The 1,153,433-nt window shown below is 42.3% G+C and overlaps 4 protein-coding genes and 1 long non-coding RNA gene across 7 annotated transcripts; 2 read left to right on the plus strand and 3 right to left on the minus strand.

The window, feature by feature from the left end:
* Positions 1-4,603: 4,603 nt before the first annotated feature.
* On the minus strand, positions 4,604-49,523 carry LOC127571378 (uncharacterized). The gene is made up of 3 exons (XM_052017692.1): positions 49,439-49,523; positions 25,493-26,111; positions 4,604-4,785 (listed from the first exon to the last, which is right to left on the minus strand). Exons 2-3 carry the CDS (start codon positions 26,064-26,066, stop codon positions 4,604-4,606), a joined length of 756 nt encoding a protein of 251 aa, XP_051873652.1. The 5' UTR covers positions 26,067-26,111; positions 49,439-49,523.
* A 284-nt stretch (positions 49,524-49,807) lies between these two features.
* On the plus strand, positions 49,808-55,262 carry rbm15b (RNA binding motif protein 15B). Its single transcript, XM_052018897.1, has one exon. It carries the CDS (start codon positions 50,069-50,071, stop codon positions 52,643-52,645), a length of 2,577 nt encoding a protein of 858 aa, XP_051874857.1. The 5' UTR covers positions 49,808-50,068; the 3' UTR covers positions 52,646-55,262.
* A 20,805-nt stretch (positions 55,263-76,067) lies between these two features.
* On the minus strand, positions 76,068-89,929 carry manf (mesencephalic astrocyte-derived neurotrophic factor). The gene is made up of 4 exons (XM_052018197.1): positions 89,662-89,929; positions 80,247-80,374; positions 79,714-79,855; positions 76,068-77,328 (listed from the first exon to the last, which is right to left on the minus strand). The coding sequence occupies exons 1-4, from the start codon at positions 89,891-89,893 to the stop codon at positions 77,144-77,146; spliced, it is 687 nt and encodes a 228-aa protein (XP_051874157.1). The 5' UTR covers positions 89,894-89,929; the 3' UTR covers positions 76,068-77,143.
* A 187-nt stretch (positions 89,930-90,116) lies between these two features.
* LOC127571140 (uncharacterized) lies at positions 90,117-133,729 on the plus strand. The gene is made up of 7 exons (XR_007956449.1): positions 90,117-90,341; positions 126,320-126,378; positions 127,843-127,905; positions 129,219-129,390; positions 130,595-130,654; positions 131,455-131,587; positions 133,622-133,729. It is a non-coding gene; the product is annotated as an uncharacterized LOC127571140 (long non-coding RNA).
* On the minus strand, positions 113,776-936,277 carry dock3 (dedicator of cytokinesis 3). Of its 3 annotated transcripts, none has more exons than XM_052017225.1 (54): positions 935,999-936,277; positions 805,244-805,327; positions 773,838-773,878; positions 738,244-738,299; positions 721,920-722,016; positions 635,919-636,067; positions 566,357-566,441; positions 531,106-531,147; positions 524,499-524,653; positions 457,918-457,999; positions 428,446-428,506; positions 426,140-426,287; positions 376,903-376,991; positions 372,830-372,955; positions 341,840-341,964; positions 337,533-337,695; positions 323,312-323,418; positions 320,319-320,490; positions 313,403-313,500; positions 312,452-312,535; positions 288,213-288,313; positions 285,740-285,821; positions 277,893-278,063; positions 276,932-277,124; positions 276,241-276,368; positions 268,573-268,677; positions 267,196-267,294; positions 255,000-255,094; positions 250,605-250,680; positions 249,685-249,785; positions 249,259-249,317; positions 231,260-231,408; positions 222,868-222,953; positions 212,192-212,218; positions 211,979-212,074; positions 199,010-199,070; positions 198,355-198,448; positions 194,167-194,315; positions 190,354-190,440; positions 187,398-187,502; positions 176,734-176,875; positions 176,120-176,286; positions 162,819-162,905; positions 160,094-160,273; positions 153,060-153,143; positions 151,751-151,867; positions 145,606-145,727; positions 136,213-136,348; positions 133,777-133,924; positions 130,575-130,690; positions 128,995-129,082; positions 123,239-123,361; positions 121,306-121,388; positions 113,776-120,406 (listed from the first exon to the last, which is right to left on the minus strand). In XM_052017225.1, exons 1-54 carry the CDS (start codon positions 936,033-936,035, stop codon positions 119,909-119,911), a joined length of 6,156 nt encoding a protein of 2,051 aa, XP_051873185.1. In that variant the 5' UTR covers positions 936,036-936,277; the 3' UTR covers positions 113,776-119,908. The 3 variants fall into 3 exon arrangements, with proteins under 3 accessions (XP_051873185.1, XP_051873184.1, XP_051873186.1); XM_052017224.1 differs by having other exon boundaries at positions 268,531-268,677; XM_052017226.1 differs by lacking the exon at positions 123,239-123,361 and having other exon boundaries at positions 268,531-268,677.
* Between the last annotated feature and the right edge of the window lie 217,156 nt (positions 936,278-1,153,433).

Below are 1,153,433 nucleotides of genomic sequence, written 5' to 3' on the forward strand. Positions count from 1 at the left end.
TTGTTTTCCTCACATGTTGGTGTCAGTCTTCAAACCAAGGTCCTCGTTGCAAACACATTCGCTTTGTTTCAGCTTCGCATCATGCCAACATAATCTGAAGACTTCTTCCAAAATCAGGACATTTCCCCTTGTGCTGGTGGCAATCAACAAATCATATTGGTTACACAAGCAAAGTTTTACCCTTTGTTGCCTGGGAAATATTGGGCAAAGACTTGACTATACTGGGAATGCTGTTTATGAGTAACACCCTGTGTATGTGTTGATGGTTCTGTTGTCTACCTTGTCACAGTCAGTGTGCATGGGCGGGGGGGGAGGACCAACTTTGTAATTATGTTTGACTCCACATTCAAGTCTCATGAAGAGGCTTGAGGATATTACTCATCATCTACAGTAGGACTTTGTGTGAACACATCTATACAGCGCACAATATTGCTGCCTTTGGCGCTGTCACTATTGGAGTGACCCACTTACTTTGATTTTTTCTTGACTCGATTCTTTGGATTGTGTGGAATTGGCCTGGACTTCATTGGGCGGGTTTGCCATCTTGTTATAAGACCATAAGACGTAGGAGCAGAATTAGGCTGTTCGGCCCATCAAGTCTGCTCCACCATTCAATCATGGCCGATTTTTTTTCTCAACCCCATTCTCCCACCTACTCTCCATAGCCCTTAACCCATTACCAATCAAGAACCTCTCAATTTCTGTCTTAAATACACCCAGTGACTTGGCCTGCATAGCCCTCTGTGGTAATGAATTCCACAGATTCACCACCCTCTGGCTGAAGAAATTCCTCCTCATCTCAGTTGTAAAGGGACGCCTCTTTATTCTGAGGCTGTGCCCTCGGATCCTAGACACTCCTTCTAATGGAAACATCCTCTCCATGACCAGTCTATCCAGGCCTTTCAGTATTCAGTACTGTAAGGCCTGAATATAGTTGATGTGGAGAGGATGTTTTCATTAGTAGGACAGTCTAGTTATAGCAGTGCGGCCGTCTTTGAACATATCGTCACACCTTCCCAACAGTGGGTCAAGGTGTGACACCATTGCTGAAGGCATTCTTCCACTCCAGCTGCGTTCTCAGCCCATCCTTCCCCCATTAGATTTGTTCTCATACTTTGTTCCAATGATGGGTAAACGTACTTACTGTTCAATGTAATACCGTGTGCATTAAAATCAACTTCAAGAATCAACAACAAAAAAGCAATGAAACTTCATATGGGTAACAGGCACAGTAAGGGGTAAAGTGACCATCAGTCTGCTGAGTGTGGCACACTGCTGTCTCCTTGTTCTAGCCCTCTGCACATCCTCAATCTTGCCCCTGGCTCTGCTCCAGTTCTCTGTTTGCTGCTTCACTATCTGGTGAAGCCAGCATTAGTGCAGACGACAAAAGGGTCACACACCTGCCTCTAGCTGGCTTGGTCCCACCTCATGAGCTTGGGTGAATTGGAGGGAGGACAAGATGACACCTTATTCACTTGAGGCAGCTCGCAAGCAAGCGGAGCCTCTTCACTGGTGGATGGCACAGACATTGTGAACGGCGTCTCAGCCTGGTCCACACACAACTCACCATCAATCTGCCCACTCTCCTCTGTCGCACATGTCGATGGATGGCAGAGGCTCAGTAACTCCCTCCACCATTGTCACCATGGTGATGAATGATGGATGGGTAGCTGCAATAATTGGAAGGTTGAAGATATCAACAATTAGTAATCCACAGTTCAAAACTAGTGCTGTAGGTTCATCGTATTTCAGTCCACAAATGCAGAATCTCACCCACCTTGAGGCAGATCAGCTATCATGTCTTCATCAAGGTCCATCACTTTCCTGGTTGCTCCTGGGACGTGTTTAGCTCCTTCAAGAAGGCTCTGGTCATTGGAGGTTCCCTTGCATTTTGCACCAGCTTATCTCGAACAGAATTGGACAACAGACAGTCTATTTCAAAATGGGTGCTGCACTTGGAGTATTGTGTGCAGTTCTGGTCACCCCATTATAGGAAGGATGTGGAGACTGTTGAAAGGTGTAGAAGAGGTTTACTGGGATTAGAGGGCATGAGCTATAAGGAAAGGTTGTACAGACTTGGGTTGTTCTCCCTAGAGCATCAGAGGCTGAGGTTTTTAAGATTATGAGATGCATAGATAGGGTGGACAGTCAGAATCTTTTCCCCAGGGTAGAAATATCAAATACCAGAGGACATGCTTTTAAGGTTAGAGGGGGGATGTTTAAAGGTGATGTAAGGGGGAAGGTTTTTGAGCAGAGAGTGGCAGGTGCCTGGAATGGGTTACCAGGGGCAGTAGTGGAAGTAGGCAGTTTGTGGAGTTTAAGAGGATTTTAGACAGACTCATAAATATGGAGGGAATGGAGGGATATGGATGATACGCAGGAGGACATTTAGTATAAATTGGCATCAAGATAGGCACAACATCATGGGCCAAATAGCCTGTCCAGTGCTGTACTGTTCTATGTTTGTTTCATCTGCATTGTGAGTTGAGCAATGACTGACCTGAACCAGCAGCTAATTTAGCTTCCTCTAACGACTTGCCTGTTTGCATTGAGAATATCGAGTAATTTACCCAACATTTTGCTGAGCACTAACCCAAACAGAACAAACCATGTCATTCATTTTCTCCCGGTATCCAGCACATGCTGCTATTGGCCGTGTAAATACCAGCTACCTCCTTCTAAACTGCAATGCTATTATTTCTTGAGGCTTGTTCTTGGCTGCCCATTGAGGCAGACGTACATCTACCTGTGGGAGCTTCAGGGTATTTGATGTTAGATATCTGCAGGAAGTGAGCAAGCTGTAATGCATTGCTGAGGTGACACTTTGATCCAATTGCTGTAGCAAATAAAAGAACCTTGACTGTAAATATTAAACCTGGAACATTCATTGAACTCATTGAGCAATTCTACAATGTAGGTGTCATGAAAAATAAATTCTGTATTTACGTTAACATCAATAAATGAGGTACTTATAACAAATAATTACTTCAATTACATGGAAAGGATTCAATTAAACAATAAAAGATCAAGGAGAAGGGAGCTATCAGTGAACTATTTATGAATTCTTCAGAAGATCAATGTGGTTGTAGCGAAATTAAATGAATTCTGTAAATCATGTAAATAAGTCATATAGTCAGAAGATGTTGTAAGCACTTTGTGCAGTGAGTTCCTTGCTGTTTGAGTTAGGATAAGAACCCTTGCTTGAAGCTCTGTCTCTTTTATTAATTCTTTTAAGTCAAACTATTCTTCAAAAGTCACAAAGGAGCAGGGAGTTAACTCAGGAGGTAGCTTTATAGTTCAAAACAGATACAAATTTTGTTTGTTTCAAGATACAAGTAAACAGCTGAGGAGGTTGTACTGTCCAACGAATCAAGTTATCAGATTGAATCTGTAGTGAGTGGGTATAACTGAAATCTTGACCTTGGGTGCTGTCCGTGTGGAGTTTGCATATTCTCACTGTGACTGTGCGGGTTTCCTCCAGGTACTCCAGTTTCCTCCCACATCCCAAAAACATGCAGGTTAGTACATTGGCTGCTGTAAATTGCCCCTAGTGTGTGAGTGGTAGAATTTGGGGAGAGCTGATAGAATGTGGGGAGAATAAAATGGAGTCAGTGTATGATTAGTGCAAGTGGGTGCTTGATGGTAGGCACAGACTCAAAGGGCCGAAGGGCCTGTTTCTGTGCTGTATCACTCTATTCATTCTTCCATCCTCACAAGTGAGCACACATTGTACTCCCCAGGAAATTTACAAAAATGTATTGAAAACTGGCTGAGTGTTACAATAGACTCATTAAAGTTGTCAGCTTGGGGCAGATTCCTGGTCTCAAAACAATAACTTTCAGCAGTCCCCAGTGGCCCAGCATTCTAATGCTGCTCCAACTTTGTCAGAACGTCATTCAGTCACAGTTTATTTGGCTTCACTGGAATGAGCAAATTGTTGAGGGTTTCATGAACTTCAGGACCTGCTTCAGTTGAAAAGACTGATCTTTTTTCTTTACGACATAGGCCAGTTTTGACTTGGATCATCAAGAAAAATTATATTTGCAGTAAAGGACCACTAATCTATGAGTGCATAAAATGTCTCTTCATTGCAGTTGTACTCTCCCAATTGGCTTATTATTTCTCTGGGCACTGCTCCCCTGGAATGGCTGACCAATACTGTGTGCCTCTCCACCTAACCAGTCCCAGACTCTGCTCTAGAGGCCTGAAATAAACTTAAACTTCAGCAAAAAAACAGCATTGTATTATGTTTTTCCATTGAAGATTATCCTTTAAAAGATTTCAGCTAGGGGATCTATTATTCTATCCTGCTCTTGCCAAATTGTGATATTTCCTGAGGCCTATAAATCGCATTTGCAGACAACTCACCTTAGTGTGTGGCTGCATCAAGCTGAGTGTAGAACTGAAATACACAAACACCAAGTGTGGTTACGTGCTGAGGTTCTACCTGTCCCCAGTGTTGTGAAGGATGGGCCTGGCCTCATTGCCACACAATGTTCCATTCAGTCGGGCTTTGCCTTACTAGCTGTCCTTCATGAACAAGTTCTTTCAGGAAAACACCTTTAACCAGCAGACTGTCAAAACCATTCAGCAGAACGGCTCATCACCAGAGCTCACCAAGAAGTAACAAGACCGTGCTTGGCTGGCATTGAGAGGGATCCTCCTCGTCAGATCCTTTCTGTTTGGTTGGAATCTCACTCCCAACGCACACTGCCATCAGGATAGTTGTGATGAAAATGAGACGATCGTCCACCTCTTCGTGGACTGTGCGTTTGTACAGAAGGTCTGGAAATAGATGCAAGGGTCCTTGTCAAGATTTGTCCCGAGCATCTGTGTAACAGAGGACTCTCTGATCTATGGGCTGTTCCCAGGGACACACACATCAAGTGCTGCTGGGAGATCATCAACTAAGTGAAAGATGTACATTGGTCTGCCCGAAACTTGTTGGTCTTCCAGTACATCGAGATATCTATAAGTGAATGCTGCCGACTGGCACATTCCAGGCTGAGGAGAAGCCAACACAGTGGCTTTGTGGGGAAGGACTGCAATCTAAGGCCTTGCCACTGAGGATACTGAGGGGCTGGGTCCTGTGTAACAGCCTCACAAACACTTGAAGGGTGTATTGTTTCAAAGAAACCACATGAGTGACATCAGTGCTTTGAACATAGAATGTATTAACCACGACACTTAATGTAGAGACTTGACAATAATATGAATATATATATACTGAATGATACTCCAAATGTAATGAAAGCCATGCATTGTTCTTGTATTTCTTGTATATATTTTTCATGAATAAAGTTTATTTTTGAAATAAAACAAAGAGTAGCGTATGTGGAAGGTTCATGCTTATATTGTAGGCCCAAAGCCAATCCAAACCTCCCAGAGACCTCAGGATGACTTTACTATCCCATCAACAGATCCACCAGGGTTTTCCACACACGTAGCATCCTGTTTACTGAAGCTCCCCAAGGAGTTAAGAACTAATCTGCAATAGGAAACATTTTCTGATTCCCATTGTTTGAAGCATCCGCTTGGAAAACAAATGGAAGAGGTTTCTCGCTGGGTGAAAAGCGATGGAAAATATGGTTTACAGCATTTAGATCTTTCACAAAAGCCTCAACCTTTGTCCTACCGCTAGAGAGCTACTATCCAATGCTTGAGTCATTACTGTGTTAATTTGACGTCACAGTTTTATGCAGCCAACAGCTCGTGTTGTGTTCAATGATGAGGTGTCTAAAGGGGTACTGCACTAACTCTCTAGGAAAAGAGAAAATAGATTTCAATTCAATGCTCAGATTCTGGTTCTCAGATTCAGAAGTGGTTTTTGTCATTATGTTTGCTGGGTATTTACTGAGTATCAGCCACCTAGATAGTATTTTTTAAATCAGTTTTCCTACATAGATAGATAATTAAGATCTAGTGCATCTGAAATTTGAACTTGGTTACCAAACAAACATGTTTAGTTTACTTTTGTACCGTAGAATACAACTTATTACATTTGTAAAGCCTCATACCCATTTTTAACTTCTCCAAGTGATAATTCTACGTGATAAATCACACCCTTCAGGTTATGAAGTACTAAATGTAAGATTTTGGATTACTCAGTCTTTCTATTTTTCTTTTTAGTTTAAATATCATAAGTAAGGGCTCAAGGGGCATTTAACTGGCTGATCTAGATCATTGAGGATTATTACTGTGCTGTTTTTAAGAAATTTAGCAAATTTATTCTGTTAATACCCTTTTGTGGTAAAACTATTTTAGGTGTGAAATATGAGGCACTTAAGCTACTCTAGGGCAAATGACCTTGCAAGCAATATTCTGATCCCACCTTAATTTCATGGCCTTGCTTTTCTGCTCCCTAGAATTGAAGGAGTCTGCATAATTTGTTTCTTCAGTATAAGCAAGTATCTGAGAAATTCTGTAGTCCAAAAACATAACCATACCAATCATGTCAAGTTAAACCCATCCCATGTCACTCTACCACTGTCACCTCATCCAGCCACTGTAAGAGTATGTGCTCTTTTGTAAAGTGTAAATTTCTTGAAGTGATTGTCTCATTACCAAACAAAATTCATCATTAATCTAGCAAGTCTGGCTGGTCATTCCCACTCAAATTGGTGGAAGAATGTCAAATTCTCCTGATGAAATACTTCAGGCCTACTTAGTCATTCAGAAATGTTGATTAACCAGTGACACTAGATCAGCAGAACCAGAGGTGGCACTGGATCACCAGGCCAAATGTACAGGCGATCACCAGTAAATGAATGTCAAAAAGGTGCAGGTGCTGGAAGTCTGAAGTAGGAACAAAAATGGTGAAAACACTCAACAGGTCTTTCGCCTTTATTGCATGTAGGTTTGAGTTTAGAAACAGGGAAGTATTGTTGCAGTCCTACAGAGTACTGGTGAGGCCACCTGGAATACCAAGCACAGTTTTGGTTCCCTTATTTAAGAAAGGATACATTGGCATTGGAGGTAGTCTAGAAGAGATTCACAAGGCTGATTCCTGGAATGAGAAAGTTGTCCTATCCTAACTAATCTTTGAAGATCTAAGCACACATTCTAATTGCAATATTTTATTTAATAGATATAAGCAATATTAAAATAACTTTTTCTGAGTTCTGTTGCAAGGTCTTCAACCCAAAATGTTGACTTTGTTTCCTATGGTCTTATGTTCTAGGTCAGGCAGCATCTGGGGAAAGAGAAACAGTCAACAATTCAAGTTGAAGACCCTTTGTCAGCACTGGGGATCACCAATGTCTGAATCAAGTGCATTTGACTTTGGCTCTTAAAGATTGTATGTGGCTTTAAGATTGCCACCTTGTGAAGTGTGGAATTATGTGATCAACCAGTTCTGGCTTGTAATTATCTGTAGAGATTGAACCAGTCCAGAGAGACCCTTGATACGCAGTCAGATGCCTGGCAAAACAGAGTCATAGAATTATACAGCACAGAAGCAGGCCCTTTGGCCCACTTTTTCCATGCTGAAGCAGTGCCAATCTATATAATTCCCATTTAACAGCACTTGGTCTATAGCCTTTTATGTTTTGGCGATTCAAGTGCTCATCTAGATAATTCTTAAATGTTGTGGGGGCCTCTGCCTCCACCACCCTCTCAGACAGTGCGTTCCAGATTCCAACCACCCTCTGGATGAAAAAAATTCTTCCATATATCCCCTCTAAACCTTTTACTCCTTCCTCTCCTTTCCTGGTAATAGATAGTTCTGCTATGGGAAAAAGTTTACTACTCTTTACCTTATAATTTTGTTCACCTCTGTCAGGTCCCTCTTCAGCCTTCTCCACTCCAAGTAAAACAAACCCAGCCTCTCCAGTCTCTCCTCTTAAATGAGACATTCCATCCCAGGCAACATCCTGGTTAACCTCTTCTTCACCCTTTCCAGTGCAATCACTTATTTCTACACTGATGCAAACCAAACCTTACACAATATTCCAAATGTGGTCTCACCAATGTTTTATAAAGCTATCCCATAACTTCCCTGCTCTTATATTCTGTGCCGTAGTTAACGATGGCTAGTGTCCCATATGCCTTCTTCACATTCTGTGTTGGCGCCTCCAGGGATCTTTAGACTTGCCAATGTTCCTCAGTACTCCCTAGGGCCCTGCCATTCATTGTATATGTCCTAGTCCTGTTAGTCCTTCCAAAGTGCATCACTTAGCACTTACTAAGATTAAATTCCATCTGCCATTGTTCTGCCCAATGTACCAGTTATCAATATATTTCTACAACAATTTTTGTTTTATCTGAAAGCTTACTAATCATACCTCTCTCATCAAAATCTAAGTCACTAATGTATATAAAAACCAATAAGGGTCCCACTACCCATCCATGTCAATTACAGGCTTCCAATCACAAAAACAACCCTTGCTATCATCCTCTATTACCAAGCCAATTTTGGATCCAATTTGCCTTGGATCTCATAGGCTCTGACCATTTGGACCAGTATCCCAGGTGGAAACTTGTCAAATGCCTTCCTAAAATCTATGTAGAATACATCAACTGCACTGTCCTCATCTATGTACTTAGTTAAATAACTCTTCAAAAAATGGAATCAAATAGTCAAATTGAACTACTGATCAAGAATGTCAAAATATTTGTAGTAGCTGCTTCCCGATATGGAAACACATTCTATAAACACATTTTTTTTCTCCGCTGCATTAGGATCAAACCTTTTTGTGGATGATTGTACAGAAAAGTCAACACATAAGAAATATAATATTGAAATGATCGGTAATTATATTGTTAAGCTAAATCATGTCACAGCAATTTTAGGATATTTTTAAATTGCACATTACGGGATAGTTTTGTGTGCAGGTTTACAGATGAATGCATTCAAGCAAATCTTTTCAATTTACTGGACAGACATGTAAGATTGGTACAGCCATGGAAACAGTGGCAGAGAAAGTGAAGGAATTCTGCTTGTTGGTGAAGGAATTCTGCTTGTTGAAGAAGGAATGCAGACTAAGTAAAATGACAACTGTGCAAATGGTGGTGCCTTCATCAGGTTAGAGGCACATGACCACAATGGGCCATATCCCTCTCCACCCCACCATTAGAGGGTTTATACCCCTCTGCCCCACCACCAGAGAGAGTTTATACCCCTCTACCCCCACTCAAGGGTCTATACCCCTCTGCCTCCCACCAGAATGTTGATACCTCTCTACATTCCACTCGAGGGTTTATAACTCTCTACCATTAGAGGGGTTATACTGCCCTATCCTACCACCAGAGGGTTTATACCCCCTCTACTCCCCACTAAGGGTTTATATCTCTCCAACCCCTACTAGGTTTATACCCCTCCATCTCCCACTAGAGATTTGTCTCTCAACCACACCACTAGAGAGGGGGGTATTACCCCTCTACTCCCCACTAGATGATTTATACCACTCTACCCCCCTCTGCTGGAGGATTTATCCCCTAGTACCCCATTACTAGAGGGTTTATCCCCTCTAGCCCAGAACTGGAAGTTTAATAGCTCTCTACCCAGATGAGGGGTTTATATAACTTTACCCCCTAGAGGGTTTATACCCCACTACCCCGCTGTCATTAAAAGGTTAATTCCCCACTACCCCACCGCTAGGGAGGACTATATCCCCCTAAAGCACTGGTCATTGATTTCAAGAAGGGGGGAGGTTCACATGCTCAACGGTGCTGAGGTTGAGAGCTTCTATATTCCAAGGAGTGAACATCACTAATAGCCTGTCCTGGTCCAACCATGTAGATGCCATGGTCAATAAAACGCACCAGTGCCTCCACTTTCTCAGGAGACTAAAGAAGTTCGGCATGTCCCTGTTGGCCCTCACCAATTTTTACAGATGGGCCACAGAAAGCAGCCTATCTGGATGCATCACGCCTTGGTATGGCAACTGCTCTATCTGAGAACGCAAGAAACTGCAGAGAGTTGTGGACACAGCTCAGCACATCATGAAAACCAGCCTCCCCTCCTTGGACCCTGACTACACTTTCACTGCCTTAGTAAAGCAGCCAACATTATCAAAGACCCCACAAACCCCAGACATTCTCTCAAGGACAGCTTCCAACCCACTTTTATAAGACTATTGAGTGGTCCCTTTGTACGATAAAATGGACTCTTGACCTCACAATCTACCTCCTCATGGCCTTGCACCTTATTGTCTACCTGCATTGCACTTTCTCTGTAACTGTAACAGTTTATTCTGAATCCTGTTATTGTTTTTCCCCTGTACTATCTTGATGTACTAATGTGATGAAATGATCTGTATGGATGGCATGCAAAACAAAGTTTTTCACTGCACCTCGGTGCATGTGAGAATAATGGACCAATTTATCAATTTACGGTGTTTATCCCCTCTACCCCCTAGAGCTTAGCCCTTTACACCACTACTAGAGGGTTTCTACCTTAGCCTCACCCCCATTAGAGGGTTTATACTCCTCCATCCCTCACTAATGGGTTTATATGCCTGTACCCCCATGATGGTTAATTCCCCTTTAACCCCAACTGGAGGGTTTATACCGGTCTTCTCCACCCCCACTAGAGGGCTCATCCCCCCAACCCCTCTATTACAGAGGGCCCACCCACATCCTCCCACCATTCTCATCCTCAGCCACTGAAGCCGACCTCTGTCCCTCCCCAGATCCTCTTTAACTGTAGCTGGTTTGAAGCCCCACTAACCCCACCTGATGATGCTGGGCTGTGACACCAGTCTGCTGCTTCCCTTCACAAGCCCCACATGGAGGAGTGTCTGTGATGGTGGGGCAGGGTAACTTCCCCCACCCCTAGCACCGCCTTAGCTGAGACCTTCCCTAGGAGCTGTGACACTACCGAGGTCAGGCTCCCTCAGCTGGTCGAAAAGCTTGATATTAGTAGAAATACAAGTCAGAAGATCTATATGCTAGAGCAACACTGTGGCTCCTATGTTCCTGGCTAGTGTGGCCACTGGCTGCTCACAGCAGCATCAGGGAGATTCTCTGGCTTCAGAAGACTCCGGAGGGCTGTACAGAGCTTCAGGCCTGTATCACACTCAGCATGGAGCAGGGGACTCACAAGAATTATCCCAGGAATGAAAGGCTTAATGTATGAGGAGCATTTGATGGCTCTGGGCCTGTACTCGATGGAGTTCAGAAGGATGAGGGGGGAATCTCATTGAAACCTACTGAATCCTGAAAGACCTGGATAGAGTGGATGTGGAGAGGATGTTTCCATTAGTAGGAGAGTCTAGGATATGAGGGCACAGTCTCAGAATAAAGGGATATCCCTTTAAAACTGAGATGAGGAAGAATTTCTTTAGCCAGAGGGTGGTGAATCTGTGGAATTCAATGCCACAGAGGGCCGTGGAGGCCAAGTCACTGGGTGTATTTAAGAGAGAAATTAAGAGATTCTTGATTGGTAAAGGGATTAAGGGTTACAGGAAGAAGGTGGGAGAATGGGTTTAAAAAAAAGTCAACCACGATTGAATGGTGGAGCAGACTCAATGGGCTGAATGGCCTAACTCTGCTCCTGTATCTTATGATCTTATGTTTCTGGTGCCTGGGTGGAGTTGGATCATCTCCAGGAAAGTAAGGGCAGGAAGCACAAGCACAACCTTTTAGCTTCAGCTGAAGACGTGCTATTCATCCCAGAGCGATTATCACAGAGCTCTGCTGCAGATAAAGTCACACCATGCACACGAGGCTTCATATCCACCCTCACTCTCCCCACCCTCTCGTTTCCTCCGCCCAGCGCTCACCATTGTACACAGCTCTTGGGCTATTCTGATCTCTTCCTGTTGGGTCTCCTTTCTATTTTCAGCATAGTGACAAATAAAGAAGGAAACACAGTCTGAGGCTAGAGTATGTCACCAGGCATGCGGTTGGTCTAGTCTTGTGAAAATGGCGCCATCAAGCAAACAAAGTGGCATGGTTTGCACGCATGGTTCCACAAATAACGCCTGACTCTTTCTGGGCTTTGACCTGGCTTTAACATGAGAAGCACATTCCACCAGTTGCAATGTCCGGATGTGATACAGAGTGAATTCTAAATCTCCTGGAACAGCTGAGGAAACGGAATCACCTCAGACCAATGAGGGTTGAGACTGTCATCCAAAACAGGCGCACACCAGGCAGTAGATCCAACTGTCAAACATTCAAATAGTTAGGAGGTATGATATGCCAATCCAGATGAAGTTCCTCCCTAATCATGTTTCTCCCCAAATGTTGGTGTCCAGCAGAGAAGAAGGGACAATAAAAGTAGCTCAACAAAGTAAGATGAATATTCCCTCCCCTTCTTCAACATTCTGGAGTTGGTGGTAGACTTCAAGCCCCAGGTAGTGACATTCCTGTGCCCAGACCGTGGGACGTGCTACAGATCCTAGACTCTCCTACTAATGGAAACATCCTCTCCATGCCAGCCTATCCAGGTCTTTCAGTATTCGGTAGATTTCAATGAGATCCCCCCTTCATCCTTCTGAATTCCATCAAGTCCAGGCCCAGGGCTATCAAACGCTTCTCATACGTTAAGCCTTTCATTCCTGGGATCATTCTTGAGAACCTCCTCTGGACCCTCTCCAGGGCCAGCACATCTTTCTAACTATTCTACCCCTAACTGCCTGCTCCACATTGAGTGTGATCCAGACATGAAGCTCCAGACAATCCATAGACCCAAAAAATTTCCGTCACTGCCTGCCCCATCTACAAGTGTTAGACGGCCTGACATACAGCACCCTCACTGAGGACCAACAGCAGCCAGGATTTATTGAAAGCTTAGGCCTCAGGTGGAGACAGTCAGGCCTCTGGGGACAAAGCAAAAAATGGCAGATGCAGGAAATCTGAAATAAAAACAGAGAATGTTTTTGAATGGAGGCAGGGGAGAGAGGAAAACCAATGCTGGAAGAGTGCATTCCAAAAACTGCAGACACTGGGTCTGAAATAAAAGAGCATGCAGAAAATACTCTGGAGATCGGGTAGCATCTATGAAGAGAGAAAATCTGAGTGAGCATTACTGGTTGATGACCTTATATCAGAACCACCCAATTTTGTCACAAACTGGAAAGGCTGGTTACCTGAAATTATTGAATTCAACATTAAACTCCATGGGCTGTAATGTGTCTGGACGGAAGATGGGGCATGATTCCTTGAGATTACAATAAGCTTTGCTGAAACAGACCATAGACAGAGAAGTTAGATGGCAATGGAAAATTAATGTAGCAAAGTGCCTTTGAGTAGCCAAGGTCACTGGTGCCTGACTGATGGACAACATGCAGAGAGTGACAGAGCCAGAGCTGGGTTCATTAATGTTGTCGCCCAGTGGGACCTATTAACAATGGCTTTCTTTCACAACTCAATGTTGAACGTTTGCTTTGGGAGTGTCACGAAGACTGTGAGGTCCACAGAAACCTCAGGGTGATCCCACAGCTCCCTTCAGCAATGCTGCAGTCGCAGACATCCCTCCAACCACATTACAAGCTATTGTGAAAGAACTGCTACAAGAGCCCCTTACAGAGGTGTATAAAATCATGAGGGGCATAGATAGGGTGAATGCACACAATCTTTTTCTCGATGAGAAAGAGTTATGGGATGGTAGTGTAGTTCCCCCATTGCCAGCCCTTTGTTCCACACTGTGCCACAGAGCCACTTCTCTCCTGGCATCTCCCTCAGTGAGGGGTCCTGGCCTAACATATGTGCCAAAAGTCCCTGGGGAGACTGTACCTCTGGAGATGAGCCCACCTACCAACACCAGGGTCAGGAGATTCAGCTCCTAATGATGCAGCAAGAGGCAAATTCCATCAGCAAGGCAGCAGCCAGAATGATCAGATTCCCCTCTCAATTCCACCCTCCGTTCACCCAGGTACACTTCCTCAGCTGTTCAGCATGCTGAATATTGATTAAAATGTTCTCTTAAAGGCACACTAAGAATTTTGCCCCTTCTATACCCTTTACACTGCTACTGTCCCTGTTATTGTTGAGAAGTCAAGCCAAGTTGTCACGTGTACAAGTATGGTGACGTACAGGTACAATGAAAAACTTGCTGAAATCTCTTGCTATGACTACCTTGTTAATTTCATTTTTCTCAGAAACCTTACTATGTATTTGCTCTTCTATCTCCCTCTGATTGCTTGGGGGTCTGTAGCACTCTCCCAGCAAAGTAATTGCCCCTTTTTTGTTCTTTAGTTCAACCCGTATAGCCTCATTTATTGATCTTCGTACCAGCTCATCTCTCGTTGCAGCTGTAATTGTCTGCTGTGCCAGTGTTGCCACGCCTGTGCTTTTTTACTTCCCTCCCTAAACTATGAAAATCCAGTAACCAGGAGTGTTTGTCTGCCACTCCTGACCTTGTTTCAGTAACAGTCACTATAACCTACTCCCACATGTATGTCTCTGTTCTCAGTTAAAAGCTTCATTGCCTAGACCCCTTGTATTAAATTGCATACAATTCAGCCTTGGCAAACTCTTTTACATCCTTTCTCCAGCCCCTATTTCTGATGCCTTCCAAGCTCATCCCTCAGCCTTGTAGTCTCCCTTACTAAAACCTCGCTGTTCACACTCGACTTGTATTTCACCTTCTGAAAACGCTTCTGTTCCCATCCTCCTCTCAAGCTGCTTTGAAGGCTCCCCAACAGCACGAGCAAACTGCCTGCGAGAATATTGTCCCAGCCCCTGTAATGGTGCGACCTGTCCATTTTGTATACCTCTCATCTCCCCCAGGTTCAAACACAATGTCTCAGGAACATGAAGTTCTCTCTCCTGCACTATCCCTTTAGCCACACATTCACCTGCCCCTGTTCTATTTCTCTGCTCACTGGCCAGTGACACCAGGAGTGATCTGGAGATTAAAGAGATTCTGCAGATGCTGGAATCTGGAGCAACACACACAAAATGCTGGAGGAACTCAGCAGGTCAGGCAGCATCTATGGAGGGAAATAAACAGTCAACATTTTGGGCCTAGGCACCTCCAGCGTTTTGTGTGATCTGGAGGTTACTACTTTGAGGTCTCACTCTTGTTCCTAGCTCCCTGTGATCTGTTTGCATGACCTCATTCTCCTTTCGTCTTATTTTATTGGTATTAGTACAGACCACCATGTCTGGCTGTTCACTCTCCCCTTCAGAGGTTCTGCAGATGTTCAATGTTGTCCTTGACCCTGGGACTGGGACACAATATACCAACCTGAAATTATGTCTGTGGTTGCAGAGCTGCCTACCTGCCCCCTGAAGTATTGAATTTCTAATCTTTGTAGCTTCCCATACAGATGAGCAGGCATGGTGCATCGACCTGGCTTTGTCTCCGTTCCCCTGAGGAATCCTCACATTTTAGGTTGTTCAGAGGTGAATACCATGGTAGTGAGCAGGTTGCACTTGATCTACCCACGGTCACCCATTCCATCCCTGCCTGCAGACGCTTTAGCTGTGGGCCACTGACCTCCCGAGCTAGACAAATGCACTTTGGTGCTGGTCCAAAATCTGGATCTTCAGCTCATCCAGTTGACTATTTCTAATTGCTGTTCCTCCCTTCCCTGTTTATATTTGCTCACAATGGAGGTCACTGGATTAAAAACAGAAAATACTCAGGCCACACCCATGGGAAGAGAAACAGTGTTAAAGTTTCAGGTCAAAGACCCTTCGTCAGAACTGGGAAGGAGGAACTTGGATGTTCAGTTGGAGGTCACTGGATTGTCTGCTTGTATTTGTTCATACACTGTAACTTCATTTTCTAGTTGTACACAATCACATGGTTTTACTTCATTCTTTGCTTGGACCTGTTCACATTGCGTGACCCTATTCTCTGATTGTACTGACTAATCAAGTGTTTACTCTGCTTATTTGTTGACATGGCTTCAATTTATTTTCCGTCTCTGATGATCTGTATAATGTTATTTCAGTCTCATTATTTGTTGCTGCAGTTTACACCATTCACTGCCTCTATACTCACATTGTGACTGTGATCCTCTGCTCACACTTGTTATCCAGATATTACTTCTTTTCTTTTCTACAGATGTACAGTGGAGAGCATTCTGACTGGTTGCATCACCGCCTGGTATGGAGGCTCCAATGTACAGGATTGAAAGAGGCTGCAGAGGGTTGTAGACTCAGCCAGCTCCATCACGGGCACAACCCTCCCTCCCATCGAGGACATCTTCAAGAGGTGGTGCCTCAAGAAGACAGCATCCATCATTAAGGACCCTCACCACCCAGGACATGCCCTCTTCATGTTACTACCATCGGGGAGGAGGTACAGAAGCCTGAAGACCCACACTCAATGCTTTAGGAACAACTTCTTCCCCTCTGCCATCAGATTTCTGAACGGTCCATGAACCCATGAACACTACCTCATTATTCCTCTTTTGCACTATTTATTTATTTTGTAACTTATAGTAATTTTTGTCTTGCACTGTACTGCTGCTGCAAAACAACAAATTTCACGACATATGTCAGTGATAATAAACCTGATTCTGATTCCTCTACCTCTTCAATGTGGCAGTACTTTGCTCTCTGCATCATGGTGTTACTGGATTTCCTGCCTGAACTTGTTAACATGGTGCATCTGGTATTACTTCAGTCTCTGCTTGTACTTGTTACTTCATTTTCTGTGTGTACCTGTTTGCAACATGTTATTTTGTGCCTGTATTTGTTCACCTGGTGCATATCATTGTCCATCTATCCTTGTTTACACAGTATTAACGTTTTTCGAGCAACAGACAATCTGCTGGAGGAACTCAATGGGTCAAGCATCATGTGTGGGGGGAGAGGAATTGTCAACATTTCAGGTCGAAACCCTGCATCAATTTCTTTCCTCCCACAGATGCTGCTTGACCCGTTGAGTTCCTCCAGCAGGTAGTTTGCTGTCCAGATTCCAGCATCTGCAGTCTCTTGTGTCTCTATATTGATATTTTTCATGAGTGCACTTTTTCACATCGTACAACTTCATTAGTCTGCCCGTTCAAGTAATCTTGTTTGGCTACCATACTTTTTGTCATTAACACCTAGGCAGAGGGTAAATCCAGTTATTACCTTCTCAAGTTCTTCATCTACTCGCTGCCCAAGCTGTAACAACAAACGTAGCCTGGTTTGTGGAGCTTCCTACTGCTGGGTTATGGCGCCACCTGGAGCTTTACTATAGAAATGTCCCATGTAATGACCAAGCTGAATCTTCTTGTTAAGGCATACAGAACTGCTGACACTTAGCCAGTTAAACCTATAAGTCTAGGATTCCCTACCTGCACTGTCAGGCATGGAGTTCAGTGGTAGGGCCCAGACATGCTGAAAATAGACCTGGCACAGGATTTCAGACCCCAATGATTTCAACCGGGACTATGGCCTTTTGATTAGGAGGCACAGGGGAACATGTTTTTTTTAAAAAAATGACTATAGTTTAATGTTTGTAATTTTTGATTTTAGATGATTTTAGTTCATTTTTATATTCTTTAAAAAAAGTCCTAGAATGCCAGAGATATTGATAAGACTATTAAAAACCCCTCACAGTGACAGGATATTATCAGCTGTCAAATTGTGTTATGGTCAGGGTCTCCCCACAGCACTGATGGTGGCTGTGCCCTAGTTAATACTTGAGAATATATTTCTCAAACTATATCATGTTTAAACTTGGAGAAAATTAGGAGTGGTACTGTTGATTCTTTGCTTAAATTTGAAGATATTTGGAGTCCATTTATTCAATATTTTCACATGATATAGATCCCCTTTCAATAACTTTCCAACTTAGAGGAACGGAGTTTCTACTGAGAAATTTTAGTCCAGTCTTTTTTTTTGTTTGTTTGTTTTTGAAATTTTTCTGTTTAGCTTAGTTTGGTTTGATATATTGTTTATAATTGTTCTTATTGATTTGGGGATTTTTTTCCTTTTTTTATTATGTAATAAATCTTTTTCTTTCCTTTCTTTTATATTATATTCATTTACTAAGAGATCATTGGATCTACAGATTTTTTTATATTTTATTGTTCTTTATGATTATCTATGCCATGATTGTTCTCCTGATCTCTTTGTATTACATGTACAAACATTGATGTTATATATTGATCTGTATTAATTTGAAAACTAATAAAAAGATTGAAAAAGAAAGAAAAGAGAATATAAATAAATAGGAGCAGAACCAGGGTACTTGGCTCCCCAAGCCTGCCCCGCCATTCAATCTGCCCCAGGCCTCATCTCCTCTTCTGTGCCAGCTCCCCCCAGACTTCAATTTAAAAATTTATCTAAATACCTCCAGTGACCTAACCTCACAACCTTCCATGGTAGAGAATTATAGAGATTCACCATCCCCTGCAAGAAGAAATTCCTACGCACTTCAGTTTTAAATGACTGTCCTCTTGTAACTATGCCTCCTTGTTCAAGACTCTATAATTGACACTAGTGAGGTGACCCTCCATAGAGAGGCCAAGTAAGATTGGACATGGGATGCCACAGTTGCATTTACTTACCACGACATGGAAGGAGGCCATTCAGATCATCATGTCCATGCAGCTCCTGGCACAGCAATGCCATTCTTATTTCCCTCATTCACATGCCCATCAACTCCCCTTTGGCTATATTCACACCTATATTACACCAAGGCGTAATTTACAGTGGCCAGTTAAATAACAGATCCGCATGGCTTTGGAATATGGATGGAAACCGGAGCACCTGGGCAAACCCCATGTGGTCACTGGAAGAATGTGCAAACTCCCCACAGAAAGCAATTGGGACTAACTGCTCACTGCTGCGTCACCACACCACTCATGCCAGGACACTTAATCGGCAAGAACTGGCCCAATGTGTTTCCAAATATAACTCAGGAAGCATACTCAGCTAGCATTATCTGATGCACAGCAACACCCTTAGTCCCATTTACCCCTCCTTATTTCCTTGTACCCCTATAACCAACACTCTCTTACACGCCTATCAACTTTCCCTTGGATATTTTGCCACATATTTTACACCAAGGGGTCAGCTACAGTGGCCAATTAACCTACCAAAATGTCTTTGGGATATGGAAGGAAACTGGAGCACCTAAGGAATCACATGTAGTCCTAACAACAGAGGATCCAAGAGTTCCCTCGGACTGAACTAATAGCCTAGAGACATTATTGAACACAGTCAGTGATCTTCAGACAGAACTATTCCTGTACTCATTGGGGCAATTCTTGGCTAACCATGGCCATCACAATCCACCCTGGGGCAGACCAGAATGTGTAATTTTTGGACCTTCTCAGACAACCTAGTCGACCACAAACTACTTAAGAAAAAAGGCCAGGACAACCCAGCCATTTGTTGCATGAGTGTAAAATGAGAAAAAGCCCCAGATACAACTGCAGCCATGCTCATCAAACCACAGAGACACAAGTGACTGCAGATGCTTGAATCTGGAACAAAAAATGAGCTGCTGGAGGAATTGAGTGGGTCAGGCAGCAGCTGTGGAGGGAAATGGACAGTCAGTGCTTTGGATCGAGACCCTTTGTCTGGATCCAGGTGAAAGGTCTCAACCCACAACTTCAACTGTCTATTTCTCTTCACAAATGCTGCCTGACCCGCTGAGTTCCTCCAGCAGCTTGTTTTTTTTGCTCACCAAACCATGATTCATTTCACTGCATAGCATTTGAACACGTCTGGGGAATTGCCTTTGTAAAATGATAAAGCAGATAGATGCAGAGTGGCCAGTGACTACCTGGCTTTGCCTGAGGCTTCGAGGTGTAGGAAGCATTGTGAAGTTGCCCACTGTGGGAATGCCAGCTACTGCCATGCTTCTGTGATGCCTGAGATCAAAGCAGCTCCATTGCATTGACATTGCTTTCCATCAAAATAACCTCTTACTTTCACCGATAAGAGGGTTTGATGTAAAACCAAAGAGTGGCCATGAACCTGTATGGTGCTCAGCTGCAGCCTTGTAGAGAGTCATCCTTCTCACAAATGAGGGTACTTTCTCTACACTGTGAACTGTCAGAGCCTCAGTGCCTGGTTACAGCCAAACGGCACAGAAATGGGCTCTTCTGCCCACCTTTTTCCACTAATCCTATATTAATCTCATTTTATTGTCCCCACATCCCCTGCAATTCTACCATTGATCTGCACAAGAGGGGCCGATTAACCTACTTAGAGAAGAAATTGAGGAGGTCCTTGCAAAGATTTCTGCTTCATCTCTGGTCACAGATGAGGATCCGGAGGACTGGAGAGTGGCTAATGTGGTACAATTGTTTAAAAAGTGTTGCAAAAACAAGCCAGGAAACTGCAGGCTGGTGAGTCTGACATCAGTGGTGGGTAAATTGCTGGAGGGCATTCTGAGGGATAGGATCTATCAACATTTGGAGAGACAGGGCCTGATTTGGAACAGGGCCCGATTTGGGACAGGCAGCATGGCTTTGTGTGTGGGAAGTCATGTCTGACAAATTTCTTGGAGTTCTTTGAGGGGGTAACCAAGAGGTAGATGATGGTAGGGCAGTGGATATTGTCTATATGGACTTTAGCAAGGCATTTGACAAGGTCCCTCACGGCAGGCTAGTCTGGAAGGTTAGATTGCATGGGATGCAGGGGGACATCATGGATTGGATTCATAATTGGCTCAGTGGCAGGAAGCAGAGGGTGATGGTTGAGGGTTGTTTTTCTGACAGGAGGCCTGAGTCTAGTGGTGTGCCACAGGGGTCAGTGCTGAGACCTTTGTTATTTGTAATTTACATAAATGATTTGGATGCAAATATACAAGGCATGGTTAGTAAATTGAAGATGATACTAAAATAGGTGGTGTTGTAGACAGTGTAGAAGGTTATGCAAAATTAAAGGGGGATCTTGATCAGCTAGGTAAGTGGGCTGAGGATTGGCAAATGGCTTTCAATCCAGATAAATGTGAGGTATTGCATTCTGGGAGATCAAACCAGGGTAGGACTAGTACAGTGAATGGTAGGGCCCTGGGGAGTGTTATGGAGCAGAAGGACCTAGGAGTGTAAGTGCATAGTTCGCTGAAAGCAGTGTCACAGGTAGATAGGGTTTTGAAGAAGGTGTTTGGCATGCTGGCTTTTCATCAGTCAGGGCATTGAGTATTAGGAATTGGGAAGTTATGTTGCAGTTATATAAGAGATTGCACATGGAGTACTGTGTACTGTTTTGGTCACCCTATTATAGGAAAGATGTTATTAAACTAGAAAGAGTGCAGAAAAGATTTATCAGGATGTTGCCTGGACTTAGGGGCCTGAGTTACAAGAAGAGGTTGCATAGACTAGGACTTTATTTCCTGGAACATAGGTGATTGAGGGGTGACCTGAAGGAGGTATATAAGATTATGAGGGACATAGACATGGTGAAAGCACGTAGTCTTTTTCTCAGGGAGGGGGTGCTAAAAACAAGAGGCATAGGTTTAAGATCAGAGGCAAGAAATTTAAAAGAGACATCAAGGACAGCTTCTGCATGCAAAGGATGGTGCGTATTTGGAATGAGCTGCCAGAAATAGTGGTTGAGGCGGGCATGTTAGCAACATTTAAAAGCCATCTAGGTAAGTACATGGATAGGAGAGGTTTAAAGGGTTATGGGCGAAATACGGTTAGATTGGAATAGCTCGCTGTTGGCAACACAGTCAGCATGGACGAGTTGAGCCAAAGGGCCTGTTTCCATGCTCTTTGATCTACAAACTCATCACACAACTTTAACCTGCTGCTCAAATGGCCACACGCAAGAAAAATATTTTATAGCTAGAAATTCATCATTGCAATGCGCAAACAGCAAGCACCACATAGAAAATAAACATTAATGCAGCATTCACCAATTCTGTGCATGTTTGGAGAAGTCACACAAGGAATGGTACCCTGTGATATGGAGCAATGTTGGAAAAAGATACCATCCTTTACATAGTAAGGAGGTAGCTGCAACACTTACAGTTTTCAGGCCTCTGTAGAGCCCTAGGGTGATCCAGTCAAATCTCTGCCACCACCCAACATGAGAGAAGAGACAAACACTAGTCAGGAATGGATTGGTCTCAAGCAAGAGTGGACTGATGTTCTGGGAGGAGGAGTTGAAGACTGTAGCCTTCAGAGAAGAGATAGCTGTTTTGCTATTTATCATGGGTCTGGAGACTCCACAACTCATTGTCTGCCTGGTAATGTTAGAGTTCCATTGGCACTGCTGAGCATAACAGTGCTGCCCCCTCAGGACACCAACATTTCTCCTCCTATTACTGTTTACAATGCCCTTGCCTTTGCTGTACAAGCAGCTATTCCATGATGCAGCCTTAAATGTTGGAACTGTAGCGATGGGCTACGCACTGAGCTAGAAATAATGACACGCAGTCTGTAGGTTGCACTCGAGACTGGTTTATTCCAAACTTTGTCGCGCTGGCTTTAAGCAATTAAGCTCCCCCCACCCAGAACTGGCGATACACCCCCCAAAGTCCACAGTCTGGATCGGTCGCTGTTTGGGCGGTCTGCCTCTGCACCGCAGAGCCTGAACCTTGACCGGCTGTGCCAAGTCCACATGGGCCGGTTTAAGCCAGTCCACCGTGAAAACCTCCTCTTTCCCCCCGATGTCTAGAACGTACATGGACCTGTTGTTCCTGAGCACCTTGAACGGCCCCTCGTACAGCCGCTGTAGCAGTGTCCAGTATGCTCCCCTTCGTACAAATACAAACTTACAGTTCTGCAGGTCTTTGGGTCTGCAGGTCGGGATCTGTCCGTGCTGTGAAGTTGGTACGGGGTCCAGGTTGCCGAGCCTCTTGCGTAGTCTGTCCAGGACTGCTGTGGGTTCTTCCTCTTGCCCCCTTGGGGCTGGTATGAACTCTCCTGGGACGACCAGGGGTGCGCCGTACACCAGCTCAGCCAATGAAGTGTGCAGATCCTCTTTGGGTGCTGTGTGGATTCCGAGTAGGACCCAGGGAAGCTCGTCCACCCAGTTAGGCCCGTTCAGGTGGGCCATGAGAGCCGACTTCAAGTGACGGCGGAAGCGTTCCACTAGTCCATTCGACTGTGGGTGGTAGGCAGTTGTGTGGTGTAACCATGCTCCCAACAGGCTGGCCACAGCCAACCACAGGCTGGAGGTGAACTGGGCGCCTCTGTTGGAGGTAATGTGGGCCGGTACCCTGAAGCGTGCTACCCAGGTTGCAATCAGCGCTCGGGTGCAGGAATCGGCGGTGGTGTCAGTGAGCGGGGCCGCCTCTGGCCATCTCGTGAACCGGTCTACCATAATTAGGAGGAACCGCACTCCTCGCGACACTGGCAGGGGCCCCATGACATCCACGTGAATGTGGTCGAACCTCTGGCAGATGGGTTCAAACTGCTGCGGTGGGGCTTTGGTGTGCCGCCTCACCTTGGCTGCTTGACACTGCGTGCACACTTTGGCCCATTCGCTGACCTGTTTGTGAAGTCCGTGCCACATGAACCTGCTGGAGACCATCCGGACGGTTGTCCTGATAGATGGATGTGCCAAGCCATGCATGGAGTTGAAAACTTGCTGCCGCCAGGCTGCCGGGACGATGGGACGAGGTTGGCCAGTAGCCACGTCACACAGGAGGGTCCTCCCACCTGGGCCTACTAGGAAGTCTTGCAGCTGCAAACCTGAGACTGCGGTCCTGTAGCTGGGCAACCCGTCGTCCATCTCCTGCGCCTCCGCCGGTGCTGCATAGTCCATCCCCTGTGACAGGGCCTAGATAGCTGGTCTGGAGAGTGCATCCGCCACGACATTGTCCTTTCCCGAGACATGCTGGATGTCCGTCGTGTACTCGGAGATGTAGGACAGATGTCGCTGCTGGCGGGCCAACCAGGGATCGGATACCTTCATGAACGGGAAGGTCAATGGTTTGTGGTCCATGAATGCGATGAACGGCCTGCCCTCTAAGAAGTACCTGAAATGTTGGATTGCCAGATATAGTGCCAACAGTTCCTGGTCGAAAATACTGTACTTGAGTTCGGGTTGCCGCAGGTGCCTGGTGAAGAACGCCAGGGGTTGCCAGCGCCCCTCGATGAGTTGCTCCAGCACCCCACCGACTGCAGTGTTGGACATGTCCACTGTGAGGGTGGTTGGAACGTCTGTTCTGGGGTGCACCAGCATCGCGGCGTCTGCCAAGGCTTCCTTGGCTTTGACGAAAGCGGCCGCAGCCTCTTCGTCCCAAGTAATGTCCTTGCCTTTACCCGACATCAGGGTGAACAAAGGGCCCATGACACGGGTTGCTGAGGGGAGGAAACGGCGGTAGAAGTTGACCATACCAACGAACTTCTGCAAGCCTTTGACTGTGTTGGGCCGGGCAAAGTGGCGGATCGCGTCTACCTTGGCAGGCAGGGGTGTTGCTCTGTCTTTGGTAATCCTGTGGCCCAGGAAGTCGATGTGTCGAGTCCGAACTGGCATTTGGCTGGGTTGATCGTGAGGCCAAAATCACACAGGTGGGAGTAGAGCTGGCAGAGGTGGGACAGATGCTCCTGACGATTACTGCTGGCTATGAGGATGTCGTCCAAATAGATGAACGCGAAGTCCAGGTTGCGTCCCACTGCATCCATTAGCGGCTGGAACATCTGTGCAGCATTCTTCAGGCCGAATGGCATTCAGAGGAACTCGAACAGGCCGAATGAGTGCTGTCTTGGGGATGCCTTCAGGGTGTACCGGGATTTGATGGTATCCCCGGACGAGGTCCACTTTGGAAAAGACGCTTGCCTCGTGCAGGTTTGCTGCAAAGTCCTGTATGTGCGGCATGGGATAGCGGTCTGGGGTTGTAGCCTCGTTCAGTCTATGGTAATCGCCGCATGGTCTCCAGCCCCTGGCTGCTTTGGGCACCATGTGCAGGGGGGAGGCCCATGGGCTGTCAGACCTCTGTACGATCCCCAATTCCTCCATCCTCTTGAACTCCTCCTTCGCCAGGCGGAGCTTGTCCAGGGGAAGCTGTCATGCGCGGGCGTGGAGGGGTGGTCCCTTGGTCGGAATGTGGTGCTGTAATCCATGTCTGGGTATGGCTGCCGTGAACTGCGGTGCCAGAACCGATGGGAAGTCCACCAGGATTCTGGTGAATTCGTTGTCCGACAGCGTGATGGAGTCCAGGTGTGGGGCCGGCAACTTGGCTTCGCCCAGGGAGAACGTCTGGAAAGTCTTGGCATGGACCAGTCTTTTCCCGTGCAAGTTGACCAGTAGGCTGTGAGCTCGCAAGAAGTCCGCCCCCAGGAGTGGTTGGGCCACGGCGGCCAGTGTGAACTCCCATGTGAAACGGCTGGCGCCAAACTGCAGCTGCACAGTGCGGGTGCCGTAGGTCTGTATCGTGCTGCCGTTTGCAGCCCTCAGGGTGGGTCCCAGCTCCCTGTTGCTGGTGTTGTACCCCGTCAGGGATAAGACGCTGATTTCCGCTCCGGTGTTGACCAAGAAGCGGCATCCTGACTGTTTGTCCTAGACGTACAGGAGGCTGTCCTGGTGGCCAGCCACTGTAGCCATTAGCGGCGGCTGGCCTTGGCGTTTCCCAGGAACTCGTAGGGCGGGCAACACCGGCGGACTTCTGTGCCCCACTGCTGGTGGTAGAAACACCACTGTACATTGGCCTCCTCACTCCTGCCTCTGGGTTGTGTGTGCTCCGTTGCCGGGCCTGGTCTGGCCTGCCATTGCGCACGTGGCTTGGTAATCTGTCTGACGGACGCCCCGCTTTCCCTCTTGGCTTTCCACAGCATGTCTGCTTGGGCCGCCACCTTCCTGGGGTCACTGAAATCTGCATCGGCCAGTAGCAGATGTATGTCCTTGGGCAGTTGCTCTAGGAACGCCTGCTCGAACATGAGGCAGGGCTTGTGTCCTTCAGCCAGGGCCAGCATCTCATTCATTAATGCTGACGGCGGCCTGTCTCCCAAACTGTCCAGGTGCAGCAAGCGGACACCTCGCTCCTGCCGTGAGAGGCTGAAGGTCCTTATGAGCCACGCTTTGAATGCTGCATATTTGCCTTCATCCGGGGGCAACTGTATGAAATCCTCAACCTGGGCGGCTGTCTCCTGGTCAAGGGAGCTCACCACATAATAGTAACGCGTGGAATCGGAAGATAGCTGCCGAATCTGGAACTGGGCCTCTGCTTGGTCAAACCACAGGCGTGGTCGCAGCGTCCAGAAGGTTGGCAGTTTTAGCGAAACTGCGTGAACAGATAAAGAGTTGATCATCTTCGGTCCAAATCCCATTTGGACCGTCGGGGTCACCAATGTAGCGATGGGCTATGCACTGAGCTAGAAATAATGACATGCAGTCTGTAGGTTGCACTCGAGACTGGTTTATTCCAAACTATGCCGCGCTGGCCTTAAGCAGTTAAGTTCCTGCCCTCTCCGGGCGGCAATGACGTCAGAGGTGCGTCACCAAAACCTCTTCCCGCTTGCGGGCTTTCTCCCCTCGCTGGTGAAGAAGGTGGCCCAGTGCCATTTTGTGGCTGGCCTCTCTGCCGACACGCGCACCATTTTCCAAGCCGGTTCGCCTACGTCGAAAGTGGGTCGCCACAGAACAACAGATGTCTGTGAAGGATACCTACAATGAGCTCTTGTCTAGGATATTGGCTCTTCTGGGACAAGAGCTCACCACAGGCATCCATCACAGGCATTTGTCTCCACAAGTGTAAGGAAGAAGTCTGCCATCAACTACTACAGTAAACATAATAATGTAGTCATTGGCCTGTAAAGCCAAACTGCAAAACAAGCACAAGAAGAAAGCACTAGGGTAATTAACAGCAATTGATAAAGTATTACTAATCGCATTTTGTCTTATTTCATCATGTTATATGTGAATCCTTTTATTCAAGTATTAAGAATCCAGTAGTGATTGCTGATAGAGTTGGTAAGAAGCCTGTGAGAGATAAGTCACACATTGTATAATATAGTTCCTCACTGTAACTTTGATCCTTCAATTGTTTGTCAATGAAAGTACAGACACCATGGAGCAGCCTTAAAAGTCACTAAGAGTGAGTAATATGCAAGATGTATCCAGAGTCTCCACTGATATGGAGATGTCTTACTGCTTCTCAGCTTTGGGATTAAATAAATTTATGATGCTCTCCGATGACGAGTGGTGAGTAGCCATGTGGCCCTAAATTTTTGATTAAGAGTATAAGTACAGTTAGAAGCAGCCATTCATTGCAAGGACACTGGAAGGTCAAGGTAAATTTAATACAAACTCGGCATTCATTGCTGGAGGAGCTAATGCAACCTACAAGCAACTAATTCTCTGATAAGGTGAGGAACCATCATGCAGTATCCTTGACCATCTGCAGATCATGGATGTTTGCTACAAAATTTATTATAAAGCTCTTGATACCACAAGTCCTATGTCATAGGATCCTCTTCAATGGCTTCCTGGTCTTCTCCTTCCACCTGAATCACCTGATTATGCTGAGAGACACCAGTGCTGGTGATACATCTGTATTAACATGGTCTGTAGAGAAGAGCCTGGATCAGACTCCAGCCTGACAGGACAGTATATGCCACTATTTCCTTAGTTCAGGTGTATGTGGACATAAACCATTGAGGTTTGGGTCGGGCCCTAATTTTATAGCTGAGGGATGCCATAAAAATAGGTACAGTTGGATCAGTTCTGCTGTGCCAGATCATTATGATAACATCATTCACAAACAAGTCCCTTGAAGTATTCAGCATTCTTGAGTGCAACGTGCTCTGCATGCATCCACATTTTTTGGGAATTCTCTTTGCATAAATGGCACAGTAATGCTGCACCCACCAATGAAGATGGGTTTCTCATGATTTTAAATAATTTTTGGGCTTCAGTGAGGAGGGTGAGTAGTGACAAGGTAAGCTTCTTTTGTTCTCTTCTATTTCTTAGTAGAAAGGGCTGGAATAAAGGATATGGAAGCTCAGGCAGTGGTATGTTCCTCCAGCAGGATGTGGGAGATCAGGAACATTTCCAGTGTCCCTGGTGACTATGCCCGTGGGAAGTATGATCAGCTGTAGCTCCTGTCAGACCGCATCGAGCAGTTGGAGCTGCAGCTGGACTTGCTGCAGAGTATCCACGATGCAGAAAACATAGTGGATAGTACGTTTAGTGAGCTGATCACTCCATAGGTACTAACAGAGATGAAATGGGTGACCACTGCAAAATACTGTAAGAGCAGGCAGGTGGCGCAGGAGTCCCCTGTGGTCATTTGCTTCTCAAACAGTTATACCGTGTTGATTACTGTTGGGGGGGATGGCCTCCCGGAGAAAATGGCAGCACAGCCCAGCTCAATTCACCATTTCCTGTAGAGAATGGGAAGAATAAGACTGACAGAGCGGGAGGAGTCTGTTGGTGGTGCTTGATGGACTAAGTCATAACTTGGCTTTGGTCCAAGCACTTTTCAATCTATTATTTACCACTCTTTAATAAGTCTTTTACAATACTGGCACAAGTTTAATTTTGATTTCTAACTGCTAAAATGATTACCAGATCTAAAGCGTCAGCTAATGGTAAAGGTAATGGTGACCAACCTACTTTGGAAGCTATTTCTAATCTGGATAGAAAGTTTGACCGGAGCTTTGCTGAATTGAAGTCCATTTTACAGGACTTTGAAGAAAAACAAAATACTCTTATCCAGGAGAATGCCAAACAAATGCAACTAATTGCTGAACTCGACCAAGCTGGTAAAGGGAGAGATGCCAAACTTCATTCACTTGAAAAAGCTTTAATTACGACCAAGCAAAACCTGGAAAAGCAACAACAGAGGATCATCGACCTGGAAGGATGCAGCAGGAGGAAAAATTTAAGAATTATCAATTTTCCAGAAGACCCCGAGACTGGTAACACTACGGAATTCTTTTCTAAACTTTTGGTCAATGTGTTCGGTTCTGATATGTTCCCTGCTGACCCCATTCTGGCCAGAGCTCATAGAGCATTAAGATTCAAACCTACTCTGGATCAAAAACTTCGGCCAGTAATTTTGAGATCTCATTTTGTCAGCATCAAGGAACTCTTGATTTGTACCGCTCGTCAACGTGGAATGATTCAATTTAAACAATGGAAGTTTTGAATAGTTGAAGATTATGCCCCAGAAGTTATGAAAGAAAGGCTGACCTACAAACCAATTATGGCTTGTCTCTATCAAAGCAATTATCATCCTGCATTATTATTCCCAGCAAGGCTGCGAATTACACTGCCTGATAAATCTCGTAAACGATTTAAATCTATCCAAGAAGCCGAGAAATTTCTTTTGAACTAGCTTTTAATTTTAAAAGCTAAGAAATGCGGAAGAGGTACAGTGTTTTTCCTTTGATTTACGACTTACTCACTTTATTATCTAATTAATTTTTAGATTTAAACCTCTTTTTTTCTTCTTTTAATATTTTTAATGTTTTGTTTTTATTATAATTAAGAATTTAACCAATGACTTTGCTTTCTCTCTGAGATAATTATTAAACTGTATTCTTTAAATGTTGACTGTTAATGCCCTTTGGCTCTGTTTTAATTCCACAGCTTTGTTGTTATTTCGATATTTCTGTTTGGGTTATCTTGTTCATTCTTAGTCTAAACATGAGTGGTTTATATATTTGTTAATTTGGACTACTGCCAGCAATAGAATTGGGGTTAATTCAATTAGAGGGTAGCTTTCTGGCTGTCTATTGGCCAGTTTTCGGGCTGTTGGGGGAGGGGGGTGGGGCTGTTTTTTAGTTTTTTTTTCTGGGCTAAACTACAAATTTTTCTAAATTGTCGTCATATTCGCTTCCTCTTTGAACTTTTTTACTTCTTCCTGTTGGTAAGATCCGTATATACCAAGATTAACCCTTTACATACCATATGTTTTTTAATCTGTTAAAATGGATAAGACTATTAATTTTATTTCATGGAATGTTAACGGCTTAAACAATTTGCTTAAACGCAAGAAGATCTTTAAAGTTTTTCATAGGTTAAATGCTCAGATCATTTTTGTTCAGGAGACTCACACCAGGAAGAAAGATAATCAACGTTTTTTTTAGATTTTGGAGGGGTCAACAGTTCCATTCAAATTCACAAGCAAAGGTGAAAGGAGGTTCTATTTTTATAGACTCCTCAATTTCATTTGTCCATCATGAGACAATATCAGACCCAAATGGTAGATTTTTATTAATTACTGGTCTACTTCATAATAAAAAAATTGTTATGGTTAATGGTTATGCACCCAATGTAGATAACCCTGAATTTTTTAAACAATTGTTTGCATTATTTCCTAATTTAAATGAATACACTGTGATTATGGGTGGAGATTTTAACTGCTGTCTAAACCCTTCGATGGATAGATCTGTGTCAAATCCTACACTTCCAAACAAATCCGCTGTCTTTATTAATTCCTTTTTAGTTGAATCCGGAATCTTAGATGTTTGGAGATTTCTACACCCATTTGATAAAGAATTTTCATTCTTTTCTCATGTCTACCATAATTACTTGAGGATTGATTATTTTTTTATTGATGCTAGACTAGCTCCACTTATAATGGACTGCAAATATGATGCAATTGCCATTTCTGATCATGCACCATTGAGATTATCAATTAAATTACCAGATCTATCCTTTGACATCAGACAATGGCGATTGAACCCTTCGCTATTACAAGACTTAGATTTCATCCAATTTATTGAAGAACAGATTTCATTTTTCTTTTTAACTAATTTTACTGAAGAAATCTCCAGTGGGATAATATGGGATATGTTTAAAGCATACATCCGTGGTCAAATTATTTCATATTCCGCTGGATTGAAAAAACGAACTAATAACGAAATACGTATATTGGCTGACAAGATAAAAGAAATCGATAAAACATATTCTGTTACTCCTAATCTGGAGCTTTTTAAAAAGAGAACAGAACTCCAACTACAACATAGTTTATTATTAACATCTTCAATTGAAAATCTACTACTTAAAAACAAAAGTTAATTTTATATACATGGTGGCAAATCTGGTAAATTATTGGCCAACCAATTGAAAGCTACTATATCCAAACATCAGATTAATAAAATTCATAAACCAGATGGTACCTACACGATAGATCAAGTTCAAATGAACAAATCCTTTCAAGAATTTTATTCTTCTTTATACCAATCAGAATCCCCTGAGGATCCTACTTTAATACGTGAATTTTTAAGAGATTTGAAGACTCCCCAATTATCTTTAAATGAACGCTCTACATTAGATGCTTCCACTTCGGAGGAAGAAATAAAGAAAGTAATATTTTCAATGAATTTGGGTAAAGCACCCGGCCCTGACGGATATACAGCCGAATTTTTTAAATCCTTTTCTGATATTCTTGTTCCCTGGTTAGCCAAAATTTTTAAAGATGCCCTATCCGTGGGTAAACTACCACAATCTTTTTATGAAGCAACTATTTCTTTAATTCTTAAAAAGGATAAAGATCCCACTGATTGTGCATCTTATTAAATTTATTAAATGTAGATTCCAAAATATTTTCCAAAATATTGGCCTTTAGATTGGAAAAGGTTCTTCCACAAATTATCTCTGAAGACCAGACAGGATTTATTCAGAATCGTTATCTACATTTTAATATTAGAAGATTAATGAATATTATATATACCCCTTCATCCCAAATTCCAGAATGTGTTGTTTCACTAGATGCCGAAAAGGCGCTTGACAGAGTCGAATGGGACTATCCATTCAGTACACTTAAAAAATTTAACTTTAGTCCTAAATTTATATCTGCAATTAAAATGATTTATTATGCACCTATGGCTTCAATGCTTGCTAATAATCAAAGATCTCCTTTGTTTCGGCTTTTTCGAGGTACTAGACAAGGCTGCCCGTTAAGTCCTTTATTATTTGATATTGCTTTAGAACCTTTGGTATTTCACTTCGGGATTCTTCAAATATATGTGGTATTACTCGTGGACAGAAGATTCATAAGATATCTCTTTACGCAGATGACCTGTTACTTTATATTTCTAATCCGGAGGAATCTATCCCTGCAGTACTATCACTATTAGATCAGTTTAGTGTTTTTTCTGGCTATAGATTATATTTTAATAAGAGTGAACTTTTACCATTAAATACATAAATCCCAATTTATAGCCAATTACCTTTTAGATTGGTAACTGACTATTTTATGTACTTAGGTGTTAAAATTACCAAGAGACATAAGGACTTATTTAAAGCTAATCTACTACCTTTAATTGACCATGTTAAACAATTATTTACTAAATGGTCCCCACTGTCTCTATCATTGGTAGGCCGAATTAATGTGGTTAAGATGAATATTTTACCAAAATTTTTATATTTATTTCAAGCAATTCCGGCTTTTGTTCCGAAATCTTTTTTTGACACTATTGATTCTAAAATTCTTTCATATATTTCGCAGAATAAAAACCCAAGGTTAAGTAAGAAATATTTACAAAAACTAAAAAAGGATGGTGGTATGGCCTTGCCTAACTTTAGATTATATTATTGGGCAATCAATATTAGATATTTAATTTTTTGGATACAAGATTCAGATGTAATTCAACGCCCCAATTGGGTACACCTTGAGTCCCAATCAGTACCTGAATTTTCATTAGTTTCTATTTTAGGAGCTCCACTCCCTTTTGCACTTACCAAATTAAGTAAACATATGATTAACCCAAATGTTAAACATACAATACGAATATGGCTTCAATTTTGTAAATTTTTTGGATTGAATAAATTTAATCTATCAAGTCCCATTCAATCTAATTATTTCTTTCATCCATCCAGAGTTGATCCAGCGTTTTCCATATGGAAAAGGAAGGGAATAGTATGTTTTTGTGATTTATTCATTGATAACTGTTTTTCATCCTTTGAACAATTGTCTAACAAATACAATTTGCCTAGATCACACTTTTGTCGATATTTGCAAATAAGAAAAATTTTAAAAGCTACTATACCCTCTTTTCTGACACCTTACAAAACTGAAATTACGGAAAAAATTTTCGGTTTTAATCCTTGTCAGAAAGGCTTGATAGCAATAATCTATGAAAATTCGTTCAGAACCACTGGACAAAATTAAGAATGAATGGGAAAGTGAACTCCAGACATCTATACCTACAGAGACTTGGAAGAAAATTCTTAATTTAGTTAATACATCTTCAATGTGTGCCAGACATTCTTTGATACAGTTTAAGGTAGTTCACAGGACCCATATGTAAAAAGATAAGCTAGCTCGTTTTTATCAACATATAAATCCTATATGTGACAGATGTAAATCGAATGTGGCTTCTTTGACACATATGTTTTGGTCCTGTCCTCTTTTGGAAAAATATTGGAAAGATATTTTTAATATTATTTCAAATGTATTGAAGATTGATTTACAACCTCATCCTATCACTGCAATTTTTGGATTACCAAGGATAGAATCTGGCCATCTATCTGCCTCCGCTAACCGTATGATTGCCTTTGTTACCTTAATGGCCAAACGATCCATTTTGCTTAAATGGAAGGATCCAATACCCCCGACTACTTTTCAATGGTTCTCTCAAACTATATCATGTTTAAACTTGGAAAAAATTAGGAGTGGTACTGTTGATCCTTTGCTTAAATTTGAGGAAGTTTGGAGTCCATTTATTCAATATTTTCACACGATATAGATCCCCTTGTAATAACCGTTCAACTTAGAGGAATGGAGTTGACGACATAATACTGCTCTGTTTCTACTGAGAAATTTTAGTCCAGTTTTTTTTCTGTTTGTTTTTTTTTTGAATTTTTTTTTCTTTAGCTTAGTTTGGTTTGATATATTGTTTATAAATTTTCTTATTGTTTTGGGGATTTTTTTTCTTTTATATTTTATAATAAATCTTTTTCTTTCCTTTCTTTTATATTATATTCATTCACTAAGAGATCGTTGGATCTACAAATTTTTTATAAACTTAATTGTTTTTTATGATTATCCATGCCATGATTGTTCTTCCGATCTCTTTGTATTACATGTACAAACACTGATGTTATATATTAATTTGTATTAATTTGAAAACTAATAAAAAGATTGAAAAAGAAAAAGACTGACAGAGCGATATTGTTCAGGTATTCTATCATAAGGGAAGCAGGTAGGCGTTCCTGTGGCCTGGTTTGTTGCCTACCTAGTGCTGGGGTTAAGAATGTCTGGGAGCAACTGCAGGACATTCTGAAGGGGGATGGTGAACAGCAAGTGGTTGTGGTACATGTTGATACCAGGGACATAGGTAGGTGAAGGGATGAGGTCCTGCAATAGGAGCTTAGGGAGCTAAGTAACCATTTAACAAGCAGGACATCAAAGGTTGTAATCTTTGGACTACTTTCGGTACCACATGTTAGTGAGTATAGGAACAAAAGGATAGGTCAGATGGATATGTTGCTGAAGGGATGCTGCAGGGGGATGGGCTTTAGTTTCCTGCATCATTGGGACTGATTCTGGGGAAGGTGGGATCTGTGGAAGAGGGATGGGTTGCACCTAAACTGAAAAGGGACCAACAACCTTGCAGAGATGTTTGGTAGTGCCGTTGGGGAAGTTTTAAACTGAGTTGGCAAGGGAATGGGGCTCAGAGTAAACGTTCAGATGGGGAGGTACAGTCACCTAGAAGAGAAAAAGTCCAGCAGGGAGAGCAGGGATGTACATACACATCAGGGAAAACAAAGCTAAATTGCATCTATTTTAATCCAAGGAGTATAACTAGCAATGTAGGTGAACTCAACGCTTTAATTACCACGTGGGACAATATTGTTGCAACCACTAAGACATGGCTGAAAGATGGGCAGGAATAACAACCCAGTGTCCTGGGGCAGGGAATTTTCAGGCGAGACAGAGGGATGTAAAAGAGAAAGTGGTATTGCACTGTTAGCAAAGGAATGTATTGCTTCAGTATTGAGAAAGGATATCTTCAAAGGTTCTTCAAACGAGACTATATCTGTAGAGATTAGGAACAAAAAGGGTGTCATCACTTTGCTGGGTGCGTATTACAGACCTCCCAACTGTCAACAGGAGATAGAGAAACAGATATGTAGGCAAATGGCAGAGAGCTGTAACAGAAATAGAGTTATAGTACCAGAGGATTTCAGTTTCTTGAATACTAACTAGGATCACCTTAGCGTTAAAGGCTCAGAGGGGGCAGAATTTTGATGTATGTCCAGGAGAGCTTTTTGATGAAGTATGTAGATAGACCAAAGATGGAAGGAGCATATGGCAAGTATAAAGGACTAAATACAGGGAAGTTTCATTAACTGTACAAAATGTGTAGGAATGCACTTAAAAAGGAAATTAGGAAGGCAAAAAGGGGTCATGAAATATTACTAGCGGGCAGCTTAAGGTGAATCTGAAAGCATTTTATAAGTATACTAAGGGCAAAAGAATTATTAGGGAAAAAGCAAGGCTCATTAAGGGCAACAGGGGTAATCTCTGTGTGGAGCCAGAAGGTATAGGTGAGGTCCCAAATGAATACTCTTCGCCAGTATTTACAAAGGAAACTGACTTTGTAGTTGAAAGATTCAGCGAAGGGGTAGGTGAAATTCTAGTGCAAATCTTCATAAATATAGAAGAGGTACTCAATGCCATAGCAGGCTTAAATGTGGATAAATCTCCAGGGCCAAATGAGACTTATCCAAGACTGCTGTGAGACTGCTGCTCTTTCCACAGCAGTCTTGTGGGAGACGAGACTGCTGTGGAAAGAGATTGATGGGGCTCTGATTGGGTTTTTAAACTATTGCTGGCCACATGTGAGGTATCAGATGACTGGAGAACAGCAAATGTGGTCTCTCTTTTCAAGAAGGGCAGCATGGAAAAGCCTGGCAATTACAGACCTGTGAGCCCAACAGTTGTAGCAGTGAAGTTATTGGAAAAACTTCTTAGGGACAGGATTAATGGTCACTTGAAAGGCAGGGACTAATTAGAGATACCCAGCATGGTTTTGTCAAGGGCAGATCCTGTCTGACCAATCTGATTGAATTTTTAAAAAAAGTAACAGTGTAATGATGAGCGCAGTGCAACTGATGTGATTTACATGGACCTTAGTAAGGCCTTGGACAAGATCGCATGTGAGAGACTGGTCCAAAATGTTAGGGCCTATGCGATCCACGGCAAATTGATAAATTGGATGCAAAATTGGGTTGGGAATAGAAGACAGAGGGTTGTTTTTGTGATTGGATGCCTGATGTTCCACCGGGATCAATGCAGGAACCCTTGCTGTTTGTAATATACGTGAATAATTTGGATGTGGATATAGGATGCATGATCTGTAAGTTCACAGAAAACACTAAGACTGGTGGAGTTGTTGAAATGTGGAGGGTAGTCTTAGGCTACAGGGTGATATTGAAGTGTTGATGAAATAGACTGAGAAATGGCAGGTGGAGTTTAATCCAGATAAATGAGAAATGATGTGAGAAGCAATGAGGCTAGGACATACACACAAATGGTAAGGTCCTAGGGAGTATTGAGGAACAGAGGGACCATGGTGTACAAGTCCAAAGATCCTTGAAGGTGACAGTACAGGTACATAATGTGGTTAAGAAGGCATATGGGATGCTGGCCTTCATTAGTCAGGACATTGAATACAAGAGTAGGGCGGTTATGCTCCAACTTTATAAAACCTTGGTCAGACCTCAGGTGGAGTACTGTGTGCAGTTCTGGTCACCGTTCTATAGGAAAGATGTGATAGCGCTAGATAGAGTGCAGAGGAGATTCTTCTGGATGTTGCAAGGGATGGAGCCTTTCAGTTATGATGACAGACTGGAAAAGCTTGGTCTGTTTTCCCTGGAGCAGAGGTGATGATTGAAGGGATATAAAATTATGAGGGGTATAGATAGGGTAGACTGCAGGAAACTATTCCCCATATCAGAGGTAGATAAAACTAGAGAACAAACATTTAGGTTCAGGGGTAAGAAATAAAGAAGGGATATGAGGGGGACCTTTTACACCAAGAGTAGTGAGTACCTGGAATATATTGTGTAGGTGAATGCTGGAAGCAGAGTCACTGACAGCACTTAAGAGAAGTCTAGAGGTGCACGTGAATTGCCTAGGCATAGGTGGCTACAGGCCAAGTGCTGGAAGATGGGATTAATACAGATGGGACCCTACTGGTCAGTAGAGACATATTGAGCCATGCTGTATGACTCTATTTATCAGGTCTCCCCTCAGCTTCCTTCACTCCAAGGAAAGCAAATCCAACCTACCTAGTCTCTCCTTATAGCTGAAATGCTCTAACCCAGGCAACATCTTGATGAATCTCCTCTTTTATATTCTCCAGTGCAATCACGCCCTTCCTATCATGTGACAACCAGAATTGTAGACAGTACTCCAACTGTGGTCTAACCAACGTTTTATAAGGTTGTACCATTACCTCCCTGCACTTATCTTCTATGCTCCAGCTAATGAAGGCAAGTACCCCATATGCCTTTTTCACTACATTATCTACATGTGCTGCAACCTTCAATAATCCTTGGACTTGTATATCGAGACCCCTCTGTTCCCTACCATTCAACGTGTATGTCCTACACTTACAGGTCACATCCACCTTGTCTATTGTTCCAGAGCACCTGTCTGCAGACAGGCATGAAATCTCTCAGTAGTTTCTGATGTGTGACTCATTGGGATTGAAGGGAAGAGTACCACATATTTGCGAAACGTTAATAAATATGACATTGTTACCCTTAGTTCTAAATAAGATATCTTTATTAGTCACATGTACATCGAAACACTCAGTGAAATACAAGTGTCGCCATGCTTCTGGCGCCAACATAGCATGCCCACAACTTCCTAACCTGTACATCTTTGGAATGTGGGAGGAAACCGGAGCACCCGGAGGAAACACACGCAGACATGGGGAGAATGTACAAACTCCTTACAGACAGTGGCCAGATTTGAACCCGGGTCGGTGGCACTATAAAGCATTACGCTAACCGCTACACTACCGTGCCTGTGTACAGTGATAGATGTGGATATGTGGGAGTATGGAATGGGGTATTGGACAGTAATTGTGAACAATTCAATTGCCTTGAGTTTACATCCAGAGAGGAACCACCTTTCAGGCTGTCCACCACAGTCTTCATCCCATGCCACCTGTTATGCCAAATGCTAATCTTCCAGTTGTTCCTCCTCCTTCTTGTCCTCTTCCTCCTCCATTTCCTGGAGGCTTAAAGGCTATAGTAAGTAACCCAGCCTGATGTGTACTGGAGAACAGACCTGGAGTACTGCAGATAGCAGAATCTCATTTTGAGGAGGCTGGTAGGATTCTGGTTGTGCAGTGGCTTTCATTGTGGCAGCACTCAGTTACACTGGCTGCAGCACAAACAGGAGCCAGAGGACAAGGAAGAAGGGGATAGCTCTTATCCCCCAAAATCCACCCTGAAACACCATAGGGAAGATTGGCAGCCAAAGGATGAATGTATCTTGTGAGCTCCCTGGACACCTGCCACTGACTATGGGGAGTGTTAGCCTCTGTCATCCTTGAAAAGCTCTGGGTTCAAGAGGGGACCATGAAGTGGTACGTGAATGCAGTGTATCACTTCCTGAATCTCGGGGAAGCTCATGATGGTGGCAGATCTGTCCACCTGCTCAGCCTCAAGTTCTCTGCTGAAGTGAATGCACAGAGAACATCAGTGGCCTCCACATTGCTACAGTGAACAAGTCACTGTGAGATGTGGCATAGGGTCCATTATCACCACTATCTGGAATATCTCAAGGACAGTGGGAGTGACAGTGACCTTGACCTGCAAGGGTAGAGGAGTCCATCATGACTGATTTGGATTTATTTAGCAGCTGGAGACATTGAGATTAAGGTAGAAGCATAGGGAAGGTTGAAGTCAGTAAAAAACTACGAATTGACCAACTGTAATAATTTCTACCACGCTTGTGCTTCCCTTCATTGACTGCTTTTCAAATTGATTTGTTAGTTCTGCTAATCCTATGCAGTGCTCCCCCTGTGTCTGCAGCTAAGATGGCAGAAAGCTGCCCCATTTCAGTGGATACCAATCCTTAAATTAGCTATAAGCACTTCTACACCTATTGTCCTCCCTCTGCTGATTGGTGGTCAACATAGTGGGCCAAAGGACTTGTTTCCGTGCCATATGACTCTATGACTTTGGCAGAAAACCCAGAAACTTACTTATTATGACACAAAAGGAAGCTATTTGGTCAATTCGTAGTTCCTGTACCTCCTGCCTGATGGCAGCAACGGGAAGAGAGCATGGCCTGGATGGTTGGGATCCTTACAAATACAGATTAATCTAGTCTCTCAGAATTTTTTTCCAATAACTTTCCTATCTTTGTCTCTGTGTGTGTGTTTGTGAGTTTCACCTTGCAGCGTCAGGAGTTGGAGTGAGATTTGGAGCGGGAGCTTTGAAAGGAGGTGAGTCCCTGTGCGTGTGCTTGTGAGTTTCACCTTGCAAGAGTCTACAAGAGGCACATATGCAAATTGTTAATAGTTGATTAGCTAATTAACAGAAGCGAATTAAAGGAAGGTAGGTATAAGTGGAGTGGCCATTGTGTAAGTGGAGCAGGGTTAGAGTGGGGGAATGAGGCTTTGGCGAGAAGAGGCGGAAGCTAAGGTAAGTCTCTGGTAAGTTTATTTCTTTCTTTCCTTCTTTGCTTTTCGCTTTAGTGCCGGGCCAGAGTAGTTAGAATGGCCCCAGGGTCAGTGGTGTGTTCATCTTGTGAGATGTGGGAGACCTCCAGTCTCCCTGATAGCTACATCGGCACGAGGTGCATCCAGCTGCAGCTCCTTTCAGACTCTGTTAGGGAACTGGAGATGCAGCTGGATGAACTTCGGCTCCTACGGGAGAATGAGGAATTCATAGATAAGAGCTACAGGGAGGCAGTCACTCCTGAGCTGCAGGAGGCAGGTAGCTGGGTGTCTGTCAGGAGAAGGAAGGAGAATAGGCAGGTAGTGCAGAGTACCCCTGTGGTCATTCCCCTCAAAAACAGGTATACTGCTTTGGATACTGTTGGGGGGGGATGACCTACCAGGGGAAAGCCACAGTGACCGGGTCTCTGGCACTGAGCGTAGTTGTGTGGTGCAGAAAGGAAGGTGGGAGGAGAGCAGTAGTGATTGGGGATTCAATAGTAAAGGGGGCAGACAGGAGATTCTGTGGATGTGAAAGAGACTCCCAGATGGATCGGGAGCGAGAGGCCAGCTAACGGAAGCAGCCAAGGAGTTCCAAAGAGATAAGTTTTTTTCTTCTAACGGTTTCGGGGATAGCGGGGAGTAAGTGCACAGGCGCGGAACGTCAGTCGTTAGCGTGCACACAGATTAAAAAGAAGACTGCCATATCTAGTGGGCAGTGTTGGAGCGGGCAGCGGAGTGAGAGGGAGCAGAGTGTTTTGGGCTTTGGCTCAAGGGGCTTAGGCTTAAAGGGGCGAGGCAGGTGAGTAGCTGGTAAGTAAAGGTAAGGTTTACCTGTTATTTGTTATAAACTTTTAAGTAGGAAAAAACTAGGTAGGGGGACAAAAAAAGAATTAGTTCAGATGGAGGATATGGTGGTGTGGGAGTTCGTGGACCTTGCTGTGTGCTTGAGGCTGGAGGAACTTCGGCTCAAAATTGATGAGCTGGAGTTGCAGCTTCGAACACTGTGGAGAATCAGGGAGGGAGGGGGTTATGTAGATACTGTACATAGGGAGACAGTCACCCCCCTTAGAGCAGGTACTTCTGGGGTCCAGGAAGTAGATGGAAGGGTGACTGTCAGGGGAGGGAAAAGGAAAAAGAAAACAAACAAGCAGATAAAGCAGAGGACCCCGAAGGCTGTTTCCCTCAATAACAGGTTTTTCGCTTTGGAAGCTGTTAAGGGGGATGACCTGCAGGGACCTAGCAGCAGTAGCCAAGTCTCTGGCACTGAGACCGGTCCTGCTGTTCAGAAAGGAAGGGAAGAGAAGAGGAAAGCAGTAGTGATAAGGGACTCGATAGTCAGGGAAACAGAAGGGAGATTCTGTGGCAGTGAGCGTGAATCCCGGATGGTATGTTGCCTCCCAGGTGCCAGGGTCCGGGACGTCTCTGATCAGGTCCACAGGATTCTTGAGCGGGAAGGAGAACAGCCAGAAGTCGTGGTTCATGTTGGTACCAACGACATAGGTAGGAAGAGGGATGGGGTCCTGAAAAGTGAGTTTAGGGAGCTAGGCAGAAGGCTGAAGAACAGGACCTCAAGGGTAGTAATCTCGGGATTGCTGCCAGTGCCACGTGATAGTGAAGGTAGGAATAGGAGGAGATGGCAAATAAATGCGTGACTGAGAAGTTGGTGCAGGAGGGAAGGTTTTAGATTTTTGGATCACTGGGATCTCTTCTGGGGAAGGTGGGACCTGTACAGAGAGGATGGGTTACAGCCGAACCCGAGGGGGGCCAATATTCCTGCAGCCAGGTTTACTAGGGTGGTTCTGGAGGGTTTAAACTAGTTTGCGAGGGGGATGGGAACCAGAGGGATAGGTCAGAGAAAGAAGGGGATGGGGAAAAGTCAGATCTAACTGGTAGAGAGGCTTTGAGGAAGGAGAAGCAGAGTACAGGCTATAAAAGCAGAAAGGTGGATGGACTAAAGTGCATTTACTTAAATGCAAGAAGCATCAGGAATAAGGGTGATGAACTGAGAGCTTGGGACTACGATATTGTGGCTATTACAGAGACATGGCTGACACCAGGGCAGGAATGGATATTGAATGTTCCTGGTTTTCAGAGTTTTAAAAGGGATAAGGAGGGGGGGAGAAGTGGGGGAGAAGGAGGGGAGGGGTGGCGATACTGGTCAGGGACACTATTACAGCTGCAGAAAGGGTGGATAATGTAGCAGGATCCTCTCTAGAGTCAATATGGGTGGAAGTTAGGAACAAGAAAGGAGCAGTTACTCTACTGGGAGTATTCTGGAGGTCCCCCCGGTAGCAGCAGAGATACTGAGGAGCAGATTGGGAGGCAGATTTTGGAAAGATGCAAAAATAACAGGGTTATTATCGTGGGAGACTTCAACTTCCCAAATATGGATTGGCACCTGCTTAGTGCCAAAGGTTTAGATGGGGTGGAGTTTAAGTGTGTCCAGGATGGATTCCTGTCACAGTATGTTGACAGGCTGACTAAAGGGAATGCCATATTAGATCTAGTTTTAGGTAATGAACTGGGTCAGGTGACAGATTTCTTGGTGGGTGAGCATTTGGGGGACAGCAACCACTGCTCCATAACCTTTGGCATTGTCATGGACAGAGATAGGAGCAAAGAGGATGGGAAGATATTTAATTGGGGAAAGGCAAATTATGGGGCTATAAGGTGAGAACTTGAGAGTGTAAATTGGGATGACATTTTTGAAGGGAAATGTACTATGGAGATGTGGTCGATGTTCAGGGATCTCTTGCAGGATGTTAGGGATAAATTTGTCCCCGTGAGGCAGAGAAGGAATGGCAGGGTGAAGGAACCATGGGTGACAAGGGAGGTGGAACAACTAGTTAGGAAGAAGAAGGCAGCATATGTAAGGTGTAAGCAACAAGGATCAGATAGGGCTCATGAGGAATATAGAGTAGCAAGAAAGGAACTTAAGAAGGGGCTGAGAAGAGCAAGAAGGGGACATGAAAAGGCTTTAGCAAGTAGGGTTAAGGAGAATCCCAAGGCTTTTATCTTGTATGTGAAGAGCAGAAGGATGGCTAGAGTAGGTCCGATTAAAGACAAAGGTGGAAGGATGTGCCTGGAAGCTGTGGAAGTGGATGAGGTTTTCAATGAATACTTCTCTTCAGTATTCACCAAGGAGAGGGGTCTTGATGACGCTGAGGACAGTGTTGGTAAGGGTAATGTTCTAGAATATGTAGATATCAAGAGAGAGGATGTGTTGGAGCTGTTAGAAAATATTAGAACAGATAAGTCCCTGGAATATTCCCCAGGCTGCTACGTGAGGCGAGGGAGGAGATTGCTGAACCGTTGGCTAGGATCTTTCAGTCCTCGTTGGCCATGGGAATGGTACCGGAGGATTGGAGGGTGGCGAATGTTGTCCCCTTATTCAAAAAAGGAAGTAGGGATAGTCCAGGGAATTACAGACCAGTGAGCCTTACGTCGGTGGTGGGTAATCTGTTAGAAAGGATTCGAAGAGATAGGATCTATGAGCATTTAGAGAATCATGGACTGATTAGGGACAGCCAGCATGGCTTTGTGAAGGGAAGATCTTGCCTCACAAGACTGATAGGGTTCTTTGAGGAGGTGACCAGGAAGATTGATGAGGGTAGTGTAGTAGATGTGGTATACATGGATTTTAGTAAGGCGTTTGACAAGGTTCCACATGGTAGGCTTCTTCAGTAGGTCAGAGGCCAAGGGATCCAGGGAGGCTTGGCCGTGTGGATTCAGAATTGGCTTGACTGTAGAAAGCAGAGGGTTGTGGTGGACGGAGTGCATTCGGATTGGGGGGCTGTGACTAGTGGTGTCCCACAGGGATCAGTTCTGGGACCGCTACTTTTTGTGATATTTATTAATGACTTAGATGAGGGGGTAGAAGGGTGGGTTAGCAAGTTTGCAGATGACACAAAGATCGGTGGTGTTGTGGATAGTGTGGAGGACTGTCGAAGCTTGCAGAGGGATATTGATAGGATGCAGAGCTGGGCTGAGAAGTGGCAGATGGAGTTCAAGGTTAATGGCAGGATTCTGGGCAGTGTGGAGGAGCAGAGGGATCTGGGGGTTCATATCCACAGATCACTGAAAGTTGCCTCACAGGTGGATAGGGTAGTTAAGAAAGCTTATGGGATGTTAGCTTTCATAAATTGTGGGATCGAGTTTAAGAGCCGCGAAGTAATGTTGTAGCTACACAAAACTCTGGTTAGACCACATTTGTGTCCAGTTCTGGTCGCCTCATTATAGGAAGGATGTGGAGGCGTTGGAGAAGGTGCAGAGGAGATTTACCAGGATGCTGCCTGGATTAGAGAGTATGGATTATGAGGAGAGACTAAAGGAGCTAGGGCTTTACTCATTGGAGAGAAGGAGGATGAGGGGAGACATGATAGAGGTATACAAAATATTAAGAGGAATAGATAGAGTGGACAGCTAGCGCCTCTTTCCCAGGGCTCCAATGCTCAATACAAGAGGGCATGGCTTTAAGGTAATGGGTGGAAAGTTCAAGAGAGATGTCAGAGGGATGTTTTTCACCCAGAGAGTGGTTGGTGCATGGAATGCGCTGCCTGCGGTGGTGGTGAAGGCTGATATGTTGGTCAAGTTCAAGAGATTGTTAGATAAGCATATGGAGGAATTTAAAATAGAGGGATATGTGGGAGGAAGGGGTTAGATAGTCTTAGGTGTGGTTTGAAGGTCGGCACAACATGGTGGGCCGAAGGGCCTGTATTGTGCTGTATTGTTCTATGGTTCTATGGTATGTTGCCTCCCAGGTGCCAGGGTCTGGGACGTCTCAGATCGGGTCCACAGCATTCGGAAGTGGGAGGCTGAACAGCCAGAGGCCGTGGTACATATTGGTACCAATGACATAGGTAGGAAATGAGGTCCTGAAGAGGGAATATAGGGAGCTAGGTAGGAAGCTGAAAAGCAAGACCTCAAGAATAGTAATCACTGGATTTCTGCCTGTGCCATGCGCCAGTGAGGGTAAGAATAGTTTGATTTGGCAGATGAATGCATGGGGCTGAGGAGTTGGTGCAGGGGCAGGGTTTCAGACTTGTTGATCATTGGAATCTCTTCTGGGGAAGGTATGACCTGTACAAAAGGGACAGGTTACATCTGAACTGGAGGGAACCAATATTCTTCCAGGCAGGTTTGCTGGAGCTGTTGGGGAGGATTTAAACTAGTTCGGCAGGGGAATGGGAACCAGAGTGATAGGTCAGAGGTTGATGCGCCAGAAGCGTGGCGACACTTGCGGGCTGCCCCCAGAACACTCTACGCAAATGATGCATTTCACTGTGTGTTTCGATGCACATGTGACTAATAAAGATATCTTATCTTACAAGTAGATGCAGCGTGTAGAAAGACTGTGAGGAAGGATAGGCAGTTGAAAGGGCAAGATTGCAGTCAGTTGGATGGGCTGAAGTGTGTCTACTTCAATGCAAGAAGTATCAGGAACAAGGGTGATGAACTTAGAGCATGGGTAAGTACCTGGAACTATGACGTGGTGGCCATTACAGAGACTTGGCTATCACAAGGGCAGGAATGGCTGCTGGATATTCTGGGGTTTAGGTGTTTCAAAAGGGACAGGGACAGGGGCAAGAGGTGGGGAAGTGGTTTTGCTGATCAGGGACAGTGTCACAGCTGTAGAAAGGGAGGATGTCCTGGAGGGATCATCTACTGAGTCAGTGTGGGTGGATGTCAGAAACAGGAAGGAAGCAATCACTCTCTTGGGAGTATTCTACAAACCTGCCCCAATAGCAGCAGAGACACTGAGGAGCAGAATGGGAAGCAGATTTTGGAGAAGTGCAAAAATAACAGGGTTGTTGTCATGGGTGATTTCAACTTCCCTAATATTAATTGGCACCTCCTTAGTGTAAAGGGGCTAGTTGGAGCAGAGTTTGTTAGGTGTATTCAGGAAGGACTCCTGACACAGTATGTGGACAGGTCGACTAGAGGAGAGGCCATACTGGGCCTGGCACTAGGCAATGAGCCTGATCAGGTTTCAGATCTCTCGGTGGGATAGCATTTTGGAGACAGTGACCATAACTCCTTGACCTTTACCATAGCCTTGGAGGGGGATAGGAGCAGACAATATGGGAAAGTATTTAATTGGGGGAGGAGGAATTATGATGCTAGTAGGCAGGGACTTGAGAGCGTAAATTGGGAACAAATGTTCTTGGGGAAGTGCACAACGATAATGTGGAGATTGTTTAGGGAGTACTTGCATGGGGTTCTGGATAGGTTTGTCCCATTGAGGCAGGGTAAGGATGGGAGAGTGAAGGAACCATGGTTGACAAGAGACATAGAATATCTTGTCAAGAGGATGAAAGAAGCTTACCTAAAGTTTGGAAAGCAAGGATCAGACAGGGTTCTAGAGAGTTACAAGGTAGCCAGGAGGGAGCTTAAGAATGGACTTAGGAGAGCTAGAAGGGGGCATGAGAAGGCCTTTGCAAGTAGGATTAAGGAAAACCCCAAGGTGTTCTACACGTATGTGAAGAATATGAGGATAACTAGAGTGAGGGTAGGACCGATCAGGGACAAAAGAGAAAACATGTGCCTGGAGTCGGAAAAGGTAGAGGAGGTCCTTAATGAATACTTTCCTTCAGTATTCACCAGTGAGGGAGACCTTGACGTTTGAGAAGATGGCATACAACAGGCTGATACAGTAGGGCATGTCCAGCATGTGCTGGAACTTTTGAAAAACATTAGGATAGATAAGTCACTGGGGCCAGACAGGATATATCCAAGGTTATTACAGGAAGCGAGAGAAGAGATTGCTGTGCTCTTGGTGATGATCTTTGCATCCTCACTGGTCACAGGAGTACTGCCAGATGATTGGAGGATGGCAAATGTTGTTCCTTTGTTCAAGAAAGGGAGTAGGGATAACCCCGGGAATTACAGGCCAGTGAATCTTACTTCAGTTAGAGACAGGATTTGTGGGCATTTGGAGAAGCATTGGCTGATTAGGGGCAGTTTGCATGGCTTTGTGAGGGGCAGGTCGTGCTTCACGAGCCTGATTGAATTCTTTAAGGATGTGACAAAGTACATTGATGAAGGTAGAGCAGTGGCGTACATGGATTTTAGATGGCGTTTGATAAGGTTCCTCATGGAAGGCTCATTCAGAAAGTCAGGAGGCACGTGATCCAGGGTAACTTGGCTGTGTGGATTCAGAATTGGCTCGCTCATAGAAGACAGAGGGTGGTGGTAGATGGAGCATATTCCGCCTGGAGGTTGGTAACCAGTAGTATTCCGCAAGGATCTGTTCTGGGACCCCTGCTCTTTGTGAGTTGGATGAGGATGTGGAAAGGTGGGTGAGTAAGTTTGCAGCCGACATGAAGGTTGGTGGTGTTGTGGATAGTGTAGAAATTAGAACAGTTGTCATAGTACAATGTTCTATGAATGATAGAAAAATGGAAGACTGTGGGAGGGAATGGTTAAATAGATCTTAGAGCAGCATAAAATGTCGGCACAACATTGTGAGCCGAAGGGCCTGTACTGTGCTGTAGTGTTCTATGTTCGAAGTTTGCTGTAGGTTACAACACAACATTGGTACAATGCAGAACTGGGCTGAGAGTGGCAGATGGAGTTCATCCCGGAAAAGTGTGAAGTGATACACTTTGGAAGATCGAACTTGAAGGCAGAATACAAAGTTAATGGCAGGACCCTAAGCAGCGTGGAGGAACAGAGGGATCTTGGGGTCTACGTCCATAGATCCCTCAAGGTTGCCACGCAGGTCGATAGGGTTGTTAAGAAGGCGTATGGTGTGTTGGCCTTCATTAGTCAGGGTATTGAGTTCAAGAGCCATAAAGTAATGTTGCAGCTCTATAAAACTCTGGTTAGACCACACTTGGAGTATTGTGCTCAGTTCTGGTCACCTCATTATAGGAAGGACGTGGAAGCTTTAGAGAGGGTGCAAAGGAGATTTACCAGGATGTTGCCTGGATTGGAGAGCATGTCTTTTGAGGATAGGTTGAGTGAGCTTGGGCTTTTCTCTTTGGAGAGAAGGAGGATGAGAGGTGACCTGATAGATGTGTACAAGATGACAAGAGGCATAAATCGAGTGGACAGTCAGAGACTTTTTCCCAGGGCAAAAATGGATAAAACAAGAGGATATAATTTTAAGGTGATTGGAGGAAGGTAGAGGGGGGATGTCAGAGATAAGTTTTTTTTACACAGAGAGTGGTGGGTGCGTGGAACGCACTGCCAGCAGAGGTGGTGGGGGCAGATACATTAGCAACATTTAAGAGACTCTTAGATAGCCACATGAATGATAGAAAAATGGAGGGTTATGTGGGAGGGAAGGGTTAGATGGATCTTGGAACAGGATAAGATGTCAGTACAATATCATGGGCCAAAGGGACTATATTGTGATGTATTGTTCTATTTTCTATCACTGACATTAGACTCACAGGCCTGTAATTACCTGGTGCATCCTTCCTGCTCTTCTTGTATAAAGGTACCACGTATTCACTTGAAGTCTATAACTTCAGTGTACTACACCTTCAAGTTTAGTGCCATCTGCAAATTATCCTAAGCATCCAAGTCCAGTACATTCATACAAGACAGCAATGGATCTTTACTGCACATTTCCTCCAGACCAAAAAACAACTTTTAATTCATGATATGCAATTAACTGGAGATGTTGGCTCTTGTTTGATGCAGCCTGAGCTTTTCCAGCATTGTGTATTTTTATTCAGATCTCAGGAGGTTTCCGCCTTTTGTTTTGTTTTATTACAATTCTTATATCCCTGTGATTTGATAATTTCCTATCTATGCCCAATGGCACTCGCATCTACCATAATTAAGTGCTTTGAGATGTTGGTTTACGACTAGAATTAACTCCTGCCTGAGCAAGGACCTGGACCCGCTGCAATTCGCCAACCACTGCAACAGGTCTACAGCAGACACAATCTCACTGTCTCTCTACTCTGCTTTGGACCACTTAGACATTAGCAAAACATATGTCAGGCTGCTGTTTATCGATTACAGCTCGGTGTTCAATACCATCATCCCCTCAGTAGTAATCACCAAGCTTCATAACCTGGGCCTCTGTACCTCCCTCTGCAACTGGATCCTCAACTTCTTCATCGGGAGACCACAGTCAGTATGGATTGGTAATAACATCACCTCCTCACTGACAATCAACACAGGCACACCTCAATGATGCATGCTTAGCCCACTGCTCTACTCTCTCTACACTCATAACCGTGTGGCTAAGCTCAAGTGAAACACCATTTATAAATTTGCAGATGACACCACTATTGTTGGTAAAATCTTAGATGGCAATGAGCGGCGGACAGGAGTGAGATAGATCGGCTGGTCGAGTGGCGTCGCAACAACAAACTCACACTCAGTGTCAGCATGACCAAGGAATTGATTGTGGACTTCAGGAAGGGGAAGTGGGGAGAACATACACCGGTCCTCATTGAGAGGCCAGTGGTAGAAAGGGTGAGCAGCTTTAAGTTCTTGGGTGGCAACATCTCAGAGGATCTATCCTGGGCCCAACAGATTGATCCAATCATGAAGAAGGCATGCCAGTGGCTCTACTTTGTGAGGAGTTTGAGGAAATCTGATAAGTCACCAAAGACTCTTGTAACCGTCTACAGATGTACAGTGGAGAGCATTCTGACTGGTTGCATCACAGGCTCATATGGAGGCACAGGATCGTGAGAGGCTGCAGAGGGTTGTAGGCAGCCAGATCCATCACCAGCACAACCCTGCCCACCATCAAGGACCTCTTCAAGAGGCGGCGCCTCAAGAAGGTGGCATCCATCATTAAGGACCCTCACAACCTGGGACATTCCCTCTTCACGTCACTACCACCAGGGAGGAGGTACAAGAGCCTGAAGATCCAAACTCAATGATTCAGGAACAGCTCCGCCATCAGATTTCTGAAAGATCCATAAACCCATTATTTTGTAATTTATAGTTATTTTGTCTTTGCACTGTACTGCTGCCGCAAAACAACTAATTTCACGTCATATAAGACAGTGACAATAAATCCGAGTCTGATGTTACTACAACCCCTTTCAGTCCATCCCTTCGAGCTCGATCACAGACCTATCATACGTTACCTCATCAAACACCTTCTAGAAATCCATATACATCAACCGCATTCCCCTCAAAAGCTCTATGACTTAGGTACGACTTCCATTGAACAAATTCATACTGGCTTTCCACAAACAGTTCATGTCGACGTGACCTACAAATTCCGATCTGGTTCTTATTTCTCCGGCAGAGACGCGTCGGAGCGACCGCACTACTAGCCGAGCTCGCCGCTCAGCCGCCGCTGGAAGACATCCGCCAGCGCAGAGCCGGATGACGTCGACCAAACCTGCGTGCCAGGAGCGTCATCACGTTCCCCGTCGAGTATGAGGTACGCAGGAAGCGGTGACCTGGAGCTCAGAGAGGGGTGGGGGGGGGGAGGGGAAGCGGCGCGCATTCTTTCGGCGGAGAGGGGGCTTCCTCTGACAACATGGCGGCTGGGGATCTCAGGCTGTGAGCGACAGTTACGTGGGCGCCTTTGTGCCGGGCTGGGCCGCGGCGCTTCTCTTTTGATCTGGGGGATCCGGTTAGGTGTTCGGCCGCTTGTTGGCGGCGGCGGCGGGGCCGGCCTGGTTAGCGGGAGGAGGTGGCGGGGAGCCGGGGAGGCTGGCGGCCTAGCGCGGGCGCGGGCTGAGGAGAAGCCTGAGGGCGGGCGGGCGATGAAGAGGCAGAGTGAGCGCGACTCGAGCCCGGGCTCGGCCCCAGGTAGCGGGCCCGGCGGCAGATCGGCCAAGCGGCCCCGGGAGCGGGAACGAGAACGGGAGAGCCGGGGCGGGCGGGAGGAGTGCGACGGAGGCCGAGGTGGTGGAGGAGGGGGCGGCAACTACCACAAGGCCGCACTGAGTGCCAAACACCCGGGTCGGAGTAGAAGTAGGAGCCGGGACAGGCCAGCGGGAGGGGGAGGAGGCGCGGGAGAGAAATCCAATAGCAATAGCCGTAGGGAGGACAGGGGGGACCACCATCATCACCACCATCACCATGAGCCTGCCAGGCTGCCTTCTGCCAGGACCAGTTCGGCACAGAAAAGCAAAAGTGACAGTAGCAGGCCCGCTGGCCTGGAGTACAAAACTTTGGTGGTCAGCAACCTGGGCTCGCAACTGACAGACGAGGCAGTGGAGGATGGCCTCTTCCATGAGTTCAAGAAGTTTGGGGAGGTGAGTGTCAACGCCACCCACACGCCCGAGGGGGCCCGACTGGCATATGTGCACTTTCGGCACCACGAGGACGCCAAGGAGGCAAGGCATGCCAAGGGCCGGCTGGTGCTTTACGACCGTCCCCTTAAAATCGAACCAGTGTACCCCAAGAGGAGGAGCTGCACTCCACCAGAGGTGAACTATGTGCCCATCCATGCTGGGTACCAGTATCGACAGCGCTCTTTGTCGCCTGGGACGTGTGCCCTCAGAGAGCAGAGGACGAGACATGCTAATTATCCCATTGAAGTGGTACCACTGCCAAGGGAACGTGAGCGGTCATTAGATTATTATGGGTTGTACGATGAGCGTGGGCGTGTCTACAGCTACCCGGTGCAGGAAGACGATTTGATGCCCGAGGATGACAAGCGGGCCACCAGGAATTTGTTCATCGGCAACTTGGACCACAACATCTCAGAGAGTGACTTGAGGCGTGCTTTTGAGAAGTATGGCATCATCGAAGAAGTAGTCATTAAGCGCCCGCCCAGGGGGCAAGGAGGCGCATACGGGTTCTTAAAATTTCAGAATTTGGACATGGCGCACCGAGCTAAGGTGGCCATGTCAGGCCGTGTGATTGGCAGGAACCATGTTAAAATTGGATATGGCAAAGCCAACCCAACGACTCGCTTGTGGGTGGGTGGTTTGGGGCCTCTGACCTCACTGGCTGCCCTTGCCAGGGAGTTTGACCGTTTTGGCAGTATTCGCACCATTGACTACGTTAAAGGTGACAGTTTTGCTTACATACAGTATGAGAGTTTGGATGCCGCCCAGGCTGCCTGCGCCCAGATGCGGGGCTTTCCCCTGGGGGGGCCTGATCGTCGATTGCGGGTTGATTTTGCCAAGGTGGAGGACACACGCTACCAGCAGCCTTACCCTCAGGCACCGCTGCCCATGCATTACGAGCTTCTACCGGATGGGTACAGCCGACATCGGAGCCTGGAGCGAGAGGCTCGGACCCGCGACCGAACCCCGCCCCTACCCCTGTACCACGAGCGGGACAGGAACTTTTCCGATGGTGACTGGAGCAGCCCGGCCAAGGCCCTGGACCGTCGCAACAATGCTGATGGGTACAGTGCCTCCATCCGCAGCCGCAGCAGAGACCGCTGGCCGAGTGAGCGGGAGAATGACCGCAGCGCAGCAGCCGCCAAGCCATGGGAGGAGCGGCGGAAGCGCCGGAGTCTTTCCAATGATCGCACCCGGCCTGTCCATTCGCCCTACGAGGAACGGATGAGAGTCAAGCCACGGGGCTCATTGGAACCAAGCCCGGACAAGAGGAACAGAGACACTAGGGGGTCGGATGGGGTGGCTGACAAAGAGCAGACCACTACTGTTGGCCCAGAGGACCGTCGCCCACCCCTTGAGGAAAAAATGCCCCCTGATACCCATGAGCCAGTGCAGCTTAAAAAGAGAGACAGTGAGCGCAATCACAGAACTATTGAGGTTGATCCTGAGACTAAAGCCAGTGTTGAAGCTCCAAAAGTTGAGACCAAGAAGCCAGCTAATTTGTTGGAGTTTGCCCAAGCGCTGTCACTGGCCTGGAATGGTGTCCTTGTTCTCAAAAACAGTTGCTTTCCAACAAATATGTTCACACTAGAGGGTGACGCTGCCATCACCCTTGCCCTACTAAAGGACTCTGCAACAGGTGCCAAGGTGTCTCAGCTGAAGATCGCGCAGCGCCTCCGCCTTGACCAGCCCAAGTTGGACGAGGTGACCCGTCGCATCAAGCAGGGCAGCCCTGATGGCTATGCTGTGCTGCTTGCTGTGCAAGCCCCGCAGGGTGCTGAGGGTGGTGATGGGGCTGTGGCAGTTGAACCTGGCCTCCAGCAGCGGCTCCTGCGAAATTTGGTGTCGTACTTGAAGCAGAAGCAGGCGGCAGGGGTGATCAGTTTGCCCATTGGTGGGGTGAAGGACAAGGACAACACTGGCATGCTGTATGCCTTCCCACCCTGCGTTTTCTCCCAGCAGTTCCTGCAGACGGCTATGAGGACATTGGGGAAAGTGGATGAAGAGCATCTGATTGTGGTAATAGTACGGGACTCAGTCTGAGAGAGCAACGGTTTCACCGACTCTTTCACGTTGAATAAAGTGTAACTCCTCTTGTTAGGACTGCCAATTCAGTTCAAGTGTCTTTGGGACAATAATTGCTCAACCAAACAAATGTGTGTCTGCACCAGAACTTTTAGTTGTCTAATTCTGTAGTCTGTTTTTACCATTTACCATAATAGCCCTTTTATTCCTTCCAAGTGGAATTTTAGGCCAGTGCTGAACTTCGACTTTCATTTGTTTGGTTTTTTAAAAAAAATTGGTTGTATGAAGGAAGTTCTGAATTGTCAGTAAAGCTGCGTCGAACGTTGTATTTTTAATTCTGTTCTGTCCTTGACTTTTCTTTCATATTTTTAACAGTGCAAAGTGAAATAATTATGAATATTGTTCCACAATGATTTGAAGATCACCTTGCTTTGTTATAAAAGTTGATAGGCCCTAGAAAATATTAAAGTATGGATTTGATTTTTTTCGGTGAATCTTCAGTAAGGAATTCACATCCGAGCATGATGAATTCAGGGCTCCCAAACGCTTCAGTTTTTCAAGAATGTGGCTTATATTGGTTTCTCTTAAGAATTGTATCTGAAGACTTCTTTAACCCTTGGAATCTCTCAAGTTTTTCAGTAATCTTTCCACTTTTTTGACTTTGTCTTTAAGTCCACTTTTGTTAATTACAACTCACCTGTTTCTGCTCAACTCTTCCTACTAACAGTTTTCCTTCCCACGTGAGGTTGCTGCACCTGTTGGCCTTTCTTCTCCATCCCATCTACAGGTTCACTTTGCTTCTAGCTTCAAGTCTATGTGCAAGTATTCTTCTGCTCCACACCAATGAGCTTCCTGTCTGCCTCCTTTGTATTTCCTTCTAACCACATTCCTCTCTGTATGAATCATTTCCACCCCCCCCCTTCCATATTTCAAAATACAGCAGCCAGCTTTTCTGCATTTCTTCTTTCTGGTTGCATCTTTCTCCTCTATATATCTGCTTCTGTCCCTCTTCAATGTTGTGTATCTTTATTACCCCAGCCACTCCTCTCCCTTCATTAACCTCTCTCTCCCACTCAACCACCCACCCTCCTCCTTTTCCATGTGAGCCTTTTTGTCATGCAAAGAAAGAAAATGTATAACATTTTCTAGCAGGTTTCACCATGTCTTTTACACCCCACCTCCTCTGCCTGTTGCTGTAAATTTCTTTTTTCTTCTCCTCCCTTATATTTCATCTGCAGGGTACCCCGCCCCTATTTATGCTTGTCTCTTCTGTATTGTCACAATTCTGTTTATCTACCCAGCACATATGAGACTGCTGCACCAGTCCTATGTATCCCCTCCACCAATGCCTGCCTCCTCTATTTTCATTTCCACATTTTTCCCCTGTCCCCACATTTTTGTCACTCCACTAAATTTTTTCCTTCTCTGTATTGACTTTTACAGCTATTTCCATCTCTGCCTTCTGCATTTGTCTCTTGTCCCTGACTTTTATCTCTTCCCATTCCAAACATCTGTTTTCTGTATTGTTCCTCAATTTGTCTCCCCTTTTTGCATCTCTCCCTTCTGTTGGTATTCTTCTGTCTCTGTTCCCTCAAGATTTACTTATCATATGTCACTTCATATTCTTTACTGTCTGTACATCTTATTTTTCCTGTAAGCAAACTACTCTCACACCATGTTCCCCTCTGTCCATCTTTTGCATACTTCTCCCCATACATGGTTAACCTGTGTCTTTGTTTCTCTTTGCTCTTCTATCTGGTTACTGCCCCCTCAGGGAATGTATGTATGTCTCATCTGTGTTTTTCATTCCTAATCTCCAGTTCAACCTGGTGTTCCCCCATGTATGTTTTTGTTATGCCTCTGTGTGTCTTGTCCAGTGGGTCACCCTGTGCTCTGTGCCTGACTTTCTTCACTGCATCTCTTCTCTCTGTCTCTCCCCAATGTCTTCCATCACTAGAAGCCATGTCTTTCTTTTGCTTCCATAGTGCTTTTCTCTCTCTACATGTCTCCATTTTTTTCTATCTGAATTCTTTCCCATCATTTGTTTTTCTTTCATCCTTGTGTTTCCTTTTTACTTGTTATTTGTTCTATCCTCATAACAGACTCCTACCTGTGTTCTCTTCACTCTCTTATCACCATTTGCATTTCTTTAGACAGTAGGGATTCTTCTTTCCCATGTCTTCCAAACACCCCTTTGGTCAATTTTCCCACCTCTCCCTTTGTGTCTGTCCCATCTTTCACATCCATGTATCTACCTCTCCATTTGCTAACCATAATCCTTCCCTTTTCATTTCCCTGTTCAGGACTGTCCCTTCCACTGCATCACAATGAATTCAACTTTCCTCTTTTTGTCTCCCCTTCAGCCTTTGGGTATATCTCCGTTGTCTCTCTCCTGTTTGGTCTATTCCTCCTGTACCCCAATTTCCATACTTTTGTTGTTCTCTTCCCTCCTTTTTTTTAATCTCTGGCCCACTCACCTTGAGTCTAATTCCCCCCCCCACTCCTCCCCGTACCCCTCACCCAATTCTCCTCCCTCCACCTTGGATCTATCCCCACCGCCCATCCCAACCTTGATGACATCCTCTTACTGCACCACTGCTTACTGTCTATCCCAGTTGCTTCCTCATCTCTCATCAGCTGCCACCCCACACACACACACACACACACACACACACACACACACACACACACATCAGTGGGTCCTTCCAAAAGCTCTTAATTGCCATACATACACACCTCAATGTATTTTCTCCTCCTTCACACACCTCCCACCCCAAAAAGAGGGGTATATTTTCTCACTGCTGCGTACTTGCCTTTCTGTAGTCTCTAAACCACAACATCTTCTCACCTTGGTCTGTCACTGCTACCTCGCTGCAACAAGTTGGCAGTTTCTTGCCACTTATCTTTCATCGTTAATCCCTTCGTATCTTCCCTGATCCCTTGCCAATTCTTTCCATCCCATTCCACTCACCCTCGCCCATTGGACACTTGCCTTTTTCCTTATTCCTTATACTTGGGAACAAAGCAGATGTTTTTCTGATGTGTCAGGTCTATTTTCCATGTGAATTAGGTGCAGGAGGAGTCCATGGCCCCCTCACTTGCTTTGCAACTTGATAAGATCACGGCTTATCTGATTGTAAACTCAACTCCACATTCCTTCCTACCCACGGTAAGCTTTCACCCTTCTGCATATCAAGAATCCATCTACCTCTGCCTTAAAAATGTTCAAAGACTACTCCCATTGCTCTTTGAAGAAGAGAATTCCAAAGACAACTCTGAATTTTAAACGGTTCCCCTAGTTTTAACTTTCCTCACAGGCAGGTCCGTCCGTTGTCTCCAGCCCTACACTGTCGTGTCCCCTCTCACTTTTCTAAGCTCCAGCAGATGTAAGCCCAACGTGTCCAACCTTTTCTCATAAACAATCCACCTATTACTGTTAATCTAGTAAACCTCCGAACTGCTTTCAATGCATTAACATCCCTGCTTGGATAAGACCAGTACTGAACATAGTATTCTAGATGTGGTCTCATCAATGGCCCTATATAGCTGAGATGTAGCCTATCTACCATTGTATTCAATTCCTCTGGCAATAAGGAATTGCTTCTGTTAGCTTTCCTAATTACTACCTGTACCTGTGTATTAACCTTTTCTTTTTTTGAATCATGCACAAGAATCTGCATCTCGCTGTGCAGTATGTAAACTTTTGGTGTGTCTCAAATGCCACATTCTTGAATGCTGTTTGTTCCTTTCAACCCATCCCTGACTTAAGAAAAAGACAAAAAGACAGTGTTCATACATTGAATGATGAAACTAGGAATGTTTATTCTGCTAGAAAGGTGTATCATTACTCCATTCTGGCTTCTGCCCTCTTCCCTTCCAGTCCTGATGAAGGGACTTGACTTGAAACATTGACTGTTTATTTGTTGTATCATTACTCAGTGTGGTTTTATTTCTCCTAAGAGAACTGGCTCTTGTTGGGGATCCAGTTGCAGTACCTTGGATAAGGGCTCATGATTTCTGTTCAGAACAATGGAATTCTCATTCCACCCACAAGCACACCTCCAACAAAAGTCACTGGGTCAGGAACCTTGATGGAATCCAACTGCGGGGTTCAAATGACTATCACATTCACTGGCAGCAGTTCACAATGAAAAGATCTGGAGAAGGTAAGTGGATGTGGAGGGTTCCAGGTGGCATGAGAATTCTGAATGCAGGAGGAAGACTCCCGTCCACTTGCTGTTTGTCTTTCAGATTTCCATTAACTGCAATATTGATAGGGTAAAATACACAGTGGAATCTTAAAGTTGAAGAATTCCTATATAGAATACCCAATGGGGGGATTTGCAAGTTAAATTAATAGCATGAGGGCCTCAGGTGACTTGTATGTTCTATGATATGTAACCAGGAAATGTTATGCACTGGAACCTTATTAAGAGAGGATGTGATTCCTTAGTGGAAAAAATGAGGAAATATTTTTAAGTTGCAGAGAGAGTAAAGGAGGAAAGAACATAGGGAATTTCTGTGATAGAATGGAGGCCAGGACTATCCAGGTGACACAAATTCCATTGACAAGATGGTGATGAATGTTTGTTAACCACTGGAGGTGTAAGTTGAGGGAAATGAATGAAGGCGGTAAAGAGAAAATAACACTTGAACTGTGAGATGCAGGACACAACAGTTGCTGAAAATCTAAAGAAGAGGTGAATGCTGGAAGTACAAATCACAATCAAAAAACAAAATTGATGTTATAGGCGGATGACCTTGCGTCAGAATAGGAGCAAAAAACAAACTGCTGGAGGAACTCAGTGGGCTGAGCAGCACATGTGGAAGCAAAGGGATAGTCAATGTTTTTTGGTCCTGATTCAGGGTCATGATGCAAAATTTCAGCCATTCCTTTGCCTCCATGGATGCTGCTCTGTCCACTGGTTTCCTCCAGCAGTTTGTTTTTTGCTTCAGATTCCAGCATCCGCAGTCTCTTGCATTTACGTTAGAACTGGACTGTTCAGGCATAAACAGGAAAGCCTGATTATCTGAAATTGGAGGATTATCTGAAATCCTCCAGGCAGAGCAACCATGATTAGGAAGCACCCATCACCTTCATTTAGATGACAGCAACACTATTTGTGTCATCTGGACAATCTTGGTCTCCACCCCAGCACAGGTGTTCTCTTTGTTCTCCCTACACACCCCCGTTACAAACTAAAACGTGTTGATTTCTCAATTTTCTGACGAAGGATCATTGACTTGAACCGTTAACTGTTTCTCTCCCTAGGTGTTGCCTGAGTTGCTGAGTATTTCCAGTATTCTGTTTTTATTGCAATAATGTTTAAATTCCCTTTTTAATTATCACATCATCTGTTTTCATTGTGAAGAAAAATCATTTAACACTTTAGTCATGTCCACTACCTCCATATGAAGATTCTCTTTGGGCCCTTAATTTTCCTGAAATTACTCACATTTTAAGTATTATAAGATGTGCTGAATTCAATGTAATGTTTCATCTCTTCCTGTAATTGCTTGTTTCCTCATATAATAACTTCAGTTCCCCCTTCTACATTCCACAGACTTTATTCATTGATAAAATTTTCCTCAAAACCTCATTTTTTTGAAACTGGTATTTCCTTTGCCATAGAGGTGTATTAGCTCTACCTTTGGGCCATGCTGAGTTTGTCCCAATCCATCTAAGGCCATCAATTGCTCAGTACTTTGATTTGCACTTGCCCTTTCCATTATAACTGTGCTAGGTCCTTTAAATCACTGAAATTAGATTTTCTCAAGTTGACTATTTTCCTCAGTTTTTTAGTCTCTATAATTAATTTTAAACAGTAAACTTTTACCGGAACACCCTCTACTTATCCCATCTAAACTTCCTTGGACCAGATTTGACACTACTAATTACAAAGATTCTCCCAAATACAGAGACATAGTCATAAGAGTTTTACGGCATGGAAACAGGCCCTTTGGCCCAACTGATCCATGCCAACCAAGATGCCCATCCAAGCTAGCCCCATTTGCCAGTCTTTGACCCATAACCTAAACCTTTCCAATCCACATACAATAATAAAAGTTATTATTGTACCTGCCTCAACCACTTCTTCTGGCAGCTCATTCTACATAGATACCACCATTGGTTTAAGAAAAAGGTTGCCCCCTCAAGTTCCTATTAAATCTTTCCCCTCTCACCTTAAACCTATGCCCTCTAGTTCTTGATTTCCCCAACAGTGCATTCACCCTGTCTATGCCTCTCATGATTTTATACACCTCTCAGTCTCCTATGCTCTATTAAGTAAAGTCCTTTTGTTTGCAGAGCAGTGGTCATAACAACTGCTTATTTGAAATGTACAATATTTGGACACAAGCTCTTCTATCAGGAGTTACCAAACAGCAACAAGATTGCGGTTGGGAAGGTAATTGGTTACTAAAATAGTGAAGTACTAATATTCCTCTCTGACCCTAATTTTCAGTGACATCTGATGAAACTCACTAAACAAAAGTGATTCAATTCAATTGACAATCAGATAGTGACCTTCAGTTCTTGACATTCATACTGTTTCTCTCAATTATAGATACAAACTCTGAACCTAAACTATTAAGATAAGATGTCTTTGTTAGTCGCATGTACATCGAAACAGACGGTGAAATGCATCTTTTGTGTAGAGTGTTCTGGAGGCAGCCCACAAGTGTCGCCACGCTTCTGGTGCCAATGTAGCATGCCCACAACTTCCTAACCCATACGTCTTTGGAATGTGGGAGAAACTGGAGGAAACCCAACCAGACACGGGGAGAACGTACTAACTCCCTACAGACAGTGGCTGGGATTGAACCTGGGTTGCTGGCACTGTAATAGCGTTTCGCTAACTGCTACACTACCGTGCCTGCCACTGACATCATACCTGTTGAAAATTTTTTTTAAAAACTGCAGGTCCTGGAAATCTAAAATAAAAACAACATGTTGGAAATAGTCAACTGGTGTGGCCGCATCAGTGAGGAAAAATGTGTAAACATTTTGAGTCAAAGACCCTTTGTCAGAACTGGGAACCCTACTTATTCTTTAATTTTCAATTATTGAGCCATTCTGTGAAATTCAATCATTGATACACAAGAACAGACAAGAAAACAGGAGCAGAAGTTGGCCACTTAGTCCCTCAAGCCTGCCCTGCCATTGAATATGATCATGGCTGATCTACTCCAAGCCTCAACTTCTCTTTTGTACCTTCAATTCCCCAAACTGTGATGTTCAGTCATGGGCAATTGAACTGTGACTCAATTAATGCTTGTGACCTCAATCATCAATACTTGTAATGTGAGTCTCATCATTGACATATTTATTAACTCAATTATTAACACATAATGTGACCCTCAATTATTGGCATCCATGCTGTGAGCCTCAACTAATCACATACGTACTGTGACATTCAATAATTCACACTTGTACTGTGACTGTTAATTACTAATACATTTTACTTTTACTATCGATGCATTCAATAAATTCCCACCACCACCAATTATTGACACTTGTACTCTGACACTTAATCATTGCTGCTTATTCTTTGTATTTCGATTTTTGATATGTTCTGTGGCCACCTTATTGGCATAAGCCTTCTGAACTTCAAGCACTGATATTCATGCAATGGCTCTCAATAATTGACACTCATTGTCTGGCCTTCAATTATTGACACTCAGACAGTGACCATTTTATTGCTCCAGAAACTGTTGCCAATCATTGTATTGAGGACTTCAATTATTGACAGATATGCACTGACTCTCAATCATAGGCATTATATTGTGATGCCCCCAATTATAGACAGTCTTTGACCCTTATCCTTAATATCCTCTCCATGCTCAGCTTGTCAAGACTCATCAGGACCTTGTTTGTCATCAATTCATCTCACTCTTCTAAACTACAGCAATATAAGCTGAGCCTGTTCAATGTTTCCTCAAAATACAATGCAACTTTTCCAGATATTACTCTACTCTGAACCAATTTTTATGCATTCACATTTTTCCTTCAATAAGACCGGTACTGTACGCAGTATTCTAGATATGGTCTCACCAAGGCATAATCTCCCTACTTTTGTATTCAATTCCTCTCTCAATAAATCATAACATTCTGTTAGCTTTCCTTATTGCTTGTCATACCTGCACAATAGCCTTTCACAAATCATACACTAGGACACCCAGATCCCTCTGTCTCAAGAGTTTTCATCATTTAGAAACATCCTTCTATTTTAGTTTTCTTGACAAAACACAGAATTCCACATTTTCCCACATTATTCTCCATTTGCATGATACTTGCCCACTCACTTAACCAATCTATAACCCTTTTTAACTTGTTTTTTCTTCACAAGTGTCATCAGCAAACTTAGCCATAATCCCTTCAATGCTTTCATCCAAATTATTTACATAAATGATTAAAAAAAATTGAGGCCCTAGCAGCATTCTCTGCGCACCACTCATTACATCTTGCCAACTAGGAAAAAAAATTCATTTGTCTCTCTGATTCTTTTAGTCACTTCTAGCCATACAATTTCCAAATTAACTTTTGATTTGGCATCTTATCAAATGCCTTCTGGAAATCTGTATATAGAACATCTGCTTGATTCAAAGAATATTTTCATTCTCTGGCCTTTAGTTATTGACACTTGCACTGTGGCCCTCAGTCACTGATAATCGTATTTTGGTCTTCAATCATTGACATCCATAGCTTGCCATCAATCATTCACACTTGTACTGTGACGTTCGATGACTGACACTCCTGCAGAGACTCTCAACCATTTATGTTCATACAATTACTTTCAATCGCTGATACTCATATTGTGATCCCCAGATATTGACACTCTGTCAGTGACCCTTGATTATTGCCAAATATACTATGACCTCAAATATCAACATTTGTACTGTCACCCTCAGTATTTGTTGTTTTCTCCTTCATGGGCAGTCTGCAGGATTGAGGATGGCTTTCTTCCACTCTGTTTTGTGGCTTCTGTGGTGAATGATGAGGGCAATGGCAGGAAGTGCAGACTCTGCCACTGATGGGATGGGAGGATGAGCAGTTTGTGAGGTGTTACACTTTTAAGTTTACTCTGGGTTTCTGTGTGTCCCAGATGCATGGTTCTCAATGCCATCCCAATTGCTATGTTTCCCCCTTGAGTGGTTATGAGCCAGGGATTTCCAGGAGTCAGTAGGGATGTTGCATCTCTTCAAGGAGACTTTGAGAACTTTGAATTTTTTTTGCTGTCCTCTTGGTAATCTCATTAACAGAGATTGGAATGGAGTGTTTGTTTCTGGAGTTTGGTCTCAGGCACGTGATTGATGTGGCCCGCTCTACGGTGCTGAGTGTAATTATAGACATAGTGTAACACCCAATCATTGACATTCAGACAGTGATCCTCAATTATTGTCACATATACCATGGATTGCAGTCATTGGTCCTGGTACTGTGATTCTCAATTATTGACAGGCCTGATGGGACCCTCAATTATTTAAATATATTATTGCCACAAACATTGACTCTTATACTGTGGCCTTCAATTATTGACACACTATGTCCTTCAATTTACATACATTTGCACCATGAGGCTCAATTATTGACATTCATAATATAATTCTCAATCAGTTACACATATACTGTCGCCCTAGACTAATGATGTTCTGTGTGATTATCAAATATTGACACTGGGATTGTGACATTGACACTCAACTATGCCCTTAAATCATCCATACTTGTACTGTGGTCCTCAATTGCTGACACCCAAACTGTGATTTTCAATCACTGATACTACTAGTATAATTCTTAATCTCTGACTGTTGTACCATGGCCTCTCATATTGACACAATATTGTGACTCCAAATTATTGGCACTCATACTATGACCTTCCGGAGAGTGAACCCACGGAAAGCATCTGGCCCGGATGGTGTCCCTGGCCATGTCTTTAGATCCTGTGCAGATCAGCTGGCGGGGGCATTTGCAAACATTTTTAACCTCTCCCTGCTTCAACCTGAGGTTCCCACCTGCTTTAAGAAGATCACTATCATCCTGGTACCTAAGAAAAACAAGGTAATGTGCCTTAATGACTACTGCCTGGTGGTTCTGACATCCACCATCATGAAGTGCTTTGAGGGGCTGGTCATGGTGTCATCACCGATATCAACTGGACTCTGATAACTTGCACTCATTTCTTAATCCCACTTTATTCACTTGTGCTCACGGAGACCAGTCCAGCCCATCATCAAGCTATTCTAAAGTTGCAACAAAAGTTGTCTTTTTATACAGATATTGACCAATTAAAATCTTGTGCACCTTAGAATCCTTCATTTGCATACATAAAATACCAATCACAGTCCATTAATATGGGTGTTAATAACCAATAGAAACTACATGTTAATGGCCAATAATACCTTAGAGTTAGTAAAGTAATTGTCCAATAGTTAGTTTATGCCTTGCAATCCTTCGTTTGCATCCTTATCTTTCCTTGGTGTGCCTGATGACCTTGGGTCCCATGCTGTACAAAGAGGAGCTGTGCTTTCTAGGACCTTGCTCAGCACAGTTGACTGCACACTGTCTGCAAACCGCACCTGCCTGCACACTATCTTAACACTCTCCTTGCTGCATCTTCCACACTTACCCCCCTTTTATCCTGTAAAGGACAACACAAATCTTATTGAGTTTCAAAAGCACAGAGTTTCTGGAACTCTGTAATGACTTCATCAGGGACAGTTAACTGTTGAATCAAGAAGGAGGCAGCTGTTCTGTGGGCCATCACACCACACAGTGATCTCAGGCAAAAGATTAAAACAAATATCACAATCAGCAGAAATAAGGCCCCTAGTATCCAATGGGATGGAGCCAGCTAAAGGGCCCCCAAGGTGATGAAGGGGTCTGATGTAACTCCTGCCCAATCTTTCTGACCTTGTCAGCCTCCTACTGGATGTATGCAGCCAAATCATTGATATTTTCAGACGAATCGGGAATGTACATGCAACATTTCTGACCAATAATGGCACAAGTACCACTTTCTTTGGTCATTAGGAAGTCTAACGCTAACTGGTTCTGGAGCCACAGCGCAAATTGCTACCTTCTCAGCTGTAATACCCTCAGTGGGCTGGCTGGTGTCCTGTAACGCTAGGGCTGTCTTATTAGCTTTCTCCATTGCCGAGGCCATATTGATGTTTCCATGAGCCAGTCTTGCAGGTCCCCAGAATGGGGCCACTGTTATCCAGAAGCATCAGCCTCTGTGATAGCCCTTTGATGGAGGCCTTGCACAGCTGGATATAGAGAGAGTGATTGCAGGTAGTACATATATGGTATCACATAGGCCAGGTAACAGCAACCCCTCCAATGCCTTGGTTCAGGCCTGGAATCTCATCTGGAGGGGGGCATCCCCAGTGGCCAGGGTAAACTTGTGGCCACAGACCCAATAAGTACTGTTAACAGGGCTAGGGGGGTCGGCAGTGGTGGAGAGCATGCACGTACTATTGCCTAAGTCTGGCCCCAAACCCTAGGTATTGCAATAGCAAACCTCTCCCTGATTCTCATGGAGTAATCACACCACTGGAGGGTAACACAACCCATCATAGGAAGGCTGATACCACCCCTCAAGACAACTGCAAGGCCAAGGCTCATCCTTGTGGGCAATGTTCCTGTCCCCCCTTCAGCTCTGGTGTCGTTATCAAAGTATAAGATAGAATGGAATTTACTCTGATTAAGAGCTACTGGCCTCATCGGCACTCCCTCCCCTGAATGCCTGGGCCCTCTAGAACAGTGGTTTTCAACCTTTTTCATGCTGTGGCCCCCCAGAACATGTCCTTGTTAGATGGTGGACCACCAAAGCCCACAAAATCAAACAATTGATAATTCATGCATACAACACTTAAATTACTGCACATAGGCCCTATTGAAGTAGTGACTATTTCAATCACTGATTAATTACCAGCGGTGTCTTTCAGTGTTCAGTTCAATGTGAAGGTTGTGCCTATTTTGCACTGCAGAGTTTGTCCAAACGTGGTGGTATGTGCGACAAACATATGCGTATGTCATCCTCAATATTCAGTCTTGATCTGTATTTAGTTTTTGTGGCAGTGACTGCAGAAAATGCTATTTCGCACAAGTAAATGGTTGCAAATGGTAACAGAACATTGACGGCTTTGCTGGACAGCAGTGGATACTCCTGGGAACATGCTATCCAGAACAACAACAGTGACGTTCGGTTAAACTGTAAGTGCAAAGTCCTGTCAGATGACAGTTCAGCCAATTCTTCTTGTTCACGTCCAGTTAAATCAGTAAGCATGCATTTAAACAGATTTCAAATCCAATCAAACATGCTCGTGTCATCGTCGCCGAAATATTCATGGAAATAATGTGACAGCTGTTGAATATGGTTCACAATGGTGCTCGCAATGGCCTCTGTCTTAGTCTTGTTCACTGTCAGAAAGTCAGCCAGCAACGGAAACATATCATAGACACCTTGCTTGCATCTTCCCTTCCAGATACAGAGTTTCTTCTGGAAGACATTGATTTTGTCATGCGTTTTCAGAACATTTGAGCCAGGTCCTTGCAATGATAGATTTAAGCTGTTTAAAATGTTGAAAATATCTGCAATATAAGCTAATCTGGCAACCCACATCTCATCTGTCAAGAACTGTGCCAATGATCCATTATGCTCATTTAGAAAAATGAGCAGTCCATCTCGCAATTCATATACACGCTGCACAACGTGGCCTCATGACAGCCATCTGAACTCTATATGTAGCAACAAATGCTTATGCTCGGCTTCCATTTCACGGCATATGTTTTCAAACAAACGATGTTTGAGCAGCCTGGCTTTGATAAAGTTAACGATTTTAATGCACGTGGAAAACACATCCGCAAGACTTTCATCCATATCCTTTGCAGCCAAAGCCTCATGGTGAATCATGCAGTGGGTTGCTGCTACATGTGGAGCTACTTTCACTCGTGCGACTAGACCCAACTTCTGTCCTGTCATTGCGGCAGCACCATCCGTGCATACTCCAATGCACTGTGTCCACGCCAATACTGATTGTACAAAAAAAGTGTCAAGCACACAGAAAAGTTTTTCACCGGTTGTATGCCCTGGGAGTGCCTTGCAAAACAAAAAGTCTTCAAAAGCCTCTCCTTCCCAGCAATATCGAACATAAACCAACAACTGCGCAGCACTGGCAACATCAGTACTTTCATCGAGCTGAATCGCAAATCTGACTTGCTGAAGACGTGCTATCAGCTGGTTCTGTATACCTTCTGCCATATCACCAATTCTTCTGCTTACTGTGTTATCAGACAGTGGAATGGCTTTCAGTTTTTGACTGGATTCTTTTCCCAGTACAGCTTCGCACATATCTACTGCTGCAGGCAGTATAAGCTTTTCTCCAATTGTGTGAGGTTTTCTGGAACATGCTATTCATAATGATACCAGATATGATGCTCGAAGAGCCTTCTCATTTACAGTGGCGCAGGCTGTCATTTTGCCTTTCTGCTTGAGGTACACCTCCTTTTGCCGCTCAAAATTTTCCTTCAGCTTACTGGCAATATCTGGATGCACTGTTGTTAAATGGCGCTTCAATTTTGCTGGTTTCATTGCATCGTTGGACAGTGTTTGTAAACACACAACACAGAGAGGTTGGTCCACATTTGTCCCCACTGCAATGAAGCCATATGAAATGTATTCTGGATCGTACTTGCATTGTTTTCTCTTTCGGTCACCCTTATCCCCTTCATCATCAGAATCTTCCAGTTTCTGGTCAGCTTTTGTCTTCAGAAATTTCTCCATACTCAGCAATACACGCTGGACAGTTTAATTACTATTAATGATAAACAAAATTATCAAAACTAATCAAAATTTACACACTTGTGCACTTTTCATTTAACAGTGACGTCGCTGTGGCCTAAGTGCATGGTAAGTAAGCAATATTATTAAGGCACACCAACAACGTCACTCAGTCTCACTGACACTACAGTGCACAACAGAATAGTAGTGAGTAGTGAACACTACTGACTACTCTGACTACACAAATCGAATATTAAGCGGCAGCTTACCAGAAGGGAACACCGTCTAAGTCTCGAAGATTGTCGCCTATAACAGATAGAATAAATATGGCCAATTTTCTGAATAGTGAAAAACTGGAGCAAGCAAGTAAGCTACGTCTTTGTAACAGGTCGTTTTCCATTTTTTTCTTGGCTTGCTCGCGGACCCCCTGGCAACCCTCTGCAGACCCCTAGGGGTCCGCGGACCACAGGTTGAAAACATCTGCTCTAGAAGATATCCAGCAACTCGACTGGTTGGAACGCAGAGCATATTCGTAACTAAGATGTAAGAAAGTGTTATAATGTGGTTGTGCGCTTAAGCAAAGGACAGGCACACAGAATATTCATAACCTGAAACACACAATGACTACTTAAAACTGCAAACGATAATGATTTAATAATTCAGTTAGTTAGTTAGTTCTTGTCCTCGGGATCTTCTATGCCACTGATTCTCTGGTCCAGTGATGCAGCAGGTTTGGCATGTGATGCGTGGACCCAAGTTGATTTCCCTTGGACCTTCACGGCAGTATGTGTGATCTGCAACACTTGATACGTACCTTCCCACTGGGCTTCGTGGCAATTTTTCCATCCATAGGATTTCACAAGTACCCAGTCTCCTGGGGTAGGTATGGCACTCCGTAGATGTCATGACCTTCTGGGCTTTGATCATCTGTTGGTGGAAACCTTTAACAGTTTGCGTTAGCGCCACACAATACTGTAACATGCTTTCACTCATGGAGTGGATGTCCATCTGTTTGACAGAAAGGAGAGGCGCGACTGGTAAGCGGATGGGACGTCCCAATACTATCGCATGCAGAGATAGGCCTGTTACGCAGTTCGGAGTTCAGCAGATTGTCATGAAAGCTCGTCGAAGCGCCTCTGGCCATTTTAATCCCATTTCCCCGCTCAATTTAGCCAGTCTGTTTTTCAGGATTCAGTTCTGTTGCTTGACTGCCCCAGTTGATTGGGGGTGGTACAGGCAAGGGAAGTGGCGTTTACACTGCAAAGGTTTCATCAGTTCCAGTACCATCTTGCCTGTAAAGTGTGGTCTGTTGTCACTTGATATCTTCTCAGGGATTCCAAACCTAGGAATGAATTCTCCTAATAGAAGTTTAGCAACAATTATGGCATGATTTCTACGAGTTGGATAGGCTTCTACCCATTGAGAAAACAAACACACAATAACAAGTACATAGTTATAACGCATACATTAAAGTAATTGTATAAAGTCCATTTGGAGATGCACAAAGGGCCCCCCAGAGTGAGGGCGGTGTGGTGGCAGACACCGGAGATGTCTTTCCCGGATTATGTTTTTGGCAAACCAAGCAATTTGCTGCCACTTTTCTTGCAATGGTCAGGAATCCCAGCACATACCACTTATCCTTGATGATACTTATCATTCCCCCCCACCCCCCCCCCCTCCTTTGCCTGCATGTGTCAGATTGTGAACCATGTGGGCAAGCCAGGGAAGAAGAGTGAAGAGCACGACGGATCGACCATCAGAGTAACACCAGAGGCCTTGAGAGTCTCTCACACTGTGTTTTAGTCTATAGAGTCTTTTCAGCCTCTGATGCATCACACTTTAATTGTACACCGACAGAATGTGGGAAAGGGTTAGGAGCCTGAACATATTGGAGTACCACTTGCCCTGAACCTGTGATCACAGTGGAGGATGTAAGATCAGTCTTCTGGAGAGTGAACACGAGGAAAGCACCTGGCCCAGATGGTGTTCCTGGCTGTGTGCTCAGATCTTGTGCTGATCAGCTGGCAGAAGTATTTGCGGACATATTCAACCTCTCCCTGCTTCAATCTCAGGTTGCCTCCTGTTTTAAGAAGACCACTATCATCCCGGTACCAAAGAAAAGTAAGGTAACAATGACTACCGACCAGTGGCTCTGACATCCACTATCATGAAGTGCTTTGAGAGGCTGGTCATGGCACGCATCAACTCCAGCCTCCCAGACAACCTGGACCCATTGCAATTCGCCTATCGGCAAAACAGTTCTACAGCGGATGCCATCTCCCTGGCCCTACACTCAGCTCTGGAGCATCTGGACAGTAAAGACACATACGTTAGACTATTGTTTATTGACTACAATACAATAATTCCAAGCAAGCTTGACACCAAACTCTGAGACCTAGGACTCAACACCTCCCTCTGTAACTGGATCCTTGACTTTCTAACAAACAGACCGCAATCAGTGAGGATAGGCAGCAATACCTCCGGCACGATTATTCTCAACACTGGTGCCCCACAAGGCTGCATCCTCAGCCCTCTACTCCCTATACACTCACGACTGTGTGGCCAGATTCTGTTCTAACTCCATCTACAAGTTTGCAGATGATACCACCGTTGTAGGCCGTATCTCAAACAGCGATGAGTCGGAGTACAGGAAGGAGATAGAGAGCTTAGTGGAATGGTGTCATTACAACAACCTTTCCCTCAATGTCAACAAAAGAGCTGGTCATTGACTTCAGGAAAGGGGGCAGTGTACATGCACCTGTCTACATCAATGGTGCTGAGGTCGAGAGGGTTGAGAGCTTCAAGTGCCTGGGAGTGAACATCACCAACAGCCTGTCCTGGTCAAATCACATAGATGCCACGGCCAAGAAAGCTCACCAGCCCCTCTACTTCCTCAGGAGGCTAAAGAAATTTGGTTTGTCCCCTTTGACTCTCACCAACTTTTACCGATGCACCATAGAAAGCATCCTATCTGGATGTATCACGGCTTGGTATGGCAACTGCTCTGCGCACGACCGCAAGAAGCCGCAGAGAATTGTGGACACAGCCCAGCACATCACGGACACCATCCTCCCCTCCTTGGACTGTCTTTACTTCTCATTGTCTTGGTGTAGCAGCCAGCATAATCAAAGACCCCACTCACCCGGGACATTCTCTCTCCTCTCCTCTTCCATCGGGTAGAAGATACAGGAGCCTGAAGGCACGTACCACCAGACTTAAGGACAGCTTCTACCCCACTGTGATAAGACTATTGAATGGTTCCCATACAATGAGATGGACTATGACCTCATGATCTACCTTGTTGTGACCTTGCACCTTATTACACTGCACTTTCTCTGTATTGGTTTTTGTTTTTACCTGTACTACATCAATGCACTCTGTACTAACTCAATGTAACTGCACTGTGTAATGAATTGACCTGTACGATCGGTTTGTAAGACAAGCTTTTGTACCTCGGTACAAGTGACGATAATAAACCAATACCAATACCATAAGAGTCCACTGCTGTTGCCTTGGCAGTGGAATCAGCCTGTTTATTACCTTGCGAAACTTCGTCATTTCTGTTAGTATGAGCCATATATTTAATAACAGCAATGGCAGAAGGCAATTGAATAGCCAAAAGGAGATTAGCAATTAATTCACTGTGTTGTACCGGGGTCCCCGAAGAAGTGAGGATCCCAAGTAGTTTCCACAACTATCCAAAATCGTGTGCTACTCCGAAGGCATAACAAGAGTCTGTGTGAATGTTCACAGCACCGCCAGCGGCAAGTATGCAGGCCCTTGTCAAGGCGAAGAGTTTGGTGGCTTGAGCAGAACAATTGGATGGGAGACAGGCTGCCTTGACAGTTGAATGAGGTGAACACACATGTCCACTAAGAATGTTCCCAGCATTGGATCAGGAGGAGGAGCCATCAATGAAAAAGATCAAATGCGGGTTTTGCAGTGGAGTACCTCGAAGGTCAGGTCGCAGAAGGGTGGTGTCCTGGATTACTGCTTCGCAATCATGGGGTTCTCATCATCCTCGGTCGGCAGAAGTGTGGCAGGATTCAGTGTTGCACAGCAGACAATGCGAGTCACTCAAGCAGCTGTTAAATGTTGAGTGGCTGAACTATTGAGCAAAGCAGAGACTGAGTGCGGCACATGCAACCTAACCGGGTAGCCTAGAGTTAGGTTTTGAGATGAATTTACTGCATGGTATGTGGACAGCCTGGCCACTGGGCTCGAGAGCGCCCTCGACACCAAGGCTACTTTGATAGTTGTCAATTTCCGCCTCCACCGCCACCGCCACCACAGGCTGCGCAATTCACTTTAAACAACCCATTTGATCTACGTCCTCAGCTGCCAAAATAGGGGTGCCACGCCCAAATTCTGCTCGTTATGAAGATTTCTGAGCCTGTTATTCCCTTGACTGTAAATGGACAACAACTTGAACTCTTAATTGATACTGGAGCCACTTATTCCACAATTCGTACTTCCAGTTGGCTACTAGCACCATTGAGCAATGAATCAGTAAATGCTGTGGAACTTTCAGGACAATCAGTCTCTCTACCTGTCTCTCACAGGGTCACTTACCAGCTTCTCGGACGCAAAGGAGAACATCAGTTTCTCAGAGACCAGAACCCTCCAGCTAACTCCTTTGCAAGCATGTTAATATGTTCCCGATGGAGTATGACTCGAAGTACCAGAAATGGTATACCTAACTGTTGGTGCCTTGTTAGAGGAGTCGGTCGGGCAAAACCCGAAGTCCGGTGGTGGAAATTTAATAACAAATCTTTATCTACTAAGGCGTTAGCCACGGTTAAGCAACTGCTGCAACTCCCTGAAGTCCACATAGTACTGGGAAAATACCCATAATGGCGTGCATTAACTCCAGACTCCCAGACAACCTCGACCCACTGCAATCTGCCTACTACTAAAACAGGTCTATGGCAGATGCCATCTCCCTGACCCTACACTCATCTCTGGAGCATCCGGACAGTAAAGGCACCTAAATTAGACTATTGTTTGTTGGCTACAGCTCCACCTTCAATACTATAATTCCAAGCAAAATCACCACAAAACTCCGAGACCTAGCACTCAACACCTCTCTTTGCAATTGGATCCTTGACTCACTGACCAATTGACTGCAATCAGTAAGGATAGGCAACAACACCTCTGGCACGATTATTCTCAGCACTGGTGCCCCACAGGCTGCGTCGCCAGCCCTCTACTCTACTCCCTATATATTCATGACTGTGTGGCCAGATTCTGCATGAACTCAATCTACAAGTTTGCAGATGATACCACCGTAGTGAGCCGTATCTCAAATAATGATGAGTTGGAGCACAGGAAGGAGATAGAGAGGTTAGAGACATGGTGTCATGACAACAACCTTTCCCTAAATGACAGCAAAAGAGCTGGTCATTGGAGTGGGGTGGTGCACATGCTCCTGTCTACATCAACAGTGCTGAGGTCGAGAGGGTTGAGAGCATCAAGTTCCCAGGAGTGAACATCACCAATAGCCTGTCCTGGTCCAACCACGTAGACACCACAGCCAAGAAGGCTCATCAGCACCTCTACTTCCTCAGGAGGCTAAAGAAATTTGGCATGTCGCCTTTGACACTCACCAATTTTAATCGATGCACCATAGAAAGCATCCTATCTGGATGCATCATGGCTTGGTATGGCAACTGCTCTGTCCAGGACTACAAGAAACTGCAGAGAATTGTGGACACAGCTCAGCACATCATGGAAACCAGATTCCCCTCCATGGACTCTGTCTATACTTCTTGCTGCCTCGGTAAAGCAGCCAGCATAATCAAAGATCCCACACACCCCAGACATTCTCTCTTCTCCCTCCCATTGGGCAGAAGATACAAAAGCTTGAAAGCACATATCACCAGGCTCAAGGTCAGCTTCTTTCCCACTGTTATGACTATTGAATGGTTTTGCAGTACGGTATGGTGGACTCTTGACCTCACAATCTATCTTGTTATGACCTTGCACCTTATTGTCTACCTGCATTACATTTTCTCTTGTAGCTATTACATTTTATTCTGCATTCTGTTATTGTTTTACTTTGTACTACCTCAATTTGCTGTGTAATAAATTGATCTGTATATACTGTATGCAAGACAAGTTTTTCACTGTACCTTGGTACATATGACAATAATAAATCAATTCCAGTTCCAATTGTGACACCTGATTATTGAGACATAAAGGGACCTTGATCATTGTACCTTATGCTGTGAGCTACAGTTACTGAAACCCACAAAGCGACCCTCAGTCAATGATACTGAGATGCTTTATCATTGACTTCACCTACTTTATGGCCTTCAGTCATTGTCATCTTTCCTGTTAGCCACTATCACTGGCACTACAATATATTTCAATTGTTGACACTCACAATATTGCCTTTGATTATTTGTATCCTTTCTGGGATCCTCTTTCATTGAAACCATATAATTGTCCTCAATTCATGACCCCGACCTTCAATCACTAACTATGACCCTCAATTACTAATACTTATAGTGACCCTCAATTAATTAAAATACTAATGAACCTCAATCATCAACATGCACTCCAAGGGTCTCAATCACTGACATGTACAAAGTCATTCTCAATTCTTGATATGTGTTTATGTGTTGTGAATTTTAATCATCAACACCCTGTTTGCAACCATTAGTCAGTGATTCCCACACCGTTACCCACAATGTTGACAGCAGCACTCTGTTACTCAATCATTGATACCCACATTGTGAGCCTGATTCTTGTCACGCATGTGGTAGCCTTAACTCAGAACCCTCAATTCCTGATACACATAGTGAGATTCTTAATCATTGACACCCACATGGTTACCCACAAAAGCTGATACTTTTAATGTGAACCTCAACCACAGATATTCACATTATAATGCTCATATAATGGTGCCAATGCAATTGTTGACACCCGTGTTGTTTTCCTTAGCATCTGATACAATGCTCAACACACATGACACACAATGCGAGTCATACCCATTGCTCAATCACTGACACCCACTGTGTGATCCTCAATTATTGACACCAACACTGTGACCCTCAACCACTGACATCCATGCTGTGACCCTCAAATTATTAGCACAAGTACTGTGACCTTTAGCCCTGGGAATTCACACTGTGGTCCACAACTATTGGCACCCAGACTATGGCCTTCAATCATGTGCTCCCATACTATAGCACAGAATCATTCACTTTCAAACTGTGGCACTTTTATTGAGACTTCTCTCACCGTTGTGCTTACTCTGTCCTTCAACCATGCCATCCTCATTGTTGACCTGCACTATCTGTAGTTGATGGCCATTAATTTAATCCTCTTTGAAAGGACCATAATGATGCTATTGAGTTTGGGATACTGCAAAATGTTTCATTACTGAGATGGAGCTGTTCATAATATAGTTTATTCCTTTAACACCATCTTTTGGAGAAATGTAAATAGACCAATACATGGAATATGAGTAGCTTGTTAATTTCTGAGTTCAGCTGGGAAATAATTGCTGAAGGTAGAAGATGCTGACTCCATATCAGAGTCTAGATTGAGGATTGTTTTCTATCTGTATTTGTAGAACCAGGAGCTTATGGAGGCAAAACTTTAAATAGACAAGTAGATTTCCTGTAGCATTACTTATGAAGTCTGAGATTATGGAATTTTTTTCAACAAATTGTAGTAAGATGTGTGATATTAATAGAAATAGTGATTTACATTAATGATTAAAATAGGTGATTTTACTATAGTGTTCTGGGATTTTTAGATTTTTAAGAGCACAACTGTTCTATGAACACTTAAAATCAGTGGCTAGAATTGTTTCTAAATTAATCATTTCATATTAAGTGTTTTCATATTTGCATTTAATTTTTTAAAATCTCATTCTTGTAGGATCAGGGGCACACAGATGTAGTGTAGATATAATGACCAGTACAAGGACATTGTCTTGGGGTGATTTCTGGATTTAGAGTCACATGCCATAGGAGAGCTGGACTTTGATATGGTTTTGTGGTGGGTGTATTGCTGGGAGATAGTAGTATTGTTGTGGGTGCCCTGAGATGTGGTGGTACTCTGTACATTGTAGTACTGACATTTGGTAGCACTCCAAGTTAGTAGAACAATGGGATGAAACGTTGTATTGGCTCATGCTGGAAATTCGTGGTCTAGAAACACTAGTTTAAGAAAGGCAGTGGTTTGGAAGGAATGTGATGACAAGGATGGGTCTGATAGCACTTTCCAGTTTGCTAAATTCTGCTGGCTTCATTAAGTGGAGGTACTCCAGCACAAATATCAAGAGGAGACCAAGCTCTGTAAGCAAACTTCCTAAAATAACACAGGAATAGCTTTCTGATTATTATCAGTTTCCTGTATTATGTCAACATATTGTTGAATATTAAAGCATACTTGAACAACTAAGATTGTGAAGGGGACTATAGCTGTGTTGCTTGGGTCACACTGCTCCAATATCCTTGATCTTCAGCTGTATTATATTGCCAAGAGGCTGGATTCAAATTTGTTTTATTAGTAACAGAATACCCACTGCATTCACCTCTATCCCTCTCAATCATGAGCAAGGAACCTGACCCATTTCCAGTCAGGGAATCACCTTGGTAGCCTGTTCTCATTCTCTCTTATTTTTATCTTTGGGTGATATGGAAGAATAAAGGGGCTATTTATAATCACCCCCACTAGTCAACAAGTACCTCAATTGTCAAGATTTCATTCCCAATGCCTATCTACTTATTGGATATAGCTAACAATGTCAATTTTTCAGATTAACCAAAAAACCTAATCAAAAGAGTGAATGTTAAGAATGGCAGGTAAATAGGGAGATTATGGAAGTTATGATAATGTTGGGTGGAGACAGCTGAACAGGGATTGGGGGCAGGGGGAAATCAGAGTTTTGTAGAATTAAGGGCCAAACCAAGAGGCAAAGCAAGCTAACAAGGCACACATCAAAGCTGTAAGTGCCAGGCTGGAGGACAGGCCATTCAGAACTAATCAAGTCAGGAACATTAGCACAAAGGGGGGTTGGGATGAAAGGGCCAAGGGAGGTGCATTGACATCTTTTCTAATGTGTTACTTTCTCCAGTGTGTGGCAAATCCAGTAGCACAGATATGTAGAAAAGTTACTTCTGTAGCATTGTCATTTCTGTATTCTGTGACATGCACAAAAGGGTATGAGGGAGTGTACAAATACAAATGTTTGGTACAGATAAATATGGACATTTCTATCTCATCCCATCTAGAGAACTTCCATGAGGCTACAGTTTTTTTGACACAATGTTGTAGCACTTAGTGCCACTGCCTCAGAGGTCGACTCAGGTTCAATCCCATCCTTAGGGGCTGCCTGTGATGTGGGGGCTTCCTCTCACCTACCAAAAGTTTGCTGATTGGTAGGTTAATTAGCAACCTAATTGCCCCCTAGGAAACATGGATGACAACAGAATTGGGAGGGTGGCTGTAGTTGATGAAGGTGCGAGGAGGAAAAATGGGATCAGTGTAGAAAGGGGCTGATGGTTGATAGGTATGGAAAGGTCTGTTTCTGGGCTGCATGACTATACAAAAGTGATTATTTGTCTTGAGATTCAAAGAGTGAAACATTATTGGGAAGGATGGTGGGTAGGGAAGAAAGCATGTGTACACACTGGGGGCAGGGAAAGAGTCATACAAGTCATCATTTAATGCTTCATATCAAAAGAAATGCAGTGCCACATTTTAAAAAAAATTATTTAATGGTCAAGAGAAAACCTTCTAAACAAAATACTAGTATTAATAGATAACTGCACTGTACAGGAAGCTCAGGCTGTGTGAAAAATTGGACAATCAATTTTGATGAGCAGAGGAGAATGAGTCACTCAGTGAGGGGCACTCCTTCAAGGCTAGGAGAAACAATGCTCAATGTCAGCACAAGCCAGGCTTGCACCGAATTCCTTGCTGTTCCCCTGTCTTCTCTACCAGGCTGGGGCAGAGTCTCAGTACCTTAAAGAAAACTAAAAGCCCTTTATTTCTGGCCACAATAGGCAAATATCACCAAGTCCCCATAAACAGCATCTCTACAAATGAGGGAGAAAGGTGAGGTCACCCCAGTCACATTCAACCCTTCATTTCCTCAATACCTCCATTTTCCACTATTCTGCAAACAGTGACTGCAGTTCCTTGCTGATTTTCATGGTTAACCTGGGATCAATTCTCAGTGCCTCCTTCACCCTACAGATTTGTTTTCAGAGAATAGAGATAAAAAAAATACCTGGGCATTGTCACAGAACCTCTCTGAACTAGAACATCAAATCAAGTTTGGGGCTCACAATGTGAGCAATTGAGAAACAGTTCGACTTCCTCAAAACTGTTCACACAAAACCCTTCAAGACTGGTGACTAACCCAGCCAATTGGGACTAGTCTGAAATCAAGAGCCAAAATGACAAGCAGTATAGAACAGTGTTAACATTGGGAAAAAAAAAGTTCTTTTATCTTTGGGCATCTGCTGGCATGGCCTTTCATTAAACTACTCAGAAAAATCAGTGAACATCAAATTTTGGACAACTTTTAAGTCCTCCACATCCTAACTTCCTCGCCTCCCAAACAAAAAAAAATACAAGCTCTACAAACAGCACCTCCCAAGAATCAGTATTTATAACAAATCATGCCATTAAAGACCCTTTTTTTATTAATAAATACAAAAAAGTGAAAAACCAATGGAAAATGTACAGTTATGAGATGGTGGCAAGGGCTTCACTAGAGATCACTTCGTGATTTGGCAGCATGGGGTGCGTACTTCGGCATCAGGTCAGTGATTTTCTGGATGAAGTCTGATTTTTCTGCACAGCCTTTACAAGACTCGCCCCACTCATCCAGGATCTTCTTCAGTTCCTTGACCCGTAGTTTCTTCAGATCCACTGTGCTCAGATCCACCTGCTTGTCTGTCATTTGGCAGAGCAGAGGAGAAAGACAGGTATATGGTCAGTGGTGTTATCCTCAGCCCCTTTCCCAAATTAAATTCCTCCATCCAAGGAGACAGTTGTGTGCACCAAACATTTGTAGGTTTGCTCACTTTCTCTGGACACTGCTAACTTCACTCCATCAAAATTAGGGATTTGCACATACATGTTACTTAAAGCAGTAACTGAACATCAGACTGCACTTAATCCTGCAAACTGAACCAAGCCCTTGTTCCACAAAGTATAGCAGCTCATTGGTCTGCAGCTGAATGACAATGCAAGAAGCAATTAGCATTTATTTAGTGACCCCAAAGCCAACCTGTGGGACAGCCAGGTTGTAAATTTTATTTGTTTGTGGATACTGCTGACAATGCCATATTTACTGTCTATCCTCTACAAAGCTGGGAATTAGAAGTCAACATCACTGGTGGGTCTGGAGTGGCATATAGGCCAAACCAGGCAAGGATGGCAGATTTCCTGAAGGACATTAGCAACCAGGATGTCTTTGTTGTTAAGTGACTATTCAGTATTTCACACTGATCATTTTCTGTAATTTCAAAGTTGCTTAACTTTGAATTTCCCAGCCACCTGGTCAAAGGTCTAGATCTCTGGTTACTAGTCCAGCAACTTAACCACTGCGCTACTGTAGTTCATTATCAAGATACATAGCCAAGCAGCAAATGAATGGATGACCAGATCTGTAAGCTGTTGGGCACAGGATAGAGTGGCCTCAACACCAGGCAATGCACTTTTTTTTAAAGTTATGCCATAGCAATTTTCACATCCGTCCAAGAGTGTAAACAGGATCTGACTATGAAAAACCTCTCAGAATTGTCAGCTCAGATTATGTGATCAGATTTCTAGAACTGAACCATAGCCCACGCCTTGTGATTTAGATGAGCATTACCACTGAGCCAAAAGTGCTTTAGTTCCTCGCTAATTAGTGAGTTCACCCATTTTACTCATCCCCAAAAAGGAGGCACAGATAAAAAGAAATTCCAATGACCCTGCAGGCTTGTAGTTGCTGTTCATCAGCAAATGCTCTACCCATTTGTGATGTTCTTTTTGTTCAAATGTCACTGCTGGTAGATCCCTAGTGTCCTGGCCAACATTCAGTTCTCAACCAATGCAAATAGAACGGTTATCTGCCAATTCAGCTTGTGACTTCTTATATTCAGAATGAATACAATTTCTTTCTCAAACTCCAGGACAAAACAGCAGAACTAAGTGAGCCACACTAATGATGGGATAATTAAAACAAATACTGGAAGTACTCAGTACATCAGGCAACTGTGCAGAATGAACAGCTGACATTTCAATCTGCAACCTTTCATCAGAAACACTTATTAGAAGTTGATCAACCAATATCACTAATTTTTTTACCTTGAGCTAATTATATTTTAATGCACCACTTATTTCACATAGTGCTTATTCTTCCAAACTAAAAAGTATGAACTTCAGACATCAATTAACAATTATTGTTCACAAACTGTGCCTATATAAAGCAAACCTAACTTGTTTCTTTAATACTTAGAACCACTTAGGAATCACCAAACAGATGGAACAAGGAAGTGAAATGTCCCTGTGCAGTGAAAGCATGATGACTGAAGTTTCCAGTTTCACAGATGAAGCTACTAGGCTCAATAGCTCCTTTCACCCATCATACCCAAGAGTTGCTTCTATAGGTGGGAGGTGGAGTGCTGATATTGTGAAAAATATTCTATGGTGGATTTCATGCAGCAGTGAACAGCAAGATAAAAAGTGTATCCATATTCATTTGTATTTCCTTTTGACACAAGAGGCCATTTGGAATAATCTATGACAGCTCTCAGAACAATCCCTTTGTATACACCTATTTCCTTGTAATTCATTTGCTTACACATCTAACTCTTCTGATTCTCTTGCCACCAAGATACACCAGGAGCAATTTATAACAGCCAATTAACCTAATAGCACATCTTTGGGACATGAAAGGAAAACAGAGCACTCAGGGGAAAACCAACACCAGCCACTAGCAAATACAAATATCAAAAGGAAATGGATCTGCACCTTAACACATCTATCCTAGCTCTCCCCCCAGATAGGTTCTCCTTAATTATCAAGGTACAATCTGTTTGGGGAAAGCATATTAGAAACATTTTGAGCCCTGCTTTCTGATATCATTCCTGAACTATTGTAGCTTTTACAATTATGCTCACTTGTTCTAGATTCACATTCAAGTAAATATTTACCTCACCAAATTCCCTAATTAAAAATGTTTCAATGAAGTCATCCCTCAATCTTCTAAACTTAATAGAACATCAATTTACACATTTCCTTCATAACACGAATGCCCGAGTGCCACACCTCTGCCCCTACACCACTTACCATATTTCAGATCACAAATTTGATGGTCTGATTTCTTCAGTTTTTCACATATTTTATTAATTGGCACATGATTGCTCATTGGTTTGGAAACCTCTTTGATTATTCTGGTGGCTGCATCACTCGTTGCTCCAATGTAATAGCACTGAAAATAAAATTATGCATTAATGGCTGTACTACCCACAGTTCTCCTTCCCCAAACTGCTTTGAAGTCTAATAGCTGTACTTCCTTACTTAGCTTTAATTATGGGGTGCCTAGGGTATGGGCCTTCACCAGACATGCCACTGACCATAATTTGTCAATACAGTTACTCCTAATAGACCCATGGCACCATTCAAAAATTTGAAAGAATACTGGATTTAATCAGGCCATTATGAATAGTGAGCCCGAAATGCAACAGTCCAAAAGGTCCTGGTGCCACTGCTAACACAGGAATTTAGAAATATTTAAATTAAATACATCCCATTTTGAACAGGTAAAGCTACATCAAGCTGGCAAGTTTTATCACTGGAAATACCAGTTAACAACCACTTACAAATCTGTTTTCCTTGCCCTTGACATCCTTGCACGCCTGAATTAGTTGTTCCCCTATCACGTCTGGAGTGAATTTTGCATTTTGCTCAACTAGTGATTTGTAAAACCGTTCCAAGAATGTTGTACACACTGCAAAACAAAATTTGAATATTTGGTTTAGCACAAAACAAGAACAAGTTTTCTGCTTTTTGAAGGAAGCGCAAGCTGTTATGCAACATTTAACTATTTGCCTGCCTAACCCTACTTACGCCTACTTCGTTTACCTTTGAATAGGGAGATGCAGTTTTAAATTTATGCCCGCTCATTCCCTACTCTCCAGTGAAAATAATGCTTCTTATAAATTGGACAATTACTGCTGTATTGCAGGGAGACAAAGACCTTTGATGTAACTGATCATAAATCAAAAGCCTGAGTATTCTGCACATGAAAGTACAGAAGCTTCTCAGCAGATTGTAGAAATGTGCCCATTTGCAACCCATAACAATGTAGGAGCAATTTTATCATTGGACTGGAGGGGCCCTGGCTCTTCGGGCCCCTTCTATCAAAATTCTAGTGGGCTACCTACTAACAATCTTGCCAAATGCTTTTCTCAGTGTTGCTTTCAGAGACAGATGTATCCAATGTCACAATACCTAGTTTCACTTTTGTTGCTGGCCTTGCTAGGATATTGTGGCCACATTGCCATTCCCTAACAACTAACAATTCTTTCCGCCTGTGCCAGTTGAATGGGGATAAAAGGTCAGCCAGGTCAGGTGGAATTCTGATCACAGAGAAACAAACAAGGTGGCAGGTGCCCTTACAGCAAAACAGGTGTTTATATCCAGTGATTTTATCCAATGCAGCCAGCATGGGAAACAGCACCCAAGTTTAAACAAGTTAAGGAATTAAAAAATAGTTTAGGATAAGTAAAATAGCAAGTAATTAACTTTAATATATTCTTTAGCTGTTAGGTAATTTAACAAAGGCATGGTTGCATTCCTCAGGTCCACGGAATGCACATCCTGTGCCTATCAGGAACTCTGGGACTATGTTCTTGCTTGACCATTCTCCCTCTCTGTGCAACTGAGCCACTCATGGTACTATGGTTCTGGCTCACAGACAAACCTCAGTGACATCAGTTGGAGAAGCTTGAGCAGCAGCTGACATCACTGATATTGAACTTGAACAGAGCCAAGACTATAGCACAAGTGGATCAACTGTACAGGGAGAGAGGATTAAGTAATAGTTATAGGAAATTCCACAAATAGGAGAGATTTGTTGGAGGGGCAATGGTCTGTTGCCTCCCTGTAGCAAGGTGAAGAATATCAGTTGGTTGCAAAGATTCTGGAGGGGGCAGGGAGCAGTGAGTGAACAGGCTAAAATTGTGGACCATGTCAGTTTCAACAACATAAGTACAGAAAATCAAAGTTTATTGTCATATACACAAGTACACTATGCACAGCTGCAATGAAAAGCTTACTTGCAGCAGCATCCTGTTGGCTGATTTTAAGGAGATACGAAAATGAACAAGGAGCTCAAAAGATGGACCATTTCTCATGCCACATGAGAGTGTAGAAATAGGAAGACAGCACAGACACTCTTTGGCAGCATGACTGAGCCGTTAAAGTATTTTATATCAGCTTTCACCAAGATGCTGCTGAGTCTCAAAAAAAGGATGATCTGGTTGAGATCCTGGGTGGTAAAATAATCGAGTACAAGAAAGGCTACCTACACAAAGTGAATAAATAACTTGGTCTTGATGGGATGCAACCATATTGCTGAGGGAAAGGTGGAAACTGCAGAGGCCCTGGCCATAACCTTCAAAACATCTGTCATGTCAAGGGTGGTGTTCAAAGATGTTACACACTTCAAAATCAGAATGCTCTGAAAGAATGTAGGGATGAAACAGGTAATTACAGATTAGCCAGTTTAACAATAGTGGTGGGGAAAGTTCTATAAACAATTAAGGGCAGCTTCGGCAGTCACCTGGACAAGGGATGGATTAATCAGAGAAAGCCAAGATGGATTTGATAGATATGTCAAACTGACATGAAATTTTTTTTTGCTGTCATGGTGGCAACAGTGCTGCTACTCACAGCTTCAGGGATCCAGGTTTAAGCCTGACCTTGAGAGTTGTTAGCATTGAGTTTTCATGATCTTCATGTCTGCACAGACCAGGAAACTGGAGTAAAAAAAGGCCATTCAGCCCCTCAGGCTTACATTACTATTCAACAAGTTCACACCCTACCCTCTACCTTAAAGATCACTTTCCTGCCCAATCCCCACATCCTCAAATTTCTTTAATATCTAGAAATTCATCTACCTGCTTTGAAGGCAGGTAATGACTGAACCTCCACTGCTCTCCAGGTAGAGAATTCCAAAGTTTCTCTTCCGAGTGAAGAGATTTTCTTTCAGCCCCTATACATCATTGTTAGATATTTAGTAATATTACATTTTTTATTTCCTCATATGCACAAGCCCATAGCGTCCCATTATTTCTGTGAGTTCTCTCTTGTAGAGAAATTTTGTTAAGTTTCTCTGGCATATCCTCAAAATCTCCCATCATTGCCAGGATTTGCTTTTCCACTCTGCCCTTCCCCATCTGCCCATTGCTTCTCAGCTGGATCCACATCACTTGCTAGCTCTTACTCCACCCCTTCCCTTCACCTTTTTAAACTGGCCATCTCCACTCCATCTTTGTCCAGATGGGGGTCTTGATCCAAAACACCGAATATCCATTTCTTATCAGATTCCTTCTACTTCAGCCCTTTGCCTCTTCCACTTATCACCTCCCAGCTTCTCACATCATTCCCTATCACACCCTCCTCCCCCCTCTCATCTGGACTCAATCATCACCTGCCAGCTTGTGCTCCTCCCTCTCTTATTCTGGCTTCTGCCCTCTTCCTTTCCAGTCCTGATGAAGGATCTCAGCCCAAAACATCGACTGGTTCATTTTCCTCCACAGATGCTGCCGGACCTGCTGAGTTCCTCCAGCATCTTGGGTTCATTGCTCCAGATTTCCAGCATCTGCAGTCTCGTGTCTCCTTCCACAGATGCTGCCTGACTCAATGAATTCCCCCAGCATCTTGGTTATCACTCCAGATTCTAGCCTCCGCAGTCTCATGTCCACATATTTACCCTCGCTACTTTCTTTTTTTTTAATAAAAGGAAGACAGACCTATGGAAGCTCCTGGTCACTTGGTTTCTTACCAGTTTACTTTCGTATTCTATTATCCCTTTATCAATTTCTTAGTCATCCTTTGCTGAATTCTAAAACACTCCCAATTTTCAGGCTCACTGCTTTTTCCAGCAACCATGGTTGGACCAATTTTCCAGTTCCATTTAAGTACACTATTGTAAATGTAATTTCTTGCAAGTTGTTGTACGTTCACCTATAACGCAATTTTCCCAATGTACCTCAGCTAACCTGTTACTCGTTCATAGTTTATTTTGATTAGATTGATTTCAGACCAACTTTGAAAGGGAAGTCGTTCAATGTAAAATTCTAGCATATCATGGTCACATCTCTGGAGAATCTGGATAGTAAAGACACCTACATTAGACTATAGTTTATTGACTACAGCTCCATCTTCAATACTATAATTGCAAGCAAACTCACTACCAAATTTCAAGATCTTGGACTCAACACCTCCCTTTGCAACTGGATCTTTGACTTTCTGACCAACAGACTGCAACCAGTAAGGATAGGCAGCAACACCTCTGGCACGATTATTCTCAACACTGATGCCTCACAAGGCTTCATCCTCTGCCCCCTACTCTACCCCCTTATACACATGACTGCGTGGCCAGATTCCACTCTAGCTCCATCTACAAGTTTGAAAACGATACCGCCGTAGTGGGCCATATCTCAAATAATGATGAGTCAGAGTACAGGAAGGAGATAGGGAACTTAACAACATGGTGTCATGACAATAAGTACGTTCTCCCTGTGTCTGCATGAGTTTCCTTTGGGTGCTTTGGTTTCCTCCCACATTCCAAAGACGTACGAGTTAGGAAGTTGTGGGCATGCTTTGTTGGCACCAGAAGCGTGGCGACACTTGCAGGCTGCCCCCAGAACACCCTACGCAAAGATGCATTTCACTGTGTTTTGATGTACATGTGACTTATAAAGATCATATATCAATGTCAGCAAAACAAAAGAGCTTGTCATTGACTTCAGGAAAGGGGGCAGTACACATACACCTGTCTACATCAATGGTGCTGAGATTGAGAGCTTCAAATTCCTAGGAATGAATATGACCAATAGCCTGCCCTAGTCCAACCACACAGACGTCACGGCCAAGAAAACTCACCAGCGCCTCTACTTCCTCAGAAGGCTAAAGAAAATTGGCATGTCCCCTTTGACATTCACCAACTTTTATCTATACACCACAGAAAGCATCCTATCGGAATGCATCACGGCTTGGTACGGCAACTGCTCTGCCCAGGACAGCAAGAAACTGCAGAGAGTTGTGGACATAGCCCAGCACGTCATGGAAACCAACCTCCCCTCCTTGGACTCTGTCTTTACTTCTTGCTGCCTCAGTGAAACAGCCAGCATAATCAAGACCCAACCCACAAGGTCATTCTCTCTCCTCTCCTCTTCCATCAGGTAGAAGATACATGAGCCTGAGAGCACGTACCACCAGGCTTAAGGACAGCTTCTACCCCCACTGTGATAAGACTATTGAATGGTTCTCTTGTACGATGAGATGGACTCTTGACCTCAATCTACCTTGTTGTGACTTTGCACCTTATTGTCTACCTGCAATGCACTTCCTCTGTGGCAGTGACACTTTATTTTATTGTTTTTACCCTGTATTACCTCAATGCACTGTATAATGAATTGATCTGTACAAACAGTATGCATGACAAGGTTTTACTGTACCTTGGTACAAGTGACAATAATAAAATCAATACCACTTCCCTAGGGATTTCTTTACAAGTAATTTACCCTCTCCCATTTCAGAGTGCCAGCCAATTAGCTTACCAACCCATGTGTTTGGAATGCAAGAAACCCACAAGATCATGCAGGGAAAAATGCAAATTTCACAAATAGCACCAAAAATCAAGATTAATAGTAATTAAAATAGCAACAAACTAGAGGGCACAATTCTAAAAAGGGCACAGGAAGAGAGAAATATAGAACCATAGAACAATACGGCACAATACAGGCCCTTCAGCCCATCATGTTGTGCTGCCCTTCAAACCACACCTAAGACTATCTAACCCCTTCCTCCCATATATCCCTCTATCTTAAATTCCTCTATATGCTTATCTAACAATCTCTTGAACTTGACCAACATATCAGCCTCCACCACCACCCCAGGCAGCGCATTCCATGCACCAACCACTCTTTGGGTGAAAAACCTCCCTCTGACATCTCCTTTGAACTTCCCACCCATTACCTTAAAGCCACGTCCTCTTGTTTTGAGCATTGGTGCCCTGGGAAAGAGGTGCTGGCTGTCCACTATCTATTCCTCTTAATATTTTATACACCTCTATCATGTCTCCCCCTCATCCTCCTCCTTTCCAATAAGAAAAGCCCTAGCTCCTTTAGTCTCTCCTCATAATCCATACTCTCCAATCCAGGCAGCATCCTGGTAAATCTCCTCTGCACCCTTTCCAACGCCTCCACATCCTTCCTATAATGAGACGACCAGAACTGGACACAGTACTCCAAGTGTAGCCTAACCAGAGTTTCATAAAGCTGCATCATTACTTCGCGGCTCAAACTCGATCCCACGACTTATGAAAGCTAACATCCCATAAGCTTTCTTAACTACCCTATCCACCTGTGAGGTGACTTTCAGTGATCTGTGGATATGAACCCCCAGATCCCTCTGCTCCTCCACACTACCCAGAATCCTGCCATTTACCTTGTACTCCACCCTTCCAAAGTGTACCACCTCACATTTCTCCGGATTGAACTCCATCTGCCACTTGTCAGCTCAGCTCTGCATCCTATCAATATCCCTCTGTAAGCTTCGACAGCCCTCCACACTATCCTCAACACCACCAACCTTTGTGTCACCTGCAAGCTTGCTAATCCACCCTTCCACCCCCTCATCTAAGTCATTAATAAATATCACAAAATGTAGAGGTCCCAGAACTGATCCCTGTGGGACACAACTAGTCACAGTCCTCCAATCCCAATGCACTCCCTCCACCACAACCCTCTGCTTTCTACAGTCAAGCCAATTCTGAATCCACACTGCCAAGCCTCCTTAGATCCCTTGGCCTCTGATCGTCTGAAGAAGCCTACCATGTGGAACCTTATCAAACGCCTTACTAAAATCCACGTAGACCACATCTATTGCACTACCCTCATCAATCTGTCTGGTCACCCCCTCAAAGAACCCTATCAGGCTAGTGAGGCAAGACCTTCCCTTCACAAAGCCATGCTGGCTGTCCCTAATCAATCCATGATTCTTTAAATGCTCATAGATCCTCTCTCTTAGAATCCTTTCTAACAGCTTACCCACCACAGACGCAAGGCTCACTGGTCTGTAATTCCCTGGACTATCCCTACTACCTTTTTTGAATAAGGGGACAACATTCACCACCCTCCAATCCTCTGGTACCATCCCCATGGCCAACGAGGACTCAAAGATCCTAACCAACGGTTTAGTAATCTCCTCCTTCACCTCACGAAGCAGCCAGGGAAATATTCCATCAGGACCCAGGGAAATATTCCGTCAGGACCCAGGGACTTAGCTGTCCTAATATTTTCTAACAACTCCAACACATCCTCTCTTGATATCTACATACTCTAGAACATTACCCTTACCAACACTGTCCTCAGCCTCATCAAGACCCCTCTCCTTGGTGAATACTGAAGAGAAGTATTCATTGAGATATAGGTGCACAGATTGACAAGGTGGTTAAAAAAAAGCTTATGAGCTTTATAAAATGGCAGAGAGCACAAGATCAAGGAAGTCACAATCAACGTTTACAAAACACTGGTTTAGAATCCTGCATCCAGTTCTGCGTGCACTCTTTAACATACAAACTTTCTGGAAAAGGTGCAGAAGAAATTTACCAAAATGATTGCAGAGATGAGGAAATTTAGTTATGTGGATACACTGGGGAATCTAGGATCATTCTCCTTGAAACACAGGAAGTTGTGAGGGTCCCTAATAGAAGTGCAGACAAAAACCGTTTGCATTGACAGAGTAGTCAAGATCTAGGAGCATAGAATCAAGATGATTGGTAAAAGAACCAAAATTACTAGAGAAATTTTTCCTCGAAAATACAGTGAGTGGTTAGGGTTGGTGACATACTACCATGCGCAGCAGTGGAAGCAGATTCAATCAATTCAAAAAGGGATCTAGATAAGTATCTGGAAGCGATAAACTTGTATTGCTATGAGCAAGAAAAAGGGAGTGGAGCTAATTCAGACTGAATGGCTTCCTTCTGTGCTGTAATCATTGTGAATTCCATATCTAGGTTACTGCTTCAACAGCATAACCATCAAGTTACTTCCTCTGGTAATGCCAGAAAGCAAATTTCTGTCTGTTTCAACGGTGATTGTACCTGCATCCAATGACCTACATAAATTGAGACCTGGTATTGTTACTACCACCGAGGAGCTGGAGTAGAGGCCCAATAAAATAAAGCAAACGCTGTATAATTAATGAGCCTGCCAAAAACCTTTTATCTGCCACTGCCAATGGATAGAAGCTGCCATAGTTCTTAAGTGCAGTGAAAACTGAAACCAAACGAACCTCTTCTAGATTAATCTCATTTTCGCATTCATTAATTAGAAATTGAGTATCCTGCTCATATTGGCACAAATAGGCTCCTCAGATTTACCACTCAGTTTTTAAGAAACAGTAGTGGATTTCTACTGGTGTTACTCAGCAAGTTTGAGGTCATCTTGAACAGCAATCTTATATGATGCAGTGCACAGCTACACTTTGTCAGGAGAGTAAGGTGACATACTCTAATCAGCCAACCTTTTCAAGTCTGCAAGTGCAACTACAGCACATCTGATTAGATATTGAAAGGGTGAGCAGCTTCAAGTTCCTGGGTGTCAACATCTCCGAGGATCTAACCTGGGCCCAACACATTGATGCAATCACGAAGGCAGCTCGCTGGTGGCTCTAGTTCATTAGGAGTTTGAGAGGATCTGGTATATCACCAAATTTCTATAGATGTACAGTGGAGAGCATTCTGACTGATTGCATCAAAGCCTAGTATGGAGGCTCCAATGTGCAGGATCACAAGAGGTTGCAGAGGACTACAGACTCAGCAAGCTTCATCACAGGGACAACCTTCCCCACCATTGAGGGCATCTTCAAGAGGTGGCACCACAAGCAGCAGCATTCATCATTAAGGACCCTCACCATCTGGGACATGCCCTCTTCTTGTTACTACCATCGGGAGCCTGAACACCCACACTCAATGATTCAGGAACAGCTCCTCCCCCTCCACCATCAGATTTCTGAATGGTCCATGAACATTACCTCATTATTTTTTTCTTGCACTAACTTTTTCTTTAAATTAATGGTAACTTTTGTGAAATCAGTGATAATAAATTGATTCTAGGAGAGGAGGCTTGTAGACCTGCAGTCAATCTTAGTTAAAGCTTATCTTAAAGAAAGCTTCATTGAAGAAAGGAAAAACAGATGTGACAGGATCATGTTTCATTGCTGTCTGTGGGATCTTTCTAAAGTGGCATTGTGACAAAAGCAACTGTCCACCAAGAGTGATACCTTAGTTGCAAGGCACTTTTGCATGCTTTTTGTTATAATACATCTGTGCTTTTATTATTTAAAATTCATATTATTTTTATTCAGCAATCACATTTTAAGGTTGCTACTCAAGATTTAATCCCTGCATTACTAAAATGAAATGCAGTTTTTCCATTAGGAGGGAAATCTCATCTCACTTTCTACCCTCTCAATTTTTTTCGAGTCAATTTCCTATCTTGTTCCTCTCATTTAACTAGTTACCCCTCTCCCACATTCTGGCGCATTCCCCTTAATCTCCCTTATCCGCTTCACTTTACCCCAACCTCCAGGACACTAATTCACCCCAAGAAAAGAGCAAGACCGGGGTTATCAGCTTTAGAAGAGACTGAGGGAAGATCTAACGACAGGTAAACAGTTATGAAGGAGTAAGATACTTGTAGGTATCGTGGAACCTAAATCAGCGTCTGAAAATGGGAAATTAGATACACGAAATGATCTGCAGGGATACAGAAAAGGATCAGGATAGGGGCCTTTGGGACGCCGTAAAATACTGCGCAAGGAAGAGGCAGCGAGCAAAGGCAGGTCAAAGGACGGAGGGGCGGCGGTTGGGGTCCGGAGCGCTCAACCCGAAGGGGCGATGGAGGGGGGAAGCGGTCGGCAGCGCAGGCACTGCGGGGGAAGGGCCAGGAGTGGGATTACACCGAGCCCCCCCGCTCCCGCCTCCACGGCGCCGGTTCCTACCTTCACACTCTCCTTCTTTCAGCGCCTCGGACGGCACCACAAAGAAGACAAAAGCCGCAGCCACACCGCCCACCACCAACATCCTACCGAGCCGCTGCATCTCTACACTGCGCCGGGCCGGGCCGCGCCTCGGTATCCACCGGCAACACGCCGCACCACCAACCCAACGCTTCACACGCCTATTGGTCCACGTTTTCTCCCGGCATTGCCCCGCCCCTCGCAGTCTCGCCATTGAGAGGTCAATCGATGTGTCACTCAGAGTACATCATTCTTACGTCACGCTACCGGCTTGGGTTGCACCCGGCGAGGTCCCCCAGCGGCCAGTTGGCGTCTTATGATTGGCCGCGCAGCAATCAACCAATAAAAATCATACACCGGGTCCCTGGAAGTGACGCCTTTTCCTAGAGACGAGCTGAAGGTGGTGCAGTACGTCACTGTGGGGCAAAGAACTTGACTTCCGGTGGCCATTTTAGGAATTGGAAGGCCGTGAGGAAAGTTGCCTGAGCTGACTCCCGCTCTTCGTGGCCGCCGCAGTAACCCTGGTGTCTTACCTAACTTCAGACTGCACCTGTAGTTCAATCCTCGTCCTTTCCCCACGTTCCTTCGACGTGTTTAACTTTTGCTCGCCGGCCTCAGCCTTCACGTGGTCGCACGTCAGCCACTCAGGGCGAAGACAGCGAGTGAGTGCTGGGCGCACGGTGCACTGGGCGCACGGTGCACTGGGCGTTACACTGGTATTAGCTATTTCGTGCTCTTAGACAACAGAAATTGTTGCCAAAAATAGAATCGTAGAGTACAGGAACAGGCCTTTCGGCTCAATGTGTCCATTGCCATCAAGTAAACATCTATATCAGTCATTTTCCAGCAATCGGTCCATGGCCTTCCGTGTCAATTAATTGTCCAGATACTTAAATATTGAGTGAGACTCTGCCTCCACCGCCCTTTCAGGCAGCATGTTCTAGATTACAAACATTTCCCTTTTAAACCGTCATCCCTTTACTCCAGCCCTCTACCCTCTCGTTTAGGACACCTCTGCTGTGAATAAAATTTCTTCACCAACAGTCTTTTCTGTGCTCCTTATCAATTTGTATATCTCTTGCTTCCCTCCCACCTCCAAGCCTCCTCTATTCCAAAGTAAACAAACGTAGCGTATTCAGTCTCTCATAAATGAAATGTTCCATCACAGGAAAAATGGCAGTGAATCTTCTCAGCACCCTCTCCAGTGCAATTGCATTCTTCCTATTGTGTGATGATCAGAACTGGACTTAATTCTCCAGCTGTTTCCAGCCCAAGTTTTATAAAGACGTATCATGACCCCCTTGCTCTCGCATTCTAATGAAGGCATATATCTTTATGCCTTTACCACCTTATCTGCCTGAACTGCCATGTTCAATAATCGTTGGACACTAAGGTGCCTTTGTTCATCAATATTGCATAGGACCATAGCATCATTGTTTCTGTCCTAGAATTATTAATTGTTGCAAAATGAATCACCTCACTTATTAGTGTTAAATTCCAACTGCCATTGCTCTGCCCACCTTAACTAATCAATGTCATGGTCCCAGTATGAATCCCTGTGGTCTACCACTGGTTACGGGCTTCCAATCAAGAAAACAACCTCCACCCTCACCATCCTATTACCAAGCAAATTTTGGATCCTCTGTGGGACCATGTCAAAGGCCTTACTGAAGTTCACATAGACTATATCAACTCCAGTGCCCCTATCAGCACACTCCATTACCTCTGGAAAAATTCAGTCAAAATAGACAGAATCTCCCACTAACAAAGCCTTGCTTACTACCTTTAATATCTGCCATTCCAAGTGTATACTAATTCTGTCCCTCAGAAATCTTTCTAATAACTTTCCCAACTATTGATATTAGACACAGGTTTGTAATTACTTGGCTTATTAGTTCTTCTTAAATAAAAGAACCACATTTGTGCTCCTCTAGTCATCTGTTACCTCACCTGTGGACAGTAAAGATTTAAAAATCTATTTCAGGGTTCCAGCAATTTCTTCCCAAAGCTGCCTGGGATACATTTCATGAGGTCCTGAGGATTTATCCACCTTTAAGCCTGCTAAGAATCTAACATGTATTTTAATGGTAACTTGTTCTAGAATTTCACCACTTCCCTCCACCCTCCGCCTCCAGATTTTCCCAAGTAAGATGTACTTTTCCTTTGTAAGTACAGATGAGAAATATTCATTTAAGACCTCACCTATGTCCTCTGACTCCATGCACAGATTCGCTGGTTCTTAATGGGCTCCACTCTCCCTGATTACCCTCTTGACTGTATTATACATAAAATGCTTTTGTATTTTCCTTAATCTTGTCTGCCAGTGATATTTTATGCCCCATGTTACCCTCCTAATTTTTTTAAAGTACTTCCTTACATGCTCCTGTTGATCCTCCCCTGTTTTCAGTTCTCAATATTTACCATGTTTCCTTTTTCTTTATTCAACCCTCAATATTCCTTCATGTCCAGGGTTTCTTGGACTTGTTGTCCATATCTTTAACCCTTGTGGAAACTTGTTGACCCTGACCTGTCTGTGTTTCACTTTTGAATGACTCCCACATGTCAGATGCAGATTTACCTGCTCCCAGTGTACTTTTGCCATGTACTGTATTGTAATGTTGTAATTGGCCTTCTCCAAATTCAGGCCCTTAATTCCCAGTCCGTCCTTATCCTTTCCTGGAACAACGTTGAAAGAATTCTGGTCACTATTTTCAAAATCCCTTCCCACCACACAGCAGCCACTTGCCTGGCTACATTCTCTAGTAAGGCTGTCAATGTATTGGTTCAAAAAGCTCTCCTCAATGCACTTTAAAAATTCCATCTCCAAGCCATTCATTTTAAGACAATCCCAGTTAATATCAGGGAAGTTGAAGTTCCCCACTACTGTAATTCTATTATTTTTACATCTCTTTGTGATTTACATACCTGCTATAACTCACTGCCTGTTACAAATCCTGTAGTACACTCACAGCAAAATAATAGCCTCCCCTTTTTGTTTCTAAGCTCTATCCCCACATTTGAAGAATCTTTTAGGATATACTCCTGTAGTAATGGAATCCTTAATTAACATTGCAATGCCACCTTCTACATCCTCTCCATTCCCCATGTCATGCCTGAAGATTCTACACCCTGGCTTGCTGAGTTGCTAATCCTGCCCTTCTTGCAGAAAATTGTTAACATACTTGAAATGAGTTCTCAACCCTTTTGAGGTACCAAGTGTTGGAGATCAAGCCTCAGGATGTTGCCACAGGAGCTCAAGAGAAAAACATTAGGGAAATTATAGGCTTTTTAGAATTTTTTTCATTGATCATTTTTGTTTATGAGAGATGAGGGGAAAAAGATGATGGTCAAGATTAATGTAGTTTGACCGCAGAGTCTGTTTGCTTTCCTGCTAAGTAGGAGGGCAGTATACTGGAAGACTTGACTAAAAAGAGCAAAAGAAGTAGAAGCAGAAGAAGGCTAGTCAGCCATTCAAGATCACAGCTGAACTTTTACTTCAGTGCCACTTTCCAGCACTAATCCCATCTTCTTTGATTGTCTAAAAACTGTTGCTCTCCATCATGAGCGTGCTGATGACTGAGCCTTCTCAGCCCTCTTGGCTAATGAACAAAGATTAACTATCTTAGAGTCATAGAGTTATACAGCATGGGAACAATTCGGCTCAATTTGTCCATGCCGACCAAATTGTCTACTTGAGTTAGTCCCATTTCCCTGCATTTGGACCATATCCCTCTAAACCTTTCTTATCCATCTACCTGTTTAAATGTTTTTTTCCCATCTCTACCACTTTCTCTGGCAACTCGTTCCATATACCCGCCACCCTCTGTGTGGAAAAAGTTGACCTTCAGATCCCTTCTAAATCTTTCCCCTCTCACCTTAAAACTATACCCTATAGTTTTAGACTCCCTACTGCCCTGCCCATGTCAATCCTCTTGGTCATTTCTTCAAACAACAATCAGATTCCTGAGATATGACTTCCCATACACAAAGCCATGCTGACTATCCCTAATCAGTCCTTGCCTTTCCAAATGCAGGTAGATCCTGCTCCTCAGAATCCCCTCCAGTAGCTTTCCCATCACTGATGTTAGGCTCACTGTCTTGTCTTTGCAGCCTTTCTTGAACAAAGGCCCAACATTAGCCACCCTTCAGTCTTCTGGTACTTCACCCATGGCTAAGGAAGATAAAAATATATCCTCCAGGGCCCTAGCAATTTCTTTCCTAGTTTCCCACAATGTCCTAGGATAAACTTGGTCAGGCCCCTGAGACTTGTCCATCTCTGTGAAAGTATTTCTTCTTAGCTTTGTTCTGAATGGCTGACCCCTAGTATTGAGATCATGACCCGTGGTTCCAGACACCCCACCCAGAAGAACTCACCCTTTCAAGCCCTGCAAGAATGTAGTACATTTTAATGAGATAACTTCTCATCCTTTTCAATTCAAGACGGTATGGGGTCACTCTGCTTAATCAGTCCTCATACAACAAACCTGCCATACTAGGAATCAATCTGTAACAATGGTTATATTTCTCATTAGGTGGTTTATTATTGTCACTTGTACCGAGGTACAGTGAAAAGCTTGTCTTACAAACCGATCGTACAGGTCCTGTAAGGACAGGAAGGTGGACAGAGGGGGTGGGGTGGCCCAAGTTGGTGAGGAATGAGATTCAGTCCCTTGCAAGGGGGGACATTGAATCAGGAGAAGTAGAGTCTGTGTGGATAGAACTGAGGAACTGTAAGGGCAAAAAGACCCTGATGGGTGTTATCTACAGGCCTCCGAACGGTGGCATGGATATTGGGTGCAAGCTGAATAGTGAGTTAATGTGGGTATGTGGCAAGGGTAATGTCACAGTAGTTATGGGGGATTTCAATATGCAAGTGGACTGGGAAAATCAGGCTGGTACTGGACCCCAGGAAAGGGAGTTTATAGAGTGCCTCCGGGATGCATTCTTGGAGCAGCTGGTACGAGAGCCGACCAGGGAGAGGGCTATTCTGGACTTAGTGCTGTGTAATGAGCAGGATTTGATAAGAGAACTCGAAGTAAAGGAGCCATTGGGAGGTAGTGACCATAACATGATAAGTTTTTATCTGCAGTTGGAGAGGGAAAAGGGAAAATCAGAAGGGTCAATTTTGCAGTTGAACAAAGGAGACTATGGAGTCATGAGGGAGGAGCTGGCTAAAGTTGACTGGGCGGGCATCCTAGCAGAATTGTCAGTGGAACAGCAATGGCAGGTATTCTTGGGAATAATGCACAAGGTGCAGGATCAGTTTATTCCCCAGAGAAGGAAAGACTCAAAGAGGGGAAAGGGGCCACCGTGGCTGACAAAGGAAGTCAGAGATAGCATTGTGTTAAAAAGGAAGAAGTATGGCAGAGCCAAGCTGAGTGGGAAGATAGAAGATTGGGAAATTTTTAAGGTGCAGCAGAATTTAACTAAAAAGGTAATTCAGGAAGAAAAAATGAGGTACGAAGGCAAGCTAGCCAGGAATATTAAGGAGGATAGCAAAAGCTTTTTTAGGTATGTGAAGGGAAAGAAGTTAGTTAGGAACAATGTTGGACCCTTGAAGACCGAATCGGGTGAAATTATTACGGGAAATAGGGAGATGGCAGTCGAATTTAGTAAGTACTTTGGATCTGTCTTCACGGGGGAAGACGTAAGAAATCTCCCAGAGGTAGACTAATGGGGCTGAAGACTGACAAATCCCCAGGTCCAGATGGTCTGAATCCCAGGGTACTAAAGGAGGTGGCTCTAGAAATTGTGGATGCATTGGTGATCATTTTCCGATGTTCCTTAGATTCGGGGTCAGTTCCTGAGGATTGGAGAATGGGTAATGTTATCCCACTTTTTAAGAAAGGAGGGAGGGAGAAAACGGGGAACTATCGTCCAGTTAGCCTAACATCTGTGGTGGAGAAGATGCTAGAGTCCATTATTAAGGATGAAATTACGGCATATTTGGATAGCAATGATAGGATTGGGTCGAGTCAACATGGATTTACTAAGGGCAAATCATGCTTGACTAATCTACTGGAGTTTTTTGAGGATGTAACCAGGAAAATAGATGAGGGAGATTCAGTGGATGTTGTATACCTCGACTTTCAGAAGGCATTTGATAAAGTGCCGCACAGGAGATTGGTGGGTAAAATTAGGGCTCATGGAATTGGGGGGCAGGTATTAACATGGATAGAAAACTGGTTGGCGGATAGGAAACAAAGGGTAGGGGTGAATGGATGTTTCTCAGAATGGCAGGCCGTGACTAGTGGGGTGCCACAGGGCTCGATGCTGGGACCGCAGCTGTTTACGATCTAGGTTGATGATTTAGATGAAGGCATTGTGAATAACATTAGCAAGTTTGCTGATGATACAAAGTTGGGTGGCAGTGCGACGTGTAGAGGAAGTTAGGAGAATTCAAGGTGATTTGGATAGGTTGGGTAAGTGGGCAGATACTTGGCAGATGAAGTTTAATGTGGATAAGTGTGAGGTTATCCACTTTGGGAGCAGGAACAGGAAGGCGGATTATTATCTGAATGGTGTGGGGTTAGGTAAGGGGGAAATACAAAGGGATCTAGGAGTCCTTGTTCATCAGTCACTGAAAGTGAATGAGCAAGTGCAGCAGGCAGTGATGAAGGCTAATGGAATGTTGGCCTGTATTACAAGAGGAATTGAGTACAAAAGCAAAGAGATTCTTATGCATTTGTACAGGGCCCTGGTGAGACCACTCCTGGAGTATTGTGTACAGTTTTGGTCTCCAGGGTTAAGGAAGGATATCCTGGCTATAGAGGGCGTGCAGCGTAGGTTTACGAGGTTAATTCTGGGGATGTCGGGACTGTCTTATGCTGAGAGGTTGGAGAGACTGGGATTGTACACGCTGGAATTGAGAAGATTGAGAGGGGATCTGATTGAAAGATACAGGATTATTAAGGGATTGGACAGGATAGAGACAGGAAATATGTTCCAGATGTTGGGGAAGTCCAGGACCAGGGGGCATGATTTAAGAATAAAGGCTAGGCCATTTAGGACAGAGGGGAGGAAAAACTTCTTTTCCTAGAGGGTTGTGAATTTGTGGAATGCACTGCCTCAGAGGGCAGCGGAGGCCAATTCTCTGGGCACTTTCAAGAAGGAGCTAGATAGGTTTCTTATAGATAGGGGAATCAAGGGATATGGGGACAAGGCAGGAACAGGATATTGATTGTTGAGGATCAGCCATGATCTCAAAATGGCGGTGCAGACTCAAAGGGCCAAATGGTCTACTTCTGCTCCTATTGTCTATTGTCTAATTCATTACACAGTGCAGTTACATTGAGTTAGTACAAAGTGCATTGATGTAGTACAGGTAAAAACAGTAACAGTACAGAGTAAAGTGTCACAGCTACAGAGGAAGTACAATGCAATAAGGTGCAAGGTCACAACAGGGTAGATCGTGAGGTCATAGTCCATCTCATTGTATAAGGGAACCGTTCAATAGTCTTATCACAGTGGGGTAGAAGCTGTCCTTAAGTCTGGTGGTACGTGCCCTCAGGCACCTGTATCTTCTACCCAATGGAAGAGGAGAGAAGCGAGAATATCCCGGGTGGGTGGGGTCTTTGATTATGCTGGCTGCTACACCAAGACAACGAGAGGTAAAGACAGAGTCCAAGGAGGGGAGGTTGGTGTCCGTGATGTGCTGGGCTGTGTCCACAACTCTCTGCAGCTTCTTTCAGTCCTGGGCAGAGCAGTTGCCATACCAAGCCATGATACATCCAGATAGGATGCTCTCTATGGTGCATCGGTAAAGTTGGGAGGCAAGACTTGTGCACAATATTCAATATGTGGTCTCAACAGGGCCCCATATAATTTGATTAAGACATAGAACCATAGAACAATACAGCACAGAAAACAGGCCATTCGACCCTTCTAGTCTGTGCCGAAACATTATTCCGCTAGTCCCACTTCCCTGCACCCAGTCCATAACCCTCCAGACCTCTCCCGTCCATATTTCTATCCAATTTATTCTTAAAGCTTAAGAGTGAGCCCGCATTTACTACATCAGATGGCAGCCCGTTCCACACTCCCACCACTCTCTGAGTGAAGAAGTTCCCCATAATGTTCCCCCTAAACCTTTCCCCTTTCACCCTAAAGCCATGTCCTCTTGTACTTATCTCTCCTAATCTAGGTGGAAAGAGCCTACTCGCATTAACTCTGTCTATGCCCCTCATAATTTTGTAAACATCTATCAAATCTCCCCTCATTCTTCTACGCTCCAAGGAATAAAATCCTAACCTGTTCAATCTTTCCCTGTAACTCAACTCCTGAAGACCCGGCAACATTCTAGTAAATCTCCTCTGCACTCTTACAACCTTACTGATATCCTTCCTATAGTTAGGTGACCAGAACTGCACACAATACTCCAAATTTGGCCTCACCAGTGACTTATACAACCTTACCATAACATTCCAACTCCTATACTCAATACTTTGATTTATGAATGCCAGGATGCCAAAAGCCTTCTTTACAACCCTGTCTACCTGTGACGCCACTTTCAGGGAATTACAGTATGTATCTGAACTCCCAGATCCCTTTGTTCCTCCGCACTCCCCAGTGCCCTACCATTTACTGTGTATGTTCTACCTTGATTTGTCCTTCCAAAATGCAACACCTCACACTTGTCTGCATTAAATTTCATCTGCCATTTTCTGGCCCATTCTTCCAGTAAAATCTCATGTACTCAGATCCTCTTGTTGCAAAGGCCAACATTCCGTGCCCCTTCCTAATTACTTACTGTACCTCTGGACACAAACAGCTTCCAAGCTGTCACTAAAAAAACTTAAATTTTTCTACTCTTATCAATGCGTACAACCTGACTTTTTCCCCATTATATTCCACATTCCATGTCCTTGTCCATTCACTTAACCTGTCTTATATTCCTCCAGAAGTTTCTGCTCATCCTCCTCACAGCCTAGGATGCCACCTTCCTTTGTACTGTCAGCAAACTTGAATATATTATTGGAATTGGTTTATTATTATCACCTGTGTTGAGGTACAGTGAAAAGCTTGTCTTGCTTACTATTCATATAGGTCAATTCATTACACAGTACATTGAAGTAGTACAAGGTAAAACAATACAGAATGCAGAATAAGCATTGTAGTTACAGAGAAAGTGCAGTGCAGGTAGACAATAAGGTGCAAGATCATAATGAGGTCGATTGTGAGGCCAAGAGTCCATCTTATTGTACTAGGGAACTGTTCAATAGGCTTATAACAGTGGGATAGAAGCTGTCCTTGAGCCTGGTCGTACGTGCTTTCAGGCTTTTGTACCTTCTGCCTGATGGGAGAGGGGAGAAGAGAGAATGTCTGGGGTGGGTAGGGTCTTTGATTATGCTGGCTGCTTTACCGAGGCAGTGAGAAGTAGAGACAGAGTCCATGGAGGGAAGGTTGGTTTCCGTGATGTGTAGAGCTGTGTCCACAACTCTCTGTAGTTTCTTGGTCCCGGACAGAGCAGTTGCCGTACCAAGCCATGATGCATCCAGATAGGATGCTTTCTATGGTGCATGGATAAAAATTGGTGAGTGTCAAAGGGGACATGCCAAATTTCTTTAGTCTCCTGAAGATGTAGAGGTGCCGGTGAGCTTTCTAGGCCGTGGTGTCTACGTGGTTGGACCAGGACAGGCTATTGCGACCTTAGCACCGCTGATGTAGACAGATGCGTGTGCACTGTCCCCTTTATTTCCTGAAGTCAATGACCAGCTCTTTTGTCTTGCTGACATTGAGGAAAAGGTTTTGTCATGACACCATGTTACCAAGCTCTCTGTTTCCTTCCTGTATTCTGACTAATCGTTATTTGAGAAACGGCCCACTGGTGGAATCATCTGCAAACTTGTAGAGGGCGTTAGAGCAGAATCTGGCTATGCAGTCGTGAGTGGATAGGGAGTAGAGTAGGGGGCTGAGCACCAGTGTTGAGAATAATTATGGCAGAGGGGTTGCTGCCTATCCTTATCAATTGCTGCCTGTTGGTAGGAAGTCAAGGATCTAGTTGCAAAGGGAGGTGTTGAGACCCAAGTCTTGGAGTTTGGTGATGAGTTTGCTTAGAATTATAGTATTGAAGGCGGAGCTGTAGTCAATAAACAGTAGTCTAATGTAGGTGTCTTTACTGTCCAGATATGAGTGTAGGGCTAGAGAGATGGCATCCACTGTCGTCGTCATGGCTATCCCTCGAGGTTGAGGATGATGGTCTTTGTTCCGTGGATCTATTTATGGGCTCTTAAGTGGCTTATGAGTCCAATCTTGGCTCTGAAAGTTCTTCCGCATTCAGGACAGGTAGTTCCAGATGGCAGATCGGGCTTTGGTTGTTGCTGCCTCTCTTTCCATCTTCTCTTTTTCTCTAATTCTGCACATCTGTTGGCTTCAAAAGTTGCTGTTCCTTCTCGGATGATGGTTTGCCAGAGTTTCCTGTCCTTGGCATTAGTTTCCCAATTGTTGATGTCGATGTTACATTTCTTCATGTTGGCTTTTAAGACGTCTTTGAATCTCTTCTGTTGTCCGCCTCTTTTACGTTTGCCTACTTTAAGCTGGGAATAGAAGATTTGTTTCAGCAGACGTTTGTCTTTCATCCGAACAACATGACCGCTCCACCTTAGTTGGTTCTTGATAACGTGGGCTTCAATGCTTGTTGTTTTTGCTTCATTTAGCATGCTGACGTTGGTTCTTCTATCTTCCCAGCTGATATTTAAGATACTTTGGAGACAGCATTGATGGAACTTTTCAAGTGCCTTCAGATGTCGTCAGTATGTTGTCCAAGTTTCTGATGCATACAGGAGCGTTGGGATCACCACTGCTTTGTACACTAACATTTTAGTGTCTGTTCGGATGTCACGATCATGAAAGACTCTTGTTCGGAGATGTCTAAATGCTGTTCCAGTGCATTTAAGATGATGTTGGATCTTGTCATTAAGGTCAACATTGGAGGAGAGGAGACTTCCAAGATATGGAAAGTGGTCCACATTTTCCAGGGTTGTTTCGCCAAGTTGAATTGATGGTTCTACCCGATTTGTCTCAGTTGGTGATGGTTGGTAGATGATCTGAGTCTTCTTGGAATTGATGGTAAGTCCAAGTTTCGTGTACACACGGTTGAAGGCAGTCAGAATCTGTTGTAGGTGATTTTCTGAGAGAGCTGCAACACAGTTGTCGTCTGCATATTGGCAGTCTAATGTAGGTGCCTTTACTGTCCAGATGGTCCAGAGATGAGTGTAGGGCCAGAGAGATGGCATCCACTGTAGACCTGTTTCAGTGGTAGGAGAATTACAGTGGGTTGAGGTTGTCTGGGAAGCTGGAGTTAATGCATGCCATGACCAGCCTGTTGAAGCCCTTCATGATGGTGGATGTCAGAGCCACTATGGCACGTTACTGTGTTTTTCTTAGGTACCGGGATAGTGGTCTTCTTAAAACAGGTGGGAACTCAGATTGAAGCAGGGAGGAATTAAAAATGTCTGCAATTACCCCCCGCCAGCTGATCTGCCCAGGATCTAAGGACGTGGCCAGGGACACCATCCAGGCCAGATGCTTTCTGTGGCCTCACTCTCTGGAAGACTGATCTTGCATCCGCAACAGTGACTGTGGGTTCAGGTGCATTGGAGTCTGTTGGGGTGGGTGGTGACATACCAATCCCCTTCTGTTCAAAATGTTCATAGAATGCGTTAAGCTCATCGGGAAGGGATGCGCTGTTGTCAGCAATGCTGCTCGACTTTGTAGCCTGTTATTAGCATGTAAGCCCTGCCACAGCTGATGGCTGGTCTGGGACTTGATGTGGGGTAAGTCATTTTGGGATGGGAATTTGTGTCTGGACTTTCAAGAAAACATCCACGAGAGTTGGTGACCCTGTCACCCACCTAGATGGTTTTTAGTGGTGTTTCTTGACAAGTGAGTGTTACCAATGATATTGCGTAATCTGCCTGCTTTTGATGTCATGGGATCTGTTACATCTCTTTGAACAGGCAAAAGGTACTTTAATGTTTGATCTGAAGGAGAGGGAAATCATAAACTGGAATGGCAGTCTTAATACTCAAGAACAGGGGAACTTAATTCGAGAATTTATTCACCTGGAAGTCCAACTGAGCTGTGGTGTGAGGGGTTTGGATCAAGGTCACTTGTCAGCCTGTCCAGTAGGAGTTAATGCTTAAGGTCTGATGGGATAAAATACTTAAATCTGAATCTGGTGCTCTCCTGGAAAGTGGAAGAGATTGTGAAAGAGGGTGGGTGTAAATCTAGGCTTGCAACACAGAAGGAGTCTATTCCCTGACCATACCTATGTTGGCTGTGTGCTATCCAAAACTATTCCTACTACTGTTGTTTCCAAAGCTTTTGCATAGCAGCGATAGGTACTTGGGAACAGGAGTAGACTATTCAGTCTCTTGATCCTGTGATCATGATCTGTTACTCAGCTCCATATACCCTTGCTTTTATTCTCACGTCACTAAATACTTCTGATTAATAATAATCTGTCAGTCTCAGATTTAAACTTAACAATTGCTGTTTGGATAAATATTTATCGTCATTATATATGAATTACTACCACTCTATTTCCTGTCTTCACTGATGAGACGTATGTCTCTACCTTTTAAATCTGTAATCTTAGATAATTCAGCCAGCAGAAGAATTCATCTGTCAGTTTTTAATGTCTTGAAAACTTCAAATAGTCCTTAATTTAAGTTTTGGGGACTGCAGCCCTCATTTGCATACCTTCTCCTTGCAATTCAGGCTATTAGAATCCTAGATTGATACAGCACAGAAACAGGCCCTTCAGCCCAACTGGTCCATACGGCCAAGATTCAAATCTTGTGACACTTTACTCTGTACTGTTATTGTTTTTACCTGTACTACATCAATGCACTCTGTACTAACTCAATGTAACTGCACTGTGTAATGAATTGACTTGTACGATCGATCGGTATGCAAGACAAGTTTTTCATTGTACCTCGGTACAAGTGACAATGATAAACCAATACCAATACAATACCAATCTAAACTAGTCCCATTTGCCTGTTTGTGGCCTATATCCTTCTAAACCTTTCCTATTCATGTACCTGTCCAAGTACCTTTTAAATATTGTTAATGTACCTGCCTCAACCACTTTCTCTGGCAGCTGATTCCATATACTAACCATCATCTAGGTGAAAAAGTTGCCCCTCAGGTTCCTATTAAGTTTCTCCCCCTTGCCTAAATCTTTGCCCTCTAGTTCTTGATTCCCCAACCCTGGGAAGAAGACTGTGAATTACCCCTCAATTTTATACACTTCTGTAAGATCACCCCTCATTCTCATATGATCCAATGAAAAAAGCCCCAACCTGCTCAACCTCTCTCTATAGCTCAGTCCCTCGAGTCCTGGCAACATCCTTGTAAATCTCCTCTGCACTCTTTCCAGCTTAATAGCATCTTTCCTATAGCACAATGACCAAACCTGAACACAATATTCCAAATGCTGCCTCACCTATGTCTTGTACAACGGCAATATGACATCCTAACTTCTATACTCAGTGCCCTATTGTCCTAATGGTTTCTTCAAGGTTGATATTATGGTATAGGGCTCACAACTGCTCCTGATGCTCCAGCCTGTGGTCTAACTAGGCCTTTATTTAATTATATTTCTATTCCCCTGCAGTGCAGTCTCTCATATTATAGAGGACAGCCTTCCTCTATAAATAATGAACCCATTAGATATTTTTCTGCCCCTCAATCAGCCAGGAAAGCTTTTAGCTGGCACCTGTTGGACTGCAATGTCTGCAAACTGTCAGTCGATTGGCATGAGCACCAAGCTGGCAGTTAGACCGCAAGGTCTGTTTGCTGTCAATATGTTAGTAAAGGTGTGATCTGATAGAAAAACAAGGGATGTAAGGTGTAAGCAGTTAATCTGATTTGGTCAGACAAAGAGCTGTTAGCCAGAGGGGCAACACTTGCTGTAGTTTCTCGGTCAGTAAAGGTTGAGTTTTCAGTCAGGTGGTCAGGGCTGTGAGCTGTCAGTCAGAGAAGACAGGTTGGCTGCAGTCAATCAGCAAAGGCACCAATTGTTGATCAGTCAGAAAAGGCATATGCTCTTTTATTTAGGCATCAGGCTGATGGGATTATATTATAGGCCCCCCAACAGTCAGCAGGAATCGGAGGAGCAGATATGTAGAAAGATCGCAGCTAGTTTTAAACATAAGAGTGGGAGATTTTAGCTTCCCTAATATTGACTGGGCCAACCATAGTGTAAAAGGCTTGGTCGGAGTGGAATTTGTGAAATGTGCCCAAGAAAGCTTCCCTTATGAATATATAGAAGGACCTACCAGAGAGGGTGCAACACTAGATCTCATCCTGCGAAATGAGGTCATGCAAGTGGCAGAAGTGTCTGTCGGCGAGCACTTTGGGTCCACAGACGATAATGCTATTAGTTTTAAAATAATTATGGAGAAGGATACGACCAGTTCACAGGTTTAGACCCTGAACTAGGGCAGAGTGACTTTTGGAGCCATTAGGTGGGAGCTTGCAGTGGTTGATTAGGCAAGATTGTTTGCAGGGAAAGGAGCCTCTGCCAAGTGGGAGGCCTTTAAAAGTGTGATGTCAGGAGTTTAGGGCCTGCATATTCCAGTTAGGGTGAAGGGCAGGGTGGTAGGTTTTGGGAACCCTAGATGACGAGAGATATTGAGGCTCTCGTTAAGGAAAAGAGGGAGGCATACACTGTGCAAAAGTAATTGGGAACTAGTGAATCTCTTGATGACTACCAGAAATGTAGGAGTGCACTTAATAGGGAAGATAGGAGGGCAAAAAGAGGATATGAGAAAAATTTGGCAGGCAAGGTGAGGCAAAATCCCAAGAGATCCTATCATTATATAAAGAGTAACGCGGTAGCTAGGGAACAAATAGGTCCTCTTAAAAATCATCAAGGCCGTCTGTGTGTGGAACGAAAGGAAAAGGGTGAAATTTTTAATGAATATTTCTCTACAGTTTTTACTGTGGAGAAAACGATGGAAGCTAAGGAAATGGGGGAAGTAAGTGGTCTTGTCTTGGACCACATATGAATTAGCAGGGAGGAGGTACTAGAGGCCTTAAAGGACATTAAGGTAGATAAATCCTCAGGGCCTGACCTAGTGCATTCTCAGACCTTGTGAGAAGCTGGAGAAGAAATTGCGGAGGCCCTTAAAGAGACCTTTGCTTCATCTCTGGCCACAGGTTAGGTTTCGGAGGACTGAAGAGTGGCTAATGTGGTACCACAGTTTAAAAAGGGTAGGAAAAACAAGCCAGAAAACTACAGATCAGTAAGTCTGACACTGGTGGTGTGTAAGTTGCTGGAGGGGATTCTGAGGGACAGGATCTACCATCATTTGGAGAGACAGAGTCTGATTTGGTACAATCAGGGCTGCTTTGTGTGTGGGAAGTTGTGTCTGACAAATCTCTTGGAGTTCTTCGAGGAGGTAACCAAGAGGGTAGATGAGGGTAGGGTAGTGGATATTGTCTATATGGACTTTACCAAGGTCTTTGACAAGGTCCTTCATGGCAGGCTAGTCTGGAAGGTTAGATTGCATGGGGTCCAGGGGAGACCACAGATTGGATTCATTGTTGGCTCAGTGGTAGGAAGCAGAGGGTGATGATTGAGGGCTCTTTCTTGGACTGGAGGCCTGTGTGTAGTGGTGTGCCACAGAGGTTGGTACTGGGACCTTTTTTGTTTGTAATTTATATAAATGATTTGGATGTGAATGTACAAGGCATGGTTAGTAAGTTTGCAGATGATACTAAAATACTGTAGGTGGTGTTGTCGATAGTGTAGAAGGTTATGAAAAATTATAAGGGGATCTTGATCAGCTGGGTATGGGGGCTGAGGATTGGCAAATGGCTTTCAATCCAGATAAATGTGAGGTATTGAGTTCTGGGAGATCAAACCAGAGTAGGACTTATACAGTGAATGGTAGGGCCCCGGGTAGTGTTATGGAGCAGAGGGACCTAGGAGTGTAAGTGCATAGTTCGCTGAAAGCAGCGTCACAGGTAGATAGGGCAGTGAGGATGGCATTTGGCATGCTGGCCTCAGTCAGGGCAGAGTGTAGGAGTTGGGAAGTTTTGTTGCAGTTATATAAGATGTTGGTGAGGCCACACTTGGAGTACTGTGTACAGTTTTGGTCACCCTATTATAGAAAAGATGTTATTAAAGTAGAATGAGTGCAGAAAGGATTTACCAGGGTGTTGCCTGGACTTGGAGGCCTGAGTTACAAGGAGAGGTTGCATAGACTAGGACTTTATTCGCTGGAACGTACGAGCTTGAGTGGTGACCTGGTAGAGGTATATAAGATCATATAAGGGGCATAAACAGGGTGAAGGCACATAGTCTCCCTTTTTCCCAGGGAGGGGTCGCTAAAAACAAGAGGCATAGGTTTAAGATCAGAGATGAGAGATTTAAAAGGGCCATCAGGTGCAGCTTCTTCATGCAAAGGGTGGTGCGTATTTGGAATGAGCTGCCAGAAATAGTGGTTGAAGCAGGCAGATTAGCAACATTTAAAAGACATCAAGATAAGTACATGAATAGGAGAGGTTTAGAGAGATATGGGCCAAATGCAGGCAGATCGGATTAACTCACTGGGCAATACAGTCGGCATGGACGAGTTGGGCTGAAGTGCCTGTTTTCATACTCTATGACTCTATCAAAGAGCAATGAGCTCAGACAATTAACACAGGAGCAGCATGTCAGTTAGTAAAGATACGTATATGCTTTTCAGAAAATCAACAAGGATTGCAAAGTGTCAGTTAGTCAATCAACAGGTTCTGAGAGGCATTACTCAGATAGCCAGATAGGTCTACAAGCTGTCAGTCGGAAAGATAGCAACATCTGTGAGCTGTCTGCCAGAAAGTAGAAACTCGAAACTGTCTGTCACCCAGCACGTGCTTTTAGCTGTCAGTCAGTAAGTGGAAAATCAGTCAGGCAGCATAGTCCTGAAATCTGGCAGACAGCACAATCTACAGGTTGTCATTTATTCAGTTAGAAGGTCAGTTGGGGAGACAGGCAGCAAAGGCAGATGGTGGCGCAGATAGCAACAGTCAGACAGTAAACTGCCAATGAGTCAGACAGCAAGAGTTCAAGCTGGCAGTCACTCAATACTACAAACAGTCAGTCTGACAGGTAACAAGAACTAAAAGCTGTTGGATTCACAGATCAAGGGTTTGAGTAGGCAATCAGTCAGGCAGCAACAGCTGATAACTATCAGTCGGACAAAAATATCTTAGGCAGCTGACAGGCAAAAAGGGTTCTGAGCTGTCACACAAGTAGCAGAGGCAGACAGCATTCAGTTGGTTAGCAAGATCAGTAATGGTGAGGACGCCGTTCAGTCGGAGATGGCTGCGAGTGCCAGTTATTGAAAACTGTGACCTGCCAGCTAGACAGTAATGCCTGTGATTTGTCGTTTCGTCAGGAGTGCCTGTGAATTATCATTTAAGCAGCAAAGGTTGGAAGTCACTGTTTAAAAAGACTGAGGGCTATCAGATAACAAGGGCCACAAGTTGTCAGTCAGGAGTTGAGACCTGTCAATCAGGTTGACAGGCAGCTTGCAGGCATTCTTGTCAGTTTATCAACAAGGACTGCAGCCTGTCCATCATTGAGGGCTGTGCTCTATCAGTCAGTCATCAGCAGCTGTGAGCTGTTAACCAGCAGCAATGCATGGAATCCACGGTGAATTGGCTGTTTGGAATCAGATTTGGCATGCCCTTAGAAGACAGAGGGTAGTGGTCGATGGGACTTATTCTGGCTGGAGGTCTGTGACTAGTCGTGTTCCGTAGGGATCTGTACTGCGACTTCTGCTGTTTGTGATATGTATAAATGACCTGGATAAAAGTGTAGGTGGGTGGTTTAGTAAGTTTGTGGTTAATACGAAGATTGATGGTGTTGTGGATAGCGTAGAGGGCTGCCAAAGAATACAACAGGATCATTTGTGGATATGTGTGGAGAAATGGCTGATGGAGGTTAACTTGGCCAAATGTAAAATGTTGCACTTTGGGAGATCAAATGTAAAAGGACAGTTCATGGTTAATGACAAGACTCTTAACAGTGTTGATGTGCAGAGGGATCTTGGAGTCCAAGTCCATAGCTCCCTGCACGTGGCTACGCAGGTTGATAGGGTGGTAAAGAAGGCGTATGGCATGCTTGCCTTTATTGGTTGAGGAATTGAGTTCAAGAGTCAGAAAGTTATGTTACAGCTTTATAAAACTCTAGTTAGGCTGCATCTGGAGTATTGCATTCAATTCTGGTCGCCCCATTATCAGAAGGATGTGGGGGCTTTGGGGAGGGTGCAGAAGAGGTTTACCAGGATGCTGCCTGGATTTGAGGGAATGTGCTATGAGGAGAGGTTGGACAAACTTGGGTTGTTTTCTCTGGAGTGGTAGAGGCTGAGGGGAGATCTGATAGAGGTCTATAAGATTATGAGAGCCATAGAAAGAGTAGACAGCTGGTGTCTTTTTCCCAGGACTGAACTGTCTAACACCAGAGAGCGTGCATTTAAGGTAAGAGTGGGTAAGTTCAGAGGAGACGTGAGGGGCAAGTTTTTTCAGCAGAGAAGGGTGGCTGCCTGGAATGTGCTGCCAGGGGTGATGGTGCAGGCAAATATGATAGAGGGGTTCAAGAGGCTCTTAGATAGGCACATGAATGTGGAAGAAATGGAGGCATATGGACATTGCGCAGGCAGAAGGGATTAGTTTAGTTGGGCATTTGATTACTAATTTACTTAGTTTAGCACAACATCATGGGCTGAAGGGCTTGTTCCTGTGCTGTACTGTTCTGTGTTCTATGTTCTAATGCAAGCTGTTAGATGGTCAACAAGGGTTTGAAATGTCCTATCAGTCAATAGGCACTGTAAGCTGTTAATAATTCAGCTGTTGAGTTTGTAGGCAGGGGAAACAAGCTGTCAGTCAGATAACTGGTACTAAAATCTGGATCGAGTGCTCTAGACAGAATAGGCATGGCAGGATGTAACTATGAAATTCAACTTATGAATTTTTGCTACAATGCCATTAACTATTTGGGGAATGTATCCTCACTTTACAATGTTTTTCTCACTGTAATGAAAAGCGTACCATTCTGCACCATTAAAGCATTTTGCGCTTTCTTCCACACCATTTTGACTATGCCCAGGCCACAGTGCTCTGCTTTTTATTGGGCTTCATTAGAATTTATTCAGTTCATCCTTTAAGATAGCTTCAAAATGGCCCAGTAGTTCTAAGGATTTTACCTGCTCTAGGAATCATGTCAAGCTGTTAGCATTAATATTAAACTGGATTTAATTAATACAAGTGAAAATAGTGGAAATCAGTTGCTCATTAAGTTTCGCAGCATCGATGGTGCAAACACTCCTTAATAACACAGACAAAATAAAAGTTAATGTCTAAGAGTGCATCACATGTCAGAAAGGGCAGAGATGTTATAATAGAAAGAATGGAAAAAAGGTTAAGCGTGTGGCTGGAGGGTCAGAATCAATGGCATGTGCCCGTGTTTGATGAAGACCTAGGAAAAAGTGAGGTTATTATGGCAAACCTGGAGAGAATGCAAGGTGGGTAATGGATCTTCTGCAACTACTGATATTTTCAAGGCCAGCAATGGCTGGTTTGAACATTTCAAGAAACATGCAAACCTACATACTACTCGTCTGTCATGGGAGGCAGCACGTGCGGATAATGAATTGGCAGAAATATTTTCCACAGCTGAAACAAATTATCCAGGAAGGTGGTGACCCTTCTAAATAAGTGTTTAATATAAATGACATGGGGCTTTTTAGGAAGCTGATGCTCTCATGTGTGTCCACCTTGAGGTACGATAAAAACTGTTGCAGTCTTCAGAACACCGAAACTGCCGTACTCCTCCTTGGAGGCAATGTTGAAGGTGACTATAAGCTTAAGCCCCTCTTACTCAACTAGTGAATCTCAGGACTCTGAAGAAATACTCAAAGGCCAATCTTCCTGTAATGTGGCTATCTAATAAAAAAGCCTGTTGAATACACTGCTCTTCCAAGATTTTATCGCATTGTTTTCTTTCCCTTCATTGAACATTATTGCGTGAGGAATAGTCTAAATGACACACCCTAGCGATTCATTGACAATGCGCTGGATATCTGATTAACATTGGCAGAGCTGACAACATCCACGTTGCATTTTTGCCCCCTAACACCATTTCACTGTTAGGACCCATGGACCTAAGTGCTATTGTTACATGTGACAAAGCACGTCATCTCAGATCTGAAAATCAATAACAATCTCTCTATTCAGGAAATCTGTAAGAGGTGCAATATAAAGATAGCCATGGACTACATCACTACCTCATGGGATGATGTAATCCATGCAACAATGAATGATGTATGGAAGAAATTATGGCTGGAGTGTCTGCCCAACTCCAACAACTTTGCAGCAAAATCCCTGAGAAGACATTGTCAAGTAGATAAAACGCTGGGTTTGATGAAGCCAATCAGGATGACAGGGAAAAGTGATTGGAATCTAAAGGCAATGAGGTTACAAAGGATCTGTTAAAGCTTGAGAAACAGAGCTTAGAAGAAAAAGAAGAAACTACTAACATTGTACCATCAACACCAAAGTGGTTCACTATGAAAAAGCTTTCAGAAGCATTCTTCTAGATCAAAGAGATGGCTGACTCTAAATACATGGAGTGCAGCAATAAATGAGCTGCATGAAGGAAAGTGCATTCTTGTGCAATAAGGAGCTTTATCAGAAGAAGAGAGCTGTTCAGATTTCTGGCAACATTTTTAAGCCTTGTTCATCAGCCATCTGGGAGCAGTCACAGGAAGAACCCTCGCCTCAGTATTGGAAACTCCCATTGAGTTCAGATTCACCACCCTCAATATCATCACCCTTGACCAATACCTTCGTCCTTGCCCAATATCTTGGTGTCATCTCTAGCCACAGGTGAGGTCCTGAAGGACTGGCAAGTAGCTAATGATGTTCCATTATTCAAGAAGGGAAACAGGGATAATCTTGGTAACTATAGACTGGTGAGTCTCACATCAGTGGTAGGCAAGTTACTGGAGAGGGTTCATAGAACATTACAGCACAGTACAGGCCCTTCGGCCCACAATGTTGTGCCAGCATTTTATCCTGCTCTAAGATCTATCTAACCCTTCCCTCCCAGCATGGACGAGTTGGGCCAAAGGGCCTGTTCCTGTACTGTATAACTCTGTTTCCATGCTGTATAACTCCAAGACTGTGCCCCATCCAATGGATGCACTACTAAGCGGGTGAGAATATTCCACATGAAAACTCCAGTAATCTAGCACTCGGGACTTTGGTGGTGCTGGACCAGCAGATTTTCCGGACTATTGGATGTTATAGACATTAATCCTCCAACACACTTTAAATTCACTTTTTTTTTAGATGTTACACAGTAGGTTAATACATTTTCCAATGAATCCAGAGAGCTTAAGTGGAGTCTGAGAAACAGGACCAGGTGAGTTTTAACAGAGCATGGGAAACAGGGCAAAGTGACTTCTAAGGGAGTGTGGGATCTAGGACACTAAGGAAGGGAGGGCAGGAACTGGGGCTCCAGTGAGTGAAAGGGAGAATGGGAGGCTGGTGAGTGGAAGAGAGCTTGAGAATCCTCACCCAGTAAGCCAAAAGCTGTAACATCAGGATTTCTGAATTGTTGGGTGGTAGATTATCAGAATTTTGCTATACATTTTCCTCAAGGGATGGTGACGCCAGGGCTGCAGGTCATACCTTTATTGGGATCTCCTCACAAGCCAAAAGTGAAAGGGATAGGATTTATGAGTATTTAGAAAACCATAGCCTAATTAGGGACAGTCAGCATGGCTTTCTGCAGGGTAAATCGTACCTTACTAACTCGATTGAGTTTTTTGATGAGGTGACAAGGGTGGTTGATGAAGGGAGAGTTGTGGATGTTGTCTACATGGATTTTAGTAAGGCGTTTGACAAGGACCTTCATGGGAGGCTCATCCAGAAGATTAAGATGCATGGGATCCACAGTGAATTGAGTGTTTGGATTCAGAACTGGCTTTCCTGTAGAAGACAGAGGGTAGTGGTCGATGGGACTTATTGTAGCTGGAGGTCTGTGACTAGTGGCATTCCTCCGGGATCCGTACTGGGACCTCTGCTGTTTGTGATGAATATAAATGACTTGGATGAAAATGTACATGGGTGGGTTAGTAAATTTTGCATGTGATACAAAGATTGGTGGTGCTGTGGATAGCGTAGAAAACTGGCAAAGGATACAGCAAGATATAGATCAGTTGCAGATATGGGCGGAGAAATGGCAGATGGAGTCCAACCTGGCCAAATGTGAAGTGTTGCCTCTTGGGAGATCAAATGTAAAGAGATATGAGCACAGGGAATCTTGGGGTCCAAGTTCATAACTCCCTTATAGTGGTTATACAGGTTGATAGAGTGGTAAAGAAGGCATATGGCATGCTTGCCTTCATTATCTGAGACATTGAGTTCAAGAGTCAGGAAGTTATGCTGCAGCTTTATAAAACTTTAGTTAGGTCACATCTGGAGTATTGCATTCAGTTCTGGTCTCCCTATTATAGGAAGGATATGGAAGCTTTGGAGAAGGTGCTGAAGAGATTTACCAAGCTGTTGTCTGGATTAGAGGGCATGTGCTATGAGGATAGGTTGGACAAATTTAGTTTGTTTTCTCTGGAGCGATAGAGGTTTATAAGATTATGAGAGGCATAGATAGAGTAGACAACTGGTATCATTTTCCCAGGGTTGAAATGACTGATCCCAGAGGGCATGCATTTAAGGTGAGAGGGGGAAAGTTCAAAGGGCAAGTTTTTTTACACGGAGTGTGGTGGGTGCCTGGAATGCGCTGCCTGAGGTGGTGGTGGAGGCAAATACGACAGGAGTGTTCAAGAAGTTCTTAGATAGGCACATGAATGTGAGGGAAATGGTAGGATATGGACATTGTGTAGGCAGAAGGGATTAGGTCAGTTGGGCATTATTAATATAATTGGTTCAGCACAACATTGTGGGCTGAAGGGCCTGTTCCTGTGCTGTACTGTTCTATGTTCTATAACTGAACACCAGTACAACTCTGCCTCTCACCTCCCTGACACTATCTTGATAGGCAAAGCCACTGGTATCATTTACATACAAACACACGAAAATATCAGTTGGGAGCAGGAGTGGATCTCTGAGCAGAAAGTGCTGTCAGAAGGCTGTAAATTTTTTGGAAGTCTCTATTCAAGAACGTTGTGCATGTAGTAGGTTGGGATCAATATATTTTTGAGCACTACATGAAACAATGGAGTTGATGTAGAAGTTCCACCCTGATTTTATTTAGCAAGCGCAATTGGTCTTGTGGTCAAATCCTGCTCTTACCTTCTCTGTCAGATAGATACTTGAAAGCTGTAAGTCGGTCAGCATGGGCTGTGAAATACAGTGACTTGTTAGACTGGTGCCAAGTGTAATAAGTTGTGAGATAGCAGGGATCACGAGCTGTCAGTATAAGAGTCCTAAGTATACCTGGGGAAGATTTATTGAGGTTCAAACTGGCTCCATAGTTGCAAACTAGAATTCACCAAGTAGTTCTGCACTTGCTCAGTAACAACTTAATTACTAACCACAATGATTGACAGTGTTGTGGACAGTGTAGAAGATTGCCAAAGGATACAGTGGGGTATATATCAGTTGCAGATATGGGTGGAGAAATAACAGGTGGAGTTTAATCAAGCCAAGTGTGAGGAGTTGCACTTTGGGAGGTCAAATGTAAAGGGACAGTATACAGTTAATGACAGGACCCTTAATAGCATTGATGTACAGAGGGAGCTTGAGGTCCAAGTCCGTGGCTCCCTGATAGTGGCCACACAAGTTGATAGGGTGGTAAAGAAGGCAGGTGGCATGCTTGCCTTTATTAGTCAAGGCATCGAGGTAAGGAGTCTGAAAGTTATGTTTACAGCTTTATAAAACTCTGGTTAGGCTGCATCTGGAGTATTGCATTCAATTCTGGCTGTACCATTATAGGAAGGATGTGGAGGCTTTGGAGAGGATGCAGAAAAGGTTTACCAGGACGCTGCCTGGATTAGAGGACATGTGCTAAAGGGAAATTGGACAAACTTGGGATGTTTTCTCTGGAGTGGCAGAGGCTGAGGGGAGTTGATAGAAGTTTATAAGATTATGAGAAGCATAGATAGTATCTTTTTCCCAGGGTCAGAATAGAGGGCATGCATTTGAGGTGAGAGGGGCTAAGTTCAAAGGAGGTGCTGTTGAGTTTTTTTTAAACACAGAATGGTGGATGCCTGGAATGTGCTGCCAGGGGTGGTGGTAGAGGCAGATATGATAGAGGTGTTTAAGAGGTTTTTAGATAAGTACATGAATGTGCAGAGAATGGAGGGGTATGACCATTGTGTAGGCAGAAGGGATTAGTTTATTTAGGCATTTAATTACTACTTTAATAAGTTCAGCACAATATCGTGGGCTGAAGGGCCTGTTCCCGTGCCGTAGTAGTCTATTTCCCAGAGGGAAAAAAATAATCTTATATGACCCCCAAAACTAGTCAAATCATCGAACAGCAAGAAATAATTTTATGTTATTTATCATTGAGTAATGGGCCTACTCATTGTATTTGTGTTGTAGCTGGTTTGAATTTGTGATACTCAACTTTTGGCCAATTGTGCTTTTCCTTTCATTACTTCAGCTGTATGGGGAAAAAATTGGCATCCAACTCAAAGACAGACACAGAATTACTGGTTAAATCAAGGCTTTAATTTTAGGCATTAAGGAATTACACATAACAACAATTTGGTGGATAGGAAAACTAACTGGCAGTATTTACATCTAAAATTCACATCACATATTCTGACATGCTAACACAATATATACAGTAAAATCCCACTATGTACTTTCACCAATGTTTCCTTGCTGCTCCCCTTACAAAAATGGTAAAGGGCAGTCCTATTTAGTACACAAAAAAATGGAGCTGAACTGAACCTAACCATGGGCCTGATGAAAGGTCAATTATCATTATTATCATCTGCTTTTTTTTAAACCACCATATTGTTCACCCAACCTATAAAACCAATTTGGCTTTAAAAATCCTCCCTTAACCTCCTCAAGAAGTTTACTGAAAGTAGAATGAATGTGTCATTCTGCTACATCCATTGCAAGGATTATGTTGATTGGCAGAGACTCATCTGTGCCCAAGTAGAACTTTCCAGCTCCAGCCTAGCTTTCCCAAGCCTGTTGCAGAAGTGGTAGCTGTGATTAGTTACTGACTGTTTAGCTCAAATATCCACTGTCATGGGTGCATAGTGAAGATCATGAAAAGCCACAGAATGGGAATTCAGTGTTAAAGGTAAATCCTTCACAACATAGGCCCACACTTCATCAGAGGTCTTTCCCTTCATCCTTTTTTGTAAAATTGATAAATACACAGCATTGAGAAGGGAAGATTTGTACAAGGAGTGGGATTACTCGGCACTGACATGGTTCAATAAAGGCAGACATAATTTGGAAGGGGGCAAAGGGGAAAACAGCTTTACATCACTGCGGTAACGCTAATGGGTTTAAAATCAGAGAAACCCATGGTGACAACAGGCAGTTTAAACTCCATCATTTGAAACATTGCTGTACAGAAAACAGGACTGTAAATTACAAGGCTCACAAAAATACAGTTGGCATGCTTTAGTTACAGGACACACTCCATAGCTTGTGTACTGCGAAGAAAGCACTGCAATAGCTAGGTAAATATTAAATAACTGCCTTTTACGAGGCATGTTACTGTTGTTATACATCAAATTTATTACTTTACAGAGTCTTTTCACATTTCATTTTCTTTTTCACAAAATCTCAATGGAATTCTTGACTTGGATGGGCACACTAGAAACAAGTTTGAGCAAAAATAAGTTTAAAAAATTAAATTTGTGTTTTTCTAAAAGATTAGGTTTTCTGTCCTACCAACATCCCAAATAAAAACATCCAATAAATGGATGGGGCCATTGACTGCTCTGAATGCACATGATTACTGGGCATGTTTGTTCTCTGCAGCACTGGGCACTGAGATGAATGAGGCCAACAATTCTCCTGTATTTCAGTTGCCTTTTCATATTTTACATGGACCACACCGTTTCCAAGTAGCATTCCAATGCTGGATAGATATTGTAATATATTTGAAGATTTAATTAAACAGCCCTCTCTGTCTTTCACTCTGAGGGAAAGGATAGCATTTACCAGTAGCCTGGAGACTGTCTCATTGTAAGAGTGATGAGTTGCAATTCTTCATCCTTGAGACCTATTTAAGGATATTCAAGACTATATGGTCTTATAGTGTCCAGCCCCCATTATTACCATCAATAGAATGTGAATTAGACCATAGGGTACATATTGATACGCATAGAATCACAATAACTTTAAATTCTCTTCACCGTTTATATCAAATTTTAGCTATTCTTTGATAATACTGAAACTTGTCTTTCTGAATTGTAACCTAGCAGAACCTTTTACTTTACTTACAAGTCACTCTCAATTGCACACTTTACAATATCCTACACCCCAATAGAACATGAAATCTTAAGTTCAGATGTTAGTAGGGATAGTGCAAACTACCTACATAACCTCTGCGTTTTGAATGATTTCTCTGAAAGTGCTCCAGTTCTTTCATCAATAAGTTGTCAAAGTCTGTCTTGGAGGATCTCAAACTGCTATAAAGTATTTGTCCTGTATCTTTGTCCTTGCTGCGTTGTGGTTTGTAAGGAAAGGGCTTTATAATGCTTTAAACTGCAATTCATCTTTATGTAGATTATGGTGTAGGGAAACAAATCCTAATTTCCACACAACTAGAAACAGTTGGGATATGATTAGAATGTGAAGTGTCTGTTGTAGGTGTACCAAGAGCAATGAGGACATATCATTGCTTGTGTTTTTCTGCAAATCACTCTGCGTGTATTGTGAAGACATTTCAAAAACATACTAAGTGAAACTAGGAACGATAGTCAAAGTTTTGAAATGACAGTAGACTGGTTGTAGAGTATTCTGAAGCTGTACCAACTGTACAAAATGTTCATAAGCAGGACAAACTTATAATGGTAATAGATTTTATTTTCTACTCCCACTTAATGGAATATGATCAGCATAGGATTGAACGAAAGGAATATTCATCTTTTCAAACTACAAATCTGCACCTGTTTATATTTCCTAATATGTTTTCATTATTAGCCTGGTTTAGGCAAAATAATCAGTTCAAGACTCCTGATGGTGTGATTAGTAAATCCTTTGCTGGGTGAGTTATTGGAGCAACATGGTGGGAAGGGCCGGGTTTAATTCCTGCTCTCTGAATGTGCTAATCTCTGTCAGGGTGATGATAGGCTTCTGACAATGCCATTAAGAGCCCTGCATTGAGAAAGGGGGGGTCTCTACAGGGAAATGTCGACATGCAGGGATGTGGATGGAATGGCTTGTCACTAATGCCTTCAATGGATAGATAGCTTGTGGCATAGAGCAGTCATCAGTGGTAGGGCACAAGAATCAAACTGGAATAGGTAAATAATTTCATAAGTTTATGATAAAGTAAGAGATGTTAATGGTACAGTTCCAATCTCAAGCACCCAGCGTTAGTATCAACCTCTCTCAGTAAGGGACCGCAGAGCCAGTGCTAATTTTATTCTGCCTCAAGAAAGGGCTTTATCCTTAATGTCAAAGGAGCATTCCTCACTGTAAGTATGACATTCTTCCATTTCTCACACCAGACAAACTGGCCTGTCTGACTAATATCACCAGTCATGTGATGAATCGGGACAGTTTGATTGAAAGGCCCAAGACCATTGGAAGAATTCAATCTCAAGTTTTGGCAGGATCAGAACACAACAGAACCCAAACCCGATTGCTCTTTTTACAGATCTCTCAACTGGGTTTGCAGATAGTAAGCAGGTGCTCTAAGCTATTTCAACCACATAGTCCCAGGAATCAAATATAACACTGCCAATGTTGCTCTAGCTGTGATCAATAAAATCAACAGAAGTGAGAATGGGACAGCTCAGTATTAATCAATTCAATGTGCCCAGTGTACTCACCTGCTGAGAAACATCCACAGATTTAGTGGTAGCTTTAATCTATATCAGGAACAACCAAACTGTTATAAATACTATTTCTCTGTCACAAAAATCAGTTCACTTTATTAAAAGAAGATCCTGATGGAACTTGTTAGTAACATTGTTAGTTTATTATTAATAGTAGTTTATTCTGAACAGGTCTCGGCCTGCAGGTAAAAATAGTGATTTGAAGTAAGAGATACAATTGTGTAGTCTTGTCCTGTTGTAAGGAGAGTGCAAACCTATTTTAAATAACACTTTTGCCTGTGTCCACACAATGAACAGCTTTGCCCACTAATGTCAGCAGTAGTAAAATGAAGGCTGATGTTCTCCGTTCTGAAATTACTTGTTTTGTGCCTTTTGTTTATCTGGGAGCTTTTCATATTTTCAAAGCTATGGCCATAAACCCAGTATGTGCGATTATCTGCCAATCCCAATGTCAGCAACTCTCTGTTAAAAACCCACATCACTGGTGCACTATGGGAATAATGGAATCTGGTATACTTTCTCTATTAGCATTTAACTTTAAATCAAATGCCATGGGCTAGTCAAGGGACTGAAATAGTTTGTCTAAGCATCCGATCTAGATGGAGATAAACAGCATTTTTTTAATCTATATTTTAAATGGACATAATATTGAAATATTGGTTTCTGGAACTTGAAGGGAATGTGTAAAGGCAGTCTTGTCACAAAATTAGTACAAAAAGTATTTGTCATTTGTTTTGTGCCAGCTTTCTCCTCACCCCAAAACAAGCTGGCACTTAATGTTACAGGGACCTCTCCTGAGGTAGCTGGCTATCACTGGGGCCCTCCTTTGAAGTGTGGCATACTGGGCTACTGTTCCAGGAGTACTCTCCTGAAGGAGCTCCTGTTACTGTTGTATCAAATCCCTGACAGTGCAGACAGGGTTTGTTGCTAATTCTCTCATGTAGGGGGGTGCAGATTTAATCCTGGACTTACAGCTATAGTGACTGAATATTCTTCAGGACTTTATTTCCTTGTCTTTGTAGTACTGTTTACCAGTAGCATCAGAAATCTAACTTTGCCTGATTTTGGCTACCTCAGCACATGAATCACACCTACTGGTCTATGAAATGTTGACACTATACCAGACAGTACAATCAGAGAATGAGACACCATGCTGTTTCATTTACTGTTTTATAGGATAGGTAATTCAAGGATTGTTTCAAAAGCATTTGGTAAAACAAATGTGGATTTCTAACATGAATTCTTCTAGAAAATGATGTTGGACTATAAAAAGATTGGCTGAATTGGTGCTTGGTTGGGGGTTATAGGAACTCACTGCAAAGTAGTTAAAAAAAACATTAATACACTTCAATTTTTGCATTTTATAGGGTCTGTTTTGTTAGAATGTTGTGATTTGTCATTCAGAAGGAACTCAGTGATTGGGATAGTATATAATACTGCCCACTTTTATATAAATTCAAATAAACTTGATTTATCACCCAGTGCACAGGAGCCAGTAATAAAAAAAACCCAAAAAAGTTAAATTGCCAATTTTTTCATTTGAGCAAATTAACTGATCTGCATTTTTAATGAACTTCAAACTTGAAATTCTTCACCACTAATGCACATTAAGGCGAATTCTATGCTAATTGTATATGTACCACTTCTGAACTCAGCAGAGTCTTATCATGTTGATGCACTCTTATACATCATTTTCAGGTTGTAATGACAATTCTTTCCTCCTCTTTAGGAACAGTCCTTAAAGTAAGTGTGCGACCTTAGTGGCATAATTTTACACACAATTATTAGCAAAAGTGAAGTGTCATGGATGTGAGACTGAGCACAGAAATATAAACATTTCTTGACCAGCAGACTAAAAAATAGAATATACATACAAGGAAATCAAAATGGAGGTAATCAGTGGGCACTTAATGAAATGACAAATACCATTTGAATATAGAATCCTTGTAAATTCATCTTTACTTTCCAATAATCAAAGTGAAATGCATGATTGTGACAGAAAATATTCTCAATTTGGGTTTGAAGGCTTGAATACTTTTCGCCACATTTCAATACTCCTTAGCTGTAAAATGCAATCATAGAACAGCCAGGCCCTAAACAGAAAGACCTCCTTTCTCAGAATCAAAGCAGTTATTTTCTCAAAGAAATGTCTGTTTACAGTAAACAGAGGTGGCTGCCACCTGTAGGATGAACCAGTGAACACCTTAATTTTCAGAACCCATTGTGACTTATTCTTGATTGATGCTATGTTCCCATGGTACTTTGGCCTGGTCATCTTTACCACTTAGGCCAGATTGAGACAGTTTGCATGTGAAACTCTTTGGCCTGCTCTCTTCTTCAAGTATTTCTTCATTGTCTGTGTATGCAGGCCTGGGGTGATATGGTTTTGGGGGCAAGACTGGGGTCTCCAAAGATTCCTTAGGAATGACCCCTGTAGGAGCAGAGTGGCTGCGGCATGGGTGAGCTTTGATCGATTCAATGACGTCTGGCTCGGACAGGCTGTACCTCACTGGTATGTAAGGGGACTCCCCATCTTCATCTGGGTTCCAGGTCTGACTGGGGACAGAATCTATAGTGTCAGCACGTGGTGGCTCCATCGACTGGCCAAAGTTGCTTTCACTCAGAGAGGATACTCCACTGCTTGCACTGCCAGACAAAGTGGAGTTGCTGCCATCAAGACCTGAATGAGGGCTAGTAGGTGATGCAGGTATAGGATGCAGTGAAGACTATGGGAAAAGAGGGTGGGGGAGAAGGAGGAAAGGTTAGTTCTTTCAGATATCTAATCTTGCAATAGCCTTATTCTGGTAGGACATTCTAGTCAAGTGATTACACATGACTGTGGTCATGACAGTGATTAAAAAAACTGATTGTGTGGGATAGCAGATTATTCAACCAAGGGCAACATTACAACCAATGTGATGCTCTCTACACTCCATTGGATAACAAGGATGATACCATTGAGAATAACTTCACAATTGTCTGTTTGATGCATTGATGCCTATTGCAGCAGTCCTAATAGTACCCCAACTTAGATCGTTACATTTACCTCATCCCAAGGATTGAAAGTGAAATCTATTTGTGTAGACAGCTCAGAAACACAAAACATAGTACAACCACTGCTGACCCATCAAGTGCCCTAAATATAAAAGATCCTATGCACTATTATAAAAAAGGGATGTGCACCTGCTGTCCTGGCCAATAGTTATCACTTATCTAACATTGCTCAGACAGATTTTCTGGCTATAATCACATTGCTGTGAGGACTTTGCTATGTGTGAAATGTCTGGCCTTATCTCCTTAAACTTCAACAGTGATACCCTTAAGAAAGATTCACTTAGGGATACCCTGAGTTGTGAAAAGTACTGCACAGATTGAAAGGCTTTCTTGAAATCTAGAAATGAAAGTTGTACCCTATCACTCAGGCAAATTTATGTTCTTCTGATGACATACTTATGCTAGTATATTTACACTACAAGTGAGGTTTCAAAAATATTTTGGTAGAGGGATGAATTCATTCTTGAACACATTTATTTCTTTGGGGAGCTACCATGTAATCATGGACATGGTGGGCTGAAGGGCTTGTTTCTGTGCTGTATAAATCCATGACATATTGTGGGACAATTACCTTACGTAGGGTTCGTGCAGGTAAGGCAGGTGGCATATCACTGGTCTGATGATGGAAGGCATCAAAATTCATAGAGAAATGACCTGGGAAGTAAATGAGGAGAGTTTACCTATATTTCAAAATAACCATTATCATCACTGCCAACATACCGTTCTCTCCATCACAGCAGTCTTCATTCATATCATCATTATTAAGAAACTGTTACACTTCACAGCACTGAAGAACATTTGGTTATGGAATCTGCATTTGCTCCTTCAGGCGGTCAACCCACTAATCCCAATTCCTCTATTATTTTCCCAAACCTTTTTTAAAAATATTTTTTCTAATGGCTAGAATAGAAACTGGTTTCTTCACTGTTTCTGATGGGGTTATTAGGTGGTGAACACCCTCAACACAAATTTCTTCAAATCTGTATTTCATTTTTTTCTGGGTCTATAATGAATGCCCGTCATTCTTATTATGATCCTCGTAAATCTCCTCTGGACATTTCTTCCCTAATTAGGATATCAAAAACAGAATACATTTCCCAATTGCAGACAAAAACCAAAATGTTATAAAGATTTAGCTTTGTGCCTGATCTGTACTTTACTTTTAAAATCTAGGTTATTGATTTTCATAATTTTTGAAGATTTACCTTAATTTTTTATATTTATCAGATGTTCCTTAGTTTCCTCATAATATGTTAAATTTCTGCATATACCCGGTCTATTTAATAATTTCTCTATGTCTTAGAAACCCTTGTTTATTCCTGTTCACAGTTAATCATTTTCCTACTTTTGAGTTGTCTGAAGATGTTAGTCTTGTGCCTCCATACCAAAGTACAGAAATACATTAAAATAAAACCAAAAAGTGAAATACTGCAGATGCTGGAAATCTAAAGAGAAAGATAAAATGCTGGTAAATGCCAAGCAGGACTGATTATTTCAGCCTGATGTCCTTGCAACAGAATTTGAAATGGTAACTTTACATCTCTTCCTCCAGAATGCATTTTCAGCATACTCTCATAATGCACATAAGCAACAATTCCAAAATCATTTATTGCTATCATATCAGTACTCTTATCATTACCATCTTCAACATTAAATAACAATAAACACTTCTCATTCATTCCCGTACTTGAAAGAACAAAAACCTTTGGTTTGATGACATCTTCTCATCTCTAGCCTTTAACTTCTTTTGTCTGACTCTATTTTGTTGGTATCACGATAATCATTGCTCTTATAAGTTCCTAAAAGCTCCAAATATACCACCCTAAATGCCCTACTTTCTCCTAGCATTTACACAGTGCTCAAATACAGATTTCTCTTTTAATCTTGTATTCTAACATTCTTTCCCAGACCTGGTTTCTCTGATATACTGCAATTTTAAACAGAACCTTGATACAACATAATTACTATTTCTTCACAGGTTTCCTCTTCGTTCTAACTTTTTATTCTCATTGCTATTGTATATCATACAGCTTGATCTTCAAGGTTCTTCAAGAATTCCAGCTTTTTGTGTTTTTAGGAAGATACAATATCTTCTGTGTCTTCATGTCACTGATATAGTCTATAAGTGCTTTGACATGAATATAATATTTAAGTTCATTTAATACAATAAAGATCTTACAGTATATATACAAGTTTTCAACAGTGGCAGGCTTGTGGAATGAGTTATTAAGGAAACCGAAGTCCAATAAATGGATTCAGAAAATGCATTTTTGGAGAGAGAAGAGATTGAGGATTGAGATGATTGAAACCACTAGGCTGAGATGTCCTGGCTGGGCATAAAGGCCTTTTCATCTTCTAAGACTTTTGTCAGGTACTGATTCTAAGCATAAACTAAAAAGACTGTTTAAAAAATTGATGTGTCCCTGCTTCTCTCTTGTTAAACTATAGCCTTTTGAATTAACTTTCCTGTGTGATTCAACAAGGGGCTTCATTTTTCTACTTACCAGGTGGTAATGTGCGAGGTGGTACTGGAGGTGCAACAATGGTGCCCACATGTGCTGACAAGAATGGTACTGTATCTCTGGTTCCACTGTCTAGACTCCAGCAACTGGGAGCTGCAGGCACCGCTGAAACATAGTGAAACAGTGAAATGAAAATCAGTAGCAAACAAAGCTCAGGACAGACATCTTTAAGGCATTGCAGTGGAAATAAAATTGGGAAGCACACGTTCAAAATCGACATTAATGATCATGTTGAAGGGATTAAGTGCAACATATCTAAGTTTTTCAACAACATAAAGTGTAGGGTATAAGAAGGTGCAGAATGAGTTCAGGGAGCCAAAGACAAGGTAATGAATGGGAAAGGAAATGGCAGATAGAGCATAATGTATGTAAATGCGAGGTTATCCACTTTGGTGGAAAAATGAGAAACATGGTGTACTTTTTAAATGGTGGGAGACTGAAAGATGTTGATGTTCAGAGGGACTTGGATGTCCTTGAATATGAATCACTGACAGCGGACTTGTAGGCGAAGCAGGTAATTAGGAAGGCAAGTTGAATATTGACTTTTATTGCAAAAGGATTTGAGTACAGGAGCAGAGATGTCTTGTTGCAAATATATAGGGCCCTGGTGAGACTGCAATTTTGTGTATAGGTCTTGTCTCCCCACATAAGGATATACTTGCGACTGAAAGTGCAATGAAAGTTTACTAGCCTTGATTTTGGTGTGGTGTCTTTGTCATGTAAGGAGAGTTTAAAAATACTAGATCTATGTTCTCTGGAAATTAGGAGAATTATCTCGTTATCACTTGATAAGTAGGAAAATGAAGCCCCTTTATTGAATCATACAAGAAAGTTAGCTGTAACTTAGCAAGAGTAGGAACACATTGTTTTTGTCAAGTATTCTCAGTAGTTTATGCTCAGAATCAGTACCTGAATTCCAAGAAGTCTTAGAAGAGGAAAAGGCCTCTGTGCTCAACCAGGTCCTCTCAACCTGGTTTCAATCTCCTCAATCCTCAATCTCCTTCCTCCAGCAATGCACTTTCTGAATCCATTTATTGTACACTTTAGTTTCCTTAGTAAAATGTTCCATAAATTCTTATAGGGTTTGACACAATAGATGCAGAGATGATGTTTCCCTTGCATGGGATGTCTAGAACCAGGGTCACAGTTTCAAAATAAAGGGATGGTCATTCAGGACAGACATGAGAGGAAATTTTTTTCAGCTCAGAGGTAGCAAATCTTTGGATATCTCCACTCAAGAGGACTGGGGAAGTTCCAGTGCTGAGTGAATCCAAGACAGAGATTGACAGATGTTTTATGTTTTATTATCAAGGGATATGGGGTTAGTGCAGGAAACTGATGCTGAGATCATGGTCTTATTGAATAGCAGAGCTTGCACGACAGACTAAATAGCCTTCTCCTTCATTTATTTCTTATGTCCTTTCTATTCTATGGGAGGCAAAGGTGGGTTGTGAGGCAGACTCAAAGAATTTTAAGGGGAGATGTCTGTTGAATGGGCAAAAAGGCAGATGGAATTTGATTGGGAGAATGTGAGATTATCAGAAAAACTGAAGATGCGGGAAATCTAAAATTATAACAGAAAAAAATTTGAGACTTTATGCACAGGTGCCTCCTGAAATGTCTTCCTTCTTCCTGACCTGTGGTTTCCCTTCTACCATTGTTAACAAAGCCCCTGACCACACCTCATTCATTTCCCTCACCTCCTCTCTGGGACAGAACACCATCCACCCCACCAATTCCTGCATTCAACAGATCATTCTTAGCAATTTCTGCCACCTTCAAAGAAATTCCACCACCAGGCACATCTTCCCCTCTCCTCCCCTTTCAGCATATTGTAGGGACAGTTCCCATTGTTACCCCCTTGTTCACTCTTCCATTCCTTCCAATCTCCCCCACCTTACAGCACTTTCCCTTGCAACCATTGGTGATGCAATACTTGTCCATTTACCTCTTCCCTTCCCACCAGCCAGAGACCCAAACAATTTTTACAGATTAAGCAGCGATTTGCTTGCACTTCTTGCAATCTAGTGTACTTCATTCAGTTTTCACAATGTGGCCTTTCTACAGTGGAGAAACCAAATCCAGATTGGGTGGCTACTTTGTAGAAGACTTGTGCTCAGTTGAAGGGATACCTCCAAGCTTCCTGTTGATTGGCAATTCAATTCTCCATCCCTTTCCCATGGTGACCTATCAGTCTGTGGCCTCCCGTTCATTTACAATGAGATGCAATACAATCTTGAAGAACAATATCTAATTTTCCTTCTGGGCACATTGTAAGACTTCTGGACTCTGAATTCTAAAAGTTCAGGTGACTTGATTTCTCTGTCTGTATTAGTCATCCATCTGTGATACTGGCTCAGCTTATTTGTTTGCTTTCCCCCTTTATTTCCTCTGGGAGTGGTGGACATGCCCACCCTGACCTGTCAGGCATGTCCCCCTGCTCTGGGTTTCACCACTCCTACTCTGCATTCTCTCCCTCTAACTGCTCCCATTCACCCATTGACCAGATAACCTTGTGTACAGTTTATCCCCATGGTTACTCTGGTTTTACCCTATCAGAGACATCCCACCCTCCCTGTAGCTTAATGAGGTTCTTTTCTCTCCTTCCCAGTTCTTAGGAAAGGTTTTTGACCTGAACAGTAAGCTCTGCTTCTCATCCCACTGATGTCGCCTGACCTGCTTAGTATTTCCAGCATTCTCTGTTCTTAATTATCCACTTCTATGGGGAAAATAGAAAAGCAGAGTAACATTTATATGGTGTGAGACAATTTAATGTTGGTATTCAGAAAGTTTTGTGTTCTCAAACAAGGAAGCAGAAAGTTAGCATGTTAGCTCTGAGGTGAGGAGGGCTGTGAATCTCTGGAATTCTCTGCCCAAGAGTGCAGTAGATGAAAAGCTTATAAAGGCAGATTTTTAGATTATAAAGAATTAATAATACAATCATATAAGAAAGTACTGTTGAGGCCAAGGATTAGATTAGCCATGATCTCATGGGATGGCAGTGTGCTTAAGAGGTTGTATGACCTGTTACTGCTCTAATTTTTTTTATATAATTGTTTACAGGATTGTGAACATTGCTGGCAAGGGCAACATTTATGTGTCCATCTCTAATTGCTCCAGAGGTAACTGGCTTGTTAGGCTGTGAGTAACCACATTGGTGGGTCTGGAATGAGGTATGGCAGATTTCCTTCCCTGAAGGACAGGAGTGAACCAGATGGCTTTACAACAATTCATTTGTTTCATGGTCACTATTAACAGATGCTAGTTTTTATTAACTGAATTTAAACTGCTCAGTTGCAGCTGTGAGATTTGAACTTGTGATTCTGGATCAGTGCCCCAAGTCTCCAGATGCTAGTCCAGTATGCTATGTATCTTTCCTTTCTTCAATGTTCTTTCAAGTGTGATGCAACTTCCTAATGCAGATTCTTGAGAAAATTTTACAGGTATTAGCTGATGCATCCTTTAATGAATCTAAACAATGTGAAACACAATACTCAAAGCAAACAGGAGGTCTAGTTTCCAGTTACGTTTCATTCCCTGGGCAAATTACACCGTAGTCTGGTTGCATGTTGAAACCTCTTACAAATAAGACCGAATCCACTATTAAAATGAGGAGAAGCAGCTAGATAAATTAGGATTCTTCAATGTTGAAAAGATATTACTGGAGAAGAATCACTCCAAGATACAGAAGAAAAGTGATCAAAAGCAGCAAATAAATATGGAGCACAACTTTTAAACATGTTCAAGCATTAGGAAAAATGTAGTGTGTATAGATGCTTATTTAAAGTCACTTTAACAGGAGTTTGTATGTTCTCCCGTGTCTGCGTGGGTTTCCTCCGGGTGCTCCGGTTTCCTCCCACATTGCAAAGACGTACGGGTAGGTTAATTTGGGTTTAAAATGGGCGGCGTGGACTCGTTGGGCCGGAAGGGCCTGTTAACATGCTGTAAATAAAAAAAAATTCAACCATGCAAAAAAGGCCTGAGAGGAAGAAACTGGTCATAACTGAAGGTCTGTGTGTTGGTTAAAATTTCCCACTCACAGAGAATCCAGGGCATCCACTTGGGACCTTCTTTAATTTTACTTCAATACTGATGTTCCCCACCATTCCACTCACAGCTTTTGTCCTCAGCAACTCGCAGGTCATCTGCCTGTCTACCCACATATATCCTCAACATATCCTACAATCATCAGTGGTCCGCACTCATCAAATCCCCTGACAAATCCTCCTTCAGTGCGCATTCCTCTCTCTGTTTCCCCCCTACTGTTCTTGAACAATCCTCACCCCAGCTATCATCTCCGTAATGGTGGGTGATTGCAGAGGAAGGTTCCGTTCTCCTGCGCACAAGGCTGCCGTGTAGAATATCAATGGGCCATTCCAGGAGATTTGGCCCACGGGCCATAGTTTAGGCATCCCTGATTTATACTTTCCCTTGTAATCTTTTTCAATAATTTGCTCAACAGTGATGTTAGGCTGACTGATAGTGAAATAAAGAGTTTTAGATATTAAGAAACTCAAGGGATATGGGATTAATGCAGGTTAGCCTATATCTGATTATGCAGCTTATCCCTTCATTCCTTTTTAAAGAGAAGTGCCACATTAACAGTCTTCCAGTGCTCTGGTACCAGTCAAAGAGGACTAGAAATGAAGGTAAGACTTTTTGTTACTTCTTCCCATATTTCTCTTAAGAGCTTGGGATACCTTGCATCCAGGGATGGTATTTTATCCACTTCTAGAGATGTTAGGCCTCAAAATGTTTCCTTCTATATTCATAAACATTAAATATTCTACTCTATTCCATGTCAAATTTGTTTCATGTCTGTATTTGAGCAAAACCTATGAGGTAGTTTGATGATCTGTGCAAGGGGATATATAGAAGCACATAGAAACTGCTAGTTGGATAAAAATCCACCCAGTTTAATGCCAGCTAATCCACTACAGAGCACCAGTCGTTTAACTGGGGGTGAGAAGTTCTGTGAGAACAGATATATTATTGTAATGGGAAACTTCAACGATTCTAATATAAATAATTCAGAGGTGGTTAATATTTCATGATCAAGTATGGAGGGAGCCAGGACTATGCTTCCTGTAGTTTAGTCGAGTAGTTATAAATGGTCCAGACAATGTACAAAATTGGAAGCCACAGAATTTCTGAAGGACAGATTGATCAAATTGGGAGAACCTTTGAAATAATGCCAGACATGCAGGAGAAGTACATACCAAAGAATGGCAAATTCAGACTCAGAATAGATTAATAATCAAATTAATTGAAGTAAGAAGGAATAAAACCTCTAGAAATTTACAGGGAGAAAGAGCAAGGGGCTGAATGCAGGCGCTGTTTCCATTGTGCATCTCTCTCTATGATTCTACGAGATGTAGTACAGCTTACCGTACAGCTCTGCTTAAACCGTGATGAGTTTGAAAGACCTTTCTACTACATTTGATACATTTCCATTTCCTAAAACAGCCAGATGAAGATGTTAGTTTATTGCAAAATTTCACTTTGGGATTTCACCAACTAGGAATTGAGTGAGTTAGATTGCAAAGACACTAGCATGGGACAGTTCTACTCAGTTCAACTTGGACCTGTACATGAGTCTAAGCCCCAAAGGGAAAAGATAAGAATCTGTCCCAGTGCAGTTACAAGAAATACTCCCCATTCTTTTTAAATGAAGTATTGAATATTTGTCAGCTGATGAGAAACAATTTTCATTTTGCTGCAGTGAAGTTTAATCTTACCCTTTTCAGCGACTGAGAGGTTGGGGTCACTGCACGGTTTGCAGGGTCCGACCACTTGTTGAATCAAAGCCCGCTGGAAACTAGAAGGCTGTAATGAGAGTGGACTGTCAACATGAAGTCGATTCACCATGAGAGACTACAGTACTCCCCAGCAACAGTTTAGGGAAGAGATACTGGAAGGCCAAACCCACTTGCATTCACTGAGTTTCCTTTTGTTATTTTAGCTGATGGAGGTGTTATCAAGAACATTTCCAAATTCAATGATAATGCTGATGGTAAGCAAGATCAAGGTGATGCAGCTTCAGAACAATCATATGAACAGTTCTGCCACCATCTGCTCTGACTGAATGGGCTGAACACTGAACACACCTGTACAAGCCTTTCTAGAACCACCAGGTAAGGTTTGACAGCAAGGTTTTCATGTAATATGATAGGGTTCTTGTGCATTTGTGCTAGTGGAAGAAAAACACATTGATCCTGTGAACCAGAGGTATCTCAAGACTAGGTTATCTCATGTTATTGTTTGAAAATGTGTGTGTTTCAAGAATTTCTCCAGAACAATAACTTTGGAAATTCCTTCCCTCTGACTGTTCTACACAATCCCCCACCTTATCTTCCCTTAATCATCCTCCACATAAACTCCCTTCCCATTTCTAAGGTTTGTCTTCTTTAGCTGCCAAAGCCCAAACCTCTGGAATTCTCTAGGCTCTTTGATCATTTTTGTTATCTATCTTAATATCTCCTTATTTGGTTTGGCATCATTTATTTTGATAACTACTGGACTTATAAAGTCTTAGAAAATACCCATGTTAGATGCTGCTTTATAAGTGGAAGTACATTGTGTTGTGATCATTGATGGCCTTGTCACATTGTGACTTCTTTCACCAATAAAGCCATTGCCAAGCATTTTCTTGTGAACTTCTACCTCTCTCTCCAATCTTACCACAATAATCATTTGCAAGTGGACAGAACACTCAATTCCCAAATTCCAAGCTCCATTTCCTCAGATAGCTCTGTCACAAGGAACCTGCCAAGCTGCTCCCTCATCTCTGGCTTTGTCATCAAAGCAATACATGTAATAACAATGTTACCATATAGAAGAATACTTACACTAAATTATGGGATGAAACATATGATGAGGGCAATGCAGTGGTGCAGCTGTTGCTTCACTGCTCCGGCAACCTGGGTTCAATCCTGACCTCCAGTGCTATCTGTGTGGAATTTGCACATTTTCCCTGCAACCATGTGGGTTTCCCCCAGGTGCTTGGGTTTCCTTCTCCCTCCCAAAGATGTGCAGATGGTAGGGTAATTGGCTACTTTAAATTAGCAGAGGTGAGTGGTAGGAGAATCTGAGTGAAGTTAATGAAAAAATGAGAGAAGGTAGGTTGCAGGGAAGTAAGTTGGGAAATGGAGTTGATGGGATTGCTTTGAGAGCTGACTTGGACGAAGGGTCTGCATATTGTATGTCATAAGGAAATATGATTCCAATTCAGTCTTCTCAAATATATCTGAGTTTACTGGATGAGCCTTATGTGACTGTGATAAAATGTACCCCTGACGTTCTGTGTCTAGTAACTTACTTGTCCATTCTCCATCATAGCTGGATACATGGCACTGCTGGGCCTGTCCCTGTGAGGAGGCAGCAACATCATAATGTCCCGTGAGTGACGGTACTTATCAGACAATGATGGAGAACCTGAACACAAACAGAAAGCTGAACAGTTAATTAGAAACCACAGTAGACAAAAAAATGACAAATCAGAAAAAGAAATGGGAGAGGAATGGAAAAGGCAGAGATGGATGAACAAAAAGGTCTGGATTAATATGTAGACAGGAATAAAAGATGTTAGGGAGATTATATAAGGAGGAGAAAGAAAAGAAGGGAGAAATCTATTGCAAGAGAATATGGACCAGGAAAGATGGACACAAAGGAGAGAGAAAAAGGTGGGGGGGGGGGGGGGGGGAGGACAGAGAGAAAGAGAAAGCAGAAAAAGCAGAAAGAAAGGTGAGTAAAAAGGAGACAGAAAAGAAGGGAGAGCTGGAAAAGAGGAAAGGGAGGAGAGCAGGAAAAAGAAGGAAAAGGTGGAGAAGGGGAAAGGGACAGAGAGGTAGTGAAACAGAAATAAGGATGGGATAAAGGGAAAAGAAAAGAATGTGCAAATGATAGAGACGGAAAAGACATAATTGAGAAAGTACAAACTGTGAAATGCAGAAAATTAACAGCGTCAAAAGTGATGAAACTCAGAAATATAAAGGGAGAATTAAAGTAGAAGAGGAAAAGTGAATGGAAAGAAAGAGAACAGAAAGAGCAGTACATAGGAACTATTGAGAGATTAAACTAAATAGTGAGGTTGAGAAAAGGGCATAGCTAATACAAAAGTTCTGACGGTACACCTTATATACATGTATAACATTCCTCTACTCCCTGTGCATTGTTTGGTTTCTCTATGTACCATGCAGTGGTGTTACACTTGGACCACACATCAATGATCAACAATATCGTAAAGCAGGGATAGCCATGCTTTGGACACTGGAGGCTGGATATATGTCAGAACCAATGAGTGGGCTACATATAATTACAAAGAAATGTGAGGTAACTGTGATTCTCCTGCTTTGTGATTGTAACTTCAGCAGAAGCTTTGACATAAACATCGTAGAAAGGGCATTGAGGAACTTCATTCATGAAGAAATGTTACAAAGTTAGGACTGTTCTCCCTCAAACAGAAATGACTCTAATAGAGGTTTTCAAGATGATGATGGATGTGGTAAATAGAGAGAAACCATTCTCTCTGGCAAACAGACAAATTTATTGTTCCATTTGTACAGCAAGAAGAATGTTGGAGGCAGTGAATCTAGAGGTTGAAGATCCTATTCAGAAAGGTTGTTGAATATGTCTCTCATTAGCCCTACTGCAGGCACTTGTGATCTCCTGTCTGACTGGAGATGAGCTCATGTGGGGCAGAAATGGGCATTGGTCATCACTGCCATTTTCATGTCTTTCCACATCAGTGAAAGTCCTGACCAGTTTGTACTAGCCACTGACCATTTATTGAGACGTATTTAGAAGCAATGGAGCTGTGTCTTATTGGAGAACTTTAGTTATTTGGTGACTGTGACTTGCACTTACTGATTTTACTAGTATTACCAAGTAGCTGCTATGGTGTGTCCATCCCGAGCATTACAGTGTTACTTAATATTTCTGCTAATGGATTGTGCTGTATCTGTTGGTTTCTTAGGAATCTTCATCAGACCAGGTACTATAGGGTTTCTAAATTTCTTAATTAAAGATCCCATCCAAAACCCAACTAGGAATGTGGGGCCTTTGTACATTTTGCATGTCCTGTGGAAATTATTTTCTTGTGTTTCCTACTCAATAGCCAGACAAACTGACTAGCTGATAGCTGCCAGGGTGGAAAACCAGGGGTAAGAGGAGACAACCAGAGGGTCCCCAGCAACAGGCAGTGAGAGAGCAAGACTTTGGATGGAAACAGTAGAAGAGTAGGATGAGGTTGTAGGCCTCTCTGAGGGCATAAAGGGCCAGGGAGCAATTCTGTTCTTCCCATCCACAAGGAGAGCAGTAAAAAAACACTAACTTGTTGGACCAAAAGGGTACATATTATTTTGCTGACATATTTTCAGAGTCCTGGGTTCAAGTTAAACAAGACTACACAGAAGACTGATTTAAAAAAGATAATGAAGTACCCTTCCTTTCTAAGACATAGGACACACACAGTCAACACAACTCCCTGCTTTAAAGCAAATGGCAAACTTTATGTGATGTGTTGGGAGGACATTCCCTGATCTTTAATTTTATACCCTCCTCTCCCTCACCCCGCCTGGCCCAACCCTGCCAGTTATGTGATTAAAGTGGTTAAATTATTTTTAACCCAAAAATTTGCCTTTTTGTGCATTTGGGTAGTGTGCCTTATCCAAGCATGGAATTAAAGCTTGGTTGTGGAGAACACTTTATATAGAAGATGAACACTGCCTTCCAGTGTAAAGGCAGATGGATGTCGTGCGTTACTGAACACATGAAGTAATGTGTTAGAAGACACACACACACACACACACACACACACACACACACACACACACACACACACACATATAAGCACATAGAGCTTGGACATGATTACTAGTTCCACCACTCTAATGGACTATTTGGTTCAATATCGTCTTGGTGATTATATGTGTTACTATCAATAAAAGAGAAAAGGCACAATCTCACACCCTCAAGGCTTCAATCTAGGACCAAACTTTAAACTCTGGTACATATGCAAAACAATCCTGAGAAAAGAAAACAGATGTCTCTTGCTTATGACCAGAAACTTAAATTTTGAAGAAGTGATAAATGTCCAGTAATTGACTTGGGAGTCTATGGGCAGCTACAAAACTTGGAAATCACTTTCTAAGAGGAAATATTAAGTAGTGTCTTAAAAAGGGCAATTAGGTTAAATACAACTTAATTATAAAGCACTGCAACTATTCTTTGCACTGCCTGTTAGCTATGTCCCAGGATTTGAAAGGGATACACCATATTACATTTCAATGTAAAATTCCAGGAATATACTCAAATGTTTCTGTTTCATTTCTTGTTTTGCCATACTTCTTTAATTCCAAAATATAGGAGAAAAGATGGAACATAACAAAGTCAGCTTGTGCCAGCTGCTGCACATTGCATAGATACAAGTGTGAAAAGACAAGAATCTAATATAGGAGGCAAGAGACAGCTCACTCTCAGGTTGGCTCAAGCCTTGATAAACACTTAAAAAAAATTCTTACCTCGAGCGCTTGATGGGGCTGAGTTGATCATCTGTGAAGGGGCAGAGTGCGTGGAACTCAGGCTAGAGGTGGATGGACTTGCCTGGCACGATGACAAAACAGAGACATTCGTCATGGAGCCCTGGAACTTGGGGTTAGCATAAGCAAGCTGCAGAAAAATAGAGAGAATGGCAGAAAGAAAGAGAGCACACTGGGAAACCCAAAAAGGGAACAAAACAGTGAAAGTTGAAGGGATGGACTAACAGAAGCTTTGGATGCTCAGCTGCTCATCACTCATAGCCAAGAAGTTTGCTAAAACCGGTATTTCCTATTGAACATTTGTCTCCCAGTTTTGTCTTCTTCTGTTCTGAAGATGTTGATGTAGTCTTTGATGTTGTACAATTTGATAAATATGAGTAATTCCTCAGGTACATCAACTAAGTAGCCATGCATTGTTGTAAACCCTGAGTATTAACAGACTATTTTACTTTCAAAGATATCCCTTTACTTCAAACCATGATAACCACATGCTTACAAGAAGTTTCTGCTGGGTGGAATGCTGGTTGAATTTTTTTCTGCTTGGGCATTGAGATTGGATGCAATGTTTCTTGTCACACTTATTGTAGTCACACTTATGGAGAAAGAGAATATTTTAACAATGCTCTTTTCATCTGTTTACCAAAAACATGCTACTGTAATGCTGTAGTATAATGAAAATAGTTGGATTCTTTGCCCTCTGCCTTCAAACGGGGTGTAACACTGTGTGTAACACTATTTGAAGATTATTAAAAATTCATTTACGGTTGTTTTGATGTATGTAGCCTAGTAATTGAATTTCACTCATTTTTGGTGCACTAAATGGATGGTGTGGTTAGCCCTAACGCCCATTTGGCAAACGGGTAAAACAAACAGTAAAACTGGTAAAACAAACAGTAAAACTGGTGAAATGTATCTTTAAAAAATTATTAGGACTTTTTGCACCCTTTTCCCTTTGTTAAAATGTTGCCTCTGCATTTCCTAATGACAGGAATGTGCAGAGGTTGCAGCTGTCAGATTACATTTACTGCTGGGAAGTAAATTAATACCTTAAAAGTACACTCTCCATGGCAGCCACAGTAGTTACATCATTGAGGGAAAACCAGGGAAGCGAGGGTAAGCCAGGAAGGGGAGGGAAAACCAGGAAGGTGAGGGAAAACCAGGGAGGAAGACTAATATCTACAGTGTTTCTGTCCACATCTTCTTCCCTTGTGCCCTCACATGCATCCATTCCCATGTTCTGAGAGGCCCCAGGCCACTGATCTTGGATTATATACAGAGATTAGATGCACTAACCTCTGCAGCTGTAAACACATAGAAACACAGAACTGATATGCTGCTGGAGTTTATTGTGGGATATAACTGTTGTTAACAGTGACTGTACACAATACCAGCCACACTGTTGCCCAGTTCTATTCTGACTTTATATATGGCCTCCTACACTTTTTCAACAAAGCTCAACATAAGCTCGAGGAACAGCAGTTCATCAGGAACAGCATTTGTATCCTTTGGAACTCTACATAAAATTGAACAATTTCAGAGAATCAGTCTTGTTTCTCACAGTTCCAGCATTCAGTATTTTCCTCTCTACTGTTCTGGCATTTCTGATTTCATCCCCCTCTTCCAAACATACCTTTAACTCTCTCAGCTGCACTGCCACCAACTGTGATATTCAACCTCTCCTAATCATCATCCTATTGCAGACACATCTGTGCTCTGTGTCCTGACCCACTTTACAATTTGAGCTTGTTTTATTTCTAACCTTTTTTTCAGTTCTGATAAAAGATTAACCTGAATCAATAACTTTATTTCTCTCCCCATAGCTGTTGCCTAACCCGTTGAGTATTTCAAGTATTTTCTGTTTTTATTTCTGTAGGTTAGAACTCTTGTTACACTGCACACTGGGGAATAATTTTTGTTACAGTCCCTATTGGGATTAACTGCTAAAGCAGTTCCTTTTGGGATTTAACTTTTGTTATTGTCCCAGCTAGGAAATATCTCATGATATTGCTGTAGTTAGTAATTAATTCTTGACCTTTTGATTCAATGCCAGTCGAGACTTAACTTCTGTTACTGACCCTGCTGGGGTATAACTTGTTGCAGTGCATGTTGTGATTTAACTTTACTACCCTGTTGAGATTTAATTCTTGTTGCAGTCCTCAAACAAATTTAACTTTGTTGGTGATGTCAAATTTTTCACTGTTATTGTTATTCACCAAGTGCCCTTTGTCAAGGAAACATTTGATTAATTTTACTCAATGACTCACTGAGCTGAGCTCACCTATCAAGTGGAAGCACCAATCACCATCCTTACTCTAGATATAAAGCTCTGCTACAGGCTTAGTATCTGCAAGGCCACACTAATGGCCCAAACTTGGTATATAACACGGGGAAACAATCTACAGACAGGAACTATCATACCTGCATGCGGTAAAGGTCATCTGGGGTTTCTCCAACTAGTCCATCTGTGAGGATGACGAGGTTCCCAACTTCACTGGATGTTTGTGAGGATAGTGAGGATGAGGAGTGCCTGTTGGAGCCAATCAGATTCAGGGGGCTGAAAAGATCAACAAGACAGAATATTACTTCACACTCAACAGTCCCTTCCCAGAATCCTCATTCCATGTCTTGAACCTAAGCAGCACACTCTGTAGACAGAACTTGCACAGGCACTGCTCCACCTGTTTCATCTTTCCAAGTGTTTTAAGTAGTTATAAAGAGTCATCTGCTCAGTTCGGCTTGGTTGGTGGCATCATTGTCTTCAGTGGATTCTTTGCCCACTGAAGAAGCAGACTGAGGAAGTGCTACATTGCTGGAGGCACTATTTTGACTGATATTCCTCTAAAATCTGAGCCCTGTAAATAATATTAGAGGATGCTGTATGGAGGATGGGTTTTCACTCTCATGATGAACAGATATTGGATTGAATTTGCTGTTTAGGTGCTCCAACTGTGTAATATTGCTCCACATAAATGTGTAGAGTTCTTTCCCAGCAAATGAACTCAGTATCATATTTCACTTCCAACTAGTTGCTCTTCAAGATAGACAAAATTATATCGGATACGCATAAAATCATCAGAGGTATGAGCAGGAGTGGGGTATTAGGAGTGGGCTTGAGCCTATTCCACCATTCAATAAAATCATCCCTGATCAACTGTAGCTTCAACTCTACTTTCCTGCATTTCCCCACAATCCTCAACTCCCCTTTATTCCAAAAATATGTCTACCCGCATTGAATATATTCAATGACTATGCCTCTACAGTTGCTTGGAGCAGATAACTCTAGATTCATGACTCTTCAGAGAAGAAATTCCTCCTTAACTCTTAAATGGGAGACTCCTTATTCTGAAACTATACCCCCAAGTTTAGCATGGTCCCAGGAGGGTAAATATCTCAACATCCACCTTGACAAGCCCCAGAATCTTTTATGCTTCAATAAGATCATCTTTCATTCTTCTAAACCCCAACGAGCATGGCCCCAACCCAGTTTCTCATAAGGCAACCCCTTCATTTCTGAAATCAACTTAGTGAATCTTCTCTGAATAGCCTCCAATGTGAGTAAATCCCTGCATAGATAAGGAAACAAACTGTATGACAGGTGTAGTCTCCAAGTTGTAGTAAAAATTCCACCGTCATGTTACAATAAAGGTTGACATTCCATTTGGCTTACCATCAAGCTAACTTTCTGCACTTCATGTACAAGGTCACAATGTATAATAACATTTTGTAGTCTAAGGAATGCAAATTAGATCAAAAACATTTTCTCTCTTTCCTTTCATTTAGCCACTTTCAAAAAGGAATCACCACACAGTAATCAGTGATAAATAGTGCTCTTAATCCTGGAGCATTGAAGCCAAAAGTGCCATTCCAAAGGAGAACAGTTAATTGCACACAGTCCAACACTCACATGAACATTAAACTAATATCCTTGAGGATACAATCTGGTCTCTGTGATTCACAAGACACACTGACACGGTTGACCCCTATCTTCTTATGCCAAAGAACGGCACTCATTTGTATCAAAACTTGGGATGGGCAAGAAAGGTCTGCTTTCCCACTGAGATAGATGTGTTAAGAATGGAAGGCAAACCTTGTATTTATATTCCATTCTGATGAAGGGTGTCAGACCTGCAATGTTACTTGTGTTTCTCTCTCCACAGATGCTACCTAACCTGCTAAGTGTTTCCAGCCTGTTGTTTTTGTTTTGCATTTATATGTAGCATTACCTTACAGTCGAACATAATGGATGATGCTCTACTCTCCCTATACTCATGACATTGTGGCTAAGCACCATCTATAAATTTGCAGATGACACCACTGTTGTTGATAGAATCTCAGATGGCGACGAGGAGGCGTACAGGAGAGAGATAGTTCGGCTGGTTGAGTGGTGTTGCAACAACCACCTCGCACTCAACGTCAACAACACTGAGGAATTGAAAGGGAGATGTTAGGAGAACACACACTAGTCCTCATTGAGGGCTCAGCGGTGGAAAGGGTGAGCAGCTTCAAGTTCCTGCGTGTCAACATTTCGGAGGATTTATCCTGGGCCCAACACATCGATGCAATCACAAAGAAGACATGCCAGCGGCTCTACTTCATTAGGAATTTGAGGAGATTTAGTATGTCATCAAAGACTCTTGCAAATTTTTATAGATGTATAGTGGAGAGCATTCTGACTGATTGCATCACTACCTGGTATGGAGGCTCCAATGCACAGGGTCACAAGAGGCTGCAGAAGGTTGTAGAATCAGCCAGCTCCATCATTGGCACAACCCTCCCCACCATCGAGGACATCTTCAAGAGGTGGTGCCTCAAGAAGGCAGCATCCATCACTAAGGACCCTCACCATCTGGGACATGCCCTCTTCTCGTCACTACCACCAGGCAGAGGGTACAGGAGCCTGAAGACCCACACTCATTGATTTGGGAACAGCTTCTTACAGTCCGCGATCAGATTTCTGAATAGTTCATGAACTCATGAACACAACTTCATTATTCCTTTTTGTTTGCACTATTTATTTATTTCGTATTTTATTGTAATTTTTATGTCTTTGCACTGTACTGCTGCTGCAAACCAACAAACTTCATGACATATGTCAATGATAATAAATCTGATTGTGATTTTATTTTATTGTAACAGAAATAATAGAACATACAGAACACTACAGCACATTACAGGCCCTTTGGCCCACGATGTTGTGCCGACACTTTACCCTGCTTTAAGATCTATCCAACCCTTCCCTCCCACATAGCCCTCCATTTCTCTATCATTCATGTGGCTATCTAAGAGTCTCTTAAATGTCCCTAATGTATCTACCCCCACAACCTCTGCCGGCAGTGTGTTCTACGCATCCACCACTTTCCGTGTAAAAAAAACTTACTTCTGACATCACCCCTATACACCTTTCACCTTAAAATTATGCCCCCTCGTGTTAGCTATTGTCGCCCTGGGAAAAGTCTCTGACTGTCCACTCGATCTATGCCTCTTATCATCTTGTACACCTCCATCAAGTCACCTCTCATCCTCCTCCTCTCCAAAGAAAAAAGCCCTAGCTCACTCAATCTATCCTCATAAGACATGCTTTCCAATCCAGTCAGCATTCTGGTAAATCTCCTCTGCACCCTCTCTAAAGCTTCCACATCCTTCCTATAATGAGGTGACCAGAACTGAACACAATACTACAAGTGTGGTCTAACCAGAGTTCTATAGAGCTGCAACATTACTGTTGAACTCAATACCCCGACTAATGAAGGCCAACACACCATACGCCTTCTTAACAACCCTATCGACCTGCGTGGCAACCTTGAGGGATCTATGGACGTGGACCCTCTGTTCCTCCACTCTGCTAAGAGTCCTACTGTTAACCTTGTATTCTGCCTTCAAATTAAAACTTCAAAAGTGTATCACTTCACACTTTTCCAGGTTGAACTCCATCTGCCACTTCTCAGCCCAGCTCTGCATCCTATCAATGCCCTGTTGTGACCAACAGCAACCTTCGAGACTATCCACACCACCACCGACCTTCGTGTCATCAGCAAACTTACTAACCCACCCTTCCACATCCTCATCCTCATCCAAGTCATTTATAAAAATCATAAAGAGCAGGGGTCCCAGAAGAGATCCCTGGGGAACACCACTGGTCACCGACCTCCAGGCAGTATACACTCTGTCTACACCACCCTCTGTCTTCTATGGACGAGCCAATTCTGAATCTGCACAGCCAGGTTTCCCTGGATCCCATGCCTCCTGATGTTCTGAATAAGCACGAGGAACCTTATCAAACACCTTACTAAAATCCATGTACACCATATCCAGTGCTCTACCTTCATCAATGTGCTTTGTCCTCAAACAACTCAATCAAGCTTGTGAGGCACGACCTGCCCCTCACAAAGCCGCCATGCTGACTATCCTTAATCAGCCTATGCTTCTCCAAATGTCCGTAAATCCTGTCCCTTAGAATCTTCTCCAGTAATTTGCCCACCAATGAAGTAAGACTCACTGGCCTGTAATTCCTAGGGTTATCCCTACTTCCTTTCTTAAACAAAGGTACAACATTTGCCACTCTCCAATCATCTGGCACTACTCTGTGACCATGGGGACGCAAAGATCATTGCCAAGGGCGCAGCAATCTTTTCTCTCGCTTCCCGTAATAACCTTGGATATATGAAAAACACAATGATGCTGGAGGAACTCAGCAGGCCAGGCAGCATCCGTGGAGAAAAGCAGGCAGTCAACGTTTCGGGTCAGGACCCCTCTTCAGGACTGAAGATAGGAAAAGGGGAAGCCCAATATATAGGAGGGAAAAGCAGAGCAGTGATAGGTGGACAAAAGAGGGGAGGCGGGGTGGGCACAGGGGTAGATGGAGGTAAGAAATAGTGATAGGCAGGTGTGGGTGAGAAGGGGAGAGCAGATCCACAGGGGATGGGTAAAAGGTAAGAAGAGAGAGAAAAAAAAGGCTGGGAAAGGGAAGAAGTGAAGAAGCATGGTGGGGGTGGGGTGGTTTGTGGGGAAGGGGGGTGGGGATCACCTAAAGTGGGAGAATTCAATGTTCATGCCATTAGGCTGCAAGGTTCCAAGACAGAAAATGAGGTGCTGTTCCTCCAGTTTGCGCTTGGAATTCTCCTGGCAGTGGAGGAGGCCAAGGACTGACATATCAGTAATAGTGTGGGGGGGGGGGGTGGGGGGAGTTGAAGTGACTGGCAACGGGAAGGTGCAGATCGTGGTTACGGACCGAGCGCAGGTGTTCTGCGAAACAGTCACCTAGTCTGCATTTGGTCTCACCAGTGTAGAGGAGGCCTCACTTGGAGCACCGAATGCAGTAGATGATATTAAGGGAGGTACAGGTGAACCTCTGTCTTACCTGAAAGGACTGTTTGGGTCCCTGGATGGAGGTAGTGTAGGGGCAGGTGTTGCACCTATGGTGGGGGCAGTGGAAAGTTCTTTGGGGTGGGAGCGGGATGGGTGGGGAGGTGTTGGGGGAGGAGTGAACGAGGGAGTCGCAGAGAGACCGGTCCCTGTGAAGGGCAGAAAGGGGTGGGGAGGGGAAGATATGCTTGGTGGTGGGGTCCCGTTAGAGATGGCAGAAGTGGCGGGGAATGATATGTTGGATGTGTAGGCTGGTGGGATGAAATGTGAGGACAAGAGGGACCCTATCTCTGTTGAGTCTGGGAGGGGTAGGGGTAAGAGCGGAGGTGTGGGAAATGGCAGAGATACGGGTTCAAGCTCTCTCGACCACAGTCAGGGGGAAGCCCCAGTTCGAAAAGAATTTGGACATCTCGGATGTCCTGGAATGGAAAGCAGATGCAGCGGTGTAGTATGAAAGGCCAGGGGTCAGATGACAGTGACAACACTACTGACCCCCATCGTCGGATGATAGCATTGCCTATCAGGTCGGAAGCTATACCACTGTCAATCAGGGGTCCGGCTCCGCCCCATTAGGTAAACACCTTTGTCTTGCTGGACCACTCGGATTGGTCTGTGCGAGCACCTTTGTTCCTGGGCACATCTACCATTGGCCCGTTTAAAACACCTTTGTCCTTGCTGGGCCACCCAGCCCCCCAGCAGCATAAAAGTGCTGCATGTTTGGTTTTTCTTCCTCTTTTTCTGTCTCCGAGGATGTTGAGGTAAACTGTGCACTACTTCAGGGTAGTTAGTTAAGGACTCCCGAGACCAAAGAGCCAATGTTTGTCCAGAATCAGGGTGTCCAAACATTGTACTGTTTACTCCTTGATCATTTGTACCCAGTTATTTTGTGTGTGTGTGTGTGTGTGTGTACCTCACCCTCTGTCGCGATTTCCCTCCACATTCGTGCTCCTGCTTGAGAGTGTGTGTGTGCATCTGTTCCCATTCATTCTGTCCCTGCATTTGTCTTTGTTAATAAACCATTTTTAAATTACAAAGACTGTGTGTCCAGACCTTTATATTTAAGATACCAGAAAAACCTTTCTCACAACAAGTGGAGGCAGAGAAATTGAGAAAAAGGGAAATGATGGAGGTGGTGTAGGGGCAGGTGTTGGTGATAGAGGTGGTGTAGCACCAGTTCCTACACCACCTCCATCCCGGGACCCAAACAGTCCTTTCAGGTAAGACAGAGATTCACCTGCACCTCCCTTAATATCATCTACTGCATTCAGTGCTCCAAGTGAGGCCTCCTCTACATTGGTGAGACCAAACACAGACTAGGTGATCACTTCACCGAACACCTGCACTCTGTCCGTAACCGCAACCTGCATCTTCCCATTGCCAGTCACTTCAACTCCCCTTCCCACACTATCACTGATGTGTCAGTCCTTGGCCTCCTCCACTGCCAGGAGAATTCCAAGTGCAAACTGGAGGAACAGCACCTCATTTTCTGTCTTGGAACCTTGCAGCCTAACGGCATGAACATTGATTTCTCCCACTTTAGGTAATCCCCAACCCCCCTATCCCACAAATCACATCCCCCACCACCACCACCATGCTTCTTCTTCCCTTTTTCCCAGCCTTTTTTTTTCTCTCTCCTTATCTTTGACCCATCCCCCGGTGGATCTGCTCTCCCCTCCTCCCCATCACTATCTCTTACCTGCATCTACTGATCACCACCCTGTGCCCACCCCACCACCCCACCTCCCCTCTTTTGTCCACTTATCACTGCTCTGCTTTTCCCTCCCATATATTGGGCTTCCTCTTTTCCTGTCTTCAGTCCTGAAGAAGGGTCCTGACCCGAAATGTTGACCGTCTGCTTTTCTCCACGGACGCTGCCTGGCCTGCTGAGTTCCTCCAGCATCATAGTGTTTTTCATCTAGATTCCAGCATCTGCAGTCCTTTGTTTCTCTAACTTTGGATATATCCCGTCTGGGCCCGGTGACTTATCTATCCTAATGTTTTTCAGAAGTTCCAGCACTTCCTCTTTCCTCACGTCGACATGCCCTTGCATATCAGCCTGTTGTACACCATCCTCACAAACGTCAAGGTCTCTCTCACTGGTGAATACTGAAGCAAAGTATTCATTAAGGACCTCCCCTTCCTCTTCCGACTCCAGGCACATGTTTCCTCTTTTATCCCTGATCGGTCCTACCTTCACTCTAGTCATCCTCCTATTCTTCACATACATGTAGAACGCTTTTGGGTTTTCTTAATCCTACTTGCCACGGCCTTCTCATGCCCCCTTCTTGCTCTCCTAAATCCATTCTTAAGCTCCCTCCTGGCTACCTTGTAACTCTCCAGAGTCCTGTCTGATCCTTGCTTTCTGAACTTTAGGTAAGCTTCTTTCTTCCTCTTGAGAAGATATTCTACGTCTCGTCAACCACGGTTCCTTCACTCTACCATCTTTACCCTGCCTCAATGGGACAAACCTATCCAGAACCCCATGTTTCCTTAAACAACCTCCACATTTCCACTGTGCACTTCCTCAAGAACATGTCCCCCATTTACACTCCCAAGTTCCTGCCTAACAGCCTCAATATTCCCCTTCCCCCAATTAAATACTTTCCCATATTGTCTGCTCCTATCCCCTTCCAAGGCTATGGTAAGGGTCAAGGAGTTATGGTCACCGTCTCCAAAATGTTCTCCCACCGAGAGATCTGAAACCTGATCAGGCTCATTGCCCAGTACCAGGTCCAGTATAGCCTCTCCTCCAGTCAGCTGTCCACATACTGTGTCAGGAATCCTTCCTGGACACACCTAACAAACTCTGCCCCATCTATCCCCCTTACACTAAGGAGGTGCCAATCAATATTAGGGAAGTTGAAATCACCCATGACAACAACCCTGTTATTTTTGCACCTCTCTAAAATCTGCCTCCTGATCTGTTCCTCAGTGTCTCTGCTGCTATTGGGGCGGGTTTGTAGAATACTCCCAATAGAGTGATTGCTCCCTTCCTGTTTCTGACTTCCACCCACACTGACTCAGTAGACGATCCCTTCAAGACACCCTCCCTTTCTACAGCTGTGACACTGTCCCTGATCAGCAAAGCCACTTCCCCACCTCTTTTAACTCCGTCCCTGTCCCTTTTGAAACACCTAAACCCTGGAATATCCAACAGCCTTTCCTGCCCTTGCTACAGCTAAGTCTCTGTAATGGTCACCACATCATAGTTCCATGTACTTACCCATGCTCTAAGTTCATCACCCTTGTTCCTGATACTTCTCGCACTAAAACAGACACACTTCAGCCCATCCATCTGACTGCAATTTTGCCCTTTCAACTGCCTATCCTTCCTCACAGTCTTTCTACATGCTGCATCTGCTTGTACATTAAATGCACCAACCTCTGACCTATCACTTGGGTTCCCATCCCCCTGTCGAAGTAGTTTAAACCCTCCCCAACAGTTCTAGCAAACCCGCCCGCAAGAATATTGGTCCCCCTCCAGTTCAGGTGTAACCCATCCCCTTTATACAGGTTGTACCTTCCGCAGAAGAGATCCCAATGATCAACAAATCTGAAACCCTGCCCCCTGCACCAGCTCCTCAGCCACGCATTCATCTGCCAAATCAAACTATTCTTACCCTCATTGGCACGTGGCACAGGCAGCAATCCAGAGATTACTACCCTCGAGGTCCTGCTTTTCAGCTTCCGACCTAACTCCCTATATTCCCTCTTCAGGACCTCATCTCTTTTCCTATCTATGTCTTTGGTGCCAATATGTACCACGACCTCTGGCTGTTCGCCCTCACCCTTCAGAATGCTGTGAACCTGATCCAAGACGTCCCTGCCTCTGGCACCCACGAGGCAACATACCATCCGGGAGTCTCTTTCACGTCCACAGAATCTCCTGTCTGCTCCCTTTACTACGGAATCCCTAATCACTACTGCTTCCTCTTCTCCCCCTTTGCTTCTGCACCACACAACCAGGCTCAGTGCCAGAGACTTGGTCACTGTGGCTTTCCCCTGGTAGGTCCCCCCCCCCAACAGTATCCAAAGCAGTATACCTGTTATTGAGAGGAACGGCCACAGGGGTACTCTGCACTGCCTGCCTTTTCTCCTTCCTTCTCCTGACAGTCACTCAGCTACCTGCCTCCTGCAGCTCAGGAGTGACTGCCTCCCTGTAGCTCTTATCTATGAGCTCCTTGTTCTCCCATAGGAGCCGAAGGTCAACCAGCTGCATCTCCAATTCATGTTATAATTGTTATAATTTGATATTTATCCACAGATTAGTAAACAATAAATATAAACAATGACACCAGTCCTCCATATATGTATCTGGGCACATGGCCTCAATGCTGTTGCTTGTGTACATGCTGGGCATCTCTTTCCCTTTCCTTTGTCTGTGTACAGACTGGCTCACCAGCCTCTTTGCCCTTGCCAATATACAGCTTAGCCATCAGTCTCACTCACCTGTGCCTATGCATGAGCTTGATAGTTTCTGGACTCATGGGATTATGGCCAGACATGAGGCTTCCACGTGGCGTGCTGGAACCAGAGCAAACAGGGCTGATCTTGTCCATTCCAGGAAGATCCTATGTAGGAGATGGAAGATTCAATGACTTTAGCATTTCTGAATGGCTGGCACCATAAAGTCACTGAGATGTATTTATATAGATGAATGTCTACATAATTAACTATGTATTTCTTGTAGCTGAAGACACATTGCAACATCTCTTTTCGGAAGTTCCCATAACATCAAAGGCAGCTCCCTACTTTGACAATAGTGCAGAACAGCTCTTCCTTTAGCACATCCTCAGTGTACCTTGGATTTTCCAGGCATTAGACCAACTGTTCATTCTTCTCTGAGGTAGTACAGTAGTATAGTTTTTTTATATAATATTATATTATTTATATTATATTAAAAATATCAGCATATTTTTCTGCAGCAGTGACACCAAACACAGACCTAATCCTGATCCCAGCCAATTCACACAGAGACCAATTTGATCTGACAGATGCAAATCCCTGTAAATTGTTAAAATTCCATCAGAATATCAAAAGCATTTGGCTTCTTATACAAGTACAATTCACACTCTTCACTTATTCAAGAGGTTAATCAGGCAGATTGAGGGTGCATACACATGGTGGAAGAAGAAAACTGAGCAATTGTACATGAAAGAAAGTGTTCAAAAAAGAGGGTGTCACAGTATAGAGAAAATCATAGAGTTGTTGCAGCATAGAAGGAGGCCTTGCAGACCATTGAGTCAGTGAGGCCTCTTGGAAAGCAGTCTGGTTAGTCCCATTCTCTCGTCTTTCCCCATTTCCCGAAATATACTTTCAGAAAGACTTGAAAGGCAAGTCAGCTGACCAATGCCAAGCTACAGGGATCTGCTAACAAATACAATAGGGTAGTGTATCCTTGGTGCAATCTTATATTTGCAAGCTACCAATAAACCTAGTAACTGATTCGCAATGGCTGATGGACTCAAGGCAAAACTGATTATGAGTGAGATTGCTCCCTGTACCTGTACTACTGTTACCATAGATCAGCACCACAGTTTGCCTATCAGGAGCCACAGCAGAACTTGGGCCCGCTGCTAGTCCTTTCTGCTATAGTATGTGCCAGTCCGACCTTTGTACAGTAACCCATCTGGATCATGAGAACAATTCCCCACAATCAGTCAATGCAACAGTGCCAGCAAATACTTGGTGGTATGACTGTGGGGGCAATTGATCAGACTTTTGTTGCCATACTTTCCTTCATCCAGTATCAAAAACAGAAATATTTTTGGGGTGTTTTTAAGGTGCAATCCTTATGGTTCTGGAAAAAAAACACAAAAAAGCACCATGATAGTCTGCTGTAGCAGCTTTCTGTGTTTACCAAGGTGAGGCAATTTTATTGCTCTCTGCTGAAGGGAGTGCATGGGAACTGGGAAAGCCATGGAACACTTTGCATACAGCCTGACTTCAAAGTCAAAGTCGAGTTTATTGTCATATGCACAAGTACATGGATGCACAGGTGCAATGAATCCTGCTGTATTCTGATATCCTGCTGTAGGACCAGACCTTTCAAATCTGAGAGAAAGTGGATTTCTACTGGAAGTCCACTGGTCTGAGTAATAAGAACAATTGGTTAAAAAAAAGAAAGTATTTAGAGCATCTGGCACAAAGGGTTCTGAATACTCCAGTGCTATCTTGGCATGCTTCCCACCTCCTGCCTTCTAAACCCATATTGTTCTGCTTACTCGTAACCCTGTGCTTGCTGACTTATATTAACAACTTCTCAGATAATGCCTTGAATTTAAAGTTCTCGTTCTTCTGTTCCGTTCTGTCTGCAGCCATACACCTCCTGATCCCAGTAAGCTCTGTCAGTCAGCCTTCTGAGAGATTTGTGCTCCTCCACTGCTAGCCTCTGGCACATCCTCCATTCAGCTGTCTGCACTGTACACTTTACATTTCTCTCTGCTGGAAACAGTCTTTGAAAACGTACTTCTTTGACCAATGCTTTGGTCACCTGGCCTAACTTCTCTATGTGGCTCAATGCCAATTTTTTGTATAACATCTTCCAAAGTTGTTTGGATTGTTTTATTATGTTAAAAGCTCTATGTGAATAAAAGCTATTGGAAAACAAAACAGTAAAGCAAGCTAGGTCTGGCTTGAACAACACTAACTTGCATCTATATATACATGGGATAGAGGTGTGATAAGACAAAAACATTAAGAGGGGTGACCAAAAGCTTCGTGACTAAGGTGGATTTTATGGATCATGTTGAGGAAGTTGGAAAGATGCAGGGATTAAGATAGGTATTTCCATATGAAGAATCTATGTAGTTGAAGCTAAAGCCACCAATGATGAGGTGAAAGGAGGGGGAAACTCAGCTCAAGTCAAATAGAACAGCCTGAATGTGAACTTCCTGGTTTCATTTGAACACAAGAAGATATATATGAATATACAAATTAAAAGTAGGCCACAGCCCCTTGAGCCTACTCTATCATTCAATAAGATTATGGCTGATCCGACTGTAACCTCAACCTTACATTTCCCTACTACAGGTAACTTTTCACCCCTTTGCTTATCAAGGATCTACCAACCTCTGTCTTAAAAATATTCAAAGTCTCTGCTTCAATCACCCTCTGAGGACGAGAGTTCCAAAGACCCACAATTCTTGAGAGAAAAAGAACGCCTCATCTTTTTCTTAAATCAGCACCCTCTTATTTTTAAACAGTGATCGCTAGTTCTAGATTATCTCACCTGAGGAAAGGCAATTACGCTTCAAAACTCCAGCAGATACAAGCCTAAAATGTCCAATCTGTCTGCATAAGAGAACTAGCCCACTCCAGTCTAGTAAATGTCCTCTCAACTGCTTCCAAAGCATTAATAACCTTCCTTTAATAAGAAGACCAATACAGCACTGTACACAGTATTCCAGATGTGGTCTCAACCATGCCCTATATAACAGAAGTACAATCTCCCTATATTTGTATTTAATTTCCTTTGCAATAAATGATAAGATATTGTTAGTTTTCCTAACAACTTGTACCTTCTACCTAGATATTTGTGAATCATGCTCTAGGGCACTTAATTCCCTCTGTATTTTAGAGTCCTGTAATCTTTCACTATTAGACAATGTCATTTTCTTATTTTCCCTGTCAAAATGGACAATTTCACACTATACTCTATTTGCCAGATCTTTACCCACTCACCTACCATATCCATATCCCTCTTTAGCCTCCTTACGTCCTCTTCACAACTTACTTTCCTATCTACCTCTGTGTTACCGGCAAATTTAGCCACCAAACCTTCACTTCCTTCATCCAAGTAAAACATTGGTTTGGCCACAAATGTAGTATTTTATCACCTTTTAGGTACCACATTTTAGGTGCATAAGATATTTTTTACATGATTCCAGGGAAAAGGGACATTAGTTCTGTGGATAGACTTGAGAATCTGGAGTTGTTCTCCTTGAAACAGAGAAAGTAGCAAGGAGATCTGATAGATGTGTTTAAAATCATTGGCTGCTCTCTACTCTGCCTAGGTCAAGAACAGAAGTGAAAGGAGAAAGGAAATTGACAAAAGAACCAGAAGTGATACGATGAAAAACTATTTTTGTGCAGTGAGAAGTTTGAATCTGGAATATACTGCTGGAAAGATAGTGGATACAGATCCAAATGCTGCATTTAAAAGAAAACCTGGATGACTACCTGAATAAATAAAAATTGCACAGATATAGGGAGAGGGAAGGAGAGTGAGATAGGCTTAGAGCTTGCCCAGACTCCTTCCAATGTTAACCTATGATTCTGCCCGGTTGAGAATGGCACTGGTTGAGGAATGAGCTGGACATTTGCTAGACTGCCTGGCTTGATGCCACACTCTACAGCACAGTTATGCCCAGTTATGCACTGTGTGAAAAGTGAAATTCATGGGCCCTTGATATACTGATCTGTAAATGGGTGGGTACAATGAGAGAAGATAATTTCAAACAGTTTTATCTTTCACATTTACTGCAACCTCATTTTTCAGTACTGTCACATTCCAACACAAGTACCTATCTGCAAAGTAAATAACAGGGAAATAATCTGTCCCTTCAAAGTTTTCTGTAAAGATCATTCCACATGAGAAGCAACTGCGTGCAGTGAGTTGCCATGGCAACAGTACCTCTGGCTGCACTGCACATGCTCTTATCAGCAAAAATGCTTTCTGACTTCTTAAGGTCATGCTTGATTAGTTAGGATTTCTGGCTTTTAAAATATAGTGTAGTCCTGTCAAGACACGCTGCACTAGTTTGGGACAATATATTGGCTATATTTAAGTGGATTCCTATACTGCATTCTTTACATTAAGAAATCTCAATTAAACAAGCCTGATACTCTCAGCAGAGAGCCTTGTTTAATGGGTCAAAATATTGGTGATGTGATCCTATATACTTCCCATACTCCTACTGAACCCAGGCTGCTACTGGAATCACTGAAAAGTCATGAGTGTGAATGGCAATGAACCTCAATGCAACTACCAAGACACTCTGTTCATTTTTGGGTCTAGACTCAAATCATGCTTAGTCCTAAGATTTAAACATTTCCCTTCTGTGGTGGCTGTGATGGTCCAAAGTGAAATTGGCTTGAGCAGGTATGGATTCACAGCATTCACAAACATTTGGCACAAAATCAAGAAAGCTACTTAGAGGACCATAGCACCTTTGATGAAAGAATCACAGCAGTTTACCAGCATAGTGGTAAAGCGGTTAGTGCTGCTGCTTCACAGATCCATAGACCATAGTTCAATCCTAATCTTGCATGCTGACTGTGTGGAGTTTGCCTATTCTCCCTGTGACACCATGGGTTTCCTCCCACATGCCAAAGATATGCTGGTAGTTAGGTTAATTAGTATAAACTTCCCTGGGCATAGGTGGGTGGCTGGAGGAAAAATTGAGATTAATGTAGATGGATGCCTGAGAAGTCAATGCTTACATAGTGGGCAGAAGGGCCTGATTCTGTGCTGAATGACTCTATGACAGATGTCCATCGTATCCATGTTGGCTAAAAATGCAGTGTATAGGTTACTTCCACTTCCCAGCCTTGTAGGTCATGGCTCTTCAGGTGTTCATTCGAAACTTTTTGAATATGATGAGTGTTTCTGCCACCATCACCTTGTCAGGCAGCATTTCATTTTCCTCAATACCTTCCTGATCCTTTTGCTCTTTCCCTAGGTAATCACTCATCCAATGGAAAATAAATCCTTCCTGCTCCATCTTTCCAGACCTCTCATAATTTTGTATAACTCACTCAGATAGTATCCTTTAGAGGAAATAAAACACAGCTTAGTAAATGTCTCTGATAATTAATATTCTCCAGCCCTAACAATATTCTCAAAAATTTCATCCCTAGTACTGCATATTCTTCTTGTAGTATGGAGATCAGAAATGTCCAAAATATTCCAAATCTGGCTTGTGTTCTGCAAAGTTCCCGCATGCCCTCCCAGCTCCTATATTCCATGCCTCACTGATCAAGGTATAGTATAGAGGAGCTGCTTCTTAACCACCTTATCCACCTGACTTGCAACTTTCAGGGACCTGTGAACATACTGTACATCAAGATTGCTCTGTCTCTCTAAACATTTCGCTATCTTATGATTTATCACTTATCCTCTTGCTTTGTTGGTCTTCCCTGTCTACATCACCTAACACTTCTCCAGATGGAATTCTATTTGCTACTTTTATACCCATCTACTCAGTCCATTACGAGCTTTCTACATTTTTTTTCTCAACAATAAACACAGTTCTTTTTTAGCAGACTGCATAATCATGACCCCTGCCTGTGGACAGTGAAGGAATATCAGTGTCTGTCCCAAGTCAGGATGGTCTGGGATCTGGAGTGATAATGATTTCTATACAACTACTGCCCTTTACTACTTGATGGTAGAGATCAAGGATTTGGGAAGTGCTGCCAAAGAAGCCTCGTGAGTTGCTGCTCTGCCCTGTAGATAATAGGCAGTGGAGTAGAAGGAATTTTACTCTGCCTGTAACAAACTTGATAAACACAAGATGAACAAAGCAAAAAAGAATGCTGTAAGGCACTTTCATTCAATCTCCACCATACTGTCAGTGGCATTAATACTCACATGACAAAGGCTGGACCTCATCATCTGGAACTGATCTATAAGCTTCTTGTGCAGGGGCCGCATTTCTGGATGTACCAGCTTCTCATGAATTGCTAATCCCACTCCGAGAATATGAACCTGTGGGTGACAATCACAGAATAGGACGGCTATTAAAAATCAAACCGGGAAACTATATGAACCAAAGTTCTTGATCACCACATGCATTTCATTTTAGGAGCTTTTCATTCCCCTCTCCAGTCAGTTCATTCCACAAACTGAAATAGATTTTTCAAGTTACTGACAGCCAATTCTGTTCTCAGGGTAGGGAGTTAGGGTTGTTTCTCAGACTGGAGGCCTGTGGCCAATGTTGTGAAGCAGTGATCGGTGCTGGTTTCTCTGCTGTTTGTCATATTGGGCAAGAATATAGGTGGCATGATTAGTCAGCTTGCAGATGACACCAAGATTGGTGGTATAGTTGATAATGAACAGGGTTGTCTAAGGATATTGATCAACTGGGAAAGTGGGCGGGTGGAAGTTAAACCAAGGCAGGACACATACAGTGAATGGCAGAGTCCTGGAGAGTGTTGTTGCATAGAGAGACATAGGGGTACAAGTACATAATTCCTAGAAAGTGGCAAGTGTAGACAGGGTGGTAAAGCTGGCTTATGGCATGCTTGTCTTCATTGGCCGAGGCACTAGTACAAGAGATGGAACGTCATGTTACAGCTGTACAAAATGTTGGTTAGGCCGCCCCTGGAGTAACTGTGTGCAGTTTTGGTTGCCACACTACAGGATAGATGTGATTAATCCAGAGAGGATGCAGAAGAGTTTCACAAGCGTGTTGCCTGGATTGGGGGACTTGAGTTACAAGGAGAGACTGGATAGGCTAGGACTGTATTCCTTGGAGCGAAGAGGCTGAAAGGTGACATTATAGAGGTGCATAAAATTATGAGAGGAATAGATAGGTAAGATAGTGTCTGTTCCCCAAGGTAGGGATGTCTAAAACTAGAGGGCATAGGTTTAAAGTGAGAGGGAGGAGGTTTAAATCAAATCTGAGGGATTAATTTTTCACACAGTGTAGTTGGTATCTGCAATGAGCTGCTACAGAAGGTGGTGGAGGCAGGAACAGGAACAACATTTAAGAGGTATCTGGACAGGTATTTGAATGAGCAAGGCACAGAGGGATTTGGGATTACTGCAGGTAAATGGGATTAGATAGAGATGATGGTCAGCATAGACGTGGTGGGACAAAGGGCCTGTTTCTCTGCAGTACAACTCTATAAATCTATGAGATACAAAGATGAATGGCACACAGAAGGGAACACAGTACCTGTTCCTGCATCAGTTCCTTCAGTTGGTTAATTTTCTCACTGTCTTCTGGATGGTTCACTATATATTCCTTTTGGAAAAATGCCTGTCAAGAGGAAAGAAAGTTATGCATTTTACCAAGATTCTAGTGTTTGGCAAAACTTTTGACAGACTCAGGGAGGGGTGAAATAGGCAATCCAAACACAAAATGTGGTCAAATTGCACTAGGTTTGAAAAACATTTTTCTCCTCCCAAAATTCTGCTCAAGCTCATTCATAATGTAAAAGTTGTCATGAACCAACGCAATCAGGGAGCAATTTTGAAGATAATTTGAAAGAAAATGTTCATTTATATATTCAACAGCAACAGTGCAGTTTGTTTAAAGTGGGTTCTGCAAATAAATAAACACTTTAACTACTGACAATCCATCAACAATGTGTAACTTTGTTTTATCAATGATTAAAATGACGTTGTAGCGGTTGCTACCGCGGAATAAAACAAGACTCTACTCGGAGGATTGCCAAACAGAACTGGTTTATTTTCCTGCCTTGCGCGGGCCCTTTAAGGGAGAATGTTCCCGCCCAAAACAACCAGCAATGATGTAAGTCCTACGTCATCAGGACTTTCCTGCGCGCGGGTTCTCCCCGTCGCCATCTTGGGCCTCGTCGCTCCGACGCCGCGCGACCTGACTGCCGAGCCGGTTCGCCCAACTAGACGGTGAGTCGCCACACAACCCCCCCCAGAACCGGCGAGACAGTCCCCAAGGTCCGTGGGCTGTGCCAGCTGCCACTTAGGGGGGCGGCCTCTGCGTTGCGGCGTGGCAACCTCGACAGGCTGTTGTAGATCCAAATGGGCCGGTTTGAGGCGGTCCGCTGTGAAAACCTGTTCCCTGCCTCCAATGTCCAAAATAAAAGTGGATCCGTTATTCCGTATGACTCGGAACGGTCCCTCATAGGGTCGTTGCAATGGCGCCCGAGGTGTGCCCCTACGAACGAAAACAAACTTACAGTCCCGTAGTTCCTTGGGCTGGCAGGATGGGGCTTGACCGTGCCATGAGGTGGGAATCGGGGCCAAGGCGCCAAGCTTCTCGCGCAGTCTTTGTAGGACTGCTGGGGGTTGTTCCCCTTGGTCCCGAAGGGCAGGTATGAAATCCCCGGGGACAACTAGTGGCGCCCCGTATACAAGCTCAGCTGACGAAGTGCGGAGGTTTTCTTTGGGGGCAGTGCGTATGCCGAGCAGGACCCAAGGCAGCTCGTCAACCCAGTTAGGACCCTTCAGGCGGGCCATCAAGGCCGATTTCAGATGGCGGTGAAAACGTTCCACCAACCCGTTTGATTGAGGATGGTAGAAGCACAGCTGGTCACCCGTGTCGTTGTCTGTGTTCCTGGGGCGTGGCTGCTCGGTTGCTGGGGCCGGGCGAGGCGGGCGTTGGGCTCGCGGCCTGGTGATTTGACTGACGGACGAACCGCTCTCGCGCTTGGCCCTCCACAGGACATCTGCCCGGGCGGCCACTTCACGGGGGTTGCTGAAGTCGGCGTCAGCTAACAACAAGTGGATGTCATCGGGGAGCTGTTCGAGGAAGGCCTGTTCGAACATCAGGCATGGCTTGTGTCCGTCGGCCAATGCCAGCATATCATTCATTAGGGCGGATGGGGATCTGTCCCCCAGGCCATCCAGATGAAGCAGGCGGGCGGCGCGCTCACGATGGGAGAGGCCGAAGGTCCGGATCAAAAGGTCTTTGAAAGCCGGGTACTTATCTTCCTCCGGAGGCTACTGGATGAAATCTCCAACCTGGGCGGCTGTCTCCTGGTCCAGAGAGCTAACCACATGGTAGTACTTCGTGGAGTCGGAGGTGATCTGCCGAAGGTGGAATTGCGCTTCAGCCTGGTCAAATCAGACGCTGGGCCGAAGTGTCCAAAAGGTGGGCAGCTTGAGGGCCACTGCGTTGGCTGCTGTGCTGTCATCCATTTCGCGGGTCCAAAAGCCGTTTGGACCGTCGGGGTCACCAATGTAGCGGTTGCTACCGCAGAATAAAACAAGACTCTACTCGGAGGATTGCCAAACAGAACTGGTTTATTTTCCCGCCTTGCGCGGGCCCTTTAAGGGAGAATGTTCCCGCCCAAAACAACCGGCAATGACGTAAGTCCTACGTCATCAGGACTTTCCCGCGCGTGGGTTCTCCCCCTCGCTCGGAACGACGAGGCCCACCGCCATCTTGGGCCTCGTCGCTCCGACGCCGCGCGACCCGACTGCCGAGCCGGTTCGCCCAACTAGACGGTGAGTTGCCACAACTTCAAAATACTTTACAGAACCACCACCCAGTTATTTTGGTGTAGTGAGTAAACTTAAGAAATAGTATTGAAAAGCTTTTAAAACATACAGTAATGCTCAAAAAGACCAACTTAATTTTAATGCTTCATCAAAGGGCACAGTTAGCAGACCCTTCGCATAATTATGACTCACTTGGATCATTCTTAACCTTGTGGGTGGAACTAGATTCTTTTAAACTGGCACAGAAGATCACATAAGCCCAAGCTGTGCTGCACATCAGTTACACTTAAAATTCTGTGAATATTTGTACTGAATTTACACTAAAGATTATGCGGTTATTTGCCCTGGTTTGATCAATTACTGGTGAAATTTACTAAAAAAAACAAGACACCTTACTGGAAAATCCAGGTCAATATGTCCAACTTGCTTAAGCACAAGCCACTTGGTAATAGGATTTGAGCCAGCCATTTTCATTTTTCTTCATCTCCAAACTCCTACTAGACCTGGGACTCAACACCTCCCTTTGCAACTGGATCCTTGACTTACTGACCAACAGACTGCAATCAGTAAGGATAGGCAGCAACACCTCAGCCACGATTATCCTCAACACTGGTGCCCCACAAGGCTGTGTCCTCTTCTCCCTACACTACTTCCTATATATTCACAATTGCATGGCCAGATTCTGCTCTAACTCCATCTACGAATTTACAGATGGTACCACTGTAGTGGGCCATATCTCAAATAACAATGGATCGGAGTGCAGGAAAGAGATAGACAACCTAGTGACAACAACCTTTCCCTCAATGTTAGCAAGACAAAAGAGCTGGTCATTGATTTCGGGGTGTGGGGGGTGGGGCACGGTGCACATGCTTCTGTTTACATCAATGGTGCTGAGGTCGAGAGGGTTGAGAGCTTCAAGTTCCTAGGAATGAACATCACCAATGCCTGCCCTATCCTGCCATGGCCAAGAAAGCTCAGTAGTGCCTCTAATTCCTCAGGAGGCTGAAGAAATTAGGCATGTCCCCTTTGACACTCACCAATTTTTATTGATGCACCCTAGAAAGCATCCTATCCGGATGCATCATGGCTTGGTATGACAACTGCTCTGCCCAGGACTGCAAGAATCTTTAGAGTTGTGGACACAGCTCAGCACATCACAGAAACCAGCCTCCCCTCCATGGACTCTGTCTACACTTCTCGCTACCTCGGTAAAGCAGCCAGCAGAATCAAAGACCCCACCCACCCTGGACATTCTCTCTTCTCCCCCCTCCCATTGGGCAGAAGATACAAAAGCCTGAAAACACGTACCACCAGGCTCAAGGACAGCTTCTATCCTGCTGTTATAAAACTATTGAACGGTTCCCTAGTGTGATAAGATGGACCTTTGACCTCACAATTATGACCTTGCACCTTATTGTCTGCACTGTAGACTTGCACTGCTCTTTCTCTGTTGCTGTGACACTTCATTCTGCATTCTGTTATTGTTTTCCCTTGTACTACCTCAATGAACTGTTGTAATGAATTGATCTGTATGAACGGTATTCAAGTTTTTCACTGTACCTCGGTACATGTGACAATAATAAACCAATTTACCAATTTTATTGGGATAGAGTTAACTTGCCTTCTTAAAACACTAATTCTATCGCTGGCCTTGCAGGTTTGTTCATGATGGATTTCTACAGCTGGCTCAGTAAGTATGAAAATTGGACAGAGTGTAGGGAATGTGTATTTGGGTATAAGATTTAAGCAGTCAGTCATATCTGTAAAAGGACAACATAGACCTTTCAGGTCCCCATCCAACCCTTCATCTCCCATGAGTAAAACCGACTGCATCAACCATTATCTCTATGGGATCTCACTCATTGTTAATACTGCCTATATATTCACAATTTGTTTAAAATACCATAAAAACTTTGATGATGTATGGGTTTCTGACCATTAAGTGACATCGGTTTCAAATATCCTTCCATCTCCCAACCCTCTGCCTGCTACATCCCTCTTCCCCAGTTTTCACGATCAATAACCAAGCACATAGATTTCATCGAAGGTGGACATTTTAAATGAGACTTTTAAACAACTGCCCCTGGACAGCTATTACTCCATGGAATCATGATGATTTGTAATTAATGGGGACATTATGGGGCACAGCTAGCACGAATGAATTTACAATTACAGAACATAGGGAAAAGCAGCAGATGTGGGCTGTACAGTCCCTCATACCTGCTTTGCCCTTCAAAAAGGTCTGGTCTTTTCTGCTCCATTCCTTTAACTCTTGTTTCATCTGTGGTCCAAAAATCCACCTTTCTCAGCCTCGAATGTGTTTAATGACTCAGCTCCCAGAGCGTTCTAGTACAGAGAATTTCACAGATTCGCAATCCTCTAAGAGGAGAAAGTCCTCCTCATCTCAGTTTTAAGCGGACAGCTCATCACCCTGATATTTTGACCCCAAGTTCTAGACTCATGTGCCAGAAGAATCCTTACGGCATTTACACATAATCTTACAGTATCTGATTAAATAAGGTCACTTCTCAGTGTTCTAAGTTCCAGAGAGTATAGGCCCAATCTACTTAATCTTTACTCATTGGATAAAGCCCTCATTTCAGGAATCAATCTAATAAATCTTTTTTGCACTCCTACAAAACACCAATACTCCATTTTCTTTCTTAATGACTTACTATCAGTAGCTATTGGCTGAACTTGCTCTTACATTGAACAACTTCTCCTTCAACTCCACTCACTTTTTCCAACTCAAAGGTGTGTCTATGAGAACTCACATGGGCACGAGCAATGGATGTTTCTTTGATGGATAAATGGAACGGTCTTTGTTTCAGTCCTACTGTCTTCCTGCATTTTGCTGACAACTAATGTTAAGCTAACTGGCCTGTAGTTCCTGATTTCTGTTCCTACTTTCATGAATAGCTGTGTTACTTCCATTGCTTCCCAGTCCACTCAGAGCTCTCCAGAACCAGGGAATTCTGGAAGAAGACAACTAATGTGTCCACTATCTCTGCACCCAGCTCTCTTAAAACACTAGGGTGCAGGTCAACAGGTCAGTAGGTCCAGGGAACTTACCAGCCCTCTTAGTGCTTTCTTAGAATTATTTATTATTACATTTTTTTATTTTGATATTATTTTAAGTTTGCTCTTTGGTTTCTTAAGATAGTCAATACCAATTCTGCTTCCTGATAAATTTAGGAAAATAGTTACAGAATTGGGCTACTCAACACATCAAGCGTATGCAATGTAATAAAATCACTAGTGACCTGTCTCTCACTTACTCCTCTACCTTTTTCTGTCAATACCATTACTTAATCAATATTTAACAAGCTCAGTCTTGAAAAATTCAACTGAATTCCTGTATCAATGGTGTGGCGGGAAGAGAATTCAGGATTTCCAATCCGCATTGTTGATAGTGTACTGTAGGTGTTAGCTTTAAGAGTTGTTATTGTTTATCTTCATATGTTGAAGACAAAATACTTCTCTGTTTTACTTAAGCTCATGCATAGCACCAAGTTCCCTCAAGCCTGTATGATGTAAATTGGATTCAGGCTCCATCTGCTTGGCCCAACACCAAGCCCAGCAGAAAGTACACTCTATGCCATCCCTTTATCAACCATTCCTATGCCCTACTTGATTGAGGTTGCTGATCTGTGATTCATTTTCACTAGTTTAGTGCCAGAGAATTATGCTTGCTAGGAAATGGGTTCAAGGGTAAGTAACATTTACATTCAATCTGGCTGGGTTGAATTTAAGTCCTGTTTCCGGAGAGGAAGATGTAGTATGCTGGCTCACTGTACTGCTCAGATTGACATTAATTTCCTAATCTTATGAATGTACAAACAGAAATAAGATTTACAAACTCTCATTTCTACAACTTGTGTGATTCACCCATCTGTCTGGTACATTTAGTTGCTTGAAATGTGAGGGACAACAGGCTACAAAATAAACCCTCAGATAGTATTTCCTGAGTGATATTCCCAATTCTACACTTTTAGCTGATTAATTCTTCATTAAAATATAGACCTTTGAATTTCTTGGGTGTTTGCGCAATACTTAAAACTCTGACAATCTGCTATCCAGCCACTTGGAAATCCCAATGGTTCAGCATCTGGCTCATCAGGTGATATTTGCTGTGCTCCGTCTTTACTCACCGAGCCCCTGGTTCCCACACTTCCTCTCCACTCACCAGGGTCCCAGTTCCCACACTCTCTGTTCACTCACTGGGGTCCCAGTTCCCACACCCTCCGTTCACTCACTGGGGTCTCGGTTCCCACACTCTCTGTTCACTCACTGGGGTCCCGGTTCCCACATTCTCCGTTCACGCACTGGGGTCCCAGTTCCCACACTCTCTGTTCACTCACCAGGGCTCTGGTTCCTGAGTTCCCACAAAACTGCTGGTTCTGTTTCATGCATTCCTTTTAAACTTACTGAGTTCACTGAAATGTTACTGTGTAACACCTTAAAAAAAGTGAATTAAAAGTGTGTTGGAGTATTAATTTAAAAAAATCTGATAATCCTGAAAATCTGCTAGCTCCACCAAAGTCCTAAACATGCTGGATTAAAAGAGTTTTACTGTGATTTTTCAGTGTGACTTGCAGGTTAATTACCTTGTGCCCAATTTAGCTTGGATTCATGGTTGTGAAATTATCCAGTTTGGTTTGAAGGTCCCAGTCATTATTTGTGATAGGCAATGTTCGGAAATGGGGCTAGAAATATCGTAGAGATCGCAGTTGCTTTAGTTCACTATCTGAGTGTAAATCCAAGCCTGCTCCAGCTGTCTCTTACCTCCTGGTACCTGGCTATTCCTCCATTCACTGCTGCATCTATCACTCCATTCAGACACATGCTGAGCAGATTAATGTTAGCATGCAGCTGCTTGTGCTGGTACTGGTTGATGAGAGTTCTCAACTCTTGGTTTTTGTTCTCCACAACATAGATAGCATTTTCCAGAGGGCTCACCTCCACCTGTCACATACCAAATATAAGACATTATAAATTACAGTTGATATGGTTCTCTGTGTCGCGTTTTAAGGAGCTTCTTAAAGCAGGATACATGGAGAGTTGTGGAAATTTAGGAAGGAAATTCCAGATCTTAAGTGGTAGGCAGCTGCCACTGGCAGAACAATGAAAATCAGAGGTGCACATGAGGCAAGATTTGTAAGAGTGCTTCTTAGTGCTTCAGGTGGACTCAGAGATGGTGAGGGATGAGGCCTGGTATGGATTTATATTTATTCTGGCCATTTATCTGCCTCAGCTTGTTGTATGATTGAATTTGTTACATTAATAGCCAGGAGATCCATTCTATTTAAATGGAAAGATCTTAAACCTCCTACTACAGTCCAATGGTTTTCCCAAACTATAACATGTTTAAACTTAGAAAAAATTAGGAGTGGTACTATTGAGCCTTCGGTTAAATTTGAAGAAACTTGGAGCCCATTTATCCAGCATTTTCATATGATGTAAGTTGACCTTTTCTGAATCCTTTTCAATAACTTTCTATTCGAATATAGAGGAGCGGAATTAATGACATAATAATGCTTTTAACCGATGAAATACGACAGCCCAGCTTTTGTTTAGTTTTTTGGTTAGTTTTTGTTTATTATTATTATTTGTTTTGTTATTGTTCTTTTTTAGTTTGGGTTTTTTTCATATAATCAAATTTCTTTTTAAATCTTTTTCATGCTCAATTATCAAGAGATTGGGAGGCTCAGATTACATATTTTACTCTTTGTGTCTGTATATGTTATTATTGTAATCCCGATCTCTTTGTATCATGTGTATCATTACCATTGTTATGTTTATTAATTTGAAAATTAATAAAAAGATTGGAAAAGAAAGAAAGGATTTATAGATAGGAATACACTCAAGCCACGATTGATCCTCATTTAAGTCACGTGAATTCTTGTGGGAATTGGTCACTGGTTGGCCATCATATGTTCCCTTCATAAGCTATGTTCCAAGACCAGATGCAGGGCTCAAGTCAAATACGGGACTGCCTCATTTCAATAATTAACAAAATAAGCCAGGGCTTTCCCCCATCAGCTTAATATGCAACAGAGAAACTCAGACTTTTTTGCTTTGAAATAAAGGTTACTGAGAAGTAAATTTTATTCAGGAACAGGGAAAACTGTGTGTGAGATAGAGAGAGAGATAGAGAGGTGGGGATAGGGAGGGAGGGAGAGAGGAAGAAACAGAGGGAGAGAGAGGGAGAGGGAGAGGGAGAGAGTTTACCCATGCATTGTCTTGGTCCCCATTGCTGTTGATCAAGGCTGCATCAATCACATTCACGTGGTAGCTAATATACAATGACTATCCCACGTTAAAACAAACCATCCACAGACTACTTCCAATCCACAGTCTGAATGTTAGGACCCTCATGGACAGTCTCAATAGAAATAGACTTGAACATTGTATCACTATCATAACCCAGGAACTCAGCTGCTTGGACAACATTGCTGCTCTGAGCAAGACACAATGGGCAGAGGCAGGGTGATGCAGCAGTTAGTGTTGCCACCTCACAGCTTCAGGGAACCAAGTTACATCCTGACCTAAGGTGATGTTTGTGTAGTGTTAGAACATTCTCTCTGTGATCATGTCGGTGGCTTTCCTCTGGATGCTCTGGTTTCTTTCCACATCCCAAAGGTGTACTGGTAGATTAATTAGCTACAGTACATTACTATTTAGTGTAGGTAAGTGGCAAAAGAATCAAAGAGTAGTTGATGGGCATGTGAGAGAAAGTTGCAAGGCTACTGAGAAATAAGCAGAAGCCGTATGGGGCTGATTTCACAAGGGTGATCCTCCCTCAGGCCTGATGTTACCCTCGGGGAAACAAGACTAGAAAGCATGCTTGTGAATAGTGGATTTTACACTTGGGTCGCTCTCATGTGTTCACGAGTTGTCAGCCTGGGCTAAAATCCAACTGGCCACTCCTGTCAGTGCATATACACACTGACCCACTGACAACTTGGATTTTGGTTCAAATGAACATTTTTCCGTGTGACAACTCTCAGGCATGGTAACACAGGCATGGTAACTACTTTGTCTCCATTCCACTCATGTTCTTTCGTTTAGTGTTTCTCTTTACAAAGATGCTGCTTGACCTTCTGAGTGTTTTGAGAATTTTCTGCCCTGCAGTTTTTTGCTTTCCAGCCACTTTAACTGAACGTGGTTAAATTCAAATTGATGGGACTTGACTAGCTGATGTCAATGAAAATTAAACCAATTTAAGATTGATTTGATTTTATTAGATTTCTAAAGGACATCTGGAAGATCTTAAAAACAGAACTCGCAGCCTAGGTTTTTTTTCTACAAAAGCTTTACACTGCCTAACCATTCTTCCTCATTTACCTCATCTCTACTCCTACTCTTCTGATTATTGATAGAATCCTGTACAATGGGTCTTTGCCTTTAACATTAATTTAGTGATTGTCAGCCAATTGTGACAAAAGGTTTAAAATAAGGTAATAATATAGACCATGCCTAAAATCAGCATTAAAAGGCTGGACCTTACCACTTCTCTCTTCTCAACTTCAAACCAGCGGGAGATCCCAGGCAAGCTGTGTGTGAGGGTCAAGGTTGTGCGTTCGATCCAGAGGCTCTAGACAGGATACAGGATGATACAAAATTATTACTACCACATATTGGTACTTCAGTACTTCACACTCTGTAACTTTAGAATGTCAGACAATCCCTGTCAGTCCCAGCAAGCCTCAGAACACTGTGGTCTCACACATACAGGTCCCCAAACATCACACACAAAAACACATCAAACACTTTATGCTCCAATCTGCATGTGGAAAGGTGTTTTCTAGTAATTTGCCAGACAATTTAAACTGAATTGCCATGGAATACTGACAAAATTGGATGTAAATCTGCTTTTTTCATTCCCAACCATTAGCCCCAACCAAAAATTGTCATGGAGTTAAATAGCACAGAAACAGGCCCTTTGGCCTAACTTGTCCATACTGACCAAGATGTCTAACTGACCTAGTCCCATTTGCCTGCACTGGCCCATATCCCTCTAAACCTTTCCTATCCATGTACCTTTCCAACTATCTCTTAAACATTGTAATTGTATTCACCTCTACAGGTTCCTTTAGCAGCTTGTTCCATATACCCACCACCCTCTCTGTGGAAAGGTTCCCCTCTCACCTTAACATCCTCTAGTTTTAGACTCCCCTACTCTGGGAAAAAGACACTGACCATCACCTTACAATATATATACCCCTCATGATTTTATAAATGTCTATAAGGTCACCCCTCAGCTTCTAACACTCCAGGGAAAAAACTCCCAGCCTATCCAGTCTTTCCTTATAACTCAAGTTCTCCAGTCCCAGTAACATCTTTGTGAATCTTTTCTACACCTTTTCCAACTTAATGACATCCTTCCTATAGCTGGGCAACCAGAACTGTGCACAATGCTCCATGTGTGGTCTCACCAATGACTTGTACAGTTGTAACATGACATCCCAATTCCTGTACTTGATGCCCTGACTGATGAAGGCAAGCATGGACCTTCTTCACCACCCTGTCTACCTGTGTCGCTACTTTCAGGGAACTATGTACCTGTACCCCTTTGCCTCCCTCTTCTACAACACTTCCCAGGGCCCTACCATTTACTGTGTACATCCTGCCCTGGTTTGTCATATGAAAATGCAAAATCTTGCACTTGTCTAAATTAAATTCCATCTGCCGTTCCTTGGCCCACTTTCCCAGTTCATCTAAATCCTGTTGTAATCTTAGACAATCTTCTTCACTGTCCATTATACCAACCAATTTTGGTGTCATCCGCAAATTTAGTATCAATGTTAACAACATTGTCATCCAAATTGTTAATATGAGGACCCAGCACTAATTGCTGTGGCACACCACTGGTCACAGGCCTTCAGTCTGAATAATAACCCTCCACTACCACCCTGTCTCCTTCCAAGGCGAGAACTTGGGAGGGTAAATTGGAGTGACATTTTTGAAGGGAAATGTACTATGGACATGTGGTCGACGTTCAGGGATCTTTTGCAGGATGTTAGGGATAAATTTGTCCCGGTGAGGCAGAGAAGGGATGGTAGGGTGAAGGAACCATGGGTGACGAGAGAGGTGGAACAACTAGTTAGGAAGAAGAGGGTTGCATACATAAGGTGTAAGCAGCAAGGATCTGACAGGGCTCATGAGGAATATAGAGTAGCAAGGAAGGAGCTTAAGAAAGGGCTGAGGAGAGCGAGAAGGGGACATGAAAAGGCTTTGGCAAGCAGGGTTAAGGAGAATCCCAAGGCTTTTTTCTCGTACGTAAAGAGCAGAAGGATGGCTAGGGTAAAGGTAGGTCCGATTAAAGACAAAGGTGGGAGGATGTGCCTGGAAGCTGTGGAAGTGGGTGAGGTTCTCAATGAATACTCCTCTTCAGTATTCACCAAGGAAAGGGGTCTTGATGATGCTGAGAAGACTGTAGGTGAGGGTAATGTTCTGGAGTATGTAGATATTAAGAGAGAGGATGTGATGGAGTTGTTAGAAAATATTAGGACAGTTAAGTCCCCGGGGCCTGATGGAATATTCCCCAGGCTGCTTCATGAGGTGAGGGAGGAGATTGTTGAACCGTTGGTTAGGATCTTTGAGTCCTCGTTGTCAATGGGGATGGTACCGGAGGATTGGAGGGTGGCGAATGTTGTCCTCTTATTTAAAAAAGGTAGTAGGGATAGTCCAGGGAATTACAGACCGGTGAGCCTTACGTCTCTGGTGGGTAAGCTGTTGGAAAGAATTCTAAGAGATAGGATCTATAAGCACTTGGAGAAACATGGACTGATTAGGGACAGCCAGCATGGTTTTGTGAAGGGAAGATCTTGCCTCACAAGCCTGATAGGGTTCTTTGAGGAGGTGACCAGGAAGAATGATGAGGGTAGTGCAGTGGATGTGGTCTACATCGATTTTAGTAAGGCGTTTGACAAGGTTCCGCATGGTAGGCTTCTTCAGAAGGTCAGAGGCCAAGGGATCCGGGCAAGCTTGGCCGTGTGGATTCAAAATTGGCTAGCCTGTAGAAAGCAGAGGGTTGTGGTGGAGGGGGTGCATTCAGGTTGGAGGGCTGTGACTAATGGTGTCCCGCAGGGATCGGTTCTGGGACCTCTGCTTTTTGTGTATTTATTAATGACTTAGATGAGGGGGTGGAAGGGTGAGTTAGCAAGTTTGCAGATGACACAAAGATCGGTGGTGTTGTGGATAGTGTGGAGGGCTGTAGAAGCTTGCAGAGGGATATTGATAGGATGCAGAGCTGGGCTGACAAGTGGCAGATGAAGTTCAATCCGGAGAAGTGTGAGGTGGTGCACTTTGGAAGGACAAACTCCAAGGTGGAGTACAAGGTAAATGGCAGGATTCTGGACAGTGTAGAGGAGCAGAGGGATCTGGGGGTTCATATCCACAGATCACTGAAAGTTGCTTCGCAGGTGGATAGGGTAGTTAAGAAAGCCTATGGGATGTTAGCTTTCATAAGTCGTGGGATCGAGTTTAAGAGCCGCAAAGTGATGATGCAGCTTTACAAAACCCTGGTTAGGCCATACTTGGAGTACTGTGTCCAGTTCTGGTCACCTCATTATAAGAAGGATGTGCAGGCATTGGAAAGGGTGCAGAGGAGATTTACCAGGATGCTGCCTGGATTGGAGAGTATGGATTATGGGGAGAGATTAAAGGATCTAGGGCTGTTCTCATTGGAGAGAAAGAGGATGAGGGGAGACATGATAGAGGTATACAAGATATTGAGAGGAATAGGTAGAGTGGACAGCCAGCGCCTCTTTCCCAGGGCGCCAGTGCTCAAAACAAGAGGACATGGCTTTAAGGTAATGGGTGGGAAGTTCAAGGGAGATGTCAGAGGGAGGTTTTTCACCCAGAGAGTGGTTGGTGCATGGAATGCGCTGCCCGAGGTGGTGGTGGAGGCTGATACATTGGACAAGTTCAAGAGATTGTTAGATAAGCATATGGAGGAATTTAAGTTAGAGGGATATGTGGGAGGAAGGGGTTAGATAGTCATAGGTGTGGTTTGAAGGTCAGCACAACATGGTGGGCCGAAGGGCCTGTATTGTGCCGTATTGTTCTATGGTTCTAGCTCTGGATCCCATGTGATCTAATCTTCCAGACTATTTTACCATGTGGGACCCTGTCAAAGGCCTTGCTAAAGTCTATGTAGACAACATCTATTGCCCTGACCTCATCACTCTTTTCACCATCTCTTTAAAAAACTTTTCCCATACACAATTTCCCATACACAAAGCCATGATGACTATCCTTTATCAGTCCCAGCCTTTCTAAATGCTGATGGATCCTGTCCCTGAGAATCCCCTCCAGTAACGTTCCCACCACTGACGTTAGACTCACCGGCTTGTAGTTCCCTGGGTTGTCTTTGCAGCCCTTCGTAAATAAAGGCACAACATTAGCCATCCTCTAGTCTTCTGGTTCCTCATCCATGGCTAAAGATAATGCAATTATCTCTATCAGGCCCCTTCAATTTCTTCCCTTGCTTTCCACAATGTCCTAGGATACACTTGATCAAGTTCTAGGGATTTATCCACCTTAATATGCTTTAAGACCACCAGCACCTACTCTGTTGTAATGTGGATATGTTCTAATGTAGCATTATTCATTTCCCTTAATTCCCTGGGTTCCATGACCTTCTCCACAGTAAATACAGCTGAGAAATATTTATTTAACACCCCACCCATCTCCTGTGGCTTCATACATGGCTGCCCTCATTGATCCTTAAGGGAACCTATTCTTTCCTTAGTTACCCTCTTGCTCTTAATATACTTGTAGAATCTCTTAGGATTCTCCTTTACCTTATCTGCCAAAACTATCTCATGTCCTCTTTTTGCCCTCCCAATTTCCCTGGTAAGAGTTTTGCTCTCCATTGAAGCTGAATATTTCACTTAATCAAGTAGATTTCTTGCCTGCTAAAAACTGCTGAGTTGCAATTATTCCCTGTGTCTCATTATGGATCTTCTGGTGTACTTTGCTCTTATTAGTGACTCACTTAACAAAATAATTACAGTAATATATTTAGGTTTACTCTAAACTGAACAGAAAAAAAGACTAGTTTAACTCCATCTATACAGACTATTTGGGGGATGGGCGGGGAAAATGAGCTGTTGTCTGTAAAGCTCACATCCTAATGAAATAGGTTTACTTAGCTTTGTCATTCGAACCAACCTATTTTCCTGATCCACCTGCTGATCTTGGACTTTGAAGAGAATGGTTTGATAGGCATGCTGGACATAAAACATTCAGTGCTTGAGAGAGAGATTCAGTCAGGACTCCCACTCCTTTCCTGCTTGAAATACATGTTTTCATGTTGGGGGAATAAGGGATTCCAGCTCAGTTATGACAATACTGTTTTTAACTAAGTACAGAGGCAGAGAAAAGACAAAGGGGCTACATCTCTGAATGAAAAATTAAGTTAGAGAATACATTGCAATGACAGATATAGATTGGATTTACGGTGTAGTCAGCTTAACCAATTCATTGAGAATAGAATTGAGGAATGCCATACAAAAACACCCAAATTATTCACTTCATCTGCCTCTCATTTTTTTTCTCTTTGTTTGCTTCCATCTATCACCCACATGCCACTGTTTCCCAACTACAACCCCCCTCTCCTCCCCTGCCTGGTGCATCCTGTCTGTCATATTTCACTCTTTATCAGACTCCTGATTCACCACTCCCCTTCTTTTTATACTGGCCATCTCCCCTCTCTATCTCAGTCCCGATGCAGGGTTTCGACCCAAAACAACAACAATTACTTTCCTCCCACAGATGCTGCTCGATCCGCTGAGTTCCTCCAGCAGATTGTTTGTTTAACCAGATTACTATCTTCACCTCCAATGTAGTGTTATATGTCATTTTGTGATGCTGTGTTGTGTTATTGTATAATTCATTCAAACCAACTTGAATCTCAACTGAAGCTGCAAACATAGTATGGCAGTTTTCCATGGTTTAACCACATGACATTGTCCTTAAGGTTGCAGTAAGCCCATCAACCTTAAGGTAGAAGTTCCCTTTTAATTAGTGTCACAGTCCAAATACCTTACTAATTTTCAGAAATGCTTTCAGAAATGTTTTAGGAGAAGGGGCATTCTAAATGACTGTATTTATCACAGTCACACTAACATACATGAAAGGCTATGGTATAAATTTAAGACAGTGAGTATTCTTAGTCATACTTGAAGATGAGTAAGGAACTTGCTGAAAAGGAGGCACTGGGGTGCTAGGTAGGGGACTGAATTAAGGCAGAGTGATAAGTGATTGGATGGCCCAGTTATCAGTCCTTTTGTTTCTAAATGGTCTAAGTGGCCTGAATGTATAAACACTACAAACTGGTGAAATTCATAGATAACACCAAATTAGGAAAAAGAGGAAATCAATTCTGACAGAACAGCCAAGGGACCACAGAAGGACTGTGACAAAATTAGTGTGGTATTTGGACTGTGACACTAATTAAAAGGAAACTTCTACTTTAAGGTTGGTGGGCTTGCTGCAACCTTAAGGAATATGTCATGTGGTTAAACAAGGAAAATCTGTTGTACTGTGTTTGCGGCTTCAGGTGAGATCCAATTAATATAATCACCTCCCGGTCTGAATAAATTATATGACACAACACAGCATCACAGAGAGGCAGATAACAATACACTGGGGATGAAGGTGGAGGTGATGATGCTACTGGGGTACATATCAGATCCTGGTAATTATGACAGAGTGTGAGAGATGTTTGACATGTATCTTGAATAGTTAAAAAAGGTCTCAAAGGCCAAAAATATAATGAAGTTATGAATGTAATCCACGCATGAAACAAAATTATTTTTTAATGCAGATTGAATCTGATATCTGTGTAATGCTGTATGGTTTGGTAATGCAATCTATATGTTCAGCCTATCATTTGATGTGATCACAGAGGCTTGATTAAGCCATTTTAGCCCACAAACCTTTGGCAATCTGTCAAAACTTTTATCTTTACTATTAACACCAGAGGCTTGAAGAGACTATAGATGATTGTAGAATCATTTTAAAAAGCCTAATGCCAATTTGGGCTGTGTCTGAACCATGTGCCATGGGATCATTTCCTCTTCGGCCTCACAGATAGAACTCCTCCTTACACTAGAGCTGACTTAGGAATGAATGGCTTGTAGAACTGCAAACTCAATAGAAATAGTGTTGAGAGGTGCAGGGGAATTTCAGTCTGGACACCATAAACCAGGGCACAAGGTATGGAAATAATTTTTTATTGGGTAATCCCTAGGTCACATAGATGCCAATTGTACAAAGCCTTGGTCTTGTTCAATCACTATTATACTGGCTACCAAGTGGAACACATGGTTTACAAAGAATAGGCAGTTGTCTGCAAAAATAATTAAGATTCTAGGAAAGTTCTAAAGGCAGGGCTAGATGGTCTGCTTACACTGTTTATTGACCCAGTCGAAGATTCATATAGTGGCATTGTTGGCTACAATGAATCATCAAGATGCTCAGAGTTTCAGTTGCCGGACTTGGCTGGTGCCCTATACCCTTTAGACATGGATAGAAGAGGAGTTGCATGAATTAGAATAGCCCAAGTTACTGGTTAATGTTCAGTCTGGTGGATGGGCAACCCCATTTGCTGTATCCCACAGTTGGACAAAGCAGTGTGATTATGTGGCTTATCCAAGGTCATCTTAAACAAAGTGGTTGATGATGAGTAATATCAATGGCCCACATCTCAAGATTTATTTGCAGAGCTGGTGGGAACTAAATTTTTCAGCAAGCAGGATCAAACAAGTCTTTAACCAACAGAAGGTGGACCAGGGCAGTATTTGATGTTCCACAACCACAAGGATCTCTATGTCAAAACATCTATCCTATGTGGTCAGGCCTTCCCCTAAAATCTTTCAGACTTTGATTGATAAAACGCTCTAGAGTGTTGCCCATTGCCCGCATAATGAAAATGTCATCCTGATTGCAATAAAGGCCAATAGTGAGCACATATGGGTCAAAGAGGTTCCACTACTAGAACCTGAGCCTGACGCATAGTAAATATAATGTAAGACAACGTGAAGGATGTAAGGTAAGGTAGATAAAGCTGAGTTAAAGCAAGTAAAGGAAAAGGTGGCAGTGCTGCTGAACGTGGGGGAGCCTGAACAACATGATGAGGCTCCATTCATTCCTTGGCATGCTTCAATACTGTGCTTGTTTCTCTTCCTGCCAACACCTTTTTACAAACTACATTATTGATTAACTTTAGAACCTTAGGAGCAGATGATGCAAGGTCAGCCTAAGCAGTAACTCTTTTATTGTCCATTATCATGCCAAGAGGGCACTATGGCTCTTATGTCATGTCTCCAACTTTCTAAGAGCTGCAGTGATCACACATGTTGTGGACTTCGGCCACCAATTGCCTATAGCATATGCAGCATGCATAATCGTCTCCAGTGAAAGAAATTATGCACCGATTAACAAGGAGGCATTAGTTATTATTTTTGGTGTCACTCATGTTCACCATTTTTTTAGGTCTGCCTCTTCACCTTGTCCACAGATCAGAAGTTTCTGCTGACCACCTTCTGGCCAGCATCAGCTGTTTTGATCCTAGTAGTCTCCTGGCTCCAACACTGGGGAGTGCTATTCTTGTAGTTCATCTACACAATACAATATTGTACCTCTAAAAAGAACACCACGGTGTATACTTGTTGTGAATACTGTTGTCACAGCAACCTCCAACTTTGAATGCAAAATCTGTAAAGACTGTTGACAAGGATTTCCCAGTCACAGGCATTGAGACTGCCATGACGACACAGTGTAACATTGTGTGGAGACAGGTCTACAAGTGTACCCTTTCCCAGGGGTATGTGACAGACAAATACATTAGTGCAAACATTCGTCCTTTCTGCTGAAGATGGTAGGAAGGGGCTGAGAACCACGGTTTTGTGGTGGAGCCACAACGTGGTCTTCCTGAAAGCGCTACAATGGTGGATTCTCAGCATCTGTCAACTGCACATATGAAGCAGTGGCTCATGGTTATGTATATTGGTCAGGAATTGAGCAGGACATTATGGATTTCATTAGAGGTTGTTCTGCATGTCAGGGCTGCACCCATTCAAAGCTGTAACACAGACAAAGAGAGAGCTGGCATGACCATTTCTCTGGGTGCACACTGACTATTTTCCATTCGGGCCTGACTATTTTCTAATCCTGGTGAATAATCATTCCAAGTGGCTTGAGGTGTGGCCAGTAAGGTCCTGGATCATGACAGACAATAGTTGAAGAGTTCGGGACAGTTTTTCCACTCATGGTCCAATGAAGGAGTTACTTTTGGCTAATTGTTCTGAGGTCCTCTTAGACCTTCGTGCATGCTAATTGTTTTTGACACATCCTTATGTCCCATGTCATCCTAACTTCAATGGGGAGGCTGAATGTTCAATTTGGACAGTCAAAGAAGATTTGAAGGAACAATTACTGGACAACAGTCCGACAGAAACCACTTTGTAGGGAAAGGTAGAGGGAATGAAAATGGGTGATGGGGGCTAGGGGAGGAGGGGTAGGGGAAAGGGAACAAAAATGGGAGGACCAGAGGCGGATCAGAAGGATAGAGAGAGGGGAATACAGGAGGTAATAAGAAAATTCATGTGCACCTTCTCCAACCTCACCTACTGCATTCAGTGCTCCTGATGTGGCCTCCTCTACATCGGAGAGACCAAATGCAGACTAGACGACAGGTTTGCAGAACACCTGTTCTCTGTCTTCAGCCATCCAAAGCTCCTGGTTACATGAGGAACTCCAAAGCTCCTGGCTACGTGCCATTTCAACTCCCATTCCCAAACTGATCTGTCTGCCCTCGGCCTTCTTCACTGCCAAAGTGAGGCCCAACGCAAACTAACAAAATAACACTTCATTTTCCGCCTGGGTAGTCTACAACTCAATGGCATGAAAGTTGAATTTTCCAATTTCAGGTAACTCTTACTTCCTGTGTTCCCCCCTCTCTCTCCTTCCAATCCACCAGCAGTCCTCCTACTTTTGTTCCTTTTCCCATGCTGCCCTTCTAACCCTCCCATGACCCATTTTCATTCTTCCCTGGTTTCACTACTACCCACACACTTCACCCACTGGATCCCCTCCACCATCTGGATCCACCTGCCTTTCATATCTCCCCTAATGGCTCCTATTACCACCTTCCTTACTTATCAGATTCCAGCACTGGTAGCTTTGGTGTCCTTGCTTATTACCTTCCAGTCTCTGTCTCCACCTTCACCCTCCCACCTGGCTCCATCTGCCCTTCTTCTCTTGTCTGCTTCCACCTATCACCCACCTGCATCTGTCTCTCAACTCCATCCTTCACCGTTCCCCACTTGGCTCCATCTGCCCATTATCTCACATTCCTCCTCCATCCATCCATCACCTACTGGGCCCTATCTCACCTCTCCCTCTCTACTCTTTATTCAGGCTGTCTTCACTCTCCACTCTAAGTCCTGACCCAAAAGTCTCGACCCAAAATATTGATAAATCTTTTCCCTCCACAGATGCTGCTCAACCTGCTGAGTGCCTCCAAGTCATGGATGAGAAATGTCTAAAACTAATGGACTCCACAAATGGAGGCAGTGTTGGAAACCCAACCATGGCCCCAGGAGCAGAAGGAAGGCTGCACCCTGAAGCCAGGATGCAAAGGAAGATGATGACAAGGTATAGCATAAACAAGACAAAGAATATGAGAAGTGAAAAGGAGTTAAAAAGAACATGGACTGTGACTCCTATCATTCATGTTACCTGTCACCAATGCCTGATCAAGGTTCCTCAGGGAACTTCACATTGAGAATATGTGACATCACATATGGGACATTATGCTGCATCATGTTTATTTATTTAGATAGATATTTATTTATTAGTCACATGTACATCGAAACACACAGTGAAATACGTCTTTTTGCATTACTAAGAATGTGCTGGGGCAGCCTGCAAGTGTCGCCACTCTTCCGGTGCCAATATAGCATGCCCACAGCTCCTAACCTGTATGTCTTTGGAATGTGGGAGGAAACCAGAGCACCCGGAGGAAACCCACACAGACACGGGGGGAATGTACAAACTCCTTACAGGCAGCAGCTGGAATTAAACCCAGGTTGCTGGTGATGTAACAGCATTACGCTAACTGCTATGCTACTGTACCGCCATGGTATGTTACATAATGGGACAATACATTGCAGTTGTATAAGTTGTTGGTGAGGCCACACTTGGAGTACCTTGTGCAGAAAAGATTTACAAGGATGTTGCCAGGACTAGAGGGCCTGAGTTATAGGGAGAGGTTGGCCAGGCTAGGTCTTTATTCCTTGGAGCATAGGAGAATGAGGGGTGATCTTATAGAAGTTTATAAAATAATGAGGATCCTTTCCCCAGGGTAGGGGAGTCCAAAACTAGGGGGCATAGATTTAGGATGAGAGGGGAAAGATTTAAAAGGGACCTGAGGGGCAACTTTTTCACGCAGAGGGTGGTGAGTATATGAAATGAGCTGCCAGAGGAAGTGGTTGAGGCAGGTACAATAATATAATTTAAGGAGCACTTGGATAGGTACATGCAGGGTCAGGGCTTAGAGAGATATGGGTTGAATGCAGGAAATTGGGACTAGATGGGTGGGCACCATGGTCTGCATGGACTTACTGGGCTGAAGGGCCTGTATCCCTGCTGTATTGCTCTATGACTCTATTACCTATTCCACAAAAGAATTAACAAACAAAAATTAGGTCTGTTAGTTTCATTTATAATCTGGAGAATGGAAGATCAAGCCTTCGGTGACCAGTGGATGTCAGTGTGCTGCAACCCTAGCACAGCAGCATTGCAGATGGGAGAGTTCTGGTGGAGGCAGACCCCAAGATAATGCCTCAAAAGGGATTGATTCACAGCAAAGACTAAAAGGGCAAAGAAGAAAATGGGCAAAGCACAGTTTAAGAATTGAAAGAAAGTCAAGATGCAAAACCATGAGGGCAGAGGCAAGAAGAAAGAGAGTGTTAAAAGTAGTGTCTTACTCCTGAGTTTGTGATATTCATTAGTGTGCTAAATACATTGTATGATTGTACTTGTGTAATTAGAATCTTTAGATGTTTGTGTGAAGAGATACGAATATTTGAACAGCATAACATGTATTCCAAATTATTGAGATAATTATGTTAATAAAACAATTATAGAGAAGGATGCCAGACCAAATGTGCTTTAGACCTACATGAAGAGGTGATTTACTGGAATTACTAGTGCCTGAAATAAACACTTCAGCAATGTTAAGCATAGCTTGTAGTGAAAAGTTTTATGAATGAGAAGACTTAAAAAAAGGGTAAATTTATGTATATATCTCTCTGAAAATAATTAGCTAATTGTATAATTTTATATATGTACATAGTTATTTGGTGGTATAATTTAATAGACTAAGTTTGTGATAGTTTTAATGGATTTATTATTTCTTTTTAAAGGAGAAACAGTGTATGAATGTGAGTGTATCATAGGGTATGACCATGATACATTGTTGTACCTGATATTCCAATTTAGTTTGAGAATGATTGCCTTCAATAAATAACAACTAGTACACTAAAAATACCTGCAGACACTACAGCAACAAAATCTGTAACTGTTTTGTAAATCTATAATCATATAATATATAAGTAAATATTTTCACATAGTATACATTATTGTTTTTAAAGGGGAAGTAGTGTGGTTTATTAGATTATGGCAGACCTTTTATTAAACTGTCCAATCTAATCTGCCCAATCCAATAAAACTCTGATAATCCGCTATCCATCCATTTGGAAATCCTGATAGTTTGGTATCTGGGTCACCAGGTGCTGATTCCACATTTTCTTTAACACACCAGGGCTCTGGTTCCTGAGCTTCTTTTAAACTCAACTGGCTCTCTTTACTACATTTCCTTGAAACTTACTGGGGCCCTTTTTCCCATGCTCTCTTTAAATATACTGGGTTCACACTATTCTACTGTGTAGCATTGCAAGAAACTGTGAACTAAAAGTATGTGTTATAGTATTAGTAGGAATAACCACCAATGTCCTGAGTCTGCAGTTTTACAGTAATTGGAAGAGTAACTGCTGCCTTGAGGTTGGTGGGCTTGTTACTACCTTAAACATTATTTCACATGGTAAATCACTGTGTTTACATTGAGATCTGTTTGTCACAATAACAAGATGTTATCTCTGCCTCCCTGATCCTAATTAGCTGTATGGTATCGTAACATAGTACAAGTGAGTGACATAATACACTCGTATAAGTGGATAAATGTTGAATGAAATCTACAGTTACCCTTTGATTAGGGGAAGGGAAAAAAAGCATCAGTTGAGTTCCCCTTTTACTTCTAGATCAATATCTATTTGTGAAAATGGATGAGTTTGGACAGTATCAGACTCAGTCAAATGGCCTCTAATAATTTGCTGCCCACATATACTTATTAAAACTTGGCACTTGACTGAATACCTGGTGCAGTTCCTCAGGGATGACTGATCTCTGATACCTTCTCAATGCTTGTATTCTTTATATATTATGTCAGACAGTGAAGGTAGTTCTGAAAGGTTACTTGTAGCTTTAACTCTGTTTCTCTTTCCACATATACTGCCTAACCTGTTGGGGATATCCTAAATTCCCTTCTGATATTTCATGTCCATCTGTTCCATTAACAGCTGCAAAGTGTTTAGCGTGATTAACAGCTCCACTTTTGCCTACCTACCACTGATGGCTCCATTAGCAGTTTAAGAAAGGTCTGCCCAGTCTGCAGAGAAGGGTAGGCCAACTGCAGGAACAGGAGGGTTTATTGTTAGCGCTACATACTACACCCACCTTGAACTCATTTTCTTTGTCCTTTGAACCTTTGTGAAACGGTCTGTCATATCGAAAGTGGCTGATATTGTTTACGCGATAAAAGCTCTTAATTCGGTCCGGAACTCTCTCCATCTGGAGAACATCCACATTCTCTGGAATTGGGCACACTGCATATATTTGTAGATCTACAAGCAAGGTCAAAGAAAACTGCACAGCAAATAAAAAGGTCATCATCATCTTACATTGAAAACTCCGCTGTCAAATGGTTAATTGCCAGTACTGGATGATTTAGGGAGGCATGACTTGCTCTAATTTTCCTCTTCTGAAGCTGCTGCTATCCACTGTGGTTTCATCGGTATCTGCAGCCCAACTGGCCTTGCTTCATGTGTGTGACTGGTCACTGAATCAGCCATTCAAACCCACCAGGCATTACAATTGAGCTCAATCACTGAAACTGGGCAAGGAATGCTGTCTAATTTTGTCTCACCCAAAACCAGAGCAGATATGGGAACCTGTTCTGTTCCTACTGCTGTTGCCATTTTCAATCAAATAGTTTTGATCAAGGACCTATCAGTCTGTAAAGGATTAACTATTGACTGTTACTGGGACTCCTGAACAAGGTGGGAGGATACACTGTGCATCAGACTGCAGGATGGTTTCATCAGGCTGGTTAAGATGTTGCATGGCAATGGCTTGTGGGAATTCTGTCAGCATCCTTTGCTGAAAAGCCTCAAGCCTCTCATAATCATGACCACGGCACACAAACTCCTTGTTCTACAGTGAGAGAAGAGAAAAAAGGGAAGAGTTAGAATGAACTAACAATTATTTCAATAGAACAGAAGAAAGACTGGAAGTCTGAACAAAATCTGAAGGCAGAAAATATCATGATTATACAGCAGTTCATCACAATCAGAAAACAGCTAATGATTTGGGTTTCTTAATTGAATCAGAATAAACAAGAAAATACTAAAAGTCTGGGATATGTGATGCACTTACGATTGACCCAATTACCTTTTGTAAGTTACTATTGGATGTATTTCTACTTTCATGTAAGAAATGAACTCCAGATCACTTGAACTTGCTGTGTAAAATAGAGCTGCCACATATCATGTGGTCCTTTTGACAATTACATACATATCATCTGATTACTGACCCTTTCACCAAACAATGTCTCTTTACTTTCTTTATTAAAACTATACATTATTTTGAAAGCCTTTGTCAAATTACATCTTAACCTTCTCTGCTCTTATATTAACCCAGCTTCTCCAGATTCTACACCATCAGCATCAGCAGTGGACCTTGGGATTGAGGATGACACCTGTTTAGCTTGGTATGCACATGTTCTTTGGCAGTGGAGGCATGTTGTTGCTTGGAGGAGTGGAATTTATAGCCCAGGTTGGTCTCCTCCTTCTGCTGCCAGCATTCCGCCTCAACAGTAAGTCAATAGACCATAAAATAGTATGTGCCTTGATGGACCTAGGTGGCAGCATGTTGACCAGCTAGCAGCTTGCTCGTTCCAATCATTGGCGTTGATGCCTATTGGTTGATGATATCTTTTGAGTTTTGGCCAGTGGATTGTGGGGAGAAAAGGATGTAGAGAGGGAAATCTGTAATGGTGATCCCACTGGGTGCAGTTTCCCAGCCAGGAGAGATGGGACAGACTTTCCTAACCTCTCTCCCCATTTGAGGTGAGCAGAGGGTATACTGAAGAGGACTGCTCATTCTTGGTAGGGCTACCTATGGTGGTAAGGTTATGGGAGAGATTCTAGACAAAGAACAATCCGAAAAGTCCTCGATACACAGCAGACTGAGAAAGACTGCAGTTCCAATGGCAATAAGAAGGCTTAAACAAGAAAATGGTCCGACTCATTGTGGTCCATCATGTCACTGAACCCAGCCACCAGCCTATCAGAAGTAGTGTTGATCAACGGATCAGATCCCTGCGCTGCACTCCTTGCACGTCTAATCGTTAATAGTGGTGGACAATTAAACTGCTAAAGGGAGGTGGATGCCCTGAAAACATTCATATTCTCAATGATAGCGGGGCCCAGCATGGGAATGCTAAGAAAAAGGTTGAAGGATTTGCAACCACATTTGGCCTGAAGTGCTGAATAGATGATTCATCTGGGCTTCCTCCTGAGATCTCCACCATCACAGAAACTAAAGCAATTCAATTCAGCTCCTGTGATATCAAGCAAAGACTGGACAACAGTGACAGCATGGTAGTGCATCCGATAGAGACGCTGCCCCATTGCTCCAACAATCTGGGTTCAATCCTGACCTTGAGTGCTGTCTGTGTGGAATTTGCATATTTTTCCTGTGACTGTGTGGGTTTCCTCTGGGTGCTCCAGTTTCCCCTTACATCTGAAAGACATGCAGGTTGGTAGGTTACATGGCCATTGTAAATTGTCCCTAGTGTGTAGGTGAGTGGTAGAATCTGGGGAGGAGTTGTTAGGAATGTGGGTAGAATAAAAATGGGATTAGTGTTGGCACAGATGCAATGGGCTGAAGGGCTTGTTCATGCTATATGATACTATGATCCTCTGACTCTATAACTGATGCAGCAAAGATGACAGGACCAAACATCCCAACTATGGTACTGAAGACCTACGCTCCAGAACTAGCTGCATCTTGAGTCAGGCTACGGAACATTGGCATCTAATTGACAATGGATAAAATTACCCAGGTTCACAAAAAGCAGGATAAATCCAGTCTGGCTAATTACTGCTCAATTATTCATTCTAATCATCAGCAAAATGGTGGAAGCTGTTGCCAGAAGTGATACTTACTCACCAATAAACTGCTCACCAATGCCCAGTTTGGGTTCCACCAGAGTCACTCAGCTCCTGACCTCATCACAGCCTGGGTCCAAACAGGGGCCAAAGAACTGGATTACAGAAGTGAGCTGAGAGTGATTGTCCTTGATATCAAAGCAACATTTGACTGAGTATGGCATCATGGTGCTCTGGTAAAAGTTAATGGGTGTGAAAGGGAAAACACCTCAACAGTTGGAGTCATACCACACATAAAGGAAGATGGTTATGGCTGTTGCAGGACAGTCACATCATCCCTCGGAGATTATTGCAAGTGTTCCTCAGAGTAGTGTCTTCAGCTGCTTCATCAGTGACCTTCTTTTCATTCACTGATGATTGCTCAATGTTTTTCTCCATTTGCAACTTCTCAGCGAATGAAGCAGCCCAGGTCTGCATGCAGCAAGACCGAGACAATATTCAGGCATGGGCTGATAAGTGGCAAGTAACATTTGCATCACTAAAAGGTCTAACTGGTCAGTCAATGATTATCTCCAACAGGAGAGAGTCTAACCACCTGTTCATGACATTCAATCACCATCAATATCTTGGGTTCACCACTGACCAGAAATTCAAATGGACCAGCCACATAAATACTGTAGCCACAAGAACAAATCAGAGGCTGGGTATCCTATGATGAGTGAATCACCTCCTGACCACCCAAGGCCTTTCCTAGAGTGCGATGAAGTAATCTCCACTTGTTCAAATGAGCGCAACTTCAATAACTCTCAAGAAATTCAACACCACCTTGGACAAAACAGCCCACTTGATAGGCACCCCATTAATCACCCTAAACATTCATTCCCCCCCACCACCAGTGCACAGTGGCTGCAGTGTGTACCATCTACAAGTTGCACTGCAGTTACTTGCCCAGGCAACACTGACAACATCTCCCTACTTGCGACCTCTACCACCAAGAAGGGGTAGCAGGTGCATGGGACACTACTACCTGCAGTTTATCTCCAAGTTGCATTCCAATCTTACTTGGAAATATATTACCAGTTACTGACTCTAAATCCTGGAATTCCCCTCCAAACAGCACTGTAGGAGTACCTTCACCAGGACTGCAGAGGTGCAGGAAGGTGGCTCAACACCACCTTCTCAAGGGAAGTTAGGTATGGCCAACAAAGGCTGGCCTTGTCAGTGATGCTCAGATCCTAAAGAAGCAGCAGATACCTTTCCACCATCTATGCTCCTGCCAAAGCCAGTGTCATTAGCATAGGCCTTTAACTCCTCCCAACTGAATATGCATGGATGGCCAATTCTCAAATCCTAAAAAAAACAATCTCAGTCATAGTCAGACCCCTTGGTGGTCAGAAATGATGCTGCATAGGTGAACTACAAAGATATTGTGAACTGGGAAGAGCTATCAAGAGCAGTCTCAGTGGCTTCATAACATCCCATGAACTGATGACCAAAGAGAAACACCTTGTCCTCAAAGCTGATGAAAGTACACAGAAAGGATAAGGAAAAAAATCCCAGACAAGCCTGCAGCTCTGGCACTTAGAAGCATCTTGGATTGGATTACAGAGTCACCTCAAGAATCTATCAGTGAAATTTGGTAGAGATCATCCTTGGATCAAGGAATTGTTAACATCAGTGAACTTACTTGTAAATCTCTCATGCTCTTATCAGCCTTCATAACAATAGCACAAAGCATAGTGGAAGTTGCCATTTAATTTACAATCTCATTTTGAGAGGTCATTGGACTGGTTAGTAGGATAATAAAATTGTTATGTTAATACGTTAAGGAATACACCACTGATGAACATTTTAGAACAATATGGCACAGGAACAGGCCCTTCAGCCCAATATTAACTTCAGTTAGAATTTCAAGCAAAACTTTTAAAACTTAAAAACTGAGCTGAAATGAAGATCTCTTATATACAAAGAGTAATTATGCTCTTTAATTCCTAATCAAAATTAGGAAGGGTTTTTCATTTAAATTCCTCATCCTCATTTGTTCATCAATAGAAAGATCTCCTCCTTATGAGGATGCAGGTCCACTGGCACAGTATCCTCTAATACCTGACCCTGTAACTATTTTCAGTGTGTGCACACACATTCATGTGCATGGATGACAGAAATGTGGTGATCAGGGGCTAGGAACTTTATCGATATTTCCCTTCCTTGTCATAAGGGCTGGAAGCAATTACTGTGCTCTCTCACCACCTAATTGAGGTTAGTTAAACCACCACCACAGTGACATTTAATGAGGCCACATGGCTCAATATCACTACACTAATTAGCTCTGAGATATTTATCAATATGCAGGCATGGATCAAAGATCCAAAAAACAGTGCTGTGAATTAGGCATTTCTCCTGTTTCTTTTATGAGTTTAGAACATCCCAAAGTACTTTACAACCAATGAAGAACTTTTGAAGCATAAGCATTGTTGTAATGTATGAAATCTGACAAGCAATTACAAGCAATTACAAGGTCAGAGTGGGGATGTTCAGTGATGACTGCAAAATGTTCAATTCCATTCACAACTTCACAGCAAATGAATTAATCTATGCCTGCCTACAGCAAGATCTAGACAACATTCAGATATGGGCTGATAAGTGTTAAATGACACTTGTTCCACAAAATTTCCAGGAAATGACCATTTCCACTAGTGAGAGTTTAACCACTTACCCTTGATGTTCAATGACATCGTATTCACCATGTTCCCCACCATCAACATCTAGGGCTCACCATTGATTAGAAACTAAACTGGATTAGGTATAGTGATATTAAACCACTTTTTCCCAGGGTAGAAATGATAAATGCCAGAGGGCATAGCTTTAAGATGAGTGGGGCAAAGTTTAAAGGAGTTTTACAAGGAATGTTTTCTTACACAAAGAGTGTAGGTGCCTGCAATGTGCTGCCAGGGGACATGGTGGATGTGGATATGATGGCAATGTTTTAGACAGGCACATAAACAGGCAGAGAATTGAAGGATAAGGACCATGGGCAAGCAGATGGGATTAGTTTAATTTGGCATCATGGTTGGCACAGACAACATGGGCCAAAGGGCCTGTTCCTGTGTTGTAATGTTCTTTGTTCTATGCACCAGTCGCACAATTGCATGGCTTCAAGAGCAGGCCAGAAGCAGGGAGTCCTGCAGCAAGTGATTTGCCACCTGAGACCTCAAAGCCAAGTCAGGAGGGTGATGGAATATTCTCCACTTGCCTGGAAGAGTGCTGCACCAACAACTCTCAAAATGCTTAATACAACTAGGTTAAAGGAGGCCTCATTTGGTATTCCATTCACACCCCATGTAGTTATAGTGTGTGCCATCTAATACTCACATAGGCCACTGATAGCATTTCCCAAACTGCAACTTATATCACCAAGAAGGACAAGGGCAGCAGGCTCATGGGAACACCAGCACCTGCAAGTGCCTTTCCAGGTTGCACAGCTTCCTGACTTGGAATTATATTACTGTCCCTCCATTGTCACTGGGTCCGAGTCCTGAATCTCCCTGCCCAACAACACTGTGGCCTTCACTAGAAAGATTACAATGGTTTAAGATGGTGGTTCCCCACTGTCTTCTCAAGAGCAGCATCCAGATCGCAAAAAATGAAATGTGCTCAGCAAAGTTGCACATACAGCAATGTGATCATGACTAGATAAAACAAAAGAAGCATCCAGTAGGCCAGACAACATCTGTGTAAACAGAATCAGTGTTAAGATTTCAGGATGATACTTTTTATCACAATTGCACACTACAGAATGGATTAGATAAGAATTCCCTCCTTTCTCCAAACAATTTTCAGATCTGATCAATAGTGCTTCAGCCCATCCTAAATAAATCACATCCTACCACACCCATCTGTATGTACTACATCAGCAATTTAGTAGCCTCACTGTGACTGACGAGCACCTTCATTTAAAGTAATTCCATGTTTCGTGTTTTGTGTTCACTGGAGTCTGGAGCGGGACACTCCATTGATACACTGGGCCCATAAACAGGCAGCAGACCATAGAACATACATAAAATCTGTCTGGGTTGGATCTCAACACAAATTCCAGATTGGAAAGAGCTATATCCTGGTGTGCCCAGAATACATAGCACACAAATCTGAATCACATCCACAGAAATAAACTCATTAAAAAAAAGGACTGAAACTAACAATGAAAAGAGTGCCTACACGGATGATGCAACAAGCGGTAAAAGAATAAAATTAGTGCATTCACACACTGTTTGAAACCTCCCATAATATTGCCGAACATCTGTCTAACAAATGTTTTCTTCATCATTTTCAAACGATAACCTTTCAGATGTACATTCAGGCTTTACATATGGAATGCTCTCAAATTATTACAAGATTAATCTGATGCTGTGAGCTTCAAGTGTTACAGTCGTAGACTCATACGGATGTACAGCATGGAAAAAGGCCATTTGGCCCACCACTTCCTGCAGGCTACCCTATCTATACCCCTCATAATTTTACATACCTCAATCATGTCCCCTCTTAACCTTCTCCACTCCAGGGAAAACAGACCTACCCTCTCCAGTCTTTCCTCATAACTGAACTGCTCAGTTCCAGGCAACAGTCTGGTGAATCTGCTCTGTACCCTCTCCAGTAGTATCACATCTTTCCTATAATGTGGTGCACAGGATTGCATGCAGTACTCCAAAGTTTTATAAAATTGGAGCATAATCCCCTTGCTTTTTTATTCAATACCCCAAATAATGAAGGCTAGGATTGCATGTGCTTTCCTAACCACGTTATCCACTTGTGCTACCACCTTCAAAGATCTCTGGACTTGTACTCCAAGGTCCCACTGTTCAGCAATGCTCCCTAAGATCCTACCATTCACAGTGTATGTCCTAGCCTCATTAGTACTCCCAAAATGCATCACCTCATTGTTGTCTGGATTAAACTCCATCAGCCAAATCTCAGCCCATTTCATCAACACATATCACCCTGTAGCCGAAGACTACCTCCACACTTTTTCACCAACAATTCCACCAATCTCTGTGTCATCTGCAAACTTATCAATCATATCTCCCACATCCACATGCAAATCATTCATGTATATTACAAACAGCAAGGGTCCCAACACCGATCCCTCAGGAACACCATTAGCAATGGGCATCCAATCACTAAAACAACCTTTGACCATCACCCTCTGTCTCCTACTTCCAAGCCACTTTTGGATCCAGTTTGCCAAATTTCCCTGGATCCCATGGACCCTAACCATTTGGAATAGTCTCCCATGTGGGACTTTGTCAAAGGCTTGACTGCGGTCCATGTAAACTGCATTTGCTGCACTACCCTCATCAAATTGTGACCCCTGGGTTTTACCCTTTCAGGAACATGTTCACCTTGAATTCTTGCTATTTCTCCTTTGAATGCTCCCCACTGTGTAGACTTGCTTGCAAGTAAATTCTCTCAGTCAGCCTTAGCCAGGTCCTGTCTTATTCTAATGCAGTTGGCCTTCCACCATTTTAAGACATTTATTTCTGGTCCATCCCTATCATTTTCCATAACCACTTTGAAATTATATGGAGTTATGGTCACTATTCCCAAAATGCTCCCCCATTGACACTCCCTCCACTTGACCAGCTTCATTCCCCAAAATAAGGTCCAATAATGCTCCTTCCCTCATTGATCTATCTACATACTGTGTCAAAAATCTCTCTTGAACACATCTCAAAAATTCTACCCACTCTGAGCCTTTAACGCTAAGGCAATCCCAATTTATACTTGGGGAAATTAAAATCCCCTAGTACAATATTTATTTATTGCACCTCTCTGATATCTGCTACTCATCTGTTCCTCCATCTCCTATTGACTATTGGGTGGTCTGTAATGCACCCCCAGCAACGTGACAACACCCTTTTTGTTCCTAATCTGGGATATCCACTCTCAAAACTAAAGTAATGCAGTCATTGACTAACAGTGTAATGCCACCTCCTCTTATATTTCCCCTCTGGCTCACCCGAATATTTAAAACCCTGTGATGTTGGGATAGTGCTGCATTCTTTTCACCTAATGACTTCAATTCAAATTTAAAACTCTTTCATTACACCAAATCCTCCCTCTCATCCCCTGCCTATCTTGATAAATCCTTAAACACATCCCTGATCTCACTGTTACACTGAATCTTGTACACCTATTCATAGTCTCAATAAACTAAAGCCACATTCTAAGCCCTGTCCTTCCTTCAACCAAGCCTTAGTGACGGCAACAATACCACATCAGAATTAAAGGAGATTTCATTTAAAATTCCTATAGGACTGTACAGGCTGGTTGCAGGGAATATATTTCCCCTGACTGAGGAATTGAAAAACAGGGTCACAATGCCACTTTGGGGCTTGGCCATTTAGTATTGAGACGAAGAGAAGTTTCATTCAGCAGAAGGTGGCGAATTCTCTAGTCTGGAGGACTGTGGAGGATCAGTAATTGATTGCACTCAAAAAACTGATATCAATAGGTACCTGAATATTAAAGAAATCAAGGAATATGGGGAGGGAGCAGAAAAACGGTACTTGAGGTAGAAGATTGGTCATGATCTTGATGATTGGTGACACACGTTCAAAGAGCAAAATGGTCGACTCCTGCACCTATTTCTGATGTAATTTCACAGAAGGTAATTGACAAATCTCTCTGTACTAACTACATTTAACCACTAGGGAGAGATATAACAACAAGGACTGCTGAAGAAATTATATCCAGTTTAAACAGATGAATATTCAACACAAGTATCACAGAACATACATATTTTCCAGTACAAAATATACAGTAACTGCAACAAACTCTAAGGAATACAAAGAATATTCCCACTGCTGAAGAAAAATCACAGGTATTCATGCAAAGACAAATTACTATTAGATAGACATGTGGACGGAGTTAAAGAGTCATACAGCATGGAAACAGGCCCTTCGGCCCAACTCATCCACGTCAACTGTGTTGCCCAGCGAGCTAGTCCCATCTGACCGTATTTGGCCCATAGCCCTCTAAATCCCTCCTATCCATGTACTTACCTAGATGACTTTTAGATGTTGCTAATGTGCCCACCTCAACCATTATTTCTGGTAGCTCATTCCAAATATGCACGTGAAGAAGCTGCCCCTGATGTCCCTTACAAATTTCCCACCTCTGATCTTAAACCTATGCCTCCCATTTTTAGCGCCCCTCCCTGGGAAAAAGACTATGTGCTTTCACCCTGTCTTTGCCCCTCATGATCTTATATACCTCTATCAGGTTACCGCTCAATCTCCTACGTTCCAGCGAATAAAGTCCTAGTCTATGCAACCTCTCCTTGTAACTCAGGCCCCCAAGTACAGGCAACATCCTGATAAATCTTTTCTGCACTCTTTCTAGTTTAATAACATCTATTCGATAATAGGGTGACCAAACTTGTACACAATACTCCAAGTGCGGCCTCACCAACGTCTTATACAACTGCTATACTCAGTGCCTTGACCGAAGAAGGCCCGCGTGCCAAACACCTTCTTCAACACTCCGAGATCCTTCTGCTCCTATCTACCTGTGACGCCACTTTTAGTGAACTATGCACTTACACTCCTAGGTCCTTCTGTTCCATAACACTCACCCAGGGCCCTACCATTCACTGTATAAGTCCTAACCTGATTTGATCTCCCAAAATGCAATACCTCATATTTATCTGGATTGAAAACCATTTGCCAATCCTCAGCCCACATACCTAGATCCCCCTGTAATTTTTCGTAACCTTCTTCACAGTCTACGATATCACCTACTTTAGTATCATCTGCAAACTTACGAACCACGCCTTGTACATTACCATCCAAATCGTTTATATAAATTACAAACAACAAAGGTCCCAGCACCGACCACTATGGCACACCACTAGATACAGGCCTCCAGTCTGAGAAACAATCCTCGATCATCACACTCTGCTTCCTACCACTGAGCCAATTATGCAGTCTAACCTTCCAGACTAGTCTAGCATGAGAGACCTTGTCAAAGGCCTTGCTAAAGTCCAGTTACAAAAAGAGACAGATGTACATAAACACTGCGAGACACTGATTTTCCCAGCATCAAGCTTGATAAAGCAGACTGCATTTCTACTTCAGGAGCTGCAGTTTGCCTGAAGTTCTTAAATTATGGGGAAAAAAATGGAAACAGGCTCTTGACCCACTGATCCTGCATCAGCCATCCACTTACATCAATCCTACACTACTCACGTGTTATTTTCCCAATATTCCCATCAACTCCCTCCTGATTCTACCGCTCACCTACATACAAGGGGTAAGTAACTGACCGGAGCACCATAAGAAACACATGCAAGCAGGGAGAACATGTGAACTTCACAAAGACAACACCGGAGGTCAGGATTGAACAATACAGTGAGGCAACAATACAGGACTATACAGTGAGGCAGCATCTCTACAGCTGCACCACTGTATAGTCCTGTGGCTGAAATGGCCTCCTTTACTTCTCAGAGATCTTTCAGAACAATGGAATAAAATACTTACAAGGATAACAAAAATCTGGACTTCACTTACCCGTAGGTAGAATGGAAACTTCCTGCCATAAAATCCAACCCTGAAGAACTCTGGTTCCAGGCGCTGCTGTTCTAATATGTTGTCATAATATGCTGCTTCCATTTTCTGTTAAGAGTAGCAAAAACTATTAGTTCAGGATGAATCATCGAACATGGCAATTTTGTTAAGAGCCTTAAGAGAAAAATTAGAGTGAAGAACATTCCTACAGAATACTTAAACTATGTTTCCCATCCTATTGATAGCCATGCCTCAGCTGGTATCAACTTCAGCTCTGAGAATCTTGAGCTCAAAAATATTGATTGGCTCTTCTGTGCTGTGCTGAGTTGCATTGTTGGAAGCACCATCTATTCTCTGAGGTGAATAAAAGTTGTTGTGATGCAGAGGAATTATCCCTGATGTCATTCAATAAATATAACCAAAAAAATCAAATTATTTGATCATTATCACAAGGTTTTTTGTGGGTAAATTTTTCTGACATTTTCTTACATTACTACAGTGACTACTCTTTAGAAAGTACTTTATTGGCCGTAAACTGATTTGGGATGTACTAAAGTCACGAAAAGCAAACTTGAAATACAACTTTGTATTTCTGTTTGTCTTCCTGAGGCATTGGTTCTGGGGTACAGATACACAGGTATTGCTAGTCCTTCAGTCTCCTCACTCTACCAATTTTCATGTGAAAATCTAGACAGTGGATTTCTTGAGGAAAGTCATCAGTAGTAAGCTTCATCATTAGGCCCAGTTCTGTCCTCCCCCAAATTCACTGGAGCAGCTTTTACCTCTGAGCCCATTCCTCCATTTAGTAAGATCATGGATGATCTCTGACATCAGCAGGCAGAGTAGTGTAGTGGTTAGCATAATGTTATTACAGTGCCAGCAACCTGGGTTCAATTCCGGCCACTGTCTGTAAGGAGTTTGTACGTTCTCCCTGTGTGTCTGCTTGGGTTTCCTTTGGGTGCTCCAGTTTCCTCCCACATTCCAAAGACGTATGGGTTAGGAAGTTGTAGACATGCTATGTTGGCGCTGGAAGCGTGACGACACTTGTGGGCTGCCCCCAGAACACTCTACGCAATGGATGCATTTCACTGTGTGTTTTGATGTACATGTGACTAATAAAGAGATCTTACCTTATATCTTATATCCAACTTTCCCAAAATTGCTTACAATATTTAATTAACAAAAATTGTTCTCAGATTTAAAAATAAATGTGACCTAGCATCTGTTTCCATTTTCAGAAGACCATCCCAAATTTCTACCATCTCTTTCACTGCTAAAAGGTCTCGGCCTATTTGTTGGACTTTGTCCCGAGTCCTAGATTTCCCAGCCAGTGGAAATAATTTCCTCTATCTGCTCTATTTGTTTCTGTTAATATCTTTAGAATTTCTAAAAAATAATCCATTTAAATACTAGGGACTACATCCTTAATTTACTGTTGCAGAGTTCAGGTATCATTCTTATTAATCTACAACGTTACCCCCCCCCCTCCCGGAAAATAATATCCTTCCTAAACTGTAGTGTCCACTGCTCTCAGTTCTCCAGCTGCAATCTAATCAGGGCTTTGCACAACTGCAACATAATTCTACCACTCATTTGCCAGATGTCTTGATATTAAAGACCAGTATTCCATTATCTTTGTGATTATTTTCTGTGCCTGTGGCTGATATTTTAATGGCTATATACATGGACCTCTGAGGCTTTATGTACTTTAATTGCATCTAGCTTTCCACCATTTAAATAGTACTCCACTCTAACCTTTTCAGAAATATTCTGTTTGTCATTGTTGCATCCACTCACCTGATATAGTGATACATCTGACAATCTAACAGTCTGCAATGTAATGCTGCTATCCACGTTGGTACAATGCTGCCTATCAATAAGTTTGGATTCAGGGCTTTTATCCCAACATCTGCTTATAAGTACTGTGAATACTGTGGCCTCAATACAGATGTTTTGCAGGATCCTGCTGGTTAGATCATGCCAATTTGACCATTATCCCTCCTCTCCTGCCACTTGCTCCATTTCCCACATGGGTCAATAAATTGTCTTGAATATCGTGAGTTTCCAAACTTTAGCTAACGGTCTTGGGTATGGGCCATCTTCAAATGCCTTCTGGAAGTTAATATAAAAAACATCCATGGGCAGGCCCTGGTCATATTCATTCAGTTTGAAAAGATACTTTTGTCAACATTTTCCTGGGAAGTTAAGATAATGAGAGAATAGTTTCACTCAAAAATCACAGCACCATGATACAAGAGACTGTTCAGGAGGGAAGCACAGGAACGGTGGCAGTGTTTGGAACACGGTGGAATACTGTCCTTTGCAGCCATGACTGAATATAAATATATATCTGAATATAAATCATTGCACCGTGTGAACCATTATACCACAGTACTTGATATTTAGGAAGGAAATGGTAAAGGACCAGTGTGTGGGTGTTGGGTGCTGATAAAGCAGCAATAAATATCAACATTCACTTTTCGTTTTCCTTTAAAGGAACAAGTGGCTTTTAAATTTCTTACTGAGCTTACTGAACAATCCCATGTTTTGGTGGGATGTGCTGGTCATGTTGTTACAATGGTGAATATAGCTGGAGAGGTAAAAGCACGGGTGGAAATGGGGCACAAAACCATTGGTGTTGTTCATAATTACATGAAAAAAATGAGAATGTGGCTGAAGAATAATTAAGGTAAAGACTTAGTTATTATTGATTTCAATTTAGTTATGTTTTATGAAAAAATTGATGTGAGTGAGGTTTAAGAAAATATAAACATTGATAGAATATCCCTCAGCCGAACCACAATAAACACCAAAAAATTCAAGCTCTATTTATAGCTTTGCAGAAAACATGAGTACAATCAAATGTTCATCCTACTATATATTTGCATCATTGATTTTATCCATCAGAAATGTAGATCAAGCAGCTTGTGGCCCTTGTGAATGACTCTGCATTACATACCCGAATCCAGCTCAGACTGTGATAATCATAGAAGGCTTCATACTGACTGGCCAGTTCCCGACAGAGAGGGATCCCATACTCCCAGCACTAAACAAAAAAATAAACAAAAAGTCAATTCAGTGCAAATATAAAAATGCTTAAGAAGGTCATCACTGAAACAAAGGTTAGTTCTGCCAGTGTTCCTTTACTCAAGTAATTCACAAATTGTGAAAGCACAGTGGGCCTGGAGTGGGCTAACACTATCCGAGCAGCAAGCCTGAGCTCCGAGAATCTAAGTAACTCTGTTCTGCACTGTGCAGGGCCTGGCCAATTGATTGGGAGCTGGCCTCCTCTCAGATGTGTGTACCTGGGATCACACTAGTTGAAACCACATGCTTCCAGAGAGCCAGTTTGGTTACTCACTAGTCACCAGAAGATTTGAAGCAACAATCTTCAGGTGAATCAGCATTTACGGCTGGAGTCAGGGGAGGAATTGTCGTGTTTCAGGTTGAAACCCTTCATCAGGATACCAGAAGATTTGGGCTGATTGCTTAGAATTTCAGAAGTTTTAACTTTAGCTAATAGCCTTTTACAAGTGATTTTAACAAATGCTTTCTGAAAGCCTACATTAACAACATCCATTGATATTCCTCTGTTTGTCATCTGTCATTTATTTGTTGGTTCTTCTGAACTAGTCTGGAGCTGAGTATCATTTTTACTTACTAACTCATTCTGACCAAGGGCATCAAGTAAACAGAACTATTTATTGTGGTAATTGGTCTTCAACAGAACTGCAAACCCAGTGCAAATAATGTCACAAGCTATAACAATGTGACTAATTCTCTTAAGGTAGCAGCAACCTTAAGTTAACACTTCCTTTAGAAGCTACTGTACTGACATACTCTTCAAAAACTTCAGTCAGGTTCATCAGTTATTACTACCATTTTGAAATGCATGTTAGCTCTTCATCAACTGAATATTTTCAAAGCATTTTTTTCTGAACTTCAGTAATTTAATAGCATTGGATGTTAGTTGAATTTCCCTAGTTTCCTCTCTCTGCCTTATGTAATAGGCAAGTAACAAATAATGTGATAGTGTGCAAGTGCCAATAATCTGACTTAGTGAAACTGCTTGAAGAATAAATATTGCCCAGAATTCTAGGTCGAACGTTTGTGCTTTCATCAAAATAACACCAGAGGGTCTTTTGTCTATCTGAGGGGTTTGGGTGGATTTAAGGTCCCAGATGAAGGGTGAAAGATGACAGAACAAATCAATTACAATACTACATAGAGAGATAATCTGGGGAATTGAATAATGAAGTTGGTTAGAGTCAAGAGGTTTCTCTGCAGTATAGTTTGAAAAGCTGGCACATGCACACAGAAAACTAAGACCGACTCTGATGATGAGATTCACCATTGCCTTCAGTGCACCAGCACAACCTTAGGCCATCTTTGGAAATGGATGAATGAAGATCAAGACCTCAAATCCAGCACAAGCTCAAAGGTTACTGGGCATTAGTGATCCCAGTCCTCCTGTACATTCTGGAGTCAAGAACTACCCAAGGCAAGCTGTTGAGCCTAATATCAGAGGTGGGAAGTTATTGGAGGGGATTCTGAGAGACAGGATCTATTTGCATTTGGAAAGGTAAGGACTGATTGGGATTGTCAGCATGGCTTTATGCACGGGAAGTTATGTCTCATGAATTTGATTGAGTTTTTTGAAGAGGTAACTTAGAGAATTGATGAAGCCAGGGTGGTAGATGTTGCCTACATGGACTTCAGCAAGGCCTTTGACAAGATTCCCCATGGTAGGCTGGTCTGGAAGGCTAGATGGGATCCAAGGTGAGTTAGCAAAATTGGATACAAAATTGGCTCGGTGGAAGGAGTCAGAGGGTGGTAGTGGAGGGTTGTTTTTCAGATTGGAGGCCTGTGACCAGTGGTATGCCGCAGCAATCAGTGCTGGGTCGTTTGTATTCATCATCTATATTAACAATTTGGATGAGAATGCAGGAGACATGATTAGTAAGTTTACAGATTACATCATAATTGGTGGTATGGTGGACAGAGAAGAAGTTGTAACAACAGGATTTAGGTCAACTGGGAAAGTGGGCAAAGGAATGGCAGATGGAATTTAACTCAGACAAATGTGAAGTGATGCATTTTGGGAAGTTACAGGACATACACAGTGAATGTCAGGGCTCTGAGGAGTGTTGTAGAACGGAGAAGCATAGGGATCAAGTACATAGTTTCCTGAAAGTAGCGACACAGTTAAACAGGTAAAGAAGGTGTATGGCATGCTTGCCTTCATTGGTCAGAATGGATGTTGTCAGGGCTGGAGAGCTTGAGTTATAAAGAGTGACTGGATAGGCTTGGACTGTTTTCCCTGGAGCGAAGAGGAATCTAAACTTAGAAGGCATAGGCTTAAAGTGAGAGTGGAAAGATTTAAAGGGGCAGGTTTTTCACATAGAGTGTGGCAGGTATATGGAACAAGCTGCCAGAGCTGGGTACAATTACAACATTTAAAAGACATTTGGGCAGCTTCAATGGAAAGGGAAGGTTCAGAGGGATATGGGCAAAATGCAGGCAAATGGGACTAGCTCAGGTAGGCACCTTGATCAACATGGTTGTGCTGAGCCAAAGAGCCTGTTTCCATGCTATAAGATGGACGCTAAGATACTACCATGCTGTCTCTGCAACATCTTCCAAATCCATTGACATCCTGTCCCATCTGTGGAAGAGTCAGCTTTTCCCACAGAGGCTTCATCAACCACCTTAGAACCCATGGAATGTGGGCAGAGAAACAGCAGATGGAGTTTAATGTGGACAATTGTGAGGTGATGCATTTTGGGAGGTCAAATGCAAGTGGAAAGTATACAGTAAATGGCAGGACCCTTAGGTGCATTGATATACAGAGGGATCTTGGGGTGTAAGTCTATAGCTCCCTGAAAGTGGCAACACAAGTGAATAGAATGGTAAAGAAAGTGTATGGCATGATTACTTTCATCAGTCAGAGCACTGAGTATAAAAGCTGGTAAGTCAAACTGCAACTGTATAAAACTTTGGATAGGCTGCATTTGGAGTATTGTGTGCAGTTCTGGTAACCACGCTATAGGAATAATAGTGGAGGCTTTGGAAAGGGTGCAGAAGAGGTTCACCAGGATATTGCCTGGATTGGAGCGTATTAGCTACAAGGATAAACTTGGATTGTTTTTTTCTGCAGCATCGGAAGCTGAGGGAGACCCAACAGAAGTTTATAAAATTATGAGAGTCATAGATGAGGTAGAATCAGAGTCCTTTTCCCAGGGCGGAAATGTCAAATACTATTAGTCATAAATAAACTCTTAATGTAAAAATATTCTTCATTGATATTTTTAAAATTTCTAATGGATTGTAAACTTATTTTCATATAGTTTAAAGTTCCTGGTGTGTTTAGAAGCTTTTTAGAGTACATTAGCTTCATAATTGAGTCTTTTTCAGTCTTTCAACTTTTTTGCTAAATACTTTTGATGTTTCTGATGGTCTCTGAGTCTGTTTTCAGTATTTGACAGCTTTGATAGCACTGGCTTTGTCTGCTGACAAAGTCTCTTCTGTATTTTGACAGCAGGGTGGCTCTGAACACCCTGCATGACCCAATTATGATACAGAGAGCCCTCCCAGTCACGCCATCAAGAATTTCTCACAGAGGTTTCTGGATGTTCCCACTAGGATGTTCATAAATTTGTTTCAGAAGCAACCACAGCTAGCTGACTGCTGACTGTTTTCTCTATCACTACTAATGCCAGCATTCAACTGCTGAAAGGTGCCAGCAGCACTAAGCAGAAGCTCTGGCACTCACCTTCCCCTTGTTGAAGTAGTTGATAACCTGGCGACACAATCCTTCCTTGCGCTGCCACTCATTTTGTGCTGGGTAGTGCAGAAACTCCCGCAAGGGTCTGTCCTCCCACTGAAGCAGTTCCCAGTACAGCATCAGTGTAAATGCTGCCTCTAAAGGAGAGAAAAACAAATCAATTCAAGAAAGCATGGAAACTAAGAAATAGTCTACATTATCATAAAATTAATGAGATTGTACTGTATAGTCTTACACATCTCTGAGAGATTTGAAGAAATAATTAGGTCTCTCCCCTGCTACACTGAAGATGCCAAATGTAAATTCCTGAGGTTCTGCCAATCCTTGAATTTAGTTGAAAGGAAAACTAGCTGCAAGATGCATCACATTAACACAGTGATTTTTGATTCCCACTTTTCCATGTGAGAATTGTTGTATTATTTGTTCATCTTTTGCTCTCAGATGTTCCAAAGTCCCTGTCATGTCAGTAAGATTCTATAAAGTATGCAGAAGCTTTGTTCTAATCTACTTCTTGTTAGTGTGTAGCTGTTCCTCTTGATGGCGTCATGAGGTAAGGCAGGAAGTTCTAATTTGAATGGATGATAGAGCATTACAGCCAGCCCAGTGCATGAATTTCCAGCAATGTCTCAAAGTGAGCTACCTGACCCACCTGATCGTCAATCTTAATTACGCACTACATAGAATTTCTGAGCCATTGGGGAAGGACATTTTATTTTTTTTCTTACTGCTTAGAGCCAAATCAGCAAAGTACAGGACACCAACAAGGGTGAAAAAAACATGAGGGACATGAAGGCAAAGCTATGGTCCAAGCAAATTGTCAAGCACATTTCTGCATAAAGAACAGAATTCTGCAACTTACTGAAAATTACAATAAAGAGGATTTGAAAGTATCCATTTTATTGGGCTACTTTCAGGTTATTCTAACGATGAAAAGGTGACAAGTATACAATGGAAAGATAAAACAATGAGTCATTATATAAATCGACTTGTTAACTGTGCCATTGGAGTCACTATAGGACAGAAATTAGCGCATTCAGTTTACACTTAATTATCCAGGGTAATAGAAAAGAGCATCTCCATGGATAATGCAAAGACACAGATGATGCAAAGGATAATACAAAACACATTACAACACACAAAAGGACATAAAATGTGTTGCATAATAGTTTATTAAAACTCTCAGTTATGTTTGGTTGTTTGAGAGTTATAGAATACAGCATGGAAACAGGCCCTTCGACCCATCTCATCCATGCCCACTAAGATGCCAATCTAAACTAGTTCCATTTGCCTGCATTTATCCCATAGCCCTCTAAACCTTTCCTATCCATGTACCTATCCAAAGTCTTTTAAACGTTGTAATTGTACCTGCCTCTACAACTTACTCTGGCAGCTAATTCCATATACCCACCACCCTCTGCGTGAAAAGCGATCCCCTTTCAATCTTCCCCCTCTCACCTTAAACCAATGCCTTCTAATTTTATACTTCCGTACTCTGGGAAAAAGGCTGTGACTATCTACCTTATCTATGCCTCTCATGATTTTATACACCTCTGTAAGGTCATCCCTCAGTCCTTTGCTCCAGGGAAAACAGTCCCAGCCTATCCAACCTCTCCTTATATGTCAAGCCCTCCAATCCAGGCAACATCCTTGTGAATCTTTCATGCACCCTCTCTAGTGTAATCAAATCCCTTCTAGCGTGGTAACCAGAATTACACACAATATTCCAAGTGTGATCTAACCAAATATCTGTACAACTATAACATGATATCCCAACTTCTGTACACATTGCCATTGTTGTTGGAGGCAGGCATGCCATACACCTTCCTCACCAGCCTGTCTACCTGTGTCGCCACTTTTAGGGCACTATATATTTGTACCCCTAGGTCACTCTGTTCAATAATATCCCTAGGACCCTGCCATTCACTGTGTACGTCTTGACCTGGTTTAACTTCCCAAAATGCATCACTTTGCACTAGCCTGAGTTAGATTCCATCTGCCATTCCTCCAGCCACTTTCCCAGTTGACCAATATCCCATTGTAACCTTCTTCATTGTCCACTTTTCCCATCATCTCATGCATTCCAGGTATCTTCTATAAAAATTGTATGTCTCTAAGAATTGCACTTTATTCTGCATTCCGTCATTGCTTTTCCCTTGTACTACCTCAATGTACTGATGTAATGAAATGATCTGTATGGATGGCATGCAAAACATAGTTTTTTATTGTACCTCAATACATGTGACAATAATAAACCAAATTACCAATTTATCAATATAATACTCCAATGTATTATCAACATAATACTCCATTCGCCAGAGCTTTACCCAGATACTTAACATATCTATATCCCTTTGTAATATCCTTCCATTCCCTTTGAAATTTACATTATTACCTAACTTCGTGTCATCAGCAAATTTAGCAACCATATCAGTCTCTTTAACAAGTGAATCACCCCTTCAGCTGGAAGGATTGGTTGCATCCCCGGATGCTGGGAAGGGAAGAACCAAAAGGGCAAGTGCTGCATCTTCTGCAATTGCATAGGAAGGTACCATGAGAACAGAATGGGTGTATTTGGTAGGTCAAATATGATGGCAGAATATAGTCTTAATGGTAGGACTCTTGGCAGTGTGGAGGATCAGAGGGATCTTGGGGTCTGAGTCCAAAAAGCGGCTGCGCAGGTTGACTCTGTGGTTAAGAATGCAGATGGTGTATTGTCCTTCATCAATCGGGGAATTGAATTTAGGAGCCGAGAGGCATTGTTGCAGCTATATAGGTCCCTGGTCAGACCCCATTTGGAGTACTGTGCTCAGTTCTGGTTGCCTCACTACAGGAAGGATGTGGAAGCCATAGAAAGGGTTCAGAGGAGATTTACAAGGATGCTGCCTGGAATGCGGAGCATGCCTTATGAAAGTAGGTTGAGGGAACTCGGCCTTTTCTCCTTGGAGCGATGGAGGATGAAGGGGGACCTTATAGAGGTATATAAGATGATGAGAGGTATTGATCGGGTAGATAGTCAGAGGCTTTTCCCCAGGGCTGAAATGGTGGCCACAACAGGACACAGGTTTAAGGTGCTGGGGAGTAGGTATAGGGGAGATATCAGGGGTAAGTTTTTTACTCAGAGAGTAGTGAGTGCGTGGAATGGGCTGCCGGCGATGGTGGTGGAGGCGGATACGATAGGGTCTTTTAAGAGACTGTTGGATAGGTACATGGAGCTGAGAATAATAGAGGGCTACGGGTAAGCCTAGTAATTTCTAGGGTAGGGACATGTTTGGCACAGCTTTGTGGGCCGAAGGGCCTGAATTGTGCTGTAGTTTTTTCTATGTATGTGGAGATGGAAGTGTGAACAAGGGAGTCAAGGAGGGAACTGTCCCTTCAGAATGTTGAAAGGGGAGAGACGAGGAAGACGATGAACTGGAGGTAAATTCACTGAGTGAGTAATACTGCACAAAACAGCAGAAGAAGGTGATAATGGCAAAGCTTATTTCTTGGGGAACACCCTGATCCACCTTATAAAACTGGGGATTTTGACCTCTTAAGACATGCAGTGCCTTCTGAACATTAAATGTGGTTATCAAAAAAGCTTGTGGTAAAATAACTTTATCGATTCTAAGGGTAGTCTGTGCTTCACCCATGGATATTCAAAATGCTACCAAGCCACACAACGTTCAAAAACACAATGTATTCATTTTATCCAGTTGTAACAACCTTAAGGCTTGATTAAATATAGCTGCAAAGTTTGGTGTCAGTGATCTTGTTGATGTGATTAAGCCTGTTGTCATATTGTCATGCTGAATAAATGAACCATTTTTTGGCTGGCAGATCTGTTAGCTGTTTCAAGGATTGTACTGGGCCTTCGGCTCTGCACAACTTATATCAAAGATTTAGGTATCTAAGTTTGCTGATTCTACAAAACCAAATGGGAAAAAATGGGCTGTGAGGAGGAGACAAAAGCTATAGATAAAGTGAATGAATCAAACTTGTAGCAGATGGAGCATAATGTCAGAAAATATGAGGTTATTCACATTCATAGGAAAAACTTGTAAATGTTGGTGTCTGGTTCATGAGACAATGAAATATGAAGGGTCAGCATGGAGTCCAGTTTCAAAGAGTATTGCTTTAACATACTATGAAACTTTTCATTTCCATGCAACTTGTAACAAGTTTACTGACCCTTACCTGTGTAATTATCAGCCTGTAGATGCATGTCACACAGTTTATGGATATAACGGATATACATCTCCTCCTTGTTAATCTCCGATTTGTAAAAGTTCTGAAATAAATGTAAATTTCTGTAAACACTTGAGAATCAGAGCTGGAACATGCTAATAAAAAAAGGTAATCTTTCAGTATTAGTCACTGCCTATGATCCTTTAGATCTCTAACAATGTTGCTTGAAAGTCTTACTTCGTTTGATGCTGTTATATCCATCTTGGGAATGTAGGATGGGACTGCGTATGTGGTAGGTTTAGCTGGTATGTAACCTGAGTTGTACTTAACCTGGCAATGCTTGATAGGACTTTGTAGGGATACCTTTATTCTGAACCTAAGCCATGTTTTACCTCATGGAGTGTTTGATGTGACTGTGTTGAGGGAGTTTTACTCTGTATTGTACCTTCTGTATGTGACGGTTCTGAGGATACACTATCTTCCAACAAAGTCATGTTATATAAGTAATGAGAGAGCTTTATTTTACATCTGACTCACAGCATATCTGACCAAGAAATGCATGTTGCTGACACTTGGTAGTGAAATTGGAACTAAATTCTCATTTCTCTATTTGGTGAGTAAAAAAGAAATATCCCCTTAAACAAAGAGAAATTTAAATGCTTACCAATAAATTAACAGTACAGCCAATCTTCTTATTTTCAGCATCATCCCCTTTCATACAATCCCTATGGAGAAATAAGGAACTTGTACTTAGGAATTCTATTTCCATAGATACAAAAATAGTGTCATTTTATAGGATTTATTAAAAAGTATACTGGATTTCTGTAAAGATAATACACATTTCTGCATGGAGTCAGACTGAAACTGTCACTGCAGAAATGAACTGCCTCTATGTATCATTACTTCCCCAAAGTGCCATGAGAAAGGAATTGGACAGCCAAATACCAAGATTCAGATGTTGTAGGGAATTGGTCGATTGGTATGAGATAGTGGGGAACAGTTAAAACTTGCAGTTTTTCACAAAGCTAACTCTTGATCTCATCAGCTTGAACCAAGATAAAGAACACAGGAATGGGAATAAGTCCTTCAGTCTCTTGAGTCTGCTTCACATTCAGTTAGATCATGGCTGATCCGTTACACCACTCTTTACCTTCATGTTCTCACCAAATAAACTTCCAACAATCTCAAAAGTGGCAGTTCGAAGTGACCCAGCATTCAAGGTCTTTTGGGTGAGAGAGTTCCAGATTTCTGCTAAAATCTGTGTGGAAATTGCTTCCTGTTGTCTCCCTTAAATGGATTTACTCAAATGTTGGTAGAGATTTGGCCAATGGAAGGCAGGGAAGATTGGCGCATAAAACCTGGACTGTTGCTTTGCTATAGTGTCCACCGCAGAATAACAGTGAAATGCCAATAAAAGAATTAGTCTAGGCTGCAACTCAATGCACCACTTGAGGACTGCTGCATTGCTCAGAAGCCCCCATTGGTTTGAGAATTGGTTTATTACTGTCACACGTACTGAGATACAGTGAAAAGCTTTTGTTTGTCTGTTATCCTGACAGATCATTCCATACATAACTACATCAAGGTAGTACAAAAAAGGGGAAAAGAAGTATTACAATTAGAGAAACTGGAGTGCAGGTAGACAAAGTGCAAGGGCCATGGCGAGGTAGACTGAGAGATCAAGAGTTCATCTTTATCGTACAGGAGGTCCATTCAAGAGTCTTATAACAGCTGGAAGGAAGCTGTCCTTGAGTCTCATGGTACTTTTTATCAAGCTTTTGTATCTTCTGCCCGATGGGGGGGGTGGGGGGAGGTGGTGGAGGAGATATTGGCCGGGGTGGGAAAGGTCCTTGATTATGTTGCCTGCTTTCCTGACGCAGTGGGAAGTGTAGGCGGAGTCAATGGAGGTTTATGTGGTAGACTGAGCTGGGTTCACAACTCTCTGCAATTTCCTGTGGTCTTGAGCAGAGCAGTTGCCATACCAAGCTGTAATGTATCCAGATAGGATGTTTTCTATGATGCATCTATTAAAATTGGTAAGAGTGTTCGGGGACACGCCAAAATTCCTTAGCCATCTGAGCAAGTAGAGGCACTGGTGTGCTCTCTTGGCCATCCCCTGTGGCTGGACTCAGACAAATTGTTGGTGAACTTGAAGCTCTCAACCATCCCCACCTCAGCACTATTGATACAGATAGGAGCACGTACTCCACCCTGCTTCCTGAAGTCAATGACCAGCTCTTCTGTTTTGCTGACATTGAGGGAGAGGTTGTTGTCTTGACACCATGCCCCTAGGCTCTCTATCTCCTTCCTGAACTCCGTCTCATTATTGTATGAGATCCAGCCCACTATAGTGGTGTCACCTGCAAACTTGTAACTAGAGTTAGAGCAGAATCTGGTCATCCAGTCGTGAGTGTTTAGGGAGTAAAGTAGGGGGCTGAGGGCGCAGCCTTGAGGGGCACCAGTGTTAAGGATAATTGTGGAGGAGGTGTTGCTGCCCAGCTGCAGAGGGGGGTGCTGAGTCCTAGATCGAGGAGCCTGGAGATGAGTTTGTTTGGAATTATGGTATTTAAGGCAAAGACACTTAACTGACTTCCTGTCTGTACCTGGTCTGTGGCTCAGGTGGAAATAATCCCAGTTTACTATTGGAAAAGCTTAATTTCTCTGGTAGTGTATGGCCAATGTTTTACTCTAAACTATATTTCCAAAAATATATTTTATTCACAATATATGGTAAAATACAGTCAGGACATTTCTTTGCCTACAATTATTGTACCACCTTTCTTTTGTATATGTGCACCAACTTTCCATCAAATCTTGGGGTATTTCAGCTGCAAGTCCGCCCAACAACGTACTACAGCACACAGTATACTGCAGTTGACTGTGGAACTCCTACCTAGCGCAGTTTCACACAATAAACTACTTGTTTGGATTGCAGTCAACTTGGCTCACTTTGTAGCACCAACTGATGATGGCAACTGCCCTGGCACTGCTTCAGATGGATATCATGGCATTTGAACTGTGGGTATCACAGAAACTGCAGCAGTTAAAGAAGGCAGATCATTGCACTTTCTCAAGGGCAATTGCAGATAGGCAATAAATCCTGTCTTTTCCTGCAGCAGTCTTATATGATCTATAAATGACAGCAGTCCCGCCCCAGGAACTGGACAATCATAGTCCAGTGTATCACTGATGGAGTTCTGCACTGTTGATCTGAGAGACTAATCTGCTTGGATACTCAAAACAGATCCCAATGCAGTATTTGAAGAGGAGCAAGGAGTTCTACTGAAAACAAATTAACTAATATTTTATCTAATTTTCTTTCTATACAGGAAAGGAGCATGTAACAGTTGAAGAGTGAAATACACTCGGCTGTGCAGCACTGCCTTTAACAATAAAGGATCATGATGAGATCCTGGAAAAATGAAGCACTTCCCACTGTACTTCAGGAGCCACCTATCAGAGAAGGCAGGCACCAATGATAAAATTCACCACCACCTTTGATAAGCCAGCACAACCTTTCAGTGACTGTGAAAAAGAGTGTTTGAAGATACAGATCTCAGACTTGGCACAAAACCCACAGCCTATTGGGCAACAGTGATCACTGCAATCCTATATACTTCTGAGACATGAACTATATACAGCAGGCAGCTCAAAGCTCTGGAAAGATACCACCAATGTTATCTCCACAAAATCATCAAAATTCACACCAAGGATAAGCCAGCTAACATCAGTATCCCTTCTCAGGACAAATACACTAGCACTGAGTCCCTAGTTACAGTCAGTCAGCATTGTTGAGCCAACCACATTGATTGCATGTCCCATACGAGTCCTGAAACAGACACACTATTCCAAGCTGTGTCATGGGAAGGGATTACCAGACAGATGGTGGAAAAGATTCAAGGACATGCTCAAAGCTTCCTTAAAAGAATTCCCACTGATTCTTGGGAACCTCCAGCCCTTGACCAGTGAATTGGAGAAGGAGAATTTGGGATGGTAGTCAGAACCTCAAGGCCACAGAAGCCCAGTGTAAGCTCTGGAAGGACTGAACCACCGCACAAGCTATCCATCAAGCACCTCCTGCCCCATCTGTGGAAGAGTCTGTTATTCCCAAATTGCTTTTCTTCTCAGCCAACTCAGAAGCCATAAATCCGGAGTGGAAGCAAGTCATCTTCAATCCTGAGTGACCACCTAAGAACACACCATAACATATCACACTTACATCCTGTCATTTTTAAGGGACTAAATATGAAGGAGACTCCAAACTACACTATGGAGACATAAGAAAGACTGCAGATGCTGGAAATCTAGAACCATGAACACAAAATTCTATAGGAACTCAGCAGCTCAGGCAGCATCTATGGTGAGAAATGAATGGTCAACGTTTCGGGCCGAGACCCTTCACCAGTCCTGATGAATGGTCTCAGCTTGAAATGTCAGCTGTTCATTTCCCTCCATAGATACTGCCTGACTTGCTGAGTTCCTCCAGCATTTTGTGTTCATTGCTCCAAACTCTACTATACAGGATACTGTAGTGAAACAGAAGTAGGACACTTCAGGGCCACAAAGTAAGCTGTTGTTTCAGGTGTCCTGCTTGCCAGGATGAGCTTACCCCAGAAACCTCATAGAAGCCTTTGAACTGCTTCATCCCCAACTACCAGCCAACTCTCAGCAGTTCTAATTGCCATCTTCCCCTAGGCTTTCCGATCACTGACCATTTGATACTATTTGAGTTATAAAGCCCCATTATAATAGTTATTACATTTGCTTTTCCTTTTATTCTTTGAACTGGGCATCATTGTTAATGACAGGATTTATTTGTCATCTGAATCCCTCTATGGCTCAGTATCAAATTTTGTTTGACACTTTAATGAAGAGCCTGGGAGAATTTTACTTCTAAATGAATGCATGCTACTCAGACCAGGGCAAAATATCCATGTACTGCACTCAGTTATTCCACTGGGCTCCTCATCTGCACATCCTTTTCCTCAACATTACTGTTATATTTAAATCATGACTTTTAAAAAAGCTTAATTTTCTCTGCCCCATAGTTGTTTGTGATATATTTATTATACAATGCTGACTGAAAGTTACTTATGACTAAAAAGTTACAATAACTTGGATAGAATATGCAGAAGTGGTAGATTAATCCAATCCAACCAAATACTGCCCATATTTCTCTCAATTTCACCAAAGTTGTTAGCATTTTTAGAATCATAGAGTCATTCAGTACAGAAAAAGGACCTTCGGCCTACCACCTCCACACCAACCATTGCACCCATCTATACTAATCCTATTTATCTGCATTAGGTCTGTAGACTTCTATGCCTTGGCAATTCAAGTACTTGTCTAAATGGTTTTTGAATGTTGTGAGAGAGTTTGTCTCCAACAGTTCCACAGGCAGCATATTCCAGATTCTAACCACCCTCTGTGTAAAAAATCCTCCTTACATTCCCTCTACACCTTCTGTCTCACCTTAAACCTTCATCCCTTGTCTTAGGCAACCCCACCATGGGAAAATTATTCTTATCACCTACCCTAGCTATCCCCCTCATAATTTTGCATGCCTCTGTCAGGTTATCCCTCAGCCTCCTCTGCTCCAAGAAAAACAAACCCAGACTATCCAATCTCTGCTTTTAAATGAAATGCTCCAGTCCAGGCAATATTCTGGTGAATCCCTCTGTACCTTTTCCAGTGCAATCACATCCTTCCTATATTATAGCAACCAGAACTACACACAATATTCCAAGTGTGGCCAGCCAGTGTTTTATAAAGTTGTAACATGATGTCCCAGATCTTGAACTACCACAACTTTAGACTGTCTCATTAGTTATATCTCTGACTGCATGATGAGTCCAGTATCAAAGCGCAGTCAGAGGAATAACTGGTAGCTGGTGACATCAACTTTGGGATTTTCTTTAACCAAAATCTCAAACTTTCCCTCGATTACCCAGTGGCAATCTGTGTCTTTAGTATTGTCATAGAGTACTACAGCACAGAAACAGGCCCTTTGGCCCATCTAGTCTATGCCAACCTGATCTTCTGCCTAGTCTCATCTACCTGCACCTAGACCATATCCCGACTAATAAATATATATCTTATATCCAAACCCTTCCCATCCATGTACCTATTAAAACTTCTCTTAAATGTTACAATTGAACCCGCATCTACCACTTCCACTGGCAGCTTGTTCCACGATCACACCATCATCTGAATGAAGAAGTTTCCCCTCAGATTCCCCTTATATATTTCACCTTTCACCCTAAACCTCTAGTCTCACCCACCCTGAGGGGAAAAAGCCTGCATGCATTCACCCTATCTATACCCCTCATCATTTTGTATACCTCTATAAGATCTCCCCTCATTCTCCTGCGCTCCAGGGAATAAAGTCCTAAACTATTCACCCTTTCCCTACAACTCAGGTCCTCAAGTCCCAGCAACATCCTTGTAAATTTTCACTGCGCTCTTTCAAGCTTATTGATATCTTTCTTGTAGGTAGGTGACCAGAACTGCACACAATACTCTAAATTCAGCCTCACCAATGTCTTATACCACTTCAACATAACATCCCAACTCCTGTACTCAATGCCCTGATTTATGAAGGCCAAAGTGCCAAGAGCTCTCTTCACAACCCTATCTACCTGTGACACCACTTTCAAGGAACTATGGAACTGTATTCCCTGGTCCCTCTGTTCTGCTGCACACCTCAGAGCCCTACCATTCACTGTGTACGTCATACCCTGGTTTGTCCTCACAAAGTGCAACACCTCACACTTGTCTGCATTAAATTCCATCAGCCACTTTTCAGCCCATTTTCCTAACTGGTCAAGATCACGCTAAAAGCTTTTATAGCCTTCCTCACTGTCCACTACGCCCCCAATCTTCGTGTCATCTACAAATTTGCTGATCCAGTTACCACACTATCTTCTAAGTCATTAATATAGATGATAACAAAAGACCCAACACTGATCCCTGCTGTATACCACTAGTCACAGGCCTCCAGTCAGAGAAACAACCATCTGCTACCACTCTCTGGCTTCTACCACTAAGCCATTGTTGAATCCAATTGGCTACTTCATCCTGAATGCCAAGCGACATAACCTTCTGGACCAGCATCCCATGTGGGACTTTGTCAAAGGCCATGCTAAAGTCCACGTAGCCAACCTTCACCACCTTTCCCTTGTCGACCTTCTTGGTAACCTTCTTGAAAACTCTACAAGATTGGTTAGACATGACTTACCACACACAAAGCCATGCTGACTATCCCTAATCAGGCCCTGTCCAATTAATTATATATCCTGTCCCTTAGTATGCCCTCCAATAATTTACCCACAACTGACGTCGGGCTCACCAACCTATAATTTCCCAGCTTCTTCTTAGAGTCTTTCGTGAACAACGGAACAACATTAGCTACCCTTCAGTCCTCCGGTACCTCACCCGTGGCTAAGGAGATTTTAAATATCTCTGCCAGGGCCCCTCCAATTTCTGCACTAGCCTCCCACAAGGTCTGAGGGGACAACTTGTCAGGCCCTGGGGATTTATCCACTTTAATTCGCCTCAAGACAGCCAGCACCTCCTCTTCCATAATCTGGATGCGGTCCATTACCTCACTACTCTTTTGCCTCAGTTCTATAGTCTCTGTGTCTGTCTCCAGAGTAAATACGGATGAAAAAAAATAATTTAAGATCTTTCCCATTTCTTTCGGCTCCATGCATAGATGACTATGCTGATCTTCAAGAGGACTAATTTTGTCTCTTGCTATCCTTTTACTCTTAACATAGCTATAAAGAAACCCTTGGATTCTCTTTCACCCTGTCTGCCAGAGCAACCTCGTGCCCTCTTTTTGGCCTCTTGATTTCTCTCTTAAGTGTTCTCTTGCATGAGGACATTGCAGAGAAGTTCCTTAGGCAGTGCTCTTAAGTCCAAAAATCATCAATGAGCTTTGCTCAACCACAAAATCAGAAGTGGAGAATTTTGATGATGACTTCATCGAGTTCAATTCTATTTGCAACTCATCATCTAACGAAATTCAAAACAACTGACAGCAAGTTCTGGACAATTTTAAGGCATAGTAAAATTCACAGCACACATATATAAAGCAATGACCATTCAATAAGAAAGAGTCTGATTACCTTCCCTGACATACAATTGCATTAGTTTTTTAGAATCTCCATAGCAAACACCATGGAGATACCAATGGTCAGAAACTTAACTAGGCCAGCCACACACATAGAAGACCAGGTCAAAGGCTGCATCCTCTGCATTGTAACTTACTTCCTCACACTCCACATTCTACCAATCACATATTGTGATGGAGCACTCTCTGTGTCCCTGAATAAGTGCAATTCCAAGAGCACAGAGGAAGCTCAACACCATCCAGACCAAAGCAACTCACTTGATTAATATCCAGTATGGCATTCTGAACCATAATCACAGAACACACAAGGACAAAACACTACTCTCAAAATGGTGAAAAGCAAATAGTGGAAATTCAAGAAGGGCCCAGATACACAAATGCCATGCATAGTTTCAGCTTAATCTCCCTGTATTCTCTGCCGTCAGCTAATAGAGGAAAGCATTCCTGATAGCTTTGCGATCTCTTCATTGGCCTGTCCGATTACCTTTAAGGCATTTGTGAACATACAAAGTTCCTCTGTTTCTCCATACCACTCAATATTCTCTCAATTATTGTACATTCCCTCGCCTTGATGAATGTACCCAAATGCGTTATCTCATTCTTCTGGATTAAATTCCATTTGCTACTCCTCTCCTGCCACTCCAACACTCAGTTTGCAACTGATTAGACCACTTTCTCATAGTCCAAAGCTTTCTTCCTGTCAACCACACATTTTTGTATTATTTGCATACATGTTTAACATGTCCTCTATTTTTAAATCCAAATCAATATCATGTACTACAAAAAATAAGGAATTGATACTGAACTCTGTTGATGACAGTCACAAAAACACCTCCCAGCCATTCCCCTTTTTTTTCTTGCTATTAAGCCAATTCTGGATCCAATTTGCTACTCCCATAGAAACATACAGCCCAGAAACAGGCAGCTCAGCCCACCCTGTCCATGGTGACCATCAAATACCCATCTATTCCAATTCCATTTACCAACACTTGGTCCACAGCCCTCCATGCAATGGTGTTCAAGTATTCATCCAGTTACTGCTTAAATACTGTGAAAGCAACTGCCTCCATCATCTCCTCAGGAAGCATATTCCGGAATCCAACTACCCCCAAGTGAAGAAATTCTTCCTGAGATGCACACTTAAACCTCTTATTTTAAGCTAGCTTAGATACTTGTGCTATGGGAAAAATTCATACTCTATTATTCTACTCTAATACTGCCTAGTCTATTCATGCTCCTCATAATTTTCTATACTATCAGATTCCCCCATCAGCCCCCTTCACTCCCAGAACACAAACTCAGTCTATTCAGTCACTGGGAACCGAAACATTCCATCCCAGCCAACATCCCGGTGAATCTCCTCTGCAGCCCACCACCACCACCCCAGTGAAACCACACTCCCACTATAGTGTGGTGACCAGTACTGCACAAAGCATTCTAGATATGGTGAACCAGTGTTTTATGAAGTTGTACCATGATCTCCCTTCTCCTGATTCAGGACATTAATTTCTGGACCATTTGTATCCCTTTTTATAACTACCTTGAAATTTATTATGGTCACTATCTTCAAAATGCTCTCCCACCAACACTTCAACCATTTGTCCAGCTACAGTCCCTAAGATTATACCCAGTACTAGTCCTTTCTGTAGGCAGACTATCTATGTACTGACTCACTCTCCCTTGGATACCATGGGACTTTACTTTTTGGACAAGCTTACATGTGGAACCTTGCTAAAACCCATGCACGCTACATCAATCTTCATTATCTCCAAAAGAAAATTGGGAATGCAAGGAGCCCAATGGTTGGAAAGACTAAAACTTGGACGTCAAAATTGAATGTAGGAAATTCTACAGGGATGGTGGCAGATACTTGGAAACATATTCCAATGCTACCTAGTGATAGTGTGATGTTGAATTATCAAAAAGAGGTTGTTCAGTTGGTAAAAAGAGCCAAAATGGGAAGGTTACCCACACTGTGGCATTGGAAAGGAGAATGAAGACCGTTAACAGCAATGAAAAGAAATAACTACAACCTTGAGTATGTAGATGAGAAGCATTCAGAGGCACATGTTATGTAGCAAGTGCCAAGGAAGAATAGAATTACTTTTTAGAAGCTGCATATGCCTTTGGACACATGGGTAGGAATTTAATGATTTCCCATCAAATCAAATCAATGTGCCTATCATTATAGAGTTTCAAACTCACACTAAATATAACTGGGGCATTCATTACAAATGACACAAAGAAACTTTAAGGCCCATTGTGGGTTCTGCCAGCTTCATCAGAAGAATCCCATGAACTGAAGATGACAAGACCTAATCTACATTTAAGCCTCTGGGAGATGTTGTAACATTTACGCACCATGCATGCATTAATATGTTTGTGGATTTATAATTCTTCAAGTAATTATGACAAGATGTAACTACCGGTAAAAGTCAGCGTTGGATAGATGCTCATTAGTGAAGAAATCACTAACATTGCCCCATTAGCCATTTCCAACTTTCTGCCTATTCAGAACTGCATTGTCTGAAATCAACGAAGGAATGAACATATGGTCACACTGTTATATTCATGGAATAGATTAGTCAAATACAAGGATATCAGACCAAGAAAAGTTATCATCTTGGAATGTTTCCCCTGTTTCTTTCTCCACAGATACTGCTTGATCTGCTGAGTACATCCAGCATTTTCTGCTTTTATTTCAAGCATCCAGGATCTGCAGTTAGCTGTTTTTGTATCAGATACAAAACCAGCCACCCTGCCACTAGGCTATGATACATGCACATTTACTTCTCAACCACCAGTGTATTAGATATGCCACTTCAAAGGCCTTTATCCACAGCCAGATCATCAGTGGATGACAGAATTTCATCAATCATTGCACCAGTGCATGTATGTCAGATGCAGTGGTGAAATGACAGAGGTTAATGTATCTGACACCCCAGTGTTGGCATTGAGTATTTGCATTTGATATAGAATTGACTTGGCTGTGTGTGTGTGTGTGTGTGTGTGTGTGTGTGTGTGTGTGTGTGTGTGTGTGTGTGTGTGTGTGTGTGTGTGGGGGGGGGGGGCACGGGGCAAGGGGATGGGGATGGTTCAGCACTGCCTTTCACAGAGCAGTGAGTGTTTTATAAAGGAAATTAAGAATATCAAACAGAAGACGTAAGGAGGTAGTTGCAAAAGAGTAACTAGGTTTGAACAGAATTGAAGGAGGAGAAAGAGGTGGTGAGACAGTTGCATAGTGTTGAGGGGCATGATACTGAAAAGTATGTGTGAACAGATGGCAGGGAATGCCAAACAGGTTATCAGAATGTGGAAGGTATAAACTGGCACATCAATCTGGGGCGACCTGCAGAAATAAACTGGGACTGAGACTATTCAGGAAATTGTGTGCTGGATGAAGAATTTAATCAGGACATTTTATAATTTCACTGATTTTGTTTTCAAATCTAAGCCATAGATATCATGGTTGAAAAATAAAAATCAGTAGGGCACAAAACATTTGGTAGCTCAATAGAAAAACAACTTTAAGGACTTGCATTTCTAGTGTAATCCTACTTACGTGGCAGTTTAATTTCTGGCTTGGATGAGACTTGGATGAAACAAGTATATATACCAGTATCTCTTTATCTTGCTGAAGTACTTCACATGCAAAGCCTGTTTGCACTGACATCAGAAAATGAATTCCAGTCTCTCAAAATTCAGGCTGATACTTCAGTTTAGTACTGAAACTTTGGTCCAATAACTAATAGTATTGAGGCAAATAGCTTCTTTACACATAGCAAGGCCCCACGTCAAAATGGGGTGGCCAATCAATTCTTGCAAATGAAAACTGAAGCTACTGGAAATATTTAGCAGATTAGACCACATCTATGGAGAGCACAAGGAGCTAACATATCAGGTCAATGAATTTCCATCAGAACTGGTTCCTGGTATTGGTCGGTGGCCAAACACCAGCAGAACTCTCAGCTCTTCTTTATATATCTGTATCATTCAATAGAAGATCTAGGAACCCATTGCTCTAACATTCATCATTTAAAGGATGGCATCTACAACAATGCCAATCTGCACAGGGAATGGTACATCATTTAGGTGGTCAAATTCTAGAATTGAACTTGAATTCACAACCTACTCAAATAAAATAGTATCAAATAACCCAAGCCAGCACCAAACGCAGGAAAAGTTCAAGTATGAGGAAAGTGACTTTCAAATTATTATTCAATTGTGCGCAACATTAACGACCTACTTTCACTTGCATGCCCGTCTGTTCTGTATGTTTTCTAATATCTACTGGTGCCTGTATCCACTTAGCTATTGGTAAGAGCTAAGCAAGCTTGCTGAGCTGACTCCCTTCATGCAGTTACTCCTGGACCGATTGTGTTAGAATTTTTTTGTCACAAGCTATGCAGAAAATACTGGCTGGTAGAGTGAGAAAAACTCTACTGTCAACTTTAAAATAGTGCCATGAGATCTCTTACATCCATCTGACAGAGTTCCATTTGAAATCACATTGGAAAGTCAGTAGCATAGATAGTACAATACACCTTCAGTAATTCATTGATGGTCAGCCTAGATTTTGTGCTTAAGTCTTTCATATGGGAATTAAATTCTGGATGTAATCCTCTTTTTCATGAAAGACTGCTGAACAGTGAGAATGATTAGGGACACTAAGAGACTTATCTCTTTTCTCAAGCAGAGCCACCAAAGACCAACTGCAGTACCCATACTGCTACTCCGAGTCTAGGTTGGCACAGATCGGAAATAAAATCTGATATTTTGCAACTGTGGTTTAATGTCTGCTGACTCTAATTAACCAGCCTATGGGAAAGCCTTTTCCTATTTTATGTAGAAATGTTTTATTGATAGACTTGCAACATTGGTTTAACAAATCTTTCAGCTTCCAGAAGTGTTGTGCTTGCTGTATAATGATGCTGCCTCATTATTCAACTTGGATAAATATGAAAGCTGTAGAGGGAATGTGGTGATGCAGTGAAGTTGGACGATGTGATTTCAATATACCAAGTATTTTGGAATAGTGAAGTCAGAAATAGAAATAGAAATTTAAAAAAAATACTGGTACCAGTAAAAATGATGAAGAAGGTATAAAATTACAGTAAAGCCATCAGTTCATAATCTTCCTTCAGGGAAGGAAACTTGTGCCTACTCAATCTGGCCTATATCTAACTCCAGTCCCATTCCAATGAAGTTACATCATAACAACCTTCTGAAATAACCAATCAAGTACTCAGTTATATCAAATCACCACTAAACTCCAAGAGCTGATAGGTATGGGCAAAAATTGCCAGCAACACCAAAAACCTACATATCTTTAGAATGAATCAAAAAGAGGCTTCATACTCGCAAATCACAGGAAAGGAATTTGTAGAAACTTTTTATTCTTTCAAGAAACAGAAATGGTCGTACATCACTGCTACCAACAACTGACTGTGGTAATGGTACTAGTTTAGAACTGAATTTTCCCCCTGCAGAGGCAGTTACCTGTAATCCAGCAGGCGCTCCATTAGGCGAGTTACGGACAATACAAAGGAAACACCAGTCTCTCTCCATGTCTCTTGTTCAATCTTCTCCAATAAACTGTGAACACAAAAAAACAGGAAGCAATGAATTTCTCCTATTGGTAGCAAACCTCACTCAGCAGATCCTTTTGAATATAGAAATACATGCTTTAAGTTTTAAGGCATTCAGTCTTACCTAGGATAAGGCCCAAAGAGCTGGGTACTAATTCCAGGCAGCAGAATTAAGCAAAGAAAAGAGGTTATCATGATAGTAGTGCAATGTTACTAATGTGGTTTTATACTCAAACAATGAGTGATCTGCAACACATTAAAGAGCAATCTCCTTTCAATGAGTTATTGAATTGCATAAAACAGAATATCAAGTGATATGAGAAAAGTGACTGTGCTAACATTATGGGCATCAAATCAAATCTTATCACTTGGCTAAATGTACTTCTTTCCCAGAACGTCTCACACTTATGGAAAATAAATTTTACAAGGGTAGGTCACATCACCGATAGTGGAAAGCTCACTTAGTTTTCTTTTACTGCTGGTCTTATTTTTTTTTGGAAAGATTTGAAAGGTTAGAAATTGAAGCTGAGGCTATCAATCCCCCTGATGATGTTTGTAATGGTATCAGGTCTGAACCACCTCCAAATCAGAACTGATACTCAGTCACGAATTAGATTAATTATAGAAAGATCAATACATTTCAACATACGGGTTAATCTGTATTCATAAAGAAGATGGCTTACCATTGCCTCTCCAAGGGAATCAGGAATGGGCAATTAATAGCCTTGCCAAAGATGCCCTGATCCCAAAAAAATGAATACATAAAAATAATTTAGTACACAGTCTTGATGTACAAACTGGAGTTGCAGCACAGGTATCCAACCAGGGCAGAAGGTGAGGGTTCTCAAAGGAGGAGGTGAAGGATGGTTCGTATCCATGGATCCTATCCTCTGAGAGTATTCGGGGGAGGGAGATGGTGGGGGGGGGGTCACATTCCTAGCTCCAGATTTCGGAAGAGAAATGTATCCAAAGGCCAGGATTTTCTAAGTCAGATCTGTGACCTTATGCACACTGAGCTTCAGCCTTGTACTTTTGCCTGGACTTCTCTGTCCATTGAAGTCAACCTGAACTTTCAAGTCCCATATCCTTCAGGCAGTGATGGCTATCTTTGCCATATTTTTCAGTTAGTGAGCACCTTAGCAATAGTGAGGTCACTGATATTTCTCCATTGAATTCTCTATTCACCTTTCTTTCGAGCAGAAGCCTTTAACCAAAACAGGCACAAGGATTGCATACATTGTGGACTTCCTTAAGGCTTAGGTAGTGATAGGCTGCAGTCATGTGGAAATTTGGGGTCCATTTTGGAACCTAGACCTCTATATGAATTGCAAGACTGTCACTCCCTGAACCTACAGCAGGTACTCAACCATAACATCCACATGGTCAATGAATCCAGGTGTTCAACCACATTGCCTGTCACATTTCTGCCTTGATTTCTGACTCCTGTCTGTCTCTGTTGACTGGAGGACCAATAGGTGGCCATTAGAGAATGCCATTCAAGTTGTAAGCCCCATTATCCTGATTGCTCTGTGTATGACTTACATTATTCCCTATACAGTTCTGAGTAGTTCATTGTCTACTGGATTCTGTACCACCTTGAAACCTGGGGAACTCATCTCTGACTAAGGTCCGACAACAGAAAAAGGAAGAGAAGCAGGTAGAGCAGGTTCTTGATAGATGACATTGAAGGAAGCTTCTCTGGATGTGCTATCAGGTGACTGTAGATTCTCTGGAGAATCATAGATAGATTACAGGAGGCCATTCAGCCCATACTGGCTCATTGTAAGAACAATCTAGTTAGCCTACCCTCTGATTTTCTTCCCATAGGCTTGCAAATTCTTTCCTTTCAGATATTTATTCAGAGTTCCTTTGAACACTACAATTGAATTTTCATCCACTACTACTCTTGGCAGTGTATTCCAGATCCTCACCATTTGTTGCACGTATGGTGGAGCAGATGTCAGAGGCCGAATGGCCTACTCTTTCTTCTGTGCCTTAAGTCACATTCAGTTCTTTTGCCTATCATCTTCATTTTATTTGTTTTGGTTCTTGACCTCTCTGCCAATGGGAACCATCTCTCTCTACTTTTCATGACTTTAAGTAGCCCATCACAACCTCCTCTGTTTCAAGAGAAGAACTGTACATTCTCCTGTCTATATCCACATGTCTCTCGTCCCTGGGATCATGTTCATAAATCTCTTCTGCACCTTTTCCAGAGCTTTCACAACTTTCTTAAAGTGTGGTGCTGGATACAATACTGCTGTTGTGGCCAAACCAATATTTTATAAAGGTTCACTATGACTTCCTTGTTTTTATACTGTGAACCTCTCTTTATAAAACCTGGGATTTTGCATGCTTTTTTAACCACTTTCAATAAACTATGCACATTTATCTGCAGATTTCTCAGTTCCCTGCATTCCTTTTTGAATTGCACCCTCTCATTTACATGACCTCTCCTCATTCTTCCTGCTGAAATGTAACACCTGACCTTTCTCGGCATTGAATTTCATCTGTGGCTTATCAGTCCATCACACTATCCTGTCTATATCTCCTTGAAATCTTTTACTGTTCTTCTCACAAGTTACCATGCCTCCAAATTTTGCATCATCTAGAAATTTGAAAATGGTGCCCTGTATATCCAAGCCAAGTCATTAAGGTATATTAATAGAATCATAGACTTGTACAGCACAGAAATGGGCCGTTATGGCCCACCTTGTCCATGCCAACTGTGATGCCTATCTATGCTAATCCCATTTTCCCCACATCAGGCCTGCATCCCTCTACTCCCTTCCTATCCAAGTACCTTTCCAAATGCATTTTAAATGTTGTAATGGTATCTATATCCACTACCTCCTCTGGCAGATTGTTCCAAATATTCACCTTCCCCTGTGTGAAAAGTTTACCCCTCTGATCTGCTTTAAATTTCTCCCCTCTCACTTTAGACGTACCCTCTAGTTTTAGATTCCTCTGCCTTGGGAAAAGGATTCTGACTATTTATTCTATCCATGCCCCTCATAATCTTATAAACCTCTCCAAGGTCACCCCTCAGTCTCTAACGTTCCAGTGAAAATAAACCTTCAGCCTATCCAAACTCTCCTTAGAACTAAAGCCCTCCATTCCAGGCAACATCCCAGGGAATCCCTTCTGCAGTCTCTCTATTGCTACCACATCTTTCCTGTAGTGCGGTGAACAGAACTGTACACAGTCGTCTAAGTGAAGTCTAACTAATGTTTTGTACAAATACAACTTTCATTGCCTCAGCCTGTGAAGGCAAGCATCCCAAATGCCCTTTTCACTATGTTATCCACCTACATCGCCACTTTCAAGGGGCTATGGACACGCTGTACATCAACACTCCTAGGGTTCCTGCCATTTACTTTATATGTCTTACTAGAATTTAGCCTCCCAAAGTGCATTGCTCACACTTGTCTGGATTAAGTTCTACCTGTCATCACACTGTCCAACTTCCCAGCTGATGTATGTCCTGCTGTATCTTGAGGCAACCTACTTCGTGATCTATGACTTCACCAATTTTTGTGTCATCTGAAAATTTATTAATCATACCCCTTACATTCTTACCCAAGTCATTTATATATATTACAAACAACAAAGGTTCCAGCCACAATCCCTGTGGTATACCACTTGTTACAGATTTCCAGTCGGAAAACACCCATCCACCACTACCCTCTGCCTCCTATCACCCAGTTAATTTTAGATCCAGAAAAGGATTAATAAAAGGAATGATTCTAATACCTGCCAGGAAGGCTACATTGTGCATTCCGCACTCGTCCGAAAAAGACCCTTTCACTACTCCTCTGTCTTTCCTGTCACTAAGCCAATTTTTTTATCTGTGCTGCTACTTTTTATTCCATGATGTTCAATCTGGATGACAAGCTATTACACAGCATATTACCAAATGCATTTAGGAGTCCATATATACTGCATATATACCATACTTAGCCCACCCAGAACCTTAACTGCATATTCCCTTGCTGAAACACAAGAAGCATCCTCTTTCTTACTAAAGACTGGTGCAAAGTACAGTAAAAATCAAATAATCTGGTATCTGTTTGCTTGCAAGTCCTGATGGCTCGGTACCTGGCTCATACATTAGTCTGAAATATGGAGTGGGGGTGGGGATATGGACTGTGGGCTGCTGTGTGGTTGGGGGTTGTGGACTGTGGTGGCTGGAGCTGGAGTTGGGGTCAGGGACATTGCGTGTAAAGTTTATGACTGGAGCTGGAGATTGAACTGTTTGTATGCTTCAGCATTTTTTTGCCAAAATGAAACCCACCGAGTTCAATTTCCTGCTCCTTTTAAACTCATCTGGTTCACTGAAAAAATTATCATACTACTGTATAACATGTATAACTGCAGAAAAAGTGAAATAAAATTGTGTTGGGGTATTAGTAGGAGTAACATCCAACAGTCTGGAAAATCTGGTAGTTGGCACCACCTGAGAATGGTGGATTATTAGAGTTTTACTAAAACCTCAGCAACATCCTCTGCATCCATGAACAGATTTCTATTTTAATCTCTGATTGGTCCTACATCTCCTCTTACACTCATTATTCTGTTCACCAGCCTACAGAATATTCTTGGATTCCCTTTTATGTTTGCTGCCTGTCTTTTCTTACACTCTCTCTTTGCTTCTCTTGTTTCCTTTCTCACTTCGTCTCTGATTTTTTTTGTAATCATCCTGGATCTCACATTACAACCTGCTGCCTGTTGTACACTTTTTTCCTCTCCACCTTTCTGGTCAGAGAGGGAGCACTGACTTTAATTTTCCTACCCTCCAGTCCAGAGCTTCAGGTCTCAGCGGTGAGGTGTTAAGTGAGGAAATGCTTGTCTTCTGATGAACACCTGCTTTATGCACTCCGTTGCCAAGGTATCATGCCGAGGGTTGCCTTTGTGACTCACACTCTACACTACAACCACAGTAGACTGTGCTCATATTCACTTCAGCAAGCTCTTTTCTACTGTGATAGCTGCAGCGGACTTGCACAAAGATGACTACGAAAGCTGACCAGCAACAACAGAGGGACAAAGTAATCCTCAGGCAGATTTGCAATAATGACAAAGCTATGGGGGAGGAATGACAACTTATTTACCTTTAAAAGGATTCTCTGCCTGGAGCAAGCGGTCTGTTCCAATTGTTCTGAGTAAATGAAAAACACTACAAAAATAGCTTCATTATCAGCGCTTTGGAAGATTTGGCAGTATATCTAGAGGAATTATTCAATCCACTCGTGCACTTTCATTAAAGATTGTCACAGAGAAGTCCTATGATTAATGCCTGCTCATCTGATACTGGGATAACATAAACATAATTGCTTACCTCTGCACTGGTCAAGCCTAGAAGGCTTGATGCTATGACTCCCTCAGATAAACTGCAGCAGCTTCAAAAGCTGCAATACCTGCTGTTTGACCAGCTATGGAAGTGCAGCATTGAGTACAGACAAATGTCCTAGTCAAAGGAGCAGCAACATAGGGTAATCCTTGACCTTAGTAAATCAATATTGCCCCATCAAGCAACATGACACACTGTGCTATGCAGAACAGGTAGCCAAGATGTTGGCATTCACCAGCACAAACAATAAACATAATGAACACTGCAGTTCCACAGGACACTTACCTATTTTCACTCTATACTTACAAAGCACGTGAGAAAGAGTCCAAACTGTCATTATCCCTATTGTTATAACTCAAAAGACGAAACCAATGAAGAAAGATGCCTATTCTACTGAAACATTTCCTCAGAGTTGAGGAATCATTTGTAGTCATTTAACTTGGGTGCTGGAAATGAACGTTTGAATTATAACTGGGAAGAATGCTTTGACTTAACAAAAGAACACTACAGAGATACCACATATCATGCACTTTCTCACCTTCCCAATTGCATAGAATCACTGTTATAGTTGACAATCTAGAGAAAGAATATCTCCATCTCGACATCTCCATGCCATTACTGTATAGATATGGTTATACAAAATAGCATCAATAATGAGTTAAAACCAAGGAAAGGCTCCCTGGCATGGGTTTCCCCTGAGAACTAAGGACTTATGACCCGAAAAGAATAAAAGGAATAAATTATTGTGAGTGACAGACAAAGATAAAGCTCCATAACACTAATCATTTGTTATATATTTACCAAAGAACTCATTACCCTTGCAACAGTTTCATCTGCTTGTTGAAGGCAAATTCCTACATGCCTCTAGCATTTGTACACATTAAACCACAAGGTGATCTCCAGTTATACAAAGACCACTGTACCCTGCGATACTCCACTTTTCCGAAAGTTCCTTCATCATTCCATCCGCATAATTTACTGAAGTGGTTAGAGTGGAATGGATTGTACAAATGATTTAATGAACAAATGAAACGCGCAAATTATTCATTGACAGTACTAATTATCTTGTATCTTCTCTTAGTGACAACCTTCCAACTGGGTTTGCTGACAGTTACTACTGCATAGTGCCTCCTCCCATCATACCCTGACAGCCCTATCCTTGCCACTTCAGCCAAGTTGGTGGAAAACTGCTTAGGTTGGTGGAAAACTGCTTAGGTTGTTGGACTACAGATGGCTGTGATGGACAACCACAGCAGCCCAGGACCTGGGAGGACCAGCTGCTATCTATATCTCAGGTTGAGGACCTGCTGGCTTGAGCCAGGTGCGAGAATAATGCTTGAGAAAATTGCAGGGCAGAAGAATGCATTTACCCCAGTGATTTTCACCAGTGTGTCACTCTGCAACCTATCTAGTTCCATCCCATTATCTATAAAAATTCTCCTTAGAATACAGTTATTTTATAACATGATTATGTAGGGTAGATCTTGCAACTTTTTGAATGACCTTGACTTTTTTATCTTATCTGAAAGACAGTACATGCAACCATCAAAATACGTTTAAGATAATCAAAGGAGATCCATGAGTGAAAGTTAAGAACAAAGTTGGGGGCGACGGGACGGGACATAATCTTAAAATAAGAACTAGGCCAGTTAGAACTGAAGGCAAGACACAGTTTTTCATGCAAAGCCTAGTGGAAGCATAGAACAGATTCTCTCAAAAAGTTACAGAGGATAGGACAACTGAAACTTTCAAAGCTGGCAATGATACACTTTTCAGGAAATCAAGCAGCATCCAAAAGGTCCTTGACCTGAAACATCAACTCTGTTTCTCTCCCCCCTGATGCTGAGTGCTTTCAGTGTTTTCTGCTTTTGTTTTGGATTTCCAGTGTCTGCAGTTTTTTGCTGCATTGATAAAATTTTGTTGGCTGTGGGAATTTAGGAATATGAAGCCAAGGTAAGTAAATGGAGTCAAGAAATAAATCAGCTCATAAAATTGCAGAGCAAGCTTGTGAGACTGAATGAGACTTCTATCCCTATGTTCCTCATACTGGCTGAATGTCAGGTCCTGGCATGGGGTTGCAGCCTAAACCTTCTGAATCCAGATGGAAGAATATTCACAAGCTAGCCAACATTACACATTATCTCTGTGATCTCACTGTGAAGAATTTGAATTGCAGCCTTCTGTTTAAGACAATTGAATGAAAAAAAAACACTTGTGAAGGCTCTGCCAGCAAAATACACTAAACGATGAGATACTGAGTTGTATAGATCAGACAGATTAAAAAGATCTGCAGTTCATTACTGATTTAGCTAATCTCTGCTGTGACAGCCTGTGGATACTGCAATCAGCATGGTTCTCAGGCATGGCTCCGACTCTTAATCAATGTCCAATAACCCTGCTGGAACTGCACATATTGTTACTGATTGAGGGCAGATCAGGTCTGGCTGTGAGACTTCACCCTCATAATTGTTTTTTCATGCTTAGATTAACACATAAATACTGGCAGCTGGAGAATACCCTGAAGAATGGCAGATGTTCACACAGCCATATTTCATGATAGTCAGAATTGTTATGCCATAAAAAGGAAAAATAAAACATTTTCAACTGTGTTTTCATATAGATGCTATCTTGAATCAAAAACTAAATTATAATGAATATCAACATAATAAAGGTGAAACTGGAACCCACTATTGCAAATAATCTTTATCTACCTTCTTGCTGACACTGACCTTACCAAAAATCATAAAGTCAAACAAATTTCATGAGACAGATGAAGGACATTTGGCCCATAATGTCCAAACCGATGGAAATCAATTTCCTTCATTCCATTTCCCACCACTTGATCCATAGGTTTGTAGGTTATGCTTCTCCAGGAGGCTATCCAATTACTTTTTAATGCTTTGACGGATTCTGCTTCTATCACCTTTTCAGACAGTGAGCTGTTCCCCCCCAGTTCCTCTCTTATCATACCATCAATTGCTTTAAATCTATGCCATTTAGCTTTTGTCCTCTGCTAATGGACACAGATCATTTCTACACAGCTTAATTAAGCCTCTCATAATCATATACATTTCAATCAAGTTTCCTCTTCATCTCTTTTGTTCCACAGAAAACAAACCCAGCCTATCCAGATTCTAAAGCTATTATGCATTCTTTCATCTCGCCGAGATACAATTTTAGACAGAGATGGCAACACTTTGATGCACACACTTTCCATCAGACTTAGCATAATTATGCAGGTGAACTCAGATACAGAAGTCAGAATTAATCTGGATATAAATATATGCAATCTACATGAGAATATGAAAAAAACAGAAGTACATCAGCAGAGGTTTAAAAAGATATCATCTCCAAACAAACCAAGACAACTAGATGCAGCTTCAGAGAAGAAAACTGGATTGTGGGAATCATTTGAATGGTGCTGTCATACAGTCAAGGCAAATGAAAGTCATATAATGTGGATCAACGATGAGCCCAATTCTAGTTACTCTAATTCAAGATGTATATTGACATACATTGGAAAGGCTTGAGGGGACAGCCATTAGAAAATTTTGAAGGACTCAAACTCATAAACATAACTTCCTTATAGAAAAGTTAGCAAAGTAACAAACAGAAATATTTTGAACCCTGATAAATCGCCATAATTAGTTGGAGATTGATGTGAAGGATATAATACTTTCTCACTCAGCTACACTAGGCAGGCCGTGTTGTCCACATGGTTGACACCAGATTCCCAAAACAGACACTCTGTTCCATGTTCTGTCATGGAAAGAGATTTTACCAGGCGTACATAGGAAACAGATTCAAGGATGTACTCAAAGCATCCTTGAAGACATATAATACCCCCACTGACTCCTGGGAATCTCTGGCTCATGTCTGCTCAAAGTGCAAAGTTGAATTTGAATGGTATTGATATGATATTGGTCATCTTCCAATTCTTGGAAGTAAGAGATTAGTGTTCAAAATTAATGCAGATGAAATTGGGGTTAATATACTGGCATGGATTGAGAATTGGTTGACAGACAGGAAACAGAGAGTAGAAATAAGCAGGTCTTTTTCCGGGAGGCAGGCAGTGACTTAATGGCGTGTGCAGGGATCAGTACTTGGGCCTCAACTATTCACAACCTATAATAATGATTTGAATGAGGACACTAAACATAACAAGTTTGCAAAGCTGGAGTGGATTGTGAGCTCTAGTGATGATCAAAAAGGCTCCAGTGTGATATAGACAATTTGTGAGAGTGGGCAAATGCATGGTAGAAGCAGTATAATGTGGATAAATGTGAGGTTATCCACATTGCTTTTGAAACACAAAATCAGATTATTGTCTGAATGATGATAGATTGGGCAAAGGGGAGGTGCAATGAAACCAGTGTTTCCTTGTACATCAGCTACAGGAAGTAATTGGGAAGGCAAGTGCTATGTTGGCCATCAATATAAGAGGAATCATTACAAGGAGTCTTGCTGCAGCTGCACAGGGCCTTGGTGATACCTCGCCTCTTGAGATTTGTGTGTAGTTTGGTCTGCTTATTCTTCCCGTGGAGAGTACAACAAAAGTTTGCTAGACCGGTAAATGGGATGACAGGACTGATGAATGGGGAGAGGTAATGTTGATTAGGTCTATCGTCACTGGAGTTTAGAAGAATGAGAGGGGATCTCAAAGATACCTATAAAGTTCTAACAGGACTATAAAGACATTCTTAGTGGCTGGGGAGTCCAGAACCAGGGTCACAGTCTCAGATATAGGTTTTGCAACTAAGAACCAAGATCAGGAGTAATTTCTTCACCCAGAAGGTGGTGAACCTGTGGAGTTCTCCACCACAGAAGGCAGTGGAAGCAAAGTGATGACAAATATTCAAGAAGGAGATCGATTTTTTTTAATGTTAAAGGGATGAAAGGATAGGGGAGAAAGTGGAAACACTGAATTGGATAATTAGCCACGATCATATCGAATAATGGTATAGACCTGAAGGGCTGAATACCCTATTCTTGTTCCTATCTTCTGTGGTGCAATGATTAATCTTGAGGCTATGTACTGGAAACACACAGAGCCTCTCGCAAAATGACAGATGGAGGACATAACCTCATAAACTATCCACTTGCCCACCCTTCAGCTACCAAGTGTCCCAGTTGCTGAAGAGTCTGTGGTTCCCATATTGCCCTCATCAGCCACCTCAGAATCTAGGAAACTGGAGAGGAAATAAGTCATCTTCATTCCTGAGGAACTGCCTAAGAAGACTTTTTCATAATAATAACTGGAGGTCTATTTTATGAAACTTCCATTGTAAGGAACTGCAGACTCGTTTGTTAATGTATTTACAAACTTTTGCAAGACACCCATTTCTGTTTACGTTCACTCAGCCATTCACTGAATCAAATTTTCAACCATCAAATGTTCCATAACACCTCCTCATCAGTATTGTTACCAAACCTCTGTCAGTGCTGCTTACAGGAGACTGAAAAGCTCACGGTAATTTTCATCTCCTTTTCCATCTGACACCAGACTGTCCAGCTTGTCGATGAGTTCTGCTTCCACCTATAACAGAGAAATGGCAGCAAGTAAACAATAGGCAATATTTTCAGAAATGTGAATCGAAGTACATGTTTGTTTCTTCCCAATATCTTAAAATCCTGTGGCATATACACCAGCTGTGGAGGTCTCCTATCAAACTCCCACTGCACTCAGCAATTGTTTTTGTACTTTAATATTGATGTTTAAAAGTAGCGTGCAGTGAGGTTGGGATGTGGAAAGGAAAAATGGGGAAAAGAGCAAGTGAATGTGATGTATTTTTGAAGTGCAATCATTGTGTTATATAGAAAACACAGTAAACACGGTACACAGCAATGTCCCACAGGGAGCCATGTTATAATGACCATATAGTGGCCTAAGATTCATTGATCGCCACAAAGGAATGTTAATTGATTCTAATGATTGCTAGGTTGATCTACGCCAATCTCCCAGGCACTTCCTCCCACAAGTGACTCCAGGGATCAGCTGTTTTTCTGCAACCGAAGCACATGGAATGACATCTTTTCCTATGCTAAACTTGCTTAGGTTCTGTATAATAAGATGAACTCCTGACTTCACAATCTACTTCGTTGTGGCCTTGCACCTTATTGTCCTGTTACTGTAACATTTTATTCTGCATTATGTATTATTTTCCCTTGTGCTACCTCAATACACTGTTGTAATGAAATGATCTATACGGATGGCATGCAGAATAAAATTTTTCACTGTACCTCAGTACATGTGACAATAATAAACTAATTTACCAATTTTCTGGTAGTGGGTCTACCACTTGCAAATTCAGCAGTGCCATGGCCAAAACCATGTACAGAGTGTGTAAAGGAAAAGAGGTATGCCTGGAACCTGGTCTGATGGGCTCATAGGGGGAATGAAACTGAGGTTGGGGCGAGAGATGGATGCTGGTGAATGGTGGTGACGGTGCCAGTAATTGGTATGTGTAAGGAGAATCCCAAAGCTTTTTTCACGTACGTGAAGAGCAGAAGGATGACGAGAGTAAAGGTAGGACCGATTAGAGACAAAGGTGGGAAGATGTGCCTGGAAGCTGTGGAAGTGGGTGAGGTTCTCAATGAATACTTCTCTTCAGTATTCACCAAAGACAGGGGTCTTGATGATGCTGAGGACAGTGTTGGTAAGGTTAATGTTCTAGAGCATGTTGATATCAAGAGAGAGGATGTGTTGAAGCTGTTAGAAAATATTAGGACAGATAAGTCCCTGGGGCCTGACGGAATATTCCCCAGGCTGCACCGTGAGGCGAGGGAGGAGATTGCTGAACCGTTGGCTAGGATCTTTGAGTCCTCGTTGTCCACCAGGACTGGTACCGGAGGATCAGAGGGTGGCAAGTGTTGTCCCCTTATTCAAAAAAGGTAGTAGGGATAGTCCAGGGAATTACAGACCAGTGAGCCTTATGTCTGTGGTGGGCAAGCTGTTGGAAAGGATTCTTACAGATAGGATCTATGAGCATTTAGAGAATCATGGACTGATTAGGGACAGCCAGCATGGCTTTGTGGAGGGAAGATCATGTCTGACAAGCCTGATACGGTTCTTTGAGGAGGTGACCAGGAAGATTGATGAGGGTAGTACTGTGGATGTGGTCTACATGGATTTTAGTAAGGCATTTGACAAGGTTCCACATGGTAGGCTTCTTCAGAAGGTTAGAGAACATGGGATCGAGGGATGCTAGGCTGTGTGGATTCAGAATTGGCTTGCCTGTAGAAAGCAGAGGGTTGTGGTGGAGGGAGTGCATTCAGATTGGAAGGCTGTGACTAGTGGTGTCCCACAAGGATCGGTTCTGGGACCTCTACTTTTCGCGATATTTATTAATGACTTGGATGGGGGGGTAGAAGGGTGCGTTAGCAAGTTTGCAGACGACACAAAAGTCGGTGGTGTTGTGGATAGTGTGGGGGACTGTCGAAGATTGCAGAGGGGTATTAATAGGATGCAGAGCTGGGCTGAGAAGTGGCAGACGGAGTTCAATCCGGAGGAGTGTGAGGTGGTACACTTTGGAAGGACAAACTCCAAGGCAGAGTACAAGGTTAATGGTAGGATTCTGGGTAGCGTGGAGGAGCAGAGGGATCTGGGGGTTCATATCCACAGATCCCTGAAAGTTGCCTCACAGGTGGATAGGGTAGTTAAGAAAGCTTATGGGATGTTAGCATTCATAAGTCGTGGGATCGAGTTTAAGAGCCGCAAGGTAATGAAGCAGCTTTACAAAACTCTGGTTAGACCACACTTGGAGTACTCTGTCCAGTTCTGGTCACCTCATTATAGGAAGGATCTGCAAGCATTGGAAAGGGTGCAGAGGAGATTTACCAGGATGCTGCCTGGATTGGAGAGTATGACGAGAGACTAAGGGAGGTGGCTTTACTCATTGGAGAGAAGGAGGATGAGGGGAGACATGATAGAGGTATACAAAATATTAAGAGGAATAGATAGAGTAGACAGCCAGCGCCTCTTTCCCAGGGCACCAATGCTCAATACAAGAAGGCACGGCTTAAAGTAATGGGTGGGAAGTTCAAGGGAGACATCAGAGGGAGGTTTTTCACCTAGAAGGTGATTGGTGTATGGAATGCACTGCCTGGGGTAGTGGTGGAGGCAGGTATGTTGGTCGAGTTCAAGAGATTGTTAGATAAGCATATGGAGGAATTTAAAATAGGGGGATGTGTGGGAGTAAGGGGTTAGATAGTATTAGGCGTGGTTTAGAGGTTGGAACAACATGGTGGGCTGAAGGGCCTGTATTGCGCTGTATAGTTCTATGGTTCTATGGATAGTTGAGTTGTGAGTTGGGGCCTACAGTTGTTATTAGGAATGGGAGTGGAGGGTGGGAGTGGCACAATCAGTGGTGGACTGTTTGTCAGGGATTCCTGCAGTTTAAGGCAGCAATTGAGCTGAGAGCATATGAGGGAAGCAGATAATTGTTGGCAGGTGCAGACTGTGGTCAGGGAACCTCAGTGCATTTGGGGAATGAGAAACAGATGGTCCTCAGTGGAAGCAGTGTGTTTACTTGCTAATTTCCTGGGCTGGTTGAAAATACAGATGCTCCACCTGGCCTCCAAACAGGTGCTCGAAAGCCTCTTACCTTGTGGATTCACCCTTTCATCACCACAGTGCAGAGGACCCCGGAGGCTGTTCCCCTCAAAAACAGGTATTCTGCTTTGGATGCTGTTGAGGGGATCAATCAGCTGTAGCCAGGTCTCTGGCACTGACTGGTCCTGCTGCTCAGAAAGGAAGGGAGGAGAAGAGGAAGGCAATAGTGATAGGGGACTCGATAGTCAAGGGAACAGACAGGAGGTTCTGTGGACATGAGCGAGAATCCCAGATGGTATGTTGCCTCCCATGTTCCAGGGTCCAGGATGTCCCTCATCGGGTCCACAACATTCCTGAGCGGGACGAAAAGCAGCCAGAAGTCGTGATACATGTTGGTACCAATGACATAGGTAGAAAGGGGGATGAGGTCCTGAAAAGTGAGTTTAGGGAGCTAGGCAGAAGGCTGAAGAACAGGACCTGAAGGGTAGCAATCTCAGGATTGCTGCCAGTGCCACGTGATCGTGAAGGTAAGAATAGGAGGAGGTGGCAGATGAATGCGTGGCTGAGGAGTTGGTGCAGGGGGCAGGATTTTACATTTTTGGATCATTGGGATCTCTTCTGGGGAAGGTGGGACCTCTACAGATTGGATGGGTTACACCTGAACTTGAGGAGGACCAATATCTTTGCAGGCAGGTTTGCTAGTGTGGTCCGGGAGGTTTTAAACTAGTTTGCAAGGGGGATGGGACCCGGAGGGATAGGTCAGTGGAAGAAGTGCATGGAGTAAAGTCAGATCTAACATATAGAGAGGTTTTGAGGAAGGAGAAGCAGAGTACAGGGTATAAAAGTAGTAAGGTGGATGGGCTAAAGTGCATTTACTTAAATGCAAGAAGTATCAGGAATAAGGGTGATGAACTGAGAACTTGGATAGGTACATGGAACTATGATATTGTGGCTCTTGCAGAGACTTGGCTGTCACCAGGGCAGGAATGGATACTGACTATTCCTGGATTTCAGTGTTTTAAAAGGGACAGTTGGGGAGGGGGGGAGAAGAGGAGGAGGGGTGGCGTTACTGGTCAGGGATACTATTACAGCTGCAGAAAGGGTGGATAATGTAGCAGGATCCTCTCTAGAGTCAGTATGGGTGGAAGTTGGGAACAAGAAAGGAGCAGTTACTCTACTGGGAGTATTCTATAGGCCCACTGGTAGCAGCAGGGATACTGAGGAGAAGATTGGGAGGTAAATTTTGGAAAGGTGCTAAAATAACAGGGTTGTTATCATGGGAGACTTCAACTTCCCAAATATTGATTGGCACCTGCTTAGTACCAAAGGTTTAGATGGGGCAGAGTTTGCTAAGTGTGTCCAGGATGGATTCCTGTCACAGTATGTTGACAGGCCAACTAGTGGGAATGCCATATTAGATCTAGTATTAGGTAATGAACTGGGTCAGGTGACAGATCTCTCAGTGGGTGAGCATTTGGGGGACAGTGACCACCACTCCCTAACCTTTAGCATTGTCATGGACAAGGATAGGAGCAAAGAGGACAGGAAGATATTTAATTGGGGAAGGGCAAATTATGAGGCTATAAGGCTAGAACTTGAGAGTGTAAATTGGGACGACATTTTTGAAGGGAAATGTACTATGGAGATGTGGTCGTTGTTCAGGGATCTCTTGCAGGATGTCCCAGTGAGGCAGAGAAAGAATGGCAGGGTGAAGGAACCATGGGTGACAAGAGAGGTGGAACAACTAGTTAGGAGGAAGAAGGCAGCATACATAAAGCTTAGGCAGCAGGGATCAGATAGGACTCTTGAGGATTATAGGGTAGCAAGGAAGGAACTTAAGAAGGGGCTGAGGAGATCAAGAAGGGAACATGGAAAGGCCTTGGTGAGTAGGGTTAAGGAAAATCCCAAGGCATTTTTCACTTATGTGAAGAGCAGAAGGATGACTGGAGTAAAGGTAGGACTGATTTGAGACAAAGGTGGGCACATGTGCCTGGAAGCTGTGGAAGTGGGTGAGGTTCTCAAGGAATACTTCTCTTCAGTATTCACCAAAGAGAGGGGCCTTGATGATGCTGAGGACAGTATTGGTAAGGTTAATGTTCTAGAGCATGTTGATATCAAGAGAGAGGATGTGTTGGAGCTGTTAGAAAATATTAGGACAGATAAGTCCCCAGGGCCTGATGGAATATTCCCCAGGCTGCTCCGTGAGGTGATGGAGGAGATTGCTGAACCTTTGGCTAGGATCTTTGAGTCCTCGTTGGCCACGGGAATGGCATTGGAGGCAAATGTTGTCCCCTTATTCAAAAAAGGTAGTAGGGATAGTCCAGGGAATTATAGACCAGTGAGCCTTACATCTGTGGTGGGCAAGCTGTTGGAAAGGATTCTTACAGATAGGATCTATGGGCATTTAGAAAGTTATAGTCTGATCAGGGACAGCCAGCATGGCTTTGTGAAGGGCAGATCATGTCTCACAAGCCTGGTAGTGTTCTTTGAGGAGGTGACCAGAAAGATTGATGAGGGTAGTGCAGTAGATGTGGTCTACATTGATTTTAGTAAGGCATTTGACAAGGTTCCACATGGTAGGCTTCTTCAGAAGGTCAGAGGGCATGGAATCCAGGGAAGATTGGCCATGTGGATTCAGAATTGGCTTGCCTGTAGAAAGCAGAGTGTTGTGGTGGAGGGAGTGCATTCAGATTGGAGGGCTGTGACTAGTGGTGTCCCACAGGGATCAGTTCTGGGACCTCTGCTTTTCATGATTTTTATTAATGACTTGGATGAGGGGGTAGAAGTGGGTTGGCAAGTTTGCAGACGACACAAAGATCAGTGGTGTTGTGGATAGTGTGGAGGACTGTCAAAGATTGCAGAGGGTTATTGATAGGATGCAGGGCTGGACTGAGAAGTGGCAGATGGAGTTCAATCTAGAGAAGTGTGAGGTGGTACACTTTGGAAGGATAAACTCCAAAGCGGAGTACAAAGTTAATGGGAGGATCCTGGGCGGTGTGGAGGAGCAGAAGGATCTGGGGGTCCATATCCACAGATCCCTGAAAGTTGCCTCACAGGTGGATAGGGTAGTTAAGAAAGCTTATGGGATGTTAGCATTCATAAGTTGTGGGATCGAGATTAAGAGCAGTGAGGTAATGATGCAGCTCCTCAAAACTCTGGTTAGACCACACTTAGGTTACTGTGTCCAGTTCTGGACGCCTCATTATAGGAGGGATGTGGAAGCGTTGAAAAGGGTGCAGAGAAGATTTACCAGGATGCTGCCTGGTTTAGAGAGTATGCATTATGAGGAGAGACTAAAGGAGCTAGGGCTTTACTCTTTGGAGAGAAGGAGGATAAGGGAAGACATGATAGAGGTATACAAAATATTAAGAGGAATAGATAGAGTGGACAGCCAGTGCCTCTTTCTCAGGGCACCAATGCTCAATACATGAGGGCATGGCTTTAAAGTAATGGGTGGGAAGTTCAAGGGAGATATCAGAGGGAGGTTTTTTACCCAGAGAGTGGTTGGGGCATGGAATGCGCTGCCTGGGGTGGTGGTGGAGGCAGGTACATTGGTCAAATTCAAGAGATTGCTAGATAAGCAAATGGAGGAATTTAGAATAAAGGGATATATGGGAGGAAGGGGTTAGATAGTCTTAGGTGAGGTTTAAAGGTTGGCACAACATTGTGGGCCGAAGGGCCTGTATTGTGCTGTACTGTTCTATGATTCTATGATTCACCTGTGGGGATGTTTTGAGGTCAGGGAAATAGGACTGATTGTGGTTAAAAATATAAATGCATGCTGGAAGTCTCAGTAAAATATTTAAGAGGTTTTCCACCTCATTCAAGTGGATTGTTTGCCAACTCTTGTTCTGCTTCCATTAGTACTAGACTTGGGAAGATTTAATTTCCTTTTATTTTTTATCTCTCATCCTCAACAAACCCAACATTTTTGGGGGTTTCCCTCCATTGTAAGGTGAAAGTGTGACATTATTCACTTTTCTAGGAGGAATAGTAAGTAGAAACTGTGTAAGTAAAGAAAATACTGCTGCACAGAGGATTATGGGTGTCCTCACACATGAAACACAGAAAGTCAACATACAGGTTCAGCAAATAATCAGGAAGGCAAATTGACTGTTGGTCTTTGTTACAAAGGAGATGGAATATAAAAGGGAAATCTAACTGCAACAGTACAGGGTATTGACACATGGAGTACTGCTTACTATTTTCGTCTGTTCATTAAGGATGGAAATATATGCATCAGCAATGGTTCACTATGATAATTCTTGGGATGAAGGGTTTAGCCTTTACTCGCTGGAATTTGATATTGGTATTGGTTTATTATTGTCACTTGTACCGAGGTACAGTGAAAAACTTCTCTTGCATACCGATCGTACAGGTCAATTCATTACACAGTGCAGTTACATTATGTCAGTACAGAGCATTGAGGTAGTACAGGTAGAAACAATAACAGTACAGAGTAAAATGTCACAGCTACAGAGAAGATGCAGTGCAATAAGGTGCAAGGTCACAACAAGGTAGATCATGAGGTCATAGGGTGATCTGCAACAAGCTACCAGAGGAAGTAGTGGAGACATTTGGACAAATTTGTGGATAGGAAAGGTTTAGAGTGATATGGGGCAAATGCAAGCAAATGGGACTAAGTTGGTATGGACAAATTGGACCAGAGGGCCGGTTTCCATGCTGTGTATCTCTACGACTATTGAAGCAAAATTCTGAGGGGTCTTGACAGCATAGGTGCTGAGATGAAGTTTCCTCTCATTAAGGAATCTAGTACTGGGTGCATAGTTTCAGAATAAGCAGTCATCTGTTTAAGTCAAAGGAGAAGGGGGACTTTTTCCTCTCAAAGAGTTCTGAATCTTAGGAATTCTCTATTCCAGAGAGCTGTGGAGGCTTAATCATATTTATAGCTGGGGTATACAGAGTTTTAATCTATAGTAAAGTCAGGCATTATGGAGAACAGGCAAGAAAGTACTGAGGCTAAGATCAGATCAGCCATGACCCTATTGAATTGCAGAACAGGTTTGAGGAGCTTATTGACACACTTCTGCTTCTGTTTCTTACATTCAATGTATTAGCCATATACATTCTGCATTCTAGATTCTGCAATGGAACATTCTTTTGCTAAGATATTTACAAAATGAAATAAAGATGACATTGTCAAACTCAGGGTTCAGATCCCTGTCTCAGATCCAAATGGACCAGTTAAAGTCCAGCTCTCCCCACTTTACTTAAATATAGCTGTGATCATTTAAACAGTCTGTCCTCCCACTTACATTCACTCAGCCTACCTGCTTGAAGCTGCCATTCTTTCGCTGTTCCCAGTCCATCATGTCGTGGAAGATTGGGATCATTACATTCCGTACCTCAATCTGTGGCACCAATGTCACACCCAGAAAGGGGCCAATCATTCCTGGGATGAAATGAATCTTATTTTCACCTTTAAAAAAGTTAATAAACAATTTTTTTAGTTGTTGTGCAAGAGATAAACCTGCCTGGTATACTGGCATTTACACACAGAAAGCATCTTTTATGGCTTCAGGGCATCCCAGGGAAAATAACATGAAATAAGAAATGTTTAAAGTGTAGTCACTGGTGAAATGTAGGTACGTATAAACCATAAACACAACAAATCTATGAGATGCTTTGGTAATAAGCATAATTTCATGCTTAGGAATCCTTGAAGTAAATTCAAGTAATGTAAGTTGGTGGATTTTGAAATCTGGGAGATATTTCTGCTCAGCACAAGTTACTCCTGCATTGTTGTATTTCCCTACTCTCAAGTCTGAACATTTTATATTAGGTTTTGTATCATCCAACCAATGATTTTTTTAAAAATCGGGATGAATCCCAACACCAACTTGAACTAATTGGTTGACTTGTTAATGAAAGATAAAATACATGGGAGAGAGTCCATAAAATTGCACTCTTTCAACAATATGTTTTAATTTGAGGGGTATGGGTGGCCCTTCTGTGGGATCACACACATGACCACTGCAATACTCATATCCTAAATGATGTTCATTTAAGATATTCATGATGATATTTCACACAGCAATTCTAAATTTGGTTTTAGTCACAGAAATTACATGGAATTCACAGCAGAGAAACTGAAACAGATCACTTGGCCTTACAATGTCATGGTGATGTTAATACTCCAAGCATTTCTAATTTCACTGCTAAATTTTATCAGCCCTTCAAGTCTTTCCTTTCTCAAAAGTTCATCTAATTTCCCTTAAATACATCGAAGTAATCTGACTCCATGTTAGTGAGTTCCACATTCTACTCTATTCTTTGAATAAGAGATTCATTTTGAATTTGTTTTTGGATTAAGATTACATTAAAATCAACACTTAAAATGAATAGTCTCAATGGAGTCTCTGTGCCTGAGCTTGTAAGTTTCATCTTGCAGAGTCGGGAGTTGGAGCGAAATTTGGAGCGGGAACTTTGAAAAGAAGTGAGTCTCTGTGCCTGAGCTTGTGAGTTTCATCTTGCAAGAGTCTAAACGAGGCACATTTGCAAGATGTAGAATATCTTGTCAAGAGGAAGAGAGAAGCTCTGATCCATGCTTTAGAAAGCATGGATCAGACAGGGCTCTACAGAGTTACAAGGTAGCCAGGAGGGAGCTTAAGAATGGACTTAGAAGGGGGCAGGAGAAGGCCTTGGCAAGTAGGATCAAGGAAAACACCAAGGTGTTCTACACGTATGTGAAGAATAAGAAGATGACTAGAGTGAGGGTAGGACCGATCAGGGATAAAAGAGGAAATGTGCCTGGAGTTGGAAGAGGTAGGGGAGCTCCTTAAATGAATACTTTGCATCAGTATTCACCAGAGAGAGAGACTTTGATGTTTGTGAGGATGGTGTATGACAGACTGATATGCTGGGGCTTGAAGATGTGCTGGAACTATTGAAAAACATTAGGATAGATAAGTCACCGGGGCCGGATGGGATATATCCAAGGATATTACAGGAAGCTAGGGAAGAGATTGCTGCGCCTTTGGTGATGATCTTTGTGTCCTCACTGGCCACAGGAGCAGTGCCAGATGATTGGAGTGTGGCAAATGCTGTTCCTTTGTTTAAGAAAGTAAGTAGGGATAACCCTAGGAATTAGACCAATTTACTTCAGTGGTGGGCAAATTACTGGAGAAGATTCTCAGACAGAATTTATGGGCATTTAGAGAAGCATAGACTGATTAGGGACAGTCAACATGGCTTTGTGAAAGGCAGGTCATGCCTCATGAGCCTGATTGAGTTCTTCAAGGATGTGATAAAACAATAGCAAAGGTAGAGCTGTGGATGTGGTGTACATGGATTTTAGTAAGGTGTTTGATAAGGTTCCTCATGGCTTATTCAGAAAGTCAGGAGACATGGGATCCAGGGAAACTTGGCTGTGTGGATTCAGAATTGGCTCGCCCATAGCAGACAGGGTGGCGGTAGATGGAGTGTATTCTGCCTGGAGGTTGGTGACCAGTGGTGTTCTGCAGGGATCTGTTCTGGGACCCCTACTCCTTATGATTTTTATAAATAACTTGGATGAGGATGTGGAAGGGTGGGTAAGTAAGTTTGATGATACAAAGGTTGGTGGTGTTGTGGATAGTGTAGAAGGTTGCTGTAGATTACAACAGGATATTGATGGAATGCAAAGCTGGGCTGAGAAGTGGCAGATGAAGTTCAACCTGGAAAAGTGTGAGGTGATACGAAGAGATCGAATTCAAAGGCAGAATACAAGGTTAACGGCAGGACTCTTAGCAATGTGGAGGGACAGGGATCTTGGGGTCCATGTCCATAGATCCCTCAAGGTTGCCACGCAGGTCAGTAGGGTTGTTAAGAAGGCATATAGAGTGTTGGCCTTCATTAGTTGGAGTATTGAGTTCAAGAGCAGTGAGGTAATGTTGTAGCTCTATTAAACTCTCCACACTTGGAGTATTGTGTTCAGTTCTGGTCACCTCATTATAGGAAGTATGTGGAAGCTTTAGAGAAGGTGTAAAGAGATTTACCAGGATGTTGCCTGGATTGGAGAGCATGTCTTATGCGAACAGGTTGAGTGAGCTAGGGCTCTTCTCTTTGGAGAGGAGGATGAGAGGTGACCTGATAGAGGTGTACAAGATAAGAGGCATAGATCAAGTGGACAGTCAGACTTTTTTCCAGGGTGACAACGGCTAACGCAAGGGGACATAATTTTAAGGTGATTGGAGGAAGGTATAAGAGGACGTCAGGGTTAAGTTTTTTTTAGAGAGTGGTGGGTGTGTGGAACGCACTGCCTGCAGAGGTTGTGAGGGGCAGATACATTAGTGACATTAAAGAGACTCTTCTCTATCATTCATGTGTCTATCTAAATGGAGGGATATGTGGGAGGGAAGGGTTAGATCTTAGAGCACGATAAAATGTCAACACAATGTTGTGGGCTGAAGGGCCTGTGCTGTAGTGTTCTGTGTTCTATGAAATAGATCAAACAAGTATCAAACTGATTTTTTTCAGTATTAATATTTATTGAAATGAAAATACAATAAAAGAGTCAAATAAGGGTAATATTGAAGGTCAAGATAAAGTCAATTTAAGAGCCTAGAAAGTTCTTTTTACCTTTTACTGCCACTAAAGTATCATTGTGAATCACGCAGTTTTTAGAAGAGGCATAAGGATAGCCATCCTTGATCATGGGGTTCCCACAATGGTGTTATTGGGTTTCCCTGTGTAATGCTGCCACCTCACCTTGTCCTCTTGCATTGATTTATCACATGACCTTGCAACAGCTTTACTTAGCTTCTCAGCAGCAAATTTGGTGGCCAGCCCTTAAAGTGACAAAAGCATAATACAAACTCTACACTTGCAACTATTGGAGGGTGCTGTTGTTTCATGAATGGATGCTCCAATGATGGGAGAGGGGAGATAAGATCATATACTGGGGGGCAAAGTGACCTGGACATACTGGTGGAGAACATTACCAGCATGAGGTATGTTCTTTGTGAAAGGAGGCAGAGAGGACCCCCTCACCTCCCCCCACCCCACCCACCCCGCCAGGTTATAGCCAAGTGCTCCTGGAAAGAGATTGCTGTGATCTCTGTGAGGAGTAATAAACAGAGTGCCTGCAATTTGGAGAAACCTGCAATTCAGGCAAATTGCCATGATTGCTCTACTTGATCCTGAGGCCTGAATGAATAATAGATTGAGTATTGAATAAAAACAGAAAAGGCTGGGACGTGCGTTAGGTTAGGCAGCATCTGTGGAAATTTTTAGGTCAATAATGTTTTTATTATAACTGCAAAAGTGGGGAAAAAAAAGCCTGTGGGAAGGTTGGGGAAAAAATAAGGGAACATCTGTGGTAAGACAGAACCAAGGTTGACTAGGTGACACAATTACTTTCAATGCCACCTAAGAGAGGGAAATAAATGCTTGTTAATCATGCCTGATCTGTCTGGAGGAGTGTAAACGGGGAAAGATAAATAAGTCAGGGAAAAACCATGCTGGAACCATGAGATGCAGCGGGTGTTAACAATCTAAAATGAGAATGCTGGAAATGTTCAGTGGATCAGGCAGCATCTATGGATGGAGGAAAAACGAGTGGATGACTGGCCAGCTCTGACACAAACAGGAACGGCTAGTTAACAGAATTTTTTAAATTCAGTATTGGGCTGCAAGATGCCTAGAGCAGATCACATTTTGGGTCAAACTAAAATGTCAACAATTTCTTACCCTCACAGATGCTGCTTGACCCACTGAGTTCCCCTATCAGATTGTTTGTTGCTCCAGATTTCAGCATTGAGTCGTCAAGTATTACAACACAGAAACAGGCCCTCCGGCCCAATTGGTTCATTGCCAACCACAGCATCTTCCTGGTTAGTCCCAGTTGTCTGCATTCATACATAACCCTCCAAGCCCCTCCCCTCCATGTACCTATCCAAATGCCTCTTAAATGTTGCAATTGTGCCTGCCTCGACCACTTCCCCTGGCAGCTCATTCCAGGTACTCACTACTCTCTGTACAGAAATTACCTCTCAGGTCTCTGTTAAATTTCTCCCCTCTTAATTTCTATCTGTGTCCTCTCGTTATGGACTCTCCAACCCTGGGGGAAAAGACTATGACCCTCCACCTTATCCATACCCCTCATGATTTTATAATCTTCCTATGAGGTCATCCCACATTCTCCTATGCTCCAAGGAATAAAGAGTGGCCAACCTCTCCCTATAGGTCAGGCCCTTTAGTCCAGGCAGCATCCTCGTAAATCTGTAACTGCATCATAATGTCCCTACTCCTAAACTCGATGCCCTGACTGAAGGCCAGCATGCTAAACACCTTCTTCACCACCCTGTCTACTTGCGCAGCTGCTTTCAGCAAACTGTGCACTAGGTCCCTCAGTTCCACAACACTTGTCAATGCCCTGCTATTCACTGTATAAGTCCTACCCTAGTTTGAATGTCCAAAATGCATCATCTCACATTTATCTAAGCTGAAATCCATTTGTCATTCCTCAGCCCATCTCCCTAACTGATCAAGATCTTTGCAATTCATTGTAACCTGCTTCACTATCAACAAAATCCCCTAATTTAGTAACATCAGCAAACTTGCTAATTGTGCCATGTACATTCAAATCCAAATCATTTGCATAAATAATAAGAGGTCCCAAAACTGACCCCTGGGGCATCCCACTAGTCACAGGCCTACAGTCAGAACAGACCCTCAACCATCACCCTCTACTTCCCATCATTGAGCCAATTCTGAATCCACCTCACTAGCTACCCCTGAATCCCATGTGACCTAACCTTCCAGATCAGTCTGCCATGTGGGACCTTGTCAAAGGCCTTACTAAAGTCCATATAGACAACATCCACTGCCCTACCCTTAATTACCTGTTCAAAGATTTGTCAGCCATGACCTCCCACACAGAAAACCACGCTGACTCTTCCTGATCAGGCCTTGACTATCCAAACAATGGTAGATCTTACCCCTCAGAATTCCTTCCAGTAACTTCCCTACAACCGAAATCAGGCTCACTGGCCTGTAGTTCCCTGACCATCCTTGCTACCCTTCTTGAACAATGGAACATTAGCCACCCTCCAGTCTTCTGGAACTTTGCCAGTGGTTAACAACAAAGCAAATCTGCATCTGCAGTCTCTTGTGTCTCCAAGCTATGGATGCCTGTGGACATAATGAATATTGGTTCTTAACTTATGCCTGAGAAGGGGAGAGCAGCAAGGAATTTTCCAGCAAAGGTAATGACATTTTTGACTTCTGTATGAGTGCAGGAAGTAGCCAGATATAGTTGTCAATGTACTGGAAAGAGGCAAGGGGCTTTGAGTAGGACTGAAACAACGATGTTCCACATATCCCATAGACAGGTGCCACTTGGGACAATGCTAGTTCCCCTAGCTACACCTTTGATTTGGAGATAGTAAGTAGGGTTATAGGAGCAGTGGTACAATGTAAGAATAAGTTTAACCAAGCAAATGAGGGTATTGGTGGAAGGGAACTAGTCAGGCCTATGTTCAAGAAATAAGTGAAGGGCCATCCTGGTGTGGGATAGAAGCATAGAAAAATCAGACATCTGCAGAGAATCAAGCCGCTAGGGACCAGGGAACAGTAAACGAAGTCTTCATTTGTAATTATGGAGCTTGAATGAGCTCCCTGATGCATAAATGAGGAGAAAACTGTGGGAAGTGGCAATCATTGGTAGCAGCCTGGAATGATTGAGGCTGGGAAGCAGAGAGCGATAGTGACCCTAAATTTCTGCAGGTAAAACAGCCCAGGAACAGGCCAAAGCCTGGATTTGAGCTTGCCAGAGCTCATAGCCTTGGTGAAGCATAGCCTACATGGATATTGTTGCCTAGAGAAGTTTAGCTTTGAGCATAGATGTCCATAAACTGTAGGTGGGTGATGAAGCCTTCTATACCTGATCCCACATTCCCATTGAACATCAGGTTTGAGGGCAGAAAAGTAACTGAAAGTGCAAGGAAGGTGCAGAGTTAAGCATAAGTAGTTTGTAGAGTAAGCAGGGAAGCTGCAGAGTGCTGTGGAGCAGACTGGCAGAGGGTGCAGTTTGTGTGTTGGTCCTTTAACTAGCATGGGTTAGGGGAAATGGGATTATCAAAGGCTGGTTATCTAGTGAATAAACAAAAACTCAGTCTTATGGCCAATGATATTGAAGGTCACCTTGGAGGCAAATATCGATTGTTGCACTATTGTTGATGTCACCTGTGGAGGTTTTGCACCAAAACAATGTTTCTGGTGCTAATGAAATCCCTCCCAGCAGGTCAGACACTGTTTTGCTCCATTCTTGGGTAACCCTATTTTCAAGTGAACTTCAAGGAATTTCTAGGCCAAGAAGTTGTGTTCAAATAATTCACCCATCCTATATTTTTTAGAAAAGCTTCATAAATATATTTGTTTAATTTTTATAGCATTGTCACAGGTTATCAGGTGTAGTGGCACCATCAATGGGAACATCCAGGAGCCTCTAGTGACAGGAAGTGCAAGATCTAAATTCCACAGATTCCAAAAATATGTCTGGAGATTGTGACACGTACCTATTGTTCCCAATACAGAGTTCTTATTGTTCCACATGCAGAGTGCATACCAACTTTGTGTAGACTGCTTATTACTGTGATTGCTGTGCATATCAGGTTAACCATGTTGGTCATTAGTCACACATCACAGCAGCTGGTCAATTTCATTAACACTTGAAGCCAATCTTAGAGATGCGGCTGCAGCAGATGTTGGCTGGGGATATGGAACACATTGGAAGATGTTAAAGACATGGGAAATAGGGCACTGCAGGTCTTGGTAGAGGTGGCGAGGCAAGAGCAGGAGAAATGAGATTTAACTACTGGGACTGGGAAGCTCACTAGACAAACTTTGCAACTGTAATGGAAGCTAATAACCCCAGGAACTGAATGGGGTGCCTCAGACAGTTAAAGGGTCTAAATTATGATCGGAAGGTCAGATCCTACTGACTGTGTATAATGCATAAACAAGCACATCATCTCAATAAGGGACTCGTACCCAACCTTCATAGGTTCACTTCACCTTTACATACTTTGCACCACTACAAGCCTTGTACCCACACTTCAGCTTGTGCCCAGGTTTTTAACTTGTCAACCAAACCAGATACATCATCTACACATCATCCACAGCACACTTGCCTCTCTCTTCTAAGACATGCTAGTGCATAACTGGTGCTAGCAGCAATAAAATCGCAGAAGTGGATTGCTTTATCCCCTTAAGGGGAAAAAAAGCACTGGCTATAAATGGTGCAGTGCACGACAGGAGTCCATGGCCAGTGGCAGGGTTAAATCCACTGAAGTTAACAGTAAATTCACACTTAATTCTCCCTCTCACATTCAGTTTGCCTTCACCCCATAATCTCTTTGATTCACAAGATCCAGATAGCAGAAGCCCACCTGCCCCTCCTTCACTTACCCCTGTGACTTGCTGACTTATGCAAGAATTCCAACCTAGCTAGGCAGGAGTTAATCAGCAGGGGAGGAAGATGAAGGCATGGTGTCACTAGCTCAGATATAGACACTCTGCATACAGTGGAACTTAGAAAAGAGATCTGTACATGGTGAAACACTAAGCATGAGTGGCTTGAAGATAGGGCAATGGAAAAGGACAGAATAGGTACAAGCTCCATGGATGTCACTGCACTGCAATGTTGCAGGGAGCTCAGATAGGATCTTTGATGGGGCAGGCTACAGAACCCATGCACATGGAAATCCTTGGTGCATGCTGGAAAGCCTGCATGACAAAAGAATCCAGCATAATCCATGAACATGTCTTTTTGCAGACCTGAACTCATTCTTTCTAGGATGGAAGTGATGGATGATTTAGTACATTATGGATCTAATCATAATGCTGCAGCTGAAGGCTGATGTCCCAGCTTCCAGGAGTCACTCAAATTCTTGATCCTGTGGTACAAGCTAATTCTTCTACCATGCAAGCTCAGAATGGCACCATGGCTTCAGATGTCAGAAATGAAATGAGTTTGCAGGTGTCATAGGAAGCCATCTGTCTGTCCTTCATTGCATTACTGCAACTACTAAGGTGCTACCCAGTAGTATGAAAATGGCTCTAAGGAGCATAAATCTGCTGGCAACTTAAGGTGACAACATTCACGATCAAACTAGGCCTTGATCAAAGAAACCTTGCCACTGTCCTTGTTTGTGGCAGGCAACTAAACAAACAGATGAAAACAGACCTTTTTAGGCTTACAGTTGCTTGAGGTCATCCTTAAGCCATCTACAGTTTCTTCTGCAGCCTATACCAACCATAGTGCATCCATTGGGAAAGCACTTTTATATGCGACTGAGACCGTGACTACCCATGGCAGGCATTTCAAGGCATAGCAAAGGGACAACCTCTGCAAAACTCTTCAAATTCACTGGAATGATAAGAAAACCAAAGTAAGTGTCCTCTCCCAGTCTAACATCCACAGCATTGAGGTTCAATTTGTACTCAGTCACCTACACCAGGCAGGCTATATCACACCAGACTTCTGAAGCAGACACACTCTTTTGTGCTCTGACAGGGAAAGAGATTACTAGGCAGACAGATGAAAAGACTCAAGGATATGCTCAAAGACTCCTTGAAGAAAATGCATTAACTTCTGTGGATCTCTTGCCCATGACCGCTTAAGTTGAAAAGTAGATTCAGAACTTGTATTGAGAACCTTGATTCCACACACTGGATGTACACAGAATTCCTGTATAGTGGCAAAAAGGGCCCGCCACCACGCAAACTATTCATTGTCTGCACCAGATGCTTCCTGCCCAATCTGTGTTTCTACGCTGGCCTCATCATCCACCTTTGAATCCATAAAACTGGACTAGAAGCAAATCATCCTTGATCCTTGGGGACTGCCGAAGATGAAGCAGACTGCAGGAACACTGAGAGAAATAAAGCGCACAGAAGCCAGGCAACAAAGACTAGCCACTGACAAGCAAAAAAAACTGTAGGTGTCTTAAATCTCAAATAAAAACAGATAATGCTAAAAATACTCGAGGCCAGCCAGTATCTGTGGAGAGAGAAACTCCTAACATTTTGTTTCCCTAAAGGTCATCAACATGAAATGTTGGCTATGTTTATCTAAGCACATATGCCACTTGACTTGCTGAATATTTTATCAATTTAAGAATATAACCATAAAATGGTTGCATATAACTTTATATACAAACCATTTATATGGTTATTTTTTTCTTAAATGAAGGGAATTGTTCAAAAGCAGGTATATGAAGTTAGGCCACAGAATGGTTATGATTTCACTGACTGGCCCATCCATCATCTTCCAGTGTTTCTACACTGCACGTTTTTACAGAACATCTAAATGTGATTATGAGGAGTATTGGGAAACAAACACGTATCTAAACTTCAATATCTGCTAAAGGAGTAGATGTTAGTATAGATGACCAAAGGCTTTGTTAAAGACAAGGGTTCTAGGTTTAAATGTTTAAGGAGATGAACAGCAAGTCAATATTTCTATGCAATATGGCCTACTTTATAAACTTGGTTTGGATTTTTTATTTCATGGTGGCTTTTATTTTTATAGTATTGCCAAAAAGACTACGACGCATTCAATAACAGTGGCAAGGTAAGGTTACAGGGCCAACGGAGAAAAGGGAATTAGGGGTGAGTTAACTGGTATTGCATTCGCATCAAATATTGAGTTAGCTGAGTTAAAAAGAGCCATCTGGTTGACTGCTCCCTTATTCCTCCACTACCTCCTATTATGCTCAGCTGTTAGATGTATAGTTGTTTCCTCGTGATAAAGAAGTTGTATAGGGTACATAGTAGACAACAATGAATCATGACACCTTTGTCTTTCAGTACTGAAGGACTCCTCTGGAATAGATGAGGCAGCAGAACCATTATTTCAGAATTACATATGGTAACAACACAGCTTCCATTTTTTTTCATGCTTGCCCATTCATAAATTACTTGTGTAATGGAGTTAGGTACCACATTGACAATTGGTGATACAATATTCAACAAGTCAGGCAGCATCTGTGGTGAGAGAAACATAGCTAAAGTTTCAGGTCAATGACTCTTAGCAAAACAGCTGAAATTTTGTTTGCCCTACACAGGTGCTGGCTGACCTGTCAAGTATTTCTAGCATTATCTGTTTTTATTTGAGATTTATAGCCTCTGTAGTTTTTTTTGCTTGTCAGTGGATAATCTTTGTTGTTCAGTAGTCCCAGGAACAGCTTCTTCCCCTCTGCCATCAGATTTCTGAACAGTCCATGAACCCATGAACACTATCTTGTTATTCCTCTTTTGCACTATTTATTTATTTTTGTAACTTATTTTTATGTAATTTTAGTGATTTTTATGTCTTGCACTATACTGCCACCGCAAAATAACAAATTTCATGACATATGTCAGTGATAATAAACCTGATTCTGATTCTAACAAAAACAGAAAATGCTGGAAAATATTCAGGCCACATCTGTGGGAAGAAAAACAAAGTTAACGTTTCAGGGTACCCTTCATCAGAACTGCAGGTTAGACATTCCTGGAAGAGAAGTGGCACTGAATTCAACGTAAGTGAAAATCAAAAAAACTGCAGATACTGGAAATCTAAAGTAAAAACAGAAAATACTGGAAATACTCCACAGGTCAGGCTCTCTTTGACCTGAAACATTAACGCTATTGCTCTTCCCACTGATGCCAATGATAGGTTGCTGTGCATGGACTGGTTGTCACATTAAAGCAGTGATATAAGTGGAGGAATCCAATGCCAATCTTCAAGCCAGCAAAATAGAGAATCTGGCCTTATGATCACAATCACAACCTTCTGACAAAACAACAAATAAAAATCAATTCGGTAACAATTCAAAAACTGTGGTACCTCTTAGGTTATGACATTTTGAGAAGAGGGGATCTAAGAGACATTCAAATCACTCTTATCAAGAAAGGAGCAGGCAATATTCATAACAATCAAATCCTGTCTGCAGATGTTCAAATTCATATTTCAGTAGCTTCCCTGATGCACAATGGATGGCAAACTGCAAGATAACGAAGATACTTTCTGAGCTGGAAAACTAAGTGATATATATATATATGATACATAAGGTTATGGCTATGGCTGATAAGCTAAGACATGCCCTGATGTATATTTGGAGGGAGCGGGTGGCAGATTTCGCTGCAAATGTGTTACACAATATTCCTTACTAAGGTTCAGAATGAATTGTTCACTGAAGAGTGCAAGCACATATGACCGCCTGCTGAGAGCCCTTCGAGTAATTGAGGGGGAGGGAATGAATACTAATACAAACATGGATTTTGTCAAGTCAATGTCCTTCAGTGTCTACTACATTACTCCCTGCAACTAGAAACTGTAGAAAGCAGCAAAATTTGCAGAATCATATCAACAGATAATTTAAATTTCATTAGCAACAAAAAGAAAGCAATAAAGCTTCCCTCTTCTTAGTGAAGATTGTGACTATAGTGTGAGTGTGGCGGGGGGGGGGGGGGGGGGGGTGGGTGGGGCTCTTTCTGTTTCTGAGTAGGTGAAAACTTAGCAAGTGGAGTCCAGTGTGGGAATGTGTGAGGTCATGCACTGGTATGAGGAATTTAAAGGCAGATTATTACCTAAATAGGAAATAAACTTTGAAGATGAGGAAAGTACAGGGGGATCTAGGTGTACTTGTGCACAATTCACAAGAAGTTAGCAGACAGACGCAGCAAGTGGTTAGAAAGGCAAATGGCATATTGATTGTTAATACAAAAGGGTTGGAGTTTAGAAATAGAGAAGCATTGTTACAACTGTACATGGGAACAGTGACTATTGGACACAGATTTGGTCCCCTTACTTGAGGAAGGTTATGTTGGTATTGGAGGCAGTCCAAGGAGATTCACTAGGCCTATTCCTGGGATGAGAGGGTCGTCCTACTATGAGCAGCTCAAGAAGATAAATCAATATTTTTTTGAATTTAGAAGAATGAGGGGTGATCTTACTGAAACGTGCAAAATTGTGATGGGGCATGACAGGGTAGATGTTGAGGTGTTTCTACTAGTGGGAGAATCTCAAATGAGGAGACAGAGTTAGGGAGCAGCCATTTAAAACTGAACGTTTTAGGAATTTCTTGCACAGGATGGTGAATTTATGGAATTATCTACCCCATGGGGTTATGGGTAGAGATGAGGCCTGGGGCAGATCAGCCACAGTCATACTGAATAGCAGTGGAGGCTTGGGGGACCAAGTAGCCTACTCCTGCTCCTATTTTCTGATATCCTTTCTGAATACGAGTTCATCTGTTTTAGGTTAAGACACATTAGTGACAGAGCCGAACTTTAAAATGAGCTTGCATCCAATCACCAATATGGTATCTGGTGTGACATTCAGCATAAATTTCTAAAAGCACAACAGAATCAATTCAACAGCCACAGTGTGGAAAAAAAACTTTGTACCATGATATAAAATTTTGTAGTTATAAACTGCTCAAATTAAAGATCATGTATTTTGGGCATTATGGACGCATGGATGTATGCAGATTCCTGATATAATTTTACCTAAAGGTGGAACTGTGGAGACATGAGAGGAGTAGCTTTGTTAGTAATGAGGAGAATAGAACTACTGCTCTTCAGGTTAGATTTAACTGAAGAAAGGACTAGGGTAGAAACAATCAGTAAAATTTGGTAATAAGATCAACAAAAATATGACTTGTTTAAACTAATCAAGTGAACAAAGATTTTCAGAGCATTGAATAAGGCACAGAAAATTGTTATGATAATTATGAGATCTTTCTAGCTCAGAAGCAATGTGAACAGCCTCATCACTAGAGGAGGGAATGAGACATGATGCCACTGCTTCTTGAAAGTACTTAAAAGGAGATTTATAATTGATGCGGCGTTAAATAGCCCACCCCAAGTGACCATGTGGACTCCAGCAATCATGGCATGATGGAATCTGGTGGCAATATAACCAGAGCTTTTAGAACATTACAGCACAGTAAGGGCCCTTCGGCCCATGATGTTCTGCTGACCTACTCCACGATCAACCTAACCCTTCCCTCCTCCACAGCCCATAACCCTCCATTTTGTTTTTACATCCATGAGCCTATCTAAGAGCCTTTTAAATGTCCCTATTGTTTCAGCATCTACCCTTGCAGTGTGTTCCAGGCATCCACCACTCTATGTTTTTAAAAAGCCGACCTCCGACATTTCCCCTAAACTTTCCTCCACTCACCTTAAATGGATGTCCTCTGGTATTGGCCATTGTCACCCTTGGAAAAAGGTGCTGGCTGTCCACTCTATCTACATCTCTTATCTTACACACCTCTATCAAGTTTCCTCTCATCCTCCATCACTCCAAAGAGAAAAGCCCTAGCTTGCTCAACCTTTCCTCATAAGACATGTTCTCTAATCTAGGCAGCATCCTGGTAAATCTCTGCACCCTCTCTAAAGCTTGCAAGTCCTTCCTATAATGAGGTGACTAGAACTGAACACAATACTCCAAGCGTGGTCTGACCAGAGTTCTATAGAGCTGCAACATTACCTTGCGGCTCTTGAACTCAATTCCCTGACTAATGAATGCTAGCACACCATATGCCTTCTTAACCACCCTATCAACTTGCAGGGCAACCTTGAGGGATCTATGGACTTGGACCCCAAGATCCCTCTGCTCCTCCACACTTCTAAGAATCCTGCCATTAACCTTATACTCTGCCTTCAAGTTCAATCTTCCAAAGTCTATCACTTCACACTTTTCCAGACTGAATTCCATCTGCCACTTCTCTGCCCATCTCTGCGTCCTGTTTATATCTCATTGTAAACTATGACAACCTTCTACACTATCCACAGCACCTCCAACATTTGTCATCTGCAAACCTACTAACCACCCCTCCACTTCCTCATCCAAGTCACTTATAAAAATTGCGAAGAGCAGGGGTCCCGGAACCGATCCCTGCGGAACACCACTAGTCACCGACCTCCAGGCAGAATACGCTCCATCTATTACCACCTGTGGGCATGCCAATTCTGAACCCATGCAGCCAAGTTTCCATGGATCCCATGCCTCATAACTTTATGGATGAGCCTACCGTGGGGAACCTTGTCAAATGCCTTACTAAAGTCCATATACTCCACACCAACTGCTCTACCTTCATCAATTTGTTTTGTCACTTCCTCAAAAAATTCAGTTAGGCTCGTGAGGCATGACCTACCTCTCACAGAGCCATGCTGACTATCCCTAATAAGACTATGCTTCTCCAAATACACATAAGTCCTGTCCATGGGAATCCTCTCCAAAGGTTAGCCCACCACTGACGTAAGACTCACTGGTCTATAATTCCCAGGATTATCCCTATTACCTTTCTTGAACAATGGAACAACATTTGCCATCCTCCAATCCTCTGGTACCACTCTTGTGACCAGGAGGGTGCAAAGATCATCAATCCCCCGGCAATCTCTTTCCTCGCTTCCCATAGTAACCTGGGGTATATCCCGTCCGGCCCTGGGGACTTATTGATCCTAATGTTTTTCAGGAGCTCCAACACTACCTCTTTCTCAACCTCAACATGCTCCAGCACATTAGCCTGCTCGAGGCTGACCTCACATTCATCAAAGTTCCTCTCCCTGGTGAACACTGAAGGACCTCCCCTACCTCCTCTGCCTCCAGGCACATGTTTCCCCCTTTATCTCTGAGCTAAAGATCAGGGAGTTGTGGTCAATATCTGTGAAATGCTTGCCCACCAAAAGGTCTGTCACCTGACCAGGTTTATTGCCTAATACAAGGTCCAGTATGGCCTCTCCTCTAGTCGGCCTCTACATTACTGTGTCAGGAATCCTTCTTAGATACACTTAACAATTTCTGCCCCATCAATACCTTTTGCACTAAGGAGGTGCTAATCAATATTAGGGAAGTTGAAGTCACCCATGACGATAACCCTGTTATTTTTGCACCTTTCCAAATTCTGCCTACTTATCTGCTCCTCAGTGTCCCGGTGGCTATTGGGGAGCCTATAGAATACTCCCAAAAGAATGGTTGCTCCTTTCCTGCTTCTGATTTCCACCCACACTGACTCCATAGACGATCCCTCCATGACATCCTCCCTTTCTGCAGCTGTGATACAATCCCTGATTAGCAATGTCAGTCCGCCCCCCCTCTTTTATCCCCCTCCCTATCCCTTTTGAAACATCTAAACCCTGAAATATCAAGCAGCCAATCCTGCGCTTGCGACAGCCAAGTCTCTGTACTGGCCACAACATGGTAATTCCATGTACTAATCCATGCTCTATGTTCATCACCCTTATTCTTAATACTTCTTGCATTAAATACATTTCAACCCATCCAACTGACTGCATTTATATCCTAGCCACTGCCTATCCTTTCTCAGTCTCTCTGTACATTGCATCTATCTTTATAGCAACTGCTCCATCATCTGACCTAACACTTCAGTTCCCATCCACCTGCCAACTTAGTTTAAGCCCTCCCCAACAGCTCTAGCAAACCTGCTCGCAATAACATTGGTCCCTCTCGAGTTCAGGTGTAACCCGTCCCTTTTGTACAGGTCATACCTTCCCCAAAAGAGATCCCAATGATCCATAAATCTGAAACCCTGCCCCCTGCACCAACCCTACAGCCACGCATTCGTCTGCCACATGTTCCTATTCTTACCCTCTGGTGCATAGCACAAGCAACAATCCAGAGATTACTATCCTTGAGGTCCTGCTTTTTAGCTTCCTTCCTAACTCCCTATATTCACTCTTCAGGACCTCATCCCTTTTCCTATCTATGCCATTGGTACCAACGTGTACCATGACTTCTGGCTGCTCACCCTCCCCCTTAAGAATGCTGTGGGTCTGATCCGAAGCGTCTCTGACCTTGGCATCTGGGAGGCAACATACCATCCGGGAGTTTTGTTCTCGTTCACAGAATATCCTGTCTGTTCTCCTCACCAATAAATCCCCTATCACTATCGCTCTCCTCCCTCCTTCCCTTCTGAGCCACAGAGCCAGACTCAGTGCCAGAAACCTAGTCGCTATGGCTTTCCCCGGTAGGTTGTATCCAAAGTGGTATGCTTGTTATTGAAGGGAATGGCCACAGGGGTACTCTGCACTGACTGCCTATTCCCATTCCTTCTGACGGTCATCCAGCTACCTGCATCCTGCAATCTTGATGTGACTGCCTCCCTGTAACCTGTCTATTGACCCCTCCGCCTCCCAAATGATCTGGAGTCCATCAAGCCCCAGCTCCAGTTCCCTAACTTTTGGATCAACAAACTGAGGCAAAAGAAACAGTAAAAGAGATGGACAACAAAAGGGACCCTGAAGCCAATTGTAGAGACTGTCCTAGTGTTCTGATTAAGATTAATTAACTCACACACTGACTCACTTACTCAAGATCTACCTAAGTTTAAACTAGTGACTAATACGACAGTGCATTTGCCCCCTCATTCTTTAAAGTGGGTTTAGACAGCTAAGTCCTGCTGAAATATTTTGTTTTTTTTCCTATTCAACTTGGTTGATTAAAAGGATACATTTTGAATGACCGTTGAGACAGAATCCTGGTCAATGCGGACCATACTCAAACCATTAAGCAATATGAAGCCCTATAAACTCTTATCTCATTTTGCACACGTTTGATTATGCTTAGTACACAAACACTGGCTACCTATCCTCATAGGACTGCTGTTTTAGCACATGCAGATAACTTCATATGAAAAATAGCTACTGTCCCCTTGTATTTTGCATGCTCATCTACACATTGTCAATGCAGTAGAACCACACGACTCCCCAGTCATTGACGCCTGCCAGGACTCATCTACCTGGCAATTCTTAAAACCAACCTTGTAGAGTAGTGCATGAATGTGCCAGGAAAAATCCTGTTTGTTTAGTCCATAAGTTGGTGGGAGTTGCTTATTCTGAAGTGCAAGAACAAACAGTTTCATCCCACTTCTTGTGTTAATTGGTGACTCAGGATACTGTTCCTGCTTCCATATTGTAGCAATAGTTTCCACACCTATTATCTGAATGATTTGTGTAATCACTTTTTTATGTCATGGTTTTCCCAAAATGTTATGAAGCAGTTACTCCTGGTTTTGTTGGGCATGCTGGGCAAGGCCAAGAGTTGGCTTCTGCCTTCTTCATTGGCAATGGGGTGTCCTTGATTAAATTGAGGCTCAATTACCATTTCCTCACTAACTTCCCCTTTGTTCTTTTCACTCCTGCTACAGCTGCACAATGATTTTTAGTCTTTCCCATAGGTTATCAATTAACAAATGACAGTTCATGCATTTAAGTCTCACATTGCATTTCCCTCATCAGTTTTCCATCATAAATTTCTAATTGACATTGAACGTACCCAGATTCTGCCACATGCTGAAGAGTTCATAAGCCATCATCACTCTCATGTCACCATATCTATCAAGGAGAGAATATGGAAAAACGCATCAGGCCAAAGCTGACAACACAATGTAAATATGTATACTAAAAGATGGCCAATTCAATCACTCATTGATTAGTCTCATCATTGAATAGAAAAGAAAGTTGGTAAGATAAGATGCCTTTATTAGTCACATGTACATCGAAACACACAGTGAAATGCATCTTCAGCGTAGAGTGTTCTGGAGGCAGCCCTGGTGTTGTACATCTCATGCCCATCTTATATGAAGTACATTTCTTCCAGATGAAGTTGCAAATCTCAATGCAGCAGGCAAGATCTATTGTAGCAGGCAAAACCCACACTGTTCTGTACTGAATGGAAGACTACAAAATTGACACCACTCACCTATCCAGAATCTTCTTCCTTTTGGCGGGAGTGGCATTCTCTAGTTGAAGGCTTGGCTGATTTATAAATAGAACAGCCAAACTGAAGTACGAGTTCCACACCTGCAGAAACAAGTCATAATGAAAACTCTCCAATGAGCTTTGAAGTCTCTGAATTAGGACCAGGTCAGAATGCTCTATTAATTTAATAACAAGGCAGATATAGAATCACAGAGTCAGAGATACAGCATGGAAACAGGCCATTCGACATACTTCAAGTTATATCAAAGGAGCTTAGGTTAAACTGGACAAAGATAATTTAAGACAGGCGCTAGGAAGAACTTGAGACATTCATTCAGTTGGTAGAAGTGAATGTGAGCATTTTAGATGAACTCTGCATGGAAATAGATGAGGGATGCGAATTGTTTATCTGTACTTTGATCTTTAGGCATGTGCCAAAATTCTGTCTGGAGGGCTTTCTAATCTCTCCCACATTTTACCATTGAACACTTCTGGGAACTGTAGCTCTCAATAATACTTAATGCTATATTTTCATTCAGAGGTCTAGATTTTAAACCCAGTGCTGACAGAATATTTCATCATAAGGAGTATCATAACCAGTATAAGTGTCACTTGATGTCTATATGAGCATATTTTAGCACTTATGTTCAAAAGCTGAGGAGGGGAAACATAGTTCAATTTTCCTCTTGCTTAGTCTGGGATGTCCAGAGTGATCTACAGTTCCAGCTCTCAAACTAAAATTGCATTAAAATCAGTTATGCACAGTTTCAATCTCTACATGGAAACAATGATGCATAAATTTACATCTAGAGAAAGCTCCAAAAGAAAATATGCCTTAAAAATGATCATCAAATGAAATAATTTGTAATCTTTTTTCAGATATTGTTCTCATCTTTTGTTTTAAATAAACAACAAACCCACCTTAAAATCGAAGTCTGTTTCTGTGAAGTTCTTGTGTAATGCTGGAGACAGGTATTGGACAGTGGTAACAATGATACTGTAAAATAAATGACCAAATGTAAATCCACAACCATTCAGAATTAGATTAACCCGACCACAATCAAATGACCATTAGCCTGTTGCATCTGTGTTGATGCTAACTCATTGCCTGTAACCATAATTTCAATTTCTCTGTATATTCATATTTATCTTCACATATATATTCTTTTATAACGATGTTATTGTCTCTGCCTTAAAATCTACTTGCAGTGAATCATTTTATATTCTAATAATCCCATGTAAAATGAAGATGCTTTTAACTGCTCTCCTCATTGTTAATAATTATGACATTACATAACAATGCTGGTTACAAAAATGGGATTAGGAAAATGGTACTAGGGAATTAATAATGGAGGACAAGGATAGATCAGATGAATTAAACAAGGATTAAAGAAACAAAGGACTGCAGATGCTGGAATCTAGATGAAAAACACGATGATGCTGGAGGAACTCAGCAGGCCAGGTAGCAGCTGTGGAGAAAAGTAGGTGGTCAATGTTTCGGGTCAGGACCCTTCTTCAGGACTGAAGATAGGAAAGGGGAAGCACAATAATTAGGAGGGGAAAGCAGAGCAGTGATAGGTGGACAAAAGAGGGGAGGTGGGGTGGGCACAAGGTGGTGATAGGTGGTTGCAAGTAAGAGATAGTGATAAGCAGGTGTAGGGGAGAGGAAATCACTGGGAGATGGGTCAAAGGTAAGGAGAGAAAGGGAAAAAAAGGGGAGTAGAAAAAAGAGAGATGGGCTAGAAAAGGGAAGAGAAGAGCATTATGGGAGGGGTGTTGGGAGAAGGGGGGTGGGATTACTTAAAGTGAGAAAATTCAATGTTCATGCTGTTAGGCTGCAAGGTTGCAAGATGGAATATGAGGTGCTGTTCCTCCAGTTTCTGCTTGGAATGCGCAGAACACCTGCACACTATCCGTAACCGCAATTTGCATCTCCCCATTGCCAGTCACTTCAACTCCTCCTCCCATACTATCACTGATATGTCAGTCCTCTGCTTCCTCCACTGCCAGGAGAATTCCAAGCACAAACTGGAGGAAAAGCACCTCAGTTTCCACCTTGGAATCTTGCAGCCTAACGGCATGAACATTGAATTCTCCTACTTTAAGTAATCTCCACTCCCCCTTCCCCACAACACCCCCCCCCCCACCATGCTTCTCTTCTTCTTCCCTTCCCTAGCCCATCTCTCTTTTCTCTCCCCCTCTTTTTTTCCCCTTCTCTCCTTACCTTTTATCTATCCCCCAGTGATCTGCTCTCCCATCCTCCCCTGCACCTGCCTATCACTATCCCTTACCTGTATCTTCCTATCACCACTTTGTGCCCACCCCATCTCCCCCCTTTTGTCCAACTATCACTGCTCTGCTTTTCCCTCCTATATATAGGGCTATATAGGTACCACAGGGATTCGTGCCGGTGTCTCAACAATAACATTTATATAAAAGGCACCAAAGGTAGGGCTGCTAAATTTCCTTTGAAACAAAGAGAGATTTGAAAATTATTTTGTGAAGAGGATATAAGGACGCTACACAGGATGCTATAGATAGATTAAGTGGGTTGGTAACGATCTAGCACATGGAGTATGATTCGGGAAAATGTGAAATTTTACATTTTGGCGGGAAAAATAACAAAAAAAATCATCTATATGCCGAGGGATTGCAAAACTCTGTGATGCAAAGGGAACTAGTGTCCTAGGGCATGATTTGCAAAACACTTGTGTTCAGATATTGCAAGTAATTAAAAAAGCTAACAGAATGTTATCGTTCATTGTGATAGGAGTTGACTACAAGTAGGGGCATTATAGTTCAGTAATGTAGGGCATTTGTAAGACCACATCTGGAGCTCAGTATTGTGTACAGTATTGGTCTCCATATTTAATTATGTTAATAAGATGGAAACAATTCAGTGAAGGATTATTAAACTAATACCTGGAATTAGCAGATTGCTTTATGTAGAAGGGTTGGAGAGGCTGGGCTTGTATCAGCTGGAATCTAGAAGAGTGAAAGGGGGCTTGACTGAAACATAAGATCCTGAGGGACCTCAACTGGGTGGATGTGGAGAGGACATTTCCTCATGGGAGAACCTAGGACCTGGGGTCACTGTTTAATGTTAGGGGATGCCCATCTAAGGTAGATCTGAGGCAATATTTTTCCTCACAAGAAGGTTGTGAGTCTTTGGAACTCTCATCCTCAAAGGCTGGTGGAAGCAGAGCAGGAATATTTTAAAAGCAGAGGAGATAGATACTTAATAAGCAAGAGGATGCAAGGTTACCCTGGTTAGAAGGGAATGAGGAATTGAGGGTATAATTGGATAAACCATCATCTTGTCAAATACAGTAGCAGAGCAGACAAGGTGATCTACTTCTATCCCTATTTTTTATCCCTATATTTCTATATATTATATAAAAATATATTCTATCCCTATATTTTTGTAATCATTTGAATTGCACTGCATTTGGATCAGTATCTGATGGAGAAGAATAGGTGTGATGCAAGATGCCAACTTCCTTTTCTTTTCACATTATTGTTGAACCTGAACTACATTTCAAGGTCCCTCTAACCTTATTACAAAATTCCAGAATTCATGGAATTTACTACACATCAGTCCTAATAAGAAGAAAGTCAGATTTCTACAGTGACCTTCACATGCTCACAATGTCCTGAAGCACTTTATAACAATGTCATTATTGGTTTGAAGTGAAGTCATTGTTGTAATCTGGAAATTCAGCAACCAATCTGAACATGCCAGCTACCATAAACAGCAATATAGTACTCACCAGATTATCTGTTTTAGAAATGCTGGTTGAGCAAAAAAACTGGACAAGATACTTGGAAGCATTTCTGGTTTGACATATTCTTTTATGGACATGGGCATCCCTAAAAAGACCAACATTTATTTCCCTTTAAAAGGTGGTGATGAACTGCCCTTTGGACACTTTTTGTCTACTTGAGAATGTAGCCAGGACCTCACCTTAACAAGTTATGGCAGTCATTATTTTAAACATTGATATGCTTACATGGTTTCACAGTCTATCTGTCTAAATTCTCTTCAGGCAATTCTTGGAAACACTCATCAGTTGCATGTAGAAAAAAAATTATTGCCGAAGCAGCATTTTTAAAATGAACAGTTTTTTGAAGAGCCATTTTGCACACAGGAAGAGTCTTGACAGATGCACAGCCAAGGTCAAGTGGCAATAGAGAAGTTATCAATGTGCTAGCAATTGTTTTCAGTGAATAGACATATGACATCTCACTTCACCCATTTAGTGGAAGGACAACTCCTTGATAAAACAGCAATTCCTTAGAAATGAACTGCTCTATTGGCCTAGATTGTGTGCTCAGCATCAGACTTCACTAACAACCTGCACTGGGGTAAGGGTGGACCTAACTCTTGAAAGCTCTCTCTTGCACACACTGACATCAGTGTAAAGTGGTAACAATCTCTGACCAGGTCTGCATCTGGTCATGGGGTGGGTAGGGTGGCAAGTCACTGACACCTGTTGGATTATGTTATCATCCAACCCAGGATGTCCACATCATTTGTATCATGGAAGGTACAGACGATTGTTGCATTGATTGCTGTCTGTTCTGTTATCTCCATTAGCCTGGCCTTAAAACAATACCTGCAACAGAAAGTTTACTGAAAGCTATCTCTCAGACAGCACCTCACTGACAACCTGAAAACACCCAAGCAACAGGAGCTCCAGAGTGTCCTTGGAATGCTGGACCACCCTCAAATCCACCATAATTAGCACCTGTGAAGAAACTATTAGCTTCCCCACCAGAAAACACCAGGGCTGGTTTGATGAGAATGACTTGTTTCAAGGCCCAAATTACACTCAGTCAATCCTGATGGTCTGACCACCATCTATGTGCCAGGCATCAGATTTCCAAAACACACACTCTACTCTGAACTCCACAACAGCAAGAAATTATCAGGTGGACAGAAGAAATATTTCAAGAGAGTTTTCTTGAATGTTCCCATTGAGCTATGGTAATTTCTGCCCAGTAATTGCTGAAAATGGAGGAGCACTGAGAATTTTGTCCGTTTGCTTAGAGTACATAAAAGCCCAGTATAAATGGTAGAAGCAGTGCACTGCCTCCCAAACTACCCACCTGCCTGCCACGTCAAATATCTCCAGCCCCACCTGTGACAGAGTCTGTCAAGAGAGGATGGGGAAGGGAAGATTAGTGGGGGGAAGAGGAAAATATCCTTCATTCTTTATATTACCATTTATCAGGCACAGTGAGAACTTACTTCTGTCAGATATAGTTTGGATCATTCTAAACCTGTGTGTTCTTGAAAAGATATGGGCAACTTACTTGCTGGTTAGTAGTCTCATCACCATCCAATCACGTGGATATACGCTCAACTTCATTAAATTACGGAACACGCAGAATATTTTTAAGAAGAAATCCTAAGAGATAAAGGAAGACATGAAGTGATTTGGTGAGTTGCCTTTAAGTATCCCTGTCAGTTGGCTGTGTAGGAGCCTTGATATGATAAAATGCTATGAGGAGTCAAACAATAAGAACTTCAGAGAACAACAAATCAAATAGTTAACTCAGAGATGCTGATTGAATATCATCTAATTATTAGGGTGGGTGTGGGGAGGGAATAGGTAACAGTTGCAGAAACAGGCAATAAGGGTGAGGGGGTTTACAGGTGGGGTGAAGGTGGGGGGATGGTTTTGTTGCTTGTTTAGAAGTTGATGAAATTACAAATTATTTTCAGACCAAAGGGACAGAGGGTATACGTGAACTTGCTGAAAGTAGGACCTATATCATAGATATGCAGAGAGCACTCTCATCCTGCAGGAGTGTAGCGGTTAGCATAACATTATCACATCGCCAGTGACCCAGGGTCAATTCCGGCCACTGTCTGTAAGGAGTTTGTATGTTCCCCCTGTGTCTGCATTTGTTTCCTCCAGGTGCTCTGGTTTCCTCCCACATTCCAAAGATGTATGGGTTAGGAAGTTGTGGGCATGCTATGTTGGCGCCGGAAGCGTGGTGACACTTGCGGGCTGCCCCCAGAACACTCTACGCAAAAGATGTATTTCACTGTGTGTTTCGATGTAAATGTGACTAATAAAGAGATCTTATCTTAATTGGTATTGCCAACTAGACTATACAAAACTAGTCTATACAAACATAAGAAAATTGCATAGGGATAACAACAAGCAGCTAGGAAGCTAGTGCTGCTTTGAACTCTCCTACATGCATGCGCTAGATAAGAATGGAGTCATGTACAGGGGGCACGTGTCAAACTAATGGTACAGTATTAGTACCATTATTCTTTGCAGAAGACTGGGAATTTCAGCTGAAAATAATTAATTTCATTCTTTTTCTAAACTCAGAATGTTCTTGTGGTGATTTATATGGTGTAAGTACCATATCAGATACCTTAATAAGCACTTTAGGATGTTTTCTATTTTATGTTTGTTTCAGTCCTGCCTCATAGCCATTAATAAAAGTCATCATCTCAAACATCCTGGAATGTACACTAAGTCATCATTGGGGTGTGCAGGTGCATAAAAAGAGGGTGGGAGTAATGGCCATCTTTAATTGAATTTTTGACTCTTCTGGAACAAGGTGGGGCGTGATGATGTCAGGGGTTCATCACATCCATTATCATCAATTGTAATCCTCATGCAACAACACAGTATTTTTCATAAATATGATGACAGCTAGCACATTCTATTAAATCAAGGTGTATTAATTTTGTGTAACTACCAGCAATGGAATTGTAGACTCTATTACCACTGGATACAAGAATGTTGTAAAGTTACAAGCTTTAGAATTAATTGTACACAAATCAGCTATTCTAGAATTATGGCCTGCTCCTTAGAGAACTATTGCTTCAGGGGTTGACAGGCCATTAACAATAGAAATGGTCTGTCAACACCTGAAAATGTTGAAAATTTACTGGTAAACCTTTCTTTGGAAGCTCATGGAGCTAAATCATCTGTGGCTGCCACACAGGAGTAAACATTCAAATCAAAATGTTGAAGAGGAAGATCAATATTTAGCTTCATCTTAGTACCAAGACTGAAACTTTATTGAGCCACGCAGTCAATGAGGTTAAATATTCTTCAATTTAAGGGATTATTATTTTCCCATTAGCTCTAGGCATGGCATTTAATCAGAGAATTGAGGATGCCATTCCATCAAATCTCATTGACTGTCACAAAACTTTTGGGATTCACTGTGGCCACGCATCTATTGAGCCATTTGCTTCTGATGCTCTAAGTATCCCATTTGATTGACATTAGAAAGACTGATTAGCAAAAGGAGTTGCTTGCCACAAGGAGATTGATGCTGTCTGGAGAATAATTATATAAGTATCAGTTGCATTGTTGTCAGGCTGGAGTGAATGCAGGCTAAAACTTTAGCTTGACATCACAAAAGAGGCCATTGTGGTTCAAGATTACACTGAAACAAATAATAAGTACTGTTCATTCCTGGAAGGATGGAATTCCTGGAGAATGGAAGAATAATACCAAATCATTGATCTTGACCCAGGACATCAGCAACACACAGATGATTGTTACAGTGGCGGGTGTCTATGAGCTGGCTGCATTCAACGGTATTTGGTATGTCACATAATTGCACTGACGAATTTTAAAACTGTGTAATGTTTTCCTTGCTCTCTTCCCACTTGCTGGGGCCTCAGTCCCTGCGCTCCATTCCAACTTGCTGGAGCACTGGTACCAACATTCATCTTAAACTGACTAGGGTCCCACTCGCCAAGGACTTCCCATGCCCCTTTCGAGCTCTCCTAAGTGCATTCTTAAGCTCCCTCCTGGCTACCTTGTAACTCTCCAGAGCCCTGTCGATCCATGCTTTATAAACCTCGGGTAAGCTTTTCTTCCTCTTGACAAGATATTCTACATCTCTTGTCAACCACGGATCCTTCACTCTCCCATCCTTACCCTGCCTCAATGGGACAAACCTATCCAGAACCCCATGCAAGTACTCCCTAAACAACCACCACATTTCCACTGTGCACTTCCCCAAGAACATCTGTTCCCAATTTACGTTCCCAAGTTCATGCCTAATAGCATCATAATTCCACCTCCCCCAGTTAAATACTTTCCCATATCATCTGCTCCTATCCCTCCCCAAGGCTATGATAAAAGTCAAGAAGTTATGGCCACTATCTCCAAAATGCTATCCCACTGAGAGATTTGGAACCTGATCAGGCTCTTGCCTAGAATGGCCTCTCCTGTAGTCGTCTTGTCCACATACTGTGTCAGGGACACACCTAACAAACTCTGCACCACCTATCCCCTTTACACTAAGGAGGTGCCAATCAATATTAGGGAAGTTGAAATCACCCATGACAACAACCCTGTTATTTTTGCACCTTTCCAAATTCTGCCTCCCAATCTGTTCCTCAGTGTCTCTGCTGCTATTGGGGATCGGAGGGGGGGGGGGGGGGTGGCTGGTGTCTGTAGAATACTCCCAATAGAGTGATCGCTCCCTTCCTGTTTCTGACTTCCACCCACACTGACTCAGTAGACGATGCCTCCGGGACATCCTCCCTTTCTACAGCTGTGACACTGTCCCTGATCAGCAAAGCCGCTCCCCCACCTCTTTTACCTCTGTCCCTGTCCCTTTTTAAACATCTAAACCCCGGAATATCCAGCAGCCATTCCTGCCCTTGTGACAGCCAAGTCTCTGTAATGGCCACCACGTCATAGTTCCATGTACTTACCCATGCTCTAGGTCCATCAGCCTTGTTCCTGATACTTCTCGCATTGAAATAGACACACTTCAGCCCATCCAACTAACTGCAATTTTGCCCTTTCAACTGCCTATCCTTCCTCACAGTCTTTCTACACTCTGCATCTACTTGTACACTAAATGAACCAACCTTGACCTATCACTCTGGTTCCCATCCCCCTGCCAAACCAATTTAAATCCTTTCCAACAGTCCTAGCCAACCTAGTAAAAGATAGGAGATCATTGATCCACCCACTCCAGCTTTACTTGCTTCAGGAAGGCTAATAATATCAAGGATGCCTGCCCCCCTGGCCATTCCCTTTTCTCTATTCTACTTTCTGGGAGCTTGAAAGCCCAAATAACCAGCAGTTTCTTCCCCACTGCTATCAGACTTCTGAACCAATCACCTTTCACATCCTCTTCCCGGTGGTGCTGTGTTGTGAGACAAGTTCGAGGGGTCTCGAAGGACAAGGACACTGAACACAGTCTTGGGTTTAAATGACTTATTTACAAAGGTAAAGGCGGGGAAAGGGTAATGGGAACAATACACACATACACATACACGCACAGGTAATCGTGAGCGCGGGGGAATCACAACAAGGTAAGGTGCACACACACACCACGAACTGGGAACAAATGATCAAGGAAGAAACAATACGATGCCTCCCACCCCTCAACTCAGTGCAGGCACGGCTCTATGCTCCCAGGGGCCCTTAACTAATTTCTCTTAAACAGTACACAGCTTACCAACAAGGCATCCCTCAGAGACAAAAGAGAGAGAACCAAGCACATGTGGCACTCTTTATGGTGCTGGAGGGCTGGGGGTGGTTCAGCCCAGGTAGTTCAAAAGGGCCAATGGTCAAGCGTGCCAGGTACAAAGGTGCTTAAAGGGACCAATGGTCAAGTGTGTCCGGATGGGTGGGGGTGGAGCCAAACCTTGGTTGACAGTGGTGTGTCTTCCGACCAAGTAGGGGCAGTGCTGTCATCTGACCAGGTGGGGGCAGTGTTGTCACGAGACAGCCACGACCTCCACAATCACATGACAGCCACGTTCTCACACTCTTAATTCTACCACTGTTGGTTATTCTGTTATTGTCATTTTAGCATTTCTTTTTGCACTACTTAAGACTGCACTACTATCTTTGCACCATTCTGTTTTGCACTCATTGTTTTGTTTATTGTTGTATTTATACTGTATGTATAATGTTTACTCTGTGAACTTCAGGCGAGCAAGGAATTTCATTGCACGCTGGTGTATATCACAATAAACTAAATCTAAATCTAAATGTCTCCTCATATTTGATCTTCTTATTCAAATACCATTGCTTCCTCATCCCATAATATCTTCTCACCAAGGAAATTCCTGGTGTCTTTCTTATTTCATAAACAGTACAGGATAGCATAGAGATGGGATCTGTGAAAGGTGAGACACCGGGCATGAGTCTTAAGTCAAGCAAGGGGATAAGTGTAATGTGCGTGTCAGCTCCCTGGAGACTGATGCTGTGCACCAGTTCAGCAATGAAGAACAATGGGACAGCTTATCGACAAAGGACATACATCTGAAAATACTTGAGACCTTGTCTTGACTGTTGGAGATGTTGAGGAGTATGGGGGAATACAGTTTTGCACTGAGCCTAGGATGAAAGAGATGGTCAGCTCCATTGCAGTGATCACAGATAAAACAATGGCAATAACATGATAGAGGTTACAGTCTCCATTGCAGTACAGGGAGAGTGGGGGTGGAAGATCTGCCTTGCTATCTAAGCCCAGTTTTTGCCATGCCAGCTCAAATTATTGCTGTCACGATTCAGTATTTCATTGTCAGCAGAGGGTTTGAAGAATTGAAGCATTACTAGTGAGGCCAACATTCAATGTCCATCTTTAATTGCATTGAGTGGTGGTGATTGTGGTGAACCACCTATTTGAACCAAGAATGAAAGTGACGGATGGGGTGCTAATTAAAAGGGACGCTTTGTTTTTTGGTGTCAAGCTTCTTGAGTATTGTTGGAACTGTTCTGATCCAGGTAAAAGTGGAGGGTGAAAAGGTTCTGGGACATCAAAACAGGTGAATCTCTCACTGGAGGACAACCAGCCTCTGACTTGTTCTAGCAGCCACAATATTTATGTGACTTCTATGGGTGGGTTTCTAAACAAGGATAACCGTAGGATGTTGATGGTAGGAGATTCCACAATGGTATTGTCACCGAATGTCAGGGGTATGTTTGTCCCTCTAGTTGGAGATGGTTGTTGTCTAACACATTTTGTAATGCAAATGTTACTTGTCACTTGTCAGCCCATGTCTGAATGATGAGAAAAAAATCACTAGTCAGGCAGCATCTGTGGACAGAGAAACCCAGTTAACATTACAAGTCAAAGACCTTTCATCAGAACTTGCCAAATGTTGTTTAGATCTTGCTGCATACAGGAGGGAGTGCATCATTTTCTTGAGGCATTTCATCAGCAGACATCCTCACCTCTGACCTTATGACGGAAGGAAGATCATTGATAAAGCAGCTGAAGATGATTGGGCATAGAGCACTGCCTTGAGGAGCTCTGCAGTAATGTCTTGGGTCTGGGATTATTGACTTCCAACCACAACCATCTTCCTTTGCAGAAGTTATAACTTTAGCCATTGGAATGTCAAAGGCAGAGACTGTCACCTCACCTTTAAAATTCAGCTCCTTGGTCCTTGAAAAGGAAGACCAATGTTTTATTTGCAGATGGGATTAGTTTCAATTTGCATCATGGTTGCCACAGACACTGTGGGTCAAAAGGGCGTTCCTGTACTGTACTGTTCTGTGTTTGGATCATGGTCCAGAATGAAGTCCAGAGGTGAATGGACCCAAACTAAGCTCATTGATCACAATATTGTAAAGCAATTGCTTGATAATACTATTGACAATATCTTTCATTACTTTGATGATGATTGAGAGTTAACTGACTGGACGGTAATACCTGGATTGAATTAGTCCTGCTTTGTATTCAGGGTCTATTAGCCAGTTTCCCACATTGTTAGATAGATGTCATAGAGTTATAGAGCATAGAAACAGGCCCTTCGGCCCAACTGCTCCATACCAACCAAGATGCCCCATCCAAGCTAGTCCCATTTGCCAGCGTTTGGCCCATAACCTTCTAAACCTTTTCAATCCATGTACCTATCCAACTGTCTTTTAACAGTTGTTATTGTACCTGCCTCAACCACTTCCTCTGGCAGCTGATTTCACATACATACCACCCTTTGTGTTTCAAAGTAGCCCCTCAAGTTCCTAATAAATCTTTCCCATCTCACCTTAAACCTATGCCCTCTAGTTTTTGATTCTCCAGCCCTGGGAAAAAGACTGAGTGCATTCACCCTATCAATGCCCCTCGTGATTTTATACACCTCTATAAGATCATCCCTCAGTCTCCTATGCTCCAAGGAACAAAGTTCTAGCTTGTCCAAGCTCTCCCAATAACTCTGTCCCTCAAGGCCTGGCAGCATCCTTGTAAATTTTTTCTGCACTCTCTCCAGTTTAATAACATCTTTCCTGTAGCAGGACGACCAAAGCTGAACACAACGCTCCAAGTGCAGCCTCACCAGTGTCCTGCACCTTGACCTCCCAACTTTTATACTCAATGCCCTGAAGGTTACTGTCCAAAAGCCTTTTTCACCACCCTGTCTACCTGTGACTCCACTTTCAGTGAACCATGTACTTGTACTCCAAGGTCCCTCTGTTCTACAGCACCCCCCAGGGCCCTGCCGTTCACTGTGAAAGTGGTACCTGGAGTTGACTTTCCAAAGTGCCACACCTTGCACTTATCCGAATTAAACTCCATTTGCCATTCCTTGGCCCACTTACTCAGCTGATCAAGATCCCCCTTTTTTTTGATAACCTTCTTCATTGTCCACTATACCATCTACTTTAGTGTTATCTGCAAACTTACTAACCATGCCCTGTACATTCCTATCCAAATTTTTGATACAGATGACAAACAACAATGGGCCCAGCACCTACCCTTTAGGCACACCACTAGTCATGAGCCTCCAGTCTGAGAAACAATCTTCCACCATCACCCTTTCCTTTCTACCATCAAGCCAGTTGTGTATCCAATTAGTCAGATCTCCCTGGATTCCATGCGATCTAACCTTCCAGAGCAGCCTACCATGTGGAACCTTATCAAAGACCTTACTGAAGTCCATATAAACCACATCTACTGCCCCGCCTTCATCAAGTCACAAGTGACTGGAGTATGGCCTGGATGAGAGTCCACTACAAGGGCACGGTTGGAGATACAGGGTCATGAATACTGTCATTCCGAGACCCATGTCAATGGTGTAACTGTACTGGGAACTACTTGGCTAGAGATGCAGCTAGTTCTGGAGTGCAGGTTTTCAGTATAACAGTTGGATGACGCCTGGTCTCAAAGCTTTTCCTGTATGCAGTGTTCTAAGCATTTGTTGATATTATGTAGAGTGAAACAAGTTGGCTTCTTTGATGGTGGGGATATCAGGAGGAAGTCAAGGTGGGTCATCCACTGAATACTTCTGGCTGCACATGGCTACCAAAGCTTCAGTTTTCTCTTTGCACTCACATTATTGAGACAAAAATGTTCTTCTGTTTGCTTTCCACCATTTATTTCTTCACCACCACTCCTGACTAGATACAGCAGGATGCAGAGCTTTGATCTGATGTGCTGGTTTGGGATCATTTGGCTCTGCCTGTTACATGTAGTCCTGTGTTGCAGCTTCATTTTTAGACTGGGGTTGCTACTAACAGCCCATCTGAATTCCTTGCTGAACTAGGGTACGTCCCTGGCTTGATAGCAATAGTACAGTGAGCGCATACTGCGCCCTGAGGTTACAGATTACAGTGGAATCTAATTCTGCTGCTTTCCTCTAGTAGATTGCTGCACTAGCAAAAACAGAAAATGCTGGCACCAGTCAGCAAGTCAGGCCACACCTGTGGAAAGAGAAAGAGAATTAACATCTTTGACCAGACATGTTAACTTTGTTTCTCTTTCCAAAAATACTTTCTGACCTCCTGAGTGTTTCCAGCAGTTTTTATTTCTGAAGAATAAATCTTAGGAATTATAAGAAAATCAGGAAAGTTTGTCAACTTAAATTAGAAAGGGATGATGGGAAAATAGGCCAATAGTGGAGATGGTTTAAAGGTCACTTGGAGGAAACAGGCTACTACTAAGAGCAGAGAAGTGTTTAGATTACAGGACATAGCTGGCTGGAGCAGAGATAAACAAATGGAGGTTAGAATACAGTTTAAGTGCAGGACAACTGATCATCAGATAAGCTGAGTCACTACAGAAGGACAAAACCATAAACAAGAGAACCTAATTGCATGGAGATTGGGGGATTCTGCTGTCTGGCAAAGGAAGTCCCATTTGTCAGACAGTTAGAGGCAACCCTTGAAGAGATAAAACAAAGATCAAATACTACAAAGAGAAGTGGGTTACTGATGAAATTGTGAAATCTGCATCTAACTATGGTAACATGAATACTATAAATTGCTGGAAGTCTTTTGGATCAGTGGAGTATCTTTGAGCTCTCACTTGAAGTGCTCCCCAGTGTACACTGTAACAGGCCTGAATAAACCGACTTGTTCAGAAAAATTCACCACTGCTTTACAAGAGATTTTATTTGTATCCTGTCCTGATCTAAGCTGTAATTAACAGGGCGACTGGGGCCCACGTGAAAGCCAGATTCAGGGTGCAGGTCAAACATACAAATTCCTCCAACAATTTTTGTTTCAGAATTCCAGCATCTGCAGTTATCTTTTGATTTTCATTTGCTAGGCCAGCAGATGCCCTTCCCAGGGGATTTGTAGTGGCTCTCGGGATGACAGCATTCATGACCCTATATGTCTTTGTAGTTGACTCTCATCCAGGCCATACTCCAGTCACCTGTGACAAAATGGTGCAGTTGAAGGCAGAGCTTCTTGAGATTGTGCGACAGAGCCATTTGTACCTTCCTCCTCCCCAAGTGAGTGAACAAAACCATTGCTTAGCAGCAGGGTACATAAAGGCATATGGAAGTCAGGCACCGAAGAATACACAAATATAATTAGTCAGTGATTATACAGTTCGGTCCTGAGCAAATGTATACATTTTTCTGCATATTTATTTGGATGATTCTTCATGATCTGATGAGGCCCTTAGTAAGAGAGACGACAAAATAAGAACTGTTTCACTTTGGGGGTTTGGGTTTCTCTTTATTTATAGCTTCTCTTGGGTGGTGGGAATCCCTGAGAACTCAGCATTTATTTCCCATTTCTAAATGTATTTTCCTGACCCACTCTAGTGCTTCTGATGCAAGAACTCTGACAGTGCTGTTATGGGGGCAGCTGCAAGATGTGTATTGATTGATTGAGTAAAGGGAAAAGACATGTCTAGTGAGGATGCTTTGTGATTTGGAGTCCACCAGTGACAGCTGTGCTTATAGTTTTAGGTGGTCAAGCCTTGTGCCTGGGAGAAAGTTTTGGAAAGTTGTTGCCAACAGGTTGTTACTTGGTTCAAAGTGCAAGTATTTTGTCAAAGTGGGACTGCAGTGAAAGCTAAGACTGGTTCATTGGGGTGGAAATGCAGTAGACTGCTTGGTATTGAATGAGGTGAAGCATTTATCATGTCTGCAACTGTAGAGAATTTCCCTTGCTTCTCTGACATGCCTAGGTTTTGTAGAGTGGTTTTCCTGCAGCATATGCAGCCTTTTACATGCTTTTGCAGCCACAGTAATTAAGTACCTTTGGTAGGGAGAGCTCCCACTACAGACGTCTGTGGGATACAGGTCAAGGTTGCCCTAAACTACTAATCCACCAGTTCATTCCAGGTGGCCTCACCTAATATATGACACACCTCCCAATTTGCCTGGCCCAGGTAATTTCTGGATAATGATATTCTGCAGGTTGTTGCTGGGGGAGAAGGGCAATGGTAATGTCAAGGTGTGTTTGCAAGGGTTAACAATGCAGATGGTACAATTGTAGTGCAAAGGTACATTTTCTTTCCAAGTCCAAATAATGGCATAATCTTTTTGCATTCAGGCATGGACCACCTCTTGATGTGTGCTCTCAGCTAATTCAGTAAAGTGCAGTTTTCATATTTACCTCAGGGCTATAAGGTGCAAGCTGATACCATCCAGAGAGGCTTCCCTTAGATGGCACCTGACACTGTCTTTTCTTCCGCCTTCTCCACTTGCTGCTGTGTAGCTGTCAAGGTTTGTACTTTGTGATTGCCAAAGTGCCATGGCATGTAACAGGTGACAACAAAGCTTTAGATCCTCACTACGGGGTACTAGAGTCCAGGCAGTGAATCACACCTTAAGGACTACCATATGGCAGTCTCCACTCTGCTCCTTGTGACTTTGTTGGTGCAGTTGTAATTGCATTCTCCATCATACCAAAGACAAAAGGGATGATTTTTTGTCCCTCAAGAGCTATCGTTCATTGGTCATTGCCCTTGTTATATGGCAGACACAGTAGGTTGCCTCATGATGAACGAGCTGTGTGTTCTTTCTGGAAGGACAGAACGGACCATAAGATTCTTTTGCTGTTGGTCACACAGAATCTGGATGTTCAGGGAGTGCTAGCCTTTCCACATGATGAAAATCTCTTGGTTGACAAGTAGGAAACCACATGAGAGGAGCATATAACTTGCTGAACCTTTGGAAAGCTTCCAATCTATAAGAGGGAATCAATTCCTCTCTCCTTGTGGTGTGCTGCAAATTGGGAGATGCGTCATATGTCAGGCATGACTGCCTGGAATGATCTGGTAGATAAAAAATTGAGGGCAACCATGACCTGCACCTCAACAGTCTGGGTACATGTGTGTAGCAGGAGCTTTGTTTCTCCATAGAGAAGGTGATAAATCTCTGTAATCACTGACAGAAAATCTTCACTTCCAGATTTACTGCTCCTTTCAGGTTGATGTGGGCAATAGGTTCTACAAGCCAGGGACCTTCTCCCCTACTCTTTTGGCTTCCTCTGCCAGGGACCCTTGCCTTTGGCCTCTCCTGTCTGTGCTAGAGGCCCAGCAGGACCATGACCAAAGCATTGTCTTTAGGTAAGAAATAGGAAGCTCCATCTGAGAAATAGTCAGAACATGCCAAACTGTTGCTGTGCCATTTCCGATGAGTTCTGCTCCAACCAACTCCCCATCTAATCTGCAAGTAACTGAAAATTCCTTTAAATGGCACGGGAGTAGGACTTAGCCCACATGCATGATCTGCACTGTGTGATAACTGCATATAAGAATATCAACCACACAGGAGACATCAACTTTTCATTACATTCTGCATGGTTTAGTGGTGTGCTTGTTACACATGCAAAACACACAACCAAATGTCTCACTGTGTCCTATGAGAGTACTATAAAGCTTTAAATGTATTTTCATAATTCATTCGAAAATATAGGCACAACCTGATTATATTTCTACATCCTGATTCATCCAATACTATTAATAGTTCTTAGTGAAAATGGACTAAGATTTATCAAATGTAGGCTCAAAAAATGTGGATATATGAATCTGACATTTGTTTACTGTTTGCCCCTTACCATAGGATACATGCAAGAATCTGGTCCTCTATGCTTACTCTCAACAACAGCTGGATCCCTATCATATACAATATGGCACACAATATAACACTCTAAAATGAGAGAACAGTACAATTATGTGTTAAGTAATTTCAACACTTTGTGTTGGATCAGAGCCAGCTCTGAGACAAAAGAGAACACAATGGCAAAACCCTGCCATATTTAATATTTATACTTTTACTTCACACAAAGAACTACAAAAGTTAAGTAATTTTTACCTTGAGCTCCTCCTTGCTCTGGAAATTATCTAGCAAGTGTTGGTAGTGGTTATCTCCCATTTGTCGAAGCAGGGACAATAGGCAGGTGACATACTCACCCTAGAGAACCAGAGTAAATTACAACCATCAGTGACTCAGGTAGTGATACAGCATATGGCACACCCATTCAAGTGTATTAACAGAAATGGATATGTTGCACACCCATTTATCATAACTAAGTAATAGAACAATACCATAAGACAACATCTATTAGGTCAGGAAAGCCACAAGCCATGGCCATTTTAAGCTATACAGCATTAATGTTTCCTATTCCTTGGCTCCAGACCTAACCTCTGTAATCTATAAAAATATACAGAAGTTTCTTTTTGTCGGAGGGAAAGAAAAAAAGCAGGTGAATGGAGATTTGATATATTTTATGCAACTGCAAAGGAGTAAAGTGCCGTAGGTGGAACTAATTCAATTTTGCTAATTCTATTTAGTTTTGTTTTACTATTTATTTTTGCATAATATTAAGTTTCCCTAGTGGTTGTTCAGCATAAAGCCATCTAGAATTAAACTCAACATTTGTCCTGAGCCAACCGTCACCAAGGTATTTGTGGGAGAGCTGTAATGGATTTGGAAGCCCTAGGCTAAGAAAGGTAAAAAAAAGAACTGGAGGATTTTTATGGAAGGTTGAATATTGAGTGAATTCGTAAATCCATATTTAGCTCTGTGACCTTCATGAAATCAGCCAACCTGCAATTTTGTTTAATACCTCAAAACATATATTAATTATTCAGCTATCATTTTAACACATTTGGCATCTGGAATAACTGAAAACCAATTACAAAATTAATGGCACAATTCTGTCCTATTATATATACTATGAATTAATCAATCAATTGTTAGTAATGCTGCTGCTTGTTATGGAAATGAGTGTTTCATATTCACAGTTTTTAGAATGAAGAGGCACTGTCATCAAATCATGCAGTGAGGGCTCACTAATATGAGACCCACCACAGCATCACTTATTTGATGTAATGGACAAATGATAATTTGGTGAATAAAAATTCCAGTAAAAAGTTATAGAAGATCAGGTTGAAACAGAAATTTATTTACATTATCAATTAATTCTATCGTAAGCTAAAAACCATGAAAAATATGTAAATTAACTCATTAGATTCTGATCAGATGACAATTTGCCTTTATGAACTGGAAAGTAATAAACATACCTACACATGGATGGGAGTACATCAGAAGAAGAGACATACACTATGAAGAGTTGGAAAGACATGTGGAGGAAAGGAAAATCCATGCATGGGTGAGTATTCATAAAAAGATTTGTTAGTTACTAACAGTTATCTCTGCTGTGCACTGTGGGCAGCGCTGTCCTCTTACCGCCTCCGCCATCTGGGACTTATTCATGATAGCAAGCAGGGTCTGTAGAAGGACATCAAGGAGACTCTCGACCATCATTTCTACCTCTTCTGATATTGAGTATTCCTGGATCATACATAATTACATATTTATTGCTACAAAAATACATGTACAAAGAGTATAAAATAATTGTTCATAGCAAATTTTCTAGTATTCTAACACCTATATTCTGTTAACAATGTTTTATCATAATGAGATCTTACACCTCATCATACTTTGTTCGATTCTCCTGTGAAGTGCCCTGGGATGTTTTACTATGTTAAAGGCAATACAAAAATCAAGTTATTGTTGCTAAACAGGATAAATAACTAAGGTTTAAATGGAGCTTGCTTTTTGCTCAGTATAAAACAGTAGACCCGAAAGAATCCATATTTAAGACCATCCAGGGCTTACGGTCATAAAGTAGGAAATAGAAGGTTACAGTACATTTGATTGAGACTAGTATGTTGCACTTTTAGTATCAGTGGATTGAATCAGTGGCACAGGTTTCAATTAAGTGAGTCCCTTTATCTCAAATTGAGCTAAGTTTCCTGAGTGTTGTTGCAGTGCTGATGATTTACATAAGCACTGAATATTTCATCACTCTCCTGCATTGGTATGCATATGGTGGGAAGGCAATAAGGGATGAGAAGGCAAGCAACATGCTGCAGAGACACCAGTATGTATCTTACTCATGCCCATGGTATTGATGTAAGTGATCCCGTTTTTGATCAGTAGCAATCCCAAGAACGTTAAGGGTGGGAGCCCTAGCAAAATTATGCTTTGCTTCGGGTAGTGAGGTGCCAAGCAGATGGTTGTGATTTTCTTGATGATAATGGTTATTGGCTTTAAGTGGTGCCAATGTCACTTTTTAGTTCAAGCATGGATGTTGCCTAGGTTCTTGTGAAGCCCGGTATTCACTACTTCATTACTGAAGGTACAATGAATGAAGCTCTAAGATGATGAACTACAGTAATCAGCCCTATTACTGACTTTATGATAAAGCAGATGGTTCAAAGGCACTTCTATGAGGAACTCCCCTGGTGATAACCAGTCTATAACAAATGTGGGCAGCATCTTGTTTGTCAACCATTGAATCCAACTACTGGAGAGTTTCCCATGACCTCATTTTTATTGGGGATTCATCATCTCAGACCATCAAATGCTGGGCTAAAAATGAGAACTGCTCTCAGCTCTCCTTTAGTATCAGCTCATGTATTCATTTCTCAGTCTGCACTCTGCATCTTAACCTGCACAGGTCTTCATCGCACATCACCCTTTTGTTCCCTGACCAACAATGGCTACTGGTCTGGCAATGCACGGTTTTAAAAATCTCATCCCCAGCTTTCAAATCTGTCCACAGCCTCATCATTCTGTAACTTCCTTCAACCTTCCTCCAATTCCTCTGAGGTAATTCCTTGGGGTTGAGAATGTCTTGCTTCCACATCAGTTCTGTAGGTTCTGAGGTGGCCGATGAAGTCACTGTCAGATCTGTAGTCTCTGCCACGGGTAGGGTGGGGGCAGCCTAATAAGATGCATGGGTCGGCAGTAAAAAAACTGGTGCATTCCTTCCTGTTTTTGCTGGGCTTTACTCCCAATGAAGACTCAAGGTTCTCAGTGCCTTCATGGAAGCTCCTTCCTCGTTTTTATCGGTTATGGCTGGGGGACTCCAACAAATCGGTGATGACGTTACAATTTTTCAAGGAGTCTTTGAGAATATTCTTGAATCATTTTCCCTTTCCTCCTGGTAATCTCTTGCTGTGATGAAGTTTAGAGTAAAGTGCCTGTCAGTTATGTGAACAATGTGGCCTATCTATCAGAGTTAGATGAGGGTAATTAGAGCCTGAATGCTGGGGATGTTGACCTGACACTGACATTTGGTGCTCCTATCCTGCCTATGTTAAATCTTGTAATATTTCTGACTCCACCAGTTCTGGCAACTTGTGCATTTACAATTGCAATTCTCTCCCTAAACTTCCCTATCTCTGTATGTCTCTCTCTCTTCTTTAAACTATTACATAAAAGCTAATTATTTGTTTTTTTGGTCACCGGTCCCAAATCCCTTCATGTGTTTTGATATCAATCCTTTGAAGCACTCTCCCTACATCAAATGCTGGTATTTAAATGCAGGTTGTTGTTGTTCTTTATTGAGGTCAGTAGCTTATCAATTTAAGCAGAGTTTGAACTGATCACTGGCAAGACAGAACAACATTTATATGAAACTTTTGCTGTTGTGAGAAACATCCAAAGGTAGAATTGTTACTAAACAAAAGCTGATTTTGAAACTCATAGGGGATATATTAGGGCAGATAACCGAGAGGTCAGCTTCAAGGGGCATCTTAAAGGAGGAAAGAAGTGCACAGAAACAGAAAGATTGAGGGAATTTAGGCTACCAAAGGCACAAATGCCAGTGCTGCAGTGATTAATACTGGGTTTCATCAAAAAGCCAGAATTAGCTGAAAAATAATTATCTTAAAAATATTATAGGGCTGAAGAAAAATAGAGAAAGTAAAAGATGAGACCAGTGACTGACTGAAAACAGAGTTGAGAATTCTAAAATTGAGATGCTGCTTATCCTACAGCCAAAGTAGGTTTGCATGCAGAAAGATGATGGTGAAGAGGATCTTTGGGTGATGTCAAGTTTATAGAGAGGAGAAAACAGGAGGCCATTTAGCAGTGCATTGGAAAAGTTGAAAGGTAACAAAGGCATGAACAAAATTAAAACATAAAACAATGTACATACAGGGCAGATCAGGCAGCATCTATGGAGAGAGAGAAACTGAGTTAATATTTTGGATCAATGAAAGGATCTGATGAAAGGTCATTGATCTGTTTCTCTTTCTACAGATGCTGCCTGGCCTGCTGAGTATTTCCAGCTTGTATTGTTTTCATTTCAAATATTCAAATTTGTAGTATTGTGCTTCTGTGTAAAAGCATGGATGAGGTTTTCAGTAGCAGAAGAGGTGAGACAATGTTTTAAACTGGTTGGCATAGATTTATGGCCTAAACTTCAGCTCAGGATCAAATTTTAAACCATTTGTGAACCATCTGATTTAGTTTCAGACAAGTGTCAAAGAGAGGGATGGAGATGGTGACAATGGAATAAAGATTGGGAAAGGACTAAATTGTAAATTGGAGTATTTTTTAAACATTGAGAGATTAAAAGGTGATGGTATCCCAAGGGACCTGGGTGTCGTTGTACATAAATAATTGAAGGCTAACAAACAGGTATAGCAAGCAATCAGAAAGGCAGTGATATGGTGGTCTTTATTACAGGAGAATTTGAGTACAAGAGAATAGATATCTTGCTCAAATTATATAGGCTCTGTTGATCCTGCAGCTGGAATATTGCATGCAGGTCTAATCTCCTTGTCTAAGCAAGGATATAATTGTGATACAGGGAGCGTAACAAAAGTTCACCAGACTGATATCTGGGATGGGAAGATTGTTCTGTGTGAAGAAATTAAATAGGCTGGGTCTATACTCCCTCGAGCTTGGAATGATGAGACAAGATCTCATCGAATTATACACAACTCTTCAGGGCTTGACAGGATAGATGCAGGAATAACATACACTGGCTGGGATATCTAGAACTAAAGATCATGGAATGGTCAGCCATTCAGGAATGAAATGAGAATAAAATGACCAAGGGGTTCTCTGTCCAAGAGGGCAGTGGAGGCTAGTCACTGAGTATATTCAAGAGGGATTGGCATATTTTGGATATTAGAGGATGTGGGGTTAGTACAAGAAAGTGACATTGAGGGAAAAGATTAGCCATGACCTTATTAAATGGCAGAGCAAGTGCAAAGGGCTGAATAGCCTACTCCTACTTCTATTTCTTATGTTCTTGCAATCATAGGTAATGGATTCAATCTTAATATTCAGCTGGAAATACATTTTGTGAATCCAGTATTGGATAATGGACCAACAGTGTTGACAATTTAGAAACAGTTGTGGGGCAGAAGTAATGGTGAGATAAACCTGGGAGTCATCAATATGCAGCTGGAAGCTGATGTCATGTTTATAGATGATGCTGCAGAAAGGAATGGGCCAGTGATAGATCCTTGGGGAAACATTAGAAGTAAAGGTATAGATGTGGCAATGGAAGCTAATGCAGACAATTCTCCAGCTCTGATTAGAAGAATGAGAGTCAGATGAGTGTTGTTTCACCCAGTGATAGTGACAGTTGAGAGGTGTTTGTACAAACTTCAAACAGAAAGCACTGGAATCCAGGATTAAACTTGGGTCACTGGAGTTGTGAGACAGCAGCTCTCCTCATTGCACCACTGTGTTGCAATTTATCTCAAATCCCTTTTTTAAATCTCTCCAACTGAATTTCTGGATATGCTATAATGGCAGGGTGACTTTAAACCTGTCTATTCCTCACTGTCCTTCTCAGGCTGCCATCAACCTTTGACACCATCTTCCTACACCACCTCTCAACTGTCACTATCACTGGGTGGAACAGCACTCATCTGATTCTCATTCTTCTAGTCAGAGCTTCCTTACCACCCTATCAACCTGTGCAGCCACTTTCATGGAGCTATGGACTTGAACCCCAAGGTCCCTCTGTGCATCAACACTGTTAAGGGTCCTGCCATTAAATGTGTACTGTTCTTTTACAATTGCTCTCCCAAAGTGCAGCACCTCACACTTGGCTGGATTAAGCTCCACTTGCCATTTCTCTGCCCATATCTGCAAGTGATCTACGTCCCATTGTATCTTTTGGCAATCTTCTACACTATCCACAATGCCACCAATCTTTGGATCATTTGCAAACTTACTAACCTATCCATCTACGTTTTCATTCATTTACATATATCAGCAACTTTTAAGTTGGTAGTACTTACACCAAATAGTATTCCTAGTAGTACATCCAGGTAGTACTTCTTTGTTACATGTTTATGGGTTGAGGTATCACTCCAGAGATTTGAAAACAGAAATTTAGCCCCACACTTAAATGAAATATTGCGAGGGAGTAATGTGTGGTCTTTTGGGTGAGATGTTAAATTAAGGTCCCCTCAGATTGACAAAAAAGATGCCATGGTACTAGAAGGGGGAAGTTCACCTGGTATCCTGTCTAATAATTGATCCCTCAATCCATTTCACTAAAATCGATTAACTAGTTATTAACACATTACTGTTAGTAGGAACCTGCTGTGTGCATATTAGCTCCTACATTTCCTACAGTGCAACACTGATATCACTTCAAAAGTACTTTAACTGCAAAATAGTGCTTCTAAATGCTTTTGGAAGTCACAAAAGGCACTTTATGTGTGGAAGTCTTTCTTCTCACTTTTTATTATTCAGATTTCTACCATACAGTGAATTAGTTTTATTGCAATAGAAATTTACAGAGAGAATGTATTTTGCCAGTTTGGATTTGGTGCCATCTTCAAGCAGATCAGCCTGTGGACTGATGCCTAAGTTTGGAATGGACAGGTACCATTTGTATATAGGTTTCTGACAAATAACACTGAAATGTTTTGTATTGCTATTCCAAGATGAATGTGTTGAGTGTTTTTGATTTAGACTAATATGCAAGGGAACCAAGTGCCCTTTAAACAGTATGGAACATAAATGAGGAACCAAAGCAACCCCAGGAATACTCCGTCAAGGTAAAGTAGTGATTTGCCTCATATTTCATCCAATCTAGTGTACTGCACTTGGTGTTCAGATTATGGTCTCCTTATGAGGAAACCAAATGCAGACTGGGTGACTGCTTTGAGGAGCACCTATGTTTAATCCACAGGGGCGACCCTGAGCTTCCTGTTGCCTGCAACTTTAATTCTACATCCCACTCCCACTCTGACTTGTCTGTGGCCTCCTGTGCTTTTAACCAATATAAGTTTGAGGAGCAGCACCTTATCTCCCAGCTGGACACTTTGTAGCTTTCTGGACTCAATATTGAATTCAACAACTTCAGGTAATTCACTTTCCATGTTTTGATCAGAGCTGGTCAGTTCTGCTGTAGGTCATCTATCTGTAATATTGGTTTCCTTTTCTCTTCTCCACGATTAGGGCCTGACCTGCTGGACATTTCCTACAGATCTGTATTTCACAGCTTTTACATTATTTTGTTTATCTCCTCTTTTCCTATAACCACCATCATTAGCCTATTGACTAGACAGTTTTATCTACAACTTATCCCTAAGTCAACCCAAGTTTCACCCAATCAGAGATACTTCACTTGTCCTAGCCATCCCTTCCCTTCTCTCTCTGCACTTAAAAAAATCTAGTTTTCTATCTTTCTCAGTTCTTTGACCTGAAACACTATCTTTATTTCTCTTTCCACAGTTGCTGCTTGACCTGCTATATGTCTCCAGCACTTTGTGGTTTTATTAACCACAGAAAAAGCTGTGTACTTATTTCTCAGTCAGGGAATGGCAAACCTGAAATAAATGTAAAGGCAGGAATTGAAGACCACTTACTTTCACCAACTACTCTTATCACAGACATCTACCATATAATGATATTTATTTATGTAATGATATTCTGCATATGCCTTGTACATTGTCACCTTCACTAATTTAAATATTAGCACAACTAATTATAGAACCCTCAAGTTAACCTTTATCTGTACACAGAGGACCACCATATTGGACTGACAATAAATCCCTGGGACCAAATCCTGTGAAACTGGATTATGGATGGTCACACTGAATGACCAATACAGATGGACTACTTCAGTGATATGCTAATATTTTGTTTTTTAATTAGCTATGCTACCAGAGTGGTTACTGCCCACCAAGAACACTGTTAAAACTGTTTTTTGGACTAGCTCGCATTATTCAGTAATATGCTGGCCTTAAACTGACCTTGCCCAACAATTATTTTCAAGGATATAAGAATAGTCCCTAACAATATGCAGTACTGATGCATTTGAAAATAAGCACTGCAATACAAAGGGCACTAAGCAACTGGTTTTTGGGGATTACCAATTGTTGGAACCTTTTACCATGATTACTTATCTCACTGATTATGCTAAATTTCAATTTCTGAGTGCTTAACTTTTTAACTATCTAAGAATTTGGGACAACTTGTTGGTGTTTGAGTTGAAGGATGTAGGTGGGAAAATAATAATTCTGGTTGGAAGTTGGTTCCTCTGAGCCCTTCCTGAACTTTATCTTTTGACGAGTGACTCCAGATACTCCCATGAATTCTGCTGCCAGTTACATACTTAGCTGGGACGGCAAGTGTGGCACCAGGTCATCTGGAGAGGGTGATGGGATATGAGAACATATAAAAATAAGCTGAAAACAGAAGATACCATAAATATGCAGCAAGTCTGAGAGAGGAGTGCTGTTAAAAGGCGAGACCTCTCTTCAGAAAAATAATTTTTACTTTTCAGGTACTTCCTGATTAGTGATTCATTTACAGAATATTCCACCTTTAATATCAGACTCCTAGCACTTGCACTTCACTGTTCAATCTTTAAGATATGAGAGACAAGTTAAATAAAAACTAAAAAGGGTCCATATAAATCCAGGAAAGAAAATTCTTGAAAATTGCTGAAAAGAGTCAAGGGGAGATGTTTCACATGAAAGATAGAGAAAATTTCATTAAGAATTAGCCCAATGTGAGGCAATAAGAGGTTCACTGTGAAAATACCCCACTGCCATCACTGCAGTGTGTAGGACAAAAGCATACCAGGGAGCTTGATTTCATGATGGAAAAGATGCTGCTGAGGATCCCAGAGCAGATGAGTAGCTCCTTCTGCTGCCGCAGGTGCAAATGAATATGATGGAGAACAACAGGCAGCAGGATCCGACGGGAGTCTGTGAAAAGAGGAAAAGTTGCACTGACCCACACTTCTACAGTGTATTTTTTTTAACACTTCTACTGCACACTCCTTCAACATGATCATGTCAGCTGTAAAAACAGCTTAAGTGCCACAGAAGTTTCCAATTTTCTTTTGGTGCACCCAGTTTCAGAAGTACTAGCATAAAGGTTTAAAACTTTATCTCTGTTAATGCCCAAGAATCGCAGAAAACAAATAGATAGTAATAATCATACACAACTTAAACAGTGACACTCAGTGCTACTCACCATTAATATTAAGGATAAAGTTGCTTATTCAAGGATAGTTGCCTAACTTTGGATTGATTGTGAAAGTTTGAGTCATAAGTTATTTTCTATACAATGATGCTGACAATTCCTTGGTTTAATTATGATGAGTGATGAAAATTCACACTCAAATTAAATCTACACAATTAAATTGTAGAATATCAAAACCTGAGTTCATATTTGATCCCAAAAGCCAGTCAACTGATGCTTAAGGTGCTCTTCATAACACTATCTATCATAAGCCACATGTCTACTTTTTACTTCTAACCTTTACCTGGATATGAAAAGAGATGGCTGTCCACTGTCCGTGCGATGGATTGCAGCTTGACTATGTCCATGGACTGACCAATGTGCACTGTGCTGGGCATGCTACCCAATGTTCCTCTCACAAACTCTGCCACCTCCTGCACTGTAAACATCTGCAGCAGCTCATCAAAGATTGCAGGGAAGGAGTTGAGAAGAGCCGCCTACAATGAAACAATGGCTCAGTTCATCAATGTGCAATCTATGGTACTAATGTCAGAGTAAACTGAGTAAAGCCCGGGATAACATAACAAGGTAGAGGAATAATCATTCCAATTCTCTTATTTATTTCCAGAAAGATTAACAACATCAGATATTAATTTATCTGGATGTAACCAGGAAGGAAGTTACTTGATCATTGAAGTATTTTAAAAATGCAGTGCCTAACTGTTGAGTCAATGTGGAAACCAGATTAGCCTGTGGACAGAGGAAATACCATCATTCTTGATTTCTGGAGAGGGAATAATTTTATTTCACTAGTTTTGGTGAAAGGTATTAGTTATGGAATGGAATTTGCAAGTTCTCATGTAACAGATACTCTGATGATTAGACACAATGTAGTTAGAAACACAGTAAAAATAGTCAACTCTGCCCAAATGTGCCTCAACTTTAATTGCTGCCTTAAACCACAGTGCAATGATTTATTTTACTGGCTATCCTGTGGGCTGAATGAGATTGCCAGTTACAGGCAGATTTATCCATGTGCACGAGGAATTAGATAGAGCCTGTTCAAACTCATTTTACTTGAGATCCTTGCAATCAGCAGGAAACTTTTAATAATGCCTGAAAGATGATAGCACACAATCTTCTGTCTGCACTGTTACTTTTAAGGCTGACGTGGGTGTCTATTACTATTGGGCTTGTTCCTGTCATGCTGTGATACTGCTTTGGGTTTAGCTTCTAAAGGATGTGTTGCAAGTTACTGAACTAACCTGTGTGAAGACGAGGGTCTCAGAACTTCTGCTATCCAAACTCAGGACAAAGCGGATGGACTGAAAAAGCTCCTGAATGCTGGTACGAAACTGATCCTCCTCAATCCCACCTGTTGCTCTTGAATACAAGATCCGTGACTGCACAATAAACTTGAACAAATACTCCAAGGCCTAGAGAGAAAGGGGATGTAAGTTCTTAGACCACTTAATTCATAATCCAAATTGATACTCCATTCCTCACATTAGAGATAATGTTTTAAAGCTGGGTTGTATGTCAGAAAGTACATGTTCCAAAAGATATATGTCATGCAGTAGCCTTGTGAATATGGTACTGGTTCAGCATCTCTGATCAAATCCTACCACGACAAGTTGTAAATTTCAGTCATCAAAAAATTAGGAAGGCTGTTCCTTGATTGTTGCTTAAACAAAAAACAATTTACTATTGTTCTTAGGGGATGGGTAGAAAACCTATCACCTTTACCCAGACTGGCTATATGTTATGCCAATTCCATATTTGATAATTGAGAGTAATTGAAACTATAAACAATTTTCCAGTGGAATTCTTTGCTCCCACCAATTTTCCATCCTCCACTTCTGAAGACAATGACTGACATTGACAAACCTCTTGTTTCAAGTAAAAATGGAAAATTTCAGGACTGAGACCCTTTGTCAGAACTGCTGCCTGATCTGCTGAATGTTTTCAGCATTTTGTTTTTATTTCAGATTTCCAATATTGCAGATTTTTAAAAATTTTTCATTTAATCTCCAGTTCCATGTCCCACACAATGTCCTTCATCCGGCACCTAGACAGCAGTATTTAATAGCTAAGGGAATCATGACAAACATGATCACACTAAATGCGATACATAAAAAAAGCAGGTATTGGAAATCTGAAAATGCTGGAAATCCTCAACAGGTCAGACAGACAGCATCTGTGGAAAGAGAAAGTGAAGATGTTGAGCCCAATGTAGCATTCTCATTGCTGTCCTGTCTGAATTACTGCAGACAGAACCAGGGCTAGAAATTCTCCCCTGCATGAAAATACACATTAAAGCTGTGCAATAATAGGGATCCATTCCAGTTTAATGTGAGGCTCCATGGGATTGACACTCTCCATGCACGTCATGCAGTGCCTCATGCTCAGTAAAATCCTGAATCCCATGCATTCAGAGGCTAACCATACATGAAGGATCTGTTAACAACAAAGCTACACACAAAGTGGAAATACTTCCCAATCACCCACAGTGGCAGTTCTTAAAATAACAGTTTCCATGAGGAATTGCTACTTCAACTGATTGTGGTACTTCAGGAAGCATAGCCCATTTCATGGCAGCTCTATACTGAGGCTGGCCATCTCACACCTCCAACATCTGGTAAGACATTGTCCTTGTAATTACCGTTTTAAATAGATAATCCATAGGGAGCAACACATACTTATACATCTGCATGTAGACATTTTTCTTCTTCTTCTCCAATTCCATCTGCTGGTTAATAGCTGGTAACCCATGGTGCATAAATACAACAAATTGCACAACTCAACATACTACAAAGAGACACAAAACTGCAGATGCTGGGATCTGGAGCAAACTGCTGGAGGAACTCAGCAGGTTGAGCAGCATCTGTTGGGGGGAAGGAATTGTCAATGTTTTGGTTTGAAACTTGCATTAGGACCGTTTGTTGCTCAATATACTGCACCCCTCTCTCTTAGCTTAAAATTCCCTTAACAGGAGTGTACAAGTTAAACCTATTCATCAATACAAAACATAACAGTTACTAACCCCTAGGAATGAAATGTTTCAGAAATTATTCTGCACAGGATGCCTCAAATAAGACCATAAGAAGGGTAGAGTCTCAACCTGTTTGACCTTTCCTTGTAGGACAATATTTCCATACTTGGGGGTCATCCTAGAGACCCTTCTCTGAACTGCCTCCAATGAATTTCCTTAAATAAGGGAACCAAAATTATTCACAGTACTCTAGATGTGGTCTCACTAGTGTCTTGCACAGTTGCAGTAAGATTTTCCTACTTCTATACTCCAACCCCCTGAAATAAGGATTAACATTAGATTTCCCTTTTACCGGATGCACTTGTGTATTAGTATTTTACGTTTGATGCACAATAGAGTCATAGAGCTATATAGCATTGAAACAGGCCCTCTGGCCCCACTTGTCTTCGCTGACCAAGGTGCCTACCTGAGCTAGTCCCATTTGCCTATGTTTGACCCATATCTCTCTAAACCTTTCCTATCCATGGAGCTGTCCAAATGTCTTTTAAATGTTGTAATTGTACCCATGTCTACTACTTCCTCTGGCAGCTCATCTACCATATACCCACCACCCTCTGTGTGAAAAACTTGTCCCCCAGGTTCCGTTTAAATCTCTCCCCTCTCACCTTAAACCTATGCCCTCTAGTTTTAGACTACCCCATGCTGGGAAAAGATTATGACCATCTACTTCGCCTTATTCCTCTCATGATTTTATAAATCTCTATAAGGTCATACCTCAGCCTCCTTTGTGCCTATTGAGTGTCTCCTTATAACAATCCCTCCAATCCCGAAAACATCCTCGTGAACCTTTTCTGCACCATCATCAGCTTAATCACATCCTTCCTCTAGTTTGGCGACTGGAACTGCACACAATACTCCAAGTACCCTCAAATCCCTATATGACATAACTTTCTGCAGTTTTTCTCCATTTAAATAATCCTCTGTTTTCTTGTTCTTCCTTCCAAAAGAACAAAGTCACATTTTCCCACATAATAATGCATTTACCAACATTTTGCCTACTCACTTAATCTCTCCACATCTCTCTGTAAAATGTATTCTCCTTGCTACTCGCTTTCCCACCTATTTTTGTGTCATTGGCAAATTTGGCTAGCATTCATTCACTTTCTTCCTCCAGGACATTAATATATATTGTAAGCAGTTGCAGCTTTAACACTGATCGCTGCAATACCCCACTAATTATAGATTGCCAGCCTGAAACAAGTCCCTTATCCCTGCTTGCTATTTCCTGCTTTTAAACAATATCCACGTTAAACAATGCCACATTATCTTCAAAACCATGGGTTCCAATTTTGTGACTCAACCTTTTGTGAGGCACTTTGTCAATTCCATCTGCAAGTCCAAATACATCTACTGGTTCCCCTCCATCCCCTCTCATCAAGACTTTCTCAAAAAACCCTGATAAATTTATCAGACACTATTTCCCCTTCATGAAACCATACTGACTGATTAGATTATGATTTTCCAAATGTGCTGCTATTACTTCCTCAATGATTAGTTCTAACATTTTTCCAACAATAGGTGTTACACTAATCGGCCTGCTTTTTGTCTCTCTTCATTTTTGAATAGGAGTTTCACAGTCCCAGTTTTCCAATCCACTGGTACTTGCCCAGAATCTACAGACTTTTGGAATATCCCAAGCAATACATCCACTATTTCAGCAACTACTTCTTTTGGGATCCAAGGATGCATGCTTGAGGGGCCATGTGGCCTGTCCTGCTCCTGTTTTCTTATGTTCTTCTTTGTATGCTCTTTTTTCTTATGTTCTTATTGGAATGGCATTGCTTCCATGTGGATCTTCTGTTTGAAACCCTTTATCCTTATGCAGAATATTTCCTTTGCCTTGTAGGTTTAAAATATTTTCCCAATTTAATCTGATTTTTCAGCCAATTCTAGCTCAATAATGCAGGGCTGTTCCCCTTCACTACCACCAGTGGTAGGATCCAACTTGATTATTTCCTTACCTCCAATGAGATTGTCTCCATTTCCCATCCCTCCCTCCAATCAAATACTTAACTCACTTCATCTGTAGAGACAAAGTGGGCTAAAACCTTTTGCTGTGCATTTAAGGATACAAAAGGTTTTCTGTTGTGCAGAATGCCTTGGGTTTATCAGAATATTGCCATTGGAGGGCTTTACACAAAACTGCCACTGGCCCTCTGCCCAACTTTGCCTTAACCGAGACACAAGAGATTCTGCAGATGCTGGAATCTGGAGCAACGCACACAAAATGCTGGAGGCACTCAACAGGTCAGGCAGCATCTATGGAGGGAAATAAACAGTCAACGTCTTGGGTCTCTTGTGTAGCAACTTTGCCTGAATGTACCTTTACAGGCACAGTGAAACTTCTATCACTGAGTCTTCCTTCTTCAGCAATTTTCTTCCTACTTTATTCTGGACTGAGACCAGTAATTAACTTCAGTGTCCAACTGCAATAATTTATCTATTAACTTAGATATTGCAGAGTTAAGAGACAAAACATTATTACACCAGCGCAAGCAAACTTTATGGTGAAATCCCTAAGTTGCTGTTAATGATTCAGCAGACTGCTATTAACTGCACTATTTGCAACTTTCTCCAATGGAATTAGGGGAAACACTTGACCTGATGGGAATCTAAGCTTTTCCCTCTACAGAATACCCTGAAAATTATTCAACTATCTGGTCCTAAAAAAGTAATTTTATGTTAGTATTGAAATATATTTCAAAATATATGGGATCTTAACATTTTAGAATATTATTTCAGTTCCTACTTTAATTATATGTGCATGCTCCAATCTTTATTGAGGAGTCTGAATGATGTTTAAATAAATAATTAAAAACAATGATTTCTGCTTCTTGTAATGCATATTATTAAGAGTTCTATAATGGGACTGTGCAGATGCAGAGCTGTTAGCTGAAGAACTATGGGTCAAATGTTGAAAGCTGGGATCAGGCCAAGGAACACTTTTTCCACCAGCACATACACAGTCAGCCAAACAGCCTCCTTCTCTGTGGTAATTTTTCAATGATTTGATGACTGGTTATTGAAATAATTTGATAAGAACCCGGAATTTACTGAACTGCTGAATGACAGCAGCAGGAGTAGGGAGGTAAAGCCATAGGGATTGTGGAGAGCAATGAGTATTGTTGTTTCAGCACTGAATACAAATTCTGGGCCATGCTGTTTGTCAAAAGTGAAACTGCAGTGGTGGTTGTACATAAAATATCCCACAGGGTTTGTTTTCCACAAGCTTGAGTTTGGAAAGCTTGTAATTGGATTTTAATGTATCTCAAGTAATTTCCCCAATGGATTGTTAGCAAACTACATGAGAAAAAAGCAAGCAAAAATACTCTCACACAGCAGGCAGCATTAAATTTACGCCATTTCAATTAGAAATAAAGGAAGTAAACAACAGAATCATGAAATGAGAAACTGTGATGATCTATGAGTCAAAGTGGAAATGCATAACATAATCCAGGAGTGGGACTGGGATTAGAAACCTGCTGATTTAGTAGGAGAGGCTAGGGAATTTGTATACATAGAACAAATAAGGTTCTAGGAATGCATTAATTGCATGATTAAATCATCAACATGAGATAATACTGTAACTATATAGTTATGGCATTCTGTTTTCTTCACAGTCACTTATTTGTGGAAGATGAAATGTAACACACAGAGAACTGTAGAGGAAATATTAAAGTTAAGTAATTCAAGGGAAATCTTCCCATAAGAAAGCAAGTAAGAATTCTGTGAGACAGGCTGTGGCCACAGCAGTTTATATGGTGCAAAAATCAGAAAGGAGTCTTGTGCTACCTGTTTGGCTTTTACATTAACATTTCTTCAAGGGTTTTACTTATTTTCCTGTTCCCAAGGAAACGGTGGTGGAGGCTGACATGATAGGGTCTTTCAAGAGACTGTTAGATCGGTATATGGAGCTGAGTAAAATAGAGGGCTATGGGTAAGCCTAGTAATTTCTAGGGTAGGGACATGTTCGGCACAGCTTTGTGGGCCGAAGGGCCTGAATTGTGCTGTAATTGTTCTATGTTCTATGAATACTGGCTTCGGTTACCTAATTACCTTAATTACCACAATGAATGAGTAAGAAAGTGGAAATCAAAAAACAACAGATGCTGTAAACCTAAAATAAAAACAGAAAATACTGGAAATGCTCAGCAGTTCAGGCTAGATCTGTGGGGTTGCAATGTGCCCAGATGAAAGATGAGGTGCTGTTCCTCAAGCTTATGTTAGGCCTCCTGTTGGCCTGTGGTCTCCTATACCAGCGGTTTTCAACCTTTTTCATGCTGTGGCCCCCCAGAACATGTCCTTGTTAGATGGCGGACCCCCAAAGCCCACAAAATCAAACAATCGATAATTCATGCATACAACACTTAAATTATTGCACATAGGCCCTATTGAAGTAGTGACTATTTCAATCACCGATAATTACTGGCGGTGTCTTTCAGTGTTCAGTTCAATGTGAAGGTTGTGCCTGTTCTGCACTGCAGAGTTTGTCCAAACGTGGTGGTATGTGCGACAAACATACGCATATGTCATCCTCAATATTCAGTCTTGATCTGTATTTGGTTTTCATGGCAGTGACTGCAGAAGATGCTATTTCGCACAAGTAAGTAGTTGCAAATGGTAACAGAACATTGACGGCTTTGCCGGACAGCAGTGGATACTCCTGGGAACATGCTATCCAGAACAACAATAGTGACATTCGGTTGAACTGCAAGCGCAAAGTCCTGTCAAATGACAGTTCAGCCAATTCTTCTTGTTCACGTCCAGTTAAATCAGTAAGCATGCATTCAAACGGATTTCCAATCCAATCAAACATGCTTGTGTCATTGTCGCCGAAATATTCATGGAAATAATGTGATAGCTGCTGAATATGGCTCAAAACGGTGCTCGCAATGGCCTCTGTCTTAGTCTCGTTCACTGTCAGAAAGTCAGCCAGCAACGGAAACATATCATAGACACCTTGCTCGCATCTCCCCTTCCAGATACAGAGTTTTTTCTGCAAGGCATTGATTCTGTCATGCATTTTCAGAACATTTGAGCCAGGTCCTTGCAATGATAGATTTAAGCTGTTCAAAATGTTGAAAATATCTCCAAGCAAGTAAACTACATCTTTGTAACAGGTCGCTTTTCCATTTTTTTCTTGGCTTGCTCGCGGACCCCCTGGCAACCCGCCGCGGACCCCGACCACAGGTTCAAAACCTCTGTCCTATACTGTTATGATTAGGCCCAATGCAAGCTTGAGGAACAGCACCTCATCTTCCATCTGGGCATACTGCAGCTTTCTGGACTCAATATTGAATTTGACAACTTTAGATAACTTGGTTTCTCTCTCTATCAGTCATTCATCTGTGATATTAGCTCAGCCTTTTTGTCCCTTTTTGTTCTCCAGCCAGGCCATGTCTTCCTGCTTTGCATTTCATAGCTTTTATATTCTTTTATCTACGTTCTCACTCTCTAACTTCTCCCATTTAATTATTGACCAATAACCCTGTTTACAGTTTATCCCCATGATCACCCAGTTTTACCCTATCAGAGACACTCTCTTTCCCCACCCTCCCTGCAACTTAACAAGATTCTGTCTCCTTCCCAGTTCTGATGAAGGGCCTTTGATCTGAAATGTTAACTCTGTTTTACTTCCCTCTGATGCGCTCTGACCTGCTGAGTATTTCCAAAACTTCTGTTTTTATTTTAGAAGGGTGGCTTGACTTTGTTAAGTACAGTAACAGCAACCCCCATTTTACAGTGGGGGGCAGGGTTTGCATTCCTAGAAATGGTCCATGTCGCGATTTTCTGTAATGCAAAGCTGTGTCATCTGTGCATGCGCCAAGAAATGCAAGTAAAAAAATTGCTTTTATTTATTTACTCTCTTATCATGTAAATTTCATGAGAGCAAAGTTTATTCCATAGCTTAAATTTTTGGGTAGTGATTTGTAAATTCTGTAAGGACAAATTTCCATTACCCGAGTGGCTGTAACGTGGGGCTGGTCTGTAGTAACTGGATGCTAACTCTTGTTCTATTTCTACATTTTGTCAGATAGCCACCAAATGACACTTCATTACCCTCATTGCCTCTTGAATGTGGTCTTGTCTCACAACTTCTGCAGATCGATCCATGTACCATTTCAGACATCGGATTAGCTCCCTGCAAAAATACAGCATATTTATCAAGAACATGAATGTACCCAAGTTTATCAGACTGTCACACACAGGAATAATAAAATACAAGGAGCATTACAAGAGAGATACATAGACAGTAAGGAATTTATAGTGAATTACCATAGTTTTGATGGACATGCTCATGCATAGGCTGTTACAAATGTATGGATAATTCATTTTCAGAGGTGCATAATGAAAGCATTTTGGAAATCAACATAAAATGACAACAATTGTTTTGGAAAACCTAGGCCATATTTTTGAAGTATTTTATTGCTAAGTGTCATCATTTTACATTAGCATATCAACAGTTTATAAATGTCTAATCCATATTCAAAGAGCATTTTTAATCTGTAACATGACCTTGACAATAATCAGGCATAGTCTTTACAAAGTAAGTGACATTCATGCCACATAAATGCCTAGCAATGACCTCCTCCAACAAGAACGAGTCTAGTCACCTATCCTTTATATTCAACACCAATACACTCACCAGTGCCCCCACCATTAACATACTGGGTGTCTCTAATGACACTACTGGGCTAGATTAATACTACAGTTACAAGAGCTGATCAGGGGTTAGGTGCCCTGTGATTAGTAACCTGTCTTCTGACTTCTTACAGCTTATCAACTATCACCAAGAGAAAAATTGCCTGATTGGCATCCATTCACTGCAATAAATATTTAATCTCTCCAACAGCAGCACACCATATACCATCTACAAAATATCCTGTTATTACTTGCCACCTATATGTAACCTCCCAAATATGTAATCTCTATCACCAAGGAGGACAAGGACTTCAGGAGAATGGAAACAGGACCACCTGCTGTTTTCTCTCCAAACCACACAATGTCTGAAACTGGAAATATACTACCAGTCCTTCATCAACTTTGGGCTTAACTGTTGAAATCCCCTGTCCGACACCACTGCGATAATAGCTCCAAAACAAAGTCTAAGATGGTGCCTCACCACCTATTTTCCAAGGATAATTAGGGGTTGACATACTTGGCAGTGACAACCTTATTTCATATACAGTAATACAAAAATCTATGCTGAAGCTAATGGGTTTTTGGTTGTGTTCTATGGAAATGGTTCAGTAATATAACACAGTTAGCTAATTCCTCTTTCTTCTGTGTACCTGTATGCAACCACACATTGTCTATATACCTGCAGGACTCAGAAATCTACAGTTGTTGAAAAGGTATGAATGCATTTTTGATTCTAAGAGTTGGGCTAGAAATTGAGACAGATTCAAACAGGTCAGTGATATCATGAGGTCAGGCTTTCCATAACCAGACCCAAAATAAAAAAGCTGACACAATGCTGTTAATGATAGTAGGTATTTATAACGGCCACTTCCACCACCCAGTTAGTAACTTAAATAACCAACAAAGGTACCATATTCATGAAACAGCTGTCAGTTAGCATCCTGACAATTGATTTCTTTCATACAGCCTCCTTTAGTAACTTTATATCTTGCAACACCAGCCAGCAACTAGTCACATGAAACAGTCCTTAAAAGAACAGCAGGATTAAAGAAACAATTAATGTTCATGGATCAATGTTACATATGGCACATAGGTTACAATCATTCTTTCAAGTGAATGAGATATTGGGCTGAATCTTGCTGGCTTTGACCAATGGTTCAGCCATTCACCTGGATGTCACCATGTACACAATTGGGACTCCATGTGGAATCCAACGGTGAGACCAGTCTTGCTGAGATCCTCTATTACTACACTGAGGGAACTGCTACTCAGATCCTGATTCAGACCTGGTGAAGATCCAAGGCCCACTGATTTGCTTGCAGGGCAAAGATTGAGGAGGCAAAGAGAAAGATAAGTTCTTTTTTTGATGATTTAGCTTTAGTTTTATGTTGTTAATTCATTTGTTTAACTGTTAGTTATTTCTGTGTTTTTATATGTTTCTATTTAACTTTTTTTTTGTTGTTTAATTTTAATAAATTTTCAATGTCTGTATCAGAGCTTTGACAGAAGACAAAGCTCCACCTCCAGCTTTGCCTTTGTTGGGAACTTTCCAGGGCCAGCATATCTGCACTCTGCTGCCAAAGGCCAAATTGGCAATGAGGTTTCACCACTTATCCGCAGGGAGTGGAGAGTCAGCAAGTTTGGCCATCCACATCCAACTCAAGAAAGTGTGAGTATATGGGACCTGGACAGTGGTTCTTGGCAATAGGCCAATTAAGTGTATTCTGACCCACTGCACTGAAGTCATCGATTTGAATGGTTATTGTACTGGAGAGGAGCTTTACAGAATGTTGTGTTCAGAAATACAATTTTAGAGGTAGGTCCCATTGTTATTTGTGAACTCTACATGGTTCTGGAAGTAAGTCCTGAGCCACCAGGTATTTGGACTCACTTGTACGCCAGCGCACCAGAGAAGTGCTTCTTAATGTAGGTATCCATCACAGGCCGGAAGTGAAAATACTTGCTGTCCCGCAGCAAATTTATTACGAACACCTGGGAAGGAGAGAGAGAGAGAGAGAGAGAGAGAGAGAGAGAGAGAGAGAGAAGGGGAGGGAGGGAGAGAAAGAGAGGGAGAGAAAGAGAGAGAAAGAAAGTGAGTGAGAGAGAGAGACAGACAGACAGAGAGAGAAACAGAAAGAGAATTAGGCCAGCTAGCAGCAGCATAATTAGATGGCATGGTAAGGTTAGCAACAAGTTACAGAAATAGTAGAAATACAGTGACTAATTAATGCCAATCTGGGAAACAAAATCAGAAACTAATGGAAATAAACAGCAGGTCTGTTCTGATGTAAGACACTGACCAGAAACATTAAGTCAACAGACATTCTTCTCTCAGGAACAAATCCGACTGCTTCATATTTCAAGCATATTCTGTTTTTGATTGATAGAAATTCCTTATTACTGTCACACAATCGAAAGGAGGGTGATGAAAGTAAAAGAATGATTGAAATAGAGGGAAACAGACCTATAGTACAGTGGGATCAGTGCTTCTATGATCTAATCTTACAAGGTACATACACTGCAGGACTCAAGAGAGTCTTACTACCCACTCCTCCCACCAGATAAACAAAGATATCAAAATGAAAAGTATTCAGATTTTGTGTCTTGGTCATTGCAAAGTAGCTTGAATATCATCTAGCTGGAGTAACTTTTCACAGTGGCTTGAATGAGAGTAGAAATATTCATACATTTTTCAGTATCTTTACCAGAGCAAAATATTCCAAAGTGTTTCACGGGATTGCTATCAAACAAATTATTTCTTCACTGAGCCATGTAAGGAGAGATAAGCTCAGGTTGCAAGAACTTGATTAAATATATAGATTTTGTCTTAAAGGAGGAGACAAAATAGAGATATTTAATAAGGGAATTCTAGAGTTTAGGGCCTAGACAACTGAAGACATGGATGTCAATTTGGGACTGCTTTTGGACATTCATGGAGCATTAAGAATCTATTATGCAAAATTGTGTGGCTGGAGATGGTTACAGAGATAGGGAGGAGTGAGACCATCGAGGGATTTAAACACAGGAAAGGACCTTAAAATGAGGCCTTGTCTATCATAGAGCTAAAGTAGGCCAGGTCTCAGGGATTTAGGATAAAGGAAACCAAATTTTGGCTGATCTTTATTTTATGATGGGTATAAGGCTGAAACACATTGGGACAGTTGTGGAACGATCAAAAACAAAGTACTATGAGTGCTGAAAATAAGAAATAAAAAGGAAAATGCTGAAAATACTCATAGGTCAGGCAAAATCTGTGTAAAGAAGAGTTAATGTTTCCACTCAATAATTTCTCATCAGAACCAGAAAAACAGAAATATAACAGGTTTTAAGCAAGGGTGGAAGCAGAGAAAGACAATGGGATGGGGAGGGTTCATGGGCACATGGTGGGAGGAAAGGACAAAACAAAAGGTAGGAGCAATAACGTGATCTAGGGAATAACGGTGCAGGGTAAAAGAAGTGGCAAAGGGCAAATAAAGAAACAATAGACATCTCTACATGAGCTGAAAATGACAAAAACTGAATTACTGGCAACCACTGAAAATATTTGGAACAATAGTTTTTTATTTTAAATTGCTGAACTCAGTCTTGAGTACAGAAAGCTGTAAAGCCCCAAACTGAAAGATGAAGCGCCATCCCTCGAGTATCCACTAAGTTTTATTAGCACAGTGCAGACTATGCCTTGGGATAGAATGCAAAAAGGTTGTCAGAGAAATTGATGGAGCAGCAGAAATTAAGTGCAAAGTTGATGAAACTTCAATGGAAGTTCAGGGAAAAGCACCTCATCTTTCTATTGGGACTTTACCATTTTGTGGGCTCAGCCCTGAGTTCAGCAATTTCAGATCATTGCCAATTGTCGATTTTTTCAGATAGCAGTTGGTGGTAATGATGCTAATTTTGTGAATTTCAGATCACTAAACACATCTTTTGTTTCTTTTCTTGATTCATTATTGTTCCTTTGCATTGCTTTATCATCAATTTTATAATTCTCTCTCTTCCTCTCCATTTTACCACAAACATGATTTTTTTCTTTCTTCCCCTCCACACCACTCTTTTCCTGCATCTTTACTTGCCCAAAGCCTGTGCATCACTAGCAATTTCCAGTTTCGATGAAAGATCAGAAAAAAATGGAAGCTTTGACACTGGTACTCTCTCCATAGATAGTGCATGACCTGCTGAGTGTTTCCAATATTTCTGCTTTTATTGAATTACTGAATCTTGAGATAACAAAGGCATAAATGACAGTGCCATTGACAGAAGAACTGAGATAGTGGTGGAGATGGATGATCGACAGTGATGCAAATCTTGATGACTGAGGAGACATGGTGTAGGAAGGTTGAGCTCAAGTAAAGAGGGCTCCAATCAATATTGTTCACAGTTTGGTACAGCCTTAGATGATAGTGTGGAGAAGGGCAGAATTGTTGGCTAGGAACTAAGTAATGCTGGGGAACTAATGGGGAAGGAATGGGGAAGTCTATCCTCATATTTAATTGGAGGTAAATAATGGATGTAAGTAGCATGACACTGAGGCACTGTTCATCATAATAATGTACTTGCGATATACAGGCCTAGAAATTTTATCACATGGTGTTCTCTTTGTATGCTATAGGGAATCTAATTTTAGGGTAGAAACTCAGAAAATCAGCATGAAACATGAAAAACTCTTACTTGCACTTCAGTATATGTGATGCTTGAGTATATCACTCGGTAATGTTCCTCAGCTGGAACTGCACTAAGTATTCCTTAGGAACAGCATAGGCCACTTCAAGAAAATAAGTTTTTAACAGAAATCCCATGCATGCCGTCTGTGCTTTCTAAAGAACTAATCAACCACTTTCAGAATTAGTGGGGTCAGATGCAGGTGGTCTCAGATACTTGCAAAGGCAACAAGATTCTAGCAGCAACTGGTTTCAGAACAGTGAGCACAGAGTAACTGTTTCATTAAATACTTCTATGTCACGGAAACTTTAGCACTTGCCACAACCAAGAGAAAGGTAGACATCAGAGAATCATGGAATCATAGATTAATACAGCATAGAAACAGGCCCCTCGCCTCAACTCATCCATGCTGACCAAGATGCCCATCTAAGCTAGTCCCTTTAGCTCATGTTTGTCCCATATCCCTCAAACCTTTCCTATCCTGTTCAAATGTCTTTTAAACGTTGTTACTGTACCCGCCTCAACCACTTCCTCTGGCAGCTCATTCCATACACGCAGAGCCCTCTGTGTGAAGAAGTTGCTCCTCAGGTCACTTTTAAATCTTTCCCCTTTCACCTTAAACCTAAGCCCCCTAGTTTTTGATTCCCATTCCCTGGGAAAAAGACTGTGTGAATTCACCCTCTCTATGCCCCTCATGATTTGACACACCTCTGTAAGGTCAGCCCTCCATAAGATAAGATAAGATAACATAAGATCAGATCAGATCAGATGAGATCTTTATTAGTTATATGTACATCGAAACACACAGTGAAATACATCTTTTGCGTAGTGATTTTGGGGGGCGGCCCGCAAGTCTCACCACGCTTCCGGCGCCAACATAGCATGCCCATAACTTCCTAACCTGTACGTCTTTGGAATGTGGGAGGAAACCGAAGCACCCGGAGGAAACCCACACAGACAGGGGGAGAACGTACAAACTCCTTACAGACAGTGGCCGGATTTGAACCTGGGTCGCTGGCACTGTAAAGCATTATGCTAATGACTGTGCTACCGTGCCTCCTATACTCCAGGGAATAAAGTCCTAGCCTGCCCAACCTCTGCCTATAACTCAGGCCCTTGAGTCCTGGCATCGTTCTCCTAAGTCTTCTCTTCACTGTTTCCAGCTTAATGATGTCTTTCCTATAACAGAGTAACCAAAACTGTACACAATACACCAGATGCAACCTCACCAACCGCAACATAACTTCGCAACTATACTCAATGCCCTGACTGATGAACCCCAGTGTGCCAAATGCCTTCTTCACCATACTGTCCACGTGATGACATTTTCAGGGAACAATGTACTTGCGCTCCTAGGTCCTTCTGTTCTATAACACTCCCCAAGGCCCTACCGTTCACTGTGAAAGTTCTACTCTGGTTTGACTTCCCAAAATGCAACATCTCGCATTTATCTGAATCGAATGCCATTTGCAATATCAGAGGAGCAGGAAGACTCTTGCCCAGGTCAGTCCATTCCCTCACCGCAGCAGGAACCACAGTCTTACCTCTGAGGAGCAATATATCCAGAGATCAGTTTACCAAAGAAGCAGAGATGGAGATCTGACAGAACTTCAGCCAAATGCCCAGATTGATCACATCTGCCTACTTCTTAGCTTCTTGAACTTGGCTTCTGGAGCAACAGGTCCATGGCAATTTTCGCAGTTTGCAATTCACTTTTGATTTATGCATGTCACTGATTTATCCAGAGGATTTTAAACCCTTGGCTTCAAGCAGGAAGGTATCATGGGCATGCAGATGTGTGAGGACTCCAGGTTCAGGGGGTGATGCACTAAATTATTCTGCTGCTCTGGAGATCCCCATGTGAATCTACAGCCCACCAGAGGTTAGTGCTCCCTGCACATGCAACATATTTCACAACCATGACATGAAACCCATCATGGTAAATGTTACATGTCTGGGGAGCTTGCATGCCTCCTTCATCTTCAGGCATATTTCAGTTGCCAGAATGCATGGAGACTGGACCTTGCAAGATAAGTACTATACATTCATGGCTTGGTTCTTCATCCCCCTCCCTGTGCTTCCACCTGTGCTCAGATGTTGGTGTAACCTGAGCAAAGAGAACAATTCTTTTCAGGCAGTTCCTCAGGATTGAGGATGACATAGTTCCACTTTGCTCCTGAGTGCCTGCTGTCTGCCTGGTGATTTCCTCCTACAACAGAGCTTGGAATAGAGTATATATTTTGGTAGTCTGGTGTCATGCAAATGAGGTGGCATAGCTGATTAGTGTAACCAGGACCTCAATATGGGCCTGGGAGGGGATTTGGTTCACTTATCCTTCCAGTAAATTTGGAAGGTCTTTTTGGTGGAATTTTTCCAGTGTCTTGAGATGTTGTAGTAGGTAGTCCAGGTATCAGAGCATATGGTAGGACAGGGATTGCTACTGCCTGGTTGACTATGAGTTTTGTGCCAGGTCTCAGATCTTGATCTTCAAATACCCTTTTCTTCAATCAATCAAAGGCTGTGCTGTGCACTGCAGATGGTGGTGAATTTCATCATTGATGCCCACCTTTGCTGAAAGGTGCTGCCGGGGATCACTCATGATGAGTGATCCACATTTTGCAGGATCTTACCTGAATCTTTATCATTGGAGGGCAGTGTAGTGTAGCAAGGGGAAGTTGGTAGAGGTTCTTTGGCTAGCAAATGTTGAGAGTAAGGCGCATCATGTTGTATGCTTCAATGAAAGCATCAACAATGTCCTGGAGATCAACCTGTGAGGGTTAGCAAACACAAGTGTCCTTTGTACACTGCTGCTCAACAACTGAGGTTCAGGTGATCTTTGTTCTGGAGAGTAGTTGCCAGAGGTTGAACAATTTCCCATTAGTTCTGAAGATTAGCTCCACTCCTGTGGGAAATTTGTTGGAGGTGAGGTGCAACAGTGCAGCATGAAAGATTGAGAAAGGTGTTGGGGCAGCTACGCAGGCTTATCTGACACCAATCTTCACTGGTGACATCAGTCTTCACTGAGATTGGTTCTGTCATGGGCCCATCGGTCAATATTCTGGCTTGCATGCCATTGAAGATCAAGTATAAAATGAAGATAAATTTCTGTGGGGGATGGAGAATGTTTCACAGTCCCTCCTTACTGATGGAATTAAAGGCTTCCTGAGTTTGAAAAAGACCATATGTAGTGGCTAGTTCTGCTCCCTGCATTTTTCTTGGAGCTGTCTTGCAGTGAAGATCATGTGCACTGTGCTTCTGGATGCATGGAATCCACACTGTGACTCAGGGAACAGGTTGGGGAGACCAGGAACCTAATAGAGAAGATAAGATTTCATTGTGCAGGTTGATCAGGCCATCCCCCTCAATGCTCATCAGAAAAGGTCTCACTCTTTTTCAATATCAGTTGCATGTTCCAGCATCTGGCTATGATGACACTGTTGACCTGCACCAGAAGCAGCAGCAAGAGACAGGAAAATAATTCAGCAGATGGCAACACTTTCCCGTCATCAGTAGTATCTTCATGAGGCACTACGTCAAGAAGGCAACATCTATCATCAAAGATTCCCACCATCCAGGCCATGCCATCTTCTTGCAGCTACCATCGGCTATAATGTACAGAAGTCCCACACCACCTGGTTCAAGAACAGCGACAATCATTCAATTCTTGAACCAACCTGCACAACCCTAGTCACTACCTCAGTAGAGCAACATCATGGCCACTTTGCAATACAATGGACTTTTTTTTGTTCTAACTGTGTTCTTTCTTGTAAAAATTGTGTATAATTTATGTTTAATTTACTTTTTTCTTGTGAACGATGCTTACCTGATGCTATATGCCTGTGATGCTACTGCAAGCAAGTTTTTCATTGCACCTGTGCATACGTATATGTATCTGTGCATGTGACAATAAACTTGACTTTGACCTTGAATACTCTTGAGCACCCCACTCCATTCGCTCTACAGTGAGGTAGAGAGGTATTAGCTCACCCAGTCACGTGCCAACACATGGGTTTCTGGTACCAAAATAAAGCAATGGCCCTTTCTGCCTGCGGGCATCTATATCAAGTGGGCATAACATTACCTCGACTTGATTCTAAGTGGCATGACCAATACCCAATCTCCACTGTGTAGGGAATAACTTTACCAGGCATGAATTCTTGTTTCTGTACCTCCATTTGAGGGCTCATCAATGCAGACCTGAAGGCATCACCTTCTGATCTCACTGGTCAGGCTCTGCATAAAGATGCTCATCTTTGGGATGCTCCATGCCTCTTCATAAACTCCAAGACTATTGACGTGGGCTGCCTTTTTTATAACAACTCTAAATATGCTCATCAGTGTGGAGGCAACAAAAGAAATAATTGTGACTCTCTGCATTTACCTCTTGGTGTGCAGATCACAACATGATGGAACTTGATGAAAAAACAAGATGCTGGAGGAACTCAGCAGGCCAGGTGGCTTCCGTGGAGAAAAACAGATGGTCAACATTTTGGGTCAGGAAAGGCTAGGAAAGGGAAGAAAAGAGGCATGATGGAAGGGGGGGGGGGGGGGTACAGGTTTGGTTTACTTAAATCGGGAGAATTTGATGTTCATGCTGTAGGCTCTAAGGTCCCAAGACAGAAAATGAGGTGCTGTTCCTCTTGTTCATCTTGGGACCTTACAGCCTAATGGCATAAACATCGAATTCTCCCACTTTAAGTAAACCAAACCCTCTACCCCCACCCCCCCCCCCCCCCCCCCCCCCCCCCCCCCACTCTCCACCACGCCTCTTCTTTTCTTCCTTTTCCTGGCCTCTCTCTCTCTTTTTTCTCCTCGCATCACAATCTCTTACCTGCATTTACCTATCAACACCTTGTGACCACCCTGCCTCCCCTTTTTTGTCCACCAATCGCTGCTCTGTTTCTCCCCCCCACCTATATATTGGGCTTCCCCTCTTTCTATCTTCAGTCCTGAAGAAGGGTCCTGACCTGAAACATTGACCATCTATTTTTCTCCACGGATGCTGCCTGGCCTGCTGAGTTCCTCCAGCATCTTGTTTTTTTCATCTAGATTCCAGCATCTGCAGTCCTTTGTTTCTCTAAGATGGAACTTGATTACTTTCTTCAGCTAAATTATAACAGTGTCACCAACTTCTCTCCTATTATTGTAATCAACAGTTACTCAGCTGCTTCTGTAGTTACAGAATGTCAACACCTTGTGGAAGGTCTTAGGAAAAGTCTTAGCCTCTACCATCATCATAACCTTGTTGTCCTTTCTCTGGTTACTTATACTGCAATTCATAAAATTTCATTCAACCCCTCAAGCCTGCCCTGCCATTCAATATGATAACGACTGATCTGCCCCAGGCCTCATCTCCCCCTTTGTGCCAATTCCCCATAACCCTCAATTCCCAGATCTTTCAAAAAATTATCTACTTCCTCTTTTAAATATCTCAAATGGTCCAGCTGCCACAACTCTCTGGGGTAGAGGAGTCCAGAGATTCACAACCTTCTGTGAGAAAAAGTTCCTACACACGTCCGTTTTAAAGGACCACCCCTTAATCTTGTAACTATTTCCCCTCTTTTAAGCTGATTTCACTTGTGGAAGCGTCTCAACATCTACACTGTCATGCCCCCTCAGGATCTTTCAATAGATCATCCTTCATTCTTCTAAATTTCAATGCTTCATTGTTAGATGATGGATGATAAGGAGATGTCAAACTGTGCTGAATGTTGTTGGTGTGCATAAAATCTGCAAACAGTGCTGACTGGAACTGTGGGTCATTATCACACACTAACTTTTCTGGAAGGCCACACACTATAACATATAATCATAACTTTTTGATTGTTTGTGGTGTTGTGGTGAAGGTTCCATCATCAATACATTAAACCATGTCAAATGGTTATCTGACAAAGTGGTGAAATAATCCATTCTTATCTGGGAGTCTTGGTGCCTGATACCTGTTGTCCTAAGACACAAAAAAGGCATTGACTGGACTTGTCTTGGTGAATACCCGGCCAGAACACAAAACCCTGAGTTACAGCCTTCATGTGGATCATCCCATTGGCTGGGCATGAATGTCAGTGAGACTATGCCACTGCAACAACATTGGAGAATCAATTTCTTGGTTTCACTTCAAATGTCCTTGGTTCATGATTAATTCATGCCTCATGTTCCAGATGTGAATATAGGAGGTGTGAATAGTAAGTTCACAGATGAAAGGTAAATTTGTGATGTTGATAGTGAGGAGGGTTATCTTCAGCGACAGAACTAAATTTATGTTGACAAAATGATTGGAGCAAAGTAGATGAAATTTAGTACTGAAAAATATGAACTGATGCATTTTCTAAGGATCGATAATGCTAGGGCATACACGATGAATGATAGAACCCTCAGAAGTGCCAAGGAATCAGAATCAGATTTATTATCACTTACTTAAATGATGTGAAACTTCTTGTTTTGTGGCAGCAGTACAGTGCAAAGACATACAATCATTATAAATTACAAAAATAAATAAAGGGTTGTGCCCATGATGGAGCCGGCTGAGTCTATAACCCCTTGCAGGCTCTTGCGATCTTTTGCTTTGGAGCCTCCATACTAGGCTGTGATGCAACTAGAGGGACCATGGTTTATATGTGCTTGAAGGTAGCAGTTCAGGTAGTTAAGAAGGCATATTGGATATTTGCCTTCATTAGTGGGAATACAGAATATATGAGCAGGGAAGCTTTGGTACAAATATATATACTATTAGTTGGGCTACACAAATATTGTGCACGGTTCTGGTCATCACACTGTAGAAAGGATGCGATTGCACTGGAGTGGACACAGATGAGATTCATCAGGATGCTGCCTAGAATGGAGGCTTTTAGCTATGAAGAGAGACTGGATAGACAAGGTTGGAGACACAAGAGACTGCAGATGCTGGAACCTGGAACAACACAAAAACAGGTTGCCTTTCTTGAGGTAGCCAAGACTAACAGGGAACCTGAAAGAGTTATACAATTCAGAGGGGCATAGATAGGGTAGACTTTTCCCCTTTGTGGAGGTGTCTATAATCAGAGGACACAAGTTTAAGGTAAGGGGTATGAGATTTAGAGGGGATTTTTTTCACCCAGAATGTAGTTGAATCTGGAACTCACTTCATAGAGCAAGATTGCAGTACCAGAGGGACATCAGGGACTGTTCTGTATTCTGTATCACAGAGACATGGCTCACTCCCAGCATTCTGGATATAGCGCTCCAGCCCAAGGGCTTCACCATCCACTGCATGAACTGGAAGGTGGCATTAGGTAAGGGCAGAGGCGGTGGCGTTTGCTTCACGATTAACTCATCGTGGTGTACAGATGTGGTGGTTCTGTCTCAGTCCTGCTCCTCTGACCTGGAACATGTGGCGGTCAAGTGTGGTCTGTTTTATCTGCCAAGGGAGATCTCCCCCATCATCCTGGTAGCAGTGTACATTCCACCACTGGCAAATGTCAAGCTGGCACTGAAGGAACTGAGCACCATGATCAACAGTCATGAGACAGTGCACGCTGATGCCTTCCCTATCATCACAGAGGACTTCAACCAGGCCATCTTGAAAAAATCTCTGACAAACTACCACCAACATGTCACCTGCAGAATCAGAGGAGCCAGCACACTCGATCATCATCATCAAGAACGTTTACTGTGCCATCCTGCGCCCGCACTTTGGCAAGTCTGATCACCTGGTTGTACTTCTACTCCCAGCAGAAAGGCAGAGACTGAAGACCGCAAAGGCTTTTCAAAGGAGGCAGAGGAGTGTTTACAGGACTGCTTTGAATCGATGGACTGGACCATATTCAGGGATTCATCTTTGGGTCTGAATGAATATGCCACAGCCATCACCAACTTCAAGACCTGTGTGTCTGATGAAAACCTGTGCCAACCAACTGGCTGGAGTGTTCAACCTCTCATGGCTGTGGTCTGAGATTTCCTCCTGCTTCAAAAGGGCAGAATCATACTGGTACCCAAGAAGAGCTGAGTGAGCTGCCTCAACGACTATCGACCGGTAGCGCTCACATCTACCGTAATGAAGTGCTTTGAGAGATTGGTTATGGCTAGAATTAACTCCTGCCTGAGCAAGGACCTGGTCACGTTGCAATTCGCTTACCACTGAAACTGGTCTACCGTGGATGCAATCTCACTGGCTCTCCACTTTGCTTTGGAGCATCTAGACAACAGCAAAACATACATAAGGCTGCTGTTTATTGATTACAGCTCAACGTTCATTACCATCATTCCCTCAGTATTAATCATTAAGCTTCAGAACCTGGGCCTCTGTACCTCCCTCTGCAACTGGATCTTCAATTTCCTTATTGGGAGACCACAGTCAGGTACAGATCAGTAATAACATCTCCTCCTCGCTGATAATCAACACAGGCGCACCTAAAGGATGTGTGCGTAGCCCACTGCTCTACTCTAACTACACTCATGACTGTGTTGCTATGCACAGCTCAAACGCCATCTACAAATTTGCAGATGACATCACTGTTATTGGTAAAATCTCAGATGGCGATGAGGAGGCGTTCTGGAGTGAGGTAGATTGGATGGTTGAGTGAAGTCGCAACAACAACCTTGCACTCAATGTCAGCAAGACCAAGGAATTGATTGTTGACTTTAGGAAGGGGAAGTCAGGAGAACACACACCAGTCCTCACTGAGGGGTCAGCGGTGGAAAGGGTGAGCAGCTTCATGTTTCCGGACATCAACATCTTGGAGGATTGATCCTGGGCCCAACACATCGATGCAATCATGAAGAAGATATGCCAGTGGCTCTACTTTGTTAGTAGTTTGAGGAGATTTGGTATGTCACCAAAGACTCTTGCAAATTTCTATAGATGTACGGTGGAGAGCATTCTGACTGGTTGCATCACTGCCTGGTATGGATCCCTCAACACGCAGAATCTCAAGAGGCTGCAAGGGGCTGTAGATTCAGCCAGCTCCATCACCAGCACAACCCTCCCCACCATACAGAACATCTTCAAGAAGATGGCATCCATCACTAAGGACCCTCACCATCCAGGACATGCCCTCTTCTTGTTACACCATGGCATAGAAGTGCTGAGTGCTCAAAAATGGGATTAGTAGAGATGCATATTTGATGGCCAGCATGGACATGATGGACTTAAGGGACTATATCTATGCTCTGTGCCTCTATGATTCTGAAAGACGAATGGGCTTGCTGACGTCCACCTGTAATTCATACCAGCTTGACCCGTCTAAACTGAACATACACAAGGTGGCTCTTGTGATCTCATGTGTCCATAGAACCATAGAGCAATACCGCACAATACAGGACCTTCGGCCCACCATGTTGTGCCGACCTTCAAACCACACCTAAGACTATCTAACCCTTCCTCCCACATATCCCTTTATTTTAAATTCCTCCATATGCTTATGTAACAACCTCTTGAATTTGACCAACGTATCAGCCTCCACCACCACCCCAGGCAGCGCATTCCATGCACCAACCACTCTCTGGGTAAAAAACCTCCCTCTGATATCTCCCTTGAACTTCCCACCCATTACCATAAAGCCATGCCCTCTTGCATTGAGCATTGGTGCCCTGGGGAAGAGGCGCTGGCTGTCCACTCTATCTATTCCTCTTAATATTTTGTATACCTCTAACATATCTCCCCTCATCCTCCTTCTCTCCAATGAGTAAAGCCCTAGCTCCTTTAGTCTCTCCTCATAATCCATACTCTCCAATCCAGGCAGCATCCTGGTAAATCTCCTCTGCACCCTCGCCAATGCCTCCACATCCTTCCTATAATGAGGCGACCAGAAATGGACACAGTACTCTAAGTGTGGTCTAACCAGAGTTTTGTAGAGCTGCAACATTACTTTGCGGCTCTTAAACTCGATCCCACGACTTATGAAAGCTAACATTCCATAAGCTTTCTTAACTACCCGATCCACCTGTGAGGCAACTTTCAGTGATCTGTGGATATGAACCCCCAGATCCCTCTGCTCCTCCACACTACCCAGAATCCTGCCATTAACCTTGTACTCCGCCTTGGAGTTTGTCCTTCCAAAGTGTACCACCTCACACTTCTCCGGATTGAACTCCATCTGCCACTTCTCAGCCCAGCTCTGCATCCTATCAATATCCCTCTGTAAGGTTCGACAGCCCTCCACACTATCCACGACACAACCGATCTTTGTGTCATCTGCAAACTTGCTAACCCAGCCTTCTACCCCCTCATCAAAGTCATTAATAAATATCACAAAAAGTAGAGGTCCCAGAACTGATCCCTGTGGGACACCACTAGTCACAGCCCTCCAATCCGAATGCACTCCGTCCACCACAACCCTCTGCTTTCTACAGGCAAGCCAATTCTGAATCCACATAGCCAAGCCTCCCTGGATCCCTTGGCCTCTGACCTTCTGAAGAAGCCTACCATGTGGAACCTTGTCAAATGCCTTACTAAAATCCATGTAGACCACATCTACTGCACTACCCTCATCAATCTTCCTGGTCACCTCCTCAAAGAACCCTACCAGGCTTGTGAGGCAAGATCTTCCCTTCACAAAGTCATAACTGAGAAATCTTCATTAATAGTGTTCAGCGGCAAGTTACACATTCCAGGTGTGTGGTCACTTACTCATGTGACAGCCATGATAGGGCAACAATGTAACAGTGTTATATGGAGTGCTCATACTGTGAGATTACACAGCCTTACTTTGAATTTGGGAAGCTACCATCATTGGAATGGTGGTTTCAGCCCAATGGTGGCAACAGCACTTATAGTAACCAGGGTAGAAGGTGGACTGAGGTGGAATTTATAAGACCAGGTGACCCCAAAAAAGATAGCTGAGGCTCCCTTTCCAATCTCTTAATATTGTTGCTGAGGGGAAACATCTGTGATTGGCAGCACATGCCCTGAATTCATCTCATGCATGATGATTGTATCAGTTCCATCATTGAGTGCATTGATGAGAACCTCATATCACGTTTCAGATCACAATGACTCTATGGAAAGAGTCACTGCTGATACTGGCCTTGCATCTTTTGTATGCCATCTGATACTCTTCACTCCAGTTCAGACTCATTCTTTCACAATAACCTAGTGGCAGGAAGATGAGTAGTTGTGAATGGAATTGAACATTACACAATTATCAACAGACAACTATACTTCAGATATTATGATGGAAGGAAGGCCATTGATGAAATCATTCAAAGTTGGTTAGGTTTAGGACACAACCTTGAAGAACTCCTGCAGTGACATTTGGGGCGAGGATGATTGACCTCCAACAACTATTTTCCTTTTTGCAAGGTATGACTCCAAGCATTCACTAAAAATTGAGCACAATATTGAAGTGTCCCAAGTAATGATTGGAGCAACGTTACATTAGTTAGTACCATCACATTCGAGAATATTTTCATTTTGTGCTTGCACTAGGCTTTGCTCTGGAACTACTGTGCCTCTGCCCAAGCTCTTACAGTAGTTATGGAAGACTTCCATTTACATGATAATGTGGAAAATTGCCCATGAATGTTCTATTCACAGAAAGCAGATCAAATAAAATACAGCAAACTATCTCCCAATTAGTCTACTCTCACAAACATCATCAGAGTGATGGGAAATATAGTCAACAGTGCAATTAAGCAGCACTTACTCACCAATAATCTGCTTATTGTTGTCCATTTTGGGTTTCTCCAGCACCATATGGCTTTTGAATTTCATCACAGCCTTGGGCCAAAGGTGGTCCAGAACTGCAATTCAGAGCTAAGGTGAGAATGACTGCCCTTGTCAAAGGAGCATTTTTACCGAATGTGGCATTGAGGAGTGTGATAAAGCTGAACTGAAATTAAAGGGAAAATATCCTAACATTTGGAGGTCAATCATCATAAACTCAGAGGGAGATACAGCATGGAAACAGGCCCCTTAGCCCACCAAGTCATCAACCACCCATTTATACTAATCCCATTTTATTCAGAATCAAACCCTCGTGTTGTTAGGTAGTGGCTCTACTAGCCCCAGAATGTCACTGCAGGGGTTCCTCTGGGCAGTGTCATAGAGCTAATCATCGTTAACTGTTTCATCAATAGCTTTCCTTCCTTTGTAAGCTGTTCATTGAAAAGTGCACGATGTTTAGTTCCATTCACAACTACTCACCTGGACAACATTCAGGTATTGAGCTCATAAGCGGCAAGTAACATTCACATCACACATGTATAAGGCAATGACCAAGATGAGAGAGTCCAACCACCTACCCTTGATATCCAATTATAATGCCATTGCCAAGTCTCCCTAAATCAACATCCTAGGGCAATACCATTGACCAGAAACTCAAGTGGAGCTACAAGAGCAGATTTGAGTAAGCAACTCACCTCCCAATACCACAAATTCTTCACCTTCAAATCTGGAGTGTGTTCTCCACTTAACTGATCAGTGCAACTTAACAACACTCATGAAGGCTGACACCATTCACGGCAAAGCAGATTGCTGGACTGGCACTGCATCCACCATCTTAAACATTCATTCCCTCCACACAAGACTGCAGTGTGCACCATCTACAAAATCACAAAGTCACATACCATGCTGACTTGGAAACATATCATCATCCCTTCACTGACACCGAGTCTAAATCCTGGAGTCACAAACCAAATAGCACTGTTTCCCAGAAGGTCTGCAGCAGTTCAAGAAGTTAAAGAAGTCAGTTTGCCACCATCTTCTGAAGTCCAATTTGGGTTGGGCAATAAATGCTGCCCTTGGAATAAAACAGAACTTCTGTGCTGGTTCCTCTTCATCAATCATTAATCCCAAGTACATAACTTTGATTACATGAACTAGCTTTTGCTTTGCTTCAAGTAAGTATAATGACAATGCAGTCTTATCAGAACTTTGAACATTTTGGTTCTCATTGTAATAATTCCTTCCTGATTGCATAGCCCACAAGCAATGCCTTGCAATATCAGGTCTATTACTACTTGAAATATCTTCAGTAGGCCTGGGATGAACAGCTTGGTAAAAATGTTAGTCACTGCCAGGTCTGGATATGAATCCTGTGACATGGGTATTTCTCATTGTTAATAGCTGTATCCAGATTGACCTTAAAATATCATAGAACAAACAGTTTTGTACAAATGGGATAACTGAAACAGAGTTGCCCCTTCTGTGTCAGACCTTAACTTGCATTATGTGCTCTTCAGCTTATGCAGCTCTTTTCTCCACCTGTGACTTAAGAGAATAGAGCATGTGTCTCCCACAGTGCTATTGGGTTTGTGACTCCAGAATTTAGACTCAGTGTCAGTGAAGGAATGGTGATATGATTCCAAGTCAGCAATAGATGGGCTTGGCATCTTTGTACCAAACAAAACCACCACATGAGTCATTAAAAAGATCTGTATACAAATTCTCCAGTTCTATTTGTGCTAAATTTAAACTGCATGTTCATGGTCAGTCAACCAATAGTCAATCGTTACTCTGCAGTGTAAATTATTGTGTACAACATGGTACTATCACCAGTGACGTGATCTGTTTTCCATTATTCAGTACTATGTATATGATTTTCTCCAAGGTTGTCAATAACGCCCTGAGTATTTCACAACACGTGGTTTCTAGCTGAATTTCTGCTGATACACATCACAGTCTACTCCCATGTGTCCCAGAGTTATGTCAATGGTCATATTTAACAAAACCATTGGCTGCAATGGTGATTTTAAACAGTTGCAGTCTGCCACTTGGCTGCCAGTGGTGATGTAAATGTGCTTATTACGTACACCTCATGATTGTTGAAGGCCCCTCTCTGACTATCTGCTCAGATAATGATGGAGGGATTTTCCATCATACAGGACCACAGGACTGCTGGTTTTGTGCCAGAATCATCCTGTGTATTCGCGTGACCAGGTCTCAGTGAAGAAGGTGAGGGTAACACCCTTGTTGTAGCTATAGCTCTCAGGACCCTGTTCTGAGCAAGACTCCCATGCATTCCTCAGAGACATCTTCATTTCAACATCAATCCTACATGTTTTGGCAAAGTGAGCTCTAGTGTAGCTAAAAGTTCCACAAATGAATTGAACCTGCACACCAGTCTGTCCCTCAGCTCCCAGTCCTGAGAGGTTGCAAATGTCATGTTAGTTCCTTCAAGTTTACAATGTAATTGCCAAAAGCTTCTTCTGGCATTTGATTACATCAACTGAATGAGTCTTCAGTATTCGAACAGACTATTTGACTAGACTGGTGCCCATACGTTCGGTAATGTCACGTAAGAGTCCAGGAAACACCTCCATTAAAACAATACTTACTTTTGTTCAGGGATCACAGCATTCTGTTTTTCAAAATTTCACCTGTTAATTCTACCACGGGTTTGCAGAATATTTCCAATTATTCAAGTTGAATACCAACCACCCATTGTACTCTGTCATACTGAGTTACTTGATGTACTCCATTTGTGCAATTTCTGTCATATTGTTTTGAGCCCCTTTTACACATGATACTTCTTTTACTGTTCAGGGATATGCTCTTCTTACTTTATGGTGTATTACATAACTCACTTAACCCCAAGTGAATCAGGGAAACACATTGATGCTGAATGTGTTGCCTTGATTCTGAAGCTCATTGCAATAGTTAACCATGTAGCATAGTGTTTTAAGGGAAGAGCAAACACAACAACAATTATACTTCACATCTGTATACACACGCGGTAGTATGAAGAGTATGCATGAAGGCAGCCCAACAAATGGCTGCCGCTGAGGAATAAATGTGCAAGTTCATATGATATATGTGATGGTCAGATGATACTTGTGGGTTATAGCACTAAACTAGATTAAATAAATAAGGGCCATGAATATTTTTCTGCAATGGGACTATGTCCAGGGCAAATCAGTCCTGGTATTTAGCATTCTGGCCACCTCCTACCACTTCATTCCTGTATGTGGCACTTCCCTTCTGCTCTCCATCCCATAAATGAGGATATATAGGTTATAATTGCTAAAGATGGGTGCCTAATCCCTGGCCAATTGATAATCCATTACAGCTATGAAAGAAAAAAAAGACTTTCTGACTGAGTTACAGCAGTGATGTTCAGCAGAAGTCAGCTCTCCTTTTAAAGCAAGAGCCTTGACATTAATTAGTGCAGTCCTTGCTCTTAATGTGCATTAACAGAAACATCAAGGATCAGTGTATTTTAAATGTGTTTACAATCTTGCATTAGGGACATGGTAGAAACCACAATCCAACAGGACTGAGGTAAACAGGTGCAGACCCTGTGCTGCAGTACATGTGCACGTACATTTGATAAGCTAAAGAATCTGTAGGCCACCTTTTAGTTCGGTAATAAATAGAGGGGACAAGAGGTGAGAGAGGATGTTGTGTTGTGTTGTACATTGACAGGATTAACTGGGACAAGTTTGCTACTCAATGGATTTATGCACAGTCTTCATAAGGTAGACTTTCTGTTCACTTGAGAAACAGAAGATACTGTAGTGGCTAGCTACACACTACAAAATGAAGACACAGAGTCGCTGGTTCGAAATCAGAAGTCGAATGAACGACAGGGGTGCGGTGCGCCTTTAATATCCCAAAACTTCCTGCGCAACAGTTCCTGCGCTGACGTCACGCGCGGGTCACCTGACCTTCTCGCGCGCGGGCTTTCCTAGCCCAATAATGGGGAAGAAGGAAGGCCCAGTGCCATCTTGGATCGGGGCCTCCGACGACATTCGCAATGTTGGGAGCCGGTTCGATGCCGGTGCGGTGAGTTGCTACATAACCACTCCCCCCCCAGATCCGGCAATACCGTTGCGAAAACCAGAATTAAATAAACTATGACTTGGGTGGCCTGCCCCTGCGCTGCGCTTGCTGGACCAGCACGGGTTGGTCCAAGTCTAAATGAGCCAGCTTCAACCGGTCAATTGTAAAGACCTCCTCACGCCCTCCAATGTCCAGCACAAATGTAGACCCATTGTTCCTGACGACCCGGAATGGCCCTTCGTACGGCCGTTGCAGCGGTGATCGATGCACACCCCTCCTGACGAAGACAAACTTACAGTCTTGGAGGGAAGTCAGCATATGGGTCGGGGCCTGTCCGTGTCGCGAGGTGGGAATCGGGGCCAGGTTTCCGAGCCGCTCGTGCAGCTGGTTGTGCGCTGTGGCAGGTTCTTCCTCTGGCCCCCGAGGGGATGGTAGGAACTTGCCCGGGACGACTAAGGGCGTTCCGTAGACCATCTCCGCGGACGAGGCATGCAGGTCCTCTTTTGGCGCGGTGGTATCCCCAGCAGGACCCAGGGGAGTTCATTTACCCAGTTGGGCCCCTTAAGGTGGGCCATGAGTGTTGACTTCAGGTGGCGATGGAACCTCTCCACCAGCCCATTGGATTGCGGGTGATAGGCAGTGGTGAGGTGGATCCGGGAACCCCACAAGTCGGCGTGGCAGACCACAGGCCAGAGGCGAATTGAGCTCCCCTGTCTGAGGTGATATGTGCCGGGACATCGAAACGGGCCACCCAAGTTGACAAAAGGGCCCGTGTGCAGGACTGGGTGGAGGTGTCTGTGAGAGGAACGACTTCAGGCCAGCGGGTAAAATGGTCGACAATTGTGAGGAGGTACTGCGCTCCTCGGGAGACTGGGAGGGGGCTGACCAGGTCGACATGGATATGGTCGAACCTCCGGCGGGTAGGTTGAAAATCCTGCAGGGGGGCCTTGACGTGATGCTGTACTTTTGAGGTCTGGCAGTGAGTGCAGGACCGGGCCCATTCAGAAACCTGTTTACGCAGGCCATGCCAGACGAACTTGTCTGACACCATCCAGACTACTGTCCGGATGGATGGGTGTGCAAGGCCATGGATGTCATTAAGCACCCGTCGGCGCCAGGCAGCTGGGACGATGGGGCGGGGTCTACCTGTGGAGATATCGCAGAGCAGGGTGCGCTCACCGGGTCCTACCAGTAGGTCTTGCAGTTGCAGGCCTGAGACTGCGGTGCGATAGCTGGGCATCTCCATGTCCGTTCGTTGTGCCTCCGCCAAGGTGCCGAAACCCACCCCCGGGACAAAACTTGGATGGTGGGCCGTGACAGTGCATTCGCGACCATGTTCTCTTTCCCAGACAGATGGTGGACGTCAGCGGTGAACTCTGAGATGTACGACAAGTGCTGCTGCTGCCATGCTGACCAGGGATCTGAGACCTTGTTGAAAGCGAAGGTCAACGGCTTGTGGTCGGTGAAAGCTGTAAACGGCCTGCCCTCCAAGAAGTACCGAAAGTGTCTGATGGCCAGGTACAACGCCAACAGCTTGAGCTCTGGTGGTCAAAAGTGCCTGCTGAAGAACGCCAGCGGCTGCCAACGCCCTTCGATAAGCTGTTCTAGAACGCCTCCGACCACTGTGCTGGAGGCGCCGACCGTGAGGGCAGTCGGGACGTCTGTGCGAGGATGCACCAACATGACCGCATCCGCCAAGGCCTGCTTGGTTTCGATGAACGCGGTGTAAGCCTCTTCCGACCAAACAATGTCCTTGCTTCCGCCTGACAGGAGAGCAAACAACGGGCACATGATGCAGGCCGCGGATGGTATGAACTGGTGATAAAAGTTTACCATACCGAGGAATTCCTGCAGGCCCTTGATGGAGGTGGGTCTGGCGAAATGGCGGATGGCGTCGACCTTTGCAGGCAGGGGCGTGGCACCGTGTTTGTCGATCCGATGGCCCAGGAAATAGATTGCCTCCAGCCCGAATTGAAATTTGGCTGGGTTGATGGTCAGGCCGAAATCCCTCAGGCGAGAAAAGAGTTGGCGGAGATGCGTGAAATGTTCCTGGCGGCTGTTGCTGGCGATCAAGATGTCATCGAGGTATATGAAGGTGAAGTCAAGGTCGCGTCTGACCGCGTCCATCAGTCATTGGAAGGACTGAGCAGCGTTCTTGAGACCAGAGGGCATCCGGACGAATTCAAAGAGGCCGAAAGGTGTGATCAGTGCCGTCTTCGGAATGTCGTCCGGATGCACTGGGATCTGGTGATAGCCGCGGACGAGGTCGACCTTGGAAAAAATGGACCACCCGTGCAGGTTGGCAGCAAAGTCCTGAATGTGCAGCACAGGGTACCGGTCCGGGGTAGTAGTGTCATTGAGGCGTCAGTAATTGCCACAGGGTCGCCAGCCTCCGGGCTGCCTTGGGGACCATATGTAGCGGAGAGGCCCATGGGCTGTCCGACCTGCAGATGATCCCCAGCTCCTCCATTTTTTTGTATTCCTCTTTCACGAAGCGGAGCTTGTCTGGGGTTAGCCGCCGGATGTGGGCGTGGAGGGGAGGGGCCTGGGTGGGAATGTGATGCTGGATGCCGTGCTTGGGCAAGGTGGTGGAGAACTGGGGTGTTAGTACGGACGGGAACTCTGCCAGGACCCTGGCAAACTCGTTGGTCGACGTGGTGACGGAGTCGAGGTGTGGGGCCGGTAGCTTGGCCTCACCCAACGAGAAAGTTTGGAAGGTCCTGGCATGTACCAAACGCTTACCCCAAAGGTCAACCAGCAGACTGTTGGCGCGAAGGAAGTCTGCCCCGAGGAGTGGTTGCGCGACGGCGGCCAGGATGAACCTCCAAGTAAAGTTGCAGGTGCCGAACTGGAGGTGTACCAAATGCGTGCCAAAGGTCCGAATGGCGCTGCCGTTGGGGGCTCTGAGGGCAGGTCCTGGTGTGCAGTTGCAAGTCTCGTGGCTGTTGGGAGGCATGACGCTGACTTCGGCTTCGGTGTCCACTAGGAACCGACGTCCAGAATGCCTGTCCCACACATGCAAGAGGCTATCCGGGTGGCCAGCTGCCGTAGCCATCAGTGGTGGCTGGCTCTGGCGTTTCCTGGAAACCTGCATGGTGGCCGGCATCTGTGGGCGTCAGCGCCCCACCGCTGGTGGTAGAAACACCATTGGTCGGTCAGTGTCTCAGAACTTGTGGCAGGTGGGGTGTGTTCGATTGCTGGGTCTGGCCTGCTGGGCCGCTGGGTACGTGGCATGGCAACGCGCTCGACGGACGCCCCACTCTCCTTTATCGCCCGCTAAAGGACAACCGCCTGGGCGGCCACCTTCCGGGGGTCACTGAAATCGGCATCCGCCAGGAGCAGGTGGATGTCGTCGGGTAACTGCTCCAGGAAGATCTGCTCAAACAGCAGGCAGGGTTTATGCCCGTCTGCCAGGGCCAACATCTTGTTCGTTAGCGCGGAGGGGGGTCTATTGCCCAACCCATCGAGGTGGAGGAGGCGGGAGGCCCGTTTGCGTCGGGGAAGGCCGAAAGTCTCGAGAAGGAGGGTCTTGAACATCGTACTTCTCCTCCTCTGGGGGTGCCTGGATGAAGTCCTTGGCCTGGATGAAGTCCTTGACCTGGGCTGCGGTGTCTTGGTCGAGGGCGCTCACTGTGTAACAGTACTTAGTGTCGTCTGTGGTGATCTGGCGAATCTGGAACTGGGCCTCGGCCTGATCGAACCAGACACGGGGCCGGAGGGTCCAGAAGGTGGGCAGTTTAAGGGCTACTGTCTGTACCTCTTGCTGTGCAGACATTGTGGGTCCAAAAACGTTTGGGGCCGTCGGGGTCACCAATGTAGCGGCTAGCTACACACTACAAAATGAAGACACAGAGTCGCTGGTTCGAAATCAGAAGTCGAACGAATGACAGGGGCGCGGTGCGCCTTTAATATCCCAAAACTTCCTGCGCTACAGTTCCCGCGCTGATGTCACATGTGGGTCACCTGACCTTCCCGCGTGCGGGCTTTCCTAGCCCGACGATGGGGAAGAAGGAGGGCCCCGCGCCATCTTGGATCGGGGCCTCCGACAACGTTCACGATGTCGGGAGCCGGTTCAATGCTGGGTGGTGAGTCGCTACAATACATTATTTTTAGCTAGAAGCTGTCTGAAGAACATACAGGACAGAGCCAGAGGCAACCTGGTCCAAATGACACAGTTTCCTGGAGCTCACAAATTCTATTAAAGCAAGGCAAAGTGGACTTGAATAACAGGAGCTTTGGGACATGAGCTGTCTTTCTGATTGAGAAGACATGGAAGTTAATGTTAGTGTAGCTGGAGCAAATATTAATAATACATGAGTATGCTAATGACTAGAATTTTGTAAGTATCAAATACTCCATATCCAGGCTTGATGGGGTTGGGGGTTGTGAATGGTGGGGTTGGCAAGAAGAAGAGGGAGAGTGGAAGCTGCAGACACCTTTATTTCATCTGTATTCAATCAAAACTACACAATGAGAAGGAAAATACCTTCAATGCCATTAAAAAGCTATGCTTTTTGACAAACGGAATTAAGATAAGATCTCTATTAGTCACATGTACATCGAAACACACAGTGAAGTGCATTTTTTGTGTAGTGTTCTGGGGGGCAGCCCGCAAGTGTCGCCATGCTTCTGGCGCCAACATAGCATGCCCACAACTTCCTAACCTGTACGTCTTTGGAATGTGGGAGGAAACCGGAGCACCCAGAGGAAACCCACGCAGACATGGGGAGAACATACAAATTCCTTACAGACAGTGGCGGGAATTGAACCCCGGTCGCTGGTGCTGTAAAGCGTTATGCTAACCGCTACACTACCGTGCCTGCCATTCTTGCCACTATGTGTTGCAATTCTCAACACATCAATGTTGGCAGCCATCCATCTGCTCTCAATAACCATGATGCAGTGTATCAGTACTTTAATTAACATGATCTTGCTCCTCTAGCTTGTTTCTTGGTTAAGTACAGTGATTGCTGAAGAAGTGAGTTTACTGTATCTGTCAGTGAGACTGCAAGATGGTCATGTGTTATGCTGCAGGTTGGAATGAACATACAACAGAGTTATCACATTGGCAAGTAAAACTTTTTAAATAATTAAATTGAAGCCATCCCTTATTCACTGATCATTACAATACTGACCCTAGAAATGAGAGGGTCACAGGTTCTAGGGTAGGGACATGTTCGGCACAGCTTTGTGGGCCAAAGGGCCTGAATTGTGCTGTAGTTTTTCTATGTTCTAAATCCATTCTCACTATGCTGATTCAGCTGATATCAGCCTTTCAAGGATGGAGGATGAAACTGACTTCAGCATTCCTTGTTTAAAAAGAACGTTACTCAAGACTCCTATTCCTAATTTCAATCCAACAAGCCTGCTGGAAGGTGGAGGCCAGGTGAGAACAAGGTTAGGCTCCACCATGTAACCCCCCCCCCCCACCCCAGTCAAATAGCTTGCTTGCATTTATTGGTTCACACAATGGAAGTGAGTTACCTGTGTTGCCTGGAAATCCAGCAAGACTCACAATCTTTGAGAAGCAGGGTTGAAAATTCAGACCAACACAAAATAGTTATCTTAGTTTGTTTGACAATCTGGCAAATGCTGTGCTTGAGCTGCTATTTCCATAAAACAGAGCTGAAACTACCGACAGTTGAGGTTTCTTTTTACTGCTCACTGCAGTGCCAGAGTTTTAATTGCTAACAATTAACAGTTCCAGAGACCATTGCTTCTTACAATATTTACCTCAGACAATAGCTAGGAAATGCCAGTGCATGTTTTGTGTTACTTACCAAGGACTGAAATACCAGCAAGCCATATTTCTCTGTGTTGTCATCTAAAATTGTAAACAGTGTATCTAAAATGTCCTGTAAAAACTGGAAAAGAAAAAAGTGTTAACATGGAAATCATCCTCAGTGTCACAGACACCAACTGACAAAGCTTTTACACTGAAATGAAACCTTTCAGAAATAGATAAATAATTTTTAAATCCTACTTACAATCAGCCTTCAACACTAAGTAACACGTGGTTTGGATTGTCTCTATAACCATTTGCCTGGATCAGGAAATTCTCATCACTGAGGTCATGCAAGAGCGCCAATGAGAAGTGGGAGGTTATGGGGGAGTAAGAATGCTGAAGGGAGATTGGTGAAGAATAAGGAGGAAGAATGTGTGCAGAACAAAAGGGAAAGAGAGATGGCAGTAGGGGGAAGAAAGAATAGGAGGGAGAAGCTAGAGTCATAGGGGGACGATGGGTGTCGGAGAGGAGGAGGAGGAGAAAGAGAAGGAAGGGAGAGTGAATGAAGAGGGGGATAGGGAGAAAGGAGATGGAAAGGGAGGAAGAATGAAAGGAGGAAGCAGGAAGAGGAGAGTAAGAGGGAAGGGATTACAGGAAAGGAGGGAAAGAACAGAAATAGGGCCAGGGTAGAAAAAGCAGGGGAGAGTGTGGAGGGGAGGGGGAGACAGTGCAGACAGAGGGGGAATGGAGAGAGTGGAGGAGTACTGGGACAACATGAGGAGAGAAGTTGAGTTTCAGAGTAATAGTGATGGGAGATTTGTGGAAGTTTTCAAATAGGAGAAATATGAAGAAGAAATGAGAGGAGCAGAAATTAATAGTGGCAAGAAGAGAAGTGGGGGGAAAGGAGGTTGAAGAAATGTTCTTTGAATGGAATCCCAGTTGTCACAATTATCCTCAGAGGATACTTTTGTACACTTTGAGCAACATGATCTTAATATTGACTTACCTTCACTATTTCTTCACCACTGACGTGACGCAGCCTCCCCAGGATGTCCATCACTCTGTCTGGCTGTGCTTTCCACTTCAAAAGGGCAAGGAGGTCAACTACAGCCAATCAGAGGTAAATCATTATAAGATTTACAGAGATAAACCATTACAAGAATGGACTGAACTTGCAACCATCATTGCTCATCACCATAACAAATCCTACGTTCCAACTATAACCTGTCAGATCATAAGGTGATGGCCAAATTACTCAGAGTATGTTCCTCAAGGTATCAAGGTTCCCTGGGTATCTTGGTCAATAAATAGGACCCATAAGTATTGTAGGATTAACAGCCCTGGTTGAATTTCGCACGTGGCATCTCAGAAAATCTTTTGCATGGAGCTCCGAGGGTGCACTGGTCATGCATCCTCACACCCACACCAACAATAATTAAGCATATTATAGATGTGGATATGTGCATAATATACACCTGTTCTAAGTGCCCTTTCAAAAGCATTTCAATTTGAATTCCTGTATGTTGCTCTGCTATTAATAACAGGTTTACTTCTGCTAACTGCAAAATTGGTCGGAAAGTGGGGTGGGAGGAAGCCTTTATTTTCACAAATAGCAGTTCTTATTTGAGAATTAGTGTTTTTTCAAATTAAACAACTGAAAACATGACTTTAATCTTTATTATTCAGTTAATAAAAGAAAAAAATCTCTGACGCAGAACTCTACTTTAAACTAAGATGATGGCAAGTCCTACAACATGTACGTTACTGACAAGCAGATTTAAGTTCATGTAAAGGTCGTCCCTGGGTTATGAACACCTGACTTACAGACAGCCTGTAGAAATGAATGAGTGTTTGGGAGACTGGCGGGATGGATTTGCCAGCTGCTATGGGGCTGCAGGCATCTTCTGCCAAGTGGGAATGGAATGGGGCATTTTCACGTCTTTGCTCCCTAACCCTTCCATCCCTCCTGAGATGCAACAGTTGGGAGCTGGGTCAAGCTGTGCGGAGCTGGGTCAAGCTGTGCAGAGCTGGGAGCGCTGAGCAGACTCACTCACTCACTTATTCAGTGAGGCCAGCTGGCGGCCGCTCTTCCTGTGTCTGCTTGCTCTCCCGTTACAGCTGTTTCTGTGATCCTCTCTCATGGACTGGTTTTCTTTATTTCCAACTTACAAACAATTCAGGTTATGGACAGTTCTTAGGCACTGAACCCTGTCGTAACCTGAGGACCACCTGTATGCATTTCTGAATTTCCATATGACATAGGAGGTGGCCACTCAGTCCATCGGGTCCACGCTGGCTCCAATTCTCCCACTAATATTTCCTGTAACCTATTTTCCCCACATTCCTATTAATTCTATCACCCACCTGCACTTTTTTCCAATTAATCAACCAGCCGTCAAGTCTTTGAAATGTGGGAGGAAACCAAAGCACCTGGAGGAAACCCACACAGTTGTAGGGAAAATGTGTAAACTCCACACAGAAGAACCAGCAGTCAGGATTGAACCTGAGTCACAGGTGCTATGAGGTAGCAGTTTTATTAGCTGGACCAAAAAACAAACTACTGGAGGAACTCAATGGGTCCAAAAAAGCAGTTTGATTTTTCCTCCACTCCAGCTTTTTGAGACTGAGGTGACTGAGGCGGCCAATGTGGGAATTGCAGCCTCTTTCATAGATGGGCCAGGAGGTACCTGATGATGTGGGCCAGTGAGTTTGTGACATGGTGCCCTCCTGTTACCATTTATGTGGAGCTAATGCATGGACTCCAGGTTCTCAATACCATTCCAAATGCTCCTACTGCATTTCGAGTGGTCATGGTCCAGAGATCCTCAGAAGTGAGTGGGAACATTCAAGGAGGATTTGAGAACATCCTTGATTCTTTTCCTCTGTCTCTCTTCTCATGATAGAGCTCAGCTACAGGGAAGTGCATTGCAGATAGACAATAAGGTGCAAGGTCACAACAAGGTAGATTGTGAGGTCAAGAGTCCATCTCATCGTATAAGGGAACCATTCAATAGTCTTATCACAGTGGGGTAGAAGCTGTCTTTGAGCCTGGTGGTATGTGCCCTCAGGCTCCTGTATCTTCTGCCTGGTGGGAGAGGACAGAATGACCCGGGTGGGTGGGGTTTTTGATTATGCTGGCTGCTTCACCTAGGCAACTTTGAGAGGTAGACAGAGTCCAAGGAGGGGAAACTGGTTTCTGTGACACACTGGGCTGCGTCCACAACTCTCTGCAGTTTCTTGCAGTCCTGGGCAGAGCAGTTGCCATACCAAGCTGTGATGCATCCAGATAGGATGCTTTCTGTGGTGCATCGATAAAAATTGGTGAGGGTCAAAGGGGACATGCCAAATTGCTTTAGCCTCCTGAGGAAGTAGAGGCGCTGGTGAGCTTTCTTGGCCATGGTTTCTACGTGGTTGGGCCAGGACAGGCTATTGGTGATGTTCACTCCCGGGAACTTGAAGCTCTCAACCCTCTCGACCTCAGCACTGTTGATGTAGACAGGTGCATGTACACTGCCCCTTTTCCTGAAGTCAATGACCAGCTCTTTTGTTTTGCTGACATTGAGGGAAAGGTTGTTGTCATGACACTACACCACTAAGCTCTCTATCTCCTTCCTGTACTCCAGATCATAGTTATTTCAGATACGGCCTATTATGGTGGTATCATCTGCAAACTTGTGGATGGAGTTAGAGCTGAATCTGGCCATGCAGTCATGAGAACATAGGGAGTAGAGTAGAGGGCTGAGGACGCAGCCTTGTGGGGCACCAGTGTTGAGAATAATCATGCTGGAGTTATTGCTGCCTATCCTCATTGATTGTGGTCTGTTGGTCAGAAAGTCAAGGATCCAGTTACAGAGGGTGGTGTTGAATTCCAGGTTTGGTGTCGAGTTTGCTTGGAATTGTAGTATTGAAGGCGGAGCTGTAGTCAATAAACAATAGTCTAACGTAGGTGTCAATGCTGGGGATGTTGGACTGGGAGAAAACACTAATATTGGTTTGTTTGTTCTTTCAGGGAATTTGAAATCTTATAGAGATATTGTTGGTGGTAATTCTCAAGTGCCTTGAGATGCTTGCTGTAGATAGTCCAAGTCTCAGAAGTACATAGGAGGGCAGGGAATCACTGCTACCCGGTAGATTGTGAGTTCTGTGTGAGTTCTAAGGTCTTGATCTTCAATTTTCCTTATTGACTAAAGATTGTGTTGGCGCAATGAAGACGATGGTTAGTTTTATCATCGTTATTTGCTTCCATTAGCATTAAATACCAAGTGGCATCATCCTGTGCGCCCCTGGTGTGGCTGTCACTTCAGGGTTGCAAGGATAACTGATACCAAGAAGAACCTTATTGAAATTGCCAAGTTATGGGAAATGATCCAGAAACAGCTGTTAATGTATTGAACTCTGTGGGGAAAAAATATCAGTTGTATAATGCTGAATAAAACAATGTTATTCAATCACAGTTCCAGGCACACATCTCAATTCTCTCATCCTATATCTGTAATGTTTTCGCTATAAGCAACCTACAGAATCAAGTTTATTGCTGTATACAATTGATGATTGTGGTATAAAGTTGTGTTTTTAAATGAAATCCAGTTCAATTTATTTCAGCGGATGAGCAATGTAATGGGCTTCAGTATGGTAAATACAGCAATATGGTGAACTTCGTACAGTGGATCAACAGAACATGGGTTAGTTATTGGGCTGCCAATCTTCCAGAATTTTGCTGCAGTTTCCAGAAGGTGAAAGTTAATCTACAATAGCTTTCTGTGAGTAATCCAGGAAGGAAATAAATATAGGGGCCCTAAAATAATTGTGCTTTTCTTTATTACTCTTGATATATTTGTTTATTAGTTGTAAGAATTTCAAAGATAGAAAAAATGCAGTTTAGCATGTCAGTTGGAGTCAGGGCATCATAAGATGAAATTCCCAGGAATACGTCTAACTAGAATTTGTGACTTAGGATGATGCCTATTCAAACTGCATGTGACTCCTAAATATTAGCATGATCACCAAAGAGAAGTTTTGCAGAAGCTTCTTCCTCAGCTTCTTCCTCAGAAGGCTTAGATTATCCATACCCTGCCAACTCTACCCATCCTCTGCAAGTTTGCCAACACATGCTTCAAGAAGCAACCACAGAAAGGCACAGGATGAAGTATGCCAGCTTACCGCTTTCAATTACAAAGTACTGTACAGTATCCTATAGTAAACAAGAAAGGGAAAGATGTAAGAAGTATACCTTAAAAGTTCTTATCCAGTCAGGAAGGCTCAACTGAGTAAATCTTACATTAATATGCAAATAAGGCAAACTGAAGGGAGGCCAAATTTCAGTCCCAGTTTGATCTGAGTTAACAGATTTCAGCCAGTCGGCAGTTAGGGTGCTACAGTTTGCTTCATTACTTTGATTTATGGGATTTAAAAAATCAGGCATTTTTGAATGCACTTCAGTGACTCCACAAGTGAGTAAGGCCATGGACCATGGACATGACAGAGAACCCGATACCCCTATGATTAAACAATTTGCCAACACTTCTTGGCTGACAAAGTATATTGTGAAGACACCAGAAGGATGACTCTTTAAAGTAAAGGTATCTCAGAGCCATTGGAAGAGATTAAAAGAGGAAAAAAATTACAATAATATCCTGGAATCTGGATTGAGGAGGAAAATGTCTTCAAAGTAGGCATACCTTGAAGACACTTTGCAGTGGAGTAGCAAAATGGAGACACAGGAGACTGCAGATGCTGGAGTTCCTGATATAATGATTTTGTTGAAAGATATGTCAGATATAGAGTGACATATGTAGAGATAAAATTTAGTATTCTTTGGGAAAGAATTCAACCTTCAGTTCATAAAGATGGCTTGTCCACTTTGAAACTGAAGAATGGTGTTCAATAGAAATCTTTCCCTTATGCTTTGCTACATCACTACCCTCCTTATTTGTACTTGCTCCTTACAGTGTAAGACTTACAGCCAGCTCATGCCTCTGTAGACAAAGTTCTGTAGATTTTCTATAATCCATTATACAAAATACTTCACAAACTGGAGGAAATCACACACAAAAAATGTTCATTCATTCTCTGAAAATTGCTTTCTAGGCTTAAAATAAATAAAAGGACTTTTGGAAGGAGAGCAGTATCACACAGTAAACATGGAAGTAATTTCAGAATCTGTTTGTGGGATTTAAATTGAGCCATCTCATTATATTCTGGGTTTAACACTAATTGTGCAGTGCAGGCAAAATGAGGCTCCATATGGCATCATTTCAACCCCATATTTAAAGGGCAAATCCAATGATGCAATTTTGAAGAGTTAGGAGCTTGCACAAAAAATGGAGGAATTCCATTGTGGATTTTGGACAAAATCCAGAGATGGAAAACTTTTTTTCAGCAGGAAAGGAAAGGAACTACTGGTACCATGATGAAAGCAAAGCTGAATATGGCCCAAATTTCTAAAGCACTGTGCCTTGCTCCTGGATACAGTGCAGGAAGCATTTTACTAACCTAAGCAGAATAAGAGAGAAGGTTATAGATAAACATTCAAAACATCCAGTTACTCACTATTTCACCCTCTTCATTCTTCCTGGTTGAGTTGACTCCATTATATGACTCCTGAAACACATCCCTAACTATCTAGCCACCTCCCGTACATTTTAATCATCAAATAATATGATGCCACTAGCTTATAGTCGTTCCCACCAAATGCTCTGCTTCCAACATATCTTCTTTGGCAGTCCTTTGGGATTGAGGATGATTTGTTTCTACACTGATTTTGAAGGGTTTGAACTGATTTTCTCCCAGATGGGGCAGGAGGTGCCTGACAAGGCAGGTGGATGGGTAGTTTGTGAGTAGTGTACTCCTTCTGCTGTTTATGCAGAGCTTCTGTGTGATCACCAGCACTGAGCTCATCACCTCAGGAGATCTGCCCCTGGCAGCTACCAAAATGATAGTCCTGCAACCTAGGACTGCCCGCTTCTATCTCCTCCCCAGAATCCACATGCTGAGTTCCTCCAGCATCATAGTGTTTTTCATCTAGATTCCAGCATCTGCTGTCCTTTGTTTCTCTTCTGTGTGATCCGTGTGAACTCAAGATTCTCAATACTGTTATGAAATGCTTCTTCTCCACATAGAGCATGCATGGGTCCCCATTGCACAACACTATCCTTCTACAATAAAGGTTCATGACAAGACCATGGAAATGTGCACCACTTCACATATTTCAGGAGCTACCACTCGGCGAAGGCAGAAATTCATTATCACCTTCAGTGTACCATGACAGCCTTTGGTGATTTAAGTAGACAGGTTCCAATGTATGCCAAAACAGCTACTAAAAGGCCTGTTCTTTTCCTTGTTGTAAGAGATGACAGCACAGGGATAGTGGGACAGAAATAAAGGTTCTTGCGGAGATCTTGCAGGTAACAACTGCTAGTGATTCCTAGAGTTTTAGTCTCCTTGGCTGTTGGAAATTAGGAGTCAAATACCTATAGACTATCTGGTGAAATAATTAAATATCAGTACATACATGTCCTTCAATGCAGAACTCTGTGGACAGTTTTAACAGTGAGTGAACTATAACCTTCTTTGCAATAATAAATTGCAGTGTTCTTACATTAATAGTATTAGCATTCAGCATAACATCAATTTGCAAAGACAGGTTCACTGGCTCTGAAATTAGGTTGTAATACATGTGTAGAGTTAATTATGCCAGTTTGATATTATTCCCTCTGGTACTTCAATAGAGGTAAAACCAACTACTAACACTATCAGTAAGATAGAAGAGAGAAATCTGAGATGAACATGTTAATCCTTCATATGCTAGAGTTCAATGGGCACTAATATTGTGGCTCTGAAACTTGCTTGAGTAAAAGATAGAAGCTACACCAGTACAGGAATCGATGTAAAACTGGAAGCCAGCAAAAATATTTCAACATTACCATTCTGTGTCAGTTTAGTGGATGAGAGTAGGGTTGAGATCCAGAAGAATTCCTTGGTACTTCTTTGGAATATAAGACTGGATGGGATGTTGGGGCAGCCATTAAAGTCTTCTTTACAACAGGGGAGACCCAGGTACAATCCATGGTTACTGAAAGTGCTGTTTTCATCACACTGTAAATTAAAGTTCCAGATTAATTAATCAATCACATTTACTATTTGCCTCCATTACAAGCAGCAAAAGACAAGAATTAAAGTAATTGGTTTTGAAATAAAGTGCAGCATATTGATTGGTTGGATTCTTTCCCTTGCCATTGTGCTTAAATAGACTGAGGTCTAGAACACAATTGCTGCTAGTGGATGCAACCTGATTTGTCCTTTAAAGTCAAAGCTCAACAGAAAGACAGTCAAAAGTGAGGAAATGTTGGCCTTTACTTCAAGCGGGCTCAAGAACAATGATGAGGAAGTTAACATCAGTTGTACAGTACCACTTCATCAGTGGTTCTGATGAACTTCGTCCTAGGGTCTCAAAAGAAGTGGCTAGTGAGATAGTTGACGCGTTGCTCTTAATTTTCCAAAATTTCCTAGATTTATGGAAGGATCTACTACATTGGAAAATAGCAAATTGTAACTCTTTTATTCAAGAAATAGAGGGAGACAGAAAGCATCAAACTACAGGAGAGTTAACATCTGTCATAGGGAAAATGTTAAGTGCTATCATGAAAGAAGTTAAAGCAGGGCACTTAGGGAAAAAAAATCAAGGTAACCAGGCAAAGTTAGCAAGGTTTTGCGAAAAGGAAAGTATGTTGGAGTTTAATTGGAGTTCTTTGAAGTAATAGGTGCTGCAGCATAAAGAGTGGATGTCCTATACTCAGATCAGAAGGCATTTTATAAGGTGCCCTTCGAAGTTTATTGCAGAAAATAAAAGGTTACGGTGTAGAAGGTAACATGTTCACATGGATAGAACGCTGGCTAACTAAAAGGAAATAGGGGCATAATGGGGCAAGAATATCAAGAAGAGACATAATCCAAAAATTAGAGTAAAACCAATTAGGAAAGAAAGTAGGAAGTAGCTTTTCATACAAATGTTAGTGCATACCTATAATTCTGTTCACCAAAAGGCTGTGGATATAAGACTAATTGCGGTTTTCAAGTCTGAGATTGGCAGATTTGTGTTGGTGCAAATATTTAGGACAAGGGGCAAAAGCAGGCAAATGAAATTGTGATTCAGATCATCCTTGAACAGTACAACAGACTGGAATAATTCTTTTGCTATATTTTGGTGCATTTCCTCAATTAGATTCCAACTGCTAGAAGTTTTCCCAAATTGGGAGTTTGTAATTTCCATTCTCTGACTTCTCTCCTTTGAACAACAGTCAGTACTTTTTCCTTGGGAAAAAACTTTGAGTTATTCTTTGTGATTGTTATGGGATATGAGAAATGAGCTAATTGGGTGTAAATGTGACACAGATTTTGCACAAGTGACTCAGTGTGTTACACTGAAGTGAGACAATTGTATCACTTCTTTCATATCATAATACTATCTCCAACTGTAGCATTGTGTTATATCCTGGATTATAGCCCTATATTTAATGGGTTTCTTATACCATGAATTAAAGAGTCAGCAGAGTGGTGTTCAGGCAGACAAATGTAACACTTCCATTTTGTCTTTCAACTGCAAAATTCAACTTCCATATAATGATCTTGCCCTTATGCAGTGAGTTGGTAACATCTGGAGTGCACTACCTAAACAGTGTGGAAACATTCAATCATAACTTTCAAAAGGAAAATGGATACTTTGCAGGAAAATTTAATAGGGCCAAAGGAAAGCATGGACTGGTTGCATAGTTCTTTCAGAGTGTCGTCACAGGCAGGAAGGGTTGACTGTCATCTCTCTGTACAGTGTGATACAATTTTGCTGTCATTGATGGTAGAAATGTAAAATAAACAATCTTGAATTCCACCCCACCCCCACCCATACTGTCTAAATCAGAGATATGCAAGTTTCAGGGTGTGCTAATATGAAATTTCTCCCTTCAATTCTGTATTTAGATTTACGAAGTGAATCATTTTGCATCAATTATAGTAAATACACAAGGGCATTCAACAGTGAAACTAAATTGATTATTTCAAAATTGCTTCTTGCTAACCGTTGAGTATAAAATCTGATCATGTAAATTAATGCTGACAGTGACTGTAATAATCCACAAGCAACAACTGTAACATCTCCAGGGTTTCTAGGGCTGGCAGAGGATGTCAAAGTGTGTTCTATTTAACATGACAAATAATGAATATTGTATTAAAAATGCCCTTTTACTCGGAGGTATGGGAAGAATCCAGTAATCTTACTATGCACACTCCATCAACATTCCCACAGGAAATTAACAACAGAAGTCAGGATACATTTCACAGATGACACTTTCTTAATTGACAGTCAGGTGTATTTGGTTGTGATGTGACCGATGTGTTAGTGTGGGTAGGAAAACTAGAAGAGGAGAGTAACACTGACACAAAAGAGGAAGTACGTTCAAGTTTATTAGGGGATTCTCTGTGCAGGATTGAGCAGTAAAGTCTTTATGATTATTGAGGCTTTTCAAGGTTATTGGCAGGCTTGGCTCTGATTTTAGAATATCCCTAGGGAAGAGTTTTGGGAGTTGAGAAAAAAAAATCACTAAGTGAATCAACTGTGATATATGAAGAGTTATGACGTGTCTGTTACTCAGCATATTGCTGGAAGGTTGCTTTATGGCTGTAGCAATTTTCTAAATGTGGGGATGTGTAACTGCCATTTAATGGCATGTTTCTGGGTGTATGCAACAGCTTCAGGTTCCAGACAGTACCCTTTGGAAGGACCATTGGGCTGAGTTTGAGTGGCTTTTGTCAGGATACAACACTTACACACACACACACACACACACACACACACACACACACACACACACACACACACATGCAAGATTATTTCTTGGAGATGAACAAATGAGTTGGCAATTACCTTGTAGACATAAAGTTCATGGCTGTCATCCGAAAGTGTTGTACCATCGTCTCGCATTAATGGCGTAAATGCAAAGCCAAATAGTTTCTTTTCACCTTTGTCTTTTGCTAAACATTGCACAATAAAATTAGAATTGCAGAGAAGAAGGAAAAGGACAAAGTCTTAAATTATTTGTACCATGAAAATGGTGAGCCACACACGTTTAGCCCACTCAGTAAACATTGCAATAGAACAAACCGAGACACTGAGTGCAACTTTCTCCTGAAGGGCAAAAATTGATCCTCAGATTGCTAGGGAATGTGATTCCACGCTATTAATGTACAGTAAAATTATAACCCTTGATAAAAAAGTATTCTGCCTTTTTACTTTTTAATTTAATTTCACTGGTACCTTTGCAAGATATTTTTACTAATGGCATTTGTTTCTTTTTGTTTACTGATTTACAACTAATATAACTAATATTCAGTTTCCTAGATATTCTCCCAAATTTTTGTGGTAAAATAATTCAAGTGCAAGGCTTTTTTATACTGCAGCACTAAGCTTGAAGGTCTACTGAAATATATAACTCAATATGGACACATAGTGAATGTTATTATATGAAGTGGCAACCAGATAAACTCAGATGAAACAGTGCCTTAAGAAAAACTGCTTAACATACAAGGCTAAGCAAATAAAGTTATGGAAAAACAAGCCCAGGTGAGTTATGTCAGAATGAAAGTCACCAAAGGAAAAATACAAAAGATTGATTTCACATGACCTGTGTGCTTTCTGTTTCTGATGGCAAATGTTACCACAATGGAACACATGGCATTACAATGCACTCTTCATGAACACTTCAATATGACTTGCTGCATCTGTGAGGATCAAAGCCATGAGAGAGACACATATCCGCTTAGAAATGCACACTTGCAATTTGTACAATATGTTAGGAGGCTGTTAATATTAAATACTGTATATAGCTGCTGTGTATGTTGAAACAAGAAAGAATGTTGTAGTAAAAGGAGTTGACAGAGAAGAACATATTCCTATGCTTAATTGTACTTGGTCTGAAACGGTGTGTGGAAGCAAGAATAGAAGTGTTGTAATCAAAACTAATTTACTTTGTTACCACTTGCAAGAAGCCGACTGCAGGGAAGGCAGTTAGAAAATAAAACAATATTGCACAAAGCTTAGCTCATGAAAGCTTTCACTTAATATGGTGCTGAATCCAAACATCCCTGGCAAAGCAAGTTAAACTCCTCCTCACTGACAATCACCACAGGCGCACCTCAAGGTTGCATGCTTAGCCCTCTGCTTTACTCTCTCTACACTCATGACTGTGTGACTAGGTACAGCTCAAACACCATCTATAAATTTGCCAATGACACCAGTGCTGTTGGCAGAATCTCGGATGGCAACGAGGAGGCGTACAGGAGTGAGAGAGATAGGCTGGCTGAGTGGTGTCGCAACAACATGCTCGTACTCAACATTAGCAATACAAGGAAATTGATTGTGGACTTCAGAAGAAGTCAGGAGAACACACACCAGTCCTCACTGAGGGGTTAGCAGTGGAAAGGGTGAACACCTTCAAGTTCCTGGACGTCAACATCTCAGATGATCTATCCTGGGTTCAACGTATTGATGCAATCATGAAGAAGGCATGCCAGCGACTCTACTTCATTATTTGGTATGTCACCAAAGAGTCTTGTAAATTTCTACAGATGTACCCGGGAGGGCATTTTGACTAGTTGCATCACCGCCTGGTATGGAGGCTCCAAAGTGCGGGATCAAAAGAGGCTGCAGAGGGTTATAGACTCAGTCAGCTCATTCACTGTCACAACCCTCCCCACCATCGAGGACACCTTCAAGAGGTGGTGCCTCAAGAAGGAGGCATCCATCATTAAGGACCCTCAGCATCCAGGACATACCCTCTTCTCATTACTGCCATCGGGGAGGAGATACTGGAGCCTGAAGACCCATACTCAAATTCTTCTCCTCCGCCATCAGATTTCTGAATGGTCCATGAATGCATAAACACTTCCTTGTTATTCCTATTTTGCACTATTTATTTATTTTTTTGTAACTTATAGTAATTTTTATGTCTTACACTGTACTGCTGCTGCAAAACAACAAATTTCATGACATACAGTGGCATGCAAAAGTTTGGGCACCCCTGGTCAAAATTTCTATTACTGTGAATAGCTAAGAGAGTAAAAGATAACCTGACTTCCAAAAGGCATAAAGTTAAAGATGACACATTTCTTTAATAGTTTAAGCAAGATTACTTTTTTATTTCCAGCTTTTACAGTTTCAAAATAACAAAAAAGGAAAAGGGCCTGAAGCAGAAGTTTGGGCACCCAGCATGGTCCGTACTTAGTAACACCCCCTTTGGCAAGTATCACAGCTAAGAGTCTTTCAATTCATGTTTGGGGGATTTTCTCCAAACTTTCCTGCATCCTCACCACAAAATTCAGTGTCAGAAGTTTGCAAAGGAACATCTAAACAAGCCTGATGCATTTTGGAAACAAGTCCTGTGGACTGATGAAGTTAAAATAGAACTTCTTGGCTGCAATGAGCAAAGGTATGTTTGGAGAAAAAAGCGTGCAGAATTTCATGAAAAGAACACTTCTCCAACTGTTAAGCACGGGGGTGGATTGATCATGCTTTGGGCTTGTGTTGCAGCCAGTGGCACGGGGAACATTTCACTGGTAGAGGGGAGAATGAATTCAATTAAATACCAGCAAATTCTGGAAGCAAACATCACACCGTCTGTAAAAAAGCAGAAGATGAAAAGAGGATGGCTTCTACAACAGGATAACAATCCTAAACACACCTCAAAATCCACAATGGACTACCTCAAGAGGCGCAAGCTGAAGGTTTTGCTATGGCTGTCACAGTCCCACAACCTAAAAATCATCGAAAATCTGTGGCTAGACCTCAAAAGAGCAGTGCACGCAAGACGGCTGAAGAATCTCATAGAACTAGAAGCCTTTTGCAAGGAAGAATGGGCGAAAATCCCCCAAACAAGAATTGAAAGACTCTTAGCTGGCTACAGTAAGCATTTACATGCTGTTTACATACTTGCCAAAGGGAGTGTTACTAATTACTGACCATGCAGGGTGCCCAAACTTTTGCTTCCGGCCCTTTTCCTTTTTGTTATTTTGAAACTGTAAAAGATGGAAATAAAAAAAGTAATCTTGCTTAAAATATTAAAGAAATGTGTCATCTTTAACTTTATGCCTTTTGGAAATCAGGTCATCTTTTACTCGCTTAGCTATTCACAGTAACAGAAATTTTGACCAGGGTTGCCCAAACTTTTGCATGCCACTGTATGTCAGTGATAATAAACCTGATTTTCAAAAATGCAAATCTGTATCTGTCTGTGTGTGACATAATCAGCGGTTAGTAAGTTTAAACACAAAGGGAAGAAATGTGATCTAAATACTGAGGTAGTGAAGTCAGTTCTTGAAACTACAAAATATAAGAACATCTGTCAGGCAAGAAACACAACAGTCTCAAAAGCAAAATTAAGTTTTAGGAACAAAACTGTCCATATGTGAAGACTTTACAAGGGTTTTAGTAATGGATGGAACCCAGCATGTTTACCTCCATGAATTTATAAGTATGGTTTGTTTCACAGAACTATTGCTGTTTATTTTTGAGGTGTGTCCAGGAGAGCTTTTTGCCGAAGAATGTAAGTAGACAAATGAGGGAAGGAGCATTAGTGGATCCTATCTTGAGAAGGTAGCTGGTCATGTGGGGGACCATTTTGGAGATCGTGACCATATCTCCACTCATTTTGAAGTGGTTATAGAAGAAGATAGGGAGGGACCAGTAATATAGTCCTAAACTGGGGGGACGCCTACTTCATTACCATAAGGGACGACCTGGCCAAGTTAGAATGGGAGTATCTACTTGCAGGTAAGTCTACATCTGCATGGTGGAAAGCATTCAAAGGAGAAATAGTGATAGTTATGTTCAATAAGGGTAAAGGCCAGGGTAAAAAGTATACAGAACCCTGGATATCGAGGATAAAGGAGAAAAATGGAAGCAGATGACAGATATAGGGAACTAATGACAGGAGAGGCCTGACAACAGCATAAAGTATAGGGATGTTTAAAAAGGAGATTAGGAAGGTTAAGAGTGGTCACGAAAAATAAGTGATTACAAGATTAAGGTAAATCTGAAGACATTCTATAAGTATGTTAATGGTAAAAGAATAATCAGGGAAAAAGTATGGCGCATTAGAGACAGCATAGGTAATCTGTGTGTGGAGCCAGAAGGTATAGGTGAGGTCCTAAGTGAATACTTTTGATCAGCATTCACAAAGGGAGCACACTTCGTAGTTGTGTGAAGAAGTAAATCAAAGTCTAATGCAGAAATTTAATGAAGAAGTAAGTGAAAGTCTAGTGCATGTCTCCGTAAATAAAGAAAAGATACCCAATGCCTTAAAGGTGGATAAATCCCAGGACTATATGAGATTTATCACAGGCTGCTACAGTTCAAAGGGAAGAGATTGTTGTGCTCTAGCTGAGATTTTTAAATTTTTGCTGGACACAAGTGAGGTACCAGATGACTGGAGGACAGAAAACGTGATCCCCCTTTTCGAGAAAGCCAGCAGGAAAAATCCTGTTAACTATGGACCCATGAGCCTAACATCAGGGAGGATACTGGAAAACTCTGAGGGAGAGGATTAATGATCACTTGGAAAGCCAGGGACTAATCAGAGATACCCAACATGGCTTTGTCAAGGGCAGATCCTGTCTGACCAATTTGGCTGAATTCTTTGAAGAGGTAACAAAGTACATCAATGAAAACAGGGGTAGTAGCTATGATTTACATGGACTTTAGCAAAGCCTTTGACAAGGTCCCACATGGGAGACTGGCTCAAAAAGTTAGGGCCCATGGAATCCAGGGCAAGTTTGCGAAACTTGATCGAAAATTGGCTTGGAAATAGGAGAGAGAGATAAAGGGCTGCTTTTGTGATTGTATGCCTGTGACTAGTGGTGTCCCACAAGGATCAGTGCTAAGATCCTTGCTGTTTGTAATAAATGTGAATGAATTGGATGTGGATGTGGGAGGCATGATCAGTAAGTTTCCTAATGACATGAAAATTGGCAGAGTTGTTGATAGTGTAGAATTTAGTCAGGCTGCAGAGAGATAATAATGCGTTGGTGAGACGGGCTGAAAAATAGCAGATGGAGTTCAATCCAGACAAATGTGAGGTGATGCATTTTGGGAGTACTAATGAGAATAGGACATACACCTTTTGAAGTATTAAGGAACAGAGGGATCTTGGAGTACGAGTCCATAGATCCTTGAAGGTGGCAACATAGGTAGGTAACATGGTTAGGAAGTAATATGGGATACTGGCCTTCATTAGTTAGGGCATTGAATACAGAAATAGGCAGGTTATGCTCCAACTTAATAAAACATTGGTTAGACCTCAGCTGGAGTACTGTGTACAGTTCTTGTCACCACACTATAGAAAGGATGTGAAAGCGCTGGAGAAGGTACAGAGGAGATTCACCAGGATGTTGCCTGGGGTGGAACAGTTCAGTTATGAGGAGAGACTGGAGAGGATATGTCTGTTCTTCCTGGAACAAAGGAGTTTAAGAAGAGAAATGATTGAAGTATGTAAAATTATGAGAGGTATAGATAGAGTACACTGGAGAAACATTTTCCCCAAATCAGAGGTAGATAAAAGTAGAGGACATAGACTTAGGGTAAGTGGGAAGAGATTTAGAGAGGATATAACGGGAACCTTCTTCACACAGAGAGTGGTAAGTACCTAGAGAGTGGTTGAAGCTGGGTCATTGACAGAACTCAAAATGTTTCTGGATGAACGCTTGGGCATAGAAGACTATGGACTAAGTGCTGGGAGATGGGATTAACACAGAAAGGTGATCGAATTGGGCCAAATGGCCTGTTTCCATGCTGTACAATTCTGTGATTTCTCTGACTCATTTTGGAAAGGCCTTTTGGTTAATATGCAACAATGACTTTTCTTAATACAGACAATATAGAAACCCAAATCTGAATTAAAACAGAAAATACTTAAAATACTCAGCAGGTCAGGCAGCATCTGTGTAAGAGGGAAATGAAGCTGACATTTCAGGCTGATGACTTTTCACTAGAACAATGCAGATAACCTTATAGATATCTGGAAGCAAATGACAATGCTTTGGTATCTAAACCAATGGAAAAAGTTGTGATATTTGGTTTGAGTTTTGATGATTCCCCTTAGGCTTTTTGTTTTCTTTTTAACCTGCATTATTTTGTGCTGAGGTGACATTCATCCTTCTTAGTAATATCTGATTTATTAGAATCAGAATCAGGTTTATTATCGCTGTCTTATATAACGTGAAATTTGTTGTTTGTAGCAGCAGTACGTAAGACTTAAAAAGACATAAGTACAAACACATAAAATTATTATAAATTACAAAATAAATAAATAGTGCAAAATAAAGGAACAATGAGGTAGCGTTCATGGACCATTCAGAAATCCGTTGATGGAGGGGAAGAAGCTGTTCCTGAATAGTTGAGTGTGGGGCTTCAGGCTCCTGTACCTCCTCCCTGACAGCAGTAACGAGAAGAGGGCATGTCCCGGATGGTGAGGCTCCTTAACGATGGATGCTGTCTTCTTGAGGCACCACCTCTTAAAGATAGCTTCAATGGTGAAAAACACGATGATGCTGGAGGAACTCAGCAACGGAGTTTGTCCAGCACCATCGTGCTTTTCATCTAGATTCCAGCATCTGCAGTCCTTTGTTTCTCTATCTTCGATGGTGGGTTGTGCCTGTGATGGAGCTGGCTGAGTTTACAACCCTCTACAGCCTCTTGTGATCCTGTGCATTGGAGGCTCCATACCAGGCTGTGATGCAACCAGTCAGAATGCTCTCCACTGTAAATCTATAGAATTTGCAAGAGTCTTTGGTGACATACTGCATCTCCTCAAACTCCTAATGGAGTAGAGCCGCTTGCGTGCTTTCTTCATGATTGTATCAATGTATTGGTCCCAGGACAGATCCTCAGAGATGTTGACACCCAGGAACTTAAAACTACTCACCCTTTCCACCGCTGACCCCTCAATCAGGACTGGTGTGTGTTCTCCCGACTTATCCTTCTTGAAGTCCACAATTAATTCCTTGGTCTTGCTAAAGCTGAATGTGAGGTTCTCGTTGCAACACCACTCAACCAGCTGATCTATCTCACTCTGAGATTTCACCAACAATAGTGGTGTCATCTGTGAATTTATAAATGGCATTTGAGCTATGCTGTCTGTAGACAGAGTAGAACAGTGGGCTAAGCATGCATGTGTTGATTGTCGGTGAGGAGGAGATGTTATCACCGATCCGTACTGACTGTGGTCTCCTGATGAGGACGTCGAGGATCCAGTTGCAGAGGGAGTTACAGAGGCACAGGTTTAGAAGGTTAGAGATTAATACTGAGGGGATGATGGTATTGAATGAAGAGCTGTAATCGATAAACAACAGCCTAACATATGTTTTGCTGTTGTCTAGGTGCTCTAAAGCAGTGTGGAGAGCCAGTGAGGTTGCATCCACTGTAGACCTGTTGCGGCGGTAGGTCCAGGTCCTTGCTCAAGCAGGAGTTAACTTTAGCCATAACCAAACTTTTGAAGCACTTCATTACGGTAGCTGTGTCACCAGTTGATAGTCATTGAGGCAGCTCACCCTGCTCTTTTTGGGCACTGGGATGATTGCTGACCTTTTGAAGCAGGAGGGAATCTCAGAACGCAGGAGTGAGAGGTTGAAGATGTCCTTGAACACTTCAGCCAGTTGGTTGGCACAGATTTTCAGTACCCGGCCAGGTACACCGTCGGGGCCTGACACCTTGTGAGGGTTCATCCTCTTGAAGGATGTTCTGATGTCAGCCTCCGAGACAGAGGTCACAGGGTCACTGGATGCTGTGGTGATTCGCACGCACAGATGTAGTGTTATTCTCCCTTTCAAAGCATGCAGAAAAGGCATTAAGCTCATTGGGGAATGAAGTATCACTGCAATTTATGCTGTTAGGTTTTGCCTTATAGGAAGCCTTATAGCATGCAAACCCTGCCACAACTGTCGTGCATCCGATTGTGTCTCTAATTTCACACAGAACTGCCTTTTCGCTCTCACAATGGCCCTCCATAGGTTGTATTGGACTTCTTGTAGGATTTGGATCACTGGTCTTGAACACCATAGATCCAGCCCTCAGCAGATTGCGAATCTCCTGGTTCATCCAGGGCTTCTGGTTTGGGAAAACCCAGCCACAAATCCGAAGATGAATCCCTGAATCTGGTCCATCCACCGATTCAAAGCAGTCCTGTAAACACTCCTCCATGTCCCTTGACCATACCTTCGCAGTCCTCACCACTGGTGCTGCAGTCTTTGGTCTCTGCCTATATGTCAGGACAAGAAATACAGCCAGGTGATTGGACTTGCCAAAGTGCAGGCGTGGGATGGCATGGTAAGCATTCTCGATGGTGGTGTGACAGTGATCGAGTGTGTTGGCTCCTCTGGTTCTGCAGGTGACATGTTGGTAGTAATTTGTCAGAGATTTCTTCAAGATGGCCTGGTTGAAGTCCCCTGTGATGATCAGGAAGGCCTCAGGGCGTGCTGTCTCATGACTGCTGATCATGGTGCTCAGCTCATCCAGTGCCAGTCTGACATTTGCCACGGGTGGAATGTACACTGCTACCAGGATATTGGTGGAGAACTCCCTTGGCAGGTAGAATGAACAATATTTGACTGCCAGATATTCCAGGTTGGGGGAATAGGACTGAGACAGAACCACCACGTCTGTGCACCACGATGAGTTAATCATGAAGCAAACATCGCCGCCTCTGCATTTACCTGATGCTGCGGTCCAGTCCATGTGACGGATGAAGCCCTTGGGCTGGAGCACTGTGTCCGGAGTGCTGGGGGTGAGCTGTGTCACTGTGAAGCAGAGTGCACAACAGTCCCTGATGTCCCTCTGGTACTGCAGTATAGTTCTTCAATTTTATTTTCCAGGACTGTACATTAGCCAGGAGGACGTTAGGGAGGGGATCCTTAGGGCTCTGTGTTTCAGTTTTACCTGCAGCCCTCCCCTGCAGTCACCTTTCCTGAAACAATGGAGATGTTCCCTGAGCTTCCCGCTGCTGTACTCGCTCCCTGTGTGATCTGGAGTTCTGAGTCTGCTGGTTCTGAAGATTGCTAGTTTTTTCAAAATGACTTGAAACGATGTTGCTTACTGCAGTGTCTGTGGCTGCAGATTTCAGCTGTAGTACTTGTAAATGGGAATACTTGATGATTCCCTTGGGAGCTGCACACAAAAAGTTGCCCCTCTCTGGCACCATCTTTTTTCACAGCAGAAATAATTGAAATGTTAATCATGTACCAACTAATATGGAAAAATGAGACCACTATCCAACACGGGATTAATCAGAAGCTGAAGTCATTACAGATTACTCATCCTGGACATCTGATTAATGTTGCACTGTCAGCAGACATGAAGAAATGGGACTTGAGGTCTTTCATCATTGTTTTTCAAACTTGCAAACAAACTGATTGTCTGTGCCCATATGACTTGGAGGCCTTGATGGCAGATGTATAATTTGTGCTAAGCATACAATTCATGGCATGTCTCATCCTGGGAAAGTTCCACTGCCATGCAGAGCATTAAAGTAATCTCCTCTCTCAAGATGCCAACACCTCTCCACCCACCAGTTCTCAGCAATGATCTTATCTGTGCTCTAAAGCCAGCAGTCTCATACTGCAATGCCTATACTTATAACAACAGAGAAGGCCATTTGGCCCTTTGGCTCCATGTTGGCTCCCAGGAGAGTCAACCCATAGTCCCATTCCCCTCTCATTTCCCTGTGTCCCTGCAACTTTTCATACATATGTCCATCAACTTCCTTTGATTCTTTAAGGAGTAATTTGTGGTAGCTAATTAACCTACTAATAAATCTTTGGGACCTAGTAGGTAATCAGAGCACCCAGAGAGAACGTGCAAACTCTGAGCAGAATTTTATATAACTCAATCATGTCTCCTCAGCACCCGAAGTCAGGATCAAATTTGGGTCCCTGGAACTCTTAGGCAACAGCACCAACAGTTGCATTGGGGTTAGAGCTGCTGGTCATTATCCATCATGACATTAATTTAACTGAATAGGAGAAGCCTTCCACCAGCTTGGCTATAGCCACAGTAGATGTAATATGTCAAAGCAGCAGTTGCAACAAGCCGTGATGATGATGAACTACTGAATAATTTTGAATATGAATGTATCATTGGTAAGTTTCTTCTGTTCTTATTTCTACATTATTGTTTATCTAGAAGTTGTTGTTTTAATCGTTCCAGCATCAAGACTTCAATGAAAAGAGTAGATGGAGAGACCAGGTAGACTCTGAATTACATTACATGCTGCTATTGTCTTTGTGGTACTGTTAACCTTCATATAATTATTGGATATACTGTACATTAAATCAGATTCATTGTTGACGTAACTATTTAGTACAATGTCTGAAAATTACAGAAGCACTTAGGTATTCCCCATTACAAAGAAATGGAACTGTTGCAGAAGTGAGTGACATATGAAGCACAAAATATTTGTATTTGGGAGCTTTACCTTTACCAATTATTGAATTGATGTGGTTTTCTGAGTCTATTTCATTATTTCCTATTTAAATTAGTGGAAGATTCCCTTGTCCCACTCATATGTGGGCTATAAATACATGCAGATGCAGAAATAAAGATATGAGAGAAATTCAGACAGGTTACTTGGCAATACCAAAGGATGAATGTGTGAGAGTGGCCCATTATTTCCTCCACTTATTATCTTCTTGCCGTGAAATGGAATCTTTGGCATGGGGTCCTTGAGATAATCCCCAGTTAATTAAGACATTGTCCCTTCCAGAGTCCTTTCACACTGTTGTCTGCTAAGATTCTTCTTCTCTGTCACCTGCTGTGCCTGTTTCTCCTCGCCCAAGAAGGCCTTAAGCAAAGACTCAGTCCTCCAGATGGTGGGATGTGCAGGAGACAGCAGGCAATGACAAAGCACCCAGTTCTCTCTGGAGTGTCCATGCTGAGTTGCAAATATTCAAATGTAATTTCAGGACCTAATGGCATCCCCCTCAAGATTCTGGCAATCCAATGGCAATGCTTACAACAGCACTCAATTACTGCAGCTGGAGAATGGACAGGAGTCAGAAGACAGGGAAGGAATTAATAGCTCCTATCCCCCTGAATCCCGCCATCTGTGCAGGCCGGAGCTGAAATATGCAGACAACATGGACTACCCAAGAATAAGAGTCATGAAAGCTCATTCAATACATACTACTGATCATAAGAAATTTCTTCTTGCAATACACCTGGAGCTGCATGCACAAGGTGTGATAGGTCTTGTGATTCATTCATGCATCCTCCATTGCAGTTGATTATTCCCTGAAGCTTCAGGAGACCTGAAATCCTTGCAAATACTCATGCTTCTTCAATACTGTTCACTCTTTTCAAGAAAAAGTTGTTGAAGTACCTTTCCTTCTGTAGAGAGCCTCAATAACATCCTCAATCCAGCTGTATGCAATAATCTGCAAAATAATGTACAGATCAACCAACTGCACATAAAATGATCTAGTGACTATGAAGTTCAAGGTAACAGTGACCCTTCTCCTATTTGGAGAGATATCCAGGCATGGTTGTTCAGCTGTAGATCCATCTGCAGAAGGGTGGAAGTCTTGTTACTGTCTTGATGGTAGAAGACACTAAAAGCAATCAATAATGCTAAAAAAAATTCTGGGGGCAAAAGGGAGAGAAGAACTTAAAACCATTACTATCACTAGATAAGAAATGTCACTAATCAGACTGATGGCTGAGAAGTCCCTTGGACCTGACGGTTCGCATTCTAGGGTGTTAAAAGAAGTGGCTGCAGATAGTAGATGCATTGATGCATTTTCCAAAAGTCCTGTCCAGGAAAGGTATGACTGGAAAACTGAAAATGTACAGCACTATTCAAGGCAGAAGGCAGAACAGAGAACAGTTAGCCAGTTAGCTAGCATTGGAAAATTCCTGGAATCTATTTTTAAGGAAGTAGCAACACTGAATATCAAGAGTTGGTGCGTAGGCTCTCTCTTGTTGGATGTTGTCATTGCTTGTCGCTTTTGTGTGCAAATGCTACTTACCTGAATGTCTTGCTCTTCCGGTATGTACAGATGAACTGCTTCAAAAGAACTTAAGAAATAGAAGCAGCAATAGCCAATTTGGCCCCTTGCTCCAATTCCACCATTGAATAAGATCATGGCTGATCTTTTTTTGCTCAGCACCACTTTCCCCTCTCAACTTGTCCACAGATTCTCTCAATATCCAAAAATGCATCTATCTCTGGCCTGAATGCACTCAGTAACTGAGCCTCCACAATCCTCTTAGGTATAAAGATCCTAAAGATTCACTACCCTCTGGGTGAAGATTTTTTTTCTCATTTCAATCCTGAAGGGCTAACCTTCAAGAGATCCTTGTTCAAAGAACTGTGATAAATTGGTCAAACACAATGTCCTTTTCAATAAATTGACGATGACTTAATTATCCATTTTTGTCCATCTATCCACTTTGAGCCACAGAGTCAGCTGTATTTGCTTTTTCTTCTTGTGTCCTCCATGGTTATCTTTGACGACCTCATTCCTTTCCTTGGCCCAAGGAGGTATCCTTTCTCACTCCTATTTCATATCTACTTGCACTATCCAAAAAGGATGTATTAGCTTCAATAAGGCCCAAATCCCTACCTTGCCACCATCTCTCTTGATCCTTTCATTATCATCAAACTGTCTGACATCCAGTCTGGATGGATTGAACTAAATATTGGGAATACTAAGCCATTATCTTCAATTCACATCATAAACCACAATGCCAAATTCAATCCAGACATGACCTTCAGAATGCATATCCTCACAATCAATAAGGCAGCCTGCTACCACCTCCATAATGTTGCTGACTCTATCTGCCTCAGTTCAGGTACTGCCGAAATATTCATGGTGTTTGACCATTCCAATGCACTTCTGACTAGTTTCCTCTACCTTTTGTGTACATGATGCCATCCACATCTCTGTTGCCTGGGTCTTAATTCACACAAAGCTCTTCTCACTCATCAATCTTGTGCTCATTGACTTATAATGGCTCCAGATAAGTGCAGCCTCATTTAAAAGATTTTCATCCTTGTTTTTCAAAGTTGTTATTGGTCTCAGTCCTCCCTAACACTGCAATTTCTATCAAGTCTATGATACCAGCACTCCTGTAACTCTGGTCATTTGATCATCACATCAATTAGTCCCACCATTGGTAGCAATGTCTTCAGCCAAGGTCGTATGAATTACTGGCTTAACCCTCAATCTTTTTTCCCTGACTTCTGGGCTATGTTCTAGGATTAATATAGAAAGGAGAAGTGCATAACAGTTAAAGATTAGGTTTCCTCATTAACAGCCAATTTGATAAACATCAAACAGTAGGATAATTGTAGTCAGTGATAGATGAATTTAGTCTAATGTAAATTTGGGCTAATGTGTTTAGTGAAAGAAATTCATTAAACATACAACATCACTGTTTATTCAACATAGATGGTTTGGTAACAAGGAAAGATTCCATGCCTCTGATCAGTACAATCATGATCCCACAATCCCACACAGCTCGTGGGCTTCACTGGAATGGTACCACCTCATCTTAGTACACAAATCCACAAGAGAAAACAATAACATTATGTTTATTTAATTGTTTTTTTTGCTACATAAGAAAGTACTCTTAATTAGAAAGTATAGATTGAAATATTGTTTCAATTTATTTTGTCTCTCTAATTACCACATGGTTTCCCACATTGCAAACTGCTAAAGGCCACTTGAACAATCAGGGCTTTATTTAAGGCCGCTTTGAGAGCACCCAATATAAGATGAAGTCTAGACCTGAAATGAATTGCCGCTTAATTTCCCCTTTTTCTTGCCTGTAGAATGGTTCTTATGTCTGGCTGGTCGTTTCCCCAGCAATGAAACTAGGTTGGGAAATTATTATAGATGCATCAGCCTGTGAAGCAGTGAGCTATCATGCATAGCTTTGCACATTACGACTTTTGGAAATTTTGAAGCTGGAGGTTGGTTACTGAAGGAAAAATGCACAATTAATCATTCCATATAAATGTCTGTTGATTCAGCAGTTTTGAATAAAAACATTTATGTGATCCTTTCAGCATTTTGTTGTTTAAAACAATGACTGATGTACTTACTCGAGCAGTGTCTGAACTCAAATCGAAGGTGTGAACCCCTGAACTTGTCAACTGGAATTGGCAGTTTGATGATTTCACCCCATCGTGGACTGTTGTTGTGATACATCACAAAGGAACAATGCTCAGTTATAGGGGGTTCTCCAGATCCAAGACTGATACAGTCCTATCAATAAAAAAAGTGACATTAATAACACTCCACAGTAACTTGTTAAATATTTGACAATTTGCCTTCCAAGAAAGTGCAAATGTAAAGTGAGCCTGCAGGGTCTAGTCCAATCCTTGCAAGTGCAGCAATATCAACAGGTTCTAATTTTCTGTGGCCTAGATTAATATGCAGATCATTTACAGTTGAGAATATTCTACAGTTGCCTGACAATTCAATCATCACTATCTGAGTCCAAACAATGACTAGTAACAATTTGTGTGCAGAAGAACAAAAAGTGCACTGACCTGCCTCAACATATCACAGGGCTCTGTGCAGCCAAAGAGAGGAGACTTCCATCTCAGCACTCTGAACGTATTTATCTCCAAGTGTCAAAACGCAAGGGACAGTGTGCTAAAGCACTCTCAATCTCAGACATTTTTAAACCTCTTTGTGTCAGGGCCCAAAAACAGTGGCTATTGCCTTTTCAAGTTTGAGTGTGACTGGGCTTTTCAATTTTGTTCCTGGATGGACTATGTCTGCTAGTTGTGCTTCAAGTTTCAATGACATTATTATCAAACATTAAACATTTTAGCTATAGTCAGCACTTTAACTATTGGAAATAATTCTGTTAATCCATTTGTGGAGTTTTCCCTGTGACCACATGGGGTTTCCCTGGGTGCTCCAGTTTCCTCCCACATCCCAAAGATGTGCAGGCTGGTACATTAATTGCCTCTTCTGTCTAAGTGAGTGGTGGAATCTGGGGAATGTTGATATGGATGTGGGGAGAATAAAAAAATGGGATTAATGTAGGATTAGTGTAAATGGGTGGTTGATGGTTGACCTGGACTTGATGGGCTGAGGGGCCTGTTTCTGTGCTCTATGACTCTATGATAATTTAGTATATGTGAATTCCATTTGAATGAAAACCTACAGAAGAGGATTGGGAAATCCTGGACTCAGAAAACAAAAATGTGGAAGAAACAAATTTTAGTCTGTGCAAATGCCATTATCAAGGTAGTAGTGTACATGGCCTTGTGTAAGGATGCTATATGACCACATACATGCAAGCTCTTTCCCACACTGCATCCTATCTCTCTTCTTACCCAACTCCAAAGACCTGTTCTCCTCTCTTTTCACTCTGCTGCCCCACTTTCAGTCCTTCACAGTGCCCCTGCTCTACATCTCCAACCTTCTGCCTTCCAGTCTCTTGCCCTTTCCCAAGATGATGCCACTCCTTTGTCAGTGGTTCTCCCATCCCCAGGACCCAGCTACTGCACCAACCAAGGCCAGGGGACCCAAGATATTCCAAACCCACCCCTGCAACATTCCTGCAGCTAAACCTTGTGTGATTTTCATCTACCTATCCAATGCCACCTGTTCTTAGCAGACGTGTCTGCCTGGTGCACCATGTGTAGGTGATAGACATGGACCATCAAATTAGCAGTGGCTGAGTGAGATGAACAGTGCATGGGATGAATCCGTCCCCTCCTAAGGGAAAACCTACAGCTCACATTTTGCGACCAACTTCAAGCATGACCCATAGTTTCAGAACTGCTGCTTTAACCAGTTTTACCCAGGTGAGGCCTGTGCACACAACTATCACTAACTATGGCTCTAAAATGCAATAGAGGCTTCAAATTAAAGCTGATTTCCTAATCAATGAGGAATATGTCAGCCAGTGTGTATGTTCAGTCAGAGTTTATCTGAAAGTGTAGACTGCAGCCAGGTACCAGGTATAAATAAAATGAAAAAGATCTTATAAAACACCAACCTGATGCAAAAATTTCGAGTCCTTATGAAAACCCATGTGATTTTACAATTAAATGTTCATGCTATAATCTTTTGAAAATCTTATATGATTTTTAGAGTCAAGCTCGAATTTGTAAAAAATCAATAATATCTTTTATTATTGTGCTTTTCTGTTGACATATGAATATATCTACAATGCTGATGATATAATCGGACAACTTGCTTGAGGGATTGATATTAGTCAAATGCCTAACTCTGCAGTGCTTCAGTTTTAGTTGTATGTTAATTTTGGCTCTCCCAAACGGTCATTATAAACTGCTGCAATAATCTGTGAGGAACTGAATGAATAAAGAAACAAACATTCAATTCAATTCAGCTGAAGCAAATGGAGGGAAAGACCAAAACAAAAATATTTTAATGTTGAAGTGCATTTTCTAGTGACTAGGTAGAGACAATTCAAAATCTCTGCTCCCGTTACAATGAGTGGCATGCACCTTAACACCAGTCTATCAGTGATATTTCAATGTTCAATCCCACAAAGTGTCCAATGGTGAGAAATGTATGAAATATTCAGCATTTATTTCAACTGGTAATCATATTAATACTTTTCTGTTTCTCTTCTTGCACTAAATTTAATCCAGTCACATTGTTAACATTCTTTTTTTGACAGCTACTCAAGGAACACTGAAATAACTGTAATTATCACTTCAGCAGAGGTTAACAATATCAATGTTGGCATTTTTGTCTCCAGCTTTATGTCCACAGTATTACAAAGTTAAGAATTTAAGGATTTGGTATAAATATTTTTGTATGTCTTTAATGTCAATCTCTCTTGCACTTGAATCCATCTAATCAAGTTTCCAGTCATGCCAAAAGACATTATCTGTAACCGTAATGCATTATACTTCTCTTCGAAGCAGTTGACTTAAATTGCCACACTTTTCTCTTCCAACAGTTTAGCTATCTGTTTGGACTACACTCAGTTGGTTCCATGGTTACCTTCCTGAACATTACCACACTGTCATCTTAAGAGTTTTCACAGAAATAAATCCATAACCATGTTATTATCTGATGCTGTCCCTTGGTATCATAATTACAGGTCACCTTATTAATGTATGTTTTAGTGTAAACCATGGTTCTGTGGTAGCAACTTTGTCTCCAAGTCAGATTTATGGGTTGTAGAGACTTGATTATATAATCAAATTATTGCAGGGCAGAGAGAGTGTTTCAGTTATGGACGTACCACCGATTGGCTGAGATGATAAATTTGGGGCCCCACATGTGGTTTTAGAAGGATATAAAATGATCCTACTGCACAATTCAAAGGATATCAACTGAGTTCTGCAATGATGAGGCTGATGTTTATACCCTAATTAGAAAAATATCTGTCTTTTAATGTGGGAGCCTTTCCTATTGAAAAACAGCTGAAACCTTTTGCAACATTGCAACAGAGATTACATTTCCAAGTACTTTTTTGACTGCACACTTTTGTGCATCCATTAGAAATGAAAATCTCTTTGAATTAATGTACTTTCTTTCCTCAGTTGATATATTTTTCCAAGTCTCCATCTCTCCTAATTTCTTCAACTTCTATCCTGTTAGACTGCTTGTACAACGTTCAATCTTAGATAAAGTGCAACTTCCCCAGTTTAAAATGGTCTTTGAAGCATGTCACAAACTCCCTATTCTGTGGCATCTACACTGCCTCAGCCTGTACCTCACCCTTTGCAACATTTCTGTTTCAATGAAATGAGACTTGAGCTTCCAATCCAGTTCAACACAAACATTATGAATTTCTGGTGATCAGTAACCAGTAACCAATTCATTTAAACTGCTGCTGAGATCTCAACTATGTATTTAACTATTCCAATGATCTCCTAATTAACCTCATCCACTATCAACTTCTGTTCATCCAAAACCTTGGTGGCTATATCCTAACCTGCACCACCCTACTCAGCTGATGTTGTTATCCTTCATTCAGAGTTCATTTTCCTCTCCTTGTGTTTAAGTTCCTTATGGTTTTAATTTTCTGTATGTAACTTCCATCAGCAATATAATCTCTCTACTTTTAACTTCAGTTGCATGTTCATAACCTTTCTCCTCACCTCATCACTGTATGTCTGTAAAGGTTCCATGTTCATTTATTCCTAGATAGCGAAAATTGATTAGCATACATAATTAAACTGAGCACATGAAGAACAATACTATTCTCAACTAATAGCTGAACAATGCAGTTTCTTGCAGGAACTACTAGCAGTGGCCATAACAGAGCCAGAGAGATTATTAGAACCCATCAACTCTGGTTGAAATCATACAATTCATATTGAGGATCAAATCTAAGACCTGTTGATGTCTGCTTTTCCCAACAAAGCAATCAGAAAAATATTGCAGCAGTTTTTTTAAAATGTCTCACCTTCAGTATTTCTCCATCTGCATAAAGAACGTACACTGTTACTTCAATGTTCTTCTGAACACTCTTTCCACCTCTCTCAAAATCCCCTCGTTCCAATGTCAGATACAGATCATTCCTGATGTCACCTGTATGATATCCACATAACATGACCAAACAAATTACGTTAATAATATTGAATAGGAATAACCCAAGGATGAAATTGACACTTGATAAAGGGTCAGTGTTGATGTGCATATGCGCAGATAGCGTACACTCTAACTACAGTGGTGAGTTAATTCAAAAAAATTTGAAGTACAGGTTAACGCCTGGCTGAACACACATAAAAAGTCACTGAGATTTCCATGTCATTCTCAAGACTGTAACAAACATTTCCCGAGGAAGGATTCTGTTGAATTACCTTATCTAAAATATCAATCTTCCTTCATATTGATATATCTATCGACCTATTGTATATTTCCCACATTTTCTGTTTCTAACTTAAAACTTCTAACACTATTCTTCTGAGCTGTTAGCTTGTTCCACTTGTACCACCATGGCAGAATATCTTGTATGATACCGCTGCCAACTGTGTGTACAGGGGCGTGAAATGATATGAATGGTGATGTACTGATGCCGTTACATTGCTGACTACTTCACAATATTATTCATTAGAAGTTTTGATAAAGTATTACACAAAATAGAATCAAACTTGAAATTTTATTGCAAAAGTTGACAAGGCTAGCTCACCCAACACTTTATTCAGTTAAAGAAGTTATAGTTAAGCTTCTTTGCATCAGAGTGAAATGAACTCCATGATACAAACAGCGGCTTTGAAGTGCAGTGAGAGAAAAGTGTAGCATGTCATTTGATGTAAAAAGTGCCTGTGTAAGGAAACAGGTGACATCAATGATGTCAGTCATGAATTATTTAAGTTTAATGTTGGGGGTTAGGCTAATAAATAAAATGTCATAGAATGATAAAATGTTGGCGGTGTTTAGATCAGGAAGTCTGATTTAAGCTTTGGAATGAATAAAAATATAGGTCTTTACATGAATAATCTGTTTTCAAAGAATTGGAAGTAGAAGTGTTCTGAGGTCATATCTGATTTGTACTTTTGACCTAGATAACATGTGGTGCAGCACGTTCTTCAACAACTCCCAAGGTTTTGAAAGATACAGAATCTAACATGCTACTCTCTGATCCCTCATCCTAGCTATCAATAAATCTGTTTGGTGTACTACATTTGCAAGTGTCTTGAGCTTATATTTGAAATTGTTTCTGTGAATCATAGAAGAAAGAAGGTTGACTATCAACATGATAAAATGAATAAGATAGTGTTTCTTTCTCTTGTAACATAGAGACCTAATGAGAGTAGTATATTCTCCTTGTAGAATAAACTGGGAGTTGATGGCAGTTCTAAATGTTTTGGTTAACATTTTGTTTGGAACTGTTAGCCTTTTTGGATTTCTAGCCTTTACTCTAAGGTTTTACTTGTGAAAGTCAGACTGTGGTTGGTAACTTGAACTTCACCCTGTAATGTAGATGGTAGTGTTTGAGAAGCAGTGGCCCAAATGCCCTATCACATTTCCCCATTTAAAGCAGATCTCTATTATATATTAGCACTATATAATATTTCAGAATTGCAAAGAAGACTTTTTGGTTTCACAAAAACAGATTTTGAAAGGATACATGTCATCACCTATCTAGGCTAATAGTTCATGCCAGAAGATTGGCAGATTGTCTATCTCTAGAAATGGTTTATGGTACACATTTAATTCCTCCTGACTAGAGAACATCAAGTCAGTTAGAAACATTATAAATACATACAACACAGAAAGAGACTTTGTTAATATGTGCTAATGTTAACACTCCACACAAATCTATAGATAGAAATATCCCCGGATGTTACACAACTAATAATTAATGGCCCACCACTGTACAATGCAAAGCAACGATCCAAAACAATATCATCTCGACGGAAAATCAAGAAACTATAGATGTTGGATATTTGAAATAAAAACCAAGAATTGTGGAAAAACTTGGCAGGTTAGGCTGCATCTGCGAAACGAGAAATTGAGTTGATTTTTCTCCACACAGATGCTGTCTGACCCACCAGGTATTTCCAACATTTTCTATTTCCAAATGATCAGTCATACCAAGATTAAAGTTCATTTTCATTTCAACAAGTCCAATGACAATAGGCATCCAGTTGTCTTTAGTTCTCTCCTGTGTAATCTGGAGGTCATCCCTACTCAAGGAAATGGAGAATCACCATCTTTTGGTTTCTACTTTGTTAGCCATCCTCTCCCCATACTTTTCACTGGCAAGATGTGTTTCAAAGAGTGATGGAATGAATAGAACGAGGCTTACATGTCTTCACTTCAGCTTTGAAACCATATAATAAAGATTATTTTACTTTATTTCAATTTAGCATCAATAAGGCTAGGATCACAGAGTGCAATTGGGCAAAATTATACGATTACAGACTCCTTATTTTTAATACTGCCCACAAATGGGATATAAAACCTATTGTAAAATACGGAAAATACCTAAGTGTTACTTCAATTCCCTTTCATTTCAGGATGAAAGGAAGCAATAAACTGGAAGCCACAATTAATGTAATTAAATGCCCAACAGATTTTGCATTTCACACTAAGTTCCCTCCTGTCAAGGTTTCCTTATTAATATAGAAATGCTGTTTCCTAAAAGTTCTGGCTATGACTTTGCAAGTCTAGCCCGGGCTTTTATGTGTTGCCATAGATGGCCTGAGGATGTCCGTGGCCAGAAATTGTCTCTTATGGTTCCAAAGGAGATGGTTAAAGCCACTATATCTCCACCCACCATTCTCATGTTTATGATAATGTTAGGGGTCACCTGGAGACAAAAGAGATGCAGAGGCTGGAATAAACAAACTGCTGGAGGAGCAGCATCTGTGGGGGGAAAGGAATTGTTGACATCTTTGGTTGAGATACTGCATCAGGACTGTGTGTTAAGATACCTGGTATAAAGAGAGGGAGTAGGCTGAGACAGGGGCCAGTAGGTGATAAATGGCCCGATGAGGGATGAAGGATGATGGGCAGATGGAACCAGGCAGAGGAGGGGGAGGGATGGAGTTGGAGACAAGGAGGTGGGTGATAGGGGGAAGCATACAAGGATACAAAAAGGGCAGATGGAGCCAGGTGGTGAGTGGGGAGAGAAAAGGTGGAGACAGAGATTGGAGGGTGATGAGCATGGACACAAAGGCTACCAGTGCTGGAATCTGATGTAAGGAAGGTGATAATGGGAAGTATTTAAGGGAGAAATGAAGGCCAGATGGAACCAGATGGGGGACGGGATCGGATGGGTTAAATGCATCGATTGTAGGTGTTTGGAACCAGGAAGGGGAATAGGATGGAAATGTATGGTGGGGGGCTGGAGTAGCCCACTGGATCCTGTCGCTTTTCTGTTTCCATCTGCCCTTCATCTCTCCTTGAAATGGTTCCCATTATCACCTTCCTTACATCAGATTCCAGCACTGGTAGCCTTTGTGGCCCCATTTATTGCCCTCCAGCCTATCTTTACCTTCATCCTCCCCTCTCCCCACCTGGCTCTATCTGCCATTTTTTTTGCCTTGTCTGCTTCCACCCACCTACCTCTGTCTCCCAACTCTACTCCCCCCTCTCTCTCCCCTACATGGTTCCTTCCCATCATCCCTCACTCAGCCTCAGGCCCTCCCTCTCTCCTCTTCATACCAGCTATTTTCCCTTTCCACTCTGTCTTGACCTGAAACATCAACAATTGCTTCCCTCCCAGAGATGTTGCTCAACTTGATGAGTTCCTCCAAGAATTTGTTTTTTTATGAGGGAATCACTTAATTTGTTTCTATGATTCTCATTCTATGTGAGACAATCCTGGAGGGTAATGAAGGAGGCAGGAAGTTAATATAATCCCACTGGAATATGATGGTTTTGTTCCCTACTTCCTGTAATTTTGACCAGTAATCATACTCTACACTCTTTAATGAGCATAGGGAATTAAACCAATTAGATTGAAAATTGAACTGGCAGCAGCATGCAATAGATGCTGCTGGATGTGCAAAAGTATGTGGGAACACTGACCTGCTGGTTTTGTCCAAGCTCTGAGTAACTGGTCAGTATTTGAAATTATTTGAAGAAGAGCATCTCTAGTTATACGATATTTCTAGTTAAACCCATATTTCCTCACCTCATGGAATTCCTTTTTAATAGCTTCAAAAGCAAGTTGGTATAGCTTCAAAAGCAAGCTGGTATCTGCTGTGAAATTGTTCATATGGAGAGAGACACCAGATGGTGTGAGAACTTGGCCAATTTCTTCCATCCTAGCCCAGAGGCTGTTATTGCCAAACACTGGAAATCAGCTGCAATCAGCTAATTCAAAGAGCCATGTGGTCTGATAAATAAGACTGAGCAAGCCGGAAAGCTTCACCAATGACATTTTTTGAGCCCAAGCTGGCTCTGGAAATGTTATCCTGCTGAAATTAGTCAGCAGCGAAAAGCAACAATTGCATTGATTTGTTGATTAGTATAACATGTTGAAATTCAAATACAACAGAGCTGAACTTGTGCTCAGCAGGTGACTGTTTAGCAAACATAGAATGCATAATCATATTAATTCCTTTATTTATTTAGTCATAGAGAGATATAGCATGGAAGCAGGCTCTTCGGCCCACTGAATCCAACACTGACCATCAACCACCCATTTACACTAATCCTACATTAATCCCATTTTTTATTCTCCCCATTTTCTCGTCAACTTCCCCCAGATTCTACCACCCACCTATATACTATGGGCAAATTACAGTGGTTAATTAACCTACCATCCTGCATGTCTTTGGGATGTGGGAGGAAACTAGAGCATGCAGAGGAAACCCATGTGGTCACAGGGAGAATATGCAAACTCCACACGGACAGCAACCAAGGTCAGGAATGAACCTGGATCTCTGGTGATGTGAGGCAGCAGCTCTACTAGCTGCCTAACTGTGCCGTCCTACTGGTTTTATGGATTGTTATTGACTGTAAATTGAAATGCAAATATTGTTGCTGTACATAAACTTAATAGTCAAGGTCAACTTCCTGGATCTACTCAGATGCCAGGGACAATTTTGCAAATGTGCCTTAAAATCGGTATCTTTCTAAATCAAATGGAATATCTTTATATATGGCAGCAATCTGCAATATTTGAGTCATTTTAATGAGCTTCTCGGTGTATTAGAAAGAAAATGATCTCAGAGGCACTGTTAGACAAATGTTAACATTTACTCATCAAGTGCAAAGTAAGAAAAAATCTGAACTAATGTAAAATATCTCAAATTTTCAATTATGCCCAACCACATATATCTTTCCTGGCTGGTGTAATGAAGGTGTGGGAAATGAGACCGTGCTCCCGCAAATTAAAATGAAGTAATGGGGGCATGCTTCAAGGATGTAAGTATAATACTTTTGGGGTAAAATAAGGGCTTTAGAATTTCACCTGAATATATTAAACTATTCATTAAAAGAATGCTACAGAAAAATGTGAATAAATTACATGAAGCTATTAGTGTCAATAGCTCACAGCCCAATATCTGAGTATAGCCGTTGTTCTAAAGCGATGATAGCACAGTAACATGGTAAAAAGTTGTTGCTGTAAGCAGTGAGTAATAATAACAGCATCTTTTTTCAAGTAACTGGCCCTGAATTTGAAATCAGTGCAAATGCCAATGTTCACTGCTGTCTAAGGAACAAAGATTCCAAGTTCAACCCGCTGGATAAAGTCAGCTCCAGGCCCAGTGTCGAGGCCTAGCCCTGCAGCTGGCCTGTCATGTGGGAAGGAGAGAGAGGGAGTGGGGAAGCAGGAAATGGCAGAATAAGCCATCCAAAAATTGGTGAAAAAAGGCAGATGGGTAAGCCATGCCCCCTGGCTTAGCTGGCTGCTAAAGCAATAAAAGCACTCTAGTTTAGAAACTTGGATATGTAGTGCTTATTTAATTGCAGTGTAAAGCATCTAATAATTGATTGTTTTCCAGAGTGCAATACTCATCAAACAATTTCCTTCCTCAGTTTAATGCCCCTTTTGGACTGTTGCAGGGAAATTGATCCAAGTTAGCCCAGAGTTCCAGTCTGTGGGCACTCCCAGGTCATGTTTTCAAAGGGCTATGAGCTGGGACCATGCTTATGTTGGTCACATTATTTAAATCCTCTCCTTTGGATTCCTTCCACGTACCAATCTTACTCTGACCCCCTGATTGGCTCAGCACTGTTGCAACATTCTCCCAGAGGCCCAGACCCTGGTCCTGTTTCACATGGAAAAAAAACCCTGTTGTTTGCAGTGAGGAGCTGCTGTTATTTGGGCTGAAGAACTGAACAGTAACATTGCATGAATTCATTGTTCTACAATGTTTTAAGAAACACCTATAATTAGTATTGCTTCCATTGAGTGATGATAATGTTTTGCAGCGATGGATAGGAAAATTTGACACTATTGTTCTTGAGCACAGTAATGCTCAAGAGGAGGAACGACTAAGAGAAAAGCTTTGAAACACTGAATGGGCAATTGTCAGAAGTGAAGAGTCAGTCACTGAACCCTAACACTGATTGCCTTCTTTGCACAATTCCAAGCACTGCATTTAACTTACGCTGCTACTTTCAACTGCGATCTTTGTTGGCATTAGAAAAAATTCATGAGGTAAACACCAATAAGTTCAGAAGTGACAAGTGCCATCTTGAGGTGTATGTTCCATGTATGTTTCTTAGTCCATCAGCATTAAGGATACATTATTAACATTAACTCTCTAGACACAGACTGTCCACTTAACTTCTAGATAACCCTCTCACATTTGGAGAGGATCTAGCAGCTAGAATATTAACTCTCCTCACTGGATGCCTTTGCTTGTGGCCTGTGGAAAGCAGTTCACAAGATAAACACATCCTAGCAGCCTAAGGCTACATTGTGGGGAGTCTGGAAAAAATTCTATCCTGAGGGCTAGCATTCAATGCAATGGCCAGGACTTTTAAGGTCCCTGTCTAAGTTGCTAAACTGAGTTTAATCTTCTTGCAGCAATGAGTTTTTTTTACACATTTGATATGTTACTGGATTACAAGTGCTGTAAAATTCTGTTTTAATTATTCAATGTTAAATTAACAGCTCTCTTCACACTATATAAAAGACAATATCTTTTTAGAAATACATTTATTTTACAATGGTGCGATGAAGCTGTAGTTGTAGAGCATGTAGGATGACACTCATATTTGAAAAATGTGCAATGCAGCCAATGTAGTCCAGCCATAGGGTAATAAAATGGTTGTTTACTGAGGCAAATGGAGTAGCCTTGATATGAGTATTGCTGCACACATGCCTCTTAAGTGCAATGTATAGTTATGAAGAAAGCAAGCAGTGTGAACACTGCAAACAAACAGGCATTGCAGACTTACACCCTACTATCTTCATCTCTGCAGCAGAGAAAGAGGGGAAAGAGGGATAACACAAAGATTGTGACATTAGTAAGCAGAACAATACACAACTGAACACTGGGACATACATTTCAGTAAGTAATAGACTATACGAAAATTCAAACATTGTTGCATTAAGTAGTGAGTTAGTTCAAACCATTTGAGAGTTAAGGCAGAAAAATACAAAAGGAATCATTATCAAATAAAGAAATTGTTCAAGAGCTTCAACGTCACTGTTCTTTTGTTGCCTTCCAAAATACAGGCTTTATTTGTGTCATTAAAAGTCTTGAATCCAACAGGTACAGTAGTTTATTTCTTACTCAAACTTGTCATGCACTAATCAGTGAGTCCATTAAACAGATTGCTCAAATCGATTCTCCAGATCCTTCCATCTATTACTTAGTCCTTCATTTAGAACAAGGGCACCATCAATTTGGTAACTGATCATTGAATATACTCATAAAATTAGTTAAATGTTAGGAATAGCTACAAGTTTCCTGCAGGTAGATCTGGCAGTTAGAAATTCATCTGTACCTGGGCACTTATAGTTTTGACTTTTATAGTTACCTTTTAAATATGTGAAAATAAATAAAAGAGGGGTGACAATCACACAAGTTATTTTCTTTCTGCTCTGATGGAACTACAATATCTGATATTATAGAACATACTTTGTAGGACAATTCTGCAAATATGAGAGAAAGATATGTAATAGAAATGCATATTCTACACCTGTGGAATACAAAGAATTTATTGTGTTCCTATAAAAAATTACAATGAACTATGTGGAATGAGTAACAGGAAGTATCTAATTTTAATGATACAGATTAAAATAAACATTTAAAATACTGAATTAAGAGTCTGAAGAAGAGGTTCTTTTGTGTTGATAAGCGGACTGCAGCAACTCCAGAGGTTATTTATGATGCTCAGCTTTGATTTTAAACTTGAACACCGCTGAATGATAAGCATCACGGGTCATTAGGAGATATGACAATGGGAAAAAAAAACTGTTTATAATGTGGAGATCTGCTGCAAATTCATAGCAGATAAGAGGACACAAGAAAGGCTTTGAAGAAGGAGAAAGGAAGAACAAAGATAGCAGCAATTGCACCTTAATAAAAACTACTGTAAATCCATCATTGGAAAAGTGCAAAATAAATAGTAACATTGCAAAAAATATTTAATATGTAGTTTATCATGGGAATAATGCTACTTGTATTGTTATCAAGTTTTATAAAGTAAGAGGAATCTAATTATTGTACCAAAGACCAGTATTTATCAGTAACTGTCATTATTGTCATCTGTGGTTACTGGTACAAAAAAGGCATGACTTATAGTGATTGCTGCTGCAAAAATCATGGTAAATCAGAAAGAACCAGGTCTTGAACTATCTCTGTGCCATGAGTGACATAACATCAATTTTCAGTTTCTCACCGAGATGTTTTTGAGCCTGGAGAAGACAGAAGTCTGCCAGCTGTATTGAATTGTAATGTTATACACAGCACATTCCTTACATTTTTGCAATAATTCAACACAAAAAATGAAATATTCCTTAATACCTGATGTATCAGATGATTAGATCAGTGTCAATCAACTATTTTTTTAATTAACAGCGCACCAAAAATATTATAAAGGATAATGAGCATAGATTTCAAAAGGGGAGGTCAAGATACACCAGCCTATTGAACTTACAGGAGCAATAATAAATGTGACATAGAATTTTCAAAAGGTATTATAATAGTAAGAGCATGACTAAAGTTAGAGTGTGTGGATTCAGGGTGCAAGTTGCGGGATTGAAAGATGGCTATAGAATAATATACTGTAAGTAGATTTTAAGGACAAAGAGATCAGTGCTGTGATCAATGTTGTCCATAATTTCCATAAAAGTTTTAGTTTAGGGAATTAGAGGTACAATTTCAATATTTAAGAATACTAATAAATTAACATTTTATTTAACACTATAGAAAACAGCATCAAAATAAAATAAAATAAAAAGCTTTCAAAATAGATATGATGCAACTTAATATATTTGTGAGGTGGTATATTTTGGTAGAAAGCATGAGGAAGGCACATATTACTTGGATAATTAGAGTCTGAAAGAATATGAGGAGCACAAGGTACAAGTTCACAAATCGCAAGAAATAAGTCTTTTTTTTAATCCAAACAGCAGTAACTACAAAGAGTAAGTGAGAAGGATAGAAGAGATATGTGAAAAGATAATCATACGAGGGAGAAAGGAACAGAATGATATGACAAATAATGTCTGATGAAGTGGGCTAGATGGAAACATATGGGACAATGAATACTTAGACAACTTGAATCAAATAGCCTATTATTATCCTGTAGATTCCATGCAATTTATTTACTGGCAGCCATCCACTAATACAGAATAGAGTAACTTCATATAAGAGAGAAAGATACACAAAAGGGATGCATACTATAAGATAACCTACCTTCAGTATGGTCTTTTTCATTTCATGCAGTTTATTTTTTATGTGCTTTTAGATTAGCTCCTTTCCCAAATACACAGATTTCCTGTCACTTATCTTGCAACATGTTTAACTATCAACTTGATATTTGATATTCAGGGAAACCCTTCATGTTTGGTCATCTCCAATCAAATGGCTGAAAGGTATTATCATATGATATGAAAGTACACACACTCAATTTTGCAAGCTCAACCTGACCATGGAGCTTAGGCACAGGCTGGCACAGTCAAAATTTGAGGAAAAGATTTTCACAAAGGAACTGATGGATGAGAACATGCAGTTTACCAATAAAGCCCCTGTGATATTCCCCCAAGTTCTTTGAAAAATAGATAGCTAATTTGTTAGGTATTTTCAGAGAGAAATAAGAATAATTTTTTAACAAGCAAAATTAAGTCCAACATTTTAAAGTCATGGACAAAATAAATGGCTTAAACAATGGGAACCATTTTTGTGGGCAATAAATTCATCAAAAATTATGGATACTAACTGAAGGCTGAGGTACTCTTGACTCAATCTTGACACATGCTTGAAAGTTGAAAGTGTGAAATGAATATACCAGTAAGAAGTTGCAAATTGCAGACTATATTAAAGGCATGAAGTTATTCCAGGGAAGTTATTCCAAGTAGAATTTACCCTTTTGTATTGAGTGAAGAGGTGACCTAGAAAATCCAGTTAATTTCTTTGACAATTTTGGCCGTCCAGTCTGTGATCCATATGTGTGTTGCAATGTTGATTCAGACTGGGTGGTGTGTTAAAGAATAGCAGAACAAGGATTGCACAAAGGTCACTAGAGAAGGAAGAAGTAAAAAATTACTGCCATCAAAAACTAAACAAACAACCCTGAATTTTCTGCCAGCTCACTTGTGACCTACCTGCTGAGTTCACAGTTACATTACAAACCTCTAATCAGCAAATTCCATGAAGCCAGCTCCTACCTCATCAGCAAAGCCGGATACCATAGCAGGACCTGACACATATTGATACAAGCCACAAAAATTCTGAAATAATTTGACTGCAGGTCACTCACTTAGCTGGGTGCCAAACCTGTCAAAACAGTGTGAATGTTCTGGAACGATTCTTACATTCATAAACATTTCAAAACCTATTAAAATTAATCAAACTATTAAGCATTTTAACGATACTAAAAACATCTAACTAAACACAATTAATTTAAATGATTTTAATTACCTATTTCTTACTTTAGTCTGTCATAGCCCCTCCTCCTATTGAAATCTCTCACCGGATTCCATGGGAGCCCAATGGTCGAGTTTAGTCAGAATGGCATTATTGAACTGCTGTTAGGAAGTTATGGACTTTTTTGTTTGTGCACTTATGTATGGAAATCCTTGAATTGCTGGCATGTGCCAGGGTTGAGGATTGGGGGAACTGCCAGGAGGTCAACATGTAAAATATCTGGGCTAGTATTTTGACTGTATAACTGTCCAGAAATTGGGTTGCAAAGTGCTGTGTTTTAACTACAAAGTAATTGATTTTGATGTTTTTGTAAGAAAATTAGGAAAATACAGTCGTTCTGCAACAAGCACACAGTTTGTAAAATACAACCTAGCACTTCTGCTGTCAAATGTGTATGTCAGACATTTGGGACATAGGACAACACTGAGTGGCATTAGCTATTGTACAAAGCTCCTTTGGAATGCTGGCAGCTGAAACTGGATCTCATTTTGTTGATTTAAAAAACATTGGCTGCTCACAGAAGACCAATGTTTTCATGATGCTCCACTCACTGCAGCTGTACTATTGAAAGAACTACTCACTCACTTGTCACATCTTAAGTTTTCCACAAGCAAATGTGGAAGCTGGCTGGGAAATTCAGAGGGTTTTACAAGTTTGTACAGCAACTTTGGATGAGTTGTACTCCATATTGTCAAGGATGTCTTTGGGTGTTCTGTGTGAACTGGAGATGCAGGAAATGCACTTGAGGCAAGATCAAAATGCCCAGAAGTCCTCTTCCCCAAGACTGTTCAGGAAGCCACACTCCTATGCTGAGTTCTCTGAACAATATACATATTTTGGAGATAGAGCTTTTTTAAGTCAATAGTGACAGCCTTCTCTGACCTTCTTTGTGCAGAGCTACAGACACTCAACCATGCCCACAATATTCTGTGTTTACTGTGATCCTGAATTTCCTTACCACTAGATCATAATTTCCAGTCAGCTGCACACTGCTGCATCAAGGAGGTCACCTCATTTTGAGTAAAAACCATTAGCCTGGGCAACATGTGGAATGTACTCCTAAGGCCACATTAGAAGTACTGTGTACATGACTGCTCGCCCTGCTATAGGAAGGATGTCAATAAACTGGAAAGGGTGCAAAAAAGATTGATGAAGATACTACTGGGATTGGAAGGTTTGAGTTATAAGGAGGCTGGATAGGCTAGGAGTAGACTGAGGGGTGACATTAGAGAGGTGTATAAAATCATGAGGGGCATAGATAAGGTGAATAGCCACAGTCTTCCCCAGAACAGGGGAATCCAATGCTAGAGGGCATAGGTTTAAAGTGAGAGGGTAAAGATTTAAAAGGCACCCGAAGGGTAACTTTTTCACACTGAGGGTAGTGGGTATATGGAATGAGCTGCCAGAGGAAGTGATAAGAGGTGGGTACAATTACATTTTAAAAGCATTTGGATAGGTACATGGATAGGAAAGAATTTGAGGAATATTGGCCAAACACAGGCAAATGGAACTAGTTTAGTTAGGCAACTTGGTTGGTTGGGCCGAAGGGCCTGTTTCCGTGCTATAGAGCTCTATGACTCTATTTGATGCCAGGTTCTTTTTCAAATCTTGGAGCTCTTCTTTCATCAAAAGAACTAGCAATCTCTGAAAATCAGCCTGTCGGTGGCCATGCAATAATATTTCTCATGGCCAATGCCATATATCTGGGAATTCATGTGACTCCTGTCATCAGGCATTCTGTGATGTTGTCTTAGTTTGCAAGGGGAGCGGTATGTTGCGCCGAATAAGAGATATCCCATTCCTCTTCTGCTTCTGTCTATGCTCCAGCTAGTGCAGCTAAATATCTTATGATGCATTTCTTGTGGCTACTAGCTCAGTGGAGAATACTATGGCCTCCTGGTTCTGGTGCCTTAGCAAAGACCTCCAGCAGTAGGAGGAAGAAGAAGCAGAGGAAAGGAGGAAAATGTGGCAGAGCAGCAGTAGGAGTAGTGGAAGAGGATGTCAGAAGATGGTGGTGAAGAAAGGCCCTCTCTGGATGGGCTGACAAGGCTAATAGAGCTGAGCAGCTTCCCTGAAGGAGAAAAACACCTATCAAGTTATGAGAGTGTGCTGAAGGAACCATTATCTTATCTTGAAACTAGGTTTAAGCAGTCTGGCAGTCATGAAAGTTCTGAGTTAATGAAAAGCACTATGGAGATAACCTCATCATCAGCAGTTGCATTGAAGAGGATTTTTCAGCATACCAGAGGAGTCATTTTCATTCTAATCAAGTGATTTCATTAAGGGTCCATACAAAGAAGTATACTGATTAAAGTTTCCAAACCTGATACTGTATTATCATTCACACAATTTTCTGTCTCAGTATTGCTCAAGTTTGTAAGTCCTCATGTTTATGATTCTATCAGCTAAGTTACAATCAACTTAGCAGCTGTTATAACCATCCTTTTCAATAAGTATGGTATTGCAACGTTAAGTCCAAATAAAATATGTTATCCAGAATGTCAGCAAGATCAGCAAGGTGTCAGACTTGGTGCTAATCCTTCATCTAAGTAAATCAATGTTGCTGCATTACACACAATGGCACAAACATAATGCTACATAGGGCCCAAACCTTGACCTTCTCTCGTACAAGAGATGGAAGTCATGAAAACTGCATCCTTGTCATCTTTGCAATCTGTGCTTTTCAAAATCAGTGCAGTGTTTGGAACTTGAGACTGCCTGTATCTTGTTATAAGTCCAAATGCAGAACCATAAAAGCTGCCCATTCCACTGATATATTTCACATCCCAGTTAAGCAATCGTGGTTTCTGAAATTATGCTTCATCTGCCATTATTTTCCCATTCACTTCACCCACTCTCTCTGCAGACTCATTGTGTCCTCACAACTTACTTTCCCATCTTATTATATTATTGGCAAACTTGGATGTACTTAGTCCCTTCAACAAAATCATTAACATCAGCTGAAAACAGCCAATGCTCCTATCCTCTATCGTGGCTAATTACTCTCAATATGATCAGCAATTACCATAAGAACACAAGAAAATAGGAGCAAGAATAGGCTCTGGCATTCAATACGATCATGGCTGATCTGTCCCAGGCTTTATCTCTTCTTCTGTACAAGCTAGTTCCCAATAGCCCTCAATTCTCTGTTTTCAAAAATGTATCCTCTTTAAATAACTCCCTAGATTGAGCCTTCACATTCTTCTGGGGCAGAAAATTCCAAAGATTCACTACCCTCTGCATGAATTTCCTACAGACCTATTCCCCCTTGTTCAAGATTCTCCCAAAAGAGGAAACAGCTTGACATCTTCCCTCTCATGTTCCCTTGGGATCTTGTATGGTTCTGTAAGATCACTCACCTCTCATTCCTCTAAACTCATATAATATAGATCTAATTTCTAACCACTCATGATGGGACAACTCTCTCATCCCAGGAATTCGCCAAGTGAATCTTTTCTGGATTGTCTCCAATGCCAGTATATCTTTTCTTAAATAGGGCAACTGAAACTGTGCACAGGTATGGCTTCACCAGTACCCTGTACAATTGTTCCCTATTGCTAAACTCCAACCCTCTCACAATGAAGGACAATATGCCATCTGCCTTCCTAACCATTTGTTTACCCGTCTGCTTACTTTTTGAAATTTGTTGAAACAAGATCTCTCTGAGACTTGGCCTATTTATTTCTTGTTGCAGGTTTCAAATATCCTCATCACAACATGCCCTCCCACTAATTCTATGGATTAAATGGCATGAGGCTAACGAAAGCTGATTTTTTTCCCCACATCCAATCAACATAGAAAGTCAGCATACTGGTACAGTAAGAAAATAGGTCGGCAAAAAGAATGTTGTTTTTTATTTCAAGAGAGAAAGAGTACTTGCTAAGTAAGAAAGACTTGCTACAACTATATCAGCTTCTGCAACATAACACCTTGAGTGCTGTGTACAGATTTAGTCTACTTATTTGAGGAAGGATGTACATGCCTGCAGTTTAGTGCAGAGAAATTTCACTGGATTGTTTTTGTTATGATGAATTTTTTTTAATATAAAATGATTGTGTTTCTACAAATGATGCATAACTTTTTTTTCTGGGGAGGACCAGATCAACAATCTGAATTTCTTCTGTGTACCACTCAGGTGAAATGCACTTGATTTTATATCTATAAACAGAGATCCTGAGACTTTTAGTCACACACAAAATTCCAAGGTTTAGTAACTGACTGGTTTGTTTAAATTGTTATCAAATAATAAGCCAATAATGTTTTTTTAAATTTAAAATGCAGTGGATCATGACAGGTGCTTTTGTATGTCTGATAATTGCTTGAATTCATTTCTAATGCCCTGGAGACTCAATATTAGTCTGTTCGATCCTACCAGTATCTCATCATTGATCTTAAACTATTCATTGTCTTACAAATTAAACACTCCTTTGCAAAATACATTTATTAAGATGCCATTGTTAATCTTCACTTTAAAAATCACTCCATTTTTCTCTCCAAATTTTGTTTAGCTATTTGTGTAGGTTTATTCCTTCTCAATGATCATCCAGCTCTTCACCAGATTAGATCGACTTCTTTTTGTGGAAATCTATTCAAGATATTTGTAATCATAAACTGAGAAAAATGTGATAATCACATTTTTTGTCCACGCATTTTTGAAATTTCTTATGAAAAATGTCCCAGATTTTATAAAATAAAAAAATTGGCAATGATGTTTTAGATTTTGTGATTGTATCTCTGAAGGTGAATGTGTATTAAGATTCTGAAAGAAAGAGTAGCTCCCAACCTCTCCCATATCAGGTATTCAAAACCAATCTATTTTATTTTGTTTTATGCTTTTTCCTTTTTGGCCAGATAACTTTCAGATCACAAGGAAGCCACAATCACCTTTTAAAAGATTCTAAATCAAGCTTTTTATAAAATTGGTGCTTTCAAAATTTCATGCGTTTACCTGATATCCTGTAGACACAATGTCCCCACAAGCCTTGGCTCCTTCCCTTACAGGCAAGTAAACTAAACCATTCTTATAATTGTTGTTTCAAGTTAGCTGGAAGTAATAGTGAATTCCATCATCAAAGTCTGCCTTCATAGAGAGGTGGCTGTCAAGATATGGAAATGGTCAATGAAAACCTTTATTGTTGTAGGGCAATGTTGTGCAACAGGGACAGGTTAATAGAGGGCAGATGTTAGTGTAAGGCTGATTTCTTTCATATGCTTTAGTGAACAAGTCAACAATTACTTGGATGACCTCCAAATGTCCTCAGAAACAAACATCAGCTGTGCACTGCAGCTTGGAAACTGAGGGCGGAGTAACCTTAATTTAGAGTAGAGGAGATGTAGGTTTCCTATTTGTCCTGTAGATTATCTCCACTCTGGGGGAAGCTTACTGGAGGTGAGATGCAATGTTGCTGTGAGAAAAGGGTTGTAGTGATGAGATGACCCTGCTTGATCATATTCTGCAATGGAATTGGTTATGTGGTGGACCCATGGATTAGAATTACTGCTTGAATGCCATCAGGTAGCAGATGTACAGTGGAGATAAACTTTTGAAGGCAATCAAAAGATCTGGCCAAAGTTTCTCTTGGAGGCCACGTATAGTGCTTTATGCTACTGCCTGCATTTATCTTGGAATTGTCAGGTGGTGAAGGTGATATCTGCTGGGAGGAGGCAGTTGTGGATGAGCTTTCTGATAACCTTCCCTGTGATACACAGCAGAGAGACCCCTCTGCAGTTACCATGAATCACATTTGTCTTTTGTAGATGGTCGTGATTATGGCGTATCTGAGGTCTTCCTGTTCTCAGATGTGATGCACGAAGTTGTGAAGGAGAAAAGTCTTGGTTGAGGAGTTCCTCAAAGTGCTCCTTCTAGTGCTGACTGCCTTTCAATCCTTGGTAAGCTGTTCTTAGCTCTCACCAGGGTTTTTGAGCCACATATGGTCTTGAAAGCATTGAAACAATTATGCACATTATGGCCATAGCAAGTCTCCTGCCCTTATTACCCCCTGTTCTTTAGGTCACAGTATTTTTTGTTGGCCCATAGCCAACATCTTCACACCAATCCCTATCCAATAATGTGTCAAACTACTTGGGCTGCAAAGTCTTACTGCTCCTTTTTGGAAATGTTCCAGTTCCTAGGTATACACCACTTAAAAGATTTCCAATGGTTTTATAGCTAAACTAAACAAATAATTGCCTTCTTTATTCAGAATGACTGAAATAACATGGAAGTGCTTTTAATGCATTTATTTGTACAATGTGGCACAGAATATTTTGGGGGAAAAAGTAATGAAATGAAAACAATCACAGATTAATCTTGGATGTTAATTAAAGTTATTCTGATCAGCATGACAAATACCAAATGGACTGGCTGCTATGAACTGAAATTCATCAACTCCATATATTGGAATTAGAACCAAGGAAGCTTTAATAGAAATAAATCTAATATCACAAGATGTCATACCTTCAAAAAAAAAGATTATTCAATGGAGAACATGATGAAACTCAAATTGGTTATGGCAGTGACTTAATTACAATTTTCCAATGTTTTCAGAAAACCCAATCTTACAATGAGATGTTCACAGATTTCTTAATCTTGCTGGATTGCAAGCCAGCAATATGAATTCCAATGTAACTTGGCTTGGAGTTGGATGTATTAAAGGTAGAGATGGATTGTTAAATGCCATAAGCAGTTGTGATTGCATTGTACAAAATAATTCACTATTTGGCATTACGTGCAGTTATGGCAAAATATTTTCTAATCACCAAGTGAGTATTTACTCTGTGGATGGAAAATTTTCTGTTCACTTATTCATCCCATTTGCTTTTGTGGACCTTGTAATGCACAAATTGGTTACTGTAAACAACTGCGACTTTAAAAACATTCATTGACTACAAGGCAATTTGGTACATCCGAAGGATGTAAAAGTGTGTGTTCCTGCTTGTTTCTTGAAATTTGGCGCAAAGTCTGGAGAGAATTCAAGCTTGTGATAAAGAGCTAGGGCCATTCTGATTTGAACAGCAGTCAGATCAGCGTTCTTCCATCTGTCTAAAAAAATGATTCTTGCATTGCAAGGCTTGGGATGTATGCTTAAGTATCAGGTGAGCCTGGTGGTGGGGAGGCTAGAATTAAATTGGAAGATAAAAGTAGTGCCAGTGTTTTCTCACTGTCTCATACACTTACAAAGCAGCATTCTGTAGAAAATGACCCTTTCATCAACAGCAGAGTTATGTCTTGTGCTGAATAAGCATCTTTCTAGCTGGATAATCTGCATTCTGTGGATTAAATCCAAACCAGAAAGAAACCTCAACCTCCTATGAGACTGCAACATAAAACACTGCTAGAAAAGGCTGAAGTGAAAGAATTATGGAATAAACGGCATATTTCTTAGCAAATGTATAATTATGGACTGATTACACTTATCTACCATGAAGCTTTATAGAGAACTGTCTCCATGAAACCCCTTCCTTGAATAATAGCATGAGGAACATGTATGAGGAATAAAAATTCCTACAAGAAAGAATGCAAGTTTATTTCTGCAGTAATGCTTCTTTATGATGTTGTGATGATGTTAGGGGAATATAATAAAAATATACAAATAATAATTAATATATCTAAATTCAAATACAAATGCACAGGATAAATGAGAAATTTCAACCCAGTAGCTCTGAAATGTGAAGGTTGCCTATTAGGCTGGAAATCCTCTGATTTTGAATTTTAGACTTCAGGTTTGCCATTAAAATTGGAGTTACCAGCCAGTAACTTTCTTAAGTGGGTAAGTAGGTAATTTTTTGGCTATAGCATATTTGTAGTGCCACGCAACCTTCATTACTCACAGGAACAAAGACTAGTGACCAAACAGATTCATTTCATTGATATATAAATATAACCAACAAGGGCAGTTCACAAGAAACTTCTAGGCAGACATTTAGTCATCAACTTATATTCACATAATGTATGCACTCTGCACCAACCTTACCTCGGGTATGACTCATATTGTTACAATATCTGAGCATCAATTAAAATATACACTGAGATTTGTGTTTAATGAGATTGCCTCATGGCACCATGGCAGTGATGGAATGATTCCAGTGAACTAAATGGAATTTACAATATTGTGCCCATTGTTGTGCTGTTTCCAAAACAATACCAGACATAGTTTTGCACATCATAATAACCAGAGAAGTACTGTACTGAAACTAGTATAATAATGAATAAAACTGCACTATTTTCAGTTTTAAAACTAGATTACTGTTTAACTATTTTTAATGGAAAACCTGCTGTAGTGATACGTTATTTCCAAAATAATATCTGGATTACTGCTGAATTGTTTCTAATATAATAATTAATGTGGTGCAGTGTTGACTAAAATTTACCCAAGGTGCTTTTAATTCCATGAGAATCAGGCATGTAGAATGTATAATTTTAGCATTGAGAGAAAAGCAGAATTGTTAATTATTCTCATTCTCACTAGTGTGAGAAGCTTCACTGCAGTACTTATGCAGTGCTTATAATCAACAGGAAGTATCGCAATATATACATGGTTGAGGTGGATTTCTCCAAACTATGCTTCAAAATCAGTGTCACGAAAATAATTGTCATGTCACAAAATACTAAAACCCCACCCAAAATCTTTGTGATAATGAAGCTCTGGACAGTGTGGATCACTTCTATCTCAGCTCAACTAATACTAATTCATAGGTAATGATACAATGCCTTTGTCGGCATTGTCAAAATTTACCTTGCATAGTTACCCTGAAAATAAAGTTTCTATCAGGCTTCAGGCCTCACAGGGCCTTCTTTGTGCCTGTGAAAGCTAAATAACATACTCTAAGTAGTAGTGGAGTCACTAACTAGACCCTTGAGAGAAGTGGTCTACAGCATGCACACATTAATTTGGATTGACTGTGACATGTGGAGTACAATCCTCAAGATCATCTGCTGAACGTCGTAGTCTGCAAACAACTCAAAACTTCTTGCAATGTAGAGGCAAGCTAAAGCTCTGATGCAGCAAGAAGGTCAAGCTAAAATTTCAAGCAATTTAGCATTCAAACCAACAACTGGAGCATTCTGTCAGGAACTGCTTGGTCTGACAGACTGATGCAGCCACTAATAAGACTCACCAGAGAGCTCAGACTGAGGCCTACAGGTAGTCCAGGAAGTAATAGATGTTGCAACCTCCACTTATCAAATAGTCTTAAATTCACTGCAGGGAGGCTTCCTACCTGAACATTGTTGTCCTTTTATACCACAGCCAAACATCATTAACTGACTGAATTTTTTGGGCCTCCTTTCATCTGTTAAGATGTTGAATGTTCTTCTTCAAAATAGTGGAATACGTTGCAAATCCATGTTTCCTTTTTCCTCCAATGGTCTCTCTACGAATTTTCCCTCCTCCCCCCAAATATTTTCACTGGGTTTAGCATCACCTTTGCACTCAAACAAACTACAGCAAGCAAGGGAAATATTAAGAGACCTAGGGATTGAACAGAGCACTTCTATACAAATAAACTAATTTGTAACATTGGATGTGCAACCACAAGAAGACTGCTTTGATAAAAGAAAGAAAGCGCACTTCTTAGTACCATAGTGCAGGTTTAAACCAGGCAAATTCATTTAGTAAACAGATAAATAAACAGCATTTAGTAGAAATATTGCATTAAATCACAAAGTTTATTATTCTTTTCAAAATGTCCAAACAAAAAAGATGCTTATTTCACACAAAACTTTGAACATAAAATTTGATCCTGGACAACCTTACATGATGACTACTGAACAGTCTGATTAGTCATATCATAAAGTGAGTTAAGAGCAGGGACACATATGAAAACTGATAATTTAGTAGATCCCAACCAGACACATGAATGAAACAAATTTGATTCAAGTCTTCAAATTAGATTTGAACTATGCTTGCTATTTTAAGAAAATGTACGGAAAGTCCAGGCATTGATCTGAGAGATCTGTTGCTCTGTAAATGCAAAATAGTACTTATCCAGACAGTCATTAGGTATGTTGCAAGACAGACTGACACAATTATTCAGCACAACAAGCCCCCACTTAAAGTGGCAAATACTTATTGAAGCACTTAGTTTGTCATATTCTCAACAGATTTAATAGTTTTAATTTTTATTTTTTTTAATCCTGTTTTATTTCTGTCAAATGTGGGTTATATCAGAAAAACTGATCATTAGCAGAGTAAACTATTTGCAGACTGAAAAGTTACTGGGAAAATAAGACAACATCCAAAGAATCTTCCCACTATTAATAAAAATTAAACATTATTTTAAAACTGGCAAAGGTTTTGAAAGTTGCACTTTGAAAGACAAATTCAAGGACTTGGCAGATTGGTTACCAGAAGGTTACAATTGCAAGAGAAAGCGAGAAGGCCTTTAAAAGGCCACAACAGCAGCAGTTACCTGAGACATAGTGAGAAAAAGCAAGAGGGAGGAAGGTAAGGGCTACAAGCGCTGGTTACCAGAAGGTTACAATTGCAAGAGAAAGCGAGAAGGCCTTTAAAAGGCCACAACAGCAGCAGTTACCTGAGACATAGTGAGAAAAAGCAAGAGGGAGGAAGGTAAGGGCTACAAGCGCTGTGAAAAGAAAGTTAGGCATAGTGGGAGCAGCCATACTGGAGCTGTCATTTTGAGAGTGTCTCCTTCTGAGGTTGAAGTGTTGTAATTGAGTTCAAAGTGCAGAGGCTTTGACGAGGGACGGTTCAAAAAGAAGGCTGAGTGACAAAGACAGTAAAACAAGGTAAGATCTTTCCTTTTCTTTTAATAGTTAATAGAGTAGTAGTAATGGCAGTCAGCAGAGTGGTATGCTCCTTCTGTGAAATGTGGGAGATCAGGGAGATGTCAAGTGTTTGCAGGGAAGTGTTGCTGCTGATCAGGGAGAGCATTACAGCAGTTCTTGGGCAGGATATTCTGGAGGGATCAGCCAATGTGGTTATAGGAGTAGAAATTAGGAATAAGAAAGGGATAGTCACTTTGATGGTGTTATACTATAGGCCTCCCAATAGTCAGTAGGAATTAGAAGAACAGGAATGTAGGCAGATCACAGAAGGGTGAAAAAGCATCAGGGTTGTGGTTGTAGGGGATTTCAACTTTCCCAATATTGACTCAGATTACCTTAGTGCAAGGGGCTTACGTGGGATTTAATAAAATCCATTCAAGAGAGTTTTCTGAAACAGTATATTGATAGTCCAACTGGGGAAAGGGCTGTACTCGACCTTATCTTAGTAAATGAGGACAGGTAATTGACTGAAGTGTTTGACCATAGGTTCAAGGTAGTCATGGAAAAGGCTCAAGTCGGTCCTCGGTTTAGGGCCCTACACAGGGTGGAAGGTGGATTTAAATTGTGTAAGACAGGACGTGGGAGAAGTAGACTGGGAGCAGTTGCCAGAGGGGTAAAAAACATCTGATAAGTGGGAGGTATTTAAAAGTAAGAAAGAGTTCAGAGTTGGCATGGCTCTGTAAGAGCAAGAGGCAAAGATGGTAAACTTAGGGAACCTTGGTTGATGAACGATATTGAAGGCTTGATCAGGAAAAAGAAAGAAGCATTTACTCAGAGAGTGGTGGATGCCTGGAATGCATTGCCTGATAGGGCGGTGGAGGCAAATTCAATGGGGGCTTTTAAGAAGGGCTTGGATGGGCACATGAATGAGAGGAAAATGGCCTGTATTGTGCGGTACTGTTCTATGATTCTATTCTATGATATGGGCATTCTGTAGGTAGGAAGGATTAGCTATGTCGGCACAACATTGTGGGCCATTGTGCTGTACTGTTCTCTGTTCAATGTTCTATGTTCATATGCCAAGTATAGGAAATTGGTATCTAGCCAATCACTTCAGGTTTACAGGGGATAAAGAAGAAAACTTAAGAAATTATGAGGGCAAAAAGAGGCCATGAAATGACCTTGGCAGGTTGGCCTAAGGAGAATTCTAAATCCTTTTATATTAAAAGCAATACTGTAGCAAAGAAAGGAACAGGTCCCCACAGGGACCAGTGAGGTAATCTATGCATGGAGCCAGGGGATATAAGCAACATCGTAAATGAATAGTTCTCTGTGGCATTCACAAGAAGGATGTAGAGGCTGGAGAGTTAAGGGGGTATGCTGACACTCTGGAGCACATCTGTATCAGGAAGGAGGAAGAATGAGAAATATTGAAGCACATTAGGGTGGGTAAATGCTTGGAGCCTGATGGGATCTATCCTAGGATGCTAAGGGAAGCAAGGGAGGAGATTGCTGCAGTTCTGACCGAGATTTTTGCATCTTCGTCAGCCATGGGCAAGGTACAAGAAGACCAGATGATCGCTAATGATCCCTGAAAACTACAGGCTAGTGAGCCTTACTTCAGTGGTAGAGAAGTTGTTTGAGAAAATTCTGAGGGACAGGATTTAAGTTCACTTGGAAAGGCAGGGACTGATTATGAGTCAGCATAGTTTTGTGCAGGGGAGATCATGACTCATAAATCTGATTGAGTTTTTTTGAGGAAGTAACTATGAAAATTCATGAAGGCAGAGTGGTGGATGTGTTTTCCACAGACTTTGATAAGGCTTTTGACAAGGTCCTATATGATAAGCTGATCCAAAAAGTTAAGGCATAAGAGGTCCAAGGTGCATTGCAAACTGGATCCAAAATTGCTTTGGTGATCGGAGGCAGAGGGTAGTAGTGGACAGGTGTTCTCGAATTGGAAGTCTGTAACAAGTGGTGTGCCTCAGGGATCAGTGCTGCGATCTTTGTTGCTTAGAATACATATAAATGACCTGGATGAGAATGTATGTGGTATAATTAGTAAGTTTGCAGACAACACAAAAATTGGTGGAGTTATAGATAGTGAAGAAGGTTGTCTAAGGATGCAGCAGGGCATAGATAAGCTGAAAAATTGGGCAGAACAGGGCAGATGCGACTTGATTAAGACAAGCGTTAGGTAGTGCATTTTAGGAGATCAAATTCTGGTAGGACATATGGGATTAATGGCAGGGACCCTAGTAATGTTCATGTACAGAGAACTTAGGGTGCAAGTCCATAGCTCCCCGAAAGTGGTGACACAGGTGGATAGATTAGTGAACAAGGCATTTGGTAAGCTAGCCTTCATAGGCCGAGGCATTGAGTATAAGATTTGGGACACCATGTTGCAGCTGTAAAAAACATTGGTTAGAGTACTTGGAGTACTGTGTGTAGTTCTTCAGATCCACACTATAGAAAGGATGTGGTAGCAATAGAAGCAGTGCAGAAGAGATTCATCAGGATGTTGCCTGAAATGGAGGGCTGTAATTATAAGGAGAGATTGGACAAGCTAGTTTTATTCTCACTGGAACGTAGGAGGCGGAGAGATCACCTTATAGAATTATGAGGGGCATAGATAGGATGGATAGTCAGAATCTTTTTCCCAGGGCAGGGGGTTCTAGAATCAGAGGGCAAGGGCGAGAAATTTAAAGAGATCTAAGGGGAGATGAGGGAGGCAGATACAATTACAATGTTTAAGAGGTGTTTGTATACGTACTTGAATAGAAAAGGTGAAGAGGGGTACAGGCATCATAAGGGCAAATAGGGTTAGTGTAGATAGACATCACAGTTGCACGGATGATGTGGGCTGAAAGGGCCTATTTCTGTGTTGCACCTTTCTATGATTCTATTCTTAAGACTGTTACCAGAAGAAAGAAGAGGGAAATTAGAAAGGTATTTTCATTGAGGATTATGGAGCTGGAACATATTATCACAAGTTACTATTCGGGCAGAGATTATAATATTGGGTTGGACCAAACAAAGGTACTATTAAATACCATTAAAATATAAAAATGTTCTTTAAAGAAATGAAAACCATCTTCTAAAAGCTAAAATGCACACACAGGCACACACACTTAAAAACAACTAGTCATATTTGACTTAACCAAATTAAATCAAATGAACTCTCTTTACAGTTCTGTCAACTGTGGTTTCTTTCCATTGTTTTCAATAGGACTGCTGTACTTGCTCCAAGTCTAACCTGATGCATGTTTGCAGGAGAAGAGCTGGAAAAAATGAGGAATTCTGCACTTTCCTGTTGTCCTCCATGGCATAGCACAGGTGTCCCAGGGCTGGCACTTAATGCCAGCAGAAGGTTGCACCTCAGCCTGCCTCCAGTTTCAAAGGTAACTGGATTAGTGGGTGCTTTCGTTGCACTTTCTTGTTCATAATTTTCTTGGAATTCCTGTCATTGTACTGATGGGCCATAATGACTGGTATGATACTAACAGAATCAGAATCAGGTTTATTATCACTAAATTATGTCATGAAATTTATTTTGCGGCAGCAGAGCAGTGCAAGTGTTACGAACCAGCGACAAAAGAAATACACTGAGTCATGATTCAGTGTTAACAACTACTTTATTAATAGCTACTTATGATAATAAGAAAAATAAAAGTAAAAATGTTAGAACGTTAGAAGTAAAAATGTTAAACCCTAAACATTAACCCCAAAAACTAAACTCACAGTGTGTGTGTGGCAAATTCCCAAACTCCAAGTCCAGGAATGGTTCTTAAAGTTCAGTTCAGCAAGCCATAAGGTGAACCATAAGCAAAGGCTTCTTCAACAACCACCGTTGACTGAAGACAAAATGTAGATGTGGAGAGAAAATAGAGAGTAATTACGAAATCCAAATGTTCCACTTTGGAACCCAAACGACACCTCAGTGTTTACTCAGCAGTGACCACCCCACCGCATCTTCCTCGCCCCGAAAGGCACTCGACTCGTGGCTGTCCACACAAATACCTATTTCCTTCTACAGGTCAACAACAAAGTGAACTCCACTGCTTTGTTCCAAAGTATCTGCCACCCTGAAAAGTATCAGAGATGTGGCCGTCCACACAAATACCTGTTTCCCTCTACAGGTTAACGACAAAGTGGACTCCACCAGATTACTCCAAAAATCCATATGTGGATTATAGTGACAGAAACAATTATTGTTTCTCATCCATTGATAGAGAAACTAGCAGGCTGGTGTCTCTCTCTCTCTCTTCTCCCTCTCTCTGACTGACTACTCCAAAAACTTCATTACGTCCTTTATCTTCTGTTGACGTAAGCACGCCACACACACACACACACACACACACACACACACACACACACACACACACACACACACACACACACACACACACACACACACCACTATGCTCTATCTTAAAGGGACATTCACCAATAGTAACCTAGTCCATAACAGCATGACATAAAGTCATAAAAATTACTACAAGTTACAACAATAAATAAATAGTGCAAAAGTGCTGACATCCAGCTTTTCATAACTATTTTTTTCAGTATTTAGGAACAACATTGTTTGATGGATAACCAACATTCTGATGGATGAAAGGAGATGTGACAATTGGTTAATAGAGCTTGAAAATGGCTTGGGAAAAATGCATGAGCAGAAAAATCTGAAGATTAAGTGGCAAGCCTTCCCATAAAATCTCCTCACCAGATGGAGATCAGAGCGTATTTTGCTTCTTGGTTTGCTGACAGACCTCAGCTTGGACTCTCTGGTAGTCTTCACTTTGCACCTGATTGCGCCAGCCTTGATGAGGCTCTCAAAACTCAGTGGCTAGAGGCAGGCCTACCCCAATTATCAGTGAAAGTGATGAGTTGCTTGAGACCTCATGTAAGTTTGTCATTGTATCTGTGTTTTGGTCTTCCCGATGTTGTGGCGAGGTGGTGACTCATTGTTCATAGTTGGTTGTTGAATATAACGTCCGACAGAACTTGTTAAACTGCAATTTCTACCATGATGTGGACAAGACCTATAGGTACATGGAAAACATGAGGAGGTTCCCCTCCAAGTCTCACGCCATCCTGACTTGGAAACATATCTCCATTCATACACCATCAATGAGTCTAACTCCTTGAATTTCCTACTCAACAGTAATGTGGGTATGCCTTGACAATAATGATAGGAGATGGGGGCTCATCACCACCTTCTTAATGACAATGAGGGATTGGCAATAAATGCTGTCCTTGTCGGGGACATCCACATCCCAAACAATAAAAAATCTTAAGACGTGCTTCACGTGTTCCAGCCATCAAACTCTATGTAGGTTCATTGCAATCTGCATAGACTTTAGGCTGATTCCAATTGACTGAAGGGATTTTTTCTAAGACATCAATGGTGGAAGCTGTTCATTCTGTGCTCCTGCTTACAATATGTGACCTGTTGTTCACGGTTGTGAGGAAGAGTAATGGATCTATGCCTGGCAAATAAATGTGTTCAGGGTAAGTGGATTGTTGTTCTATACCTTTGAACTATGTTTGTCAAAGATGACAGAGGGTTTAATAATTTCCACAACAACTTGAGAGTTGAGCCAAGAGAACAAGACTGTCTCACCTTGTCCAAGAATTTATTATTGATGTAGATCTTGGATGACATTTTTTTTATCCTGACTGTTCAGCTGACTTTGTTGCATGCATTAGAGAATTTGTTTACCATGAATCATGAGTCATCAGGTGAGGTGGAGATGAATAGAATGGCATCTGTGATGGGCAGATCTGACATAATCAGCTAGAGGCATATGTTTTGTCCTGCAATTCCCTGACATCCTTAATTCAATCAGTAAATTAGAATGAACGCTTTGAAATACATACTGGAGAAGAAGATAGTAGATGTCGAAGCTAGTAAGTGCTGAGACACAACCTTGCTTCATACGACTATTAATGAATTCAGATAATGTTTCAATCATATATTGGATTGTTGCCTTAATTCCTTCATGAAACTCCTTGAATAGGTAGTGCAACTTTTGTGGATAGGCAGCTTTCATCAGGATCCTGTAGATGCTATTTCTTGAACACTTATTCTTCTGAGTAATTACAATGACATTGAACATACTGCCAGCTAAGACTATGCATTTTACTTAGATAGACTTACATTTGATATACATCGAGAGCATTCTTGAAACAATTATCTTATTTTTTGTGGCTGCAAGACCAGTCCACAAAAAAAATCTTTTCCAATACACAAACTGTAATGATCTCTTTTTAAAACTGTAGTTACAGGCACTTAGATTTATTTTTCTATCTGACCTCCATGTCTGGCTTTCCTGTGTTTGTACTACTGTAGCCAACAGTAAGTCAGCAACTAATTTTTCTGCATGAAAGAGTTAGGACATGGAAAAAAATAGACCAGTCAGAATGAAGGAATGGAAGCACTGCACGGGAGAAATTGATCACTTGTGATATGTAAATAACCCATAAAGTTTGACCCTGTGCAAATTAAGAACACAATTTCATATTTGCACTTCATTATGATGATTGTTGGGTGTTGCCAAATATATAATTTATTGTATGAACGTGTGATATTATTTCAATAATTGTTAACACCAGCTGAAACTAACTAATGACTGCATTTCTTAAAGTGTAGCTGCTCATTACCTCCAATTATTGTTGGAAATCACTTGTATGTTTTGAGAAGTTAAGAGTAAATCATGTCAGAGTGCGGAATAGTGCAGGCACCTCAGTTTTCTGATATGGTACTGAAAGTCTTATTCCACACAGTGGGGAGGAACAGACAGGTTTTTTATGCACAGCTGCAGGAAGCCATCTTGGACAGTGCCATAGCAGCTGTGCTGCTGTAGGCAAGGGCTATAGCTGCTTATTCACAAGAGCATTGCAGGCACCTCTTTGGTATGAGCAGGAGAATGCCTTCAGACCGTTCAAGCATCAGAAATGTGTTTCATAATTTTAATTGTGGGGTTTACCATATTGTAGTTGCCTCTGTAGATCTCAATGTAGCTCTGGTTCCTGGAGCCCTGACTTGAATCAGGAACCAGACATCAATGTATGACCCTTGTTTCCCAAGATCTGTTGTTGGAGCATGAAAATGGTGAGCACAGTGGACTAAGACAGATAGGAAAAGTTTCCTGGGCCATAAAATTTTGGGCCTCCTCTTAACTCCTAATCCTGGAGGAAGCCCAACTTAAATGCACAGAAAAGTCTTTGTGACACCTCAGATGTCCCATTTTACAAACATCATGCCCTCCCAATCCTCAACAGACCTAGAAGAAATTGAATGTCTCTTTAAGCAATAAATGACAAGAGGGGCATGGGAGATGCTGCTCTTCCTGATGGTTACCTGAACGTGAGTCCATGCTGAGTTTGCTGAATGGATGCAGTTTCAAGCATCAAGCAACATTACACAAGGATCAATGGCACCAACTGCCTATTCTGTGTACTTTCAGCATATTTGCACAATGCACAAAGTAGTATGTTATTCAATTTGAGAAGTAGTTTAAGTTGCTCTATAAATGCTTGCTTGAGATTTGCAAATGAAACTCAAATCAGCACCTTGCAGCACCAACAAAAGAAAGTGCGACATAGCCCAATTTCACAGCAATAAAACTGTTAAACTTTATTTTATCAAAGGAGGCAACTGAAAGGGAAGTATAAATAATGGCCACAAAGATGCAAAAAGTTCAATATATTCACTGATGCTCATGACATCGATGCTATGCTATAACCTTGTGTACCTCTAATGAAAAGAAATGTTAAATTTGATAGCAGCTAAAAAATCTAGACTCAAAAACATCCAATTTCAAGAAATATTTCTCCTTGATATGCAAAATAACCAAATAAAATTCAGCACGCCATTCATGCATAATATATCAATGTACATTGCTGGCTTGTCCCACTTAACACAGCACCAGTACTATGTAGCAACTGAACAACAGATTCCCTATGTTCAGTTGAGGAGAAAAGGAGGCAATAAATGTAATAGAAACAAAATGGTGGAAATACTTAGCAGGTTAGGGAGCATTTGTGGAGAGAGAAACAGAACTTACGTTTCAGGTCAGCTACAATATTTTGCTTTCGGTTAATCTTATGGCCGATTGCTCACAGAATTCTATGGGCATAAAGATTAAACTGTTGCATGGGTTGGTCACACACATTGGCAAGGACTGTTCACTGCAACTCTTTCTTTATAAATAAGCAGCAAGAAAGTAAATGAAGTGTTTCATAAAGTCAAGCATAAGTCTCCATTCCTGCAGAAAATGTATTCAATGGTTTTCATAGGATAACCAAGGGAATTCAATTTTCATGACATTAGCATCTATTAATTTCTTTCAACAGGAATACCATCTATTTTAAATGAATTACATACTGAAATTACCTTAATTCTATTAATATTCATTATGTTCAGGTATGAAAAAATGAATCCATTTCTCATACTTATTTTTATGGTTGGGTATGACTGGTTACCTACATCCTTGAGAGGATTAACTCAGTAGGTACAAAACTGGAATGAAACAAATGAGTCAGGGTCATCAGCCTGAATTATGAAATTTGCTTCTCTCACCACAATGAAATACCACTGACCTGCTGAATATTTACAGCACTCCTTTTTTTAAATGAACTTGAATCATTGTTCATTTAACCATTCATTGTCGCATTAAATTTAAATAAAAATAATTTCTGGGTTTTGGTCTCTGCTATCTTCTCTGTGAATTTATATCATATCAACCACTCTGATATGAAGAATTTCCTGCCAGCATAGTTTTAAATTTATATTGCCATATCCAACCCTTTTCCTCTAGTCTAGTTTTACTATTTAACATAATATTTTACATATTCATGAGATTCCTTTCAAATCTCTCTGTTCATTCTTTATAACTCCAAACCTTGCCACCAGAGATGCACTTTGTAGCTCTTTCCATAATAATCAAACATATGAAAATATGCCTTTGGATGGAAATTTATCAATGTGATTTGGTGCACACTCTTTTGTAATTCCTACGCACATATGAGACGTCCTTACACCAATGGCTAGTATAAAATTATGTGTACTTTATTTCTCATTGATTTCTTATAAAACGAAGCACTGAGCTCCAATTTTGTGATCACTTTCCCACAGTGCCTACATGTCAAAGCCTACCTGGCATGATGACGTCAGGGAAGCCTAGTTTGCGGGTGATGGCCACTCCCCGGTTAAAGATTATAGGATTCTCTCTGCGAATGTGATCCATATCACCGCGAAGCAGCTGGAGAGAAATGATCATTCCTGTAAAATGAGAGACCACATATTCATCCATCAGCTGAAATGAGGTCAACCTTCACTTACACTTATTTTTCTGGATCTGACAATGTGAATTCGTTTTATCACCTTGCTAGAAGCTGGCTAAATCTCAAAACAGTTTATTCAAAATGTGTAAAAGTTTAACCTTCTGTTTTTGCTTACACAGCATAGTACATTGTAAACAAAATTGCCGGACATGTTACAGGATGGGGCTTCCATCTGCTTGAATTACACAGTGCTCACCTTTTACTTCAGCTTTCTTTAGTCATTTAATGGAAAATAGTTGAAGAAACAGAGTACCTACAGCAATCTGAAGGTGCAGGATGCTTGAAAGAATTAAATACATCTTTGGCTTCAAAGATTATGAGCAACCTACTGAAATGGCTGTCTTCATTGACAACCATTCCAACAATCTAATTCACTATAAGGCAAATTTTTTTTACGTTTCAAGTAAACACCACCAAGCAACAATAGATAACATGTTATCTATTTTAACATGAAGGTGTGGTAGACAGTGGGGAAGACAGTAACAAACTCCAAGAGGACAGAGAGAGGCTGGCAAAATGGGCAGACAAGTGTCAGAGGAAATTCAATTCAGAGCAATATATTGATGCAGTTTGGCAGAAATGAGGAGGAAAGATAATACAGGCAAATGGCTATATTGCTTCTATTTCTTATATTCTAAAGACATAGCTGCAGACTGAGTCTATAGAAGGCATACAATGGCAAAGATTAACAGGAAGCCAGAGGATCGGGAAGCCTTTAAAAGCCAAAAGAAGACAACTAAAAAAGCTGTAAGTGAGGAGACAATGAAGTACAAGGGTAAACTAGCCAATAATATACAAAAAAGTTCCAGAAGTTTTTTTATAGATATATTAAGGGCAAGAGAAAGGCAAGAGTGGACATGGGACCACTTAAAAATGATGCTGGAGAAGTAATAATGGGGAATGGGGAAATGGCAGAGGAGTTCAGTACTTTGTGTCAGTCTTCACCGTGGAAGACACAAGTAACATGCCAGAGATTCAAGAGAGTCTAGGGGCAGAGGTGAGTGTAGTGGCCATTATTAAGGAGAAGGTGCTGGGGAAACTGAAAGGCCTGAAGGCAGATAAGTCACCTGGACCAGATGGACAACACCTCTGAAAGAGGAAGCTTGAAGAGATTGTCGAGGCATTAGCAGTAATCTTTCAAGAATCACTGGAGTCAGGGAGGGTCCCAGAGGACTGGAAAATCACAAATGTGATACTGCTGTTTAAGAAGGGATGGAGGCAGAAGGCAGGAAATTATAGGCTGGTTAGCTTGGCCTCAGTGGTTGGTAAGAGTCCATTATTAAGGATGAAATTTAGGAGTACTTGGAAGTATATGATAAAATAGGACAAAGTCAGTATGCTTTCATTAAGGGGAGATCTTGCCTGACAAATCTGCTGGAATTTTTTGTGGAGGTAACAAGCAGGCTAGACAAAGGAGAGTCAGTGGATGCTATTGCTTGAATTTTCAGAAGGCCTTTGACAAGGTGCCCCACACAAGGCTGCTAAACATGATAAGAGCCCATGGTGCTAGAGGTTGGCTGACTGACAGAAGTCAAGAGAGTGGGGATAAAGGGGTACGTTCTCCCCGTGTCTGTGTGGGTTTCCTCTGGGTGCTCGGGTTTCCTCCCACATTCCAAAGACGTACGGGTTAGGAAGTTATGGGCATGCTATGTTGGCGCCGGAAGCATGGCGAGACTTGTGGGCTGCCCCCCAAAATCACTACGCAAAAGATGTATTTCACTGTGTGTTTCGATGTACATGTGACTAATAAAGATCTTATCTTTATCTTTTAGGATGGCTGCTGTTGACTAGTGGAGTTCCACAGGGGTCAATGGTGGGACCATAACTTTTCACTTTATACATTAATAATCTGGATGAAGGAACTGATGGCATTGTGACCTAGTTTGCAGATAGGTAGAGGGACAGGTAGTATTCCAGACACAGCGAGTCTGCAGAAGGACTGGGACAGATTGGGAGAGTGGGCAAAGAGTGGCAGATGGAATACAGCGTAGGGAAGTGTAGAGCTATGCACCTTGGTAGGAAGAATAAAGATGTAGACTATTTTCTGAATGGGGAGAAAATTCAAAAATCAAAGGTGCAAAGTGACTTGGGAGTCCTAGTTCAGGATTCCCAAAGGTTAACTTGCAGGTTGAGTTGGTAGTAAAGAAGGCAAATGCAAGATTAGCATTCATTTCAAAAGGATATATGAATACGTATCCTAGGATTTTATATCCTAGTGTTATTACAATGACAGACCTGTGCTCACCTGTATAGTACTAGGTCTAGAACTGAATATGGATAAGAATGAGCCCAAAAAGTCAGACTAGGCCTGACGTAATACAAGTGCATCTCATCCCGGAGTCCTGGTCTGGAGCCTGGCATCTAGTAAGCCCCAAATCCAGCATTGATTGGTTCCAGGGACCCAGAGAAGTTGAACCCCACCATGGTCAGATGGCCACATCCCCTGGTCTATGTTGTACATTGTAGGACTACCCAACAACACTGTGGGAGTACCTTCCCAAGGACTCAGCAGCTCAAGGTGGTGGTTCATCGCTGCCTTCTTAAGGGCAATTGGGATGGGCAATAAATGCTGGCTTTGTTATCAGAGTCCACATCCCAAAACAGAAATAGAATTCATACCACACAATGACCATCTCAAACAAGAACTTAGCTATTTTCCATTGACATTCAGGGCCATTATCATTGACATGCTTGGGAGAGGGAGAGAGCTTAGAGAGTGGGTCACCACTGATCACAAACATAAATGCACCAATCAACTATAAGAACACGAAGGCAAGTGACCAATGTTCTGACCTTTGAAAGTCTCAAAGTCTTTCTGCCGCCTGCACGGTACAAGTAAGGAGTATCATGGAATACTTACTTCTTGCCTAAATGAGTGCAGCTCCAAAACTCAACATCATTCCAGACAAAGATATCAGCTTTTTGTCACCAAATCCACCACCTTAAACATTCCATCACTCTCAGAGTTGACAGAATAGCTACAAAGTGTACTTTGCGGTCTCCCAAGGCTTCTTTAATATTATGTCCCAAACCCACGACTTCTATCACTTAAAAGATCAAGGCCAGTAGTTGCTTGAGAATAGCATCACTTCTACAAAATTATACATGATCCTCATTTGAAAATATTTTGCCATTTCTTAATCATTGCTGTATCAATATCCTGACTCCCCCAACCTAACAATACTGTATTGTGGAAGGGACTTCATCACACTGACTGCATTAGTTCATGATTATGACTTACTATAACTTCTCAAGAGCAATTAAGGATGAGCTATTAATAGTGGCCCTGCCAGCGATGTTCATCTCATGAATGAGTAAGTTTGTCTGGCAACTCTCTGAGCCCCTAATTGGTTCAAGATCAACCAATTTCAGATAGCTTGGAGGCAGATTCCCCATAACAAAAACAGTGCAGGATTTATTATGATTGTGCTCCAAGTGCAAATCTAGTCTAGATGTTGTGGTTACTCCTCATACAATGTGCTGTCCTACTTAACAATGGCTACCTATCCTTAAAATTATCTGTTCATCATTTCAATATTATCATTTCATTCCTTGACATGATTTATTAATTGAACTTGCTTGAACTAGTTAGTTCAATTAGTGGAAAGTGAAATGACAAGCAACTATATTAACAGTGGAATGAGCGCAACAATATCTTTCAAAATCAACAACTTGCAATAATTTGATAGGGTCATAGTGTTTGTTTGAACCATGTTTGTTATAGAGATGCTGCAGTCCAATTACAAATTATAATACAGAAATGAAATGAATTCAATGTGAAAGAATAGCACATCTACTATATACATAATTTTGAGGGCTTAGGTTTAGGACAAAAAATGGATGAAGCTATAAATTTGCCAACGGTGTGAACAAGATACAATTTACCATAATTCGTGCTGGCTGCAGTGTACTTGTTGCTGGATTTACGAATTATATTTTCATGGATTTGATACCATTCATTTTCATTATTGCATCTGTTCAAAGAAAACACAGGGAAAGTAAGGCATTAGAAATCTTTTCTCAGCCAGCAGAAGGCAGTCAAAGACTTGTTCAAAAACACAATACACCTTTTCACATAAGTATCAAAATAGCAATGTTCACAATAGAGCAAGATTTGCTTAACAGCAGTGAACTGAAGCTTGGCATCGGCTACTGTGCATATAGCCATAATGCTCCAGATGTGTGAAAGCTCATTGTTTTATAGCAGACTGAAACAAACTATTATTTACACACATAATGGGGTCAATGATAATAGTAAGTAATGACTAGTCAAAAATGTTCATCAGTTCCAAAAATGCATGTTTAATTATACCTCCAGAAAACAGGTTCTTAAAACAGATTTGCTCCCACTGAGAAAGTTAATAGTTACAACCTTCAAATTACTGGCAACAACTTGGAAAATTTCTGACAATGGAATTTAAGGTGGGAAGTGAACCTTAAATTACCCTCTGAAAGAGCTGGGTTACTTTTTGGTTTTCATTATGAATGGTGTATATACATGAATGTTAAAAAAATAAAGATGAGGGTTGGATCCACCCCTCATCTTCGATTAAAATTGTGCCAATACCTCCTTGCCTCTCAAACAATAATGGGCATTAAAAAAAGCAAAGGAACAATGCCTGTAGTTATAATGTTGATCACTGCATGAGAGTTCATGAAGTAATGCTCAAGGTAAAAACATTTTTGCATTCAATTAAATTTACAAATGAAACCTAACTTCTCTTTGGATATTATACTGTAACTAGATCCTTGACTTTCTAACCAAAAGACCACAAACAGTGAGGACAGGCAGCAATACCTCTGGCAGGATTATTCTCAACACTGGTGCCCCACAAGGCTGTGTCCTCAGCCCACTACTCTACTCCTTATACACTCATAGCTGTGTGGCCAGATTCTGTTCTAACTCCATCTACAGGTTTGCATATGATACCACCGTTGTAGGCCGTATCTCAAACAGTGATGAGTCGGAGTACAGGAAGGAGATAGAGAGCTTAGTGGAATGGTGTCATGACAACAACCTTTCCCTCAATGTCAACAAAAGAGCTGGTCATTGACTTCAGGAAAGGGGATGGTGTACATGCATCTGTCTGCATCAACAGTGCTGAGGTTGAAAGGGTTGAGAGCTTCAAGTTCCTGGGAGTGAACATCACCAACAGCCTGTCCTGGTCAAATCATGTAGATGCCACGGCCAAGAAAGCTCACCAGTGCCTCCACTTCCTCAGGAGGCTAAAGAAATTCGGTTTGTCCCCTTTGACACTCATCAACTTTTATCGATGCACCATAGAAAGCATCCTATCTGGATGTATCACGACTTGGTACAGCAACTGCTCTGCCCAGGACCGCAAGAAACTGCAGAGAGTGATGGACACAGCCCAGCGCATCACGGACACCAGCCTCCCCTCACTGGACTCTGTCTTTACCTCTCGCTGTCTTGGTGAAGCAGCCAGCATGATCAAAGACCCCACCCACTCGGGTCATTCTTTCTTCTCTCCTCTTCCATCGGGTAGAAGATACAGGAGCCTGAGGGCACGTACCACCAGACTTAAGGACAGCTTCTACCCACTGTGATAAGATTATTGAACGGCTCCCTTATACGATGAGATGGACTCTGACCTCACGATCTACCTTGTTGTGACCTTGCACCTTATTGCACTGCACTTTCTCTGTAGCTGTGACACTTTACTCTGTACTGTTATTGATTTTACCTGTACTACATCAATGCACTCTGTACTACCTCAATGCACTCTGTACTAACCCAATGTAACTGCACTGTGTAATGAATTGATCTGTATGATCAGTATGCAAGACAAGTTTTTCACTGTACCTTGGTATGAGTGACAATAATAAACCAATACCAATAATTCAAGCTGTCAATTCACCATAGCAACCTATTGCAGAGTTTCAGTTATTGTCAGAAGGCATCAGGACACTGAAAGTTATCTCAGTTGATAGGTTCATCAGAGGGGGAGAAACACATTCATTAAATGATCTATAGAAAAGGATCTACTGGCAGCCAATTATGTATTTGAATTCACAGAATCACAGTATGCTTTCAGTATGGAAGGAGTCCATTTGGCCATCAAATCTGTATTGACTCCATGTAAAAGCAATCCAGCTAATCCCACTGCCCCATCCCGCTCCCAAGGCACTACAAATTCTTACCTGATTTCTTTTGAATACTATAATTGAATTTGCCTCCATTACTAACCTGGCAGTGCATTCCAGACCACTTACTGTGTAAACAAAATTGTTCTTATGTCACCTTTGGTTCTTCTGTCAGTTAGCTTTATTCTACCTCTCCTAAGTTTTGACTTCTTCACCAAAGGGAACAGTTTTCCTTTACCTACCTGTCCTCATCCTCTTCCGTTCTAAGGAAAACTGCTTCAGTTTCTCCAGTCTATCTACATAACTAAAACCATTCTGGCAAATCTCTTCTGCACCTTCTCCAATGCTTCAACTGTGGCAGAACCAGTACTTTGCAAAGGTTCATCATGACTTCCTTGCTCTTGTATTCTAAGTCTTTATTTATAAAGCTGAGGGTTCTGTATTCATTTTAAATCACTTTCTCAACTTGTCCCGCTTCTTTCAACATATATGCCCAGATCTCTCTGCTCTTGTCTTCCCTTGAGAAGTGCACCTTCTACTTTATATTCTCTTCTTCTTATTCTCACTAAAATATAACAATTTACATTTTGCAGCAGTAAATTTCATCTGCCACCTACCTGTCTACCAAACTATCTTTACTATCCTCCTCAGAGTCCACTACACCTCCAAGTATTGCGTCATCAGCAAATTTGGTGAGTCCCCTGCACACCCAAGTCCAAATCATTAATATATTAAGAAAAGCAGTGTCCTAGTACCAATAATGGGAAACTCTATTGTACACTTCCTTCCAGGGTGAAGAACTGCAATTCATTACTACTCTGTTTTCTATTATCTACTTAATGTTCTATCCATGCTGGCTCTTACTGAATGGCCTTCAATCTTGATGACAAGAAACCTCTAATAGAAATTCAATTATACCACAACACCCACAATTTGGATAGTTGAAGTCCTCCATTGAAGGCTGTTCAGTAAAAGGGCCAGCATGATTCAGAATTCACTGAGCAACAAACATGCACAATATAGCTCTTCTGACATGTTTTAACATAATTTATAGTAAAGAATAGTGTTCCGCAAAACAAATTTTGATAAAAATCTATTAAGCAACTAATATATCCCATCCAATTACCTTGTATTTTTAATACTATTTTAACTCATTTTTCATTGAAGGTGCACATTCTTCCACAGTACAGTCTGCCTCCAAAATACATCATTCAAGTCCACGGTTTTAAGCCCAGCCCCAATGAGAGTAAAGAATGGGGGTGGACTCATCAGGGACATAGAGGCAGTCAATGCCTGCTGGAAGGAACACTTCAAAAATCTCTTCAACCGTGACCCTGTCCTTGACTCCATTGCACAGTAACCTACTTGGGCCAGCCTTGCTGCTACTCCAAACTGACAAGAAGTCGAGAAGGCCACATCCTACTCAAAAATAATGAAGCCTTGGGAGTAGTTGGTATACTGGCTGAAATCTTAAAACTTGGCAGAGAAGAACTTTATAGAAAATTACAATCTCATGGTGACATTTAGAAATAGAAGGATATATCAGAGATGTCATATTCAAGTATGGAGACAATTCAGATAGCGGGGTGTCTCTGCTGCTTGCCATTGGGCAAGTCAGCATCAGGAACTTCTAGTGGCCCAAGAGCAGCTCCTGAATTATAGTGTAGATTCCATTAATCTAGCGTGGTAGTGGATATGATTTTCACGGTGTGGCAACTTAAAAGAAATGGAGAAAACAGCACCAGCCACTATACATAGCCTTCAATGGAGCCTTTGACTGTATCAATTGGGAGGAACAGGGACACTCTCCTCAAATTTGGATGCACATAGAATTTTGTCTCCATCCTCCGCTTACTTTATGATGCCATGTGAGTTGTGTTACTAACCAATGGGTCTACAACAGACACAATATCAGTGAAGACTGGTATCAAACAAGGCTTTGTCAAAACCCCAACACTTTTCTCTTCATTTTGTGCAGCAACAATGTACCTCACCTCCAGCAAACTTCCCTTGGGAGTGGAGCTAATATTCAGAACTAATGGGAAATTATAAAACCTACAGCATCTAGATTCCAGAACCAAGGTTACCCAACCTCAGTAGTCAAGATGCTGTATGTAGAAGGTGCTTCTGTTTGCTCTGAAGTTGAGTTCCAAGCTACCATTGACTCATTCACTGAAGTATTAATGGTCCTTACACTCAACATCCGCCAGACCGAGGTCCTTTACCAACCTGCCCCCACTGCACCACACTACCCTCTGACAATAAAGGTTCATGGTGAGATCCTGGAAAATGTGGACCACTTCACATATCTCAGGAACCACCACTTGGTAAAAGCAGACATCAGTGATGAAATTCACCATTGCCTCAATGAACACCTTTAAATGGATGAGCATTCCTCATTAGCAAGTCTTATGATCAAGCACGGTCTTGACTATAACAAGACCATGTTTATAGTCTTGTTAGTTAATATTAATTCCACTATGCAATTATGGATTTGTTTCTACCATAGTGATTCTGATTTTGTTGCCTTCTTCTGCAGTTAGTTTAACGTAAAACATAAATATTTTGATACTTGAATAATATTTATTTGGTTAACTTGCCACTATCCATTAATTTTTCACAGGCTGAATTGGTGTTCTTACAATTAAGCTGTGCATCACCAGATGCCAGAATATTCATGCCAGAGTTAGTAATAAGCCTGTTTTGAAAAAAAACACAAATGTATGGAAATAATGAAGGATTCTTACTATGTTCGGAATTCAAATACAAAGATATTATGACAGACAGATAAGCACTGAAGGTTATGAGATCAATTATTTTGGTTTAGATTTAACAAGTATCTTGTGTTACATGCATTATATGAAAATCCAAGTCTCTCATGTGGTCAATTTTGATAATTTTCCAGACAGTACCCTGTGTTAGTAATTGTACTGTCACAGTGTTAATACAATTCACTCATACAGCTGGGCTCAGTAATGTTTTTCAGCCAGTTGCCTACATTAAGGTCTGACATAAATTACAGCTGTCTAGAATTTGTGAGCTTAGTAATTTTTCTCAGCCTGATCCCTACAGCAATATATACCACTTAAGAGTGAGAATAACCAAAACAGAAAAAATGTAACAACATTAAATATTCATTACATTTTTCACTTTTTTTTCCCTGAAGATGAGAGCTCTATTTTAAAGAACATGTCAATATTGTTCAATTGATAACACACTCAATTTGGAGTTAGAAGCCCAGAAGTTCCAGTTTATTATCTAGATAGATACATGATTATAATACAGAGTTGATGTTGAATTTTCAGAGATTCTGTTTTTCACATGAATCATTAAAACAAGCCACTGCCTTCCTGTTTTAAATGAACATTGAAAGGTTTCATAGCATCTCTTAGAAATCAAAAAGCAATATTTTTTCAAAGAAAGGCTGTGGCTTTCCTCCATAAGCAAAGCCACACCCTTCTCTTGAAAAAATACTGAAATTATAATTCACTTTATTTAAGATATGAAACATAATTCTCACATTTTTTACCCACAAAGGATGAAATTGACCTGGATTTCACCCACCACACAAGCTCAATACTTGCAGTCCCTGCCTGCAGTACCTACAGGATGCAGGACCTTAAGTAAACTAGCCACCTGACCTGTGGTCAACATTTGGCAAAGCATGGCTGGATATCAGCAGTAAGAAGGTCTCAGATAGTATAGTGCTGAGATCCCATTCTCAGAATGCCCTGATCACCTTTGACAGGAATCAAGATGGGGGTAGAGCCTTGCCTTCTATCAAAGTTGTCAAAGCTTTATGAAATTTAAATGTCTGATGCCTTAACTAATTCAAAAATAAATACAATTAGTTCAAAACATTAAACACAAAGAAACAAATAAAAACAGTAAAGTAAAATAATTGATAAAAAATGGATAATGAACATAGCTTATATTTTCCCATCTAACCTACAGGGTCAGAATATCCATTCAAATCAATGGGGTTGCCATTCCAATATGCAGGTCCAGCTGTTGTATGATCAGAGAGGCAGATTCTCTGACAGATCCAGGATTTACTTAGTGGCACGACAGAGTTTTTTGAGGAGGTAATGAAGGTGATTGATGAAGGCAGGGCAGTGGATGTTTTGACAAAAGCATTTGACAAGGTCCCTTATGGTAGGCTGGTCAAGAAGATTAAATCACATGTGATCCATGTTGACTTGGTAAATTGGATACAAAATTGGCTTGGTCATAGAAGACAGAGGGTAGTGGTGGAAGCAGATAGGATTTGTTAGACTGGCATCATGGTCAGTGCAGACATGGTGGATGAAGGGCCAGTTCTTGTGCCGTACTGATCTATGTTCTATGAATGCTGATGGTTTAGCTCCAATCAGCATCATTCATTTCATAATATCAGTAAAGGAATGTTTGGGGCCCTGGATGGTGGAAGCAGCAAAGATAAAAGAACAGGTGTTGTATCTCCAACAGCTGCATGATAACACACTGTGAGGCAGTGGTTATTAACAGAGATGGAAAAATGAACTAGAAGTCACAAACGGTATAGTCCTTTCAGGAATTGGAGGAGGAGGGGATGATTTGTAAGGTGGTGGCATCACATTGGTGGAAATGATGAGGATGATATCTGTTGAATGTGGAGACTCGTGGGTAGAAGTGGGAAACAAAGAGAACTATATCCTTGCTCTGTGGGAGGAGAATGAATGAGAGCAGAATGGAACAGATTTCATTGAGGGCCTTGTCTACTATGGTGAAGGAGAATCCTGGTTAAACAGAAAGCAATATCTCAAAAGACCTGGTATGAAAAATATCACCAGCAGAACAGAAGTGATGGAGATAGAGAGCCACCACAGAAAGCAGAGTGGGAGGAGCTGTAGTCAAAGTGGCTGTGGGAAGTTTTCTGATACATTGATGACTGTATTGGTGCTGCTTTCTGCCCTCATGTAGAACTCAAACACTTTATAACCTCTGCTGCCAATTTCCACCTGGCTCTTACTTTCACATGCTTCATTTCTGATGTTTTCCCTCTTTTTCTCAATTTCTTTATTTGCACTTTCGGCAATAGTTTTGTGACCAATATCCATTACAAGCCCCCAGATTCCCACAGCTACATTAAGTACTATTCCTCCCATTCAGCTCCCTATAAGAATTCTATTCTTCCAGTTTCTCCAGCTCCATTCATGTTCTCACGATGACATTCCACTTTAGTTCTTCCAAAGTGTCTTCCTTTATCCATAATCGTGATTTAATCTTCACCAGAGTCAGCAGAGTTCCTAAACATTTCTGTTCTACTTTCCACACTTCTGCCCTCTCCCAATTCCTCCTCTTATGGCACCTTCCCATCTAACCACAGGAGATACAACCCTGCTCTTTTACCTAATCCCTTTGCATCATATAGGGACACAAACATTTTTTTTCCTGGTGAGGCATCACTTCCCTTGTACTTTTTTCAATTAGCTGCATTGAATTCAGTGCCCACAGTGTGGTTTTCTCAACAGTTGATAAACCTAATGTAGATTTGGTGAATGCTTTGCAGAAAACCTCTGCTCTGTCTGTAAAGGTGACACTGAGCTTCCAGTCACTGTAATTTTCTATTCTACTTCCACTCTGGTCTCTCTGTCATTGGCTTCTGACACTGTTTTAATACAGTAATGTAAACTGAGGAACAGCATCTTATCTTCTGATTAAGCATGTTGTAGCCCCCAAGACTCAACAATCTATCCACCAATTTCAGATAATCAGCTTTTGCAGTTTTGGTGAGAACTGCTCAGTTCTGATGAGAGATCATTAACTTGTGAGCTTGTAAACATTCACTGAAAACACTCACCACCAGGCTCAAGGACAGCTTGCATCTCACTGTTATAACTCTTGAATGGACCTCATGTACGATAAAGATGAACTCTTGACCTCACAATCCACTTTGACTTGGCCCTTGTATCTTATTGTCTACATCCATTGCACTTTTTCTGTAACTGTAATATTACATTCTGCATTCTGTTATTGCTTTTTCCTTTGTACTACCCTGGATGTGCTTATGTTCTCGATGTACTTATGTTTTGAAATGATCTGTATGGATGGTATTCAAAACAAAGCTTATCACTGTATCTCAGTATATGTGACAATAATAAAACAATTACCAAATGTAATGTTTAACAGTTTTTCTCTCTCTACAGATTCTGTCTGACCTGATGGATACTTTCAGCATCCTATTTCAGATTTCCAGCAACTGCAATATTTTGTGTCCACATTTCTAGCATCTTTTTACTTTCTCCTCTTTCTTAACATCTCCTTTTATTTACACTTCTGAAGAGATAAGCTGTGATCTTCAAGCCTTCACCACCATCTCTTTGTAGGCATCACCACTTTTTGTGTCATTCACTCTAGCATTTTCTGTTTTTATTTTATCAATGCAGTGGCTTGGGACTAAAAACCTAAAACCCCTCCGAGTCCAAACTCCACTGTGGCAGATATGGAATTTTAATTAGTTAATAATCTAAAATAAAAAGAAACTAAATCAGTCATGTGTAATGATGACATAAAACTGCTGGATTGCCGTAGAAACCCATATGGTTCACTAATTAAAGTAAATATTAGTAAAGAAATACACTTGAGAAGTTAAAGAGCTTGATAAATCCCAAGGACTTTATGATTTCTGAGTTTTGAAAGAAGTGGCTATGGAATAAAGGATGTTCTTCTGATAATCATCTTCCAAAATCTATAGGTTTTGAAATAGTTGACACAGATTGGAAGCAAAGAATGTGACACCACTAATTTAGAAAGGAGACAGGGAGAAAACAGAGAAATGCTCACTTGTAAGCTTGACATTGTATTTGATAAAAAGAAGAATATTTAATAAAAATCGTGATATTAAGACACAAAATAATAATATGATTGAGCAGAGTCAACATGGGTTTATGAAAAAGAAATCATATTTGTCTAAACTAATAGGGCTTTTTTTGAAGATATATTTTGTGGAGTAGATGGGGGTGCGGGTGGGGGTAGTGGATGTGGTGTCCTTGGATTTTTAGAAGGTTTTCACTAAGGTCCCATGTCGAAGGTTGGTCCACAAGTTATAACACAAGGAATTGGGGGTAATATATTCATGTTGATTGAGAACGAGTTAACAGATAGAAAACAAACTTTATGAATAAACAGGTCCTGCTCAGGTGTTCAGTCTGTATCTAGTGGGATACCATGGAAATTGAATACAAGGAGCAGGACATTCAGCCACTTGATATTCTGACATTTAACAAGATCATGAAGGATCTTCTACATCATCACCATTTGTCTGTCCTATCCGCCTATCCCTTGATTTCTATAATATCCAGAAATCTATCAATCTCAGTTTTGAATTCAATCAATGGCTGAGCCTGCACAGCTCTTTGAGGTAGAGAGGTCTAACGTTTCACTGAATGAAGAAATTTCCCCTCATTTCAGTACTAAATGACCTACCCTTTATTCTAAGACTGTGACCTCTGATTCTAGACTCTTTAGCCAGGGGAAACATCCTGCCATATCTTCCCTGTCGAGCTCCTTAAGAATTCTGGATATTTTAATGAGATCACCTTTCATTCTTCTAAACACAAGAGAATAGCAACCTAGACTACTCATTCTCTCCTCATATGAGTGATCTTTCATCTCTGGAATCAGATGGTCAAATTTTGCTGTTAGGTAAGCAGATCAAAATTGTGCACAGCACTCCAGGTATGATCTCAGCAAGACCTTACATAACTGTAGTAAGTTCTCTTTATTCATGTCTTCAATTCCTGTGGCAACCCACCATTCACAGGCTGCCAATTTGTGAAAGACCCGTTTATTCCTACTCTTTATTTTCTAGCTGTTAACCATCTCTCAACCCATGTGAGTATATTACCCCCAATTCCCAGTGTTCTAACCTTGTTGACCAACCTTCTGTGTGGGATCTTATCAAAAACCTACTGTAATCCAAATACACCACATCTACTGGTTTCCCCTCATCTACCCCACCAAATATATTTTATTTCTTACGTCCTTGTGTCTGTATATCCTTCAGGGGAGGAAATCTGCCAGCCTTACCTGGTCTAGCATATACGTAGCTCCAGACCCAGCAGAGGTTGATTATTATATGTACCAACAACCAATGGTTGTACTATAACTGCTAAGTCAAAACAGACAATAAAATTGGAAAGACCATTTGACATTGACGATGGTACCAAATGTGTGTGGACATGAAAAAGTTGCTCCCAGCCCAGTCAACCTTGTGAAGTCCTGGTGTCCTGGACTGATGTCAAAATTAGGAGAATTGTCCCACAGAGCAGTGAAGCAACAGTCTGATGCAGTCAACACATAAATCATATCATGCAGACAACATACCAAACTCCTCCTTCACAATACCAAGTACAGGAAGCAAGTCAGACCCACTAGAGGGGGTGGACATGCGTTACAAAGGTAGGAGGAAATAGCTCTGGGAATCATCAACATTGACTCCAGACTTTTCATTTCATCAGATCAAGCAGGGACAGGGAAACTTCCTCCTGATTACCCCAAATGTCCTCCCTCAACTGATGAAACAATGTTTCTTCATGTTCAACAACAAATAAATTCTAAAAAATAGCAAGATCACAGAATCTATTCTGGAGATGGATTTTATTATCCAATAGCACCACTGCTGGTCAAAGTCTTGAAGGACATAAGATGCCAGATGACATGTTGGCTCAAGGTCGTCTTCTATGATGTTGGGGATGTCAGGAGGCAACTGATAAGGATCACCCACTTGCTATTTCAAGCTAAAGGTAGTTGAAAATGCTGCAGCTTTGTCTTTGCCACCCCTCTGCTGGGTTCGACCATCAATCAGGATGGAGATGTCCTTGAAGCCTCCTCCTCCTTCTGTTAGCTGTTTAATTATCTACATTCATGATCAGGTATTGCAGGACTGCTAAGCTTTGATTTGATCCATTGGGAACACAGAGCTCTGTCTACTGCATGTGTTTAATACACATACAATCCTGTCTGCAACTTTGCCTGGTTGCCATCTCATTTTTAGATATGTCAGGGGTCATTCCTAACATGCCCAACGGCACTCCTCATTTAACTTGGTCCCTAATTTAACTGCAATGGCAAATATCAGGTCACGAGGTTATAGACTGCTGCTGCTAGTGGCCTATAGCACCTCATGGATGTATGGGTTTGAGCTGTCAAATCTGTTTTGAATCTATTCCATTATAGTATGAAGATAGTGCCTCACAACACATCAGAGGACGTCCTGGAGTGTAAAGGTCAGACTTTGATACCACAAGGACTTTTCAGTGGTCACTCATACTAATTAACAAACGAGTCTGCAACAGTCTATTAGTGAGACCAGTGCTGAGAGGTGCATTGGGTAGGTGAGTCAGGAGGGCAAACCTAGCATTACGCAAATCCTGATGCAGGTGATTCAGTCCTGATGTAAGTTCTATAATGAAAGTTCTTTTCTGAATCTTCAGCCAGAAGTGTCAAATGGATGATCCGTCTCTGTCTCCTCCAGTGGTCCCCAGTATAACAGAAGTCAGTCTCTAGCCAACTCAATTCACTCTATGTGATATCAAGAAATGGCTAACGTCACAGGATATAGCAAAGGCCATGGGTCCTGATAACATTTGGACAATAGTACTGAAGACTTGTGCTCCAGGACTTGCCGTTGAACACTGACCTCCACTGACAATGTGGAAAGCTACGCACGTATGTCCTGTCCTTCAGAAGCAGGGCAAATCCAACCTAGCCAATTACTGCTCTATTAGTCATCTCTCTATCATCAGCAAAGTGATGGGAGGGATAATCGGTAGTGCTATCAAGTGGCACTTACTTAGGGAAAAAACCCTCCACTGGTTGGAATCATATCCAGCACAGAGGAAGATGGTTGGAGGTTAATCATCTCAGCCACAGGACATCTCTGCAGTGTCCTATGCCCAATCATCTTCAGCTGCTTCATCAATGATCTTCCTTCAATCATGAGGTCAGAAGTATGGATGTTTGCTGATGATTTCACAATGTTCAGCACCATTCGCGATTCTTCAGATGATAAAGCAGTCCATAACAAAATGTAACAAGAGCTGGACAATATCCAGGCCTAGGCTGATAGGTGGCAAGTAACATTTGCGCCACACAAGTACGAGGCAATGATGATATCCAACAAGAGAAAATCCAGGTATCACCCCCTGACATTCAATGGCATTACCATCACTGAATCCCTCATTATCACTGACCAGAAACTGGAGTAGCCAGATACACAATGTGGCTACAAGAGCAAGTCAGAAGCTAGGAATCCTATGGTGAGCAATTCACCGCCTAAAGCCTGTCCACCATCTACAAGGCTCAAGTCAGGAGTGCGATGGAATACTTCCCACTTGCCTGAATGAGTGCAGCTTCAATAATACTCAAGGAGCCTAAGACCATACAGAACATGGCAGCCCGCTTGATAGGTACCCAATCTACAACCATTTACTCACTCCACCACCGATGCACAGTAGCAGCAGTTTGTACCATCTTCAGGATTGCAGCAACTCACGGAGACTTCTTAGACAGCACCTTCCAAACCCACTACCTCACCAATTAGAAGAACAAGGGCAGTAAAAGGATAGGAACACCAAAACCTGGAAGTTGCTCTCCAAGCCACACACCATCCTGACTTGGAAATGTATCGTTGTTCCTTCCTCCACTGGGTCAAAATCCTGGAACTCTCCCACTGACAGCATTGTGGGTACACCCACATCTCAAGACTGCAGTGGTTCAAGAAGGTATCTCACCATCACCTTCTCAAGGGCAATTAGGGATGGGCAATTAAATGCTGACTCAGCCTTTGAAGGCCACATCGCTTGAATGAATATAAAAAATAGCTGAAGTGGGAACTCCGTTAGTGTTGAAACTGTACTAGTGTACATGTCCACCAACAACATGGCTGCAGTGGTGGGGTGGCTCTGTATGTGTCCCTGTATGAGGGTGTTTCTGTATCTGTCTGAATGTTGTGAGCTTAGAGGTATGAGCTCCTCCAGTGATGTGCCTGCCACAAGGCTACATTTGTGAGCTCGAAAAGGTTAGAATATTCATCTTGACAAAGCAAGTGAGGTCACAGAATGTCTTCTTGCATTGCTCTCAGATCAAGGGAGAGTCACTCTTGGAACTCATCTCAGTGGCGACATCATTTCAGTGATGCTTTGTTTCATTTCTGGAAGCACTCCTGGCATCTGTAGTATGCAGCACGTGCCTTCTCCTCTCCATCTTATCCACAAAGATATGCAATCCAGGAGGCATCTTTCTTCCAACATGTAACTTCTCTGCCCTTCTTGTCATCATTTTATTAAGCCATAGGCTCTTCCAGCGGTATTGTAGTTCAAGTATTGTCTGGCTGATCATTAGCAATCCAGTAATAAGGGTAAAGAGGCACTTTGTGCTCAAAATGCACACATGCATTTGAAGTAGGGTTGTAACAGAATCTAGAGTACCAGCTGCACCATGGTTAACCACGCAGCAAAGGCATATTCATATCTATTTAGTAGCGAAGTGCAGTTTTTCCCAGGTTACAATAATGATTTCACTTCAAATGTACTTAATTAATTGTAAAGTATTTAATACTGAATTTACAAGGGTGCTACAAAAATATGACTTCTTTCTCTAATAGAGCACCCCCCCCTTCCTGATGTAACCTACTTGTTGCAGAAATCCTCATCCTTGCTACAGTTAACAGCTAGCCTAGTCAGTGCTTTCCTGACCAGACTCCAATCTTCTATCCTTAACCCTTGTGCTCACCGACATAGTTGGGTTTCTTGTCCAGAAAGCCTCACATTTAAAATTCCTGCGTAGCCTCCATGGCCTCACCTTTCTATATCTCTATTTGATATAATCAAAAAGCATTATATAAATAATGCTTTTGTAACACCTTCCAGCCTAACAATCCTCTGTGGACACTGTGTTCCTCCAGTTCTTTGCACATCCTTTGTTTCCATCATTTCAACACCAGCTGCCTACACTCAAAGTACTGGAATTCCCTTTCTGAACTTTTTCAGCTCTCTCTCGTCCTCTCGGGCACTCTTTCAAATCTCTTTTAGTGTCTCATTCTGTGAGATAACATTCCTCTGAGAAATCCTGAAACCATAGAACAGTACAGCACAATACAGGCCCTTCGGCCCTCCATGTTGTGTCAACCTTTAAACCACACCTAAGACTATCTAACTCCTTCCTCCCACATATCCCTCTATTTTAAATTCCTCCATATGCTTATCTAACAGTCTCTTGAATTTGACCAATGTACTTGCCTCCACCACTACCCCAGGCAGCACATTCCATGCACCAATCACTCTCTGGGTAAAAAACCTCCCTCTGATATCTCCCTTGAACTTCCCACCCATTACTTTAAAGCCATGCCCTCTTGTATTGAACATTGGTGCCCTGGGAAAGAGCGCTGGCTGTCTACTCTATCTATTCCTCTTAATATTTTGTATACCTCTATCATGTCTCCCCTCATCCTCCTTCTCTCCAAAGAGTAAAGCCCTAGCTCCCTTAGTCTCTCCTCATAATCCATACTCTCCAATCCAGGCAGCATCCTGGTAAATCTCCTCTGCACCCTTTCCAACACTTCCACATCCTTCCTATAATGAGGTGACCAGAAATGGACACAGTACTCCAAGTGTGGTCTAACCAGAGTTTTGTAGAGCTGCATCATTACCTCGCGGCTCTGAAACTCGATCCCACGACTTATGAAAGCTAACATCCCATAAGCTTTCTTAACTACCCGATCCACCTGTGAGGCAACTTTCAGTGATCTGCGGATATGAACCCCCAGATCCTTCTGCTCCTCCACACTACCCAGAATCCTGTCATTAACCTTGTACTCCACCTTGGAGTTTGTCCTTCCAAAGTGTACCACCTCACATTTCTCCAGATTGAACTCCATCTGCCACTTGTCAGCCCAGCTCTGCATCCTATCAATATCCCTCTGCAATCTTCGATAGTCCTCCACACTATCTACAACATCACCGACCTTTGTGTCGTCTGCAAATTTGCTAACCTACCCTTCTACCCCCTCATCCAAGTCATTAATAAATAACACGAAAAGTAGAGGTCCCAGAACCGATCCTTGTGGGACACCGCTAGTCACAGCCCTTCAATCTGAATGCACTCCTTCCACCACAACCCTCTGCTTTCTACAGGCAAGCCAATTTTGAATCCACATGGCCAAGCCTCCCTGGATCCCATGCCCTCTGACCTTCTGAAGAAGCCTACCACGTGGAACCTTGTCAAACGCCTTACTAAAATGCATGTAGACCACATCTACTGCACTACCCTCGTCAATCTGCCTGGTCACCTCCTCAAAGAATCCTATCAGGCTTGTGGGACATGATCTTCCCTTCACAAAGCCATGCTGGCTATCCTTAATCAGTCCATGATTCTCTAAATGCTCATAGATCCTATCTGTAAGAATCCTTTCCAACAGCTTGCCCACCACAGGTGTAAGGCTCACTGGTCTGTAATTCCCTGGACTATCCCTACTACCTTTTTTGAATAAGGGGACAACATTTGCCACCCTCCAATCCTCTGCTACCATTCCTGTGCAAACATTTTACACATGAATGCCAAATGTCACCATTATTTCTTCTTGTCACTGGAAACCCTTATGAAATTTCTCCTGTGGTTAGAAAGGAAGAACAAGAGCAGGAATAGATTATGTTGCCCATTGAACCTGTTCCACAAGTCAACAGGTTCATGGCTAAATTTCTTTGTCAATTCCACTTACCCTTCTATTCCATTAATGCCTGAAAAACTATTGCTATCAGCATTTGATACAATCATTAATTGAGAATCCAAGGCTTTTTAAGGTCCAGAGGTTCCAAGACTGAAAATGAGCTGCTGTTCCTCCAGTTTGCGCTTGAAGTTCTCCTGGTAGTGGAGGATACCAAGGACAGTCATTTCAGTGATAGTGTAGGAGGGGGAGTTGAAGTGACTGTAATGGGGAGATGCAGATCGCAGTTACGGAAAGAGCGCAGGTGTTCACAGCCCCTTGTTTGAATAAATTTCTCTTCGCCTTAGTCCTGATAAATGTTTATAGCCTGACGCTATAACCATTCATTCTAAACTTACCAGCCAAGGGAAAGAGTTTCTCAGCATTCACTGTGTCAAGCTCTCTCAAAACTGTAAGGCTACATATTTCAGTGAGATCACATTTTATTCTTCTAAACTCAAGAGAATTAGCCCCATCTTAATCATTCCCATCTCATAAAAAGTTCTTTAATTCCAGAAATCAGTTTAGCAAGTTTTCCATGCACCCCACCTTTAGATAAGGAGACTCCAGGTATGGTCACAACCAAGGCCCTATATAACTTTATTGTCTCTGGCCATGTTTTTTTATAAACGAATGTTGCTTTTAATAACACCATTTTCACTGCAGGGGTTTCTGCATAGAAGTCCTTGTCTGCAGTTACCTGCCAGGGAAAAGAGACCTGAATGCTGGAGGTTGTAGCTCTGATCACATATTGTTACAGGACTGAAGTACCAAAGACATCCTAAAGCAGCAAAATATTCAGTCTCCAGTCTGATTCTTGCTTTCCCTTCATAAGTCAAGCCAATAATGTCACTTTTTGTCCAGCATATTATTTGTCACTGATAAATAGGAAAAGTTTCTTTGTTCAAAGTCTCATTCATGAAATCACTGTGGACAGTTCTGTGGAAGTAAGCCCAGCTTTTCACCTTTTAACAATACCACACAGAAATCGAATTGCATAGCATTATTTCAGAGCAATGTGACTGAAAAGAGAAACAACAGACTAGGTGACCGTTTCGCAGAACACCTGCGCTCTTTCTGTAACTGAAATCTGCATCTCCCCATTGCAGTCACTTAACTCCCCCTCCTACACTATCACTGAAATGACAGTCCTTGGCATCCTCCACTGTCAGGAGAATTTCAAGTGCAAAATGGAGGAATAGCACTTCATTTTCAGTCTTGGAACCTTGCAGCCTAACGGCGTAAACATTGAATTCTCCCACTTTAGGTAATTCCACCCCCCACCCCCCCCCACCATGCTTCTTCTCATCTTCCCTTTCCTAGCCTCTTTTTTTCTACCTTTTTTTCTTTTCGATCCTTACCTTTGACTCATCCCCTGGTGGATCTGCTCTCCCCTCCTCCCCGCACCTCCCTATCACTATCTCTTACTTATACCTACTTATCACCACCCTGTGCCCACCCCACTTCCTCTCTTTTGTCCACCTATCACTGCTCTGCTTTCCCTCCTATATACTGGGCTTCCTGTTTTCCTATTTTCAGTCCTGAAGAAGGGTCCTGGCCCAAAACGTTGACCACCTGATTTTCTCCATGGATGCTGCCTGGCCTGCTGAGTTCCTCCAGCATCATCGTGTTTTTCAACGTGACTGAAAATGTAGTTACCATGTCACAAAATGCAAAAAATTGCCAACTCTGCATTATTTTACATCACATTGGAAATTTGACCAATTTCCAGCATCTGCCTTGCACCAAATTAAGCCACTCCTCATGCACTGCTGCCTTTTGAGGTTTATGGGGAAATTAGACCCAGTCATCCAGGGGTGACTATCATTGGGCACTCCCAGGACAAAGAGACCTCCTACCAACCCCACCCCCCCCCCCCCCCCGCCTCAATCAACCTCAACCGGCCAACGTGCGTAACAATGCCCATCCCTGACCCACTTGACTCTGATGCTCAATCAGCACATCCCAACCTTTTATACCCCAACTCCCCTCAATCAGCCTAGGCCCATGACTCCAGTGTCTGAAGGCCCATGACCACTCCCACCCTCAATCTCCAACACATACAAACCCATGTCTGACCACTTACCTGGTCTCACTGCCAGTTCATCAGCTCCCCACACCACTCTCAGCCATTTACCTGATCTCAGTAACTCCACCCACACTCCCCATTCCCCCCTCGGCAACAATTGATCTGTATCCCCTTGCAGTCACCTGACCTCCAGTCCCTCACCTTAAAATCCAGCCCCATATCTGATTGCTTTGCTGTCCATTTCACCCTTCAACCCCACGTAGCCACTTACCTTTTGTTCATCCCCATTAATTACCTATTCTCCACTTCCACCCATCATGATCCATCCCTGGCCACTTGCATCTGCCACTCCTGGCCCTGATTCTGCTTGTCACCCAGCTCCTAGCCTCATCTTTGCTCACAAACACCAGCCTCCCCTCCTCCACATTAGTGAAAATGTTCAATTAACTTTCTGTCACAGCTGAGGACTTTGCCTAGATGTACAAAAAGCTTACAATGGCCACCTTAAGTTTGAAATGGTTGTCAGCATACCACTGCTATAACCGTTTATTGCTCCTATCAAAGCACATTAGATTTTCTGTGCCTGCAAGGTCTTTATACGTTTTAAATTCCTGCTGTTAGTAAATTAAGGGAAGGTAGATTAAGGGGCTGGAACAGATCCCTTTTCAAGAAACTGCTGAGTAAGCCTTTGATAGGCAGTGTAGTCATCATATCAAAATTGTCGAGTTTCTTCAGTGCTTTGGCATATTAAACATGATATAAATAATTCCAATGTTATTAAAGATTGATAATATTATCACCTAAAAACTTTAAATAATTAAAAACATATAGTTAAAACAATATGTAATCTATCTAATTTATAGTTTCCTTTCTTACAGCCATAGCAATCTCCATTCAAATGAATGGACTTATGGATTGTACATCAAGTCCAAACTACAAGTAGCTTCCCCAGCTTAAATGGAGAATTCTAAAAAGTTTGAGATTCAGTACTGGACCCCACATAGTGTCCAGAGTAAACTGATAGGCAGAAATTGGGCAGATTGAATTTGTACTGCTTTTCTGGATAGAATGAACCTGGGCAATTTTTCACCTTGATCAGTCAAAAGCAGAGTTGTTGCTGTAACTGAACAGCCTAGTTAGAGATGTGATTAGTTCTGGAGCTCAAATCTTCAACACCAAAGCAGGATGTTGTTAGAATGCACAGTCTTTGTTATAACAAGTACACTCTGGCCTTGATATCATGTGGTGTGAATTAAATTGACAAGGGCTGGTTTCTGTGATGGTGGGAACCTCAAAGGGACACTTAAGATGGATTCCCCATTTTCCGTTTCTGGTTGAATATGCTGCAAACATTTCAACCTTATTTATCGTGCCTACCATTCCTGCAGATGGTAAAGTTTGGGGAATCTCCTCCTGTTGATTGTTTAATTGCTCTTGGTGGCAGGATTAAGCTTTGATCTGATCCATTGGTTGTGGAATCGCTTACTTTGTTATTACCTGTGGTCCCACCTCTGAAGACCATAGAACACAATTTCTTGTCTTTTACCTATCTGGGTAGCTACCTTTAAACTTATTCTGTTTACTATTTGACAACCGGCTCGTTATCCCTTCTATTTTTCTTCTTGTAAACCCAAACTTTTCAAGGATAAAATCTGCAAATGAATTGCAGGATATTCCTCATTTATAGGGAATACCATCAGATCTTCCTAAAGCTTTATGCAGCTAACTTTTGAGTCTCCGAGTCATAGAAAGTTATGCATGGAAACAGGCCCTTAGGCCCACCAAATCCATGCTGACCATCAACCACCCATTTGCACTAATCAAACATCAATCCCATTTTTTATTCTCCCCACGTCAACTCTTCGTAGATTCTACAACTCACTTACTAGGGGCAATTTACAGTGGCCATTTAACCTACCCACCTGCATAACTTTGGGATGTGAGAGGAAACTGGAGCACCCAAATGGAGACCCATGTGATCACAGGGAGAACATGCAAATTCTGCACAGACAGCGCCAAAGGTCAGAACTGAACCTGGGTCTCCGGTGCTGTGAGACAGTGGCTCTTACTTATTGTGCCACTGTGCCGCCCTAAATCATTTATTTGATAATGTAATTACTAATATTTTTCAGGCAAACATAGTTACCCATTTATGTACAGAAAGATTTCACAAACAACAATCTAAGCTGTTATTGATGCTGCTGGTTGAGAGTTAACTTTTGGGCAGAACACTAGGACCCCATGTCCATATACAATTAATAACAAAATAGGATATTTTACATCATCCTGCAGATTCTGACAGGATTTAGTTTAACACTTCCAAAAGATGGAATTTCAAGCAATGCACCAAGGAGGGCCTAGAGGTTCAATCTAACTCACAGACTCAAATTATGACATGAGACTTGGACCCACAAACTTCAGACTTGCATTTATCAGTCTCTTCTCACACTGTTTTATATATCCATGTGGCTTTTCAGAATTTAAGAGAGCAAAGATATTTGATCTAGGTCTACTTGATTTATGTGCATATTTGGTAGAAATCAGAAAAGTGAGAGAGGTTCTTTTGCCAGGCTTTTATAGCCCCAGAGAGATAAGAATTACAGGTGGAGAGTCCAACTAAAACATTTTCTCATTCAAATATCTAAATAAGTAAATGGATGTAATTTACTTTGTATGTCAGATATTCCATTGAACATCAATTTATAATGGGCATCCAGGATTCCTTGGTAACTGGGTTGGATTTGGAAGTTAATTTGAAGAACTCGATAAGATTATTTTATATCTAATCCCTTTCTTCGATTTTATATCCCTTCAATTAGCTCTTCACCTTTTCCCTTTCCAGATATCAATCATCATACATGGATTCACGATAGGCTCTTTCCTGCTTTCATGATTTTTGAATTAGAAATGGGGACAAAAAGGCAAGCCGAGCATTTCTGCTTGTTTTCAGTATTCATGGTGAGTTATGTTTTCAGGACCAAAGACAAATCAGGGTGTTACATTGCAAGTGTCTCTTCAGAATTAGCAGATCAGCAATGAATGTAGGCAATTACGAACATGGGCTTAGTCAACTGAAAGCCACATCCATAACTATACCTGTTGGAATGACATTTGGTTGTATTACACGGTATTGTGACAGGCAAATTTAGCTGTAAATTGGCTTCACCAGCTTATGGGTACACTGTACGACTGAGTTAGTGTAATTGTGGAATGGTGTGCCAAAACAGGCCATCATCCTCATAATGGTCAGTCAAAGCATCACTTTCACTTCATCAGTTATCAAACAGGGAGATAGATATCAAAACTGCTCTTACACTTCCCTACAGAATTGTATCTCTAAGTTTCCTTCCTTTCATCTCTGTTAGTCACTTCATGATTTCCTTTCCCTTGAACATTGGTAGAGGTTGCTCAGGGATGCAGACACCTTTCAAGTTCTTCGACTGGCTTTCAGAAGTAGCCTTGAGGGATTCTGACGTGTTTCTCTTCCTATGCAAATGATTTCTTGTGGCAACCATGTGTTCACTTGCATATCCCAAACTAGTGATGATAAAGGGATTTCGGAATAAAGGTCACAAAAATCAGAAAATCTGGGCTGATGAACTTTGGATAGAAATATATTTCATCTTTCACAGTTGTAGTGGATATAGTATGAACATTTCACATGCATACCATTGAATCTTTACTGAATCTCTCATGACAACAGTAAGGCAGGATACAAATGGTAAGCTCAATTAAAAACAGACTGCTACACAAGCTTGCTGAGGTATCCTAGTGGCTCACAACTCTGTAAAGCCCAACACTATATTAATGGCTGCTTACCTTGCACAGCAACACTGTATAGTATCCAATGGTGACAGAATTGGACCATAAAAATCTAACTACATATACAAGTGCACATATAAATGTTTATGGAAAATATGCATATAGAATTTTGAGAGACAGAGACGGAATGGAGAGAGAAAATATAGACAGTTAGAAAAAAAATGAATGTTTACAATTACATTCTTTGATAATATGACTAAAATCCAGCATCTCCTTTTGAGATGCCATTTATTGGCACAAATAACTGTCCATGTTTTCAGGTCTTCACCTGGAACAAATTCATGGATAATTTCAAAAGCAAAGGAAATGTGCTAAAATCATTTTCTCATTAGGTGTGGGATATAATGCAAAAAAAATCACTTTCCCACACAATTCACTATAAATAATTTACAAATTGAAAACTAATTTATTGGGATGAGGTGCATGGGAATAGATGAGCACTACATAAATCATAGCAATCCTGACATTTTATTGTGGATTCCTTTAAATATCAATACTTTGTGCATATACTCTTATTAACAAATTTTATATTGTTTTCCCACCCACCTCATCCCCATCATACCAGCACTAGCATCAATGAACAGCTTAAGCAAAGAGATTAGAGTAGTGAATATGGATGCCTGATACATAGATGCATGTAGGATTGCTCCTACAGTTCCACAGGAAAGATAAATTTTCTTCAGCAAATGAATGGAGCAGTCATTTTGAACACAGCAGTCACTGATACCATTGATGACTTTCTGCCAACAGAAAGACATTAATAATTTTGAAGAAATTGTCTCATGCCACTGGCAAAGCAATGAACCATTGGTAAAAGAGTTTCATCAGTCATTACTGGTCCAGATTGTAAGTCATTTGATAATTGACGCCAAAGCTCAAGTACTGAAATAAACCTAAATAGGTAGCGCTTCTGCCTCACAGCTCCAGTGACCCAGGTTCAATCCTGACCTCAGGTGCTGTCTGTTTGGAGTCTGCATGTTCTCCATGATTGTGTGGTTTCCTCAGGTGCTTTGGTTACCTGTGTATTGGGAGGATTTTTAAAAAATGATAAAGGGTGACCAAAACAAATTGTTGAACAAGGAAAAGTTAATCACCCACTTGAAACAATACAAAATAAGGTTGTACAAGCTTCTCTAAATATGTAAAAAGGAAGAGATTAGTGAATGTTAGCTATACGCTCGTACAGCATGGAAACAGCCTTTCAACCCACAAAGTCAGTGCTTACCATGAAGCACCCTTTACACCGATTCTCATTTTTTTCTCCTCACAATTTCCCCCAGATCATACCACTCACTGACACCTTAGGGGCAATCTAAAGTGATCAATCAACTTGTACATCTTTGGAATGTGGGAGGAAACTGGAACACCTGGAGAAAACTGACAAAATCATAGGGAGAACGTGCAGATTCCATACACATAGCACCAGATATCAGGATTGAACATGGGTCATTGGAGCTGTGAGGTAGCAGGTCCATTGGCTATACCACCAGCTTTTCAATGCCAAGATGGGAGAAATTGTATTGGTCAATAAGGAAACAGTGACAACGTGAAATGTACTTTTTTCAGCTGACTTTGTGGTAGAGAGTGCAAAAGCATTCTAAATATGTGTGGGGATCAAAGGTCTAGTAACATTGAGAAAACTAAAAGTAATAAATATCAGTATATACAAAGTATTACAGTGGGAGTAAAAGCTGACAAATTTCCATGGACCTGATGGCCCATATCCTCTGATTCTGAAAATGGTAGCTGGAAAGATATTGGATGCATTGACTGTGATCTAGCAAAACTCCCTTTTTCTGTAATGGTCCCAGTGGATTGTTAAACAATGAATTAAAAGTAAACATTTCTATTCAAGAAAGGAGGTAGAGAGAAAACAGGGAACTACAGGTCATTTCATCTGACATAAGCGGGCAGATTATTATCTAGGAGGAGAGAAAATCCAAAGCACGGAAGTACAAAGGGACTTGGGGGTACTCGTGCAGGATACCTTAAAGGTTAACCACCAGGTTGGATCGGTGGTAAAGAAAGCGAATGCTATGTTGGCATTCATTTCGAGAGGTATAGTGTATAAAAGTAAGGAAGTGTTGATGAGGCTCTACGGGGCACTAGTGAGGCCTCATTTGGAATATTGTGCGCAGTTTTGGGCCCCACATCTTAGGAAGGATGTGCTGACGTTAGAGAGGGTTCAGAGGAGATTTACGAGGATGATTCCAGGACTGAAAGGGCTTACGTATGAGGAGCGTTTGTCGGCTCTTGGACTGTATTCACTGAAGTACAGAAGAATGAGAGGGGACCTCATAGCGACATTTAAAATGTTGATAGGAAAGGACAGAGTAGATGTGGCTAGGCTGTTTCCCTTGGTGGGTGAGTCCAGGACCAGAGGGCACAATCTTAGAATTAGAGGGTCCAGTTTCAAAACAGAGATGAGGAAAAATTTCTTTAGCCAGAGGGTGGTGAATTTGTGGAACTCCTTGCCACGTACAGCAGTGGAGGCCAGATCAGTGGGGGCGTTCAAGGAGGAGATAGATAGATATCTAAATAGTCAGGATATCAAGGGATATGGGGATAAGGCCGGAAATTGGGATTAGAATAGGTTTTTTTCTCTTCCCCCATTCCCCATTTCTATTTCCCTTTCCTTGGAGCAGACTCGATGGGCCGAATGGCCTGCTTCTGCTCCCTTATCTTGTGATCTTGTGACATCTCACAGTTACGGTCCCTTACAGGTACGGTGTAGTATTAAAGCACATGGCTGTCTTGTGACAGTGACAACACTGACCCCTCTGATCGGAGGACAGCATTGCTCATCGGATCAGAAGTGACACAACTGTCAATCAAAGTTTGGCTCCACCCACCCATCAGGTGTAAGCATAGGGATTGGCCTTGAAGAGCACCTTTGTTCCTGGGCCTGCTTGACCACTGGCCTTGGTAAACACCTTTGTCCTTGACCCCCAAACCATTGGCCTGTCTAAAGTACCTGACCTGGTTCCACCCAGCCCTCCAGCACTATAAAGAGTGCTGCACATTCCTGGCTCTCCCTCTTTCGACTGCCCCAGGAATAGTGAAACAATGCTGCAGAGACCATTGGGAAGATGGTGCACCACCACAAGGTTTGGGAGCGTCTTAGTCAGATTCCAGGGAGTGTTAGAGCCAATGCTTGTCTAGGTCAAGGTGTTCAGGCATTGAAGTGTTTATCCCTTGATAAGTTGTAACTTGTTTATTGTGTGTGTGTGCGTATGTGTGTTTGTATCTCACCTCTGTTGCAATTTCCCTTACTTTTGCGATCTCCTGTGTGTGTGTGTGCAAATGTACATTCGTTCCCATTCATTCTGTTCCTGTGTCTGCCTTTACGATTAAACTATTTTTAAGATCCAAAGACTGTGTCCAGAGCCCTCCATCTTTAAATTTTAAATTTTTAATTTAAATTTTTAAATTTTATTTACAGCGTGGTAACAGGTCCTTCCGGCCCAATGAGTCCACGCCGCCCATTTTAAACCCCAAATTAACCTACCCGTACGTCTTTAGATTGTGGGAGGAAACCGGAGCACCCGGCGGAAACCCACGCAGACATGGGAGAACGTACAAACTCCTTACAGACAGCGATGGGAATCAAACCCCAATCGCTGGCGCTGTAATATCGTCGTGCTAACCGCTATGCTACCATGCCGCCCAAAAGATCCCAAAAGAATCTTTTTCACACAACATACGGGCTAACTGTTTAAAAAGCTTGTGTATTTTCGTGGGCTTTTTCTTGCAGAATCGGCCCGAAGAGACGGAGAAGCAGCGAGTCTCTCACAGGTACAGGCTAACTAATTAAAAAGCTCGTGTTTTTGTGGGGTTTTTTTCTTGCAGAATTAAGAAGGGCCAATAAAAAGGAGGTCATGTAAATCAGAGTGGCCATTGTTGGAGTGGCCATTGTTGGAGTGGTCTGAGTCAGAGTGGTAAGGCTTTGGCTCAACAGGCTTCAGCGAGAACAGGCAAGAGGCGAGGTAAGTGGGTAAGTTGACTTCTTTTTCCTTGTTACATTCTTTGTAGAATTAGGTGGCATGTCTTCCGGGTTAGTGCTTTGTTCAGGGTGTCAGATGTGGGAATCCTGGGAGACTTCCAGCCTCCCCAGTGGCCATATCTGTGCCAGGTGTGCCGAGATGCAGCTCCTTAGAGACCATGTTAGGGAACTGGAGCTGCAGCTTGATAACCTAAGGCTTGTTAGGGAAAGTGAGGAGGTAGCCTAGGGACAGAAGCTACAGGGAGGTAGTCATCCCTAGGCTACAGGAGTCAGATAACTGGGTGACTGTCAGGAGAGGGAAGGGATATGCCCAGATAGGGGAGAGCACACCTGTGGCCGTCCCCCTCAGCAAACAGTATATCGTTTTGGATGTTGTGAAGGGGATGACTTGACAGAGGACAGCCACGGTGACAGGGTCTCTGGTGCTGAGCCTGGCTCTGTTGCACAGAAGGGAAGGAGGGAGAAGAGGAATGTGGTAGTCATAGGGGATTCCATAGTGAGGGGAACAGACAGGAGATTCTGTGGGCCTGATAGAGACACCTGCATGGTGTGTTGCTTCCCAGGTGCCAGGGTACGGGATGTCTTGGGTCAGGTCCAGAGTATTCTGAAGGGAGAGGGTGAGCAGCCAGAAGTCTGGGTACATGTTGGTACCAATGACATAGGTAGAAATAGGGAGGAGGTCCTGAAGAGAGAATACAGGGAGTTAGGAAGGAAGCTGAGAAGCAGGACCTCCAGGGTAGTAATCTCAGAATTGCTGCCTGTGTCACGTGCTAGTGAAGGCAAGAATACCAGGATCAGGCAGATGAATGCATGGCTGAGAGACTGGTGCAGGTGGCAGGGCTTCAGATTCTTAGATCATTGGGATCTCTTCTGGGGGAAGTATGACCTGTACAAAAAGGATTGGTTAAACCTGAACCCGAAGGGGACCAATATCCTACCGGGCAGGTTTAATTGAGCTGTTAGGGATGGTTTAAACTAATTTGGCAGGGAGATGGGAACCGGAGTGATAGGGCTGAGGAAGGGGAAAACAGTAATAAATCAAAGATAGCACGCAGTAAGGAGGACAGGAAGGACAGGCAGGTGATGGGGCAAATGTGCAACCAGTGGGATGAGTTGCAGTGCAATAGAGTTGCAGTGCAATCAAAGCAAGAAGTACCAAATACTGGACTTAAAGTATTATACTTCAATGCATGCAGCATAAGAAATAAGGTGGATGATCTTGAAATACAGCTACAGATTGGCAGGTATAATGCTGTGGCCATCACTGAGACATGGCTAAAGGATGGATGTCTTTGGGAGCTGAATGTCCAAGGATACACGTTGTAGTAGAAGGATAGGCAGGTAGACAGAGGGGGTGGCGTGGCTTTGCTGGTAAGAAATAATATTAAATCATTAGAAAGAGGCGACATAGGATCGGAAGGTGTAGAATCTTTATGGGTTGAGTTAAGAAATCACAAGGGTGAAAGGACCCTGATGGCAGTTACAAACAGGCCTCCTAACAGCTGCTGTGATGTGGACTACAAATTGTAACAGGAAATAGAAAAGGCTTGTTAGAAGGGCAATGTTATGATAATCGTGGGGGATTTTAACATGCAAGTGGATTGGGAAAATCAGGTTGGTACTGAATCTCAATGGAGATAATTTGTAGAATGTCTATGAGATGGCTTTTTAGAACAGCTTGTTGTTGAGCCCACTAGGGGATCAGCTGTACTGGACTGGGTATTGTGTAATGAACCAGAGGTGATTAGAGAGCTTAAGGTGAAGGAACCCTTAGGAGGCAGTGATCACAACTTGATTGAGTTCACTTTGAAATTTGAGAAGGAGAAACAGAAATCTGGTGTGTCAGTATTTCAGTGGAGTAAAGGAAATTACAGTGGCATGAAAGAGAAACTGGCCAAAGTTGACTGGAAAGGAACAGAAGCGGGAAGGACGGCACAGCAGAAATGGCTGGAGTTTCTGCGAGAAGTGAGGATCACAAGATCACAAGACAAGGAAGCAGAAGCAGGCCATTTGGCCCATCGAGTCCGCTCCAAGGAAAAGGGGAAAAAGGAAATGAGAAATGGGGAATGGGGGGGGGGCAAAAAAAACCTATTCTAATCCTAATTTCCGGCCTTATCCCCATATCCCTTGATACCCTGACTATTTAGATATCTATCTATCTCCTCCTTGAACGCCCCCACTGATCTGGCCTCCACTGCTGTATGTGGCAAGGAGTTCCACAAATTCACCACCCTCTGGCTAAAGAAATTTCTCCTCATCTCTGTTTTGAAACTGGACCTTCTAATTCTAAGATTGTGCCCTCTGGTCCTGGACTCACCCACCAAGGGAAACAGCCTAGCCACATCTACTCTGTCCTTTCCTATCAACATTTTAAATGTCGCTATGAGGTCCCCTCTCATTCTTCTGTACTTCAGTGAATACAGTCCAAGAGCCGACAAACGCTCATCATACGTAAGCCCTTTCATTCCGGGAATCATCCTCGTAAATCTCCTCTGAACCCTCTCCAACGTCAGCACATCCTTCCTAAGATGTGGGGCCCAAAACTGCGCACAATATTCCAAATGAGGCCTCACTAGTGCCCCGTAGAGCCTCATCAACACTTCCTTACTTTTATACACTGTACCTCTCGAAATGAATGCCAACATAGCATTCGCTTTCTTTACCACCGATCCAACCTGGTGGTTAACCTTTAAGGTATCCTGCACGAGTACCTCCAAGTCCCTTTGTACTTCCGTGCTTTGAATTTTCTCTCCTTCTAGATAATAATCTGCCCGCTTATTTCTGCTTCCAAAGTGTACAACTGCACATTTCTCAACATTGAATCTCATCTGCCATTTCCTTGCCCATTCTCCTAAACTGTCTAGGTCTCTCTGCAACCTTCCTATCTCCTCAATACTCCCTACTCCTCCACCTATCTTGGTGTCATCCGCAAACTTAGCCACGAAACCATTTATTCCATCATCCAAATCGTTAATGTACAAGGTAAAAAGGAGCGGCCCCAACACCAACCCCTGCGGCACACCACTAGTAACCGGTAGCCAACAAGAACTAGATCCTTTTATTTCCACTCTTTGCTTCCTGCCAACCAGCCATTGCTCCACCCATTCTGTTATCCTACCCGTAATTCCATGACCTCTCATCTTATTAATCAGTCTCTTGTGAGGCACCTTATCGAAGGCCTTTTGAAAGTCTAAATACACAACATCTACCGCCTCTCCCTTATCCACCTTACCTGTGATTTCTTCAAAAAACTCCAATAGGTTGGTCAGGCAGGATCTTCCCTTCACAAAACCATGTTGGCTAGGACCTATCTTGCCTTGTGCCTCTAGGTATTCCATAACCCCATCCTTGAGGATAGATTCCAATAACTTCCCCACCACTGACGTCAGACTAATAGGTCTGTAATTTCCTTTATGCTGCCTTCCTCCTTTCTTATACAGCGGAACTACATTTGCGACCCTCCAGTCCTCTGGAACCATGCCGGAATCTATCAATTCCTGGAAAATTATCACCAATGCCTCCGCTATCTCTAAAGCCACCTCCTTCAGAACCCGGGGATGCACCTCATCCGGTCCGGGAGACTTATCAGTCTTTAGCCCATTTAGTTTTCCTAGCACCTTCTCCCTAGTAATCTTAACTGAACTCAGTTCCATTTCGTGGGACTCCTGACTAACCGGCACATTGCTGATGTCCTCCATGGTGAAGACCGATGCAAAATATTCATTCAATTCCTCTGCCATCTCTCTATCGTCCATTACAATATCTCCTGCACCGTTATTAATTGGTCCTATATCAACCCGTGTCTCTCTTTTACTTATGTATTTAAAAAAACTCTTAGTATCCTTTCGAATGTTATCCGCCAACTTCCTTTCATAATTCATCTTTTCTTTCCTAATGACCTTCTTAGTTTCTCTCTGCAGGTTTTTAAAAGCTTCCCAGTCTTCTGTTTTCCCACTAATTTTTGCTTCTTTGTACGCTGCCTCTTTTGCTTTTATTTTAGCCTTCACCTCTCTCGTTATCCACATTTGTGCCTTTTTTCCATTCAAACCCTTTTTTCTTGGAATATATCTATCCTGCATTTTCCTTATTTCCTGTAGAAATTCCTTCCATTTCTCCTCCGCCGTCCCTCCAGCTAGCTTACTCTTCCAATCAATTTGGGCCAACTCTTCTCTCATACCATTGTAATTTCCTTTGTTCCACTGAAATATCGATACACCAGTTATCAGCTTCTCCTTCTCAAACTTGAAACTGAACTTAATCATATTGTGATTACTGGTTCCCAGTGGTTCCTTTACCTTTAGTTCCCTAATCACCTCCGGTTCATTACACAGCACCCAATCCAAAACAGCCGATCCCCTGGTGGGCTCATCAACAAGTTGCTCTTGAAAAACGTCCCTTAGACATTCCACAAACTCACTCTCCAGAGTTCTACCGCCTTGCTGGATTTCCCAGTCCACCTTCATGTTAAAATCCCCCATAATTATCTTCACATTGTCGCTCTGGCATGCTTTTTCTATCTCAAACTGCAACTTATCGTCCACTTCCTGACTGCCATTAGGGGGCCTATATACGACTGCTACTATTGTCCTTTTACCCTTGCTATTTCTTAGCTCCACCCATAAGGATCCCACCTCCTCTGACCCAATGTCCTTCCTTTCTATTGATTTTATATCGCTACTAACCATCATGGCCACACCTCCCCCTCTGCCTACCCGCCTATCCTTCCTATACACTGTGTACCCCTGGACATTCAGTTCCCAATCACATCCGTCATGAAGCCATGACTCGGTGATTTCCACAATGTCGTATTTATTAACCTATAGTTGTGCCACTAGGTCATCTACTTTATTCCTAATGCTACGTGCATTTAAATATAGTACGTTTAGTCCGGTATCTGCTATTGATTTTGTTGTACTTCTATTGTTCAGCAGATTATCCTGACTTTTCACCTGTCTATCCTTCTTACCACCTTCACTACATACTATCTTAGACATATTCCTATATACCTCATCCTCTATCCTAACATTCTGTATCCTAACATCCTGATTTGTTGTACTTCTATTATTCAGCAAATTATCCTGACTTCTCACCTGCCTGTCCTTCTTGCCATCCTCATTGGACTTGTTTCTACAAACTTCCTCCCTTACCTTAGCATCTTGTAACCTAACATCCTGGTTTCCATCCCCCTGCCAGATCAGTTTAAACCCTCCCCTACAGCTAAATTAAACATTCCCGCCAGGATATTGGACCCTTTGGAGTTTAGGTGCAACCCATCCTTAGCGAATAGGTCATGCCTCCCCCAAAAAAGGTCCCAATTATCCAAAAATCTGAAGTCCTGCCCCCTGCACCAGTCACTCAGCCACGCATTCATCTGCCAGAGCTTTCTATTCTTCCTATCATTGACACGTGGCACAGGTAGTAATCCTGAGATTACTACTCTTGAGGTCCTACTTTTCAACCTTCTCCCCAATGCCTTGTATTCCTCCTTCAGGACCTCTTCTCTTTTTCTACCTATGTCATTGGTACCTACATGTACCAAGACTTCTGGCTGCTCACCCTCTCCCCTCAGAATATTCTGGACCCGGTCTGTGATATCCCGTACCCTGGCACCAGGGAGGCAACACACCATCCAAGACTCATTGTCGGTATCGCAGAATCTGCTATCCGTACCCCTTACTATAGAATCCCCAATAACCACTGCATTTCGCTTCCTCCGCTGGACCACAGTACCAGGCATGGTGCCAAGGTCCCGGTTGCTGAGGTCTTCCTCCATCAGGTCATCCTCTCCAACTGAATCTAAAATGAGATATCGGTTTTTGAGGGGGACCACCACAGAGGTGCTGTCTACAAACTGTCTACAAAAAGGAAAGTGCAAGACAGATATATTCCAAAAAGAAGAAATTTTTGAATGGAAAAAAGGACACAAATGTGGCTGACAAGAGAAGTCAAAGCCAAAGCAAAAGCAAAGGACAGGGCATACAAGGAAGCAAAAATTAGTGGGAAGATAAGAGGATTGGGAAGCTTTTAAAAACTTACAAAAGGCAACTAAGAAGGTCATTAGGAAGAAAAAGATGAACTATGAAAGGAAGCTTTTTCAAGTTTATAAAGAGTAAAAGACAGGCGAGTAAGATTAAGATTTCTTTATAAGTCACATGTACATCGAAACACAGTGAAATACATCTTTTTGCATAGTGATTTGGGGGGCAGCCCGCAAGTGTCGCCACGCTTCCAGCGCCAACATAGCATGCCCACAACTCCCTAATCTGTACGTCTTTTGGAACGTGGGAGGAAACTGGAGCACCCAGAGGAAACCCACACGGACACGGGGAGAACGTACAAACTCCTTACAGACAGTGGCCGGATTTGAACCCTGGGTCGCTGGCACTGTAAAGCATTATGCTAACCACTATGCTACCGTGATATAGGACCGATAGAAAACAACGCTGGAGAAATTGTAATGGGAGACAAGGAGATGGCAGAGGAAATGAATGAGTATTTTGCAAGAGTCTTCACTGAGGAAGGCATCAGCAGTATACTGGACACTCAAGGGTGTCAGGGAAGAGAAGTGTGTGCAGTCGCAATTACAACAGAGAAGGTACTCAGGAAGCTGAATGGTCTTAGGGTAGACAAATCTCCCAGACCAGATGGAATGCACCCTCGTGTTCTGAAGGAAGTAGCTGTAGAGATTGCGGAGGCTTTAGTAACGATTTTTCAATAATGAATAGATCCTGGCATGGTTCCGGAGGACTGGAAAATTGCAAATGTCACTCCCCTATTTAAGAAGGGTGCGAGGCAGCAAAAAGGAAATTATAGACCTGTTAGCCTGACATTGGTGGTTGGGAAGTTGTTGGAATTGACTGTCAAGGATGATGTTACAGAGTACCTGGAGACACATGACAAGAATGGCCGAACTCAGCATGGTTTCCTTAAAGGAAAATCCTGCCTGACAAACCTATTGCAATTTTTTGAGGAAATTACAAGCAGGCTAGACAAAGGAGATGCAGTGGATGTTGTGTATTTGGATTTTCAGAAGGCCTTTGACAAGGTCCGCACATGAGGCTGCTAAACAAGGTAAGAGCCCATGGAATTACAGGAAAGTTACGAGCATGGATAGAGCATTGGCTGATAGGCAGGAAACAGAGTGGGAATAAAGGGATCCCATTCTGGTTGGCTACTGGTTACCAGTGGTGTTCTGCAGGGGTCCATGTTGGGGCTGCTTCTTTTTACATTGTATATCAGCGATTTGGATTATGGAATAAATGCCTTTGTGGCTAAGTTTGCGGATGATACAAAGATAGGTGGAGGGGCAGGTAGTGTTGAGGAAATGGAGAGTCTGCAGAGAGACTTGGATAGACTAGGAGAATGGGCAAAGAAGTGGCAAATGAAATACAATGTTGGAAAGTGTATGGTCATGCACTTTGGTAGAAGAAATAAACGGGCAAACTACTATTTGAATGGGGAAAAAATTCAAAATTCAGAGATACGAAGGGACTTGGGAGTCCTCATGCAGGATACCCTAAAAGTTAACCTCAGGTTGAGTCAGTGGTGAAGAAGGTGAATGCAATATTGCCATTCATTTCTAGAGGAATAGAATATATGAGCAGGGATGTGATGTTGAGGCTCTATAAGGCATTGGTGAGACCTCACTTGGAGAACTGTGTGCAGTTTTGGGCTCCTTATTTAAGAAAGGATGTGCTGACATTGGAGAGGGTTCAGAGAAGATTCACTAGAATGATTCCAGGAATGAGAAGGTTAACATATGAGGAACGTTTGACGGCTCTTGGGCTGTACTCCTTGGAGTTCAGAAGAATGAGGGGGGACCTCATAGAAATATTTTGAATGTTAAAAGGCCTGGACAGAGTAGATGTGGCAAAGTTGTTTCCCATGGTAGGGAAGTCTAGTACAAGAGGGCACGACTTCAGGATTGAAGGGTGCCCATTCAGAACAGAGATGCATAGAAATTCCTTTGGCCAGAGAGTGGTGAATCTGTGGAATTTGTTGCCACAGGCGGCTGTGGAGGCAAAGTCATTGGGTGTATTTAAGGCAGAGATTGATAGTTATCTGAGTAGCCAGGGCATCAAAGGTTATGGTGAGAAGGCGGGGGAGTGGGGCTAAATGGGAGAATGGATCAGCTCATGATAGAATGGCAGAGCAGACTTGATGGGCCGAATGGCCAGCTCCTGCTCCTTTGTCTTATGGTCTTATCTCAAGTAAAGTAAAGTCTATCTGAAATCTAAACTTGTTTCCCTCTCCTGGCTTGCTATTTCCAGTATTTTCCAATTTTATTTGAGGCCTTGGTTACTAGTCTCCAGTTACCTATACTTGATTTCTCAACAGCTTCCATCCTCTGACTTAAAACTGTATAGTTACTTTTTACTCTGTACAGAATGATATCAATTTTAATTCAAAAGGTCATAAGTCTGGTCAATTATAACATAGCTAATCTTTTCATATTTTCCAAGTTCAGTTTGTTTGTGTCCAGAGCTGTACCTTTTTTAGTCTTCAAGGGCTTATGTTACTTTCCTATTCTTTAGTTAACTACTCATTTCCTAGTCAGGCACTACCTACTTTTAACATATCCATTCTGAACCTGTGCTGCTTAAAAGAAATAATTTTGTCTGCAAGAATGACCCTGAGTAGTTTTCTGAATAGTGGGACTAACTGGAAACAAAGCAATAGAAGAAATAATTTAGCCTTTCACCATTCAATGAGATTATGGCTGATCTGTGACCTAATTCTACATACCCACTTTTGCCCCACATCCCTAAATTTCTTTGGTTAACAAAATGCATCACTTTGCACTTCTCTGTATTAAATTTCATCTGCCACATATCACTCCATTTCACCAGCTTTTCTATATCCTCTTGAAGTCTATCACTAAGTTCCTCACCTGCTTAACATAGTTCCAAGTTTTGTGCCACCTGAAAATTTTGAAGTTGTGCTCTGTGCTCTCAGGGCCAAACCACTAATATGCATCAAGGAAAGCATTAGTATTTGCACTAATCACCAGGAAGCACGTTTGTGTGCCTTCCTCCATTCTGAAATACAACCATACACTCTGAATCCCTAAGCCAACATCTTATCCATGGCTGCCATTTCCTCTTTTATTTCACACAGTTCAATCCATCTTTCTCTGCTTCCCTGACTAGAGGTGTAATATTTTCAGATCTCAACTCCTGCAGCACAACTGCCATGTTAAGGGAGGAAATGCAATCATAACTTTTGTTCTCTCCATCTTAACTTCCCTGATGCATCCCCCATTGGATCAGGTGATTGATTAACTTTGAATGATGCCAATCTTTTATTGTTAATTTTACTGTTTTTTTTTAACCTTATTTGCTCCCTCACACTTAAATACTATTTTGGTCCTCTTATTTTGCAAAAAAAAAGATGAAAAGCACCTTAGCTGTATCTTGAGCTTCCATATGACGAGTTTCTTTCATGAGAATGGGGAATTAATATGAGGAAACAGTGGCAAATAGATCAGTCCTTTGTGTCAGTTTCATAGTGAAGGACACAGCAAATATCCCAAAGAGTTTGATGGGCTAGTTCCAAACAGTATGGAAGAACTTGTAACAATCACGAGGAACAAGGTATTGCAAAATGGGACTGAAGGCAGATAAGTCACCAAGTCCCAAAGGCCTGCATCCAAGGGTTTTGAAGATTGCAGTGAGGAACCAGTGAATTTGAAAATCATAAATGTGATTCCAATTTTCAAAATGGGAGGAAGTCAAAAAGCAGGTAACTATAGGCCTATCAGCTCAACATTTGTTGTTGGCAAGATGCTAGAGTCTTTAATCAAGGAAGAAAGTTAGTCATTTAAAGAAGCTTAGTGTAATCAAACCAAGTCAACATGGTTCAATGAAAGGTAAATTAAGTCTGACAAATATCTAGAGTTCCTTGAGGATGTAATTGGCAGAGTTGGTAGAAGAGAACCTGTAGATGTAGTGTATTAGGATTTTCAGAAGACATTTGACAAGATGCCACATTAAAGGCGGGTCCACAAGATAATAACTCATGGCATTAGGGGAAGTGTGTGGGAATGGATTGAAGATTGGTTATCATACAGGAAACAGTTGGAATAAATGGATCTTTTTCAAGCTAAAATGATGTAATGTGGAGCAATCAGTTCTTGGCCCTAAGTTTTTTATGATTTATATTAATGACCTGGAAGAGGAGGAGACAAGAGCGTAGAGTCTCACAGTTTGCTGATGACATAAAAATAGGTGGGAGGGCATGTTGCTATGAGGACTCTAACTGGATAAAGATAGATAGAATGATGGACAAAACATCCCAAAATGTTGACAATTCCTCTCCTCCCACAGATACTGCTCAACCCGCTGTGTTCCTTCAGCAGATTGTTTGTTGCTCCACATTCCAGCATCTGTATTCTCGTGTCTCCTCTGGAATTCTCTACCCTGGAGGGTTGTGGAAGCTAGATCACTGGGGGTAATTAAAGAGGAAGATACATTTTTGGAAGATTGACTAATTGATGACTATGGGGAACCAGCACAGAAGAGGAGATGAGGTCAGCCACGATCACATTGAATGGTGCAGTAGGTCTGAGGGGCCAAGTGGCCTAGTGCTGCTCTCATTTTCTGGTGTTCTTAAGTTCTTACAGCAGACTAAATGCAGACATATACAATATAGAACAATTAACCTTTCAATGATAAATTAATTATTAAAACAAACTAAATATCAAGTGAATAGATGCTTTAACTATATACATTGATAAATATTTCATTGGATGTTGAGACATATGATGTGCTATAGCTGCAGCATGTGGAAGTTTGTGGAGATCACTGTGATCCTCAGTAACCACATCTGCACCAGTTTCTGCAGCTTCAGGAATTTCAGCATAGAGTTGAATGGTGGAGCCCGAGGTGCAAACAAAATGATTAGAATGGGGACGTTTTAGATGGATTATTCGGTCCAGGAGGCAGGTACAGCCCTTAGAGTAACTTGGATTTGTGTGGTGGGCAGGGAATTAAGGATATAACTTTAAGACAGATATGGAGAAACAAGGTGTGAAATTAAAATCAGACTCTGCAGAGGATAAATGTTTTCCATGAGAAAATCAAAAGTAGAGAAAACAAAAGGCAAAACAATGACAATGTTGTAACATGCACCTTGATGTGTTATTCTGTATAATTCTGTATATGTAAAATTAGAATTATACAGTAAATTTACATGACCTTTAATATGCACCCATATTAGGTTGCAATCTAGCTTTGTCCTTTGGACTGATGTGCTGCAGGATTTCTAAATGGACTCATCTTCTCAGGTGGTCCCTCAGGGCTGAGGATGACTTGCTTCCTCCATAGTTAGAGTCAAAGCGCAATATGGCACAGTTCTGTGGGTTCTGACGTGGCTGATAAAGCTTATGGATGATCTAGAGATCCTGCCACAAGAAAGGCAGGTAACATGAAGGGGAGAGTGGCTGAGTTCCTTGGGAGCATCTGCATTCCTTCCACCATTTTCACTTGGCCTTTGTGTGTTCCCAAAGAGATCTGAATTGTTTGGTGCATTCCTGGATCATCCTCCTCCATTTTGAGCACTCACAGGCTAGGAGTGTCCATGAACTGAAGAGGATGTTAGATTTTTTTCCAAGGAGACTTTAAGAATATCTTTGAAGCGTCTTCTCTGCCATCATGAAAATCTCTTCTAGGACTGCTCAAATAGAATGCCTTTTTCATGAGTCTGGTGTCAGACATGTGGACAATGTAGCACTTCTGTTTTCCATGGTCTCATTGTTGAGCTTTATGGGTGGAGAACAATGCTGTGCCAAGAAGCAGGCTGGTAGAGAATCTTTGTTTTATACAGATATAAAATATATTCCCTCATTTGTGTCAGTGAATGCATCAACAATAATCCAGAGCTCACCTCTGACTATGTAGTTGTCCAAGCAGCATTGTAGTAGCACAGCTCAATGACTGAGGTTAGAATAACCTGGATTCTGGATCTTGGAGGTGGTGAGAGATAGGAGGATGTGATTGTGAGTCAGATAGATAGGGGAGACAAGATATGAAATTAAAATCAATAGTTTAACAGTTCCTTAATCAGCCAGTGGAGACCCTGTTAGTGGTGAGACACAATATTGCATTGAGAAAATAGTTGACGAGATGACATGGCCTTTCTTGACCTCAGTTGTGCTGGGTTTGGGTACGTGGTAGACTCATTGGTTAAAATTGTGACTTCTAGGTCATCAAGTACTGGATGAACAGTGGAAATGAATTTCTATGACTGCAGCCAAATTTGAGAAGGATTTTCCATTATTCCTATTGTTTGACAAAGTCAAAAGCAATGTGTGGTTGATACTACTCTCCACAGTTTCTTGGATTATTACATGGTGATAATCATGTCCATTTTACCATTATAAATACAGTCCACAATGTGACCCAGGGAGGAGTCTTTGGCCAGGTGAGAAGGGGGTTGAGGAGAACCAGGAGATGACTTTCCCTGTGCTGATAGTAGGGAGAACCCTCTGGGTGCTGCAAGTGGATTTGTCTTCTTTCCTGAAGATGACCATGATAATAACATCTCTCAGGTCCCATGGCATGCTCTCCTCTTCCCAGCTGTGGGAGTTGAGGCTGTGAATTTGTACCAGAAATTTGTCTCTGCCAAGTCTGAGTATGTCAACCAGAATACCATCTGCTCCAAGGGGTTTGTTGTTGCCTAGCTGACATATGGATTTTCCAACCCTCTTTCAGGCTGGAGGAGAGGCGAGATGATTGAATAGTATTGGATGGAGATATAGAAATGCAACAAACACAAGGATTTGATTGCGTCTTTGAAGAACTGTTCACACCAGCAGACACTGACTGCCTCTCTATTCTTTATAAACTTTTCTCCAATCTTGACTCTCAGAAGCGTTCACCCTTGTGTGTTTGGGCCATAGATCATCTTGCTAGTACTGAAGAATCTAGCTATTATGAATCCAGCAGATTCAAGAATCCAGATCTCCTGCACCATCCTGTGCTCTTTCTATCCACTACCTGTTTTTACTAGTATCTTGTTGGACTTCAGCCTTTAGATGCCTATAGATCTTCTTTCCCTCTTGAGGCTTGATGGAGTTTCCAAATCAGGAACTGCTTCTGTTTAACCATAAGCACATAAGAAGTAGGAGCAGGAGTAGGCTATTGTACAAAACAATGGAGGAACTTCTGCCTCAGCACTCTTTTCTTGTCCTATCCCCATATTGTTTGATTCCTATATATCAATCTCAGTTGTGAAAGCAATCAATGCCTGAGTCTCCACTGCCCTCCGAGTTAGAGAATTCCACAGATCCACTGGGCTTTGAAGGGAGAATTCTTTCTTATTTCAGTCCTCAATAGCCTACCCCTTAATTTGAGACTGTGACCTAGACTTCTCAGCCAGGAACGACATCGTCCTGAATCTACCCTGTTGAGCTCACTAATAATTTTTTGTATGTTTCAATGGGGTCACCTCTCATTCTTCAAAACTCTACAGAATAAGAGGAATGGCTTACTCAATGTGACAGACCTATTAGTAGCCAGTGTGGTGAATCTTTGCTGCACCCTACTGCACACATCCTTTTCAGGCAATGATACTCCAAATGTGCTCTCACCAAGCCTCTATGTAATAGTAATGGGACAAATTTACTCTTGTACCCAAAGCCTGTAGCAACAAAGGCCAGCAGGACTTTTAACTTCTGTAACTGCTCATTAGCTTTAAGTTACTTGTGTATAAAGGCAGCAAAGTTCCTTTGAATATCAACATTTCCTAATCTCTCACCACCTAAAAAATACTCAGCATTTGTGTTTTTTTTTAGACTGGTGGATAATCTCATTTTCCTACACTGTACTCTATTTTGAAGCTTCTTTGCTTTGCCAAGCTCACACTCCCACTTAGATTTGTATCATCAGCAAACTCAATGTTATATTTGGTCCCCTCAGCCAAATTGTTGATAAAGATTCTGAATAAATGAGGCCCAAGCACCAGTCCCTGTGTTACCCTACTTGTCACAGTTGCTAACCAAGAAGGATCTGTTTATTCCTACTCTTTGATTTCTATCTATTAGCCAATTCCCAATTTGGTTAATTAGCTTCTGTATCTCCTTGTAGAATACTACAGCATTTGTGTTACTTCCAAGCTTCAGCTAGATTCAAATTATCTCAAAGTTTTCAACCTATGACATGCAGTTGCCCAGATAAAAGAACAAGGAATTAATGGGAGTCTCTCATATCACATAAATTAGCTGAGACCGGGCTATACTCAGTAAATGAATTCATTATATGAGAAAGCATTAAAAAAGATAAGAACCTATAAAGGAAAGAATTAAAATTCTGTCTGAGTAGTTGACTAATTTATTTTAATTGTGGGGAGAGAAGCAAATGTGGCACATTTACCAATATCTCTGATGAAAAACAGCAGCGGCTCTTAGTTAGACACATATTGCTCAATCTTCACCTTTTCTATCTTCCTCTTTCACAATAGATAAATTATCCGATTAACAGACTTTTATTATTTGAGAGACCAGAATCACATCAACAAAGATCATAAGGAAATGTAAAAATGTGCTCAGAGTAGCAAATGATTTGTCTGATTATGTATTACTCATAGAAAGAACAGTATCAATTTTTTTTCAGAAAAACATTTACAAAATCAAACTGAGAACTGTATCTATGATTTTCTCTTAGTTTGAAAAAGTTTGGGGTGGTGTTCTCTCTTTCAATAATATAAAATGAAGCAGCAACCAATCCCCGATCTGATCACATTTGAACATTTTCTTTACTTATTATGTTATTCCAAGTGAACCCAAAAGAAGGGGGAGGAAAACAAAGATGAACCACATTGAACCTTCAATGTATGCAGTGGAATTTAAAGCAGCTTCAGTATTTTTTGCATAGATCTAGTTCTGCTCCACCTTAAAGGTTTTAAATAATGCGCAACAATAATAAAACAAAGTCATAAAAGCTTTCCTAAATTGCTGATGCAGGTTTCTGTTTGAGTAATGTAAGTAATACATTTATACAAACAAATAATTATGCAGAATCATCGTCATTATTTTCAGGCTACGCAGCTTGTTTGTCTTTCCTTGAGATCTTGCACCATATACCACGATCCTTATTCTAATTTGCTGATTGAGATTTCAGTGGTATTATCCCCCACTCCAATTCCTCTCCACATCTGAGGGTTGTTTTCATGCAACTGCAAAACCTGATACAGCTATTCAAGATTCTTGAATGTGTCCTCACCACTTTCCTATAAGTCTTTTTAAGCCTCTTCATTTTGACTTCTACATCATCTTGGTCAAAACATACAATTTGTTTTCAATTCTGTGTCAATATCTCACAAAAATATATCCTTTTCCTCTTGTAGAATTGATGGACAAATGAAAACTGATATAGCTGATCTTTTTTCTGCTCTTTGTTGCACAGAAATGAAGCAAAAAACCTTACAATGAATTTAAATATTTTTAAGAATTAAGTTAAATATTTTTAATTTATTCAGTATTTTCCTCTAAGAAACTGCATATAAAAAGTAAGCTGCCAAATTGTCCAGGGCTGTCTTTGAATACAAAGGTTAATATTCCATTATTTATTTATTTACTTTAAATTACTTTTTCAGGATCTAGGTGTCACTGGCAAAGCCAGTATTTATTTCCAATCCCTGATTGCCTTTTGAGAATACAGTGGTGGCAACTGATTGCCAGATAATCTCAGACAGCATTTTAAGAGTCAACCACATGGGATGGAGACACAAAAGAGACTGCAGGTGCTGGAAATCTGGAGCAACACAAACAAAATGCTGGAGGAACTCAGTAGGCCAGGCAGCAACTATGGAGGGAAGTAAACAGTTGATGTTTCGAGCCAAAACCCTTCATCTGGACTCATTAAAATAACTGAAATGACTTTAAAATAGTTGAAGTGAACTCCTGATGAAGTGTCTTGGCCTGAAATATTGACTGTTAATTTCCCTCCATAGCTGCTGCCTGACCTGCTGAGTTCCTCCAGCATTTCATTTGTGTTGAACACATGGGATGGGTCTGGAGTCACAAGTAGGCCATAGATGGTAAAGGTGGTTTTCCACCTCTAATCACTTTAATGAATCAGATGGATTTTTATGACAATCTGGTGATTTTTGTGGTCATCATTACTAGGACTATTTTTCCAAATTCCAGATTATGAATTGAATTTAAATTTCACAGCTGCCACAGTGGAATCTGATCTTAAAAGATTGGATGGTTAGTCCATGCTTTTGGTTTACTTGTCTGGCAATTTAACTGCTCTGCCCATTGTACCCTAAATGAGGTAAGCAACAAATTATCTGGGGTGAATGCATTAGTTTTAATGAACTTATCTGCACTGAAGGAATTTCCATGGTTTGGAATGAAAAGTACAGTAATAATGTTGAAGGGCTTTATTTAATTACATTTAACTTCCCGTATGTAAAATTATACTACAGTGTATTGCTGGGATTCACAATGCAGATCATTAGCCTGGCTGTTAACTGTCTTCAGTTTATTAATATCTTGAATGATTAAGATCATATTTTTGCCCTGGTGTTTGTGGGAATAGATCCTACACTTCCTTAAATGTCCAAAATCCACAGGACCAGATGAGAAACATGCTAATGAAAGGAATATAGATGCACCTGGCAGCATAAAATTTAGAATATATGGCTGTTTTTAAAAATAATATTTACATTTCCATTAAAAAAAACCAAACATTTTTAAAAGACTCAAAAGAGCATTTATTGTAGGCAATAATAAGCAATGTTTAACTTATTTTATTTTTTTATATCTTGTACTTTAACAAATGGCATCACCCATTTCTTTTATCTTTTCTGCAAGTAAAATAGTACTGACATCCATAGAATTGGGTTGATTTTCATATTTTGATTATCTATATTGCAAACGACATTGTTTTATCTGGGAGATGCCAACAGTACAGCACAGGAACAGGCCCTTTGGCCCACGATGCTGTGCCGAACTAATTAACCTAGTAATTAAATGCTGTAGCAGCTGCTACCGTGATGTGAAAACAAGACACTAGTCGATGGGTTTCCGAGCAAGAAATGGTTTATTTTCCCGCCTTGCGCGGACCTTTTAAGAGAGATTGTTCCCGCCCACCGAAAACGGAAATGACATATACGCTATGTCATCAAACCTTTCCCATGTGCGGGTTCTCCCTGTCGCTCAGGGAAGACGAAGGCCCAACGCCATCTTGGGCCTCGCTGCTCCGACGACGCGTGACCCAACCGCCGAGCCGGTTCGCTTGCTCGGATGGTGAGTCGCTACAATGCCTAACTAAACTAATCGCTTCTGCCTAAACAACATCCACATCCCTCCATTCTCTGCACATTCATGTGCCTATCTAAGAGCCTCTTAAATGCCTCTATCATATTTCTCTGGCAGCACAATTCAGGCACCCACCACTTCTCTGTGTAAAAAAAACTTGCCCCACACATCTCCTTTGAATTTACCCCCTTTCATTTCGACCTTGGGGAAAAATATGCTGGCTGTCTATTCTATCTATTCCTCTCATAATCTTATAGATCTCTAACAGGTCTCCCCTCAGCCTCTGCCACTCCAGAGAAAACAACCGAAGTTTCACCAACATCTCCTTGTAGCACATGCCTTCTAATCCAGGCAACATCCTGGTAAACCTCTTTTGTATTCTCTCCAAATTCTCGACATCCTTCCTGCAATGGGGTGACCAGAATTGAATGCAATACTGCCGATGTGGCCTAACCAGACATTATAAAGCTGCAATGCAACTTCCTGACTCTTGAACTCAGTGCCTCGACTAATAAAGGCAAGCATGCCATACGCCTTTATTTACCACACTATTAACCTGTATAGGCACTTTCAGGGAACTATGGACTTAGAGCCCAAGACCCCTCTGTACATCAGCACCTTTAAGGGTCCTGCCATTACATTTGATCTTCCAAAAGTGCAACACCTCACACATGGATAGATTAAACTCCATCTGCCATTTCTCCATCCACATCTAGGTTTAGGGTGAAGGGCAATCTGAGGGGAAACTCCTTCACTCAGAGGGTGGTGTGAGTGTGGAACAAGCTACCAGTGGAAGTGGTGGATGCAGGTTCAATTATAACACTTAAGAGAAGTTTGGATAGGTATATGTATGGGAAGGGTTTGGAGGGATATGGTCCGGGTGCAGGTAGATGGGACCAGGCAGATGATCAGGTTGGCATGGACTAGATGGGCTGAAGGGCCTGTTTCTGTGCTGTAGTACTCTATGACTCTATCTGCAACTGATCTATATCCTGCCGTATCCTTTGGCAATCTTCTACACCATCCACAACGCCACCAATCTTTGTATTGTCTGCAAACTTACGAACCCATCCATTCACATTTTCATCCAAGTCATTTATATGTATCACAAACAGCACAACTCGCAGTACAGGTTCCTGCAGAACACCACTGGTCACGGATCTTCAGCCAGAATTAGTCCCATCAACCACTACCCTCTGTCTTCTACAGGTAAACAAATTCTGAATGCAAGTGGCCAAGTCACTGTGGATCCCATGCATCTTAAATCTTCTGGATGAGCCCACCCATGAAAGACCTTGTCAAACGCCTTACTAAAATCCATGTACACAACATCCACTGCTCTACCTTCATCGATCACTTTCATCACCTCCTCGAAAAACTCAATCAAGTTAGTAAGCCATGACTTTCCCCTTCACAAAGCCATGCTGACTGTCCCTAATTAGATCATGCTTTTCCAAATGCTCATAAATCCTATCCCTATGAATCCTCTCCAATAGCTTCCCTACCACTAACATAGACTCACCAGTCTAGAGTTTCCAGGATTATCCCTATTTCCCTTGAACAAGGGAACAACATAGTTACTTGCCAGTCCTCTGGGACCGGACTTAAATACGAATAAATCCCAATTTTAAAAAGAAAGCTTCTTGGATGGTGGGAATAGAAAATAAATATAATTTTTATCACTGGAATTTACTTCATTATTTTTATATTTAACCCTATAGAAGTTTTGCCCCAAAATAAAAATGACAGGATGTCAGCAAAACTAGTTACATAATCACCTTGTCTTCAGGACCACGTTTCATCTTCTTTTGTCATAATACATCCTTACATCTTAAAAGTAGTCCTAAACGATTTTCTGCAGCAGTATCAACTTTTTTGAAAAAGATATTTGCTGGCCAGTTCTTGCTATATTTCTGGGGAAGCATACATGCAGAAAAATGTGATGCCCATTTTGACATTTAAAAAAAAACAAAAAAATAGGCAAATGGTGTGAGATTGCAGAATCAGAATCATAGAAAAAGCTGGATGTCCAGTGCATGATTTGAAGAAGGCCAATATGCAGATAAAGCAAGTAATTAGGAATGCTAATAGAATGTATTTGCTTATTGAAGTAAGATATTAATGTGTTGAAAGAAGTTTAGAGCAAGTTTACTAGACACATATTTGGAATGGGTTGGTAGTGAGGAAAGGATGGATAGGCTGGACTTCTATCCCTTGGAATTTAGAAGGGTGCAGCGTGACTTGCTTGAAACATAGAAGATCCTGAGGGTTCTTGTCAGGGTGGATGTGGAGAGGATGTTTCTTCTTATGGGAGAAACTAGAACTAGGGGTACTGTTATAAAATAAGGGGTCACCCATTTAAGATGAGGTAAACATTTTGTTTCTTAGAGGATCTGAAGCTCTCTTCCTCAGATACCTTGAAAGCAGATTCTTTGATTTTTTTTAAGGTCGAGTTAGATAGCTGCTTGATAAACAAGGGAGTGAAAGATTATTGCAAGTAGATGGGAATGAGGAGTTGAGGTTAAAATCAGATAAGCCTTGATCTTATTAAAGACAGAGCATGCCTGAGGGACTGAGTGGCTAAGGGCTCCTAATTCATATGTCTGCATGCTGCCCTTATTTGCAGACTGTTAAAGTTTAGCAGCTGAACTGGAAGCTGAATCTCCAGGTTTAAAATTAAAGCAGCACACATAACAAAAATTTCGCTCTAATCCCTTCATCCATCTATCTCCTTCCTGGCATCCTTCTCCACTTAACTTCTACCTTTCCCCCAATGTTGCATTTCTGGAGGCGATTTGTGTGCAGCTATTAACAATTGGCTTTTCTCTTACACTGCCAGGGCTTTCAACCTTCACGTTTTGTTATTGTTTCTCAATTCAGAGTGTAACATGCATCAGAAAATTTGACAGACGTTTTGGAGGCAAATTCCTTGTTTTATAATTAAACATGTGCAGGGAAGTAAACCTAAATACATCACTCAGCAAATGAACATCTTTTATCAGAGTAGTTAATGTTAGTTATTTGAAATAGAATGACCTGCTGTGGCACATACTCCTTTAAATTTAATACACCATGGTTTTAGTTTTTTCTTATCTATGAATCATTAGTACTATGTTTGACCTCATGCTAGATGATTGCATTATTCACTATGTATACCTCTGACTTGTTTCCCAAGAGATCCTGTATCGCTAGAAGCCTTACCCAGGTTTGACCATCTTTTTGTTTGGATGGATGAGTTTAACATGAATACAGTGACCTGTGGCACTTTTGCTTACTAGTTTCTGACTAATACTACATGTAGCTGCTATTCAATTGCTGTTATTAACCAGCTACAATGCAAATATTAAACAAGCAATGGACAAATTATGTTATTCACAGCAAGTGTAATAGCTGACAAGCAATTGTGCTTCTGTACTGATAATGCAAAGCATGGCTCTTAGACTCTGAGGTATAGCATTTAGTAAAAGGAAACAGAAAACTGTAAGTTAAAGATGATAAAAGGAACTCCAACATTTACAGATTCAAAATGGATGGCTGAAGATGGTTGGGCCCCTCAGTCACAGGGATCAGCGATTTGATCAACAGAAACCCTCAATCACTGTGATTACTGAAGCCATTCAGTCACCCTTATAGAGCCCACATGGGGGATCAGTGACTCACACACTCTGAAGACAGGACTGTAATGTGTCTAACCAAATTAATCAGACTCTCTGTGTCCACACAAAACAATGTAACCTTGCTTACTCAGGCCAGTTAACTACCAGAGTTGTCCTCTTTTTAGGTAGTCTCTTGGGATCAAGCATGGCTTACTTCCACTTCAGCTTTGTGGGTTCTAAGATGGCTAATGAGGCCAGTGTGAGAACCGCAGGTCTTCCACAGATGGGACAGATAATAGTTACTGGGGTGCCCTCATTCTACTGCCTACCCAGGGCCTCTGTGTGTTCCCAATACCATCCTGAATGCTTCTTCTCCACTTTGAGCAGTCATGGGGGGTTTCCAGGAGTCCATGGCAAGGCTGAATTTCTTCAGGAGGCTTTCCTCTATCTGTCTGATAACCTCTTCCTACGACAGAGCTCAACCAATGTGGCCTACCCAACATAGCCAACTGAGTGTCACTAGGGCCTGAATACTGGATATGTCGGCCTGGGAGAGGATATTGATGCTGGTTCCCTCATCATTTAAGCACTTTAGAGGATTTTGTGGAGTTAGCATTGGTGGCATTTTTCCAATGTCTTGAGATGTCTGCTGTTGATAGTCCTCATCTCAAAAGCAACAGGGGGGCAGGGATCACTTTTGTTGGTAAACTATGAGTTTTGTGCCAGGTCAAAGGTGTTGATCTTCAAATATCCTTTTCCCCAATCAACCAAAGGCCATGCTGGTGCATTGAAGATGGCGGCAAGTTTCATTGCTGATATGTGCTTCTGCAGAGACATGGCTCCTGAGATAAGGGAGTCAGTGGTCGAACAGCGAAGCCTGAATCACAGTGTAGATTCTGTTCTGAGGCAAAATGATCATGATCTTCACTGCAGGATAATTCAAAGAAAAAGGCAGGGAGAAATGTTGTCCTTTTCGATATTAGTAAAGCTTTTGACTCCATCAACTGGGTGGTTCAATGGAAAACATCCTTACATTCAGCTGCCCATAGAAATTTGTCTCCACCTTATGTTTGCTCCAAAATGACATGCAAGCCAGGATATCAACCAATGGGGCTACAATGAACCAATCTCAATAACTACACCTGCAATGAATACATTCCAGAACCAAGGTTACCAAAACCTTTGTCGTCAAGCTGCAGCACGAAGATACTCTTGCGTTTCAAATGCTCAGGGGCTGAGCTCAAAGCCATCATTGACCCTTTCACTGTCATGTACGAGGTTGGACCTTACACTCAACTCCAAAAGACAAAGGACCTATGCCAACCTGCCCTCAATGCACCATACTTCCCTCTGACAATGAAGGTTCATGGCGATATAATAGAAAATGTGGACCACTTCCCACATCTTCATAGACACCTCTCAGTGAAGGCAGACATCAAACATGAAATGCACTCAGCTGTACTTCATTGTTGGTTTGATTTCCTACTAGCTATGTTTTCTAATTGGGAAAGCAAAGTTTTGCATGCATATTTAAATACAAACTTAGTTATGTTCACGATTTTCTGAATTTTGGACTAGTTGGCTAATTTCCATTATTCCTGGGATCTGTCACAAATGAAAAGCTCTTTTGAATTTTGCAGATGGCTTCATTTGAAAAGCCAAATACAACCAAAGCACATGCAACATTATAATGTTGTAGGTTAATAAATCTGTAAAAATAATTTGCATTGGATGAAAATATTTGCTCCATAAACTGAATTCTCCCAATTGCCAGTCCTGATGAGCTAAATCCCAGTCATTGATCTCCGAATTCCCAGATCCTGTTGTCCCAAAGTGAAGGCCCTAATCATCTAGCCAACCTTCCATAACTTCTGATGCCTCCATCTCTCAACTAATTGTGCCAATTGCAGGCCCAACACACCTACCCTCCCCCACAAAACGTCAATCACAGAAATCCAAATCATTAAATGTCCCCTGACTCATTACCCACCTCCAACTCCTCTGAAATGCCTATCATGGTCCCTAGACTCACCCACTCCAAACACCAGCACTAATTACATGTTATGACTCATTACTCTTGAGTACTCTAGACCCAAACCTTTTCTAATCTGCAGCCTGATACCCATCCTTGGACTGCTCTCTTCCACAAACCATCAGATCCATCCCTGGCCCTACCTTTTTCCATTCCTGTGTTTTACATTGGTGCAGAACGTGAAGGAAAGGTTTTCAAGTAAGACTGAACTTTCAAGTGGCAAGTCCATAATGAAAACAGTCATTGGCATGGTGTGCTACAGCTGATAACCCATCATAGTGGACACTGATAAATAAATACATAAAACTTTGTGCTAATGTTCTCTAATAATGAGTAAACTTTTAAAGAAAATTTTATAATAACATGTTATGTAGCTCAGATCAAGCAAATCTGTTTGTGACTAAAGATGCAAACAATGAGAAATATGAAACATATCCTTGATCCATTCAGTCTGTTACACACAATTTAGATTCCTTATGCAATATCTAAATTCCTGATTCCATGCAGAACTCTAATTTGTGGAAGACTATAGGATTTGATTCCACTTACGTATAAACCTTTAGAACAAAATCCTTTTCCTCGCGGAGTTCAGAACTAGATGGGAGAACATCCATCATACTCAACACTGCACATCCATATGGGCGCCGGTACTGTACGTGAGGGGGGCCTTTCTTAGAATCATTGGATAACATTCGACCTTGCAGGAAGAAATGTAAAATGGTTAGCTCGCAGCAAAATACCCTTAGCTCAGAACACCTGACAATCACTGATTGCTAGCAACATTGTGCTGAAATTGCTAATGCTGCAAACCCTAACCATGATTATAGCATTTGAAATACTTTAAATGTTTTTTTTAAAAGGAATCAAATGCTTAAATACATTTTCCTTTCACACACTGTAGTTTCTGCAGCCAAGTGACCTTATTTGCAATAATACCATGAAACCACTGCAAAATACGACTGTTGTACAATTTGCCTAGATCACACTTCTTTCAATATTTGCAAATTAGAAATTTTTTAAGAGCTACTATACCCTCTTTTCCCACACCTTACAAAACTGAAATTATGGAAAAAATTTTGGCTTTAATCCTTGTCAGAAGGGCTTGATAGCAATAATTTATGATTTAATTATGAAAATTCATTCAGAACCACTAGATAAAATTAAGAATGAATGGGAAAGTGAACTCCAGACATCTATACCTACAGAGACTTGGAAGAAAATTCTTCATTTAGTTAATACATCTTCAATGTGTGCCAGACATTCTTTGATACAGTTTAAGGTAGTTCACAGGACCCATATGTCAAAAGATAAGCTAGCTCGTTTTTATCTACATATAAATCCTATATGTGACAGATGTAAATCGAATGTGGCTTCTTTGACACATATGTTTTGGTCCTGTCCTCTTTTGGAAAAATATTGGAAAGATATTTTTAACATTATTTCAAATGTATTGAAGATTGATTTACAACCTCATCCTATCACTGCAATTTTTGGATTATCAAGGATAGAATCTGGCCATCTATCTGCTTCCGCTAACCGTATGATTGCCTTTGTTACATTAATGGCCAAACGATCCATTTTGCTTAAATGGAAGGATCCAGTACCCCCGACTACTTTTCAATGGTTCTCTCAAACTATATCATGTTTAAACTTGGAAAAAATTAGGAGTGGTACTGTTGATCCTTCGCTTAAATTTGAGAAAGTTTGGAGTCCATTTACTCAATATTTTCACGTGATATAGATCCCCTTATAATAACCTTTCAATTTAGAGGAACGGAGTTGACAACATAATATTGCTCTGTTTCTATTGAGAAATTTTAATCCAGTTTTTTTTTCTGTTTTTTTAAAAAAAATTTCTTTAGCTTAGTTTGGTTTGATATATTGTTTATAATTTTTCTTATTGTTTTGAGGATTTTTTTCTTTCTTTTATATTTTATAATAAATCTTTTTCTTTTATATTATATTCATTCACTAACAGATCGTTGGATCTACAGATTTTTTTAAATGTTCTTTATGATTATCCATGTCATGATTGTTCTCCTGATCTCTTTGTATTACATGTATAAACATTGATATATTAATCTGTATTAATCTGTATTAATTTGAAAACTAATAAAAAGATTGAAAAAGAAAGACTTGTGATTATCCCTCACTGTAGTGCAACATGAATTCAGGAACATTGGGCACTAGGATGGAGAAGGAAAAGGGAGGGGATGAAATTGAGGCTGAGGGGTGTGGGGCATGGGAAGAAACAGACTAGAGGCTAAAAGAGGCAATCCCTGGCTGCTAGTCACTTGTAGTGAGTTTATCATGCTAAGAGGATGATTCAAGATTCTCTTAAAGGTATAGATACAACAATATTTTGTTGTATCTCCTTAGTGACCAGCAGCAGCTACTCATAGCTATTGAAGTGGAGGTTCAGTTCATTTGCATCTTAAAATTGCAACTATGCCATTTGGATACCAATTTTCATGTGCAAGGGGCTTACTGCTTGATTCAGGTAGACGTTGCATTCAAACAGAGGTAAGCTCCTTCAAAAATGGTGGCAATCAGGTGTTAATGAAGAAGCAAATTTAATGACCCCATTTTAAACCAAATAAACCATTTCTGGTCAGTTAAAATCCAATACCTCTGGTGAACAGTCATGAACCTTTGCTCTTAAACTGGAATTCAATTACTTTTTTAAAATCCTTACCTTAAAGTATTAAAGTGTGAAAGACAAGAGACTGCAATAAAATTCAGAATTTCATACTTCAAAATTACATTGAAGTTTCACACGCATTCTGATGGTTGGTAAAATATTTACTTTATTTCAAGTTTTGTATCACAGTTAATTGTAAATATGACGAGTTTACCTATTCGTATGACATGAGCAACAATGTAGAGATCTCGCTTCAGATCCTTATTACTTAGATCCTGAAAGTTTAAAATAAAAAGCAAAGTTACATCAGGTAAACGATAGTAAAGATTACAGATGCAGTGAACATCATAAAGTGAGCTGCATCCTACTATTCACTATATTCAATTTTATAAATATTGTCTGCCATCATTATTTTAAGCTGAGAGATTGCATACCCCATGAAAAATTAACTGTTTTCTGTGAGATCATGGTTAAGTAATCAATTCAATGTTGATCTTGGGACTTTTAGGACATGGTCTGATCTCATAGAGCTGGGATAAAAAAATTGAAAATAAGTTTAACCTAGAATAGAATGCAATAGTGACAATACTGGAAATTCTTCCTGGCACTACCCATCAAGATTTAGGCAAGCATGAGTGAAGAGTTTTTTCGTGACATACTATAACAGTGCAACACCCTTTTCCGGCATTGCAGCAGTATAACTTTCAGCCATATTGCTCCAAAATCAATAGTGTTTGGTCACTTACAGATCAACCCGTTTTTTTACTGAAAACAAAACAAAATGCATATTCTGAAAAGTTGAAATAAAAACAGAAACCCACAGCAGTTTTTATTGTTTCCTCTTGGCTACTGTTACTTAATGGTTCTTTGTCAGTCTGCTTCACAGCACCTGTTTTACTCCAGTGATTGCTCATTATCATCACTGAGCTGTCTTTGGATTCCTCTGCCAATTATGCACTTCGAAAATATTTGTTATGGATGTTTTGCTGGTGCTACTACTCCTGTTGCTGATAGGCTGGGGAATGGACTAAAAGCAGTTATGGGACCACGTGGGAGGATGTATATTACGACATTACCAAGACCTAATCCACTTAACCTCTACAGTTGGTCATACTCATACCTAGATCTCCATGGAACAACGTTGATGCAGGTTACACTTCAATAAGATAATCTTCAAATAGTCCTCAAATACAGGCTCACATGTGCTTGACTATTCAGTTAGTTGAAAAGAAGGCCACCATCTCTCTCAGCTTCCTAGATTCAGGATCATGCCAGACTGCACACTACCACTAAATTGTCATTTATTACAGTTTGCTACTTATTGCAACTTCAGGGCGGCACGGTAGCGTAGCAGTTAGCGCGACGCTATTACAGCGCCAGTGATCGGGGTTTGATTCCCATCGCTGTCTGTAAGGACTTTGTACGTTCTCCCGTGTCTGCGTGGGTTTCCTCCGGGTGCTCTGGTTTCCTCCCACGTTCTAAAGACATACGGGTAGGTTAATATGGGTTTAGAATGGGCGGCGCAGACTCGTTGGGCTGGAAGGGCCTGTTACCACGCTGTAAATAAAATTAAAAAATTTTTTTAAAAATTTAGATCAAGGATAAAAGCTTCATGGAACTTTCCAGAAGTCCAGAGGAGAGGCAGAGCAGACACAGGGACTTACTGGCATTGCAGACTTCCTGAAGTACAGGCACTCATAGATCGACCTCATCTAATCATTTAAGCTTCCCTTCACAACCCAGTTTTCTTTTAATTATCTATAATATGCAACTTCTTGTCTACCATGAGAGAAATTTCCTCATGGTCAATTCAAGACAACCCAGATGTTTACATGACTCCTTCATTCTAAGGCAATCACAGCTATTCACATTCATTCAGGGGGTAAAACTATCCCTTCCTGAAATGGCTTCTTATTACTCTGAGAGCTCTGGGCACTTCAGCTGGATGCTCCTGTAACAACATTCACAACATCAGGAACGCATTGGAGAGCAAAAATCAGAATGCTGGAAGAACTCAGCGGGTTAGCAGCATCAAGCTAAGTCGATGTTTTGGGTCGAGAACCTGCATCAAGACTTGACGCAGAGTCTCTTGTTTTTCGTTTCAGTTCCCAGTATCTGCAAGTCTCTTTTGTTTTCATAATGAGAGTTTGCTGGCTGCTCCTCTCCAGGGGTCTCCTAGGGCAGGCACGGTAGTGTAGCAGTTAGTGTAATGCTATTACAGTGTCAGTGACTCAAGTTCAATTCTGGCCACTGTCTGTAAGGAGTTTGCACGTTCTCCCCATGTCTGCATGGATTTCCTCCAGGTGCTGCAGCTTCCTCCCACATTCCAAAGACGTACGGGTTAGGAAGCTGTGGGCATGCTATGTTGGCACCGGTAGCGTGACGACACTTGTGGGCTGCCCCCAGAACACTCTAGGCAAAAGATGCATTTCACTGTTTCGATATACATGTCACTAATATTGGTATTGGTTTATTATTGTCACTTGTACCGAGGTACAGTGAAAACTTGTGAAGATATCTTATCTTATATTCATAAGCATTAGTACTTACTCCACTATTTAGTTACCAATTGTGCATAGTCTTTGCCTAAGGACATATACCAGGAAGAAAAACAGGACAGCGAACAGAAGGTTAAGGATCAGGTGGAGGGGGAGATGAAGAGAACAAAAGAAACCTGGCCCCGCATAAGCAGCCTCCAGGAGCAAATGCTGGGCAGCACAGAGGAAAGTATATTCTAGATGCACTATTAAAGAAGCAATTTACAATATAAATATTTTTACCGAAATCAATAGTTTTCAGTCCAGTCATTTTCATTGTACATAGGTAACTGCCTACATGTAAAAAAGTTCTTTTGCCCATTATTCATATGTCCAGTGACATTCATTCACCACCTTCCCACGTGGTGCTTCCAGGTCTTCTCCACAGAATTATGTTTCAGGTAATGCAGGCTGATTGTTTAATTATCCTCAGCTTCACTTTAATCCACTTTGGGCTCCTTTGTAAAGGCTACTTCAAATGTCTGCATTCAATTACATCAGGTTGGACTCATACCACCACTGGTTATATAATCTCATCTCTGAGTAAATACCCTTGGCAAACTGCTTCTTCCATTAAACAGGTTTTCAGATGGTAATGGAAGGTCTCTTGGACTCGACAGCCCTAATTAGTCCCATGGCTCTGTAAGAACCAAAAATCAGGTTCGTCAATTAGCCACGAGTTAAAACTCTCAGGGAGATATAAATGCCACGCTGAGCAATCATGGGCAAAGATTGATCACTTTATTGATTGTCTCCTTTCTTAGACAGTCCCTTGGGATCGAGGTCGAGTTGCTTCCACTCTGGTTTTGAGGTTCAAAGATAATTGGTGAGCCCGATGTGTCTGCTTTCTTCTCTTTGAAATGTCAGATATCCAAAATCTTTGGTGACAGATCGGTAGTAGTCAAAGGGTTAAAACAACCATTGCAGAACAGAAACATATTTTCAGTTTGAATCAATATTTGGAGATTGTCATATATAATGATGGTTAATGGTCCAGGAAGTTCTCTGAGAATGCTAAAATTTCAGCAAGGAGACATAACAACATCATTGAATCTCTGGCACAGGACAAACTAGTCTGGCATGATATAAACGACAATAAAGAACACTGGCTATCTGATTATAATGAGATAAGGAACAATGGGTCCAGTCTAAGACAATCACCAATGGCATTTTAAGAGCTAACTGTTATCATGGTAATAGATAATTAGAGGCCTAGGTTAAGACCACAAAATATCTGTGGTGAGATGTGAGTATCAAACTCATGTGAGGTGTGGTCCTTGTCTGAAATATCCTGAGAAACCAATCTAATGCTACTGTGTACTTGATTGGCTAAGTAATAACAGTTGGTGAAGTCAGAAAAATGGAAGTGGAAGTGTAACAACCAACAGTCCAGTGGCAATAGGATGAAGGTGTATGAAATAGGTTGAACCTGGATTGTCAATGTGGTATCACTTAGTTGGAGAACAGAAGGAATAGGAAGATGGGTCTTGAAAGTGAGATTTAACTTTAACCTAACCTTGGAACAGCTTGAGAACCTGGGAGCACAGTGGAAATCTCTGATCAACATGAAAGGATGAAAGGAGGAACTCTGTGTTTGGGACACGAAGAACCAAGGGAAACTGAGACTGATTACCTCATGATGACAGGATGAATACTGTGAAAGTTGTCAGTGCTTATACTTTGTTGTTGCATATAAGAGTTTGAATGAAGTTAAGTAGATCTTTCCCCAGTTGTCAGTAGTATGTGTAATGCAATTGTGTAATAGGAAGATGTTTGATTGGGAGGACAAATGGGTAGTTTGTGAGGTGGTGTGCTCCTTCTACTATTTACATGGGATTTCTGTGTGCTCCCAATGGGTTGGATTTTGAGAAGGGGAAGGCTTTGTTGAAGGACAGGCATGGTAGTGTAGCAGTTACCGTAACGCTATTACAGCGTTAGCGACCTAGGTTCAATTCCGGCCACTGTCTGTAATGACTTTGTACGTTCTCCCTGTGTCTGCATGGGTTTCCTCCAGGTGCTCTGGTTTCCTCCCACATTCCATAGACGTATGGGTTAGGAAGTTGTGGGCATGCTATGTTGAATCAAGAGGCTAGACAGCTTGGGTTTATATTCTTGGAGTTTAGAAGAATGAGGAGTGACCTTATTCAAACATAGAAGATCTTAACAGGGTAGATTTTGAGATGTTTTCGCTAGTGAGAGTATCATGAACAAGGGAACATATCTACAAAATAAGGGACTGGTCACTTAAAACCTAAGTTCACAGAAATTTCTTCTCTCAGAGGGTGGTAAATCTCTGGAATTCTCTGTCCCTGAGAGTGGTAGAGGCCAGAAGATTGGAAATATTTAAGGTGGAGATACATAAATATTTGAAATGGCAGAGGAGTGGGGGCAAGCATCGATCAGCCATGAACATATTGAATGACAGGGCAGGCTAGAGAGAACAAGTGGCCTACTCCTGCTCCTCTTATGTTCTTGTGTTCCTTTTTTCAAGGAGACTTTGAGCACATTCCTGAACCCATGCCTCTGTTGGTTCTGGTAGATTCTTCACTGAAAACATGAGATCATTTTAAATGTGGAGACAAGCTCCTAACATTGAAGGCAAAGTTGCCCCACTTTTGGCACGTATAGAAGAGACCTCATACCTGAAAATCAGACACTCACACACCTCCACTCAAAGATTTTTGTGTTCAAAGACAACTATGGGGAAAGAGAGAGGAAATTGGTCCTCACTGCTTAAAGGCAATCTATAATTAGCTGTAATGCTGCCAAAGGTGGGCTACCAATAACTTTGGAGTGTCTGTCATTTCACATCAGAAAAGGCATAAAAGATGTGAGGTACAACAGAGGTGTCATCTGACTGACAAACTTTATATCTTGGAAACTATTGTGACACAATGCTGAAATAAGAACAGAAAATATTGGAAACACTCAGCAGGTCAGGCAGCATCTGTGAAAAGAGAATCAGAGTTGAAGTTTCAAGTTGAAGACCCTTTGTTAAAAATGGGAAAGAGAAAAAAAGAATTTTAATTTGCTGAGAAGATGGGAGAAGGAATGTATAGGTCTGAGGGAATATCCTGGGCTGGGACAAGGGTAGGGATCCTGTGGGGATAAAATGTAGAGGTCATCTGGTCTTTGGTTAAAAAGGGTAGTTGGAGAGAGAGGAGATAGAACAAAGTAATGACATGAGGGTAGTTAGACAATGGGAATACAAAGGAACATGAAAAGGTGCACACTGCAGGGTTTTGGGACATGTCCAGCAGGTCAGACTGGCTAATGGAGAGAGAAAAACTGAGTCACTATTGCAGCTGATAGCAAAAATGGCCAGTTTTGGTACAGGCAGAGAAGATGAGTTACCTGAAGTTGTAGAATTCAATATTAAGTCTGGAAGGCTGCAGCGTGCCTAGATGGAAGATAAGGTGCTGCTCCTCAAGCTTATTTGTGCATTATTACAACGGTGCAAGAGGCCATAGATCGATAGTGGGCTGGAGAATTAAAGTGGCAGGCATCAGAACTCTTTGAGTTACCCCTGAGCACTGAAGGCAGATGTCTGCAAAGCAATCAATCAATCTGCATTTGGTTTCTTCAATATAGAGGAGACCACATTGTGAACACAGTACTCTAGATTGGAAGATGTGCACATGAATCACTGCTTCAATTATAAGGACAGCTTGGGTCACTGGATGGAGAGAAGGGAAGAGGTAAAAGAACAGGTTTGGCAGAGGATCTCCTATATCTTCCCTTTCTTCTATCCGTTCCTCCCCCATCTTCTCTGCAACATAAAACGAACTTGTTTTCCCTTTTCCTAGTTTTAATGAAGGCTCTTCGACCTGAAACATTGTCTCTGTTTTGTTTTCCACAGATTCTGCCTGACCTGTTAAGTGTTTCCAGAATTGTTTGTTTTTATTTTACATTTCCAGCATCTGTAGTTTTTGTCATAATGCTGAGTGGCCTGTTAATGGAATGTGAAACATAACTTGATCTATCACTGCAAAATAAGTGGGTTGATTGTGAGGAAACATTAGGAGCTCTTCATACATCACCTCTGGAGATCTCCTCTCTACTGCCTCCAACCTCATAGTTCCCCTACCCTGCACTGCCCATTTCGACCTCCTACCCAAGATCCACAAACCAAGCATGGTAGTGTAGCGGTTAGCGTAATGCTATTACAGCACCAGTGACCTGGATTCAATTCCGGCTGCTCTGTACGTTCTCCCCGTGTCTGCGTGGGTTTCCTCTGGGTGCTCCGGTTTCCTCCCACATCCAAAGACGCACAGGTTAGGAAGTTGTGGGCATGCTATGTCGGTGCCGGAAGCGTGGCGACACTTACGGGCTGCCCCCCAGAACACTCCATACAAAAGGCGCATTTCACTGTGTGTTTTGATGTACATGTGACTAATAAAGATATCTATCTATCTATCAAACCTAACTGGTAGGCCCATTGTTTCTGCCTGCTCCTGCTCCACTGAACTCGTGTCCTCATATCTTGACTCCATTTTGTCCCCCTTAGTCCAGTCCCTTGTATGGATTTGGACATCGAGTCTCTGTACACTTGCATCCACAATCAGGAAGGCTTTAAGTCTCTCCAATTCTTTCTTGACAACAGACCCAATCAGTTCTCCTCCACTGCCACCCTCCTCTGTCTGGCAGAACTGGTACTCACCCTCAACAACTTCTCTTTCGGCTCCTCCCACTTTCTCCAAGCTGAAGGTGTAGCTAAGGGCATTCACATGGGCTCCAGCTATGCCTGCCTTTTCATCGGCTACGTGGAACAGTCCATGTTCCAAGCCTACACTGGTAACGCTCCCCAACTCTTTCTCAGCTACATTGACGACTGCATCGGTGCTGCTCCCTGCACCATGCCAAACTCATCAATTTCAGCAACTTTGCATCCAACTTCCACCCTACCCTCAAATTTACTTGGTCCGTCTCCAACACCTCTCTCCCCTTTCTGGATCTCTCTGTCTCCATCTCCAGACAGAGAATAACCACTGACATCTTTTACAACCCTCTCACTCCCACAGTTACCTCGACTACACTTCTTCCCACCCTGTCACTTGCAAGGATGCTACCCCCTTCTCCCAGTTCCTCTGCCGCATCTGTTCCCATGATAAGGCTTTCCATTCTAGGACATCAGAGATGTCCTCTTTTTTCAGTAAACGGGATTTCCCTTCCACCACTATCAATGCAGCCCTCACCTATATCTCCACCATTTCCCGCACGTCTGCCTTCACCACCCCCCCCCCCCAACATAACAGGGAGACATAACACCTCCTCTTGCCTCATTTACCACCCCATGAGCCTCCACATCCAATACATGATTCTCCGTAACTTCCACCACTTCCAACCACATACCACTACCAAACACATCTTCCCCTCCCACCCTCTCTCTGCTTTCCGCAGGGATTACTGCGACTCCCTTGTCTACTCGTCCCTCCCCACTGAAGACCCACCCCCCACCCCTCGGCACTTATCCTTGCAACCATAGTAAGGGCTAGACCTGTCCCTACAACTCATCCCATACCACCATCCAGGGCCCAAGAGCCTTCCAGGTGAGGCAGCACAGCACTTGTGAATCCAAGGGTGTCATTTATTGCATCCGGTGCTCCCCGTGCGGCCTCCTCTACATCAGTAAGACCTGATGCGTATTGGGTGACCGCTTCGTTGAGCACCTTCGTTCCGTCCGCCACAAAAGCAAGGATCTCCCGGTGGCCACCCATTTCTATTCCACATCCCACTCCCACACTGACATGTCTATCCATGGCCTCCTCTACTGCGATGTTGAGGCCAGACACAGGTTGGAGGAACAACACCTCATATTCTGCCTTGGTAGTTTCCAACCTGACGGCCTCAACATCAATTTCTCTAACTTCCGGTAACCCCTCTGCTCTTCCACCCCCCAACTTTGTTTTCCCTCATTCCTGTGGCCCCTTCCCCCATTCTCAGGACCTGCCCATCCATTCCCCTCCGTCTTCTACCTATCACCTCTCAGCTTCTTACATCACTCCCTTTCATCCCCCCTCCCCCACCCACCTACCTTCCCCTCTCACCTGGACTCACCTATGACATGCCACCCTGTGCTCCTCCTCCTCCTCCTCCTCCTCCCCCCCCCCCCCCCCCCCCCCCCAATTCTGGCTTCTGCCTTCTTCCTTTCCAGTACTGATTAAGGGTCTTGACCCCAAACATCGACTGTTTATTTCTCTCCATTGATACTGCCTGACCTGCTAAGTTCCTGCAACATTTTGTGTGAGGAGCTCTTCATGATACTGCATTATTGAAAAGCTATTTATGGTGGAAAAGTAGGTGATAATAGTAGACAGCCAATAGAGTTATAGATTTCTGTCTTAAAGGATGCCCTTAATACAAGGAAGTCAAACCTTATGAAAGCTGTTGAGATGGCAAGTATGAATACCTTTACACAACAATAGTCAATGGGCCGAGAATGGAAACTCTAATCATCATCATTTACAGATGACCATTATATTCCAAAGGAAATACATGCCTTGGGTCATGCAGTCCCATCATTTTGCTCTTTCTTTCCTTATACTGAGGAGTGAAAACTGCTTTGTATTAGTACTGATCCAAACACCACAACTCACTGTTTTCTGGCACGAGATACACCACATCCTCAAGCAAGTACAAGCCTATCTATAAGACAGACTAGATCAAATAAGTTTTGTTCAACATTATGATATCATACATTTCATCAAAAATCTTCAAACACCCAGTTAAGTAAATAATCAAAGTAATTATAAATGGAAATGAAACTAAATGACACATATAATTTCAATCAACACAAGAGCCTCTTTTGTTTTTGTGATTTCCTAACATGGTTTAGTGATCCAACCCCTACTTTCTGAGGCTTTCCTGTGGCTGCAGCTACTGTTAAAAGGCTGGTTCCCTTCTGGTCTGGGGGATTCGGGCATCATTGAAGACCCACAATGAGCTATTACCCTGGAAGGGCCAGCTGGTGCCTGTGTGGTCACAGATGTGGCAGCAGCCTAGGAATGCAGGCTTTGGAGAACTGGCAAGGGCAGCACCTGAGAACCAATGGCCACAGAGGAGTCTTTGATCTTGAGAGAGCCATGACTGTCAGTCCCGGCTATGCACCTGGGGCTCTGACTGCACTGGGCAATTAAGAATATGCACAACAACTGTGGAACAGATTACATAAATATCATTATAGTGTCCAAATTCCTGCCAACTTGGCAAAAGCTACTGTCTTGGAAAACTGTTGTCTTGCTCCTGATGGCAGCATTGAGGTCCAGTGAGGCATCTCTCTGTTCACACAGAACAGTAACCTGCACTTGTTGGAGATTGCCCTGCCACAGGTTCATTGTCAGCAGAGCTCTAGATAAGCTCTGCTTGTGTCTTCACAAATGCAGAAACTGGCTCCATCAGCTGTTGTGTTTCCTGAGCATTACTGACGGCTGACACAGAGTGATTATTGCTTCCAGAGTAAAAGCGATACTCTCCTGGGTCTACACAATCTCACAAGAGGCTCAGTAGGCTCCTCCAAGCTTATTATTCTTGTGCATTCATTCTACCAGACCTGACACTGTACTGAGCATCTCAGTGTACATTTTTAATAGCTGCCTCCTGAACATTTCCCAGTCATGATGCTCATTAGATCTGTTGCATATTCTACTCTGTGGACTTGCATCTCTTCCAGCTGTCACAGTAGATTTCTTTTCCCTCCTGTCTGACTGGAGACTGGCACCTGGCAACTCCCTGCTCCTCTAATCAATACCTCCATTATTAAGCCAGTCCTTTGTAGGGTTAATCACAATGATACAATATCAACTTTGTGAAAAGCGGTTTATTACTTCTCCCCTTCTCCTAATTAAGATCCTAACCACTACTTTCTCTAGAGTGCCTGCAGAGATGAATATTCCAACAATATAATGGTTATAACACTGTATGGTGGCACTATTTGACATTTCAATTAATAAACTGATCCAACTAATTTCCCTTACCTAACATACAATTCAAAAGAAAGTTGCTTGCCTTTAATATCAGCATACCTCTTTCATCTAATTAGAAACCCAAATCCATCAGTGTATGCAATCAATTGTTTCATAACAGTCTTTGCATTGTGGACTACAATCAATCCATCATGCCATAGACATCTTTATTGAAGTGTCACATGATATATCCATTTTGGTCTGCACACTTGCATCAGGATGTGCAGTCGGATTACTGTTAAAGGTGGTTAGGGGGACAAAGTCAGAGCTCTGTTTAGTTTGAATTCTCACTGGAATTGCCAAAATAATGTCTTGCATTTTTACCGATGTCTATTTTATCTCATGTACCCTAATAGTTTCTCCACTAGCTGTAGGGTTTCTGAAGTGCTGTTCTCACTTGGTTTGTCTTAACTGTCACCCTGTATTTAGTGGAAATCATTGATGTTGAACATTAGATACCAGAGTACAGTTCCCACAGATGAACATAGCTGATGTAAGCCTTACCACAATGAAGCTCCATTTTCTAATACTACTTTGTAATTATTTAGCAAGCAGTAAAGGGAGTTATTAAGCTTAAGAAAACATATATTTCAGGCTGATAAAATGCCTACATGCACTACTGAAATCTTTTAGTGCAGAAACATCCATGTTTGATTCTTTGCATGACTATGCCAAATGTAAGGGCATATGCTTGCAGTGTCAGAGGCATCCTTTCCAAGCATTCTATCATGTTTACTGATTGTAAATCATGTACAAGTCCGTTTTGCGCCTTCACATTCCATTTGACCATGTATCACTAAAATGCAATAAAATACATGGAAAGAGTGCCACTGACACTGCAAGCATAGTGGTCTTATACTATTTGCACTGAAATATACATCCACTATCTACCTCATAAACCCTGTCAGTATGTCATATGGCTGAAACCTGAATGGAATGCATACTGGGAAGATTGCGAGCCTATTCAGCCGTCCTTGATGAGCATGGCTCATCAAGCCCACTCGCACCAGTTTGGTGATCCACTACACAGGCCTGTTAATCTTTGTCCCCAAGTTGGACCCTCCTCCAATCTGCAGTGTCTGTTGCCTTTTATGTGCTACTTTTGTGAATAACACAGAAAGTATGATAAACAAGGTTCATATATTACATCCTCATATATTGACCTGAAACTTCAACATCTCTTTCCCTCCACAAATGCTGCCTGACCCACTGAGTTCCTCCAGCAGCTTGTTTTTTTGCTCAGGATCTCGGCATCTGCAGTGTTTTATGTCTGCATGTATTACTTGGTATGTGTGTTGTTTCAGTGAGTCTCTGAGAATGCATGCAAATGCAGGGGAGGGAGAAATGAGGGAGTAAGTATCAGTGGAGCAGTAGTTGCCAGCATAGAATGTACTGGGCTGAAGCAAAAGGCTGCACATACTAGAATCAGTGTGTACTGAGGCCACAACTTCCCTTGTGAGGTTGTGGTCTTTTTGCGGCATTGGCCTGCTGTTCTTGCTGACATATTCCTGGTGATGAGCTCCCTTGTGACCTCCTCACAGACACAGCAGACCGTTGCCTGTGAACAGCCTCCATGCAGGCTGTGTCACAGGACCCCATTCTGGAAATCTCATTCTCCAGCCTGTGCAGGTCCCTTTCATTGAACCTGGGAGGATGCTCCATCCTCTTTCCAAGTTCTAGAGCAGGCATAAAAACAAGAATGCTGGAAGAACTCAGCAGGTCAAGCAGCATCTGTGGAGGCAAAAGGTGTAAGTTGACTTTTTAGATTGAGAGCCTGCATCATGACTAAGAGGGAAGAGGGAAGATTGACTGTATACAGCAGTGTGAGGGGATGGGATCGAGGCTGGTAGGTGATAGGTGGAACCAGATAGGTAAGGGATGATGGGCAGATGGAACCATGCAGAGGAGGATGAAGGGAGAGGTAAACAAAGGGAGAATAAAACTAGGTGGTTGGGTAAGTGTGTGTCAGAGAACACTGGGGGGTGTGGGTTACCTGAAATTGTAAAATCCTATGTTCACAACATTGGGTTGTAAGCTACCCAAGTGAAATATGAGATGTTGTTCTTCCAATTTGTGTTTAGCCTTTGTAGTAAAGGCAAAGGCTGAGGACAGATGGGTGGGTGTGGTAGTGGGAAGGAGAGTTGAAATGATATTCAACTGGAAGCTTGAGATGGCTGTTGCAGGTGCTCCACCAAATGCTCACCTAGTCTACTCTTGGCTTGAGGCAATATTGCGAGCACTGAATGCAGTAGATCCAGCTGAAGAGTTGCAGGTGAACCTTTGCCTCACCTGGAAGTGCTGATTAGGTCCATGGATGGTGGTGAGGGAGGAGGTGAAGGAACAGGTTGCAGGTGTAAGTGCCAGGAGACTGGGAGGTGTAGGTGGGGAAGGATGAGCAGATCAGGCAGTCATAGAGAGAACAGAAAGGTGAGGTGATGGGAAGCTGGTGGTGGGATCATATTGGAACTGGTGGAAATGGCGGAGGATGTGAAGGCTGGTGGGGTAAAAGGCAAGGGTCCACAAACTCTGTTGCTTTTCCATGTTGGGGGGAGGGTGCAATGGGGGAGGTGAGAGCAGACATTCAGGAAATGGAGGAAATGCTCCCTCTACAGTAGGCATTCTGCACACAGCACCATATTGTACAGCTCGTAGGAGTGATGCTTGTGTGGTGTGTGTGCCTTTTATGTATTGAATCTCAAGGAATAAGTGCAGGCAGCTGCATGACATTAAAAAAAATTAATTCATTCGAGCACTGAAGCTCAGAAACTATGCCATTTACAATCAAAGTCCAACAATGTCTTAAGAAGATTGCAAAGAAAGATCTCAACCTCTGGTAAGTTTTTGAAATAGCCAGCACACCATACAGCACTGTTATAATGCTTCTGAACTAGTGCAGAGAAACCTATAGTCTACTTTCTCTATTAGTTGCAATGTACTTGAGAAAAGAGGAGCTCATGGCTGCCTTTGTGTGTTCCATTGTATGCTTGTATGTATTATTTTTAATAAACCCTCTACCTGAACACTTGGGTTCTGTGTATAAATATATTTTATGCGGCAAAATTGTATGTAAACATTTCACCAGCACTGATTGTTAACAAATGTATTAACAAACCTAAAAGGCTTATGGGAAAATGAATTTATCTTCCATTCTTATAGTAACTGAAAGTTCTAATGTTCAGTGGAGTTTTAAATCAAAATACATATTTCACCCTAACATTACTGTACCCCTATTACAAAATTTTAGTTCAAGGTCTTGGGTTCTCCTACATACCTTCTTTTACCCAAATTGACATAATGATGAATTGAATTGTAAACTAAAGTATTTCCTCATGGGTGGATAACAATAATGGATCCTTTCTGGTGCTAGTTTATAGGCTTCCATTCTGTGATGCCTCACTTGTCTTAGAGCATTTACTGACAATATTGCATCAGCAATGTTGGATGTGGGGGATGGGGAATCTGGTGGTGGTGGGAAGTATCACTCAAAGGAGATAGCCTATTGTATAGCAAGCAACACAGGTTACTCAGAAAACTTTTAAACTAAGGAGAAAACAGAAACAATAGCAATTGCTCCCTGTAGAAACAGGTTAACCTTCCCCAGAAATTGTAGTGAGTGATGGAGAACTGCCTGCAAATCACTTACATAAATTCATCTCAGTTACTTATGTCTGGTCACCAAGCTTCAGTGACAGGAATTACCCAATCATTTCCACTCTGGCTGGCTATTGTATTACTGCTTTTTGCAGTTCTCGAAAAACATTTCTTCTGATAGCATCACACTCTCAAATTAGTAATCGCAATTCTACACTTGGAAATTGCTTTGATTCTTTGGACTCCATAGAAAGGAATATCTAAAAGCAGTAGGTTAAAGCAATACTACTGAACGATAGCAGAGATCTTTGTCTGACAAACACACACTATAGTCAAAAACTATTAATATGTCTTACCATGAGAAGTATAAAAAATCTAAGCCTTTAACAGGGTTTTAAGATTTAAAACATACCTCCACGTTCTTCTTTTGAACTAAAGGGGATACGTCGCAGATTTGTCCTTTATTATTTAAACCGTTCCTTATAAGTATTTTATGCATCATTCCAATTGAATCAATTCAGCCTATGAACTAATTTCATATAAGTCCACCTCAAAAAGGACAGAGAATTCTCCTTGTAAAGTGCAGTCATGTGTTGAATGATAATCATATATAATTTAGAAAATGCACGGTAGCTACATCTTTTTCAAATTATGGTAAATAAATGACTCGATTAAAAACAGCAAAGGTAATTAAAAACAGAACTGACAGGATGACTTTCCAAAATGATGATGATTTTGTGGAGAAGTTGGTTGACGTATTCTTTAAGATTTTGAACTGAAACAATTGAGAGAGAGAGAGTGAGAGCGAGAGCACTTTCTGTACATAATCCACTAAATTCACAATTTTACCATATGGGCTGTGTTGGCTCAGCGGGAAAACCTACAGACAATACAGAAATATTTAAATTATAAACACTTTTAATAAGAAGTATTTCTGAGATTCACACGTGCAGGAAGTATACAGTGCAATGAGATCAAAAGATGTGAAATAAAGGCTTGGAAACACATGAAAGGTAAGTTTCAGTGTGTCAGAGACATAATCCAAATAAAACCTTCACTTACTACTGACTGAAAAGGAATTTCCAATTAGGTATCTTTAATGTAGGTAAATGACCTAAAATGCTTCACAGAAGCATTATTAATTTGACCCTGAACCAAAGAGAAATATTAAACTAGGTAACCAAAAATTGGACCCATCAAGATCAGGGCGAATTGATAAATAATACGTAGTTAGTTAAGACACCCAGCATACTATGAACTAATGTGCAGGCCATTGAGAACAAAGTTGATGAACTAAGGGCAAGACTGACCTACCAAAGAGAACTGAGGGACTGCTGTGTGCTATGTCTCACCAAAACATGGCTTACATCTGCTTCACCTGACTGTGCCATACAACCTGAGGGCTTCTCAATTCACTGGATGGATTGTATGGTGTCCTTGGACAAAGTTAGAGGCGGAGGGGTCTGCTTCTTAATGGTGCTTGGAGACTGCACTCAATGAACTATACTCTGTGGTCAACAGACTTGAAACGGGATACCCTGAGGCCCTTTTCATCATTGCCAGTGACTTCAACCAGGCCAACTTCAAGAGTGTTACCATAATACTACCAGCACGTCTCTTGTCCCACCAGGGGCCCAAACACCCTTGAACATTGCTATACAATCATCAAAGATGCCTACCGAACCACCACCACATCCCCCCACCCCCCCACCATCCAAACTTTGTTAAATCAGACCACACCAGGCTACAGCCCTTCCCAATGCATACAAACAGAAGCTGAACAGGAGGATCCAGTACAGTAAGTCATACAGTGCTGGCCTGAGGAAATAGATGAGCTTCTACGTGACTGTTTTGAGTCAGTAGACTGGTCCATGTTCAAAGACTCAGCTGCCAGCCTAGATGAGTATGTCACCACCGTCACAGACTTTATCAGCAGGTGTGTTGAGGACCATGTATCAAAGAGGACAATACGGGTGTTCCCAAACCAGAGATCATGGATGAATTCGGAGATCCACTCCCTACTAAAGTCTAGGACTGCAGCATTCAAATCAGGTAACCCTGACCTATACAATAAATCGAGATATGACCTCCCGTAAAGCTGTCAGAGATGCCAAGGGACAATACCAGTCCGAGATTGAGTCCCAGACCAGCCATCAGTTGTGACAGGGCTTACATGCTATAACGGACTACAAAACGAAGTCGGGCAGCATCGCTGACAACAGTGCATCCCTTCCCGATGAGCTTAACACATTTTATGCACATTTGAACAGAAGGGGTTTGGTATGTCACCATTCACCCTGACAACCTTCAATGCACCTGAACCCATAGTCACCATTGTGGATGCAAAATCAGCCTTCCAGAGAGTGAACCGGTGGAAAGTATCTGGCCCAGATAGTGTCCCTGGCCATGTCCTTAGATCCTGTGCAGATCAGATGGCAGGGGTATTTAGAGACATTTTTAACCTCTCCCTGCTTCAATCTGAGGTTGCTAACTGCTTAAGAAGACCATTATCATCCCAGTACATAAGAAAAACAATGTAATGTGCCTTAATGACTACCACCCGATGGCTCTGACATCCACCACCATGAAGTGCTTCGAGAGGCTCGTCATGGCATGCATTAGCTCCAGTCTCCCAGATAACCTCAACCCACTGCAAACCACCTAACGCCGAAACAGGTCTATGGCGGATGCCACCTCCCTGGCCCAACACTCATTTCTGGAGCATCTGGACAATAAAGACACCTACATTAGACTGTTGTTTATTGACTACAGCTCTGCCTTCAATACTATAATTCCAAGCAAACTCATCACCAAACTCCGAGACCTGTGAGTCAACATCTCCCACTGCAAATAGATCCTTGAGTTCCTACCAACAGACTGCAATCGCCTCCGACATGATTATTCTCAACACTGGTGCTCCATTAGGCTGCGCCCTCAGCTCCCTATTCTACTCCCAACACACTGGTGACTGCGTGCCCATGTGGGCACCACAGTGGGTCTTATCTCAAATAATGATGAGTCAGAGTACAGGAAGGAGATAGATGGTGTCATGACAACAACCTTTCCCTCAATGTCAGCAAAACAAAAGAACTGGTCATTGACTTCAGGAAGTGGGGCAGTGCACATGCTCCTAACAACATCAACGGTGCTGAGGTTGAGAGGGTTGAGGGCTTCAAGTTCCTAGGAGTGAACATCACCAATGGCCTGTCCTGGTCCAACCACATAAACGCCATGGCCAAAGAAGCTCACCAGTGCCTCAACTGCCTCAGGAGGCTAAAGAAATTTGGCCCGTCGACCCTTATCAATTTTTATTGATGCACTATAGAAAGCATCCTATCTGGATGCATCATGGCTTGTTATGGCAACTGCTTGCCCATGACCGCAAGAAACTGCAAAGAGCTGTAGACACAGCTCAGCACATCACGGAAACCAGCCTCCCCTCCATGGAATGTCTATACCTCTTGCTGCCTCGATAAAGCAGCTAGCATAATCAAAGATCTCCACCTAGCCTGGACATTCTCTTTTCTCCTCTCTCCCATCAGGTCGAAGATACAAAAGCCTGAAAGCACTTACCACCAGGCTCAAGGACAGCTTCTACCCTGCTGTTATAAGACTATTGAATGGTTCGCTAGTACAATAAGACGGACTCTTGACCTCACAATCTATGTCATTATGACCTTGCACCTTATTGTCTACCTGCACCACCCTTTCTCTGTAGCTGTTACACTTTTTTCTGCATTCTGTCATTCCTTTTCCCTTGTACTACCTCAGTTCACTGTGTAATGAATTGATCTTTATGAACGATATATGCAAGACAAGCCTTTCACTGTGCCTTTGTACATGTGACAATGATAAACTAATTCCAATTCCAAGATATAGTTGTAGATCAGCTCAAGCATTTTAAAGCACATGTTAAATTTCTTGTGTTGATGGGCATACTCTTATGTCAGTACATCCCCCAGAATTGATTGGAGTGACGTTATGAATTTGAGTCATTTTGTAGATATTGCTGGGCTGCTTCATCCTCCATATGAAAAGAACACATGGAGGATGATTTATCCATCAGCCCTGTGCTCGAAGAAGGCATACAGCATGCTTGAATTCACAGATCAGGGCACAGAATATAAAAGTTGGGATCTTATGATGCAGCTTCACAAAAGACTGGTTAAAACACATTTGGAATATTATGCTCAGTTCAGGTTGCCACACTATAGGAAGGATTTGGTTACACTGGAGAGAGCAAAAAAGAGATTCAATAGGATGTTGCCTGGATCAGAGGACCTTATGGGGAGAGATCGGGTAGGCTGGGCTTGTTTTTCCATGCAGTGAAGGAGGCTGGGGGTGACCTGACAGAGGTATATAAAATTATAAGAGGCACACATAGGGTAGATAGTCAGAGTCTTTTTCCCATGGTATGGGTATCAAAAACAAGAGGGCATAGGTTTCAAGTGAGAGGAAGGAACCTTGGTGGGGATTTGAGGGGAATTTTTTTTACACACAGAATGGATAATAGTTTCCAGAGGAGATGGTGGAATCATATATAATCACAATCTTTAAGAGGTGTTTAGACTGGCAAAGCATAGAAGGATACAGATCTAAAATGGGCAAATGGGATTGGTGTAGATGGGCAAAAAAGGTCGGTATGAACTGGTGGGCCTAACGGCTTGATTCTATGCTGTATGCATCTATAAGACCCAAAGATTTGCTGATGGCCTGTGACCACTGAGAAAATGTAATCTTTTGTAAGAAGAATTTAACTGAAGAAAATCCAAGGATTCCCTAGACTGTGCTACATTGACTGGTTGCAGTTGGGGAGCACCACAAATAAATACATTGTCAGCTTGTGGAGAGAAAAAACTGGCATGACGTGCCCTTCTGATCAGTGCCCAGTGTTATCATTGTCTCAGTAATAGCACTCTCATTTCTGAGTCAGAAAGCTGAGTTCAAGTCCCACTCCAGAGATCTGAGCACGTAAACTAGGCTGATATTTCACTCTATTACTGAAGGCACCATCACTATTAAAAGTGTTTTCTTTGAAATACAAATGACACTGATAATCCTGGAGTAAGCCTGGTCAGGAGAGGAGAGAAAGGAAAATGGAGTTGATGGGTGTCAAGTAATGTCAAGGAGAATTGGGGGCTGGACTGCGCAGGCGCGTGACGTCAGCAGGTAAGGTGCGGGCAGTTTAAAAAGTAAACCGCCATATCCAGCGGGCAGCGTCGGAGCGGGCAACTGAGTGAGAGGGAGCAGAGTGGTTGGACTTTGGCTTAAGGGGCTTAGGCGTAAAGGGGCAAGGCGGGTGAATAGCTGGTAAGTAGGTAAAGGTAAGGTTTTACCTGTTATCTGTTTATAAATTTGTAAACAGGAAAACCTAGGGGGAAAAAAAGAATTAGTTCAGATGGAGGACATGGTGGTGTGCTGCAGCTGCTTGATGTGGGAGCCCGTGGACCTTGCTGTGATCCACGATGGCAACATCTGCAGTAAGTGCTTGAGGCTGGAGGAATTTCGGCTCAAACTTGATGAGCTGGAGTTGCAGTTTCAAACACTGCACAGCATCAGGGAGGGGGAGAGTTATGTAGATACTGTACATCAGGAGAGTCACCCCCCTTAGAGCAGGTACTTCTGGAGTCCAGGAAGTAGATAGAAGGGTGACTGTCAGGGGAGAGAAAAGGAAAAAGAAAACAAACAGGCAGATAGAGCAGAGGACCCTGGAGGCTGTTCCCCTCAACAACAGGTTTTCTGCTTTGGAAGCTGTTGAGGGAGATGAGCTGCCGGGGCCGAGCAGCAGTAGCCAGGTCTATGGCACTGGGACTGGTCCTGCTGCTCAGAAGGGAAGGGAGGAGAAGAGGAAGGCAGTAGTGATAGGGGACTCGATAGTCAGGGAAACAGATAGGAGGTTCTGTGGCAGTGAGCGTGAATCCCGGATGGTAGGTTGCCTCCCAGGTGCCAGGGTCTGGGATGTCACTGATCGGGTCCACAGGATTCGAGATTGGGAGGGAGAAGAGCCAGAAGTTGTGGTTCATGTTGGTACCAATGACATAGGTGGGAAAAGGGATGAGGTCCTGAAAAGTGAGTTTAGCGAGCTAGGCAGAAGGCTTAAGAACAGGACCTCCACGGTAGCAATCTCGGGATTGCTGCCAGTGCCACGCGATAGTGAAGGTAGGAATAGGAGGAGATGGCAAATAAATGCGTGGCTGAGAAGTTGGTGCAGGAGGGAGGGTTTTAGATTTTTGGATCATTGGGATCTCTTCTGGGGAAGGTGGGACCTGTACAGAGAGGACAGGTCAGAGACAGGTACAGAGAGAACCTGAGGGGGGCCAATATCCTTGCAGCCAGGTTTGCTAGGGTGGTTCAGGAGGGTTTAAACTAGATTGCAAGGGGGAAGGGAACCGAAGGAGTAGGTCAGAGGAAGAAGGGGATGGGGAAAAGTTAGATCTGACAGGTAGAGAGGCTTTGAGGAAGGAGAGGCAGAGTACAGGCTGTAAAAGTAGTAAGGTGCATGGGCTGAAGTGCATTTACTTAAATGCAAGAAGAATCAGGGATAAGGGAGATGAACTAAGAGCTTGGATAAGTACATGGGACTACGATATTGTGGCTATTACAGAGACATGGCTGACATCAGGGCAGGAATGGATATTGAATATTCCTGGTTTTCAGTGTTTTAAAAGGGATAGGGAGGGGGGGAGAAGAGAAGGAGGGGTGGCGATACCTGTCAGGGATATTGTTACAGCTGCAGAAAGGGTAGATAATGTAGAAGGATCCTCTCTAGAGTCAATGTGGGTGGAAGTTAGGAACAAGAAAGGAGCAGTTACCCTCCTGGGAGTATTCTATAGGCCCCCCGGTAGCAGTAGGGATACTGAGGAGCAGATTGGGAGGCAGTTTTTAGAAAGGTGCGAGAATAACAGGGTTATTATAATCGGAGACTTCAACTTTCCAAATATTGATTGGCACCTACTTAGTGCCAAGGGTTTAGATGGGGCACAATTTGTTAAGTGTGTCCAGGACGGATTCCTGACACAGTATGTTGACAGGCTGATTAGAGGGAATGCCATATTAGATCTAGTTTTAGGTAATAAACCGGGACAGGTGACAGATCTATCGGTGGGTGAGCATTTGGGGGACAGTGACCATTGCTCCATAACCTTTAGAATTGTCATGGACAGGGATAGGAGCAAAGAGGATGGGAAGGTATTTAATTGGGGAAAGGTGAATTATGAGGCTATAAGGTGAGAACTTGGGAGTGTAAATTGGGATGACATTTTTGAAGGGAAATATACTATGGAGATGTGGTCGATGTTCAGAGATCTTCTGCAGGATGTTAGGGATAAATTTGTCCTGGTGAGGCAGAGAAGGAATGGCAGGGTGAAGGAACTGCGGGTGATGAGAGAGGTGGAACAACTAGTTAGGAAGAAGAAGGCAGCATACATAAGGTGTAAGCAGCAAGGATCAGATAAGGCTCGTGAGGAATATAGGGTAGCAAGGAAGGAGCTGAAGAAAGGGCTGAGGAGAGCGAGAAGGGGACATGAAAAGGCTTTGACAAGTAGGGTTAAGGAGAATCCCAAGGCTTTTTTCTCATACGTGAAGAGCAGAAGGATGGCTAGAGTAAAAGTAAGTCCGATTAAAGACAAAGGTGGGAGGATGTGCCCGGAAGCTGTGGAAGTGGGTGAGGTTCTCAATGAATACTTCTCTTCAGTATTCACCAGGGAGAGGGGTCTTGATGATGCTGAGGACAGTGTTGGTAAGAGTAATGTTCTAGAGTATGTAGATATCAAGAGAGAGGATGTGTTAGAGCTGTTAGAAAATATTAGGACAGATAAGTCCTCGGGGCCTGACAGAATATTCCCCAGGCTGCTTTGTGAGGTGAGGGAGGAGATTGCTGAACTGTTGGTTAGGATCTTTGAGTCCTCGTTGTCCACGGGGATGGTACCGGTGGATTGGAGGGTGGCGAATGTTGTCCCCTTATTCAAAAGAGGTAGTCGGGATAGTCCAGGGAATTACAGACCAGTGAGCCTTGCGTCTGTGGTGGGTAAGCTGTTAGAAAGGATTCTAAGAGATAGGATCTATGAGCATTTAGAGAATCATGGATTGATTAGGGACAGCCTGCATGGCTTTGTGAAGGGAAGATCTTGCCTCACAGGCCTGATAGGCTTCTTTGAGGAGGTGACCAGTAAGATTGATGAGGGTAGTGCAGTGGATATGGTTTACATGGATTTTAGTAAGGCATTTGATAAGGTTCCACATGGTAGGCTTCTTCAGTAGGTCAGAGGCCAAGGGATCCAGGGAGGCTTGGCCGTGTGGATTCAGAATTGGCTTGCCTGTAGAAAGCAGAGGGTTGTGGTGGAGGGAGTGCATTCGGATTGGAGGGCTGTGACTAGTGGTGTCCCACAGGGATCAGTTCTGGGACCTCTACTTTTTGTGATATTTGTTAATGACTTAGATGAGGGTGTGGAAGGGTGGGTTAGCAAGTTTGCAGATGACACAAAGATCGGTAGTGTTGTGGATAGTGTGGAGGGCTGTCGAAGCTTACAGAGGGATATTTATAGGATGCAGAGCTGGGCTGAGAAGTGGCAGACGGAGTTCAATCCAGAGAAGTGTGAGGTAGTACATTTTGGACGGACAAACTCCAAGGTGGAGCACAAGGCAAATGGCAGGATTCTGGGTAGTGTGGAGGAGCAGAAGGATCTGGGGGTTCATATCCACAGATCACTGAAAGTCGCCTCACAGGTAGATAGGGTAGTTAAGAAAGCTTACGGGATGTTAGCTTTTACAAAACTCTGGTTAGGCCACACTTAGAGTACTGTGTCCAGTTCTGGTTGCCTCATTATAGGAAGGATGTGGAGGAGGAGATTTACCAGGATGCTGCCTGGATTAGAGGGTATGGATTATGAGGAGAGACTAAAGGAGCTAGTGCTTTACTCATTGGAGAGGAGGAGGATGAGGGGAGACATGATAGAGGTATACAAGATATTAAGAGGAATAGATAGAGTGGACAGCCAGCGCCTCTTTCCCAGGGCACCAATGCTCAATACAAGAGGGCATGGCTTTAAGGCAATGGGTGGGAAGTTCAAGGGAGATGTCAGAGGGAGGTTTTTCACCCAGAGAGTGGTTGGTGCATGGAATGCGCTGCCTGGGGTGGTGGTGGAGGCTGATACGTTGGTCAAGTTCAAGAGATTGTTAGATAAGCATATGGAGGAATTTAAGATAGATGGATATGTGGGAGGAAGGGGTTAGATAGTCTTAGGTGTGGTTTGAAGGGCGGCTTGCTCCTTTTTCTCTTGCTCCCTTGCTACATTTGCTTGCTCCCTAAAATTACTTTTCATTGCTCTGCAAGCTTACATTGTCACATTCAAACAGACAGACAGACAGACAGACACAGACACACACAATGTACACCAGGCAGGAAGGAGATAATGAAAAAGGGAAGCAAGAGAATGAGGGATAAACTGCAAAGAAACTGTATAAAATTAATCAAATAGGAATACTGAACAAGAAAGGAGAAAGTAAAAGGGAAGAAATAAAAGACAGTTAGTCGGGGGGGAGGAAGGGGAGAGGGAGAGAGAGGGGATAGGAAGGAAATAGGACATAGAGAGAGGGTAAAAAAAGTGGTTTCAGGTTGCAGCCAGAAGAATACATATGTAGAAAAAGAATAGCTCAATTAAGAAAGGTGTGAGAGAGAAACAGGAACAAGGAAAAGGTGATCAGAACCTCAGAACATGAGAAGTTTCTTATGTGGAGCTGGTTGATTAAAAATGTTGAAAATTGTTGACTCCAATTGCCCTATTCAGTGTTGACAATTTTAATCTAATCTGTCCAGATCAGGTGAAATGTAGTTTTAAATATGTTAAAAGCATCAACAGCTATAACTTGCATTTATATGGCTCTTTAATGTAGTGAAATGTTCCAAGATGTCTCACTGGGTTACTACCAATGTTTGAACCAAGCCACATAAAGATATATTGGGAGAGCATGGTTTGCGAAAAAGAAGGATAGAGTTTAGGATCTTGGATTAACTGAAGGAATAATGACCAAAGTGGACTAATTAAAGTCTGGGTTGAACAAGAGGTCAGATTTGGAGAGGCCCTGATATATTGGAGGATTCAAAAGCAATGCACAGTAATGGGGGGAGGGAGAAGAATTTGGCATCAGAACTGGCTCATCTGATTCACTTTCCATTGAATTCAATTCAGATTTAAAAGCAACATTCCACCCAATCCAATAGTTTTCTTACCTGTCCAGTTAATATTGACACAATTGTGTCAGTGAACCAAGAGCTTTATACAAGTGTGATTTTGTTTCAGTATCTCAGGTGTTCACTGCTGTTGAATACTGAGGACATTGTGCACCTTTGATCATTTGCTCAAAAGGTTGAATTTGAATTGCATCATTAATATTTTGTGAGAAAGGCCACGGTCTAAAGGTAATGTACCTTCTTCACTCTATGACACATCCACCACGCACAAAAGAACATAAGAAACAGAAGCAGGAGCAAGCTATTTAGGCCTTCACACCTTCTCAGCCATTCAAAAAGATCATGGCTAATCTTTTGCATCAGCATCACTTTCCTGCACCAACCATCCCTCAATCTCTAAAAACATATCAATCTTCGTCCTGAATATACTTAGTGACAGCTTTCACAGTCCACTTGGGAAGAGGATTCTGAAGATTCATAATGCTCTTGGTGAAGAATATTCTTCTCATATCAGTAATGAATGGCAGATTCCTTATTTTGAAGCCATGATCCCCCTGTTCTGGACACTTTCTTTCTCTTTTTAAGCAGTCCCTCAGCATCAAGAAACACTTGCTTCCATTCCAGTTTTGTGGGAGGCCTGTGGTGTCGGGAGGTGTCTGATAGGCCATGGTGGGGGGTGGGGTGGGGGGGTGGGTGGAATATAGTAGTTCATGAAGTGGTGCGCCCCTTTTGCAGAGCTTTTGTGTGTTCTTGATGCACAGCCCTGATGTCTTCAATGCTATCCCACATGTTCCTTCACTTTGAGCGGTGAAAGGCCAGATGTTCCCAGGAGTTAATGGAGATGTTCCATCTCTTCAAGGAGGCTTTGAATGTCCTTAAATCTTTTCCCGTCTCTGCCTGGTAATTGCTTCCCAAGACAGAGCTGATGTTAGGGATGCAAAAAACATGACCTGCCCAGCATTTTCCACTGATTGTAACTAGAGCCTTAGTGCTGAGGATGTTGGCCCAGGAGAAGACACTAATTGCTGTCATGGGAAACATCATCCTTGCACCAATCCCTGTCATTTCAGCTCTTCCCAAAGGACATCCCACATCCTAGGAATCAATCTGGTGAACCTTTGTTGCATTCTGGTGAATCTTCATTGCATTTCCTCCTATCAGGCAAGCAATCCAAACCTGAGCACAATATTCCAAACACTGTCTCACCAGGGCACTATATAACTTCTGTAGGATGTCTTTACTTTTGGTCTCAAATTCTCTTGCAATAACATTAGCAGAACTAAATGCTTTCTGTACCTGTATATTAACTTCCAGTGATTTGTAAACTTGGTCACTGAAGTGTGGCTGAACACCATCCCCTTTAAACTCCCATTGTTTAAAAAATACTCTGCTTCTCTATTTTTTATCCACCAAATTGATGACCTCATTTTTTTCCAAATTATATTTGATCAGACTAAACGACTGTGTGAGGACATATCAATCTCTATTTCCTCTGAAGCCTCTCTGCTTTCTCCTAACAACTCATACCACCACCCTGCTTTATATTACTGACTAACTTGAGTAATATTACAGTTGGTTCTCTTATCCAAATCATTGAGAGAGATAGTGAATAGCAGGGGTACAAGAATAAATTCCATGTCATAATTTTGTTTGATAATATGGTTTGTGGCACCTTTATCGAAGGCTTTCTGAATGTACAAGGACACCACATCAACTTGTTCCCCATGACCCACTCTGCTGGTTACAACTTTAAAAAACTCCAACATATTCATCAAACAAAATTTCTCTTTTCATAAATCCATGCTTTTTCTACCCAATCCTACTATCATTTTCTAAATGGCCTGCGACCATTCCCTTCCCAAGAATTTTGGCGTTAGACCAACTTGTCTGTAGTTCCCTTTTTTCTCTCTCCTTGATTTCTTAAATAGTGTGTTACATTGGCAGGCTTTCACTCTGAAGGGTCTAGAATCTATTGAATTTTGGAAGTTGGCAACCAGTGTATTGACTATATCCATCACAACTTCTTTAAAAACCTTGAGATGCAGGTCATGGTGTCCTGGTAAGTTTTTGGCTTTCAGTTCCATTAATTTCTTCAATACTACTCTTTTTCACTATCTAATTTTTTGAGCTTTTCACTTTCTCTTGGCAAGTATCCTCTTCCATAAAGACAGACATGATTTTTTTTCCATTTCCTTGTCCCCTGATACAAAGGCTACTATCTCATCTGTGGGGAACCCATATTAACTTTAAGCCTTTCTTTTTCTTAATACATCTACACAGAAGCCTGTACAGTCTGCTTTTGTTTCTCGCCAGGTTACTTTTGTATTCTACTTTTCCTTTCCTTATCAATGTCTTGAATGTTTCTTTGCTGAATTTTGAAATTTTTGCCGTCCCGAGGCTTATTGCTCTTATCAGAAACAATATACTGTAAGCCTTTACCTATTGTCTAGCACTACCTTTAACTTCTATTGTTAGCCACAAGATTAGTTTTCCTCAGGTTTTTTTTGTGCCTTAAGGAAATAGACATTACTCATAATCTCTGCATGAATTCTTCAAATGTTAGCCATTGCTTGTTTACTTCTTGCTTCTTAATGCATTGTCCCAATCTACCATAGCCAACTCTTACTTTAGTGGTTTTCTTTGGTGCTGATACAGTGGAAGTACAGTGTCCCTTTAACCTAATAACCAAACACATTTTTCCCCAAAGTAAAAAAAACAACTTGATTGCATGTACATGGAAAAGATCACAATAAGATAATAAAATAGCATCTTTTGTGACTTCAGGATGACCCAAGAAACAATGCAGCTAATTAAATACCTTTTTGACACCTGCACAAAGATCGGCAACAACACCGGGCAAAACCTCCTTGCTCCTCTCTGAAACTGTGCCATGTTATTTTCTCCATTTGCCTGAGAGGCGAATGGGACTGGGTTTCCCATCTCAACTAAAAGTAAATAATAAATCAGTATTAAATCTGCTTATTAGAATAATGATATTTTCACTGGTTCCCTGATGGACTCTTCCAATGCGGAGTTTCTGAAAATCCTTTTAAGGCCAACCACTAATTGATGAGCCCCATTATACAACGAGCAGTTAATAAATACAGAATTTACAATAGACTGGCAAACAATACATCAGTTAGCAACAACTGCTGCCATTAAAACACATTGTGTCACTTATGCAAGAACAAACCTAATCATAAAGATAATTATTTCAGGCAAGATCAGTGAGAGAATGGCATTTTCTTCATTAAAGAAAGTATTGTGCAGTATTGTGCACACTACCTCATCCTTATTTTTGATGATCTGTTCTTAAATATTTAATCTTTTCTTAACATTCTACTCAACTTAAAGAGAGGAGATGGAGCACTGGAAAGGGAGAAAAGTTGCCCAAAATTTCAATCACATAAACGCTATTTTTTCCAGCATTATGCAATTAAAATTCAATTGTGGAAGAAAATGTGATAACAACCACTTCATGGTCATTTTGTGACACAGGAGAAATTCAGCAGGCACTTGAGTGACCCCTGTGTGATTGAAGCTATTTCCCCATATATTGTACATGGCTATTCCTGTTCAGTTCTCCTTTTGAAGCATTGCCAGGGAATTGAGACAAATCTGTGCCAACATTAATCATCATTAGTCACTCCTGTAACAAACATGTTTTAACAACGCAGCAAGAAACTGGGATCCCTTAAAAGGCAAGCCTGTTACTTGCTTTTGATTCATTGGGCACTCTCACTAAAATTCTAACTATTGACTCCCCCCCAACTACTCCTTCCAATCCATCCACTTGACTCCTGACCCCACCCACCAACCCTCTGATGGATCCTGCCTTTGGCCACTACCCCTAGGCTTTTCCTATACGACCTCCCATTATGAAAGTGTACAACCTAAATTTGCAGGTGGGCAGGGAAAGAGCATGATTACAAAGACCCTCGGGCTTCCATGGCAGTCTAGCACACTTATTTGGGTATGCTGGAGTTCCTAGGTAGGATTTTCTAGTAGTGCTTCGAGAGGCTGGTCATGGCGTGCATTAACTCCAGCCTCCCAGACAACCTCGACCCACTGCAATTCGCCCACCATTGAAACAGATCTATGTTGGATGCCATCTCCCTGACCCTACAGTCATCTCTGGAGCATCTGTACAGTAGAGACACCTACGTTAGACTATTGTTTATTGACTACAGCTCTGCCTTCAATACTATAATTCCAAGCAAACTCATCTCCAAACTCCTCGACCTGGGACTCAACACCTCCCTTTGCAACTGGATCCTTGACTTCCTAACCAACAGACCAATCAGTAAGGATAGGCATGATTATTCTCAACACTGATGCCCCACAAAGCTGTATCCTTAGCCCCCTAATCTACTTCCTCTACTCTCACAACTGCATGACCAGATTCTGCTGTAACTCCATCTACAAGTTTGCAGATGATACCACCGTAGTGGCCATATCTCAAATAGCAATGAGGAAGTAGAGGAAAGAGATAGAGCGCCTAGTGACATGGTGTCATGACTACAACCTTTCCCTTAATGTCAGCAAAACAGCATCTTCAAGTTTCTAGGAGTGAACATCATCAATAGTCTGTCCTGGTCCAACCACATAGATGTCATGGACAAGAAAGCTCACCAGTGCTTCTACTTCCTCAGGAGTCTAAAGAAATATGGCATGTCTCCTTTGACCTTCACCAATTTTTATCGATGCACGATAGAAAGCATCCTATCCAGATGCATCATGGCTTGGCATGGCAACTGCTCTGCATGAGACCACCAGAAACTGCAGAGAGTCGTGGACACAGCTCAGCACATCACGAAAACCAGCCTCCCCTCCATGGACTCTGTCTACACTTCTTGCTGCCTTGGTAAAGCAGCCAGCATAATCAAACACCCCCACCCACCCCGGATCTTCTGCCTCCTCCCATTGGGCAGAAGATACAAAAGCATGAAATCACGTACCACCAGGCTCAAGGACAGCTTCTATACCATTGTTATAAAACTATTGAACGGTTCCCTAGTGCAATAAAATGTACTCTTGACCTCACAATCTACCTCGCTATGACCTTGCAGTTTATTGTTTACCTGCACTGCACTTTCTCTGTACCTGTAACACTTTCCCTTGTACAACCTCAATGCACTGTTGTAATGAATTGATCTGTATTAACGGTATGCAAGACAAGTTTTTCACTGTACATGTGACAATAATGAAACAATTTACCGATTTTCTTATGTTAGCACTAAACTCTGAACATGAACCATAGCATGATCCTGCAAACCATCTGATGAGTTCGATATATGGTGAAACAAAATCCTTAAAAGGCAATTACCTTGGACAACAGAACCAATATTGAGTTTAATTTCAAATCCAAGGCATTAAATTTTTTGAAAATAAAAGTGACACCACATTACCGTAAACACTGCACATAGCCGGTCTATCTTCTCTGGGTTTCTCGGCATTCCATTCTTGTTCAGCCTCACCATAAACCTCTCACTGTAGAAAGAAAGAAAATATATTAAAGAATTTTTGGGAATGCCAGAATATGGTTGCCAATGGGAAATTTGCTGACAGGAAATATTCACTCAAGTGTCAGTTTTAGCAGGGCTTATTACCAGGTGTGTGTGGCTTTCAGATTATCTCCATGTAAACTGAGAAATGTCGAGTAGTACAATAATGGTGATTTTCAGCAGTAGGGCATTAAAGGAACATCGGAAGTAGAAGCTGGATCAGCTCACATCCTCTCACGCCTCCTCCACCATTCAAAAAGATCAATGCTGATCTTATAACAGCATCACTTTCCTGCACTAATCCTATAACTCTTGATTTCCTTAATATCTATAAATCTATTGATCTCTGTTCTGAACGTACTCAGTGACAGTATCCACGACCCTCTTGAGAAGAGAATTTCAATGATTCACACTTCTGGTGAAGAAATTTCTTTTCACCTCTATCCTATATGGTCAACCCCTTATTTTGAGATTGTGATGCTTGGTTCTAGGCAACCCAGCCAGGGAAAACATTAACTTCACATTTTAACCAGTTAAGCTTTGTAAGAATATTTTATGTTTCAATGAGATCACCTCTAAATTCCAGCGTAGGCCCAGCTAGCTTAATCTCTTAATGTCGCCAGAGAGTGGCGACATTTTGCAGCCAGCTCCCAAGGGAACACTAAAGTATTCCCATTCTTACCTTTAAAAGCTGAAATCTGCAGCCACAATGACTGCAGTAACAAATAATATTTCAAGCAGTTTAAACACATTAGCGATCTTATGATTACTAGACAGACCTGACAGACTTGATAGAACAGACCACCCAGAAGGCGAATACAGTACCTGGAAGCATCAGAGAGGCCTCCATTGTGACAAAAAACGTGGTCCCCGAAGAAGACTTCAGGTAAGACTGAAGAGTCAGGGCTTGAGAGCCCTCCACCCCCTTCAATAGCATCCTCATGGCTAATGTGCAGTCATTGGAAAACAAGATAGAAGACCTCAAAGCAAGACTGCTGTATCAGAGGGACTGCTATGTATTCTGTTTCACAGACACATGGCTCACTCCCAGCTCTCTGGATCGGTGCTCCAGCCAGAGCATTTCACCATCCACCGCGTGGATTGGACAGCAGCATCAGGTAAAGGAGGCGGCGGTAGCGTTCGCTTCTTGATCAACTCATTGTGGTGCTTGGCGTAGCGGTTCTATCTCAGTTCTACTCCCCAATCTGGAACATCTGATGGTCAAGTGTCATCCATGCTACTGCTGAGGGAGTTCTCCACCCTTATCCTGGTTGCAGTATACATCCCACCCCAAGCAGATGTCAAGTTGGCACTGAAGGATTAACAGGCATGAAACAGCGCACCCCGATGCCTCCCTTACCATCGTGGGAGACCCCAATCAGGCTACCTTGAAGAAGCTTCTGCTGAGCTACTACCAGCATGTCACCTGTAACACCAGAGGACCCAATACACTTAGCCACTATTACACCACCATCAAATGTACCTACCGTGCCATCCTGCACCCACACTTTGGGAAATCTGACCATCTGGCTGTACTTCTTCCTGTTTACAGGCAGAGAATGAAGAGTGCGGCACCAGTGGATAGGACCACGAAGGTATGGTCAAGGGAGGCGGAGAAGCGTTTACAGGACTGCTTTGAATCGGTGGACTGGATCATATTCAGGGATTCATTGATGGATCTGAACGAAGATGCCACAGTCATCACTTACTTCATCAAGACATGCGTGGATGAGTGTGTGCCCATAAAAACACAGCAGGTCTTCCCAAACCAAAAGCCCTGGATGAACCAGAAGATTCGTATTCTGCTGAGGGCTAGATCAGTGGCATTCAGGACTGACCATCCAGAGAACTTCAAGAAATCCAGGTACAACCTTCGGAAGATTATCGCAAGAGTGAAGAGGCAATTCCAGACAAAACTGGAGACATAAACTGATGCTCAACAGCTGTGGCAGACCTTGCCGCCATCACCTCCTACAAGGCAAGAACGAGTAGCATAAACAGCAATGACATATCACTCCCTGATGAGCGTAATGCCTTTTATGCACACTTTGAGAGGGAGATTAATGATACACCTGCGCAAGTCTCCACAGCACCCAATGACCCTGTGATCTCAGTCTCAGAGGCTGACGTCAGAACATCCTTCAGAAGGGTGAACCCTCGCAAAGTGTCAGGCCCTGATGGCGTATTTGGTCGAGTGCTAAAAACCTGTGCTGACCAACTGGCTGAAGTGCTCAGGGACATCTTCAACCTCTCCCTTCTGCAGTCTAAGGTTCCCACTTGTTTCAAGATGGCATCGATTGTACCCATGCCCAAGAAGAGCAGGGTGAACTACATCAACAACTACTATCTGGTAGAACTTACATCCACTGTAATGAAGTGCTTTGAGAGGTTGGTCATGGCTCAAATCAACTCCTGCCTCAGTACAGACCTGGACTCGCTTCAATTCGCCTATTGCCACGAAAGGTCTACAGCTGATGCTATCTCACTTACTCTCCACTCTGCTCTGGACCACTGGATAACCAGAACATGAACATCAGGCTGTTGTTCACTGACTACAGCTCAGCGTTCAGCATCATCATCCCTCAAAATTTAGCGTTAAGCTTCAAGAGCTGGGCCTCTGTACCCTACTCTACAATTGGATCCTCAACTTCCTCACTGAGAGACCATGATCAGTGCAGATCTGAAACTTCATCTCCTCCTCACTGACCAATAATACAGGCGCACCTCAGGGCTGCATTCTTAGTCCCCTAATCTACTCTCGCTATATCTATGACTGTATTGCTAAGCATAGCTCAAACACCATCTACAAATTTGCTGATGACACCACTGTTATTGGCAGAATCACAGATGGTGACAAGGCGGTGTACAGGAATGAGGTAGGTCAGCTATTTGAGTGGTGTTGTAACCACAACCTTGTGCTCAACATTAGGAAGACCAAGGAACTGACTGTGGACTTTAGAAAGGGGAAGTCAGCCAAACATGCACCAGTCCTTATCGAAGGGTCTGCGGTGGAAAGGGTGAGCAGCTTCAAGTTCTTGAGTGTCAATATCTCGAAGGGCCTATCTTGGGCCCGGCACATAGATGCAACAATGAAGAAGGTGTGCCAGCATCTCTACTTCCTTAGAAGTTTAAGGAGATTTGGCATGTCATTGAAGACTCTGACAAATCTCTACAGATGTACAGTGGAAAGCATTCTGACTAGTTGCATCATGGCCTGGTATGGAAACCCCAGTGTATAGGAACACAAGATGCTACAGAGAATGGTGAACTCAGCCACTTACATTATGGGTACAGCTCCCCCACCATCGTGGACATCTACAAGAGGCAATGTCTCAGGAAGGCTGCATACATCATCAGGAATGCTCACCATCCGGGCTATGCCTTCTTCTCAATGCTGCCATCAGGCAGGAGGTACAGGAACCTGAAGACCCACACCATCAGATTCTTGAATCAACCTGAAAAATCCTAACACTACCTCTGACTGTATTTCTTTTCCTCCCTCTCAATCCTGCACTGGTGTCATTATGTTTATGTTTGCACACATATAAGTTATGTATAATTTATGTTAATTTAAGTTCATGCTAACTTATGTTTGTCATGTTTGTAATGTACCTTCTCAATGAGATGACAGTTCTACCAACTAAGCCACAGCTGATACTTAGAAGTCATTTGCAGTAATTTGAAGTCAGGTTGCTCAGATGGGAACTTACTTATTTTTCTAATAAACCTAATTTCAGCTGCATTAATCAATCTGCATCATTGCTACTGAAAGAAGAATACTTACATTTCAAAAAAAATTCATTGCAGCTCTTACATCTTTATGAGAAAGTGTTTCAGTAAAAAAAAACAAACTGAATTTTTCTTCCAATACTAAATTAGTGCAAATAGCATAAGATCAATTACAGTAACAAATTCATTCCTTATATATGCTTCAAAACAGATTAATGGGTGCATTTAGAAATTATTATTTACTATTAAGCCATGAGCCTTCTACGAAATAATAACTTTCACAATGCGCAAGCTGCCTTTTTCAATTGGAACCTTTTCACTAAAATTCACTTTTCACTAACATGCCCTCTTCACATTAATACTATCAGGGAAGAGGTACAGGAACCTGAAGGCTCACACTTAATGTCTCATGAACAGCTTCTTCCTCTCTGCCATCATATTTCTGAACGGTCCATGAACACTACCTCGTTATTCCTCTTTTGCACTATTTATTTATTTTTGTAACTTACAGCAATTTTTATGTCTTATGTCTTGCACTGAACTGCTGCTGCAAAACAACAAATTTCATGACATATGTCAGTGATAATAAATCTGATTTTACAAGTGGAACATTTTCTTTAGATGAAATAATCACCCAAGATCTAAAATACATTATTACTATGGCTGTACTTTGCCACTTTAAAATCAAAATATAAGGAACATGATGAGGAAAGATGGCACTATCAGGCACAAGAAGTTAGCACTGAACAAAGGCAGACATATGGTCAGAAAATATTTTGGCTAAGGTGCATCACTAATTATTGGATATAATTCCAAAGCATCAAATGGACCAACCATTAAAAAGTTGTGGATCTAAATCAGGTCAGAGCTGGGTGTTCTACAGCACATGATCACTTGGCCCTTCCAAAGCTCCTCCATCACACAAATGACATCTGGGGTGCAATAGCAATGTTTAAAAGCCATCTAGATAGGTATATGGATAGGAGAGGTTTAGAGGGGTATGGGCCAAACGCAGGCAGATGGGCCTAGCTCGCTAGGCAACACAGTCAGCATGGACGAGTCAGGCCGAAGGGCCTGATTCCATGCTGTAAGACTCTATGACTAATAGGATACTCTCCTAATGCATAACTGGGTGCAGCTACAACAAAAATCAAGATGTTTAACACCATTTAGGACAGTCCACTTGATTGTTAGTCTGTGCACCATCTCTGCCATATACTCATTCTGTTACTATAAATTGTCAGCTACAGTAATTCATTTCTCAGTAATTCTAGAGATCATACAATCATGGAAGGAAAGTCACAGAGAGATATAGAATGGAAACAAGCCCTTCAGACCATCAAGTCCATGCCCACTATTAAGCAGCTACTTGCATTAATCCAGCCCTAACCCATTTAGTTCTCTCCATGATTCCATCAACTTCCCCCCCCCCCCCCAAAAAAAAATTCTACCACTAATCTACACACTCGGGACAACTTACAGCAGCCAATTAACCTATCAACCAACATAATTAACCAAGCAAACATAATCCATGTTTATACATATTTACATCTATAGTACAAAGCCTTTACCTCTAAGGTCATCTTAATTAAGAGCATAAGCCTGGCTAGTCCATGCCTCATTCATGTAGTAGTATTTCAATGCACTAGCAATAATAACTTAAGAAATTAAGCCAGAGTTTGCCATTCAAGCCCGCTCTGCCATTCAATAAGATCGCTGCTGATCCTTTAACTGGGTGATACTTTCACACCTTAATGCTATATCACTTGATTCCTTTAATATCTAAAAAAAATCTATCAATCTCTGTCTTAAATATTCTGAGCAACTGAGCCACCCCTACTCTCCTGGGGAAAAGAAATCCAAAGGTTCACCAAACTCAAGGTGAATAAATTTCCTCTCAACTCTATCCTCAATGGCCTACCCTTTATTCAGAAGTTGTAATAGCTGGTTCTAGACAACCAGCAGGTGAAACATCAATGCTGCATCTTCCCTCTCAAACCCTGTAAGAATTTTGTATGTTTCAATGACTTTCTCATTTTTCTCAAAGCCAAAGATTGCAGATGCTACATATCTAAAATACAAATGGGAAATGCTAGCAACAGACTCAGCATGTGTGAAGAAAGTAACAAATACACCACAGCAGCACGGTGACACAACTAGTAGAGCTGCTGCCTCACAACTCCAGGGACCCAGGTTCAGTCTTGATCTCTAGTGCTGTCTGTGTGGAGCTTGCAAGCTCTCCAGTAACCATGTGGGTTTCCTCCAACTTTAGTGTAAATGGGTGTTTGATGAGCAGTGCAGATTTGGTAAGTGAATCTGCATCTTTCTGGTGATGTAACAAGCTCTAGTCCATGCTACAGTTCACAGGCTTTTTATTCCAGTTTTTTGAATACTTTGCTTTGAAAGGGCCAATGCAACTGCGTACAGCAGGAGTCAACAAATTGGGAATTGGAATGCATAATTGAATTTTAATAAAAAAACTAGTAACTGCAAAGGAAAACAGTGGACATTATTGCAATTTCCATGACTGATTTTTCTTCTGGACTGTATGTGTGTCTCTCATTGCATTGAGATGGTTTATCTTTTATGCTAATTCTCTTGCAAAGACAATCCCGATTGTCTTCCTAATTGCTTGCTGTATCAGCACATTAACGTATCTGCACATTAACTTTCATTGATTCGTGTATAGGGACACTCAGGTCCCTCTGAACATCAATGTCTTTCAACCTCTGACCATTCAAAAAACACTCTGCTTTTCTCTTTTTTTAATCAAAATATATTCCATCTGCCATGTTCTTGCCATTCACTTCACCTGTATATATTCCCCTACCTGCACTTTGTCTACTTGCACTGCATTTTCTTTGTAACTGCAACACTACATTCTGCATTCTGTTTTCTTTTCACTACCTCAATGTAATTATGTATAGCATGGTCTGTCTGGATGGCACTTTTCACTGTATCTCTGTGCATGTGACAATAATAAATCAATATCAATACCCGAAAATGTCTCCTTACATAAACCCACACTGCCACCCAGCTTTGTATCTTCAGCAAACTTGGAGACATTATAGATGGGCCTGCATCCAAGTCATTGATATAGACTGTGAACAGTTTGGGGCACCAGTACTGTTCCCTTCAGCACTTGTTAAGTTCCACTCTCCATATTCTGTCATTTAGCTAATTCCCAATCCATGGCGGTATATTACCTCCAATGTTATGTGCTCTAATTTTGTTTAATAACCTATTGAGGTTCTAACCTTAACAAAGGACGTCTGAAAATCACTTTTGAAGAAGGAGATTGGGAGGTACCGAGTGCTGTAACAAGCACCAAGAAATATCTCGGGCCAATGTAGGCAGGTACTGCTAATTTTTAACATTGACAAGAACAACAAAATTGATTTTGAATGAGAAGTACAACATGATGTCAAAAAATCTATCTTGCTTATTAAATGCAATGTTGGGACCTTAAACTTCCCTCCTTATTGATCATAAGAGGACTGAGACATTAGAGTTAACACCCTTGGAATGCTTTGACAATTCCAGGCCAGTTAACTCTAATGTGCCAGTCAGCATCTTCAAAATCAGAATATTTGGCAATTATAACACCCCTCCTCATCCCCTCCTCATGGGAACTGACACTGCCATAATTGGATTCCACAGTGCCAGACAGCTGACTTGTTGCAAGCTGCTCTCTGCAGATCTACTCATTACTTCTATTATTATCATTCTACTCTTTTAAATCTATGTCTCTAAGAATTACTAATAATGTTCTTTTAAATCTTCTAACAGGTCTGGCGATCTTCTGACCTCCAAGAGCAACTGATCTACTGACCCAACTTCTGGTCCCACATAGGAACGACCAGCGAGGCCCAGGATGGGCCTGTCCACGTGGAAGCCTGTGCAGGGTGAAGAGCTGACTCCACAGAGCCCTCGCCATCAAGACCAGACTCCTGGACCCCACTGGAGCATCCAACGCAGAGACCTGGCGCCAGGGACCTACTGGAGTGAAGACCTGACCAGCAGGAGTTCCCAAGGCCGAACCCCGACCTACCCAGAAGCCCAACCATCGGAGGCAGCAGGCGCCGGGGCCTGAGACCTGTCCCAAAGCGAGGCCCGACCTGCGGGGATGCCCGATGCCAGGGCCCCTCCAGATTGAAAGCCCAACCTTACGGAGCACCCAGGGCCAGGTTCCAATGCCAAGGCTCCCCTAGATGCCCTATTTACCTGCTGGGGGGGGGGGGGGCCATTCCTCTTCAGACCTGTATGGGAACAATAACTTCCCTCACACGCCAGCTCAATCCACTCCAGGTCTTCCAGGTCTGTCCTTAAGCAGTCTCTTACGTTCCAGTCCAAATGACTCCACTCCAGGACTTCCAGGACCGACCAGGGACAGCCACTTACCTCAGAAGCACGGTAAGAGGGCTGGGCTGCAGGTGACACTGAAACAGCATGGGTTCAAGACCCCCCCCCCCCCCCAGTATACTACTAGCTAACGCCCAGGCCATTGAGAACAAAGTTGATGAACTAAGGGCAAGACTGGTCTACCGAAGAGAACTGAGAGACTGCTGTGTGCTATGTATCACTGAAACATGGCTTACATCTGCTTCACCTAACTGCACCATACAACCTGAGGGCTTCTCATTTCACTGGATAGACTGTACAGTGTCCTCAGGCAAAGTCAGAGGCAGAGTGATCTGCTTCTTAATCAACACCCTGTGGTGCTTGGACGTGATGGTCCTGGTGAGTTCCTGCTCACCCAGCTTGGAATATCTAACAGTGAACTGTCACCCATACTTCCTGCTACAGAATTTCACTTTAGCTATCCTGACGGCAGCCTACATCCTGTTGCAGATGGACATGGAGCCTGCACTCAGTGAACTATACTCTGTGGTTAACAGCCTTGAAACGGGATACCCTGAGGCTGTCTTCATTATTGCCAATGACTTCAACCAGGCCAATTTCAAGATTATGTTACCAGAATACTACCAGCACATCTCTTGTCCCACTAGAGACTCAAACACCCTTGACTATTGTAATGCAAACATCAAAGATGCCTACCGAGCCACCCCCTGCCACCAGGCTACACTCCTCCTCCCTGCATAAAAACAGAAGCTGAAACAGGAGGATCCAATACAGAAAGTCATACAGTGCTGGTCTGAGGAACTAGATAAGCTTCTACACGACAGTTTTGAGTCAGTAGACTGGTCCATGTTCAAAGACTCAGCTGTCAGCCTAGATGAGTATATCACCACCACTACAGACTTTATCAGCTGGTGTGTTGAGGACAGTGCACCAAAGAGAATAATCCAGGTGTTCCCTATCTGGAAACCATGGATGAACTAGCAGATCCACTCCCTACTAAAGTCTAGGACGGCAGCATTCAAATTAGGTGACCCTGACCTTTATAAGAAATCTAGATACGACCTCCATAAAGCTATCAGAGATGCCAAGAGACAATACCAGTCTAAAATCGAGTCCCAGACCAGCAGTCAGTTGTGGCAGGGCTTATGTGCTATAACAGGCTACAAAATGAAGTTGTGCAGCTTCGCTCACAACAGCGCATCCCTTCCTGATGAGCTTTAACGCATTCTATGCATGTTTTGAACAGAAAGAGATTGGTATATCACCACCACCCTGACAGCCTCCAATACAGCTAAACACGTAGTCACCATTGCAGACTTAAGATAAGTCTTCTGGAGAGTGAACCTGCAGAAAACATCTGACCCAGATGGTGTACCTCACAGATCCTGTGCAGATCGCTGGCGAGGGTATTTGCAGACATTTTTAACCTCTCCCTGCTTTAATCTGAGGTTCCCACCTGCTTTAAGAAGATCACTATCATCCCAGTACCTAAGAAAAACAAGGTAATGTGCCTTAATGACTACCGCCTGGTGGTTCTGACATCCACCATCATGAAGTGCTTTGCGAGGCTGGTCATGGCATGTATTAACTCCCTGCCCTACACTCATCTCTGGAGCATCTCAGCAGTAAAGACACTTACATTAGACTATTGTTTATTGACTACAGCTCCGCATTCAATACTATAATTCCAAGCAAACTCAACACTAAACTCCAAGACCTGGGATCCAACACCTCCCTTTGCAGTTGGATCCTTGACTTCCTGACCAACAGACTGCTATCAGTAAGGATAGGCAGCAACACCTCCAACACTGGTGCTCCACTAGGCTGCGCACTCAGTCACCTACTCTACTCCCCTATACACTCATGACTACGTGGACAGATTCTGCTCTAACTTCATCTACAAGTTTGCAAATGATACCATTGTAGTGGGCCGTATCTGAAATAACGATGAGTAGGAGTACAGGAAGGAGATAGAGAGGTTAGTAACATAGTATCATGACAACAACCTTTCCCTCAATGTCAGCAAAACAGAAGAGCTAGTCATTGATTTCAGGAAGTGGGACACATGCTCCTGTCTACATCAACGGTGCTGAGGTCGAGAGGGTTGAGAGCTTCAGGTTCCCAGGTTCCCACCAATAGCCTGTCCTGGACCAACAGCATAGCTGCAACCGCGGAGGCTAAAGAAATTCTGCATGTCCCTGTCGACTCTTGTTATGGCAACTCTTGCTATGACGCTTGTCATGGCAACTGCTCTGCCCGTGACTGCAAGAAACTGCAAAGAATTGTAGACACAGCTCAGCACATCACGGAAACCAGCCTCCCTTCCATGGACTCTGTCTATACTTCTCACTGCCTCAGTAAAGCAGCCAGCGTAATCAAAGACCCCCCCATGCACCCGGGATATTCTCTCTTCTCCCCTCTCCCATTGAGCAGAAGATCCATAAGTCTGAAAGCACGTACCACCAGGCTCAAGGACAGTTTATACCCCACTGTTATAAGACTATTGAATGGTTCCCCAGTACGATAAGGTGGAATCTTGACCTTCCAATCTACCTCGTTATGACCTTGCACACTTTTGTCTTCCTGCACTGTACTTTCTCTGTAACTGTAACACTTTATTCCGCACTCTGTTATTCTTTTAACTTGTACTACCTCAATGCACTGTGTAATGAATTAATCTGTATGAACGGTATGCAAACCAAGTTTTTCATGGTACCTTGGCACCTGTGACAATAATAAACCAATTCCAATTCCTACATTTCAACAAGTCAGTTACATGAACTGTACGAATTTACTTTTATCACAATGCTGCCCTAGCTCTTTGTCATTCCATAGGGCTTTAAAAAACCTCTGAAACTATGCTTTGATGAACAAATTCCAAATGATACTCATGTGACTACAAGATCTGAAAGAGATTTAAGCCACTACTAAATCATAGTAAAACGTAAACATACATGCTGTTTTCTCTATAAAGCCTTTCCAAGGAACGCTGCATCCTCCCTGAATTGGTACCAAATTCCACATGCCTAATACTTCTATATACACACTGTAATCATATCAGTGCAGAGTAAAACGTTATAATCTTCTTGACCTTTTTATTGATCACAGTAATGGGAAGACACAGGATTATAAAAAAGGTTGGCTTTACAAGTCTTGATGTACAGAACTGGTTTACTACTATGAGGTGATATTGCAGACACTGAGTTAATCTTTTAAACTAACACTAATCCATAATTTGATCAAACTCACCTTTTTCCTTTTTAATAATCCTATTGGTATTTGTCCTAAAATTCTGTCTCAGGCAACATATTTGAGCTACTGCAAGATACTGGGTCATCCGTTCATCACACAGGAGCATAGTGTATTTGTGCAGAGAGAGAGCTTTACTGTGGCAGTTTGCACATTAAATGCATTAGAATCATAGAAGTGTTACTGCACAGCAGGTGACCATCCAGTGACATTTCAGACCATCAAGTCCATGCCAGCTTTCTTCAGAACAATCCAAATCTTCTGTTCTTTTGATGTAGTCTTGCAAATTATTTTAGCTGAAATGTTTATCTCTTCTCCTTTGTTAATGCTCTGGTTGACTCTACATCAGGACCCTAAAAAACCCTCCTAATTCCTGATCTTGTCAATGCATTTACCTGGTAAACCAGCACCACTGTGTCTGCCAATGGACAGATCCACCACTTTGGTGGCTGGACACACAAAAAAAGAGAATTTTGCTCACATTCTACCTGCACCTTTTGCTATTCACTTTTAAATCGGTGTTTCCTGGTCCTATAACCATACAGTAATAGAGACTTCTTCTTTCTATTCTCTCTTAACCTGTCATGATCTTGTACACTTTTATCAAATATCTTGTCAATCTTCCTTCTTACTCCAAGAACAACTACCTAACTTTCCAAGTCTAATCTTGAAGCTGAAATTTGTTATTCCTGGAACCATTCTATTAAGTATTTTTTGTATTCTCATGAGAACTTTCACATCATTTCTAAAGTGTGGTGACCAGAATTAGTTCAGATACCTCATTTGTGGACTAATCAGTGTTTTCTAAAGGTTCAATTTAATCTCCCTGATTTTGGACTCTATTGGTGAAGCTTTATTTAACAGTTTCTCAACATGCTCTGTCACTTTTGAAGATTGTATACATCCAAATCCAATTCCCTTTGTTCCTTCACACACACCATCTGGAATTGTGTTATTTGATACATATCATCTCTTCTTATTCTTTTTGTGAACATGTATTGCTTCACACTTCTCTGTGTTAACTTTCATCTGCCATTTATCTACCCATACTAACAGTCCACTAATATCTTGTAAAACTTGAGACACAAAAGATTATAACCACAACATTTAATTGTGAAATAATTTGGAACAATACTTACACAATTACTCAACTAATTAGATTCATTTTGTGCACTCCGACCTTCTTTGTCAACGTTCATTATTTATAGTGGGCTCTCTCTGGGGAATAAGCAAATCAAACCTCAAATCTTAAGACAAAAAACCTTACTTCTTAAATTTGTAAAGTGAAGTCTTATAAATCTATTCACAGTTCTTCTTCACATCTCCCGGACTGTTGAAAAATTTCAGGCAGTTTCATTATTATGATTTGAAGTGTGAAATGCTAGGAGGTGTCACAGAAAATAAAACTGACCTCAATATTATTCGACATTTAGAAATTTAAGATTGCTGTTAATTTAATTCAAATTCAATAACTTTACCCTATAAGCAGGCTTTGTGAATTCCAAGCTATAATAGCTCCAATAAAAAGTAGCTTAAATCATGTGACCAATCAAGAGAAACTAGGTTTCTGACCACTAGCTGGGGTTCTCACTGCTCACAAAATCTAGATTTCTTGTCTGAATGCATCATACATGCACCAAAAGTAGATATATGATACAGCTATCACGATGGTTGGTGCAAATAGGATGCAGCTATATAGGACCCTGGTCAGACCCCACTTGGAGTACTGTGCTCAGTTCTGGTTGCCTCACTACAGGAAGGATGTGGAAGCCATAGAAAGGGTGCAGAGGAGATTTACAAGGACGCTGCCTGGATTGGGGAGCATGCCTTATGAAAACAAAGTTAATGGCAGGATTCTGGGTAGTGTGGAGGAGCAGAGGGATCTGGGGGTTCATATCCACAGATCACTGAAAGTTGCCTCACAGGTGGATAGGGTAGTTAAGAAAGCTTATGGGATGTTAGCTTTCATAAGTCATGGGATCGAGTTTAAGAGCCACGAGGTAATGATGCAGCTCTACTAAACTCTGGTTAGACCACACTTAGAGTACTATGTCCAGTCCGGTCGCCTCATTATAGGAAGGATGTGGAAGCGTTGGAAAGGGTGCAGAGGAGATTTACCAGGATGCTGCCTGGTTTAGAGAGTAGGGATTATGAGAAGACACTAAGGGAGCTAGGGCTTTACTGTTTGGAGAGAAGGAGGATGAAGGGAGATATGATAGAGATATACAAAATATTAAGAGAAATAGATAGCCAGCGCCTCTTTCCCAGGGCACCAATGCTCAATACAAGAGGGAATGGCTTTAAAATAATGGGTGGGAAGTTCAAGGGAGATATCAGAGGGAGGTTTTTTACCCAGAGAGTGGTTGGGGCATGGAATACGCTGCCTGGGGCAGTGGTGGAGGCAGGTACATTGGTCAAATTCAAGAGATTGCTAGATAAGCACATGGAGGAATTTAAAATAGAGGGATATGTGGGGGGAAGGGGTTACATAGTTTTTAGGCGAGGTTTAAAGTTCGGCACAACATTGTGGGCCAAAGGGCCTGTATTGTGCTGTACTGTTCTATGATTCTATGAAAACAGGTTGAGGGAACTTGGCCTTTTCTCCTTGGAGCGACGGAGGATGAGGGGGGACCTGATAGAGGCGTATAAGATGATGAGAGGCATTGATCGTGTGGATAGTCAGAGGCTTTTTCCCAGGGCTTTTTCCCAGGGCTGAAATGGTTGCCACAAGAGGACAGAGGTTAAAGGTGCTGGGGAGTAGGTATAGAGGAGATGTCAGGGGTAAGTTTTTTACTCAGAGAGTGGCGAGTGCGTGGAATGGGCTGCTGGCAACAGTGGTGGAGGTGGATATGATAGGGTCTTTTAAGAGACTTTTGGATAGGTACATGGAGCTGAGAAAAATAGAGGGCTATGGGTAAGGCTAGTAATTTCTAGGGTAGGGATATGTTCGGCACAGCTTTGTGGGCCGAAGGTTCTGAATTATGCTGTAGGTTTTCTATGTTTCTAAATGGACTTAAGAAGTGCAACTATACAAGGAGCACCACATTTTAAAGCAGTTCAAATAACCCTAGTTCTTCGTGTCACGGCTAGATATATTTTATAAAGGTTATGTTGTTCCCAGGAACATAGCATATTCTGAAATCATGGATTCCTGATCACATTTTTATATTCATTTAAAGGATATGGGATTGCTGGACTGTCCATCCCAACTCCTTTGAGAAGATGGAAGTGAACCATCCTTTAAATCATTGCAATCCTGCAATCCTGGCAAGTTGCTGTTACCTAGAAAGACAAGATTTCTATCCATCAGTGGTAGAGGAACATGTTAGGGTTATGTATTACTTGCAGGAGAACTTTGTAGATGGTGTTCCCACATATTTGCTATGCAATTCCCCTAGCTGAGGAAGTCACAGATTTGGGTGGCGTGTCTGAAGAAGTTTTGGTGAGTTATTGCAAAGAAAACTGTGTATGATGCATACTGCAGCCACAGAGTTCCAGAGGTAGAAGGAATGTATGTTTCAGAAACAGAAATATATTAATTAGGAGCAGAAGTCAGCCATTTGGGCATTCAAGCCTGCTCTGTCATTCAATAGGATCGTTGTTGATCATTCAAATTCAGTACCCTGTTACTGCTTTCTCCCCCTATCACTTGATCTTTCCAGCTAACTCCTCAATGAATATATTTAATGATTTGGTCACAAAGTTTTGTGGCAGAAAATTCCACAGATTACTACTCTTTGGTTAAAGAAATTTCTCCTTGTCTATTTCCTCCAGATCATCTACCTCCTATCCTAAGGCTGTACCCCCTAGTACTGGACTACCCCATATTCCTGCATTTAATCATTGTAATCCATCTAATGAAGATACTGGCAAGGTGCTGTTACCTAGAACATCAGGATTTTGCAAGTCACATCAGGATTTTATAAGTTTCAATGAGGTCCCCTCTCATTTTTCTAAACTCTAGCAAATTTAAGCCTAATTGTCCCAGTCTTTTCATACATCAGTCCTATTTATCAATCAGTCTGGCGAACCTTCACCGCACTGCGCCCATAGCAAGAATATCCTTCTTCAGGTAAGAGCAATACTCATGTGGTCTAATCAAGGCCACATTAAAATGCAGCAAGACCTGCCCTTGTGCTCAATTTCTCTCTATGAAGGCCAACATACCATTTGCATTCTTAACAACCTGCATGCTTACTTTCATCAACTGGTGGACAAGGACACCCTGGTCTCATTGCAAACTCCCCCTTTTCCTAATCTCTCACCAATCACAGATAAAAATCAGCTTTTCTGTTCTTGCCATCAAATTGAATAATCTTACATATTGCATCTGCCAAACATTTGCCCAGTCACTCAATCTGTCCATTTCACTTTAGAGTCTCTCTGCATCCTTCTCAGAGCCCACACTCCAATTCTACTTTGTGTCATCTGCAAAACTGGAGATATTAAATTAAATGTCCTCATCTAAATAATTAATATATATATTGTGAATAGCTGGAGTCTCACCACTTAACTCTGCAGTTCTCCACTATTCACTGCCTGCCACTCAAAAAAGGCCCTGTTTATTCCTACTCTTTGTTCCATCTGCCAATCTGCTCTCTACTCATGACCATACATTACTGCCAATCAAATGTGCTTTAACTTCTTATGTGGAATCCCGTCAAAAGCCTTCCAAAAGTCCAAATACACCACATCCATGTCCTCCCTTTTTCAAGCTACTAGTTACATCCTCAAGAAAAATCCAATAATTTTGTCAAACATGGTCCTCATTTCATAAATCCATGCTGATTCTGACCAATCCTGCCACTGTTTTCCAAATGTTTTGCTATTACATCTTTGACAAGGTACTCTAGTGTTTTGCCTACTATCAACGCCAGGCTAATTGGTCTGTAATTCAACGTTTTCTCTCTCCCTCCTTCTTATGTGGCAGAGTTACATTTGCTACCCTCTGATCTGCATGAACTGATCCAGAGTAAAGAATGTTGGGAAAATAGCATCCACTATTTCTAAGTCTACTTCATTGAGTTCTCTGGGATGCAGACTTTTGGGCACAGGAGATTTATAAGTCCTCAATTTCATTAATTTCTTTAACTTAATTTCCCCTACTAATAATCATTTCCTTCAAATTTTCCCAGTCACTATACCCTAGGTTCTATAACATTCCTGAAAGGTTACTTGTGTCTTTGTGAACTCAGACCCAAAGTATTTGTTTAATTAGTCTGCCATTTCTTTGATCCCTATTATAAATTCCTCTGTTTCTGACTGTAAGGGGTCTATACTTGTCTTCACCGATCTTTTTCCCTTCACATAACAACAAGATTTTTGGATAAGGTCTCAATCAAATAGGCTTCTTTGTCTGAAATGTTGTCAAGCTTCTTGATTATTGTTGAATCTACATAGTTATGCAGTTTGAAAGTATACCCTCAGACATTCCAATGTGCCTTGCAGACATCGAAAAGGCTTTGTAAATTGATTCACTATAGAATACTTAGTCTCTAAATCGGTCATGATGCCACTATATTTATAGACCTGATCTGATTAGGTTTCAGGCCAATGGTGATTTGGAGGATCGGTAGGGGAGTTAAAAATAGCAATGCCATTGAATATCAAGGGGAGGACACTGGGAAATCATCTGCCTCAGATCGTCATTGCCTTTTGTGTATAAATATTTTCTGCCAATTATCAGCTGAGGCCAGAATGTTGTCCAGGTCTTACTGCACACTTCATTATCTGGGGTAGAAGTGAACAATGTGCAATCATCAGCAAACATCCAGTTCTGAGTGATGGCTTAGTGACCTATTAAAAAATAACCCAGTCTATAGACAAATTTCAACTTACAGTTGGATAATTCATTTCACTTATGTAAGCCATTGCAAAGGAATAATTACTGTTGAAGATAGGTACATTTTTATTAGGTAAAGCTATTAAAATTTGACTTGCTTTGACTAGCTTTACTATCATAACAGAAGATCATGCGTTGTTTTGCTTCTAAATCACAATCGCCCTTCCTGTACACCATGTTAATGTACTATAAGAGCTTGTGACCCTGCCACTGATTATTATTTTGAAACTGTAAATTCACAAACCAGAACTTACATTTATAGACTTATCTGTATCTAGAAACTAACATTTACAAATATTTCTGCAAAAGCTTTTACTATCTTTTATATTTTGTTTTTTAATATGCTTGTGCGAAGATGGAATGCTGACTGACCCTAACATGGATCCATGTTGAAAATAAACAAATTTTCCTCACAGGTTAGCACAAAGAAAAGATAAATGGTACACGGAAGTCTTATTATTTCTTTAAAATAATGCATAGAATCTTTTAAGATCTTTTACACCCAACTGATGGATCAGACAGGACCTTTGGTTTAATAACAATTCAGCACTCCTTCAGCCCTGTATTGGAGTGCCATCCTAGATTTTGAACTCATCTCCAGAATGGAACATAAACCATTCCTTCTGATTCTGGGGCAAAAGTGATCAAGGCTTCCACACTATCAGGTGAGACAACACAGTATCTGGTGTAAAGACAAAACTGATACTCTCTGCCAATATTTAATAAGGTGCTAAAAAGAAAGAAAAACTGCTGGAGACTCTGCCCTAACTGAATTGTGATACGAGAGCAAGGAGATTCCAGAATATCAGGTCCCTATAATAGTAGGCTGCATCTTCTGACCTGTTCCAGCTTCCGGGTTTCTGTCCTCCATCTTCGTCACTCCTGGAGTGCTTGATCTCCCTCTTGGCCATTCCTAGGACTCACTTGTCTGCCCTTCTGATCCTTGTCTCACCTGTTGCTGCACCAGACCTCACAAATCAATCAAATTATGCCCCTAGATTGAGTGAATGAATTGTCATGCTCTAAGGGATGGGGCTTGAAGAAAAACTGATGGTTACCTGGGTAACTACTCCATTAGGCATGATTTAAATACGTATTAAAAATTGTTAATGTGTTTAAGGTGCTCCCCCCACCCCACAAAATGACCATATGAAAGTAAATATTATTCCTGGAATTTTGGTTCTTGTCTGCAACTCAACCGCATTTTGTTTTTGAAGTTCAATTTGCAAATTATGCAGTGTCTTATCAATGAGATTTTATCAGAGCTGGTAAATGTAAGAAGTAATCACTTCCAACATACATTGGTCAGAAGATGCAATGCTGTTTCTCAAGCTTGCACTGAATTGCACTTTGTCTGTATGGGAGGCCAAGGACAGGGAGATCATAGGAGGAGTAGGGAACAGAGTTGAAGTAATTGCAGCCAAAAAGTTGGGGTCACAATTGAAGATTAAGCGGAAATGTTCCATGGAGTGTTACATGGACAGGTTGTATTAAGAAAAAAAAATTGGAGAGGCTAGGCTTGTATCTGTTGGAGTTTAGATGAGTGTGAGGGGACTTGATTGAAACATCTAAGATCATGAGGTGACTTCTGGGAGAATCTAGAACTCAGGGTCATGGTTTAAAAACATGTTGCCAATTTGGGAGAAGAGATGAAATTGTTTCTTTCAGAAGGTTATGAGTCTCCCTCAAAGGACGTTGGATGCAGAGCATTTGAACATTTTTAAGTCAGAGGTAGATGACTTCTTGGTAAGCAAGGGGATGAAATATTACTGATGGTGGCGGTGGAGGGTGGGCAGAACGCGGAGTTGAGATTACAATCAGATCAACTACAAAATAATTAAATGGCAGAGCAGGTTTGAGGGGATGAATAGTTTAACCCTACTAATTTGTAAATTTGAATGATTACCTAATCTGTGTTAGGTTTCCTGAAAGCAGATGAACTTTTCCCCCCACTTATCCCATTATCACCCTTTCAAACTGCAACCTTTCTTTCATGTAATCTTCCCTTTCACTGTTACATGTTTTCCTTTAGTCGTCTACTTTTCTTCACCCTTTTTCTGCATCTGGAACTGTTTTGTTTTAATCTGTCATAGATCTAATGAAAATCTATATGAAGATGTATTTAATACAACATAGTTAAATTCAAGTAATTTATTTGGGGAAAAGAGGATACTTTTCCACTTGTTATCTGAGAACAGATCCCCAAGACTTTCTTTTACAAGGAAGAATCCCCTGTTGAAAGGTAATACTTCAAATTGTTCAGCTCTGCACATTCATATCAATTTTGTTTTACTGGTTATGTTCTTCCAATTCATTAGTACTCACATCTTCCTCCTTGAACTTGTGATCCATTAACCTTTTATTTCCTGTCGATAATGTACAGGGAAATGCCTTATCTTTCTCCCACTGCTGCCAGCTCACTTGCTGAAGTACAATCTAGCTACAAATTTATAGGCACAAATGGATATTGTGCTCATGTTTTATTCATTGTTCAAGTAATAAATCAGGTAGTCCATGGGTGCTGGTACAGGGTCTTTAATAGCATTACAACACATGGCTCTTAAATTGCTGAACTGAACCAAATCATCAAGGTTCGTTGATACTTGCTCCTCAAAATGTAAACACTATCCACACATTGAGCCTAATGACTTCTTGCTAGATAAGTATGTTCAATCCTCAAGGCTTCTTAGTATTACATCTTCAGTACACACACCATCTAAACAAGGTGCTCTGATGCAGCTCTTTAATGCTGACACTGAGAATCCAAATCTAATGGACACTTAACAAATAACTGCACCAAAAGATTTACAGACATTGGATCTTCAGGAAATATAATGCACCCTAACCACTGAGGTTTGAATGTTCCAGTTCTTAGATATATACACTATAAGCATCAAGATCTTCATTGCTCTGCAGGTTGACATTTCCAATCAGATTGCAGTCAAGGCTGAATTTTCACTTGGTATCCTTGACAAATGGTAGCCTGCCCCTTACATCTGCTTGAATAGATGTATTATAGTATTCTGCACTAATGTGGAAAATAACCTTCTATGGTTATTGCATGTTTATAGAATGGAGTCCTTTCCATCTACACTGATGAAATTTCTAGGCTGATCTAAGGATTGCCAAAATGCAGACTATTACCCTTTATTCCTGCAGGGATCTGTAAGAACAGCGGGTCTAATCACTTTCTCATTTTGGCTGGTGTTATCCACAGTGAAGTTAGAACAGAAGACTCAAGAGCAGGAGTAGATCATCTAAGCCTTTGAGACTGCTTTGCCATTCATCAAGATCATGGCTGACTGCTACCTCGGCACTGTTGGATCAGGGTCTAAATTTCTTTTTAAATTGTTATTTTTCTTGTAGACTAACTTTCTTCATGCTTGCTTATGTCTGCATAATCACCTGTTTGTCTGTAAATTTTTAGTAGATTTTTAAGTTTCTTTGCCTGTAAGCCTGAGATGTCATGACAGCGCAAATCAAGACTGTCCTTGTTGTTCATAGACTGTTCCTATAAGGTAGTATAAAGGGAAAACATGAGGTCTACAATCCTTTGTTACTTGCCTTGCCTGTTTTCACTTGTGTTACTTGCTGTTTCAAGCTGACACTGCTTGATCTGTACTTTGATGAACATTTAATAAAATGGCTGTAACCATTAAATTTGTGCCTCATTCTTGACTTCTGAAGAATCTTCTGGACAATATCATCTCCAGATTCAACAACTTGGCAAAGTCAGCAGGATAGTTGAGAAGATTAAGGACGTGGGAAAATCCCAGACGAAACAAAGTTTCAGTGTGCACATTTAACAGGAGGTAAGAGCTTCCTCCTTACTTTCCTAATCGTCAGAGAAGCATCTAGTTCTTACTTCAATACACTATTTAAAGGAAGTCTAAGAGAGAAGTTAAAACCTGGGGATACTCTATTCTATCCTATAAGCAAAGTTAAATTGTATTAGTCGGCTGTGCATGATCCGTTTGAATTTTGGTTGTACAATCTAGTGATACAGGTTAAGGGAGCTCCAGTAAGCAGGCAATTAATTGCTCTACATGGTGCTCATGTATAGTAGGAGGAGAATTAACAGCATGGCCAAATTAGAGAAGAAACCTACTACAGAAAAAGGGGGGACTGAACCTCTGGTTAATACATGTGAACAGATGACAGCGAGTCTGAGTTATTATCTAAACAAAGTGTTCCAACTGGATAAGATTAGTGAAGAAATCAGAATGAAATATCACTGTTGAGTCTAATGGAATCTGGCTGCTAGGTGATATTAAAAGGGCATGGGGTAAGATCCAGAGAATGCCTGAGGGAAAGGAGAAAACTGGATGGATGCTAGCAGTCGTATCACAATTAAGAGTGAATGTGTTCAGTTACAAAAACCAGCATGATAGGATCGTGAAAAATATAAAGATCAGATGTGTGTTAACTGAACAAGTGAAAAAGGAAAAGAACTGTGACAAATTACAAAGTCAATATGACAGAGTTAAAAAAAATCAAAAGAATAAATCTGTGTGTTAACTGAACAAGTGAGAAAACAAAAGCAGATGTGATTGAATCGAAGCAAACTATACAAAGCTCAGAGACAAACAGTAACAGTACAAAGGACCACAGACAGGGTCCTCAGAGGGGCAGTCCTATCACTGATCCTCCCCCTTGGGATATACCCCCTCCATCAGACAATAATCCAATGCAGTGCCTCTATCCAAACTTAAAGGAATTGCAGGATGGACATGACATGGTTGCTACAATGACCTCTAGGGATTCAAGTGATGACAACAATGATGAGAGAATAGCACTGGCAGACATGCCTTGACTTGCTCCAATAAAGACCAAGCAATTGAAGCTGCGCAGGAATGGTGATGGATCCAATGCAAGGAGTGTTTTCTCACCAATCTGCTGAACCTGAGAAAATTGATAGTATAGAAAATTGTGGTAAAATGGGACATCGGGCTATAAGTTGTTGGGCCAAAAAACAAGGTGGTCAACAGAGACAGGCTCAACCACAAGCTCAACCATCCACTCCACCAGTTTCGAAGACTGACCTGATGGCACGGTTTCAGCAAATGATTACTGATCAACAAAAGCAACTTTTTGACATAATCGATGCAGTCTCGAAGTCAAAAAAACAACTCCTTCCCTGCAGCTGTTGCTTGCCCTTAGAGAGCAAAAAACAGACGGTCCATATGTTACACTACTGATTGAAAACGAATGTGCTGAATTCTTATTAAAGACCGGAGCTGAGCTAATGTGCATAACCAAAACTATGCCCAAAATTGCAAAGTACCACTGACCAATATTCGCAGCAATGCATATGGTCCTGGAGGACAAAAAATTACTCTAACCAAAACCAGACCAGTTGAAATGCACCTTGGTCCTCATCTACAAAAAATACAATTCTGGGTGGGAGATATCTCATAAGAACATAAGAAATAGGAGCAGGAATAGGCCACCTGGCCTGTCGAGCCTGCTTCCCCATTCAATAAGATCATGTTTGATCTAGCTGTGGACTCAGCTCCACCTACCTGGCTTTTCCCCATAACCCTTAACTCCCCTACTATGCAAAAATCTATCTTACTGTGTCTTAAGTATATTTAATGAGGTAGCCTCTACTGCTTCCCTGAGCAGAGAATTCCATAGATTCACTACTCTCTGGGAAAAGCAGTTACTCATCTACTGCCCCGAATCTTGAGGCCATATCCCCTAGTTCTAGTCTCACCTACCAGTGGAATTAACTTTCCTGCCTCTACTTATCTATTTCTTTCATAATTTTATGTTTCTATAAGATCCCCTCTCATTCTTCTGAATTCCAGTGAGTATAGTCTTGGACGACTCAATCTCTCCTCATAGGCTAACCCCCTCATCTCCAGAATTAACCTGGTGAACCTCCTCTGCACTGCCTCCAAAGCCAGTATATTTTTCCTCAAGTAAGGAGACCAGAACTGCACTCAGTACTCCAGGTGCGGCCTCACTAGTACCCTGTACGGTTGCAGCATAACCTCCCTGCTCTTAAATTCAATCCCTCTAGCAATGAAGGCTAACATTCCATTTGCCTTCTTGATAACCTGTTGCACCTGCAAACCAACCTTTTGCGATTCATGCACAAGCATTCCCAAGTCCCTCTGCACAACAGCATGCTGCAATCTTTCACCATTTAAATAACCTGATCTTCTATTTTTCCTTCTAAAATGGATAACCTCACATTTACCAACATTGTACTCCATCTGCCAGGCCCTTGCCCACTCACTTAACCTATCTACCTCTCTCTACAGACTCTCCGCATCCTCTGCACAATTTGCTTTTCCACTCAGTTTAGTGTTATCGGCAAACTTAGATATGCTACACTCAATGCCCTCTTCCAAATCGTTAATATTGTGAAAAGTTGCGGGCCAACACCAACCTCTGCGGCACCCTGCTCACCACTGATTGCCAACTAGAGAAACACCCACTTATCAAAACTCTCTATTGCTTAACCAATCCTCTATCCATGCTAATACATTACCCCCAACTCCATGCATCCTTATCTTATGGATGTCTTTTAAGCAGCACCTTATTGAAAGCCTTCTCACAACCTCTCCTTGGAATGGATGTCTTGTTGAATCTAAACTCCACCCTTGAGTTTGTGAAAGGTAAGGTCGCCTGGAACTTTATGTGGTTGTTCAAATCTGAACTAACAAATCACCCAATATGGTTGAAAGACAAAAATGACTGTGGCCTGCTAGAAATGGATTCTGTCAAGTTTACTGGAAAGGTGCCCCCATGCAGTATCCTCTTAGCAGAACATCTATGGAAGGTATTTTACCCATTGCCAATCAGCTGGAGAAATGAGGGATTCTTGTCAAAACTCAGTCCATCAAACAGTTCGGTTTGGCCTGTTAAGAAAGTGAATGGCACCTGGAGACTGACAGTGGATTACAGGGTTGCCAATCAATGTACTGACAAGTTAACCCCTCTAATGGCCGACCCATCAACCATTTTCAATGCACTGAAGCAATCACAGAAGTGGTTTACAGTTATTGCCAACAGGTGCTGGTCTATACCTCTGGTGCCCGAACGTCAACTGTGGTTGGCTTTCAGTTAATGGACAGGAATACCAGTGGACGAGGCTGTCACAAGGGTTCCACATCAGCCTAACTACCACAGTCTACCACATGGCTCTTAGACAAGATCTGAGAGACTTATCAGCCATTGATTTGACCATCATACAATATGTGGATGATGTCCTGATTGCAGACCAGCATGAACGCGATATACTCTCCTTACTTGATTTATCCTCCAAGGGCCACAAAGCAAGTTTGGACAAGGCACAAGAGGAAGTAATTTACTTGGGGCAAAGAATTTCCTAAGGTAAGCAGGAAATCACCAAGGATCATACAAACGCTATCAAATCAGCAAAACCACCTGCAACAGTCAAGCAACTCTGAGCATTTCTGGATTTGTGTAACTATAATAGAGCATGGGTCAATTCAAATACTGAAACTGCACAATCACTCAATCTGTTGAAGGGCAGCAAGTGCTCAGATGACCCCGTCTCTCACTGAAGAACAATTGGAAGCATATCAAACTCTAAAGGCAACATTATGCGCAGCACCAGCATTAGGAATCCCTGACACAGGTAAACTGTTCAGTCCACAGGTCAATGAAAAACACGGCTACATGACGGCAGTGTTGACTCAAGAACATGGAGACCGACAGCATCCCGTTGGCTATTATTCTGCCAAATTGGATAATGTAGCACTAGGATGGGGTTTGTGTTTGTGAGCAGTGCAAGCAACCTATCTGGCAGTCATTGCTGTTTCCAGTATTGTGCTCAAGTCTTGAATGCCCTATGTCCTCACTCTGTACACATCAAGTAACGGCTGTTTGGTAGTCCAAATGGTCCACTGTTCTTGAGGCACCCAACATCGTCATCCAGTGAGCGAGTCCAGTAAATCCAGCTACACTGTTGCCATTGGACACAGAGGAATATGATGACCATGACTGTGCAAAGATAATAACATGTCATGAAGATGCAAACCACCACAAAGAAATGCCCCTACCAAACCTGGACCTAATTCTGTTCACAGATGGCTCCTTGATGGTTGAAGGAAGAGTTAGAATGGCTGGATAGACTATTGTCTCTGAAACTGAAGTGCTGGCATCAGGAAGTATGGCTCCTGGTAGATCTGCACAACAGGCAGAACTGAAAGCCCTGATTGAGGCCTGTAAGATGGCAGAAGAAAAATCAGCTAACATCTACAGACTCCTGATATGCTTCTGGTATTCACAATTTCAGAAATTTATGAAGGCAATGGGGGATTTCTTACAGCTGTAGGAACCCCAATCAAGAATGGCCAGTTGGTACAAGAATTAATGGATGTTATACAACTGTTGTCAGAAGTGGCTGTATTGAAATGTAAAAGCCATTCCAAACTGGACACAGTTGAAAGCTGCAGAAATGCATTAGTGGACGAGGCAGCAGAAAGAGCAGCACGGGAAGGAATAAAAGTAGTAAATAAAGTGAATCTGATAACTAAAGTTGTGAGAACAAACTTGAACTCTCTATCACAGATGAACATAGAGGATATTTGAGAAATGCAAGCTCAATACTCTAACGAAAAGAAGTGGTCCTGGATGGAGAATAGTGGGAAATTAAACAATGACGGAGCATGGAGGTATGGTACTAATCACAGACTGGTAGCCCCAACCATATTACTTCCTTATCTGGCTCAACAGGCACTCTCTAGGATGTAATGGAGTGGAAAAAATTGACAAGCAGATCCTCCCAATGGTGGCGGAATCCAAAGTTCAGGTTACAAGCCCGACAATTGGAAAGATGCATGACATGCCAGAAAACGAACTCCGAAGCAGCGGATAAGTCACCACAATTAAGTGTATTTAATTTAATTCTATTTGTACTTAATGTCTTATTACATCTCATGGCTTCATGTAATTAGGTCTGGCCCCACCTGGACCAATTTTGCACCTACAAGTGGATTATATTACATTACCGAAGCGCCAAGGGTACTCAGACGTACCAGTAATAGTGGACAAGTTCTCAAGGTGGGTGGAGGCTGTTCCAGCAAGGGAAGCCACTGCCAAACATACACCAAACATTCTGATCAAGGACTACATCCCTAGATGGAGACTACAGTGTCACATTGACTGAGCAAGGAACACACTTCACTGGAAGTGAATGTCAAGAGTTATATCAACTGATGAACATTGAATGGTCCTTCCACTGTCTACATCATCCAGAATCATCAGGACAGGCAGAATGAATGAATATTATCAAAGACTAAGTATCACAAGGAGGGTGTACCATGGCCTATAGCCCTCCCCGTAGTTTTATGCAGCATCAGAGCAACGCTAAACAAAAAGACTAGATGAAGCCCATTTGAGATGGTGATAGGATGACCCCATGTCACTACCTGGAGCTATTGATCTCAGGAAGGCTGTAAGACACATTATGACAGACAGCTTAGTTGACTGTTGTGTGTGAAACTTACCCAAGCTGTTCAGTCTGCTTCTCAACAGGTTTCTGTCATTAGGAGCAATCCAGCAGGAGGACACACCTTGATTCCTGGTGAGTGGGTCCTGATCAAGAAACCACAAAGAGCCATTGGGCACTCAGTGGGAAGGACCCTATCAGATGCTGTTGATTACTAATTCAGCAGTAAAGGTCATAGGGAAAAGTGGATAGACACTAGCCACTGCAAGCAAGCTAAGGTGGCACCAGGAGGTGAAGACAGAGACAGCAAGCACTGAGATTAATGTGCTAGTAACCCCTTACTTAGTGCCTATGTTGCTGGGCTACAGTGACTAAATCACTAACCAGCCAGAAGACATCAAAGTCATTAATACTGGACATGAAGTTCATTCTGATGTTGTTGTTGTTGCATTTTTACCAGTCTTGCCCATTCACAATGTGCCAATTGAAATGACCCATAATGTATTAAGAGTATCACATGAGTTTGCAGATGCTGTTAATGCCTCTGGCTGTTGGGTATGCCAATACATACCATACACCTCACAATACTCACCAATGTTAGGCAATCCTGTAGACCCTGTACAAACATGTACTCTTTTCCTTGAACGAAGTTACAATCCAACAATGACAACTTTATATCCCTGGGTCACCATTTTCAAGGAAAACAAGGATATACAATGATCATGACCCTGACACATCTTGGTCTAGATCATTTGTGCTGACAGATCCCTGAAAGTCCCCTCACAGGTAGATAGGGTAGTTAAGAAAGCTTATGGGATGTTAGCTTTTACAAAACTCTGGTTAGGCCACACTTAGAGTACTGTGTCCAGTTCTGGTCACCTCATTATAGGAAGGATGTGGAAGCATTGGAAAGGGTGCAGAGGAGATTTACCAGGATGCTGCCTGGTTTAGAGAGTATGCGTTATGAGGAGAGACTGAGGGAGCTAGGGCTTTACTCTTTGCAGAGGAGGAGGACGAGAGGAGACGTGATAGGGGTATACAAAATATTAAGAGGAATAGAGTAGACAGCTAGCACCTTTTTCCCAGGGCACCAATGCTCAATACATGAGGGCATGACTTTAAAGTAATGGGTGGGAAGTTCAAGGGAGATATCAGAGGGAGGTTTTTTAACCCAGTGAGTGGTTGGGGCATGGAATGCGCTGCCTGGGGCAGTGGTGGAGGCAGGTACAATGGTCAAATTCAAGAGATTGCTAGATAAGCATATGGAGGAATTTAAAATAGAGGGATATGTGGCAGGAAGGGGTTAGATAGTCTTAGGCGAAGTTTAAAGGTTGGCACAACATTTGGGGCCGAAGGCCCTGTATTGTGCTCTACTGATGAAGATCGATCTAATCCATTGAGTTGATAGCCGAGTCCAGTCCTACTCATGTTTTTACCTGGGATATCTCTATACCCAAACTTGATGTCTGTGACAAAGCTATCAAGTCCTTTTAGGTGTTCACTATAAAGGCTGCCTCTTGCATGAGTTCAGAAGGTACCCTCCTAGTAGGGTATAGTTTGTGTAACTATGTTACACTGTCCTAAATGAAATAATGATTCTGGAATTTTTATTGACCAATGTCCACTGTAAGAATGTCACAATCCAACATGGTTCCTGTATTTTGTGTGTAAAAATGGAGATTATAGTTCCCTTCCAAGTAATTGGTTAGGATCCTGTTATTTGGGTTACATCTTCCCTGCTATGAGATACACACAAACCTTATCTTACTATCCTGAACTCAGATATAAACAGAACATCTTAGAAGGAAGTCATTTTGCAACAATCCTATTCCCAATGAATTGTGTTGTAGGATCTAAGGGAAATTAAAAATCATGTTGCAGCTCTGGAAAGGTTAAGCAATGACACTGTTGGTGCCTTACAGAAAGGCATAGCAGAAATGGTTGCAATATGTAAAATGGTTCTTTAAAATCATATGGCATTATATCTTCTCTTAGCCATGGGGGGGGGGGGGGGGGGGGGGGGGGGGGGGAAGAATATGTGCCATTGCAGGCAAAGGGTGTTGTACCTACCTACCTGGTGAGTCTGAAGACATCTGATTTGGCCGATCACATTCGTAAAGCAGCAGCCAAGATACATCAATCCAATAGGTGGCATTTCTTTGACTATCAAATCAGCCCTAGGGAGCTGGGGTTACTCAATGTTTGAGTTATAATGTTTGCTCTGGTATGCTTTTATCATAGTCTCCATCTTAATTACTTGTACAAGGGCCACCATCAACAGAGCTGTTCAAACTTACGCAAGTTTCCCTACCCATAAGGACAATCCACCTGATTATGATGTAGCTGTGTATGTGCCCTTTATGCTTTTATAACTCAGGGCTGATTAAGTCTTAAACTTGTGGTACCTGTGACAAATGTTTCTACCTTTGAATTTTCAGATGTAATGATTCAAAATGTTGTATTTAGAATCAAAGGGGGACTGTTGGATTAGGGTCTAAACTGCTATTTAAATTATTTTTCTTGTAGTTTAACATTCTTTGTTTGCTTATGTTTGTATAATCACCTGTCTGTAAATTTTTAGTAGATATTTAAGTTTCTTGTCTGTAAGCCTGTGATGTCATGGCAGCATAAATCAAGACCGTCCTTGTTGTTCACAGACTGTTCCTATCAGAAAAGACTCCCTTATCTAACCAACTTAACCTAGTCTGCAGTATAAAGGGAGAACACAAGATCTATAGTCCTTTGTTACTTACCTTGCCTGTTTTCACTTTGCGTTACTTGCTATTTCAAGCTGACACTACTTGACCTGTACTTTGATGAACATTTAATACAACAGCTGTAACCACAAGATTTGCTTCTCATTGTTGACTTCTGAGAACCTTCTGGACAATATCATCTCCAGATCCAACAGCACCATTTTCTTGCATCATCCCCATATCCCTAGAGTCCCTTGATATCCAGAAATTTACCACTGAATCTTTTAAATGAATGCAAGAACTGAGTCTTCACAGCCTTCTGGGGTAAAGAATTCCAAAGAATCCTCTGAAAGAAGAAATTTCTTTCAGTCCTAAATGGCCTACCCATTATTGCAAGTCTTTGTCCTCAGTCAGAAAAAACATCCACTCAGCATCTAAGCGGTCAAGCCCTTTAACAATTTTGTCAATTTTGGTGAGATCTCCTCATTCTTCTAGACTCCAGAGAACATAGCCCCAGCCTGCTCAATCTCTCATGTGGCAACCCCATCAATCCTGGAATCAATCTAGTGAATCTTCACTGCACTTCCTCTTTGGGAAGTATATCTACAATAAGTAAGGAGATCAAAACTGTACACAATATCTGATATATGGAGTGTATTTAAAGACCAGCTGCACAGACTACAGGACAGGTATGTTCCAATACAAAGGAAGGACAAAGATAAGGTAAGGAAATCCTGGATGATGAGAGGTTGTGAACTTAGACAAGAAAAACAAGCATATGTAAGGTTTAGGAAGCTAAGATCACACAGGGCCCTTAATGAATATAAAGAAACCAGAAAAAGAACTCAAGGAGGAAATTAGGAGAGCCAGGAGGGGCCATAAGAAGCCTCATGAAAAGTTGGATTAAGGAGGATCAAGGCATTCTATACATACATCAAGAGCAAGAGGATAACTAGGGAGAGGGTAGGACCACTCAAAGATAAAGGAGGGAATGTGCTTGGAGGTGGAGGATGTGGCTGAGGTCCTATGTGAGTACTTTTGTCAGTATTCACCAAGGAGAAGAACATGGAGGATATTGAGAGCAGTGTGGGGCATGTTAATATGCCAATGCATTTTGAGATAAAGAAAGGTGGCAGTTGGTCTCTTGAAGAATGTTAGTGTGGATAAGTTCCCATGGCCTGGTGGGAGATACCCCAAGTTATTGAGAGAGGCAAGTGATGAGATTGCAGGGGCCTTGACCAAGATCTTTGTGTCCTCTAGCCATAGGCAAGGTCCTAGAAGATTGGCAAGTAGCTAATGTTGTTCCTTTGTTCAAGGAACTAGGGATAATCCTGTAAATTCTAAACTAGTGAATCTCACTTCAATGGTAGGGACACTATGGGAGAGGGTTCTTAGGGATAGGATTTGAGCATTTGGAGAAGCTTGGCCTAATGAAGGACAGTCAGCATGGCTTTGTGCAGGGCAGGTCATGTCTTACTAATGTCACAACACTGAGCAAAGAGCAAGCTCGCAGAGAACCCAAATGCAGCACACTGGTACAAGACGAGTCAGGATGCCTTCTCAGAACCAAACACAGGTAGCAACTGGAAGGAATCTTGCCTCAGGGATCTGAGGTGGAGTCCCAACATGAAAACTGGATATCCTAAGAAGAACAGTGAAACCAGGACTGCTCTAGAGCTGACAACTCTAAGCAGCCAGGAGACAAAGTATACCTAAAGGTTGACCAATATTCTGGCAACTAGTGCTAGAGAAACCCAGGTACTTATGCTAGGCTCCTGATGGGGCTCAGGTGTGTCATTATGCAATTAGTTGTGCAGGGAATCCATGTGCTGCCCAACAAGGCATCATCAATGGAGCTGAATCAAGGCCAGTACTCGGAACCATGACAGTAACCACCTCCCCAAAACAGGAGCCTCCAGGCAACCCACCAGGCTTATCTGGAGGGTTTGATGGAATTCCTGAATGAGGAAGGAGTCCAAGATGAAGGACAAGGAACCCAGGAACATTCCTCTGGCCCATATCCCTCCCAATCCACCTGGTACTGCAGGCCCATACCCTGGTGGCATACATCCAGTAAACGCCAGACGGTGTACACTGGATGGTCGTCAACAATCGGGTGGGGGGGGGGGGGGGGGGGGGGGTGGAGGGCACAATGGACTGCTAGCCACTGGCTTCACCTGAGACATGGAAAGTGGGACGTATCCTCAGCCTGACTGAGGAGGGATTGACGATCCGCTCAATTTCAAAAGGTCCCAAGAAGCGAGGAGCCAGTTTCTTGGGCTTGTCCTTGAGAAGGATGTCCTTAGTCGAGAGCCAAACCTTCTGCTCAAGCTGGTACACTGGCGTGGAAATCCACTAACGATCAGTGAATCTCTGGTTGCGGTCAGCAGTCTGGAGCAGGGCCACTCATGTGTCCTCCCAGACCTTGCAGCAATGGCTGAGATGGTCCTGAACTGAGGGCACGGAAATGTCTCCTTCATGGATGGAGAACAGAGGGGGTTGGTAACTGAGTGAGCATTCAAAGGGGGATCTTCCAGTGGCAGTGCAGACCAGAGAGTTGTGGGCATACTCAACCCAAGCGAGGTGGGTGCTCCATGTCGAAGGGTTGTTTGCTGTTATGCAACGTAGCACTGTTTCCAGATCTCGATTTGCCTGTTCTATTCGGCTATTCATCTGTGGATGGAAACTGGACGATAGGCTTACAGATGTTCCAAGGGCCTGACAAAGACCTCCATACTGCAGAGACAAACTGGGGACCCCGGTCAGAGACAATGGCTGCAGGGATTCTGTGGAGGCAGAAGACATGTTGGACGACCAGGTCAGCTGTTTCCCCAAGCAGTAGGGAGTTTGGGAAGGGCCACAAAATACACTGCTTTGGAAAAGCAGTCCACTATGGTAAGAACAGCAGTGTTCCCATGAGAAGGGGGCAGTACTGTGACAAAATCCAGGGCGATATGGGACTACAGAAGGCTAGGTACAGGTAAGGGATGAAGCAGTCCAGCTGGTGGTTGGTGGGAGGCTTTTCCACAGGCACAGACAGAGACAAAGGAACTGGTATCAGTGTCCATGGAGGGCCACCAGAAGTACTTCAAGATAAAAAAGGTCCTGTCAATCCCCAGATGGCAGGTGAAATGAGAAAAATGTCCCCACTGCAGAACCTGAGACTGCACAGGCTCTGGTACAGAGGTGGTTGGGTGGTCCATTACCTGGGTCAGGTTGGGTCTGTTGGGCTTCCTTCATTGCAGCCTCGATCTCCCAGGTGAGGGCCGCCACCACAGGACTAGGGAAGGATGGTCCTCCTCAGTAGTGTATTGTCGGGAGAGAGCATCGGGCTTCCCGTTCTTGAACCCCAGACAATATGTTAGCGTAAACTGGAACCTGCCAAAGAATAATGCCCACTGTGCTTGACGGGAATTCAGGCGTTTCGTGGTTCGTATATATTCCAGGTTCCTGTGGTCTGTCCAAAGATAAACAGATGTTCTGCTCCCTCGAGCCAGTGCCTCCACTCCTCTAACGCAAGCTTGACTGCTAGTAACTCCTGGTTCCCCACGTTGTAGTTATGTTTGGCGGGGGACAACTGGTGAGAAAAAAGGCACAGGGGTGCAGTCTCTGATCCAAACCAGAGTGTTGAGAGGACCGCTCCCACCCCGGAGTTGGAGGAGTCGACCTCCACAACGAATTGGCGGGATGGGTCTGGTTGGACCAGGATAGGAGAGGACATGAAGCATTTCTTCAGGTCCGAGAACACAGTCAGTTTCGGGATTCCACAGAAAAGGGGTCTTAGGTGAAGTAAGTTGAGTAAGGGGTGACGTCATCCAACTATAATCCCTAATGAAGTGGCGATAGAAATTTGCAAACCCCAGAAACCGTTGGAGTTGCTTGCGTGTCGTGGGTCAAGACCACTTCTCGGGATCCGCCCTTACTTGTCTGCTCTCAATGATGTATCCTAAGAAGCTGACGGAGGGGACATGGAATTCACATTTCTCAGACTTGACAAAGAGCTTGTTCTCCCAAAGCCTCTGGAGAACCTGACAGACATGCTGGGTGTGTTCCTGGAGAAGATCATCTAGATAGACAAACACAAATCGATTTATGAAGTCTCGTAGTACATCATTGATCAGGGCTTGGAAGATGGCAGGAGCATTGGTAAGGCCAAATGGAATTACTAGGTATTTAAAGTGGCCAAGAGGGGTATTAAATGCTGTTTTCCACTCACCTCCCTTCCTTATCTGACTAGGTGGTAAGCACTTTGTAGGTCAAGTTTAGAGAATATGGTGGCCCTGTGAAGAAGTTCAAACGTGGAATTGATGAGCGGCAGTGGATACTTGTTTCTGACGGTTATGTTATTGAGGCCCTGGTAGGCAACGCATGGATGCAGTGAGCCATCCTTCTTCCCCATAAAGAAGGGGCCTGCGCCTACCGGGGAGGATAAGGGGCAAATAATTCCTACCGAGAGAGATTCATTGATGTACTCCTCCATGGCCTCCCTCGCTGGTCAGGACAAGTTATATAGCCAACTGGTAGGTAGCAGAGCCACAGGGAGAATGTCAATTGCACAATCATATGGCCGGTGAGGAGGCAGGGAAAGAGCCCCTTGTTTGCTAAATACTTGCCCCAGGTGATGATACTCTGCTGGGACCCGGGACAAGTCTGGGGCTTTGGCAGCTGACGAACTAGCAGTAGCCTGTACTAGAGCAAGGGCCAACTGGAGACAAGTGGAATGGCAGAATGGACTCCAACTGACTATCCTGCCCGTCACCCAATCAAGATGGGGATTGTGGCAGCTCAACCAAGGGTACCCCAAGACCATCAGCATCTGTGGGGAGGTTATCAGGTAGAATTGGACTTGTTCCTGATGGTTTCCAGAGATCAGCAATGGCAGCAGAGGTGTATGGTGTGACTCAGGTCAACAGTCTGCCATCTAGTACCCAGACCACTAGAGGGGCACTCAATGGCTCCTGAGGAATCCCAGCCCAGGAGGCTACACCTTCATCCAACAGATTTCCCTCAGCACTGGAGTCCACCAAGGCAGAGAAGGACAGGGACCATTGGGGGTGTCTTATGGTAGCTGGGATCAGCATCCAGTTCTGGGAGGCCATAGGGAAAGTTGTCTGGCTCACCAGGATCCTCCTCTCTACTGGTGAGTCCTCCCCTATCAGCCAAAGGGGACAAATGGCGAGAGAATGGCCAGGCTGGCCACAATAGAGGCAATCCCCAGCTCTTAATCGCCGACATTGTTTGGAGGGAGAAAGGCAGTTCTGTCCTAGTTACATTGGTTGCTCCCCCAGGGTGGTGCAATTGGCTGGGTCAGGAGAGACTGGGAAGGTAACCCATGGGGGGGGGGGGGGGGGGGACATTGAGGTGTCAGATGAACCATCCTCTCTGCCATTCCAAGTCAGTTGTCCAGCCTGGTGGCTAGAGAGATGAATACCTCCAGGCTGGTTGTCTCATCCTATGCTGCCAACTCATCCTTAATCCCGTCACTGAGGCCTTGCCAAGAACCCCCTGGAGAGCCTCCCCATTCCACCCCTAGTCAGCCACCAACATCCAGAACACCAGAGTATTTCACAACACTGCAGGAGCCCTGACAGAGGGTGAGGAGTCACTTGGCTGCCTCTTTTCCATGAATGGGATGGAAAAAGACATCTCTCATCTCCTTGATGAAGGAGGGAGATGAAGAGCAGGTCTCTGGCTGATTGCCTCAGATGGCAGTAGTCCATTCCAGCATACTTCCTTGCAACAACCCCACAATAAATGCAACCTTGGACCTCTCAGTGGTGTGCATGAAGGGCCACTGCTCAAAAACTAACCAGCATTTTCCCAGATCCCCATTGTAGGGTTCTGGGTCAGGTACATGCAGTTCCTCAGGTCATCCAACTGAGGAGTGATGCTCTTACTGATTGTCTAAGCTGGTCAGACAGAATTTCCAGAGTGGCAGAGGTAAGAAGAACAGAGACTCAGCTGACCTGTTCACTGAGCTGCCCAATCATCATAGTAAGGGTACAGAAGTCTGCCACAACCTCCTTGAGCTGCAGGTTATGCCAGCCCAGAAACAAGTCCTGACAGGCAAAGGCTCCATACCAGGGATTCCTGTCCACTGGGTTCATGGGTTCACAGTATTGAGCAAAGAGCAAGCTCACAGAGAACCCAAATGCAAGACTGGAGTCAGGATGCCTTCCCAGAACTAAACACAAGTAGCAACTGGAAGGAATCTGGCCTCAGGGATCTGAGGTGGAGTCCCAACACAAAAACTGGATATCCTAAGAGAAACACAGTGAAACCAGGACTGCTCTAGAGCTGAAAGCTCTAAGCAACCAGGAGACAACACATACCCAAAGATTGACCAATACTTTGGCAACTAGGGCTAGAGAAACCCGGGTACTTATGCTAGGCCCCTGATGGGGCTCAGGTGTGTGTTATTATGCAATTAGTCATGCAGGGAATCCATGTGCTGCCCAACAAGGCATCATCAATGGAGCTAAATTGAGGCCAGGACTCGGAACCATGACAACGAACTTGATTGAATTTTATAAGGAGGTGACAAAGGTGAAGGTAGAGCAGTGGATGTTGTCTAAGTAAATTTTAGTAAGGCACTTAACAAGGTCCCTCATGTTAGGCTCATCCAGAAGACTAAGATGCATGGCATGCATGGTGACTTGGCCATTTGAATTCAGAATTGGCTTGCCCACAGAAGACCGAAGATAGTGTGGTCAATGGGTCTTTTTCTGGCTGGAGGTCCATGACTAGTGTTGTTCCGCAGGGATCCATACTGGGACCTCTGCTGTTTGTGAAACACACATACACACACACACACACACACATATGAAAATGTGGATGGGTGAGTTAGTAAGTTTCTAGATGACACAAAGGTTGGTGGCATTGTGGATAGTGTAGAAGATTGCCAGAGGATACAGAGGGATATAGATCAGTCGCAGATATCAGTAGAGAGATGGCAAATGGAGTTTAATCCAGACAAGTGTGAGGTGTTGCACTTTGGGAGATTAAATGTAAAGATAAGGTACACAGTTAATGGCAGGATCCTCAAGAGCGTTAGAGTACAGAGGGATCTTGGGGTACAAGTCTATGGCCCCCTGAAAGTGGCCACACAGGTTGATCAGGTGATAAAGGCAGCAGAGAGCATGCTTGCCTCTATTAGTCAATGCATTTAGTTCAAAAGTCAGGAAGTTATGTTGCAGCTTTATAAAAGTCTTGTTAGGCTGCATCTGGAGTATTGCATTCAGTTCTGGTCACCCCATTATAAGATGTGGAGGTTTTAAGAGAAGGTGTAGAAGAGGTTTACCAGGATACTGCCTGGATTTGAGGGTGTCTGCTACAACTAGAGCTTGGACAAACTAGGGTTGTCTTCTCCCGAGTGGTGGAGGCTGAAGGGAGACCTGATAGAAGTTTATAAAATTATGAGAGGAATAGATAGAGTAGGCAGTCAGTATATTTTTCCCAAGGTCAAAATGTCTAATAGAGGGCATGCATTTGAGATTAGAGGGGGATAGTTCAAAGGAGATGTGCGGGGCAAGGTTTTTTTAAAACACAGAGAGTGGTAGGTGCCTGGAATGTGCTACCAGGGGTGGGGGTGGAGGCAGATATGATAAAGGTATTTAAGAGGCTCTTAGATAGGCACACGAACATACTGAGAATGGAGGGATATGGACCATGTGCAGGTAGAAGGGATTAGTTTAGTTTGATGTCATTAGCTTTTAATTAGTTCGGCACAACATCGTGGACCGAAGGGCCTGTTGCTGTGCTGTACTGTTCTGTTCTATGCTCTATGATAATACTCCAGATGCGGTCTCAAGGCCCTGTACAATTACAAGAAGACTTTTTTTACTCATGTATTCAATTCCTCTCCTAATAAATGCTAAATACTGTTTTGCTTTCGTATTGCTTGCTGCACCTGCATGTTGGCCTTTAGCAACTTGTGTACAAGTATGCATAGGTCCTTTTGAATGTCAATATTACCCAATCTCTCACCATTTAACAAATAGTCTGCTCTTCTGTTCTGTGTACCAAAGTGGTTGACCTCAAATATTTCCACAGATCAAGTGAGAATAATTGCCCTTGACATCTAGGCAGCATTTGATTGAGTATGGCATTAAGGATTCCTGGCTAAACTGCAATCAATGGGAATCAGGGGGACAACCCTTCCCTGGTTGAAATCATACCTAGCACAAAGGAAGATGGTTGTGGTGGTTGCAGGTCATCATCTCAGCCACAGGACATCTCTGCAGGAGTTTCTCAGGGTAGAGTCCTAGACCTAGCCATCTTCAGGTGCTTCACCAATAATCTACCTTCAATGATTACATAATACTCAGTATCATTCCTGACTCCTCAGATAATAAAGCAGCCCACAACCAAATGCAACAACACCTAGAAAATATCCAGGCCTGGGCAGAAATGCGGCAAATAATATTCGTGCCACTCAAGTGCCGGGCAATAGCGGTACCCAACCAGAAAAAGTCCGGCTATCATCCCTGACATTCATTGGCATTAACATCACTGAATTCCCCCACAATCAATATCCTGGGAGGTTATGATTGACCAGAAACTGAAGTGGAGTAGCCACATATACAATATGGCTAGAAGAGCAGGTCAGACGCTAGGAATCATGTGGTGAGTAACTTACTCCCTCTCTCCCCAAAGCCTATCCACCATCTACAAGACTCAAGTCAGAAGTGTACTGGAATACTCTCTACTTGCCTGGCTGAGTGCAGTTCAACAAAAGTCAAGAAGCTTGGCACCATACAGGGCACAGCAGCCCACTTGATAGGCACCCCATCCACAACCATTCATTCACTCCATTACCAACGCACTGTAGCAGCAGTTTGCACCATATACAGGATGCACCGCAGCAACTCACCAAGACTCCTAACACAGCACCTTCTAAACCCATGATCTCTATCAGCTAGAAGGACAAGGGTAGCAAAAGCAAGGGAACAACACCCTCAAGGACTACAGTGGTTCAAGAAGGCAGCTCATCACCACCTTCTCAAGGGTAGTTAACGATGGGCAATTAAATGCTGGCTCAGCCCGCGAAGCTCACATCACTTGAATGAATATAAATAAATTATATTCCATCTGCGATATTCCCACCCATTCATTCAGCTTGTTCATACTTTCTTGAAACCTCTTTATATTATTCTCTGTATTCACAATCCATCTAGTTAGATATTGTCAGCAAACTTGGAAATATGAAATTTAGCCACCTCAGCCAAATTTTTGATATAGATTATGATAGCTAGGGCCAGACACAGATCTCTGCAATACCCTAATAGTCACAATCTGCCAACCTGAGAAGGATCTGTGTGTTCCCACTCTTTGTTTCCTGCCTAATAACCAACTTTCAATCCATGTGCTTTAATCTTCTTAACCAACCTCCTGTATGAGACCTTAACAAAAGCCTTCCAAAAATCCAACAACACCAGATCCACTGGATCCCACTCACCCATTCTACCTACCACATCCTCAAAGAGCTCAAGCAGTTTAATCAAACATGATTTCCTTTCATAACTCCATTTTCAATCCTAAAATTTTTTCCAAGGTGTTCGTTATTATATCCTTCATTATAGCTTCCAGCATATTCCCTACCACTGATGTGGCTAACAAGTTGGTAGTTCCCCATTTTCCTCCTCCCTCTTTTCTTAAATAATGGGGTTGTACTTGTTATTCTCCAATTTATATAAAAAGCAGAAAATGCTGGAAACATTCAGCAGGCAACAGATAGAGTAGTAGTTAATGTTTGAGGATTTTCTTTCTGTATTTCAGATTTTCAGCATCTCCAGTTTTTTTGATTTTCAAGTTAATATATATTGCAGCCTCCACAAACTAGACACGTGTTATCAATCTGATAAATTTGCTTGCAGCTGCCCAAGGAATCCCTCAAAATTTCCAGTGGTGCCTGGAAAAATCTTTAAGGTGTAGACACTTCAACAGCTATAGGCTGAGCATATTCAGCACGACAAACTGGCTGGTGATCTTGTTCAAAAAAACTTGCAGAGATTTGCCAGTAGCCTGCGTGAGAGCTTGGGCCTCCAGTTGCACTACAGTCCTGGTGTAAAGGAAATCTTGCTGCACCTTATGAGATCCACTCTATCGTATAGCTGTGGGTGAGGCAGCAGCAGACTGCTGCTGACCTTGGAGACACAAGAAACTGCAGATGCTGGAATCTGGAGCAACAAACATTTTGGTGGAGGAACTCAGCTAGTCAAGCAGCATCTGTGGAAGGAAAGGAATTGTTGACTTTCTGGGCTGAAACCCTGAATCAGGACCATGCTGATCTTGAGTGGCTAGGCTGCTCTTCTTCTCAGTGCCATAGTATTGTTGTATGAGCAGCACCATTTTCAAGTCTCAGTGGAGACCTGCCAAAGGCATAAATAAGCTGAGGCATGTCCCCAGGCAACCACCAAAATCATTTAAAAAGACTTATAACATGAGGCTTGGAGCACAAGCATATATATTTGTTCCTAAAATCAAGGAAACTAGCACATATTTCTCCAAAAGCCAGCCAATTCTTGTGTACATCTCAAGACCAGCTAACTACATTAATGGAGTTTTGGAATACCACAACAAGGTTAGCAATATTCCCCTCAAAACATTTTGCAAAGTTTACAAAGAACCAGCAAAACTCATGCAAAGAACAGCTTTCACAGGGGAGAAGCTGGAAGCTGAAGAATTTATCGTGAGATTTCCTTGCCAGTTCCTCAGACCCACTGAGGTTTCACTGCTGAATTTTAAGACAGCTGGGAAAAGCTGAGTGCACTGGATTCATTTCCAAAAGTGTCATTCAAGTTGCTGATAATGAGTGATTAAAATACTTCATTTATCAACAAAATGTCACCTGCTTGGCTTTCCAATTATTCCCTGACATGCAAGGGTTAAATCCAAGTATTGGTGGTTTGCTGCACATTTCTGATCTGCCATCTGTTTCTGCAGATTTAGCTTTCACAACGAACCACTGCAATTCCCCTCCCTGTAAAATCCTACATCACCCACTTCATCTTTCCAATGAAGGAAGATCCCAGAGGGTGAGAATATTAAAAACCCGTGGAATGGTTCAAGAAGCTTACCTGCTGTTGGCAAAACCAAAGTGCCAGACCCAATGTAAGCCCTGATGGTAGTAGTTCTCAGCCTCCAGAGACGGGAGGCCTGCTTATTATATTTCAGAGCTGCTTCTGATTATTGGACTATAATTAAATTACAATTTACATAAAACATGTAGGAAAGTTAAATACAATATAAGCAGTTAACGTGCAAAAGGGGCTCTCTTGATATAACTTCCTTAATTGTGCAACTATGCTGCAACTCTATTATCCATTATCACAATATCTGCTATGGCAAAAGAACAAAACACCCAAGTTGAACTGCTGCAGCTTTGAACATTGTCTGAAAACACTGTATTATGTTCAAACCAATCAATTATCATATTTTAATACAATGGAAAAAACTAAACAGCCCCAACTGAAATCTCAGTAACTGATGTGGTAGTATCACAATATAATTGATGTAGGAGCAATAAGGAGATTTTTCTGATCCCCATCTGCGCTCTATTGTGAATTTAATCAAGGTTCTGTAGCTAATCCGATTTTCCTGTTAACAGCACCAAGTGGAATGAATGATCAACTAAGCATTTACAATATCTCTGGATTTGAGTCTCTTGCACAAAAGATTACAGTTAAAACCTTTCATGCAGTGAACAGACATTTGGGGGCAAATGGTGGCTGAAGACTGAGCTAGATTGACTGTTGCTGTTCTGTAGAAGCCGCAATTGCAGGTTGCAATCTGTCAGGTGGTATCTGTAGGGTAACTGGATAAACAAAGCAACTCGACATTAGATATTGTTTAGACGGTGTGGTTTCTTTGTTCCATCTACCTTCACTGATACATGCCATCTTTTCTGTTGCTCTGAGTACATCTTTATGGCATCAGTACAAGCTATACTAAAAATTAAAAAGCTTTCACGATTGCATTTCCACAAAACATGACAATGGGCTAAATGACTTTCACCTGTGATGTAGTGATTTAATTCCACATTGACCAAGAAATTCAATCATGTAGCACTGATCTTCTGAGTATTAATATTTTGTGTACATATTTCAAGAACAGTCATGTTAGGAATTGTGGGCATGCTATATTGGCACCAGAAGAGTGGCGACATTTGCAGGCTGCCCCCAGAATACTCTATGCAAAAAGATGTATTTCACTGAGTTTCAATGTACATGTGACCAATAAAGATATATCTTATATTTTGTGCAAATTGTGCAGTTTGCAAAATTAAACTTTTTATTTCCGTGCACACTGTATGTTTGGAGCTGACAATGCACACAGAATAATGTTATTCATCATGCAATTTTTATTTGGACCAGTTGCAGTTGAAAATAAGGTTATGTTTTCCTGCTTTAGAAACCAAATTTTTATTGAATAGTTGTACTGAATAAAGTGCTATTCAGCCACCTTTCATTTGCTTTTACAGTGAGCTTTGGAGGCTGCCTAGGGTCTCGGGAGACAGCTACAGATCAACTTCTATACGCCGGATGTAGTGCAGGTGCTCCAGACATAAACTCTTGGGTGCTTCTATGGTGGTGCAACTGGGTATGCTGCTGGTGCTGCAGTTATAAAACATGCACAACAAAAAGGGCAGAAATCCATAAGAATTTTTGAGGGCAGGGAAGGTAAGAATGGTCAGTCTGTAAACTTTAAATATAACACAAGAAAATAGGAGCAGGAGTTGGCCACTTGCCCTCAAGCCTGCCCCACCATTCAATATGATCATGGCTGATCTATGCTGGCCTCAACTCCTCTTCTGTGCAAGTTTCCCATAACCCTCAATTCTCTGATCTTTTAACCTTGTTTGTGATGCTTCCACCAGTGAAAAGATTTAAATGTCTACCCTGCCAAGCCCCCTTAGAATCTTACTTATTTGAATAAGGTCACCCCTCATTCTTTCAAGGTGCACAGACTCAAACTGTCTTGGTCGGACAACCTCTCATACCAGGAACCAAACTGATGTATCTCCTTTTTAGGCAAGGTGACCAAAACTGTTCACAATATTGCAGGTGCAGCCTCACCAGCACCCTGTTCAACTGTAACAAAACCTCCAAATTCTTAAACTCCAATCCCTTCACAATAAAGGCCAACAAGAGTGGTGTCACAACAACAACCTCGTACCCAATATCAGCAAGACTAAGGAACTGATTGTGGACTTCAGGAAGAGGAAGTCAGGAGAACACACACCAGACTTTATTGAGGGGTCAGCAGCAGAAAGGGTGAGCAGCTTTAAGTTCCTGGGTGTCGGAGAAGTGTGAGGTGGTACACTTTGGAAGGACAAACTCCAAGGCAGAGTACAAAGTTAATGGCAGGATCCTGGGTAGTGTGGAGGAGCAGAGGGATCTGGGGGTCCATATCCACAGATCCCTGAAAGTTGCCTCACATGTGGATAGGGTAGTTAAGAAAGCTTATGGGGTGTTAGCATTCATAAGTCATGGGATCGAGTTTAAGAGTCGCGAGGTAATGATGCAGCCCTACAAAACTCTGGTTGGACCACACTTGGAGTACTGTGTCCAGTTCCGGTTGTCTTATTTTAGGAAGGATGTGGAAGCATTGGAAAGGGCACAGAGGAGATTTACCAGGATGCTGCCTGGTTTAGAGAATATGCATTATGAGGAGAGACTAAGAGAGCTAGGGCTTTACTGTTTGGAGAGATGGAGGATGAGAGGAGACATGATAGAGGTGTATAAAATATTAAGAGGAATAGATAGAGTGGACAGCCAGTGCCTCTTTCCCAGGGCACCAATGCACAATACAAGAGGGCATGGCTTTAAGGTAATGGGTGGGAAGTTCAAGGGAGATATCAAAGGAAGGTCTTTTACCCAGAGAGTGGTTGGGGCATGGAATGCGCTGCCTGGGGCGGTGGTGGAGGCAGGTACATTGGTCAAATTCAAGAGATTGCTAGGTAAGCATATGGAGGAATTTAAAATAGAGGGATATGTGGGAGGAAGGGGTTAGATAGTCTTAGGTGACGTTTAAAGGTCGGCACAACATTGTGGGCTGAAGGGTCTGTATTGTGCTGTACTGTTCGATGATTCTATGACTCTATGAAGCCATTTGCCTTCTTAACTACTTGTTGGAGCTGCCTACTAGCTTTTGTGACTTCATGCACAAGAACACCTAAATCCTTCTGAACGTCACTCATTTGCCTAAACCTCACGAGTGCATAGAAGGCATAGTCCTACCTTCAACTTTGTCTGCAGCAATGTATTTAGAAACTATCTTTAAGTTAATGCAGGCAAAGTTGTTTGTCAAGGTCAAGGCTGTTGCCCCTTTGAGTTTCCTAGTCTTTCCAGGCAATAACAGCTGATCTATTCACACATTCTAACTTGTACTGAACCACAATATTTGGGAGGGAAATTCTATTCAAAGAAAAGCTAATTGTATTTGCAAGGATTATGAGGTTCCCAAAGATTCAGGGAACATTTCTCGCTCCTCGGGAATAATGATTGCTGATAGTATGTGGAAGTGATGAACTGGGAGTGAAAATATTGTGCTGAATTCATAGTATTAGAGAAATATTACTGATAACTGGTTAAAAAAAGTTTGCAATTAAGAGCTTGAATTAAGATAATTAATATAAAGACTCGCAGCTTGCACAGTGTGTTATCTGCAAAGACACAAGATGATCAGTTTCAGTCCTTTGTTCTCTGAATCCCAAACCAGAGTTCCTTCCTTCTGAGTGTTAGTCCAAGGTTCTCACTGTGATTCTGCATCCTTGTGTTGCTCCAGGGTTAGGCAAGGAGTTAAATCCTGTTTCCATGATTCTTCTCCCTCTTCTCCAATGAAACAGTACAACATCAATATTCCAGTCCAGGTCTGACCCATTTCATCCATCTTCATCTCACTGCAGCTGGACTACTGGCTGTAACAGTATTACCTTTTTTTCCATTTTGTTAATTACAGAATTCTAGTTATTGGTGCTGAGCCAATCAGATACAGGGGAGCATATAATGATTGGTCCTGATAGTTTCGCCACTTGGATCTCATGATGAAGTCTCACCACACAGGTATTTTAGTGCCTTAGCCTAGGCCCCTAGCTATCTGTTGTTACCATAGTAACAACTAGCTCTTCTGCCCATTCTTGAGGCCTTGGATGCTATGGGAGATGTTTCAGAGTGGACCTATTGCTTCTTATCGCACTGCAACCAGATAGCCAATCTTGTTTTTCCAATTTATTAGGCCTTAGAAACCTTGAGTCCCAGCAAAGCTAGGCAACTCCTTACTGAGAATAACGAGAATGAGAGAACGTTACTTTCTAGCGTCGTTCCTCGTGAAGATCTAATTTCAGTCTATAATTATGCCTATTTTGCAATCTAATTGCCACCAATGGCTTCTCAGTGCAGTTCCTGACTCATAATTCTGTGATCAATCAATCAATGCTTGGAGATACACTCATTCAATTGTTATCAATCTCCTAATATATTCTTGGCATTCTCAGAGTACTTCACATTCCATTAACCGTTGTTATATGTGACAACATCAAAATATTTCTTTTAATAAAAAAGACCATTCTTCTGCTCTGAGATGGTTATTTTTAGCTCTTTGACTAGCACAATACACATAGAGATTTTCACCAGGTTTTCAATGCAATGCTATGTTCAAGCTGCACCAGAATGAACATTGACAGTGCAGCACTGGTTTAGCACTTTTATTTTGGTGCGAATTTAATTTCTAGGCTATTATATGCTTAACATTTTCAGTTATCTACTTAAAGAACGAACATATGGTGTACTATTGTTACTTTCCCCATGCCTCAATTATTACTGTTTGTTTATGCCTACCTTTATGTTGATTAAATTGGTTGAAATCTCATGTGTAAATATAAGCAGCAAATACCTGTGCAACTTCAGGTGAGATTTCCTTAATTATGCTCCATGGGAAGCACCACCCTAGACGTCAAACTGAGTTTAAGATTTCTGAGAAAGATACCAAAACCCAGATTTTACTGAATGGAACCTGCAGTTCACATTTGCAGCTAGATTATGTCAATATCATGCATTAACTTTGTCTGCATTCACAGAGGTAATCTTGATGGACAAGCTCTGCATGATATCAAGGCCTGATATGATATACATGAGATATATGGGTGGGACAGGCCTCTTCCATGAATATCTCTGGAAAAACTATGCCTGACAATGTAATAAGGAATCTAAAACTACTGTAAGTATAGAAATACAATCTCTTAAAAGCACTTAATTATTATTGATTTAAAACTTTACTGCAAGTGCGAGTATGTAGAAAAAATATAACTTCATTTTATTTGTGTCTCCATTTAAATAATTGAGCTCACAAACATTATTGTAAGTTCTGCCTGGCACAGGATCTGAGAGCTGATACCCCAGTGTAAATGCTGGAGAATCTCAGCAAGCTGCTCCTCCATCATTGGGCTCACCATTGCTAGACTTCACACTGAGTCCAGTAGCAAAATGCAGCTGGGAAATTGTCAGCAGAATTCAGACATCAAGTTTGGGATTTCTGCAATCACTCTTGATAAAACCCAGCAAAACAGCCTCACCCTCAGCTCCAGCTACTACACACAGTGCAGTTTCCCCAGGCAGCAGACTGTTGGCTGTTCCATCTTACTTGTGGAATCTGCTTGGGTGTGATGAGCTGGGATTCATACCCGCAGGTGATGAACCAGTACTGCTGTCCAAGTGATCACAGATCTTCGAGTAGACTGTCCCTATCTATCACATGTTGAGTCTTTATTCCCACATGGGAGGTTTCTTTTACCTCTGCAGAAACACTTCTTGCATATGGCTCATTGTCCCCACACTGGGAACCCTTGTTCTAATCAAAAGTCTCAGTCCTACATTTGTGGTTAAGTAAGGCGGGGAGTGCATGGCAGTGTCTCTGCTCTCACATCAATGAGTTGTTTTCATTACTAATGGTCTCTGCTGTCACAATGAGGGATTCTAATGGGATTTTTCCCCCAGTGTGGGATTTTTGATAGCATTTTGATAGCATAGTTTTGATTCTAAACTAGGGGATCTTAGCTCTTATGTTGGTTGGGTGGGAGGCAGTGGTATTTGTTCAAGCTATGAGTGTGTTGATAGAATGAGCCAGATGGGCTTATGACTAGTATGAGCACTTGATGTGCTCTGTCATGGGAGGAGTAGGGGCAGGGAAAGGATGCCCAGAGAGTGAACAACAGTACACTTTTCCAGGTACATTGCATTGCTTGCATGCTATAATGAGACTGTAATTTTGATGGCAGGACACATGAAATAATGCTGATGCAGAGGCTCAAAACTTCTGAGCATTATTGTTTCCAAATTAATTTCCAGACTATTGCTAGACTTGACTGAGAACCAAAAGAACAGAGCTCTATATTCTATCTTGTTCACAATCATTATTCTCAGGTGTCACAACAAATATACTGTTGGAAAGACTGCATCATTTATAGCAGGTCCCAGCAGTGACAGCATTACCATATCTGTACTGTTAACCATATAGCTTCAAGGCAAAACCATCACTACAGCACTATGAGGAACTACACCTTTTATCTTAGGTAATTTTGCTATAAATGCAAGTGACAAGGAAAATATTAGTCAATACATTAAGTACAATAAGAATGTTTTGCATTTGCATGTCTTCAATATTGTAAAACATCTCAGATATTTTACAGGAATAATACCAAACAAAATGTGGCACTATTTTGAAATAGGTTACTTAAAGACAAGTTGAAAAGGTAGATTTTTTTTTAAGAAGTAACTCAAAGAAAGTGAGAGTTTAAAAAAAATTAGGGAAGGCGTTCGAGAACTTTCGATCTAAAAAGCTGAACAGTGGCTACAATGATGGAAAAAGGATGCATAAGATGCCAAAATTGGAGAATCCAAATTTCACAATATGCTTCTATTTAAAAACATAATGCAGATAAATAAAGCAAATGTTTCTACTTGAGCTTGAATGGCAGAGTTTTCAAATACTCTTCAATTTAAAATGGTAATTTTTAATTTTCTTTGTGACCTCAAAACTTGTACTGATATCTGAAATTCAGACTATTGATAATATCAAGTTATTTTGAACTACCTTTACCAAGATGCTGGGAATACTTGTAGCCTAGTAACAACTTTGTTCACAAATATAATTTTGTACAGGACATGTTAATAATGCACATATATCAAACTAAGTTTCCTATCAGAGCCCACATGCAAGAATTGCAAATTAGAGATTTCTACCCGCCATCAATCTACTAAATATTCACTGTTTTTTTAATTCCAAAGGTTAAAGTTTTTAAACTGAAATATTTTAAAAATGCATTCCTGAAGTGATTTTGACAGCAATGCATGGATGACAATAGAAATATTCAAAAATGGGTCATGCTTCCTTTTCTGACAGGAATGTATAAATATATCATTTTGCTAAGAATCCATTAATTAATTTCAGATTAATTATTTTCCTCCAACACTGGTAATTAGTGTATTGGATTTAAATGAACAGAAGAGCATTGTTTAATCTTCAGTACGTGAACAGAAATTGTGAATGATTAAGGCATTAAATAAAATGTTAGCAACATGTAAATCTGATGTTTTCATAATTACCATCCTTATATTCTCTCTTTAATGGTTGCAAATGAGTACTTTCTAATAAGAAACTGTGAACTTGGACTCATATTTTCCCTCTTCCTAGTCAATTGTGTTTTTAATCTACACTGTGGCTGTGCTGAGGTAATGTGACGGATCAGGTAAAAATGGGAGATTCCAGTCTGAATGGTTTTGTACCAGTTGGTGATCCCTCGTCAATAGAGTAATTGAAGCTGATTGAATTTGTGCTTGATAAATTTCAGGCACCTTGTTGCAAACATAAAATGTTTGTATTTTTCAACCAAGACAGCATTTAGAATGCTCCTTTTTAAATGTGTGCATGTTGCAAATTATTCATTGAATTTAATTTTCACCTCAGTTAAACATATAGTTTTCATTTTCAGTGAAAATAAAAACTTGCCAAGATTGACCCATGATAAATCTGGGCAGCAGGGGCCCATGTATGTTGGGTCAATAGCTGTCACAGTTATGTTGGATGAGCAGATGACAGTATACTGGGACAGGTGCTTTTGCTATGGAAGGGGAGCCACAGTATTGAGCAGGTGCCACAAAATATTGGGTTGGCAGGTGATACAATACGCTGGCACATTGGAAACACAGTCTGGAGGCAGAGCTGATGCCACGGCACATTGGAAACACCATTAACACAGCACGTTGGATCAAGACTTGCCAGAGTATTTTTTGATATTAACTGCTAAGAATTTTTGGACAAAAGGCAAATATACATGATAGATGCTATGGTAGATTGGAGCAACCAATAGCACTATCCATTGGTGCAAAATGTGCATCAATTTATTGGGACAGAAGGAGCCGCAGCAGAGTGGACAAAGTGTACCATACTACACTGTGAGAACTGATGCCTCAGTATGCTATGGCGACAGATAAAATAATTAATTTCCTCCATATGGCACCTTTTGTAACTTCACGAATCCTAAAGTGCTTTACCGGCAATAAAGCACTTAACAAGTGTACCAGTGAGACACTTGGAAGCACAGTATAATGGGATGACAGAAGCCATGCAAAGCTGGGAGAAGTAATCTCAGAACATATTCACACAACAGAATAAATAATGAATTCCAATGATGTAGCGCCTTTCATAACTCAGAATATTCCAAAGTGCTTTGCAGGTAATAAATGGCTTTCAAGTTGCAGTCCGAGAAGCACAGGAGTCATTTAGTGCCCAGGAAATACCACTACAGCATTGCAGAAATGACCTGATAATCTGTATTTGGGGGATCAGTTGAGGAATATTGATGAGGACTCTGGGCTAAATCCTCTGACCTTCTATAAAATTGTCCTTTAGAAGTGCAGACAGAGCCTTAATTTAACATCCGATTTGAAAGATTGCACTTACAACATTGTATCACTGTTCAATACTGCATAGTGTGTACATTCTAAGTCTGTGAAGGAAGACAAACCTACATCCTTCTAACCCAGATCAGATGGCTACCAACTAAATCAGAGGTGACACCGTTACAGAATGGTGGGACAACAGATGACAATATGGTGGGACATTTGTGGGAAATGGAAACTGGCGGGATGAGGTTGTTTCGAACAACAAAGTTTTATTCACATTTAATCTTGGATATATCTTAGCTGAAGGGTAACTGAAATATCAGTCAAGTTGCCATTTTCTGGTTGCTTTTCTAAAGGTTGGTGCCAGTAGTTATAGAGGCTGGAAGCACAAGTGGGAATACACAATGAAGAGGGCGTGCAGAAGAGATTACATTTCCAAATAAAATTCCCAGAATTATCTGGAGGGAAAGAAACAAGAGACAATTAAGTAAAATCCTTTTACCTTTCCTTAGCACACAAGAAAGGCAAATACATTTTATGTATGATTAAGACTGGACCATTGTTCCTGAGCTGCAATGCATTGCTGGAGAGCAGGCTGTTCCATCATGACAGGTGTACATGGACTACTTACTGCATCATTAAATATGTCTAATTGAATCATCCATTATTCAACAGGTAAATCAATGAAAAAAATTATGGAACAGAAACAATTACCTCTAGAATGTTGATTATTATAAACAAATTCTATATAGGTCTATTTATTATGCTTATGCATGGCAAATTTGTTTTTTTCTGAATTGCTTCAGTTGCTCAATTTGGGAACATGGTACCACTTTTCTCAAAGTTGAGCCAATGAACATGGGGTCTAAATACAAAATATGAAACAAAGTGCTGTAGATCTTTGCAAAAATCAGGAATTTATTTGTCTTACCATCAGAGTAGGGCTTCCCACAACTACCAATATTTAGTTTTGCAAAAGGTAGAGTCTCAATACACCAATGTGACTATGCAAGACAATTCCAGTATATACTGATGACCTCCACATTATGGCTGAATCATAGAATCATAGAACAGTACAGCACAATACAGGCCCTTCGGCCCACAATGGTGTGCCGAACTTTAAACCTCGCCTAAAAACTATGTAACCCCTTCCCCCCACATATCCCTCTATTTTAAATTCCTCCATGTGCTTATCTAGCAATCTCTTGAATTTGACCAATGTACCTGCCTCCACCACTGCCCCAGGCAGCATATTCCATGCCCCAACCACTCTCTGGGTAAAAAACCTCCCTCTGATATCTCCCTTGAACTTCCCACCCATTATTTTAAAGCCATGCCCTCTTGTATTGAGCATTGGTGCCCTGGGAAAGAGGCGCTGGCTATCTATTTCTCTTAATATTTTGTATATCTCTATCATATCTCCCTTCATCCTCCTTCTCTCCAAACAGTAAAGCCCTAGCTCCCTTAGTGTCTTCTCATAATCCCTACTCTCTAAACCAGGCAGCATCCTGGTAAATCTCCTCTGCACCATTTCCAACGCTTCCACATCCTTCCTATAATGAGGCGACCGGACTGGACATAGTACTCTAAGTGTGGTCTAACCAGAGTTTAGTAGAGCTGCATCATTACCTCGTGGCTCTTGAACTCGATCCCATGACTTATGAAAGCTAACATCCCATAAGCTTTCTTAACTACCCTATCCACCTGTGAGGCAACTTTCAGTGATCTGTGGATATGAACCCCCAGATCCCTCTGCTCCTCCACACTACCCAGAATCCTGCCATTAACTTTGTACTCTGCCTTGGAGTTTGTCCTTCCAAAGTGTACCACCTCACACTTCTCTGGATTGAACTCCATCTGCCACTTCTCAGCCCAGCTCTGCATCCTATCAATGTCCCTCTGCGATCTTTGACAGTCCTACACACTATCTACAACATCACCGACCTCTGTGTCATCTGCAAACTTGCCAATCCACCCTTCTACCCCTTCATCCAGGTCATTAATAAAAATCATGAAAAGTAGAGGTCCCAGAACCGATCCTTGTGGGGCACTGCTAGTCACAGTCCTCCAATCTGAATGCACTCCCTCCACCACAACCCTCTGCTTTCTACAGGCAAGCCAATTCTGAATCCACATGGCCAAGCCTCCCTGGATCCCATGCCCTCTGACCTTCTGAAGAACCTTGTCAAATGCCTTACTAAAATCCATGTAGACCACATCTACTGCACTACCCTCATCAATCTTCCTGGTCACCTCTTCAAAGAACCCTATCAGGCTTGTGAGACATGATCTGCCCTTCACAAAGCCATGCTGGCTATCCCTGATCAGACCATGATTCTCTAATGGCTGTTTGGGTAATGAAAATTCACCCTCATAAAATTCACAAATCACTATCCAAAAATTTGAAATATGGATTGAAATTTGCTCTCACAGAATTTATATGAATAAATAAACACAATTTTTTTTCAACTTGCGTTCCTTGACACAGGCACAGATGACATAGCTTTGCGTTACGGAAAGTCACAATTCAATATTAAGTTCCATAAGATACCCAAATGAACGATGAGTTTGCTTCCTCAAGCGAATGCCGAATATCACTGCAGCAATGTGAGAAGTCAAAGCCAGAGAGTTCAGACTGGGAGTGGGATTGAGAATTAAAGTGGAACTGGAAGCTCACCCAATTTGCACTTGGTTTCTCCAATGAAGAAACATTATGAGCACGGAATTCTATACACCAAATTAGAAGTGCAATTGAACTGCAGTCTTACCTTCTTTACTGCTTTGTCTGGGTAATTGGGAAGGGAAGAGGAAAAGGGCAGGTGTTGTATCTCCACGGTTGCAAGGGACAAGCTGCGGCAAGGTGAGTGGTTGGTACAGATGAGAAGTGAGGGAGGAGATCTGGACAGGACTAAAACAAGAACCATTCCATGCATCTACATAGAACATAGACCACAGAACAGTACAGCACAGGAACAGGCCCTTCAGCCCACAATGTTGTGCTGAACCAATTAAGCTAATGACACCTAACCTTTTCTGCCTGCACATGACCCATATCCCTCCATTTTCTGTATATTCATATGCCTATTTAAAAACCTCCTAAAGGCCTCTATCGTATTTGCCTCCACCACCACCAAGGGCAGCACATTCCAGGCACCCATCACTCTTGTGTAAAAAAAAACTTTCCCCTTTCACCTTCAATGCATGTCCTCTAATATTAGACATTTCGACCCTGGGAAAAAGATACCAGCTGTCTACTCTATCTATGCCTCTCATAATTTTATAACTATCATGTCTCCCCTCAGTCTCTGACGCTCCAGAGAAAACAACCCTAGTTTGTCCAGATCCTTCTTATAGCACAGGCCCTCTAATCCAGTCAGCATCCCCATAAATCTTTTCTGTGCCCCCTCCATAGCCTCCACATCCTTCCTATGATGGGGCAACCAGAACTGAATGCAATACTCCAGGCGAGGCCTAACCAGTTTTATAAAGCTACAACACAACTTCTTGACTCTTGAATTCAATACCTCAACTTATAAACACAAGCTTGCCATACTCCTTCTTTACCACCCTATTGATTTGTATGGCCACTTTCAAGGAGCTAAGGACTTGGACCCCAAGCTCTCTTTGTACATCATTGACGTTAAGGGTCCTACTATTAACTAGCATCTAGTGAAGAAGATGGTGTTACTTAGGCCCATGTGAGTTCCTACAGCTACACCTTTGAATTGGAGAATGAGTGTCTTGGAAAAAAGTATATACAAAATATCTTGGAAAAAGAAACAATGCAATACCTGTCCTTTTGCCTTTTCCTTTCTCACCATCAGGGGCCCAAACAATCCTTCCAGGTGAAGAAATGATTCACTTGCACTTTTCCACTATAGTGAATTGCCTTGCCACTCATCACGTGGTTTGCTCTACAACTGAGTAACTAAACTAGATTGGGTGACCACTTTGCAAAGCACCATTTGGTCACAAGGGTGTTGGTGAGGTTCCAATCTCCAGTCACTTTAACTCTCTGCCCTACAATCATTTTGACCACTCTGTGTTCAGCTTCCTGCATTGCTTCAATGTTGCCCAATGTAAGCTTGAGGAACACCACTGAATCTTTACAGCAGGTGGGACTTAATATTGACTTGAACAATTTCAGGTAAGCTCTTTGTTTTTTACATGGATATGGCTGTACCTCTCTATTTCAATTTATTGCTGGATCTTCAACTGCTAGATTTTAAAATATTTTTACATTGATAATATTGTTCTGCACACTATCACAGACATCTATCCTGTTTGGTTCACTCCCCACTCTCTGCAACTTGTCTTTTCACTCTTCCAGTTTTAATAAAAGGTCTGTGACCGAAATGTTGACTCTGTTTCTCTCTGACTGATGCTGCTTGACCTGCTGAATACTTCCAACATTTTCTACTTTTGTTCTAAATTTCCTTACGTGCTTAGTTTAACACAAAAAATCCTGGTTGGGGTCAGTAATTCAGCACTCCCTACAGAGTGTGTTATTCTGCTGCCAAAAATCTAGGGAAATTAACAGTAACTTCCACTTATTGAGTGCTTTTAATGTAGCAAATCTCAACTGAAACAAGAGAAGCCAAATTAAACAATAATTGAAGCTGAGCCACATAAGCAGATGATATATCAGAAGGCCAGAAGTTTGGTCTTTATTCACTTCAAAATGTGATAGACTGTTCCTCTAGTCAAGAAATTTAAATGCTAAATGGTTATTCCTTTAGTCATTTCATAGCACTTATTAGCTCAATGGGGGATCCGTCACATCCACAATACCAATTCTATTTGTTTTTTCTCTAAGAACTCATTTATGACGCTCTCTCCACTGCAAATTTTGTTTTTCACAATGAAAAGATATAGCTTTCTTATTATCTGCTTATTTGTTGTTTGATCCTGAAATCATTAGCGTCCTTTTACTGAATCTTTCTTGTGCATTTCTATTTATGTTTGAATCATGTCTGAATTGTGCACATCCACAGGGAGTACAATGACATTAACTATCAAGATATCTAGTCACACTGACACTTTGGATAGTCAAAAACAGTTGCGCTTCCTCTCCTGCACTTTGCAGGCTTCATTGATGTTCAGGGTGATGAAGATGAAGATTGGATTAATACCAGTCATCTGATCTGTACGCTTCCTGCTAGAGAAGCTGCTATTTCCCACCATCCCATTTTACCACCCTGCAGATCTCTGCCAAGAGATCTAAAACACACATGATCCTCAACAGTGTACACAGTTAGAATAATAATCATCCTAGGGTTACTCTCTCAATCCTTATCTTTGTTTGCTTGTACCAGCTGCCAGAGGCTTGGTTAGGTTGGAATGCCTGTTTATGCTTCACATTTTGTCACTGGCATTTCAAATAAAACTCATGAAAAATGAAAAGCATGAATAAGTATTTACTTCATATATTAGATTGATTACAAACTAACCTGCATTTGTTCATTACTCCACATACTGCCTTGCAGGTTTTTACACAGTAATAAACATTCAAAGCAGTTTATCTTTTTAATAGTCTATTACAATAAATTGTTTAAATTGATGATTCCATTTGTAACATATTACAAGTCAAAAGAACTACCACTGATTTTTTGCTGTCAAGTTTCAATCCCCTACTTCTCAAGATGCACTGCTGATGATATATAACACACAATACTAGTCATTCTCCAGCGTACTACCAAGGAGCCAATTTTTCAGATTTCTTATCAGACAAGGATAAAATAGCAGACTATCAAGGTCGGAAATGGGATGTTTGTTAACGATTGTTAAGAAGTCTATGCCAGTGTGTGGTAGGACTTGGACAATGTTAAATCCTGCCTCATAATTAGAAAGTAATTTTATGGAGCCATAGACTAATACAGCATGGAAACAGGCCCTTCGGCCCAACTCATCCGTGCCAACCAAGGTACCCACCTAAGTTAGTCCCATCTGCCTGCGTTTGGCCCATATCCCTCCAAACCTTTCCTATCCATGTACTTATCCAAATTTCTTTTCAATGTTATTAACTCTTTTTTTCCTGGAGTAAAAGTCACGGTCTACCAGGCAGCAGTGAACCTTGCCCTCCTTCAGGTTTCTGAAATCTAGACTATCTACAACTGGCGTTGCAAGGCACTGGAAAAATACAAAAATACTATGATCACTAAATCCTCTAAATTCACTGGAAGGTTAAGCAGACCAACAGCAGCTCTCTCTTCCAAGCCAATGTCTCTGGAATTCAGACCCTAGTTACTCTCAGTTGACCAACTTGAGGAGGGCACATCATTCATGTGCCTGACCCCAAACTTCCGAAACAGGCACTCTGTACCAAGCTCTGTCATGGGAGATTGTCTGGCAGACCAAAGAAAAATATTCCTTGAGGAAGTGCAACATCCCTCCCAACTCCTGGGAACTTCTGACTTATAAGCACTCAAAGTGGAGAAGGATCATTCAAGATGGTATTCAGAACCTTGTAGACATGCACATGCATCGGGAGCAGGCAGAAATCCTGTGCAAGAAGTGGAAGGAGAGTACCACCTCACGAATGACCTGTTCATCTGCCTGTCCCATTTGTGGAAGTGTCTCTGCTTCCCATTTAAACCTTACACCCTATAAAACTGGAGTGAAAGCAAGTCATCCTCAAACTTGAGGGACTCCTAAAAAGAACATTCATGACACACAGCTGCCAGGCAAATTTCATCTCTAAAAAGACAGAATCTAACCACCTATCCTTGATATTCAATAGAATGAAGTGGAAAGTAGTTCCAGAAACCGCTCCTTTTGTACATTTTTTCTCTTCTAGTCAGTTACTTTATGAGACGGCATCCCAATGCTCTTATGCTGGATTCACATTTATAATGGATCTTCATAAAAACACAACTCATCATTCTCCCTTGCATTGTGATTTTCCAACCTTGCCTGAAAAAAGCTTTTATAAAACATAGAACAGTACAGTATGGGCCCTTCAGCCCACAATGTTGTGCTGACCTATATAAATCTTATCCCCATTCAATCTATCCCCCTCTCTACTTCACCTCCCAAAACCCTCTATTTTTCTTGCGTCCATGTGCCTATCTAATAGTCTCTTAAATGACTCTGTTGTATTGGCCCCTATCATCACTCCCGAGAACGCATTCCAGGTACCCACCACTCTGTGTAAAAAACCTACCTCTGACATCTCCCCTGAACTTTCCTCCATGCATCTTAAACAGGTGATCTCTAGTATTGGCCATTGCCACCCCAGGGAAAAGGTGCTGGCAGTCCACTCTGTCAATGCCTCTCATAATCTTAGATACCTCTATCAAGTCTCCTCTCATCCTCTGCCACTCCAAAGGGAAAAGCCCTAACTTGCTCAACCTCTCCTCATAATCCATACTCTCCAAACCAGGTAGCGTAAGTCTCCTCTGCACCCTCTCAAAAGCTTCCACGTCCTTCCTATAATATGGTGACCAGAACTGAACACAATATTCCAAGTGTGGTCTAACCAGAGTTTTATAGAGCTGCAACATTACCTCTTGGCTCTTGAACTCAATACCCCACCTAATGAAGGCCAGCATACCAAATGCCTTCTTAACCACACTATCCATCTGTGCGGTAACTTTGAGGGATCTGTGTACTTGGACCCCAAAACCCCTCTATTCCTCCACACTGCTAAGAATCCTGCCATTAACCATATACTCTGCCTTCAAGTTCATTCTTCCAAAGTGTATCACTTCACACTTCTTTGGATCGTACTCCATCTGCCACTCTTCCGCCCAGCTCTGCCTAAATCCTGTTGCAACCTACGAAAACCTTCTTCACTATCTACTACAGCACCAACTTTCGTGTCATCTGCAAACTTACCAATCCATCCTTTCACTTCCTTATCCAAATCATTTATAAAATTCACAAAGAGCAGGGGGCCCAGAAGAGATCCCTGCAAAACACCAATACTCACCGAACTCCAGGTCGAATATTCCCTTTCTACAACCACCCTCTGCCTTCTATGGGCAAACCAATTTCAAATTCATACAGCCAATTTACCATGGATCCCGTATCTCATGACCTTCTGAATGAGCCTACTATGGGAAACTTCATTAAACACCTTGCTAAAGTCCATATATACATCCACTGCACTACCTTCATCAATTTGTCTTGTCACTCCCTCAAAAAACTCTATTAGGCTCATGATGCAAGACCTGCCCCTCACATAGCCACGTTGACCATCCCTAATAAGACTATGCTTCTCCAAATGCTCATAAATCTTGTCCCTAAGAATCCTCTCCAATAGTTTGCCTACCATGGATGTAAGACTTACTGGTCTATAATTCCCAGGATTATCCCTTTTACCCTTCTTGAACAATGGAACAACATTTGCCATCCTCCAAACCTCCGTTACCACTCCTGTGGCCATGGAGTACTTAAAGATCATCGTTAATACTCCAGCAATCTCTTCCCTCGCTTCCTATAGTAACCTGGGGTATATCCTTTCCAACCCCAGGGACTTAACTATCCTCATGCTTATAAAGCTCCAACACGGCTTCTTTCTTAACCTTGACATGCTCTAACATGTTTGCCTATACTAACCTCCCATTCATCTAAGTCCCTCTCCCTGGTGAACACTGAAGCAAAATATTCATTTAGGACTTCCCCTACCTCCTTTGCCTCCAGACACATTTTTCCCCTCTTATCCCTGACCAGTCTTACCCTCAACCTAGTCATCCTCTTGTTCCTCACATAGGTGTAGAATGCCTTAGGGTTTTCCTTAACCCTACTTGCCAAGGCCTTCTCATGTCCCCTTTTAGCTCTCCTAAGTCCCTTCTTAAGCTCCTTCCTGGCTACCTTATAACTCTCAAGAGCCCTATCGGATTTTTGCTTCCTAAACCTTAAATATGCTTCCTTCTTCCTCTTGACTAAACTTTCCACTTCTCCTGTTAACCATGGTTCCTTCACCCTATCATCCTTCCCTTGTCTCAGCAGGACAAACCTATCTAGAACCCCATGTAAGTGGTCCCTAAACAACCTCCACATTTCTGCAGTGCATTTACCAGAGAACATCTGTCCCCAGTTCACGCTCCCAAGTTCTTGCCTAATACCATCGTAATTTGCCCTCCCCCAATTAAATATTTTCCCATAATGCCTGCTCCTATCTTTGTCCATGGCTATGCTAAAGGTCAGGAATTTGTGGTCACCACTGAGAGGTCTTTCACCTGACCAAGTTCATTGCCTTATACCAGATCCAGCATGGCCTCTCCTCTAGTTGGCCTGCCTGCATACTGTGTCAGGAATCCTTCCTGTACAAATTCTTCCCCATCTAAACCTTTTGCACTAAGGAGGTGCCAATCAATATTAGGGAAGTTTAAGTTTATGACAATAACCCTGTTACTTTTGTACCTTTCCAAAATCTGCCTACTTATCTACTCCTCAGTGTCCCGATGGCTATTTGGGGGTCTATAGAATATTCCCAATAGAGTGATCGCTTCCTTCCTGTTTCTGACTTCCACCCACACTGACTCAAAAGGCGATCCTTCCACAATGTCCTCCCTTCCTACTGCTGTGATATTATCCCTGATTAGCAATGCCACCACCCCCCACCCCTTCTACCCCCTTCCCTATCCCTTTTGAACTATCTCAACCCCAGAACCTCAAGCAGCCACTACTGCCCTTGCAACAGCCAAGTCTCTGTAGTGGCCACAACATCGTAATTCCATGTACCGATCCATGCTCTAAGTTCATCACCCTTATTCTTAACACTTCTCACATTAATTTAAACACATCTCAATCCATCTAACTGATTGCATTTATGCCCGGTCCTCTGCCTATCCTTCCTCACCTTCTCTGTACACATCTACTTCTACATCATCTGATCCATCTTCTAATCTAACACTCCGGTTCCCATCCCCTGCCAACCTAGTTTAAACCCTCCCCAACAGCTCCAGCAAATCTGCCCACAAGGACATCGGTCCCTCTCCAGTTCAGGTGTAACCCGTCCCTTTTGTACAGTTCGTAACTATCCCAGAAGAGATCCCAATGATCCACAACTCTTTCCTATCCTTAAATAACTATCTGTTGTTAGGACTGTCTGTATCATCCAAATTGTTTGCACTACATTAGCGGGACCTTTGAAAAGAAGTGAATCTCTGTGCCTGAGCTTGTGAGTTTCACTTGCAGAGTCGGGAGTTTGAGTGAGATTTGGAGCGGGACCTTTGAAAAGAGAAGAGTCTCTGTGCCTGAGCTTGTGAGTTTCACCTTGCAGAGTTGGGAGCTGGAATGAGATTTGGAGCGGGACCTTTAAAAAGAGGTGAGTCTCGGTGTCTGAGCTCGTGAGTTTCACTTTGCAAGAGTCTAAATGAGGCACATTTGCAAATTGTAACCAGTTGATTGGCTTATTAACAGCAGCAAATAAAGGGAAGGCAGGTATAAGGGGAGTGGCAAGTTTGGGAGTGGGTTAGTGTTAGAGTGGGGACCTGAGGCTTCAGTGAGAAGCAGCAAAGTTAAGTCTCTGGTAAGTTTCTTTCTTTCTGTGATTTGGTGTTCCCTTTAGTGCAGAGTGGTGAGAATGGCTCCAGGGTCAGTGGTGTGCTCAGCTAATGAGATGTGGGAGTTCTGGGAGGCCTCCAGTCTTCCTGATAACTACATCTGCATGAGGTGCATCCAGCTGCAGCTCCTTACAGACTGTGCTGGGGAACTAGAGCTGCAACTGGATTACCTTTGGCTCCTATGGGATACCAAGGTGTACACAGACAAGAGCTACAGGGAAGCAGTCACTCTGAGGCTGTAGGTAACTGGGTGACTGTTGGGGAAAAAGACTGAGAATAGGCAGGTAGTGCAGAGTACCCCTGTGGCTGTTCCCTCTCAATAACAGGTATACTGCTTTGGATACTGTTGGGGGGGGAACAACCTACTGGAGAAAGCTGCTGTGGCCAGGTCTCTGGCACTGAGCCTGGTTGTGTGGTGCAGAAGGGAAGGGGGGAGAAGAGGATAGTGGTAGGAGATTCCATAGTGAGGGGGATGGACAGGAGATTCTGTGGATGTGAAAGAGACTCCTGGATGGTATGTTGCCTCCCTGGTGGTAGGGTCAGGGATGTCTCAGATTGGGACCACAGCATTCTGAAGGGGGTGGGTGAACAGCCAGAGGTCATGGTACATATTATTATCAATGATATAGGTAGGAAAAGAGGTGAGGTCCTGAATAGGGAATATAGGAAGCTGCAAAACAGGAACTCAAGGGTAGTAATCTCTGGATTGCTGCCTGTGCCAAGGGCCAGTGAGGGTAAGAATAGGATGATTTGGCAAATGAATGTGTGGCTGAGAAATTGGTGTGGGAGGCAGGGTTTCAGATTTGTTGCTCATTGGGTTCTCTTCTGGGGAAAGTGACCTGTACAAAAGGGATGGGTTACACCTGAACTGGAGGAGGACCAATATTCTTGCAGGCAGGTTTGCTAGACTGTTGGAGGGTTTAAACTAGTTTCCCAAGGGAATGGGAACCAGAGTGATGGGTCAGCTTGGTTCATTTAGTGTACAGATGGATGCAGAGTGTAGAAAGACTGAAGAAGGATGGGTAGTTGAAAGGGCAAAATTCTGTCAGTTGGATGGGCTGAAGTCTGTCTACTTTAATGTGAGAAGTATCAGGAACAAGGGTGATGAACTGAGAGCACAAGTAAGTATGTAGAACTATGATGTGGTGGCCATTAGAGACTTGGCTGTCACAAGGGCAGGAATGGTTGCTGGATATTCCTGGGTTTAGATGTTTCAAAAGGGATCAGGGTGGAGGTAAGAGGTGGGGGAAGTGGCTTTGCTGATCAGGGACAGTGTCACAGCTGTAGAAAGGGAGGATGTCCTGGAGGAATCGTCCACTGAGTCAGTGTGGGTGGAAGTCAGAAACGGGAAGGGAGCAATCACTCTATTGGGAGTATTCTACAGACCCCCACACCCCCCAATAGCAGCAGAGACACTGAGGAACAGATCAGGAGGCAGATTTGGAGGTGCAAAAATAACAGGGTTGTTGTTATGGGTGACTTCAACTTTCCTAATATTGATTGGCACCTCTAGTGTAAAGGGGATAGATGAGACAAAATTTGTTTCCTGTGTACAGGAAGGATCCCTGACAGTGTGGACAGACTGACTAGAGGAGAGGCCATACTGGACCTGGTACTAGGCAATGAGCCTGATCAGGTTTCAGATCTCTCTGGGAGAGCATTTTGGAGATAGTGACCATAACTCCTTGACCTTTACCATAGCCTTGGAGAGTGGGAGCAGATGATATGGGGAAAGCATTTAACTGGGGGAGGGGGAATTTTGCTATTAGGCAGGAACTTGGGAGTGTAAATTGGGAACAGATGTTCTTGGGGAAGTGCACAGCAGACATGTAGAAGTTGTTTAAGGAGCACTTGCATGGGGCTCTTGATAGGTTTGCCTCATTGAGGCAGGGTAAGGAAGGTAGACTGAAGGAATAATGGTTGACACAAGATGTAGAATATCTTGTCAAGAGGAAGAAAGCTTAGCTAAGGTTTAGAAAGCATGGATCATACAGGGCTCTGGAGAGTTACAAGGTATCCAGAAAGGAGAGCTAGAAGAGGGCATGAGAGATCCTTGGTGAGTAGGATCAAGGAAAATCCCAAGGCATTCTCATGTACGTGAAGAATAAAAGGATGATTAGAGTGAGGGTAGGACTTATCAGGGATAAGAGGAAACTTGTGCCTGGAGTCAAAGGTAGGGGAGGTTCTTAATACTTTGCTTCAGTATTCACCAGAGACCTTGACATTTGAGGATGGCATACAACAGACTGGTATGCTGGGGCATGTCAATGTGAGGAAAGAGGATATGCTGGAACTATTGAAAAACATTAGGATATAAGTCACTGGGGCTGGATGGGATATATCCAAGGTTATTATGGGAAGTGAGGGAAGAGATTGCTGCACCTTTGGTGATGATCTTTGCATCCTCACTGGCCACATGAGCAATGCCAGATGATTAGAGGGTGGCAAATCCCTTTCTTCCTTTTAAGAAAGGGAGTAGGGATAACCCTGGGAATTACAGACCAGTGAGTCTTTCTTTAGTGGTAGGCAAATTACTGGAGAAGATTCTTAGAGACAGGATCTGTGGGCATTTGGAGAAGCATAGGCTGATTAGGGACCATCAGCATGGCTTTGTGAGGGGCAGGTCATGCCTCATGAGGCTGATTGAATTCTTTGAGGATGTGACATAGCACATTGAAGGTAGAGGAGTGGATGTGGTGTACATGGATTTTAGTAAGGTGCTTGATAAGGTTCCTCATGGAAGGCTTATTCAGAAAGTCAGAAGGAATGGGATCCAGGGAAACATGGCTGCATGGATTCAGAATTGGCTTGCTCATAGAAGACCGAGGGTGGTGGTAGATGGAGCGTATTCTGCCTGCAGGTCAGTGACCAGTGGTGTTCTACAGGGATCTGTTCTGGGACCCCAGCTCTTTGTGATTTTTATAAATGACTTGGATGAGGATGTGGAAGGGTGGGTTAATAAGTTTTCTGATAATACAAAGGTTGGTAGTGTTGTGGATTGTGTAGAAGGTTGCTGCAGATTACAACAGGATATTGATAAAATGCAGAGCTGGGCTGAAGTGGCAGATAGAGTTCAACCCAGATAAGTCTGAAGTGATATGAAGAGATCTAATTCAAAGGCAGAACAAAAGGTTAATGGCAGGAATCAGCACTGGAAGAACAGTGATCTTGGGGTCCACATCCATAGATCCCTCATGGTTGCTACACAGGTTGATAGGGTTGTTGAGGTGTATGGTATTTTGGCCTTCATTAGTCAGGGTATTAAGTTCAAGAGCATGAGGTAATGTTGCAGCTCTATAATTTCTGGTTACTCCACAGTTGGAGTATTGTTCAGTTCTGGTCACCTCATTATAGGAAGGATGTGGAAGCTTTAGAGGGTGTGGAGGAGATTTATTGTAGAACTGTACAGAACAATACAGGCCCTTTGGCCCACAATGTTGTGCTGACCTTTAAACCTCACCTAAAAACTATCTAACCCTCCCCCCACACATCCCTCTATTTTAAAATTCCTCCATATGCTATCTAACAACCTCTTGAATTTGACCAATGTACCTGCCTCCACTGCCCCAGGCAGTGCATTCCATGCCCCAACCACTGAGTTTAAAAAAAACTCCCTCTATCTCCCTTGAACTTCCCAAAACCATGTCCTCTTGTATTGAGTATTGGTGCCCTGGGAAAGAGGTACTAGCTGTCTACTCTATCTATTAATATTTTGTATACCTCGTGTCTCCTCTCATCCCCTCCAAAGAGTAAAGCCCTAGCTCCCTTAGTCTCTCATAATCCATATTCTCTAAACCAGCTAGCATCCTGGTAAATCTCCTCTGCACCCTTTCCAATGTTTCCACATCCTTCCTATAATGAGGTGACCAGAAATGGACAGTTATCTAAGTGTGGTCTAACCAGAGTTTTGTAGAGCTGCATCATTACCTCACAGCTCTTAAACTCTAGCCCATGACTTGTGAAAGCTAACATCCCATAAGCTTAACTACCCTATCCACCTGTGAGGCAACTCTCAGGGATCTGTGGATATGAACCCCCAGATCCCTCTGCTCCTCCATACTACTCAAAGTCCTGCCATTAACCTTGAACTCTGCCTTGCGAGTTTGTCCTTCCAAAGTGCACCACCTCACACTTCTCTGGATTGAACTTCATCTGCTACTTCTCAGCCCAGCTCTGCATCCTATCAATGTCCCTCTGTGAGCTTTGACAGCCCTCCACATTATCCACAACACCACTGACCTCTGTTGTCTGCAAACTTGCCAATCCACCCTTCTACCCCCTCATCCAGGTCATTAATAAAAATCATAAAGTAGAGGTCCCAGAACCAATCCTTGTGGGGCACTGCTAGTCACAGCCCTCCAATCTGAATGTACTCCCTCCACAACGCTCTGCTTTCTACAGGCAAGCCAATTCTGAAACCACATAGCCAAGCCTCCCTGGATCCCAGGCCCTCTGACCTTCTGAAGAAGCCTACCATGTGAACCTTGTCAAATGCCTTACTAAAATCCATGTAGACAACATTTACCAAGATGTTGCCTGGATTGGAGAGCATCTTATGAGGATAGGTGGAGCAAGCTTTTCTCTTTGGGGAGTAAGATGAGAGGTGACTTGATAATGTACAAGATGATGAGAGGCATAGATCGAGTGGACAGTCTGACTTTTTCTCAGGGCGACAATGGCTAACATGAGGGGACATAATTTTAAGGTGATTGGAGGAAGGTATAAAGGGGATGTCAGGGGTAAGTTAGTGGTTGGTGTGGAATGCACTGCTTGCAGAGGTGGTGGGGGCAGGTACATTAGGGACTTTTAAGAGACTCTTGGATAGCCCCCTATTTTTCTATCATTTCCTTCTATGTAGAGAGAAGGGTTAGATAGATCTTAGAACAGGATAAGATGTTGGCACATTGTGGGCCAATGGGCTTGTACTGTGCTGTAGTGTTCTATGTCTAAACTCAGACACCTGTCAAGCACATAATGGAGAACAAGGTGATACTTGCACATTCAAGAGGAGCAGCTGCAGAGTAAGCAAGCAGGAAACTGTGACAGCAGCCCAGGGGGAACCTTAGCGATGATCAGAAGGTCACACAGATTCATCCACACTGACACCAACTGCAAATGGATTCCTGAAGCTTACCAAAAATATTTAAAAATCCAGTTCAACTGAAATGGTGACACAGCAGTTCAGTTACAGAACTAATAACCAGAGACCTAAAGGAACTAAATCTGGAATTTTGACAAAAGCTAGTTTCATGAATAACACTCAGCTGGTTCACAAATGCCATTCAAGGAAGGAAAAGTGCTACTCAAACCTGGATATGTGACTGCAGACAAAGCATAACCTAACTACCCTCCAAAATGGCCTAGCAAACCACTCAAAGGAAACTAAAAGGATAATGCAGCATTGGCAATAGGCTCCACATTCAGACATATAGTTGCAAGCCCAGACATCATCTGGGGACTGGGATGAGTCAAGCCACAGCATGACAATTTTACTCAAAACATCAATCCTACAGCTGATATTCTAGGCACTATCCTACCTACATCCTGTCCTACCAGCAGGGCAGTGCCATCAGAATATATTGCTATACAAGTGTAAGAGAGTGGCCCTGAATGTTCATTCTAGAGACTATGAAGTTACATGCATTAGATCATCTTCCTGTGGCTGATGAATTTGTACTTTTCCATATGGAAGTAGTACAGAAAGTACAAGGGCAAAAAAATATCCTCTGGGAGTGGGACTTCACTGCCAATCACCAGGAAGGACTTTGTATCACTGCCAGTGACTGAACTGGCTGGATCCTAAAGGTGCAGGCTGCCAAACTCAGCCTTGGAGTTATTGAGAGAAATAACACAAAAAAAAATGTAAATTGGTAAGAATGAGGTGAAGTTCCTGTTCCAGATGCAGCTTTCCATGATTCTACATTCACTATTGAGCCAAGTCCCAGCTTCACATGGCAGATGCTTTCTATTGTGTTTTCAACACTAATTGCTCTAAGTAAGATAGACCTAGACCAGATCAGGCTTCTCAAAACTGGGGTGTTGTCAGATTTCAACATCAGTGAATTCCACTATAATCTGTAACCTTATGGTCTGATATACCCCTCTTTCTGCTGGTTATTTCTCAAAACAGTACATCAACCTGGTTAAATGATGGAGTGGGTAGAGAGGGTTGGGGGAACAGCTGGACAGTCTTTCTCAATTTGCTAATTTGCAAATAAAAAGCCTGATTGTAAATCTTTCATAAGATCTAAATAAATTGCCAACCTGAGGTCATGAAAAGGTCTGGTCTTTTGTAAATAAATTGAATGTAATTGATCGGTTAGCCCCAAATTCTCGCAAAATAAAACTGTTTAAAAGTAGAAGATGAAATCTTCACAATTCAGCATTAGTTACCATCCCTGTTTTACTTGAATCTTACCCTTAGTGAGTGACTAGAAATTACTTTGAGAGTTTCCATTCTACTTATAGTGTAGACTGAGAAATTCAGACAGGGTCTGTTACTGTAAGTTAGCTGGGATTTTTGACCACTACAGCAGGTTAATATTGTGCGTTTCTGGCAAATTGCAACATTTTCCTTTTCCAAGAAAGCTTTATATTGCTCTCTTCCATGCACTCACAACAGATTTAGATAGCATGTGTGGCCAGATGCCTTGAGGTAAAAAGTAGTCTTTTCCATAAATCAAAACCACCAAATCCCACAGAGATGAAGTGAATGTTTTGGTTGAACTGCCCACAGTTGTCAGCTGACATCATTCCTTGGGCTCCTACCTGATCTGCTTGCCCTCTCGCATGTCATAAAGAGAGAAGAAGATGTCAGTATCCTCTCCAATGGTATGGTAGGTAAAACTCTTCATGTTCAAGAAGAGATGATGGGGAACAGGGATCCGGCATGTGTCACCGTGACGGTGCCTCATGGTGTCTGCCTGTTATAGAATACAGGAAAAAGAACAGGTTTTTCAAAAATAGAATGGAAAGAAGTCAAACATTCCCAACTGATACATAAGTAATTTGGATGTGTACTTGAAGAAACACAATGCAGGCTTACAGAGAAAAGAGCACAAGAGTGGCATTAATAGGATAGATAGCCCTTCCACAGAGCTGATGTCATGTGCTAAATGCATGATCATTTTGTCATTTTCAAATCCCCCAATGCCAGATTTCTTTTTATATTTCAAATGTTGCAGATTATTTTTCACATGACCCATCTGTTTGCACTTTAAATAATGAACCAAACCACAACTTAAAATGCACTGACTAGCATTTTATGGTCCTTTGCTTACAATCAACAGCAAATCAGTGCAATTCTCGTTATACATCAATAAATGTCTTAAAATCAGTAATCATCCATTAACTGGTTTTCTTGCAAATATTTATTAATTAATAAGACAATATTTCCAACATGTGCCTGTGGCTATCACATCTTAGGCATCATTCCGGTTTTAATGTGTATTTTAATGTGTATTTAAATGAGTATAGCTTTTCTTTAAGTACTTGGTGCAGGGAATTAATATTTGTAGTGGTGAATGGAGTACAAGTCAAGCAGGCTGTTTCGTTCTAGAAGTTTAGTATTGAACTTCCTGAGTTGTTGGAGCTAATTATCCAAGCAAGTGTGGGATATTCCACCATGCTCCTGGCTTGATGTGGGATCTCAATCTGATATATCATCATATACCTCTTACCTCCACAGATGCTGCCTGACCCACTGAGTTCTTCTAGTGTTCTGTGTTTTTTGTTTTAGATTACAGCATCTACGTCTTTGTCTTCATACTTCTGATGTCTATCAATCATCTGCAATGGACTTTAGTGTGTCAGGATGTTCAGTCTTTAACCTCTCCTTGTCACTATGGTCTCTGTGACTGGTCTAGTTGATTTTCTGGTCAATGTTGATATTGGGTGCTCAGGAATGGTAATGCAATTATTTGTCAATCATAGGTATTTACACTCTCTCTTGTTGGAGCTAGTCATTGATTGGCATTATTGTGAATGTTACCTGCTAGAATCAGCTCATGCCAAATGAACATTGTGTGATTATCAGAGAACATCTTTAGTTCTGACTTGATGAAGGTAGGTAGCTCTTTTGATGAAGCAGCTGATGACGGTTGGCCCAATGACACTGCCCAGAGGAACTGCTGCAGTGATTAACCTCCTATAACCACAATTATCTTCCTTTGCTGATGACTGACTGGGAAGTAATTAACCAGATTGGATTTGTCCTGCTCTTTGTGAACTGGACATACCTGGGCAAACTTCTACATTGCTGGATTTGTATTGGAGCAAGGTGTGACTGGTTTTGGAGAGCAGGTTTTCAGTTTTACCTCCAGGATACTGTTTTATCCAATAGCCATTGCTGCAGCCAGTGTTCTCAGTGGTTTCTCTCTACTACAATCTAATTGGCTAAAGACCAGCTTCTGTGATGGCAGAAATCTCAAGTGGAATCTCATTGGCTAAAGACCAGCTTCTGTGATGGCAGAAATCTCCAGATAGACCATCTACTTGACACTTACAGATGAAAATGGTTGTGAATGCTTTAACTGTGTCCTAGCATTCATATGCCAAACCTCCCCATCACTGAGGATAGGAATGTTCTTGGAACCTTGTTCCAATGCTGGCTGTTTAATTAGTCACTACATTTAGAACCACGTGTGGCAGGATTGTGGAGCTTTAATTTGATCCATTGGTTATGAGACAGCTTCACTCTGTGCATACTAAACCTCAAAAACATCATGAAATAGACAATGTCCTGTATTGCAGAGTTGCCAGGTTGGCACTTCATTTTGAGGTATGACTGCTGCTCCAGGAAAGCCTTCCTGAATTTCTTGTTGAACCAGGGCTTAACAGCAATGGTAGTAAGGAACATGCCGGGCCATGAGGTTACAGACTGGGACAGTGTATGTTTCTGCTGCTCCAGATAGTCTACAGTTTCTCATGGATGCCCAGATAGAAGCTGTAAGATTTGAGACAATCCTATTTAAAATGATTGAAGTGCCACACAATACGGTGGAGGGTGAAGATGGGACTTTGTCTCCACAAGAACTGAGCAGTGGTTTCTGCTAACAATGGTATTATGGACAGATTGATGACAATAAGACCAAATAGGTTTACACTTGCCCTTGGTTCACTCACTACCTGCCACAGACACAATTTGGCTGATTAGTAGTTCACAACTCAGCCAGCTTGTACTTGTATCAATCCATTGTTTGTAGTTGTTTCTGAGCAGACCCTTCACCCCCCCCCACCCCGCCACCGACCATGCGGAGTAAATTCTGTGACCTTGCTATTTTCAGTGCATCTTCTGAGTATTATTTAACATGGAACAGCAGTAGGATGGCAGGTGGTAATCAGGAGGAATTTTCTTGTTCATGTTGAACCTGCTGGCATGAGGCTTTATAGGGTATAGACTCAATGTTGAGAACTCTCAGGGAAATTCCATCCAACTTGTATAGTAATATGCTTTCCTCTCTGTTTGTCCTGCCAGTGGTATGTACCCAGAGATTCTGATGGAGGAGTTTGGCACATTGTCTATAAGGTACAATTCAAAAAGGATGACCATCTCATGTTGTTGCTTTAACATTTCTCTCAATTTAGACACCGGGTCCCAGATGATTGCAAGAAGGACTTTGCAAGGTCAATTGAGCAAGGAGTAACTTTGCTATGTCTGAAATGGGCGTTTAGGCATTTACATAAATGCTGGTGGTTCATCCATTTTATTTCATTCCCTGTTTCAACATAGCAGCTATGGTACAACTGAATGGTTGCCATTTCAGAGGATATTTAATAGACAACAACTTTGGTGTACCTGGAGTCACATATATGCCAGATCATTGGCAGATTTCCTTCCCTGAAGGACATTAGAGCAGTCGGTAGTGTTGAGGAAGCAGAGTCTGCAGAAGGACTTGAACAGGTTGGGAGAATGAGCAAAGAAGTGGCAGATGGAGTACAGTGCAGGGAAGTGTATGGTCATGTACTTGGGTAGTAGGAATAAAGATGTAGACTATTTTCTAAATGGGGGAGAAAATTCTTAAATCAGAGGTGCAAAGGGACTTGGCAGTCCTAGTGCAGGGTTCCCTAAGGGTTAACTTGCAGGTTGAGTCAGTAGTAAAGGATGCAAATGCAATGTTAGCATTCATTTTGAGAAGACTAGAATATAAAAGTAAGGATGTAATGCTGAGGCTTTATAAGGAACTGATTAGACCACATTTGAGGATTTGTGAGCGGCTTTGGGCCCCACATCTAAGGAAGGATGTGCTGGCATTGGAGATGGTCCAGAGGAGTTTTTCGAGAATTATCCTGGGGGTGAAAGGGTTAATATGAGCTTTTGATGGCACTAGGCCTGTACTCACGAGTTCAGAAGCATGAGGGGGCGGGGATCTGATGAAACCTACTGAATATTGAAAGGCCTGGATAGAGTGGACATAGAGAAGATGTTTCCAGTCGTGGGAGAATCTAGGACCAGAGGGCACAGCCTCAAAATAAAAGGATGCCCCTTTAGAACTGAGATGAGGAGGAATTTTTTTAGCCAGAGGGTTGTGAATCTGTGGAATACATTGCTACAGATGGCTGTGGAGGCCAAGTCACTAGGTATATTTAAAGCAGAAGTTGATAGGTTCTGATTAGTAAGGGTATGAAAGGTTATGGGGAGAAGGCAAGAGAATGGAGTTGAGAGGGGAAAAATAAATCAGCCATGATCATATGACAGAGCACATTCGATGGGTCAAATGGCCTGATTCTGCTCCAATGTTTTATGGTCCTATGGTCTTAGATGGTTTTAATAACATTCCAGTAGTTTTGTGGTCATCAGTACCATTAACTTATTTATTTTATATTTATTATTTATTTTAAAATCTGGATTATTAACAGAATTCAATTTCCACAGGTGCCATGGTGGGATTTCAGCTCATTCATAGACTAGTAATTTCTGGATTACTAGTCTGGTAATATGAAGTGGCCTTGCTATGACATATCAGGACAAATGCAGAGTAGCATTTAAACCACAACAGGTTACATGAACACAATAAAAACACAATCTAATTGTTATATCATGTTGCCACAGTTGAATTGTGAGGCAATCATAACGCGGACACAGTCAAAATACCAGGGGATCTCCATGAAGTTGTACCACAGTACAACTCAGGAGAAGCTTCCAATTTAAAATGGAAGGAGAGCGGAGAGATTTTAAATAATCTTCATTAAGTGCAAGTATATGTATTTGTAAAATCCAATTACTGATTGATCTATCTAATTTTGACCAAAATTAACTTATTACATAAAAAACATTTATTTACTTCTGGTTTTATATTTTGATGATCTAGAGCCTGTGATTATCTTCCTTTCAAATCTTTTCTGCTGAATTTTCATTACTTGGTTTAAGGGATCGAAATGGAGATTGCCATATGTTTTTTCATGAATGTAATTGAATATTTATAGTAGTGTGTAACAAAAAAAACTGATTTGAAGTGATTTCTTACATGGATGTCAAAGAAAGAAACCGTAGGAAAGTCCTGTAAAGGAAGGTGTAAATCCTTTCTATCTTTATATCCGTCGAACAGCTTTCTACTCCCTTCTTTGCTTAAGAGACTGATACAGCTACATGGAAACCAACTGACTGCTGGCATCTCTGCCCTGATAAAACTGTACCTAGAACAGTGTAAACAAGTCTGGTCTCCTGACCAGAGGAAGGATATACTTGTAAAAGTGCAGCAGTGGTTCACCAGATTAATCCCCAGATTAGCAGATGTGTCATATGAAGAGAGATTAAGCAGACTGAGTATGTACTTTCATGAGTTTAGAAGATTTCATTGAAACAGTAGATGTGGAGTTTCACCTGAATGGGATATTGAGAACCAGTTTCAAAATAATGGGTCAGAGTTGAGAAGAAATGTCTTTGCCCAGAGGATGGTGATTTATTGAATTCCCCCCCACCCCAAAAGGGCAGTGAGAGCTAACTCATAGAATATACTCAAACAGAGATTAAGAGCTTTTTTTAAGAATTTAAGGAAATCAATATATAGGAGCAGCAGTAGGTCAAGGTCTTACTATAATCATACTAGAATCTCAAATTTCAATTTTTGCCTATCCACTGTAACCTCCCATGCCCTTGTTTATTGTGAATCTATCATTCTGTCCTTCAAATATACTACTGTATTTTGAGGTCAAGTTCAAAAGACTCTTGACCTTCTGAGTGAAACACTTGCCTCATCTTTGCCTTATATAGATTTTCCCATGAGAGGAAACATCCTCCCCACATCCACCCTGTCCAAACACCTTACAAGTTTCAATGAAGTCACCTCTTGCTTACTAAGATAATAGATCATTGGATGATGGACAAGGCAAATAGGCCACATAGGCTATTTCTGCTTCTACTTCTAATGTTCTTTTTTTTCATAATTGAGCCTAATAATGAACAATATCAGGCAACAACATTACGAACAAAGAACACAACAGATATCCTGATCAAGTCTGTACATAGTGCAGTCACAAGAATGCTTGGTAGATATTTTGAGATAGAAATCTAATATCATTAACCTCATTAGCCCAGGGTTGTTTAAGATTACTGCAAAGTTCTGATTATTGCTTCTGCTGAGAACATTAATACTGACCAACAAACTGCATCTGGGATTGTAATGCTGTTTTATGCTGTACAGCTCAGGATCACTCTGAGAGCATATTTACGCAATAAATCATTGAAAATGTTATTCTCTGAACTTTCCCAATGTCAAATAATTATCTTTAAATATGTCCCTCAAGTATTGTCCAGAATACCTTTTGTCACTCTAAGTCAGTCTAGATCTGAGCAATAAGAACAACATTGCTGGAAGGTAATCTTCAGTGTTACTCTTGGTTGATGTTTCTTACACATTTTTAAAAAATATCATCACATGTTTATTTTCCTTCCAAACTTTTGCTTAACAACATGAGGAATAACAAGACAAAGTCTTCATACAAGCTGTTAAAATCAAAAATCTAGTGTTGGAATAGCACTTCTATCCTGCCATAATTTTAGAAACATGCTAACTACTCCATTTGTACAACATCAACCTCTTATAACCATCGAATCAAATTGCCAATTGAGCTAGATTAGGGGCAAGACACTAAGGTGGATTCAAACCCAAGTTCAGGTGAGAAACAATGATTTAAGGTATCTGGAATTTTCTTTTCTCCCTCTCACCCATGAGCTAATGGAGGAGCATTTGCTGGATGATTATTTTAGGCAGAAAATGTATAATTGAAAGAGGACCTTAACATTCAGAATATTATTATTCATACATATTTTCACTTCAGATGGCTACTTTTCGATTTTGTTTGCAATATTAAATTGTTTGCATCAACTTTAGGGAAAGTACATTTAGAGATGAGCTTTGAGTTTAATGTGACATACCTGTGTGGTACTCTGCTGTATGTTGTGTCTGCTGGACAAGTGCTGTCAAGTTAAAAGAAACACAATTAGTAAGATGTATAACAAAAGTAACAATTTGTGTTTCTAATCATATAGGGTATGATTTTTAAAATTATCAGACTCCTATAGCAGTATTGGATTTCATCCTAAATGCCAAATCATAAACAGATATTTGATCACATTAGCACAAGTGTTACAAAATTTCACATTTGAATTGCACAACAGCCTTAAAGAAAGGAAAATTATGGAGTTCTCAATGTTCATAGTTCATTGTTATTTCATTCATCATACTAGCAGATGTAAAACCATGCTTTGCAAATGGTTTTATCACTTCTTCACCTAAAATAAATTTATGTTAATGTTAACATTGATATTATACCCTGTTGACAAACATACTGTAGGTATACTTGATTTTCCTTTCATCTACAGATCTTTGCTACACACTAATAAATCTCTGCTCTGGAGAAGATTACAATAACAAGAACAATTCCAGATGTGCAATATGTTCGAAGTCCCAAAATAACATTAAAATATTCCTTTCGTGAGATCTTACATGCTTGCTACAAACTTACTTAAACACACCACTTCCCAATTTTCCTTGATAACAGTAGCTTACAAGTACTATAATGTCTGGAGATCAATAGATTTTTGGATTTAAAGAGTGAAGTGTATAGGGATCCGAGTAAAAACCAAAGATTAGATCTAACTGACCTAATTGAATAGCAGGGCAGGCTTGAATGACCATTCAGCCCACCGCTTCTACTTTTTATTCTTGCAACTGTAGATAACAATTTCAGGCCTTTAACAATCGCAAGAATAAAATCACAGACCCAACACCAATCGGTAGTAGAGGGAGAGAGTGGTGTGTCACAATTCCACTGGGGGTATATCTGTTTTAGTCATGCCATGAGGGTATGATATAATTAGGGGTTCAAATTAATACATCCCTCTGCCTCAAGCTAAATTTCCAGACTGAACTTTTGGAATAAAGCTCCAAAAGATGGTAACATTGGACAGAAGTAGAGAAAACAATGATTTTTCAACTGCAACATTTGCACACCTGACACATGGAATGATTGCTGACCTGCTCAAGTGATAATGAATATTCCTCAAAGTGAACTTGCTGTTTCTTTATAATGTTTCATGAATTGATATGCAGTTATTCACTTTGATAATTCATTTTTCAAGATTGACTGTCAAAAGTTATGCTTATTATATTCATGCATTTTACTGTATTGCCTTAGTGATTTAGCATTGATGTAGGATAAGTAGTCTCTACACACTGCAATACTTCTACTTACTAATGATAAGCATGAAGCAAGCAGATATAAACAGTAGATTAACTGCCTGAGATATTCCTACTTAGCTGGAAAATTGGGAAGTGGTTTCAGAAACTGGGATCATTTTTTTGATAGGGTTTTCTTTAACTTTGGCTAGAGACAATTTGAGGGTTTACAAGGAATGGGAATTTGCTTCAAGGGATTCAAATATGAGTTCCAGGACAAACCTTTGCTTTCAAAAACTTTGATAGTGCACTTAAGTGGTACCAGTTAAACACTAATAATAAATCTGTTTACCATGCAAGACCTTTGAAGAAATTAGAAGTTTTGTTTTGTAAAAGTGGATATCTTGCATGAGTTAATCAAGGTACCACTGAAAGCAGAAGACTGACTAAACTACAAGATTGTATTGTACCAATTATTGCAGTAAAAATAAGAGCACTAGATATTGTAGTACTCTTTGCTTCGGTGACCATCTTTTCAAAAACTTTCCACCTTTAAGTGTTATAAAATAGAGGCTTTGCGTGGGAAGTCAACAGAAAGCACTGGCTATATAGGTTTAGTTGAAATGACTGCAAAAAATATTGAAGTAATCCCTCATGCATCTTTCATCTTTTTTTCATTTCATCAATCTCACCTTCCACCCTATCAGACTTCAGTATTTTTCCCTTCTCTTTTCCCTATCTCTATTTACAGTGTAATATTTATGCTTTTGGATCAATGGCAGATGACTTGATTTTTTAAAAATATCCTGGAAGGGACAGAATTGAAAGAATTCTTGGTACTAAATCTTCTTCAAAGCTATTGCCCTCAGCAGCATTAAGTTCTGCTGAGTACCCATCCGAGTCACTCCCTACTCTACGTGGAAGGGTATGGCGTGACTCTCTTTATTTACATTTAATTAATTTGTAAACAATGCCTTAACTTTGAACACAGCTGACATTCTTTCAAGAAGTTTTAGGATTATAAAGCAAACTATAATTCTTGATCCAACAACAGAATCCCAGGCACTGAATGAAGCCAGTAAGTCCTTGGCATTATGTGGTACCAACATTTTATTTATATGAACCTGATGATGATGTGTCTTCATTGAATGTAAGGCAAATTCTGTTTAGGTTTATCGCACTACTCTTTATAATAGTTAAATAATAAAGACTTCATGCAGTGATTGTTGTCAGCAGTAATTGAGTGCATCTGCAGCTGGCAGATCTTGGCCAAACTATGGAGATAATTAGTAAAGGTTCAGACAGCATTGTGCATGAGTTAGTGTTAAGGGCTTTATGACATATTATTTTAGCAGATTTCCTTATCACCTAGCAGGAGGCTATTCAGCCCATCAAGTCTATGCCAGTGCAAACCACAATCACATCACCCCACTAAATTTCCCTGATTACTATTCTCACATTCCCATCAATTTCCCTCATCCTACCATTCACCTACCCACTAGAAACAATTTACTGTAGCGAATTAACTTATGAACCCCCTTGCCTTTGGGATGTGGGACGAAACTGGAGAACCTAGGAAGAAACCCACACAGTTACAGGAAGAAAATGCAAATTCCAGATCAATAGCACTGCAAGGCAGCAGCTCTTAGCTAACTGTGCCGCCCCAACAGATATGCTACCGATAGCACACATTCAGTTGATGCTTTAGTTTGTGCTCATTTGTTATAGTCTGCTTTACATTTTTACATGCTTACCTAATGAGGTTACTACACAACATAAACAGCATAACTTTTTATCCTTTCAAATACTTATCTTTAAATTTCACCAGCTTTCATCAGCTAGATTTCATTGGAAGTAAGGAAATAAAAAAAAATTGACATAATAAAATAACAGAATGCCTACCTATAACTAGTTGGCATAATTACACTTTCTTAGATGTTAAATGACATGAGCATAGGAAATTATATTTGAACGTAGAACACCAGCACAGTACAGGGCCTTCAGCCCACAATGTTCTGTCAACATATTATCCTGCTCTAAGATCTATCTAACCCTTCCCTCCCACATAGCCCCCTATTTTTCTATCATTCATGTGTCTGTCTAAGAGTCTCTTAAATGTCCCTAATGTATCTGCCCCCACAACCTCTGCCGGAAGTGCGTTCCATGCACCCACCACTCTCTGTGTAATAAAAGAAACTTATCCCTGACATCCCCCTTTTACCTTCCTCCAATCACTGTAAAATTATGTCCCCTCGTGTTAGCCATTGTCGCCCTGGGAAAAAGTCTCTGACTGTCCACTTGATCTTTGCCTCTTATCTTGTACGCCTCTTATCTTGTACGCCTCTCATCCTCCTCCTCTCCAAAGAGAAAAGCCCTAGCTCGCTCAACCTATCTTCATAAGACATGTTCTCCAATCCAGGCAACATCCTGGTAAATCTCCTCTGCACCCTCCTAAGGCTTCCACAGCCGTCCTATAATGAGGCGACCAGAACTGAACACAATACACCAAGTGTTCTATAGAGCTGCAACATCACCTCATGGCTCTTGAACTCAATACCCAGACTAATGAAGGCCCAACACTCCATATGCCTTCTTAACAACACTATCGACCTGTGTGGCAATCTTGAGGGATCTATGGATGTGGACCCCAAGATCCCTCTGTTCCTCCACACTGCTAAGATTCCTGCCATTAACCTTGTATTATGCCTTCGAATTCGATTTCCCGAAGTGTATGACTTCACCCTTATCTGGGTTGAATTGCATCTGCCACTTCTCAGCCCAGCTCTGCATTCTATCAATATCCTGGTGTAATCTACAGCAACCTTCTACACTATCCACAACACCACCAACCTTTGTATCATCAGCAAACTTACTAACCCACCTTTCCACATCTTCATCCAAGTCATTTATAAAAGAAACGACATTTGCCACCCTCCAATCATCTGGCACTACTCCTGCGGCCAGTGAGGACGTAAAGATTGTCGCCAAAGGCGCAGCAATCTCTTCCCTAGCTTCCCCTAATAACCTTGGCTATATCCCATACGGCCCCATTGACTTATCTATCCTAATGTTTTTCAATAGTTCCAGCACATCCTCTTTCCTCACATCGACATGCCATAGCATATCAGTCTGTCGTACACCATCCTCACAGAAGTCAAGGTCTCTCTCTGGTGAAGCAAAGTATTCATTAAGGACCTCCCCTACCTCTCTTGACTCCAGGCATATGTTTCCTCTTTTATCCCTGATCGGTCCTACCCTCACTCTCATCATCCTCTTATTCTTCACATACGGGGTTTTCCTTGATCCTACTCGCCAAGGACTTCTCATGCCCCCTTCTAGCTCTCCTAAGTCCATTCTTAAGCTCCCTCCTGGCTACCTTGTAACTCTCCAAAGCCCTGTCTGATCCATGCTTTCTAAACCTTGGGTAAGCTTCTTTCTTCCTGTTGACAAGATACTCTACATCTCGTGTCAACCATGGTTCCTTCACTCTACCACCTTTACCCTGCCTCAATGGGACAAACTTATCCAGAGCCCCATGCAAGTATTCCTTAAACAACCTCCACATTTCTGCTGTGCACTGCCCCAAGAACACCTGTTCCCAATTTATGCTCCCAAGTTCCTGCCTAATAGCATCATAATTCCCCCTCCCCCAGCTAAATACTTTCCCATATCGTCTGCTTCTATCCTCTAAGATTATGGTAAAGGTCAAGGAGTTATGGTCACTAACTCCAAAATGCTCTCCCACCGGAAGATCAGAAACCTGATCAGGCTCATTGCCTAGTGCCAGGTCCAGTATGGCCTCTCCTCTAGTCGGCCTGTCCACAAACTGTCAGGAATCCTTACTTTATACGCCAAACAAATTCTGTCCCATCTATCCCCTTTACACTAAGGAGGTGCCAATCAATATTAGGGAAGTTGAAATCATCCATGACAACAACCTTGTTATTTTTGTACCTCTCCGAAATCTGCCTCCCAATCTGCTCCTCAGCATCTCTGTTACTATTGGGAGATCTGTAGAATACAATAGAGTGATTGCTCCCTTTCTGTTTCTGACTTCCACCCACACCGACTCAATGGACGATTCCTCCAGGATATCCTCCCTTTCTACAGCTGTGACACTGTCCCTGATCAGCAAAGCCACTCCCCCACCTCTTTTAATTCCGCCATGGTCCCTTTTGAAACATCTAAACCCCGGAATGTCCAGCAGCCATTCCTGCCCTTGTGACAGCCAAGTCTCTGTAATAGCCACCACGTCATAGTTCCATGTACTTACCCACGCTCTGACATCAGCAATGTGCCGGTTAGTCAGGAGTCTCATGCAATGGAACTGAGTTCAGTTAAGATTACTAGGGAGAAGGTGCTAGGAAAACTAAATGGGCTAAAGACTGATAAGTCTCCCGGACCGGATGAGGTACATCCCCGGGTTCTGAAGGAGGTGGCTTTAGAGATAGTGGAGGCATTGGCAATTTTCCAGAAATCGATAGATCCCGGCGTGGTTCCGGAGGACTGGAGGGTCGCAAATGTAGTTCCGTTGTATAAGAAAGGTGGGAGGCAGCATAAAGGAAATTACAGACCTATTAGTCTGACGTCAGTGGTGGGAAAGTTATTGGAATCTATACTCAAGGATGGGGTTACGGAATACCTAGAGGCACAAGACAAGATAGGTCCAAGCCAACATGGTTTTGTGAAGGGAAGATCCTGCCTGACCAACCTATTGGAGTTTTTTGAAGAAATCACAGGTAGGGTGGATAAGGGAGAGGCGGTAGATGTTGTGTATTTAGACTTTCAAAAGGCCTTTGATAAGGTGCCTCACAAGAGACTGATTAATAAGATGAGAGGTCGTGGAATTATGGGTAGGATAACAGAATGGGTGGAGCATTGGCTGGTTGACAGGAAGCAAAGGGTGGAAATAAAAGGATCTCGTTCTGGTTGGTTACCGGTTACTAGTGGTGTGCCGCAGGGGTCGGCGTTGGGACCGCTCCTTTTTACCTTGTACATTAACGATTTGGATGATGGAATAAATGGTTTCGTGGCTAAGTTTGCGGATGACACCAAGATAGGGGGAGGAGTAGGGAGTATTGAAGAGATAGGAAGGTTGCAGAGGGACCTAGACAGTTTAGGAGAATGGGCAAAGAAATGGCAGATGAGAATCAATGTAGAGAAATGTGCAGTTGTACACTTTGGAAGCAGAAATAAGCAGGCAGATTATTATCTAGGAGGAGAGAAAATCCAAAGCACGGAAGTACAAAGGGACTTGGGGGTACTCGTGCAGGATACCTTAAAGGTTAACCACCAGGTCGGATCGGTGGTAAAGAAAGCGAATGCTATGTTGGCATTCATTTCGAGAGGTATAGTGTATAAAAGTAAGGAAGTGTTGATGAGGCTCTACGGGGCACTAGTGAGGCCTCATTTGGAATATTGTGCGCAGTTTTGGGCCCCACATCTTAGGAAGGATGTGCTGACGTTAGAGAGGGTTCAGAGGAGATTTACGAGGATGATTCCAGGACTGAAAGGGCTTGCGTATGAGGAGCGTTTGTCGGCTCTTGGACTGTACTCACTGGAGTACAGAAGAATGAGAGGGGACCTCATAGCGACATTTAAAATATTGATGGGAAAGGACAGAGTGGATGTGGCTAGGCTGTTTCCCTTGGTGGGTGAGTCCAGGACCAGAGGGCACAATCTTAGAATTAGAGGGTACAGTTTCAAAACAGATGAGGAAAAATTTCTTTAGCCAGAGGGTGGTGAATTTGTTGAACTCCTTGCCATGTACAGCAGTGGAGGCCAGATCAGTGGGGGCGTTCAAGGAGGAGATAGATAGATATCTAAATAGTCAGGATATCAAGGGATATGGGGATAAGGCCGGAAATTGGGATTAGAATAGGTTTTCTTTCTTCCCCCATTCCCCATTTCTATTACCCTTTCCTTGGAGCAGACTCGATGGGCCGAATGGCCTGCTTCTGCTCCCTTGTCTTGTGATCTTGTAAAGTTCATCACCCTTGTTCCTGATTCTTCTCGCATTAAAGTAGACACACTTCAGCCCATCCAACTGACTGCAATTTTGCCCTTTCAAATGCCTATTCTTCCTCAGTCTTTCTACACTCTGCATCTACCTGTACACTAAATGAACCAAGCTCTGACCTATCACTTGGGTTCCCATCCCCTTGCCAAACTAGTTTAAACCCTCCCCAACAGTTCTAGCAAACCTGCCCACAAGAATATTGGTCCCCCTCCAGTTCAGGTGGAACCTGTCCCTTTTGTACAGGTCATACCTTCCGCAGAAGAGATCCCAATGATCCGCAAATCTGAAACCCTGCACCAATTTCTCAGCCACGCATTCATCTGCCAAATCATCCTATTCTTACCCTCAATGGCACTTGGCACAGGCAGCAATCCAGAGATTCCTACCCTTGAGGTCCTGTTTTGCAGCTTCCTACCCAACTCCCTATATTCCCTCCTCAGGACCTCACCTCTTTTCCTACCAATGTCATTGGTACCAATATGTAATACGACCTCTGGCTGTTCACCCTCCCCCTTCAGAATGCTGTGGATCCGATCCAAGATGTCCCTGACCCTGCCACCAGGGAGGCAACATACCATCCGGGAGTCTCTTTCACGTCCACAGAATCTCCTGTCTGCCACCCTTACTATGGAATCCCCTATCACTACTGCTCTCCACTTCTCCTCCCCTTCTCTTCTGCACCACACGACCAGGCTTAGTGGCAGAGACCTGGTCACTGTGGATTTCCTCTGGTAGGCCATCTCCATCCCCATCCCCACCAACCCCCTCCCCCCCCCCCCCCCCCCCCCCCCCCAAATAGGATCGAAAGCTGTATACCTGTTATTGAGAGGGACAGCAGCCAGAGGGGTGCTCTGCACTATCTGCCTATTCTTCGTCCTTCTCCTGACAGTCACCTAGCTACCTGCCTCCTGCAGCCTTGGAGTGACTGCCTCCCTGTAGCTCTTGTCTATGTACTCCTCGGTATTCCGCAGCAGCATTGGTACTTCCTATCTACAATGTCAAGATAACATCTTTGAAAGCGTAGTAGAACATGCCTTTCCAAGATCTATCAGACTTACTTATACTTAAGTGCCCATTATAAACAAAATCCACAAAAAAAATAGTGGGGATGTAGGAGGAACCCAGAGCACCTGGAGGAAACGTGGCCACAGGAAGAACATGTAAACTCCATACAGACAGCACCCGAAGGTTAGAACTGAAATCGGGCGACTGGTGCTGTGAGCAGCAGCTCTATTAGCTGACCACTGTGCCACAGATGTGTTTACAAAATTTGTTTTTTTAAAGGCCTAGCACTAATTTTTATATAATGATTCCTGATCTTGAACACCTCAAATAGTGGAAATAATTCTGCTACAATTACCCAATCAATACTTTTAATTTCGTGTAAACTACAATAAATCCAGCACACTTGGGACTTTGGTAGAATTGGATTAGAAGATTTTCCAGACAATGAGACATCACTCCCATTAATAACCAAACATGACATTGTTGTACAATAAATTTTCAAGTGAACCCGGTGAGTTTAAAGGGAGTAGGAAATATACAAGCACTCCAGACTCTGGCCACAAACCTACCTGTTTCTCACCCCTGGTGTTCCAGACCCCAACCCCAGTTCCCACTATACGCCACCACAGTCTGTACCCATGGCTCTGGTTGCACACCTGACTTGCACTGTGGACCGCTGGCTCTCATTCCAGATTAATGAGCTCACCAGATGCGTAACCATCAGGATTTCCAAATAGCGGGATGTTAGTTTTACTGTACAAATAAACCTTGTAATTGCACAAATCCAAGACGTGTGACTCTAATTTGTGTACACCCTCCCTGTAATTTATTTCTTGGAGTCCAATTATCATTTCCAGTACACCTATGCATTCTCTTCCAAGCCAGTATATCCTTCCTAATGCAAGGGACTCTGAACTGTATACAGTGCTCTAAATGTGGCCTTACCAGAGTTTGCCAGATGTGGCGTAACTTCTTTCCTCTTGTATTCAAGTCTAAAGATAAAGGTCAACATTCCATTTACACATTTCTGATTACCTTCTGTGTTGGTCCATCATACTAAATAATCTATGCTCGTGGATCCCAAGTCTTTTTGGAACTGTATTGCTTCATTTTCAACCACTTAAAAAGTACTCTATTGTACTTTTTTAGGTCTGAAGTAGGTAACCTCACACTTGGTTACAAAGAACTTCATTTGCCACAATTTTGCCAGTCGCTTGATCCATCAATTGGCTGCATCATGCTGAACTCAGGCTGCTTTTCACCTGTCCATATTTACTTGGGCCAAATGCAAAGGACTGATTTCATTAACGTCTTGCATCCTGCGGATGGGCGGTGAAGAGAAGCAAGTCCTCAGCCCTCAGTAGACTTCAAAGTGTTATAGAGACACAAGATGCTGGAATCTGGAGCAATAAACAATCTCTGGAGGAACTCAGCAACTTGAACAGCATCTGTGAGAGGAAAATGGAATTGTTGATGTTTTGGGTCCTGATGCAGGGCTTTGACCCAAAACATCAACAATTCCTCGCCCCACTCCCCTAACACACAGATGCTGCTCGACCTGCTGAGTTCAGCCAGCAGATTGTTCGTTGTTTCAAAGTGCTATAGTCCAGAGAATAGTTTGGATATTCAGATACTTTCCCAAGAATATTCCCAAGAATAGTTTGGATATTCAGATACTTTCTATTTATCTGGATCTACGTAAATCCAAGACTTGCTTGCGTGGGAACATCTGATTCAATGTCTCTTTGTATTTAACAGATTTATTATGAAGGACTGATCAGTTGATGAACAAATATGCTGGAAGCTTAAATATAATCATGAAGTACTCACACTGAATACATTCCATTCTCAACTTTGCAATCAGTATTCTCTTATCAAAGTCAGTCTGTTGACAATAAGCATCTCCAACATCGGTAGCTTTGATTTTTTAGCCACACTCCATTTGCCCTAATATACTCAAGGTCCCAACAGAGTAAGTTTTCAATTTTCATGTGCTTCTGTCAAACAGTACCCTAATAAGCTTCTGGTTGTATGGCTTTTCCCATGATGGAACAATCTGTAGCTGTGTCAATATTCATGTTGATGTCTTAATTGTTCATTTTCATTCTAATTTTGAACTCACTGTTTTTCTTGTTATTGCTTAAAGTGGAGTACATGCTATGTAAAATGTGGTCCATGCATTGTTCATTTGCCTTGATGTTGTGTAACCCTCCCTTTAGTTGTGCTATTTTAGTGTAATTGTTTTCCTTTTGGTGGGAGACTGCTCAAAATGCCATTGTTTAGGTTGCTATCCTTTGTTTAGCTTCCAACAATTAAAACATATGGGAGTTCTGAATATACATTGTGATTTTCAGAAATGTGCCCCTTAATTCAGAAATACACCAAAGTTGCAATTCTGGAACAGAACTTTCAGAGCATTACTAATCATGTCTCCTGACTTGGTTACGGATTCCAAAATTACAACTTTCCACAGGAAAAAAAAGAGAACATTCTGCAACCACTCAGCAGTTCGAGCAGCATCCATGGGGAGAGAAACAGAATTCAAATATTGGGTCAAGAACTCTTCATCAGAACAGGAAAAGGACTGCAATATGCAAAGATGACTATATTTTTAAAGAACTTGAAAATTTCATCACCTTTGCTGCAGATTTCCTCATTGCTCTCACATGGTCCAAATCTGATTCATCCCTTCCCTTGCTGGACATCTCGATCTCTCTTTCAAATGATAAGATTAGTGACCAAAATCCATTATAAGCCTACTGACTCCTAAAGCTATCTCAGCTACACCTCCTTCCACCCTACTTCCTATAAGGACTCCATTCCTTTCTCACAGTCTTCTTCATTTCTGTTGCATCTATTATGATGACAGGACTTTCTACATCAGTGTTTTTAAGATGTCTTCCTTTTTCCATAACCATGAATCTCAATATTGTCTACTTCCTGAACTTATGCTCACTTCCTCTCCTCAAGGATAGGGTTCTCCCTGGCCCTCACCTTCCACCCTATCAGCCACCACATTCAATGGATTATCGTTCAAAATTTCCGCCATCTGCAAAAGAATTCCTCCACAAGATGCACCTTCCCCTTTCCTTTCAGCATTACAAAGGGACCGTCCCTCTACTCCTTCATCTCCACCAGCCTCCCCTCTTCTCCCCTGTAGTAAGTACAACACCTGCCCTTTTACCTCTTCCCTTCCTACCATCAAAAGAACCAAGCAGTCCTTCTAGGTGAAGCAGCAATTCACATATACTTCCAATTTATGGCATTGTATTTAGTCTTAGTACTGGTGGTGGAATCCTTAAAAACTTAATGATTAACAATACCTGTGTCTAACTTGTCATTTTTAATAATGCAGAGTAATGACTCTAGCTCCAACTCATCAATTTTAGCTTCTTCTGCCACATCAGATATTGCTAACTCTATTGCAGTTTGAACTACAATATCATCTTAGACCTTACATTGGTGATATTCCAGGCCAAAGCCATATTTCTGTGCTGATTAACACATAATGTCATGTTAAGTGACATACTATTATCACTTGAGAGTTACTGTTTCCTTGGCTGCAGTAGTGCCTGAAGCATTAGTAGATGACAGTGGATTAATGGATACACAGAACTGCTATTTCTTCAGTGATACAACAAAGTAGATCAATTGCATTGGAGGAAGAATAAAATGATTAGGTCTCTGCTCCCTGCAGATATATTTTCCTGAAATTGTTTAATTTTTAATGTGATCTCTACTACTAATAAAATAACCATTTGAAATAAAGACCAAACTTTTAGCTCCATGTTTTAAAGCTTTTTTCTCTAAATAGTATTAAAGAATTTTTATGCATGTTTCTGGCTGTAAACAGCAAAGATGCAGATAAATTTACTTTGCTTTAAAATTTCAACCAAGATTGCTTTTATCACTACAGATACAAATACAGCTCAACTGTTTTAAGTGGCATTGTGCTTTGTCCCAAGCTTAATGATGGTTGAGCCCAGCGTACAATTTTCCAATGCATTTGTTTTCTTCAATCCAATATATGCTTGTTCAAAAACTACAGCAGGATAAGCGAACTCACTGATACAGCCAAACCCTCAATACATTGTTTTGCATACACTACTTATAATCAGCATTAGTGGGAAAGGCTCCAGGGTCAAAAATAGCAGGCGTCAGAGAGATGACAATTAAGGTAAAGAATGAGATTAGTACAATGGTGAGATATTATCATAGCTCATAAGTTCCAGATGCAGAATGTTCTCTTTTGATTTCACTTACCCCTTCCAAATAAATGGTGGTGGTATAGAAGCTACATGGATTCAAGCAGTACTTCTCTCTTCCTTGTTTCTGCCCTACTCAAGCCCAATCCCTCACTTTTATTCTGGTACATTCTCATCCCTTCCTTAACTTCTCTATCGCCATTTTAGGGGATAGGTTAGAGACTACAGCACCTACTGCAGCAGCCTCCACTTTCAGCAGAATGTCTTCCATAATTTCCAACACTTCCAACATGATGCCACCACCAAATAAGTCTTTCCCTCTCATGGGACTGATGGCTTACATCCGCTGACTGCAGAGATAATGGGTGCATGATGATTTCCCAAAATTCACTAGAGTCTATAAAATGGTGCTGAATTTAGCTATGATCTTGATGAATGAAAGGGGAAAATTCCTCCTCCTAGTTCTTAATTAATCTGCATCTAAACTCATTAACCATTGTCCAACATGATCTGTATTTTCAAAACTGGCTTTTCAAGTTCACCTTTGGACAATATTTGCAATCACAATTGAATCTGGTTATTTTGTTGCGTTTATAAAATCTAAGTTATTTATTTAAACTTAAAACTGTAGAGTGTTAGTACTAAGTCCCATGAGAACACACTGTGCATTCTCCCACAAGTACTCCTCAGAAAATACTCAAATTCTCACTCATTAACTATGTACACCCAGAGTACATTCTGAATCCTTGCAGCTTTCAGTTTAAATGTTTCAAATCACTTCTGAAAGTTGAGGTACACCAAAAGGGCTTACCACAGATCATCTGAGTTTTCATAAATTGAAGAAATTGTTCAAGTCATATCTTCTTTTTCTGAGTCTATGCTGACTGTTTCAAACTAGCTTAATCCTGTGCAAAAGAGACTCCTAAGGACTGTATAAATAGCACAACAATGGTTTAATTAAAGACAATAGTCTATAAGGAACAGAACTAAGACTAATTAGTCTATGGTTGTTTGAACTTGTTAGGTCACTTTTAAAAATAAGTATCATATTAGCCTATTTCCAAGCTTCAGCTGCTATCCCACAATTTTCCTTTTCAATTCTATAATTAATTCTCTTATGTTATTGTTGAATTTCTTTCCATAGTCTTTGGTTAACTATTTCCAGACAAATTCATGGAGTGTAAGTATAATCTGTAATATGGATAATCTGTTGTGTGGCACGTTATTGTAGCATAGACGCAGTCTCCAACGCTCTAAGGAATAAAGTCTTAGCCTGTCCAACCTCTCCCTATAACTCAGTCCCTCAAGACGTGGCAGCGTCCTTGTAAATCTTTTCTGCACTCTTTCCAGGTTAATAACATCTTTCCTGCAACCCTGAACAGGGTATCCTTGACGTCTCCCCCTCAGTTCCAGCGAGCTGTTTGGCACGGTGATGGTTTAAATAGTAGGGTTTACTCCAAGGTCCCTCTGTTCTACAACACCCCCAGGGTCCTGCCGTTCACTGTGAAAGTCCTACTTGGATTTGATTTACCAAAATGCAACACCGAATTAATCTCCAGTTGCCATTCCTCTGCCCACTTACTCAGCTAACCAAGATCCCCTTGTAATTTCTGATAAGCTTCTATGTCCACTATACCACCTACTTCAGTGTCATCTGCAAACTTACTAACCACGCCTTGTACATTCCTATCCAAATCGTTGATATAGATGACAAACAATTTAAATTTAAATTTTAAATTTTATTTACAGCGTGGTAACAGGGCCTTTCGGCCCAACGAGTCCACGCCGCCCATTTTTTAAACCCAAATTAACCTACCCGTATGTCTTTGCAATGCGAGTTTTTGTAGATAGTTTTATTCAGCTTTAAGACTCTGATTTCCAATTGAACTAAATTATTTTAACATTATCTATAAAGTTCTAGAATATTGTGATTACTGTTTCCTAAAGATACCTTAACTACCAGATAATTAGTTAACCCTTTCTCACCACTCAGTAGTAGATCTAAAATAGCCTGTTTTCATGTTGGTTCTTCCACAAACTAATCTACAAAATCATCTCTCTTACACTCCATGAATTTGTCTAGAAGTAGTTGACCAAAGACTATGGAAAGAAATTCAATAATAACATTATTTACAGAATAATGTTAAATTATTTTACAGTTACATAATATAACAAAAGTAATTATAGAAAAGAAAAGGAAAATTTTCCAGACATTTATGAAAAAGCATGGAGTAGGACTAAAGAGCCAGCAGAAGCTTGATGCACTTATTCTATGCTATAAAATTTTATTATATTGCAAAATAATTAAAAGGGTGATCAGACACTAAGTGGAGAGTGTAGCAACCATAGTTCATTACAGTAAAAGAAAATTATTACACTATTGCAACAGCAAAAGGGTAGTCAAAGAATTGGAAACTGTAAAATTATAATGTACTTAAATGACAAGCACAAAGTGGTAAATATTCTGCATGAGCAATCTGCACCCTTCAAACAACAATATCTTAGAAAAATCAGTGACTGTTATAAGAAGGAAGTTTTTGACCAACTAATTAAAACTAGAATAGTTAGGGATACTATAATTAGGGATACTATAATGATGTGGACTGAGGATTATTAATATACAGAAAACAGAAATGAGGAATAAGTGTTTTTTTTTGGGGGGGGGGAGGTTTGGAGGCTGTGAAAAGCCTTCAGGGGGATATTGATATGGTAAGTGAATGAACAGATGGAATATGATGTCAAAAAACCTGAGGTCATCTACCTTAGTTAAAAATAAGTGGAATACTTTCTAGGTATGGAGAGATTGAAAGGTGGTGGTGTTCAGAAGGGCTTGGTTGTCCTTGTAACGTATATACAGTACGATTAAGAAGACAGATGGTAATTAGCCCTTATTGCAAGAGGATCTGAAAAAGAGTAGACACATCTTGCTCCAAATATATAGGGCCCTAGAGGCATCACATCTGGAAATACTGTGTCAGGTTTGTTGACGAAGTAAAATGTGATGTGGATAAAAGGGAACCAGTGGATATACTAAGATTTTCAGAAAGTATTTGATAAAGTTTTGCATCTAAGGTTATTGTGAAAATAAAAGCTCATGGCATCGCAGGTCATGAATATCAACATGAAAAAAGAAAAAGCTGGAAACACTCACAATGCATCTGTGGAAGGAGAAACAGAGTTAATGCTTCATGTCAAGGATCCTTTCTCAGATCCTTGCTGCTTCTATTTCTTATGATCCTATTATGATCTGATTCTCTCCCCACGGATGTTGCTCGACCTGTTGAGTATTTCCAGCATTTTGTGTTTTTATTTCAGATTTCCAGCATCAGCAGTTTTTTTTATAGTTAGCATGGATAAAAGATTGACCAGATAATGGGAAGCACAGAGTATAAATGGATATAATTTTGATTGGCAAGATGAAATGAGTGTTACACCACAGAGATTGATGCTGTGGCCTCAACTTCTTATAATTTATATAAATAACTTGAATGATGGCACCAAAGGTATTGTTGGTAAGTAAGATAAGATATTTATTTATTAGTCACATGTACATCAAACACACACAGTGAAATACTTCTTTTTGCGTTACTGAGAATGTGCTGGGGGTAGCCCGTAAGTGTTGCCACTCTTTTGGCACCAACATAGTATGCCCACAAATCCTAACCTGTATGCCTTTGGAATGTGGGAGGAAACTGGAACACCCGGAGGAAACCTACGCAGACACGGGGAGAACACACAAACTCCTTACAGACAGTGGCGGGAATTGAACCCAGGTTACTGGTGCTGTAATAGCAATACACTAACCGCTACACTGCCATGCCTGATGATAAGAGTTCTAAAGTGAGATACAAAGAGATATGGATAGATTAAGCGAGTAGGCAAAGATCTGGGGCAAATGGAATATAAATGTGGGAAAATGTGAAACCATCTTTTTGGCAGGAAAAATAAAAATGAGTCCAATCTAAATGGTGAGAGTTTGAAGAGCTCTGAGGTGCAGAAGGATCTGGGTGTCCTAGCGCATGATTCATAAAAAGGTATTCAGGTAACGTAAGTAATATGAAAGCTAACATAAAGTTATTGTTTATTGCTAGGGGAATTGAATAATAAAGTAGAGAGGTAACACTTCATTTATATAGGGCATTGGTATACCACTGGTCTCTTTATTTAGCAAAGCATGCTGATTCTTTGGAAGCACTTCAGAAAAGGTTTACCAGTCTCATACCTGGAATGGGTGGGTTGTTTTATGAAGGAACATTAGACAGGCTAGGCTTGTTTGTATTCACTTAAGTTTAGAAGAAGCCTGAGTTGAAACTTAAAATGAAACATATCCTGAGAAGTCTTGACAGTGGATAAGGAGAGGATGTTTCCTCTTGAGGAGGAACCTAGAACTTGGGGGGGGGGGGGGGGGGGGGGGTGGTTACCCTCTTGGACAAAGATCACAATTCTTTTTTCCAAAATTTAGTAAGCATTTGGAATTTTCTGCCACAAGCGTAGAAGTAGAATCATTGAATATTTTTAAGGCAAGGATAAATATAACTTATGAAAGGTTATCATAGGTAGACAGAATATGAAGTTGAGGTTACTTCAAATTAGCCATGATCTTAATAAATGGCAGAAGCTTGAGGGGCTGTGGCCTAGTCCTGGCTCTAATTTGTATGCTAGGTCTGGTCTCCCTACTCAAGCATGGATACACATCAACAGAGGGAGGGGAGCAGAAGTTCATCAAGTTTATTTCTGGAAAGGCGAGTTTGTCATATGAGGACAGATTAAGCAGACTGGGATTATACTGTCTTGAGTTTAGAAGAAATAGAGGTGGGTCTTATTAGAACATAGAAAATTCTTACAGGACAGACTGGATAGATGCAGAGTTCCATGTTCTTCCTGCCTGGGGTGTCTAGAACTAGGGGGTTAGAGTCTCAAAACAAAGGGTCAGCCTTTCAGGGTATGCATGATAAAAAATTTCTTCACCCAGAGGATAGAGAACCTTTGGAATTCTCTACCCAAGAGGGCTGTGGAAATTCAGTTGCTGAAAATATTCAAGACAGAGACTGACAGATATTTAGATATTAAGGAATCATGTGGTGCTATTAAAAGATCAGCCTTGATTTTACTGAATGGCAGAGGAGGAATGAGGGGTCAAATAACCTATTCTTGTTTATATTTCTTATGATCTTATTATGGTCCTCTGATTAGAGTATATCTACCTTGTTTCACTTCCCTCCCCTAGGAATAACTGAATTGTTGCCTAAAGAGACAAAATGCAGCTCATTCATTTCAAACAATGGAACATCACAAATATGACCCTAAACTAACCAACAAACTAATAAAGGCAGATACATCATGGCATGAGGAAAAAATAGTTTTATACAGCAAATGGTTGGGGTCTAGAATGCACTGCCAGGGGTAGTAGTAAAGGTAAATTCCATTTTAGCATTCAAAGGGAAGCTGGATAAGTATCTGATAGGAAAGAATATGCAGGGCTGTGGGGAGATGCTGAGGAAGTCGGACTAACTGAATTGCTCTTACATTGAGACGGTATGGACTTGAGGTGGCAAATGGCGTCCTTCCATGCTATTATATATATCTAGTACATATTAAAGTTGAGGCAAATATTATCTTGTTTTTTATTGGTCAAATGCATGCTAACTCTGGTTATCCATGCTATTTAATTGCATATTAAAACTTCATGGAAAGATGTAGTTGGGTGAGTGAATCATGAATAAACAGTCATTGCCCTAAAGTGATCAGCCTTAAATGAGTACAGTGAATACACCACCAATAATCTAAAAAGTTTACAAAAGGTTTTTATCTTGGTGCTGTGGAACTTATCAGTACAGGACAGCCTCACAATGGTTTACACAAACAGGAAATGTGAGAAGTACTTAGGCTGGTCAGGCAGCATCTGTGGAAAGAGAAACTGAGTTAACATTTCAGGTTAAAGAGAAACAAAGGACTGCAAATGCTGGAATCTAGATGAAAAACACTATGATGCTGGAGGAACTCAGCAGGCCAGGCAGCATCCATGGAGAAAAGCAGGCGGTCAACGTTTTGGGTCAGGACCCTTCTTCAGGACTGAAGACAGGAAAAGGAGAAGCCCAATATATAGGAGAGAAAAGCAGAGCAGTGATAGGTGGACAAAAGAGGGGACGGGGGTGGGCACTGGGTGGTGATAGGTAGATGCAGGTAAGAGATTGTGATAGGCAGGTGCAAGGGAGGAGGGGAGAGCAGATCCACTGGGGGATCGTTCAAACGTAAAGAGAGAAAGGAAAAAAAGGGGTAGGAGAAAAGAGAGAGGCTAGGAAAGGGAAGAAGAGAAGGTAGGTAGATGCAGGTAAGAGATAGTGATAGGCAGTGTAGGGGAGGATATAGATAGATGCAGGTAAGAGGTAGTGATAGGCAGGTGTGGGGGAGGATTAGAAGGCCCTTCAGCAGAACTGGGAAATTGAGAAAACAATTTAGCTTTTAGGTTGCAGGCAGGGGGCCTAGGGGAGGGGGTGTTCTGGTGATGGATAGGAAATAGGCAATATCGATGATGGGGTGAAGCCAGGGTTGCCCAAGTGATTCCAATGCTTACAGAGTCTTGTGGTTAATAGATAGTGAGACAGCAAACAAAGGGAAATGTTGAAGTTATGAAATGCAGCTCAGAGCTGCTGGTGAACCTGAAATCAAAAGGAAAAATGTTGGAAATGCCCAACAAATCCAGCAGTATCTGTAGAGAGAGAAAAACAGAGTTAATATTACAGATGGATAACCTTTGCAGTAGAACTAATCGATTCTGATTCAAAACAGGGAAAGTAAGTTGTTCTGCAATTGTTGAATTTAAAAAGGGCTGCACGAGGTGATGTTCTCCAAGCTTACATCAGACTTTGTTGGAAGAAGGCCACAGGCAGAAATAAGTGGAAGTAAGATGGACTATTAAAGTGACACATTGCATCCTCCAGCCCTGCTTCCCTCCATTCCAATCTCCCGGTTTCTCCAGCTTCATCATAAATGTTCTGTTGACTACACTTTCTACACCATTGCCTCTTTTAACCATGGCTTCCCCTTCACTGTAGCTGGAAAGGCTCTCAACTGGGTCTATTCCATTTTCCTTATTTCTGCTCTCAACCTCCTCTTTTTCCCAGCCAAAGCAAGGATTGGGTTTCTTGTTCTCACATTCAAATGATCAGCCTCTACATTTAAATGATCATCCTGCACAACTTTTGCAAACCTCAACAAGATACCATCACCAGACATTTTCCTGTCCCCTCCCATCATTGCATAGGGGCCATTCCCTTTGCAACTCCCTGATTATTTCTTTCATCTCCATGTTACCCACTCCCCTTTGCATGGCACCTCTTTTCCTTTTATCTTTTCCCTTTTTGCTATCTAGGATCTCAAACATTCTTTCCAGATGAAATAGAAATTCACTTGCACTTCTAACTTGGTGCATTGCATTTGTTGCTCACAATGTGGCCCTTCTGCAATGGAGAAATCAAAACACCCTTCTCAGCACTGGAGGGGTCAAACATTTTGAGTGCTTTTCAGACTATCAGAATCAGATTTATTATCACTGCCATATGATGTGAAATTTGTTGTTTTGTGGCAGCAGTAGAGTGCAAAGACATAAAAATCTATAAATTACAAAAATAAATAAACAGCGCAAAAAAAGGAATAATGGGGTAGTGTTCATGGATTGTTCAGAAATCTGATGGCAGAGGGGAAGAAGCTGTCCCTGAATCGTTGAGCTTGTTGAGTTTGGGTCTTCGGGCTCCTGTAACAATAACAATGAGAAGAGAACGTGTCCCAAATGGTGAGGGTCCTTAATGATGGATGCCACCTTCTTGAGGCACTGCCTCTTGAAGATGTCCCCAGTGGTGGGGAGGGTTGTGCCCATGATGGGGCTGGCTGAGTCTAGAACCCTCTGCAGCCTCTTGCAATCCTGTGCATTGGAGGCTCCAAACCAGGCAGTGATACAACCAGTCAGAATGCTCTCCACCATACATCTATAGAAAATTGTAATATTTGATGACATTACAAATCTCCTCAAACTCCTAATGAAACGGAGCCACAGGCATGCCTTCTTCGTGACTGCATCAATGTGTTGGGCCCAGGATAGTTCCAGTCTATCTCCCTTAAATCTGAAAAAATGACCCTGAGCCTCCAGTCACTTTATTTTTTCACCACAATCCCAGTTTGACCTCTGTGTCTTTGGGCTCTTATACCTTTCCAAAGCCCAAAGAAAGCTGAAGGAACAGCAACTGATCTTCCAACTAGCCATGTTACAACACTCAGGACAACATTAAAATCAGCGGTTTCAGATTACTTGTCTTCCTAATATTATCAGAACTGGGCAGTTCTGATGAAAGCTCATCAACCCAGAACTATGTCAGTTGTTCTCTCCGCATATGTTTCCTGGGTATTTCCAGCATCTTCTCTTCCAGGCTCCCAGCAACTGCAGCGTTCTGCAACTTTAAGTTCCAGTATTAGTTTCCCTTCTTCTGTCCTCATTCATCACAGCTCTCACAGATAGATCAGTTGTGATTACTAAGACTTCACCAGCCTCTCTCAGCTCACACCACCATGATTTGCATTATTCAGTTTTTCTAGGTCTCTTGCATAGATATTCCCTCTGCTCTTTTTACCCTTGCCCCTCCTCTGAAACTTAAAAACATGCCTTTTTTTTAGCATTTAAGATAAGATATCTTTATTAGTCACATGTACATCGAAAATCACAATGAAATGCATCTTTTGCATAGAGTGTTCTGGGGGCAGCCGCAAGTGTCGCCATGCTTCCGGCGCCAACATAGCATGCCCACAACTTCCTAACCCAGACGTCTTTGGAATGTGGGAGGAAACTGGAGCACCCGGAGGAAATGCACACAGACACGGGGAGAACATACAAACTCCTTACAGACAGTGGCCGGAATTGAACCTGGGTCGCTTGCGCTGTAAAGCGTTACGCTAACTGTCTAGTTTTCATGGAAATTCATCAATCTGAACCATTAACTCTGCTATTCTTCCACAGATGCTACCTTACTTAAGAATTTCCAGAACTTTTTATTCAGATTTCCAGCATCTTCAGTTTTTTGCTTTTTGATATTTCCAAGGGTTATGTTGAAGATCACCTGGTCAATATGTGAATAAAGATAATTTGCTATAGAAGATAAATGAGAATAGGTCTGTGGCCGAGAGAGCTTGCACCCATATCTCTGCCATTTCCCACACCTCCCCTCTCACCCTATCCCTCCCACTTCCGCCACCTCCAATGGGACCTCACCACCAAGAATATCTTCCCCTCCCCACCCCTTTCTGTCCTTCACAGGGACTGCTCTCTCCGCGAATCCCTACTTCAATTCTCCACCCCCACCCATCCCGCTCCCACCCCAGAAACTTTCCACTGCTCCCGCCATAGGTGCAACACGTGCCCCTACACCACCTCCATCCAGGGACCCAAATAGTCCTTTCAGGTGAGACAGAGATTCACCTGCACCTCCCTTGATATCATCTACTGTACTTGATGCTCCAAGTGTGGCTTCCTCTATATTGGTGAGACCACACACGAAGTGACTGTTTTGTAGAACACCTGCGCTTGGTCCGTAACCACGACCTGCATCTTCCCATTGCCAGTCACTTCAACTCCCCCTCCCACACTATCACTGATATGACAGTCCTTGGCCTCCTCCACTGCCGGGAGAATTCCAAGCGCAAACTGGAGGAACAGCACCTTATTTTCTGTCTTGGCACCTTGCAGCCTAACGCCATGAACATTGAATTCTCCCACTTTAGGTAATCCCCAACCCCCTTCAACCCCCTTTCCCACAACCTGCCCCCACCATGCTTTTTCTCTTCTTCCCATTCCTAGCCTTTTTTTTTCAACCCCCTTTTTTCTTCTCTCTCCTTACTTTTGACCCATCCCCTAGTGGATCTGCTCTCCCCTCCTCTCCCCTCCTCCCCCACACCTGCCTATCATGATCTCTCACCTGCATCTACCTATCACTACCCTGTGCCCACTCCGCCGCCCCGCTTTTGTCCACCTATCACTGTTCTGCTTTTCCCTCCTATATATTGGGCTTCCCCCATTCCTATCTTCAGTCCTGAAGAAGGGTCCTGACCCGAAATGTTGACCACCTGCTTTTCTCCACGGATGCTGCCTGGCCTGCTGAGTTCCTCCAGCATCCTAGTATTTTTCATCTAGATTCCAGCATCTGCAGTCCTTTATTTCTCCTGTTTTAATTATAGTCTCAAGGAAATCGTAATGTGCAAATGGAGATGGGTTACAGGAAGAAAAGGTGAATGTGGGGTGACTAAGAGTACAAAATGGATTGACATCAAGGATGGGAAGAGAATAGTAAATATTCAGAATGAATACTTACTCCAATTCATGGGTGAAGAGGAACCTCAGACAAAGATATCCCAAGTATAAACCATGGGATGAAAATAAATAAGAGCTCAAGAAATAAGTGGCATGATCCAAGATTGCAGAACAAGATGACTTAAAATTTCCAGTAAACTGATAACCATTATGAATCTGTATAAACTGGGGTTGCTTCAGAGTAAATTGTCAAAACAATATTATGCAGAGCCCTGGGCGTTTTTAAAGAAATTATTTGAAGAGTAAGATATGGTAAGTACTTGCTTGATGAGACAGAATCATTATTGTTTCTAATTTATGTAAATACCTCTGCAGAAGTTCTACCCAAACAGTCATATATTCAAATAATAAAAAATAAAGAAGGGATATAGAATCAGACGTGGTTGCTCACAAATCACAAAATCAGTTGTATGAGATATGAAAGTATACAATGCACACAAATAGATGAAACAACACAAACACAGACAACATACAGTAATAAAGACAGAAAATGCTGGAAACACTCAGCAGTGAGAAGATGAGTTTACATTTCAAATTGAAGACTATTCATCAGAATTAAGAAGAAAAAAAATTGGCAATCTTGCATAACGATAGTATCATCCAAGATAGAATAAAAATGTTTCCTTTCAGGTCTATTTCTCTCTCCACTGATGCTACCTGACCTGCTGAGTATTACCAGTACTTTCTGTTTTATTCCAGAATTCTAACATTTGCAGTTCTTTGTTTTTCGAACATACAGTACACCAAAATAAAAATAAATGGGTGGCATGGTATTGAAATAACTAAGGATTAAGATTGAAAATACCAGAACAGCAAAGAACAAAGCTGAAAGGATGTTAAACTACATCATTAACACAGTGAATGTAGGTCAGAGGATATAAATGTAGTTTTGTAGCCAGGATGCACCCTGGATGCAAAGTACTATTCAGGTCACCAAAGAAATGAGATTGATATTCAGATGTTCAAGGAGGAACAAAATGAGGTTTCTGTATGGGCAAGTGTGAGATAACCCTCATTGGACTTGATAATGTCAGGAGCATCATTGAGAACTCTGGAGGAGCAGTAAAATTTGGGGACAAACATTAAAAGATACTGGATGGATACAAAAAGCTAATATAATTTAACTCGAGCAGCATGGAGTGAGGTCAGACACTATATAAAATATTCCATTCAATTCTGCATAATGTAATTCAGGAAAGCTAAATTCATTTTGGATGCAACCAATATTCATCAATAGATTCCCAGAAATAAAATGATGAACAAAATGTTGTGTGACAATACTGTATTTGTAAATTCCAACCCCTTTGCAATGAACGCCAATTGCCCTCTTAATTACCAACTTTTTGTGTTTCATGTACGACAAAACCTGGATCCCGCTGTACTCCACTCATTTGCAATCTCTCTCCACTTAGACAATAGTCTGCCTTTTGATTCGTTCTACCACAGTGCCTGACCTCACACTTTTCTACATTGAACTCCATTTGACAAGTTTTCATCCACTCACTCAACCTATCTATGTCCTGTTACAGAGTCCACATATCCTTATCATAGCATGCCTCCCATCTATTTTTGTGTCATCAGCAAACTTTGATACCTAACCCCTCCTCCAAGCTGCTACTAGTTATATCTTTCAAGTCTGAAAGTCTGAGGGTTTAAACTAATCTGGCAGGGGGATGGAAACCAGAATGTTAGGATACAAGATGTTGGGGTAAGGGAGGAGGTTTATAGAAAGAAGACAGTGTGCAGTAAGAATGGCAAGAAGGACAGGCAGGTGAAAAGTCAGGATAATTTGCTGAACAATAGAAGTACAACAAAATCAGTAGCAGATACTGGACTAAATGTACTATATTTAAATGCACGTAGCATTAGGAATAAAGTAGATGACCTAGTGGCACAACTACAGATTAATAAATACAACATTGTGGCAATCACTGAGTCATGGCTTTATGACAGATGTGATTGAGAACTAAATGTCCAGGGGTACACAGTGTACAGGAAGGATAGGCGGGTAGGCAGAGGGGGTGGTGTGGCCATGATGGTTAGTAATGATATAAAATCAATAGGAAGGAAGGACATTGGGTCTGAAGAGGTGGAATCCTTATGGGTGGAGCTAAGAAATAGCAAGGGTAAAAGGACAATAGTAGCAGTTATATATAGGTCCCCTAACAGCAGTCAGGATATGGACTATAAATTGCAGTTAGAAATAGAAAAAGCATGTCAGAGTGACAACGTTATGATAATTATGGGGATGTAGCGACTCACCATCCGAGCAAGCGAGCCAGCTCAGCGGTCAGGTCGCGCATCATTGAAGCGGCAAGGCCCAAGATGGCGGTGGGCCTTCGTCTTCCCTGAGCGACAGGGAGAACCCGCGCGCGGGAAAGGTTTGATGACGTGGCGTATACGTCATTGCCGTTTTGAGTGGGCGGGAACAGGCTCTCTTAAAAGGCGGGAAAATAAACCAGATCTGTTCTGAAACTCTACGACTAGTGTCTTGTGTTCATTCCACGGTAGCCACCGCTACGGGGGATTTAAACATGAAGGTGGACTGGGAAATCCAGCAAGGCAGTAGATCTCAGGAGAGTCAGCTTGTGCAATGTTTACAGGACGGCTTTTTGGAGCAACTTGTTGATGAACCCACCAGGGGATCAGCTGTTTTGGATTGGGTGTTGTGTAACGAACCAGAGGTGATTAGGGAACTAAAGGTAAAGGAACCATTAAGAACTAGTGATCACAATATGATTGAATTCAGTTTCAAATTTGAGAAGGAGAAGCTGATAACTGGTGTATCGATATTTCAGCAGAACAAAGGAAATTACAGTGGCATGAGAGAGGAGCTGGCCCATATTGATTGGAAGAGTAAGCTAGCTGGAGGGACGGCAGAGCAGAAATGGATGGAATTTCTACAAGAAATAAGGAAAATGCAGGATAGATATAAACCAAGAAAAAAGGTTTTGAATGGAAAAAAGGCACAAATGTGGATAACGAGAGAGGTGAAGGCTAAAATAAAAGCAAAAGGGAGGGCATTCAAGGAAGCAAAAATTGGTGGGAAAACAGAAGTCTGGGAAACTTTTAAAAACCTGCAGAAAGAAACTAAGAAGGTCATTAGGAAAGGAAAGATGAATTATGAAAGAAAGTTGGCAGGTAACATTCAAAAGGATACTAAGAGTTTTTTTAAATATATAAGGAGTAAAAGAGAGACACGGGTTGATATAGGACCAATCAATAACGGTGCGGGAGAGATTATAATGGATGATAAAGAGATGGCAGAGGAACTAAATGAGTATTTTGCATCGGTCTTCACTGTGGAGGACATCAGCAATATACCAAATAGTCAGGGGTCTCAAGGAATGGAACGGAGTTCAGTTAAGATTACTAGAGAGAAGGTGCTAGGAAAGCTAAATGGACTAAAGACTGATAAGTCTCCTGGACCGGATGAGGTGCATCCCCGGGTTCTGAAGGAGGTGGCTTTAGAGATTGCGGAGGCACTGATGAAAATTTTCCAGGAATCGATAGACTCCGGCATGGTTCCGGAGGACTGGAGGGTCGCAAATGTAGTTCCGCTGTATAAGAAAGGTGGGAGGCAGCATAAAGGAAATTACAGACCTATTAGTCTGACATCGGTGGTGGGAAAGTTATTAGCATCAATCCTCAAGGATGAGGTTATGGAATACCTAGAGGTGCAAGGCAAGATAGGTCCAAGCCAACATGGTTTTGTGAAGGGAAGATCCTGCCTGACGAACCTATTGGAGTTTTTCGAGGAAATCTCAGGCAGGGTGGATAAGGGAGAGGCGGTAGATGTTGTGTGTTTAGACTTTCAAAAGGCCTTCGACAAGGTGCCGCACAAGAGACTGATTAATAAGATGAGAGGTCATGGAATTACAGGTAGGATATTGGAATGGGTGGAGCATTGGCTGGTTGGCAGAAAGCAAAGGGTGGGAGTAAAAGGATTTCGTTCTGGTTGGCTACCGGTTACTAGTGGTGTGCCGCAGGGGTTGGTGTTGGGGCCGTTTCTTTTTACTCTGTACATTAACAATTTGGATGATGGAGTAAATGGTTTTGTGGCTAAATTTGCAGATGACACCAAGATAGGTGGAGGAGTAGAGAGTATTGAGGAGACAGGAAGGTTGCAGAGAGACCTAGATAGTTTAGGAGAATGGGCAAAGAAATGGCAGATGAGATTCAATGTTGAGAAATGTGCAGTTGTACACTTTGGAAACAGAAATAAACGGGCAGATTATTATCTAGAAGGGGAAAAAATTCAAAGTACAGAAGTACAAAGGGACTTAGGGGTACTTGTGAAGGATACCCTAAAGGTTAACCACCAGGTCAGATCGGCGGTAAGGAAAGCGAATGCTATGTTGGCATTCATTTTGAGAGGTATAATGTATAAAAGTAAGGAAGTGTTGATGAGGCTATACGGGGCACTAGTGAGGCCTCATTTGGAATACTGTGTACAGTTTTGGGCCCCACATCTTAGGAAGGATGTGCTGATGTTGGAGAGGGTTCAGAGGAGATTTACGAGGATGATTCCCGGAATGAAAGGGCTTACATATGGTGAGCGTTTGTCGGCTCTTGGACTGTACTTACTGGAGTACAGAAGAATGAGAGGGGACTTCATAGAAACATTTAAAATGTTGAAAGGACTGGACAGAGTCGATGCGGTCAAGCTGTTTGCCTTGGTGGGTGAGTCCAGGACCAGAGGGCACAATCTTAGAATTAGAGGGTACAGGTTTAAAACAGAGATGAGGAGAAATTTCTTTAGCCAGAGGGTAGTGAATTTATGGAATTCCTTGCCACGTACAGCAGTGGAGGCCAGATCATTGGGGGCGTTTAAGGAGATAGATAGGTAGCTAATCAGTCAAGGTATCAAGGGATATGGGGAAAAGGCCGGAAATTGGGGTTAGAATAGTTTTTTCTTCTGCTCATGGTTCAGACTCCCCCCCCTCCATTTCTCATTTCCTTTTCCCCTTTTCTTTGGAGCAGACTCGATGGGCCGAATGGCCTACTTCTGCTCCCTTGTCTTGTGATCTTGTGAAATAGACCATTTATTCAGCCTCTTCATCTTCCACGTGATAATCCATCTTTCATCCTTGGCAAGAGGCAGGAGAATGGGGTTCAGAGGGAAAAACAAATCAGCCATGATCAAGTGGCAGAGCAGACTCGATGGGCCGAATGGCCTAATGCTGCTCCTATGTCTTATAGTCTTAAGGATATTTCACCATTCATGCTATGCCTATTGTGAGGCAACACTTTAGTGGCTTCCGAATGACTGCCACCCATGCCTTATTTCTGCAAATATACTGATACCTTCCTTGACTGACAATAATACCCCACCTCCTTTACACAAGATCATAAGATACAGAAGCAGGATTAGGCTATTAGGCCCATTGAGCCTGCTCCACCATTCAATCATGGCTGATTTTCTTTTCAACCCCTTCTCCCGCCTTCTCCCTGCAATCCTTAACCCCTTTGACAATCGAGGGCCAATCAATCTCTGCCTTAAATACACCCAATGACTTAGCCTCCACAGACTTCTGTGGCAACAAATTCCACAGATTCACCAACATCTGGCTAACGAAATTCCTCCTCGTTTCAGTTTTAAAGGGTCATCCCTTTATTCTGAGACCTCCTCTGGACCCTCTCCAGGGTCAGCACATCTTTCTTCAGATACAGGGCTGAAAATTGCTTACAGTATTCCAAATGTGATCTAACCAACATCTTATAAATCCTCAGCAGTACATCCTTGCTTTAATGTTCTAGTCCTCTCGAAATGAATGTTAACATTATATTTGCCTTCTTTGCTACTGGCTCACCCTGCAAGTTAAACTTAATGGAATCCTGAAATAGGACTCCGAGTCACTTTGCACCTCTGAGTTCTGAATTCTCTCCTCATTTAGAAAATAGTCCACACCTTTATTCTTCCTACCAAAGTGCATAACCCCAATGCTATATTCCACCTGCCACTTTTTTGCCCACTCTCCCAACCGTCCAAATCCTTCTGCAGACTCCCTGCCTCTGCAACACTACCCATCCCTTCACCTTTCTTAGTATTGTCTGCACACTTGGCCACATTGCCATCAGTTTGTTCATCCAGATCATTAATGTATAAAATGAAAAGTTGTGGTCCCACACTGACCCCTGTGGAACTCCAATAGTTGCCGGCAGCCTCCTGAAATGGATTACTTTAGCCCCACTCTCTGACTCCTGCCAATCAGCCAATCTTCTATCCGTGCTGGTACCTTCCCTCCAACACCATGGGCTCCTATCTTGTTTAGTACCCTCATGTGCACCACCTTGTCAAAGGCCTTCTGAAAATCCAAGTAAACAACATCCACTGACTCTCCTTTGTCTAACCTGCTTCTTACCTCCTCAAATTCTAACAGATTTATCAGGCTAGATCTCCACTTAGCAAAACCATGCTGACTTTTTCCTATTTTATCATGTACTTCCAAGTACTCCAAAATGTCATCCTCAACAATGGACTCTAAAATCTTACCAACCACTGAGGTCAGGCTAACCGACCCACCTCTTGGTGTACTATGTACACCACATCCTGACTACTATTCAGATACCCGTACATAACTTCCATCAGGGTCTTTTTACCTTTGCAGTTCCTCAACTCTACCTACAAAGATTCTACATCTTTTGATCCTATATCACTCATATTATCTAATTAATGTTGCTTTCCCTATTTGCCCTTTCTTTTAGAACATTAAATTACTTGGAATATTGAATTACCAGTTCTGATCATCCTGGAAACATGTCTCTGGAACACCAGTGAAGTCAAACTTATATATTTCTATTTGTGCTATCAAGTCACGTATCTTACTACAAATAGCCTGTATAAAAATTGCTCCCAAAGAGATCGAGCTATATTTTTGGGTTGCTATAAACTCTGGGTAAGAAAGCTCTTGGTGGTGAACCCTTTTATCTGCACCTACATGGTTCCCATCACTGTCTGTGATCCACCTCTGATGTCACCCAGCAAAAGAAGTGTTAGCTGTGGACAGGTGCTCTTTCAATGCTTTGAGTTCATAAAAACAATACTTAAAAGATCACAAGATCACAAGACAAGGGAGCAGAAGCAGGCCATTCGGCCCATCGAGTCCGCTCCAAGGAAAAGGGGAAAAAAGAAATGAGAACTGGGGAATGGGGGGGGGGGGGGGGGGGAACAAAAAAAACCTATTCTAATCCCAATTTCCGGCCTTATCCCCATATCCCTTGATACCCTGACTATTTAGATATCTATCTCCTCCTTGAACACCCCCACTGATCTGGCCTCCACTACTGTATGTGGCAAGGAGTTCCACAAATTCACCACCCTCTGGCTAAAGAAATTTCTCCTTATCTCTGTTTTGAAACTGTACCCTCTAATTCTAAGATTGTGCCCTCTGGTCCTGGACTCACCCACCAAGGGAAACAGCCTAGCCACATCGACTCTTTCCTTTCCTATCAACATTTTAAATGTCGCTATGAGGTCCCCTCTTATTCTTCTGTACTCCAGGGGGCTCAGCATTGCAGTTTGAGTATTAGTCCCTTAATAAGCATTGGTTCAATAGAAACAGGGTTAATAAAAGCTGGCTCTTTTGCGAGTAAAAAACTTTTTTTTCAGGTCAGTTGAAAATGTTGCAGATGACTACTGAGCATTGCATATTTTAGCAAGGCTTCTGACAAGATCCTGCATGCAGGTTAGTCAAAAAAGTAAAAGCCCATAGGATCCAAGGCAGAGTGGTATATTGGATCCAAAGTTGGTTTAGTGAAACGTTTGTGACTGAGCTGTAACCCATGGGGTTACACAGGGTTCAGCAGACCTACATATAGCAGTATGATATTTAGGCTTGAGAAGAGGAGATTTTTTAAACTCACAGAGTTGTGAACCTGTAAGCTTTTCTACCATAGGATTTAGTGGAGGCCAAGTTGCTGAACTTATTTAAGGAGATAGATTTTTTGACAAAATGCATCAAGGGATATTTGGAGAGAGTGGGAATATGACATTAAGATAGAGCAGAGGTTTTTAATCCGTGGTCTGCGGACCCCTGGGGGTCCGCGGAGGGTTGCCAGGGGGTCCATGAGCAAGCCAAGAAAAAAATGGAAAAGCGACTCGTTACAAAGACGTAGCTTACTTGCTTGCTCCAGTTTTTCACTATTCAGACAATTGGCCATATTTATTCTATCTGTTATAGGCGACAATCTTTGAGACTTAGACGGTGTTCCCTTCTGGTAAGCTGCCGCTTAATATTCGATTTGTGTAGTCAGAGTAGTCAGTAGTGTTCACTACTCACTACTATTCTCTTAAGCACTGTAGCGTTAGCGAGACTGAGTGACGTTGTTGATGTGTCTTAATAATATTGCTTATTTACCATGCATTTACGCCACAGTGACGTCACTGTTAAACGAAAAGTGAGCAAGTGTGTAAATTTTAGATTAGTTTTGATAATTTTGTTTATCAGTAATAGTAATTAAACTGTCCAGTGTGTATTGCTGAGTATGGAGAAATTTCTGAAGAGAAAAGCTGACCAGAAACTGGAAGATTCTGATGACGAAGGGGATAAGGGTGACCAAAAGAGAAAACAATGCAAGTACGATCCAGAATACATTTCATATGGCTTCATTGCAGTGGGGACAATGCGGACCAACCTCTCTGTGTTGTGTGTTTGCAAACACTGTCCAATGATGCAATGAAACCAGCGAAATTGAAGCGTCATTTAACAACAGTGCATCCAGATATTGCCAGTAAGCCGAAGGAATATTTTGAGCGGCAAAAGGAGCTGTACCTCAAGCAGAAAGGCAAAATGACAGCCTGCACCACTGTAAATGAGAAGGCTCTTCGTGCATCATATTTGGTAGCATGTTCCAGAAAGCCTCACACAATTGGAGAAGAGCCTGCAGCAGTAGATATGTGCGAAGTTGTACGGGGAAAAGAATCCAGTCAAAAACTGAAAGCCATTCCACTGTCTGATAACACAGTAAGCAGAAGAATTGGCGATATGGCAGAAGATATACAGAGCCAGCTGATAACACGTCTTCAGCAAGTCAGATTTGCGATTCAGCTCGATGAAAGTACTGCTGTTGCCAGTGCTGCGCAGTTGTTGGTTTATGTTCGATATTGCTGGGAAGGAGAGGCTTTGGAAGATTTTTTGTTTTGCAAGGCGCTCCCAGGGCGTTCAACCGGTGAACAACTTTTCCGTGTGCTTGACACTTTTACTGTACAATCGGCATTGTCGTCTATACAGTGTATTGGAGTATGCACGGATGGTGCTGCTGCAATGACGGGACGGAAGTTGGGTCTAGTCACACGAGTGAAAGAAGTAGCTCCACATGTATCAGCAACCCACTGCATGATTCACCGTGAGGCTTTGGCTGCAAAGGATATGGATGAAAATCTTGCGGATGTGTTTTCCACGTGCATTAAAATCGTTAACTTTATCAAAGCCAGGCCGCTCAATCATCGTTTGTTTGAAAACATATGCCGTGAAATGGAAGCCGAGCATAAGAATTTGTTGCTACATACAGAAGTCAGATGGCTGTCACGAGGCCGCGTTGTGCAGCGTGTATAGGAATTGCGAGATGAACTGCTCATTTTTCTAAATGAGCATAACGGATCATTGGCACAGTTCTTGACAGATGAGACGTGGGTTGCCAGATTAGCTTGTCTTGCAGATATTTTCAACATTTTGAACAGCTTAAATCTATCATTGCAAGGACCTGGCTCAAATGTTCTGAAAACGCATGACAAAATCAATGGCTTCCAGAAAAAACTCCGTATCTGGAAGGGAAGATGCGAGCAAGGCGACTATGATATGTTTCCGTTGCTGGCTGACTTTCTGACAGTGAGCGAGACTAAGACAGAGGCCATTGTGAGCACCGTTTTGAACCATATTCAACAGCTGTCACATTAGTTCCATGAGTATTTCGGTGACGATGACACGAGCATGTTTGATTGGATTCCAAATCTGTTTAAGTGCATGCTTACTGATTTAACTGGACATGAACAAGAAGAATTGGCTGAACTGTCATCCAACAGGACTTTGCGCTTGCAGTTCAACTAAATGTCACTGTTGTTGTTCTGGATAGCATGTTCCCAGGAGTATCCACTGCTGTCCGGCAAAGCCGTCAATGTTCTGATACCATTTGCAACCACTTACTTGTGCGAAATAGCATTTTCTGCAGTCACTGCCACAAAAACCAAATACAGATCAAGACTGAATATTGAGGATGACATACACATATGTTTGTCGCACATACCACCACGTTTGGACAAACTCTGCAGTGCAAAATAGGCACAACCTTCACATTGAACTGAACACTGAAAGACACCGCTGGTAATTATCGGTGATTGAAATAGTCACTACTTCAATAGGGCCTATGTGCAGTAATTTGTTGTATGCATGAATTATCGATTGTTTGATTTTGTGGGCTTTGGGGGGTCCACCATCTAACAAGAACATGTTCTGGGGGTCCGCAGCATGAAAAAGGTTGAAAACCACTGAGATAGAGGATCATGCATGATTGTACTGAATGGTGGAGCAGGCTTGAAGAGTTGAATAACCTACTCTTGCTCTTATTTGCAATGTTTCTGTGCTTGGAGGCTTGTACAAATTTGCTATGGGAGGACACTATGGTAAGGATATAGATGGCCTTGTCAGTTAGGTGAAGAAAATGGCAATTCTGGTCACAGTACTACAGGCAAGATGTGATTGCATTAGAGGGTATAAAGATTTACAAGGCTTACCAGGGTTGGAAAATTGCAGCTATGAAGAATGATTGGATAAGGTAGAGTTGATTTCTTTGGAACAAAGGAAGTTGAAGGAAGACAATTAATTTAGGTGTTCAAAATTATAAGCAGCCTAAATGGAATAGATAGAAAGGGTTTATTTCCCATAGCATAAGGTTCAAGATAACAGGGTCTAGATTTAAAGTAGGAGGGTCAGAGAAGAGATAAGGAAACTTTTTTTTATCCATACAGTGGCAGGGGTCTAGAATTCACTACCAGAAGCCTTCACTACATTTAAAAAGAACGTGGATATGTGCTTGACTAGCTCTGATTTGCAGGCAATGGACCTAGTGCTGGAAGGTGCAATTAGGCTGGGTAGCTCTTTCTCGACTGGCATAGGCACAACAAGCTGAAAAGCATTGTATTGTTGCTCACGAAAGTCCTGCTTTAATGACAGGAGTTGAATTTCTTAATGAATTCCTGAATTTGGCCTAGAATTAGCTGCAACTTTGCTCCGTCTGGATTAAATTTACGTATGGAATTTTTTTGGGGGGGAAGGAATTGAAGAAGTTGTGGACTTATAGAACTGGTCAATAATTTGTTCTTATCAAAAGAAGCAATTAATAATTACCAGATAGAATAGTGTTGATTAAAAAACAAACCATAGGATCATTTATGGAATAATTGAATGCTGCACTGGAGTTGAGTGGTTTTAAGATCTTTCCAGACAGAGAAACCAAATAGGTCAGAATGTTTTCTTTATCATCATCATCATCACCTTGTGAGTTATTTCAACACTAAAAATCTGCTTCACTCTTTGCTCCATTCTAAAGCCTGGCTTATCCCAGAATGGTAAACAGGAATGCATTTCCCTACTTCAGAAACTTAAGAGTCACTTATTTCTTTTCCAACATTTTGTGTTGTGTTGTACTGAAAAGCAGAAGGAAATCTTGCATTGTTTCAATGAAAATGACCAATTCTGCAAGAGGCATGTATAATGTATGTTTTATTTGGCAGAGCAATAGTGGAAGTTACTGTCATCAAATAAATATCAGCTGCAAGTTAGAATGGGAAATGAAGAGAAGGGATCATGTCTTTTCAGGTTGTTCCATCAGGATTTTTTTCATGGTTAAGAAAAATGTTTGAGAAAAATCTAGTGCTTTGTTAACAGTGAGGAGATTATACTTATTTTTAGATAACGCAGATTGACTGAAGCAAACCTGTTCACATTGCTCAAAATAATTATTGTGCGTCATCTCACAATTCCTCATTAATATATCTGCTATCAAAGATACAAATCAATCTTTAGTTCTTGTACTTAATTTTAACCAACAGTTAATGAAATGACCTTTTCCCTATTTGTTTGTAGTCCTGATACAATTTCTAGCTATTTTGGCAAGAATTTAAAAATAATAGAAAATGTGGAAGGAAATATCGCTGTTGAAATTTCTGTCTGAGCTCACACTATCCAGCTCTGGTGGAACATTTGACAATTCCTCATGGACTTCTGCCATTATGGAACCCATCCTAGTGATCAAAGTAAATTTTAGAAATCCACAGATTGCCTTTAACAATGAAAATGTATGCAAGTCATGATATAGTAACTGCAATTCTTAAGAACCAATAGAACTGGTCAGCTGGAATTTATGGCTTTTCCACAGCCAAGCCCCATGCTACACTCAAAACAAATAGGACTGTAGAAAGTACTTACCAGTTTATAGAGATCTGCTACACTTATCTGTTCGGGATCAACCATTTCAAAGTCCTTTCTGGGTACCAGGTCCATGCCCATTTGCCTGATGAAGTCAGAGAAAATTATATCAGTGCACAAACAGCAAACAGTACCCACTTAGCTCAAGACATTTTATGGGCCTTTGAGATTCAAAAACATACATTCCGGCATAGGTTACATTAAGATTAATGGAATATATTATGCGGCACCGAGAAAGTTGACAATAAGTGGCACATATGAGATCCGTTGCAGAAATACCTGGAAACTTTGACACCAATATGAATTTATACAGCAACAATTCTAAAATGTTGATATCATGGGATCCTAGCAACTGAATTCAATGAGTCTAATGAACAAGCTACAAATTCATGAACAGAGATTTTAGAAAACAGATTTGCATTTTAAACTATTCCTTCAACATTCAGTGCTCCACATTACTAATATTCCATCAAAGAGTGGTTTTGGTCTATTTAGCATCAATTTCCAAGATTAATTATATCACACATACTTTCTTCTTCCTTTGGGACTTCAGCTGCTGCAAGGGCAACCTATTTTCTGGAAGAATGTTCATCTATCTTAATTTTCCTTCATCAATGTTTTCTAACTTATGGTAAATTTTGTTGGAAAGAATTGAGATGACTCCTATAAAATTACTGAAATACTTTGATTATTCCTTAAATAATTGACATCTAATTGTGATTACACCATGTTACACATCCCCTTTGACTCTCACCAACTTTTACCGATGCACCATAGAAAGCATCCTATCTGGATGTATCATGGCTTGGTACGGCAACTGCTCTGCCCAGGACCGCAAGAAACTGCAGAGAGTTGTGGAAACAGCCAAGCGCATCACGGACACCATCCTCCCCTCCTTGGACTCTGTCTTTACTTCTCGTTGTCTTGGTGAAGCAGCCAGCATAATCAAAGGCCCCACCTACCCAGGACATTCTCTCTTCTCTCCTCTTCCATCAGGTAGAAGATACAGGTGCCTGAGGGCATGTACCACCAGACTTAAGGACGGCTTCTACCCCACTGTGATAAGACTATTGAACGGTTCCCTTATACAATGAGATGGACTATGACCTCACGATCTACCTTGTTGTGACCTTGCACCTTATTGCACTGCACTTTCTCTGTAGCTGTGACACTTTACTCTGTACTGTTACTGTTTTTACCTGTACTACATCAATGCACTCTGTACTAACTCAATGTAACTGCACTGTGTAATAAATTGACCTGTACGATCGGTTTGTAAGACAAGCTTTTCACTGTACCTCGGTACAAGTGACAATAATAAACCAATACCAATATTCTTTATAGAGCACGTTTTTCCTAACATCAAAATTTAAATCGCCTTTTTTCCATGTCTAGCTGATGTATGAAGGCAAGAAATGCTAACTATCAAGTTGATTTTATATAGTAGCTAGTGTGCAACTGTTCCCAGCTTCTCTATCTGTCAAGATCAATAATAATCTCTCACTGATAAATCTGCCCTATTTACTGAGGCCAACTGCCAGTGACCCATTTAAAAGAAACCCTGGTGCTAGAAATTGTATTTTTCATAAATAAAAACAATACAACTGTGCTATTAGGGGACAAGCATGCATTTTTCCAGTGTTGCTACTGCCTGAATTTTATACATATCTTGGGCTTGTGCAAGTGGCACAAATCTGCATGTGATAAGCCGAAGTAATTACAGAATCCTGAATACCTATAGAAACTAGCCAGCACTGACCAATGTCATGCCTGTACTTCTGCTGGAATTCACTGTGCAGCTTGGGCACCACAGGAGTAGGCATGCCACTTCATTGATGCAGACAAGCCCTAAATCTTGGTTGAAAAAGGTATCTTAGAACCTTTAGGAGAGAGCAATTTTGACGATCAGGTCCACACCAGCTCCCTGGACATCAATTCTGTCTCGCTTCTCTGCTCTTTCTCCAATGGCCTGTAAATTACTTTCCCTCAAATGCCAATCCAATTTTCTTTTGATTCTGCTTCCAACATCTGTTTTCATAAAATAATTTCTTGCATACAAAGATTTTCCTTACATCCCCCTGAATCTTTTACCTTTAATCTGTGTTCCCCTGGCCCTTGAACTTTCTGTTAATGGAACAGCTCTGTCCATTTACCCAGTCTAAACCTCTCACGAACTTGTGCAACTCTAACAAAACTCCTCTCAATCTTTTTTGGATCAAGGAAAGCAATTCCAGATTCTCTAGTCTACATGACGTATTCCTAAAACCATTTTAGTAAGTCTCTTCTAGACCCTCTCTTGGAACTTCTCATCCTTTCTAAAATATGGTGACCAGAAATGTATGCAGTGCCTCATAGTGGTTTAATCACTGTTTTATAAAAATTCAATATAACCTCACTGCTCTTGTATGCTATTTATAAAACCCGTGACGACATATACTTTATGGGCTGCTCTCTCAATATTTCCTGTCATTTTCAAAGGTCTATGCACTTGTTTCCTCTGTTCCTTTAGAACTGCATAATTTAGTCTATATCGAATCTTCTCTTTCCTTCTGTCAAAATGTTTGGCTTCACATTTCTCTGTATAAATTTCATCTGCCACTTGACTGCCCATTCTGCCAGCTTCTCTCTGATCTCTTGCTCTATTACTATACAGTTCATCACATCTCCAAGCTTGGTGTTGTTTAGAAATTTTGAGATTTTACTCTCCACATCCACCAAGCCTTAATATATATAAAACAGGAGCCCAGCACTGATCTTTGGGAAGTACCACTGCCTACCACCCTACAGTCTGAAAAACAAGTGTTGGGGGTGAAAGAAACTCCCATGGGTTGAGCTGAAGCATCAGAGTGTGATACTTCAAGGACCTAAAACCAGTTGCACAGAAAATACAATTACTTCAGGTTAGTGAAGGCAGCAACAAATATTATCTGACGCTGTATGCACTACTACATTCATAATTACAAAAACTCCAGCAGTCTCAGTCTCTCTCTGTCTCACCTTGCACCTTACATAGCTATTCAACCACTGCAGCCATTTCATAGAGACAAAAACAATACATTCACTACCACTCTTCCCTCTCTGCAGAAGGTATCTCAGAAGCAGAAAATTGGAGGAGGTCCCTTCCACGCTTAAAGGTTCAATTGGTTAGAGAAGAGTGTGCTAGCAACCATACACTTGGTCATCTAGGTCCTTCACCACAGGTGAATCAGAGATTATTAAGGAAGGTAGCAGGCTCATATTCAATCTGCCTCACCATATTCCAAAATCTTTGTCTGACAGCATCCAGATGATTCAAATGGGCCAGTCTTAACTGTCCCATTTCCTCAAAATTGTAATTTTCATTTCAGATTTCAATAAAATCCTAACCAGTAAAACCCAGGTCAGTGAACCTCAAGATTCAGAGGAAGATGAAAAAGGCATGCTGTCATGTATTTCTAAATGCCATCGCCAGCTTAGATGCTGGCATTTCATTTACATTATAGGCTAGTTTAGAGGCAAAATCTGCATATGATGAATCACCAAGCACATAGCTTGCAGCTGTGCCATGGAGAAAACTATCCAGGAGACAAGATTACACAACCATTTTGCCCCAGTGGACTCCTATGACCACTTTCATTTTGCAACAGTTAATGATGACAATCCAGCAATATTGCCCAAAACCTGTTTGAAATGTCAATAAGCATGGAGTTCCAGTTCAACCTTGAGCATGCTTCATATGTAACACAGAGCCCATCCTTTTCAACTACGATGAAGTAAGTGTCTAGTGGTGGAAATCTTAGCTTGCATTGCAACACAGTCATAAGCCACTGAACATATGAGGGCTGCAAGACCTCAGTTTCTGACAGCCAAGCTCAGCTTTTGCCAAATGGGCTCAGGTTGCTGCTGTTATGGATCTAGATTTGATTACTGCAGGAGCCTTAAGGCTAATGGGGAAAGTAGTCACTCTGTGGAGCATGAACCTCTCTCAGGATGATATCATTCGAGCTCCCACTAATTGGTACTGATGGGAAGCTGAAGAGTGACTCTTCAGCTGCCCATCAGTCATGTAGTCCAGACTGCTGCCACTCAAGGTAAGGCAGTACAATTCAAATGTTGGAGCATCCAGGACCACCAATACTCACACTAGCCATATGCAATCTCCTCCACCCAATGGGAGCAATCAAACGTCAACTTGGGTACAGCCACAATGGAAGTCTTAGGTATGTGGGAAACAAGTACCAAGGGAATGCACAATGGTGACCTGACAACAACTGCTTTTGGTATTGACTGGATACATAATTATCATCATTTTTGTAGAATGGCAGAGTGAGATAATTACAAAGAAAATGGTTACATGGGAAATGTACTGCTATGGAGTTTTAAGTTCCTCTTTAATCATTAGCAATCATATTCAGCATTATTGGGAAGTCAGCATTTGCTTATCATTCCTAATTGCCACTGAAGATGGTTTAGAGTTCCCTTACTGACCTGTTACAGTACTTGTATTGAGGTGAGGATGCCCAAAGATGCTATTACAGGGGTGGCTCCATCAAAACAAATAAGCAGCACCCAGTAAGAGAAGATGCATTTCCAAGTGAGGATGTTATGTGATGTAGGCATTAATATACCCAGTCAACAGTCGATCCTACCTTTTTAGGTGAAAGGGGTCAAGGTATCCACATATAATGCAGCCATCCAGGCAAGCATTGCCAGAATATTAGACAGTAGCAATGAGTCAGGATGATTCATAGCTTTGGCAAAGCAGTAGTCAACTTTGTGCTGAATGAGCTTGAGCATTTAGGATTGGAATTCATCTGTGCTCCATCATGGATAACCAATGAGGTTAAGGAAATTAATAATATAAAATATGAGGCTCATAATGTTGCCATGTATAGTAAGTTAGGGGAGTTTTAATAAGTGAAATGAACTATCAAAATTGATAAAGAGGGGAAAGATGAAATATAAGAATATATTAGTAGGAAATGTAAACAATGATTTTAAAAAGAAGAAAGCTACCAAAATTATACTTGGGATCCAAAGTGAGACAATGAGAGGAAAATTTATTATGGGAATAAAGATATAGCTGAGGCATTGAACTAATATTTTACATTTCTCTTCATTGCAGAAGATATGATTAACATAGCAGAAATAAAAGAGATCTGAGAGTTTAACAACAATTATGGAACCTGAAGTAATTAAAATACCACTAAAGGAACATAATGGAGAAAGTAAGGAGACTAAAACCAGATGAATCCCCAGGACCTTTTAATCTGAATCCTATGATTCAAAACGAAGAGAATGCAGCAATAAGGGATGCATTAGTGATGATCTTCCAAAATTTCCTGAAATCTATTACAGTCCCAACAGATTAGAGGATTGCAAATATAACTCAGTCATTTAAAAAAGGAGGGAAGAGACAATCTAGGGAATCAAAGTCAATTACTTTGTTGTTGGCAAATTGCTGGAATCTACTACTAAGCCACCACGGGGCACTTAGAAAATTATAATTAGATTAATACGATTTTATGAAGGGGAAATCATGATTAACAATTGTATTTGGGTTTTTTTGAGAAATAAGGGGGGACTAATGAATGTAGTACATCTAGATTTTCACAAGCAATTTGAAAAGATACCATACTAAAGGTTGTTATATAAAGTAAAGGATAACATAAATGAGGTAAAATATTGGCATGGATTGAAGGACAGTAACAAATTAGGAATAAATGGGCTGTTTTCAGGTTGCCAGCTGTCACTAGTGGGATGCCATAGAGATTAGTAATGAGCTTTCAGCTATTCACAATTTATATTAATAATTTAATAAACAGAGAATTTAAGCAACTGAGGAAAATGAGTTGAGAGGGGGATATAAGTCTAGAAATTTATATGGATAGGTTAAACCTGTGGGAAAGTCTGAGATTACTCATTTTGATCAGAAAATTAGGAAAAAACATTTTATGTCAGCAAGAAAATAATAAATATTGATGCATGGATAATCTTGGTGTACGTTTGCATGCGACGCAGGAGTAAGAGTCATAGATCAGCACAGAAGCAGGCTACACGGCCCACTGTCTCCACTATCAACCACATATATTCACAGTAATCCTACCCTAACCTGTTTTATTCTCTCCACATTTCCAGCAGCTCCTCCCCAGATTCTACCACTCATCTACACACTACCCTGCACATTTTTGGGATGTGAAAGGAAACCGGAACACCCAGGGTAAACTACACAGTTACAATGGAGAACTTGCAAACTTCAGATAGCACTGGGGTGCTGAACAATGAGGTAGCAGCTCCATTAGCTGTGCTATTGTGCTACCTCTTAACCGAGGGAACAGTATCACCGCAGAAAAGAATGGGTTGTTTCCAAGTTGGCAGACTGTTACAGGAAGTAAACGTGCAGCTGTAGCAAGCAATGAGGAAGGCAAATAGTATGTTGGCATTTATTAAAAGGAGTTTGAGTGGTATAGTTAGGATGTCTTTCTGAGACTGCATAGGCTTTTGATGAGATCTCACTGGAAGGACTACATGCAATATTGGTCATCTAACTTAAAGATGAATGCCTTTTGATTTGCAGGCCTTGTAGCAAAAGAAAGTGTGATATGCACAGCACACTAGAGTTACCAATGCTCCATGATCCTGCTGATAATTCAAGAAAAAATAATAATCTCCTGGACATCACTGCCATAAATTTAGGAATTAACTCAAAACTGTGTTTAAAAGATATGAAATTGTTGCATGTTTTATCCCAGTTCCTATGACTGGTGAAAGATGCAAAAAGTGAATGGGAGAGGCGGGGCACAAGCGGGAACGAAGAATGACTTCAGTAGGAGTGGGAAATCATGGAACCACAGAATATATCATGTATAGTGGCATGCAAAAGTTTGGGCACCCCTGGTCATAATTTCTGTTACTGTGAGTAGTTAAGTGAGTAGAAGATGAACTGATCTCCAAAGTCATAAAGTTAAAGATGAAACATTCTTTTCAACATTTTAAGCAAGTTTAGTGTATTATTTTTGTTTTGTACAATTTTAGAGTGAAAAAAGGAAAGGAGCAGCATGCAAAAGTTTGGGCACCCCAAGAGATTTGAGCTCTCAGATAACTTCTACCAAGGTCTCAGACCTTCATTAACTTGTTAGCCCTACGGCTTGTTCACAATCATCGTTAGGAAAGGCCAGGTGATGCAAATTTCAAAGCTTTATAAATACCCTGAACTCCTCAAACCTTGTCCCAACAATCAGCAGCCATAGGCTCCTCTAAGCAGCTGCCTAGCACTCTGAAAATTAAAATAGATGATGCCCACAAAGCTGGAGAAGGCTATAAGAAGATAGCAAAGCATTTTCAGGTAGCCGTTTCCTCAGTTCATAATGTAATTAAGAAATGGCAGTTAACAGGAACGGTGGAGGTCAAGCTGAGGTCTGGAAGACCAAGAAAACTTTCTGAGACAACTGCTCGTAGGATTGCTAGAAAGGCAAATCAAAACCCCCGTTTGACTGCAAAAGACCTTCAGGAAGATTTAGCAGACTCTGGAGTGGTGGTGCACTGTTTTACTGTGCAGCGACACCTGCACAAATATGACCTTCATGGAAGAGTCATCAGAAGAAAACCTTTCCTGTGTCCTCACCACAAAATTCAGCATCAGAAGTTTGCAAAGGAACATCTAAACAAGCCTGATGCATTTTGGAAACAAGTCCTGTGGACTGATGAAGTTAAAATAGAACTTTTTGGCTGCAATGAGCAAAGGTATGTTTGGAGAAAAAAGAGTGCAGAATTTCATGAAAAGAACACCTCTCCAACTGTTAAGCACGGGGGTGGATCGATCATGCTTTGGGCTTGTGTTGCAGCCAGTGGCACGGGGAACATTTCACTGGTAGAGGGGAGAATGAATTCAATTAAATACCAGCAAATTCTGGAAGCAAACATCACACCGTCTGTAAATAAGCTGAAGATGAAAAGAGGATAGCTTCTACAACAGGATAACGATCCTAAACACACCTCAAAATCCACAATGGACTACCTCAAGGGGCACAAGCTGAAGGTTTTGCAATGGCTCTCGCAGTCCCCTGACCTAAACATCATCGAAAATCTGTGGATAGACCTCAAAAGAGCAGTGCATGCAAGACGGCCCAAGAATCTCACAGAACTAGAAGCCTTTTGCAAGGAAGAATGGGCGAAAATCCCCCAAACAAGAATTGAAAGAGTCTTAGCTGGCTACGGAAAGCATTTACAAGCTGTGATACTTGCCAAAGGGGGTGTTACTAATTACTGACCATGCAGGGTGCCCAAACTTTTGCTTCCAGCCCTTTTCCTTTTTTGTTATTTTGAACCTGTAAAAGGTGGAAATAAAAAAAGTAATCCTGTTTAAAATATTAAAGAAATGTGTCATCTTTAACTTTATGCCTTTTGGAAATCAGGTCATCTTTTACTCGCTTAGCTATTCACAGTAACAGAAATTTTGACCAGGGGTGCCCAAACTTTTGCATGCCACTGTATATTAATTGTGCAGACATAAGCACAGAATTAGTATTTGTTTTAATATCATGTAATTAAAATAACAGAAAAGGCTGCAAACACCTAATAGTTTAGCTAGCATCTGTAGAGAGATAAAACAGCAAATGTTCCAGTTTGAGAAATGATCGACCCAAAAATAGCAGTCCATTTCTTATTGTGCAGGTATATCTAACATGGCAAGCATTTCCATTATTTTCTGCTTTTGTTTCAGATTCACCCTTGATCACTGCTATACAACCATCAAAGATGCCTTCCAGGCCATCCCTTGTCCTCACTTTGGGAAATCAGACCACCAGGCTATGCTCCTTCTCCCTGCATACAAACAGAAACTGAAACGGGAGGATCCGGTACGGGGAGTCGTGCAGTGCTGGTCTGAGGAAGCCGATGAGCTCCTACGTGACTGCTTTGAGACAGTGGACTGGTCCATGTTCAAAGACTCAGCTGCCAGCCTTGATGAGTATACCACCACCATCACAGACTTTATCAGCAAGTGTTTGGAGGACTGTGTACAAAGAAGACAATACGAGTGTTCCCAAACAGGAAACCATGGATGAACCGGGAGATCCACTCCCTACTGAAGGAGAGGACTGCTGCACACAAATCTGGTGATCCTGATCTGTACAAGAAATCGAGGTATGACCTTCGAAAAGCTATCAGGGATGCCAAGAGGCAATACCAACTCAAAATAGAGTCCCTGACCAGCCGTCAGTTATGGCAGGGCTTACATGCCATAACAGGCTACAAGACGAAATCGGGCTGCATAGCTAACAACAGGGCATCCCTTCCTGATGAACAACGCAATCTATGCGCGTTTTGAACAAAAGGGAAGTGGATTGTCACCATCCACCCTGACAGCCACCAATGCAGCTGAACCTGTGATCACAGTGGAGGACGTAAGATCAGGCTTCCGGAGAGCGAACACAAGGAAAGCACCTGGCCCAGATGGTGTCTCGGGCCGCATGCTCAGATCTTGTGCTGATCAGCTGGCAGAAGTATTTGCGGACATATTCAACCTCTCCCTGCTTCAATCTCAGGTTCCCTCCTGTTTTAAGAAGATTACTATCATCCTGGTACCAAAGAAAAGCAAGGTAACATGCCTCAATGACTACCGACCAGTGGCTTTAACATCCACCATCATGAAGTGCTTTGAGAGGTTGGTCATGGCGCGCATCAACTCCAGCCTACCAGACAACCTGGACCCATTGCAATTCGCCTATCATCGAAACAGGTCTACAGCAGATGCAATCTCCCTGGCCCTACACTCAGCTCTGGAGCATCTGGACAGTAAAGACACATACATTAGACTATTGTTTATTGACTACAGCTCTGCCTTCAATACAATAATTCCAAGCAAGCTTGTCACCAAACTCCGAGATCGAGGACTCAACATCTCCCTCTGTAACTGGATCTTTGACTTTCTAACAAACACTGCAATCAGTGAGGATAGGCAGCAATACCCCCGGCACGATTATTCTCAACACTGGTGCCCCACAAGGCTGCGTCCTCAGCCCTCTACTCCCTATACACTCACGACAATGTGGCCAGATTCTGCTCTAACTCCATCTACAGATTTGCAGATGATACCACCGTTGTAGGCCGTATCTCAAACAGCGATGAGTCGGAGTAGAGGAAGGAGATAGAGAGCTTAGTGGAATGGTGTCATGAAAACAACCTTGCCCTCAATGTCAACAAAACTAAATAGCTGGTCATTGACTTCAGGAAAGGGGGCGGTGTACATGCACCTGTCTACATCAATGGTGCTGAGGTCGAGAAGGTTGACAGCTTCAAGTTGCTGGGATTGAACATCACCAACAACCTGTCCTGATCAAATCACGTAGATGCCACTGCCAAGAAAGCTCACCAGTGCCTCTACTTCCTCAGGAGGCTAAAGAAATTTGTTTTTTCCCCTTTGACTCTCACCAACTTTTATCGATGCACCATAGAAAGCATCCTATCTGGATGTATCATGGCTTGGTGCAGCAACTACTCTGCCCAAGACCGCAAGAAGCTGCAGAGAGTTGTGGACACAGCTCAGCACATCACGGACACCAGCCTCCCCTCCTTGGACTCTGTCTTTACCTCTCGTTGTCTTGGTGTAGCAGCCAGCATGATCAAAGACCCCGCCCACCCGGGACATTCTCTCTTCTCTCCTCTTCCATCGGGTAGAAGATACAGGTGCCTGAAGGCACATACCACCAGACTTAAGGACAGCTTCTACCCCACTGTGATAAGACTATTGAACGGTTCCCTTATACAATGAGATGGACTATGACCTCACGATCTACCTTGTTGTGACCTTGCACCTTATTGCACTGCACTTTCTCTGTAGCTGTGACACTTTACTGCGTACTGTTATTGTTTTTACCTGTACTACATCAATGCACCCTGTACTAACTCAATGTAACTGCACTGTGTAATGAATTGACCTGTACGATCAGTTTGTAAGACAAGCTTTTCACTGTACCTCAGTACAAGTGACAATAATATACCAATACCAATTTGTTGATATGATTGAAGTGTTTTAGTTTTTGTTTTATTTCATGAACAGATGAAAGTTGTTCATTTCAGGATAACGTAGATTTTAATTTATCAAAGTACAATTAACCCTGTGGTTTACTGAAGTGACAGGATCTTTAAGATCTGTGCCTCTTGACACTGTTTATATAACAAATTGGTGAAGCTGGTCAGTTTTATGATAAGGGATGGCACAATGATTGAAATTGAGGAATCATCTGTTATTTTGGAGGAAGTATATTCTCTGCAAAAGCCTTGTTCACAATTACATCTATCATTAATTATTAATGATAGCTTCTTTAACAACATTATGAGTATAATGCTGTATAGTTGGAAATACGCTTAACCTAGAGCACAGCAAAATTATCTCCGTTACAGCCCCTAGCGAAAAACTCAACCTGACTTTCCATCAGGATTTTCGATGGCAGTTGAAATTAGTTTCTAATGTGAAATTCATCCCACTCGTGTAGGCGAAAGTGCCGTGCCTATTTTTTGACTATCATTGTAACTTTTACCCTCACTGGTTAAAAAGTGAAAGTCCTTATCAAAACACAAAACAACCAACTTCTATTGATGGGAAAAATGCATGAAATATTAACTCTTTCTCTACCAACAGATGTTGCCTAATCTGCTAAGTATTCCCACCATTTGTTAGTTTTATTTCAGCTCTTAATTATGCCATTTCCTCTGCACCAATAGAATCATAGAGCAATATAGCAAGGATATAGGCCCTTTGGCTGAATGAGTCCATGCTGACCATGGTGCCCACCCAGCTAGTCCCAATTGAAAAACACGATGATGCTGGAGGAACTCAGCAGGCAAGGCAGCATCCATGGAGAAAAGCAGGCAGTCAACATTTAAGGTCAGGCCCCCCCTTCAGGACTGAAGATAGGAAAAGGGGAAGCCCAGTATATAGGAGGTAAAAGCACAGCAGTGATAGGTGGACAGAAGAGGGGAGGCGGGGTGGGCACAGGCTGGTGATTGGTAGATGCAGGTAAGAGGTAGGGATAACCAGGTGTGGAGGAGTAGGGGAGAGCAGATCCAGCAGGGGATGGGTCAAAGGTAACGAGAGAAAAGGAAAAAAAGGGGCTTGAAAAAAGAGGCTAGGAAAGGGAAGAAGAGAAGAAGTATGGTGAGGCGGGGGTGTTGAGGGGAAGGGGGTGTGGGGATTACTTAAAGTGGGAGAATTCAATGTTCATGCCATTAGGCTGCAAGGTTCCAAGACGGAAAATGAGCTGCTGTTCCTCCAGTTTGCGCTTGGAATTCTCCTGGCAGTGGAGGAGGCTGAGGACTGACATATCAGTAACAGTGTGGGAGGGGCAGTTTAAGTGACTGGCAATGGGAAGATGCAGATCGTGGTTACGGACAGAGTGCAGGTGTTCTGCGAAACAGTCACCTAGTCTGTGTTTGGTCTCACCAAAGTAGAGGAGGCCACTCTTGCAGCACTGAATGCAGTAGATGATATTAAAGGAGGTAAAGATGAATCTCTGTCTCACCTGAAAGGACTGTCTGGTTCCCTGGATGGAAGTGACGGAGGTGGTGTAGGGGCAGGGGTTGCACCTATGGCGGGGCAGTGGAAAATTCCCAGGGTGGGAGCGGGATGGTGGGGGGGTGGGTGGAGGAATGAACTTGGGAATCGCGGAGAGAGTGGTCATTGGGAAGGCCAGAAAGGGGCGGAGAGGGGAAGATATGCTTGATGGTGGGGTCCCGTTGGAGATGGCGGAAGTGGTGGCGAATGATGTGCTGGATACACAGTCTGGTGGGATGAAATGTGAGGACAAGGGGGAACGTATCCCCGTTGGGTCTGGGAGGGGAAGGGATGAGAGCGGTGGTGCGGGAAATGGCAAGCTCTTGCGACCACAGTCAGGGGAAAGCCCTAGTTAGAAAAGAAGTTGGACATCTCGGATGTCCTGCAGTGGAAAGCCTCACCATGGGAGCAGATGCAGCGGAGGTGGAGAAGTTGATAAACAGGGATAGCTCAGCCTCAGAGAGGGGGAGATCAGGGGGGATGGTAAAGATTCACAGGGGTTTGAGTTGGGGCTAGAAGAGGAAGGGTGGGGGTAAGGGGGTTTGAGCGGTCTGTTCTCAGGAAAGGCCTCACCTTTGTACCTCTATGCCCCACCTCAAAGAATTCCAAACCCAGCATGATGCCAAGCTCTTTTTCCATCGCCTCTGCACCTTCTTCTTCGGTAAGAAGTCCTCTCCCCCTTTTAATGACCTGTTCTCCCACCTCCAGCCCTCTTCTTCCAACTGGACTCTCCTACCGGCCTGTTACCTCCCTGGACCTATTCATAGCCAACTGTCGGCGCCACATCAGCCATCTTGACTTTTCTGCCCCTTCATCTATTCCAACCTTACCCCTTCCGAACACTCTGCTCTCCACTTTCTCTGCACCAACCCTGACATTGTCATCAAACCAGCCAACAAAGGTGGTCCCGCACCTCTGCTCTCATCCCCACCCTGCCCAGACCCAACAGAGATAGGGTCCCCCTTGTCCACACGTTTCATCCCACCAGCCTACGTATCCAACACATCATTCTCCACCACAGGACCCCACTACCAAGCACATCTTCCCCTCCACACTCCCTTCTGTCTTTAGTAGTGACCGCTCTCTCCGCGACTCCCTACTTCACTCCTTCACTCATCCTGCTCTCACCCTGGGAACTTTCCACTGCCCCAGCCATAAATGCAACACCTGCCCCTACACCATCTCCATCACCTCCATCCAGGGACCCAAACAGTCCTTTCAGATGATACAGAGATTCCCCTGCACCTCCCTTAATATCATCTACTGCATTCAGTGCTCTAAGTGTGGCCTCCACTACATTGGTGAGACCAAACGCAGACTAGGTGACTGTTTCATAGAAGACTTGTGCTCTGTCCATAATCGTGATCTGCCATATCTCCATTGCCAGTCACTTCAACTGCCCCTCCCACACTATCACTGATATGTCAGTCCTCGGCCTCCTCCACTGCCAGGAGAATTCCAAGCGCAAACTGGAGGAATAGCACCTCATTTTCCAACTTGGACCCTTGCAGCCTAACGGCATGAATATTGAATTCTCCCACTTTAAGTAATCCCCACACCCCCCCTTGCCCTCAACACCTCCCCAACATGCTTCTTCTCTTCTTTCCTTTCCAATCTCTCTTTTTTCTACCCCCCTTTTTTCCCCTTTCTCTACTTACCTTTGATCCATCCGCTGGTGGATCTGCTCTCCTCTCCTTCCCGGCACCTGCCTATCACTATCCCTTACTTGCATCTGCTTATCACCACCTTGTGCCCACCCCACCTCCCCTCTTTTGTCCACCTATCACTGCTTTGCTTTTCACTCCTATATATTGGGCTTCCCCTTTTCCTATGTTCAGTCCTGAAGAAGGATCCTGACCCGAAATGTTGACTGCCTGCTTTTCTCCATGGATGCTGCCTGGCCTACTGAGTTCCTCTATCATCATAGTGTTTTTCATCTAGATTCCAGCATCTGCAGTCCTTTGTTTCTCCAGCTAGTCCTAATTTTCTGTGTTCGGTCCATATCCCTCTAAGCCCCGCCCCTCCATGTATGTATCCAAGTGCGTCTTAAATGATACTGTTGTCCCTGCCTCAACCACTTCCTTTGGCATCTTGTTTCATATCCTCACCACCCACTGTGTAAAATAGTTGCCCCTCAGGTCCCTTTTAAATCTTTCCGCTCACCCTAAATCTATGCCCCTAGTTTTGGACTCCCCTACTTGGTGAAAAGACTGTTACCATCCACATTTTCTATGCCTCTCATAATTTTAAACATTTCCAGAAGATCACCCCTCATTCTCCCACTTTCCAAGGAATAAAGACCTAGCCTGGCCAACCTCTCCCTATAATTCACACCCTCTAGTCCTGGCAACATCCTCGTAAATCTTTTCTGCACTCTTTCCAGCTTAACCACATCTTTTCTCTAACAGGGTGACCAAAACCAAACATAGCACTCCAAGTGCAGCCTCACCAATCACTTATAAAACTGCAACATAATGTCCCAACTCCTATACTCAATGCCCTGACTGATGACTGACCAATCAAACTCAAAATGCACACTTTGTCAAGGTACTCACAGCACAATGTAGTCACACTGTTTTCCCTACAGACTGTCACATTTAAAACTAAGCCTTCAGAGAGTCAGAGTTATACTATATGGAAACAGGCCCTTCGACCCAACTTGTCTATGCGGACCAATTTGTCTCCTTGAGCTAGTCCCATTTCCCTGCGTTTGGCCCATATCTCTAAATCTGTCCTATCCTTGTACCCATCTAAATGTCTTTTAAATGTTGTAATTATACTCGTCTCTATCACTTCCTCTGGCAGCTCATTCCATATATGCACCACCCTTTGTGTGAAAAAGTTGTCCATCAGATTCCTTTTAAATCTTTCTCCTCTCATATTAAATCCATGCCCTCTATTTTTAGACTCCTGTAGTCTGGGAAAAAGACTGGGACCATTCTCCTTATCCATGCCCTTTATGATTTTATAAGCCTTTATAAGATCGCCCTTCAATCTCCTTTTCTCCAGGGAAAAAGTCCTAGCCTATCCAGTTTTTTCTTATAAATCAAGCCCTCCAGTCCCAGTAACATTTTTGTGAATCTTTTCTGCGCCCTTTCCAGCTTAATGACATCTTTCCTATACCCAGGCAACCAGAACTGCACCCAGTATTTCAAGTGCTGTCTCACCAACAGCTTGCAGAGCTGTAACATCACATCCCAACTCTTGTACTCAGAGCTCTGATCAATGGCAGCAAGCATGCCAAATGCCTTCTTCACCATCCTGTCTAGCTGCGGCTCCATTTTCAGGGAACCATGTACCTGTACTCCTAGGGCCCTCTGTTCTATAACACTTTCCAGGACCCTACCATTTACTGTGGAAGTCCTGCCCTGGTTTAACTTACTGAAGTGCAACACCCCACAATTGTCCGAGTTAAATTCCATTTGGCATTCTCTAGCTCACTTACCAAGTTGGTAATCCTTGCATCATCAGTTACACCTCTACTCAATAGTCATAGAAAGTTATGCAGCACAGGAACAAGCCGTTTGACCCATAGAACCATAGAAAAGTACAGCACAATACAGGCCCTTCGGCCCAGCATGTTGTGCCGACCATCTAACCACACCTAAGACTATCGAATCCCTTTCTCCCACATGTCCCTCTATTTTGAATTCCTCCATATGCTTATCTAACTATCTCCTGAACTTGACCAATGTATCAGCCTCCACCACCACCCCAGGCAGTGCGTTCCATGCACCAACCACCCTCTGGGTGAAAAACCTCCCTCTGACATATCCCTTGAACTTCCTGCCCATTACTTTAAAGCCATGCCCTCTATCATTGAGCATTGGTGCCCTGGGAAAGAGGCACTGGCTGTCCAGTCTATCTATTCCTCTTAATATTTTGTATACCTCTATCATGTCTCCTCTCATCCTCCTTCTCTCCAATGAGTAAAGCCCTAATTCCCTTAGTCTCTCCTCATAATCCATACTCTCTAATCCAGGCAGCACCCTGGTAAGTCTCCTCTGCACCCTTTCCAACGCCTCCACATCCTTTCTATAATGAGGCGACCAGAATTGGACACAATACTCTAAGTGTGGTCTAACCAGAGCTTTGTAAAGCTGCATCATCACTTCGCGGCTCTTAAACTCGATCCCACGACTTATGAAAGCTAACATCCCATAAGCTTTCTTAACTACCTGATCCACCTGTGAGGCAACTTTCAGTGATCTGTGGATATGAACCCCCAGATCCCTCTGCTCCTCCACACTGCCCAAAATTCTGCCATTAACCTTGTACTCCGCCTTGTAGTCCTTCCAAAGTCTACGACCTCACACTTCTCTGGATTGAACTCCATCTGCCACTTGTCAGCCCAGCTCTGCATCCTATCAATATCCCTCTGTATGCTTCGACAGCCATCCACACTATCCACAACACTACCTACCTTTGTGTCATCTGCAAACTTGCTAAACCACCCTTCCACCCCCTCATCCAAGTCATTAATAAATATCACAAAAAGTTGAGGTCCTAGAACCGATGCTTGTGGGACACCACTAGTCACAGCCCTCCAATCCGAATGCACTCCGTCCACCACAACACTCTGCTTTCTACAGGCAAGCCAATTCTGAATCCACATGGCCAAGCCTCCCTGGATCCCTTGGCCTCTGACCTTCTGCAGAAACCTACCATGTGGCAACTTGTCAAACACCTTACTAAAATCCATGTAGACCACATCTACTGCACTACCCTCATCAATCTTCCTGGTCACCTTCTCAAAGTACCCTATCAGGCTTGTGAGGCAAGATCTCCCCTTCACAAAGCCATGTTGGCTGTCCCTAATCAGTCCATGTTTCTCCAAATGCTCATAGATCCTATCTCTTGGAATCCTTTCTAACAGCTTACCCACAACAAACGTAAGGCTCACTGGTCTGTAATTCCCTGGACTATCCCTACTACCTTTTTTGAATAAGGGGACAACATTTGCCACCCTCCAATCCGCCAGTACCATTCCCGTGGACAACGAGGACTCAAAGATCCTAGCCAACGGTTCAGCAATCTCTTCCCTCACCTCATGAAGCAGCCTGGGGAATATTCCGTCAGGCCCCAGGGACTTATCTGTCCTAATATTTTCTAACAGCTCCAACACATCCTCTCTCTTGATATCTACATGCCCTAGAACATTACCCTTACCAATACTGTCCTCAGCTCAATCAAGACCCCTCTCCTTGGTAAATACTGAACCATAGAACCATAGAAAACTACAGCACAGAAAACAGACCATTTGGCCCTTCTTGTCTGTGCTGAAACATTATTCTGCTAGTCCCATTTACCTGCCCCCAGCCCATACCCTTCCAGACCTCTCTCGTCCATGTATCTATCCAATTTACTCTTAAAAGTTAAGAGCGAGCCTGCATTTACCGCATCAGATGGCAGCCCATTCCACACTCCCACCACTCTTTGAGTGAAGAAGTTCCCTCTAACGTTCCCCCTAAACCTTTCCCCTTTCACCCTAAAGCCATGTACTTATCTCTCCTAATCTAGGTGGAAAGAGCCTACTTGCATTAACTCTGTCTATGCCCCTCATCATTTTGTAAACCGCTATCATATCTCCCCTCATTCTTCTCCGCTCCAAGGAATAAAGTCCTAACATGCTCAATCTTTCCCTGTAACTCAACTCCTGAAGACCCGGCAACATTCTTGTAAATCTCCTCTGCACTCTTTCAATCTTACTGACATCCTTCCTGTAGTTCGGCGACCAGAACAGCACACAATATTCTAAATTTGGTCTCACCAATGACTTATACAACCTCACCAAAACATTCCAACTCCTATACTTAATACTTTGATTTATAAATGCCAGGATGCCAAAAGCCTTTTTAACAACCCTGTCTACCTGTGACTCTACTTTCAGGGAATTATGTATCTGAACTCCCAGATCCCTTTGTTCCTCTGCACTCCTCAGTGCCCTACCATTTACTGTGTATGTCCTCCCTTGATCTGTCCTTCCAAAATGCAACACCTCACACTTGTCTGCATTAAATTCCGTCTGCATTAAATTCCATATGCCATTTTCTGGACCATTTTCCCATTTGGTCCAGATCCCTCTGCAAGCTTTGAAAGCCTTCCTCGCTGTCCACTACACCTCCAATCTTAGTGTCATCCGCAAACATACTAATCCAATTTACCACATTATCTTCTAGATCACTGATATATACAACAAGCAACAATGGCCCCAACACAGATCCCTGAGGCACACCACTAGTCACAGGCCTCCAATCTGAGAAACAACCATCCACAGCCACTCTCTGTCTTCTCCCACTCAGCCAATTTCGAATCCAGTTTACAACCTTACCATGGACACCCATTGACTGAACCTTCTGAACTAATCTCCCATGTGGGACCTTGTCAAAGGCAATAGACAATAGACAATAGGAGCAGAAATAGACCATTCGGCCCTTCGAGTCTGCACCGCCATTTTGAGATCATGGCTGATCCTCAACAATCAATATCCTGTTCCTGCCTTGTCCCCATATCCCTTGATTCCCCCATCTATAAGAAACCTATCTAGCTCCTTCTTGAAAGTACCCAGAGAATTGGCCTCCGCTGCCCTCTGAGGCAGTGCATTCCACAAATTCACAACCCTCTGGGAAAAGAAGTTTTTCCTCCCCTCTGTCCTAAATGGCCTAGCCCTTATTCTTAAACCATGCCCCCTGGTCCTGGACTTCCCCAACATCTGGAACATATTTCCTGTCTCTATCTTGTCCAATCCCTTAATAATCCTGTATGTTTCAATCAGATCCCCTCTCAATCTTCTTAATTCCAGCGTGTACAATCCCAGTCTCTCCAACCTCTCAGCATATGACAGTCCCGACATCCCCGGAATTAACCTCGTAAACCTACGCTGCACGCCCTTACTAAAGTCCATGTAGACAACATCCACAGCCTTACCTTCATCTACTTTCTTAGTGACCTCCTCAAAAAACTCCACAAGATTCGTTAAACACGATCCACCACGCACAAAGTCATGCTGACTATCCTTAATCAACCCTTGGCTGTCCAAATACTTATATGTCCTATCTCTCAGAACACCTTCCAATAATTTACCCACTACTGATGTCAGGCTCACTGGCCTGTAATTACCTGGTTTACTCTTCAAGCCTTTCTTAAACAATGGAACAACATGAGCTATCCTCCAGTCCTCTGGCACCGCACCCGTGGCTAAGGACATTTTAAATATATCTGCCAGGGCCCCTGCAATTTCTACACTAGTCTCTCTCAAGGTCCGAGGAAATATCTTGTCAGGCCCTGGGGATTTATCTACCTTTATTTGCTGTAAAGCATCAAGTACCTCCTCCTTTTTAATCTCTATATGTTCCATGACATTAGTGCTTGTTTCCCTTCCTTCCATATCCACGATGCCAGTTTCCTGAGTAACTACTGATGCAAAAAAACTGTTTAAGACCTCCCCCATCTCCTGAGGCTCCACACATATACAACCACTCTGATCTTCTAGAGGACCAATTCTGTCTCTTACTATCCTTTTGCTCTTAATATACCTGTAGAAACCCTTTGGGTTTACCTTCACATTATCTGCCAAAGCAGCCTCATGTCTTCTTTTTGACTTCCTCATTTCCTTTTTTAGTATTTTCTTACATTTCCTATACTCTTCAAGTACCTCATCCGTTCCTAGTTCCTAGACAAGAAGAGAAGTATTCATTGAGAACCTCACCCACTTCCACAGCTTCCAGGCACATCTTCCCACCTTTGTCTTTAATCTGACCTACCTTTACTCTAGCCATCCTTCTACTCTTCAGGTATGTGAAAAAAGCCTTGGGATTCTCCTTAACCCCACTCGCCAAAGCCTTTTCATGTCCCCTTCTTGCTCTCCTCAGCCCCTTCTTAAGTTCCTTCCTTGCTACTCTATATTCCTCACGAGCCCTATCTGATCCTTGCTGCTTACACCTTATGTATACTGTCTTCTTCTTCCTAACAAGTTGTTCCACCTCTCTTGTCACCCATGGTTCCTTCACCCTGCTATTCCTTCTCTGCCTTACTGAGACAAATTTATCCCTAACATCCTGCAAGAGATCCCTGATCATCAACCACATCTCTATAGTACACTTCACCTTAAAAATATCATCCCAATTTACACTCTCAAGGTCTAGCCTTATAGCCTCATAATTCGCCTTTCCCCAATTAAATATCTTCCCGTCCTCTTTGCTCCTATCCCTGTCCATGACAATGCTAAATGTTATGGAGCAGTGGTGGTTGTCCCCCAAATGCTCACCCACCGAGAGACCTGTCACCTGACCCGGTTCATTACCTAAAACTAGATCTAATATGGCATTCCCTCTAGTCGGCCGGTCAACATACTGTGACAGGAATCCGTCCTGGACACACTTAACAAACTCTGCCCTGTCTAAACCTTTGGCACTAAGCAGGTGCCAATCAATATTTGGGAAGTTGAAGTCTCCCATGTAAATAACCCTGTTATTTTTGCATCTTCCCAAAATCTGCCTCCCAATCTGTTCCTCAGTATCCCTGCTGCTACCGGGGGGCCTATAGAATACTCCCAGTAGAGTAACTTCTCCTTTCTTGTTCCTAACTTCCACCCATATTGACTCTAGAGAGGATCCTTCTACATTATCCACCTTTCTGCAGCTGTAATAGTGTCCCTGACCAGTATCGCCACCCCTCCTCCTCTTCTCCACCCCCCCCCCATCCCTTTTAAAACACTGAAAACCAGGAATATTCAATATCCATTCCTGCCCTGGTGTCAGCCATAGCCACAATATCGCAGTCTGTAATAGCCACAATATCGCAGTCCCATGTACTTATCCAAGCTCTCAGTTCATCTCCCTTATTCCTGATACTTCTTGTATTTAAGTAAATGCACTTTAGCCCATCCACCTTTCTACTTTTATAGCCTGTACTCTGCCTCTCCTTTCTCAAAGCCTCTCTACCTGTCAGATCTGACTTTTCCCCATCCCCTTCTTCCTCTGACCTACCCCTCTGGTTCCCATCCCCCTCGCAAACTAGTTTAAACCCTCCCGAACCACCCTAGCAAACCTGGCTGCAAGGATATTGGCCCCCCTTGGGTTCGGGTGTAACCCGTCCTCTCTGTACAGGTCCTACCTTCTCCAGAAGAGATCCCAATGATCCAAAAACCTAAAACCTTTCCTCCTCCACCAACTTCTCAGCCACACATTTATTTGCCATCTCCTCCTATTCCTACCTATCGCATGGCACTGGCAGCACTAGATTGCTACCCTTGAGGTCCTGTTCTTCAGCCTTCTGCCTAGCTCCCTAAACTCACTTTTCAGGACCTCATCCCTCTTCCTACCTCTGTCATTGGTACCAACATGAACCATGACTTCTGGCTGTTCTCCCTCCTGCTCAAGAATCCTGTGGACCCGATCAGAGACATCCTGGACCCTGGCACCTGGGATGCAACATACCATCCGGGATTCATGCTCACTGCCAAAGAACCTCCTATCTGTTTCCCTGACTATCGAGTCCCTTATCACTACTGCCTTCCTCTTCTCCTCCCTTCCCTTCTGAGCAGCAGGACCGGTCCCAATGCCAGAGACCTGGCTACTGCTGCTTGATCCCTGCAGGTCATCCCCCTCAACAGCTTCCAAAGCGGAAAACCTGTTATTGAGGGGAACAGCATCCGGGGTCCTCTGCACTATCTGCCTGTTCATTTTCTTTTTCCTTTTCCGTCCCCTGACAGTCACCCTTCTGTCTGCTTCCTGGACCCCAGAAGTACCTGCTCTAAGGGGGGGGGGGGGTGACTGTCTCCCTATGTACAGTATCTACATAACTCTCTCCCTCCCTGATGCTTCGCAGTGTTTGAAGCTGCAACTCCAGCTCATCAATTTTGAGCTGAAGTTCCTCCAGCCTCAAGCACTTACTGCAGATGTGGTCATCGTGCACCACAGCAAGGTCCACGAGCTCCCACATCAACCACCATGCCTTTCATCTTAACTAATTCTTTCCCTACCTAGTTTAAGTTCCCTACCTTAAGAATTTATAACAGATAACAGGTAAACCTTACCTTTACCTACCAGCTACTCTCCCACCTTGGCCCTTTACGCTGAAGCCCCTTGAGCCAAAGCCCAAAACACTCTGCTCCCACTCAGCCAAAGCCCAAAACACTCTGCTCCCACTCACTCTGCTGCCTGCTCCAACGCTGCCTGCTGGATATGGCAGTCTTTTTAAACTGTTTGTGACCCACCTAGTTCACGCCAATCTTCGAGCACCAATTTTACTCTAATCCCATTTTATTCTCCCCACATTCCCATTAACTTTCCCCACGGACCTCCACTCACCTGGACACTAGGAGCAATTTACAGTGACCAATTAACCCACCGATCTGCATGTCTTTCAGAAGTGCGAGGAAATTAGAGCTCCCAGGCAAAAGCTAGGGAGAATGTATCACAATGATGACACCTGAGGTCAGGATTGAATCTGGTACACTGAACCTGGTAGCAGCTCTGCCATGCCACTGTGCCTCCCTAATTTCCAATGCATTTCCAATTTACTTCCAATGGGTATTTATCTACAATTAATGTTCCTTTTGCTAGATAAATGTGGAATCTGAATATGTATGTCAGAGGCAACACCAGAAACCAGTGGGAGAAGGCACTGAAGGACTCATCTCTGACGGCCTTATTCACTCAAGGTTTCCAGGGACAAATGCTCTTATTTATACTGAAGAACAGTGTTTGCATAAGTTACACTTCATTAAGATGGCTTCATTGAGATCTGCGTCTCCTGGTGACCTCAAAAACAGGCTCACATATATGCTTGATTACTCTCCCAGTCAAAGTTAAGGTTACCTTCACTCTTGAGCTTTCTAGGCTCAGGCTCTATGCCACATCTTACGGTCTGTTGCTCTCCATAATTACAAGAGTTCTACTATTCCAGACAGAAGCTGAGCAAGCACTTTCTTTGGCACTTGCAGGCAACCTCCTGCCAGGAGCTCTTTGTTGTAGGCCTAGTGAGTACCTGTAGCCCTTTCAACTAATTTTGAATCAGGCTCCCTCTCCTTTTCTGGGTCTGTCATACAGTACTAGTCTGTAAGTTGTAGCAATAGTATTTATGTGGTGCATGGACTCTGTTAAGGGCTAGATCCAGAGGTTGTATTGCACAGCTAATTCCTGGCAGCTGTACAACATTGCTATGGTACAATTTCAGTACTTTCATTGACCATGGGAAACAATATTTCAAACTGAATCTGGCAACACTTTTTATAACAATCCATTCTACCTTGTTTGAATACCCCCAAATTTAAGTGGAAGAATTTTTTGTCTGTAGAGTAGACTGAAAATGAACTGCAATGTCTGTATGTTGGGAAAGAAACCACCATGACATTGTTTATTTTCTGGGATGTCTATGGATTAAAAAGCTGGTTTGTGTATCTGGACATGGATGTTCAGGAACAGAATGCTGTTCAGGAGTTAAAAGTGACTGTATTAGCAACTTTATTTATTTGTGTGGCTAAGTGCCTAGGATGTATTCCTCTAGTATCTGGCCTCACCAAGGAATGTACTGTAGCTGGTGGTGAATCATTGCTCATCACAACAATCAAAAGAAATTGAGACACAAGAGACTGCAGATGCTGGAATCTGAAGCCATACACAAGGCGCTGGAGAAACTCAGCCCCCATCACCCAGCTTCTTTCCCCTCCTTCACCAACTCCAACTGCCCATCACCCACATATTCCTCCCAATGGTTCTCTCCCCCACTATTTTCCATCTGTCCTCCCCACCTCCCTCACTTGACTCCATGGTCCACCTTTCTCTTCTATCAGGTTCCATCACCTTTAGCACTTTGTTGCTTCCACCTATCACCTCCCAGCTTCTGGCACTACTTCCTCTCTCCCCTCCCCCATCTGCCTATCATCCTCCCTCACCTGGATCCACCTACCACTTGCTAGCTCTTGCTCCACTCCTACCCTCCGCCTTTTTATACTGGCTAACTCCCCTCTATTTTTCAGTTCAGATTAACTGTCCATTTCCTTCCATAGATGCTGCTTGACCCACTGAGTTCCTCCAGCATTGTGTGTGTTAATCAAAAGAGATTAGCTGTATAGAATATCAATGAGCTAGTAGATGATCTGTAAATGAGCAAACAATTAAAGTAAACACATTGAGGCTTTGCAAGGATTCATGGCTCACTCTGGTAGGCAGGCAAGGGACAATAAAGGAAATAATATGCCAAACTGCAAAATGAGGTGGCTTGTCGATATTATATTGGCACTCTTTTCGATCTTTCTTGTCGCAATGCAGTGCTTTACGTCCTACAAGCTTCCAGCTGGAGTGGAGCTAATGTAAAATTCAATTTACAATAGTCACCACTCCAGGACCAAGGTCACCTGAACTTGAGTGGTTGAGCTACAGTACACAGACAACACTTGCATTTGTGTGCAATTGGAGACCGAGCTCCAAGTTATCTCTGACATATTCACAGAAGTATACAGAGGAGACACAAGAGACTGGAGATGCTGGAATTTAGAGCAACAAACAATCTGCTGGAGGAACTCAGCAAGGTGAGTCCCTTTCCCCACAGATGCTGCTTGACCCAGAGTTCCAGAGACCCAGAGTTGTTAGCATCTAAGAAGATGGGCCTTAAACTTAACATCCACAAACAAATATCCTCTATCAAAATGCCTTTGCGATATAACACTACTCTCTGATAATGTCCATGATGAGACCTTGGTAAACATCAGAAACAGAATCAGGTTTATTATCACCTGACGTATGTTGTGAAATTTGTTGTTTTGCGGCAGCAGTACAGTGCAAGACATAAAAATTACTATAAGTTACAAAAATAAATAAATAGTGCAAAAGAGGAAAAACGAAGACGTGTTTATGGGTCATGGACTGTTCAGAAATCTGATGGAGGAGGGAAAGAAACTGTTCCTAAAACATTGAGTGTGGGTCTTCAGGCTCCTGTACCTCCTCCCTGATGGTAATAATGCGAAGAGAGCATGGTGAGTGTCCTAACTGGTGGATGCCGCCTTGTTTAGGCACCGCCTCTTGAAAATGTCCTCGATGATGGTGCCCTTGATGGAGCTGGCTGAATCTACAATCCTCTGCAGCCTCTTACAATTCTGTGCATTGGACCCTCCATACCAGGCTGTGTGGCATGCCTTTGTGATTGCATCAATGTGTTGGGCCCCTTGCAAGTGACAGGGTGGGAAGAGGTGTAGTTGAGGTAACTGTGGGAGTCAGTGGGTTTGTAGAAGATATCAGTGGATAATCTGTCTCCTGAGATGGGGACATAGTAAAGGGGAGAGAGATGTCAGAGATGGACCAAGTAAAGTTGAGGGCAGGGTGGAAGTAGATAGTGAAGTTGACGAAACTGACAAGCTCCGCACGGAGGCAGGAAGCTGCACCAATGCAATCATCGATGTAATGGAGAAAACGAGTTGGGGAGTGTTGCCAGTTTAGGTTTGGAACATGGATTCTTCCACGTAGCCAATGAAAAGGCAGGCATAACTGGGGCTCATGTGATTGCCCATGGCTACACCTTGGTCTGGAGAAAGTAGAAGGTGCCGAAAGAGAAGTTGTTATGCACCAGTTTTGCCAGAGGAGGGTGGTGGTGGAGGGAAACTGGTTGGTAACCACTCCCTTCCCTTTTCTTTCCTGATCCCACTGGCCCCCATCACCCTCTCCATTTGCCCATCACCCACATATTCTTCCCATTGGTTACCCTCCCCACCACCTTCCCTTTATTCCATGGCCCACCATCGTCTCCTATGAGATTCCATCTTCTTCGGCCTTTTGTCATTTCCACCTATCACCTCGCAGCTTCTTACATCATTCCCACTCTCCTCCCTCCCTCACCAGCCTATCACCCCCCCCTCAGCTGAATCCATCTATCACTTGCCAGCTCTTGCTCCACACCTTCCCCCCGACTTTTTATACTGGCTATCTCCCCTTTCTTTCCAGTTCTGATGAAGGGCCTTGAACCAAAATGATGACTGTTCATTTCCCTCCGTAGATCCTGCCTGACCTGCTGAGTTCCTCCAGCTCCTTTGTATGTTGCACCAGATTATCTGCAGTCTCTTGTGTCTCCTGTAGGTAATTAAGACTGCTTTTTGGTGTTGCTTAATATCAGGCTCTTGTATTGCATGAATGTATCTTATCTCTTATCAGTCCATGTCTGAATTTCTCTGGATTCAGGTATGGTCTGCTTTGTTTGCTGAGGAACTGTGAATGGATTTGAACATTGTGCAATCATCAGCTAATGTCCATTCTCATGATGTTATGAAGGAAGGTCTTTTCAGAAGATGGACCATGTATGGACCAAGAATGTGATGTGAGATCTGGAGCCAAATGTCATGGAAATCCACTAGCTGGTTATTAGTGACTAAGTGTCACTTGACAGCGTTGTTAAGGGCATAACCTTGTTTATGATTTAGTGTGGATTGATTGGCCAATAATGAGCCAGATTGGATTTGTTTGCTTTTTGTGAACAGGACATTTACCTGGACAATTTTCTGCATTTGTCAAATAGGAGGCCATTTGGCCCATTAAGTCCATGCTGAGTCTCAGATCATTCCCATCAATCCTGTTCCCCCATTTATTTCCCCATTACCTATTCTCTCTCACATGCGGATGAACTCTTCCTCCCCTCCACCTACACTAGGAACAATTTATAAACAATTAACTTACCAGAATGTCTTTGGGATGTGGGAGGAAGTGGAGTAACTGGGGGAAAACACACATGGTGTTAGGGAGAAGGTGCAACTTCCACATAGAGAGCATCCAAGGTCAGGTACAAACCTGTGTCACTCTGCAGTAGCAACACAAACTGCTGCTCCACTCTGCTCCACTTCTTTAATTTTCAGGCATTTCACCAGTAACTGCACTGGAGACATGGCCAGTTTTGGACAGCAGGTCTTTCGTATGCCAGAATGTTGTCCGATTCCAAAGCCTTTGCTGTATTCAGTGCTCTCATTCATTTCTTAATATCATATGGAATAAACTAAATTGGCTGAAGATTGACCTCTGCAATGGTAGGAATCTAAGGAAGAAGTAAATTTGGATCATCCAACTGGCACTTCTGTTCATGATTGCAAATACTTATTGCTGGTCTTTAGCACTCATGTCATGGGCCAACCTTGGATCAGGATGGGGATGATCTTGGAGCCTCATCTTCAGGTGGCTGTTTAAATGCCCACCACCATTTATGACTGGATGTGGTAGGACATGAGAGCTTGATCTGATCCATTGGTTGTGAGAACTCTCTTATCTTCTCTGTTGCACAATATTTTACACGTATGTAGACATGCCTGGTGGTTTCACCAAGTTGGCATCTTGTTTTCATTATGCCTGCTGCTGCTCCTAGCATGCCTCTATGCATTCCTCATTGATCTCCTGGCTTGACCATGATAGCAGAGCGAGGTGTGAGCTAGGACATGTGACTACAAGTTATAGTGGTGTACGTTTCTGCGGCTGCTGATAGTCCACATGGGTTTATGGATGCCAAGTTTTGAGCTGCCGGACTCCATCTCATTTAGCATTCTGGAAGTGCCTCAAAACCCAATGGAGGATATTCTAGGGTATGAAGGTGGGATTTTGCCTCTATAGACTGTGTGAATGATCACTTCGACCAATGTTATCATCTACATTTGGGAGATTGGTAAGAACTCAGCCAATGCCGGGCGGCACGGTAGCGTAGTGGTTAGCGCAACACTATTACAGCACCAGCAATCGGGGTTCGATTCCCGTCACTGTCTGTAAGGAGTTTGTACATTCTTCCATGTCTGCGTGGGTTTCCTCTGGGTGCTCCGGTTTCCTCCCACATTCCAAAGATGTACGGATAGGTTAATTTGGGTTTAAAATGGGCGGCGCAGACTCGTTGGGCCAGAAGGGCCTGTTACCACGCTGTAAATAAAATAAAATTTTAAATTTTAAAAAGAAACTCAGATCCAGTGCAGCATAAGATACAGGTAAAGTTAACAGATAGGGAGCCGTATCTTCTGCTGCCGTGCATAACATGGGTCTAGATGGAAAAGATGTTTAAGAAAATAGCAATTTGAAAAAGAACATAATGATTGGAGCAAGAGTTGACCATTCAGCTCTTGAACCTCCTGTGATAGCAACAGGTGAGTATTCCTACCTTTCATTAGTACTTTCATTTACTGAAATAAAAGTAAAGTATGACTGCGGAGACAGCTGGTTGGTTAGCAATTAGGTGAGTATTTTCCTACCTTTCTTTAACTCTTTCAGGTTCTTCGATTGTAGTGCTAGTGTTTAAGATAGAAAAGGTCTTTGGTGTAACCGGTAGTCTAAGTTAAAGGGATGTAACTGAGTCCAAGAGTACTTCAGGAGAACTTGGACCCAAGGAATGCTCCTCCTACAATTTGCGGGAAACCCGGGAGAATTCCAATATTCCTGGTGACTATGTGTGCAGGAAATGTGTCCAGCTGCAACTCCTGACTGACTGCATTGCACAGCTAGCACTGCAGATGGACTTGCTATGGAGCATCTGTGATGCTGAGGACATTGCGTATGACACATAAGGCAATGGCTGCAAAGGAGGAAAAGTAGTGGGTGATCAGGTAGTGCAGAAGTCCCTTATGGCCACCATCCCCCATCCTCCACCCCACCTTCCCTCTACTCTTTCCACTCCCCTCCCACCCACCCCTTCAGCCCCTCCTCCCCAACACCCCTCCACCCTCTTCTCCCACCCCTTCCAGCCCACTCCCCTTCACCCTCCCCAACACCCCTTCCACCCTCCTCTCTCTCCCTCCCTTTCCACCCTTTTCCCCCCACCCTTCCACCCTCTTCCCCATCCCATCCCCACACCGTTCCACCACCCCCCTCTTCCCCTCCTCCCCTCCCATCCCCCATGCCACATCCCCACCCCTCCTCCCATCTATCATCCCCCTTCCCCACCCTCTCCATTGCCCCACCCCTTCCACCCTCCCATCCCCTTCACCCTCTCCTCCACCCTCCTCCCCCACCCTCTTCCCACTCCCCCTCTTCCTCCTCCCATTCCTCCCACCTCCTCTCCAGTAGCCTCCATCCCTCCTCCCCTCCCATCATTTCCCCCTCCTCCCCCTTCCTCTCCTCCCATCATCTGTCTCCTTATCTCCATCCATCATCCTGCACCTCCCTTCCACCCACCCCTCCTCCACCTCCCTTCCACCCATCCCTCCTCCACCCCTCACCTCCCTTCCCTTCCACCCACACCTCCTCGTCCCCTCACCTCCCTTCCTTTCCACCCACCCTTCCTCCACCCCTCACCTCCCTTCCCTTCCACCCACCCCTCCTCATCCCCTCACCTCCCTTCCCTTTCCTTCCACACACCCCTCCTCCTACCCCATCTTCCCCCCCCCCCCCCCCACAACCAGATATACCAAGTTGGAAACTACTGTATAGGTGGGGATAGGGGGTTGGCCTGTCAGGGGAAAGCAGCAACAGCCAAATGTATGGTAGCACTGCTGGTTTTGCTGTACAGGAGGGGAGAAAAAAGACTAGGAGAGCTATTGCGTTGGGAGAGCAGACAGGCGTTTCTGTGGGTGTGACAATAGTATGAATGGTATGTTGCTTCCCTTGTGTCAGGGTCAAGGATATATCAGAGGGGCTGCAAGGCATTCCTTTAATTGTGAGGTGATGCATTTTGAAGGTTCAAATAAGGGTAGGACATATAGCATGAATAGTAGGGCCGTTCAAAACGTAGGCGATAAAAATTGTAAGCATTCCATCATCCTCAGTCATTGGTATTGCCACAAGATGACAAAAGGATTTTAAAAAAAACAAGCCTGAGGAGTTTTAGAGCCACAAACTCACAAAGCACAGAAATGTGCCCTTCAGCCCACCATCCATGCCAACCATCAAACACCCACTGATATATATCCCATTTTATTCCTCCATTTCTCCCTCAACTCTCCCCAGATTCTACCACTCACCTACACACCAGGGGCAATTTACAGTGGCCAATTAATCTACCAAGCCACGCGTCTTTGGGACATGGGAGGAAACTGGAGCAGCTGGGGGGGAACACATGCAGTCACAGGGAGAATGTGCAAACTCCGCACAGACAGCACCAGAGGTCAGTGGCAAACCTGACCTTTGAGAAAGCAGCCCTACCAGCTGTGCCGCCCCGAGTCATCCAATTAATTGGGGATCCAAAGTAACGATGTGCTTAAAAGCTATACGTTACACTGCACATTCTATTACAGGAATATCACCTATCCAAAGCCTGTTCGATCAGATAATCTTTTTCTACTAACGTTTCAGGTAGCAATTAATGATACATAATTGGCTAATATGATTAATCACATCCAAGTCACTGATCTATATAATGGCCTAAAAGATTGCAAAAGATATCCACCTCAATACATAGTTATATTTTTTAAGAAATAATTACATATGAAAATGAAGCCAGTAATACCATGATGATGTTAACTTATGCAAAAAGGATCAAAAGTTTGCAGCTAAATAGTAGGGACCTTGTAAATTTTGAAAAAGGCATTTTCAGCTATGTATTGTTTACATTTTGTTTGGGAGAGGGTGGTGGGAAGAGGGTAGTTGGTGGGGAAAAGAAGCTCAAAAGGTATCAGTGGGCATCACATTAATCAATTAACAGAAGGAGGTTAGAACTCATCTGATAAGCAATCTAGGTGCAAAATCTATAAAATAGAAAGATATCACAATGATAACAGCATTATAATTACCGGTTGTATGTAATAGACTACACAGAAGTAATGACAATCAACAACGTTCAAGGAACTCACTGAATTTCTGATGATGGAGTCATAAATCAAACTGGGTGTATTGACTTATCATTATTCCTGAAATGCAGAATGCAACTGCCATTCAATATCATATGGTGCTAAGGAACAAGCTTCGTCCTCGCATGGGTTGGGGTGTTGGTAGATTATTTTACAATCCATGGCTACTTTCCATCAGAAGCGTCAATAACAATCCAACTTGATGGCATCAACATTTATTTCTCTAACTTCCAGTAACCCCTCCCCTCTGTGTTTGCCCCCTTCCCCCCCTTTGTTTTCCCTTATTCCCATGGCCCCATCATGTCCTCTCCTTTCCCTCCCCTGCCCTCACAACCTACCCATTACCTCCCTCTGGTTCCCCACCTCCTTCTCTTTCTTCACTTTATTCCATGGTCTACTGTTCTCTCCTATCGGACTCCTTCTTCTCTAGCCCTTTGCCTCTTCTACCCATCACCTCTTTAGCTTCTCACATCATTCCCTTTTATACCCCCTCCCCTACACATCTACCTTCCCCCTCTCACCTGGACACACCTATCACCTGCCAGCTTGTGCTCCTCTACCTCCCCCCACCTTTTTATTCTGGCTTCTGTCCTCTTCCTTTCCAGTCCTGATGAAGGGTCTCGACCCGTAACATTGACTGTTTATTTCCCTCCATTGACGCTGCCTGACCTGCTGAGTTCCTCCAGCATTTTGTGTGTATTGCTTCAATAAATACCAATTCGCTTTGCAGTTAAGGATGGACAAAGTATGCAATGATTCCAGAAGTTATTATCACACCAGATGCCAATGAGTGATAATGGCAACCACATTTTCCTCATGTTTACGAAAAACTTAAGGGCAAGTATGAAGCTGCAACAGTAACAAAATGTTGGAATCATATTATGTATTCTTAGGACGTTCGGTATACATAATGGGCATTGGAGTCAATAACTTCAGGATCTATAAGATTCTCATCACAAAAATATTGAAACCCAGGAAATTGTGCAATGGAGTCAAACTTTCAGAGCAAATTAATAATGAACCAGTAGCTCAGGTCTCATCATGAATATAACTGGTTGTAATTAGTTTAACAAATAAGACACTGCATTTTTTACTATGAGATAATTAAAATAAATGGCTACAGTGGTGCTCAAACAATCCCGGAGGTGGTTTCATAAAAGTGATACTGGAAGAAACTGGAAATGACAAAATATCTTGATTTCATGTCTTTGACTCTGAAAATATACGTTAAGATGCTACAAGCAATTTTTGAAAACAGTAGTTAAAAAAATTAATATAATTAAACTTACTAACTTGCCACTTAGTGGACAGTCTATTTCTTCCCATGGGGCCACTATTGTTCTGGCACAGGCACAGCAGAAAGACTTTGCACAGAACTAAGAGTTTACAAGCTCTTGGAAATTCACACTGCCTCACTGGACTCTGTAGGGAGTCCACAGGTGCAGCACTGGGGTAACCAGTAGTACAGGCACTTTAGTGGAAAATGCCATTACTGGCTCAATTCCACATCAGCACTTCAGCATTTCTGAAGTGAAATGCAGGTATATCATACAGAATCACTGGTGCCCAGGGGAAGATCAGCACCATGTACTTATCTTGGCTTGGTTGAATACAAATACACAAAAAGTGTTGTTAAATCCCTTTGGCAAAAAAACATTGTTGCAAATGTCACAGTACTCTGGGCATTCTGTGCCTGTGGCATCCCTGAAGAAGCACCTTTCCCCTGCTCTTTTCTTATAACCTGGCAACTATTTTACCTTCAAGAATATGTACAATTTCCTTTTAGGATATTTCTACCAAATCCACTTACAACACCTTTGTAGATGATGCAATGCAAATCATGGGTGATTTTTTTGTGTCATTTAGGTTTGATTTTTTTGCTAATCATCTCAAATGTGTGTCCTTCTGTTACTGGAAAGAATCTCTGGACTTTATGAAAATTATGCATGATTTTGAACACATTTATTGAATCTCCTCGCCTTCCCTGCTTTAATGATAGCAACTTCTGCTGCTCTTTCTTTACAAAAGTAAGCTCCCATTTTCTGGCATAATTCTAGTAAATTGCTCCAGAATCTTGTTGACATCTTTCAAGTGTGCTATCCTGCATTCCATTTGGGGCACAACAATAGATCTAGTAAAACTGGCTCGTATTCTCTGAAAACTTAAAATTATGAGAGGATTTGACAGATTGGATCCTTAGAGACAGTTAAAAACATACGGAGAAAGGAACAGCAGTATGTCATAAGGCCCCTTAGGTACTCTGCTATTTGATGAAATTACAACGTTCTGATCTTGGCCTCTACCCCTCTTTCCTCCCTATTTTCCATACCCTTTCACTTCTCTATTGACAGATTTTTGAATAATCTCAGACATGTGTGCATTCAATGCCAGCCTCCAAATCTTTCTTGGATCAAGAATACCATAAATTTATTTCACTGACAGAATATATTCTTCCTCAGGTCTGTTTTATTCTGAAACTACTTTTTATCTCAAAAATAGACTCTATTCATAATAAATATTTAGCAGTGTAAAACTTTTACATTCACGGTTATTACATTCAGTAGTGTAAACTTTCTAAAAAAACCATAGCACCATAACCACTTATGTGGCCCCCTGGGGTGATACACCCTTTCATTGTTTGAGGGGCTTCCCCACCCAACTCAGCCCCTCCATGTGCGGTAGTGGAAGGACCCTAGACTGTGGTCCTTCCCCCACACAGAGATTTAACATTAGCTGCATCAAGCTTCATCGCATCCCTCAGCATGTACTCCTGCACCCTGGAATGTGCTAGACGGCAGCATTTCCTTACTGTGCCAAGAAGTTTTGGGCAGACCAAAGGGCACCTTTCACTGAGTTGACGACCTTCCAGCAGCACTTGATGTCTGTCTCAGTATGTGACCCTGGTAACAGCTTGTAGATCAGAGAGTCCTCTGTTATGCAGCTGCTTGGTATGAACCGGGACACAGGCCCTTGCATCCTTCTCCACACTCTCTTAGTAAGCCTACAGTCTGCAAACAGGTGGGTGACCATCTCTTCCCCACCACAGCCATCCCAGGAGCAGCGTGCATTGGGGATGACGTCTGTATGGGAACGATCTGACCCAAGCAAGGTCTTGGTGCTTATTGGTGAGATCTGGTGATGAAGCGTTCTATCAGATGGTTTGGTCAATTTGCTCAGGCGACCACCCCACAATCTCTATAGAGTCCCATGTCCCACAGTGTCTGCATGACATTCTGTGCTGACCACTGCCTGATGGACTTGTGGTCAAAGGTGTTTACTTGGAAGAACAAAAGGACAGGCAGTGCAGCAAAGCCTAATTCTGAAATTATGCCTAAGGGAAACATCTTCTTAGCATCACCTCCATTAAGCCTCGTCAGAATCTTATATACTTCAATAAGATTACCTCTCATTTGTCATTAGTATATATTGTAAATAGTTGAGACCCCCGTCATCCCAATAGATATAGCTTGCCAACCCAATAATAACACATTTATCCTGACTCTGAAAGGGTTTTCAGTCAGTTAACCAATTCTCTATCTGTTCTAATTATTGCCTCTAGTTCTTTCAGCTTACCTAGCGTAATAACCTTTCAAGAGGCACTGTACTGGGTACCTTTACTCAATTACTAGATCCTCTTTATCCTCCCCTACAGTTATATCACTTTCATAAAATCAGGTTGACTATGTTTAACTGTATAAGTTTTTCCAAATGTTTTTTTTCCCTGGCCAGAAAACGAAACATAGAGGTCATAATCTCAAGGTAAAAAGATGATACTTAGATTAGATAAGGAGAAACTTGTTCAGAGTTATGAATTACCGCAACAGTCTATTCCAGAGTATGGTAGATGCTCAGTTGATAAGCATCTTTAAGACCGATATTAATGGATTTTTTGGAAATATAGAAATGAGATATCAGCAAAGAGAGGAAATACTGGAGAAGTTCAATTAATTAGAAGCTTGATGGTTTACTCCACTCATATTGTTTTGTTTTTATGCCCCTGTTTAGGATTTCTTAACTGCCTGTCATACCATCCTCAAAGATTTCTGAATAAGGGTAACCCGTTCCCTCTGTTTCTGCATTCCCTTCAATATTATGCTGTTCAGATTATATTATCTTGTAGCGGCCCGGATCCACAGAACTCGAATCGCCATCGGCGGCCGCGGGCGCATGCGTGGGAGCGCGGCGTAGACTAACCGCAGGGCAGGCCTTCCGGCAGGGAACTTACATCATGTCCACCGGAGAGGCTCTCGGGTCCTTCTGCGAGCATGCATACTTTGTTTCAGTCAGTAAAGTGTGCTCCAGTCCAGCCTCCACATCTCTGCGTTTTCTTTTCTGCTATGCGCCGCATTCGGCTACATTTGGCATCTGGAACCCGCGACATGAATCCCAATGACTTGCACAACACAGTCTCGCTCAAGCTCCCGACTTTCTGGGCCACTCAGCCCCACGTTTGGTTCGAGCAGGCTGAGGCCCAGTTCAGTATCCGAGGCATTACAGCCGACACCACGCGGTACTACAACGTGGTCAACGCGCTCAACCAAGACATGGCAGGCTGGATCATCGACTTCCTGCACCATCCACCTACAGAGGACAGGTACACTAAGATCAAGGCACTCCTCCTCTGCACTTTCGGACTCTCCTGCCGCGATCGAGCCACGCGGCTTCTGCGCATGGACGGCCTCGGCGACCGCAAGCCATCCAAGCTGATGGACAACACGCTGGCGTTCATGGATGGCCATAAGCCCCACCTCCTATTCGAGCAGCTGTTCCTCGAGCAACTGCCAGAGGACATTCACCTCCTCCTCGCGGGTGAAGATTTCAGCGACCTGCGCAGCCTCGCGGCCAGGGCGGACATTTTGTGGCAGAGTAAGCAGCAGGGAGCGGCTTCCATCTGCCTAACCACGACCACGCAGCCTAAGGCCAAGACCCCACAACCGAAACCACTGAGACCCATGGGGGACAAGGATGAGGGTTCGGACCAATGGTGCTTTTACAATCAGAGGTGGGGGTCAAACGCGCGCCGCTGCTGTCCACTGTGTGCCTTTCCAGGAAACGCTGGGGCTGGCCGTCGCTAGTGGCTTCGACAGCTGGCCATCGCGACAGCCTCCTGTTCCTCTGGGACTGACACTCCAGGCGATGTTTCCTAGTGGACACCGGGGCTGAGATCAGCATCCTTTCCCCCTCAAACATGGACACCTGTACCGTGGCCCCAGGCCCCAAACTCACCGCCGCGAATGGCACCACCATCCGGACGTACGGCTCGCGTACCATCCAGCTGTGTTTCGGCCCCAGCTGTTTTAGCTGGACCTTCACGGTAGCAGCGGTGTCGCGGCTGTTACTAGGGGCGGATTTCCAACGGGCCAACCGTCTTCTGGTCAACCTGAAAGGCTGGCATTTGGTCCACGCTGAGACTTTCCAAACCTTCCAGCTCGGGGAAGCCCAGTTCCTGGCCCTCCACCTGGACTCCGTCACACTCTCAGGTGACGAGTTCGCCAGGGTGCTGACGGATTTCCCCTCCATCATCACCCCACAGTTCTTCACTACCGGTCCCAAGCACGGCGTGCAGCACCACATTCCCACACAAGGACCACCGCTGCACGCCCGGGCCCGTAGGCTTCCACCCGACAAGCTCTGCCTCGCCAAGGAAGAGTTCTGGAAGATGGAGGAGATGGGGATCATCCGGCACTCGGACAGCCCTTGGGCATCACCGCTGCACATGGTGCCCAAGTCCGCAGGAGGTTGGAGGCCCTGCGGGGACTACAGGAGACTCAACGAAGCCACAACTGCCGACAGATACCCAGTGCCTCACATCCAGGATTTCACGGCCAACCTCCATGGGGCGACCACCTTTTCAAAAATCGACCTGGTCCGGGGGTACCATCAGATCCCCGTGCACCCCGACGATGTGCCCAAGACATCCCTCATCACCCCCTTCAGGTTGTTCGAATTCCTAAGGATGCCCTTCGGCCTCAAGAACTTTCCAGAGGCTAATGGACTCGGTTGGGCGAGGCCTGGATTTCGTCTTCAGCTACCTAGATGACATCCTGGTAGCCAGCAAGTCACGCAAAGAGCACGTGGCACATTTGCGCTAGCTCTGCCAGCGCCTGAGCGACCACGGACTGGCAATCCACCCGGCAAAGTGACAGTTCGGGTCGACTTCTTGGGCCACAGGGTCAACCAGCATGGAGCCGCCCCTCTGCCGGACAAGGTTCAGGCCATCCGCCGGTTTCCCAAACCCAGCACGGTCAAGTGCCTGCAAGGGTTCGTGGGGATGGTAAATTTCTACCATCGGTTCGTGCCGGCAGCGGCGCGCATCATGAGACCCTTGTTCGGTCTGATGGCCAGCAAGGCCAAGGAAATGGAATGGGATGCGGAGTCCACAGAAGCTTTCAAGCGGACCAGAGAGGCATTGGCGAAGGCGGCCCTCCTAGTACACCCGAGAGTCGATGTACCCACAGCGCTCACAGTCGACACTTCCGAGACAGTGGTCAGCGGAGTCCTGGAGCAGCTCGTCGAGGGCCAGTGGCAACCGCTCGCCTTTTTCAGCCGACACCTGCGACCACCGGAGGTGAAGTACAGTGCTTTCGACAGGGAGTTGCTAGCGCTCTACCCAGCTATCTGGCACTTCCAGTATTTCCTCGAAGGAAGGGACTTCACCGCGTATACGGACCACAAGCCCCTCACCTTCGCCCTTGCAAAGGTATCGGACCCATGGTCGGCTTGGCAGCAGACGCACCTCTTGTTTATTTCGGAGTTCACCACTGACATCCGCCACATCGCGGGGAAGAACAACGTGGTCGCCGACACGCTGTCTCGTCCCCACATCCACTCAGTGACCACCTCAGCCCCAGGGGTCGACTACATGGCATTGGTGCAGGCACAACAAGCGGACACCGAGATCCAGGCCTATCGCACCGCTGTTTCGGGACTCCAGTTGGAAGACATCCCCGTCGGCCCAACAGCAGTTCGGCTCCTGTGCGACACATCAACTGGCAGACCTCGGCCCATGGTACCAGCAGCATGGAGGCGGCGGGTGTTTGACACGCTACATGGCCTGGCCCACCCGTCCATCCAGGCGTCCATCAAATTGATAGCAGATGAATTCGTTTGGCACGGTCTGTGCAAGCAGGTCAGACACTGGGCCAGGACCTGCGTACACTGCCAGACTGCCAAAGTCCAGAGGCATGTGAAGGCTCCCCTCCAGCAGTTCCAACCGACGCTCGGCAGGTTTCAGCACATCCACGTGGACATCATCGGCCCCCTGCCCGTCTCCTGGGGCGCCAGGTATATCTTCACCATGGTCAACAGGTTCACCAGATGGCCGGAGGCCGTGCCGCTAGCGGACATATCCACTGAGTCCTGCGCCAGGACGCTCATCGCAAACTGGATTGCCAGGTTCGGACTTCCAGCGGACATCACCTTCGACAGAGGGGCACAGTTCATGTCAGGGTTGTGGACAGCACTGGCACAGTTCCTGGGCACCCGGTTACACCACACCATGGCGTACCACCCACAGGCCAATGGCTTGGTCGAGCGGTTCCACAGGCACCTCAAGTCAGCCCTGACGGCACGCCTCAGAGGGTCCAACTGGACAGATGAGCTTCCCTGGGTTCTACTGGGCATCCGCATGGCCCCCAAGGAGGACCTGGGCACCTCCTTGGCGGAACTGGTTTACGGCACTTCCCTGACGGTTTCGGGCAAGTTCGTGCAGGAGGCTCAATGTCCAGCAGGGGCGCCGGCAGAAGTGCTGATGAAGCTGCGGGACAAGGTGGGGAGCCTGGCACTGGTTCCGACCTCCAGACATGGCACTACACTGTCCTTTATCCCTAAGGATCTCCGGGACTGTGAGTACGTTTTCATTCGCAGGGGCATGCACAAGTCACCTCTGCAGAGGCCGTACGAAGGACCCTTCAAGGTGATCCGGCACAATGGATCTACGTGTGTCATGGAGGTGGGTGGCCGTGAGGAGACCTTCACAGTGGACTGCCTCAAACCGGCACATTTGGACATCGGGCAGCCTGTGAAAGTGCCCTCACTGTGCCGGCGGGGCAGGCCACCCAAGAGGGACACACAGACTGGGGGTCCCACGCCCCCGATGGACGATTCTGGGGGGGGTGGTGTAGCGGCTCGGACCCGCAGAACTCAAACCGCCATCGGCGGCCGAGGGCGCATGCGTGGAAGCGTGGCGTAGACTAACCGTGGGGCGGGCCTTCCAGCCGGGACCTTATGTCACGTCTGCCGGAGAGGGTCTCGGGTCCTTTTGCGAGTGCGCGTGCTTTGTTTCAGTCAGTAAAGTGTGCTCCAGTCCAGCCTCCACGACTCTGTGTTTTCTTTTCTGCCGCACGCCGCATTCAGCTACAATCTCTCCATTTTATTTCTCTCAACATGCATGGTGTTTGACAAAGCAAAAAAGTTAATTTTTTTCTTGTTCCATTTTAAGGAGCAGCTGTTAAATACAGTAGTTAGTATAAACATTTACTACCAATTATGGTTGCCTGAAATTTTGAACATTACAATGTCTGCATTACAGAAGCAAGTAGGATGACAGCAGAGAAGGTCATTTGGCCCATCAAATTCATGACGATTCTCATAAATTAAGATAATCCCATTTCCACATCTTTCCCCAAAGACCAAATTCATCAAATCCTTTCCTTTCAGATGCTTACCTAACCCCCTTTTGAAAGCTCCATTTGAATCTGTTCCACTGCTAGTCCGGCAGTGCTTTTCAGACCCTAACCACATGCTGCCTAAAAAAATATTCCGTTGTGTCACTTTTGGTTCTTTTTCCAAGTACCTTCATTCTAAGCACCTCTGGTTCTTGATTCAGTTATTAGAACATAGAACAGTACAGCACAGGAATAGGCCCTTCAGCCCACGATGTTGTGCTGAACTAATAAAACTAGTAATTAAATGCCTAACGAAACTACTCCCTTCTCAGTGTCCGTATCCCTCCATTCTCTGTGCATTCATGTGCCTATCTAAGAGCCTCTTAAACTCCTCTATCATACTTGCCTCCACCACTACCCCTGGCAGCGCATGCCTGGCATCCACCACTCTCTGTGTAAAAAAAAACTTGCCCCGCACATCACCTTAAATACATGCCCTATAGTATTAGACATTTAGACCCTGGTAAAAAGATACCGGCTGTCTACCCTATCTATGCCTCTTGTAATGTTATAACCCCTCAGCCTCTGCTGCTCCAGAGGAAAAACCCAAATTTGTCCAACCCCTCATAGCACATGCCCTCTAATCCAGGCAGCATTAAATTAAACCCCTTCTGCACCCTCTCCAAAGCCTCCACAACCTACCTATAATGGGGCAACCAGAATTGAATGCAATAGTCCAGATGTGGCTTAACTGAAGTTTTATAAAGCTGCAACATCACTTCCCAACTCTTGAACTCAGTGCCTCAACTAATAAAGGCAAGCACGACATACGCCTTCTTTACCACCCTTTCATCCTGTGCAGGCACTTTCAGGGAGCTATGGACTTGGACCATAAGGTCCCTCTGTATATCATCACTCTTGCCATTAATTGTGTACTGTCCCCTGACACTTGATTCCCCAAAGTGCAACATCTCACATTTGACTAGATTAAATTCCATCTGCCATTTCTCCTCCCATTGCTAAAATTGATCTATATCCCACTGTATCTTTTGGCAATCTTCTTCACTATCCACAACACCACCAATCTTTGTATCATCTGCATACTTACTAACCCACCCATTCATCCAGGTCTTTTATATATATCACAAACAGAAGTCCCAATACAGATCCCCACAGAACACCACTAATCACAGCCAAAATAAGTCCAGTCTTCAACTACCCTCTGTCTTCTATGGGCAAGCCAATTCTGAATCCAAACAGTCAAGTCACCGTGAATCCCATGCACCTTAATCTTCTGGATGAGCCTCCCAAGAGGGGCCTTGTCAAACAACTTACTAAAATCTATGTAAATGTCATCCACAGCTCTATCAAGAATTGAATTATTTATGTAGAATATTAGAATCTACTTATCTACTTAGAATATTAGAACTTAAAAATATCTTGTCTCTACCCTGATTTAACAACAATATTAAAATATTGGGGAATGTGGCTGTAGAGGTGCAGCTGCCAGGATGGGGTAGCGGTGCGGCTGGAACAAAGTCAACATTGAAATCACCTCTTGCAGCTGACAGTACTCACCACTCAGGGAAATCAAATGTCGCAAGCTCCCATTCTCATTCTCATTCTCTGGCCCTTCCCAACAAAACACCAACACAACCAGGCAACAGGTAGTGTAATGACATTTTAATATTGTCTTTTTTAAGAATGTTAATGACCACAGTTTCTTTTTATGTTTAGGCACTTCATGATTTTAGCTACCTCTACCAAATCCCCTCAGAATCTCCCATGCTCCAAGAAGAACAACCCCAGCTTCTCTAGGCTATCCACATGACTGAAGCTCCTCATCCCAGGAATCATCCGAGTAAATCTCTTCCACAACTCTCCAAGGCCTTCACACATATCTAAAGTATGGAGCTGAGAACCAGACACAAGACCCCAGATGTGGTTGAACCAGTATTTAATAAAGACCAATCCCAGCTTCCTGGCTCTTTACTGTATGCCTCTTTTCATAAGGCTCAGAATTGCAACGGTTTTCACGACTTGCTCTTCCAAAGAGTTATGCACATGTACCCCTCATCTCTATGTTCCAGCACCCCTTTAACAATCGTGCCCATTGGTTTATATTCTCTTTCCACATTTTTCCTGCCAAAGTTTAATGCACAAAAATGTTTAATGTTATCTTTTATCTGCTACATGTCTGTTCATTGGACTAGTAGTCTATATCAAATACTATTCTCCTCATTATTCAATAGGCTTCTGAGTTTAATGTTGCCTACAAATTTATAGATTGTGCCCTGTACACCTTAGTCCTAGTTAATCATAGTTACTCAAAATAAATAATTACTCAAATAGTTCCTGTGGGAATGCTGCTTGTAGATTTCAAATTTCAGATCAAGACAAATTGTTTTACTTTTTAAAAGACTTCATCGCATTCAAAATATCAAATTGTAACACACTGGACAGCACACCACATGCACGTATCCAAATGTGCATTGGTGTCATTCAGAGTATATTGACAAAGGAGTTATCCAAAATAGTTCACAATTCATTATTCTCCTGCTAAAGTGACACTTTAAGGCCACAAAATTTAATTGCCTCTCAATAAGAAGCCTCAAAACATAATATATGAACAACTGTATGATTGAGACAATACAAACCACTTTCAGATAAGCAGCACCCAATAATAAGCGACATGCTTTTTCCTTTAAAAGGATTGTTTGGCATCTATAAAGAAGCAGAAATCCCTCACTCATATATGGGACAAAGAAAAATGTATTAGATACGAGAAAAAGACAGCAAGGCAAAAATAATATCTTTCCAGAACTGAAGCAGTCTTGTGATCATCTGCATGCCTATTACAAATTCAGAACTTTTACAGTATCACAAGGTATTGGTATTGGTTTATTATTGTCACTTGTACCGAGGTACAGTGAAAAACTTATCTTGCATACCATTTGTACAGATCAATTCATTACATAATGCATTGAGGTAGTACAAGGTAAAAACGATAATAGATTACAGAGTAAAGTGTCACACTACAGAGGAAATGCAGTGCAGGTAGACAATAAGGTGCAAGGTTATAACAAGGTAGATTGTGAAGTCAAGAGTCCACCGTTCAATAGTCTTCAATCGTTCAATAAGGCAACCGTTCAATAGTCTTACCACAGTGGGATAGAAGCTGTCTTTGAGCCTGGTGCTATGTGCCTTCAGGGTCCTGTATCTTCTGCCCGATGGGAGAGGGAAAAAGAAAGAATGTCCTTGGTGGGTGGGGTTTTTGATTATGCTGGCTGCTTCACCAAGGCAGTGAGAGGTATAGACAGAGTCCATGGAGGGGTGGCTGGTGTCCGTGATGCACTGGGCTGTGTCCACAACTCTCTACAGTTTCTTGTGGTCCTGGGCAGAGCAGTTGCCATACCAACCTGTGATGCATCCGGTTAGAATGCTTTCTATGGTGCATCAATAAAAGTTGGTGTGTCAAAGGGAACATGCCAAATTTCTTTAGCCTCCTGAGGAAGTAGAGGCGCTGGTGAACTTTCTTGGCCATGGCATCTACGTGGTTGGACCGGGACAAGTTATTGGTGATGTTCACTCCTGGGAACTTGAAGCTCTCAACCCTCTCAATCACAGCACCATTGATATAGACAGGTGCATGTGCACTTCCCTCTTTCCTGAAGTCAATGACCAGCTCTTTTGTTTTGCTGACATTGAGGGAAAGGTTGTTTTCATGACACCATTCCACTAAGCTCTCCATCTCCTTCCTGTACTCCGACTCATCGTTATTTGAGATACGGCCCACTGCGGTGGTATCATCTGCAAACTTGTAGATGGAGTTTGAATCTGGCCACGCAGTTACGAGTATATAGGGAGTAGAGTAAGGGACTGAGGACACAGCCCTGTGGGGCACTGGTGTTGAGAATACTCATGTCAGAGGTATTGCTGCCTATCCACACTGATTGCCGTCTGTTGGTTAGAAAGTCAAGGATCTAGTTGCAGAAGGAGCTGTTGAGTCCCAGGTCTCAGAGTTTGGTGATGAATTTGCTTGGAATTATAGTATTGAAGGCCAGGCTGTAGTCAAACAACAATCTAACGTAGATGTCTTTGCCAGGAGGCTGGAGTTAGTGCGTGCCATGACCAGCCTTTTGAAGCATTTCATGACGGTGGATGTCAGAGCCACCGGTCAGTAGTCATTGAGGCATGTTACCTTGTTTTTCTTCGGTACTGGGATGATGGTGGTCTTCTTAAAACAGGTGGGAACCTCAGATTGAAGCAGGGAGAGGTTAAATATGTTTGCAAATACCCCCGCCAGCTGATCAGCACAACATCGGAGGACACAGCCAGGGACACCATCCGAGCCTGATGCTTTCCGCAGTTTCACTCTTTGGAAGACTGATCTTACATCCTCATTAGTGACCACGGATTCAGGTGCATTAGAGGCTGTCAGGGTGGGTGGTGTCAAACCAATCCCCTTCTGTTCAAGGCAAATTGCACTTACATTAATTACTTTTGCTGGGCTCAAACTTAAAAGGTAATTTAGAGTCAATGTCAATGGAAAGCAGCTGTATGACTTTGACCTGATTTGAGAGGAATATTTTAAAGCTGGCTAATAATTGGCAGTTTCAGTGACCCAAATTCATATTAAGCCTTGAGCTACACCATGGCCGTATTTTGTAAATGCAGTAACTGATACTGCTGATCTGAATTATTGATGGAGCCTGCTGGTGCCTGAATGGAGCCTGAATAAGTACTCTGAGACAGTTCAGATAATTGACAGTTCACTCTGCTCGAGGAAATGCAGAATTTCCTTTTTCAATGAGATAAACTCATTACATTTATGTTCCACTCAGAATTGAGCTTGTTACTTAGATTGCTCCTTAGCAGTAGGAAGAAAGTTAGCACTAGCGGAGTAATCTCGGTTCCATGTTCCTATCTGAGATGAGCAGGGCATTCTCTCAGGCACATGGCCAGCATTCCTCAGTCAGCAAACATTGGTCATTCATCTCATTTGTTCTATGTAAATGCAACTATATCTAGTAGATGCCTTCTATGCCCTCACAACTATACTTTGAAGTAATTCATTGGATGTAGAGCATGTATGATGTACTTAAAATGGGGTAATGTGCCAGATTAATGCAAGCTCTCTTACATTTAAGCATGTTGCTCAGAAACATGTTTCATGAGTTCAACAACTATGGTAAAAACATTATTTGTTTTCTTGAAATGAAATTTTAAATTCCCCTAACACTATTCTTCAATTTTACCCTAAGGATTGGTGTCATATTGCCACAGTAAAATTAATCCTACCCTTTTAGAACCACAGAACCATACAGCACAGAAAACAGGCCATACGGCCCTTCTAGTCTGTGCCGAAACTTTATTCCGCTAGTTCCATTGACCTGCACCCAGTCCATAACCCTCCAGACCTTTCCCATCCATGTATCTATCCAATTTATTCATAAAACTCAAGAGTGAGCCTGCATTTACCACGTCAGATGACAGCTCATTCCACACTCCCACCACTCTCTGTGTGAAGAAGTTCCCCCTAATGTTCCCCCTAAACCTTTCCTCTTTCACCCTAAAGCCATGTCCTCTCATACTTATCTCTCCTAATCTAGGTGGAAAGAGCTACTCACATTTACTCTGTCTGTACCCCTCATAATTTTGTAAACCTCTATCAAATCTCCCCTCATTCTTCTGCGCTCCAAGGAATAAAGTCCTAACCTGTTCAATCTTTCCCTGTAACTCAACTCCTGAAGACCTGGCAACATTCTAGTAAATCTTCTCTGCACCCTTTCAATCTTACTGATATCCTTCTTATAGTTAGGTGACCAGAACTGCACACGATACTCCAAATTTGGCCTCACCAATGTCTTATACAACCTCACCATAACATCCCAACTCCTATACTCAATACTTTGATTTATGAATGCCAGGATGCCAAAAGCCTTCTTTACAACCCTGTCTACTTGTGACGCCACTTTCAGGGAATTATGTATCTGAACTCCCAGATCCCTTTGCTCCTCCACACTCCTCAGTGCCCTACCATTTACTGTGTATGTCCCACCTTGATTTGTCCTTCCAAAATGCAACACCTCACACTTGTCTGCATTAAATTCCATCTGTCATTTTCTGGCTCATTTTTCTAGTTGGTCCAGATCCCTCTGCAAGCTTTGAAAGCCTTCCTCGCTGTCCACAACACCTCCAATCTTAGTGTCATCAGCAAACTTGCTGATCCAATTTACCACATTATGATCTAGATCATTGATATAGACAACAAACAACAATGGTCCCAGCACAGATCCCTGAGGCACACCACTAGTCACAGGCCTCCAGTCTGAGAAACAATCATCCACTACCACTCTCTGTCTTCTCCCACACAGCCAATTTCGAATCCAGTTTACAACCTCTCCATGGATACCTAGTGTCTGAACCTTCTGAACTAATTTCCCATGTGGGACCTTGTCAAAGTCCTTACTAAAGTCCATGTAGATAACATCCACAACCTTTCCTTCATCTACCTTCTTGATAACCTCCTCAAAAAACTCTACAAGATTCATTAAATACAATCTACCAGGCACAAAGCCATCCTTAATCAGCCCTTAATTAACTATCCTTAATCAGCCCTTGGCTGTCCAAATACTTGTATATCCGATCTCTCAGAACACCTTCCAATAATTTACCTGGTATTGATGTCAGGCTCACTGGCCTGTAATTACCTGGTTTACTTTTAGAGCGCATCCGCGGCTAAGGACATTTTAAATATATCTGCCAGGGACCCTGCAATTTCTACACTAGTCTCTCTCAAGGTCCGAGGAAATATCATGTCAGGGGGATTTATCTACCTTTATTCGCTGTAAGGCAGCAAGCACCTCCTCCTCTTTAATCTCCATATGTTCCATGACACCACTGCTTGTTTCCCTTCCTTCCAAATACACTATGGCAGTTTCCTGAGTAAATACTGATGCAAAAAAACTGTTTAAGATCTCCCCCATCTCCTGAGGCTCCACACATAGACAACCACTCTGATCTTCTAGGGGACCAATTTTGTCCCTTACTATCTTTTTACTCTTAATATACTTATTATAAACCTTTCAGGTTTACCTTCACATTATCTACCAAAGCAACCTCATCTTCTTTTTGCCTTCCTGATTTCCTTCTTTAGTATTTTCTTACATTTTCTATACTCTTCAAGTACCTCATTTGTTCTTAGTTGCCTATACCGGCTATACACCTCTCTCTTTCTCTTAACCAGATCGCTAATATCCCTTGAAAACCAAGGTTCCCTATGCGTGTTACCTTTAACTTTTAGAGAAATTATCCTTGAAGTAAATATGAAGAAATGAAAAATCAAGATCGGTGTTCAGGTCCTACTATCAGATCCACAGTGATAGAGATGAACTTCACCTTTCCTAGTATCAGTTCTAAATTTCCATTTATGTCTTCTCATTTTACTTGTTAGGAGACTGAATGACAAGAAAACCTACTTTTAATATAGAAAAACAGCTATTGCTTTGGATAGAAAAAAACTAATACAGGTAATTGAACAAGCAAAGATGCAGGAAGAGTAAGAGACTGTGGGTGGGGAGATAAACACTACTTATAAGTTGATGCTTTCCCCTCAAAGATTTTATCCCTAGCTGTTCATTTTAAGAAAGGAACTTTCCTCTTGGGTACATTGTTAATTATTTTTAATGATATGCTAGACATGCCGCTAAAGAGGTAATGGAGTCACTCATCGTCAGCAACTCCCATTCATTTGTCGAGAGTATCAGTACTCAGTAATATCTGGCAGGCACAGTAGTGTAGCGGTTAGCATAACGCTATTACAGCGCCAGCAACCCGGGTTCAATTCCTGCCGTTGTCTGTAAGGAGTTTGTACGTTCTCCCCGTGTCTGTGTGGGTCTCCCCCGGGTGCTCCGGTTTCCTCCCACATTCCAAAGATGTACAGGTTAGGAAGTTATGGGCATGCTATGTTAGCACTGGAAGAGTGGCAGCACTTGCATTTCACTGTGTGTTTCGATGTACATGTGACTAATAAAGATCTTATTTTATGTTGTTCATTAACCACCCGACCCCCCCCCCCCCCCCACCAAATAAATAACGAATGCACATTCAATTCACAGTAGAATTAGTTAGGCACTGGAATGTTAGCTGAAAGTCAAGGAAGATTTGATACATAGTTCACCTCAATAGAAAGACTGGTAATTAGAGTGGGTGCAATTTAGATGGCATAGAAAAACAAGCCATACTTTTGTTTTACAGTTGTTTTACTGTTAAAGCATATTAAGGGACATTGCACATTGCAAGTACAAACTGTTGCTGTGCACTTTGCTTGCAAATAAACTTGACAGTTTATTTTAACAGTATCCACCTTGGTTTTGCTTTTGTAACATTCTTTTGGTTGTTCTTCCTTTTTTGTTCCTAAAATCTTATCAGGAAATAGTAATAATGGGTGAGAAGATAAATGCTGAAATCACTGCGGTATATAGGGGGATCCCAGGTGACCATTCAATTTGCTGTCACAGCTGGGTCTAGCCTCTGTGTCCATTAATGTTCTGTACCAATGCTCAAAAGCAGCAAAAGACATGATCCTATCAATGCCTATGTCTGCAAATACAATGAAATACATTTAATTCCATGTAGTTACTGGGACTATAATCTGATGTCTTTTATATCCAAGTCTTATTATGTGCACTGATGGGAAAAAGTGTGGACCTGGAGATAATTTCAAACTCTAAAACCAATCAGGACCATGTCAGTAAAGAACTTCAAAGCTCAGATGCTGAAAATGAATCAACTCTGAAACTATTTGTCATCATAAGTTCCCACTAATGGACAGAATATCAATCAAAAAATGGGGGAATATCATAAAGATAATGCTTAACTAAACCAAACTAAAATAGCTTTGTAATGATCACATAATCAAATTGGCAATGTTTATCTTGAGTATGAGCTCATGGAATGCATTCAAGACATAATCCAGCTTAGCCCAGGTCCTGCCTATGGAAGACCATCTCTCAGTTTATTGGCATGGCCCCTGCAGCAAAAGGCCTGTCTCAGCACATGGCTGGCTATAACTGACAGGGTAGCTGTGACATCTGGTGAGGCCCTGGCCCAGGCTCATTAGTTGTTACTGATATGAATATTTGTGAATGCTATGGAGATTCACAAATATTCAATGCCACTCAGGACCTTTCAAAAAGTTTAAAAGAATTAAAATTGTTAATTTTTTTAAAGGTTAAAAATACAATACACACTTCAATTTAATTTAAATATCATTAATTGTTTAAGTAAATCAAATAATAACTTTATCATCCTTCTGGCTGCTAATTTCTTCCATTCATTTCAATGGAATGTTGCACATGGTAGGTTAACCTGATATATATTCTGAGATACCCTTTCCATGCTAATAGTGGAAAGCTCCAGAAATTCAGTCTGTCCATTGAGGTCCATGAATACTCTACCAACTCAGTACAGGCATCCTGTGCTGCCTCTCCAACAAGCTAAAGGCTGAGCTGCAGCCTCCACTTGGGAATCCACATGGCTCTCAGCTGAAGATCAGCTCCAACACATTGCGGACCCAGCCAACGAATGAGCTATTTCATTCTAGTTTAATTCCCACAAGAATGGCCTGAACTGCTGAGTATTTCCAGCAATTTTTGTTTTAAGTTTAGATTTCCAGCATCTCAGGTTTAAGGAACAAAAACAATAGATTTTAAGAGCTTCTGCAATGAAGTAATCAGAAAAAGTAAATGTTATTTCCTTAAGAGCAGAGGCAGTGAAATTAGTTGTGGGGAATAAGGAAATGGCAGAGATATTAAATAATTCCTCAGCACCACTCTATTCTGCTAACCCCATATCCCTTGATTCTTCTAATATCTAAAAATCTAGCAATATCTGTCCAGCCATACTCAACATCTGAGCATCCACAGCCCTATTAGGTAGAGATTCCAAATATTCATTACTCTCTGGGTGAAGAAATTTACCCTCATCTCTGTTCTGCATGGCTAGCTCCATATTTTAAGACTGTGATCCCTTGTTCTAGTCAGCCAAACCAAAGGAAACACAATTCGGCATCTGCCTTGTAAGCCCCTTCAGAATGTTCTACAATTCACTTTTCTAAACACTTTAAAACATAGTTTCAGTCGACTTAATCTCTTCTCATTTCACAAATCAGCATCCCAGGAATCAATGGGGTGAACCTTTCCTGTAGTCCCTCCACCTGAGTATATCCCTCCTCAATTATGGAGACCAGACCTGTTCACAATATTAGAGAGGTGGTCTCACCATGAAGCAAGGTATCTTTCTCTTGTACTCAAATCCTTTTGCAATAAAGGCCAACATTCTGTTTGCCTTCCTAATTGTTTCTGCACGTTAACTTTCAGTGTATAAGAACACCGAGGTCCCTCTGAACACTAGCGACTTTCAATTTTAAAAAAATACCCTATCTTTCTTTATTTTTTTACCAAAGTGGATGATCACATTTTTTCCACGTTATATTCTATGTGTTCTGTCCTTGGCTGTTCACTTAATTTGCCTGTATTTCCCTGAGGCTATTCTGCACCCTCCTTACAGCCCACTCTGCCATATCACTTTGTATCATCAACAAACATATACTGTATATTACACTTGATACCTGCATCCATATCATTGACATGAAAAGATGGTGCTCAGCACTGGCTTCTGTGGCATCCAACTAGAATAACCTCCCAGGCTGAAAATGGTCTCACTTCTCCCCTCTCCCATCAGGCAGAAGGTACAAAAGCCTGAAAGCACGTACCACCAGGCTCAAGTATAGTTTCTACCCCACTATTATAAGACTATTATATGGTTCCCTAGTATTGTAAGATGGACTCTTGACCTCAGTCTACCTTGTTATGACCTTGCACCTTATTATCTACCTGCATTGCACTTACTCTGCAGCTGTAACACTTCATCTGCATTCTGTTATTAGGTGATAGACTATAAGACATAGGAGAAGAACTAAGCCATTCATCTCACGTCTGCTCTGCCATTCAATCATGGCTGATTTATTATTCCCTTTCAACCCCATTCTCCTGCCTTCTCCCTGTAACCTTTGACACCCTTACTAATCAAGAACCTATCAACCTCTGCTTTAAATATACCCAATGACTTGGCCTCCACAGTTGTCTATGGCAATGAATTCCATAGATTCACCACCCTCTGGCTAGTTCCTTATCATCACTGTTCTAAAGGGACATCCTTTTATTCTGAGGCTGTGCTCTCTGGTCCTAGACTCTCCCACTACTGAAAACATCCTCCCCATGTCCATTCTATCCAAGGCTTTTAATATTCAGTAGGTTTCAATGAGATCCCCTCTCATCCTTCTAAACTCCAGCGAGTATAGACCGAGAGCCATGAAACGGTCCTCATACATTAACTCTTTCATCCCAAAGATCACTCTCTTAAACCTCCTCTGGACCCTTTCCAATTCCAGCACATCCTTGCTTAGATATGGGGCCCAAAATTGCTCACAATACTCCAAATGTGGTCTGACCAACACTTTATAAAGCCTCAGCATTACGTCTTTGCTTTTATATTCTAGTCCTCTTGAAATGAACGCTAACATTGCATTTGCCTTCCTTACTACTGACTCAACCTGCAAGTTAACCTTTAGGAAATCCTGCACTAGGACTCCCAAGTCCCTTTGTAGCTCTGATTTCTTAATTCTCTCTCCATTTAGAAAATAGTCTACGCTTTTATTCCTTCGACTAAAGTGCATGACTATATACTTTCCTATGCTGTATTCCATCTGCCAATTCTTTGCCCATTCTCCCAACCTATTCAAGTCGTTCTGCAGACTCCCTGCTTCCTCAACACTACCTGCCCCTCCACCTATCTTTGTATCATCTGCAAACTTGGCACAAAGCCATCAATTCTGTCATCCAGATCATTAACATATAACGTGAAAAGTAGCAGACTCAACACCGACCCCTGCAGAACACTACTAGTCACTGGCAGTCAACCAGAAAAGGCCACCTTCTGCCAATCAGCCAATCTTCTATCCATGCTAGTCCCTTTCCTGTAATACCATGGGCTCCTATCTTGTTTAGCAGCCTCATGTGTGACACCTTGTCAAAGGCCTTCTGAAAATCCAAGTAAACAACATCTACTGACTCTCCTTTGTCTATCCTGCCAGTTACTTCCTCAAAGAATTTCAACAGATTTCTCAGGCAAGATCTCCACTTAAGGAAACCATGCTGACTTCGGCCTATTTTATCATGTGCTTCCAAGTACCCCGAAACCTCATCTTCAATAATGGACTCTAACATCCTACTAACCACTGAAGTCAGGCTAACTGGCCTATAGTTTCCTGTCTTTTGCCTCCCGCCCTTCTTAGAGAGTGGAGAGCCATTAGCGATTTTCCAGTCCCCTGGAACCATTCCTGACTCTAGTGATTCTTGAAAGAACACCCCTAATGCCTCCAGAATTTCTTAAGCTACCTCTTTCAGAACCCTGGGGTGTAGTCCATGTGGTCCGGGTGACTTATCCACCTTCAGACCCTTCAACTTCCCAAGCACCTTCTCCTTAGTAATAGTGACCACACTCACTTCTGCTGCCCACCCCACCCCCGACTCTCTCAAATTTCAGGCATGTTGCTGGTGTCTTCCACAGTGAAGACTGATGCAAAATACTTATTCAGTTCATCTGCCATTTCTTTGTTCCCCATTACTTCTTCTCCAGTGTCATTTTCCAGTGGTCCAATGTCCACTCTTGCCTCTCTTTTACTCTTTATATATCTGAAAAAACTTCTGGTATTCTCTTTTATCTTATTGGCTAGCTTACCTTCATATTTCATCTTTTCTCCCTTTATTGCTTCTGTTGGTTTTTAAAAGCTTCCCATTCGTCTAGCTTCCTGCTAATTTTGGCAATATTGTATGCCCTCTCTTTTGCTTTAATGCTGTCTTTGGCTTCCCTTGTCAGTCACAGTTGCCTCATCCTCCCTTTAGAATGCTTCTTCTATGGTATGAAATGATCCTGCGTCTTCCGAATTACTCCCAGAAATTCCCACTGTTGCTGCTCTACCGTCATCCCTGCTAGGGTCCTCTTCTAATCAACTTTGGCCAGCTCCTCTCTCATGCCTCTGTAATTACCTTTACTCAACAGTAATACCGATAGATCTGATTTTAGCTCCTCCCTCTCAAATTGCAGGCTGAATTCTATCATATTATGATCATTGCCTCCTAAGGGTTCCTTTACCTTAAGCTCCCGAATCAAATGTGGTTCATTGCACAATACCAAATCCAGAATTGCCTTTTCCCTAGTGGGTTCGACCACAGGCTGCTCTGCAAAGTCATCTTATAAGCATCCTACAAATATTATTGTTTTACCTTGTACTACCTTAATGCACTGTGTAATGAATTGATCTGTATGAACAGCATGCAAGACAAGCTTTTAACTGTACTTCAGTACATGTGACAATAATAAACCAATACCAATTATGCCAATGTTTTCTGTCTCTCAACCAATATTCAATATATACCCAGATATTCTATGTTTAATAACTTCTTGCATGGCACTTTAACGAAGGCCTACTGAAATTCTACATACACCACATCAACTGGTTCATATTTATTTCTGATGGTTATATTCTCAAGAAATTCCAAAAGATTTGGCAGACGTGATTTCCCTTTCATAAATCCTTGATGATTCTGCCCAACCCTATTATTAGCTTCCAACTGTTCTGATGTCACTTCATTCATAATAGATTCCTGCATTTTCCCCATGAATGTCAAGCTAATACATTTTATTGTTTGGTTTCTCTCACATTCCTATCTTAAAAAGTGTGGTTATTTTGCCACTGTCCAATCTGTGGAAAGTGTTCTCAAATCTGTGGAATTTTGGAAGATGAAAACTAGTGTATCCACTATCTTTCAGAATCCAGGTCACTACATCCTGGAGTTATTGCCTTTCAGTCCTATTAAATTTCTCCAATAGTGTTTTTTTTTAAATTAATGCTCATCTTTTTAATGCCCAAATGGCTAGTAGTCCTTCACTATTTCTGGGAGGCTATCTGTGAAGACAGACATAATCTTTGTAATTTCTATGCCACTTCCTTATTCCTCAGGAGGCTAAGGAAATTCAGCATGTTCCTGTTCATCCTCACCAATTTTTATAGTTGTACCACTGAAAGCATCCTATCCGGATGCATCATAGCTTGGTATGGCAACTGCTCTGCAGAGAGAAATTGCAAAGAGTTGTGGTCACAGCTCAGTACATCACAAAAACCAGCCTCCCCTCCATGGACTATCTACACTTCTTGCTGCCTTAGAAAAGCAGCCAGCATAATCAAAAACCCCTCCCACTCCAGGCTTTCTCTCCTCTGTCCCCTTCCATCGGGCAGAAGATACAAAAGCTTGAAAACATGCGCCACCAGGCTCAAGGACAGCTTCTACCTCAATCATGGCCCTTGTACCTTATCATCCATCTGCAATGCATTTGCTCTGTAACTGCAACACCATATTCTGCATTCTGTTATTGATTTTCCCCTGTACCTCCGCAATGTACTTAAGTTTTGAAATGATCTGTATGGATGGCTTGTAAAACTAAGTTTTGGTGATAATAATAAACCAAAACCAATACCAATTTCTCCTCTTTTAATCTGCAAAGGAACCTATATCAACTTTTACTAATCTTTTAGTTTTATATTTATAAAAGTTCTTACAATCCATTTTTACGTTACTCACTAACCTACTCTTATCTTCTACTTTCCTTTTCCAAATCAATGGCTTGGAACTCATTAGCTAAATTTCCTTATCGTCAGGTCCATTTTCATTCCACAGCACTGGACCTAAAAAAAGACTGTCCCCTCAGTGGTTCCTCAATACACCAATCTAGAAACCCATCTCTATACATTTCATGAATTCATCAGCTATGCTATTACTGCTACTTTGGTTTGCTTAGTCCATTTATAGATTAAAGTCCTCCATGACTGTTGTAGTACTTTTGTTATATGCAACCCTGTTCTATCGGTTTATACTATGCCTACATTATGACTACCATTTGTCAGCCTATAAACAATTCCTACCAATACTTACAGTTCCTTAGCTCCAGCAAAACTATTACTTGATTGGTTGACCTGAGATCCTCTCTTTTTCTGCCTCAATTCCATTATTTAATATCAGCACTGCACTGCCACTTTTTCCATTTTGCCTAATTATTTAAAAGTTAAATATGATGGAATATTTAATTTCCAACCTTGATCACTAGACAATCTTTAATAGCTATTAGATCATATCCAATTCTTGCCGTCTGTGCCATTAATTTACCCACCTTGTCAGAATGCTGTGCACATTCAGATAAAAAGCCTTCAATTTTGACCTTGTAGCATTTTTCCTTGCTCTAATTCTAGTTGGAGAAATACTTTTGTACTTCTCTATACTATCCTTTCCTGAAAGACTCTGGTTTATCATTACCTAGCTTACCACCCTGTATTATTGCTTTGACCTTTTTCTTTATCTTTTTAAATTTCCCATTACCTGAACCCACCTTATACCTACAATATTTAGCTTATTGATGAAGCCTTACCTACAGCCCTGATTATTCAACTCAATAGGACACAGATCCTAGCCAGATTCAATTTAGTCTATCTCACAGGAACAGCTGTCACTTTGCTAGTACATTTGGGAGGGCTCTATGAATTCAAACCAATGCTCCCACATCAGTCTTAAATCTATGCATTCATTTCTCCATTCTTATGTTTTCTCTTCCTATTTGCATGCCTCTGACAGCAATTCACAGATTTTCACTTTTGTGGTTCTGCTTTTTAATGTGGACCCTAGTTGCTCATATTCCTTCAGTAGAACCTCTTTCTTTGTCCTATATATGCCATTGGTTCCCACATTGACCATGACAACTAGTCCTTTCCCCTCCAACCCCAAGGAGATGTCCTTAAACCTGGGCATGGGACATAGCCTGAAACACATGTTCATACCTGTAGAGAACAGTATCAGCCTCCTCCTAACTATACTAGTCCTTACTACCACTACATTCCTTTTCAACCTCCCCCTCCCCCCCCCACCAACTTGAATGGCCTCTTGTACCATGGTGTTGTGATCAGTTTTCTCATCCATTCCTGCTGTGCCTGGTCTTATCCATACAGGTTGCAAGAACCTCATATCCAACAGACAAGGGGAAGGGTTAAGCCTCCTGCAACACCATCTTTTAAATCCTACTCGTGGTCACACCCTTCTTACTGACCAGTTGTACAGTAATTTATTCCAGGAGTCAACCACATGCTTCAAACTAATTGTCCAGGTAATTTACCGCTGCAACGTGCAGTATTTGCACAGCAGACTGCAGCTTACCAACTCTGAGCCAAAATATCTCTGAGCCAACATGCACATATGATTACCACGGATCCCAATGGTTTCCATCAACTCCCATAAACAACAAATGCAGCACATCTCCTGCCCTGCCATACCTTCATAAAATATTTATCTAATTTAATAATTTATTTAATTCTGTCACCATCTCCCTCACCTCACCTATATCCCTTACTCGCCAAAAATCAATATTCTGTACTCAAAGGACACTGTGCTAACAAAACATTATGCTTTTAACTTTTATATTCCCAGATAACAACATGACTCACCAGACTTCAATTAACCAGCTCTAGTTAGTTGCCCTACTGCTTGGGAGAATACTTGTTTATATCATCACAATTTAAAACTACAGTAAAACTTGGTTAATCTGGCATGTTTGGGACTTCAATAGTGCAGTACTAGCAAATTTTCTGCACTATTGAATGTTATTTCCCTTAATACCTCAACATTTTTAATTTACTTTTTTTTAAAAAAATGTTATGCAATATTATAAAAGACTTTCTAATGAAACAGTATGTTGACAGACCAACTAGGGGGAATGCCATATTAGATCTAGTATTAGGTAATGAACTGGGTCAGGTGACAGATCTCTCGGTGGGCGAGCATTTGGGGGACAGCGACCACTGCTCCATAACCTTAAGCATTGTCATGGACAAGGATAGGAGCAGAGAGGACGGGAAGGTATTTAATTGGGGAAAGGCAAATTATGAGGTTATAAGGCTAGAACTTGAGAGTGTAAATTGGGATGACATTTTTGAAGGGAAATTTACTACGGAGATGTGGTCGATGTTCAGGAATCTCCTGCAGGATGTTAGGGATTAATTTGTCCCAGTGAGGCAGAGAAAGAATGGCAGGGTGAAGGAACCATGGGTGACAAGAGAGGTGGAACAACTAGTTAGGAAGAAGGCGGCAGTATACATAAGGTGTAAGCAGCAAGGATCAGATAGGGCTTGTGAGGAATATAGAGTAGAAAGGAAGAAACTTAAGAAGGGGCTGAGGAGAGCAAGAAGGGGACATGAAAAGGCTTTGGCGAGTAGGGTTAAGGAGAATCCCAAGGCTTTTTTCTCGTACGTGAAGAGCAGAAGGATGACGAGAGTAAAGGTGGGTCCGATTAGAGACAAAGGTGGGAAGATGTGCCTGGAAGCTGTGGAAGTGGGTGAGGTTCTCAATGAATACTTCTCTTCAGTATTCACCAAGGAGAGGGATCTTGCTGATGCTGAGGACAGTGTTGGTAAGGTTAATGTTCTAGAGTATGTAGATATCAAGAGAGAGGATGTGTTGGAGCTGTTAGAAAATATTAGGACAGATAAGTCCCTGTGGCCTAATGGAATATTCCCCAGGCTGCTTCGTGAGGCGAGGGAGGAGATTGCTGAATCGTTGGTTAGGATCTTGGAGTCCTCGTTGTCCACGGGAATGGTTCCGGAGGATTGGAGGGTGGCAAATGTTGTCCCCTTATTCAAAAAAAGTAGTAGGGATAGTCCAGGGAACTACAGACCAGTGAGCCTTACGTCTGTGGTGGGCAAGCTGTTAGAAAGGATTCGAAGAGATAGGATCTATGAGCATTTAGAGAATCATGGACTGATTACGGACAGCCAGTATGGCTTTGTGAAGGGAAGATCTTGCCTCACAAGCCTGATAGGGTTCTTTGAGGAGGTGACCAGGAGGATTGATGAGGGTAGTGCAGTAGATGTGATCTACATGGACTTTAGTAAGGCGTTTGACAAGGTTCCACGTGGTAGGCTTCTTCAGAAGGTCAGAGGGCAAGGGATCCAGGGAGGCTTGGCTGTGTGGATTCAGAATAGGTTTGTTTGTAGAAAGCAGAAGGTTGTGGTGAAGGGAGTGCATTTGGATTGGAGAGCTGTGACTAATGGTGTCCCACAAGGATCGGTTCTGGGACTTCTAATTTTCGTGATATTTATTAATAACTTGGATGAGGGGATAGAAGGGTGGGTTAGCAAGTTTGCAGACGACACAAAGATTGGTGGTGTTGTGGATAGTGTGGAGGGCTGTCAAAGCTTACAGAGGGATATTGATAGGATGCAGAGCTGGGCTGAGAAGTGGCAGATGGAGTTCAATCCAGAGAAGTGTGAGGTGGTACACTTTGGAAGGACTAACTCCAAGGCGGAGTACAATGTTAATGGCAGAATTTTGGGCAGTATGGAGGAACAGAGGGATCTGGGGGTTCATATCCACAGATCACTGAAAGTTGCCTCACAGGTGGATAGGGTAGTTAAGAAAGCTTATGGGATGTTAGCTTTCATAAGTTGTGGGATCGAGTTTAAGAGTCGCGAGGTAATGATGCAGCTCTACAAAACTCTGGTTAGACCACATTTGGAGTACTGTGTCCAATTCTGGTCACCTCATTATAGGAAAGATGTGGAAGCATTGGAAATGGTGCACAGGAGATTTACCAGGGTGCTGCCTGGATTGGAGAGTATGGATTATGAGGAGAGACTAAAGGAGCTAGGGCTTTACTCATTGGAGAGAAGGAGGATGAGAGGAGACATGATAGAGGTATACAAAATATTAAGAGGAATAGATAGACTGGACAGCCAGTGCCTCTTTCCTAGGGCACCAATGCTCAATACAAGAGGGCATGGCTTTAAAGTAATGGGTGGGAAGTTCAAGGGAGATATCAGAGGGAGGTTTTTCACCCAGAGAGTGGTTGGTGCATGGAACGTGCTGCCTGGTGTGATGGTGGAGGCAGATACGTTGGTCAAGTTCAAGAGATTGTTAGATAAGCATATGGAGGAATTTAAAATAGGGGGATATGTGGGAGGAAGGGGTAGTTAGTCTGAGGCATGGTTTAAAGGTTGGCACAACATGGTGGGCCGAAGGGCCTGTATTGTGCTGTATTGTTCTATGGTTCTATGAATCAGGCAAGCTTAAAAGGAAGTATGGTAACTGGGGCCTTGGTGAGTGGGAAGAAAAGCATGGCAAACATTGCCTAATGAGTCAGATGAAAATCGTTGGGGATTTGCAAATGGTCGGAGAGTTGATTATGAATATGATTAAGATAATTCAACTATAAAACTAAATTAAACCAATACATTTCAAATAAAATAAAATGGCCTGTTTGCTCAGCAAAGTCCAGAACTCTGCGCAATGCTACACTCACAGGATGCTATACCAAAAACATTTTTGGACATCTGCTTATGCAAGTATCTGTACCACAGAATCTTGCATCTGACACTTCTTTTGATGTGTTTGCTTACAAAAGTTGTTTGCCTTAGGAAAAGGATCAGGCTTACTGTTAGAACCATCTCATGGACTCCATCTTATCTCATGATCCATTTCAGGAATGCCATCTATAAATTCGCCAATGACATCGAATCTCAGGTGGCGATGAGGTGGTATACAGGAGTGAGATAGATCGGCTGGTTGAGTGGTGTCACAACAACAACCTCGCACCCAACATCAGCAAGACCAAAGAATTGATTGTGGACTTCAGGAAGGGGAAGTTGGGAGAACACACACCAGTCCTCATTGAGGGATCAATGGTGGAAAGGGTGAACAGCTTCAAGTTGCTGGGCATCAATATCTCAGCGGATCTATCTTGGGCCCAATACATTGATGCAATCTTGAAGAAGGCACACCAGGAGCTCAACTTCATTAGGAGTTTGAGGAGATTTGGTATGTCACCAAAGACTCTTGCAAATTTCTACAGATGTATGGCGAAGAGCATTCTGACTGGTTGTATTACCGCCTGTTATGGACGCTCCAATGGGCAGGATCGAAAGAGGCTGCAGAGGGTTGTAGACACAGCCAGTTCCATCACGAGCACAACCCTCCCCATCACAGAGGACATCTTCAAGAGGTGATGCCTCAAGAAGGCAGCATCCATCATTAAGGACCCTAATCTCCCAGACATGCCCTCTTCACATTACTACCATTGGGGAGGAGGTGCAGGAGCCTGAAAACCCATACTCAACATTTCAGGAACAGCTTCTTCCCCTCCGCCATCAGATTTCTGAACGGGCCATGAACCCATGAACGCTACCTCGTTATTCCTCTTTTGCACGATTTATTTTCGTAACTTACAGTAATTTTTATGTCTTCATGTCTTGCACTGTACTGCTGCCACAAAACAGATTTCACGACATTCGTCAGTGCTAGTAAACCTGATTGTGATTCTCATTCTGACTTAAATGGCCACTTGGATGATATACCAATAGGTGTATGGTGCCCAGTGCTTGTGGAAATTACTCCGAGCAAGTCATAATTAAAGAAGAATACACTGAGACAGAGAAGAAAATAATTAAACATGCAATTTCATCTGTGTAATCACTTTGCAATTACCCGAGGGGATCACAATTGAGGAAACAGTTTGCACTTTTCTCACTTATTACCCTCAGCAGTTTTCAGTGAATGACATTAACAGTAGTAAAGACGATTGCGTACGCCCACCCATCTCCATTCCTATCCCCCTGATTTCACAGGCACATGCAAGAAGAGCAAAAACAGGCAAAAGATGCCTCAGGGCCTTGTTTTGTACACTGTTGCACCATTAAAAGGAACACAATTTGACTTTTCATTGCAACTGAAAATGGCCACACAAGCCAATAGGGTAGTAAAGAAGACATATGGCATGCTTGCCTTTATTAGTCGAGGCAGTGAGTTTAAGAGACAAGAAGTTATGTTGCAGCTTTATAAAACTCTGGTAAGGCTGCATCTGGAGTATTGCATTCAATTCTGGTTGCCCCATTATAGGAAGGATGCGGAGGCTTTGGAGAGGGTTCAGAAGAGGCTTACCAGGATGCTGCCTGGATTAGAGCATATTGAATATGAGGAGAGGCTTAAGGTGCTAGGGATTTATTCACTGGAAAGGAGGAGGATGAGAGGAGACATGATAGAGGTATATAAAATATTGAGAGGAATAGATAGAGTAGACAGTCAGCGCCTCCTTCCCAGGGCACCAATGCTCAAGACGAGAGGGCATGGCTTTAAGGTTATGGGTGGGAGGTTCAGGGGAGATGTCGGGGGAGATTTTTCACCCAGAGAGTGGTTGGTGCATGGAATGCACTGCCTGGGGTGGTGGTGGAGGCAGATACATTGGACAGGTTCAAGAGCTTGTTGGATAGGCATATGGAGGAATGTGAGATAGAGGGATATGCGGGAGGAAAGGGTTAGGTAGTGTGAGGGTGGTTTGATGGACGGCACAACATGGTGGGCCGAAGGGCCTGTTTTGTGTTGTATGGTTCTATGGTTCTATAACTTGCTCAGCAGAGTTAACATTTCATATTGAAGGACCTTCATTAAACTTGGAAAGGAAACTCCTATCCTGACACTATCCTTATTTCTTAATGGTATGCACCTCTGTTGATGATTATATATATTTTTAATATGTCCTTTATTGCTCATCTCCATCGCATCCTTGAAGTTAGTTTCCCAATCCGCTTCATCTAACTCTCCTTTCATACTGTGTAATTGCCTTAGTTAATTTTAAGACCTTTATTTTGCGCCAAAGTTTGCTATCCTCAAATTGAATTTAATTAATCCCATCTCATGACACATATAATCTATAAAAAAATTAACATCACTCATGTTTATCAAATAACTTTTGATGTATTATTTGATTATTACTTTGTCCAACAATCTAGCTACTGTTCACAGACCTATAGACTCCTTCCACAAATGATTTATTTTCTTCGCTATTTCTTATTTCCACCCAAACCAAATTAATGAAAACTGGGCCATGCCTTTATGCAATCTCATTCTTTCCAACAGATTTCGGAAGTCTTGGACTTGCTCCACTTATTTAATCTCTTATTGGGAGTTCAAATATGCAAAAAGAGTTCTTACCTTTCAACATTTTCTCTATTACTTGTAATTAATCAAACTAATTAACATTAAAATGACACGCCCTCAATTTAATATTTTGTATTACCAGTTGCAATCTAATATTTTGTATTACCCCTATCAGTTACAATTTAGAGCATTTAAAAATTCATTTGCAGTGTTATAATTATATCCTATGTATATGCATTGATTTCTTCTTTACTACTTATGATCTTAGTATTGTCTTGCACCACTGTTTTGATAACAGACCTTGTAGTTGAAGTCATTGGTTTGCAGCTCTAGCCACATGTCTTAAGTGAATTTTAGTAAGTACCCCAAATATGTCCAGTTCTTTTACATAGGAGTTAATAGATAAGATTTTTCTTGAATCTTACTTTGATCTGGTTGTGGACATTCAAATCTTCCACTTCTCTGCCCAGGTCTGCATTGTATCAATGTCCTGTTGTGATCTACAGCAACCTTCTACACTGTACACAACACCACCAGTCTTTGTATCATCAGCAAACTTACTAACCCACCTTTCCACATCCTCATCCCAAGTCATTTATAAAAATCACAAAGAGCAGGGGTCCCAGACAGATCCCTGTGGAACACCACTAGTCATCGACCTCTAGGCAGAATATGCTCCATCTACCACCACCCTCGGTCTTCTATGAGCAACTCTGAATCCACACAGCCAAGTTTCCCTGGATCCCATGCCTCCTGACTTTCTGAATGAGCCTTGCATGAAGAACCTGATCAAACGCCTTACTAAAATCCATGTACACCACATCCACTGCTCTACCTACATCAATGAAGCCTGATCGAATTTTTTGAGGTTGTGACAAAGCACACTGCTTCACGACCTGCCCCTCACAAAGCCATGCTGACTGTCCCTAATCAGCCTATGCTTCTCCAAATGCCCATAAATCCTGTCTCTAAGAATTTTCTCCAGTAATTTGCCCACCAGCGAAGTAAGACTCACTGGTCTATAATTCCCAGGGTTATCCCTACTCCCTTTCTTAAACAAAGGAACAACATTTGCCACCCTCTAATCATCTGGCACTACTCCTGTGGCCAGTGAGGACACAAAGATCATCGCCAAAGGCGCAGCAATCTCTTCCCTCACTTCCCGTAATAACCTTAGATATACCCTGTCCGGCCCTGATGAGTTATCTATCCTATCTATCCATGCTGTGGCATGTGATAACTCATTCATGCTACATGCAAAATTATTTTACACTCTAGGAATGAATCAACTTATATTCTACATTAAAATTCAGATTTAATATTTCCGTATTTTTATATCTGTAGAAAGTAAGGTACATAATAACCCACGTTAATAATAATAATAGTAATGTAAATGATAACCTATTGTTATCTTATTTAGAATCTGATATGTGATCTGAATATTAGTTGGCATAATGACCCATAATTTGACCAGTGAATGTTTTCGCTCTGAATTCTGTCCTCTAGTACTGAACACCATAACATGTACTTTTTAGATGTTGAATGAACATTTAAATTTTAAAAACAGGTGTAAGCATGGCATTTAGGACATCCAAATTGACACACCTCATTGGGCTGACAGCATGAAGTGTCAGGATTATGTTTTTTATTACTGATATTCAGGATACTGCAATCTTTATCGTGTTTGCTTCACACTGATGGATGGAAGATAAATTTCAAAAGTAGCCTATGATGAATGAAGTGTGACAAATGTAACTGCTCTATTGGGGACAATCGTTAATTAAAGAACAAGTCAGTAGAAGTAATTGAATTTACACTTGTTGTTCAGCCTCTTAACACAAGGCTCTAAGCAGGTTCCTGACATATTGATGGAGCTGACAAAACTAGACTGTCCAGATAAAAATTTAGGTGTGATAAGTAAGCATCAACAAAAGCATTAACTAAAGGATGCACTAAATCAAAAGATGTTAGAAACGTGATAATGTTTGGTTCTTTTATTACCACATAAACTTGCAGCACAGAGAGACATCTGATTGATCCTGTCCATACTTCCCAAAAAAAAGCATCCTACTTCCCGGCTTTTATTCCTGCAGGTGCAGTTCTGCAAGTGTTGGTACTGCAAGTGCACTTCAAATTATTGTTTGAATGTGATGAGGAATTTTGCCTCTATCACCCTTTCAGGCAGTGTGCATTACAAACACAAAGCTCCCTCTGGGTTTACAATAAACTCCCAACTCATCTCTGAACTAAGTGTGGGTTTCAATAATGAGAAAGCTCTGGAAAGTGTCCAATTCAAGAGATCAGGCTGTTTTCATACAGTGGCGATCCTGCTGTATATTTCTGCCATTTTCTACTTGATTTCCTATTTGCACTACTTAGTTTTACTCGAAGTGTGCAAGGCATGTTTATTGGAGATTTATTTGGAGAATCAGTCCCACTTACAAGGTTAATAATACAATTCCTGTACAAGTGAAAGCAAATATAGAAAGATTAAATGTTATATCCATTGTCACACCACTTAGAAAAAGGAGATTCAGAGGGACCTTAGAATCAGTTCTCACAGTTTAGTTTTACTGATCATTTTTTGCAGCCTACTTTTATGCAACGGAGGGTCACAGGCTGCATATGAATCATAAAATGCTCTGAGGCAACACTTAAAAGAAACAGAAGTCCCTACCACATGGTGCCTGGGAATGAATATGCAGAACTGTGGATATAATAAAAAAAAGTAAGATGGGGCCAATTTTACTGGAAAAGAATTGGTCTGCCAGCTATCATGAAGAAAACACTTTTCCAAGCTGTTTATAACAAAAAATGAAGGTGGCTTCTTCACAGAACATAGATCACACCAGTGTGGTATTAGGCAGGAGAATAATAAAACACTAGGTAGGCAGAATCAATGAATAGTGAGAAGTCCTATTTTTCACAACTTTATCAGCAGAGCTACAGCTAACATATTGCTTACAGAATATGAACAGCAAAATCACTATTCAGCATCAACTAGCCTGGTCTGGCTGCAAATCCACTAGCCAATTTAACACCTATCTCACTTCTACTCCTCATGCATATTACCAGCAAAGATACCAAATGGAGAACTAACAATTGCTGAATAACTTAAAAGCTTAATAAAAGAGGCTGTGCTATTGAACCATCTGTGCTGAGCAGAGGTTGGGAGGTGATATACTGTATTAATTATTTTTAAGATACAACTAGGTTTTGGTGTCCTCACTTTAACTGTTTTTAAAGACAAACATGCTTCCAGGTCATGATAGGTTTGATGAATGATAACACCACAAAGCATACCTAGCATACACCAATGCAGAGATGAGCAGTTTATACCATCCCATTGGTATAAACACAGTTGGTAATTTTTAAGTGGAAAATACAGTAGTGAACAGCTTGTCACCTTAAAAGGCATTACAGTAAAACTTTGATAATCTGGCCCATTTAGGACTTTGGTGCTGCCAGACCAGCAGATTTTCAATACTATTTGATGTTATTTCAATAAATACCCCAAAAGACTCTTAATTCACTTTTTTTTAAGATAGATATTACAATGATCCTAGTGAGTTGAAAGAGAACATGGAAACTTGGGACCCTGGTGAATTGAAAGGGAACGATCACCATGAGGATTTCAGAATCGTCAAAATATCAGAGTTTTTCTGTATTCCTTTTATAGATTTAGCTTGAATATCAAAGCACCAATATTGTTGAGCACATGACAATGAAATTTGTTTAGTATTTTTCTCTAAATTAGATTATATAATATGAAAGACAACATAATAATAATAATAATCATGAAGTAAACACATATAGGTTGGGAGTTTAATAAGCCTGAACACTTCAGGTCCTACAGATAGAATCATTTAAAATGTTCAAAATACATTTTCATGAAATGGTATTAAAATAGAAATCTTAAAAACTCTTTAAGTAACGTTTCAGAGTTAATAAATCATCTGGTATCCTGATTATTAACACATTTTAGTAAGGTAATAAGGCAACAATTTCTCTTCCATAAATCTATGGTTTATAAATTATGGTTAGTGCGACGCTATTACAGCAATCGGGGTTCGATTCCCGTCGCTGTCTGTAAGGAGTTTGTACGTTCTCCTGTGTCTGCGTGGGTTTCCTCCGGGTGCTCCGGTTTCCTCCCACATTGCAAAGACGTACGGGTAGGTTGTATGTTCTCCCGTGTCTGCGTGGGTTTCCTCCGGGTGCTCCGGTTTCCTCCCACATTGCAAAGATGTACGGGTAGGTTAATTTGGGTTTAAAATGGGCAGCGCAGACTCGTTGGGCCAGAAGGGCCTGTTACCACGCCGTAAACAAAATTTAAAAATTTAAAAAATTTAAATGACAATGAAAGCCAAGGCAACAAACTGATCTGAATGTCCTTATTTGCTTTGCAATTCATGATATGTGGCAGTAACATAGTGCTAAATTGAATAGGTTCGGAACAAAGCCATCAACTCAGAGCTGGGCATTTACTAATCACTGCAGGCATTCAGTAGCTTCAGGATTATACTTGATCAGATGGCTCTTGATCTCATATTAACCTTATTCCAAACATGGACAAAGGAGCTGAATTACAGAGGAGAGGTGAAAGTAACTGCCCTTGATATAAAAGAAGGATTGACAACATTGAGCATCTTTGGTAAAGTCAATGGGTATAAAGAATCATTTCAGTCTTTATACAATCTACAACTTCCTGCTGTGGCGTATCCATCATACCACAATTACTATGAAACTGGGGACCAACCTTGATTCAATGAACAGTGTAGCAGGGTGTTAGGGATTATTCTGGAGTTATGAAATAATGGATAGCAAATATCAATTAAAATGAGGACACAAGAGACTGCAGAACCAGTCTTCAGGAAATAAAACCTGTTCACTAATTAACTTTAACTGATGCTTTGGGGTCATTGAAACCAATCATTGGGTGTGGGACATTCTGATTCTGTACCATTGAAACTATGCAGGGGAAGACAATAGATGAATCTTCAAGCTAATTGGTGCTAATTGAAAACTTCAGGATGAGATCAGGGAAGGCATTAACTGGCCATCTCCTGTATTAACACACTGTTAAAAGCATATCTCTGCTACTTAATGCACAGTTCAGGACAGGACTGTTTTGTCACTTAATATTCTGGCTATTTGTACATTCAGGGAGCCATCTCTCAATATTGTAACAAAAGAGGTATATTTTGGGTGTCTGGAGTCTGGGCTCAGAAGCTTTGAGACCAGCGACCAGTATGAATATTCAGAATTCTGCTCATTGGCATGTGCTACCATCCAAATTCTGCAAAGTTACCTGTCTATATTCAAAATGTTAAAGTTAAGTAGGTGATTATAGCCATTGAAACTGTAGTTAATTGTTTATTGTCAACCTTTGTGCTTAAAACATTGTGTCAGGAGAGTATTCAAGATTCTCTTCAGAAGATCTGCTGTGTGAATAAAAGTCTTTTATATCTCCCGGTTACAGCTTCCGCGTGGCTCAGTTTTGTCAGTCATAACATAGGGCATGTTGGACAGTACCAAGCATACCAAAAAATCTGGTGCCAACCTGATGCTATGTGCATGATAAACAGCATACTGAAAGAAGAGCTAAGTGAACCAACAACCAATACATCAGATTAAAATTCTACATCCTGTCACATCCATGTTTGAATCATAGTGGACAATTAAACAGCGAAGATATTATGAGGCAGTTCCAGGGATGTTGCATCTTCAATGGTGGCAAGACCCAGCATGAGGGTTCTAAAGAATAGACAAAAGCATTTGCAGACTCCTTCATCTGGAGTGCCAAGTGGATGTTCACCTCAGCATCCTCCTGGAGGTCACTACCATTACAAAAACCAGTTTTCAACCAATTTGATTCACACTACGTCTTATCAACAAATGGCACTGCATAGAACAAAAGGTTACAGGACCAGACAATATCGTGGATGTAGTGTTGAAGATTGCATCCCAGTACTCTAGCCAAGCTTTTTCAATACAGTTATAACACTAACTATCTGACAAAATGGAAAGTTGCCCTAATATGTCATTTACAAAGAGCAGGACAAATTCAATCCAGCTAATTACTGTCCTGCCAGTCTACTCTCAAAGTGATGAAAATTGTGATTGTCAGTGCTATCAAACAGCACTTAGTCAATTAGATTTCACTTGGGGGACATGGCTCTTGATCTCATATTAACCTTATTCCAAACATGGACAAAGGAGCTGAATTACAGAGGAGAGGTGAAAGTAACTGCCCTTGATATAAAAGGATTGATAACATTGAGCATCTTTGGTAAAGTCAATGGGTATAAAGAATCATTTCAGTCTGTGGGTATCAGTTCAGGAGCTCTTCAGTCCAATCATTGTCAGCTGTTTCATCAACACCTTTTCTTCCAGCATAAGGTCAAAAGTGGGATATTCACTGATGACTGCACAATGTTCTATTGAATTTATGGAATTCAAATAAGGCAATTGAGTATAAGGCAACAAGCATTGGCCACTGCTACAGGATAGAATGTCCTATGATTGATGTAAAATTTACAACTTAGATTATTGTGTAGGAAGTTTGAAAGCCTAGCCAGTAAACCTATAGACACATTTAAGTCAAAGAGCATTTGGAAAATCATCTTTTATTGCAGAATACATTCCAGTGTAACGGCATGAGAAGCTAAGCTCTTGTGTTAAAGAGTAGGAAAACAACTAAGAGGACCACATATATAAAATCACTTGCAAGTATTTCTGACGCAATTATTTGTTAGGCTTCTTTAACTGTTGTGTGTACAGGTGATTAAGAGAGGTCTCTTCACATGTTTTGTACATTGTTCACTTTCCACTATTCTGCTCTGCTTCAAACGTTACAATAGTCCTTGCTGCCCCCAAATTTATATGACTGATCATGCAGCTAACACTATGTCTGAAAGCAAATGGGGAACGATAAGAGAAGAGTGAGATGAAAATCTTTCTCCAATTCAGGTATCCACAGATAACTAACAAAAATGGCCATCAAACTATACAAGATTCACTGCATAGCTGTAAATATATTCAACGTATTAGCATTTGTAAATCAAAAAATACTGCAAATAGATTGGAGCTAATTATAGCCCATTTAGTCAGCAGTAGATTCACTACTGCCACAAATAGCCAACTCCCTGCCAATGCTTACAAAAGAATTCTTCATGCTAATTGCTTGACTGGCACATGAAATTTCCAGTTAAAATATGCAACCTAAAAATAATCCTGTTTAAATTCACAAGCTAAATTCAGGCAGGGATAAATTGGCAGGGGCAAAGAAATCCCAAGTTAGACGTCAATTATCTGAACCCTAATATTAAAACTATTTTCTTTGCTCAGATAAATTACATTTCAGAAGCAGGTCTATAATTTACCACTATTTAAAGATTTAACTATCATCTTGCAGTTGAGACAAAGAGAATCATTCCCACTTTAAAGAATTCAACTTTGGTTTTCAGATCGTTTAACTCATTCATACCCTGTATTGTTCTGACCATTGAAAGGACATTTTTCGCAAGGTCATTATGGACAATGATATGCACAGTCAGCATTGTATAAAATACTATCAACCAAATTCCCTGAATGAACTTACTCATTGCCCCAGTCCAAGCGGACTGTGATGTGTCGCTTGACATCACGAATTTGGTCTTGGGTAAGATGACCAGATAGAAGCTGCCTCCGCAAGTCAATCAGTTCATTCATTACATGTCGCAGTTTGTAAAATAAATCCACCTTGTGTTTCTGAAAGGAAAAAATCAGAAATCATTTAAACAGAAGTTTTATGATTTATTGATTAGTTATCTTTAATTATCTGCTTAACTTCATTGCTGTATGTGTATCCCCTAAGCAGAAACTTGCTATTTTCTGACCACACTCACCCCAGTAATCAACAGAGCAGAAGAATCCAAGTGTTTTCCACTTTACAGAGAAAAAAATTTTGTTTTTGTTCTTCAAGATCAAGTTATTAATATCATCAAGTACTACCCGTCAGTGTAGTAATACATAATAGATGTGTATTTTTTATCTATGTCAGCATCATTCAAAAAATCTGAAGAATGCTCCCGTTTGCATTGGTCTGTGTTTTAGCATTCCCTATTAACAGTTATGCTTATGACATGTTTGAAGAAGGTTACTGATTTTGTTAATTACTTTTGGCTTTATGTGGTCATATTTGTATTGGAGCCTTAGAACCTTTTAATTAGAAAGGCCTTTTTCAATGTCAGTCCAGGCTAGATTTGAACCCTGACATGCAAAATCTACAGCAATATACAATTCCAAAGGATGCACAGACATCTACAAGTGGACACTGTGCTAGTAAGATATAGGTCAGAATGTTACTATTAAGTATCATCAAATCTATGCTAAATTTAGAATTACAACATCCTTCTAACAAGAACAAGGAATACAAAAACGTGAAGGTGGAATGTTAACTCATGCAAATTCATGCAAAGTTACAGTAAGACGTAGTTTTGGGGACTCAACTTTTAATCATCTCTCACAGGAATCTTTTCTGCATTTCAATTCATAAACTGGTTACCAAATCCACCAGATATCAACACCAACTATTAAAACTCTAACAACAACATTTCTAACAACTTTAATGCATGCCACGTTTTTAAAAAAAGCTCAAAAAATTGAGTTGCTTCATTTCAGGAGGCTCAAAAAGCCACTCCTCTAAGGCAACTGTGACAGTGGCTGCAATTCCACTGCGCTTTACCCTGCAAAAGGAGCATTACATAAATATCTGCATGGGTTCCGATGGGTGCACTTTAAGTGTCAATCAGCTGGCAGCAGCAATCACAGTAAGGTTCAGCCCTCAACGTTTTCCCACACAGCCAAACAGCATAAACACACTATGACTGCCACAAAGAAGAAATAGACAACAAGGAAGAGATGGGAAATCTGGAGATCCTGATCCATAAAATAAATGCCAGGAAAGCATTTGGCAAGGTCCCTCATGGTAGGCTGATCCAAAAGGTTAAGATGCATGGGATCCAGGTGACTTGGTAGTTTGGATTCTGAATTAGCTTGTCCATAGAAGACAGAGGGTAGTGGTGGAAGGGTGTTATTCTGCTGAAGGTCTGTGACCAGTGGTGTTTCACAGGGATCAGTGCTGGGGCCTCTGTTGTTCATGTACAGTGGAATGCAAAAGTTTGGGCACCCCTGGTCAAAATTTCTGTTACTGTGAATAGCTAAGTGAGTAAAAGATGACCTGATTTCCAAAAGGCATAAAGTTAAAGATGACACATTTCTTTAATATTTTAAGCAAGATTACTTTCCATCTTTTACAGTTTCAAGATAACAAAAAAGGAAAAGGGCCCAAAGCAAAAGTTTGGGCACCCTTCATGGTCAGTACTTAGTAACACCCCCTTTGGCAAGTACCACAGCTTGCAAATGCATTCTGTAGCCAGCTAAGAGTCTTTCAATTCTTGTTTGGGGGATTTTCGCCCATTCTTCCTTGCAAAAGGCTTCTAGTTCTGCGAGATTCTTCAGCCGTCTTGCATGCACTGCTCTTTTGAGGTCTATCCACAGATTTTCAATGATGTTTAGGTCAGGGGACTGTGAGGGCCATGGCAAAACCTTCAGCTTGTGCCTCTTGAGGTAGACCATTATGGACTTTGAGGTGCATGTAGGATCATTATCCTGTTGTAGAAGCTATCCTCTTTTCATCTTCAGCTTTTTTACAGACGGTGTGATGTTTGCTTCCAGAATTTGCTGGTATTTAATTGAATTCATTCTTCCCTCTACCAGTGAAATGTTCCCCGTGCCACTGGCTGCAACACAAGCCCAAAGCATGATCGATCCACCCCCATGCTTAACAGTTGGAGTGGTGTTCTTTTCATGAAATTCTGCACCCTTTTTTCTCCAAACATACCTTTGCTCATTGTGGCCATAAATTCTATTTTAACTTCATCAGTCCACAGGACTTGTTTCCAAAATGCATCAGGCTTGTTTAGATGTTCCTTTGCAAACTTCTGATGCTGAATTTTGTGGTGAGGACGAAGGAAAGGTTTTCTTCTGATGACTCTTCTATGAAGGTCATATTTGTGCAGGTGTCACTGCACAGTAGAACAGTGCACCACCACTCCAGAATCTGCTAAATCTTCCTGAAGGTCTTTTGCAGTCAAACAGGGGTTTTGATTTGCCTTTCTAGCAATCCTACGAGCAGACCTCAACTTCCTGTTAACTGCCATTTCTTAATTACATTATGAACTGAAGAAACGGCTACCTGAAAACGCTTTGCTATCTTCTCATAGCCTTCTCCTGCTTTGTGGGCATCATTTATTTTAATTTTCAGAGTGCTAGGCAGCTGCTTAGAGGAGCCTATGGCTGCTGATTGTTGGGACAAGGTTTGAGGAGTCAGGGTATTTATAAAGCTTTGAAATTTGCATCACCTGGCCTTTCCTAACGATGACTGTGAACAAGCCATAGCCATAACAAGCTAATGAAGGTCTGAGACCTTGGTAAAAGTTATCTGAGAGCTCAAATCTCTTGGGGTGCCCAAATTTTTGCATGGTGCTCCTTTCCTTTTTTTACTCTAAAATTGTACAAAACAAAAATAATATACTAATCTTGCTTGAAATGTTGAAACGAATGCTTCATCTTTAACGTTATGACTTTTGGAGATCAGTTCATCTTCTACTCACTTAAATATTCACAGTAACAGAAATTTTGACCAGGGGTGCCCAAACTTTTGCATGCCACTGTAAATGACTGGGATGAAAGTGTAGACGGGTGGGTTAGTAAGTTTGCATATGACACAAACATTGGTCGAGTTGTGGACAGTGTAGAGGGCTGTCAAAGGATACGGCAGAATAGAGATCAGTTACAGATACAGGCCGGAGAAATAGCAGATGGATTCTAATCCGAGCAAGTGTGAGATGTTCATTTTGGGAGGTCTAACGTAAGGGGAAAGTATACAATTAATGGCAGGACTCTTAACAGCACTGATCTTGGGGTCTAAGTCCAGAGCTCACTGAAGTGGCCACACAATTAGATAGAGTGGTAAAAGTGGCATACAGCATTCTTGCCTTCATTGCTCCTGGCATTGAGTATAAAATCCGGAAATCATATTGCAGCTGTATAAAACTTTGGTTAGGCCGCACTTGAAGTAATGTGTGCAATTCTGATCGCCCCATTACAGGAAGGATGTGGAGGCTTTGGAGAGCTAGGTTTACCAGGATGCTGTATGATCTATAAGGAGAGGTTTAGACAAACTTGGGTTGCTTTCTCTGGAGCTTCAGAGACTGAGGGGAGACCTGATAGAAGTTTATAAGGATAATGAAAGGCATAGACAGGGTAGACAGTCAGAATCGTTATCCCAGGGTAGAAATGTCAAGTACTAAACAACATGCATTTAAGGTGAGAAGGAAAAAGTTTAAAGGAAATGTGTGGGATGTTTGTTTTTTTTACACAGAGAGTGGTAGGTAGTAGGAACAGGTGCTGGGGAGTGGGGGATGCTTGAAGCAGATAAAATAGTGGTGTTTAAGAGGTTGTTACATAGATACATGAATATGCTGGAAATGGAGGGATACAGATTATGTACAGGCAGAAGAGAATTAGTTTAATTCAGCATCATGTTTGGTGCAGTTGTGGGCCAAAGGGCCTGTTCCTGTGCTGTAATGTCCTGCGTTCTATGAGGGAGGTCATGTGACCCAGGGAGGGATCAGGAAACTCACCAGGCAGGCCTGTAATAAGAACATGTGTGGTAGGGGGAAGCAGAGGGCCTGCCTGCTAGAACTGATGCATCTTGTACAATGGAGCAATTTGCAAGAACTATGCCCTCAGTACATATGTAAATACTGCTTCTTTATATTGATGCCTAGTCATACATCTTGACATCCCTACCCCCAGAGTCCCACAACACAACCCACAAGACCATTGGCCTAGCACTCCAACAATCCCACTCCTTCTGTAGACCTACTTCTCTTCACCCCCACATACTCCCCCAAGCCCCCCTGATCAATTGTAACTTAACTTTGTTCAAGCAAAGATTGTCAGGGAGGAGGACATGAGGGGCTTTCCTGTGCACAATGCCTCATCAGGCTGGACAGCAGAGTCCACTTCTTCATGAGCAAAGGGGTCACAGACATCCAAACCTAACATACAGCCAGTCTGTATGAAATCTGCCGTATACCCATCACAAACATTTCATTTTCATAAGTCCAGCAACTTTGTCTTAATCAACATGTATGCCGTTCCACTCCTACAAGGGAAGCTCCAAGAAATAAGGGACCACATCAAGAGGACCTGGAAATGGAAGAGTTAGATGTGGGAGGTTGTGGAGAAAAGGCAGAAGAGGAGGATGATGAGTAAAAAGAAGAAGATGACAATGTTTCGTTGCACCTGACACTTTATAGCACAACCTCAGATAATGGCACCATGAGGGATGAGCAATCTAGGTTGCAGCAGCACATGGCATGGATAGAGATACTGGTTCTAGTGACTGCAGTCAGGAAGAAAGTATAGGAAATCTGGTGTGGGGGCACACACTAGCAAGGAGAAGGGGTTCATACATTCATACTGTCCAGAAGGACTCAGATGAGGATTGCCCTGCATGGCTGGGACAAGAACCATGAACAGTCTGATGTGATGCACATTAAGGCATCTGGCCAACCTGACCTAATGCAGAAGATTACAAGAACCATGCAAGAATCCATCTGTGTCCTTTTTCAGGAGATGATTCAAAGCCAGCTGAGTAAAGCCAGTGAATAATGCTTAGCTGCTTAACTGATGCTATGTGCCTGTGATTTTCCATTGCATCTGAACATACATGTATTTATGCATATGACAATAAACTCAGCTTTGAAGACACACATTTCACTTCAAGGACTTGTGATACATCCCTCACACAGTGACAATGATTCAGGTGGCAGCCACCACGGGGAAAAATGTGGAGGCTGCTTCACATATTACTTTTAAGGACTCTTGTGTTGATTCAGGTAGAACTATGGTTCATGTAATCAGCAGCAACTTGATGCTCTTCATGAACAGTTAGATGCCGCCTTTTAGCAGCATGCCATCTTCAATAAGCAGAGTAAGGCCACTCATCAGCAGATTACTGTACTCATTAAGTAGTAAGCTCCCACCTGTGAGCATATTGCTATTCTCCAGCAACAAAGATGCTGCCCGAGGTTAAATTAATTTCAAATTTCACAGGGCTGAAATCAAACAGCAATATACCATCCAACTTCTATGCACATTTGTTCTAAAATATTTTCCCAATAACCTTTTAAAGGTATTGCACAATTACGTTTCTGCAATGGTATAATGGATTTTCAAACTTTCACAACCGAACACAAGATTCTGTACTTTACACAAAATCTACATCAGTACGACAGAGCTACACAAATATTAATGCAGGTAAGATGAGTATTAGCTTCTAAATTTTCAAGAAAGCAAATCTTTCATGTCATATTCCAAATTGTGTTTACAGTTCATATGAACTAGAACTAATCTCTTAAATCTATCCCATGTTCTTAACCATTCAATTACTCTTTTACGGAAAACTTGTAGAGTATCCCCCTCATCACACTCCCTGCCAATTACAATCAGCAATCTGCATAATCTGCTTAGAAAAACGCAATTTAATTCCTCTCTGTTTGGCCCCTTATTTATATACACAACTCCAGAACCACTTCTTTCATATGGTTCTTCCATTATCAGTTAATGAAGATCCTAGTTCTGTACATTTTTTCACATTTGAATAATGCATTTATATTCTAGATAATCTTAAAATTTAACAACCTGAAGGGGCATTGTGTAGCCTTTGTAAATTCCAGTGTGCTTACCAAAGATAGGAAACCCCTAAAATCACGATGCTATAATGAAATTATGTTAAGCACCAGAATTTTCCTTAGAAGGTTAATCAAAAGCTGGAGGATGCAGAGAACATACTTATTCTGCCCCTTGCTAATCACAGACTGGATGCATAATGGTGATTATAAAATCACAACAATTTTGTGGTAAAAAGGTGAGCACTGAAAATGTTAATGGGCCATCAATTCACTACAACCAATGTAGCAGAACAATTTACTCAGGCTCACTGGTTCTAATTATTCCAAATAAACTGTCTGAATCCCAAGACATGCTCAACTTTCACTCAGCAAATTTGCTAACCTTCATTTGGAAACTAACATTCAGCTATACTTGATTTATCAAATGTGTTTTGCTGAGGTTGTCAACAAAAGAAGCCATGTATATTGGTAAAACATAGCAAAGCAAGATTACAGAAAAAAATGTTTGAAAGCTGGGAGGTAAGTATCATATGCACAGAATTTATTTTATGCATCAGATTTCAACTGGATATATAAGTACTAACTGCTAATTCATACAGAATTTACTAAAAAAGTTATGCAACCAAAAATCTTTGAAAATCTGGTAGATTATTTCAAAATCAACAGGAAATTATTAGTTTATCTCTATTTGCTAGGAAATACCAGAACTGCAGGTATTTCTTAAGTGTTGGACCAAGTAAATTTCTGGACTCCTACACAAATATCGAAGTCCCAAACTTACTGGTTGAGCTCCATGGCTGTTTCCCAGCTGAGCTCCACTCTGAAATCCTGTAGCAGAACAGGGAATTGGAAGAATGTTCAGCCAACCTGATTCATTCCACAAGATCTCAAGAAACAGCTGAGGGCACAAGGTATAGCCAAAGAGTATGGAACCACACAACATCCCAGGTATAGCACTGAAGACTTGCACCTCCGAACCAGCCTCTGACAAGCTGTTCAAGCACAATTACAACCGGCATTTATCCAAAAATGCGAAAAACTAACTGGGTCCATACAGTTCACACAAAGCAGAATAAATCCAATCCAGCTAATTATTGCAGTCTATTCAATCATCAGCAAAATTATGGAAATTGCTGGCAACAGTGTTACCATGCTGCCATTTCTCTCTGCCCAATTCTGGTTTTGTCATCACTATTCAGATCAAAACAACATCAATGCCTTGTTTCAAACAAGCACCATACTGCTGAATTCCAGAGGTGAAAAAAGTTTGACAGCCCTTAACATCAAAGCAACATTTGGCTGACTGGGGCATCAAGGAGTTCTGGTAAAAATGAGGTCAATAGTTGTCTTTGAAAGGCATTCCAGTGGATGAAGTCATACCCTGCACAAAGAAAGATGGTCCTGGTAGGTTACGTCAATCATCCCAGCCCCAGGACATCAATGTAGGAGCTCCTTAGGCGAGAACCCTAGGCCCAAACATCTTTAGCTCCCTCCATCAGAAGGTCAGAATATGTTGACTGTCAATTGTAAAATGTTCAATTCCATGCAACACCTCACCAAACTGGCATGCAGCAAAACCTCTACAACATTTATGCATGGCTGATAAGTATCCAGGAACACTTGCACCACAATATTTCCAAGCAATTATAATCTCCGACAATGGAGAGTCTAACCAAACCAGTGCACAGTAAATACCATCTATCACTTGCACTGAATACTCATGCAGTCTACTCTGACAGCACTTTCCAAGTCCATGACGTCTACCTTCAATAAGAACAAAGGCAGCAGGCACATGGAAATAATGCCATCTGCAGGTTCTCCTCGAAATCACACACCCTTCTGACTTTGTAATATATCTCTCTTCCTCCATCACCCCAGGACTAAATTCAGGAACTCTCCACCCAACACCATCATGGAAGTACCTTCACCAGATTAGTTACAGCTTTGAAAAGGTGGCACACCTTCAAGAGCCTTGCCAGCAATAACTACATCCCCAAAAATGAATTAAAAATGGTGACCTTTTTCATTACATGCATTTTTATTTGAAATTATTTTAATTCTTAGTTGATTTTGTCTTTTAAGGAAAAAATATTGCAGTGATTTTTGAAGTGTAATTGTTTTTACTTTAATAATTTCTAGATTTTTCTAGAGATCAGACATTCAGAGACATTAACGGGGCATATTCTGTTGTCCTGAGATTGCTATCTGCCTGGACTGGAACACACCATTTCTTCCAGTATGGACACATGCACAGTATTCTGCTATGAGTCTAGGGGCAAAGCACATTAGTGAATATCTTTGAAATATACAAACCATCAAAATGACCAGGAACCATTAAAAAAATAAAACAATAAAAAACTAAAAGAATTAAGTGAAGAAGAAAAAGAAACACTAATAAAACACAACACACTTAAAATAGTTAAATACATTTAAACTAACTAAAGTAAATCAAACATGAAGGTCTATTAGCTATTCTTCTGGCAACCATTTCTTCTGATTAACTTGTGTTCAATTGCCTTATTTGAGCCAGGTTTAACCTGGCATGGTTTCAGTTAGAAGATATTCCTACCTGTGTCTGTGGTGATTTGAGCACCCCTTGGAGATTCCACTGGCCCACTGCAGGGGCAGCTAGGATAACAACTGGCACAGTGGAAAATGTGATTGCTTATCCAAGCCTGCATGAGCATGGGAGTTCCATGGGAAAACATAGGTAATATGACCCAACAGAAATGCTGGCACTGGTAGAAAGGGGAGGGGTTTTGTTGACTGGGAAGCAGGCTTGTGTTACTAAAATCCAGGTTTTTATTAAAATATAGTTTTAAAAGTTTATTCAGTACATGTTTGCAGAAAGCATGACAGATGTTTCTCAAGACATTTTTCAGAGGAAGCAATAAATTGCCTCAGAAATTCATTGGTGTTGGAAGAGGAGAATGCCTCGTATATGGAAACATCTTAAAATTAAAGGGTTGTTGCCTTGCAAATTTTGGCAGTGCTCAAACCCATGGCACTAGGCTCCTCCTCTGATGGCTCTTAAAACTTTGCTTTGCGTGCTGTGCTATTGCAGGACATTGAAGTAAAGTATCAATTATTATGGGGCTGGGGCCTGGTCCAGAGGGATCAGATTAGGGCCACATTTGGGAATTGACTGGGAGGTTAGAGTGGAAGAGGGCTGTCAGATAGAGGAACCTATCTGAATTGGGTAGGTTCCTTAAACTGGGACTTGCTAAGCAAGCAGTGTTAGTAAAACAAGGTTGTTCTTAAGAAAAAATAAGTTAATAGGCCTTAATGACTACTGCCTCATGGCTCTAACATCCACCATCGTGAAATGCTTCAAGAGGCTGATCATGGTACACATCAACTCCAGCCTCCCAGACAACCTCGCAATCTGTCTACCACCAAAACAGGTCCACGGCAGATGCCATCTCCCTGGCCCTACGCTCATCTCTGGAACATCTGGATAACAAAGACACCTACATCAGACTTCTATTTATTGACTATAGCTCTGCCTTCAATATCATAATCCAAACAAACTCATCTCCAAACTTCTAGACCTTGGACTCAACACCTCCCTCTGCAAATGGATCCACACACAGACTACAATCAGTAAGGATATGCAGCAACACTTCTGCCACAATTATCCTCAACCCTAGTGCCCTGCAATTTTGCATCCTCAGCCCTTTACTTTACTCCTTGTACACTCACAACTGTGTGGCCAGATTCTGCTCTAACTCCATCAACAAGGTCACAGATGACACCACTATAGAGTGCCGGATCTCAAATAACAAGTCGAAGTACAGGAAGGAGATAGAGAGCTTAGTGACATGGTGTCAAGACAACAACATGTAATATAATAAGATAAGATTTCTTTATTAGTCACATGTATATCGAAACACATAGTGAAATGCATCTTTTGCATAGATTGTTCTGGGGGCAGCCTGCAAGTGTCATCATGCTTCCAGTGCCAACATAGCATGCCCACCATTTCCTAACCCGTAATGTCAGCAAAATGAAGGAGGTGATCATTGACTTCAGGAAGCGGGGTGAAGTACAAGCCCCTGTCTGTGCTATGGCGGAGATGGTTGAGAGCTTCAAGTTCCTAGGTGTAAATATCACCAATAGCTTGTCCTGGTCCAACCACGTAGACGCTATGGCTAACAAAAACACCAGTGCCTCTATTTCCTCAGAAGGCTAAGGAAATTCAGCCTGTCCTCGTTGACCTTCACCAATTTTTATAGATGCACTATAGGAAGCACCCCATCAGAATGCATCACAGCTTGTTATGGCAACTGCTCTGCCCAAGTAATTGCAGAATTGTGGACACAGCTCAGACCATCATGAAAACCAGCCTTTCCTCCATTGACTCTGTCTTCACTTCTTGCTGCCTTGGGAAAGCAGCCAACATAATCAAGGATCCCTCCCATCATGGTGATTCTTTATTCCCCACCACCCCCATACCCTTCCATTGGGCAGAAGTTACAAAAGCTTGAAAACACACACCACCAGGCTCAAGGACAGCTTCTATCCCTGTTATAAGACTCTTGAACAGACCTCTCGTATGATAAGGATGAAATCTTGATCTCTCAATGTACCTTGTTGTGGTGCTTGCAACATTTGTCTACCTGCACTGCACTTTCTCCATAATAGTAACATAATAGTAACTTTCTGCATTCTGTTATTGCTTTTCCCTTTGTACTACCTCAATGTACTTATCTGTTGAAATGATCTCTTTGGATGGCATGCAAAACTAAGTTTTTCACTGTATCTCAGAAAACATGACAATAATAAACCTGTTACCAATTAAAGTGCTCGACAAGAAGTATGTTCAGAACAATGCGACTTCAGTGTTGCATGGAGAATTATGTCACATGATGCATATTGTCACTATCTCAAGTGTGATTCACAAATTTAAGTACCTGGTTGAAATTCTGGAGAGCATGATTTGATGCAGAAATGGTCATGATTACACTCCGATCCTGAGGTTGCTAATTTTCATACATTGAAACAGAAATAAAACCAGAAAATACTACAAATACTCAAAGGGAAAGCAACAGTTCTAGAGAAAGAGTCAATGCATCAGGTCAATGTATCAAGTCAGTGGCCTTTCATTGCAATGGAGAGTAGGGGAGGGAACACTACCTCAGGCTATATACTTTTTTCTCTCTCTCAACTTGCACTAATGTTGTCATGTTTATTTTGTTGTGTAAGTTATGTATAATTTATGTTAATTTAAATTTCTGTTAACTTATGTTTGTCATATTTATAAGGTACTGTACTGCTACTGCAAACAGCTAATTTTCATGGCATTTATATCCGAGGTATCTATGCCTATGATAAGAAACTTGAACAAAGAACAATAGGAGTATCCATATTAGAATGGAGACCAAAAGAGACTGAATGGCAGGTGGTGGTGGTTGCTTATTAATAGCATCTGATCTGTCTAGAGGAGATGAGAATTGAAGTGGATAGATGGAGTGCAAATAGGGGAAGATAGAGAAAACAAGGCAAAATAAAACAGTGCTGGAATTGTAAGATAAATATAGGAGAAGCAAAACATTGCAGATGCTAGAAATTTGAAATAAAATGAAAAATGCACGTTGAGGACATTTCATTGGACCTGGCTAGATCTGAAACAAACTGTAATGGCTGTGTATCTAAAATTTTCAATTCAATCCTGTAATATGGGTCCAAGCTATGATGACTCTTTGAGGATACATTAGTGTTATTTCAGTCCTTTTCCGGCAAAGTCTGCTCTTTTTCTCTTACATCGATGACTGTATTATGTTGCTTCCTGCTCTAGTACAGAACTCCAAAGATTCATCACCTTTACTGCTTGTATTTATTCTGTTCAGACTTTCACCTGGCTCATTTCCGATTCTTCTCTTCCCTTCAGGCAGAAGATACAAAAGCATGTACCACCATGCTCAAGGACAGCGTCTATCCCACTGTAATAAGACTATTGCACAGTCCCTTGTATGAAAAGATGGACTCTTGACCTCATGACCTACCTTATCATGGCCTTGCACATTATCTGCCTGCACTGCACTTTCACTGTAATTATAACACTTTATTCTGCATTCTGTTATTGCTTTTACCTTGTATTACCTCAATGTACTGATGTGATGAAATAATCTGTATAGATGGCACACAAAACATACTTTTTAACTGTACTTCGGTAAGGGAAAGGATGGTAGGGTTAAAGAACCATGGTTGACAACAGAGGTGAAATATTTAATCAAGATTAATCAAGGGTTTTTATTATAAGGGTTAGATTTTATAAGGTTCTTCACTGGAGTACAGAAGAATGAGAGCGGACCTCATAGAGACATTTAAAATGTTGAAAGGACTGGACAGAGTAGATGTGGTCAAGCTGTTTCCCTTGGTGGGTGAGTACAGGACCAGAGGGCACAATCTTAGAATTAGAGGGTACAGGTTTAAAACAGAGATGAGGAGAAATTTCTTTAGCCAGAGGGTGGTGAATTTGTGGAATTCCTTGCCACGTACAGCAATGGAGGCCAGATCATTGGAGGCATTTAAGGAAGAGATAGATAGATATCTAAATAGTCGGGGTATCAAGGGATATGGGGATAAGGCCAGAAATTGGGGTTAGAATAGCATGTTTTTTTTGCGCTCTCCCCCCCCCCCCCCAAATTTCTCATTTCTTTTTCTTTTTTCCCTTTTCCTTGGAGCAGACTCGATGGGCCGAATGGCCTACTTCTGCTCCCTTGTCTTGTCTTGTGATCTTTTTTAAGTTGTTTTATTAGTTCTTAATCTGGAATAGTGGGGGCTGGACTGCGCAGGTGCATGATGTTGGCAGGTAAGGCGCGGGCAGTTTAAAAAGCGGGTAGAAAAAAAACACTTTGCAGGCTTCGTGGGTTTCACTTCGGAAGACGTCGGGACTTTGGAGCAGATAAGTTTCTTTCTTTTTTTTAATAGGGTTTTATTATAAGGGTTAGATTTTATAAGGTTCTCTTTTAAGTTGTTTTATAAGTTTTTAATCGGGAATAGTGAGGACTGGACTGCACAGGCGAGTGACGTCGGCAGGTAAGGTGTGGGCAGTTTAAAAAGCAAACCGCCATGTCCAGCAGGCAGCGTCGGACTGGGCAGCTGAGTGAGACGGAGCAGAGTGGTCGGGCTTTGGCTTAAGGGGCTTAGGCGTAAAGAGGCAAGGCAGGTGAGCAGCTGGTAGGTAGGTAAAGGTAAGGTTTACCTGTTATCTGTTATAAATTTTTAAGTAGAAAAACTAGGGGGAGGAAAGAATTAGTTCAGAGGAGGACATGGTGGTGTGCTGCAGCTGCTTGATGTGGCAGATAGTGGACCTTGCTGCGGTCCACGATGGCCACATCTGCAGTAAGTGCTTGAGGCTGGAGGAACTTCAGTTCACAATCGATGAGCTGGAGTTGCAGCTTCAAACACTGCGCAGCATCAGGGAGGGGGAGAGTTTTGTAGATACTGTACATAAGGAGACGGTCACCCCCCTTAGACCAGGTACTACTGGAGTCCAGGACGTAGATAGAATGGTGACTGTCGGGGAGGAAAAAGGAAAAAGAAAACAAACAGGGAGATAGAGCAGAGGACCCCAGAGGCTGTTCCCCTCAGTAAAAGGTTTTCCGTTTTGGAGGCTGTTGAGGGAGATGACCTGCCGGGGCCTAGCAGCAGTAGCCAGGTCTATGGCACTGGGACCGGTCCTGCTGCTCAGAAGGGAAGGGAGGAGAAGAGGAAGGCAGTAGTGATAGGGGACTCGATAGTCAGAGAAACAGAAGGGAGGTTCTGTGACAGTGAGCATGAATCCCGGATGTTATGTTGCCTCCCAGGTGCCAGGGTCCGGGATGTCACTGATCGGGTCCACAGGATTCTTGAGCGGGAGGGAGAACAGCCAGAAGTCGTGGTTCATGTTGATACCAACGACATAGGTGGGAAGACGGATGAGGTCCTGAAAAGTGAGTTTAGCGAGCTAGGCAGAAGGCTGAAGAACAGGACCTCGAGGGTAGCGATCTCGGGATTGCTGCCAGTGTTGCGTGATAGTGAAGGTAGGAATAGGAGGAGATGGCAAATAAATGCATGGCCGAGAAGTTGGTGCAGGAGGGAGGGTTTTAGATTTTTGGATCATTGGGATCTCTTCTAGGGAAGGTGGGACCTGTACAGAGAGGACGCATTACACCCAAACCTGAGGGGGGCCAATATCCTTGTGGCCAGGTTTGCTAGGGTGGTTCAGGAGGGTTTAAACTAGATTGCGAGGGAGAAGGGAACCGGAGGAGTAGGTCAGAGAAAGAAGGGGATGGGGAAAAGTCAGATCTGACAGGTAGAGAGGCTTTGAGGAAGGAGCAGCAGAGTACAGGCTATAAAAGTAGTAAGGTGGATGGGCTGAAGTGCATTTACTTAAATGCAAGAAACATCAGGAATAAGGGAGATGAACTGAGAGCTTGGATAAGTACATAGGACTGCAATATTGTGGCTATTACAGACTGCAATATTGTGGCTATGGCTGACACCAGGGCAGGAATGGATATTGAATATTTCTGGTGTTCAGTGTTTTAAAAAGGATAGGGAGGGGGGGAGAAGAGGAGGAGGGGTGGTGGTACTGGTCAGGGACATTGTTACAGCTGCAGAAAGGGTCGATAATGTAGAAGGATCCTATCCAGAGTCAATATGGGTGGAAGTTAGGGACAAGAATGGGGCAGTTACCCTCCTGGGGGTATTCTATAGGCCCCCCAGTAGCAGTAGGGATACTGAGGAGCAGATTGGGAGGCAGTTTTTGGAAAGATGCAAAAATAACAGGGTTATTATAATGGGAGATTTCAACTTTCCAAATATTGATTGGCACCTACTTAGTGCCAAAGGTTTAGGCGGGGCACAGTTTGTTAAGTGTGTCCAGGATGGATTCCTGACACAGTATGTTGACAGGCCGACTAGAGGGAATGCCACATTAGATCTAGTTTTCGGTAATCAACCGGGACGGGTGACAGATCTATCGGTGGGTGAGCATTTGGGGGACAGTGACCATTGCTCCATAACCTTTAGAATTGTCATGGACAGGGATAGGAGCAAAGAGGATGGGAAGATACTTAACTGGGGAAAGGCGAATTATGAGGCTATAAGGCGAGAACTTGGGAGTGTAAATTGGGATGACATTTTTGAAGGGAAATGTACTATGGAGATGTGGTTGATGTTCAGGGATCTTTTGCAAGATGTTGGGGATAAATTTGTCCCAGTGAGGCAGAGAAGGAATGGTAGGGTGAAGGAACTGTGGGTGACAAGAGAGGTGGAACAACTAGTTAGGAAGAAGAAGGCAGCATACATAAGGTGTAAGCAGCAAGGATCGGACAGGGCTCGTGAGGAATATAGAGTAGCAAGGAAGGAACTTAAGAAAGGGCTGAGGAGGATGGCTAGGGTAAAGGTAGGTTCCATTAAAGACAAAGGTGGGAGGATGTGCCTGGAAGCTGTGGAAGTGGATGAGGTTCTCAATGAATACTTTTCTTCAGTATTCACCAAGGAGAGGGGGCTTGATGATGCTGAGGACAGTGTTGGTGAGGGTAATGTTCTAGAGTATGTAGATATTGAGAGGATGTGTTGGAGTTGTTAGAAAATATTAGGACAGATAACTCCCCGGGGCCTGACGGAATATTCCCCAGGCTGCTTCGTGAGGCGAGGTAGGAGATTGCTGAACCGTTGGTTAGGATCTTTAAGTCCTCGTTGTCCACGGGGATGGTACCGGAGGATTGGAGGGTGGCAAATGTCGTCCCCTTATTCAAAAAAGGTAGTAGGGATAGTCCAGGGGATTACAGGCCGGTGAGCCTTACGTCTGTGGTGGGTAAGCTCTTAGAAAGGATTCTAAGAGATAGGATCTATGAGCATTTAGAGAATCATGGACTGATTAGGGACAGCCAGCATGGATTTGTGAAGGGAAGATCTTGCCTCACAAGCCTGATAGGGGTCTTTGAGGAAGTGAACAGGAGGATTGATGTGGGTAGTGCAGTAGATGTGATCTACATGGATTTTAGTAAGGCTTTTGACAAGGTTCCATGTGGTAGGCTTCTTCAGAAGGTCAAAGGCCAAGGGATCCAGGGAGGCATGGCCATATGGATTCAGAATTGGCTTGCCTGTAGAAAGCAGAGGGTTGTGGTGGAGGGATTGCATTCGGATTGGAGGCTGTGACTAGTGGTGTTCCACAGGGATCGGTTCTGGGACCTCTACTTTTTGTGATATTTATTAACGACTTAGATGAGGGGGTGGAAGGGTGGGTTAGCAAGTTTGCAGATGACACAAAGATTGGTGGTGTTGTGGATAGTGTGGAGGGCTGTCGAAGCTTGCAGAGGGATATTGATAGGATGCAGAGCTGGGCTGAGAAGTGGCAGATGGAGTCCAATCCAGAGAAGTGTGAGGTGGTATGCTTTGGAAGGACAAACTCCAAGGCGGAGTACAAGGTTAATGGCAGGATTTTGGGCAGTGTGGAGGAGCAGAGGGATCTGAGGGTTCATATCCACAGATCACTGAAAGTCGCATCACAGGTAGATAGGGTAGTTAAGAAAGCTTATGGGATGTTAGCTTTCATAAGTCGGGGGATCGAGTTTAAGAGCCGCGAAGTGATGATGCAGCTTTACAAAACTCTGGTTAGGCCACACTTAGAGTACTGTGTCCAGTTCTGATCGCCTCATTATCAGAAGGATGTGGAGGCATTGGAAAGGGTGCAGAGGAGATTTACCAGGATGCTGCCTAGATTAGAGAGTATGGATTATGAGGAGAGACTAAAGGAGCTAGGGCTGTTCTCATTGGAGAGAAGGAGGATGAGGGGAGACATGATAGAGGTATACAAGATATTGAGAGGAATAGATAGAGTGGACAGCCAGCACCTCTTTCCCAGGGCACCAATGGTCAAAACAAGAGGACATGGCTTTAAGGTAATGGGTGGGAAGTTCAAGGGAGATGTCAGAGGGAGGTTTTTCACCCAGAGAGTGGTTAGTGCATGGAATGTGCTGCCTGGGGTGGTGATGGAGGCTGATACATTGGACAAGTTCAAGAGATTGTTAGATATTATATGGAGGAATTTAAGATAGAGGGATATGTGGGAGGAAGGGGTTAGATAGTCTTAGGTGTGATTTGAAGTGCGGCACAACATGGTGGGCCGAAGAGCCTGTATTGTGCTGTATCATTCTATGGTTCTATGGTTCTAAGAGGAACAAGGAAGCATACTTAAGCTTTAGGAAGCAAAAATCAGGCAGAGCTCTTGAGAATTATAATTTACTTGTATCCCTTCCAGTTAAATGTACTGCATTCAATGCTCATGAAATGGCCTCCTTTATATTGTAGAATCCAAAATCAGACTGGGTAACCGCTTTGCAGATCATTTCATTCAGTCTTCAAGGAAGACTCCAAGCCTCTGATTGTTCGTCACTTTAATTCTTGAGCCCATTCCCACTCTGACCTGTCTTCTGACAGTTACATTGTTCCAATAAAATCCACCGCAGGCTTGAGGAAAAGTATCTCACTCAACCTGGCATGCTACAGCACTCAGGACAATTTCAGATAACTAGCCTTTTAAGTTTATATCAAAACGAATTAGGTTATCAACATGAAACATTAACTGCTGGTTGATCTGGTGACTATTTCCATTATAGTTTTTATTTCAGACTTACAAATCTGTAAATGTTTTGCTTCCCCTATGTGTATCTTATAATTCTGGCATTCCAGCACCCCTGACCTCCTTGCCCTTTTTTCCTTGCACCCCTGCACTTGCTTTGTTTCTCTCTCCACTGATGTCATCTGTGTGTTTCCAGAATTTTCTGTTTTTATTTCAACTTTCATACATGTAGCATTAAAAAAAACTCTTAACATATAAATTCCTAGGCTATGATGCACTTGATCTGCTCTAATTTTCCATCCAGACATGGTTGAATATCTCTTGCCCTTTGTCAGGAGAAGCTCTGTTCAAGATGGTTGTTACACAATTGTTATATTGGTACATGAATATGTGACTATTTTTCTGGGAATCATTTTTACTGATTCTTTGAGCAGACCATTCCCTACAGCTGACAATTCATTTCAACATTTAATAATTACAAATGAAATTGAAAGACATCAACAATACTTAAAATTACAGTACCCTCTCTGCCATCTGGCATCCACGGGGAATGAGGCGTGCCTGTTGCATGAGAATGCTCAAAAGGATTACTGTACGTCATATCTACGCATAAACCTTTAAATAAATTGGCGAACTATATGTCAAGTTACCCCTTTTAAATACTAATGACTCACACTGCAATTCTATATTTTAAGGCTAAACAGTATTAATGTAAAATACAGCAAAAATAAATAAAATGAATGTAGTCACCATTACACAAAGTGCTAAATCCTAAAGAGGATGTTATTATTTATGAGCTTACAACCACACTGCCCTTACATATAAATGTAAATAAACTAAAAATGTCTTTTTACACTTATTTTTTCTCACATTTGAAATAACGAAATTGCTTAATATTCCTAAAAGGTTTTGCCATTGCATGAGAATTCTGGATGCATAAGTACCAGATAGACAAGCTTAATATGGTTCACCTAAAAGTGCTGATGCACTCCAAATCTTTCAGTATTAGCATAATGACACACTGCATATGAATTTCAAGTTTTTAATCCTATTAACTGACTATAGGGTTCTCAAATTCTCAGTGAAAGATATTACATGTGTCTCTAACACTTCATCTGTTCTGTGGGCGTATGCTAGTCTTTGTTATAGACCTATATCTTTTATCCTTTTTCAATATTTATGAAGACACTCAGGCAAATTTCACATTATATTGTCAAATGCCATAATACTGTTGTGAATTTTACCATTTCTTAGCCAAAAGATAGAGCACTTAAAATTCACTGATCACCTTCTAAAGAATATTGCTTAATGATTGACATGGAACATCACCATCTTCGGATGCCCAAATTTAAGTTAGCAGCATAGCCATAGAAAGGATGATTAAAAATGGTCATTCTCAAGGCTGACGTTTATTAATAGCGTTAAACAGCACTGCATCATATCCTTCACTACTATGTTTAGATAACTTACACCTGAAAAACAGATAATAATTAAAATTAAATGGTGAAATTTATTTTGCATTAACATTTCAAATGGGCAATAATTAACTGCATTTTTCTGAGAAATCACAATATATGCGATATGTGTGCCAAAAGCTGTACCTAAAGTACAATTCATAACCAACATTTAAACACTTACAAACTACAGTAGAGGTTAACTTGAAACAACTCTTTAAACCGCCCATAGTTCTGGCCATAACCAATTTCATAAACTGCATGACGTATCAAATAAAGCAAAGACTTAAGGATAGTAAATCTGCTGACTTTTGTCAGAAGAACTGAAAAAAATTGGGGTGCTCAATTTCAGAACCAGCCGTACCTTGGGAAGCTAATGGTTAAATTAATCCTTGAACTATACCCTTCCTAATGGAAATAAAACTTTTCTTAAGTAACGTTGAGGAAACACCCAGGGCGCTTGATTAATTAATTGCTGAATGTATATTTTTTTATTTTTTATTATTACTTTCAGTCCAATCAATTGAATAAGAAGTGTAAATACAAGTCTAGAAATTTGATCATGCTGGTAAACATGTCCTGAAATTGTGATGCACCAGTGGTGTAAAGGACACATCTGTGTGACCAGTTGTATATTTGAATTATTTGAAATTGGTGTAAATATCTCATTAACCTGATTGTAGGATCCAGTTAATTGGGCTGTTTAGCATATTAGCACACTTTCACAAGCTGTACCCTCAGGAGACCCCACCACCAGCTGGACTAAACTGGTGCTGATTGAAATGTGTGGGGAGAGTGGGTGCTTATTGCTTAGATCCACTGCTGGAAATCACAACATGTCCATGATTTTCAGACACCACTCTCAAGGTCATGAAGAAGAGAGGAGCACTTAAGACCAGCTATGAACCAGCAGCGGAAGGCAAAGGAGGTTGATGACAGAAGTTAGGCATCATGAACTGGCAAAGAAGCAGGCATGGTCAAAATCAGTGAATGCATCAGTCTTCTTAGGCAGTTGCTCAGGATTGGATGGTCTACTCCCACTTCAGTTTTGTAAGTTCTGAAGCAGCTAATGATGCCTTTACTGGATCCACAGATTCCCCCATAAATGCCGCAGGAGGTGATTGAAGGAGCAGGCAAGTGGGTAGTTTGTGAGGTAGACTGTCCCTTCCATTGCTTATGCAGTGCCTCTACATGTTCCTGATGCATGGCCTCAATGTTCTCATTAACATTCCAAATGCTCCTTCTTCACTTGAACCAATCATGGACCAAAGGTTCTCAGGAATCAGTAAGGAGGCTTTCAGCACATTCTAGAATCCCTTTCTCTGTCTATCTGGTAATCTCTTCTCATGACAACACATCAGTAACTGCCCCATCATCCAAAGGTAAATTAATGCAGCCCTTTGTTGTCTCCAGTAATCATCTCCCAGCATCTGTCACTATCGCCACTCCATTAAGTTGTGTGGTACCAGTCCAAACACAAGGAAGAAAACTGTCAGTTGATTATCACAAACTGCCCACCCTCAGCTGATGGATCAGTCCTCCATTTTCAACATCATTTGTAAGTAGTAAGAACAGCAAGATTATAGAATGTGCTCGGGGTAGGAGACAGCAATGTAATATCAGTAACTGCAACTTGGCAGCAATAATGCTGACAATCTGGCTAGGATGTGAAAGTTAAAGATGTTGGATTAGGCTTGTGGAGTATGGTTACATAACCAAAATAAGGGAGAATTATAAATAGAAGATGCTAGAAATACTTAGTAGGTCAGACAGTATCTGTTGAGAAACTGTTAATATTTCAGGTCAATGATCTTTAACTAGAAAATGGAAAAGGTAGAAATGAAACAAGTTTTAAAGTTACAGAGAAAGGGGCAGAGGGTAGAAACAGCAAAAAAGGTCTGTGATAGCGGAGACACTAGAAGTTGAAAGACACAAATAGCTGTGGTTTCAGCTAAATAAGAATGGTAAAGATATGCCTTGAGGGATAATAAATAGGAGGAGATAAATTGAATTTGAAGTATCACGAGGAGGGAGAAAAGGAAGTAGTGGAAATGTGAGATGCAAGACTGGAATGAATGATATCTGAAATTGTTGATTTCAACACTGAAGGCTGTAAGATGTCAAGTTGGAAGATGCTATTTTTTCGAACGGCTGAGCTTCGTTGGAAAAGCCAGAGAGGTCAGAGTATCAGTGAGATAGAGAATTAAGATGACAGGCAACTGTGAGCTCAGGCTCAGTGTTCCGCAGACTGGTCTGCCAATCTGTATTTGGTTTCCCCAGTACAGAGGAGACGATGTGGTGAGCGTTGAATGCAGCATGCTAAATTTGAAAAGGCACAAGTAAATTGCTGTTTTACCTGAAGGGAGTTTGGGGCAAAAAGGAAGCAGATAGAAGGGCAAGTGTTGTATTTTCTACAAATGCATAGGAAGGTGAAAAGGTGAGAAAGGGAGTGGGTGCTGGTGGAAATCAAAGGGTCCACCAGAGTGTTGCAGAGCAAACAGTCTCTTCAAAATGGTCAAAGAGAAGGAAACAGAACATGTGACTTGTGGAGATGTCAGAAATTGCATGTATAGGCCGATATGTTGGAAGGTGAGAACAAAGCAAATCCTTGTTCTGGGAGGGAGAAGGGCTGAAGTGCAAGGATATGAACAGACACATTTGAGTATCCTGTCAATCACAGTGGAGAGTAAACTATGAGAAAAGAGTAAGACATAATGGAAGCAATGGTGGGGAAAGTGCCATCAAAAGAAAAGATGCAATGGTGAGAAAAAAACTGGTTCTCATGAGTGGCAGTATGTGAAAAAGTATAGCTGAGGGAATCCATAAGCTTGTACTGGATGCTTGTTGTTTATCTATCCTCTAAAAGGAGATACAGAAGTCAAGAAAGGGAAAGAAAGAGGGCAGCACAGTGGTGCAGCTAGTAGAATCGCTAGGATCTTGGGTGCTGCCTGCACAGAGCTTGCATGTTCTCCCTGTGATGAGATGGGTTTCCTGCAGGTGCTCCATTTCCTCCCACGTCCAAAAAACATGTAGGTTGATAGTTTAACTGGCTATGGTAAGTTGTCCTCAGTGTGAAGGTAAGTGGAAGAATCTGGAGGCAGTTGATGAGAATGTGAAGATGGGTAGTTAATGCTCAGTGAGGGCTCAGTGGGCCAAAGAGCCTGTTTTTGTACTGTCCGATTCTATGACTCTAAATGGACCAGGTGAAAGTGACAGTAGAGTGAAAACTGATAACAAATGTGATAAAACTTTCAAGTTCTGTTTGAGAAGACATCGGGTGCAGAAAAACACCAGCCCCCTCCAAGTTTCCCTCCACATCATCCTTATAGATTCTTCATCATTGCTAGGTCAAAAACTTAAAAATTCCATTGAAGTGCCTTCATACACACTTGCAACAGTTTAAGGTAATAGTTTATCATGGTCTTTTCAGGATGAATTAGGTTTAGACAATTCACTTCAGAGATATACGTATGTATCTGTGAAAAAGACTAGTAAAAGGTGCATCTTTTCATTTTTGTATTATGGTTGTTTCCTTATCCCAGCAACAGACTCATTATTGTTAGGTAACAAGTTTTATCAATGTAAACAAGGGAATCAGAAGATAGTTATCACAAACCAAACAACTTAATTGCCAAAGTTAAAGGCAGTGTAAGTTATAGACAAAGACTCATAAAATTAACAGAGAAGACTCAATTCAGAGTTACTTCAACATTGACAGCAAAAAATAAGCCAGCATAAATAGAAGTCACAACTTGAAGAGCTGAGTACAAAACTAACAAGGCTCAAACAAAATAGGTGATTAGAATATTTTTCCCACAAAGTAATGGATAAGTGGATAAGATTCTCAGCTAAAGCAAAACTTGCAATAATTAACACACTTGATAAATGCTCAGAAGCAGGGTTTGACTCCAAGAATAAATTTGGAGTGAGCACCAAATCTTGTATGGAACATGTCATTTCCTAAGCTGCTGAAAAGGCTCTAAGGGAAAAGGCCACACTTTAAGGTCCTCTTATCACTAAACATTGAGAGACTCTGTTTTGTGTGAAAACCCCTTGCACTTTTCAATGATAGAATGCATGGGAAAGAGAGAAAATAATACTATCTTGACATAATGTAATTATTATAATACAGAAAATTATGACAAAGGAATGCCTTTTATTGCATAGTAGTAAATTTTATGGATAAAGTGCTGATACATATTGCTTATTCTATTGGGACACTGGTCTATCCACCAAATTGCTTTGCAGTTTTTGCCTGCCCTGATGAAATCAACTCCCTTAAGACCTGCACTATCTCCTAGCTCTTGTACTGAGGTACTGTCCCAGCTACTGGCAATCTAGGCAGCGCTAACAAATCACTGCTCCTGATTTGCTGAGTGGTAGCATGCATTTCTGTACCTTGTAAGTTGCAAGAAAAATTGTATTTTCACCAGCCCTCCTAATCCCCAAAGCCTCCCCAGGTCACTTTGCAGAACATCACACAAAGTCCCAGGCTTGATGTTGCACAAAGCTCTGCTCCTCTGGGTGGAGCTGACACAGACATCAGGAGAGAAGAATAAAATAAGCCAAGTCAGCAATGTGAAGATGAACACCAGAGCAGGGAGTAATAAGAATACATAATTGCAGTCACAGAAGCACTTCTGGATGATAAGGCTGTAATAATAAAAACATAATTAAGAAATGCAAATTAAAAAGACAAAGCAATAGGGTTACTTGGCAGGTCAGCCATCTGTGGTGAAAGAAGCAGAGTTAATGTTTCAAGTCTCTGACCATTCGTCAGAACCGGAAATATGAGAAAATGGATCAGCTCCCTCTCAGACAGCAGCAAAATCATTGTGTCTGCCATATGAAAGACTTCCCTATCATTTTCTCTACCTCTTCTGCTCTCTGCAACTTAAAACTTTGGTTTTCTCACTTTTCCAGTTCCAATAAAAGGGTCATTGCTCTGAAATGTTAATTGTTTCTCTCTCCACAAACGCTTGCTGAGGATCCCCAACATTTTCTCTTTTTACTTCAGATTTCCAGCATCTGCATTTTTTTGCTTTACAATTAAGAAACCCAAGTCCTCCCACTTATATGCTACAGCCATGCTCCACACAAATAATTCTGGTTTTCACATGGTATAATATATTTACATTCATTATAAACTATGTAATTACATTACCAAAGAGTCCTTTCATGATTTTTTGGGTTGGCCAGATATTCTTGACCACTCCATTAGCTGAAAGAGAACATTTGGCCTCCTGTATCAAAATCATATGGCTCAGCCAAATTTCCTTGTAAATATGGAAATGACTATACAGTATTGGACTGTTGGCATTCCTTTAGCAAGTGTCCTGAAACAACAGGTCCACTCAACTCCTATGACAAGAGCAGCATCTGATGCAGAATAGTTTTAAGTTCTCTCAGTAAAGTGAGTAAAGTATAAAGACTATATGTAATTTCCTGCCATCTAGAAATTCTGAAATTATTTCAGGTTTCCAGGCAATCACATTGAAAACTTTCCAACTTCATTTGTGTGCATATGCCATAGATTTTTGCAAGGGTTCACTAAAGTTGAAGTCCTGTTACTGAAATCTCACCAGCTGCACAGACAGATATTCAGTGTTTAGCTTCTGGTGTTTCTGAAAATCATTCGACATGACAAGTTTACTGCGGTCAATTTGACAACAATTCTGTTAATCATTTCAAGTAACAGGTACAAGTGTTGTACTGAAATAAAGGAAAAAGTCAATAATATGATACATCAAAAGTTAAAGTACTTTGTTTCTGTAAATATATATATAAATGATCGTCTTATGATAACAGCAACATAAATGGGATGTTAGGAATAGTGAACTAAATTTGTTTCTCTTTCACTGAACTCTTTACTGATGCCAGCATGTCCTCCAAACAAGAAAACACCTGAAAGATAATCAGCAACCAAATCATTGCAAGCAAAATTGCACCCATCTGAACAGTAGGAAGATAAACAATATTCTATTTTTAATGAAGACAAAAATCAGCAATTATGGTAGGAAGATGTGCCTATTTGTTATCATCCACTATTAATCTCTTACAATTACAACTCTTTGGCACAATGATCATATTTTTTAAACTGCTACAAAAACAAATGGCACAGATGCCCACAAAAGTTAGTGAAAAAAATGGGAATATTGAAAGCACTCACATCGAGATCAATGGCTTCAGTGCATTTTCCTATTCATATCTATCTACTGTTATCTTTCTTAACAAGCAATTGTTGACCTTCTGCTTACCCTGTCTAGGTCCCTCATAATGTTATATAATTAATTAAATATCCTTGGATAACCCCTTCTTAGCCAATCACTCTCTATAACTAACCTTCTACAACCCCTGGCAACTTATTCACCCTCAAAATTTTGTTGCATCCTCCAAATCTTTCCTGAAAAATAGTTTGCAGCACTCCAGTCGTGGCAGTTGCTTTATATGGTTCCAGGATGGTCTTTCTCTTTTATATTCCATGCCCTAATCAAAAAAGGCAAGTATCCTGGTCTCTCAGAGGGTCTTCAACCTAAAATGTTATCCCTGTATCTCTTCCCACAGATGTTCCCTGACCTGCTTCCAGAATTTTGTTTTTATTTCAGATTTCCAACATCTGCATTCTTTAAAATTTTTGTCAAGTACCCTATAACCTTCATATCTTTTCGTCCTGCTACCATTAGTAATTTGTGTGGCAAGATTCTCTATTATACCAGACTTCTCGAGAGTTCTACTATTTATAGGTAATTTCTTTGCATTATTTACCCATCACAAATTGCATGAACTTACTTTGGCAGATTTACTAGTGTCATCTTTTTGTTAGTTATCTTCCATCTCAAATCCACCATGGTGCACGTCTCTACATCTACTTCAATAAGGAGCATGAAACTGGCTTTCAACATAGCTTGTCATGTAAGATAGCAGTAGTCAAATATGAAAAGAATACTGAAGGCACTGATCTAGCACTTTTATACTGGTGTAACCAGTCCAGCTGCACTTTGTGCAGCTTTAAACCTTTTTTCTGTTAAACATTCTGCCAATTTTGGAAATATCTGCATTTTCTTTTTATCATGATCTACTTCCAAGTCAAAAATCATTGATACATGTACCATAAAAAGCAAGGAACTAAGCACCGAGTCTTGAAGAACACCACTGCATACAACTCTAGCCACTAAAATTCCTACTTTTGCTTTCTTCCACTGAGCAAACTTTGGATCCAAAGACATGTTTGCTTGGATCCCATGGGTTTTCACTTTTCTGAGCAGTCTGCCATATTGTACTTGTTGAAACCTACAAAGACTATATAAAATATGAAGCTTGTGACAATTTATTGATGATCCGAATTGTGACTACAATTTTGTCAAATAGCTTGCTCTCTACAGAGATTTGGATGATGGCCTGCAATTACTCAATCTATCCTTTAGCAGCAGCTGCTCGACCCACTGAGTTTCTCCAATAGATTGCTGTTGCTCCAGATTCCAGCATCTGCAGTCTCTCGTGTCTCCATTGTACTCCCGAAGTGCTTTGCATAGGGAATTCTAGAATTAAGATCTGGTGATGCAGAAGGAATGGCGAGTATTTCCAATTCTAGATTTTGTGCAAAGAAACTTTGCAAGTGGTGGCATTTCTAAATGCCTGCTGTCCTTGCCCTGCCAGGTGCTTAGATCATTGGTTTGGGAGATGATGTTGAAGAAGCCTTGGTGAGGCTCGGCAGTGTATTTGGTAGATGGTACACATTGCAGCCACAGTGCACTGGAAATGGAGACAATGTATGTTTAGGGTATTGGATAAATCAAGTGGGTTGCATTAGGGTAGGGTTAGGTCCCAAGTGGTTTTCACCCTTCAGTGTTATCGGAGCTGCATTCATCCAGGCTGCTAAAGAGTAGTTTATGAAACTCCTCATATACAGATTGTAGAAAGGCTTTGGAGAGATGGATCAGTATTAGCATCCATCATTAAGGATCCTCACAACCCGGGACATGCCCTCTTCATGTTACTGCCATCGGGAAGGAGGTACAGGAGCCTGAAGACCCACATTCAACATTTCAGGAATAGCTTGTTCCCCTCTGCCATCAGATTCTGAATGGTCCATGCGCACTACCTCATTATTCCTCTTATTATTTGTTTATTTTTGTAACTTATAGTGATTTTTATGTCTTCATGTCTTGCATTGTACTGCTGCCACAGGACAACAAATTTCATTACATATGTCAGTGATAATAAACCTGATTCTGATAGATGAATAGTCACTCACCACAGTACATCCATTTCTAACCAGCTACTGTACTTACATGGCTGATAAGTTTCTGGTCAATGATGACCCACAAGTTGTTGACAGTGGGGGACTGAGGTAATGCGACTGGATGTCAAGGTAGGTGATTAAACTCTCTCTTGCTGGAGAAAGCCATTGCTCATTATCTGATGCAATGTGGCTTATAGCATGACTGATTGTACTCTAGATCTTGACACATGAATGTATGCCATCTTCATTGTCACAGGAACTGAGAGTGGAATTGAGCAATCATCAGTGAATATTTTTACTTCTGACCTCATCATGGAAGTTAGAGGATGGTTGGGCCTCAGGCACTGCCCTGGGCCCCAAGTTGGCTGACTTCAAAAAGCTCAATCTGCGCTAAGTGTAACTTTAGCTCGAAGAGAGTTGCTTCGTTTTACCATGGCTTCTTGATGGCAAAGCTAGTTACTTCCACCTCCCCTCTGGAAATTGACCTTTTGTACATGCTTTAACTGAGGGTGTAATGAAATCCAAAACAAAAAGAAAAACAATTAATCATTGATGAGGAAATTATTGGTGCGTAAATTCCATTTGAAGGCATTGTTGACAACAACTTCTGTAAAGTATATGTATTCTTAAATTCTATTGAAGTCCACTGCATGTCTTAAACAAGAAACATGAGGTTAAACAAAGTGTGAAGTTTATTCAAGGGTTCTACATACTCTGGAACCTTCTATGAAACATTACTGCATCCCAGAAAGCATTTCGTCCCACAATACAAACCATAAAGGAGATGACAGTCTTAAAATAATGACTCTTGTTCATATTAACATTACACTTACTTTGTTCTCCATCACTTTGTTGATGTTTGATAGTAAACTTATGGGACAGCTGTTAGTCAGATTAGACCTTATCTGCTGTTTTGTGGTGAGGACATACATGGACAATTATAGAAAGATATAGAAGGAGGTCAGTTGTCTAATCATGCCCATGAATGAACTACGTAATCAGTGCCACACACTGGTTCTTTTTCCTTAGCTTTTATTTTTTTCTCTTTTAAGAGAAAATCCAATTCTCTTTTGAAGGTTACTACTGAATGAATTTCCTCCAACCTTGAGGCAAATGCAATCAGATCACAACATCACTGCTGAGATCTTCTTTTCCTCATGTCACCTCCAGTTCTTTTGGCAATCACTTTAAATATACAAGTTCAAGTTACTAAATTCCCTCCCGCCAGATACAGTTTCACTTCTTCTATCAATATTCCTTGTGCTCTTGAACATCTCTATCAAAACTAAACTTAATCTCTGTGGTCTAAGAAGAAAAACCCTAATATTTCTAGTGTCTTAATGCAACTGATATCAAACATCCCCATTACCATTTTAGTAAATCTCTTTTGCAGTGATATCCTTCATAAATGGTGATGCCTAGAAATGAACACAATATTCCCATTGAAACCAAAGAAGGTTTTCTTTCCATATATGAAGGTTTAATATAACATTTATTTTGTTCTCTATAGCTCTATTAATAAAGCTGAGGACAATGCTGTTTTAATAGTCTTGGAAACTTGTCCAACCATGTTCATAGCTTTGTACACCTAGCCACCTATTCCAGGTACCAGCTTTAAAATTAAAATTGTATCATTTAGTTTAGATTGCCTCATCATTCTTCCTCTTGAAGTGCAGTACATTATACCTCTATGCATTCAATTTTATTTGCCATGCAAACACCAATATCCCCTATCCGTCTTTATTCCCTTAGCTTTTTCACTACCAATTTCATGCAATTTATAAACTTCAAAATGATTCCATGTCTACCTATACAGGCCAACAATGTCTGCCAAAAAGAACAGGGATCACAATACCAACGCTCAGGGAACACTGCTGCGAGTAAAATGGTGGACCACTCAGGGAAGTTGATGGCTCAGTGGTATTAACACGGGATTAATGATCTAGATACCCAGGGCAAAGCATGAACCATAGAACCATAGAACACTACAGCACAGAAAAACTTCTAGTCTGTGCCGAAATGTTATTCCGCTAGTCTCATTTACCTGCACCCAGTCCATAACCCTCCAGACCTCTCCCGTCCATGTATCTATCCAATTTATTCTTAAAACTCAAGAGTGAGCCCTCACTTACTTCATCAGATGGCAGCCCGTTCCATACTCCCACCACTCTTTGAGTGAAGAAGCTCCCCCTAATGTTCCCCCTAAACCTTTCCTCTTTCACCCTAAAGCCATGTCCTCTTGTACTTATCTCTCCTAATCTAGGTGGAACGAGCCTATTCGCATTAACTCTGTCTATACCCCTCATAATTTTGTAAACCTCAATCAAATCTCCCCTCATTCTTCTGCACTCCGAAGAATAAAGTCCTAACCTGTTCAATCTTTCCCTGTAACTCAACTCCTGAAGACCCAGCAACATTCTAGTAAATCTCCTCTGCACTCTTTCAATCTTACTGATATCCTTCTTATAGTTAGGTGACCAAAACTGCATGCAATACTCCAAATTTGGCCTCACCAATGTCTTATACAACCTCACCATAACATCCCAACTCCTGTACTCAATACTTTGATTTACGAATGCCAGGATGCCAAAAGCCTTTTTTACAACCCTGTCTACCTGCGACGCCACTTTCAGGGAATTATGTATCTGAACTCCCAGATCCCTTTGTTCCTCCGCACTCCTCAGTGCCCTACCATTTACTGTGTATGTCCTCCCTTGATCTGTCCTTCCAAAATGCAACACCTCACACTTGTCTGCATTAAATTCCGTCTGCATTAAATTCCATCTGCTATTTTCTGGCCCATTCTTCCATTTGGTTCAGATCCCTCTGCAAGCTTTGAAAGCCTTCCTCGCTGTCCACAACACCTCCAATCTTAGTGTCATCAGCAAACTTGCTGATCCAATTTACTACATTATCATCTAGGTCATTGATATAGACAACAAACAACAATGGCCCCAGCACAGATCCCTGAGGCACACCACTAGTCACAGGCCTCCAGTCTGAGAAACAATTGTCCACTACCACTCTCTGTCTTCTCCCTCACAGCCAATTTCGAATCCAGTTTACAACCTCTCCAAGGATACCTAGTGTCTGAACCTTCTGAACTAACCTCCCATGTAGGACCTTGTCAAAGGCCTTACTGAAGTCCATGTAGACAACATCAACAGCCTTTCCTTCATCTACTTTCTTGGTAACCTCCTCGAAAAACTCTACAAGATTCGTTAAACACGATGTACCACGCACAAAGCCATGCTGACTATTCTTAATCAGCCCTTAGTTGTCCAAATACTTGTATATCCAATCTCTCAGAACACCTTCCAATAATTTACCCACTACTGATGTCAGGCTCACCGGCCTGTAATTACCTGGCTTACTTTTAGATCCTTTTTTAAACAACGGAACAACATGAGCTATCCTCCAGTCCTCTGGCACCACACCCATGGCTAAGGACATTTTAAATATATCTGCCAGGGCCCCTGCAATTTCTACACTAGTCTCCCTCAATGTCCGAGGAAATAACTTATCTGGCCCAGGGGATTTATCTACCTTTATTCGCTGTAAGGCAGCAAGCACCTCCTCCTCTTTAGTCTCTACATGTTCCATGACTCTATTGTTCCTCCAGCAGCTGTCTCCAACCTTCACCCTTCCCTCCCCCCACCTCGCTCCATCTGCCTCTCATTCTTTTTTTCCCTCTTTGTCTGCCTCTATCTATCATTCACCTACCACTGTCTCCCAACTCCAACTCCCCCACCTGGTGCAATCTGCCTGTCACCTTTCACCCCTCAGTCCACCAATCACCTTGGGCTCCTGTTTAACCATTCCCACTCTTTTCTATATACTGGCCATCTCCCCTCTCAGTACTGATGCAGGGTTTCAACTTGAAACATCAACAGATCCTCCCCCCCCCCCCCTCCCCACAGATCCACTGAATTCCTCCAGCAGATTAGCAGATTGTTTGTGGTTCCACAATTATCCCTATTCTCAACAATTGGGCAGTCCAACACATCAGCAAAAATGAGAAAGCTGAAAGTGGATATCCATCTTGGCTCCTCCAGTGGTCCCCAATATGATAAGTGCCAGTCTTCAACCAATTTGTTCACTCCACGTGATATCAAGAAATGGCTAAAGGCACTGGATGCAGCAAAGGCTATGGACCCTGTCAACATTCTGGCAATAGTTCTGAAGACTTGTGCTCCAGAACTTGCCACGCCCTTGGCCAAGCTGTTGCAGTACAGCTACAACACTGACATCTACCTAACAATGGGGAAAATCCTATCCACAAGAAGCAGGACAAATTCAACTTGTCCAATAACCATCTCATTAGTCTACTCTTGATTATCAGTAAAGTGAATGAAGGGATAATCAATAGTGCTATTAAGCAGCACTTGCATAACAATAACCTGCTCACAGTAGCTCAATTTGGGTTCCGCCAAAGTCATTCAGCTCCTTTTAATATTTAATATTTCATCTATACCATTACCTCCATACAAAGATCTTATATTGTGTTCTTTTCGCAAATTAATTTTTTTCTAAATGATCACTAGATTCCCTTTCCCATCAACTGCTAGTAGATTCTAAAGTCTTTCCTTTAGCCCTCATGTTTTTTTTATTATTTCTTCAGTACATTCTATATTCATTTTGGTTCCCTGATATATTATTAACTACATTTGCCTCTTAAGACTCTATTAGTTTGTGGAAATATGTCTGGTCAGTACAAGATATCTCATCTTTGAAGGCCTTCCATTCTTCAATTAATTTGGCTACCAATTTTTGAATCTAATCCACTTGGCCCAGATCTTCTTTTAACTGCCCTACTTCCAGTTAAGTACTTTTACACTTGATTGTTCCTTGCCATATTTCTAACTACTCTGAATTAAATCCCAAATGCTGCTCATTGAATCATGTTTCACTTGCCCCTGTTCATTTTCCAGTACTAGAATCCTTACTAACCTGAAAAATCACTGATTTAACCAAAAACTGTTTTGTACATATTTCAAAAATCCTTTTTTATCCTTTACAATTGGTATCCCATTATCATTATTCCTCATTCCCATCATTTGTGACCTATGCTGTACATGTATTAATGTAATGACTCCTATATAATAACTTTAAATTTAACCAAATAAGTTGACAGTTGTCAGATCCATATTTCTGAATTATTCATTATTCCAGTAATAAAATCTGTGGGCCCCTTTACATTTTGTTTCTCTTTCCAAGCGGTTCATCCTGATGTCCATCTGCTAGTTATTCAAATTTATTTTATCACCTTACGTACTTAACCTAAATGCTTATTCAAAATACTTATTTATCTCACAATACTTTATTTCCATAAATAATAAAGCCTAGGTGTCTAGATTATCATTAATAAATGTATTTAAATTATTTCAAATCAATGATTTATTTCTATGGTTATTAATTATTTCTTTAATAACCTTTTTAAGATAGTTAATGATCTGGATATCATTGAAGACTAACTAAGCTTCACTGAATTCAAAGTCACCGCAGCAACATCTTGAGAAACAAATCTGGATCAAATTTATTTGACTGTTAGCCACTGCAGGTGAGGTGATTAACTCTAGATTCAAGAAATCAAGTTCACCTGTGCTTCTGAGACTGCATGTGATAAACCTCCATAAAAGGGCATAATGAAAAGAAATCGGTCCTACCAACAAATTTTGGACAAGGACTGCTTTAGATGAAGGAATTGATAAAGCACCTTTAACGTCAGCAGACACTGAGCATTAAGTGATTATGTTTGTAACTCATTCACATTAATAGTGCACAATCTTTAACAGTATTTCAATTTGTTCCACCTAGATTCAGTAATTATCTGGACAGAAATCATGCAAACTCCAGACTTCTATGTTATTTTTTAATTAATCAGAAAATAAACAGACAATATCAATGACACAGCAGAAGAAATTGAAACCTGTGATTTCCAAAATTATAAACTATTTAAATGACTTGTGCACAATGTTCTACATTTATTTATTTGATGCCTGCAGCTGATTCAATCAAGACATTTCACAGTGACATCAGATGCAGAGATAACTGCCACCAGCCTGCCTTTAACTTAAGAATATAGGAAGTCCCCGGGTTACGAACGAGTTCTGTTTTTGAGACTGTTTGTAACCCGATTTTGTGTGTAACTCGGAACAGTGTCCGCGCATGCGCACTTGGCCCGGGGATCGCGGCCGCGCATGCGCACTTGGGCCGGGGATCGCGGCCGCACATGCGCACTTGACCCAGGGATAGGCCAAAGAAGGTGTACCGCCGCCGTGGTAGGATCGAGGGCCAGGCCCACTTACCAACTGACCGTGAAGGTCGGTTCGTAAGTACGGACGTTCATAAGTTGGGCGTTCGTAAGTCGGGGACTTCCTGTATTTAAGACAAAAAACATTTGGGCACTTGCGTCTGCTCTATCATTCAATGTTGTGGCTGATATTTTACCACAGTTCCACTTTTCTGCACTAAACACATGTCCCTCAATTCCTTTAATATCTAAAAATCGATTGATTTCTATCTTTAACATATTCACCAACTGGACCCCCTCAACCCTCTTGGGTTGACGATTTCTAAGATTCATTACCGTCTGGATGAAGACTTTCCTTTCACCTCTGTCCTGAAAGGCCAATATCCCACCTTCAGACTGATTCCAGAGAAGGAGAAATATCAACTCTGCATCCACCTATCAAGCGCTTCATTTTGTACATTTTGATGAGATAACATCTCATCCTTCTAAACTCTAGAGAGCATAGGCCCAGTCAGCTTGACCTCTCTTCTTCTACAATAAACCTGCCATTTCAGAAATTAGTCCAGTGAACCTTTGCTGCAATCCTCCCATCACAAGTATATCCTTCCTTCAGTAGGGAAACCAGACCTGTATATAATACTCTTGATATGGTCTCAGCATAGCTCTATATAATTGGAGCAAGAAATCTCTTGTACACAAATCCTCATGTTCTTTAATTTTTCATGCCACACCCATTCTGACCTATCTGTCTATTGCTTGCTGCACTGTTAAAATGATGCTCAATGCAAGCTTTAGTAACAGCATCTAATCTTCTTTCTGGGTATGCTGCTGTCTTCCAGAGTCAATATCGAATTCTCCAACAGCAGTGGAAAGGGTGAGCAGCTTCAAGTTCCTAGGTATTAACATCTCAGAGGATCTATCCTGGGCCCAACACATTGATGCAATCACGAAGAAGTCATGCCAGCAGCTTTATTTCATTAAGAGTTTAAGAAGATTTGGTATGTCACCAAAGACTTTTACAAGTTTCTACAGATGTACAGTGGAGAGCATTCTGGCTGGTTGCACCACCGCCTGGTATGGAGGCTCCAATGTGCAGAATCCAAAGAGGCTGCAGAGGGTTGTAGAATCAGCCAGCTTCATCACAGGCACAACCCTCCCTACCATCAAGGACATCTTCAAGAGGCAGTGCCTCAAGAAGGGGGCATCCATCATTAAGGGCCCTTACTATCGGGACATGCCCTCTTCTCATTACAACCATAGGGAGGTACAGGAGCCTGAAGACCCGCATTCAGTGTTTTAGGAACAGCTTCTTCCCCTGCACCATCAGATTTCTGAAAAGTCCATGAACCTATGATCACTACCTTGTTATTCCCCTTTTGCACTATTTACTTATTTCTTGTAACTTATAGTAATTTTTATATCTTACACTGTACTGCTGCCGCAAAACAACTTATTTTCTGTGTCTATATCAGAAACAGCTGTTTTTGAAACAGTCTTCAGTCTGTAATATTGGTTCCTTTTTATTTCTTTTTATCCCCCATCATGATCAGCACACATACACCTGTTACTTTTAACTCTTCACACTTCTTTGTCACCTTCCCTGCCCATTAACAATTTATTCCCACAGCAACCCTGCCCTCAACTATTCACAGATCCTCTATGTGACCTAGCACAGGTCATGGAAAGTTATTGATGAAGAAACTGGATAAGAAGGAATTGTAGGAAAGAGAGTTGAGTCAGTTTTTGGTTGAGAACATGGTGCTTTCCCTTAACCGCTCCCTTGCTAGCAAGATAATAAAAGGATTTTGCTGTTAACAGTCAGTGTACTCGAGTTATTCACAACAATAGCAAGATTGTGGCTGCAACTCTCCAAATCAACTTGGAAGGCTGAAATCTCATCTCTGAGATATCAGTTTGGAATCCTGACATGATGCATTTGGAACAGGAAAAAGAGGATTTTTGCCCAAGCCAGAAATTGGACCACCCAATTAAGATGGTATATGTATTACTAAATCAGAAAACGCTGGAAGCACACAGGAGGTCAAACAATTATCAGTAGGGAAAGAAGCATGGCAATATCTCTTATCAGTAGGATCCTTGCCTCAAAGTGCAGCTCTTTTTCTCTCTCCACTGATGCTGTTTGACTAGTTGAGTGCTTCCAGAATTTTCTCTTTTTATTTCAGATTTCAAACATCTGTAATTTTTTGCTCCAACTAGTATATATATTGTGATATTGGCTCAGTTTCAATATGATCCTGGCTAATCTCTGCTGGCCTCAACTCCTCCTCTGTTCCAGTTTCCATAAATCTCAATTCCTTGGTCTATCAATATCCAATGATCTGACCTTCACCATCATCTTCTAGGGCAGAGAATTCAAGAGACTCACTAGCCTCTGAAGAAGAAATTTCTATGCACCTCAGTTTTACACAACCACTCCCTTACTTTGCAGCTATGGCTCCTTGTTTGTGAACGAGTGAAAACATCTCAACATCTACCCCGTCAAGCCCCCTTAGGGTACTGTTTTTTTTATATATTCATTGAAGGGATTTGGGCTTCACAGGCTGAGCCAGCACTTAGTTGTCCATCCCTAGTTGCCCTTGAGAAGGAATGGCGATATATTTCGAAGTTAGGATGGTGTGTGCCTTAGAGTGCAACTTCCAGGTGGTGGTTTTCTTACGCTTTTGCTGCTCTTGTCCTTCTAGCTGGTAGAGGTCATGGGTTTGGAAGGTGCTGTCTAAGGAGTCTTGGTGAGTAGCTGCAGGGCATCCTGTAGATGGTACATACCACTGCGACTGTGCATTGGTGATGGATTGAGTGAATGCTTGTGGATGGGGTGCCTATCAAGCCTGTCCTGTATGGCGTTGAGCTTATTGGGTGTTGTTGAAGTTGCACTCATCTAGGCTATAAGAGTATTCTATCACACTTCTGACTTGAGCCTTGGTGGACAGGCTTTGGGGAATTAGGAAGTGAATTACTCACCACAGGATTCCTAGCTCTGACCTGCTCTTGTAGCCACATTGCGTATATGGCAACTCCAGTTCAGTGTTTGAAATATGGTCACCCCTAATTCTTCTAAACTCCAAAGAATACAGATCCAAACTGTCTAGCTTCTCCACCATCTGATAGACTCTGTTGGGAGATGAAGTATTAAGCATGGCTAACAACAAAAAAAATCAGGTACAATTGTGATACATACTTAGCATGCATGATACTTTCCCTGCTGAAATGCAGACAGTAGATATATCCTGGATAGCAGACTAATATAACAGTTGATCTTCCTCCCTATAATTGTGGTCAATTAACGATCTGATTTCAGTTTTACCTTGATACCCTGCTTAGGGGTACCCCTCAGAGCACTGATTTGTCATACCTCTCTTGGTCCTGGAGTCCAAACACTCAGAAGTACATGGTCTATTTTACTTTAAAGAAGACATCTATTCTGGCTGCAGGCTGAGCATTGCTGTGCTGAGAATCTTGTGCAAAACCCATCCTATGCAGGTGCTCAGATTGTTTGGTACTACACACAAAGCGCTGGAGGAACTCAGCAGGTCAGGCAGCATCTATGGAGGGAAATGGACAGGAAAGAAAGGGGGAGGTAGCCTGAATAAAAAGGTGAAGGGAAGGGGTGGAGCAAGAACTAGCAGGTGATAGATGGATCCAGGTGAGGAGGGTGATAGGCAGATGAGGGTGGGAATGAAGTAATCAATGGAACATACTGTAAATACCTGAGATCCTTGCTGCCGCCAAACTGGGAGGCCTAGAAATGGAGCTGGAAGCCAAGTGGGACAGGATGGCAGCAGTGACAAGTGCCCAGGAAAGACACATGGCTGTAGTAGTGAGTCTGGGTGAGCACATGGTCAAAGAGCAGCAGAAATCACAGAAACGGAGCAGTGAGAGAGGATCTCACAGGATTCCCATCGAAGATAGGGGGAAAACTTCTTTAATGTAGGTATACCTTGAAGATTCTTCGCAGTGGTATTGAAATGTTGTATGATTCAGATATGATATCTACCATTTCATAAATCAGAGATTTCAAACCCTTCCGTTATAGCTGAAATGTGGGTAGCTAATAATAAATAGTAATTACAAAACTTATTTATTGCAACCCATTCAGGCAAAGCCAATATCACATTTCAAAATCACTTTCCCCACCTGGACACATAGATTGGATCAGACTGTAGGAGTATGATTAGCAAGTTTACAGATGACACCAAAATTGGTGGTATAGTGTTCAGTGAAGGTGGTTGTCTAAGGCTACAACAGGATATTGATCAACTGGGAAAGTGGAGAAAGGAATGGCAGATGGAATTTAACTCAGGCAAGTTTGAAGTGATGTATTTTAGGAAGTTAAACCAGGGCAGGTATACATGGAACCAGCCTGGAATATCTAACGGTGAAGTGTCAACCATTCTATCTGCCAAGGGAGTTCACTTCAGCTATCCTGATGGCAGTCTACATCCCACCACTGACGGACATGAAGCCTGCACTCAATGAGCTACACTCTGTGGTCAACAACCTTGAGACAGGATACCCTGAAGCCCTCTTCATCATTGCAGGTGACTTCAATCAGGCCAACCTCAAGAGTGTGTTACCAATATACCGTCAGCACATCTCCTGCTCCACCAGGGGCGCTAACACCCTTGACCACTGCTATAAAACTATCAAAGATGCCTTTTGAGCCACCCCTTGTCCTCACTTTGGGAAATCAGACCACCAGGCTGTGCTCCTTCTCCCTGCATACAAACAGAAACTGAAACGGAGGATCCGGTACAGAGAGTCGTACAGTGCTGGTCTGAGGAAGCAGAAGAGCTCCTACTTTGAGACAGTGGACTGGTCCATGTTCAAAGACTCAGCTGCCAACCTAGATGAGTATGGCACCACCATCACAGACTTTATCAGCATGTGTGTTGAGGACCGTGTACCAAAGAGGACAATAAGGGTGTTCCCAAAAAGGAAGCCATGGATGAACCGGGAGATCCACTCCCTACAGAAGTCAAGGACTGCTGCAAATCTGGTGATCCTCATCTGTACAAGAAATCGAGATATGACCTTCGGAAAGCTATCAGGGATGCCAAGAGGCAATACAGACTCAAAATAGAGTCCCAGACCAGCAGTCAGTTATTGCAGGGCTTACATGCCATAACAGGCTACAAGACGAAGTCGGGCTGCATAGTTAACAACAGCGCATCCCTTCCTGATGAGCTTAATGCATTCATGCACATTTTGAACGGAAGGGAAGTGGATTGTCACCACCCACCCTGACAGCCTCCTATGCAACTGAACCAGTGGTCACCATTGAGGACGTAAGATCAGTCTTCCGGAGAGTGAACACGAGGAAAGCATCTGGCCCAGATGGCATCCCTGGCCGTAGAACCATAGAACACTACAGCACAGAAAACAGGCCATTCGGCCCTTCTAGTCTGTTCCAAAATGGTATTCCGTTAGTCCTATTTACCTGCACCCAGTCCATAACCCTCCAGACCTCTCTCGTCCATGTATCTATCCAATTTAATCTTAAAACTCAAGAGTAAGCCCGCACTCACTACATCAGATGGCAGCCCGTTCCATACTCCCACCACTCTTTGAGTGAAGAAGATCCCCCTGATGTTCCCCCTAAGCTTTTCCCCTTTCACCCTAAAGCCATGTCCTCTCGTACTTATCTCTCCTAATCTAGGTGGAAAGAGCCTCCTTGCATTAACTCTGTCTATACCCCTCATAATTTTGTAAACCTCAATCAAATCTCCTCTATTTTCTGTGCTCCAAGGAATAAAATCCTAACCTGTTCAATCTTTCCCTGTAACTCAACTCCTGAAGACCCAGCAACATTCTAGTAAATCTCCTCTGCACTCTTTCAATCTTACAAATATCCAGAACTGCACACAATACTCCAAATTTGGCCTCACCAATGTCTTATACAAACTCACCATAACCGTGTGCTCAGATCTTGTGCTGATCAGCTGGCAGAAGTATTTGTAGACATATTTAACCTCTCCCTACTTCAATCTCAGGTTCCCACCTGCTTTAAGAAGACTACTATCATCCCGGTACCGAAGAAAAGTAAGGTAACATGCCTCAATGACTACTGACCAGTGGCTCTGACATCCACCACCATGAAGTGCTTTGAGTGGCTGGTCATGGCACGCATCAACTCCAGCCTCCCAGACAATTTCGACCCACTGCAATTCGCCTATCGCTGAAACAGGTCTACAGCAGATGCCATCTCCCTGGCCCTACATTCAGCTCTGGAGCATCTGGACAGTAAAGACACCTACGTTAGACAATTGTTTATTGACTACAGTTCTGCCATCAATACAATAATCCCAAGCAAACCTGTCACCAAACTCCAAGACCTAGGACTCAACACCTCCCTCTGTAACTGGATCCTTGACTTTCTAACCAACAGACCGCATTCAGTGAGGATAGGCAGCAATACCTCCAGCACGAGTATTCTCAACACCAGTGCCCTACAAGGTTGCGTCCTAAGTTCTCTACTCTACTCCTTATACACTCATGACTGTATGGCCAGATTCTGCTCTAACTCCATCTACAGGTTTACTGATAACACCACCGTTATAGGCTGTATCTCAAACAGCAATGAGTCAGAGTACAGGAAGGAGATAGAGAGCTTAGTGGAATGATGTCATGACAACAACCTTTCCCTCAACATCAACAAAACAAACAAAACAAAAGAGCGGTCATTGACTTCAGAAAAGGTGGCAGTGTACATCAACGGTGCTGTCTACATCAGCAGTGCTGAGGTCGAGAGGGTTGAGAGCTTCAAGTTCCTGGGAGTGAACATCACCAACAGCCTGTCCTGGTCAAATCATGTAGATGCCACGGCAATGAAAACTCACCAGCGCCTCTACTTCCTCAGGAGGCTGAAGAAATTCGGTATGTCCCCTTTGTCTCTCACCAACTTTTATCGATGGACCATAGAAAGCATCCTATCTGGATCCTATGGCAACTGCTTTGCCCAGGACTGCAAGAAACTGCAGAGTTGTGGACACAGCCCAGTGCATCACGGGCACCAGCCTCCCCTCCTTGGACTCTGTCTTTACCTCTCGCTGTCTTAGTGAAGCAGCCAGCATAATCAAAGACCCCACCCACCCGGGTCATTCTCTCTTCTCTCCTCTTCCATCAAGTAGAAGATACAGGAGCCTGAGGGCACATACCACCAGACTTAAGGACAGCTTCTACCCCACTGTGATAAGACTATTGAACGGTTCCCTTATACGATGAGATGGACTATGACCTCATGATCTACTTTGTTGTGACCTTTCACCTTATTGCATTGCACTTTTTCTGTAGCTGTGACACTTTATTCTGTACTGTTATTATTTTTACCTGTACTACATCAACGCACTTTGTAATAACCTAATGTAACTGGACTGTGTAATGAATTGACCTGTATGATTGATATGCAAGACAAGTTTTTCACTGTACCTCAGTACAAGTGACAGTAATAAACCAATACCAATTTCTGAATGTTTACATTACACAGCATATACAGCACAGAAGCAGATCCATCAGCCCAATGTCAGACATGTCTCTTTGCTTCATATGTGTCCTTCCAATCCTTCCCTTTCTATCCCCCTCAACATATTCTTCTATTCTTTTCTTGCTTACATGCGTATCTGGATTCTCTGAAAATGACTTATCTACTGCTTAGACTATACAAGGTTCTTATATCACTGTTCTTTCAGCCTCACTGCCTATTATCACAATATTTCCAGAAGATGCTGCATAGCAAAACTGTTCTTTCCTTGCTCAATTGCAGTGGAAATTGTATTTCATTACTGCTGGAAAGAAATTCCAGAAGAGAGTGAATTTCAAAGTACTGCATGTCAACAAGTCTGTAGCAAAAAGCTTATAGTTCATATATATTTGATTTTCATGGCAAAGTTTACAAAAAGTAATTTCTGGATTCGGAATTGGCTTGCCTGTAGAAAGCAGAGGGTTGTGGTGGAGGGAGTGCATTCAGGTTGGAGGGCTGTGACTAGTGGTGTCCCACAAGGTTCGGTTCTGGGACCTCTACTTTTCGAGATTTTTATTAATGGCTTGGATGAGGGGGTAGAAGGGTGGGTTGGCAAGTTTGCACATGACACAAAGGTTGGTGGTGTTGTGGATAGTGTGGAGGACTGTCGAAGATTGCAGAGGGATATTGATAGGATGCAGAGCTGGGCTGAGAAGTGGCAGATGGAGTTCAATCTGGAGAAATGTGAGGTGGTATACTTTGGAAGGACAAACTCCAAGGCGGAGTACAAGGTTAATGGCAGGATTCTGGGTAGTGTGGAGGAGCAGAGGGATCTGGGGGTTCATATCCACAGATCCCTGAAAGTTGCCTCACAGGTGGATAGGGTAATTAAGAAAGCTTATGGGACGTTAGCATTCATAAGTCGTGGGATCGAATTTAAGAACTGCGAGGTAATGATGCAGCTCTACAAAACTCTGGTTGGACCACACTTATAGAGTACTGTGTCCAGTTCTGGTCGCCTCATTATAGGAAGGATGTGGAAGCGTTGAAAAGGGTGCAGAGGAGATTTACCAGGATGCTGCCTGGTTTAGAGAGTATGCATATTGAGGAGAGACTAAGGGAGCTAGGGATTTACTCTTTGGAGAGAAGGAGGATGAGAGGAGACATGATAGAGGTATACAAAATATTAAGAGGAACAGATAGAGTAGACAGCCAGCGCCTCTTTCCCAGGGCACCAATGCTCAATGCAAGAGGGCATGGCTTTAAAGTAATGGGTGGGAAGTTCAAGGGAGATATCAGAGGGAGGTTTTTTACCCAGAGAGTGGTTGGGACATGGAATGCACTGCCTGGGGCGGTGGTGGAGGCAGGTACATTAGTCAAATTCAAGAGATTGCTAGATAAGCATATGCAGGAATTTAAAATAGAGGGATATGTGGGGGGAAGGGGTTAGATAATTTTTAGGTGAGGTTTAAAGGTCAGCACAACATTGTGGGCTGAAGGGCCTGTATTGTGCCGTACTTTCTATGATTCTATGATTTTTCCACTCAGCGTTCAATGCACTATGAATTTGTGCAGAACAAGCTTTTTAATTCATTTATTCATTGTAGTCTGAGCATTACTGGCAAGACCAGTATTTATTGCCCAATTCTAATTGCTCCTGAGAAGGTAGTTTTGAGCTGCCTGAATTGCTGTGGTCCTTTCATGGTGCTATTGGGCAGGGGATCTCAGGATTTAGATCCAGTGAAAATATATTTCCAAGTTGAAGCTAGGGTGCATCAGTGATGGAGGGTGCTGCTTGGAGCACAAAGCTTTTTCTGGGATGGTATCGAGCTTCTTGAGTATCGTAGGAGCTGCACTCATCCAGACTTTGCTCCTTAGATGATCGAAAGGATTTTGAGTGTTAGAAGACGAGTCACTCACTACACCACACCCAGTCTCTGACCTGTTGTTATTGCCACATGGCTCATTCAGTTCATTTTCTGGTCAATAGTAACTTCCAAAATGTTAGTGGCAGGGGATTTACTTATACTAATGCTATTGAATCTCAAGGGTATGTGATTTGACCATATGTTGTTGGGGATAGTCATTGTCCAGTATTTCTGTGGTATGAATGCTACTTACTACTTGCAACCCATGTCTCATATCTAGATTATTGATTTTCATTTGCAGAGGAGTTATTAATGGAATTGAATACTGTGCAATCATCAGTGAATATCCCCACTTCTGACATGATGAAAGTAAGGTTATTGATGAAGCAGCCAAAGATGGTTGGGCCTCAGACAGGAATTCCTCCAGTGAGGTCCCGAGGGTGGGATGATTAACAGCCACGGCCATCTTCCTTTGTGCGGGCTAGGATTCTAGCTATCAGGGTGTGTTCCCTTAATATCTCATTCAACCAAATGCTGCCTTGCTGTCAAGTGCAGACACTCTCACTGGTCCTCTAGAAATCAGCTCTTTGGTTCATGCTTTGAACAAGAGTGTGATGAAGTCAGAGCTGGGGACACCTGGGCATCAGTAAGCAGATTACTGGTGAGTAAGTGCCACTTGACAGCACTGCCGATGACATCTTCCATCCCTCTACTGATGATTCAGAGTAGACTGGTTGGGGATAATTAGTTGGATTGGAACTGTTCTGGTTTTTGTGACAGAACATACCTCTGCAATTTTCCATGTTGTAAGGTAGATACCAATGTTGTAACAGTACTGCAACAGCTTAGCTAGAGGCATGGCCAATTCTGGAGCACAGATCCTTAATATTACAGTTGGGAAGTTGTCTGGTCCCAATGCCTTAATTATATCCAGTGCTCTTAGCCATTTCTTGATACGACAAGATAAGAGCTCATCGTATTAGGGTAAGTTAGCATGAAATGAAGATTGATTATTGCACAGAAGACAGAGAGTCAGAATAATGTGAGTCTTTTCTGGGCTGTATGTACTAGTGGAGTGCACCAAAGATCAGTTAGAGTGATAACCAAAGAGTCATACAGCATGAAAACTAGCCTTATAGCCCAGTAAGTCTGTTCCAACTATCAACCACCCATTTACACTTATCCTACACTAGTCCCTTTTTTATATTCTCCCCATATTTGCATAAACAACCCCTGATTCTACCACTCACCTATACACTAAAGGCAACTTACACTGGTCAATTAATCTACCAATCTGCATGCCTTTCACGATGTGGGATGGAGCTGGGGCACCTGGAGGGAACCCAAGCAGTCACAGGGAGAACATTCCTGCTGTCTCTGCCAATTTGCAGTGTAAATCTGCACCAGAGAGGTCACGCAGGCACTGCTCAAAGAGAAATCATTTCATCTACATTGATTTCAGGGAAGAGCAGGTGGAATTTCAGGCATTGGGATTTGCCAGCATTGCTGGCTTTCCATGAGAGCAGGTATCCATAGATAGCACTATCTCACCTAAACCTTTTCATCAACAGGAAATGTTTCCACTCCCTTGATGTGCAGGGCATTATGAATCACGAGAAGAACTTCCTCGTGGTCGGTGCCATTTCCCCAGGAAATACACAGGACGTCTTCACCCTGAGGGAGCCCAATTTGCAGAGAGAGTTGCAGTAGCCAGTAATGCCTAGCAGGATAGATCTTGGCAACAAAGGCTAAACTCTACTTCTCTGACTACCTACATCAATCCACTGTCCAATACAGCAGCTGGGTGCAGATACAACAAAATCTACAAAATCCCAATACTGTAATGCCAAACGCTGAGTTGAGATTTCATGACCTGCATCAGTCCAGCAATACCTTGCATTGCAAGCCAAGAAGAGATGGAGACTTGTTCATCGGCTGCTGCATGCTATACAACACTAAAGATAGCAACCTCTGCAAGGGGATAAAGAGCAAGGAGACCCGAAGCTTAATATCCATTAGGTGAAAATTGAACAGGTTGAGAACAAGAGAAGGCAGCTACCAAGATGTGGTTGTCCTTGCTCAGCATCCACAACCACATCCCTCAGCTGAATGAAGGAGGCGAGCATCATCCACATGGGATAAAGCAAGCTTCCTAAAATAACGATAATTTTCATAAAAAAAGCCTGCAAAATAATATTGCCCAATGCAAAGCAAGTGACCTTCTTCCTACTATAATCCTTAATATCAACAATATTACCGGCTGGGACAACCCAGATGGTGCATAACAATGCCTCACATCATGTATTGATAATCCACCTGCATTGATTATAATACAGGAATGAATGAATCCCCGCTCCGATGCTTAAATGGCATGCTACGTCTTCTCTGCATTTTCTAATCAATGACACCTCCCTTAAAAGATCTGACCTCCACAGTTTTCTGAGGGCGTTCAGTTCGCAGAAATCACCCTGACGTATCTTGAGAGGATGTGAAGTTTTTCTTTTTGTTGTTCAACTTAGTGAGAATTATCACTCGTCTATGTTTGCTACCTCTTGCCAGGCACATTTTATGGCAGGCAAGGCAGGTCTCTCAGACTCCTGGAACGTGAGACTCCCTCCTTCCACGTCCTTTTGAGTAAATGTGGGAATTGTTATCCCCCTCCTCTACAGCCTCCATGACAGTAAAAATGTGTGGTGCTTAAGGGTTTTTCTCTGTTTCTGGGCAGCAAATTTTAGAAGATGCACAAAACTAGGATGCATTGGGATATGCTTACATTTGGGTAAACCACTCTAATACTGTTTCAAAGGTCTCTCACCAATTTTGTCATTTTTTAAAAAAGTGGACCCGACTGGGCATTAATGCTAAATGCAACTTGCTTTTCTGCAACAAAAGGAGCATTCCAATTTCCAAGCAGTCGTTCTTTGTTTTTGTTCCTATGAATACAAAATATGGAGTATAATTGGCCAAAGGGTGACAGAAGATACAACTTTCAAAATAAATACTTCAAAAAAGTGTGAAGAATGCTTGTCCAAATTTTTTTTTAAAAATGCTTGAGTTTCAAAGAAAGATCAATGCGTTTTAGGAGGCATAACATTCAGTCCATGAGAGATCTCTTTTATAGATGTCTTTCATTCAGTGGCATCATTCCCAGTTACTTTAGTCCTTGTCTACATGATTGCTCTCCCTTCACTGTACAATTTTTTTTTAGAAAGCACATAAGAGCTTTTATAAATGAGGGTATTTTAAATTTTGATCATAAATTAAATCATAACAATGTACTCGATACTGAACTGAGGAAAATCTTTCACATGATCTTCTAAGTAAAATCAGTTGAAAAACTGTTTTATTATTCATCTTATTGCCTTTATTCAAATGAAAAAGTTGGAAAGTTACAAAAGAATCAGGATTGCGATTCTAAAGAGACAGCTTCAAGTGCTGGATGCAAGAGTAGATTCAGAACCTCAAGGACATTTCTTTGAAATGAACGCTGAGCCACACACAATTTGGCTTCAGATTAAAGTGCTAAATGCTGATTCAAAGAGTGATGTGGGAGACAGGGGCTTTGATTCATGGAACACTGGTGCCAGTACTGGGAAACTAGGCTTAACTAGTGTCCAGCAAATCTGATGATTTGGGTAGAATACAGTGTTTTATTTTAGGAAGAGTAGGAAAGGTAGCAAGACATTCCAGGGAGATAGGACAGAAATGTTCAGGTGAGGGATGGATTTAAAAGGAAAGTTTAAGATCACAGAGATAAGTAACAACATCAATAATAATAAGAGTATGACAATAAATGACATGGTTAAAATTAAGTGGTTTATATGGTCTATGCTTATTTGCTGAAAATAGTTAATTTAAGAAAAAATAGTATCAAAATAAAATTAGAGGTGGTGTATCCAAATGCACAAAGCATTTGTAACAAGATGAACAAATTAATGTCACAAATAGAGACATTTAGTTTGACCTAACTGACATTATAGAAACATGATTGCACAGGACCCAAGGTTATGAACTAAATATTCCAAGGTACTTGACATTTATAAAAGGTTGGAAGCAGGCCCAGATAATAGAGGCAGGCCAAAGGGCAGCAGTGAGAAAAATCTTGTTCTAAGAAGAGCAGGAAGTAAAGTAAGTACAGGTGTAAGAAATAATGAGGAACGAAAATCACAATTGGGAGTAATTTATGTTTTTTTTTAGAAAAACAGCAGCAGTGATAGTGGAGAAAACGAAAAGAGCTGGTAGCAAAAATAATGCAATAGTCATGGAGGATTTCAATCTTCACGGAGACTGAACAAATCAAATTATCAAAAATAATTTGAAAGGCAAGTTCATAGATTTCATTCAGAACAGTTTCCTGATGCAATACATCATGGAATCAACTGGGGAGCAAGCTATTTAAGATCCTAACGTGTTTAATGAGACATGGTTAATTAGTAGTCTTTTAGCTGTAAGATTCACCAGGGAAAGATGATCACTATGAGAAAATTTTGTTTAAAGGTACTGAGACACAATTCAGTCAAACTTGAGCCTTGAAATTAATTAAACCAATAATATAGGTATGTAAGGCAAATTGGCTGATAAACTGTGAAAGCAGATTAAAGCATTCACCAGTAGATAAACAATGGCAAATATTTAAAGACGTATTTTTCAAAATTCTCAATAGATGAATATTTCGCGAAAAAAAACTCCACAAGACAGATCCACCTGATCTAAAGAGATTAATAATAGTTTTAGGTTAAAAGTAGAGGCATTTAATGTTGCCAAGAGCAGGAGTATGTCTGACCATGAGGAAGATTTTAGAAAATTGAGCTGAGAAAGAGGTTTAAAGATAGAATAAATCAATGACAAAATGTATAAAAATGTTTCTAGGAACTTTGATAACTATGTAAAAAGAGATCAGCGAGAGGTGCTACTAAGCCCATTTTGTCATTCATCAAGATCGTGCCTGATCTTGGAGGACATGGTGGTGTGCTGCAGCTGTTTGATGTGGGAACTCGTGGACCTTGCTGCGGTCCAAGATGGCCACATCTGCAGTAAGTGCTTGAGGCTGGACGAACTTCGGCTCAGAGTTGATGAGCTGGAGTTGCAGCTACAAACACTGCGCAGCATAAGGGAGGGAGAGAGTTATGTAGACACGGTGCATCAGGTGACAGTCACCCCCCTTAGGGTAGGTACATCTGAGGTTCAGGAGGCAGATAGAATGGTGACTGTCAGGGAAGAGAAGAGGAAGAAGAAGTCAGGCAGGCAGACAGGACAGAGAACCCCGGAGGCTGTTCTCCTCAGTAACAAGTTTTCTGCCTTGGAAGCTGTTGAGGGGGATGACCTGCAGGGGCCTAGCTGCAGTTACCAGGTCTCTGGCACTGGGACTGGTACTGCTGCTCAGAAGGGAAGGGTGGGAAAGAGACATGCGGTAGTGATAGGGGACTCGATAGTCAGGGAAACAGACAGGAGGTTCTGTGGCAGTGAGCATGAATCCCAGATGGTATGTTGCCTCCCAGGTGCCAGGGTCCGGGATGTCACTGATCGGGTCCACAGAATTCTTGAGTGGGAGGGAGAGCAGCCAGAAGTTGTGGTCCATATTGGCACCAATGACATAGGTAGGAAGGGGGATGAGGTCCTGAAGAGTGAGTTCAGGGAGCTAGGCAGAAAATTGAGGAACAGGACCTCAAGGGTAGCAATCTCGGGATTGCTGCCAGTGCCACGTGATAGTGAAGGTAGGAATAGGAGGAGGTGGCAGATAAATGCGTGGCTGAGAAGCTGGTGCAGGAGGGAGGGTTTTAGATTTCTGGATCATTGGGATCTCTTCTCGGGAAGGTGGGACCTGTACAGAGAGGTCGGGTTACACCCGAACCAGAAGGGGGCCAATATCCTTGCGGCGAGATTTGCTAGGGTGGTTCGGGAGGGTTTAAACTAGTTTGTGAGGGGGAAGGGAACCAGAGGAGTAGGTCAGAGGAAGAAGGGAATAGGGAAAAGTTAGATCAAACAGGTAGAGAGGCTTTGGGGAAGGAGAAGCAGAATACAGGCTATAAAAGTAGTAAGGTAGATGGACTGAAGTGTGTTTACTTAAATGCAAGAAGTGTCAGGAATAAGGGGGATGAACTGAGGGCCTGGATAAGTATGGGGGACTATGATATCGTGGCTATTACTGAGATGTGGCTGACGTCAGGACAGGAGTGGATATTGAATATTCCTGGTTTTTGGTGTTTTAAGAGGGATAGGGAAGGGGGGAGAAGAGGAGGAGGGGTGGCGATACTCGTCAGGGACACTGTTACGGCTGCGGAAAAGATGGATGTTGTAGAAGGATCATTTCTAGAGTCTGTATGGGTGGAATTAAGGAACAAGAAAGGAGCAGTTACTCTACTAGGAGTATTCTACAGGCCCCCCGGTAGCAGTAGAGATATAGAGGAGCAGATTGGTAGGCAGTGTTTGGAGAGAAGCAGAAATAACAGGGTTGTTATAATGGGAGACTTCAACTTCCCAAATATAGACTGGAACCTGCTTAGTGCCAAAGGTTTAGATGGGACGGAATTTCCATGAGGGATTCCTGACGCAGTATGTTGACAGGCCGACTAGAGGGAATGCCATGTTAGATCTAGTTTTAGGAAATGAACCGGGACAGGTGAAGGATCTATTGGTGGGTGAGCATTTGGGGGACAGTGACCATTGCTCCATAACCTTTAAAATTGTCATGGACAGGGACAGGTGCAGAGAGGACAAGAGGTTTTTCAATTGGGGAAGGGCTAACTACGAGGCTATAAGGAGAGAACTTGGGAGTGTAAATTGGGATGTCCTTTTTGAAGGAAAATGTACCATGGAGATGTGGTCGATGTTCAGGGATCTTATGCAGGATGTTAGGGATAAATATGTCCCGGCGAGGCAGAGAAGGAATGGCAGGGTGAAGGAACCGTGGGTGACGAGAGAGGTGGAACGACTTGTTAGGGAGAAGAAGGTAACATACGTGAGGTATAAGCAGCAAGGTTCAGACAGGGCCCGTGAGGAATATAGGGTAGCGAGGAAGGAACTTAAGAAAGGGCTGAGGAGAGCTAGAAGGGGACATGAAAAGGCGTTGGCTAGTAGGGTTAAGGAAAATCCCAAGGCCTTTTTCAAGTACGTGAAGGGTAGGAGGATGGCTAGGGTGAAGGTAGGTCTGATTAAGGACAAAGGTGGGAGAATTTGCCTGGAGGCGGCAGAAGTGGGAGAAGTTCTCAATGAGTACTTCTCTTCGGTATTCACCAGGGAGAGGGGTCTTGATGATGCGGAGGGGAGTGCTGGTAGGGGTAATGTTCTCGAGTTTGTTGATATCAAGAGAGAGGATGTGTTGAAGTTGTTAAATAATATTAAGACAGATAAATCTCCGGGGCCTGATGGGATTTTCCCCAGGCTGCTTCGAGAGGCTAGCGAGGAGATTGCTGAACCGCTGGTAAGGATCTTTGAGTCCTCGTTGTCTACGGGGGTGGTACCAGAGGATTGGAGGGTTGCGAATGTTGTCCCCTTGTTCAAAAAAGGTAATAGGGATAGGCCAGGGAATTATAGACCGGTGAGTCTCACGTCTGTGGTGGGTAAGCTGTTAGAAAGGATTCTAAGGGATAGGATTTATGAACACCTTGAGAATCATGGACTGATTAGGGTCAACCAGCATGGCTTTGTGAAGGGAAGATCTTGCCTCACAAGCCTGATAAGAGCTCTTTGAGGAGGTGACCAGGAAGATTGATGAGGGCAGTGCGGTGGATGTGGTTTACATGGATTTTAGTAAGGCATTTGATAAGGTTCCTCATGGTAGGCTTCTTCAGAAGGTCAGAGGCCAAGGGATCCAAGGAAGCTTGGCTGTGTGGATTAGGAATTGGCTTGCATGTAGAAAGCAGAGGGTTGTGGTGGAAGGAGTGCCCTCGGATTGGAAGGCAGTGACTAGTGGTGTCCCGCAGGGATCGGTTCTGGGACCTCTACTTTTTGTGATATTTATAGATGACTTAGATGGGGGGGTGGAGGGCTGGGTTAGTAAGTTTGCAGATGACACTAAGATAGGCGGTGTTGTGGATAGTGTGGAGGGCTGTCAGAGCTTACAGAGGGATATTGATAGGATGCAGAACTGGGCTGACAAGTGGCAGATGGAGTTCAATCCGGAGAAGTGTGAGGTGGTACACTTTGGAAGGACAAACTCCAGGGCAGAGTACTGGGTGAATGGCAAGGTACTTGGCAGTGTGGAGGAGCAGAGGGATCTGGGGGTTCATATTCACAGTTCATTGAAAGTTGCCTCACAGGTGGAAAGAGCAGTTAAGAAGGCCAATGGGATGTTGGCTTTCTTAAATCGCGGGATTGAGTTTAAGAGCCGCGAGGTGATGATACAGCTTTACAAAACTCTGAACTGTGTTCAGTTCTGGTCGCCTCATTATAGGAAGGATGTGGAGGCATTGGAGAGGCTGCAGAGGAGATTTACCAGGATGCTGCCTGGATTGGAGAGTATTGAATATGAGGAGAGGCTTAAGGTGCTAGGGCTTTATTCACTGGAAAGGAGGATGATGAGAGGAGACATAATAGAGGTATATAAAATATTGAGAGGAATAGATAGGGTAGACAGTCAGCGCCTCCTTCCCAGGGCACCAATGCTCAAGACGAGAGGTCATGGCTTTAAGGTTATGGGTGGGAGGTTCAGGGGAGATGTCAGAGGGAGGTTTTTCACCCAGAGTGTGGTTGGTGCATGGAATGCACTGCCTGGGTGGTGGTGGAGGCAGATACATTGAACAGGTTCAAGAGCTTGTTGGATAGGCATATGGAGGAATGTGAGATAGAGGGATATGCGGGAGGAAGGGGTTAGGTAGTGTGAGGGTGGTCTGATGGACGGCACAACATGGTGGGCCGAAGGGCCTGTTTTGTGCTGTATGGTTCTATGGTTCTATGATCTACCTCAAAGTCATTTTCATATATTATCCCCATAGGTCTTAATTTCCTCAATAACCCTGTTTTGGATGAACTCAGTGACTGAGCTTCCACAGTCTACTGCAGTGGAGAATTCCAAAGATTCACCATTCTCTGTTTGAAGAAATCTCTTTTCATCTCAGCCCTAAATGACTCGCCCCTTATTTTGATACTGTGATCCCTGGTTCTAGACTCTGTCTCGCCTGTTGAGCCCTATAAGAGTTTTGCAGGCTTCAATGAAATCACATTCTTTTTAACTTCAGAGAATACAGGCCGATTCTATTCATTCTCTCCTCAAAAGGCAAATCCATCACTGCATGGAGTAGACTAATGATTCTCTGTTGCACTCCCTTCATTGCAAGTCTATCCTTTTTTTTGGGTAGAGATCAAACTCCAGGTACAGTTTCACCAAGGCCTTGTATAATTGCAGTAAGACATTTTTATTCCTGTACTCAAATTCTCTCATTACAAAGACAAATATACTATATGGCTTCCTAATCTCTTGCTGCATCTACATATTGGATTTCAATAACTTGTACAAGGACACCTAGGTCCCTATGACCACATAATTCAATCGTTCCTCATTTAAAAAATACTTTACTTTTCTATTTTGTGCATCAAAGTGGATAACTTTACAATTTTCCATGTTATATTCCATTTGCCGTGTTCTTGTCCACTCAGTCAGCTTGTTCATGTCCCATTCAAACCACTGTACATCCTCGTCCCTACTCACAATCTCACCTAGTTTTGTATCATCAGCAAACTTGAAAATATGACACTTAGCCCCCTCAACCAAATCACTGATAAATATCATGAACAGCTGGGGCCTAAGAACTAGTCACTATGATACCCCACTAATCACCTAAGAATGGCCCAAATATTTCTACTTTTTGCCTTCTGTCTGTTAACCAATTCTCAATCCATACCGGTATATTATCCCCAATTCCGTGAACTTTGCTCTTACCTTGTTGACCAACCTCCTGTGTTGGACTTTATCAAAACACGTCTGAAAATCTCAAATCACACACCACTGGTTCCCGCTTTTCTATTCTATTAGTCACATCCTCAAAGAACTACAGTAGAATACTGAAACATGATTTTCGCTTCACAAGTCCACACCAACCCTGCTAATTCCTTTTATTCTATGCAAATTATTACATCACTATATATTCCAACATTCTAGTGAGTAACAAAGTAATTAGTACCACTAATCACTTTAATTAATCATTGGAATGCTGAAATCAAGAAATTAAATGGACTGAAGATCAAAGAATTCCCTGGACCTGATAGCCTGTATTCCATGGTTTCAAAAAAGGTGACTTATAGTGCATGCATAAGTGACGGTCTTCTAGGATTCCTCATTAGTGTCAACAACTTGAAAAGATTCCAGAAAGGAAAATTAGAAAAGTTACAACTTGGAAGAAGGACATTCAGTCAATCATGAATGTACTGGTCAAAAAAGATTATCCGACATAATCCTACTTGATCCATTCTGCTAGTAAGTCATGGATCTTCAAGAATATTCCAAGCATCTTTTGTAAATATGTTGAAAGTTTTCAGGCAATGAGTTCCAGATCCTACCACCTCTGGCTGAAAAAAAAATCATCTTCCCTCCATTCCTTCCACCAATTATTTTAAATTTATACCTCCTTAATTTTGACACCTCAGCTATGGGAAATGGGTCCTTCAGGAGGGAGCAAGAGAAAAATATGGGATCAAAAGGCAAGTGAACGTGACAAAAGGTGTTGTCAAATGCTAGGAAACATCATTAACAGTATGTTGGCAGGTCATTAAGAGAATCATAATATGATTAGGCAGAGTCAACATGGTTGTATGAACAGAAATCATGTTTCAGAGAATTGAGGGGTTTTTTTAGGATAAAAATGGTAAGGTAAATAGGAGGGAACAAACCCAAATATCACAACTGGATTTTCAAAAGAGATAATAACATAAGAAATAAGCTATAATGCCTCTCAAGTCTGCTGCACTATTCAATACCATGGCTGTTCCAGTGCCTTGCCTAATTTCCAGCCAATTTCTCATTCTTTTTTAATGTCCAAAAACCTATTGACCTCATCCTTCAGCATTCTCAATGACTAAATGTCTACTGCCTTTTCTTATAAAGAATTCCAGAGATTTATTCTATTCCTTGTGAAGTAGATACTCCTTGTCTCAAGTTTTAAATGGCCAACCCCTTTTCCTAAGGGATTCTAGAGTCACCAGCTAATAGTTGCTGTGTCAATTCCTCTCAAAAAATTGTATCTGTCAATATCAACTCTCATTCTTCTAAATGCCAATAAGTATATGCAATATTTCGTTGTAGCACAATACCCCCAGCCCAGGAATCAAACTCATGAATCTCTGCTGCACTGAATCCAAGACGAACCCAACCCTTTGCATGGATACAGACCAAAACAAATAGTACTCTAAATGAAGTCTCACCAAAGTGCTGTACAAACTCACAGGGAATAACACTGATGAGATTGTTCTGTGAGCCAGCAAAGCCTCAAGGGGCTGAACGACCTCCATCTATGTCATATGAAATTATGGGAAATATGAAATGAGGAAATATAAATGAAAACATGCCTGCCTACATATTTAGCTTCTGCTTAACGTGAACCAGCACACCAAGATCTCTTTACACAACAAGATTTATTCAATTTCCAGTCTTTAAAACAAATACTCAATTTTTTATTCTTCTGACCAAAGTACACAAATCCACATTTTCCCACATTGTACTCAACCTTCTACCTATTTGCCTACTCCCTTAACTTGGCATTATGTAAAATTTCATGTATTAAAATGGCTCTTTATTGGAAGATAGTTTGGGAAACATTGCTCTAGTAATATTAATTACTTTAATTTGGACTTTAAGCATTTTTGGCTTGCTGAAGTGGATGCGGACTGTAGTATTAATGCCAAACTAGAAATCACAAAAATGTATCCTTGCTTTAAGATATCAATTTGTAGTGTACTCCTTTTAAGAATCATTAAAATATGATTTGCAGATTTCATTGCCACTGTTGCTTTTCAACGGTGATGACATTTACATAATAACCCACAGATAATCACATCCTCAAGCTGCCATGAGGAGGAAGTCAAAGGAGTGGTTGGGTCGGGGGATAGAGATAATAAATGGTGGGAAGGCAGAAAACGAGGGGGGGGGAGGTGAAAATCTTTGGGGAAATCAGGGATGGGAGGAAGGGTTTAGTGCTGTATACTCCTCCCCCCCACCCCCATCCCTTGAGGATACATTCGGGAGGCCAAATCAGAATCAGAATCAGATTTATCGTCACTGACATATAATGTGAAATTTGTTGTTTTGTGGCAGCAGTACAGTGCAAAAACATAAAAATCTATAGATTACAAACTTTTATGTCTTTGCATCAAATGGCCCAAATGGATCTGAAGGGATGGTGAGTGCTGTCAAGAGGTCCCACAATTTCCCACAATCACGCCACGGTGAGCCAAAAGCAGTACTAATACCCCATGCTGCAGTAAACTCACATTTGTAATACAATAACATTCACAGAGGATGATTTTTAATATGTAACAATGCTATCAAAGTTTACAAAGTTCATGACATTTTGATCCAATCTAAGCAATTAAAACAAGGTGCATATGTTGATAATGTTATCATGATTAGAGAAAAGAAACACAAGATAAATTAAACGAGTTAGGGTGAAAGGTGTCAGGAATTGCACTGTCCAGCTAACTAATGGGCAAGACTTTGGACAGAAATCTGTGTAAACACTTAAAATCCAGCAAATTCCACCAAGAAAGGTGTAAATGGGTCCATTTTCTTAGATCAAGATTCTTAGTCTTACCACTGTCTTGGTTGCCCTCCATTTCTGCGACAGTTTTTACTAAAGGCATAGACACACATTCCCCACCACCATGATATTGTTAGACCTTTGGAGGTGGAAAGTGCTAAGGAAGAAAATGGGAGGGAGAGAAAAAGACAGGTAAAGAGGGAGTGAAAGCGTGAGAGAGTGAGGGCAGTGTACAGAAGATTACCAGAAGACTCATAATCACTCAGGGTTTGTTAAAAATAAAAAAAATCTTTATAACATTATATATATTGTTTTTTTAAATAAAAAACACAAACTTCAATTAAAAGCACTAAACTAACTAACAATTTAATCAGACAGAAAGCTCCAATGGAGCTACCTTTATTTCTTTGCCATAAACATTTTCTTCCAATTTTTCCCTTTTTCTTTTAATCAATCCGTATTCCTGATATCAACTGTGTATCATTACCATCTATGAGACAGATGAAGCAGGAGGAGATTGGGACCAATAGTTTAACATCACAGGAAAATTGCACAAAGGCATAAATGTTGATTTCAGCATCTTAAGTCATCTTACAGCAGCTTTTCAAATTATCTTTCTACTTCTGTACCATTTTGTTTCATGGTTTATGCTTGGTTAAATGATTGAGAAAACTGAAACCATGATTCTGTTAACACCTTCTAAAAGGATACAAATTTCAAAAACTGCAAATAGTGACACAAGAATACAAGAAAATAGGAGCAAGAGTAGGCCACCTGGCCCTTGAAGCCTGCCCTGCCATTCAATACTGTTCTTACTCCAGGTCTCAACTCCTCCTCTGTGTCAGATCCCTAGAACTGATCTTTCATTAGTTTATCTATCTCCACTTTAAATTGATTCCAATGATCTAACTTCTACAACCCTCTGGAGCTGACAATTCTAGAAATTCACTATCCTCTGTGAGAAGAAATTTCTATACACCTTGTTTTTAAAATGACTGACACCTTAACTTGAAGCTACATTCCCTTGGTCTAGACTCTCCCATTCTGAAAATGTCTTGACACCTACTCTGTCATACCCACTTTAGATCTTGAATGTTTCTACAAGAATATCCCTCATTCTTCTAAATGTCGATAAATAGAGAACCAACTTGTTTAGCCTCTCCCAGTAGGATAATACCCTCATTCCAGGAGCTGCCCTGGTAAATCTCCTTTAGATTTTCTGCAATACCACTTTATCCTTTCTTAGGTAAGGGGACCAAAATATTGCGTAGTATCTCGGGTGTGGCATTACCAAAACCCTGTACAATTGTAACAATATTTCCCTATTTCTAAACTCCAACTCCTTTGAAATAAACGCAAATATACCATTTGCCTTCTTAAGTCCTTACTGCACATACCTGCTATCTAGTTGTGATTCACAGACAATAATATTTTAGATTGCTCTATCTTTTACTCATTTGCAGTCTCTTCCCATTTAAATAATAATCTGCCTTTTGATTCCTCTTACCGAAGTGCATGACTTCACACCTTCTCACATTACACTTCACTTACCAAGTTTTTGCCCACTCAATTAATCTACTTATATCTTGTTGCAAAGTCACAGTTACCTCATCATAACATGCCCTTACATTTACTTTCATGTCCTCTACAAACCTGGATACATTACATTCTGCCTCCTCTTCCAGGTCATTAATATAAATAGTAAATAATTGAGGGCCAAGAACTGATCCTTGGGGTGCTCTTCTTATTACATCCTTGCAACCTGAAAGAGACCCATTCATTCCAACTCTCAGTTTTCTACATGATAACTAGTTTTCAATCCATGCTAGCACCCTTTCTACAATACCATAAGCTTTTAACTTATGCACCCATTTTTTTAATATTGCACCTTGTCAAATGCCTTTTAGAAATCCAAATACACCACACGCATAGGTTCTACTCAACTGCTTCTGCTTGTTACATCCTCAAAGAACTCCAGCAAATTTGTCAAACATGGTTTACCTTTCATGAAACCAGGTGATTTGGTTTGATTATGACTGGAAATGTAAGGGTTAATGGTGTGCAGCTATTCTTCCCATGGTGTGATATTGCCTCAACCATGGGGTGTCTATAGTTATGGCTGTAAAATGTCCAGGTGTGGGTGAGAAAGAAATAAGTTTTTTAGACATATCTTGTTTTGCTAAAAGCTTGCTGTAAGCAACTGCCTTAGTAAATGCAACTTCCCATGAAGGTTTCCCACAAAGTGGGTATAAATGTAGGGACAATGGCTGGTAGATCTCCGAGTGGGGATCAGTACTCTTTCTCTGTATCCCTCACTCCCACTAGCTAAACTAATAAAGCATTAATCGTATGTTCTTTGGTCCTGCTGTTGTCTGATTTATTACAGTGCGGGTCAACTTTCACATTGGTGTAGTCGGCAGGATCTCGCTGGGATACCTGGACACTGTCGGACTGAGTAAGTGACAGGCGACGTTTGGAAGGTCAACGGGAGAAATAAAGGCACCTTCAGACCCCTTGTGTCTGAATCCTACATTGACCTCTGGGAACACTGTGGTCCCTCATCTGAGGTAGATCTGGTTCCCTGCTGAGATCCAAAAAGAACCAGAAGAGAACAAAGAGATTCACAGGTAGGACCGTGGAAACCCCAAGAGATGTTACTAGTAGCCCATCACGCCCCAGATAGAAACAAAGATCCAGTTGGATTCGTGAATTATATACAATCTACTCAGACCATGTACGGGGCACAACCCCAAGATCTCTTTTCCCTCCATCATGCCATATTGAATCATGAAGAGGGTACTAAGTGGAAGGCAGCAATGCTGCCTCCTGGAGGAGTAGGAGGTCCTATTGCTACATATGAAGATTTAAATTGGCAAAATAATGATCTGAATCAACAAGTTAATATTATGTTGACAGCCCTCTTGTAGAGTTTGAAAAGACCCATTGATATGAGCAAGGTTCTGGAATGTAAACCTACTTCTAAAGAGACAGCCCAAGAATTTGGGGAACGTTTTACTACAGCATATCAGACATATGCTGGAGATCAGGCATACAATAATGGGGTGCTACCTGCCCAATTTAATGCCATTCTGATGCAGTGTCTCCCAGAGATAACAGCATCATTAGTAAAGACCAACTTGGACTGGTACAATAATACAAGGGAACAATCCCGCATGGCAGTACTGGCTTTTTGGCCCAACAATGTAGAGGAAATTAGACCATCAACCAAGCCCTGTGTGAAGTATGAGTTTCCCCTATGTGCACCGATGGGAGATGATAACTGGGATGATTGGCCGTATCCCAGCAGTGGTGGTCCTCCAAGAGGACGAACACAGATTCTCCTCCGAAGATCCTATAGGAGAAGGCCATGGGGGCGGGTCAGGGAACTCAGGGTCGCCCGAATGTTTTTAAAGGACCGCCACCACCACGCAGGGAGGTCTGCTTTAATTGTGGTCGAGAGGGACACTGGCGACGGGACTGTCCCACTAATTGGCAGGATAATACAGACGGCAGGTATGAGAGAGAGGGTACCCTTAACCACCAACAACCCCTTCAGACAGTGACCCAACATTGCAGGAAGGGCTCTGCCACTATAGCAAAAGGGGGAAGTGAAGAGCCCATTGTGATGATGAAGGTGCAGTGAGTCTCTCTTCCATTTTTGATTGATACAGGGGCAACCTTATCCACCCAGGATCAGGAACTCATGGAAGAATATGGATTCCCTGTAGCTACTCATACTGTTCGAATGTCTGGACTGGAAGGTAACCTCAGAGACTATCCATCCACAGCACCCTTACAAGGGATTTATGATTACGCTACCCATACATTACCTTTCACCATTACATCAAATCCATACCTGACCTTCCACAATTGTACAACTGTTAATCAAGCCTCTTTTCTGATGCAGCCACCTTTTGAGATTTCGGAGCCTGATCATGACTGTTTGCAGGGAAATCATTTCCTAACTTCGGCTCGTGAGGATTTAAAGGACTGTCCGATTAATGGAGTCACAACCTGGTTTGTGGATGGCTCAGCCTTTGTAGGTGACCAAGGCCAGCAATGATCTGGTTATTCAATCGTACAGGGTACTGATACAGTGATAGAGGCTGCAGCCTTTCATCATCCACTCTCCACACAACAAGCTGAACTTTTTGCTTTGACGTGTGCTTGCATCAAAGGAAAAAATATTTCCCTTAACATTTACATGGACTCACGATATGCCTTGGGGTTGCCCATGACTTTGGTGCATTGTGGAAGCATCGTGGATTTTTGACCTCCTCAGGCACTCCTATTAATAATGCTCTGTTTGTTTCTAACCTCCTAGCGTCTCTGTCCCAACCCTCCCACCTAGCAATAATTAAGTGTGATGCACACACTCAAGTCCAAGACCCCATTTCCCTGGAGAAATGCCTACGCGGATGCAATCGCGAAGGCTGCTGCTATCCAGGGACCCCTTACCGTCTATTCAGACAGAGATAAACAACTTTTGAATAGAATGGCCCTGCCTGACATGGGAAGTGTAGTGAAACTTCAGGGGGATGCACCTGCAAATAAAATTGAATTGTGGAAACAGCAGGCGTGCACCAGAGATCCTGACACATGGTTATGGATCACCACTACTGGACAAGTTGGGCACCAGATGCACTTTTACCCATGTTACTTAACTATATATACGCAATGACACATCTGGGCAAGGAGGGAATGGCAGGAGTGGCACTACAAACGTGGTGGCACCCCAATCTGAGGAAGGAGGCACAAAGAAAGGCACAAGAATGTAATATTTGCCAGAAAAATAATCCTGGTAAAGCAGTTAAGTGTCCTCCGGGTAGGACAAGAATGCCTACGGGCCCGTTTGAGTGCATACAGATTGACTTTATAGAATTGCCTAGTGCTTAATTACAAGTACTGTCTTGTTATCATTGAGCTTTTTAGTAGATGGATAGAGGCAATACCAACAGTAAATGCCACAGCAGAAGCAACGGTAAGAATTATACTGTGGGAAACAATACCTCAGTTTGGGCTCCCAACCATTATTAGTTCAGACAATGGGCAACATTTTACTGCTAAGGTAAATGAGGAGTTATACCAGCATTTCAGAATAAAGTAACAATTTCACTGCACGCATCATCCACAGGTAGCTGGAATTGTGGAGAGAGTAAATGGTACATTGAAGAATAAGTTGGCCAAATTAACTGAGGTAAAATGAATTGGTTGAAGGTACTCCCTTTGGCCCTCTTTGAAATAAGTATTAGACCGCACACTTGTACAGGATTAACCCCAGCGGAAGTATTGTTTGGAAAACTGCTGCACACACCTTGGGCTGCAGATAAAAACATAGAAGTGTGTCTTGACCTCCATGCCCTTAGTGAGAGAATGATTAATTACGTACAGAAGTTAACTGATGTTCTTGAGACTCTACATTTGCAGGTTCGTAACGCTCAAAGAAAAGAGGAGGACAACACAGAAGAATTGAGAATCCAGCCCGGAGATTACATCCTGATAAGAAATTGGGAGCAGAAAAAGTTAGCACCAAGGTGGAAAGGCCCCTTTCAAGTACTACTCGCTACACCCACGGCGGTAAAGGTTGAAGGGCAATCTCGGTGGATACATCATTCTAACTGCAACAAGATTGGTCTTCAAAATAGACAACATGACGGGGGACAAATGGACAATTAATGCATCTATAAATATTTTGGAACTTGTTTTGGGCAGTCTCGTAATAATTAGGGCCACCCCTGATAACGCCTTTTGTCTCTCTGTCACACTTATGCCAAACAGGTGGAATTAGAAGCCTGTTGAGTCTATGCAGAAATCCCGCAACATAGCCATACCACGTTCCTGCTGTCAGTAGTCCCCCTCAACGAGAATGAAGAACTCTCTGTCTAGGCCTTCTCGAATAAAACCCGACAGCACGACCCAGGACTTTGTGACACAGGGACAAGGAAATCAGACCATATTAGCGATTGTGGCTGTAAGCGCTTTGACGGCTGGTATATCAGGCCTCCACTAACCAAAACTGGGCCTGGCCCATGGCCATATTTGCGGGTGCCTAAAGATGATAAGTGTTAAAGGCCACATGTTATTGTAATTTCAAAGGAGACACAGATGCAGTTTTCCTGGTGTAGAGTAGATGTACCACTATGAGGGTTGGGGTACCAGGGTCTCATTTTCTACTAGCATCCCCTCCCCCACTAGTAAATGGTACCCATTGGATCTGTGGGGATCGGGCATACATGTGGCTCCTAGGGGAAGCTGGTGGTAGGTGGAGTACCTAGGAAAATCCTATAAAAAGTGGGTCAGTTGTTGTTATATGGGGTATATAATACCCCATTTGAGAGCTATGACCCAGCTGCAGAATCATTTCCATTGGACCAGGAGGCTGAGAGGAATAACTGAAGCTGAGCGATTTTGGATGATCGCTTTTCCTTCCTATGGGACAGCCAGAAACTCAAGGGAAATAATAAACCTAGTTGCAGCACTTGAGAAATTGGCTAACAATACTGCCAAAGCCCTGACACAAACACAGGCCCAAGTAACAGAGATATCCACCGAAATGATGGCGATCCAGCAAACAGTCCTGCAGAATCGTATGGCCCTTGACTTTATTCTAGCAGAAAAAGGAGGAACGTGTGCCATCACAGGGAGCGAATGCTGTACCTATATTCCAGACGAGTCCGCCAATATTACATCCCTCTCTGAGCACATTGCAAAGGAAATTAACAACATTAGAAAAGTAGGACAGGACTTACATGGGTTCACCAAAAGGTCTAAATGGCAATGGCCACTAGTAGGCTTGTTGAGTAGAATGTGGGGTGTGATATTGCATTATGGTCTATACTTATTATTGTTATAATCATTGTAGTATGCTGTCTTTTTCCACCAACAGCACAATGCTGTACTCGGCCTCTGACTTTGTAAAATTGTCTATTATCATGGAATGATAAAAGGAGGGAATGTAAAAGATAACTGGGAATGCAAGGGTTAATGACTGGAAATGTAAGAGTTAATGGTGTGCAGCTATTCTTCCCATGGTGTGATATTGCCTCAACCATGGGGTGACTATAGTTATGGCTGTAAAATGTCCAGGCATGGGTGAGAAAGTATGAAGTTTTTTAGACATATCTTGTTTTGCTAAAAGCTTGCTGTAAGCAACTGCCTTAGTAAGTGCAACTTCCCATGAAGGTTTCCCACGAAGTGGGTACAAAAGTAGGGACACTGACCGGTAGATTTTCGAGTGGGGATCAGTACAGAGCTCGGGTTACACTGTTTACTCTTTCTCTCTATCCCTCACTCCTGCTAGCGTTAAACTAATTAAGCATTAATCATATGTTCTTTGGTTCTGTTGTTGTCTGATTTATTACAGTGTGGGTCGACTTTCACATCAGGGACTTTTGAAAAAGTTCAACCATTAGATCCACCATCTCTGCAGCAACTTCCTTGAAAACCCTTGGGTACAGGCCATTGAGTCCTACCAAGTTGTCTCCCTTAAGCCCCATGAGTTTTTCAAATGCCTTGTCCTTTGCGATTTGTATTCTACAAATTCTTCTATGCTATTTGAAACTTGTCTATGTGTTATCACTGGATATTTGCAGTGTCCTCCACAGTGAAGATTGATATAAAAATGTTTTAACGTACTTACCATTTCCTGGTTTCCTTATATTAATATCCGAGCCTCAATCTCTAGAGGTCCCATACTTACTTTAGCCACCCCATTCCCTTTTTTCGATTCATGGAAACTTTTAGTTTGTTTTGATATTGCATCAAGTTTTCTCTCAAAATCAATTATCTTTCTTATGAGCTGTGTAGTCTATTGCTGCTGGTTTCTGAAAACTCCCAATCCTCTGGTCCACCACTAGTCCTTGCTAGTTTGTATGCCCAACTTTTCAATGTAATATTATCTTGGACCTCCTTTGTTAATCATGGATGGTTTCTCTTTCTCATGGAATCTTTTTTTTATAGTTGGGACAAATTTCTGCTGAGTTGTTTGAATATCTGCCACAGCTCCTCTACTGACCTAACCTTATTCACCCAGTCCACTCTAGACAACTCCACCTTCATACCATTGTAATTTTAAGACACTGGTTGTTGATGGCAAGTGTTCATCCTCAAACTGGATCTGTGTCCTTAGTGCTTAAATGGATTATGACAAGTGGATCCTCTCCCTCTGACTCCAGGTTCTTCTCCAGCCTGGAAGATATCCTTGACTGGCCAGGCAACATAGCTTTTGGGAATTTCTGTCTTTGGTGCAGTGTCACTTTCCCAAATTATGCTATGCTCTATAACCACTACATTTTTTTTTCTCTTCCCACTTGAATAGCTCCCCTTTGCCATGAACAGTTTGCATACCCTCTCTGAAGTTCCCAACCACACAGGGAGGAAGAATCTCATACCTGTTGGACAAGGAACTGGTTCTCTCCACCTGCTTGTTCTGCAGTCACATATCCTGTCCCTGACTGTTCTCCAGGAACATCACATCCAAATTATTTTCTCCCCGATATGTCAAAGTATTTTAAACTCAGATTCCAGCTCATTGACTCTGAGCTGAAATTCCTCGAGCAGCCAACAGTTGCTGCTGGTATGGCTACCGTTAACCACAATGGGGTCTACTTGTTCCCACATGTTGCAACTACAACACAGGAAAACAAAAACATACAGGATTACATTACTTAATTAATCCATTGCCTTATGAGAATGAAACAATTAATAAGAAAAGCCAAATATAAGCACCAGTAAAAATACTGCTTCCATGGAGGTTTTAAAGAATTTATAATTACTTTTCATTTAATTACTATCAAGTAAAATGGCAGTTAATCAATTTACTTACATTGCCAAATAACTTTGCACATTTAGCAGTCCCTCACCAAATTCCTGCTTTTAAACAGTATTATATCTTACTGTGAGAACATTTCAAAGAGTTTTCTGAGTAGATGAGCGCATAGATAGTGTAACTGTTATAATTTTTGCTAGAACTTAAATAGAAAAAATGAAAATAATTAACCATGCAGAATAACATGCATAAGGTAGCTTCACTTCTATTTCGAAATCATAAGCTTGGAATCTTAAGTGCGTTTGCATGGACAAGCAAGCTTCACCCCACCACCCCCCCCCACAAAACACACACAGACACACACACTTTTCAATGCCAGGTACAGAATGGCATTGACCAAGGACAATAACAGATGACCCATCCTCCTCTCACAACTGCCACTTAGTTTGGCATGATTCAGAAAAGAAAACAAAATTGATTGCAAAAAAAAATCAAAAACATTGAAAGGAATCTTTTCAATACTTCTATCACATTTGGTGCTTTGAAGTAAAAAAAATTAAGAACAGTAATAAAAGTATATATTAAAAATATAAGTAGCAATTGCACACAGATTATGGCCAGAAAAAACTCAATGAGATGAATTAAGGTAGATTTACACAGCTGGACCACCATCAACTTTTATTTACTCTAAGTAAATGTTCAGAAGACCAAAGCCAGTCTCCACATAACTGCATTTTCCTACTTCAATAACTCTGTAAATCTGTGTAAGGCTGAACCAGACTGTGTGCAACCACTGTGTCATATTTGATGCCTTTGTGAATTTCCAACTTCCTAACTGTTCTATCACCTTGTCACTTATAACACTGCCTCATCTCATCTGCTGTTAAAACCCTTATCCATGTCCTTGTTATTCTCTGCATTTGGCTAATAATTATGGCTACCTCAATAGTCTTCCTGTATAGTTCTATTATCCTGTTTTAGTGGTTTAGCTGCAGTTATCAAGCATGTCTGATCATGCACTCACCTGGCATTCAGCCCAAGCACTTACCATCAAGGGTCATCAACAAGCAATCAAAACCCTGAATCTTGCTTGTTTCTCATGTAGACTTGACAGTTCTCCCATTTTCCATCTTCAACATATTTGAGTTCATCCAAAACCTTTCTGCCCATAATCCTAACGCATAAAGTATCCATTGTTCATTATTGTTACGTTTACTGCCCTTCACTGATTCCTGGTCTGACAATGTCTGTCTTAAAATTCTCAACCTTCTTTTCAGATGTCTCACGGGCTTATCCTGTCACGTTTGTAAATATTCCAAAATTGCTACATTCTTTCATTTCTGAGCTCTTCCTATTTATCAGTTGCCACAGTTGGATTTAAAGTTAAATCTCTGTATTGTTAGTATAGATCCCTGGATTACTAGTCCAGTAATTTAACACTGTGCCATCACCATTCTTTAATAGCTCCTTATGAGGCAAATTTTCCCATATGTTTATCTTTGGATGTTTTATTGCTAAAGTCACTACATGGTGCATTTCATTACATTTATCAAAGTTATATACTCTTTTAAAGACCAAGTTCTTGCATCTTGCCTGCACTACATTTCCAGTGGCATAACAATAGTCTATGTACGGGAGCAGGCACTTCAGACCAGTTTGGAACTGATATTAAGATTCCAAACACTGGAAATTGGATTGTGCTTTATTCAAAATTTAAATATATTATTAAATGCAGAGGGCATTACAATAAATATATAATTGTACTAGCATAGAACAGGAAAAGTATGAAAGCACTCTGGCCAACATTTCACGATTATAAAATGAACTGTGTCTTTGTTTCCCACTCAATTCTGTGTCGGAATTGGCTTACTTTGAGACATCCAGTGGCTGTGCAGACTGAAATGGTAACAATAACCTAAAAGATTAATCATTGGCTCACAAAATAGATATGGTTCAGTACCCTGCTGAAAACACTGAACATCTGCCAATAAAAGTCATTAATCCTCATACTCACTAGGTTCACAGAGGTTTAAACAGGCCACTTCTGGAAATTTTTCTCTTTCATTAATTTCATATGCTTAAAATGAACATGCTGTGGTGTACACTAGTATTTACATTAAATGTATGTAGTTGCGCATAAGATAAACTTTTTTTCAAGTTTGAGTTTAACAAGTTCCAACTACCAATGCTGTAAGTCAATAAAACTTAGTTCATAACAATTAGCATTATATCTGTACTCTCTCAATATTCCATAGATAAATGTAGTGTGATTTTTCAGCTAGGCAAATTAGCAAAGTCCCATGGTCTGTGTTTACATATTTGCTTTTGGCAATCTGTGCTCTTGAGCAAGGAGGACAAACTGGTGAGATGCACACTTTTGATAGCAACTACTTATAAATACCATGTGAGCACATGATCTGGGTTTTATGTCTGCAACTAAACAACTAAAACAAGGTAAGAAGGCAATCCAAGACAACTATTGAGGCAGCTGTCATGAATGTGTTTATGGAGCTACTAAGTCTGCGAGAAGAAAATGAAGAACGTGGTGAGAAGATAATCATGAAAAAGACTGTCTCCTGTTCTGTTCCTAAAACTAACATTCTTTCAATACTCAATTTATAAATTCCCTCCTCAGTACTTGGGTGAAATCCTAGGAACTGCTGGGGCCTGTAGAATTAATTCACAGATCAAGTCTAGTCTTTCCAGTGAACCAGATACATTAGGTACAAGAGCAAATTATAATTCTACTGAGTATAGGATTATAATTCAGAACTGAGTGATGTTTAGAATCATTACACATAGAATCATTACATATAGGTGGTAGAATTACTTATGTTTAATTAGAACTTGCATTTGTATTTTAAAGAGAGTGCAGTACAGATTTTATTACATTATTTGTGATGTTATATCATTAGTTATGATTTGAATGAATAATATTTTATTCAAATTGGATTAGACATTCATTAATACTTGGAAATTAATGCTATAAATATGTAAGCACTAAATATGGTGGTCTTCATTTTTGTATGAAACATAGCTAAAGTTAATTTTCTAACGTAATAGTGGTTCAAAGCATTATTGTCTACTGTCCACGTTCCCAGGGCCATATTGCCCATTGAGACAGATTACTGCATATTAGTGAATTAGTTTGGTCTACCAAGTTTATCCTTTCACAAAAACCTACAATTCCCACATTTACAGGCCTTTAATGACTATTAGGTTTTTACCTCAATTTTCCTAATCAGAATCCTTCCTAGGTCATTGTTTGTATGGAGTGCTTCTTCACTTCAATATCAGACAAGAATTTTATCAATTTGTACCAATGCACCCCATATCTCCCCATTCCACTCCATCACTGTGACCAGGAAACTATCAGGTGACAGAGGTTGTCAGAAGTGTCTTGGGAAGGGGCTGGACAACTGTTTAAGAATAGAGACAAGATAGGAGGAAACAAACTGAAACAATAGGCTGCCATGACAGTCCTGCTTGTGGATCTTGAGAAAGAGGGTGAACTGGGTTGTGCATGGTTGAAGGAACTTGTAGAGAGAAGATATCGAGAGGAAATGGTAAGTGAATGTCTAGGAATCAATGGCCCAATATTCTGTGGTGTGGTCATGACTAGAAGAAATGCAAGTTCTCTGCAAGGTAGCAGTCAGTTGGCAAACAACAACTGCAATACCCTTGTCAGCAGATTTGATGACAATGTTGGGGTTGGTTCTCAGTGAATGAAATGCTGTTCAGAGGGGATGAGGTTACAGTAAATGTAGTGTAAAAATTGAAACAGAATCAGTTTATTATCACTGACATGTGACGTGAAATTTGCTGCATTGTGGATCAGTAAATCAATGTCATGCTGGCAGTTATTGATAAATAAATCCAGAAAGGGTAAGACGTCAGAAGGAGAGTTCCAGATAGATTGGGAAGTCTGAAGATGGGAGAGAGGGTCCACAGTCTGGGATGAAGACCCCTGGCCAAAGAAGTAGCCATGAAGATGAAGGAAGCAGAAGAACTTAGCATCATGTCAGCCTCAGAACTCATTGAAATGAGGATGTAGGGAACTGTAACTGAGGTCTCTGCTGAGGACTGATTTTTTGGGATCAGAGAGGGGAAGACCATTAGGGTTATTGAAAACACAGCAAGAGGCTAAGAGCAGTGGGAGAGATAAGGAGAAAAGCGAAGGAGAAGGCAAGTCCAGAGGAGTATTAGAATTCAAGAATTAGGTAGTGCAGGAGTCTCCTGTGGCTGTCCCCCTCTCGAACAAGTATACCATTTGGATACTGCTGGGGGGTAGTCTCTCAGAAGAAAATGACAGCAACAGCCAAATCAGAGGCACTGTAACTGAATCTTTTGTACAACAGGGTAGGTCAAAGTCCAGGTGAGCAATAGTAACAGGGGACTCTTTAGTCAGGGGCACAGATAGGTGTATCTGTAGCCACAAGCAAGAGTCCAGGAATGGTATACTGTCTCCCTGGTGCCAGGGTCAAGGATGTCTCTGAGTGGGTGCAGAACATTTTGCAAGGGGAAGGTGAGCCGCCAGAGGGTGTGATCCATTTTAGTTCTAATGACATAGGCAGGAAGAGAGATGAGGTTAAGGAATAATCAAGGACAGTCACCAAGACTTTGTTATGGGAGGGCCAATGAAGCATTGCATCTGATGTAGTCTGCTTGGATATTAGCAAGGCTTCTGACAAGGTCCCATATGGCAAGCTAATAAAAAAAGTAAGAGTACAAGGGATCCAAGGGAATGTAACAATTAAGTAGCTCAGAGACAGGAAGCAAAGGTGATAGATGTTTTATGGCTCTACAGCTAGAACAAGCAGTGATCTGCCTGAAAAGGTGGTTGATGCAAAATCCCTCATCATATTTAAACAGTAATTAGATGTGTTATTCAACTGTCAGCACAGCTACAATGGGCTGAATGGCCTCCATTGATCTTTATCATTCCATGACAGTCTAGTGTTCCCCTCACAACAGTTTCCAGAGAAAAAGTATCAGTAAAATCTGAAAACTGACAACCACTTAATGTAAAACATACCAAAAATGTGTGAACTTCATTCAATTCAAAACTTTCATTCACAGAGAGGAAAATAATGAATAGAAAAGGAAGCAATTTCATTTAAAATTCAACTTGATGCATGGTATTTTAATATATTCTGATGGCAATATATTCTCATGGTTTAAAAGCTACTAAAACCAGATAGAAGTTTAACCAGCTTAAACAACCAAATATGCCAGAAGCTATTAGTTATCCACAGCTTTTCAAAGCTCTCAGTTCATTCCATAAAAAATGGAAGAATGTAATTGACAACAGTGGGGTCAAACCACATTGCGAATAACAGGATAAGATGAATGTTAACGAAATATCAGACATCTCAAACTTAATTCTGAGAAATACTCTGAATTTCTCAGGTGTAACCAAACAAACTTACAGCAAAAGGTAAATATTCAAATAATACAAATGTTAGCTTTTTGACTGATGGCAAACCTCGCACCTGTTCTGTAATTCAATTAGACTTTGACAAATCTGTACCTCAACTGCATTTACCTTTTTATTTCCACACTTCTCAAGATCCAAAATTGTGTGGCTGCAAAACTTCTGTTGACAGTTTTCTGTGGACAGTTGGAGCAATAACAATTTAGAAAAATAAAATTCATTGAATTAATTTAACTGACCATCTTCCCATTGCAAGAACTGAGCCCAAATAAATGAATCTCATTCAGCTGTGATCTCTTGTATACTGGGAGGATCATAAACATCTAGATTTACTTCTTAAGTTGCAATTTCCTGAAATCCTCTGAAGTATTGAAGAAATGCACATTTAATTTCAATTGAGATAACTGTGCCTTGATCCTTGAAAGTAGCACAAGTAGAAGTGTTTATCAAATTAGTTTGTTGTTTCGATACTGTTACTCATTATGAGCCAGTTGCTTCAGCTGAAAGGTGCAGTTTGTACTGAGTGATCCTCCAAGAATGGGTCCACAGATTGGAATTTGTCCAGTTCCAGCGGAAACTAAATAATACTCGCTTAGACTCACACATATCTCACGTGTTATGAAGCACTGTACATCATCATGTTAAGAGAGGAAAGATACTTCTTTAGACTAATAGCAAAAGATATCTAGTCGGAAGATGTGAGGCTGCACCTCAAGCTTGCATTGGGCTTAATTGGAACAGTGTAGGACACTGAGACAAAGTAGTAACAATGGAAGTATGTTGGAGAATTAAAATGACAGGTAACTGGAAGCTCATGGTCACACCTACAGACTAAATGCAGGTGCTCCACAAAGCAGTCAGCTAGCTAGCATTCAGCTTCCCTGATGTACAGGAATGCAGTTTACTGAAATGCAATAATCCTGAAGTAAAAGTAAGTTACTGTCTCAAATAGAATGAATGCTTGGGTTCCTGGATGGTGGGAAGGAAACAGATAAAGTTGGGCATCGTCAGAACAGATATACTGGAAACTGAGAAACCAGAAAAATGGAATAGAGTCCCAAGAGGAAGCTGGATGGCAGGAGGTAGTCAAGATAGCTATGGGAGTCTGAGCTAGTAATGGGCACTGCGCATTAAGCATCCAATGAAATGGTATTGGTTTATAATTGTCACTTGTACCGAGGTACAGTGAAAAACTTGTCTTGCATACCGTTCGTACAGATCAATTCATTACACAGTGCATTGAGGTAGTACCGGGTAAAAACAATAACAGAATACAGAGTAAAGTGTCACAGCTACAGGGAAGTGCATTGCAGGTAGACAATAAGGTGCAAGGTTAAACAAGGTAGACTGTGAGGTCAAGAGTCCATCTCATTATATAAGGGAACCAATAGAGAAGTCAAGAAAGGGTAGAGAAGAGTCATATATGGACAATATGAAAGTAAGAACTAATGCCAGCAAAGCTGATGAAACTTTCTAGTTTGGTGTGAGAGTAGGAAACAAGTTCAATACAATCATCAATACACCAAAAAAGTGAAGTAGAGGATGTATGTATGTGTTCCTCCTACTTTTGGAAATCTAACATACTGGGTTAGGGGAATGAAGAATAAGACTTTGAACCTACTTTTACGAGGATATAAAGTAACTCTGTGTCAACAGGGGAAGTATATGCTTCCCCGCATGTTTCCCCACCCCACCTTCCTGTGTTCTAATCTCTGTGGTAGGACTAATTGGATTCTGGGTTTTCTGGAAATTCCACCAGTTATCTCTCTGTTACCGCTAGCAGTGTTGCCCTGTGTGAAGGAGGGCTTACTGCCCAGTCAGTCAAGTGCCATTAAATTGGTGTCAAATGCCGGTGACTCAATGGTTATCTTTGAGACAACTAGTCCAATCATCAACTAGATCCTGAAGCTGCTGCAGAGATGGACGAGTGACCTCTTTGATATAACTTATCTTATTTAGGATCTTTTTTTCCCTTCCACCACCAAGCTTGACCATTTTCCCTATTGATTGGCTTCCATACATAACAGATGCATGCCAAATGGAGGTACTGTAATGCCATATTTAAATGCAATTCAATCTGTAGCAAATCCAGGAAAATGTGCTGAATGATTAATGACTGCAAATTATTGCTTGATTAGAATTCATCCCCCAAAACAAAATTCTGCTTGTTCTATACTATCAACCTGACAATGGCATTACCATTGACTCTGATATTCAAATTTTTAAAGCTATAGCTTCTGGGACAGGAACAAGCTACAGTTGAAGAAGCTGGAAGAAATGTCCTTATCTATATTCATTTCCTCCATAAAGACAAACAATACCTCAAACGACTATGCTCTCAGCTTTCTTTCTATTTCATGAGGTATATTTGCATCAGCAATAAGAGGAAAAGTTCTGATTTTACAAGTTTACACACTGTAAGAAAATATGTGATTTCTATTGTTGACACCCTAACACTTCAAACTTGTCCCTGAAGCATAACACATTTAAACTGAACACAAATGCAATGATTTCAATTTCTCAGTATCTAAGTGTCAGCTCATCTCACTGATAGCACCTCACAAACTATCCATCCATTGAAAATGGTTATTTACTAGCAGTGATGAGTCCTGGTCAGCACAGAGATTGTGAGTCAAAGGGCCTGTACCTACACTGCATTGTTCCATGTTCTACGATCACTTGGCAAATATCAACCTCAGCCTGAGTGCTGTCCAGGTCTTGTTGCACATGATTATTGACTATTTCATTCACTAAGAAATTGCAATTCAGCTTGGACTTTCCTCACTAAAATTGCAAATAGTGTCTCCTAGACTGCATGGACAGAAAAAAGCCTCCCATCTGCCTCATTCATCCTCTTCATGTCCACAACTGCTGGTAAGACCAAGCTCACATGATTATCAGGTTGTAGAGAATTAGCAAGCCAATATGAATCAGGCTACTTACTCTTTGGTTTTCTATAGTGTCTTTCTAAAGTGATCTAAGCAGTGGAATTGTTCACTAGAACAAGAAATATTGCATAGTTCTCATATTCTGCTCTTGAACATGAAACTGTTGCTGGCATATTCTCGAACTGCTAAACATCAGGTTCCTCATACATGCTTAATATGTGACATTAACTGGATTATTGAGCCTAATTTACACACCCCACAAAATCAGCAGAAACATAAGAGACAGCAGATACTGGAATCTGGAGCAACAAACCATCTTCTGGATGAACTCAGCAGATCCTGATGCAGGGTTTCGACCCAAAACATCAACAATTCCTTTCCTTCCACAGATGCTCTTGACCCACTGAGTTTTTCTAGCAGATTGTTTGTTGCCACAAAAGTAGCAGAGAGCCCAAGTTACTCTAAAAATATTCACTAGCAATTTGTGAATGGAAATGGATGCAAATTACGACCAGAACCATAAAAAAAATGTGCTCTGCAGCAAATTGCATCATCTCTGCCTCTACAGTTTCATGACAACTCATTCAATCAGAGATAATTTTCACTAGTATCGATCAACTACTTGTAGTAACTACTTCAGGACCCAAGCATCATAAATAGCTAAAAGGTAGAAACATCTTCTGTTGAGTACTCTAAGCAATAAAACTAGTTTTTATAGGGGAAAAGCAGCCAGTCAAACGTTGACCACCTGCTTTTCTCCATGGATGCTGCCTGGCATGCTGAGTTTCTCCAGCATCATAGTATTTTTCATCAATGTAGTTTTTATTGTGGGTTGGACAGATCTACATCCCTAGAATAAAAAATAATACAGCTCTTGGACTCAGTTGAACAGGAATTTGACAGCAAGTATCAGTGAAATATTTTATATTTAAAATCATATCCAAATACAATTCTTATTTTTATTTGATACCCAGAGATTGCTAAAATATCCCACACCTTATTCCTGCAGTTGGGCACCTTATTAAATTATTGTAGTCCTGATACTACTTAAGGAATAATTTCGTCATTAGATTGGGAATTCACAGGCTAGAACTCACTGGAAAAAGCTTAATTTCTTGTGTCAAGCTAACCGCATTTCTATGTAAATGGAACCAAGTTCAGGATTTCTCATGGAGTTATAGAGTAATACTTCGAACCAACTCATCCACAGCAACCAAGGTGCCTATCTGAGCTGGTCCCATTTGCCTGTGTTTGGCCCATATCTACCCCACTGTGATAAGACTATTGAATGGTTCCCTTATACAATGAGATGGACAATGACCTCACGATGTACCTTGTTGTGACCTTGCACCTTATTGCACTGCACCTTCTCTGTAGCTGTGACACTTTACTCTGTACTGTTATTGTTTTTACCTGTACTACCTCAATGTACTCTATACTAACTCAATGTAACTGCACTGTGTAATGAACTGACCTGTATGATCGGTTTGCAAGACAAGTTTTTCACTGTATCTCGGCACAAGTGACAATAATAAACCAATACCAATACCAATAAACCTTCCCTATCCACTTACCTGTCTAAATGTCTTTTAAATGATGCAATTTTATCTGCTTCTACCACTTCCTCTGACAGCTCATTCCATAAATCCACCACCCTCTCTGTGAAAAACTTGCCCCTCAGGTCCCTTTGTAATCTTTCACCTTAAACCTATGCCCTCTAGTTTTAAACTCCCCTACCCTGGGAAATAGACTGTGGCCATTCAGCTTTCCATGTCCTTCATTATTTTATATACCTCTATATACCCCTCAGCCTCCTATGCTCCAGAGAAAGCAGTCCTAACCTATCCAGTTTCTCCTTATAATTCAAGGCATCGAGTCCCAACAACACCCTTCTGAATCTTTTCTGCACCCTTTTCAACTTACTGACATCCTTCCTATAGGTAGGTGACCAGAAATGCTCACAATACTCCAAGTGCAGACTCACCAGTGTCTTGTATAACTGTAACATGATGTCTCAACTCTTGAGCTTACTGCCCTGATCGCGAAAGGCAATCATGCCAAATGCCTTCTTCACCAACCTGTGACGCCACTTTCAGGGAACTATGTACTTGTACCCCTAGGTCTCTCTGTTTTACAATATTCTCTGGGGCGCTGCCGTTTACTGTGCAAGTCCTGTCCTGATTCAACTTACCTTGCACTTGCCAGAGTTAAATTCCATCTGCCATTCCTTGATCCACTTTCTCAATTGATCTAGATCCTGTTGTAATCTTAGATAACCACTGTCCACTATACCATCAGTTTTGGTGTCATCCGCAGACTTGCTAACCATGCCACCTGCATTCTCATCCAAATCGTTAATATAGATAACAAACAACAGTGGACCCAGTACTGATCCCTGTAGCACACCTGTGGTTACAGGCTTCCAATCTGAAAACAACCCTCCACTACCACCCTCTAACTCCTATCACCAAGCTAATTTTGCATCCAACTGGCTAGCTCACCCTGGGTCCCATGTGATTTCACCTTCCCGACCAGCTTACCATGCAGGACCTTGTTAAAGTCCATTTAGACAACATCTCATGTCCTCTTTTTGTCCTCCTGATTTCTCTCTTATGTGTACTCCTACATCGATTAAACTCCTCGAGGGATTCACTTGATCCCAGCTGCCTATACCTGACATGTGCCTCCTTTTTCCTGGCCAGAGCATCTATGTCCTTCATCAGCCAGAGTTCCCTAATCCTGCCAGCCTTGACCTTGGAACACATTGGCTCTGAACTCTCCCTATCTCACTTTTACTTGCCAAACATCCCTTTACCTGCCAACAGCCTCTCCCAAACTTTGCAAGTTCCAGTCTAATACCATCAAAATTAGCCGTGCCACAATATAGGACTGTTCAAATGTGGACTTGCTAGCTGTTTCATCAGTGATTTCCTGATTGCACTCAGATATTGGATTTCTCATGGAGTGCTGGGAAATCTGCCCGCTTGTACAAATTTATTTCAATGTAGAGGAAAGCAATGTCTTCAGTTAATTTACATGTTTTAGTTAATTGAGTTAACATTATTAATTGTTTTGATGCTAATTTTTAAATTATTTCAAAGATTTGTTCATTGTTGCATTTTAGTGGTTTTTGATTGTTTTCAAAACTATTAACAGTTGGTTAAACCAGGGCTGAGCTTGGCTGGAGGTCAAAGTTTTCATCATCTCTTTCGTCTACTAGGCCTCTCACGTGATGGCATTATGTCATGCAGGGCTTAATGCCATGCAGGGCCTTGGCAATTGGGATTCCAGACAACTAGATGTCTTCCAGATGTTTCGAAAAACATCCATTCTCTCATGTGCTTCAGTCAACAATTACTTGAGCTTAGTCAATGAATGTGCAAAAACACAAGTGCCATTTTTGTAATTTAATTCAATTAAGTGATGTTGATTCTGGATAGAGACAAAGGTTGAACAGTTTCCAGTTCATCCTGTAGATTAACCTCATTCTACTTGAAAGCTTGTTGGAGGTGAGCTGGACTATTATAGAGGTGAAGACTGAGAAGATAATTGGAGTGTTACATAGCCTTAGCCTATCCAAGTCGAGTTTATTGTCATGTGCACAAGTACAGTGAAGTATAGGTACAACGAAAAGCTTGCTTGCACCAGCATCAGAGGCACATAGGATCAGACAACAGATTACATGTAAATTATCCATAAATTATATAAGACAGTGAAGAAAGAAAAAGACTGTGCAAAACATAACATTAGTGTTAAAAAAAAACTCAATTAGAGACTATAGTAGTGCAAGAGATGGTTCATAGTGTTTTATTGCTGAGGTAGTATTAGGGATGTGCAGGTCAGTTCAAGAAACTGATGGCTGTAGAAAAGTAGTTGTTCTTGAACCTAATGGTGCAGTATTTCAGACTTTTGTACCTCCTTATTGATAGTAGCAGTGAGAAAAGGGGATAACCTTGATGTTGGATTCTGCCTTCTTGAGGCGCTGGCTCCTGTACATGCAGTCATTGATGGGGAGGGCTGTGGCCACGATGGACTGGGCTGTGTCCACTACTCTATGCAGTCTCTTGTGTTTCTGTGCATTGGAATTGCCATACCAGGTCATGATGCCCAGTCAGGATACTTTCAACAGCGCATCTATAGAAATTTGTTAGAGTATTTAGTAATATGCCAAATCTCCTTAAGCTTTTAAGAAAGTAGAGGCACCGGTGTGCCTTCTTTATTATTGCATCTATGTGCTGGGCCCAGAACAGGTAATCTGTAATAGCTGAAGCTGAGGGGCCAGAAATACTTTGTCTCTGGCTCCTCAATTTTAACCCTGCCAGTCTGTATTGTCAAAGGCTGCCAGGGCAATAATAGGGATAGGGCAGTGGAATAAATTAGTTGGAGGACTGGATGCCACTCACTGCCAGATCTGCAAATGGCAATGATACAGAGTGAGAGTCTCAGTTGTTGGCAACTTTGTGGCCACATAAGCTTAATACTGCCACAGGGTTATTGGAGAGGACAACAATGGATGGAACAACCTAGCCCAACTATTTTTCCTGCCCACTTGGACAATTATCACAGTTCCTTCATTATTATAGAGTCAAAATCCCTAAATTTTCAAATACTATCTTGTTGTATTTTTCAATATCTATTTGAACAGAAAAGAGTAGAATTTACAGGAAGATATGCCTTCCCTAATTTCAATTGCTGCACACATTAAATTAAGACAATCAAAGAATTAGCCATTGGAAAAAAGCCATTAGTTTTCTAAGAAACAAACTCAGTAATTATTGGATGAAATAGCTGATTTTTACCTTTGCATTTTCTGTAATGAACTGAAGAAAATGTTCATGACTTCCATCCAGTGATGACTGTGGTTTGTCTATTGTTTTCTATGACAGGATACGTGACTTTTTCTGTCACTTATGCCAGCTGACCTAATGGTTAACTTGCCTTTAACACTGGTAGTTGTCTTGGCTCTTCTCAGCCAAAGACTCTTTTTACTTGCTGAGCTCAATAGCTCTCATCTACCACTAATTCTCTTTTTACATTTTAATGTATTATCATGAAAAATACAGTAAACATGGTTTTATGAAAGGAAAACATGTTTGACAATTTTAACATACATACGTTTTTAAGAATGTAATTAGCATGATAAATAGAGGAGTGTAATTCAATTTTCAAAGGGATTGTTTTAATGAGGTGATGAGATTGATGAGAAAAATGCAGTTAATGATATGTATGAACTTCCAAACGATATTTGATAAAATGCAAAAAAATTCAAGTCAAAAAGCCTGTTAACAAGGTTCAATCCCCTTTGGAATAAAAGTGGCAGATGCCTTACAAATAAGAAATTGAACTTTTGTTTTAATACAGCAAATGGTTAGCATCTGCAATACATTGCCTAACAGGATGATTATGGCATATTCAATTGGTGCCTTCAAAAACTGAACTGCGTCAGTACTTCAAGGGATAAAAAGATACATGGCTAAGGGGAAAGTGTGAGAAAGTACAGAGCTGTATTACTTTTGCAGGGAGCCACCACCAAATGCCAATGGCAATCTGCTGTTATGTGATTTATATAATTTGATGAAGTGCCACACAAAACATTGTTACATGAGATAACTAGAAGAGTATCATGAAGATAAGTGCTTAGGACTCGCCTATTTAAAATCTACATGACTTATATAAGTAACGGATTGACTTCCACCAAAGTTTGCTGAAGATTGCCATATCAGCTTGGCTTTGGACCTTAATCCAAACATGGTCCAAAGAACTGAATTCAAAGACAAGATGAGTGTGACTGCATTGGATGTTAATGCAGCATTTGAACAAATGTGACTGAAATCAGTGGACATCTTGCAATATGTTAAATGGTTGGAGTTATACCTCATAAAGAAGATGATTGTGGCTATTGTAGCTCAAGCATACCTGCTCTAGGACATCACTGCTAGAATTCCTGAATGCAGTGTCCTTGACCCAATGATTTTGGTTGTTTAATCAATGACTTCTGTTCTATCATAAAGTTGGAAAGGGGATATTTGCTTTAAAAAAAATCTACATGCAGCTAGACCCAAACAACATCCAAGCATGAGCTGCTAAGTGGTAAGTAACATTTTTGCAGCAATAGTACCAATAATCATCTGCGATAAGAGAGACTCTAACTACCTACATTCATTGACATTACCTTTATAGAGTCCCCATAATCATCATCAAGGTGATTTTGGCTCAACAAAAACTCAATTTGACCACCTACATATACACTACAGCAATATGAACCGTTCAGAAGCTGAGTAGAAAAGGTGACTCACTTTCTGATACTACAAATTCTTTTCACCATTTATAAGACAGGTGATGAAATATTGCACCTGCCTGGATGAATGCAGCTCCAACAACATTCAAAGCTTTACACCATCGAGGAAAAAGCAACTCTCTGATTGGCACCCCAAACTCCACCCAAAGTATTCATTCCCCACATCAGAAGTGAAGTATAGTTGTAGTATATATCCTCCCCAAAATTCAGAACAGTACCTTCCATACCCACAATTTCTACCAAAATATATTGCTGTTCCTTTATCATCACTTAATCTAAATCCTGGAAACTCACAAAACAATGACTGTGAGAGTACCACTTTTGGAAGTACAGTAGCATTTCAAGACAATGCTTCACTACCATCTTTGAGGACAATTATGGATGTACAGTAAGTAAGATAGAAGATATTTATTTATTCATCACATGTACATCAAAATACACAGTGAAATGAATCTTTTTGCATTAATGAGAATGTGCTGCGGGGCAGCCTTCTGGTGCCAACATAGCATGCCCATAATTCCTAACCTGTACGTCTTTTTGGAATGTGGGAGGAAACAGGAGCACCTGGAGGAAACCCATGCAGACACATGGAGAGAACATACAAAATCCTTACAGACAGCATTGGGAAATGAACCTGGGTTGCTGGCGCTGTAATAGCGTTACGCTAACCGCTACACTACCGTGCCAGGAGTTCTAATATCCCTTAAAATGAATAGTAGCTAAATTTCAAATTAAGGCGTGAAGTTGACCCACAGAAATTACAAAAGGATGCAAGTAGATTGAGTGAGCAACAAAAAGGTAAAGGAATGAGGATAATCTGGGAAAATGTTAGGTTATTCACTTTCAAGGGAAGATTGAAGATATTTTAAACAGAGATTAGTAAACAGAAAATGCCAGAAATACTTAGCAGGCCATACAGCATCTCTGTAAGGAGAAACAATCAACATTTCAGGCCAAAGCTCCTTTGTCAGAAAAAGGAAGAAGAGAAAACAAGTTAGTATCAAGCTGTAAGGAGTGTGGAGAGAGATGGATAGGACAAAGGTAATAAGGTGAGGAGAGGGCTGCTGTGGGATCAGTAAATGAGGTCACCCAGTCAACAAGCTAATGGGGAACAGTTAGACAGAGAAACTGAACAAAAGGACATAAAAGCTATGAAAAGTGAACAGTTAAGAAAGTTAGAATACAAACAAAAGAACTTAGAAGTTGCAAAATGCAGAGCTGTAGGACATGCCCAGCTGGTCAGGTTGTGCTAATGGAAAGAAAAAAACTGTGTGAATATCACTGATGGGCTAGCTGGTTTTGATAGAGGCAGAGAAAGCAAGTTACTTGAAGTTGTAGAATTCAATATTGAATCCAAAATACTGCAATGTGCCCAGACAGAAGATGAGGTGTTGTTCCTCAAGCTTATGTTGAACCTTGTTATAACAAAACAGGAGGCCACATACAGGTCAGGTAAGGAGTGGATGGAGAATTAAAGTATCACACACCAGGAAGCTCAGGACTGCCCATGTGGGCTGAATGCAAGTGCTCTGTAAAGCCATCACCCATTCTGTGTTTGGTTTCTCTAATATGGAGGGAGACCAATACTGAATGCAGTACACTCAATTGAAGGAAGCACAAGCGAATCATAGCTTCACCAAGAAGGACTGTTTGGCTCCCTAGATAGTGGGAAAGGAAGGGGTAAAAGGACAGGTGGTACATCTCCTGCGGTTGCTGCGAGAGTGACATAAGAAGGGTAATGGTTGGTGGAAATGAACAGCAGACCAAGGAGTCACATTGGAAACTGTCCCTTCAAAATTTTAAAAGAAGAGGGAGGGGGAAGATGCATTTAGTGGTGGAATTACATTGAGTTAGTAAAAATTGAAAAGAATGATCCATTGAATGCGAAGACTGAGGTGAAAGCTGAGGATCGGGGAACTCTATTCTTATGCCATCCAGGACAGGGGGTGAGAGCAGAGGTGCAGGAAATAGATGAGATGTGGGCAAGGGCTCTGTCGACTAAGGTAGAGGGGAAGCCATAATTCATAAAGGAAGACATCTCAAAGAAGCACCAGTATGGAAAATCTTGTCATCAGAAGAAACATGATGGAAGTGGAGGAACTTGCCTCATAAATCCCTTTTAAATTTTCCTCCGCTCACCTTAACTCAATGCCCTCCAGTATTTGAAATTTCCTCCCTGGGAAAAAAATTCTGTCTATCTACCTTATGAATGCCTCTCATAATTTTATGTATTTCTATCTGGTCACCCCTCAGCCTCTGATGCTCCAGAGAAAACAACCTACGTTTGTCCAACCTTAATACTCTCTAATCCAGGTAATATCCTGGTGAACCTCTTCTGCACCCACTCCAAAGCTTCCACATCCTTTCTGTAATGTGGCAACTAGAACTGCACACAATACCCCAAATGTGGTTTAACAAAAATTTTGCAATATGACTTCCCTACTTTTATACTCAACGCCCCAACTGATGAAAGCAAGCAGGCCATACATTCTTTATCACCCTATCCACTTGTGTTGCCACTTTCACGGAGCTATAGACTTACACCCCAAGATCTGTACATCAATGTTCCTGCCATTTTCCTCTTACATTTGACCTCCCAAAGAGTAACATCTCATACTTGTCCAGATTAAACTCCATCTGCCATTTCCCTGCCTGCTATATGTAGATGCAGATCTACATCCTGCTATATCCTTTCACATCTTCCTCACTATCCACAACTTTGACAATCTCCTATAGTAAAAGGAATACAAGCTTAGGCAGTGCAATCTAGCCTCATAGCATACTCATTAGTTGCAGTATCATTCCAGTGAATTTGTGAAACTATTCTCTTGGCAATATGGCATCCAGAAATGAAAGCAGTACTTGAAAAGGTGCTACTATAACATAATGTATTCCTTCTTTGTATTCCAGCCTCTTGTGATAAAGGCTAACATTCCATTTGCACTTTCATTTTATATTATCCTTAAATCCCTCTATAGTTCCTAGCTTCCTACCATTTAGGAGATAGTCAGATTTATCTTTCTTTTGTGAAGTGACTGATCATATATCTTCCCACACCAAACTCTATCAGGAACAGTATTGCCCATTCTCTTAATTCTGGAGGTGAATCTCACATCCCCTACTTTCTAGGAATTGTCTTTACCTTCCTAATATTTTTGTTGCTCTGCTGACAGGTAGGTCATTATTTTTGATGATCAATTACCAACACAGTGACATTGGTTGTGGGTTACTACTTGGCAGAACAAACAGATGAGCAGTCTTTCATCTTCAGTCCCTACAAATCAGGTGCAAACCAAAAAGTCAATGGATGGAAACAAATCTTGATATATCAAATAGTTAGGTTGTTAATTAGCGGGCAGTGGGAAAATTATCCCTCTTGTGTTTATTGATCTTGTTATTGGAGATTCAGTCTCACTGGATCCTGCCACTTTAATCTGGCCCATGCCTTCATTAGCCTGGTCCCACTCCACTCGCCTTTATTGAGATCTGTGCCTTATTCTTTATTCCATATCTCAATAGGGTGGGATAGGTATTGTAGTCATGTATGTGAGGTGGGGAGGGGGGTTGGCAAGGGTTTGTGCCAGGGTTGGCTTGTGGGCGTGTTGGCTAGGGTTTGTAGGGGGGGGGTCAGTGTTGTGAGACGTTAGGCTTAGGGGAAGGGGTGGAGATGGTGGTGAATTATGAATGTGTGGAAATGTTTGTGGGGTGGAGTTGGTGTTTGGGGGTGTTGGCTAGGGTTTGTTGGGGGGTTGGCTAGGGTTTGTTGGGGGTCTGGTTAGGGTTTGTGGGAGGGGCTGGTTAGGGTTTGTTGGGGATCAGTGTTGTGGGATCTTAAAATTAGGTGAAGGGGTGGAGGTGGTGGTGAATTTTGGACATGTGGGAATGTTAGTTGGGTGAAGTCCGAGGAGGTGCTTTGAGTTTGTGGGTGTGTCACCTGGGGTTGGTGGGATCCTGGCCTGTGTGAGGGGAAGGTGTAGGATTGTGGGGTGAGTTAGGGAGGAGGAGAATGGTGCATTTCATGTGCTGTGTGGTGGGAGCTACCTGGGACTCGGGTGCAAGTGCACAGGGGAAATACACGGACGTGTATGTGGGATCAGAAGGGTTGCCTGTTGTCTGGCCTGTGTGAGGGGAAGGTGTATAGGACCCCACTTTGGGTGTATTGGGATGTATGCGACAAAGAGGGGCAGGGTTGTTTCTATGGTATTATGTATACTGATCTGTATTGATCTCTTAGGGACCTGGCTAGGCATGTAGGGGCAATGTAGGGTAATGGTGGTGCCTGTTGCCTGGCCTGTATTGGGGGAAGCTGTCTGAGACACCAGTACAACTATATAGGGATGTATGCAGGATGGAGTGGGGTGGTACAAGTAATGTGCAGTGTCAGGGGAGTTCCCAGGGACACAGGTGTAGGTGTACAGGAAAAATGTGCATAAGTGTATGTGGTATCAGAAGGGGTGCCTGTTACCTGGTCTGTGTGAGGGAAGGGTGTCTCCGTCCCCAGTTTTTCATGTATTGGGATGTGTGCAAAAAAGGTGGGGTGTGGTAATACATGTACTGATCTGTGTTGGATAAGCTGTTTGGGACCTGGGTAACTGTGCAGGGGTAAGGTACAGGAGTGCATGTAGGGTAAGGGTTTGCATATTGCCTAGTCTTTGCAGGGGAAAAGGTGTCTATGACCCCAGTGCAAGTGTATGGGGATGTGTTTGAGATGGGGGAGGGGGGTGGAACGTGTAATGTGCTGTGTGGGGGGAGCAGACTGGGACCCGGGTGTAAGTGTACAGGGGGAATGTACAGGAGTGTACGTGGGATCAGAAGGGTGTGTGTTGCCTGGTCTGTGTTGGGGGGAAAATGTTGTCTGGAAGCCCAGTACAAATGCATAGTGATGTATGTGAGATTGGGGGGGTGGTATATGTCAGCTGGTGTATGTGGGGTGAACTCTATCTGGGTTAGAAGTTTTGTAACCATTTCTGTAGCAAGAGCCAGGAGCTAAGCAGGGAATCTCTGGCACAGGTAAATGTACATATAATTAAGCAAAAAATAACAAAAAATGCAGATGCTGGAAATGCTGGAAATACTCAGATCAGACCAGATCTACAGGAAGAGAAACAGAGTTAACTGATACAGATCAAGAAACTAAATTACCTTAAGGGTAATTAATTTCCCTTGACTTCTTGGTCTGTATGAGCCATCCATCTCTAATATTAATTCAGCTTGTTTTTTTTCCTTCCTTTTTCTCTCTCTGGGAGTGGAGGACATGCCTAGCCTGACCAGCTAGGCATGTCTTCTTGCTCTGCATTTTGCAACTTCCACATTCTTTTGCCTATGTCTCTCTCTCTATCTGCTCCCATTCACTCACTGGCAAGATAAACTTGTTTACAACTTACCCTAAAGGTCACCCCAGTTTTACCCTATCAGAGACATCCCCTCCCTCAATCTCCCTGCAGCTTTATAAACTATTTTTTCTTCTTCTCAGTTCTGACAAAGGGTCTCTGACCTGAAACAGTGACTCTATTTCTCTTCTCACAGATGTGGTCTGATCTGCTGAGTATTTCCAGCATTTTCACTTTTTGTACATATAGTAGTTACTTTTCCTGTTATTTACAAATGCTGATCTCAAAGTACCACATCTAAATACTAAACTTCAGGTGGTGTTTAAAATTTGGTTACTTGCTTCATTTGTGTCAATGCACTAACATGAAGTTTTCTGATTAGGCCACAATCTCTGAAGGAAAGAATGAACTTCAAATATGCAAATGCGACCAGTTATAAGCGCACCATTGGAAGCTACTGATCAAAAACATTCCTACCGCAATCACATTTATAGTTCACAAAGCTGTTAATCAATTACATATAAAATTTTCCCATAACATTAATCAAATAGATGTTTCAAATTAAGAGAATAATGACTTCTGAATTAATAAAGTTTCCCTTCTATGGAGACTGACAACAATCAAACCATGCATAAAACCTTTTTCCAGTTATAAGCGCACCATTGGAAGCTACTGATCAAAAACATTCCTACCGCAATCACATTTATAGTTCACAAAGCTGTTAATCAATTACATATAAAATTTTCCCATAACATTAATCAAATAGATGTTTCAAATTAAGAGAATAATGACTTCTGAATTAATAAAGTTTCCCTTCTATGGAGACTGACAACAATCAAACCATGCATAAAACCTTTTTGAACTAACAAGCAAGATAAAACATGTCATTGAATGCAGGAAACTAACAAGGTATGTGAAATTGGAATCTGACCTAAGTATAACCTCCCAGCTAGAAACTAAAACCTGTCACTTTATTGCTAAAGGAGTTGTCAAAGGGCATATTTGTTATACAGTCAGAAGTTCAGAAATGTCATATCCCACTGTTAACTATCAACATACTCCGAAATCAATATTAATGAACTATAGTTCTCCAAAATTTAAACATTTTGGAATGCTGTAACTTTCCACAAGAAGAATTTTTAGTTAAAAATGGAATACCTTTCCCAAGAAGGTAGCAGATAAAAAGAAATCAGTCTTTTTTGTTCCTGCCATAGAGCTATCCTGGTGGCTACAGAGAAAAATTGTCAGGACAGGAAGACCAGGTAGCCTGCTCACTCTATGAGCCCAAAAGATGAATTATCTTTTTTTCTACATAGACATTAAAACATTAATTCTGTGCAATTTCATCTGAATTTACTTTTGTACCATACAGCACATCTAGACTATTTGCTCCAGAAAACTAAAGTTGAGCAAAGCAGTTAAATATTTAACAGTGCCATCAAAAGTATATTTAAGAGTTCAGGATTTGTCCCATGTTATACTATACCTCGTGGTCTGAACACTGAATCAATATAAACCCTCAAATAAAATTAAGCTTGTAATTGCTCAACTTAAAAATCATCAGCCATTAGAAAGTTAAGTGCTTACCACATACAGTTGCTTCCAGAGCAGCACCCAATCTTGCAATGTGGCTGTGACTTCAGTAACAATAGAATCTTCCACTGGAATGACTGTTTCAAACTGACTGCAAAATAATACACAAAATAATGGTTTAACAGCCCATCAACTTTTACAACAAACAACAAAATTAATATTTATCTCAAATTATTTTAATTATTTTCTGCATAAAACTGTCAATCAAAAAGATCAAGAACAATGGTGACAAATGTTATTATTTTCATCAATGACTCTGCTAAATCGACAACTTGTGCAGATTAACAGGTGTTCTGCAAAGCAGACATATTCACTATAAAACATATGGTAACCTCAATTCATTTTTGAAACCTAACCTTTAAGCAGACTTATTGCCTGGTACCAATCAATGTATTTGGATGAAGACAAATGGAGGTACGCTTTAAACTAATATGGTAGGTGAGGAGAAAACACACAATATGCGGTGCAAAGGAAAAGTAAAAGCAGTAATCAAAGGGGTACTATTGGGAATCCTAAGGGTATAAAAAGGATAAAAGGGTAAATACAGAAAAATAGTGGGAAACCAGTGTACAACAATGGGATAGTGTTGCAATCATTGTGTGAATATGCAAACATCAGTAACATTATGAAATTGAAGGTGTTAAATAACATAGGGGTAGGTGATGGCATAGCTATGACATAAATTTTGATTTAGTTTGGATGAAAATGGCGATTAAACATTACTGTTTTCAGAACATTCACAGAGGGAAAAGGAACTTGTATTATTTATTAACTATGAACATGATAGTGGTGTTCACATGGAATATGCATAGATTAAGTTTAGAAATAATAAAATAAAAATCCAATACTATAATGAGGGGCAACCATAGGATAATCTTGTGAAGAGCCAAGCCTCAGATATTTTCTTTGTCAAGTTAGATGTCAGACAGTATTAACATAGTTAATATCAATAAACTATAACTCTTCAAAATTTAAATATTGTTGAGACACTAATTTCCCTGTTGAAAATTCAAAACAGTTCCCAAAAGGAATGAGGTAAAATAAAGCCAGTCAATTTTTGCTGCGGCCACGCACCTCCTTGTGGATGATTACAGAGTGAAACTGTGAACAAACATTTAACCACATATAAAAACCACACTGATTCCTCAGCATGTGCCTTTTCAAAACTAGATTAAGAACATAGAGTAAGTGTTATATATACTACAGAACTAAAATGATACTAAAATAAAGGCTCTTGATGTCTAGCTGACTACCAAAAGACAAACATCTTTAATTAAGCTTTATTAATGGAAGAATTTCTAGAAGTATTATGGCTTTCACCATAAGCTGCACAGACAAAATTGAAAGACTTTTATCTGTATGGCACCTTATATATCTCAGAAGTATTTCAAAGTTCATACACTAAGATAATATTTGGAATTCACTACATTATCACAAAGTGCAGCAATATAGATGCAGTAATAGAGCAAAGTAAGTTTTAAAAAAAAATGAGATGAAAGGGGAATTTGTTTTCCAGTGCTATATTGTCGAGGAAGGAATATTATGTAGACTTCCTGATCTTCTTTGACTGGTCGCACAGATTTTCAACATGTACCTGAATTAAGTATATACCATCCTTTAAAATTGCATCAAATAAAATTTCTTTTGTTTATAATAACTATTTTTCAACAGCTAAACATTCAAAATATTTACTATTGTTTTTATCTTTGAATTGAAAATCCTGTTTGTGATGATTGCATTTAACAATAATATTCAAATACAAGATGTCTGAATATAAAGTGTTGCCAAGCTAAACGGGGATCAAAATGACTTGCATCTCTTGTGTTTAGTTTACCGCTTAGACACTTGGAAACATCTTTTGACACATACCCCACAGTGACCTGAAAGACAGCAAAAGAAGAAACCACTGTACCGCAGTCATAGAATGGTCCTAATTTCTGACCAAATACTGAAGCCAGCTCATTTTTAACCAACCAAATATTTAGGGAAGGCTCCAAGATGGAGCAGAAATGCTACAATTAGGTTATAAGGAGTTCCACAAGTTGCAGATATTACAACAATGCACCACAAACCAACCATCTCTTCTTCCACACAAATTAATAAGATAAATTCAGTCTCCTCAAATAAATAAACTAGTTAACTAATGTAAAACTGGATTTACAATTGTCACTCCAAATGAAAAAAATTTATTTTTGGTGAACTTTGGAAATGAAGGAAATTTACATCAACAAGCTGAGCTTCAAGTTCCTAAGAGTGAACATCACCAATAACCTGTCCTGGTCCAACCACATAGAGGCCATTACCAATAAAGTGCACCAGTGCCTCTACTTCCTCAGGAGGTTAAAGAAATTTGGCCTTTGATCCTCACCAATTTTTATCGATGCACCATAGAAAGCATCCTATCCAGATATATCACAGCTCGGTATGCAAACTGCACTGCCCCAGACTGCAAGAAACTGCAGAGGGTTGTGGACACAGCTCAGCACATCACGAAAACCAGCCTCCCCCTCCCCTCCATGGACTCTGTCTATACTTCTCACTGCCTCGGTAAAGCAGCCAACATAATCAAAGACCTTACCCACCCTGGACATTCCGTCTTCTCCCCCTCCACCCCCCACCCCCCCCCCCCCCCCCCCCGTTGGGCAGAAGATACAAAAGCCTGAAAGCATGTATCACCAGGCTCAAGGACAGCTTCTATTTTGCTGTTATAAGACTATTGAACAGTGCCCAAGTATGATAAGATGGACTCTTGACCTCACAATTTACCTCATTATAGCTCTTCACCTTATTGTCTGCCTGCCTCTGTAACTGTAACACTTTATCCTGCATCCTGTTATTGTTTTCCCTTGTACTACCTCAACGCACTGTTGTAGTGAATGATCTGTATGTATGGCATGCAAAACAAAGCTTTTCACTGTACCTCCTTACATGTGACAATAATAATAATAATAATAATAATCAGAACAAGGAAGGAAGGATGTCCAAAAGTCTGTCCCAGCAACTTAGAATAGCATGAGAACTCAGTCATCTATTCCAAACAATATCAATTCTAACTATTAGCAATGTAACAACGCAATGCTGCCAGCAGACTGTAAACAAAGTGCTTATCTAAAAACAATGATTTCATGACTGGGACATTGTAACTCAATGTAAATTGCAAATGAATTCTTTGAGCCATCAAGAATGGCTCAAAGAATTTTTTGATGGTTTAGCTATTTTGATGGTTTAACAAGGGGTTATCCAAGTGGTTGCCTTTTTTTAAAAACTGATTATAAAGATATTTTTTCAAAATAATCCTATAGTACAATTTGGTCTCCCCAATGTAAAAAGAACCTCTTGATAGGGTATAAAATCATTTCTGTGAATAGCTAGTTTGCCTTGTTTTTGTTGAAATAGAGAAAAGAACTGATAATTTGTTAGGGGAGTGTAAAAGATGGCTGTTAAACCTGAGTGTAGTATAGAGATTCTGCTATTTTAAATAGAGTTATTCACTGGTTTCATTCACTTATGAGAGTGCTATAGGAAGGAACAAGGAATACATACACAAATCAGAGAACAAACTCTTGGCCATTATAAGCAATAATACTGTTTTAAAGTCTCATGAAACCACTGTGAAGTTACTCACCAGCACGTAAATAAAGAATCATCTACCCCATTCAACGTTATTGCTAGGAAAATGTATTTAGTAAAAGTAAGCACAGGATTATACCCTAATCCCAATCTCAGATCTCCAGCATTTAATGGAGGTGCGTGGTTGAGTTCAGAAGTGTAGAATTAAACTCTTGTACACCAGAAAAAAATCCTTGCTGTAAAGAACAGCTTATAGAGATGAGGAAATGAAATCAAAAAAACAAGATTAAGTCCTCTCTCCAAAACACATTTAGAATTGAAGGGATATTAAATGGTAAAGGAATAAGAAGGAGATGGAATTAAAAGACCTTAAAACCTAAAGTGAGCATTTGGAAAAGAAAGGCAAATACTAGTTCATCATACAAGAGGCTGGATTTGTTGTAGTCTGGCAGACGGACCTTTACATTACTGAGGCCAGATGTCAACTATCGGACACCTCCTCTTACTTATCCCTCAACCTGGACCCTACCAAGGAGCATCAGGCCATTGTCTCCCACACTATCACTGACCTCATCACCTCTGGAGATCTCCAGCCTCAAAGATCCCCTACCCTGCACTGCACGTTTATACATCCTACTCAAGATCCACAAACCCAACTGCCCCAGTAGGCCCATTGTTTCTGCCTCCTCCTGCCCCACTGAACTCATATCCTCATATCTTGACTCCATTTTTTCCCCCTTGGTCCAGTCCCTTCCCACCCTTTGCATGTTCCTCAGCCCTGACCACCTCATTTTCACTATGGATGTCGAGTTCCTGTACACTTCCATCCACCATCAGGAAGGCCTTAAGGCTCTCCACTTCTTTCTCCATAAATGACCCAACCAGTTCCCCTCCATCGCCACCCTCCTCTGCCTGGCAGAACTGGTACTCACCCTCAACAACTTCTCTTTTGGCTGCTCCCACTTTCTCCAAATCAAAGGTGTAACCATGGGCACTCACATGGGCTCCAGCTATGCCTGCCTTTTCGTTGGCTATGTGGAACAGTCCATGTTCCAAGCCTACACTGGTAATGCTTGCCAACTCTTTCCCCACTATATTGACGACTGCATTGAGGCTGCTTCCTAAACCCATGCTGAGCTCATCAATTTCATCAACTTAGCCTCCAACTTCCACCCTGCCCTCAAGTTTATTTGGTCCATCTCCAACACCTTTCTCCCCTTTCTGGATCTCCCTGTCTCCATCTCTGGAGACAGATTAACCACAGACATCTTTTACAAACCCAGTGACTCCCACAGTTACCTTGACTACACCTCTTCCCACCCCATCACTTGCAAGGATGCCATCCCCTCCTCTCAGTTCCTCCGCCTCCGCGCATCTGTTCCCATGATGAGGCTTTCCATTCCAGGACATTTTTCAGTAAACGGGGTTTCCCTTCCACCACCATCAATGCTGCGCTCACCTCCACCTCCTCTATTTCCCGCAGCTCTGCCCTCACCTTATCCCTCCTCGCCAACATAACAAGGACAGGGTTCCCCTTGTGCTCACCTACCACCCCACAAGCCTCTGCATCCAACATATCATTCTCCTCAACTTCAACGGGATCCCACCACCAGGCACATCTTCCCCTCCCCCTTTCCACAGGGATTGCACTCTCCGCGACTCCCTGTTCACTCGTCCCTTCCCGCAGATGACCCTCCCAGCACTTATCCCTGCAACCGCACTAAGTGCTACACCAGCCCTTACACCTCCTCCGTCACCACCATTCAGGGCCCTTGACAGTCCTTCCAGGTGAGGCAGCACTCACCTGTGAATCCAAGGGTGTCACTTATTGCATCCGGTACTCCCAGTACAGCCTCATCTACATCGGTGAGACCCGACACAGATGGGGTAACTGCTTCGTTAAGCACCTTTGCTCCATCCACTGCAAAAGCAAGGATCTCCCGGTGGCCAGCCACTTCAATTCTACATCCCACTCCCATACTGACACATCTATCCATGGCCTCCTCTACTGCCATGTTGAGACCAGACACAGGTTGGAGGAACAACACCTGATATTCCACCTTGGGAGTCTCCAATCTGATAGCCTCAACATTGATTTGTCTAACTTCTGGTAACCCCTCCCCTCTTCTCCCCCCCATTTTTTCTCCCTCGTCCCCCCCCCCATCTTCCCTCATTCCTGTGGTCCCCTCACCCCTTCTCTTTTCGCTCCCCTGCCCTCATGACATGCCGATCTATTCCCTACCTCCTTCCTTCTTCTTCAGCCCTTTGCCTCTTCTACCTATCACCTCTCAGCTCCTTACATCACTCCCTTTCATCCCCCCCCCACCCACGTACCTTCCTCCTCTCACCTGAACTCACCTATCACCTGCCAGCCTGTGCTCCTCCCCCTCCCCCCACCTTCTTATTCTGGCTTCTGCCCTCTTTCTTTATGATCCTGATGAAAGGCCTCGACCTGAAATGTCAACTGTTACTTCCCTCCATAGATGCTGCCTGACCTGCTAAATTCCTCCAGCACTTTGTGTTTGTTGCTCCAGATTCCAGCATCTGCACAATCTCTTGTGTCTCTGGATTTTTTTTTATTATACGACTGAATCTCATGAAGACAAAGGTGCATTATACTGTTATATCTTGCCTACTTTTGGATTTCTCCAGTTTTCTACCATCATTTTCAAGCTATAGAGATACCTTCCCCTTCCCATGCTATGGAGACACCTTTCAAATAACATGGTACAACTTAAAAAAAAAGCAATTACAAGAGATAAGGTATTGAAGAAATTCAAGGAGTAATGGCCAACAAGTCACCAGGACCTGATGTACTCCGTGCTCGGGTTTTAAAGGAAGTGACTGCAGAGATAGTGGATTTGTTAGTTGAAAATTTTTCACAACTCACTAAACTCTGTGAGGGTAACAGAAGATTGGAAAACAGCCAATGTGATTCCCTTCTTCAAAAAAGGAGAAAAATAGAAAGCAGGCAATTATAGACCAGTTAGTTTAACAGCCATTATTGGCAAGATGCTAGAATCAATAATCAAAGAGGAAATACCTCATCATTTAGGAAAGCCAAATATATTAAACCTAGTCAATGTGGATTTACAAAAGTAAACTATGTTTGACAAATTTTCTTGAATTCTTTGAGGATGTAACAGTGACAATTGATAGAGGGGAACCTGTAGATGTAGTGCATTTAGATTTCCAAAAGTCATTTGACAACATGCCACCCACATAGGAGGCTGCTGCATAAATTGAAAGCCCATGGTATTAGAGGAAGTGTACTAGAATGAATTGAAAACTAGCTGTCTCATAGATAACAAGAGAGTTGGAATAAATAGGTCCTTTACAGGCTAGGAGGTGGTAACTTGTGGAGTACTTCAGGGTTCAGTTCTTCGCCTCCAATTGTTCACTATTCACAGTATGAAGTAACAGTATGTAAGGTTTCCAGATTTGCTGATGATACAAAAATAGGTAGAAGGGCCTATTGTGATAAGGATATTGAAATTCTGTAATAGGATTACATAGATTGAGTGAGTGGGCAAAAGACTGGCAAATGGAGTTTAATGTGGGGAAGTCTGAGGTAAGAGAAATCAAAAGGCAGATTATCTAAATGGAGAGATACTGCAAGTGAGTGAAGTACAGAGATCTAGGTGTTCTAGTGCATGAATCACAAAAAGCTAGCAGGTCCAACGAGTAGTAAAGAAGGCAAATGGCACTTTAGCCTTCATTGCAAAGGGGTTGGACTTTAAAAATAGGGAGGTTTTGTTGCAATTGTACAGAGTGCTGCTGAAGTCTCACCTGGAAAACTGCATAGTTTTGGTCCCCTTAGTTAACGACATTGGAGGCAGTAGAAGGAAGATTGACCAGGCTAATTCCTGAGATGAGAAGGCTGCCCTACCAAAAAAGACAAAATAGTTTTGGTCTGTATTCCTTGGAGTTTGGAAGAATGAGGGATGACCTTATTCAGTTAGGGGCTTGACAGGGTAGTTGTTGAGACATTTTCACTCATGGAAGAGTTTCATCCCACCCAAACTCATCATCAAGCTTCAAGACTTGAGCCTCTGTACCTCCCTCTGCAACTGAATACGTGACTTCCTCATCGGCAGACCTCAATCAGTGAGGATTCATAATATTTCCTCCTCGCTGATTATCAACACAGGTGCACCTCAAGGTTGTGTGCTTAGCTCCCTACTCCACTCTCTATACACACATGGCTGTGTAGCTAAGCACAGCTCCAATGCCATCTTCAAATTCACATATGACAAGTCACAGGTGGCAATGAGTCAGCTTATAGAACGAGATAGAACACCTGGTTGAGTGGTGCCGCAACAACAAGCTCTTGCTTATGTCCACCTTTCTTCACTTTGCACTAATAAGAACTTATTTTTGTTCTATTTGTGTTCTCTCTTGTAAAGAATTGTGTATAATTTATGTTTTTCTTGTGAATGCTGCTTATATGATGCCATGTGCCTGTGATGCTGCTGCAGGTAAGTTTTTCATTGCACCTGTGCATACATCTATTTGTGCACTTGACAATAAACTTGACTTTGACTTCAAATGAAGGGACATAACTACAAGGAGCTGGTCATTTAAAACTGAGGTACATAGAAATTTCTTTTTGCAGAGGATGGTGATTCCCTGCACCCCCCCCCCCACAAGAGTAGAAGTAACCTCCATTTACTTCCAGGAGTAGAAATAAATTACAGTCTTCTGAAGTCAACACTAAGTTCAATATTATCAAATTTTTAATATTCCAAAAATGTTATTCCAGATTTCCAGCATATCTTCCAACTTCAGATAACTGTTCTACATTTTCTTCTCCTCTAGACTTTCGTTAACTTGCACAATCATTTAATCTCTCCTTTGTTCCACCCTTTCACAGACTTTACCGTTTGTTCTCACTTCCCCTTCACCCTTTCTCAGCATCTTAAAACCAGTTTATCTCCAACTATTGCCCGGTTTGATTTCTGGCATTTTTTACTTTTATTTCACATTTCCAGCATCTGCAAAGTTCTGTTCTTGCAGTAAGGTGTATGTTTATTTGTCTGAATGAAATCCAAACAAAAGTGTCTTTAGTTTGACCAGACAACGAGTGGCAGTTGTCTATCATTTCGCAAAGAGTGGCAAGTGGTCTGTTTTCAGTCACCTGGACAAGAGCTGATAACAGTTTATTTTTTGACTTCCTCAGTCTAAACAGAAGGTAGAAAACAGTTTGGTATTCAGACAAACATCAACTGAAAGACTTTGAAATTAGTCCTCAGTAACTAAACTGACATCTGCATAATTAAAAGACACATATGCAAAGAAATAACCATGCTTTTCTTTATCAAGCTGCCTTGATAAAGGAAAACCTGGCTGATAGGAGGTGTTGTTTACAGAAAAAAAAGATAAAAGGACAGTCTCAAGCAACAACCTGGTGGATAATGGAACAACAAGTCAAGGTTAGAGACAATTTAAACGAATGATTTATTCTTGCAGGGAGACAGGACAGAGGCTAAAACTACTGATATTCATCAAACAGTCATTATGACCTAAGATGAGTGGTAAACGTGGGTATAAGAATGAGGAACCAAGGCAGATGTTATCAGCTCTTGTCCAGCTGCTGCAACAACTGTCAGATGAAATCTGCCAGTTGTTGCAGCAGCTATTATATAATGCACCAAACTGACCTAGAGGGTAGCTTCAGATATTGGCAAAGTAGATTAATGAGAAATAAAAGAAGTGGAATTACTGGATTGTTCTACTAGCAACACTTTTCCCATCATGAGTTTCATTTCTGCCCCTGCACAATTAAATGTTACTAATTATCAATCTGGTCAACAAAATCATAACCAATATCCATCAACAACTCATCCCTCCATCATGGCAGCATCTACACAGGTACAGTGGCTACTCTCTAAGGTTTCTCCAAAAGTAGCTTTTAAACTAGTGGCCTCAACTATCAAGAAGGACAAGCAACAGGTATAATGGAACACCAACACTTGCAACTTCTGGAAACATTCTGTTCCCTCATCTTTGCTGGGTGTCTAAATCTTGGACCTCCCTACCTATCCTGTGGTAGTACTAAATCAGAGAGACTGAGCAGTTCAAGAAGGTGGCTCCATACCACTTCTTAAGGCCAACAGATACTACAACTGCAAGCATCAATCACATTGAAATGACCAAAAAAAAGCAGAAATCATGCTCCAATTAAAAGCCTCAGCCCCATCCTTCCATATACCAAGTGGATAAAGTTGAAAACCATGGAATTTAAATCAAATTTTTGACTGGTTTAGAAAATAAGATGAACTGCCGGAGGACAAAGGTACTGAAATTGGCAGGATGTGATTACTGGAGTCACATATAGTTTTCTTTAAGTATTTTATAAATATTTGGTTCAGCAGACTGAAAGCTACATACCCAAGTTTGTGATGGTACAAAGATAGGCAAGACTATTAAGTATTATAGACAGAAGTATTAAACTACAAAGGGATATTAATAGATTTAAGAAATCAGTAAAACACAGCATACACTGAGAAGTGTGCCATCCTTGTGGATCTGGTAACACAGTAGTGCAGCTTGTCGGTCTACTGCCTCACTGCTCCAGTGACCAGACTCTATCACTCTAAGGGGTATTGCTGCTTCAAATTGGTGTGGGAAGCCAGTGCATCACTAACAAGGATGCAAATGGCCAGTCAGAGATTATGCTGATGGAAATGCTGTTGAAGGGCTGCTAGAAGCAGGGTAATTGAATATGGAAGGCCATGTGGAGACCTCCTGGATTACCTCCACCATAGATTGGCAACTCTGTCTCAGACATAACTAAATAGTCTATTACATGCTATCCTCCACACTTACGAGGATGTTGCCAGGACCTGAGGGCCTGAGTTAGAAGGAGAGGTTAGGCAGGCTACGACTAATCAGATGGATTTCAAATGTTAGGTAATTCAATTTGGACTTAAAGCCCGAAGAAACAAATTACTTTTTAAATGATGAAAAGCCAAAAGTGGAGGCCCAAGGAGGTCCTGAATTGCCATTATTTTGTCAGCACTGGGTTAAGGTGTCATCAAAACAGCACCTGCGGGTATAGAAAGTATTCAAAAAGACCACTGGAATACTGGCATTCATCTCTACCAGATATTGGCAGTAAAAGTTACACCACTTCTGTATTAGTAGTTCCCAAAGTTTTAGCTGCATATGCCATTAGGTTCCCCAAGTACCTTTCATACATCCTTTAGCAAGGAGAAAATAAGGCAATGCTGATAACAGCTCTTCCTTTCCTGTCTACTATTCAAGCTCTAGGAACATCATGGGCTACTGGTGAGGCAGAAGGTGACAGGTACAAAAGGCAGCTAGGCAAGCCATCATCTGGCCCCTTCTTCAGGCCTGGCTTGTCTAGCCAAGGCATGCAAAAGGCTAGGGGAGCCCAGCAGCCAGCCTCTGATCATGCCAACTGAAAAGAAAACAACAGCTGCTACCTTGGCTGGATGCTGGCAAACTAAAAAACTGCTGGTAAATGCTCAGAGCCTTACACTATAGATAATATAGTCTAAATATTAGTGGCAGGCCTCTCAAGAGTGAAAGAAAATGCTGCAAGCACAATTCTGGAGGTTCAATAAGCAGTAAATGGTCCAAGTTAGCATTAGAGTGGTCCAAGTAGCACTATGGTGCCCTACTGTCTCTAGGTCCATTTATGCAGGCTATATCAGGAATTGTATCTTCCATTTTTTTGAATAAACAAAAATACATTAAGCATAATAAGATGGAATGATTGCCTCTTTAAGGGAAAATTCAGTAAACTGAACGAGATATTACTTTATAATTTTTTTGCAGTTTTAACCTACATAACAATAAATGGCACTCATAAAGCAAAACAGACATTATATTATGCTTTAGCTCTTCAAAATAGGCAAAAACAGGACCATGAAGAAATACAATGACACGAGCTCTGCAGTCATTATCTTAATGGATTTAAATTCAGGCCATCATAAATATACAGCAATATCATCTAACTCTGTCAGATTTCAAGTCTGCTTTTAAAAGCCACAGAGCAGCAGAAATTCAATGGAATAATTCTAAAAAGATAAAAACAAGGATAACATGATTGATATTTTATTCAAATGAATTATCAAAATTGTAATTGTTAACCTATCATTGAAATAAACCTATAAATACTTGCACTACAAATTTCAGGAAAAAAACCCTTAGAATTGTGATAAGGGAAATTCCTCCCTCCTCAGGGTTGAAAAAGTGAGATATTGTTACTGTTTGATTCTGCAGAATGCACACAACTGATAAGCCAGACAGAGATACTCATTTAACTCATCATGGGACCTTGAATGAGCTGAAACCTATAATTGGAATGGAGGAGAGTGAGGGGTGACCTTATAGAGGTGTATAAAATCAGGAGGTGTACAGGTAGGGTGAATGAACATTATTCTTCCCAGGACTAGCGGAATAAAGTTTCGGCACAGACTAGAAGGGCCAAATGGCCTGTTTTCTGTGCTGTAGTGTTCTATGGTTCTATGGAAAGGGAATCAAAACTTTGAGGGCACAGGCTTAAGATGAGAGGGGAAAGATTTAAAATGGACTTGAGGGGCACTTCTTCATGCAGAGGGTGGTGCATATATGGAACGAGCTGCCAGAAAAAGAGATTGAGACAGGTACAATAACAACATTTACATGGATAGCGCGGTAGTGCAAGTATTTATGGGTTTATTTCAATTATAGGTTAACAATTATAATTACAGTTTTTAAAGTATGTAAGTGTTTCTTTTCTATTTTAAATATACCTATTTTCAATTAAAAGAGGGCAGAAATGCCAAATGAATGCATGCAATATTGAGTAATGCTATCTGAAACAATTTCTGGTTTGATATTGAAATTGGAAAAAAAACTATAGATACTGGAGACATTAAATAAAAAAATGCAGGAAAAACAGTGGGTATTTCCCCCAATATCATTGAAGAAAGAAACAGTTAATATATCAGGTCGAAGACTTCATCAGAACTGGGAAAGGGAGAAAAATAAGTTAGTCTTAAGTTGCATTGAAGGTGGATGGAGGGATGAATAGCACAAAGAGAATATCTGTGATAGGATGAGGCCAGGGTTGCCATAGAGATAAACTGCAGAGGTCCTCAATTCAAATGGGTAAATGGCAGCAGTTAGAAGGTGATAATACAAAGATGTGTAATGTGTTGTAAATAGCAGTTCAAGTTGTTACTGCCAATGTTCCAGATATTCTCCTTATTAAATGGCTTCATTTTTCTAAAACATATGCAGAAATAAAGATACTTCTAAAAATATATATAAATATTAAAAACTGATGGCAAAATTTATTAGGCAATCAACATATAATTGGGATTCTCTCATCCATGTAATAAAATCTTCAATACTTTCATTTCATAGCTTTTTCAGTAAATGTTAAATTATTTATGTTAAGACATAGACATCAATTGAATTCTGTTGAGTCCAGCAATGTCAGAAGAACATGAGTAAACAAAATTCAGGTGTTCCAGTTTCAGTAATCATCATTTAGAAAGCTACATTAATTCAGCTTTCAGCATCAGTGCTTAAAGTTTTAATCATATTTGAAGCCAGCTGATTCTGTGACACTTTGTTTAAGTGTAAATGCAAAAAGAAATAAAGTAAATAGATATGAACATTTTGGAAAAGATAGATTAGGCAGAGAAAAACTAAAATTAAAATAGAATATAGGTACAATGCATAAAATGTATGTGGGAACACAGACATAAACTGTGAAAAATTTAAGATGTTATGTGTTTTAATGATTAGTAAAAATAACATTAATATAACAAAAAATATTAAATACATGTCCTTCAAGCATATTACATGAAAACATAATAGATTAAAAAAAACAGAATTCTCTTCAATAGTGACACACAAAATGCTGGAGGAACTCAGCGGGTCAAGCAGCATCTATGGAGGGAAATAGTGGGTATAAAAGGACGAGGGAAAGGGGTAGAGCGAGAGCTGGCAGGTGAGCTGGCTTTAAAAAGGGAGGGAGACAAAAGACAGGAAATTATAGACCAGTTAGCCTACCATCAGTGGTTGGTAAGATGTTAGTGCCCATTATTAAGGATAAGGTTTCGGGGTACTTGGAAGCTCATGATAAAATAGGCCGAAGTTAGCATGGTTTCCTTAAGGGAAAACATTGCCCAACAATCTGTTGGAATTTTTTGAGGAAGTAACAGGTGGATAGACAAAGGAGAGTCAGTGGATGTTGTTTACATAGATTTTCAGAAGGCCTTTGATAAGGTGCTGCACATGAGGCTGCTAAACAAGATAGGAGCCCATGGTATTACACGAAAGGTACTAGCATGGATAGATTAGCTGACTGGTAGAAGGCAAAGAGACGGAATAAAGGGGGCATTTTCTGGTTGGCTGCCGGTGACTGGTGGTGTTCCACAGAGTTCAGTGTTGGGTCTGCTACTTTTCATGTTATATGTTAATGATCTCGATGATGGAATTGATGGCTTTGTGGCCAAGTTTGCAGATGAGAGAAAGATAGGTGAAAGAGCAGGTAGTGTTGAGGAAGCAGGGAGTCTGCAGAGGACTTGGACAGGCTAGGACAATGGGCAAAGAATACAGTGAAGAATGGCAGATGGAATACAGCATAGGGAAGTGTACGGTCATGCACTTTCGTAGAAGGAATAAAGGAGTGGACTATTTTCTAAACGGGGAGCAAATTCAGAAATCAGAGGTTGGGAGTCCCAGTGCACAATTCCCTAAAGGTTAACTTGCAGGTTGAGTCAGTAGTAAGGAAAGCAAATGCAATGTTAGCATTCATTTTGAGAGGACTAGAATATAAAAACAAGGACGTAATGCTGAGGCTTTATAAGGGGTTGGTCAGACCATATTTGGAGCATTGTGAGTAGTTTTGGGCCATATGTGCTGGCATTCGAAAGGGTCCAGAGGAGGTTTACAATAATGATCCCAGGAATTAAAGGGTTAATGTATGAGGAGTGTTTGATAGCTCTGGGCCTGTACTCACTGGAGTTTAGAAGGATTGGTATTGGTATTGGTTTATTATTGTCACTTGTACCAAGGTACAGTGAAAAACTTGTCTTGCATATGATCATACAGATCAATTCATTACACAGTTCAGTCACATTGGGTTAGTACAGAGTGCATTGATGTAGCACAGGTAAAAACAATAACAGTACAGAGTAAAGTGTCACAGCTACAGAGAAAGTGCAGTGCAATAAGGTGCAAGGTCACAACAAGGTAGATCGTGAGGTCAGAGTCTATCTCATCATATAAGAGAACCGTTCAATAGTCTTATCACAGTGGGGTAGAAGTGTCCTTAAGTCTGGTGGAACGTGCCCTCAGGCTCCTGTATCTTCTACCCGACGGAAGAGGAGAGAAGGGAGAATGACCCAGGTGGGTGGAGTCTTTGATTATGCTGGCTGCTACACCAAGACAGCGAGAGGTAAAGACAAGAGTCCAACGAGGGGAGGCTGGTGTCCGTGATGCGCTGGGCTGTGTCCACAACTCTCTGCAGTTTCTTGTGGTCCTGAGAAAAGCAGTTGCTGTACCAAGCCGTGATACATCCAGATAGGATGCTTTCTATGGTGCATTGATAAAAGTTGGTGAGAGACAAAGGGGACAAACAGAATTTCTTCAGCCTCCTGAGGAAGTAGAGGCACTGGTGAGCTTTCTTGGCCATGGCATCTACGTGATTTGACTAGGACAGGCTGTTGGTGATGCTCACTCCCAGAAACTTGAAGCTCTCAACCCTCTTGACCTCAGCATTGTTGACGTAGACAGGTGCATGTACAGAGCCCCCTTTCCTGAAGTCAATGACCAGCTCTTTTGTTTTGTTGATATTTAGATGAGGGGTTATCTCAATGAAATTGACCAAATATTGAAAGGTCTGGATAGAGCAGACGTGGTGAGGATGTTTCCAGTCTAGGACCAGAGGGCAAAGCCTCAGAATAGAAGGACATCCCTTTAGAACAGAAATGAGGAGGAATTTCTTTAGCCAGAGGGTGGTGAATCTGCGGAATTCATTGCCACAGATGGGTGTGGAGGCCAAGTTATTGGGTATATTTAAAGCGGAGGTTGATAGTTTCTTGATTTGTAAGGGTGTCAAAGGTTACAGAGAGAAGGCAGGAAATGGGGTTGAGAGGGAAAAATAAATCAGCCATGATTGAATGGTGGAGCAGACTTGATGGGCCAAATGGCCTAATTCTGCTCCTATCTCCTATGGTCTTCTGGTGATAGATGAACCCAAATGAGGGGGAAGATAGGCAGGTGGGGGAGGGAGAAGTGGGAATGAAGAAAGAAGCTGGGAAGTGATCTTCACCCCTCTGTCACTTCACCTATCACCTCCCAGCTTCTTACTTCATTCCCACTCCTCCCCTCCCCCACATGCCTATCTTCCCCCACACTTGGATTAACCTATCATCTGCCAGCTCTTGCTCCATCCGCTCCCTCACTCTTTTATACTGGCTACCTCCCCTCTTTCTTTCCAGTCCTGAAGAAGGGTCTTGACCTGAAACGTCAACTGTCCACTTCACTCCACAGATGCTGCCTGACCTGCTGAGTTCCTCCAGCATCTTGTGTTGCTCCAGATTTCCTTCATCTGCAGTCTTTCTTGTAACTCCATTCTCTTCAATAGTTCGATTTTCACAAAAAATTCAATTATCTATCTTTGAAAAATACTACATGTAATACCTGCAAATATTAAAATACAAAGCTCTCATGAAAATAACTTATTTGCAACATGACACATGTCCATTCAATTGGTACTTACCCTCGGTTACTGACCACAGCCGCCTTCAGGTGAATGTAACTTGCTGGAAATAAGCCCTGTAAAAAAAAAGTTTTCATCCCTTTAAAAATCTAATAATGCAGACTAAACTCAATTAAAGTATATCAAAGCAATAGAAAGTATAATGCCAGCTGGAAGCTAACCTTCAAAACTAATTTTAAAATATATATTTAAAATCATTTTAGAGTTAGGATAAATCCAAATAGAATTAAGAAATATCTAAACCAATGTTCACACTATTTTCTTTAAATGCTTTAATCTGGATTGTTTGGAATACTATTGAAGGAGCTATTTATGAGGGTTTTATAAAAGAGAAGAGAAAATTTACAACCCAGGAGTCTGCTACTCATCACATCAATGCCAGTTGAAAAGGAGTTAAGGAGCCTAATCCCACCTTCTTTCACTATGTCCATCCAAATGCTTTTTAAATGTGATCAGGATTTCTCCCTCTACCATTGCTTTAGGAGTGAGTTACAGCTCCTAACCACCCTCTGGGTGAGAATATTTTTTCTCATCTCCCCTTTAGTCCCTAGATCAATTACTTTAAACCTATGCTCCTTGGTTTTGGTCCTTCTGGTTAAATCCTTCCTATTTATCTAGGCCCCTCAAATTTTATGCACTTCAATTAACTCTCCCTTCTGCATGCTCTGCCCCAAACTAAACACCCTAGCTTATCCAATCTTTCCTCAGCCAAAATGTTCTATTGCTAGCAACATTCTCATAAATCTCCTCTGCACCCTCTCTAGCGCAAATATATTCTTCCTGTAATATACTAACCAATACTATGCGCAACACCCAAGCTGTGACCAAATAAGCATTGTAGATAGACATATGCCTGGATATAGATATTTCCTTATTTCCCTATAGCATAAAAAGAGGTCATGCTTTTATGATCTAGATAACATCAACTATAGATTGAACAATGATTGAGGAAGTAAAGGGTTAAGAAATTGTGACTGTACATATAACTAATGAAAAATTACCACGCACGCAAGCCCCTGACTCAAGACCAGGTGGACCACGTGGTGATTACTGTGCCTGGAACTTGATTGTAAGCCAATTGTCCTAAACAATGAGTGTGATGGTTGTCTTAAACAATGAGTGTGAGGTTTGTCTTAAACAATGAGTGTGAATCTTAGGCTCCCCAATTGAAATCGGTGTAGTTGCATTGTTTAAGTGTGTGACAAGGACTGTATAAATTAATATCTGCCCTTCTGTATTGTGGAGACCTCCGATAAAGATTCTCATGCAGAGTCAGAAGAGAATTCTCCCTGGCAGCATACTGCCAATAAACGCATTTTAACAGAACTAATCTGTGGCACTGTGTGATTTTGCAGAAGGCAGGAGTGGGAACTTAAAATTGGGATAACAATTTGGCGAGCCAGCCAGGAGTCCAAGACGAGGTCTCGGAAGCGGCGTGAGCAATCGACGGGGATAACAACTACCTGAGACAGAAAGGCCCACAAGGTAAGATTCACCTTGATCCCTCTCAGGGAGTCGGACACCTGATCGATCCCTTCGCTTATCAAATATCCTCTGACTGACTCCTCGCAAACCTGAGTACCACAGGTAAGAGGAGGTTAGAGTTCTCCAGAAAAATTATCTGAGGTTCAAGTCCTCGGAGTAATAACGGTAAGGGGTTCGAGTCCCCAGTTTTGGGTTTTAAGGTTGTGAATTTTAAGGTTTTGAGTTTTAAGTTTTGAGATCAGTTCTCCACCACTACCACCCTGCCTTAGACCGTTTCTTAAGAGGGGAAATCCCCCACAGGAAGGTCAGGAACCTGAAGTGTGTGAAGGAAAGAGATCAATCTTATAGATAATCATAGCGATTTGTACTTTACGGTCGAAAAATGAGAATAACTTCCGTAAATTATCAGCATGCCTCAATAAGAAATTGGGAAATGAAATATGGCCATTAGGGGGAACTTGGGATGTGGATAAGTGTCTAAAGGCAGAAAAGGTGATTTGGGAATGCAATACAGGAGAAAAATGGAAAATATTAATGTCTACTTGGAGAAAAGCGGCCGAAGACCTGACAAATAGATCTAAACAGAGTAGTTGGGAACATAATGCACGTAGAAGGAAGAGGGAAGGGGTAGACCAGGGAAAGAAGGAAAAACATAGGAATAAAAATAGAGAAAATAAGGATAAAGTGGAGGTACCTCCTGACATGTCTGGTGTGCCCCTGTTGTTCCAAAGTAATGATACGGACGAAAATGACGAGGGTTGCATAGTCCAACCCACAGCCCCTATCTACCCCCCAATTTCACTGCCACCCCCATACAGTGTAACTAGTCCGCAAACCGTTCTGCTCTCACCACCAACGACTGCTAGCCAAGTCCCATCCCAAGGACAATTCCATGGCCCTATCGCATCCCGAACTAGAAATTAGCTTAGACAGAGAGGAAGTCCGCATATGAATGGTTCAAAGGCCACAGGCAAGCGATGGAACTTTTTGGTAGGGGACAGACCTTCAGTAGATCCTCAGACGGACACCAATTATGACTCCGATTCTACCACTGATAATGACGACCCTAAAGATCCTGACCCATCACCTATGTTGAACGAGGTAAAGGGAGCCAAGGCTGAAAGACAGTTCCCCAATAGGAGTGTTCCCAATCCTGATCCAGCCCAAGCGAGCACTAATCCTACGATCCCAATATACACCCCTTGGAAGCCTCAGGAGATGTGCCTAACCATGAGTCAGGCATCCAACCGTAAAACCAACCCAGAGGATTTTACATAACGCACTCCATTCTTGGGGACATGTAATACCTCCTCAGAAAGTAAAACAAACCCAGCGCCAGGTGAAATTTCTGGGCACCCTTTTAAGTGCAACTGAGCTGCAGCTCACTCCTGAACATATTACACCCATTTTTGCTACCTCACCGCCCTCTACGCCGAAGGGTATGCACGCCTCCTTAGGTTTAGTAAATTTCTGCAGACAATGGCTACCTAATGTGGCCCTCCTATCTAAGCACCTCACACCCCTAGCTTCAAGCCAGTCTGTGGGACCTTTTGAATTTACAGAGGAACAAAAGGAGGCCTTTCATAAGCTCAAACCAGGCCCTCGCCAGCATCCCAGCCCTGGGACACCCTCTATATGATTGCCCATTTCAGCTTTTTGTGAATGTCCTGGAGGACTGCGCTACAGCCATCCTTACTCAAACCCATGGGGATAGAAAAAGACCGGTGGCATATTACCCTACTCGGCTGGACCTGGTTGCTAGGGGACTTCCTCTGTGCTCACAGATGCTTCCAGCGATCTACTCCCTGGTAACAGCAGCCTCCAATATAACCCTGCAACAGTCAGTGGTTGTTTATTCCTCCCATACCGTAACGGCACTCTGGACCTCCCATCAGACGCAACACCTTACCCAGGCCTACTTAAACAGATATGAGGTAGCGCTCCTGAATAACCCACTCCTCACTTTTGCATACTGCACCACCATAAACCCTGCCACATTTCTAGAGGCCCCACCTGAGGATCTTAAAGATCCACCACATGACTGTTTAATGCGAAGCCACTTTTTGACTACACCCCATCTGGACCTTTCGGATAAGGCCTTCCAGTCAGCAGACTTAAACCTGTATGTCAACGGTAGTTCCTCCGTTTGCGGCTACGCCATAGTAAACGACTCCAACGTCGTGGAGTCTGCGTCTTTGCAGCCCCCAGCCTCTGCCCAAAAAGCAGAACTCTTTGCCCTGACCGAGCTTATATTTTAGCCAAGGACAAAGTAGCTAATATCTTTACTGATTCCTGCTATGTTTTTGGAGTTGCCCATGACTTTGGCCAACTATGGACGCACAGGGGATTTCTGACCTCTACAGGTAGCCCCAAACAGAATGCAGCTGAAGTAAAGAACCTCCTCCAAGCCATCCTCCTCCCTAATAAATTGGCCATCATTAAATGCTCAGCTCACCTCTCAGATGCCTCCCTGGTAACACAGGGCAATAACAGGGCAGATGCAGAGGCTAAATTGGCAGCACACCAGGGGACTAATATTGTTTCGACTGTGGAAAAACAGGTGGTTGCTTGTAAGCCAACAATAACAACGCAGGGCACCCCAGACATAGTCACTGTACAGCACCTACAGGGGGAGGCCCCGACTCAGAAAAACAAGTATGGAAGGCACGCGGGTGTACGCACTCTGCGCCACATGGCCTCTGGACTACTCCAGTTGGTCAAGTATGTATACCTGATACCTTGTTGCCAATGCTTATTGGCTGCCTGTATTCTGACACCCACCTTGGCAAGGAGGGAATGAGTAACATTTTACTACGTACCTGGTGGCACCCCAGATTGGAGGAAGCAGCACAAGGCAAAATACGATCATGTCAACAAGCCAATGCTGGGAAAGGGGTGAGGTGCACCCCAGGCAAAACCCCCTTGCCAGGTGGTCCTTTTGAATGTATGCAACTTGATTTTATTGAATTACCGTGTGTACATTGCTATATGCACTATCTTATTATTGTTGATGTATTTAGTAGATGGATTGAAGCTTTTCCAACCACCAACAATAAGGCCTCAACAGTGCTAAAGTTATTGCTTACAGAGATCATACCAACATTTGGGGTACCCCGACAGGTAAGTTCAGACAATGGTCCCCACTTCATAGGGAGAATAAATAAGGAGTTCTGTGAAGCACTGCATATCGAACAACAGTTCCATTGCACCTACCACCCTCAGGCAGCGGGTATAGTAGAACGAGTCAACAGCACCCTGAAGAATAAATTAACTAAATTAGTGTCAGAGACAGGTCTAAATTGGCTGAAGGTTCTCCCATTAGCTTTATACCACATGAGAATTACCCCCCACTCGGCCACCAGGGTGTTGGCTGCCGAAATTGTCTATGGACGTCCGGGAAGAACTCCATGGGATGCTGACACCCAGCTCCCCACCCAGGTTGACCTTAACGTCATGGGGGATAAACTACAAAGGTATTTCAGACAGCTAACATCCTCTTTAAAGTTTCTTCATTCACAGGTGAAGAGCGCCTTTAAACCACGGGAAGGACAGGATATGGAGTTGCCTGACCTGGAAATTGGAGATTCGGAACTGAGAGTGCCCTAAATTGGGACCTCAGTGGAAAGACCCCTTCCAGATACTGCTCCAAACTCCTACAACTGTGAAAGAAGAGGGCCAGGAATGCTGGATTCATCTGAGTGACTGTAAACGATGGCCACCAGAAGGAAAATTATGGTTCTTAGATTTGGACTCCTTACCATTACCAGTACTCTTGTGTTGGCATCACAGGAAAATTTGTTTTATAAAACACATATGCAGCTACATGGAAATCGCACCGTTTGCTACCCCCTGGCAAAATCAGTGGAAGGTCTTTTTGTAGCCACACCAAGTTGGAGCCCCAGGTCTCTCTTAAAATACGAATATCCAGAAACAAAGTGTATTGGGCAGAAGGGAACTTACGGGAGGGTGTTGCTGGGTAAATGTTTGCAAAAAACAATAGCAGATTCTAGTAGCACATCAAGCTACCAGTCCTTCCCCCACTGCTTTGACGGTAAAGGATGGGGTTGTCAGATAGCGATCGTACGGCACATGATATCATGTGCCACCACCACCTGTATAGAGAGAATGTGAATCTAGGGGAGGATGGTTTAGGTGTGAGTGTGCCACCACTAGGTGTGTTAAATTACTTGCAGGGGAGTGATGGGTTTGTGGGGAAGGGAACGGAACCCATGTGAAATCGTCTAATGTCTCTTTGGAATGGCTAACGAGGAAAAATTATCTGAAAAATCATGGAAGAAATGTTACTGGAATCTCTTGGTATTCTCAGATGCCCAGTCCACAGCAAATGGGTAATGTAACCTGTTACCGGGCCAAGAAAGGGTACATGTTCCTTTTTAATGGTACTTATACTACTGCCAACCCCACTCTGCCAGCCTTGTTTGCAATAGGAACGATTGGGCCGGCCATGGTCCCCTGCCCCCAGAAGGCTCATGTCCAATGAAGACTTGTGGCGCGGTCAGTAAGTGAGGAGTTCTGTGAAGAATGGAAGGATCCTGTTACGATGGGATCCCCCTTATTGTCATTAGGCTATGGGTTTCTGAGTACTCTCTCTCTGGGGGGTTCGGCAGGAACTATAGCTGCTAAAAACTCCGGAACTACCTTATTTGTGGACTGACCATGCCAGGAAACAGTACCATAAAGGGCCTGGAGGCAGTGAACCAGGAAATGGCGGAACTTCGACTTTATGCCCAACAGACCCGGTATGCTGTGGACTACCAGTTGGCTCAGCAAGGAGGAGTATGTGCCATAGTAGGGGACAAAAGTGTCACCGATGTTAGGGATGAGTCCTACAACATTTCCCATGCCATTCAGGACATTCAGAAGCAAGTAGATGGCTTTAGGCAGGGACGTGCAGGAGGGGAGGGTTGGTTGAGGTGGCTATTAGGAGGATCATTGACGTCATACCTGCTGCATGGAGTGGTAGCATTAATCGTTATTATTATAGTATGCTGTGTGGTGCTGACCTGTTTAAGTACTTGTTGCAAGGTCTTTATTAATAAGCTCTCGACCCCGTTCTCGGCACCCCTCTAGGTTATCATGATATGATAAAAGGAGGGAATGAGGAAGTAAAGAGTTAAGAAATTATGACTGTACATATAACTAATGAAAAAATGCCATGCATGCAAGCCCCTGACTCAAGACCAGGTGGACCACGTGGTGATTACTGTGTCTGGAACTTGATTGTAAGCCAATTATACTAAACAATAAGTGTGAGGTTTGTCCTAAACAATAAGTGTGAGGTTTGTCCTAAACAATGAGTGTGAGATTTGTCTTAAACAATAAGTGTGATGGTTGTCTTAAACAATGAGTGTGTGGTTTGTCTTAAACAATGAGTGTGAATCTTAGGCTCCCCAATTGAAATCGGTGTAGTCGCATTGTTTAAGTGTGTGACAAGGACTGTATAAATTAATATCTGCCCCTCTGTATTGTGGAGACCTCCGATAAGGACTCATCATGCAGTGTCAGAGGAGAATTCTCCCTGGCAGCATATTGCTAATAAACGCATTTTAACAGAATTAATCCGTGGCACTGTGTGATTTTGCAGCAGGCAGGAGTGGGAACTTAAAATTGGGATAACATGATGATGGTAAACAGATCAATACCACCAAAAAAAAGGTTTTAATTCCATTCAGTTTAGTTTATACCATATTTCAGAGCTCACCAATGCCATTAAAGTATTTTCTATACTTAGTTTGGCACAACATTGTGGGCCAAAGGGCCCGTTCCTGTGCTGTACTGTTACATGTTCTATGTTCTAATTAGATCATCAACTTGGGACATCAACAACTGCATTTAAAATGTGGTTGGGGAAGAGAAATCAAAATTGATCCTGTTGAATTGTTTAAATCTTCTTCTTTTAAGTGAGATGAGATGCTCTCTTTCTAAAATGAATACACTGAAATTTGATCGTGATCACTGAGACTTCAACTGTTACAAAGAACTTTAATAGCTAAATCAGTGACATCAATATTTTCACATTTAATCAGTGAACATAAATTAAAGAATCACTAGTAAATTAATGGCATCATTAGTACAGGAGAAAGAGAAATATTATTCACCAATTTTGGCTCACCTGTTATACATTAATATTGACAAAAGTATGGAAGACCTTAAAAAACTCATTTATAATAAAACCACACATCAACCTCTAATAATGAAAAGACTATGTCTCACTATTACACTTCCCTGAGGAACCAAACAAATCACATTTACCAACATTGTACTCCATCTGCCAGACCTTTGCCCACTCATTTAACCTATCTATATCTCTCTGTAGACTCTCCGCATCCTCTGCCACATCTGTTTCTTGGTTTATTGCCTGTGCCACTGTAATGTTATTATTTGGTGGCCTATAGACAACTCCCAGCAGTTACTTTTTCCCTTTACTATTCCTAAAGGCAGGCACGGTAGTGTAGCAGTTAACGTAATGCTATTACAGCGGTAGCGACCCGGGTTCAACTCTGACTGCTGTCTGTAAGGAGTTTGTACATTCTCCCCATGATTGCGTGAGTTTCCTTCGGGTGCTCCAGTTTCCTCCCACATTCCAAAGACATACTGGTTAGGAAGTTGTGGGCATGCTATGTTGGCACCAGAAGAGTGGCGACACCTACAGGCTGCCCCCCGAACACTCGACGCAAAAGATGCATTTCACTGTGTTTCGATGTACATGTGACCAATAAAGATAACTTGTCGAAAGTGAGTTCAAACATAAATGACTGCCTTTTGCCTCCTCAGCCACTGAAATTCTCATGCAAAGTAAGGTCAATTAAGAACTTGAATAATTGTTCATGTCTCTTCATCATTATCATGATATTTATTTGCTGATTTGTCTTTTATTGTCTTCCTAGCTTTGATTATTTTGTTTTGGGCTTCAGAAGGGTTTTAAATCATTATTAGACATTTTGAGAAAGCATAGTTTTTAGAAGTTTTTACTATGCATTTTCAACTTTCCAAAAGATTTTGAAACAACCTACCAAATTCTAAGAGTTTTATACATTAGACATGTTCCAACAGCTCATTTTATGATTAGATGGACCTATGATACTGTCGAGGTGTGAAGAAAATAGAAGAGAATTGATTGAAAAGAGTCAATATACAAGGTTTAAATTCAGTCAAAATCAGTTTCTCTTTCTGAACAATTTTTGGACTTCAAGACAAATGTTTTAAATGAACTAAGAAACTGTTGCTTAGTAACTATAACTAATTGTGCATGACAATACAGATGTTATAGATGAACTAGGGAATTGTTGCTTGGTAGCCTTAAGAAATTGTTCATGACAATACCAGTCACAGGTATATGAAGCACAGAACCTTTTAGCACAAAGAGCCCATTCAGCCTGTTAAGTCTGTGCCAGCAATTTGAAAAATCTACCCAGTTTAGTCCTAAATTTCAAGTTTTACTCTGGCAAATTAGTCCTTTTCAATCAGCTCAACTACCTTTGTTTCCACTCGGAACTGCCACCCTCCGTGCCCCTAGATTCCACAGTACCTGGGCCAGTAGTCACCCTTGACAATTGGCAAAGTGGGCACAGAGCTTTGCTGCCTATCAAAGCTGTCATTGACTTTGGTAGATTTTTCAAATATCTCTGACTTTCAAAAGCAGACAAGAACTATTAAAAAGTTAACAAGAAATTATTTTAAAAATTACTTAAAGTTATGCATAAAACATGTAAATAGTTAAAAACAATGACATGTAATGAAAAAAAACTTACATTCCCTTTGCTTCCTAAATCTTCATGTTACAATCCCCATTGAAATCAGCAAGATCTTGGATCTTGCACCAGGTCTGAGATCGCTCAGAATTCAAGAGGTGATTCCCAGCAAGCATCATCTGTATTCCATATGGATTTCTCTTTAGGCACAGAAGTCCAAGACTTATTGCAAGTTCCACTACAAATTCAATGGCTGAACACTGACAGTTCCAATTGGAAATGCCAGCAATATTCCACCCATATAATAGCAAAACTCTTACAATAAACTAGACACTTTGGAGGCTGAAAGAAGCTAACAAGTAGAAATGCAGATAGGGAAATACTTGACAGTGCAAGAAGTGCTATAATGAAAAGGAGAAAGGGACTGACAGGAGACAAGGTGCCAGAACTGTAATTGAATCAATGACATTTGGTCATTGTAGGACTGCTGAATGTGACTGGATGCATTCCTTGACATCCCTCCATATGACATTTGAACACATGAAGTCTGCAAGTGTTCCATCTTTGCCATATAGATGTTACCTATATTACACTATGAATGCTTATCCTTTTCACCTCAGCCATTGTACAAAAAGTTCAGAGAACAAAGTGTCCAGCAATGAGCAGAGAAAGAAAGGGAAAACAAAGAGGACTGGAAGTGATTCAGGAATTTACAGATGGAATGTAGAGATGGAAATAATTGAATCTATTAATTCGTAGTTACTTCCTGTGTATTATTCAAAATCCTGTCAGGCTTACAATAAATTTTTAAATAGATTTCATTCTCTAGCCACCTCTAGTCAGATCCTAAATTGGTAAATTGATTTATTATTGTCACGTGTACTGAGGTACAGTGAAAAACTTTGTTTGGCATACAGATCAATTCATTATAACAGTCCATTGAGGTAGTACAAGTGAAAAAAATAACAGAATGCAGAATGAAGTGTTACGGTTACAGAGAAAGTGCAGTGCAGGCAGACAATAAGATGCAAGGTCATAATGAGGTAGATTGTGCGGTCAAGAGTCCATTTTATCATACTAGGGGCCATTCAATAGTCTTATAACAACGAGATAGAAGCTGTCCTTGAGCTAGGTGGTTTGCGTTTTCAGGCTTTTGTACCTTCTGGCCAACGGGAGGGGGGAGAAGAGAGAATGTCCAGGTTGGTTTGGGTCTTTGATTATGTTGGCTGCTTTACCGAGGCAGCGAGAAGTGTAGACAGAGTGCATGGAGGGGAGGCTGGTTTCTGTGATGTGCTGCGCTGTGTCCACAACTCTCTGCAGTTTCTTGAAATCTCGGGCAGAGCAGTTGCCATACCTAGCCATGATGTATCCGGATAGGATGCTGCATTGATAAAAATTGCTGAGGGTCCAAGGCAATATGCCAACTTTCCTTAGCCTCCTGAGGAAGTAGAGGGGCTGGTACACTTTCTTTGGCGTGGCATCTATGTTGTTGGACCAGGACAGGGTATTGGTGATGTTTGCTCCTAGGAACTTGAGGGACATCATACCACTACTAGGCTCTCTATGTCCTTCCTGTACTCAGACTCATTGTTATTTAAGATTTGGCCCACTACAGTGGTGTCATCTGCAAACTTGTAGACAGACTTAGAGCAGAATCCGACCAAGCAGTCATGAGTGTATAAGGAGTAGAGTAGGGGGCTGAGGACACAGCTTTGTGGGGCATCAGTTTTGAGGATAATCCTATGACGTGAGTAGCATGAACTGAGAACCCAATCAAAGTTGATCTCAAGTTGGATTTCATACTTCAAACCTGGTGACAAGGATCAAACCACACTACAGAGAAGATGGAGAAAGGTTGGTGTTTAATGTTTTTATAAGGCACGTTCTCCTCACCCAAGTTCATTTACCTCCTGGTGCCTGAGATGTCACTTTCATCTGCTAACACCATTCCCCAAGATATTTTTATATTGCTTTTTTCACAATACATCCTATTTCCTTTTAAATCATATTCAGGTTCTGCCTTGATAACCAATTGTGGTGAAGCAATCCATGTTCTGATAAATCTCAATTTCTTCTCCTTCCTCTCCTGGTTCTTCCAGTGAGAAGATCTGATCTCTCTTCTATTGCTCTTCATTTTCTCACCAATAGAAACAACTATTTGCCACCCAAATTAATCTCTATTCTTTAATGTCTAATCTTTTCTTGGCAATGCGCCCAGATTTTTAAGAAATAGTAATGAATTTAGGTACCATTCTCATGGACTCCACTCTCAAGGATATGAGATTCCAAGGCCCAAAACTGTCATATGCTGGATATCTTGTCAATAACTCCAGATTCTTTAGTAATACCATTTCAGTATAAGAGTGGCAGCAAATACTCACCAGGTTGACTTAGGGAATCTCAGATTTGTCAAATGAGAAGAAATTAAGCAGAGTAGGCCTATACTTGAGTTTAGAAGACTGAGTGGTGATCTCATTTAAGTGTGCAAAATTCTTACAGGGCTTGACATAGTGGGTGCAGAATTTCTCCTGGTTGGGGCACTAAGGGCAGAAGTCACAGACTTGGGGTTTTGGAAAAGGTCAGCCATTCAGAAAAGGGTGAGAAGCAGTTTCTTCATCACCCAGAGGATAGTAAATCTTTGGAATTTTTCATCCAAGAGAGACATGGAGGCTCAGTTAATCACCATAAGACAGACTGATCAATATTTAAATATCAAGGATGGGATTAGTGCAGGAAAATAGCACCAACACATGATATTATTGAATGGCCTACATCTTTTCATCTGAATGTTGCTGGGCATGGAACCTCCTTCACAGATCACAGAACTCTTCTGAGTTCCTTCCTATGCTCCTACATCCTGGGCTATCCCTCCTACTGCCTCTGGAGTCCACATTACAAAAATCAGCTTTGGATCACATTCTCAGTTATGGGTAGTTTTCTCACAGTGGCTTCAGTGCTCCAGTGACCTCAAGGTCCTATTGTAGATCTTCTAGTTCCAGGCTTGCTTGCTCCCAGATCCATAGCACTGCTGATTGTGCTGGGCATAAAGTCAAATTAAGCTTCTTTGTCTGCATAACATGTTGCTAATGCTATGTCTGTGTGACATAACCAGCAGGCTAGACTGTACAAGGAAAAGCAAAAAGAAAAAGAAAAAAATAACAATTGTACCAAAATGATAATGACAAGCAGAAATGGCCAATTCTACTACAAATGGAAAGAAAGAGTGAGTTATTTAAGTTAGGAAGTTCTATCATTAAGACCTAGCAACAATGAAGGACCGGCAATATCATTCCAGATTTCAATAGTTTGTGCAATTTGGAGGGGAACGTGCAGCTAGTGGTGTTCCGATACACGTACTACCCTTGTCCCTCTTGATGGTAGAGGTCACGGGTTAAGGACTTCTGTAGCAGTAGCCTAGGTGAGTAATTGCAGTGCATTTTGCAGAAAAAGAACACTCCTACCAGTGTGTATCAGAGCGAAGGGAATGAATATTTGGGGTGGCTGAAGGAATGCCAATCAAATGAGCTGCTTTGTTTTGGATGATGTCGATCTTCCATGAGAGTTACTGTAGTTTCTCTCATCCAGGCAACTGAAGAGCGTTTCATTACACTCCTGATGTGCCTTGTAGATGGTGGAAAAACTTTGGGGTGACTACAGTTGAGTTACTCACCACAGGATATTCATCTCTGACCTGCTCTTGTTTCCAAGGTATTTATGCAGGTGGTTCAGTTGAGTTTATGGTCAATAGTAATCCCTAAAATGTTTAAAGTGGGGACTCAGTGATAATAATACCATTGAATCGCAAAGGTAAGCTGTTAGGAGACTAATATGAAAGTACAAGATAAAGGTAGGCAGAAATATAAAATCACATAGCACGTTTTTATAGATATTTCAAAAAGAATTTGCAAAATGAGCATTAGTCCTATGGAAAGTTTGTCTGGTAAATTAATAATGGAAGACAAAGTAATAAATTAAATAGGTATTCTACATCAGTCTTCACACTGGAGGATAAAATAAGTAGCTATAAGTCAGGAATTGGAAGGGTCAGAAGAACTCAAAATATTACAATCACCTGGACTGTGTAAATTATTGGAGACATGGCTGACAAATCTCTGGGTCCTGACAGACTTAATCCTCAAGATTTAAAAGAAGTTGCTAGTTGATATATTGGTTTTAATTTTCCAAATTTTCCATAGATTCATGATCCCATTAGATTGGAAAAGAGTAAAGGTAACTCCTTTATTCAGAATGGAGAAGGAAAACAGGAAAGTACAGGCCATTTATCTTAACATCTGTCATAGGAAAAATGTTAGAATCTATTATTAAAGATGTAGCAGAGCACTTAGAAAATTTTAAGGTAATCAGGCAAAGTCAATCATGTCTGACTAATTATTGTAACTTTTTTGAAGTAGTAACATGTGCTGTAGGATAAAGGGGATAAAGGGAATTGGTGAATATGGTATACTTAAGATTTCTAGAAGGCATTTGATAAGGTGCCACATCAAAGGTTATTGCAGAAAATAAAAGCTCAGTACAGGACGTAATATATTGGCATGCATTGGAGACTGGCAGGCGAACAGGAATAAACAAGTATGAATGAGTCTTTTACTGGTTGGCAGGATGTAACGAGTGGCATGCCAGATGAATCAGAGCTGGGCCTTAACTTACTTTTTTAAAAAATTAAGTGTGGAGGTAAGTGATAGAATCTGGAGGAGGGAGGGTGGTGAGGTGGGGGGTGGGGAGGCGAGTGGAAGAATCTGTGGGGGGGGAGGGGTCAGCATATGGGAACATAAGGAAAATATAAAGGGATTAGTACAAGATTACTGTAAATGGACATTTTATGGTCAACATGGACTCAATGAGCCAAAGGATGTATGATTCTATGACTCTAAATCAAATCCAGCTAATTACCATCTAATCAGTCTACTCGCAGTCATCAGAAAAGTTATCAGTTCTATTAAATAGCACTTATTCTCTAATAACCTGCTCACAGATGCCCATGGACCAAAGAGCTGAATTTCAAAAATAATGCAGGAGTAACTGCCCTTGACTTTAAGACAGTATTTGACCAAGTATGGTCAGGTAAAGGACCCTGGTAAAACAGAACTAAAAGGGCATCAAGAGCTCCAATGGCTAGAGTAACACCTCACACAAAGGAAGATGGTTGTGGTTAATGATCAACCAGCCCAGCACCAGGGCATCATGAGTTCCTCAAGGCAGTCCCTAGGGCCAATTATTTTCATCTGCTTCATCAATGACTTTCTTTCCATCAAAAGGTCATAAGTGGGGTTGTTGGCTGATGACTGCACAATGTTCAATTCCATTTGCAAATCCTCACAAAGTGAAGCAGTCCAACCCTCTATGCAACAAGACAAAAGAAAAAAGTCCAGGCATGGGCTGATATGTGGCAAGTCACATTCACACCATTAAAGTGCCATACAATTACCAGCTCCAACAAGAGAGAATGAAACCACCAACCCTCAATATTCATTGACATCCATTGCCATTGCTGAATCCCCCAAAATCAACATTCTGGGAGACAATATTGACTTGAAACTCAACTAAATCAGTCATATAAATACAGTGTAAACAAGAGCAGGTAAGAAGCTGCGCACCCAGCATTAGCTTCCGACTCGCCAAAGCTTTCTCATCATCTATTATTATTATTAGTTTATTGTTATCACATGTACCAAGATACAGTGAAAAGCTTTTGTGTGTCATCTGGATAGATACACAAATACATTACGTTATTAAAATAAAAAAACAGAATGCAAAATATAGTGTTCCAGTTACAAGGGCCATGACAAGGTAAATTGGGAGATTAAGCATTCATCTTTAGTGTATGAGAGATCCATTCAAGAGTCTAATAACAGCTGGATAGTAGCTGTCCTTGAACCTGGTGGTACATGCTCTCAAGGTTTTATATCTTCTACCCAACAAGAGAAGGGGAAGAGAGAATTACTGGAGTGGTAGCTGTCCTTGATTATGTTGGCTGCTTTCCCGAGGCAGTGAGTAGTGCAGATAAAGTCGATAGAGGGGAGGCTAGTTTGCGTGATGGACTGGGCTGCATTCACGCCTCTCTGCAATTTCTTGCGGTCCCAGGCAAAGCAGTTGCCAAACCAAGCTATGATGCATCCGCATAGGATGCTTTCTATGGTGCACATGCAAAACTTGGTATGAGTCAGAGTCATGGGAACATGTCAAATTTCCTTAGTTTTCTGAGGAAGTAGAGGCATTAGTGTGCTTTCTTGGCCATAGTGTCCACGTCACTGGTCCAGGACAAATTGCTGGTGATGTTTACACCTAGGAACTTGAAGCTCTCAAACACCTCCGCCTTAGTACCATTGACACAGACAGGGGTGTGTACTCCACCTTGCTTCCTGAAGTCAATGACCACCTGCTTCGTTTTGCTGACATTGAGGTAAACATTGTTGTCTTGACACCAAGCCAATAGGCTCTCTATCTCCTACCTGTACTCCGGCTCGTTGTTGATTGACATCACTATGGCGTAAGTGGAGTTAGAGCAGAATTTGGCCATACGGTCATGAGTGTATAGGGAGTATAGTAAGGAGTTAGGACTTGGACCTATCTTGTCATGCACCTCTAGGTATTCCATAACCTCATCCTTGAGGATTGACTCCTATATCTTTCCGACCACCGATGTCAGACTAATAGGTCTATAATTTCCCTTATGCTGCCTCCCACTTTTCTTAAACAGCGGAACTACATTTGCGACCTTCCAGTCCTCCGGAACCATGCCAGAGTCTATTGATGCCTGGAAAATTATCACCAATGCCTCCACAATCTCTAAAACTACCTCCTTCAGAACCCGAGGGTGCACTTCATTTGGTCCGGAAGACTTATCTGTCCTTAGTCCACTTAGCTTCCCAAGCACCTTCTCTCTACTAATCTTGACTGACCTCAGTTCTATCCCGTGAGACTCCTGGCTATCAGGTATATTGCTGATATCTTCCACAGTGTAGACTGATACAAAATACTCATTTAGTTCCTCTGCCATCTCTTTGTTATCCATTATAATCTCTCCTGCACCGTTTTCAATTGGTCCTATATCTACCCGTGTCTCTCTTTTACTCTTCATATCTTTAAAAAAACTCTTAGTATCATTCTGTATATTATCTGCTAACTTCCTTTCATAATTCATATTTTCTTTCCTAATGACCTTCTTAGTTTCTTTCCATAAGTTTTTAAAAGTTTCCCAGTCTTCTGTTTTCCCACTAATTTTTGCTTCCTTGTATGTCCTCCCTTTTGCTTTTATTTTAGCCTTAACCTCTCTCGTTATCCACATTTGTGCCATTTTTCCATTCATAACCTTTTTTTTTCTTGGAATATATCTGTCCTGTACTTTCCTTATTTCTGGTAGAAATTTCATCCATTTCTGCTCTGCCGTCCCTCCAACTAGCTTACATTTCCAATCAATTTGGGCCAGTTCCTCTCTCATACCACTGTAATTTCCTTTGTTCCACTGAAATATTGATACACCTGATATCTGCTTCTCCTTTTCAAAATTGAAACTGAACTCAATCATATTATGATCACTACTTCCTTATGGTTCCTTTACCTTTAGTTTCCTAATCCCCTCAGGTTCACTACACAGCACCCAATCCAAAACAGCCGATCCCCTGGTGGGCTAATCAACAAGCTGCTCCAAAAAGCCATCCCATAGACATTCCATAAACTCTCTCTCCTGAGATCCACTACCTTCCTGGCTTTCCCAATCCACCTTCATGTTAAAATCCCCCATAATTATCTTGACATTGGTGGTATTTCTCCAGTATCAGGAGATGTCTTCCTCTAACTAATCTGCAAAACTAATGGGAACTTGTTCAACATATGTTGCCTCTACCCCAGACACAGATTAGAAAATTCATTATCACATTCAGTGCACAAACAGAGCCTTTGGCTGACTGACGTAAAGGGTGTTTAAAGATGAAGGCCTCAAACCTAACAAAAAAGTCATGGTGATTCCTGCCATTCCATATACTTTTGAGATATGGACTACCTACCATTCCAATAATACTCAACAAGTTCAATACCATCCAGGACAAAGCAGTCTGCCTGACTGACACTCTATCCCCCACCACAGGTATCCATTCCCTCCACTACTGGCTGCAGTATGATGCCATCTACAAAATGCCCAAACAGTTACCTACCTCCACCTCCCCAAGGTTATTCTGACAGCACCTCCCAAACCCTCAATCTCCACCACCAAAAGACAAGGGCAATAAGTGCATGGGAATACCTGCATCTCCAAATATCACACCATTCTGACAGTCTACAAATGTGTAGTGAACTAAACCTTTGTCAAGTGATAAATAAAATGAAACCCATTATTGTAGTGAAGATTTGTTAAATGAATGTTCATTAACTGGGAGAGATCTATACAGAATCTCCAATGTTCATTTGGGTGGGAAGAAGCAGCCTTGGTCTTATCCAAAAGAAAGCAGCACAGACCATACTGTAGTTTGTCAGCAAGTTGTTGAGGCACCAATAGAGATTATGCACAATTAATACGCCTGGGCTTTAATCCAAGATGTTCTTACAGAGAGAAGAACGTTAGTATTGAGAAATATTCTTAACAGTGTCACAGGGAAGATGTTAGATATATTTTTATGCTAAATTTAACCAAAAAGTACATGTTTGTAAATACACAAACAAAAATAGTAACAAATAAAAATACCCTCTGCTTGTCTGAGCCTGTTCCCTTGCACAACTGAAGGAGTTATAAGGAGAAATTGGATAGGCTGGGACTGTTTTCCCTTTGGCAAAGGAGGCTGAGGGATGATGTTGTGCCAAAATAATTCATCTAATGATGCCTAATTAAACTAATCTCTTCTGCCTGCACATGGTCCATATCCCTGCATATTCATGCACCTATCTAAGAGTCTCTTAAGCGCCTCTATCGCACCTCCCTCCACCACCATCCCTGGCAACATATTCCAGGCACCCACCACTCTCTGAGTAAAAAACTTATCCCACACATCTCCATTGAACTTCCCCCCCCCCCCTCACCTTTAGTGCATGTATTAGATGTTTCGACCCTGGGGAAAAGAAGAGACTGGCTGTCTACTCTATAATGCCTCTCATAATTTTATAAACTTCTGTTAGGTCTCCCCTCAGCCTCCAACATTCCAAAGAAAACAGCCCAAGTTTGTCCAACCTCTCCTTATAGCACATGTCCTCTAATCCAGGCAGCATCCTGGTACACCCGCACTCCACATCCTTCTTGTAACAGGGCAACCAGAATTGAATGCAATATTCCAGATGCAGCCTAGCCAGAGTTTTATAAAGCTGCAACTTCCTGACTCTTGAACTCAATGCCTGCCATACACCTTCTTTACCATTCTGTCAACTTGTGCAGCCACTTTCAGGGAGCAATGGACTTGGACCCTAAGACCCCTTTGTACATCAATGCTGTTACTGTCCTGCCGCTAATTGTGTACTTTCCCTTTACATTTGATCTCCCAAAGTGCAACACCTCACACATGTCTGGATTAAACACCATCTGCCATTTCTCTACCCATATCTGCAGCTGATCTAAATTCCTCTGTATCCTTTGGCAATCTACACTATCCACAAAGCCACCAATCTTTGTGTCATCTGCAAACTTACTAACCCACCCATTCACATTTTCATTCAAGTCATTTATATATATCACAAACAGCACAAGTTCCAGTACAGATCCCTGTGGAACACCACTAGTCACAAAGTAAAACCCATCGACCATTACCCTCTGTCTTCTTCTGGCAAACCAATTCTGAATCCAAACAGCCAAGTCACCAATGGATCCCATGCACCTTAATCTTCTCGATGAGTCTACCATGAGGTACCTTGTCAAATGCCTTACTAAAATTCATGCAGACAACATCCACAGCTCTACCTTCATTGATCACCTTTGCCATCTCCAATCAAGTTAGGAAGACATGACGTGCCCTGCATAAAGCCATGCTGACTGTCTCTAACTAGGCCATGCTTTCCTAAATGCTTATAAATCCTATTCCTAAGAATCCTCTCCAATAGTTTTCCTACCACTGACATGAGACTCACTGGTCTACAGTTTCCAGGATTATCCCTGTTTCCCTTCTTGAAAAAAGGAACAACATTTACTACCTGCCAGTCCTCCAGGACCTCATCTGTAGCTAGTGAGGACACAAAGATCTTGGTCAAGGCCCCAGCAATCTTATCATTTCCCCCTCTCAATAACCTAGGGTATAAAACATCAGGCCCTGGGAACATCCATCTTAATGTTCTTCAAGCACCAACACCATCTTTCTTTATTTCAATATGCCCCAGCATATTAGCATGCTCCACACTGATTTCACTAACCTCCATCACCTTCTCCTTAGTGAATACCGATGCAAAGAACTCATTTAGGACCTCATCCACATCCTCAACCTCCAAGCACATGTTCTCTCCTTTATCCTTGAGTAGTCCTACCATATCCCTCGTTATCCTCTTGCTTTTGATGTATGTATAGAATGCCTAGGGATTCTCTTTAATCCTACTTGCCAAGAACTTTTCATGGTTATTCCTGGCTCTCCTAGTTCCCTTTTTTCTGGCTTCTTCACATTCCTCAAAGGCCCTGTTTGATTTTAGCTTCCTAAACCTTACATATGTTTCTGTTTTCTTCTTGACTAATTTCACAACTTCTCTCATCATTCAAGCTTCCCTTTTCTTGTCATCCTTGTCCTTGCTTCTTACTGGAACATACCAGTTCTGTACTCTGTGCAGTTGGTCTTTAAACAACCTCCACATATCAAATGTGGACTAGCCCAAAAACAGCTGTTCCCAATTAACTCTCACTAGCTCCTGCCTAATACTCTCGTAATTTGCTCTCCCCCAATTTAATACCTTCCCATGAGATCCATACTTTTCCTTATTCAAAGCTATCTTAAAACTTAAGGAGTTGTGATCAATGTTTCCTAAATATTCCCCCACTGAAAGGTCAGACATTTGGCCAGACTCATTTCCCAATACAAGATACTGTATGGCCCCTCGTCCAGCTGGACTATCCACAAACTGTTTTAAGAAACTCTCTTGGATGTACCTAACAAATTCTATCCCATCTGATCCTCTTGCGATAAGGAGGTCCCAGTCTATATCGGGGAAGTTGAATTCACCCACTATGACAACCCTGTTGTTTTTCCACCTTTCCCTAATCTGCCTGCAGCTCTGTTCCTCAATGTCTCGATGGCTATTGAGGAGTCTATAGTATAATCCCATTCAGAGTGATTACACCCCTTTCTTATTTTTGAGTTCTACCCATATAGACTCAGTGGATGAGCCCACCATTTTGCCCCCATCTGAGTGCCGCTGTGATACTGTCTGTGATTAGTAGTGCAACTCCTCCCCCTTTTTTAATCTCCTTCTCTATCTCTTCTAAAACATCGAAACCCTGGAAAATTAAGCAGCAGATCCCATCCCTCTCTCAACCAAGTCCTTGTAATGGCCACAACATCAAAATTCCATGTATTGATCCAAGATCTAAGTTCATCTCCCTTACCCTTAATACTCACCTTTAAAATAAACACACTTCAACCCTTCTGTCCCATTATGTACATTACTTTGCTCCTACATGTCCTTTCTTACAGACATTTAGCTTCCTCTCAATCCTTCCACATTCTTACATAGAACTAGTTTAAACCCTTCTGAGTAGCACCGGCAAACCTCCCTGACAGGATGTTGGTTTCCCTCCAGTTAAGGAGCAACCCATCCCCCTTATACAGGTCACCCCTGTCCCAGAAGAGGTTCCAGTGATCCAAGAACTTGAAACTCTGCCTCCTGCACCAGCTCCTCAGTCATATATTCATCTGTTCTATATTTCTATTCCTCTCCTCACTAGAACATGGCACTGAGTAATCCAGAGATTACTACCCTCGAGGTCCTGCTTTTCAGCCTCTTTCCTAACTCCCTATAGTCACTGCTGGTATTGTTATTGGTATTGGTTTATTATTGTCACTTGTACCGAGGTACAGTGAAAAGCTTGTCTTACAAACCGATTGTACAGGTCAATTCATTACACAGTGCAGTTACATTGAGTCAGTACATAGTGCACTGAAGTAGTACAGGTGAAAACAATAACAGTACAGAGTAAAGTGTCACAGCTACAGAGAAAGTGCAGTGCAATAAGGTGCAAGGTTACAAGCTAGATCGTGAGGTCATAGTCCATCTCATTGTATAAGGGAACCATTCAGTAGTCTTATCACAGTGGGGTAGAAGCTGTCCCTAAGTCTGGTGGTATGTTCCCTCAGGATCCTGTATCTTCTACCCGATGGAAGAGGAGAGAAAAGAGAATGTCCCGGGTGGGTGGGGTCTTTGATTATGCTCGCTGCTACACCAAGACAACGAGAGGTAAAGACAGAGTCCAAGGAGGGGAGGCTGGTGCCTGTGATGCGCTAGGCTGTGTCCACAACTCTCTGCACCTCTCAGGACCTCATCCCTCTTTCGATGTCATTGGTGCCAATGTGCACCACAACCTCTGGCTGCTCACCCTCCCCCTCGAGAACATTCTGCTGCTACTCTGAGACATCCTTGACCCTGGCAACCAGGAGGCAATACACCATTCTGACATCTTTTTTGCAGCCATAGAATCTCCTGTCTGTCCCACTAACTATCGAGTCTCATTTCACTATTGACCTGTCTGACTCCTCCCTTCCCCTATTTATCATAGTTGATCATTTAATAACTTAGTCTTTAAACTAAATGCTCAAAGATACCATTAATAACTCTGGAAATATTTGATAACCAAGTAGTTCACATTAAATTTCTATGTAGTAAGACATATAATAAATAATCAGTAAATTTGTGAAGCTATATGGACTGAATTAAGTGCAATAGAGCAACTTAGTGTAACAAACATCCATCAGAATACAATGGAGACATGATATAAGAAGGGGAAAACTGCAATTCTGTGTCACAATGACAGACAATAAAGTGGAAATAAACTTGCAAATCCTTATACAATAATTGAACATCAACTTCATTCAGACCATGCCTTTCCTGGCAGAAGAAAAGTACATCACTTAATAAACCATACTTGAGATTTGAGTAATTGTTCTATAAACAGTGTGCAAAATGAAGTTACTCGGGAATGAGTGAGGTTCAAGGAAGAATGAATAAAAACTCTAAGAAAGATGCCCAATGTTCTAGCAGCTGATACCCTCTAGTAAGATAACAGGGACACTGTCATAAAGGTCTAAAAATACTGTTACTCATTAGAACACAGACTGAGATGTATATAATACAGCACTTTAACATACGCTATTACATAAGTAATTTTAATCTCACCAGTTCAGATCAATTAGATGAATTAATTAGTTGATTGATGATGATCTGCAACTTAATATATAACAAATCCAACTAAAACTATAACCTTTATAATCTCAGTTGTTTAACTCAATTGTTAATACATTCTTAATTATTTATAAACACAATATACAAGTAGCAATCTTCATGATTAGGTGAGTGCACAACTTTTGTCTGACTTCTTTTATGGTAATACAAGGGTTAAGTCATTCACTTTAACAACCAGCCGTTATCATTACACCCATTCCCTAGTCTAACCTCATGTCCTCATTATGGTGGGTGAGCAACGCCCTAAGTATGGAACTACTAAATGGGTGAAATATGGTGCAGCTTCCCCCTAACTGCAGCAGCCAGAGCAGCAGAGAGGAGGAGCCAGCAGTTTTTAAAAAGTTTCTTTTTCCCAGTTGGCAGCTTGTTCTTCTCCAGTTACAGCAGCCAGACGGGAGGAGCCAGCAGCTATTAAAAAGTTGCGTTTGACTGGCTGAACTGCCACACAATTTTGCCAAATTTAAAGAAGGTAGGGTGAAGTGGAGTTACCAGTGTAGGAGTGGGGAGCTGAGGCTTTGGTGTGAAGAGGCTGAGTAAGGGGCCCAAGTGTTGGGAGTGAGAGCAGATCTTCAAAAAAGGTTTGGTGAGGAGGCATTTGTGAGAACTGGCAAGGTTTTATTTTGCTGTTGATCCTTGGTACTTGATTCAGTGTAGGCAGGATGGTAGTTAGGGCAGTGGAATACTCCTCCTGCAAGATATGGAAAATCAGGGAATATCACTGTCTCCCTGATAACTACATATGTAGAAAGTGCACCCAGCTGTAGCTCCTGACAGACTGGGTCAAGGAACTGGAGCTGCAGTTGGATGTAATCAGGACCATCTGGGAATCTGAGAACATCATAGATAAGACTTTTACTGAGGTGGTCACACCCAAGGTACAGCCTTCAGATAGATGGGTGACCACCAGGAAAAGTAAGGGGTGTAGGCAGTCAGTCCAGGGTTCCCCTGTGGCCATTCCCCTCACTAACTGATATACCTCTTTTGGATACTGTTGAGGGAGATGTTCTTTCAGGAGCTAGCAGCAGTAGTCAGGTCTCTGGCACTGTGACTGGCTCTGAGGCTCAGAGGGAAAGGGTGCATTCAGACAGAGTGATACTGATAGGAGACTTGATAGTGAGGGGGGCAGACAGGAGATTCTCTGACCACAGAAGAGATGCCAGGATGGTGTGTTGCCTCCTGGGTGCCAGGGTCAAGGACATCTCTGGGTGGCTGCAGAAAATACTCAAAGGGGAGGGCGAAGAGCCAGAGGTTGTTGTATATGTTGGTATAAATAAGATACGTAGAACAAGGGATGAGGTCCTGGAGAATGAGTATGGGTAAGAAGTTAAGAAGCAGGACCTCGAGTATAGTGATCTCAGAAATAGAAAGATGAGCCAGATGAATGTGTGGTTGAAAAGCTGGTGCAGGGAGCATGAATTCAGGTTCTTGGACCACTGGAATCTCTTCTGGGGTAGATGCAACCTGTACAAGGGGGACAAATATCCTTGCAGGGAAATGTGTTAATGCTACATGGGAGGGTTTAAACTCGATTGGCAGGGGGGTGGGACTCTGAGCAGAAGCAAGTCATGGAATAAAGCAGTAGCCAGCGAGAGCAAGTTTAGTAATCAGGATGGCCATGAGCGCAGTAAAGGCAGGGAAAGGAATACCCAGTTAAACTGTATTTACTTCAATGCATGAGGTTTAACAGGTAAGGCAGACTAACTTGGAGTGTGAATTGGCTCTGAGGACTAGGAATGTTATAGCCATAACAGAAACCTAGCTCAGAGAAGGGTAGGACTGACAGCTCAATATTCCAGGACACAGATGCTACAGGTGTGACAGAGATACAGGTAAGTGAGAAGGGGGTGTTATCTTTTTGATAAGGGAGGATATAACGGAGTACTTGGAGATGACATTCTTGGGGGATTGTCCAGTGAAGCTATATGGATTGAACTTAGAGACAAGAAAGGAGGTTCACTCTAGTGAGGCATATAATAGACCGCCAATAGTCAGCGGGAACTTGAGGAGCAGGTGTGTAGAGAAATTGCTCATAGCTGTGAGAATAATAGGGTTGTATTAGTAAGAGATATTAATTTCCCTGGTATTGACTGGACTACCCATAGTGTTAAGGGCATGGAAGGGGTAAAGTTTGTTAAATGTGTGCAGGAAAGTTTCCTGAATCAGTATATTGAGGACCCTACTCAGGAAGGTGCAATACTAGACCTCCTCTTGGGAAACGAAGTAATGGAAATGGCAGTCAGGGAGCACTTTGGCTCTAGTGACCATAATTCTATTAGTTTTAAGATAGTGATGGAAAAAGATAGGACAGGTCCACAGAGAGGGTACTAAACTGGAGTAAGGCTAATTTTGGGGGAATTAGGCAGAATCTAGCAGAGATCAATTGGGTGAGCCTGTTCGAAGAAAAGGAATGAATGGCAAGTGAGAGGCTTTTAAGAGTGTGACATCAAGAATCCAGGAGCAGCATATTTCTGTTAGGGTGAAGGATAAACCTGGCAAGTTTAGGAAAACTTGGCTGATGAGAGATATTGAGGCTCTGGTCAAGAAAAAGAAGGAAGCATACATTGAGTTGGAGGTCAGGGTTGAGTGAATCCCTTGATGACTATAAAAAGATTAACAATACTCCTGAGGGAAATTAGGAGGACAAAAGAGGGTATGAGACGGATCCGGCAGGTAAGGTTAAGGAAAATCCCAAGAGGTTATATAGCCATATAACAAGTAAAAGGGTGGCTAGGGAGAGAATAGGTCCCCTTAGAGATCAGCAAGGCTGCCCATGTCTTGAGCCGCAGGAGATGGGTGGCATTTTTAATGAATATTTCTCCTGTGTTTACTGAGGAGAAAATTATCATAGCTCAAGAGATAAGAGAGACTAGTGGAGATGTTTTGGAGCAAATTCTTATTATCAGGGAGGAGGTATTTGCAGCCTTGCAGCGCATTAAGATAGATTAATCCCTAGGGCCTGACCTGGTGGACCCTCAGACTTTGTGGGAGGCTAGAGGAGAAATTGTGGAAGCCCTTGCAGATATAATTGCTTCATTGTTAGCCACTGGTGAAGTTCCTGAAGACTGGAAGGTGGCTAATATTATTCTGTTGTTTAAGAAGGGTAGCAAGGACAAGCCAAGGAACTACATGCCAGTCAGCCTGACATCAGTAGTAGGGAAGTTAATGGAGGGGATTCTGAGGGACGGGATCTACCGGCATTTGGTTAGTCAGAGTCTGATTAGGAAGAGTCAGCATAGCTTTGTGCATGAAAAATCATGCTTGACAAACCTTTTAGTTTTTTGAAGAGGTAACCAAAAAGGTAGATGAGGGTAGGCAGTGGATGTTGTCTATTTGGACTTTAGCAAGGCCTTCGACAAGATCCTACATGGTAGGCTGGTCTGGAAGGTTAGATCCCATGGAATCCAGGGAGAGCTAGTTAGGTGGATTCAAAACTGACTTGAATGTAGGAAGCAGAAAGAGTTGTTGAAGGTTGTTTCTCAGACTAGATCAGTGACTAGTGGTGTGCTACAGTGGTTGGTGTTGGGACCCTTGATATTCGTTATCTGTATAAATGATTTGGATGTGAATTCACAAGGCTTGATCAGTAAGTTTGCGGATGATATGGAATTAGGAGGTGGTGTTGATAGTGAAGGTTATCATAGGTTACAGGGGGGATCTTGATCAGTTAGGGAAGTGGGCCAAGGAGTGGCAAATGGATTTCAATACAGACAAGTGTGAGGTGATGCATTTTGGAAAGTCAAACTAGAGTAGGACTTGTACTATGCGTGGCAGGACACTAGGGAGTGTAATGGAACAGAGGGACCTAGGAGTACAAGTGCATAGTTCATTGAAAGTGACATCACAGCTGGTGAAAAAGGGGTCTAGCATGCTGGCCTTCATCAGTCAGGACATTGAGTATAGGAGTTGAGACATTATGTTACAGTTGTATAAGGTGTTGGTGAGGCCACACTTTGAGTACTGTGTATAGTTCTGGTCTGTGTATAAACTGTGTATAGTTTCATAGGAAGGATGTGGTTAAACTGGAAAAAGTGAAGAAAAGATTTGAAGATGTTGCCAGGACTAGAGGGCCTGAGTTATAGGGAGAGGTTGGCCAAGCTCTGTCTTTATTCCTTGGAACGTAGAAGAATGAGAGGTGCCCTTGTAGAAATGTTTACAATTATGAGAGGCACAGATAAGGTGGACATTAACAGTCTCTTCTCCAGGATAGGGGAGTCCAAAACTAGGGGCATAGACTTGGGGTGAGAGGGGAAAGATTTAAAAGGGACCTGAGGGGTAACTTCTTCATGCAGAGGTGGCAAGTATATGGAAAGAGCTGCCAAAGGAAGTGGTTGAGGCAGGTACAATAGTTTCATTTAAGAAGCACTTAGGTAGGTACATTGACAGGCAGGGCTTAGAGGGATATGGGCCAAACACAGGAAATTGGGCCTAGCTGGGTGGGCACTGTGGTTGGTATGGACTCATTGGGCTGAAGGGCCTATATCTGTGCTGTATTACTCTAGGACACTAACTGTCATGAACTTCAATGCAGACTGACAAAGGAAGCTTTAGTGAAGATAAATCCACAGGGGTGAATTGGTAGGGAAGAGAGCCTTTGGAACTGACCTGTAACTGGGTTTTAGATATCTATCTTGTCAAGATCATGACATCACTGTATATATGCCAGCAATGAAAAACATCCTGTGCAGGCAATCCAAGCTGGGGGGGATGTTGTCAGTTCAATGAGTGTAACTCATCAATGTAAAATAAACAGTAAATCCCAGGCAGTCTTTTTGGACTAGAAAGAAAGATTAAATTCGTAACTGATTCCATGCCATTTATTCATTGGAATACTGAGCCCAGTGATACTATCATGCTCTGGAATAGACCTGACAAGTCAAACACAATGTATTTAAAGAACAGAAGAAATATTATATTGGTACTTCTGACTACAGATAAAATAATCAACATTAAGACAATCTACAAAAATCAGAAGGGGGCTAAAGATGTGTTCTGATTCTGTGCCAGTTATTCATTGGCATAGTGGTGTTGGTACAGAAACGGCAGGGACTTTAATGATTCTAGTATGTTGATAACAGTTGATGTTAGAGAGGAAGGAACACTTGAAATGCATACAAGAGAACTTTCTTAATCAGTATGCTTCAAAGTCATCAAGAAAGGCAATAATACTAGATCTAGCTCTGGGAAATACAGCGAGGAGAGTGGAGCACATTTTAACAAAGCAATCACAATAATATTAATTTAGAGTACTTATAACATTAGTTTGGAACACCCGTGGAAAAAGATCAAGGAAAAATTAAGACTAAAAATACTCAATGGTGGAGGGCTGATTTTAGTGAGATAAAAAGGAATCTGGTTCTAGTAGAATGGAATCAATGACTGGCAAATAGAACAGTGAATAACTCTTCTTTCAATAAAGAGGCAGTTTTGTACTAATTAGACACATTTCTTCATGTGGACAAGGAAGATCAAGTTGATGTCAAAGAACATGAATGTGTTAATGAATGAATACTATGTGTTCTCTCTTTTTTTATATATTAAAAGGGCTACCAAAATCATAGCAAATATCGAAACTTGAAATAATGGAAGGGAATAAAGAAGCTATATATAAAAAGGATTAGAGTTACACAGTGTAGAAACAGTTCCTGTGGCCCAACTTGTGCCCCACCTGAGCTAGTCCCATTTGCCTGAATTTGGCACAAACCTTTCCTATCCATGTACCTGTTTAAATATCTTTTAAATGTTGTAATTGTACCCACCTCTACCACTTCCATGAACATATCATTCCATATTTCCACCACCCTGTGTGTGGAAAAACTTGCCTCTCAGGTCCCCTTTAAAACCTTTCCCTCCCACTTTTAATCTATGCCTTCTAGTTTTAGTCTCTCCCATCCTGTAATAAAGACTGTGACAATTCACCTTAGTTATGCTCCTCATGATTTTGTACATCTCTACAAGGTCACACCTCAGCCTGCTGTGCTCTAGGGGATAAAAGCCCCAGTCTATCCAGTCTCTCCTTGTAACTCAAGCTGTCCTGTCCTGGTAACATCCTTGTGAATCTGTTCTGCCCACAATACTCCACTGTGGTCTCAATGTCTTGTACAGCTGTAATATGATGTCCCAATTCTTGCACTTAATGCCCTGCCATGGAATGCAAGTGTGCCAAAGGCCACCTTCACCACCCCATCTACCTGGGTCACCACTTTCAGGGAACTATGCACTTGTATCCCTAGGTGTCTCTGCTCTGTAATACTCTCTGGGGCCCTGGCATTTACTGTGCAAGTCCTGCCCTGGTTTAATTTACCAAAATGCATCACTTTGCATTTGTCAGAGTTAAACTCCATCTGCCATTCCTTGACCCACTTCCAAAGTTGATCCAGATTCTGTTGTAATTTTAGATCATCACCTTCACTATCAGCTACACCACAAATTTTGGCGTCAGCTGCAAACTTACTAACCATGCCAACAACATTCTCATCCAAATCCTTAATAATTGGCACACCACTGGTCACAGGTCTCCAATCTAAAAAACAACCCTCCACTACCAACTTGAGTCCTTCCACCAAGCCAATTTTGTATCCAATTGGTTAGATCATTCTCCCATGTGACCTAACTTTCAGACCAGCTGACCATGTCGGATCTTGTCAAAGGCCTTGCTATATTCCACGTAGACAACATCTACCACTCTACCCTCATTAATCCTCTTGGACACCTCTTCAAAAGACTCGATCAAAATGAGATGCAGTTTCCTGTGCACAAAACCATGACGACTATCCCTAATCAGTCCTTGCCTTTCCAAATGCAGGTTATCTCCTTCGGTAACCTTCCCATCACTGAAATTAGGCTCATCAGCCTGTGATTTCCCTGGCTTGTCCTTGCAGCCATCCTAAAATAAAAGGACATTAAGCACCTTCCAGTACTCCAGTGTCTTACCCGTGGCTAATGATGATACAAATATCTCTGCCAGGATCCCCACAATTTCTTCTTTGGCTTCTCACAATGTCCTAGGATACACTTGGTAAGGCCCCAGGATATATCCACTTTTATGGACTTTAAGACTGCCAGTACCTCCTCTTTAGTAATGTGGATATGTTTCAAGACATCACAATTCTCTTCCCTGAACTCTCTACCTTCCATGACCTTCTTCAGGTTAAATACATAGGAGAAGCATTCACTTAAGACCTCACCCAGATCCTGTGGCTCCATACATAGATGACCACTTTCATCCTTAAAGGGGCCTATTCTCTCCCTAGTTACCCTTTCACTCCCAATATGGAATCTCTTGGGATTCTCCATTACCGTATCTGCCAAAACTATCTCGTGTCCTCCTTCTTTTGCCCTCCTTATTTCCCTCCTAAGTATGCTCCTACCTCTCTTATACTCAAGGGATTCGCTTGATCCCAGCTCCTATACCTGACATACACTTCCTTCTTTGTCCTGACCAGAGCCTCAATATCCCACATCAACCAGGGTTCTCTAACCCCACCAGCCTTGCCCTTCGCTCTAACTGCTGGCCCTGAACTGTTCCTATCTCACTTTTTAAAGCTTCCCACTTGCCAGACGTCTCTCTACCTGCAACCAGCCTCTCCCAATCAACCTCTGCAAGTTCCCCTCTAATGCCATCAAAATGGTTTAGGATTTTAACTTGCGGACCAGTTTTATGATTTTGCATACCCATTTTAAAACCAATAGAATTATGATCACTGGTCGCAAAGTGCTCCCCACTATCACTTTAGTAAATTACCCTGCTACATTTCCCAACAGGAGGTTGAGTGTTGTCCCCTCTCCAGTAGGGACATCTATATATTGCTTGAGAAAACTTTCCTGTGCACACTTAACAAATTCCACCTCATCCAAGCCATTAACCCTATGGCAGCCCTGGTCAATATTAGGAAAGTTAAAATCACCTATTACAACCCTATTACTCTTACAACTATCTATAATCTCCCTACATATTTCCTCCTCTAATTCCCGCTATTTGGGGCCATTACTCAAAGTAGAAAAGTCAACCAGTCGAGAGAGAATTCATCCAAGATCTCTGAAGGAAAAAAAAGGAGTGGTCCAATCACAATTTCTGATCCTCCTTTTGATTTAAGAATTGCAACCAGAGGATTGGATGGTAGTAAATATAGATCTATTCAAAAGAGAAGAAAGGAGTAAACCAAGTAACTATAAACCACGTAAACCAAGTCTGTGATGAGGAATAGTGTTCTAGTTTCAAAAACAGGAAAAAAAAGTTCATTACTTAGAAAAACATATCAGTGACAAAATCAGTGACAAAAATTGACTTTTTAAATATTCTAATAAATGAAAAATAGTTAACATTTGTTAAACAATAGTTTAACATTTGTTAAAGCAAATCAAGTTTGACTAATGGTTGAGTTCTTTGATAAAATAATGGAAAAGGTTGATGAAAACAACTGATATTTAGGACCATTTGCCATTCTTGATATATATTAGTAATATGGATTTTGGCATAAGTGACACAATTGAAAAACATGCCAACAATAAAATCTTGGAAAAGTAGTGAATGATAGTAGTAGATGTCCAGATTGATACATGGGAAAACATGTAGAACATTCTCCCAAAAGCACTGAAGTAGCTAGTTTATCATTCAGTTATGAAAACTGCACAACAGAATGTATATTCTGAGATGGGTCCAGATTTACAGCACTCTTTACTCTTGTTTGCATTTGTATCTCAAATTGAATTAAGTTTCTTTGTGGTTAATAAGCAAGTTCCTATCACTGTCAAATGAAATATAAACTGCAGTAAGAGATGTGCTTGTTTCAATCTGTGACTGAAAGGGTTATAGAACAGTGACATGAGTAATTTAAACTTGCATGCTTTTGTAAAAATAACGTCAAAGCATGGTTATGACTTTTTTTTAACATTTCAGAATGAGGGTATTGCTAATAATACCAGTATTTATTTCCTGTCCCTAATTCCCCTTGAGAAGGTGCTGGTGATGAAAGTGGATGAATTGGGGGGTGGGGGGTGGGGGTCCAATTGGCTTTGTCCTGCTTTTTGTGTTTAGTCCACACCTGAACAATTTTCCATATTGTCACGTAAATGCCAGTGTTATAAATGTACTGGAACGGCTTGGCTAAAGGCATGGCTAGTTCTGCAGCAGAACTCTTCAGTACTATAGTCTGGATGCTGTCTGGTCCTGTACCCTTTATATCTAATATTCTTAGCAATTTCTTAATATCACATGAAGTGAACTGAATTAGATGAAGACTAACTCCTGTGACAATGATGATATCGTCCGGAGGAAGTCAAGATGGATCATTCATTTGGCACTTTTGCATGAACTTGGTTGCCAATGGATTAATTGTCTAAACCATTCACAGCTGACTAGAGTTGACCTGATCTGTTGGTTATGGGGTTGTTTAGCTGTATTGTTCTGCCCATTGTATGTTGTTTTCATTGCTTAGTACACATGCAGTCCTTCACCAGTTCGAAGTCTCATTTTTAACTGTCCTTTTTTTTAACAGCATGCCCTTCTGCACTTTTGACTGAACCAGGGTTCAGCTCCAGGCTTGATTGTAATGGTAGAGCAAGAGATTTGCCAGGTCATGAGATTGTGGTGATGCACATTTCTGCTCCTGCTGATGGCCCAGAACACCCCATAGACACCAATGTTTGAGCTGTAAAACCTATACAGAGTCTATGGTGTGAAGATGGAACTTGGTTTCCAGAGGGACTGTGCAGTTATCACTTTTACCATTGCTATTGTGGATAGATGCATCTGCCACAAATAAATTGGTAAGGATGAAGTCAAGTAGATTTATCCCTCAGCAAAAAAAACTACTGGAGGAACTCAGTGGGTCAAGCAGCATCTGTGGTGGTGGGGGGGAGGGGTTCCTCCAGCAGTTTGTTTTTTTTGCTCCAGATTCCAGCATCTACAGTCTCTTGCATCTCCAGATTTATCGCTCAAGTTGGTTCATTCACTACTTGCTGAAGACCCAAGCTGGCAGCTATGTCCTTCAAGTAGTAGTCAGTTCAGTCAGTGATGCTAATCAGCTACTCTTGGTGCTGAACACTTAAGTCCCCACCTAACTTAAGTACCCTTGTTACTATCTGTGCTTCTTTCAAATGTTGTTCAACATTAATTCATCAGCTGTGGGAGGATGGTAGATGATAGATAGGAGGCTTCCTTGTATTGCTTGAACTGCTGCCATGAGACATTATAGGGTCAGAAGTCAGTGCTGAGGACTCCAAGGACTATTCCCTCTCACCTGTATATCACTGTGCCTTCACCTCTAGGATTGTGATAGAGGAATCTGTCATAATGTGTCAAGATAAGATTTCATGACTCTGACAGCATCACAGTGTTGTTTGACTGTTCTGTGGGACAACTCTTCCAGTTTGACCACCAGACCCAAGATATTTGGGAGGAGGACTCGAAGGTCAAATTGGCTGCGAGCAAGTGTGCTCTGCCTGAATCTAATGCCAAGGTTGATGACAGGTGGTCCATTCAGTTTTACTCTCTCTCTGTTTGAATGTAGTAGTATTGATGCAACTGAGTAGTTTGCTGGATCACTTAAGAGCCAAGCACATTGGGTAGGCTTGGAGTTGCATTCATTCGGACCACATGGCAGATTTCCACCACGAAAGGCACAGGTAAATCAACTATCTTGTTTTTACAGTCATCATTACTCAGAATACTAGATAACTTGTATTTCAAATTACTAACTTAAATTAAGTTCTGCAGTCACCATAGTAAGATTTGAACTCAAGCCTCTAGATTACTAGTACAGTATTTTAACTGGAGCGCCACCAGCATAACTATATAGTAATTAAAACAAATGAGTGATCACTACAAGCAAAGCCAAAACCAATTTCACTGACAGTGGTGTTAGAGGGTGGGGATGGATGACAAAATAGTCCAGATTTAACTGAATGGATTTGAAATGTAAAATATTCTTAAAACAGATGTCACCAAACTTCTTGAAAAAAATGCACAAAAAGTCAATGTAATTAGAGTCATAGGTACAGAACTGAAACAGGCCCTTCAGCCCACCAGGTCCACGCCAACTTTCTACAGTCCATTTACATATTCATAATTAATTCTACAGGGACTGTCAGATTTCAACGTGACTCTTGTTAATAATTAACAATTCTCATTCACAGAGTGCAAGGCTACTATTTCTGGAAATGGAAAGCTAGCACTACTACCAATTGGGTAATTTAACTTCTCTTTATCTCCACCTGATAACAGACCATCCCTTTTGTTCTCACTACCACTGTCTGGAACTTAAAATAGAACCATAGAACAATACAGCACAATACAGGCCCTACGGCCCACCAAGTTGTGCTGATATTCAAACCACTCCTAAGACTATCTAACCCCTTCCTCCCATATATCCCTCTATCTTAAGTTCCTCCATATGCTTATCTAACAATCTTTTGAACCTGACCAACATATCAGCCTCCACCACCACCCCCGGCAGGGCATTACATGCACCAACCACTCTCTGGGTGAAAAACCTCCCCTTGACATCTCCTTTGAATTTCCCACCCATTACCTTAAAGCCATTGCCCTCTTGTATTGAGCAGTGGTGCCCTGGGAAAGAGGCGCTGGCTGTTCACTCAATCTACTCCTCTTAATAATTTCTATACCTCTTATCATATCACCCCTCATCCTCCTTCTCGCCAATGAGTAAAGCCCTAGCTCCTTTAGTCTCTCCTCATAATCCATACTCTCTAATCCAGGCAACATCTTGGTAAATCTCCTCTGCACCCTTTCCAACGCCTCCACATCCTTTCTATAATGAGGCGACCAGAACTGGACACAGTACTCCAAATGTGGTCTAACCAGAGTTTCGTAAAGCTGCATCATCAGTTCGCGGCTCTTAAACTCAATCCCACGATTTATGAAAGCTAACATCCCATAAACTTTCTTAACTACCCTATCCACCTGTGTGGTAACTTTCAGTGATCTGTGGATATGAACGCCCAGATCCCTCTGCTCCTCTACACTGCCCAGAATCCTGACATTTACCTTGTATTCTGCCTTGGAGTTTGTCCTTCCAAAGTGTACCACCTCACACTTCTCTGGATAGAACTCCATCTGCCACTTGTCAGCCCAGCTGTGCATCCTATCACTATCCCTCTGTAAGCTTCGACAGCCCTCCACACTATCCACAACACCACCGATCTTTGTGTCATCTGCAAACTTGCTAACCCACCCTTCCACACCCTCATCTATGTCATTAATCAATATCACAAAAAGTAGACGTCCCAGAACTGATCCCTGTCGGACACCACTAGTCACAGCCCTCCAATCCGAATGCACTCCCTCCACCTCAACTCCCTGCTTTCTACAGGCAAGCCAATTCTGAATCCACATGGCCAGGCTTCCCTGGATCCCTTGGCCTCTGACCTTCTGAAGAAGCCTACCATGTGGAACCTTATCAAACGCCTTACTAAAATCCATGTAGACCACATCTACTGCACTACCCTCATCATTCTTCCTGGTCACCTCCTCAAAGAACCCTATCAGGCTAGTGAGGCAAGATCTTCCCTTCACAAATCCATGCTGACTGTCCCTAATCAGTCCATGATTCTCTAAATGCTCATAGATCCTATCTCTAAGAATCCTTTCCAACAGCTTGCCCACCACAGATGTAAGGCTCACTGCTCTGTAATTCCCTAGACTATCCCTACTACCTTTTTTGAACAAGGGAACAACACTCGCCACCCTCCAATCCTCCAGTACCATCCCCGTGGACAACGAGGACTCAAAGATCCTACCCAACGGTTCAGCAATCTCCTCCCTCACCTCACGAAGCAGCCTGGGGAATATTCAGTCAGGCCCCAGGGACTTATCTGTCCTAATATATTCTAACAGCTGCAACACATCCTCTCTCTTGATATCCACATATGTTTCTACATAAAAAAATGTTTCTTTTCTAACCTTTCCCAGTTCTAATAAAAAAGTCATCAACCTGTAATGGTTTCTCTCTCCTTAGATGCTGCCTGATTGCTGAGTACTTCCAGTTTTTTGTTGTTTCTATTGCTTACCTTGACTGTCGGCTTCTTGGTTGCAAATCCTCTGAACCATCCTGAAAAGACAGACAAAATCAAGTTGTCAATCAAGAAAATGTTAGTCTCTTTCATTTTAAGTAAAAAGATGTTAATGTCATCAAAAAAACCTGACTTTGAATTTTGGAAAACACTGGAGGAGGGCGTGGAAAATTTTGGGCATAAGTACTGTTGAAGGGATTTACCTGAGATGTTACTGCATAACTGTACATATAATTTAGCTCCAATTTTCAGGTCACTCACTCTGAAAATATTGTGAAGGCGCCATCAGCAAATACTTTGCCATCCATTTTACAGCAATAGCATTCTGATTTGCTGTAGAATTGTCCAACTTCCTGGTTTGCATGCTTTTTCTACAAATTTCCTTTTCAATTATTCACATGCTCCTTGAATTTCCTTTATTCCATTAATTACATACCTTTGGCCTTCATAACATTTTGGTATTGGTATTGGTTTATTATTGTCACTTGTACCGAGGTACAGTGAAAAGCTTGTCTTACAAACCGATTGTACAGGTCAATTCATTACACAGTGCAGTTACATTGAGTCAGTAAAGAGTGCATTGATGTAGTACAGGTAAAAACAATAACAGTACAGAGTAAAGTGTCACAGCTACAGAGAAAGTGCAGTGCAATAAGGTTCCAATGCACTCACTAATACCATTTCTTTTCCAGCGGGTGAGTTGTCCATTTTTTTGCTCCTTTACCATACGTTTTAATCCTTTCTAAATGCAGCTTATCCCTAATATATTCCAGTCCTGAATACGGGTCTCTAACATGAAACACTAACTGACATTCTTGTGTTCCACGCAGATGTTGCCTCACTGATGAAGGTTTCCCAAAATTTTTAGAGAGAGCAAAAGGCAAAAACACAGAGACATAGGGACTATGTGTTTTACAATGCAAGGGTACCAAAGAAAAATAGATAAAAGAATAAAAGCTAGACATTAAGGAAGATAAATATAGCACCTAAACCCTACAGAAAAAAGGATTAAGTGATGTCTCCAGAAGAGTTTTACCAGGCCATTTCCAGGAATGAGAAGATTGTCAAGAGGCTAAAGAATTTGGATCTTTGTTCTTTGAAGTTTAGAAGAATAATGGGTGATTTAGGAGAAACAAATAAGATACTAAGTGGACCATAAGAGTCTGCAGATGCTGGAATCTGAAGCAATAAACAATCTGCTAGAGGAATTCAGCAGGTCAAGCAGCATCAGATTCTGCTTGACCTGCTGAGTTCTTCCAGCAGATTGTAAGATACAAGGGGGCATGCCAGTGTAGATATTGGGATGTTTGCACTAGAGGGAGAGGCTAGAATGGAGGGGGGTGGTGGTGGAAACAAAATTGCAGGAAAGGGGGCAGTCATTAATACAAGGTGTGTAGAAACTTTTCACAGAAGGTGATGAATCTCTGGAATTCTCTGTCCTGGAGAGTTATGAAGGTCAGATCATTGAAGGTATTTAAAGTGGAAGTGGATAAATATTTCAAAGATCAGGAACTGATTGCTATGAGGAACAAGCATAGCAAAATTGTTGAGGTCTGGGGCAGATCAGCCATAATCTTGTTGAATCGTTCGGCAGGCTTGAAGGACCAAGTGGCCTACTTCTGCTCCTATTTTCTTGTGTGTGAAATGTTAAAAGATTATTAATATTGGGATGACTTTCCCATCTCTCTGCCTCTTTTTTCACCTTTAAAACACTACCTATTTCTTTGATCAATACATTTATCACCTGTCATAATATATTCTTTATTTCTTTATTCATCATAGCAAAGCAAGAGAATAGTTGAAACAAAAGTTATATTTTTCGCAAAAAAAAAAGCATCTAAGCTACTAGGATGGTCCTCCATCCATGACTTTACTACCAATACTTTCTGTGCATATTGTGTAATTCCTGAAAATAACTTTCCAGCAAATAGTTGATTTACTTAATATTCTGTTTGAAAAGTATTCAATATAGAAGAACATACTGGTCCTGTAGCTGGTCATTTAAATGCCACAATGTTGTAAAATTCAGAATAGAAGAATGACAATGAACAGTAAGAAGAACTAAAAACTAGTTAACATACTGCTCTGCAACATATCAGTGTGCAATTTGTAAGAGCAAGGAAGAAACTAAGGACAATTAAACCAAAGGATGGCCAAAAGTGGGGGAGCACAGATACTGTATCTCTGAAAGCTATAGATTGATCAGGTTACAAAATGAGGGAGGGGTAAAACCATTAATGGGTTTGGAGCAATGATGTTAATTCTAAAATCAAGATCAACACCAAGTTAATATATGTCAGCAAGCACAGATTTAGGTTAAATAGAACAGTGGATATCAGGACTCGTGCAGCAGAGTTATGGATGCCATCAAGAGAAAATACCAGTCATGAATGCCAAGTCAATACTCAAGGCTAGAAGTAACAAATGGATGTATGTGGGTTTCACCAGCAGAAGAACTAAGGTACAGAGTAATGTTACAGAGCTAGTCTTGGTTATGGCATTGATATAGACCTGAAGCTCAACTTAAGGCAAAATATGACACCAAGGATATGAAGAATTTGAATTGGTTTCAGTCAGATGCCAAGATGACAGATATTAATCAATAACAATGGCTATGGTTTTCCAATACCTGGAGGAAAGTTCCACTAATTCATTAAAAGGTTTCAGACAAGCAGCCTGGCAATTTGTAGACAATACAAGGATCAAAAAAATGTGATGGTAAAGTACAACTGATGGCTGTCAACATAATGTATTCTTGAATGAGGCTAAGCTAAAGCCTTTCCAGGTGATTTTCTGACTGAAATAAGATACAAGAACAGAACGAGACAACTGTTGTCCTAGTCAGCTGAGTGAAAGGGGGAGTGTTTTGAAGAAGAATGATGGGGACAACTAGCTAGTTAAGAAGGCTGGGTGGGTCAAAACCTAACTGCAGAATTCAAACTAAGTTTTGGACAAGCAGTTCACAAATTTGGGAGATGGGGGAAATGTTGCTTAAAAAATGCCTGTTTTTCAAAACAAAAGGTAATTTTTTTCAAACTGCTAGATTTGTTTTATTTGTCCCCTTTTGTCTCTTACAAGGCTAATTGACCTTGTTAGTGATTCATATGTGTCACGAACCAGCAACAAAAGAAAGACACCGAGTCATGATTCGGTGTTAAAAACTATTTTATTAATCACTACTTATGATAATACGTAAAATAAAAGTAAAAATGTTAGTATGTTAGAATTCAAGAAAAAATGTTAAACCTTGAACATTAACCCCAAAAACTAAACTCTTCGTGTGTGTGTGGCAAAGCCCCAAACTCCAAGTTCAGGAATGGTTCTTAAAGTTCAGTTCCGCAAGCCATAAGGTGAAACATGAGCAAAGGCTTCTTCAACAACCACCGTTGTCTGAAGATAAGACGTAGATGTAGAGAAACATAGAGAGAGAAATTACAAAGTCCAAATGTTCCACGATGGAACCCAGACAACACCTCAGTGTTTACACGGTAGTGACTTGCTCACCCCGAAAAGCATCCGAATCGTGGTCGTCCACATAAATACCTGTTTCCTTCTACAGGTCAGCAACAAAGTGAACTCCACTGGATTACTTCCAATTTCCATACATGGATTTCAGTGGCAGGCACAGTTACTGTTTCTCATCCATCGACAGAGAAACTAGCAGGCTGGTGTCTCTCTCCTTTTTCTCTCTCTCTCTCTCTTCTTCTGACCTCTTCAACAACGTCATTACGTCCTTTATCTTCTATTGACATAAGCACGCCACACACACACACACACACACACACACACACACACACACACACACACACACACACACACACACACACACACACACACACACACTATCTTAAAGGGACATTCACTGAGTCCGTAACATATGGACTACACACCACCCCATTCTGTACCCTGTCTCTTGCAAATCATGATTATGCTAAACATTAGGTCGCAGGGAAATGGGACAGGAGTGGGCCATCTTAGCTCCATTATTCTGATCAGCCATTCAATAAGATCACAGCTGATAAGTAACCAAAATCCATTTTAATCATTTTTTCCAACTATCCCTCAGTAATTTCTGTTACCAAAAATCTATTCATGTCAAATTCCAAATGGAATCTGTCTCCATTCATAGGATTCTGAAAATTTACCATCCTTTTTTGCGTGGAAGTATTTCTTAATTCCCATAGAATCCATTAAGAGCCAAGAATACTCACAGAATCCATTTAAAAAAAATCTAAGCTTATTCATGAGAAGCACAATATGATTTAGCTAGAAGGTGTTAAGTGGAAACCTGCACGATTCTCTGTTGCTTTGCTTCAATACATATGACCAGGATCAATATGAAGGATAGGCAATAAAATGCAGTACTTGCCATCTCTGAAAAATTGAATAAAAATTACATGGAGCTATCAAAATAACTGAAAGATTTGTCAAAGACACTAGATAATTGACTTTAAAGACACATTGAAATGTATGAAAGTAAATCATAGGATATGCCTAGAATACAAATAGAAAATCCCAGAAGTGCCATATGTATTGAGAGAAGCTGTGACGAATCTTTATGCCATCACGTGTATTTCTGTCACATGGCAAGGTTGAATGCAATAACCATAATAACATTACTTTCCACTATCTAGAGAGAAATTAGTTAATGAACAGATGTGCCAACATAGATAGCGTGAACCTCAGAATATTAAATTAGTCAAGAAATTAAATAAATAAACCAACTTAAAGTAGAGTGAACCAAACTGAAAATAGATCAAAGGGTGGTGAACCATTAAAATATTCTACCAGGTGAGATAATGGATTCAAATATAAAGGAAGTTTGAGGTTCAACTATATGCTAGACTAAGGGAGCTAAATTGAGATAAAAATGAACTGAAAAAAAGCTGAACTGAATTAGCCTCCTCATTACACTGCGGTTAAAAGAGAAAGTAAACTCTAAAAGTAAAAAAACACTAGACCAGGCCATTCTATCTGAAGATAATCCTTTTGCTGATTTGTCTATAGGCGAATGGCTCTCAGTGAGTGCTGTTACACAGGAGTGGTGACAATGATGAAACATAACATCAACGGTCAGTCAGCAGGGAGAGCATGGCCACAACAGACCATAAGTTATAGGAGTAGAATTAGGCCATTCGGCCCATCAAGTCTGCTCTACCATTCAATTATGGCTGATTTTTTTAAACCCCATCCTCTCACCTTCTCCCCATAATCCCCTTACCAATTAAGAACCGAACAATCTCTGCCTTAAATACACTCAATCACTTGGCATCCACAGCCTTCTTGTGGCAACAAATTCCACAGATTCACCACCCTATGTCTGAAAAAACTCCTCATCATCTCAGTTTTAAAGGGCTCTGTCCTCTGATCTCAGACTCTCCTACTAATGGAAACATCCTCTCAATGTCCACTCTATCCAGACCTTTCAGAATCCAGTACATTTCAATGATATCCCTCCTCGTACTTCTGAACTCCATTGAGTACAGTCCCAGAGGCATCAAACACTCCTCATATGTTAAGTCTTTCATTACAGGGATTATTCTTCTGAACCACCTCTGGACCCTCTCCAGGACCAGCACATCCTTCTTTATATAGGGAGCCCAAAATTGCTCACAATATTCCACTTGCGGCTCTGGCCAACACCTTATAAAGCTTCAGCAGTACATACATGCTTTTATATTCTAGTCCTCTCGAAATGAATGCTAACGTTGTATTTGCCTTCTATACTACCAACTCAACCTGCAAGTTAACCTGGAGGAAATCCTGAACTAGGCCTCCCAAGTTCCTCTGATTTCTGAATTTTCTTCCCATTTAGAAAATAGTCTATACCTTTATTCTTCACACCAAAGTACATAACCCCACACTTCCCTATGCTGTATTCCACCTGCCACTTCTTTGCCCACCCTCCCAACCCATCCAAGTCCTTCCGCAGACTCTCTACCTCTGCAACAGTACCTGTTCCTCCACCTATCTTGGTGTCATCTGCAAACTTGGCCACAATGCCATCAGTTCCTTCATCCAGATCAGTAATGTATAAAATGAAAAGATACGGTCCCAAAACTGACCCCTGCAGAACTCCACTAGTTACAGGCAGCTATCCTGAAAAAGACCCCTTTGTGTCCACACTCTGACTTCTGCTAGTCAGCCAAACTTCTATCCATGCTAGTACCTTGCCTCTAACACCATGGGGTCTTGTTTAGCAGCCTCATGTGCGGCACCTTGTCAAAGGCCCTTTGAAAATCCAAATAACATTCACTGACTCTCCTTTATCTAATCTGCTTGCTACCTCCTCAAGGAATTTTAATAGATTTGTCAGGCAACAAAACTGTGCCGACTTCGTCTTATTTTATCATATACTTCAAGTACTCCAAAATTTCATCCTTAATAATGGACTCAAAAATCTTTCCAACCACCGAGGTCTAGCTAGCCAGCCTATAATTTCCTGTCTTTTGTCTTCCTCACTTCTCAAACAGCAGTGTCACATTTGTGATGTTCCAGTCCTCTGGGACCCTCCCTGACTTCAGTGATTCTTGAAAGATCACAACAAATGCCTCCACAATCTCTTCAGCCACCTCTTTCAGAACTCTGGGTATAGTCTATCTGGTCCTGGTGATTTATCCACCTTCAGACTTTTCAGCTTCCCAGCACCTCATCCTTAGTGATGGCCACTACTCTCACCTCTGCCCCCTGACTCTCTTGAATTTCTGGCATGATCAATAGCTAATCGGGACCAGATCATGTGGCTGAAATGCAGTTGCACCAAAGTACAATAAGAGGGGAATGTACAAGTACAGATACTGCAGATGGAAGAGGAGTTGATGTAGTTAGTGGGAGCATGAAAGTAAATTTGGCTCTAACTACCTATTTGAGGAACAACTGTACACAGCAACTAAGTTGGGTATCTGTGAGGACAGAAGTTTAAGTGACCTCTAATAGCATTGATGGAATTTATTCAAGTGCAGCTAGTAATGCAATGAAGTTATTTGTTTAAGGATCCTCATCATCCATCCCATTTTAAATTACAAAGTCATACATCTATAAAGGACAGAAGTGTTGAAAATAATCTATTCCAAAAGATTTGAGAAAAGGATGAAGTGGAACACCAAGTGGCTTTAATAAGACCTCGACTTTCTTATTATTCATATAATTAAACCACGTACAACAAAATATGCTATAAATAAGAGGAACATTTCGGAACACTTCCTTATCAGGTTTCTCCTTTAACCAATCATTCTTTGAAGATTATAGTTAGAATGCATAGATATGACCATAATGATCTTGTGAGTCACATAGTGGACTGAATATGCACTCACCTCATAGATATATCACTGACCTTCAATGTTTACCATAGTCTCCAGTTTACACAATTGCCTGGATTTTCCTAAGAAATAACAACAGTTCCATGAGCAACTACCAATGCTGTCCAGATGTTCTGGACACCTACACCTTTGCAAAAATCCTGAACTTCAAGTGGTCAGCACCAGTAATTTACTGCCTGCGTTTCACGTTGGACTCCTCATGCAGTCTGGCAAATGAATGCCAATTTCCTGCAGGATTCCAGCAGTTACAATGAACCACAGCCAGATTAGACCTGGCACATTTCAGCAAAGCCATTCATTCCAATAGAGAGGAATGGCTGCAAGGATAAATTCTTGAGTTAATCGAATTTATTTGAATGTACCTAATTAAGTATTGTTATAACAATTTTTTTATAGTCTGCCAAAAAGAAAACATATAACATGTTTAATTGTTAATGGGTTTTGATATTTTTTGAACACCAGAGACATCATGCTGTTTAACATCTTTCACAACCTGATCAGTCTAGCAGTATGGCTTAACCTGCAGTCAAAGTATTTATGTGGGATAGCATGTGGGACAGCCAGTTTTGGAGACTGTTAACACTGCGGGTAATTATGGACTATTCAATAGTGGAATAGTGAGTATGGGTAGTTTGTCACTCCCAGGAGACACATGGTTAATGGTATGCAAGTTTCTCCATGAGTCACACTGAGGTCTTGTAAAAACCTCAATGCAGAAAACTTGAGAAGAATGAAGGAGAATGGGATGGAAGAAAGGCTCTTAGCACATCACAATGTCAACTTTCCAATGGGCAAATAGTAGCTTTGAAAGTAAATTAATAGCTTATTTGATATACAGTGTAGGATAATTTTAGGATTGGGGCTGCAACACAGTAAAGAAATAACACTGATAATGCAAAAATAAAGCCAAGGTAATAAAAGCATCCTTATTTGCCATAGCTTTGCAAAGTATACATATAACTAGCTTCACCATTAACCATCCTGACATCATTATAACCTGAAATCCAGATTTAAAGCTATTGTTAGAACATAGAACAGTACAGCGCAGGAACAGGCCCTTCGGCCCACCATGTCTATGCTGATAATGATGCCAACTTAAACTAATCCCGTCTGCCTGCACATGATCCATATCCCTCCATTCCCTGCCTGTTCATCTGTCTGCCTCAGTGCCTCTTAAATGTAGCTATTGCATCTGTTTTTACTGCCTCCTGCGGCAGCATGTTCCAGGCACCCACCACTCTCTGCGTAAAAAAAACCTTGCCTCGTAATTCTCCTTTAAACTTTCCCCCCTCACCTTAAACCTATGCCCTCCAGTACTTGACATTTCCACCCTGGGTAAAAAGACTATCTACCCTATCTATGTCTCTCATAATTTTATATACTTCTATCAGTTCAATGGAGTTTAACTATATCATATTGACATTAAGCAAATATTTCTAAGCCTGATTGTTTACCTGACAGCATGAAATGGTTATTGACGCTGGCAAGCTATGATCTTGAAGGAGCCTGCACCTAATAAACTCTGCTTGCCTGCACACTCAAGTGTTTTAAACAGGACCACCTGGGATTTTATCCTCATCATGCATTTATTTTTGAGAAAATCAAAATGTTTAATTGATACATATTTAAGCCTGATCTCTGTCAGTTCCTGTCGTAAGGATGTAGAATGTGATTGGAGAAGAGGACAGCCAGATTATACTTGTGGCAATGTGCATGCTTCAGAACATACATTCTCATGACCTCTTTCTGCAATAACACCAATATCACCACCTCAAAGCTGTCTTGATCAACATTTCCACTTTAAAACTTCATCAGCTGATATCTGGAATACGCTTCCAGAGGATGCAGTGGAATCAAATACAATTACTACATCTAAGAGGCATTTAGACATGCAATTAAATAAGAAAGGTATAGAAGGAGCTAAAAACAAACTTTTAGGGGAACTCATCAGGTCCGGCAGCATCTATGGAGGGAAATGGACAATCAACATTTAGGTTTGAGACCCTTCATCTAGACTAAAAGGGGAGATAGCCAGTATAAAGAGGTGAGGGGAAGGGGTGGGGCAAGAGCTGGCAAGCAATAGGTGGATCCATGAGGAAAGAAGAATGGAAATAGCAACAAAGGCTGGGAGCTGATCACTCCCTTGGTACAGTATTCTCCCATGCACCCGCAAGAGCTACAATACCTGCCCTTTCATCTCTTCCCTTCCCATTTCTCCAGACCCAAACAGACCTCCCAGGTGAAGCTACAATTCATTTGTACTTCTTCCCATCTTGTGTACTGCATTCAGTTTTCACAATGAAGTCTCCTCTAAATGGAAGAAACCAAACACACAATGGGTAGTCACTTTGCAACCACTTACATTCAGTATGCAAGAGCAACCCTGAGCTTCCTGTTGCCTGCTACTTTAAAAAAATGCCTACACTGTTAAATTTCAAACACAAGTCTGAGGAAAAGCACCTCATCTTCTGTTTGGGCATACTGTAGCTTTCTGGACTCAATATCAAATTCTACGACATCATACAACTCGCTTTTTCTGTCTGTATCAGAACAGACCTGTGATAATGGCTCAATTTTTCTCTCTCCATGTGCATGACTGCAGCTCTACATTTCATAACTCATACATTCCTTTGTCTTACTCTAACTTTTCATAGCTTTTATGAGCAAAGGACCATTTCATTCTCCCTACAACTGCCCCCATTAATATCCCTTTGGCAACCCTAGTCTCACCTGACCAGAGATATTCCCTTTGTCCTTTCCATCCCTTCCCACCTTCCCTGCAGCTTGATACTGACTTGTTTTCTCTCCTTACCAGTTCTGGCAATCTATTACCACAGATGCTGCCCAACCTGTTCAGTGCTTCTAGCGTTTTCTGTTTTAATTTCAAATTTTCAACATCTGATTTTTTTTATTTTCAATGGGACATACTTTCTTTAGCAAGAATAGAAAAAACTTTTAACTGTCTGTGAAATGGCATAGCAAATGCCAATGATGCTCCCATCTGATAGGCAAATAAAAAAAATCAAAAATCCAAAAGAATGGAGATACTGGAGCCACTCAAGAGAGCAGACAGCATCTGTGAAAAGAGAAACATAGTTAACATTGTTAACTCTGTTCTTTTTTCTACAGATGCTGCCTGACCTATTATTTCCAGTATTTCCATTTTTATCAAATAAAGCAAAATAATTAATATTTGGCTTCCTTCCAAGAACCCACCATTACAGAAGCCAGTCTTCAGCCAATTTGATTTATTCACATGATTTCAAGAAACAGCCAAGGGCACTGGATACAGCACAGACCATGAGGTCAGACAATATGCCAGGAGTAGTACTGAAGAACTCCACTAGCTATGCCTCTAGCCAAGCTGTTCCAGTACAGTTAAAACAGTGGCATCCATCTGACAATGTGGAAAAATACCCAGAGTTTACAAAAAGGACAGATCAAATCCAGATAAGTACCACACAATCAATCTGCGGAAAACTGATGCTCGCACTGTCGATGATAAGTTCCAAGTAGCACCTACTTACCAATAACATATTCATCAATACAGTAAAACTCCAATGATCTACTATCAGCATCTGGCTCATCGGGGCCATGGTTCCTGCGTTCCCTTCCAACTTGCCAGGTTCCCACTCCCTTCCCACTCTCCAGGATCCTGGTTCCCTCACTTCCATTTGCCTCACTGCAGCCCCAGTTCCCATGCTCCCTTTCCACTGACTAGGGACCTGATTCCGATGTCCCCTTTCTACTCATCAAAGCCCTAATTCCCTTGCTCCCTTCAAACTTACTTGCCTTCACTGGAACGTTTATTATAACACAGTGTAACAGCTTAAAACATGAATTAAAAGTTTGTTGGGGTATTAATAGAAATAATCTCCAACAGTCCAGAAAATCTGCTAGTTCAGCATCACTAAAATCCTGAGCATGCTGGATTATCTGGGTTTTATCATACTCATTTTGGGTTTTACCAAGACTACTCCATTCTGGACCTCATTACAGTCTAGTCCAAATATGGATAAAGGAGCTGAATTCCAAAGGTGAGTCACTGCCCTTGACATCAAGGCTGCTCTTGACTGAGTGTGGCATCAGTCCAAGTCCATGTGCAACAAGGCCTAGGCAACATGAAGTGGCAATTACCATTTGCACCTCAGAAATGCCAAACAATAGGCTGGAAGGAGAGGGAGCCTAACCACCTACCCTTGATATTCAACAGCATTACCATTGCAGAGTCCTCCACCATCAATATCCTGAGGTCACCATTGAACAGAAACTCACTGAACCAGCCATATAAATAACTTGGCTACAAGAGCTGGTAAGAGGCTGGGTATCCTGCAGTGAGTGACTCACCTCCTGTCCTTTCTACCATCACAAGGCACAAGTCAGGAGTGTAAAGGAATGCTCTCCACTTGCCTGGATGAGTACAACACCAACTCTCAAGTAGCTCAATAACATACAGGACTAAGCAACCTGATTGACTGCCACTCCATTCATTCCCTCCACCAGTGGCACAGTGGCTACAGTGTGTACTATCTACAAAATGCACTCCAGTTACTCACCCAGGTTACCTGATAACTCCTCCTACACCCAGAAGGAAAGGATCAACAGATGCATGAGAACAACACCTGCAGGTTCCCTCCAAGCTGTATAACATTCTGACTTGGGAATATATTGCTGGTCATTCCAGATCGCTGGGTCTAAATCATGGAACTCTCTTCTCAACAGTATGGTGGGAGCACCTTCACCAGAAGGACTGCGGTGGTTGAAGAGGTTAGAAGGGCAATAGGATGAATAATAAACAATGGCTTTGCCAGCAATACCCAGATTCTGAAAGTGAATATTTAAACCTGAGATAGGGAAAATGAAGTGTTATGGGGTTTGGACAAGAAAATACTGTTGACCAATGCTCTTATTTAACATAGGATCAGCTTGATGGGTCTTATGCCCCACTCCTGCTCTTATTACCCGGACATAAGCAGAATCTAATAACTGGAGTACTAATTCATAGAGCATGGGCTGGGAAAAGGCATGCAGTCAAAGCCAGGGTCGGTAACACTTGTATATTTCAGCTTGTTTTGACAAAGCTGAAACATACGAGTTGAAACTTACAAACTGAAAAATAAATTTCAAAATTATTTTCAGACTGCAGTTCATGGGACAAAAATACAAGTAATAATGCCACATGAAACAAGTCAAGTCAAGTTATACTTTATTGTCATTCACCCATATGCTATAAAAACACATGGAGGAATGAAATGTCGTTTCCCCCAGACTCACACAACAGAGGACATACATAGAACAGAGGACATACAATAAATGCAGACAAAAAAAAATTTGCAAGTACAAATAGTGCAAAAAACAGTATTTACAAAATACAAAATTAGTGCAGGGTTAGTGCAAAACCGAGTTGGACGAAGAAAATACAGAACTCAGTGTGTTGCACTAAATGTATAAACATGTTCAGCAGCAGCCAAAGTTCTTATACGCCGTTGTGCAAACCAGGGCTTTTGACACAGCATTTGTCTGAAACTACCTCCAGGGTACTCAGGAGCCTGACAGCCTGAGGGAAAAACTGTTGTACAGTCTAGTAGTTCTGGCCTGGATGCTCCAGTACCACTTGCCAGACAGCAGTGGGACAAATAGGTTGTGGGAGGGATAAGAAGGGTCATCTATGATTCTGCAGACCTTGCGTGTGCATCGTGTGTTGTAGGTATCCAGGATGGAGGGAAGAGGTACTCCAATGATCTTTCCAGCTGTACTCGCAATTCTCTGCAAAGTCTTACGGTCAGAGATGTTACAGTTACCGTACCAGGCAGAGATGCAGCTGGTCAGGACACTCTCAATGGTACCACTGTAGAATGTGGTGAGAGTGGGGGAGGGCAGGTTTGCTCTCTTTAGCCGCCGTAAAAAGTGGAGACGCTGCTGTGCCTTCTTGGCGAGGGAGGTGTTGGTTGACCAGGATAGGTCGTCTGCTATATGTATTCCCAAGAACTTATAACAGCTGACTCTCTGTACAGGGGTGAGTGGTCAGCTGGGCCTTTCTAAAATCAACAATCATCTCCCTTGTTTTGTCTACGTTCAAGGAGAGATTGTTGACTGAGCACCAATCCGACAGCCTCTCCACCTCCACTCTGTAAGCTGCTTCATCGTTCCTGCTGGTAAGGCCCACCACTGTTGTATCATCTGAAAACTTGACGATTGGAGCTTGAGTTGGCAGAGCAGTTATGGGTCAGCAGTGTGAACAGCAGTGGACTGAGCACACAGCCCTGGAGAGCTCCAGTGCTCAGCCTGGTGATGTTTGAGATGGTATTTCCAATGCGAACTGACTATGGCCTTTCAGAGAGGAAATCCAGAATACAATTGCAGGTGGAGGTGCTAAGGCCCAGTAGGTGTAACTTCCTTATGAGGTTCTGTGGGATGATAGTGTTAAAGGCAGAGCTGAAGTCTAAGAAGAGCATCCTCACGTAAGTGTCCTTTTGATCTAGGTGAGACAGGGCCAGGTGGAGGGCAGAGGACCCTGCATCTTCGGTTGACCAACTTGGGCGGTATGCAAACTGAAGGGGGTCTAGTGAGGGGGGGAGAATGGATTTGATGTGTTGCAGGACTAACCGTTCAAAGTGCTTCATGATGATTGGTGTCAATGCCACGGGGCGGTAGTCATTTAGACAGGTTACAGGCATCTTTTTAGGCACTGGTATGATGGTGGTAGATTTGAAACGTATGGGGATAACTGCTTGGCTCAAAGAGACGTTAAAGATGTCGGTGAATACATCTGCCAGCTGGTCTGTGCAGTCCCTCTGCACATGGCCAGGTATGTTATCAGGTCCCGCTGATTTCCAAGGGTCAACCCTGGATAATATCTTCCTCACACTAGCTGAAGACAAAGTACCTGGTCATTGAGCGGTGGAGGTGTCTTGCTCATAGGTTTGTTGTTAAGTGCATCGACAAAGTACCTGGTCATTGAGCGGTGGAGGCGTCTTGCTCATAGGTTTGTTGTTAAGTGCATCAAACCGAGCATAAAAGTCATTCAGCGCATCTGAGAGGGAGTCGTCATTGTCGCAAGTGCGGGGTGGGGGCTTGTAGTCCGTGATGGCCTGGATGCCCTGCCACAGACGTCTTGTGTCCTTGGTATCAGAAAAGTAGCCCTGGATCTTCTGGGCATAACTCCTCTTTGCTTCCCCGATGCCACGGGACAGGTTGGCCCTCGCTGTCCTGAGGGCTGCCACATCACCTGACCTGAAGGCAGCGTCTCAGGTTTTCAACAGATCACGTATCTCTGCTGTCAGCCATGGCTTCTGGTTGGCGTGTGTGGTGATGGTTTTGGTGACAGTGATATCGTTAATGCAGTTGTTGATGTAGCCAGTCACCACAGCTGCTACTCCTCCAAATTGATGGTATGGTCATAGGTGGCTGCTTCTCTAAACATACTCCAGTCTGTGTTTTCGAAGCAGTCCTGTAAGACTGACCTTGTATTCACAGGCCACATTTTTATCTGCTTCCGAAACGGTTTGGAGCGTTTGAGGAATGGTTTGTATTTTGGGATTAGCATAACAGAGACGTGGTCTGAGAGCCAGACAACAAATTAATTCTACGATTCTCTAACGATAAGAGCCATCATACAAACAAAGCCGATATACTACACAACAAATAAACAAGAATCAATATATCCCAGTTTAACAATTAAGCATGGTAGGATGAGCTTATGGGAATACATACAGAAGGTACAGATACTAAATAGAGACAATGTCTAAACCTGCAGATCTGTATACAGTAAAACTCCAATAATCGAAACAGGATTGTTCAGAAATCCTGATGGTTCAGCATCTGGATCATTCATGGGTTCAGAGTGAAAGCTGATTGTCTGTATTCCTGACACCAGACTGTAGACTGGGAGCAGGAATGCAGTCAGAGCCAGGATCCAGAGTGCTTGAATATTTCAGCTCGTTTTGACAGTTTTAAACTCCCCAAAACTCAGTTTCCCACTCCCATTAAAAGCACATGTTAAATAAAAATGAAATAAAATTGTGTTGGGGTATTAATAGGAGTAAAGTCCAATAGTTTGGACCTCAGAAGCCTCAGAAGTGGACAAGATTTCTAGAATAAGAAGGGATTTATATAGATACATTATCAAATGCAAATAGGAATAAGATTGAGGTTAAAGTAATTCACAACATTTCTCCTGGGATAATGTCAGGTTTCTTCCGATTCGGTTTCCACAACAATGCTAATCACAGGACAATAACCTGCATTTCACTGTCAGTACTGGCCTGGGCCTAAATTGATAGTAACATCTTCCAACCAGTTGGCTGCCACTGTGCTGCATCAGTGGACATCTCATGGAGTCCAAAAGGACTCCACAATCTTCCACAGGCTTTCCAGCTCATGGGCAGGGAAGTCTGTCTGCTGAGCCTACACTCAGATGAGGGTCGATTTGAAATGAATGGGAGACAATCAGCTCCCAGATTAAAATACAATTTATTTTATATGTTAATTGCAGACTTCAATATTTTAATTGCTTTCAGATGCATGTATTTCTAGTAAAGTATATGCAAAAATTATTTTTTTTTAAACAAACTTTAAGCAGGTCTCAGAAGTGATTGAACATTTATGAACATCAAAGGGATTCAACTAACTGACAGCTTTGACAGCTGATGTATCTGATGGTAAGAGGCTCATCAGTTTTGCAAGGTACTCTATTTAGTGCCTATGATGTCCTAAAGCCACATGGAAGTGCTGGGGGGCTAAGGTCTCAGTGGAAGACTATGCCTGTGGCCGCACTGGAACAAACAACATGGCCTAGGGCAGTTAATCAACTATTCTGGGGCAATGGAAGATCAACCCCATTAATTTTATCATTCATGATGACACTATCTTTATTACCCTAACAAACTTTGAAACTAAGGTCCCTAAACTATAGAGATTCGTGTAGAATTCACAATCAACAGTCTGTAATGTATTTACATCTGTTGATATATTGACATGTGATTCCTCTGAGATGGTTGTACCTACAGAGACTAGTTTTTCAAGGCATTTCTCACAGTGAATGGAAGAATACACTTGAGTTCTACGCAGTGTAGAATGCAGAGTTTGTTCAAGAAAATACAGAGTTTATTCAAGGCATTCTTTTATTAAATTAATTTGGGATTGTGCTGATATTAGCAGTGGATCACTTGAAAAAATGATAAATGCTAGTGTTTTTTGCCTACAGCTTTAATTTAAATACATGTTCATCCATACCAATGTACTGCAACAGACAGTTCTTACAGCATAGACAATATAATTTGCTATAATTGAGAAAAATGAATAGAAAAGACTCAAAGGCCCCATGAAGACTCAACATTCAAAACCTCATAACCTACCTAACAACACCCAAGAAGAGCAGTGGCAGCTTCTCCACAGTATTTGATCTACCTTGAAGACCACCATAGTTGGTACTTATGTAAAAACTGTTACTTTCGCTAATAAAGAACACCGAGACTGTTTTGAGAAGAACAACCTGGAGCTAATAAATATGAAACACAAAGCTATCTTCAAACAGAAGCAAACCCATGACTCAGGTGTAAAAGACCTACTGGCAAATGAAAGTGAAAGTTCAATGGAAAACCTGTAACCTGAAAAATGATGGATAGGGTGAGCAGAGGAGGTTGAACAAGTTGACAACAACCAATACATGCATGGATTCTTCACTGTTGTTGAGACCATTCATAGCCCAAACACCCAAGGATCAATGCTGCTGAAAGCGCTAAGTCAGAGAGCCTGTCAATGCCCACTTGGTATTGGCATTGGTTTATTATTGTCACTTGTACCAAGGTACAATGAAAAACTTGTCTTACATACCGTTTGTACAGATCAATTCATTACATAGTGCATTGTGTACTTGAAGAAGCACTTCAAAAATCTCCTCAATCATGTAATTGTAATCTGTTTATTATTGTCTCATGTACAGAAATACAGTGAAAAACTTAGTTTTGCAAGTCATCCATACAGATCATTTCAAAACACAAGTACATTGAGGTCGGACAAGAAAAAGCAATAACATGATGCAGAATATAGTTTTACAGCTACATTTACAGAGAAAGTGCAGTGCAGGTCGACAATAATGTGCAGGGGCCATGATGAGGTAGATTGTATAGTCAAGAGTTCATCTTTAACGTACAAGAGGTTTGTTCAAAGGTCTTATAACAGTGGAACAGAAGCTGTCCTTGAGCCTGGTGGTGCATGTTTTCAAGCTTTTTTCTCTCTCCGACGGGAGGGGGAGAAGAAAGAATGTCCAGGGTGGGTGGGGTCTTTGATTATATTGGCTGCTTTTCCAAGGCAGCAAGAAGTGTAGACAAAGTCCGTGGAAGGGAGGCCTGGTTTTTGTGATGGACTGAGCTGTGTCCGCAACTCTGCAATTTTTTGCAGTGTTGGGCAGAGCAGTTGCCATACCAAGCTGTGATGCATCTGGATAGGATGCTTTCAATGGTGCATCTATAAAAATAGGTGAAGGTCAACGGGGACATACCAAATTTCCTTAGCCTTCTGAGGAAACACCTCACTGGTACCCAGTCCTCTACACACTTGCTGTCTGTGACAACAGTGACATACTCATTTAGATTGGTCGCTGAGTCCTTGCATGTGAACCAGTCTACCAACTCAAAGCAGTCACGTAGAAGCTCATCTATATTCAATACAAGTGTCCTTGACTCCATCCCACAACATGCTACCAGACCCAACCACAGCATAAGCCTAGCCTAGCACAAGGATGAAAACACTATTCAACAATTGACAAATAGATCTCTAGAGCAAATGAAGTTCCCACTAAATACAAAAATACAGTGGAGCAGCACTCCTCATCTATGATTCATTGTCCAATCTGAGAAGAGAGAAACATTTTGAGACACTATCATGACTATTTTTAAGAATGGTAAAATCCCAGTTCAGTAATTACAAAGAAATCTCATAGTGTAGCGGTTGCTACCGCGGAATAAAACAAGACTCTACTCGGAGGATTGCCAAACAGAACTGGTTTATTTTCCCGCCTTGTGCGGGCCCTTTAAGGGAGAAAAACTCCCGCCCAAAAAAACCGGCAATGACGTAAGTCCTACGTCATCAGGACTTTCCCGCGCGCGGGTTCTCCCCGTCGCTCGGAAAGACGAGGCCCGCCGCCATCTTGGGCCTCGTCGTTCCGACGCCGCGCGACCCGACTGCCGAGCCGGTTCGCCCGACTAGACGGTGAGTCGCCACAATAGCATTATTTCATTAGGGAAAGTCATTGCAAGAATCCTCCTTGACAGTCTCGCCTCAGCAGCTGAACATCCCCTCCCACATTTGCAATGTAGATCCAGAAGCACAATTATCATGATCTTTATTGTACAACAAATCTGGGAGGGAAATCAATAAAAATTATTAATTATTACTTCACAAAGATTTTATCCATTAAACAAGAAGGATTATAGAGAATCCTCCTCAAGTTTGGCTGCCCACAAATGTTCATTACCATCCTCCTTCTGCTCCAAGATGATATCCAAGCCATGATCCTAACTAACAAATCCACCACAGATCTAATCCCAGTGGGACTAGGATCAATCATCACAAAACCCTTTTCTCAATCTTCCTTGTCATGCTTCAACCCGCTTTCAAAAAGCTCTTGCTAGAGTGGAATTAATCTACAGGCTGGACAGGAAAATGTTCAACCTCTGCTGTGCTGAAATAAAAAAAACATTACATTACATAGACAATGCTTGTGTCCATACGCTCTTGGAGGTTGCATTTCTAAATATTATAGATACCTTCAGTAAAGCAGACGAGAGAATGGGCCTCACACTAAGCACTCAGAAAGCAAAGAACTTTCATCAATCTATACCTGAGCATGAAGGTGATGAAAAATATGGTGTGCCTTCCATATCTCAGAAGTCATCTTTCAGCGAGGACAGATATCAATTATAAAATCCATCATCACCTCCAGTGCACTACCACACAAATTGGATACCCAAGGAAGACACTGTTTGAAGACCATATTCGCAAACCTAACACCATGATCTACTGACCAGCAATGATTGCCACCTTCCTGCATACCTCAGAGGCATGGACAACTTAAACAAGCTCCTCAAAGCACTAAAGTACACCAATAACGTCTTTTAAAAAAATCCTTCAAATCCATTGGCAAGACAGGCAGTATCCTCTCTCAGACCAACATCTATGACATCAATCCATATACCTGATACCACATGTCTAAAACAAGTCTTCTTTTCAGAATTCTGCCATGGAACACAATCTCCAGGAGGATAGAAAAAATGCTTCAAGGACACATTCTAAACCTTCCTGAATTTTGGAGCATCAAGACCAACTCATGCTAATCTCTGATCCAAAATCATTAAAACTGAAGATATATTTGGGAAGATGCTGAGCACTTTGAGTCTTTCCATTTAGAACAAGCAGAAAAATGTGTCAACAGCAGATGCATTCAGTTACTCAAATTACCCATCCATCCATCTTATGCACCTCTTTCTGCATACGGCAGAGTCTATAAATCTCGCACAGGACCTTACTATATCTAGAATTCAAATGAAAGTAAGTCATGCTTGATCTTAATGAACTGCTAAAAAAGATTATGTCAATTTTCCACCACATTGCAGTTCACATAATAGGCAAAGTGGTCACAGCTTCAATTAATTGCAAATTCAAAGGCTGGGATATTATTAAGTGTGGGAATTTGGTGATGTGGGGAATCAACGACGCTTAGTATTTAAAAAAAACTCTTTTAAACAAATATGAAACCTGAACTTGAAATTAATGATTATTTAATCAATTAAATCAGCAAACAAACCCATGTTACGTACATCCTGACCAGAGAGAGTGGTTGGATTTTAACTCTTATTCTAGTACTGGAGACAAGGCAGGGTATTGAATTTATATCTCTCGCCACATGGGAAAGCCAGGATTGGAGAAATGTCATCAACTGAAAAAGGAAAAGATCTGGATTTTGGACCAATAGCAATAGCTGGCAATACTACAATGCATCCAGGAAGATGATTGTTACGTGGATAGCACGACCCAAGAGGTGGTCATCCCATAGCTGAAATGTCGGCAGGCAGAGAATCAATGATAACCACGAGATAGACTAGGAAGACCAGTTAATCCCCAAGTTCATCTTGCTTTCAAACCAATATTCCCCTTTTGCACTGCAGAGGGAATTGGTTGTTCTCCCTGAAGGAAACACCATTCTATGGCATTGTGGATGTATAGCATGTAGTCAAAATGACAGTCAGTTAGACAGATAATGGTAAATGACAAAGATGGACAAGGAGCAAAAGTTCTAAATCTGTTTAAGTTTTACTCAGCTGAGATATGATTTATCAAAAGTGGACTGGAAAAATCTACAGTATGTGCAGATATATCAGTCTCAGTGTAATAATAGGGTTTAATTAGGAGATACAATTCAGAACAAATTTACTGCTTTCACCAAAAAAAGCTTCCAATTCTGGATCTCCATGGAAGGTGAGAAACAAAGGAAGATAAAGGAAAAGAAAGGATGTTTATGGAAGGTGTAGGGGAGAAAAACTAAAAAGTAAATTAAAGAGGCAAAGAAGGTGCATGAAAAAATATTGGCACGTGAAGGGAATAGTGTAACACTTCCTGCTCATCTTCATGAAAGAGTAGGATGATACAGGTATTGATCATTAGGAGGAAGAATATGGAGTACTGAAAATGATAAGCATAAAGAGCGATATATATTAAGGTGTCTAACATATTTAAAAGTGGATAAATTACTAAGTGCAGTTAAAATAAAGTTCAAACACTTAAAATGAGCAAGAGAGAAAAGAACAAAGGCTCTGACTGTAATTTTCTGTGCTCTTTGGCTAAAGGGTGGTATTAGAGGACTGGAAAGTTAGTGATATGGCACCACAGTTTAAAAAGGGGGGGGGAGGGGTATTGACCAAGTAATTATAGATCTTTCAGCCTAATGTCACCGGTGAGAAAAGTGATGGTAACAAGGAGTGTTGATGAGGGCACTGCAGGTGATGTAGCAAACATGGATTGTAGCAAAGCATTTAATAAATATCCACATGTCAGATTGTTCAGCGAAGTAAAAGCACATAGGACCCAAGGAAAAGTGGCAAGTTAGATTAAAAATTAGGTCACAGCTAAAGTAGTGTGAACAATATTGTTCACCACACAACAGGAACGATGTAATAATATAAAGGATGCAAAAGAGATTTACATAGGTGTTTGCAGGGCTGGAGAACTATAGTTACAGCACAGATCAACTTGGCTGGGGTTGTTTTCTTTAAAAAAGATGATATTTTACTAAGATACATAAAATCGCAAGAAGCCAAAATGCGATAAGCAGGAATGACATATTTTCCTTATGGCATTAAATTAATTGAAAGAGTAATTGGAGGGAAGTGAGGATTATTTTTTTCACCCTAACTGGTGGGGATCTGGAATTTACTAACTGAAAATGTTTCGACATTTAACAAGTACCAGGATGACCATTTGAAAAGCCATAAACAACAATCAAGTGCTAACTTCAATTCCATACTTGACAGGCATGGACATAACAGTCCAAGTGACCTTCCTTTGTACCATAATTTCTATGATTCTCCTATCAGTCTGATGATTCACTAGTACTAACAAAGTCATAAGATTGCTCTCAATTGATTTGTTAGATAAGATTGCTCTTGTAGGAGTAGGCCTACTTCCTCAAGGGTTTTAAACTAATCAAGATATGTAATATACATCGCTCTGTCAATGTGTAATTTATTGTATTTTGTTTACTAAGCAAACTTCCATTGCAATTTCATTGCTCTTCATTTCAATAAACAATTGTGTTTTCACATACTAAATCAATTCTCCTTAAATTTCAGTAATGAACTAAGACTAAAAATCCTGGCATTTAAAGCACACCAAGCAAAACTGACTCATTGAAAGACTAGGCTCTGAAGGATTTAACAACACAGTGACATTGTACCTAACACAGACAAATTAGAGCAAAGAAAATAAATAAAAACAAGGGGTGCATAAAGCATATTGTATTTTGTTACATTTGCAGTTATATGTATATATAGTAAGACTGCCCCACCAACCCCTTGAGCACACTTGACTTCTGGCATTTGTTAGAAATCTCAGATGCCCAGTCTGATCACAGAACATAGAAATTACAGCACAGTACAGGCCCTTCGGCCCACAATGTTGTGCTGACATTCTGTCCTGCTCGAAAACCTATCAAACTCTTCCCTCCCACATAGCCCTCCGTTTTTCTATCATTCATGTGGCTATCTAAGAGTCTCTTAAATATCCCAAATGTCCATGTTCTATGTTCTATCTGCCCTCACAACCTCTGCCGGCAGTACATTCCATGTACCCACCACTCTCTGTGTAAAAAAACTTACCTCTGACATCCCCCTTATACCTACCTCCAATCAATTTAAAATTATGCCCCCTCATGTTTGCCATTTTCCTGGGAAAAAATCTCTGACTGTTCACTCAATCCATGCCTCTTATCATTTTGTACACTTCTATCAAATCACCTCTCATCCTCCTTCTCTCCAAAGAGAAAAACCCTAGCACACTCAACCTATCCTCATAAGACATGCTATCCAATCCAAGCAGCATCCTGGTAGGTCTCCTCTGCACCCTGGCTAGAGCTTCCACATCCTTCCTATAATGAGGCGACCAGAATTGAACACAATACTCCAACTGTGGTCTAACCAGAGTGCTATAGAGCTGCAACATTACCTCACGGATCTTGAATTCAGTACCCTGACTAATGAAGCCCAACACACCATACACCTTTTTAACAACCCTATCAATCTGCACGGCAACCTTGAGGGATCAATGGACGTGCACCCCACGATCCCTCCAATAGTCCTACTATTCATCTTGTATTCTGCCTTCAAATTCGATCTTCCAAAGTGTATCACTTCACACTTTTCCGGGTTGAACTCCATCTGCCACTTCTCAGCCTAGCTCTGCATCCTATCAATGTCCTGTTGTAATATACAGCAACCTTCTACACTATCCACAACACCACCAACCTTGGTGTCATCAGCAAACTTACTAACCCACTCTTTCACATCGTCATCTAAGTCATTTATAAGAATCAGAAAGAGCAGGGGTCCCAGAACAGATCCCTGTGGAACACCAACCTCCAGGCAGAATACACTCTATCTACCACCACCCTCTGTCTTCATCTACCACCACCCTCTGAATCCATGTTTCCCTGGATCCCATGCCTCCTGACTTTCTGAGTCTTCCATGAGGAACCTTATCAAACGCCTTACAAAAATCCATGTACACCACATCCACTGCTCTACCTTCATCAATGTGCTTTGTCACATCCTCAAAGAGTTCAATCAGCCTCATGAGGCATGACCTGCCCCTCACAAAGCCATGCTGATGGTCCCTAATCAGCCTATGCTTCTCCAAATGCCCACAAATCCTGTCTCTAAGAATCTTCTCCAGTAATTTGCCCACCACTGAAATAAGACTCACTAGTCTATAATTCCCAGGGTTATCCCTACTCCATTTCTTAAACAAAGGAACAACATTTGCCAGCCTTCAATCATCTGGCACTCATCCTGTGGCCAGTGACAACGCAATGGTCACTGCCAAAGGCACAATAATCTCTTCCCTCGCTTCCCAGAATAACCTTGGATATATCCCGTCCGGCCCGGGTGACTTATCTACCCTAATGTTGTTCAAAAGTTCCAGCATATCCTCTTTCCTCACTTCGACATGCCCTAGCGTATCAGCCTGTTGTACACCATCCTTACAAACATAAAGTTCTCTCTCACTGGTAAATTCTGAAGCAAAGTATTCATTAAGGACCTCCCCTACCTCTTTCAACTCCAGGCACATGTTTCCTCTTTTATCCCTGATCGGTCTTACCTTCACTCTAGTCATCCTCTTATTCTTCAAATACGTGCAGAACGCCTTGAGGTTTTCCTTAATCCTACTCGCCAAGGCCTTCTCGTGCCCCCTTCTAAGTCCATTCTTAAGCTCCCTCCTGGCTACCTTGTAACTTTCTAGAGCCCTGTCTGATCCACACTTTCTAAACCTCAGGTAAGCTTCTTTCTTCCTCTTGACAAGATATTCTATGTCTCTTGTCAACCATGGTTCCTTCACTCTACTATCCTTACCCTGTCTCAATGGGACAAACCTATCCAGAACACCATGCAAGTACTCCCTGAACAACCTCCACATTTCCGCTGTGCACTTCCCCAAGGACATCTGTTCCCAATTTAAGCTCCCAAGTTCCTGCCTAATAGCATCATAATTCCCCCTCCCCCAGTTAAATACTTTCCCATATCATCTGCTTCTATCCCTGTCCAAGGCTATGGTAAAGGTCAAGGAGTTATGGTCACTGTCTCCAAAATGCTCTCTCACTGAGAGATCTGAAACCTGATCAGGTTCACTGCCTAATACCAGGTCCAGTATGGCCTCTTTTCTCATCAGCCTGTCCACATACTGTATCAGGAATCCTTCCTGGACACACCTAACATACTCTGACCCATCTATGCCCTTTACACTAAGGAGGTGCCATTCAATATTAGGGAAGTTGAAATCACCCATGACAACAACCCTGTTATTTTTGCACCTCTCCAAAATCTGCCTCCCAATCTGCTCCTCAGCATCTCTGCTGCTATTGGGGGGTCCATAGAATACTCCCAATACAGTGATCGCTCCTTTCCTATTTCTGACTTCCACCCACACTGACTCAGTAGACAATCCCTCCAGGATATCCTCCCTTTCTACAGCTGTGACACTGTCACTGATCAGCAAAGCCACTCCCCCACCTCTTTTACCTCCATCCCTGTCCTTTTTGAAATATCTAAACCCCGGAATATCCAGCAGCCATTCCTACCCTTGTGACAGCCAAGTTTCTGTAATGGCCATAAGTTCATCATCCTTGCTCCTGATACTTCTTCCATTAAAGTAGACACACTTAAGCCCATCCAACTGACTGCAATTTTACCCTTTCAACTGCTTATCCTTCCTCACAGTCTTTTTACACACTACGTCTACTTGTACACTAAATGCACAAACCTCTGACCTATCACTCTGGTTCCCATTCCCCTGCCGAACTAGTTTAAACCCTCCCCAACAGCTCCAACAAACCTGTCCACAAGAATATTGGTTTCCCTCCAGTTCAGGTGTAACCCGTCCCTTTTGTACAGGTCGTACCTCCCCCAGAAGAGATCCCATGATCAACAAATCTGAAACCCTGCCCCCTGCACCAGCTCCTCAGCCACGCATTCATCTGCCAAATCAACATTTTGTTACCCTCATGGCATGTGCCACAGGCAGCAATCCAGAGATTACTGCCCTTGAGTCCTGCTTTTCAGCTTCTTACCTAGCTCCCTATATTCCCCCTTCAGGATCTCATCTCTTTTCCTACCTATGTCGTTGGTACCAATATGTACCACGACTTCTGGCCATTCACCTTCCCCCTTCAGAATGCTGTGGACCCGATCAAAGACATCCACAGCAACTCCTGTCTGCCCCCCTTACTATCGAGTCCCCTAATACTACCGTTCTCCTCTTCTCCCCCCTTTCCTTCTGTGCCACACAGCCAGGCTCAGGGCCAGAGACCTGGGCACTGCAGGTTTCCTCTAATAGGTCATTCCCCCCAACAGTATACAAAGCAGTATACCTGTTATTGAGGGGAACGGCCACATGGGTACTCTGAACTACCTGCCTATTCTCCTTCCTTCTCCTAACAGTCACCCAGCTACCTGCCTCCTGCAGCTTAGGAGTGACTGCCTCCCTGTAGCTCCTATCTATGAATTCCTCATTCTCCCATAGGAGCCGAAGGTCATCCAGCTGCACCTCCAGTTCCCTAACATGGTCTGCAGCTGGATGCACCTCTTGCAGATGTAGTTATCAGGGAGACTGGATGTCTCCCAGAACTCCCACATCTCACAAGATGAACACACCACTGACCCTGGAGTCATTCTAACTACTCTAGCCTGGCAGTAAAGGAATAATCACAGAAAGAAAGAAGGATACTTCCCAGAGACTTACCTTAGCTTCTGCCTGCTCTCGCCAAAGCCTCTTGAGCCAAAGCCTCATTCCCCCACTCTACACCAGCCCACTCATACAACGGCTGCTCCGCTTTTACCTACCCTCCTTTTATTTGCTGTTGTTAATCAGACAATCAACTGGTAACAATTTGCAAATGTGCCTCATTTAGACTCTTGCAAGGCGAAACTCATAAGCACATGTACAGAGACTCACCTCTTTTCAAAGCTCCCGCTCCAAATCTCGCTCCAACTCCTGACTGTGAAAGGTGAAACTCTGGGCCTGTATTTTACAATAGTTCTTTATGCTCACTGGATTCATTCTGTGTGCTTCATCTCACCGAAACGTAGCTTACACCTGCTTCACCTGACTGTGCCATAAAACCTGAGGGCTTCTAAACCCACCAACTGGACCGTGCAGCATCTTCATGCAACGTTAGAGGCAGAGGGGTCTGCTTCTTAATCAATAACTCGTGGTGCTCGGACGTGATGGTCCTGGCGAGCTCCTGCTCACCCAGCGTCGAATATCTAACAGTGAAGTGTCAACCGTACTACCTGCCACGGGAGTTCACTTCATCTATCCTGATGGCAATCTATATCCCACCCCAGACGGATATGAAGCCTGCACTCAATGAACTATACTCTGTGGTCAACAATCTTGAAACAGGATACCCTGAGGCCCTTTTCATTATTGCAGGTGACTTCAACCAGGCCAACCTCAAGAGTGTGTTACCAAAGTACTACCAGCATGTCTTCTGTCCAACCAGGGGCCCAAATACCCTTGACCATTGCTATACAACCATCAAAGATGCCTTCCAGGCCACCCCTCACCCTCAGTTTGATAAATCAGACCACCAGGCTGTGCTCCTTCTCCTTGCACACAAACAAAAACAAACGGGAGGATCCAGTACAGAGGGTTGTGCAGTGCTGGTATGAGGAACTAGATGAACTTATATGTGACTGCTCTGAGTCAGTGGAGTCAGCTGCCAGCCTTGATGAGTGTGTCACCACCATCATGGACTTTATCAGTAAGTGTGTTGAGGACTGTGTACCAAAGAGGACGGTACAGGTGTTCCCAAACCAGAAACCATGGATGAACTGAGAGATCCACTCCTTACTGAAGTTGAGGACTGCTGCATTCCAATCAGTTTACTCTGACCTTTACAAGAAATTGAGATACAACCTCCATAAAGCTATCAGAAATGCCAAGAGACCATACCGGTTCAAAATAGAGTCCCAGACCAGCCATCAGGTGTGGCAGTGCTTACATGTTGTTACGGACTATAACACGAAGTCAGGCAGCATAGTCAACAACAGCACATCCCTTCCTGATGAGCTTAATGCATTTTATGCACATTTTGAACAGAAGGGGAGTGGTTTCTCACCACCCACTCTGACAGCGTCCAATGCAACTAAACCCATGGTCACCATCGAGGACGTAAGATCAGTCTTCCAGAGAGGGAACCCGAGGAAAGCATCTGGCGCAGATGGTGTCCCTGGCTGTGTGTTCAGATATTGTGCCGATCAGCTGGTGGGAGTACTTGCAGACATACTTAACCTCTCCCTGCTTCAATCTGATGTTCCCACCTGTTTTAAGAATGCTATCATCCCAGTACCTAAGAAAAACAAGGTAACATGCCTTCATGACTACTGACCAGTGGCTCTGACATCCACCATTATGAAATGCTTCGAGAGGCTGGTCATGGCATGCATTAACTCCAGCCTTCCGGAAAACCTCGACTCACTGCAATTCGCCTACCACCGAAACAGGTCTACATTGGGTGCCACCTCCCTGGCCCTGCACTCATGTCTGGAGCATCTGGACAGTAAAGACACCTACGTTAGACTACTGTTTATTGACTACAGCTCCACCTTCAATACTACAATTCCAAGCAAAATCATCAACAAAATCCGAGACCTGGGACTCAACACCTCCGTCTGCAACTGGATCCTTGACTTTCTGACCAACAGACCGCAATCAGTGAGGATAGGCAGCAACACTTACAGCAGAATTATTCTCAACATTGATGCCCCACAATGCTGCATCCTCAGCCCTCTACTCATGACTGCGTGGCCAGGTTCTGCTCTAACTCCATCTACAAGTTTGCAGATGATACCACCGTAGTAGGCCGTATCTCAAATAACAATGAAGCAGAGTACAGGAAAGAGATAGAGACCTTAGTGACATGGTGTCATGACAACAAGCTTTCCCTCAATGTCAGCAAAACAAAAGAGCTGGTCATTGACTTCAGGAAAGGGGGCGGTGTACATGCACCTGTCTACATCAATGGTGCTGAGGTCGAGAGGGTTGAGAGCTGTAAGTTCCTAGGAGTGAACATCACCAATAGCCTGTCCTGGTCCAACCAGGTAGATGCCATGGCCAGCACCTCTATTTCCTCAGGAGGTTAAAGAAATTTGGCATGTCCCCCTTGACACTTAACAACTTTATAGAAAGCATCCTGACTGGATGCATCATGGCTTGATATGGCAACTGCTCCGCCCGTGACCGCAAGAAACTGCAGAGAGGTGTGGACGCAGCCCAGCACATCACGGAAACTAGCCTCCCCTCCATGGACTCTGTCTATACCTCTCGCTGCCTTGGTGAAGCTGCCAGCATAATCAAAGACCCCACCCAGCCAGGTCATTCTCTCTTCTTCCCTCTCCCATCAGGCAGAAGATATAGAAGCCTGAGGACACATACCACCAGGCTCAAGGACAGCTTCTACCACACTGTGATAAGACTATTGAACAGTTCCCTTATACGATGACATGGACTCTTAACCTCACAATCTACCTTACACCTATTGTCTACCTACAATGCACTTCCCTATAGCTGGGACACTTTACTCTGTATTCTGTTATCGTTTTTACCATATACTACCTCAATGCATGGTGTAATGAATTTATCTGTACAAACAATATGCAAGACAAGTTTTTCCACGTTGGTACAAGTGACAATAATATACCAATACCATAGAACACCCTGTGAAATAAGGAATACCTTTCCCCACATGTGGTTATCTCACTTATGGTAACAAACTAAAATTCAGAACTTCAAATAAAACAATCAGTAAATCTCCTTTAAAAGTTCATCGAATTTTATTTATTGAACTATAGACTGTGTCCCATTATTTCAACCAAAGGACTAGCTATTGATATGCATCTCACCAGTTCATTGTCAATGCACTGTTTCCTAGCCCTGAGCATAACCCAGTTTGTCCTTCTTGCCAGCCTCAGATTCATATCGTTTCTTCTCCCCTGCAGCTTGTCTCATTATTTCTGGATGTGTTGTTCTGCTTCTTCCTGTAGCAACTTGCTCAATGTGATCCCTCAGTTATTTTTTCTTTACAGAAAAACAAGCAATACCTAATTTCTCTACCTAACCATTCAATCTGGTTGACATAAGTACCACTGTTAGTATAATTTTAAAAAGTTTTATTTTACCTTACACAATATGTTCAATCACCATCCACTAATTTCTAGAATTGTAACTGAACCAATCAATGCACTCTTGGTGCACATTAATCATCATTCTATGCACCTCATGCAGATTTGATTGGTTCAACTTCCATTTCTAAAAACCAGCAGGAATTGAAACATTGCATGCTTTAATGATACTACTTATTACAAGCTATAGTACTTCAAATTAAACTTAACATTAGTTTTGAATGTTAAATGTTTTTGTTTTAAATATACAGAGGTCACTTTAGTGTAGAGAATGATTTGCATTTGAACACCCTGAATTCCAGAAACTGCAATAGGCAAACATCTTCATCCCAATCATTGTGAAAAGCTTTGATGATTAAATTTATTAAGTGGTATTATACAGGTATGGTACTCCTCAGGAAGAAAAATAAAACCCTTTGGTGTCAAGCAAAAATATACAGTATTATTCTAAGGGGGTCATGTATGGTATATGTATCTCTGAAAATGATGAATGCAACGTTTGGGAAACTCAAGTGCATTTCCAAAGCAAATTAGAAACTTAAAATGTCAAACCAAATTACTTTTAAACACAGATTGATAAAGTGGCAAGTAATGTTCACCAGACAATGACCATCTCTACCTTTCCTTGATATTCAATGGCATTATCATTACCAAGTATCTGATCATCAAAATTCTGATCACCTTTGTCATGAAACAACTGGACTCACTGCATAAGTACTGTGCTTTCAGAGCAGAACTCAAGACTATTACACCGTAAGAAATAGGAACAGAAGTAGGCCAATCAGCCCTTTGTCTGTTCATCCATTTATTACTATCCTGGCTAATCAACTTTCCTCATCCACTTTCCTGCCCTATTCCCATATCTCTTGATTCCCTTTCTGATTAAAAAATCTAATCGGACAGAGGCTGGGTTTCCTGCTATGACTGTTCCACCTCTTGACCGCAAAAGCCTTTCCATGGTACATTGGGGTAATATTCTACATTTGCTGCATCTGTTTAACATTTAAGCAGCTTGACACCACCCAAGGCAAAGGAGCCTGTTTATTCACCATAAGCATTTATTCTTTTCAACGGCAATACAACCATTCAAGCCAAGTATCTCCAAGGTTTCTTCCACAACACCTCTCAAATTTAACTAGAAAAGCAAGGGCAGATACTCAGAGACACACTGCCATTTACAAGATATCTTGCAAGTCACATTCCATCCTGACTTGAAAATACATTGTTGCTGAGTTCAAATAATAGAACTACCCAACGGAAGTGTGGGAGTACATTCAACATATGGAACCACTTCAACATAGCAGCTCATCAATACTTTCAAGAGCAATTAGGGATGGATAATAAATGTTGGCCTGTCAGTGAAAGTTCATAACTCAGTGTACATGAGGGCAGCATTCAGATATTTGAATTTTACTACCCTGGCTTGTTGACAATATATGGCTTGAGACAATAAATTTCATATTTGGAGTAAATTTTAAAGGCATTGTTGGTAAATGCTGAAGATGCAAATTAAATTAAATTTTTGTTTGAACATAGGAACACTTATCATTTTAAAACTAGTGCTCATACTTTGAAACAGATGTCATTTTGCCCAAGTATAAACCACAGAAATGATGCATCATTCTGACAATCTTACCTTCACATTTTTCCAAAATCTGAACAGTTTCTCCAATTTCCAACACAAGCCCTTGAGGCACTGAAGCACGAAAGCTGCATATCACTAAAAAAAAATCAGAAAGTGACATTTAGCATTAGGGTTGTTCTTCAAACCAAAGCTAGCAGCTCCTTCCCCAAACCAAAGCTAACAGCTCCTTCCCCAAACCAAAGCCAACAGCTCCTTCCCCTCACTCCAACACCATGCTCCAGTGTGTAGTTTTGGGCCTGGAAGTGGCAAGGAGTCCTTTCCCTTCTCTTTCCAAGTCTGTCCAAACCAAGGCATTTTCTCAGTTGCAATAAATGATATGGGTTCTGCAATTGGCATTGTGTGGCCTGCACTCAATTTTTTTATGTTTCTGTCATTTAACATTAAAAACTTATCAAATCATTTTCTGCTTATCACTTGTTTCTTCAGTCACCAATTATACAATTTAAAAAATGTTCAACATGCTAAAAAGCCAGAAGAGGTGAAGCAGTGTTCATCATGTTGGTTCAGTATGGGAAAATTATCATGATGGGTATTATTTTATGGTTTGAAAGATATACACCAAAGAAACTTGAACATAAAAAATAGAAAAGGGAGGAAGCCATACACCACCTCTAGCCTGCCCTGCCATTCAATAGCACCATGGCTGATCTAGTACCTAAATCCACTTTCCTGCCTCATCACTATATTTCTTGATTCCATCGGTTCTAAGAAGTTATAGAGCTCAGCCTTGAAATATGTTCAACAACTGAGCATGACCAGCCTCATAGGGTTGACAATTCCAAAAATGTTTAGTTCTCTGGTTGAAGAAATTCTCGTCTCTTTCTGAAAAAGTCAATTCCTTCTCCTGTAAATATGGCTCCTCATTTCAGATTCTCCCTTTAACCTCAACATCTACCTTGTTAATCATGCAGCCAGAGTGGGCCAGTGGGCACTTAGAGCCTGCTCTGCTATTCCATAGAATCATGGTTGACCCTCTATTTCAATACCATATTCTTGCTCTCTTCCCATACCCTTTGATGCCTACTACTCATTCTTCTAAGCTCCAAGGAGTATAGGGAACTCGTATTCACTCGCATCATAGGTCAAATTTCTCATTGTAAAATTTCTATTTCACCCACTTACTCAATCTCACCATGTCCTGTTAGAGAATCCTAATATCCTCATCACAACTTCCACTCCCACCTATTTTAACTCATACCATATACTCTGCTCCTTCCTCCAGGTCATTACTAAAAATAATTACGGGCCAAGAACTGATCCTTCGGACATATCACTAGTTAAATCCTTCTAGCCTGAAAAAGACATTTATTTCAACTCTCTGTCTTCTTTGTGATAACTAGTCTTCAATCCATGCTCACACGCTTTCCCCAATATCATGAGTATGCTTATTTCTCCTAGAGAAGGTAGTAGTGGCTTGCTTTCTGGAACAGCTGATATCTCCATGGTGCAAGTACTCTCATTGTGCTGTTCGATACAGAATTCCAAAATTTTAAAGAATGCTGCTATGTTTCCAAATCAGGAAGTGCGTTACTGTTCATTGCTAGAAAATGATGAAGGATGATTTGCTCTTTACATTAGGTTCAATGATGTATAAAAATAGTGCTACTATTTTAGTATAAAAGATTTTAAACAAAATAGAGGATGAACAAATCAAGGAACATACATATTCCCATTCTGTACCTGGTCTTTTATTGCACTGTATATTCACTGGGGTTTAAGAAAGTAGTAGCATTTTTTGGTCACACATCAATGGAGAGGATCTGGCATTAACACCAAACTTGATATCACACAAAAATAAGGAAAGATATAGAATGTATTAGTGCAGTTTGCAAACAGTTGAAGGACTCAAATGCCAAGCCTTAAGTGAAATACATTTAACAATAAATACTGTTAACTGCATCAGCAATGACTCACTTTCTCAGAATTGGCCTGCACAATTCCATTTCTTCCTAGCTTTGTTGATCTATTTTTAACAAAAATGTTTTTTTATCCTTCTTCATGTGGCATAGCCTGCAATCTTCAACAATTTTTAGATACCAATATTCCTCTGTAATCCATTTTCCCTTTCTTTTCCTGATTCTCCCCCTCCCATTGTTCAAATCTCACTATCATTTTCTGACCTTCCTCAGACCCAAATTATCAGTCTTCAGCAAAGTTCTCAACTGCTTCTCCTTCTCGCTCCACCTCAATCTCAACAAGATACTGAGCTCTTCAGCAGTCAACTCCACCTTCCCTATGCATTCAATGGCCAAGACTCTTCTGCCAATTCTCATTATGTCTGAATTCTGTCTTAAATCTTTTGCCAGTTTTGAATGTGTTTTCATTGGGAACCAGAGACCAGGAACTTCCTCATCATCACCTCTCTCAATATTTAATCACTCCCGCCTTCCCAATATATCACAGACTTTCCCTTTTATTCATTTCTTTCCATCCCTCCCCTGACACTGCATTTGCTTAAAACCTGTTACATTTAACATGTTATTTAACAAAATATTTTCCAGTTCAATTAAGTTAAATCAAAATCAAACCACATTCTCTTTCTAGAGAAGCTGCCTCATTTGTTGAATACTTCCAGTATATTTTGGTTATACAGGCCAAAACTCTGGTTCTCTCTTGATGAACACAAAAAAAAAGTACTACTTCATAAATTTTGTTAGTAAAAGCAGGTAATTATATTGTATGATAATATAGAGCTACCCAATATTTTACACCAAAGGATATTTAGGGGAAGAGAGTTCATAATGGGACAGATAAAAATACATGAAATAGAAGCAGGAATATGCTTTTCAGCATACTTCACCATACAATAAGATTAAGGTTGATCTCTTATATCAGCATCACTTCTCTGCATTAAACTCATATCCCTTGATTACTTTAGCAGCCAAAAATCTCTCCATCTCAGTCTTGAATATGCTTAGCAACAAAGCCTCCACAATCCCTTGGGTAAAGAATTCCAAAGATTCACTACCATCTGGGCGAAGAAATTCCTTCTCATCTCAGTCCTGGAAAGCACTCCATTATTTTGATCTGGACTTTTAATTTATGCCTAATATGAGCCATGGGAAGCAACATCCCGCCATCTGTCAAGCCCAAGAAGAGTTTTGTACATGCAAATGATATCAACGCTTATCCTTCTAAACACAAAGGAAATATAGATCCCGCCTATTAAATCTCTCCTCATAGAACAAGCCATGCTTTCCAAGGAATAAATTTGGAGAATTTTTCCTACACACTTCCTATCACACACATCCTCCCTTGGAAACAAAGTGAATGTGGAAATATGGAAAAATAGCAGCAGGAGGTTATTTGCCACCCCTCCCACCCACCACTCAATAGAATCACAGCTAATCCTCTATCTCAATTCCATATTTCCGCACTCTCCCCATTCCCACGACTTTTATGTCTAGCAATATATCTTAATATATTCAGTCACTTGGCCTTTTGTGGTAGATATAGTATGCTCCCCCCCACCCCCACCAAGTGAAAACTATTTCTCATCTTAGGCCTGAATATCTTACCCTGTATCCTGAGAGTGTGACCCCCTAGTTTCAGATCCCCACCAGACAGTGGAAACATCCTCCTTGCATCAAGTTCTACAAGAATTTTGCAGTTTTCAATGAAATTCCCATTCATTATTGTAACCTACAGTGAATACAGGTTGACCCAATCTCTCCTTATACAACAGTCCTGCAATAGGATTCAGTCTGGTGAACCTTCATTGAACTTCTAGCAAACATATCTTTTCTTTCATAAGGAGACCAAAACCATGCACAATAGTCCAGATGTGCTCTGATCTCTTTAGTTAATGAAAAACAAAAGACTGCAAAAGCTGGAAACCTGAATTAAAAACATTTGGAGACACACAACAGGTTAAGCAGTACCTGTGAGAAAGAAAGCATCAACATTTCATGTCAAAGGCTTTTTGTCAGACACGCACCTATTAGGTAGGGAGAACCAGATCTGTACACAGATCTGTATGGGCTGGACCACACCATTTCTTTCACCATGATCCCAAATTGTGGGAAGGTTTTCAATGTAGCATAGTGCACTACAGGGGCTATTTCAGCATAAGAAGCTAGTTACACTGACAGAATGACTTTGACAGTGTGTAAGGCCCCATTCCAAATCTGATAAGTTTGCAGAAGTTGGCATATTCCCATTAGACAAATGAGGAGCTCACCAGCTCAGCACCGATGCATCTGGGCTGGCGGTTTGCTGAGTAGAAGGCTGTGCTTTAGTGGCCTCTTGGGAGTAGCCCTGTTACAGACTTCTCTCCCCACAGATCTAGGCAATAAGTTTGCTCCAATCTGATAAAATCAGTAAATTGGTCTATTAATGTCACATGTACCGAGGTACAGTGAAAATTTTGTCTTGCATACCCTTCATACAGATCATTTCATTACAACAGTGCATTGAGGTAGTACAAGGTAAAACAATAACAGAATGCAGAATAAAGTGTTACAGTTACAGAGAAAGTGCAGTGCAGGTAGACAATAAGATGCAAGGCCATAACAAGATAGATTGTGAGGTCAAGTGTCCATCTTATCATGCTAGGGGACCATTCAATAGTCTTATAACAGTGGGATAGAAGCTGTCCTTGAGCTTGGTGTTACATGCTTTCAGGCTTTTGTATCTTCTGCCCGATGGGGTGGGGGGGGGGGGGTTTGGGGGGAGTGGGAATGGAAGAAGATAGAATGTCCAGGGTGGGTGGGGTCTTTGATTATGTTGGTACCAAGGCAGCTTGAGACTGAGGTGAGGTAATTCAGTCTGATGTTTAGGTTTAAATAAAATCAATTACAAAGATATAAGTGGCAAGTTGAATGGTTAATGGAAAAGATACAAAATACCTTTAAAAAATAATTTATTTTTCCAAACAAATACACAGGTCTTTATGGAATAAAAGGCTGTTGCGCTGATTTAGGTCCTCTGAAAAATTTGTAAGACTGGCTGTAAGCAAGTCAGCAACAGCATTCTGGTTTTTAAATGGTACATTACGTTGTGATCAGTGAACACTGAACAATCAGTAAATTGTGATCAGAAACACTGTTAATTTCATTCAACTGCCAGAAGTTCAACTGCCATGTAGCAATCAAAGCAGGGCTTCAGCCCCTAAAGGTACACTTCCCATGGCTGCCAGATAACAGTAACACACATATTGGAGGAAAGAGGGCTAGCGAGGGTATGTAGAGAATAGCAAGGTTCCCTCAGAAAGACTGAGATACACACTAGGATCTGTGTCAGGACTGCCAGGAGACCCACTGGGGTATCTTGAGCAATTGGCATGCTGCAGTCAATGTCCTATTCTCTAAGAGTAACCTGCCAAGATACAATAGAGGAATGGTGAAAAATAAATCATGATCTGAATGAACTTGTCAAAGTAGCTCTGCAGAGCTATTAAGTGCTACTCAATTATGCTTACCAATGTTTATGCACACACACAACTTCTACTCCCACACCACTATGCCAGCAAAAATATCCCCACCTCTCTAACACCCTCTCACATCTCCCCACCACCCCTGCCCAAACCACATTGATCAGGTTTATAAATCTAGTATGTTGAAAATATAACTTAGTCAAAGTCTGCCAGGAATGGAATGGCCAGCAGAACTGTGGAAATGGAGGCTCACCAGCTTGAAGATCTAACTCCTCATGGGCATAGGGGCCACTGCAGCCTAAACACACTCTTGAGGGAAGGCTGCCGAAAATCTGTCCACATTTCCCAAAGAGATGAAGCCATTCAGCCCATCAAATCTATACTGGCTATCAAAGCAAGCCTATTCCATCATGCATTTCTCAACCCCCAACATTTTCCTGTAACCTATTCTCTCACACATGCCCATCAATACCCCTCTGATTTTTCCCACCAGACATCTACACCAGGGGCAATTTGTAGTAATGAATTAAGCAAACTTTACTTTCTTAGGAGGTTAAGGAGATTTGGCTCATCACCGAACACTCACACAAACTTCTACAGATGAACTGTTGAAAATATCCTGACTGGTTGCATCATGGTCTTGTATGGCAATTCGAATGTGCAGGAACATAAGAAGCTGCATGAATTCTGCCCACTACATCATGGGCACATCCCTCCCCACCACTGATAGTATCTGCAGAAGCCATTGCCTCAAGAAGGGAGCATCCATCATCAAAGATCCCCACCATCCGGGCCATACCATCTTTTCGCAGCTACCAATGGGCAAGAGGGACAGAAGCCTAAAGTCCCACACCTCCAGGCACTTCCCTTCAGCCATTCGGTTCTTGAACCAACCAGCAAAACCCTAATCACTGCAGTTTAGCAACACTATGACCACTTTACACTAAAATGGACTTTGTTTTTTTTCTACATGGATGCTGCCTGACCTGCTGAGCTCCTCCAGCCTTTTGTGTGCGTAGAACAGGAGACCATTCAGTTTGGAGTACACGCCACTCCCAGGGAAGAATTCCATTAGCCTTATTCACCCTCTCCTTATTCATAGAACTTATTCTCTTTCACACATGATCATCAACTCCCCATTTCTGGTTCTTTTTGTCATTATGCTACACTAAGGGATAATTTACTATAGCCAATTAACCTACAAGCAAGTTTTTGGGGATGTAGGAGGAAAGTCAGATGCAAGAATAGATTAAAGATGCTGTTTTCTCTAGAGGGGGCTGAAGGTAAATTTGATGGAAGCATACAAAATAGTGGAGGGGGGTCAGGACAGAGTGGATATTAGAAGGTTGTTCCTTTGGTAAAGGAATCAAGCACTGGAGCCACCAGCATAAAATAAAGGGGAAGAGAACTAAGAATAATATGAAGGAGCATTAATGCAGCATGTGGCTGGCACTGCCTGCAGGTATGGAGGCAGGTTCCATTGTGGCCTTCAAAAGAGAAGTGATCAGGAATGACCAAAAATTTCATTAAATCACTAACTTTAAGAAGTGACTTAAAGGTGAAGAGCAAGAAAGTGGATTCAAGAGGTGGGCATCTACTGAAGGGGAGGCAAAAAGGCAAACCAGTGTACTAAGTTAGGGGTTGGTACTGCTGTAGGGTTGAAAGAGATTAAGTATGTATGCAAGGATGATTTTATGAAATGACATACGCAGAAGTTTAAATTTATTAAACAATCTTGAAAATGTCTGCCAGTACAGGTCAGTGATGAAGGGCTGATCAGCAAGTGGATGTTGCAAGATAAGGAAAATCAAAACATTGTTAGAAATCTACAATAAAAACAGAAAATGTTGGAAATACTCAAAAGGTCAAGGAGCATCTCTTGATTAAGACCCGAAATGTTAACTGTTTCCCTTTCCACAGATGCTGCCTGACCTACTGAGTGTTTCTAGAATTTTCTACTTTTATTGTGAGATAAGGAACAGTAGCAGAGTTCTTGATGCACTGAAGATTGTACAGCATGCAAAACAAGCTAAGGGAGCATGAAGTAATCACACGCAAAATGCTGGAGGAACTCAGCAGGTCAGGCAGCATCTATGGAGAGAAATAAACAGCTGACATTTTGGGTCAAGACCCTTACAGAAAATTTGAGTCCTGATGAAGGTTTGTTCACAATTGTTTATTTTCCTCCACAGATGCTGCCTGACCTGCTGAGTACCTCCAGCATCTTGTGTGTGGTGCTCCAGATTCCAGTATCTGCAGTATCTCTTGTGTCTATGAAGTAATCGCACCTTTAATTTTAATCACAAACCTTTTTTTAAAATATTATGTACATCTTCATACTGACATTTTAATATTTTGGTTGACAATTATTCTATTTAGCAAAGACTGAACTAGATGGCCATGTAATTTTATTTTAACAAGAATTAAATCTGTAAATTCTACTAACAAAATAACTTTTAGGATTCATGATAAAAGGGTCAAAGGCCATATTAGGCAGAGGGAATTTCCAAACAATTAAGTACTTTAGAGTATTTTCTGACCAATTAGGCCCATTATGTAACAGTAATAAATTTCATTGAACATTCTAATTACTTTTCCAAGTGTATTTTACAGAAAATTTAAATTATGTTAAGGGTATCTGCTAAAAAATGGCATTCCAATTGGTTTCTTTTAGTGAAGCTGTTGGGTTGTGTCAATTGTTTTTAAATGCAATAGTTAATTAAATGGTAATTATGGCTTTGTAAAGATCTAGCTGTGGTTTTGTGATCCAGCTGTGTCTTACAGTGGCGTGCGTATCCTTGACAACCATCTATAAAAGACATCTTAAGTAGCAGCAATTGGAAAATTTAGGCCATTACATGAATTATAATTATAGATTCTTAGTAACTGAATTCCTGCAGTGCTAATTGTAATTGAACAATATGGAATAAATTGAAAGAAAATCATTTGAAAATTTATTTCAATCCTCTTTTGTTGGGTTATTAAAAAATGAAACCTTTAACTCCAATTTGATGTCAGTCACTATTAATAACAAAATAAAATGTGCTTTTATGATATCTGACTTTTTTTTAAGGATGACATTTGTTATCCATTTTCAGTGGATGGTCTCTTAATATGCTCTGTTTTTCACCAAAATACATGTTTTTTTTGCTGCTTGCAAATACCAATGGTTTCCGTGTACATAATGATCATGAAAGCATTTATCTAGAGGTAATATTTATGCAAACTAATTCTTTGATGTTTTTATTGCATTTGGTTTGCTTAACATACTTGGATAAATATTTGTATAAATCAGGAGATGAGTCCATTCACGTCCATTCTGACTTTTTTGCCTATCTACATTGATACCATTTGCCAGCATTAGGACTGTATCCTTCTATGCCTTGCCTATTTAAACATCTGTGTAAATGGCTCTTAAACCTAGTAACTGTATCCGATTCCACTGCCTCCTCCAGCAGCGAGTTCCAGATATCAACCACTCTCTGTGTAACCCCTCAGATCCTTATTAAAACTCCTTTATCTTATCTGAAACCTATGCCATCTTGTTTTTGATACCCCTACCAGCAGAAAAGATTTTGACCATCTACCCTATCTATGCCTCTCATAATCTCATGTATTTCTATCAGGTCACCTCTAATTCTCCAAAGAAAACAAGCCCGGCCTATCCAATCTCTCCCTATAACTAAAGTCCCCAAATCCAAGCAATATCCTGGTGAATGCTGAATCCTCTCTCCTGTGCAATTACATCCTTCTCATAGCCTGGCACCAGAATTGCACACAATACGCCAAGGAAGATGTGATTGCATTGGAGAGAGTGCAGAGTAGATTCACCAGGATGTTACCTGGATTGGAGAACTTTAGTTAAGGGGAGAGATTGGATTGGAAAATAGGTTCTCCCTGGAGTGAAAGAGGCTGTGGGGGTGACCTGACAGAGATGTATAAAATTACAAGAGGCATTTTTTTTTCTTTTTCTTTTTAGAATCTTTTTCCCAGGGTAGGCATCTCAAAGACAAGAGGGCATAGGTTTAAGGTGAGTGAAAGGAGTTTTTGAGGGGAAATTTTTTGTTACAAACAGAGAGCGGTTGACATCCGGAACTTACTGCCAGAGGAGGTGGTGTAGTCAGATACAATCACTATGCTTAAGAAACTTATAGACAGGCACTTAAAAAGTGAAGGCATAGAAAGATATGTTCCTAGTGGAGGCAAATGGGATTAGTGCACATGGGCAAAAAGATCGGTAGGGACACGGTGGGCTGGAGTACCCATTTCTGTGCTGCAGACTTGTTTCCATGACAACTTGTGGTAGATTCTCAAGGGAGTAGAATCAAGCAGTTTGGAGATATTTCTAATTTTGACCTGTTTTTAAGATAAGTGAATTTGCAGACCATTTCATATTGCTGCATTTGTTTTTTTTAAGAATCAGTGGAAGTATTAAAATGTGAACAATCTGTGCCTAGTTCACATTATTTATGCAAGAGAAATCTTTACGCAAGATTTATGCAAGAGTATTTTTTTAGAAAATACTTCAAATGTACTTTCTAAGGAGAATACTGCAAGAAATTTAGCTATGCTTAAAAGCAGAATTTGATGTAATAGTGAACTCTTAATTTTTTTTCCTTAGTCTGTGGTTGAGCAAGGAAAAAACCTTGATGAATTTGATAAAACAAAACAAATTCAGAAAGAGTAATGAAGGTAATATAATTGGACAAAGTGATCCAGGTCATTCTGGTCCAGAGTCATCCTTGTTTTTCTATTTACTCCTGCCAGAACTGTATGCAAGAACATGATTAGTTTTCTTCATAATTGAACAACTGGCCAAGATGAATGAGAATTCCATATGAAGTTATCAAAGCGGTAATTAAACATAAGAGTTATCCTCTCTTTGACATGACTCCTCACACCAGTAAGGGCTCCAGAATCTTGAGCAGAGCAAAGATATAAGAATTGGAAAATTCCATTGTGAAGATGAGATTCTGCTTTCTTTGCCCATCCAGGTCTCCTACTTTATTCTGCATGTTGCTAATCTTGAAGGGGAGAAGGACCATACCATAAGCAAGCTGCCATCACACAGCAGTCTCAGTTGATGTCATACAATAAGTACAATTGAAGGTGGTGTTGGAGGCATGAACTCACTGGCAGAGTTGCAGGCAGCAGCTGGTGGACTACTGATTTACTCAACACAAATTGTAACCAGAGCAAAAGGTCAACATGTACTTTCCCCCACCAAACACATTAGCCTACAAAAATTAAGCATTTGTCAAGCCTTGACAGAACTGTTTTCCAAAATAGCTGGACATCCTTTATCATCCACAGTTAAATAAATTTCCACTTCACAACTACATTTTCCTTCACTTTTGTTTAACTCAAATAAACATTATCATAAGTCTGGACATTAAAGTTTACCCAATACAAACAGACTGCCATGTAGATGAACCTTACCAAATCTCACTTCAACTTTTATACTTCCCCTAGCATAGACTCAGCTATTATGTTACATTCAACAATTCTACTCCAGGAATATCAGCCATAAACACCTTTAATCTGTTCCATAAACTCTAAACCACAATACTGTGCTAGACAATTACATTAACTATTACAATGCAAGGCAACTTTTTCATGCATGCTCATTCAGTTTCTGAAATTTTGGCAGCTTACCTCAGCATTAACAATCACAAAGCATTGAGTTAATGTTTAAAATAAACAGAGGTCTGACTTGGCATACATAATTAGCTATTGAAATGCACGGATTAGCTATGTATCCCTCAGTACCACCTGCTCATTTACATCATCACCAATGAACACTTAAGACATTGAATTTCATTGCCAAACATTTATGTGCTGCCCACAACAAGGAAAAAAGCACCACTATTAAATGTCTGTGGAATAACATTGTGAGTTACATTATTAGCTTTGTCAGGTGGTGCAACAGAGTGAAGGTAAAATTAGTTGAAGTATCACTGGAAGAATTCAGAAAGAACGGGAAAAGGGCCTTGAGACCAAGCAGGATTCCTGATGGTTCTCCTCGACAATGAACAGTGAAATGTAAGTGTATGTCATCTTTGGTCAGTATATTGAAAGTGTAATTTCCTTAATGTTCCCCGTGTTTCTTTCAAAATAATGCACTTCATGACATCAGGAGTAGGCTATATAGCCCCTCAAGCCTACCTCACCATTCTGTATGATGATAGCTAATCATAGCCATCAATTCCTTGATCTTTCAAAATTGTATCTACTTCATCTTTAAATATTTCCACTGAAGTCACATGATGTATAACATACATACACAGTTCATTATCTTTCTATGCATAATTCTAGGGGTAAAGTGCTCACAAAGTTCCACTTTCATATGGAAGTGTGCTGACATGGTGATCTTACCAGTCAAGCTTCCAGCAGTTGAGCAGTTTGATCTTAGTCAGGTTTATTTATGGAATCAACTCTGCCTGTGCGTGTACAGAGGCAAAAATGTACAAGGCCATATGTTGCCACAATGGCCATTGTGAAAAGCTGGGAATTTCCTATAACCTCAGCAGTTGTGGTGTTGGCATGACTCCTTTAAAGTCTAAAGGTTACTGGACAACGAACCAGCAGGTGTTTGACAATAGAATGTTTGCTCTATTTTATAATACAATTGCTTTATAAGCACCATTGGGCACTTCAAACACACCATGATATTTAAATAGAGTCATAGAGTAATACAGCACAGAAGCAGACCCTTCAGCACAACTCATCCACACCGACCAAGATACCATCTAAGCTAGTCCCATTTGTCCATGTTTGGCCCATACCCCTCTAAACCTTACCTATCCATGTACCTGTCTAAATGTCTTTTAAATGCTTATTTTGCACCTCCCTCAACATTTTCTCTGGCAGCTCATTCCATATACGCACCATCCTCTGTATGAAAAAGTTGGCCCTCAGGTCACTTTTAAATCCTTCCCTTCTCTCCTTAAGCCTATGCCCTTTTGATTCCCTTTCCTTGGCAAAAAAGACTGTGTGCATTCACCCTGTCCATGCCCTTCCTGATTTTATACACCTCTATAAGGTCACCTTTCAGTCTCCTGTGCTTCAAGGAATAAAGTCCAAGCCTGCCCTACCTCTCCCTATAACTCAGGCCCTCAAATCCTGGCAACATTCTCGTAAATCTTCTTTGCACTCTTTCCAGCTTAATGACATCTTTCCTATAACAGGGTAGCCAAAACTGTACACAATACTCCAAGTGTGGCCTCACCAAAGTCTTGTACAACTGCATCATAACTTCCCAACTCCTATACCCAATGCCCTGACTGAAGGCTAGTGTGCCAAATGCCTTCTTCACCACCATTTCTAGCTGTGACATTAATTTCAGGGAACTATGTACTTGTACACCTCGGTCCCTCTGTTCTAAAACACTCCCCAGGGCCCTACCATTCACTGTGAAAGTCCTACCCTTGTTTGACTTTCCAAAATGCAACACCTTGCACATCTGAATTGAATGCCATTTGCCACTCCTCAGCCCTGAGAATGCAATATTCTAGCAATTTTACCATATGTGCATTTTTTGTTATTTTAGAGACTATTCTGTTGATACTAATACTAATATGTTCACTACCCATCTCTTGAAGCTCCTGCCATTTGAGGAACTTTTCTATCATGTTCTGTTTTGTGATTTTATCTTAGAATGTGCATATTTTCGTTCCTCAGATAACACTTGCATGGGATTTACTCTAAGAAAGTTAAACTTTTTTGGAGCATAGATTCTTCCGCAAAAGTTAACGTACCCTTGCTGTGGTACGAAGGGCTAATGACTTCATTGCTATGGTTAACTGATATGCCAGCCCAAAGGCTCTGAACGCATTAGTGTTACCAAAATTAATCAAGGTTTACCCATGTCACATATTTTCCCATTCAGTTGAAGAACAATTTAATTGATATGTGCAGGCTAGCAGTTATTGTATAGAGGGGAAAAATGTTAATTGAAGGAATCTTTGTTTCTTTTGACAACAGCAAATTTTATCATAAGCTACTTTGCTGATGGCCATCTTTTGCATCAAGATTCAGAGTTCTTCCAGCACCCTGGAATATCTATGTTTGCAGATGGAAACAGCATGATTATATTTCCCGCACTGAATGTTACACTCCTTGATTTGTTAAGTGCAGGATCCCAATCAGAAGAAATTCCAATGTGCATGAATATCCCTTGCATTTTTCACAGCAGCCATTTGGAAAGTCTCTTGCCAATTTAGTTCCAAGATTCGAACTATGCCCCATAGGAAAGGAGACTATATAAACTTGCTTGAACTCATTTTGTATTGGCCAAGAACATCCTTTTGAAGGAACAACTTTATAGCTCATGCCAACAGGTATTTCAGTTCTAAGATGCTGAAAATTGCCATGAAAATATAGATCTTCAAAGTCCCATTTCAGTGTTGTTTCATAGATTATAGAATTTTTTTTTAGAAATAACTGAGTATGTATTATATCACTTAGTAAGGTCTTCAATCTTTGAGAAATTTTCAATCTCCATCCAGCATAACTTTTTTTCCTTTTGTAAGATGGTGTGGTTTTGAGTTATGTTATTTACTGCATGATGACAGAAAGCAGCAAGTGCTCTAATAGTAGGTTTCATGATAGTTAAAAGATATGATGCACAATATTCCCCCAAAGTGATACAAGGATGACTGCCTCTCTGGTGACGGTGTAAACTGGTATCGGTTTATTATTGTCACTTGTACTGAGGTACAGTGAAAAACTTGTCTTGCATACCGATTGTACAGATCAATTCATTACACAGTGCAGTTACATTGGGTTAGTACAGAGTGCACTGAGCTAGTACAGAGTGCATTGATGTAGTACAAGTAAAAACAATAACAGTACAGAGTAAAGAGTCACAGCTACAAAGAAAGTGCAGTGCAATAAGGTGCAAGGTCACAACAAGGTAGATCATGAGGCAGAGTCCATCTCATCGTATAAGGGGAACCGTTCAATAGTCTTATCACAGTGGGTTAGAAGCTGTCCTTAAGTCTGGTGGTACATGCCCTCAGGCTCCTGCATCTTCTACCCGACAGAAGAGGAGAGAAGAGAGAATGACCCGGGTGGGTCATTATGCTGGCTATTTCACCAAGTCAGCGAGAGGTAAAGACAGAGTCCAAGGAGGGGAGGCTAGTGTCCGTGATGCGCTGGGCTGTGTCCACAACTCTTTGCAGTTTCTTGCGGTCCTGGGCAGAGCAGTTGCTGTACCAAGCCGTGGTACATCCAGATAGGATGCTTTCTATGGTGCATCGATAAAAGTTGGTGAGAGTCAAAGGGGACAAACCAAATTTCTTTAGCCTCCTCAGGAAGTAGAGGCACTGGTGAGCTTTCCTGGCCGTGGCATCTACGTGATTTGACCAGGACAGGCTGTTGGTGATATTCACTCCCTGGAACTTGAAGCTCTCAACTCTCTCGACCTCAGCACCATTGATGTAGACAGGTGCATGTACACCACCCCCTCTCCTGAAGTCAATGACCAGCTCTTTTGTTTTGTTGACATTGAGGGAAAGGTTGTTGTCATGACACCATTCCACTAAGCTCTCTATCTCCTTCCTGTACACCAACTCATCGCCGTTTGAGATACTGCCTACAACGGTGGTATCATCTGCAAACTTGTAGATGGAGTTAGAGCAGAATCTGGCCATACAGTCATGAGTGTATAGGGAGTAGAGTAGAGAGCTGAGGACGCAGCCTTGTGGGGCACCAGTGTTGAGAATAATCGTGCCAGAGGTATTGCTGCCTATCCTCACTGATTTTGGTTAGGAAGTCAAGGATCCAGTTACAGAAGGAGGTGTTGAGTCCTAGGTCTCAGAGTTTGGTGACAAGTTAGCTTGGGATTGTTGTATTGAAGGCAGAGCTGTAGTCAATAAACAATAGTCTAACATAGGTGTCTTTATTCCTTAAAATTACTTTAAAAAACATTTCTCAAAATCCTGCTTTTGTTTATCTATAATCAGAAGTGGTGGAAGATAACCATCTTCAGCAGCTTCATCAATGACCTTGCTTCCATCATAATGTCCGGTGGGTTTGTACAATATTCAATTTCATTTTCAATTCTTCTATGGGGCAAAATCTCGACAATGTGCAAGCATGGACGAAGAAGTGTCAGTAACATTGGTGCTGCAGAAATGCAGATGTTGACCATTTCTAAGACATAAACTTGCCACCACCTCTTGATATTCACTGGCAGTACCACTTCCCAGTTTGGACCAAGGTTGTGATGAAAATTAAAAAAACTGCAGATGCTGGAAATCTAAAATAAAATGCTGGAAACACTCAGAAAATGTTGTTTATCTTACCACTGATGAAGCCTGACCTGCTGAGTATTTCCAAAGTTGTAATGATGTCTGAAGGAGAAAGATCCTAGCAAAACCAAAACTGGACATCATTATTAGAAAGTATATACCACCTCTGAGCACATTCAACAACATCTTCCGTCATTTTTCCTATGATTGAGAGCAGACTGATTGTATGGTAATTAGCTAGATTGGATATGTCCTGCTTTTCAATCGAACCAGACACAACCAGGAGATTTTCCACACTGTCGAGCAGATGAATGCGTTGCAACTGGCTGGAGGTTTATTTAACTCTGGAGCACAAGTCTTTAGTACTACAGCTGAGATGTTGACTGGTCCCACAGCCTTTGCTATATCTAGTACTCTCAGTCACTTCTTCATATCATGTGCAGTGAAATGAATTAGAAGACTATGAGTTTTTTTGACGTTGAGGATCTTAGGAGGAAAACAAGATGGATCAGCTACTTACCACTGCTGAGCATGGTTACAAATGATTCAGCCTTGTCTTTATTGGAACATTGGGTTATTTTACACCGACAAGGGCTGAAATAGCTGTAGGCAGAGAATTTGATATTTTTTCAATCCACAAATTCTGTATCTTTAAACAAAAATACTGTGAAAATAAACAATAGGAATAAAATTTATTATTTCTGTCCTCATCATCAAACAATAGGAGCCACTTATGAACCACAACAATGACTTAAACTTTAGGAAGGAATACATTTTGCCATGCTTCTGTAAATGTTTTGCTCACCAAATGAAAAGGTGGAGAGTCAAAGGCCTGTTAATAATTTCTGAGGTTTTGTATATTAAGTGCCTAAGTATTCATTTGTCACAAACAACTCATCATTTTCATCTGTAACTTTCTTTCCTCTTCACTTGGAAAGTAGAAGACTAAATGGATCCCATTCCTGAAGGAACCTAATGATTTGAGTTCCTTAATCATACACAGCCATCACAACAGTCTCCAAATAATCTATTTCAAAGCATTCCATTAAAAACAGCAGTTGTTAACAGAGGGTTATGTAATTGGATTTTTTAATGATTTTGCCATTTAAGCATGCAGAATTTACTCAGAGACAATTTGTTGCATCTTGGCCTTTGTAACTAAAAGGAACTGAATGCCAAGTATAAAGAATCACAACAACTTAACTTCCACTGATCCTAGGAAATTAATAGAACATAGAACATTACAGCACAGTACAGGCCCTTCGGCCCACAATGTTGTGCTGACATTTTGTCCTGCCCGAAGGTCTATCTAACCCTTCCCTCCCACATAGCCCTCCATTTCTCTATCATTCATGTGTCTAAGAGTCTCTTAAATGCCCCTAACGTATCTACCCCCACAACGTCTGCTGGCAGTGCGTTCCACGCACTCACCACTCTCTGTGTAAAAAAACTTACCCCTGACATCCCCCTTATATCTTCCTCCAATCACTTTAAAATTATGCCCCCTTGTGTTGGCCATTGTCGCCCTGGGAAGAAGTCTCTGACCGTCCACTCAATCTATGCCTCTTATCATATTCGTCACCTTTATCAAGTCACCTCTCATCCTCCTTCGCTCCAAAGAGAAAAGCCTTAGCTCACTCTACCTATCCTCATAAGACATGTTCTCCAATCCAGGCAGCACCCTGGTAAATCTTCTCTGCACCCTCTCTAAAGCTTCCACGTCCTTCCTATAATGAGGCGATCAGAACTGAACACAATACTCCAAGTGTGGAGAGTTTTATAGAGCTGCAACATTACCTCGCAGCTCTTGAACTCAATACCCTGATTTATGAAGGCCAACAAACCATGCACCTTCTTAACAACCCTATCAACCTGTGCAGCAACCTTGAGGGATCTATGGATGTGGACCCCAAGATCCCTCTGTTCCTCCACACTGCTAAGAGTCCTGCCATTAACCTTGTATTCTGCCTCCAAATTCAATCTCCCGAAGTGTATCACTTCACACTTTTCCGGGTTGAACTCCCATTGCCACTTCTCAGCCCAGCTCTGCATTCTATCAATATCCTGTTGTAATCTACAGCAACCTTCTACACTATCCACAACACTACCAACCTTTGTATCATCAGCAAACTTACCAACTCACCCTTCTACATCCTCATCCAAGTCATTTATAAAAAATACCAGGGGTCCCAGAACAGACCCCTGCGGAACACCACTGGTCACCGACCTCCAGGCATAATATGCTCCATCTACCACCACTCTCTGACTTCCATGAGCGAGCCAATTCTGAATCCACACAGCCAAGTTTCCCTGGATCCCATACCTCCTGACTTTCTGAATGAGCCTTCCATGAGGAACCTTATCAAATGCCTTACTAAAATCCATGTACACCACATCCACTGCTCTACCTTCATCAATGTGCTTTGTCACATCCTCAAAGAATTCAATCAGCCTCATGAGGCATGACCTGGCCTTCACAAAGCCATGCTGATGGTCCCTAATCAGCCTATGATTCTCCAAATGCCTATAAATCCTGTCTCTGAGAATCTTCTCCAGTAATTGCCCACTACTGATGTAAGACTCACTGGTCTGTAATTCCCAGGGTTATCCCTACTTCCTTTCTTAAACACAGCAACAACATTTGCCACCCCCCAATCATCTGGCACTACTCCTGTGGCCAGTGAGGATGCAAAGATCATCACCAAAGGCACAGCAATCTCTTCTCTCACTTCCCGTAATAACCTTGGATATATCCCCTCCGGCCCCAGTGATTTATCTATCCTAATGTTTTTCAAAAGTTCCAGCACATTCTCTTTCCTCATGTCAACATGCCCTAGTGTATCAGCCTGTTGTACACCATCCTCACAAACATCCTGTCTGACCCATGGTTTCTAAACTTCAGATAAGCTTCTTACTTCCTCTTGACAAGATATTCTATGTCTCTTGTCAACCACGGTTCCTTCACTCTACCATCGTTATCCTGCCTCAGTGGGACAAACCTATCCAGAATCCCATGCAAGTACTCCCTAAACAACCTCCACATTTCCACTGTGCACTTCCCCAAGATCATCTCTTCCCAGTTTACGCTCCAAGGTCCTGCCTAATAGCATCATAATTCCCCTCCCCCAGTTAAAAATTTCCCATATCATCTGCTCATATTCCTCTCCAAGGTTATGGTAAAGGTCAAGGAGTTAATGTCACTATCTCCAAAATGCTCTCCCACCGAGAGATCTGAAACCTGATCAGGATCATTGCCCAGTACCAGGTCCAGTATGGCTTCTCCTCTAGTCGGCCTGTCCACATACTGTGTCAGGAATCCTTCCTGGACACACCTAACAATCTCCGCCCCATCTATCCCCTTTACACTAAGGAGGTGCCAATCAATATTAGGGAAGTTGAAATCACCCATGACAACAATCCTGTCATTTTTGCACCTCTCTGAAATATGCCTCTTGATCTGCTCCTCAGTGTCTCTGCTCTATTGGGGGGTCTGTAGAATACCCTTCCTGTTTCTGACTTCGACCCACACTGCCTCAGTAGACGATCCCTCCAGGACATCCTCCCTTTCTACAGCTGTGACACTGCCCCTGATCAGCAAAGCCACTCTTTTACCTCCATCCCTGTCCCTTTTGAAACACCTGAGCCCCGGAATATCCAGCAGCCATTGCTGCCCTTGTGACAGCCAAGTCTCTGTAACGGCCACCATGTCATAGTTCCACATACTTACCCATGCTTTAAGTTCATCACCCTAGTTCATGATACTTCAATATACAAAAGTGTACTTTTATCCTTAGAAATCATTTTTAAAAGCTTTTATGTCTCCTGCTTTCCACCAGGGTTACCAGAAAATATATTTTTCAATCTTAATAAAAGAATGGAAAACAAGTAGTTTTATACAGTATGATGTTTTAGTGCTATGCGATATGACCACCAGTAGCTTCTGGAATGTTGCTGGTCATTCCCGTGGCTAAGTCTTTGAGCCCATCAATGGTATAACACAGAACCTACTGTTCACTGTCTCAGTGCATCAACCATTATTTTCGTTAAAAGTAAGAAATGATATACTTGAAATATTGTTGCATATTAATTGTTCTCTAATAAGATCTACTCTTTCCTTTGTGAACCTCTTTCCTTACACATAATTGTAAAACAGTCATAGAGTCATACAGCATGGAAATAGGCCCTTCGGCGCAACTCATCCATGCCAACTCTGTTGCCCAGCAAGCTAGTCCCATCTGCCCATGTTTGGCCCATAGCCTCTAAACCCCTCCTATCCATGTACTTATCTAGATGGCTATTAAATGTTGCTAATATGCCCACCTCAACCACTATTTCTGGCAGCTCACTCCATATATTCACCATCCTTTGCGTCAAGAAGCAGCCCCTGATGTCCCTTTTAAATCCCTCCCCTCTGATCTTAAACCTATGCCCTCTTGTTTTTTGCGCCCACTCCCTGGGAAAAAGACTATGTACTTTCACCCTGTCTATGCCCCTCATGATCTTATGTACCTCTATCAGGTCACCGCTCAATCTCCTACGTTCCAGGGAATAAAGTCCTAGTCTACGCAACCTCTCCTTGCAACTCGGGCCCCTAAGTCCAGGTAACATCCTAACAAATCTTTTCTGTACTCTTTCAAGTTTAATAACATCTTTCCTATAACAGGGTGACCAAAACTGTACACAATACTCCGTGCGGCCTCACCAACATCTTATATACTCACCAACAAGTTATATGCATCATAACTTCCCAATTCCTATACACAGTGCCCTGACTGATGAAGGCCAGCATGCCAAACGTCATCCTCACTCCCTATCTACCTGAGATGCCACTTTCAGCGAACTATGCACTTGCATTCCTATGTCCCTCTGCACCATAACACTCCCCAGAGTCCTACCATTCACTGTACTAGTCCTACCCTGGTTTGAACTCCCAAAATGCAATACCTCACATTTACCTGGACTGAAAGCCATTTGCCAGTCCTCAGCCCACATACCTAGCTGATCAAGATCCCCCTGTAATTTTTCATAACCATCTACACCACCACCCAGTTTAGTATTTTCCACAACCTTACTAACCATGCCTTCTATATTCACATCCAAATCATTTACAAAGATTACAAACATCAAAGGTCCCAGCACTGACCCCTGTGGGGCTCCAGTCTGAGAGATGACAATCACCCTCTGCTTCCTACCACTGAGACAATTATGAATCCAACCTGCTATCTCCCCCGGGCCCCATGCAATCTAACCTTCCACTGCCCTCATCTAACCTCTTAGTTACCTCCTCTAAGAACTCCAAGAGATTTGTCAAACACAACTTCCCACACACAAAGCCGTGCTGACTGTTCTGAATCAGACCCTGTCTCTCCAAATGTTGGTAGATCCTGCCCATCAGAATCTACTCCAGCAATTTACCTACCACCAATGTCAGATTCACTGGCCTGTAGTTTCCTGGCTTTTTTTTCTACCCTTTTTAAACAACGGTACTACATTAGCCACTCTCTAGTCCTCCAGAACCTCACCTACAGCCAGAGATGAAGCAAAAATCTCTGCAAGGGCTTCTGCAATTACTCCCCTAGCTTCCTACAAGGTCCAAGAATTCACCAGGTCAGGCCCTGGGGATTTATCCACCTTAATGCACTTTAAGCCCTCCAATACCTCCTCCATGCTAATTTGTATGTGGTCCAAGACAACACCACTCATTTCCCCCATTCCCTTAACTTCCATCATTTTCTCCACAGTAAAAACTGAGGAGAAATATTCATTAAAAATCTCACCCATTTCCTTTGGTTCCACACACAGATAGCCATGCTGATCTTTAAGGGGACCTGTTCTCTCCCTAGCCATCCTTTTGCTCTTAATATGCCCATAGAATCTCAGACAATATCTATAAAACTTCTGACTGTATCCCGTGGTGTTACCTATAAATATTTTTTGTGCACCCTCCTTGTCTCCCGAACTTCCTTCTTAATTTCACCTGTGCGTTCTATACTCTCACAAGATTTCAACATTTGTCATAAGCTTTCCTTTTTTACTATATAGTTTCTTTCTTTGGCATCCTTCTTTCTGCCTTATGTCATTGGTGCCAATATGGACCACAGCCTCTGATTATTAACCAAGGAAGTTCAGATTTGAGAGTTCCTTATGTGGGGAACAAATTTGTTCTGAACTTTCATTGGTTTCTTTAAATTTCTCCCATTGCTCTGGCATTCATGTGGTTTCTCCAAATAAGAAGCAGTAAAATTCGGTAAAATTAGGCAATTTAAGTGCTCATATAGACATTTCTTAAATGCAGTCAGCAATTCTGCTGACACCACTCTCTCTCGGGCAGTGTATTCCAGGCACTCACCATGCTCTGGGTGTAAACAGTCCCCTCAGTTGATCAGTGGCATACTTGAAATTGGTACCAGGATGGTAACATTCCATCTTGGAATCACATCATCCCCCATACCTTAAATATTCTCCTGTCACTGCAACTCTCCTGTCCTTTCTATCCCTGACCTATATAGTTGAGTCATCCACAGTGCAATAGACATGCTTCTACACTCCTGAGAAACCATGGCCTTCAGTGTTCAGAGGTGAATATCAATGAAAGAGCATGATGTACACGTGGGACTCCAGCACTAATTGCCTAGTTTTCCTGGTGTGGCTAGCGGTTACCTATTCCATCTCTTTTAAGTTTCAAGGTTACTATTAAGGGAAAGCCGATTTCATTAGACATTATTAGGCAGAACTTGACAAATATAATCTGAGAGAAGCTAAGGACAACATGTTCCCATGACGGTAAACGGCAAGAATGGCAAGTGCAGAGAATCCTGGATGTCAAAGGGTTTGATTTAGAAAAAGGAAGCATGTGGAAGATACTGAGTACCAAAAACTGGGGAGGCCCTTAAGGAGGAGAGAAAGTATAGGGGGTGCTTAAGAAAGAAATTAGGAGGGCAAAGAAGGGCCATGAAATATCACTGGCAGACAAGATTCAGGAAAGTACCAAACCATTTTATTTGAAGAGCAAGAAGGTTACCAGGGCAAGATTGAGGCCCATTAGGGACCTACGGAATAGTCTGAAAGTAGAGCTACAGATGTGGGCAAGGTCTTAAATGAATACTTTTTTACATTCACTAAGGAGAGCGACATTGTAGCTGGAAATTCCAGGGAGGAAGTTGTTGATATTCTAGATTATATTATTAGAAAGGTATTAGATATCAAGTGGACAAAGGTGGATAAGTCCCCAGGATCTCTTGAGACGTATCCTAGGCTGCTATGGGAAGCAATGATGGAAACAGCTGGGGCACTGGCAGAGATTTTTAAGTCTTCATTGGCAACTGGTGAAGTTCCAGAAGACTCAAGGACAACAAATGTGGTTCCTCTGTTCAAGAAGAGTAGCAGAAATAAGCAAAGAAATTATAGGCCAGTGAGTCTTACGTCAGTGGCAGACCATAAGACATAGGAACAGAATTAGGTCATTCAGCCCATCGAGTATGCTCCGCCTTTCTATCATGGCTGATTTATTTTTCCCTCTCAACCCTATTTTTCTGCCTTCTCCCAGTAACCTTTGACACCCTTACTAATCAAGAACCTATCAATCACCACTTTAAATATACCCAGTAACTTGGGTATCCACGGCTGTCTGTGGCAATGAATTCCACAGATTCACCACCTTCTGGCTAAAGAAATTCCTCCTTATCTCAGTTCTAAAAGGACATCCTTTTATTCTGAGGCTGTGCCCTCTGATCCTAGTATCTCCCACTACTGAAAACATCCTCTCCATGTCCAATCTATCCAGGCCTTTCATTACTTGGTAGGTTTCAATGAGATTCCCTCAACCTCCTCCCTCCCCACCCCCCATCCTTCTAAACTCCAGCAAATACAGGCCCAGAGCCATCAAACATTAACCTCATACTGTACATTAACCTTTGATCTCCAGCATCATTCTCATAAACCTTCTGACTAATTCATTGAACTTTTTTTGAAGATGTAACTAAGTAAGTGGTAGTGTAGTGCCAGCGACCCGGGTTCAATTCCGGCCACTGTCTGTAAGGAGTTTGTACGTTCTCCCCGTGTCTGCGTGGGTTTCCTCCGGGTGCTCCGGTTTCCTTCCACATTCCAAAGATGTACAGGTTAGGAAGTTGTGGGCATGCTGTGTTGGCACCGGAAGTGTGGCGACACTTGCGGGCTGCCCCCAGAACTCTACACAAAAGATTCATTTCACTGTGTGTTTCAATGTACATGTGACTAATAAAGATCTCTTATCTTCAGTATATAGATAAGGGCAGTGCAGTTTATATGGAGGCAGGTACAATGGTCAAATTCAAGAAATTACTAGATAAGCATATGGAGGAATTTGAAATAGAGAGATATGTGGGAGGAAGGGGTTAGATAGTCTTAGACGAGGTTTAAAGGTCGGCACAACATTGTGGGCTGAAGAGCCTGTATTGTGCTGTACTGTTCTATGATTCTATGATTCTATATGGCCTCCACGCACTGTAGTAAGTGTTACGGACTAGGTGAATGTCCCTTTAAGATAGAGCATAGTGGTGTGTGTGTGTGTGTGTGTGTGTGTGTGTGTGTGTGTGTGTGTGTGTGTGTGTGTGTGTGTGTGTGTGTGTGTGTGTGTGTGTGTGGCGTGCTTACGTCAACAGAAGATAAAAGACGTAATGACATTGTTGAAGAAGTCAGTTGAAGTCAGTTAGAGGAGAGGAGAGAGAGAGAAAAGAGAGAGAGAGTGAGACACCAGCCTGCTAGTTTTCTCTATCGATGGATGAGAAACAATAACTGTGTCTGTTACTACAATCCACGTATGGAAATTGGGAGAAACCCGGTGGAGTTCACTTTGTTGCTGATCTGTAGAGGGAAACAGGTATTTGTGACAACCATGATTCAGATGCTTTTCGGGGTGAGGAAGTCACTACCGAGTAAACACTGAGGTGTCGTTTGGGTTCCATCGTGGAACATTTGGATTTCGTAATCACTCTCTCTATGTTCTCTACATCTACGTTTTATCTTCAGATAACAGTGGTTGTTGAAGAAGCCTTTGCTCATGTTTCACTTTATGGCTTGCTGAACTGAACTTTAATAACCATTCCTGGACTTGGAGTTTGGGACTTTGCCACACACACATGACGAGTTTAGTTTTGGGGTTAATGTTCAAGGTTTAACGTTTTTACTTTTCTTATTATCATAAATAGTTATTAATAAAGTAGTTTTTAACACTGAATCATGACTCAGTGTGTTTCTTTTGTTGCTGGTTCATAACAAAAGGCATTTGACAAGGTATCATATGGAAAGCTGGTCCCAAAAATTTAGAACTCAAAGGATCCAAGGCAAACCAGATCCAAAATTGGCTTAGTAATGAGAACCAGAGGATGATAATGGAGCTTTTGTGATTGGAAGCCTGTGATAAATGGTGTACCACAGGGATTGGTACTGGGATCATTACTGTTTGCCAAATACATTAACGACTTGGACATTAATGTAGGAGGTATTATTAGAATGTTTGCAAACAACACAAAGATGGTGGCGTGAATAGTGAGAGGGATAGTCTCAGGCTACAGAAAAATATTGATCAGCTGGTCAGTTGGGCAGAACGATGGCAGATGGAATTTAATCTTGATTAGTGTGAAGTGACTTATTTTGGGAGGTCAAATAAGGGTAGACCATACAGAATGAATGGTATGGGTCTATGGAATTTTGAGGAACAGAGGGACTTTGATGTACAAATCCAAGGATCACTGAAGGTAGATAATGTAGTAAGGAAGTATATGAGATGCTGGCCTTTATTATCCAGGGCATGGATTATGAGGGCAGGGAAGTTATAGTACAGCTTTAAAAGACGCTGGCAAGGCCATTTCTGGAATATTGTTGCAGTTTTGCTTACCACGGTATGAAAAGGACATGATTGCTCTGGAAAGGGTGCGGAAGAGATTCACCACGATGTTGCCTGAGATGGAATGAGGAGAGACCAGATAGACTGGGCTTGTTTGCCTTGGAGCAGGGAAAGCTAAGGAGTTACCTGATACAGATGAACAAAATTATGAGTGGCATAGATAGGGTAGACAACAGTAAACCTTTCCACATAGCACAGCTATCTATAACCAGAGGGAATAGGTTGAAGGTAAGGAGTAAGAGGTTTGTAGGGGATACAAGGAAGAATTTTCACCCAGAGGGTGGCTAGAATTCGGAATACACTTTCTGAAATGGTGGTGGACGCAGAGACTCCCACAACATTTAAGTAGTAGCAAGACGAGCACTTGAATAGCCAAGGCAGAGAAGGCCATGGACCATGCCAGTAAATGAGATTAGGATAGATAGGTATTCAATGGCCCACCCTGTCCATGCTAGCCAAAGGACCAGTTTCTGTGCTGTATGACTCTGAAATGAACTCTTTCATTTGACAATATTTCTCAGTATTCATACAAGATTTCCCACATGGTTTGGGATGTGCAAAGAGACCAAAGAGCCTTGCAAGCCTCTACTTACTAGAATAACTGAAACGAATCTAAAGCTCTTTCAAGTCAATTTAGTTGCTTTATTGGCCTATTTAATTAAATAATTGCTCATTTTGCCTCTTAATTTAACCCTATTTATTTATATCTATTTTTAATACTAGGTATCCCTCTGTATGGAACTCTCAGGCTAAGTTCTTGACTTTGGCGATCTGTTCAAGCTTACATAAGATTGATTAGGGCAAGATTCTTCCACAATTGATGTTCATATGAAGATTTTTGTAAAACTGAACTCTTGTACTGGCAGTCATTCTGACTAAAACAATTCAGAAATTTACATCAGGTAACAAGATGTAGAATTGATGTGTGTACAGTGGGGCAAGAGGGCCTTCAAAAACCTCAAGTTTATCCAGGGCAGCATATTTGTTTGTTCTAAAGAAAATGAATGCATGAGAGGATCTTTATGTTCAAGGACCAATCACCTTATGTGGAGCATCAAAGGATGAGAGGCTTCTGAATTACTCTCATCCAGAATGTGGCTACTCAAGATACAATGGCCAACAGCTCAGAGCAAGAAACTGTAACATTAACCAAAATATGTTGGCTAAAATATGTACATATTGATCATACTTTTATACCTCATGAGGTCCACATGGCCCCATTTTTTCACTTAACTCACTGACCAACATCCATGAACCATGCATGAACCATGATACATTTGAACAAAATAATAAGTCACAGTCTGTGAAACCTACTACAATTCCATGACCTAGCCACTAATTTCATATTCTGTCCTAGTTATTATCAGTGGTTGAAATGGCAACCTTAGTGTTCTATTGTCTTCCTGGGTTGACCATCCAAACTCTATCTTTACAATTACCTAGATGTTTATATCTTTGTAACACCTCCCCAGTGCTGCAAACCATCCCCAGCTGAAACAATCAGTCATGCTTTACTGCCTCCAGACTCAACAATTCCAATACCATCCAGGCCAGGCACATTCCAAAAACCAGAGTTACTTCAATGCTCTTCTGCCCACATGCTAACCTGGAACCAATAACCATTCAGTTATTAATTTAGTGTTCACTAAGCTACAGTGGCTACCAGTATCACAGCAACTATAATTTCACATTATTGCCCTTGTTCAAATTCTAATGATATCCCCTATCTAGATAACCTTCTTCACTCTTGCAACCCTCCACAAGTTGGTTCTCCAGTTCCAGTTTGTGCATTCTCTACTTTCACATTGGCTATTCCTTCAGCTGCCTAGACATCAAGCTTCAGAAATTCCGTCCAAAGCTTTAGATGTTGCTTCCTATGCAAGTTGTACATTTGTATGTTTTATTCCAAGCATTTCTGTGAAGTACCTTAAGACAGGGGCTTGCTAGTTTTAATGGGGATGACCAGATTGATTATCTGAAACACTTCCAAGGCTCAATTCACAAGAAACAGGTTTTATTTTCTATTTTTTTCTCCTTCTTCTCAGGCAGTCCTTTTAAGTCGAGGATGATGTTTCCACTGCAATTTTGTAGGTTCCCTGGTGGCTGATGAGGCTAATGTGAGAACCATTGATTCCTCCACAGATGAGGCAGGAAGCGCTAGACAGAGTGGGCATGTAGGTAGTGTGTGAAGTGGTGCACTCTTTCTACTGGTTATTCAGGGCATGTGTGCTCCTGATAGTGAACTCAAAGTTCTCAAAACCATCCCCAATGCTCCTTCTCCACTTTGAGTAGTCATGGGTCAGAGATTCCCAAGTGTATGTGGAAATTTTGCATCTTTCCCCCAAGAGAGCTTGGAGCTTAACCATACGAACACAGACATTGATATTTTAGTCAACATAAAGCAATACACCTTAACTTATTCAAAGATTAAATTGTTAAATATATAATATTCCAGCTTCATTGCTACTCCCTTCTGCCTCACTACTTCTCTTTCCCTCGTTGCCAATGCAGAGTTCTTTCTAAAATCACTTGACCTTCCCTCTGATCATCAGAGTTTATATTTGAATGGTCAAATAAAAGTCAGCAAATGGGAAGACTAGAACCCTCTGGAGATGCTAAGTCAAGCCACACACTCTGCATCTGTTTCACAATACCAGAGACTCCTCCCAACTGGACAATCCAAATGGAAACCATTCTACCAACCAATAAATATCAGAATGTTAAATCAATGCACGGAGCATAAGCATGCTGGACAGAAGTAAATTTTATGGAGTGGTAAGAGCAGTAAGCATTGGTGAACAGGTAGGAAGGACAGAAGCAAATGTCACAACCTGATTAATATGTGCTGGATGTGGCCCACAGCTGTATGTTCTTCACTACAATCATCTAGGATTTCACAATGTTATAGTTTAAGTAGTTTAAGTTGCTCCAAATTTTGGTTTCAGGCAAAGTAATCTTGAACACATTACGCCTGTTGCAGAAACAGGATAGCTAATGTATACATTTTTATCTGGTCTTCAGCACTGATTTAAAGGATAGTGCCACCCAAAGCAATCATGCCCCAAGGAGAGCAGAATTATCAGCTTTATTGCTTTGTCCTACTGTGACGAATTTCTAGATCAACATGATGTTGAGCTCTCTTCAGCCTCCTGTGTCTCTGTGCCCATTAGTTTGGTCAGAAGTCTTCACCCTACACAGTAGGAACCTTCCAAAGAAATAAAGAAAAATAGGAGCAGGAGTGCCATTTGCTGCCTCGAGCATTCAGTCTGATCATAGTTTATCATCTGTCTCAATAGCACATTCTCTTACCATATTCCATGATGCTTTTTGCACCTAGAAATTTATCTCCTTCTTAAATACATTCAGCAACTTGACCTCTATAGTCCTCTGAGTAAAGAAATTCCACTTCATTTCAATCCTAAATCCTTTGCTCCATATCATGTCTCAAGTCTTCAATATTCCCAATCCAATTGGACCCTCCCTCTGACCTCTTACCGTCTCTGAATCTTTTCCTTCACTAAGGACTAACCCTAATATAGTCATTAAGTCTGTTGACAAAGGCAGTGCCATTATCTTTAGCAAACTGACTGCTCCCTTGGGGAAAGTGAATACCAAATTGTTAGCACTCTTCATATCTCCATCTGGACCACAGCACCACAGCCAAACATCCAGCAATTGTTTTCAAGCCAATAACATTTCCTCTGGAGACCTTTCATTGTCCAGTCACCAATCTCATTGTTCCCAACAACCACACACTTCTAGCTTCTCTGATAGGAACCACAAGCAAGACTGTCCAGGTAAACCCATTATTTCTGCTTCTTGTCCTACAAAACTCATTTTTTCTCAAACAAAAACAGGAATGCTGAAAAAACTCAGGTCAGACAGCATTTGTTGAAAGAGAAATAGTCAATGTTTCAGGTCTGTGATCCTTCCACAAAACTCAGTTTTTTTCCCTTTGTTTCTTCGCACTTACATCTTTGACACCTCTAATTCACTCCATCTCCTAAGTTTACAGAGCCCCAAATGTATCATTTTCTCCAATCCACTCCATCCAGCTGGACTTTTTCCAACCCATGAGGACCCTTTAATTCTCCCTTGAATGCAAGCCCAATGGTAGATATCAAAATTGTAAGCGCAACTTCACAATTCCAAATTTGATATTCAAAATCACATCACATAATTATGCAGAAACAAGGAATCAATCTTCAGCAGCATCCACTTCCACAAGTCAAACTTGTTCTCACATTGAACAACTGCTGCATCTGCAGTCTGCAAATTAAAGATGTTGATATAGGAACCCAAACGGATCCAAGTTATCCCTACCTCTCTAGGAAGTACAAATAGCTCTTGTCTCAGGAATCCATCCCTTATTCTTTTTCCGCTCCTCATCTCGTGACTAGGAATATTGCAGCTTTCTGAACTCCACTTTCAACAATATCAGATTAATCAGCTTTTCCTGCATTTTGTTTCCTATTTCCAGTACTCATAGATTTTTCTTCTAGAATTTTAAGATGCTGCTTCACCTCACTCCATCTCTTTCACACTGACCTCTTCTTTATGTCCTATCATTTCCATCTTTTATCTTGCACCATTATACCTTATCATTTATGGAGCTCTCTTCCACCAAATCACACACTTTCCCTTTTATTCCAATGGCCCACCCCACCCCTCCCTTTTCCCTGCATCTTAAGACCACTTTACCCATTTCACTATTCTGATGAAAGATCATTGATCTGAAACATTAACTGTTTTTCTCTCCACAGTTGCTGTCTGACCTGCTGAGTATTTCTAGCATTTTCTGTTTCTATAAGCTATCAGAACTGATTGACAAGCCTTCATCACCTTCTCTCAGCTGGCACCACCCCTACACGGAACACTTGTCCTTCTTGATCTCCACTCTATCACATACATGCAAACATTTCTCTTCATTCTTTCCCCTTCTCTGCAACTTCAAACAGATCTATTGTCTATATTTTCTCAGCTCTACTTAAAAGCATTGACTTTTTTTCTCTCTCCACAATGTAGGCTAACCTAACCGAATAACTCAAGCATTTTCCACTTTTATTTCAGATTTTCAGCAGCTGTAATATTCTGCTCTTCTAAACTAGGGCAGGATGTTCATGCAGATACCCTCCAAGTGATAGGGAATAACTGCAACTTCATGTTCCTTTGCTGGATTCTATGAGCTTCAGTATCAAAGAAGATAGTTAAGTGAAGGTCTATCAGCTAAATGCCATAATTTCCCCCACAGTATGTGAAGACAGTAGTAGTTTTCTGTTGCATTTGCAAAATCATCTACATGGTTTCACGCTACCGTCACATAGATTATAGAGGGACAATGTGGCATTAAAGCCAGAATTTAAAGGCAAATACTCAATGTTGTTACCGCAGATCAAACAATATTAGCAGTGCTTTGAATTCTAAATCCTGCTGAAAAGCATACAGAAAAGTTTTTTATAGTGTGCAATTAAATGACTTGTCTGATAAATGCGTCAAAATTTCCCTCACAACCTAAATGTAAAGTCACTTTGCAATAACATCTGTGACAGAACAGAGTGTAGCTCTGGAACAAGTGTGCTCGCTCTCTCTCTCTCTCTCTCTCTCTCTGTCACTTCTACTTTGTATAACAGTGTTAAAAAGCATTGTAGCAGTGAATAATTTAAAAAAATCATTTCACAGATCCCCCATTTAGATAGTTTATCTAACCAGTAAATACCATGGTACTTCTCATGAGTAATACATGTCAACAAGTTGTGATTTATTTCTCCATTAAGCTTTACAGTCAAGTTTACTAAGGTTGAGTAATCACACAAAAGTATATACAGCATTACTACATTAACATATCTATTGTAAATCCCCTGAAAAGTGTTGAAAATAAAACTATCAAAAATGCAGTTGTGAATTGGATTTAATGTTTTTACATCACATCATAGCTTTAATACAGCAGCATTTTTCCAGATATGAAAAGAAATACAAAAGGACCATGCTGTTGTAACAGAGAAACTTCATCATACCACACATTTGTATGGAAAAAGCATTTTGTACATTATATTCCTTGTGTAGCGGTTGCTACCGCGAAATAAAACAAGACGCTAGTCGGAGGATTGTCGAACAAGAAGTGGTTTATTTTCCCGCCTTGCGCGGGCCCTTTAAGGGAGACTGTTCCCACCCAAAGCAACCGGCAATGACGTAAGTACTACGTCATCAAGACTTTCCCGCGCGCGGGTTCTCCCTGTTGCTCGGGAAAGACGAGGCCCGCCGCCATCTTGGGCCTCGTCGCTCCGACGCCGCGCGACCCGACTGCTGAGCCAGTTCGCCCGACTAAACGGTGAGTCGCCACACAAACCCCCCTAGAATCGGCGATACAGTCCCCAAGGTCCGCGGGCTGTGCCAGCTGCCGCTTAGGGGGCCGGCCTCTGTGTCGCGGCGTTGCAACCTCGACAGGTTGTTGCAGATCCAAATGGGCCGGTTTGAGGCGGTCCGCCGTGAAAACCTGTTCCCTGCCTCCAATGTCCAAAATAAAGGTGGATCCATTATTCCGTATGACTCGGAACGGTCCCTCATATGGTCGTTGCCATGGCGCCCGAGGTGTGCCCCTACGAACGAAAACAAACTTACAGTCCCGTAGTTCCTTCGGCTGGCAGGATGGGGCTTGACCGTGCCGTGAGGTGGGAATCGGGGCCAAGTTGCCAAGCTTCTCGCGCAGTCTTTGTAGGACTGCTGGGGGTTGTTCCCCTTGGTCCCGAAGGGCAGGTATGAAATCCCCGCGGACAACTAGGGGCGCCCCGTACACAAGCTCAGCTGACGAAGTGCGGAGGTCTTCTTTGGGGGCAGTGCGTATGCCGAGCAGGACCCAAGGCAGCTCGTCAACCCAGTTAGGACCCTTCAGGCGGGCCATCAAGGCTGATTTCAGATGGCGGTAAAAATGTTCCACCAACCCGTTTGATTGAGGATGGTAGGCCGTGGTGGTGTGTAGCTGCGTCCCTAGCAGGTTCGCTAATGCAGCCCAGAGACTGGAAGTGAATTGGGTGCCTCTGTCTGAAGTGATGTGGGCCGGAACACCAAAACGTGAGACCCAAGTTGTGAGCAGCGCCCAGGCGCAGGAATCAGTTGTGATGTCAGTCAGGGGGGTTGCCTCAGGCCACCTCGTGAACCGGTCCACGATGGTAAGGAGGTACCGGGCTCCTCTTGAAACCAGCAGAGGGCCCACGAGGTCGACGTGTATGTGGTCGAACCTCCTACGGGTAGGCTCGAACTGCTGTGGTGGGACCTTGGTGTGTCGCTGGATTTTTGATGTCTGGCAGTGCGGACAAGTCCTGGCCCACTCACTGACCTGTTTGCGCAGGCCATGCCAGACAAACTTGCTGGCGACCAGTCGGACAGTAGATCTGATGGACGGGTGCGCCAACCCATGTACCGAGTCAAAAATGCGTCTCCACCAGGCTGCAGGGACTATAGGGCGGGGCTGACCAGTCGCAACGTCGCAAAGTAGGGTCCGCTGACCTGGACCAACCAAGAAATCTCGGAGCTGCAGACCCGAGACTGCGGTTCTGTAGCTGGGCAGTTCGTCGTCGGCTTGCTGTGCGTCAGCTAGGGCCGTGTAGTCGACACCCAAGGATAGGTTGTGGATGGTTGGTCTGGAAAGTGCATCAGCAACGACATTATCCTTTCCGGAGACATGTTGGATGTCAGTTGTGAATTCGGAAATGTAGGATAAATGTCTCTGCTGACGAGCTGACCAGGGATCGGAGACTTTGGAGAAGGCAAAGGACAGAGGCTTATGATCGGTGAAAGCGGTGAAAGGCCTGCCTTCTAGAAAGTATCGGAAATGCCGGACCGCCAGATACAGTGCTAGAAGTTCCCGATCAAAAGCGCTGTACTTCAGTTCGGGCGGTCTAAGGTGCTTGCTGAAAAATGCCAAGGGTTGCCAGCGGCCTTCGAGTAGCTGTTCCAGTACCCCACCCACCGCGGTGTTGGACACGTCTACCGTGAGGGCAGTCGGGACGTCAGTCCTGGGGTGTACAAGCATCGTGGCGTCTGCCAGGGCGTCTTTGGCCTTAACGAAAGCAGCCGCAGCCTCGTCAGTCCAGGTGATGTCCTTGCCCTTACCAGCCAGCAGCGAGAACAGAGGGCGCATGATACGGGCTGCTGCAGGGATGAAACGATGGTAAAAGTTGACCATCCCAAGGAATTCCTATAGGCCTTTGACTGTGTCGGGGCGGGCAAAATGGCGGATAGCGTCCACCTTGGTGGGTAGGGGTGTTGCCCCGTCGCTGGTGATTTTGTGGCCGAGGAAATCGATAGAGTCAAGTCCGAATTGGCACTTGGACGGGTTGATCGTGAGGCCGAAATCGCAGAGGCGGGAATACAGCTGGCGGAGGTGGGAAAGGTGTTCTTGGCGGTTACGGCTGGTGATCAGTATGTCGTCTAAGTAAATGAACACGAAGTCCAGGTCTCGGCCTACCACGTCCATCAGCCGCTGGAAGGTCTGCGCGGCGTTCTTAAGGCCGAACGGCATCCGAAGGAATTCGAACAGGCCGAATGGGGTGATAATCGCAGTCTTGGGGACGTCATCCGGATGGACCGGGATTTGGTGGTATCCCCGAACGAGGTCCACTTTGGAAAAGATGCGGGCCCCGTGTAAGTTCGCTGCAAAGTGCTGGATGTGAGGGATGGGATAGCGGTCCGGGGTGGTAGCGTCATTCAGCCTGCGGTAGTCGCCGCAGGGCCTCCACCCTCCGGTGGCTTTGGGGACCATGTGCAGGGGGGAGGCCCAGGGGCTGTCTGACCTGCAAACAATCCCCAGCTCCTCCATGTGATGGAACTCTTCCTTTGCCAGGCGGAGCTTGTCTGGAGGTAATCGTCGTGCTCGGGCATGAAGGGGTGGCCCTGTAGTAATGATGTGGTGTCGTACCCCGTGTTTGGGCCTAGAATTCGTAAACGAAGGTGCCAAAATTGATGGGAATTCGGCTAGGAGCTTGGCGAAATCGTCGCCAGAAAGGGAAATGGAGTCCAGGCGCGGGGCTGGTGTGTTGATTTCTCCCAGGGGATAGGTCTGGAAGGTGCTAGAGTGGACTAACCGCTTCCCTCGCAGGTCAACTAACAGGTTGTGGGCCCGAAGGAAATCAGCTCCTAGGAGTGGTCGGGCGACCGTGGCAAGGGTAAAGGTCCAGTTAAAACGGCTGCCGCCGAATTGTAATTGAAGTGTACGGGTGCCGAAAGACCGTATCGTTGTACCGTTGGCGGCATTGAGTAGAGGACCGGGTGGCCTGTTACGAGTGTCGCAGCCGGTTGGGGGCAAAATACTGACCTCCGCTCCAGTATCAACGAGGAAACGCCGTCCAGATTTCTTGTCCTGAACGAATAGGAGGCTCTGTCGGCGGCCAGCCGCCGTAGCCATCAGCGGTGGCTGGCCCTGGCGTTTCCCTGAAACTTGCAGGGTAGTCAGCAGCGACGGGCCTCCGCACTCCACCTCTGATGGTAGAAGCATAGCTGGTCACCCGTGTCGTCGTCTGCGTTCCTGGGGTGTGGTTGCTCGGTTGCTGGGGCCGGGCGAGGCGGGCGTTGGGCTCGCGGCCTGGTGATTTGACTGACGGACGAGCCGCTCTCGCGCTTGGCCCTCCGCAGGACATCTGCCCGGGCAGCCACCTCACTGGGGTTGCTGAAGTCAGCATCCGCTAACAACAGGTAGATGTCATCGGGGAGCTGTTCGAGGAAGGCCTGTTCGAACATCAGGCATGGCTTGTGTCCCTCGGCCAATGCCAGCATCTCATTCATTAGGGCGGATGGGGATCTGTCCCCCAGGCCATCCAGATGAAGCAGGCGGGCAGCGCGCTCACGACGGGAGAGGCCAAAGGTCCGAATCAAAGGTCTTTGAAAGCCGGGTACTTATCTTCCTCCGGAGGCGACTGGATGAAGTCCCCAACCTGGGCAGCTGTCTCTTGGTCCAGAGAGCTAACCACATGGTAGTACTTCGTGGAGTCGGAGGTGATCTGCCGAAGGTGGAATTGTGCTTCGGCCTGGTCAAACCAGACGCTGGGCCGAAGTGACCAAAAGGTGGGCAGCTTGAGGGCCACTGCGTTGGCTGCTGTGCTGTCGGCCATTGCGCGGGTCCAAAATCTGTTTGGACCGTCGGGGTCACCAATGTAGCGGTTGCTACCGCGAAATAAAACAAGATGCTAGTCGGAGGATTGTTGAACAAGAAGTGGTTTATTTTCCCGCCTTGCGCGGGCCCTTTAAGGGAGACTGTTCCCGCCCAAAGCAACCGGCAATGACGTAAGTACTACGTCAAGACTTTCCCGTGCGCGGGTTCTCCCCGCCGCTCGGGAAAGACGAGGCCCGCCGCCATCTTGGGCCTCGTCGCTCCGACGCTGCGCGACCCGACTGCCGAGCCGGTTCGCCCGACTAAACGGTGAGTCGCCACACTTGGTCTAATTCACTGACAAATAGGTTTCTGAATAAGCCATAGCATGCAGTTTTTTCTGCTTCTTATTTTGTCAGAAAGGTGGATTTGAAAGAAAAAAAATGCTATGCTATTAAATACGGCATGTCTAAACATAAAGTCAACATGAACTAATAAAATTTGCCTACAAAATATAATTAACTCCCACACCATCCTTACAATATAAATATTGTGGGTGACTCTATCAATTGAATTTCACTTCTTCCTCTTCTACCCGTCAATTAGCAATCTCCCTAGCATGAATTAACTTGCTATCAAGCTTTTAAAGATATTTAGAAAAACAGATTTACTGATCTGAACCCACAAATAGTCTAGAAAAAGCTACAGTTCCAGAATCCATACCTTCTCAAGTATTAACAATACACCTAACATACTCCATTATACTGGTATGCTGATTTCTTATTTACAAGAAAAGCAAAACTTGAAAATGAAAAAATTTAATCATTTAAGAAAGTCATATACAGGCAGTCCCTGGATTACATAAGCATTCCATTGCTGAGAACTGTATGTAAGCCGAATCTCTAAGTCAGAAACATCCGTTTTCTGTAGTAACCCATATTGTATCATCACTCTACATACACTTTCTGTAATTCTTTCACTTTATTAAATATTCACCTGAACACTACCCATAAGTAAGTTAATGGAATATATACTGTATCCAGTCACTAATAAAAGCCATGAAACATATTATTACGATCTTGAAAAATGTTTTAAAAATGTATTGGAGACTTTGCATAAAGTCAGATATCACAAGAGGGTTATCAAACTTTGGCACTAAACCTCATAAGGAGCATTAGGGGTGATAACGAAAGGCTTGGTCAAAAATGTAGAGAGATTGTGTGGTGCCCAGAACTATTTACAGTTTAGAGAGTGTATTGCTGAGCTTAGTGCCTTAGCAACAAAGACATTACTACCAATCAACAGTGGAATAATATTCAGGAACAAACAATTGGCCAGAATTGAAACCTAATTATCTTTGAGGGTTGTGCAAATGGGAATGATTACAGAGCTGTGGAGAAGATCATAGAAATATTTAAAGATGCATGAGGAATCAAGATTTATAATCACACATTAACAGATTTCTAGAGAGTTATACGAATAGCATTTCCAATGATCAATCCTCACTTTTTCAAAGGTAAACTGTAGTCACACAAAGAGCAATATTCCACATCTAATATTCAAGGGGCTACTGCATAAGGAGGCATGGATTATGTATAGCAAAAATTTCAATGAAGAGATAATCATGCCAACCATTAGAAATGCTGGTTTCTATATTTCCTTTGAAGATAAATCTAAGCAATTTTCAGTTAGGGGTGAGACATTATGTTGCAAGTTATCTTTAGTTTAACAGCTATTTAGATGTTGATTTTGAGGTAATAATTGATACAACATTTTAACGTTAAGTATCCTGCCTGTTATGTTTGATTGCCTTTTCACATCATCATAAAGGAGGGTGGGGGTGGGATTAAAGGAATAAGAATGAGCATTATATGTCGCAGCACACTTCTGTGCTGTTAAAGTTACTTTCACCTTGAGGGGTAAAGCAGCATTTTAACGTTTAATCTCTCAGTAGGAATGTAACATGATGCACCAATGGCTTGAGCTTCAAATTGGACAATTGACCATTCAGTTTAAGAAATAAGTATGAATTACTGAAGCACAGAATGCATTGCCACAGAAAGTGGATGTGGAGAAAACTACCATGAGTGAAAGGTGGTTTAATTATTCAAAGATGATGATATAGAGCACAGCAAAAGAGTACAGCAGTTGACTAATTCTGAACTGTTCTAGAAAACAGGTGGTGTAGACTCAATGGATCAAGTACTTGGCTGCAGTCCTGCAAGTTTCTGTAGTTCCACCTTCGGATACTTGGACTTAAAAATCATCTAGTCAATGTGTAATAACCAAGGCTATTGTCATTTTACAAGTAATGAGTTTAAGATATTCACATATAATTGTGAACAAAATTAAAATTTACCCGTTCCATCCATATGTCATGGATTGAAAATAGGAACATACAAACTATGAACAGAGTAAGCTACACAACCCCTGAATCCTGATCCGGCATTTAATCAGATCATGCCTGATCTAATTGCTCTAGATCAGATCAGATATTCCAATAACCCTTAAAGTTTTGACGCAAAATTTTCTTTTGCATGGCAGCAGAAATCAACTTCCAAGTTTATTAGCCATTGTCTAATGTTATCAATCATTGCAATGATTTCCTCCATCACGTTACTTGCATTTGTAAAGACTTCCACTTTCAAATAAGCGCTGAAGTTTTTGCTGGACACCATGTTTGCACAAGAGGTTTTCCAATGTGTTCATTTTATGAAGGTGTTGCTCTGCACCAACTTTATTCAGATCTCAGTCTATTCAGGTTGACATATGTTTCTCCAACAAGATCAAGTTCAATGGGAGAGAGTGAGTCATTCAATGTTACATTAAATTGCTGCAGACTTCCACTCCCACCTCCCCCCCACCAATCCTCAAACCAGCATTTGGTGTAAGCCCCTGCTGCCCATAGGTTTGATAAAATTTCCTCACTCTGTTTCAGAAGTTTATGAGGTATTCTATCATTATGGTTAAGGATGCAGACCGAACGCTTGTTGAGTGAACTATAACACCAAACTGATTAAAATTCTGACTCAACAAGTTTAAGATATTGTTAGTATTTCACATATTGGCAAACCTTTTGAAATGTAATATTCAGAATTGAAGCAGCACTTGTCCAAACAGCAATATGACAGCAAGCAGATAATCTCTTTAGTCAAAGGAATAAAAGGACTAGTCTATTCAGCTTCTTGAGCCAACCAAACAAAACTGTGGCCTTAGATAAACCCCTCCCATATCTTTTAATACCTTTGATAAATATGAATCTATCAGATTCAAACTAAAAATCATCTTGGCACAAAATTCTACCATTCCATTAAACAGTTTTTTTTGCTTCTAATTTTAGATTACATCTTTGTCTTAGACTCCCTAACCAGTGAACATGTTTTTTCTCTGTCTCTCCTGTATGTTCCCCTTAACACCTTGAAGAACTCAAAGAATCCCTTTAACATCTTATTCCAGGATTAACAACCATAGTTTGAGCAATCTCTCCCTCTAATTTATACTTTGGGATGTAAGTCATCCAGTCTATCAGTGATGCAATCTTTCTCAGGCTAATATATCCTTTGTGTAGGGTCCAGACTATTAACAGTGTGATAGATGTAGCCCACCAAAGGTTTGCATTGCTGCATCATAACTTTTAGCTCCTCCTCCTCCTAGATATAAAGGCCAGTATTTCATAAACATTCTTGATTATATTCTCTACCCATCCCAGATATTTTAATCAATGACGCACAAAGCTCTGACAAGTCTCTAGACACCCACCCCCCACAACTCTCTATATCCTCCCTGTTCCCAGGTTTTCATCAATTAAAAAGAACCATGTCCTAACTTCTTTTTGAAAATCCACTTTGGACTTTAAATGTTGAAATAGAATACATTAAGGAGATGGGCAAATCTATCTTAACTGCTTACATCAGCAAACGTGGATACTAAGAACAGCTTCAAGAGGTTCAAGAACAGCTGCTTCCTTTCAACTATTCGGTTCTTGAACCAACTGGCAAAACCCTAATCACTACAATTGAGCAACACTATGACTATTTTGATCACTTTGCACTGAAATAGATGTTGTTTTTTGTTCTAATTGTGTTCTTTCTTGTAAAACTTGTGTACAATATGTTTAATTTATGTTTTTCTTGTGAATGCTGCTTATATGATGCTATGTGCCTGTGATGCTGCTGCAAGTAAGTTTTTCATTGCACCTGTACATACATGTACTTGTGCATATGACAATAAACTTAACTCTGACTAACCCATCACATTCATTGTTAAAAATAAAGTGAGTACTACTAATTGGATTACCTGTCTATTTTTCCTACTCTACGATTTCTGTTACTCAGCCAAATTTCTTAGTGAGGACAGTTATTTCCTGTCAATTCTATGAAGATACAAACGTGGCCCATATAAACAGCATCTACAGACATTCCCCAGCCCAGTACCTTAGTCATCTCTTAAAAAAAATTCAACAAGGTTCATCAGGCATGACACACCTTTTACTGGCTCGAGTTGACCAACTGAAAATATCTGCCAATCTATACTTAATTATAGATTTTGGTAATTTTGCATCAACAGATGCTAAAATAACCAATAGCAAACAAGATACTGGAGGAACTCAAAGGGTCAGGCAGCAGTGGAGGGAAATGAACAGGCGATGTTTTGGATTGAGACCCTTCACCTGGACTGTAAGATATAATAGTATAAAAAGGTGAAGGGAAGGGGTGAAGCAAGAGCTAGTAAGCAATAGGTGGATCCAGGTCAGGACAGGTGATAGGCAGATGGAGGTGAGAGCGGAAATAGCAACAGAAGTGGGGAGAGTGCTGGAGGCCACAAAGGGTTGAAGATGATGAAATCTGATAGGACAGGAAGGGAAAATGGAATCAAGTAAGGGAGGTGGGGAGGTCAGATGGGAACACTGGGGAACCAGTGGATGGAGTGTGTGGGTGATTGGCAGCTGGAGTGGATGGAGGAGAGGAAAGAAACAGAGTGATGGTGGCTGGGGTGAGTGTAGGAAGAACTGGGTAGATCAAGAGGAGAGAAAAGGAACAGAGGTGGAGCAGTTTACCTGAAACTGGAGAATTCAATGTTCATATCATTGGGTTGTAGACAACCCAGGTGGAAAATGAGATGCTGCACCTCTAATCTGCGTTTAGCCTCACCCTGGCAGCGGAAGCGGCCAAGGACAGTCACATCAATATGGGAATGGGAAGGAGAATTAAAATCGCTAGCAACAGGGAGCTCCAGGCGGCCAAGGCGGATGGAATGCAAGTGCTTGGCAAAGTGGTTGCCTAGTTTGTGCCTGGTCTGACCGATGTATAGGAGGCCACATCAGGGACACTAGATGCAATAAGCAAGGCTGGAGGAGATGCATGTGATGTCTGCCTCACCTTGAAGAGCTGTTTAGGGCCCTGGATGTTGGTGAGGGAGGAGGGGTAGGGACAGGTGTTACACCATAGAACCATAGAACAATACAGCACAATACAGGCCCTTTGGCCCACAATGTTGTGCCGACCTTTAAACCACGCCTAAGACTTTCTAACCCCTTCCTCCCACATATCCCCCTATTTTAAATTCCTCCACATGCTTATCTAACAATCTCTTGAACTTGACCAACGTACCTGCCTCCACCACTACCCCAGGCAGCGCATTCCATGCAGCAACCACTCTCTGGGTGAAAAATCTCCCTTGAACTTCCCACCCATTACCTTAAAGCCATGCCCTCTTGTATTGAGCATTGGTGCCCTGGGAAAAAGGTGCTGGCTGTCTACTCTATCTATTCCTCTTAATATTTTGTATACCTCTATCATGTCTCCCCTCATCCTCCTTCTCTCTAACGAGTAAAGCCCAAGATCCTTTAGTCTCTCCTCATAATCCATACTCTCTAAACCAGGCAGCATCCTGGTAAATCTCCTCTGCACCCTTTCCAACACTTACACATCCTTCCTATAATGAGGTGACCAGAACTGGACACAGTACTCCAAGTGTGGTCTAACCAGAGTTTTGTAGAGCTGCATCATTACCTCACGGCTCTTAAACTCGATCCCAGGACTTATGAAAGCTAACATCCCATAAGCCTTCTTAACTACCCTATCCACCTGTGAGACAACTTTCAGTGATCTGTGGATATGAACCTCCAGATCCCTCTGCTCCTCCACACTACCCAGAATCCTGCCATTAACCTTGTACTCTGCCTTGGAGTTTGTCCTTCCAAAGTGTACCACCTCACACTTCTCTGGATTGAACTCCATCTGCCGCTTCTCAGCCCAGCTCTGCATCCTATCAATATCCCTCTGCAATCTTCGACAGTCCTCCACACTATCCACAACACCACCGACCTTTGTGTTGTCTGCAAACTTGCTAACCCACCCTTCTACCCCCTCATCCAAGTCATTAATAAATATTACAAAAAGTAAAGGTCCCAGAACCGATCCTTGTGGGAAACTGCTAGTTACAGCCCTCCAATCTGAATGCACTCCCTCCACCACAACCCTCTGCTTTCTACAGGCAAGCCAATTCTGAATCCACACGGCCAAGCCTCCCTGGATCCCATGCCCTCTGACCTTAGGAAGAAGCCTACCACATGGAACCTTGTCAAACGTCTTACTAAAATCCATGTAGAACTCATCTACTGCACTACCCTCGTCAATCTGCCTGGTCACCTCCTCAAAGAATCCTATTAGGCTTGTGAGACATGATCTTCCTTTCACAAAGCCATACTGGCTGTCCCTAATCAGTCCACGATTCTCTAAATGCTCACAGATCCTATCTCTAAGAAGCCTTTCCAACAGCTTGCCCACCACAGACGTAAGGTACATTGGTCTGTAATTCCCTGGACTATCCCTACTACCTTTTTTGAATAAGGGAACAACATTTGCCACTCTCCAATCCTCCGGTACCATTCCCATGGACAATGAGGACCCAAAGATCCCAGCCAACAGTTCAGCAATCTCTTCCCTCACCTCGCGGAGCAGCCTGGGGAATATTCTGTCAGGTCTCAGGGACTTATCTGTCCTAATATTTTCTAACAGCTCCAACACATCCTCTCTCTTGATATCTACATGCTCTAGAACATTAACCTTACCAACACTGTCCTCAGCATCATCTAGGCCCTCTCTTCGGTGAATACTGAAGAGAAGTATTCATTGAGAACCTCAACCACTTCCACAGCTTCCAGGCACATCTTCCCACCTGTGTCTCTAATCGGTCCTACCTTTACTCTCATCATCCTTCTGCTCCTCACATAAGTGAAAAATGCCTTGGGATTTTCCTTAACCCAACTCACCAAGGCCTTTTCATGTCCCCTTCTTGCTCTCCTCAGCCCCTTCTTAAGTTCCTTCCTTGCTACCCTATATTCCTCATGGGCCCTATCTGATCCTTGCTGCCTACACTTTATGTATGCTGCCTTCTTCCTCCTAACTAGTTGTTCCACCTCTCTTGTCACCCATGGTTCCTTCACCCTGCCATTCTTTCTCTGCCTCACCGGGACAAATATATCCCTAACATCCTGCAAGAGATCCCTGAACAACGACCACATCCCCATAGTACATTTCCCTTCAAAAATGTCATCCCAATTTACTCTTGCAAGTTCTAGCCTTATAGCTTCATAATTTGCCCTTCCCCAATTAAATATCTTCCTGTCTTCTCTGCTCCTATCCTTGTCCATGACAATGCTAAAGGTTAGGGAGCGGCAGTCACTGTCCCCCAAATGCTTACCCCACCGAGAGATCTGTCACCTGACCCAGTTCATTACCTAATAATAGATCTAATATGGCATTCCCTCTAGTCGGTCTGTCAACATACTGTGACAGAAATCCGTCCTGGACACACTTAATAAACTCTGCCCCGTCTAAACCTTTGGTACTAAGCAGGTGCCAATCAATATCTGGGAAGTTGAAGTATCCCATGATAACAACCCTGTTATTCTTGTACCTTTCCAAAATCTGCCTCCTAATCTGCTCCTCAGTATCCCCGCTGCTACCTGGGGGCCTATAGAATACTCCCAGTAGAGTAACTGCTCCTTTCTAGTTCCTAACTTCCACCCATACTGACTCTAGAGAGGATCCTTCTACATTATCCACCCTTTCTGCAGCTGTAATAGTATCCCTGACCAGTAAAGCAATCCCTCCTCCTCTTCTCCCCCTCTCCCTATCCCTTTTAAAACACCGAAATTCAGGAATATTCAATATCCATTCCTGCCCTGGTGACAGCCAAGTCTCTGCAAGAGCTACAATATCATAGTCCCATGTACTTATCCAAGCTCTCAGCTCATCACCCTTATTCCTGATACTTCTTGCATTTAAGTAAATGCACTTTAGCCTATCCACCTTTCTACTTTTATACCCTATACTCTGTTTCTCCCTCCTCAAAGCCTCTCTCCATGTTAGATCTGACTTGTCCCCATCCACTTCTTCCTCTGACCTACCCCTCTGGTTCCCATCCCCCTCGCAAACTAGTTTAAGCCCTCCCGAACCACCCTAGCAAACCTGCCTGCAAGGATATCGGTCTCCCTCGGGTTCAGGTGTAACCCGTCCTCTCTGTACAGGTCCCACCTTCCCCAGAAGAGATCCCAATGATCCAAAAATCTAAAACCTTCCCTCCTGCACTAACTCCTCAGCCACGCATTCATCTGCCATCTCCTCCTATTCTTACTATCACATGGCACTGCAGAATCCACTCCAGGTCTTCCAAGCTTACCTCCCAGTCCAGGTGGATCCACTTCAGGTCTTCCAAGTCTGTTCACTGGCAATCACTTACCTACCAGTCCAGGTGAATCCGCTCCAGGTCTTCAAAGTCTAGCAAGGAAAAGATACTTACCATCCAGTCCAGGGGAAACCACTCCAGGTCTTACAGGTCTGACCCTAAACAATAACTTGGCTGGTGGCTCCACTTCAAGAACGAAGAGTCACCGCTGCGTATCTTGGAAATATGGCAAGAGGGCTAGGCTGCAGGTGAGGCTGAAGCAACATGGTCACAAGACCCCCCTTCCCAGCATACTACGAGCTAACGTCCAGTCCATTGAGAACAAAGTTGATGAACTAAGGGCAAGACTGACCTACCAAAGAGAACTGAGGGACTGTTGTGTAATATGTCTCATTGAAATGTGGCTCACACCTGCCTCACCTGACTGTGCTATTCAACCTGAGGGCTTCTCAATTCATCGAATGGACCGTACAGCGTCCTCAGGCAAAGTTAAAGGTGGAGAGGTCTGCTTCTTAATCAATAACTTATGGTGCTCGGACATGACGGTCCTGGCGAGCTCCTTCACACCCAGCCTGGAATACCTAACGGTGAAGTGTCGACCATTCTATTTGCCAAGGGAGTTCACTTCAGCTATCCTGATGGCAGTCTACATCCCACCACAGATGACATGAAGCCTGAACTCAATGAGCTATACTCCGTGGTCAACAACCTGGAGACAGGATACCCTGAGGCCCTCTTCATCATTGCAGAGGACTTCAATCAGGCCAACCTCAAGAGTGTGTTACCAAAATACTATCAGCACATCTCCTGCTCCACCAGGGGCGCCAACACCCTTGACCACTGCTATACACCCATCAAAGATGCCTTTCGAGCTACCCCTCGTCCTCACTTTGGGAAATCAGACCACCAGGTTGTACTCCTCCTCCCTGTATTATACAAACAGAAACTTAACGGGAGGATCCGGTACAGAGAGTCATGCAGTGCTAGTCTGAGAAAACAGATGAGCTCCTACAAGACTGCTTTGAGACAGTGGACTGGTCCATGTTCAAAGATTCAGCTGCCAGCCTTGATGAGTATGCCACCACCATCACAGACTTTATCAGCAAGTGTGTGGCAGACTGTGTACCAAAGAAGACAATACAGGTGTTCCCAAACAGGAAACCATGGATGAATCGAGAGATCCACACCCTACTGAAGGAGAGGACTGCTGCACACAAATCTAGTGATCCTGATCTGTACAAGAAATCGAGGTATGACTTTCGGAAAGCTATCAGGGATGCTAAAAGGCAATACCGACTCAAAATAGAGTCCCTGACCAGCCGTCAGTTATGGCAGGGCTTACATGCCATAACAGGCTACAATACGAAGTTGGGTTGCATAGCTAACAACAGCGCATCCCTTCCTGATGAACTTCACGCATTCTATGCATGTTTTGAACAAAAGGGAAGTGGATTGTCACCATCCACCCTGACAGCCACCAATGAAGCTGAACCTGTGATCACAGTGGAGGACATAAGATCAGTCTTCTGGAGAATGAACACGAGGAAAGCACCTGGCCCAGACGGTGTTCCTGGCCGTGTGCTCAGATCTTGTGCTGGTCAGCTGGCAGAAGTATTTGCAGACATATTTAACCTCTCCCTGCTTCAAGCTCAGGTTCCCTCCTGTTTTAAGAAGACCACCATCATCCCGGTACTGAAGAAAAGCAAGGTAACATGCCTCAATGACTACCGACCAGTGACTCTGACATCCACCACCATGATGTGCTTTGAGAGGTTGGTCATGGCACGCATCAACTCTAGCCTACCAGACAACCTGGACCCATTGCAATTCGCCTATCGCCGAAACAGGTCTACAGCGGATGCCATTTCCCTGGCCCTACACTCAGCTCTGGAGCATCTGGATAGTAAAGACACCTACGTCAGACTATTGTTTACTGACTACAGCTCTGCCTTCAATACAATAATCCCAAGTAAGGTTGTCACCAAACTCCAAGACCTAGGACTCAACACCTCTCTCTATAACTGGATCCTTGACTTTCTAACAAACAGACCGCAATCAGTGAGGATAGGCAGCAATACCTCCGGCACGATTATTCTCAACACTGGTGCCCCACAAGACTGCGTCCTCAGCCCTCTACTCTACTCCACTCCCAATACACTCATGACTGTGTGGCCAGATTCTGCTCTAACTCCATCTACAAGTTTGCAGGTGATACCACTGTTGTAGGCCGTATCTCAAACAGCGATGAGTCAGAGTACAGGAAGGAGATAGAGAGCTTAATGGAATGGTGTCATGACAACAACCTTGCCCTCAATGTCAACAAAAGAGCTGGTCATTGACTTCAGAAAAGGGGGAGGTGTATGTGCACCTGTCTACATCAATGGTGCTGAGGTCGAGAGGGTTGAGAGCTTCAAGTTCCTGGGACTGAACATCACTAACAGCCTGTCCTGGTCAAATCACGTAGATGCCACAGCCAAGAAAGCTCACCAGCCCCTCTACTTCCTTAGGAGGCTAAAGAAATTTGGTTTGTCCCCTTTGACTCTCACTAACTTTTACCAATGCACCATAGAAAGCATCCTACCTGGATTTATCACAGCTTGGTATGGCAACTGCTCTGCCCAGGACCACAAGAAACTGCAGAGAGTTGTGGACACAGCCCAGCGCATTACAGACACCAGCCTCCCCTCCTTGGACTCTGTCTTTACCTCTCGCTGTCTTGGTGAAGCAGCCAGCATAATCAAAGACCCCACCCACCTGGAACATTCTCTCTTCTCTCCTCTTCCATCGGGTAGAAGATACAGGAGCCTGAAGGCACGTATCACCAGACTGAAGGACAGCTTCTACTCCACTGTGATAAGACTATTGAACAGTTCCCTTATACAAATGAGATGGACTATGACGTCACGATCTACCTTGTTGTGACCTCGCACCTTATTGCACTGCACTTTCTCTGTAGCTGTGACACTTTATTCTGTATTGTTATTGTTTTTACCTGTGCTACATCAATGCACTCTGTACTGACTCAATGTAACTGCACTGTGTAATGAATTGACCTGTATGATCGGTTTGTTAGACAAAGCTTTTCACTGTACCTCGGTACAAGTGACAATAACAAACCAATACTGATACCAATACCACTGGCAGCATTCCTGAGATTGCTACCCTTGAGGTCCTGTTCTTCAGCCTTCTGCCTAGCTCCCTAAACTCACTTTTCAGGACCTCATCCCTCTACCTACCTATGTCGTTGGTACCAACATGTACCACGACTTCTGGCTGTTCCCCCTCCCGCTCAAGAATGCTGTGGACTCAATCAGAGACATCCCAGACCCTGGCACCTGGGAGGCAACATACCATTCGGGTTTCATGCTCACTTCCACAGAACCTCCTATCTGTTTCCCTGACTATCGAGTCCCCTATCACTATTGCCTTCCTCTTCTCCTCCCTTCTCTTCTGAGCAGCAGGACCAGTCTCAGTGCCAGAGACCTGGCTACTGCTGCTTGATCCCTGTTGGTCATCCTCCTCAACAGCATCCAAAGCGGAAAACCTGTTACTGAGGGGAACAGCCTCCGGGGTCCTCTGCACTATCTGCCTGTACCCCTTTCTTTTTCTTCTTCTCTCCCCTGACAGCCACCCTTCTATCTGCCTCCTGGACCTAAGAAGTACCTGCTCTAAGTGGGGGGGGGGGGGGGGGGGGGGGTTGACTATCTCCCGATGCACAGCATCTACATAACTCTCTCTCTCCCTGATGCTTCACAGTGTTTGAAGCTGCAACTCCAGCTCATCAATTCCGAGCCAAAGTTCCTTTAGGAAGTTCTCCAGCACTTACTGCAGAAGTGGTCACCGTGCACCCCAGCAGGGTCCACTAGCTCCCACATCATGCAACTGCAGCACATCACCATGTCCTCCATCTGAACTATTCTTTCCCTACCTAGCTTTAATCTACTTAAAATTTATAACAATAACAGTTAAACCTTACCTTTACTTACCAGCTACCCACCCGCCTCGCCCCTTTACTACCTCAGCCCGTTGAGCCAAAGCCCAATCACTCTGCTACCTCTCACTCTGCTGCCTGCTTGGATGCTGCCTGCTGGATATGGCGGACTTTCTAAACTGCTCATGCGCTAACCACTTACATCACAAGCTTGTGCAGTCTTGCCCCAATATTCCCGATTAGAGAAAAAAAACTTAGCTGCTCCAAAGTCCGAAGTTCGCTGAAACGACCCGAAAACGAAACACCTTTTACAGTTACAGGAGGGGGGAGAGATGGATGGATCAAGGAGTCACAGAGAGAGTGATCCCTGCAAAAAGCAGAAAGGAGTGGGGAGGGGAAGATGTGGCTGGTGGTAGGATCACATTGAAGCTGGCAGTAGTTACAAAGAATGAGGCGCTGGATGTGTACGCTGATTGGGTGATAGGTGAGGTTCAGGGAAACTTTTATCTCTATTCCGTCGGGGGGAAAGGGTGGCTGTGTAAGAGCAGAAGTGCAGGAAATAGAGGAGATGCTGGTGAGGGCTCAATCAATAACAGCGAAGGGGAACTTCGTATTCTGAAAAGGACATCCCAGATGTCCTGGAGTGGAAAGCCTCATCTCGAGAACATATGCAGTGGAGACAGAGAAACTGAGAAAAGGGAATGGTGTCCTTATAAGCAACAGGGTGAGAGAAGGGGTAGTCTAAGTAGCTGTAGGAGTAAGTGTGCTCTTGCTCCACCCCTTCCCTTCACCTTTTTATACTGGCTATTTCCCCTCCATCTTTCAGTCCAGATGAAGGGTCTCGACTTGAAACATTGATTGTCCACTTCCCTCCACAGATGCTGCTTGACCTGCGAAGTTCCTCCAGCATCTTCTTAGTTGGTCCAGATTCAAGCATCTGCAGTGTCTTGTGTCTCCATTAAAATAACCAGTCTGTATTTATCTTGGTTTCCTCTTTCACCTTTCTTAAATGGGGTTTAGGGCACAGGGGATGCAAGATGTTATGATTATAAGTTTAAAGAACACTGGAATATTACTGTTAGGTCTTCTGCGATTGTCTTGTCCATTTCATTTTAAACTCTGGGATAAGAACCCAATGGTCCTGGGGGGGGTGCTTCATTCTTTAATGCCATAATTCTATTTATCATTGTAATTTAGGACAATTAATTTCTGCATGTTTCTGTTTAAGTGTTCAGAGGAAGTGTACTAACATCTTGAAGTAAAAACTAATATAAAGTAATCATTAAATATATCCAGTGTTTGCCTATTTTCATTTACAATAACACAGGTTAGTTTTTAAGGGGACACAAGAGACTGCAGAAGCCGGAATCTGGAGGAAAAATGGACAGTCCCTCCTTCATTTCCCTCCACAGATGCTGCCTGACTGGCTGAGTTCCTCTTGCATTTTATTATTTTTAAGTTTTTAAGGGGCCAGTTGGCCCGTCAAGACTGCTCTACTGTTCAATAAGATCACGACTAATCCAATCATGACCTCAATACCATTTTTGCTATGCTCTCCCCATATCCCTCGACTCCCTTGTAGTTTACATGTCTGTAAATCTATGCCTTGAACATATTCAATGCTTCTGGAGTACAGAATTACAAAGATTCACAAGCCCTGACAGAAGAAATTCCCCATCATCTCCATTTGAAAGGCATGACCTCTTTTCTGAAGCTATGCTCATCTGTTTTTGATATCCCTGCTAGGGGAAAATCCTCTCATCATCCCCATAACATCAATTACACCTTAAAAATCAAATGTTTCAATAAGATCACTTCTCATTTTTCTATACTCCAATGCGTATATGACCAACCAACCCAATCTTCTTCATATGAAACCCCTTCATACTAGGAATCAACCAAGTGAGACTTCTATAATGCAGGCACATCTTTCCTGTAACATGGAGAGCAAGACTGTTCACAATACTCTGGCATAGTCTCACCAGTGCAGTGTAAAAGTTGTATCAAAATTTCCCTTCTTTTATTCTGTATATCCCTTGCAATTAGGGCTGACATTCTATTAACTTTTATAATTATCTGTTGTACCTGCATGGGCACCTTTATGTATTTCACAAACTAGAACCCTTCAGATCCCTTTGTACTCTGTACATGTTGTAATTTTACTTTAGTTTAGAAAAATCTTGCTTTTTCATTGTTCCTTCCAAAGTGGAAAAATGTATATTTTCACATATTACACTTCATCTTCAATTTTACCATTTATCATTGCTGGGACTAAATCCTGGAATTCCCTACAACGATCAGAGGGATTGCAGTCATCCGAGGCAGCGGCTTACCATAACTTTCTCAAGGGCAATAAATGCTGGCTCTGCCAATGACATCCACATCGAGAAAATGAAGAAATTAAAATTTATGGATGTTGGCAATTAGCCAAACCCATCTCATAATCCCTTACCATATATAATACGGTCTCATGTGATTCTAGGACATATTGGTCCAGAAAATTACACTAAACACATTCACCGTCTTTCAGTTATTATGTAGTCTGTTCATCCCAATCCAGAAAATGTTGAAATATCCATGCCCTTGCTATGTGCTCATCCAACTGCTGCACAAATAAATTCTCCATTTAATGTTTGCTGCCAGAGGCTCATGTCTTTTAAACCCGTTTCCATTTTCTTAATTCTACTCACGTAATCTCTATTACTGGTTTGTCTCTTGCTATATTATTTCTCATCGCAGAAGTAATTTCATGCTTTATTATATGCTTATATGCTTAATTTCATGCTTCTCCTCCTCTTGCAACATTTTCCAGATCATTTTCCCCTACAAACTTTACCTGGTACATTTAATTCCCAGTCCTGCAACCATGTCTTATACTGACTAACACGTCATGACTTCCAAGTTGAATTTCTTCCTTGTACTCATGTATTTGCATTTGGAATACTTATCTTGGTCATACATGTCCTCTGATCCAATGATCACAAATGTCCTGTTTCTCCCTCTCTCCTGATTTAATTACTTTAAATCCTTTTGTTTTGCCATATTAACATTCTTTTTCTGGCTGTTATTCTACTCTTCCAATCCAGAATTATTAATTCTATCATTTGCTGCCAAAACCTCAACATGCATACCCACCACCATGTGCCCTTCCTGACCCCAATATCACCAAAATTAGTAGGTGAAAATCCTCAGAACAACCCTAACGTCAAGAAATAGCTGATAACAATGGATACAACAAAGTCTACAAACAACATCTTATCTCTAGTATTGAAGACATGTGTTCCATCTCTGCCTCTCTAGTGAAGCTGTTCCATTACAGTCACAACACTGGCATTATCATGATGGCTTGATGTCCAGGAGACATAGATTGAAAGCAAGGTGGGGGGGGGGGGGGGGGGGGGGTGGTGGGAAGTGGGGTAAGAACAGAGGTGCAGAAAATAGAGGAGATGCAGGTGAAGAGTCCATCAAACACAGTGAAGCCCTGTTTTCTGTAAAAAGAGGACATCTCAGATGTCCTGCAGAGGAAGATTGCTAGCCATTTTAATTCCCCTCCCCTTTCCCTCACCAACATGTCAGTCTTCTGCCTCCTCCACTGCCAGGATGAGGCTAAACACAAACTAGAGGAAAAGCACCTCGTATTCCACCTGGGTAGTCTACAACCCAATGTCATGAACATCGAAATCTCCAATTTCAGGTAAACTGCTCCCCCTCTATCCCTTTGCTCTCTCCTCCTGATCTACCTAGTTCCTCCTACACCCATTCCAGCCCCCTATCACCCTGTTTCTTTCCCCTCCTCCACCCAATCTACCTGCCCATCACCCACACATTCCTTCCACTGGGTCCTCTTCACCTACTGTTCCCATTTCCTATGCCACCTCCCTTATTTTGTTCCATGCTTCACCTTCCTTTCCTATCAGCTTCCATCATCTTCTTTGCTGCTTCCTCTATCATCTCCCAGACTCTGTTGCTATTTCCACTCTTCCCTCCTTCATCTGAAACCACCCAGCTCTTGCTCTACCCTTTCCCTCCACCTCTTTATACTGGCTATTTCCCCTCTATCTTTCAACCCCAATGAAGGGTCTCCACCTGAAATGTTGACTGTCCATTTCCCTCCAAAGATGCTGCCTGACCCACTGAATTCCTCCAGCATTGCGTTTGTTGCTCCAGTCGTTTATGCATCTCCATACTACATATTTTGGATCCAGTGGAGTATAGTCATTTCACTATGAGGCTCTTGACCTGCTCACTTTGGTGCAGAGGTGATTTAGGATCTTCTAAACAGTCCATCTCTCCTTTGCCCCATTATTTGATTGACCTCATGTCCATGACTTCCCACTGATAACATTCCCAGCTTTGCATTCTTTTTAAGACCTTTTGCGCACCAATCACGGAGTTAGTAGATACTGTTAATCCTTAGTTGCAGGATAAATGGACAAGTTTACAGGGTTTACCATTCCTTCTCCTTAAAAAGAATGTTGGTATTTGTTAGGGATTATTCTGGAGTTATGAAATTATGGATTAATTAAAATGAGAACCAGTCTTCAGGAAATAAAAAATGTTCACAATTTAACTTCATCTGATACTTTAAGGCTATTGAAACCAATCATCATGTGTGGGACATTCTGATTCTGTCCCATGAAGGGAAAGATAATAGATGAATGTTAATTGATGCTCATTGAAAATTTCAGGATGAGATCAGGGAAGGCAACAAGTGGCCATCTCCTATATTAACACAATGTTAAAGGCATATCTCTGCCACTTAATGCACAGTTCAGGACAGGTCTGTTTTGTCACTTGATATTCTGGCTAGTTGTATATTCATGGCGGCAACCCCCACAGTGACAAAAGACGTAAATTCTGGGCATCTAGAATTTGTGCTCAGAAGCTTTCGGAACAGACATCAGTATTGCATATTCAAAGGGGTTCTGCTAGTTAGGGTGTGCTGCCATTGTAAATATGTAATTCTGCAAGCTTACTTGACTATATTCAAAATGTTAAAGTAGGTGATTATAGCCAGTGAAACTGTGGTTAATCGTTTACTGTTATCTTTGTGTTTAAACTGTATAAAACATTGTGTCAGGAGAGTGAGATTCTCTTAGACTCTCTCTCCAGATGACCTGCTGTGTGAATAAAGACCCAGTTACAGCTTCTGTGTGACTCAGTTTAGTCAGTTACAATAGTTTTGTTTACTTCCTCCAAAGATGGTAGATGGTCTTGGTTTTACACTTCATCTGAAAGTCTGAAATACTCCCTCAATACTGCACTGAAGGGTCATATTTAATTATGTGATCGAATCTTTTGAGTGGCATGAACTAGCAATCATCTGACCAGAACTCTGGGGTGTCTACCACTGTCAATATTGATGTTTTAGTAATAAACTATTCTCCATATAAACCGTTATTCATGGTATCTGCACATCATGTTTTAGATGAAGATTTTATAAATGTTACATCCACATTCAAATTCTTGGATGGTAAGACACAATGTTTACCTGTGTTGAACCAGAAATTACAGATCTGAGGCCACTACCAACAGGCAATTGTACAGGTTAACATGTCACTTTATTGATACAAATCACAAAAATCAAATTGACAAAGTTACAATCTTGGGATGTTGGCACTATCTTGACAACTTACTTCCTCAGGATTTTAGCAAATTTGTTATGTTTAATCAAATCTATTGTTATTTGAGACAACTGCCATCTCTCATTAGTGGCACCACTAATTTAATGCAGCTGGCCTAATGAGACAACACAAATCAACAAACCTCAGTGTGGTTAAATGAACAAACCACATGGCTTTCAGAGAAATTAAAAGCTGGTTTTAAAGGTCATTTTCTACTCTAAGGCCACACATCTTTAGAGCAGTGAATGTTGGGTAAATATACTAAAAAAATGGCCTGCTTCACAAAGTGACAGTGGGACTTTGGTGAGAGTTAAAATTTGTAGCAGAAGAGCAAGGAGGTGGTGTCTTAGACCAAAAGGGAAAAGTAATTAAATATGTCTAAAGGGATATAATTAAAATCAACACTTTAACCTTAAATAATTTGGTTACAACACAGATGATTTGATAGAGGTATAAATATTATGCACTGGTTTGATAAACATAAATATCATCTCTACATTTGCCTTAAATGTGAGAGCAGGATTAGAAGCATGAATACAAATCCAAAGGAAATCACAAAAAACTTATTTCCACTTGAGTGGTTCTGAAACTTGCCATCATTGGGTGTAGTAAAGGCAAATAGTGCCCATAGAGATAATGGATGCTCCGATTATCATCTTCCAAAATTCTACAGGTTCTAGAATGGTTCCTACAGATTGGACTTAACAGGCCCTGTTATCCTAACATTGGTAGTTGGGAAAATGCTAGAATCTATAATACAGGATATGATATTAACACACTTAGAAATAATAATATGACCGAGCAGAAACACCATGAATTTCTGAAAAGGAAACCATGTTTTACTAATCTGTGGAGTTTTTTTTTTGAGGATGTCTTGAGTAGAGTAGATAAAAGGGAACCAGTGGATGTAAAGTATTTGCGGTTTCAGAAGGATTTCAAGAAAGTTTTTTTTTAATTCATTCATTTTTTGGGGATCGGGGCATTGCTGGGAAAGTCAGCAAGTATTACCTATTTAGGATCACCCAATTACCCTTCAGAAGCTGTTGGTGGGGGTAGCTTCTTGCACCACTGCAATCCTTCTGAGGACAAAATACCAATAGTGCCATTGAGTCATAAATTCCAAGATTTAGACCCAGCAACAATAAAGGAATAGTAATGTATTTCCAAGTCAAGAAGATCTGAGACTTGGAGGGGAACCTGCTGGTGATGATGTTCCCTTAAGCCTTCTGCCCGGTCGTTCTTGTTAGTAGAGATTGTGGATTTTGGAGGTGCTACCTAGTAGCTCAGGCAAGAAACTACAATGCATTTTGTAGATAGTATGCACTGTAGCTATTGTGCACCAGTGGTGTTGGGAATGAATGTTTAGGATGGCAAATAGGGTAGCAATAAAGTAAGCTGCTTTATCTTGCATAATGTGAGCTTTTTTGAGTGTTATAGGAGTTGCACATATTCAGAGAAGTGGAGAGAATTCCATCACATTCTTGACAGTGGAAAGGTTTTGGAAATACAGAAGGGAAATCACCCTCTTGTCAAGAATGTCTTGTCAAGAGGAAGAAAGAAGCTTACCTAAGGTTTAGGAAGCATGGATCAGACAGGGCTCTGGAGAGTTACAAAGTAGCCGGGAGGGAGCTTGAGAATGGACTTAGGAGAGCTAGAAAGGGGCATGGGAAGGCCTTGGTGAGTAGGATCAAGGAAAACCCCATGACGTTCTACATGTATGTGAAGAATAAGAGAATGACTTGAGTGAGGGTAGGACTGATCAGGGATGAAGAGGAAACATGTGCCTGGAGTCAGAAGAGGTAGGGAAGGTCCTTAATGAATACTTTGCTTCCTTATTCACCAGAGAAGGACATTGACGTTTGTGAGGATGGTGTACGACAGGCTGATATGCTAGGGCATGTTGACATGAGGAAAGAGGAATATGCTGGAACTTTTGAAAAACATTAGGATAGGATGGGATGGGATATATCCAAGGTCATTATGGGAAGCGACTGCTGCGCCTTTGGCGATGATCTTTGCATCCTCACTGGCCACAGGAGTAGTGTCAGATGATTGGAGGGTGGCAAATGTTGTTCCTTTGTTTTAAGAAAGGGAGTAGGGATAACCCTGGGAATTACAGACCAGTGAGTCTTACATCAGTGGTGGGCAATTACTGGAGAAGATTCTTAGAGACAGGATTTATGGGCATTTAGAGAAGCGTAGGCTGATTAGGGACAGTCAGCATAGCTTTGTGAAGGGCAGGTTGTGCCTCACGAGCCTGACTGAATTCTTGGAGGATGTGACAAAGCACATTGATGAAGGTAAAGCAGTGAATATGGCATTATGGATTTTAGTAAGGCATTTGAAAAGGTTCCTCATGGAAGGGCTCATTCAGAAAGTCAGGAGGCATGGGATCCAGGAAAACTTGGCTGTGTGGATTCAGAATTGGCTCACTCATAGAAGACAGGGGGTGGTGGTAGATGGCATGTATTCTGCCTGAAGGTTGGTGACCAGTGGTGTTCTGCAGGGATCTGTTCTGGGATCCCTGCTCTTTGAGATTTTTATAAATGACTTGGATGAGGATGTGGAAGGGTGGGTTGGTGAGTTTGCTGATGATACAAAGGTTGGTTATGTTGTGGATAGTGTAGAAGGTTGCTGTAGATTACAACAGGATATTGACAGAATGCATAGCTGGGCTGAGAAGTGGCAGATAGAGTTCAACCTGGAAAAGTGTGAAGTGATACACTCCAGGAGATCGAATTTGAAGGCAGAATACAAGGTTAATGGCAGGACTCTTAGCAGTGTGGAGGAACAGAGGGATCTTGGGGTCCATGTCCATAGATCCCTCAAGGTTGCCGCGTAGGTTGATAGGGTTGTTAAGAGGGTGTATGGTGTGTTGGCCTTCATTAGTCTGGGTATTGAGTTCAAGAGCCATGAGGTGATGTTGCAGCTCTATAGAACACTTGGTGTATTGTGTTCAGTTCTGATTGCCTCATTATAGGAAGGACGTGGAAGCTTTAGAGAGGGTGCAGAGGAGATTTACCAGGATGCTGCCTGGATTGGAGAGCATGTCTTATGAGGATAGGGTGAGCGAGCTAGGGCTTTTCTCTTTGGAGAGAAGGAGAATGAGAGGTGACTTGATAGAGGTGTACAAGATGATAAGAGGCATAGATCGAGTGGGCAGTCAGAGACTTTTTCCCAGGATGACAATGGCTAACATGAGGGGACAAAATTTTAAGGTGATTGGAGGAAGGGGGATGCCAGGGGTAAGCTTTTCTTTTCACACAGTGAGTGATAGGTGTGTGCATCGCACGGCCTGCAGAGGTTGTGGGGGCAGATACATTAGGGACATTGAAGAGACTCTTCGATAGACACATGAATGATAGAGAAATGGGGAGCTATGTGGGGGGGGGGGGGGGAAGGGAAGGGTTAGATGGATCTTCGAGCAGGACAACATTGTGGGTTGAAGGGCCTGTACTGTGCCGTGGTGTTTTATGTTCTACAGGATGCCCAGCGTCTAACCCACACTTGTAGACACAATATTAACATTGCTTGTGCAGTTGAATTTCTGGTCAATGGTGATGCCCAGGACATTGATGGTGGGACACTTGACAATGTTAATGCCATTGCACGTCAAGCATAGGTGGTTAGCTCTTTCTTGTTTGGAACGCTCATTGGCTTGCATTTTTGTAGCACGAGTATTTAATTTTACACCACCATTCACCAACAGATATGATAGGACCGAAGAGCTTTAACCTGATCTATTGGTTGTTACTCTGTCTGTTACTGTTCTTCCTGGTTAGCACACATATAATCTTTGACCAATCTGTCTCAGCTGTACCAGACTGCTTTCCAACAGTAAAGGTTCACGATGAGACCCTGGAAAAGATGAACTTCCTATATCTTGGGATACACCACTTGAAGGGAGACATCAATGATGAAATTCACCATTGCCTCCAATGCACCAGCACAAACTTCATTCACATCCAATCAATTTGAGGAAAAAGGGCATTTCAAGACCAAAACCACAAATGTGGCAAAAAAAATACAACAATGATCCCTGCCCACTTATATGTTTCTAAGATTTGGAATACCTACTGAAGACATCTCAAGGCACTGGAAAGATATCATCAACACTGTCTCTGCAAAATCCTACAAATTTACTGGAAGGGCAAGAAAATCAATGTCAGTGTGATCTCCAGGCCAGCATCTCCAGTATTGAGCCCTAGCTGAATTCAGTTAGCTGCATTGGGAGGCCACGATGTTCACATGCCCAACACTAGACTCCTGAAACACATACTCCATTTCGAGTTCCATCATAGGAACAGATCACTTTGTGGAGAAAGGAAATGATTCAAGTTTATGCTGCTTGAAGAAATGCAGCATTTCCACCGAGTCCTGGGAGTCGCTGGTCCATAACTCCTCAAAGTGGGGAAGGGATATTTGAGATGGTATTGAGAATTTCAAGGGACAGGTTGCACCTTAGCTGGGCAGGAACCAATACCCTGTCCAGGAGGTTCACTAGTGCAACTCAGCAGGGGGTTGGGAACCAGAGCATCAAGTCAGAAAGTGGAGGGATTGAGAGGAAATTAGATGTAATGACCAGGAAGAACAGGCAGAATCAAGGTAATAGACACAATGGGACAGATGGGCTGAAGTGTGTGTATATTAATGCTAGCAGTATGTTAAGGGTGATGAACTTAACAGCATGGATCACTTGATGTTGTGGTAATAACAGAGACTTGGTTGAGAGAGGGACAGGAATGAATGCTTAATGTTCCAGGGTTTCATTTTAGTAAAGTTAGAGGAGGTGGTAATGGGGAGAGGGAGTATTTGTGCTATTAATCAAGAGCAATATCACAGCTGCACTCAGAGGGGCCTTAATGGAGGGCTCATCTAATGAGTCTATATGGGTAGAACTCAAAAATAAGGAAAGTGCAATCACTCTGATAGGATTATGCTTCAGATCCCCCAGTAGCCACCAGGTCATTGAGGAACAGATATGCAGGCAGATTAAGGAAAGGTGTAGAAACAATACCGTTGTTGTAGTGGATGACTTCAACTTCCCTAATATTGAGTGGGACCTCCTCAGTGCAAGACGTCTAATGGGGCAGAATTTGTTTGGTGCATCCAGGAGGGTTTCTTCTTTTACAATATTTTTATTAATTCCATGAAAAAAATACACAGAGTACATGCATCAAAAAAGAGAGTAAAAGTACTACTGAATACATTGCGTTAAATCATACTTAGGATTACAATACTCTAAATCAATAATCACATATAATAGTTGGTTAATAAAGGAAGAAAAAATTGAAATATTTTATTACAAAAAAAATCTATCCCCACTACCATAACCCAAAGCTGTTAGATAGAAGAAACAGCAAGGAAAAAACCTTAAAAAACGTAGCAGTGTCAGCCAATATCTGCGTTTTAGTCCCCCAATCAGAGATTTTGAAAATAAGTCAAAAAGGGTCCCCACAGAGTTTGAAAGTCTAGGTTAGATTCAAAAACTGAACAGCGAATCTTCTCTAGATGCAAGTATGACATAACATCCCGTAACCATTGAACATGCATAGGCGGAGTAGCTTCCTTCCATTTAAGCAATACAGCTCTCCTGGCTATAAGAGAAATAAAAGCCTGAATATGTAAATCAGAAGCCTTCAAGGTTATATCTTTTTCTCCAACAATCCCAAATAGAGCAGTCAAAGGATTAAGTTTAAAATTTATTTTAAAAAGTACAGAAAAAGTATGAAAGACCTCTGTCCAATATTTTTTAAGACTCTGACACGTCCAAAACATGTGAATTAAGGAAGCCACTCCGTTATTGTATTTATCACAGTAAGGAGATATATCAGAATAAAAACGGGATAGTTTATCTTTAGACAAGTGAGCTCTATGGACCACTTTAAATTGAAGGAGAGAATGACGAGCACATAATGATGAAGTATTAACCAACTTGAAAATTTCATTCCAAGTTTCCTCGGAAATTGACATCTGCAAATCTTGTTCCCAAGCGTTTTTAATTTTATCTAGTGGCACCTTACTCATTCCTAATAATCTGTCATAAATATTAGATATTGAGCCATCCTGAAAGGGTTCCAAATTAAAAATTACATCTAATAAATTCTTATCAGGACACAAAGGAAAAGAATGTAATCGAGATAGAAGAAAATCTCTAATTTGTAAATATCTAAAAAAACTGAGATCACCTTGGATGAGAGAGGTGGTGAATTTAGTCAAAAAGGAGAAGGAAACACATGCAAGATTTAGGGAGCTAAAATCAAACTGAGCCCTTGAGGGTTATAAAGAAGCCAGAAAAGAACTCAAGAAGGGAATTAGGAGAGCCATGAAAAGTCCTTGACAAGTAGGATTAAAAGAGAATCCCAAGGCATTCTATACGTATATCAAGAGCAAGAAGATAACTAGCGAGCAGGTAGACCACTTAAGGATAAAAGAGGGAACATATGCTTGGAGGCAGAAGATGTGAGAGAGGTCCTAAATGACTACTTTCCATCAGTATTTACTAAGGAGATAGGTAGGTAGGTAGTATTTACCGTGGAGGATAGGGTGTGCATATTAGCAGTGTGGTGCATGCTAATACGCTAGGGCATTTTGAGATAACGAAACAGATCTCTTAAAGAACATTAAGGTGGATAAGTCCCTAGGGACTGATGGGATATACCCCAGGTTATTGAGAGGCAAGAGATGAGATTGCTGGAGCCTCAACCAAGATCTTTGTGTTCTCTCTAGCCAGAGGCAAGGTCTCAGAGGACTGATGAGTAGCTAATGTTGTTCCATTATTCAAGAAGGAAATCAGGGATAATCCTGGAAATTTATAGACCGGTGAGTCTCGCGTCAGTGGTAGGGAGTTACTGGAGAGGATTTTAGGGATAGGATTTATGAGCATTTGGGAAAGCATGGCCCAATTAGGGACAGTCAGCATGGCTTTGTGCAGGGCAAGTAGTGTCCTACCAACTTAATTGAGTCTTTCGAGGAGGTGACAAAGATGATTGATGGTAGAGCTGTGGATGTTATCTACGTGGATTTTAGTAAGGCGTTTGACAAGGTCCCTCATGGTAGGTTCATCCAGAAGATTAATATGCACGGGATCCACGGTGACTTGGCTATTTAGATTCAGAACAGGCTTGCCCATAGAAGACAGAGGGTAATGATCGATGCCTGGAGCTCTGTGACTAGTGGTGTTCTGTGGGGATCCATACTGGGACCTCTGCTGTTTGTGATATGTAAAATTACCTGGATGAAACCATAGATGGGTGGGTTAGTAAGTTTGCAGACGATACAAAGATTAGTGGTGTTGTGCACATGTTCAGAGAAGTGGAGAGAATTCCATCACATTCATGACAGTGGAAAGGTTTTGGAAATACAGAAGGGAACTCACCCTCTACAGGATGCACAGCCTCTAACCTGCGCTTGTAGCCACAATATTAATGTTGCTTGTCCAGTTGAATTTCTGGTCAATGGTGATACCCAGGACATTAATGGTGGGGCATTTGACAATGTTAATGCCATTGCACGTCAAGGATAGGTGGTTAGTTCTTTCTTGTTTGGAATGGCCATTGGCTTGCATTTTTGTAGCACAAGTGTTTAATTTTACATAAAAAAGTGTAAAATAACGGGAAAGGGTACAGCAGGATATACCAGTTGCAGATATGGGCAGAGAAACAGCAGGTGGATTTTAACCTGGCCAAATGTGAAGTGTTGCTCTTTGGGAGATCAAATGTGAAGGGATAGTACACTGTTCATGGCAAGACTCATAACAGTGTTGGCGTGCAGGGAGATCTTGGGGTTCAAGTCCATAGCTCCCTAAAAGTGGCTACGCAGGTTGATAGGGTGGTAAAGAAGGCATATGGCATGCTTGCCTTTATTAGTAAAGGAACTGAGTTCAAGACTCAGCAAATTATGTTGCAGCTTTATAAAACCCTAGTTCGGCCACGTGGAGTATTGCATTCAATTCTGGTCACCCCATTACAGGAAAGATGTGGAAGCTTAGGAGAGGGTGCAGAAGAGCTTTACCAGGATGCTGCCTGGATTAGAGGGCATGTGCTGTAACAAGGGGTTGGACAAACTTGGCTTGTTTTCTCTGGAGTGGAGGAAGATGAGGGGAGATCTGATAGGTTTATGAGAGGCATAGACAGAGTAGACAGCCAGTATCTTTTTCCCAGGGTTCAATTGTCTAATACAAGAGGGCATCTATTTAAGGTGAGAGAGGGTAAATTCAGAGGAGACGTGTGGGGCAAGTAGTTTCTTTAAGTAGTACAGAGTGGTGGGTGCCTGGAATGCACTGCCAAGGGTGGTGGTGGAGGCAAATACAATAGAGGCATTCAAGAGGCTCTTAGATAGGCACATGAATGTGCAGGAAATGGAAGGATATGGACAATGAGTAGGCAGTAAGGAAAATTTAGTTAGGCATTTTATTACTAATTTAATCAGTTTGGCACAACATCATGGGCTGAAGGGCCTGTTCCTGTGCTGTGCTGTTCTATGTTTTATCCATCAGGAGCACAAAGAAGCTTTACACAAGCAGTGGACTACCTAACAAACTCTCCACCCTAAAGCCCCCACTCCTGTCAGCCACCTCTTACCCAAACTGTGGAAGAGTCTACAGTTCCTACATTGACCTCATCAGCATCTCAGAACCCACAATGCCAGAGTAGAGGTTAGGCATCACTGATTTTGAGGGATTCCACCTTCATATCATCAGCAAACTTGGAAGCCTTACATTTTGTTCCCTCATCCAGATCATTCATGTAAATATTAAACAATTGAGGGCCAAGAACCAATCCCTTGGGGTGGGGGGGGGGGAGGAGGTGGTGTTGGTGGGTGGTGGTTTACTCTAGATGTATCCTCTTCAGACTGAAGGGTATCATTTATTCTTTGTTTCCAATGTGACAGTCAAGTTTTCAGTTCACTTCTTCCAATACCTTGGGCTCTTAATTCATTCATCTGGCTCTTATGTGGCACCTTGTCAAATGCCTTTTGGAAATCTAAATACACTACATCTACAGATTCCCTTCTATCAACTCGCCCTGTCAAATTTTCAAAGAATTCAAGCAAACTTGTCAAACACAAAACCATGTTGACAAGGTTTGATTATATTCAGCTTTACTAAATGATTAGTTAAGTCCCCTTCGATTATTGTCTCTAGCAGAATCAGAATTATTGTCACTGACTTATATGTCATGAAATGTTTTGCAACAGCATACAGGGCAAAGATATAAAATTATTATAAATTACAAAAATGAGGTAGTGCTCATGGATTTCATGGACTATTCAGAAATCTGATGGCAGAGGGGAAGACGCTGTTCCTGAATCACTGAGTGAGAGTCCCGAGGCTCCTGTACCTCCTCCCTGATGGTAGTAATGAGAAGAGGACATATCCCAGATGGTGAAGGTCCTTGGTGATGGATGCCACCTTCCTGAGGCACTGCCTCTTGAAGATGTCCTCGATGGCATATTGCCAGTAGATGTTAAGCTAACTGGCCTGCAGTTCAGTGCTTCCGTCTTCCTCCCTTTTTGCACAAGAGAGTCAACTGACTGTTATCCAATCTTCTGGAAATTTAGTGAGTTTTGAAGATTTTCAAGCAATGGGATCACTGTCTCTGCAGCCACTTTCTTTAAAACTCTTGGGTGCAGGCCATCGGGAATTGGCAATTTGTCCATGTTTAACCCCATGAGGTTCTCTAATACTTCATCCCTTGAGATTGGGATTTTTACAAGTTCCTCCATGTTATTTGAGGTTAACCCATCTGTCATCTTAGGGATATTTGCAGTATCTGCCACAGTGAAGATTGTTGCAGAAAAATAGATTTAACATATCTGCCATTTTGTTTCCTGTTATTAATTTATTAGCCTCATTCTCTCGAGGTCTCACACTTACCTTAACTGGTTTCTTCCTATACATAGATATTCACTGAAACTCTTGGCATTTGTTTTGATATTACATGCAAGTTTTCTCATAAAATCAATTTGTGAATGTTTTAAGTCTTTCACTGTTGGATCCTAAAAACTTCCTAGTCCTCTGGCCTATCACTAGCACTTGCCACTTTGTATGCCCTACTTTTCAATTTAACATTATCCATGGAGGGGAGGCTGGTTTCTGTGATGGGCTGAGCTGTGTCTACAACTCTACAGTTTCTTGTCTCGAGCAGAGCAGTTTCTATACCGAGCCGTGATGCATCCAGATAGGATGCTTTCTATGGTGCATCGATTAAAAATTGGTGAGGGTCAACACGGACATGCCAAATTTCTTTAGCCTCCTGAGGAAGTAGAGGCACTGGTATGCTTTCTTGACCAAGGCGTCTACGTGGTTCCATCAGGACAGGTTATTGATGTTCATTCCTAGAAACGTGAAGCTTTCAACCCTCTCGACCTCAGTACCATTGATGTAAATATGAGCATGTGCATTGCCCCCCTTCCTGAAGTCAATGACCAGCTCATTTGTGTTGCTGACATTGAAGGAAAGGTTGTTGTCATGACACTATGCCACGAGGCTCTGTATTTCCTTCCTGTACTCTGACATCGTTATTTGAGATTTGGCCCACTATGGTGGTGTCATCAGCAAATTTGTAAATGGGGTTAGAGCAGAATCTGGCCACATAGTCATAAGTGTATAGGGAGTGAAGTAGGGGGCTGGGGACACAGCCTTATGGGGCACCAGTGTTGAGGATAATCGTGAAAGAGGTGTTGCTGCCTATCCTTACTGATTGCGGTCTGTTGGTCAGGAAATCACGGATCCAGTTGCAGAGGCGGGTGTAGGGTCCTAGATCAAGAACTTCTTAAAGTCTAAGAATCAACTATTAAAAATGAAATCTAGCAATTAACAAATTCTTTCAAAGATTTAGAACAATTAAAATCATAACCAAATTCAATTAAGATAAAAACTGAAAATGGGCTAAATCCTCCCTTCACCCCTTGCAGTGATTCCTCACCATTCAAATAAATGGAATCACTTTTTTTGTGAAACATCTGAATGTCATAGTAAACATATATATAAAAAAAGATGCTGAAATCTGAAATAAAAACAGAAATACTAAAAAAAGGTCTAAGACCTGAAATGTTAACTTTCCACAGTTGCTGCCTGACCTACTGAATTGTTCATTTCCTGTTTTTATTTGTAACCTGGCACAAATTCTGTAAGCAGATCTTTAACATAAATACTGAATTAGTGCAACTTTGTGCCCCACTGCCAAACTTCATGGAGCAGCCAGCAAGCTCTGGTCATCAAAGTTCATGCATGCATACATGGAAATCCCAGACCTGGCCATCCTTGTGTGGGAAAATGATTGTGCTCAGTTACTGTCATTTTTCTAAGAAATCAGGACATGTTAGTTGCACAATAATATTTTCAATGATATCTGCTGCTTTGTAACAGTGAAAAATCTTGGGGTATTTCTGCTGAAACTGGTTGTACAAATGGGAGCCTAATAACTTCACATTTGGAAATTATGAGCAGCACAGCTTGAACATTTTCCTAAAAATCCAGTCAGAGTTGTGGTGCTACTAATTAGTTGGCTGAGTTTTGTTCTTGCAATAAGGATCTCACCTCAAATCTCCTCGATTCTACATTTTTCTTCAAGAAAACAATTAAAAACTAATATTCAGATCAGTATTTGCTACCTCTAATGTTAAGTACGTTTAAATAAACAATTTAAAAACATTACGGTGTAGCGGCCCGTACTCACGGAACTTGAAATGTCATCAGCGGCCACAGGCGGACGCGCAGAAGCGCGTCATAGACTAACCGCAGGTTGGGCCTTCTGGCAGGAACCTTACGTCACGTCCGCCGGAGAGGCTCTCGGGTACCTTTGCACGCACGCATTTTCCTTGTCTCAGTAAAGTGTGCTCCGGTTCAGCCTCCACGTCTCTGAGTTTTCCTTTCAGCAACACGCCACGTTCGGCTACATTTGGTGACCCCGACGCTTCCAGACGGCATCTGGAACCCGCGACATGAATTCCAACGACTCGCACAACGCAGTCTCACTCAAGCTCCCGACTTTCTGGGCCGCTCAGCCCCACGTTTGGTTCGAGCAGGCTGAGGCCCAGTTCAGTATCAGAGGCATTACAGCCGATGCCACACAGTACTACTACGTGGTCAGCGCGCTCAACCAGGACATGGCAGGCTGGATCATCAACTTCCTGCACCATCCACCAACAGAGGACAGGTACGCTAAGGTCAAGGCCCTCCTCATCCGCACTTTCGGACTCTCCCGCTGCAAACGAGCCGCGCGGCTTCTGCACGTGGACGGCCTGGGCGACCGCAAGCCATCCGAGCTGATGGACGACACGCTGGCACTCATGAATGGCCATAAGCCCTGCCTTTTATTTGAGCAGTTGTTCCTCGAGCAACTGCCAGAGGACATTCACCTCCTCCTCGCGGGTGAAGATTTCAGCGACCCACACAGCCTCGCGGCCAGGGCAGACATTTTGTGGCAGAGTAAGCAGCGGGGAGCGGCTTCCATTTGCCTAACCACGACCGCACAGCCTAAGGCCAAGACCCCACAACCGAAGCCTCTGAGACCCATGGGGGACAAGGATGAGGGTTCGGATCAATGGTGCTTTTACCATCAGAGATGGGGGTCAAACGCGCGCTGCTGCCGTCTACCTTGTGCCTTTCTGGGAAATGCCGGGGCCGGCTGTCGCGACAGCCTCCTGTTCTTTTGGGACCGACACTCCGGGCGACGTTTCCTGGTCAACACCGGGGCTGAAATCAGCATCCTTCCCCCCTCGAACATGGACACCCGTAACGTGGCCCCAGGCCCCGATCTCACCGCTGCGAACGGCACCACCATCCGGATGTACGGCTCGCGTACCATCCCGCTGCGGTTCAGGCCCAGCTGTTTTACCTGGACCTTCACGGTAGCAGCGGTGTCACGGCCATTACTAGGGGCGGATTTCCTACAGGCCAACCGTCTCCTGGTCGACGCCGAGACGTTCCAGACCTTCCAGCTCGGAGAAGCCCAGTTCCCAGCCCTCCACCTAGACTCCGTCACGCTCTCGGGTGACGAGTTCGCCAGGGTGCTGGCGGATTTCCCCTCCATCATCACCCCACAGTTCTCCACTACCGGTCCCAAGCACAGCATGCAGCACCACATCCCCACACAAGGACCACTGCTACACGCCCGAGCCCGTAGGCTCCCACCCAACAAGCTCCACCTCACCAAGGAGGAGTTCCGGAGGATGGAGGAGATAGGGATCATCCACCACTCGGACAGCCCTTGGGCATCTCCGCTGCACATGGTGCCCAAGTCCGCAGGAGGTTGGAGGCCCTGCAGGGACTACAGGAGACTCAATGACACCACAACCACCGACCGATACCCGGTACCCCACATCCAGGATTTCATGGCGAACCTCCACAGGGCGACCATCTTTTCAAATATCGATCTGGTCCGGGGGTACCATCAGATTCCCGTGCACCCCGACGATGAGCCCAAGACAGCCCTCATCACCCCCTTTGGGTTGTCGAATTCCTAAGGACGCCTTTTGGCCTCAAGACGCCGCCCAGACTTTCCAGAGGCTTATGGACTCAGTGGGGCGAGGCCTGGATTTCGTCTTCATCTACCTAGACTATATCCCGGTGGCCAGCAAGTCATGCAAAGAGCACGTGGCACATTTGCGCCAACTCTGCCAGCGCCTGAGCGACCACGGACTGGCAATCAACCCGGCAAAGTGCCAGTTCAGACTGACGGAAATCGACTTCTTGGGCCACAGGGTCAACCAGCATGGAGCCGCCCCTCTACCGGACAAGGTCCAGGCCATCCGCCAGTTTCCCAAACCCAGCACGGTCAAGGACCTGCAAGAGTTTGTGGGGATGGTAAATTTCTACCATCGGTTCATGCCGGCAGCGGCAAGCATCATGAGACCCTTGTTCGGTCTGATGGCTGGCAAGGCCAAAGAGGCGGCATGGGACGCGGAGTCCACGGAGGCTTTCAAGCGGGCCAAAGAGGCGTTGGCGAAGGCAGCCCTCCTAGTACACCCAAGAATCGATGTACCCACGGCACTCACAGTCAACGCTTCCGACACGGCGGTCGGTGGAGTCCTGGAGCATCCACGTGGACATCGTCAGCCCCCTGCCCGTCTCCCAGGGCGCCAGGTATATCTTTGCCATGGTCGACAGGTTCACCAGATGGCCAGAGGCCGTGCCGCTAGCGGACACGTCCACCGAATCCTGCACCAGGACACTCATCACAAACTGGATCGCCAGGTTCAGACTCCCAGCGGACATCACCTCCGACAGAGGGGCATAGTTCACGTCAGGTTTATGGACAGCACTGGCGCAGCTCCTGGGCACCCGGTTACACCACACCACGGTGTGCCACCCACAGGCCAATGGTTTGGTCGAGTGGTGTTCCGCAGGCACCTCAAGTCAGCCCTGATGGCATGCCTCAGAGGGCCCAACTGGACAGATGAGCTCTCCTAGGTTTTACTGGGCATCCGCATGGCCCCCAAGCAGGACCTGGGCACCTCCTCGGTGGAGTTGGTCTACAGCACTCCCCGGACGGTCTTGGGCAAGTTCGTGCCAGAGGCCCAAGGTCCAGCAGGGACGCCAGCAGAAGTGCTGATGAGGCTGCGGGACAAAGTAGGGACCCTGGCATCAGTTCTGACCTCCAGACATGGCACTACACCGTTCTTTATCCCCAAGGACCTCCGGGACTGAGAGTACATTTTCATTCGCAGGGGCATGCACAAGTCACCTCTAAGGAGGCCGTACGAAGGACCCTTCAAGGTGGTCCGGCACAATGGATCTACGTGTGTCATGGAGGTGGGTGGCCGCGAGGAGACTTTCACAGTGGACTGCCTCAAACTGGCACATTTGGACATCGAGCAGCTGGTGAAGGTACCCTCACTGCGCCGGCGAGGCAGGCCACCCAAGAGGGACACACAGACTGGGGGTCCCACGCCCCCAATGGACATTTCTGGGGCGGGGGATAGTGTAGCGGCCCGTACTCAGAACTCGAACTGCCATCGGCGGCCGCAGGCACCCGTGCAGGAGCGCATCATAGACTAACCAAGGAGCGGGCCTTCCAGTAGGAACCTTACGTCACGTCAGCCAGAGAGGCTCTCGGGTACTTTTGCGTGCGCGTTTTGCTTGTCTCAGTAAAGTGTGCTCCGGTTCAGCCTCCATGTCTCTGAGTTTTCCTTTCAGCAACGTGCCGCATTCGGCTACAACTGTACTTGGATGGTACTTAGTACAAACAGCAAAAATTATTTTGGTGCTAAATCAGTCAAAATCTGATCAGGATTCTAGTTAAAATTTCCAATAAAAGTATTTAAATTGAAGGTGAAGGGAAAAAAAACAATTATTCTTTCAATCTATTCACCAGACAAAAATATTGGCTTGACATACAATGATAGTACAGCAAATACTCTGAAAGATTTTAAAATCTGTTTGTAGGTAGCACTTGATAACTTCAATGGACTGAAAACTAAAACACCACTGGAAACATGGTATCTTAGACTACCCACAAACTCTGTTAGTGCTGGACAAGCAGATTTTTCAGACTATTGGATGTTAAACAAACAGCACAGAAAAGGAACAGGCCCTTCAGCCCACGATGTTGTGCTGAACTAAATCAAACTAGTATTTAAGTGCCTAACTGAACTAATCCTTTCTACCTACACAATGTCCATATTCCTCCATTCTCTCCACATTCACGTGCCTATCCAAGAGCCTTTTAAACGCCTTTATTGTATTTACCTCCACTACCACCCCTGGCAGCACATTCCAGGCACCCACCACTCTGTGTTTAAAAAAAACTTGCCCCGCACATCTCTTTTCAACTTACCTCCTTAAATACATGAACTCTAATGTTAGATATTTCGACACTGGGGAAAAAAGATCCCGGCTGTCAACTCCATCTATGTCTCTCATAATCTTATAAACCTCTATCAGATCTCCCCTCAACCTCTACTGCTCCAGAGAAAATGACACTTTTTCCAACCTCTCATTACAGCACATGCCCTCTAATCCAGGCAGCATCCTGGTAAAACTCTTCTGCACCCTCTCCAAAGCCTCCATATCCTTCCTATAATGGGGCGACCAGAAGTAAATGCAATAGTCCACATGCAGCCTCACCAGAATTTTACAAAGTCACCACCAAACTCTGAGACCTGGGACTCAACACCTCCTCTGCAACTGGATCCTTCACTTCCTGACCAACAGACTGTAATCAGTAAGGAGCGGCAGCAACACCTCTGACACAATTATTCTCAACACTGGTGCCCCAAAAGGCTATGTCCTCAGCCACATATTCTACTCCCTGTACACTAATGACTGCATGGCCAGATTCTGCTCTAACTCCATCTACAAGTTTGTAGATGATACCACTTTAGTGGGCAGAATCTCAAATAACTATAATTTGGAGTACAGGAAGGAGATAGAGAGCTTAGAGACATGGTGTCAATAACAACAACTTTTCCCTCAATGTCAGCAAAACAAAGGAGCTAGTCATTGACTTCAGAAAGGGGGTCAGCGCACATGCATCTGTCTACATCAGCGGTGCTGAGGTCAAGAGGGTTGAGAGCTTCAAGTTCCTAGGAGTAAACATCACCAATAACTGGTCCTGGTCCAACAACATAGATGCCATGGCCAAGAAAGCTCACCAGCGCCTCTACTTCCTCAGGAGGCTAAAGAAATTTGGTACGTACCCCTTGACACTCACCAACTTTTATCAATGCACCACAGAAAGCATCCTATCTGGATGCATCACAGCTTAGTATGGCAACTGCTCTGCCGGGGACCGCAAGAAACTGCAGAGCTGTGGACACAGCACAACATCACGGAAATCAGCCTCCCCTCCATGGACTCTGTCTCCACTTCTCGCTGCCTTGGTAAAGCAGCCAGCAGAGTCAAAGACCCCACCCAGCTCAGACATGCTCTCTTTTCCCCTCTCCCATCAGGCAGAAGATACAAAAGCTGAAAGCACGCACCACCAGGCTCAAGGACAGCTTCTATCCCACTGTTATAAGACTATTGAATGGTTCCCTAGTACAGTAAGATGGACTCTTGACCTCACAATCTACCCCATTATGACCTTGCACCTTATTGTCTACCTGTACTGCACTTCCTCTGGAGCTATAACACTTTACTGTGCATTCTGTATTGTTTTACCTTGTACTACCTCAATGCATTGTATAATGAATTTATATTTACAAATGGCATATAAGACAAGTTTTCCACTGTACCTCAGTACAAGTGACAATAATATTCCAGTTCCAAAGCTGTAACAAACTTCCTGACTCTTGAGCTCAATGCGTTGACTAATAAAAGCAAGCATGTCATGTTTTCTGTGCATCAACCTGTGCAGCCACTTTCAGGGAACTATGGACTTGGACCCCGAGATCCCTCTGTACATCAACACTGTTAAGGGTTCTGCCATTAACCACATACTGTTCCTTTACATTTGATCTCCCAAAGTGCAACACCTCACACTTGGCTGGATTAAACTCCATCTGCCATTTCTCTGGCCATATCTACAACTGATCTATATCCCACTGTATCCTTTGGGCAATTTTCTACACTACCCACAATGCCACCAATCTTTGTATCATCTGCCAACTTATTAACCCACCTATCTGGATTTTCATCCAAGTCATTTTTGTACATCAGAAGCAGCAAAGGTCCTAGTATGTGTCCCTGCGGAACTCTAGTCAGAATAAGTCCCATCAACCACTACCCTCTGTCTTCGATGGGCGAGCCAATTCTGAATACAAACTGCCACCCTATGCATCTTAATCTTCTGGATGAGCCTACCATGAAGGACCTTGTCAAACATCTTACTGAAATCCACGTAGACAACATCCACAGCTCTACCTTCATTAATCACCTTCGTCACCTCCTCAAAAAACTCAGTCAAGTTAGTGAGAAATGACTTGCCCAGCACAAAGCCATGCTGCCTGTCCCTAATTTTTCCATTGTTTTCCAAATGCTCATAAATCCCATCCCCCAAGAATCCTCTCCAGTAACTTCCCTACTACTGATGTAAGACTCACCAGTCTATAATTTTCAGGATTATCCCTATTGCTCTTCTTGAATGATAGAACAACATTAGCTACTTGCCAGTCCTCCAGGACCTTGCCTGTGGCTAGAAAGGACACGAAGATCTTGGTTAAGGCCCCAGCAATCTCATCTCTTGCCTCTCTCAATAACCTGAGGTACATCCCATCAAGCCCTTGGGACTTATCCATTATCCAGAGACCCAACACTACCTTCTCCTTTATCTCAAAATGCCCGAGCATATTTACATGCTCTACACTGATCCCATCATCCTCCTCCATGTTCTTCTCCTTGTTAAATACCAATGCAAAGTACGCATTTAGGATCTCGCCCACATCCTCAGCCTCCAATCACATGTTCCCTCTTTTACCCTTAAGTGGTTTTACCCTCTCTCTAGTTATCCTCTTGCTCATGATGTATGTGTAGAATTGAGGCCTTGGGATTCTCTTTAATCCTACTTGCCAAATATATTTCATGGGCTCTCCTATCAATTCCAAAGCATATTTTTATTTCAGTTTTGGAGTCAGAGTACTACAGCACAGAAGCAGGCCCTTCAGCCCATCTAGTCCAAGCAGATCTGAATCCTGCCTAGTCCCAACTACCTGCACCCAGACCATATCCCTCTAAATCCCTTCCATCCATGTACCTATTCAAACTTCTCTTTAAATATTACAATTGAAACTGCATCTATCATTTCCACTTAGCAGCTCGTTCCACACTCGCACCACCCTCTGAGTGAAGTTTCCTCTCAGATTCCCCTTAAACATTTCAACTTTCACCCGAAACCTATGTCCTCTAGTTCTAGTCTCACCCAACCTTAGGAGAAAACGCCTGCATGCATTCACCTTGTCTATACCTCTAAAATCTCCCATCATTCTCCTACGCTCCAGGGAATAAAGTCCCAACCCATTCAACCTTTCCCCATAGCTCGGGTTCTCAAGTCCCGGAGACACCCTTGTAAAATTTCTTTGCACTCTTTCAAGCTTATTGATATCTTTCCTGTAGATTGGTGACCAGAACTGCACACAATACCCTAAATTCAGCCTCACCGTCTTGTACAACTTCAACATAACTTCAACATTCCTGTACTCAATGCCCTGATTTATGAAGGCCAAAGTGCCAAAAGCCCTCTTTATGACCCTATCTACCTGTGATGCCACTTTCAAGGAACTATGAATCTGTAGTCCTAGATCGCTTTGTTCTACTGCACAACTCAGAGCCCTACCATTCACTTTAAGTCTTACCCTGGTTTGTCCTCCCAAAGTACAATACCTCACACTTGTCAGTATTAAATTCCATCTGCCATTTCTCAGCCCATTTTCCTAGCTGGTCAAGATCATGCTGTAAACTTTGATAGCCTTCCTTGCTGTTCACTACACCCCCAATCTTGATGTCATCCACAAATTTGCTGATCCAGTTTACCACATTATCATCTAAATTATTAATATAGATGATAAACAACAATGGACCCAGCACCAATCCCTGTGGCACACCACTAGTCACAGGCCTCCAGTCAGAAAGACAACTATCTACTACCCCGCTCTGGCTTCTCCCACTAAGCCAATGTTAAATCCAATTGACTACTTCATCCTGACTGCAAGCGACTTAACCTTCTGGACCAGCCCCTGTCAAAGGCTCTTCTCAAGTCCATATAGACAACGTCCATTGCCTTTCCCTCCTCGACCTTCTTGCTAACTTCCTTGAAAAACTCTACAAGATTGGTTAGACATGACCTACCATGCACAAAGTCATATTGACTGTCCCTAATAAGGCCCTGTCTATCCAAATACTTATATATCCTGTCCCTCAGAATACCTTCCAATAATGTACCCACGACTGATGTCAGGCTCACTGGCCTATAATCTCCCAGTTTATTCTTGGAGCCTTTCTTGAACAACATTAGCTATCCTCCAGTCCTCCGGCACCTCACCCATGGACAAGGGCATTTTAAATATCTCTGCCAGGGCCCCTGCAATTTCTGCACTAGCCTCCCACCAGGTCCAAGGGAATATCCTGTCAGGACCTGGGGATTTATCCACCTTCATTCACTTCAAGACAGCCAGCACCTCCTCTTCCGTAATCCAGATATGGTCCATGACCTCACTACTCTTTTGCCTCAATTCTATAGTCTCTGTGTCGGTCTCCAAAGTAAATACTGAAGCAAAAAATTCACTTAAGGTCTCCCCCACCTCTTTCAACTCCATGCATAGATGACCACGCTGACCTTCAAGATGACAAATTTTGTCCCTTGCTACCCTTTTGCTCTTAATATACCTATAGAAACCCTTGGGATTCTCTTTCACCTTGTCTGCCAAAGCAACCACATGTCCTTTTTTTTGCCCTCCTGATTTCTCTCTTAGGTGTTGTCTTGCATTTCCTATACTCCTCAAGCACCTCATTTGATCCTAACTGCCCATACCTGAAATACGCCCCCTTCTTATTCTTTACCGGGGTCTCAATATCCCTCGATCACCAAGGTTCCCTAAACTTGTTAGCCTTGCCTTTTATTCTAACAGGAACATACAGATTCTGTACTCTGAATATTTCACTTTTGAAAGCCTCCCAATTACCACATGTTTCTTTGCCAGGAAACAGCCTATCCCAATCCACACCTGCCAGATCCCTTCTGATGCCATCAAAATTGGCCTTACTCCAATTTAGAATCTCAACCCGAGGACCAGTCCTATCCTTCTCCATAAGTATCTTGAAACTAATGGAATTATGACTAGATCCAAAGTATTCCTCTACACACAGTTCTGTCACTTACCCTGTCTCGTTCCCCAAGAGGAGATCCAGTATTGTGCTCTCTCTAGCTGGGACCTCTACATATTGATCAAGGAAACTTTTCTGAATACATCTGACAAACTCTATCCCATCCAATCCCATTACAGTATGAGAGCACCGGTCAATATGTTGAAAGTTAAAATCACCTACTGTCACAACCTTATTCTTCTTGCAACTGTCTGCTATCTCTCTACAAATTTGTTTCTCTAAATTCCACTGATATTGAGAGGTCTATAATATAGTCCCATTAACATGGTCATTCCTTTCTTACTCCTCAGTTTCACCCACATTGCCTCAGTAGACGAGCCCTCCAGTATGTCCTCTTTGAGCACTGCCATGACATTTTCCCTTATGCGTAATGCCACCCCTCTCCCTTTAATACCTCCCTCTCTATTATGTCTAAAACATTGGAACCCCGGAATATTGAGCTGCCAGTCCTGCCCACCCCCCCACCAAGTCTCACTAATGGCTACAACATCATAATTCCACTTGCTCATCCATGCTCTAAGTTCATCTGCCTTACCTACAATACTCCTTGCATTGAAATACACACATCTCAGAACATTAGTCCCACCATGCTCATCAACCAGTCGATTTCTGGTCTTTGCTTATAGGCTTAATATCTACTTTCCCCACAGCCACTCCACTTGCTGCCCTGCAACTCTAGTTTAACCCCCCCCCCACCCCACCCCCACCAAGCAGCACTAGCAAACTTTCCCACAAAGATATTGGTCCCCTTCCAGTTCAGGGGCAAACTGCCCCATTTGTACAGGTCCCAGCTGCCCTGGAAGAGAGCCCAATGATCCAAAAATCTGAAGCCCTCCCTCCTGCACCATCTCCTTAGCCACATGTTTAACTGCACTCTCGTTCCTTTTCTTGCCTCACTAGCACGTGGCATGGGTAGCAATCCTAAGATCACCACACTGGAGGTCCTGTCTTTTAATTTAGCACCTAACTCCCTGAACTCACTTTTCAGGACCTTATCACCCTTCCTGCCTTTGTCATTGGTACAGATGTGGACCACAACTTCTGGCTGCTCACCCTCCCCCTTAACGCTGTGGACTCAATCTGAGACGTCTCTGACCCTGGCACCTGGGAGGCAACATCCAGGAGTATCGCTCTTGTCCACAGAATCTCCTATCTCTTCCCCTAACCAATGAATTCCCCATCACTGCTGCACTCCTCTTTCCCTCCCCTCCCCCCCCCCCACCCATTCCCTTCTGAGCCATAGAGCCATACACAGAGCCAGAGACCTGGCCACTGTGGCTTTCCTCAGGTCCCCCCACCCCCAGCAATATCCAAAATGATATACTTGTTATTGAGGGAAATGGCCACAAGGGTACCCTGCACTGACTGCCTATCCCCTTTCCCTCTTGTGACAGTCACCCAGCTACCTGCAACCTAGGTGTGACCATCTCCCTGTGACTCCTTATGATGCTGGAGGGACTCAGCAGGCCAGGCAGCATTCATGGAGAAAAGCAGGTGGTCAACATTTCAGGTGAGGACCCTTCTTCAGGACTGAAGATAGGAAACAGGGAAGCCCAATATATAGGAGGGAAAAGCAGAGCAGTGATAGGTGGACAAAAGAGGGGAGGCACGATGGGCACAAGGTGGTGAGTGGTAGATGCAGGTAAGAGATAGTGATAGGCAGGTGCGGGAAAGAAGCAGAGAGCAGATTCACCGGGGGATGGGTCAAAGGTAAGGATAGAAAATAAAAGGGGGGTAGAAAAAGAGGCTAGGAAAGGGAAGAAAAGAAGAGGCATGGTTGGGAGGGGTGGGGGAGGGGTGTGGGGATTACTTAAAGTGGGATAAACCAATGCTCATGCCATTAGGCTGCAAGGTTCCAAGATGGAAAATGAGGTGCTGTTCCTCCAGTTTACAGTTGGAATTCTCCTGGCAGTGGAGGAGGCTGAGGACTAACATATCAATGATAGTGTGGGCGGGGGAGTTAACGTGACTGGCAATGGGGAGATGTAGATCGCGGTTACAGACAGAGCGCAGGTGTTCAATGAAGTGATCACCTAGTCTGCGTTTGGTCTCACCCATGTAGAGAAGGCCGCACTTGGAGCACCGAATGCAATAGATGGAGGTGCAGGTGAATCTCTGTCTCACTTGAAAAGACTATTTGGGTCCCTGGACGTAGGTGGTGGAGGGGCAGGTGTTGCACCTATGGGCAGGGACAGTGGAAATCTCCCGGGGTGGGAGCAGGATGGGTGGTGGGTGGGGAGTAAAGTAGGGAGTTACAGAGAGAGCATTCCCTGCGAAAAAGGCAGAAACGGGTGGGGAGGGAAAGATGTGCATGGTACCGGGGTCCCATTGGAGATGGCGGAAGTGGCAGAGAATAATATGTTGGATAAGTAGGCAGGTAGAATGAAATGTGAGGACAAGGGTCTGTTGGGTCTGGGAGGGGTTGGGGTGAGAGCAGAAGTGCGGGAAATGGCAGAGATATTCGTGTGAGCTCTCTCGACCAGTTAGAAAAGATTCCAGCATCTGCAGTCCTTTGTTTCCCTGTAACTCCTGTCTATCATCTCCTCAGTTTCCTGAATGATCCAGAGTTCATCCAGCTCCAGCTCCCTAATGCGGTTAGTAGGGAGCTGCAGCCAGATTCGGTTCTCACAGGTGTAGTCATCAGGGACACTGGAGGTCTCCCAGACTTCCCACATCACACAACAGAAGCATACTACTGCCCCGACTGCCATTTCACTGCTCGCACTGTGGAATAAGAAAATAAAAGACCTTACCTGAACCTCACCTTAGCCTCCACTCACTAAAGCCTCCAGAACCAAAGCTGAATCGATGATAACAAAATAAAATAAAAACCTTACTTGTTCTTATCTATGCCTTCTCTCTGAAGCCTTTTGTCCCCTAAAGAGCTGCTTTCACACTCCAAACTTGCACCAATACTCTGTCTCTTCACACTGAAGCCTCTTAGGCCAAAGCCTCAGCTCCCCACTCTAACACTGGCCCACTCCCAAAGTGCCTGCTCCGCTTAACCCCAACTTTTTTTTTATTGGCTGTGTCAATTAGCCAATCAGCTATTAGCTAACAATTTGAAAATGTGCCATTGTAAGGGGGGGGGGGGGGGGCACGGTAGCATAGTGGTTAGCGTAACGCTATTACAGCGCCAGTGACCCAGGTTCAATTACCACTGCTGCCTGTAAGGAGTTTGTAAGTTTTTCCAGTGTCTGTGTGGGTTTCCTCCCACATTCCAAAGATGTACAGGTTAGGAGCTGTGGGCATGCTATGTTGGCACTGGAAGAGTGGCGACATTTGTAGGCTGCCCCCAGCACATTGGTATTGCTTTATTATTGTCACTTGTACCAAGGTACAATGAAAAGCTTGTCTTACAAACCAATCGTACAGGTCAATTCATTACACAGTGCAGTTACATTGAATTAGTACAAAGTGCATTGATGTAGTACAGGTAAAACAGTAACAGTACAAAGTGTCACAGCTACAGAGAAAGTGCAGTGCAATATGGTGCAAGGTCACAACAAGGTAGATTGTGAGGTCATAGTCCATCTCATTCTTAGCAATGCCAAAAAAGACATATTTCACTGTGTTTTTGATGTACATGTGACTAATAAATATCTTATCTTATATCCTGCTAAGTGAAACTCAAGTTCCAAAACATACCTTCTTTAATCTTTTGCGGCTCTCACTCCACGTCTCGTACCTGCTAAGTGAAATTCAACAAGTCTTGAGACTTACCTGCTTGAAACTTTCACCTCTCGCTCCCATCTTTTTCTCTTTTTTTTACACATAGTAGTATAATAAATTTTCCAGTGAACCCTCCGGTGACCCCTAACCCAGGCTCCAGCCACAAACCTACCCACGTTCCTAAACTTGGTATACTGAACCTGACCACAGCTCCAGCCACACACCCAGCCCACTGTCTGAACCCCAGTTCCAGCTGCACTCTGGACCTCCAACTCTGGCTGCATGGGTCAGTCGCACTCACATCCAGATAAAACACCATCAAGATTTCTGAACAATCAGATGCCAGAGTTTGTTGTTGTAAAGAAGAAAAGCTTTGAGACAGTTATGAAAGATTCATGTGCTATTGGAGAGATTCTATAATAATGAAAGCAAGCCAAAGAGACAAACCTATCCCAAAGCAAACAATGTTTCATCCATAGGAGGTTACAATGAAAAACAAAAGTCAAATGACTAGGGGAATGCAAATACACAAATTGTTCTTTAAGAAACCATTAGTGCATATTTAGAAGCAAAAGATGCCAATAAACCAATCTCTCCTCTGAGGATATTAGAAACAAAGTTGATAATACCATTATCTGAAATATCCTGTTTGAGCTATTGACAAAGTATCATATAAACACTTACTTTAATAAAAAAGCATTCCAATTCAAGTAAAAACCTGGGACAGGAAGAAATATGATGGCCAGAATTTGCAGTGATAACAACAATACGAAAACAACACTGCAATACGAAACCAACAGCAACATCAGGATTTCTGTCATAATTTAACTAGAAATCTTTAAGTTGCCATTAAGTGATTCATGCAATTAATTTTCCATTTCTGGTCTACTCTGTACCAATTTTTGATCTTCTCGCCAAGCACTCCCTCCCTCCACCACCCAAATCTTGATCTACTCTTCAACCACCTACAGTACTTTTCTCCACAATCTTTGACTTTACCACCCGGTCTGATTCTTTCTGAAATTTCCTGCTTCCATGATCTCTACATGACGTTCACAACTACATAATACAACTCAGAGAAAAAAAACACCTCTGGGCCTAGTACATGTTAAATATCTGAGCCTGGGAGTTATTCAGCTGCTGGATAATTACTATAATAGCAATAACAAACTTCATATAACAACACAATTAACTGGTTGAATAGTTAAGCAAAATAACAAATTTTTGCACATTAAGTATACAACTGATTTTTTAAAATGAAATTTTAAACATAGTCTTGATCTGTTTGTTAATGATTACCAAGACCAAATGTGCAATGCATGTTTGTCAGCAATCTTAGCCCTTTTTTAAAAAAAGTTCATGCTTCATCTGTATTTTGTACGCTATCTGTACATTCTCACAGGTTCTTGATACAACCTATTACAATCCTGGAAACATTACAGCTCTACTCTTTGTTTTATTCAACTTTAGGAACATGGCTGTCACAAGAAAGGCCAGCATTCATTGTCCATCTCTAATTATTCATGAGAAGCTGCCAATGAGAGATTTTCTTGAACTACTACAGTCCATCTGTTCAAGGTACTTCCACAATATGTTGGGTAATGAGTTCCAGGATTTGGCATCCAGTGACAATGAAGAAATAGTGATATGTTTCCAAGTCAGGATAGAAGGTGCCTTGGAGGGGAGCCGACAGAGGTGGTGTTCCCCTGCACCTGCTGTCCTCATCCTTTCTAGTGCAAGAGGTTGCAGGTTTGGGAGGTTCTGTAAGAATAGACTAGGTGAATAATTACAGTGCATTTTGTAGATATTTACACTGCAGATAACAAGCTGGTAGTAGGTGGGGTGTCAGTCAAATGGGCTGGTTTGGCCTAGATAGTGTTAAAATTCTTGAGGATTGTTGCTCCTGTATTCATCCAGGCAAATAGACAAAATTCCATCACAGTCCTGACTTGTGGCTTGCAGACATTAGAAAGACTTTGGGGTGTCAAAAGATAGAACAGCTGAAGCAAGGTATTCCACCTCTGACCAGCTCTCAGTTGAGTTTCTAGTCAATTGTGCTGCTCAAGACATTGATGGGGGTGGGGGGGGGGGCAGGGCAACTTGGCAACAGTAAACAGTACTGAATAACAAGAGTAGGTGGTTAGACTTGCTGGTTAGTAGGTGGTTCATCGCTTTGTTGATGAGTAGACTGACTGTCTGGTAATTAGCCAGACTTAATTTGACTGCTTTTTATGAACAAGATATAAGAGGACAATTTTTCATTGTCAGGAGATGTCTGTGTTATAAGTGTACTGGAACAACTCAGCTGGATATATGGTTATTTCTGGAGCGCAAGTCTTCAGTACTATGACTATCCAGTGCTCTCAGTAGTTTTTTGAAATCACATAGAGCAAATCAAATTGGCTGAAGATTGGTTTCTTTGATGGGGGTATCTCAGATGGAAGCAGAGATGCATCATCAACATAGCACCTCTGGCTGAACACTGTAGTGAATGTTTCAGCCTGATTTTCGGCACACATACTGGGACTTGCCGCTGCTGAGGATAGGAGGGTCTTAGAACACTCACCTCAGTGAAGTGTTTAATTGTCTACCATCATTCACCAGTAGATGTGACAAAACTACAAAGCTTTGCATTGATCCAGTGTTTATTGGATCAGTCAGCTGCATCCTTTGCAGATAATTTTTGTTGCAGCTTCACCAGGTTAGCATCTCATTTTTATATGACTTTATATTACTTCCTGTACATCTTTCTGTCCTTCTAATTTAACCAAGGCCATTCCCCTGACTAGATTATAATTGCAGTGAGGGATACTGCAAGGCCATGTACTTACAGATTGTGGTAGTGTAAATTCCCATGTTCTATCCCATTTTTCATGATTGTAGTGCTGCACAACACAATGAAGGTGTCCTTGTTATAAAAACAGGATTTCATCTCCACGTGGACTGTGTAGTGCTCACTTCTACAAATATCATCACAGACAGATGTAGCTGCCACTTATAGACTGGACAGAACAAGGTCTAGTCAGCCCATCTCTTGTGTTGGTTTGCTTATTACCTGCCATACATCCAATCAGGCAAACATTGCGTTCAGAATTCAGGAAGATCAGGCTATGGTCCTGCTTTCAAGCTGTTGTTGGTTCAGTCATCATTAATAAAACCAGATTTTTAATCTGTGAATTCCAGATTCTTAATTATTTGACTTAGCACAGGCCATCTAGTTTACTAGTTTGGTAACTCAAACTCTGTGCCATCACTGAGCACTAGTTAGCCCAACTCCTAGCCCCTTTCCTATAGCCCTGATTTTTTCTTCTTCTTTGAGCACATCCATATTATTTTAGAACCCACGATTGGCTTTGCTTCTGCTCTTTTGGCAGTCTACTCCATTTCATAACTTTCTATTCCTTCATTTCTTCTGTCTCCCCTTTGGTTCTTTTGTTTTTCAACTTTATTTTGGCTGCTTCTTGCTTTAAAGACATTCCCACTGGTTCTCAACCTTCTACTTTGTCTAGACCCTTCATTATTTTAAACACTTCTATCAAGTCTCTTCTCCACTTTTCTTGTTCTAAGGAAAACAACCTCAGCTTCTCCAGCCTTTTCATGTAAAAAAAACTCTCCTCATTCCTGGAACCACTGTAGTAAACTCCTCCTACACACTTTTTAAAAAGTCATCACATCCTTCCTAAAGTGTGTGTTCAGGTTTGGGCACCGATGTTCCAGTGCTGGTCAACTCTGTATTTTATATTGCTTCAACATGACCCCCTTGCTTTTGTTGTCCACACAATTTACAAAAGCCAGGACCCCTTATACTTTTAAATTACACTCTCAGTCTTCAAATATCAGTGCATATACAGTGCTTATATTTTCTGATTTCATAGGAGGCCACCATTTGGCTCAAAGTCTATGTAATGTCTCAGAACATTCCATGTACTTCCTTTGAATTTGTACCCTTTAGATTATATTGCCACTGCTCGTTTTCCCTTCCCAAATATATCACTTTGCACTTCCCAACACTTAATTTCATCTTCCGTGTATTTATTGCACTAGCTTGTCAAACTTCTCTTAATGGTCTTTCACAATTCTTCTCATATTTTACTATATTTCCAAGTTTTCTACTACTAGCAAACTTTGAAACTGTGCCATATGCACTTAAGTTCAACTCATTAATGAGCATCAAGCAGTGATCCTAATATTTAATTCAAGGCTTAGATCTCCTTTTTGATTCATCAGACCAAGCCCTATTCTTATATCTATCTAGTATTTAACCTTCCACGAGCATTGTGAAGAGCCATTCTTTTTTCAGAATTGCTCTTCATCTCTCACTTTACCCCAAATTTCCCTCCGATGTCCTTTAGCCTAATTCGCAGCATGATCGACCCGATATCTGTTACATGAACTTTTTCTGATTTTACTTTCCCTTTCACCTGCTAGGAGTCTCAAGTTTTTGATGTACTTTCCCCTCTCTAGCAATGGCCTGAACCCTTCTCCTTAAAGGTCAAACCGTTTTTAATTACAGTTTTTCCTGCCAATTCTCATTAGCTACCCACAATACTGGCCCTCCTCAAATGATTTAATGTTATTCTGAGTTGCTTTCACAAATTGTTCCCCAGTGACACCTGCTCAATTTGACTTACTCCTTTCTCCACAGATGGATCCAGAAATGTCACCTTCCTAGAGGGTTCTCTTGCAAGGTTATCCACCTGTAACATTAACTCAGTCTTACTTTCTCCACAGAAGCTGCCCAATCCACTGGGTAAATCCAACATTGTTTTGTTTCAGATTTCCAGCAATACCTCTATTCTGCATGGTCTTTCTCTTTTGTAAAAAAAATTCTCCCTCCAACTGTCCTCATTCAGCTATTAAGTTGACAGCTACAAAAACTCTGTCACCTGGACAACTTTGGTTTAAACCCTATCACAGACTTTCCTTTGTTCTCACCCTTTCCACCTCTCTGAAATTCAAAACACAATTGTTTTCACCCTTTTCCAGTTCTGATGAAGGGTCTGAAAAGTTACCAGAAAAGGTAACCGTGTCCTTCTCACAAATGCCACCTGACCTATTAAAGATTTTCAGAATTTTCTCTTTCATGTCCTTTACTGATCCAGTAAGTTTTCTAACACCATCAATTTTTCACCTCTTTGCTCATGCACAGTCACCTTCTCATTCTATTCAAAAGCATTTGAAGTCCTCCATTATTATTATTTTTATAGTTCTTGCTCCTCTCTACAAAATCCACGCACATCTAATCCACTGTATCCTCCCTTCTGTTGTAACTTCATTTAAGTTCAAGCACCTAATGGATTTTGTTTTAGATGAACAGAGCAAGAAGATCACTTTGTGCCTCTGCCACTGCTTCAGTGACTTCATACACAAATCACTTCCTTTCTCCTTTTTTGGGTCAGCCATTCCATTTAAGATATTTCAGCTGTCAGCTGGTTTTAATAGTATAAGCTTTGTTTGATCTGCATTAACTACACCAAATGCAATTGCATTTCACCAAACCAAATTTTTAATGTTACCATTTACTGATATATTATGCATCCCAGACTTTGAGAAGGAATCATCTTTAATTTACTAATTTTTCCTCCATTATAGCAGCACTTAGACAGATATTAACACAATTGAAATTTGGGTAGCAATCTTCAGTGCCAAACTATTATTTTTGGGAGGGAACTATATTCACGATTTTGATGCCTGAAATTTTAGGTCAATGAACTAAATAAATTCACTGGCTTGGCAGACAAGAAATAGACAGCACGAATGTCATTGATGACCCTCTGAATTACACTACTTTGGAAAAAAAAAGGAAATATTGACCAATGAATAACATTCTTCAAAACTAGTGAAGGCACACCCATCAATACAAGGCTTTCCATCTTCAATTGCATTTTCCTGCCCGTCCCCATAATCCTATGAATCCAACCATATTCACATTCTTTTGAGCAGGAAAGTGGAAATGAGGTAAGAGATCAGCCATGATCTTGTTGATTGGCAGTGCAGGTTTGAGGGACCAAATGGCCTCCTCCTGCTCCCATTTATGTTCCTTGATGCGCAAAGAAATGTAAATTTCAGGCAAAAATTTCTCCATTCCAGTGAATTAAAAAGGTACCCTAATGCAAATTATAGCTAATGACATATTCTGGGAAGAAAGTGAAAGTTTTTTTAAAATAACTATATAATTTTTTTGTTCACATTCAAGGGAAGACGCCCAATTGTTAAATGTTATATAATTAAACATGTAAGAATACATACTCAGTATCCAAAAAAAAGTCTTAAAAAGAGATAAGACCACAGAAATTCTAATGTAATGCATTGGAGACAGAAGGGACTGCAGATGCTGGAATCTGGAGCAAAAAACAAACTGCTGGAAGAACTCAAAGGTCAAACAGCATTTGTGGAGGCAAAAGGATGGTCGACATGTCAGGTCGAGATCCTGCATCAGGATCACTTATATATCTGGAATATTTAAGATCTCTGCTACAGTTTATGTGCATAATATGACAACAACATTGGCTCTACTATAAAACACTTCACAAAATATGGATTGCATGCACTTTCATGCTGTTCTGAAATCACAAATATTTTGAAAAGCTGGGAAGCTTCATGAAAACCCTACACCAATCTGGATATAAAAGTTTTTTTTCCCCCCTCAAAGATTTGCATTCTTACTGAAAAAGCATACAACACAGAAATTAAAACAAAACAAGTCATTTGACCCAGTTGGTCTTTGCAAGTATTGAGCCTCGTCACCTAACCGTATTTAACATGATTGTTACAGGAATGGCATGACTAAATCTGGGAATCCATTGTAATCATGTTCTACATCAGGAAAAATCAATTTTTTTAATGCCTTGGAGTGACAAATTCAGCTCTGTGCAATCAATAGTTTAGGCCCATTGGCCCATAATTCAGAAAGTAAAGAAACTACAATTTGTCAGAGTAGAACAGGCTTTCTGCAGTATAGAATGAAGAGATGCAGAACAAGTGCTACAATGGAACATGATGATTACAATTTGACAACTATACAAATGTAAAATTGCACACAAATTCATAATGGCAAATGTTCCTACAAACATCCACAAAAGTATATCATATACAAAAAGTGCTCTACCCCAAAAACATTTTTATATTGATATTGGTTTATTATTGTCACTTGTACCGAGGTACAGTGAAAAGCTTGTCTTACAAACCGATCGTACAGGTCAATTCATTACACTGTGCAGTTACATTGAGCTAATACAGAGTGCATTGATGTAGTACAGGTAAAAACAGTAACAGTACGAAGTAAAGTATCACAGCTACAGAGAAAGTGCAGTGCAATAAGGTGCAAGGTCACAACAAGGTAGATCGTGAGGTCATAGTCCATCTCGTTGTATAAGGGAACCGTTCCATAGTCTTATCACTGTGGGGTAGAAGCTGTCCTTAAGTCTGGTGGTACATGCCCTCAGGCTCCTGTATGTTCTACCCGATGGAAGAAGAGAGAAGAGAGAATGTCCTGGGTGGGTGGGGTCTTTGATTATGCTGGCTGCTTCACCAAGACAACAAGAGGTAAAGAGAGTCCAAGTCGGGGAGGCTGGTGTCCGTGATGCGCTGGGTTGTGTCCACAACTCTCTGCAGTTTCTTGTGGTCCTGGGCAGAACAGTTGCCGTACCAAGCAGTGATACATCCAGATAGGATGCTTTCTATGGTGCATCGGTAAAAGTTGGTGAGAGTCAAAAGGGGACAAACCAAATTCCTTTAGCCTCCTGAGGAAGTAGAGGCGCTGGTGAGCTTTCTTGGCCATGGCTTCCATATGATTTGACCAGGACAGGCTGTTGGTGATGTTCACTCCCAGGAACTTGAGGCTCTCAACCTCAGCACCATTGATGTAGACAGGTGCATGTACACCGCCCCCTTTTCTGAAGTCAATGACCAGCTCTTTTGTTTTGTTGACATTGAGGGAAAGTGTACTGTACAGATAAAGCAATGCAAGATTCTGCAGTATTTTACAGAGGTGAAAATACCAGCTATAATTGTAATTGGGCGAAGGTTAGGAGACAATTTAAGGGTAGACCAGTGCTGAGATTTTGAAGTGGAATAAGTAGGAAATTGGTGGGTTTAGCCGAAAGCTATGGAATTACTTAAAAAAGCTACAAGTTTTTAAACTATTTAAACAGAATGGTGCATTTCTGTTTTTCATTCTCTGTTATCATTTAGTATTCACAGGTCAAAATGTTGACCAATATAGTTATGTAGTAACCACTATTCTGATGGGTCTTTACAATTTCACAACAATAAATCAGAACCATTTCTACTTCCACACCAAACATTCTTCTACCATAAACTACAAGCAAAAATTTGTGACAAATTTTGTAGTTTTTTAAAAATATATATGCAGTAATACTTCATGGGCTGTCAGTCTTTTTCTAATAGGGCAATGCTAACAGACTCTTCTACACCACATGCCTAAAATGGAAATCATAATCACTGCCGTTGTTGGAGTTCCAGGGCATTGATTTTGAAATTCCTCAATGCCCATCCATTTTCAGCTGCTTCATTTATTACCCAAGTCAGAAGTGAGGATGTTTGCTGAATATGGTACTCAACCGTATTTCCAGCTCCTCAGACAATGAAGTTCTGTGCTGCATGTAACAAAACCTGAACAATATTCAGGCATGGGTTAATAAACATCAAGTAATATTTGAGTTATACAAGTGTCAGGGATTCAACAACCCAATAAGACAAAGTTTAACTACCTCTCCTTAACATTAATCATCACCATTTAATCCATTCATCATCAAAATCCTGGGGTCACTGCTCAACCAAAGTTTAAACAGATCAGCAGAATAAAAATTGTGGCTACATGTCAGAGGCTAAGTGCTCTGCTCCTGACTCATCAAAAGCTTTCCAGCACATGCAAGACACAAGGCAGTAATAGAACTGGTTTTCTTCCTACTTGTCCAGATAAATGCAGCGAAACCATCCAGGGTAAAAAAGAACAAAACAGGTCACTTGAGTGATACCCTATCCTCTGTTCATCTTTTCCATCACCGAGTAATGTGGGTGCAATGTATATTCTCTACAAAACTGTAAAAAGTCGCCAAGTCTTCCTTTACAGCATCTCCTTAATGGTAATCTCTACTTACCTAGAAGTGCAAGGCCCAGAACCACAGACATATCATTAATTGCAAGTTCTCCGCCTAGTCACCCAATCCTCACTTGGGTATATATACTGTCATTCCTTTGTCACTGAAGCAAAATTCTGGCACTCCCCATTTTGAGAACCACAACTGCAGTGGTTCAGGGAGGTGGCCCACCTTCTTAACAGCAATTAGAAAACTCTTTATATATTGGTCATGCTCACGTCCTGTGTATGAAAAAGTAATAAAATTCAAAATCAATAGTTTAGAGTGCCACACTGATGTGGTGCTAGAAGACAAAAAGGGAAAAATTACAATTCTTCCAAGACAACCCAATGTACTTTATAGAACATGAATTTTAAATTGCAGTCAATAACAATATGTAGGAAATGCAGCAGCCAATTTACACATAGAACCACATAAATAGCACCAAGATAATAGCCAGATAATGTTTCAGTAAATCTGGGATTAAAAATGATCAGGATACCAGGGAAAATTGCCCCGCCCTTCTTCATCTCATTGTCATGAAATATTTCAAGAACACACAAGTAAGTAGATGGAGCCTTGGACAGTGCAGTGCTCTTTCAGTAATGCATTGAAGCATCAGCCATGTCTCTGGAGTAGAACACTGCAACACTAACAGCAACTGAACCTTCCCTTAAGAGCAATTTCAATTTGCATCTATGATGGTAAATGTGCCATACATCTCTTAAAAAATATTAAGGTGCACAAGTCCCCAGGGCCTGATGGGATATACCCCAGGCTATTGAGAGAGGCAAGAGATGAGATTGCTGAGGCCTTGACCAAGATCTTCGTCCTCTCTAGCCACAGTCAAGGTCCCAGAGGGCTGGCGAGTAGCTAATGTTGTTCCATTATTCAAGAAGGGAAATAGGGATAATCCTGAAAGCTATAGACCGGTGAGTCTCATATCAGTAGTAGGGAAGCTACTGGAGAGGATTCTTAGGGATATAATTCATGAGCACTTAGAAAACCACAGAAAAATTAGGGCTAGCATGGCTTTGTGTGGGGCAAGTTGCATCTTACTAACTTGATTGAGTTTAGAGGAGCTGACGAAGGTGATTGATGAAGTAGAGCTGCAAGTATCTATGTATAGGCCAATAATGCTCCACCTGGAAATAAACTGGCAAAAGGCGTTATGCAAACTTTGCATCCATAGTTTTCAATTAAAACTGCTAAATAAATTTGTATCAAATTGTGGTCTTTACCCAAGACATTCAGTCTGACGGTCAAATTTTGAGATATTATGAATGTGGAAGAGGTCACTTTGGTGGGCTTAGATATCAACAGAACATCCAGTTGAACTGAAAGTGCCAAATATGAGCAGTATTAACAAAAAATGTAAAAGGAGGGAAAAAAAGTCACACTGATGAACTACTTATAGTTAGGATTAATGTACGTGCCAAATACTGCTAATGCTGCAATGTGTGGAACTTCTTACAACTGGTCCTCAATGCCACAGCTCCAGGATAATAAAGAAACACTAAATTTGCCAAAACAGATCTTGGGACAGCATGAGTCAACTTTCTTTTTATTTGTTTATTTATTTATTTACTCACTACCATTACTAAATTCAAACCTCAACTGTTACAGTCAAGAGTCAAAAGTAGCAAATCCTGTCTCCATAAATATAAATTCACATGGATATCCTGCAATACACCACCAAGTGTGGGTCTCCACTATGTCCTCATTTCATATTACAGTTCCTGTGCTCTACTGTTCTACATTCTATAATACAAGTGAAAAGTCTCCTGCTACAGAGATACAATTAAGCATGTCATAAGAAAGATACAGAAGGAACCAAAATGAACATCGACACTTAAGGGACCTATTTAGCAGATTACTGCGATTTCATGATCACAGGAAATGCAATCTGGTAAATAACAAGTACATCCCTCGTCTCTCATGCCCACCTTTCTGTCATTTCATATAATTATTTAAATGTGGAGGAAAGAGGAAGGCTAAGTGAAGGGGGGGGGGGTGCAAATCATGGGAGAAAGGTAAAGGAGGAGTGGGGAGATGGGTAATGGAGTTATTTGGAATAGTGGTTCAGTGGAAATGGATGAGGGGGTGATGCAAAGAGAGAGAAGTTAATGGTATAATTTCTCTGCCAAAATCTTTGTTGCCATTTCTCAGTTTTCCTTAACCTTTCATCCATCTCCCTCACCACCTCTTCTTTATGCTTCCACTCGCCCCCCCCACCAACCTAACCCCTCTATTCCCTGCCTCTTTCTACACGACTCCAATTATCTTCTTACCTTTTCCCCCTCAAGTGACACATGTAGATCTGTTGAAGCTCACTTCCCTCTGATTCAAAAAGATCCACCTCCCACACCAGAGTCTTAAATACAAAAATTTATGTTGGCATTCCAGTGCAGCATAATGGTAATGCAGCACTGTGGATAAGCAATCCTTTCACTAAGACGTCTGCCCTCCCATAACACTGATCTGGAGAAATGTAGTACACTTATTCCCCAACATCACTAAAACTGATCATCTTGTGATCAGTAGATTGCAGTTTAGGTGTTTGTTTTGCTCTATTCTTACATTAGAACTATAAATATATTTTAAATAGACCTCATTGTTTGTAAAGTGCTTTGGGATACACAGGTTGTGAAAGGTGCAAAGTAAACTTATTTTTTTCCACCTTCTCCATCATACAACTTTTACATGCCTTCCTCGACCCACTCATGCCCTGCCTTGTCCTGTATCCTCCACGAGCACTATCTTCTCACAACGTCCTTTTTACAGGTTTATAATGGATTTTCTGGATGCTTTCCAGAAAGGTGGTCTGAAAACAGATCTAGAAGACTTCAGGAAAATGGCATAAAAGGAAATACTCCTAGAGATCCAAAATAGGTGACAGGCCAGAATCTAAGATATGGTCCTAAGTAGAGTTGCTTGTACTGAAGTAGTATTAGAAGTAGTCATCACGTTCTTCTTCTTAGGCATTCCTCAAATAGAGGATGACTTGCTTCCACTCCATTTTTGAGAAGTACAAGATACCTTTGCATGACTTATTTTAATGTGGAGTGGGCATTGCACAACAGCTACACAATCTTGATAGAGCAAGGTTCTGGTCCAAGGCAAGGAGGTCCAAAGCAACTGGAGACCAGACTCTACTGTTCACATTTAACACACATTCATAGCTCTAAGCACATACAGGCATACCAACCAAACATAAATAATCTTGTCCATATTCTTTTCCTCTGCAACAGTGAGGGGATTCAGTGAAGAGCTGGAGTCAGAGCACAGTCAAAGGCCCATCAGCCCACCAAGTATGGACCAACCAAGTACCCATCTACACATACTCTATTTAACTCTTCAGACATTCCCATCAACTCTACAACACACTCCCCTCCCCCCCACCCACCCCAGATTCTACCACTCACTAACACAATAAGGGCAATTTACTTTGGTCAATTAAACTACCATCCCACATGTATTTGGAATATGGGAGGAAACCAGAGCATCCAAAGAAAATCTCTGTGTTCACAGGGAGAATGTGCAAACTTCACACAGAGAGCACCAGGGGTCAGGATTGAACCAGAGTTGCAGGAGCCACAAGGAAGCAGCCACTGCAGGGGAGAATAATTCAAAAATCACAAAGCAAAGAGAACAAGTAGAAGAAATTTCTTTACACTCAGGGTTCTTAGATCATGGAAAATTTGGCTACAGTGAGTGGCTGAATCAGAGACCATTGCTTCTTTAAGCAAGAATTGTCTAAATATTTGAAATACAGAAATGTAGAGCTTTAAGAAAATGTGGAGCAGTATATTAGTTTTGGATTGGTTTTGCGAAGTGCTTGCAGATACAATGGGATAATGGCCTTCTGTACTGTAAGCATTGAAGATTGGCTCCACCACCTCAGAAGAAAATCTAGTTTCTGCCCTGGTCTTGCTGAAATTATGTTCATTTCAGTTATGTTTCTGTTTCTATTTCGTGGGACTTTGTAGAAAAGTCAACAGTTTTGTATCACATACTTTATTGTTTTCCACATCATATTTTGAAATTTTCTTTGAGCAACAGCTAATTTTTTTTTATAAGGTTCAAAAGCCCTTGTATACAAAGTAGCCTCAAAGGGGTGACAGCTATATTTTACTTTTTTTTGCACTAAAGCCTCATTGTGTATAATGCTCCATTTTGCTTCAGAATTCCCCCCTCTCCAACAAAAAAATCTGAAAAGTGGCTCCAAAATGCAACAGCTCTAGCAAGGTTTACACCCTTAAAGGCGTATTATTTGTAACCTGGATGGATCCTGAGATCAGTGTAAATCTCAAGCAGCTACATATCAATCAAAGAAGGGCAAAGGCACTTAAAGGCAACTTGCAAAGACACCCCAGCAGCAAAAACACGCACAATGTGGAGGAGGGGGCGCTGCAAGAGAGAGCCCCCAGCCCCATATTCAGTGAGTGAGACATTGAAGTGAAATACATGCCAGGAGGTGGGTCAGTGGTTGGGTTGGGTTGGGATGGGATGGGGGCGGGGGCGGGGGCAGGTGCCAGGACACCCACAAAGAGCCAAGCAGGTGGCAACAAACTGAATGTGCTAGGGGTGAGAAATGTTGCAAAAGAAAAAAAATGTCCTCATTAGATACATCAAGGTAAAACCTACACCACTATAAATCCCACCCTTTTGTGCAAACATTTAATCAGACACAGCCCCACAACCTCACAAATCCTCGTTTTCACTGCCTAAACCTCTCATGACCCCACTCCCCAATCTCCCTCCACAGTACCCCTATACATAGATCAAGACTGTAAATGTAGGCTAATAAACTTGTTGGCATTCTAAGCTTGGTTATTCAGGAAAACATTGCCAGAAATGGGATAGAGTGTGAAGCCTTCTCAAGTGCAGTGCTAGTTAAAGTTGGAAAGGGTCCTCCCCCTGATGGGCAGGTGCCAAATCCCATTCTAGAGTAGAAGTTACAAGTAAACTGACAGGTATGCTCATTCACAATGTTTAATTTTGCAAAATCCCCTTGGTATTGATAAAATCTACGCAGGCTTCTGGCTCCATTCTCTTGGGCACAATATACATCTCATTTTCCCTTTGCAGAATATGAAAAGAGGCCCGTCTCACCACTAATGCCGGCCCAGAAATAGAGCAACAGGAGGAAATAGAAGAGGAGGAGGAGAATAATGATGAGACAACGGTCATTGCATTGGACAACCCATAGTACTCTCAGAGAACGGCATCAAGGAATGAAGAAATTAAGCTAGAGGGGTCCATGACACATGGAGAGACGACAGGTCTGAGCTGCAGTCAGAAACAATGTCGGAGGCAGAGATTTCTTACATCTGGAGAACTCAGGCTGATTGGAGGCACACAGGAATGGTTGGGATATTGTCATGCCTGTTGGACCTAATGCAAACAATAACAAGCATCATAATGCAATCCATCTCCCTGCCCTTACATGAAATTGTGCTGAGCCAGGAGAAGCCACTTAATAACTTTATGCCTCTACGGATGTTGTACTGATCCAGAGAGACCTCTAGTCTCTGTCACATGAGAGCAGCTTAAACACTACACAAGCAGCAAGATTCCAAGGCTGGAAGAACTCAGCAGGTCAAACAGCATCTGTGGAGGCAAAAAGGTACAAATTGACATTTCAGGTTTGAAATCCTGCATCAGGACAGAGGTGGAACAGGAAAGATTGCCAATATCACCACAATCCAGTACTTTTGTGGTCATCAATATTAAAGATTAGATTTTGGTTAAATTCCAGATCATTAACTGAATTTAAATCCACATGGTCATGTTGGGATTTCAACTCAGGTTAGTCCAAGCCTCTGGATTTCCAGTTGAGTAACCTGCACCATGAGCAATGGGTCTGGACGATGCATGCTGATTAGCAACTTAATCCATCAATTCTACCCCTGGATATGGGCCAAACATGGGCATATGGGATTAGCTTGGATGGGGCATCTTGGATGGCGTAGACCGGTTGGGCCGGGGGCCTGTTTCCGTGCTGTATGACTCTATATGACTCCAAATCCAACCAGTGTGGTTGATCATTAGATGCCCTCTGAAATGACAAGCTGCACAGTTGGTAGTGAACAGCATTGTGGGACTGCCAGCTCACCACCACCTTCTCAAGGGCAACTAGGGATGGGCAATTAAATGCTGGCTCACCCTGCAAAGGCCACATCCCTCGAATGAACATATACAATAAAATGCTGGCTTTGCCAGCGATACCCAGATCGTGAACTCTGGTCAGACCACACTTGGTGTATTGTGTTCAGTTCTGGTCACCTCATTATAGGAAGGATGTGGAAGCTTTAGAGACGGTACAGAGGAGATTTACCAGGACGCTGCCTGGATTGGAGAGCATGTCTTATGAGGATAGGTTGAGCGAGCTAGGGCTTTTCTCTTTGGAGAGGAGGAGGATGAGAGGTGACTTGTAGAGGTGTACAAGATGATAAGAGGCATAGATTGAGAGGGCAGTCAGAGACTTTTTCCCAGTGGACAAAGGCTAACACGAGGGGGCATAATTTTAAGGTGATTGGAGGAAGGTATGAGGGAGATGTCGGGGTAAGTTTTTTTTTACACACAAGTGTGCTGGGAGCATGGATCGCACTGCCTGCAGAGGTTGTGGGGGCAGATACATTAGGGACATTTAAGAGACTCTTAGACAGACACATGAATGATAGAAAAATAAGGGGCTATGTGGGAGGGAAGGGTTAGATAGATCTTAGAGCAGGATAAAATGTCAGCACAACATTGTGGGCTGAAGGGCCTGTACTGTGCTGTAATGTTTTATGTTCTATATAGCAGAATGCAAGGGGGTGATATAGTGGTCTGTGATAGGTGGAACCAGATGAGAGGGGATGATAGATAGATGGAACCAGGTGGTGGGAAGGGATGAGAGAGATGAACAAAGGGAGAAGAATACTTGATAGACAGGTGAGTGTTTGTGGGAAGAGAGCACTAGAGCCGAAATTAGAAAGTTCAATATTCACACCATTGGGTTGCAAGCTACCCAAATGGAATATGAGATGTTCTTCCAATTTGCATTTGGCCTCTCTGGAGAAGACAAGGAGGGAAGGAGAGTTAAAAAGACAAGCAACCAGAAAGAAGCTCGCGATCACTGCTGCGGACAGGTGCTCCACTAAATGGAGGCCACATCATGAGCAACAAGTGCAGTAGACCAGGTTGAAAGACATGCAGTTTAACCTCTGCCTCACCTGGAAGGACTGTTTAGGTCCCTGGAAGGTGGTGAGAGAGGAGGTGAAGTGAGAGGTGCTACACCTCCCATGGTAAAATGCCAAGGGCTACGGAGAGACTTCCAAGAAGTAGTGCCTGCGGAGAGGATGGTGGGGTGGGGAGGGGAAGATGTGTCTGGTGACGGGATCATGTTGAAGTTGCCAGAGATCTCAGAGGATGATGTGTTGGATGCAGAGGCTGGTGGGGTGAAAGGTTCGGAAGGAGGAGGACAGTTCAGAAGCTCCAAAGCAAAGTGCCTCATTTTGAGAACAGTTGTGGCTGAGACAGAAATCGATTAAAAAAAGGGATGGTATTCTTGCAGGAGACAGAGTGGGAAGAGCTTTAGTCAAGGCAGATGTGAAAGTAGATGGGTTTATAGAAGATGTCAATGGCAAATCTGCAGACTCTTTTGTCTTCAAGATGCCACTTTAGAGCAGATAGGTACCATCCATGAGCAGATTTCTGCTTTCCATAGAGGGATGATATCCATGGGAAGACGCATGCAAGCAGAGTGATTTTTTTGCATGAGCGGAGTTTCCAACATGAACAGATTGTTCCCACAGGAGAGCAGAGATATTCAGAATTCAGAATCAGGTTTATTATCACTGACATACGTTGTGAAACTTGGTGTTTTGCGGCAGCAGTATAATGCAAGACATAAAAATTATGGAAATTTGATGGCGGAGGGGAAGAAGCTGTTCCTAAAACATTGGGTGTGGGTCTTCAGGCTCCTGTACCTCCTTCCTGATGGTAGTAACACGAAGGGGATATGTCCCTGATGGTGATGGTCCTTAATGATGGATGCTGCCTTCGAGGCACCGCCTCTTGAAGATGTCCTCAATGGCGGAGAGGGTTGTGCCCGTGATGGAGCTGGCTGAGACTACAACCCTCTGCAGGCTATTTTGATCCTGCACATTGGAGGCTCCATACCAAGCATGTATGCAACCAGTCAGAATGCTCTCCACCATACATCTGTAGAAACTTGCAAGAGTCCTTGGTGACATACCAAATCTCCTCAAACTCCTAATGAAGTACAGCTGCTGGCATGCCTTCTTCGTGATTACATCAATGTGTTGGGCCCAAGATAGGTCCTCTTTAAGATGTTGACACCCAGGAATTTGAAGCTGCTCACCCTTTCCACTGTTGACCCCTCAATGAGGACTGGTGTTCTCCCGACTCCCCCTTCCTGAAGACCACAATCAATCCCTTGGTCTTGCTGACGCTGAGTGCGAGATTGTTGTTGCGACACTACTCAACCAGCCGATCTCACTCCTGTACGCCTCCTCATTGCCATTTGATATTCTACCAACAACAGTGGTGTCATTGGCAAATTTATAGATGGCGTTTCAGCTGTGCTTAGCCACAGTCATGAGTGTAGAGAGAGGAGAGCAGTGGGCTAAGCACGCATCCTTAAGGTGCGCCTGTGTTGACTATCAGCAAGGAGGAGATGTTACTACCGATCTGCACTGACTGTGATCTCCCAATAAGGAAGCTGAGAATCCAGTTGCAGAGGGAGGTACAGAGGCCCAGGTTCTGAAGCTTGTTGGTTAGTACTGAGGGGATGATGATGTTGAACGCTGAGCTGTAATCGATAAACAACAGTCTGACATATGGTTTGCTGTTGTCTAGGTGCTTCAGAGTGGAGAGCCAGTGAAATTGCATCCGCTGTAGACCTGTTGAGGCAGTAGGCAAATTGCAGCAGGTCCAGGTCCTTATTCAGGCAGGAGTTAATCCTAGCCATGACCAACTTCTCAAAGCACTTCATCACAGTACATGCGAGTGCTACTGGGCAATAGTCTTTGAGGCAGCACACTCTGCTCTTTTTGGGCACCAGTACGATTGATGCCCTTTTGAAGCAGGTGGGAACCTCTGACTGTAGCAGTGAGAAGCTGAAGATGTCCTTGAACACTCCAGCCAATTGATCGGCACATTTTTTCAATGCCCTGCCAGGTACACTGTCAGGTCCTGAAGCCTTGTGAGGGTTCACCCTCTTGAAGGATGTTCTGACATCAGCCTCTGAGACAAAGATCACAGGGTCGCCAGATGCTGTGGAGATTCGCACAGGTGTAGTGTTATTCTCCCTTTCAAACTGTGCATAGAAGGCGCTGAGCTCATCAGGGAGTGAAGCATCACTGCCATTTATGCCATTAAGAATTGCCTTTTCGTTCCCACAATGGCTTTCCGTAGGTTGTACCTGGGCTTATAGGGTTCTGGATCACCGATCTCGAACCCCAGAGATCTAGCCCTCAACGAACTGCGAATCTCCTGGTTCACCCAGGGTTCTGGTTTGGGAAGGCTCGGTATGTTCTTGGAGGCACACACTCATCCACACAGGTCTCGATGAAGTCAGTGACAGCCGTGGCATATTCATTCAGATCCAAAGATCAATCCCTGAATATTGGTCCAATCCACCGATTCAAAGCAGTCCTGTAAACGCTCCTCCGCCTCCCTTGACCATACCTCACCACTAGTGCTGTGGTCCTCAGTCTCTGCCTATCTGCCAGGAGTAGAAGTACAGCCAGGTGATCGGACTTGCCAAAGTATGGGCATGGGATGGCACGGTAAGTATTCTTGATGGTGATGTAACAGTGAATGTGTTGGCTCCTCTGGTTCCATAGGTTACATGTTGGTGGTAGTTTGTCAGAGACTTCAAGCTAGCCTGGTTGAAGTCCCCCACGATGATTGGGAAGGCATCATGGTACCCTGTCTCTTGACTGCTGATCACGGTGCTTAGCTCCTCCAGTGGCAGCTTGAATTTTGCCAGGGATGGAATGTACACACTACCAGGACGATGGCAGAGAACTGCCTCGGCAGGTAGAATGGACAAAATTTGACCACCAGATGTTCCAGGTCAGGGGAGCAGGACTGAGACAGAACCACACACCGCTGCCTCTGCCCCTGCCTTTACCTCACTGCCACCGTCCGGTCCATGCAGTCGATGGAGAAGCCCTTGGGCTGGAGTGCTGTGTCTGGAGTGCTGGGGGTGAAGCAGAGTGCACAACAGTCCCTGATATCCCTCTGGTACTGCAGTCTTGCTCTGAGGTCTTCAATTTTATTTTTCAGAGACTGCACATTAGCCAGGAGGATGGTGTGGGTGGGTGGGTGGGTGGGGGAGGGCATGGGGCCCTGTGTTTCAGTTTTACCTACAGCCCTCCCGAACAGCCACATTTTATGAAACAATGGAGACGTTCCCTCAGCTTCTGCACTCGCTCTCTGGGTGGTCTGGAGTCCCGAGTCTGTCAGTTCTAAAGATCGCTAGTTTTTTAAAAATTACTTGAAACAATGTTGCTTACTGCAGTGTCTGTGGCTGCAGATTTCAGCTGCAGTTATAGTGGTAAGAGCAGAGATATCAGCTCCACTTTCACACAAACTCTACATCATGAATGGAGTCCTACTCTGGTCATGTGAGAAGCAGACGCTGAAAAGACTGAACATAGTAGGCCAAGATACCTGCGAATGAGGACCCATCAGCTTTTGGTGTGGAGCTTAAAACAACTGCAGTACAGTCTGGGTCACAACAGATTGAGATACCATTCTCTACTTAGTCCCATGAGAGAGAAACTGATGTAGAAGAGTAGAACATTATTGTCTCCCCCATGTGAGGTCGGCAATTCACCTTATATCAATCCCACTAAAGGCAATATCTCACAGCTAACCTTCACAGACTGTGTCTTTAATTGGCTTGGAAGGCAGTCAAGGTCTATCAAGGGCAAACATCTGAGCAGACTTGAGCCAGCAGTCAGGCTCCAGAGCAGGGGAATGCAACACAGCAAGAGGTCTTTGAAACCTATCCATAAAAGGTGGCAACTAGGGAATATCATCGGGAAAAATTGTTGTTCTCATTGTTCTCAATAAACAATTGTTATCATTGTTCTCAAATATAAAGTTTCCTTTAAATTTTTCCTGTTACTTATAGTGAATCAACTTTAATCCCATTTTCCAGCACTTGGTTCATAACCTTCTTGGTTTAGGTGATTCAAGAGCTCCTCTAGACATTTCTTAAATGCTGTCAGCAACTCTGCTTCCACCATTCTCTCTGGCAGTGTATTCTAGGTACCACTCTTTTGGTGAAAAAGATCCTGCTTAGATCTCCCCCTTAAATCTCTAACCCCTTACCCTATGTAGTCTAGTTTTATCTACCTCTAATATGGGGAAACGTTTCCTGCAGTCTACCCTAACTATACCCCTCAATTTTTTTTTAAATATACCTCAATCATGTCCCCTCTTAACCTCCTCTGCTCCAGGTAAAACAGACCTAATCTCTCCAGTCTCTCCTCATAACTGGAACATTCCATCCCAGGCAACATTCTGGCACATATCCTCCGCACCCTCTCTAGCACCATCACATCCTTCCTATTGCATGGTAATGAGAAATGCATGCAGTATTCCAGCTGAAGTCTAACCAATGTTTTATTAAGTTGGAGCATAACTTCTCTCCTCTTATACTCAATGCCCCAATTTATATGCTTTCTTAACCACATTATGTACCTGTACTGCCACCTTCAAGTATCTGTGGACTTGGTATTGGTTTATTATTGTCACTTGTACCAAGGTACAGTGAAAAACTTGTCTTGATCGTACAGGTCAATTCATTACACAGTGCAGTTACATTGAGTTAGTACAGAGTGCATTGAGGTAAGTACAGTAAAAACAATAACAGTAGTGTCACAGCGACAAAGAAAGTGCAGTGCAATATGGTGCAAGGTCACCAAGGTAGTTCATGAGGTCAGAGTCCATTTCATAGTATAAGGGAACCGTTCAATAGCCTTATCACAGTGGGGTAGAAGCTGTCCTTAATGCTGGTGGTACGTGCCCTCAGGCTCCTGTATCTTCTACCTGATGGAAGAGGAGAGAAGGATGTCCTGGGTGGGTGGGGTCTTTGATTATGCAGGCTGCTTCACCAAGACAACGAGAGGTAGAGTCCAAGGAGGGGAGGCTGGTGTCCATGATGCGCTGGGCTGTGTCCACAACTCTCTGCAGTTTCTTGCGGTCCTGGGCAGAGCAGTTGCCGTACCAAGCCGTGATACATCCAGATGGGATACTTTCTGTGGTGCAATGGTAAAAGTTGGTGCCCCTCTGTTCCTTAATATTCCTTAGGCCCCTACCATTCATGGTCTATGTCCTAGCCTCATTAGAAAGCCCAAAGTACATCACGTCACATTCATCTGGATTAACCTCCATCTGTATACGAAATAAGGTAGAGGAACATATAACACAGTTAGAAATTGGCAGGTATGACATTGTGGGCTTCAGAGTCGAAAGATCACCACAGCTGGGAGCTGAATAACCAAGGATATACATCCTATCAAAAAGACAGGCAGGTGAGCAGAGGGGATGGGATGGCTCTGTTGGTAAAGAGTGAAATCAATTCCTTAGCAAGAAGTGACATAGAATTAGAAGATGTAGAATCCCTGTGGGTAAGAGTTAAGAAACTGCAAGGGTAAAAAGACCCAGAGGGGAGTTACATACAGGCCTCCAAATAGTAGCCAGGATGTGGGGTACAAATTACAACAGGAGATAGAAAAGGCATGTAAAAAGGACAATGTTACAGTGGTCATGGGGGATTTCAAGATGCAGGTAGATTGGGAAGATCAGTTTGGTACTGGATTCCAAGAGAAGGAATTTGTAGCATGCCCACAAGATGGGTTTTTAGAGCAGCTCGTGGTCGAGCCCACTAGGGATAAGGCAATTTTGGATTTGGTGTTGTGCAACGAACCAGATTTGATTAGGGAGTTTAAGGTAAAAGGAACCCTTAGGAGGCAGTGATCATAATATGATATTCACCCTGCAGTTTGAGAGGGAGAAGCTAAAAAAATAAAAATCGGATGCACCAGTATTACATTTGAGTAAAGGTAATAGAAAGGAGCTGGCCAAAGTTGACTGGAAGGAGACCCTAGCAGGGATGATGGTAGAGCAGCAGTGGCAGGAGTTTCTGGGAGTAGTTTGGAAGATGCAGGATTAGTTCATCCCAAAAAGCAGCAGCATTCTAAAGGGAGGATGAGGCAACCATGGCTGACAAGGGAAGTCAAAGACAGCATAAAAGCAAAAGGGAGGGCATACAATATTGCAAAACTTAGTGGGAAGCTAGAGGATTGGGAAGTTTTTAAAAACCAACAGAAGGCAACTAATAAATCAATAAAGGGAGAAAAGTTGAAATATGAAGGCAAGCTATAAAAGAGGATACCAAAAGTTTTTTCAGATATATAAAGAGTAAAAGAGAAGCAAGAGTGGACATCAGTCTCCTGGAAAATGATGTTGGAGAGGTAGTAATGGGGAAGAAAGAAATGGCAGACGAACTGAATTAAGTATTTTACGTCAGCCTTCAATGTGGAAGACACGGGTAACATGCCAGAAATTCGAGAGAGTAAGGGGACAGAAGTGAGTTTAGTTGCTATTACTAAGGAGAAGGTGCTTGGGAAGCTGAAAACGTCTGAAGGTAGACAAGTCACCTGGACCACATCCCAGGGTTCTTAAAGAGGTAGCTGAAGAGATTGTGGAGGGATTAGTAGTCATCTTTCAAGAGATGTCAATCCACTCTTTAAGAAGGGAGGGAGACAAAAGACAAGAAATTATTGGCCAGTTAGCCTGACTTCAGTGGTTGGCAAGATGTAAGAGTCCATTATTAAGGATGCTGTTTCGGGGTACTTGGAAGCACATGATAAAACAGGCCAAAGTCAGCATGGTTTCCTTAAGGGGAAATCTTGCCTGACAAATCTGTTGGAATCCTTTGAGGAATAACAGGCAGGATAGACAAAGAGTCAGTGGATGTCATGCTCAAATGATGGAGCAGCCATGATCAAATGACGGAGCAGACTTTTTGCAAGGAAGAACGGGCAAAAATCCCCCATGCAACAATTGAAAGACTCTTAGCTGGCTACAGAAAGCGTTTACAAGCTGTGATACTTGCCAAAGGGGGTGTTACTAAGTACTGACCATGCAGGGTGCCCAAACATTTGCTTCAGGCCCTTTTCCTTTTTTGTTATTTTGAAACCATAAAAGATGGAAATAAAAAAGTAATCTTACTTAAAATATTAAAGAAATGTCATCTTTAACTTTATGCCTTTTGGAAATCAGGTCATCTTTTACTCGCTTAGTATTCACAGTAACAGATTTTGACCAGGGGTGCCCAAACTTTTGCATGCCACTGTACTTCTTAAATGTATCTAATGTACCTGCTTTAACCACTTCTTCTGGCAGCTGGTTCCATATACAGTACAGTATCTACCACCTGCTGTGTTAAAAAAATTGCCCCTCAGGTTCTTATTAAACCTTTCACTTCTAACCTTAAAACTATATCCTCTAGTTTTAGATACCCCAACCCTGGAAAAAAAGACCACCCACCCTATCTATGTCCCTCATGATTTTATATACTGTACCTCTATGGGATCACCCCCCAATCTCCAAGGAGTAAAGACCCAGACTGTCTAACCTCTCCTTACAACTCATTCCCTCAAATCCTAGCAACATCCCTGTAAATCTTTTTTTGCACTCTTTCCAGTTTAATCTAATCCTTCCTGTAACAGTGACCAAAACTGAACACAATACTCCAAGTGTGGCCTCACCGATGTCTTGTACAATCACAACATAACCTCCCACTTTTTATATTCAGTGCCCTGACTGAAGGCCAGCATGCCAAAAGCCTTCTTCACTGTCCTAGCTACCTGTGACTCCACTTTAGGCACCTGTATTCCAAGGTCACCCTGGTCCTTGTCCTTTCCTCATCCAAATCATTAATATAGATGACAGACAACAATGGGCCCAGCACCAATCCCTGGGGCACACCACTAGTCACAAACCTCAGGTGAGAGAGACATCCTTCCACCATCACCTTATTTCTTAACATCTAGCCAATTCTGCATCCAGTTTGCTAGCTCTTCTTGGATGCCACGCGATCTAACCTTCCAGAGCAGCCTACCATGCGGAACCTTATCAAAAGCCTTACTGAAATTCACATACATGTCTACTGCCCTCCCCTACTCAAGCTGCCTTGTCACTTCATCAAAAAACTCAATATGCAAGACGAGATCTTCCACGCAAGAAGACATGCTGGCCATCCCCAATCAACCCCTACCTTTCCAAATGCAAGCACATCATATACCTTAGAATGCCTTCCAGCAACTTACCTACCACAAATGTACAAATGTTAAGCTAACAGATCTATAATCACTAGGTCTATCCTTATAGCCCTTCTTAAATAAAGGCACAACATTTGCTATCTTCCAGTCTTCCAGCACCTTGCCAGAGGATAGCAATGGTGCAAATAGCTCAGCGAGGGCTCCCGCAATTTCTTCTCTAGCTTCCCATAGTGTTCTTGGATATACCTCGCCTGGACCTAGAGATTTGTTTACCTTCATATACCTTAACACATACAACACTTCTTCTACAGTGATACGAGCTGCTCCCAAAACATCTCCATTAACTTTACCAGGTTCTCAAGTCTTCACATTTTTCTCCATGGTAAAATCAGAGGAGAAATAATCATTGAGAACTCTGCCCCATCTCCAGTGGCTCCACACATAGATTTGTATCTTGGTCTTTGAGAGGCCCTATTCTCTCCCTCATCACTCTTTTTCCCTTAATATATTTAAAGTAAAAAATATCTCTTGGGAGTCTCCTTAATAATCTCTGCCAAAGCCATCTCATGCCCTCTCTCAGTCCTGCTAATTTTCTTTTTGAGTATCCTCCAGCATTCTCTATATACCTCCAGTGATTCACTTGATCCCAGCTGCCTGTATCTGACCTCCCCCTCCTCTGTTCCCTCCACCTCTATCTCACCTAAAGCACCTGTATCCCAGAACATTAAGCTGCCATGCCTGCCATTTCCTTAGCCATGTTTCCATAATGGCTATAATATCCCAATCCCACTTACCTATCCCAAGGTCATACATCTAACCTGTCATACCTCTTGCATTGAAGTAAATGCAATGTAATCCAACTGACTTTCCTCACTCTTCTCCATGCTCCTTCCTGTCCTGACTGTTCAATTTGCTTTTGTTGTCTTCTCTATCACTGTCCTGCCTCTCAATTGCCTCACTTCTACTTAGGATCCCACCCCCCTGCCAATCTAGTGAAACCCTCCCTAGTAGCACTAGCAAATCTGTGGGAAAGATATTGGTGCCCCTCCAGTTGAGGAGTCTTCAGGTCACCCCCGCCCCAAAAGTGATCCCAATGGTCCAAAAATCTGAATCCCTGCCCCCTGCACCAATTCTTCAGCCATGCATTCATCTGTCACATCCTCCTATTCTTTCCCTCACTAACATGTGGCACAAATAGCAATCCAGAGATTACTACCGTGATGGTTCTGCTTCTTAACTTCTCTAACTCCCTATATTCATTCCACAGGACCTCATCCCTATTTCTACCCATGTCATTTGTGCCAAGGTTCCCCTTTGAGAATGATCTGCAACTGCTCTGAGACATCCCCGATCCTAGCACCAGGGAGGCAACACACCATCCTGGCCACAGAACCTCCTGTCTGTCCCCCTGGCTACTGATTCCCCCATCACTAAAGTCCTGCCTGCCTTCATCCCTCCCCACTGTGTCGCAGAGCCAGTCACGGTGCCGTGGTCTTGGCTATTGCTGCTTTCTCTGAAAGTCCATCCCTCCACCCACCCCCCTGCCCACATCAAAGTGTCCAAAAGTGTTTTTGAGGGGAATGGCCACAGGAGATTCTTGCACCCTCTGCCTACCCCTCTTGCTCTTCCTGGTGGTCACCCAACTATCTGAAGCCTGAACCTTAGGAGTGACCACCTTACTTAAGCTCTTACCTATGATGCTCTCGGCAACCTGGATGGTCCCAAATATATCCAGCTCCATTTCCTTTACCAGGTCCTTCAGGAGTTGCAGCTACGTGCACCTCCCTGTATTGTGGAGGGCCGAGGCTATCACGTGACAGCATGGCGCAGCATCTGGTCGAAAGCCACACCACTGTCAATCAAGGCCTGGCTCCACCCCCACCCATCAGGGCACACCCGATGATTGGCTTTGGTAAACACCTTTGTACCTGGCTCCGGGCCATTGGCCTGTTTGAACTACTTGGGCTGGGCCATCCCCAGCCCTCCAGCACTTTAAAGAGTGCTCCATGTGTTGGTTCTGTCTTTGTTGCCCCGGAGCAATCGTGCAACAACGCTGGAGAGACCACTGGTAACCTGTGCACCTGGACAGGTTTAGAAGCATCTTAAGTTAGGATTCCCGGGGGCGTGGAGCCGTGCCTGCACTGAGTTAAGGGATGGCAGGTAGCATAGTGCATTTCCTTGATTGTTTGTACCCAGTTTTTTGGGGGGGGGGGGGGGTGTATTTTACCCGTGTTGCAATTTTCCCACATGTGCTATCACCAGTGTGTGTGTGTGTGTTGCCCTCATTACCTTTTCCCGTGTTTGTCTTTGTAAATAAAATCCTTCTTCGCCAGACTGTGTTCAGAGTCCTTACTTTCGAGACCTTGAACTTGTCTCATAACACTCCCACAGGTGTAGACCTCAGTGTAGGAAGAGTCAATCATGGTGCATGTTATTCAGAGGAATTTCTTGATTCAGAATTCCCTAATGGCATAATCAAAATCCGCCTCCCTGCTTCACTACAAGCCTAATCCAGCTCATGCTTTGGCTAAGCCTCATGGGCCAAGAGTCAAGATTCACCTTTTGCAGGATGCTCCTTGGCAACAACAGTGATATTTCCACACAAGTCATCCTTCACCTTGGGATTCTTGGCTCTCAAGTAGCTATCATCAGATGGAGTTATGATGTATGCAGAGCTGAAAGCAAAATCTCCCCACCTGTTGGTGTATACCGGAATATGTTCTTGGACTGACATGGACAGCAGAATCTTATCCTGAGAAAATGGATTAGTATTCTCTACTATTATCCTGGTATTGTCATTCCTTTCGCTGTAATGACACTCAACTAGAGTGGATCATGTGGAATCAGGTATCAGAACCAAGGAGGGAGGGGATTATTTTCTTCCCACAAGAGACATTCCATATGGCAGTGCTGACTGCTAAAGATATTGAGCAAAACAGAATTTGTAAGAATGAAGTACCTTACTGTACATAACCCTTATGAGAAATTTCTTCTTGTGATCAACGACTACTTGGATGTCAAGAGAGTAGACCATTTTCTGCTCAGAGCTCAGAAATTTTGAAAGGAACCCATGTGCTGCAAATGAAATGGAACATTGTATAATCAGCAGATATCCTGACTTCATGTATTGTGCTGGAAGGAAGGTTATTGATGAAGCAGCTGAAAATGGTTGGGTCTTGGTCACTGCCATGAGGAAGTTTTGCAGCATCTCAGTCCTGATTGACCAACAACCACAACCACCTTTCCTTAGCCATTGAAGAATCCCCCTCCCCAATTTCGGTATACGGTTTTACCAAGATTCCTTGATGCTATAATTGGTTAAATGCAGCCTTAATGTCACTCTCAGCACGGAGTAGTTAAGAGTCAACTAAAAATTCAATCCAACGTTGAGTATTTCCAGTTTCAATTCTAATTTAATTGATCAGCCTAACCGTTTATCACTTATTTCAAACAGTATCAAGTGACATCAATCTGCTAATCTAAAATGATATGCAGTTCATTAATTCCTTGCATACTTTTATGGTACTAGATGGGTTATGTCATTTTATAAATGCTTACTAGTTTTGTAGAAACTAAATATTGCTTTCCATACATGTGCAAGATATGAATGAGAATTTGAAAGCTGATGCCAGATGACATCATTCAGCTTAACAGTCATTACCCTAATAGCCACTTAACAGATGTCTCGCCAAAGTCATGGTTCCTTTCTGTTACTACAGTTTGAATGAGAAGTTAAAAATGGTATTTTATATGATGTAACTACCTAAGACAATAGTAATCAGTTTTTATGCTGTTTTATTTGGCAACTCAAAAGTATTTAATAACTAAGACTAAAATGTCCCTGGGCTCTGTCGTACATGCCATAGAGACTAAGATTACAATTAAATATGGCTGGGATTAATAGAAAATGGTTCGAACAAATGCATAATTCTGTGGTTTAAAGAAGATACTGCCGTAGAATATGTAATATTGATTTGACCAATAATCATTGCTTTAAGTCTATTTAAGGATTATGTCATGACTAATTGGGCTCTGGTCTACAACAATGTTTCTGGAAAGGTCCAGAGAAGCAATCCAACTCATCCCTGAATAAAGAGAAAACACTGTTTTGAGAGTTCTTTGTGTCTCCAACGTGCACTCTACAAATGAATTTTGTTGGATCTTAGCAACTTACAGAAAACACATTGTCACGTTTCTTATTTTTGTACCTCAGAGAAAGCGGTCATTCAACTGTGCATTCCCTTACTTCCCTGCAAATTATTATCTCTCAGATGCCTATCATCTCTCTGCTGATCCTCCTGTCACCCGCATACACTAGGGGCAATTTACAGTTGCCAATTAGTTTACCAGAACATCTTTGGAAATTAGAAGGAAAATAGAGCACTGAAGGAAACCCACATAGTCATAGAGAGAACATTCGAACTCCATGCAGGCAGCACCAAGGTCAAAATCGAATCCTGGTCGCAGGAGCTTTGTAGCAGCAGCAGTAACTGCTTCACCACTGATTCCATCCTGGCAGTAACGATGAGACAGGAAAATTACCTCGATGAATAATGACAAAGTTCTTCTGTGTCAGTAAATTGAGTCCAGGAAACTCGAGATATAGCGCACCAAATTGACCTGCAGACTTGAGTACAAGGGAAAAGAGGTAATGCACCAAAAATTGATTGCAAGTGAAAAGCCTGCCTCCTCTGACAAAGTGGTACATAGTACAAAAATGGTAGACTGCCCAGACTGGGAATACTGAAAATCAGGGAAGCTAAACAAAATACAAAAATCCCCTCAATTCTTATCAAAAGGATGAAGTTGTTTCTCCAGGCAACCAACATTATTGAAGGTGAAGATGCACAATAAGGCAAATGCACGTGTTAGTCACATGTGATGCCAGCAAACCTACCTGTCTCACTAACTATGCAACTCAGTGCTATTGAAAATTATTGAAAGTTATTAGTTTGGGACCTAGAGTAAAAAGAGTCAGGAGAGACTATTGGAAACTATCTGGTTGCTCTAAACAAAACCTGTCACAGCATTATAACTAACCTATAATTTGGAAGTTTCAAGCAGTGCCAAATGAGGGCAAATGGGACTAGCTTAGGTGGGAATCTTGGTCGGCATGGACAAACTGAGCTGAAGGGCCTGTTTCTGTGCTGTATTACTCTACGACCATCAGATCTTAGCAATTTATAGAAAACGCACAACACTTTGACAATTTATGTTTCAGACTTCCATCTGCAGTTTTTTTTATTTTAATTGCAATGGATTAGCAATGAGAGCAATGCAGATTGAATACTATTTACACCAGTCACATCGCCATCAAAAAATATTGTTTCAAAATTAAAGGATGGTCCACATCATTCCCAGGACTATATTCAACAATGCTACTCCCCTTGTACCACTAGATTTCTGATCCCACATTTCAGAAAACCTTTCTTCCTTCTGTCCTCAGTCCAACATTGATTGAGCAACACTGGGATAACCCAAATTCCCTAATATTACCATTTGGATAGCTTTTGAATATTTCTATTCTTTCCCAGCAGATTAAGTAGTACACAGTAGCAATCAAAAGAAGAAACACAAAACAGCCACCAAGATTCTGTATTTGGAGGAAACTGAATTCCATGCATTGAAATGGAGACTGTTCAGGATAAATTGGGCATAACAGCTAATGTTAAAACCACAATACAGCAATGTGAGATGTTCAAAAAGGAATTTACTCTGATGCACAGCCGGCTTTTAACCATAACAATCAAATCCTCCAAGGGCAAAGAAATTAGAGCTGTTAAGTGCAATCATAATAAAAGGTAAAGAAAGACAAATTAATGAAGAATCTGGTGACTAGGAGAGATGCAAAAACAACCACAGATGATAAAGCAGTAAAATACAGGACATGTAGAAAATTTTCAAGGAGTATCAAAATAACTTCTTTGCAATAATTGCAAATAAGACAACAATTAATAGGACCAGTGGGTGCCTTAATAACTGATCTGAGAAATTGTAAATAAAAATTAGTGTATAATTTGAATGATTCCTTTGTCATTGTTTTGAGAAGAATAAGAAACAAATGTGTCAAACTATTGAAATCAGACACACTAAAAATAACACAAGCAAAATAATAGTGATGAATTTAATCCCCAGATCTACTGAGTTTCCACTGCAGCACTTTTAAAGTAGTTAAGAACAATACTGTAGACAAACAAAACTCTTGATTTGGGAATTGTTGCTTTTGATCAGAAAACATTGCTTTGCTGTTTAAGAAAATTGAGTTAGGAAAATCAAGCTGGTTAGTCTAAATCTGTTCTCAGGAAATTATGGTTCTATAATTAAGCACTAAATAATGGAACACCTTGAAATTTGAAACTTCAAGGATTTCTGAAGGGCAAGTCAAGACTGATGATTTTATTTTAGAAGAGAATGGACAGGAGAACAAATCCTAATGTTATTTTTAATGCCTTCTGGAAGTTTATGAAGTCCTTCACTGAAGGTCATGGGATTGAAGGCAATTTATCAGACTGAATAAAATGGCTGAATGGCAAGAGACAGAGCAGAAGTAATGGGCAAGTACTGAAATTGGCATGATGTGCCTAGTGGATTCCTACAAAGGATTTGTATTGAAGCTGAAGTTCTTCAGCATATTTGTGAAAAACTTAGAAAATGGATCAGAAAGCCACATACAAAATTTGTCATTGACATAAAGCTTAGAAGCAATGTAAGCGTATGGACAGCATGAATTGCAAAGAGATATTAATAAATTGACTAAGTGGGCAAAACTGTGGGAGGTAGGTAAATATATGGTCATCCAGTTTGAACATAAACGATTTGGAACAGTAATTCATCAAGTGACAAAAAATTGCAGATGTTGCAAATGTGAAATAAAAAAATCAGAAAATGCTGGAAAATCTCAGCAGGTCAAGCAGCATCTGTGGAAAGAGAAACAGTCAACGTTTTGGGTCTGCAACGCTTCATCAGAACTGATTAATTCCTCAATGATGAAATCCTAGAGGTCCAAAAGAGTCTTAGTGGACAACGCATTTAGGTTATTAAAAAGTCATGGACAGATACAAAAAAAATCAAAAATTGAAAGCTGACATTTTTGTTTAAAGGACTGAAGCACATTGATATGAGTTATGCTCCAGCTTTATGAAGCTGCTTATACCACACGTGCAGTTCTGGGACAGCCCTTCAGAACGCTATACTAGCCTTTGTGGAAATGCAGTATAAATTTATCGGAAAGACTAAATTAAGGAGAGACTGTATTCCATGAAATTTGGAAAGTTAAGGGGAGATTTGCCTGATGTCTTTAAGATAGTCAAAGGAAACTGATAGGGTAGATACAGAGAAATTATATCCACAAGTTGGTAAATTCTACAACCAGGGGGAAATTGTCTAAACCCCCTTGAGCAATGGTTAAGAGAATACTTCACTGCACAAGGAGGTAGTTAGAATGACAATGGTTAAAATTAGAATCTGAAATTGACCAAGGGATATAGTGGGTGGGAAGGAGGTAGAGGGAGTGAATTTACTGAGTTATTAAGAGTGCATTAAATAGCAAAATAAGTTCAAGGAGTTGAGTGGCCTATTCCTGTTTCTTCATTTCCATTATTATTCTGCTCATTGCAGAAGCTTACGGCTTACAAATCAGCTGCCTTGATTTCTGTATTATAACAGTCGTTTTAGAGAAGTCATGAAAGGGAACGTTAGCATTTCCTATCTTTTCAAACTGCCCAAACACAATTCATCAAGATAGCTTCAGACAACATAACCACATCATTACTAACATTTCCTATTGCCAGACTCCGCAAATGCCTCAACTCATTTTCTGTTGAAACCAGAGTGCTTTTACTGCCTCTTGATTTAACTTTTGTTATTCTAATCTCTGCAAATTTACAGAGGTTAAAGTAAGAAAAGTTAAAACTAAAACTCTGCTGCTTTTGTCTTGTTCTATCAAATCCCATTCACAAGGCATCGCTGCATTTATTTACCTCTGCTGGCTTCTGGTTAAGCAATTGCTCAATTTCAAAATTCTCACTTTTTTTGGAAATACATCATGGATTTTCCCCGTCCAGCTGTTACCTCCTGTATCCTATATAAGCAACTGAGTATCTAGTCCAATGCGGACTTCTTTAAGATCCCCAAATTTGATCACTATCACAAGCAGTTGTGCTTTTTTACTGACATAATCCTCTGGAATTCCACCTCTAACCCCCTTCCTTCTTTAGGATGCTCCTCAAAACATGTTTTTGACCAAAGGTTATCCAACTGCCCTAATATCTCCTTAGGTGTTTTGGAGTCAAATTATATTCGTTAATGCTGCTTGGAAGTATCAATGGGGATTAAAAGGTATTATAACAGTTTAATCTCTTTTTGTAAATAATTCAATGTTGATATTGTTCTTTTTTTAAAAAAGTTATGCATCTGACAACCAACTAAAATATTAAAGGGAATCAAGCAATTTGGGGTTAGCACAGGAAAGTGGAGCCAAGGTAAAAGATCAGCCACAATCTTATTGAATCATGAAACAGTCATAATGGGCCAAATTCTCACCATCACCACCACCACCCCCCCGCACCCCTCCACTACCCACCATCCTCTCCAGAGTTACTTTCTTGATTTCCCCCATGTTGTTTAAATGTCAGTCACAGCCATACTGCTTTGAGGGTTTACATTTTGTTTTCAGGTAGTGGAGTAAGAGACCAACTTAGTTACAAGAATACTCTGCCAATCTCTTGCCCACTCTTTTCAATTCAGCTAATATCTGACCCAAACTGACTCGAAATGGTTTGGCCTATTGTGGATATTACTGCACTTTAATAATATGTTCTAGAAAGCAAATATTTAATGGTTTCCACTGACAAATATGCATTTAGGTTTGCCTAAGAATATAAATGTCCTTGACTTTAGCCCTCATCTGTGAATTTAAAAAAGCTGGAGAGCAGCAACTGCTCATGAATGGAGATGGGAATATTTCTTTCTACTCTTCCACCTATTGAATGTACAAGTAACCGCTGTTTGTGTGAATTGCACTAACAAAGTGCTCAGTTACCCAGATGTAATGCTTGTGAGGTTGCCTCATAAATATGGTCTTAAGTGTTTTTTGGCACAGGAGTAATTGTGAAAAATATCAAATACTGACATAGTTAGAAAACTAAGTGAAGATTTGTTATTCCTTTGTTGATGAACAAAAATGACGAGGTGCAGCAGGTCTATGATGGAAATATTAGCATTCCAAAGAATACAGAGACTCTGGAGATATTGCTCCAGGTGCATAATCCTGTGATTGACAAGCAATTTGGTCCCATCTCCCAGATGTGATAGAAAGGAAAATTATTTTCATATACCACCTATGAGCCGGAAACATTCCAGAGCACTTCAAAAGTATTTAATTCATTTTTAATACATGAATCATGGGAACAAATTTCCACAGCAAGATTTCACAAACAGCAAAGTGATAATGACTTAAACTGTCTAGCTTAAGAAATATTGTCCAGGACACCAGGGTAACCTGCGGCATTTTACTTCACAATAGCATCATGGAATTTTTTGCTACCAAGAGATTAGGCAGGACCTTGGTTTAACCTAGATTGTAAACCTAGATTTTGTATCCGAGATCTTGGACTCGAGCATAAAGTCAAGTTATCCTGAATTATATAGCTTTGGCATGTGCCAAATCTGGGAAAAACAGCCTATAGAACAGCATCAACATGACAGGTTTTGGACAATGAAATTATCTATTGTGATAAATGAGCCCAGACTTTTTAAATGCGCCACTGGTGATGTCCACAACTTAGATTTTGCCTCATTCAAGAACCTGCAAATGGAGTACTTAAATCAGTTATTAAAAGGCAATTATCATAATGAATAAAAGTCTCTTGCCTTTTCAACCAAGTGGATGGAGGTCTAAAATGAAAGATCCACCAATACTAACTTATTACTGTGTATTTGTATTATACAAACAAATCAGTTACTTTGTTTGCCTATATAACATGTTTATGTTCAAAGTAACTCTCTAACTGTTAAGTTTTAAGACATTTTGAAGGCATAGTGAATGCTTGTTTTTAAATTTTTAAAAAGTGGGCATGCCAATTATTACAAAATTCACTTGCTGCAATACATATTTAGAGCCTGAATAAATTTAAATTAATTGGGTGACTGCTTTGCTGAGCACCTTTGCTCCATCGATCAGGGCCACTTGGATCTTCCTGGTGGCCAGCCATTTTGATTCTCCTTCCCATTCCCACACCGACATGTCTGTCCTCTGCCTCCTCTACTGCTAAGTTCAGGCTAAATGCAAATTAGAGGAATAGCACCTCATATTCCATCTGGGTAGTCTCTAACCTAGCGGCATGAACAATTAATTCTCAAACTTCCAGTAACCGCTCCCCTGTCTCTTTTCCTTCTCCTCCTGATCCACCTGGCCCCATCACTCTTTTCCCCCTCCCCCACCCTCTCCATCTGTCCATTACCCACACGTTCCTCCAACTGGTTCCTCTCCCCACCTCCCTCCCTTTATTCCATGCTCCACCTTCCTCTCCTATCAGATTCCATCATGTTCAGCTTTTTGTCACTTCCACATCGCCTCCCAGCATCTGACATCATTCCCACCCTCACCCCTCCCTCTACTATCTATCATCCCCCTCACCGAGATCCACCTATTGCTTGCCAGCTCTCATTCCATCCCTTCCCTCCACCTTTTTATACCGGCCATCTCCCCTCTATCTTTCAGTCCAGATGATGGGTCTTGACTCAAAACATTGACTGTCCATTTCCCTCCAAAAATGCTGCCTGACTAGAGTTCTTCCAGCACTTTGTCTGTTACTCCAGATTCCAGTATCTGCAGTCCCTTATGTCTCCAGTGTATCCACTATCTCCATCACCACTGCTTTCAAGATCTTGAGATGCAAGCCAGCAGGTCTTAGGGATTTTTCACCGTCAAGTCACCTCTGAGTTCCTCTGGCAGATTGTTTGTTGCTCCAGATTCCAACATCTGCAGTCTCTGGTTTCTCAACTATGGGAAATGCTGAGCAATGAGGTAATCATGGGTCATGGATAACATTTAAAAGACCGTTAGACAGGTACATGGATTGGAAAGATTTAGAAGGTTATGGGCCAAATGCTGGCAAATGGGACTAGCTTGGATGGGGCATCTTGGTTATCATGGACCAGTTGGGCCAAATGGCCTGTTTCCATGCTGTATAATTCTATGACTCTTAGTCCCATTAATTTCTTCAATGCCTTTAATGAATACTAATTTCTTTCAGCTCCTCATTCATTCTAGATATATTATCCACTTTTGTCTATTTCTGTGAAAATAGATACAAATATCTGTTTAACTTCTCTGCCATTTCCTTGTTCCCAATATACTTTCTCTTCTCCAAGTATGTAAATGACACAAATTAACTTTCTCATTATGACAAACATTTATGGTCTACTTTCATTTTGCATTAGATTTAGTTTACTCTCATATTCTACGATCCCATATCTTATTAATGCTTTAATCCTCCTTGAATTCAGATGCTTAGATCTAGTATTCACAATGATAAAGAGTTAATTAATCTTGTAGTTAAGAGGCCTTTTGGGAAGAATGAGCAGAGTATGATAGAAGTATATATAAAAATTATATGGAAACCACATTAAAAAGTACAGTTGAAAGTAACTTCAGATCAAAGAAAAAGATTATAATGTTGCCACAAAGAGCAATAAGCTTGTCTATTGTCATGCTGTCAATGTTTTCTGGTCCTTCCGGTTTCTTTACTCCACCCAAACTGATCCTACTTCTTGACTTTCTAATGTCCTCTCTTTCCTGATTTTGTTCCATCCATCATTAATACGAGTACCCCTCTTTTTCCATTTTGCCTGTCTCTTTTGGAAGTTAAGTATCCCAGAATATTTAACTCACACCTTAGACCTTTGCAACTACCTCTCACGTGGCCATTAGATCATACTCATTTATTTCTATGTGCCATTAATTCATCTACAGGCCAACCTGTGTAATGAACACTTGACTTATGGAATCCCCTACATATGCATGAGCTCCCATATTATTAAGTCCAACATACGTACTATGAATGCCAGAACTAGTTTCCTCTCTCTTGACTTTTACTAATTGTTCTTCCTTATCAGTCTTATGTGCTTTCAATGTTAATTATATCATGGAGGCATGATTACCTTATCAAATGAGTTTTGTGCATTTTCCAACTTAGACAAAATCAACTTCTGAAATTTATAAAAACGGACCTGTTCTTTAACTGGGGACTGCCTGTATTTTTTTTTACAAAAACTGCATTCATATAAAGTGCTTTCAATTTTGTCTTTGAACCATTTTTCTTTACTCTAACTATAAATGTAAGTATATACTTCCTAGCACACCCTGTTTATCATCACCTTACCCCTTCTCCTTCACTTTCTAAATTTCCCAGCACCAGAATGCTGCTGAACAACCATTGAGTTTAGGTTAAAGCCAAACCACTGTCTTGGTTATTCAACTAACTAGGACACTGGTCCTAACTGGAATCAGGTGAAATAATCATCAAAAGAACTCCTGCTGGTACATATGCTGGTACATATTTTTAAAATTCTCATATATTCCTTACGATATAGAAAGAGACTGGTTGGCCCATCTAGTGTATTCCAGCTCACAGAGTAACTCTTCAATCCCATTCTCACATTTATTTCCCAGTAACCAATTCTCTCTCACATGCCCATTAACCATCCCATGACTTTCCTACCACCTACCTACATTACATTTAGGGTAATTTACAGAAACCAATTAACCTCCCAATCAGCAAGACGTTGGGACACTGGAGGAAACTAGAGTATCCATGAGAAACCCACACAGTCACAAGGAGAACGTACAAACACCAGAGGCAGCTCTGGAGATCAGGAATTAACCCAGTCGCTGGATATCTGAGGCAGCAGCATTATCTGCTGCACAGTGCAAGTGCCCCATGAATTGAAACCCATTTCTCCCAGACCAATCCAAGTCATACATTCAACTCTAACCCTAAGAAAATTTGCACATGGACTTGGGTTGTAATCTAATTACCTTTGAACTGTGTTTCAATTTGGACACTAGCTACTCAAATTCCTTCTTAGTCTTATCCCATATGGACCTTGACAACTGGATCTTTCTCCTCCCACTCTTTTCCTTGCCCATCCCAAAGAGAACAGCCATGATTTTAGAGAACGGCAGAGCAGGTTCAAGGGCCCATATAGCCTACCCCTTCTCAAATTTCTTGCGTTCTTATATTTGTAGCCCTTGAACATGGTATACAAGAAAACAATTTATTCGCCCTATACATTTTTACCAATGACTTTTATGATGTTTTACATTAAATAATCCACAACAGTTAAGAAATAACTTCTTAATACCATCAAGAGTAAACTTCAATGTTTTTGTCACATCAAAAAGGAGCCACAGCTTCCTAAAATTTCAATTAACAGTCGAAGGGAAAGAAGATAAAAGATGACCTGTTGAGGAGTAAACAGGCTGAGTACACACTAATCAAAGTACTCTGAAAGGTCTTGGAACTGTGTGTGCTAGAAATTATTAACTGGGCAATTACCAGGAAGATCACCTCAAATATCAAATCAGGAATATATGATAAGTAACATGCTACATTAGCATACTGAATAACAAATTTATGGAAGCAATGCTCATAGTTTGATTGTGCTCTTATTATGCAAAAAGAAAGGTCGTAACACATTTCACCAGGGATGGTGAATTATATACAAGGCTTTATAAAATCACATTTGGAATATTGAGAGCAATTTTGGGCCCCGTATCCAAGTAAGGATGTGCTGGCACTGGAGTGAGTCCAGAGAAAGTTCACAAGAATGATCTCAGGAATGAATGGCTTAACATAAGAGGAGCATTTGATGTCCCTGGGCCTGTAGTCAATGGAGTTCTGAAGGATAAAGGGGATCTCACTGAAACCTACTGGATACTGAAAGGCCTGGATAATGTGGTCTTGGAGATTATGTTTCCATGAGTGGGAGTCTTAGGAACTGAGGGCACAGCCTCAGAATAAAGGGACTTCCCTTTAAGACTGAGATGAGGAGGAAATTCCTCAGCCAGACAGTGGTGAATCTATGGAATATGTTGCCATAGAGGGCTGTGGAGGCCAAGTCATTGGGTGTATTTAAGGCAGAGATTGATTCTAGAGGTTCTAAGAGGGTTTAAAGGGTTACAGGGAAAAGGCAAGAGAATGGGGTTAAAGTCAGCCATGATTGAATAGTGGAGAAAACTTGATGGGCCAAATGGTCTAATTCTACTCCTATATCTTGTATTGAACAAGTTTGAGGCATGGTTACAGATAAAGTTAAAGCTACAGGTTTTCAAAGAACTTTGTGAACCCGAGAAAAGATGAAACAAGACAGAAAATGTTTGCAAAGGAATTCTAAGGAGACGGGCTAAAGATACACATTGTGCATTTGTCCCTTTCTGCCTTCCAGTTATCCAAATTCAAGAGCAGAGAATTCAAATGTGTTGTTGAGCCCAATGAAATAGAATTCATATGATAAAGCATTGACATGGAAGTATACACGACTGATAATAGAGATTTTAAAAATCAACATTTCGGTGATGTGAAACCTCATACAGTTAATGACAGCAGGAATGATTCTACAAAATGCCTATTTCTGATCAGAGTTCATGCAACAAAGAGTGCAGACATTCAGTGGACACAAAGAAAATGTGGGAGCCCTTTAATTCACTTAATTTTTGTAGGCCTCTAACAAGAAGCTAAAACACGCTGGCTAAAACTGCAAATAAGTTTCCAATTCCACTAATTTACAGGTATTTTTCTGTAATTTGGTAATGGCAATACATTATTAAAAATATAAATTGACTAAAGAAATAAAGGGCTGCAGATGCTGGAATCTAGATGAAAAACACTATGATGCGGGAAGAACGCCGCAGGCCAGGCAGCATCCGTGGAGCAAAGCAGGTGGGTCAACGTTTTGGGTCAGGACCCTTCTTCAGAACTGAAGACAGGAAGAGAGGAAGCCCAATATATCAGAGGGATCACACAGGTGGATCACAGAGGGGGACTCACATAGCTCCCGAAGAGAGGAAGAAAACTTATTCAAAGTGGGCATCCTTGAAGGGTCCTGACATGAAACATTGACCACCTGCTTTTCTCCACAGATGCTGCCTGGCCTGCTGAGTTCCTCCAGCAAGTGTTTTTCATCTAGATTCCAGCATCTGCAGTCCTTTGTTTCTCTAGTTTTTCAAGGATGCCCACTTTGAAGAAGTTTTCTTCCTCTTCAACGGGAGCTGCATGAGTTCCTCTCTCACTGCTCCAACTCTGCAATCCCTCCTATATATTGGGCTTCCCCTTTTCTTGTCAGTCCTGAAGAAGGGTCCTGACCTGAAACATTGACCGCCTGCTTTTCTCCACAGATGCTGCCTGGCCTGCTGAGCTCCTCCAGCATCATAGCATTTTTCATATAAATTGACCAAGCTTCTTTTGAATATACACTTCATGTGTTCTCAGTTCTCAATATTACACTCTAATCTATACTTGAACACAAAAGCTTTAGAGATACAATGCATTGAAGCATAGCTACCTGCTTCATCAACGGTCCAAAGAAGATGCCCTTGAGTATAACTAAAGCAGTGATATTTTCATTTCATAAATAAGCTATCAAAGCAACAGTCTTTATTCCCCCCCCCAAATAATGCACTGTGCTCAGCACATACATCACTCCATTAAAGTCACTTAGCATGGAATTGCTAATCAAACTTATTTCTGCATGTGTCTCATCTTTTTTCAAAAAAGTGTAATCTTACATGACTAAATTCAACTATTCTACATGATAGGAATTCTTGATCTTGAGTGCAAGCATCATTTTTGTAGATTGTTATAATTATATTTTCCAATTATGAAAAATATAGGATCACAGTACTGTGATCTCTAAATAATGTCATAAATATTTTTGCATTGCTTATAAAAGTTACAACTTTAATATTTAAAAAGATCTGAAACCTTCTGTAACAGGTAGAATTTTTAAGCCAAACCAGTTTAGTCAGAATTGGAAAAAGTTAGTCACCTCATTAGTAAGTTTACAAATATTACGGTGCAATTCTGATACAATTCCAAACTTGTTCCATTGGTGATCCCTGGAATTGTTAAAACAAAACTTACATTCACTTTCAATGTAAAAGGAAAATACCTACATAGCAGAAGTCTGAAACAAAAAAAAACAAACAGAAATTGCTGATAATGCCCATCAGGCCAGACAGCATCTTTGAAAAAAAGTTACAATTTCTGAGTGAGGGTCATTCCCCTGAAACATTAACTCTGTTTCTCCCTCAATGTTGTAGTTTTGTTATTCATTCACGATGTTTGAAGATCCCGATGTGAAAAAGCAATTGCTAAACAAGTCATGAACAAATTATTGAACTTCTAACCTGCAAAATTAAATGCATTGTGAATCCTCAAATGGCAAAATCCAACTCTAACTGGAAATTTGCTGCAATATACAAAACCTAACTTGAACTAACTACATTTCATCATATTTGTGTCACACTTTTTCCAGAGACAGCAAGTTATACCAGCCATCAACTACCTATATATATTAATTCCATTTTCCATAGTCATCTATAGTATCCATAGTATCAGGTGTATTATACAGGCATGACTGAGACTTGATAAGCACAGCCAACACTACATCAGACTATATTTCCTTTTTCTCTCAACTTGCACTAACATTATATTTATTTTATTTTGTGGTGTAAATTATGTACAATTTATGTTAATTAATGTTTATGTTAAAATGTTCGTAATGTACTGTATTGCTACTGCAAAAAGCTAACTTTCATAGCATTTACACCCTGGGTATATATGCTTATGACATTAAACTTGAACTTAAAACAGAGACAGAAATAATCAATACATTTAGGTCAGTAGACAGTGATCAATGGGATGCTGAATTGGTGCTGGGACTTCAGATATTCACAATCTCTATCAAAGATTGGACAAGATCATGTATAATATATCCAAGTTTACTGAGGAAACAAAGCTAGATGGCAGAGTAGGTTGTGAAGAGGATGCTGAGAGGCTTCATGGGGACATAGAAAGATTAAGTGAAAAGAAATTAACTTGGCAGAGAGAACATATGATGTGGGAAAAAAAAGTGAGGTCATCTACTTTGGGGAAACAAATAGAAAGGGAGAGTAATTTTTATTGGTGATGGATTGATAAGTTTTAATGGGTTAATAAGTGTAAGTTAATAAGTGGGTACAGCCAGCAATTAGGAAGGGAAATGGTATGCTGGCCTTTAACGTCTCTACCACCTTTTCAGGTACGAGTTCCAAACTTCTATCATCCTCCAAATGCAATACCTCATAATCCAAATGAAATTCCATTTGCCATTTTTCTGGTCAACTGACCTGATCATTTACCTGCTGTCTGAAAATTTCTTCCTCACTGTCAACCACACAGCTAAGTTTTATATAAGCTGCAAACTTCTTTACATGCCCCATATATATAAAAAAACAATGATTGAGAAAAAGAGGAACATTTGTGGAGACTCATTGTATTCTGGAAGAAGGTGTATCCAAGTTCAGCTTTTTGAAATCTGTGAGCACAAAGAAACCGATGATCTTTTATGAAGCTAACTGATCATCAGCTCCCTAGATAATATTCTGAACCACCTCCAGATGGATTTAATGCACAACTTGCTGAAAGTATCAGTCTTACTAACCATGCCCGCTAAATACTGAACTCCTTCGATTCTCCACCCTCCCTTAATTCCCCCCTCAAAGCCCCCCCAACACACCTCCAAACCCTCTATCCCTCATCTTTCCCTCTCAGACCTCTCCAACCTTCATCCACTTCCACTCATCCTCTTCCTCCACTCACTAACTGCCTGCTTACTCCATGTAGCAGAGCTTGGTTGCCAATTGTCCAGGATCCCCTTTACAAAAATGAGGTTTTCATTTGTGTGGTAGGTGATGTGCAATGGCCACCCCACACCGAACTAAAATGGAGATCTGTAATATCAAGACTCTCATGAAGAACAAGTGACAGACTGTATTTTTCTTTAAACATTGATAACATCAGAAATAATGAGCAGAAAAAAGCCAGATCAAAGAAAGAAATGGCAGCCACACCATCTCCTGGGGGAAAAAAAATCTTCATTTCATGGGTTTTGCCATCAAGGTGATGCTTGTCTAATGTCTCAGCAACTTTCCTTGTGTGACACGAGATTGCCTTTATCTTCTTCCCACTCTAAAGCAGAATCAGTATGTCACTGTCATCAGTAGATGCAATTTAAGTCTAGAAACAATAGACAAGGCCAAAGAGGAATTCTATACCAGAATATCTGGAAAGGTATGTTTGGCAAGAAAAAAAGTAGAAAAAGCAAACTCTAAAAGGAGTCCTTCTCTTGACAAAATGATTGTATCATAGGCTTATTGAAGAAACACGTACAATTCCTCACGGCAACACTCTCGATTCAAGTATTGGCTTCTGCTAAATTACATCAGCAACATGAGAGATGCTATAACTGTTGGACTGACCGCTGCTTCATCCAGTATGTCATTTCCACCAACCTGGCACCAAAGTGACAATGGTAGTAGAAACACTGCTGTAGGAATATCAATTCAAAGCACTCAAAGACTCTGCCAAATTAGTGTCTCACAATCTAGAAATAGGAGCCACAGAGTACTCAGTTCCTAGTCTTCCTAGAAGTCTGTCATAATTAGCACCTACAACAAGACTTTTGGATTCCCTATTAGAAACCAAACTGGTTTGATAAGAACAATCTGAAAATCCAGGATATAGTTCATTGTAAATGCAAGATATTCTTTTACTGGAAACATACCTCACCGGGAAAAAGAATGACACAGACCTACAGCCAATTGGAGGCTGAGGTCCAACAAAAAAAAACTTGTGATCTAAAAATCAGATGGTGTGTGGAAAGAATGCAAGAGATCCAGCAACTAGTCAATAACCAAGGCAGATGTGAATTCTTTAACATGTCAAAATCATTTATGACCTGTTGTCGTCAAAGGGTTAAAACAACCACTGCAGAACAGAAAAAAAAGTGTTTTCAATCTGAATCGGTATTTAGAGATTGTCAAATACAAAGATGGTTAAGGGTCCAGGAAATTCTCTGAGAATACTAAGAAAATATCAACAAGGAGATTCATAACAACTCCATCAAAATTGTGATTAGCCACAGGATGAACTAATCTGGCATGAAATAAAGGAAAATAAAGACCTTTTGCCAATCTGGTTGCAGTGAGATGAGGGACATTGTGTCCAGTCCAAGATGTCTCCAAAAGTAGTAGAGTTAGTTGTTATCGTGGAAGTAAGAGACAACTGGAGGTTGTAATGGGGACACAGGTATTTCACTGCATTAACCTATGTGGTGAGATACACTTCAGGACTTCACACCTCGCATGAGTTTAAACTGCCAGGAGAATCTATGCTTCTATGTTACTTTATTGATACAGAGCCAAATCACTATGCTCTACACAATTGGCCAAGTGGGAAAATGGGAATGGAAGCATAATAACCAATAGTCCAGTGGCAACGGGACAATGAAGAATAAAATAAGTTGGATTTGGACTGGAGTGGAATAAAGATGTGGTATCATCTCATTGGAGGGAAATGGATCTTGGTAAGGAGTCAAATCGTGTTTCCAAGCCCTGAAACAATATGAGAAACTATGAGCAACAAAAGGAAGAACTCCAAGTCTACAACTCAGAAAATGAAAGCAAAACTACAAGTCTGAGACTGATCACCTTGTCAACTCATACAAGTGCTTGTACTTTGTCTTTGCAAATAAGAATTTAAATAAAACCAAATATATCTAGTTTTAAGGAAGAAAACTAGTAGAATTAAGAAAAACCCCAAGACATTCTACAGATATGTGAAGAACAGGAGTATGACTAGAATGAGGGTAGGACGATTCACGGATAAAGGGAGAAACATATGCCTAGAGGCGGAGGCGGTAGGGGAGGTCCTTAATGAATACTTTGCTTCAGTGTTCAATAGGGAGAGGGACTTTGACGAATGTGAGATCAGCATAGAATGTGGTGACACTTGCAGGCTGCCCCCAGAACACTCTACGCAAAAAGATGCATTTCACGGTGTTTCGATGTACACATGACTAATAAAGATATCTTAGAATAGGCTAATGTGCTGGAGCATGTTGAGGTCAAGAGGTAGTGTTGGAGCTTCTGGAAAACATTAGAATAGACAAATCCCCGGGGCTGGACGGGATATACCCCAGGTTACTACAGGAAGCCAGGGAAGAGATTGCTGGGCCGTTGACAATGATATTTGTCTCCTCCCTGCCTAGGGGAATGGTACCAGAGGACTGGAGGATGGCAAATGTTGTTCCCTTCTTCAAGGTAATAGGAATAATCCTGTGAATTATAGACCAGTGAGTCTGACGTCAGTGGTGGGCATGCTATTGGAGCAATTTTTTTAGGGACAGGATTTATGAGCATTTGGAGAAACATAGTCTTATTAGGGATAGTCAACATGGCTTTGTAAGGGGAAGGTCATGCCTCACAAGCCTAACTGAATTTTTCAAAGAGGTGACAAAACAAATTGATGAAGAAATAACAGTGGATGTGGCGTATATGGACTTTAGTAAAGCGTTTGACGAGGTTCCCCATGGTAGGCTCATCCAGAAAGTCATGAGGCATGGGATCCATGGAAACTTGGCTGTGTGGATTCAGAATTGGCTTGCCCACAGAAGGCAGAGGGTGGTAGTAGATGGAGAGTATTCTGCCTGGAGGTCGGTGACTAGTGGTGTTCCGCAGGGATCTGTTAGAGAGTCAGAGTCTCAGAGAGCACTACAGCACAGTATTCTGGGACCCCTACTCTATGATTTTTATAAATGACTTAGATGAGGAAGTAGAGGAATGGGTTAGTAAGTTTACAGATGACATGAAGGTTGGAACTGTTGTGGATAGTGCAGAAGGTTGTCATAGGTTACAACAGGATATCGGCAGGATGCAGAGTTGGACAGAGAAGTGGCAGATGGAGTTCAATCTGGAAAAGTGTGAAATGGTACACTTTAGAATGAACTTGAAGGTGGAATACAAGGTTAATGGCACAATTCTTAGCAGTGTGGAGGAAGAGAGGGATCTTGGGGTCCAAGTTCATAGATCCCTCAAAGTTGCTGTGCAAGTTGATAGGGTGGTTAAGGCATATGGTGTGCTGGCCTTCATTAATCAGAGGATTGAGTTCAAGAGCTGTGAGGCAATGTTGCAGTTCTACAAAACTCTGGTTAGGCCACACTTGGAGTATTGTGTTCAGTTCTGGTCAGCTCATTATAGGAAGGATATGGAAGCTTTCGACAGGGTGCAAAGGAGATTTACCAAGATGCTGCCTGGATTAGAGAACACGTCTTATGAGGAAAGGTTGAGAGAGCTAGAGCTTCTCTTTAGAGTGACGCAGGATGACAGGCGACTTCATAAGAGGTGTACAAGATTATGAGGGGCATAGATAGAGCGGACAGCCAGCACCTTTCCCCCAGGGCAGCAATGGCCAATACCAGAGGACATCAGTTTAAGGTCAGAGGAGGAAAGTTTAGGGAGATATCAGAGGTTTTTTTTTTAAATACACACACACACACACACACACACACACACACACACACACACACACACACAGAGTGGTGAGTGTCTGGAACGCAATGCCTGGGGTGGTAGTAGAGGCTGATACAATAGAGACATTTAAGAGACTCTTAGATAGGCATATGGATGTAAGAAAAATGGAGGGAGGGTTATGGGCTGTGTAGGAGGGAAGGGTTAGATTGATCATGGAGTAGGTTTATATAGGTCGGCACAACATTGTGGGCCAAAGGGCCCATACTGTGCTGTATTGTTCTATCTTCCAACAGTTGTGAGTAGTGTCTCTCTAATATAATAATATATTTTGCACCACAGGCCCTACAACCAATTACAATTCAATGTTTTAGAGAGAGGTCTCCCTGCTAACTGCCAAGGGGAATGTTATCACACTCACTTCCTCCCAGTGGTTGAAGACTGCCCCGAGTAACAATGCAGATTCTGACAATCAAGGGGTATAATGTACATAATCCTCACCATGCTAGAAATCCAAGTAAAGAATACAGAGCAGCACCAACCACTTTACATGGCATTTGTTGACTTCACGAAATACTTTGATTGTGTACTCTGAATATTACTTGAGAAGGATTCTCCATTTGACTGTCCTTTGAAAATACTCAATACCATTGTACATCTGCGACACAATAATATGCAAACTGATTTTAACCAGTAGGTGCAGGACAAACCCAATTCTAGTCCAAAATGGAATCAAGCGAGGCTGTGTCATTGCTGCAATAACGCAGCTCAACCTTTGCAATCTATACTCAGAACCAAAAACACTCCATTCTGTCATCAAATTATAGTGTGCATATTCAGTGACCAAACTTCAAGTAATCGTAAATTCCTCAAATGAAACATACGAGAGAATGGCCCTCACACTAAATATTCTGTCTACTAACAAGGCCCTGCCACACAAACTACCCACAACAAATCAAGATCCATACCAAGACCATGGGAAACATGGCTCATTTCCCACATTGCTGGAGTCACATCTCAGCAAAGACAGACATCAGCGATGACATATGCTCCAGCTTCCAATGCACTACCACAGTCTTTGACCAAATGAGGAAAATGGTTTTCAGAGACGAAAACCTCAAACCATTAACTTGCTGTGGTGACCCTCTCCTCCTACATGCTGCTGAGACATGGACAATCTACAGCTGACACTTCAAAGCAGTAGAGAGAAATACCACTCTCTGCAAAGTCCTCCAAATCAATGTCAGCACTCTCTCCCAGATACCACCTCATTTCCAAGATGGTATCAACGAAGATGGTAGGAATCTTCTCACCAGTCTCACCAATAGATTGCAAATAGTTACATATCTCAAAGTTACCCTGTCTTAAAGAAACTTACTAATTACTAAATAACAGCAAAGCAGATAAGTGGTGCAGAAATATTTTCCCAAGATTAGCTGGAAAAAAAAATACCATGAAGCTCACCGACCTACTTCACAACACAATGAAGTTCGCTGCAGATGCTAAGCTTTGAAACGAGCAAAGTATCATTACACGGTCATCTTCAAAGAAAATATTTAAGTGAATAATAGTGCAGTGTTGCGTACCTTTATTGACTTCAGTCACAAATACACCCCTTTTTTGAATGAAGAACATGTAAAGTAGGGGATAAAACAGAAAATGCTGGAAACACTTAGCAGCCCAGGGAGCACTATGGAAAGAAAAATTGTTAACGTGATGACAAATTATCTTTAATTTACAGAAAAGTTGAAGGAATGGATTTTTATTTTAGATCTCCAGCAGTTTGCTGATTTACAAATTCAGAGAGTTTAGGATTTGAGGACATTGACTCATAGACAACTGAACACCAATGATTGATTTGGGTATCCTAGTCCCATGGATTAATTCAACAGAAGCACTCTGCACCAATAGATTCAATCTTAAATTATTAGATAACTGGAATGAAGTGTCAAGTCTCTACTTTTGTGTAATCATACTGAAGATGGAATGCACCACACTTTCCTGTGTATATTACTTTAACAGAAAGTAATTATTGACCTTATTTCACTTAAAATGCAAATACAGAGAGCCATGAAACATTTATGGGGCAATTTAACATGTTCTTGAGATGTCACAAAATACTTCACTGAATCATTTTTGAAATTCAGTCACCCAAATGTAAGTAAACACAACATATAATCTGCAAGTGGCAAGATTTTGCAAATGAAATACAGCAATTGAGATACTCAGAGCTCTTGCTTTTTTTTGCTAAGTAGGAATTTTACCTTTCACCTTAGTAGTAAAAAATGGTTTCATCTTAGCCACCACCAATGATTTCAGCACAATTAAGAATAATCATAACAAAGTGATAATTGCTTGCTTCACTATTAACAGAACATGAAGCTTAACTTCATGATTAATGTGCTTACATTATTTTGAATTAATCACCTAGACCCTTTTACAGTGACTTCAACATGAGCAGAAAGGCAGCAAGAATGACATTTATTATTTGCTGACTAACACTGGAAGCATTGACCATGCGCCTCAACAGTAGTAAATACATTTGACCATTTTTGTTGCACTAATCAACTTAAGCAATTGATGTGAAAAATCTACACTCAAAAGAATTTAGATATTTCCATCTGGAAATGAACAAAGCGTATGCCAAATATACAGAAACTTGAATTAGGGACAAGTCATATGACTGACATTCCAAATATTACAATGTGCACAGGGAATCTTTTAAATACCCCCCTAGAAAGGGAGGAGGGATTTTTTGTCAATGACCTCCACATAGCTGTCCTAGTTAAACAGTGTGGAAAAAGTTTGAATGCTTGTATTGTCAAGGCCTTTAATTTCAAATACAAATATTCAAAGGCCTAGATTGACAACTCAACGAAGACCAAAAGACTTATTGTGAATTATTCCACCTGATTATAAAGGTTTTGCAATATACTGTATCAGCATAATTACTCTTTATAAAACTAGTTTTGGCAACATAAACATTCCAGAAGTCATACTTCAAAATCTCAAATGATATACAAAAGAAAAGAAACTTATGCAATCATATAATGCATTTCCCCCTCGCCATTAACTTTACAAGCACCTTCCAATTTGCAAACTTCCTTTAAACAGTAATTAAGTATTGCTTGCCCTCAATCTATTTTTGCAATTATCATAAAAACCATGGGCTATTTTATGCTCCATGAGCAATGGCATAGATCATTTTGAGAATTATATATATATGCACAAATTACCAATATTGCGTGAACTCTGAGAAACAGCAATCATCTTTATGTTTCTTTGGTCTCAAAAGTCCACCTAAATACATCTATACTATTGCAAATTCCAAGTAATTCCACATAGCTGGATACCATGAGCCAATATGATAGAAAAATAAATTTGGTTATCCTCATTCCTTCACCCTGGGAATAATGTAAATGTGTTACTTTCATAAGATTTCATAGCACACACTTTCCCTAATTCTCTTTAAAGAAGTAGGATCTTGCTTTGCCATTCTATTTTATGGGTGCTGTAGTAACTAGGCTAGCAGCACTATGAATTCAAATTCCATCATGGCAACTTTTTTAAAAAAAGCTAACATCAGTAACCATGAAACTACCGAGTTGGGGTTAAAGCCCATCTGGTTCACTGATGTCCTACAGAGAAGGATGTTTTCCACATTCTACAATGTGATTGACTTTTACCTGCCTTCTTGGTTCAGAGACATAGATATCTGAACAATAAATTCCAGCATTGCCAGTGAAGAACTTGACATCTCATGTTAAATAAATAATTTCCCTGTAAACTAAATAATCAGACACCCCACCTAATAGATTTTTAGTCTAGTATTATTTATCAGAAATTTAACTTTGAGGTTACTAGCAGAAAATTATTCAACTGACATTAATTACATCAGGAAAGCCATCTCATGTGAGTAAGCAAAGATGGAATGGATTTTTTGGGTCACATTGTAGAAATAAATACCTGGAATCATTTAAGAAAAAAATTGGATCCTGTGAATGAAGGTTTATAGGTTATATCTGAATAAATATACTGCATAATCTTCCTCATCTGCATTTGTTCAGTGAACTACTGAAGAGCTATGGAGAGCTTTCGATATTTATGCACAGGATCTGTATAATTGAATCTCAGGGGTCACATGTAACTCTCTGTCTTATTAACAGTAATGTCTTAAAAAGCAGATAAAGTTCCTCATGTTCTGGTTTGGATTTATTCACAAGGCAATAGTGATTTTAAAAAAAGCCCTTTTCAAACTATAGTAGCATAAAAGACTAATTTTAATTAGACTATCCTTATAAATGGTCATCACAAAAACACCAGTAGGGCTCAGCAGGTTTACCATACCCAGACCAGTAAGATCCCAGTTTTGATCTCTATTTTAAGCTGATTTATTGATTTCAGTCAACAGTATGATAAAATAATTAGTTAGCATGCCACAATTTGGACAACATTCTTGCTACTCATTGCTATACAGCAACCCATGTTGGATTTGACTTTAATGCCAACCAGTGACACTCACTTTCCAAAACTTATTCATGAATACCAAGCATTTTGAAGCATCAAAGTACTACCCAACAAGGAACATCTTTAGTAGAGAAACAAATGGGAAAACTGTGGATCAAAAATACATCATAATGAGGTTCAATTAGTGAGCATGTTGAAGAAATCGATAGATCTTTAGACATTAAAGGAATCATTGCACATGGGGTTTGTGCCGTAAACAATCAGCCATGATGTTATTGAATAACAGAGCATGTACAAGGTGCTCAATTGCCTCCTGTTTCTATTTCTTATTTCAAACTAAAAAAGCAATGCAATCCACCGTGTCCAACAGAAGAGATTTTAAAAAAGCATACATTAGAATAATCATAAATTGGGAAATTACAAGAAAGTACCGACTGAAAACAATACACATTTTTCAACCACTTCTAGAAAATAATTGCAGAGAACAGCTTGTAAATAAAAGGTTTAAGGTCCTGTTTCATTTACAAAGAAAACGTGGATGTCAATATGTAGGGGGAAGTATTTGTTAATAGGTGCACAAAAATAAAGATGATTTACAAATAGCTTCTTTTTGAAGGATAATGACAGTGGAAAAGTTCGTTTTCAAATTAGACCACTGAATCGAACATATTGGGCAAGAGCAACTCAAAAATATATGAAGCTTTATATATGCACTCCATGAGAGTAATAAACAAAGCAGATCAATTTAAATGGATTTTGAAAGGAACATTTCAACTGCATTCTATAAAGATTTGAAAGAGTTCACATTTGATAGAGACCTATTGTCATTCCACTACACGCTAGCTGGATTGGGTGAACAAATCACAAAGTACAATTACAGGTTTTGTTTTCGGTTATCTTTCAGAGCTGTCAGCCATTACTAAAATATTATTCCGGTTATTCAAGCTTGTGATTGACAGTGTTGAAATAAGTAAACAAAACAACTGTTCCTCTCCCGTTGCAATTATAAATTATGCTCTTCTGCAGCTCTATATTCTAAACTGTATCAACTAAATAATGTAAAATGCTGATGCGCAACACATTCAACAATAGATTCAAAAGCGTTGTCATCAACTTTGTTGTAAATAATTCCAAAGACAAACCCTTCACTTGTAAATTTATAGAGTTTCTAACATTTCACAAGCTTAATAAATCACTGCCTCGATGACATTGCCACTGTTCTAAAATGGCTGAAAGGATGCGGAGCAGATGGTCATAGACTGAAAGACCTGTTAACCGGTCTCTTTTGACCTGCTTGCTGCACCACTTACTTCATGCCCTCCATTGCCATTTTAAATCCCCAACAGGTTTTATGTGTGCTGTAAGGTGCATTTTATCAGGATGAAATAACAGCGCCCTCCATCGAAATGATACCTCTGACCAGCTCCAAAAAAATCATATATTCAAATCAACAACGGAAGGAGGAAACAAACAAACAAGCTTCAGCGGCAAGACAACATTTATATTTGCACTTTAAGCTGTACAAATTAAAATCCATGTTGTAAAAATAGCACCAAGTGCAGCAGTAGCGCTTGCGATTGCACAAGCTGTAGGCAACAGTTTATATATTAAGGATATTTTTAATAAACCCAGTATGGAAACTCATTTGTCATCATTTCAGGTTCCATTGACTTTGAACACTTGCAACACTATCCAAAAAAATACTCTCAGCGCAGACCATTTAAACCCATCATCGTGGGAAAGCTGCACCGAGCATCCTCCCTCGCAGCTAAGTTCCAATTATCTGACTTCATTTTTAAGTCCTTCCTGAAGGAAATCATGACTGAGATGTTTGCAACCATAAAGTAATATTGACTGGTCCTCCGTGCAGCCCCCGCTCGCCACCACCGGTTATTTTTATTTGTGGGGGGAGGGGGAGGAGGCAGATGACATTAAGAAAGTGCTCATTTTTCACTGTCATTTAATTTCTTTTTTTTCCCCCAAAACAGCCGCCCACTAAACTACCACCAACACTCCTACTCACCGACGCCAAATTTCTCCTCCTCGGTCGGTATCCACATTTCGGCCGGCGCTGCACGAGCCCGGGAGTCGGCCGGTTCGCATGGAGTGCGCGCGCGCAAGCCAGGCGATGGGGCTGAGAGAGAGAGAGGGTGTGGGCAAACAGCCTTGCTGTTTACTGACCCAGCACTAAAGCGTCCTGTTATTCCCGGACCCCGAGGCAGGCTTTCGCTGCGGCGGTAGCAGCAGGACTTAACTGCTAAACCACTGCCTGACCGCGGCTCTCGCTCATTCCACCGCAGCGGCTGCGTTTAGCAGCAGCGCCATCGACGGTCACGTTGCCCGAGTTGCGGCCGCGCGTGTGGTGGCATGCGCTACCTAACGGAAAGCTCTCGCGCTACAGTAGGCTGAGCGCGCGCCGCTGCTCGCCAGTGGGCAGTGGATTTGGGAGGAATGAGAGCACCTGTCACTATGACAACGGGGGGACGCTCACGCGGCCGACGTCACGCCAGGACCCTGCAGGAGATTTAAATAAAACCGTCCAGCACGCGTGTGTGGTCCGGGTCGTTGCTTCGACCCCGGGGCCTTAATCGGTCTGCAATTCCGTCGCCCGGGTGCAAGTCCCTGTATAAACACCACAGTACAAATTGGTGTTAAGAGTGGCGAAGCAGCATACGGGATGACACTTCATCAGCTCCCCCGAAAATAATCACTTTTACCACATTTTTGCGGTAATAATTATGACATTCTTTGGTGGCGATTATGTAAGCAAATGATTAATTCTGCAGACTGCACCAAACATTGTATAGCTTGGAGAGAAAGTGAGCTGAAGCTCATACCACCTTGGGGAAAAAAAACTCTAATTGGGGCTACTGCTTTCTTGGACCAGAAGGGAAAGCCTTTCAGCTGCTCCTATTTTGAAGCAAGTGGTCTCAAGGGACATTAAACACCGACCTGGAATAATAGCAGAACTTGACGAGAAGCTTCAAGAAGCGGCTCTGATGAAGGATCTCCAAGATTATCACAGGTAGTTAAACAGGCATTATAAGTTGTTGTATTGCATTGCACTATATTGCCGAGGAAATTATTTTTTTGCGGCTGTCCAGTAGGGAGATCCAAAGCTCACAAACGCAGCAACATAACATTCAGAAAGAAGCTCGTTCAGCCTGCTCTACCATTCAACAAAATCACAGCTGATCTGCCTCAGAAATATTCTTAGTCTTTAACTGGATTGAAAGCCATTTGCCAATCATCAGCCCAATACCTGGCTGATCAAAATCCCGCTGTAACTTTTCATAACCTTCTACACTGTCTACAACACTACCTATTTTAGTATCATCTACAAACTTGTAGTAATTTTACTTTATTATTAGTCTTATGTGCTACTGATGTTGATTATTACAATACTGTTGAGATATGGTTAACTTATCAAGTGATTTTTGTGTATTTTCTGACTTATAGACAAAATCAGCTTAAAGTTGTCTGTAAAAACAGAACATGTTTGTTACCCGGGAATGGACTGTACCCAAAAATCTATCTCTGTTTTGAATGACTGACCATTCACAGCCCTCTAGGGTAGAGAATTCCAAAGATTCACTATCTTCTGGCTGAAAAAATATCTTCTCATTACAGTCTTAAATGGCCTGCCTGCTATTTTTGGACAGTAACTCCCTAGATCTAGGTGGCTTAACCAGGTAAACATCCTCCTGGTATTATACCCTGTTCAACTCTTTAAGTTTTTAGAAATTTCAATAAGATTACTTCTTATTCTCCTTGTATGACAAAGCTGCCATCTCAGGAACCAGTCTGGTGAAACTCTGCTGTTTTTCTTCTGTAGCAAATGGGTAAAGGGGCCAAAATTGTTGACAATACTCCAGGTTTGCTCTCACCAAGTCCTACATAATTGTAGAAAGACTTCTTTACTCTTGTACTCAAATCCATTTGCAATGAAGGTCAATATACTGTTTCCCCACTTAATTAACTGCTGCACCTGCTGTTTGCCTTCAGAGACTTGAGTTCCTTTGTACATCAACATTTCCCAATCTCTCACCAAGTAAAAAATACTCAGCATTTCTGTTGTTCTCCTGAAGTGCAAAATTTCACATTTTGCCACATTATATTCAATGTGCTATGTTGTTGCCCACTCACTCAGCTTGTCTACATCCCCCTGAAACCTCTTTGTTTCACCATCAGTACTCACATTCCTACTTTGTTTTCTGTCATTAGTAAACTTGGAAATGTTACATTTGGTCACCTGAGCTAAATCATGTATATGGGTTACTAATAGTTGGGGGTTGAGTACTAATCCCTGTGGTACCCCATTAGTCACACCTACCAATCTGAGAATGACCCACTTACTCTTTGTTAGCTGTTAGGCAGTTTTCAATCTGTACTAGTATAATACCTCAGATTCCATGTGCTCTAACTTTGTTCACCAACTTTCTTTGTGGGATCTTATCAAAAACCTTCTGAAAGTCCAAGTACACCACATCCAATGTGATACCCTAATCTACTCTACTAGGTACATCCTCAAAGAACTCCAATAGATAAATCAAACATTGTTTCTCTCATATAAACCATTTTGTGTCTCCTTACTAATATTATTATTTTATAGGTGTCTTTTCATTGCATTCTTCATTATAGATTCCAATATTTTCTCTACTACTGATGTCAGGGTAACAGGTCAGTAGTGCCCTTCATCTTCATTTCCTAAATAGTGGGGTCACATTTGCTACCCTTCAATGTGTAGGAACCATTCTAGAATCTATAGATTTTTGAAAGATGATAACCAGAGCATCCACTATTTCTGTAGCCACTTCTTTCAAAACTTTGCATCAGTCCTTGGCATTCAGCAAATTTTCAGGCTCAGTTTTCAGACTCATTAACTTCTCCAATAGTTTTTTTTAACTAATGCTTTTTTTTTATTTCTGCATTTGCTCTGGACTGTTGGCTCTCTAAAATTTCTGAAAAGCTTTTGTTTCTTCATTCATGAAGACAAACACAAAGTATTTCTTTGAATATGGATCATGGATCCTGGTTCATATTAAGTATCTTTATTCTTAACAATGGATAGACTTTTAATTTAACATAATAGGGAAGATAAATTGATAACTGAATATATAAAATAAACTAAAAAAAACACTTCCTTAAAAGTTAGTTCAATAGTCATCGTACTACATTTAAATCAACTAGCAACAAACAATCTGCTGGAGGAACTCAGTGGATCAAGCAGCATTTGTGGGGGAAAGGAATTGTCAGCAGGACAAAGAGTGGAGAGGGAAGATTGCCAGTATAAAGAGGAGAGGGGGAATGGTGAGAAAGGGGCCAGTAGGTAATTGGTGGATTGAGGAGGGGTGAAGTTGGAGCAGTTGGAGATAGATCATGGGCAGTTGGAGATAGATAGGGGAGGGAGAAGGGTGGTGTTGGGAGACAGAGGCAGGTGGATGATAGGTGGAGGCAGATAAAACGAAAGGGCAGATGGAGCCAGGAGACAGGTGGGGAGGGTGAAGATGGAGACTAGGAGGGTGATGAGCAGAAACACAAAGGCTATTAGTGGTGGAATCTGATAAGTGAGGAAGGTGATGATGGGAACCATTAGGGTAGAGGTGAAGGGCAGATGGAACCAGATGGAAGAGGGGGAGATCCATTGGGTAAAATGTGTGAGTAGTATGTGTTTGGAACCAGGAGAAGAAGGGGACAAAAATGGATGATGGGGGGTGGTCGGGGGGGTGGAAGTAAGGGACAAAAATGGAAGGATTTGAGGTTTGGAGGTGCATCAGAAGGAGAGAAGGGGGTAGGAAACACAGGAGGTGAGGGTTACCTGAAATTGGAAAATTCAGTGTTCACAGCATTGTGTTGGAGATTACCCAGGCAGAATCTGAAACGTCGTTTCTCCAGTTGGGATTCACTCTGGCAGTAGAGAAGGCCGAGTATGGACACGTCGGTGTGGGAATTGAAAGGAGAATGGAAATGACATGCAACTGAGAGCTCGGGTTGGCTATTGAGGACAGAGCATAAGTGCCTGGCAAATCAGTCATCTCACCTAATCTGCGCTTGGTCTCACTGATGTAGCGGAGGGCACATCGGGAGCAGTAGACAAGGTTGGAGGAGGTGCACATGAACCTTTGCCTCACCTGGAAGGGCTGTTTATATTCCTGGATGGTAGTGAGGGAGGAGGTTTAGAACAAGTTTTGTATCTTCTGCAGATGCAGGGGAAAGTGCCAGGTATCAGGGAGGGGTGGGGGGGAGGGCTGATCAGATCAGGGAGTCACAGAGGGAGTGTTCCCTGTGGAAGACAGAAAGGGGTGGGGAGGAGAAAATGTAGCTAGTGGTAGGATCTCATCATGTTTGAGACTGACAGACTATATAAGAATAATAGGGTTGTATTAGTGGGAGATTTTCATTTCCCCAGTATTGATTGGACTACCCAGAGGGTTGAGGTCCTGGACGGGGTGGAATTTGTGAAATGTGTCCAGAAAAGTTTCCAGAGTCAATATATAGAGGGCCCTACTCAGGAAGATGCAGTACTGGACCTGCTGTTATGGAACGAGGCAGGGCAGGTAACTGAAGTGGCATTCAGGGAGCACTTTGGCTCTAGTGACCATAATTCTATTAATTTTAAGATAGTGATGGCAAAGGATATAACAGGCCCACAGGTTAGGGTGCTAAACTGGAACAAGGCTAATTTTGGGGGAATTAGGCAGGATCTAGTAAAGGTTGATTGGGTGAGCCTGTTTGAAGAGAAGGGAATGAATAGCAGGTGGGAGGCTTTTAAGAGTGTGATATCAAGAGTCTTGGAGCAGCATGTTCCTGTTAGGGTGAAGGGTAAACCTGGCAAGTTTAGGAAACCTTGGCTGGTGAGAGATATTGAGGTGCTGGTCAAGGAAAAAAACCAAAACATATATTGGGTTTAGGAGGTCGGGAACTATAAAAAGATTAAGAATACTCTTAAGAGGGAAATTAGGAGGGCAAAGAGAGGGTATCAGATGGATCTGGTGTTGTGAGTGAGAAGACAGATTCAGAGGGTCTCAAAAGTAAAGGACTCTGAACACAGTCCGGCAGTAAAGGATTTTATTTACAAAGACAAATGCAGGGAAAAGGTAACGGGGGCAACACACACACGCACCGGTGATAGCGAGCGTGGGAGAATCGCAACAGGGGTAAAATACACACATGCACACACACGCACAATGAACTGGGTACATACAGTCAAGGAAAAACAATACGACACCCGCCACCCCTTGACTCAGTGCAGGCACAGCTCTATGCTACCAGGGATACTAGCTAATTTCTCCAGCACCATTCCGCGGTTCCTCGGCCTGGAGTGAAGCAGATGTTCCTAACCCTATTAAACAGTGCACAGCTTACCAACAAGGTATCCCTCAGAGACAAAAAAGACAGAACCAAGCACATGTGGCACTCTTTATAGTGCTGGATGGTCCAGCCCAGGTAGTTCAAACAGGTCAATAGCCCGAGGCCAAGTACAAAAGTGCTTAAAGGGACCAATGGTCAGGTGTGCACGGATGGGTAGGATGGAGCCAAACCTTGATTGACAGTGGTATGTCTTCCGACCAGGTAGGGGCAGTGTTGTCACGTGACAGCCACGACCCTCCACAATACATCTGGCAGATAAGGTTAAGGAAAATCCCAAGAGATTCTTTGGCTACTTAAAGAGTAAAAGGGTGTCTAGAGAGAGAGTAGATCCCCTTAGAGATCAGCAGGGCCACCTATGTTGTGAGCCACAGGAGGTGGGTGGGATTTTTACCAAATATTTTTCCTTGGTAGTTATGGAGGAGGAAATTATGATTGCTCAAGAGATAAGGGAAATAAATGGAGATGTTAAGGAGGACATTCATATTACCAGGGATGAGGTATTTGCAGCTTTACAGCACATTAAGGTGGATAAATCCCCAGGGCCTGACTGAGTGCATACTTGTACTTTGTGGGAGGCTAGAGGAGAAATTACGGAGGCTCTTGCAGAGATATTTGCTTCATCATTAGCCACTAGTGAAGTTTCTGAAGACTGGAAGTTGGCTAATGTTGTTCCATTGTTTTAGAAGGGTAGCAAGGACAAGCCAGGGGACTATATGCCGGTCAGCCTGACATCAGTAGTGGGGAAGTTACTGGAGGGGATTCTGAGGGACAGGATCAACCAGCATCTGGATAGGCAGAGTCTGATTAGCAGGAGTCAGCATGGCTTTGTGTGTGGAAAGTCATGCTTGACGAACCTTTTAGAATTCTTTGAAGAGGTAACCATAAAGGTAGATGAGGGTAGGGCAGTGGATGTTGTCTATTTGGACTTTAGCAAGGCCTTTGACAAGGTCCCACATGGCAGGCTAGTCTGGAAGGTTAGGTCCCATGGAATCCAGGGATAGCTCGTTAGGTGGATTCAAAATTGGCTCAGAGGTAGGAAGCAGAGGGTGGCGGTTGAAGGTTGTTTCTCAGAATAGAGGCCAGTGACTAGTGGCATGCTGCAGCGGTCGGTGTTGGGACCCTTGTTATTCATTATTTATATAAATGATTTTGGTGCAAATGCACAAGGCTTGATCAGTAAGTTTGTGGGTGACATGAAATTATGAGGTGTTGTTGATAGTGAAGAAGGGTATCGGAGATTACAGGGGGATCTTGATCAGTTAGGAAAGTGGACCGAGGAGTGACAAATGGATTTTAATGCAGATAAGTGTGAGGTGATGTATTTTGGAAAGTCAAACCAGCATAGGACTTGTACTATGAATGGTAGTGCACTGGGAAGTGTAATGGAACAGGGACCTAGGATTACAAGTGCATTGTTCTTTGAAAGCAGTGTCACAGGGTGGTGAAAAAGGTGTTTTGCACACTAGCCTTCATCAGTCAGGACACTGAGTACAGGAGCTGGGACATTATATTGCAGTTTTATAAGTCATTGGTGAGGCCTCTCTTGGAGTGCTGTGTACAGTTTTGGTCACTCTGTTATAGGAAAAACGTGGTTAAACTGGAAAAAGTGCAGAAAAGATTTACGAGGATGTTGCCAGAGGACCTGAATTATAGGGAGAGGTTGGCCAGACTAGGTCTTTATTCCTTGGAGCATAGGAGAATGAGGGGTGACCTTATAGAAGTTTATAAAATCATGAAGGGCATGGATAAGGTGGATGGTAGCAGTCTTTTGCCTAGGGTAGGGGAATCCAAAACTAGGGGGCATAGATTTAGGGTGAGGGGAAAGGTTTAAAAGGGACTTGAGGGGAAACTTTTTCACGCAGAGGGTGGTGAGTTTATGGAACAAGCTGCCAGAGGAAGTGGTTGAGGCAGGTACAATAGTATCATTTAAGAAGCATTTGAAGGGGTACATGCAGGGGCAGGGCTTAGCGGGATATGGGCTGAACACAGGAAATTGGGACTAGATGGTCGGCTTGGACTTATTGGGCTGAAGGGCCTCTATGACTCAATGAATATGAGTCAGTTGGAGTAGGGAAATGCGGAAGAGTGAGGATGACACCAAGACTGGATGTTTTTGAATGGCAGAGCAAGTTCAGGGGGCTGAATAGCCTACTCGTATTCCTGTTTCTTATGTTCTTACGTTTTGATGAATGTCAAGTAGTAGGGTTAGACTCTGGAAATAATCATAAGATGTTACATGTAGTGTGCATGTTAAGTACCATATGAGCTTGCAGGTGAATGTCTTCCAGTTCTCCCTGCATGTAGATATGCCTTCATCACTAACTAAGAAATTGTGAGCAGAATTGAAAACTGTGAAATCATCAGCAAACAGTCTCGCCCTGATTGAACTTGAAGATCATTTACACCTTGGATGTTGTTTTGGGACCGAGATGGTTAGATTCAGGAATGTCTAACCACAAGAGACTTTTCTTTCTTTGTCTCATTTATGTAAGTTTTATCTCTGTGAAAGTTTCCACAATGTTGGGTAGATGCCAGTCTTGTAGTTAAACTATAACAACTTAGCTAGGGATATGATCATTCTGAAAGCCAGGTCTTCAACACAACAGCCAGGCTGCTGACTGGACAGTCTTTTCTCTGTTCAGAATACTCATTCATTTTTAATATTGGTTTAGGATTAGCATCTATGGGGATGGGGACCTCAGAAGAAGACCAAAAAGCTGAAAATAATTTGTGGATGTTTTATTCATTCAATTTTTGCCTTCCACTACATTAGAGATATTCGTTGAATCTTCACGAAATCTTCACTTAATTGTCCATTGCCATTCCTGACTGGATATGGTACGAAAGTAGAACTTTGACAGAAGTAATAAATGTATTTAATGGTCTTCAAGATTTTAACTACCAAATAGAATCTTAAGTTGTTTCAGGGATTTGTATAAACACTGATGGTTCTGACTTCTAGACCATATTTAATATTAGAAAAAAGCCATAGCTATTGGAGACCTTGTGAGAAGCTGCAATAAGAAGTGATGCTTTGGTTATTTCAAAAGTAAGTGGAAGGTATAATGTGTCCTTTGTTGTAACAAAAATTGCTATAGTAATTAATGGTAAAAATGTCTAAAATTATAAAAGGATAAACTATGATAGATAGAAACTGTTTTCAATGACTGAAACCTCTAGAACAAGAGGGTATGGTTTAAAAATAATTGTAGAAGAGTTGGGACAGAAGAAAGAAATTTACGTACAGTTTGTTAGGTTCTTATATACAGTTATTGATTGAAATAGAGATGACATCAACATTGAAGAATAAGTTATATGGTTGAAAAAAAAATGTAGGAATGTGGTAGAATGAGTTCATGAGAAGATTGTTGCTTCTGTGAAGGACGAACACCACAGGGACTGGTTGGGCTGAACAGCTGGATTCTATATTAGAATTACATAGGAATTATAAGAAGGGGAAAAAAATTGAAGCAGCAGATAGTTACTTTGAACTATTTCATGACGCACCTCAGCCTAAATTCAGTTAGCTTAATAATTGAAACCATACACAGATTTTTGTGCAATACGAGGGATGTTGTTTCATAAAAAAACTGAAATAAATTAATATTCTTGCTTTCCTTAATATAAATTGAAATAATCCATATCCTTCTTGCTCAGTTGGATAATTCCTCTGTGAGTAAACACATTGGAGCATTTAGACAAACAGGAAACAAGGAGGTGGATGAAGATCCCTTCACGTTTCTAAAAACATTTTCTGATTACATCACCTGCTGTGCTTATCAGGCAAGTAACATTGGCACAACACATCTGCTATAAGCAATGGATGCTACCAGAAGATGCTGAACTCACATCATTGAAGATTAAATTCTCGTTGTTTGAAGAATCAACTCGGCTGTGGAATGTCACCATCATAATGTTCTGTCATAAGTGTTAAAGCCTCTAACTTCTGGACCATACTTAACAGTATAGAGAGATCTACTCTAGCCACTTTGACTACTTATTGTTCAATGGGTAGTGTGTACTGTAAATGCAAGCTATTAGGTCCTATCTATAATCATAATCAGAGTATTCCATCAATGCTCAGATATTAATCAATGTATTCTACTAGGATTTTGGACCATGGGAATGGTTTGCTTAATGAGAATTAATTTCTCTAGAAGAAGGAAGGGGACATTTCAAAATACAATTTACCAGAAATATTTTAATTACCTTCTAATCATAAAAATACTAGAACCATTAATGATAAAATTTGAAACATTTCTAAAGTTTATTTCTGTTGAACACTGAACTTTCTAATTTTCACTTTAAAATAGTTAAAAAGACCTGCTCCTTTTAAACCCCTACTCTTAATATGTTCTCCAAGCTACCAAACACTTTTATTTGCATATCAATAGTATTTGACTATTCCAAATTAAAAATCTTTTAGTCATTCATGATGTTGTATTTTAATTATGCAGATCCACATTTAAATTTGTATTTTAATTTGAGCTTTTCCAAAATTGGACAGGGAATTTTTCAACCACTATAAGCAAGTGAAGAAATATTACTGAAATAAGACATATGGGATATCTAAATGTCCCGTGCTGTAGAACTAGGGTTTTCAGCTGCATCCCCATTCATGAGCATACTGTATGTGCTTACAAAATATATAGCATCTTAATTTTTCCATTTGTGCACATTAGATGCCTGTCATTATACCAATGCCCTGCACCTCCATAACTATCTATTCTTTAAGCAAGCTGCAACATTGGTCATTACCAGATCTAGAGTACATTGCCTATCTTAAATGCACCATTCTTATATTTATGTTTGATAAAAGAAGTCAAAAGGTATTTATTTTGTGGGAAGTAACTCACTTTCTGCCTTCTAAATTCTTGTTGGCATTTACGAGGCATTAGAGAATTGTGACGGAATACTCCTCATGAATGTAGCTCCTAAAATATTCAAGGGATTCAATATCATCCTGCCTGATTGATTTGCCCCAATACATTAGCTTAAGCACCCAATTACTGCTACACTGTGGCTGCAATACACACCATTGCAAAATGCACTGGATTAATCTTCCCATGTTTCTTCAACTGCATCTCACAAACTTGCAATCTCTACCACCAAGAAGAATAAGGTTAACAAGTGGATGGAAATGTTATTATCTGTTAGTATCCTTCCAAGACACACACCATCATCACTTGTGAATACATTTAGCTTTGCTGGGTCAAAGACCATGAAATCTCTGCTCAAGCACTGTTGAATTACTTTCAGCACAAAGACTGCAGTGGTTCAAGATGGTGGTTCAGCACCAACACCTTTTCTAAGGGAATTAAGGAGACTAATAAATGCTCGTCTTGGCTATGACATCACCTTTACTCGGCTTTAACTGATAGCTGCCTGGGATTTGACTGGGGAGAGAAAAGCATTGCAGATTCAGTGACAATAACATGGAAATCGTCCTGGAAAATATCATCCTGGAAATAAAAAGTTGCTTTACACCAGGGTTGCTAGGAAAGCTCAATTGTGTTGAAGTGAAGTGACAATGATAGGAGGGCACAAGGGAGAAAGGTGCTGCAGATCTGATTCCTTGGATGCATGAGCATTTTGTTCCAAAGGATTCAGATGAGCCTATGGGGAAAGAATGATGCTGATACACATGGATGTGATTAACACATTGTCTGTCTGCCAGGAAGCTTGTAACAGTGTCAAGACCCAATACAGAAGTCCTTCTCTAATCAGACATAGGAGCCAGGAGTTCAACCTTGCCAGATACTTCCAAAGCAGTCCACACCTCAGCCATGGTATAGTGGCTTTAGGCAGAAATTTAAACTTCCATCCCAGCACTGTTAGAACCTTACAACATTTCCATTCTCCGCAGGAAATCAGGACCATTGTCATTAAATCTCTACTGACTGACAACTTCAGTATTCTGCCAGCCAGGCTGAGACTGCTGCCACCGTAGGCTGTGGTTCTAGCTCTTAGGATAGGCAACTCAGATCAATATGATTTAGCCCCATTTTGTTCCATCTATGCTAGAATTGCATGTGATTACCTTTCATGGACATCGACTGCCAACTACTGCAAGAGAATAGTCATGCACCAGCTCTACTGTGCCACAGGGAAGCATTGTTTAGAAATGGTCCTTAGCAAAGGCACTTAGAAACCAAAATCAAACACAAAATAAAAACACAAGAAGAATTAATTAATGTGATCATGATTACTCTCTTAATTTTTTTATTTTCCTTATTAGATTATGATTGGGTGATAAGTAAAACATTTCTTCCTGTGTGCATGGCTTGTTTTACAGTGGCCTCTGAGATGGGGTTATGCAGGGAAGGCCAAAATGAAAACAGACTCATTGTGTGTATTTACATTTTTCTTTACTCAATTGCACTGTTGGATCTTGACCATAGTGGAGAGGTAATCATGGCTTCCTTCATTATGGCTTCTTTCATCATGGCAGCTCCCTTCCACGCTTACTTCAGTGCTTGTGAAGAAGGAAAATTAACAACATTTGTTTTGAGGCTTGTTACAGGTGACCGAGTAACACAGGGTTAGTAAAACAAGGACTTTTAAAGTAACAAATCAGACCATTTTAAGTGTAAATATTATCCACTAAACAATCTATTAGTCCACACTGTTATTGGTATAATTATTGTCCCTTAATATAAATAGAAGTAAAATATACATTTAGTGAATAACTAGCATATTAATTATAGTTTTCTTATGCTCCATTTATTACAAAATAGCACAGAATTTAAGGTGAGCAGACAAGCAAAAAAAAATCACTCATGATCAATCTTCCTTGGCTTTAACTGATAGCTGCCTGGGATTTGATTGGGCAGAGAATAGCATTGCAGATTCAGTGACAATGACATGGAAATCGTCCTGGAAAAGTAAGAAGTTGCTTTACTATCCTTCCTTGTGTAAATCCCATCATGTGGTGGGGAGGAGCGGCAGAACAGGGCTTACCCAATAAAATGCAGGTGGCTGTCAAAAGTTGAAAGAATAACAGCAAATGTTTCTAACAATCAGAAACATAAAATACATCATGAAATTATTAAAACATACCAACTATTAAAATACTTACATGTTTAAATAAAGCACCAAACTATTTTAAGCAGACTTAAAACACTGAAAAATGTTTAAATAAATTGAAGTAATTCAAAAAATACAAATTAACTGAAATATGGGTCAGATTGCTCATCTTGGTGAAGCAATGGAATTTCTTTTTGCACTCCATCCAGGTGCAGATTCTCACTCTGGAGGTGATTCCATTATCCTTTTCATTTCTGCTCTGAAGGCTGTTCTGGCTCTCTCAAAGAATATGGTTCATTCTCTTTACCTCAGGCACAAGGATAAAAAGGAACATCTATGTTGGTGCAAGAGAGGTTTGAGGACATGCTTCTCACTGCTATCTTGTCCTTGCAGCTATCTTAATGCAGTGTGTCACAGATAATACTAGCAGTATGCAGATACCTTTCATCGGATGGAAGCCTGGTGTGAATTAACATATGAAAGGGTTGGCACACGCACGGTATTGATGCAGTAATCATCATTATTCATGCAATAAGCAGAGCATTTAAATGTTGAGCACTCAAAACATGTACAGGTATTTGCACCAGGATCATGACTGAATATTGTGTCCCAGCTGCATTGGCATGAACAGGCATGGGTTAAGTACACATGCAGTTTGAATGTACTTATTTAGAGCAGTTGAATTTCAAGTTCATAGTGATTATTGAATGTGTAATTTAATGTTATGTAAAATAATCGTTACAAGTACTATCTTCTAAGAGCTATTCGTGTGTGTGTTTGTGTATATTTCAGATTAATGATGGTGGTGGAAATGGTGCACAGGGAGGATGGTGGGTGAAAGGTGAATAGTCTAATATGAGCATTAAGTCAATTCAGACAATCTGTCTCTGTCAACAACCCAAACAAACGCACCAAAAATTCTACTTGGTTTATCATCACTGGTTAAAATATATATCCAGTTGATTTAGAATATTAAAACACTGTATGCTATCTCACACTTCTTTACACTTGCTAATACCCCAGCAAATGGAGATATCGAAGGAGATTACAAAGTTGAGGAATATAGTGAGAGAGATAGAAACTGGTTTAATGTTTTCTTCTAAATTAAAGGATGGAAAATCAGTATCAGTGAACCCTCTGCCAGCATTTATATTACCGTCTAGCTCCATCTTCATGGTAAAATCATAAATATTTCTACATTGAGTATATGAAAGCCAAGTTCTGAGTTGGTAATAATAGCAAAATCCTGATGCTGGTCTTCCAAAATCCAAATAATTATAGGGTCAAAATCATGCTGACTGTGACAAGCAGTTCCAAGTAGAGCTGCAGGCATTCAAAAACTAAGATTGAAATAACTCCCAGAATGAGTCTGTTACATACTTGCAGGTTCGGGGGCAGGTGGGGGGAAGAGTATGGGGGTACAATTCAGTCAGTTCACTTTATTGATGGACTCTCATCGGGGACCAGTCTTCCTGGGGATTGGCCTCTCTGATCCTGCAACAACTAATACTAGTACAGGATCTGAGACCACGTTGATTTTAGTGGGGAATCAGGGACACCACATTAGGAGGAAACAAGAAGGTGATATTTAAAAGTATATATTTTGCTTTAGTTTGATGTTAATTATTTATGAATACTTTTGTTTTTTTAATTAAATGTATTTTAATTTCAAATTATTAATTTAGTTTCTTATTTTAATGTTATTTTTAATTATTTCTGAATAAATGGATTTAAAGATTCACAGCTGGCAAAGCTGCACCTCTAGTTTTGCTACCTATAAAAGCTTGCTGTTATTTCAGGAGCAGGGTGTATGCACCATGACAACAGCAGTATAGTCACCATTTGGAGCGCAGTGCTGATACTGAGGATACAGAGGGCCACTGAGATAGCATTGTATCTGTCACAGGTAAGTGTAGATATGCAGGAACTACAAATGGCCTGGTCCAACATGATCTGTCTTACAAAGGTAATATGAAAGCAACTTAAGAGAATAATTTTTCCAAATTGTTTATTTTAAATTGGAGTTCAAAAATTAAAAAAAACATGCTTTTTATAGAATTCAATCTGTAATACATACTAGAGAAGGGAGAACACATGCAGCCTTTGAAAAATTTGTTGATAGCCCTGTTTAGCACTCAGAATATATTCCCAGGTACAAGAGTGTGAATGGAATCATTGCTAAAAGAGTTCTTTGCAGAATTATGAATAGAGAGAAGCAATGCCAAGCACCCCCCACCCTCCTCAGTGCTGTGCAGTACTATGCATAAACTCCTGCCCTCCCTGCAGGTTTTCTTTTCCCTCTCCCTCTCCCTCTCTCTCTCTCGCTCTCTCTCTCTCTCTCCCCCCCCCAACTCCCCCCCTCCCCCTCTCCCTCTCTCCCTCCATAGCTCTCCCCAGCTCAGAGATTTTCTTATGGTAACAATGGGTAGCAACCACCATTGACCTTGTTACCATACAGAAGTCTCTGGGTTGGAGAGAGCTAGGGAAACAGCAGCTACCATCACATCCAAGAAGAGATGATGAAAGAGATTGTAGATCCAGGCATTCTGTCAACACATGGAGCAAGTGCTGCCAGTCCCTAGCAATATCCTGCACCCATCTAACCAACCAGGGTGCAGTCTTGAGCCCCAAACCATGGTGTTGAACAGTTGCACCACTTATCTTGGCCCGCCCAACACCAACCCTTACAGTGAGTCAATGGCAATTCATTGCAGGGAGGACAGGGATTCGCAGTAGGTTCCAGTGATAGCAACATGCAGCCAAGCAGGAGGGGACATGCCTGAGAGTCTTCAGACTCTAGTACCTCTGGTACCTGTATAATGAATCGGCTGTCTGAGGGGTAGTGCTAAGCAAGCTACCGGTGTAGGTCTAAATGTTATTAGAACCATAGAAAACTACAGCACAGAAAACAGGCCATTCGGCCCTTCTAGTCTGTGCTGAAAACATTATTCTGCTAGTCCCATTTACCTGCCCCCAGCCTATACCCCTCCAGACCTCTCTCGTCCATGTATCTATCCAATTTACTCTTAAAAGTTAAGAGCGAGCCCGCATTTACCACATCAGATGGCAGCCCATTCCACTCTCCCACCACTCTTTGTGTGAAGAAGTTCCCTCTAATGTTCCCCCTAAACCTTTCCCCTTTCACCCTAAAGCCAAGTCCTCTCGTACTTCTCTCTCCTAATCTAGGTGGAAAGAGCCTATTTGCATTAACTCTGTCTATGCCCCTCATCATTTTGTAAACCTCTATCATATCTTGTTATTGTTGGCTATGTGAGCTGATATCTAATATTCTTTTATTAAACAATCAAAAAAAGTCTAATTGGATTTTATTTTCCATTTGGCTGGCTGGAATGTGACCATCGTCACAGAAGATGAATATCTGCTTTTCAGGATTCCTTACCCATCAGCCATTGAAGGGCAAGGAAAAGTGGAAGGATAATTTTGCTGTGATGTCAACGCTAATGTATTAAATATCAACAGAAAAAAAAGCACAGACAGAAAGCAGATCATGCCACAAGCAGAATTATTAACAATATACAAGCTTTCTCTGCTACTGTGCTGCTTTTAGCCTAACCTACCCAGGCTTCAAGATGTCATATGCAGCATATTCAGTAATGCTCTTTGTCAATAAAGTAACAGACAAAAATGTCTACCTTTATTCATACCTTCAAGATATTTTTACCAAGAAATTAGATTGTGTGGCACTGTTTTTTCTCATGGAATTGGCTTAACTTAGAATTGTTTCTTCTCTTTTGCTTCCTTGTTCTGATGGAGGGTCCTGGACCTAAAACTGTTTCTCTTTCCGCATAATGTTGCCTGACATGCTGAGTGTTTCCAGTACCTTCTGTTTTTATTTTAGATTTCCAGTATTTGCAGTTTTTTAATTTTAATTTACTTTTGGATTCACTGCCACTTCTCTTCCATGAATAGCAACCTTGAAATAGCTCTCTTTTGCTATCCCTTTCTGCCTGTCCCTTTTGCTTTGTTCACCCTCATTGGTTTCTCTTTTCCTTCTAGCCTTCAATAAGGTGTTCAAACCTAACATGTTTCCACTCTTTCCCAGTTCCAATGAAGAATCCTTGTCCTGAAGTATTAACTGTTTTTCTTTCCATGATGCTGCCTGACCTATCGAGTGTTTCCAGCATTTTCTGCTTTTAAATCATTTTTGTAACCTTTTCCATGTCACACAAATTGCAAAATTCAACTGAGCACTTCAGGTTGGAATCTACACAAGGGAAATAAAGGACTGCAGATACTGGAATCTAGATGAAAAACACTGTGATGCTGGAGGAACTCAGCAGGCCAGGCAGCATCTGTGGAGAAAAGCAGACGGTCAACATTTCGGGTCAGGACCCTTCTTCAGGACTGAAGATAGCAAAAGGGGAAGCCCAATATTTAGGAGGGAAAAGCAGAGCAGTGATAGATGGATGTAGGTAAGAGATAGTGATAGGCAGGTGCAGGGGAGGAGGGGAGACCAGATCCACAGCGGGATGGATCAAAGGAAAAAAAGGGTACAAAAGAAGAGAGATAGGCTAGGAAAGAAGAGAAGAAGCATGGTGTGGGGGGGGGGGGGGGGGGTTGAGGATTACTTAAAGTGGGAGAATTCAATGTTCATGCCATTAGGCTGCAAAATCCAAGATGGAAAATGAGGTGCTGTTCCTCCAGTTTGCGCTTGGAATTCTCCTGGCAGTGGCGGAGGCCAAAGACTGACATATCAGCGATAGTGTGGGAGGAAGAGTTGAAGTGACTGGCAACAGGGAGATACAGATCGCAAATCACAAAAAACACAAAGGGCCTGACATATTCCCAGCATCAGACACACACCTAGAAACATGGATCATCATGTAATGCTGTTTTCCACTATTATCACTGAAGTTGGAACTCACAAATCCAAGAAGATGACTACTGTCTGGCTATCACAAAAAAAAATTGGCCTACTAACCATTGTGTTCTCCAATATCATTCAGGGTTGCTCAGCTAACAAGCAGAGATTTCAGAAGGCAGATCCAAACCTCACTCGAGACTGAGAAATTTGTAAGGCGTGGGAACAGATTTGATGAAACAAATATCAAGTGCTCTTTGAGAGGGTAAATTCTTGTTAGCTAATTGAACAAGCGTATCCTTTGTTATATTGCTGGAAGTAATTTTGAGTGGCGGTTTCATGCTAGGTATCTAATGTTGGAGGCCCTGGAGGAGACATAAAATCCTAATGACCTTCCAAAGAACAATGATTCCTCAGGCTCAGGTTTAGAACATAGAACATTACAGCACAGTACAGACCCTTTGGCCCACGATGTTGTGCTGACATCTTATCGTGCTCTAAGATATACCTAACCCTTCTCTCTCACATAGCCCTCCATTTTTCTATCATTCATGTGCCTGTCTCAGAGCCTCTTAAATGTCCCTAATGTATCTGCCCCCACAACCTCTGTTAGCAGTGCATTCCACACACCGACCACTCTCTGCGTAAAAAAAACTTACCTCCAACCTCCCCCTATACCTTCCTCCATTCACCTTAAAATTATGCCCCCTCGTGTTAGCTAATTTCGCTCTGGGTAAAGGTCTCTGACTGTCCGCTCAATCTATACCTCTTATCATCTTGTACACCTCTATCAAGTCACCTCTCATCCTCCTTTGCTCCAAAGAGAAAAGCCCTGGCTCACTCAACTTTTCCTCATAAGACATGCTCTCCAATCCAGGCAGCATCCTGGTAAATCTCATCTGCACCCTCTCTAAAACTTCTATATCCATCCTATAATGAGGTGACCAGAACTGAGCACAATACTCCAAGTGTGGTCTAACCAGAGTTTTATAGACCTGCAACATTACCTTTCAACCCTTGAACTCAATACCCCGACCAGTGAAGGTCAACACACCATATACCTTCTTAACAACCCTATCAACCAGCGTGGCAACCTTGAGGGATCTATGGTCGTGGACCAGAAGATCCCTCTGTTGCTCCACACAGCTAAGAGTCCTGTCATAAACCTTGTATTCTGCTTTCAAATTCAATCTTCCAAAGTGTATCACTTCATACTTTTCTGGATTGACCTCCATCTGACACTTCTCAGCCCAGCTCTGCACCCCATCAATGTCCTGTTGTAACCTACAGTAACTTTCTACGCTATCCACAACACCACCAACTTTTATGTCATTCAAAGTATTCATTAAGGACTTCCCCTACCTCTTGCGACTCCAGGCCTGTTTTCTTTTTCATTCCTGATAGGTCCTACCCTCACTCTAGTCATCCTCCTTTTCTTCACATACATGTAGAATGCCTTGCGCTTTCCTTAATCCTACTCACCAAGGCCTTCTCATGCCCCCTTCTAGCTCTCCTAAGTCCATTCTTAAGCTCCCTCCTGGCTACCTTGTAACTCTCCAGAGCCCTGTCTGATTCTTGCTTTCTAAACCTTAGGTAAGCTTCTTTCTTCCACTTCATAAGATATTCTACATCTCTTGTCAACCATGGTTCCTTCACTCTACCATCCTTACCCTGCCTCAATGGGACAAACCTGTCCAGAACCCCTTGCAAGAACTCCCTAAGCAACCTCCACATTTCCGTTGTGCACTTCCCCAAGTACATCTGTTCCCAATTTACGCTCCCAAGTTCCTGCCTAATAGCATCATAATTCTCCCTCCCCCAATTAAATACTTTCCCATATCATCTGTTCCTATTCCTCTCCAAGACTATGGTAAAGGTCAAGGACTTATGGTCACTGTCTCCAAAATGCTCGCCCACCGAGAGATCCGAAACCTGATCAGGCTCATTGTCTAGTATCAGGTCCAGTAAGGCCTCTCCTCTAGTTGGCCTGTCCACATACTATGTCAGGAATCCTTCCTGGATACTCCTAACAAACTCTGCCCCATCTATCTTACACTAAGGAGGTGCCAATAAATATTAGGAAAGTTGAAATCACCCATGACAACAACCCTGTTATTTTTGCACCTTTCCAAATTCTGCCTCCCAATCTGTTCCTCAGTGTCTCTGCTGCTATTGGGTGTTGGGAGGGGCGGAGGGGGGGGTGGTGGTGGTGTCTGTAGAATATCCCCAATAGAGTGATCGCTCCCTTCCTGTTTCTAACTTCTACCCACACTGACTTAGTCGACAATCCCTCCAGGACATCCTCCCTTTCTACAGCTGTGATACTGTCCCTGATCAGCAAAGCCACTCTCCCACCTCTTTTACCCCCATCCCTTTCCCTTTTGAAACATCTAAACCCAGGAATATCCAGCAGCCATTCCTGCCCTTGTGACAGCCAAGTCTCTGTAATGGCCACCACGTCATAGTTCCATATACTTACCCATGCTCTAGGTTCATCACTCTTGTTCCTGATATTTCTCGCATTAAAGTAGACACACTTAAGCCCATTCAAGTGACTGCAATTTTGCCCTTACAACTGCCTATCCTTCCTCACAGTCTTTCTGCACGCTGCATCTACTTGTACGCTAAATGCACCAACCTCTGACCTATCACTTAGGTTCCCATCCCCATGCCAAACTAGTTTAAACCCTCCCCAACAGCTCTAGCTAACCTGCCCAAAAGAATATAGGTCCCCCTCCAGTTCAGGTGTAACCCGTTCCTTTCGTACAGGTCGTACCTTACCCAGAAGAGATCCCAATGATTCACAAATCTGAAATCCTGCACCCTGCACCAACTTCGCAGCCACACATTCATCTGCCAAATCAACCTATTCTTACCCTCACTGGCGCACGGAACAGGCAGCAACCCAGAGATTATTACCCTTGAGGTCCTGCTTTTCAGCTTCCTACCTAGCTCCCTATATTCTTTCTTCAGGACCTCGTCTCTTTTCCAACCTATGCCATCGGTACCAATATGTACCATGAGTTCTGGCTGTTCACCCTCCCCCTTCAGAATGCTGTGGATCTGGTACAAGATGTCCTCGACCCTGGCACCCACGAGGCAACATACCATCAGGGATTCTCTTTCACATCCGCGGAATCTCCTGTATTCCCCCTTTACTATTGAATCCCCTATCAATACCATTCTCCTCCTCTCTTTCCTTCCCTTCTGCGCCACACAACCAGACTCAGTGCCAGAGACCTGGTCACTGCAGCTTTCCCCTGCTAGGTTGTTTCCCGCTCCCCCCCCCCCCCCCCCCCCCACCCCCACCACTTCAGTATCCAAAGCAGTATACCTGTTATTGAGAGGAACGACCACAGGGGTACTCTGCACTGCCTGCCTATTTTCCTTCCTTCTCCTGACAGTCACCCAGCTACCTGCCTCCTGCAGCTGCATCTCCAGTTCCCTGACACGGTCTGTAAGGAGTTGCAGCTGGTTGCACCTCGTGCAGATGTAACTATCAGGGAGACTAGAGGTCTCCCAGAACTCCCACATCTCACAAGATGAACACACCACAAGCCAGTCATCAATAAGATAAGTGATGTTCTACAGAAGGAACTCAAGCCATGCACATGTGCCTGGGCTCAATGTGGAGGTCAAATTCACAGTCACAATCAATGTTCTTGTCAATCACTGTTGGCCAGTGCCACATATCACGTTTTCCAACTTGCTACAACATTAGAAACATCACTCAGTTTCTTTACTCAAGGAGAAAAGACTTCCAATATTTTGATTTCAGTGAAGAGCAAGTCTTATTGCCTACATCTGTATATGCCAGCATTGCAGCTTCCCCAAGGTTCAGGTTGCCACTGACTTATGTGGCCAAGTAGCTCCCCTGAAAAGATTTGGGAGATCTTTAATTCTCGCAATGTCCAAGTAGTCATTGATTATTAGAAAAGTTTTTTTTACAGTCAATACTAAGTTCATTCACATTGTTCCTTTAACCTGAGGAATTCACTTTGTGAGGCTCTTTTAGCAGACGGTTCAGCCCTGAGGGAAGGATTTTGTAAGAAAGACATTACCAGCTATCCATGTAGATTCTGAGACCTCTATGCACTCCAGCTCAGTGTTGTTACAACACGGACCTTGCCACCAACACAAAATAATGGAAAATGCACTTTAATGTCCTGTAAAATTCACTTTAGATTGTCCTAGTCATCGACCCAATTGAGCACTTCAAGAAACACAATGATTAATTAATGACTTTGCCTCCAGTCCAGGATAAGCAATTTTCGCTCTTTTCACTCCAATCACACTTAACAAGGATTCCTAAAACAAGGATTGACTCTCACAAACTGATCTGCTGATTCAATGCTGAGTGCCATGCAGAGATGGAGCTAAACATACCTAAAACAGTGAGGAGATCTGAGACTGAAACCTTATTAATGTCCTTCAGTCTATGTAGGAGTCTTTCCTTCACACTGTACAATATCAAGACTGAGGAGCACAACATGCAGGGGAAAAGATTTTTGAGAGAGAAAACAATATGAACTCAGAGGCCTTGATCATGCATTTGCTCACTTGCATGCCAGGTAAGGAAATGCTTGAGGATACTAATGTGCAGCAGAGCAATGAAGCACAGTTCTGTAATCTTTAAAATCAGCTCTCAATGGGCAGTTTAAATCCTTCCTGAACTAATGGCATGTGGACTCGGAAGCATTCCAGTTGCTGCCTTAGTCAATGAAAGATCAGCAATACCATCACTTTAGATGATAGAATTAATCTGTGAGATCAAGGATTTAATTTGGTATCCAAAAATAATGCAACTTTTATATGGAAATCCTTACTCTGAAGTCTGGGAGTAAATCATCAAAGCACGATATGGCGATATGTGTTTCCGCATGGACCCAGCAAGGCAGTGATCACCATGATATTCTCTCACTCTCAGTTCAAAGTAGTTTGGACTAATTCCTGCTAATAAGTGATTAGTTTCAACATCATAGTAGTAGTATAATATGAATCTATCTCTTGTCTGTGATTTACAATGTTTCTATACATGAGATGTCCTTGCTTTGGACCATCCTTTCATCATTTGGCTGAAGCTCCAAGGCCCATACAACATGGTGCTACATCTTGAAGTTGAGTTGTGGAGCTGAAAAGTAAATACTTCATTTCAAACATGTGTTTGAAACATAACTAAAGTCAAAATGATTAACTGAAAAAACTTAAAGAAGCTTCATATATAATATTATTCTTTGTAATATTTTGATGGCCTTCCCTGATGACGGACTTGTAGGTAGATTTTGAAAGGCTAACATTGAGACCACTGTGGCTGCATCTAGGCTGTAGGCTCCTTTCCCTAGGAGGTATGGGTGGAAGCTGTTCTCAGCTCCTGGAGGACAGGGAAGGTATCAAGGGTGCCATACTTCAGCACTCCCCACACCTCACACACAGTCTGCTATCTCCAGCATTGTGTTATTCCTCATAAAATTCTGAGATCCAATTTGCTTCCTGCACAACTGCCTACACCTGCTCCAGCCATGATACACCTTACTTGTCAGAGGTGGAATCTAGCTCTAGTGGTGCCTCCACTAATTAACAGAGTGGACCACTGAGTCAATGCTGAAATCTTTATAACAAACAACCAGCACAAAAGTTAATATGCTGCCTGTACTGCAATCAATGGACATGGGTTAATTGCATGTTACAATACTTGAACCTTTTTGTAGGGGCTACTGAGTTTAGCCAAATGTGCTTTTGTAATAGCACCTCAAAAAGAATATTTCATGACATGTACATGATGGTACTAATCCTGTTTCAGGAAAGCCCCTGGCATACTGTCAACTTTCCCAGCTGTCTTACTGCCAGTAATTTCATTGGTGGCCCTTTCAAATGGAGTCATTTCTTGCTTTGGGCCACCTTTCTGCAAGTGTCAGTATGCAGCAGAACAGTAAGCGATATTGAAAATACTTAAAGCAGTGATGCTGTCACATGGCTGCTCAACTTCAGGAACATAGTCCATGATTCAATTTAAGGATGCATTGTTCTTCAAGGGAAGCACCATTAATAGTTATTGCTGTATAATTCTTGCAGTATATCTATTATCTACTGCTACTTTTCAAGTTATAGACTTCATAGAGTTTATAAAATTATGAGTGGCATAATTAGGATGGATAGAATCTTTTTCTTAGGGCAGTAGAATCTAGAATTAGAGGACACAGGTTAAAGGTAAGAGGAGAGAAACTTAAAGTAGATTTGAGGTGTAAGTTTTTTACACAGGATGGTTGCTATCTAGAACTTGACTCCAGAGGAGGTGGTAGAGACAGATACAATTACAAAGTTTAAACAGCATTTGCTCAGGTATTTAGATAGGAAAGACATGGAGGGATATGGGCCTAATGCAGGCAAATTTATGTCTCACAAACTTGATTGAGTTTTTTTGAGGAGGTGACAAAGATGATTGATGGGGTTAGGATAGTGGATGTTATCTACATAAACTTTAGTGAAGCTTTTGACAAGATTCTTCATGATGGGCTGATCTAAAAGATTAAGTCACATGGTGAGTTGGTAGGTTGGATTCAAAATTGGCTTGGTCATAGAAGACAGAGGGTAGTGTTGCAGGGCTGTTATTCTGACTGGAGGTCTGTTACCAGTGGTGTTCCGCAAGGATCAGTGCTGGGATCTCAGTTGTTGTAATATATATATAAAAATGATTGGACAAAAATGTAGGTAGTCTGATTAGCAAGTTTTCAAATGACACAAAAATTGGTGGAATTGCGGATAGTGAGGAGGGTTGTCGAAGGGTATAGCAAGATATAGATCAGTTGGAAATTTTGATGGAAAAATGGCAGATGGAGTTTAATCCAGACAAGTGTGAAGTGGTTCATTTTGGGAGATCAAATGCAAGAGTACACAGTAAATGGCAGGATACTTAGGAGAATTGATGTACAGAGGGATTTTAGGATGCTTCCTGAAAGTGCAATACAAGTGGATAAGGTGGTAAAGAAGGAGTATGGCATGCTTACCTTCGTTGGTTGGGGCATTGAGTATAAAAGTTAGCAAGTCATGAGTACAAAAGTTAGCTGTATAAATTTGGTTAAGTCACTCTTGGAGTATTGTGTCCAATTCCGATTGCCGCATTACAGGAAGGATGTGGAAGTGTTGGAGAGGATGCAGAACAAGTCCACCAGAATGCTGCCTGAATTGGAAAGTATTAGCTATAAGGAGAGTCTGGACAAACTTGGATTGTTTACGCTGGAGTGTAGGAAGCTGAGGGGTGACCTGATAGAGGTATATAAAATTATGAGAGGCCTAAATAAGATTGATGGTCAGTGCCTTTTTCCCAGGATAGAAATATTAAATGCTAGTGAGAGCAGGAAAGTTTAAAGGAGATTTATGAGGCAAGTTTTTTTTTACATAGAGGGTGGTAGGTTCCTGGAATGCACTGCCAAGAGAAGTGGCAGAAGCACATATGATCGCAGCCTATAAGAAGCATTTAGAAAGACAAATGAACAGGCAGGGAATAGAGAGATATGGACCTCGTGCAGGCAAATAGAATTAGTTCAGATTGCCATCGTGGTCAGTGCAGACATTGTGGGCCTAAGGACCTTTTCATGTTATTTCATATACTGTCATAGATGTTTCATATACAGTTCCATGTTCTAAATGGGATTAGTGTAGATAGGCATCATGACCAGCACAGACAAGGTGGGCTGAAAGGGTCAGTTTCTGTGCTGTATGATTCTATGAAAATTAGATTCCTATCCCTGATTCTGTTTTGGCACACTATATTTAGGTAGATACTTTACGGTCCTTCAAGGGTTAAGCAAACCACAATTTATGTTATGGTATCACAAAAGTACATACACAATTGAAATAACATAATACAGAGATATACAGTGAAATGCTTGACGATATTTAAGTTGTGGGAGGAATTTGTCCTTGGTCATTATTGCTAAAGATCACAAGTCTCAGAAACTAGCTGAATTTGCCTCCACTGATCAATAGAATCACTGTCCAGATGTGAGTGGAATCTGGAACTAATCCTTGTTCAGTTCTAGCAATCATCGATGATTTTCTCTTCCAGTGAATCTTTATATTTTTTGAAGTGACTAAGGCAGAGTAAATGTGTATAAGATGTTTCATATAGACTTCCGGGAGCACTTGCTGAAGTCTCTCTCAAATGAATTATAGACTTAGTTAGCAGATTGGCTGAACAGCAGGAAACAAGCAGTAGGCATCATGAGTGCAAGCCCTACCTGACAAAATGTGACTACTGATAGCCACAAAGTATTTATTAATGACTGGATAACAGGAAAGCAAGCCTTGTATTCAAATTTGCCACTGACTTACTGCATTGTAAGCTGCTGTAGCCACTAGGCCTGATATCAGTCCCCTAATGCCAAGTGTCTGATTAGCGGTTAGCGTAACGCTATTACAGCGCCAGCAACCCGGGTTCAATTCCGGCCACTGTCTGTAAGGAGTTCGTACGTTCTCCTCATGTCTGTGTGGGCTTCCTCTGGGTCTCCAGTTTCCTCCCACATTGCAAAGACATACGGGTTAGGAAGTTGTGGGCATGCTATGTTGGCACCAGGAGCGTGGTGACACTTGCAGACTGCCCCCAGAACACTACGCATTTCACTGTGTTTTGAAGTACATGTGACTAATAAAGATATCTCTCTTATACATGAAATTTGTACATCTACTCTACCCTCTATATTCTGTGACTGTGAGGATCTGCACCATTGCACTTGACACTCCCATGCAGCTGTACATTCTGTCAGGTGCTTAGGTACATCAAATGCAATGAAGCAATGTCTTCCTTCTCCTCCACCTCATTGGAGTTTGGCTACTGAAAAAGGTTTGGATGGTTATGGGGTTGCTGGATGGGTAGGATTCTGCAAGGATACAAGACAAAGATACATGAAAAGATGAGTGTTCATGAACTATGTTAATGATTAGAGGCAGAAAATATAGTAGGATGAGGGAAGTTTGATTTAAAATGGAAGATTGGATATGTGGATGTTATCATCTGCAATGTCCCTGCATGAGTCACCGTCTCCATACCAGTAGATCCCATGACCATCATTGCTTGCTTCTCCAGCAGATATCATTCCTGACCACAGAGGGGGCAAAGTGTTGGCAAATATATTTACTGAGTTTATGAGATGACTACTACGGTGGGATACTGAGTACATGGGTAAGCTGTGTGATATGTGTGAGTGTTGGAGTTGTGGTGAATGAGGGTTGTGTGTATGAGGTTAGTAAACTGGCACTAAATAATGGCTCATGCAACCCTCATTAAGAAGTTTAAAAGCTATGGAAGTACATAGTCAAATATTGAAAATTCTCTGGGATGGATATCTCTGATCCTAAGGCAAGATTTTCCTCATTGTTTAACAGAATTACTGAGGCTGATGGAATTGAAAAGGCAACCAGAAACTCAAAATACCCTTACCCAATAGTATGGCTGTACTGTCCTTCAAGTCTACCTTCCACTGAACGCTGGAAATGTTTGCTTATGCATGAGTGTAAGTAGTGAAACAAGTAATAATGTATGATTTTGCCTGCATAGAAACTACTGGATGGATTTGAGTGATGTCAATAAGGATGGAATATACTATTGATGTTACTTTCACAATTTTCTATTGCAATCATAAGATATGCAAAAAGCAAGTCTCAACTTGCAAGAGCTAGTTTTATCTATAAGTTAACGATCTCCTTCTATGTATTTCAAAGGGCTGATAATACCTGGGATTTTGTTGGAGAATATGGCAGTGAATTGACCCAAGATTGTCCTTTTTAGTAATGAGTTCTTTACTTTTTTCCCAACCCTGCCTGTTAACATCCCCACCTTGGATGATCTCTGACAGGCATTGGCTGTGGTGCCTGTGCCAATATCCTCACACTACTTGAGGCCAACTCTGTCCTAAAGCTACTTCAGTTGTTTAAGTGATAGCTTCCCCTCTAGACTATAGCTTTGAATGAATTGTTGCAAATCATGTGCGACTTTGGACTCACCAGATGACTTCTGTGCATGAGGCCTAGGATTGGCAATTCTGGCACGAAACAGGCTTTGGAACATCATGAGCATTAAAATATAACACCTCAGAGCCTTGAACAAGTCTGGTGGAGGCCTTGCAAACAAAACCACTTTATTGTGTGTTTTCACAGGTTGAAGAATTCTTAAGGCTATGGGGTCTCCAAAATGGAACACCTGGATGAGGTTTTGGAACCAAATCAACTTGTCAGGCTCAATAATTAAATGTTGATCCAAAATAGCCCAGGGCCTGGTGAGCGTTAACTCAGTAAAACAATCCAGAGAGGTAACCCCATGTCACAAAGCAAAACAATGCTGACTTTGGACCTTTGAAATAAAGGTAGAAAATTCTGAAAATGCTCTGCAGGTCAGGCAGTATAAGTGGAGAGAGAAATAGAATTAACATTTCAGGTTGATGACCTTGAAAGTTAGTTAACATTGTAGTGATATCTAACCTCTTGCTCTGCTCCTGAACCCACCCTTGCTTCTTTATATCTGGCCGTTCAGCTTCACACTGGCCACTGTTGACACATTGAAGGCAGCTCCATTCATTTCAATGGGATCATCAACCTTTAGTTAAATGAGTCTGGATAAGTGGTTTGTTTATTTTTCTTTATTACATAGGAGAAACAAGCTATTTGAGCCCTTCAGTCCATTAGGATCATGACAATCTCAATACCATATTCCAACTCTTTCCCCATAATCCTTGATGCTTTTGTGCCTCGAACTCCTTAAATATATTCAGTGACTTGGCCTCCACAGGTTCACCACCTTGTGAGTAAAGAAGTTTCTCCTCATCTCCCACGTTCCAAAGACGTACGGGTTAGGAAGTTGCGGGCATGCTATGTTGGCACCGGAAGCGTGGCAACACTTGCGGGCTGCCCCCAGAACACTCTACGCAAAAGATGCATTTCACTGTCTGTTTCGATGTACATGTGACTAATAAAGTTATTAAGAAAATTTTTAAAAATGTTTTATCCTGAGACTGTGAATCCTAGTTCTAGACCACCCCTCCCTCTCCCGCCCCGCCCCCCACCACCCACCTCATCCCCACTCCAACCAGGGGAAACTTCCTGATGAAAAACACTGTGATGCTGGAGGAACTCAGCAGGCCAGGTAGCATCCATGGAGAAAAGCAGGCAGTCAACATTTCTGGTCAGGACCCAGTCCTGAAGAAGGGTCCTGGCCTCATACATTGACTGCCTGCTTTTCTCCATGGATGCTGCCTGGCCTGCTGAGTTCCTCCAGCATCATAGTGTTTTTCATCTAGATTCCAGAATCTGCAGTCCTTTGTTTCTCAGAGGAAACTTCCTCCCTGCTTCCAGTCTGTTGAATTCTGTCATAATTAAACATTTCAATGAGATCTCCAATCATTCTTCTAAACTCTAGTAAATATAAGTGTGGTCTATTCAATCTCTCCTCACATGACCATCCTGTCATCTGAAGAATCAGTTTGATGAAACTTTGTTGCACTCATTCTTGGACAAGAATGTCTTTTTCATGTAAAGAGATCATAACTGCACATGATACTCCAGGTGTGGTCTCACCAAGACCCTGTATAAGGTAGTAGAAAATCCTTGCTCCGGTAGTCAAAATCTCTTGCAATCAAAGTCATTATACCATTTGCCGCCTTAACCTCTTACTGTAGTTGCACATTTGTGTTCAATGATTGGTGTACAAGGACACTCAGATCCCTTTGTACATTAACATTTCCCAATTCATCATTATTTAAACAGTACTTTGCCTTTCTAGTTTGCTTTCCAAACTGGATGATTTCATATTTATCCACATTATTCTGCATCTTCACGCAATTGACCACTCACTCAACTGGTCTAAATCATCTTGGAGTATCTTTGCATCCTCTTCACAACTCAGTCCCACCCAGTTTCATGTTGTCTGCAGATTTAGATATTTTATGTTTGGTTCCCTCTTCCAAATCCTTGATATACAGTATATTGTGATTAACTGTGGCTGGAGCACTGATTTCTGTGATATCCCACTAATCACTGCCTGCCACCTCAACAAAGACCCATTTGTTCCTACTGTTTCCTGTCTGACAATCCATTTACAGTCAATGTCAGTATATTACCCCCAGTCCCATGTTCTTTAATTTTGCGAATTAACCTCTTTTGTGAGATTTTATCAAAAGTCTTCTTAAAAACCCAAACACATTACATCCACTGGCTCTCTCCTATCTATTGTACTATTTATATTCTCAAAACACTCCAGTATATTTGTCAACACTATGTCACTTTCTGAATATGTTGACTTGTCTAATCCCAGTTTTATTTTCTTTGCGTCCTGTTATCACATTTTTTTATAGTGCAAGAGGATGGGTCTTACATTGAGCATCTGAAAGCAAAAGGTCATTTACCAATCTGCTTCAACTGCATTACACAATAAAAATGTTCATGGTGAGACCCTTGAAAATGTGGACCACCTCCCATATCTTGGGAGCCACCTTTAAGTGAAGGCAGATATCAATGACAAAATTCGCCATCACTTTCAATGTCACAGCACAGCATTAAGTCGACCAAGGAAAAGGGCATTTGAAGCTCAAGATCTCAGACCTGGCACAAAACTCATGGTCTTCTGGGCAGCAATGATCCCTGCTCTCTAAATGTTTCTGAGATCTGGACTGCCTGCAGCAGACATGTCATGGTACTGGAAACATACCACCAGTGCCGTTTCTTCAACATCTACCAAAACCAACATCACAATGTTCTCTCCCAGGCTAACACCTCTATTACTGAGGCCCAGTTATGCTCACTCAACTACATTGGGAAGGCCACATCATTTGCACGCCTAATAACAGACTCCCGAAACAGACGCTGTAATTCAAGCTATTAAAAGGGAAGAGATTATCAGGTGGATAGAGGAGAGGTTCAAGGATGTCCTCAAAACTGCTTGGAAAAAATACATTATCCCCACTGGCTCTTAAGAACCTCCATCCATGACCACTCAAAGTGGAGAAGAAGCTTATATTGAGAAACTTGAATCCATGCATCAGTTTCACAATGAAGCCCTGTCTAAGAAGTGGAAGGAGTGCACTACCTCACAAAAAACCTACCCACCAGCTACCCACCACCTACCCAATTAGTCACCTATTGTCCTGTCTGAGGAAGAGTCTTCAGTTGCCATATATTGGCCTTATTGCTCACCTAATAACACACAAAACCAAACTGGAAGCAAGCCATCTCTGTTCCTGACGGACTGCCAAAATCGAAGAATGGACTCTCACTTTAAGCTAACTGGTCTGTAGTTCCCTGTTTTCTCTCTTCCTTTTGCCATTATGCAGGAACCATTCCATAATAAGTAGAATTTTGGAAGATAACAACCAATATACCCACAATTTCTATAGCCAGCTGTTTTAGTACTCTGAGATGTGGATTATCAGCCCTGGGAACATCAGCTTTTAGTCCCATTAATTTCTTCCACTATTTATTTTATAAATACTACATTTCATCTAATTCCTCCTTTTCAAAAGACTCTGCTTTCCCTAGCATTTCATGGAAGTTATCTGTTTTCTCTCCTATGAAGTCACAACCAAATATTTGTTTAATTTCTTTGCCCTTTCTGTGTTCCTATTTCTGACTGTGAGGGACCTGCATTTATCATCATTAATCTTTTTTTCTTTTTACATACAGTAGTTGTAGTGTTATTAGCTGTTTTGTGTATTTTGCTATAAAAATTAGCACCTTTTCAATGCTAATTATTTAATCAGCTTTGTACTCTGTTTTCAAATATTATATCAGGTTATCAGGGAGATTTGAAAATAGTGAAAAGGCCTTGACATCAGATGTCGTCTGGACCATCAGGATGGTGTGTGAGTGGGATCTACCACCTGTGCCTCTAGATGCCTAACTTTACCTTGCAGCAGAAACATACCAGTGCATTGGGAGCCACTCATTTAGTACTGTCACTGGGCTGATGTAGATGGTGACAAGGTGGACTGGGATCAGGGCAATCCAGCCCATTTGTCTTGAGGCACTGATTCACCAGGGTGACATAATAAAACAGTTCACTGTGGTGTGGTGGGGATCTGGTCCCATGGAAAATGCAAAGTCTTTGACTGTGAAAGTGCCAGCTGCTTTTTTTTGCCTCGAGTTCTTTCCATGGCGCTTTAAGGCATGTTAATGTAATATGAGATTCCGCAAGGTATTTCTGCATAACATAACTGTCTGGTATCTTGTTTGAAAGACCAAGCAGGAATACCACTTTCACCATTGTTAATAGGGAAGAAACTGTTAAGGTTTTATCAAATGATAGGATTCTAAAGTATTATTGCTGGCATCGATATAGCTCTATGTGCTTATATGCACAGGCCCTGTAGAAGAAGTGCAAGGGCTTTTAAGCTGCATCTTACAAGGTACTGCTAATGAATGTCTGACTCCCCAGCAACAGTCACAATCTATTAATTTTAGTAGGGAAATCATTTTTATTTGCTGATGATTACCAGGATAAAGGATGGATCCCAGGAAACAATAAGATTTCTAGATCAGTATATTGAAAAACCTAATGGGGTACTGGCTATTTCAGATACCATGCAAGGAGAAAGGGTTAATTAATAATCTTGTTGTAAAGGGGCTTTAAGAATGCCCATAATATAATTTACTTTGGTTTGAAGGTGACGTAGTTTAATTTGAAACCAGGTTTTCAACCAAAACAAAGCAAGCTATGAATTTATGAATTGGCTGTGGTATTGGGAAACTACATTAAAGGGTATGATAATAAACAGGCAGTGGTTAGTAGCATTTAAAGAAACAGTACATTTTGCAACAAGTATACATATTGTTAAGGCACAAATGCAATATCAAGGTAGATCACAGGAGAAATTAAAGATAATATAAATATAAGGTTTATAAGGTTGACAAAATCAGTAGTAATCTCGAGGACTGAGAATGTTTTAGAACTCAACAAAGGATGACAAAGAAGTTGTAAAGAAAGGGAAAATGGAGTATGAGAGTAAACTGACAAGAAACAAATAAAGACTGTAAAAACTTCTGTGGGTATTTAAAAAGGGAAAATCTAATGAGGACAAATGTAGATCCCTTAAGAATAGAGAAAGGAGAATTATTAATAAAGAATTAAAGAAATACTTGATGTCTGTGTTCATGGAAGACAACATGTGCATCTCCCCATTGCTAGTCACTCCAACTCCCTCTCCCACACTATCACTGATATGTCAGTCCTTGGCCTCCTCCACTGCCAGGAGAATTCCAAGTGCAAACTGGAGGAACAGCACCTCATTTTTTCTGTCTTGGAACCTTGCAGCACAACGGCATGAACACTGAATTCTCCCGCTTTAAGTAACCAGCCCCCCCGCCCGCCATGCTTCTTCTCTTCTTCCCTTTCCTAGCCTCTCCTTTTCTTTTACTACCACCTTTTTTTTCCTTTCTCTCCTTACCTTTGACCCATCCCCTGGTGGATCTGCTCTCCCCTGCTCCCCCACCCCTGCCTATCACTATCTCTTACCTGCATCTACCAATCACCACCTTGTGCCCACCCTGCCTCCCCCCTTTTGTCCACCTATCACTGCTTTGCTTTTCCCTCCTATATATTGGGCTTCCCCTTTTCCTATCTTCAGTCCTGAAGAAGGGTCCTGACCCGAAACATTGATTGCCTGCTTTTATTCATGGATGCTGTTTGGCCTGCTGAGTTCCTCCAGCATCATAGTGTTTTTCAATTGTGATTACTCAATTAGCCTGACATCAGTAGTAGGAAAACTGCTGGAATCTATAATAAAGGATGCAATGTTGAGACACTTAGAAAATCATATATTTGCTGGGAGTCAGCATGAATTAATGAGAGAGAAATCGTGTTTGACTACCTATTGGAGTTCTTTGCAGGTGCATCTAGTAAGTCAGGTGAGGGGAAGCAATGGATCTGGTGTATTTGGATTTTGTTTTGGAGGCTTTCAATAAGATTCCACTCAGACACTAATGATCAAAGCTAGAGCACATAGAATTAGCATTGTATACTCGTGTTGATTTAGAGCTGGTTAACAAAAAACAAACAGTGGGAATAATTTGCTCCTTCTAAGGTTGGCAGGCAGTGACTAAAGGGATACCAGAGGGACTGGTACTTTGGTCCCAACTATTAATAACCTATATCAATCATTTGGCTGAGGGGACCAAATGTAATATTTTCAAGTATACTGATGACACAGAACTTAGTGGAAATGTGAGCAATTGAGAATACAAAGAGGCTTCAAGGGGAAATAGGCAAGCTGAGTGTGTGGCTATCAACATGGCAGATTGAGTACAATGTGGAAAAATGTGAGGTTATCCATTTTGATAGAAAACCCAGAAATGCTGAGCATACTTTAAATGGTGAAAGTTTGGGAAATGTTGATGTTCAGAGGCTCTGTGGTGTCTTTTTACACAATTCACTGAAAGATTCATCAGTCTAGTTTCTGGAATGACAGATCTGCATATGAGGAGAGATTGAGTAGTCTATGTCTCTATTCTCTATACTTAAGAAGAATGAGAAGTAATCTCTTTGAAACCTGAAATGTTCTAAGAAGACCTGATGGGTAAATGCTGTTTCCGTTGACTGAAGAGTCTAGAAATACAGTTTACAGCCCTAAATTAACAGATGTACCATTTAAGGCTGAAATGAGAAGAAATTTCTTCACTCAAAAGTGGTGAATCTTTGTAATCTTTAGCAATCAAAACTGAATTAATAGATTTCAAATATTAGAGGAATCAAGGGATACAGGAAGAGGACAGGAAAATGATATTTGATGTAGAAGATTTACCCCTGCTTCTATTTCTTACATTGTTATGTTCACACTGTTCTTTGCTTCATGACTGCATGAGAGCATTCCCTTTCATTAGTGGAACAAATCTTTGTAAAGGTTTCCTGTATCTGAAGGCTTTTTGGTTCAAGGTGCCTCTCGACGCAAGATGGTTCAGGTCCATAAGACCATAAGAGATAGGAGCAGAATTAGTCCATTCTGCCCACCAAGTCTGCTCCACCATTTGATCACGGCTGATTTATTTTTCCCTCTCAGATCCATTCTCCAGCCTTCTCCCTGTAGCCTTTGACACTCTTACTAATCAAGAACTTATCTACCTCCGCTTTAAATATACCCAATGACTTGGCCTCCACAGCAATGAATTCCACAGATTCACCACCCTCTGGCTAAAGAAATTCCTCCTCATCTCTGTTCTAAAGGGACATCCTTCTATTCTGAGGCTGTGCCTTCTTGTCCTAGACTCTCCCACTACTGGAAGCATCCTCTCCACATCCACCCTATCCAGGCCTTTCAATATTTGGTACGTTTCAATGATATCCCCCCCTCATCCTTCTAAACTCCAGTGAATACAGGCCCAGACCCATCAAATGCTCTTCCTGGGATCATTCTTGTAAACCTTTGCTGGACCCCCTCCGATGCCAGCATATCCTTCCTTAGATATGGGGCCCAAAATTGCTCACAATACTCCAAATGTGGTATGACCAATGTCACATCTGCTGAAATAGTGTAGTATAGAATATGAGAACTCTTTCACAAGGAAGAAAGCAGATTAATCTAAGCATGTTATTTATGAAAGAGACAATAACAGAGTATTTTCTAGGTTTAGCTGGTCCTTACTCAAGCATTCCATGTTACTAAGCTTGTTCTATGGGTGCAAAAATCTTGTAATGCCAATCACATTGCTGAAGCTTGCATGACTACCTCTTTCCATTCAGGTAAGCTATTCCACATCACAGCAGAAGAACTCTGACAGTCTGAGCATTCAAAAATGATGCAGAGTGCCTTTCAAGAGGTTTTCAGGATCCTGCAGGTGTTGTGATGAAGCTCTCTACATATGCTTTTCACACTTTTTGCCATGGTGCAATTTGACCAGTGACTCCAAAAATCTCATTGACTCCAAAACTAAAGAGAATAGGTTTCCTGCTTTTATCAGCAATAGAAACAATGCAAGGTTACCATACAGCAGGTGTCTTCTACTCCTCTGGTGTCATCCCTCCTGCTTCTGCTCATTCATATTCAATGCTTTATTCAGTATGTGGTCAACTAATTGAAAGCTAACCCCACACCCAACCCCCACCACTTTCCACTGCACCAATGTTTGTTTATCAAAGATTGAAATGAAAACTCCATCTGTGCTCTGCCATTGCTTCTCCTGTGATACTGAAGATATAAAAAGAGTAAAGTAAGGAAAATGAGTGAAGTAAATGGTTTTTGTCTAAATCCCAGCTTTAACTCAAGGGTTTGCTCCTTAAAGGAAAGAGAAAGGATGTGGCTTTGCTAGGCTTTTCTCACCAACTTTCCTCTTCATATGTATTGTCTGAAGGCTGCACTCAGCAGGTAACCAGTTACATTAAATGAGTTTGTTTAAGAGTGCTATATTAAGGACAGAATAATATGCAGGAGTTGTACATAGGAGTTGTTTTGGGGGGAAATTCTTTAGGTGGGAAAAGAAAACAATGCCCAAACTCCTGGGATCTAAATTGCTTTAACTCACACTGCACAGGAAATTGTAATTTCATCTCCTACAACCTCACTCCCGTCATCCTGTGGGCAAGTTTCTAGATACATTCTGCTGAGGGAGAGACACAGAAGAATTGTTGATGAAGGTTAAACCTCATTCAGCTTCAAATAGTCCTGCACAGTGCCTAGAAGTGAAGCCTCACAGAATTATTCTTGCTGAATGGGTCTGTCTCTTTTATATTCTTATGTAAACTGCAGTCAAGCCCTTAAGAGTAATGTGGTATTATATTTAATTTTTCAATTATTGAATAATGAGTTTTATTTTCTTATTATGGCTTTTGATGCACAGTGATTTCTAGCTTTATGGGTCTCTAAAACTACTCTTATACAAGGCACACTTTGATTCGAAATCTGTTTACAGGATAGCTTCAGTCAATTTTTAATTTTTTATAATTCATGAATAGTTTATAAAATAAGGTTGTTTGGAATTGCCTCACCCCACTTTTGGAGTCTATTGTTTCGGTTCATTCCTACACCACTGTCATTTCATAGTTCAGGTGTTCAGGAGGAAGCCCTTTAACAATCACTAAAAATTATTGCAAGTTCTATACCTCGAGCTAGTTAAGGTAGAAAAAAAATGGATAAATTGAAGTTGGTTATGAAATGCTTCAGGGTACTTTAATGTAGCCGCAAAGAATCTTAGCAATGTGTCAGATTATCAGCTGAACATTAAGAAATGTTAAAAAAATTAAGGCTTCCTCATCTGTCCTCCATCAATGGATCTGTTCTCATGGTAGAAGTGAATACTAAGATATGCTATGAACATATTCCTCGTTCATAGCAATAGTATTGATTTATGTGGATTTTAATTAATTTCCACTGTCATTCTCTTATATTTCTACCCAATATATAAAATATAGATGAAGTAATAAAAGACGTGAGAGGACATCTTATTTAGGTGTCAGTTTTTTTAAAATTAAAATTTGGCAATATTGGGGTACCAGTACATGGTAAGTATATTCACATTTCCAGTGAACTGTTAAATACTAATTCTAACATAGCAACTTTGAATGCTGCATTAATTTTTACATTAATCAGTTATTTATGACATTTCTTACATTGCTTATACCTTAAGTTTCAGTTACACTGACCATTCCAATTGAATTCAAGAATATTGATATCTTCATGGTATCACATTACCATTTCCTGCATCCTTTCTTATTTCTTGAAATAGCCTGCTATATACCTGCTCACCTTGAGCTTACAGTCATTAGCTGGTGTAATTATTACTTTGTATTCTTATTACTGTTAATTATTGCTTCAAATGCCTTTGCTTTCTGTTGCAATCACCTTCATCCTTTTGATAGCTGTTGAATTCTTTACTTACAGTGAGGCACCTCACCTGACTTAATTGGTCTATCATCATAAAACATTATCTATCATCTTGTGCCATCTGTTGTCCCTTTCCTTCTTGTAAGTTCATGATTCCATCTGGTTCCCATCTGCTGTTTGATTCTTTCTGGTCACTCAACTTACCAAGTGAACCTAAATTACTAAATGCAAATCAAATCTGGTTTTAAGCAGCTTATAAACATGAAGACAAATTGATTTCAGGTAAAGAAATTTCTTTCTTCCTATCAAGTTAGCCAAATTTTTAGACAGGTAGCAGATGAACAGCTTTATACATACACTGTCACACTGCTGTGATGTAATTAACCTCCTAGCTTGATTATTGGCAAGAACCTGGGAGGACTAATAGGTCGAGTCAAAGGCAGGTGAACTGGGTTAATATGCAACTCCAACTAAATGCTTTTGCTTCTGTTTCCTTGCTTGAATAACTCCATAGTATCAAGTGATGCTTTTTTCTGGTTCTGTGAAAGTGATTTTGTGAATAAAATACCTATTACACTTTTTCTGCATAATATGGAACAGTGGTGGCTTTAGGTGCATAAAACAAAACAAAACACATGTATATAAATACTTGCATGCCACCTCACTAAGGATGTAGAAAATGAACATTTAGATTTGTTCCATTTTTCTCATGAAAGATTCAGCATGTAATACCAATGTTAGATGGAAAATGGAGCCCATAGAATGGATCACAGGGAAATTGGTTGTGGGGCACATTTATATTTTAAATGTTTTCAGAATTATAGTGAGAGCATCTCCTCAAAAAAAGTCATAAAATTCTTTTATCATAGATTTGGTGAAAAACCATCAATGCTTGTTTATTTTTACTGATTGTTTGTCTTTTGCTGAAAATCAAAGTGTAAATAGAAGCATAATTTAAGTGGTATGAAACCTTAACCAACTGATGAGTTAGCTGAACTGAATGAGGATTGAATGTTGGGGTGATTGCTGCTAGTTCCCAAATCAAGTTGTTGTAAATCAGAAATCAATAAGTAAAACATCAGCAGATGCTAGGAAACTAACAGCAGACAATCCTGGAAACACTCAGGCAGCATCTGTGGATAGAAAAAACAAAGTTAACAGTCTATATCATTCATGTGTCTATCCAAGTCCCTTAAATGTCCCTGATGTATCTGCCCCTACAAACTCTGTCAGCAATGCATTCCATGCACCCACCACTGTGTAAAGAACTTACTCCTGACACCCCCCTTATATCTTCCTCCAATCACCTTAAAATTATGTCCCCTCATGATAGCCATTATCACCCCGGGAAAGACGCCGACTGGCCTCTCAGTCTATTGCCTCTTATCATCTTGTACACCTCTATCAAGTCACCTCTCATCCTCCTTCTTTCCAAAGAGAAAAGCCCCAGCTCAATCAACCTATCCTCATAAGACATGCTCTCCAATCCTGGAGAATCTCCTCTGCATCCTCTCCAAAGCTGCCACATCCTTCTTTTAATGGGGCAACCAGAACTGAACAATACTCCAAGTGTGGAGTAACCAGAGTTCTATACAGCTGCAACATTACCTCATGGCTCTTAAACTCCATACCCCAATTAATAAAGGCCAACACACCATAACGCCTTCTTAACAACCCTATCGACCTGCATGACAACCTTGAGAGATCTATGGACATGGACCCCAAGATCCCCCTATTCCTCCACACTGCTAAGAGTCCTGCCACTAACCTTGTATTCTGCCTTCAAGTTCGGTCTCTTGGAGTGTATCACTTCACACTTTTCCAGGTTGAACTCTGCCACTTCTTAGCCCAGGTCTGCATTCTATCAATATCCTGTTGTAATCTACAGCAACCTTCTACACTATCCACTACACCACCAACCTCTTATCTAATCAGCAAACTTACTAACCCACCCAAGTCATTTATATACAAAAAAAAATCAAAGAGCAGGGGTCCCAGAACTGATCCCTGCAGAACACCACTGGTGTTCTGGAATACACTCCATCTACCACCACCCCGTCATCTATAAGCGAGCCAATTCTGAATCCACACAGCCAAGTTTCCCTGGATCCCATGTCTCCTGACTTTCTGAATGAGCCTTCCATGAGGAACTTCATCAAACACCTTACTAAAATGCATGTACACCACATCCACTGCCCTACCTTCAATGTGCTTTGTCACATCCTCAAAGGATTCAATCAGGCTTGAGGCACAACCTGCCCCTCACAAAGCTATGCTGACTGTCCCTAATCAGCCTATGCTTCTCCAAATGCACATAAATCCTGTCTCTAAGAATCTTCTCCAGTAGTTTGCCCACCACTGAATCAAGACCCACTGATCTTTAATTCCCAGGTTTATCCCTACTCACTTTCTTAAACAAAGGAACAACATTTGCCACCCTCCAATCATCTGGCACTACTCCTGTGGCTAGTGAGGATGCAAAGATTATCTCCAAAGGTGCAGCAATCTCTTCCCTCACTTCCCGTAATAACCTTGGAAAAATCCTGTCTGGCCCTGGTGACTTATCTATCCTAAAGTTCCAGCACATCCTCTTCCCTCATGTTGACATGCCCTAGCCTATCATACACCATCCTCACAAACCTCAAGATCTCCCTCTCTGGTGAATACTGAAGCAAAGTATTCATTAAGGACCTTCCCCAAGTCTTCTGACTCCAGGCAGGTTTCCTTTTTTTATCCCTGATCGATCCTACCCTCACTCTAGTTATCCTCCTTCACATACATATAGAACACCTTGGGGTTTTCCTTAATCCTACTCGCCAAGGCCTTCTCATGCCCCCTTCTAAGTCCATTCTTAAACTCTCTCCTGGCTACCTTGTAATTCTCCAGATTCCTGTCTGATCCATGCTTTCTAAACCTCAGGTAAGCTTCTTTTGACCTCTTGAGAAGACATTCTACATCTCTTGTCAACCACAGTTCCTTTACTCTACCATCCTTACCCTGCCTCAATGAGACAAACCTATCCAGAATCCCATGCAAGTACTCCTTAAACAACCTCCACATTTCTGCTAGGCACTTCCAAGAATATCTGTTCCCAATTTACACTCCCAAGTTCCTGCCTAAAAACATCATAATTCCCCCTCCCCCAGTTAAATACTTTCCCAGATTGTCTGCTCCTATCCCTCTCCAAGGCTATGGGTAAAGGTCAAGGAGCTATGGTCACAGTCTCCAAAATGCTTGCCCACCAAGAGGTCTGAAACATGATCAGTCTCATTGCCTAGTACCAGGTCCAGTATGGCTTCTCCTCTAGTCAGCCTGTCCACTAAATGCACCAACCTCTGACCTATCACTCTGGTTCCCATCCCCCTGGGAAACTAGTTTAAACCCTCACCAACAGTTCTAGCAAACCTGCCTGCAAGAATATTGGTCCCCTCCAGTTCAGGTGTAACCTGTCACTTTTGCACAGGTTGTACCTTCCCCAGAAGAGATCCCAATGATTCACAAATCTGAAACCCTGCACCAATTCCTTAGCTACCGATTCACCTGCCAAATCAACCTATTCTTACCCTCACCAGCACATAGCACAGGCAGCAATCCAGAGATTACCACCCTTGAGCTCCTGCTTTTCAGCTTCCTACTTAACTTCCTATATTCCCTTTTTAGGACCTCATCTCTTTTCCCATCTTTGTTGTTGGTACCAATATGTACCACAACCTCTGGCTGTTCACCCTCCCCCTTCAGAATGCTGTGGGCCCAATCTGAAACATCCCTGACCCTGGCACCCATGAGGCAACATACCATCCAGGAGTCTTTCACATTCACAGAATCTCCTGTCTGTCCCACTTACTATGGAATCCCCTATCTCAACTGCCCTCCTCTTCTCTCCCTTCCCTGCACCCCATGACCTGGCTCAGTGCCAGAAACCTATCACTGCATTTTTCCCCTCAGTGTATGTGGGGCTGTGTGTGTGGGGATGACCTGTTATTGAGGGGAACAGCCACAGGGGTACTCTGCACTACTTGCCTTTTCTCCTTCCTTCTCCTGACAGACAACCAGCTACCTGCCTCCTACAGCTCATGAGTGACTACCTCCCTGGAGGCCTTATCCATGTACTCCTCATTATCCCATAGGAGCCAAAGGTCATCCAGCCACATCTCCAGTTCTCTGACACAGTCTATAAGGAGCTGCAGCTGGATGCACCTCATTGCAGATGTAGTTATCAGAAAGACTGGATGTGTCCCAGAACTCCCACATCTCACAAGCTGAACACACCACTGACCCTGGAGCCATTTTCACTACTCTGGCCTGGCACTAAAGGGAACACCAAAGCAAAGAAAGGAACTTACCAGAGACTTACCTTCACCTCTTGAGCCAAAGCCTCAGCTCCCTCACTCTAACACTGGCTGCTCTGCTTATACCTGCCTTCCCTTTATTTGCTGCTGTTAATGAGTCAATCAATTGGTAAAAATATGCAAATGTGCCTCATTTAGACTCTTAGACAATAGACAATAGGAGCAGAAGTAGACGATTCGGCCCTTCGAGTCTGCACCGCCATTTTGAGATCATGGCTGATCCTCAACAATCAATATCATGTTCCTGCCTTGTCCCCATATCCCTTGATTCCCCTATCTATAAGAAACCTATCTAGCTCCTTCTTGAAAGTACCCAGAGAATTGGCCTCCACTGCCGTTTGAGGCAGTGCATTCCACAAATTCACAACCTTCTGGGAGAAGAAGTTTTTCCTCACCTCTGTCCTAAATGGCCTAGCCCTTATTCTTAAACCATGTCCCCTGGTCCTGGACTTCCCCAACATCTGGAACATATTTCCTGTCTCTATCTTGTCCAATCCCTTAATAATCCTGTATCTTTCAATCAGATCCCCTCTCAATCTTCTCAACTCCAGCGCGTACAATCCCAGTCTCTCCAACCTCTCAGCATAAGACAGTCCCGACATCCCCGGAACTAACCTCGTAAACCTACGCTGCACGCCCTCTATAGCCAGGATATCCTTCCTTAACCCTGGAGACTAAAACAGTACACAATACTCCAGGACTGGTCTCACCAGGGCCCTGTACAAATGCAAAAGAATCTCTTTGCTTTTGTACTCAATTCCCCTTGTAATACAGGCCAACATTCCATTAGCCTTCATCACTGCCTGCTGCACTTGCTCATTCACTTTCAGTGACTGATGAACAAGGACTCCTAGATCCCTTTGTATTTCCCCCTTACCTAACTCCACACCATTCAGATAATAATCCGCCTTCCTGTTCCTGCTCCCAAAGTGGATAACCTCACACTTATCCACATTAAACTTCATCTGCCAAGTATCTGCCCACTTACCCAACCTATCCAAATCACCTTGAATTGTCCTAACTTCCTCTACACATGTCGCACTGCCACCCAACTTTGTATCATCAGCAAACTTGCTAATGTTATTCACAATGCCTTCATCTAAATCATCAACATAGATCGTAAACAGCTGCGGTCCCAACACCGAGCCCTGTGGCACCTCACTAGTCACAGCCTGCCATTCTGAGAAACATCCATTCACCCCTACCCTTTGTTTCCTATCCGCCAACCAGTTTTCTATCCATGTTAATACCCGCCCCCCAATTCCATGAGCCCTAATTTTACCCACCAATCTCCTGTGCGGCACTTTATCAAATGCCTTCTGAAAGTCGAGGTATACAACATCCACTGAATCTCCCTCGTCTATTTTCCTGGTTACATCCTCAAAAAACTCCAGTAGATTAGTCAAGCATGATTTGCCCTTGGTAAATCCATGTTGACTCGACCCAATCCTATCATTGCTATCCAAATATGCCGTTATTTCATCCTTAATAATGGACTCTAGCATCTTCCCCACCACAGATGTTAGGCTAACTGGACAATAGTTCCCCGTTTTCTCCCTCCCTCCTTTCTTAAAAAGTGGGATAACATTACCCATTCTCCAATCCTCAGGAACTGACCCCGAATCTAAGGAACATCGGAAAATGATCACCAATGCATCCACAATTTCTAGAGCCACCTCCTTTAGTACCCTGGGATGCAGACCATCTGGACCTGGGGATTTGTCAGTCTTCAGCCCCATTAGTCTACCCATCATCATTTCTTTCCTAATGTCAATCCACTTCAGTTCCTCTGTCACCCTCTGCCTTTTGTCCATCCTTACCTCTGGGAGATTTCTTAAGTCTTCCCCCGTGAAGACAGATCCAAAGTACTTATTAAATTCGACTGCCATCTCCCTGTTTCCCGTAATAATTTCACCCGATTCGGTCTTCAAGGGCCCAACATTGTTCCTAACTAATTTCTTTCCCTTCACATACCTAAAAAAGCTTTTGCTGTCCTCCTTAATATTCCTGGCTAGCTTGCCTTCGTACCTCATTGTTTCTTCCCGAATTACCTTTTTAGTTAAATTCTGCTGCACCTTAAAAATTTCCCAATCTTCTATCTTCCCACTCAGCTTGGCTCTGCCATACTTCTTCCTTTTTAACACAATGCTATCTCTGACTTCCTTTGTCAGCCACGGTGGCCCCTTTCCCCTCTTTGAGTCTTTCCTTCTCTGGGGAATAAACTGATCCTGCACTTTGTGCATTATTCCCAAGAATACCTGCCATTGCTGTTCCACTGACAATTCTGCTAGGATGCCCGCCCAGTCAACTTTAGCCAGCTCCTCCCTCATGGCTTCATAGTCTCCTTTGTTCAACTGCAAAATTGACCCTTCTGATTTGCCCTTTTCCCTCTCCAATTGCAGATAAAAACTTATCATGTTATGGTCACTACCTCCCAATGGCTCCTTTACTTCGAGTTCTCTTATCAAATCCTGCTCATTACACAGCACTAAGTCCAGAATAGCCCTCTCCCTGGTCGGCTCTCGTACCAACTGCTCCAAGAATGCATCCCGGAGGCACTCTATAAACTCCCTTTCCTGGGGTCCAGTACCAGCCTGATTTTCCCAGTCCACTTGCATATTGAAATCCCCCATAACTACTGTGACATTACCCTTGCCACATGCCAACATTAACTCACTATTCAGCTTGCACCCAATATCCATGCCACCATTCGGAGGCCTGTAGATAACACCCATTGGGGTCTTTTTGCCCTTACAGTTCCTCAGTTCTATCCACACTGACTCTACTTCTCCTGATTCAATGTCCCCCCTTGCAAGGGACTGAATCTCATTCCTCACCAACAGGGCCACCCCACCACCTCTGCCCACCTTCCTGTCCTTACGATAGCATGTATACCCTTGAAAATTCATTTCCCAGGTCTGATCTCCCTGCAGCCATGTCTCCGTTATCCCAACAACATCATACTTACCCATTCGTATCTGAGCTTCAAGCTCGCCTACCTTATTCCTGACACTCCATGCATTCAGATATAGGATTTTTAACCCATTTCTCCTCTCTCCATTCGTATTAATGTTCCGAAATTGTGTAGTTCCTATCTGTCCTCTACCCTCTATCTCGCTATCCTCTCTCTCATTCTGGATCCCCTCCCCCTGCAAATTTAGTTTAAATCCCCCCGAGGTGAAACTCACAAGCACCTGCACAGAGACTCACCTCTTTTCAAAGGTCCTGCTCCAAATCTGGCTCCAACTCCCGACTTTGCAAGGTGAAACTCACAAGCACAAGCACGGAGATTCACCACTGTTCAAAGGTCCCACTCTAAATCTGGCTTCAACTCCCAACTCTGCCCAACTCTAATAGGAATATTAGAGTTCCCCACGTCATGGTATATGGTTATTTTTCTTAGTCCCCTTAAGAATTTTATTTCCAATGATATTCATTATGTTCATTAATCACACTTTAAATAAAAGACTTCCTGAAATATAGCTTCACCATTGTTCATTAACTTACAATTTTTGGTTTTATCTTGAGCTAATGGTGCTGATGTACTTTTCCTGGGCCATTTAGTTGATTATTAGAGAACCTTCTGCATTTGTTTCTATTTCCACATATGTTGCCAGACCTGCTGAATATTTCCCTAATTTTATTTCTAATTTCCAACATCTGTGATATTTTGCTTTTCATTTTACTTTTTTATAATTTCTTTAATGCTTCTTCAATTTATCCTTATACCTCTTATCTTCCAATATTGGGCAACATGGCTCTTCTCTGCAACACCTCCAGGACTTGCTTTGTGCTGAAGTAACCACAATTAAACAGTATGCTCACTGAGTCTGATCATAATGTTTAGACACTGGTTTACTGGTTTAGCAATACAATGAGTGAAAGTGGTGTGAATCTGAGGAGAAACAGTTTGGGTCAGTGAAACAGAGTGAGCAAACCTTAAGGGAGAAAAAACTAGAATTAATAAAAATGAGGAGGATGAACCCAATGGAAACAGGGCATGAGTCGAAATCAGAGCGTTGGAATTAGAATTAGTTTATTATTGTCACTTGTACCAAGGTACAGTGATAAACATGTCTTGCAGACTGTTCATACAGATTAATTCATTACACAGTACATTGAGGTAGTACAAAGTAAAACAATACAGATTGCAAAATCAACAATACAGAAGTGTCACAGCTACAGAGAAAATGCAGTGCAGGTAGACAATAAGATGCAAGGTCATAACGAGGTAGATTGTGAGGTCAAGAGTCCATTTTATTGTACTAGGAAACCACTCATTAGTCTTATAACAGTGGCATAGAAGCTGTCCTTGATCCTGGTGGTACGTGCTTTCAGGCTTTTGTATCCTCTGCCTGATAGGAGAGGGGAGAAGAGAGAATGTCTTGGGTGCATGGGATCTTTGATTATGCTGGCTGCTTTACTGAGGCAGCAAGAAATATAGACAGAGTCCATGGAGGGGAGACTGGTTTCTGTGATGTGCTGAGCTGTGTCCATGACTCTCTGCAGTTTCTTGAGGTCCCAGGCAGAGCAGTTGCCAGACCAAGCCATGATGCATTCAGTTAGAATGCTTTCTATGGTGCATTAATAAAAATTGGTGAGTGTCAAAGGGGACATGCCAAATTGCTTTAGCCTCCTGAGGAAGTAGAGGTGCTGGTGAGCTTTCTTGGCCATGGTGTCTATGTAGTTGGACCAGGACAGGCTATTGTTGATGTTCACTCCTGGGAACTTGAAGCTCTCAACCCTCTTGACTTCAGCACTATTAATGTAGACAGGTGCATGTGCACCACCTCACTTTTGGAAGTCAATGACCAGCTTGGTATTGGTACTGGTTTATTATTGTCACTTGTACCGAGGTACAGTGAAAAACTTGTCTGGCATACCGATCGTACAGGTCAATTCATTACATAGTGCAGTTACATTGAGTTTGTACAGAGTGCATTGAAGTATGACAGGTAAAAACAATAACAGTATAGTGTAATGTGTCACAGCTACAGAGAAAGTGCAGTGCAATAAGGTGCAAGGTCACAACAAGGTGTATTGTGAGGTCATAGTCCATCTCATCATATAAGGGAACCGTTCAATAGTTGTATCACAGTGGGGTAGAAGCCGTCCTTAAGTCTGGTGGTACGTGCCCTCAGGCACCTGTATCTTCTACCCGAAGGAAGAGGAAAGAAGAGAGAATGTCCCAGGTGGGTGGGGTCTTTGATTATGCTGGCTGCTTCGCCAAGGCAGTGAGAAGTAAAGACAGAGTCCAAGGAGGGGAGGCTGGTTTCCGTGATGCGCTGGGCTGTGTCCACAACTCTCTGCAGTTTCTTGCAGTCCTGGGCAGAGCAGTTGCCATACCAAGCCGTGATGCATCCAGATAGGATGCTTTCTATGGTGCATCAATAAAAGTTGGTGAGTGTCAAAGGGGACATACCAAATTTCTTTAGCCTTCTGAGGAAGTAGAGGCACTGGTGAGCTTTCTTGGCCGTGGCATCTACGTGATTTGACCAGGACAGGCTATTGGTGATGTTCACTCCCAGGAACTTGAAGCTCTCAACCCTCTCGACCTCAGCACCATTGATGTAGAAAGGTGCGTGTACACCCCCCCCCTTTCCTGAAGTCACTCTTTTGTTTTGCTGACATTTGAGGGAAATGTCACTAAGCTCTCTATCTCCTTCCTGTACTCCGACTCATTGTTATTTGAGATACGGCCCACTACGGCAGTATCATATGCAAACTTGTAGATGGAGTTAGAGCAGAATCTGGCCACGCAGTCACGAGTGTGTAGGGAGTAGAGTAGGGGGCTGATCACACAGCCTTGTAGGATACCAGTGTTGAGAATAATCGAGCCGGAGATGTTGCTGCCTGTCCTTACTGATTGTGGTCTGTTGGACAGGAAGTCAAGGATCCAGTTGCAAAGAGAGCATCAGGTGAATATGAACATAAGGAAAGATTAAAGTGACTTCACTGCCATGAGCAAAATGGTAACGGTATTTAACTAAAACATATTGCAACATCAATTCAACTTGGAGTACCAAGGGAGTCAGAACAGAACATCAGGGAGTCACCAGAGAACATTGAGATATTGGTACAGAATGCCAATGGGGTCAGCATGGAGTAATGAGGGAGTCAGCAGAGACCACTGAGGAAGAGCCAAAATTATTACTACTTTTGAACTGGTGGATGGAAACCATTATTGGAAGCAAGATAAACTTTCATTCAGTATGACATAGGTTAAGGAAGGAGTACCAGCAAAGAATTATTAAAGGAAAAATGTGTCTGATTAGTTTGAGTAATAGATTTATTCATAAGAACTATAAAAAGACATTAATCAAGATGCCACAAAAGATACTTACTAAGAAGATGGAAGTCCATGGAATTAAAAGGAAAGTGGCGGTGTGGATACAAGATTGGCTCAGTTACGGGAAGAAAAGTGTGGTGGTGGATGGGAATATTTCAGCCTGGGATGTGGCTTGCAGTAGTTGGGGGGAAAGTCCATGAGGAAAAAAAACACAATACCTAAACTTTGTTGAAAAGGCTCTGAGGTCTGAATCTCCCAAAGCGTCAGTTTTAGGCCCACTGCTCTAGCCATCTTTTCTAAGAGTATGTAGGGGACAGGATTATAAAGTTTGCAGATGATACAATTGCTGGCAAATCAATACATTAACATTGTTTCCAGATGTCGTAGATATGGTGTAGTGGATCGAAATCTGGCTAATGAAGTTTAATGCAAAGAAGTGTACAGTGATCTGGAAAGACAAGACAACATATAATTTTGGAATAAATAGCCTTTATTTACAATAGATCTTAAAGGAGGTTTGACATTTTAGTTTTAACATTGGATTCAAAAACAGTTTCAGATTTGTAAGTGTGGAAAATAGGTTTGGGGAAAAATCATTGAGGAGGATTGCAACAAGACATTAATAAACTTAGTATGGATACATAGTGTAACTAACATGTGAACTTCAAAATAGATGTGAGTTAGGAAAGTAACTTAAATAGGGTGGAGGAGCAAAGCAATCTGAAAGTACAAATACACATCAGTAATCTGTAGCCTCACAGATTGATAAATCCAAATGTAAAACAAAGCAAACACAGTGGTTAACTTAGAGGGATAGAACTGGAAAGTAGAATAGTAATGCTGAATTTAGGTAGCAATCATATAAAAAGGAAATAGAGGCATTGGAGAATTTGCAGCAGAAAAAATGGAATTGTAAGGTTCTCCTTATCAGGAAAGGATGACCTCTGGGGTCTCTTTTCTCTTAAAATGGATAGCTGTGGTAGGACCTAGAGAAAATTTGTGACATTTGATATAAACTAATCATGAAGAAATAAAATAGGGAATTCTTAAAATTAAGTCCCTTTATTCAGTGAATAGTTGAGGTAAATAATACATTATTAATAATAATTTAAGGGAAGTAAGATAAGGGAAAGTAGGTTTAGCTGATAGAATGAGATGAAGATAGCTGACAGGAGGCTTCAGAGGATTTCAAATGCTAGTTTGGGCTGAATGGCCTGTTTCTTTTGTGTAATCCATTTAATTCTCATAGTTCAATATTCAGTTTGTATTGTATATTAGTACTTGACAGTGACTGGACCTGCCAAATGCTAGGTTTACAAATACTCCTGGAAGTCAACATTGCTTACTCCCAATGTAGTGATTCACATGCATATCCTTATCATGACAGGCTGCACATTTAAGACACTTGAGAAGTGGACTCATCATTTTGCAGCTGGCCCTCATGAACACAATATTGTTAATATATTTATTGCCTATTTTTTTCTAATGTACAATAATATTACATATGTACGCTTCATCTTTCATTGTGGTATGTTTTTTAAGATTTTACTTAGTTTATTTTGTAGTTCTTGCCTGCTTAATTAGACTGTGTCTCCCTGGTTTAGTATCATAGAACATAGAACACTACAGCACAGTGCAGGCCCTTCAGTCCACAAAGTTGTGCTGACATTTTATCCTGCTCTAAGATCTATCTAACCCTACCCTCCCTCATAGCTCCCCATTTCTCTTGGAAGTTTGACCAACGTAGATTTTAAAGCCAAGTTATTAATATAAATTAGAAATAGTAGGAATTCCACATCTTTCAATTAGGCTCTGTACTCATTAGCTCCTATGAATCATATCATCTTTCTCCTAATAAATGCACACTGCTTCTTCTTTTCTTCATTTCTTCATTTCTATGTTTCATCCTGTGTTGCACCATTATTAAGGAGTATACTGCAGTGCTGGAGAAAAATGATGTGATCAAGCAGTCAAGGAAAGAATCTATTTGGTTTGAGTTAAGAAACAATAGAGGTGCTGTTATCCTGCTGAGACCAATATATAGGCTGACATTTACTGAAGGAGATATAGAGGAGCATTTTTGCAGTGAAATGATTGGAGATATTCAAAACTCAGATTAGTGATATAAAGGATCTTCACACATCATAATATACACTGAGATAGTAATTACACGAGGAGAGAAATTTTTGAAGTGTATTAAGGAGAACTTTTTTAACCAGTAGTTTCTGGCTGAAGGAGGAGAACATTGCTGGGGAATGTGGCAGGCCAGGTGGAGCAATGATAGAACATTTAGGGAACAATGATCACATTATTGTAAGATATAGAGTACCTTTGAAATGGATCATCCTAAAGTAAAAATAGTCGATTGAAGAAGGACTAACTTGAGAGGTATAAGTACAGATGGCCCTGGTAAATTGGAATCAAAGATTGGCAGGCCAAATTGTAATTGAGTATTGGCAGGCTTTAAGAAGGATATAGTTCAGGTACACTCTAGATATATTCCCACGTTCCCACAAGGGAGTAAGGTAAGGAAATCTAAGCCATGGATGACCAAGAAGGGGAGAGGAAGAGTAAAACAAAGAAGAAAGAAGAGCACATGACAAATGTCAGTGGGAACACAAGTGGAAATCAGGCTGACTGAAACTTTAGAAGAGAGTAAAAAGGGGATAAGCAAGGCAAAAGTTGGTGTGAATCTTGAAAAGAATCCAAAAATTTTCTTCAGACTTTTAAACAGTAAAGGGGTGGAGGAGGAAATAAGGTGCAATCCAAAAAAGATCTTCTATTAAAAGTAGAGGGCATGTTCAAGATAGTAAATGAGTCCTTGACATTTGACTTTACCAATGAAGAGAATGCTGTTGGAGTCTCAGCAAAGGGAGATATAGCTGAGATACTGGATGGTTAAAGCTTGATTAAGAAGAGATTCTAGAAAAGCTAACTATAGTTAAAGTGGATAAGTCACCGGTCAAAATGGCATGCATTCCAAGCATCTGAGGGAAGTTAAGGATGGAAATATTAGTCATATTGTACCAAACATCTGTAGGTTCTAGGGTGGTGCCTGAGGACTGCAAAATTCTAAATAATACCTCCTTAATAAAAAATAAGGTGTAAGGATGTCAATTTAAAATTGGTTCTGAGATATTATTTGGACTGAAGGGAAGTGTACTGTAGTGTTTCCCAGGGGGTCAGTACCAGGACCACTGCTTTTCTTAATGGTCTAGGGCACAATTTCTAAATGTGCAGATGATACATAACTTGTGAGTATTGTGAAAACTGAGGAGAATAGTAAAAGATCAAGAGGATGTAGCCAGGATAGTTGAATGGACAGATGCGTGGTAGATTAAATTTAATGCAGAAAGATGTGAATAGGCAATATAAATGAGAGGGCCCAATTCCAAAAGGTATTGGTATTGGTTTATTATTGTCACTTGTACCAAGGTACAGTGAAAAGCTTGTCTTACAAACCAATCGTACAGGTCAATTCATTACACAGTGCAGTTACATTGAGTTAGTACAAAGTGCATTGATGTAGTACAGGTAAAAACAGTAACTGTACAGAGTAAAGTGTCACAGCTACAGAGAAAGTGCAGTGCAATAAGGTGCAAGGTCACAACAACGTAGATCGTGAGGTCATAGTCCATCTCATTGTATAAGGGAACTGTTCAATAGTCTTATCACAGTGGGATAGAAGCTGTCCTTAAGTCTGGTGGTACGTGCCCTCAGGTACCTGTATCTTCTACCCGATGGGAGAGGAGAGAAGGGAGGATGTCCCGGGTGGGTGGGGTCTTTGATTATGCTGGCTGCTACATCAAGACAAGGAGAGGTAAAGACAGAGTCCAAGGAGGGGAGGCTGGTGTCCGTGATGTGCTGGGCTGTGTCCACAACTCTCTGCAGCTTCTTGCCATCCTGGGCAGAGCAGTTGCTGTACCAAGCTGTAGTACCTCCAGATAGGATGCTTTCTATCGTGCATCGGTAAAAGTTGGTGAGAGTCAAAGGGGGCAAACCAAATTTCTTTAGCCTCCTGAGGAAGTAGAGGCGCTGGTGAGCTTTCTTGGCTGTGGCATCTACGTGATTTGACCAGGACAGGCTGTTGGTGATGTTCACACCCAGGAACTTGAAGCTCTCAACCCTCTCGACCTCAGCACCATTGATGTAGACAGGTGCATGTACACCGCCCCCTTTCCTGAAGTCAATACAATAATTCCAAGCAAGCTTGTCACCAAACTCCGTGACCTAGGGCTCAACACCTCCCTCTGTAACTGGATCCTTGACTTTGTAACAAACAGACCGCAATCAGTGAGGATAGGCAGCAATACCTCCGGCACGATTATTCTCAACACTGGTGCCCCACAAGGCTGCATCCTCAGCCCTCTACTCTACTCCCTATACACACACAACTGTGTGGCCAGATTCTGCTCTTACTCCATCTACAAGTTTGCAGATGATACCACCGCCGTAGGCTGTATTTCAAACAGTGATGAGTCGGAGTACAGGAAGGAGATAGGGAGCTTAGTGGAATGGTGTCAGTGACAACAACCTTTCCCTCAATGTCAACAAAACAAAAGAGCTGGTCATTGACTGTATGGGATCCTGGGCTTTATGAATGGAGGCAGAGAGGAGAAGAGCAAGGAAGTCATGATGAGCCTGCATAAAACACTGTTAGGCCACAACTGGAAAATTGTGTCTCATTCTGTAACCAACCTTTCAGAAATATGTGAAGGCCTTTGAGAGAGAACAGAAGAAATTTACTAAAATGATTCCAGGGATGAGGGACCTGTATAGACTAGAGAGACTGGGGCTATTTTCCTTGGAAAAGAGGAGATTGAGAGAAAATTTGATGGAGGTACTTAAAGTGTCCAGACGAATTGATAGAGAGAAATTGTGTACCTTGGTGGGGAAGTCAAATGCCAAAGGATATTGACCGAAGGTATGATTTGAAAAACAATCAAACGTGAATTAGGAATAGCTCTTTTATTGAGAGAGTTAGCACCTGGAATGCCCTTTTGGGGGTTGGGGGGGGGTGAACACTGGAATATTTAATCATCAATAAGTACTGAATGATCCCCTTTAGATATTGCTGGTGATGAGGCCTTCCTATTATTAGCATCATATTGCATCAAGTTCATCACATACTGCATTAACCACTGGGTGGTCAAAAAGGAAAACGAATCCTGAAAAGAACCTTAATTTGAATTAATTATTTTCTCGTTTTAACACATTCCAATGTATTCTAGCACTAGCTTAGCAACCTCTGCCAGTATGGTGGGTACTGCAGTTCAGGTCAGAAGTGTATTGTTTTCTGCCCACTTCTTTGGAAGCACAGTAGGCTGTTTAGCACTTGGAAGATGGTCACTGTGGGGCCAACTTCCTTGAGGACAATGTTGAGATTATAAAAACCAATGTAATTGAATTATTGGTGTGTGCATCATTCTGCAGGTACTGAATGCACTTTTCTCTTTTGGCTCAATATCTTTCAGTTGCCTTGTCATAATCTATTTCAAATCAATTCTGGCATCTCATCAAAACTTAGAGAAGAGAACTGCAGCTCTAGCTAGCTGATTCACAGACACCTTCTGTTACATAAGCCTTTCTGGATATGTTTCTCTCTGTACTGGTGACCTAATTATATTCTTGCATTAGCTTCATCCCTCCATTTCTTGGCTGTTCTCCAATATGTTTTACTGGTTGTTTTGCTTGGTTTCTAATCTATTATTGTTTTCTCCTACCTTAATCCTTTATCATGTCACCCATTTACTGATTTCATATTCCAATTTAAGTTGATGACTAATCTTGAAAAAAAGTTCCTGCAGTATGAATTTCTCCTTGTGTGGCATGTCCCTATTTAGCATAATAATTTTGCATTGTTCTTTTAAAATAATTTACAGTATTTTTCCACACAGAAGATGTGAAGCAAAGAGGTTTTGAATGCATGGGATCAACTTCTGGATCAATTTTAGAAGATTGGAAATGTATTTGTTACTTCCCTGTTCTCTTTCATGGATTGGAAAGATTTTATTGAAAGCCTTTAAGAATAGTTGGTTCTCATGCTTTCATTCAAATCTCAATCCAGCCTTTTTGTGAAGGATGAAAATATTCTGCTGTGGTCACGGGAGTAATGATGTGAAGCAACACCTCTTTCATCATACTTAAAGCCAGAGGCCTCTATAGAAATAAAGCAGAAATTCAGTTACGATTGTTTGGTGCCCAGTTACTGAACTGAATATCTAACCTCTTCATCCTTGGTATAGTGTGGCTGAAGTACAAATTATGTAGAGGATGTACTATTGGCAGCACCTTCTTTGTCATCTCTACTCAGAGAAGAACCAGAAGAGTAATGTCATGGGAATGGAGGGATAAGGATCATGTGCAGAAAGATAGGTTTAGTTTAATTTGGCATCATGGTCATCACAGACATCATGAGCTGAAGGACCTGTTTCTGTGCTGTACTGTTCGATGTTCCATGTTTAACATTATCATCTGCTGGTTTGGCCCCCGAATGTAAACCTTTATTGTTGCAGAAAAAAAAATCCTGTAAGTTTCACCAAATAGTCCCTTTAGATCGTCTGCAGCTTGTGGAAAGAGGTTAATGAACCTTCACATTGCACTTTACACAGCCTCAAGATATCCCAAAATTCTTTGTAGCTATTGAATTCTCTTTGAATTGTTATCATTCTTCTAATGCAAGAGAGCAAAATAGCTTATTTAGAAATAGCAAGCATCCATAAATATCATCTGGAAGAGCTTGATTCTATAAGCAGCAATAAAACAAAATACAGAAATTGAAAATAAAACTGGAAATGCGTGTGATGCTCAGCAGGCCAGTTCTGTTACAAACTGGGAAGGCCAGTTATCTGAAATTTTTGAATTCAATGTTTTAAGTCCTGAGGGCTGTAATGTGCCATAGTGGAAGATGAGATACTGTTTCTAGAGCTTAAGTTGCCCTTTGTTGGAAGTGTAAGAAGCTATGGCTCAGTTGTCAGGTCGAACTATAGCAGGTCAAAGGAAAGACCTGCACCACAGTTACTTAATCTCAAGATAGCTGATGTAGTTGAAGAGCATCAAGTATAATTTTACATTTGGATGTTTATTGCTAGATAACTGATAATAAAAGTAGAAGATGGGAGTCTTCTTGGCCCATGGCAATCACAAGTGTCATCAACTTGATGCCTGATTGACGATCTCCTTGCTTTGAGGACAACAATGCAGGGAAGCTGGAGGTGGACAGTAAGTGTTGTCTTGCCAGTAGTTTTCATATCTGGGGGACAAATACAAATAATAGCAGGAAGTCAGTCTCCTCAAATTAAACATAGAAGCAAGAAATAACATTATAATCACTGGGGTAATGTAACAAATAGCAACAGCAACAAACCCGGCTGAAATCAACTCATCAGGAATACTAGCAATTCAAGGGGAATATGGACCTACAGAAAAAAGAAAGGTTGTGTATCTGAAGGGTGGGCATAGTTGGAGATAGTGCAGGGGAGAGGTGGAATGGTGAAAAGTATTTACCTGGAAATTAATGTCTGGTTGGTGGTACTAAATAAATTGTACACTGCTGCTGAAGTTTATTCCATTGAACAAATGGAATGAATTTTGGAGATAGTATAATATGTTGGTGCTACCACATTCTCTACCTATGAACTAAGAGGTACTGTTTTTGTTAGATTAGGAAAGAAACTTCTGCTGCTTGAAATGAAGTTAAATTTGAATGTCAGTGAGAAACTTACTCACTAAAGTCAGTGATTTCCTAATTGGATGCAAGCAGACACTTATTTGTGTAAGTAACATCCTTAGGTAATGCTAACAAGGTATTTCTAAATTGTTTTAACTTGGATCCAAATTTTTCTTGAGTAGGATGTGTTTCCCAGGGTTTGGGAACAGAGGCAAATTTGAGTAATATTGCCTCTTCTGAATAAAAACTCCATTAACACAGTTGGTGTCTTGGTTCTCAAAGGGAAAAGAGAGTGTTTGTGTGGATATAGTTTCTTACAAAGTTTGAAGATTTCAGTTTGTTAAGATCAGGTAAATGTGTTTAATGGTACACCAAAGTGAAGGTTATTTACTTTGATAGAAGAAGTAGAATGGCAGAGTATTTTTGTAAATGGTGAGGGACTGAAACTGTTGGTATTCAGAGGGAACTTGATGTCTTTGATAATATGCAGGTTTTGCAAGTAATTGGGTAGATGAAGAGTACATTGGCCCTTGTTGCAAGAGAATTACAGTTCAAGAGGAGAGATACAACCCTCTAATAAGAGAGTTCTGGTATGACTGCAACTAGGATATTGTGTACAAATCTGGTATTCTTAGCGAAGGTATTGGTATTGGTTTATTATTGTCACTTGTACCGAGGTACAGTGAAAAGCTTGTCTTACAAACCGATTGTACAGGTCAATTCATTACACAGTGCAGTTACATTGAGTTAGTACAGAGTGCATTGATGTAGTACAGGTAAAAACAATAACAGTACACAGTAAAGCGTCACAGCTACAGAGAAAGTGCAGTGCAATGAGGTGCAAGGTCACAACAAGGTAGATTGTGAGGTCATAGTGCATCTCATTGTATAAGGGAACCATTCAATAATCTTATCACAGTGGGGTAGAAGCTGTCCTTAAGTCTGCTGGTACGTGCCCTCAGGCTCCTGTATCTTCTACCCGATGGAAGAGGAGAGAAGAATGTCCTGGGTGCTACACCAAGACAACGAGAGGTAAAGACAGAGTCCAAGGAGGTGTCTGTGATGCACTGGGCCATGTCTATAACTCTCTGCAGCTTCTTGTGGTCCTGGGCAGAGCAGTTGCCGTACCAAGCCGTGATGCATCCAGATAGGATGCTTTCTATGGTGCATCTGTAAAAGTTGGTGAGAGTCAAAGGGGACATACCAAATTTCTTTAGCCTCCAGAGGAAGTAGAGGCGCTGGTGAGCTTTCTTGGCCGTGGCATCTTCGTGATTTGACCAGGACAGGCTGTTGGTGATGTTCACTCCCAGGAACTTGAAGCTCTCAACCCTCTCGACCTCAGCACCATTGATGTAGACAGGTGCATGTACACCGCCCCCTTTCCTGAATGACCAGCTCTTTTGTTTTGTTGACATTGAGGGAAAGGTTGTTGTCATGACACCATTCCACTAAGCTCTCTATCTCCTTCCTGTACTCCGACTTATCGCTGTTTGAGATACGGCCTACAATGGTGGTATCATCTGCAAACTTGTAGATGGAGTTAGAGCAGAACCTGGCCATACAGTCATGAGTGCTTAGGGAGTAGAGTAGAGGGCTGAGGATGCAGCCTTGTGGGGCACCAGTGTTGAGAATAATCGTGCCGGAGGTATTGCTGCCTATCCTCACTGATTGCGGTCTGTTTGTTAGAAAGTCAAGGATCCAGTTACCGAGGGAGGTGTTGAGTCCTAGGTCTTGGAGTTTGGTGACAAGCTTGCTTGGAATTATAGTTTTGAAGGCAGAGCTGTAGTCAATAAACAATAGTCTAACGTATGTGTCTTTACTGTCCAGATGCTCCAGAGCTGAGTGTAGGGCCAGGGAGATCCACTACCTACTGAAGGAGAGGACTGCTGCACACAAATCTGGTGATCCTGATCTGTACAAGAAATAGAGGTATGACCTTCGAAAAGCTATCAGGGATGCCAAGAGGCAATACCAACTCAAAATAGCGTCCCTGACCAGCTGCCAGTTATGGCAGGGCTTACATGCCATGACAGGCTACAAGACGAAGTCGGGCTACATAGCTAACAACAGCGCATTCCTTCCTGATGAACTTAATGCATTCTATGCGCGTTTTGAACAAAAGGGAAGTGGATTGTCACCATCCACCCTGACAGCCACCAACGCAGCTGTACCTGTGATCACAGTGGAGGACATAAGATCAGTCTTCCGGAGAGTGAAAGCACCTGGCCCAGATGGTGTCCCGGGCCGCGTGCTCAGATCTCGTGCTGATCAGCTGGCAGAAGTATTTGAGGACATATTCAACCTCTCCCTGCTTCAATCTCAGGTTCCCTCCTGTTTTAAGAAGACCACTATCATCCCGGTACCAAAGGAAGAACAAACTTGTGAGATAGAGAATGCAATAACGGTTTGCCAGATTTTCTGAGATGACAGTGTTGTTGTTGTGGAGAAATTAAGCAGACAAGGCCTGTATTGTCCTGAATTTAAAAGAAAATGAAAGGTGATCTTGCTGAAACATGCAAAATTCTTTCAGAGCTTACATAATTGATATTTTCTCTGGCTAGGTTATCTACAACCAGGGATTAAAATCTCAAGGTGGTAAAATTGGCCATTTAGGACAGAGATGAAAGAAATTTCTTCACTTAGCTTGTAGATCTTTGGAATTCACTATCCAAGAAGGTTGTGGAGGTCAGTGGCTGAATGTATTCAAGACAGAAATCAATAATTTTTTTTAGATAATAGGGGAATCAAGGGAGATAGGATAGTGCAGGTAAGAATCACTAAAGTAAAATATCAGCTATTGAATGGCAAACTAGGCATGAGGGGACAAGTCTATTTCTTATGTTCTTGTGTATGAATAAACTATGGGCCAGATGACAACCCCAGGCATACAGCCATCAAACTGAAATAAATCCTGGAGTTTCATGCACATAGCGTGCATCTCAAGTCTGGATCCTGCTAACTGATGTAGAAAGCTGAATTGATTTTATTTTGATGGGGGATAGTAGGGCAAAGATTTAGATAGGAAAGTGCTTTTTTCAAATTATTTTGCTTCAGTTTAATATTTTCAATTATTAATGTGTTTTTGCATGTTTTGGTTCATTTGTAGCGACTCACCGTCCGAGCAAGCAAACCAGCTCGGCTGTCGGGTCGTGAGTCATCAGAGCGGCGAGGCCCAAGATGGCGCTAGGCCTTCGTCTTCCCTGAGCGAGAGGGAGAACCCGTGCGCGGGAAAAGTTTGATGACGTAGTGCATACGTCATTTCCATTTTCAGTGGGCGGGAACTGTTCCTCTTAAAGGGCCCACGCAAGGCGGGAAAATAAATCAGTTTTGTTCTGCAACTCATCGACTGGTGTCTTACTTTCACATCACGGTAGCAGCCGCTACATTGATGACCCCGATGGTCCAAATGGATTTTGGACCCACACAATGGACGACAACGCAGCAGCCAATGCAGTGGCACTCAAGCTACCGACCTTTTGGACACTTCGGCCCCGTGTCTGGTTTGACCAGGCCGAAGCACAATTCCAACCTTGGCAGATCACCTCTGACTCCACACGGTACTACCACGTGGTCACCTCTCTGGACCAGGAGACAGCCGCCCAGGTCGGAGACTTCATCCAGTCTCCTCCAGAGGAAGGCAAGTACCCGGCTTTCAAAGACCTTCTTATTCGGACCTTCAGCCTCTCCCGTCGCGAGCGCACCGCCCACCTGCTTCATCTCAACGGCCTGGGGGACAGATCCTCATCGGCCCTGATGAACGAGATGCTGGCCTTGGCTGAGGGACACACGCCCTGCCTGATGTTCGAACAGGCCTTCCTCAAACAACTACCCGACGACATTCACCTGCTGTTGGCCGATGCCGATTTCAGCAACCCATGTGAAGTAGCTGTCCGGGCAGATGTCCTGTGGAAGGCCAAATGCGAGAGTGGGTCATCTGTCGGCCAAATCGCCAGACTGGGGCCCAACGCCTACCTAAACCAGTCCCAGCAACCGAACGATACGCCCCAGAAACAGATGACGACACTGGCGACCAGCTGTGTTTCTACCAGAGGTGGGGTGCAGAGGCCCGTTGATGCCGCCCACCCTGCAAGTTTCAGGGAAACGTCAGGGCCAGCCGCCGCTGATGGCTACTGCAGCTGGCCACCAACACAGCCTCCTATTTGTTTCAAACAAGCAGTCCGGGCATCGTTTCCTCGTTGATACTGGAGCAGAGGTCAGTGTTTTGCCCCCGACTGGCCGTGACACTTGTAGCAGGCAACAGGGTCCCGCACTCAAAGCAGCAAACGGCACAACGATACGAACTTTCGGTACCCGTACAGTTCAATTACAATTCGGTAACAGCCGTTTTACCTGGAACTTTACCCTTGCCGCCGTCACCCAGCCACTCCTGGGAGCTGATTTCCTTCGGGTTCACAGCCTGTTCGTCAACCTGCAAGGGAAGCGGCTAGTGCACTCCAGAACTTTCCAACTTTACTCCCTGGGAGAAGCCAGCCTACCAGCCCTGCGCCTGGACTCCGTTTCCCTGTCTGGCAATGAGTTCACCAAGCTCCTAGCCGAGTTCCCATCAGTTTACAAATTCAATGCCTAAACACGGAGTGCTGCATCACATCATTACCACAGGACCACCCCTTCATGCCCGAGCACGACGACTACCTCCAGACAAGCTCCGCCGCATGGAGGAGTTGGGGATCATTTGCAGGTCAGACAGCCCCTGGGCCTCCCCCCTGCACATGGTCCCCAAAGCCACCGGCGGGTGGAGGCCCTGCGGCGACTACCGCAGGCTGAGTGACGCCACTACCCCAGACCGCTACCCTGTCCCTCACATCCAGGACTTTGCGGTGAACCTACACGGGGCCCACATCTTCTCCAAGGTAGACCTCGTCCGGGGATACCACCAAATCCTGGTCCACCCTGACGATGTCCCCAAAACTGCGCTTCTCACTCCATTCGGCCTCTTCAAATTCCTTCGAATGCCGTTCGGCCTTAAGAACGCCATGCAGACCTTCCAGCGGCTGATGGACGTGGTAGGCGCAACCTGGACTTGGTGTTCATTTATTTAGATGACATAGTAATCGCCAGCTGTAACTGCCAAGAACACCTTTCCCACCTCTGCCAACTGTACTCCCGTCTCAGTGATTTCGGCCTCACTATCAACCCGGCCAAGTGCCAATTCGGACTCAACTCTATCGATTTCCTCAGCCACAGAATCACCAGTGAAGGAGCAACACCCCTACCCGCCAAGGTAGACGCTATACGCCATTTTGCCCGTCCCAACATGGTCAAAGGCCTGCAAGAATTCCTGGGGATGGTCAACTTTTACCATCGGTTCATCCCTGCAGCAGCCCTTAACATGCGCCCTTTGTTCTCGCTGATGTCTGGCAAGGGCAAGGACATCACCCGGAACGACAAGGCCGCGGCTGCCTTCATTAAGGCCAAGGACGCCCTGGCACACGCCGCGATGCTGGTACACCCTAGGACAGACGTCCCAACCGCCCTCATGGTAGATGCATCCAACACCGCGGTCGGTGGGGTACTGGAACAACTAATCGAAGGCTGTTGGCAACCCTTGGCGTTTTTCAGCAGGCACCTTAGACCACTCGAACTGAAATACAGCGCTTTTGATTGGGAACTTTTAGCACTGTACCTAGTGGTCTGGCATTTCCAGTACTTTTTAGAAGGCAGGCCTTTCACTGCTTTCACTGACCATAAGCCTTTGTCTTTCACCTTCTCCAAGGTCTCCGATCCCTGGTCAGCTCGTCAGCAGCAACATTGGTCCTACATTTCTGAATTCACAACGGATATCCAGCGGAGAAAGCGAAATGCAGTGGTTATTGGGGATTCTATAGTAAGGGGTACGGATAGCAGATTCTGCGATACCGACAATGAGTCTCGGATGGTGTGTTGCCTCCCTGGTGCCAGGTTACAGGATATCACGGACTGGGTCCAGAATATTCTGAGGGGAGAGGGTGAGCAGCCAGAAGTCTTGGTACATGTAGGTACCAATGACATAGGTAGAAAAAGAGAAGAGGTCCTGAAGGAGGAATACAAGGCATTAGGGAGAAGGTTGAGAAGTAGGACCTCAAGGGTAGTAATCTCAGGATTACTACCTGTGCCACGTGTCAATGATAGGAAGAATAGAAAGCTCTGGCAGATGAATGCGTGGCTGAGTGACTGGTGCAGGGGGCAGGACTTCAGATTTTTGGATAATTGGGACCTTTTTTGGGGGAGGCATAACCTATTCGCTAAGGATGGGTTGCACCTAAACTCTAAAGGTTCCAATATCCTGGCGGGAATGTTTAATTTAGTTGTAGGGGAGGGTTTAAACTGATCTGGCAGGGGGATGGAAACCAGGATGTTAGGTTACAAGATGCTAAGGTAAGGGAGGAAGTTTATAGAAACAAGTCCAATGAGGATGGCAAGAAGGACAGGCAGGTGAGAAGTCAGGATAATTTGCTGAATAATAGAAGTACAACAAATCAGGATGTTAGGATACAGAATGTTAGGATAGGGGATGAGGTATATAGGAACATGTCTAAGATAGTATGTAGTGAAGATGGTAAGAAGGATAGACAGGTGGAAAGCCAGGATAATCTGCTGAACAATAGAAGTACAACAAAATTAATAGCAGATCCCAGACTAAACGTACTATATTTAAATGCACGTAGCATTAGGAATAAAGTAGATGACCTAGTGGCACAATTACAGGTTAATAAATACGACATTGTGGCAATCACCGAGTCATGGCTTTATGACGGATGTGATTGGGAACTGAATGTCCAGGGGTACACAGGGTACAGGAAGGATAGGCGGGTAGGCAGAGGGGGAGGTGTGGCCATGATGGTTAGTAGTGATATAAAATCAATAGAAAGGAAGGATATTGGGTCAGAGGAGGTGGAATCCTTGTGGGTGGAGCTAAGAAATAGCAAGGGTAAGAGGACAATAGTAGCAGTCATATATAGGCCCCCTAATAGCAGTCAGAAAGTGGATGATAAGTTGCAGTTTGAAATAGAAAAAGCATGCCAGAGTGACAATGTGAAGATAATTATGGGGGATTTTAACATGAAGGTGGACTGGGAAATCCAGAATGGTGGTAGTACTCAGGAGAGTGAGTTTGTGGAATGTCTAATGGACGTTTTTCTAGAGCAACTTGTTGAAGAGCCCACCAGGGGATCGGCTGTTTTGGATTGGGTGCTTGTAATGAACCGGAGGTGATTAGGGAACTAAAGGTAAAGGAACCACTGGGAACCAGTGATCACAATATGATTGAGTTCAGTTTCAAGTTTGAGAAGGAGAAGCTGATAACTGGTGTATCAATATTTCAGTGGAACAAAGGAAATTACAATGGTATGAGAGAGGAGCTGGCCCAAATTGATTGGAAGAGTAAGCTAGCTGGAGGGACGGCAGAGGAGAAATGGAAGGAATTTCTACAGGAAATAAGGAAAATGCAAGATAGATATATTCCAAGAAAAAAGGTTTTGAATGGAAAAAAGGCACAAATGTGGATAACGAGAGAGGTGAAGGCTAAAATAAAAGCAAAAGGGGCGGCATACAAAGAAACAAAAATTAGTGGGAAAACAGAAGACTGGGAAGCTTTTAAAAACCTGCAGAGAGAAACTAAGAAGGTCATTAGGAAAGAAAAGATGAATTATGAAAGGAAGTTGGCGGATAACATTCGAAAGGATACTAAGAGTTTTTTTAAATACATAAGGAGTAAAAGAGAGACACGGGTTGATATAGGACCAATTGATAATGGTGCAGGAGCTATTATAATGGACGATAGAGAGATGGCAGAGGAATTGAATGAATATTTTGCATCGGTCTTCACCGTGGAGGACATCAGCAATGTGCCGGTTAGTCAGGGGTCTCACAAAATGGAACTAAGTTCAGTTAAGATTACTAGGGAGAAGGTGCTAGGAAAACTAAATGGGCTAAAGACTGATAAGTCTCCCGGACCGGATGAGGTGCATCCCCGGGTTCTGAAGGAGGTGGCTTTAGAGATAGCGGAGGCATTGGAGATAATTTTCCAGAAATCGATAGATTCCGGCATCGTTCCGGAGGACTGGAGGGTCGTAAATGTAGTTCTGTTGTATAAGAAAGGTGGGAGGCAGCATAAAGGAAATTACAGACCTATTAGTCGTCAGTGGTGGGAAAATTATTGGAATCTATCCTCAAGGATGGGGTTATGGAATACCTAGAGGTGCAAGGCAAGATAAGTCCTAGCCAACATGGTTTTCTGAAGGGAAGATCCTACCTGACCAACCTATTGGAGTTTTTTGAAGAAATCACAGGTAGAGTGGATAAGGGAGAGGCAGTAGATGTTGTGTATTTAGACTTTCAAAAGGCCTTTGATAAAGTGCCTCACAAGAGACTGATTAATAAGATGAGAGGTCATGGAATTACAGGTAGGATAACAGAATGGGTGGAGCATTGGCTGGTTGGCAGGAAGCAAAGGGTGGAAATAAAAGGATCTCGTTCTGGTTGGTTACCGGTTACTAGTGGTGTGCCGCAGGGGTCGGTGTTGGGACCGCTCCTTTTTACCTTGTACATTAACGATTTGGATAATGGAATAAATGGTTTCGTGGCTAAGTTTGTGGATGACACCAAGATAGGTGGAGGAGTAGGGAGTATTGAAGAGATAGGAAGGTTGCAGAGGGACCTAGACAGTTTAGGAGAATGGGCAAGGAAATGGCAGATGAGATTCAATGTTGAGAAATGTGCAGTTGTACACTTTGGAAGCAGAAATAAGTGGGCAAATTATTATCTAGGAGGAGAAAAAATTCAAAGTACGGTAGTACAAAGGGACTTGGGGGTACTCGTGCAGGATACCTTAAAGGTTAACCACCAGGTCGGATCGGTGGTAAAGAAAGCGAATGCTATGTTGGCATTCATTTCGAGAGGTATAGTGTATAAAAGTAAGGAAGTGTTGATGAGGCTCTACAGGGCACTAGTGAGGCCTCATTTGGAATATTGTGCGCAGTTTTGGGCCCCACATCTTAGGAAGGATGTGCTGACGTTGGAGAGGGTTCAGAGGAAATTTACGAGGATGATTCCAGGAATGGAAGGGCTTACGTATGAGGGGCGTTTGTCGGCTCTTGGACTGTACTCACTGGAGTACAGAAGAATGAGAGGGGACTTCATAGTGACATTTAAAATGTTGATAGGAAAGGACAGAGTAGATGTGGCTAGGCTGTTTCCCTTGGTGGGTGAGTCCAGGGCCAGAGGGCACAATCTTAGAATTAGAGGGTACAGTTTCAGAACAGAGATGAGGAGAAATTTCTTTATCCAGAGGGTGGTGAATTTATGGAACTCCTTGCCACATACAGCAGAGGAGGCCAGATCAGTGGGGGCGTTCAAGGAGGAGATAGATAGATATCTAAATAGTCAGGATATCAAGGGATATGGCGATAAGGCCGTAAGGCCGGAAATTGGGATTAGAATAGGTTTTTTTTCCCATTCCCCATTTCTCATTTCTTTTTTCCCTTTCCTTGGAGCAGACTCGATGGGCCGAATGGCCTGCTTCTGCTCCCTTGTCTTGTGATTTTGTGATATCCAACATGTCTCCGGAAAGGACAATGTCATTGCTGACGCACTTTCCAGACCGACCATCCACAGCCTGTCCCTGGGTGTAGACTACGCAGCCCTGGCTGACGCACAGCAAGCCGACGATAAACTGCCTAGCTACAGAACCGCAGTCTCGGGCCTGCAGCTCCAAGATTTCTTAGTCGGTCCAGGTCAGCAGACCCTCCTTTGCGACTTCGCAACAGGTCAGCCCCACCCTATAGTTCCTGCAGCCTGGCAGAAACGCATTTTCGACTCGGTACATGGGTTGGTGCACCCGTCCATCAGATCAACTGTCCGACTGGTCGCCAGCAAGTTCGTCTGGCACTGCCTGCGCAAACAGGTCAGTGAGTGGGCCAGGACTTGTCTGCACTGCCAGACATCAAAAATCCAACGACACACCAAGGTCCCACCACAGCATTTGAGCCTACCCGTAGAAGGTTCGACCACACCCATGTCGACCTCATTGGTCCCCTGCCAGTTTCAAGAGGAACCCGGTACCTCCTTACCATCGTGGACCGGTTCACAAGGTGGCCAGAGGCAACCCCTCTATCCAACATTACGACTGATTCCTGCACCTGGGCGCTGCTCACAACTTGGATCTCGCGTTTTGGTGTTCCGGCCCACATCACTTCAGACAGGGGCACCCAGTTTACCTCCAGCCTATGGTCTGCATTAGCGAACATGCTAGGGACACAGCTGCACACCACCACGGCCTACCACCCTCAATCAAACGGGTTGGTAGAACGTTTCCACCGCCATCTGAAATTAGCTTTGATGGCCCGCCTGAAAGGTCCTAACTGGGTCGACGAACTGCCTTGGGTCCTGCTCGACATATGCACTGCCCCCAAGGAAGATCTCCATGCTTCGTCAGTTGAACTTGTGTACGGTGTGCCCCTGGTCGTCCCAGGGGAGTTCATACCCACCCTTCGGGAGCAAGAGGAACAACCCGCGGCAGTCCTGGAAAGACTGCGCAAGAGGCTCGGCAGCTTGGCACCGATTCCCACTTCGTGGCATGGTCAAGCCCCATCCTGTGAGCCCAAGGAATTATGAGACTAAGTTTGTTTTCGTTCGCAGGGGCACACCCCGGGCACCGTTGCAACAACCATACGAGGGGCTGTTCCAGGTCATCAGGAATAATGAGGAATAACCAGGTCCACCTTTATTTTGGACATTGAGGGCAAGGAAGAAGTCTTCACGACCGACCGCCTCAAACCGACCCATTTAGATCTACAACAACCAGTCAAGGTCCCAACACCACGACGCAGAGGCTGACCTCGTAAGCAACAGCTAGCACAGCCCGTGAACCTTGGGGATCGTATCGCCAGTTCGGGGGGTGGTGGGGGGGCGGCGGGGTGGTTGTGTAGCGACTCACCGTCCGAGCAAGCGAACAGGCTCAGCGGTCGGGTCGCACGTTGTCGGAGCGACAAGGCCCAAGATGGTGCTGGGCCTTCGTCTTCCCCGAGCAACAGGGAGAACCCGCACGTGGAAAAAGTTTAATGACATAGCACATACGTCATTTCCATTTTCAGTGGGTGAGAACCGTTCCTCTTAAAAGGCCCATGCAAGGCGGGAAAATAAATTAGTTTTGTTCTGCAACTCATCGACTAGTGTCTTACCTTCACATCGCGGTAGCAGCTGCTACGCACTTTTGTTTTTACTTTTTCAAATTGATTTAATTTATTTTCATTTATGTTATTTGTAGCCACATTCCAGTGGAGATAAGTATGAGCAAGGTAGACTACTAGCAGGGCTATTGGGCCAGCATGGTCCAACCCAGCAAAATGTAGTTTTCACACACAATTGCAAAGGGAGTGCTCTAGTTTAGGAAATGTTGACAATATGCCGAATACTAATATACTTACATTGATTGAAATTGGATTATGATTTCCTCAAGCATTTTTTTCCCTTTGGATACATTTCTGCAGCACAAGAATCATTGGAAATGGTTGTGGATGAATGAAAGGACAGGTCATGATGCATCAGTTCATTAGGAACATGATATAGAATGATTGTGCTTGGCAAACTTCCAATTTTAAGGAATAATATGTTTCCCGTAAACACTTAAGGGGTTTGTTGCTTTTGATCCAGCTGCAATGGAGCAGGTAAACTCTTATTCTGGAGAAAGGATCAAGGTGGTTGTGGCGGTCTGTGGGCCTCTGATGGTACTAGTTGCTAACCTATCCCCTGACATGGAGATATACAAGTCTAGGAGGGGAAAGTGAAAAGACAGAAGTGGTCCAGGTGATGTGAAAGTATGTGGGCTTGTAGTAAGTACTGACTGAAAACTGTTTCTAAAAATGGTGCTGATTAAGGGAAGAGTCAAAGAGGAAGTAAAGAATAATGTTTTAATCTTTATTTTATGGCCCGTCCTGGTCATCTTCTTGCACTTCCTGCTTGATGACTTTTCCTCTGATAGCATAATGATATGGCAACTCAATATATTACTGGTTTGAATGGCCTTTCAGGTAAGTGTAAGACATCACCAAATTTTGCCAAACATCACTCTCAATAGAGAATGAATTCCATGATCTTACCAAGGCTTCTTCAATTGCACCTCTCAAACCTGAAAGAAAAAGATAGAAGGCACATACGAATACTATCACCTTCAGTTTTTTTTCTAAAGTAATTTCTGGAACTAACTTTTTCATCAGAAGCACACTTGCATAATCTATAGACTGTGGAAAATGATAAACTATGTACCCACTATTTTCACCCTACCTCCTTTAATTATTTGTTGAATTGCTTTACCCTGATGCCATTATGAATTGCCCAATTTCTGACAGATGAGGACCCACATTTGATTTCCCTAATATTTTTTCTTTTTGCATATTTGTAGATGCTTTTACAATTCACTTATATTCCTTGCATATTTATTCCTTTAACTTAATCAATTTCATTGTCATCATTTGATGAAATTTAAACTGCTGTCAATCCTCAGATTTGCTACTTTATCTGGCAATCTTTTATCACTTCTCTTTGGGTCTAATGCTATCTTTTTTGTTTATATGTCAGGTAGGAATGTATAGCTGTTTCAGTTCCTGCATTTATTCCCTAAATATTATCCATTGTCTTTCCATTGTCATGCCTTTTAATGAAGCTCCCCATTCTATTATATCCAACTCACACCTCATACCTCCTTTGTTTAGATTTAGGACCCTAATTCTAGATAGAGCTATGTCACTTTCCATCTTAATGAAAAATTCTATAATGATGTGGTCACTCTTCCCTCATGGGCCTTACTCTAATTGTTCTGGTCAATGGTAACCCTAAAGAATGTTAATGTTGAATGATGCAATGATGGTAATGCTATCAAATGTCAAAAGAATGTGGTTGGAGTCTCTTGTTCAAGATGGTCATTGTTTGACAAGTGTTTGCTACTTGTTTGTTTTCCAGGCTGGGTTGCATTGCATGCATAGATTAATTTGTTAATGAACTGCATGCATGGATTCATTTGTAAATGGAATCGCAAATAAAACTGGAATAATTGACTAGCGTTCTAATTCCTGATGTTATAATAGGAGGAAGATCACTGAATCAGCTGTTGATGGTTGGGCCTTGGACACTGCTTTGAGGGACTCTGGCTAATTGTCCTCAAAGAAGCACAACTATTTTTCAATGTGTGAGGCATAACTATTCTGTTTCTGATTGATTTCAGTTTTGCTAGGGTTGATTGATGCAACACTATCAATTGCTGCCTTAATGTCAAGGGCAGTTACCCTCACCTTTGGAATTCAGTTCCATTATCCATGTTTGGACAAGGGCTGAAGGGAGATCTGGAGTGAAGTGTTCTTGGCAGAACCATTCTTAGTAATAGTCAGCTGGTTATTGGTGAGACATGTGCATAAACAATTTAGCTAGAGGTGCAGAGTTCTGGTGAACAGATCTTCAGTACTACCTCTGGGATATTGTTAGGACCTGACTCTATTGCATATAATGCACTTACCCATTTTATGCTGTCATGTTGAGTGGTTTGGAATTGACTGAAGACTGTCTTCTGTAGTGTTGGGGAACCCAGAAGGAAGCCAAGTTGGATCATCCAGAATGAAAATCCAAAACTGAAATAAAAACAAATAATATTGGAAACACTCAACAGGTCAGGCAACATCTATGGAGAAAGAGAAACAGATAGAGTTAACATTTCAGGTTATTGACCCTTCTTCATAATGGTTCTGACAAAGATCTTTGCCCTGAAATATTGTTTCACTCTCCACAGATGGTCCCTCATCTGTGAGTACTTCCAACATTTCTTGCTTAAGTGAATAAACCAATTTCCCTCACTGCAATATTCTCAGTTTGCACTCTGAGGTACTTACTGGACAAAATATTTGATAAATAGGCAAGGGCCAAACCCTATCAATGGATGCCAGTTTATTGCTGCAGCAAGAACCTGATATAACGTGGAATTCGCCTGGTGAGGCAAAATATTGATATCTCATTGAACATTAGAGTCATAGAGCCATACAGCATGGAAAACAGGCCCTTTGGCCTAAATTGTCCATGCCAACCTTGAAAGTAGAGTCACAGGTAGACAGGGTTGTAAAAAAGGCTTTTGGCATCTTGGCATTTATAAATCAAAGTATTGAGTATAGGAGTTGGAATGTTTTGGTGAGGTTGTATAAGTCATTGGTGAGACCAAATTTAGAATATTGTGTGCAGTTCTGGTCGCCAAACTACAGGAAGGATGTCAGTAAGATTGAAAGAGTGCAGAGGAGATTTACAAGAATGTTGCGGGATCTTCAGGAGTTGAGTTACAGGGAAAGATTGAGCACGTTAGGACTTTATTCCTTGGAGCGGAGAAGAATGAGGGGGGATATGATAGAGGTTTATAAAGTGATGAGGGGCATAGACAGAGTTAATGCAAGTAGGCTCTTTCCACCTAGATTAGGAGAGATAAGTACGAGAGGACATGGCTTTAGGGTGAAAGGGGAGAGGTTTAGGGGGAACATTAGAGGGAGCTTCTTCACTCAAATAGTGGTGGGAGTGTGGAATGGGCTGCTATCTGATGTGGTAAATGCAGGCTCGCTCTTAACTTTTAAGAGTAAATTGGATAGATACATGGACAAGAGAGGCCTGGAGGGGTATGGGCTGGGGGCAGGTAAATGGGACTAGCAGAATAATGTTTTGGCACAGACTAGAAGGGCCAAATGGCCTGTTTTCTGTGCTGTAGTTTTCTGTGGTTCTATGCCAACCAAGTTCCCTAACTGAGCTAGTCCCATTTGCCTGTGTTTGACCCATATTCCTCCAAACCTTTCCATGTACCTGTCCAAATGTCTTTTAAATGTTGTAATTGTACTCACCTCTACCACTTCCTCTGGCAGCTTGTTCCATATTAGCACCACCCTCTATGTAAAAAGGTTGCCACTCAGGTCCCTTTTAAATCTTTCCCCTCTCACTATAAACCTATGCTTTGTACTTCCCTACCCCAAAGAAAAGATTGGCTATTCACCTATCTATGCCTCTCATGATTTTATAAACCTATAAGGTCACCCCTCAGCCTCCCATGCTCCAGGAGGAAAAAAAGTCCTACCCTATCCAGCCCCTCCTTGTAACTCAAACCCTCCAGTCCAGTAACATCCTCATGAATCTTTTTTGTGCACTTTCCAGGTTAATGATATCCTTCCTATAGCAAGGTGATCAAAACTGTATGCAATATGCCAAACGTCTTGTTCAGCTGTAACATGACGTCCCAGCTCCTGTACTCAATATCCTGATCGATGAAGGAAAATGTGCCAAATGCCTTCTTCACCACCCTGTCTACCTATGATGCCACTTTCAAGGAACTATATATCTGCACCCCAGGTCTCTCTGTCCTACAATACTCCCCAGGGCCCTACCATTTACTGTGTAAGTCCTGCCTTGGTTTGTCTTACCAAAATGCAACACCTCACATTTATCAGAGTTAAACTCCATCTTCCATCCTGCGGCCCACTGGCCGAGTTGATCAAGATCCCATTCTAATCTTAGATAACCTTCTTCACAGTCCACTATGCCAGCAATTTTGGTGTCATTCAAAAACTTATCATGCCACCTACATGCTCATCCAAATCATTAAAATAAATGCTGAACAGCAGTGGATCCCACACTGATGCCTGCAGCACACTACTGGTTACTAGAGAAACAACCTGCTACCACCACCCTCTGTCTTCTACCATCAAGCCAATTTTGTATCCAATTGGCTAGCTTGTCCTGGATCCTATGTGATCTTACCTTCTGACCAGCCTACCATGGAGTACCTTGTCAAAAGCCTTGCTAAAGTCCATGTAGACAACATCTACCTTCGTACCCTCACCTATGGTCATATCTTCAAAAAAACAAACTTGTGAGGTATGAATTCCCATGCACAAAGCCATGCTGACTATCCCTAATCAGGAGTGTCTTTCCAAACACATGTAGATTCTGTCTTGAGAATCCCCTCTAATAACTTACCTACACTGATGTTTAACTTACCAGTCTGTAGTTCCCAGGTTTCTTCCAGCCTTTCTTAAATAAAGGCAAAACATTAGCCGCCTCCAAGTCTTCCTGCACCTCGCCTATAGCTATCAATGATACAAGTATGTCTGCTTGGGGCCCCGCAATTTTTTCCCTAGCTTTCCACAATGTCCTAGGATACACTTGATTAGGTCCTGGGGATTTATCTATCTTTATGTGTTTTAAGACCTCCAGCAGCTCTTAATGTGGACTCTCTTAAAGACATCGCTATTAACTTCCCTGAATTCCTTCATATCCATGTCTTTCTCCACAGTAAATACTGTTGAAAAATATTTTGTTTAGGACCTTGCCCACACATAGATGACCTTGTTGATCTTTAAGTGGCCTTATTCTCTCCCTAGCTACTCTTTTGCCCTTAGTATACCTGTAGAATCTCTTTGGATTCTGCTTTACCTTATCTGCCAAAGCTATCCCATATTCCCTTTTTGCCCTCCTGATTTCCCTCTTGTGTACTCCTACACCCCCTATTCTCTCCAAGGGATTCACTTGATCCCAGCTGGCTATACCTGGCATATGTCTATTTTTCTTGGTTCGGTCTCAATATCTCTTGTCATCCAGGGTTTCCTATTCCTGCCAGCCTTGCCCTTCACTCTAATAGGAACATGCTGGCCATGAACTCTTCTATCTCACTTTTGAAAGCCTCCCATTTGCCAGACTCCCTTTACCTACAAACAGCCTCCCCCAATCAACTTTTGAGAGTTCTTGTCTAATACCAACAAAATTGACCTTGCCCCACTTTAGGACTTTAACTTGTCCTTTTGCATACCTATTTTAAAACTAGTAGAATTATGGCCACTGATCCCAATGTGCTCCCCCACTAACAATTCAGTCACTTTCCCTGCCTTATTTCCCAAGACAAGGTCGAGTTTTGCTCCTCCTCTAGTGGGGCCATCTACACATTGATTCAGAAATTATTCCTGAACACACTTAACAAATCCTCCCCATCTAAGCCCTTAACACCATCACGGTCCCAGTTGATGTTTGGAAAGTTAAAATTCCCTACTACTACACCCTTATTATTCTTACAGTTATCTGTGATCTCCCTACATATTTGCTCCTCTGATTCCTGCTGATTATTGGAGAACCGATAGTACAATCCCATCAAAGTGATCATCACCTTCTTATTTCTCAGTTCCAACCATATGCACCTCACTGGATGATCCCCCAGGAATATCCTCTCTAAGTACTACTGTGTTGTTCTTCTGGCAATGAGAAATGCAACTCCCCCTCCTCTCTCACCTCCACCCCTATCCTTCCTTTTGCATCTGTAACCCAGAACATTGAGCTGCCAGTCCTGTCTTTCCTTCAGTCATGCTTCTGTTATAGCTATAATTCCCCAGACCTCTTGCATTGAAATAAATGCTGTTTAATACATCAGTCTTCCCTCGCTCCCTGCTGCACTCCTGCCTGTCCTGTCTACTGAAGGTGCTCTCTTTACTTGCCTCAATCTTCTGATCTGCTGCCCCCCTGCCAGACTAGTTTAAATGGTCCTGAGAAGTTCTACCAAATCTCACTGCCAGGATATTGGTCCCCCTCCAGTTCATGTGCAACCAGTCCCTCTTGTACAGGTCACCTCTGCCCCAGAAGAGATCCCAATAGTCCAAAAGTCTGAATCCCTGCTCCCTGCACCAGATACTCAGCCATGCAGTCATCTGCCCTGTCCTATTCATACTCTTAGCACGTGGCATCGGTAGTAATCCAGAGATCCTTGAGGTTCACAATATGACATATCATAGTATATCCACTCTTAAAATTCCAAATTACCAGAAAGCAGGATGCCTGTGATCTTCTATGCTTGCTGGGTTTAGTACTGGATTTGGCTGTGGAGCCTAAAGTCTCCAGACTGTGATCCTGTCATTTACACTGGTGATTTCCAGTACTGATACCATTCGAGCTTGCAAGATCAGAGGGAGGTGTTAAAGATGTTGTGATAGCATGATCAGTAAACTAATATATCCAAAGGTACTCGACATACATAAGAAGAAAGAAAGATATTAATATCATTGTATTCACAATCACAACCTTAGAGCCTATAAAGTAATCTTCAAGTTGAATCACTGTTGTAATGTAGCTAATTTATGCATGGCTAGAATCCACAAATAAAAATATGGTTATGTTAAGATAATTTGCTTTTTAATTGACATTTCTTGAGGGATAAATATTGACTAGGACACCAGATTAACTCCTGATCATCTTCAGAAAAGCAGCACAGAATCATTTCTTCCTGATTGAGAACAAGCAGGGCCTTGGATTAACATTCTAATTGAAAGGCAGCATCCCCTCAATATTGCTTTGAAGTAACAACCTATATTTTTGTGTTCTAGTGTGCAATTTAAACATTCTGACACACAAACAACTGAGCCACCACTTAAACCCAACATTTTAGCATCTCAAAATAAACCATTTTGGCTTATTCCAATCCATGTCTAAGAAATTAATGAATGCCTATTTTTATCTAGATAATGACCTTTTGTCAACAAATTCATCCTAATCCAAATGGCAAGTGTTACCAAAGGCCAATCCTTAACAATAACCTTCACCTGACACAATTCATACAGCACAGGAACAGGCCCTTCATCCCACCATGTCCATGCTGACCATCGAATACCTTTTTATACTAATTCCACTTTCCAACCTTTTATGCCTTTGCAATTCAAGCGTTTGTCTAGATACTTGTTAGATGTTGTGAGAACCTCTGCCTCCATCACCCATTCAGGCGGATTCCAACTACCAACACACACAAAATGCTGGAAAAACTCAGGTCAGGCAGCATCGATGAAGGAAATAAACAGTCAACATTTCAGATTGAGACCCTTCATCAGGACTGGAAAGGAAGAGGGCAGAAGCCAGAATAAAAAGGAAGGCGGAGGAGCTCAAGCTGGCAGGTGATAGGTGAGTCCAGGTGAGGGGAGGGAAGGTAGGTGGGTGGGGAAGGGGGGAATGAAAGGGAATAATGTAAGAAGCTGAGAGGTGATAGGTGGAAGAGACAGAGGGCTGAAGAAGGAATCAATAGGAGTGTACAGTAGACCATGGAATAAAGGAAGGAGGTGGGGAATAGAAGGGCAGGTCATGAGGGTGGGGGAAGGGAAAGAGAAGGGGTGAGGAGGCCACAAGAGTGAGGGAAGACAATGGGGGGAGGAAAGGCAGGAAAAGGGGAAAACAGAGGGTAGGGGTGACTGGAAGTTAGAGAAATCTGGTGCTCCCGGTGCAGCCTCCTCTACATTGATGAGACCTGACACAGACTGGGTGACTGCTTTGTCGAGCACTTTAGCTCCATCTGCTGCAACAGCCAGGATCTCCCCATGGCCAGACACTTCAATTCCACTTCCCACTCCCATACCGACATGTCTATCCACGGCCTCCTCTACTGCCACATTGAGGCCAGACGCAGCTTGGAGGAGCAATACCTTATATTCCATCTTGGTAGTCTCCAATCTGACATCATCAACATCGATTTCTCTAACTTACGGTAACCCCTCTTGTCTGTTTCCCCCCTTCCCCCCCCACATTGTTTTCCCTCATTCCTGTGGCCCCCCCCACCCCTTCTCTTTCCGCTCCCCCACCCTCATGACCTGCCCATCACCTCTCTCCTATTCCCCACCTCCTTCCCTTTATTCCATGGTCTACTGCCCTCTCCTACCAGATTCCTCCTTCTTCAGCCCTTTGCCTCTTCTACCCATCACCTGTCAGCTTCTTACTTCATTCCCTTTCATCCCCCCTCCCCCACCCACCTACCTTGCCCCTCTCACCTGGACTCACCTATCAACTGCCAGCTTGTGCTCCTCCCCCTCCCCCGACTTTTTTATTCTGGCTTCTGCCCTCTTCCTTTCCAGTCCTGATGAAAGGTCTCGACCCTAAATGTTGACTGTTTTTCCCTCCATAGATGCTGCCTGACCTGTTGAGTTCCTCCAGCATTTTGTGTACGTTGCTCCAGATTTCTTTTTTTCCCAGCATCTGCAGAATCTCTTGTGTCTCTGAGATTCCAACTACCATCTGGGTAAAAAAGTTCTTCCTTGGTCCCCTTTAAAACCCCTTAGTCTAAACCTATGCTGTCTAATTCTAGACAACTCAGCTATGGGGAAAAGTTTCCTACAATCTACCCTATCTATCCCTTTCATAACTTTACATACCTCTATCAGGGCCTCCCTCAGCTTCCTCTGCTCCAAGAAAACAAACCCTGCCTGTCCATCCTCTCCTCAAAGTGAAGTGCTTCATCCCAGACAACATATTGGTGAATTTCTTCTACACCCTCCCCAGTATAATCACACCCTTCCTACACTGTGGCAACCAGCACTGTACATGATAATCCATCTGTGGTCTAACTGATGTCTATAGAGTTATACTATAACATCTCTGCTCCTATATTCTATGCATTGTCTAACAGAGGCAAGCATCTTGTATGCCTTCTTCACCTTCAGAGATCCTTGGGCTTGTACAGCAAGGTCACTGTTTTTTAATACTTAAAGGGCCCTACCATTAATTGTCTATGTCCTATCCTTATTTGTCCTCCTAAAGTGCATTATTTTGTGATTATCAGGATTAAATTCCATTTGCCATTGCTCTGCTCACTTTACCTGCTGACAATATCGTCATGTAGCCTCACTACAATCAACAACAGTGTTATCTGTAAACTTACTAATCATACATCCTACATTCATATCCAATTTGTTAATTTACATAAGAAATAGTAGGAGTCCCAGCACCAATACCTGTGATACACCACTTGTCATAGGCTTCCAATCACAAAAACAACTCTTCATCACTTTGTCTCTTATTACCAAGCCAATTTTGGATACAATCTGCCAATTTGTCTTGAATCCCATGAGCTTTAAACTTTTGGACCAGTTTCTCATCTGGAACCTTGTCAAAGGCCTTAACTGAAGCTTGCGTATACTATATCAACGGCATAGCCCTCATCAATACATTTTGTTACCTCTTTGCACAATTCAATCAAATTGGTCAAAGGATCTCCCTCTAACAAAGCCATGCTGACTATCTTTGATTAATCCCTGTCTTTTCTAATGCAGATTAATTATTTTGTAAATAAAGCAAAAAGTGCATTGCACTTTGGCAAGAAACATTGTAATTGAAAACCCCATAGATGAGATTGAGCTCATTGGATTGCAAGGATGTATGTTAAAATCTGTTTTCTATAAATTGACTAATTCCCAGAATGCTAAATGAAGCAAAATGAATTCTATACTGAACTCTTAAACATTTCTAAAAGCACTTACTGTTTTGCAAAAGCCGTTTTTCTACACATAATGATTATGACTACATGAGGAGGTGGGGCCAAATGTAGGTCTACTTGGCTTATTTGTTTAAGGAATAATGTGTAAAGTATGTGCAGTATAGAATCTAGCACATGTACATATGGAAGCCTAGTGCTGATCTCTGGGTGAGCAGAGTTAAGTTGGGGTTGACGAGAATTCTCTGGTTCTTTGCATTAGTAAAAGTAAATCAAAGTTTGATTTAACCAAGCTGTTATGTTATTTAGTAGTTATACAAATTTATCTCCATAATTTGTCTCCATAATGCCATATAGATTCAGAATTCTATTAGACTGGGTAGGAACTGGGAAGCGCTACCATTGCCAGAAGATTATAAAAACTTCACGATAATTAAGAAAGAACAGAGCTCCGTCAGTTGGCAGGTTTATTTTTATTACCACTTAAGTTTCTGTATCAAAGAGATTAGTTGCTTATCAATAGTAGCATTTATTTCTTAGTTGTGAGTGTAAATTTAGTGCCTGAACAGCAAACAGGTGGAAAATGTTTCAGCTCCGATTGCTGGTGAAGCTGGCAAGAAAATTGTGGGAAGTTCTAGGTTACCTCACCATTGGCAGCTCACCAATGTGGCAGTGGAATCTGGGCTATGTAGATACTTTTGCAGCAGTAATTTAAAGGGGTAGTGGATATTTTGCATGACATTAAGAGAAGCAACACTGTAGACTAACAGAAAACAGGAACTCAGAACCACAAGCAGCAAAATATTGTTAAATATTTCAAAATCTTTGAAAGTGAGAATAGTACAAAATTTTGCACATGAAAAGTGTCTCTAAAAGTCCTCTATGGCTTTTGGACATGCTTGAAGTAGGAACTGGAAGACATCAGCCTAACTTGCACTCATGATACCTGAGCAATTATGATTTGACACATACCTCAGCAGCCATCCCCCTGTCCCTTCTCCATAACCTGTAATCTTCTAAGAGATGACAAAAAACAGACAGCCAAGGAAATTCCTCACCAGCCTCCCCAGGTGACCAAATCTAGTTCAGGAGATCAGATTGAATAATTTATCTGTTAGTCAATTTACCTTTCACTTGATGTAATTTCTGGCCCAGACAAGAAGTGACACAACTCCCATGTGTATAATGGGCAAAGGGAAGAATGGGTAGGTGGAGAATGAAGAAAGGCATTTGACTCCTATTTACATAAATACATGAGGGTCCTACTTAAATAATTCACTGGCTCTGGATAACAGCATTAATAGCCTTCCAAAAAATTGGACCACATCGAAAAGGTGAAATTAACAAAAACTAATTTTTGAGCTACCACTGCTATATATTTGGATTTAACTGAGGCAGTAACAAACTGAAAATCACTCCCACATTGTGAGCTTGCAGCTTTCCAACTAATGTTATCTTATCTGGTTCCAAGATTTCATCCTGGGTGTTGAAATCTACATTGAGACACTTGTTAAGCCATTTTCATTTCAGAGCACACTTCATTTGACTAAAATGAGTGGGTATCTCCTCCAAAATGGCTGCATCTTGACTCCTTCTTGCTGGCAATCCTGATAGTCAGGAGTTGCTGTTCTTTGCCCCCATCTAGTCCTACATGCTTGTTTAAGTGCACCTATCTTTTGAGCTGAAGGATATTTCCTAGTCTGAAACTCCCATTAGGACTTGAATCCTTTTAGTGGTGGGTACCTTATCCGATAGTGTACTGGTTCATTAGTCCACTGCTGGGTCTTTTATAAACTGGGGTGATGAGAAATCACAATTATATGCAGGCCTACCTGCTTTGAAATGGCTTGACTTGTAAAATAAAGGACTTAAGGTAGCTAAACAAAGGATTCCAAATATCTGTCCAGCTCCTAACCTACATTTGATTTCCACCTTATAAGAACACTGTAGAGTCTAAGACTGAAACTAAAAACTCCAAGTCCCACAAATCTGCCTTTTTGTTAAATTACAATGGGATGAAGCACATAAAATGTATCAGAGTCTGCCTCCGAGGATTGATCAGTCTGTTGTGAAAACAACAATCTGGGAGCTGACATCAGAATCACTGAGAAATGTAACGTAGCAACAGCAGCTGTAACAAATCAGTTAGACACCAAATCCTGTCAAGTATTTGTCTGATAGCAGTCTATTGGCTGGAGCAAAGCAACCATTACTAAAAAATTGGTCTGTTCAAATTAACCTTTAATATTCTATAGAGTTTATCCACTGGGATAATCTACCAATTGTTAAATTGGGTTAAATACTCAATCCAGTGTAGAGTCACCTGGACTTTCCAATCGAACATAAACAGAATATGGCAGAAGTCATGAACCTACCCTGTTCAAGAACACATTATATTATTTTTCTCTAGCTTCAAGTATCCAAAAAGCATCTCTGACTGAAAAAATACCAAGCTGAGAGGTTAGGGTTAGCAAATTAACTGTTACTGTAGAATTGAAAGGACCACAGCAGCTGAAAGAGGCATTTATTTTTGTTCCAGCAAGGAAAGTTCAGAGGATGAAAGTTAGTCAATTCTGAATAAAGGTAAAATGCACCAAGTTATATATCAATGGCATGAAATGAGGACAGGTTGGTAAACAACCCATGGGTAATGGCAGAAGGTAACCAGGTAAATGAATGCCAAATTAACCATTCTTTGCCTGACCATGTGATCCAGCCCTTGATTATGGCAATGATGCATTGGTTGGCAGGTGAAGAACTTCAATCAGTTTTTGAAATTGGCCAGTTTCTTCTTTATTGGTGAAATATAAGCAGCCGGCTAAGCACCTTTAGCTATGCAAAAGGCTATCATTGCAACCATGTCCAGAATATGTGACCATTAATACAGACTTTCATTTATATAGTTCTTTTCATGGTTTCTGAAATATTACAAAGTCCTTTACAGTCAAAGAAGTTCTTTTGAACTGTGGTCATTAATGTATGGTAGGAAATGCAGAAGCCAAATTTCATTCAGCAAGCTCCCAACAGATACAAGAGAATGAATTAATTTGCTCTTTTTTATTAAATTTGGTGCAAGGGTAGATATTAACATATAGACTCCCCTGTTCCTCTTCAAAAAGTGCCATGGAATTGTTAATGTTCACCTGAGAGGGCAGAAGGGACCTCAATTTAATCCCATTATTGAAAGACTCAGTACGGCACTGATGAACACACAACTTTTAGACTTGAGCACATGATGCCACTCATCCAAAGCTGACACCCACATCAAAATAATTCAGATAAATTCCTGGAAATCGTCATGACATATTTTTAAGGAATTAGAACCCCACTCTGTTTTAGGGTTGTTCTGTTTTAAGTAAGTAGTTCCGATGACTAGTTTCTTACTCACAGCACAAACAAAATATCCAAGAAACGCAGGAAAAATGATGAGGTCCATAATATGTAATAATACAACTGTTGAAACAAAGTTTACACTGCCTGGATCAATCTGGGAGTCTAAATGAAGTGCTAACTAATATCCATGTGCTCTAATCTGCATGATTATGTAATTAGAACATTCACTATGCCTCAGGAGTAAGTGAAAGGACAAGAGGGGGTTTAGATGTTAGACATCAGGAGTTACCAGTTTGACACTTGCAGCAGAAAAGATTTTAAAAAACTGATAATATTTAGTGAAGCTCCAATTTTCCCAAAACTTGTAAACCCTCCATCATTCTTGCATTACAGTCCCAATGAGCTGTCATTTCCAACAAATGTATTCTGAATGTCCTTTACTAATTAATTTATTGCTCCTGTTGTCATTCCCTCCTATTCTCTCTGTCACCTGTTCTCACTTCTTACTGCTGAACACCTGTTGTGAGAAAATGTTCTTTGGGGGTCTCAAAGGTAGAGGATTCTGGACACAGTCTTTGGATTTTGAAAAAGGATTTATTCACAAAGACAAATGCGGGAACAGAATGAACGGGAACAGATGCACACACAGGTGATCGCGAAACGTGAGGGGAGTCACAACGGGGCTGAACTGCATGCGTGCGCGTGTGCACGCACGTGTGCGCGCGCACACACACACACACAGCAAACTAGTTACAAACAATCAGGGAAAATGCAATATGGTGCCTGAACCCCCTGACTCTGGACAAGCATCGGCTCTATGCTACTGGGAATCTATTTAAGATGCTTCTAAACCCCTGTGGAAGTTCACACTCTTACCAGTGGTCCCTCGGCATGGTTTTGAATCCTGCAGCAATCAAAAAGAGGAAAAGCCACACACATGTGGCATTCTTTATAGTGCTGGGGAGCTGGGTGGAGCTAGCTCAGGTAATTCAACAGGTCCAATAGGTTATGGCCAGGTACAAAAGGTGTGCATGGGGACCAATGGTCAAGAGTGTGTACTACTGAGTGGGTGGAGCCAGACCTTGATTGACAGTGTTGTCGCTTTTGACTAGTACTCGATGGTGTCACATGACAGCCATGACCTTTCACACTACAGCACCCCATCAATATGCTATGCCACATGCTTGGAAGCAGACTGCTGGGCTACAGTGATGTTCCTGAAGTCTTGCTTCGAGCTTCTCATAAGGTGATTCCTTGGCATTATGATTCCAGACAGAATTAATTCATGGATGTGATGGTGCTCCAAAAAGAACACATGGATCTGATTGACAAATGGAGCTTCCTCTGGATGCTCTGAGCCAGTTAAGCAAAAACCCTACATTTCATGATCAAAAGATAGTGCACAGATTATAAGTAATGGGCTTTTCCACATTTCTCAAGGGAAAGACAAGTTTAGAATAAAAGTCAAATGTAGAAAATTTGAAACAAAAACTGTAAACAATGAAAATACTCAACAGTCCAGTTGGCATCTATGGAGAATGCAGACAATTAATGCCTCAGTAATGGACACAATGTTAGATGATCTGATTCTGGTAATGAAGATAAAATTGGTGATAAATGTTTTATTGAATTTATCATAGCTATTAAATTTTGATTCCCACTGTAATCCCTAAAATAATAATGCAAGAACATGTAATGTTGAACTGGATGGGATTACTCCTTAGTTGTCATACACAATTATTTCCTGGAATTTACAAGGCTATCATGTATGAATTTGGATTAATTTGAATTTTTTTTACTTTTTTCTAGCCCCAAAGCTGCCACAAAGATGGAAAGTGTTTCATGTAACTGTGCTACTGGTTGATGTAAATGTGTGGATTGCCTGTGAAGAGATGTGATCAATAAATAATATTCATGGCAAATATTTTAAGCGTTGAACCATCTTCACCCGGAGGAAAACCTTAAACAACCGACACATGCATGAGTTTCACTACCTTTTCCATAAAGCTTCACAATTGCTCATTAGTGGATTGTCCCCCTCCCCCAGTAATGCCTTCGCTGCTTTGTATCTCTACAAAGATACCATTACAAATTATGAGAGACATCTATTAAGATTGTTTGTAATTAGACGTCCCTTCTTCTTGAGAATTTGCAATAACAATAACTTTACATTTGTGTAGTTCCTTTAATGTGACAAAGTTCTTCAAGATAGGTGATCAAACATTTGGCCAGAGGAACTTTTATGTGATGTTTTTAAGGTTTAGAAAAAGGTGAAAAGGCTGAGAATCTTAAGGAGGCAATTTCAAGGCTTAAGGGCCAGACAGACAAAGTATTGCTTGTCTATGGTGGGGTGGAAAATTTCAGGAATTGTTTACATGTAGCAACAAATTCTTCCAGACTGGATTTGGGGACTTTCAGGAATTGCCTCTACAGTATTATGTTCCAATGAAATGTTCTTGACCTGCAATATTAGCTCAGCTTCTCTTTCCTCAAATATATTTTTTGTTTGTATTTCAGATTTACTGCATCTGTAATATTTTGTTTTTGTATTAAGTTTCTTTGCTGGATTTATGACTATTCTGTCTGCTGCTCTCAGTGCTTTACATAAGAACATAGGAGCTGGAGTAGGCCATCTGGCCCATCGAGGCTGCTCCACCACTCAATAACATCATTGCTGATCCAGGCGTGGACTCAGATCCACCCACCTGCCTTTTCCCCATAACCTTTAATTCCCCTACTATGCAAAAATCTATCTAACTGTGTCTTAAATATATTTAGTGAGGTAGCCTTCACTGCTACCCTGGGCAGAGAATTCCACAGATACACTACTCTCTGGAAAAAGCAGTTTCTCCTCATCTCACAAGATCACAAGACAAGGGAGCAGAAGCAGGCCATTCAGCCCATTGAGTCTGCTCCAAGGAAAAGGGAAAAAATGAGAAATGAGAAATGGGGGGGGAGAAAGAAGAAGAAGAAAAAAATCTCTGTCGTAAATCTATTCTCCCAAATCTTGAGGCTAAGTCCCCTAGATCTAGTCTCACTTACCAATGAAAACAACCTTCCTGCCTCTATTTTATCTATCCCTGTCATAATTTTGTACGTTTCTATAAGATCCCCTCTCAGTCTTCTGAATTCCAGTGAGTGTAGTTCCAGGCAACTCAATCTCTCCTCATAGGCTAATCCCCTGCAAACCAACCTTTTGCAATTCATGCACAAGCACCCGCAAGTCCCTCTGCACAACAGCATGCTGCAATCTTTCACCATTTAAATAATCTGATCTTCTATTTTTCCTTCCAAAGTGGATGACCTTGCATTTACCAACATTGTACTCCATCTGCCAGACCCTTGTCCACTCACTTAACCTACCTATATCTCTCTGCAGACTCTCCGTATCCTCTGCACAATTTGCTTTTCCACTCAATTGTGTTATCAGCAAACTTAGATATGCTACACTTGGTCCCCTCTTCCAAATCGTTAATGTATATTGTGAACAGTTGCGGGCCCAGCATCGACCCCTGCAGCACCCTACTCACCAATGATTGCCAACCAGAGAAACACCCATTTATCCCAACTCTCTGCCTTTTATTGCTTAACCAATCCTCTATCCATGCTAATACGTTACCCTCAACTCCATGTATCCTTATCTTATGGATAAGTCTTTTATGTGGCACCTTATCGAACACTTTCTGGAAATTTAAGTATACAACATCCACCTGTTCCCCTCTGTCCACTGTGCTCATTATATCCTCAAAGAACTCCAGTAAGTTTGTCAAACAGGACCCGCCCTTCCTGAATCCATGCTGCATCTGCCTGATGGAACCACTTCCATCCAGATGTCTTGCTATTTCTTCCTTAATGACAGCTTCAAGCATTTTCCTGACTACAGACGTTAAGCTAACCGACCTATTGTTACCTGCTTTTGCCTACATCGTTTTTGAAATAGTGGCATGACATTTGCTGTCTTCCAATTGCCAGGACCTGCCCAGAATCCAGAGAATTTTGGTAAGTTATCACAAATTTCTCTACTATAACTTCTGCCATTTCTTTCAGTACCTTGGGATGCATCCCATCAGGACCAGGGGATTTGTCTACTTTTAGGCCCACGAGTTTGCTCATCACTGCCCCTTTAAGGACAGCGATTGTATTGAGGTCCTCACCTTCCATCATGTCCATAACATCTCTCTTTGGCATGTTAGATGTGCTCTCCATTGTGAAGACTGACACAAAATAGTTGTTCAAGGCCTTGGCCATTTCCACATTATCCAATATTAATTCCCCCTTCTCATCTTCCAAGGGACCCATGTTCACTTTAGCCACCCTTTTCCGCTTTATAAAATTATTAAAACTTTTACTATCTATTTTTGTATTTTGTGCTAGTTTACCTTCATAACCTATCTTCCCTTTCCTTACTGCATGCTTAGTGGTTGTTTGTTGCTTTTTAAATTTTTCCCAATCTTCCAGCTTTCCACTACTCTTGGTGACTTTGTATGCATGAACTTTTAGCTTGATGCCACCTTTTATTTCCTTAGTTATCCAAGGCTGGCTTTCCCCACCCTTACTGTCCTTGCTTTTAACTGGAATATACTTTTGTTGAGCACCGTGGAAAATCTCTTTGAAAGTCTTCCACTGGTCCACAACTGTCCCACCATATAGCCTGTGTTTCCAGTCTACACTAGCCAACTCCTCCCTCATCCTATTGTAGTCTCCCTTGTTTAGGCATAGTACACTGGTTTTAGATTGAACTATTGCACCCTCTATTTGTATGAGAAATTCATTCATACTATGATCACTCTTTCCAAGAGGATCCCTAACTACAAGATCATTAATTTTACCTGTCTCATTGCACAGGACCAGATCTAAGATAGCATTTTCCCTTGTAGGTTCACTAACATGCTGTTCAAGAAAGCTATCACGGATGCAATCTGTGAAGTCCTCCTCAAGACTGCCTTGACCAACCTATGTGGAAGTTAAAGATCCCCATGACAACTGCCGTTCCATTCTTTCATCCAACAGTGCTAACATCCAGGCTAATCTATTCTGGAACCTTACCAGTATTATGCTAAATAGAGCACATACAAAATATCAAGGGAACTTGCAGTAATGTAGAACGTACCTGTGTACTGAAAATTCAGCCTTTGAGCTGCTTCTCATGTTCATTTTATCATATCCAATATGGGTTGTATACTCAAACCGAGCTTCCAATTTTGAATATGGGCTTATAGTTAGCAAGTGAATTACAGTGTGAATTAAAAACTCATCCAAACATGAGGTCCATTGTTTAACCCTGGGTTCACAGCTCAAATCTCATATTAATCCCACAGGCCAACTTGTTTCAGCTGGGAAGTCAGTGGGAAGTGTAGGAAAAGGAAGAATGTAGCAGAGTGTCAGCCACTGGTAGCAGATACTTGATGGCTTTGGGGAAGGGCCTCCCCAGGTGTGCCTGTGATTCATAAGGAGGCTCATCCCCAATCCCAATAAATGCCTGCTGCCATACCTTCACCCACAGAGATGTAAATGATGAAATCTGTTGAATTGTGACTGCCATTTTAACTTGATGTTTACATTCACTAAATGTTGCCATTATGATATTAGGTAAAGTGGATGGCAGAAGATTAACCAGGATGCTGTTGCTTGTATTTAGTGAGATTTGGGTATTTCCCCGCTGAAGTTGTGAAGTTTACTGCAACCTAGTGGATCCACTGATTTAGTGTTTAGTGTTTGTATCAGTTGTGCTGTGATATAGTACAAGACAAAATGACCACATCTGGATTCTTTCAACAGTTCAATAAAATCATGTCTTGAATTTGTGAAAGTGGTGGAACCCCTTTGTGGTGCTAATAGCATTCTAGGGGTGTTAAGATATGCCAGTTGATAAAAATGTTGCTAGCTTCAGTCAGATCAGGTTACAAAATATCTGAAGAGTTGGTTAAATTAGTTGATGCCTCACCCTCAGTTCTATATAGTCCAAGGGTATAAGTTTCACAGCAGAATTGTTTTTTTAAGATGTTTCTTTTGAAATATTTCAGATAGATTTCTGAGCAGTGCATGGAGGTATAAGTTCAGAAGCAAAGTTGTAGAATTGCCTAGTTTGTGGAGTCCATGATGTGCATGATTAAAGGATGCTATTGAGTGATGAGAAACTGAGTTTTGAGAGGCATTTGCTATTGCCCAGGTAATGGAGATAGCTGTCTAATAAGCACAAAACTTGTAAGGTGATTCATCAAAGGCTCAGTGTTAACAAAACTTTGGTATCTATGGAAAAAAGGGAAGAGCCGTCCAAAGATGTGGTGTTATCATTGCAGCAAAAAGTGAAGACATAGAATTTGTTGACCATTATTGTGATATCAAGGGATTTTTGCTTGAAAGCAAAGCAAGACCTTAGTAAATGAAGGCAATTTAGCAGTGTGGATTCCATTGTGAAGAACAGTAAAGGCCATCGTACATATGACCTAGGTGAGGTGAAGAAGATAGTAGCCTAGATGTATAGGATAAATGTTTATGCTAAATTAGAATTCTTCTGCGCCTTTCTGTATGTCAGAACACACTAAATAAGAAATAACGTCAATAGAGTTTGACACTGATTCTGAGGGAACAGGAATTTAAGCAACATTGGCCAAACAATATAGTAGAGCTCAAGAAACTATTGACTCTTCCTTTGTACCAACAAGAGGAAAAAGGTCAAGTTGATAGCATTAGAAGTGAGCAAAGCTGCCTCTTTAGACTGTTTCAAGGCAAGGAACAAGCTTGATAGATTGCAAATGGCTATCAAAAATAAAAGTAGATTGGGGTGAGATCAAGACTACAAAGAAATTGTTTATATCAGTTGAGCTTAAAGTACCCAGAGGTATTTCATGATGAATGTGGAAACATTCAAGACTCACCTGAAAGAGAATTCTCCACCTTGGTTTTCCAAAGCATGACTTCCTTTACAGTTAACAAGGAGAAGCAAAGGTAGACAGATACCAATTATCTCTGATTGTTGATTTGCTTGCTTAGCTGGAATGAGGACAAATCTTCCCAATCCTTAAATTATTACATGCTACCAACAGACTGAGTTATACAAATATTCAAATAAATACTCAATAGTTAATACTCACCTTGGACTGTTCTAAGTCAACAGACTTAAATTTGGGATTGCATCAGTTCCACACATTTTAAAGAGGATAATGGATAATCTTAGGTCTTCTAGGTATTATAGGCTACCCAGAAGATATTGTAGTGGTTGAAAGTATTGTTCATGAACACAAGGAGAACCTCAAAGGTTTTGACAATTCTAGGAAGCAAAAATACCACTGAGGAAACACAAATGTGTCTTAACTGCCTCAGAAAATAATTATTGAAGGACTCCACTCAGTCAGATCTACTTGGTAGAGCTAGATGTTCTGTGAAATTATGAAAGCTTTCTGCCACCTTTAAGTGAAATGTTAGGACTTCTACACATGTTGCTGAATCATAAGACAATGGGAAAGTGGCCAAAATAAATGACACTGCATTCTGAGAGTTAGAGTGGTTGTGCAGAGTTCACAGGTTCTTATTCATAATGATGTAGAAAAACTATTGCTACTGTCCTGTAATGATCTGCAAGAGGGTAGAGTCACTTCTCACTATGGAAATGGCACTGGTGTAGTTTTGTCACACTGTATGGACAATGAAGATGAATGACTATTTGCTTTTGTATCAAGATCCCTTTCCAAAGACCATCCTCTGGGTGAAAATGTTGCGCCTCGGGTTCCTATTAAATCTTTCCCTTGTCACCTTAAAATTAGTGCAGGCACGGTAGTGTAGTGGTTAGCGTAACACTATTACAGCGCTAGATTTTGGTCCAGTGTTTTAATAAGAGCATTAAAACAGCAGGAAGAGGTACAAGGAGTAAACCATACTGGCTCTTGAACTTAGGTACTATACTTCGTCTGCTTTATCTCCCAATCCCCATTTTTTATCTATTAATATTCAAAAATCTATTGATTTCCCTCTTGCCTCACTATAGGAAAGATGTGAATGCACTAAAGAAAGTTGAGAGGAGATTTACAAGAATGTTACCAAGGATGGAGCATTTCAATTATGAGGAGAGTGGATGGGCTGGGTTTGCTTTCCTCAGCAAGCCAAGCAACTTCTGTGGGAAAAAAGGAATTGTCAATATTTCAGGTCAAAACCCTGCATCAGGACTGAGATGGCTAGTATAAAAAGGAGAAGAGGAATAGTGAGACAGCAGTTTGAAGTGATTGGTGGACTGAGGAAGGGAGAATGATGACGGGCAGGTTGTGCCAGCTAGGGGAGGGGAGTGGGGTGGAGTTAGGAGATGGTGGCAGGTAAATGATAGATGGAAGCAGACAGAGAGAGAGAAAACAAAATTAAGAGGCAGACAGAATGAGAAGGTGGTGGAGGAAGATACTCTTACAGCATTTAATAAATGTCTGGATGACTACTTGAATTACCAAGACATAGAAGTGCCAGTATATAGAATTAATAGAGATGGGTAATTGACGGTTGGCATGGACTAGATGGGCCAAAGGGCCCATTTGTGTGCTGTATGATTCTATGACTCCATGTTTCTGTTATTGGGGTGCTGTTATTGTAATTTGTGCCATTCACATAATGCACTGCTCTCACTCACCTAGATTACACTACCAGAAACCCCCAAACCTTTGACCTTTAACACCAAGAAAGACAAGGACTAAATGCAGATGGAACCTGCAGGTTTCCTTCCAAATGTCACACTTTTGTGACTTGGAAATTTATTGTCCACACTTTCATCATTATGGGTCCAAGTCCTGGAACTCCCTCCTCAAAAATACCGTGGGAGTACCTTCACCAGAGAAATTTCAGCAGTTCAAAAGGGTGATTCACTATTACATTCTCATGGGCAATTAGTGATGGATAATAAATGGTGGCCTTGCTCACCTTCCATAAATAACTAAGTGCTGTGGAGGCATGAAATATGAAATAAAAATGTAATATACTGGAACCAGTCAGCAAGTTATGAAGCATTCTTGGAAACATTAAGAATGTTAACATTTTAGGTCGGTGAGCTTTCATCAGCAAAGAATAATGCAACATTCACATCCCTTTTTAATTCCAAACAGCATCAATCACAACAACATAACTGATAGTCTAGGTACACACCAGAGGTGTAGGGTGGTTGTTGGGAGCACATGCCAATTTATTCAGTTTCAGGTCATTTTCTATTCATCAATTTTTTTTCACTGCTCTAATGTTTCCTCTGTGATAGAAATTAATTCTACTTTGTTAAATGTCATGCCTAATGAATTTAGGGAAAAACATTTCAATTACCACTTAATAAGCAGAAGCACCATAAATTCTACATCTAGCATTTATATCACATTCTTAATGTAGCAGGAATGTCCCACGGCCCTTTGCAGAAACGTGATCAGAAAACTTTGACACAGCAAAATATAGAGACATTAGAGCAGAGGAAAACTAAGTTTCAAGTAGTGACCTACAGTAAAAAGCACAGACTCTGAAAGAAGTATTGAGCGGGTGCACTAGATGCCAGAGTTGGAGAATCACAGAGATCTTAAAAGGTTGTGAGGCTGGAGGAGATTATAGATAGGGAAGGGAGAAGTCAAGATGGGAGTGAGGATGAGATTTTTAAATTACTTTGGTGTATCAGCTGCTAATGTGGGTAAGCATGCACACAGGTAATGTGAGTTAGGATAGAGGCAGAATAATTTTAATGTATTTCTAGTGAATGGAAAAGAGGAAGAAGGGTATGTTATTTAGCTGCTTGAGCCTCTTCCAGCATTCCATATAATCATGTATGATCTGTATTTTAACTCTTGACTCCTTGTCCTTTGACATTCTCGTCTAATAAAAACCTATCAATTTCAGATTTAGAATTATTAATGAGTAAGCATGTCCTGCTCAATATGAAGAGAGCTTTACAGTATCTTACCATCCTTTCCCTAAAGTGTTTCTTAACTTCTCTCTAAATCATCCCGATTTTTTTATGACCCCTTGCCCTGGACACCCACTCCAGCAGAGAAGATATCTACATTTTTAATTCCTTTTAAAGTCCTTACTCCACATAGAGTTACAGCACAAAGAGCATTAGTATCCACCACATTGGTCAGTATCAGGAAAGTAACACTAATATGCAAAATTGATAAACTTAAAAGTGCATTTAACAAGTGGGAAAGCTCTAACACATAGAAAAAACAGAGTCTGAGGTTACATCTCTGAATTATACCTCGTATGGCATGAAGCAAAATACTATTGTGTTCAACACTGAGATTGACAGTTATCTATGTATTAAAGGAGTCAAGGAATATGGGAATAGGGCAGGAATATAGTGTTGAAGTAAAAATTGAGTCATGATCTTGTAGAATGGTAGAGCAGACTTGAGGAGCCAAATGGTATACAGCTGCTCCTATTTCTAATGTTCTAACCATCAGGGAAATCACTATCACTTTTCACCAATTGATTTCAGTGAAGCTGCACTCTTCTGACGTGCTGGTAAAAGACAAGTTTTTTTGTTACTAAAACACAGAAAATTTATCCGCAGCATCTTTGCTGATTCTTGTGGCTCAGTTCTAATCTTACTATATTTGCCCAATGAACCAGTGATTGAAACTTTGAATAATTTTGATCTTTATATAAATTTAAATATAAAAGTGATGCATAATTACTTAAACAGTGCAAATACACATACGTCTGGAGAGATGGTGCTGGAGGGAAGGCTTTAGATTTCTGGGACATTTGAGCCAGCTCTGAGGAAGGTGGACTTGTGCAACCTGAGCAGGTTGGATCTCAACAGAGTCAGGACCATTGCAGTGAGGATTGCTAGTACCATTGAGGAAGGTTTATACTAACAGGGGGAATTTAACACCACAGTAGTTTTATTAAGGAGAGAGGCAAAATTAGATGTGGAAGGTAAAAGTTTAATCAACCAGCCTGGAAGATGGAGAAATTAGTTAAAAAGATAGAGAAAATAATGATTTGAAAAAAGAAACAAAAATTTTGTCAGTGCTTAATTGTTTATACATTAATGCGAAGTACCTTGGGAATAAAGATAAGGATGTGAGGGTCAGGTAGACATGTGGGAGTGTAGTATTGTGGCCAATGCTAAAACAGCTTAAAAATGGGTAAAAGTAGCAGGAGTAGACTAAATGAGGAAATGAAAATTAGTGAAAAAAGTCCTACTGGAGAAATTAATGTATCTGAAATGTGATAAATCCCCAGGATTTGATGATCTTTAATCTTCGGGTTTTGAAGGAGGTGGCGATGGAAATAGTGGATGCACTGATTGTCATCTTTAAAATTCCTTGGATTCTAGAATGGTTCCCTTAGATTTGATGATGGCAAATGTAACCTCACTACTTAAGAAAAGGAGAAAGAAAATGGGGAACTATAGACCAGCTTGCCTGACATCAGTAGTAGGGAAAATGCTGGAATCTATTATCAAGGAAGTGTGAAAATTTTGAAAATAATAATTGGATTGGCCAGAAACAACATGGATTTACAAAAAGGAAATCATGTTTGACAAATCTGTTGGAATTTTTTGAGTTTGAAATTAGCAGAATAGATGGAACCAGTGTATGTGGATGGTGGAAGAATCAGTAGGGTGTTACTGGGAGAATGGGATTGATGGGAATGCTCTGAGAGTGCACATAGATTCAATGAGCTGAATGGCTTCCTATGTCAACAGAATTTAATTGTCTTCAGTGAGCTCATTCTTTAAAACTACACAGAATGTAATCCCATTCTACTCGATGCTATTGAGCAAAGACCTCAACTGGAAGAGGGAAAGAAGTTATACAGCTTCAAGCAGAGTAGAGATAAGGCATGTTTATTCCTGCAACACAGGCCCACTGGATTTTTATGGAAAGCTGTAAGTGCATGTGTGTGAAGTAATTGCTGCACTGATACACAAATATATTAACCAGAATGAAATATGACTTGTGAACATTACACTCCATAAAATTCATTATTTATAGGTGGCATATTTTTCATGTGTTTTGTTAATAACTTGTACAGTTTTGTTCTCACTATTAAAGCATGCTGGTTTGGTCAGCTGGCACAACTGTGAAAATGCTCCTGATCCATGAGCTGCCAATACCTGTTGTATTCCTTTATTCAGAGCACTTGTATAGGAGAGGGCTCACTTTATGTTCTATCAAAACTGCCATATGTCTCCTTGCAGTCTGTATCTCAAACTTCTGCTTAGAAAGATAGAAGTAGTTAACTCCTCAAGCCTGTTCATTTGTATAGAGAGAGCGTGACTGATATCTCTTTCAGAAATTCTGATAGTCTGGCTCAATATGAAAATTAATGTTTGATGTAGCATCAGATGTCAGCTGTGACTCGATGAATGCACTTGATTCAGGTGATTGTGGATTGAGTGTTACCCAAAGGTGCACATAGATATCCTGCCTCCTGCAGAGATTTTTTTACATTTGTACAAGATCAAGAGCTCCTAAGTGCTGGAAAAAAATCACTTTGATGAATGTAAGGTTACTGCTAATTATTACAGTCCACAACAGTGCTGTGGAGCTGGAGTCACCTTGAGGCCAGGATGGGTTTGTATTGGCAGAATTCCTTCCCTGCTGGACTTCAATGAAGCTGTTGGGTCTTCTAACAATTTGGGACTTCGTGGTCACCCTTACTAGAGATAGCTATATAAAGTTCAAGATGATTTAAAAGGCTGAATTTAAGCTCACCAGGTGCAATGGTGGGATTTGAACAGGAGTCCAGCTCAGTGTCTAATCAAGGAACTAGTTCAGTCCAGTGAATTAACCACTGAGATACCATTCCCATTTAGTGTAGGGCTGATTGTATATGGCTTTGCAGGTGCTGCATTCCACCTGAACTGAAGGGGTTCCACATCCTTAGTGCTCAGTTGTGTAGCCAGAGGTAATGACTCATGCAGAACAGTGCCTGGTGGCAGCTATGGTATGCTCCACTCCGTGACAGGCTGAAGTATTGGCTACATCTGAGTTGCTGCAGCAAACCAAAATGCATCCCATGTGCACCTGCCCATCTTGCTTACGCTGAAGGCCAGGAGAACCCTGATAGAGCAGTGGGCTAGGACAATGCTTTTGTTGCCCAGGCTACTTGGAGGAGCCCTCCAATACTCTGCCAGGTGTATGCTATCTGTGGTGGTCTCCAGCATTCTTAACAACATTCCCATCCTGAGTGGATGGCCCTTTGCCACCAACTAAACACTGATGAGATAAGTAGCATAAGTATGATGATGAGGAGGAGGAGTTTGAAGACCAGGAAGCAACCTGTTGAGCTTCTTGCTGCCTGGGCTGCCTGTGAGGAAACCATCTGACTGTGATGACAATAACTACGGCTTCAATTCTCCATCCTCCAACAATCCTCCACCTTCCCTTTCACAGCATCTGCTTGACCTCAGTGCAAAATTAACAGTCAACATAAATATTCCAAGCCAAATGCATAATGTAAATGTGTTGTTACACATAAGGTGTCCCTGTGCATGCCCTCTGTGTTCTTTGGCGATGCCAGCGCACCAATGGATTGCTGCCCAGTGAAGGAGATTGCTGATGGTTTTGATAGACCTCGGCGTGAATGGTTGCTATCCGCACAGACAGGCTGACAGGCGAGAGCCTCGTACCAGCAGTGTGCCAGAGCTGTCTTCCTGGAAAGAACAGCAAGTCTGTAGTCTTTGGGGTCCTGGGATAATGCTGCAGCATCCCAAGATTCTGCAGGAGGGCAGATTGGTGGGCTGTTCTGAGAATGAGACAGTAGATGTCTGAGCACAGCATTGTCTGTCAGACGTCACATCATGGTGGGGCTCAAGTTGACCAATTCTCTCAAGCTGGAAGAAGGAGTGTAGAGCTCTGTGCACTGTTGCTGAGTAAATTGGTGGAGACTCCTCACTGCTACTTAGTATCAAACATGAATTCCCCTGGCAGGCTTGCTAATGCACCAAGCATTTCATCACACACACCTATCGGCTGCCTTCTTTAGCCTGCTGCATCGAAGGCTTTGTGTGTGTGACCTTGTCTGTCAGGTGTGTTTCTCCAGAGGCAGGTCTGATCTCTATGCTGTCCTTTAATTCATGTACCTTTAATTTCTGTGCTGGCTACTTGTGAAATAAAGTGATAATATGGCCAATGTAGATTTAGTTCTTGGGTTCTTTAAAGGGAAAGGGCACAAGGATAAGGTCCAAGGAGTGGAAATATGAGATTTATGTGTACGCTATCTACAGCTTGTGAATCTGAAGAGAGCAATGTGGAGGAGACGGCCAGTGTTTCCAATGTACCTTGGCGTGGATGGCTGCTGTCTACACTGGCAGGCTGAGATGCCTACTGACAGTGTGCCAGAGCTGTTTTCCCGAGAAAGAACAGCATGTTCATGCTCTGTGGGGTTTAGGAGGCAAAATGTGTGAAGGAGGATTAGGTATGAGGACACCAAAATGCTACAATATTTCCAGCATCTCCAATGATTGTAACAGACACCCCAAAAATGAGCAGCACAACCATTTCCATGGGGCTGGAGCACATGCTCCTCCATTTAGGAGGAGAACATGTGCTTCTGCCTGTGCACCATCACCCACTGTAACAAAAAGGGTAAGTGTATCAGTGAGAGCTGGGCAGTTTGTATTGAGGAGGTGGCTGTCATGTTGAGAGAGCTAGCAGTGTATGCACACTGTGAGGCTTGCAACAGTGCAAAGTAGATAAGGCTGCAGTTGTAAGTAGTTAGAATTTCGGGATTGATAGATTACCTATGAAGACACGTTCCAACAATGGTCAAAGTTTTTGTTTTTTCTCTATTGTCTCTTTACATAATAATCTCAATGCTTAAGGAGGGCATTCAATCTGTCAGATCCATGCTGGCTCCAGGGAAGCTATCACATCAGTCCCATTCACTCTCCCAATTTTCCCTTGCAGCTTATTCTATTTCATATGCCCATCAGTCCCCTTTATTACTTTTGCCACTTAACCTAAACCTAGGGGTAATTTACAGTAGCCAGTTAAAAAATGCATGTCTTTGGGATGTGGGACAAAACCAGAGAACCTGGAAGAAATCCACAAACTCTGCACAGGGAGAACCGGAGGTCAGCATTGAACCTGGGTCAATGGAGCTGTGAGGTAGCACGTCTAGCTACTACACTCTCTGGTGAAGGAGACATGGAAGCCAGCAAGATGAATGGAATCAATTGATAATATCTTTAAATGATTAAAGTAAAATGCTTATATTTCATCAGCAGAGCAAGAGAATTGCCAAAGATTATATGTTGTCAAAGATTTAACTTCAATCAGATGATTAATAAAATGAAACACTGCAAAAATGTTAATTCATTTGATGAAATTCCTTATATGCTGAAAGCCTCTGAATGTTGATAATCATTTATTTGTATTTCAGAGTATTAAAGCTCTTCCTAATTACATTTTCATACATCAGGTAATAGTTTTTATTGCGTGTTTGCTTCTGTTAATAATTTTAAGCATTTATAGAAATGTTATTATGGATAGGTTAGTGAAAATGTTGAATGTTGAAAAATCAGGACTATGAATTGGATCAAAAAAAAATAGAATGCCCTTATCACTTGAGCAGTTTTGGCTTCTCTGACTTGAAATTTAAGCAGAAGAAATTCATCTTAAACCTCTGTGTTAGAGGAGAGTTGGGTACCTCAGTGGCTGGGAAATTAGTGATTCATGGGCCTGGATCTAGCCAGCATGTGAAATGAGTATTGGAACCTCATTAAAGTGCTGCCATGGAGCAACCAGTGAATTTGATCAGCTGCACTTCTACTTAAGGGGCAAAAAATATCTCTTCAATGAGTCAACTTAAAGACAGCTGGCATCTCTTAAAGGGGAAATAGGAAACAATAATTCATAAGAAAACAGATGGCAGGATGAGGCAGTGACAGTGCACAGATTCTATGATGTTACTCTGGAGGCCCAGTGCAGATGGTTGAGAGCAGAAGGGAGATCCTCTTCCACCTAGATGGCAGAAACCCTCAAGGCAGATCTGGAGCTCAAACAGGCCAGTAAATGCCAGCTCAGCTAATGGGACTTGGCTGCAATTCACAAAGACCTTCATGTTTTCAAGGTAAGGGTACTGTTCTCTGTGCTCACAGCCAGCCTCACTGCTGGACCTACTGCAGAGCCCAGTTCCCTTCATTCTCATACACTGGACCTATGACAGACCTGTGTTGTTGTCTCTGGTTCCCAGAGTTGATGGGATTTCTAAAGTGGTGTGTTACTCCTACATACTTCTTGTGCAGAGCAAGTGTGCTGAAGACTGGCACACGGAAAATAGCGTTGGCTTCTTGGGGCAGGTACGTGTCTTTCCTCACGAGGTAATATACCTGCTTCAGCAAGAGCCACCTTACCTCTTAAGAGTGGCACTGACATCATAGCTCTGGGACTAGGGTTCAAGTTCAGTCAGAACAGTGAGGTGAAGGTCTGCTGTCTGGAAGAATATCAACACAGGTTTTAGTTAGTGTGGGTCTAAAGTGCAACTGCCTCAGAGAAGTGGCCAGGTGGCACAGTAGGTAGTGCTGAAGCCTCACACCCCTGGTGATCTGTGACCATGTCGATTTCTTCTGGGTGCTCCAGTTTCCTTCCACATCCCAAAGAAATGATGGTAGGTTAATTGGCCACTGTAAATTACCCTGTAGCACAGGTTAATGGCAAAAAAATGAATTAATAGGCATGTGTGGAGGGGATAAATTTCAGAGAAATAACAAGAGGGGGAATGGAACTGATGGATTTACCGTGTGAGGCATGGTCCCAATGGGATGAATGGTCTTTTGTGCTGTCACAAGGATGGTGGTGGTGAAGAAAGTGATGTAAAAATGCCTCACGGATGGAGTAACAGGCAGTTCTCTGAGGTAGATTGGAGGGAGATCTGGGATTGCTCATAACTAAAGAGAAATAGAGCCCTCTCAATGATGAATGTGAACATAATGAAGACTAGTCATTGAGTAAGGAAGAGGAGATCTAGTACGTCACCAAAGACTCTTGAAAATTTCTACAGATGTACAATAGAGAGCATTCTGACTAGTTGCATCACAGCCTGGTATGGAGGCTCCAATGCACAGGATCACAAGAGGCTACAGAGAGTTTTAGACTCACCCAGTTCCATCAAGGGCACAACCCTCCCCACCATCGAGGACTTTTTCAAGAGGCAGTGCCTCAAGAAGGTTGTATCCATCATTAAGGACCCTCACCATCTGGGAAATGCCCTCTTCTCGTTAGTACCATCAGCAAGGAGGTAAGACCCATGCTCAGTGATTCAGAAGCAACTCCTTCCATTCTGCCATCAGATTTCTGAATGGTCCATGAACACTACCTCATTGTTCCCTTTTTTTGCACTATGTATTTATTTTGTAATTTACAGTTTTTTATGTTTTGTCCTTGCACTGTACTGCTGCTGCAAAACAACAAATTTCACGTCATACAACACAGTGATAATAAATATGATTCTGATTTTGAATGATAATATAATTAGCAGTCTGGTATTGCTTGGCATGATGATACCCCAGGCATCCTAACGTGCACGCCATGTAGTTGGTCCTCATCTGAGAAGAACTCGTGTTTTACCTCGCCCTGTGGGAAGCTGGCATATGAGTTACCCTGGGCTGGCAAAAGGCCTCTTGAGCTGACAGGGGTCCTGAGATTGAGGGTGATCCTGACTTTGACCTGGACACCAATGCAGTTAAGTTGAACATGTACTTGTGGTGCTCAGAGGTCCCAGACAAAGCAACAACATGTACCGCTCTCGAAGTGAACCCTGCCTATCACTCCCGCAGGCTGTCCCTATGTTGACACTCTGTTTTCTGTGTTGTAGAAGTGAAGAGAAATTCAGTGAACAAAATGGGGATTTTGATATGCCACCATTGTGTTCACCCCCAGAAGGGCATTTAGGGCAAGAATTCTCAAAGTCCACTCATTCATAAAGAGCACTCCTGCCCACACAGACACTCCCTGGCTACTTCCTGTTATGTGCCCTTTACACAAGGAGGTTGCCTCATGCACAGGCTGTTCTTCAGAAGCTTATGTCTGATCATTGTAGCATGTACTCATTGGTCATCAACACTTCCTGGTACGTGAAAGAGTGCTGGTTGCAGTGTACTTGAAAGAGTGCTGATTGCAGTGTACTGTGACCCTTTAAGATCTGCTTCCTCAGATTGGAGTTGTGAGATAACTGTGGAAATGTAACCACTAACTTCTGTTGTTCCTGATGCAGAGTGGAACAACAGGGGTTAGAGGTTAGGAACAGTGGTGCAGCAGGTCCATTATCAGGATTTAATCATGATCTCTGATTGTTGATAGGCATGTGTGAGGGAGGGCAGGGCTACACAAAGATATGGAGAGGGAAATGGGACTGATGGGATTACTCTGCTGGAAGCTGGCATGAATTCAATGGGCTGAATGGCCTCCTTCTATATTGTAATAAATCAGTAAATGATGACGAGACAATTCCAAAGAGGTCCTACTATAAATCAATGACCTCAACACAGGAGCTTTCTTGCAGTCCAGGATTCCATAGTCCCACTCTCCTTCAATGTGAAGGCAGCTAACACCTCTTAAAAGCAAACAAAGCCAGTCAAGCCTGATGGAAAAAGTGCACTGAGACACTCCTGAAATAGTCATTTCCCATAATCAGCCTGTCCCTCAGAGCCATGAACAGCACCCTGCTATTGAAGAAGGAGATGTGCAATTAAAAGCAGGACCAGATGGAAGGTGAAAGGAATCTCTCTGTGACTGTGTGGATTTCCCTTGAGTACTCCAGCTTCTTGCTACATCCCAAAAACATGTTAATATTAAGTTAGACAATTCTGTAGATCTGGAGAAATACACAAAAAGTGCTGGAGGAACACAGCAGGTTTTGATATTAAGTTAATTGGCCATTGTATATTAGTGTAGGTGAGTGGCAGGAGAATTTGGGGTGGGGTATGTGCGGTGGGGTAGTTGATGGGGATGCAAGAGAAGAAATGGGATTAGTATAGATGGGTGATTAATGGTCAGTGTGGATGCAATGGGCTGAAGGTCCTGTTTTTGTGCCTCTACATTCACTGTTGTAATATGGCAAGCACAGCAGTCAAATTGTTCACAGCAAGATCCACACACAGTGTTGTATTAATGGCAACCTGTTGTAAAAACATCGCTAGAGGGATAACCATTAGTTATAAGAAACTGATGATAACCCCCATGTTCTCATTTGAAATAGTCAAGAGATCTGTTACGTTAATTGGAGAGACCTGGGCTTTGATCTACCATCTCATTGGAGGATATAAGCCGCAAGATGGTGTCATGAAATTATACAGCACGGAAACAGGGCCTTTGATTTTGCTGACCATCAAATATCCATCTATACTAATCCCATTTACCAACACTTAGTCCATAGCCTTCTGTTCCTTGGCAATTTAAGTTCTTATCTACATACACATTAAATGTTGTAAGAATACCTGAATCCAGCACCCACCCATGTAGTGTATTCCAGATCCCAAACTCCCTCTGGGTGAAAAGTTCTTTCTCTGAACCTCTCTAAACTACTTTAAATCTATGTACTCTAATTTTAGAATAATTTCATAAAAATTGGTTAGGCCACAGCTGCAGTACTGTGCACAGTTTTGGTTCCCAAACTATAGGAACGAGACCATTGCACTAGAGAGGATACCTCTGTTCTAGGGAAAGGTTTCTTCCTATCTACCCTATCTATGCCCTTCATAATTTTGCATAACTCGGTCATGACTCCTCAGTCTTCTCTGCTCCAAGGAAAATAAACTCAGCCTATCCTCATTTCTGAAACACTCTATCCCAGGCAACATCTTGGTGAATCTCCTCTGCACCCTTTCTAGTGCAATTGTGGTTTTGTGCATAGTTGTGCCATAACCTCTCTGCCCTTATATTCTGTGCCCTGGCTAATGATGGCAAGTAAGCCATATGCCTTCTTCACTGCCTTATGTTATTGTAAATGACCATATGCCATGGTCAAGGTCAGTGAACATATGAATAAGTCCCATATGCCGAGGACTGTATTGTTATAGTCACACACTGCACAATGCACTCACCTCACTAAAATTATTTTCAATTACTACTAATGAGCACTCACATGCCCCAGGACACACTCACACACCCACACACATCTCGTAACTCTGCAAGTTTCAAGGTAGATATAGGAAAGGATAAAGGTGGTCCAGAAATTAAAGTCCTGATTTGGGTGGGAGGCTGATTTCTATATTTATAAGACAAGACCTGGCAAAAGTAGACCAGGAGCAGCTACTTGTTGGGGCAGACAAGTGGGGGTCTTTCAAAAGTGAAATAATAAGAGTTATTACTATCAGTACCTTTCACTCTTTGCTTCCTATTACCAAACCACTTTTGGATCCAATTTGCCAACTTACTTTGGATCCCATGGGCTCTTTTCCCATTAGACCTTGTCCAAGGCCTTACTGAAGCCCACGTAGACAACATCAACCACTGCCCTCATCAACACACTTCGTTACCACCTTGAAAATTTTTATCAAATTAATTAGATAAGGTCTCCCCCTAACAAAACTATACTGACTATCTTTAATCTATATTTGGAAAGGCAGAAATCAATCAATCCTGTTCTTAAGAATTTTTTCCAATAACTTCCCTTTCGCTGATATTAGACTACCAGACCTGTGACTACCTGGCTTATCACTGCTGACCTTCTTGAATACCACATTTGCTGTCCAGCAGTCATCTGATAACTCACCCATGGCCAGTGAAGATTTAAAATACTTTGTCAAGACCCTAGCAAGCTCCTCTTATACTCCCAAAGCAGCTTGACATACATTACAACAGGCCGTATGGATTTATCCAGTTCTAAGCCATGTAATATATCTAATACTTCCTCCTTTTTACTGATAACTTGTTCTAGCACTTCACCATCCCCTCCCTAAATTCTCCGACTACAATGTCCTTCTCCTTAGTGAATACAGATGAGAAATATTCATTTAAGACTACACCTATGTCCTCTGGATCCACGCATAGATTGGTCCCTAATGGAACAAAAGTATGCTGGAAGCATCTTGGAGGCAGAAGGTGCAAGTCAGTGTTTCAGGTCAAGACTGTTTCAGGACTGGGAGGGAACAAGAAAGATTGCCAGCATATAGCAGAACATGGGGGGAGGTGGGGGAAGAGGGGTGGGATAGATGTTGGTGGATGATTGGTGGAAGCATATGGACCATACGGAGAAGGGCAATGGGTATATGAAACCAGGTAAGGGTGGGAGGCAGAAGATAGGCTGATAGATGATGGGGGAGAGAGAGAGGGGGGGAGAGAGAGAGGGGGGGAGAGAGAGAGGGGGGAGAGAGGGGGGGAGAGAGAGAGGGGGGAGAGAGAGAGGGGGGGAGAGAGAGGGGGGAGAGAGAGAGGGGGGAGAGAGAGAGGGGGGGAGAGAGAGAGGGGGGAGAGAGAGAGGGGGGAGAGAGAGAGGGGGGAGAGAGAGGGGGGAGAGAGAGAGGGGGGAGAGAGAGAGGGGGGGGAGAGAGAGAGGGGGGGAGAGAGAGAGGGGGGAGAGAGAGGGGGGGAGAGAGAGAGGGGGGAGAGAGAGAAAGGGGTGATGGGCAGGTGGAACCAGATCAGAGAGAGGGGATTGGAAGAAATCTAGCTTGACAGCTGAGTGTGTGAGGGAGGAGAACAACAGGGTGTGGGTTACCTGAAATTGGAAAATTCAGTGTTCATACCATCTGGTTGTAAGCTACCCAAGCAAAATATGAGATGTTGTTCTTCCAATTTGTGTTTGGCCTCTCCATAGGAATGGAGAAGGCTGAGGACAGACAGGTTAGTGTGGGAGTGGGAAGGAGAGTTAAAATTATATGCAACCATAAGCTCAAGATGATCATTGTGGACAATAGTCATCTTGAGCTTCCGGTTGTATAGTCTATGTTTGGCTTCACCAATGTAGAAGAAGCCACTTTGTGAGCACCAAATGCAGCAGACCAGGCTGGAAGAGATGCAGGTGAATCTCTGCCTCACCTAGAAGAGCTATTTAGGTCCACGGATGGTGGTGAGGGAGGAGGTGAAGGGACACATCTCCTTTGGTTGCAGGGGAAAGTGCCAGGGGACAGGGTGAGATGAGTGGGGAGAGATGAGTAGACCATGGAGTCCCAAAGAGAGCAGTCCCTGTGGAAAGCAGAAGGGCGAGGAGACAGGGAAGATGTCATTGGATGTGATTGCATTGGAGTTGCTGGAAATGACTTTTTCTAATAGACTCCATGTTTACCTGGTTACCCTCTTGCCTTAATATACATAAAATGCTTTGGATTTTTCCTTAATCCTGTCTGCTAGTGATAATTCATGCCCCATCTTTGCCCTCCTAATTTCTTTTTTTAAGTACCCCTCCACTTTCTATCCTCCTGAAGCTTCTCCCTGTTTTGAGTTCTCGATACAGGTGGAAATCTGCTTTCCTTTTTTTTCTTTATTCAGCCCTTGACACCTCTCAACTTCAAGTGCTCCTTGCACCTGCAATCTTTACCTAAGGGTGAAAGGTAGTGACAGAAATAACTCTCATTGCTTCACTTTTGAATGGCTCCCACTTGTCTGCCCCAACAGGTAGTTGCTCCTATGTCTCATAATATTGAAATCAGCCTTTGCCCAATTCAGGACCTTAATTTCCGGACCACTCATATCCCTTGAAACTTGCAGAATTTTGAGATGTGTGTATAGGTGTGTGAGTGTTTGCTGGGGCACGTGAGTGCTCCTTAGTAGTGATTGAAAACAATTTTAGTGAGGCAAATGCATTGGGCAGTACATTTCTTGGCAGATGGGACTTATTCATGTGTTTACTAACCTTGACTATGAGCATATGGTCATTGCACTCTACATGACTCCAAGATCCTTGGGGCATCACTTCCAGCATTTACCTCCACTTTAACTTCACTTCTGCTCTAGTGGTCTCCTGAGCCCCTAAACTCAAAGACCTTTCTCTCCTGGTCTCCACCTCAACTATTGCACTGAGTTCCCAATTGGAGGATTTGCTGCCTGTCTCCGTACTTGATTTGTTGTTGCTGAAATGCCCAAAAAATTTTGCAATAGTTTCTATCAATAATTGTAAGCAGAGAGAAACATTCATTTATGAGAACAAGGAATGACTTCAAACAGCAGCAGTTAGATTCAGCTGATGCTAAGGACTCCTGAAATTATTCCCATGAACCTACACTATTGAGAAATAGCATGATTGGGAATGAACTTCAGGGAGTGCAATGTAACTAAACTCAGATAGGCATCACAATTCTAGTGTGGTAGAGTTTGAAGGCCCCAGTTGCCTGGCCTTGATATTTTCAGGATAATCATTATCTGGTCAATAAGTGAGCATATGTTAACTACCATGTATTTTTGCTTCAGTCCAGGCCTGGCTAGCATTCAATTTGCTGGCAAACTGGGATGAATTGTGAATAGAGCTGTAACCCACAGCATCATCAATAGACCACCTAGCTCCTGGACGGTAGGGCATTGATACAGTACAGCAGTGAAGGGTGTTTAGGCCAAGCATTCTTCCCTGAAGAAATCATGCAATGCTGTCCTCCACCTGTGACAACATTTTCTTTTGTGCCTGGTATAATTCCAGCTATTAGAGGGCTTTCCCATTAAGTTACCCTTGTTGATGTTTGTTTGCTGCCTTGTTGTCAAGGGCAGTTGTCGGGGCTATTGTGTCGCTGTACGTTCTAGGTCATTGCCAACACCCCACAACCCTATGCCTTTACCTTCTCTTCCTTTAAAAGGGCCTGGACCATGTCTAAAGCAAACATCTTCACACTTCACAACTGCAACAAGCATTTACATAGGCCTTGAATCTTTCTGTTTTAACTTTTAGTAAACTTCATAAAAAACACTCCATTCAGAGACCTACTTAAAAAAATTGTTTACACACCAATAAAACTGTTGTCAATGCACTTTCTAATGTCAACAATGCAATTTGTTTTAAGAATGGGGCTTTCAAAATGCATATATTATGCTTGGACTATTGACCAAATGCATTTCTTTGTGGACAGGTAAAAAAATATGCTTGTCAGTGAAGTGACTAAAGGGAGTAGTAAAAATGTGGACACCAATGGATGGATTTGAAAAAAAATAACAATTTAGTTGCAATTTATTACATAAACCAAATCAATTTCCTTTGTTTTGATAAAGAGAAATACTCAATTTTGGCAAACAATGTCCAAGGAAACAACCCCCAAAATTAAAGGAAAGCATTCAAGGCCAAAATTCCTGTAACACAGTTAATCAGCCTATGTCCACAGAGTGTAACAAGCTTACACTGACCCACAGATATCAGCAGGATAGGAACCAAACACTAGGTCAAAGATTTGTAAACCTATATCTTTAGAGAGTATCTTAAGGAATGAAATGGTGCTGAGACAGAGGGATCAAGGGAGATTCCAGAGTGAAGCAGAGCTCTTAATGATAATGTAGAGACCAGGAGTGGGAAAAGACAAAGATCCTGGAAGAGTTACAGAGATAAGGAAGGTGATATTGTGGAGTGCTCTGAACACGAAGTTGAGGACTTTAAATTTGAGACAGCACATGGATATTGGAGTGACCAGATTTGGTGCAAGTTACAAGGTGTGTGTGTGTGTGTGTGTGTGTGTGTGTGTGTGTGTGTGTGTGTGTGTGTGTGTGTGTGTGTGTGTGTGTGTGTGTGCATGTGTTTGCATGTGCAAGTTTGTATGTGCAAGTGTGAGAGTGTGTGCACGTCTGTGTATAAGCATGCATGCATGTGTGTGAGTGTGTGCACCTGTATTTGTTTGCGTGTGTCTGTATTTATGTATGAGTGTGTGTGTGCCTGTATGTGAGTGTGTCTGTGTGAGTGTGTGTGCATATTTTTGAGAGTCTTTTTCCCAGGGATGGGGTGCTAAAAACAAGATCAGAGGCGAGAGATTTAAAAGAGACATCAGAGGCAGCTTCTTCATGCATATGGTGGTGCGTATTTAGAATGAGGTGCCAGAAATAGTAGTTGAGGTGGGTACATTAGCATAATTTAAAAGCTATCTAGGTAAGTACATGGATAGGAGAGGTTTAGAGAGATATGGGCCAAATGCGGGCAGTTGGGACTAGCTCGCTGGGCAACACAGTTGCGTGGATGAGTTCGGCCAAAGGGCCTGTTTCCATGCTGTATGATCTTATGAGTGTGCATGTGAGTTTGTATGTATGAGCATGAGAGAGTGTGCATGTGAGTCTGTGTGTAAATGTGCAGGTATCTGTATGCGAGTAGCATGTGCGTGTATGTGAGTGTGTGTATTCATGCACCTGTACGTGAATGTGTATGAGATATTCGTGTGTTCTTGCACCTGTATATGAGTGTGTATACGTGTGTGTGTGCACAAATTTGTATGTGAAAGTGTATATGCATGCATGCATCTCTATGTGAGAGTGTATTGGTGTGCATGTGTCTATATATGGAATTGTATATGTGTGTATGCATCTGTATATAACTGTGTGTGTAGACCTGAGTTGCTGTTTATATGGAATTTGATGGAGAGCAGAGAAGAATAGTGGAGGCAAACCTAGCAGAGCATGCAGTTAAATTGCTAACCAAGGTTGAGATTTTTTCCCCTTGAATGGAGTAAGAGGCTGAACAACAAGAAAAACTGTAATAATGATTTAGATAAATAAAATAAAATGAACATCACCTGGGGCTGGGAAAGATCCACTCGAGGAGATGGCAGTGAATTCTTTATCTGAACTGAAGGGGAAATATGGCAGAAAGCTGATTTAAAGCAAGCAATTACATGGCTGGAATGCTGTTTGTTACAGGGAACGTCTCTGGACACAGCTAATGTCAGACAACTCAGACAAGCTCTGCAGAGTCTGAGTATAATTTCTGGAAGGTTCCTCAATGAGCTGCGATGATCACAAATAAATCTGACATCGTCTGCTTAAGTAATCGATACCTAGACTGTCACGTTAACATTCAGTATTTACCCACACTTGCTGCTTTATATCTGTCTTATAATGGAGGTGAGTTCTGTTGGGGAAATGGGTGCTTATTGTGCATGGAAAAAGGTGGTTTATTCTGCCTGGCAAATCAAATCAGTGCAAGGTGGAAGCCATGTCATGGTGTAAATGAGACATGTGGAACTATTAAATCTCCTCTACCCTGAGGACACAGGGTGATGGTGGGGAACGATTCCACTCAGTGGGCATTTTCTCACTATTTTTAGTGGTGAATGAGGTATTTGATTAAATCAGGACTTATCCATCTGTGCAAATCATAATATTTTCATAATCATAGGCTTCCCCCACTCATTGCAATTTGCTCTGAACACTGGAGAGAGCAGCATTCAACTCTGTTTTGTGGGACCGGGAAGAGTCTCCACTGGGAGTAAAGGGAAAGTCACAGCTTCAGCACTACTGGGCCTACCTTACCAGCCATAAACCATACCCCAGCACCCCACTCACAATCAGCTGGGCAGTCTGGCTGCATGAATGGCACTGGATAGTGCCTCTTTCTGCCCTCTTCTGATGCCCAGCCTGGGCTGTGTGGGGTAAATGTGGCTCAGAAGTTAAAGCAGCCTGGGCCTGAAACTGATGCAGTGATGATCCCCTCACACTCAATGCCAGCCAGAACCTGGGCACACTTAAAATCCTGAATAACACCATAATGCTATTGGGTTCCACATTATGAAATGCCAATTTCACTCTCATAGAACACAGAACAGTGCAACACAAGAATAGGCCCTTCAGCACAATGTTTTTGCTGACCATGATGACAAATTAAACTAAACTCATCTGCCTGCATGTGGTCTATAGCTCTCCATTTCCTGCATGTTCATGTGTCTGTCTAGATGCCTCTTAAATGCCACTATTGTGCTTCCACCCCTGCCCCGGCAGCATCTTCCAAACACCTTACCACCTTCTGAGTAAAACAAAAACTTTCCCCACACATCTCCTCTAAACTTTCTCCCTCTCACCTTAAACCTATGCTCTCTAATATTTGACATTTCTACCCTGGGGAAAAGACTCTGTCTATCTACCCTTTCTATGCCTCTCATAATCTTATAAATTTCTATCGGGTCTCCCCTCCACCTCCAACGCTCCAGAGAAAACAATCCAAATTTGTCCTACCTTTCCTTACAGCTAATACTCTCTAATCCAGGCAGCACCCTGGTGAACCTCTTCTTGCACCCACTCCAAAGCCCTCACATCCTTCAGGCAATGAGTGGACCAGAACTGCACACAGTACTCCAAATGCCTAACCAAAGTTTTAGACAGCTGCAACATGAATTCCTGACTGTTAAACTCAATGCCCTGATTGATGAAGGCAAGCATGTCATACACTTTCTTTATCACCCTTTCTACTGATTGTTGAGAGTTAGGCCCAAAGAGACCATTTTTCAGAAGTTCAACCACATGCTGAATTTCCAACCATTACTTGAGAGACCAAATCCAGTGATCAGTGTTTGTTTGAGTATGTACATTTGTTAGGTGAAGAACTTCATCTAATCTGGAATGACCAATATACAGTGTGGATGATAAAGTTAAGATGTGAGTATAAGATATTAGTAAAGGTATACATTGGACAAGATTTTCCTGAAAAATGTCACAGAGACCAGTGATAGTGTCCAAAGTGCTTTCTATTTCTCTATGTCCTGAGAGGGGACTGGAACTTGCCTCTCGCATGTGGGCAGGACCACTTTGACCAAGCAGTGCTTCGTTAGTGAGAAATTGCCTCAAAAGATAAGTAAAGACTTAATGGGTAGGATAAAGGGGAGCTCACTGCTGCCAGTTAATTCAGGGCCAATGTTACTTGTGGCTATTTTATGTCAGTGGTCATATGTGTGTAGAATAAGAATGTAACCACTTTTAGGAGCAAGGCAGAAGCACCACATCAGCAGGTTTTCTGCACAACTCAACTAAACTACCATATATCTTTCTTCAGAAAGTCATATGAACATATGAATTAGCAGCAGGAGTAAGCCACATGGTCCTTCAAGCCCACTCCGCCATTCAATAAAATCATGACTGATCTGATTATGAACTCAGTGCTGCACTCTCAATGCTAGTAGAGCTGCTGCCTCACAGCTCCAGTGACCCTGGTTCACTACTGACCTCTGGTGCTGTCTGTGTGGAGTTTGCACATTCTCCCCGTGACTGCATGGGTTTCCTCAGGGTGCTCCATTTTCTGCCCACCTCCTAAAGATGTGTGTTTTTTTTAGGTTAATTAATCACTGCAAATTGCCTCTGGTATGTAGGTTGGTGGTAGAATTTAGGAGTGGTTGATGGGAACAGGTGGGGAATAAAATAGAATTAGCATAGGATTTGCTGTAAATGGGTACTTGACAGTCGGTGGCCAAAGGGCCAAGGGCTTGTTTCAGATCTCTGTGACACTATGATTCTAACCCTGCCTTAAAAATATTCAATGTCTGTTTCCACTGTCCTTTGAGAAAGAGAGTTCCAAAGACTCACAATCCTCTGAGAAAAAAATTGCTTCGTCTATGTTTTAAATAGGTGACTCCTTATTTTTAAACAGTGGCTTCTGTTTCTAGATTCTCCAGAGCCTCACTTGTACCTGGAATGGGGTTTAATGAGAGTTATTCCAAACTTCTTATTCTTTGAATAACAGAAGCACTAAAGTCACTTCATATTCCTGAAGTTTATCTTCTGCCTCTGGTGCTTCAGTCCCTCAACGGAGGGTACAACTGACCTGGAGAAATTAGCTGCTACCTGACTCTGTTTTGTATTCTTACAATGCCAAAAAGTAGTTTTCAACCAATAGTTTTTGAACTATGCAGGAGTATGTTCAAGAAACCATGCTTAGATTTCACATCAGGCATCCTGAAACAGCCAAGGATGTAAATACAGGGCTCTTGGCCCTTAGAATTAGCATTGCTGTTGCGTGTGGTCAGAGTGTGAAGAAGGTAGAAGGTGTACAATGTTTAGGTTACCATACTAGTATCCAGGAGTCTGATCCACTGACACAGAGACATGAGTGCACTGAGTTTGGATCATTCTATAGCAACTTAAATTCATTCAAATTATGGTAATTTAAATTCATATAATTAAATAAACCTGCAATAAAAGGCTTGAAATCTTGTATCCAAAGGTAGGTGAGTGATAAAAGTTCTGCCACAGAACAGGAACAATTGTAGTGCTATTAGTGTCAATAATTTTGCATTCAACAGTGTACTCAAGCTTAAAATATGGGGAGTCATGTGTCTACAAAGTTTAAATATAGCAGCCATTCCATACACATCAGGGTTTTGTCCATGGCAATGAGGTATGATGGTGGTGGTGCAGTGGTTAAATTAGTGGATTTGGAGTCCAGAGGCCTGGATTAATGATTCAGAGATTTAAATTCAAGTGCACAATGGCAGCTGTGGAATTAAATTCAGTTAATAATCTGGAACTTTAAAATACCTTGTCATTAGAAACAATGCCAACAAATCTACCAGGTCATGGTAAAAACTCACCTGGTTCAACAGTGTCCTTCAAGGGAGGATATGTGCCATCTTTAAAGCTCAATCTATCCACTGTCTAGTTCATAAGAGACTATGTTCCTATCCCATGACTCTGTGATGCCAAGATCCCATAAAATGAATAAATGTAAAAAAAATTAATCCATTAATATGTCTTAGTAGTGTCAACTGAAGGATGGATATTATCCAAGGCCCCAGGAGAACTCCACATCTCCCGTCCCCCCCCCCAACACAGACCCCCCGAGCTGAATGGGGGCTTATTTTAGAATGTATTGGTGCTGTGTGTGTGGGATCTTTTATTTTTATCCAAATAAATAGACATCTGGCTCTTCATGCCATGCAGTACTTCATCAGTTTCAAAACACTGGAAAATATAGTTATATTTTCTGTTTTCTTAAGTAAAACAAGAGCAATTTTCTCAATATCTCCTTCAACCCTCCAATTTCCAGAATCGCTATCTGCTGGAGAACAACTATCCTGCAGCTGCAAGATCGGACTTCACAATTCTACATGTGCTCTTCTCATCTTTTATTCTATTTGTACACAGACCTCAATTTCCTGAACTCACTCCAGTCAAATTGAGTGAAAATTTTGTTATTATACCTTGATGTGTCACAGGTCAGTGATTAGAACGACAAGTCTGGCATGTGGTAAATACAGAACCATTTTTATCAGAGTATGTAAATAAATGTCTGAGAGCTTAGAAATCTGGAGCAAAAATACTAGAATACAATTAGTGTTGCAGCTAGTAGAGCTGCTATCTTACAACTTCAGCAACTTGTGTTCAATGCTGATCTCTGGTGCTGTCCATACATAGGTTGCACATTCTATCTGTGACCGGGTGGTTTCCCCTGGGTGCTCTGGTTTCCTCCCACAGCCCAAAGACACTTTACTTGGTTAATTGTCCACTATAAATTGGCTCTAATGTAGGTTGGTGGAAGAATTGTTTGGAATGTGGGGACAATAGGTTGCAGGGAAATTTAGTGGCAGAATGGGAATGCTCTATGAACTGGCATAGACTCATTGGGCCAATTTGCCTACTTCTGTGTAGTAAGGAAATATGGAAATGTCTAGAAAATGTTTGAAATACTCAGCAGGTCAGGCAGCATCCGTGGAGAGAGAAACAGAGTTAATGTTTCAGGTCGAGACCCTTCATCAAAACTAGGAAACTGAGAAAACAGATTAGTTTTAAGATTCAGAGAGAATGAGGAAGACATATATAGGGCAAAGGAAATATCTCTGATAGGGTGAGACCAGGGTTGCAGGATGATAAGCTGTTTATAAAGCCTTTGGGTTGATAGATTGATGAGAAAAGGGAGAAAAAGATAATATACAGTAAATAAAAGGTATTTCCAATGTTCTCTCTTTCTGGTTTCATGTTTCAGCAGCAACTCTGACCTGCGTTTTACAACTTTTATGCCTTTACTTGTTTGCTTTCCCTCTAACCAGGCAGCTCTGTAAACAGCTTATCACCATGGTCTCACCCTATCACAGACATTCCCTTTGACCTTTCCATCCCTTCCCCATTCTCCCTGCAACTTCAAATTAACCTTTTTCACTTTCCTACTTCTGATGAAGGATATTTGAACTGAAACATTAACTCTGTTTCCCTCTCTACAGGCGCTGCCTGACATCCAACATTTCCTGTTTTTATTTTACATTTCCAGTTTCTTTGATTTTGAAAAAATACTGGAAATGTTTAGCGGATCAGCCTGTCGGTATGAAGGGAGATAGAGTTACTGTTTAAGGAAAAATATAACATGGGAGGTATTGGAGGTGAGCCACACCAAAAAGGATCATCAAAATGAAAGATATCAGATCTGCACACTTAGGGCAAAGATTCCTTATTCAAGCAAACTGTGTGATGGTAACAGTATTTAAGATGGTTTGACTTTATCATTTGTGGGGTTATAAATGCTAGGGAGTCATAAATATAAAATACTTATTAAAATATTAAATATCCAACAGGGAATTCAGAAGAGTTTGCTGCAGCATAGTGAGTGAATGTAAGGGGATGTTGGTTAAGCCATTGAGGCAGAACAGAGTGGTGAAGCTGTGGATGGTGTTCAGCAAACAGAGCAGAAATTCCTGCAGAACCCGTTGAGGTGAATGGCTGTAAGCTCTTGTGGCTAGGTGCAGGGGAGGGAGTGAGTGCAGGGATGAACTGGTGATAGATCAGTTCTTTTATATGTGACTTTTCAATGGGACCACTTCACTATCAACTTACCTTCAGTTTTCCTCTCCAATTAATGTCAGCAAGCTTAATGGCGATCCATTCAACAGCATTCCCACTCTTGTATCTAAAGGGACATGCCAAACCTACAAGCTGAAAGGGGTTTAGGAATGGCAACAAGGCAGGCGATGGCAAATGGTGGATTCTATCTCCCTTCAGCACTGCTGCCTGGCTTGGCTGTTGGGGCATGTAAAGGCTTGGAGCTTAATAACCCCAAAAATGGAAATATCTTCCCTTCCATTCCTCATTACAACATCAAGCCTATTATCAGCCCTCAGCTTTCTCTTTCCTAGCATAAGGAGCCTTTGGATGTGCATACAGTGTGCTGGATGCAAGACAGAAAATAGTGCACTGGTATGGGCCAGAGTGGGAATATTGAGCATGCCACATTCACCTGCACCCTGATTGTGCGGATGTATAAAGCAAGTGCAGAGTGTGATTGTTGAATGACTGGAGTAGTATCCAGAACTCTGGACCACTGACCCAGAGACATGAGTACAGTGAGTTTAAATGATACTGAGGCAGCTGGGAATTTAAATTCCTGCAATCAGAGGCATAGGGTTATACAGAGTCAATTAACTAACACTGTGATAAAAAGCTGGCATCAGTAATGATGACTGTGAAACTATGGGATTGTTGTAAAGATTCATCTTATTTGCTTATTCTTTCTAGGAAGGAAATCTGCCATTCTCATCTGGTCTGCCTGTGTCACTCCAAACCTGCAAAACTAAATCAAAAAAAATTCTAGAAACCTGTAAACAGAAAAGGCAGGAAAACATAACAGGTGTGGCAGAGAAACAGTTAATGTTTCAACAGTTAATGAAAATCACAAAAGCTGCAGATGTTGGAAACCTGAAACAAAAAGAAAATTTGCTGAAAACACTCAATAGGTCAGGCAGCATCTGTTGAAAGAGAAACAGTCAATGTTTTGGTCTGCGACCGTTTGTCAGAACCAGTTTCTCTGATAGGGTGAAATAATGGGACAGTTAAGATAAGATTAAGCTTCTTTCTTTGTAATGTGTTGCTAATATTGTACAGTCTGACTATACAAAAACAAATGGAAAAGTGAAAAAAGGGTGGCAGGCAAAATTGGCCAGTTCTTATAGAAGCAGAAAGAAGGAGCAAATTATCTAAAGCTAGAGAATTTGTTATTGATTTCTGCTGATTGCAACAGGTATGAGAACTAGCTATTTTTGCCTACCATCCTCCTCCTTCCTCCTTCAAGTATTTGTGGGCAACAAGATGTAGAACAGCAGAGTAGCACAGAGCCACTGCATCACAGCTCCAGCAACCTGGGTTCAATCCTGACCTTGGGTGCTGCCTGCATGAAGTTTGCATGTTCTCCTTGTGGGTTTCCCCTGGATGGCTCAATTTCCTCCCACATGTCAAAGCCGTGGAAGTCAGTAGGTTAACTGGCTGCTGTAAATTGTCCTTAGTGTATACGTGTGTGGTAGAATCTCAGTGGGAGTTGATGGGAGTGTGAGGAGAATAAAATAGTATTAGTTTAAATGGGTGCTTGATGGTTGGCATGGACCCAGTGAGCTGATAGGCCTATATCCGTGCTGTATGAATCTATGCCTCTAAAATCAACAAGGGAAAAATGTTGACAATGATTGGTCAGAGCTGGCCACCGGATCCTGTTGGCAGCAGATCCCGCAACAACAGATTGCAAACCATTTCATACAATATTCAGAGGTACCTGCTATTTCAACACTGTGCCCTGCCTATAGTCCCTGTGTGACAGGTAAATCCTGCAGACCCTGCACCTGCCTACCATTCCCCTCTCTCTGCAAAACTGCACACGTCTTATTAATGGGTTGTAGTCCTCAGCTGACGTGCAAACTCCCAGTGTGTGGAGGTACAGACTAGTTCAAACCTCCAAGAAATAGATAAGACTTCCAAGCTGTGTAAAGTAATTTCTCAGCAAAAGTATTAATAAACTTATTCTCACAAGCAGCTAAGAGAATGGCTATGTGGATTCGGTGACAATGAACAAGTTCTCTGCGTCAACTCTAGTCCACTGAATTACTGTAGCAGTCTGATTCATCTTCACTGGCAAGTTTTGTGAAAATCCTGGAAAAATCCATTGACAAGCAGTTGAAGTAGAAATCTCTGTGTATAGTTAATCTAATATAAGAACAAGGACTCCAAGCCTGCTCCACCATTCATCAAAATCATAGCTGACCTTCCCACCTCAGCTCCATTTTCCTGCACCATTCCCATATCTCTTGATTCTGTTAATGCTCAAAATCTATTGACTTCTGTTTTGAATGAACTCAATGACTAAGCCTCCAAAGGCTTCTAGGGTAGAGAATTAACCACCCTCTGTATGAAGACATTCCTGCTCAACTCAGTCCTAACTGGCCTTGCCTTATATTGTGACTGTGCCCTTGGCTCTACACTCCCCAGCCAGAGAAAACATCGTCCCTGCATCCAGCATGTTGACCCCTGTAAGAATATTGAAAGTTTAATGAGATCATTTCTCATTCTGCTCTAACTGACCAACATTAAGAGGAAATGCTCTCCTGATGGGGTTACTTGCACTCAGCCTAATGTGAAAGCATATGCAGAAGGTGATGGGTTGGAGTTAGTTTCCCAATGTTTGAAGTTTTTTTTCCTGATTTAATGGCCTATGCACCTAATTTGATGCAGGCTTCATTGTTAAAAATCACCCCCTCTGTAATTTTATTAAAAATGATTGACAGGTGCTTGAAAGCAGAAGATGGTAACATGACAGATATAATGATAAAGCAGGTCATAAATAGGCGTAGTGGCAGGAATTATAGAAATAAAAGGCATAAAAGATGCTAAGAATGTGTGAGTGAACTGAAGGAGGTGGGGAGTGAAGTGTCCATCAAAGAGAGCAAAAACAGCAAGTAAAATTCTGGCAAAGGATGTGCGACCTGAAATGTTGACTGATTCTTTTTTCATCATTTCATCATTTGGTTACCCTGTTATAGGAAAGATGTCATTAAGCTGAAAAGACCTCAAAGATGATTTACAAGGATGTTGCCAGAACTTGAGGGCCTGAGTTAAAGGGAGAAGTTGGGTAGGCTAGGACTTTATTCATTGGAGCTTAGGAGACTGAGGGGTGACCTTACAGAGGTGTATAAAATCATGGAGGGCATGGATAGGGTGAATGCACACTTTTTTTTCCTAGGGAAAGGGAATCAAAAACTAGAGGGCATAGGTTTTAAGGCGAGAGGGGAAAGGTTTAAAAGGAACCTGAGGGGCAATTTATTCATGCAGAGAATGGTGCGTATACGGAATGAACTGCTAGAGAAAGTGGTTGAGGCAGGTAGAATAACAACATTTAAAAGACACTTGGACAGGTACATGGATAGGTAAGGTTGAGAGGGATATGGGCCAAACACAAGCAAATAAGATTAGCTTACTTGGGCATCTTGGTCAGCATGGAAAGCTGGGCCAAAGGGCCTGTTTCTGTGCTGTATTACTCTTGTGACTCTAAGATTCATAGCAGCTGCCTGACCTGCTGAGTGTTTCCAGCATTTTCTGCTTTTGTAACAGATAAAGTACTGTTGGCTGATGCATCAAAGTTAATTAAAATGGGCATTAAGTGTGTCACAGGATTAGAGGAAGATGAGCAGTGCGTTGTTTGTGTATGGGGGAGTTGTGGGGGGGGGGGGGAGGTTGTTGCTTTTCCTTGATAGCCTGCCTAATATTTGGTGCAGGTTGTTTTGTCATTCTCTTGTTGTTGCCTGTGGAGCCCGATGTGTGTGTATATGGCTGTTGTGTTTCCCAGTTCATAGTGACCATATTTCAAATATTCACCATTAGCTGTACGTGCACGTTGGGACTGAGGTTGTGAAAGGAGTTATATAAATTCAAAGTCTCGCAGAAAAATCAGGTGTGTAAAAATAGCATGTTCTTTGGCTGTTAATTGAACCAATGTTAAATCCAATACTGTGCTGTGTCAGTGATTTTGTGTTTAGTGAATACTCTGATTGCACAATCATTTTTAAGCCACTATAAGATTTAAATATAAAATGTCTTTCTGTATTAGACTGGTGTCAACTGATCACTAACTGAATTTCTTACTCTTCTCTCCTTCTCCAACCAATCTCAGTGATGTATATGGATTTTAGCCCTTCACCTAGGTTTCTGAATTAAAATAAATACAACTCACCCAATATACAGCACAAACAAAAAGCAAGTGACAGAAATATACAAGTCACACATTATCAGATGTGAGTAAAATGTCAAGTTTTATCCAATCTGTACAATGCCTGGAAGTGATGAGTTTGACAATGCCACAAAACATGTATTCATTGTTTTTTAAATCTATCCCTAGGCTACACAGCGAGTGATTAATTCTATACACTGAACGTTAGCGCTGTTGACCTCCATCATGCTTGGACTTTACATTTAGCATGATTTATTTCTCTCCTGGGATGGTGGTGAATAGCTCACAATGTTTCACTTCAAAGGACCTCCACAATCCAATCCCTTCTTATTGAGAAATGATTAATTACAGCAAAATTCAAAATGCGATATCAGGTGACAGTAGGAAGGTTTTATCTCTAGTGTGCTAATTGGCTGGGCAGTGCCCATGTGGATTGAAGATATTGGGAATAGGGTGCATGTGGAGTGGCAATGAGCAGGAATACAGAGTGTAGGGGAAGCTCTAGTGTATGTATGGGAGCAGGACTGTCACCAATGCTAAATTATAGGAGCAGGAATAATAAAGGCATAGGAATGATATGCACTTAGAATGCCAGAAATAATGTATAGATAAAATGCAGACAGCACAAATAATGTTTGTTAAGATAGATGCTTGAGTGAGCTGTATATATAGAAAGTGGGAGTAGGAATGTATTTGGAAAATGGGAACAGGACTGATTTATATGGAACACAGAATGATGGGAGGAGGATCAATGTTAGTTTAGAATATTGGGAGCAGGAATGATGAACTTTAAGAATTCCAGGGACAAGGATAATAACCATGAGGGATTAGAATAACAGGACAAAGAACAGTGTTTGTACAGAATGGCAGGACTGGAATTATGTAAAGAGTGTGCGATAGGAAAGGGAATAAAGTGTGTTAAGAGTGATAAGAGCAAGAAAGCTGAATGATGGAACAGGAATGACACAGGTTCAGAATGAAGGGAGCAGAACTGATGTGTGTAGGAAAGACGGAAGTGATTTTGAATGTTGAAGTATTTGAACTTGCTTGTCCAGGCATGGAACATGTGGTGGACAACAACAGTTTCAACAAGAACAGGAGGATCTTACTGAAGAGGTGAACCACCCAAACTCATCACTGCAAGGAGGTTCCGTAGTTTTCTCTCCGTGTCTAGCTCTGTAAAGCACTCCAGCAGAAACAAGCTTGGAGCACTAAAATGTTTACAGAATGTGTGTAAATCACCTTCTCCTCTGATGAGTTGGCACTCTTAAAACAAGCACTTGTTGTTCAGAAAACTGGTCTTCCGTTTACTAGAGCAAGTCATAGACCAGACTGCAACTTGGGACAATCTGGACTGCAGTTATGTGTCATTCATTTTTCAAGTTCCTTACATTAAGGTTTGCCCACCTTGGATTTTGTACATTGTTGGGCTGTTGCTGGGTAAACCATATTCTCTTGCACCTTCTCTATAGACTCACAGCCATGAATCTATCCCTTGCTTATCCAAATCCACAAGGTTCTGACCAGGAGTGTGATGGGCAGCTGGGGAAAGCACACAGGACTGGCAAATTGTTAAAGCAACATTGGTGCAAGCTGGCAGAAATCTGCAAAAACATGCTCTGCCACTTGTGCATTTGTACATTACTACCTCGTGGTCAATTTTTGTCAGTGCATCAGGAGGATATCATTTTCTAAGGAGCCAGTATCTCAATTGTGGTAAGTACATCCAGATGAATCACTTCATCCTTGTACTATGTGCTGCAGTGAAAGCAAAAGTGGCAACTGTTCCTTTATCACGGATCCCATTAGGGTGATACTGAGATTAAAATCATGTTAATTTTACAGGTTGGTCATCAACTCTGTTTCTCTCTCCACAGATGCTGTCTGACCTGCTGGGTATATCTTAGCCTTCTCCTTTATTTCTAGGAACTTCTGTACTCTGCACCTCATGTCCAGTTTGAGGTAAATTAACCAGTCTAAGGCCTCTGACATGAGGGAATTTACCTTGGTGATGTCTTTGTTACATTGCATAGGAGTCACTGCACTGTTATATGGTACATAATTTGATCAGCTTTGCCACCATCACATCCTGTGAAATTCCTTGAACACCATATGAGAAGGGATAGCCCAATGGTTGTTAATGTACCAGCAGCTTGAGTTCTGGACCAATAATCCAGATACACATTCGAATCCTACCAAGGCAGCTGGGATTTAAGTGCAAGCAATTAAACAAATTTTGAATTATAAAAGAAAGCTAGTCTCAGTAATAGCTAACCACAATACTACCAGACTGTTATTAAACTTATTGGATTCACTAATGCCCCTCAGGGGAGGAAATATTCCAACTTTGCCCAGTGTTGGCAATATGTGACTTCAGACCCACCAATGTGGCTGACTCTTAACTTCTTCCTCAGCTAGGGGTGATTAGGGATGGTCAATAAATGCTGGTGTTGCCAGCAACATCCACACCTCATGAATGAATTAATAGAGACAAATTGTGTCTCAAATACTTGCGATGACAGTGTCTTGTTGTGATCAGATTAGGAGCCATCCATCTTTCCCACAAGCCAAAACCGGATTTCTTCACTGCTGAGTTAGAAATCAGATGCTTATTTTCGGTGGGAGTTTCATTCCAGGCTTTCTTCTAGGTCACTCGTATCACCATGTCCAGCAGATTGGTCATGTGTTGAAAAAGTTTTCTGGACACAGTGGTCAGCTAAAAGATTCATTAATTCGCTGTGGGTGGGAAGGCTTTTAATGTGAATAACCTTTCAGTATGCAGCTGTGTTGTGGCAAGGCATTTGAGGGTGAAATATTAAGCTGCACCAAGTCATACATTTGGTGGGGGTTTTGGGGTTGGCACATATTACAAAACTCAGCAGGGCATCCCAAATATTTTAAATGAGTTCACATGGCCCAGACAAGTGCACGACTTTCAGCCATTGAATAGACCCTGGCCGTGGCTGAGGTGGAAAGTACTGCCATGTTTCCTTTCAGCTTGTTCACCCAACCACTGGTCTGTTCAACTGCTTACCACTCTTGCTCCACCCCTTCTCTTCACCTTTTTATACTGGCTACTTTAGTTTTTTTTATAATTTTTGATCCAACTTTTTATACTCTAGCTTTCAGTCCAGATGAAGGGTCTTGACCCTAAACGTCAACTGTCCATTTCCTTCCACAGATGCTGCCTGCCCTACTGAGTTCCTCTAGCATCTTGATTGTTACTCCAGGCTCCAGCATCTGCAATCTCCTGTGTCCCCAGAATTGAATAATGTTGTACTTGCTTGTTATGAAAGAGGGCAATAAGATGTGCTTTGAGATGATGCTGAGACAATGGACTTGATTGGATTCTATTTGCAATAATATTGTTGTCAATGCCAATATGCCTTCAATCTTTTTTCCTGTCCAGTTAATGCCAGGTTATTGACATGTGAAAATTTCCTCAGAGGTGCCAGCTGTATTGCAGATTTAAACATAGAAGGTAGGTGAGCAAGGCCATTATCTTGGTTCCTTCCTTTCTTTACCTTATCTGGGAAATAATCCTAGCCATCAATTGCCCAGGAATGTGACCTGCAGGTGAAACATTTTGGCAGGTGAATGTACTGTAGGTGGACAGATTTAGCATTGGGTCCTGCTTCCAGACAATATGGTATCATGCAGAAAGTTCAGTGAGTGCAGCAATGGCCAGTTTGTAATACTTCATATTTGTAGTATTATGCTGACCTTTGAATTCACAACCTCTGCAGAATCAGCCACACAATTCCCCCAGATGGTCACAGGCTGGGAGGTTTGAATATGTGAACTGGAGGGATTCCACACACCCCATCCATTGGCAGTGTGCAGTCTGCTGCTGCTGCCATTGAGGCAACCCCCCTGAGTGCTGGTAATGAAGTGAAGATCCTCACTCAGTGTCTCTGTCAAATTGGAAGCTGGCCCTTCTTCGCCTAATGTAAAATAGATGTACACTCTGAAAGTGAAAAAATTCCCCTCTGCGGCTGGGTCCACACTGCACACTGTTAGTGTACATACATACTGTAGCTTGACAAATGGAGATGAAACATCTCTGGTGGCCCTGTGTAATTTCAATCCGGCTGAAAGGAGAGGAACTAGAAGCTATTTTCCTCATTGCTTGCTAAAATGCAAAAGCTGTCAACATTTTGTATGCTTGACTTCTTAACAGAAATTGCTTCACATCAAAAAAGATCAGAAGCATGCAGAGTCATAAGCTTTGTCGCTAGACTTTTGGCCATGATGAAACAACTGCATAAACTTGTGTGACCCACAGGAGAATCAGTATGCTGTGGATACAGATCAAACATAATTGGCTAAAGAACCAGAGGGGAGGTATTTTAATGGTAGGAGCAGTTTCAACAGCAAATTTCGAAAGCAAATGGGATATATATTTGAAAAGGAAATTTATGGCTGCTGTGGGGATAGAGCAGAGAGTGAGACTTGTTTTGTATAACTCTATTAAAGAGCTGAATGTATGCAGATGGTGAGAGTGGAAGTTTCCTGCCACTAAGCCCCATTGATGCAGAGTTTGCAAATTCTTCTAGGCAGCATTTAGTGACCACACTATAGTCAGGAAGAGTAGTGTTTCAGTAATTGGTCTGTCTATTCAGTTGGAGTTGTAGTTGGTTCTGGAATGCAAGTTACCAGTACTACAGCTGGGATGCGTCTAGCTGCTTCATCAATGATCTTCCTTCCATCATAAGGTCAGCAGCGGAGGTGTTCGCTAATGATAAGATATTTACTTATTAGTCAATGTACATTGAAACACACTGTGAAATGTGTCTTTTTGCATTACTGAGAATGTGCTGGGGGTAGCCCACGAGTGCTGCCATTCTTCCGGTGCCAACATAGCATGCCTACAACTTCCTAACCTGTACATCTTTGGAATGTGGGAGGAAACCGGAGCACCCAGAGAAAACCCACAGACACAGGGAGAATGTACAAACTCCTTACAGACATTGGTGGGAATTGAACCTGGGTTGCTGGCACTGTAATAGTGTTACACTAACTGCTACACTACCGTGCAGCCCAAGCCTAATGATTTCACAATGTTCAATTCCATTCACAACTCTTCAGCAAATGAACCAGTCTTGTTTGCAGCAAGACTGAGACAACATTCAGATGTTGAAAATTTGCAGTTGCATCTACACCATACAAGTGCCAGGCAATGACCATCTCAAACAAAACAGAGTATAGCCACCTATCCTTAACACTGCAATCACCAAGTGTCCCACCATCATTATCTTGGGTGACACCATTGACCAGAAACTCATCAGGACCCCAGCCACATAAATGCTATTGCTGTAAGAGCAGAAAAGAGGCTTAGTGACACACCTCCTGGCATCCAAAGCTTTTCACTTCTACAAGGGCGCATGTCAGGAGAGTGATGGAACACTTGTCTGGGCGAGTGCAACTCAATAACTCTCAAGACACCATTCATGACAAAACTACCCACTTGATTGGTAGCCCATTCACCACCCTGAACGATCCTCCACCACCTGCAGGTTTCTTTCACACCACACACCATTCTTGTAAATATATCACTGGTCCTTTATTGTTGCTGGGTCTAAATCCTGGAGCTCCGTATCCAACAGCACAGAGGTGCACCTTCACTGAAAGGACTACTGTAGTTCAAGGGTCAGCTCATCACCACCTTGGCAAGGACAATAATGATGGTCAGTAAATGCTTCAGTGGAAAACATGATGATGTTAGAGGAACTCAGCAGGCCAGGCAGCATCTGTGGAGAAAAGCAGGTGATCAATGTTTCGGGTCAGGACCCTTCTTCAGGACTGAAGATAGGAAAAGGGGAAGCCCAATATATAGGAGGGAAAAGCAGAGCAGTGATAGGTGTGCAAAAGAGGGGAGGCAGGGTGGGCACAGGGTGGTGATAGGTAGATGCAGGTAAGAGATAGTGATGGGCAGGTGTGGGGGAAGGACGGGAAAGCAGATCCACCAGGGGATGGGTCAAAGGTAAGGAGAGAGAGGAAAAAAAAGGGGCAGAAAAAAAAGGCTAGGAATGGGAAGAAGAGGAAAAGCATGGTGGGGTGGTGTTGTGGGAAAGGGGGTTGGGGATTACCTAAGAGGGAGAATTCAATGTTCATGCTAATAGGCTGCAAGGTTCCAAGACGGAAAGTGAGGTGCTCTTTCAGTTTGCGCTTGGAATTCTCCTGGCAGTGGAGGATGCCGAGGACTGACATATCAGTGATAGCATGGGAGGGGGAGTTGAAGTGACTCGCGGTTACGGACAGAGTGCAGGTGTTCTGCGAGACAGTCATCTAGTCTGTGTTTGGTCTCACCAACGTAGAGGAGGCCACACATGGAGCACCGAATGCAGTAGATGATGTTAAGGGAGGTGCAGGTGAATCTCTGTCTCACCTGAAAGGACTGTTTGGGTCCCTGGATGGAGGTGATGGAGGTGGTGTAGGGGCAGATGCTGCACCTATGGCGGGGGCACTGGAAAGTTCCCAGGGTGGGAGTGGGATGAGTGTGGGGGGAGTGGCCAGTGATGCCCAGACCCCAAAAATAAACAATTAAAAAACTGTGCCACCCTTTTTGGTGGGTCTGCCTTGCCAGTTGGACAGGACTCACCAGGTTTTGTGATGGAGGGGTCTGGCATATTGTCTGTAGGATGTGATTCTGTAAATATTAATGTGTTAGGCTGATGTTGCTCAATCTGTGGGACAGCTCTCTCAAGATAGTGCCAGGACTTTGCAAGGTCAACTAGGTTGGGAGCAACTTTTCCATGTCTGAACTTGGTGCCTTGATTGAGGTTGGGTGACCCAAATGGTTTAACCCCTTTTCTATTTGAACATGGTGTTGATGTTCAACGACTTGATCTGCTCTGCCATTTCAGAGGGAAATTAGCACCCACTTTACTACAGATTTGGAGACACATAATGACTAGACCAAGTAAGGATGGCAGATTTCATCCCGATAGGAGACAGTCTTTACAACAATCCAGTAGTTTTGTGCTTAATCATTACTAATGATTAGTTCCCAAGAATTAACTGAATTTGATTCCACAGTTGCCATGCTGAATTTGAACTCAAATCTCAGGCTTAGTCCAGTTTACTATTCTGGTAACATATCCACTGCAAGTGAAAATCAAAATAACTGCAGATGCAGCCTGTCCTTCTGAGTATTTCCAGCATTTTCTGTTTTGGAATATTAAAGGTCCCAGTAGTGTGAACAAGGTAATGCAAAATATAGACAAAAAGTGCTGGAAACACTATCAGGTCAGGCTGTATCAGTGGAGAGAGAAACACTGAACATTTCACAGGGGGTAATGGCACAAGACAAAACGATTGATTATGGGGCAAGTTTGAATGCAAAAAAGCTCAGCCCAGTGAGCTGTAAATGAGTGTTGATCTCAGTGCTGAGTTAGCACTCCTGAAATGTGCCTAGTTGGAAGATGAATTGCAGTTTCACAGTTTTCCTTGAACATTATTAGGGGTTAGAGAGGGAGATGGGCAGAGAATTAATTTGACAGTTGTTCAAGCTGCACAGACTGCTCGGGCATCCAGTGTTAGTTTAGTGGCTCTGTGAGGTTATATTCCCAGCGGGAGTCCTTGGGTAGGAGAGCTATTAGAAAGGGGCTGGAAGTGGTCTTTAGTACTGTAGTGGAGTCAGCTTCTGCTCTCCTCACCCTCACAATTTGGTGAGTGTAACCACATCAGCATGTTAAGTCAGGGCTATTTGCAAAGTTGCCACTTCCTATGTTGTCAATCCCTGCCTATGTACTGTAACTCCTCAGGAACTCAGTATTCATCTTATTCCACTTTTGTTTCCTTCCCAACCACTGACTATCACACCTTTGGTAGTGACTAATTCCTAAGTTCTCCCTAAACACTTTGCCCTTTTTTTTGCTTTCTTTAAGGTTCTCCTTAAAACACACCAAATGTTTAGCATCTTCCCAATGTCCTTCCCTTTGACAGTGTCAATTTGTTTGACCCATTGCAGAGCATCAGGTGTTTAATACATCAATGCAAGTTGTTGTCTTGATTGTTGGGTTGGAAATTAGTGAAATTAGATTAGTCACAGCAAATAATAAATTTTATTATTAATATTTTAGATTACCTAGTGTGGTCATTAAATGTCAAGCAAAGTGTCTTGGAAATTACACAAATAATCCTGGCAATTCCTTCCATTGAGCTCTGGATTGCTGTCCAAAAGAACCAGCCCCACTTAATTTTATTTCTAACATTAGCACTGTGATTTGCAGCAAAGCAGCCTGTGGCATTTTGCTTTCTCATCTTATTTCTCTCACAATAGATACCCTGAGAATGCACTGCAACTGTTCTGGTCTTTCCTCCCAGCCAGGAGGCCAGGTGCCATTTGAGGGTCAAGTAACAAGTGATTGGATCCAGCAAAATTAGACAGGGTCCTGGGACTGGCACAAAGTGGTGCCAGCTTATTAGTGTAAATTAAGCGCAGAGGAAATTCTAAACAACACAGCAAGGTGTCTCACCGCTCCAGGGACCTGGGTTCGATCCTGATTTTGGCTGCTGTCTGTGTGGAGTTTACACATTCTCCTTGTGGCCATGTAATTTTCCTCTGGGCCTTCCAGATTCCTCCCACATCCCAAAAAAGTACGTGTAGGTTAGCTTGCTACTGTAAGTTAGTGTAGATAATGGCAAAAGAATTAAAGAGGAGTTGATAGACATGTTAGAGATGCTAGGTTGCAGGGCTACAGGGAAATTAAAGGACAGGGAGTGGGACTCAGGGCAGTTCAAGAAAAGCTGCACAGCTGGGAGTTGGCATGGATTTGATGGGCTGAATGGCCTCTTTTATGTCATAACAAGTAGGCAAGTACAATGTCATTATATTTTGCAATAATGGGGTGCATTAGAATTCAGCTGAATATCAGATTATTGCAGATAAATGACAAAAATCAAAGTTGATAAAGCAAGTGCCTAAATTAGCCACCTGCTCATTGATTTCATTGCTGCTTGGTGGAATTATCCCTGTGCAAATCAGCTGCCATATTCCTTACCTGATAACAGTGGTCCCACTTTCAAGACCACATCAGTGCTTGTGAAGCCATTTCACATATCCCAAAGTTTTCACTTACTTGCACATCTTTCTCTTCTATCTATCAGATGATGTTTTCTTTCTAGCTTTTCTTGAACTGCCCACTCAGAAGCAGGTACATGCAAAGTGTTTTTGACTGTGTGATAGAGTAAAATGGGCAATAGTGACGCATCAGCTTGTTTTATATTTCATCCATTAAAATCAGTAGAAATAAAAATGGGAAAGACGAAAAATGGGCAGGCAATTGGTTGGTAACTGTTTTGCACCATCACACTAAAGCAAAGCAACCCAGTAGTGACAGGAGAGTACTTCACACATCCTGGATCTCAACCAGTCTCAAAGCTTGAAACAAACTGATTCCCTTTGGTGGAGGGGTTGAGGACTAGAAGTCAAGTTTAAAAAGAGGAAGAGAATTAGAGAGACATGAGGAACAACATTTTATTCCAGCAGGTGGTTGGAAACTGGAAGGCACCACCAGGAGATGTGGTTCCATTGTGGTCTTCAAGAGGAAATCGGACAAATATATGGTGAAGAAACTTTTGCAAGGGCCAGGAGTGCAACTAGTGCAGACACAATGGGCTGAACAGCCTCCTTCTATGCTGTAACCATATTATGTCTGTTGATACTGGGTGAGCACACAATTAGATTCAGCTCTGATCACATCTCTCCAGTGCAATCAATTAGCTTCTCATGATCAAAGCCAACCTGAATAATGGCTGCCTCCTTGACACCCATCATTTTGACCAGGCCACTTGGTTGTCACTTCTAATTTCCTTCACTTGGTTATCAGCCTCTTGGCTGTGAAGCAAGTTGGAGTGTTTCTTTAAAATTGTAAGTTGTAGTTGTTACACAGTGTTAATGTTAATGAGTCATGTGATCAGCAACACTGCCAAACCTCAAACTGCCTCTCCCTGCAGAGTAAGGTTGAGGCTGCAGTCACTTCCTTGGTACCATGCAAATGGAACAGGCTTGATGGACCGCTGGTCTTTTCCTCTCCATCACTTTGCAATCAAAAGTAGAAACAACGGGTCGGCATCTGTTGACATTCCTAAAGGGTTCCAGAGCCGTTTTATACTCACTGTTCCTACTTTGCCAAATCTGCATTCACTTTAGGCAGAAGATGAGACAATTTCTTGCTGATTCTCAAACTAAAAAGCTGTTACTAGTTATTTCGCCTATCAACAGTACAATTTGCCTGGTGGCACAACTGCTGCCTCACAACTCCAGTGACCTGTGTTCAATCCTGACTTGGGGTTCTGTCTGTGTGGAGTTTGCATGCTCTCCCTGTGACTGGGTGGGGTTCTCCCAGGAGCTCTGGCTCCTTTGACATCCCAAAGGTATGTATGCTGTAGCTCATTGGCCACTGTAAATTACCCCTTAGTATAGGTAAGTGGCAAAAGAATCAAAGAGGAATCGATGGCTATGTGTGAGAGAAAGAATAAATTGGGACTAATGGGAGATGAGAATGGCTGGAAATGGGACTGCTGGGAGCCGGTGGGTCTGATGGGCTGAATGGTCACCTCCTGTAGTGGACCTCGAGATACCCTCCTGGGGAAAACCCAGCCACTGTTATGTCTACAGTAAGGTCCTCCTCTCACCACCATCCAGGGACCTAAAAAGCCCTTCTGGGTGAGGCAAAGATTCATGTGCACCCACTCCAATGTTGTCTACAGAATTTGGTGCTCTCAATGTGGCATCTTCTACACTGGTGAGACCAAGCGTAGACTAGGCAACTGTTTTGCAGAACACCTACACTCCGCTCGCAATGACCATCTTAAGCTCCCAGTTACATGCCACTTCAGCTGCCCTTCCCATTCCCACACTGACCTATCTGTCCTCGGCCTTCTCCACTGCCAGGTTGAGGCCAAGTGCAAAGTAGAAGAACAACACCTCGTATGGTCTACAATCCAATGAATTTTCCAATTTCAGGTAACCCGCAGCTTCTGTGCTTCTTTCTGTCTCCCACCCCTTTCCCTCACTTTTTCCAACCATACACCATCCCCCCACCCCCCAAGCCCCATGTCACCCAATTTTGTTCCCCTCTCCCATCTGGCATCATCTGCCTATCACTCACTCACTTAATCTATTAATCTTCAGGGTCTTCTACCCCTTCCTCAACCGGTTCCATCTGCCCGTCATCCCTCCCTTATCTGACTCCACATCATCTCCCTTACTTTATCAGATTCCAGCATCTGCAGCCTCTTGTTTCCAGTTATCACCTTCCAACCTCTGTCACTATCTCCACCCTCCTGTCCCCCCACCTGGCTCCATCTGCCTATCATCCTCCTCCTCACCTGGTTCCACCTATTGCCAGCCAACCCCTGCCTCCCCCTCCTTCTCACCTCCTTATACTGGCCATCTCACCTTTACTTTCTCAGTCCTGTTGCAGGGTCTTGATGCGAAACCTCAACCATCCCTTTGCGTCCACAGATGCTGCCTGACCTACTGAGTTCCTCCTTAGTGTTCTGCTCCAGATTCCAGCATCTGCAATCTCTTGTGTCTCCAATCTTATGCCCATCATGGCCAATGTACAAATTAAGGCAGGAGTAGGACCCTTAAATCTGCTCTGACATTCAATAAGGTCATGGCTGATCTGAATGTAACCCCAACTCCACCTACTATGGTAAATTTTCAGCCCTTGTAGTAGCATGACTTCCTCCATAGTGTATGTAAATGTATGAAGTATGTGTATGATGTACATCCACATGTACAGTGCAATTGTGGGATTAATGTAGGATTAGTGTAAATGGGTGGTTGATGGTCAGATCAGATGATCGACTGAAGGGCCTGTTTCTGTGCCTGATATTTCTAATTGGAGAGGTGGAATAAACAAGATGCCTATCTTCTAGCAGCTATGTGTGCCTCTCTGATTCTTGATGTTATCTGCACTAACCAGTGTAAACGTAATGGAGGGTACACACACATGATGCAAGCTGGGTGATGAGCAATTAAAGATGGACCTTGCATGAAGGATACCTTGCATTATGCAAGCATACTCACCTGTAAGCCAGCAGCATTGATAAAGACAGCACCACCTATCTCTGAGTGAATACCAGCGACTGTGAGCACAGGAAAGAATACCAGTAAAAACTCTGCACGAGCAAGTACTTTGTGTGAGCACTGGCTCAACTCTGTGGAAGAGCAAAGAGCTACAAATTCGGAGCAATGGGGCAGAAGTCGAGGGAAACTATCAGTGAATACATCACCTCAACGAGGCACCTGTCTCAGCACTGTAACTTCAGCTCTTCTTTGTGAAAGTTATTGCACACAAAGAATCTCACATCTGATCTTGCTGCCACAATTGTAACTACTCCAGAGAAGATATTGAGGAAAATTGAGGATCTTGTCCAATGCAAGGTACAAATATCACAGCAGTTTACAGCTGGAGAAGTAACAAGGGCTGGAATTCAAAAGCAGAATCCGAAGCATGTGTGAGACTGACAGGAGCTGTTGTGTAGATGCAACAGGAGCCAAATGCATCACATAAGTAAATACAAAATGGCAAATTTTATATCATATCGAAGAAAGGGCACATATCTTCATTACACAATTCTAACACCAAAGTGGTTAACCAAACCAACTGCAGTAGTGCTATCTTTTTCACAGCTGGGAAGTTTTTGCAGAAAGCAGTTGAAAGAGTTCTGCTTATACACCACCAATGACAGAAAGCAAAATGACTGCAAGACTGAAGTATGACTAAACGGTCAGTGTATCAACATGAGGAATGGCGTGACTGCAAGTTACTCACTCTAGGCAAAGATTCGCACCATGTGCAACTAATGATGTATACAATGAACTTGAAAAGGTATTCAGATAAAGTATTGATGACTGCAGGTTAAGTGAAATGCTTAGTGAGTCACAATTGCTGGCAAATAGGATTGTAGCTGATTGTACTAATCAATCAACATTGAATGACAAAGATTAGCTGGCTTGGCTAGGAAGATGCATTCAGCACGAATGCTTCAAAATCATGCTCAGACATATTTAGACAGCATTCAGAAATGACCCAGAACATCTGTACGTGTATTGCAAGTTATCTTGCTCATATCTAAACCAAAGCAGGAGCAAAACAAAATTTGCTGTAAGCCTCAACCTCTCTGATATGTGTTGCAGAGCTAGGTGGCAAAAAAGTTAGATCAATTAGAACGAACAGAATCTTGGTGGAGTGTAACCAGAGAGACTGAGCAAAGCTAATTGTGATGCATTGGACAAAATTCTCAGCATTCCTCAATGTCTTTTCTGGAGCAGTTACCTTGAAGCAGGAAGTTGATGGTGAGCAGTACCCATTGACTATCTCACAGGTTCTATATGGAAGGTTGACAGGAGACAAAGTTTTCACTAAGTTAGCTCCATTACATGCATATGTATAACTGATAGGGAGAATCAGAATATTTAACAGTTAATACCCACAAGCATCAGTTTTCCCCACAAAACTATTTTATGCTGTGAGATCATCGCCAAAGAACTTTGAGACTATCAGGACAAGATACCATAAAATCTATATCATCGTCTCTGCAATACTTTTCCTCACAAGAAGAAGAAAATATATTAGTAGGTTTTAATGCACAAACACAGTGCAAAACACAAAGGAAGCAAGTGTGCGTTTGTAGAAGTAATTTACTTTGGGCTAAAAGTACGTGCAAATGGAATGCAACCAGTCAAAGAAAAGGAGAAGTAATTGTGGTCAAGAAAACCTGAAAACCTTGAAAAACTTGGATCACTCCTCAGCGTGCATGTCCTGCAATGGTATGGTAGCCATTTCTTAAGTTACTGAAGGAAAATATGAAATGGAATTGAGACAAAGAAGGCCAAAAGGCATTTGAGTCTGGGAAGTGAGTCTTCTTTGGTAAGCTCTGATATAACACTGAAGCATAGAAGAAGCTGGATCTTACATTCAACATCCTGAAGACAAAGGTCCTCTACCAACCTACACCCACTGCACCACACTGCCCTCCAACAATAAAGGTTCATGTGAACTCCTGGACAGCATGGACCACTTCCCATGTCTTGGGAGTTTCCTCTCGGTGAAATTAAGCATTGGCAATGAAATTCATTCCCACATTTTGTCTGCCAGTATAGCTCTTGACCATCTGAAGAAAAGACTGTTTGAAGATCAAGACCTAAGACATGGCACAAAACTGATACTCCACCAGGCAACAATGATCACTACCATCCTATAATTTTGAGACTTGGGCTACCAGGCATCTCAAGCCAGTGGAAAGGTACCACCAAAACTATCTCTGCAAAATTCTCCAAGTTTCTGGCAGGATAAGTGAACCAGCATCTGCATCCTCCCCCAGGTCCCAGCTGCACTCAGTAAACTCTGTTGAGCTGGCTTTGAACTTCTTGGAACGTAGGATAATGAAGGGCGACCTTATAGAAGTGTTTAAAATTATGAGAGGAATAGATAAGGTGGATGGTAACAATCTCAGGGTAGGGGAGTCCAAAACTAGGGGGCATAGGTTCAGGGTGAGAGGGGAAAGATTTAAAGGGGATGCAGAGGGTGGTGAGTATATGGAACAAGCTGCCAGAGGAGGTGATTGAGGAAGGTACAATAGTATCATTTAAGAAGCATTTGGATAGGTACATGGAGGGGCAGAGCTTGGAGGGATATGGGCCGAATGCAGGAAATTGGGACTAGCTGGGTGGGCACCGTGGTCAGCATGGATTCGTTGGACCTGTATCTGTTCTGTATTGCTCTATGACTCTGTGACTATAGCTATGTTGTTCCATGCCTTACACCAAACTCCTGAAACCTACTCTCTATTCCCAGCTCTGTCACAAGAAAATGATTCATGAAAGTTTCAAAACCTCCCCCAAAAACATCATTGGTGACTCATGGGAACCTCTGGCCCATAAACACTCAAGATAAAGAAGCAGTGTTCAGGATGGCATTGAGAACCTTTTTGAGTCAGTATGGAAACAAACAATAAAGCATTAGGATTGAAATCAGGATTATAAAATTCCTAGAGGTGTTATTCTAGCGTCACAGGTGGTGAGAGAGTGAAGCACTTAGTGACATGGAAGTTTCCGGTGAGACCGATTTAAAAAAAAATCCTCCTGAGTCTTTCCTCAAGTGTTACTAACTTTAGTCCAGGAAATACTGCCTGCAGTGTTTGTTATGAAACTGGTGTAGGGTCAAGGGCTGCAGTAAGGGAGAAAATGAAGGTGAGAGAGGGATGGTGAATAAGGAAGTGATGGGTTGATATTTTCATGTTTCTTTCACCTTGTTCTGAGCTAACACGTTAATGCATTTGCCAGGGAGTTCTGCACTGCCTGAGGTATAGTCCTTTCTAGGAGATCTTATCCCAGAGTCTTGTCAATCTTCGGATTGGGTGTAAGAGATCATATGGAACAAATATGAACCTTAACCAGAGATGCTTCTCCTGGTATCCTAGCTCATACTTATCACACCAACAAACAGCACTAAAACAGGTTGTCCTGGAATTCAGTGCAGTTTTTTCAGGGTGTCACTGTCTCAAACTTAATATTTTCCAAAATGGAACTTGATTGTGATCAGTTCCAGGTGAAAATATATCACTCTGGAAATTTGCACAGGCTCTTCTGTTCTGATACATCTTCTGTGTCAGACATGGATCAAATGATATCATTTCCCCAGGCATTCCTTCTTTTGGAGTGTTGCCAGAGAAATTAGTTCATATTGCCTTGGATACATTTGTCATTTGGCACTCCTAGGATATATAAAATCTGGCATTGCACTACTGTGGACTACCCAATCTACCTTGTTGTGACCTTGCACCTTATTGCACTGCACTTTCTCTGTAGCTGTGACACTTTACTCTGTACTGTCATTGTTTTTACCTGTACTACATCAATGCACTCTGTACTAACTCAATGTAACTGCACTGTGTAATGAATTGAACTGTACGATTGATTTGTAAGACAAGCTTTTCACTGTACTTCAGTACAAGTGACAGTAATAAACCAATACCAATCCAAATCCCAATCCCACTCACGAAGTCCCATTACTTAATCCCTCGAATTTGGGTTACAGCCCATTTTTGACCCACAATAACAGCAATCCCCATCTGCCAGTCTGTGAGAGACCAAATCCCTGACTGGTCCAGGCCCCAATCCTGATCCCCAAACTGGCCAGGACCTGTCCCCTCGCCCTGACCCCCAATGAGCACAGGCCCTGACCCTCCCAGATTCTTCATTGGCTAGTCCTAGAATTCCCCAACAACCAGCCTCATTGTTTCCCAGCTTCTCAGGCTTCCTAAATCTCTGGCTCCCAGGTTCCCAAACATCCCATTCACCAAAGTCCCCAAATAAAACTCTAATCTTCCCAACTCCTAGCAACAAGGTATTGATATTGGAAAACTAACCCATCCCTCCATTGCCAACTGAGCTCCAAGCAGCTAGCCAGCTATCGCCATTGCCTCAAACCCCACCAGTTCTGATTTATCCCTTGAACTCTAGTCTTTTCTTGTCCCCAGTCCAATACCCCATTTCCCTGAATCCTTGGGTACTACTGAAGTCTGGATCAGTGGGTCCCAATGGAAATGGTAGCAGGAGGGTTATGTTGCGAAGTGTGAAGTCACCCTTTAACATGTCAATAGGAGAGGCCCTGGCTCTGGAACACAACAGTTCCCGGGATTTATCTCATTTTTGATAGTGGGATCTTGCTGTGTACAGGTTATCTACTGCATTGTACAAGTGTAATGCAGCAGTTCATCATTATGCAACACAGAGGCACTGAACTGGCTGCAGAATGCTTTGGGAAGTATACAAATGCACAATAAGATTTCTGGAGAAAGGGAATGCGAGGGAGGGAACATAAAACATAGAACACTACAGCACAGTACAGGCCATTCAGCCCACGATGTTGTGCCGATATTTTACCCTGCTCTAAGATCTATTTAACTCTTCCCTCCCACATAGCCCTCCATTTTTCTATCATTCATGTGCCTAGTGAAGAGTCTCTTGAATGTCTCTAATCTATCTGCTTCCACCACCTCTGTCAGCAGTGTGTTCCATGAGCCCACCACTCTCTGTGTAAAAAAACTTACCTCTGACATCCCCCCGATACCTTCCTCCAATCAACTTAAAATTATGTCCCCTCGTGTTAGCCGTTTTTGCCCTGGGAAAAAGACTCCGACTGTCCACTCAGTCGATGCCTCTTATCATCTTGTACACCTCTATCAAGTCACCTCTCATCCTCCTTTTCTCCAAGAAGAAAGTCCTAGCTCGCTCAACCTGTCCTCATAAGACATGCTCTCCAATCCAGGCAGCATCCTGGTAAATCTCCTCTGCACCCTCTCTAAAGCTTCCACATCCTTCCTATAATGAGGCGACCAGAACTGAACACAATACTCCAAGTGTGGAGAGTTTTATAGAGCTGCAACATTACCTCGCAGCTCTTGAACTCAATACCCCAACTAATGAAGGCCAACATGCCATATACCTTCTTAACAACCCTATCAACCTGTGTGGCAACCTTGAGGGATCTATGGATGTGGACCCCAAGATCCCTCCATTCCTCCACAATGCTATGAGTCCTGCCATTAATCTTGTATTCTGCCTTCAAATTCGATCTTCCAAAGTGTATCACTTCACACTTTTCTGGGTTGAACTTGATCTGTCACATCTCAGCCCAGCTCTGCATCCTATCAATGTCCTGTTCTAACGCACAGCAACCTCCTACACTATGCACAACACCACCAACCTTCATGTCATCTGCAAATTTACTAACCCATCCTTCCACATCCTCATCCAAGTCATTTATAAGAATCACAAAGAGCAGGGATCCCAGAACAGAACCCTGCAGAACACCACCTCCAGGCAGAATATGCTCCATCTACAACCACTCTTTGTCTTCTATGGGCAAGCCAATTCTGAATCCACACAGCCAAGTTTCCCTGGATCCCATGCCTCCTGATTTTCTGAATGAGTCTTCCATGAGGAACCTTATCAAACGCCTTACTAAAATCCATGTACACCACATCCACTGCTCTACCTTCATCAATGTGCTTTGTCACATCCTAAAAGAATTTAATCAGGCTTGTGAGGCATGACCTGCCCCTCATAAAGCCATGCTGACTGTCCCTAATCAGCCTATGCTTCTCCAAATTCCCATAAATCCTGTCTTGGAGAATCTTCTCCAGTAATTTGCCCACCACTGATGTAAGACTGACTGGCCTGTAATTCCAAGGGTTATCCTTACTCCCTTTCTTGAACAAAAAAATAACACTTGCCACCCTCCAATCATCTGGCACAACTCCTGTGGCCAGTGAGGATGCAAAGAACATCACCAAAGGCGCAGCAATCTCTTCCCTTTCTTCCCGTAATAACCTTGGATATATGGCCCCGGTGACTGATCTATCCTAATGTTTTTCAAAAGTTCCAGCACATCCTCTTTCCTCACGTCGACATGTCAGCCTGTTGTGTGCCATCCTCATAAACGTCAAGGTCTCTCTCACTGGTGAGTACTGAAGCAAAGTATTCATTAAGGACCTCCCCTACCTCTTACAACTCCAGGCACATGTTTCCTCTTTTATTCCTTATCAGGTCTACCCTCACTCTAGTCAACCTCCTATGGTTCAAATATGTGTAGAACACCTTGGGGTTTTCCTCAATCCTACTCACCAAGGCCTTCTCATGCCCTCTTCTAGCTCTCCTAAATCCATTCTTAAGTTCCTTCTGGCTACCTTGTTACTCTCCAGAGCCCTGTCTGATCCTTGCTTTCTAAACCTTAGGTAAGCTTCTTTCTTCCTCTTGATAATATATTCTACGTCTCTTGTCAACCATGGTTTCTTCACTCTACCATCCTTACCCTGCCTCAATGGGACAAACCTACCCAAAACCCCATGCAAGTACTCCACATTTCCGTTCTTCACTTCCCCAAGAAAATCTGTTCCCAATTTACGCTCCCAAGTTCCTGCCTAACAGCATCATAATTCCCCCTCCGCCAATAAAATACCATATCGTCTGCTCCTATCCCTCTCCAAGGTTATGGTAAAGATCAAGGAGTTATGGTCACTGCCTCCAAAATGCTCTCTCACAGAGAGATCTGAAACCTGATCAGGCTCATTGCCCAGTGCAAGGTCCAGTATGACCTCTCCTCTAGTCAGCCTGTCCACATACTGTGTCAGGAATCCTTCCTGGACACACCTAACAAACTCTACCCCATCTACCCCTTTATACCAAGGAGATGCCAATCAACATTAGGGAAGTTGAAATCACCCATGACAACAACCCTGTTATTTTTCAAAAATCTGCCTCCCGATCTGCTCCTCAGTGTCTCTGCTGCTACTAGTGAGCGGCGGGGTGGGAGGGGGGGTGGTTGGTTGGTGTCTGTAGAATACTCCCAATGGAGTGATCGCTGCCTTCCTATTTTTGAATTTCACCCACACTGACTTAGTAGATGATCCCTCCAGGACATCCTCCCTCTCTACAGCTGTGACACTGTCCCTGATCAGCAAAGCCACTCCCCCACCTCTTTAACCTTTGTCCTTGTTCCTTTTGAAACGTCTAAACCCCAGAATATCCAGCAGCCATTCCTGCCCATGTGACAGCCAAGTCTCTGTAATGGCCACAATGTCATAGTTCCAGGTTCACCCTTGTTCCTGATATTTCTTGCATTAAAGACACACTTCAGCCCATCCAACTGACTGCAATTTTGCCCCTTCAACTGCCCATCCTTCCTCACAGTCTTTCCACGTGCTGCATCTACTTGTACACTAAATGCATCAACCTTTGACCTTTAACCTTGTCTGGTTCTGGAGAAGAAAAATCAAACAATGTATTGTCTTGATGCCAACACAGTACAATAAAAGGAAGAAGATAAAGTGTAAAATAATTAATCTGCAGTGGAAGAGGAACAGAAGAATGTTGCAAGCGATGGCATTCATATCAATAAAGTAGAAGAAGCCCAGAGTGTAAACATCTTTAGTTCTGAAGGAGATTAAACACAAGCTGTCACACTGGAAAGTACTGATATTAATTTTGGATTAGGTTCTTACCACTGAATGCTGCTGGCACGTAACTGCTTCAAACTCCAGTGGCTTTTATTGCTTTTTATTAAGTACATATAAGTCCAAGGCTTAATGAAATCTCAAGTATTTATTGCCTTGTTTCATCTACATGGTAAACCCTGGGTTAGAGAAAACTTGAAGCAGGAATTTTTTTTCCTGTCGGATTTTTTTAATCACATGCTCCCATATCCCCACAGCTTTGCTCCAGAAGCTGCTCACGCCCTTTGCCCAGGAGAACAGGTGCTGTGCTGGTGCAAGGGTGAGCAAGTCCCGTGCCAGTAATGTTTGTCCCTGCCCTTCAGTGCTCTTTGTATGCTGACGGCTGGGTTTTGTGTGCCTTCATCACATTTAACGTTTGTTATGTGTGGTTGCCCTTATGAAGTGGGAGCAAGAAAAATTCTGTGGAGTAGATTTTGTTGTCTAGTGATCTAGGCACTTGACCATTTTAATAGCCTGACAACATGAGGTCCTGTCAGTTCAAAGTTCTGGCTTTATTTAAGTTCACTAGCCGAACTGTAAGTCACCAAATAGGCACCTCACACAACATGGGACTGGAAGTTTGCCCTAGAGTGGTACTAAGACTGGAGGGGTCCTGGGCAGCAGTAGCTCACATCCTCTGAGGCAGCATAAATAAATTCAGGACTTGCATCTGGAAGAACTCTGTTTAGAAATTGGATGATTGTGTTTCTTTGGATTATGTGATAAATTTCAGTGTGTCCATGCATAAAACTGGAAAATGTGGTCATTCTGCACTCATGACGCAGTTGGTGAAGTTGCCACATCGATGGTGCATGCACTGTTACACCCTAGAGGCCATGGACAAAGTGTGCACAGGGTAATGTCATCTGTTGTGGAATGGTACTTGGGAAAGGTGGTTGGCCACTCTACAAAGTTCCATTCACCGCGGTGTGCTCTGAAAGAGCCACTTGGCCAGTTAACACCTCTGCAGTTTTCTGGAGGCAACCCCGAATCTGGCTAGGGAATCAGGAGGGTGCTGCATTTGCTCAGTGATTTTGGGTGAGGTGCTCTGCCACTTCTCCACTGATTACCTCTGTCATGGGTGGCACAGCAGTGCAGCAGTTAGTGCTGCTGCCACACAGATCCAGTTGCCTGGGTTTGATCCTGACCATGGGTCCCGATGTTTGTACATCCTCCTTATGATCATGTGGAATCACCCCTCACCCACACCACCACCCCCACCCCTGGTTTCCTCCCACAACCCACAACCTAAAGATCTGCAGGCTGGGAGGTTAATTTAGTATAGGTTAATGACAAAAGAAAATATCAAAGAGAAATTGATGGGATTGAGAGACAGTTGCAGGGGTTGTAGAGGTTCGCAAGATGGGGAAATGTTCCTTGGGAAATTGGCAAGAATCTTATTGGCCAAATGGCCTCCTTCAGTATCATTATGATAAGTTTGTGGTGGTCTCCCTGAGTGTGCTGCACAAGCTGGAGTTGTGGAACGAATGTCAGAGGGAGACAAGGCATGTCCAGAGTTTCTCAACAAGAAACCTTATTCTTCAGTTCTAAGAAGAGCTGTGTGTCTGAAAGCTAAGGGTTTTCTAACCCAGTGATGCTTTGCAGGCAGAGCTCCAGCTACATACTCATGCATACTGCATACAGGGGCAATCTCATGCTGAATTCCCAAACCTCTGATGCTTCTAGAGAACAGTGGCTGATCTAGACCGCATTTCACAGCTTATTGTGGCATAGGGGAAAAGGCTGGTGCTTCCTGCTCAAGAAAAAGGCAATTGGTCACCTTTTGCTTCAGCAGAGGCAGTCATGCTGAGAGTTTACTTGGATTTGCAAGGGGTCTAGACTCCTGGAAGCTCAGGGAGTCTGTAAGCAGGCAATGCATTCCCTTTGCAAAGGTCGGGGAGGGGATGCAGGGAAATGATGGGCCATCATCACACCACCTAGCTTGGATCTTCAATTGCAAAGACCTCATGTGTAGAGGTTATTGTGAGTCTCAGTCCTTCAGACACAGCTGCAGTCACCTGTAGATCCTTCCATTTAAGATTGAATGGAGTAAATTTTGTCACAGGGGTCATAAGGCTTCCTCAAATGACCATGTCACAGAATCTTTGAATATTTTTAAGGCAAAGGTAGATAGATACTTGATGAGCAAGGAGGTGAAAGGTTACTGGGTAGACAGGAATGGGGAGTTACAATCAGATCAGCCATCAATGCCACAGCAGGCTGGCTCGATTAACCTCCTCCTGCTGCCAATTTGCATGACCATTGTCTACAGTCAACAAGCTTGCATAACATTGACCATGACAACTGACCAGCTTCCTCAGAGCATTCCCCAGACCTTCCACAGCAGGGACAAATCCATAGGGAAGCAACCGTACTTCATCTTAGAGTGACTCCCTGCCTCCCTCCCTCCCAACCAGTTCTCTTGGCTCCAAGGAAGAGGCACTACGAGGAACCGTCATGAATTTCTCAGTGGACCTAGGGTGTTATTCCTTCTGATGTTAAAAGTGTCCCCCCTCTGACTACCTCTGAGATAATGAAGACTTCATATCCCATGATAAGAGAGAGCAGAGGAGATGTGCCTTTGGTGTTGGGAGAACTCAGAGCAGAGAGAGATGGCAGCAGAGGTAACTGACCAGAGTGATTCCCCAACACCACCCCTAGGCACCCTCTGCTTCTTTCCACAAACAGAGCAGTGCATGGAGTTTGACACTGTCTGCATCATTACCTGTTAAAAGTGTGAATCAGAATCATTCCACTGAAACATTTCACCTCCCAGTTGAGAGATGACTTACAATGAATCACCCACAACCAGAATAAACAATTAACCTTTAACAGGGAAGAAAGACAGAAGGTGTGAGTTAGTGCAATCTTCTTCTCAGGCAGTCCCCCGGGATCAAGGATGACTTGCATCCACTGTCGTTCCAAAGAGTGGATGATGTGTGTGAATTTTTTTAACATGGAAGAGGGGCTCATTGCACAGCAGCAAGGTCTAGCTCCAGTGGCAAGGAGGGCCAAGGCAACTGGCATCCAGGCCCTGTGCACAGTCTGACATAGAGAACTGAACTCTCTAAGCAGAGAAAGTCGCAATGTAAGTCCCCCTTCCCCACCACACACACACACACACACACACACACACACACACACACACACACACACACACTTTCCTACACTATCTTCATCCCTCACACTCCCCCACCCAATTGCTTCCCTTCTTCAGTCCCCATTCAGTCACCATTCCTCCTTCATCCTCTGTTGCTTTTCCCTGAGAGAGGTTCACCCTACTCTATCTATCCTAGTGCTTTGTTTCCTTCTAGCTGCTGTGGTTGATTATCTAGGCATCAGAATACCTTCATTTTGATTATTCTATTATTGTCAGCAATGGATTTTCCAAGGAAACCCCATTGAAGATTCAGGCTGGAGGAAAGTCCTTGCAGGAAGGGATTCCACAGAATGGTACTGTGGATTCTATCCTGAAAGAATGAATGACAGGATTTACTAAGAGAGTGAGAGTAATGGAGAATAGTAAACTCCCCGACACTGAGAACTTTACACATACCTGCCATGAGCATCCTTCGGATCTGTTCCAGTTCTGTGTCCTTGTTGAAAGGGAACGCCTAGATCTTTCTGGAATTTGCACACATTGAGAAAAATAGTGACTTCCATGCTTTGGCTGTTTTACCACACACAGTAAAAGAAAGTGTGCGTGAGCTTGTGTGTGTGTGATTAAATTTGTGTGTGTGTGTGTGTGTGTGTGTGTGTGTGTGTGTGTGTGTGTGTGTGTGTGTGTGTGTGTGTGTGTGTAGAAGTGAGAGAGACTGGTGAGACAGGGTTGGTGATAGGTGGAACCAGGTGAGGTGAGGAGGGAGATGACGGGGAGATGGAGCCAGGCGGGGGAAGGAGGGGTGATAAATGGAACTAGATAATTGCAGCAGAAGGGGATAGGAAGGGTTGGGGAAGGAAGAGAAAGAAAGCCAAGTGGATAGGTGTGTGCGCGATGGGCAGATGGAAACGGAAAAGGTGAACAAAGGAAGAGGGAACTGTGGACAGGTGGGAGTGGGAATGGAACACACAGGGACTGGGTTACCTGCAATTGGAAAATTCATTGTTCATACCCATGGGCTGTAGTTTACCCAAGTGGAATATGAGGTGCTTCTTCTAATTTGCACTTGGCCTCACCCTGGCAGTGGAGAAGGCTGTGGATAGACAGGTTGGTGTGAGAATGAGAAGGGGAGTTGAAATGACATGCAACCAGAAGCTCAAGATGGCTGCTGTGGATGGGGTGCAGGTGCTCTGCAAAAGTGGTTGCCAAGTCTAGGTTTGGTGCTGCTGATGTAGGGGAGGCCATATCAGGAGCACCTAATGTAATAGACAAGGTTGGAAAAGGTGCATGGAAGAGCCAAGGTCACATTGGCCCTGCAACTCAACTGTGCCACATAAAGCATTATTGAGTCCTGTGCTCCATTACCAAAGCTGATCATCTTGAAAGAATATCCAGGATGGTGAATATAACCCCCAGCTCTTCTTCTCTGCCACGAACCATCATTAAACCTCTTTCTCCTGGCTCTTTCAGTCTCTCCTCCAGCAATAAGTACAAGGAGCTCGTGATTACAAAGACTGAGGTAGTTTGATCAGCAGTCTCGGCCACTCTCCTCCCTACTCCTTGGCTAGAGTGTTAAGTCACTCCAACGTGCTCCTAGCTGCCTGAATCCCTCCGTGCTTTTCATGCCAACTCCTGTCTTGCTCTTTCCAGGCCCATCCAGGCAGATCCCACTCCAATCAAACATCTCTGCCTACACCCAAGGATACTATAAGATAAGATAAGATATCTTTATTAGTCACATGTACATCGAAACACACATTGAAATGCATTTTTTGTGTTGAGTGTTCCGGGGCAGTCCGCAAGTGTCGCCACACTTCCGATGCCAACATAGCATGCCCACAACTTCCTAACCCGTACATCCTTTGTATGTGGGAGGAAACTGGAGCACTTGGAGAAAACTCATGCAGACATGGGGAAAACGTACAAACTCCTTACAGACAGTGGCTGGAATTGAACCTGGGTCTCTGGTGCTTTAATAGCATTACGCTAATGCTGCCCGTGATATCATTAACGGTTCCTTTCTTTCAGGTACTGCTTCCTGACTTTCAGGAGCTCTTCATCCTTAGACCCTTGCAAATTCCTGACTTTCAGCAGCCTCTCCCACCCTTGGGCACACTATTGCCTCAAAAAGTTTACATAAATCTTTCCCTCAATTCTGTGTTACCCCCTTCCAAATTCAGAAAGCTGCTTTGAATAGTTTCAGAAATTCACAAACTGTCTGGTGAAATACCCTGAATTTTCCAATCTAAGTGAAAATTAAATCAACTATGCATTTTCTGCAAGCCTCTCTAATCTGTAAATTAATCTATCTACCACGTCAGACAATTCCCAGCACAGGTTTAAGTCTTCTCTTATTCTTCAAATCTAATCATGGAGTCTCCACTGATTGCTTTCTCTTAACCATATCCTCTCTTCCAAACCTAATACTGTGATACCAATATACTAATGCGCTTGCCCGGATGAAGATATGGGAGACTGCAGATGCTGGAATCTGGAACAAAAACAAGCTGCTGGAGGAACTCAGTGGGTCAGCATCTGAAGGGGGGAAGGGATGGTTGATGTTTCAGGACTGAGAATCGAGAGGAAAAATAGCCAGTATAAAAGGGGGTGGTACTGAGGAGGGGTGAAAGATGATGGGCTGATGGAGCCAGGTGGGGGTGGGGGAGGGATTGAGTTGGGAGACAGATGGATGACAGGAGAAAGCAGACAAAAAAAGCAGGTGGAGCCAGGTGGGACGAGGGGAAGATGAAGGTGGAGACAAGAGGCTGAGGGTGATAAGCAGAGACACAAAGGCTACCACTGGATGAGTCTTCTTCTATGTCTGTCCCTCAGGATCGAAGAAGGTGGGCTTCCAATGCAGGATTCTATGTTCTGAGGTGGCTGATGAGGCCAATATGGGAGCCACAGACTCTTCCACATTGGGTCAGGAGGTGGCTGATGGGGCATGTGGAAAGGTAGTTTATGAGGTAGTCTGCTCCTTCTGTATTTCTGTGCATTCCCAATGTATGGATCCAAGATTCCCAGTACCATCCCAAATCCTCCCTCTTCACTCTGAGTGGTCAAAGTGGGTGAGTGCAGCTCCACGCAGGTTTGGAAAAAAACAGCCTGTCAATTGGTACACCATCCACTACCCTAAATGAGACCATAGATGAGAGAACAACCTTTTTTGAGGAAAGGTAAAGGATATGACAAAAACAATAGACTAAGGGAAAGGAGGGGTCTTCAGAGCAAGAAGTTATTAGAGGGATCCTGAGAGACAGGATCTACATGGATTTGGAAAGACATGGACTGATCAGGGATAGTTAGCTTGGCTTTGTGCATGGGAAGTCAAATTTCACAAATTTGATTGAGTTTTTTGAAGAGGTGACCAAGAAGATAGATGAGGGCAGCACAGTAGACGTTGTCTACATGGACTTTAGCAAGGCCTTCAACAAAGTACGAAATGGTAGGCTGGTCTGGAAGGTGAGATCACATAGGATCCAGGTTAAGCTAGAAAATTGGATACAAATTTGGCTTGATGGTAGGAGACAGAGGTTGCTGGTAGATGGTTGCTTTTCAAACAGGAGGTCTGTGACCAGTGATGTGCCACAGAGATTGGGTGCACTGTTGTTCATAATTCATATTAACAATTTGGATGAGAATGTTGGTGGAATGGTTAGTAAGTTTGCAGATGACATGAAAATTGGTGATATAGTGGACAGTGAAGAAGGTTAACTAAAATTACAATGAGATCTTGATCAACTTGGCCAGTGGGCTGAGGAATGGCAGATGGAGTTTAATTCAGATAAATATGAGATGTTGCATTTTGGTGAGACAAACCAGGGCAGGAACTACATGGTAAATGATTGGGCCCTGGGGAGTGTTGTAGAAGTTCAAGTTCAAGTTCAAGTTTATGGTTGCATGGATATATACATACACACAGAGTATAAATGCCATGAAAATTAGATTTTTGCTGCAGTAGCACCTTACAAGGACAAACATAAGTTAAATTAACATAAATTATACACAACCTACATGTGTACAAAATAAACAAAGACACTAGTGCCAGATTGAGAGAGAGAAGAAGAAAAAAAACAGAAAGACCAAGGGATGCAGGTACATAGTTCCTTGGAAGTGGTGACACAGGTAGATAGAGTGGTGAAGAAGGTGTTTGGCATGTCTCAACCCAAAATGTTGACTGTTCATTTCCCTGCAAAATTGGACCAGGACCTGTTGACAAAAATGCCACTAAATGAGGGCAAGTTGTTACATCACTGATGATTGTTTCTGTCACTCTGTCAGGCTGCACTGCAACAGAGAAGCTGTCAGCATATACATTTCAATGGAGAATGATGGAAGTTTACACACTTAACTGTCTCTTTCAGATCAGTTGTAAGCAGATTATTTGGCTCAGGAAATGTTTTATTGCTGTCAATTTAACAACTTAACAAGGCTTATTACCACTAAGGTCTGAAGCCATAAATTCAGGGTAGCATTGTTTTCAAAGTGCCTGCACAGTCATCTTAGACTGAGGAACTTAGGGAGAAGAAGGAGCTGCCCAGCCAGAAATGTGGACAGACCATGGAATACTTGCTGATACAAGTCCACCACAGGTTATGACAGCGTTCCGTTCCTGAGAACTGTTTGTAACTCAAAAATGTAACTGGAAATGTGGCCGCCTAGCAATATATTTAAATTAAAACATAGGCCAGCCAAGGGTAATGTAGTTAAACCAGGATGTTTAACTCAACTATTCAGATATTGCCACAAACCAAGTTTCCACATGACAATAGATGGCTGCAATCCTGCGGCAGCCAGCAAATCCACCCTGCTGGTCTCCCAAATGCTCGCTCGTATGTATGGGCTGTATATAAATCAGGTGATTGTAACCTTGGGAGGACCTGTATCTGTCTGAGGAATCTATCTCTGGAGCTTTATTTATGAAGATTATTTTGAATATCAATTCCTTCCTCCCTGCTTTTGTGGCATGTAGCTGGAGTCATGGAAAGAGGTGCTAACAGGAGAGCATGATATGGGGCAGAGGTAAGCCACTATGAATATTATTGCTGCAACATGAGATTGTTAATCATTCCCTTTCCCTCTCCTTGGAAAGAAAGGTCATATCAACTGACATACAGGCTTCTTGCAGGAAGGAGATCACTTTGTGTGACAGCTGTGTGTCTTGGAATCCGTGCAGTCTTCAGTGTCAAGATCTGGAGGATGAAAGGTTCAAGGTGACAGTGATCTTCAGTCCAGCTATGGTATATGGCTGGGACCAGCAGATCTCAGTCAGCACTGCCTTTATAACCTTAGCCACTGAATATATCACTGCTTGGATGAAATGGTCTCCTGGCAAGATCCATCTTTGCCTTCTACCATAGGGTTCTCTGTTGCCTGCCTTGCCTTGGAGCCTCTCTCCTTGCTCCGGTTATGCTGCCCATCCAGAGGACCAACACAGAATCACCCATTGCCAAAAGATAGTTATGGAGACAATTGCTCTGTGCTCACCAGGAACCATGCAGTCTCTGCAGGTATCTGAAATTATCAATAAAGGGACTGATTGCCCTTTGAAATAGTGCAGGTGTTGATCACTGTTAAAACCTGGTGTGGGTGGTTCACACTATTTCCAGAGACATCGCACAGTCACTTACTACATTGTGTGGAGGTGCACATGTTCTGTGGCCTGCTTTCTCACTGGGTTTGTACATTCTGCTTACTAATACTGAGGTCTCGTGCTACACTGTAAGACTTCTCCATGCTTCTATCATCCGCAATGCTGTTGACCGGAGGACAGGTGTTTAAGGAGCGTTGAAGACACAAGAGGGAAGGGGAAGGAAACAAAAGAATGCAATGAGCTTTTGTGATCTGGGACACATATCCTGAAGGAGGCCCCAGATCCAGAGATCCAGAGATGTGATGGAACTATGTTTTCACGCAGAAAGATCATGGGGAAGAAAGGGCATAGGTTTAAGGTGAGAGGGAAGAGATTTAATAGGAACCTGAGGGGCAATTTTTTCACCCAGAGAGTGGTCTGTATATGGAACGAGCTGACAGAGGAAGGTTGAGGCAGGTACATTACATTTAAAAGACATTTGGATCTCCAGAAGAGGTATTAACCATAAAGTTTCTCTATATGCTGATGATTTATTACTCTTTATATCTAATGCTGAAGCCTCCTTACCTCCTATGCTTTCTTCACTTTCTCGCTTTAGTCATTTTTCAGGCTACAAATTGAACTTATACAAGAGTGAACTTTTTCCTCTGAAAAATTTGGTACCATTTGATATTAATATTCCTTTTAAAATTGTAAGAAATCATTTTACCTATTTGGGAGTGTCAATTACTAAAAATTATAAGCATTTATTTAAAGAAAATTTTTTTACCTTATGTGAAAAGGGTTTTATCAAGTTGGTCTCCCCTTTCTATATCATTGATTGGCCGAATTAATGTTATTAAAATGAATATTTTACCTAAATTTATATATCTATTTCAGGCTTTACCTGTTTTTATTCCTAAATCTTTCTTTGACTCTCTTGAGTCAATTATATCTTCTTACATATGGAATAATAAACATCCTAGATTAAATAAAGTTCACCTTCAGAGGGTTAAAAAGAATGGAGGTTTAGCCTTACCTAATTTTAGATTTTATTACTGGGCAGTCAATATACGAAATATTACGTTTTGGTTATATTACATTAATTGAGAGGCTTGTCCAGTATGGGTCTCTTCGGAGCAGCTAAGTTTTTTCTGTTTATCACTTTTATTAGGGTTTTAAGTGTAAGGGTTATTTTTTGTTCGGGTTTTAAGTATAACGGTTAGATTGTTATAACTTTCTTTAGTAAGTGTTTTAAAAGATTTTCTAACTAGTCGAGTGGGGGCTGGACTGCGCAGGCACAGTGCGGGCAGCTTAAAAAAGCAGCCTATAGAGCGGGCAGCGTCGGAGCGGGCAACAGTGAGAGGCAGCAGAGTGGTCGGGCTTTGGCTCAAGGGGCTTCGGCGTGAAGGGGCAAGGAGGGTAAGTAGCTGGTAAGTAGGTAAAGGTAAGGTTTACCTGTTTGTCTATTATAGATTTGTAGGTGGGATTAACTAGGGGGAAAGAAAAACAAGGTAGTCAGATGGAGGACATGGTGGTGTGCTGCAGCTGTTTGATGTGGGAACTTGTGGACCTTGCTGCGGTCCACGATGGCCACATCTGTAGTAAGTGCTTGAGGCTGGACGAACTTCGGCTCAGAGTTGATGAGCTGGAGTCACAGCTACAAACACTGCGCAGCATAAGGGAGGGAGAGAGTTATGTAGACACAGTCCATCAGGAAGCAGTCACCCCCCTTAGAGCAGGTACATCTGAGGTTCAGGAGGCAGATAGAATGGTGACTGTCAGGGGAGGGAAGAGGAAGAAGAAGTCAGGCAGGCAGACAGAGCAGGGAACCCTGGAGGCTGTTCCCCTCAGAAACAGGTTTTCCACCTTGGAGGCTGTTGAGGGGGATGACCTGCAGGGGCCTAGCTGCAGTAACCAGGTCTCTGGCACTGGGACTGGTACTGCTGCTCAGAAAGGAAGGGTGGGAAAGAGACATGCGGTAGTGATAGGGGACTCAATAGTCAGGGAAACAGATAGGAGGTTCTGTGGCAGTGAGCATGAATCCCGGATGTTATGTTGCCTCCCAGGTGCCAGGGTCCGGGATGTCACTGATCGGGTCCACAGGATTCTTGAGCGGGAGGAAGAGCAGCCAGAAGTTGTGGACCATGTTGGCACCAACGACATAGGTAGGAAGGGGGATGATGTCCTGAAGAGCGAGTTCAGGGAGCTAGGCAGAAGACTGAGGAACAGGACCTCAAGGGTAGCAATCTCGGGATTGCTGCCGGTGCCACGCGATAGTGAAGGCAGGAATAGGAGGAGGTGGCAGATAAATGCATGGCTGAGAAGTTGGTGCAGGAGGGAGGGTTTTAGATTTCTGGATCATTGGGATCTCTTCTCGGGAAGGTGGGACCTGTACAGAGAGGACGGGTTACACCCGAACCAGAAGGGGGCCAATATCCTTGCGGCTAGGTTTGCTAGGGTGGTTCGGGAGGGTTTAAACTAGTTTGTGAGGGGGAAGGGAACCGGAGGAGTAGGTTAGAGGAAGAAGGGTATGGGGAAAAGTTAGATCAAACAGGTAGAGAGGCTTTGGGGAAGGAGAAGCAGAATACAGGCTATAAAAGTAGTAAGGTAGATGGACTGAAGTGTGTTTACTTAAATGCAAGAAGTGTCAGGAATAAGGGAGATGAACTGAGGGCTTGGATAAGTATGGGGGACTATGATATTGTGGCTATTACTGAGACGTGGCTGATGTCAGGGCAGGAGTGGATATTGAATATTCCTGGTTTTCGGTGTTTTAAGAGGGATAGGGAAGGGGGGAGAAGAGGAGGAGGGGTGGCGATACTGGTCAGGGACACTGTTACGGCTGTGGAAAGGATGGATGTTGTAGAAGGATCATCTCTAGAGTCCGTATGGGTGGAATTAAGGAACAAGAAAGGAGCAGTTACTCTACTAGGAGTATTCTATAGGTCCCCCGGTAGCAGTAGAGATATAGAGGAGCAGATTGGTAGGCAGTGTTTGGAGAGAAGCAAAAATAACAGGGTTGTTATAATGGGAGACTTCAACTTCCCAAATATAGACTGGAACATGCTTAGTGCCAAAGGTTTAGATGGGAAGGAATTTGTTAAATGTGTCCAGGAGGGATTCTTGACGCATTATGTTGACAGGCCAACTAGAGGGAATGCCATGCTAGATCTAGTTTTAGGAAATGAATCAGGACAGGTGAAGGACCTATTGGTGGGTGAACATTTGGGGGACAGTGACCATTGCTCCATAACCTTTAAAATTGTCATGGACAGGGACAGGTGCAGAGAGGACAAGAAGATATTTAATTGGGGAAGGGCGAACTATGAGGCTATAAGGAGAGGACTTGGGAGTGTAAATTGGGATGTCCTTTTTGAAGGGAAATGTAGCATGGAGATGTGGTCGATGTTCAGGGATCTTATGCAGGATGTTAGGGATAAATATGTCCCGGTGAGGCAGAGAAGGAATGGCAGGGTGAAGGAGCCGTGGGTGACGAGAGAGGTTGAACGACTAGTTAGGGAGAAGAAGGTATAAGCAGCAAAGTTCAGACAGGGCCTGTGAGGAATATAGAGTAGCGAGGAAGGAACTTAAGAAAGGGCTGAGGAGAGCTAGAAGGGGACATGAAAAGGCATTGGCTAGTAAGGGTAAGGAAAATCCCAAGGCCTTTTTCACCTACGTGAATGGTAGGAGGATGGCTAGGGTAAAGGTAGATCTGGTTAAAGACAAAGGTGGGAGAATGTGCCTGGAGGCGGCAGAAGTGGGAGAAGTTCTCAATGAATACTTCTCTTCGGTATTCACCAAGGAGAGGGGTCTTGATGACGCGGAAGGGAGTGCTGGTAAGGGTAATGTTCTCGAGGTTGTAGATATCAAGAGAGAGGATGTGTTGAAGTTGTTAAATAATATCAAGACGGATAAATCTCCGGGACCTGACGGGATTTTCCCCAGGCTGCTTTGAGAGGCGAGGGAGGAGATTGCTGAACCGCTGGTAAGGATCTTTGAGTCCTCGTTGTCCATGGGGATAGTGCCGGAGGATTGGAGGGTGGCGAATGTTGTCCCCTTGTTCAAAAAAGGTAGTAGGGATAGTCCAGGGAATTACAGACCGGTGAGCCTTGCGTATGTGGTGGGTAAGCTGTTAGAAAGGATTCTAAGGGATAGGATCTATGAACACCCGGAGAATAATGGACTGATTAGGGACAGCCAGCATGGATTTGTGAAGGGAAGATCTTGCCTCACAAGCCTGATAGAGTTCTTTGAGGAGGTGATGAGGAAGATTGATGAGGGTAGTGCGGTGGATGTGGTCTATATGGATTTTAGTAAGACGTTTGATAAGGTACCTCATGGTAGGCTTCTTCAGAAGGTCAGAGGCCAAGGCATCCAGGGAAGCTTGGCTGTGTGGATTAGGAATTGGCTTGCCTGTAGAAAGCAGAGGGTTGTGGTGGAAGGAGTGCCCTCGGATTGGAGGGCAGTGACTAGCGGTGTCCCGCAGGGATCGGTTCTGGGACCTCTACTTTTTGTGATATTTATAGATGACTTAGATGAGGGGGTGGAAGGCTGGGTTAGCAAGTTTGCGGACGACACTAAGATCGGCGGTGTTGTGGATAGTGTGGAGGGCTGTCAGACTTACAGAGGGATATTGATAGGATGCAGAGCTGGGCTGACAAGTGGCAGGTGGATTTCAATCCGGAGAAGTGTGAGGTGGTGCACTTTGGAAGGACAAACTCCAGGGCAGAGCACAGGGTAAATGACAAGGTACTTGGCAGTGTAGAGGAGCAGAGGGATCTGGGGATTCATATTCACAGTTCACTGAAAGTTGCCTCACAGGTGGATAGAGCAGTTAAGAAGGCCTATGGGATGTTAGCTTTCATAAATCGTGGGATTGAGTTTAAGAGCCGCGAAGTGATGATGCAGCTTTACAAAACTCTAGTTAGACCACACTTAGAGTACTGTGTTCAGTTTTGGTCGCCGCATTATAGGAAGGATGTGGAGGCATTGGAGAGGGTGCAGAGGAGATTTACCAGGATGCTGCCTGGATTAGAGCATATGGAATATGAAGAGAGGCTTAAAGTGCTAGGGCTTTATTCACTGGAAAGGAGGAGGATGAGGGGAGACATGATAGAGGTATATAAAATATTGAGAGGAATAGATAGACAGCCAGCGCCTCCTTCCCAGGGCACCAATGCTCAAGACGAGAGGGCATGGCTTTAAGGTTATGGGTGGGAGGTTCAGGGGAGATGTCAGGGGGAGGTTTTTCACCCAGAGGGTGGTTGGTGCATGGAATGCACTGCCTGGGGTGGCGGTGGAGGCAGATACATTGGACAGGTTCAAGAGTTTGTTGGATAGGCACATGGAGGAATGTGAGATAGAGGGATATGCGGGAGGAAAGGTTTAGATAGTGTGAGGGTGGTTTGATGGATGGCACAACATGGTGGGCCGAAGGGCCTGTTTTGTGCTGTATGGTTCTATGGTTCTATGGTTAAATTAACTCTGTTAAAAAATTTTCTATTATTTCTCTGCTTGGTTCTCCACTTCCTTTATCATTAATTAAACTAACAGATAATTTAGTAGTTAAACATGCCTTGAGGATTTGGTTACAATTTAGAAAATATTTTGGCTTATTGAGTTTTTCTTTGTCCAGTCCCATTTTCTCTAATTACTTTTTTAAACCTTCTATGACTGATGTAGTTTTTAAAGAGTGGGACAAGTTAGGTATTACTTGTTTTCAAGATCTCTTTGTTGGAGGAAATCTTTCTTTGTTTGAACAATTGTCTACCAAGCATAATTTACCAAAAAGTCATTTTTTTAGATATTTACAAATTAGAGATTTTCTTCGATCCCAATTACATTCTTTTCCTTTGTGTCCCGGTAAGAATTTATTAGATGTAATTTTTAAGTTGGAACCCTTTCAGGATGGCTCAATATCTAATACTTATGACAGATTACTAGGAATGAGTAAGGTGCCACTAGATAAAATTAAAAACGCTTGGGAACAAGATTTGCAGATGTCAATTTCCGAGGAAACTTGGAATGAAATTTTCAATTTGGTTAATACTTCATCATTATGTGCTCGTCACTCTCTCCTTCAATTTAAAGTGGTCCATAGAGCTCACTTGTCTAAAGATAAACTATCCCGTTTTCAATCTGATATATCTCCTTACTGTGATAAATGCAATAACAGAGTGGCTTCCTTTTCACATGTTTTGGACGTGTCAGAGTCTTAAAAAAATATTGGACAGAGGTCTTTCATACTTTTTCGGTACCTTTTAAAATAAATTTTAAACTTAATCCTTTGACTGCACTACTTGGGATTGTTGGAGAAAAAGATATAACTTTGAAGGCTTCTGATTTACATATTCTGGCTTTTATTTCTCTTATAGCCAGGAGAGCAGTATTGCTTAAATGGAAGGAAGCTACTCCACCTAAGCATGTTCAATGGTTACGGATGTTATGTCATACTTGAATCTGGAGAAGATTCACTGTTCAGTCTTTGAATCTAACCTAGACTTTCAAACCCTGTGGGGACCCTTTTTGAATTATTTTCAAAATCTCTGATTTGGGGACTAAAATGCAGATATTGGCTGACACTGTTATGTTTTTTAAGGTTTTTCCTTGCTGTTTCTTCTATCTAACAGCTTCGGGTTTTGGTAGTGGGGGTAGATTTTTTTTGTAATTAAATACTTCAATTTTTTCTTTCCTTATTAACTAACTACTATATGTGATTATTGATTTAGAGTATTGTAATCCTAAGTACGACTTAATACAATGTATTCAGTAGTATTTTCACTTTCTTTTTTGATGCATGTACTCTGTATTTTTTTCATGGATTTAATAAAAATATTGTAAAGAAAAGACATTTGGACAGGTACATGGACAGGAAGGTTAGAGGGATATGGCCAAACATGGGCAAATGGGTCTGGCTTAGATGGGCATCTTGGTCGACCTGGACTGATTGGGTCAAAGGACCTGTTTCCATGCTGTGTGGCTCTATGACTCTTCTATGTCATTGCAAGAAACCCGCTGCCTGATGGCGGAAACTAATTCAGCTGTAACTTTCCAACTGTGAATTGGAACATCTTTGTTAAGGAAATTGGTGCAGGACTGATGAGAAGGAACAAAGGTTCAGCACTGATTGGCAAGGTCCTTCACAGAGCTTGCACAGGCTTTTTCCTGACCTGAGAGTCGGAGACCCTTTTCGGATACCACTGAATGAACAATGGGAAAGGGCTGGCTCTCGACCCGAGTAACGGGCAGCCATGGTGCTTGTACCCGGCCTGAGAATGACACACTGCATCAATAAATTAGACAATGGGGCAAGTTGATTCTAGTGCTGTGACCAAAGGTCAGTACGGGCCAACCCATAAACCCATGACTCTACTCAAATTACTGATGTTACCGGGTCAGTTTTGTGCCCAAAACCAACAGCAAGTGGCAAGCAGTGGACCGCAATGTTGGACCGGAGGGTCTGGATGGGGAGTTGCTGAGGTGGGATGGGGTCAAAGTCAAAGTCAAAGTCAAAGTTGAGTTTATTGTCATATGCATGAGTACATGTCTGTACATGTGCAATGAAAAACGTACTTGCAGCAGCATCACAGGCACATAGCATCAGATAAGTAGCATCCACAAGAAAAATGTAAATTTAACATAAATTATACACAATTTTTACAAGAAAGAACATAATTAGAACAAAAGAGAACAAAGTTCATTGTAGTGCAAAGTGATCAAAGTGGTCAAAGTATTGCTATACTGAGGTAGTGATTAGGGATGTGCCAGTTGGTTCAAGAACCAAATGGTTGAAGGGAAGTAGGTGTTCTTGAATCTGGTGATGTTAGACTTCAGGCTTCTGTACCTCCTGCCTGATAGTAGCTGTGAGAAGATGGCATGGCCTGGATGGTGGGGATCTTTGTTGCCTTCTTGAGGCAGTGGCTCATGTAGATACTAACGATGGTGGGGAGGAATGTGCCCGTGATGTATTGGGCTGAGTCCACTACTCTCTGCAGCTTCTTATAATTGAGAGACATAAGTCAGAGAAGACCTAAATGTTCCTAGATGGGTCTGGAGCAAACCTCTGCTCCTTAGTCACTGTGCGATAGGTAGAAAATGTGCTCTTTGTCAACTGACAGAAAAACTGAACACAACATGGTTAAAAGATTAGTTCTGGATTAACAGCAAAATTATAACAATTGTGCTCTTCAGGATCAGGTGACAATGGTTATTTTCCTGCACTCATTCTCAACGTAAGCTGAACACTTGAAACAATCTTTCTTTGCTCTACTGAGCAACACTGCTGACTTCAGGCTAACCAGGGAACTCAGGGCAGGTAAAAAAAAATTAGCTTTTAGGATACTGTTCCTGACTACAGACCTCTCTGTCAAGGTTGCTGAGTGGTGGATGCAGACTCACTGACAGCATTTAAGACGAGCACCAGACATTGAAGCCAAGAACTGGGAGATAGGATTAATATAGATGGGTGCCCACTGGTCGGCAAGGATGTGATAGGCCGAATGGCCTACTTCAATGCTATATGACTCTATGGCTTCATTTGACAATTTTTGGATGTTAAGGGAATCAAGGGATATGAGATTAATGGAGGAAAGTGGCGCTGAGGTAAAAGATCAGCCATGGTCTCAGTGAATGGTGTTACAGGCACCAAGAGCTGAACAGCCCAATCCTGCTTCTATTTCTTATGTTCTTAAATGTCAGAGATACAACAGAGATTCACAGTGCTGCTCCCTCACTCTTTTCCATGGCTGTCGATTGAACCGTTTACTTGAGAAAGATCTCAGGACATCAGGCACATGAAATACTGGAACCAGATGGCTTGAAGTATTCCTGAGAAGCCAGATGATCCGTTCTTCCCACTTTGATCTTCCTGTCAGTGCTGGAAATAAATACTTGTCCAGACAGCTGGAGGACAAACTAAATGAACACTCTGCATCAATAGATAGCAGGACATGAATGTCATTTTCATGCCAGACCATAATGTATATCTCCCACAGCTTGGAAAATCAGCTGTCAGCTCCGACTTTAACTCTTCTGTGTTCTGTTCCAAGCGGGAAAGGATTAAAGAGACAATCACAGATAAGCTGCTTTACTTTGTTGCAGAGTCTCAGGCTGATGCTGAAATACAGAATACAGTTGGATGACATATCTGATTAGAACAGCAAAGTGAGGCTAGCCCAAGAGATAGCTTCAGCCCAAGGCTGAGTGCCTGGGTCCGTGATTTCCATGTCTGGCTGTTAGTGCCAGGATCAGCCAGTGGCTGGGATGCACTGGGAATTCACTGAGGAAAGGTGAAATACCAGAGCCACTGTCCTCAGTAACTGCATTCTGATGGCACCTCATTCAAACAGACACTTTTATTGTGTATGAAGAAAAACTGCTGGTGGAGAGGAACAATTGATTGATTATAGAACCAGCCACACCTTCAGAAGAAAAAGGAATATAAATAGAGAAGAATGATTTTAATGTAATTATTCAAAAAAAGCTGAGGAACAGGTGCAAGATCGCTTGGCATTAGTTTTAATTTTATCAGTTACTTATAACATTTAAAGAGGTCGTTTCATATTCAGGATCTATTTTAATATTTAAAATCTAGTGCACTTAAGTACACTGCTTTGTGCTCCGATGTCTGTGTTTTGATGTGCACAATGCATAATATATTTCTTTGGGCTGCTTAAAGCCGCCCCCAGGTTACGAACATCTAACTTATGGACACCCCTATCTATGAACAAGCTTCCATAATATTATTAAATTCAAAAGTCTGATGTATGTACAAACATTTGTTCCTACGAACAGCAGAACTAGTTTCCTCCCCCTCTCCATTTTTACTAATTGTTCAGTCTTATGTGTTTTTTTATGCCATTTATTACAATACTATGGAGGTACTGTGTCAAACTCACCCTGGTGAATTCCACAGGGATTCAATATTGACGCATACAAACTTACAAACATACAAATCAGGATCAAGAGGATGCCACTTGGCCCTTGAAAATATTGCAAGACTCTGCTCTAATGCCCTTTGAGGAAAAGCATTCCAAAGCCTACCAACCCACTTAAGAGAAAAAAATAATCACCTTGTCTTAAATGGGCCAACACTAATTTTTAAACAGTGACCCAGAGGAAACCCATGCTGTCATAGGGAGAATGTGTAACCTCCGCACACATAGCCCCAAGGTCATATTGAACCTGGGTCTCTGGCACTGTGAGGCAGCGGCTCTACTAGCTGTGCCACTGTGCCGCAAGTTGAGCTACTTTTTTCCTATCTTTCCCTTTCTTTTAATACATATGACTTCACTGGGTCTATTTGTAAATTACATTAGTTTTGGTTGGAAAACCCCAACAAAATAAGAGGCAGTAAAAAAATAACTTTGAAGGCAAGCTCTTACTGATATTGTTTGCTGTGAAAATTTATACTTGCATAATGTTCTGATTCCTGCAGTGGATCAAATCAACAGCATCACTTTGGCAAATCAAAGCTGGTTTAACTGGTGCACGCTGACACTTACCGGGCCAACAGTCATTCACTGGGGGATGGGGTGACTGGGACTTGGACTATGATAGGGGTGGGCTGGTACTGGAGACCAATAATCCCATTAGATGGTGTGAGGAGTGGTGGGGTGAGAATAATCAAGGAACTGGCTGTGATACTTAGATAATAGGCAAAGGATTGGAATTCTGGCGAGGTTTGGTTAGTCAGTGGGGGTGGTGTTAGATTGGGGTGGGGTGGAGAATGCCTTGGCCTGAGGAGAATCATATAGTGGGGGATATGAAGGGGCGGTGTGCAGGTCGATGCTGTATGGGGCATGTCTAAAGGATGAAGTTACTGATATCCCAGTCTGGCAGTTTGAGGGAAGATCAGGTTTCCCCAGGGTTTCTCAGTGACCCTCAAACAACATGGTCTGAATTTCCCTGAAATGCTAAATGCTCCAAAAGGAACTTTGCTCCGGGATTGAGACCATTCCGCATGCACCAACGCTCATCCTAGGAAATGCTCAGTTAGATTCCTAAAAAGGAGAGAGAGAGAGAGAGAGAGAGAGAGAGAAAGAAAGAGAGAAGGGATACAGAGGAGGAGAGAGAGAGTCAGAGAGACAGAGAGGGGCAGGAGTTAAAGGGGAGAGTGAGAGAGAGAAAAGGAGGGAGAGAGAGAGAGATAAAGAGACAGGGAGGGGTAGGTAAGGGAGATATAGGAGAAGAAAGAAAAGAAGATGAGAATGAGAGGGAGGAAAATGGGAAAGGGAGAAGTTGAGACCTGGTGAGAGGGAAAGAGAAAGGAGGAAATAGATATAAGGAGAGAGAAAGCAAAGAGATAAGGGAGAGATGGGAGGGAAAAGAGGAATAAGTAAAAGGAATAAACTGAGACAGGGAGAGAACAAAAGGGAAAGAGAAGGAGAGGGGGGAGGGAAGAAGAAGGAGGGGGTAGGAGAGAAGGAGGGAGAGAGGAGAGACAGAGGGGGAGGGGAGGGGTGAGAGAGAGTCCTCCTGCCCAACATCTGATTTCAGAGTAGTATTTCTCAGGGCTGGCAGCAGGGAGCCAGTCTGCCTCTGACTCTTTAGAACTGGCAGAAACTAACTGAATAGATGAAAAACAAGGTGGTTTATGCCTCTCAAAATCTTGCAGCAGATTTTGAGCAAACAGAAATGCCCTGCAACACTCAGGGGACTGGATTGCCTCCTGACTGCCCAGGATAATTGCCAATTGCTGGTGGAGAGCTCCAGAACTTCTGTCAAGGAACTGCATGGACTGTGTTAATCAAAGCCACAATTGCCTCAAATTCCTTTGTGAAGGGATTGTCCCAGGCAGCACAGGTGATCAGAACCACATTGGCAGGAAATTGGACCATCAACTAACTAATCTTACCCAATGTTAGATGTACAATACTAAAGGTAGTCAAGAGAAAAACCGGTCCAGCCTTGTATGAATAAAGCCTATCCTGCTGCTCTTTATACACCAGCTCCGTGTGATAATGTCCGATCTTCCACTTGCCTTTTTAATTACTTTTTTTTACTGGAGTTTCTGCTGCTTCAGTGGTTCTAGTCACTTACCATGGGGAAAATATTTACATTTGCCTTTCATGGATCTAAATGCATTGCTTCATAATTACATTGAACTTCAGCTGCAGTGAATTTGTGCATCTGTAGCTGTAGATGGGAACAAGAGCCCCAAAAGTCTTGTTCCCATCTACATAATTACCATGCCTCCTTATTTAGCATCTTCTGTAAACCTCTACTTCATGACTGACAAATGATTTACACTGAGGCCCCAATGGAGGTCCTGGAGACACCATCCAAGACAAAATAGCCCACTTGGCTAGCACCCTAAGCATTCATTCCCTTCACTACTGGTGCAGTGTGTACCATCTATAGAATCTTTTACTCACTTAGACTACTCTGATAACATCTCACAAACCTGCAAGAAAGACAAGGGCAGCAGGCACATGGGGACACCACCACCTGCACGTTCCCTCTAAGTTGGACATCATCCTGACTTGAAAATACGTCATCGGTTCTTCATTGTTGCTGGGTCAAAATCCTGAAACTCCCTCCCCAACAATACTAGGAAGGCATCTTCACCAATAGGAATGCAATGGTTCAAGAAGGTGGCTCACCCCAAACTTCTCAAGGGCAATAAGGAATGGGTAGTAAATGTTGGCCTTGCTAGCTAGATGCCAAATCTGAATAAAACAACCCAAAACATCACACCACCAGCCAGACCCTACTCTCTGTCTCTAATGTCACAAGACTGACTCCATCAAGCATAACCTCTAGCACAGATCCATGAGGACTTTCCTTGATCAGCTCACACTTGTCCGACACAGTCTCTGTTATTTCCAGTAAGTTTCCCACAAGGTATTGCTAAAGTGGCTGGTTTGTAGTTACCTGGTTCCTGCATTCCAATCCAAAATCACAACTCCTAGGTTTCGGTAGATTTCCCAAATTTTGAAGTAATATATCACTAATTTATTCCCCAATTGCTTTTCATATCCTGAGACAGGTCCTGTACATCGGCTGACCTTCAGCCCTATCTCTTCATTGAAGTTGCTGGCATTCTGACAAGGTCTAGTTAGAGTAAAACTTACAGGACATGGAAGCCAGAAACAGGGATGTTTAATTTAACTCCAACAAGAAGAAATTCACTATATGTATTGTGTCATTATGTCCTTTGGCTTATCTACATAACTCTATAAAATTATACAACTAACACAGCCTTGAATAACAATGTCCTGGTGTTATGATGATTAATGTCCAGTACAACTCTTTATCTTTCTTTGTGTGGGTTATGACTCTGACAGTGGTGCATTTTCTTCTGACTTCAGTTTTACTAGGTTTCCTTGATGCCACACTTGGTCCAATGCCTTTTTAATACCAAGGGCAGTCACTCTCAGCTCCCCTCTGCAATTCAGCTCTTAGTTGGAACCAAAGCTGTGATGAAATCTGGAGCTGAGTAGTTCTGGTGAAACACAAATTGCTTGATAGAGTATTGATGAAATGTTCCATCATTTTTCCAGTAGCTGATAGTTATCTGTTTGGGAATAGTTCTATGCTTGTGGGCATGATGCCCATGAACAATTTTCCACCTTGCCACATCTTTGGCGTGTTGAAGCTGGACAGTCTTAGCTAGAAGTGTGGTGATTCTGGATCACACATTCAGCACCACAGCCAGAATTTTGCCTGATCCCATAGTCCAATGCTTCCGGGCATTTCTTAACATCACATTTTTGACCATATTCAATCCAATCTCCACCTCTCCCAACCCCTGACAATTTTAAGACTTCTTATATCCTATCATTTCTTTCTGCTCTTCTGGATGAAAGATTATACAAAGTATTGATTCAGTGTTTGTCACTTCCTTGTTATCACCTATGTCTATCTTTGGTATGTCCACGCTCCTTTACCATTCTTTCCTTTTAAAAAAGCTTTATTGCTTTTGAGATATTGTGTTTGTTCATAATCCTTTCCTTCTTTGACTTGTTGCTTATTATATTTCTCCCAAAGCTTGCCGTATTTCCAATTTTGTAACATTGCATGAATCTTTGTTGCTGTCAGACAGCTTCCTACCTGTTGCTTTACACCTCCATACCGTTTAGTTTGAAAGGTGACTATATAGGTTCCTTCTCCTAAAGACATACACAATGGATTCAGAAAGAAAGTAATTCATTATATATTGGGAATTAGATACCAAGATTACAACATCTTTTATCCCCAGGAGATGCTTCTTCCAGCAATAAAAGAATGCTTTCTGACTCTCTAATAAAAAGCATAGGGCCCTCATCGACCAACTTGGCTCAGGCTTCTCATGGTTTTCCACCCGTCTTGAATAACATGCAATTTTCTCCTGCAGCTCTTCCAGAAGCAGTGTAAATGTCTTCAGCCATGTTGAAAGTGGTGGGGTACGGGAGCAGAGGTAAGACCTAGAACTTCCTTTCCAAAGTTCAATTAATAATTCTCTTCAATGTGAGCCACCGATTTGACAGCTGCTTTGACAAGGCCAAGAAAAGGTTCATTCAAGGTCTGGCCAGGATTGATTGGCATTCCATTTGGTTTCTTTCAGTGTGTTTCAAGTAGCCAAATCAATCAACCTGCAGCCGATCTGGAGCCAGGTTTTGTGAGTTGCTATGGTGATGTGCTTCTCTGTGTGCAGACTTTAAGCAGGTATAATTTGATAGCTTATCTCTTCAGTCTGCAGGAGCTGACTTCTCTACAACTTCCGTAATTTAGGTCAACAAAAATGTTCAGTCTGAGGTGTGCAGTTCTATATTAGGATCTATTTAGAGTGTTATGGGGTGAAGGAACAATAGTGCAGCTGGTAGAGCCGCTGCCTCTCCACTCCAGAGACCCAGGTTCAATCCTGCCCTCTGCTGCTGTCCATGTGGAGTCTGCATATTCTCCCTGTGACAGCATGGGTTTTCTCCAGGTGCTCCAGATTCCTCCCACATCCCAACAATGTGTCGGTTCAGTAGGTTAAATGGCCGCTGTAGGCGTGTAGGTGAATGGTGGAATCTGTGGAACTGATGTGAATGTGAGGTGAATAAGAAAAATTAATGGGGTAATGGGACTGTTCTGTGAGCCAGCATAGATTCAGTTGGCTGAATGGCCTCCTATGTTGTTAAAAAATCTCGACATATAAGACAGGTAGATAGAGTTGAACTACAGATGGGATTTGTCTCCTTGGAACAGGCAGAAGAGATTGTGTAACCTCCTCTGCTGTCTAACCCACTGCAGGAAGTGAGGGATATAGGTACAGAATTCAGGCCCGTGAGTTACATCAGTAGAAGGCTGCTGCGTTTCCACCTCAATGCCCACAAAGTCCTTGTAGAGTCCGGCAATGATCAGAACTGCTCTCACTTCAGGATCAAGCCACAATGGAAAGAAAAACACAGTCAATCTGAGGACACAAGAGAATGCAGATGCTGGAATCTGGAGCACAAACAAAATGCTGGAGGAACTCAATGGGTCAGGCAGCATATGTGGAGGGAAATTGTTGACATTTTGGGTCAAGACCCTTCATCTGGACTGAAATATGGAGGGGAGATAGCCAGTACAAAATCACCCCTCCTAACCTGGATCCACCTATCGCTTGCCAGCTCTTGCTCCACCCCTTTATCTCACATCTTTATACTGGCCCAAACATCGAATGTCCATTTCCCTCCACAAATGCTGCCTGACCTGCTGTGTTCCTCCAGTAGTCTGTTTGTTGCTACAGTCAATCTGAGCTTGTCTTCCAGATTAACCCTACTGCCCTGAGCATCATTCCAATATATCGAGAGAGGGAGAGATAGGAGGAGTGTAATAGGATGTGGGAGGAAGGCAGAGGTCAGACAGTTTCTAACAAAGCATTTGAGCATTTGGGTTCACATGTAGTCTGTTTCCAGTTTCTGCTCACCATCTGTTTATATTCATTCGCTGGATTTGGCATTGCTAATTGCCCTGAGAACATTGTAGTGAGCCACCACCAGGCACAGCAGCAGTCAGGTAATCAGGGTAATCCAACAAAGCCAGTCACTGGGGAGTTCCAGAATTTTGGGCCATCAACAATATAGGAAAGGCAATATTTTTCCAACCGGGGAGGCTGGGTGAGCTGAAGTGTGGAGTTGGTGGTGTTGCTGGACAGCAGACTGTAGATTTGGGAAGTGAGTAGTGGCAGTGTCTCTAGTCAATGGTCCACACTGCAGCTACTGCACCAGTGTGGATGCATCGATTACTTCAGACAGTGGATGTGACAGGAATCAAATGCACTGCATGGTGTCGAGGTTCAGGTCTTCAGGTGGAGCTTCCCTCACCAGGGCAACTGGAAGACAATCAAACACACTTATTCTCTCCCTCCTTCCATTCCTCCACACTCCTCCTCTCCCTCCCTCCCACCTCATCCCTCTCCCTCCCTCCCACCACTTCCCTCCCACCTGTCCCCCCCCATTCTATCATCCTCCTCTCTCTCCCTCATTCCATCGCACTTCTCCTCATTCCTTCCCTCCCTCCCTCCCTCCCTCCCTCATTCCTTCACACTCCTCCCTCTACTTGTTGCACTTTGTTTTCTTCCTGTAATCTGTTTTATTTATTACCCACATTCTACCTGGGGCCTCTGTGCACTCTTTGCATTAGAAGTATTACATAAATGCACCTTTGATGGTTGGACTGAGTCCACAGTATCCAATAGCAGAGCTGCAGCTGGATGATCAGTGAGTGGATGGAGTAGACGTTACAAGGGGGGGGAGCAGTGAGGGGTGTTGCCTATGGGAGATGGGGGTGGGTAGACGAGACTAATGATGGCTGAAATGAGTTCCCACTACTGCCTGAAGCAAATGCCAGTACTTTGCTGGGGCGAAATGTATCCCAGGAGCACCATGAATGCTGGAATAGTGCTCGTTTTACAATGATCATAAAGTGTGTGAGAAGCATCTGAGAGAACACAGCAATAAATTCAGAGTCAGCGATCCCTCTGAAGCTGCTGCACTTTGTTCTGAGTGGATTTTGGGACTGGACTCTTTGATCGTTCTTTGTATATAACTATGAGGCCCGTGTAGAACCAGTGTTTCTCTTCACAGTTCAATGAGCTCATGTCCAGTGGTTTCACTATGTCTTGGAGGGTATGGTTATTGTGTGGGTGGGGTTAAATTATTAGACTGATCCAGAGAGCCAAGTTCAAATACCACCACAGGAACTATGGAGTTTAAATTCATTAATAACCTAGAATTTAAAAAACAGTTATTTGTAACAATGACCATTATGCAGCCAAATTGTAAACAGCTTTGAGCTCAATCACCAGCACAATCTGTAACTTCCTGGCCTGCATACACTTCATTCTACCATTACTGTCAAGCCAGAAGATCAATATCAAGGAGTGTGCAAGGACATACCCGAGCAACACCAGTCGCACCTCAAAATGACGGGCTAATCTGGGGAGGAAATCCACCATTCATACATGGTCTGGGCTACATGTGACTCCAGGCTCTTAATGCCCTCTAAAATAGTGAAGCAAGCCATGCATTTGAGGACACACCACCTGCCATGGACACAGGCAGCAAATTCAGACACAGGAAAGTTGTCCCTAGCTCTGTCAACCTTGTAGACATCTGGGTCCTGGTGTCTAAATTGGAAGAGTTGTCCCACAGACCAGTGAAGCAATTGGCTGACATAGTCATACTAACAGAATCACACAAGATGCTAGACTCCTCCATTACAATCTCTGGGAATTTCCTTGTCCTTCAGGTTCCACCAGAGGGGACAGCAAAGTAATATACAGATGGGAGAGAGAAGTCCTGGGAATCATTGAGTCACAGAGTCATACAGCACAAAATCAGGCCCCTTGGCTTATTAAGTCCACACTGAACATCAATCCTTCCAAACCCTTTTGTTCTCCTCACATTCCCATCAACTCCCCTCACACCCCCACCAACCCCAGGTACTACCACTCACCTATACACAAGGAGCAATTTACAGTAATCTATCAACACACAACATTTTGGGATGTGGGAAGAAACCAGAGCACCAGGGAGAAACTGAGCCCCCAACATTGTCTGCAATTAGATCCATGAAGTTTTATGTCATGAGATAAATTATGTGCAAGTATACCTTGTCCTATCGTCTTCCCTCAGTTGATAAATCAGTGCTAGTCAGTGCTGACCGACACTTGTGAGATGCACAGAATGTCATCTGGATTTCAATGCCCATCACCAGGAGTGGCTCAGTGGCGCCATCGCTGGTCAGGTGCTGAAGGACATTAATATCTGAAGCAGTTAGCAATCGAACCAACAGGAGACATAAACCTACATGAGGTCAAGTAGTCCCCAACCCACCTATTGCAGATGCATCCGTCCATGATAGCATTAGCACTAGAGGTCACCACACTGTCCTTGTGGAGAGGAAGTTCTGTATTTTTATGCCTTAATGTCTTGTTTTTGCACAATCGTGTTTTTCTCTTCATTATCTTGTATAATTTATGTATAATTTATGTTTTATGTGTTGTATGAACCTATGTGCTTGCAATGTTGCTACAAGCAAGTTTTTCATTGTACCTGGACCTCACCGTTCATGTGTACATGACAATAAACTTGACTTGACTTGACTTGACTTGACTTGACTTGACTTGACTTGACTCCAGGGCCACCCTCCAGCATATTGTGTGGCACTACAAATATGATAGACTCAGAGTAGATCTGATAGGTCAAAGCTGGACATCCATGAGGCACTGTGGACAATTGTCAGAACCACCACAATCTGTAACCTCATGGCCCAATATCCCTCACTCTATTATGATCACAGAACATGAGGATCCAAGCCTGGCTCAGTAAACAATGTAGAAGGACAAAGAACAAGATGCAGGAGGAACTCAGCAGGTCAGGCAACATCTGTGGAGGGAAATGGATAGTCGACGTTTCGAATCGAGATCCGTCATCTGGACGGAACAACAAACAAGATTCTGGAAAAACTCAATGGGTCAGGCAGCAGAAATGGTTCCCCCCACAGTTGCTACTCTACCCACTGAGTTCCTCCAGCATCTTGTTTGTTGCTCCAGATTCCGGCATCTTCAGTGAGGAAGATGGGGTGATCAAGGCACACTTAAGCAGCCTTATCTGCTGCTTCTTCTGTTTTTGCACACAATAGACAGGTTTGTGTGACCAACCAATGGATCAGGTCTGGCTGTGATGAGCAAGGGCATTGCAGTTGCATGAACCAGAGTGTGTCCTTCCTGTTGATCATTGATGGCACATTGTAGAACTTGGTTCTCCATTTTAGCAATGTTTGTAGGGGGAGCTGCTTTCTGAGTTAGAGCAAAGCCAAACAGGCATTAGGATAAAAATCTAATCATCAGCTGGGACCCTGCTATTGGGACGGCCCCTTCAAAAGTAGTTCAGAAATACTCTATGTGGCAGGAAGAGACATTTCACTTTTAGAATTCTCCACCAGTGTCACATCAGAAGAATTCTTTGGGAGACCGCATCATCCCCAATTACCAGATTCCTGTGCATCATTCAAGTGCAAGCTGGCAGCCCTTGGCTCTCAATGACCTATCTGCAGCAGCAGGAAGCCACCACTTCATGGATTTTTTTGACCCACGGCCAGACTGACTGACTCCACTGAAGACAGTTGGCCAGATTAATGTCAGCCATGCCAACAGTATCGGGCCATTGAATGGAGGAACCTTCGAAGTTAAGACTGCTGTGAATCAGTGTGTGAAAAATTCAGTACTGACTTTAAAAGGAAATCTTCAAGACTAGCAGATTCTAATTTCAGCAGAAAATGATAATGTTAAAATATGCAAGGAATTTGTACACCCTCCATCTCTGGAATTGTGTGCACACTCACCCCAATATGCCTTTAGTAATCCTACTGCTTAGCTCTAAAACCACTCCACCTCTTGAAGCCACCTTGAGGAAGAGTTTGGTCACCCCTTCTGACTCTTCCCTCTTTGGTTCATTTGTTTATTCAGTCACACTTCTGTGAAGCACCTTATTCAATTTTCTAAACAAAAGGATGTATAAAAAGGTAGATTGATGTTGGCAAAATGAAAACCAAAACCCCTAATGTGAAATGGATAGGAAAGGTTTAGAGGGATATGGGCCAAAACTGGGCAAATAGGACTGGTTTAGATGGGAATCTTGGCCGGCATGGATGAGTTGGGCCAAAGGGCTTGTTTCTGTGCTGTATTACTCTATGATTCTTTGACTCTCTATGAAATAAATTTGCCAATGTTCTCTAATCTGAATCAGACTCCTTGGGCTCATGCATTGTGATAGTGAGTGAGTGCAGACAAGGAGAGTGCTAGAGTCATAGCGAGATACAGCATGGAAACAGGCCCTCCGGCCCACTGAATGCACTGATCCATTTACACCAATCCTACATTAATCCCATTTTTTAATTCACTCCATACTCTCATCAACTCCCCCCCAGATTCTACCACTCACCTACATACCAGGGACAATTTGCAATGGCCAGTTAACCTACTGGGATATGGAGAAAACTGGGGCATCTGGACGAAACCCACATAGTCAGAGGGAGAACATCCAAACCCCACACAGACAGCACCCAAGGTCAGGATTGAACCTGAGTCTCTGCCGCTGTGAGGAAAGCTGCTCTACCAGCTGTGCCACTGTGACTCCCTCTGAGAGGTCTGTAATCTCTCCACTGCTGGCAGAGATCAGATTTCTCGCTGCACTGGACATATATCAACAGTAACCTTGAAAGGACCGCTGAGTGTGCAACAGATATTCTGATTTTGAGGAAAGCTAGAGGGAAGCAGACAATTCCTTATTGAAATATATATAGGCATTCGTGGGATCGGTTGTGGTCAGTGGGTGGGAAGAGGTGTTGTACCAATGCTGGATGAGTGACCCCAGTCAGAGACTTGCTTATAGAAACCTCAGCCTGCCTCTCAGGTCCCATTAGAACAGAGTGGGACACTTTAGAGGTGCACCCTAGACCCTGTCAGGTCCCTATTCAATGGTCCAATGCTGTTGGGATGGCTGACATTAATCTGGCCAGCTGTCTTCAGTGGAGTCAGTCAGTCTGGCCGTGGGTCAAAAAAATCCATGAAGCAGTGGCTTCCTGCTGCTGCTGGGATGAGTACGGTTTGGTCACTGAGAGCCAAGGGCTGCCAGCTTGCACTTGAATGATGCACAGGAATCCGGTATTTGGGGATGATGGGGTCTCCTGAGGAATTCTTCTGATGTGATACTGGTGAAGAACTCTAAAAGTGAAATGTCTCTTCCTGCCACATAGATTATTTCCCTCCCAGGTGGACAACCTCATGGCATCATATCAAAGAAGTATGTCCAGCATCCAAATCAACCCTTAACCCTTATTGTCATCACTAAGCAGATTACTTCATTAACACAATGCTGTTTGTGGGAGCTTGCTGAGTGCCAATTTACTGCTGGGGTTCCTACTCATTCGGAAGTACTTTGTTAGCTCTAAATGATGATCAGTGACTGAGTCACTTACTATATCGATGCAGTCTTTCATTTTGTGTCCTATGCTAAAGCAGAATTAAGTTATAATGAGACTGTACACAGGTCAGTGACAGTCTCCCAGACATTGAATTCTCCCCAGGTTATCCCTAAGGATAGAAGTCTAAGAAACATGGACAAGGCAAGTTCAGGAAATAAGACCAAAAGACCATAAGATTTGGGAGCAGAATTATGCCATTTGGCCCATTAAGTCTGCTCAACCATTCAATCATGGCAGATTTTTTTCAACCCCATTCTCCTGACTTTTCCCCATAACCCTTAACCCCTTTACCAATCAGGAACCTATCAATCTCTGCCTGAAATCCACCCAATGGCTTGGCCTCCACAGCCCTCTGTGGCAATGAATTCCACAGATTCACCACCCTCTGATGTCCCTTTATTCCAAGGCTGTGCCCTTGTATCCTAGACTCTCCTACTAATGGAAACATCCTCTCCACATCCATTCTATCCAGGCCTTTCAGTATTCGGTAGGTTTCAATGAGATGCCCCCTCATCCTCCTGAATTCTATTGAGTACAGGTCCAGAGACATCAAACGCTTCTCGTATGTTAAACCTTCCCAGGATCACTCTTGTGAACCTCCTCTGGACCCTCTCCAGGTTCAGCATATCCTTTCTTAGATATGGGGCCCAAAATGCACAGAGTGCTAAAGAAAATAATGGTGGAATAAACCAGATCGCTTTGATCACTTGCTGAGTGGTGCAGCTGCCCCATCCTTGGTGACTCATCTGAATTATGACAATAAAAGTTTGGAAATCACAGGACTGGGAGCATATGGAGACAGCATATAATGTAATGTATGTGTGACATTGCATTCAGTGAAGCAATGACTCATTAATCACAGAGCAAAGTGTTTATGTTTGGGCTTGCATTTCTGTTTCAGTTAAAATCTGCTACTCTAAGCTTGCATAGCCTGGATCCATCCACAACAATGATGCTCCGAAATGCACACTACACCATCTCCATGGCAATGATTGAGAAGGCAGAAGAATGGAGCTTCTGTCATACATTGAGCTCCTTATAATAGGTCTCTAATTGGCTTTTACAGGCTGTTAGCTGTGGAAATCTTACTGCCAGTGGAAGAAATTGTTTACCAGGCTGCTTATAAAATCAGTTTACAACCTTGCCACTTGAAATGCCCCATTGATTGAAATCTTCCTATTTAAAGAAGTTACATCAATGTACACAAATATGTATATCTATGTGCATATATATTTGCAGACACAGACACATGTAGACATGTACAAATATTTCATGCATTGACACACAGGAGGATTTTATCACATGCATTTATCTCATGTCACCAATGAAATAATCTGCAAGTTTCACAGGATTGTAATCAAAGTTTGACTCTATGCCAGAACAGATAACCAGAGACTGGTCAAAGAAGTTATTTAAAGAATGACCTAAAGGAGGAGTTGGTGAGGTTTGGGAAGTGGATTTCAGAGCCCAGGACCAGGTAGCTATAGATGTAGTGATGGATGATTGGAGGAATGAGAATAAGAAACACACGAAAGGCCCCAAAGAGTACAGATTTCTCAGAGGTTGTGTTGTTGGAGAGCAAGGTGAGGGCATAGAAGGATCTGAAAACAAGCACAAAGCTTTTAAGTGGAGACACAAGAGACTGCAGATGCTGGAATCTGGAGCAACAAACAAAATGCTGGAGGAACTCAACAGGTCAGGCAGCATCCATGGACAGAAATGGACAGTTGATGTTTTTTTTGTCAAGACCCTTCATCAGGACTCAGATTGAAATCTGCCTATTTAAAGAAGTCACATTAATGTACACAAATATGTATATATGCGTGCATATATTTGCAGACACAGACACATATAGACATGTCCATTTCCAACCACAGATGCTGCCTGACCTGCTGAGTTCCTCCAACATTTTGTTCATTGCACAAAATTTTTTAAAATTGAGGCAAATGCTGATTGTGGGTGAACATTGGTCAGGATACAGGAGAGGGTTCAACTGTAAAGCAACTGATAGGACAGGCACAGCATTCACTTATGGTCACCTATGAAAGCTAGTCCTTCCCACAGTACCAGACTTCCTAAATATATTGACAGTATTAGCCTAGATTTTGGGTACATGTGTCTGTACTGACCCATAATCTTCTGGGTGAGAGGCAAGAGAGCTACTAACTGATCCACAGCTGATAGTGACAGACAAGGGATTAATTCTTATGGACTCAGGCAACAAGTTGAAGCCCTGTATACTGTAAAGCATGAAAAGAGTACCTATTCTTGTCAAAATATAAGAACTTAATTTTGGGAAGAGTTTCATTATTGAATCAAGTCAGAGCAAGCAGTGAGAGACATCCTTAGTCAATAACCTGTCTCCTGGGAAGATCCACCAGCTCTGGTTCAGGAGTGCCTAAGGACAAGGTGGTGGAACTGGATAAAGGGGAAGAAAGGAAAGAGGAGCCAGAATCCAACTGGCCAATAGCTAACTTTTCCCAGTTTTGCTGTACAGTCTGCACTTTAACTCTGTTTCCCTGGTGAATATTTCCAGCATTCTCTGTCTTTATTTCAGGATTCCTGCACCTGCAGCATTTTACTTTTGGTCAGGCCACAGTTTGACAGATACAGTTCTGTGAATATGACAGTGCCAGTCTACAGCCTAGTCAATCTCTTCCACTACTCATGTCCTCAGGTGTTCATGAAGAAAACCTTTCAGGGTTGATAGAACATTAGTAATTTTTATGTCTTTATGTCTTGCACTGCACTGCTGCCACAAAACAACAAATTTCATGACATTTGTCAGTGATAATAAACCTGATTCTGATTCTGTCACTTCTGTGAGTGGTGTCAGGTCCTCTGTGAGTTTGTCACTGTCTGACTATCTTGCTGAGCTTCCTGAGGGGTGGATAAAGAGGCAGGCACACTGCTGTGGTCTGGGGTCACATCTAATTCACCCTGGATGAGGGCTGCAGATGTCCTTTCCCATGAACAATAGCTGGGCTCCAGAAGCTTCATGGGTTGCACTGATGATTCCAGCATTTTATTCCGTTACTATGGTGTGAGCCCACTCCACCCCAGAGGGAAGGGTTGCTTCTTTCCAGGAACTCCTTGCTTTGTCAGCTCCAGCAGAGACCTGCATTTAATGTAGCAGTTTCAAAGTGTGAAATGGCCCAAGGCACTTTATGAGAGCATTTTTAAAACCTGCTATCAAGCCAAATAAGGAGAAATAATGAGGAACACAGAACTGGGAAAAAGAGTCAGAGGAAGGTCAAGGCACAGAGGAAAGCCACTTGGCTCGTTGTATCAGAGCAAGTTGTATTCTCCCATCATCTCAGACAGCCTTGCAATTTTTTCCCTTTTGACTAGTTTTCCAGCTCCCTTTTGACACTACAACTGAATCTGCCCCCACTGCTCCCCAAGAAGTGTGTTCCAGACCCCACAAGCACTTGCAGTGTTTAGAAGTGTTTCCTTGTGATACTTCTGGCTCTTTTGCCACTCCCCTTAATTTTACAGCCCACAGTGCTCGGCCATTATAAAAACATAAAACACAGAGGCAGGAGTTGACCAAGTCTCACCTGCTGAAGTGTGGAGCCCAGAACAGGACATAGTACTCCCGATATGGCAGAACCAAGGTTTTATAAAGGCTCTTCATGACTTCCTCACTGTTGTAAGTGATGTCTCTCAGTAGTCTGCTTCTGTACCTGCTTTCTCAACCTACCCTACCACTTCTAATGATCTCCACACATAGACCCAGATCTCTTTCTTCCTGTACCTTGTTTAGAATTGTGCCCTCTATATTGTATCTCCTTGCTCTTTCCTTATTTCTTGCTGTTTTTCTACTTATCTTTGGATCGCCTTTGTTTTTCATTGCCAATAGTTTTTCATACTTTCTCTTTGCTTTACTAATTTCCCTTTTAATTCCATTCTTCCCCATTCCGTAGTATTTTGGCTTTCTGGTATGTTAAGCTTTCGGTTTTTCTCATTAACTTCTTTGTGCTTTGCCTTACTGTCTGTGCATCATCTCATCCAGAAGCTTCTAGATTTGGCTGTGCTCCCTGCCTCGCTCAGTAGGTTTCCTGGTGCTTGTTCAGTCCCACCCCTCTGCTTCAACCTTTTACAGGAATCTATGATTCAGGACGTGGTACTGTAATGGCAATCTACCTTGTTATGACATTGCATCTTATTGTCTACCTGCACTGCACTTCCTCTGTAGCTGTGACACTTTACTCTGTACTCTGTTATTGTTTTTACCCTGTACTACCACTGTGTAATGAATTGATCTGTATGAATGGCATGCAAAACAATTTTTTCATTGCACCTCAGTACCAGTGACAATAATAAACCAATACCATAACCAATTTGGAAAATAATGATAGTATTGGACAGAGTAAATGAATTTATGAAAGGGAAATCAAGTTTGACCAATCTTTAGGAAATGTTTGGGGTTGTAACCAATAGAATAGATAAGAGTGAACCAGTCATAGAGTCACAGAGTATAGAAACAGGCCGTTTGGTCAATCACGTCCATGACATTGCACCCAATTACACTAACCCCATTTTATTCTTCCCACATTCCCATCAGCTCCCCCCACATTCACCTACACACTAGGGACAATTTACAGCAGTCAATTAACCTATCAACCTGCACACCTTTGGGATGTAGGAGGAAACCAGAGCACCCAGAGGAAACCCACGTGGTCAGAGGGAAAATGTGCAAACTCCACAGGTGCAGCTCCAATAGACTGGACCTAGGTTACTAGAGCTGTGAGGCAGCGACTTTACCAGATGTGCCACTGTGCCATCCAGTTGATGTTGTGAATTAGAGTTCAGCAGCCTTCAATGAGATCCCACACAAGAATGTGAAGCAAAATTTGAGTGCACACTATTGGGGATAATATGCTGCATAGAGTGAAAATCGATTAACAAATAGAAAACAGAGAGTGGATGAAATTATTCTTTTTTCCAGCAGCAATGATCAGTGGATTCCACAGGGATCAATACTGGAGCTCCAACAGTTCACAATCAATAGTAATGACTTGGATGAGGAAACCAAGTGTCATATATCCTTTACCGGCAATGCAAAGCCCATAGCAGTGTGGGCTGTAGGGAGGATGCAGAGGGGGTTTGGGGAATACAGACAGGTTGTGAATGGGCAAGGGTCCAATGTGGGAAACTATGAAGGCAGAAATAATAGGAAATGAGAGCATTTTTAAATGGTGAGAGATTGAGAGTGTTGGTGTTCAGAGGGAGTTGGGTGTCCAAGCACAAGAATCATTGAAAATTAGCATGCAGGTTAAGCAAGCAAATAGGAAGGCAATCTATGTTGGCATTGAGGTCAAAGATCAGCCATGATCTGAGTGAATATGGAGCAGCTGAGACGGACCAAATGGCCTATTCCTACTTCTATTTCTATGTCCTGGCTATAGAAGATTTTTGGATTCTCCCTTATGTTTCCCACCGACTTTCATACTCTTTCTGTGCCTCTCTTATTTCCTCTTATAACTCTCACAGAGTCATCAGAATCAGATTTATTATCACCAACTTATATGACGTGAAATTTGTTGTTTTGCGGCAGCAGTACAGTGCAAAGACATAAATTTACTATAAATTACAAAAATAAATAAATAGTACAAAAAAAAAGGAATAATGAGAATTCATGGGTTCATGGACCATTCAGAAATCTGATGGCGAAGGGGAAGAAGCTGTTTCTAAATCGCTGAGTGTGGATCTTCAGGCTCCTGTACCTCCTCCCCGATGATAGTAACACGAACAGCGCATGTCCCGGAAGGTGAAGGTCCTTAATGATGGATGCCACCACCTTGAGGCACCATCCCTTGAAGATGTCTTCGATGGTGGGGAGGGAAGTATCAGTGATAAAGGTGGCTGAGCCTACAACCCTCTGTAGCCTCTTGTGATCCTGTGCATTGGAGCCTCCATACCAGGCTGTGATGCAACCAGTCAGAATGCTCTCCCCGTACATCTATTGAAATTTGTAAGAGTTTTTGGTGACATATTGAATCTCCTCAAACTCCTAAAGAGGTAGAGCTGCTGGCGTGCCTTCTTTGTCATTGCATCAGTGTGTTGGGCCCAGGATAGATCCTCCGAGATGTTAACGCCCAGGAGCTTGAAGCTGCTCACCCTTTCCACCACTAACCCCTCAATGAGGACTGGTGTATGTTCTCCTGACTTCCCCTTCCTGAAGTCCACAATCAATTCCATGGTCTTGCTGGCACTGAGTGCGAGGTTGAAGCATAGAGCAGGGAAATGGGCCCTTTGGCCCAAACGGTCCATGCTGACCCAAGATTCCCATCTAAGCGAGTCCCATTTCCCCATGCTTGGCCCATATTCCTCTAAACCTTTCCTATCCATGTACCTGTCCAAGTGCATTTTAAATGTTGTTAATGTACCTGCCTCAACCACTTCCTCTGGTCGCTTATCCCATATCCTCTCCTATAAACTCTCTGTAAGCAGCCAGATTCTCTTGTGTCATCACCCTGACATTTGGCACATCCCCTTGCTCTGCTGCTTGGTCATCCAAGGAGTTCTGGCATTAATCACCCTGTCTTCCTCCTGGAAAAGTGCCCAGCCTGTTTCTGAATCATTGCCTATAAGACTTACAGTTTTTTGTGCCAGTTTTTGATTCCAGTTTACCCATACAGGTCTGATTCCAACCCACTCAACAGTATCTCTACACAATTCCATATCAGTTTCCATAGCTATTCTACATCTTATGATACAATAATTGAAAAGCAAAAAGAAACTGCAGATGCTGGAAATCTGAAATGACCAGAAAATGTTGGAAACACTCAGCAGATCAGGCACCTTCTATGGAACTAGAAACAGAGTTAACATTTCAGGTACTAGTGAAAGGTTATTGACCTGAAACATGAATTGTCTCTCTCTCTCTCCACAGAAGCTGCCTGACCTATTGATACAATTATCACTTCTCTTCAGTGCCTCCTGCCCCCTCACTGATACCTACTCCAAACCATCCAGCAAAGTCAACTTCCTCTTGAGCCATAAACATGCTGGTTTAGAATATTCTGGATGCATTTCAAAAACTCTTCCACCTTTTTTCCTCTTGCATTCTGATTACAACTGTCTATGTTAGGATCATTGATGTATCCTGTTAAAATCACCCTATGTTTTTTTTACATCTCTTGAATCGTTCAATTCACAAAACTCTCTGCCTCACAGATGGACTACACTGATGCCAGCTGCTAATCAAGTTCCTCAGGGGCACAGTGATGCAGCTAGTAGAACTGCTGCTTCACATCACCAGAAACCTAGGTTCAATCCTGACCTTGGCCACTGTGTGGAGTTTGCATGTTTTCCCGATGACTGCGTGGGTTTCTCCAGGTGCTCCTGTTTCCCCCCCTTTCCCAAAGACGTGCAGATTGGTAAGTTAATGGGCCACTGCAAATTATCTCCATAGTGTAGGTGAATGGTGGAATCTGGGGGAAGTTGATGGGAATGTAGGGAGAACAAAATAGCGATAGTGTAATTGGGTGCTTGATCGTCAGTGCAGATTGGTAAGTTAATTGGCTTCTGGAAATTATCCCAAATGTATCAGTGTGGACCTGGGGAGTTGGTGTGCACGTGGGGAGAATAAAGTGGGATTTGTGTAGGATTAGTGTGGATGTGTGCTTGATGGTTGCGGTAGGCTCGATTGGTTGAAGGCTTGCTTCTGTGGTGTATGACTCTATGATTCTCAAAGGCTCCAACACCCAGAGCTCAAACTCCCTCAGCTGCCAGCATTCCCCATGTCTCTGATTTTCCAGGGCAAGGGAAGAACCCGGGAGTTCCCATATGGCACAGGAAGTGCATTCCCCATCTGACAGACGCCCTGCCTTGTCTCTACCTATTAGATTAGCTCAATTAACTGAAGTAGGATATTATAAAAAGAGAAGCTGCCCCAATCACCCACCATCCAGATCCTGCCCTTTGTACTAAAGTCACCCAGCCACTGCCACTGGCGAAGGTTTCACTTCCACACATCAAACTACTGAAAGCTCTGGTCCCCCTCCTCCTGCATGCCATATATCTTAAGAGAGGAAAGCGAGGCAGTGAAGTGGAAGAGGGGTGAAAATTCCAGAGCTCGGAGCCAGTGTAGCTGAAGGTATGTCAGCCATGTTGTGGTGATAGAAATCAACTGCATGCAATAGCCAGAAGTGAGGCTGTGCCGATATCCTGCAGGGTGTCCACACCCACCGTGGCTTCCAGTAGCTCTGACACATCCATCTAAGCAAGATGAAGTTAGTACCAGACTTAACAACCAGTTCAGAACGCAATCTCAAGCTGGTTGAAATCATATCAAGATTCCAACTGAAACACTGTTAAAGCGGCCTAATGATGAACCTGCTGTGTGAGGCAGCTCAGTTACAGTGAATTAATAATGAGGGCTTTACACCCTGTTTCCCCTGTGGTTGTATATTGTGGTGGAACAGCAATGGAGAATGGTAATGAACAAACAACAAATTGCAGAGGAAGTGATAGTAAAGACAGAAAATGCCTGAAATACTCAGCAGGTCAGGCAATGTCTGTGGAGAGTTAATGTTTCAGATCAATGATCCATCAGAACTGAAGAGAGACTGAAGAATGGATTTACCTTCATGGAACTGAGTTTGGATGGTGAGCAAATAGGACAGAGCTGTGATGAACCCGTGGCCCACTAACACTGGGCTTAGAAATACATTGAACTACCTCCCTGTCTCAGTAACCAGACCCAGGCACAGAGCCAAAGGGCATTCGGCCACAGACTACCTTAGTAACAAGACCTTAGGAGTGACACAGTGACACAGCTCATAGAGACGCTGCCTCTCAGCGCCAGAGACCAGGGTTCGATCCTGACCTCAGGCATTGACTGTGTGGAGTTTGCAAGTTCTCCCTGTGATTGTGTGGGTTTCCTCCGGGTGCTCCGGTTTCCTCCCACATCCCAATGATGTGCTGGTTAATTGTCCACTGTAAATTGGTTGGTGCATCACAGCCTGGTATGGAGACTCCAATGCACAGGATTAGAAGAGGCTGCAGAGGGTTGTGGACTCAGCCAGCTCCATCACTGGCACAACCCTCCCCACCATTGAGGACACCTTCAAGAAGGTGGCATCCATCACTAAGGACCCTCACCACCTGGGACATGCCCTCTTCTTGTTACTACCATCGGGGAGGAAGTACAGGAGACTGAAGACCCAAACTCAATGATTCAGAAACAGCTTCTTCCCCTCTGCCATCAGATTTCTGAACGGTCCATAAATCTATGAATAGTACCTCGTTATTCCTTATTTTATTTGCACTCTTTATTTATTTCTGCAATTTATTGTAATTTTATGTCTTTGCATTGTATTGCTGCAGCACAAACAACAAATTTCACATCATATAAGTCAGTGATAATAAATTTGCTTCTGACTTTGGTGTGTGGGCAAATGAGAGAATCTGGGGAGAGTTGATGGGAATGTGGGGAGAATAGGTACAGGGAAAATGAGTGGAGAATAGGATTGGTCTGAGGGCCGGCACAGGATGGGAAGGTCTACTTCAAGAACTACTGAGATATGGAAATATGAACTTGAACACACAGTCCCAGGAGTATCTGGCCTCCCCTCTGTCTCAGTAACCAGACCCGGACACAGAGCTTGAGGTGTGCCTGTCCAGGATTCTGCAGTTTTGATTTGTTAGACTTGATTTGCTGTTCTTGATTGGTTGGACTGTTTAACATCCTTTTCTAAGACCAACCAGCCTTCTTGAACTTGATCCTCGGTTAATTTGAATTCACTTACCGATTACAAGTGTTATCTCCCTCCTCTGCCTGCATTACTGTCTCCACCACCATCTCTGGGACCTTCCTGTCTCTCTCGCCTCCTGAGCACTCACCAGTTCCTGTGCTCCCCACAGTTGCACTCTATCCAGCTGCCCATGCCTGCCCCACACGGTAGTGGCCCGCCCCACACGGTAGTGTAGTGGTTAGCATAACGCTATTACAACAGAAGTGATCTGGGTTCAATTCCAGCCACTGTCTGTAAGGAGTTTGTACGTTCTCCCTGTGTCTGCGTGGGTTTCTTCCCACATTCCAAAGATGTACAGGTTAGGAAGTTGTGGGCATGCTATGTTGGCGCTGGAAGCGTGGCCACACTTGCGGGCTGCCCCCAGAACACTCTACACAAAAGATGCATTTCACTGTGTGTTTCGATGTACATGTGACTAATAAAGGTATCTTATCTTATCTTAGAGCTCTGTGGTTGCTCTCCATCTCTGCCCATCCTTTACAACACTTGTTAAACTTGCTCCAGTGTCCATGGTCTTGTGCTGACAAAATCCAGTTTGGTGTTTTCCAATCTATTGCACCGAAGTCAAGTTACATTACCTCAGCCATTTCCTGGGTCACCACTGCTCCTCCTCATTGGATGTAAATTGCAAACAAGATCAATTTAGTTTTTTTTCTGATTGCCTTGATATAAATTACAAATGTTAATGAGCGTGAGAGAGGGGTTGTAGATAGCTGGAGGGTAACTATAAAGTGGAAGAAATAACCTTTTACTCTGGCTGAAAATTCCAGGACGAAGAATGCAAGTAGAAAAGGATGTCTTGTTACTACCTGGCACCAGGGAAGGCTTACTGGAGAACTTGGTGCCAGAAGTACAGTACTGCCCCCCGATGGCTGATCAGTACAATGCAGAAGGTAGAGAAGTGGCTAATTCCTTCCTCCTCAATCCGAACACTGGGGCTAATTTGTTGTTGGCACATCGACGCTGTGTGAGAATTTGCAGAAAACCCATCTTCTTTACTCAGAATGCACACTGAGCTTTTGCGTGCTTAAGGTATCTCAGTCATTGTTACAGTGAAGGCTGCAATGTAACAGTCACACCTTTCCCTGTAACACTCCCTGAGATACCCTTCACTGTAAGTCTGATATATTTCACACACCCCAGTGTAACACTCACAAATGCACCCATATCTGTCACTATGAAATTCACTCTTACACCCACATCTCCCCTGTAACACCCAGGGATATAATCTACACCGTCTCTGTAATATAGTTGGCCCCACACTAGATCATTCCCTGGACTAGTCCACACTTCTTATGCTCAGGTTGTTAGGGTGTGGATCTGGACTGAAGTAAGTGGTGAAGCTGAACCTTGGAGATGTTTACAGGCCACATATCTGCCCAGTCCTCACTCCCCAAACCCTTCACACCCTGCTCTGGGAAGCAATTCATCTTAAAAAAAACTGGTTCAACTGTGATCTTGGTGGGAAATTACACTCAGGACCACGTCATGCTATGACTGTTTATCTTACCTCCTCTCTTGTGCCTTCCCAAGACCATCTCATCCAGTTATTGCAACAGACCTATCCATAATCTGGGAGACCTCTACCTCAACAATTTTTACCACTCCAATGAGAAAAATCATTAAATGATCTTCGTAACTATTTTCTTTGCATCTCACTGAACATTGCACCAACCTTTTGATTGCTCAAGGAACCTACCAATAGTGTACACAACATGTGTACATAACTGTGTACACAATTGTCTGTAGCTAACACCAGGCACAAAATGGACCACTTTTCTCTTTAAATTCTTCTGCTTTAAACCTGTGACCTAATAAGAAAATATGAGCAAATGAAATAAGAATCATGTAGGGCATGTCCCTTTGAGACTTGGCCACCATTTGATAAAATCATGGCTGATCCTTTGCCTCACTACAGTCCCACCTAATCCCCACATACCTTTCTTCATGTGAACTCAGAGAATCTATTGATCTCAGCCTACTAATCTCAACAACCAATCATCAACAATTCCAAAAATTCCCAACTCTCTGAGTATCCTATGTTTCCTCTTGTCTCATTTAACTCCAGCCATTCACTACAATCTCTCCTCATGAGACAAACCTCTCATCTCAGGAATCAATGTAGTGAACCTGTCCTCCTGAATGAACAGATCCTTCTGCACTGAAAGCAAAATGACACATATTGTTCCAGGATGGACTCCTAAAGCCCCGCACCATTGCAACAAGACTGGCTCTTGATCTCCATGCAATGAAGGCAAACACTTTGTCCTCCTAACCTGCTTGCTACATTGGTATCCAGGGACATCCATGTAATATTATAATTTTATCTCCATTTATAAGCTAGTTTTGTTTTTTTTGTAATTAGTGGGCAGCAGCACTTCTGGACATGCTGTTACTCCATCCATATCCCTTTGTCGACACTGCCACCTGTTCACACCTCATTTTCCCACAGGTATTTGCAACAACAGCAACGTTGTATGTATTATGCCTCCTCCCTTCAACTACATCCCAGCTCCAGGACATCACTACAGGAGTTTCTCAGGGCAGTTTCCTAGACCCAACCATCTTCAGCTGATTCTCCTTCCACCACAAGGTCAGAAGTGGGGATGTCTGCTGATAGCTGCACATTGTTCAATTCCATTGAAACTCCTTGACAAGTGAAGCATTTGCCTGCATGTAGCAAGACTTAGACAATATTTAGTCTGGGCTGATCAGTGGCAAGGAACATTCAATCACAAAAGTGCCAACAGGAGAGTTTAACCACATAATTTCCAGTGACATCACCACCACTCCAAGTTCCCTACCATCTGGGGTCACCATTGACCAGAAGCTCCACTAGAGCAGCTACATAAATATCATGGCTAAAGAGTTGGTCAGGGGCTGGGTATCTTAGAAAATAGAATATAGAACAGCACAGGAACAGGTCCTATGACATTTTGACCCTGGGAAAAAGATACCGGCTGTATATCTATGTCTCTCATTATCTTATAACTTCAATCAAGTCTCCCCTCAGCCTCTGCCGCTGCAGAGAAAACAACCCAAGTTTGTCCAACCTCTCCTTATAGCACATGCCCTTTAATCCAGGCAGTATCCTGGTAAACCTCTTCTGCACCCTCTCCAAAGTCTTCACATCCTTCCTAGAAGAGGTATACCAGAAATTGAATGCATTTTTCCAGATGTGGCCTAACTAGAGTTTTATAAAGCTGCAACATCACTTCCTGATTCTTGAACTCAAGGCATTGACTAATAATGCCTTGACTATCGTGTGCTGTGTGACTCACTTTCTGACCCCCCCAGGCCTTCACACCATCCATAAGGCATGTTGGGAGGGTAATGGAATACTGTCCACATACCTGGATGAGTGCAGTTCCAACAACGTTCAAGAAACTTGACACTATGTCAGACAAAGCAAATGCTCTATCTGCACCTCATCTACCACCCTAAACATTCAAATCGGTAAATTGGTTTATTATTGTCACATATACCGAGGTAGAGTGAAAAACTTTGTTTTACATGCCATACATACAGATCATTTCATTACATCAGTACACTGAGGTAGTACAAGGGAAAACAATAACAGAATGCAGAGTAAAGTGTTACAGTTACTTAGAAAGTGCAGTGCAGGCAGACAATAGGGTGTAAGGCCATGATGAGATAGATTGTGAGGTCAAGAGTCCATCATCGTCCTAGGAGACACCCAGTAGACTTATAACAGCGGGATAGAAGCTGTTCTTGAGCCTGGTGGTATGTGTATTCAGGCATTCACTCCTTCCACCACTGGCACACAGTGGCTGCAGTGTGTACCATCTATGACATGCACTGCACTTATTCACTCAGGCTCATTTAAAGAATCTCCCAAACCTGCAAATTCTATCTATGCCCTAAAGACAAGGGCAGAAGATGCAAGAGAAAAACACCACCAGCAGGTTCCCCTCCTTGCAACTCCGTCACAAGCACATCCCTTCCCACCTTCATGGACATCTTCAAGAGGTGGTGTCTCAAGAAGGCAGCATCCATCACTAAGGACCCTCACTATCTGGGACGTGCCCTCTTCTCATGGCAACCATCAGGGAGGAGGTACAGGAGCCTGAAGACCCAAACTCAGTGATTCAGGAACAACTTCTTCCTCTCTGCATCAGATTTCTGAATGGTCCATGAACCCATAAACACTATCTCATTATTTCTTTTTTTACACTATTTATTTATTTTAGTAATTTATAGTAATCTTATGTCTTTGTATTGTGCTGCTGCTGCAAAACAACAAAGTCCATGTCATCTAAATCAGTGATAGTAAACCTGATTCTGATTCTGTCACACACCATCCTGACTGGGGAACATATTGCCATTCCTTCATTGTTGCTGGATCTAAATCCTGCCCAACAGCTTTGTGGAAGCACCTTCACCAGAAGGATTGCAGGAGTTCAAGAAGGTGACTCATCATGACCTTCTCAATGCCAATTAGGGATGAGTATTAATGTTGGCTCTGCCAGTGATGTCCAGATCATGAAAATTGTCTAAATAAAAAATGTTCCTAATGGCTAAACGTCAATGGTTTGGATCAGAACCACCAGCAATGACCAGCACCTTCAACCCAACATATTAATGATGCAAAGAGCTCAGTTACACTGAATATTGGTAGGGAAAGGGAGGCTCAGAGGTTACAGAAATATGAGGTTGGGTCAAAATTGTCAATATTTATCTCATGACCACTGGGTAGGCTGAACCAGAACTGAGTGACTGTGGAGTGTGGGGTTTCCTACAGGGCCAAAGGGTTAACTCCCCACACTGAGGAGCTCATGCCTTGGTCCATTACCGTGTCTGTGGAAGAATGCACACAGCAGCTTGCCGTCTCAACTAGTGAAGAATGCAATGAGACAATGACATATTAATTCACTTTCTGAATAAATACACTGAGCACAGCATGAGAGGGATGAGGCTTAGAGAGCACTGTCATTTGCTGATATCAAACAGAGAGGTGCACTGTGCTGCTCACAGAAACCGGCGAATTAAAGGAGAAATTCTGCACTTGAGGACATTTTCAGCTGCATCCTGATTATATCTATTTCCTTTCTTGGCATTTGTCATTTCTTTTCTTTTATTTCAAAAATAAACTTTATTTATATTAGAAAATATACACAAAAGAGGAAAAGAGTGCAAAATTTTTACATTCATGGTCATTACATACAGTAGCGTAAACTTATTTTTTAAAACCATAGCACCATTCCCACTTATGTAGTCCCCTGGGGCGGTACACCATTTCATTGTTTGAGGGGCCTCCCCACCTGACTCAGCCTCTCCATGTGAGGAAGTGGAAGGACCTTAGATTGTGGTCCTTCCCCAAAGAGCCTTTGCATTGGCTGCACCAAGCTTCAGTGCATCCCTCAGCATGTATTCCTGCAGCCTGCAATGTGCCAGGCAGCAGCATTCTTTTACAGACATCTCGCTGTGCAGGAAGACCAACAAGTTCCAGACAGACCAAAGGAGCATCTTTCACTGAGGTGACACCATTCAACACATCCTCAGCTTCCCCTGCAGTTCCCTGCTGAGCTGTGAAAGGGCAGTTCTGAGTAAAACTTCTTAATGTGGGACTGGCATGATATTCTTTTTAGACCAGATAAACTTGGCAGATTTCCCCCCACAGTAGAATTTGAATATCTGTAGGCTTATCTTGACAACCATCCTATTCTTATTGTCACTTCTACTTAAATTGTCTTTTATTTCTAGATTTGAAACTGAGGTCAAATCTGCAAACAGCCAATGGTGAGGTTTGAACTTCTATCTTTGATGACACAGTGTTGCAGTTAGTGGAGCTGACGCCTCACAGCTTCAGTGACCTGGGTTCAGTCCTGCCCTCCAGTGGGTCCCTGGGTGCTCCAGTTTCCTCCCACACCCCAAAGATGTGCGGGTTGGTAGATTAGCTGGCTACTGTAAATTTCCCCTAATGTGTAGGTAAGTAGTGGAATGTGGGAGGAGTTGATGAGAATGTGGGAGAATAAAAAATTGGGATTAGTGTAAATGGGTGATTGATGATCCACACAGACTCAATGAACCACAGGGCCTGATTCCGTGCTAGATGACTCCATGGATTGATTGGTTCTGACCTCTGGATTATTAGTCCAATTGGATTTCCATGATACCACCGCATACTAGGTAATTCAGCTGAATAAGCAGCATAATTGAGACATGTGAATCCTGAATATTATTCCAAATGTATCCCGGGAGAATTTTTTGGGAATGGGAAATATTTTGGGAAGTTGTGTCCAATATCTGAATGAATAGTTTTTTCACTGATGAGCCGTCTTCTGTGTAATAATCTGGTCGACACTGAGGGTCACATAACTGATTTACTACATTAATGCCTCTTCTAACTAGTAGCGGTATTTCCAGCCTTTGCAAGGCCTAAATACACAATGAGAAAATCTGCCCTTGGATCCTTCCCAGTGCATGGAGTAATCTGTTGAGTTGGGTGATAGAGCTAAAAGCACAGGGACTCTTCAAAGTGTTGATGATACTGTACAGCAAGAGGCAAGGGTGTAGAAATCCATTTTGGGCAGTAGAACTAAGCAAGCTCTAGAAAGTCAGACTCTTGTGCACACCCTGTTTAATATTTAGTGGTACTGCTTAATGGAACGGAGTGTCTTGTAGCAATTAAACTGGCTGCTCTTTCCATAATGTTCATTGAGCGCTGCCACATAAGACAGATGTTGCTGCATTCTTCTCTGATGATGTGAAGTTGACTTACTTACACTGATTAACTCACTACTACAGTTGTCAGTGTGAATTGATTCATTAACAAAAAGATCCCTGAAACATATTGTGAGGGTTTAATCAGGTCTAGGTGTGTTTGTATGACCACATGATTCCTTCATTCTAGCTTCTTCCCATATTACAGATTAAATAAAATATTGAATATCTTGCCCCAGGGTGATTGTGGAGACAGACGGTCGAACACTGAACTGGAAGTGAATGAGGGGGGTGGTGAGGGGTAGAATTGGCTTCAGTAACAGCAGGTAGTGGAGAAGAACATTGTTGGGGTTTCTTGCCTTGATCACAGTCCAGTCACCCTCACTAGAAGGTGTGGATGGACTGTGGTACTCTCAAGCAGTTTATTACTATGGCCATGGTATCAAGGTCATCAATTTGGTGAAAGACACCCTTTGGTCTGCCCAAATCTTGTTGGTCTTCCAACACAGCGAGATGTCCCTTAGGTAATGCTACAGGAGTACATGCTGAGGGATGCACTGAAGCTCGGTGCAGCCAATGCAAAGGCTTTGTGGAGAAGGGTCACAGTCCAGTGTCCTTCCACTACCTCACATGGAGGGACTGAGTTGGGTAGAGAAGCCCATCAAATGTTGAAATGGCTTCACCCCAGAGACACAAGAGATTCCGCAGATGCTGGAAATCTGGAGCAACACGCAAAAAATGCTGGACGAACACAGCAGGTCAGGCAGCATCTATGAAGGGAAATGAACAGTTGATGTTTCGGGTCAAGACCTTTCATCAGGACTGGCAAAAGGTCTCAAACCAAAACATCGAGTGTTTATTTCCCTCTATAGATGATGCCTGACCTGCTGAGTTCCTTCAGCCTTCTGTGTGTAATGGTTTCAGCTCAGGAGGCCTCATGAATGATTTATGGTCTTAAAAAATAAGTTAACACTACTGAATGTATTGACCATGAATGTAAATGTTTTTCACTGTTTTCTTCCTTTGTATATATATTTTTTTATTATGAATAAAATTTAGTTTTGAAATAAAAATAAAGTAGCATTGCCAGTGGGCACTGAGGACCTGTATAACAACCACTCAAACACTTCACAGATACAATGTGTAAGTAGGAAACAGGAGTGGCAGTGACACATTGTAAGAGAATGTACTATGTTGAATATGGAGAAAGGCATGTACCAATTACATTTACTGTGTATATGATAAATGAAATTACTTTAGTGAGAAAAAAGTAGCACAATAAAGTACCATGCTGATAATGATGAATAACCTTGGAGGAATAACCTTCTGTTACTCACACTCCAGGTATCAACTTGGCTTAGTGGTATACACTCAGTTATATATCGGACCTGTATATAACCCAGGCTAATTTGCCGGGTAAGATACAGAGCAGCAAACTGATCATTTCCCTAGCTGCCTATATACTGCACATAATCCTGGAAGTTACATCATGGAACACTCTCCCTTCTGCTGCCCCACCCTCAGACTACCCCCACTGGCTGCCCAATGTGACTGCTGTCATGAGGTGATGCCTTCCCAGGATGAATGGAAGGAACCAGACTCTGATTCTTTTTCTGACTCCAGCACTTTCACAATCCATAAAGCAGCTTGCTGAAGGAAAATGACTTGTTTTCATTCCCCTGTGATATTTATCCGGTTTTGTTCCTGCACATTCTTTATAGATTAATCTGTAAATTCCTGGAAGGGCAGTCAGCAACCCTAATAATGAGGCATTGACTAAGGAATTAAGACTGGGTCTGGATCTGGACAGTTATGTTCTGGGAGGCTCCTGAATCACTGGTATCTTTCATTCTCCAGGTTCAGTACTAATGGATTTTAATATTTACATCCTCTCTGTGACACTTGATTCTTGCTGCATTGATTGACTGCACATTACCACATAGCACAAACCTGCTGGGTGACCCGCTAATGCCTGTTTGTGCATAAATATTTAATGGTTAGAGCATTTATCCTTTCACTGACTTCAGTGGAGCTCGCCATTAACTTTCCTCCTCTCACAGGAGAGTCTCTGATGGTTGGGAATAAGTCTACAAAACATGTTGATTTTACACCTGAAGCTTGCAACTTGAAGCCTTATCTTACGTTGCAAATCCCTCCATGGCCTCAATGCACTTTATATCTTGTGATCTCCACACTGGTCCTGTTCTGGCCTCTTGTGAATCAATGATTAACCAACTGTAGTCCATCGGGTCCATGCTTGCTCCCAGCAGAGTAACTCCCATCTGTCCCCTTCCTCTTCCCCCAACTCACATTCCCATCAACTCACCTTTGCTCCTTTTGCCACCCACCTACACCAGGGTTGCTGAGGGGAGCAAGGATGGACATTTTGAAGGCTCTGACCGTAATGTTCCAACAGCTGTAGATAGAAGGTTTGAAAGTCTGAAATAAATCACTGGAAACACTCAGCAGACCAAGCAGCATCCATGGGGAGAGAAACAGCTAATGTTTCAGATTGACGACCTTAGAGCAGATTTTTCTCCGAATCTTCACTATGCTAAGAGGAATAATTCAACACCTCTGCTCTTTCCCTAATGCCCAACATCCCAGCCACTCTCTGTAACTCTCCCAGACGGCTGTATCTCCCATGTGCAGACCTATTTGATAGAGGTTTCACATTATATCCTTGCATTTGTCCTCTATGATTTACTGTAAAGCCAAGGGTTCTGCACATTATGTTAAGAGCTTTAACCTCCCATCCTGCCAGCTTCAATGATTAAACTTGCAGGTTTCCCTGTTCCCACTCCCCCGCCGAAATTGTTCACATTGCCAGATTCTTCCTTCCACTTTACATGCCAATGTATTGATGTTTCTGCCATGTATCGGCTGTGTGTCTATGACCTCCTTAATTCTACTACAGCTTATTATAGTTCCATTTTCTCAGGGCAAGTGAACAGATAAGATACACATGATGATAATGAAATGGGACAGTGTCCAACATCAGAAGAACTTGCCACCCTCCAGCCTTGAGCCTAGGTGTGAATCTTGGGGTGAAACTTAACCCTGCTGCAAGTGAAGGAGACTGATCCCACCAGAAAACCCCAGGTCAAGTAATGTGTGACTCGCTTCCTGAAGCAAGAGGTGCTGGTGTTTGCATTGGTCATAATGCCTGTGCACTTGCCTTGGCTTGGTTGTCAGTACGCTAAGTCAGCAAGTTGCGAGTTCAAATACACTCCAGTGATCTGAAATCAAGATTGAGGCTGCTTCTCCAGTGCAGTACTGAGGGAGTGTTCCCCTGCCAGAGGTGCCGCTTCCCCTCTGCAGGCCCTGTCTGCGCCCTCAAGTGGATGGAAAAAAAGCCAGTGGATTACTTTGAAGAAGAACTTTGGAGCTCCCTCTCGTAGGCTGACTTTACTTATTCCTCAATCAACTGCCCTATAAGGAGTTGCCAAGTGCTTGGGATACCCTCAGATAGTTTTGGTGCTGGACTGAGTGATGAATCTGCTGAAACATGTCACTAAAGCCAAGAATTAAAGGCAAGACTGAGAGCTGTCCTGCTACATCTTGGTGTGAATGCGATTTTCCAGAAAAGAGCCTCACCTGCGGGGACCACAGATCGTGAGGGGCAGGACTGCAGCCTCCCATCGCACCACTGAGGCCACAAACCAGGCCTGGAAATTCAGCAGTATCGTCCCAACTTTGCCTCTAATTATAATTGATTAGGTAGGAGCAGCAGTTATCGTATCCCTGTTTCTCCATTTGGAAAACCAAGATACAAGTTCTTTCTTTCTTGCACAATGTGTGTGTAAAATAGTCTCTCATGCCGAGTCTGTAATCACTCACAGCCTCCACCCTGTGAGTCCTGGTAGAATCTGACATCCTTCACCACAACAACCAATCAACATTCATGGGATATTTGTGTTGTTGGCAAGGCCAGCATTTAATATCCATTCCTGACTGCCTTGAACCCAGAGGCCTGCCAATCAGAGCAGGCCAGAGGTAGTTAAGAGTACACTACATCTCTGTGGGTCAAAAGTCACACTGCGTACATTGTTTTACCTCAAGTCTACAGTGAATGAGTTCATTTTATGATAAAACAGTCAATTTATTGTTAACATTACAGTGACCCTCCCCATCAGACACCTCCTGCCCCACCTAAGACATTTTTTGTGGCTCCCACAACGTCACCTTCAGCCTCCTCAGGGATCTGGAGTGGAAGCAAGTCACCCTCAATCCTGGGGGATAAATGTCTCAGGAGTTACCGTGATTAGCTTTTTAATTCCAGAGGAATAAATAAACTGCTAGAGGAACACAGTGGGTCGAGCAGCATCTGTGAAGGCAAAGGGATGGTCAATGTCTCAGGTCAGGCCTGTTGGATCTGGAGATGATATTGTCCAGAAGGCTCTTCAGAAGTCAAGAATGAGGTGCAAATCTTGTGGTTACAGCCATTTTATTAGATGTTCATAACAAAGAAGTAACAGTAAAGAACAGCGAGCAAGTAACACAGCAGCAAGTACCCAGGAGTGACTAACAAAGAACCTGTCTCACGGTCTTTCTTTATACTGAAAACTGGTTCAAACTGGATAGATATGGGAGTCTTTCTCTGATAAGAACAGTCTGTGAAACAATGAGGACAATCTTGATTTACGCTGCCATGAGATCTCAGACTTACAGACAAAGAAACTACAGAAGTACAGAACCAACAAGTTAATGGAAGAACCAACAAGAAGTTACTGAAAATCTACTGAACATTTACAGACAAACAGATAAACTACAAGAAAAATAACAATTTAGACCCTAATCCAACAAGCCCTTGCATCAGGACTGAGAGTGGAGAGGGGAGATAGCCAGTATAAAGAGGTGAGGGGGAGGGGTGAGGCAGGGGCTGACAGCTGATAGGTGGAACTAGGTGAGGAGGGGATGATGGGCAGATGGAGTCAAGTGGGGGTGGCGGTGAGGGGAGTGTTTAGACAGAGGCTGGTAGGTGATAGGTGGAAAAAGATATGAAAGATTTTCTTTTCTCAAGAGAGATGCTGTTTGACCCGCTGTTCCCCAGTAGTTTATATTTTGCTCCAGATTCCATCACCTGCAGTCTCTTGTGTCCCCTTTTCAGTTTCAGAATTTATTTAATTAACTACATTTTAATTCCCTGCCTGCCATATCGATTGTATGTCCAGGCCCCTAGATTTCATTCTAGGATATAATGACATAATGTCAAGGAACAGCAGGGAGCACCAGGCCATGGCAGGGAGCAACAGGAATCTCCCAAGCAACGTCAGGGAATGGCAGGAATCTCTGGGGAACGCCAGAGCCCTGCAAGACAATGCAAATAGCTGACAATTAACAGCCAATGAAGAGGAGGCAGAGAGAACCCTCAGATGTGCTTCTGATCTGGTGCCAGGCAGGGAGATATGCCCAGTTCTTGGAGCATGGTTATTAAAGGAGCCCATCTCCTGTGTGAAAAGATCTCATTCAGTTTAAGTTCCATATCTAGAGTTGTGAGTGTGTCCAGTAGTTAACTGTCCACTTCCTGCGCAGCGCCTTCAGGGCCAGGTCTCCATTAGTCTTATTTATAAATGAAGGCAGCTGGAACTCAGACAACATGCATGGGGAAAAGTTTAAAGGAGACATGCAGAGCAAGTTTTTTACATCGAGAATTGTAGGTGCCTGGAGCTGGCTCCCAGGGGTAGTGGTGGAAGCAGATATGGTAGTGGTGTTTAAGAGGCTTTTAGATCAGTCATAGTCATACAACAGGGAAACAGGTCCTTCAGCCCAAATCCTCCATGTTGACTGTGTTGCCCAGCAAGCTAGTCCCATCTGTGTGCGTTTGGACCATAGCCCTCTAAACCCCTCCTATCTGTGTACTTATCTAGATGGCTTTTAAATATTGTTAATATGGTTGCCTCAACCACTATTTCTGGCAGCTCATTCCAAATATGCACCACCCTTTGTATGAAGAAGTTGCCCCTGATATGCCTTTTACATCTCTCACCTCTGATCTTAAACCTATGCCCTCATGTTTTTGCACCCCCTCCCTGGGAAAAAGAAGACAGACAGAAGAATATGCAGGGAATGGAGGGATATGGATCATGTGCAGACAGAAGAGATTTAGTTTAATTTGGCATCATGCTCAGCAGAAACAACGTGAGCCAAAAGGCCTGTTTCTGTGCAATACTGCTGTATGTTCTATGTTCCATGTTCTATGTTCTTTTAATTTTTTTTATTTATACAGCGCGATAACAGGCGTCACCCATCTAAACCCATGTTAACCTACCCATACTTCTTTGGAATGTGGAAGGAAACCAGAGCACCCGAAGGAAACCCAAGGTCATGGCTGATCATCTACCTCAGCACCACTTTCCTGCACTATCCCCATTTCCCATGGATTTCTTAGTATCCAGGAACTGGACAATCTCTGTCTTGAATGAACTCAGTGACTGATCCTGCACTGTCCTGGGTCGAGAATTGTTGGCAGACCTGTGGAGTCCACCATTGTTGTCTCCTTCACATCTCACCCAGAGACCCTGCAGGAAACCTCAGCCATACATGTCATTTTGTGACTCTACACATGTGGGTAGGTCCATCATGAAGCACTTAGTATTTGAATTGGTTTATTATTGTCACATGTACTGAGATACAGTGAAAAAACTTAGTCTTGCCTGCCATCCAGTCAGATCATTCCATACAGTACATAAAGTAGTAAAAAGCAAAACAGAATGCAGAACATAGTGTTGCAGTTACAGAGAAAGTGCAGTGTAGGTAGGCAAATAAAGTGCGAGGGCCACAACGAGGTAAATTGGGAGATCAAGAGTTCATCTTTTAGCTTACGAAAGATCCGTTCAAGAGTCTGGTAACAGTGGGAGAGAAGTTGTCCTTGATCTGGTGGTGTGTGTTTTCAAGCTTTTTTATCTTCTGCCCAATGGAAGGGGGGAGAAGAGAGAATGACCGGGCTGGGAGGGGTTCTTGATCATGTGGCTGCTTTCCATAGAACCATAGAACAATACAGCACAATACAGGCCCACCATGTTGTGCCGACCTTCAAGCCACTCCTAAGACTATCTAACCCCTTCCTCCCACATATCCCTCTATCTTAAATTCCTCCATATGCTTATCTAACAATCTCTTGAACTTGACCAACGTATCAGCTTCCACCACCACCCCAGACAGCGCATTCCATGCACCAACCACTCTCTGGGTGAAAAACCTCCCTCTGACATCTCCTTTGAACTTCCCACCCATTACCTTAAAGCCATGTTGAGCATTGGTGCCCTGGGAAAAAGGCGCTGGCTGTCCACTCCATCTATTCCTCTTAATATTTTGTATACCTCTATCATGTCTCCCCTCATCCTCCTTATCTCCAATGAGTAAAACCCTAGCTCCTTTAGTCTCTCCTCATAATCCATACTCTCTAATCCAGGCATCATCCTGGTAAATCTCCTCTGCACCCTCTCCAACACTTCCACATCCACTACCACACAGTGTGGTCTAACCAGAGTTTTGTAAAGCTGCATCATTACTTTGCAGCTCTTAAACTCTATCCCACGACTTATGAAAGCTAACATCCCATAAGCTTTCTTAACTACCCTATCCACCTGTGTGGCAACTTTCAGTGATCTGTGGATAAGAACCCCCAGGTCCCTCTGCTCCTCTACACTGCCCAGAATCCTGCCTTGTATTCCACCTTGGCGTTTGTCCTTCCAAAGTGTACCACCTCACACTTCTCCAGATTGAACTCCATCTGCCACTTGTCAGCCTAGCTCTGCATCCTATCAATATCCCTCTGTAAGCTTCGACAGCCCTCCACACTATACACAACACCACCGATCTTTGTGTCATCTGCAAACTTGCTAACCCACCCTTCCACCCCCTCATCTAAGTCATTAATAAATATCACAAAAAGTAGAGGTCCCAGAACTGATCCCTGTGGGACACCACTAGTCACAGCCCTCCAATCCGAAAACATTCCCTCCACCACAACCCTTTGCTTTCTACAGGCAAGCCAATTCTGAATCCACACGGCCAAGCCTCCCTGGATCCCTTGGCCTCTGACCTTCTGAAGAAGAAGGTCCTTTTCCCAAGGCAAAAGGAAGTGTAGACGGAGTCAATGGAGGGAAGGCTGGCTTTCGTGATGTGCTGAGCTATGTCCACAACTCTCTGCAATTTTTTGCTTTCTTGGGCAGAGCAGTTGCCATACATCACCACCCCAGGCAATGCAAATGTTTGAGATAGATATCGAACAACATGACTTACTAATGTCAATAACTGAACACCAGAACATAGGTTAACAATCTGACCTTGTTTAACAGGACTGCAAACAGTGCTGGTGGCTGCGATGAAAGTTCACAGACCTGAAAAGTTAGCTCTGTCTCTATCTCAGACTACTTGACCTGGGTGTTTCCAGCACTTCTTTCAATTTCACATTTCCATCATTCTTGGGACCTTGCTTCTGTGTGGTTAGTGAAATATTTGTATCTCATTCAATAATCAATGCCTCACCGTCTAATACAGAATAACCAAGGCAGTGTTCCAATCCCACACTGCCAGCTTTATAGAATGTGGATCACTGTAACATGCACAGTAACATGTTATCCTTATGCCAATCCCTTTTGTTTGTATTGAAGTCTTCCCCATTTTCCCCATCACCTTTTCCCACGATAGTCCCACAACCATGGATTCACTGACAGCAAATAGACTGCAGGGCAGAAGAATTCCCATGGGCACCCCAATAGCACTTGGATAGGGAGATGGACAGAAAGATGTGTAACTGCTCTGTTTCCCCCCCCCCCCCAATATATTGGGCTTCCCCTTTTCCTATCTTCAGTCCTGAAGAATGGTCCTGACCCGAAACATTGACCGTCTGCTTTTCCCCATGGATGCTGCCTGACCTGCTGAGTTCCCTCAGCATCTTGTTGTTTTGTCATCTGTTATTGCTTTTCCCTTTGTACTACCTCAATATATTTATGTTTTAAAATGATCTGTATGGATGGCTTGCAAAAATGTATTTTGGTACATGTGACAATAATAAACCACTTCCATTTCCAATTCCACAATAGGAGACACAAGAGACTGCAGATGCTGGAATTTGGAGCAACAAACAACCTGCTCAAGGAACTCAGCAGGTCAAACAGCATCTGTGGGAGCAAAATAGGAGGCCAGCAGGGTGAAATATATCCACATATGTGGGGCATCACTGGCATACGTACAACCTAAAACAAAATGGCTTGGTCATTAAGACTCAATTTATGGGGGTAACACTGTGATAGGAATCATTACACCTGCATCTTGCATGTCCAATGCGTCACTCTCCTTGGAAAGAGCAGGAAGTTGGATGTGGAGTGGACAGAAAAGCAATGAATCAATTCTCTGAGAAATCCTTGAATGGATATGGAAAGTACTTGGAGGGAAACCTGGAGCCAACTCTTGACATACACAAGCAGAAATATCAGAGTTCACCAGAGAAAATCATTTCCAACACTTTACAGCTGTACTCGCTGGCGGATGGACATTCGTGACATGTTGGTTAAAAAAAATAATTGTTCAACTAACAGATTCTGGAGTAGTTTGCTCCATCACATTCACTGCTCATGCTGTTGACTCTCTGCCTCAGGAAATCAAACACAAATTGGCCAGTCCATTTCATTCTTTGTCTCGGTCTGACCTCTCTGCTCTTGGCCTACTGAATTGCTTCAATAAAGTTCAGCATAAGCTAACAGAGGACAACTCATCTTGACAGCACTTTCAGATCTGTCTCCTATGCTGAAGTGACTTGGCTAATTCCTGGGATGGGAGAGTTGTCCCATCACAAACTTGGATCTATGGTCTTTAGAGTTTAGAAGAATAAGGGGTGACCTTATTGAAACATATAAGATCCTAAGAGGGCATAGCAGGGTAGATGTCGAGATGTTTTTGTGAGTGAGAGAGTCTTGAAAGAGGGGACATAGTTACAGGATCTGGACGTGGTCATTTAAAATGGAACTGTGGAGGAGCTTCTTCTTTCAGAGGGTGGTGAATCTCTGGAATTCTCTGCCTCAGAGTTTGTGGAGACTGGATCACTAGAGGTACTTAGGGAGAAGGTAGATCAATTTTTGAAAGATTAGGGAATTGAGGGTGATGGGGAACTGGCACAGAAGAGGAGTTGAGGCTTGGGGCAGATCAGCCATGATATTGAATGACAGAACAGGCTTGGGGCCAAGTTGCCTACTCCTGCTTCTATTTTCTAGTGGTCTTCTTATATTCTTGAGCAAGACACATTTTTTTTTATCTGTCCCATGCTGCCTTGCACCATCATCACTTCGGTCGTTCAACCTCTCTTGGTTTCTGTCCTGTCACATGACTCCCTCTCATCCTCTTCTCCTCCCCACTTTCTCTGCATCTTAAAACTGGTGCAATCTCTATATTTTCCCAGTCCTGATGACAGATCATTGACCTGAAATATCCACCCTGTAACTCTCTCCACAGATGCTGCCTGGCCTGCTTGATGTTTCCACTACTTTCTGTTTTTATTTCTTTGAGATAGAGTTTTGGTTTGCATCTTCTGAACAATTTTGAAAATTAAATCTTTATTTTCATTTAGCTTTCATTTCCATACACTACAGCATGCATCAGCATTGTGTTTAAGGCAGCTGACAAGAGAGAGGTGATGGAGAGTTCCCACTCCTGGAAAATACAAAAGAAAATATTAATCAACTGGGACGGAAGGAAAGAAGACAGAGCAGTTCAGATGGTTGAGATAATGTACAACCGAATCAGCTTTCACCCTCGTGGTTCATGAAGTGATTCCAACTTTTCTCCCTGTATCAACATAAATCAGTCTTTCAGTATCAACACTTTGTTTCTTGTGGAACAGGGTATCAAAGGCTTACTGAAACCATTTGTGAAAAGTCAGTTTGTGCACCTTGTAACTTAGGAACCTTTGTGTGCTTTTCTCTCTTTGTCTTCCCCTTGTGCAGGTAACAAACACAATCAAAAATGGGCTTGTGGCCAATGAAACAAATAGACATGTTTCTGGAGATCCAAGAATCACAAAGTCATACAGCACAGAAACAGACCCTTCAGCCCACTGAGTCCACACCAACTATCAAGCACCCGTTTGCATCAATCCCATCTTATTCTCCCCACACTCTCATCAACTCACCCCCCTCCCCCCAAGATTTCAGCACTCACCCACACACTAGGGTCAATTTACAGTGGACAATTAACCTACCAGCCCACAAGTCTTTGTGATGTGGGAGAAGGAAACACATGTGGTCACAGAGCAAATGTGCAATCTCCACACAGACAGCATCAGAGGTCAGGACTGAACCTGGGTCACTGGAATTGTGAGGCAGCAGCTCCTCAAACTGCACCACCTGCATTCCTGGGTCACTTTTGGTCAATGGAGATTAATCCTTTCCATTTTACATATCAATAGAACATTTATTGTTTCTAGCTGGCCTACTCTTATATTCGACTCTTCCCTTTATCAGTGCCTGTCTCCTCCTTTGCAGAATTCTAAAGTTTTCCCAGCCCTTAGGCTTACTGCTTTATTTTGGCAACATTACACTGGTATCTCACTTAGCATTCAGGATGTGTCCGGGAACAAGAGTGCTAATTGATTCAGCTCTAAAAAGCGTTACTGCACAGTGCACACTCATTGTCCGAGTGCCAATGACACTGTGTGCTCTCACTGGCTAAACAAAAGTGAACAACATGGCCCTGTTTGCCCAGTGGTCTGGATGCATTCGACATACTGGTAAACTGGGAAGCTGGGAAGTTTTGATGATTTTATATTTTTCGATATCTGGTATTTTGTAGTAAAATATTTCTTCCCCTAGGGCTAGAATGCTATAAATCATCAGCTTGCTTTTTTCCCTTTGAAATAATGACTCTTTTAGTTTCTCTCAATAAGCATGGCTGGACCATATTTCTGGTAGGGTTTTGCCTTATCTGAATCTATATACTTATAAACTATGTGTTCATTCTTTAACCATTGGCTACTTGGTTTACTTATTAATGCACTTTTTTAATCTACCATAGTCAGCGTATGCTTCATATCTTCAAAGTTTATTCAGATTTTAGATTGATAAATCTTTATATAAAATTCCAAAATATCATGATCACTGTTCCCTAAGGGTCCTTTAACCACCAGATCATCAACCAGCATTTTGTTTGTTGCTCCAGATTCCAGCATCTGCAGTCTCCTTATAAGAACTTCCTGGCAACCTCCTGCCAGATACACTGTAACCCTGGAGGGTCTCTGTGGCTTCCTTGAACAAAGAATATGCCAACCTGTCACATCCCTCTGACTCGCTGGGAACAGACTACCACACCTATCCCATTTTTCATCATTGCAGAATCCATGCATTCAGTATCAACTCTTTCCTGTGGCTGGAGAATGCTTTTTGCATTGTGGGATATCCCTTTAAGAACTGCCTGAATAGATTGCATTTGTTGGGTTACATGGTAACAACTGCAAGAAGTTACAATATTTCAATAGGGGACACGATGCTGTCAGTTTCGGTGTTATACTGGGAAACCCAACAACATTACTCTGTGGAGCTTGCATTTGAGGTTCTTGCCCTTTTTGTAACTTTCACAAACAACATTTGGGTGATGTATCACTGTTTTAACACCAAGAGCTGTTGAGGAATTTCCAGACCACTAGGTATCACAGAAACGGAAAGTGAATTTATACTGCAGATATCACAAGATGCTTCAGTGCAAAGCTGAGATGCCAGCAGTCAAAGTCAAAGTCCAAGTCGAGTTTATTGTCATATGCACAATGTATGCAGAGTTGCAATGAAAAACTTGCAACAGCAGCACAGGCACATAGCATCAGATACACAACATTCACAAGAAAAACATAAATTAAACATAAATTATACACAATTTTTACAAGAAGGAACACAATTAGAATATAAAAAACAAAGTCAATTGTAGTGCAAAGTTGTCAAAGTGGTCATAGTGTTGCTACACTAAGGTAGTGATTAGTGTTGTGCAGGTCGGTTCAAGAACTGAATGGTTGAAAGGAAGTAGCTGTTCCTGAACCTGGTGGTGTGGGACTTCAAGCTTCTGTACCTCCTGCCTGATGGTCCCAATGTCACTGTGAGCTGAACAAATAATTATAGACAAACTGATTCCCTTCACTGTTAGTGAATGGAGAAGGATGGAGTGAAGATTTTTTTTACTGAAGACAAATCTTGTATTGAGAAAGTGATGGGTCAATTCCCTGCCTGGAAAGAATACTCATAAATGCGTGCTGCAGAGATGGAAGGTGGGATCTCAGGAGTGTAATTTCAGTCACAGCGGCTCTTGGGTCAGGAGCTGAGCAGATTTCAGACTTCCTGACCCAGTGCCCCTGGGTAGTGTTGAACTTGGAGTACCATTACAATGTCCAGGTACTGTTCCAATGTGACACAGATGGAAACGCCGACTGTTCATTTTCCTCCACAGATGCTGCCTGACCTGCTGAGGTCAGGTTAGCAGAGGCCAGCTGGGAATCCTGCAGTGCTAGTCAGCTGGGACAGGCTGCGTGTCTGGGCTGGGACGGGACTCTAGATGCTGATGGTCATGTCAGGTCAGATATCAAAATAATATTTCATGTGCTTGGGTTCGGTCTTGATTGGCTGCAGTCGGCTTGGATTCACGTGGATTTTAATGTTAAACCCGAACTAAATTGAGCTAACAAGGGAAAAACTTTTATTACAAAATACAAGTGTATTTAAAAATACAAAGTTACATTTTTATGCTGCTCTTCATGAACCACAAGAAGTTTCACTGCTTTATCATGGAGTTGTATGGCAAGGATGCAAGCCCTTCAGCCCACAATGTCCATGATGATCGTTGTACTTATCCACATAAAAACATCCACGCACATTTTGTCCATAGACTGCGATGCCTTGGCAATTAAAGTGCTCATCTAGATGTTTCTTAAGTGATGTGAGAAGTCTCTGCCCTCACCACATCCCAAGGCAGTGTGTTCCAGGTTGCAATCACTTTCTGTGTGAAAAAAATTCTCCTCAGATCCCTTCTAAACCTCCTGTCTCTCACCTTAAATCCATTCTCTCTAGGGAAAAAGAATCTTATTATCTATCTGATCCATTCCCCTCATAATTTTGTACACTTCTGTCAGGTTCCCCCTCAGCCTCCTCTGCTACAGGGAAAACAAGCCCAGCCCGTCCAGTCTCTGAGACATAAGAGATTCTGCAGATGCTGGAATCTGAAGCAACACACACAAAGTGCTGGAGGAACTCAGCAGGTTAGGCAGCATCTATGAAGGGAAATAAGCAGTGGTCAAGACCCTTCATCAGGACTGGAAAAGAAGAGGGCAGAAGCCAGAATAAGAAGGACAGGGAAGGGGGAGGAGCACAGGCTGGCAGTTGATAGGTGAGTCCAGGTGAGAGGGGGTAAGGTAGGTCAATGGGGGAGGGGAGATGAAAGGGAGTAATGTAAAAAGCTGGGAGGTGATGGGTAGAAGAGGCAAAGGGCTGTAGGAGGATGAATCCAGTAGGAGAGGGCAGTAGACCATGGAATAAAGGATGGATGTGGGGAATAGATGGGCAGGTTATGAGGGTGGGGGAGGGGCAAGAGAAGGGGTGAGGGGCCACAGGAATGAGGGAAGACAAAGGTGGAGATAAGGGAAAACAAATGGGGGGGAAGGGGGAAGGGTTACTGGAAGTTAGAGAAATCAATGTTGAGGCTGTCAGGTTGGAGACCTTTGCTCTGTCTGCCGCAAAAGCAAGGATCTCCCGGTGGCCGGCCACTTCAATTCTACATCCCACTCCCATACCGACATGTCTATTCATGTCCTCCTCTACTGCCACGTTGAGGCCAGATGCAGGTTGGAGGAGCAACACCTCAGGTTTCGCCTTGGTCGTCTCCAACCTGATGGCCTCAACGTTGATTTCTCTAACTTCCAGTAACCCCTCCCCTCTTCCCCCCCTTTGTCTTCCCTCATTCCTGTGCCCCCCTCACCCCTTCTCTTTCCCCTCCCCTGCCGTCATGACCTGCCCATCTATTCCCCACCTCCTTCCATTTATTCCACAGTCCACTGTCCTCTCCTACCGGATTCCTTCTTCTTCAGCCCTTTGCCTCTTCTACCTATCACCTCTCAGCTCCTTACATCACTCCCTTTCATCCCCCCCCCACCCACATACCTTCCTCCTCTCACCTGAACTCACCTATCACCTGCCAGCCTGTGATCCTCCCCCTCCCCCCACCTTCTTATTCTGGCTTCTGCCCTCTTCCTTTCCAGTCCTAATGAAGGGTCTCGACCCGAAATGTTTATTTCCCTCCACAGATGCTGCCTGACCTGCTGAGTTCCTCCAGCACTTTGTGTGTCTTTCCAGTCTCTCCTCATAACCAGAATGCTCCAGTCCAGGCAACATCTTGTGAATCTCTTCTGCACCTTCTCCGGTACAATAACATCCTTCCTATACTGTTGCAACCAGAACTGCACACGATACTCCAGGTGTCGCTGAATAAAGGTTTTATAAAGTTGTAACATGACATCCCCACTGTTATATTCTGTGTCATGCTGATGAAGGCAAGCATCACATATGCCTTCCTCACCACTCTATCTACCTGTGCTGCCACCACTAGGGATCTATGTATGTACCCCAAGGTCATCGATACGCCTTAGGGCCCTACCCTATTGACCTTCCAAAATAATTGGATTTTTATCAGGATTAAATTCCATCTGCCATTATTCCCCACAACTTGCAGGTACTCAAGTATCAGCAACATAGCTTAGTGCATGTGATGTACTTTTAAGCATTGGATGTGTTGGTTGCTCTTTATCTATCTGTCTGTTTGTTTTTTGACCCAAATGGACAGCAGAGTCATGTGGTGTGCTTCAGTTTTGCACCAGCAGTTTAAGACTCAACAGGTAATTGTTTGTGCGCTCTCTTTCTTTTAGATGTACACTTGCTGTGTTTCAGTGCAGTCACTTAGGTACTACAATGCCCACTTCCCTACGTAACAGTAATGCTTACTTTATTCCCGAGTAAGTCTACAGATTCTGGATATTTGAAGGATAATTTCTAAAATACCAAGGTATCATTTTCAGGGCTGATTTAAGATACTTTTGTGACATCTGTAGAAATCAGGTGTGTAGTTATCAGAAAGCTCAAACAACCACCAGCGTCAATAGTAAAATCCAAAAGCAAACTACTATACTGTAGATGCTGGAAATCTGAAATAAACAGAAAGCATCAGAAATCCTAAAAGGTTAAGCAGCATCTCTGGAGAAAGAACCAGGTAATTTTTAACTGGTGCAACTTTTCAGGTCTTTAGAAGTTTAGAAAGGTGGATTATAGTACAGACCTGCCATGATGATTGTCTACTTCTGTTATAAAGGCATTGGTAGGAAGGGCACTAGCTGAGAGGAAGAGATCCCTGTTGAATCTCCTTTATGGCTAAATACACAGGGGCTTCATCAATTGTACAATAACCCAGGTAACCAAGCCATCAAATTCACCAACAGTTCTTTCCAAATCCACACTTTGCTTTGGTTCAAGGCACCAACCTCAAATCCCTTCTTATCATTCCATCACACCAACATGTTAACTCTCCTCTGAATTGCACCTACACTATTCTGCACACTGTAGATCATGCTCTGAAGGTCTCAGCATTTGTTATTCCTTCCTGTTTTGGGGAAGAGATAAATTTCCAATCAGTTGTAATAACCTTGCTGAATTCCATTCACCATCCTCACTGACAGCAAGGGGTCACAAGATGTCTAACGGAAAGAGAGGAGTAACTTTTTAGTGGATAACATGGAAGTGTTATCACCCAGTAACTGCCCCCGTTAATTGGTTAATTGGTAAATTGGTTTATTATTGTCACATGTACCGAGGTACAGTGAAAAACTTTGTTTTGCATGCCATCCATACAGATCATTTCATCACATTATTAAGCCATTTGACTGGACAACTCCTACAACTCATCGCCATGGAAACAACTCATAGTCTCAACCTATCAGATATTCCCTTTGTCCTATCCAATCTCCTTCCACTTTCTCTGCAATTTAAACCCATATTCTTTCTCTCTTTCCTGATTCTAACGAAGGATCTTTGACCTGAAACATTGACTGTTTCTCTCTCCACAGATCCTGCCTGACTTGCTGAGTATTCCCAGCATTTTCCATTTTTATTTCCAAATTTCCAGCATCTTCACTTATTATTGATTTTGAAGGACTTTGTACAGAGGGATCTCATGGGTAGAGTATGGGTAAAGAATTAATGTGTTCATTTTATGGGTGTGTTCCCCGTGCCTGGTAATTCTATCAGTGGAAGCCACAACAGAGACAGGACTCATTACACAGTCTGCATTCATTCCCAGTGAAGATGCAGCAGGAGCAGAACTGCAGGGGTGGGGGGGGGGTTCGACTGGGGGATCTCCTGGTGGGTCTTCTCCTGGGCCTGGCCAAGCTGGCCATCCATGGGTCCAGGTGGCGGGCAGCCGAGGATTCCAGCTGGTCCGCCTGCTTGCCTATCTTGTGAGCTTACGTCCGTGCGCAGGTGTCCTTGGAGAGGGAAGCACACGGTATCCTCAGGCACCTTGGCTGAGTTCCGCGATTGGTGGGCCCCTCGGGGGATTGCATGTGTTGTGGACGGTGAAAATGTGATTCTTATCTGAAGTATTATGTGTACGTTTAGTGGTTGTTAGTTAGCATTATTGCTGCAGTTATGCAGTTTGCGTAGTTTTTCTTCTACTTTCTGTGTTAGTTGTAGTATTTTGACAATGGATGTCCTTTTGTAGTGCTTTTAACAAATAAACGTTGGTATCATAAAAAAAGGAGCAGAACTGCCCATGTGACCCTGTAGCTCCTCCCCATCAGTAGGCGGGGCTAAGTCTGCTTGATGTAAACCCTGACTCCTGAAATGTCACCTGGAGGCAGATTGGCACCAATATGACAAGGAAAAGGAAATGAACCAATACCATTACTTAAAAATGTATTCAAATTGAATCTAATCATAGTCACCAAAACAGTCCAACTGTATTCCACCTGGACATTCCAGAATTAACATAAATCAGTTTTGATTTTAACACTCTTTGGAGTGGATGGTATCTCAGGGAGAGAAGTTGAATACTTGCCAGACTGCCGCTAATGAAAGGTTTCTGCATTCACAGAGCACAAAACACCCAGTCACAGACCAGAATTTTGTAGCTGTGAGTCTAAACAGCCATTGGGAGCTGTACACCATCTGCCATATGGTTTGGCCTTTTGCAGTTGGATTAGTTCATGTGGAAAACTGGCCTGTACCTCAGTTACATTTTTATTTATGGTTGCTGTGTTGTATGCTTGATTGGTCAATGCTACTGAGTTAGACTGCTCCATTTAACACATACTGCACATGAGCTGGATGTGCTTGAAGAACCAATTTAGAAGGAGATTTACATCCTGACCCTCACAAGGTTCTGCTTGGTGGGAGCATTCAGAGAGAACTTTATTTCTAAATGTAAATCACACTGCACTTGTCTTAGATGTGGATTGTGTTGAGGCATTTTACTCGGGCACGGGAGTATTTGGGGTAATCCACAGGGAGCTATACACCTCTATTGCCTTTGATGCTCTGATGTTAATACCAATTGATAGCCTGCTGATCCTTCCAGATAACATCCGACACCCTTTGCTTTCAGAAGGACTAGTCTGGTTTCAGAGCACTAATTGTCATATTATTAACACAACCTCTACCCCAGTCCCTCAAACTGCCACAGCAAGAGAAACACAAGCTGTCTGATAGAAAAGGTAAAGATTCTCATCATATAACTTCAGTTAGATGTGGAAGTCATTGAATAATGGGATCAGAGTAGTCAACCAGGGTATTGTATTATATTCCGGGTATTATTGTACAACCTGTGGTCACTTCCAGTGAGACTACAGATCCGACCATGTAATCTCTTGGATGGTGGGGGGGGGGGCAGGGGGTACTTGGAAGGCATTGATCCTTGCTGTTGTGTCATTTGCTGCCTTGTGATATCACCTGGAGATAGAGTAAAGCCCCTCGATGAATGATATCAGTGGAAGAACCGTGGGAGAAGATATATAGTGACAATTGCCAATGGGAATGTCTTTAGTCCATATCATTGGCCATAGGAACAGAACAATTTGATGTTAAAGTTATTCAACCGATTGTCAATAAATACAATGAAAGTCACTAAAATAGTCCCACTGAAATCTAGTAACAGATTCTGGAATTAATGTTAATTCATTATATCATCACGCTTTTTTTCAGGTGAGTGGTGTTCTGACCATCATTGGACTGATACCGGGCAAACTTTCTAGGTTCGTGGAACAAGTCTGATGGGACCAGAGACCCAGAAGTATTGACAATGATTGTGAACGTGAGGAGCATTGATGAGATTCCATCTACCAGCACTTGGTCCATCATCAATGTGGTCATCTAGATATATCTGAATTCTCACTTGTGGTTGTAGTGCCCAGTGTGGTCACTGTACTGGAACAGCTTGGATAGAAACATGGCTGGTTCTGAGCACAGGTTTTCAGATCTATACCGTATATTGTCAGATCCACAGCCCATGTCAGCTGGTTCTCTACATTATGAAGCATTTGTTGAGTTTGGCCAAGCCAGCATTTATAATAGTCGGTGGTCTCAAGAAAGGGCAAGATGGGTCAACAAGTCAATATTTCCATCTGAATAAGATTATGATCAATTTTGGTATGAAAACTTAATCTTGGATATTGTGGGGACAATTTTATTTTGAACAGGGAAATGTACTGAAACAGATAAGTAGAAAATAACAAAGATTACATATAATTAAAATAAAAAAACTGCAGATGCTGGAAATCTGAAATACAAACCGAAAATGCTGAAAGTACTCAGCAGGTCAGGCAGCATTTGCGGAAAGAGAAACAGTCGACATTTCAGGTCTGCGCCCCTTCATCAGAACTGGGAAAGTGAGAGGAAAAAAGTGTTAAATTAACTAGTTGTGTGGAGCAAAAACTGAGCTAAAATGATGGGCAAAGGAAGACAAAGAGTGGGAATAAGGAGTGTGAAGCAGAAAATCTTAAAAATGAAAGGCAAGACAACCGGAGATGGCCGATGTGTTGCTGCACTCGTCACCTCCACCACAGCCACAATCTCAATGTCTTCTTCTGGATGATCAGTCAATAAGAATTTCCTGTGGACAGAACATAGAACATAGGAACAAGTACAGGAACAGGCCCTTCAGCCCATTATGTCTCTGCTGACCATGATGTCAATTTAAACTGCACATCTGCCTGCACATGGTCTACATCCCTCTGTTCCCTGCTTGTTTATTTGCCTGTCTAAATGCCTCTTAAACAATGCTAACAGCCTCCACCACTTCCCCTGGCAGCATGTTCCAGGCAACTACCACTCTCTGTGTAAAAAACTTGCCTCATAAGTCTCCTTCCCCCCTCTCAACTTATGCCCTCTTGTATTTGACATTTCCACCCCGGGAAAAATACACTGACTATTTTCCTTATCTATGCCTCTCATAATTTTATAAACTTCTGTCAGGTCTCTCCTCAGCTTCCAAGAAGACAATCAAATTTGTCCAACCTCTCCTTCTAGCCAAGAAGGTCCTACAGCTCTTCACCAAGAACTTCCTCCCAAGCTGTTCACAATAATTGGCCCTGCGGGTGTACAAATCCCTAAATTACAAGCATCCCCACCCTAAGAAAGTTTTGGTCCACAGATGCCATTAAAGTCGCAGTTAACTACAGGGTAAGGAAGGAGATTCACTGGTAAAGGTTATTACATGGGAACTGTGAAGCTAACTGTCACACTGTGGGGAGTGCTGCACTATTGGAGGAGCCAGTCCGCCAGTCAGTAAAAGATTCCCTAGGCGCAAAAACACAAGAAAACAGGAGCAGTAGTAGGTACTTGGCCCCTCAATCCTGGCCCGCCATTCAGTATGATCATGGCTGATCTACCCCAGGCCTCAGCTTCTCCTCTGTTCCACAGCTGGAAGAACTCAACCAGTCAGGTAGCATCTGTGGAAAAAGAAACTTGTCAATGATTCAGGTCAACGACCCTTCATCAGAATTCTATAGATCCCTGACCTAAAATGTTGACCGGTCTCTCTTTCCACAGATGTTCCTTGACTGGCTGAGTTCTTCCAACATTTCTGTTTCTTCTTCAGATTCCAGCATCTGCAGTTTGATTTGTTTACCTTTTCTGTGCCAGTTCCACATAGCCCTCAATTCACCAATCTTTCAAGTTTATTTACCTCCTCTTTAAATGCCCCACTGATCTGACCTCCACAATTCACAACACTGGGAAAGTTTTCCAGAGATTCACCATCTCTGTGAGCAGAACATAAGAAATAGGAGCAGGAGTAAGCCGTCTGGCCTGTCGAGCCTACTCCACCATTCAATAAGATCAAGGCTGATCTGGGCCTGCCTTTTCCCCATAACTCTTAATTTCCCCTACTATGCAAAAATCTGTCTAACTGTGTCTTAAATATATTTACTGAGGTAGCCTCTACTGCTTTCCTGGGCAGAGAATTCCACAGATTCACCACTCTCTGGGAAAAGCAGTTTCTCCTCATCTCCATCTTAAATTATCCCCCCAAATCTTGAGGCTATGCCCCCTAAGTTCTAGTCTCACTGACCAGTGGATATAACCTTCCTGCCTCTATCTTATCTATCTCTTTCATAATTTTATATATTTCTATAAGATTCCCTCTCATTCTTCTGAATTCCAGCGAGTATAGTCCTAGGCAACTCTACACACCCGGAAATTTCTACACACCTCAGTTTTAAATAACTGGCCCTATCTTAAAACTGTATCCCCTCATTTGAGACTCCCCCACTAGTGAAAACATCTTAACACCCACCCTGTGAAGCCCCCTTAGGATCTTGTATGTTTGAATAAGATCACCCCTCATTTTTCTGAACTGAAGAACGAATACAGAGCCGACCGTCCAGCTGCTCTTAACAGGGCATCCCTCTCATCCCAGGAATTAGCTGGTGAAGCTCCTTTGGACTGCCTCCAATGCTACTGTATACTTACTGAGGTAACAGGACCAAAACTGTGCTCATTATTCCAGGTGTGGTCTCACCAACATCCCGTATAACTGTAACAAAACAAATCTATCTTCTAAACTCCAACCCATTTGCAATAAATTGAAGAGAAGTGGGGGAGATTTTTCCAGGGTCCTGGCTGATAGTTAACATTAGGTCCAGATCAGGGGACTATTGTGTTGCTGTTTGTGGGGTAGAAATTCAATCCTGCATCCCGTGACCTTCAGGTGTTGCAGAAAGTATTCCTTAAGGGTGAATCCTTGCTTTAGTTGCAGATTAATTGGCTGCTGTAAGCTTCCCCTGGTGTAGGTGGGAGGGTCTGGGGGAGTTTCTGGCCATGTCACAGTGAAATAAGTGGGGAAATGGACTGACAGGGATATTCTATGAGCCAGCCTGGACTTAGTAGGCCAAATGGCCTCCTATTGTGTCATTAGGTAACATGGCAACCTGAAAGCAGGAGAGTTCCTTCTGGATCCTGGTTTGTTTTTGCTTTATTGCTTCCTGCAGCGTGTACAAACTTCAGCTTGTCGCTGTGGAATGGGCAGCCTTGTGGTTTGTTGTGCTTTCTGCGCTGTTGTGTAGTGGAGACACGTCTGGTTCCTCCAGTGGAAGGAGTGTTAGACAATTGTTCGAGGTGAAATGGGAGAGAGGCCTGGCAGAGGGTTAGAGTGAAGTTGGACACTGATTGATGAGTGCAGGGTAAGGTGTTGCGATGGTTGGCGTTGGTTAGCACAGCTTTGTTTTGTGTTGTTACACCTGGTAACAGTGTTGTGTTGGAGAAGCAGCGGGAGCTGGGACTTACTGGCACAACTCACTGGTGTCCCCAGGGCCCTGGACGATGGCTGCTCCCTCCTGCCTGGGGCTGCTGCTCGCTGTTCTTGTTTCTGGGGGTGAGTATGAACATGAGTCTCCCTCACTTGTTCTGATGTCACCGAGAACAGGCTGGACCCACTGCCACAGCTCGGCCTATAATTTCTCCTGTGCTCAGGGGCTGGGTCTCTCTCAGAGTGTGATATGTTCCTCATACTTCTTACACACTTCATACTCTCTTATGACATGAAAGGAGGCCATTCAGCCCATCGAGTTTATCCCAGCTCTCAGAACAATCCCATTCCCTCATTTATTTCCCTGTGACCTATTCTGTCTCCATACCCAAATGATTCTCCCATGATAGGGTAGTAACAGATACAGTGCTCAGGACACAACACACTCACTCTCACACACACACACACACACACACACACACACACACACACACGTACACACTCAATCACTCACTTACACACATTCTCACTCACACACACACTCACACACACTTACACAAACTCACTCACACATTCTTATTCACACACACATTCACTTACTCACATACTCTCAGTCACTCACACGCATGTGCTCACTCATGCATGTCACTCACTCACACTCTCACTTTTATACTTTCCCTCACACACTCACATCCACTCACCGCAGTAGTCAGTTAACCTAAAAACAAGCATGCATTTGGGATGCGGGAGGAAACCGGAACACCCAGAGGCAACCCACATGGTCACGGAGAATGTGCAATCTCCACACAGACAGCATCCAAGATCAGGATTGAACCCAGTTCTCTGGAGCTGTGAAGCAGCGGCTCTACCAGCTGTGCCACTGCACTGCCCACAAAGCCCTTTCATCGACAAAGCAGGGGAAAGATTGTCAGGGGTGAGGTTGTTTGAGGAAAGCCCATTGGTAAGGTTAGACCTGGAGGCGGCAAGAATGGGGCACAGGTTCAGGGCAGAGCTTCGAGGTACGGGAACACAGTCAAGTGGGGATTGGTCATGCTAGGGATGGGGTCATCTGTATGTGGTGGAGCGTGGTAAACAGTCAGAAGGCAGAGGAGCCACACAGTAGAGCATGTGTGGGGGAAAAGTGTGTGAGTGTTTGTGTGTGCAAGCAGTTGTGAGTGCAGATGCAGTGTGAACATGTGTGGATGTGTGTGTGTGTGTGTGTGTGTAAGTGTGCTGTGTCCTGAGCTCTGGATCTGGTACTACCCTCTAACATAACGTTTCAAACGAATGCAAAGAATATCTGTTGCTTGAATTCTCCAACCACCTCCTGAGAATCTGCTTTGTTGCATTTTGTGTTTAAAATATTTGTGTGAATTGGATAATTAATCGTATATCTTTCATGTTTTATTTTCCAGGTGCTTTCAGTGCCAAAGGACAGATTAGTAAGTCTCTGGAGTAAATGATTAGCTTTAAACGGTTGTGAATTTGCAGTTGGAAGCAATGGAGTGGGGCGATGGGTTAGGGGTTGGGGGGGGGGGGGAGAGAGGAAGCTGCAGGCGATGAGGGAGGAGGGTAATATCTGCCATGACTGCACATTGAATAGGCAAAGAATTACTGAAGCACTGAAGTGTGTAAAGGGGGAAGCAATTTGTACATAACAAGCCACCACAAACAGCAAAATGATGATGATTCTCTTTGTTTTGTTAGTTAAGGGATAAATATTGGCTGGGACACTGGAGAGAACCCCTGCTCTTCCTCAAAGTAGAGCAGACAGGCCTTGCCTTAACATCTCCTGCGGACAGCACCTCTAATGGTGCATCCTCTCGGCACTATTCCACAGTGTCAGCCCAGATGTCACTGCATGAGTTACTGAAAGGGCTTTAGATTCAGACACAAAAATGCAACCACTGAGTGAAGTATAGACATCTCACAGTTTTCCTCAACATTATCTTGCCTTCCCTTCCTCTGCAGTGGTGGATGATTTTGAAGGTACTGCTACAGTCCCAGAGAACAGTCCTCCAGGAACCAGGATTTCTCAGTTCCAGATAATTGTGTACAACTTTTCTATTGTTCAAATTACTGTCACTTCTGTACCGAAAAGCGAATTCTTTCAGATACTTTGGAGGAAGACGCACGAGACTGGTACTAGAAACTATTTCCAGGCAGAGGTATGTTCCTTCTTTCTCCCTTCCCACACAAACACTGTGGGAAGAACTTATCTCTTAGTTGGAAACTGGGCAGGGATGGTGGGGAGTGTGGGTGGTGGGTGTATAATATGCACAGGGTACCTTCAAAAACTGGTTTGCAACACCTAAGGCGTCACAGTGATGCAGCTGGTAGAGCTGCTGCCTCACAGCTCCAGTGACCTGGGTTCAGTCCTGGCCTTGTGTGCTGTCTGTGTGGAGTTTGCATGTTCTCCCTGACACCGTGTGGGTTTCCCCTGGGTGCTCCGGTTTCCTCCCACATCACACAAACATATGGGTTAATTGGCCATTGTATTTTGCCCCTTGTGTGCAAGTGAGCGATAGAATCTGGGGGAGTTGATGGGAATGTGGGGAGAATAAAATGAGATGAGTGTTGAAGCGTGCTTGATGGTCGGCGTGGACTCAGTGGGCCGAAGGTCCTGTTTCTGTGCTCTATGATTCTATGACATGGTGCGACTCCTGGTACATCATTGTTCCAGACACCAGCAGCCTCACTGCAATGTTGTGTTTCTGGCTCTGCCTCTGTCTAGTTGCTCACAGGCAGGGAAAGAAAAGCAAAAGGAAAAACAGCCAACATAACCAAGGACCCCTCCAACCCCAGTCATTCTCTCTCCTCCCCTCTCCTATCAGGCAGAAGATACAAAAGCCTGAAAGCATGTACCACAAAATAGTCAAGGACAGCTTCTATCCCGCTGTTATCAGAGTCTTGAATGGACCTCTCATACACTAAAGAACTCTTGATCTCCCAATATACCTCATCATGGCCCTTGCACTTTATTTGTCTACCTGCTCTGCACTTTCCCTGTAGTTGCTACAGCATATTCTGTTTTCTTTTTATTACCTCGACGTATTTACATGTAGCATGATCTGTCTGGATGGCACACAAACAAAAGTTTTTCACTATCTCAGTACACATGACAATAATAAACCAAACTCCAAACTCTTTGAGGAACCCATGGACACTGTGATGTTGCTTCTTGCAGAACTAGCAGGATGGTGACCCAGTGTGAAGGAGAGAGCAGACAGTGGAGATGGCAAACATGTTGATGAGCTTCAGAAATGTGAGGTCACGCTGTGTGCTGGGTAAATAGAGTGAACAGAGAGCGTTGGACATGGGTGATGACACAGAACTGATAATTGCGCAGTCTACGGAAAGAGGAAGGTTAAGTTGTTGCTAGTGACGGGGCCCGAAGAATATGAGATTTTGGGGGTCAGGGTTGCTACACTACAGTAGGTTGCACACTATGAAGGGGGGATTTTAATCTGGAGCTAGGGAGATTTTCGGGATCAACCAATCTGCAGTCAGTTCCAGAGGAAACATCCAGTGATCTCATGGACAGGTGAAGGACAGTGACGAAAGCTGCCGTTTCCAGGCTCCTACCATCGGGCACAGGGTGTGTGGATGGGGATCTGTTTAATATGATGGACCTAGTGTATGAGAGAGCATGTAGAGCAGTCACCATTGTGGAGACGACACTGAGAAATGGGAGCAGGATCCCAGGTGTGAGCAGGGAACACATCTGCTTCACCACTGGTCAACAAGTGAAGCCGCTGTCGTGACCGTGGCAGGAGAAACCAGGGTGGAAGGTGGGGAATACAGAAGTGCTATAGGATGAGAAACAGACCTGCAGAGCAAGATCAAAGTCAAAGTCAAAGTCGAGTTTATTGTCATATGCACAAGTACATGTCTGCACAGGTTCAATGAGAAACTTGCAGCAGCATCATAGGCACATGGCATCAGAAACACAAGATTCACAAGAAAAGCATAAAAATAAATTATACAAAATTATACAAGACAGAACACAATTAGAACAAAAAAAATAAAAGCCCATTGTAGTGCAAAGCGATCAAAGTGGTCATAGTGTTGCTATTATTGAGGTAGTGATGAAGGTTGTGTCAGTTGGTTCAGGAACCAATGGTTGAAGGGAAGTACTGTAACTGTTCTTGAACCTGGTGGTGTGGGACTTCAGGCTTCTGTACCTCCTGCCCAATGGTAGCTGCGAGAAGATGGCATGGCCTGGATAGTGTGGATCTTTGATGATGGATGTTGCCTTCTTGAGGCAGTGCCTCATGTAAATACTACGTATGGTGGGGAGGGATGTGCCCGTGATGTATTGGGCAGAGTACACTACCGTCCGTAGCTTCTGACGTTCCTGCGCATTCAAATTGCCGTACCAGACCATGATGCAACCAGTCAGGATACTTTCAACAGTACATCTGTAGAAGTCGGTGAGAAGCCGAACCAACCTTAACCTTCTAAAAAGTAAAGGTGCTGGTGCACCTTCCTCGTGAATGCATTAGACTAGGACAGGTGGTCCAGTGGGACAGCAGAGGAGTCAGAACACAATGGACAGCCTGAGTCCTGGAGGGCCATCTTAGAGCAAGGGGACTGTTCACAAATCATTATCCTGGGGGTTACCATTGACCAGAAACTGAACTGGAGTTGCCATATACACATTGTGGCTACAAGTGTAGGTCAGAGGCTAGGAGTCCTGCGGCGAGTGACTCACCCCCTAACTCCCCAAAGCCTGTCCACCGTCTACAGGGCTCAAATCAGGAGTGTTATGGAATGGTCTCTACCTGCCTGGATGAGTGCAGCTTCAACAACACTCAAGAAGTTCGACACCATACAGGACACAGCAGCCCACTTGATGGGCACCCCATCCACAACCATTCACTCACTCCACCACTGATGCACAGTAGCAGCAGTTTGTACCATCTACAGGATACACTGCAGATACTCACCAAGACTCCTCAGAAAGCACTTTATAACTCACGATCTCTACCAGCTAGAAGGACAAAGGCAGGAAGAACATTGGAACACCACTACCTGGAAATTGCCCTCCAAACCACACACCATCTGACTTGGAAATATATTGCTGATCCTTCATAGTCACTGTGTCAAAATCCTGAAACTCCCTCCCTAACAGCATTGTGTGTATACCCACACTGGAAGGACTGCACTGGTTCAAGAAGGCTGCTCACTACCACTTTCTCAAGGGCAACTAGGGACAGGCAATTAAATGCTGGTTCAGCCTGCAAAACCCACATCCCTTGAATGAATATATAAAAAGACCCTGGACCCAACACCATAGTAACACCATTCACCTTACAGACTGCTGTGCTTCAAACAGTTAATTACCATCACTTTCCCAAGACTGACCATAAGACCACAAGACATAGGAGCAGAATTAGGCCATTCAGCCCATCAAGTCTTGGTGAGTATCTGCAGTGTACCCTGTAGATGGTACAAACTGCTGCTACTGTGCGATCATGGCTGACTTAGTTTTCCTTCTCAGCGCCATTCTCCTGCATTCTCCCCGTAACCTTTGATACCCTTACTAATCAAGAACCTATCAACCTCCACTTTAAATATACCCAATGATTTGGCCTCCACAGCCATCTATGGCAATGAATTCCACAGATTCACCACCCTCTAGCTAAGGAAATTCTTCCTCATCTCTGTTCTAAAGGGACATCTTTCTATTTTGAGGCTGTGCCCTCTGGTCCTAAACTCTCTCATCGTCAGCAATGATTAATAAATCCTAGCCTTGTTGACCATGCCCAGGGTAGTGTACATAATATTGGTTGTAACAGAGTAATTGTTACTTTAAGTCTGTTATGTGATGGTTGAGACCTTCAGGTTCCTAGGAGTGAACATCACCAATAGCCTGTCCTGGTCCAACCACGTGGATGCCACGGCCAAGAAAACACACCAGCGCCTCTACTTCCTCAGGAGGCTAAAGAAATTCAGCATGTCCCCTTTGACCCTCACCAATTTTTAGAGAGGCACCATAGGAAGCATCCTGTCTGGATGCATCAAGGCTTGGTATGGCAACTGCTCTGCCCGAGACCGCGAGAAACTGCAGAGAGTTGTGGACACAGCTCAGTACATGACAGAAACCAGCCTCCTCTCCATGGACTCTGTCTACATTTCCTGCTGCCTCACTAAATCAGCCAACATAATTAAAGACCCTCCCACCCTAAACGTTCTCTCTTCTCCCCTCTCCCATCAGACAGAAGATACAAAAGCCTGAAAGTACGTACCACCGGGCTCAGGGACAGCTTCTATCCCGCTGTTATAACACTATTGAATGGCCCCCCCTGTGCAATAAGATGAATTTTTGACCTCACAATCTACCTTGTCATGGCCTTACACCTTATTGTCTGCCTACACTGTACTTTCTCAGTAACTGTAACATTTTATTCTGCATTCTGTCATTGCTTTTCCCTTGTACTACCTTAATGCACTGATGTGATGAAATGATCTGTATGGATGGCATGCAAAACAAAGTTTTTCACTGCACCTCGGTACATGGGACAACAATAAACCAATTACCACTTTACCTCTTGAAGCATGCTCAGGTGTTTGTCCACACTCTGGGTTCTAACATTGTAGAGCGTCTGAAGGACCCAGAAGAAGTTTTTTGGTGTTCCTAAGTCTTGGTGAGTTGATTCAACACTTTACATTATAGTTAAACAGAGAACATGGGTAACACACTGACAATGAGGATATGCCACTGCAGAAGTTCAGGCCCATGTTGAACACCCGGACTGCAGGGACCCAACTCCCAGGATATCACCTCAGGGCTGGCAGTGACCTGTGAGGCCAATCCCCAGGAGATTGGTGGGAGGCACTAGACAATTCCCTCCTGTCAGTAGACAGCTCCTCCACATGGTTGGAAGAGCTAGCAGTGGGATCCTGCTCTGCAACTGAAAAACCCATTGACGAATTAAAGTCGACCTTTGTGACAGAGAATTTGGCAGAAGGACTGGAATCAAACAATAGGCCCAGTTCCACTTCATCCAGTCTGGAACAATAGCATAAAGTTCACGCCTCTGTACCACGCACTTCACCTCATAGAGGCAGACCGTGAAGGAGGCTTTAGCGAAACAGCCAAACTGGTGTAGGTAGCACAGAACTGTAAGCGGCCTATCAGACACCACCCCACTCCTTCACTGGGTTAATCTTACTGCTGGGTCAGAGCAAGGTTAAGCCCAGAGCAGCCAAATTTCGAGAGGAGAGTGAGGGAGAAGTTGAGCCAACATTTCCAGTCAAGACAAAAATACAGCTTCCAATGGGTGGCAAGATCACTGGCTGGCACAGACATCTGGATGGAACCTGGGGGTGTCACCAAGGTGGATGTTGTCAGGAATTACTTGGTGAAGGTTGGTGGAAAGTTCGGAAAGGTTTGTGTAGATAGTTTGATGTTTGCATTAGTCCCAAGATGCGACTGATGACAAACCCAGTCAGGTGTCACCAGATGTGCTGGAAGGGGATCTCAGTGCAGAACAGGGGAGGTTACAACTGAGCTTGTGAGTGGCAGAGGTCACAGTGAATCCTGGTGGACATCGGAGACCTCAGTCCCACCCTCATTGAGGAGATCTGTGGTGTGACTGAACCCTCCCAATATGTGGAGCCATTAAATATCTGTCACTCTTCTTCCCATGACATGCAGTCACACAGCATAGAAACAGGCCATTTGGCCCATCATGTCAATGCCAACTATATGTTCAAGGTGAGCAGTCCAATATGTGTAGTCCTGGATGCAAAAGGGTAATTGTTGCTTTATGGTCACTACCTCTTAAAGAACAGCATCAGTTTATTGATGACTCTCTGGGCTGCAATACTGTTTCTCAAAGCTTCCAAAGTCAGTTGTTGGAGCAAGCAGCGAGGCTTCTTGGTGCTCCTGAGTTTTGGTGAGTTTGTTCCATGCTTCACGTTATGATCAAACAAACACCCCAGATATTGCAACCTGGTCTCAGGAGTCCACCGCCTGAGCCCTTCCCAAGTCATTAACCTGCTGAGTTTCTGTTAAAATTCACTGAAAGAGAAAGTTAAGGCAGACCAGTTCAAAGTTCAACTCAAGTCAAGTTGAGTCGAGTTTATTGTCATGTGCACAAGTACAGTGAGGTACAGGTACAATAAAAAACTTGCAGCAGCATCACAGGCACATAGATTCAGACAACACAAAGAACATAATTTAATCATAAATGATACCAGACAGTGAAAAAAAAACTGTGCAAAACACAGACATTAGTGAAAATCCATGGTGTTCCGTTGCTGAGGTAGGGTTAGGGTTGTGCACGTCGGTTCAAGAACATGATGGTTCTAGGAAAGTAGCTGTTCCTGAACCTGGTGGTGTGGGACTTCAGGCTTCTATACCTCCTGCTTGATGGTAGCAGTGAGAAGAGGGCATGACCTGGATGCAAGGGATCCTTGGTGATTCTGCCTTCTTGAGGCAACGCCTCTTGCAGATGCTGTCACATAAGTCAGTACTTTCACTGGAAATCTCTCAGCTGGATCAGGTGCTCAAGAGGATGAGGGTGGGATACAGGATCCCGCTACAGAGAGAGTGAAACATGAATAAGTTTGACAGCAGAGGTGACCCACTCTGTATTCAATCCCAGGAAATGGCCATCACTGATCAGAAGCTGTGCAGGGAGTGGGTACCACACCTCTTGTGTGACTAGATCTTCCACCACATTCACTAACAGTGTCTCTAAAATTTGTTTAGATAGTTCTGAACAATTATGCCTCCTTGGATCATGAAAAGACTCCAATGTATGTGCTCACCATTTCGATCTTTGCCTCTAAAACGGACATCCAGACAGAAAAACTCCAGTTGTACGTGCTAGATGTCCATGATGTGCGGTGTGGTGTACAGTTCCAGGCACCAGGAGGTGATGAATGTCCCTAACTTTCAATTCCAGTTGAATTAGAGCAAACCAAATTTTGGATGGTGGTGTTGGGGGGTGGGGGGGGGTGAGGTGGGGAGTTTCCCCAGTGAAGGGGTTGTGGGGGATGGAGTGTTCCCAGGTGGGGTGGCTGTGGATGGGAGTGTGTTCACCACTGAGGAACTGTGGGGGGATGATGTTCCCAGATTGGGGTGTGGGGGGGGGAATGTGTTCCTCAGTGAGGGGGGTGTGGGGGGGGGGGTTGGTGTTCCCAGACTGGGGTATGAGGGTGGGGGTAGTGTGTTCCCCAGTGAGGGGGTTGTGGGGGGGTTGGTGTTCCCAGACTGGGGTGTGGGGGGGAGTGTGTTCCTCAGTGAGGGGGGTGCAGGGGGGTTGATGTTCCCAGACTGGGATGTGGACGGGAGGGGAGTGTGTTCCCCAGTGAGGGGGTTGTGGCGGGGGGTTGGTGTTCCCAGACTGGGGTGTGGGGGGGAGTGCATTCCCCAGGTTGAGCTTGCATTGGATGCAGTCCTATGATGTACTATATTCTGGGCAATGAAACTCTGTGGGATGCCCGGTCACAGGGGTGTTGTTTAGTATTTTTATCCCTCACATGATTGATGTTCCTTATTGAGGGTTGAGAGGGAAAAATAAATCAACCATGATCGAATGGCGGAGCAGACTCGATGGGCTGAATGGCCTAATTCTGCTCCTATGTCTTATAGTCTTGTATCTTAAACTCTCCCAGGAGCCACGGTCCACGTGCTGGAAACTGCCGCTCCTCTCTCCCAAATCTACACCATTGTCTCGGAACCCACCTACTCTGAGAATTTCACAGTGAGTACACCAGCGATGGTTCGTCAAGCTCGCATGTGGCTGGGTGGAGTTCCACCAATAGTGGTCATTGCCTCTTTGGTTGCTGGGGTCATTGAGGACAGTGGAGACACAAGAGACTGCAGATGCTGGAATCTGGAACACCAATCTGCTGGAAGAACTCAGCGGATCAGGCAGCATCTGTGGGAGGAAAGGAATTGTTAATGTTTCAGGTTGACAATCCTTTCCTCCCACAGATGCTGTTTGACCCGCTGAGTTCTTTCAGCAGGTTGTTTGTTCTACATTGAGGACAGTCCCAGACTGCATGGTTCCAGGCTCCGAGGTACACCCCAGTAGTTGGAATGTAGCTAGTGAAAATAGGTTAGAGAAGGAGCGGAGAGCGACAAGCCCTAGGGGAGTGATTGTGATGGAAGGGAGATACAGCAGAGAGGAGCCAGACACGGTGATCACCGACCACGGTCAGAGGATTGAATTGGAGGAACTTGATAATGACTCTGGCCTTGACGTGAACATGCTTGACACCATCCCACAGTAAGTTACTCAGTCCAGCCTCACGCCACTCCTGACTGACATGAAATCAAGTCCCAGCTCTATAATAACCAGGCCTCGGGACCAGATGGGTTCCCCAGTGAAGTTCTGAAACTCATCGATGAAGATCATAATCTCATTGTCATCACCTGGGAAGATGAGGATATTCCAGGGAAGCTCAGAGATACTGTCCCCATTACTATCTTCAAAAAGGGAGGCAAGTCCGACTACAGAAGGGTCTCCCTGCCGTCTGTCTCACCAACCGCCTCCTCCTAAAGGCCAGCCAACTGCTCCCCCAATCACAGTATGGATTCCATCCACCCAGAGGCAGAGTGGACATGACCTTCACTGGCTGACGACTCCAGGAATAACGCAGGGAGCAGCACCAGTCTCTGTTCACTCATTGAAGCCTCAGACTCCATCTCATCTCAGACTAACCTCCTGTGGAGTGGTGCCAATCCCCAGAACAGTTGGAAAACTGTTCAACCCTCAGCTGGAACAAGTTTCAAAACTCAACATCTGTGGAACAAAGGACCTCTACCACAGAACATAGAACAGTACAGCACAGGAACAGGCCCTTCAGCCCACCATGTTGTGCCGGACTAATTAAACTAGTAATTAAATGCCTAACTAAACTAATCCTTTCTGCCTACACGGTGTCCATATCCCTCCATTCTCTGCACATCCGTGTGCCTATCTAAGAGCCTCTTAAATGCCTCTATTGTACTTGCCTCCATTACCACCCCTGGCAGTGCATTCCAGGCACCCACCACTCTCTGTGTGAAAAAAACTTGCTCCCCACATCTCCTTTGAACTTACCCCCCTCTCACCTTAAGTGTATGCTCTCTAGTATAGGACGTTTCAACCCTGGCAAAAAGATACCAGCTGTCTATATCTATGCCTCATAATCTTATAAACTTCTATCATGTCTTCCCTCAGCCCTTGCTGCTCCACAAGTTTGTCCAACCTCTCCTTATAGCACATGCCCTAGATCCAGGCAGCATCCTGGTAAACCTCTTCTGCACCCTCTCCAAAGCCCCCACATCCTTCCTATAACCAGAATGGAATGCAATACTCCAGATGTGGTGTAACAAGTTTTATAAAGCTGCAACATAACTTCCTGACTCTTGAACTCAATGCCTCAACTAATACTCCTCCAACCTCCCTTTGCTACAATGCTCTACAACAATAAAGGTTTACATTACACTCTGCAAAGTTCACCGCCACCCTCAAGCATTTGATTGGTTAGAAAAAGGGTGTTTGAAGATCAAGACCTGAGACCTGGTACACAAGTCATGGTCAATCAGTCTGCAGTGTCTCTGCTTCTAAGACCTAGACAACATACAGCAGGCTCCACAGAGCACTGGCAAGATACCACCAATGCTGTCTCTGCAAAACCCTCCAAGTTCATTGGAAGGATAGGCAGCCCAATGTCAATATCCTCTTCCAGGCTAAAGTCCCCAGCACTGAATGCCCAGTTACACTGAGACAACTACACTGGACAGGTCATATCATTCACATGCCCAACACTAGACTCCTGAAACAGACACTGTGCCATGGGAAGAGATTAATCATTGATAAAGGAGAAGGATGCAATCAAAGCATCCTTGAAGGAATCCAACATCCCCACTGACTCCTCATAGTCCCTGGCTCATGGCCACTCAGACTGAGGAAGGAAGTGGTACTGAGAACCTCAAAGCCCTGAGTAGGCAACTGGAGGGGTAGATCTCCTCGCCAACTACCCACCTACCCTCCCCAGCAGCCACTGCTAGCCCCATCTGTGGAAGAGTCTGCAGTTCCCACATTAGCCTAATCAGTCACCTGAGGACCCACAAAACCTGGAGCAGAAGCAAGTCACCCTGAATCCTGAGGGACTGCCTTCAAGAATTCAAGGGAAAAGGTCAGCTTGACAGAGGAATCAAATGTTCCCAGTGATTCCTGTCACTCAGCTAGAACTGTGGATCCTCTGGGCCAATAGACTGGTGCTGGAGGCAAGATTTCAGGGATTGAGCTGACCAACAAAATTATTGGTTTATCAAAGTCAAAATCAAGTTTATTGTCATATGCACGAGTACATGTGTGCACAGGTGCAATGAAAAACTTGCAGCAGCATCACAGGTACATAGCATCAGATAAGAAGCATTCACAAGAAGAACAACTTAAACATAAATTAAATGGAATTTTTACAAGAAAGAACACAATTAGAACAAAAAAAATTCAATTTTAGTGCAAAGTGAT

The sequence above is a fragment of the Pristis pectinata genome, chromosome 6 (assembly GCF_009764475.1).
Source record: "Pristis pectinata isolate sPriPec2 chromosome 6, sPriPec2.1.pri, whole genome shotgun sequence".
NCBI classification, from domain to species: Eukaryota; Metazoa; Chordata; class Chondrichthyes; order Rhinopristiformes; family Pristidae; genus Pristis; species Pristis pectinata.

Coding starts and splice junctions, on each gene's coding strand:
- rbm15b (XM_052018897.1), top strand. CDS start 50,069: ATGAAGAGGCAGAGTGAGCGCGACTCGAGCCCGGGCTCGGCCCCAGGT.
- LOC127571378 (XM_052017692.1), bottom strand. CDS start 26,066: ATGGGATTTGGACCGAAGATGATCAACTCTTTATCTGTTCACGCAGTT. Junction 4,786..25,492: donor GCAATGGCAGGCCAGACCAG/GCCCGGCAACGG, acceptor ATCTATTTCCAG/ACCTTCTGTACAAACGCACA.
- manf (XM_052018197.1), bottom strand. CDS start 89,893: ATGGCGAGACTGCGAGGGGCGGGGCAATGCCGGGAGAAAACGTGGACC. Junction 80,375..89,661: donor GAAAGAAGGAGAGTGTGAAG/GTAGGAACCGGC, acceptor TTTGTTTTGCAG/TGTGTACAACATTCTTGGAA. Junction 79,856..80,246: donor AGGGCAAGGAAAACAGATTT/GTAAGTGGTTGT, acceptor TTTTATTTTCAG/TGCTATTACATTGGAGCAAC.
- dock3 (XM_052017224.1), bottom strand. CDS start 936,035: ATGTGGATACCGACCGAGGAGGAGAAATTTGGCGTCG. Junction 376,992..426,139: donor TTTGTTCTAAAGGTTTATAC/GTAAGTGGAATC, acceptor TTCTTTGAACAG/ATGCAATAATGAAAATGAAT. Junction 231,409..249,258: donor CAGCATGTGGCAGAATCTGG/GTACGTTCAATG, acceptor ACTTTTTTAAAG/GTGAAAATAAGATTCATTTC.